Source organism: Anabrus simplex, chromosome 5, assembly GCF_040414725.1.
Source record: "Anabrus simplex isolate iqAnaSimp1 chromosome 5, ASM4041472v1, whole genome shotgun sequence".
Taxonomy (NCBI): domain Eukaryota; kingdom Metazoa; phylum Arthropoda; class Insecta; order Orthoptera; family Tettigoniidae; genus Anabrus; species Anabrus simplex.
The window spans coordinates 209,769,654-210,879,774 of record NC_090269.1 but is presented as its reverse complement, the minus strand read 5'-3'; the positions used below and the strand labels follow the sequence as shown (position 1 = coordinate 210,879,774).

Here is a 1,110,121-nt window from a genome sequence, read left to right as displayed (position 1 = left end):
TTGTTCTCTTCCGACCCCTTTCCTTTTTACGCCCTCTGTGGCCCTTCCCTTTCTTTTGCCGATGCCCTCTTTGTTCGAGGCGCCGGACCTCTTACATTTTTCTTCTCACTGATGTTATGACAGGATGGGTAGCCCAGTTGTACTTCCTCTTAAAACAATAATCATCACGCCCACTCCCGTTTCTCTCTGTAACGAATTTAACATTGGTTAGGAACTGAAATGTGGCTGCACTTAGTCGCTGGTAGCTAGGGCTACTATACGTCGTCGTTTATCTTGGACTGTTTCACGTCTTTACATCATGTACAAGATTCACCGAACAAGTTAGCCGTGCGGTTAGGGTCGCGCAGCTGTGAACTAATATTCGGGAGATAGTGGGTTCGAACCGCACGGCTAGCAGCCCTGAAGATGGTTTTCAGCGGTTTCCCATTTTCACACCAGGCAAATGCTGGGGCTATACCTTAATTAAGACCACGGCCGCTTCCTTCCCACTCCTAACTCTTTCCTATCCCATCGTCGCAATAGGACCTATCTGTGCCGGTGCGACGTAAAACAAATTGTAATATATATTGTCCAGGAATCCGAGCGCAGAAGAAAATATTCGTCGTCTGTCTTCGATTTTCCATGTGAAACTCTACAAACATCTCATGAATTTTGTTGCAATTCTTTTGGATACTATTGCCAGTAAAACAGTTCATTGCAGTCGAAGTTTGACACTTCAGCCAGTGACATCAATTCAACAGTAATTCTGTAAATAAGATTCTCAGCTTAAAATCTGACAAATTGGTTAGTTTGAGACTCTTGGAACTGCTACAGAAATAATCATAATTTTGTTTTATCCATTATCTCCTCAAAATTGTAGAATTGTTGGTCGGTGGTTGCAGAGTTGGCTTCGGCCTACAAGTGGCCACGGCTGGTACGTGGTCCGACAGCTCTGCACTCCGACCTACCAACCGAGCAGAGGAGTGGTGGCTCTACGGCTCTGTATTCGGGAGACTGAGAGGGGCTGATCCCCACCGTCGGCTGACCTGAGAACGGTTTTCCGTTGTTTTCCATTCTCCTGCATTAAGGCGAATGCTGAGACAGTTCCTGTTTTGCATTTAGCATTTCTCTTTAAAATATTCCATTGTTGGCTAATGGTTGTCTCTTCATTGAATCTGCTTCTTCAGGCTGACTCTTATGGGTCTCTAAACCTCAAGGTAGAGTATTATATCTTTTCTATATACAAATAAAATAGTATTTTTGTCTGTATTTTGAACTTTAGTCCCATACTTCGTTTCTCAGATTACGTACACAAAAATCGAAGAAAATTTCGGATGCATTTCTTTCTCTTTGTTTGTTTGTTTGTTTGTTTGTTTGTTTGTTTGTTGGCTTGTTTGTTTGTTTATCATCTGGAAACACCTTAAAATGGTATTAGAAAGATGGAATGTAAGTTGAGGAAGAGAGTTGTAACTTAGTCTAGACCTACGCATTTTTTCATTAGTGAAGTGGTAGTTTAGATGAAAGTCTAAAACAAATCCTTCATTATCTTCGTTTATATTAGTAACATAAAGTGTCATTTTCGATCTCTTGTGACTCCTTTTGTTTTTTCACAACAATTGACAAGAAAGGCATCTACTATTTTTACATTCTACTAAATTTTCTCAAGTGCATTTTGTTGTATGAGTTTTAGCTGTAAATGTGAACTATTGCATTTTGATTTACCTAGCATATCAAATATTTCACTTTTTAATAATGCGGAAAACTTACTGAAAATAGCAGATTTTTAAACAACCGAGCGAGTTGACTGCGCGGTTCTGGTTGTGTAGCTGTCATCGTGCATTTGGGAGATGGTGGACTCGAACGCCATTGTCAACAGTCCTGGAGACAGTTTTCTGTGACTTTCAATTTTCGCACCAGACAAATGCTGAGGCTAAATCTTAATTAAGTCCACGGTCGCTACTTTCGCAGTCCTATATGTCATTAGTGAACTGGCAATTTGGACGAAAGTCTAACGCGAATTCTCCAATATCTTCGAATTAAGACAATAGCAAAAATAATGTACTAAACATCATGCTCAACTGAAAGTTGACGATATGAACAGAGTCGTTAGTTTAAATTCAATCGTTATTTAATTGTTATTTATTGACCAGGCCTGTTTAAAGATTTACAGTTTTATTATTCAATTGCCTTATTGTATTCACGTACGACCTAGTATTTGGTAGGACTCCCTCGCAGAATGCTTAACGAACTGGCCTTCGGTTCAGAGGGCGCCGGGTCCGATTCCCAGCCGGATCGGGGATTTTACCTGTGTGTGGTAAATTCTCCTGGCTCGGGGACTATAATATTATTCGTTTTAATACACTTCTCTTCATATATATAGACTACAACGCATCACACTTCACACTTCCAACCACCATAGAAATACGCAATAGTGAATACATCTCTCTAGATAGAGTTGAGGGACTTAAGGTGAAGTTTCTTTGGTGAAGATGTGCATCACACAGTGGTGAGGAGAACACGAATGTATCGACTTCCTTTCGTTCAGTGGTTTGAGTACAAGATACAGTACAAGGGCACGAGACAGGAAAGACGTATGAATAGAGGCATGATTTTTTCGCTTTAACGATAAACGCGATAACAAATATTTTGAAGTGATTTTGAGATATCATTAAGAATCATATGATTCTGGTTACGAAATCAGTGATTTTGTTTTCGCGAATTACAGCGAATTAAAGCGATAAGGCCAGTTCAAAGCGAAATGCACTTATTTTGCGATAAGTGTGAAAATGCAGCGAAATTCATTGAAAATAACAATCTTGAAACTGTATTCCAATATCACGCGTGTGAAGATAAACAGATGACAGAATAACGATATCTCAATTCGACAGAAGTATCTCGTCGCATTAATTAAAATTGTAAAAACCTTTAATGGTATGGCCATATAAAGTGACAGCTGCGGCCATATATAGTGAAAAGGGCAATTTGTTACTAATCTTGATTATGCCTATAGGGCCTATTATAGTTCTAATCAAGATTAAGTTACATAAGGCATAATTAATGATTGGCAATTTGTTTCTCTTTATTTATGTATCTTTCTCATAAATAATTCACAAATCTCACGAATTAAACATTTTATGAATAATTTTATGAAATGATTAAAGCGAAATTAAAGCGATTGGATCAGCCCTATTTCGCGAAATAACGCGAAAAATTGTTTTCTTTTCGCGAAATCGAACAAAAATTAATGCGAAAAAATCATGCCTCTACGTATGAATAATAAATATGAGCCTCTTAGGGTAGTTTTTGAACAGCTAAAGGTGGTGGTGGTGGTGGTGGTGGTGGTGATTATTGTTTTAAGACGAAGTACAACTAGGCAACTATACAACATTAATTAGAGAGAAAAAATGGAAGCGATCCGGAACTTCGAAAAATGAAGGTATCGGCCAAAGGAAGACAAGGGCGACGATGGGCATGAAAATGAAAGACCCCCTAGGTCTCGAGTGCTGTAATACCGTCGGGGTCGGAAAATAACAAGAGTTGACCAAGGGAGGTCGGTTAGGATAGATGAATGTGAGGATACTGGCAAAGTAAGTATAAGCAATGCCAGGACCCCGTGGTCGCCAACCCACGCTCCAAAGTTCAGAGCCCCTGGGCCCCTTATAGTCGCCTTTTACGACAGGCAGGGGATACCGTGGGTGTTATTCTACCGCCCACACCCACACGTAACCTTTCATAAGAACTTCAGATGTGGGCCTCTTCATACTATTGCGATGTTACCATTCTGTCCTCCTTTTTTGAAAGAACAATCATCAGGCACACATGGCAGGTGACTGAGGCAGTTGAGGGGTATGTGATGAAAATAGATATGCATGCTGTTAAATAGAGCAGACCGACGGTTGAATGTGGAACTCTCGAGATTGTGAGAAGACTTGTAGAACCGATACGCAACATGTCGAGCTAACAGACATGCTGTATACTGATTACAGCTAACTCTGTTAGGGACACCAATGTCTAACAAGAAACGAATATTACTGGTAGAGAACTTTACTAATCTAAATTTAGTTTCTCCGAGTCTTCGACAGGCAAGCCGCTTTTAGTTTTTGTTTCAAGTTGGCCTAGCTATAAAATCATCGAGGGTCCTTGGTTCAAATTCCGATTTTAGTCGGTATATAGACTACCTCTGACTCGGAGAATGGGTGTTTTTCTTAATACACACATCTTCATTTACTGACCAACCACCACCACCACAGAAACGTGCAATATCTGTACGACACAGTTCGCACATACGATACCATTAAGTCAACGGAAAAGTGGCGGAAGAAAGAGAAAGTCCAATGATATTCTGCGTCCAAGATGGTCGTCCGACATATGAAGTATCTTTATTTCATAATCCGTTTACTCTCCAGGGTTAGTTTTTTCCCTCGGACTCAACGAGGGATTCCACCCCTGCATCCTCAAGGGGAGTGTTCTGGAGCGTGAGACTGTGGGTCGGGGGATACAGCTGGGAAGGAGGACCAGTCCCTCGCCCAGGCGGCCTCATCTGCTATGCTGAACAGGGGCCTAATGGGTGGGGGTGGGGGGAGATTGGAAGGGATAGTCACGGAAGGGGGGGGGAAGCAGCCGTGGCCTTAAGTTAGGTACAATCACGGCATTTGCCTAGAGGAGAATCGGGGAAACCACGGAAAACCACTTCGAAGATGGCTGAGTGGGAATAATAACCCCTCTATTCAGTTGAACTTTCGAGGCTGAATGGACCCTGTTCCAGCACTCGTACCACTTTTTAAATTTCGTGGCAGAGCCGGGAATCGAACCCAGTCTCCAGGGGTGGCAGATAATCACACTAATCACTACACCACAGAGGCGGCTCACATAAAGTATACTGCGCATTTCTTTTCCCTGTATTTTCCCATGTCTCATTGTGTTGACACACAGCACTTCCTGGCGCTTGGATATCAAACTCTTCCTTTTTTTTTAACGTCGGACCGGCACAGATAGGTCTTATGGCGACGGTGGAACAGGAAGGGTCTAGGAGTGTGAAGGAATCGACCGTGGCCTTTACTAAGATACAGCCCCGGAATTTGCCTCGTGTAAAAAATGAACCGCCGACAGTGCGCTTCGAACCCACTATCTCCGGAATGCAAGCTGATAATTACGTGACCCAAGCCCCACAGTCACTTGCTCGATGGACATCAAACTGATATATCCTGTGGCACAGGTCCTTCACCTCACTGTCTTATCAACGAGATAAATTCGCTGCTGGCAGTACATTTAACATGACGGTGACATCCATAACATGACAATATACCGTAATGAATGAACCGTAAAATTTGCACAATATTTTTTTTTTTGCTATGGCTTTACGTCGCACCGAAACAGAAAGGTCTTATGGCGACGATGGGATAGGAAAGGCCTAGGAGTTGGAAGGAAGCGGCCGTGGCCTTAATTAAGGTACAGCCCCAGCATAGCATTTGCCTGGTGTGAAAATGGGGAAACACGGAAAACCATCTTCAGGGCTGCCAACAGTGGGATTCGAACCCACTATCTCCCGGATGCAAGCTCACAGCCGCACGCCTCTAACCGCACGGCCAACTCGCCTGGTGCACAAAATTTTACTACAGAAACTCATCTTCTCGTACTTCTATGTGTTAGTGAGGCTTCAAGTTAGTTGACCACTAGACCTCGGATTTTAGGCAAAAATCGATTTTGTTCCTTAAGAGATAACTTAAAATGAAGTTGTATTTACATGTTTCATGTATTTATAAAGTTGAAAACGGTTGTCTTATGGTGCCTAAAATGCCTAAATTGGCATTAGAATCTATTTTGCCTATATTCCTATAATTGCTCTATTTTATCCCTAAATCGATTAGAAACGCTTTTAATTTAGTCGAAGAAACTTAAAAATTTGCCTACTCGTTTTCAGTATCTTGAATAGTATCTTGAAATTCTTTTCGGACAAAATGTGAAGCTGTAAACCAATTACCACTCCCCGGAAGTCCTTAAAAACCTCCCGCTGTGAATACCCCCTTTTTCCCTTAGTCTGTGTGTCACGAGGAGGGTGACAGTGTCCATTGACCTGCTGGAAACGAAACTCTTCATTCCATTCTGTGAGAAACTTTCAGTGCGTCCGTTTGCTCAGTGTGTGCATTATGCCGAAAGTGGCAGCTTCCAAGACATCCTTAACTGAACAGTGGTTGCAGCAGTTTCCGCATTTCACGTCGAATGGAAAAATTATATTCTGCGAAGTTTGCAGCAAAGAGGTAAGTTAAATTTGTTTTATATTTCACCCTGAAGTACGTACTTTGGTGTGAGAGTCGTACTTAATACGTAGGCGTTCTATCTCTCTGCTGTATTACATTTTATACATCAATTCAGCATACACACACTAAACGAAGTATAACAGTAAATACGAATTGGGGATTGTAGCGCATTCCGATCCCTCGATTTTTGGTTTATAGAATCGTTAAAAACTGGCCATGTTTCGGAGAAAGGAAAATGTTCAAGCAGGTTTTAGAAGAGGAATAATAGTACAAACGTATTGAAAAATGAAAATATCATGCTGCCGTAGGTAACCTAAAAATACGAGGTGGAAATTGTAAGAAAATTAGATATGCACTTTTATCAATTGTAGGAAGTGTTTGACAGATTATACACATTGTAAATCTATACAGCAATGACTTTTTGATAAGCATCCAGTAAATGTAGGGAGGAAAAACACCGAATTCAGCCATGCGTGGGCATCAGTACCAGTAGTAACAAAAATGTTGGCCAACATAATCTAACCGAACATAGCAAAACAGGAAAAGAAATGAATTAAATTTACCTCTACTGTGTTCGACTCATTGGTTGAATGGTGAGCATAGTCGCCTTCTGTTCAAAGGGCCCCAGATTCGATTGCCGGTCGGATCGGAGTTTTAAACCTTACATGGTTATTTCCCCTGGCTCGGGGACTGTGTATTTGTACTGTCCGAAACATTCCTGAAACTCACATACAATACTATCATCCACCACAAAAGCTCGCAGTTTCCTGTACATGGCAGATGCCACCCACCCTCGTTGGAGGGTCTGTCTTACAAAGGCTGGAACCGAATAGGAATAGTCACATGGAATTATTACCTCTACTGCGTCACTTAAAGGTCCAGGGTGCATTTCTACTGGAGGGATCGGGAAGCGCTACAAGGCCCTATGAATTTGAGTAGTCTTCTGTGCATATTTTCACCTGGCCTATATACTTGCACGGTTTACACAATATTTGCGACTATTTATAGTTGTCGTTGTTTCTAGGTGTCCAGTGAAAGGCGATCGCATCTTAGTCAATATATCCAGGGGATTAAACATCAGGAAAATATGCAAAGAAAATCAAATCTTAAACAAAGATTATTAACAACGGAATCGCTAAATAAGGGAAAGAGATACGAATTCCATGCGGAGTTATGCAGAGCTCTTGTGTCGGCAAATATTCCCTTCAAATCACTTGAAAATATTTCCTTCAAAAGGTTTTTACAAAAATATTGTCATCGGAACATTCCATCCGAATCAACTTTAAGAAAAAACTACCTGGGCACTCTTTACGAAGACAGTCAGGCGGATAAGGGAAGATATAGGAGACTCGTACATCTGGATCTCTGTCGATGAGACTACTGACACTCTAGGTCGTTATATTGCCCACTTGATAGTCGGAAAATTAGATCCCGACACGCCGTGTTCGCCATATTTGATCTGCAGCAGACAGTTAACTAAAACCAATCAGGAGACAGTTGCTCATTGTGTAAATAAAGGTCTCAAGGTGCTCTTCCCCAATAACATGGACGAAAATAAGGAGATTCTTATATTTACTGATGCAGAGGCCTACATGATTGCTGCTGTTAAGTTGCTGGAAGTATTTTACCCTGCTTTGATTCACGTCACTTGTCTTGCTTATGCTATGAATCGCGTGGCTGAGCAGATACGTGCCAAATTTCCTCGAGTCAACAAGATGATCTCCTCCACTAAGAATGTTTTTTGTAAAGGCTCTCACACGAATCCAGTTGTTTCGCAATGAATTGCCTGATCTTCCACTGCCACCAGAACCCATCCTTACGCACTCGGGGACTTGGCTTCAGGCCATTGTGTACTACAGCGAACATTTCGATGCAATCAGAAGTTTTGTTCTCGCCCTAAATGAAGATGCCATGTGCATCAATTCGGCCAAAAATGTTCTAAAGGATGTAACCATTTCTCAAAAAATTGCCTACATCAGGTCCCATTATACGTTTTTGGTCTATGTTATTTCTGCACTTGAGTCTTCTGGGAAACCTGTTTACGAACAATTGGATTTGTTAGAAGAGGTGAAAGAAAAAAAATCAACTTAGCTCCAGGCCCCGTTGGGGATAGAATTCGAAACAAGCTTAATAGAGTACTACAGAAGAACCCAGGACTGTCAACGCTTCGTGCTGTGGCTGATGTTTTGATTGGCAAAACTAACGTTGAATGTGACATCTCCCCACGTCTTGTACCATAATTCAAATGCAGCCCTGTAGCCTCTGTTGTTGAGCATACTTTCTCAGCCTGCAAACTAGTGTTGTCAGACAAGCGGTGTAGTTTCACAACAGAAAATCTAGAAAAAGTGCTAGTGATTCACTGTGCATCAAATAATGGGCAGTAACGTGCTTGTAATTCAATGTTTTAATTATTTATAGATAAAAACTCAAAAATGTGGTGAACCATTGTGTATGTGAAATATTGTATTAACATGTTATTGCCTTATTACTTCTATGCATTTAGAGTTAGCAATTTAGAAAAATAAAAATGGTATTTTAATTGATAAGCACTTATTAAAATTGAAGCTGCCTGAAACATATTTTTAGAACCTATTTTTACGTATTTGAGAGCCTATTTTAGGCACCTAAAATACAAATTTTAGCGCCTAAAAATCAGAGGTCTGTTGATCACTGTGGGGAGTTCTGAAGATTGGAAGGCATGGAAGAGGGAAGGAAGCGGCCTTAGCCCTAAGTCAGGTACCATTGCGGCATTGGAGATCTTGCATTTAGTGCCAATGAACCAGCTGCTACAAAATTAAACTCTACTTCTCTGTAGATGATTATGAAAAGTGGCACACTATAATAATAACACGCAAACAACAATTTAGGGCCTTGGTCGGCGAAGACGAATGCTGCCCACCCAGATGGCCTTGAGATACTGGAGTGCTACGTGGTCAGTGCGGAAGTACTCAGGCTTATTGTTTGGCTTCCTTGACTGGATTCACTGCCTTTCGTATCTCACAGTTCCTCAATAGGTCTCATGAGGCAAAGTGCCGTTCCAATCCTTAGTGCAGAATTAAAACATCTGGACTGACCGGGGCCTCCGGATAAATGCAGGCATGGTACGCTGATACCAAGGGGGTGGCAAATAATAATAATAATAATAATAATAATAATAATAATAATAATAATAATAATAGAAGAAGAATACCACTGAAGTACCACAAGATTTTGTACTAGGACCTCTCCTGTTTTCGGTTTAATCTTTTTCTTTTTTCGTTTTGTTTTGCAAGTGTCGCACCGACACAGATAGGTCTTATGGCGATGATGGGACAGGAATTTCTCTAGGAGTGGGGAAGAAGCGGCCGTGGCCTTAATGGTACAGCCGCAACATTTGCCTGGTGTGAAAATGGGGAAACCACCGAAAACCATATTCAGGACTGCCGAGAGTGGAGTTCGAACCCACTGCAGCTATTGAGCTCGGTCTCAGTTTTATTTGGTTTACCTCGAGTAATATTGTAAAACATAGCAACTATCACAAGTATATGGACGATATGCGAATCTACACACGAGCTCATTCTCGGGACCTACATACCGTTATAAATGACAAGAACGAAGTCTTAAGACGTATGCAGCCCTTTCTTGCATCACATACTGACCCTAAAAGTCCCAGCATGCCTTATCTCTCATTTTCATTACATATCAACCTCAGCCAGCCCGAAAACGAGATACCTGTCGGACTCTCTGTTAAGCATAACATTCACCGCGACTGCCTGCTCTACGCGGTAAATGGATGCTTATTTCACTTGGAAGGACTCTGACAGGAAGACGGAAAGTTGAATAAACGAGATTTCCACTTCTGTAGGTGTACATAGCCCTGAGGTTCAATGAAGCCAAGCCCCATGGCGCAACAGCCCCGAAGATCGTTGGCCTACCAACCCGAAGATCGTTGGCCTACCAAGCGCCCGCTGCTCATCCCGAAGGCCTGCAAATTACGAGGTGTCGTGTGGTCAGCACGACGAATCCTCACGGCCGTTATTCTTGGCTTTCTAGACTGGGGCCGCCTTGTCACCGTCAGATAGCTCCTCAATTGTAATCACGTAGGCTGAGTGGACCTCGAACCAGCCCCCAGATCCTGGTAAAAGTCCTTGACCTGGCCTGGAATCGAACCCGGTGTCTCAAGGTAAGAGACAGGCACGCTACCCCTACACCGCGGTGCCGGCGAGGTTCACTGAACCTACACCTAAAATGAGTATCAGGATAATTCCTGGAGGCTAAGACAGCGAGGTATAGAACTAACTACCGTACCCCACGAAGAGCCGAGGTTACGGATAGTGGAAACCTTTACTTTCCACACCCTTCCAGGCCCTTCATAGCGTGTACGAAGATGATTACTTTGCTTTTACAAGGATAAGCTTTGTCTTGATAGTGAATGAAGTATATATTTGAAAAATCGTTGTAAACATTGGCAGGTTGCGTAGCTTTGCTGGTTAAAAAAATGCACAAGCCTTATTTGCTCAACGTTGCGGGATAGAATCCTGGCACAATCAGTTGGCATTTAAGCGTGCTTAAATGAGAGACCTATGTCAGTAGATTTAGCAGCATATTTTTAAATACACTTCTTCCGGCAAGAAATGCCGGCTCTATGGTGTCACTAAAATGATTTAATTATTGAACTGATCTTGAGCACATAACATTAGGCCTACGGATACTATTTTTTTTTTTTATTACTAGCTATGATGCCCGAGATAATTCATCAGTTGCAGTAGGGCTAGTTGGTTATTACTGCAGGGCTTCATCAAGGCAATGATCCGTTCCAATTGGCAACATCTATCGCACACTACTCGAACGATGATAGATGATTTAAACAGCGGCATTAGAATGAAAATGGCAGGGAAATTGCGAGTTATTAAGCGAATCTGCTCTAAATCCAGCACAACGCCGGAAATTTGAACCCGGAGTGGTGAAATGTGTTGTATATAGTTTATCGTTAACATGTTGACAAACATTAACAATTACTATAGTCATAGCGTCAAGTGGGATGACACGATCACGGGGGTTACTACAGACAGAAAACCTGTATTTATGTACTAAAGACATTTAGGTGTAGGTTCGCATGTTTATCACATAAAAAGAGGAAACTGTGTCTGGAATTGAGAAAAAATATTCAGGGCTCCGGGCTGAGTAGCTTAGTCGGTCGAATGCTGGTCTCCTAAGTTCAAGTTCCATCCCAGCTCAAACCAGCAGTATTTGAAGGTGCTCAAATATACTAGTCTCGTGTTGGTCGATTTACTGGCACGTAAAAACCTACTGTGGGTAATATTTCCGTAACTCGGCGTGTTCGTAAAACTTAAATGTAGGCGCCGGCATGTAAAACCAATAACATTATTACTGAGTTATTAAAAATACAGATTTCAAAAATGTATTACATTACTAGGCGTCGTATTACTTTGAACTAGTTTTTGACCATGGTCACGGTGAGCTGACGGTACTTGTTTCATACCTATAAATAAAATAACCGGGCGAGTTGGCCGTGTAGTTAGGGGCACGCAGCTGCGAGCTTGCATCCGGGAGATAGTGGGTTCGAATCCCACTGTTGGCAGCCCTGAAAATGGTTTTCGGGTTTTCCCATTTTCATACCAGGTAAATGCTGGGGCTGTACCTTATTTAAGGCCATGGCCACTTCCTTCCCACTCCTAGCACTTTCCTATCCCATCGTCGCCGTAAGACCTATCTGTGTCGGTGCGACGTAGGCCTAAAGCCAATTGTAAAAAAATAAATAAATGAAATAATATTATATTGATGCCTTTTTTTTGCTAGTAGCTTTACGTCGCACCGACACAGATAGGTCTTATGGCGACGATGGGACAGGAAAGGGATAGGAGTGGGAAGGAAGCGGCTGTGGCCTTAGTTAAGGTACAGCCCCAGCATTTGCCTGGTGTGAAAATGGGAAACCACGGAAAACCATTTTCAGGGCTGCCGACAGTGGGGTTCGAACCTACTATTTCCCGAATACTGGACACTGGCCGCACTTATTATTCATGCTTAGCTCATGGCTCCAATGAACAATCCGGCATAAGAATCAGGAACTTCAACAAATCAAAGCTGTCTATCACCACAGTATTATTGTTTTCCTATTATCACTTTTGTGTTATCGCACCTATGTGGACCTGACTTTCTTTCTTTCTTAGTTTGTTTACCCTCCAGGGTTGGTTTTTCCCTCGGACTCAGCGAGGGATCCCACCTATACCGCCTTAAAGGACAGTGTCCTGGAGCGTGAGATTTTGGGTCGGCATACAACTGGGGAGGATAACCAGTACCTCGCCCAGGCTGGCTCATCTGCTATACTAAACGGAGGCCTTATAGGAGGGTTGGGAAGATCGGAAGGGATAGACAAGGAAGTGGGAAGGAAGCGGCCGTGGCCTTAAGTTAGGTACCATCCCGGCATTTACCTGGAGGAGAAGTGGGATACCACGGAAAATCACTTCGAGGATGGTTGAGGAGGGAATCGAACCCCCCTCTACTCATTTGACCTCCCTAGGCTAAGTGGACCCCCTTTTAGCCCTCGTACCCCTTTTCAAATTTCATGGCAAAGCCGGAAATCGAACCCGGGCCTCCGAGGGCGGCAGCTAATCACACTAACCACTGCACCACAGATGCGGACATGTGGACCTGTTTTTATTCAAAGTGAGGATCGGAACAGCGCACTCAAATATATTTATAGTTTCTTTGCTCTAATATCATGCTTCATTTGTCTGAAATGATACATTTATGTAACTGTGTTATTCTGAAGAAGACGGCAGCTGACATATTTGTAGACTGCGGCCTAAAGAGTTTAAATAAAAAGTAAAACAGTATATTTCAGATCTGAAAGTTTTGTTCTCTGCATGAATTTAGGATGCCTATTTGATTTGTTTTGAAACGGATGCACTCTTATTATCAAAAGAGCTCCATATTCTTGCTAGTTAAATTCTGGAGCCGAATGGAGTGGCTCAGATGGTTGAGGCGCTGGACCTCTGACTCCAACTTGGCAGATTCGATCCTGGCTCAGTCGGTGATATTCGAAGGTGCTCAAATACGTCAACCTCGTGTCGATAAATTTAATGGCACGTAAAAGAACTCCTGCGGAACTAAATTCCGGCACCTCGGCATCTCCGAAACTGTAAAAGTAGTTAGTGGGACGTAAAGTAAATAACATTATTATTAAATTCTGGAGCTCTTGTTATATCACTACAGGAAATTCCTTCGATGGTCGTTATATGGCCTTGCTGAATTACGTTATGTACTAATTCATTATTCTACCAATTCACCACAACATATTCTACGAAGCAGGCTCCTTCCTCTCTTCATCTGTACACTCGGCGTCAAACACGTTCGATATTTTCGATCCCTACCGAGCGAGTAGGCTACGTGGCCTCAGTCACGAAGCTGTTAGCTTGCAGATTCGAGCTTCACTCTTGTCGGCCCTAAAGATGGTTTTCCGTGGTTTACCGCTTTCATACCAGGCAAATGCAGGAGCGGTACCATAATCAAGGCCACGGCCGCTTCCTTTCCAGTCCTAGTCCTTTCTTATCTCATTGTCGCCAAAAGACCTGTCTGTGTCGGTGCGACGAAAACAAATAGTCAAAAGAAAACATTCGATCCCGCCGTTGCGTCGGATTCCCCTTCTGTCCTCCCTGCACACAGTGATCCCCGCGCTCGCGGTTTTACCGGCCTTCGTTTTGTGAGTAGTATTATTTCCCAGCCGTATCGTGGAGAACAAGTTTACTGCGCCCAGTTGTCCACGTGGGCACCTAGAAAAGAATTTAGCGTTCATCTTCTAACATTGTTTCATGGAGTACAATCAATGAGCTGTCCGGCTCCATGGCTAAATCGTTAAAATGCTGGCCTTTGATTCAAAGGGCCCCGGGTTCGATTCCTGGCTGCGTTAGGGATTTTAACTCTAACTAGTTAATTCCTCTGGCTCAGGGCTGGGTATTTGTGTCGTCTTCAGCGTTAGAATTCATTTCTGATAGGGCCCCATCCTCACAGACGCGCAGGTCGCCTATACGGCGTCAGCTCGAAAGATCTGCACCAGGCCTGCCCGTAGGCCACACGCCATTATTATCAATTGATTCATGAATAAACAACAGAACTGACGAGGTGGTTGCGAAGATACCGGCGAGAATCAAATTGAGAAGAATTTTCAACGTAGTGCCATGACGTAACACAAGTCTTCACAGGTTGTCCGTCTCACCTCAGTGACTGCCTGCCGACCTTGCAGTTATGTAACTCATCTTTGGCACGAGAAGAGAGACTCCTTATTGCAAGCGCTTGGTATTTCTCAGTAAAGCATGATCTCAATGAGTGAGAGTTATAGTGTTGACTTGTTTACTAATAGTCTCATTGAGTAGTTACTCTCTCCCGCAGTCAGCAAGTCGAAGAATAATAGCTCGTTTAACGAGAAAAGAACACCTATATGGGTCAAACATTTGCATTTTTCTATAATTTTTTTTGTCTACTGAACATTTTTCCATATTTAATCCGGACACAATTCCTCCATTAACCCAAACCCCATGGCGCAATAAGACCCGAACGGCCATGGCCTACCAAGCAACCGCTGCTCGGCGCGAAGGCCTGCAGATTACGAGGTGTCGTGCAGTCAACATGACGGATCATCGCGGCCGATGGCTTTCTAGACCGGGCCTGCTATCTCACCGTCAGATAGCTCCTCAGTTGTAATCATATGGGCTGAGTGGACCTCAAACCAGCTCTCAGATCCAGGTAAAAATCCTGACCTGGCCGGGAATCGAACCCGGGGCCTCCGGGTAAGAAGCAGACACGCTACCCTTACACCACTAGGCCGGCACAATTCATCCACTACTTAACGATAATATATTAGTAAATACAGCCGAAATCGGTTACAACGACTCCAAAGGGACCGCCAATCAGAGGTCGTCATAGCCGATAGTTGCACAAACCGGGCTTTTTCTTGTTTGTTAAAAATGTTATATCTGTAAGTTTTAAGTTGCACATTTACATGGTTAATTAACAGAATTAAGTTAAAGCTTCAAATAACATAAGTACTGTATTACAGTACAGTTTTTAGGGAGTGGGACTGCGATGAATTTCATTGGCGTTCGCTTGAAGAATAGGTCCATTGCTCGGCATATTATTTGTTCTTTGCTGCTTAAAACATCTAAGTAAAGATTCTTCAATATATTTGTACTCAGATATTCTGGCCCACTTGATATTTAAAGAATTTTCTTTGGAAAGAGAGTGTATTTTCTCCCTGTCCTTCCAAATTTTAGAATCGTTCAGTGCAATACAATTCCTTCGCTATGCTAACGTTTGTCTCCCCATTTTCTAATCGCCATATTGTTATATGTGACTTTAATATTAAACATTTTCCTTTCATTTTGCGACAACTTGACAACGATGCTTTCCTGGACCATTTAATAGACAGACTGATTTGAAGTCTCCAGCAATAAGCGTTACAGTTGTGAGCAATCCCCAAATACGTAACAAACAAAAATCAGCATTGGATGTTAGAACCGATACATTTCTCCGAAAATGTGATCAAAATTTGTCATTTTATATGACATGTCGTAATAAGCGACGAATAATAAGCGATTTTTAAAATACAGTGTGTTTGAAAAAGGACTCCCTAGTTTTAATGTGTCCTAGAATCTGTACAAGCCGATCCCGTGGTGTAGGGGTAGCGTGCCTGCCTCCCGCCCGGAGGCCCCGGGTTCGATTTCCAACCAGGTCAAGGAATTTTTTCTCGACCTGTGGGCTGTTTCAAGGTCCCCTCAGCCTACGTGATTAGAATCGAGGAGCTATCTGACGGTGAGATGGCGGCCCCGGTCTCGAAAGCCCAGAATAACGACCGAGAGGATGCGCCGTGCTGACCACATGCCCCTCGTAATCTGCAGGCCTTCGGACTGAGCGGCGGTCGCTGGGCAGGCCAAAGCTCTTTCAGGGCATTAAGTGCCGTGAGGTTTTTTTTTTTTTTTGGTTTGTAGAATCTGTACAAAGTGACATATAATATTCTAGTTTGTGGTGTGTGATTCATCAACTCTTCAAGTTTGGCTCCCCTGCAGTTGGCAGGTCTGCTTGACCTTGAGACGGCGCCAGTGCTGTTTGTTTCATCTGTTCCCTCGGTTCAGTCCAGGCGTGTGTGTAGTGCTGTGCAGAACAGAGGAAACAAACAGCACTGGCGCCGTCTCAAGGTCAAGCAGACCTGCCAACTGCAGGGGAGCCAAACTTGGAAAGTTGATGAATCACACACCACAAACTAGAATAGTATATGTCACTTTGTTCAGATTCTAGGACACATTAAAACTAGGGAGTTCTTTTTCAAACACTCTGTATAGTGTTATATAGGATTTGGATGGGACCGTTAGACTTCGCCGTTATATCCAATGCGTCGTTAAAATCAATGTCGCAATAAACGGTTTTGACTCTATCTATGTACACTCAACCGCATAAAAATTGGGCGGCAAAGAACTATTTAATTGTATACATTCTTGAAACTCGAGGATACGTAAACTGAGGATAGCCGGTGGCTAAAGAGATGAAACTTGGAATCTTACCACTTGTAAAATATGTTAAACCTATTTCAAACAGGAGGATTTTGAAAGAAAGTCCTCTTCTTTGACGGCCAATACTTGTGTGGTTGGGCGTACGTCACTTACTACAGTGCATTCAGTAATATTATGTCTCTTGCTCAAACACAGCGAGTTGGCCGTGCAGTTAGGGGCGCGCAGTTGTGAGCTTGCATTCGGGAAATAGTGGGTTCAAGCCGCACTATCGGCAGCCCTGAATTTGGTTTTCCGTGGTTTCCAGTTTTCACACCAGGCAAATGCTGGGACTGTACCTTAATTAAGGCCACGGCTGCTTCCTTCCCACTCCCAGCCCTTTCCTACCCCATCGTCGCCACAAGACCTATCTGTGTCGGTGCGACGTAAAGCAACTTGTAAAAAATAAAATACAAATCTGTTGCTCATTTATCGTTTTAACACATGGTTTTCATTATAATTCAAAAACTGTTGAATATAGTTCCGCAAATTTTTGCATACTTGTGAGTCCATTGTTTTACTTATTTGACACTAATAATTTTACTTTAAAAGGTAATGGCTGTGCAAATGTAACATATAAATTATATGAAATGAGACAATTGATAAAAACAGTATACATTTTCTAGAAGAATATATTAAACACTTCAGAGTATTTAATTGATATAATTCATTAAATAATTTCAAAAAACGAATCACATACATATCCAGTAAATTGTATTCTTCACAGTCCAAACCTCATTTAAATGAATATGTATTTTTATGTACACGTAATTATTGGCTTTTAAGAAACTATATTTTATGAATGTAATTAGCAGAACGTACCAATCGTTGACGAGTTGTTAGTTGGTGATGTCACTGTCTTGTGTTCGAAACCTCCGTTAACGAGTAATTTTAAGCAGCAAACTTGAGCCGGCCAAATGCCCAGCCGAACAGTGCTCGTCTGTAGAATGCTCTAGAACGCGTGCTTTAAACATAAAAGCCGAATTTCCGTAAGTATACGTAAACTGTGGATAGCCGGTGGCCAAAGAGATCAAACTTGGAACCCTACCACCTGCACAAAATGTTCAACCCATTTCAAAAAAAGAGGATTTTGAAAGAATTATTTGGGGTTTGTGCCATGTGGAACGAGGCGAACTATAAGAAATGTGACCCTTTCGCAAATGCCGCGAAAACATCAATCAAAGCAAATTAAACTCGCACGGGTGAATGATTCACTGAAATGTATTAATAATAGAAAGTTTTTCTTCAACCTTCTCCTCGCAGTGACCATCGTGGAGCAGTTGTCTCTATTTTGTGCTTCCTGTATTCTGAATGTCCAAATACTGTCAGAGGTTTCGTGCCAAGGATTATTTTCCCAATCCACGTCCATGCTTCCCGTCTCTCTTGCCTTCTGCGGTCAGTTGCATCAAATGGCATTTGTCAGTTCGGGAAAAAGGAACCAAAATAGGCTGCTGTCCCGCATAATGCGAGGGTTAGGAATTTCGAAGATTTACAGGCACGACAAAGTTGGTAACGGGGTCCATCTTCAAAATTCTGCGATGCACCATACTGAAAGCCCAGCAGTCGGATCATTGCCAAACAATTAAAAATACATTGCAGTATGTCCTCACCATTTTCTTTATAAGGTGACATTATTTTATTATATTTTAACCCATGCAAGTTTAATTTGCTTTGATTGATGTTTCAACGGCATTTGCGAAAGGGTCACATTTCTTATAGTTCGTCTCCTTCCACATGGCATAAACCCCAAATATTTTACTGTCTCCAGGTTTGGATGGTTTAGTTGTTGTTACCACATGTTCCTTGTAAATGATACACTGAAATGTATTGATAATAGAAAGTTCGGCAGAATAGCAGTCTTCATAGCCTCAGCCATGCCATGGGAATAAAGGAATAATAATAATAATAATAATAATAATAATAATAATAATAATAATAATAATAATAATAATAATAATAATAATAATTGTACCGAGCGGTACACCTCCACGCCGCGAATTCAAATATTGCGTCAGTTTAAACTCCTCTACAGGAGAAGTTTGGAACCTTGAAAACTGAACTAATTCTACTATTTCTTACAAGATGTCACTACGGTAAATGGTGTAATTTTGAAGTGTTCTGAACTGTGTCTATTTCGATTTGTGTTTGTTTATTCCGTATCAAGAAGTGTGGACATTCTCTTCTAGATGTCTCTACAGAGAAAAAACTAGGATTACGCACTCTGTTGCAAAGGAATGAACCTTCTTGAAGAAGTTTTGTGTTCATAAGTTTTTGACTTTACTAAATTTTGTTCTGTGGTTTGTAGATTGGCAACATTAATCATTTCTACCCGCTTGTTTTGAATTTAGCCAACCCCGAATTTCTCTAATTAATTTTTGACCAATAACGTATGACTTCTCCGATACGGATATGTTGCTTTAAGCTATCCAATAAAGTTGAGGGGGTGTGTGTACTCATTCTTGAAAGGTCTCGAATGTTCCACGAGTGTATTTAAACTGCTGATTTTCTTGTTTCGGTGCCACTTCATCGACATCTTGCTTAATGTGTGATTAGGTAGCAGGGGGCGGGAAGCGCCTCTTTCTTCGGGCAGCAGTTCATCCACAAGGTAATGGCCGTTTAATAACTTTATTTCTTGCTAGCTCAGCAGTTTAACCCTCGGGGCAGGTTCGAAACTTTTCTCATGTAACCTATCTTTAAAATGTAATAGACATTTGGTAAAAATTCCGTCTCTTTAACTACAAATTGGGATAGAGAGTGCCTAACCCTCTCGAGCTCCCACTCATATTGTTTTGAGGTGACTGCGTTTTCATAACCGTTTTTCTTCTCTTCGTAATGTAATAAAGTTTTCTTATCGTGTCACCTCCTTAGTATGGGATTAGCCCTTGCGTAAGCGGCCTAGTGCCAAGTAGGTTTTAAAAGTGTATTAGGAGTGCAAGCTTCGCCTCCATTCTATTTTGTATTATGGGCCAGTAACTTAACCTGATGTTTTATTTTCCTCATGTAAAGGCCCTGTAGGTTGGATATCAAATACCCCTGTTTCATGGTGTGCCTTAAGGGCAGATAGAAATGAAGTTTGCTGTAGCCTTTGATAGGCTTGTAAAATTGAGAGCGGGTCTGCTCTTTTTCTTAACACTGTAATTAGGAGCAAGTGCTCCTTGTACTTAGGGGTTTTATGCCCTTCAGCAATAGTAGTTGTGAGCTGAGAGCTCAGGAATTATACTTGGGGCTTGAAGCCCAGATTTTGTAATAACCCCCGAAATCTTGTAATTTCTTTGTACCTGATTTTGGCTTGTTGCTGACTTGTTATTTGTTGAGTTTTGAAAGTCTATATGAAAATTGTTAAACTTTGTTGTCTGTTGAAAATATAACCTTTGTCAAAGTTTTAAATTAACTTTAATTCTGTAGTTGAGACCTATTCCAGCCAGCACCTTCTTTCACCTCTGCTGTTCCACCAAAACTCCGTAATAATAATAATATTAATAATAATAATAACAATAATTGCAAATTAGGAATTTGTGCCGGGAAAAGGTTCAAGTTAGAGTTCACAAAGTGGAATAAACCACGAAGTATTAAAGAACACTAATGTATATTTTAGTACATCAAACCCCCAATGTGGATCAATACAACGAGATATCTCTACGGTGTCATATTAAAACCAGGACTAAGGCTTTTCCGATACAAGCATGCAAATTTATTTTTAACTTCGCGCAAAAAATAACGATACAGAATGCTGCAATCATAATGAACCTTCGGAGCGTTCCTTCGTCTCGTCCGCCCTCGGGCAGTAAGAGGACAAGAAGAACCCTCCCTTTTTTTCATATCCATCCAAGCTGTGATTTAGATTACTCTGGGTTATTGACAGTCCCTGTGAAGCAGTTCAGAGCAATATCTCCTCTTTTTCACAGAAACGAAAAGTAAGGAAATGGGTTTCATTCCAAATCTTTAAGAAAAGTTTCTTCTTGGGACAAAATTTTAAATTGTTATTTTTAAAAGATACGTTTAAGTTTCGACGTTCCTTTCTGTCCACAGTAGATTTCGCCTATTATCCTCTCAAGGTCGCTTCCTAAAAATTAGGTCCCATCGATTGAATGGTTTTTAATTGCTGGCAATAGAAATTATATTTTGTAGATTTTAACATGGAGATTATAAGGTTATGTTCTGAAAAGATAAACAGAAAAGAGTTCGAGACCATGGAGGCTGCGGGAGGGAAATTTGGCATCGAGCTTTGAAAATGATAGTAAATGCGTTTTAAAGAAATTAAATCCCACATATACTGTAACTATCGGAAATAATATCTTGACTCCAAGGAAGCCCTGCAGAAATGCTGGTAATCCTACATATATTTAAAACAGTCCAATTTCTTACAATTTAAAACTTGGAACCTTATTAATTATAATTTTCGTACGTCACACTGTCAGAAACGACTCGAGATTAAGTACAACATTTCCAAATCAATTAATAAACCTAATTAAACTAAAATACACCACTTACAAAACATTGTTGTATATTTCTTGTTGGAAATATTATTGCCTAACTTTCGTCCCCGGTGAAAACTTTCTTCCTTTCACATGCACTGCAAATGAATTACTTCACACACAGTTACGTTTTTTGCATGGTAAAATATTGTCTGGATCCATGGCTAAATGGTTAGCGAGCTGGCCTTTGGTCACAGGGTTCCCGGGTTCGATTCCCGACAGGGTCGGGAATTTTAACCATAATTGGTTAATTGCTCTGGCATGGGGGCTGGGTGTGTGTGTCGCTTCATCATCATTTCATCCTCATCACGACGCGCAGGTCGCCTACGTGTGTCAAATCCAAAGACCTGCATCTGGCGAGCTTCAAAATTTGAAAACGTGACAAATGGATATGCGTAAAACAGCATCGACATTTGTGCAAACAGTGTCAAATTACACGTAATCGGTTTTCATCGTATTTCAGTCATTTTTAACAAAGTGCATGTTGGCAACCCTGTTTATGACGCAAATAAATACACCTTATCAGCTGCTGAGTTTGAAAGCGTTTCTAAAATGTTTGTGACGTCATAAGTCTTCTTGAAGGTATTCGGGAAATTGCTGTATGATCTGCCAGATGCAGGAGCGAAAATCTACTCAACAAACACTTTGATTCTGCATGTTCATTGTCACCAACATCCAGTGACTGAATTAGGCAGGAACCTTCTTTCTCCTACCTGCCTGACTCGTAAGATGATCTACTTGAGTAGAGATGTGTACTATCGCATAATAACTATCGACTACTTTACAAAACAACTAGACCGAATTCAGTCGCACTCCCAGTCACTGCTACACGGTAGCAAATTAAACTATCGGTTTATGATCACTCCGTATATCTCCGATAGCTATCGAGTGTTTTCGATATTTTGTTACGTTGTATTCGCTGTATATTTGTTTTTATTAATTACGTTATTCACAAATAAGGCATAACTACAACAATAATCCGGAAAACAGTAGTGTGTGTGGCTATTCTCATAACATCTGTCTGTCTGTTGTCATCAACGCTGAGGCTGGTTGGATCCTCAAATAGCACTATCAAAGGTTATGCGCTTATAGGGAAACCGCAAAATGAGACGTACTAGACAATATGAGGGGTGAGGTAGTTTACCATTACTTTCTTCACCTGGCCAGAAAGTGCTATTGCAGCACAACTGTCTCTATGAGCAACACCTTTCACAATACTCAGACACACTAGTAATGTTCCGAATGTCATTACTCAACACCACCCATACCTCAACAGCTTCCATATTGTCAAAGTCATGGATGAGACTGGGACTTCGGTGGAAACTACATTTTGCTTTGGCCTGTGCCAAGAGACAGATGCAAAAGTAGTGTATCCATCAAGAAATTGCAACAGGCGGATCTCATAACATAAGTTTTACTTATTATTGTTAGGATTGTTCGGCCAGAGAGATTCAAATGTTCAGTCATTGAACTACTGACAATTTGCGATAGGCCTATGTAACGAATATTTTCAACTCTAAACATTCGCCTATTCAATCTTCTCGACAACGAACGTGGGTTCCATTGAACTAATTTGTAAGTCGCTCAATGTAACATTTATCTTGTTGTAATCAGTGTCTGTCTCTACTAGTAATTTCTAATTGTTGATCAATTACGTGTATAAAAGATCTAATTCGTAAAAGTATCACTGTCCACTTTTGTTTCAGAGTGCTTCTACTCGAAACATTCGAATGTTTTTGTCATGGGACAACTGACCACTTACGTTAGGTAATGAATACTTTCCACTGAAAACATTCGACTATTCAGTCGATAGTTCGAAGTTCCTATCCTTCGACTAAAAGACAGTGGTTTTCAATCGATAGTACCCATCTCTATACTAAAACAGGCGGCGTTTGAGGGGGGGGGCATTATATTTCATTTTAGACGACTGAAAGTAGGAATTATGGGAATTATTTAAAAAAAAGCTATTTGTAAAAACCCTGTTTTATTATCAACTAATTATTTCCTTTGTTTTCTTTAATTATTAACAAAATTATTAGGGGAAATACGCAAAAAAATGTCGTTCCTCGCGGCTAACCGATTTGAATAGCGCCACAGCAAGTAATGGAGACTTTGCATGTGCTTTGAGGAAGGGTAACAGGAGTATACTTTTACCAAATTCAAGGTCACTGTGGTATGATTCACCCGCTTGCCATGCATTTTCGTCAGCCAGGGAGTCTCTTTAGTATCTGTTAGTTTTTTAGTATATAGTCAAATACTAAAAGATTTGTAATTGTATAATTACGCCGTACTTCTATTTAATTGTAATGTATGTGTAATATTGTTCCTTTGGTGAAAGGTTTATTATATAGTATTGAATCGGAATCTCAAAAAGCTATTATTATCGCACGTAAGTTGGTAATTTGTCAATCTTTATCTCTGTCAAAATTTGCTCAGAGAGCATCAAAATCTTACCAGTTTATAGCGTTTTTTTGTTTTTTGTTTTCAGTTCTTAGCCACAAACAATTTCACTTTCCAGGTAAATTTAGAAATCCGAATTTTGACAAAGATGAAACCTAAAATTTCTAATGGAGAAGAATTGGCCGAAACGCATTGAACCGAGGAGGAACAATAATCAGAAAATTTACAAACAGACTTTAATTTAGAATACCAGTCCGCCGAAATTATATAATAAACACTCCCAGAATCTAATAGAGCAGTAATCGGTTCATTATTCAACTCAATTTTGATGAAAGGTACAGGTACTTATTAATCCTCCTGTCGAAAAAATACATCTAAAAAAAAGGTTTTAGAAATGGATTTCCATCAAGTTTGATCGATTTCCAGTCAGGTTGTCTTGTACTGTATATATTGTGGAAGAGTAAAATCACCATTTCGGTTCCCTATAAACCGCCAGTCTATTCCGGGAACATGAAATGTTATTGACCTTTAAAACCTACTATTGGGCAGGTGGATGCTATATATAAAGTTTGGTTCAAATATCTTCAGTAGTTTTCAAGTTGTAAGAAATACGCTCTTTACACGCACCCGCTCTTGAGTTAAGTCCGGTGGGACTTGTACCGAAAAAAGGGTCCGTTAATGATATTTCCCTTATTAATCCTCGTATCGAAATGATTCACATGAGGAAAAAGGCTTAGAAATTAATTTCCATTAAGTTAGGTTGTGTATATTTTGTGGGAATGCAAAATCACGGTTCCCGTTTCGTATAAACCCCCAGTCAGTTCAGGGATTTAGAATCAATATTCGCTCTAAAAACTGATCAAGGACAGGTGGATTATAAATATCAAGTTTGATGGAAATATATCCATTAGTTTATAAGTTATAGACAAACAGACCAACAGACAGACAGACAGACACCAAAACTAAAAATATGCAGATGGTCATTATTACACCTGAAACGGATAACTGTACGGAAATTTCGCCAAAATAGTCAATGTATAGACACACTCTAGAAGTGCAGACCTTTATTTTGAGAGTTATTGCTTTGAAACTGTACGACATATCTACAAACGGACTTCACCATCAGACGCCTCTTTCAGAGCTCTACATGGTTGGTCCTATGACATCTCGTATCTCCCATATTTATGGGTTAGATTGAGTTAGAGTCATTAAATGGGGTGAAATTTTGTACAGTTTTCACATACTACTTTATGATACTCAAGTGACAGCTAGAATCATAAAATTTGGCTATCACATGGCCACTGGTCATGTCAATGTGCGTGCCGAATGTCATGATTCTATCTTTCCCATAAGTGTGCCAAATGATAACATATACGTGTAAAAGTACAAAATTAACTTGAAATCGAGAAATACAGCTCTGTTTAACATATAAGGGATAGAAATACGACAAAAAGTCATAGGACAAAGTTGTAGATCTCTCCAAATTGAAAAGCGATTGTGCTTTCTGATTTGTGGTACGACTTACCGATTAGCCACCAATTATCCCGAAATGAAGGTCTACACCGTCGTTAAAATTGCATCCATATTTCGATATTTTACGGAGCCAAAAGTTGTACATTTGCATAGCTTAGAATATTTCCTCAAATAAAGAGTGTCCAGCTTTCGGGATTAGCACTCGCATACATACGGAGTAATTAAGGAAGAAAATAATACAGTTTAGAAATTTGAAATTAATAGAAAATGGATTAATACTGAGGACAGCCGGATGACGACAAATATGTACATACCAAGTGAATGTATTGGAGAATCAAATGCCCCTCAATAAATTACGCTGGTGTGAGTTATGGATATAAGAAAGCGATAACAGAGGAGAAATTTAGGCGCAGGGATCCTTAGGTAATCATATAACTAATTGTGTTATTACTTGAGCTATTCGATGACGGTTATAATCTCCAACGATATTCCGCCAATATCCCGCAGAATGGCCGAATCACGCCTCTCTTGCTTTCTACCCAAGGAACAACCACGAATTTAAAGGATGATGAGGAAAATGGCAGTACATTACCTCCCTGCTGGCAGGCAGTCAGAGACGTTGGCTGGTATCCTATAGGTTCGTTGTCGGTCTGTCGGTCACTCAATGCAGAGCATGATACCCGCAGAAAATAGTAAATTTATTCGTCATATGAAGAGTAAGGTAAATTATGACCATAACGAAGGTTGTTAATAATGAAGAGAGGTTTCACATAATATCCACGGAGTTTACAGAAAATCAATAGTAGTAGTATAATTGGATGGTTCGGGCGCCGCCTCCGCCTCAGGGCTCCCAGGGGCCCCTCCGCCTCCGCCTCACGGGGGGCCCTCCCAGAGGCCTCCTCCGCCTCCGCCTCCCGAGGGGCCTTCCCAGAGGCCTCCTCCGCCTCCCGCGGGAAATTTGAATTTGTAAACAAAGCCACGTGCTTTTTGACAGCTGTCATCGACAACAACGCATCGCTAACCTCACTGCTGCCATCTTGACGGGCCTAAACCTCAGTGGTACCAACTTAACCTAACTAGCGCGAGATTTGAATTGGTAAACAAATCCACGTGTTTTTTGACAGCCACGTGCTTTTTGACAGACAACAACGCATCGCCAACCTCAGTACTGCCATCTTGACGGGCCTAAACCTCAGTAGTACCAACTTAACCTAACTAGCGCGAGATTTGAATAGGTAAACAAATCCACGTGCTTTTTTGACACACACGAAAAATAAAAACCACCGATTCTGTCTTGAGTTGACCTAAAATGGATAAATATCTGAAAAATTGGCAAAACAAACGAAATTACAGACAGCGGAGCCCCTGCAATTTTCATGTATATAAGAGCATATTTGCATGCATATTTCTTAGTTTTTTAGGGCATGAACTTCCGAGCCTTAGTAATAAGCCAGGATAAGTAGCGAGAGAATTCATTCGAAACATGTCCTTCTCACTCAGCTGACCAAGAGGCTGACGTAAGAGATGCGAGGACATGACGGTACTGTGGTCACCAGCGGAAGCACCTCTCTTTTCCTGTCTTCTGGTTATCATTACGAGTTGAACCCACAGATGATGTCGTTGGATACAGAGAGGTCGACCTTGCTGTTTAATGTAAACAGGCTCTTATGCTTCCGCTCCCAATTGCGAGTCATTCAAAAGAGTGAGTTTGTTCATGAGCTGCTGTAGCTCTCGGGATAGCTGAAGGCATGACGCCTCTGTGCTCACCACACCGAGAATGTTCACTTCACTTTTCACACAGCTGTGGCATCAGACTGTCCACTTCAATGTAGTTACTCGACTCTTGGAGATGAATGAATAGCTTTCTTGAAATACACACACCACAAAAAGAGAGTTTTGCACACCCTGTTCCTTAAGTACTTCATTTTTGCAAGTTGCTTTACGTCGCACCAACACAGATAGGTCTTATGGCGACGATGGGACAGGAAAGGGCTAGGAGTGGGAAGGAGGCGGCCATGGCCTTAATTAAGGTACAGCCCCAGTATTTGCCTGATGCGAAAATGGGAAACTACGGAAAGCCATCTTGAGGGTTGCCGACAGTGGGGTTCGAACCCACTATCTCCCGAATACCGGATACTGGCCACAGTTAAGCGACTGCAGCTATCGGGTTTAGTTTTGAGTACTTCAGAAGGATGTCCACTGTGACAGCAGACTAGTTAAAATAAGAGATCTGAATGCAATGTAACTTCACCTGTTTGGTGCTTTTGTGTAAGTACAAGATACAGTCTCGGAACAGACGGCTTCCTCGTGAACAGTCGAGATTTTCTTCTGAAGACGCAGAGCAAAGTTCTTTACGGAACGTAAAGAGTTTCACCTTGTTTTCCTGACACGGCATAAGCCCAATGTTAACAATAATAGAAACTGCTGGCCACTAATTGCGCCCTTCCTGGAGGCAACTGGAAGGGCCGTGTCTACCCAGACAACCTACAATGGTTTTTTTAACAATTTATCTCACGACGCACCGACGCAGATAGGTCTTATGGTGACGATGGGATAGGAAATGCTTTTGAGTGGGAAGGAAGCGGCCGTGGCCTTAATTAGGGTACAGCCTCAGCATTTGCTTGGTGTAAAAATGTGAAACCATTGAAAACCATCTTCTTGGGTTGCCGACAGTGGGGCTCGAATCCACTATCTCCCGGATGCAAGTTCACAGCTGCGCGCCCCTAACCGCACAGCCAACTCGCCCGATTCAATCATACCCATAGGGCCCATCTACACTCTGGAGTTTCTTGACAAGCGTCTGCATGTTCACCGCAACAACGTGGTGCCAGGTGCTGATGGGCAGGGAAACACTAGAATTGAACCTGGCAATACGCGGGTGTGAACTGTGTCGCACATGTGGATTTGACCCTGTTTTATGGCCGGATGCCCTTCCTGACGCCAACCCTATTTGGAGGGAATTAATCACTATTGCGTGTTTCTGTGGTGATTGGTAGTGTAGTGTGTTGTCTGAATATGAAGACGATAGGGTTGGACAAACATAAAATCCTAGTCCCCGAGCCAGAAGAATTAATCAGACGCGATTAAAATTCCTGACACGACCGGGAATCGAACCTGGGACCCTCTCAACCGAAGGCCTCAACGCCGAGCATTCAGACAAACGAGTCAGACTCGAACATTTTAAATACAAATAAATTAATATTGACTCACCTGAAGATACGATTTTGGACTGAAGACTATAAATCTACAAGCTGCTCTTGGCATAGCTTTAGGACGATCTTTCATTCCCTGTTGCTGTTTTGTCTTTTTTCTTTTATACCTCATTTTTCATATTGGGACTTTGTTCTTTAATGGCTTCTATGAACGTTTACCTAGGTCTTGTTGATATTCGTTCATGATTTTCCCCTACTATTTTTTCTTAGCTTATATTACAGGAATCCGTGATTCATTAAAAAACATAGTATGGTTTTTTTTTCAAAATAGTCACAAGACTTACTGTACTTGGAAACCGCTTCCACAATCATCAGAATATTACCTCTCTGAAAAGGATATTACAACACACACACACACGTACACACCTCTAACAATACGGAGATAGCATTAAAGAAAACAGATGTAATGAAGGTCGTGTTAACAATCATCGATAGTGGTATTGTCAGCAGTACGTGCCACATTTCTAAAGCACATGTCCAGTTAAAAACCGAGATTTTCAAATAGCCGTTAGCTAACATTAGCAAGAGATTATTAACATAATATATTTTACAGTTACAATTTTTCAATTTGCTTCACGTCACACCGTCTTATGGCGACGTTGTAGTAGGAAAGGTCTCGGAGTGGGAAGAAAGTGGCCTTAATTAAGATACAGCCCCAACATTTTCCTGGTAGGAAAATGGGAAACATGGAAAACCATCTTCAGGGTTGTCGACAGTGGGGTTCGAACCTACTATCTCTCAGATGCAAGCTCACAACTGCGCGCCCCTCACTAACTCGCCCGATCACATAATATTAAGGTAATGCTAGTACCTAGTGATAGGTAGCAGGTTGGTTTTGATAAAAAATTTAGTAGTAAATGTTGTTTTCATTCTCTTGGCTCAACAACGTCCGAGATTAATCCTTTGGTAGTTGATATTTAGAATAAGTGAAAGTTCCCCTCAGAAGGAGTGAGTAAAGTCGGATTATACAATTGTATAAATACCATTTTTCATTTACATGTTTGTGATGTTTCAGTGTTGTAAAAAGTATTTTACGTATTATGTTTTCGTGAAAATTACTTACATTTTCGAGCTGAGTTACCGTGTGACCATACTTGCTATCAACAGAAGTGAAATGATACTTATCAGCCGAAATATGAATGACACCATCACCGACTATGACACCATCATGCTTTTCTAGATAGCAGAATACAAAACGAACAATGTTTTAATGATTTATGCACCGGGGGTAAGCCTTCTATAAAGCCACCTAGGTTTTCTAACTTAAAATGATGTAGTACTAAATAGTTTGGTTTGCAAATGTTAGATGTCTCTACTACAGGTTTAATTGCTCCATCGTGTGGGATAAACTACACTAGTGTCCAAAAGGTAAGCATAAGTTACAAGTAAGCAGGGCAACAGGAAATAGACCGCAAATCGTATGACATATGCACCTACCCAACTTACGTGTTCGTCTGTATAGGAAAAGAGTGTTCCCTGCTTTGACTAGGGGCGTAACTGCAAGGTAAACACAGCCAGTGCCTGCGCCCCATATTCCCTCAGTCGTGTTTGCCCTGTTATAGTGTGCAAAGTGTAGCATCGTTGTGAACGTGACATCATAATGGCACAACGATGCCATTTGGACCCCGTTTTGCAGGGTAGAATACTCGGCCGCCTGGAAGCAGGCCAGACACAGACCGAAGTCGCCGTATCCTTGAATTTTCCACAAAGTGTCATTTCCAGGCTTTGGAGACAATTTCGAGACAGGAGATGTTAGTCGTAGGCCAGTACCAGGTGACCAAGGGTAACCACCCCACAGCAGGACCGATATCTGGCATTAACCGCCCGACGAAGTCGGAGTCCATTTTGCAAGACAATTGTCGGCGGAGCTTGCAGCCGTCTCAGGGATAGCCGTTTTCCGGCAAGCTGTGTACCGGAGGCTCAGAACAGCAGAGCTGTTTGCCCGACGTCCAGCGGTGTGCGTCCCGCTCACTCCAGCACACAGACGGGCCCGTTTACTGAGGAGCCGTCAACATCGAAACTGGACTATGAATGAATGGAGGCATGTGCTCTTCACAGATGAATCCCGCTTCAGTTTCCCGAACGATTCCCGTCGCACATTAATCTGGAGAGAACTGGGTAGCCGATACAACCACAGGAACATCGTGGAACGGGACCAGTATGGTTGTGGTGGCGTCATGGTGTGGAACGGGATCATGTTGAATGGCCGTACGGAGCTGCACATCTTCATGGGTGGTCCAAGGAACACTGTTAACGCTCGGAGATAGAGGGATGAGGAACTGAGACCACATGTTCGACTCTTCAGAGGTGCGCTTGGCCCAGACTTCCTTTTAATGGACGGTAATGCCCGACCGCACCGCGCTGGCCTGGTGGATGAATTTCTGGCTGGGGAATACATTCATCGCATGGACTGGCCAGCAAGGTCTGCGGATCTGAATCCTATAGAACATGCCTGGGATGCATTGGGGAGGCGAATTGCATCCCGTCAACCTCCGCCAAGGACACTCCAAGACCTTCGCATTGCCCTTTCGGTGGAATAGGATCGACTGTCACAAGAGCTCTTGGACCATCTGATAGAGAGTATGCCACGTCGCTGCGAAGCATGTGTGGCCCTTCGGGGTAACCAAATACCCTATTAACAGCATATTTTGTTGTGTAAAACATTGCCAAGTTTTGTTAGTTGTTGTCAAGGGTGTACCTTAGCTATCAGAACCTTTCTGACACTCTTTTCTTGGACAAGTTGTGTGACATATGGTGTGTGATTCAGCTTCCGTTTGTTCAGTATGGCCTCCTTTAGTGATTATGCTTAACTTTTTGACACTAGTGTATAATGATTCCATAAATAAATTTGTAATTTTGAGGTTTGTCAACCTGGTTCTTATGATTTTGTTTATGTTTCAATGTTGTCTACACTTCTGCTGCTTCCTTCTTCAATAGCTATCAACCAATCAAAAATTTGTAAATATTTTCGCTAGCCGATTAAAAATGGGTGTGTACTGAAATCCAGACTATATGTAAAGAGTTCTGGACACTTCTCCTCGAAATACTATAAAACTGGACGCTTTAGGGCCGTATTTTCATCTTCATCGTTCCAGTTTAGTGAGTGCGGCGTGTTCTTCGGGGACAGGGGCCGCGGTCGGCGTTCGCAAGGTGGAGCAACTCAAGGCATTGTCAGAATTTTCATAACATGTGTTAGCTCCGACAGTTAGCTTGAGCTTGCACCTCTTTTATTTTATGTAAATTTCTAAACCTGGTGGTTTAAATGTAGAATTTTCAGCCGGTCTGAGGACTCTGTTCTATTCCCTTTCGGGAAATATGTATGTAATGTACGGGAACTAAGAGTGATTACCCTCTGTTGATTCCCGTGCAACTTGGTATGGGGTGACTTAAGTTTCTAATCATCTCAAATCCTTTAAACGCTTTTGGAATTTAATGTGTCTCATTTAGTCACCACAGCGTGGAATAGGCTTAGCCTCTGTATCTGTGGGCCATAAGCCCACGTAGGTTATTAAAATATTCTATACCGGGCGAGTTGGCCGTGCGGTTAGGGTCGCGCAGCTGTGAACTTGCATCCGAGAGATAGTGGGTTCGAACCCCACTGTCGGCAGCCCTGAAGAGGGTTTGCCATGGTTTCCCATTTTCACACCAGGCAAATGATGGGGCTGTACCTTAACTAAGGCCACGATCGCTTCCTTCCCACTCCTAGGCCCTTTCTGTCCCATCGTCGCCGTAAGACCTATCTGTGTCGGTGCGACGTAAAGCAAATAGCAATATATATATTCTACAATGAGTGCAAATGTTTCTCCTCCTAGCCTTTTGTTCATGGCCAATCATGTTAAACCTGTTCTTGTTACATTAAGTCCATTTATTATGGGTGTACCGGGTGGTACACCTCCACGCCTCTAATTCAAACTTTGCGCCAGTTGAAACTCCTCTTCTGGAGGAAGTCTGAACTTTATCTACTGCGTAAATTTTCAAGTTTCTCAGAAGATGTCACTACTTGTAAATTTTGAAGTTTCTGAACTGGGTCGTTTTCGATGTATTGTTGTTTTGCCTGTAGTAAGAAGTGTGGACATTCTCTTCCAGATGGCACTACTGAAGAACTACAATTGTGCACCCTAGTGCGAAGTGAAAGAACTATGTTTTTGAAGAAATTTTGTGTTTATAAGTTTGTTCTTTGTTAAATTTCTTTCACTTATTGTTTATGTTGGCAATATTAACCCCTTCCTTCCGCCAGGTTTCAATTTAGCCAATCCCGAATTTCTTTAATTAATTTATGACCAATCAGGTGTATCTTCTTCAACTTGGATATGTTGCTTAACCCTAACCAATAAAATTCTTGTGGGAGGGTGTTCTCATTCCTGAAACGCCTCGAACTTTCCGCGAGAGTATATAAACTGCTGATTTTCGGGTCTCCGCGCCACTTCAGTAACATCTTTCAGTGTGTAAAGTACGTAGCAGGGGGCGGGAAGCGCCTCTTTCTTCGGGCAGCAGTTCAACCACAAGGTAATGGCCTTTTAATAACTTATTTTCTTGCTAGCTCAGCAGTTTAACTCTCGGGGCAGGTCCGAAGCCTTTTACCATGTAACTTTCCCTTAAAATGTAAAGACACTCGGTATCAATTCTATCTGTTTAAACTATAAATTGGGATAGAGAGTGCTTAACCCTCTCGAGCTCCCACTCATATTGCTTTGAGGTGAACTTATTTTCTCAACTGTTTCTTCCTGTCTAGCGTAATGTAAATTGTCTTCTCATATAAGTCACCTCTTTAGTATAGGATTAGCCCTTGCATTAACGGCCTAGTGCCAAGTAGGTTTTAAACAAAATGTATTAGGAGTGCAGCTTCGCCTCCTTTCAAATTGGTATTGTCGAGGCCATGTAATGTTTCTGTTTCTTTACTTGATAGGCCTCAGTAGGTTGGGTATTTTTACCGCTGTTTTCCTGTCCTTGGAGGACAACTTGAATGTGGAGTTTGGTGTGGCCTTTGATAGGCTTAAATTTTGAGAGCGAGTTGCTCTTTCTTGAAAATTGACTTGTTGTATGCCTCGAGGAGGCTTTACCGTGTAAAGAGGAGTAAGTGCTCCTCGGCATGATTGGGGTCTTCTGCCCCTTTGTTGAATTCTGTATATCGTTAGGTTGGGCTTATAGCTCAAGAATTGTGTGTCTGGCTCTCGGAGCCCAAATCCTGTAATCATTGTAATTGTACATTTTCGAATTGTGTTTCGGCTACTGAGTACCTGTTCTATTTGTTATTTCTTAATCTTTAAAAGAAAATATAACCTTGTTAAATTTTATCTTAACTTTAATTTCGTATTTTGGGACCTGTTCACCCCCGCACCTTCTTTCACCTCTGCCGTTCCACAGATACCTCGGAACAATGGGTACTCATTTTCCCTGTTTGTTCGGTAATTGTTTATGGACCAGTGTGTAACAAACTGTAGAACGATAAATAAGCCCACATCAGGCCAACGATGTGTAAATACTCTAAGACCAACCTACAGGTTTTAATTGGGCTATTACAAGCTGATGCCTCTGTGAGGCTGGACTATGATATAGTTGGAGCCCATACTCTCTTTTAGTGTGAAGGATAGAAGCAAATAATGCTCTTGTAAATTTGTTACCTGCCAAGAGCAATCCAGCTCTTTTCTGTGGAAATTAGTATTTGTAATTCTCTCAAGTTGTACCTGATTTTTTGGACTTTAAGTTATTGTTGTTCGAGCTGACGAGCTTACTGTTATTCTATTTAATTGTTATTTGTTCTAAATTTACATCTATCCAATTTTAAACTTAAAAAATACAAAAGGAAAAAATTCAAAATTTATTGTGTTAACTTATGCTCTAGTTAATTCCTTGTCCGCCCATTCACCCCAGCAGCTTCTTACACTTCTGTGATACACGATATTTCCTTAACAATTATAATATAATGTTTCGATGGAGCCTGCGTGGCTCAAGCGGCAGCGCAGAGGCCTCTCACCGTTAGATTCCGTGGTTCAAATCCCGGTCACTCCATGTGAGATTTGTGCTGGACATAGCAGAGCGTGGGACAGATTTTTTCTCCGGTTTTTCCTTTCATCTTTCTTGTAGCGACACGCTCTAATATCGTTTCATTTCATCTGTCAATCATTCGTCCGACTCGTTGGCTGAATGGTCAGCGTACTGGCCTTCGGTTCAATGGGTCCCGGGTTTGATTCCCGGCCGGATCAGGGATTTTAACCTTCATTGGTTAATTCCAATGGTCCGGGGGCCGGGTGTTTGTGTTGTCCCGAACATCCCTGCAACTCACACATAACACTACTCTCCACCTCAATAACACCCAGTTACCTACACATGGCAGATGCCTCCCCCCTCATCGGAGGGTCTGCCTTACAAGGGCTGCACTCGGCTAGGAAGAGCCACACGAAATTATTATTGTTATTGTCAATCATTAATCATTGCCCCAGAGGAGTGTGGCGGGCTTCGGCATCCGGCACAATTCCAATTCTCGCCGCTAGATGGAACTTCCATCCATTCCTGACCCGGTCGAATGACTGGAAACAGGTTGAGGATTTTCATTATTTTCATTATGTTCCAGTGTTTTAGAGATCAAATTACCTATCACTTTCCCGACAAACCACTTTACAGTCATCATTCTCACTCTCTAAACCACTAATACTTTTCAGAAAAAAAAATTCTTTCAAAACTTTCCAGAAGAAATAACTTCTTCCAAAACTTTCTTGTATTTTCTAACAGATGTTCATAAAATGGAAATCAACTGAGATGTTTAAAGCTATGCTACACACACACACACGCGCGCGCGCGCGCACTATACCTTACAGATTTTCAGTCCTTGGCTTATTTCTGTTCTTAGATCACTGCGCACTCATCAACGATGTATTCTTCTTGAGAAGTTTATTATAAATTAGACACTTCTCTTTGGTATTATGTGCTTTATGAAACAGCTATAAAACTTAAAAATCCTCTTCCAAGCACTATTTCCAACCGAACCCTAGTAGCCTTTAAAGTCAATACAAGCACATAAAAAGTAAAGGAAGTTCTGTCACAATAAAGCCACTGTGAGCTTGCATCCGGGAGATAGTAGGTTCGAATCCCACTATCGGCAGCCCTGAAGATGGTTTTCCGTGGTTTCCCATTTTCACACCAGGCAAATGCTGGGGCTGTACCTTAATTAAGGCCACGGCCGCTTCCTTCCAACTCCTAGCCCTTTCCTATCCCATCGTCGCCATAAGACCTATCTGTGTCGGTGCGACGTAAAGCCCGTAGCAACAATAAAGCCAAATATTTTTGTCAATCTTTCCATTACATAGCCTATATAACTGCAAACACTAAAACATCTAGAAGTCATTCAATAGACGCCCGAGTCACCAAGGCCTATGCGGTCACTCATGATAACAATGAAACTATGAGAATATTCGCGATCTCGTTTCAAAATGTGTATGTTCTTCTTCCCTAAAGATGAGCATTTTTGGTACTAAAAGAAGAACATTTAGGAGGATAGCCCTATTTTGAATGGTCATGAACCTGTACTCCCTTCGGCGATATCAAGGGATGTTGACATCGTGTGGCGTTAAATCTGGTAATGTGTTCTTGGGGAGTGTCGTGATCAAGAATGAGTAGGATTAAAGAAGATGAGGTGGACTGCGTGAAGAGGGGAGCAAGCAGCACTTATGTCCTATCTGTCAGTCCAGCTCTTGACGTGGTCCACATGGGAGATGGGGGACCTTGGATTCATTGTTTCTTCCTGCTCCGCAACGAGTCAGCTATGAACACAACGAAGTGCACTCTATGTACAGTCTTACTCGCCAATCGTCATGGCAAGGACAAGATATTTGGTAATATTATTTCCGCTTAGATTATTGCCCATAATATTAATCGACCGAGCGGAGTGCGCTATGGCTAAGGAGACAAGCTCTGCATTCGGGAGAAGGGTAGGTTCAAGTCCTAACGACCACGGTCTTGAGAATGGTTTTCTGTGGTTTCTCATTTTCACTTCCAGGCAAATGTCGGGACAGCTCTTGTTCATAGGCCAAAGCCGACAACTTTTACCTTCTTACCCAATTTCATTCACCATCATTCATTTTATCTTCATTAGCTCCTCAATTAATAATAATGTTATTTGCTTTACGTCCCACTAACTACTCTTTTACGGTTTTCGGAGACGCCGAGGTGCCGGAATTTAGTCCCGCAGGAGTTCTTTTACGTGCCAATAAGTCTACCGACACGAGGCTGACGTATTTGAGCACCTTCAAATACCACCGGACTGAGCCAGGATCGAACCTGCCAAGTTGGGGTCAGAAGGCCAGCGCCTCAACCGTCTGAGCCACTCAGCCCGGCAGCTCTTCAATTGAGGTTGGCGTCAGGAAGGGCAACCGGCCGTGAACCATACTATATACATTAATCTCACCTCATCCCCGACCCCGTATCAAGAAACGGGAGTAAGGGGTAGGCATACATTAATCATTAGTTAACGGGTGAGTTGGCCGTGCGGATAGGGGCGCGCGGCTGCCAGTTTGCATCCGGGAGATAGTGGGTTCAAATCCCAATGTTGGAAGCCCTGAAGATGTTTTCCGTGATTTCCTATTCTCACACAGGCAAATGCTGGGGCTGCACCTTAATTAAGGCCACGGCCGCTTCCTTCCAACTCCTAGACCTTTCCCATCCCATCGTCGCCATAAGACCTATCTGTGTCGGTGCGACGTAAAGCCACTACCAAAAAAAAAATTATTTACGCTTCGTTCTTTCATATTTAATTACTACAGTCTTCTTCTTCCGCCACTTTCCCCGCATCCTGCTGGTGTCGTGAGTACGACCTTTCTCGCACATGTGGACTTGGCCCTATTTTGCGGCTGGATGGCCTATCTACAAAAATCACTATTCTTTGTTTCTGTGTTGGTCAGTAATGTGTCGTGTGTGTTTCTGTGTTGTGTGTATATGAAGGGGAGTCCTTCACTTAGAGGACCCAACCAGGAATCAAACTCGGGATCATCTTAATGGAAGGCCTTGACAAGGGCCATTCAGCCAAAGAGTCGGACATGTCATTCCCAGAGCAAAAGAGATAGTGAACAAAGTCAAGTATTACTCTGCAATTTGCGAGTGGATAAGAATATCTGAGGATGGCAGAGTACTGTATAATAATAATAATAATAATAATAATAATAATAATAATAATAATAATAATAATAATAATAATAATAATAATAATAATAATAATAATAATAATAATAATAATACCGGTTGGTACACCTCTACGCCGCACATTTGAATTTTCCGCCTTAAAGTACTTCTCTACTGGAGAAACCCTGAACTTTAACAACTGAACTAACTCTACTGGTTATCAGAAGATGTCACTGTGTGTTTTTGATTTGCTTTTGTTTTTCATTGTTCAAGAAGTGTGGACATTCTCTAACAGATGTCTCTACCAAAAACTATGATAACGCACTCTGGTGTAAAGGAATGAACTTTCTTGGAGAAATTTTGAATTCATAAGTTTTGTCTTTACTAAATTTTGTTCTGTCATTTGTAGGTTGGCAATATTAATCCCTTCTTTCCGCCTGTTTTGAAAGTAGCCAATCAGGAATTTCTGTAATTAATTTTCGGCCAATCGGGGCTTTCTTCTTCAATGTTGTATGTAACTGTGTACTGTAGCCAATACATTCTGGAGGGCGGGTTGTTATCATTCATGAAAGGTCTCGAACTTTCCACGAGGGTATAAAACTGCTGATTTTCTTGTCTCCGGGCCACTCGAATAACATCTTGCTCAGTGTGTGAATATGTAGCAGGGGGCGTGAAGCGCCTCGTTCTTCAGGCAGCAGCTCGTCAACAAGGTAATGGTCTCTTAACACATTTATTTCTTGCTAGCTCAGCAGTTTAACTCGCGGGGAAGGTTCGAAACCTTTAATATGTAACCTATATCTTTAAATATGTAAGCCTTTTCAATCCTTGTAAAAACTCCACTTAACTTGAACTGTAATTCGGGGATAGAGAGTGCTTTACCCTCTCGAGCTCCCCTTCATTTTGAAGTTGAGGTGACTACGTTTTCGTAACCGTTTTTCCCTTCCTTCTTAATGTGTTAAATTTATTTTGCAGACTAGTCGACTCTATAGATTGGGATTAGCCCCTGTATTATCGGCCTAGCGCCACATAGGTTTTAACAAGCTTTAGTGTAGGAGTGCAAGAACGCGCCTCCATTCATCTTTGTGTTTGGGCCATTTAATTAACCTTTATTTTGCTATTCAGGCCTCCTAGGTTGGGTACTAGATACCCCTGTGTCCTTATAATTGTGCCTTGAGAGGCAGTTTAGAGGAAAGTTTGTAGTTGCCTTTAACAGGTGTGAGAAATTGAGAGCGGGTTAGCTCTTTCTGATGTGATAGATGTGCCTCTAGGAGGCCCAATATGTGTCTTTGGAGCTAACGCTCCTGGTAATGAAGGGGTTTTCTGCCCTTTGAAAAGTAATTCTGTAACTTGGTATCGTTGAGCTAAAGTTCAAAGATTGTCAGATTGAGGGCTTGGAGCCCAGAACTTGTAAGAACCCGAAACTCGGGCTTTCATCTACTCTTGTACCTGATTTTGTTATTTCCCCTAGTGGAAACTGGTTAAAATTTTATCTAAATCTTGGACTTCTTGGTCGGGTCCCTGATTTAATTTGTTGTTATTTGTTGTATGCTCAAAATTCTATGTCACCGTTGTTAAATATCGAAAATATAACCTTTTTTTGAAATTTTAGATTAATCTTTTGGCCTTGTAGTTTAGACCCATTCCAACCCGCACCTTCTTTCACCTCTGCTGTTCCACAGATACCTCGGAATAATAATAATAATAATAATAATAATAATAATAATAATAATAATAATAATAATAATCGAGTTCGTTGGCTACGCAATGTAAGTCTTGCAGCTAAAAGCTTACATTCGCAAGATGATCGGTTTGAACCCCATCATCGGCAACCCTGAAGTAAATGTTTCCGTGGGTCACTATGCTCACACCGAGAAAATGCCGGAGATGAATTAAGACAACGGCCGCTAACTTTCAGGTCTCCTCCTCGCCGAAAATCTATATGGGTCACTGAGACGGGAAATGCTTAGCAGTTGGGGGCAAGATACCCAAGAGACATCGCCACTGACTACTCACCAAAGCCCCATGGTTCTAATCCATTAATTATATTTACAACTCATCTGCATTCAGGGCTGTTGCCCAGGTGGAAGACTTCCTATCTTTTCCTAAAATTAAAAGAAGTTGGAAATTTTCGCTTAATTCCTTTTCCCATGAACGACTACTTGCTCCAATTTCTCTTGAATTCCAACTTTATATTCATATTATGATCGTTCTTACTTTTAAAAACTCCATTCGAGCTTATTTGTCTGCCAATGTCATTCCACGTCAGCTCTTCGCTGACAGCCCTGAACACACCATTTAGAGATAAGAGGTCCTAAATCCCCCACCATGAGATGGTTTTCAATCCTAATTGCTTGGCGCTGATTTTAATGCACCCACGGACAATAAAACCTTTATCTTTAAAGATGTTACGATATCAGAGGAGAAGTTATTGATGGATTATCAATACGTGGCACACATTTTTTACAAGTAGCAATATTTATTCAGTCTTCCTTTCACATTTGTTAAGTTGCCCGTCGAAGAGAGTCTACAAGGATGGACAAAGCGCTTTTATGTTATTTTATGTTCTGAGACGATTCCATTAATTCGAGGTGATCTGGGAATCGGAAGACCAAGGATGACAGGTTCCTGGTCATTCAGGTCTTGGAGATCTCCCCACTACTGCGGTCTTGCCCAGAAATAATCTTAAAATTGTAAGAAACGTCGCTGCAAGACGGAAATTTCTAGAAGCCAATTTGAGGTCAAGAAGACCCGCCAATTGTGTGCAACTTACTCCCCTGCACTCTGCAGCATGATTAGAATTTGCATACCTATACCGGAACTGAACTGTGGTCGGTGCTCTTCACAGACGAGTCGCGGTTATGTCTACAGTCCCGCCCCCGCGGTGTAGGGGGCAACGCGTCCGCCTATCACCCGGCGGCCTCGGGTTTGATTCCCAGCTGGGTCAGGGTTTTTAATTGTAAATTATTAATACCCCTGGCCTGGGAACTGGGTGTTTTGTGTCGTCCTTAACGTTCCTTTCCTTACATTCAACAATCTACACTTCGTCCATTCCAATTACACGCAGGTTCATATCACATGGTGCAAGTAGGGGCAAAAGATCTCTATAGGTCGACGCCCAGAACAAATAGCATTTAAAGAAAAAAATGTCTGCAGTCACCTGATGGTGGAGAGAATATGGGGAAGGACTGGGATGTGATATTCACCCTGCAATATTTCCAAGAAGACGCAATGTGGACGTGGATCTGTCATGGTTTGTGGTTGTGTCAGATTCGAGGTGTGAACGGAGCTTGTCATAATTGTTGGAAGTGCTCTGAATGCACTGAGGAGGTGTTAAAAGAGCATGCAATCCCATCTTCTTCTTCTTATTCCGTCACCCTTGTCCAGGAAGCTCCTGGGTTGGGTAGTATTTGTGAGATTTTTGAAATGAATAACACGTTCTTGTAGTTTCGGATTCCTCGTAAACTGTAGGTTCGGTAGCTATGGTCACGATATTAGCTGCCATGTAAAAACTACAAACTTACTTGAAATGCACAGCAAAAGTCATAAAATATCATTATCTTCCTTTTAAAATGTTGCTTCGTAGCGAACGAGTAGCGTAAAACTAGTAGTTGAGAGTTGTAAATAGCTGATAATTATGCACACATCGAAACAATAGACAGGAATATTTATTTACCTAAGATAAACTAAAGGCGTGTTCTTGTCCCGTTGCGGTGTAGCTATGAGATGAGCTGCGTGTACACGCATGCACAGAAATGATGTCTCGATATAAACAAAGCATGGCGTCCCCCCACCCCAATACCTCGCTTAACACATTGCTGCAGGTAGATAGCCCGCTACAAGACTTTGTTGTGATTGAAATGGGCACAGTGGTGGATGTATAGCAATACACACATTGTGCCTTCAGTACTACCCGTTCACTCCCTTCCCCTCCTTTTCGGTTCTCGAGTGGCTTAAAACACTACCTCTTCACTCCCTCCCCTCCTTTTCAGAACTGGAGTGGGGCAGCATTGATTGTTTATGTCAGGGCACCATTTCTGTGTATGCGTGTACCATTTTAACCACATACGAGCGCTTCTGCCAATCTTAAATTTGTAGCAACACAGGGACTCACACCAAGGCCTTCGAGAATGGCAGATAATAACCCTAACCGTTGCACTGCGGACGCGGAATTCACCTAAGATGTTACACCAAAATAATTTCTAATCTCTTGAAGGTATCGATATTCTATGTTAATATTTTTAAATTTTATTACTGGGTTCGTCTAACGACGTGCTCCGTTTTTCCTGGGATTATTCATAGCGGATATACTGACGCCAACTTTTTTTAAATGGAATGAAAAAATGAAAATGACAATCCTCAGCCTGTTTCCAGTCATTCCACCGGGTCAGGAATGGAATGAATGAGGATAGGAAGTGTGCCGGCTGCCGAAGCCTGTCGCACTCCTCTGGGTCGTGCACAAGTATGTCTCGTAAATACAAAGTGATGTGTCCCTTGGGCTTGCAACGGTTTCTTTATAACAGACGAAATAAAGAAGAGAAAGGGAGGTTCGTGTTTCTAAGAGAAATAAAATAATAGTCTACTGCTGATTACAAAGGATCGTAGCTAAAGCTTTTTTGTTTCTGTTTTGAGAATACGGTGCATGTGAACTGAGAAATGAAAATGAGACAGCAAAATTGAACAGCTCGTTTTAGAGAAGCAAATTAGTATGTTCAATTTTGATTTCATTGATAATAATCGAAGTGTATTAAGCACTGGAAAATAATGGAGTATCGTCTGCTTAATTGTTATTACACTAACGGGAGTTTTGCTTTAGAGGCGCTGTAGGCAACGAGTATTTTTTCTTTCTCTACTACCTAACAGTACTTGTCCAACGTATTAACATATTGTGTTATTATTTTAGTTCCTTATTATCATACTGCCATACTGCCTTATGCCATGGCCAACAAACCACCAATAAAGGTTGATCTTGGGCCAGGCGACAGTGTTTATCCTGCCTCATTGCCATTTTATTATTATTATTATTATTATTATTATTATTATTATTATTTATATTATTATTGCCCTTTTCCCTTGTTTTCATTTATTGCTGTATTATCATGGCTATCGGCTCTCCGTGCGCCAATTGGTAGCAGGTACCGATTATGTTAGTTCTATTTATTTTACGAGAATTATTCTATGTGTATGTCAGCATAAGCTGTCTAGGTTGTGCATCATTATTTTTCTCCTTTAATAGATCAATAAGGTATCAATACTGTAGATTTGGAGGAAAATAAAGGTGATGTGATGTGATGTGATGTGATGTGATGTGATGTGATGTGATGTGATGTGATGTGATGTGATGTGATGTGATGTGATGTGATGTGATGTGATGTGATGTGATATATTGACGAACTTTCTTAACACAGTAAAAATCTCTGGTTGAATGTTTCTGCTTCTTCATTTCTCAGTTTACATGTTCTGCATTCTCAAAACAGAGCTTTAGTTACGTTCCTTTGTAACCAACGTAAATCTCCGTTTCACTTCTTTAGTTCGTCTGTTATAAAAGAACGTTGGAAATCCAAGGGATACATCTCTTTGTATTTACGAGAAATGCTTCTGCATAAGGAAACAGTTCTGTGACTGGAAGCGTGTCAACACGACTTTGCACCAGCGAACACTCTGATACTGCAAGATCAAAGACCGCTGTCGGCCACCAGAATTGCAAGTTGAAGTATTATTGATATTTCAAAAAATACTTATCCAAACTTTCTTTCTAGTGATGGAAATTACTACAATTCTGTTTTAAAACATAAGTTGGAGTCTACATCTCTGTTATTAATAATCCCCGAAAGAAAACGTTGTTCAATGATTTATGAGCCCGTTAATACCATTTAAAAATATGAAAACAAAACATTGATACCTTCAAAGGATTAGAAGTTAATTTTGCGTAATATCTTAGGTGAATAACCCGGTATAATCCGACCCCTTTGTAGCTCAGGCTCTTTGACAGTGTCTCGCCGTTTATCTATTTTTTTTTTCTTTATTATGATCTTCGTCCATAGGACATTTGGCCATCAATAATGAACAATGATAAAAATTCTTATAGAAAAGAGAAAGAAAAAGGGATAATGTGTTAAAAGACATATAAAATAACAGAAATGACCTAGAACAGAGCAAAAAAGGAAGCAAAACACACTTGAAATAAAGACACTTACTCTTTAGATATTAACACCAGTTTTTGTGAAGTATGATGCAATTGCTCTGTACACACGTTAAGTCTCCAGTTGCCAGTAATAGCTGAATATGTGTGGGTAAGGGAACCCGAAGGTGCACAAGGGTAGCAAACAATTCTCTGCGAAAGGATACAGTTCTACTGCACTCGAAGATAATATGGTTCACATCTCCCGTGTTTCTTGCGCTACACGGACATTGTGTTGATTAGTGAACTCCAATCCTGTTGAGGTGAGCGGGGAATTAAGCACGGTTGAACCTCATCCGAATGATGGTAGTTACTTGGCCTCGAGCCCATCCGACGTCTTGATACCATGGTTTGTAGGGGATAGCTGGTTGAATGCAGGCATAGTATCGTCCTTTTTGTTGAATAGTACTGTTCCTCAGAGCTGTCCATTCAACATACGTTTTCCTTCTGCTAGGAACATAAAAATCAGTACAGGGGAGGCGTAATGAAAGGAATAAGCCAGTACGTGCACTTTGTTTGGCCAGACTGTCAACCAGATCATTGTATGGAAGTCCTGAGTGTTATTTCACCCATAAAAATGACACACATTTTCCGCGCGATTTCATAACAGACGATAATTCTAATATTTCATAGATGTAGGAGTGTGTTCGTATGTTTCGTCGAGGATGTCCCAATTTCCTAATAGCACTTTGAGAATCTGAAATGATAAGTATCTTATGAAAATTTCTGGATTGTGAGTAATACAGTGCCTCCCGGATGGCGACAAGTTCAGCAGTGTAGATGAATGCTTCAACGGGAAGAGAAAAATGGCCATATTCCTGTGTTTGCACGCAAAAATATGCAAAACCAACTGAAACTGTAAACTTTGCACCATCGGTATAAATGTGGATGTAGTCGGACCAAGTAGATTCAATAAAATCAATTACGTGTTTATTTGGAGCAGGTTTATCTAGTAGGTACCTGGGAGCATAATATGTGGAAGCTGGAGATATCGAACTTGTGTAGTTAAAACGGAATGCCGGAATTCTGCGGGACTTCAAAGTCAAGGGTATTATTTAATCTCCAAAGTGCTGTGAACCCTATTTTACCATGAGGTATGTTAGGGTTGTAGTTTATACAAAATATACAATTTCTCTGATAAAATTCAAAATACATAAACAGCAAAATAGACATGAACAGAAATGGAAAAATAAAAGTATGATATATGATATATACAATCCTTAATACTAAGAGTACCGTACTAATATTTAAAATACCAGACATACAATATATATACAATATATGCAATACATATGTTAAGCAGCTAATAAGCAGACAGTATCAAATTATATATGTTTAAATACATAGTGAATAAATTCTGAAAACAGAGAAGTTCAGCATTTTTTGTAAAAAATGAAATTTAGTGGTTTTTCAAAATAGCAACTGCAAGTTAACAAATGCATCTTAAGTTCAAAACGTGCTCTCTCAATAGCAGGACAGTTGAACAGAATGTGTTCTACAGTTTGAATGTCTTCAGTGCAGAAGCACAGTGAGCCATTTTGTGTTGGAATTTTGAATCGCTCGAAGTAAGCATTAAATTTACCATGACCTGATAGCACTTGAGTTAAATGAAAGTTGCACACTATATTTACATCCCAGCCTACTATATACATTTAGAACTTCAGTTCTCTTAAACATTCTAGAAGTAGAGGTGAATATTTTTCATGTCGTTCGCGATACTGGTTATGCAGAAGTTGTAGGCTCTTAAATAACGGGTGATCCTCCAGAGTAGAACGTTGAAGGGGAAATTTTGGTGCCAGTAGTTTTCTTCTCAAGTGCAGGGGTTGTTCATGACCTTCGACCTGTAGAGCATTTGTAGGCGTTGACGACATAGCACCAAGACATACTCTCAGAGCACGAAATTGTAGGACATTTAATTTCTCCAGAACATACTTCGGAGCGTTGCTGTACAACATACTGTCATAGTCAATAACTGTTCGTATCAAGGAGCGGTAAATAATTAGCAAAGAGGCGGGAACAGCGCCCCACCAAGTGCGGGTTAAGAAACGGAGGACGTTCAGTGCATGCAGTGCCGGTGTCTGGATGTAAGCAATATGTCCACTCCAAGTGAGTTGGCTATCCAAATGCATCCCCAAGAGGCGAACAGTAGACTTCACAGGAAAACAATATGGTCCAAGTTGAATTGTAGGAGACGGAAGAACCAGTCTCTGTTTGGTGAATATAGTGACGGATGATTTTGTAGGAGAAAGTGCAAGTCCACTCTGTGTAGTCCATTCTTGAAGACATTGTGATGCTGTGTGCAGACGCTGAAGAGTAATTGTCAAATTGATTGAAGATGTATAAATGCAGACGTCATCAGCAAATTGCAAGATACGGATGGCGGGACTAAATATTGTGTCCAAGTCAGAGGTGTAGATAGCATAGAGTAAGGGACTTAATACACTGCCCTGTGAAAGGCCTTTAGAGACTGTACGCCGTCCAATAAAAGTAGGGCCGTTCCGAACGTATATGGTGCGTTCTCTAATCAAAGTCGCAATGCCGAAGATAAGAGTTCTTGTTGGTTTCAATGCTGCTAACTTACGCAACAGTAGAGGTACGTCCACATTGTCGTAAGCAGAACCAATGTCCAAGCAAAGTGCGGCCAGATGACCACGAGTTTGAAAAGTACGCTCGATGTCAGTGGTGAGTATGCTGAGATGATCCATGATTCCGCGTCCTCTTCGAAATCCATGTTGAGATACAGGTAGTAACCTGCAGTGTTCCAGAAACCACTCTAATCTGTTTTTAACCATCCGTTCTAGTGTTTTAACCACGCAAGAGGATAAAACTATTGGTCTGTAAGATGCTGCATCTTGAGGATCCCTACAGGGCTTTAAGATGGGTACCACTATTTGAGTAGTCCAGTCTTCGGGCAGTGGCCCATGTGTCCATATGGAATTAAAAATCTGGACAAGGAGAATTTGAGCCGAGAGAGGCAATTTACTAAGCATGGAGTATTGTATGTTGTCCTTTCCCGGACCAGTATTGTTACAGTCTTTAAGAGCCCGCTGAAACACATGCAATGTAAATGGTCGTGTGAGGAAGTGATTGGGATCATCACAGTCGTCATCTATTGTATGTATGGGTGGAGGCACGAACGGAGGTGCAATAATGTCAACAAACTGTTCTCCCAGCTCTGCCATGTTGGACGGAAAGGATGTAGTGTGGCTATCTTTCCGGAGGCCTCTGATTTCCGACCATATTGTAGTTAGAGGTGTATCTTTATTAATACGTTCACAAAACTCCTCCAGCTTTGACGTTTTCGTTCTTTTAAGTAACGTTTCACTTTGGAATTCGTCTGTTGGTACAACACATAATTGTTCCAAGTAGGTTAGCGTCGGTCCTGGGCAAAAGCTTGCTTACGCTTTGCAATCATCAATGAACATCCTCGGTCCCACCAATGGGTTGGAGGTACTCTTTTAAGAGTGTATGGGTGCTTTTCAGGTATTGAAACGTGGGCGGCAGAATTTATTACTTTCAGGAAAGCAGTATAGTCTTCTAACGGGGTTAACGGAGTCCACAATAACTGGAGATCGTTGACGATTTCAGAAGTGTAGGAGCACCAGTCTGCAAGTTTTGTATTCCATTTGGTGGATGAGTAAATAGTGCATGGTGATATATAAAGTGTATGCAACAAAATTTCAATCGCATAATGGTCCGAACCGATGACATATGGCAAAGTTTTCCAAGACACTGTGTTCAAGACGAGGGACGAGAGTTGGAGATCCATCATTTAAAATAACAAAGTTAAATTCGTCGAGGGTGTTCAATAGGGCAGTAGGCAGTACCCGCGGCATCGGTGAACGCACAACCCCAGGCTTCACAATGTGCATTCAGATCTCCACATATTAAGTATGGCGGGTCGAGTTGTGATATCAGAGTGTACCATTCGTTAAGCTCAATCACACATCGAGGAGGGCAATACATTGATAACAAGATAAGGCTTGGGAAGCAAGTCTATCCGCACAGCTACGGCCTGGAAAGACGGCACCTGTCTAAAATTCAGATGGAACATCTCGTGTCGTACTTGAGAGGAAACAATGAGATCTGCACCACCGTAACCATCTACACGATCATATCTGTACACTCTGAAGCCTCTCCAGATCTGGAGATGTCCAACTTTCAGATATGGCAACGACAGAAATCTGCAAGTCATAAATCTCCTTTAATAAACTGTCTCTGTTAGCTGTCAAAGAATGTGAGTTCCACTGTAATAGTTTTAGATTAATTGACATTGTTAATGCACCGAGAAATCATTTCACGTAATTCTTCAGACGTTGGAGGGCCCGTCGAAGATGAGGTTATTCCTTGTAGAATATGTAAAATAAGATTGTGAACATTGGATATTAAGACATCCACCACAAAAGGAGAATTAGTCTTTGAAACAGAGTTATCCACGGTCATTTGGGATGGAATACGATGAGGTTGAGGTGGGTAGGGGGTTTTGTCAGTTCGGGCCTTGTGGAAGTTCATAAGGGGAATAAAACAGAGGTGGTTGCTCATAAGCACGGGAGACAGGTGGTGGGGCTAGGCGAGGTCTTTTGAAGGCAGTGAATCTATTAGAGCGCTGCGTTGGGAGCGAGGGAAAGGTCCGTTCATCTTCGATGGGAAGGGTTGTTGATCTCACTACCTCTGCGTACGTTCGGTGTTCCAAAACGTTGAGTGCGTCCTTGAAAGGAAAATTCCTAGTAGCTGATAGTTCGTTCACCTTCTGCTGTTTAGAGTATTCTGGACAATATTTACTTGTGGCAATATGTGCACCATTACAATGTACACACACTAATTGCAAGGATGAGCACTGATCTACAGGATGCTGATTACCACAGTTAGCACATCCTCCTGTTGAACGGCAATATAGCTGAGTGTGGCCAAACCGTAAACACTTAAAACATTGGCGTACAGGAGCAACGTATGGGGTGACCTCACACCGCATACCGTAAATAGACACGCTGTCCGGCAAAAACTGGGAATCGAATTGTACTATACATGTTTGAAGAGGGATACTCTCTTGTGTGCCATTGTGATGGATTTTCTTCATCATACGGCGTACCCTGAGAATGCTAATCGGCGAACAAATGTTTTGTAAGAGCTCTTCGTCACCTAGACTGACATAAACGTTACGGATAACTCCTTGGTGAGTAATTACATGAGCTGGAACATAAGCTTGCAATTGATTCTCAGCAAACAGGGGATGTCCGGCTCCATGGCTAAATGGTTAGCGTTCTGGCCTTTGGTCACAGGAATCCCGGGTTCGATTCCCGGCAGATTCGGGAATATTAACCATAATTGGTTAATTTCGCTGGCACGGGGACTGGGTGTATGTGTCGTCTTCATCATCATTTCATCCTCATCACGACGCGCAGGTCGCCTAGGGAGTCAAATCAAGAGACCTGTATCTGGCGTGCCGAACATGTCCTCGGACACTCCCGGCACTAAAAGCCATACACCATTTCATTTCAGCAAACAGGGAGGACTCTACAAGTAAGTTTGCAGCGCGAGCCGTTTTTAGGTCAATCTTGATTCTGTTCCGTCCGATGAGGCTAATGTTCAAAATGCTAGGCCTAAGTGTTGGCAGATTACTGTAAAGCAATTTCCCAAATCCCATAGGAAGAAATTTTCCAATATTGCCTGCCGTACCATCTACGTAAATATAGAATGGGCCAGGAGAATCGTCCTTGTATCTATTGTTTTTGTTGTTCGTATAGGGGGAAGGGCGCGTGTTAACTGTACACGGAAGTTTATCTGATGATAGCAAAGATATATGTTTACCTTGTAATTCAGAAGTGGGTGTCGCTAACTTTTTTTCTTGTTGTGTGGCTAGTGATCCATCGGACGCTTCTGGACTGAATTGCTTCGACGCTCCATATCTACGTCGTAATGCTGATCTTCATTGAGGGTGAGAAGAGCTGTCTTCAGTGTAGAATGTAAAGAAGGCGTGGGAAGATCCTCTATGGCATTGTTCGGTTGAATAGGGGGAAGGCCATCGTCCATCAGTAAAATACTATTCACTTAAGTATAATACACTGTAGTAAACTGAAATAGTAATAGATTCGTAACACAAACAAACACAACGCTTGCTACACTGTGTTCCGATTGCCCGAGTCAAATGCGTAACCACTTGCGAGGAGCGCAGCTGGCACGACCTACCTGGTGCGCTCACGAAAGCAGACTGCCGTTTATCTACAGTTCAAATCTTGTCTTTTCAGGAGTAACTGCAACCTGACAAAATTGTGGTATGTTCTACTACGGAAGTAAAACATGCGTGAGGATGCAAGAACAAATAAATGAGTATACATCCCATCAAAGAGATCCGATTTATTTAGTAGCACAAGTAACGTTTGAAGACAGGTGTGTCAATATTCAGACTCGATAAATGAAAATTATACAGACAGTTAATGCATTGTTTTGGTTTTCACACCTTACAAATTGGTACATATATTTACCATTCTTCTTGATCTACTCCTACATTTCTGTGAGATGACACTAATAATATTTTTTTTTTTTTTTTTTTGCAAGTTGCTTTACGTCGCACCGACACAGATGGGTCTTAAGGCGACGATGGGACAGGAGAGGGCTAGGAGTGGGAAAGAAGCGGCCGTGGCCTTAATTAAGGTACAGCCCCAGCATTTGCCTGGTGTGAAAATGGGAAACCACGGAAAACCATCTTCAGGGCTGCCGACAGTGGGGTTCGAACCTACTATCTCCCGAATACTGGATACTGGCCGCACTTAAGCGACTGCAGCTATCGAGCCCGGTTTTTTTTTTTTTTTGCGGCCGTGGCCTTAATTAAGGTACAGCCCCAGCATTTTCCTGGTGTGAAAATGGGAAACCACGGAAAACCATCTTCAGGGCTGCCGATAGTGGGATTCGAACCTACTATCTCCCGGATGCAAGCTCACAGCCGCGCGCCTCTACGCGCACGGCCAACTCGCCCGGTAATAATAATAATATTTAACTAATTTTTAAATAACCGGCCCCACGGTGTAGGAGTAGAGTGCCTGCCTAATACCCGGAGGCCCCCGGCTCGATTCCTGGCCAGGTCGGGGACTTTTACCTGCATCTGAGGGCTGGTTCGAGATCCACTCAGCCTACGTGATTACAATTGAGCTATAATAATAATAATAATAATAATAATAATAATAATAATAATAATAATAATAATAATCGTATGGCCTCAGCTACCGTGTGCAGACATTTCTATTTGACGCCATCTAACTGTCTGCTCGTCAGTTTCGACGTTCCGTTTTACTCTAGGTCCGTTAGATGGCAAACAGAGTAAACCGGATCTCTCTTGGGCGTCTATGGCTGAGATTTAATTAATTTTGTCGGGTAAATACCAAATGTATCACCAGAGATCTTTTACATGCCGACATCGTACGACATGGAGTGTCGAATGGACTTTTTTCCGCCCTTCAAAAATCTGACTACCTCTGCCGGGTTAGAACCCGCTATCTTGGGATCTGGAGGCCGACACTCTACCACGGATCCACAGAGCTATCTGAAAGTGAGATAGCGATCTAGATCTAAATAGTCAATTATAACGGCCGAGAGGATTCGTGCTGAGCACACGATACCCATACTCTGCAGGCCTACGGTATGAGCAACTGTCGCTTGGTAGGCCATGGACCTTAGGTGCTGTTGCGCCATGGGGTTTGGTTTGGTTTGATTTGATTTGGTTTTGAAATAATGTACTCGCACTATCTATTGCAGAAAAATCAGAAAACAAGGACTTAGTTTTATTTTTATACACATACAAGCAAATACCCGCGGCTTCGCTCGCGTATATTTCGTAATTTGATTAAAGTAATCGTTCCTCGGCCTTGTACTAAGGCATTATCTGAAAATTCCTGACGTATAAAAACTCACCCAAAAATTGAGTTTCGCGGCTGTGAGCTTGCATCCGGGAGATAGTAGGTTCGAATCCCACTATCGGCAGCCCTGAAAATGGTTTTCCGTGGTTTCCCATTTTCACACCAGGCAAATGCTGGGGCTGTACCTTAATTAAGGCCACGGCCGCTTCCTTCCAACTCCTAGACCTCTCCTATCCCATCGTCGCCATAAGACCTATCTGTGTCGGTGCGACGTAAAGCCCCTAGCAAAAAAAAAAAAAATGAGTTTACCGAACTCGATAGCTGCAGTCGCTTAAGTACGGCCAGTATCCAGTATTCGGGAGATAGTAGGTTCGAACCCCACTGTCGGTAGCCCTGAAGATGGTTTTCCGTGGTTTCCTATTTTCACACCAGGCAAATGCTGGGGCTGTACCTTAATTAAAGCCACGGCCGCTTCCTTCTTATTCCGAGGCCTTTCCTGTCCCATTGTCGCCATAAGACCTATCTGTGTCGGCGCGACGTAAAGCAACTAACACAAAAAAATAAGTTTCAATTACCCCAGAAATTCTTTGTAAACCGTGTTTGTGGTATTAACTTTTGGGGCTAAGACGACCATGCGACATAGAAATGCACATGTGAGAGACAGTCTTTTCTCATGTCGAAAAAATAAATACATGTTTCTTTATTTTTAAAGGAGATTCAAAATACCTATTCATACATCTATAACATCTTCGAATTTTGAGATATGCATAAGTATCCCCATAAAAGGAATTCAACCCCTTGATCAGTCCTTCCCCTTTCAAATTCTTTTCAGCTCCTTAACTGAATTTTCCGAAAACAAAAAATCGTTTCATTATTTTTAAAGGAGATTACAACTACCAGGTTTCATGTCTGTACGTCTGTAAACCCTTCAGTTTTGAGATAAATGTATACTCCTAAGAAAAATTCAACTTCTTCTTTTTTACTTATTTCCACCCCTCTCCCGCCTTAAGTGGACTTCCGAAAACGAAAAATACGTGTTTCTTTATTTTGAAAGGAAATTCAAAATACCAACTTTCACGTCTGTAACACCTTCACATTTTAAGATATCAGTTTTTGAGGCAAAGTATCCTCATAAACATATTTCAGCTCTTTATTTACTTATTCTCAACCCCACACCCCTAACGTCGATTTTCCGAAAACAACAAATGCGTATTTCCTTATTTTGAGAGGAGATTCCAAATACTAATTTTCACGTCTGTAACATCTTCAGTTTTGAGATATAAGTATCCTCATAAAAGTAATTCAACTCCTTCTTCACCCCCACCCTAATTTCCTACCCGTTGAATTGATTCCCCCTCCCCAAAAGTGCGTGTTTCCTTATATTTAAAGGAGATTCAAATACCAGTTTTCACGTTTTTAATCTCTTTAGCTTTTGAGATATAATTATTGCCATTACAAAGAATTTAACTTTTTAAAATTCATTTTCTGAAGGCAAAAGAACACGTGTTTCTTTACTTTGAAAGAAGATTCCAAATATACATGTTTCATGCCTCTTAATATCTTCAGTTTTTGAGATATAAGTATCCTCATAAAAATAATTCAACTCCTTTTTCACCTCAGCCCGTTAAGTTGATTCCCCACCCCCCTCCAAACAACGCGTGCTTCTTTATTTTTAAAAGAGATCAAAATCAAATTTTCACGTGTGTAACCTTAAGTTTTAGAGATATAAGTTTCTTCATAAAAATAATTAAAATTTTCACTTCCTTTCACCCTCCCCCATTATGTGAATTTTCCGAAAACAAAAAATTTTTTTTTTTTGCTACGGGCTTTACGTCGCACCGACACAGATAGGTCTTATGGCGACGATGGGATAGGAAAGGCCTAGGAGTTGGAAGGAAGCGGCCGTGGCCTTAATTAAGGTACAGCCCCAGCATTTGCCTGGTGTGAAAATGGGAAACCACGGAAAACCATTTTCAGGGCTGCCGATAGTGGGATTCGAACCTACTATCTCCCGGATGCAAGCTCACAGCCGCGCGCCTCTACGCGCACGGCCAACTCGCCCGGTCCAAAAAAAAAAAAAAAAAAAAAACTTGTTTCTTTATTTATAAAAGAGCTTAAAAATTCCAGTTATCTCAACTGTAACATCTTCAGTTTTGAGATATATGTATCCTCATAAAACGGAATTAAACTCGTTTTTCACCACCCTCGCCCCCAAGTTTATTTTCTCACCCAAAATGCGTGTTTCTTTATTTTTAAAGGAGATTCCAAATACTAATTTTCAAGTCTGTAACATCTTAGATTTTGAAGTATAAGTATCCTCATACAAAGTATTTAACTAATTTTTCAATTAATTCACACACACACACACACACCGTTAAGTGGATGTTTTAAATACAAAAAATTACGCGTTTCTTTACTTTGAAAGCAAATTCCAAATACAAACTTTCATGTCTGTAACATCTTCAGTTTTTGAGATATAAGTATCCTCATTAAAAGGATTCAATTACTTTTTCACTCCATGCCCGCATGTTAAGTTGGTTTCTCCCACCAAAAAAACGTGTTTCATTATTTTTAAAGGAGATTCCAAATACCACCCCAAGTCTGTAACCTTCTGTTTGGAGATATAAGTTTCTCCAGGAAAAAGAATTCAAATTTTTTACTTCCTTTCAAACTCCCCACTCAAGTGAATTTTCCAAAAACAAAAAGTACCCGTTTCTTTAACAGAGCTTCCAAACACCAGTTATCACGACTGTAACATCTTCAGTTTTTGAGATATATACATATCCTCGTAAGAGGAATTCATCTCCGATTTCATCCCCCTCTACCAAGTTTGTTCCGATCCCCGCCCAAATGCGTGTCTCTTTATTTTTTAAAATTGGATTCCAAATACCAGTTTCCATGTTTGTAACACCTTTAGATTTTTTGGTGTACATATAAATTCTCATACAAATAATTCAACTAATATTCAATTCTTTCACCTCACCCCCCCCCCCATAACCCCCCTCCCGTTAAGGGTTTTCCCCGAAAACCAAAGAATGCGTGTTTCCTTGTTTTTAAAGGAAGATTCCAAATACCAATGTTCACGTCTGGAACATGTTAAGTTTCTGCGATATACTGTAGATAAGCTAATTTTAAATTTTCTCCCCCTCTTTCAGTTCCCCTTAACTGGATTTTCCGAAAAAATATGTATATTTCTCTACTTTTACAGGAAATTCCAAATACCAGTTTTCAAATCTGTAATCTGTAATCTGTCTGAGATAATTTGCAGATATCGTCTTTTTTAAATTCACCCCGTTTCTCATTCCTGTTCACCCCCTATTCTTCCGATTGTTCAAAAACGCAAAAATACGTGTTTCTTTATTTTCAAAGGAGATTTCAAATATCAATTTTCATGTCTGTAACTTCTTCAGTTCTTGAGATATAAGTCTCCTCATGAAAGGTGTTCAACCCATTTTCCCCTCTCTTTCACCCCTCTTAATGGGATTTTCCGAAAAAAAAGTACGTGTTTCTTTATTTTTAAAGGAGATTCCAAATACTAATATTTACGTCTGTAAACTTTTAAGTTTTTGAGATACAAATATCCTAATTTTAAAAATTCAACCCCCTTTTCACCCCCTTAGCGACGGAATATCCAAAAATCCTCCTTTAGCGAGCACCTACATGTTAATATGAATGTATTCCCAAAATTTAATTTCTTTATGTCCAGTAGTTTTGGCTCGGCGATGATGAATCAGTCAGTCAGTCAGTCAGTCAGTCAGTCAGTCAGTCAGTCAGTCAGTCAGTCAGTCAGTCAATCAGGACAAGTTCTTTTATATATATATATATTTAAGGAAATAGTATAATTATATATAAATCAAAAGCAGCTAATAATATCGCTAGATTATAATTACGTATTAACTTATCCGTTATCGGCGCACAATTTCCCCATAACATAGTAACACTACGTTTGGCAACACGGTTTCGAAGCCTTTTTAATTTGTATAAGAAGGATGTCAAGCTAAATCAACCGAATAAATTAGTCTTCATAGACCACACACTGATATCTAAGGTACTGGTTTTCATGGCGCGGTTATTAACCGTGTACCGCAACATTTCCGGAAAATCGTAAGGAAACACGTAACATAGTATGATGTTACAGAACTACCCATCACTCTTGCCCTTTAACACCGTCTGCCACAGCACTTCGCATTTCGAAATGGCAGATTGCAGCTACTCGTTCGCGCACATCCTATCAAATGTTATGACATACTGAACTACTGTAATTAGGATTACAGAGTTTTTTTTTTGTTTTTTTTAAAGGTTGCTTTACGCCGTACCGACAGAGGTAAGTCTTGTGGGGACGATGGGAAAGGCAAGGAGTGGAAAGGATGTGACCGTGGCCTTAATTAAGGTACACATTTTACAAAGTGATACATGCATTTACTAATAATTTTGATCTATTCCTACCGGGCGAGTTGGCCGTGCGCGTAGAGGCGCGTGGCTGTGAGCTTGCATCCGGGAGATAGTAGGTTCGAATCCCACTATCGGCAGCCCTGAAGATGGTTTTCCGTGGTTTCCCATTTTTACACCAGGCAAATGCTGGGGCTGTACTAATTAAGGCCACGGCCGCTTCCTTCCAACTCCTAGGCCTTTCCTATCCCATCGTCGCCCTAAGACCTATCTGTGTCGGTGCGACGTAAAGCCCCTAGCAAAAAAATGATCTACTCCTACTTTTCTACGAGATGAGACTAGCTCTAATAATCATGTAGCCGGCCCCTCGGTGTAGAGGTAGCGTGCTCGCCCCTTACCCAGAGGCTTCAGGTTCGATTTTTGGCCAGGTCAGGGATTTCGACCTGGATGGAATCTCATCGGTTATTTAGATTGCAAAAGATCGTTTCCAAAATAAATCCTACACGTGTACACACGTTGTCGATCATGTCGACTGGAATGTTTTGTTCAAAGCCCTAAGTGACCTGAAAATAGACTACAGTACAGGGATCGCAGAATTATATTCCAGCTATGCAAGAATCTGATAGCACTGATAGGAAAGCATAAATTGGAAGCAAAGATCTCTAAAAGATTGAGGCAGTGATGTGGTCTATCACCAATACTGTTTAACATTTATATTGAAGAAGCATCAAAAGAATACCGTGTAAGGAATACACATGTGGGGTTAACATCAGTGGGAGGCTATACAGCACTGCACGCTTTGCACACGATATTGCACTGGTTTCAGAAACCGAACGCCATATGGAGATCGCTTTAGAATTATTGAACAATTTGTTCAACGAAACATGTAAAATGAAAATTAAGAAGAATAAAACCAAAGAAATGAAAGTGGAGAAGGAAAGGCAAAAGTCAGGTTTGGCGGGGAAAATCCTGCCACAGGTGAAAATTGTCCCTTACCTTGGCAGCTTAATTTCATCTTATGGAAAAGTAGATAAGAAGCAGAATAACACAAGTCAAGGAAATCTTCTATTAGAAATGATAATTGTTGACATCTGAGGCGAGGAACATAGACGTTCGCAAGAAATACATAAAAACATCTGTGTGGAGTGTTGAACTGTATCTTTGTAATTCGGCGTTATGCTGTTGCTGATCCTGAAAAAATAAATTTAAAAAATTAAAAATGTGCCAGAAAGCTGGATTCTCATGATCAGGGATAAATTTATATCCAAGCCTTTGAATGTGGTGGTGGCGCCGCACGATAAAATACCCTGGGTCAATAGGGTAAGTAATGAAGGTTTGAATGAAAAATGTCAGCTGGTAAAAATAAATAAAGTAGAAGAATATATTCATAGGTCACCTCCTAAGACATTCAGGTACGTGCACCAGTCTGATGCGAGAAGGATCGATGCCAAAAGGATAAGAGGAAACCCAAGAAAAGAATAATGACGGACATCAAGAATGGTCGATCGCACGCAACAGTAAGGAATTTAGCACGAGAGGGACTACCTCTATCGTGAGGATGACAATGCTGCCCACCAAACATGTAAGGTGGAGGAGATAGATGTAGTAGTAAATAGATTGGTATAGAAATCAATGAACACACATGCAATCTGTACGACATAAACCAACCGGACAACTCTCAATGCTAACCGTGTGAATATAATTATGATACATTGTGTAATAGGTAAAATATGGTATACTAATCCTTTAAGACAATATATTTTACACTTCGTGTGTAGTTGTCAATCCACTTTTCATGTAAGCTTTGTCTTTTTTGGCAGACTCCAAATGTCGGGAACAGAAATAAATGCATTTCAGAAGGATATAAAGGAAATTATCTTTCATTTGTTGGTTGTCGGCACTTGTGTCCACCGTTACTTTTGTTTTGTTATTTATTTTCGGTTTACATTTTTCGTTGAACAAGTTGTTCAATAGTTCTAAAGCGATCTCCATATCGCATTCAGTTTCTGTAACCAATGAAATACAGTAATTGAATCCAGGATCGCAACCAATAAAGTATTATATATGAATAAAGTTTGAACAGCTGGATGTAGATGAGAATCCCTACGTTTCGTTATGCGATATATTCTGAAATGTATTTTAATCCTTCAGGTGCTACTTCACTTTCGTTTCCAAATGTTTCATTAGGATAAGATCTCTTGTATTCTTGAAAAATCTTTTCTACGCGTGAATTTTCACTCTGAATCCAACACCTCAATTCTGAAGTATGCAATTGTTATGAAATACTTCACACTAATGTATTTTTCTGACTTCTTATGTTCCTCAATTTTCCTGATATATTTTTAAACGATCATCTTAAGGCAGATAATGCGCTCGCTGTGGCAAGACGACATTGATGCATGATCCACTAATGGGAACGGATCTCAGAAACAAATTCCAGAGTTATAATTGTTTCAGTCACTGGGCTCATGCATGTCAATTGTATATTTTGAAAATGCAAAAGTAGAAATTTCGAAGATCATACACAGTAGACACAAAATGACTAAACGAAACAGTCACTACGATAGTATCATCAATGCTACTGCATTTTCACGCCTATTCCAGTAAACTAATACTGAAAATTTAAGTACCGTAACTGAAAACGGTCCAGATTAATTACATATTTTTATGTCCTTCAACCACCTTACATCGGTCGTACAGGACATCTGAGTGGGTGAAATCAGTCCTGAAAAAGATTCCCTCGCATTTAAGCAATTTGAAGTCCCTACGAGTTATGGTTTAACAAAGATGCACCAGAAATCAATCCTCCAAGTATTTGGCTTGTAATGCTATGTGCATGTACCTAAAGAAAGGAGAATGAATTCCAATTTGTGAAACGGCAATCCAGAAAAGAATACCGCAGAGTGTATAAAAGTTCAATGCCATTTTCATACACTGTACTCGTTGCTCCACCATGCTACGAATCGGTAATTAGTGATATAAATACCGCATTCTAATAGAAGGATTCATTACTGTTAGATACATTTCCTTCCATTTTAGTCGCATTGTATAGAGTACTAATTAATTAGTTTTCTCTGCTGCAAGACTGATGTTTTATCGACTGTAGAAAGGTTAAACAGCTTATTTTCGTGCGTATAGTTTGTTAAAAGGTGTGCTGGGTTCACCCGGAAAGGCGTTTTTGATTTCTCACCAGGAAGACGAACATTTTGAAACGATATTTCTTTCTAGAGACACATGACCTGAGATTCGCTCAGTTTGCACCAAAAACGAGTTCTAGGTTAATTTCTGGGCAATAGGCAGCCGGGCGTAGTGGCGCTGACCACCAAATATATATTTAGTGGTCTCTCCTTGTTAGCGTTTAGGTTTACCTTCCACTCGTCCAAGGGCCTCCATAGCATGTACGAAAATGTAGATTTTCATGTACAAACCTGAGTTGAACAATTTCGTTAGTAGTTTCTCTGTGGGCGAGTGCCAACGCCTGATACATGTGAACAAATTAAAAACCAGGCGTTCAGTGCTAACTGAAAAGTCTGTGAAACAACTGTCAGTATCACAGATTAAAAGCGACAGGAACTTCTTGGAAGATGACAGTGATCACCAAGAAAATTTCTGAGGAAGTGTACGCCGTAAATTAATATGCCATATGCTTCTCCATATACACTAGTGTCCAAAAGTTAAGCATAATCACTAAACGAGACCATACCGCCTGATAGGAATGTCAGACGGATTGCTGAAAAAACGGACGCTGAATCACACACCATATGTCACATAACGTGTCAAAAAAAGTATCAGAAAGGTTTTGATAGCTAAGGTACACCTTTGACAACAACTAACAAAACTTGGCAATGTCTTCCACAACAAACTATGCTGTTAATAGGGTGTATGGTTACCCCTAACGGCCACATATGCTTCGCAGCGACGTGGCATGCTCTCTATCAGATGATCCAAGAGCTTTTGTGGCAGTCGATCCCATTCCTCCGAAAGGGCAATGCGAAGGTCTTGGAGGGTCCTTGGCGGAGGCTGAAGGGATGCAATTCGCCTCCCCAATGCATCCCAGGCATGTTCTATAGGATTCAGATCCGCAGACCTAGCTGGCCAGTCCATGCGATTAATGTCTTCCCAGACAGAAATTCATCCACCAGAGCAGCGCGGTGCGGTCGGGCATTATCGTCCATTAAGAGGAAGTCTAGACCAACCGCACCTCTGAAGAGTTGAACATGTGGTCTCAGTACCTCATCCCTGTATCTCCGAGTGTTAACAGTGTTCCTCGGATCACCCATAAAGATGCGCATGTCCGTACGACCATTCAATATGACGCCACTCCACACCGTGATGCCACCATCACCATACTGGTCCCGTTCCACGATGTTCCTGTGGTTGTATCGGCTACCCAGTTCTCTCCAGATTAATGTGCGACGGGAATCGTTCTGCAAACTGAAGCGGGATTCATCCGTGAATAGCACATGCCTCCATTCATTCATAGTCCAGTTTCGATGTTGACGGCTTCTCAGTAAACGGGCCCGTCTCTGTTCTGGAGTGAGCGGGACGCACACCGCTGGACGTCGGGCAAACAGCCCTGCTGTTCTGAACCTCCGATACACTGTTTGCCGGGAAACGGCAACACCTGAGACGGCTGAAGCTCCGCCAACCATTGTCTTGCAGGTGCACTCCGATTTCGTCGGGCGGTTAAGGCCAGATATCGGTCCTGCTGTGGGGTGGTTACCCTTGGTCGATCTGGTACTGGCCCATGACTAACATCTCCTGAGTCTCAAAATCGTCTCCAAAGCCTGGGAATGACACTTCGTGGCACATTCAAGAATACGACGACTTCGGTCTGTGTCTGGCCTGCTTCCAGGCGGCCGAGTATTCTACCCTGTAAAACAGGATCCGAATGACGTCGTTGTGCCATTATGTTGTCACGTTCACCACGAGGCTACACTTTGCACACTATAACAGGGTAAACACGACTGAGGGAATATGGTCCGCAGGCACCGGCTGTGTTTACCTTGCGGTTACGCCGCTAGTCAAAGCAGGGAACACTCCTTTCCTATGCAGAACGAACACGTATGTTTGGTAGGTGCATATCTCGTGCGATTTGCGGTCTATTTCCTGTTGCCCTGCTTACTCGTAACTTATGCTTAACTCTTGGACACTAGTGTAGAGTAGCCGAAAGCTGAAATCCTAAGGCTTACAAAGTAACTAAGGTACTAATTTTAAGTTCAAGAGATCCAGCGGCGAGACTACTCTACTCCAGTCGCTTTCTTCAGTCGATAACCAGTGGTGAATTCAATCAAACCCTGAATGACCGTTTATTGAAGAGGCGAGATTTGATTTACATGTAGGGCTAAGCACTGAAGAATCATTTACGAACCACCACTCCAAAACCCAGAAATTGGTGTACATATGGATGACTTACTCAGGCTCTCTACAAGAGAATGTAGGTGTAAAGACGGATGCTTTGTATTTCTTGGACGGACAGAATCCGGAATTCCGTGGTGTTAGGTCGACTGGAAAAGAAGACTGAAGTCCTGTTGACCATCAAAAAGTAGAAGCTGGAATATTTCGGGCATATAATGCGGAATTATATGTACATAATCCTCCATCTTGTCACACAAGAATGAACAGAAGGCAGACGACAAATTCTGTGAGTGAAGAATCTCGTGGACTAGTACGGGTTGAGCACGATGTCCCTGTTCTGCGTCGTTGCATCCAAATTGAAGATCGCCATGTTGATCGCCAACCTTCGCTAGAAGATGGCACATTAAGAAGAAGGAATTACTAATTTCAACATACCATTAATTCTGACCGGTATACTGAATTCATTTTGAATACGTTTTACCTGCTATTCCCTGGAGAGGAGGGGATTCTTGGATTTTTCCAACAGGATGGTGCTACAACACACACAGTACGGTCCGTAATTCATAGAAATCAGTGTCTAATGTTTTCTGAGACTGAATAATTTGTTTATGTCTGTGGCCAGTTCCTTCTCCCGATTTAACACCTTATGAGCATTATTTTTGTAGTAGATGATAATACAAAGGGTACATAAGAAGCCCTCCCATAGTAGAATAACTGAAAAATGTCATTCGCACTTAATTTACGTAAATACCGGAGAACAAACCAAACTGTTACCCACCCCTACAACGCTTGTCTGAAGGACAATGAAAAAAAAAAAATTCCAGCACTTGATATAACATGATAAGTTTAATCGTTTTCCATAGTTGGGTTTTTTTGTTACATGCGCGTCGACCAGAGAGAATGGAGATGTTTTGATTGTCCACTCTGTATCATAGCTCAGTATCCTTCCAAAGTTGAAATTGTCCCTAAGAATATAATCTGGTAGATTGAGAACAATATTCATAAATCCTACTTACAGCAATAGCTGGAATATACGTATAAATTAACACATTATTCAAAGGAAAAGAAATAGTCATGTGAGTCAGTCAAGCCCTATGTGTTCTTTTATACTGCAACTAGCGAATTGTGTACCTCTCCCTGGCCTATTGAACACAAAACCTGTGTGCATCATTCTAAAGGAAACAACAATGTGATATGATTTGAGGCATCATATTATCATTTTCGATTGTTTGCTTATACACTGACTGACAGAGCAAATGCAACACCAAGAAGGAGTGGTCAGAACTTTATGCCAATTGCAGGGTAGACTGACGTCACTGAGGTATGCTCATGATGTGAAATGCGCCGCTGTGCTGCGCACGTACCGAACGATAAATGGGACACGGCGTTGGCGAATGGCCCACTTCGTACCGTGATTTCTCAGCCGACAGTCATTGTAGAACGTGTTGTCGTGTGCCACAGGACACGTGTATAGCTAAGAATGCCAGGCCGCCGTCAACGGAGGCATTTCCAGCAGACAGACGACTTTACGAGGGGTATGGTGATCGGGCTGAGAAGGGCAGGTTGGTCGCTTCGTCAAATCGCAGCCGATACCCATAGGGATGTGTCCACGGTGCAGCGCCTGTGGCGAAGATGGTTGGCGCAGGGACATGTGGCACGTGCGAGGGGTCCAGGCGCAGCCCGAGTGACGTCAGCACGCGAGGATGGGCGCATCCGCCGCCAAGCGGTGGCAGCCCCGCACGCCACGTCAACCGCCATTCTTCAGCATGTGCAAGACACCCTGGCTGTTCCAATATCGACCAGAACAATTTCCCGTCGATTGGTTGAAGGAGGCCTGCACTCCCGGCGTCCGCTCAGAAGACTACCATTGACTCCACAGCATAGACGTGCACGCCTGGCATGGTGCCGGGCTAGAGCGACTTGGATGAGGGAATGGCGGAACGTCGTGTAATCCGATGAGTCACGCTTCTGTTCTGTCAGTGATAGTCACCGCAGACGAGTGTGGCGTCGGCGTGGAGAAAGGTCAAATCCGTCAGTAACCGCTAGACAACGCGGCATCATGGTTTGGGGCGCTATTGCGTATGATTCCACGTCACCTCTAGTGCGTATTCAAGGCACGTTAAATGCCCACCGCTACGTGCAGCATGTGCTGCGGCCGGTGGCACTCCCGTACCTTCAGGGGCTGCCCAATGCTCTGTTTCAGCAGGATAATGCCCGCCCACACACTGCTCGCATCTCCCAACAGGCTCTACGAGGTGTACAGATGCTTCCGTGGCCAGCGTACTCTCCGGATCTCTCACCAATCGAACACGTGTGGAATCTCATTGGACGCCGTTTGCAAACTCTGCCCCAGCCTCGTACGGACGACCAACTGTGGCAAATGGTTGACAGAGAATGGAGAACCATCCCTCAGGACACCATCCGCACTCTTATTGACTCTGTACCTCGACGTGTTTCTGCGCGCATCGCCGCTCGCGGTAGTCCTACATCCTACTGAGTCGATGCCGTGCGCATTGTGTAACCTGCATATCGGTTTGAAATAAACATCAATTATTCGTCCGTGCCGTCTCTGTTTTTTCCCCAACTTTCATCCCTTTCGAACCACTCCTTCTTGGTGTTGCATTTGCTCTGTCAGTCAGTGTACTTAACTAGCGCGGGGCTTGCCAGTTGCCAAGCCATGCGGTGAGAGTCACTAGGGTCTACTGCACCGCCCAGCCTCCTTGGGGTCCCTGGTACCCAGTCTCCGCTCCCGGAGAAAGAGCTCGTGGCGTGCTGTCAGCTTTTTATGTGATTCATGCTTGCCGCCACCTTGCATACTCTTGCTCACTAGCACCACATAGCTGGGGATACAGACCTAACTGCATAACTGCTACCGCCATCCTTTGGTCAACGCAACACGTAGCGAGTAATTCACGAACTAACCAACAACATGCACTACTGGTATGTCTGCACGCGCATCGCAAGTCTCAATATCCCAAGTACTGCCAAAGTGTAAAACGTATATATATGTTAAAAACTTCTTGTAAACTAATAATGACCAGGCGAGTTGGCCGTGCGCGTAGAGGCGCGCGGCTGTGAGCTTGCATCCGGGAGATAGTAGGTTCGAATCCCACTATCGGCAGCCCTGAAGATGGTTTTCCGTGGTTTCCCGTTTTCACACCAGGCAAATGCTGGGGCTGTACCTTAATTAAGGCCACGGCCGCTTCCTTCCAACTCCTAGGCCTTTCCCATCCCATCGTCGCCATAAGACCTATCTGTGTCGGTGCGACGTAAAGTCCCTAGCAAAAAAAAAAAACTAATAATGAAACAAAATAAACCCCCTCCCATCTCCCCCTTCTTCATATCCTTTACCCACCTCCTTCCTCCATCACATCTCCCCAATCCTCCCACATCTCTTGGCCAGAGAGAGGGCGTAACCCTCTAGGTGGGGGATGAAAACAATGAAAACATTGATAGACTACACCGTAGTTCTTTCCTTCAGAAAACACTGACCACAAGCTGGCCTCCAGCTCCAACAAAGCCAGCAATTTCTTTAGTCGGGTCGGCAGATGACTCAAGGAGTAAATAACAATTTTCCCTAAAAAACATCGGTCGCTAACCTGACCGATAAGGCTCCTCCATAAGAAGCCTATGTGAGGTTAAGTTAAAGTTCGTGGTAGCAAGGTTATGTTAAAACGTCATGATGACGTCCTAAGCTTACCTAGGAACCACTTAATCGGTAGCGATCCTCCAAGGGTAGCCTGTGAGGCTAGGTTTGCGCTCGCATTTAGGGTTATGACGTTATTGTGACGTTCTAACATCCCCTATGGTTCAAAAACCCCCAGGACATTGACTTTGCCTGCACCCAAAAATATGCTGACTCAGCAAAAAATCAAATTTCCCGCCAAAAGCATGGGAAAATCCTGATTCAGCACCCGTTGTTCTAGAACAGGGATGGTGAACCTTTTCCAACTAGTGTGTCATTTTAAGTCTGGCTTATTATTCTCAACTGTTGACTGTGCCACCTACACCCCCCCCCCCAAGACTTCTTTCCCAAATTGCCAATTATGCTTCATAATATGCTATTTATTTACTGATTTATTTATTTATTTATTAGATATATATCTTGTAAATACATTTGATTGCATGTTCCGTGGTCGTATTTTTCAAACACTGCAAAAATACATTTTTAAATATGTAAGTTTTGAAAATACCTATTATTATTTGTAAATAAATAAATAATAATCTCCCATTGTAACATACTTTATCATAAAATATTATTACTGGGCGAGTTGGTTGCGCGGTTAAGGGCGCGCAGCTGTGATCTTGCATCCGGAAGATAGTGGGTTCGAACGCCACTGTCGGCAGCCCTGAAGATGGTATTTCATAGTTTCCCATTTTCACACCAAGCAAATGTTGGGGCTGTACCTTAATTAAGACCACGGCCGCTTCCTTCCCACTCCTAGCGCTTTCCTATTCCATCGTCACCATAAAACTTTTCTGTGTTCTTGCGACGTAAAGCAAATCGTAAAAAGGCTAAATAAATATTTAAAAAATGAAGAGATGAGGTAAAGGAAAGGAAGTTCGGAAAATAGACTTTTCCGTAGAGTTTTCACACCGTTTGTTCGGTAGAGCAAATCACGCGTGGTCGAAAAGGAAAAATGAAGGAATGTAACCTGACACAAGTAAATGTAATCATTGCTAGCCTCAGCTAGGAGACTGTTGCATTCCTAAAAATGTGAGCTCCTGGTAAGAGAAGAAATAATAACGCATGAGTTCCTACACTCGTAGATACTCAGGGTGGATTATCAAAGGTAATCCCAACCTTTAACTTGAAACAAGAATAATGACAACTGAAAATATAAAATGGTGGTCAGGGATTCGGTTAAGTGAAAATGTATTTAGCAATCTGGTCTATGTCGACGACTTGGTCTTAATGGCAACAGTACTTAAAACCTGCAATCTAATACCTTACGTCATGTAAGGAAATATATATAGCCAGTATGACATGAAAATCAGCCCTCCTAAGACTACAAAAGTCTCAGTTGAGAAGGAATCTTAGGGGACTGAATCGCAGGTTGGGAATATGATAAATAGGGTGGTCATTTCAACTTCTTAGGATGTGAGTTCTCGCACAGTAGTAGCGTAGAGAAATCGAATGAAAATATTAGTAAATACATTGAGCTGGCACTTGCAATCAACGGTATTCTGTAAGAAATGGTCGTTTGAACAGTCATAACTCTCGCTATGGGTGTGTTGCAGAAAATCCTAATGGTGTTTATTAAGCCCCTCCTTATGATAGGAATGGTGTCGGGTGTGCTGTTAGTGCAAGACGAATAATTGGACCTATATTTTTCGAGACGACAGTAAATGCAGAGAGGTATCAAGATGAAGTTTTGACGCCTTTCTTCCATCAGTTAACGGAAGAAGAAAAAATCGCGTGGGTGGTTTCAACAAGATTCATTCCCTTCTTACAATCTCGAAGTGTTTGAAGACAGATTGGTCAGTGCTGGTCTATTTCCCCCTCGTTCTTCAGATCTAACATTGTGTGATTTTTACTTGTGGGGTAAAATGAAAGAAAAAATGTATCAAAGAAATCCTCACACATTGGAGGAACTGAATGGAAACATTACGAATGAAATCAGAGATATTACAGTGGCAGAACTTACTCGCGTCACCCAGAATGTGGTTACCAGATACATTGTCTGTATAACACAGGATTTATTATTTATTTGTATTGTTTTTTTTTTTACAGTTTGCTTTACGTCGAACCGACACAGATAGGTTTTATGGTGACGATGGGAGAGGAAAGGCACATGAGTGGGAAGGAATCGGCCGTGACCTTAATTAAGGTACAGCCCCAGTATTTGTCTGGTGTGAAAATGGGAAACCACGGAAAACCATCTTCAGGGCTGCCGATAGTGGGGCTCGAACCCACTATCTTCCGGACACAAGCTCACAGCTGCGCGCCCCCAACCGCACGGCTAACTCACAGGGTTAACCCAGGAAGGACGACACTTCCAGCATCGTTTATAAAGTAAGATTTACCGGGCGAGTTGCCCGTGCGTTTATGATTATTTCAAGTTACGAGGTATGGAAAAAACCGAAGCCACAGAGCAACTTTTTTTAACATCTGGAGACGCCAGGTATCGTTCCTGATACTTCTTCCTCGTGATGTTTTTCTTATTTTTCTCATTATTTCCTTGTTTTTCCTTTTTATTTTATATTTAAGGACGATATACATACCCAGTCCCCAAGCCAATGGAAATAACCAATTAAGGTTAATAACTCCTACCCGGCCAGGAATCGAACACGGGGTCCCTTGAACCAAATGCCAGCAGCTAACCATTTAGCCATGGAACCGGACATTAACAATTAGAGGGTTGTAAAGATCGTTATTTAATTCACAGATGCTTGTAGACCGAGCGCTGAAGGGTATATCGTCGTTGGGTCTAGAAAAACCGCTGTGCGATAATATTTCAGCTTAGAGCTCTGACCAGAAATGTTCTATCATCTATGATTCAGTTTTTGAATGACCTATATGAAGTGACACAAGTGTTGCGGGTCAATATTTCTCTCGACAACATTTTCGCATAGCGGTATTTCGAGGCGCAACAATATCATCCCAAAACAAAGACGTATGTACGTAGGCTTAGGTACGTAATAATAATGATAGCAGTAATAACAATAACAAAATGTCTACCTTTCTAGCTGTAATACCACCAAGAATGTTCGTACTCTTCGAAGCAAAACTGAACAAGAATTAACTGCCCACATATCCCTGCAAATTAAAGACGCCAAAGGAAGTTTTGTATATATCGTCAATTCAGCAGAAGAGAACATGTCTGTACCGAGTACGCAAATGACTCAGAAGACGACACCTGCGTGAAGGAAAAGGTGTCCGCTCTTCCGAGAATGACTCTTTAGTAAGAAGCAAGCAATGAGCGGAGTGTATTTTCCGTCCCTCCTACACTTCTCTCTAGTCTGAAGCTTTTTATACCAATCAGATGGATCCAGATAGTGTAAACTACCTTAATCGGGTATTGTCAGAAATACTGGTCCAACTCTACTAATACAGAACTTTTCGGAGGTGTCATATTTCCTTCTTCCTCTGTTAAATCACGTCAACCCGCTCTCACAGCCACTCCTGCGAATTGAAATGCGACTCAACGCGTAACCGACACGCGACAGTATGTTCAACTTAGTTATTAGCAGTCATGTGACAATGGTCTCTACAACGTATTTAGAAGGAGTGAGACAATGATTCCGCACAAAGAATTCAAATACCCCGAATTCAGAAGCAACCGAATCGGGGGGAAATTTCACTTCTCCACCCATCTCCGCGATTCAGAATAGTAATATTTTTGGCTGTATGTCCCGCTAACCAATGTATGGTTTTCGGAGACGCTGAGGTGCCGGAATTTTGCACCGCAAGAGCTCTTTCAGGTGCCAGTAAATCTACTGACACGAAGCTTGTTATTACTGAACCCCTCAAATACCATAGGACTGAGTCAGGATTGAACTCGCCAACTTGGGATCAAAAGACTAGCGCTCAATCTTCTGAGCCACTCAGCGGCTGACCCTCTGACCCCAACTTGGCAGGTTCGATCCTGACTCAGTACGGTTGTATATAAAGATGCTCATATATGTCGGTAAATTTACTGGCACGTAAAAGAACTCCGTCGGAACAAAATACCGGCACCTCAATGTCTCCAAAAACAATAAAAAGTAATTAGTGCGACTTAAACCTATTATTATTATTATTATTATTCGTTTTTCTCATAGTTCTTTTCTCCTTTCATATGTTTTGTACATCCAATCATTTTTAATATTGAGCATTTTCAACTGTAGCCTACCAATTATTTCCGTACGTCTTCAGTTGTCTCTCTATTTCTGCTGCCTGTATTAACTTTTCGCCAGTTACTGTCTTTAAATATTTATTCCTTACATACTTACACTGTGCTATTACATATGTCATATACTTGTATTTTATATTATATAATCCATTTCCTAATGTCATGAAAATTTTCTACTACATCAAGACTTTGGATTATTGTTTTATATCGCCTTTCATCTTTTCTTATTTATTGTTTTTAACCCTCATTATATTTGCCTCATCTTCTGTTTTACCACACCGAGCTGTTCTTGGACATCTCTATCAATCATTTTGTGGACCACATTACGATTTATAAATACAATTGCATTCATTATTGTCTCCCCAAATACTCCTTTGCTTGCTGGCTTGTAATTTGTGATATCACTGCTGCATAAAACAACAAAATATTAAAATTTCCCTACATTAATTCGTTTTTCAATTTCAAACATTTTCGTTTACTTATGTCCTGGCACAGCTGAAGGATTTACAACCACTTTGCTGCTTTATTGAGCGAGTTGGCTAGGCGATGTATGGAATAAAACTGATAGCAAATATAATCCTGAAATCGGTAAAAAAAAAAAAAGTCATAGATTCCCCCAGACAGCCCTAACACATAATTATTACACAAAACAATGCCACAATTACTTCCCTGATATCATAAATGAAGCGTAATTCTTCCAAACAGTTGTATGTTTTGCGCACCAAATCTACACATGAACTTATTGCATGGAGCCTACATTATTATTATTATTATTATTATTATTATTATTATTATTATTATTATTATTATTATTATTATTATTATTATTATTGCAATTCTCTAATAATTATTCCATCGTAATCAAGCAATCGAACACTTTCAGGTAGACGGTGAGGTTCTGCCGCGAGTTACAAGATTCAAGTACCTTGGCTCCACGATATCTGATGATGGCTGACTTGTCGAAGAGATGAATGCAAGGATACCCGCAGCCTGAATGAAATGGTGAACAACAAGCGACGTCACTTGCGACCGTAGGATGAATGATATTCTCAAATCAAAAATCTATCGCACTGTCAACCGATCTGCTCCAGCGTGTGGTTGCGAATGTTGGCCGACTACGACTGAAACAGAGCATCGACTGAGCGTCATGGAAACTAAGGTGCTGAGATGGACAACTGGCGTCACTAAACCGGATCGCACCGAGCTCGATAGCTGCAGTCGCTTAAGTGCGGCCAGTATCCAGTATTCGGGGGATAGTGGGTTCGAACCCCACTGTCGAGAGCCCTGAAGATGGTTTTCCGTGGTTTCCCATTTTCACACCAGGCAAATGCTGGGGCTGTACTTTAATTAAGGCCACGGCCGCTTCATTCCCACTCCTAGCCCTTTCCTGCTCCATCGTCGTCATAAGACCTACCTGTGTCGGTGCGACGTAAAGCAACTTGCAAAAGAAAAATAACCGGATCGCATCTCCAATTAATCCATCGGGGAGAGATTTGGCGTTGCACCAATTCAAGACAAAATGTGCTGAAGTCGTCTACGATGGTTTGGACACGAACTAAGGATAGAGACCGATACTATCGCGAAGACGGTTTAATTAGAAGTCGCCGGTAGGAGACCAAAATGACGACCAAAACAGCGATGGGCCGATATCCTTCACAAAGATCTGAAGAGCGTCAATCTCCACCCTGACATGACCCAGGACGGAACTAAATGGAGACAACTAATCCATATAACGGACCCCACCACCAGGAGGGACAAACGCAGAAGAAGAAGAAGAAGAAGAAGATTGCAATTCTCTAATAATACCAGTGTTCCCTGTACGGAATTTCGTCGAAAAATCAGAAAATCGTATACGAGTAGTGACAAAGACAAAGTCTCTTCCGTACAGGCCATGAAGGCCCTTGTAGGAGTGGAAAGTAAAGGCTTCCACCATTGTTAACCGTGGAACGTGATGGGGTAGAATGATTAGCTCTACGCCCGGCCGCCTTTGTCCCCAGGAATTAACCTGGTACTCTTTTTTTGTGTAGGCTGAGTGAACCTCAGGGCCATATGCACCTCCGGAAGTGGAAATCTTGTTTCTTAAATTTTACGACTTCCTGGTGGGGATTCGAACCCACGTCCTTCCGGGCGAACCGAGCACGCCTTTACCGCCTCGGCCAGGCAGCCCCTATACAAGTAGTGAGATATGGAAAACTCCTTAGATCTAAAGAATTAACAATAACAGCGTTGTACAGTCTTCTAACGGAGACTGAAGAAGAAATATGACTGATGGAAGTGTACACAAGTGAATGGATTCCATGCTCGGCATTGCTGAGACTCTATGATTGTCACACGTTGTTCTCAGGTTTTGAAGCCATTGGAAATGAAGGAATGATTGATTCGTCTAAAGCAGAGTGAAAGAGAATAATGAATGTGTCAACAAATTGGAAACTTCAAAAATTATAAAGAGACCCTCATATGTAAATAGTATTTAATTGACCCGTGAAAATAGGGATCTCTAGTCTCTAGCTCCGACTCTATCCATACGAATCGTATGAGGTTTGTGGAGGGGAGATTATGGAATAAATACGTGTAAAGAAACGAACGGGGTTATGTCGGATTCAGTATGGGTTTAAAATGTTTATTTTTGACATTTTACTTCTTAATTCTAAACAAATTTTAGGCGTTTCTGAGACAAAGTCGACCAGACCAGGATAATCAGTATCAATATTTACGAGTTCCAAATCATTTTCCACCAACAGAGCAGTGGATGTGCTCGCCTGAAGGTCCAGTAACGTGGAACTCGCCTCACAACACTCAGCCGCCTTACCTTTGAGAAGTTCCCGATGAGACTTTTGATGCTTGAAGTTGGTGATTTTTTTGGTTGGAATTCTGACAAATCGCTGTATCTTATCGAATCCGTTTTCTATAAATCTAAATCCATTTATTGTTCATATGTCGCAACAATTTGTGAATGAAAGAAATTTCTCGTACTTCTTCGGACATCAATTTTTCTATTATTCAATATTTCATTTTCTTCTTGCGATATACTTGAGATGAATCAAACGACACCTCATACGACGTGCTACCGTACCGGAATCCAGAGCTATACTAACTGTTAATCACGGTGATTTTAGTACCTCAAGATGGCAGCATATTATATCACCCGATGACGTCATACTGAGATCAGTCTCTTATTGACGTTCACTGGCCTAAGTACGGTCCCTCGTATTCTACGTTAAAATGTAGACTGGTTGGATTGTTTCTAAGCTTGCTACCCAGCCACGAAGCCTGTATCCCTCGGCTTTCTTGACCAAATTCGCAGTCTATAAGCTTCTAAGTTGATCTCATGAGGCTAAGTCCCGTGCCATATATCATAGGATTAAAGCCATTGGATAAGTCGTGAATTGAACTCAGAGTTCTTACCTCTACCCCTAGACTCCGGATATATTTAAACGACATTACACAATGCAAGCTCATATATAGACATTGTTCGTGCTCCCGGAAAAATTTGAAAGCTACCTGAGCCGTTCGTGGTCGAAAATATGTATGTGTTTATCCGACGCTAAACCACTACCCAAACAAGAATTAGAGAACACTTAAAAAACTTCCAGCATCGTAATTTCAGACCAGTTTACTTATGGCATATGGATTTGCAGGCTATGAGCAGTACAATGACTCGAAGGTAACTGATCCAAGGCTATCCTTCTTCTGCTCATGCTTTTAAAGAATACTCTTTTTCCATCAGGTAATCTGTTAAATTCATGTTGAGTTCTATGTAGAAAGTATCTTTCTATTCCTTCTTACGAGTATACCGAACTTAAGCATAACCACCTGAGATGCTTATTTTTTATATTAGTTCATACAGTTTCTACAACGCATACATAACCATTTCGGTCACTTCACGCGTTTTATAGACAAGAAATTGCACTTCTTAATGAAATTATTTCTCCACCATTCCTCTCTACATTACTCTGTCTATAATGCACTAGTGAGCTCATTAGCATCATTTCACTTAGTTCCGTATGCAAATAACCATCCAATCATCCTTCTCTTCAAAAAGTTAACCATATGTCTTCCTCCCCTCATAGTTTCAGCTCTTAGTATTCCTATCCTCATTTGGACTACCTTCTTTAACCGAGGCCTCCGTCGACCCAGTAGCCTTTGCAATGAAAGAGGCCACTGAAAGCTGACTGGAAAACCTAATTATCAACCAGTAGAAAAACAGTTAGTAACAGTTCGTCACAGGATACGGATGACGAACACGTACCCTAGCGGCTCTTTGGTAGGTTGAATAAGGTTTCTTGTCAGTTTCCGTAATGAACTCCTTGGTCACGCACTAACATTGACTCCAACCCTCTGGATTCTGTCCTCAGTTACAGATAGGCTTTTACATTCGTACTTATTAAATTTGTGCATTATTGGGTCAAATTTCTTCAGTACTTACATTTTTTTGCAGTTTGATATTTGTTGTCTCTGTAATAATTTCTGTTAATCCGTCAAATAGAACTTCACAAGATACTCGCGCCAAGGATGTCGTATAAGAGACAGTCACTAAAAGAACTATTTAATTGTATAAATTAATTTAAAAACATCATCGCAATAAAAGGGCCCACAACAATTGGCAACTAAACCTAACTGTACATGAAATAATCAACGAATATGCATTGATCGAATAAATTATCTGAATGTGGAGTAAGTGAAACAGAGGGACATACAATTTAGTTCACGCTTTCCTGCTTACATTTTGTCTTGAAAAGCAATTATTCCATTAAATTATTGCCCTGTTTCTCGACTGCAAGTAGGAAATGGGTAATCAGATTTGTTCTTGTCTCTTAGAATTATTGGCATACTCGTAATAACTGTCCAGATGAAATATAAATAAACCGAGCAAAGTTGGCCGTGCTGTTAGGGGTGCGCACCTGTGAGTTTGCATTGGGGAGATTGTGGGTTCGAACCCGCCCGTCGGCAGCCCTGAAGATGGTTTTGCATTGTTTCCCATTTTCACACCAGACAAATGCTGAGGCTATACCTTAATTAAGTCCACGGCCGCTTCCTTCCCACTCCTAGCCCTTTCCTATTCCATTGTCGCCATAAGACCTATCTGTGTCGGTGCGACGTAAAGCAGAATGAAAAACTGAAATAAAAAATAAGCTGGTCGCAAGAGGCAGTATGTTATTTCATACATTCGAATATCTATATTCAACGATCCTTTTGTTACTTTTTTAATAAGTCATAAATTTCCAAAACACAGATTACATATTGCTTATTTTTTACCACACATAATACACAGTAAAAAGAGCGAATCCTTTGAAAGCTAAGCCGACGTTCATAAGGAAAATACATGCAGTAACGTCAAAAATTAATTATATAGACTTATTTAAGTCCAATTGTTGAATGTAAGCCCCTTTATCGCTTGATCGTAATAATTCATTATTCATCTTGTTCTTGTAGCTGGGTGTTAATTCCCATGGTATCTTTTATCGATCGTATCTGAAGAAAACCTCGTATTTGTGAAAGGCACACGGCGGAGATTGTAGAATGGGAGGTTTCAAGGCTTGCTAGTTGATCTTCCCTACATCTTTCACAGTCAAATTAGCTGTATGAGGCAACAAAATAGCCTCTTGAGGCAATGAACCAATTCGTTTGTTTTTGATGGTTCCTCGTAAATATTGTAACGTTACAAATTACGTTGCACGTTGACACTCTGCACTTGTTCGGCTAGATGATGAAGGGCACTATAGGCTACTGCATGCCGAAATAAACCGACAATAACATCTTTCCCGGGAAGATGACTGCCTTCAGCACTTGGTTCTTCCTTTATAGTCTCGGTATAGGGCCGGTATTTGGCAAGAAACTAACTCTAGAACCGCTGCGTGCAACCAAGTGCAGAGTGCTAGCACAGGATTTATTGTATCTTCCAAAAAGAGTTGCTACGACATTGGACTCAACGATTCGATCCAGAGGAAGGTCAGCTTACCATCATTTGACTCATTCTTTTATGCATACTGTTCAGGGAAACCCCGTTAATGTAAAGTCCAAGATATCATAATCAAAAACGGTAAGAGTATCAAGAATTTTGAGTTTAATAATGATAAATAATAAATTAATGATAAATAATTTTCCGAAGAGATATTCTAATATATCTGGCCATGGATCATGAGAAGAGAAGTACTTCGTAAGGAGTACAGCTTCATCAATCGAGTTTATTCCTAACTTAGCCTGTTATCTCCTCAATAGTCTTTTTAGAAGTATACAGTAAACAGATAACTTATGAGGTAGGAACAACCGGTACGAAACATTTTTGAAAATAGAATGCCCTTAGTTCCGTTTCTTGTTACAGAGTCGGGTATGAGGTTGTTGTTGTTGTTGTTATCCGTGACTGGGAGAGAAGTGCTTATTATTCATTCACGCATGCACGCAGTCATTTATTCACTCACTCATATTGTCTGTTGTAATTGGAAGACAGCTCTGTATATACTTGTGTCATTACTAAAATTTCATGAAATTTCACTAAGCTCTTTTCCCGTGGTGCTTTAACAAACAGACAAAAGATAACCTGAACCTGACTTTAGCCATTACTTACTCTGTCCGATATCAAAACTAATTAAAAGAGTACTAACAGACAAACAATTATATAATATATAAAATAGCTGATGTACCCGTGCTTCGCTACGGAATTCTACATTGTATTATATAGAATTCTAGGTTAGGTAGTGTACACGTTGTGGTAATAAACTGCATAGCTCTTAACGTTACCGGTACCTTAGAAGCGCGACGCGGAAGTCATCAAACGTATTTTTTATGTGAAGACTTGGTTAGGGAATTTTCATTGCAATGGTTGGCCCTCTTGCCTACCATCAGTCACAATCAAGTTGGGGAATTTTCATTTTAATGGCAGACTCTCACTCTCCACCTGCCTTTTTACATCCTCAGAAAGACTGCTTTAGTAGTTTTCCCAACTGAAATCAGCATAGGTCATTACAATGACGCCAGTAGGAATGTCGCTATTAAAAGCAATGCTATCGTATAAAATACTCGATCAAATTAAAATCCACACATTTTCTCACTTGTGACGAACAGTATTATGCTGCCAACCTAACAGTCCAAAGTTTCAGGGCTTGAATGAGCAGGCCGCAAGCAGCCGTGAGGCGTGAACACTCTGTTACTTTCTTTGGGGGAGGGGGGGGGGAGAGGGTGAAGAGTGGAGGGCCCAAGGGCAAAAATTATGCACTTTTACTCTCTGTTTTCTAGGAGTACCTGATGAGTTGGAAAATCTCAATTCACTACACTGGCGGGGGGAAATCTGTCTGATTTTAGGGAAATTTTTCCTCCAAGCCGGAGGAGAAATCCCCTCTTGCCTGCTAATTTGGAATAAAATGAATGCAGAATTTAATAAAAGTGAAACGGCTCATTTCAAGGTTGAATTTTGAGTAATTTAGTGAATTGTGGTGCTATAATTTGGAATTGGTCTAAATTGTAATTCCAGACCAGGTCATGAGTGAGCCTCTGCCATTATTCCGTTTACTGTGCACACTAATCAATCCAATCAGCGCGTCGGAGTAGGGATCGAATAGCTGGAATACTATGATGAACCAGCGTGTTACGTACCAGCAATATCAGAAAATGTATGAACCAAAGGAATGGTATGCTAGAAAATAAAGTTATTTAACTCCCCTACTATTTCCCACTAATATTCAGGCAGGCTGTTCTGCCAAACAGAACCGCTTTCTTATGATTCACTTGATTGCAATGTCATAAACTACCTACCATGACAGAGTTTCACCAGGACGACAATGGGACACCCAATTTGCCCATAAAGTAACTTTAATCCCAACAAAGCTGTGCCGTAAACAATGAACAAACGATTTATGAAAGTCTTGCAATTGGAATGTTCCCAGTTCCTAGCTTTCAGGCGAACATTCAGTATTACTTGTGAGCTTATGCAGGGCTTATGGAATACGTTTTGAGTGCCTTGTGTTGTGATAAGTTGTACATTCAACATGTTTCGTGTGCTGTTTTCATTACTATTTAAACTTTAAATTATTCAGTTTATAATCAGTTATATTTCATTAAACATAACTCTTCTTAACATGGCTAAAAGGCAAAGAAATTATAAATTTAACAGTGAATGGGAGGATCAGTATTGCTTTATTGAAAACAAAGGAAGGCCTGTGTGTTTATTGTGTAATGCTAGCGTGTCTGTTCCTAAAAGAAGTAATGTACAGAGACATTTTTGACTAATCACAAAAAATTTGAAACGAATTTCTTGTTAATTCTGAACTAAGAAAACACAAAGTGAAAGACCTAAAATCTGAATTAGCACTGCAACAATGTGCGTTTAAGAAGCCAGCAAACGCGTAACGTGACAATAGCTTCTTACAAAGTTTATTACGTCCTAGCTAAAAGGAAAAAAAGCTTTCAGTGATGGGGAAGTAGTGAAAGAAGCTATGCTAAATGCCGCTGAATCTCTGTTCAAATCTCACAAAGATAAATCTGAACTGAAATTTTCAATCAAAGGACTTCAGTTGTCTCACCAAACTGTTGCTAGGCGGCTTGAATAGATTTCTAACAATATGGAATCTCAATTACATCAGGATTTGAAATCGTGTGAACATTTTTCACTCCAGTTTGATGAAAGTGCTGATATGTATGACACTGCTGAGTTGTGTGTATTTGCTAGAATGGTTTTTAATGATTTTACAATAAAGGAAGACTTTCTCAAACTATTGCCACTTCAAGGACGTACTAGGGGAGAAGACATATTTAATGCTTTCGTTAAATTCACCAAAGAGAGTAACTTACCACTGCCAAAGCTTGTCGCAATAACAACAGACGGGGCACCGTCTATGACTGGTAGAAATATGGATTTCTTTCTCTTTGCGCTAAGGATGAATCATTTCCAAAATTTCTTTCTTATCATTGTATTGTTCACCAAGAAGCTTTATGCGCAAAGGTTTTAAAGTTCGATCATGTCATGAAAATTGTAACTCTTGTCGTGAATTCTATAAGATCGTCATCTACTCGTCATCGATTGTTCAGAAATATTTTAAGTATGTCAGATTCGGAGTATGGTGACGTCATCCTTCATGCAGACGTAAGGTGGCTTAGTAGGGGGAAAACGCTCGAACGGTTTTGCTGCCTGTTGGATGAGATACGAGACTTAATGAAATCATCTCCTGGGAAATATTATCACGAACTTGATGATACATCTTGGCTAATCGAATTAGCATTCTTGGCAGACATCACCTCAAAATTAAATGAGTTAAATCTCGAATCGCAAGGAAAAGATCGTAATATTTCAGGTATGATAAGCATTGTAAATGCATTTGAAAAACTTAAGGTAAGGATCGTCCATTTAAATAGAAATTCCCTTTCACATTTTCCAAATTTGAAATCTATGGCAGATACAGTAAATGGCGGCAAGCGTGATTTTTCATCTCTTGCTAAACATCTTGAAACTCTTGGGTCCGAATTTGGTAGCAGATTTAGCCAGTTTTCAATGCTTGAACCAGTGATCATGTTTGTCAATAATCCCTTCGCTTCTGTTGACGTTTGTGAGCTTGGAGAGAGGGTGTGTGAAATATCGAAAATTATAATCCTGAAGAATTAGAAATGGAAATTTTAAGCCTTCAGTCAGACCTTTCTTTGAAATCCTCCTACGCAACATGTGGCAATTTCTGGACTCTGGTGGACGGTAAAAAATATCCCATTACCTGCAGTGTTGTTCTGAAGATGCAATCATGTTTTGGTTCAACCTATTTTTGTGAAGTCGCGTTTTCGACTATGAACATAATAAAAAAATCCTGCCTGAAAGACTCACACCTGGATGACGCGTTAAGATCAGGCTGTTCCAGTTACACACCAGACTTTCCTCAACTTGCAGCGAGCATGCAGTGCCAGATTTCACATTAATTATGTGAGTAAATATATTTTCATATAATTTTTAATTCTAGATTTATTATTATTATTATTATTATTATTATTATTATTATTATTATTATTATACAATCGTTGTAGTACCGACAACAGTAGTCGAATTAGTGGAATCGTACCTGGCGCCCGCATACCCTTAGTTATCATGTGAATGTGCTCGCTTAGAAACGAACGTTGGACAGCCCTGGCTTAGAGTGTAGTTCCTTATTCCCCGACTCTATATACCAATTTTCATTAAATTCTGTTTACCCATTTTCTCGTGGCTCGGCGTTGATGTGGACTTAGCAACAAACATACAAATTCATGAATATCTCTATTATCATAACCGGTACGGTAAAAATGTATAAGACATAAATGATCGAAAATTTAATTCTCTATAACTTTAGTTATGTCGTATTTATCGATACGACCACTAATAACATAAATATTTGAGAATTAAATTTTAGGTCTTCCCCTAAACTACCATTTCTCTTAGCGTGAATAGAATGACTTAGAGCCTAAATTATAGGACCCCATTCCCCGACTTTACATACCGATTTTCATTAAATTCTTTTCAGCCGTTTTCTCGCGATGCGTGTACATACATACAGATAGACAGACAAAATACCGAAAAGTAAAAAGTGCATTTCCTTGTTACTGTGGACACGACCGATACAGAAATGTCATTATTTTTAAATTCTAAGCATTGTACAAATAAAACTCTTATTTTATATATAAGGATGAGCAAATTGCTCTCGACAATGAAACACAACAATATTTTTTTGAGATAAAATTTTCTGTGACATATAATTGCAAGCAGTACACTATCCATAAACAAGGGTGATCCAGCACTATGTTCAAACTATCACTCTATTCGTCTCCTATGTCACACACTTAAGATCTTTGAACGAAACTTAAACTAATACATTCACAGCATCGTTAATCTCAATACAAGCAGTCTGGGTTTGTCAAAGGTCCCGGTACCGGGGATGCAAATTCTGCCGCACGCATGCTTATAGAGAGACAGAGAAAAAAGAGGACCGGGCGAGTTGGCCGTGCGTGTAGAGGCGCGCGGCTGTGAGCTTGCATCCGGGAGATAGAATCCCACTATCGGCAGCCCTGAAAATGGTTTTCCGTGGTTTCCCATTTTCACACCAGGCAAATGCTGGGGCTGTAACTTAATTAAGGCCACGGCCGTTTCCTTCCAACTCCTAGGCCTTTCCTATCCCATCGTCGCCATAAGACCTATCTGTGTCGGTGCGACGTAAAGCCCCTAGCAAAAAAAAAAAAAGAAAAAGAAAAAAGAGGAGTCCGTTACATATGGCCTTCAGTGGTCTCGAGAAGGTTTTCGACTTTGTCCCGCATCGGCTGACTTAGTGGTTACCACTAAGTTCCAGAACTCCTCATCAACTGGATGCGCATGCTCTACCGGAATGCCACTAGCTGCGCAATGTACTTATTAATAGTTGACATCTATTATGACTTCCCCGCAAGAGCTGACGTCCACCAGAGTTCTACACTGTTACCAATCGTCTTAATTGTTGTTATGGATACCATCTTGTACGATTGCATTGAGACGTTCCATGGATCTTGCTCTATGCCGACAAGATAATACTTGCGGCAACGCCTAGGGAAGAACTGGAACTACAGGTGCCGTCCTGAACAATCAGCTTTCGCAGTTCGGACTCCATCTTAACATCGCGAAAATTTATTATATGGAGACAAACCCAGTTGCTATTACCATCTAAGTTAACAACATAGATTTTATAAAGAAAGATCTGTCCTAGTACTTGGGTACCTGTCTGTAAAGTGACGGGGGTATTGATTGTGACGTGCGTGCAAGAGTGAATGCGATCTGGAGAGATGTCACAAGAACATCGTATGATCGAGAGATGCATTTCCATCTCAGATCAAACATCTATTGAACTGTCGTTCGTCCTTTGACGTTGTATGGAACGGAGTGTTGGCCTACAACCAAAATAACTGAGCACGTATCCACGTCAGTTTAGCATCGCCTCTATTCAAGAGAAAATGCGAGAAGGATGGTTACGATGGTTTGGACGCGTCTTGAGAGCAACACTTAGAACGATCCCTAACATATACTGTCACCATAATATCGAAAGCCAGTGCCCATGTTGCAAACCTGAAAATCTACGGTATGTAGCCAACAGACGCCCAAAACAATGTGAAGTGGCGGTCGAAAATCCAACGAGAGAATTCTACACCTGCAGTGCATCGTAACGTAGGATAGGAATCGCGTGATCGATATTGTCCAATAAAGAATCTAATCGATTTGTGTTTGAAATGTGATTCCTCAACATACATACATACATACATACATACATACATACATACATACATACATACATACATACATACATACATACATACATACATACACTATCATTATAGACTGTTATGCCTTTCAGCGTTCAGTCTGCAAGCCTCTGTGAATTTACTAAACGTCGTCACAATCCTCGGTTTGCAACTAGTGTTGTGGCCTCATTTAGTTCTATACCTCTTATCTTTAAATCATTAGAAACCGAGTCTAACCATCGTCGACTTGGTCTACCTCTACTTCTCTTACCCTCCATAGCAGAGTCCATTAATCTCCTAGGTAACCTATCCTCCTCCATTCGCCTCACATGACCCCACCACCGAAGCCGGTTTATGCGTACAGCTTCACCCATCAAGTTCATTCCTAAATTAGCCTTTATTTCCTCTTTCCGAGTACCCTCCTGTTTGTACCAGCAATAATTCTTGCTACTTTCATGTCTGTTACTTCTAACTTATGAATAAGATATCCTGAGTCCACCCAGCTTTCGCTCCCGTAAAGCAAAGTTGGTCTGAAAACAGACCGATGTAATGATAGTTTCGTCTGAGAGCTCACTTCCTTCTTACAGAATACTGTTGATCGCAACTGCGAGCTCACTGCATTAGCTTTACTACACCTTGATTCAATCTCACTTACTATATTGCCATCCTGGGAGAACACACAACCTAAATACTTGAAATTATCGACCTGTTCTAGCTTTGTATCACCAATCTGACATTCAATTCTCTTGAATTTCTTACCTACTGTGATCAATTTAGTCTTCGAGAGGCTAATTTTCATACCATACTCATTGCACCTATTTTCAAGTTCCAAGATATTACACTGCAGGCTTTCGGTACAATCTGCCATTAAGACCAAGTCGTCAGCATAGGCCAGACTGCTTACTACATTTCCACCTAACTGAATCCCTCCCTGCCATTTTATACCTTTCAGCAGATGCTCGACTAGGGCTCCAGTAGCGGGGAACTCGCCTCACGACACTCGGCTGCTTTCAGTTTGAATTCCTATCGATAAGCGTTTTGACACTGGCATTCGCAAGTTTGGATAATTTTTAATTCTAGAATATGTTTTCCAAATATCTGAAGCCATTTATTGCCCACATGTCACGAGATTTTGCGAAATGAAGACTTTCACCGCACTTCCTCGTGCCACAATTTTGTCATATTTCCCTAGTTCAATTTTGTCACCGCATACAGAACTCGCAAAGCCGAATCAAACGACAATTCACACGACGTGCTACCATGAACAGTCCAGAACTACGCTGTTACCCAAACGTCATGGTGATTGTAGTATCTCAAGATGGCGGCGCTATGCTTCACCCGATGTCGTCATACAGAGGTCGAACTTTTGTTTTTAGGTATGTTAGTCCTTCCACTTTACAGCTGAGATTCTAAACAATGTTGTCACACGTGTTGTTTAGAAATTATTTCTATTTTAAAACTTTAGTGTTTTTTAACACTCACCAGCTCAAGTACAGTTCCGAAACTAAAGACGTATTCTACGTCAAAAAAATAGACGACAATACAATCTGAACTTCGAAATCGTTATATAGGCTGTTTAATGGTGCTAGAAGTTCTACAGCTCAGCAGGCGAGGTCATGCGATTCGTCTTATTCTTCTCCTTCTTCCTCGCATTAGTATTATTATTATTTCACATCTTTCTGCCCTACTTATTTGAATCAGCTTATCTGATGTGTTGGCCTTCTTCTCCGCCCAAAATCTCTTCATCTTCTCATCGAGCTTCTTCTTTCGTTCTTCTGTCCAAGTTATAATGGCTGCGGTGTTGGGTTTGTCTTCAAAGTGGTGATTGTCGATTTTAGTTCTGAATTTATATCTGTCTTGTACAATGTCTTTCGAGAAGTTGATTTCCTGGAGATCTGTTTCATTTTCACGAAGCCAGCTGTTCTTCGCTTTAGATGAAAGGGCCAGGTTGAGAATTATTTTAATCAGTCTGTTACTGTTCATTCTGATAATATGTCCATAAAATTTCAATCGACTTTTCCGAAAAGTGTGAAATATTTTTTTCCGAATGACAATATATTTCCTGGGATGATTGTTTCCTCCATATTCCATCAATACAACGTGTACCAAATTTTTTCAAAGTGATTAAGGTTTCTGAAACATATAACGCTTCAGGTTTGATTATTATAATGTCTAAGTTTTGATTTCCGAGATATTAAACCCTGTCGGGCTTCGGATGGGAGACTCGAGCATATTAATGCATCAGCGTAACCTGACAAACAACCACGGATGACACTATGTCGAAGAATGGCCCAAACTGCAAACACGGGCTTCGAACCACCCACCTCCTAATTTATGAGCTAGCCTCGGCAACTCGAGCACTTGGGTGGTGGTTACGTTCGAAAGAAAAAAGCAACTAAGAAAAATACTTAATATGGAGTCTTATCTAATGTGAATGTAGGATTTCTAGGTTCAACTATCTACTGGATACTGCTCAGCACTGCTAGAAATGACAAGAATCATGTAGTGGGGTCACGAATGTAAATTTATTCTGAATTGTGACATAAGAAGAAAAAGAACACTATTACAATAAACTCTCCGCACACGGAGGAATGAAGGAAGAAATAAGCAAATTGCATTGACTCGCCTGAAGGGCGTTATCTGATCTCACTCAGCACAAGCTGCATTTAACAATGGGGTATAATCGAAGTCTGGCCATCAACATCGTCTATTTTTCCATCGTTAATTTAATTGCTTCGATCGATCACCACCGTGTAATTTGAGAAGATGTCCCCTACAGAATACATTCTATTCTTAGCACGTAACCCACCGGTCCCTACGCTACATAGTTAATACACGAGATAAATATTTACATGACTAGAAAAAACCCACACAAAACTAAGCAAAACTCACCGGACTGTCCGTGGTCTGACACCAAGACAGACAACGATGAACATCGATTCTGTCTGAACTCAAAGAAATACACACTATACACTGGACTCATATGCACACTTTATATATAAATGGTACCATTCCTGTAAAAACATGGATATCACCTTCTTCTGCCCCCGGCGAAAGCCTAAGGCAAGCTTGTGCAGGCCAGCTCATTCTGATCTGGGCTCGAACCGGGCTCCTACTGACTGAGAGATACATATCTGAAAATCCCTAGATATCCGTGGCCTCAGACTACGGGATACTGGGGGATATATAATTGTCTATTAACAACCATCTCAATTATCGTGAGATTATAATTTAACACAAGAGTTCTTAAACCGAACCATCGAAAAAATACACAGTGTGAAATCCACAGCTTTTAACTTTAGTACATATCAGTCTCAGCGAAGAGGGAACCGGAACAAAACATCATGTTCCTTTGTCATGCCCGGAGAATGGTCGCCCATCGCCGTCCATTCATGAGCCAAGGCGGACTGTAACCTTCTAATTACAGCCGCTATTTCACTTCCTAGGATACACTTATTATTGCCCAATTCATTTGTTTATTCCATTTATTTCATATTACCGCAGACTTCGCAATGAACATTATTCGTTTATTCTCTATTCTCTCATGCTTCACGTCGATTATAACATCCACATTCCTTATTTCACATTTCATCGTAGACTATTTTGGGCGTTCGGCCATCTCATTACATGTCATACCGCGTATCCTAGTTCCTTGGATATAGGGCTATAATTATTCCTTTCTCGGCCCTTCATATTTCTCTTCGCTCACCGTAAAAATTATGACCACTCTTTCAAGCATCCGGTACCTTCGCACTTCACACTGGTTCGCACAAAGGAACACTCCAGAGAGATTCCGGTAAGATAATCAACAAACGGGGGAAATTTGCATATTGTCCCTAACATAATTGACCTAAATAACACAGTTTTGTATCTCTCTTGGTGATCATGCCTTAATAGTACGTATCAGCTAAGCATGCATTGTCTAAAAGACCCATGAGCTCCCCACGTATTTTCTACGACAGCAATATTGAACATTAATAGCAACTTTCTGGATATGGCATCCCTCATCCATCACTCAGTATTGCTTTCAATCCACCTTAGGGGAACTCAAAATGCTCTTCTATCCTTGTTTATCATACTTGATAGGATTTTATTAATTATTGACAATAAACTACTCCCCACGAAAGACTGATCAAAAAGAAAGAAATGGTTTGTCCGGATAGTTAGCTCTCTTAATTTGACATTAACATGACAAAAGAAAAATCAAATTCCATCTTACGACATGCATTATTTACAACTTTTCTGTATTAACAAAAGAAAATCCTACATTCTATTACTCCGGGTATGCTTTATCGTGGCCGGCCCCCGTGGTGTAGGGGTAGCGTGCCTGCCTCTTACCCGGAGGCCCCGGATTCGATTCCCGGCCAGGTCAGGGATTTTTACCTGGACCTGAGGGCTGGTTCGAGGTCTACTCAGCCTACGTGATTAGAATTGAGGAGCTATCTGACGGTGAGATAGCGGCCCCGGTCTAGAAAGCCAAGAATAACGACCGAGAGGTTTCGTCGTGTTGACCACACGACACCTCGTAATCTGCAGGCTTTCGGGCTGAGCAGCGGTCGCTTGGTAGGCCAAGGCCCTTCAAGGGCTGTAGTGCCATGGGGTTTGGTTTTGGTTTGGTTTGGTTTTATGCTTTATCGTGATAAGAAATAAAATGACATCAACTCATCTGTATGGTGGTCGTATTTCCTTCCACGGGAAACCCATGGCAGAGTCCTACTTGTCCATCTTCTCAGCGCTGTAGACGAGAGTATCAGCCTTCGAAACTTGTCTGCGACAGTCCATCATCCTGGCTGAGTCGTTCAACTGCTACAAATCGTGAAGTAATCCAATTGGTATCAGCTCTAGAACTCGCCATACGTTCCCTTTGTCTACAACGACACACGCACAGAATGTACACAAGATTTTCCCTGATGTAGGCAGGTCACTCTAATCACGGGCGGCAAGCATTACAGTGCGAGTCGGGTGACTCATAAGGCTTGAGGAACCCGGACTCTGAATAAATGATTGTCCCTGTCGACGGGCACAATAACTTCGTCTTTGTACCCTTTGTAAGTGGTCAATAGACTATTATCGCTGGTTCTTGGGGTGGGGAGCTCTTTTACGCCTAATTAAGGAAATCGGCTCCGTTAATAACTGGAGTTCAACACATTTTAAGGGTGCGTATTGTAGACCTCGATTCCCTCTTTCACTTGACCCAAGTGTTATCGCAATCCGATCGGAAGTTCTTAAGTCATCAAGCTTCCGTCATAAATGACCTCACTCGCGTCATAACTTTGCTAACTTTGGGTGCAATTTCTGGCTTAGGAGACGTTCTACATTCACACGTGTTAGCAATACATTACAGCTGGAAATGAGGTGACCTGAATTCTCCTCCTGAATAAAATATTCCATATTTTCTGTCTGGGATACACAGAAAAGTCAGCTCTATTCCTTGGTGTGCCTCACATATTTTTCGTATGTCCGGATCAAAGTATCACATAATTTTACGCACCAAAAGTCAAAGTTGGCACCCGTGAAACGTGCAGAAAACACACGAAGATCCTTCTGTTAGTGTGGAACCTTGTAAAATAGGCCGCATCTCTGGGCGTATCAATCGTTGAGTCGCGTCTTATCTCCAACTCTGTCTCACACTTGAGAGGGCTTTTTCTTCGGTGCTTGGCCTCAGCCACACTTTTCCATTGTTTGCCGGGTTATTTTTCGCGGGTCCGTTTCTGACCACACGCCGCTTGAGTCCCTGGGATGTTCCTTTTGCCCAACATTCTACAAACAACGCGATTTATGAAGTTATTTTAATAGGATGGAAAGATGCAGATGCTGTCAGTGAGCTGTACAGGTCACTGTACGGTTTCGATATTTATTTTGTTGTACTTGTTCCAAGTGATCCTGTAAGTTTTCTGTAATTTGTCATTTTTTTTCTTTATTTACTTCGCGGTTTAAACCAGAGGGCTGAATAATTTCTCCCAAATATTTGAATTAGTTGGCTCAGTGCCATAAAATTACAGCCAAATTGTCCGACTCGTTGGCTGAATGGTCAGCGTGCTGGCCTTCGGTTCAGAGGGTCCTGGGTTCGATTCCCGGCCGGGTCGGGGATTTTAACCTTAATTGGTTAATTCCACTGGCCCGGGGGCTGGGTGTTTGTGCTGTCCCCAACATCCCTGCAAGTCACACACCACACATAACACTATCCTCCACCACAGTAACACGCAGTTACCTACAAATGGCAGATGCCGCCCACCCTCATCGGAGGGTCTGCCTTACAAGGGCTGCACTCGGCTAGAAATAGCCACACGAAATTAAAATTAAAACAGCCAAATTTTCCTTTCCTGTTCTCTGTGTCTGGTTACAGACCCGCCACCAATGATTAAGGTGTCTGAAGCATATAACGATTCAGGTTTGATTACTGTATTATAATGTTTAAGTTTTGCTTTCCGAGATATTGATTTTTTAATTGTACTTGTTCCAAGTGATCCTGTAAGTTTTCTGTAATTTGGCAATTCTTTCTTTATTTGCTTCACTGTTTAAACCAAAGGGCTGAACAATTTCTCCAAAATATTTTAATTAGTTGGTTCAGTGCCGTAAAATGACAACCAGAGAACATCTTGACGCAACCTCTAAGGCTCAATACCTTAGCTGTAACATTGAGGTTGATCACAATCAATCTCCCCAATACTTTCAACCTATTAGCATCGTTATTATTATTATTAGCAGTAGTAGTAGTTAGTAATAGTAGTAGCAGTATACAGACGTGGGACAATCGCTTTTCGCAGTTTGTGTTTCGTCTTAACACTGCGAAAACAAATCAGAAAGCTAACTTATTGAGATACCTTGGTTACCCCCCAGGGTGAGGGGTAGAATCAACGGTGGTGACGTTAGAGTGCGTGGTCAAATTTAAATGAAGTTACAGGTACATTGTGTGACCTCAGAATGCCAATCCGCCTGAGGTCAAAGATCTACCGAACTGTTGTACGTACGTCCAGTGGCGTGATATGCCACGGAATGTTGGTCCGCGACCAAACCAGTGAAAGTCAACTTCATGCAATGGAAATACTCATGATTCGTTGTACAGTGGTCGTCTGCCTCCGGGAGCACACCCGAAACGACTCCCAGGCAGCAGTTCGTTATCATCCCCATTCAGGATAAAATGCAAGACGGGCGTCTACGATAGTTTGGCCACGTCTTACGGGCAGCACCTAGAATACTTGCCAATATATCACCTTGCTGTCGACGGCCAACGACCACGTGACAGACCCAAGCAACGATGAAAGGACACTATCAACAACGATGTGAGGATCTTTGGCATTCATCCATCTGATGCCCAGGACCGAAATGTGTGGAAAATCTCAGTAATCAAGCAATCAATTAGTCAACCGTACAAGTTTCTAGACAAAGTTTTTTCAAGCCTTAAAACTAAGAATATAAGGATAAAAGTCGGGCTGGGTGACTCAGATGGTAAGACGTCGGCTTTCCGAGCCTAGGATTGCAGGTTCAATCCTGGTGTAGACGGTGGCATTTGAAGGTGGTCAAATAGTCCAGCTTCGCTCGGCAAGTGCCACGCAAAAGAGCTCCTACAGACAAACTATTCGTCATCTCAGTGTTTCCAAAAGCCTTTAGTGAGATGTAGAACTTACATATCATTATCATTATTGAAAGAATAAAGGCACGAGGTGCTGTATGTTTAATATTCAGCCCGAAGCCTGGCTTGATCTTCAAGATCTCCGCCACCAGGTGTCATAGATGGCTGAGCCGTCCCTGAAGTGAGAAGTGAGGTAGGTTCTGGTTGCTTTCCACGTCGAACCGGATGTTGCTATTATATAAAAAGTACAGGGAAAGGAGGGCCTCATCAACATTTTACTAACTTTACAGAAGAGGCAGTTTAAACTTAAAAAATCTCGTAGAACATGTTCTTTGCCGATTTTAAACTCCAGAAATTCACAAATCTTCCTAAATTCATTATAACTGTATAACTTATTTTCTTTAGGGTATTTTAGCATACATTAAGGCAAATATGTTTAAAATATTTTCTGACTATGTACAAGTGTAGGAAAGAAGAGGCTCATTGTGCTAAATTGTTATCTTAAGTCTCTGTATTACTGTTTATTTTCATTATCATTAATAAAATGACAACAGAAATATTAAACTAAGAACATTTTTCAAGCACAATATCACATTTTAAATTTTTTATAACAACCCACCAATTACTTTAGGGTACTTTACTAAGTACGTCCGCCACATCCCGTAACATAGGCTACAGTTCATGATCCGTGGGGAATTTTTGGGAAATAACCACTTGCCTCATTACACAGAATCTCATTAAATCTTGCAAGTATAAAGGCAAAGCTCCCAGGAAAGAAAGCATTGTGCTATGTTGGGATATTTAAGTGAAGATGAGAATTACACTATGAAGGGGGTGATACACTTACCTTCATAAGCTTCCTCTGCCAGGTCACATTGGCCATCAGCAAGATAGGAAGCATCATGTCTCTTCCGTTTCGCTGCTATGGAGACAGATTCCCAAGCTCTGTTGTTAAGTGGTCCATAAGCTCAACAACGGTCCTCTGTGAATCTTAATCTCTGCTATTGGCCGGGATGGTAATGGTGAGTTCTTTACATACTTCTCATCCAACAAGTTCTTCCCACACCTAAACATTGTGTGTCAGCTGTTACAACGTCGAACTGTGAGGACTTCTGACAAGCGGTTTTGATGATAGAGATGTAGTCATTAGGAACAATTGCTTCAGCTTTTGAATTCATTAATCCCATGTTCTTATCGTTGTCAAGATATTCATGGTCCCTTACTGGAAAAGTTTAGCTTTCTTCTCAACGTTCACTGAAGGAAAGTGAAGTTCTTATATTAAACACTACACGAGTCACAGAAAATACTGAGGAGCATTACATTAGAATGGTTGTAGATGAAGTGATGCACCAAGGAACATACATCGTCACTTCTCTTTTTGCTTCATGCTCCGGATACATATGAAAAACACTTTGGGAAGTTCACAGTACATGGACTTTAAATGCAAACACAGATAACTGTTTGCTGTAGCAGACATCATTCGTGGAGATGTTAGGAACAGTCAAATTTCTCCCACAGTCGAAGCAAATCGCCTCAAATTAACATTGACTTTTTTATTTCTTCTTGTGTCTTCTTTTTCTCAAATAAAATGCTCCTGTTCTGCTTAGCTAACCTCCTGCTGCTCGTACACTGAGCGCAAGAAGAGAGAATGAGCTCCTTCTTCCCCTGCAGGTATGTCGATGAGCCCCTTATTTTCCTGTATGTTCTTTTTTCTTCAACGGACTTACTGAATGAAGCATAATGATATTACGTTAGATAATAGTCAAAGTATTTCGAATTGTTTTGCAACGTTCTATAAATCTGTATACTCTTCTTCTCCATTGCATGTAACATGCTTTAACAGCTTCATTCTTCTACACCTTCTTACGTTATTCCGGATACACGGCGATTAATGGTAAATGATTCCCTATGAGTAGAATTTATAACCACAAGTGAATATAAACCAGCTACTATGAAATTAAAGTCCAAAAAGTCATGTGACCCTGATGGGATACCTCCCTACATCCTAAAAGCATGTTCTGAAGTGTTACTCATTCCTCTCCTGAGAGTGTATAATTTGATACTTAAGAAGCAGACATTTTCCAAACCTTGTATAATATCGAGAGTTTGTCAAATCTTTAAGTCTGGGGACAATAAGATGATCGAGATTTGCCGACCTATCTGTATTTTATGTGCTCCGTGCAAAATCCTAGAACAGATTTTATATTGTCGTACTGGCGTTCAGGTAAAGTGAATATCAGCCTGGCTTTATGCCTGGTAGATCGACAAAAAGAAATCTCAGTAATTTTACGCAGTAATCTTTTTATGTGCGACATAAACAAGGAAATGTTGATGTAATTTACTTGGATTCTTCGAAAGCCTTTGACAAAATTGATCACGACATTTTGTTGAAAAAGCTCTCTGAATTTAGAATTACTTCGTCAATGCTAACACTGATTTCATCCTACCTTAGCGACAGAAAGCAGTGTGTAGCAATTGTAATTCAGACATTTTTCTGTATATTTTGGTGTCCCATAGGGTTCAAACCTGGTCCGTTGCTGTTTAACCTTTACATCAACGATCTCCCATCTACTGTATGTTTTCAAACTGTATTTTATATCCGGATGATGTAAAGCTTTATAAAGAAATTAAATGTGATGGAGATATAGACAAACTACAAAGCGACTGAAGTCAATTATACTGTACGAATGGACTATAGAAAATAATTTATATTTCAATATAAAGAAATGTTGCTTCTTAAAACTTACACAGGTAAATCTCCTAAAGAACACGTGTACTCTATCACCAATGAATTACTGACGCAGGTTAATTCAATTAATGATCTAGGAGTACTCATTACAAACAATTCGTCGTTTAACCCACACATTTATGACACAATTGATGATGCCTACATAAACTGGGCTTCTTAATCCGACACACCAGAGACCTGAATAATATCCACGCCCTCAAAAGTTTGTTTAATACTTGTGAGGTCCAAACTTGAGTACGCATCGGTAATTTGGTCTCGCCTTTATATATCTTATCAAAACCACGTGGAGAAAATTCGGAAACGTTTTTTTTACGTTATGTTTACTTCACTACTTCATACTCCACTATGAATATCTCCTAAAGGAATTTAACTTCACTTCATTATTAAATAGATGTATAATAAATTATTATCAAAAAACCTCCATAGAGTTCTCAATAATGTGGTAGATAGCAGTTTCTTCTATAACAATATTCTCGTTCAATACCCGGAAAGGTAGTTTAAGACATCTCTTGTTTCTTCCGTGTTTTAAAAACAGTATCTTATATAAGCTCACCACTGTTTAGAATGCAATAGAATATAACGTCACAGTTCATAAATTTCCTGATCTTGATTTAGACATTGCTGTTAGATACAATTATTATGTAAAATTATTGTAGAAGGCACACAGTTAAAGTAATGGTCACACTATTCTGGGCACTTTGAGTTCAGATAAAGCACCATTTCTGAAGGTATACCGTATTGGTGTATATTCATCATTATTTCGTGATTAGTTTGTGTTTCATTTTAGTATTTTATTTAAATTTATTTAATTAAAATATAGGTAAACAAAATGTTGGGAAAACTGCAAACAAATGGTCATACTCGCGTCTATTTATACTTAAGATCTAATGTGCTGTTCATACTGATTGCCACAACTCATCTCTTACCAAACATATATATTTCATGCCTTACTTTCCATGATTTTCTTTTTATATGTCAGTTGCTTTAACTGGTGTCAGTTTAAGACTAGAGTTATTTCTTTTGTAGATACTAATTCCTACTTTATTTTATGTCTCTGTATTTGTACTTTTATTCATTTTTATTTGAGGTCTAAGTCCACTTCGAACTTGAAAAAGTATAGATGTGTTGTAAATTCCGTTTCCTGCTTTACTTCTCAATGTTTTATATTTTTATTTTTAGATATTAAGTTCTTTCTGACATTTGTTATTTTTAATGATTCTTGTATAGTGACTAAGCCACCTGTAATTGGAGAAACATCTCTGCTGGTAGTATGAAATAAATAAATAAATTAAATAAATAAATAAAAACTAGATCTCGCCTGCGAAGGCATGCACGAGGTGAATGTACATATGGAAAATTTTCAAAAGGAAAGAAATCTACATTATTTCGTTGATCTTCTTCTTGTTCCATGAGCAGAAAAAAATTGTTATTGTGTTTTCTACATCGCAATGACTCAGGCATGTTGGAGATGATTTAAGACGGGCATATGACTGGGAAGGAAGCGGCCGTGGCCTTAATTAAGACGCTTCCCCAGTATTTGCCTAGGGTAAAAACGGGAAACAGCGAAAAACCATCTTCAGGGTTACCGACAGTGGGGTTTGAAGCCACCAACCCCTGAATACAAGCCAACAATTACATAGCCCAAACCGTGCAATCGACTCACTCGGTGCAGGAAAATTTCATATTACCTAAAAAGGGAGAAATGTAGATTCAAATACTGCCATCAGTAATCAATAATATAGGTTCAGATAGTACAAAAATTGATTTCGGAAATATTGTAAGCCTACAGCTTCTACGATGGAATAAATAACATTAATGATATCCCGTATATATGTTGCATACCAAGTCAGTTCTTCGACAATGACAAACTTACTGCGCATGAGGTACTGTGCCTGCTACATATGACCGATAACTACATAAGAATTCAAACCAGTCTTAACCTTCACCGCCAAAGTGTAAAATGAGTCATTAGATAATCTGTACGCACTTCATTCCCTATTGTCGTTCCTTACTTAGGATTTAATCTCTCTTACATGCCTCGTATCACGATGTCTGCACCGCTATTGTTCTCGCGTTTGTCTGTGACGTAGGAAACCCATATGCTCTCTTCCCTGCTCTTACACAAAGAATTTCTTCTCGAACTGTTGAGTACCATACAACACTTCGCAATCAAAGAGAATTTCCATCCCATTCTTCTCCTTCCATTATCAGATCTCTACCTCAATCCAGTTCCATGGACAAAAAATACGGACAATTGGCATTAAATAGACATAGCCCGCGGGGTTTATTAACATTATGTATTAGTATAAATCCAGATCCACTTCTACTGAGACATAGTGCACTGTACCTTCCGATATGGACTAGAAAAAATATGTTACGTTCATAGATATCTCTCAGACTCACCTATGTCCTTGAAAATATAAAGGTGTCTGTGGTCTGACCTGTGTTAGTAGTTCCATTTCTTTCGCAACCATATTTTTGTGGTCAATGATGTGAAAGTGTCGCTCATACGGTCGGTTGGTGTATCCATTTCAGTAGGATAGGTAGAGTCATACGCAACACCTTCTGGCTCAGTGAGGAAAGCAACGGTATGCTGACTCGTTTTCAATTTACTTAGTGCGCCTCTGTAATGATGTCATTGTCAAGCAGTTGGGGAATCCATCCAATCATCAAATAAACCAATAAACACAAATACATGCATACCTACGTACAGGCCCCTACCCAGGAGCGCAGGGATCATGTCCCGCCGCTTAATTGTGTTGGAATTGGACTATAAAATATTTTAAATAATGTGAGTCTGCGTACGTACATACAAACATACAGTGGCTTCTTGGCCGCTCTCTTGGCTTCTATTGGCTGACAAAGTTGTCAGTGCATGCTACTGAATCGTATGGCCATTCGTAGTTACAATGTTACTTTTCGTTATAATAACTACCTTATTTCAGGTACTGTCTAAGCGGAAAGAAATGCTGTCCGTTCTTGGTCAGGAGCGATTATTTTTATTCTTGTTGTCAAGTAACACTTCTTAAAGTTTTCGTTATTCGTGCATTTTCATTGTTAGAATTATTGTGTAATGAAAGCTGCTCGTAGAGGGAGGCCTAAAATTCGCGGTCTGCGAAAAGGATATTCCTCTGGCCCTGGTGGGCACACAAAAATTATTTTTTTAAAGACAATGATTCAAACGCGTTCAAATGCTTATTGTCTCAGTGTTCCGAATAGTATGACTCGACATTGCTCTAACATCTGCCTCTACAGAGTCATTATGACTTTATTAGATTATTAATTCTGAATGTCATTTCTCCCTGTGGGTGCCGGTGGAAGAATACAACTACGGTATATCCTGCCTGTCGTAAGAGGTGACTTAAAGGCTCTCAACTTGGAGCGAGGGGGCATACAAGTATCCTATTCCACAACAAGTGTTTATTCACGATTCGTATGTGCGCGCAGAATCAACTCTTACTTTCAGGAGATCATTTAAAAAAATTACCATTACGATCGATCTCCAAATCGTACTGAAAATGTAAACCTACAACCTGTTTTCCAATCAATGACCGGGTCAGGGCTGGGATGAATGATGCCCTCAACTTGCGGCGAGGATAGGAATTGTGCCGGCTTCCGAGGCCTGTCGCACTCCTCTGGGGTAATGATTAATGACTGATAGATGAAATGAAATGATAGTGGAGTGTTGCTGGAATTAAAGATGACAGGGAAAACGAGAGTACCCGGAGAGAATCCTGTCCCGCCTCCACTTTGTATAACACATATGTCACATGGAGTGACCGGGATTTGAACCACGGTATTTAGCGGTGAGAGGCCGGCGCGCTGCCTTGTGAGCCCCAAATCGTACTATGATTCATAAATTAATTTGGGAAACAGGGAGTGTTCGAGAAATGAAGTGAAGACGATGACCCACAGTAATCACAGAAGAAGTTATCGAAGACATAAGACAAAGCCTAGAAAACTCTTCGGCGTCTTTCTCAGCAATAAGAATCACCAAAGGCTCTATATGAACGGCCAGAAATATTTGGAAAATGAAAGAAAGCAGTTTGGTCACCTCCTTGCGTGACGATGGTGAGTAAATATCTTTTAAGTGATACTCCTTTTTTCTAATATTATTAGCCAGAGATTCGCGTACTGAAGTTGTTACCTTAAGCGTGGACTCATTGCCGTCCGGCCGTGAGTACAGAGTGTGTGGCTCAAGAATTTCCCACCGTATGGACGGGAAACTCGTAATATATTCACCTGGTGTTATGAAGGACTGTGTAAACCAAAAAATCGAGGCCTGTCGTGCACTGCACCGCGGCAGTCAGTTTACAGCTGTTGAAATTCAAGTTTAGATACCAGGGGAGATTTATGTGTTCATATTCTACAGAAAAAATTCGAGAAGACCAACATGAATTTTGTAGAATGAACTACTGTACACTGAGTGGCCAAATGTCACGGAAGGAGTGTCCCATTAGAAAATGTGCCGTGTATGACCCCTGAGCGTTGTAGCTAGCTGGGGCGTAGCTGAGTAGTCTGTCACAGACACCAGTGTCGTGAAGATGGCAAAACGTCGCGAGTTAACCGACTTTGAACGTGGGATGATCATCGGCGCACGGTGTATGGGATTACATGGAGATTACACGCGAATTCGAGTTTCCGAGGTCAACAGTGTCGAGGATGAATCTCCAATATCGCAGAGAGAATGTTACCACCCGCGCAAACCGCCGCACGGGAAGATCACATGTGTTTAACGAACGGACATCACGTTGCCTCCGCAGAACCATACCCGGCGCTCGACGGGCTACTATGAGTCAGATAAACGCCCAGTTGAATGTTGGGAGTCAGGAATCCGTATCTACCAGGACAATAAGGACGCAACTGCTCCGCAGAGACTTCACCGGCCGACGACCAACTCGTGTCCCTTTGTTGACACCTCGACACAGAGCTCACTGATTTGCATCGGCCTGCGAACATCGGCAATGGACCATGGAACAGTGGCAGCGTGTTGTATGGTCCGATAAATCCCGGTCCCAGTTGTGTGGAGCTGATGGGCGCGTGAGAGTTGGCGTATGCCCAATGAAGCTATGGATCCTGTGTGTCAATATGGTTGTGTCCAGGCGGGAGGTGGCTCATTTCTGGTGTGGGTAGCGTTCTCATGATCGCAATTAAGCTCCATTGTCCGGCTTCAGGGAGCGCTGACGGGTGCACGTTATGTGGACATTCTTTCAGATCATCTTCATCCTTTTCTGTCCCTAGAGTACCCTGATGGAGATGCCATGTTTCAACAAGATATTGCGCCAAGTTACCTCTCTGTGGTGGCATGCAGGTGGTTGGAGGAAGACTCCAGTGAAGTTACGACCATGGATTGGCCTTCCAGATCCCCCGATCTTAATCCATTCGAGCATTTGTGGGATGCTGTCGATGCTGGTGTACGCTCCATGAACCCCGCACCAACTACACAAGATCAACATTGTGGGTAGCAGTGCAAGATGCATGGGTCCAGATTCCTCCAGAACTATTTCAACACCCCGTTGAGTCGATGCCTCGCTGTATTACTGCCGTTTTGAGGGGTCGTGGAGGAGCAACTCGTTATTAACATCACATTCAGTATTATGACTTTTGTTCAAAACAGAGAATGAATAAAATGTAAATCCGTCCTCTATTGACTCAAAGGCTGCTAAAAGTAGTTTTATAAACTATATGAAGATCTGTGTTGATGTCATAATCTACTTTTAGGATATTTTAGAATTAATGAGAATCCATTCAACCGTATATTACCTATCAGGATAAGAATATAAGGAACTAATAGCCCCAGAAGGAAGATTATCAGTTAAGGCAAGATGAGTGATGGCTGGTTTACATTGACTTATTATACAAGATGACACATTCCACATAATGTAAATATCTGTTATATAGTACTGGCCTTTTCCCAACTTCAATTGAACAGTTTTTCACAGTCAAACTAGTCATTCATTGAGTTGAAGCAAATAGATGCTACCGTGTAAAATAATGCGTTCCATAAATGCGGTTGAGTGCCCACGGCAGTTAAATGGATAGAAAACCACCCTTGCGCGTTTGGACTAAGTTGTTAGGGGTCGAGAGGTGATAGTTTACATGCTTTACTTGCTTTGGATGACGCTTTAAGTGATGATTATTATTTTATTCATTGAAACGATATGTAAAGTTCGGTTTATGGACCAGCGCACGGAAACATTAGTTCATTAGAACTATGGATCAAACTACTCGAAAGTTCAAAGTCGGGAATGAAGTAAACAGGAGGGTATCTGGCATTGAGTTCCCTATTATCTGTGCAATAAAGAAGCGTAGACTTCACTGGTGTGGGCACATTATGAGAACGAAGAGCGAGAGACCTGCCAGAAAGTACTTTGACCTTAATATCCAAAGAAAAGACCAACGAGAAGGCCAATTAAATTCTGGATGAACACAGTGGAATATGAACTTCATTAACATACATCCTCGGCTTTTGTGTGATTTAAACATGGGAAACCATGGGAAACAGTGAATCTTAAATGTTTCGTGAATACTACCTTACAGCCACATCGCCTAGCTAACTAGCTCAGTAAATCAACAAAGATATATATATTACAATTTCAATGTTTGACTTTCTGGCAGGATACCACTGCTATCAGGTTATTACCTTCCTCTGATCTACAGTACTGTATATACGCCCCCTCGAAGACAGGCCCGTGCAGGCTAGTAACTCCTGCTTACATGATAGTGCACTGAGTTTATGGCTCCTGTTCTAGAACAATGATGCAACTCTTTATTTGATCGGTATATCGTCCTGGTAATATTATCTTCTATGCTGAAACGCAAGTACTATTTGGAATGGAAAGTGAAATGGAAGCGGCAGAGAACTGGAAAGAAACCAGCTGTGGATTACGAAAATAGAGTCATTGCAGGATTTTCTTGACGCTCAAATGGAGGGAACCATTAAGAAGTATTTAAAGGATAGCTTATGGTAACAATCGACACACTGAGTTTCCTAATCCAGTTCTATAAACATAACCAAATGACTATCCAAAATAGTTTCTGCCATTTAAATGTCAACTTGTTACTTAGCAGGCCCCATCTAATTAGAGCACCCCCTTCTCCTCCCACAGGGAGCCCCCTCGTGCAGGCGCTCTAAGTGGAGTAGACGGCCATTATTATCGCGAATTACTTAATTCAAACAAGTGCACTCGCCCGCAGCCTTGACAGAGCTTACACAACCCGTATCTCGCGAGGGTGAAGGATTCTTCATGAGCTACATTTTTAGAAAGGTGCAGAGAGCCAATTAACTTCCATAACAACTCCTGTACACGTATCCTCAGGTGCGATAAATGGTGACAAGACTTAAAATTGGATCATAGTGATTTAGTAATGCTCCTAACTAAAGCACTTATCATCTTGATGATACGGCACATAATTTGAGAAGATGGAGTTTCAACCCCCTTCTGAATAATGAGAGTTTAAAGTAGAAATGCAGCCTCGATTTCTCATCATTTTGGGGTTTCGTAATAACAGTGTCAAAACTATGTCAGGAAAGAAATGCAGGGGAGAAACTTTAGAGTAAGTGGAACCAATAACTATATTTAATTCCGCTGGTCGTCAATCACGTCCCACAACTTGCAGATCCTTGGCAATCAACTGAGCCAATTATTATTATTCTTACCGTCGGTATCAGACTAAAATAAGTGATTATCTGTAGCTATGTCTGTGAAATAGTAAGTCAATTTAATATCCTTCTCAAAGTTAAGTGATGTGATCACAAAGGCTGTTTAGAATGATAAAGTAGACAAAAGTTCAAATTTTCTTCGCTGGGGGGTGTTATAATTCACTACGATATTCCGTACTTGTCGTAAGTTGTAATTAAATTAAATATTAAGCATACCTTTGGCCCATGATAACATGTGCACTTTGTAGAAAGCTATGTATAATGCAATTCCAGAATCTCCTAGCTGGGGTTGCTGATCTTTTTAAAAATGTCTACTTCTAATAGGTTTTAACAGGAAGGCTGTTTTGAAAGGAAGTGAAGATACCAACGTTGATTATCTATTTACAAAATATAAAATACCGAAAATGAAGTGCATTTCAGATAGAAACAGTATGAAACGGAATTTAATAGAACACGCTTAAACCCAAAAAGAATATTCAATCAAGAAAAAATACCATAACGATTTATTAAAGTATCGTCACGCATTTACAATTTGTCTTGAGTGCTTTTACTGGGTATAGAATTATTTTACACATTCTGTGATTAATAGATATATGATATTTTAGTCTTCCAATATAGAATCTATGGATAATAGCAAAAAACAAAGACTAAAATCAAATGTATTCAGCAATGCTCATGAAATGGCAGGATTGCCCACTAGATTAAACAAAGTAAACGTGCTCAGAATAACATTAACAATAGTGAGTCCATTAAGTTAACGGAGCTGGCTTTATTTATTTATTTATTTATTTATTTATTTATTTATTTATTTATTTATTTATTTATTTATTTATTTATTTATTTATTTATTTATTTATTTATTTATTTATTTAGCGTATGGCTAACACATCACGTTACATATAAATACAGTAGTGATACATTATATTTACAGTCTGAAGTATTTACAAGTTCAAATTATTTACATAGTCAACACACAAGGGTGAGAGCAGAAAATCATAGCGATTTATTAAAGTATCGTCACGCATTTACAATAGTCTTGAGTGCTATCACTGGGTATCGAATTATACCCTGTGATTTACCGATATATGATAGTCTGCCAATATAGAATCTATGGATAATAGCAAAAGAAGAAAGGATACAATTAAATGTATTCAGCAATGCTTATGAAATGGCAGGTGTAGGACTACAGAAGAGGGCTCTGCCATGTAAGTATACATATTCCTTGACGTCTCAACTCTACTATAGCTAATGCTTCATTGTTTTGTAAACTCATTTTGGAAGTATAATATTCTTTTGCAATCTCACAATCAGACATGAAACACTGAAGTCTTAAAATTAAAAGGTTGTGAAGTACGGTCTTTAATAACAAACCTGAGAACGCCGGGTACCCTTTAGATTTAATAGCAGGATTTCCCATCTAGATTAATCATAACAACGTAAAGGTGCTCAGAACAACATTAACAGCAGTGAGTCCATTAAGTTAACGGAGCTGGCTAAATTTATTTATTTATTTATTTATTTATTTATTTATTTATTTATTTATTTATTTATTTATTTATTTATTTATTTATTTATTTATTTATTTATTTATTTATTTATTGAACGTATGGCCAACACATCACATGACATATAAATACTGTAGTAATACATGATATTTACAGTTTGAAGTATTTACATAGTCAACACACAAGGGTGAGAGCAGAAAAAAGTATCTAGGGTCTCCCTGGTAGGCAGTGAGAGGACACTGCTCCAAAATGTGCCGAACTGATTGCTTCGCAGCACCACAAATGCACGCCGTCGAATTAAGTATTCCCCATTTATGAAGGGAGTCAGCACATCTGTCATGGCCAGTGCGAATCTTGTTGATGGTTGCCCAGGTCTTCCGTGGAAGATCAAAACCCTCTGGTTTGTTTTTCAGCCATGGTAGATTGTGATATTCTGATGGAGCATTGGATATCCATACTTGCTTCCAAGCCTGAAGCAGATTAAAGTTAGCGTCTGCTAGTTTTCTGGCTGTTCTAACAGGTGGGTGTCTAGATTTTAGCCAGTTAATAAGAGCATCATTCATGTCACCATGGATTGGCAACTGAGTGTTGTTAGTTATTTTCTTATAATCTCGTAGGAGAGCATTTTCCCGACGGAGGTTAGGTGGTGGAATATGGGATAGACAGGTAGCCAGAAAGTGGGAGTAGATCTAATTATCCCTGATATCATACGCATAGTGTAATTCAGCTGAGTGTCAGTTAATTTGGTGAGCTGGCTATATCCATCCTAGTAACTCATCTATAACCCTGTCCGGCTTCATGGCTAAATGGTTAGCGTGCTGGCCTTTGGTCACAGAGGTTCCGGGTTCGATTCCCGGCAGGGTCGGGAATTTTAACCATCATTGGTTAATTTCGCTGGCACGGGGGCTGGGTGTATGTGTTGTCTTCATCATCATTTCATCCTCATCACGACGCGCAGGTCACCTATGAGTGTCAAATCAAAAAGACCTGCATCTGGCGAGCCGAACATGTCCTCGGACACTCCCGGCACTAAAAGCCAAACGCTATTTCTTTTCATTTCATCTATAACCCTACTTCTTTATCTTATTATTATTATGCTAGGGGCTTTACGTCGCACGGACACAGATAGGTCTTAAGGCGACGATGGGATAGGGAAGGCCTAGGAGTTGGAAGGAAGCGGCCGTGGCCTTAATTAAGGTACAGCCCCAGCATTTGCCTGGTGTGAAAATGGAAAACCACGGAAAACCATCTTCAGGGCTGCCGATAGTGGGATTCGAACCTACTATCTCCCGGATGCAAGCTCACAGCCGCGTGCCTCTACGCGCACGGCCAACTCGCCCGGTACTTCTTTATCTTAACAACGTGATCAGTCCTGGATATTCATCGGATCTTAGGTGTTCTGGTTCATGGACTGGTATTCCATCTGTGAATTCTACGAACAGAACCGTTTTTAAAAGAATGATGATTGGATATGGAAATTTGTTCATAAAAAAGCAGAACAGATGATTGGCAGAGATAGCTGATTCGCCTGATACATACGGCAGGTCTTCAGGCTTGTTGTTAACAGTGTCTTCGGCGACAGAATGTGAAAGGCGGCCGATTTCCCCACATTTGAAAGAGGGCAAATTGTGATGGCACGGTGCCGTGGTAGCAGCATCTCCAAAACGGCGTGGCTTGTGAGCAGCTCTCGTGCAGCTGTTGTGAGCACGTATCGAAGTGGTGTAACGATAGGCAAACAACGACTCATCGTCCAGTCATGTGCCGACAGCTGTTCATTCATGCTAAAGGTCAGTGGTGAATGTTTGGACCGACCATGGGGCCACAGTTTGAGAAATCGCCAATAGGTACAACGATAATGACTAGGCCAATGTTTCCCAGCACACGGATCACTCCTACGCACAGGACTGCGGAGTCGACGACCCAGTCGTACCACAATGTTAACTGCACTTCAGCAAAAGCCGCGCATGAGGTGGGCACAAAATCATCGCTAGTGCAATGTGGATGTTTGGAAACGTGCATCTGATTCGATGAATGCAAATTCCTTGTTGATCACGTCGACGTACGAGTGCGTTTACGCCTATTTCCATAGGAGGCTATGACACGTAGTTGCACGGTCGGGCAGAGACAGGCTGGTGAATGAGGTGTTGGGCGATGTTTTCATGGGACACACTGCGGCCCATTATTCCGGTACACCAATTACCAACAGTTATCCGGTGTCTGGGTTTTATTGGGAACCAAGTCCTTCCGTTCTTCTCAATACAGTTCCCTGATGGTAACGGCAACTTCCAACAGGACAATACTCCATACAATACTGGCAGGATTTTGAAGGACTAGTTCGAGAAACAAGATAGTGAATTAACTTTAATGCCATGGCCCCCAAATAGTGCCGTTATGAACCCCTTTGAACATTTGTAGTTCGACTTGGACAAGCGGGTTCGTGCACCATCACTTGAAATACCAGATTCCCTAGAACATATTCCGCCGCCTCGCTGAATCGATGCTTACAGTATTCTTTCCTTTAATGTTTGCATTGCTATTTCACAGAACAGGTTAATTTATTTTATAATATTTCTGCGAGAAAGGTTAAGGAATAGCTGAGGGAGGAGAAGGAAGCTCTGTCCTTTTCCTCTGCTTTACGTCACACCTACTCAGATAGGTCTTATGGCGACGATCGCATAGGAGAGGACTAGGAGTGGGAAGGAAGTGCCCGTGGCCTTAATTAAGGTACTTGGTGTGAAAATGGGAAACCACAGAAAAACATTTTCAGTGCTACCGATAGTGAGGCCTGAACCCACTACCTTCCGAATTCAAGCAGAAAGCTACGTAACCCAAACCGCGAAGCCACTTGTTTGATAGGGGAAGGAAGGGGAGAAGTTTTGAAAGACAGGTGGATAAATATTATAAGGGGAAAGAAATTGAGAACCGAGGAGTCTAATCCAGGTCTGAGGTCAGCGGGAAGATTCGTATGAATACTGCAGGTAGAACAGCAGAGGGAAAATAAGGAACAGAAAAGTGTTCGACGGAGTAGGTAAGAGGAATGAAAAATATAGGTAAGGGAAACGTAGAGTAGTGGATAGGCAGAGGGAGGTGAACATTATCATGGGATGGAGAAAATGGAGGAGTAAGTAGGTTCTGCAGTCGTTCGGGAAAATAAGGGAGACCAGAAAGGGAGGGGATCAAATGAGATGGGTCGGAACAATACAAAGCCCAGAATGTGACTTAAAATGTAGTTGTCTACAAAGTAGGTCGAACTCGATTTCGTTGTTACTGTAATGGTTCTCCGGGAAATTACACTTTTCTTCTCAAAGCACGTGTTACAGAGTAACCACTGCCCAAGCACTGTTCGGCTGGGGTGTTGCCCTAAGTGGCCATCTATTGATAAGTGATAAGATAACAATCGGCTCTTCAACAACGGGTACGTTCCACTAGTTATTAATATATTTGTTACGGTGTGTTAGTACTGTATTGTTCTTCATTTTTACATAATTCATCCATGTATAATAATAGAGTTTTGAAGGTTTTATTAATCGTTAATTCGTTTCTTCTTGTTCTACCGCTTTTCCCACACTTGTGGGGTCGCGGGTGCGAACTGTATCGCACACGTGAATTTGGTCCCGTTTTACGGCCGATGACCTTCCTGACGCCAACCCTATATCGAGGGATGTTATCACTATTGCGTGTTCCTGTGTTGGTTGGTAGTGTATTTATGTTGTCTGAATATGAAGAGGAAAGGGTTGGGACAAACACAAGCAAACAGTCCCCGAGCCAGAAGAATTAATCAGACGTGATTAAAATCCCCGACCCGGCCGGGAATCGAACCCGGGACCCTCGCTTTGTAACTTTTGGTCACATTTCTACAGGACTCCATGAGATTCTAGAGGCCTGTAGATGGCCTCGCGGCCCTAACCTGAGGACTTACGCCCCCAGATCCCATTTGCTTACCCTCAGACCACTGGCTTTATCCAGACCAATATTCTAACCTACATAGACCAATGACGTTATCCCAGACCAATATCTAAACGAAGCTAAACGATGTTCTTATCACTATAACTTTCTATACTTTAAAAACACTCACGAAAATTGTTCCAGTTTTCTCCACTCTCGAACATAGAATGCGCTGCTCAGCCATGTCGCCTCCTAGGTCTACTGTATATACACAGGTCAGGACACGAATGTTACATATGTGGCCACTATTTTGAGACTCAATGTGGGCGATACCTACATTTCCATGTTGCAAATAGGCGAATTTCGGATTTAATTTTTTTAAATGCAAAATGTTAAAATTTGTTTTATTTGCCTCGGACAGCGAATTTTGATATAATGATGATACCTATTTTGCTGTCTATAAGAACTCGGGTTTCATAAATTGTGAACAGTTGCAATGGAATTAAAACCAGACTATATGACAGAGTTATCATAATATTCTTTGTGCTAATAGATCTAATTTAAGGTACCTGAGCATGAACAAGTAATATAATAGCCAAAGAAGTTAAATTAAATATAATAATTTTATTTAATTTACGTCCCACTAACTACTTTTACGGTTTTCGGAGAGGCCGAGGTGTCGGAATCTAGTCCCGCAGAAGTTATTTCATGTGCCAGTAAATCTACCGACATGAGGCTGACGTATTTGAGCACCTTCAAATAACACAGGACTGAGCCAGGATTGAACCTGCCATGTTGGGGTCGGAAAGCCAGCGTCTCAACCGTCACAACCCATATCAGTAGTTCTGGAGAGTATCTTATTTGATTAGTTATAGAGAGCTCTAACTGTTCCAGAACAAATTTTAATTTACTAGTTCTCTCTGCATTAAACTGACAGTCTAACACCTAACTCAAGTTCATCCTTTTCAAAAGTTTCATCAAAAGAGAAAAAGTTTATCAGTGAGACCAATATTATCATCAAAATAACTTGTGAGATGACTTATCAAAGTGTCAAACTTCGTCGATCTGTCACATTTCAGGTCTTCACAAGCATCACATTCTAATATAAACCTAAAATGCACTGTAGGCAAACACACATTTTTGTGAAACACTTGAACTGCAAATGAACTTATAACTTTAAATCTCACTGATGGAACGTTAATAAATGACTCATCATCCACCTTCACAATCAACACACTCTTCCTTCACTATTACAGTGAATGGTTTAACGAATTTCTTCTGAACTTCACAGATGAATGAGGTAAAATCTGTAATTTTGTCACTTTCACACCACTTACTGAAATAACCTCCAAATACTAAAAACATCATTAAAACGTTAAAAATATACAGATAACCAATAAAAAACCGATAAAAGGACACTGCAACACTATTTAACACACAAAAATATTCGATGGATAAATGAATCGTGAATTCCAGTAGCAAGATAACCTCAACCAACGACACACGTGCGCGGTTTAAACCAAACGGAATGTAAACATGGCTCCACACGCCGGTTACACGTGGCCCAATGTGGCAGCCATTTTGTCAGGTATCGATATATGCATTCAGGTCTAATAATATTGTAGTTGGTCTTGTATACCTTGGTCGCCTCTTATTTCGTCGATGATAGCAAGGTAGCAAGCCTTGTTTATTACTTGTGGCGTCGTCCAAACCGCGCCATATTGGGTTCCTAAACTATAATTTGTGAATGGTCAACCGAAGTTTTACTTTATTTCTAGGTTTGAAACTACCAGCACAACACAATACTGTCAAACATATTATCGTTTCAGAGTATGAAATTTTTGTAACTTGAATATCGATACCAAAATTTCGTATTGATTGTGGTATCGCAGCAGCTCAAAGTTTACTATTTCTTGTACCCGTCGTTGATTGGTTAGTGTTTGTATAATTCGTTGCTTACGCTATAATACAAGGCCTTGAATTGCACTCATGGAAACGAATGGCACGGCCGACTCGGATGGTATCCTAGTTCGCCATTCAGCCGCTAGGATCGCGTGCTTGCCCTCTTGTATTCACATGGCCGTATATGTCAATAAGTATATTATAACCTAAATAAAAAGAACTGAATATTTTTGCGAGTATTGACAGTACTTTATTTACAGAGCGGTGCTGCATTGGCTTGGATATGTCATCGAAGTTTCAAAACTTTCCTTTTGAGGGGCTTCTTATCAAGTTTCAAAACTTTCTCTCTTCTACTTGAGTGGCTCAAAGCAATGTTGTCTAATAGAAGTCTCAGAAATTTTCATAGTAGAAAAAGGGGTGGTTTGTCGTCTTTACACTTTCTACACTTAATTTCACTGTTGAACATGTCTTTCGAAAAAATGTACACCTTTTAGTAACTCTCTTCGGGGCAAGTACTACGTAAAGGAGGTGACAAATTCCGTCGTTGAGTGCAGAAGTGCCACAGACGATGATTTTGGATATCTGAGGGCTCCTCGATCTTGAAAACGAATAAGACACAATGTTGGACTTTAAGTAGCTGGAGAAGAGATATGTTCTAAACAGCCTTTACAGTCTGTTTGTTCTTTTGCCACACGAACCATAATGTCATTTTATTCCGCTTGGCGTCTTAGGTAGTTTAAGGAGAGCTCGATGTCATCGCTTGTTAGGTTCCTCGTCAATGCATAATGCAAATGTTTACTTATGAGGTATTTTACGCTGGCCACAGTGGATTGGGTAGTCAAGATTTATGCCTGATACATTTCCCTCATGAATCTTTTTTTTTCTTTCTCTGAATGCATTTGAATTTTCTTAACATATGACAGGAAATCATTAATTAACCAACTGAGGCGTTCATCTTCAGTACTAAAAGATGCTCTTTTGTTCACATTTCTGGAATATATCCCATGTGAGGTGTTGCAGACGTCATGCGCATCGAACAATGTCATGAAACAAATGGTTTATTTTAAACTGTATTTAATGCTCTCGGAACAAACCACCTCCATACTTTTCAAACCAGAGATTGTTTCAGGGGAAAATATAATATTTTTAGCTCTTGCTACATTCATTTTCTCCAAATTTCTTGGGCAAATTATTGTTCTGGTTGGTTTCCTAGTTTAAGATTTCTGAGTTTGAAGAGGTCTCTCAAATGATCGCCGGTCACGGTAGCATTGTTTACAAAAAAGTCCAATGACTAATTTTGGGATCGCCCGATTCTTATGACGTAACTCGGATCAAAACCTGGGAACAGAGGCCTAACTTCATCAGCTTGAAGTTGTATCCCGTGCGTAATATTTCCTCTGTATAATGTTTCGAACATTGAACATTCACTGGAAACTTGTGAAACGAAATTCCACTACCTTTAATTTCTCGTGAATAAACCATGACTGGAATTGTGAATGCTTAACATCAGACGAATACATAACACATTCACAATAAACTCAGTTAATAAACACGTTTAAAGGCGCGAACCTGGTAGACAGGGGGCAAGAAAGCGATCCTAGCGGTCCGCCATTGAACTTCAGTGTGACCACTTCGATAGCGGTTTACGGGCTCTATTTCCACGCCTTGTATTATACCGTAGGCAACGGTATAATTGCATCAGTAACCCCCTCTAGTGAAGATGAGTAGCAGCACACCTCAACCACCAACAAAGATCCGTCAGAATTATGTTGTTGTTGAAAAATTTAGTGATTCAGGACAGTGGTATTCAGTGGTACTGGTATCACTAGGGGTACGCGGGGTCGTCTCAAGGAGTACACAAATTTATCGTAGCTTCTGACCGTTTTCAGTGAGTAGTTGAGAAAAGCGTTGATCCTGTATATTCTCAATAAAATCTTGTTTTGGTGCAGTGTTTTTGTCCACCACTACACAGCCCCCTTTCTGAACCATGCATTCTAAAATATGTGTCAATTTGTACCTCCGATTGACTAGGTATTACATACAGTACAAGATTAATTGTTGCATGAATATACTCGTGTGTGTACATCGTTGCTAGGCACTGAAAACCTTGTAATTCCACTAACGAGAAAACCACGTTTCCTCATCTGCCTTGTGAAGACTTGCCGCGTTGCATGAGAAGGGAACAGAAAGTCGAATAAGTGGGCTATCGTTAAGCAATGAAAATGCCACGAACAGTTCTTCAGCCATTGCTGACCGCTCAGCTGAAGGAGTTACGAGGTTTCCTTTTCTCACCGCCGTTATATAATGTATACAATACATTATTATTATTATTATTATTATTATTATTATTATTATTATTATTATTATTATTATTATTATTATTATTATTATTGGGGAAAAGGGTGGTGTAACGGCTTAGCTGCTTGCCTGTCATCCCGGTGACCATGGTTTGATTCCTAGTACTACTGGCGTGAGAGTTTTAGTTGAAAATCCCTTGGTGTTAGGAAGGGCATGCGACCTTAAATCCCCGACCACAACTCTTTCATTCCTCAGTGCGTGCAGAGACCCTGAGAAAGCTGGATAAGCTGCGGACGATGATGATGATTATATTATTTGGCATCCACCAACAATCACTTGTTACTTCTAGTTTAATCGCAATATATTAGTACTTCGGGGGTAGGAACGTAAAAAGAACTAGTTTTTGGAGGTATGCCAACCAAAAAGTTTGAATACCAGAGGCTTAGGACACGGACGGCCGTCACATTTTGCTTGCTTCGGACTCGGTGATACTAGAATATTAGAGGCCTAGGCTTCCAATCTTCTCCTGTATGATCCCCTTTTCCCTCATTCTTCGAGTGATCGTTCGTGTTTTCCTTCTCATTCCGATAGTCGTCTTCATTTTCTTCCCGATCAATAGGAGCCAATGACCACTCCGGAAATTCCTGAACTTAAGTGCAGAGTTTCAAGAAATTATGTCAAGCCACTTTCCCGTGATTTTCAGACAAACATACAAACAGTAAAAAGCTCAACTTTCGACTTCTGCATGCCTAATCCGAGATTTTAATAAACGAAGTGAAGTGTACAGAACAAATATAGGTTTTTATACAGATAATACCCTAAGTGAGTTCCGAAGCAATATTAACCGATTACTACAATATAACGAATAAAATGTTATTTCAAAAAGTTAATTACGAGCAAAAATTACATTTAGTAAATATTAACGATTACAAAGAAAATGCATTAAAAATTATTTTACAAGAATTTCGATTACCTTTACTCAATTGAATCCCAACTCCAATTTTTGGTTTCTTTTATCGCTACAAAAGCATATTTCTTGCAATTTAATACAATGTGAAAATATGTATATTCGTGTAGATGTTCATCACTTATTAAACCTATGACAAGCCTCATTTGAGGGAGTGTTGGAAATGTTGGTACCATTACAATAATAAACGTGGGCGTGTAATAAGTATTGCATGTTGTACTCAACTCCGCAAGCTACGAAACATGTTAAAAATAGCGGACGGGAAATTACATCCGGGTAAGGCTCGAAATGTCAAATTCTCTACAATAAACCGCGAAGAAATCCCCATCTCCTGTAAGTAGTTTTCCTTAAATTCGTGTAACACACACAGCGTGACGCCGAGGTGATGATAATGAGGAACTCGCCACGATTTGATAAAGCGCCTTCTAATTAACCACAACTAATTCATAAAGTGAAATGATTGCCTTGTAATCATGTTACTTCCACAAGCGAATATATATCTACCCATCAGTCCCGTTCACTGATACCGAATGGGGGATGAGGTGAGGTGAAATTTTATAGCTTTTTATATTATTTCAGGATGCCCTTCCTGACGCAAGCCTCAGTTGAGCAGCGAATAAAGATGAAATGAAAGATAGTGAATTAAATTTCATGTCTAAGAATGGGGTCCGCCTCTGTGGTGTAGTGGTTAGCGTGATTAGCTGCCACCCCCGGACGTCCGGGTTCGATTCCCGGCTCTGCCACGAAATTTGAAAAGTGGTACGAGGGCTGGAACGGGGTCCACTCAGCCTCGGGAGGTCAACTGAGTAGAGGTGGGTTCGATTCCCACCTCAGCCATCCTAGAAGTGGTTTTCCGTGGTTTCCCACTTCTCCTCCAGGCAAATACCGGGATGGTACCTAACTGAAGGCCACGGCCGCTTCCTTCCCTCTTCCTTGCCTGTCCCATCCAATCTTCCCATCCCACCGCAAGGCCCCTGTTCAGCATAGCAGGTGAGGCCACCTGGGCGAGGTACTGGTCATTCTCCCAGTTGTATACCCGACCCAACGTCTGAAGCTCCAGGACACTGCCCTTGAGGCGGTAGAGGTGGGATCCCACGCTTAGTCCGTGGGAAAAACCGACCCTGGAGGATAAACAGATTAAGAAGAAGAAGAAGTCTAAGAATGGGAAAACCATTCTCAATATACACCTAACCACCATAATTGTGCTGGTAGCTCTCCAGAATACATACAACAGATGTTTATCTTTTTCCAGACCTCGTACCCATTCCAAAATGTATTTTTAAAGAAGAAATGCAACAAAAATATTCTCCGGTGGGAAAGGGTTAGGTGTCACTGAAGAGGTGTACTAGGGAAATAAGAAGTGAAGTAGGTTTCCGTTGCTTTCCTCACTCAGACAGAAAGTGCTATTACATATCAGTTACCTCATTCTACGCAGGGAATGGAAGTGTAAGGAATGGTGAAGTAGCGTTGCTCATGTTTCACTCACTTTCATATTGTCGAATCGAAGATGAGACTGAGCTATGAAAGGAAGAACATTTCTCTAGCATATACCAAAAGATACAGTGCAATCTTCTGTTTTATATTCCAAAACGCTTAAATTCCTGACAAAGTCGGGAAGCGAATTTGGGTTTACTGGGAGGTAAACTAGCCTATCAACCTGTAAAAAAAAAATAATGAAATGGCGTATGGCTTTTAGTGCCGGGAGTGTCCGAGGACAAGTTCGGATCGCCAGATGCAGGTCTTTTGATTTGACGCCCGTAGGCGACCTGTGCGTCTTGACGAGGATGAAATGATGATGAAGACGACACATACACACAGCCCCCGTACCAGAGAAATTAACCAATGTTGATTAAAATTCCCGACCCTGCCGGGAATCGAAGCCGGGACCCCTGCGGCCAAAGGCCAGCACGCTAACCATTTAGCCATGGAGCCGGACAATCAACCTGTGAATCGCAGTGGTAAGCGACAGCGGAAAACGGCAGCTGCCATCGAAGGATAACATTGTGACTTCAATTATAATAGGAAAATCCTATTATTTTTTATTTGCTTACAAGGAATCGCGTTGGTCATACCCACAGCGCTGTAGCAATACAGTGTAGAGGAGGAGAAGAATAGTTTCCCACAGCCGTGGGAGTAATTTATGACTATGTCCTTGGGTGAAATACATCTTCTAGTAGTAGCATTCTGAGCTGGTACAGCAAGCTTTACGGCGTGATATAAGACAGGCACAGTGTAATGGACGAGCTATAACAATATCTAATAGTATGTGCTTACAGATACTTATTGCTCGCTTAAGATCTCATACTGAAAATATCTCACCGTGTTTTGGCCTCACGTACGAGGTGGAATACTGTTATATATATTCTATTTGCTTTACGTCGCACCGACACAGATAGGTCTTATGGCGACGATGGGATAGGAAAGGCCTAGGAAGTGGAAGGAATTGGCCGTGCGCTTAATTAAGGTACAGCCCCGGCATTTGCCTGGTGTGAAAATGGGAGACCACGGAAAACCATCTTCAGGGCTGCCGACAGTGGGACTCGAACCCACTATCTCCCGATTACTGGATACTGGTCGCCCTTAAGCGACTACTGTTAGAATTACGAAGGAAATGCCGTGATGGTCCCTGCCCGCAGTTTTACAACTTAGATATTTTAAATGACTCGTAACTTTTTTAGGCGAGTATCAAATAATGACAAAGTAGGCTGCTGACAATTTTCAGTATAATTGGAGTAATTCACATTAACGATATGCTGCCCGGTGTTTCATTTAATCTGGTCATTTTTCAACATTACATATGTGCTTAGAACATTTTAGAACGGTCATTGTTCTTGGAGAGTCTCAGGTAGATATCACACTTTATACGAGTTTTGTTTCTATTTCTGCATCACCAAATTTTAGGCCTGGCACCTGCCGGCCAACTACACCAACAGAAACAAAAGACTGCAAGACCTAAACAATCAATGCAGTCAGAGTTGATGTGGCAGACGTGACTCATTAGCGCCCCAGATTTGTTTAAAACTGACTCACACAATCTCACTTCTGAGTTACGTACAGCAGAACACAGCTGTGTGGACGAACGAACAAGTTAGCCGGAAGCGAAGGAAGGAGAAAGGAATGCAGGAATGTGGCAACACCACGCAATGCTCCTCCCTCCAGCCCTATCTGTCAGAATTCTTCTTTCAATATTACGGGTATAGTTACAGTGATTCGCACATCCTCGCTAATATTTGCTTGTGGAATTACCTGCCGGCTGAAATTAGAGTCGTTCCTAACACTCAGCTCTTTAAAAGAAGGTGTTACCTTCCACCCTTCCAAGGTGGTTCTTTTCCATGACTTTCTTGGATGATCTCTCCTTCGGGTACAGTGAAACATCTCACTTACGGACATCGAAGGGACGTATTAACTTGTCCGGATATCCAAAGATAATTTTCTTCATATAAATATTAACCCTAGGAACTAAAAGGTAAGCTTTTCCAGTTAGTCTATGACTTACACAATTTTAGTATGTTGTAGAATTTAACAAAAATTAAACAATGTATTATGGTTGGGCATAATAGCAGACTCTATAGCTTGAGCCACACCATAGAAAACAAGGCGATAATGCTTAATAGAATGGCGAAAACCCCATCAAAATCCATCCATTAGTTCTTGACATTAACCGTCACAAACTGACAGAATCGAGGACTGCATTTTATCTATGTAGAGATGTTCACTACCTTCTTTAACTAAAACTATACGTGATGGGAGATCCGCCTTTGCAATGACTCATAAATCATGAGTGAGAACTGTCAACATCCGTATTGTTTCAAGAGAGGAACGTTAATTGCACAAGTCAAGGTTGGTCTCACTGTGTACCGTCATTCTTTTGTGGGAATCAGAACAAGTCATAAGTCCATAGAGTTATACCCAACGTCCTCCCCAGATACTAAAGGAAATGTTCTTACCTCATGTAACAGGTTTCTTATATTTTCCACTATGACTTGCATTGAAATGAAATTAACTGCAATAGAGTCCTCTCAAAGAATCCTTTCAACTTCTGTGTTACTTATTTCTCCGGACAGCAGGTACTTCCTAAGCTCTTTAGCACACCTAACTGACGAGGGAATGTGTTCCAAATACATTATACAAACCAACATTTCCTTACTTTACCGTTATTCCTCTTGTTCCCACTGGAACATACGGCATCCGCGAATCGTCTATACTGTGGTCTTCGATTTTGCTATAATCTCTTTTCAAGAGCAGCCTGACCGAAGCGGAAACGGCGTGTTCGGTTCACCCACAAAGACATGTGTTCGATTCACCGTCAGGAAATCAAAAACATTAAGAAACGAGATTTTCACTTCAGTGGTGCACATGGGCCTGAGGTTCACTCAGCCTACACAAAAAATAAGTACCTGGTTAATTCCTGGGGGCGAAGGCGGCCGGCGTAGAGCTAACCACTCTACCCTACAAAGTGCCGAAGTTACAGATAATGGAAGCCTTTACCTCCCTTCCAAGGGCATTCGTGGAGTACGAAGATTACTTTGCCTTTTGCTTTTATATAAACTCTTTACAAGCTTTTCCCATTTCAAAAGCTTCTTCATCCGCAGTTCTTTTCCATGACTTTCTTGGATGATCTCTCCTTCGGGTATAGTGAAACATCTCACTTACGGACATCGAAGGGACGTATTAACTTGTCCGCATATTGTTGGGACGGAGGATCCCTAGACTAACTGACGCTGTAAATTTATGACATGTTTCACTCTTTAAATGAAACAGATTAATTTAATTCTAAAGATATAGTCTTTTTGTTGCAAAATTATTTGTGTCGTTCCTACACATGTCTCCGAGCATATGAACAGTGCATGTAATTCTTTCTGCACACTCGATAACTTCAACCTGCTCGCGGATTGTCAAATCTTTGCGTGTAGATGCCATGACCCTAAAGACAAAACAACTGACAAGTGATACAGGAGAGAAATAAAGTAAAAGTATTTATCGACTTGATCGCGGTTACTAGAATTCGGTACCGAGCTCGATAGTTGCAGTCGCTTAAGTGCGGCCAGTATCCAGTATTCGGGAGATAGTAGGTTCGAACCCCACTGTCGGCAGCCCAGAAAATGGTTTTCCGTGGTTTCCCATTTTCAAACCAGGCAAATGCTGGGGCTGTACCTTAATTAAGGCCACGGCCGCTTCCTTCCCGCTCCTAGCCCTTTCCTGTCCCATCGTCGCCGTAAGACCTATCTGTGTCGGTGCGACGTAAAACAACTAGCAACTAGCAAAAAAAAAAACTAGAATTCGGACCCTTCAGTCAGGCGACATTTTATGATTTGCTTCCAGTTACTGGCAGCTGGGCTAGCAAGTACAGTACTACTACAGATTGTTTTCTTGTCTGTACAGTCCTAAAACTATTTATTCTATTTGTGTAACACTCAGTGCAGTGTATTTAGGTATCGAAATCCCAGTTCTGTCCGTAGTCCGTAGTCAAGAGGTACAGCAAGTTTTAGAACTCTCAAACATCTGTCCATGTCTGTATCTCAGTGTCCATAAATGAGGGCTAAATTTTACATACTTTTATTGCAGGTAGGGAACAAAATCTGCCCAAATTTGAGGAGTGTCCATATCCTCGGAGTGTTCCTAAGGAGAGGCTTTACTATATATGAAACAATCCTTCTTCTTCTTCTTATTATTATTATTATTATTATTATTCTTCGTCCTCAACGTTTGTCCCACAGTGCGAAGGGGTCCTGTTTCTTGGCTTTGTTTCTCCACTTGCCACGGTCATATGCCCGGTCGGAGTGCAGATATGCGTTATGAAGGATGTCGAGCCATGAACGCGGTGGCACCGCCATGCTTATTAGGCACACGCTCTTCCACCACATAAATCCCACTCCTCCTGACCTCACCACCCTTGAAGACACCTCTATACAAGTCTATACCCTTAAAAGATCACTCAACATCTCGACGTGTTATATTCCACCTAAAGCCATGTTTCAATCAGCCCACTGGGACAAAATTATTCAAAATCGCACACAGACCATACTTTCTGGTGACTTCAGTGCAAAGAAGCCGAGATGGAATAGCAGAACTACTGCTCCTCGAGGGAACCCGGTCGCAAGATCTTGTGACAGGAAGCTGCTACTCACCCATGGACCATAGCGGCTTACGCACTACCCCCACAACCCTAATCATAGACCAGACACGCTGAATATTGCCATTTCCCAAAACATCCACAATTATACTAATCTCACTACTCTAGACAGCCTTCATTCCGACCATCAACCAGTTCTCCTCACCCTATCTTCCAACCCTATCCATGTTCAGAAGTCCATACCAACGCAAAATTAACTGGCAGTCCTACCGTGGTTACCTCTCCTCTCACATTAATTGGCAATCCCAGAGTCAAGGGACCAGAAGATATAGATGCCCTTGCGGCCGAAATTTATATTGTCATTATTTGGGCCGCTCAATTGGCCTGCGTAGGACCAGCAGTTGTACAGTCCAGAAAGGACAAACTGCTTTCTGAAATATTAACTCAAAACAAGATCAAGAACGGCACCCGGAAGTTAAGGCAGCACAATAGAAATCCTTATCTCAAAGCATTATAAAACAAACAACGACGTAATTTGGCAATACTCATTCGGCATCACAGGAAATCCCGACTGGATGAATTAAGCGTGGCTGATAACTCAACTGGCCCGCAAATTCACTAGGAAAAGGACTGGGACACCATCCTTTCATGGACAGCGAGGATTGGCTTACACAGATTATGATAAGGCTAACGCCTTAGCAGATACATTTGAGTCAACTTGCACACCCAATCTAGGTCCGTCAGGCAACGATTTCATAGACATGGTCGAAGATGAAGTAGACAACTCACCTGAAATCAACCTTCCACCTGATTTCAAATTCACTTCCCCCAAAGAATTGTTTACTGCTATCAAGAAGCTCAAATTCAGGAAAACCCCTGGTTTAGACAACGTTTCGGCCTCCTTCCTAATAAAACCTCCCTAGGAAAGCTCTTTCATTACAAAACTACAATGCTATCTTTAGTTACTCTCACTTCCCTACTTCATGGAAAATGGCACAAGTAATCACGATGCTTAAATACCTTTCGGACCCCACCTTTCCCTAAAACTACAGACCGATATCCATTCTTTCCATCATATCTAAGCTCTTTGAGTCCCCCTCCCCCTAGACTCAACGTCATAATAGCCAATAAGAATCTCCTCAATGAAGAGCAATTTAGATTCCACCAACTCACCAGGCTCACTGAGGAAATAACAAAAAAACGTCAACCATCGGAGGCACACGGGATTCTTTTCTGGACATTTCGCGTGCGTTTGACAGGGTATGGCATCAAGGCCTCATATATAAATTCATTCAGATAGGTATCCCCCTCTATATGGTTAAGCTTCTCTCCAGCTACTTATCGGATAGAATGTTTCAAGTTGAAGTTAACAAAACTCTGTCTGACCCCCAACCCATTGCTGCAGGAGTCCCTCAGGGCGGAGTTATTTCACCTACACTGTTTAATCTCTACATATCTTATCCCCTCCAACGCACGCGAAGGTCTGTGCGTGCTGACGACACATCAATTTTCTCTGTCTCATGGCAAAGTCCCTGAGTTCAAAATTATCTTCAGAATACTCTCTCCACTTTCTAACCTTGGCTTCGAAAATGGAGAATCAAAATTAATGTCAGTAAAAGCAGTCCAACTCTGTTTTCTAAGAGAACTGGTGATCACCACCCGCCCCTGATCTTCATTGGCGAGGAGATCCGGTGGGTAAATTCTACTAAATATTTGGGAGTTATCCTGGACAGGGAATACGTCAACCGTATTTCGGCCCAGGCGATTCGTCTTCTGTGAGAAATTATACCGCTCATAAAATCCGATAATGGGCCTAGAATATGCCAGTCTCCTCTGGGGAATTGCAGCTAACACACACCTGGATAGCGTCCAGGGCGTACAGAACCGTAGCAGAATGGTTTGAACGGAATCGAGACATCCAAAATGATCTACAGGTAGAAGACATCTACACCAGGATCAGGAAGAATGCCCGTACATTCTACGCCAGCTTGCCAGATAACCCAAACGCCCTATTCGCATCCCTGGGCAACTATTAAACTGAGGGCCTTCGCTACAAAAGGCCCAAAGTTTTCTTAGACTAAACCAACCTCCGGGTGTGTACCATATTCTGGTCAGCTCGATTCCGTACTAACTAACAGCTCCACCGTTTTCCATCTATGCCGTCCCATTATCACCCTGTACAGAACTGCACTCAAGACCCCAATGGGCCGGAGAGCTAAAATCTCTCAATGGATTCGGGCTGCTTTGGTCTGCCTGCTGATCGTCTGCCCGAAACTTCGATGGTTAAACCTCCTCCTGCGACTGATGTGCTGTCTGCTCGAAGCACGTGTCCGTACCATCGTAGCCGGCTTTCCCTCATTTTTTTCTGTGATTGGTACAATTCCATATCTGCTACGTAGGTCATCATTGGTGATATGATCGTTGAGTTTCACGCCCGTTGTCCAGCGAAGCATTCTGGTTTCCATAACGGCAAGTCGATGTTCTACTTCCTTTGTTGAAGGCTAACACTCTGCACCATATACTGCCCACGACTGCAATCTGTGAGCCTCTGCACACCCAGAGTTCATGCTCATATGCGGCGCTCAGTAATGTTGGTAACCGCTCGCCCTTACTCGGGCGCAAGAATGTTGTGTCGTACGCCTTTCGTACGGTATTGCCGGCCTCGGCAGCGGATAAAGTGGAGATGTGACGATGGATGGTGAAGGGACCCGGTCCCTAGGGAAGACACGCCGGCCGGGTGAGAGCCCGAGCTCGGCGGCCTATGAAATTTTAGTTGGCGGCCACTCGGCCGGCCAACGGAGCAAAGCAAGTCTATGTCCCGTAGGCCGCACTCGTCGGCGGCGGGCTACGACGTTCGGTTTCGGATCTCGAGCCAGCCAGCTCACTGGTTGATCCTGCCAGTAGTCATACGCTTGTCTCAAAGATTAAGCCATGCATGTCTCAGTGCAAGCCAAATTAAGGTGAAACCGCGAATGGCTCATTAAATCAGTTATGGTTCCTTAGATCGTACCACTTTACTTGGATAACTGTGGTAATTCTAGAGTTAATACATACAAACAGAGTCCCGACCAGAAGTGGAAGGGACGCTTTTATTAGATCAAAATCAATCGGTCCGCTCGTCCGGTCCGTTTGCCTTGGTGACTGAATAACTTTGGGCTGATCACACGGTCCTCGTACCGGCGACGCATCTTTCAAATGTCTGTCTTATCAACTGTCGATGGTAGGTTCTGCGCCTACCATGGTTGTAACGGGTAACGGGGAATCAGGGTTCAATTCCGGAGAGAGAGCCTGAGAAACGGCTACCACATCCAAGGAAGGCAGCAGGCGTGCAAATTACCCACTCCCGGCACGGGGAGGTGAGGTAGTGACGAAAAAACAATACAGGACTCATCCGAGGCCCCGTAATCGGAATGAGTAAACTTTAAATCCTTTAACGAGTATCAATTGGAGGGCAAGTCTGGTGCCAGCAGCCGCGGTAATTCCAGCTCCAATATCGTAGTCTATATTAGAGTTGTTGCTGTAAAAAATCATTCTGGTTTCCATAACGGCAAGTCGACGTTCTACTTCCTTTGTTGAAGGCTAACACTCTGCACCATATGCAGCTGGACGAATCTTTATGAAATAAGACCATAAACAAAATATTACTCCTCAATCACACACTCTAAGTCAGTGGTCTGCGCTAGAATTTTGCTTTCTTCAGGATCGGGTAAATAACCGAAGCAAAGTCATTTCTGTACAAGCAATGCAGGCCTTTATAGGAGTGGAAGGTAAAGGCTTCTACTATCCGTAATCTCAACACTGAGTAGTATAAAGTGGTTAACTTAATAACCAGCCACCTTTTCTCCAGGAACTAACCTGGTAACTCATTTTTTGGTGCAGACTGATTGAACCTTAGTACCTGTACGATATGAACACATTTATACTCTTTGAAAACATTCGTCTTACCCCGATTAGTCAACCCTGCTTATACCATCATTGGTTATTTCACTACCCAAATAGAAAATATCATTTTCTTTCAGATTGCGGTTCCTAACTTGATAGTCCTCACTTCATTTGACTATATTAATTTGACCATATTGCATTATATTTGTTTAGCGTCTTTCTTTATGAATATCTTGTTCTTCATTCCCAAGATTGCGCCTCTACAATTTACCTACTCCTTTGGATCTGCTATCGACTTGGGGAAGACGACAGCATCATTGGTAAATGCCTGGCTTCGTGACTAAATGGTTAAGATGCTGGCCTTTGCTACAAAGAGTCTCGTGTTCGATTCCCAGCCTGATCACCTTCTTTGTGTGCGGCCATTGGATGATAAAGAGAAGATGTGTGGAAACTGAATTGGGAGAACTGACACCAGATAATATTATTTCTGTGATTCTTCGAAACCATGAATCCTGGGATCGTGTGGCAGTGTATATGGAGAAATTCCTTCGTCAGGAGGAGAGGGATTTGGAAGCGTACGAACGCCCGTAAAGGAGAAATGAAGAAAGAAGTCTGAAGGACTAAGTAAGCACGACATCACCCTGAAGTAATCCGAGAGCGGTTTCGGTGTGATCAGGGTGCGAAATCGCGGGGGGGTGGGGGAGGGAGGGATTTACCCCCTCCCCCCTGCCGACGATTTTATCTCAGAGGTTACCCCCACTAAAATTGCCCGGGAAGATCCTTTCATTATAAAATAAAAGAAAAATGTAGAACACATAATTTATTACTGAATTAATGAATTTAACTGGGCATATTTTCATAAAAACATCAGAATTAATTCAAATGACTACCAGACCTTGAGCAATAAAACAACGCAGCAGTGGCAATTCCGCACCTGCAGCATATTGTTGATATTTCACGCTGGCAAGTCCATCTGAAACCCGGGCAAAAATGTAAAGTGGATTAAGTTCTCCTCCCGTGTCGTTGCTATAAGTAGCTCGAGTTTACACCGCTCCTGTACTTCTTGGAGTGGGTGTGTTTCCTATAGGTATCAATAGGACAATATTCACTTAAGCAGGGTACAAACTGACAAATTTATTCAGTCAACACATTGCCCTGGCAGAGGAAAGTTCCATTAAAAAAGCAATAAATCATGAAAAATCGCGCCTCGTCTGGCCTTTCTTAAGATAGCGAGTCTCTCATAAACTTCTCAGCTGATTGGAATAACGTTCTAATGTTTATCAGCAAAATTCGAACAAAAGGATTTCAAATTTACATTTTTCTGGGTGGAGCGGATAATTACAGGAGAATTTAATACCCCCTCTCCCCGCCGAGTACTGCCTGGAACAAACACTAGTAGTTAAGCCCTATGTTCCTTCTCCCCCACCACCACCACTTCTTTCTGATTTCGCACCCTGGATGTGATGATACACATCGTGGGAAAAGGGTGTGTGGTTTTTAGTGGCTAAGAATCCCTCACACTTGTGGAGTGCAGCCCCTTCACAAGTGTCTTTTGAAGATTTGCCACAGTCCCTCTTTTTAAAAAAATGGTTGTACCGAGGCTACACCTTCTCCGTCCTGTTAAACGGCGCGCCTTCTATAAGGCCATCTATGTTATGGAACTTGAACTACTGTTATACAAGATATTTGAATTTTCTACTGCTAGATGTCTCTATCATCGGTGTTGTTGCTCCTTCCAGCGGGTCGAACTCTAACTAATTTATTAAGAAATTTGTGTTGGGACTGGTAACAAACCAAGAGTTTTTGTAGATTGTTTTCTATGTATCAAAGTTGTCTACACTCCTACTGCTTCCTTCTTCTTTAGTTATTAACCTTTAAGAACATTTTGTGAATATTTGCTCTAGCCAATTAGAACTTTGGGTTTGTAAAGGCATCAAGCCTATCTGTAAAGAGTTCTGGAAACTTCCCCTCGAAATGCTATAAAAGCTGGGCGCTTTAAGGCCGTGTTGTCATATTCATCGCTCCAGTGGATCGTGTGCGCCATGTATTAAGACGGCAGGGGCCATAGATCGGCGTTAGAAAGGTCCAGCAAGCAGGGATATGGCAGAATTTTCATAATATGTGATACCGGCAGATAGCTTGCTAGCTAGGCAGAACGCGCTGTTGCATTGCGGGTTTGTTCTTGTTTCTTTCCAGCATTGTGATATTGTATTTCGTAAACACATAAGCATTTTAGGATGCTCCTTTACATTTTTTAATTTATTTCTATTCTTATTTGCCGTAATATGAGAAATCTGAAGATGTTCACTTGATTGGATGAAACCTGGCATTCTGTGTTTAATGACGTTGTTGTGTTCAACGTTTATATTTGCCTATTTGGTATTATAAATTATGTTCCATCGACTTATTATTTTAACTTCTCAATCCTTATATTCAAAACGTATAGCATGTGTAGTTATTTTTCAGTTTCCATAAAATGGAATAAGTAGACATAATCATGAATCGAGGGTGTTGCAGTATGGAAAATTAATGCGAATAAAAGTTGGTACAATGAGATAATATCAAGGACTATATATAAAGCACATATCACACCAAATAAGTAACATGGGCATGTGTTCAGTCAGAATGCACTGACAGCACGAGTAAGTGGGATGTAAAGTTTGAAGGAATAATAATCTATTTGTAAACTTGGTGCGAACTCGCTAACACTGGTAGATACCAGCTGCTGTCCAACTTCTCCGAATGCAGTGTAGTTCGTGATTAGAGAATTACACTAGAGTTAGTACATTCAATATCAAACAACGTAAGGACGTTCTCTTCTTCGAAACTCAATCTCATCTCTTCCTACAACCTGTTATTCATCAGTTTTACTTGGCTTTGGGGAACGGATAATTCGGCTTCAGGAAATGTACTGTGGATCTCACCAAAGAGTCCTCTAAAGAACCAGGGCATAATTTTTCTACAGAAACTTGATACATTTCTCTTGCTACAAGCTTAAGTTTGAATATGCTGAGTGCGTAATACACACTTTTCGGGTGCGCTGAATACATTTATATATATATATATATACAGCCAAGTTATGTTGGCTTTTTAAGCAAAGAAAATTTAATATCACTTTCTGTTCAGACGTCTTTATTACAATAGCAACTTTTCTAATGAAAAGTAATTGTTATGGACTTGTTTTGACTAGATTGAGATGTACAATGCCAATAATATTAAACACGTTGTTCAAACTTTAAACTTGTAGCAAGAGAAAAGTTATCAAGATTATGTTTAAAAATGAGTAAAGAAGAAAGAAAATGATACGTTGCATCTCCAAATGGCCAACATTCTAACTTGAATAATTATGTTGTGAATGTAATAAACTCCCGCGTGCTCCGTTCGCAATGTATCATGTTGTTCATTAATATCACCACGGATGCACTTCAAAAGTTTCGAGGCAATGAAATAATATACATGAACTGATGGGGTAATAGAAACAGTAGCGGCGATTGGGAATTAGAAGTGGGGGGGAGGGAAGCACATGCATTTAGAGACAACAAAAAGTACTGGGTGTCTGGGAGATATAGTGCGGTGGGGGAGGGGGTAGACAACATAACTGAAATAAATAGCTACAAAATGGTAACTTTTTGATACCCTTTGAGCGATTTTCAACAGAGTGGTAAAGGTTGACACTTTACCAACTTAACTGCCATAATAATAGTTTTTCTTGGAGTTTTGATCGAATACTATATAATTAAACTTTCACCAAAGGAATAATTACACATTTATTACAATTAAATAGAAGTACGGCGTGTTTATACAATAAAGAAAACTATTTAGTATTCGACTACACACTAAAAAAGTAACAGACACCAGACAGAACTACACGGACACATTGATTGAGTCAGACTATCAGATTGATGAATGCGCGCAACAAGCGGGTGATTCATAGCGCATCGTCTTTGACCTTGCAAAAATGTACCCCTCATTGCCTTCCTCACAGCACATGCTAGATGTGCGATTGCTATCTGATGGTACAAACCTGCGCGAAGCCCCGAGCTTGGAGGGGATAGCAGGGGAAGGAAGTTAGTGGATGGGGTAACAACTACTGAGCTATTCGGAGCGAAATTAAGTCTTGTCACCTTAAGGTAGTCCCCAGGAGCCGATGTGAACACTTCGGTAGCAACTAGCGGAGTGAACGTTCCTTCCCTTTTAGGCATGCTGCAGCACATGGACTTGTCTGTATGCAAAACTCATTTAGTGCGCAGCAAAGGTTTTGTGCTAGCAGATGCTAAATCGCGCCTCTACACGCTGCTGCGCGAGTCTCTACTACTTGCTGTGGCGCTGTACGAATTGATTAGCTGCGTCGAATGACATTTTGTGCGTATTTTCGCTAAGTAATATTTTAATATTTAAAAACCTTAAAGTATTAGATTACAAGGCAACACAGGTTGTATTAAAAAATTATAATTTCTAGTTTTGGGTGTCTAAAATTAAATACAAATTTACATTTTCTCCACAAATTATATTTTCTCACCCCCGTCCCCCTCCCTAATATTCATCAATGAATAGAATGCAATAATATATCACGTAGAGGAATGCAAAACTACGATTCATACGATTCAAGCAGCAATCTATGACTAATACGAAGGCTGTATAGGTCGGAATAAACTGAGTCAAGGAGATAGGCCTACGCCTGAATGCAATCACTCAGTACTCATTCCAGACAATAGATTCCTGTGTTGTACCACAGAACAAAATTCACCACCCATAGGCCCTAAATAATCTTTTGATACTCATTTATGGAATTAAGGTTAATTTTCCTGAGAATAAATCACTAGATTGTATCATGGAGCAAAATGCACGGAAGTACCAAAAAACTGTATGTATGAGGTTTGGTCATATTTCTTGCTAATCTAGGTTCCATACTTTTCATGCGTTCGGTCTATTCCTTAAGAGCTTTGGTATCAAAAATGGTGTCAACAGATAAAGCCTTATATCCGTATATCTTATAATATTATGATCAATGTCATTTTATTAAATCCTTGACGAAATAACCATCCGAGTGTCTCATGAGACATGGTGCACATTTTGATACTGATCAGTGGAGGCGTGTAGATTTGTATAACGAACAAAGAAACTTATTTTTTTAAATTTTGAATAGATATAGTGAAAAGCAAGAATGTGTAAAAATATAACTTAGTACGTCATATCGAAAATTCATTATTATAATTCAGTTGACTAGCAAGTAACTAAACATTTTTCAAAAAGGTTGTACTTTCGAATGATTTGGTATTCTTAAAATTATCAAAATTAGCCATGTATTTTAAAAATAAATTTTCAGTTTCAAATTGATACAAAATTCTCAATATATTAAGATATATAAGAGTACGGTACGCATTTTTAGTTAAATCTACAAAATCTACAAAAATGGCTGACACTTAAAAGGTTAAACAATCCCTTCTTTAACTACACACAAACATACCAATAAGAAAAAAGTAATGAAATAAGAGTGTGTAGCTAAAAGATGTCCAAGAATTTTAGCATATGAGTCATGCTCCTAGGAGGGTTTTCCTTTCCCTTCCTCTCCAGGTGGCCGAGTCGTTAAAAATTTCCGATAACCTTTTGCTCGCGGGACCTAGTGTTAAGGACACTGGGAAATGTTTTGAGGTAAAAAATTCAAATTTTCTTTTTTGGTGTGATATCATTCCCTGGAGTGTACTCTACATGCTTATATAATTATTTTTTACATTATCACAATCTGAAGTCCCCAAATCGGCCTTTTAAATATGGCGTCTCTACAGCCACGCCCTCCTTTCAAGCATGCAATGATCTGCAAATGTAACTGCTGCAGGTGCAACAATTCTCTTTATTTATGAGTCTGTGGCAAATGTCAAATGATCGGTTGGTATCTTTGGCCACTCAGGAGTAGTTATGAAGGCAAATACAGTAGAGACAATACGCGACACTTACGGATTTCGCCTTGCTAAAATGGGAGACAATTCGACGGTGGCGCTCCTAGTGACTTGACCTGAACAAATCGCGCTAAATTTAAATATCAATGGAAATGTATATACGGAAATGGATAAATCAATTACGTCTAGAAAGAAAGTGGTATTGAGATATTAACTTCGAAGTTGCTAAAGCAATTCTGGATAAATGAATGAAGAATTATTTAAAAGGTTATTAATCAAAGACTGAAATTAGACACATAAACAAGATATGAAATGGGCTGCTGTGAAATGGCTTGATCTTTCATTTATGCATTACTTTTTTAGCTTTAGCATTCCTGCCTGAACTTTTACGGTTGGATTTGTCTTTTTTCTCATTTAAAAAACATTGTATGATCACATTAAGACACTTGTCAAAAATATCGGCACATTCCTTACACACATGATGCAATGAATTAACATTTAAAAGCTGGACAATTCTCCTCTTAACACGAAGCCTACTGACAGAAAGAAAATCTATAAAATTCCGGCTTAAATCTGAGAAGAGGGATTAAAGAAAGAAAAGTATGAAAATGTTGTCGATAGTGATGCTTTGAGGAATATTTACGTACAATTAGAGTAAAAATGTAACATACCCTTGGCTGTATAGTCGAGGATTTTTAAAGTCGCTGGTCTGGAAATGATCTGAACAGATCTTATAATTCTTATATAAGCGTAACGTCCCTTCTTTCTTGTACACCTTATCCAAATCACTTCTGTGACATTTCAAAACCCACAGATCACACCTACAACAACACATCGGTATTGAAGGTTAACTGCTGCACTATACAATAAAATATGCGTATTACATTTTATGCCAGTTAAAATATGGGTCGAGCAGGTCAGAAGATTATGAAGTACTATAAAAATCTCTGTCACTGGAAGAATATATATGCAAACACAATATTACTTACATGTTCTTGTCACGAGGGAACCTGAAGAACGACCGCGCATTTTTCTGTACTTCGTAATTACTGCAGCCAAACACAGCACATACCTTTCCCCTCATGTTGAGAGGAGATATCAAGGAATGACACACGCTACTATTTAATTATGTCAACCCACTGAAAACGCATAAATAACACCAAAAACTTCACACAAAAATACACGTGCTCTTATGAGAGAATCAGTACTGTTCAGGTCTACTCGCTAGGGTGAGCTCCAATAGCTGTCCCTCGATATCTCGCTCAGTGTCGCGTATTGTCTCTACTGTATTTGATGAAGGCTATCAAAACAAATGAACAGCGTATTTCCCGACTTTCATTTGTATGTTTACATGAGGTGTGTTTTGTTTAGAAAGTTAGTGAAACAACGTGTTTTATTAGTTTTGCTCTTATATTGTGTATCTAGTTTACGAGTATGGGCAGAATTAAGAAATTTGGGAAGGGAAAGTATTATTCCCGTGTTGCCACTAAAGGAAATAGAGCCAACTGTAGTGAAACAATGGAATACTCTACGAATGTACCTGTTAGTGCCTCCATGAACTTTGCCCAAAAGGTGCTGACTCCTGGTGTGGGTATCAAAAGGCACAGGTAACAGGCGACACCTTTTCACATAAGCACTAATTACCTCAAGGAGTTCTGTCTGAAATAAAGCCTGAGTACGGAGACCTCTGTGATTCAAAGCTGCTGGCTAAATGTTTACATGGTCGTAGGGTACCCAGAACCCCAATGAAATCGTCAACCATTGCATATGAGAACGTAACTGTTTTCATATGAATAAAAACTTTAAAACAAGCAGTATTTGATGTTGTCATATGCTTTAACGATGGAAGTGTTAAAAGACTGCAAGTTATGGAAAAGCTTGGGATCAAACCAGGGAAGAACATGGAGAGTGCCCTCCAGAAGATAGACTTGCAGCAAGTCATGGAAGCTGAAAAACTCTTCAGCAGATGACCAAGGAAGCTAGGTTGAAAAGGATGGCAGACAAAAAGAGGAGAGAAGATGAGGAAGCCAGGAAAGATGATGAGTATGGTCCTGGGGAGTTTTAACACCATTGGTATGTGCTAAATTGACATGGTTTTAGTTTTTATGTTTTTCCAAAAGTTGATATTTTCTTTATTTAGGTACACTTTTCTCAAGCTCTATTACTCATACAGGTCTGATTTTTTGTAGTTATTAACAGTACTGAGTACAACACAGCTGGTGAAAGATATGGTGATTATATGCAGAGCAGTGTCCAGAAAAAATTTAAAGTTACTCAAAATTTTGTAAAAAAAATTCATGCATGTGAACAATTTTATTTTTAAAATGCAAGGAGGAAGATTGTAACTTTAAATTTCACACACTATGTCAAACAGGGTCTTAGAAATCATGTATAAAAATTTTGCTGGAATCTGACCACTAGTTTCTGAGAAAAGTGTACCTAATTGGTAGACAAACGGAAGTGTTTTCATAAGGAAGTGCAAAAAATCTCTCTCCTAAAAGACATTTTAAATATATGGTATCTTATTTACATAACCTTGTTTGGTAAGGGTCCCTAGTTATGATTCTGAAATTTCATTGAGATATCTTGAAATGGAGAGGACTAAATGGAATTTAAATGACAACATATTTAATGACATTTCCATCGGCAAACACTTCCCAGTGTCCTTAACAGTGCACTGTGTCTTCTGTTATAGGCTAGAGCAATTTTGTTACTTTCATTGATCTGTCTCTGTTTTATCCTTGGCTTTGATAATATGAAAGTGACTGTGGTATGAGCAATGCTAGTAATGTCATTCATTATGCAACCAGTCCCTGCTATGAATAATGTGAAAATGTTGCTTATAGCGTCGTTTTGTGCATGCATTTCAGTGGGCTTGGCAGAGTGATATGTAATAACAACTTTGGCTCGGTGAGAAAAGCAACGGGAAACTACCTCACTCGTCATTTCCCAAATACGCCTCTTCAGTGATACCTAGGCCATCTATGACAGCTGATGGCGGAGCTACTGGGTATCCAACCAGCCTTAGGGCTGACGGCTGAACATACATGCAACCTAAACCTTAACTAGTTCCTTTATCCACTTCGGAAATTTTTTGTTTTTTTCCTCTTTTTCGTTTCCATAAATATAAATTTTCATTATAATTTGAAACTCACTTCTTGTTTCCTGGTCAATTATCTGGAATTGGCACTAAATATGAATTAATCATAGATTTACGGCCAGATGTCTTTCACCCCCTTTGGGTGGGGGACGCAGATGAAGAATACACCCACGGAATCCCCTGCCTGTCGTAAGAGGCGACTAAAAAGGCGACCAAGGGTTGATGACATTAGAACCATGAAACTACTTGTGCTTAGTACCATTACGTGAGGAACGCCATGGGTCGACGTTACTTGCAGTTAGTACCACCATGTAAGGAACACCAAGGATCTACGTTACCAATGAGTAGTGCCTTTATGCGAGGAACACCATGGTTCCGTGTTTAGTAGGGTCTACGATCGTGTGTATTCGAACGCAGCGGGGGAGCGGACATTCGGCTGCGCCTTAACATTGTGCTGGAATGTGTCGGTTCCCCTGGGTTCAGAATAGATTTGCGCTACCTATGAGTAGAACTACTTTACGAGAAACACCATGGGCGTACGTTGCCAGTGATTAGTACCACTATGTGGGAAAGACCACGGGTTTGGCTGGCGCCCGTGGTAAGTACTACTATGTACGAAAACCATGGGTGTGAGTTGCCTGAGAGTTGTTCCATTATGTGATGAATACCATGAGTTTGTATTACCTGTGTTTGTTACCATAATGCGTCATACCCCGTGGGTCTACATTGCCTATGATTAGTAGCACTATGTGAGCAACACCATGAGTATACGTTGCCTGTGATTAGTACCACTTATCATGGATAAATGGTTAGCGTGCTGGCCTTTGGTCACAGGGGTCCCGGGTCGATTCCCGGCAGGGTCGGGAATTTTAACCACCATTGGTTAATTTCTCTGGCACGGGGGCTGGGTGTATATGTCGTCTTCATCATCATTTCATCCTCATCATGACGCGCAGGCCGCCTACGGTGGTCAAATCGAAGGACCTGCACCTGGCGAGCCGAACATGTCCTCGGACATTCCCGATACTAAAAGCCATACGCCATTTCATTTTAGTGAGGAACACTACAGGAATACCGGCGCCCGTGATTAGTCCCCCTATATGGGGAGCACCATGGGTCTGCGTTGGTTGTGAATAGTACCCTTATGTGCTAAACACTATGGGGTTGTGTTACCTGTGAGTGATGCCATTGTGTACGATATACGATAGGTCTACATTTCCTGTGATTAGTGCCACCATTAGCGAAACACCATGGGTCTACGTTACCTGCGATTCGTACCACTAAAGGAGGAACACCATAGTTCTACCTCCCAGTGATTAGTACCGTTATGAGAGGCCAGCGACCTAGATGTTGGAAGCCTTTTCATAATAATGCATCATCCCAGTAATTCAGGCATTGTGAATTGGATCCACTAGTTGTTTTTGTTTCACGATCTTTTCACCATCATTCGTTTTAGTTCTTAGTCAGTGGATACTTTTTTTAAAGTTTTAATTTTCGTTTCATTCACTTCTTACCACTAGGGGCCGATGACCCAGCTATTAGGCCCCTTAAAACAACAAACATGATCAGATGTCTTTCCTGACGTCAAACCTACCGAATGTGGAGGGTTGTATTCAACTAGTGTTTTTCTATGTTGACTGGTGGAGTGATGTGCGTAAATGAAAAGGTATGTATCACAATAAACACAAACAACCAGTTCTCGAGTCATATGAATTGACCAGAAGGGGCTAAAATCCCTAGCTCGGCGAGGAATCGAACACAGGGCCTTTCGAACCATAAGTCACCACGCTGATCATACCATCCTCTGTTTGTGGAGGAACAGAATACATCCACCGTATTCCCTGTGACAAGTAGGGAGAGAAGGGGCGCAGGTGTTCTCAGCTTGGGAGCGTAGGTTGATGACTAGCTGAGTCTCGGATTGTTCCCAATTATTTATAACAGATCCTCACTTTCATATTTTCTATACTAGCCAATGTACCCGTGCTTCGCTACGGTATTCTACATTGTATTCGAATATCGACGTAAATAGTGTACTTGCAGTAAATAAGATTGTTTTAAAATTGCATGTCTCTTAGCGTTATCCGAGAAAGAGCAAGGGGAGGTCCCCGTACGTTGTTTCCAATGTAAAAAGTTTGTTATGTATTTGTGATATAACGGCAGGCTCACTTGTCTACTGCCATTCACAATCGAGTTGGGAAGTTAACATTATAATTGCAGGCCCCATTGCCTACTACGCGGACAGAATCGATTTGGGGAGTATCGTTAAAATGGCAGCCCCCTTTCCTACTTCCAGACAGATTACAGTTGAGGAGTTTTTATTATAATGGCAGGCAATTACCCTACTATCACTCGAAATTGAGTTGTGCAGTTATCATTATAATGCCAGGTCCATTTTCCTACTTCCAGCTACCTTACTGCCAGTCACACCAAGTTGGTGAGTTTCCATCAAAATAGCGGGCCACTATGCCTAATGCCAGTCACATTTTAGATGAGGACATTTCTTTATAATGGCGGGCACCCTTGCCTACTGCCAAACACAATCGGGTAGGGGAGTTATAAACAAAACTGCATGCTCACTTGCCTTCTGCAAGTCAAATCGAGAAGGGAACTATTCATTACAATTGTAGGCCTTCCTTACTAATGACAGTTACACAGGAGTTGGAGAAGGAACCCTTTCATACTGCCAGTCAAAGTGCGTGTGGGGAGTACTGATTACAATAGCAGACCCAGCCTTTCTCGATCGCTACAAATCGACATCAGTGAATATATATAGATCGACATACGAAAGTATATGCGTGTTTACAATATTGAAGACCTTCATTTACAGATTAACTGCTACTAAACGTACGTCATATCGACAAAGGATTATACCATAAGACACGCCGGATTTAGTGGCCTAAATGGCTGGTCCTATGATATGTCATCTATTCTTGGGTCAGATTGAGTTAGAAACGTGGAACAGGGTAACGTTTTTGTAAGATTATCTCACATTACATTACTTTTCGGATAATTACGTGACAGCTACATACATAGCATTTGGCTCACATATGGCTACTGGGTGGGCCAATTTTCGTGAAGAGTTTGATGATTCTGTATTTCATATGAGTAATCGAAATTATGAATTATGCTGTGAAAATTCCAAATTGACTTAACATCGATTAATAGAGAAAAATCAAACGTAAAATGTATACAGATACGGCAAAAAGTCATAAGACCAAGGTTGTAGATCATTCCAAATTGAACGGAGATTGTGCAATCTGTTATGTGATAGGAATTTCCGAAGGTCTGCACCATCATAAAAATTGCCTGCATATTTCGATATTCTTCGGGAATAAAAAGTGAAACATTTAATGATCTTGGATGTTTTCCGTTCGTTACAGGCTAAAACGTATAATTTTGTCAAATTTCAATTATCTTCTTTTTCTTCTGGCAAATTATGTCGCAATCTGGATTTTGGGCGAGGCGGGTAAAAATTAGGACTTTCAGGAAACTAAACCAAAAATTATGGAGATGGTCATTATTACCCCTTAAACGGAAAGCTGTACGAAAATTTCGCCAAAATAGTCAGTGTAGAGGTACACAGTCGTTACGATTTGATTTATATTGATAAGGAATCTGCTCCATGTAAAACACCTTTTGGGCTATGTCCGCTGGACTTAACCTGCAAAAGTGACCATTCATGATATCTCCCTTATTAATCCTCCTGACGAAAAAATGCACATGAAAAAAGGTTTAGAGGTGGAATTCCATCACGTTTGGTCGATTTCCAGTCAGGTTGGTCTTGTTCTGTATATATTGTGGAAGAGTAAAATCACCATTTCGGTTCCCTATAGACCGCCAGTCCATCCCGGAACATGAAATCTTATTTACGTTTAAAACCTACCTTTGGACAGGTGGATGCTAAATATAAATTTTGGTTTGAATGTCTTCAGTAGTTTTCAAGTTGTAAGGAATACGCTTTACACGCACCCGCTCGTGAGTTAAGTCCGATGGGACTTGTACAGAAAAACGGTCCGTTATTGATATCTCCCTTATTAATCCTCGTATCGAAATGATGCACATGAGAAAAAAGGTTTAGAAATTAATTTCTACCAAGGCAGGTAGATTTAAATTAACTTTGGTTGTGTATATTTTGTGGAAGTGCAAAATCACTGTTTCGGTTTCGTATAAACCTCCAGTCAGTTCAGGGATTTAGAAACAATATTTGCCCTAAAACCTATCAAGGACAGGTGTATATTCTAAATATGAGTCTTGGTGGAAATACATCCAGTAGTTTGTAGCACTCGCGTATATACGGCGTAATTAAGGAAGAAAATAATACAGTTAAGAAAGTTGAAAGTAATAGAAAATGGATTATAACTGAGGACACCCGGATAACGACAAATATGTAAATGCCAAGTGAATGTATTGGAAAATCAAATGCCCCTCAATAAGTTATGTTAGTGTGAGTTATGGATATAATAAAGCGGTCACAGAGGAGAAATTTAGGTCCACTGATTCCTAGGTAAACAAATAATAAGATGACTGATGGTGTTATTACTTAATCTATTCGAGGGCGGTTATAACATCCAACGATATTCCGCCAATATCCCTCGGATAGGCCGATTGACGCCTCTCTTGCCTTCTACCCAAGGAACAACCACGAATTTAAAAGCATAATGAGGAAAATGTCAATACGTTACTTCCCTGCTGGCATGCAGTCAGAGACGTTGCCATGGTAACCTGTAGGTTCGTTGTCGGTCTGTCGGTCACTCAATGCAGAGCATGATACCAGCGGAAAACTGTAAATTTCTCCGTCATGTGAAGAGTAAGGTAAATTATGAACATAACGAAAGTTGTTTATAATGAAGAGACGTTTCACGTACGGTAAACGAAGTTTACAGAAAATCAATAGTATAAGAGAAAATGGAGGAAAACCATTCTGGTTTTCCTATAAACCCCCGTCTATTCAAAGATTTTAAAATAATATGCATATTGAAACCTTCCCCAGTATGAGTATACTCTAAATATGAAGTTTGGTTGAGATATATCTAGCCGTTTCGAAGTGATGGTGGAAAAACCATTCTGGTTTTCCTATAAACCCCCCGTGTATTCAAATATTTTAAAATGATATGTATATCGAAACCTTCCCCGGGATGAGTATACTCTAAATATGAAGTTTGGTTGAGATCTATCTAGCCGTTTCGACGTAATGGTGGAACAGACAAACAGACAAACAAACAGCGGACCCCTTACAATTTTATTTATATAGATTTTAGCATCTTGCTTTTAGTACGGGGAGTGTCCAAGGACATGTCCGGCTCACCTGATGCAGGTTTCCTACTTTTTATAGCCGTGGGTGTCCTACGCGTGTAGGTGTGGTATGATAATGGGACAAGGAGAAGGTGAAATCCATACCGGCACATAGCCTACCAAGGTCGAATAACTCTAAGGGGTCTGCTCAAGGCTTAACGTCACCATCCGATGGAAGAATCACGATCATTTTTTCCTTACAAGTTGCTTTACGTCACACCGACACAGATAGATCTTATGGTGACGATGGAATAGAAAAGGTCTAGGGGTGGGAAGGAAGCGGCCCTGGCCTTAATTAAGGTACAGGCCCAGTATTTGCCTGGTGTGAAATTGGAATACCATCTTCAGGGCTGCCGACGGTGGGGTTCGTACCCACCATCGCCCGAATGCAAGCTCACAGCTGCGCGCCCCTAACCGCTCGCCCAACTGAATCACCATCAACAACGTCATACAGTATGCCGTCACTTCATATTAACACTGCGGAGAGGTTTGGAATTGAATCCAGGCTTTTGGCATGCAATCTAGTGATTAGAAATTGTATACCGCTACCTCCCCTAGCTTGCCGGCCAACATTCTAATAGCAAACATTTCTTCTACCAACGGGATTCGAAGCGGCTAACCACGGTGTCAGACCATAACAGACGTGTCACCCCTACGGTCATGGCGACCTTTCCTACAACGACCTCCGTTGGTCAAAACTTGATTTCTTCCTACATTTTTAGGTTGCGAGGCTTAGGGAGTCATTCATTGTCACGCCCTGTGTGGCTCTTCCCTTTCATCTGCTGATATCCTCTTCGAAAGGTTACATTTATACCAGTTTTCCTCTTCTGGTTAGAGTTAAGAAGAAGCGGCTGCCTACTCGAAATTCCCATTTAAAAATTACCACCACCACCACCACCACCACCACCACCACCACCACCACCACCACCACCATAATTGATCATTCAATCAAGGAGACAACCAACAAAATTCAAAAGTCCTTTAAACCTTAAAACTTATCAAAACACGGCTAATTACTGTTCAATTGACCTTGTTCAATAATTCGCCGAAATGTTATGAACATGTAAATGAACAAGAATCGTATGCTTAAGCAAGATATCATACAGTCACTTTAATCCGCATTTTGTCCCGCTTATCGTTGATGGTCGTGGTGGTGGTTATTGTTTTAAGAGGAAGTACAACTAGGCAACCATCCTCTATATAACACTAATCAGAGGGAAAAATGGAAGGGGTCCGACACTTCAATAAATGAAGGTATCGGCCAAAGGAAGACAAGGGCCGCGAAGGGCATGAAAATGAAAGACTCCCTAGCCCTCGCAAACCTAATAGCGTCGGGGTCGGAAAAGAGCAAGAGTTGACCAAGGGAGGTCGGATAGGATAGATGAAAGTGAGCAGCCTGGCACAAGTAAGTGGAAGCAATGCCAGGACTCAGCTGAGGGCCCCGTGGTCGCCAGCCCACGCTCCAAAGTTCAGAGCCCCTGGGGCCCCTTTTAGTCGCCTCTTACGACAGGCAGGGGATACCGTGGGTGTTATTCTACCGCCCCCACCCACAGTGGGAGCTTATCGTTGATGGGGAAAGGATGTGTATCCACGTTTAGCTAATAGCCTTCCCCTCAATATCAATTTTCTTTCACTGCAGAAGTAAGTAACCGATCTCCGTAGCACAGGCGGATTGTCGTCATTCTTTTCCAGGATAGCGGGTTCGATTCTGGATGAGATCGCTGGTACTTAAGGATATGTAAACGCTTTAACTCCATATTTTCGGCTGCGGGAACGTTTAAGACCCGCAGTACGAAATTTTAGTAGCTTGTATTCCCTTTTATCTATAGCAATCATATGAATGTTAAGTAAATAATATTAAATAGTCGACCTCAGAGGTGCGGACGTTTAGTTGTTGTCTTCGTTCCTCTCCTCCAAAGAGGGCTGGCTCGGTTCTTGCCGAGAGTAGTGGCATCTAACGGTGCTCAAAGCGACACTTTCTGTCGTTGGCTTCTGTCATATTAAAGAACACCTGAGTGACAAAATGCGGACACCCTGACATCTCTTAACATAGCAGTTCACATGATAATAATATTAGTGGCTTTACATCCCACCAAATACTTTCACGGTTTACGGAGACACCGAGCTGCCGGAGTTTTGTCCTGCAGGATTTCTTTCACGTACCGATAAATCTACTAATACGAGAGTGAAGTGTTTGACCGCCTTCAAATACCATCAGAATGAGCCGGAAGCGAATTCACCAAAATGGGCTCAGAAGGCCAGCGCTCTACTGCCTGAGCTACACATTGCGACTAGAGTAGCAATTGAAGGGACCCTAAACAAATAACATTATTGTACCTAGTTAAAGTATATTTACATTTAAATCCGTGGATAACGGGTTAACATTGTGGTCTTTGAATGACAAGATTTCCCTGCCGACTCGTAGGATTTTGACCGAGAATGGTATTTCCAGTGGTTAGATTTTTGTTTTGATTCAACATATTGCTCATGCAATTCACACACCATAGACTATCTCCAACCTCAGCACGAAGAAAGATAGAGTGGTTAACTGAATGCCAAGTCCCCTTTGCATAGGAAATTCAACTGGTACTTTTTTTTTTTTTTTTAGGTTGAGTCAGAACTATATGATTTTACAGAACTAAATATCTCGTTTCTAATTTTTCGACTTCCCGACAGGAAATCGAACCCACATCTATCTACGTGAATCGAACAAGCTTTTATCGCTTCGTCTAGGTCCCTACCAGGGTGTAATAACTGCACGAAATAATAATAATAATAATAATAATAATAATAATAATAATAATAATAATAATAATAATTGTACCGGAGATACACCTGCCCCGTGCATTTAAAGTAAGCGCCTTTGATAAGACCATCTAGAACTTGGTCGTCAAACTGTTTGATACAAGAAGATTGGATATTTCTCGACCGATGTCGCTACTATCAACTTACAGTATGTTGCGCCCTCTGGGGTGAAGATGAACTATTAATTTTCAAAGTAATTTTGTATGTCAAGGTTTCATAAACTGAATTGTTTATAGTTCGTTTTTGGTGTTGAAAATTTATCTACACTTCTATCTCTGGCCGCCAGCTTAAAATTTCTGCCAATGAGAAAATGTGTACATTTATTTAAGTACCATAACCAATTACGTTTTTTGATAGATATTTGATTGTCCAATGAAAAATTTATGGTAGTGTCAGGGTTTCGACTCATAAATCTGGAACCTTCCTCTCCACTATAAAAGCTGGGACATTTCAGGTCATGTTGTCTTCGTGATCGCTCCAGTCTAGAGTGTGTTCGTAACGGAGACAGGAGAGAAAGGCTACCTCGTCCATCTTCGGGAGGCCCATCAGCTCAAGGTAATGACAGACCGTTCATAAACATGTAATAGTCTTTGAAAGATAGTCCGAGGGGAAGGTTCCAAACTTTCATAATGTAACTTTTAGTTTCGCAATATAAATTTCAAACCTCAAATATAAATTTCAAGGAAGTCTGAGGGCTCTCGTCTAAAACACAAAATAAAGAGTGGCACCCTCTTGTGTTCCCCTTCAACTTGGAGTCGAGGTGACTTCGATTTTGTAACCTTTAAAATCTATCTAGTAATTTCTGTAACTTAAATATGTTTCTCCATCTAGTCACCTCCGTAGTATAGGCTTAGCCTCTGTAACATCGGGGCCGTAAGCCCCCATAGGGTTTTAAAATATTTCATGTGAATTTCAAAGGAGTGCTAGGGTTAGCCTCTTATCATTTTGACTTTAGGTCTGTAACGTTAACCTTTTCCTTTTTCAATAACGCAATGTAGAATGGGTACTTATTACCCCTGTTGAAGTTAAATACTAGTCTTATTTTTTCCATATAAATTGGACTGTTGAGCATATAAGACAGTGAAGACTGTTGTTTTTCTGTTAAAATGTACATTGTGCTTGTAAGAGGGCTGGATTTTGTAAGGTGCTCTTGTAATGTAAGTTTGGTAGCTCAGTCTCCCTAGAGGAGTTAATGAATGGAGCAGTGGTTGCTCTTATCACTGTTGTAAATTGGGAGCTTCAAGCTCAGCATGTAATATTGTTATCTGATTATTCCAGATTGTCTGTTGAGCTCACGAGCTAAGCATATACCTGAGTATTTGTTATTGCCTAGCAATGTTAAAATATTTAAACGAAAAGAAAAAAGAAAGGGAAGAAAAATAAATTCCTAACTTTAAAGTTGTTAAATCAAAGTTTGATCTGTCTCTATCCACCCATTCATGCCCGCACCTTCCTTCACCTCTCTGCTCCACAAAAACATGGTAATAATAATAATAATAATAATAATAATAATAATAATAATAATAATAATAATAATAATAATAATAATAATAATCGCGTTCATAAATGTAAATACATGGGGAGAAATGTTCACTTTCAATGGATATGAAAAGGAGGCAGTAAAACAGAGGGTAAGGAGGATGGAGATGGCTTTCAGACTATGAGACACATACAAAGTCCATTCCCATTCAAGCCAAATTAAGACATTACTGCACAGTGGTCAGAACAGAGTGCCTTTATGGAGTAGAAACACTAACAAGCGTGGCATACTCAGACCTTGAAAAAAAGAGAAAGGAAGTCCGTTTTCGCCAACATCTTTCTTCCTACTTGTTTCTGTTTATTCAAATATCTTGTTACGGGAATTGAATGTCAATATCGTCAGATATAAGGAAAAACAATAGGGTTGGCAACACCGATTCTTCTTCTCGCAGGCTGGTTGAAAGTATACTGAGAAGGACGAGGACGTAGTTCCCGACGACGAAATAAGCTGAGGAGGAGTGTTCCCTCCGCAATTAATTAGCAACATGTGTCATCCACATGGCTCTTTCCTTACATGAGCCTATGGTACTTCTTTGAAGTCCTGAAGTAATCTTCTACATACTTGACCTCAGTATGCGGAGGTCTTCACAGACGCACTGAAGCACTGAAGCATTCGACTGTGTTTATAGCTTGTTTCCTGTGCACATACGTAGCATGAATCACTTGGGGAAACATCGTTATTTTTTTCATCTCAGTCCAGAGAGAAAATCTGTCAGTACGTCGTCACAATGCTTTTTCTTTACCTCTGCTACGTGAATTCCACCTTTGTGATTAAGAAATGTTCTGCCATTACGATTAAAATTATTCTCATTTACCATGTACCGTTAATAGATTTGCATCACGGTTACTAGGGCCCGGTTTCTTATGTAATTAAATATTCCATTCCTTTAAAAACATCGACAAATTGTGGTTCTGATATGGTTATACTTTACATATTCTCAGTAATCTATATATATATAAAAGAACTTGTCCTGACTGACTGACTGACTGACTGAATGAATGAATGATTCATCATCTCCGAGCCAAAACTACTGGATATAAAGAAATGAAATTTTGGGAATACATTCATATTAACATGTAGGTGCTCGCTAAGTGAGAATTTTTGGATATTCCGTCGCTAAGGGGGTGAAAAGGGGGTTGAATTTTTAAAATTAGGATATTTGTATCTCAAAAACTTAAAAGTTTACAGACGTAAAAAATAGTATTTGGAATCTCCTTTAAAACTAAAGAAACACGTATTTTTTTGCTTTCAGAAAATCCCATTAAGAGGGGTGAAAAAGAGGGGAAAATGGGTTGAACACCTTTCATGAGGAGACTTATATCTCAAGAACTGAAGATGTTACAGACATGAAAATTGATATTTGTAACCTCCTTTGAATATAAAGAAACAAGTATTTTTGCGTTTTTGAACAATCCAAAGAATAGGGGGTGAAAAGGTGTGAAAAACGGGGTGAATTAAAAAAAAAGACTATATCTGTAAATTATCTCAGACACGTAAATATTACAGATTTGAAAACTGGAATTTGGAATTTCCAGTAAAAGTAAAGAAATATACATATTTTTTCGGAAAATCCAGTTAAGGGGAACTGAAAGAGGGGGAGAAAATTTAAAATTAGCTTATCTACAATATATCGCAGAAACTTAACATGTTCCAGACGTGAACATTGGTATTTGAAATCTTCCTTTAAAAATAAGGAAACACACATTCTTTGGTTTTCGTGGAAAACACTTAACGGGAGGGGGGGGGGGGAGGAGGTGAAAGAATTGAAATATTAGTTGAATTATTTGTATGATAATGTATATATACACCAAAAAATCTGAAGGTGTTACAAACGTGAAAACTCGTATTTGGAATCCAATTTAAAAATAAAGAAAGACGCATTTGGATGGGGGTCGGAACAAACTTGGTAGAAGGGGATGAAATCGGAGATGAATTCCTCTTATGAGGATATGTATATATCTCAAAAACTGAAGATGTTACAGTCGTGATAATTGGTATTTGGAAGCTCTGTTAAAGAAACGGGTACTTTTTGTTTTTGGAAAATTCACTTGAGTGGGGAGTTTGAAAGGAAGTAAAAAATTTGAATTCTTTTTCTGGAGAAACTTATATCTCCAAACTGAAGGTTACAGACTTGGGGTGGTATTTTGGATCTCCTTTAAAAATAAAGAAACAGGTACTTTTTGTGGGGGAAACCAACTGAAGATGCGGGCATGGAGTGAAAAAGGAGTTGAATTCTTTTAATGAGGATACTCATACCTTAAAAACTGAATATGTTACAGACATGAGTGTTTGTATTTGGAATTTGCTTTCAAAGTAAAGAAACGCGTAATCTTTTGTCTTTGGAACATCCACTTAAAAGGGGGGGGGGGTGAATTAATTGAAAAATTAGTTAAATATTTTGTATGAGGATACTTATACTTCAAAACCTAAGATGTTACAGACGTGAAAATTAGTATTTGGAATCTCCTTTAAAAATAAAGAAACACACATTTTGGGAGAGAAAATCAACTTGGGGGCGAGGGCGGTGAAAAACGAGTTTAATTCCGTTTTATGAGGATACATATATCTCAAAACTGAAGATGTTACAGTCGTGATAACTGGCATTTTTAAGTTCCTTTATCAATAAAGAAACAAGTTTTTTTGGTTTTCGGAAAATTCACTTAATGGAGGAGGGTGAAAGGAAGTGAAAAATTTAATTATTTTTATGAACAAACTTATATCTCTAAAACTTAAGGTTACACACGTGAAAATTTGATGAGGGTGGGGAATCAACTTAACGGGCTGGGGTGAAAAAGGAGTTGAATTCTTTTTATGAGGATACTTATATCTCAAAAACTGAAGATATTAAGAGGCATGAACATGTGTATTTGGAATATTCTTTCAAAATAAAGAACACGTGTTCTTTTGTCTTCAAAAAATGAATTTAAAAATTAGTTGAATTATTTGTATGACGATAATTATATCTCAAAAGCTAAAGATATTAAAAACGTGAAAACTGGTATTTGAATCTCCTTTAAGAATATGGATCACGCACTTTTGGGGAGGGGAAATCAATTTAACGAGTAGGAAATGAGGGCGGGGGGTGAAGAAGGAGTTGAATTACTTTTATGAGGATACTTATATCTCAAAACTGAAAATGTTACAGACGTCAAAATTAGTATTTGGAATCTGCTCTCAAAATAAAGAAATACGCATTTGTTGTTTTCAGAAAATAGACGTTAGGGGTGTGGGGTTAAAAATAAGTAAATAAAGAGCTGAAATATGTTTATGAGGATACTTTGCCTCAAAAACTGATATCTTAAAATGTGAAGCTGTTACAGACGTGAAAGTTGGTATTTTGAATTTTCTTTCAAAATAAAGAAACACGTATTTTTCGTTTTCGGAAGTCCACTTAAGGCGGGAGAGGGGTGGAAATAAGGCAAGAAGAAGAAGAAGAAGAAGAATTATTCTTAGGAGTATTCATTTATCTCAAAATCTGAAGGGTTTACAGACGTACAGACATGAAAACTGGTAGTTGTAATCTCCTTTAAAAATAATGAAACGATTTTTTTGTTTTCGGAAAATTCAGTTAAGGAGCTGAAAAAATTTGAAAAGCGGGTGAATTTTTACATGAGTACCGGAATATCTACATTATATGTCAAAAACTGAACATGTTAGACACAATAAACTTGGATTGGAAAATCCTTTAGCGCGCGGCTGTGAGTTTGCATCCGGGAGATAGTAGGTTCGAATCCCACTATCGGCAGCCCTGAAAATGGTTTTCCGTGGTTTCCCATTTTCACACCAGGCAAATGCTGGGGCTGTACCTTAATTACGGCCACGGCCGCTTCCTTCCAACTCCTAGGCCTTTCCTATCCCATCGTCGCCATAATACCTATCTGTGTCGGCGCGACGTAAAACCCCTAGCAAAAAAAAGTCCTTTAAAATACGGGAACATGCACCTTTTCTTTTTTTCGGAGAACGCACTTAACGGGGGGCGAAAAGAAGTGAAAAAGTAGTTGAATTATTTTTTACGAGGATACTTATATCTTAAACACTGAACATGTTACAGACGTGAAAATTGGTATTGGGAATCTCCTTTAAAAGTAAAGGAACACGTATTTTTGTTTTCGGAAAATGCACTTAGATGGGGCTGGGTGTGGGGGAAGGTCTGATCAAGGGGTTGAATTCCTTTTATGGGGATACTTATGCATATCTCAAAATTCGAAGATGTTACAGGTATGAATAGGTATTTTCAATCTCCTTTAAAAATAAAGAAACATGTATTTATTTTTTCGACATGAGAAAAGACTGTTTCTCACATGTGCATTTCTATGTCTCATGGTCGTCTTAGCCCCAAAAATTAATTACACAAACATGGTTTACAAAGAATTACTGGGGTAATTGAAACTCAATTTTTGGGTGAGTTTTTATAAGTTAGGAATTTTTAGATAATGTCGTAGTACAAAGCCGGGGAACGATTGCTTTGATCAAATTACGAAATATACGCGAGCGAAGCCGCGGGTAATTGCTAGTATTAGATATTTTGCATATTATGTGAACAATGTGTCCGCCTCTGTGGTGTAGTGGTCGGCGTATTTAGATTCCACCCTAAGAGGCACGGGTTCGGTTCCCGGCTCGGTCACGTAATTTAAAAAGTGGTACGAGGGCAAGAACGGTGTCCATTCATTTTCGGGAGGTCAACTGAGTAGAGGAGGGTCCCTGTTCTGCATATCAGGTGAGGCCGCCTGGGCGAGGTACTGGCCTCCTCCCCAGTTGTATCCCCTGACCGAAAATCCAGAACTCTGCCCTTGAGGCGGCAGAGGTGGGATCCCTGGCTGAGTACAAGGGAAAAACAAACCTTGGAGTGTAAATAGGTTAAGAAAGAAAGAAAGAAAGTAAGAAAGAAAAAGAAAGAAATATGAGAACAATGTAACATCTTTTACATCTTTTACTTTATTTAGTACCGGTTTTTTATTTATTTTTAGGACATTAGGGCAACAGGAAATTAGCTACAACAATAAATTGTGTAATATACTCCACGATTTACAGTGCATACTATAACATTTTTTTCTATTTTGCTATTTGCTTTACGTCGCACCGACACAGATATGTCTTACGGTGACGATGGGACAGGAAAGGCCTAGGAATTGGAAGGAAGCGGCCGTGGCCTTTATTAAGGTACAGCCCCGGCATTTGCCTGGTGTGAAAATGGGAAACCACGGAAAACCATCTTCAGAGCTACCGACAGTGGGGTTCGAACCCACTATCTCCCGATTACTGCATACTGGCCGCACTTAAGCGACTGCAGCTATCGAGCTCGGTATACTATAACCTACAGGTACATAATTAATTAGATAACTTGAGTGGGTACGGAGTTATACAACTTACCTATATTTCCTGTCCTTGCTGCACCAGGCTAGAAGTCGGAGAACGCGTGTCTGGTCCTGTGGCCTTAATAAATATAACTTAGAAGATCTTAACGATCTAATCGGACAGGAAACGTAGTTGTGTGAGTCAATGAGGAACAAAGTAAGATAAATAAGTTATAATAATCGAAAGCGTAAAAAAATGAAAGTGGAAAAGACAAATTTATATAATGCAATAGCAATGTATTACAAGTTAAATTATAAGCCACTAGCAAGGTACCCGTGCTTCGCTACGGTATTATACTGAAATTTATAATTGAATGCTTATTGTTTTAGGTGCATAATCCGCCGAAATTCGCGATCTGACTCGTTTTCTGCGAGAATGCGCCAAAATTCGAGATCTGACTCGTTTTCTGATAGATTACGGCAAGTTGCCTCCCATTTTTCAATCTTTCTTTCCAGCAATCGATTTCGTACTTCCCGGGCTAGGTCCAGGTATTCCATCCGGTCAGTTGGGTAAGAATTCCTACGACTGTCTGCGACTGTGGTGCCTCTAAGCAGACCATCCTGCACATTATCAGCGAATGTCCAAAAAGAAAGTACAGTGGCGATATCAGTGACTTTGCTCATGCACTTCCAGAGACAGTTAACTATATAAATAACATGGATATAAATATATAGTTTGTTCTTGAAAATCATTGTGTGTTGTATCTGTAAAGCCATACGTTAAATAAGTCATAGGTTTAAATAATCAGATATCGCACTTTGGTTTCCTATCCCACGAGTGAACACTAGAACAAACCACGGAGTTTACCATGTTGACGCGTATAGTGTAGCGAGTTCAGCATTTTTTATCTACAATTGAAACTTCTCATTTGTGATCGAATTTAAGATTTTGGGAACTTGAGAATTATCCTCATCCTTAATCTATCGACAATGTTATGATACACGATAAGATGTACCAGAAATACAAATATTGTATAAATGATGCCGTAAGGTGGAGACTCGTTCCCTATGCGGTCCGCACCCACTATATATAAGATGCACGTCCAATAATGTCCCCAGCGGAGGCGATAATGAGATTCGTCAACAAGCCGATACCTCAGGTGCAGAACTTTCCTTAGTAACTGTTAAGGTGAGCTCTGGCCCGAAGACCGATCCGAGTTCTGACACGAACCAGCAATGTTCTCTCGACTTAGGGGAGGTATCATGGCGTACAATATTGTACTACATGAATTCTCCTTTCCTTCGAGAGATAATTTATTGCCTCGTGCCAGAACTACGCGTCGCAAGTCTGGACTAATTGGTGAATGTCTTCTTGTGGTTGATCGCCACGCTGACTTGGGGGCGTGGTTGGGGCCCCGTGAAGTACACCAGCTAACCATCGCAGATGGAGCTCTGGGTATTACGTGCATCATAAAATATGATGGTAATGTACAATGAGTAGCATATACAAACATGAAGATATGTCCGGAAATGTGAATGTAATGTAGAATGTGCAGCAATTATGTCCGGAAAAAGAGGACGGTTGCCTAGTTGTACTTCCTCTTAAAACAATTGTTACGGGGATACCCGTGGAATGCACAGGTGAAAGAAGGTGCCGAGGTGAATGGGTCTAACTACAAGGCCAAGATATGAATTAAAATTGCATTAAAGGTTATATTTTCGAAAATAGCAAAACTGAACAATATACACAGAGAATTTTAAAGTTTAACAAATAACAATAAGTCAACAAATAACCGACAATCAAGTACAAGACCAGGAAAAGCCAAGATTTAGAGGCAATTTAACAATCTGGGCTTCAAGCCCCAAGTTTTACAATTCCTGAGCTCTCAGCTCACAAACACATATTTAACACAGAGCAGAAATCCCCAAATAATATGGAGCACTTGCTCCCACCAAGTAATGTCAAGCCTCCTAGAGACACATTTCCAATACCCGCTCTCAGTTTTCCAAGCCTATGAAAGGCAATACCAGGCTCAACTCTAAATTGCCATCAAGGCACAACTTACATAACATGAAACGGGGGTATCTTGTACTCAGCCTATTGGGCCTTAGTAGAAAAATAATAGGTTAAGTTAATGGCCTAAAATGCAAAATGAATGGAGGCGTGAAGTTGCACTCCTAAAAGAAACTTCTTAAAACCTAAGAGGCACAAGGCCGATGGAACAGGGGCTATTCCCAAACTATGGAGGTGACTCGTATACTGAATAAATTTAACACATTAAGGACTAGAAGAAAATCGGTTACAAAAACGTAGTCACCTCAAATCAAAATGAAGGGGAGCTCGAGAGGGTAAAGCACTCTCTATCCCCGATTTACAGTTAAAGATATATTAAGTTTTTACATAAACAAGAAGAAATTTACATTTTTAAGAGATAGGTTACATGGTAAAAGTTTCGGACCTTCCCCGCGGGTTAAACTGCTGAGCTAGCAAGAAATAAAGATGTTAAGTGGCCATTACCTTACTGAAGAACTGCTGCCAGAAGAAAGAGGCGCTTCCCGCCTCCTGCTACACGTTCATACACAAAGTTAGATGTTGATGAAGTGTCCGAGAGACAAGAAAATCAGCCGTTGTTATACCCTTGGGGAAGATTCGAGACCTTTCATGAATAATTAAGACACACCCACAGGCGTTTATTTGTCGCAGTACACAGTTACACACAAAATCGAAGAAGAAAGACACAATTGGTCAAAAATTAATTACAGAAATAGTTGATTGGCTAACTTCAAAACTGGCGGAAAGACAAGATTAATATTGCCGACCCACAAATGAAAGAACGAAATTTAGTAATAAGAAAACTTATGAGTACAAAATATCTTCAAGAAAGTTTCCTCACTTCGCACCAGGGTGCATGATCATAGGTTTTTAGTAGAGACATCTATGAGACAATGTCCAAACTTCTTGATAAGTAATAAACAAAAACACGACGAAATTAACACAGTGACATCTTCAGAGCAAAGGTTTAAGTGGATCCAGTTTTAAGTTCACAGTTTCTCCTGTAGAGGAGTACTTTAAGGCGGAAAATTGAACTGTGCGGCGTAGAGGTGTACCAGCCGGTACAGACCTCCCCCCCCCCACCAAATGTCCTTCCACGGGGTGACACAGAAGAAGTTTTTAACAAAATGTGATCATCAATTGAAGAAAATTTCTGCTTCTTTGCAAATAGACTGAAGAAAATTTCTGCTTCTTTGCAAATAGATTGTGGGAGAATATGGAGGAGACATTAAGAATTTTCAAAGTTTTGTAGAAGAATTCTGAAGAACATTTAAACCATTTTTTTAAAGTCTCCTTTTTTTTGAAGTAGATAGTAGGGAGTTAGTTGAACTCCGGCTTGAGAGTGTCTTTGTTGCAGTAGAATGCCAACTACATGATGAAAATTTTGACAGCATGGCCAGCCGCCGCTGCCAATGACCAGTCGAGGTCGCCCGGACCCCTCAAGTACCCTGAGATACCTCTCTCCCACTACTATGAGAGGGGTAGCCGTGGTAAAGGACGCCGCAGATGCGAAGTTTATTTACAGTCTCCAGATAAGCTGGCGGTTGGTGCGCCGCACATTAACCTTTGCCGGGAGATGGACTCCGGTGCGCCGTACACAGGAAGACATCACGGGAGTGGAGTGGGCCCTTCCCCACTTCGGTGGCTGTACTGCGACGAATGGCTGCGGGGCACTGAAACAGTCAGATCTCGGCGGCAGAATTTGTTGGTGACTTTTTATTTTAGGGTACGATCTTTTTTGGAGAGGCAGAGGGGCCAGCGGCGTGGAAAATTATAGCCACTGGTATGGTTTAGCAGGAGACGGGAGCTTGGTAATGGCCGCAAGGGAAAGGACAGCAGAATAACCAGAGGGGAAGATCGTACAATCCACACAGTCACAGTAAAATTAATCCAAAGGCAGAAGGCCTTAAAATAAAACAAAAATATAACCCACTAAGCTCTTATAAAGATGTTAATAACTAATTTAACCAGGATATTACACAGGTTTCACCTGCGATAGGTGAACTCTAAATATCCTCCCTGTGGCAGGGTTGCTCACCAACAACGTAACCGGAGTACGGAAATCTAAAATGATGCACGGCCTATGAAATCTGGGGGCAAGCTTGCCCGCGGGAACAAAGTTCTTAATCATGACTTGATCTACTTTTAGATTGGTGAGCCTTCGTCCACGATCATATCTTTCCCTGACCTTTTCATGGGAAACTTTAAGATTGGCCTTAGCCTTCTTCCAAAGATCTCTAACATTATCGGGATCTATTGTCTCAGATAGAATATCACTAAGAGGCCAAAGGTTAGAGAGCGGCGTGTTGGGTACGAACCTAAACATCAACGAAGCTGGAGTGAACTTATGAGATTCATGAACCGCCGAATTCAAAGCGAAGGCCACCAATGCAGGGAAGTATGCCACCTAGAATGATCATCATGATGATAGGCAATTAGAACCGACCACAGATTACGATTGACCCGTTCAGCCAGAGATGGTTGAGGATAGTATGCAGAAGTAGTTACATGAGAGATGGACAGATCAAAACAGAATTTACGGAAGAGATTAGAGGTGAAAGCTTTAGCATTGTCAGAAACAATATATTGACACGGACCAAAAGAAGCAAAGATTGAATTTAAACAAGAAATAGTGGACGGCGCGGTAGCCAGCTTAGTTGGAAATAACCAGGAAAATCTTGTGAAACCATCTACACACACAAGAATGAATTTGTTGGCATTCCCCTTTGATTTGTGGAAGGGTCCTACGTAGTCGATATAAAGATGTTCCATGGGGCGCGACGCTTAATGAGAAGACAATAGACCTAGCTTAGTGGACATGGTGGGTTTACTAAGCCAACAAGATTTACAAGCCTTTACCTATTCTCGAATTTCACCGTCCATACCTTTCCAAATGAACATTTCTCAGATCTTTTCTCGGGTTTTGAAGATGCCTAAATGCCCCCCTAATGGGATCTCATGGTAGTACTTTAAGATCAGAGGTACAAGAACAGCTGCAATCACAACTTTCATCTTATTATCATGCCTCGACGGGCAACATAAAACACCATTCCTCAATACATAAGGGACGACATGTTCACCAGAAGAAAGGGTTTCCATAATAGGACCCAGCGTCGGATCTTCACGTTGATATTCTTCAATATCCATAAAGAGCATGGGAGCATCAGTTAGAATGGCATTAACCTCAGGTAGTATGGACTCGGGAGGTGAAGAACTATCAACCTGTTCAGGGGTCTCTACCTCATTAGAAAACATACGGCTTAGTCCGTCGGCCACAACATTTTCAGTACCTCTAATATGCCTAACATCAAATTGGAAGGCAGAAATTCTGACGACCCAGCGGGCTATACGACCCGTACGACGCGGCCTAAGACCCGACTTAAGGTTTGGTTATCTGTTTCCAAGTCGAACTTGACGTGTTCCAGATAGAGGCGGAACTTCTCTAGCGCAAATAAGACTGCCAAACCTTCAAGTTCATAGATGGAATACTTGGCTTCTTTAGCCGATAGAGTCCTAGATGCATAGGCGATGGGTCACCTGCCTAGTTCAGTCTCTTGAAGAAGGACTGCAGCCACAGCCGACGACGACGAGTCGGTTTGGACGACGAATTTCTTTGAGAAAAAGGGCATAGCAAGGACAGGGGCGTTATAAAGAGCTAATTTGAGGTCTTCGAAAGCGGCTTGTTGAAAAGGCCCCCACTCAAATTTGACGCCTTTCCTATCAAGTAAGTTCAAGGGCGCCGCTCTGCTAGCGAAGTTAGGAATAAATTTCCCGAAGAAATTCACCATACCAATGAATCTGGCAATACCTTTGATGTCCTTGTGAGGTTTGACGTCACGGATGGCCTGTGTTCTAGAATGACCCACTACGACACCATCGGACGACACAACATGCCCTAGAAATGACATGGAAGGCTTAGCGAAAGCAACCTTAGATAACTTCACGGTTAACCCTGCCTTACGAAGCCGATTAAGGACCTCTTTCAGATAATCTAGTTCTTCAAAGGTCTCAGGAAATACTACGACATCATCAAGATAATGGTATAAGTACTCGAATTTGATGTCGGAGAAGACCTTATCTAGCAGTCTCGTAAGCACAGCTGCTCCCGTGGGGAGCCCGAAAGGCACGCGGTTGTACTCATACAAGTTCCAATCCGTGGCAAAAGCTGTAAGATGTTTGGATTCTTCAGCTAGAGGGTTCTGATTATACGCCTGATTAAGGTCTAAGATGGTGAAGAACTTAGCTTTTCAAACCACGGAAAACAAGAGTGAAGGTCGGGAAGGGGCACAGATTGTAACACCACCTTCCGATTTAAAGCCCTATAGTCAATCACAGGCGTGAAGCCACCCTGGGGTTTCGGGACTGAGAAAATTGGCGATGAATATGCTGACTTAGAGGGCCGAATTATACCATCTTTCAGCATTTGATTGATGATCTCCTTAAAAGCCTTCATTTTAGGTGGAGATAACCTATAGGGTGGGAACCTAACGGGGATCGAATCCGTAACCTCAATCTTGTATTCAATAAGGTCAGTAAAACCAAGAGTATCGGAGAAAACCTCTGGAAACGCCTGACGCAACTTACGAATACTCTCAGCCTGCTCCTCAGGAAGATGTCTAAGGTCTAACAACATCTCATCCTGGGTAGGTGAAACAGATGAACATGACACAGAATTACATTTTAATAAGGGGATTTTGAAATTACTAGCAAATTTGGAAGTGCACGACTTGCTCTGAACGTCGAGCACAAGAGCAATGTGAGACATGAAGTCTGCTCCTAATATAATGGAGCAAGACAAATGATTAGCCATAAACAATTTTACTTTCCAAGTGAATTTCGAAATGCGAATTTTGGCACATAGGGAACCTAAAATTTATAATGGAGTAAGGTTGGCCGAAATGCAAACCAAAGAAGAACAATAGTCAGAAAATTTACAGGCAGACTTTAATTTAGTATCATTCAGCCGAAATAATGGAACACACACTCCCAGAATCTAATAGAGCTGTAAGCGGTTCGTTATTCAACTCAATTTTGAGAAATGGTACAAGCGCGGTGGTATCCGCCGCAATCCTAAGACATTCGTTAGGGCACTCGAATTTGGGGTTGGAAGAGTCTCTACCATGTTCCGCGCCTGCGATTTCGGATGGTTTACTTGGGGCTGAGCCTTGAAAAGGTAAGAATGCCGACTCAGTCGAAGGCACTAGTCACTTTTGATTATTTGCATTGGTGGAAGTTGCATCAGAAGTTGAGCAGGAGGGGGTGCTATTAGTATTAGGGCAATTCTTGGCTATATGGGAAAACGAGCCGCATTTAAAACAGCCTTGGGATGACCCTGTTCCATTCCTTGTCCCACTAGATTTAACCAAAGGACACTTCTTCCGGAGATGGTCTGCCGACCCACAAGCGTAACATTTGCGGGTTATGGAAGTTCGGCGAGGTGGAGGCCGAAAATTACTCGAGGACGGAGGGGGCTCCTTCGCGACACGTAAGGTGTCGGCATATCTAACTCCTTCGGCTGAGACAGCCATAGCCTCTAATTCAGCAAAGGTGTGAGGACGCGACGCAAAACACAGATATGACCTGTAGGGTGGTGAAATCCCTTCCACAATTGCCTGTACAATTTGATCTTCAGGGAAATTAAGAGCAAATACCCTGGTGTAGAACTTAATGTCTTGGATGAAATCGGCAAGATTTTCATCCAGTCGCTGTACTCGGTAATAGTACTTTTGTATTAGGGAGGACCTTGCCCTAGCCAGAACGAAATTTGCCAGAAGGTGTGCATGAAAATCTTCAATAGTTGATTGTTCAGCAATTGCTCTTACTATTTTGTCTGAGAGGACGCCAATGGAATAAGGGTAAATAATCTGAAGGATTTGACACGGGGAAAGCGAAAACACAAGAGCGTGATCCTGAAACTCGACCAAAAATCTTAGAAATGAAATTACATCACTAGTAGAATTAACTGAAAACTTATAAATACCTCTAAGCAACATAGCCAAAGGGTGAGGTAAGCTACTGAACCCGGGTGACATCGTAGGTAAAGGCCTAGGGGGCGGAGAAGCTGTTTCAGAGAGTGCATTATTCAAAACAAATGGAGGAATGGATGTACGACGACCGGACTCAGTTTCTAATGGGGCAGATATTTGTTGGACTCCTACGGATTTTCTACTTTCTTCCCCCTTGGAAGAATCCTCCTCATTAGCTATGTTTGCAACCGTGGCTTGATCGATCTTGGGAGGAACTGTCCCAACTGACTAACTTTATTGGACATTTTAGAAAGGTGTTCTACAAGATTACTAGCCTCCTTACCTTGAAGTTCATTTAACTTAAGAGACAATAGATCGCTCACCCTATTATAAAAATGGTACAGACTAGCCTGTACTCTCTTAAGTTGATTTGGGGATGGATCACCTACTTCAAAAAAACTAACTACGGGTGCTAGCTCAGTAGTGTTGTCAGTGATCGTGGAAAGAGCCTCATCGATATCTTTCTCTCCCAAGGTTGGGATACTAATCGGCAAATCAAGGGAATCCTTAAGTTTGGTGGTATCGGCCGCAACCGTGCCTCCAGATTGAACATTTCTAATGGTTAATTCATAAATCAATTCCTCCTTGCGCAAATAGCCGGGATGGAGGACTTCGCGAGGGCCGGACATGATGGCAAAAGCTTGACAAATTTAGAAAGATAGGAAAAATTTCCAGAAACTGAGAAAATTGTTAGAGTTCAAATTAAATGCAATGTTTAGCCGTCAAAATGGGCTTAAATGAGACCCATTCGACCACGCTCTGCTACCACTTGTTACGGGGATACCCGTGGAATGCAGATGTGAAAGAAGGTGCCGGGGTGAATGGGTCTAACTACAAGGCTGAGATATGAATTAAAATTGCACTAAAGGTCATATTTTCGAAAATAGCAAAACTGAACAATATACACATAGAATTTTAAAGTTTAACAAATAACAATAAGTCAACAAATAACCGACAATCAGGTACAAGACCAGGAAATGCCAAGATTTAGAGGCAATTTAACAATCTGGGCTTCAAGCCCCAAGTTTTACAATTCCTGAGCTCTCAGCTCACAAACACATATTTAACACAGAGCAGAAATCCCCAAATAATATGGAGCACTTGCTCCCACCAAGCAATGTCAAGCCTCCTAGAGGCACATTTCCAATACCCGCTCTCAGTTTTCCAAGCCTATGAAAGGCAATACCAGGCTCAACTCTAAATTGCCATCAAGGCACAACTTACACAACACGAAACGGGGGTATCTTGTACTCAGCCTACTGGGCCTTAGTAGAAAAATAATAGGTTAAATTAATGGCCCAAAATGCAAAATGAATGGAGGCGTGAAGTTGCACTCCTAAAAGAAACTTCTTAAAACCTAAGAGGCACAAGGCCGATGGAACAGGGGCTATTCCAAAACTATGGAGGTGACTCGTATACTGAATAAATTTAACACATTAAGGACTAAAAGAAAATCTGTTACAAAAACGTAGTCACCTCAAATCAAAATGAAGGGGAGCTCGAGAGGGTAAAGCACTCTCTATCCCCGATTTACAGTTAAAGATATATTAAGTTTTTACATAAACAAGAAGAAATTTACATTTTTAAGAGATAGGTTACATGGTAAAAGTTTCGGACCTTCCCCGCGGGTTAAACTGCTAAGCTAGCAAGAAATAAAGATGTTAAGTGGCCATTACCTTACTGAAGAACTGCTGCCAGAAGAAAGAGGCGCTTCCCGCCTCCTGCTACACGTTCATACACTAAGTTAGATATTGATGAAGTGTCCGAGAGACAAGAAAATCAGCCGTTTTTATACCCTCGGGGAAGATTCGAGACCTTTCATGAATAATTAAGACACACCCACAGGCGTTTATTTGTCGCAGTACACAGTTACACACAAAATCGAAGAAGAAAGACACGATTGGTCAAAAATTAATTACAGAAATAATTGATTGGCTAACTTCAAAACTGGCGGAAAGAAAAGATTAATATTGCCAACCCAGAAATGAAAGAACAAAATTTAGTAATAAGAAAACTTATGAGTACAAAATATCTTCAAGAAAGTTCCCTCACTTCCCACCAGGGTGCATGATCATAGGTTTTTTAGTAGAGACATCTATGAGACAATGTCCAAACTTCTTGATAAATAGTAAACAAAAACACGACGAAATTAACACAGTGACATCTTCAGAGCAAAGGTTTAAGTGGATCCAGTTTTAAGTTCACAGTTTCTCCTGTAGAGGAGTACTTTAAGGCGGAAAATTCAACTGTGCGGCGTAGAGGTGTACCAGCCGGTACAACAATAATCACCACCGCCACCTGTCCGGAAATGTGAATGCAATGTAGAATGTGCAGCAAATAAAAAATACATTATTATTATTATGTCTTGTCTCATTGTGTAGGTATACGATAGCCGTGATCATTATTAGAGGTAGTAATATCCTTCAGTCAAAACTGGACATGGTTGGGTTGCCTAACCGCAATATAGTTATCCAAGGGGTCTTCCTTTCGACTAAATAAATAATTCGGTGCGACGTAAAGCCCCTAGCAAAAATAAATAAATAAATAAATAATTGACATGTTCAACTAAGTGAAATGAAATAACTTCAAAATCCAAGAATGACATGTTCAGACAAGATGGTTGAGATATTTATCTCTCAGCACATCTGCGCTTGTGTTAGACCATCTCATTCGGTTTATTCGAGCATGTGTTGTTTTTCAGGAACATGCAAAACAAGCCAGGTAGTTTGTGCCAGGAAGAGACTTACTTGTAGATCATGTCATGCACAAGACGACTTTTTCAGAGACTGTACATTTTCCTGTGCAAAGGAAGTGGTTGAAAGGAGGGAGAATGAAACAATGCTTCTAAAAATAAAAATGCCTAAACCATTTTGTCTAAACAGCGGTGAATGCTCCCATACCAGTGGTAATTTATTCCCAACTCGACCACTGTCTGTTGCTAAGTACTCCGATCTTACATGTTGGCCTTAACGAGGACCAAGAAGCCCTGCAATAACCTTCTCCGTTAATTTTTGCATCCAATTTTTCCATTGACCATGACATTCATTGGATTTTTATGTTGATTTCATTCAGTAGAGTAGCCAGGATCGGCCGATTGGGGCGAGGGGGGAGGAAGGTGTTATAGTTACGTAATTATGACAGAACACAGTGAAGGTGGTTGTGCATGTATGGTCTGCGCATGCAAGACTTGTGATTATAAGGACACTTGTACAAGTGAATTATGTTGATATTCAACCGGGCTGAGTGGCTCAGACGGTTGAGGCGCTGGCCTTCTGACCCCAACTTGGCAGGTTCGATCCTGGCTCAGTCCGGTGGTATATGAAGGTGCTCAAATACGTCAGTCTCGTGTCGGCAGATTCACTGGCACGTAAAAGAACTCCTATGGGACAAACTTTCGGCACCTCGGCGTCTCCGAAAACCGTAAAAGTAGTCAGTGGGACGTAAAGCAAATAACATTATTACTTGATATTCAGATTGCAGTGCACTACAGCATCTCACATTAAAATACTGAACAAGAACAATACGATCAAGGTCAACAATTTTACAGCGAATGTTACTGTATGTTCTGCTTACAATGTAAAATCCAACTTTCGAAGCTTCTTAGAAAATAGATTATATTTTATTGTGTACCGTCAATTTCTGTTTATTTTATTTTTGTAAAATTTCCGTAGAGTTGGGGGAGGGATTCTAACCCCCAGTAACCTCCTCCCCCTTGTCTACGCCCCTGGGGTCACCCGCCAATGAAAGTAAGCTGTACGTACCTTTTCAACCACATAACAGTACTCTTGTCATATTAAATCTTTGGCATTACCGGGAATCGACCTCAAGACGACTGATGATCAGTCCTACGGCCTGCAGTTATTGGAGTTCCACACGTATAGCGTGACGACATCCTCAGCCATTTTACTTGGCTCTCGTGACCAGGTCCATTGCCTCTAATATCAACAGCTCGTCAGTAGGCTGATAAACCCCGACCCACCCCTCAGTTCAGAAATAAAATCATCCGACTGGCCCAGAATTGAACATTGGGTATCCAGGTGAGAGACATGGCATGGGGCTGGTCCTTTCGTGTAACGTTAATTCCTATATTATGGTCAGCGGGAACCAATCCAAATGTGGCTGGGAGGATTTATGACAAATGTTAACAATGATTTTACAGCACCGGAGACGCACAGTGACGTTCTCTTACTAATATCTGACTTTAGGAAACACCAGTCGATATATTTAATTTCAAAACTACCCTCTGCTGTCCGCCTCTGTGGTGTAGTGGTTAGTGTGATTAGTTACCACCCCCGGAGACCCGAGTTCGATTCCCGGCTCGGCCACGAAATTTGAAAAGTGGTACGAGGGCTGGAACGTGGCCCACTCAGCCTCGGGAGGTCAACTGAGTAGAGGGGTGCTTGATTCCCTCCTCAGCCATCCTGGAAGTGCTTTTCCGTGGTTTCCCACTTCTCCTCCAGGCAAATGCTGGAATGGTACCTAACTTAAGGTCACGGCCGCTTCCTTCCCTCCTCCTTGTCTATCCCTTCCAATCTTCCCATCCCCCGACAAGGCCGCCTGGGCGAGGTACTGGTCATTCACTCCAGTTGTATCCCCGACCGAAAGTCTCGTGCTCCAGGACACTGCGCTTGAGGTGGTAGAGGTGGGATCTCTCGCTGAGTCCGAGGGAAAAACCAACCCTGGAGGGTAAACAGATTAAGAAGAAGAAGAAGACCTACCCTCTGTTAGATTTGCAGCTCTTACATTCTAATTGCGAGCAGCCGCCACTGATGATGGTATTGTAATTATCATGCGATGGTATGAAGAATGTATGATCGTACTGAAGATCTCCCTCAGGTAGAGTTTTAGCCTTTTTATATCAGGTACCTGAAAAGATTTATCCTCGATTTGTAGACATTAAGAGAATATTTTGTGTTCCTAGTATCGAAGGCCCATCTGTTTCACCACCTCATCTCAAAACGACAAATTGGCGTCTACATTTCTTTTCTCTCCACCCGCGCTGTCGTTTCGCGCCTTTTCTTCCCAGATCTCACATGCGTGAAAAGAAATCGATTGTTGTTGCTCTAGCTATCCGCATGGCAGCGCTGGTAACGCTGAGTGTGTGTATGGAGAAGCGAGGAATGGCGTGTATATACGAGCCGTGAGTATCAAGAATTCAGTCCTCTACTGGGTGTCTAGCGCGATGTGTGTACGTCTGTTTGTTGCTGTTCTGTTCGCCGCTGCGGCGGGAAGGTTTCTGGTGTTTGCCTCTCAGAGGTTGCCGGATACTTCAGGCATAGATGGAGAGCTCACTGCGAGTCTTGCTGTGGATAAATTCTTCTCCTTGTGGTTGGTATTCAACAACGATGATATCAAAACGTCAGGTAAGGAGTGATGCATATTTTACATAATACATTGTGCTGTATCTTGTTTTAATATATGGCTAGCAATTGTCCTGAACGTGCAGTGATTGTAATAAATTTAACACAGAGAGGTTATGAATACCTTCTGGGGAGTAAATAAATAGGTTTTAGTCTTAGAGATACGGACACTAATATCAATATTCCAATTTGTTTGAAGAAATTCTTCAAACTGAGGTTTTTAATTTTGGTAAAATCTGAAGACTAACCACTGTTTGACGAAGGATTAAACGTGGCTGCCAACCAAAGGAATGTTAATGCTGTGAATAATATTCTACTCTTCAATTTACCACGAATGAAATGTTTTGGAAAATAATTTTTAATATGTTATTTCGTTCTTGTAACGTCACCATTCATCACAATGACATCCTCTTATTTTATAGTAGCTTGCGTCTATCATCAGTGTGACAGACTTGGGGGTTGGCACCCATGCTATCGAGGATAATAAAAACAACCCTTTTTTACATCCCTTGTTTATTATGTACCATGTATATTTCAATGGACTAATTTTATTTGAGTGGAGTGTGGGGATACATAAGAGGTATGTAGGTCAATTATAGTTGTCGCCTGGGGTGAGTGATCGTTCTATACAACGCATGGCCTGTTGATTCTTTCCCTCTGGTGAAAGTTTAATGCCCTGAAGACAAGAAACACTTAGAAACACGTATCTCCCCGTGTAACGAATGGTGTCAAGCTTTGTTGTTGACACTGAAGATGACATTACATGACGGTATGACCTTTTCCTTTTGCACGCATATTATACAATTACTGCCGGTACTTTTTAAGTAGCTCGCAGTTCTTGCGCAGTGCCGCTATATCATCACTTGCAGTGCAAAAAGGAAAATAATGCTTACGACTGGCCTTTATGAAGAGTCTCTTTTTGTACTTCTACTGAAAGACCAGCTGTCCGTCTAAATCACAAAGTCTGGTAGGCCTAATCTCACTGCTGAAGTGTCGACATAAATCCATTTGCTATGACAGCTATCGAATGTCAGTCGAAGAATGAAAAAAAAAGGACATTCCTATTGTTAGATTCCTCGGCCCCTTAGTGACTCAGACTGTTTAAACGTTCATCTTTCGCCACAGTTTTGACTTTCTTTTTTGTGGTTTAAAGTCGCTCTATACCTTTGCTGGCAAGACGTAGTGAAATGGCGTATGGCTTTTAGTGCCGGGAGTGTCCGAGGACAAGTTCGGCTCGCCGGGTGCAGGTCTTTTGATTTGACTCCCCTAGGCGACCTGCGCGTCGTGATAAGGATGAAATGATTTTGAAGACGAGACACACCGCCAGCCCCTATGCCAGCGAAATTAACCAAGGGTGATTAAAATTCCCGACCTTGCCGGGAATCGAACTCGGGACCCCTGTGACCAAAGGTCAGCACGCTAACCATTTAGCCACAGAGCCGGACGGCAAGACGTAGTGTTTACAGTGCGCTGTGTCTTCTGGTGTGGGCTAGAACAATTTCGTTACTTTCGCTGATCTGTCTCAGTCTCATCCTCGACTTTGACAAAATGAAAATGACTGAGATATGAGCGATACTAGTAATACCATTCCTCATTCAGCCAGTCCCTGCTATGAATGATGTGAAAATGTTGCTCATAGGGTCGGCTGGTGCATGCATTTCAGTGGACTTGGCAGACTGATATGTACTAGCAACTTCTGGCTCAGTGAGGAATGCAACGGGAAACTACCTCGCTCTTCTTTTCCCTAGTACGCCTCTTCAGTGACGCCTGGGCCACTTATGACGGCTGATGGCGGGGCTGTTGAAGTCGAAACCAGCCTTGGGGCTGAGCACTCAACATACACAACGTCCCTCTAGCACATTGAGGGTTTGCAGCGACGGAAAGATAGGAAAGACCTAAGATTGAAAAGGTAGTGGCCGTGACCTTAACTAAGATAGATCTACAGCATTTACCTGGTGTGAAACCTCGGAAAACTATCTCCAGGGCTGCCGTTGGTGAGGTTTGAACCCACCATCTCCTGAATGCTAACTCGCAACTAGTTCCGACTCGAACCGAGCGGCCAATTGGTTCGGTTTCACCTGTCTCCGATTCTAACCTCAGTGATTCTTCTCCATCTTCGCTTTTCCCAATTACGTGAGATCAGCTCTGGACGTGGATTAAGATCAGTTTTACAGCCAGGTGCCTTTCCTGACGCCAACACTATTGCGTGCTTCTCTGGTGGTCGTTAGTGTGATGTTTTGTATGTAAATGAAGGTGTGTATTAAAACGAACACGTACACTCAGCCCGGGAGCCAGAGGAATTTACCAGACGCAGAGTATCGAACCCGGAGCCCTATGAACCGGAAGGTCACAACACTGAACATTCAGCTAGCCTAACAAGCTCACTTCTAATTTCAGTGACTTGTGAAATTTGTGCTGGATAATTACTGAACAATATTCTCCTCGGGTTCGATTCCCGGCTGGGACGGGGATTTTAATCGCTTCTGATTAATTCTGCTGGCTCGGGGACTGGGTATATATGTCAGTCCCAACATTCTCCTCATCATATTCAAACAACACACTACACTACCAACCACCACAGAAACACGCAATGGGATTGGTGTCAGGAAGGGTATCCGGCCGTGAAACAGCGACAAATCCACATGTGCGACGCATTTGGCACCCGCGACCGCACAGGTGTGGGGAAGAAAGCGGTAGCAAAAGAAGAAGAATTCTCCTCTGTCAATTCCATTCCAGTCACAAAATCATTCGTCACGTATTTGCCAGGCTTCGCCAGCCGGCACGCTAATTAAGCCTTCATTACTTGACCTGGCATTTGGCCGGAATCAGGGTAGGGAGCTTACTGCTGTTAAATTCATCATACAATGTAAATCTTATCCTCATCCTGAAGTGGCGCAGTTCTTATCCGGTACACCCCCAATGGAGGTGAACTGCATGTACCTTTTTAACCACATACCAGCCCTCCTGCATTCCTAAATGTCTGGCAGTACCGGGAATCGAACCCGGGCCCCCGAGGACGGCAGCTAATAATGCTTACCGTTGCGCTACGGAGGCGGACAAATTCATCATACAGGCCTAATTGAAATTTAAAATCGTAATGACTTTGGAGCTCAGACGGTGCGTACTCGAAACGACGCCTGGTGATAATTTCATGTCGGCGTTGCTAGTGTGATAAAGCTCTTGTAAGGTAGTCGGACCCTCAGGCAAGAGAGGGCGGAGTCTTGTATGCATGGAAAACTGAGGGTTATTCTGGTGGAGGGTAATATTGTGTGTAGTGTGTGGATTGCAGGAAAGTTTGGAATAGTACAAACGCTTTCCGAACCAAGGATATTAACAATTTACTATTAAAATCCTTCGACCCAGCCCGTAATTGCCATGGAGCCGAACGTTAAGTAAATTCGTTTTTGTTTTTTTTTGTTTTTTTTTTGTTTTTTGTTTTTTTTTTAGGTCGCACCAACACAGATATCTAATGGGCAATGGGATAGGGAAGGGATAGGAGTGGAAAGGAAGCGGCCGTGGTCTTAATTTAGGTACAGCCCCAGCATTTACCTGGCATGAAAATGCGAAATCATGGAAAACCATCCTCAGACCTACCGACAGTGAGGTTCGAACCCACTATATCCCGAATGCAAGGTGATAACTACGTGACCCAAACCACGCGGCCACTTGCTCGGTTCTCGTATTCCTCGAAGTGATACAACTCAGGTACACCCCAACGGTGGGGGCTGAATTGTATGTACTGTACCTTACACCACTTATCCTGCTACTCTTACATATCTGGCGGTACCGGGAACTGAACCTGGACTTCCAAGAACGACATCTAATAGCATTAACAGTTGTACTGCGGAGGTGGACGTGATACCCAGTATTGGATAGCAAGCAGTGCATGACACAGAGTGTGGTGGTGGAGAGAGAGGGTAAGGTAACGAATAGGCAAGTGAGTTCAATTGTTAGTCTCTGTTACACTTGTTCCTCCATATGACGATCAGCACAGTACATCATACTCTGTTGTCTCTGTTACACTTGTTCCTCCATATGACGATCAGCATAGAACATCATACTCTGTTGCCTCTAATTCTACTACTTTCGTAGGGTTGTTAACAATTTCTGGTGACACGTTTAAAGAAAACCAACAACAGAACGCTCCATGGCTAAATGGTTAGCGTTCTAGCCATGGGTCCAGGGGTCCAGAGTTCTATTCCCGGCCGGTCCGGGGATTTTAACTTCAGCGGTTAATTCCGATGGCTCGAGGGCTGGGTGTGTGTGCGCCGACTTCATCATTAGAATTCATCATAGGGAGGACCCCATCCTCATAGACGCGCAGGTCACCTATACGGCGTCAACTCGAAAGACTTGCACCAGGCATCTGCGGAGGCCACACGACATCAGAACACTGCGCATGATAGCTCCGCTCTCCTGGCATTCACACCATTGTAGTAGAAATGAAGCATCAAGTGTGGAAGTGTCTTGCGGCGAGATAGGTAGCCAAGAAAATCGAACCGTATTAAAAAGAGTACATTAATGTCCTTTCCGATGCAAGGTACGGCTACAGGAGAAGCCTACAAGAAACGTGTTTTGTTGTTTCCAACAGCGGCTTTTCTTGTGTGATGAATAAGATGGTAAAAGTCGGATGGGACTAATTCTAAAGGGGAAAAGGCAGAAAAATTCACGCGCTGACACGAGCCGAACTACTGAGATGGTAGAGAAGTTTAGAGCCACACAGATTTCTATTGCAAGTGCGTTAGGCTGATACTGTCAACATTACAATCAAACGCCGGGCTGAGTAGCTCAGACGGTTGAGGCGCTGGCCTTCTGACCCCAACTTGGCAGGTTCGATCCTGGCTCTGTCCGGTGGTATTTGAAGGTGCTAAACTACGTCAGCCACGTGTCGGTAGATTTACTGGCATATAAAAGACCTTCTGCGGCACTAAATTCCGGCACCTCGGCGTCTCCAGAAATCGTAAAAGTAAAGCAGTTATCATTATTATTAGTATTATTATTACCATAATCAACCAGGACCTTTATCTAGAAAAGCCCTGCAAAGACCGAACACACTAACCACACTAACTGCCTCTACTACTAAAACTGTTTTCATTTCGTACCCTGAAGAGGTACGGCGGGCCTCTTAGAAGGAGATGCCTTCTCTCAGGCCAAGGAGATTTATGTCGGTGAAGTTGACGGCCGTGGCCTATACTGGCAAATGCCCCGATATTCACCTTAGTGTAGGAGAATGGAACACCACGGAAAACCAATCTCAGAACAGCCGACGGTGGGAACCAGTCCCTCCCCGTGTCCCGAATGCAATGGTGTAGAACCACGGTAGACCCGTGCCACCGGTCCTCTGCTCGGTTGATCGGCCGGTCGAAGTCCAGGGCTGACGGACCATGGTCCGGCTGTGGCTACTTTTACGCCGAAGCCACATCGAAGCAAGGACAACCAAAAGTAGGAATATGTATGAACGGCATCTTGCAGGTGATAGATGGAAGTAAGGTGGGTTGGACATTGATATGCTAGGTTTTTGTGGTGTTTTGGCGCCGTAACCGATCCTAGCATGAACCCGATTATGCGATGTAGACAAGAACATACGACATTCAACTGTCATTTTCGTGTAATTGCGTAAGTTATGCCATCTAGCGGAGATGTGTGGCGGCAGCAGCAGAGAAAAATCACACCTCAGCTAACAACAGTTAGTCAGTGTAATGACACTGTTGACAGCAAACTGTAGGCTATCACAGTTTCTTTTTTTTTTCCCGGTACATTCATATTAAACGCATTCGAGGCCTGACATCCAACCCTCTTTTTTTTTTTTTTTTTTTTTTTTTTTGTGATTCCCTTTTCCCTCATTCTTCGAGTGATTGTACCTTAATGTTTTCTTCTCATCTCGATAGTCTTCTTCATCGTCTCTGTAATCGATAAGAGGTAATGACAACACGGTTTTTCATCTTATAAAAACAACCACAGCCATCGCATCTAGTTCGTTTTATGACGTCCGAACAATATTTTCACATACCACGGCTAGTTATGCCCTGACAATATCTATATATACAAAACAAGAGTTTTGTCTGTACATTGCACAGATTTTTTTAAAAAAAAGTTATTTCTGTATATCGATCGTATCCACAGTAAGAAAGAAATTCATTTTTTAATATTATCCGTCCTGTCTGTCTGTCTATCGGTCTGTATGTATGTACGCGCATCACGAGAAAATGGCTGAACAGAATTTAATGAAAATCGGTATGTAAAGTCGGAGTATAAGACACTACAATCTAGGCTATAATAGATTTAATCTCTCTGGGTGAAATGGTAGTTTAGGGGAAACATAACATGTAATTCTCAAACATCTATGCTATTAGTGGTTCTATCGATAAATGTATCATGACCATAGTTATAGAAAATACAATTACCGATCATTTTTGTCTTATACAGTTTTGCCGTACCGGCTAGGATAACCGAGATATTCATGAATTATACTTTTGTTGCGTAGTCCAAATCAACGCTGAGCTACGAGACAATGCCTCGACAGAATTTAATGAAAATCGGCTTGTAAAGTCGGGAATAAGGCACTACAGTTTAGGCTATAAATGGATGAAATGGTAGTTTAATTCTCAGATGAACTCATATTTTTGTTGCTTAGCCTACATCAGGGCCTCTCAAACGCCCAAAATCTCACGCGTGCAAGCTGAGGCGCAGAGGTACTGTGCACAGTGCATCGGTCCCACTCGGCTCGGCTCGGACCAGCGCGTCGTCTTGGGGCGACTCGGCTAAGCTCGGCTCAACTCGGCTCGGATTTGGAGCGCTACGAAGCAAGTGAGGAAGAGGGAGACAGGCGGAGCGAGCGAGACAGGCGTGGGGAAAGAGAGAGACAACCCATTGAGGCGAGCGGTCTGCACTCTGGTCAACCAAGCGAAGTCGTCTTTTGTACCATGTACAGCGCAATGCACTGGTGCATGCACCTTGAAAGGCCCTGGCCTATATCAACACCGAGCATCGCTAACATGGATATATTGTTCAACAGTGTTTACTGGCGATGGTGGTGGTTTCTGTCGTGACCGTCTTAAGGTTAAATGCCGCGTAGTCATCGCACCACATCAACAAGAGCAATTGTGAAGATGACTATCGAAATGAGAAAAAGGTCGTGAAGGAATGATCGCTTGAAGAATAAGACAAGAGGAGGTCGGCCATGAAAGGAGGAACAAGGACTCCGTTCATATTGGATGCCCTGATATCAGAAAGTGGGAAGAAAACTAAATATGAAGTCCTACAATATCGATAGCCCATAAAATTGATCAACAATAATATTACATTGCCTAATGTTTGTTATGATATGCTTTGTCTCTTCTGCTGCCGTTCATGCCCGATAAATGGCATTATTGCAGCGTGCCGCATAAGCTAAGGGAGTTAGCTACCCAAGCAGAACAACCTGCCTAAATATTGGCGGGAACTAATTGGGGGAGTTGGGCAACATTTTTTAATGTGTGTTATGCCATTCCTCTGGTTCACACATGGTATAATAACTACTGGTGTACGACTCGCTGGTTCATCATAGTATTCCGGGTATTTAGTTGGAATTAACCTTCGTGGGTTGGCTTCTTTTGTTCTCTTCTTCGATTCTGTTGACTCTCTAATTATTATCGCTATGTCATTATAATGTAACCTTCCCACTCAGTTGCGACTGGCAATAGACAAGGGGACCTGCCATCATAATGAAAACTCCCCAACTAGATTGTGACTGGCAGTAAGAGGGTCTTCCAATACAATGAAAACTCCCTAAAACGGTCTTCACGTGAGAAACGACGTATGACGATCTTCCCGTCATGTTTCTCTATGTAATTTAATAAAATCTTATTCACAACTTGTACACTACTTCATTTAGAATTCTGTATACAATGTAGAATACCGGGCGAGTTGGCCGTGCGGTTAGGAGCGTGCAGCTGTGAGCTCTCGTCCGCGAGATAGTGGGTTCGAACCCTACTGTCGGCAGCCCTGAAGATGGTTTTCAGTGGTTTCCCATTTTCACACCAGGCAAATGCTGGGGCTGTACCTCAATTAAGGCCACGGCCACTTCCTTCCCATTCCTAGGCCTTTCCTGTCCCATCGTCGCCATAAGAACTATCTGTGTCGATGCGATGTAAAGCAAAATAGCAACAACAAAAATGTAGAATTTCGTAGCGAAGCACGGGTACATCGGCTAGTTTATTATAAAATTCGTGAGTTTACATAATTATTACTCGTACATCTTTCGAGAGCTAGCCCACTCTCTTCATCAGCGAACTTGACATCTCAAAACAAAATACCACGTATTCTAAGATCTATTAATATCAACTTACGTTAAAAACATAAATAGTTACAATCGTAAAATAATATTGTGACACGAACACACTAAAAAGTTTTCTTACTAATGCTTATCTAAATAGCATTTATAGTTGTTGTAGGCTATTTGTATTATTGTTGAGGAAGCATTAAAAAGTTCGTATAAAAATCCGTAGTTGATCTCTTGAATTAACTCAGAATAAAACAGTTAATATCCTGGTCTTCATTGCTGGTAAAAAAATCCATCTGAGACGTTCTTATCATCCACTGAATTACTTTCTACCTCATTACATCTCTTGCCCCTGGAATGTAATTTAGTTGTATAGACTCATCCTATGATGGTGCTTGGCCACATAAATATAGGCAGAGCGGACCAGACAGTCCCGCCGTGCCCTTGGAATGAGTAGTTTCTGTACTTATCTAAGCTGCTAATGAACAGTCCGTCACCTTCAACAACTGCTTCCTGACTGTCAAGTTGAAAACACTGAACATTTCTATACGTTAATAAGGTGACTATTGAATACTACTACAATTATAATTTGTTACTACGTGTTCATAATATCACCAACTCTCGATTATTGACAAGTTTACGCAACGTGAACAATATTGTGTATATACGCATGATTTGAAGTGAGTTGATAGAATTTTAAGATGTTCTTGTAGAACGAAACATTTCATTCTATATTTAATAGTGTGTACATTTTTACAGATATTCTATGTTAAAGTGCTTTATGTATTATAATTAGTGTTTTCTACAGATCGAACAGCTTTAAAGTTACAGTAACGAAGTCGACACTGGAAAATATGGCTTCGTCCTTAACACAAAAAAGTAAATTGCAAGGAACCCAGAACGGAGACTTACAGTATATATCTTTTCTTTGCCGGGCTGAGTCACTCAGACGGTTGAGGCGCTGGCCTTCTGACCTAATTTGGCAGGTTCAATTCTGGCTCAGTCCGGTGGTATTTGAAGGTGCTCAGATACGTCATGCTCATGTCGGTATATTTACTGGCACTTGAAAGAACTCCTGCGGGACAAAATTCCAGCACCTCAGCGTCTCCGAAAACCGTGAAAGTAGTTAGTGGGAAGTAAAAACGACTATTTGTTCTCTTTTTTCCGTTCCTCGCATTACCTGGTCTAGTCACAGGTGTGATCAAAGTTGCTTTTGCTTTTTACGACCAGATGCCCTTCGTGAGCCAACCGTATGTGGAGGGAAATATTTGATCGTTACGTATTTCTGTGGGAATCTCTGAGCCGAATTCCACTACGCTGACCATTCAGCCAAGGAGACGGACAACTCAAGACAGACATCACCGTAATACTTCACATGTTCAGTATAGTGATGAATATGATAACCTAAACCTCTAGATGAAAAGGCGACGCATACAATTCAAAAGAATATGATGAAATAGAGACTGAGAATAGTTTATTAGTATGCATAAGCTGTAATTAATTCATAACTAGCATTGATTGATGCTCAGTATACAGTATTCAGAACACAGTTCATCAAAATAATAACATAAACACAATCACAACCATCTTCCTACAGGCCATCAAGGCCTATAGAGTAGTGGAAGATCTGGGGTTTACTATCTGTAACCTCGACTCTTAAATGGAATACTGGTTGCTAATTTTCTTATGTATGTTGAGTGATTCTTAGGGCTACATGCCTCTCCAGAAGACCGGGCGAGTTGGCCGTGTGATTAGGCCCTCGCAGCTGTGAGCTTGCATCCGGGAGATAGTGGGTTCGAACCCCACTGTCGGCAGCCCTGAAGATGGTTTTGCATGGTTTCCCATTTTCACACCAGGCAAATGCTGAGGCTGTAACTTAAGGCCACGGCCACTTCCTTCCCACTCCTATGCTTTCCTATCGCATCGTCTCCATAAGACCTAGCTGTGTCGGTGCGACGTAAAGCAAATTGTAATTTAAAAAATATATAAACCTCTCCAGAAGTGGAAATCTCGTTTCTACTCTTTTTCTTCCTCACAGGGAATCGAATCTACGTCCTTCCAGATAAACCGAACACACCTTTATAAAATCGGGTAAGCAGCCGCTTAGCCTAATAAAATAGAACGTTAAAATACGCCAGGCTGTTTTACGAGCACTTTAATCGAAAAGGAACTGAGTTACTATGTTCTCCAAAAATATTCCACCAAAACGTTAGCGCATCTCTTTGCGGAAATAAATAAATAAATAAATAAATAAATAAATAAATAAATAAATAAATAAATAAATAAATAAATAAATAATAACAATAATAATAATAATAACTCAATGTGTGTAACGTCTTTTCAATTGTAGATACGCCAATACGCTACACAGGCAACCTCCAGTTGTAGTGAGGGAGGACCTCTGCTATCATACTATAATATAGCGCTACCATAACAGTCGGGGTGGTAGCGTGTTTAGACAAAAGTACAAGTAACGATAAATAATCAGAAGTACGCAGAGGAATATGCAAAGATATATGGCGATAGAGTAGAGAGCTCAGCGTACTAGAATAATAATTGTACCGGGCGGTACACCTCGTCGCCGCTAATTCAAACATTGCGCCAGTTGAAACTCCTCTACTGGAGAAAGCCTGAACTTTAACAACCACATTAATTCTAGGGTTTCTCAGAAGATGTCTTTACTGTAAATTTTGAAGTGTTCTGAACTATGTCGATTTCGATTTGTTTTTGTTTTCTCTGTAGTAAGAAGTGTGAACATTCTCTTCTAGATGGCACTACTTAAGAACTACAATTGTGCACCCTAGTGCGAAGTGAAGGAACTTTCTTTTTTGAAGAAATTTGGTATTCATAAGTTTGTTCTTTGTTAAATTTCTTTCAGTCATTGTTTGGGTTGGCAGTATAACCCTTCTCTTTCCTCCAGTTTTGAATTTGACCAATGAGGAATTTCTGTAATTAATTGTCCACCAATAACGTGTTTCTTCTTCGTCTGGTGTATTAGTTTTTGCTGTTACCCAATAAAATTTTGTGGGCGGGTTGTAATCATTCATGAAACGTCTCGAATTTTCCACGAGGGTATATAAACTGCTGATTTTTAGGTCTCGGGGCCACTTCAATAACATCTCTCCTAGTGTGATTATGTAGCAGGGGGCGGGAAGCGCCTCTTTCTTCGGGCAGCAGTTCATCCACAAGGTAATGGCCGCTAATAACTTTATTTCTTGCTAGCTCAGCAGTTTAACCCTCGGGGCAGGTTCGAAACTTTTTTCATGTAACCTATCCTTGAAATGTAATAAACATTTAGTAAAATTTTGGCTTTTTAACTATCAATTGGGATAGAGAGTGCCTAACCCTCTCGAGCTCCCACTCATATTGTTAGGAGGTGACTACGTTTTCATTTCCATATTTTTCCTCCCTTCGTAATGTAAATAAGTTTTCTTATCGTGTCACTTCCGTAGTATGGGATTAGCCCTTGCATAAGCGGCCTAGTGCCAAATAGGTTTTTAAAATGTATTAGGAGTGCAAGTTACGCCTCCATTCAACTCAGAATTTTGGGCCATGTAATTGACCTGTTTCTTTACTTAATAGGCCTCAGTAGATTGGGTATTATAACCCCTGTTCTTGTGTGCCTGGAGGGCAGATGGAAGGTGGAGTTTGGTGTGGCCTTTGAATAGGCTTGATCTTTGAGAGCGGGTTTGCTCTTTCTTAAAAGTGGATTTTCTGTGTGCCTCGAGGAGGCTTTACTGGGTAATTGGGAGCAAGTGCTCCTTGGCATGTTTGGGGTTTTCTGCCCCTTTGTTGAACCTTGTGTATAGGTAAACTTGGGCTTATAGCTCAAGGATTGCGAGTCTGGGGCTCGAAGCCCAAATCCAGTAACAAATTGTAATTGTACTTTCTTAATTTGTTGATCTGCTACTTGGTACCTGTTCTTTCTGTTATTTATTTATTTATCTTGAAAAGAAAATATAACCTTTGTTAAAGTTTTAAATTAACTTTAATTTCGTAAGTTGAGACCTATTCCCACCAGCACCTTCTTGCACCTCTGCTGTTCCACAGATACCTCGGAACAATAATAATAATAATAAATGATGATGAGGAGTTGTATAAATCAAGAAAAATCGCGCAGTAAGAAAGAAACTAGGCCAATAGAAGATCACCAAAATAACAATGCGAAGTAGAATGTATATTTATCAACCATAATTTAACAACAAGATAAATAATTGCAAGTAGAAAAAATCCAAACGGTGTGCCACATTTACAAATAATTATCCAATGGTACATAAAAGGAAAGCCTGTTGAACAAATTGGAAGTGTACAATATACATCGAAACAGAACCCTGAAAGAGAAAAAGCATGAAAGGGAGGGGGACGGGAAGTAGGATGAGTATTAGGACGGGGAAAGGATTTTCTTCACCGGGTATTGCTGAAGTTTAGTAATAGCATAGATCTAGGATGATATCTGAAAATAATTTACAATCGTCCGTAGCGCAGTGCGTGAATAGAAGCAGTCAAAGTTATGAGTTTTTAAAGGGAAGCATAACCACTCGACAGAAGAAAGTATTACAGGAGGCAATAGCCCGAATGAAAGTTTTGAGTCCAAATGCAGATAAATATTATAATTCTTGCTCACCGAGTCGCTGTAGATAGAGTCCAGATGAAATTGACATGATTACAATAAGCACTGTTTTAGTGTGTGGTCCACCACTCCGCCACGAAGCCCGATTCAACGGTGGAAAGGCGGAGAGAGCAATATATAGTAGAAAGGAAGATTCCAGAAAAAGAACGCAGGCTACAAGCCAGTGAGTTCTAGAAACATAATGTCACGTGGTTACACAGCGCACAGGCACAGCGAAGTGCAGCGAAGATGACGTAATCAGTCAAATAGACGACAGGTGAGTGAGGTGCATGGTGCGGCGAGAAGGAAGTAGAGGCGAGCAGCAGTAAACAAGGTAGGAATATGTAGAATAGATTCGGCGATCGTAATACAGTGAATACTTAAGTTTGTGTAAAAGCGATTAAAGCTCAGTTTTGTTATTAAAATGTTTATTCCTATATCTTGAACATCTTGTGTGTTCCAGTGTGTGTGTTTTCTGTTTTTATAAGGCATCTATTCTGAATCACACCTGATATCACATGGCATACAATAGCCCCCTGCTTGTCTTTCATTGTTCAGTCGCATTGCATTGTTTTTACTCCTCGTGGTAGTAGCGTGCGTAATGAATCATAAACGGTGACAAACTTTACACCATTCTGGTATAATGCTATGACTTGTTGCTGATTCGAGCCCAGTTCACAGCACGCAAGATCCCATGAATGGTATGGACATTTGTTAAGTGAGGATATCGGCAATTTGATACGTTTCTACGAAAGCTGATAATTCGTTCTGTTGAGTTTGTATTCAGGCGATGATTTAAGCTCGACAGCAAAAACTTTCATGCCGCATATATTTGTATCTATTATCATGACAAGAAAATCAATTCTATGGAAAGAAAAATTATATTAGAAATAAATAGAAATGTATAAACTAAACCTCACGGCACAACAGCCCCAAAGGGTCATGGCCTAGCAAGCGACCGCTGCTCAGCCCGAAGACCTGCGGATTACGAGGTACCGTGTGGTCAGCACGACAAATCCTCACGGCCGTTATTCTTGGTTTTCTGACCGTCTCACCGTCAGATAGCTTCTAAATTATAATCACGTAGGCTGAATAGACCTCGAACCAGCCTTCAAATGCAGGTAAAAATCCCTGACCTGGCCGGGAATCGAACTCGCGGTCCGCGGGTAAGAGGCAGGCACGCTACCCCTACACCGCGCAGCCGACACTGTATATAATACCGAACGAGTGGCTGCGTGGTTTGGGTCACATAGTTGACAGCTTGCATTCGGGAGGTAGTGGGTTAGAAGCGCATTGTCGGTAGCTTTGGTTTTCCGTGGCTTCCCATTTTCGCACAAGGCAAATGCTAGGACTGCACCTTAAGGCCACGGTCGACTCCTTCCTGCTCCTAGTCCTTTCCAATCCCATTGTCGCCGTAAGACCCATCTTTGCCTGTGCGACGTACAGCAAATTGTAAGGAAAAACACTTATAATTTCTTCGCGTACGTTGTTATAGTTAGTAATGCACCCTACTATTTGGTGTTATATATCATAATTGTGTGTCTTGCCAAGCACATGGAGAAGACTATAATTAGTTGTCTAGGGGACCAAAACTATTATGATGTATTACATAGAACATAAAGAAAAATAATAGAGCAATATATATATATATATATATATATATATATATATATATATATTTCACATCGTATATATTTAAACAGGAAACAATTATTATTATTATTTTATTTTTTTTGCTAGTTGCTTTACGTCGCACTGACACAGATAGGTCTTATGGCGACGATGGGACAGGGAAGGGCTAGTAGTGGGTAGGAAACGGCCGTGGCCTTAATTAAGGTACAGCCCCAGCATTTGCCTGGTGTGAAAATGGGAAACCACGGAAAACCATTTTCAGGGCTGCCGACAGTGGGGTTCGAACCTACTATCTCCCGAATACTGGATACTGGCCGCACTCAAGCGACTACAGCTATCGAGCTCGGTCAGGAAACAATTACAAAGTATACGTAGGCTACATTGTGAAGGCATTAAAGTTATACAGTAGGCCATAAAGTATGTGGCAAAATCATTTTATCGCACATGTGCGTCCGGCTCCATGGCTAAATGGTCCTGTGGTCACAGGGGTCCCGGGTTCGATTACCGACAGGGTCGGAATTTTTACCCCATAATTGGTTAATTCCGCTGGCACATGGGGCTGAGTGTATGTGTCGTCTTCATCATCATTTCATCCTCACCACGACACGCAGGGATGTCAAATCGAAAGACCTGCATCTATCGAGCCGACCTGGTCCTCGGATACTCTCGGCAATAAAAGCCATACGCCATTTCATTTGTTTTATCGCACATGTGCGATAAGATAACTTTGTTTCACAGTGTCCAGAAAAGGTCTACATTTCAAACGCAAAACTGTTTAGAAAATTATATTATGGTGGTAGACAAATGTAACTGAAATTCGCCAGCATCGTGTCGATAGATTTACTGACACGCAAAGCAACATCTGGCCGGACAGAATTCCAGCACCTTGGCGTCTCCGAAAATCATGAAATGTAGTTAGTGGGACGTAAATTCAATATTATTATTATTATTATTATTATTATTATTATTATTATTATTATTATTATTATTATTATTATTATTATTATTATTATTTGCGAATGAGCCCATTAGGACTACGCAAAGTACTTAGAGACAGGCATTTGCCTTTCTTTGTGCCCATACTTCCTTCATTCGTTTGCTGTGTGCTTCTTTTCTCTCTTGAGACCATGTTGTTCCCGTCTTCTTCCTTGATTCCTCCTCTTGGTCAACTTGCCACTTATGAACTTTGGCTCTGAAGATAACCCGGCTTTAGATGTCTTCAGGTGTAATTCCTGCCAGTTTGAGATCTGTTTTAATTTCGCCAGTCCATTTTATTGTGTCCGTTTTGGCTTTACTTCGGTTTTCATAAAATTCAACTATTTGCTTGGTAAGTCTATCTGGGTTCATCCTTTTTATATGTCCAAAGTATTATTATTATTATTATTATTATTATTATTATTATTATTATTATTATTATTATTATTTAACTGAAAATTACTTCGTTACATAATTATTTACTTTACTTATCTTCCCTTTAACTGTACCAACGTTGTATTCTACTAATAAGATAGTATAGGTATTTAATGTTAGTTGGCGCTCTTGTATACGATGAGTGAAAATAATCATTAAGTTATTGCTGTACATATTATTATTATTATTATTATTATTATTATTATTATTATTTAATCCGTTTACCCTCCAGGGTTTGCCCCTCTGGCTGGGAGCGGTAGAATAACATCGACGGTATTCCCTGCTGTCGTAAGAGGCGACTGAAGAGGGCCCCAGGGTCTCTGGACTTTGGAGCGTGGGTTGGCGATTATGGTGCCCTTAGCTGAGTCCTGTCATTGATCCACTCACTTGTCCCAGGCTTCTCAATTTCGTCTATCCTATCCAACCTCCCTTGGCGAACTCTTGTTATTTTCTGATCCCGATGGTATTGGAGCGTTTGAGGCCTAGGAAGTCTTCCATTTTCACGCCCTTCAGGGCCCTTGTCTTTCTTTGGCCGATACCTTCATTTTTCTAAGTGCCGGATCCCTTCCTTTTTTCCCCTCTGATTAGTGTTATATATAGGATGGTTACCCAGTTGTACTTCCTCTTAAAACATTAATCACTACCACCACCACCATCCTCCAGGGTTGGTTTTGCCCCCGGCTTCAACAAGGGTTCCCACCTTTACCGCGTCAAGGGCAGTGTCCTATAGCGTGAGACATTTGGTCGGGGATACAGTTGGTAAGGCGGCCTCTCCTACTATGCTGAACAGGGTCCTTGTGGCAGATGGGAAGATTAGAAGAGACAGGCAAGGAAGGGGAAAGGAAGCGCCCATGGCCTTAAGTTAGGTACAATCCCGGCATTTGCCTGGAGAAGTAGGAAACCACAGAAAACCACTTCGAGGATGGCCGAGGTGGGAATGGAACCCCCTCTACTCAGTTGGCCTCCCGAGGCTGTGTAAACATTCATTGAGATAACTAGTAAACACCCTGAATATGGGTCAGATGACCGTGAAAGAGCATCTTTCATCAGATCATCACTAAGGTGGGGATTAGTACGCATTAAAAACGTATATATTGGCAGACATGCACGAAATATATAACGAATGGTAATGGGTATTTACAGAGAGAATAATAATAATAATAATAATAATAATAATAATAATAATAATAATAATAATAATAATAATAATAATAATAATAATTTCGTGTGGCATTTGCTAACCTGGCTTCTGCTGTATATGGGAAACGGCGTGTGATTGTGGTGGAGGATACCGTTGTGTGAGAGTTACAGGGATGTCGGAGAGATCACGAGCTCCCAATCCCCGAGCCATGGGAATTAACCACGTACTGCAAGTTTAATTCTTGGCCGGCAGTCGTTCGACCCTCTGAACCGAAGGCTACTACGCTAACCATTCATCCAATGAGCTGGACACTTAAAAATAGCAAAATGCAAGAAATATATATTTAATAGAGGTATTAAAGTTCAAGAAATAGCCGAGAAAAAAAATATTAAGACCAGGTAAAGACTACAACTTGGAACAAAATGGTGTATTTTGCTCGTAATGAATGCAAATACTGTAATTTTTTGGCAAGAAAAGGGTAAATTTCCTGAAAAGGCTGCCATCAGTAAACAGAATATGCACTAAGGCAAAGGCATCAAATAGACAATTATTACAGGCACTATTAAAGCTACGGTTAGTACCTAACTTAAACGCCTTCTTTTCTGAATCGTTCTTCTTCTCCTTCTACTGCTTTTTCCAACATCCCTGTTGGGGACGCGGGTGCCAACTATATCGCACGAGTTGACATGGTCCTGTTTTACAACCATCTGCCCTTTCTGACGCCATGCCTAAGTGGAGGGATTTTTTTATTATACACTAATGGCGTTCGGCATCGAAAGACCATGCAGCCAGTATTTAATGGATGTTTTTATTTTTACTTATTTCTGCAGTGGTTGGTAGTGTAGTGTGTTGTGTATGAAGAGGAGTGTCCCAGTCCCCGAGTCTGAGGAATTAACCAGAAGCGATTAAAATCCTCGACCCGGCCAGGAATCAAACCCAGGTCCCTCTGAACCAAGAGCCTCAATGCTGAGCATTCAGCCAAGGACATCGTTTCTGAACAAAAGAATAAACAAACCAAATAGGACAAAATTCGACCCCTATTCCTCACTTACAAGTTGGCTACTCTGTGTTCATACACACCATTAATAACGAACAACACTACTGAGGCTTCAGGAAGTGAAGACTTCTAACCTCCACTAGCCTGCAGTCCCTATACAGAGATGTCATCGTTAAACTACGCGTTGCTTTGTAAGGGAACTCAAATGGGGATGTAAACATTGAAGTGCCTTCCTACTGTATGCTGGGATTGTCTGTCACTGTCAGCGCCTCCCTGTCGGTAAATCATGGTTCTGTGTCGGCACTGCTGTGTTCCCCCAGTTGACTGCGCAGCCTGTTAACGCTGTTTAGCATAAATAATTAAGACATTTGAGCAGACGCTTCCACTTGGGGGAAGAATACGGAGTGTAATTATCATGTGAATTGGCAAGCAGTGACCTGAAGTAATTGTGGAACAAGACAGATGCTGATATTCAATTTAAGTTATGCATTGAGTAGTGGCTTCGCAAATAGCGTATTCGGCATCCAGTGTATTGGTAAATAAAATGAGAGGCTTCATTGTCTGTCACCTCTGAGTTTTATCAAACAATATCTCAGGCTGCGATCTATGGAAATTCCTTGGAGAGAGAAATCCTCGGAATTGTTGTGAATGGTTATGAATTGCACGGATTATGGAGAAAACATTTACAAAGAGGCCTAAATGAATATTGTAATTCTAAGTTTTACCATAAGGAAGCTAAGGGATGCGTATTTTAATAGGTATGTTAAGAAAGTTCCAAGACTTGATATCTGTAATAATAATAATAATAATAATAATAATAATAATAATAATAATAATAATAATAATAATAATAATAATAACGGAGCCTCCGTGGCTCAGACGGCAGCGCGTCGGCCTCTCACCGCTGGATACTGTGGTTCAAATCCCGGTCACTCCATGTGAGATTTGTGCTGGACAAAGCGGAGGCGGGACAGGTTTTTATCCGGGTACTCCGGTTTTCCCTGTCATCTTTCATTCCAGCAACACTCTCCATTCTCATTTCATAGCATCAATCATTCATTAATAAATCACTTTGGGAGTGGCGACCCCATCGTACTAACAGCTTATATCTGCTTCATTCATTACATCGCTGACCCGGTCAATGACTGGAAAATAGGTCGTAGGTTTTCATTTTCAATAATAATAATAATAATAATAATAATGTAGAAGAAAGGATACACAAGATGGAAAGAGCATACGGTATAACTAGGAATATTTACAACAAAGAGTGTTTATCAAAACACCTCAAAATGCGTCACTACAACACAGGAGTCAAGCCAGAATGCTAGTACTGAATGTCTAGTACTGAATGTCTAGTACTGAATCACAAGCTGAATAAATTAGAAGTACTGGAAAGACAAATTATACGGAAAATACTCGGTCCGCTAAGAACTACAGAATTCTGGAAATCAAGAAGTAATTATGAAATATACTGGAACATAGAAAATATAACAGATATAATACAGAAGAGGCGATTTGTATTTTTTGGACATTTATACAAAATGGATGACAACAGGTTTCTTTGACGCTATTTGTTCGGGGCGTCGACCCATGTGGATCTTTTGCCCCTACTGGCGCCATATTGTATGAACCTGCGTGTAATTGGAATGGCGGTGGTGTGGAATGTTGTGTGTGAGGAAAGGAAGATTAAGGACGTCACAAACACCCAGTCCCCAGGCACATTAATCATTAAATTAAAAACCCCTGACCCGGCCGGGAATCGAACCCGGGGCCGCCGGGATGACGGACGGACGCGTTGCCCCCTACACCGCGGGGTCGGACTGACAACAGGTTAACTAAGCAGATCTTCAAGTATCGTTGGAACAGGAAGTCAACAACAACGTGGATGCATGAAAAAAAGAACACACACCTATGGGAAGAGGAAGCAACAGAGCGAGAGAGATTTAGAAAGAAAGTATTAAAAATGGCAGGATTCCAAGGTCGCGAGGGAAAGAAAACGGGCTCAAAATGGTCCGAGGAGAGGAAAAGGGGACATAGTGAGCAGATGGGGGAGTATTGGAGGAAGAAGAAGGAACAACAAAGGACGCAGCATTGAAATTGTCACGAGGTCCCTAGAAGACCCTAACGGGGAAAGAAAGAAAGAAAGAAAGAAAGAAAGAAAGAAAGAAAGAAAGAAAGGAGAAGAAGAATCGTATGGCCTCGGCTTCTATGTGCAGGCGTTTTTTATTTAACGCCATTGAGGCTGCGTGTGTGTCAATTCCGACGTTCCTTTTTCCACTATCATATTACCGAAAAATCCAGAACAGATGACCATTGGCTGAGTTTCAACTAAATATGTCGGGTAAAGAGAGAGATCTTTTACATGTCGAACTGGCTTTTTCTCCACCCTGTCCTGAGCCGCAATTTTAGGTTCCACTGATCGACAGACGGAGCATGTTAATATCTGTGATATAGTTATTATCGGCACACTTTATCTGAATGCATTTGTGTACGGGGATGAGGAGTAAGGAGGGAGCTGTCCCGGTTCCGGTAGTGCTGCCAACTGAATGAAAATGAAATCTGAATTGAATCGAGAATATGATCGATCGATATGAAGTTTCTAAACCGTTATTATCTTAAGCCAACAACTGTGTCACATACACATTACATAACATTCTCGATGCGAATCTTGTTCCTGGCATGAATTCTATAGTTTGGCTTTGCTGTGTAAACAACAGTACTAGTTCGTAAAGTGTACACCAGATATCGCACAACGATGCTTAAGCGAATCATAGTTTGTGTTTCAAAGGTTGCCAGTACGAGTCTCGAAGATTGCCGAGGTCGACCGATTCAGCACTAGGGTGTAAATGCATTCGGATAAAGTGTGCCGATAATACACAGAAAGTAATCTCATCATATTATTCAAACTGAGAATGTGGTCACCTTCGCTCTCTTGTCCAAGGTTTGTTCCATGCTGTTCTGCAACGTGATTGGTGGGCACCTAAAACACATTTGCCTATTTGTTTAGCAGAATTTTGTGTATTGGGAGGGATACAGAATGTTATAGATCACAGTTGGGCACTAGCGTGGACAATCACAATGTGAGCATAGTGACTAAGTGTGCTTTGCACTGTGCGCAACTGAAATACTGGGCAACACATACAAGTTTCAGCTTTCCCTCTCGTAGAGGTTTTCAGCGTCTATTTTTAAATGAAGAATTGCCAATGTCATGACAAAGTATACAAATTTATCAAAATATGTCCAGTTTTTATTTTAAAATAGAGGATAAAAAAGTATATTGGAAAGAGATGAACAGAAATATAACGAAATCAATCCTGTCATTTTTTTTATTTCTGTTGTCCGACTCCATGGCTAAATGGTTAGCGTGCTGGCCTTTGATCACAGGGGTCCCGGGTTCGATTCCCGGCAGGATCGGGTATTTTAATGATAAATGGCTAATTTTGCTGGCACGGAAGTTGGTTGTACGTGTCGTCTTCATCATAATTTCATCCTCATCACGACGCGCGTCAAATCAAAAGACCTGCATCTGACGAGCCGAACTTGTGCTTGGACAATCCCGGCACTAAAAGCCATACGCCATTTTATTTCATTTCATTTCATTACTGGTAACCTAACAACGATCTGCATCTTGAATGGGTGGCATAAGACGTTACAATCATCTTCATACAAATACGAACCATGACTTGAATTTATTTGCTATTCTGGGTCATTTTAAAGTAACCACATTTTATCCAGAAACTCATTTGAGATGGCTTGTAACCCATGCTAGTGTGAAGAAAACTGTTCTTTTCTGTAAAAGATAGGAACCAACACGTGTTGTAAATTCTGATTGTTGTTCATTCATTTTTAAGATATTGACCAAATACTGCTTTAAATCGCTTCTATCTCAGTTAGTCAGTAGGACTCTTGGCGCAGATTCTGGGCTGGGATTGCTATCATGTGTTTCATCTATCTACGGCAGTGACCCTCACCAATTCATTATTCATATCTCGTCATAATAGATTCATTTTACATGAACTAGGCTAGCCAGCTTCGCGGTGCCGGATCGAATACCTTCGCTGTGCGCTTGAGTTTAATTTCCAATTTGATAACTTGTTCAGTATTTAATACAGGATTTTCATCCCGTTCATACAAAATATTTTCCACTCGAATGCGTCGACAGATCTTTTCATCAGCCACTTATCCTTGAGTAATTTCAACATAATATTTTAAGAAGCTCACCTGTGTCTATTTATCGATGGATGTAGGCCCTAGTATTTTTGCATCTGCCTCTTGGTACAGGTTCTAGCAAAATGTAGTTTCCCCCGAAATCTCAATCTCATTTATGGCTATAACAGTATCGATTTTCCGTGGTTTCCCATTTTCACATCAGGCAAATGCTGGGGCTGTACCTTAATCAAGGCCACGGCCACTTCCTTCCAGTCCTAACCTTTTTCTATCATTGCGTCGCCGAAAACCTTCGATGTGCCAGTGCAACGTTAAACTGCTAGCAAATATATATACAGTAGACATATATATATATTTCAGACACTTACCCTGACGAGGTATGGGTGGTGCTGAGTAATGACGTTTGGAGCGCGAATAGTATGTCTGGATGATGTGAAAGGTGCTACTTATAGGGCCGGCCAAGTTGCAGTAGCACTCTCTTTCTGATCCAGTGAGAGCAATGGCAAACTGCCTCACTCCTAATTATACTTAGTATGCCCTATGTTTGCAGCGCCATAGGTTTTCGCGATTTCTTTATAACCGCATAAGCTTTGATGGTGCTAATTGAGGATCCAACCAGCCTCCGGGATGATTACCAAACAGGCATCTTAAAACAGGGATGTTGGCCTTCGTTGATCTATCAGTCTGGAGGACTAGAGTCTCTAATCTGAGTTACCGTGCCTTAATTTCTACGTTCCAGGCATTCACTTCTATTCATCCCAGTAAGGGACAGGATTTAATAGTTAAAATGACTAAATGGTTTACCAGTTAGAACTTCCTGTTGATATATTGATTGCTCCCATTTGGCATAAATGCAGCTAGCAAGCTTGAAGTTACACGCGACTGTTAATATAGTGATCATTGCCATGGGACCTCCAGTGTTACGTGGAATTCGAATCACGAAGAGACAACTTTTCATTTCAAAAATCCCACATGAATTGCCTAAGATTAGGACTGGGTCGTCTTGGTGAAACCCATGACAAGGATACTCAGCTATCACACTCCGTCGTCGTCCCTCCTCTTCACGTTTATCCCAGCTTCGGACTGGCATTAGTATATCCGAGATAAGCTTACGGGACAAAAATTAGTCACCCTAGTGTACACGCACAGATAGATCGTTAAGCACGTACAGGTGGCGCAGCGAACGAGCCCCGTGCTCAACCGCACGCGCACTACCTCTGTGTAAGCATAAGGCAATAGCGATCAGTGAGACATTGATGTTTCAAGTACGTCAACATGGATAGATGTAAGGATGTGACAGAGTGGCAAAAAGAGGCAATCGTGTCTGGCCGTGCCCATGGCCATACGGTGCGTGAAGTTGCTAGATTTGTTGGGGTTTCGCAGCGGACTGTTCAACGTGTCTACAAGCAGTGGTTTCCTACACGTGGCCACGAAATACAACATCAGAATTGTGGTCGGAAAAAGATCCTGACTGAGAAAGATTGGAGACTCGTTTCAAGGCTTGTGAATCAGAATCGCTTCCAAACCCGATGGGGAATTGCTGCAGCCAGTGAATAAAGGTCCATACCAACCTGTTAGCGAGACAACATTGCGACGGGAACTGCATGCATTTAATATTTGGAGTCAGTCACGTCGCAAGAGGCCATTGCTCAGACAGGTAATGGGCTAGAAATCATCGAACGTGGACAGTAGCTGACTGGCGGAACGTAATGTGGTCTGACGAATCACGGTTTTGCTTGTATTCCAATGACGCGCGCCGTCGAGTGCACGGAAGGCTAAATGAAGCGTTTCATCCTGGATGTGTGCAAGGTCAGGATCAAGCTTGAGACGGGTCTGTGAAGTTTTGGTGGTGTTTTTCATATGATGAATTGAGCCCGCTCACTGAGGTGACAACTAACATGAACCAGCATGTTTATTTAAACATTCTGGGTGATCAGGTGTTGCGTTTCAGTCAACATCTACATGATGAGTATACTATCGATACCCCGATTTTTCAGGATGGCAACAGCAAAGTTCATCGGTCTGGACGCATATGTGATTGGTTTTATGAACACTCGCTCGCCTTATTACATCTCGATTGGCCTGCAAAATCGCCTGACTTGAATCCCATTGAAAATCTGTGCGACATGTTGGAACAGCGGGTAAAACGCTGGCATCAGCAACCCCACAATTTGGTGGAATTGCGCGATCAAATCCTCAGCGAGTGGCTTAACCTGGATGCGACATGCCTGCACAACCTTGTGAACTCACTTCCTAACCGAATCCAGGCGGTTGTCAAGTCCAGAGGCGGAGTTACACGGTATTAAATGTTGCTTGTGATGATTTCTTCAGGAGTGACATTTTTTTTTTTTTTTTTTTTTTGGCCGCTGAGCTTATCTTTAAAGTGCCCGACTCGTTGGTTGAATGGTCAGCGTACTGGCCTTCGGTTCAGAGGTTACCGGGTTCGATTCCCGGCCGGGCCTGGGATTTAACCTTCATTGGCTAATTCCAGTGGCCCGGGGGCTGGGTGTTTGTACTGTCCCCAACATCCCTGCAACTCACACACCACACATAACAATCTCCTCTACCACAATAACACGCAGTTACCTACACATGGCAGATGCCGCCCACCCTCATCGGAGGGTCTGCCTTACAAGGGCTGCACTCGGCTAGAAATAGCCACACGAAATTAATTAATTAATTAACCTTTAAAGTAGCGGAGTTTCCAAACTGACACATGAATGTTTCGCTTTCAGAACTGTCATGTGGAGTTTGGGTGTGACATTCGTACTTCTAGTAGGGCTAGAATGTTCCATTTCTTAGAACGGTTGGTCTATACAAATAAAATATTCAAATTACCGGCTCCTTGCCTGACACATTCTATCCTATGTGTACTCTGCATGCGTCTTGCTAACTTGTTCCTCAAAGGACTACTAAGTCTTTGAGATGTTCTCTCCCCCACATCTTTCTTTTACCGTTGCTAAGGGATATAGTCTCAGCGCTGACATTCCCCCCTTCCAAACTCTAATGGTCAAAGAGGCTCGTCTTGATTCGAGCGTACAGAAAAAGAGAGAGCGAGTTTAAAATAAAACGTACTATAGGTTCTTCTGTGCTGAGTTATTCAATCACTTCAACTAGTAAAGAGGTTCTGTCACGGCTTCGTATTGTTTTAATTTGAAAACATTTCTTAGCAGGCAAATTAGGGGTCCCCATACTACGAAACCAACGGCCGTAGCCGTGTTGAAACACCGGCTCCCTTGAGATCTCCGAAGTTAAGCAACATTGGGCGTGGTGAACATTTGGATGGGTTGCCACGCGCTGTTGGTGTGGGTAAGGGAATGGAAGAGCGGAAATGAACTGGCCACCCTACCGTACGTAAACTACTGGTCAAGCACACCTCCGCGGAGGTTCGGGCCTGCCTTCGGGCAGAATACACCCTTACTTATACTACAAAAAAACGTAAAATTAAGCAATTTCCTCAACTGTGCCGAAAGCCAAAGAGCCCGGGAAGGTTTCAAATGGTGAGTCATGGATAGCTTTATCAAACTAAAAACCAAATTTCGAAAATCACTTCCGGCCTAAATTCAGTTCCGGAAAAACAGCATAAAATCGCTCGTTTATTTACTCGTTTTCTTTTGTATTCAAATCCTAGCCAGATTCACTTATTTACATAATTATTTCTGTAATGTGTTCCTTAGTTCAATAGTTTCAGGATTTTTTTTTTATTTTTGAAAAATGTTCAATGTAGTTATAAGGGCTTAAGTGAAACTCTACATTGACTCACATTAACACTAGTAGTGGTGCCTAGGAAACAATGCATCGACTCACATTATATTTACCTAATATCCTCATATCCCTAGGATGTGTTCAACATTATTTAATTATCCAATACGAATTGGGGTGTGGCCGGCCCCGTGGTGTAGGGGTAGCGTGCCTGCCTCTTACCTGAGGCCCCGGGTTCGATTCCCGACCAAGTCAGGGATTTTTACCTGACCTGAGGGCTGGTACGAGGTCCACTCAGCCTACGTGATTAGAATTGAGGTACTATCTGACGGTGAAATAGCGGCCCCGGTCTAGAAAGCCAAGAATAACAGTCGAAAGGATTCGTCGTGCTGACCACACGACACCTCGTAATCTGCGGGCCTTAGGGCTGAGCAGCGGTCGCTTGGTAGGCCAAGGCCATTCAAGGGCTATAGTGCCATGGGGTTTGGTTTGGTTTTGGTTTTTGAATTGGGGGTGTGTCGGGCCTTAGCCCAGAGTTTTTGGAACTTTCTCCTCGGCTATAAAAGCTGGCACCTTTGGGACCAAGTTGTCTTAGTGATCGTTCCTGTCTAGTGTGTGGTTATAAAGGAGGCGGGGCTGCCTCGTCCATCCTCGGGAGGTAAACCAGCTCAAGGTAATTGCAGATCCTGATTAAAATCTGATAGTCTTTCTCAGCTAGCTCGAGGAGAAGGTTTCTAATCTTTAGTAATGTAACTTCATTTTCTAAAAATGTAGATTTCAAACTCTAAATGTAAGTTTCAATCTAGCCGAAAGAACTTAATTGAAATCAGGGAATAGAGAGTGATATACCCCCTTGTGTTCCCTCTCAACTTGATTGTGAGATGACTATGATTTTGTAACCTTCTCTGTCTTCTAAATTCTGTAACTTAAACATTTTTATCCATCTAGTCGCTTCAGTAGTATAGGCTTAGCCTCTGTAACGTCGCTTCATAAGCCCAAATAGGATTTTATGAATTTGATGTAAAGTTTAAGAAGTGCAAGTGTTCGCTTCCTCACCATTTTGGTTTTCGGGCCAGTAACTTTAACCTTTTGTTTTTACCAAAGGCTTCGTAGAAGGGTACTTATTACACCTGTTTAACTTCACTTATGTCATGTTAAAGATACTAGACTGTTGAGCAGTTAGGACAGTGAATACTGTTTGATTTTGCTAAATGTAAGTTGTGCCTTTGATAGGCCTGGGTAGTGTGAATAGTTTCTTAAGCGTAAATTTATAGAGCAATGACGCTCTTATAATTAATGTAAAGTTTGAATGGTGCCTTTGTAAGGCTGGAATGGTATATGTGTGGAGAGTAGTCTCCTTGATAATTTTGTGGAGCAAATATGCTCTTCCTAATGGTGTAAAAGCAGGTGGGAGATCCGTCTCCTTGACTATTGCTCGCGTAAAGTCTGTAAATTGGGAGCTTCAAGCTCATGTTGTAAATAGTTTTTTTGGTTTTGTTTTTTCTAATTTTGTCACGCAAGATTACGAGCTAGCCTCGTTTCTAGTCTATTGTTATTTGCTCAGCAAAGTGTAAATATTTAATATTTGAAAAGAAAAAAAAAGAAAGGTCAAGGAAGGAAATAAAAGTGCCAATTTTACAGTTTTAAATCAATCTCTCGATTTTTGTATATCCACCCATTCACGTCCGCACCTTCTTTCACCTTCTTTCATCCCCGTAACACCAATAATAACAAACATATAACAAGAAAGAAGTATTACAAGGGAGCTTAGAAGTTCAGAAAATTTACAATAGGGAAGCTCGTCAGCTCAGAAAATTTTCAATATTGGGGAGGTGAACTCCCATTTCCAATCAGTCAAAGACTTCTGACCCGTACGTCTCATACACTTTGTAAGGATAGACTAACCTGTACATATCTTGGAAAATACAGTTAAGAGAAAGAAATTATAGCTTCTAGAAAAAAATTACACAGCATGGAACTCGAACCCTGGAGCTCAATTTTACAGTTACAGTTACAAATGCCCTTATTTGGGCAAGGGCGATTACATTTATGTTAAACGTGTAATAACGCAGATACTGGAATCAGCAAAAGCATACTGCTTTCAAATTAATCAGATAACACCTTCACTACCATTTTCTTACGCCACACACGAAAAAGGATCGAAAGATCCGGAAATAAACAGAGGCCGAGGGTCAATAAAATAATAAACATATAACAGGGTATAATCCCCGATGGCGCAATGGATAACCCATACTACTAAGTAACTAAGCGGAATAAATTTAAAAGGCCGAACGGAGGAAGATGAATTTAGAAGAATAGAAAAACATAGGCACTCAACACCGAAAATAGAATAAGGTTATACACTCGTGCGTCGTTACATTTTACAAATTCCCCATTAGGGGAGAGATTTTAAAGTCCGAAGACTGCCTAGAGAAACCTACATTAAAACTTAAAAAAAAAAAAGTCTAACGACCTGACTGTTAAATGCCAAGGGGGAACGCTGGAATCTTCACTTTCTTCATACGCAGCAAAGTTCACATAATTAAAATTCTGCCATTATCTTGTTTATGCTGCCTTCTCACGCCAGCCCCCGCCCCAGCATCTCGCAAGGGAGATCACCTCATTCGCGTAGAACACTCAAAGATACTCTGCAACAAAACACTTGGATCAAGAATCTCGCAGCTTTTATAGGGGCCTGGCACACAGTTCCAGAGCAAATAATATCTTTTAATTTATGAATGGCTGATTCGTTTTGATATCAAGTCTTTTGATAGTAGAATCGGTTTAATAACAGTGATGGAAACTCCAAAAAGATAAATAAACAATTTAATAATAATAATAATAATAATAATAATAATAATAATAATAATAATAATAAAGTCCCATCTGCGCTATTAATCACGTCAGTGGTAGGTTGGCAATTCCGTTATATTCATCTCCTAATGGTAATGTAGGAATGGGGTTTGTAGTTACAATGCTATGGGCTCTAATTTTTGTATTGCCTTCTGTACCTTCATTATCGTATCTACTTGGCTCGGGGTTAGGGGTACCAGTTAAAGAATTTGAAGAGATACTTTCAGAAGATACTGCACTCAGACTTGTTAGTGTGTGGTAAATTAGTGCATTGGGCTGTCTGGTCTTAGGAGCTGACCGACCGTATAGCGTTATTACTGTACATTAAGCATGCCTTTAAATCATTTGACCTCAACTTCATTGCCCAATGCATAAGTCTGCTCCGGGATAGAACGAGAAAACTGCACCACCCGGAGGTTCTGTGTTCGAATCCAGGTGCTTACAACGTCTATTATAAAGGCCGATTATCTTTTAGTCACTTGTAGTTAACTCCAGCAGAATACCTTATTTCCAACTGGCAGTACTTGCCTCAAATTTAGTCTCACTTACGGTACGTAATATAGAAATGACTTACGTCGCCAAAGCTTATGTTAAGAGTATATCATCAATATATACAGGCAGGCCTGCACACAAACATTTTTTTAGGTTTTTTTTTTTTGACCGGGCGAGTTGGCCGTGCGCGTAGAGGCACGCGGCTGTGAGCTTGCATCCGGGAGATAGTAGGTTCGAATCCCACTATCGGCAGCCCTGGGGATTTCAATAATATATGACATTTTTAATATGCCAGGACAAAATTGTAATGCCATGCTTTTATTTATATTTAGCTGTACGTATCCATCCCGGAAGTACGTGGGTTCGAATCCCCGTCAGGAAGTCGTAAAATTTAAGAAACGAGAATTCCACTTCCGGAGGTGCATATGGCCCTGAGGTTCACTCAGCCTAAACAAACAATGAGTACCAGGTTAATTCCTGGGGGCAAAGGCGGCCGGGAGTAAAGCTAACCACTCTACCCCATCACGTGCCGAGGTTAACAATGGTGGAAGCCTTTACCTTCCACTCCTCCAAGGGCCTTCATGGCCTGTACGGAGGTGACTTTGCTTTGCTTTGCTTTGCTTTGCTTTGCTTTGCTTTGCTTTGTACGTATCCATCGTTATCCACACAGACGAAAATATATAGTTAGGTATTAAAAATATAGTTATACAGTTTGTGCTGGGAAATGTATTTTCTATATATGGAATATATTTACATATATATTTCTTTTCATGTTTCGCTTGTCAGCAGCAGAAAAACGTTTCCTAGTTTGGTGGGGTTCAGTCGGGCCTCTGCTCGTCTTAGAGAAATTTTAGAAAACTCATCCTATCAAAATTTTAATTTGAGCAGTTGTAAATTTAGAAACCTCATATCAAGGGAGATATTTTAAATTGCATGGATTATGCTTTTTTTAATGCAGTATTTAAATTAGAATTTCGAAGCAAAATTCACACTAAACTTCAATTTAAGCATGCCTAGTTTTAAATACCAAGTTTCTTTTATGATGATAAAACAACCAAACAGATACGAATCGATTTACGGTCGTTATTCGCCTTAAATGGACCTGAAATGGGTAAATAGCTCAAAGTTCCGCAAAAATATAGGACAGATAAAATGCATTGTTTAATTTATCAAACTCGCGCTGTAAATAAGAGAAAAGCAAATATGAAACTAATGTAAAGATAAGAACAGAAGGTTACAAAGAAGTCAAGTCGTCGAGGGAATCGTGTGAAAATGTCAACTATGGCGTCAGAGTTCACAGTAACATGTCGGTTAATAGCTAGAAGGGCCAGTCCATTCAGTCTCACTTCTCTCATTGTCAGCAGCAAGTAAGTTTCAGTCGACACATACAGATAAAACCTCGCTCACAACTGGAGGTTGTTACAGGAAGGACAGCAAACATTTGAAACAGTGTTCGAATATTTGGGAAGAAACAGCAATTGGCTTTACGTCGCACCGACACAGATAGGTCTTATGGCGGCGATGGGACAGGAGAGGGCTAGGAATGGGATGGAAGTGGCCATGACCTTAATTAAGGTACAACCCCAGTATTTGCCTGGTGTAAAAATAGGAAACTACGGACAACCATCTTAGGAAGAAAATCTGAGCACTTCTCTAATGCTTCAACTGCGTTCTTTAGCCTGTCATTCAAGTCATCGTCCCCCATTTTCCCTTCAATCTCTCGAATTAACTTTTCAAAACACTTTCTGAATTTGAGAGGTCAATGCCACACGTGCGAACAGTTGACTTTATATCAGAGAAGTTTCCGTATGCCTTGCTAGGTTTTCAACAGTTTCTTGGGAGCTCATACTTTATGCTGTCGGAGATATTTCGCTTCCCATCATAGCTGCCATTTTCATTGCGATGAAATTTGCATGACTGCTTCTGTGCTTGTGTTCGTAGTTCTTCACTTGAGGCACTGATGTACAGCTATTTCTGTGCCTCTGTACTAGTACGTAGAGATGCTAGTGGTATATTAGTCTCTATATGTGAAAGTTTAGATACGTCTTTTGCTCCGTACATACTTTTTTCTAGGGGCCGATGACCTTCGATGTTAGGCCCCTTAAAACAACAAGCATCATCATCATCATCATACTTTTTTCCAAAAGATATTACAACACTACAATACAGATAAACAGTAAAATATTACGTCATATTACTCACTACTGTCTAAATTCATAACATTTTTAACATTTCTCTGGGGAAAATGTATTATTTTTCTGAAAAAATTAAGGATTTTAGTGCTAAAATTGAATTTTATCTAGTACAAACTCAAAACTTTCCGCGGTGGGTACCATGTACAGGATGAGTCAATAAGAACGTTCGCGTCAAATATCTCAAGTTACGGACATTTTATTTTCGCATTCTTAAATGTTTTTCATAAAACAAACTGCTCTCCTTTACCGTGAGGTTGTTAATTATGGAGATATCAGTACTAATTCGACACTTTTGAATGGAACTATACTGGTTTTCTCTGCCAGCATGACAATGGCAAATTTTAGGAAAATCGAACGGTATAGTCAATTTCAATACACGATCTATTCCTTTGGGAGCAAATAAGTATTCCAGACTATATAAATGAACCTGGGGAATTCATTTATGAGTGAAACACTTTACCACTAATAATAATCACGACAGAAACTTTCTTGAGGTATGTTTGGGCTCATTGAAGCCATCCAGGTTCAATTTGGTTTTTGCTGAGGGTTTAAGGCTGGGTTCCCTTCCTGATGCCACGTGATTTTTTTTTTTCAGATGAAAATTTTAAACCGGAATCAACTGGATTCTAACCTCAGGCACCCGGATGAAAAGCCAGCATCTAAGCCACTACGCCAAGCACGCAACCATCTTCCCTCTACTAACACAACAACATCAACACTGAAGACACTTCACAGTTGACTTAAAGAGGTTGAGTGAGCCCCGTTCTACCCTCACAACCTGGAATGAATATATTTGGGCAAGCCTGGAATCGAACCCGGGACCTTCAGTGTTATGTCTACCCTGTTCTTTTGTACGGAGTAGAGACATGGTCACTAACACAAGCAACTGAGAAGAGAATAGACGCGTTCGAAATATGGATCTATAGAAGGCTGCTCAGAATATCTTGGTGGACCACATGACCAACATTGTAGTCCAATAGCGGATTGGTCACGAAAAAGAGCTGATAGAAATCGTGAATGAACGGAAATTAGAATATTTCAGATATGGCATGTGCAACGAGGAGAAATATCGAATACTCCAAGTCATCATTCAATTCAAGACATCGGATGAAATGAAATGGCGTATGGCGTTTACTGCCGGGAGTGTCCGAGGACATGTTCGGCTCGCCAGGTGCAGGTCTTTTGATTTGATTCCCGTAGGCGACCTGCGCATCGTGATGAGGATGAAACGATGATGAAGACGACACATACATCCAGATTCCGTGCCAGCGAAATTAACCAATGATGGTTAATATTCCCGACCCTCCGGGAATCGAACCCGGGACCCCTGTGACCAAAGGCCAGCACGTTAAATTTAGCAATGGAGCCGGACAAGATATCGGATAAGGCACGAGAGGAAGAAGTTTGAACTTCTGCGCAGTGTTCATATGGAGTGAAGAACGGCCTTCTCGATCCAAGGACGTCGGATGGAGACGTTAACCTTTGAGCAGACCCCTTGGTGCTATTCGACAGGAGTAGGCTATCTGCCGGCACATGGTACCACCCTCTTATTTCCTGCTATCAGATAATCACATTCACTCCTGTGATGAGGTTGACGTCAGGAAGGGCTTTCTTCTTTCTTTTCCTACCGCTTTTTCCCCACACCTGCACCTGTGGGGTCGCGGGTACGAGCTGCGTCGCACATGTGGATTTGGCCCTGTTTTACGGCTGGATGCCGACGTCAGGAAGACACACGCACGCACACGCGCCGACAGATATGAAATGTTATGAGGAACATATATTCAGGTCATCCCAAAATAGAAAAATACCGACGTTATTAAAAAGTTTATGTCTCATGTCTCTTCTAATACACACAAAAAAGTACATTAGTCTTCTTCCCATTTGTGGTGAAAGTTGTTCGTAGAATTAGAACGCATCTCAAACGTTTGAAATACCCTGCCACTGACATTACTCTCAGCAAAGCAAATACTTGCCTTTCGATTCTGGGAGGTGGGTTAAAGATATAGCACAAGCGGGATAGTACTCTAAAACTGTAATTGGACATTACTACTGAAACCTCTACGCCAAGCAGGTCAACATTATGATTGTTAATAGTAATTTTCACTGAGAAAATCAGCAATCAGCCATTACAAACATATTAAATGCAAACGTTAAACTCACTCGGAGCTTGAAGTTGATATATGAAGCCGGGAATGCGACCAGATTAACATACCGATGGTCCATATAGCACACACAGCTGTTAGAATTAACATAAGATTACTGAAGAAATATAACAGGAATAATTGGTAGGGAGAAAATTCCGGTCCCTCAGCGTCTCCGTTAAAGAAGCATAAAACCATTATCAGACGCATTATTATTATTATTATTATTATTATTATTATTATTATTATTATTATTATTATTATTATTATTATTATTATTATTTATTATTATTGTACATATCAGTGGACGGTACCTGCTTCACAGGTTAAATATGTCCCATGTGGGTAATTTCTGAAGGATTAGAATCATGCTTAATATGTGAAGGTAACTTTCATATGCGTGAAAGGTGACTTGGGCAGCAACTGTGACCGAATAATGAGAACAAGTTTGCCGCCTACTGAGTTGAAGGCTGTCGAGCCGTCGTATTCTTCTAGCGCGATGAAATGACAACCTTTAATTATGTGTGTCTTATAACCACATTTCAGGTGCTTGTAGGCAGATGATGGGGAGAAAGTCGTGTGCACATGAAGTAAGATATTTCATGAGATCAGATTGTCTTGAACTTGTATTTGACAGAACTGAAAATTTCCCACTTGTTTCACCAAACTCTAGTGAGGAAAAAAGTACCCAAGGACTTAAGGATTAATAATAATAATAATAATAATAATAATAATAATAATAATAATAATAATAATAATCCCTTCAAGTACTGGACCTATAGCAGAACTGTTACGGTCTATACAAAAGATTTGCATTTTCACGCCATCTCTTCCTGGGGCGTCCCAGGGATTTCTTCCCACCGCGGCAGTAGTTTATGACTGCTTTAGGGATCCTGCTTCTGTCCATCCTGTTTAGGTGTTCTAGCCAATGTCTCTGGTATTCATAGATGTATTCCAATACAGGTCTGCTTTTAAGATCATTCAGCACTTCTGTATTTTTTTCCCCACTTAGTAACAGGGTTCATGTAATGAGAGATACCTAAAGTGTTGAGTTTAAATATAAGACCTTCATGCCATACCTTGTCGAACGCACGCGATATGTCTAGGAAACAGACTCCTGGGTGTCTTCTATCACTGAAGTTTTTGCTGATTTCCTCAGGTAAGCTTCATGAGTTGGTGGACCGTTGAGTGGTTACTTCGGAAGCCTAACTGCTCTTCGTTGATTAAATTGTTGTCTTCAATGATTGTCTTTAACCTGATGAGTAGAAGGGATTCCAATAATTTAGAAAGAATGGATAGAAGAGAGATTGGCATGTAATTCTGTGGGAATGAGGCGACTGAGAGGGGTTTTGGGATCATGATTACCTTGGCTGTTTTTCAGGAAGTGGAGAAATGGCCATATCTAAATATGGCGTTGAAGAGCTTAGTGATGAATGTGAGAGGCTTTTTTGGGAGGTTTCTCAGAAGGATGCAGAAATGTTATCCATACCTGGTTTTTTTTTTTCTGTTTTTGTTTGAGAATGGCCGGAAACAGTTCTCGAGGTGAGATGAATTTGAAGTTACGGGGAAGATTAATGTCACCTAGTTCTTCGACCTCATCCTAAACTTGATCGATGAAGTCATCGTCAGAAGGGTCATCATTGGGGATGCAGATGTCGTCTAATGTATCTGCGAGTACGTTTGCTTTGTCCAGGTCTCTATAAGCCAATCCTCAAAGTTCATCTAGAGAGGGTATGGCAGTCCATTTTCTAGTGAATTTCCTAGCCATCCTGTGAAGAGAATTGTCAGGTACGTTCAGCTCAACTAGTCTGGATTTCCAAACATTTATCCTGTGGTGTTTAATGAGAATAAGGAAGTTTTCCCTTTGCCTATTCCATCTGGCTTTGATTTGGGGCCCAGAGTTTCCTGGTCTTATATTTATTTTAATTTGGTCTAGAATTTCTTTGGGCAGTGTGTCCTTTCTGGACTGTACCATTACCGATCCCACGGCGGATGATTCAGCGACCTAAATAATTGTCAGTTAGGAGGGTACAGTGACTCTATGTGGCCAAGTCCAGTCCGGCAGCCATGTTTTTGCCAAGTACTCAATCAGCTGATAGATGAAGGAGAGTGACAATATTATTGTTTCAATAAAGAATAGACTAGATTAATGTATTAAGATGTTATTTATTTTACTTATGCTGTGTGTATATAGGCCTATCAGTATTTGTTATATTCAGAGTCTGACTTCAAAATTTAAATGTATACGTGGTATAGGCCTGCAAGTCACAATTATAAACAGGTTAGAAATTCTGTGGTTGGTAGCTAGGCCTCTAATAACATTTATATTATAATGCATGTGGCATAAAATAGTATAGTCACTGTCTTGAACAATGTATGTGATGACTGTAAAGTTAGCCTATACAGTATTTCAATTTCAAAAAAATAACATTACCATATTCCAGGTTACATGGTTTTAATATCAGAATAAACAACGCAATATCATCAAACTTACGTAGAAATTTACTTTTTTTATATATGACTTATCGGTATGTATATAGTCTTAACACTCGCAGAAGATAGAAAATAATATGATTAATTGACCGATGGGTAGACAAAATTGTATTACCTAGCTCCATATTTATGTTAACATAATGTGTTGTAACCATTCTACTTGTGGTACTAATAGAAATATAACGAAAACCTGCTACTCTTTAGTGGTGAAAACAAGCAACCGCCATGGTCCTCGGGTTGCTGTGTATCGTGCTTCTTTATTGATGGCTACGGTTTGATCCCTGCAATGAGGGAATTCAATATTAGTATCACTATACAACAGGCCAATAGTTTGAGAAAATACTACTTGTTGCTCGGTGAAAACAAGCAGTTATCCTGGTCCCGGAGTACTTGTATTCAGGACTCAATTACCGACCACCCACGGTTCGATCCCCATGATGGGCGACTAATTCTGTGCCCCGGTTTGGTTAATGCTGGTAGATATCCGCTTTATTTAAAACATTCTGCTTGCTACTATCGGTTTTGCTAATACATGGTTATTACTGTTATCATTGCCTTCTTCTTTTTCTATCGCTCTTCCCACAACTGTGGGCTTGTGGGTGAGAACTGCGTCATACATGTGAATGTGGTCATGTTTAACGACCGGATGCCCTTCCTGACGCCAGTCCTATATGGATGTCTGTAATCACTATTGCATGTTTCTGTGGTGATTTGTAGTGTGGTATGTTACCTGAATATGAAGAGGGGAGTGTTGGGACAAACACAAGCACCCAGTACCAAAACCCGAGTCATTAAAATACCCCACCCGGCCGGGAATCGAACCCGGGGAACCGAAGGGCAGTATGCTGACCATTCAGCCACGGAGTCGGACTATTATTATCATTATAATGTATGGAGAAACTCAACTTGATGCTAGGTGGCACTTATAACCACGTCCTTTAAGAGATGAATAGCCATAAAACTTTGAGTTCGAGAATATATCATTCATAATATCTTTTACGGTGAAGATTAATTACACATACAGTAAATGATCGGGAGTGAACTTTTATGTAACTTTTGTTATGCACAGGTTAGATAAAACAGATATTTTGGGGATATTTGTGAAAAATAATATAATCATGAAAATCTCTGTTATTTTTCTTTATACGGTAAAATCGCACCAAACGTAAAAGATCGGAAATTATATTCTAAACAACTTCGTTATGTACAGGTTTTCGATACGACGAATATTAACGGAGAAATGTAACATTTACTGTACTAGCTATTGTTACCATTATAACGTGCGACTCGTAGGCTGAACGGCCAGCGTACTGGCCTTCGGTTCAGAGGGTACCGGGTTCGATTCCCGGCCGGGTCGGGGATTTTAACCTTAATTGGTTAATTCCAATGGCACAGGGGCTGGGTGTATGTGTTGTCTTCATCATCATTTCATCCTCATCACGACGCGCAGGTCGCCTACAGGAGTCAAATAAAAAGATCTGCACCTGGCGAGCCGAACCCGTCCTGGAATATCCCGGCACTACATCTCATTACCATTATAATGCATGATAAAACTCTACTCGTTGCTGGGAGCGTCTTATAACGTGCTACTTTCAGGACTGAAAACAAGCAATTGTCCAATGTAATTTTATATCCCTTTCCGGATCTGTTTCTGCATCCATAAACACGACAGCCTGGCGTAATTTTCTTCAAGACTCAGACCTCAGAAATACGTAAATTCACACACATTTCGAAACTAATAATACTAAATAACCTTCCGTTTTTAATAATAACATATTTTCGGTTGTAGTAAGGTTAAAATAGGTAGCCTGTACTTCGCTGAAATTGCATAAAGAGTGATCTTACCCTGTGCGGAATTACGTTTAAATCAGCTGACGGGACATTTGGCTAAAACATGGCGGAGCCAGTCAGAATGAAGCACTCTTTGGCCACACTGTACATCTAGAATCACTGTAGGGGAGGGTAAAACCCGGTGTCGGCACATAGCTGACTCCTGTCGGATAACACCAAGATGTCTGCTCAAGGTTTAACGTCCCCCATACGACGGACGAATCACTATCAATAGCGTCATACTATCCTTACTCCATATGAATACTGCTGGAAGGTTTGGAATTGAATCCAGGCTTTTGGCACGCAATCTAGTGACTAGAAGTTGTATACCACCAACCCTCCTACCTCCCGGCCAAAATTCTGATGGTGAAAATGTTTTCAACCAACGGGACTCCGAACCGGTGTCACACCATATACAGTAGACTTAGCGCCTTACCGATCATGGCCTCCGCCACCGAGCTCGGTATCTGCAGTCAGTATCTAGTATTCGGGAAATAGTGGGTTCGAACCCCACTGAAGATGGTTTTCCGTGGTTTCCCATATCACACCAGTCTGTACCTTAATTAAGGCAACGACCGCTTCCTTCCCACTCCTAGTCCTTTCCTATCCCATCGTCGCCATAAGACCTATCTGTGTCGGTGTGACGTAAAACAACTTGTAAAAAAAATCCAATGACCAGCAGGCGGACTTTTCCTGTAAATAAATAAGCCTCAAGGGTACTAATCGCGAACACAATCAGCTCCCGGGCTGATAACTGACCTAACTGACAAAATATTATACTTTAGGCCGTACTAATATGTTAGTACTATGTTTAATAGAACGGCGTAGCTTGCGAATATTTTGAACGATTCTCTACTAATCTGAAAATATACTATTCCAACTGACGACTCAAGATTTCTTGTTAAGAATAACCACTACACCAGGGCCTCTCAAACGCCCAAAATCTCACGCGTGCAGAGCGAGGCGCAAGAGCTCCGTGCACTGTGCATCGGTGCCGCTCGGTGCCGCTCGGTATGGCTCGGATCAACGCTTCGTCTCTGGGCTACTCGGCTATGCTCGGCTCTACTCGGCTATACTCGGCTCAACTCAGCCCGGATTTGGAGCGCTACGGCGCAAGTGGCGGAGAGGGAGACAGGGGGAGCGAGCGAGACAGGCGTGAGGAAAGAGAGAGTTAGCGCTATTGCTCCAAATCGAGGAGTGGGGGTCTGCACTCTGATCAACCAAGCCAAGTCGTCTTTTGCACCGTGCACAGTGCATGCACCACGCGCATGCACTCTGAGAGGCCCTGCACTACACTGTCGATCGGTCTTGGTATTTGTACCTCTGCGATTACTCTGATCACGGCACTTGACATAAACTAAAGATAGCTAATGGGAGAAAGGGATGGTCATCGTACAAACAAAATAACATATTATTTAGCAGTTTTGTATTTTGAGTCAAAAATGGGCATTTTTACGCTCCTTTTTATTTATAATAAACCTAAATCAACTCGTTCTCACTCTTTTTTTGCTAGTGATTTAAAGTCGCACGAACTGAGATATGTTTTCGGCAATGATGAGATAGGAATGAGTTAAAGCGGCTGTGACCTTAATTAAGGTACAGTCCCAATATGTGCTTGGTGTGAAAAAGGAAAACTGTTGAAAACCACCCGCAGGGTTGTTGATGATGGGGTTCGAACTCACCATCTATCGAATGCAAGCTTACAGTTACGCACCCCGTACGGCGCACCCAGTTCGCTCGGTATTATTATTATTAGATGCTGGAAAAGGATTTCATTGTGCGACCAAATGCTCAGTTATATAGAGCTATACTTTATATAAGATGGCATTGTGAGGAGGCAACTATTTTTCCATATGGTGCCATACTCTAAGGAGAGACGCTAAGGTCGACAGAGGAACTTTCCCGCACTGAATACTTCATGAGAGAAGCAACAGCGGGTTTCGTTGCGCTCAAGTGATCGGAACATCAGCTGGGAGACGCGGCCTATCCTTCACTTGTTTCCTCGTTTCCATTGATTATTTCGGCCTCATACTGGAACATCGCGTGCTTCTGTCATATTCTTGACATTAGGGAATAGTTTTAAAGAGTTGCCAGACTTGTAATGAAATCGGAGCAAGCTGATTTTAGACACAAATTGCGCAATAATATGATTGACTATCCGTAATCTAACGAAATGAGATGCGATTAGCATTTATCGGATTGTGGAAAACAATCTTACTGCAACTCATGTCGGGGTAGTTAAAAAGTCCAATCTCATTTAGTATGAGCTTGTAACTTCCCTAATTCATTTAGGGTCGTATCCATGAACGATGTGTGAGCATTTGTGTTACTTTTCCTCAAAGGTGACGTGGGACTGGAAATAAGATTCATTGTTTCTTCTTTCCAGTGCTTGTGCAGGATAAGAGAGGAAAAACTGTAGACAGAATTGTAAAAATCACCGTGGCCCATTATGAAACCACTGAACTGTAATTCCTTGGTCCTCTGATAGTGCATTAAGTCTTCAAATAGTAGAGTACCAACTTGGATGTACTAAAGACCATCTATCGAATGAGTTAAAGCGGTTTTGTAGTACCGGTAATAAACTATTGACGCATAGCAACATATATTTGACAGTTTTAGCTAGGATGTATTCTTTCTCAGGCCCTGAAATTGAAGCCTCTGTAGTAATCAAGAAGTATCATTGAGTAGCTTTCTTGTTAAGTTGGATGGCGGTACCATAACAAGGTGTACAAAGCTTGATAAGTGAGGTAGTTTGCCATTGCTTTCTTCTCTAGGTCAGAAAGTTCTATTGCAGCACGATCGGTCCTATGTGTAGTACCTGCCATAACATCCAGAGACGCTAGTAGTGCTCTAAATGACATTCATCACAACTCGGCGTCTCCGAAAACCGTAAAAGTAGTTAGTGGCACGTAAAGCCAATAAATTGATTATTATTAAATATGAAGATAAGGACCACGTCAGGTATGTTTACTTGTTTCATATGATGCACTAAATATCCATACTTTTGGACTTCGTTTGACACCATACAACGATATTTTCTTTCTAGTCATCATTAATTCATACATAACGGAACAGATACGGTCCAAAGCACTTACAGTTATAGTAGGTCTGATGAAAAAAAGAAACGTGCTACCCAATGAATTTATTGAACATCTCCCTTGGTAAGTTATTCCAATTCCTAACTCCTCTTCCTATAAACGAATATTCGCCCCAATTTGTCCTTTTGAATTCCAGCTTTATCTTCATATTGTGATCTTTCCTACTTTTAAAGACACCACTCAAACTTATTCGTCTACTGATGTCATTCCACGCAATCTCTCAACGGACAGCTCGGAACATACCACTTAGTCGAGAAGCTCTTCTCCTTTCTCCCACGTCTTCCCAGCCCAAACTTTGCAACAGTTTTGTAACACTACTCTTTTGTCGGAAATCACCCAGAACAAATCGAGCTGCTTTTATTTGGAATTTTTCCCGTTCATGAATCAAGTAATCCTGGTGAGGGTCCCATACACAGGAACCATACTCTAGTTGGGGTCTTACCAGAGACTTATATGCCCTCTCCTTTACATCCTTACTACAACCCCTCATAACCATGTGCAGAGATCTGTACCCTTTATTTACAATCCTATGTATGTGATTACCCCAATGAAGATGTTTCCTTATATTAACACCTAGGTACCGGTACTTACAATGATCCCCAAAAGTAACTTTCACCCCATCATCACAGTAATTAAAACTGAGAGAAGTTTTCCTATTTGTGAAACAACGTGACTTTCAACCTCGTTTATCATCATAACATTGCCTACTGTCCAGCTTACAACCTTTTCGAGGTCATTTTGCAGTTGCTCACAATCTTGTAACTAATTTATTACTCTGTACAGAATAACATTATTTGCAAAAAGCCTTATCTCTGGTTCCACTTCTTTACACATATCATTGATATATATAAGAAAGCATAAAGGTCCAATAATACTGCTTTGAGGAATTCCCTTCTTGATTATTAAAGGAACAGATAACGCTTTGCCTACTCTAATTCTCTGAGTTCAGTTTTCTAGAAACATAGCCACCCATTCAGTCACTCTTTTTTCTAGTCCAATTGCATGCATTTTTTGCCAATAGTCTCCCATGATCTACCCTATCAAATGCCTTAGATAGATCAATCGCGATACAGTCCATTTGACCTCTTGAATCCAGGATATCTGCTATACCTTGCTGGAATCCTAGAAGTTGAGCTTCATTGGAATAACCTTTCCTAAACCCAAATTATCTTCTATCAAACTAGTTATTAATTTCGCAAACAAGTTTAATATAATCAGAAAGAATGCTTTCCCAAAGCTTACATGCAATGCATGTCAAACTGACTGGCCTGTAAGTTTCAGCTTTATGTCTGTCACCCTCTCCTTTATACACAGGGGTACTATAGCAACTCTCCATTCATTTGGTATAACTCCTTCATGCAATCAGTAATCAAATAAGTACTTCAGATATGGTACTATATTCTAACCTATTGACTTTAGTATACAGTATCTCCAGAAATCGATTCCAGCTGCCTTTCTACGTAGTTTTCAATTTTTGTACCTTGCTGTAAATGTCACTGTTATCATTTTTAATTTTAATTCTTCACCTCCTCTATCTGGACATTATCCTTGTAACCGACACAATTTTTACATACTGCTGACTGAATACTTCTGCTTTTTGAAGATCCTCGCATACACATTCCCCTTGTTCATTAATGATTCCTGGAATGTCCTTCTTTCAACCTGTTTCTCCCTTAAAGTACCTATACATATTCTTCCATTTTTCACTAAAATTTGTATGACCGTCTATTATGCTTGCCATCATTCCTTACCATCTTTAAAGGTACAAAGCTATTTCCACATCCCTCAACAATTGCTTTAAACCCATCCCAGATTCTGTTTACATTTTTATTTACCGTTTACCACCGATCGTAGTTACTTTTTAAAAACTCCCTCTTGCCTGTTTTATCAGCCATATGGTACTGCCTAATAATCCTAATTTTAATATATTCCTTTTGCTCACATTTATTTTTAACTACCACAAAAACAGCTTTGTGATCACTAATACCATCTATTACTTCGGTTTCTTCATAGAGCTCAACTGGTTTTACCAGCACCACATCCAGAATATCCCCTCTAGTTCGTTCCATCACTTTCTGAATCAGCTCCCCTTCCCATATTAACTTATTTGCCATTTGTTGGTCATGCTTCCTGTCGTTCGCATTACCTTCCCAATTGACATTTGGTCAAATGAGATCACCCGCTACTATCACGTTCCTATCCATATCGTTTCTCACATAGCTGATTATCTTATCAAATAATTCTGAATCAGCGTCAGCGGTACCCTTTTCCGGCCTGTATACTCCAAAGACATCAAGTTGCCTATCATATTTAGAGATGAGCCTGACACCTAGAATTTCATATTTGTCATCTATAAGTTTTTCGTAGCTTACAAATTCTTCTTTCAGCAGAATGAATACTTCCTCTCCTACCATTCCTATCCTATCTCTACGATACACACTCCAGTTCCGTGAGAATGTTTCTGCATCCATTATATCATTTCTCAGCCATGATTCAACTCCTATTACAATATCTGGTAAGTACATATCTATTAAATTACTTAATTCTATTTCTTTCTTTACACTACTTCAACAGTTGAGCACTAACATTTGTATGTCATCCCTACCTGACTTCCAGTTAACTGTACCCGTATCACCGCTCCCTAGGCCACCCCGTTTCCCTGAATGTACCTCCCTATAACCCTTCTAAAAAATTTCCTAACTTATATATGTACCACTGCGGTTCAAGTGAAGGCCCTCTGAACGCAGATCCCTATCTCCTACCCACCCATTAGGATCTAGAAATCTCATTCCCAGTTTCCCACATACCCACTCCATAGTCTCATTTAAATCCCCATTCACCTTCCAGTCAGTATCCCTCCTACACATTATTCCACTGATAACAATCGCCGCTTCCTTAAACTTCACCCTTGTGGCATTTACCAGATCCTGTCGGTGCGACGTAAAGCCACTAGCACTAACTAACCATTTACCAGATCCCACACATCCCCAGCTATGTTGGTACTTATGCCTGCTTCTCTTACGTTGTTAGTACCAACGTGAAACACTTCCACCTTCTCCTTTCCCTCCTCCTCTTCTACTTCCCTCAACATCTGCCTCAACCTAATTCCTGGATAACACGCTACCCTCTTTCCTCCACACACTTTCCCCATATGTCTAACAATGGAGTATCCCATGACCAGAGCCTCTACCCTACCCATCTCATTTGATCCCCTCCTCTCCTGGTCATCCCTGTCTTTCCTGACAGCTGCAGAAGCTACTTCCTTCTCCCTTTTCTCCCTCCTACGAACCTGTTCCACCTGTCTTTTGCTATCCACTACTACACATTTCCCTTCCTCCTGCTTCCACACTCCTCAGCAACAGTTCCTCATCTTCCCTCAGTTGTTCTACCTGCAATGACTCGTACCGATTTCTCACAGACACCTGTCCTGAATTCTGATCCCGAATAGAGCCCTTACCCTGCAATCTCCTTCCCCTTAAAACATCAGACCACCTGTCTTCTACAATTCCCCCCTTTCCTTCCCATTCCTCTTTTACACCTAATGTATCCTGTACATTTTTAGGAGGCCTGCTTTCCTTCCTGTCCTCTGAGAGAATCCTAATTATCTCTCTCAAACTCTCCAACTCCTCCCTCATACTCCTTAATCCCTGGCCACACCCACAGTTCCTACACTTGCACTCCCTAGCCATTCTTTACGGAATAATGAAAAGAAAGGTAAATAAAATAACTTATTCTGTGCAAAATAAAAAGGAAAGGAAAGAAATATTGTCTGGGATAGTTCACAAAGATCACACGACAATAAGGTAATTAATATGGGCCACTACTACACTACAAATATGTTTTCCCTAGAACACCCCAACAGAATGAAACTTGCTGTTAATTACTGATAACCGAAATTAATACACAAGCATTAGGCCTACACAATTCTAAACTGCAGTTAAGTCTACACTAATTACTACCACCAGCATTCCAGTAATAGAGTTATTACAGATACCACAGATACTACAAATACTATACTACACAAATAACTTACCTGATGTGTAAAAACATGAAAAGCAGTGAATTTCCCATATTTTAACTTGGACTAACTGGTCGAAATTTCAAAACAAGGCAAATAGAATATATCAGAGCACCTAGTCATTAACAAAATTCTACATTTTCCAGCCATTTACTTGACCTAGATGATGAATACGCTGACACACTCCAGAATAATATTAATCGAGCTCGATAGCTGCAGTCGCTTAAGTGCGGCCAGTATCCAGTATTCGGGAGATAATGGGTTCGAATCCCACTGTCGGCAGCCCTGAAGATGGTTTTCCTTGGTTTCCCATTTTCACACCAGGCAAATGCTGGGGCTGTACCTTAATTAAGACCACGGCGGCTTCCTTCCCACTCCTAGCCCTTTCCTGTCCCATCGCCGCCATAAGACCTGTCTGTGTCGGTGCAACGTAAAGCAACTTGAAAAAAAAAAAAAAAAAGAACAGTCATACAAGACTGTCCTTGTAATGTTGGTGACGGACGTATGTCACCTTTTTAAGAAATTGATTAGCTTTTTGCCCCGTGTTGACCGTAACAGGATAAGATATGAAACAAATTACTTTCGGGATGAATGTAACACTTAACGCCATCGTCAGTTATACAGATCAATCGGTTTATTTTAATAAGTGACTGAAGGTATAGGTAGAAAGAATGTTATATTTGTTTCTATAGTCAGAGTTCTGTATTCTTTAAAATGTCGAGGATAGCTGCGTAGACTGCATTGCATTTTGTAGCCAGCAATGTGGAAATTCTAGTTGATAGTTGTTCATGTAATTCAGCTGCATTCTTTACAAAGCCTGCTATGGATGGAAATCTCCTGCATTGGACGAACAGATGGTTAGGATTGTCCAGCGACCTACCGTCGCATATGCAGAATGGAGTGTCAACATGAATGTGAAACAGATGGATGCCAAAGCTGGATTGGTTAAAACATGTCCTACCGAGCTCGATAGCTGCAGTAGCTTAAGTGCGGCCAGTATCCAGTATTCGGGAGATAGTAGGTTCGAACCCCACTGTCGGCAGCCCTGAAAATGGTTTTCCGTGGTTTCCCATTTTCACACCAGGCAAATGCTGGGGCTGTACCTTAATTAAGGCCACGGCCGCTTCCTTCCAACTCCTAGCCCTTCCCTGTCCCATCGTCGCCATAAGACCTATCTGTGTCGGTGCGACGTAAAGCAACTAGCAAAAAAAAAAAAAAACATGTCCTGATGATAAATGCACTGTATCTTCTCCTAGAGTTCTACTTCAAGAACCAGGGCTTAATTGGCAAGTAAGACTGCGTATGAGAATAATATTATCCACAATGGTTTTTTAGAGATATCCTACTCTTCCCTTCTACTTAAGGAGTGTTCTTCGTTTTATGCGAGGTAAGAAGCTCTGTAAGGATGGAACGATTCCCATAGGGCGTATGACATCCAGTGTACGTGTTACTGAAGACTGCCGAACATAGTCAGATACAATTACTCGAACGAGGTAGCTTATTCACCATATATACTATATTGCTGATCTCTGTAAATGTGTACCTGTTATTCAAATTGTCACAAACATCTGCTAGATTTCATAGCTTTTTTCTTGAAAGAGGGTCAGTTTGCTCCATTTTACATTGCGCAGTAAGGTATAAAACATTTCAGTCAAGTGCAATGTATATTGTAAGTTGATCAATCCAGCGCAGGAATGCGGTACTTGGAAAGATTCTGGATTGCAACGAGCAGGAATAGACAAGTTTGCTGATGCACGATGCACTTAGGAATGTGGTTGAATACCTAATTAATGGCCCGTGTTCCTCACGCGAGCCTGCCACTAACTGCTTTATCTTGCATCCCACTGGCAGGATTAATTTATTGGTCAACTTTAAAACTTGATGAAATACCTCTATAACCCCCTTCAACTTTAAGGAAATACATTTCAAAGGCGCGAGAACTTCCACTAATTGATTAATGGAGATAGAAAACGTGAGACATTTTGTGAGACACTGTTCTTACTCAGATTCCTCGCGATGCTTCCAATCCGAAGTCCTCTGCTATTTATCGCCTTTGAAATCGTTTCTGTCCATATTGGTCGATGGTAACCCTTTTTCTTCCTTCGCGATGGTGACTAGCTCTTTAACAATTTCTATAGTGGCATCCTTTGAACCACTGGAATGACAGACGTTTTAGACAGTTCTATATATTCTCCTGTAAAGTCTACTTCTCTTTAGCACATTCATTTCGTATCTTCAGAGGCGAGAAACGCAGACTTCGTCGTAAACCATCCACCCCAACAGTTCTTATACCACATTACTGTTAGTGGTTTTGGCATTTTCTCACCAAGCAAATGCCGGGCCTGTACCGTAATTAAGAGGACGCCGCTTCCTTTCCTGCCCTGGCCCTCTACCATCCTGTCCGTGTGGTCCTGACCAACTCTCTCCACCATACGTCAAACTACTCTTGATTGTGGCATGAAGTATTATTTTTTTGTTTCTTGATACATCTCCCTATTCCTAAAAATACCATTCAAATGCCTAACACAGTAGTACGAGCTTGAACAGCCCGATCTTTAACATCTTACCAACACATCCCAGGCATGTGTATAACAGATCAGGCATTGAAATAATAGGGCCTTGCCAGCTAGGAAGTCTATATCTGAATAGTTGGTTGTCTTTCATATTCTCTGTGTTTTATCGCCACGGTTTGATTTGTGTACAAACTGTAGACAGCCTTTCTTTCTCTGTACCTGATTCCAGGAAGCATCATACAAGATCATATCGTACAAATCTACGATTTGCAAGCGTCATAAAATATTGTGACAACCTCGATGAGTGACCACAGCGTGGGTGATTGGTGCTTACTTCCATGAACACTGCATCATGAGAAATGTCCGTCAGTTCATCTCTCAGAACATTAGTGGCTCGTTGAAAATGAGCATCCGCTTGCATAGCTTATTAATTGCATATACTACTTCTTTCATCCGTAGTATCCGCTACGCATCGTTGACCTTTCACGGATATTATATTATGTAGGCATTAGTGATGGGACATTCGATTCATTTTACTCAATCGATTCATTTGATTCCGTTCACGTTACTGAATCGATACAGTGATCCGATTCACGGCTCATTGGTCACCGCTCCTACTGCATCTGGTAAGACAGCAGCAACAGCATTCAGTGCTCGCAGCTGCCATCCGATCTTCATACTATGAACTCCTTTCTTAGAACAAATGCTAGTTACTCTAATACATCGAAGGTTTCCGGCGAAGCAGGGTGGGAAAGGTTAGGCTTAAGAAGGTAGCAGCCATGACCTGAATTAAGGTACAGTCCCAGCATTTTCTGGTGTGAAAACGGGGAAACTACGGAAAAACCATCTTAACGGCTGCCGACGGTGGGATTCGAACCCACCATCCTCCGAATGCAAGGGCATAGCCACGCGATATTAACCGCACGACAACTCGCTCAGTCATTTTTAAAAAAAGTATTTTTCTATCAGCTGAGGATTTTTTTAATAGTCATATTTTGTATAGGCTACCCGAGATGTACAGTAGCCCGCTCGTTTTCTGATTCAACATACTGTTATTGCGTCTGTCCACATATGATTGAAGTCTTGTGCAATGATGTGACATATGAACTGAGAAAATACTGAGCCGTTCTTCCCAATATAAAAAAGGTACTTTTGAGTGGTCATGAGCATGACTCATAGTCATAGGGCAGGCTAGAGTCGAGTTTAATTGTCAAATGTCAACTAAGTTATAATACTAAGATTCATTAAACTAATAAATAGTATAACCTAATAGCCTACCTACTTACTAGCTACTTCAGAATTATGTTGTGACTACCTTTTTAACACTGCAAATAAATCCATCTATTATTTAAACCTCCCTGTAAGAAGAGGACAGTGAATGCAAATGGGTATTATTTTCAAATGAGCTGAGCTCGAGAGTCCATTATAGCATACGATTATTTCAGTGTAGCATGGCTCACTGTATGTCTCGCTGCAGTGAGCCGATAAGGAGCCGTGTGTATCTTGTGTCCCACTGAGCCGCGCTCGTTCACGATTCTTTCGATGTGCCATGGCTCACTGTGTGTCTCGCTGCAGCGGAAGCTCGGCTCTCCGCGTGTCCAGTGAGCCGATAAGGAGCCGTGTGTATCATGTGTCTCACTGAGCCGCGCTCGTTCACGATTCTTTTGATGTGCCATGATTCACTGCTCGCTGCAGCGGAAGCTCGGCTCCCCGTCAACGTCCAGTGAGTGCGCCACTCAGCACTGTCCGCTGGGAGTAAGCTGAATCGTGTGCCGTGAGCTCGCCGTTCCTGTGAATCGATTCACTCGGACACTTGAATGAATCGATACACAGCTTCGAATCATACATTCAGTAGCCAACACTAGTAGGCATCGGTGTTTCCGTGATACAGAATTCAATGTTAATCGTTCCAATTTTCACAATTCCAGCATCCTCGCGTAATTTGTTTGCGTTATGGGTCCTAGTTGTATCTATAGTTGTTCTCTACGTTAAGTCCACCTGCTGTGAATTATTCGAGATTGCAATACTAATGACTTCAGAATGGAGGTATGTGATAGTGGCTTTTCACTAAGGTGGCGGCGGTTTAAATTCGCCAGTGCATGAGGAAATTTTTTTGAGACGAAAATTCACAACCTTTTCATTCGATTAGTGCCTACCATGTCCGGCTCCATGGCTAAGTGGTTAGCGTGCTGGCCTTTGGTCACAGGGGTCCCGGGTTCGATTCCCGGCAGGGTCGGGAATTTTAACCACCATTGGTTAATTTCGCTGACACTGGGGCTGGGTGTATGTGTCGTCTACATCATCATTTCATCCTCATCATGACGCGCAGGTCGCCTACGTGTGTCATATCAAAAGAGATGCACCTGGCGAGCCGAACATGTCCTCGGATACTCCCGGCACTAAAAGCCATACGCCATTTCATTTCAGTGCCTACCATGGAAAAAAAAGAAAAAGAGTGGAGGTCCTTTGACTACGATACGATATTAAGTCACATGAAAAGCAAGCTTTCTTCTAGTATTTGTTGAATGTGTATTCCAAATGCTAAATGGTCTTATAGACGCCAGTGTTGGGATGCTGTTCCACAGAAATCCTTAACGTGCTGGAAGAAAGACATGGGGATGCTGCATTTAAAACAACCTTAAAATGTCATAGACTTCAGTCAGGATCTCAGGAATTTAGCCATGAGAGCAGAAGCCTAATCTAAGGTGGTGTGTTAACCTTACTGCCGGTAGCCCTGAAGATGGTTTTAGGAGGTTTTTTTCATTTTCACCCTAGGCAAATGACGGGGCTGTGCCTTAATTAAGACCAAGTCCACTTCCTTCCCTACCCGTGATAGTCCAACGCCAACCCTGTGGTGTGTCTGCCTCTTTCCCAGAGGCTCCGGGTTCGATTCCCAGTCAGTCCAACAATTTTTCGGAAATGGGTTTACTCAGCCTCGTCAGGCCAACTTAGGAGCTGTATAATATGAGAGGCAGTGTATCCGGTCACGAAAACCAAGTAATATGGCTGAGGATGCCGACGCATTGGTCACGTGTCACTCCAATATCTGCAGACCATTTGACTGGGAAGCAGTAGTCTTGGCAGGCCAAGGCACTTAATGAGCTGTGTGTTGTTAGTGCGCCGTCAAATCATTAGCAAACGGGAAGAAAAGATAACGGCTAACCGATGATCCCTACTAGTGGTATGTTATCTATAGTTGGAAAGTAATTGAGTAAAAGTAATCTAATTACTTATAACGAACACTTTTTCAGTAATTATTACAAGTCTTGTAATCGTTACTTTCCACAAAATACAATTTTTACTCGTAATTTACTTCTTAAAATATAATTGTAACCGTCACATTATAGTGAAATGAAATGGCGTGTGGCTTTCAGTGCCGAGTCCGAGGACATGTTCTTCTCGCCAGGTGCAGGTCTTTCGATTTGACGCCCGTAGGCGACCTTCGCGTCGTGATGAGGATGAAATGATGATGAAGACGACACAGACACCAAGCCCCCGTGCCAGAGAAATTAACCAATGATGATTACAATTCCCGACCCTACCGGGAATCGAACCCGGAACCCCTGTGACCAAAGGCCAGCACGCTAACCATTTAACCATGGAGCCGGACGTCACATTATAGTAATCGATATACATTACACCGAGTTTGGCAGTTTCGCAGCTCTAGCCCTCGCAAGACGGCACGCCATGGATACAGCGTGCATTCGTTTAGTTACTCGCAGTTTGTTCTGATTACTGGTTCAGATTTAGATCATCGTGTATTACAACTTTCTGAGTTTGCATGTGGTCGATTGTGGAATCGGAAGAAACATATGACGGCGATCGGTTTAAGGAATCTCCATTTCCTTATTTTAATATATATTTGGTGGGCCCTCAAAATAATCAGAACATTAGTGTGAAATGGAAACTTTGTTTAGGAAGAATCATTTTCAAAGTTCCAAAATATTATGTTTAGTCTCGCTCAGAGATGATAGCCTCGTAATGTAAGCTATCTACGCCAAAAGGCACAAAATGTAATAATTATGTTTTTTCCTTGCAAATTTTGATATTGATATCATGTGGAAAAAAGAGGTCAGTGATTTCCTCAAAACTGGTATTCTGTGAAGTAATTGTATTTGTAATTATAATTCTATTGGTTACTTGAAAAATTAAACTGTAATCGTGAGTTAAATACTTCTCAGGTAACTGGAATTCAGCCCAATTACTTTTATTTTGTACTTCTCCCATCACTGATATTTTTTCACTGTGAGCCAGCACTGATACAGATGATCCAAACTTGACATAGCACTTCTGTTGATAGATGTACAGAAGGTAGAGCCACGAGCGTTCCCTCTGTTGATGAACTCGTCCAAGCGATCAGAACATTCCAATGACCGGTAGTTGGTATTCAGGCGAGTAGCAGACTTTCTCGACTCGAGTCAATGACACGCTTTGCGTGCTGGACATGACCACGAAGCTGCTCCACCTCAATTGTTTCAATAGCCTGTATCGCCTGTGATTGGGTGACGTAACGGAGGGTCGCTAATGCTTAAGTATCTCCGCACACAACTGGCGGCAAACTCTGTCATCTCATCAGCTGACCGTACAAACATCAAACTTTTCGTCATCTCTTGATAATCTAATCAGAAGTTTTTATGAAGTTGTGGGCTCAAAACCCAGAACGATGCTACTTGATGCGAAGGGATTCAGCACTATGTGAAAGACTACTGGTCTGATCAAGTGAAGGTATCCGCATCATTCTCACTACAGTGCCGAGTGACTGCGCGTATCGATGCTCTGCAGGTTTAGAGCCAAGGTCTGCATTCGGTAGATGAGTAGGTTCGAACTCCACCGTCGGCTACCCTGGTAATGTTTTATTGTGGTTTCCCATTTTCAATTCCAGGCAAATGCCGGCAGAGATCCTACTTATAGGCCGCAGCCGATTCATTCCACATCCTTACCCAGTTTCATTCACCATCATTCATTTCATCTTCATTACCTCCTCAGCTGAGGTTGGTGTCAGAAAGGATATCCGGCCGTAAAAATCCCCATACAGGTTCACTTCACCTCATCCCCGACCCCGTATCGGGAAATGGGACTAAAAGGTAGGCATACAAGCACTCGCATCGTTCTCATTAAGGTGGCCACGGTTTGAATCCCAGTCAGTGCGTGTGGGGTTTTGGAAATGAAAAGTCACGCACTTGTTATTGGGACTCCACGCAAAATTGGAGGTCGCGTGGCTATGGTCACGGTATCAGTGTAAAACTAAAAGCTCGTTTGCTTACGGGGTGTCCTTGAAAGAGGTTCCAATATTTACAGAGGAGGCAGTAGCAACAAACGAAGGTAAAAATGTCCTATTTTTTATTTTCAAAATTTTCCTCCACTCGGAGGCTGCCTAAGACAAAGAATACACATACAATTTCATTCAAAAAATATTAAAAAATAAGTAATTAATGTCTCAGTCTGGCGAATACAAGTGGTGTCTGAGTATCAAAAGAGAACCTCTGAGTGCTTTCAGCCCCCAGTCGATGAACTCCTTGGTACTGATGTTGAAGACCTTCATCAGCTCTATCGTTCTTAAGGACTGTCCCTATCGCACCGATCATGAGACCCCTCACTTCTACATTGTCCAGTTCGTATTTATTCTTATAATACGGCACTGTAGGCAAGTAGATAGACTTCTTTTCTCGGTCCACTTCGTTTGGTTGGTCGGAGTGTGTTTCAAATATCTTTGGAGCTATGGCCTGCTACCATACCATCAGTGATCACTATGTTCCAATAATTTACGGCGGATCGTCTCCAACAAAAGACGGAAATACGTTCCTACCTAAACATTGGTCATAAACCTACCAGCGTGTTGTGTTATGGTCTTATTGTGTACGAGCGACATATCTTGCACTCCAACATTTTGCCACAAAACAAATGCGAAATCATTGTGTGTAGACAATTGATGCAGTACACTGTGTGTGCGACGTAGGGTGGGAGGCCGCATTGTAAAGGATGGCAGCCACATCGAGCACATGTTGTGAAGAGAAGATCAAAGGCATAGAGATTATTGATGGTAGTAGTAGCGGACCGTAACTCCCAAGATATTGGGTTTGCGACCAGGGTTTATAATAGACCTTTCTCCTTCGTTTGTTACGTTCTGCTTCCTCTGTAAATTTTGGAACCTTATTCACCCTGTATTTAGTATTACTATCAGAAGAACACATAAGACAATAACTGAGAGCATATGTCGGCAGTTTATTTTTGAAATACAGTGGAATCTCGACATCTGGAATCACCTCGGGAGCTAAATTTTATTTCCATTAATCGAAATTTCGAGATATATAGAGAATACCGTTTTTGAGCATGTACAGCACATAATCGAATCATATGTATCTAAGGGCTTATACTGAATACGTTATTTTTAACAGTATTTACAAATATACAAACTCTATTTTACGGCATCACGTTAATTATAACCCTTATTATAGTAACGCTTTAGAAGACAAGATACAGTACATACAATAGTGAAACAAGAAACATACCTCGCTTGACACCTTTGCAAAACTCCGTTAGTCTTCTTATGTTCGTTACTGTTAACCTGTCCTCCCTTTGCGTTGAAACATCTCGTCAACACCACGCAGCCGAGATTCGTAACTGGTGCTTGTCATCCGCGACTTCGGGGGTTGCTTTCGTACGTGACCGGTAATTAATTCACACCCGAGGAACAGCAAGGCTTCGCCGATTTTCCGATCATTAGAAGTTTTAGTTTTTCGTTTCCCGTCTTATTAGCTCCCAGCATCAGTGTAAACCTTTCTTTACTTGTTAACTGTTCCTCACAAACCGCAAATGCCGTATTAAACAGTTGCACAAAATTCGAGTTAGAGTATTTTTTTGCTTCAAGGGAGGAAATGTTTGCTTCGAGAAATCGAGAAATTCGTGTAACCGAATTTCGAGTAATGGAGAACTAAATACATGTGAAAAATAGGACAGACGACCGGGAAATTTAAGTTACTTCGAGATACTGAAAATTCGAGTAATGGATGTTCGAGATATCGAGGTTTGACTGTAATTTAAATAATGAAATGAAATGATATGTATGACTTTTAGTGCCGGGATATCCCAGGACGGGTTCGGCTCGCCAGGTTCAGGTCTTTCTATTTGACTCCCGTAGGCGACCTGCGCGTCATGATGAGGATGAAATGATGATGAATAGATGATGAATACAACACATACACCCAGCCCTCGTGCCGTTGGAATTAACCAATTAAGGTTAAAATCCCCGACCTTGCATCCGGGAGATAGTAGGTTCGAATCCCACTATAGGCAGCCCTGAAAATGGTTTTCCGTGGTTTCCCATTTTTACACCAGGCAAATGCTGGGGCTGTACCTTAATTAAGGCCACGGCCGCTTCCTTCCAACTCCTAGGCCTTTCCTATCCCATCGTCGCCATAAGACCTATCTGTGTCGGAGCGACGTAAAGCCCCTAGCAAAAAAAAATATCCCCGACCCGGCCGGGAATTGAACCCGGAACCCTCTGAACCGAAGGCCAGTACGCTGACCGTTCAGCCAACGAGTCGGACATTTAAATAATGATAATAATAATAATAATTAATAATGTTATTTGTTTTACGTCCCACTAACTACTTTTACGGTCTTCGGAGACGCCGAGGTGGTGGAATTTAGTCCCGCAGGAGTTCTTTTACGTGCCAGTAAATCTACCGACACGAGGCTGTCGTATTTGAGCACCTTCAAATACCACCGGACTGAGCCAGGATCGAACCTGCCTAGTTGGGGTTAGAAGGCCAGCGCCTTAACCGTCTGAGCCACTCAGCCCGGCTAAATAATGATCATGGTGTATGGCCTCCGGAGAGGCCTGGTGCGGGTCTTGTAGGCGGCCTATTAGGCGACCTGCATGTCTGTGAAGATGAGAGCCCTACCTAGGATGATTTCTAATGCTGAATACGTCTCACACACCCAGTCCCCGAGCCATTGGAATTAACCAATTAAGGTAAAAATCCCCGACCCGGCCGGGAATCGAACCCGGGGCTGAACCGAAGGTCAGTACGCTGACCATTCAGCCAACGAGTCGGACATGTAATTTAAAAGGGAAACTTGAATATTATGAGTATTTGGTGAAATTTCACAATCTACCTCGAAGCCCCGTACTCTCAGTAATGTGATATCTGGAGCCCCAATTTTTAAACACTGATAGATGAGAATGGCGTCTAGCCCAATCTACAGTTATGTAGGTGAGTTGCTTACATTTTAGGGGTTCTAATAGGTTGTATTCGTAATATGTATGCAAATTTGACTACAGAACCATTGTAAGGGTTAGATGACACTTGTTACTGGCTTAAATAAATTTGCATTCTAACCTATTAGCGCTTAGAAATCCAGGATCTAGTGATAACAATCTGGCTGCTGAATCTCGCACGGGCTGATCCTTGAGCGAATGAGGTGTAACCACAGCTTTATAACCAAGACCTACAGCCCTACATGTAAACTTACAACATTTCCGTTCCTAATGAAACACAGAACCGCTCTTCCGGTAGCTACCGTACGTATTTCCATCGTTGAAGCTTTCGCGTTCCGGTTCTGTAAGCTGCGATACTACAATGCTCGCCGTCTTCCTAATGTGGACGAGCTTTACACAGGGCGAGTGGACGCGTCAAAAACCGACAAATAGAATTATGTGTTTGTTACGGGACTGCCTAGCATCAACGGTAAAAACGTGCCCAATTAACGCTTAAGGAAGTGAAGAAGTAGAAAAGAGGTTTCTACTCATGGGGAGGCACGTGGCCATATGGTTCACCCATCCTACATCAAAAATGAGTAGCAGATTAATATCTGGGAATCAAATGCGACTGGGCATAGAGAAAATTACTCCATCCCACTTGTTCCTGAAGTTATGAATAATTGAAGTCTATGTTCCAAAGCCCTCCATTGCCAACAAAGGCAATTCGTGAAATTAAATTACTATTTCCTTCGCCGTAAGACTGTCTGAGTCGGTGCGACGTAAAGGCAAATGTAAAAAAATTCCCGACGCGGCCGAAAACAGAACCAGGGTCGTCAGTACACTGAACATTTAGCCAAAGGGTTGGACAATGTATAATTACAGACTAAACATTAAAATTACTTTTGAGGTAAAAGAATTGCAAATAGCAGTAATCTAATCGTGGGAGAGAAATGAAAAGCTATTTAACTACTTTATATACAGTCTAAATTGAATACGATACAAAGATTTAAAGGAAAATGAAAGAGAAACAAACTAAATATTTAAATATGCACTAATACGCAAATTCATATTACATTTACGCATTCAGAGCAACACTAAATAAGAGCGTAAGAAATAGTTTTCGCTTAGCAACAGGGTCTATATGACATAAAGGCAAAGTTTAGATGGTTACTTTCAAGTATGACAGTAATTACAAATGAACTCGGCTAAGTTATTCAAATGGGATATCTTGTTTACGGCGAGGAACTACGATCTATGATGGTAACATAAGGTGCAGGAGGATGAAGAAGAGGTTTCTTGAATTGGATGTTCCTGAACTACTTCTAGAAATAGAATATCATTCCAAAAAAGAAAAAGCAAATAAAATACAAAGATCTTGTAAATTTGCTAACTTGAAGACAGTGGTGTATATAGACCTACATAAAAGTTATTAACCGATTAATGTCATATATTAGAACACACATGCATTACTGAGTTAATGCACATACTATCTCACAATTGCGCTCAATTGACTAAATCTAATTTCTTCTGTCTTGGGGTTAATTGTTGTGTCTCTAAAACTAAAATTATCACCACACTTCCCCCCTTTTAAAAATGAGGAAGTAGGCTAAATGTTATGTGCTCTTTAGGTGTTGGGCGGAAGAGCCATCACCAGTATAATGTTTTGTTGTTTCTTTCTTTCTTTTTTTTTTTTTTTACAATTTGCTTTGCTTTGCACCGACACAGATAGGTGTTATGGCGACGATGGGATAGGAAAGGCCTAGGAATTGGAAGGAAGCAGCCGTAGCCTTAATTAAGGTACATCCCCAGCATTTGGCTGGTGTGAAAATGAAACTACGGAAAACCATCTTCAGGGCTGCCGACAGTGGGGTTCGAACCCAGTATATGTACGAGGAACAAAGGGTTCTTAAATTTAAGAGGATTTTTGAGTCAGCTTTCTTTCGAAGGAATTATCCTCACTCTCTTTAGGAAGCACATAACAGGCGCACCATCACATCACGCAGTTCCACTCGTTGAGCAGTTGCGTTCCACTTGAAATGGACCGAGCGGAGTTGTGGTTCAATGCATTCATCTCACTTTCTCCCTCACAAGCCGTTATATGTTACTATTCCTTGGGTATTAGTGAGCTTTTACCGCTATGACTAAAGAGGGTTCAAAAACACAAAATTGTAGGTTTATGATTGTTTCCGTGGAACGTAATAACCGTCATCGTCCACACAGCTCTACCTTAACATTTCACATAGTGGATTGTGACAACTAGATTCAAGGTGCCCGCCAACCTGTCATGCATCTTCAGTTTCAAGACCTGTCCTGTCCTGTCCTGTCCTGTCATGTGATACAAGAATCACCCCTGTATGGTCGTAAATGACGAAAAAACCTTACCACCCACAACCCAGACAAGTTCAAACTCCAGATGCGAAACACCCCGATCCGCGCCCAACCCACCCTGAAATACCTTAACATGCTCTTCGACCAACACCTAAATTTCCGTCCCCATTTCCTAAACCTGGAAATCAAGACTGCCACCCGCGCCCGATTGGTTCATCGCCTAGTCGGCATTCGGTGGGGTCTTGACTCTTCCCTTCTCCTCCTCACCTACAAAACCTTCGTCCGACCTCCTGTACCTATGGTCTCACCACCTGGGCAGCCGTAGCCCACTCCAGTTCCAAACTCTCTCTCCATTGAACGCCGTACCGTACGTCATGCCCTCCGGCTCCCATTCCGTGTTCATACCTCCGACTTGTGTGCTATCTTTCCCTTCCCTAAACTCGACTCCTATATATACTAATCCATTGCCAGTGTGCCTTTCTTCAAGTCATCAACCGAGACCACCCCTCCTTTAACCAACTCTTGCGTGATCCGCATCCCCCTTCCCCACACTTTATCCAAACTCCTCTACAGCTTTACCGGTCCCTCCTTCCTCCCTAAAATGATGCTTAACTGTAATCTGTGACAGAATGCCCTAAACCTATTTTCCTCCCATCTCTCACGAAAAGTAGACAGTATGATCCACAAACACAATTATGGGAAACCTTGTATATAAATAATGTAAATATACACATAAATCCAAATATGTATTATGTACAACATCTTGAAAAAACTTAAATCATACCTGCCAAGTATTCCGGGTTTTCCATAAAATGTACGGATTTTGAGTGTGTTTTACGATTGTACGGATGAACAACGTTACTGTACGGATTTTGAATATCCGCGCTTGGTTTCGCTTTCTGCGGTCAAATCGGATTTGATTGACTTTTGATAGTAGCTGGTAATAAGAGATGCAGTGTTTGAAATTCGACCGGTAAATGCATCTTCAATCACATTACCGATTATCACTGTGCTTTCGTCACCTGTTCGAGCTCAACTGCTACTTCATTGACTGAGATGTTCCCAAACAAGTAGCAGGCTGTGAATTTATATATAACAACTTCAGTAACTGCGGCGTGCTTCGTAGCAGCAGTGAAAGGCTTTATTTGTGTGTGGGTGGGTGTAACATTGGCGGTAGTTCTGAAACTCGTGGAATTGTGTGACGAATTTATTGGCGATTTAGTTTTTAGTGGTGTTCGTAATGAATTCAACTAAGAAGTATCATCAGTCTTTTAGGGATGCATATTCTGCTTAGTTTCCTTGTTTCATACGAACACGGAAAGTGTCCCCAGTGTTCATTGGATACAGATGAGCACTCGTCAAGATGTAACTTTGTGTATTTAATTTTAGGGGTGATCATAACATATACTTGACTTGTATTAGTATTGTTTATAATCTACCCCCTTGACGTCCTTTTTCATTATGTCTCAAGACTTTGCGACGCATGTGCGTGTTGTTAAATTTTTTCCGCTGTAGGCTCTTTCGGATTTCTCTTTTTGAAAGTTGACAGGTATGTTAAATTTTAAATGTCCCAAACTATGTACTTTGAATAACAAACTATATAAATAAAATCGTAACGACCGTGTGTCTGTACATTGACTATTTTGGCAAAATTTTCGTACACTTATCCGTTTCAGGTGTAATAATGACCATCTCCATATATTTAGTTTTGGTGTCTGTTTGCCTGTTTGTTTGAGTTCCTATGACTTAAAAACTACTGGATATATTTCTACCAAACTTGATATTTAGAATCCACCTGTCCTTGGGTAGGTTTGGGGGCCAATATTATTTCTTAATATCTCAATTTACTGGGGTTTATCCGAAACCGAAACCATGATTTTGCACTCCCACAAAATATGCACATCCAAAATTAATGGAAATCTACCATCCTGAATGGAAATCAATTTCTAAAACATTTTTCTCATATTCATCATTTCGATACGAGGATTAATAAGGGAGATATTATTAACGGACGGTTTTTCAGCACAAGTCCCAACGGACTTAAAGCGGGTGCTTGTAAAGCGTACTCCTTATAACTTGAAAACTTCTGGTGATATTTCAGCCAAACTCTATATTTACCATCCACCCGGCCAAAGGTCGGTTTTAAGGCCCATACTTTTCAAATTCGCAGAATGAACTGGGATTTTATAGGGAACCGAAACAATGATTTTACTCCCCCACAATATATACAAGACCAACCTGATTGGAAATCGACCATCCTTGATGGAAATATATTTCCAAAACTTTTTTCTCATGTGCATTTTTTCGACAGGGGAATTAATAAGGGAGATATCATGAACGGTCGGTTTTGCAGGCTAAGCCCAGTGAACATAGCCCAAAGGGTGTTGTACGTGGAGCAGATTCCTTATAAATCTATATAAATAAAATCGTAACGCCCGCGTGTGTGTACATTGACTATTTTTGCGAAAATGTTCATACAGCTATCCGTTTAAGAGGTAATAATAACCATCTGCATATTTTGTAGCTTTAGTTTCCTCAATATCCTAATTTTTATCCCCCCTCCCCAAAATCAAGATTGCGGCACAATCTGCCAGACGAGCTAGAAAATTGAAACTTGGCGAAATTATACGTTTTAGTCTGTAACCGACGGAGAGATCCAAGACCTTTAAATTTTTCATCTTTTGTCCCCAAAGAATATCGAAATAAGGATGCAATTTTAATGACAGTGCAGACCTTCATTCGAGGTATTTGTGACTAAACTGTAAGTGCTGTCTCAAAGTGGATGGCGCAATCTCAATTCAATTTGGAGTGATCTACAACTTTGGTTTTATGACTTTTTGTCGTGTCTCTATCCCTTATACGATAGATTTGTCTCTATTTCTCGATTTTTGTTAGTTTTGCAAATTTTACACGCACAATTCATATTTTGAATCACTTACAGGAAAGATAGAATGATTAAATTCTACACGGGCATTAGCCCACCCAGTAGCCATGGGAACTAAATGCTATGTTTGTAGTTGTCACGTAATTATCCGAAAAGTAACGCACTGTGTGGCAATCTTATCCAAATCTCACCCTATCAACGTTTCTAACTCAATCTCACCCATGAATATATGAGATACAAGAAAATATTATAGGAACTGCCAGTTAGACCGCTAAATACGGCGTCTTATGGCATAGTCCGTTTGTCGATATGACTTACTCTTTAGCAGCAGTTAATCTGTAACTGAAGGTCTGCAATATTGTAAACATGCATATACTTTCATATGTAGATCAATATATATATTCATTAATGTCGATTTGTAGCGATCAAAAAAGGCTTAATCAGTATTCCCCTCATCGACTTTGATTGGCAGTAGTAATGGGGTCCTTCTCCAGCTCCTGTGTAAGTGGCATTAGTAAGAAGGGCCTACTGTACCATTGTAATGAAAAATTCCCTTCTCGATTTGACTTGCAGGAGGCGAGAGAGCATGCAATTTTATTCAAAACTCCCCAACCTGATTGTGTTTGGCTGTAGGCAAGAGGGCCCACCATTATGAACAAAAGTACCCATCTAAAATGTGACTGGCATTAGGCATAGTGGCCTACTATTTTAATGGAAACTCACCAACTCGCTGTGACTGGCAGTAAGCTGGCTGGAAGTAGGAAAAGGGGCCTGTCATTATGATAACAGCACAACTCAGCTTTTACTGACAGTAGGGAATTTGCCTGCCATTATAATAAAAACTCCTCGACTGTAATCTGTCTGGAAGTAGGAAAGGGGGCCCTCCATTGTAACGAAAACTCCCCAAATCGATTGTGACAGCGCAGTAGGCAATTGGGCCTACCATTGTAATGTAAACTTCCCAACTCGATTGTGAATGGCAGTAGGCAAGTGAGCCTGCCGTTATCATCACAACTTCGCAACTCACACATTGGAAACAACGTATGGGGACCTGCCCATGCTGTTTCTCGGATGACGCTAAGAGAAATGCAATTTTTAAATATCTTATTCACTGCATGTAACAATTTACTTCGATATCCATATACATTGTAGAATACCGTACCGAAGCACGGGTGCATCTGCTAGCAAAAAAAGTAAAATTACGGAATAAGAGAAAAAAGAAAGAATAAATACGATTAGCCAATAGGCCAAACCTTTCTCATCCCTTATCCAACTCCTAACTCCTAAACTAATGTTGTCTGCAAGGAAATCTTATAAGGCCTATCACCATAAATTCAAAATGTATCACGTGCAAAGCCGGACTGGTCACTAGTTTTCACTATAAAAGTTTGTTGAACCACCACGAACTTCTTACCTATGGATGAGCTTATCTTGTTCTGTACCAGACCTTACTGGAGACGAACGTGCCTCAACATGACGTAGGTAGTCCATAGACACGTGATTTAGATCCTCGACAATTATTATTTATCACCGAGCTCCATAGTTGCAGCCGCTTAAATGCGGCCAGTGACCAGATTTCGGGAGATAGTGGGTTCGAACCTCACTGTCGGCAGTCCTGAAAATGGATTTGCGTGTTTTCCCATTTTCACACCAGGCAAAAGGGGCTGTAGCGTAATAAGGCCACGGCCGCTTCCTTCTCACACCTAGTCTCTTTCTGTTCCATCGTTGCCATAACATCTGTCAGTGTCGGTGCTACGTAAATCAGCTTATAAAAAGATATATAGGCTATAACTATATATTTATCGTGCCAGAAGCACTAAAATCTGCTACATATAAAAGACAATAATGTTACATCAAAGACATATACATATTCAAAACAACAACGCTTAAAAGAAAGAAAGAAAGAAAGAAAGAAAGAAAGAAAGAAAGAAAGAAAGAAGGAAAGAAAGAAAGAAAGATAGTCCAACGAGGTGGTGGATCTGGACAGTGAAGGAGACCCTGTATCGAGTACAGCGCTTGGAGAAAATGATGCTGCGTTGCTGTGTTAACTCCTCGTTAATCATTTACCCTAACTGGCAGGGAAAATAAAATCTAAAATAAGTAAAATAATAATAATAATAATAATAATAATAATAATAATAATAATAATCGCCACCACCTTAGCCTGGCTGCATTGCTAAATGCTTAGCGTGCTGTCCTTTGTCCCAAGGAGTATCGGGGTCGATTCCAGGCCGGGTCAGGGCTTTTAACCTTCAATTGATTAATTCCGATGGCTCGGGCACTGGGTGTGTGTGTCGTCTTCAGCATTAGAATTCATCCTCACAGATGTGCAGGACGTCCATACTTGTCGATTCAAAAGATCTGCACCAAGCCTCTCCGGAGATCATACGCCATAGATTGATCATTGACCACCACACTACAGAACTAACAGGCTGCTACTGAGCAAAAGGGCTGAAAATCACCTAGTTTGCTTGCTTAAGCAATATTTTCCACTTCCGCTGAGCATCTATCATATTCTTCAAAAGGTAATTTACTGGTGTTCCCATCCAGCAATAGAAAGGCATATCCTGCCACTCTCTGCTGAGTAATCTACGAGTATAATTTCGTATTCAATTGAAATATATTGGAAACGCACGGAACAATAGGACGAAGGTCCACCAGGGATATGTCTGTAACCATCTGTCCAACTTTGACTTGTATGACCTGAATATTAATTATTTTATTCTAGGAGTGGGCAATTCCTTACCAGTATAAACTGTAGCGACCCGTGAAATATACTTCGCTAGTATCGGTCGCAAAGATAAACATTATGTATATGTAATACATAATTTGCACTTTAATAACGCCTTTACTCGATTACTGAGACGATGTGTACAGCGATCTAAAGTTAGAGTTAGACAGTAGGCAGCAGTGAGTTCGTAGTTTTTGTATTCATTTCGGTTTCAGTGTGAAACCGCATCGGCATCTCTCTACACCTTAACTTTCAGCACTAAAACTACGTGCCCAGGTATTGGAGATCCGTCGTCGCTCCTTAATTTACTTCGCGAGGCTAAGTAATTACCGAACAGAATCAGAGGACGTGATAGCCGAATGACATCGTGGCTGGCTCCTCAATACGTTTTGAATCCCGATTATAGCAAGTGGGATTTTTGAAAGGAAAATTCACATACCTGTGGTCCGCATTCCACGCAAAACTAGGGGATCCGTGGCTAAGATCACTATAATGACAGCCACGTAAAAATATACTTAAGCTTGCCTTTCCCACCTTCGTATGAAAATTCGATTCCTTGAAATGTTCTTCCCTAATCGAGTGTACGACCTTGGAGACCCTTAAAATGAACCATTAAACCTGTGGTTTGAACATGAAAGCCGGGCTGAGTGTCAGAAGCGATAGAACACTGTCCTTTTGAGTCCAATATGATGGTTTCGATCCTGGCTCTGTCCAGTGGACTCCCTGTAGGTGGGGACAGTAGTATTCCACGTTATCTAAAAGAGTGATCAGGGGCTCTCAATTTTCGATTGTAGGTTGGTGACCACGGTTCCCCTAGCTGAGTCTGACATTACTTCCAGTTACTTGTGACAGGCTCCTCACTTTCATCCTTCCTATCAGAGCACCCTTGGTCAACTCTTGTTTTTTACCGGCCCATCGAGCGAGTTGAACGTGCGATTTAGGGTCACGCAACCGTTAGCTTGCAGTCGGGAGATAGCGGGTTCGAACCCCACCATCGGCAGCCCTGAAGATGGTTTTCCGTGTTTTCCCATTTTCACACTAGGCAAATGCTGGGGCTATACCATAATTAAGGCTACGGCCAGTACCTTCCCAATCCTAGGCCGTTCCCGTCTCTCCGTCACCAAAAATCTTAGATGTGTTAGTACGACGTTAAACAAGTAAAAAAAATAAAAACTTTTCCGACCCCGGCAGTAATATGTCTGCAAGGCCTAGGGAGTCCTTCATTACCACGCCCTTCCGTTCCTTTCCTCAATACCTTCCCCCCCCCCTCCCCCACCTTGGTTAGTGTTATTAAAGAATGTTGCCCACTTGTACTTCCTCTTAAATCAAATAATCACCACCGCTCAGTCCGGTGGTACTTAAAGGGGTTCAAAATGCCAGCCTCGTGTTGGTAGTTTGTTTTATTGTTTGCTATTTGTTTTACGTTGCACCGACACAGACAGCTCTTATGGCGAAGGCAGCGACCGTGATCTAAATTAAGATAGAGGGACCTGGTGTGAAAATGAAAACACGGAAAACCATCTTCAGGGCTGCCGTCCGTGAGATTCGACTCCACCATCTCCCGAATGCAATATGATGGCTATGTGGTCCAAATCGCTCTGTTCTGGAGATTTACCGCCATGAACTCCTGCAGAACAAGAATATTATTATTTAGAACAGAATATACTCCCATCAACTAGTTCCGGATCGCCTGAAACTGGAGAGAGAGAGAGAGAGAGAGAGAGAGGATTCGCTTAATGCAATTAATTTACTTAATGCATGCATTAAATTAGCCTTCTTACAATTATTTGAGTATTTCTACACTGAATATTATATTAAAGCTAATAATATTCAAATTCATTCCACTGATGATCATCCCTCTTTCTTTTAACTTTACTTTTGTTCAAGATGTTACAGGCCTACTATGCTTCATGTTCTAGAACAAACATTTTTTTTTAATTTTATTTTTGCCACATATTTTTTGAAATACAAAAAATTGCTATTCTTCTCGGTGTAATTCATTTCTTCTTTTTCTTCTCCTTCTTCTTTATCTGTTTACCCTCCAGGGTCGGTTTTTCCCTCAGACTCAGCGAAGGTTCCCACCTCTACTGCCTCAAGGATAGGGTCCTGGAGCTTCAGACTCTGGGTCGGGGTATAGCCTACAACTGGGGAGGATGACCAGTACCTCTCCCAGGTGGCCTCACCTGCTATGCTGAACGGGGCCTTGCGGGGGATGGCAAGATTGGAAGGAATAGACAAGGAAGAGGGAAGGAACCGGCCGTGGCCTTAAGTTAGGTACCATCCCGGCATTTGCCTGGAGGAGAAGTGGGTAACCACGGAAAACCACTTCCAGGATGGCTGAGATGGGAATCGAACCCACTTCTACTCAGTTGAGCTCCCGAGGCTGAGTGAACCCCGTTCCAGCCCCCGTACCACTTTTCAAATTTCGTGACAAAGCCGAGAATCGAATCCCGGCCTCCGGGGATGGCAGCTAATCTCACTAACCACTACACCACAGAGTAATCCACAATTTATTTAATAGTTTAACAATTGTATAGAACTCTTTCTCTATTTCTATTTTTGTTCTATATTCACTACCTAAATATTTAATTCTAAGTGCGTCTCTTCCATTTTTTCTCCACAAAATAAACAATGTTTTACGTTATGTTTTCCCTCGCTGACCCTTTTCATATTTCCCCATTAGCCACCACACCACATCTCTTACTTCTCTGTTTGAAAGCCTTTATTTTCTTATTTACATATTTGGTATGATTTCACAGAATTCCAATGATGTTCTTTTAGTCTCACATTCTGCCATAATCACCTGCTGCTCAATATCCTTCACTCTAATCGTTACTTTCTTGATGAATTTCTTATCTTTGTTCTGAATCTCTTTACCCCAGTAGTCTCCCATTCCTATTCTATCGATCTTTATCATATTAGTATAATTAATCATCATTTAAGTGTTTCTTCTGGTGTTGGTATGCTAAATTTAATATTTCCCTCCCATCTCTCTTAATCTTATCCAGTATTTTATTACTTTCCTAGCTACATCTGTTTGAATGTCCGACTCGTTGGTTGAAGGGCCAGCGTACTGGCCTTCGGTTCAGAGGGTCCCGGGTTCGATTCCCGGCCGGGTCGAGGATTTTAACCTTCATTGGTTGCTTCCAGTGGCCCGGGAGCTGGGTGTTTGTGCTGTCCCCAACATCCCTGCAACTCACACACCACACATGACACTATCCTCCACCACAATAACACGCGGTTATCTATACACGGTAGATGCCGCCCACCCTCATCGGAGAGTCTGCCTTACAAGGGCTGCACTCGGCTAGAAATAGCCACACGAAATTATTATTATTATTATTATTAGTATTATTATTATTATTATTATTATTATTATTATTATTATTATTATCATCTATTTGAATGCTGATGTCTTCATATACTGTACTCTTCTAACTCCGCTACTGGGTGTACATTCTGGAAGACCCATTATTATTACATCTCATTATTTTCTCTCTACTTCAATACCCTATATTTCTGCACCATATAATATTCATGATATCGCCAGCGCATGTAAAATATTTTATGTAACTTGTGCTCAGTATTATTATTATTATTATTATTATTATTATTATTATTATTATTATTATTTTAAAATGAAAGCTTAGGCCCATATATTTCACGGCAATTGATATTGTGATTATTGCTACAGGACCTCTAGAGTTACTGTACCTGGAATTTAACCTCAAAGATGGGGATGTGACACTTATTTTTCTATCCCCACATCTGTTGGCTAGCACCACGGCTGTCTCATCCTATATCCTTTAGTATTCGAACTGTGGCCACCAGGGTGAGAAGCCAGTGATGATGTCACTCAACTATCACGCCCTGAATGTACTTTCTCATCAACAGTGTGGAGGTCGTTTCCTCTTTCTTAGGAATTCGCAAATCCGCCGCAGCTCGGGTTATTCCTCGAACCTAACAGTGCGCGGTGTGAGTCAGCATGTGAATGGAACAGAATATCGTATGCAGTGTCGACATAGCGGAACTGCGCCGAGCAGTGATCGGCAGCACAATGAACGATGCACTAACGGTTTGACTACTACTGCTGTATCAATTTTGTGACACTAAATACATTCCTCTTTCCCTCCATTATGGTCTTTGAACATTTCCATAGTTGCGTTTTGCTCACTTGCTCGTCAGCCTTCCACAACTGCATTCTGAGTACTGAGTTCGACTGATGTTGCCATGTAAAACTTGTGCTAGAAAAGCCTATGTAATGTGAGGAATTTTTTTTTTTAGATATTTCTGGTCCGTCCGTAACTTCAGTAACGCACAATAACTACGAGTATAAGTATTTTGCCATCGATCCCGAACGATATGACAGTCATCTGCTGTTCGTGCGTTCACTTCTTGTTGGCTGACGAGAAACATTCGAATTGAACAGAGTAGCATAATACAATAATGTTTGTAAAGATATATAATGAAAAACGTAGTTAGTTAGGATCACATTTGAAACCTGCAGTCATTTAAAATACCATCATTGTTAAAATAATAATTAAAAATAGAATAAAAGTAATAATAATGTTATTGTCTTTACGTTCCACTAACTTAACTACTTTTACAGTCCGGTGGTATTTGAAGGTGCTTCTATACGTTAGCATCATATCGGTAGATATGTCGGCACATAAAGGAACTCCGGCGGGGTCACTGCAAAGTTCTTGGGTCTAATATATGGTTGTTGTTTATCGTGAGTAGCACATATAACAATCTGTTTACTAACGTGGAGCGATCTATCTATATCGTTTCCTAACACGAATATAGTAGGGCGCTCGTCCCTCCTCATTATTGACTCAATATCGTACTCTAACAGCCATCATCTTTATCTAAAGGCTTTGCTTTGTCGCTGCAACCATTGATCTCTTCTCTCTGCGATCATTTTCATCTCTCCATAACCTTGGCATCCCATCATCTCACTGCCTCTTCAACGATCTTCTTCCGTGGTTTCCCCCTGCCTTTCTTTCCCATAATCTTGCCTTCGAACAAGTTCTTTATGAAATCATTATGTCTGAGAATGTGACCAAAAACTGACGCTTTTCTCCTTTTTTATTGTTGTTATTAAATGTCTCTGGGTGTTTATTTCTCTAAGCACTGCTTCATTAGTTTTCTTTTCAATCCAGCTAGTTCTTGTCATCTTCCTCCATAGCCATATTTCCACTGCCTCTAGTCGTTTCACGTCCTCCTTCAAGAGTCCATCCTTCACAGCCATATAGTAGCACACTCCAAATGAATGTTTTGATATATTCTTTTGTTCAGTATCTAAGGATTTATTAATTAAGAGCTGCTGCTTCTCCTCAAAGGCTTTCTTACAGAGGGAAATTCTTATTTTTATTTCCACAGTGCATCTGTTGTCATCGGTAATAACTGATCCTAAGTAGCAGAACTTGTGCACCTGTTTTATTAAAATGTTTCCAATTCTGAGATGTACTGTATCTAACAGTATCTAAATTAAATTATGGCAACGTATTGTAGAATTCTGGTAATAAGAAGCAGATTCACAAACTGGATACACTCCCCGGGGTCTTAAAAGAAAAACGTTTTTATTAAATAGGTCTGAAATAACATTGTATTCGGCAGATGGTGGGTTGGAATCCCATTATCGGCAGCCCTAAGGATGTATTTCCATTGTTTTCCATTTTCACGCCAGTTAAATGATGGGGCTGGAGCGCGGCCGCTACTTTCCAAATCCTAACCCTTTCTATCTCGAAGTTCTATTTTCAAACTGGCTAATACTTCATTCTCGAAAGACACGTGTTTCCCATCAACCCAGCTTTTGATAAAGCACATGACAAGTCCTTCAACAACGCAGACATTTCCCTCCGAGAGTCGGTATTTTCCCATCGACAGCAGAACAGTTGTAAGTTGCACAGAACGAGATTCAGAGAAAATGTAAAAGTTGCCATTCAAGTCAGTGGTGAACAGAGCCATATTCCAGGAAATGAGAAAGTTTTTTTCTTTTTTCAGAAATAATCTATTGTAGTGCAGATTCTTCCGTATAATTGTACAATGGAATCCTCTAAAGATTCTTATAAAAACCGATGATGTTAAGAGTCACGAAAAACTTTTTCTATCATTCTATCATTTTCCAATAAATGGGATGTTAAAGGGCTATAAATAAATCTGTTGCTTTTCCAACGGGTACTTCGCTAGTATTTGTCTGTTAAGCCCGGATGCAGGTTGGATCCTCAAATAGCATCACCAAAGGTTATAGGGAAACCGCAAAAATCGATGGCGGCGACATAGTGAGGCGTAATAGATATGATGAGAAGCGAATTAGTTTTGCCATTGCTTTTTTTTTCATTTGTACCGGGCGAGTTGGCCGTGCGGTTAGGGGCGTGCAGGTGTGAGCTTGCATCCGGGAAATAGTGGGTTCGAGCCCCAGTGTCGGCAGCCCTGAAGATGGTTTTGTCAGCCCTGAAAATGGTTTTCCGTGGTTTCCCATTTTCACACCAGGCAAATGCTGGGGCTGTACCTTAAATAAGGCCACGACCGCTTCCTTCCCACTCCTAGGTCTTTCCTATCCCATCGTCGCCATAAGACCTATCTGTGTCGGTGCGACGTAAAGCCAATCCTTCTTTCCTCATTTGACTAGAAAGTGATATTGTAGCATGACCGACCGTATGAACAATGTGTTCTGAATCATATCAGCTAATTTCGCAATACCACCCATGCCTCAGCAGCTTCCATATTGTCACAGCCATAAATGTGACCAAAATTTCAATCGAAGCAACATTTTGCTCTGGCTGTGCCAAGATACAGATGCAAGAATCAAGAAATAGAAATAGGCAGATACTAGCATGAATGTATTACTAGTTAATATATAATTGGCACATACTTTCATTCGGTCTTCAGGAAGGGAAAGGAAGCTTGTAGTGTAACGTACCGTAACGTAACTGTTGATATCATGATCACAGACAAAGATTCTCGTTTTACGTGGAATACGAACCAATGGGACGTGACTTTCCTTTCAAGAATCGCACATACATATACACGGGCCGAATTCGAAATGCTCCTGCCTTGGTAAATAATCAGTGACAGTGCCACTGGTAAACCCCTCCTCCAAGCTTTTCGCAAATTGATTTCTGCTTTTCTAGTAGTATTTGGGATTTACTTGTGATAAGATGAAATAAATCACTAAATTTGTGTTTCTGAATTTCACATTCCTGCTTCTGACACAAAATTCGTACGTAGTTACCGACAGTGAACCTGTTCGTGGGAATGGTAAGGATGATACTAGATTTAGGGTTTGAACGTTTATGATGGGAATGATTTTAATTGGAGATATAAACACGAATATATTTTTGAGATGTATTTGTATCGTGGATACGATGTTAGCAGACTGACGACGTGTAGACCTGTTGAGGGTTGGCGCTCTGGAATGCCAGGCTCGGACAGCCCGGCGCCTGTCTTACCTGGCCTGGGGCTGAACATGAGCAAACCGGGTCTTGTTGCCGGGGTGTCTGCTTCCTCGTAGCTCGCCCAACCCGGAAGTGACTCATCCCATCTCCAGCGTTTACACTACAAAATACACAATCACATTCAAGAATTGAATTTGAATACTGGAAAAAATAGTTATTAATACTTTTCGGACAAGGTAAAAGAACTTTTCCTGTCCACCAACAAAAATATTGTAGCCTACAGAAGAGTACTAGGGTGATGGTGGTGGTAGTGAATATTGTTTTTTAAAGGTATGTACGACGAGATTACCATCCTCGGATGAATGTTCGGTTCATTATTACGAAGAAATAATTAATTATTTCCTTTTAACCCCTCCATTGTGTTGTAAATATTGAATTATTTCATAAAGGTCACCTCAGGAATTCATTTCGGAAAGTTAAGAAGAAAACTGGGGAAAATAATCATATCATGGTGGACTACTTCTAGCTGATAAAGAATTATATTTTAAACCAATTTACCGAATTCGATAGCTGCAGTCGCTTAAGTGCGGCCAGTATCCAGTAATCGGGTGGGTGATCGTGGGTTCGAATCCCACTGTCGGCAGCCCTGAAGAAGTTTTTCCGTGGTTTCCCATTTTCACACCTTAATTAAGGCCACGGACGCTTCCTTTCCACTCCTAGCCCCTTCCTATCCCATCGTCGCCATAAGACCTATCTGTGTCGGTGCGACGTAACGCAATTTGAAAAAAAAAAATCACTTCTCTTTTCGGCCAACGGCCGTAGCCGTGTTGAAACACTGGATCCCGTGAGATCTCCGAAGTTAAGCAACATTGGGCGTGGTCAGGAGTTGGATGGGTTGCCACGCGCTGTTGGTTGGGTGTAAGGGAATGGAGGAGCGGAGAGGAACTGGCCACCCTACCGCACGTAAACTCCAGCTCAGGAACACCTCTGCGGAGGTTCGGACCTGCCTTCGGGCAGAATAACCCTTACCTTACCTTCTCTTTTCATTGCGGTTATCTGTGGTTGAATACATTCCGCGTTTTCTGGTACGATTCCCCCTTCTGCCAAGAATGTACGTTTGGCCACGATATTGGAATGGAATGTGATTCAGCCACAGATAACGGCACTGAAAACAGAAGAAAACAGGTTTAAAATATAATTCTTGATCAACTAGAAGTGGTTTTCATTAGTTTCCTACTTTACTGCAGATGTTACTTACATAGCCTATTCCTTCTCAGTCCTAGACTCAACCAAGTACAAATGCATACATCTGTAAAGACGTCAAATACGATAGATTTCTCACGCACTAATTGCTTCTAACTACGGATCGTTGTTAGTTACTATACTTTAGAAAATAGCAGCATTAGTAAAATACTGATCAATCCCGGAGAGCTTTGCCGTTCATGAGCTGTGTAATGATTACCACGGGACCCCAGCCGAGTCTATGATTGGTTCGACTTATCTGTATCACCGGGCGAGTTGGCCGTGCGCGTAGAGGCGCTCGGCTGTGAGCTTGCATCCGGGAGATAGTAGGTTCGAATCCCACTATCGGCAGCCCTGAAAATGGTTTTCCGTGGTTTCCCATTTTCACACCAGGCAAATGCTGGGGCTGTACCTTAAGGCCACGGCCGCTTCCTTCCAACTCCTAGGCCTTTCCTATGCCATCGTCGCCATAAGACCTATCTGTGTCGGTGCGACGTAAAGCCCCTAGCAAAAAAACTTATCTGTATCAGACTTCTTTCTTTCATCCTCTCCATCCGTTCTTCCTCGGTCAATTCTCGTTCTCTTGCGACTCTGGCGGTATTAAGTTTGTAAGATCTAGGGATCAATTTATTCCTTTAATGGCCATTCTCTTTCTGTTACTGATACCTTCGTTCAGTCATTTTTCGTATATAATAACTATTAAAAAGATCTGCTAATCCCATTATTTTGCCACTAAGCAACGGCCACTGTTGCCACCGCACTGAGTCGAAAAATCAAATGAATTATTTTGCTGCTGCCATAATCTAGAGCAACAGTGGACACAACTCAGTTGACGCCTATTACGCATCCAGTATCACAGTGTGGCAGGTTGGGAAGGGTTGATGGAGCAATGTAATTAGCGGGTAACTCACTTATACAAAAAAAACCAAACCCCATGGCACTACAGCCCTTGAAGGGCCTTGGCCTACCAAGCGACCGCTGCTCAGCCCGAAGGCCTGCAGATTACGAGGTGTCGAGTGGTCACCACGACGAATCCTCTCTGCCGTTATTCTTGGCTTTCGAGACCGGGGCCGCTATCTGACCGTCAGAAAGCTCCTCAATTCTAATCACGTAGGCTGAGTGGACCTCGAACCAGCCCTCAGGTCCAGGTAAAAATCCCTAACCTGGTCGGGAATTGAACCCGGGACCTCCGGGTAAGAGGCAGGCACGCTACCCCTACACCACGGGGCCGGCAACTCACTTATACAGTACATATCAAGTTCCTTCATACTTGGACGTTTTGGTTTTGTGTTGCGGGTGGTGACCGTGTTAGGGGCAGAGCGTTCCAACCAGGGAGTGCTCCGACGTCACTGATCACGGATATAATAACCAGTCAACATTTGTCCCCATCTAATCCAGAATTTTGGATATTAGCCTCGGAAACTGTACAATTCGCGTATCTGCCATCGAGAATATAAATAATGGAACGTTGTGGAACTAAAAGTTGAGAAGTCCATTCAAATACTCATATCTGCCTCGTACAAAATAATAACTGTAACTCCAGGCGAATACCAGAATGAGACAATATACTGGCTTATCCAATCTTCCTCATTCGATAACAAATATATAATTACGGAGACCACATAATTTAACTCCCACCGAGCTCGATAGCTGCAGTCGCTTAAGTGCGGCCAGAATCCAGTATTCGGGAGATAGTAGGTTCGAACCACACTGTCGGCAGCCCTGAAAATGGTTTTCCGTGGTTTCCCATTTTCACACCAGGCAAATGCTGGGGCTGTACCTTAATTAAGGCCACGGTCGCTTCCTTCAGTCATTTTTCGTATATAAAAACTATTAAAAAGATCTGCTAATCCCATTATTTTGCCACTAAGCAACGGCCACTGTTGCCACCGCACTGAGTCGAAAAATCAAATGAATTATTTTGCTGCTGCCATAATCTAGAGCAACAGTGGACACAACTCCTAGCCCGTTCGTGTCCCATCGTCGCCATAAGACCTATCTGTGTCGGTGCGACGTAAAGTAACTAGCAAAACTTAACTCCCAGAGTACTCATACACGACGTCCATAAGGTTGTTGACCAACGGGGTTCCAAGATCCTAAAGCGATACGGCAATAATCGATGGATTTTCAGGTAGAATTGTAAATCTGCAGGAATGGAATTTAGTCCAGAAGCTTTTTAAAATAAAGTTGTGGTGTGCGGTTTGCTTGACCATACAACCAACCCATTTCTACAGTGTTATAGTAAAGGTCTCGAAGGTAGAGTACATATGTCGTAGCCCTTGCGACTCCCAGAACAACGGAGCGTATTTGAGCCTGACTGAGGATGGTGGTATTAGGATGTGTTTAAATGCTGCAACTTTATGATGTTTTTTTTAGACACATTAAAGAAAACATTCTGACATGTCCGTCGACGTCCCATAAAACTTAATTAGCAGCAACAAGTTGCTTTGCGTCGCACCGACAGAAATAGGTCTTACGGCGAAGATGGGATAGGAAAGGCCTAGAATTGGGAAGGAATCAGCCGTGGCCTTAACTAAGGTACAGCCCCAGCATTTACCTGGTGTGAAAATGGGAAACCACGGAAAACCATCTTCAGGGCTGCTGACAGTGGGGCTCGAACCCATTATCTCCCGGATGAAACCTCATAGCTCGCGCCCCTAACCGCACGGCCAACTCATCCGGCACTTAATTAGCAACTGATGGACGTTAAACATTTTTTTAACTCGTGGAGCGTGACTCCGCGACTGTATCAGATAGTTCCACATTTGGTCTCGCAATACCGTGTGAACCTCGTTCCAGCCTTCAGTCCAGATTTAAATTCCCCGGACTGGCTGAGAATTTATTCGATTTTCCGTTAATCGGAATAGATTTAATCCTACGGTAAGGGCTGGAACGTATTTCAGTCAGCATCGTGAGGTCAACTGAGGAGATGAACTGATAATATTGAGCTCATAATTCTACTTTTCTGAAATTTCAACTACAAGATGGAGTGCATCCATATTTTTATTGCAAGCTCATCTCGCGTTCTGTGGCATGCCAACTCACAGTGGCAGGCGACCCACAAAACATCGAACGAGGTCGGGACATTTCGGAAGACTTTGGGTAATTAATAATGGCATTATGGCTAATAACCCTCATTGTGAGAGATTTCGGCACTGTCATTAAGAAATAAATAATTAAGAATTTGCGAAATATTTGATGAAGCTCAATTTCACAGGGTGGAATTGTGTTTAATTAGGCTTGGAGAGAAGGTAGCATCTATCTTGGCCGAGAGGAACACATGTGTCAAGAACATACTGTCAAAATGCGCGGGAACCCTCGTGCATGACATTAATTACGCCCGTTAAAGAGACAGGAAAAATTAGCGAACAACACCATCGTGACTGGAAAATTAGGTGGAGCATCTGGGGTGAGTCTCAAAGAAATCGGTCCAGAGGTCATCAGATGGAATTATTGCACCGCAGTAGATAACGCCAAGCAAAGCGTCCGAAGAGAAGGCATAAATACCACCTCCTCAACCAAGAGAGTCAGTCATCATTCAATTGTCCGAAAGGGTGAACCTACGTCAGACGACATTAAGAAGAAGACTTAAAGTGGGCAAAGTAGACTTGAAGAATCTCTGAAGCCGGTTGGCTTGAGGGATGAGTACTTTACCAAGTGGTAATGGTGAGCGAAGACAATTTAGATACTGAAACATTGTACTTATGACATCCATCCCGGTCGGGGGGAAAATCACAAGTTAAATAATTGTAGGATTTCTGAACTTCTGTGTAGAGAGACAGCAGATTCATAGATAACTCTTTGAATGATTTCGGACAAGGTTATTTTTTCAATCGGTAGTCTGGCAGAGATAAGTTTTTGTCTCACGGTCATTCACATCTGTGGAACACCTGGAGGAAAGCAGTTGGAAATTTCCGCGAACTGCATCAGTTGAATTCTCGACACGAAGCTAGGCGGTTTAATTGTTGTATATGTGCACAGAATAAAATTTATTGTAAAAGTGTCATATAAGAAATTAATGTGCGCAGCTTCAAGACAAGTGCAGAATCAGTGTATTTACAAGGTAGTATTTAAGCGAAGAATGTGTCCTGCAATTATGAGGGATTAAGTCCAGAGGTGGCTGGGAAGATGAAGCCGAGATAATGCCACGCCAATCGGTGCAATTTCAGGTCTGTCTAATTTTAATATTATGTTTTTGTAGTTAGAGATGTAAATGCTTGTCCCTTTAAATTAATTAATATATACATCATAATATCGCGTTGTATATGTGGCGTGTGTAATTATGTTGCGATGACGATGAAGTGTATTGTCGTTATTCCATTGTGGAGGCGAGTTGTCTGTTATGTAGGTCAGCACGCAAGACTTTAAAACTGTATTTAAATTTCTTAAAAAAAGTGAAGTTAAATATTGCAATGAAAATCAACGAAATAATGCTCGGTCCGGTAAAAGTTACAATAGTGATAACGATAAAATAACCGTTATGAGTGTGATAAAGTCAAATAGCGACATATATAATAATAATAATAATAATAATAATAATAATAATAATAATAATAATAATAATAATAATAATAATAATAATCACGTCAGGATAAAATTGAGACATTAATGCGTTCAGCAGTTAGGTAAGCGAGATTTGCTGTTTATATCGAAATCCAGTGAGGTACGATAAAGTTTGGCATTTTGGGGAAATTTAAATTTTGTGACACCGTGTATTTGTGACATAGAAAATCACGACATTCTATTTTGTTCCTGAGGTCCGGAAAATTTCGAGAAATTAATTGTGAGGAGATTATAAAATTGTTTGGTCATGCGATCGCTTGTGTTCAAAAGTTTCAAGCAAGAAGAAAATGGATTGTAACGGAAATTAAATATTATGAGAACAATTAGGAAAATGTTAAAGGCGGAGTAAGCCTGCATTTTACGAGTGATGTAGAATAAGCAGGACGCCGTGGATAAGAGGCCCTGTAGTTCGATGGAGAGGAATTTTTGTAACATGGTGTATAGGTTGAAGTGTAATATTTCAGAGACAGGCAGTATAAGAGGAGCAATGTCCTGGAGCAATCCAGGAAGATTGAATAATGTAAGGGTTGTCAAATCTTAGTGAGCACGTTGTAACGCCTATTTTAAGTATAAGTTGATCTTCTCCCATGATTACTATGTAAGACCGTAGGTAACGGCAGTGAAGTCTAGGTGACGATTCAATTTGATACTAGCGAAGTGCATTTTGTGATAGCAAAACCTCACGAACAAAATACATTCTGACACACGGTAAAGATAATAATTATTGTAAACTGAATTCTATTTTGTATCTTTACGAGGCGAAAATGTCGCTGACTGGAAACATTGAGAGTGTGATAAATGAATTTTATTAGAATGAGAATTTAGTTTGCTTAGCTTGATGAGAAGTTACTTCGCTGGACAGTTCATGATGATACCTATTTGGAGTGTTGACATGGCAGCTCAGTTGAATCCTCACACTCGAGTTATGCTGTGAATATCGTGATGGTAGTGATTATTGTTTTTATTGATATTACGTAATATCAAATGAGAGTTAATTGTTATTTAGCGAAATTCGCCGCAGGTGCTTAAGTTGTAATGAGGCATAGATTAAACTATTCGAATATGTTGTTAATTTCGATTTTACGCTTTCTTGTTGGAAATAGACACTAATATTTCCAGGTTCGAGTTCATTTCTGTAGCGAATTTCACTTCGTGTGTTAGAATTTCAACAAGGATCAGATTTAAATATCCGGACAGTGTGTTAAAGTTTCGATTTCGCCTAATAGTACGAATTATGTGTAGATACCATAACGTTGGCTCAAAGATAGATTTAGAATGCCGCGTGTGTTCAAGTTCGATGAACTTACGTTTCTGTTTTCTTTTCTTTACTTTAAGATTTATTGTTCGGGTGTCCGGTATATTATGATAGTGCCGTGTGTTGACACTTAGTTGATTTCTGTAGGATTCACACTACGTATGCGGTTTCGATTCGTCAGCTGATTAGTATGTTTTATTTTCATTTTCGTTATTCAGATTATTTATGTGAGACGTTGATCTACCGATCACTTGTATTTGGTTTAATGGGACAAGTGTAGGTAGACAGATTTGTAATTCTAGTCGTAGTTATAGGAAGTTGGAAAGATTTCCTGTTGTTTGTTTTATATTGTGGACTTGTATTTTAACGAATTTAACGACACAACTGTTTCATAACCTGAAAGTTGGTTAGTAAGAATATTTTCAAGTGATTTATCACTTTTCTTTAACTTCAGTGTTTGACGTTTCTTCTAAATTCATAATGAATTCATGTTTTTCCTGCATTTCGCAGTTTTGTTCCTTCAGAATGATGTAACGTAAGATTCCATCGGATGAAGTGTTGTTGGTTCCTTCTGAACATCTGTTTAGAGTGATACATGTTTCAGCATCGGGATTCCTCTGTAACTTAAAAGTGTCATGAGATGGCAATACATGGTGGAATTTTATTTTTGATAGTAACAATTGCTGTTAACTTGTAATGAACACCATTCTTTCGAGTAATATTTCGCAACCTATTCAATGCAACTAATAGTTGATTTGGTTCGATTAAGGATCCATTCGGGGGATGTTCCAATATCCGATAGGATACTCGACTGGTGGATAACCTTAATTAAATGAAAATCTGGAATTCTACTTGTTGAAGCTCAGATTTTCCACGGATCGTGTGGGTTAACTCTTAGTTATCGTTTGGATCAATGGTGCCCGATTTTCAGGTTTTTTCTATTCTTGTTACTGGTTTTTGCTGTCCGTGAATTTTTACATTGCGTTTCCATACTTTGGAAGATAATTATAAACAATTTTGATATAACTTAACCACTCACGTATGCATTGTGACTGCGTTATAACATGTGAATTATTTAACTGACTTTTCTTGCCTATTTAATAAATAAATCATCGTGATTTGCATTGAATAAATATTTTCGTAAGCACATTTTTGCTTCTCATTTGAAGTAGTTGAACCCTATCGTTTGGTCGATGAAGTGACAGGAACAAAAACAAGCAACGACCCCAATATCCAAGAATAGAATATTGCTCTACCGAAGCAGCCGAGGCAGACGACCAATGATGGAACGGTAAGTTCAAGGGGTCAGTACCACGAGAGGGAGTGGACTCGGTGAAGAAAGTCAAAAAATACGGTTGGGGATTTCACGCTGACCACGTAAAACTTCAATAACTGCAAGCTTTCTTGTCCTCTGTAGTGAGACCGAATTCTACACAAAGAATAAATTACAAGCTTTTGAGATGTGCTGCTGACGACGTTTGGAGAATTAAGTGAGTTAGCGATAAACGACAGCTGATCAACTAGATCCAGCAGTTGAGGTCGTCGTAACTGGAGCATAGACTGCGATATAGTGGACTTATGATCGATGTCCTAGAGGGTTAAATACCTGAAGGAAACCCCTTTGGAAGGCCAAGAAATACACGAATTAAGCCATTCTTCACCGACGCATGCTTTAAGTCTAACGAAGATGCTCAAAGGACAGCCTAAGAGAGACTGACTCGGAGGAGACTGTTGTGATGATGATGATGATGATGATGATGATGATGATGATGATGATGATGATGATGCTTGTTGTTTTAAGGGGCCTAACATCGAAGGTCATCGGCCCAGGAGATTGTTGTAGAGAGAAATCAGTCGTAAGACTGAGCACACTTAATGATTATGATCTGTCATCTTGGTAGGCTAAATTACTTGATGAGATGTGTTGTCACAGTATATTTTTTTTAAATTTTTACGGTCCATCGTTTTGGTCGTTTTGTTAGGAACTGGCAGTTAAAATTTGTTAAAACTGTAGATTATAACAGCACTTCCGACATACTCTTATATTCAATAGTGAACGTAGTTACACGCTGCAGATGCGCTATCTCACAGCTTGTGATAGTAACTCGCCGAGAACTATCATGGAGATGAGAATTCGGGGTTCGAATACCTCTATCTTACTGTAGCTACTTCGGATTAGTATGAACCATGTATCCAGGATTAAATTCTGAATGCGAAATTTTGCAATAAACGGCAGAAAATTGCCAATATTTTAAGTCGTGTCCTGAAATTAAAGCATGTGTATCCCCATTCTTGTTAATTCATCGATTATGATTTTATTCTTTCAATATTCATTGCTTTCCTTGCTGAACTCGAAATTTTGAACCACTGCATACGGAATGTATATTCAGTGCGTTGAGTGTCGGCCTCTTCCAGCAGAATTTCTGCTAGCGCTGCAGTTAAGGCTTGTTTGATGTTTACCCATCGCTGTTTGGATTCGAATGTACAGTAGTAACGCTCGTTTACATTATTTGTCCTGTGTTCATTTAGAATGTGTTTCATATAGATCAACATATGGTATGGCCTGGATAACGTGAGAATTTCACATAACTTCTTCGTTCTTGTTGAGTATAATAATAATAATAATAATAATTGTTACCGTATTTTTGTGCTAGTTAGAGGTGAAAGAAGGTGCGGGCGTGAACGGGTCTCAAACTACGAAATTAAAGTTAATGTAAAATTTAACAAGGTTATATTTTCTTAGCAAAAAACAAGAAATAACAATAATGGCAGGTACAGACTAGCAAAACCACTAATCGAGAATGTACAATTACAGTATTTGGGCTCCGAGAGCCAGACACACAATTCTGAGCAATTAGCCCAACTTTACGATATACAGAATTCGACAAAGGGGCAGAAGACCCCAATCAAGCCCAGGAGCACTTGCTCCAAATTACACAGTAAAGCCTCCTCGAGGCATACAACACTCGGTTTTCAAAAAAGAGCCACTCGCTCTCAACTTTAAGCCTATCAAAGGCCACACCAAACTCCACCTTCAAGTTGTCCTCTAAGGACATATACACAGGGGTAACATACCCAACCTACTGAGGTCTATTAAGTGAGAAAAAGGTTAATTACTTGACCTCTAAAATAACAATTGAGAGGAGGCGATCAGCACTCCTAATACACTTGTTTAAAACCTACTTGGCACTAGGCCGTTAATGCAAGGGCTAATCCCATACTAAAGAGGTGACTTTTAGAAGGAAACAATTTACGTTACATTAGAAGGGAAGAAACGGTTGTGAAAATAAGTTCACCTCAAAACAATATGAGTGGGAGATCGAGAGGGTTAAGCACTCTCTATCCCAATATGTAGTTTTGAAAGAGAATAGAGGCTAAGAGTCTTTACATTTTAGGGAAAGTCACATGGTAGAAACGCTTCGGACCCGCCCCGAGAGTTAAACTGCTGAGCTAGCAAGAAAAGAAGTTATTAAAAGGCCATTACCTTGGTGTTGAACTGCTCCCCGAAGAAAGAGGCGCTTCCCGCCCCCTGCTATGTACTTTACACACTGAAAGATGGTACTGAAGTGGCACCGAGACCCGAAAATCAGCAGTTTATATACTCTCGCGGAAAGTTCGAGGCGTTTTTGGAATGAGAACACCCTCCCACAAGGATTTTATTGGTTCACCAAGAAACCCCCTACACAATACGAAGAAGAAACATATTATTGGTTGAAAATTAATTCGAGAAATTCGGGATTGGCTAAATTCAAAACAAGGGGAAAGAAAGGGTTAATATTGCCAACTTAAACAATAACTGAAAGAAGTTTAGCAAAGAACAAACTTTTGAAATTAAATTTTCTCAACAAAAACAGTTCTTTCACTTCGCACTAGGGTGCACCGTTGTAGTTCTTCAGTAGTGTCCTCTAGAAGAGAATGTTCACACTTCTTACTACAAGCAAAACAAAAATACATCGAATACAACACAGTTCAGAAACTTCAAAATTTCCAAGTAGTGGCATCTTCAGGGTAACTTGCAAATTAACACATAAGACAAGGTTCAGACTTCTCCCAGTAGGGGAGTTTCAACTGGCGCACGGTTTAAATAAGCGGCGTGGAGGTGTACTGCCCGGTACAATAATAATAATAATAATAATAATAATAATAATAATAATAATAATAATAATAATAATAATAATAATAATAATAATCATAATAATAAAATGTAAAGTACTTAGACCGGAGGCAGATTGGATGCCTAGCGATTCCACCATCGACGGTTATAGAATCCTCAAGCGACACTGAAGAGGCGTTGTAGGAAAATGAGTCGTAAGTTTATGATTTTGCCCTTCCTTCCCTTACTGAACCTAAAGGTGTTGTTTCTAGTGATGGGACATTCGATTCATTTTATTGAATCGATTCATTTGATTCCGTTCACGTTACTGGATCGATACAGTGATCCGATTCACGGCACATTAGAGTCACCGCTCCTACTGCATCTGTGTAGTATGTAATGGTAAGACAGCAGCAGCAGCATTCATTGTTCGCTGCTGCCATCTGGTCTTCATACTATGAACTCCCTTCATAGAAAAAATGCGTTACTCTAATACATCGAAGGTTTCCGGCTACGCAGTATGGGAAAGGTCCTGAATTAGGAAGGTAGCAGCCATGGCCTTAATTAAGGTACAGTCCCAGGATTTCCTGGTGTAGAAATGGGGAAACTACGGAAAACCATCTTAACGGTTGCCGACCCACCATCTCCCAAATGCAAGCGCATAGTTACGCGGTACTAACCGCACGTCCAACTCGCTAAGTCATTTTTGAAAATATGTACTGTAATTTTTTATCAGCGGAGGTTTTTTTTTTAAATCGTCATATTTTGTATAGGCTACCCGAGATGTACAGTAGCCCACTGGTTTTCTGATTCAACATACTGTTGGTTAAGTTATTGCGTCAGTCGGCACTTACTGTCCACATATTATTGAAGTCTTGTGCAACGATGTGACATACGAACTGAGAGAATACTGAGCCGTTCTTCCCAATATAAGACAGGTACTTTTGAATGGTCATGAGCATGACTCATAGTCATAGGGCAGGCCAGAGTCGAGTTTAATTAATTGTCAAATGTCAACTAAGTTATAATACTAAGATTCATTAAAATAATTAAAAGTATAACCTAATAGCCTACCTACTTACTAGCTACTTTAGAATTATGTTCTGACTACCTTTTTAACACTGAAAATAAATCCATCTATTATTATTTTAAACCTCCCTGTAAGAAGAGGACAGTGAATGCAAGTGGGTATTATTTTCAAATGAGCTGAGCTCGGGAGTCCATTTAGCGTAAGATTCTTTCAATATACCATGGCTCTGTATGTATTCCTTCAGAGGAAGCCCGGCTCTACGCCAGTGTCCACTGTCCAGTGTACCGATAAGGAGCCGTGTGTATCTTGTGTCTCACTGTGCCGTGCTCGTCCACGATTCTTTCTGTGTGCCATGGCTCACTGTATGTCTCGCTGCAGCGCAAACTCGGCTCTCCGCCACCCGCCAGTGTCCAGTGAGCCGATAAGGAGCCGTGTGTATCTTGTGTCTCACTGAGCAGCGCTCGTTCACGATTCTTTCGATGTGCCATGATTCACTGTCTCGCTGCAGCGGAAGCTCGGCTCCCCGTCAACGTCCAGTGAGTGCGCCACTCAGCACTCTCCGCTGGGAGTAAGCTGAATCGTGTGCCATGAACTCGCCGTTCCTGTGAATCGATTCACTCGGACACTTGAATGAATCGATACACTGCTTCAAATCATGCATTCAGTAGCCAACACTAGTTGTTTCATATCAGCCTGCCAAGCCATCTAAAACCTTCCTAAAACGTCAATGAGTACGAAAACAAAGCCAAGATAAAATGATTTCAAGGGGAAGGATGTTCCTTATTAAGCACATAACATGTTCATTCTAACGATTATATTGAACCTGAGAAAAAAAGTAATATTCTAAATGAAATGAGTATTTGAAGATTAATATGATTAATGTCCTTTTTGTTATAGATTTTAACACATTCTGCGCAATTATGTTTGGTCTTGTTTACGAACGAATGCAATTATAAGGCAAAGAAGACGGAATCGTTACTGTAGATACTGACTACTTATGGATTTCAACAATACGTTATTGTTGAATATAAAGTTTTGAAATGCGTTGTATTTCTCCAGAAATAACAGTATAACTTCAGACAGTGTTACTTGACAACAGGAGTGTAGACTGCAACATATCCAGTATAATGCACAGATTGAGAACACGGGAGTCAAAAATTACTTCTGTAGTTCAAGAAGTACAGGAGAGCAAGACTACAAACTGTGATATTGTTATTATAAGCTAACTAAAGTAGCTGTGAATGGAAAAAAATCGCATTCGACTAGAGTGAAATGTATCAGCTTTTAAAGGATGTCGGGGTGTCGGAATTTTGTCTAACAGGAGTTGTTTAACAAGCCGGAAACCAGCGACAATTAGTAGTCGTATTTAAACACCCACAAATTCTACCGACCTCAGGTGGTATCGAATATGCTGTGCTGGGAACAGACGTACAGCGACTAATGACATGATGATGATGATGATTGTTGTTGTTGTTTTATGGGATATAACATCGAGATCGTTAGCCCCAACTGGAAAGAACGATCGCAAGGTTATCCATGCAAACCACCTTTCGGCTAGGAACTCATACTTGGTTCACCCCATCTTCATTTACTACAAACCGTTAGTGAGGAAAAGAAATGCTCCAGTGACGCAGTTAAACAGGTGTGTCCAGAGAAAGTTCGTATAAGCACTTCATGCGGGAACCTATTTGATGAGCAGCGTACCGGTACTCAAATATTTAGATCGCGTTGTAGTATCATTCCAGATAATTTCCCAGAGAAAAAAATCATCTGAGTTTACTAACTTTTACCAAGAAGGAACTTGAAATTCGAAGCGAAGTGCGTTGAATTCTAAACTCTGCTACATACAGTGGTTATCCTGAGGATTCATAAAGACGTTGGAAATTTATTTTTCAAGCCATAGCGTTAGAATCATCGAATAAATAAAAAGAACCGTGAAATTGACACCGATGCAGACTAAATCAAAAGCGAATCAAATGCCTGCACTTGACAACGGTGGTTATCCTATTATTATTATTATTATTACCGAGCGAGTTGGTCGTGCGGTTAGATGCGCGCAGCTGTTAGCTTTCATTCGAGAGATAGTGGGTTCGAACTGCACTGTCGGCAGCCCTGAAGATGGTTTCCCGTGGTTTCCCAATTTCAAACCAAGTAAATGCTGGGGCTGTACCTTAATTGAGGCCATGGCCGCTTCCTTCCCACTCCTAGCCCTTTCCTATCCCGTGGTGGCCTATCTGTGTCGGTGCAAGGTAACGTAGATGGTAAAAAAAATATTAGGCCTATTATTATTATTATTATTATTATTATCATTATTATTATTATTATTATTATTCTGCTATTTTGCTTTACGTCGCTCCGACTCAGGTAGATCTTATGGTGATGATGGGATAGGAAAGGCCCTTGGGGAAAGTTCGAGACCTTTCATGAATAAACCAGCCACACCCTCTCACTTTTATTGGTTGACATCAAAAGTGACACTCAGAATCGAGGAAGAAGCCTGAGATAGGCTGAAAATTAATTATAGAAATTCGTGATTGGCTAAATTCGAAACTGGTGGAAAGAAAATATCAATATTGCCAACCCAAGAATGAATGAACATAATTTAGAAAAAAATAACTTATGAATACAAAACTCCTTCCAAAAAGGGTTCTTCTACTTCGCACCAGGCTGCATGATCATAGTTTATTAGCAGTGACATCTGTTGAAAAAGGTCCAAACTTCTTGATGACTGGTAAACAAAACACGTAGAAGTTCATACAGTACATGAAACTTCACAATAAGAAAATCACGTCCAATTACTGTAGTGACATCTTCTCAGTAAAGGTTGAAGTAGGACTAGTTTCAAGGTCACGATTTCTCCAGTAGAGGAGTTCTTTTAGGTGCAAGATTTAAATGTGCGGCGTAGAAGTGTACCTCCCGGTACAATTATTATTATTATTATTATTATTATTATTATTATTATTATTATTATTATTATTATTATTATTAATATTATTTTAACATCTCTGTTGCGTTCAACGGTATCATGTGAGAAAGACTTGAGCTCCCAAACGATCTTTGCATCGCTTTGTTTTATGACCTACTTACAGCAATGAAAATTAGATGAACTCAGGATTATTTATTATTTGTTTCAATTGGTAATAACAGACATGCACGTAGTGGGAATGATATGCTGTACAAACTTGGAGGAACAGTTGCTGGAGGGCATTCGCAATGAGCAGATAAGATCCAAGTTAGGGATGAACTCGATTGATGAAGCTGTGCATATGACGCGCCTTCAATGGTAGGCGAGGCCTCGGTGGTAAGGTAATAATAAATAACCGTACGGCTTCAGCTACCGTGTGCAGATATTTTCATTTGACGCCATCCAGGCTGCCTGCGCGTCAGTTTCGACGTTTCGTTTTATTCTATTTACTGGCAGAGTGAACACGATCCCTTCTGGGCGATCTATGGCTGAGTTTGAATTAATATCGGGTGAACATCAAATGTGTCACCAGAGATAGTTTACATGTGGACGGCGCACGACGTGGAGTGTCTAATGGAATATTTTCCACCCTTCAAAAATCCGACTGCCTTTTCCGCTATCTTGGGATCCAGAGGCAGCTGGTGGTAGGGTCGTGCGAGGCGAATGGAGGAAGATGGGTTACATAGGATAATAATGGCCTCGGCAAGAGAAGCAGACGGAGACCAAGGCCACGATGATTAGACTCAATTTTTTAAAGATTTGAAGGTAAGAGGTGTGGAACGATACAAGGCCTCAGACCAAGAGATTGTAGAGGTGCTTAATTCATTCACAGAGGCTTGAAGATTGAATGTAGAAAGGTATAACAGTTTATAATGGTGACATATTTATAAATAATAAATAAATAATACTATTGGCCGAGCGGAATGGTCGTGCGCATATTAACGCGCTGCGGATATGGGACCAAGCTCTGTATTCGGAAGACGCGTGGAGCTACTCAGCCCGGCCTATTTATTTAATTTATTTATTCAGTAGTAGATTTGTTGTTTTTGTTTTTGTTGTTGTTGTTGTAAGAGTGGAGGTAGGATTTTAATATTCACTGGAAGAACTCGAGGTTAATCTTCCTCAACTCGAAAAAAACCTAATAAAATTAGCATGACTTGTTAAGAAAATAACGACACCTTGTAATTATTTTGTAAAACAATCTTGTTGTGTGATAAACAATAAATAAACTCAAAGCTACTTGCTACGTTCTCAAAGAAACAATAACATGTGTTAGTAAGCTGTAATGAGACCGCTGTGCACGTCAGTAGTGCCATTAACACGCCACTAGTACATCATTCTCACGCAGTAAATTATCCGCTATTTTCTTTCAATATTCTGAACCAGTTCTCTAGTCAGTGGACGGTTATCACACTTTCTCTCTCCCTACGTAATCGCTCCTACAGGCTTTTTTAATGCTCATGTCAATAACCTGATATCGCAATTAATAACGTTTGACTTCAGGACCAGACCACGTCAACTCGTAGATATAAAAATCTGGAATGTAGCAGCTAGCAATGACACCTCCGCTTGCAAAACTCGGTTTAATGTCAGGAAATGTGACGACTCTTTCATTCGTCCAAAGTGCGAACAGTTGTTTCTGTAGAAAAGGAAAAGAAAGGAGCAAAGAACTTCAACAAGTGCAGAAAAGTTACAGCAAGAACGAAGACTTGGCAACTGAGGTCATTTTTATTTCTTCTTCTTCTCCTCCTCATCCGTCTTCTTCTTCTTCTTCTTCTTCTTCTTCTTCTTCTTATTATTATTATTATTATTATTATTATTATTATTATTATTATTATTATTATTATTCATGGTAATTTAAGTTTAAAAAAACCACAACGAGCAGGTATTTTGATACGACGCAATTTTTAGACTGCCTACTTCAATATTCCATTTTACATTTCTGTGAAATTGGAACTTTCTTGGAGGAACTAGTGTTTTGTTTGTTATATTTATTTTATTTGCCTTTTAGCCCTGTTATCCAACTATCAGACTATTGAACATTTACAATTTACACAATAATGTATAAAGATAAATGTATGAATAATATAAATTATATTTTAAGTCACTATTTCTCAGAAATTCAAGTGCTTTGTTTTAACTATTTAAGAAAAAATATACGTCAGTTAAATACAGAATGTGTCTGAACAAAGCTTTTGCAGGCCAACATCGTACGACGTGAAAGTACCGAATGGACATTTTTTCCACCGAACGAGTTAGCTGCGTGTTTCAGGCCGGGTAACTGTAAGCTTGCATTCGGGAGATAATGGGTTCGAATCCCATCATCGCGCTTTCCCATTTTCATACCAAGTAATTGGTGGGGCTGCACCTCAACCGCTTACTTCCCAGTCCTAATCTTTGCTTATACCATTGTCGCCGAAAATTATCAGAGTTGATGCGAATTTAAACCACTAGGCAAAAGAAAGATGACTTATTTTCGCTCTACAAAATCCGACTGTCTCTGCCGAGTTTGAACCTACGATCTTGGTATCCGGAGGCCGACGGTCTACCACTGATCCACAGATGGAGCTACCAAAGCCTGCAAATAAAGAAGAAATACGAAGAACGTTGCCCCTACTTCCATCCCCGGCTCCCGAAGGCGTCAGGTAAAAGTAAAAATGATCAGGTGCGTGTGAATTGATTACATAATACAGGTCGTATAGCGGTAAATTAGAGGTTCAGAATGGTGTGTTCTAACCCTACTATTGGCAATTTGAATACGATAATCCATGGTTTCCAGTTTTCACACCAGGTAAACGTATCTTAATTTCGAATACGGTTAATATATTTCCAATCCTAGCCCATTTCCACCCCAGTGACGCCGAAAATGTAGGCTTCCTATGTTACTGCAGTTCGAAAAGAAGCGGGGATGTGATGTTTGTACCGCTGGCCTGAGTGGCTCAGATGGTAGAGTGCTGCCTTTCTGAGACAATGTTGGAAGGTTCGATCCCGACTCTGTCCGGTATTATTTGAAGTGTTCAAAATTCTCAGCTTCGTATCAGTAGATTTACCCACATGTCAAAGAACGTATGTTAGGCAAAATTTGAGCGCATTAGCTTCTCCGAAGACCGTAAAAGAAGTTGGTAGTGGAAAGCAAAGCCAGTAATTATTATTATTATTATTATTATTATTATTATTATTATTATTATTATTATTATTATTATTATTATTATTATTATTATTATTATTACTTTTGCATCCATCTCTTGGCATAGGCCATAGGCCAGAGCAAAGTATAGCTTCCACTGAAGTCCCAGTCTCATCCATGGCTGTGACAATATGGAAGCTGCTGGGGTATGGGTGGTGCTGATTAATGACATTCAGAGCACAACCAGTGTGTCTGAGTGTCATGAAAGGTGTTGCTCATAGGGTTACTTGTGCTACAATAGCACTGTCTGGCCCAGTGAGGAAAGCAATGGCAAACTACCTCACTCCTCATCTTGCCTAGTACGCCTCATTTTGGTACTGCCATTGGTTCTTATGGTTTACCTATAACTGCATAGCCTTTGGTGATGCTATTTGAGGATTCAACTAGCCTCTGGGCTGATGACCTAACAGACATTATTATTATTATTATTATTATTATTATTATTATTATTATTATTATTATTATTATTATTATTATTATTATTATTATTATTATCATCATCACTATGGAAGGCAATACCATGTCACTTTCGGTATGCAAGCCTTTGAGAATTAAAAGTAGATGCTATAGTATACTGTATTTGCCTCTTCTGGTCCCAACGCCTTTCAATCTCAGTATCGCAGCGAAAAACGGCCGTCTTACTAACTTCGTTCCTTACAGCTCTAGTCTGTAACAACGAATGTAATATAATGTATGTTCTATGTATGTATGTATGTATGTAAGTGACATAATCCACCTGATAGCCGCCCCTATTAGGGAATTGGATGATCAGCCTCGTAATCAGTTCATATGAACAATTTTTCATATATCTATTGTATGAGTGTACAAAGCTGTTTGTTAAAATTCGTCGATAGTGTAAAATAAACTTATTTATTTACTTATTCGTTCGTTCGTAATCTGTTTACCCTCCAGGTTCGGTTTTTCCCTCGGTCTCAGCGAGGGATCCCACCTCTACCGGCTCAAGGGCAGTGTCCTGGAGTTTCAGACTCTCTGTCGGAGGATACAACTGGGGAGGATGACCAGTACCTCGCCCAGGCGGCCTCACCTGCTATGCTGAACAGGGGCCTTGTAGGGGGGATGGGAAGTTTGGAAGGGATAGACAAGGAAGAGGGAAGGAAGCGACCGTGGCCTTAAATTAGGTACCATCGCGGCATTTGCCTGGAGGAGAAGTGGGAAACCACGGAAAATCACTTCCAGGATGGCCGAGGAGGGAATCGAACCCCCCTCTACTCAGTTGACCTCCTGAGGCTGAGTGGACACCGTTCCAGCCCTCATACCACTTTTCAAATTTCGTGGCAGAGCCGGGAATCGAACCCGGGCCTCTGGGGGTGGCAGCTAATCACACCCACCACTACAGCACAGAGGCGGACTAATTATTTATTTATTTATTTATTTATTTATTTGTTTGTTTGTTTGTTTGTTTGTTTGTTTGTTTGTTTGTTTGTTTGTTTATTTATTGCATGCAATACAAGTTATCGACCTCTCATAATTCCTGTTTATAGGTCACAATAACCGGATGTGTAGCTTCATCACGCATTGATGCGGGTTGTTACAATGTAAATAATTTATGTAAAGAGTTGTATGACAATAATTTGCCGCCCATCTAATACTTATTCACAAGTAATGAGGTTACGTGATGCTGCGTAGAACCAATTAATTCTACGAAAACCACCTGTCGTTGGTTTATTTTATGAGTGTAGGAATTATGCAGCCAATATTTTTCTATTCTCTATTCCTGCATGTGAGGATATAGGCCGTTAGCATGTGATGCATTAATGTTCAGATTGCTCTGGTAAATTCTGCTGTAATGTTATTTGAGGCTGGGTCTCGGAGAAGTGCCAAGTAAGGTAAGTTGAAGAACCATCGCAATATTACCTTGGGGTGAGTGGTGGAAAGCTCGCATTCTTCTTTCCTCAGGGGATTACAATTTGAGCTTGGTGATCGCGAGGTTTTGAGACAGGCGTTTCTTCCACTTCGTTGAGCTAATATCCTCTATTTGAGAGGGGCCGATGAGTTCGATGTTGACCCATTAAAATAACTTTCATCATTATCACCCTTGAAGTATCAGCCGGATGAATTCTGTCGCCTTCTGGTTTCAAATTTACGGGATCGAATTCCGACACAGTTGGGTGACATGAAAATTGCTTAGATGCAAAAGACTCGGTGGCTTGACCTCCTTTTCAGGGCAAAATTCCGGCACTCCAGCGTCTTTCAAAACCGATGGTAATTAAAAAATACGTTAATTATATAATTGTTATTTTTGTTGTTATCTGACAGCCTTTTGTCCGAAGCACCGGGTTCAATTCAAGGTTCGTCAAGGAATTTAATCTTGACCTCAGGACTGAAACTGAATTTACTCGGTCTCATGAGGTCAACCAGGTTGTTTTATATAGAGGGCATGTAAGTCCTCAACTAAAGTATGGTTCCAGCGTATGGCACCCTCACCAGGATTAAGCCTACTTGATTGAAGAACTGGAAAAAAATCCAAAGAAAAGCCGCTCGATTTGTTATCGGTGATTTCCGACAAAAGAGACGCGTTACAAAAATGTTGCAAAGTTTGGGCTGAGAAGACTTGGGAGAAAGGAGACGAGCTGCTCGACTAAGTGGTATGTTCCGAGCTCTCAGTGGAGAGATGGCGTGAAATGACATCAATAGACGAATAAGTTTGAGTGGTGTCTTTAAAAGTAGGAAAGATCACAATATGAAAATAAAGCTGGAATTCAAAGAGGACAAATTGGGGCAAATATTCGTTTATATGGTCCAGTTTCTTTGCAATCATTTAAGAAACGGCTAGGAAAACAACAGATATGGAATCTGCCACCTGGGCGATTGCCCTAAATGCAGATATTGATTGATTGATTGATTGATTGATTGATTGATTGATTGATTGATTGATTGATTGATTGATTGATTGATTGATTGATTGATTGATTGATTGATTGATTGATTGATTGATTGATTGATTGATTGACGTGTGTGAACGGTGCATATTGAAAATTGCATGTTAGTGTGGTGGAAGATAGTGTACATTTTAGGAATGCTCAAAACAGCGTAGGAACCAATCCCCGAACCAAGGGAAATTGTTAACGATTAAAATCCCACGACCCGACCGGGATTCATACCTAGCACCCCAAAGGCCAAACCGCTGACCAGTCAGTCCCGAAGCCGGACGGTGTAACGCAGGGCACGTGAGAATCTTCCATCCATTTGAAGCGTTCTATTTCGGGCCGTAGAGCGGCGCTCCTTCATCATTCCGGTATAACCTCCCTTAGTTAACTCTTATCTCTTCCGACTCCAACGGTATAAGATTTTTTGAGGCCTCTGAAATTCATTTTTCTCCATTTCATGACCTTGTTTCAGTTTCAGTAGATATCGTCCCTTAGATTTTAAATTCGGGTTTTATCTTAAAAATCTCAGTTTTATGGTAAAAGAAAACTTCATGCTACAATTGCACGCTCCTGCTGGCTATTTTAGCGAAGTAATAATATACAATGAATGTAATTTTACCTTGTAATCAGTACTGTTGTGTAGATCGTGAGAACAAGATTTGGTGCACTTGCGTTTTTTATGGCAATGAGTTGACCAAAGAAGGTTGAAGATCGAAGAAGAAAGAGAGTGGGAGAGTGATTTTCAGCAGTAAATGAATTCAAGTTGTGACTTCGCATTCGGCGAATACCAGGGGCGTAGCCAAGGGGATTATTGAGGATGACCCCCCCCCCCCCACTCATGGAATTTCTACAAAAAAATGAACATACGACTCAGTGAGTTGGCTCTTTTGAACATTGACAGAGACATAAATCAACAGGTCTCCTGAATCTATTTTCTAAGAAGCCTCGAAAGTTGTATTTTAGATCGTAATGTGAACATTCGATTCGCTGCAAAACTGTTAGCCTTGATCATATTGTTCTTGTTCTGTATATTAATGTAAGATTTGTTTAGTGTACTGCAATATGAATATCAAAATAATTCATGTGTATCAGTATCCTTATAATAACACTTACGCATGCGCGCACCACACACGCACAAGCAACTTTATTATGCTTTGTCATCATTTTTTTTTTTTTTTTTTTTTTGCTAGGGGCTTTACGTCGCACCGACACAGATAGGTCTTATGGCGACGATTGTCATCATTTTGTAACTATAACCTCCCCTATCGGTCGATCCTGGCTATACTACTGGCGAATACGATCCCTTGGGAAGGGACAATGTCGATGATGGAAGCACAAACATTAAGGCCATGGGCCCTGACATCTGAGTTAACACACAAGGTTGCGAGGGACGGTGGTAATGACTGTGATTGAGGTCTGCTATGCAGCAGATATGAGACGGAAAGATACGGAATCAGAAATGATAGTTCTACTCAGTTGCGTGCACACTTCCCATGTCGAGTTATCACAAACGACGGGTTGGGCTAGTGACACACTTGTTGATCAATCTTTGTTCAACATTCTATAGTTCAGCACGCCACCGTTGTGCAGGAACAAATACGCTCTTTAATAGAGCTTGGCCAGCTACCATTAAGTCGACACGTGGAAGTAGGTATCACGCGAACATGATATACGATACGATGTTATTTTTTCTATAAACTGTACAGTATGTACCACTTGAATCCCCGGTGTGTACACTTTGGCTGGATAATGTACATCGCATGCATGCAGGCAATTCACATGACCTTAAATCTACTCACCGCACGCAACGTGATCTACAATTTTACCTGGATTTTTGTTTGTTCATTTTCGAATCTATGATGATGATTATTATTATCATTATTATTTTATTATTAAAAGGCGAAGTAACCAAGCGTTTAGTCTTTTTTTTTTGCTAGGGGCTTTACGTCGCACCGACACAGATAGGTCTTATGGCGACGATGGGATAGGAAAGGCCTAGGAGTTGGAAGGAAGCAGCCGTGGCCTTAATTAAGGTACATCCCCAGCATTTGCCTGGTGTGAAAATGGGAAACCACGGAAACACATTTTCAGGGCTGCCGATAGTGGGGTTCGAACCTACTATCTCCCGGATGCAAGCTCACAGCCGCGCGCCTCTACGCGCACGGCCAACTCGCCCGGTAGCGTTTAGTCTTACGTGACTGTTTATAACGACAGCACAGCTACCAAGACCTCCAGTTTTACATGGAATCCGAACTAAAGGAAGGCCACATTTCGTGTTTAAAATTCTGCATGCCTTGATAGGAATTCGATCCGTCTAGGTGAGAATCCAGAGACAAGTCAACTCCACAATAATGCCCCCGGCTTCTTCTTCTTCTTCTTCTTCTTCTTCTTATTATTATTATTATTATTATTATTATTATTATTATTACCGGGATTTCGTGGATTACAGGAATGAAAGAAGATGCGGGCATGAATGGGTCGATATACGACAATCAGGAGATTAATTTAAAACTATAAAATTAGAGCTCTATTTCTTTTCTCTGCTATTTCTGGTTTCTTTTCAGATGTTAAATTTTACAAACAATTTGCTTAGCGAAAACAAAATTTCAGTTACAGAATTAGCTCGTTAGTTTAGGTACAATTTAGAAAAATCAGAATAATCAACAAACTGCCAATTAACAATCGGGGCTTCAAGCACCCAATTTACAAGTATGACTTGAGCATTACTGCTCCATTCACTCCATAATCAAGGAGATGGATCTCCCAATTTATTTTACATCACAAGGAGACAGATTATTCAAAATATGCAATCTTCCAAGAGCTCCTTTTGCTCCACAAAATTATCTAGGGAGACTACTTTCCAAACATTATACCATACCAGCCTTCCAAAGGCACCATTCAACCATTTTACATTAAGATAATAGACAGAGCATCTGTGCTCTATAAAATTTACACTTAACATCTAGGCCTATCAAAGGCGCAACCTATATTTTATAATTTCGAGCATTTACTGTCTTGTATGCTTAACATAAAAGGAATGAAATCGAATTTCACAGGGGTGTTGAAAACCCATTCTTTTTTTTTTCTTTTCTATTTGCTTTACGTCGCACCAACACAGGTATGTCTTACGGCGACGATGGGATAGGAAAGGCCTAGGAAATGGAAGGAAGCGGCCGTGGCCTTAATTAAGGTACAGCCCCGGCATTTGCCTGGTGTGAAAATGGGAAACCACCGAAAACCATCTTCAGGGCTGCCGACAGTGGGGCTCGAACCCACTATCTCCCGATTACTGGATACTGGGCGCACTTAAGCGACTGCAGCTATCGAGCTCGGTAAAAAAAAAACATTCTACCGGGCCTTACAGGCCCAAAAATCAAAATTGTGTGGAGACGGACACTTGAGCTCCTTGAAATTTGCAATGAAAAGCTTAAAACCGTACTTGGGCTAATGGCCCGAAGTTACAGAGGCTAATCCTATGCTACTGAGGTGACTAGATGGAGAAAATATTTAAGGTGCCAGGTTACAAACCGAAACGGTTACAAAGTCAGTCACCTCAAAATTGAGTTTATAGGGAACCCGAGAGGGTAGCACACTCTCTATTCCCTGATTACGTATAACTTCCTTTGGCTGGTTTTGAAATTTACATTAGAAGTTTTGAAATATTACATTTTAGAAAATTGAAGTTACATTATTAAAGATCGGGAACGTTCTCCTCGAGCTAGCTGCCAAAACCTATCACTTAGTTATACCAGGACTGCCATTACCTTCAGCTGACGGACTACTCGATGATGGAAGAGGCACCTCCGCCTCCCTTCGTCAACACACACACTAGACTGGACCGATGAATAAGACCACCTGGTCGAAACTGTGCCAGCTTTTATACCCGAGAGGAAGGTTCTAGAGAGCTCTGGGCTAAGGCCTGACACAACCCCAATTCTTATTCGGTAATTAAATAAATACTAGACATAGTTTGATTGGCTGAAAAATAAATATACAAAATGTTCTATTGGCCAACATCTTAAGTTGGCGGGAAGAGATCGAAGCGCTGTAAAGTGTTGTAAGGTCACAAAAAGGCAAGATCAACATCTGATTCTGAAGACTCTTCGTCCCATTTCGAACGGCGCTTGCCTATTGCTGGCGCTAATCCAGTGCTTGATGCTCTTCCTCCAGTTTGTAATTGAGAGATTCTGGTAGTTTCTTGAAAATAACCCCTTTATTTTTTTCATTAGCAACTCGATTGTCCTTCAAAATCAACTTTTTCTTGGGGTTGTTTTCAGGTTTGCCCAAAGACGTAGAGAAAGCTCCTTTGTGTGATATTCTACTGATAATAGGTTAGCCTATATTTAAACCAACTTTACCAACCCGTATTTGGACTTATTGTGTGAGCACAATTTCAGATACTTTAGGCATTACTAATTAATTGTATTTGTTTCTAGTTGCTTTACGTCGTATCGACACAGATAGGTCTTGTGGCTTAATTGTATTTAGTTAATTATTTTTGCTAAAAATATCTTACTGTAACAGGCATGTGGTGTAACCTTTAAAAAGCACTTACTTCCACAGATACGTGCATATAACAGGAAATAAACATAACTGAAAAAAAAATCAATGTGATAAAGAAATCGGAATCACACATTATATACTCGTAACAATGCGTCTGAACTACTTTACTGCTAGCGGCCAACTGCTTCTGTCTATTTTCTTTGTTTCAGAGCAACAATTTCGCGTTATTTCCACCAGGCTACAGCAACCACCAAAATGGTACTGACCCCTCCTCCTGTGTTATTATTATTATTATTATTATTATTATTATTATTATTATTATTATTATTATTACACTGACTGACAGAGCAAATGCAACACCAAGAAGGAGTGGTCAGAACTTTATGCCAATTGCAGGGTAGACTGACGTCACTGAGGTATGCTCATGATGTGAAATACGCCGCTGTGCTGCGCACGTAGCGAACGATAAATGGGACACGGCGTTGGCGAATGGCCCACTTCGTACCGTGATTTCTCAGCCGACAGTCATTGTAGAACGTGTTGTCGTGTGCCACAGGACACGTGTATAGCTAAGAATGCCAGGCCGCCGTCAACGGAGGCATTTCCAGCAGACAGACGACTTTACGAGGGGTATGGTGATCGGGCTGAGAAGGGCAGGTTGGTCGCTTCGTCAAATCGCAGCCGATACCCATAGGGATGTGTCCACGGTGCAGCGCCTGTGGCGAAGATGGTTGGCGCAGGGACATGTGGCACGTGCGAGGGGTCCAGGCGCAGCCCGAGTGACGTCAGAACGCGAGGATCGGCGCATCCGCCGCCAAGCGGTGGCAGCCCCGCACGCCACGTCAACCGCCATTCTTCAGCATGTGCAAGACACCCTGACTGTTCCAATATCGACCAGAACAATTTCCCGTCGATTGGTTGAAGGAGGCCTGCACTCCCGGCGTCCGCTCAGAAGACTACCATTGACTCCACAGCATAGACGTGCACGCCTGGCATGGTGCCGGGCTAGAGCGACTTGGATGAGGGAATGGCGGAACGTCGTGTTCTCCGATGAGTCACGCTTCTGTTCTGTCAGTGATAGTCACCGCAGACGAGTGTGGCGTCGGCGTGGAGAAAGGTCAAATCCGGCAGTAACTGTGGAGCGCCCTACCGCTAGACTACGCGGCATCATGGTTTGGGGCGCTATTGCGTATGATTCCACGTCACCTCTAGTGCGTATTCAAGGCACGTTAAATGCCCACCGCTACGTGCAGCATGTGCTGCGGCCGGTGGCACTCCCGTACCTTCAGGGGCTGCCCAATGCTCTGTTTCAGCAGAATAATGCCCGCCCACACACTGCTCGCATCTCCCAACAGGCTCTACGAGGTGTACAGATGCTTCCGTGGCCAGCGTACTCTCCGGATCTCTCACCAATCGAACACGTGTGGGATCTCATTGGACGCCGTTTGCAAACTCTGCCCCAGCCTCGTACGGACGACCAACTGTGGCAAATGGTTGACAGAGAATGGAGAACCATCCCTCAGGACACCATCCGCACTCTTATTGACTCTGTACCTCGACGTGTTTCTGCGTGCATCGCCGCTCGCGGTGGTCCTACATCCTACTGAGTCGATGCCATGCGCATTGTGTAACCTGCATATCGGTTTGAAATAAACATCAATTATTCGTCCGTGCCGTCTCTGTTTTTTCCCCAACTTTCATCCCTTTCGAACCACTCCTTCTTGGTGTTGCATTTGCTCTGTCAGTCAGTGTATTATTCATGTTAAAAGAATACGATGAAGTATTTGTAATTTTTTAGTTAATCGAAAGACAAGTCTCGTTCGCCGCCCTTCACGTTAGATCATTTTCATAACATGCAGGGATTTTAACTTCTTAGCTTGTCCATCCATAGCACTCGATATCTGCCGTGCCATTGGACAGTGGTTTCTCTACTCAAAAGTTGGTCGGTAGCACGCGAGGTATGCGATATGACACCTGTCACTGAAGTACTTAATGACACCTCACAGACCAGGTTATTAGAAGCGCTCCGTCAGGAATGTGGTCTGGCAGAGTTTCCGCCAGCGCCGACCATTACGACCTGCCAATAACATACCTAATAACGACAATCTAAGTGCAGCAGTTCTGTAGCCGAACGGAGGACAAAGAGGTCACTTAGTCTCCTTAGAAAGGTACTTTAATGGGACGGTTTTAGGGATAACAGTTTGGATTGAGCCATAATTAGTCGTTGTTAATGAAATAATAATAATAATAATACGTTCTACGGGAGATCGTGGAATGAAAGTCCCATGGTTTCCCATTTTTATACTAGGCGAATGGTGGGATTGAACCGCAAATGAGGCCGATCCTAGCCGTCTTCTGTTCCAATAATTATTTTATTTTCTTGCCGGACTGAGTGGCTCAGACGGTTGAGGCGCTAGCCTTTCGACCCCTACTTGGCATGTTCGATCCTGGCTCAGTCCGGTGGTATTTGAAGGTACTCAAGTACGTCAGCCTTGTATCGGTAGATTTACTGGCACATAAATGATCTCCTGCGGGACTAAAATCTGGCACCTCTGCGTCTCCGAAAAACGTAAAAGTAGTTGGTGGGACGTAAAGCCAATAACAGCATTATTATTTTCTGTTCTTTCATTTTCTTTTCTTTTCTTTTCTTTTCTTTTCTTTTCTTTTCTTTTCTTTTCTTTTGTTGTTTCAATATCTTCTCAAGGCAAGAACAACAATTTTAACAAATAGTAACAAGCGAAGTAACAATGTAGAAAGGGATATTCACAATCATAAGCTCTAGAGCTTAATCAGCAATAGTTAACAGGGGAGAAATAGCTCCCATTTTACAAGACCAGACTTGCTAGAAAAGGCTGTCTTCGGTTTGACAAAATACGTTGTCTTTATCAGCAAACAAGAAGCTAGAGCTTCCACTGACAATTGTTACCCATCAGGGGCTAATCGAACCCTCAGTTTCTATTTTATTTCAATTGGCTTTACGTCGCAGATAGATCCATCAAGTACAGTATTTATAGGGGCGAGCTGGGCGCTGATTGATTGTTTTGAATATAACTGACTGAAGTTGCAACTTAGAAACACATGACTTAAGTTCTCGGGTGCCAACTCACAAATAGGTATAATACTCTACTGATACTCATACATTCCAAGTCCCTAGGTGGCACTCAAAATCAAAGGTAGTGACTTCTACTAACCAAGTAGAAAAATAAGTATATTATCATAAGGTTCTGCCTGTCTCAGAGAGACCACATGACCCTCAGGCTTTAAAAGTGTTGCCTATCACTAGGGAGAGACTGTACTGATGTTACAATTTATTCAGTGTAACAACCGAAATCGATGAAATGTTGGTTGTTAATTTAGAAGTATTGTCCTCGTGGTCAAGCAGTTAGAAAAATAGATATTTGCTCAGTAAGCCCAGCTTCGATTCCTGGTTCGGTTACGAATTTGAGAAAGTTTGAGAAATTGGATATGAATATTGGGAACCCAACTCAGAAGAGAAGCGAATTAAAATCCCAACCTCGATCATTTTTTAAATATTTCTGCTTGGTTTTTGCATTGAAGTCTTGGCAAACGCCAAGATAGTGCCGCCTATAAAGGACACGTACTTCTCACGCCTAGCCTCAGTAATTGAAAAATCACACCAGAACAGATACTTCAATAAAACAAATCACCTGAAAATATTTATCAGGTCTACGGGTTCGAGTCATCATCGAACCTTTCTTTCTTTCGCTGATGGACCTTGGTCTACCAAGTGAACCCTGCCCAGCCCTGAAGGTTTGCAGGTTATGAGTTGACAAGTGTTCAGCGCGATTAATCTTCTCGGTCGTTAATAGCTTTCTAGACCGATATCGCTATGTCTCCGCCAGATAGCTCTTCAGTTGTTCTCAATTAGGCTGAGTTGACCTCAAATCAGCCTTCAGATCCAAGTAAAAGTCCCTGAACTGGCCGGGAATCGAACTCGGGGCCTCCAGTAAGCGGCAGACTCGGTAGCCATAGACCGCGGGACCGTTGATTAAATATTATAATTTAAAAAGGACGTATGAAAAATATATTAGTTAAAAATAAAAATAGAGAGTAAAAGTAACTTTAAAATTAAACAAAATGTGCCTTGATGGAACCTTATATTACGGAGTCAGCGTTATGACCACTATTCTACTACAAAGCTTCGCTGAATGATGGTTTATGTGAATGACCTGTAACTGGTGCTTGAAAAGTGAAACGATAAAATCTCGAAAAGGCCATTTTCAAAGAATTTCCAAACAAGTTTAGATTTGTAATAGTGAATATTTACGACGCGAAAGCTCGACAAAATCGAAGTCCGCCACACTATAGACTCTTCTTGTAAACACACGAAACGGTTGACTACCATAACCCAAGCGCCTTTTTAATTAGAAAAACAATTAAAATCTACAGCCTGTTTCTAGTCATTTGACTGGGTCAGGAATGGTATGAATGAAGGCCCCATCTAGCGGCGAGGATATGAACTGTGCCGGCTACCGGAGCCTGTCGCCCTCCTCTGGGACAATGATTAATGACTGACAGATGAAGAAATGATAGTGAAGAGTGTTGCTTGAATGAGAGATGACAGGGAAAACAGGAGTACCCGGAGAAAAACCTGCCCCGCCTCCGCTTTGTGACCGGGATTTGAACCACGGAACCCAGTGGTGAGAGGCCGGCGTGGCACCGCCTGAGCCACGGAGGCTCTTTTTCATTAGAACAAAGGCAAAATTATTCTGAACGTGTTTTGAGTCAAATGTTTTTCTAGAAGTCTATCGACTCCATTCGCACCTACTAGGTGTAAAGAACCGGAGATAAAACCCAGATGTGTTGAACATGAGCGATAGAAAGTACAACACAGAGAGAGATTAGCGGGAAATTCGGTTGGCCTGCTTTTTCCTCAGCGGTGGGTGTTGACCTCGAAGCAATAATCACGACCCGTATGAGCAACTCCTTTGTAGACCTAGATACATAGAAACTGCATTAAATTGTAAATAACAGCGTGAGGTAGGCAGGCAGCCCAGAGGCGAAGCTGGCGCCAACTTGACAAGGGAGCCGAGAGATCAGGTTACTCGGTAGGTACTGTACAGTCACAACTATAGATGAAGTCTTCTACACCGTTTTGTAGAATTGAATGATGCTGTTGTGCAATGATGATAATAATAATAATAATAATAGTAATAATAATAATAATAATAATAATAATAACTCAGCTTCCATAGTCCCTTTTCAGTCCTCTAACAGGGTCTCACGGTGTTATTCAGAATTATTTTGAATAGTTTCGGAAAAAATTCGGATTACCTCAATCTTTACGAGATGAAATTGTCACAGTGGTGCTGAAGAAATCGTGCCGAATTTTGGTCCATCACCTATATAAATTAAAATGTGTACATTGTAAAAAAAAGAACTTTGAAAGTATACTGAGTCCGATGGGACTATCTCCAATGGGAGACAGTTTTCAAATAAATAAATAAATAAATAAATAAAATAAATAAATAAATAAATAAATAAATAAATAAATAAATAATATTGGAATCCGTTGGTGGATGGTTGCCCAGTATTACTTCCTTTTAAAACAATAATCACCACCACCACCAGTCTATTGGGGTCGGCACTTGATGTGGTCCAGTTTTACGGCCGTATGCCTTTCTTAAAGCCAACCCTCTGTGTAGTGATTTATACACTAAAGTGCGTTTCTGGTGTGTGTGTGTGTGTATGTGTGTGTGTGTGTGTGTGTGTGTGTGTGTGTGTGAAGTATATTAAGACGAACGCAAACATCCAATCTCGGAAGCAGAAGAAGAATTAATCGTACGCAGTTAAATTCCTAGGTCCAGTCGGGATTCGAATCGGGGCCCTCTGAATCGAAGACCAGTACGCTGACCACTCAAGCAACGGGTCGGAAGTGTGTGTAATCTTCCCTATCTGACTGTAAATTTCTTCTCAATCTATATTGTTCTTCGACTCTATTTGGCTCCAATATTATTATTATTATTATTATTATTATTGCTAGTGAGATGTATTAGATAACTACACAAAATATATTCCCTTTTAAAATAGGAATTAGAAATTATAAGTCACTCTTCCTGTTGTCCACCTCCGTAGTGTAATGGAAAGAGTTATTAGCCTCCGTCCTCGGAGGCCAGGGTCGATTCCCGGCACTACCAGAAATTCAAGGTAGGCAGGAGGCCCGATATGTTGTTGAAAAGATACGTGTTGCTCACGTTCTTTGGAGATATACCTTAAAAGAGCTGCACCACCTCGGGACGAGGACACCGATCTACAATTTTTAAAATTTTTATGACGATTAATGTATGTCTTTAAAGTCTCTTAAACTACTGACAGTCTTAATAGACGCCCGAGTACCGCAGTTATGTCCTTAAAAGTGTCAAGGATTCCAATCATAGAGAAATTCTCAGGGGTGGCAGTCTCAGTTAATAATTTCAAAACCTCTCAATTCCTTCGTCTCTCATATACCGGTACATGTCTTGAGATGTGTGTCCATGAAGGCCTGTTTTAGAAATATTACGAAGACTCACTTACAGACCCGTTGACCTCGTGAAGTTTTGCAGTACTGTATTCTTTTATTTTCTTTCTTATTTTTATGGTCACCAAAAATGCATGCACGCGTTTTTGTAGCATTATTCTCGACTTACTCAAACGGCCGAGAAAATCCTTATTAACTTTGAACAACAGCTGTGTTCTGTGGTTTCATGTGAAGTAACTGGTCAGATGTCCGTGACAAGCTTGCTTGTAATGTATGCATGTACAGAGTATTGTTAGACATGCACACATTACTTGTTGCCATACTTTCGAAGATAAACAGAGTACAACCACATGCATTGTGTTGGCGTAGCAAGGTCAGCAAGAAGAATACAACTCAACTAGTTGGTGACTAACTGTCTGGAAGAGACTGCTGGATTTAAATGGTGTTCAGTCAAAGCGTGCAGTATGGTATTTCGTTGGATGGTAGTCCCAAACACAATCGAGGCGGATCTTAACACGTTGTTGTTGGTGGTGGTGGCGGGGGTGGTGGGGGTGGTGAATATTGTTTAAACCAGGGGGTTTCCAAAAATACTAGCAGTTTCCCGCTGGCTCCGTCCGCAATGTACAATATATGGTGTTGTTCGTTACTATCCTCACGGATGTATTTGCAAAGTTATGACTTAATGAAATAAAGCACATGATCTGCTGCAGTAATAGAATGTAATATTGTGTCAAGAAAACGCTTGAAAATACATTACACAAAGAGATTGAATTAAACGTTCCTTGGAACAACACTACGCGCCGAACTATTAAAAAGTCCTTCAAAGATCTTCGTCATGGAGACAAATGTACTCATAACTATTCTCATAATCTACCAATGTAAGTAGTTATTATCTCAAAAGAAAGCGCTTGATCCACTGAGCGTTTTTAGACCAAAACGAACTGCGTACCTCAATTAGAACGAAATAAATGATTGGTTCAATGAGAAAAAATGTTGAAGAAATGAGACGTCAAATTTAATGTGCACTTATAACTTTGCTCAGAATGAACCAATTTGAATAGTTAAGAGCTGAAATGAAAGAACCTGATCCACTGAGTGCTCTTAGGCCAAAACGAACTCCGTACCTCAATTAGAACCAAAGATATGATTGCTTCAAAGATACAAAAAATTGAAAAAATTAAATAATTTGAGGAAGGTGGAAGTTAAGTGATTTATAGTACCAGATGACAAATTTGTGCATGAATACCTTTAAATTAAAACAAAAATGAAGGGAATCGACCGGAAAGAATAGCCGGATTGACTGACTGACTGACTGACTTCAGTTTTCAATTTTTTTTAAAATATATAGATTAGCAGTTTCCCGCTGGCTCCGCCCGCAATGTGCAAAGTATGGTGTTGTTCGTTACCCTCCTCACGGATGTATTTGCAAAGTTCCGACGTAATGAAATAAAGCACATGATCTGCTGCGGTAATGGAATGTAATATTATGTCAACAAAACACTTGAAAATACATCACACAAAGAAATTGAATTAAACGTTCCTTGGAACAACACTACGCGCCGAACTATTAAAAAGTCCTTGAAAGATCTTCGTCATGGAGACAAATGTACTCATAACTTTTCTCAGAATCTAGCAATTTAAGTAGTTATTATTTCAAAAGAAAGCGCTTGATCCACTGAGTATTTTTTGATCAAAACGAACTGCGTACCTCAATTAGAACGAAAGATTTAATTGCTTCAATGAGAAAAAAATGTTGAAGAAATGGGACGTCAAATTCAATGTGCACTCATAACTTTCCTCAGAATCAACCAATTTGAATAGTTAAGAGGTGAAATGAAATATCTTGATCCACTGAGTGTTCTTAGGTTAAAACAAACTCCGTACCTCAATTAGAGCCAAAGATATGATAGCTTCAAAGAGTCAAAAAAATTGAAAAATCAAATAATTTGAGGAAGGCGAAAGTTAAGTGATTTATAGTGCCTGATGACAAATCTGTGCATGAATACCTTTCAGTTAAAAAATTAAGGAAATCGACCGGATAGAATGGCCGTACTGACTGACTTTAGTTTTCATCAATATAGACTATAGATATTTTTTAAGGAAATTTGAAGAAAATGTACCAAAATATTTCATAGCTCGTTCAAAAAAATATCTCAAGTCAGAAGTAATTCATTATTTAATATTATTCCCTGTTGTTAAGTATTCACTTGTTCTAAATAGATTATTTTATTATTTTTAAAATTGTAAAACCCTAATTCTTGCCAGAGCATATATTTTCGTATGGATATCATTTTCACTTGCATGTGTATCTGCCGGGATTGCTAAAAGAAAATGGCGTAACATGTCCAATGATCCACTGTTTCACTCACCAGGGAGCGTTTTGTGGGAAATCAGTTAAGAAAACGGAAGTTTTTGAACTTGTGGTTACAATTATTAATGTGTTAAGAGTTGGAAATCGAGCCCTTTTGCATAGAAAATTCAAACAGTTTCTGCTGCAAATTGACGCAGAATATGGAGACTTGCTGCTGTACCGTCATGTAAGGTGGCTGAGTGCAGAGAAGTGCCTTCAACGTTTTTTTCTGCAATTCGCAAGAAAATCCCCGAATTTCTTTATAAGTTTGTCTCGTCAGATACCGCAGAACTAGAAGAGAAAATTCAAAGCCCAGAGTTTTTAAAGCAGTTAGCTTTCCTAACAGACATGACAAATCACCTTAACACCTTCAAACAGAATCTTCAAGGAAGAAACCACGGGGTGTTAGATATGGTGGGAACTGTTAATGGATTTTGAAACATATTGAAAATTTTCAAATGTTCTTTAGAAAATAATGAGTTGACTCAGTTCCCCTGCTGCCTACAATTAGCGGCGGAGAAGGACCAAGAAACCATACCTTTTTCAGATTTCAGTTCACACATTCAAGAGATCATTGAAGAATTCAACACACGATTCAAGGAAACTGAAATTCTGAAAAGCAATATACAGAATCCTCTTGGTGCTGCAATCGAGGAACAAGAACGACAACTACAACTTGAGATGTGTATTCTACAAGCCGATACGTTCCTACAGACAAGACAAGAAAAGGGATCACATTTTTTTAAACTGCTAAACAGCGAAAACTACCCAAAGTTAAGACAATTTGGACTAAAAATGACTTCAATGTTTGGGAGCACGTACATATGTGAAAGTGTTTTCTCCTCTATGAAATTAATTAAAAATCAATACAGATGTCGACTTTCAGATTCTTCCTTGCTGCATCTTTTGTGATTAGCAACAACAGAGCTGCAGGTGGATGCAGCTGATCGACCACACTACTAAATTGTCCTTCTCTAAGTTTTTTTGACTACATTAATAATTTTAGTTATTCTTAAGGCATTTTTTTCTGTTTTGTCATTCGTCAAATATTAATTCAAATGAACTGTCATTGTTGGATGCTCTTCTTCAGGTCCTGGGTATAATAGTGTTAAATTTTTTATTTCACTCCGTTATGTTGAAGTGCAATAGTGTTTTAAGCAATTAAAATAATCAAAACTGCATTTCAATTGAACTATGAACATTATTTCATACTGATACCTCTGTTCTATTTGTAGAATTTTACGAAAATTGGCCTATTATTAAAGTGCGGCCCACGATCATACCTAAGGTTTCCAATGTGGCCCTCGAGCCCTTAAAAATTGGAAACTCCTGGTTTAAACAGAAAGTACAACTGGCCAAATATTCAAGGAATCCGACACTTCGAAAAATAAAGGTATCGGCCAAAGAAAGACAAGGGCCACGATGGGCGTGAAAATGAGACTCCTTAAGCCTCGTAAACCTAATAACGTCGGGGTCAGAAAGGAAGAGTTACCAAGGGAAGTAGGATAGGATAGGATAGGATAGGATAGGATAGGATAGGATAGGATAGGATAGGATAGGATAGATAAAAGAGAGGAGTGTGGCGTGGAAGCAATGCCAAGACTTAGCTAAGGGCCCCGTTTAGTCGCCTCTTTCGACAGGCAGTTACACATTCAGCACGTATGATACAGCATAGACGTGCCTGCCTGTTGGTCATTATCGTTAAAGTGTCAGGTCTCTATGGACGGACACCATGGTTAGCTGGTTCGAGTCCTGTTAGTGAAAGAACCACTATCAGAATGTTGGCCGACAGGATAGGAAAAGTGGTGGTATGCAATTTCTAATCTCTACATTGCGTACCAAAAACCTGAGTTCAATATTCCAAACCTCTCCGCGGCGTTCATATGGAGTGAGGGCACATGACGGTATTGATGGTGATTCGTCCGTCGGATGGAAACGTTAAGCCTTAAGCAGACCCCTTAGTGTTATTCAACAGAAGTGGCAACACCTCTTCCATCAAAAACATCACAGAAGAAAGAACTGGACCAGGCATCTCCGAAGGCCACATCATATCAGCGTACAAGCCATCCTATGTTTCATTCGCTTTGCTTTCTATCCTAACTGAGGGTGAAATGTAATCAGGGGGAGCACTTTAACTATGAAAGTTCGTTTGCACAGTCAAAATGTTTATTTCCCGTAACGTCGTATTTGTTGATTGACTTGTATTTGATGTTCATGACTGTATTCGCCACCGTTCCTAAATCTATAAACCGGTTCCCGTCAGATTCCGAAAGTATTTTCGAATTGAATATTGTAATAATAATAATAATAATAATAATAATAATAATAATAATAATAATAATAATAATAATAATAATGAAACCGAGTGAGTTGGCCATGTGGTTAGGGTGTGTCTGTGTGGGTTTTAGTGCGACGTTAAACAAATAGCAAAATAATAATAATAATAATAATAATAATAATAATAATAATAATAATTTCCTTTGGCTATTGCTAGCCTTGTGCAGCCCTTGTGAGGCAGACCCTTCGACGAGAGTGGGCGGACCGAGTGAGTTGGCCGTGCGCTTAGGTTCGCGCAACTGTGAGCTTGCATTCGGGAGATGGTGGGTTCGAATCCCACCATCGGCAGCCCTGAAGATATTTACCGTAGTTTCCCATTTTTCACTCCAGGCAAATGCTGGGGCTGTAACTTAATTAAGGCCACGGTGGGTACCTTCCCAATCCTAGCCCTTTCCCAACTTCCGTTGCCAAAATCCTTCGATATGTTAGTATGACGTTAAACAAGTAGCAAAAGAAGAAGAGTGGGTGGCATCTCCTGTGTACAGGAAACTGCGTGTTAGTATGGGGGAGGATGTGTTGTGTATGGGTTGCAGCAATGTTGAGGAATGTACACACACACCCAGACTCCGAGCCAACGGAATTAACCATTTAAAATTGAGATCTCCAACCTGGCCTGTAATCGAACCCGGGGCCCTCTGAACCGAAGGCCTCTACTCTGATCATTCAGCCAAGGAGCTGGCCAATCGTGGGATTAGGATGTTAAAGAACGGCAGTACCACGGCGAACGAACTGAGGTATCCATCACGCCCGTGATCACTGCTGATGTGTGGAGCCGCCACATGGAATGTACATCGATAAGGGCTTATCAGTGATCTAGATATGGTATATAAAAAAAGCGCAAAATTCGTACGTAGCAATGTCAGTCCTAGAAGTAGTGTAACGAGAATGGAGGAACTAGGAATAGAATATATCCATATACAGGGTGAAGCGAAATTTGCGCACTCGGGCGTCGCAGCACGACTCCTCACATGCCAGCCATAAAAAAAAGGTCTCTCACAAAAGTTCGTCCTGCGATTATATCCGGCAGGAAAAGAACGTTGAAGAATGACAATCTGGCAATATTGTAACCACATGCAGGGTAACTACCACTGTGAGGACATTTTAGTCGTGCTGTGCAGTTGGTGCGGTGGGTGGAGTTTTGGATTAGAATGCAGAAGGTCGAGGGTTCGATCCTGGGTTGAGGCGCACTTTTTTTTCTTTTTTTTTTTTTTTTTTTTTTGCGAATTTCTATCGGACATAACATACTGTAATACAGTAATACACCGTTTCTTAGGTCAAATGTATCCTACATTTACAAAATTTAGTAACGCTGAATACGTTGTAACGCATCTAGTAGATGGAGTGGTGCTATTAAATTCACGCCCACGACGTGGAAAGGGCGTTTTTCAAAGCTGACCAATGAAAACGAATGTTCGTCCATTTCTAGGATTGTAGTATGTAAGTGCAAATGGTTTCTAGAGGACCCGCTGCAATCGCTGTTGACGATTAAGATGTCATACCACCTGGACTGTCCGCCTCTGTGGTGTAGTGGTTAGCGTGATTAGCTGCCACACCCGGAGGTCCGGGTTCGATTCCCGGCTCTGCCACGAAATTTGAAAAGTGGTACGAGGGCTGGAACGGGGTCCACTCTGCCTCGGGAGGTCAACTGAGTAGAAGTGGGTTCGGTTCCCACCTCAGCCATCCTGGAAGTGGTTTTCCGTGGTTTCCCACTTCTCCTCCAGGCGAATGCCGGGATGGTACCTAACTTAAGGCCACGGCCGTTTCCTTCCCTCTTCCTTGCCTATCCCTTCCAATCTTCCCATCCCTCCACAAGGCCCCTGTTCAGCATAGCAGGTGAGGCCGCCTGGGCGAGGTACTGGTCATCCTCCCCAGTTGTATCCCCCGACCAAGAGTCTGAAGCTCCAGGACACTGCCCTTGAGGCGGTAGAGGTGGGATCCCTCGCTCAGTCCGAGGGAAAAACCGAACCTGGAGGGTAAACAGATGATGATGATGATGATGATGATGACCACCTGGACTACACTTACGAAATAAAAAACATATGCCTCAAACCAGGATCGACCCCCTCGACCTCCTGCATGCTAACCCAAAACTCTATCCACTGCACCAACTGTACAGCACGGCTAATATGTGCTTCAACGTCCTTTTTCTCCTGGATATACTCGCAGGACGAACTTTTGTGAAAGACATTTTTTTATTGCTGGCATGTGAGGAGTCGCGCTGCGACGCCGGAGTGCGCGAATTTCGCTTCACCTTGTATACAGAATATATATAATTATATGCATGTCGTAAGAGGCTACTAAAAGGAGTGACTCCCTAGGAGCTTTCAACGTGGGAGTGTTGGTTAGCGGTAGCTGAGTCTGGCATTATTTCCGCTTATTTGTGCCAAGATCCTCGCTTTAATATTTCTTATGTAACGTTCCTTTGTCAACGAGGTATTAGTTTTGTGAGGCCTAGAGAAGCTCGTTTCCACGTTCTTCGATGACCTTTCCCTTTCATTATCCACTGCCTCCCTTCATGGAAAGGTCGGACATCTACCTTTTTCTCTTCAGATTACACTTGTTGAACTTCAACATCTAAGGACACAAAACAAATATGTCCCCAAACTTACCGATTGTGAGACTTGTCATCTAATACATAGAAATCAGAAAATAAATATAGGGAAAATATTAAATAAGGATGAGTATTTCTGGGCGTGATAGCTGAGTTGCATTGTCACAGGCTTCTTACAAAGCTAGCCCCGGTTCGAACTCTAGCCAATACATGGCAGACTTTTTAAGTTATAATTCATGCCCTTGTGTTTGGATCCCAGATAAAACTGAAGGCCCCGTGGCCATAATCATGATATCAACAGTCACGTAAAAAATGCAAATTTGCTTGCAAGTTTCAATGAATATTTCATAATAGGAGAATGTCCTAACAAGAGATACTAAATAGGAGCACGTGGATCATTTAAAGTAATTGGGTTGTGCATTCTCTCAGGAGTGAGAGAGAGAGAGAGAGAGAGAGAGAGAGAGAGAAACAGCACTGAGCGGTTGTCGGTGCGGTTCACGTCGTTTAGATGTTAGTTTGCATTCGGAAGATGGCGGGATCTAACCTCACTGTCGGCAGCACTGAAGATTGATTTCCATATTACCTTAATTATGGACATGGTGGATTCCTTCGTAGACATATCCCTGTCCTATCCCATCGTCACCATAAGACATTTATCGAATGATATTTTGTGAGGCACTCTACATTGTGTAGTTGGTTGAACGTTCGTCTAATGTGCTCAATGTTATGGGAACGAATCTCACAGAGTCCACTTAGCGTTTTACAAGAACTACAATATAGGAGATTCATGTCAGTAGAATACTAGAATGTCAAAATTTTCTTTGAAAGTAAAATTTCACCTCTCCATCGCTGATTTTTGTTTCTATTTGCTTTACGTCGCACCGACATATATATGTCTTATGGCGACGATGGGTTAGGAAAGACCTAGGGAGTGGAAGGAAGCGGCCGTGGCCTTAATTAAGGTACAGCCCCAGCATTTGCCTGGTGTGAAAATGGGAAACCACGGAAAACCATCTTCAGGACTGCCAACAGTGGGGCTCGAACCCACTATCTCCCGATTACTGGATACTGGCCGCACTTAAGCGACTGCAGCTATCGAGCTTGGTCGCTGAATATATAAAGGGTTATTATTATTATTATTATTATTATTATTATTATTATTATTATTATTATTATTATTATTATTATTTGGTAACAGGTTAAATAGGGGCTGCCTGGCCGAGGCGGTAAAGGCGTGCTCGGTTCGCCCGGAAGGACGTGGGTTCGAATCCCCGTCAGGAAGTCGTAAAATTTAAGAAACGAGATTTCCACTTCCGGAGGTGCATATGGCCCTGAGGTTCACTCAGCCTACACCAAAAATGAGTACCAGGTTAATTCCTGGGGGCAAAGGCGGCCGGGCGTAGAGCTAACCACTCTACCCCATCACGTGCCTCGATTAACAATGGTGGAAACCTTTACCTTCCACTCCTCCAAGGGCCTTCATGGCCTGTACGGAGGAGGAAAAAAACAAAAAAGCACGTTAAATAATTTGGAGAGCCTTAGAGTGTTTGCTTTGTAAAGAATGAGTTTTCGTACTTATCGTTTCTTAAATTTTACGACATCCTGACGGGGATTCGAACCCACGTCCTTCCGGGCGAACCGAGCACGCCTTTACCGCCTCGGCCAGGCAGCCCCTATTTAACCTGTTACCAAATAATAATAATAATAATAATAATAATAATAATAATAATAATAATAAGAGGAACATGCTTTCGCTGGATCCTTCACATTTTAATGAGTTCTGATCAAATTTGACAAATTACAGAAAGCTTCTTCTTGCCACAGAACATTCTTTAGCACATAAGAGGTCAAAGTTCTGCAATACCTGCGATGACAACTGGACTGAGCTTGCTTAGTTCGGACCGGTTCCAGAGACTGTGGCGCCAAAGACCGGCGCCTCTGCAGCAAGTTGCCCCGGAAGAGATGTGAACTGAACCCCGTGAGAATGAGTGTACATTTGTCATTAATCCAGGTTAGGTCAAAACACTCGTAAAATATGTTATTCCCTCCGTTATTTCTAGCTCAGCAGAACTAAAATGTTGTCAGGTAGGCTCTAATAATATGTTAAAATGTTAGTTACATGCGAAGAAGTGCTAGTCACAATCTTGTAGCGGCCATCGACCAAATATATCAGATTTGTTAACATTTATAATGCCAGTCTCGTAGAACAGGAACAGGGCAGGGCCGTAATTGGACTGTATGTGCTACAAGAGTTCATATGTATATTATAGTGCTTGTCTTTTGCCTGAAGACCTTGGGTTTGATTCCCGACCAGTCTAACTAATTTATTCACGTCTCAGGGCTGGAACGGTGTCATTCAGCCTCATGAGACCTACTGGGGAGCTGCCTGGTATGAAAAGCAACGGACCTGGTCATGAAAACCAAACATGCAGCTGAAGATGTCACCACGCTGACCACATGGCATTCCATTATCAGCAAGCAGTCTGATTGGGTGGCAGTCATCTTGGCAGGACAAAGACTTTATTGAGCTGTATGGGCCGCGGGAGATTAATATTTACAATATCATAGTCCCTCTTAACGAACTCATTGAACTTTAGAGAGAAAATGTCTTATTCAGAGTCTCGAGACTACAAAGCCGAGGGTTCAGGGTTAGATTCCTGACTGTCCTACAGAAGGTAAATCCGATAAAGACAAAGAAAAGTGGAAGTGAATGTTTACTCCAAAAGGAGACGAAATTAATTATGAACCGAAGTTGTTCCTCTTTCCCATGTGATTAATAAGAGGGATGATAATTCCGTTCTTCTTTCGTTTGAAATCATCACTACCACCACCTCTTCTCATCATTTAACACTATTCTTACAAACTCACGTTGACATCTCGCCCATCGTACAAAATTTTGATCCTGTTACTTCTTATTCTTATTCTTCTTTTTGTTTCTTGCCTTTTTCCCAGAAGACAAATTCTATCAGGAAACTAGATGGTTGACGGGAAAATCATATCGCATGTGTGCAGCAAGAGAGTGAATATAAGAAAGAAGGTGGGTGATGATGAGAGCCTCTGTGTTTGACAATAATCGCTACATTAATTTCCTGGAGTGAGTGAAGGAAGAAAACTAGGAAAATGTGCAATCGGGGCGGAGAGTGTCGATTCTCGGTTCACGAGAACAATTGCAACTTTTCCTGTCAAGATCTCCTGTGGTCTGTAGTACGTGACTGGTGTGAGGTCTAGGTTTCGGAAGTCTGACGTGTAGATTGTCTACTATCATTTGTGATAATGGACAGCGACCGCTCCTACTCTGGCGGAAGTGTGGTAGCAACATTCCTCAGCAGCGCAGTGGCCCCTGTGGCGATGACGCACACACAGCACCAGTTAGCCCAGGCTCCTGAGTATGGCACAGCCAACAAGGAGCGGCAGTACACCTGTATCGAACCCTAGATTAGAAACGAGCTGTCCTTCAGCTATCACACCCCCAGACACCAAGCTAGAAGACAAGAGAATCACCCCTTTAGTAGGAAAATTAGTGGAATATTTGGCAGAAATTAACAGTCGTATAGCCCACAATCATTGTTTAAGATGTACCCATAAGTCTTAGTACTGACGTGAAGTATGAATATCACCGAGCTTTGAGATGATTCTAGCAATATTACATCATTGGCTTCTCACTAAGCCAATCACGGTTCGATTCCAGCCAATGGATGAGAAACTTTTGAAATGAAAAATCACACGCATGTGGTTAGAATTCCAAGTCAAGCTAGAGGTGCCGATCTGAGTAGCTCAGGCAATAGGGCACTGGTCTTCTGAGCCAAAGGTGGCGGGTTCGATCCCCACTCAATCCGGTGGCATTTCAAGGTGCTCAGATATGCCAGCCTTGTGTCGGTAGATTTACTAGCACGTAAAAGAAACTCCTGCGGGTCAAAATTCCGATACAGCGGTGTCTCCGAAATCGTAAAAGTAGTTAGTAGAACGTAATACCAATAATATGATTATTAAAACTGGAAGTTCCATCGCTGTGATCACGATATCAAATGTCACGTGTAAAAACTGCAAGTTTGATTTGTTAACGTTGTTTTGCACTTACCTTTGATTATGACAGGCGACAGTAGACCTCTTCTCTGGGACTACAAGTGTCCTAACCACGTTCGGTGCACAACAGTCCTTCTTTTCCCCATTTCTCCAGTGCTGAAACACTTTTATTTTCCGTAAAACTCTTTAAAGAATTTTCATTTAAATTATTAGTGATCGATATACTAGAACTATACGCGGTATATGTTGCCCATTATTACACATAGTGAAAAACAGTTGGCCATATTACCGTGAATGAGCTTGCTCACAATATTACACTTTTCATGTTGATATAGCCTACTGCCCGGAGCGCAGCACACGACAAGCAGAGCACAGCATCAAACTAAGCTTCTATCAACAGACGGAAGAAACCAGCTTTTCATAACATCAGAGCATATATTCTGTGGTGTAGTGGTTAGCGTGATTAGCTGCCACACCCGGAGGCCCGGGTTCGATTCCCGGCTCTGCCACGACATTTGAAAAATGGTACGAGGGCTGGAACGGGGTCCACTCTGCCTCGGGAGGTCAACTGAGTAGAGGTGGGTTCGATTCCCACCTCAGCCATCCTGGAAGTGGTTTTCCGTGGTTTCCCACTTCTCCTCCAGGCGAATGCCGGGATGGTACCTAACTTAAGGCCACGGCCGCTTCCTTCCCTCTTCCTTGCCTATCCCTTCCAATCTTCCCATCTCTCCACAAGGCCCCTGTTCAGCATAGCAGGTGAGGCCGCCTGGGCGAGGTACTGGTCATACTCCCCAGTTGTATCCCCCGACCAAGAGTCTGAAGCTCCAGGACACTGCCCTTGAGGCGGTAGGGGTGGGATCCCTCGCTCAGTCCGAGGGAAAAACCGAACCTGGAGGATAAACAGATGATGCTGATGCTGCATATATTATTTGTTGATGTTTAATACATTGTAGTATTTGTTATTTAAATGACGTGCGATTTAACAATCTATTACAAAGTTTACAAAACAGCAAAATACGCTCATCTTTTAACAACAAAAATCGTTGTTTTTCCGCGATACCTTCCAACCTTGCATTTCACTCAAGAACAACATGACCAACTGCTGAAATGCTGCCACTCGTGAAAGGAAACACCCAAAAGCAAAAGAGCTTTACGCTGCTGATATTTTCCGGGGTTCCCCTATACTCGGTGTTAGCTAACGTTGGTCCCTAAGGAAGGAAACCTTACAATTTCGACCCCCATAACTGCTGAAGCCAGTGAATAAGTTATTTTCTAACCGTTGGATTGCATTCTGTGTTTTCACCCATACAGTGTCCGGCTCCATAGCTAAATGGTTAGCGTGCTGGCCTTTGGTCACAGGGGTCCCGGGTTCGATTCCCGGCAGGGTCTGTAATTTTAACCATCATTGGTTAATTTCGCTGGCACGGGGGCTGGGTGTATGTGTTGTCTTCATCATCATTTCATGTTCATCACGACGCGCAGGTCGCCTACGGGTGTCAGATTGAAAGACCTGTACCTGGCGAGCCGAACATGTCCTCGGACACTCCCGGCACCAGAAGCCATACGCCATTTCATTTACCCGTACAGTGAAGAGAGACTGCTTGTCGCAACATCTTGCAGTCATCTTTTAACTCGCATGTTGGCATTTTGTAGAAGCTGAACTCTTACCAACGTCCGTATTGCCGTATTGTTAAAGTCACTAATGGTATATTCCAGTGCGTAATTTATTATATTATATTATATTATATTATATTATATTATATTATATTATATTATATTATATTATATTATATTATATTATATTATATTTAAGATTTTATGGCTATTTAGATATCAGGAAAGCAGAATAGTGGCTTTTACGAATAATTTATTTAATAAGCTAATCGGTATAGGAGTACATCGTAAGTTTCAAGAATAATATACTCATGAAAGTGAATCTCAGTTATTGCTACTGACATTGTTATACTTCTTATTTTCGTAATGACTGGAAATTTTTCGTAACTATTCTAGTTGACAGCAATGATGGATCTTTCTACGGTCTTTCATATTTGTTTTTTTCTGGATTCATTTTACATGATATCAATAATACATTGTACATCATGTTATAAATCTACTTGTATTAATAGAAATTAATTATGAACAAAACAATCCATAACTGAATAAATACCTAGGAAAGAGGACATTGAGCTGTGGAAATTAAACAAACAATTCGGTCTAATATGTTAATGATGAACACCAAATACAGCGAAGGCCTACATTTCAGTCAATTAGGCTACTAAAATTTTAACAATGACGCGAAGAATTAGAAAATAAATACGTAACAGCACATATTTCTCATGGGCTGGGGGCTAAAAGCTCTCAGGGGGTCTATCCTCATTTTGAGATATCACATGTACTCATCGGATTAAGTTTGGTAGGAATTATTTATGCCGGCCCCCGTGGTGTAGGGGTAGCGTGTCTGCCCCTCACCCGGAGGCCCCGGGTTCGATTCCCGGTCAGGTCAGGGATTTTTACCTGGACCTGAGGGCTGGTTCGAGGTCCACTCAGCCTACGTGATTAGAATTGAGGAGCTATCTGACGGTGAGATAGCGGCCCCGGTCCTGAAAGCCAAGAATAACGGCCGAGAGGAGTCGTCGTGATGACCACACGATACCTCGTAATCTGCAGGCCTTCGGGCTGAGCAGCGGTCGCTTGGTACATCAAGGGCTGTAGTACAATAGGATTTGGTTTGATTTTAGGAATTATTTATAAATCTTTCAGATGTTATAAATGTTTTGTAGCTTTTAATTTATTTGTTTAATTAATTGTAATTAATTTGTTTTCCAGTATTGTTTAAATTTGTAGATCTAGTTCCAGAGTCATTTTTAATTTTTAGAATTCTTTATGAACTACTGATTTTAAAAATAAAATATTCACTGTATTGTGTATTCTTTGTCTTCGGGCAGCCTCCAGGTGGAGAAGAACTTATAATAATAACGTCGAAGTTATCTTCACAGGTGTGGAACAACACTTTCCGCATTATTTGCACGTCCAGGAAGGGAAGAGACATTCCGAAAACAAATGAGAGTAAACACAATGTCTGTGCGATTTGCTCAAATCGTGCAAAGGCCCGTACAGTCAATCTTACTCGATGCGGCATAATGATATCGAGATTTAAGCTTCATCTGTTCTTTCTCCGTACATCCGGTATTTTGTCACATTGAAAACGGGTTCAATAATCGATTCCTAGCCTATCGCTTCGTTTAAACAGACATGCTTACGGCTTTAAACCCAACTTCTTCTGGGCCGTAAACGCCATAATTCCCCAACTGTAATCCAAGGACACCAATGGTTACTTGTATCAGCGACTTCCGAAACAAAGGAACCTTCTCTCCATTTGAACTTAAAAGAAATGAGGGTGAATCCATCACACACAAGGTTTCTAAAAGATGGACAAGCCGAGGAAGATCGTGTAGAAAGTAGTCTTGTGAATTATACTTCACAAAGGCTACGGTAGTTTATTGTCCTGAAACCGCTTTCTCCAATCACACCTTCAAGGAAACGACTCACATCCGATGGGTTATTGTTCCTTCTTCTGAGAAACTCACAATAGTCAAGTTTCATTTCAAGAACAATGAAATATCCACACATCATTTTAGAAACAAGTAGAAAGGAGCCACCAAGTGTCTCAGTGACCGAATTGTCTTTTAAGGCAGCAGATTTTGCTAAGCCACAGTTACGACTCAATTATTTACAGTGGTATGAATAACAACAGATTTTTATTCATATCCAGATTATGACAGAAAAGATGGAGATATCCTTTAATTTATCCTAAAATGTCCAGTTTCAACTTACGCCGTTTGAAATTACTTCATATTTTTTTTTTTTTTTTGCTAGGGACTTTACGTCGCCCCGACACAGATAGGTCTTATGGCGACGATGGGATAGGAAAGGCCTAGGAGTTGGAAGGAAGCGGCCGTGGCCTTAATTAAGGTACAGTCCCAGCATTTGCCTGGTGTGAAAATGGGAAACCACGGAAAATCATTTTCAGGGCTGCCGATAGTGGGATTCGAACCTACTATCTCCCGGATGCAAGCTCACAGCCGCGCGCCTCTACGCGCACGGCCAACTCGCCCGGTCTTCATAAAATTTAACAAAGAAAGAGTTATGGGGATTTTCTGAGAAAATAAATGGCGAATAATAATAATAATAATAATAATAATAATAATAATAATAATAATAATAATAATAATAATAATAATACATGGGATCGAGATTGTAAGGTTTCCTTCCTTAGATATATTATTATAATACGTCCCGGTAATATTTTTTTTTCTGTTTTCGCCGAGGTGGCGGAAATTTTGTTCCGTACGAATTCTTTGAGTGCCTTCAAATACTCACGGAATGAGTCACTTAAAAGAAAATATCTAGAGGGAAAAATGTTGCATTTTATAAATGTTAGCGTTGTCGTGGGGACACTTAGAAAAGAACAGAAACATCTTGACCACTGCATCACAGGGTCGGTTGGTGCATGCATTTCAGTGGGCTTGGCAGGCTGATATGCAGTAGCAACGCTTGGCTCGGTGAGGAAAGCAACGGGAAACTACCTCACTTCTCATTTCCTTAGTACGCCTCTTCAGTGATGCCTAGGCCATCTGTTGATAGCTTTCAGTGGAACTGTGGAGGATCAAACCAGCCTTCGGGCTGAATACCCAACATGCATACTGCATCACACAGAAAACTATGGCACAGAGAGAGAGAGAGGATGGAGGGACAATGGGCAAAAATCATGCAGGACAGCCGTCTAGTCACCCTCGTCTGGGATAAAACTATCTACCCAGTGCCTCGCAGCATTTAAAATGCGACGATCATTGAGCGCCGAAATTCCTTTGATCAACTCTTATTCTTTTCTCACTCTGGCGGTGTTACGTTTCCAAGGCTTAAGGAGAACAATTTTAAACATTTCGTGGTCCGTTCTCTTATTTACCAAAGAACACTTTTTCTTTTTTTCTTTTTGAGAAATCGGAATTCTTCTTCAGTTACAGTACTATGTTTTGATCTCAATGTTATTGCCCCTTTTAGCGAATTATCAATCTTGGCATACTGGTCCTCTTAAAGTGTATGCTCTTAGCATGCACACCTGTTGAGGTACAGTATGTATGACTACAATAGTCTTTTGGCAGGTTCAAATACATTTTAACTGGAGAAAATATTGTCGCAATATAAGTACAATAACTTTAGCATTGACCTAAGGAGCAATCATGAAACAGTTTTAGAAGTTCATGAAACAAAACAAAGAATCATCACGCCAGTATCTGTGACGATATGCTGCTTAGAAGAGACTCGTAAGTTTGCCTGCAATTCTTCTTTTATCGCTGACGAACCAACAGAATTAATCTACAGGAACTAGGCGCTTCCTGTATAGGACTGTCGGTTGACAGGAAGCGAAATTATAATTCCGCCGCTAAATAAGCCTTACAATGATAGCAGTTGAAGCAGGTGGAGGATATTGTTGTTTGAAGGGATAAAACAATGAGACTATCAGTCCTTAATTATATCCAAGGCAAGTCCCAGTCTTTCGAAGAAAGAAGCTACAGACCAAAGAAATGGAAGGGCCATGGAAAGTGGGAAAATGAAAACTTCCAAATCCTCGCAAATCTAATACTAATGGATCAGAAAGGATGAAACAGACTGGCAGACAGACTCGGGGAGGTGAGACAGGTAAGATGACAGGAGTAGTTTCGATGTGTGTGTGTGTGTGTGTGTGTGTGTGTGTGATAGCAATTGCAAACTCACCTACGAACTCGTGGTTGCCTCCCATGTCTCAAACAGTTGCGAGGTGTGGGTATTTCAAGTATAAGTGCAATTTCTGTATTGTTTATAGAAAGATTTCTATGTATTCAACCTCGAATGAAATTGTCAGAACGTTATGTCGTTAGCATTGTGAAATCCAAAAGACCTGGCAGTACAGATGCATAGTTTATAAAAGAATCGATTACACAATTACACAGAAAAAGCTATAACGAAATTATCGCCATAGTACATTAATTACCGTACCTTTACCGATTGGTCATTCGCTGTTCGTCATTCTGGCTCTCCATTTGCGTCGTTTCAAACACCATTTTGTAAATTAGGAGTAAAGTACCATTGCCATGTTTAAGAAACATCTTTCTCTGGATATATTTAGCATTCTCGCATACAAATGTGGATACTTTTGAAACGAGGGCTTGCAACTCAGTTGAAGTCTGAATCTGATAATTATTTGGCCCCCGGTTTGTGATGGACGACTTGAAACATGAAGTCAGATGGTTTTCCACATTTTTCTTGATGAAAATCGGAATATAATGGACGAAAAGCACACCAAGGAAGGTCAAACACTGCCGACTTTCAAACTTCAGCTCTACTAATGATGCAGCTTTAGAGTGCTCAGCTTTAGTCGTATGACAGTTCGTTGTTGGCGCACTCAGATTCGCACATACGCTTAACCTAAAGGACGCATATCATACTGACTGGCAACTTACAGACGAATCACCCTTCTTCAGAGATTTATTATCGTTCCCATAATATTTCAACGCGTCACATTTTTATGTTAATACTTCTGAGAATCCGATCTTGAGTTTAACAAGTCCAGTCTCAGTATGTTAGTGATTAGCCGTAGGCTTCTTGGTAAATCACTTCTAATAGGAAGTGAAAATTGTACGGCCAGGACATGAAACTCTGTTTAAATAGCGACAGTAAAGTCAATAAATCCACACAGATAGGGTGGTTTTAAATCAATAAATTTTAAACATATCAAACACATTCATTCTTATTTACGACTAGCATGTTGGGGACTGAGAGCTGATGATAATAATTGTTGTATATAAAGGTGGTGATTATTGTTTTAAGGAAAAGTTCAAGTAAGCAACGATCGTTTCTTGTCCGACTCTTTATCTGAATGGTCAGCGTACTGCCCTTCTATTCAGAGGGTCCCGAGTTCGATTTCCGACAGGGACGAGGATTTTAATCGCTTCTGATTCATTCTTCTGGCTCGGGGACTGGGTGTTTGTGTCTATTCCAACACTCTTCCCGTCATATTCTGACAACAAACCACACTACCAACCACCTCAGAAACACGCAATAGAGATTCATATAGGGTTGGCGTCAGGAAAGGCATCCGGCCGTAAAACAGGGCCAAATCGAACTGTGCTACGCAGTTCACGGGAAAAGCGGTAGAAGAAGAAAAGGCAACGATCCCTTTTTAACATTAATCAGTTGGAAGAAATGGAAGAGTTCCGACTCTTCGAAGCAATAGGGTGTCAGCAAACGGAAGGGCCATTGAGAGCGTGACAACGAGACTCCCTGGACTCGGAAACCTATCACTAAGAGAGATCGGATAGGAAAGATAAAAGTAAGGAGGCTGCCACAGGTGGAAGCAATGACAGAATCAGCTAATGGCCCTGTGATCACCAATCCAATTATTGATCCCGTAGGTCTCCAAAACGTCCAAGAAAAAGTCCTGACCAAGGAAGGTCAGAAAGCAAAAATAAGAGAGGACAAGCTAGTTGAAGCAATGTCAAACTCGTCGAGCTCCCATGGTTATCACGCAAAACATGACGAAAGAAGAGGATCTAATGAGCACTTATACAGGATTATACAAAAATAATGGTGCAAAAGTAAACCTGATTTATTTATTCAACTGACATACACGATCAATAATAGTATGCAATGATAGACGACCTTCATAAGTTTGTTGTTCATATTTTGATGTGTAGTATGCGTACTAGCACCAGGGGCGCTGATGTATCTAGCTTCGTACAAAATTGAGACCTCGCAACAAGATAAAGCGTTTTGTGTAATGGAATGTTCATGAACAGGGGCTGTTGTAAGAGTGCAGAAATACTTTCGAACCTATTTTAACAAGCACCCGCCACATAGATACTACCTATCTCATGGGTACAACAGTTCCAATCCACTGGATGTTTGTGGCCCGGAATGCCACCGTACCAGAATACTGGATCAGTCATGCCGGGAATCATGATTTGCCGATGCTGCTCTAGCCTCCGCGATCACCTGAGTTTACACCCTGCGATCTCTTTATGTGGCGATACGTTGCGTATGATCGCCCATTACGACAACAGCTGGACGATTTGAAGAACCGTATCTCTGGTGCAGTAGAACGGATAACCATTAATCGTTAGTGTATTTTGACGTTTTAAAGGCAAATAAGTTTATCATTGTGTTATGAAACGCTTGAAGAGAAATGGACTATCGTCTAAACATCTGTTGTGACACCCACTCTGTTCATACTCAAAAACTTGTAATGCCCATATGAACCGTATGAGCAACAGCAGACCGGACGAGTGGCCATGCGGTTAGGGGCGCGCAAATGTGAGCTTGCGTGTGGAATAAAGTGGGTTCGAACACCACTGTCGGCAGCCCTGAAACTGATTTCCGTGATTTCTCATTTTTCACACCAGGTAAATGCTGGAGCTATACCTTAATTAAGGCAGCTTCCTTTCCATTCCTAGGCCTTTCCTATCCCATCGTCGCCATAAGACCCACCTATGTCGGTGCGATTTAAAGCAACCTGTAAAAAACAGTAGCGCTTCGGGTGGCGAGTGCATACACTACACAGTCAGATGTGAAACTTACCTACGAACAACAAACTTAGGCCTACTCAGGTCGTTTGACATTGCATATCATTGTAAATCATGCATGTCAGTTCAATAATAAAGATTAAAGCAGTTTTACTTTTGCACCATCCTTTTTTAATAAACTTATATGACTTTGAGAGATTTAAGTGCCCTGATGTTTGAATGAATCTACATTTCATGGAGGTGAAAAATCTATAGTTTTTAAACGAAATCATTTGTAGCTTAATTTCACAAAAAGTATTTTTGAGTGAAAATTATTGAAAAATTATTGTATAAATCTCAATATAATAAATTATAATTAGTCATGCAACTTATGTCACATCGGTTTCTAAATTGATAATATGGATAGCTCTTTCTGAAATGAAGATTACTTTGAAGTGAGGAGGTAAATATAGTAGTTTGTTATTTTCATAAGAGGTATTTTCTGTATACAAGGGCAAGAAACTCCCAAGGAAATATTCAGAAATTGAAAGGATAATCAGGTGGGCCTCTTTGTCTGAAAGCAGAGAAAGGACAGTCCTGCAAAACATCTTCAATGAAAATGAAATGACGTGTGGCTTTTAGTGCCGGGAGTGCCCCAGGACAAGTTCGGCTCGCCAGATGCAAGTCTTTTGATTTGACTCTCGTAGGCGACTTGCGTGTCGTGATGAGGATGAAGTGATGATGAAGACAACACATACGCCCAGTCCCCGTGCCAGCGGAATTAACCAATTAAGGTTAAAATTCCCGACCCTGCCGGGAATCGAACCCGGGACCCCTGTGACCAAAGGCCAGCACGTTAACCACTTAGCCATGGAGCCGGACATCTTCAATGAAAATCACTGCTCTTAAATGTTAGATAAGTATAGGCCTATCTTCTTCTTGCGTTCCGGCCTTCTAAGGACTACGTTACAATTTCAATTCTTCCTCTTTAGTTGTTCTTTCCTTTTCTTCCAGTATTCTTTCATTGTTTCACTGTGCTTTTTTTTTCCTGTCTTCAGTCCACTTTGTGGCTGTTTTCTTTTCCTTCCTCCCTTGGAATCCTACCATTTGTAAGAATTTCTTCCTAAAAATCGTTCTTTCCAATAATTCTTCTTCTCGTATGTTGTTCCTTTCCAGGTCTTTCTCGACTTCTTGAATCCAGGTGGTGGTTGATTTCTTTTCCCGAAGGTACTTGACGATTCGTTTAGTTAGTCTGTCATCCATTCTATAAATGTGTCCAAGAAATAGCAGTCTCGTTTTTCTTATTGTTTCTGATATGTTTTCTATGTTCTGGTAAATTTCATTGTTACTTCTTAATTTCCAAAACTCTGCAATTCTTAGAGCACCTAATATTTTCCTTATAATTCTTCTTTTAATATTTCTAATTTATCAGGCTTGTAGTTCAGTGCTAGACATTCGCTGGCATACAGGCATTCTGGTTTCACTACTGTGTTGTAGTGCTTTATTTTAAGTTTTGTTGATAAGCACTTTTTGTTGTAAGTATTCTTAGTTATACCGTAAGCTCTTTCCATCTTTTGTATCCTCTATAGCAGATTTTTCTAAACCATTTTCTTGAATTGTCTCACCCAAATATTTGAATTTCTCTACCTTTTCTATTTGACCAATATCCGTTACTAAACACTTCGGGGCATTTTTTAATATTCGTCAAAATTTTGTTTTCTCGGCAGAGACTCTCAAGCCTGACATGTTGGCTGTCTTTTCAAGGAGAATGACATTGTATTACTGCATCTGCAAGGCTTTCTGAAAGTATGGCAAAGTCATCTGCAAATGCAAGCAATTTATTGCAACACCTTTGTTCTTTTTCCCCAGCACGAGTGGCAATATTTTGGATCTTTCATTATAGGCCTATCATTTTTATATTGATCGAGAACTCTATTGCGATTGTATTAGTGGCTAATAAATTATTCCAAATCCTCCATAATAGCAAAAGATAATGCACGATTGAGCCACTTGTTTTAACAATAGAAAGATTCAAAAATGCACCTTTGACTTATTTTCTCAAAATAGGAAAATATACCTATACTTTCTAAAGGCAACAGCGTCCGTCTCCATGGCTAAGTGGTTAGTCCCGGGTTCGATTCCCGGCAGGGTCGGGAATTTTAACCTTCATTGGTTAATTTCGCTGGCACGGGGGCTGGGTGTATGTGTCGTCATCATCATCATCATTTCATCCTCATCACAACGCGCAGGTCACCTACGGGTGTCAAATCAAAAGACCTGCATCTGGCGAGCCGAACGTGTCCTCGGACACTCCCGGCACTAAAAGCCATACGCCATTTCATTTTAATTTAATTTAATTTAATTTAATTTAATTTCATTTCATTTCATTTCATTTTAAAGGCAACAGCATCTAAAATCATATTCTAAAAGATCTGAACTTATTTCACATCCATTTACAACCACTTCTGAATTTTATTACATTCCATTGTAATTTTGAAATGTAAACCCCCAGTTAGTAAAATGTTTCATCCTTAAGTTTTGCACACGCAGTGATTGTGTATTTGGTACTGTACCAATCTGACTTGTATGGTGCTTGTCACTGGATTTCCTTAAGGGATCCTGAGTGGAAAAAGAACAGTAACCCCACGTCTATAATTTATTATTAGAGATGTTAGATTTTCGCAGTCGCAATAAATGTGAAACGCGGACAAATGTGGAAATGTTAGTGTATTTGACGTTTAAAAGGCAAATAAGTTATCAATGTGTTTTAATCCGCAATAATCCGCCTCCTTAGCGCAACGGTTATCACTATTAGCCGCCGTCTTCGGAGGCCCGTGCTCGATTCTCGGTAGTCAGAGATTTAAGAATGTTAGGAGTCTGGAGTATGATTAAAATGTGCCTGAAAATAGCTGCATCACCTCGGGACGATGACATGAATTTATTTTACAGGCGTCAATTCGAAAGACCTGCACTAGGCCTTTCTGGAGGCCATGCGTCATATTTTATTTTTTATTTTTGTTTTTTCTAGTTGAGCCTCTATGGACTGCATGGTAACAACCAATTTCATTTAAGTGTGGATCTTGCTCTTCTTCCGGCTTTGATATCCTGCCAGTATTTTTTGAGCCCATCAGCCAGCGCTTTCTTGTGCTGTTCAGGTCCATCTTTTGGGTTTTGATTCCATCTGAAAACTTCGATAGCTCTTAACTAGCTGTCTGAATTTGACCCTATCATTAATTTTACCTTCTGGGATACCGATTTGTCTCAGATTCTATTCACATTCCTGGAATTACCTCAGCCTTGTTGACCTCGGCTTGATGAAATCCCATATTCCTTTTGTTAGCCGGATGTGTCTGTAGTTAGCAGTCTTTTCTTGATGGTGTGATTGGTTCGATATTGCTGTACCTTTTCATTACATCTCAATCGTATCTGTCCATCGACCCTTTTCTTACCTAGGATCCTAAATATCCTGTGTTCCCTATTTTTCAGTAGACTGGCTTGTTCCTGCACACACTGGCCAAGGTTTCTGATGCATGTAATCCCTTCGTTTTAACAATCGTGTTGTAGTGTTGGAACTTGCCTCCTATACTGATTATCGTTTTGTTGTACCAGTACGTGTTCTTCGTGAGATGGTATGCCCGGTATAACTTCCATATCCTAACGTTAGTAGCTTCCTCTTTTAACCCATTCTGTTGGATCACCGCACCCAGGTACCGGTACTGTATCTGAAACGTTTGACTCGTTTATTCTTCCCATACTTAGTGATCATCCAGTCTGGTCTATCATTTAATGTTCATGTCTTCTCAAAGGAAATCTGCATTTCTCCTTTCTGGGCTATTTCTTATAACCTGTTGATCTTATTGATTGCTGAATCAATGTTATTACGGTAGCAAAAATAACCAAGTCATCCGCAAAGGCTTGGCAGTCAGTGTACACCCCTTTGAGTTCGGGACCAAGGCAATTGATTTTGGTTTGTTTCTTCTAGGCTCAACATTTTCCTTCACTTTCGAATGAGCTTTTCCAGAACACGGTTAAAGAGGTGTGTCCTCCTTGTCTGAGGTCTGTTTTGATCGAGAACTATTCCGATATATCACCTATGAATTCCACTTTCGACACTGTGTTGGGGAGCGTCTGTTTGATCAGGTTTCTGGACGTGTCATCCACCCCAAACCCTTCCAGAACATTAATTAGCGATTCCTGGTCGATAGAGTCGCGTGCTTTCTTGAAATCAATAAACATGACCATACGCGATTATTACTATAACCTGCAATATAATGTGAAATTGGGTACAGAGTGCGAAATGTAACTTACGTTTTCCCGCGAAATAAAAGCGAAATTATATTTTCACGAGACGTTCTCACACGTCAGAAAATAACCATGATTAGTGTGTGTGCTTGTCTGTATTAAACTTTCAACTGACTGGCCATCCCACCATGATTTGTCTTGTTACCGGTACCTTCTTGCACATGAACTGAAATAATTTGTAATAGGTTTATTCAAATGACAAAATAAAATTATGTATTGCCGTGAGCCTACTGAGTTCTTGGTACATGTAGATACATCTGGTTGTTAATGCCCACAAGTTAATTTTAATTTCTTGAATTCAAAATGGAAAATGTACAAAATCCAGTAGTTGATGGATTGATATTTTAACAATCCAATTCTCCATTCAAAAATATTACTTTCATCATAAAACATTGCAAAAATGCAAAGATTAAATATTCTAGAAAATACTAGATTCAATTTTTGAAATATGGTAGGTACTAAATTCTTAGTTCTAAAATTCTAAAATCTAACTACTCCTAATTCATCACTGTAGTGTTAGCCTACTAATTTCGGCCCTGTATTGGTCCTAAAAGAATTGTTCATTATCTATTTATTTATCTACTTAAAAGTAAGCGAAGAGGAAGTGATTGCCAGTGCTGGGAAGGTTTCTTAAAATAGCGCAATAGCCTACTAATGAACTTGTTGTTATTGTAAAATGTAATATGAGCTGAGAGATACTTTGGAAACGACGGATAACTTCATGATTTAAATGTAAAAGGCATAAAAGATTAGAATCGAAATGTTTAGCTGTGATTTTAGGTTCATAAATGCTCTTAGTTTATTCTCAGTGCTTTGTAAACTGAAAACTAAAAACCATAAGCCTGGAAAGTAGAATGCACATTCGGCACGTTTGATGAATGATTGTAATAGCAAGCTGAATAAAGTAAAAGGACATTGCATTTCAAAGGATGAACATCCATTAGGGGCAAAAATTAGAGACTCAGCCTTCAAAATCTAAGAGCATTGCAGTCATTAGAAAAGAGTTCATTGATGAAGAGATGGGGTGTGGGATTTAGGCAAATGGAAGGCAAATTCACCTACCCGGATAGCAAGTTGAGAGATCATGATGAATCATATTAAAATGCTTTCTTTCTTGTTTGTGTTAGGATTATTTTATCTTCTCTCATTGTACATTGCATAGTGTAGTTGTTGTAAATGACTGTACATTGCATAGTGTAGTTGTTGTAAATGACTGTGTCTAATGAATCTCTTCTCTTTTTTTTTTCCTTTCAGAAGAGCCATTCACCATCTTTGCACCACGGAATAACAAAAGCACTGCCACCAAAGTTGATAAGCTGATGACTCATCCAGATATGGTGAAGAAAATGCTACTTGACCATATAGTGCTGGGTATAAAGATGAACCTCAACCTCAGCTCCGATTTCACGTTCACCACACTGGGTGGTCGGACAGTGAATGTGCGCCGTATCAATGGTGAGAGCAGGAATCAGGTTTTTTTTTTGTGGTTGAGTACTCTCATCACATTCCCTTTTTTTGAGAAATGTATTCATATGTGAACGATAGTATCAAGTAGTACTACTGTGTAGGATGAGAGATACTTCCAGACAACATGGTGACCTGCTGGCATTAGCTGCTCCTCTCCATCACCTCAGTTCAATAATCTTTCACTAACCAGAAACTACGGTAACCATTATGGATCAATTGTGATAAATACAAACATACACCTAAATGTAGCTTAACCTCATTTTCCTCCTGTAAGCAGAATAAAAAATCTGTTGTTTTCAAACATTTTACCTAGCATGAGTAGAGTAGCAGTACAAAAATGTTCCAAAGTTTGGGCTGGGAAGACTGGGAAGTAAAGAGATGAGGTACTTGACTCAATGGAATGTCAAAGTTTATAACTTTCATGTTCCGTTTGATGACAGTATAATTATTGTAGATAAACAAGGTACCATAATCCACCTGATCAATAAAATCAGTACCTACTTCAATTTATTTTAATCATGGTACTAGTTTTGGTGTATTGATATTAGGCCATCATCAACCATAACACTTAAAAGTGATTATAATTTATTGAATTATACCAACAGATCATAAGAATTTGAAGTGATGTGTTACATCCTCAAGACATTGACCTATTTTAATGTATAGTGAATATTAGATCAGAACTATTTTCAAGTGGCTGATGATGGCATAATATCAATAGGCCAAAACTAGTACCATAGTTAAAATAAATGTAAGTACTAATTTTATATTAAATGATTAGGCAGATTACATAATTTATCTACAATAATTAAGCAGAATGTTTCAAGCTGTCAGTGGAGAGATGCCTTGGAATGAAATTTGTAGATGAATAAGTTTGAGTAGAGTTTTCAATGTAGAAAAGATCATAAAATGTAAGTTGGAATTCAAAAGGACAAATTGAGGCAAATATTCATTTTTAGGAAGAGGAATTAAAGATTGGAATAATTTATCAAGGGAGATTTTTGATAAGTTTCCAACTTCTTTGAAATCATTGAAGAATAGGTAAAGAACTTATAGGGAATCTGCCACGTGGGCCACAGCCCTGAATTCAGATCAATGGTGATTGCTGGTGAATAACATTTCAAAACGAACGAAAAACTCTGGTTCTTGTAAATATCCAACTTCTATACATAGATACAGTATACCTACCTATGTTTACAGTCTTCTCATGTCAGTTATAACAGCCATTGCTTCCTAAATTTTGTACTTAAGAAAGTACACTATCTACCAAAAAGTACTTGGACATTTACTTAACTTAAATATTTGTCCAGGGGTACTGTGAAATCACTTCTTGCTGCTATAATAGCAGCCACTCTGTCAGGCAAGCCCTTGACTAGCTGGTGCAGGATGCCCACTAGAATCTGAGGCCATTCCTCTTGTAATATTTCACTGTTAGACAATCAAGTAATAAAAGTTGGCCACATCTCCCAAGACATCACTTGCTCATCCAAATTCATCCCAAAGCTTGTTTGATGAGACTGAGATTGGGACTCTGAGCAGGCCAGTCCAATCTCTGCAAAGTAGCCATTTGTGACATTTGGCAACGTCATTGTGGAAATAACAGGGATTCATTCTGTAAAAAATCCCACACGTCAAAGGCATTTCATGATCTAAATGCCAACTGAGTCCATGCTTCCATGACCAACCACCTGTTGTCCCAGTTGTATTAAATTCATGGGTGACTTCAACCATACAAGCAGAAATGTGAAAGCCGTTCTTATCAAACTCACAACCCTGCCTACACTAGGAAAGTTTTAAATAAAATTTGAAATGGGAGGATTTGCATTCTGAAGGCATCTGAAATATATGTGATACCCAGAATATTTTGGTTTTTTGTTAGTCTGTGTGGGTCCACCAAGAAGTACACTGACTGACAGAGTAAATGCAACACCAAGGAGGAGTGGTTCGAAAGGGATGAAAGTTGGGGAAAAAACAGAGACGGCACGGACGAATAATTGATGTTTATTTCAAACCGATATGCAGGTTACACATATGCGCACGGCATCGACTCAGTAGGATGTAGGACCACCGCGAGCGGCGATGCACGCAGAAACACGTCGAGGTACAGAGTCAATAAGAGTGCGGATGGTGTACTGAGGGATGGTTCTCCATGCTCTGTCAACCATTTGCCACAGTTGGTCGTCCGTACGAGGCTGGGGCAGAGTTTGCAAACGGCGTCCAATGAGATCCCACACGTGTTCGATTGGTGAGAGATCCGGAGAGTACGCTGGCCACGGAAGCATCTGTACACCTCGTAGAGCCTGTTGGGAGATGCGAGCAGTGTGTGGGCGGGCATTATCCTGCTGAAACAGAGCATTGGGCAGCCCCTGAAGGTACGGGAGTGCCACCGGCCGCAACACATGCTGCACGTAGCGGTGGGCATTTAACGTGCCTTGAATACGCACTAGAGGTGACGTGAAATCATACGCAATAGCGCCCCAAACCATGATGCCGCGTTGTCTAGCGGTAGGGCGCTCCACAGTTACGGCCGGATTTGACCTTTCTCCACGCCGACGCCACACGCGTCTGCGGTGACTATCACTGACAGAACAGAAGCGTGACTCATCGGAGAACACGACGTTCCGCCATTCCCTCATCCAAGTCGCTCTAGCCCGGCACCGTGCCAGGCGTGCACGTCTATGCTGTGGAGTCAATGGTAGTCTTCTGAGCGGACGCCGGGAGTGCAGGCCTCCTTCAACCAATCGACGGGAAATTGTTCTGGTCGATATTGGAACAGCCAGGGTGTCTTGCACATGCTGAAGAATGGTGGTTGACATGGCGTGCGGGGCTGCCACCGCTTGGCGGCGGATGCGCCGATCCTCGCGTGCTGACGTCGCTCGGGCTGCGCCTGGACCCCTCGCACGTGCCACATGTCCCTGCGCCAACCATCTTCGCCACAGGCGCTGCACCGTGGACACATCCCTATGGATATCGGCTGCGATTTGACGAAGCGACCAACCTGCCCTTCTCAGCCCGATCACCATACCCCTCGTAAAGTCGTCTGTCTGCTGGAAATGCCTCCGTTGACGGCGGCCTGGCATTCTTAGCTATACACGTGTCCTGTGGCACACGACAACACGTTCTACAATGACTGTCGGCTGAGAAATCACGGTACGAAGTGGGCCATTCGCCAACGCCGTGTCCCATTTATCGTTCGCTACGTGCGCAGCACAGCGGCGCATTTCACATCATGAGCATACCTCAGTGACGTCAGTCTACCCTGCAATTGGCATAAAGTTCTGACCACTCCTTCTTGGTGTTGCATTTGCTCTGTCAGTCAGTGTATTAATACATTTGTGTAGCATATTCAGTGGGGCACATGTGAATGAAATCATTTTCATAAAGCGTTTTTACCTTAAGAATTGAATTTAGTGCTTCAGATTGAAGCATATACATACATACATACATTATCATTATAGACTGTTATGCCTTTCAGCGTTCAGTCTGCAAGCCTCTGAGAATTTACTAAACGTTGCCACAATCCTCAATTTGCAAATACTGTTGTGGCCTCATTTAGTTCCATACCTCTTATCTTTAAATCGTTAGAAACCGAGTCTAGCCATCGTCGTCTTGGTCTACCTCTACTTCTCTTACCCTCCACAGCAGAGTCCATTATTCTCCTAGGTAACCTATCCTCCTCCATTCGCCTCACATGACCCCACCACCAAAGCCGGTTTATCATCCATTGAGTTCATTCCTAAATTAGCCTTTATCTCCTCATTCCGAGTACCCTCCTGCCATTGTTCCCACCTGTTTGTACCAGCAATCATCTAAAATAAATTTATAAATTCTATGGATTCATAAATTTCATTCTTCCTTAATAATGATATGATGAATATGGCTCTGCAATTATACAATCTTTAAGGCTGCAAACACCAAGTCCTAACTTCTGATAACCTTTGACTCCCCTCTGCCCACACTTACAGCTGGTCAAGCTTTCCCACTTAAGACCTGCAATTTGTCACAATATTTTTGTATCGTTAAGTGTTTCCTACTGATTAAAGTGGCCGAAGTAACCTGTGTATAATAATAACTTTGTCTTCCATATTAAACTTACTCTGGCTAAAGTTACCCCAAAACTGGGGAAACTTCACTTTGGACCCAGTTTATTTTTCTTTAAACCAGCTAATGGTGTGCAATGAATTTCTGTCGGTTTGTTCACTTGAAGAACGCCTGTGTCACATTTAATTCACTTCATCTAAATTCATTTATATTGTTATTTTCATCTCAGAATTTCTAATAAACTGTGAAATGTGGTTGAAGTTATACCAATTTACAGTACTATACCATTTCAACATCTGAGCTTTATTCACCTTCATACAATGCAGCTTATGTGGTGCTGTACTTCCAGTATAGGTATCTGAAATGGTGGACATGTGTTTGCAATGTTCCAATGGAAAGACACACTTACTGCTGCCTGTAATGCTTGTCTGATGTACCTTGTCTTTGACAATTTCAGGTCTCAGCATTTTACAATGTTCATTGATCTTATTTTTTGGTCGTACAAAATGGTCACCATTGTCGTAATGTCCATACATCTTAGTAAAAATTAATGCCACAGTTCATTTTAGCCTGTTTAACTTTACAGTTATTACCCTGCTGGACAACCTACCGAGCCCACAATTATATCACCTTTGAAGTCCAATAGCAGTGCACCATGCACGATCTCCTTTCCAGGGACATAGCCTACCACAGAGAGTCAAATTATCCTCTAAATTATCTATGGCATAGTAGCTCAAATAACTTTTTATTAGTTAGTGTATCATAAAAAGGGTGAGCAGGTTGGTCCTTGGCATTAAAAATACTCATCCTCTCCTAACTATTCTTGGACTCTACTCAGGTATAGTTTATAAATATTATCCTTTATCAGCATTTCACGGCTGAAGTGGCTAGGACATGTTAACCGGATGCAGGCAACTCGAACACCAAGGAAGTATTTTGAAAAGATCGTTCTAGGATGAAGACCAATAATTGGACGCCCTAGAAAAAGATGGTTAGACCAGATAAGAGAAGACCTAGAGAAGAGAGGAGAAACATGGGATGCCCCAGAGAGAAAAGAAGCATACCAGGACTGTAATAAATGGAGGCACATCATTCTTAAACATCGTACCCAGCTCACTGGAAGGACTTGATGATGATGATGATGATGATGATGATGATGATGATGATGACAATGACAATGATCACTAGCATTTTCAGTAGGTTCCCTCATTCAGAATTTTCACACAAAGTTAAAACATTTCTATGTGCAATTGTAGGGAGGTGGAGGGAATTACAACTCTGTTTCATAATATAACTGTTAACATCAGTCAATTTTGTACAGTAGTGTTTGTTTGTCTTTTCTAGTGTATGCTGATCGCTGAACTTCCACTCTTATGAAATCAACTACATTGTGTATAAGCAGTGGAGTAATATAAAGAAAAGTTCATCGATAGAGTACATTCAGTATGAAACATACTTGAATTTTAAAACTTAATCACACTAAACTACCTCAAGCTCTTGCTGCTGCTGCTGCTGCTGCTGCTTCTTCCTTTTCTTTAGCTTCCATCATAACTTTATTGCATAGTGGCACTGTGAGCTGGATTCAATTTCTGCAAAAATGCACTCCAGTAAATAATGCAGGGTTTATCAGAACTATACCGACAAAAAAAAAATCAGGGATGCTCTTCGCGTTATGTTAAGAACGATGGTGTAATCGGATTGGCAGAAAAAATATTTCTAACCGGGCTAGTTGGCCTTGCGGTTAGGGGCGCGTGGCTGTGAGCTTGCATCTGGGAGAGAGTGAGTTCCAATCCCTCTGTCGGCAGCTCTGAAGATGGTTTTCTGTGGCTTTCCATTTTCACACCAGGCAAATGCTGGGGCTTTACCTTAATTAAGGCCATGGCTGCTTCCTTCGAACTTCTAGGCCTTCCCTATCCTGTTGTTGCCAAAAGACCTATCTGTGTCGGTGCAACATAAAGCCACTAGCAAAAAAAAAAAAAAGTTTCTTTTCAAGAAAATTGGGTTACTTTGTTACTTCTGGGCATGCAATTCAAATTGACAAACTTGCCGTATTTGTTAAGCCAGAGAGCCAGCCACTGCCTGTTGCTGTGCGTCAGAGGAGGGAAGAGAAGGGGTGGTAAGTGGGAGACAGAGGTAATGCTTGCTGCGAATGCACAAGTTTCTCGTTCGTTTTGCATTGTCACTTCCCAGCCCCGGTAACCAATGTACAGTTCGTTCTGCATAAATTGACCACTATTCGAAACCCATAGAAAGAAAAGATGTACCAAGAACACAGACAGCTTTCCAGGTCATGCACGACACATCACACATCCTGAACAGAATCCATCACCATTGTGAATTGTGCATCGAAGTAGGAGAGGGCCATATAGAACATCTGCTGTAATCAAACCATTGGGCATATTGTTTGCATCGTTCAGTATTTCATTCCATTTACAATGTTGTGAGTGAAGGAATACACAATTGTGGGGCAGCAACGTTACATCTTCAAGCATGTTAAATAATAAAGAATATTACTGCGACCAACAGACGAGAGGAGAAACAATCTGGTGCATCCTTTGACTGATATGTGTGTCTTAATTACAGCGTGTTCTTGTACTCTGTGTGCAGTTACAGCTGTTTAATAAATGAACTATGGATATTGCCTGTAAGAGACAAGGACAATCCTATGTGAGTCGAATGAAGAAACTTGTGCATACATGTGGAGAATTATCTTTGTCTCCATCATACACCTGGCTTCCTCTCCCTTCCTTCCTCTTCCCTGAAGTACGGCAGCGCTTTGTGCTCTGGCATAGCAAATACGGCAAATTCGTCAGTTTGAATCGCGCGTCCAGAAGTAATAAAGTAACCTCATTTTCTCGAAAAGAACAATTTCCCCCACCAATCCAATCGTACCATCACTCTTAACACGAATTTTTTCTTTGTCGGTATAGCTCTGATATACCCTGTATTCATGCAATACCTTTAAAAAGATATTATTAAATAACTCTTCTAACTTGAGTGCTGCTTAGCATATTCCCACTGAATTTAAGGCTGTTACAAAGTTCTTGTACCATAAACATTTAACCAGTCTCTTTCATGATATAGATGTTGATTCCCATAGGGAAACTGAAATATTTGTCCTGAATGAGTAAATTTATAATACCAATATAAACGGTCCGTTATTGGACATTATCAATTTTCCAGCTAACTCATTCCTGGTCTATCCATCTTCTGTGAGCTCTTCCATGCGGCCTGATTCCATTTACTTTTCCTTGCACAACTAGTATTTCAAGGATTCTCGATCTAACAAAAGTTGAGAGTCGATTCAGAATACCGAGGAATTATATCTTTTCTCCGTCCAAGGTATTCGTAACGTCCTCCGCCAGCACCACACCACATTTCATATGCGTAGATGCACTTTTTGTCCTTGGTCTTCGCTGTCCATGATTTAATTTAATTTTTTAATTTCGTGTGGCTATTTCTAGCCGAGTGCAGCCCTTGTAAGGCAGACCCTCCGATGAAGGTGGGCGGCATCTGCCATGTGGAGGTAACTGCGTGTTATTGTGGTGTAGGATAGTGTTATGTGTGGTGTGTGAGTTGCAGGGATGTTGGGGACAGCACAAACACCCAGCTCCCGAGCCATTGGAATTAACCAATGAAGGTTAAAATCCCCGACCCGGCCAGGAATCGAACCCGGGACCCTCTGAACCGAAGGCCAGTACGCTGACCATTCAGCCAACGAGTCGGACGCTGTCCATGATTCACAGAAGAAGACTGAAAATACTAAGACACAAACCAGCAAGTTTCTTTGTGTTTTTACCGATTGTTCGGTTGTGCCATATCATTCGGTGCTTATCCATAGCATCTTTTCCAAGAGCAATTCTTCTTCTATCCTTCTTGCAGCTGCCAATGTTGTTCAGCAAGGTGGTAAGATAAACAAATTCATTAATAGCATCTAGGCCTACTAGATGATCATTAAATTGGAGCTTCTTTCCTCTATCAACAACCATCACATTGGTTTTGCTGCAGTTCACTTTGAATCCAAGTTGAAGACTTTCATTTTCTACCCAATGCAAGTTCATCTTCACTGCTAATAATGATGTTATTTGTTTTACGTTCTGCTAACTACTCTTTTACGGTTTTCGGAGACGCCGAGGTGCTGGAATTGAGTCCCGCGGGAGTTCTTTTATGTGCCAGTAAATCTACCGACACGAGGCTGACGTATTTGAGCACCTTCAAATACCACCGGACTGAGCCAGGATCGAACCTGCCAAGTTGGGGTCAGAAGGCCAGCGCCTTAACCGTCTGAGCCACTCAGCCCGGCCATCTTCACTGCTTGCCAATAGAATAGTATCATATAAAAGATGCAGATTCTGTAATATCCTTCCTCCACTTGACACTCCACTATGCCAGCTGTCTAAGCCCTTTCACATGATGTATTCCCCGTATATATTGAACAACAGTGGGGGACAGACTACAACCTGGTCTCACTCCTTTTGATACTTTGAAGGCCTCTGATAAGCCACAGTCCAGGTTAACTTGGGTGGTGGTGTTTTCATATAAGCTTTTTATCAAAGCAGTAAGATGAGGAGAAACGCCCATTTCATGCAATACTTCCAAAAGCTTACACTTACGAACACTGTAAACTACTTTCTTGTAATCTGGAAACCAAATTAGCATTGGTATGTTGAATTCATACATTTTTTCAATGAGTTTTTGCATGTTAAGTGTCTACTGCCATCTGCCTCGGCCTTGAACAAAACCTTCCTGTTCTGAAGGATTTTAAATGTTTATGACTCAAGAACTTTGTAGCATTAATTTCACTGTAGGTAGTTACACTGGTCAATTAGAGTATGGTTCTATCGTCGCCATAAGACCTATCTGTGTCGGTGCGACGTAAAGCCCCTAGCAAAAAAAAAAAAAAAAGTATGGTTCTAGTGTATGGGACCCTCACCAAGATTACTTGATTCGAGAACTGGAGGAGATCCAAAGGAAAGCAGCATGAATTGTTCTGGACGATTTCTGAAAAATGAGCAGTGTTATGAAAATATTGCAAACTTTGGGCTGCAAAGACTTGGAAGTAAGGGCATGAACAGCTCTACTAAGCAGACTGTTCCAAGCTGTCAGTTAAGAGATGGCTTGGAATGACATTAATAGATGAATAAGGTTGAGTGGTTTTTAAAAGGAGGAAAGGTCACAAAATGAAGATAAAGTTGGAATTCAAGAGGACAAATTGGGGAATATATTTGTTTATAGGAAGAGGAATTAGAGATTGGAATAATTTGAATGTTTGATACATTTCCAACTTCTTTGATCATTTAAGAAAGTAGGTAAATGAACTATAGGGATAGATTACTGCACTTTTGTGCATACAATCATGTGCTGTGGATACCTGCTGTAGAGTCTCAATACTTTGTGTTGAGTGGGACCAACACTAACTCATGTTTTCAGAAACTTGGATTATATGCACAAGCGGAAAATTTCAAAAATTAGCATAATACTATGTCCACAAATTAGTCAAAAGCCAAACTAGGTGTATTTTTTAAACCAAATTATAATTTAAACACTTGGGCTAAATCATAGGAAAAGAAATTGAACATGTTCTACAAACAACTTGACTGAAATTCCTATGAGTTCAGACAAATTGAGAAGGGTTTAAATGAAACTGACCAACATTCTTTAGTTCTCCAACTCATTATTGATGATAAAGGACTCGTGGCCAGTCAACTGTCATCCTACTGTTATAATAACATTACATACAGGGAATGGAGTGTCAATGAATTTTCAGGTCTTTATTATTACCTTATATTGACAAGATACAGTTGATTAATAGTAGTTCGACATATTTCATGTAGTTTATTTTTCAAATGATTGTAAACCTGTGATATTTCTTGTTGGTTGGTCCATACAACACACCCTCTTTCCTATAAATGCACAGTGTAAATAAAGATAGTTTCTTTGCAGGTACACAGTATGCTAACGGTGCCAAGGTGGAGATGTCCATGGTGGAAGTTCCGCATGGCATCTTGGTTGTGCTTGATGACTACTTGTTCCCACAGGATCTTGACATAGGGAACCTCTCGCCACTGCCTTCTGCAAGTCCTGCATCACTAGTGAAGATTAGTGTACCAAGTGGGCCTGGACATGACAATTCAACATTTGTGGAGAATGTCAGCCAGGTTTTGTCCTTCCTCAAGAGTGGTGTGAGAGTGTTCAGAGACTTCTTGTCGCGCTCCAATGTATCCCATCTTATTGAGAATGGTAAGTACTGAGAACCTTCAAACAATGGGAATTATTGTAGAAAAAAAAAATGCTCAGTATTTGAATTCTGCAGAAAGAAGGAAAGTTTTGGTGTTCAGTATTGAGTTACTAGTTGCTATCAGTGTATGGCGCAGCATAAATAAAAGAAACACAGGTGAAAGACAGTGAAGTATTAGGTAGGAACATGGTTGAAAGCACATGTACCCACTAGATTAAGCATTAGAGATGAACGAAAAAGCCTCCTGCTCCACCTACCTGGCTGGCAAGTACAGTGAGCTTGTTTCACCAGTCTTGACACAATCAGGTCCAGCTCACACACCTGACTCACAAAATTTAACTACGCTCTCTTGCATAGTGGAGTTTATCCAACTAACATAGGAATAACTAGAGGGAAGAACAGAAAATCTTATGAGTGTAGTGTGAGGGATCAAAGATTTTGCATGGAGTTTTCTTATCCCTTTTTGGGACTACCTACTTACCTGTAGGTGTGAGCAAACCTTTTCTATGTGGAAGTTCACAAAATCAAAGTATCATCATATTGAGGTTTTAAGACCAGATGACCTTCCTGACATCAACTTCATCAGAGGAGTTAATGAGGTGAAATTAATGGTGTGATATATTTTGCATGCCAGGGAATAAGAGTAAACAGTAAGTCATGTAATATTGGGTCCTCATAGTACAAGTCACTGATTTAATTTCAAACAGTTAGCAGAAGGAAATTACGGTATTATTAAAAAATGAAAACACAATTTTCTGAAATACGTATGTTGATGTACTCAATCAATCAATCAATCAATCAATCAATCAATCAATCAATCAATCAATCAATCAATCAATCAATCAATCAATCAATCAATCACCACTGATCTTCATTTAGGATAGACTTCCTATCAGTCATTTACCTAGTTTTTTCTTCAATAATTTCATAGAATTTGGAAATTTATCGAATACTTCCCTTCTCCCCCAATTTATTCTCTTGAAATCCAACTTTATCTTCATATTGTGATCTTTCTTTCTTTTAAAAACACCACTTGGACTTGTTCGTCTATTAAAGTCATCCATACCATCTATCCATTGACAACTTCGAACATACCACTTAGTTGAGCAGCTCATCTCCTTTTTCCCAAGTCTCCCCAGACCAAACTTTGCAACATTTTGGAAACACCACTCTTTTTTCAGAAGTCATCCTGAACAAATCAAGCTGCTTTTCTTTGGATTCTTTCCAGTTCTTTAATCAAGTAATCCTTGTGAGGGAACCATACTTTAATTGTGGTCTTACCAGAGACTAACATGCCCTCTCCTTTACATCCTTATTATAGCACCTAAATACTCTCATAACCATATGAAGAGATCTGTAACTTTTATTTACAATCCTATTTATGCGATTGCCAACCATCATTTAAAAAAGCTCAATCAATTTTTATTGGTTTATATTCATATTGTGCTGTGTAAGCTATGAATCATCCTTTAATCCTCAGGACTTAGTACTATTATAGGTACTAGTAGCTGAAGTACCCATTGTTGATGGGTTAATTACTTAGCACGTGCGTAATTATTAATATATTTTTTGTTCTTAAGTTTATTTATTGTCGCTTTAGCTTAGAAAGTCATATTGTGACATTCATAATTATACATAGAGGAATAATTACATTGATTACATAGTTACAATTGCAAAAATAACAATAGTACATATTGATCAGATAGTGATTGCATGTCATTGAATGGGTTTGTTTGTCTAAAAAACTTAATGATTGTTTTGACACTGAGTATCTTTGTTCAAGATGTCACATACACTATTATTCTGGTTTAAGTTACACAAATGTCATTGTTGATCGTATAGATGGCATTCTAGTAAAACATGATCAACAGTTTTTCTTTTTTGACAGGTGTCACGTATTGGTGGAGGTTTCTTAGAGAAGATAATTATGTGCATGAGTCAGTTTGCTATGGCCTATACGTATTCTAGTAATGAGCACTTGTTCTCGACACTGGAGGAATGAAACATCAAATTTTTCTGTAGATCCATGCCTGATATCATGGAGTCTTGTGGGTTGTTTCCGTGTCCAGTCAGTTAACCATTGTCTTCGGTTCTTTGTAGTAAGAAAAGGAGCAACATCTGTGTGGGGAATTAAGAAAGTTTGGATCATGTAGAGGAAGACATGTTGCTTCTTTAGCTGATATGTCAGCTTGTTCATTGCCTTTCATGCCCTTTTGTGAGGGAATCCATATTATGGTAACTTCCTTTCCTTTATTTTTCACAGTATTGTAAGTCTACAGTGTGTCTTTGACTAGTGTATTCGAGAATGATGCATTTTGAATGAGTTTTGCTGTTGATAAAGAATCACTAAGGATTAAAAAAGGTTCTTTTTTGGGGGAACTCTTTATGGATTCCATAGCTTTTAGGATAGCATACAGTTCACATGTAAATATGGAACATGTAGTTGGTAGTGTATACTTCATTGTGCGATCGGGGTGGACAACAGCACAGCCACTACCGTATTCGGTTATAGAGCCATCAGTGTGTATATAGGAGTGTGTCTGGGCAGACTTTCACACTTTTCAGATAGCATTTTTTTAAATACGGTACTGTCGGTTGCTTCTTTATTGAATTCACTTAAATCTAATATTATTGGTGGTGGTTCAGCTTTCCTTGGAGAAAATGTGATGTCTCTTTTAGTTCTTGAAGCAATCGGGGGGACTGAAGAATTTATTTCCTGTATGTATTGCGTAAACCTAATGTCGAAGGTTATATGAGGCGGTCCGTTCCAAAACTCGTCTTATCCATCATAAGTAATTTTCAGGAAAAGCGAAAAACCTGTAATTTTTGTAAAATAAGTCTCACTTGTTTAAATATATTACGACGCGTTCAAGTCCAAAGTCATAGGGTCGTCTTACTGAAGAATTATAAATATAATTAGTAGAACGTCAATAAATTATATTTGTATTTTGGATAAGACGAGTTTTGGAGCACCCAAAAAAATTCAAAATATATTACCTCACACAACTTATTTTTAAACAAGAAAAGTGAAAGGATTGAGAATATAATGTTGTAATAAAACTCACCAGTACACTCATGCACCTTTTTTGCTATCAGTATAATGATATTCACAAATAAATTAAACACAGCAGTAGAATTCTTCCTTTATAGGCTACACTGCATTCACAATAGAAGTAACTTGAACAATAAAACATCACTTTGTTGTAAATCAAACTCCCAAATCTGTTCCCTCCTCTTGAGATCCATCACAAAGAACTTCTGTTTCTTCAACAAGATTGTTTTTGTCTACAGAAATTGAGGTGAACAGATTCTTATAAAAAGAAAGCAACTCATTCCTATCCCAATCCATTCCAAAATGCTTTTCAAGCAAACTTTTTACGTCCTTTACTTTGGCGGGATTCAAGTTTACTCCTGGCAATAATTCAGGTGGCATTAGTATATCTCGCAGGCGTTTTCCCTTTTTCATTACAGATTTTCCTAAACCGATGTCTGAGTTGTAATGAGGTTCTCCCCATAAGGGTGACATTTCCCAGTGAGTCTTTGCTGATAACAAATCGTTTCACTGAAGAAAATTCAAAGTGCCAAGATGCAGGCATTTTCATCATATTTTCAGAAAGCATTTTCCAATAGTTCACCGAGCAGTCTCTGCCAGACTTGAAGACTTCATCATGTTTGCTAAAGATGTCTTCATATTCTGCTGGATTACAGATTATAGGGCATTTCCGTATCTCTCTCTCTCTCCCCCCCTCCTCTCTCTCTCCCCCCCCCCCCCCTCTCTCTCTCTCTCTCTCTCTAGACTTGAGCAAATACCCTGTCAGAGGGCAGATATGAGTGGCCTGTCATAGGAGAGCTGTGTGTGTCAAGAAATATGAGCACATTGCAATCATTGTAGATTTGCGGTTCTGTCCTCCGCAGCCATCCGCACTAATTCATATAGTAGTGAAGTTTGACAAATCAGTTTGTGATAATCGATGGTAAACTGCAGATGACGTTTCATTAGACCCCTTGTTGAATTCATGCTCCATCCATGTGTATGTAAAAACATTCACCTATGTCAACTTGGCATGTGATGTACCGCTCACAATGGTAAAATTATAGGTGTACAATTGGCGACTGTAATAGGCAATTTGATCTGGAACTTTTGGATTCACAAGATTCTTTTGGCAGTCAAATGAAAATATTGCCATGCTGTCCCTTTCTTCTTGGAGCTTTTTGAAAAAAGCTGCAGCGCTTAGTTTGTGTACTCTAAGTTCCAAGATTAAATAATTCTTCAGTGATACCTTCGAACTTTAAAGTTTAATTTTCTCCTTGAGCTCTATGCACTTTGAGCAAGCATCAGTAACTGGTGTTCCAAATCCTATGTTGTAGCAACGCATAAAAAATTCACGGAAGAACCACCGCTTCACCCTGAGTTCTTCAGGCGATTTGTTGTTATACATTTTGTAAAGCTTAGCGATGCTTAAATTTCCGGGTAGATACTGTCTGACCGGTGACTTTCCGCGGCAATAGTGACTTTCACAACACTGCAAACTTTCAATGAAATGTTTCACGGAGTGCCTCTTTTCAGTGTACTCTGGTTTGATCCTAGCTCCTCCCCTCTTTTCTGTTGGAAGTTTCCCTGTTGTGAAGTGATTTCTGGCAATCCTCTGAACCTGATCTTTGCTGACATGTAATACATTCAAGAATGTCTTTTGGCAGACCTGAATGTTAAACTGTTCTGTATTAGCAAGTTTTATATACCTTCCACAACAAGAGCAATATTTTCGGTCATCTTAATACACTCTATTCACAGCACAAAACTGCATGAAAGACTAACACAGTTCAAGAATAACTCAAAGAGTGGAAAGACTGGCATAAAACGCGGGTAAATTGTAGCGTGAGTCACGTGCTGAAATTATCCGTTCCTATTGGTTGATTGTATATGGCGAGTTTTGGAATGGCAAGCGCCGTGGATAAGGCGAGTTATGGAACAATAGCCTAAGTTTGGTGACAGATTTCTATGGGAAAAGGCGAGTTTTGGTGCTTAATTTTGTGTTAGAACGATCACAAACATCACCAGGAAGGCAATGCTACCTCTAACTCATTTAAAAAAAAAAATGGATAAGACGAGTTTTGGAACGGACCGCCTCATATGTCTATTTTGTTGCAGGGAATAGCGTTGAAGCTGTTAGCATGGGAAAACATAAGCATGTGCTCTGGAGTGTGGAGAGGCTGCTATCTTTACTGCATAGTTGATAGTAAGTTGTTTTCTGCGAGTCCGAAGCGGGGGTTCATTAGCTTCCAATTAATATACTTCAGATCGCGCTACTTTTGAATGCTCTCAAGGCAATCCTGAAAGATGTGTTTTGAATCGGATCAAGCATTTCAGTGAAGATGCTATAGCTGAATTGTATATAATAGAACCATAATCCAGTTTGGCGCGAATCATGGATTTGTAAGTGCACATTAATACATGAAGATCTGCTCCCCAGTCGTTAGCTGCCAATGATTTGAGTACATTAATTCAATGTAGGCAATTTTTTTTTTTTTTTTTTTTACATGAGAGTTCCATGTTATTTTTCCATCAAAGGTCATTCCTAGTATTTTTATTTCATTTACTATCTCAATTTTATTTCCCTTGAGGTACAATTCTGGGCAGTTACTATCACTATTTTGTTTGGAAAATAAGATGCATTTAGTTTAGGTTGAAGAAAGGTAAAGCCGGTGTATTTTTCCCATTTAGCAGTATCTTCAAGAGAATTTTGTATAATTTTTTGGGTGGTTGACAGGTTGCAAACTCTGCAAAAAATAGTCATATCATCAGCAAAGAGGCAGGTCTTTACCGGAGGGTTAATGCATGACGTGATGCCATTTATAGCTACTAAGAATATAAATATCTAGGCAGACTGCAAGGAGATGTTGTCCGTAATGAAAGGCATCCAGGATTTCTGACTCTAATACTACTAAGGTGTCAGCTGTTGAGTGAAACTGTCAGAAGCCACACTGTTCTGCAGTGAAAAAATTCTGTTGTTCTAGAACCCATTTTAGTCTTTTATTTATTATTTTTTTCCATTAGCTTGCACATAGTGCAGGTTACAGCTATTGGTCAATAGTTATCTGGTAACATGTGGTCGCAGCCAGGCTTAGGTATTGGAATTACAGTACTATAGCTTTTCTCCAAGTGACTGGAAAGATTTTCTGTGACCAAATGAAATTAAATATGTCAGTGAGGAGGAAGTTCTTTCAAGAAGTCATATATAGGTAATATCATCAGGACCTGGGCTTGTACTTTGACAGCTATTGAGTTCAAGTAGTAGTTTTCAAGTAGTAGTTCAGTAATTCTGATTGTAGCATTGGTCAGCACTTAGATGGATATGTGACTGTAAACCAGGATAATTTTCATGAGAGGATAAAAAGAGGATAAAAATTCTTGTTTATAGTTGGAATCACTTTAAATTTTTGCAAAGTTCTCTCCTAATATATTTGCAATATCATGATGTGTAGTTGTAACTGATCCAGGCATTTTATTGAGGGCTATGATACGTGAGGGTTTTTTAAGACCTCTTATTTTTCATAGGTGTTTCCAAATTGTGTTTTGTGGAGACTGATGAGAAAGAGATGACACGTACGTCAGTCAAGATGCTTGTTTACTCTCTTTTATGACTTCTTGGGCTGTAGCACAACTTTCTTGGAACAGTAATTTGTTTTATCGCTTAAGTGCAGCCAGTATCCAGTTTTCTGGAGACAATGGGTTCGAACCTCACTGTCGGCATCCCTGAAGATGGTTTTCCATTGTTTTCCATTTTCACACCAGGTAAATGTTGGGGCTGTACCTTAATTAAGGCCACGGCCACTTTCTTCCATTTCCTAGCCCTTTCCTGTTCCATTATCATCATAAGACCTATCTCTGTTGGTGCAAAATAAAGCAACTTGCAAAAAGAAAGTGGGATGGTGTTTGTACTTGTAGAATGCTTGGTTTTTCTTTTTAATTGCATCTTTACAGGAAACATTCCACCAAGGAACTGATTTTCTGTAAGTTGTATTGTTGGTCCTTGGTACAGAATTTTCTGTGGTTTTAAGTAGGATATTGGTGAATTCTCTTACAATATAGTCAATGTTGTAATTTTTGAAATGGGTAGGTGGTGGTAATCTGTATAACTCTGCCTTAATTTTTTTTGTATTCTTGCCAATTGGCATGTTTTAGTATTCCATTTATTTGGGCATACATTTGGGTGGGGCTTGTTGTTTTCATTTATTTTGATAGGAAAATGATCACTTCCGAAAAGGATTTTGCTACCTGATGATGTATGTATCATTGCTGCATCTGGAGTACTCAGACATAGATCTATAGTACTAAGAATAATAATTTTGTGTGGCTATTTCTAGCTGAGTGCAGCCCTTGTAAGGCAGACCCTTCAATGAGGGTGGCCGGCATCTGCCATGTGTAGGACACTGCGTGTTATTGTGGTGGAGGATAGTATTATGTGTGGTGTGTGAGTTGCAGAGATGTTGGGGACAGCACAACACCCAGCCCCCGCGCCATTGGAATTAACCAATGAAGGTTAAAATCCCTGACCCGGGCGGGAATCGAACCCGGGACCCTCTGAACCAAAGGCCAGTACGCTGACTATTTAGCCAATGAGTCGGATATCTATAGTACTAAAAGTTCCATGTGGGATATTGTAGTGAGTAGGACCATTCGAGTCTATTAGGATTAAATTTTCAGAATCTAGCAACGATTCAATTATTCTTCCTCTTGTGTTAGAATAAAGTTGATGTTATGGAAGTTAAAATCGCCTAAGAGGAGGAGTGGTTTAGGAAGTTTATTTATCAGATTTACTAATTCATTTAAATCCATGTTCTGGCTTCTGGGCAAATAAACATTACAGATGCATAGGGAAAATGTTAGAAAGACTGTAACTACTACTGCTTCCAAATTGGTTTTCAGTGGTATTTCTCTTTGAGGAACATTGTCACATATGTAAGTAGCAACCCCTCCACTTGCATGAATGGGATTTTTACTGTTCTTGTGATATGCTGTGAAATGCCTCATATTAGCTACGTAGTTATTTCGAAAATTAGTTTCTTGTAAGCAAATTTTGGGTTGGTGTTCATTAATAAGTTGTTGTAGACATTCATATTGAGAGTAATATCCATTAATATTCCACTGCAGTATCCAAGAATTCATGATGGCTTTTAAGAGAGAAGTATTTACAAGATTTGATCCTTATCAGTTATTGGAATTGTCTAATCTGGGGCAGACCTATTGCTTTCTCTGTTCATGGCAGTGAGTAGTTTCTTTACAAGCCTTGTACTCTGGTTTATAATTTTTTTGTCTTGATAGCAGAGGTGTAGTTTATGCTGTGTCTCAATGAGGTCTTCAACATGGGAAGTATAAGATAATGCAATAGGTAAGATATTTGTTGCTGATTTTCCTTTTTTTCTTCTTCTTCTTTGCGTTTAGGCCATCTGTAGACCACGGTGCTTGTGTTCTAGCTGTGTTTTTGTCGTCGTCTGCCCCTTTTAGCATACTGGATTGTGTTCTGTGACTTTCCTAAATCTCTTACTAAATTTTACAAATATTATAAAACTGCATTTAACTTGAAAATTATGAAAATTAATATTCATTAAATAAAATACACACTCGTCGGACCTTGTACTCACACTTACTTGTTACCTGCTTACTTACACATACGTTATTTGAAGGGCGCCAGCTGCCACTCAGTGCAGCAATAATAGAATGAGACTCTTGACTATCTCTAGGGTGTGGGGTAATAAGCTTACTTTTGACAACATACCATATAAGTTCTGGGAAAAGGAGATTGGCATTCGGTTTCCCCATTAATTTTGAGGTTAAGATATTTTACTTTCATTGAAATAAAACCATGAATTAGTTTGATAGAACAATATATATTCTTTAAATAATATATCAAAAAATAGTGAGTCTTGTTGCGATAAAACAGATGAGAATATGAAATTATGACATTGCAACTGAAAGAAACTAGGCATGAATTTGAATTCTTCTTGACCGGATATTTAACAATTTATACGAAATATTTCCCTCACTGATTCACTTGACTGTACCTTCAACACTTTTAGTGTAATTACGACGTATTCCTTTGATCTGGTGTTTACTGTAGATGTGTCACGCCTAACTTGGTGATACATCCTTGTGACTGCTTCTTCTCCATATCATCTGACTTCTTTGTAAGTCAGTATGGTATTACCTCATTGCAGGTGGTATCCCTCTCTGACTCCATGGTAAGCCCTTGCGTCCGTGTCTTCCACTAAGTGACGGACCAACTTTGGCCTCACTCTCTCAATGACCAATAATTAATGGCTCACTGAGTCTTCTCCATCTCTCGTTCACACTCGTTGACTGACCGACTGAGGCCTCTTCATCTAGTAGACTTGTTCACTGTACTGCTTCCCTTTAAATAATGACTGACACTACAATATGCATCCACCTTTTATAGACGTTGGTTGACACAGCTACGTAATATCCAGAAATAACAATGACATACTCCCACAATGCGGCAAATATTACATACAGTTGTGAAACCGCCGCCAGCTCGTTGGGTTTCTCAAAGAAAGTGAGCTCAGTGCTAACTAAATACGATGACATAGCCATGGCGTAGCAATGACTTGGCAGAATCGCCAGTAGTATAACAACATAACGACGTCACATCCACATCTGATACATCGAAACTCTCACTGTACAGGTATTTAATGATAATCTACATATACGTATATATGCATACACTCAATTACAAATACGCATGCGACAAGCTTTGCGTACTGGAATTGAATAATAATTATAACAAAATAATAGTAATCTCACAGATGAAATAATAATACTGACATAATAATAATAATAATAATAATAATAATAATAATAATAATAATAATAATAATAATAATAATAAAATACAGATATCATCTTGTAACGGGATTTGAACCGTTACAGTTCTTAGTGGCCTCTTGAGCCTTCCTGTTGGCCCAGTATTCCTTCATTTTCTTGCTGAATTCTTTCCTGCGCTCCTCTGACCAATTCCCGGCTCCTTTGTGGCTAGCTGATGTAAGGGATGTTAGGAAATACCATTAAACGGTATGCATTTCTGTCAGTAATGGCGGCTTGATTAATATTAAGCTCTGCAAGATCTTTGTCCACTTGTTTGGTCCAGGGGAATCCAGTAGCTTTGCCTTTGTTAGCAACCTTGAAGATCTTATGGGATAATCTATTAGGATCCATTCTGTATAGGTGTCCATAGAAAATCAGACGTTTTCTCCTGATGGCATCTATGAGGTTTTCTTGATGCTGGTAGAGCTCATTGTTGGGTTTGTACCATCGCCTTCCATCTGGTAGGATCCTTGGCCCTATTATTCTTCTCAGGAATTTCCGTTCTCGCACTTCCAGGGCTCTCAGTGGGTTTTTTTTAGTTAGGGATAGGCATTCTGCTGCGTAGAGGACTGATGGTCTGACTACTGCATTATAGTGTCTCAGTTTTACATTCTTTGATAAATGCTTTGAGGCATACAGTTTTCTGCAGGCATGGTAGGCCTTGTCTAATTTGATTCTCATTTGTTCAAGTTCATATAGGTCCTCCGATATCCAATCTTCGAGGTACTTCACATTTTTAGCTCTCTTGATGTGTTTTGTATCACTGACTCCCATTGTTGTAGGGGCATCTTTGATGTTGTCATAAATTCGGTCTTTCCAATGTTGATCATGAGGCCCGCTTTAGCTGCTATAGAGTGCAGTGTTTGAAGCTGCATAGTGGCCTCATGCATGTCGTTTGCTAATAAAGTAAGGTCATCAGCAAAGGCCAGGCATGAAATCCTCAGGTTGTCTGATTTAAACCCCATTCTTAATCCGGTGTATGAAATTAAGGGATTAGCTTCTATTACTTCCTTAACAGGAAGAAGTTGTTCTTCAAGACCGAGGGGATTTAATACCATTAGTGTCTTCTTAGGCTGTTTAACATCTTGGGTTTTATGTGATCCTAGAACAGGAAATTCATCATCCTTTTTATCATCTCCCAAGATAGAAGAATTATCTAAGAAGGAATTATCTGCCTTGGAAGTGTTATTTGAAGAGTCACTTAGAGGCAAGGGTCGTTTTATTCCTTGAGGTTTAGTTATGAGTGATTCTTTATTTGCTTCATATATTGGGACTGAAGTGTTCAAGTTTAATGAGACGTCCTGTTGAGGGAGGTTTCTAGAGAAAAAAGATGTTATTAGAATGTTCAATAATTTTCTGAGGGTCAGTAGTTGGCTGAGGATTCATAGTTTCGTTTGCTGGGTTGGAGGTGTCCTCCTTGGAAGAAACTCAATGTTGATTAGGTGGCTGATTATTTTCTTCTAGAGTCTCAGGTAGTGAGGGACATACTCGGGCCAGGTGACCTCCTTCTTTGCAAATAAAACAGGTGGGAACATCTGAGGAAGTGTAGATCCAATAATGGATTCCTTCAAAATATATTTGCAGTGCATTCGGTAGTTTATTGAAATCATGAGATTTAACATATAGTTGTCAGCAGAAGCTAAGAATGTGTGTGGATCCTAGAATATTAATTCCAGCCTTTAGGCTGGATATAGATGACATTGGTTTGATACCCAGTTGTTGTAAGTGTTCTTCAGTGACTGTGTTGCGTAAAATAGGACATACATTGGATAGTATCACACTGTTATTTGCGACAATTAATGGTCTGAGAGTGAGATCAATATTACTGATTCTGATTACAGGGTGATTGAGTGACAATTCCTGAACAGTTTTCGTGTTTGATTGGAATGTGTAAATTCTTGAGTTTGAAATACGAGATATATAACGTATGTTAGCTGGATCTGTTATTTTTCCTACAGCAAGGACATAGTTTTGTATTGGGATTCTGTCGTGAGCATCACTAATAATAGCCTGTTTTTCTTTTTTTTTGGTGTTAACTGCATTACGGAAGCATAACTTATCTGAGACTGCTTAGATACATTATATATAGAACTGTTATAGAACTGTCAGTAAGGTAATGTACAGACTGATTTCCTTGGTAAGAAGCCATTTCTTTGAGTGTGGAAGGCTTCGAAGCCTCCCTGAATTACGATGTTCAACTGTTGGTTATTAATGTCCTAACGGTTTTCTACACATAGAACAGAAAATAATAAAGTTCACTCTAAGTAAATAAAATTATGTCGAGTCCAGTCCTTGAAGTTTACACTGAGTCGTAATACTCACATTTAGTCCAGTATTTGTGTTGAAAAAGGACTTGAAGTGTGTTTATTTAGATAAAAATCAGCACACATCAATAACATGTCTGTATTCATTCACTGTCACCTCGATCCTCTATATTTTTTGTCCGCCCTTCATGTTCTCCAGATTCTGAGGCACATAAGTGGGTATTCCTCTCCCTGTCTGCTTGTTCTGATGTACTCACTTCCTTCTTCTCTGTGGCCCTTTGCAGTTTAATATTGTTTTGTATTATTTCTGATCTTGATTTGATCTCTCTATTCCGGTATAAAAGTAAGCCAAGTATTGGGTTCCAATATTGTAGGCCTTCACATCTAGTTTTCTTCCGGCTCTGTGATATTAGGGCATCTAATGTAAAGGGAGTCCTTCATTCTTTCATGACTCCCTCTTGTTTTAACCCTCAAGCGATCGTTCCTTTAGGATGTTTTCTCATTTGTTACAATTATCTTCTCAATTTTCCGTGTCAATATGGACCAATGACCACCTTAAGAAACATGACAAAAAGCATTGTCATTTAACATTTGAACAATATTTCCATGTTAGCAATGCTTGGGTTTGATATGTACTGAGCATGGAAAGTCTAAATTCATGAATTCTTTTATCATAGTTGGTACGTTAAAACTGTATTAGACATAAATGTTCAGAAATTGTATTCTCTATAACTTTTTGTTATGTGGTACTTTTTGATAGGACCAATAAAATAGGTACCGTATTTAAAAATTAAATTTTAGGCAGCTTCCCCTAAAATACCATTTCATCCAGTGTGAATAAAATTATTTATAGCTAAGACTGTAGTGACTTATTCCTAACTTTGCATACCGGGTTTCATTAAATTCTGATCACCCATTTTCTCGTGGTTATGCATGCATACATACATACATACATACATACATACATACATGACGGAAAATTAAAAAGTGCAATAGATTATTACATTCATCAAGTCATAGTTGTGAAAAGGGAGAAAGAGGACAGCATGCACTTTGTGTCCAAATTGCAAAAGGAATGAAGGCCCTTTTGTGATTTTAGGATAACATTTACTATAAGTATTGTACCCTTTAAACTTAAAGAATATAGTTTTCCAAAAAACAAAAGTAATAAAGAACAAGCCACTGACAAGTGCTACAGTGTACAATATGTTGGTTAAACAAGGATGTAGGTTTGTGTGATTCATAGAAAAGAAAAAAACTGGCTGCATTTTAACAGAATAAGTGCAGTCTGTTATTACTGGTACTTGCCTCTGCCTACAGTCAGTTCTTCTTCTTTTTTTTTTTTTTTTTTTTTTTTTTTTTTTTTTTTTTTTTTTTTTTTTTTTAATTAAATGTATGCAGATATTATAACTTAACTTTCTATTAGGCAATCTATAAAGTAGGCATAGTTGTATGTTAAACAGTTAAATTTAGTTTTTTTTTTTTTAAACTGTTGCATTCTGAAATTGGAGATAATTACTACAGTGTTCTTGAAATTGTGGCCACTGTTTCCATTTACTCATTTTTAGTTACATACTACCACCTCCTTTAAAGCCACTTTAATCACTGCTCCTTTATGTTCATGCTATTTGAAGATACAGTCGATAAGAGATTGTAAAATGCTTACTTTCTGTGGTAAGAGAAATAGCTTAAGAAATTGTATTTCTCTGTTGTAGGTGAGGAATATACTGTGTTGGTCCCAACAGATCATGCCTTCCAACGCTGGCATCCCATTGACTGGGGATTTTACCCATTTTCTGTGCCAGAGTTTACAGAAATGATACTGACCAACCATTTCGTCCATGGCAACTTACGTCAAGATAACATCAAGGATGGTCAGAAAGCAGTCACATTGGGTGGAAAGGAGATAGAGTTCTCAAGGACAGGTTAGCTGTGTTCCATGCCCTGTGTTTTTATTTCTAGATATATATCCCCTTATGATAAAAAAAAAATTGTCTTTTTACATTGGGTTGTCTACATATATGAGCATTAACAACCTGGAGGTGAAAAATGCAGGAAAAGAACATTACTTTTGATGACTGGCATCTGATCGAGAAATCTTCGAGAATAGGATGTCACAGAAGAGTTAACTACTGTATTTCTTCAAGGCATTAGAGTCATCCTGTATTATCTATGACAGTAAAGTTCGTAATTTATGTGAAGAAAACATTTCTTGGTAAGTTGGATAGCATTTGTTACAGATGAGAACAGTGGACTATTGATATTTTCTATACAGTATCTATTTAGTTGCTGGTTAAGTTACTTTCAGTTCTGTTCCTCCATTGCACATTAGGTGAAAATTATTGATTTACTCTCTAATTAACAGAATATCTAAAAATGCACGCTTGCTACTAAATGGCGTGAATCCCAGACAAATATGATGGTGAAAATCTTACTAGAAAATTAATTTTAACAATATTTGTTGTACAATGCCATGAACCTTGGTACAAATAATTGCATTTTTCAGACAAGGCTGTGTTCCAGGTGAATGGTAATGTTGATCAACGTAACTGTCATTATTATGCAAAGAAAATCCTAAAATTATTGAAAAGAAGCATATGAAATGGGAATCAGTGACAGTTTGGACAATGATTGGATGGGAAGGATTCCTAGGGATGTGAATTTTGGTAGAGACAGTTAACGGTGAACAGCATTGTGAAATCCTCAATGAAGTTGTGGTGCCAGCGATGCAAAGTGCTCAGCACCAACGTTGTGTATTCCAGCAGGATGGTGCACCCCCTCACTACGCTATTGCAGGGAGGGAATTACCAACAGGTGGGTGGGAAGGAGAGGGCTGACAGGGGCTGACAGAATGGCCATCTCACTCTCCCAATCTCACAGCCTATGATTATTGGTTGTAGGGGCATTTGAAGGAGAAGGTTTATGCTCGAAAACCACGAGACATCGACATGCTCAATGAGGAAGAAATTCGTGCTGATGTTGATGTTTTTGTTGCATTGATCATGTCAGGCCTTGACTTTCTAATGGGGTCATTCTTTTTATCTGTAAGAGGGATAATTGAACATAAGCAATTAATCAAACAAATAGCTGTATTTCAGACTCACCTGTAAGAAATGAACAATAAATTTTTCCAGGTATGTCAGTCAGAACTAATTCTGCAAACTTACGATCATAAGATGGATCATAAAATGTCTGATTCCAGTCATAAGTTTACATCTATTGGACATAGGGTTGCCAGATTTCTGAATGGCAAATAAGGAACACTTCCATTTCACTGCCATATAACGCTAAATTATGGCACCATAGTCGTGATTAAGAGAAAAGAGCAGGGTTATATTAACAAGTAAATACCGGTAATAATATAACAGCGTCAGCATGAAATATATAGGTACTTAAACTAATAGTGCGTTAGTCTTTACATTGATGAACATTTCACAAAGTACTTGTCATTTGAAGAAGCAATTTGTAACAGTTTCTTATTCAACAAAACTTTCTTGAGAAATTCCTTACAATTCTCATCATAGTTGAAGTATACAAGAAGTCCATTTTTTATTAAATCTACTGAGCATCTGTTTCTGTCATCTCTCCATTGTATTGCCATTACTGAAAACACTCTTTCTGTATACCTAAGCATTCGATGGAAATATATTTAAGACAAACTTAAATACCATCAAAATGTTCTTCAGTTTTTCTGGGCCAATTAAACCGCTGATATATAAAATGGAGGAGATTCGTACTCTACATGCCCGCTAGTACCGCTAGAACACTGCCAGAGGCGCTGTTCTCAACTGTGATGGCTGATCATTGGTCAGGTCAGCATACAGAATATTTTGATCATAACCGTGCACTGTTTTTATACTATACTATTGTCTAAACCATGATATTTTTAAAAACGGAACCTTGGGCGTGCGGTTTAAAGGGTGCACCGTACGCGGAACAAAATGAGAAGAAACCGTATTGTTCCGGGCAAAACCGTACATCTGGCAACCCTAATTGGACAAGGTATGGTTATCTTAAAGGTCGCAGACAAAGGTTCTTTCCTGAACATTCTAGAAAATTGTTACATCCATGTAGAACAATATTCCAACCCCAACTAAAACCTTAATGAAATGTACAAAAAAATGTAATATTTAATTTAATGTAATCATCCCAATCTATAATGAGCATAAATCCATCATGAAAAAAAAAAAACTCCAACATTCCCACCAGCATCACATCACCCCTCCATTCCCCTCTCACTTCTCCTTCCCCACCTCTCCTCAAACCTATACTCAGTCTGTGTTTCAAGCTCGCACTCGGTGTGGCGCACATTACCGCCTGAAAGGATATCCATGACGCTGTAAGGTGGGGGGGGGACAGCTGATTCATATTGACAACTGTCTACTTTTCATCAGTTCCGATGGTACATAGTGGCCCCCTGAGCCAGCCTTTATAAGATTTGTAAAAATATTATATCTTAATAGAACTTGCTTATAATCCACTGAATTTCAAAAGTATGACTAATTGTTCCACACCTACAGTTTTGATAATGTGCCATTTGACTTTAAGAACATTTTAACTACTTCCATACAATTCATTTCCATATTTGTCAGCAAATCTTTGCAACCTAACGACTACCAAAGAGTCACGATCTTTTTAAAATGTTCTTGTTTCATCATATTTTAGTTGTACTGTATTTGTACTTTTTCAGTGTTTATTATATTTTTATTAACTTTTGCCAATTTTGTGTGACTGTGAATGGCTGAGGATGATCTTATTTTAAGGGTCAAAAGTCCCAAGATATTTTCAATGAAAATATACTGGCAGATTATATTAATTGTACCGGGAGGTACATCTCGACGCTGCGCATTCAAAACTAGCATCTAAAAGAACTCCTCTATCAATCAAAAGTGAAACCAATTATACAACAAGTTAGAACTTTAATCAGAAGATATCTCCACTGAAAACTTAAGTAATTATTTAGTCATAAAGTTTCCTAAACTGAATGAATTTCTCCTTGTTTTGTTTGCCATCCATCAATAAGTTTGGACATTCTTCCATAGATGACACTACCAAAATACTATGATCATGCACCCTGGTGCAAAGTGAACGAACTTATAATTTAAATAAGTTTTGTATTTCTAGGTTTTTTTTAACTGATTGATGTTCATTTATTTTTGAGTTGGCAATATTTCCTTTTGATTTCCACCAGTTTTGAATCTAGCCAATCCCTAATTTCTGTAATTAATTTTTCACTTATCACAGGCTTCTTGTTCGATTCTGAGTGTAACTTTGAAATTGACCATTTAAATGGAGAGGGTGTGGCTGGTTTAGTCTCGAACCTTCCATGAGAGTTTGTAAACTGTGGCTTTTCACGTTTCTTGGCCAATTGATCGTCATCTTTCTGAATGTGCGTGTTAAGCAGGAGGCGGGTGGCCTCTTCGTCGAGAGCCAGAACATCTAAAAGGTAATGGCCACATAGCTTAATTTTTTTCTTGCTACCTCCGCAGTTTAAACCGAGGGAAAGGTCCGAATCTTTTCCTATGTAACCTACTTTTCTAAAATGTAACTTCTTCTGGCTAATGTAAAAATTTCATAAATCTTTAATTGTAAATCGGGGATAGAGAGTGATGTACCCTCTCGAGCTCCCCTTCACCTTGGTTTGAGGTGACTACGTTTGTAACTTTTCTTCGGTAATGTGTTAAAGGCATCACTATACGAGTCACCTCAGTAGTTTGGGAATAGCCCCTGTTTCATCGGCCTAGAGCCCTTTAGGATTTTAAGGTTTCATTATCTGGAGCGCAGTGTTCGCCTCCATTCAGTTTGTGTTTCGGGCCGTTTACTTAACCTGTTCCTTTTATCAAAGGCCCCATAGGTTGGGTATTAAATACCTCTGTATAATTATTTTTCAAATTGTAAGTGGTGCCTTGAAATGCCAGAGATTGTAAGCTGATGTTGCCTTGAGTAGGCTTGAGAAATTGAGAGCCTATTAGATCTTTTCCAAAATGTTGTAAGAGTAATGAACGCCTCTTGAAGGCTAGATGTTGTGATTTAAGGAGGAAGTGCTCTTGAATCAGGGGATTTCTGCCCCTCATTAAATAATACCTCTTCCTTTTGTAAAGTTGTAAAACTAGGGGCTTTAAGCCCAAAGTGTTAAGGTTCTGAATCTTGGATTTTTCCCAATCTTATTTAATGATTGCTATTTGTACCTGAAATATCATTATGAAAAACTCTTAAGTTTGAAGTTCTAAAAGAAATATAAACTTTGTTAAAGTTTTAAATCAATTCTTGATCTCGTAGATAGATCCATTCACCCCGGCACCTTCTTTAACCTCTTTCTGCTCCACGGGTAACCCCGGAACATTAATCATTAAATGTCATATTGAATATGTGAACACAATTTATACCTCTTTATGTTATTTCATTTTTATTTTTAATATTTTCATTTTTAATATTTTCTTTTTTCACCCTCTTTCTCCTTCAATGCCGTCCAGCTCCATGGCTAAATGGTTAGCGCACTGGCCTTTGGCCACAGGAGTCCCGGGTTCAATTCCCGGTGGGGTCGGGAATTTTAACCATAATTGGTTAATTTCGCTGACACGGGGGCTGGGTGTATGTGTCGTATTCATCATCATTTCATCCTCATCACGACACGCAGGTCACCTACGGGTGTCAAATCAAAAGACCTGCATCTGGCGAGCCGAACTTGTCTCGGACACTCCCGGCACTAAAAGCCATACGCCATTACATTACATTATCTTCAATGCCAATGGAGAATTAAACATCATCCAGAGGGTCACTATTCATCTCAGCGACCCTGAAAACTATGGCTTCAACACTAATATAGGTCGTTTACAATTATTTCTGCATATTCCCTACCACTTCCTCCTGACGGGTATTAGGGTTGTCTTATCCCACTTCCCCTCACAGCATTTCTCTAGAGATAGTATTAAATCATGCTGTATGTGTACCAAGTTTGGTTTGCCTATAGATGCCTGCCATTTTAAATTCACTATCTAGGTCAAATGTTCCACCTGTTCAATACAAAATGAAAATCCACAACCTGTTTCCAGTCATTTGACTGGGTCAGGAATGGAATGAATGAATGAATGAATGAATGAATGAATGAATGAATGAATGAATGAATGAAGCCCCATCTAGCGGCGAGGATACGAATTGGAATTTTGCCGGCTGCCGAAAACTGTCGCACTCCTGTGGGGCAATGGTTAATGACTGACAGATAAAATGAAATGATATTGGAGAGTGTTTCTGGAATGATCAATACAAAGATATAAAATTTAAATCTTATATTTTACATATTACTTATATCATATGATGCCATTTTTATTCATTTAACTTCACCAATATCTCTATGTAAAGATATTGCTCCTTAACTATGTACAACCTGCTAAATTGTGCCTTTTAGTGACTTGATTTTATGATTCCTCAAAGTTGAACTTAGAAATCTATCAATATCTGATGATTCACCAGCAAGAATAAAAAACAATGAAGCAAATCGGTCCAGTAGAATGGCTGGACAGACTGGTCAAAACTCTTTTTAGTGAACACTTTTAATAGGTAGTTAACATACAACTGGTCAGAGGAATTATAAAAGTATTAAAGGCATCTAAAGCGTGAGTGATGCAGTATCATTTATAGATCACTAGCAAATGCCCACAGGGTTGCCCACGTTTATTAATTGAACCACGTTAGATTTTTTTAAACCATTTAATTAAATACAAAAGAAAAACTATATTTATAAACATACATCTTTTTCACTGTTAGTATTGGTAGTTTTCTACTATTTCACCCCCTTTCAACCCCTTCCCATAGGGGTGTCTTACCCTATAGTTTTCTTTCCCAAACAGTAAGTCATATGAGTATCATGTCTGGTTGAGAGCTATGCTGGAATATGCACACGTATATCCATGATCTCGGTCATTTTGGACATTCCTTTCATCCCTTCTAACTCCCATCCCAATTGCGAATGAACTTGGCTCAAACAGCATCCAGAGTGTCACAGTTCATTTCTGCTACCCCAAAGACTATGAACTTGCCACTAATATCGATCTTTCTTTTGTTTTCTTGTTTTGTACATTTCTCCCCTTCCTTTATGGCTGCTAGGGGTTTCTTGCCCCTTACAGTATTTTTTTCCAGATATTAAGTTATATGTGTTTAGTTGAGAGCTATGCTGAAACATACACACACATTCACCCGTAATCTCTGTCATTTTCAACATTTTCTTTCTTCACTCTTTTTCATCCTCTATGCCATGGGAACTGAATTTGGACTTTTCATTTTTATTGCTACATTTATTTCCTTATAACATTAATGTAACTTTAAGAGGGTTTTGAAGATGTCATGCTTATTTTTAAATAGAACCAAGTTTCCAATAACAAATAATTGCATCAATTCATTGAACTGATAATAGGGCTGTTATTATGGGGTTCTTAAATATTAGAAGAAGCAGAAGTAACATTTTAAGAAATACATCATAATCTTTACCAATGACATGAAAGATATAGACTGCTGAACACACCCGTTACAGCGCCCCTGGTTGAAGCAAAGTGAACTAACTGTTGCCTATAACTGTCATGATGACTGCCACTTCTTGGCCTTGATATTTAGCCGTATTATCAGTTCAATGAATTGATGCGATTATTTGTTATTGGAAATTAAGTTCTATTTAAAAATAAGCATGATATCTTGAAAACACTCTTAAAGTTACATTTATCTTACACTGAAATAAGCTTAGTGAATCTGGTAGGCATTTGTGTTTTTATAAGAATTACGTATGTAGAAGGATGGATAATTCGGCATCATACACTAACAAGAAAATCATGCACTACAAGAAGACATGTTATACCTGCAGCAGTTTATTCAGGAATTCACACGTGTTGAGGAAGATACCACTCCCTTTTAATTATGTACCTTCAGTTTCATTCTGGTATAATTTGTGAATTTTGCTCCTTGCTCAAGTTTGTTACGTTTTATGCATCTTGCTACTTATGGCTACTTTATGTGAACAACTGTGCAATAAACAGAATATATGTCCGCTAGTTGGGGCGTAGAATATCTCCACGGCATCCCCGCCTGTCGTAAGGAGCTACTAAGTGGGGTAACCCTAGGCTCTAAACTTGATACCACCGGACCCCCTGGCTGAGTCGGTCGGTCGGTTTTATCTTGTATGCCTTTTGAAAGACTGTAACAACATACAACAACTTCTCCAGGTCCTCTCTATGGTAAATTCAGAGGAAATAAGTGTTTGTTTTGCCTTCAAGTGTCATGGGTGCCAGTGGTTTCAAGTAGATTCAAAGATTCAGATTATAAGTCTATACTTTTCATTTCATTGCCTTTACATACTGCTGATAAGACAACCAGCTGATCAGAGTTGTCATGCAGTTTACGTACCTTCCCCTATTTTATTTTCTTTTTTTTTCCACCCTTCTCACCCCCTATGCGGAACTGCCCATCAGATTTCATTCAAACCAATTCCTAAACCCTGCCAAGGGTAATAAGAACAAATTATGTAATTTTCAGTGAAATTGGTCCAGTAGTTTTTTGAGCTTTTTTTTTTTTTTGCTTTACGGCGTGCTGACACAGATAGGTCTTATGGCGATGATGGGAAAGGAAAGGCCGAGGAATGAGAAGGAAGCTATTTGCTTTACGTTGCACTGACACAGATATGTCTTACAGTGACGATGGGATAGGAAAGGCCTAGGAATTGGAAGGAAGTGGCCATGGTCTTAATTAAGGTACAGCCCCTGCATTTGCCTGGTGTGAAAATGGGAAACCAGGGAAAACCATCTTCAGGGCTGCCGACAGTGGGGTTTGAACCCACTATCTCCTGATTACGGGATACTGGCTGCACTTAGGCGACTGCAGGTATCGAGCTTGGTAGTTTTTGAGTCTATTCGAGACATACAGACATACAAACATTCATTTTTATATCCATAGATTTTAAGTGCTTAAGTCTGAAATTTACTTGTTTAATGCATATCCCTTTTCTTGGTTTTGAATAACAATGAAAATCCAATGGAAAGGTGAAATATGAAAGTACCTGTAATTAAAATATTGTGTTTTACTTTAGGTTATTAGAGATTGGGGAAGGTCTGCCTTTTAATCAGAGATATTCAGTTCATACTTTGTTTCCTTAATGTTTCAGAAAATCCTCCTATTTTAACTGTGGAAGGTGCTGCTATTGTAAATGGGGACACTCCAGTAACTGGAGGAAACATCATGTTTATCGGAGAAGTGTTGTTCGTGAATGATGGAGTGGTTCAGAGATTGCATCAGGACAACAAAGACAAGGAGACACCTCCTCTCTTGGCATTCCCCTGGTTTGGTTCTCAGTTTTTGTCTCACGCCTTTCTTGCCTTGGAAGAAAATCCTCAGTTCACCCAAATCACTCGCTTTGTGAATCTTGCTGACCTGGCTCCTCATATTACAGGTTCTGGTGAGTAATCTTTTTCATTCTGCTGTAATAAAACAAGGTGATAATACCTTCAGGGTCAATATTTCAACAAGTACATCTTTGCAGATCATTATAATTTTTTCCAACATTTTCATTATCAATTGTTTGGATATTATTATTTATTACTGTATGTAAGCCTGCATTTGACAGTCTTAATTAGTAGGAAAAATGTAATTGGAAAATTGAAATGATGTTCATATTGTACGAAAAGAATTTACACTTTCCAAGCTACATACTTGTCAATTGTAGAAAAACAGACAGGTATTGTGAAATTTCCTCATGAACCACATTGAGTGTAAATGTAGATAAGAATTCTACTTTGATGCCTATGGATCTGTGAACTCTTTGAGAAAGCTACATATCATTGTCCATGGCTAAACACCAGGATGTAAAATTTTATTCCTACCAAAGTTTATCTTTGTGGCTTGTTGATTGTGACAGAGAAGGCTGTATTCAGAGGAAATTACCTTCGTTTGAAAATGAATGATATGCCAGATTCTCCAAATATATTCTTGGAATAAAATATGTTCTTCCTGAAGTTGAATCCATCAGAATGTCTGCATGAACAATATTTTTGTGTAGCTTTACCACAGTCAATCTCATTCTGATGCACAAACCAGCATTAGTATTTGCTATAGATTGTGAAGAAGAATATTAAGACATATCCAACTTCTGTATTTATCTTGTGAGGTGGCATGCCTGAAGGATGAAGAAAGTTAAGAAATTCAATGGGATAATGTACTACCTCATCAACATCGTTGTATTCTATGGAGTCAGTTGCAATATAAAGTTGCTCAAAAACGAAAAGCAAAGAAAAAGAAGAGTGCATTTAATATTTTATCATAACTTTATTTATTATCAAAACATAATTCATCTCCCACATACAAACCCTGTGAATATGAACAAACACAGTACTGTATTACCATTTTTGCCTAGTTCTCCATTGCTGAGCTTTAAAAACAATTTACATTTTAAAACCAATAATTATCTTAATTTTGGGCCAGAGAGAAGAATATTTTAAAATTGACTGAACAGGGGTCATGGACAGCATAGACATAAAATCTTCCTAGCAGTGACTTTTGAAGTTGTTTGAAGTGGTTTAAAACATCTGCAGCTAATTTGACTGTAATTTTTTATTTCCTGTCATTCATATGTAAATTTCTGATTTTCTTTCCAAAATTCATAGGTACCTTCCTTTTTGTTGCAACTCCTTTCAACGTCTCAATAAACTCAAATCTTTATATGGAATTCTCCTATTTGCTTTAAATGTCGTGAATTGATCAATAATGGACAGCAACTGATCTATAATGTTTTGGCTCAAGTAATATGGCAGCCACTTGTGTCCATTCGCTTCAACTCTTGTAGCACATTGACGATACATTCTGTCTTATTCTGTGCCCAGTGGCTGGCACTAGTGGTTTTGCTGACATGGTAATGGCACAAAACTCTTCTTCAGCAAGTAAATGAATTGCAGATTGGAGTATGTTTAGTCATCTCTACATTGTTCTGTGCTCTTTGGTATCCACTTACAATGAAGCTTAACCCCTCATTTCTTTGATATCACACTCTACGCACTAGAACTTCTAAGAAGGAAGTAGAACTTAGTTAAGTTTTATGACAATGGATGTTGTTAATACTGCTGTGTGTAAAAAAAATGAAAAATTCACCTGACTGAATGAGAGGCATTCCATCAAGAAAGAATAAAGTATGCAAAGAATGCTCAAATCATATCTCTACCATAGAAATACCTATAACGAAGTATCCATGGTCAAAAATTTGTTAGTTGTCACTCCCCAATCTCAGTGGTATTCTATCTTGTGCTTGTAGATGGAGATTAGTTGTAATTGCTTACAGCAGAATGGTAGATATGGTTTATTTACTTCACACAAAGAAGGTATTTTTCACTAAACAGCTATGATGCTCTTCATTGTGTTGTATTTATAACCTATATCTTGTGCCAGTTTCAACCTTCCAAACATTCTCATTTTCTCAAAATTGCTGTGGAGGGGTGACAGAACTCAAGGGTGGACATAATTGACCTCATGCATGTAAGTGACAATGTGTGTATCAACATGGCGAATTTGGCACAATCACTTCACTCAAAGCAACATAAGTATCTTTAAAAACTGCAAAATTCTTCGTTGTGAGAGTTTCATTGTATTTTTTGTGCAGAGGAGATATAACAGCCTATATCAGTCAATCAATCACTGTATTTAGGGTAGTCACCCAGGTGGCAGATTCCCTATCTGTTGTTTTCCTAGCCTTTTCTTAAATGATTGCAAAGAAATTGGAAATTTATTGAACATCTCCCTTGGTAAGTTACTCCAATCCCTAACTCCCCTTCCTATAAACAAATATTTGCCCCAATTTGTCCTCTTGAATTCCAGTTTTATCTTACATTGTGATCTTTCCTACTTTTAAAGACAACACTCAAACTTATTCGTCTACTAATGTCATTCCATGCCATCTTTCCATTGACATCTGGGAACATACCACTGGTATTAACGTTCCACTTAGTCGAGCAGCTTGTCTCCTTTCTTTCAAGTCCTCCCAGCCCAAATTTTACAACATTTTTGTAACGCTACTCTTTTGTCGGAAATCACCCATAACAAATTGAGCAGCTTTTGTTTGGATTTTCCCAGTTCTTGAATCGAGTAATCCTGGTGAGGGTCCCATACACTGGAATCATACTCCAGCTGGAGTCTTACCAGAAACTTATATACCCTCTCCTTTACATCCTTACTACAACCCCTAAATACCCTCATAACCATGTGCAGAGATCTGTACCCTTTATTTACAATCCCATTTATTTGATTACCCCAATGAAGATCTTTTCTTATATTAACACCTAGGTACTTACAATGATCCCCAAAAAGAACTTTACCGGGCAAGTTGGCCGTGCGCGTAGAGGCGCGCGGCTGTTTGCTTGCATCCGGGAGATAGTAGGTTCGAATCCCGCTATCGGCAGCCCTGAAGATGGTTTTCCATGGTTTCCCATTTTCACACCAGGCAAATGCTGGGGCTGTACCTTAATTAAGGCCACGGCCGCTTCCTTCCAACTCCTAGGCCTTTCCTATCCCATCGTCGCCATAAGACCTATCTGTGTCGGTGCGATGTAAAGCCCCTAGCAAAAAAAAAAAAAAAAAAAAAAAGAACTTTTTCACCCCATCAATGCAGTCATTAAAACTGAGAGGACTTTTCCTATTTGTGAAACTCACAACCTACTATCCATCTCACAATATTATAGAGGTCATTTTGCAGTTCCTCACAATCTTGTAACATATATTACTCTATACAGAAAAACATCATCTGCAAAAAGTCTTATCTCTGATTTCACTTCTTTACTCACATCATTTATATATATGAGTAAACATACAGGTCCATTAATACTGCCTTGAGGAATTCCCCTCTGGTGCCAATTTCAGCTCTTGAAATGATCTTGTTTTCTCAACATCACTGTGAAAGACAAACAGAATAGGGATTTTATATTTACCAGGTGGCCCTCCATCCCTGTACTTTCTTCATATTAGTCTCCTATATACACTAATGGTGAATGGGATGCTTAATTACTGGTTTACAGTGGAGTGCTACAAAGTTCTATCATCATCATCATCATCATCATCGTCATCATCATCATCATCATTTCCCTTCTATATTCTCTATTGCAAAAAAATAGCAGTCATATTATTACACACATTCTCTAATAGTGTGCATTTGTAAATATGTCAAAGGTGCAGAAAATGAATAAAGTTTAGATGATGATTTACCAGGTGTATGTATAAGTTTTTGCCAGTTTTTGTGGTAAAGAAAACACATAATTTTCAAGGGAAATTCATTTTTTGTTTATTCAAAATATTGGCCATCGGCTTCTGCACGCTTTACCCATCTTTCAAGTTATGAATAACATGCCAGAAAAACTGCTTGTCTTTAGGGCAAACCCTTTGTCAAGCTAATTTCCAACTTCAAAATTTCTGAAGTCCTGCTCTGTGAGCGCGTGCCCCATTGATGCGAAGAGTTGATAATCGGATGGCGCCAGGTCGGGTGAGTACGGCGGGTGCAGAAGGATGTCCCATCCAAGCGATTTCAAGGTGTTTTTCACTGGTTTTGCTGTGTGAGATGACATATTGTTGTGTAACAAAATCACTTTGCCATGTCTTCTGGCCCATTCCAGTCATCTTTCGATCAATGTGTGATTTAAATTAATAATTTGTTGGCGATAGCGTTGAGTTTGAATTGGGTCATCATCTGCCTTTCACACTGAAATCACCACATTTAAATTGTCAAAACCATGTCTCACATGTTCTAATTGATGGAGCGTGTTCACCATATGTTTCTACCAGCAAACAATGACTTTCCACAGCCTTTTTCTTTTGATTAAATAAGAAAAGCAATGCGTGCTGCAAATGTTCTCTTCCAGACGCAAACGTTGACACGATCACTGAACAATATAACACAGACACTAGTGTTTGGTGGACTCAACTTGTGTGTGTTGGTAGGTTAATGTCAGATGAACAAACTGATGTACTGTATGTGTCAAATTCATACACTGCATACTGTTCGCTGGTGCCATCTCTTAGTGAAACCAGAAAAGACTTATGCATACACCTGGTATACACTTTGTTGGTGAACAACACCAGCCATTGTTGATATCTTGACAGTAACTATAGTGTTGCTATACCAAATATCAGCATACTGCTATGAGTTCAAAAACGAAGCTTAATAACGCAAGCGGGTGCATAGGAGTTAGTGCTGAGGAACATGTAGCAAGCTGCTGTCCAGTTGTTATCTCTTTGTATTCTGATGAAACCCACCTACAGGCAGTAACATCCCTGTGAAAATCAGCTATTAGGCATCCTATTCATATTTGTTAGAAAGTAATTTGTAATGGTAACTAAATAAGATATTTCTCAGGTAAATGTAATTTAGCCCAATTACCTTTTTCTTGTACTATTCCCATCACTGATTACTGATCCATATTTCAAAGGAGATTTTATAGGATTTTCAATAAAATACTGAGGGTCAAATGTCACTTAAGCTGCAGTCTATTTTTAGTGGTGCCAGAGTGCCTGAATTTTTCCCTGGTAAAGAATTATTTAATGTATGGTAACAGTAAATATACTGATAGGAGTATCTCATATTTAAGCACTCCTCAATGCTAGTTGACAGTGTTAGGACTGCCAGTTCTTCAAGACGTTGATGTACAGATACTGCAGAACTGAATGATAAATTTTTGACCCAAGTTAAAATAATAAAGTTATGTCAAAGGTACCTAATATTTTCTTCTGTAATTGAATTTATTATTACAGAAGAATGAGAGAATTATTGATATTCTTCATGGAGATAGTTCCCCCCACCCCCTCATTCTTGGAACGCAATATCTATTGCCAACCTCTGTTCGAGAAAGTCCTACAAACAGTGGTTTTAGTCTCTATTTGTACTTATCTTAGAATTCTGGTTTATCAAAATTAATACTCTCTCTGTGGCTTCAATGATATTTTAATACAGACATGAGATAGAATTGTCTAGTTTTTTTTTTTTTTTTTTCTGTCAGTCCTCTATGTCATCCTCTTATCTTTCATGCATTTAATCAAAAATAAATTTGTGTATTGTATGATATTTTCTTTAGTGTGTGCAAATGAAATATAGTAGTACTGATCAACACTGAATTTTCAGGAATTTAATAGTATCAAAGACTCATCTTCCTTTCTTTTTATTTTCACAGAGTATACATTCTTTGTTCCTACCGATGATGCTTTCCGTAAACTGGGACTGGACTCTATGCCCAATAACTACCTGTCTAATGGAGAGGGTTTCCAGGTACTTCTGAACCACTTTGTGAAAGGCAGACTGTACAAGAGAGACCTGACTGATGGGAAAGTGTTACATACCCTGGGCAATAAAACAATACACATCAGGAGGCATGGAGGTAAGCTAGGCATCCATTGTGTGTATAATATGTTATACAGAGAGTCTGTTTGCATGAGAATGTGAGATCCAACTGCAGTTCTGTGTGAATTACATGGAAACGACAATGTTTTATGTCCTTTTTTGAACTTATTCATCTATTATACAGGATGTCCTTAACACATTGGAGACGCCGCTCATAGAAACTATGGGCACGCTATTTTGTTGCTGCTGATGGAGTTCGGAAAATGTACAGGAACGTTTTCACTGTAGCTAAAAAATAGTAGCTGCTGTTTCAGCGAGCTGTGACTTCACTACGATATTGTTGAATGCCTCTATAAGCATAAAATGTAATATTTATGAGCATAAGTCAGGAGCTCTTCTTTCAAGGCATTGATAACACAGCCACATTCCTACATAACCTGGGATTGCATCATTGTTGACTCTCAGCTGTGAAATGGGCAGGAAAGTATGTACAGTACATGCAGACAGGAAGAGTGCATGTTTGAGAGGCAGGCTTGTTTGTGTAATTCTTGTGAATATTTAGCATGTCTAATTCAAGTGTACAAAATTTGGACAATGAATCCATTATGGATGTTCTTATGAAAGACTAGAGTTCTGAAAATGAGGATAAGGATAACAATTACACACTAAGTAAACATGATGATTCTGGCACTTCAGGCAAGTAAATGTAGATAATGAGCTAATTTCATATTGGTGTGAAGTGTAACGTAGTTTTATACAGCTTCCTGAAGTGGGTTCTGTAATACTGTTTTATACCACTTCCTAAAAATGTGGGTGTTTACCGTGTACAGATGACAACCTGCAGCAACTCGATGCAACCCCGTCGTCAAACAACGAATAGTGGTAAAGCAAATTACTGGTCATAAACAAGAATACTGGTGCCAATTGACCAATTAGGTTAGAATCTGTATTAGTGTGTTTCAGTAGATGTGTCCACAATATTAGACATATTTTGAAATATTAACTGAACTGGTATCCATAGCTGTGTCCGATTTTTTTCGTTTGTAAAACATACTATTTTCATAAATTTTTATTTAAAAATCGCTGCACTGTTATGATAATTAAAGCTCATTTTTATGTACTAGAAAGTGTGATCTTTCTAAATATTTCTAAAGTAGTTATAATCATGGCTTACCGTAGCATTGCAAAAAATTTTAAAAACCGTTAAAAATCCTGCAATTTCTGGAGGGTAGCACATTCGAATATGCTCGTCTCCAATGTGTTAAAAAAAAGTTATATTTACAAAAGAAGGCAGCATGCAACAAACAAAGTAAAAACGGTTCTATAAACATTGGTTGCAAACCCAATATCTTCAGAGTTGACCATACCATCAAGATCACCGTGTCTTTGATCTACTCTTCACAACATGTGATCGATGCGACTTCCATCTGCAGCCTTCCATCCTACCGTATCTCGGATTCATTGGAACAACCTTGGTTGTTGCCGGATTGTATCACAAGCATTGAACATGCATTCTCGTAGTGTATCTACATCATTTATGGGGGCCACGTACACCATAATATTTACATGTCCCCAAAGCCAAAAATGAAATTGCGTATGGCCTTTAGTGCCGGTAGTGTCCGAGGACATGTTCGGCTCGCCAGGTGCAGGTCTTTTGATAGGCGACCTGCGCGTCATGATGAAGATGAAATGATGATGAAGACGACACATACACCCAGCCCCCATGGCTGCTAAATTAAACAATGACGGTTAAAATTCCCGACCCTCCCAGCAATCAAATCCCAGACCCCTGTGACCAAAGGCCAGCATGCTAACCATTTAGCCATGGAGTCAGAGAAAGTCAAAAATTTGAAGGGTTAAGGTCAGACCCTCCCCGACCAATCCATTGCTCATAGAAGATCCATGTTAGATGTCACCTAACCCAACAGTGGAAATGGACCAGTGCCCCATCATGCATGTACCATATTTACAGTCATTCTTGTAGTGGCACATTCTCCAGCAACACAGGTACGATACATGCGATTATTCAATCTGTTGTGTGCATAGTAGGGACCTATCAATCTGTCCCTGTGAATGCCTGCCTATATGTTGATACTAAATTATTTTGTTCTGATGTTCTCTCTTTTCCACTGCACTATGAAAATTTATGACACTGTCTCTCGTGAAACCCGCCTCGTCTGTAAATGAAACCTTTGTTGTGAAATGCAGATCATGGGTACATGTTTGGAGAAACCACTGGCAGAAGTGCAGTCTGGCAGACTGATCGTATGGCAGCATAGTTCGGATGCACTGCACATGGTATGGATAGAGCAACTGTTCATGGAGGACTATCCAGACAACACTTTTAGCAATACCTTCAGCTGTGGATATTCTCCGGACACATGTTCCAGGATTGTCCTCCACATGTTCTAATACCCGTTGCTCCATATCAAGTGAGGGAATTGTTTGTGGTGCAAAGGATCTCGTTTTCAAAAGGCACTGGAACAGGGGACTAAGTGATTATACAGATTGTGTGTGGTGTAAAAGATCATATTGGCCATTTCCTGTGTTAAATAATAGGCCTCCATTACTTGCTGTAAGGCCAAAGAAGAAAGACAAGAATACAAATTAGATTACTGCAGTGTCACTACAGAACATGTGTCATTTTAAGCACTACCGTACACATGACGAAACTAACCTACCTGATTGCAGGAGCAATATGGTCTGTAATACATAGTGGAATACTGTACGTTGGCTAGTGTGCTTTGTTCTAGCTAGATACAGTACAAATGCACACACACATAATGTACTACATCAATTGTCTACATATACCATGGTTTCACATTCATTTCATGACAGAGTGCTCGGAGTGAAAGATATACCCCTCTTACATAGTAAGACCATAATACAACATGCAAGTAGGTTTGCGACCAACGTTTAGGTAGGAACATGTTTCCATCTTTTGTTGCATATGATCCTCCGTAAATTATTGGAACATAGTGATCATTGATAGTAGTAGTAGTAGTAGTAGTAGTAGTAGTAGTAGTAGTAGTTGTTGTAGCTGACCATAACTCCGAAGATATTGGGTTTGCGACCTTTTTTCTTTCATTTGTTGCATGTTGCCTCCTCTGTAAATATTGGAACCTTTTCAGGGACACCCTGCATAACAAACAAGTGTCAAACCAAGTCAGAGAGAAAGAGAGAGGGGAATAAGAAAAGAACACATATAATGGGAATAACACATTAGCAGGTCAATGTGGAAAGAGAGAGCAACAGAAATAGAAGACAAGGACAAATATGGAAAGACAAAAGGACAAGGACAGTCTCCACGTGGTCATATACTGCCATCTTCAAATAGATAGGCTCTCTCTTCATCAATCCCAGTTCTTCCATATCCATCTCTTCCCTCCCTCCCCCCACCCTCCTGATGAGCTCATTTCTGATTCCCATCTTCATCAGAAGGGTGGGCATCAACACTCGCTTTGGGGCCATCTTGTCAGATCTTTTGTCTTTGTGTGGTAATAATGAAAAATAAGAAAAAAGCCGGATAAGTGCAGGAAAAGGGAAGAAACATGAAACAATGATAAATACGGGTGGTAAAAGAAAAAAAATAAAATAAAATAATAATAATAATAATAATAATAATAATACTTGAGGGAAATAAAATACCTCTCGCGGACCAAACACACACCCCCTGTGGGTGGGGGAGGCAGAGGAATAATACACCCACGGTATCCCCTGCCTGTCGTGAGGGTCGACTAAAAGGGGCGACCAAGGGCTGATTGTATTAGAACTATGAAACTACTTTTGATTAGTACCATCACGCGCGGAACACCATGGGTCGCTTTTACTTGCGAGTAGTACCACTCTGTTAGGTACTGAATAGTTTTGTGATTCATAGCACTCAAGCAGGGTTCAGTGTGGGTTTCCAGTACCTGTGAGTCGTACCCATGTGAGCAACACCATGGGTCTGGGCATTGCCTGCGAGTTGTATCACTGTATGAGTGACACCGTGGGGCTGCGTTGCCAGTGATTAGTACCCACTATGTGAGGAACACCACGGGAATGCTGGCGCCCATGATTAGTACACCTAGGTGAGGAACCTCATCGGTTTACGTTGGCTATGATTGGCACCATTATGTAAGAAACACCATAGGTCTACATTACCTTTACGACATACAATACTTGGGAGTAGTGCCTTAATGTTTGGCACAACGTGAGTTTACACTACCTTTGATGAGTACCGCAGCTTGAGAAATATCATGGTTCTCCTTTACTACCGATAAGTGCCATTATGCGGGATCGTTGACATAGATATTGACCCATTCAGACAAGCATCATCGATTCAGGATTAGGCTGTGGAAGTAGTCCCTTGGTCTGTAACATTTTTTTCCTGGGAATGTGGGGCATTGCGCATCTGTCTTATCCACTGCTTGTTTTAAATTCATATTCATCAATTCGTTCCTCATCATCACGTTTTGAATTCGGGTCAGTGGATGAATTTTGTACTTTTTGAAATCCCATTTCGTCTCATTTCATACCATAGGGGCCGATGACTTAGATGTTAGGCCCCTCTAAACAACAAGCATCATCATCATCAAGATACACACTGAGAAAGTAGAGAAAAGGGAATATTTTCCTTATATTTTACTACTTTTATTCTAATATTATTCCGTAATAGCTCATTTCTCATCCTTTTAGGCGTGCATTGGTATATTTTTATACCTCTTCATTTGGTGAAATTTCAATTTAAATATGACACTTTTATTTGAATCAGAGGTGGATTGTTTAGTTGCAGGTCCTCTTAAAAGAATAATTACCACCACCACCACCACCTTGTATTTGGATATGGAAGCTATGAGATAAATAATACATTTTTTTTATTATTTCTAACTTCTTACCATGGTTACTGTCGTTTTAATTTTGAAGCACCCAACAGGTTGGCTGTGCAGTTAGGCTCATGTAGTTGCAAGCTTGCATGTGGGAGATGGTGGGTTCGAATCCCACCGTCGGCAGTCCTGAAGATGGGGTGGATTTTACTACTTTCTGCATAGAAGCTGTCCTCAACAGCTGACTCCCAGGACAGAGACACTTATCTTCTGAGTTTATTTTAACATGAGTCCCAATCCTAGCATTGCCAGATATCTTCAGCATGTCTGTGCGATATTAAACACTAGCAAAGAAAAAAAGAAAAAAAAGAGAATAACAAATCTTTATGAATAGAAGTTAATTTCAATGTGATTCAGATTTTGTGTAAAAAATGCAGGCTTCATTGGTTACTATCCACTCAAACTGTACATCCCCATAGGTTATGATCATAAGATGAATGATCCATAAGCCAGTTTTCTTATGTGGATAGATTGTTAGTAATACTTGTATAATTAGAGAATTCAGTATTTTAAATAATCCTCTTTTTTTTTCAGATACCATCACAGTAAATGATGCTGATATTGTAGAGAGCGAAGTCTTTGTTTACAATCTGGGCACCATGTACTACATTAACCGGGTATTGTTTATGACCAAGGATGATCTACCCACTTCGACTGATGTACCTACCAGCGAGAGTTCCATGACTAGCACAACAGAATATTTCAGAGAGGTGGAGAATGTATCTAGTGAACTAACAGAGGAAAGTGGAACACTGCCTGACATCCTGCTGGAAGGCGAGTCAACAGAACAGCAGGATGTATCAACTACTCCAGAGAGCAATGATGTAGAAAGCAAGGCTGCAGAATCTCGAGTTGATACCGTGTTACTGGAAATGACAACAGTTGGGAGCTCAACATCCATCAACAACAATACTCTGACAGAACCTCGACGCTGATCGAATCATCCAACTGAAATCCTGATGTGAAGTAAACAAGTACAAATTTGGTCCCATGACTCTTGAGTGTGTTATATAAAGCAACATCAACAACAACGAAGAATTTGTAGTGTCTGTGTTGAGTTCAGTGTGAACAAGTTAACAAGTTTTACATTTTAATATGAAATGCCTGTAATTAAATAATTTTAAGTGTTTTGTGAAAATGAGGTAAGTTTGTATATAGTTCCAGGGACTGCTAACTCAGTGGAATTGATATAATTACTAGTGCATTTTGATATAAACCATGCATTGTCTTAGTGGAAAAATCATTTCCATAGAGCAGAGAAATTAATTTTAGGTCATTACAGTGAATACCTAATTTAATTTCTCAAATAATGTTTTGGTATAAGAGTGTGTGTGTGTGTTTGTGTGTGTGTGTGCATGTGTATACGTGGTGTGTGTTCAAGGGAGTTTTCTCCAAAGCTTACTCAGATAATATACACTCAAATACTGGTACACATATATATCTGAGCTCAATAATCGGGAGAACCTGAATGATAAAAGAAAAAAATGTCAGTTACAATTGTTCAGAGAAATTAAATTCTTCCCTGGTGATGTAATTTAAAACAAAAATATTTGGAGGTCCCTTATAAAATGAGATTCTTATAGTCCTGTGATTTTGTTTACCTTTCAAATTACTGATCTAGGCTATTATTTTCTGGGTCATAAGGATATTGACCAAGATTTGGTGCTTTTATTGTTTAACAGTGAGATAAGTGACTATCTTCTAGCAGTAATATGTCTAAATTTTGTTTTTTATTTCATTATCCTTATTTCCTTACAATCTCTTATGGAATAAAAGCAACTGCTCAGTTTTTAGGTCTATATCAAGTCAGAAGATGTAAGACTTGATGCTTCATTACAAAAAGCAGAACAGAAGGATATAAATGATACACTGAGAGCTTAACTAGGTTAAATATCATAAAAATAATTTTTAGCAAGATGCCAGCAAAATATTTTTCATACCAAAGTAAACAACTATGTTCTTCTTCGTACAGTGTCCAATTTTTGGTTTGTCTTCGTCCATTTCACTTGATCCAAGGCATCGTCAAGGCTACCACTCATCACACACGTCCTCAGTGAGCCGGTTGAAGCTGCCTCTTTTAAGGCCAACCACATGGCCATCGTCCTTCAGGTGATGTGGTATGCTGTCTTTGCAACTGTAGTCTCACTGCTTCTGATAACATAACCACACCAATGAAGTCTCCTCTTGTGTATTTTATCAGCAATAGGTGCTATCCACTTCCATATGTCTTCATTCTTCACATGATCCAATCACTTGAGGCCCAGGGACCAGTGCAGTAGCCTCATCTCCTCTCATCTCCATAACAGGGAGTGTTTGCTCATGTCTGGCAGTTGTAGGCCAGCATTTTGACCCATATAGGGCAACCCTAAATCCAACAGGGATTTGTATTGTTAGTTTGAAGCGCACATTCCATATACTCCTGTTTTCGACTCTGAATGAAAACTACTATGAACAACTATGTTCATTTTGAAAAAAAATACTGTATGTTCATAATAAATATTTCATTATCAAAAGATATACTGGTAAATAAATACGATAGTTGAATAGAGGTATACAACAATGTTTTATAACAAAACTTTAGAATGTAAATCATGTACCAGCCTTACACTTAATCATTTTTGGTTTAAAATGTAACCTTAAAATGGTAACTGTTTTAAATTTATTGTCAAAAATACAGAATGAGAACTTTAGTCAGTTTTGCTTCCATTGCCTCAAATGTAAATATCATGATTGTAATTTAGATTCAAGAAGTGCAGTGGCCTAATTAGTAAATAAAATTGTTGTTTAGTTACCAAACAAATAAATTAACCAGAAAACCTAACAGTATATAACATTGGTATGAAAGTAGATCGATGAAGTAAATAATGAGGATTTAAATAGCTTTACACTGTTTTTCAAATAGGGTCATCCATCAGTAATATTTGCAGTATATATGAGTCTCCTTAGGACTGACTCCTTGGCTGAATGGTCAGCGTTGAGGCCTTTTATTCAGAGAGTCCTGATTTTAATTCCCAGTGAGGTCAGAGATTTTTTTTGCATCTGATTAATTCTTCTGGCTCAGGGAATGGGTGTTGGTATTTTGTCCCAACACTCTCCTCTTCATATTCAGACAACACATCACCCTACCAACCACCATGCAATAGTGATTATATCCCACCACATAGGGTTGGCATCAGGGAGGATATCTGCTGTAAAACAGGGTCAAATTCACATGTGTGACACAGTTTGCATGCACAACGCCGCAGGTGTGGGAAAAAGCGGTAGAAGAAGGTTCTTAGGTTCTTCAAGTTATTCATTACATCGTTTCTAGCAGATCTAAGTTATTGGAAATATCTCCTGAGTTTTTCACAAGTGTAATCTGTTTGTTAATGTATATTCACAAAAAAAAAAATTTCACCCCTTCCTGGTTGTGAGTGAATTAATTAACATGATAACAGGTGTTCTTTGTCCCAAACCTCCAACCCACCTTTTTTTTTTTTTTTCTCTCACATAGAGATGTTTGTTTCTGCTTATGTCACCTTGTGCAGTACCAAACATGTTTTGTTGTTTACCAATAGGTATGCAAATTTTTAGATGACAGTTTTGAGAAGTTATGATGAAGTGGCTCACTTTTCCATGAATGTAGAAACTCCAAGACTGGTTGATTGACTGCTTCCAGATAACATTGGAAGTGAAACTAATTCCAACTGTGTAATAAATGTATTTTTGTATACTTGGTCGTTTGTGTGGCAATAATGCATATTTCTTTCCCTAAATATACTGTAGTTGCTCTGAATATAGGAAGAATTCATTTTGGATTCAAGTTACAACTTTATTTTTTGTACCCACAAGTTACTAATAATGATTCACATGCTGTTCTGAAGAATTCTGACATTATGTTTTCAATAGGAGAAGAAATAAAATTCTGTGAACAAAGAGAATGCAATTGGATAGTACAGGGAAAATAAGAACTTACCTAGGAATTATTTCTGATTACCACTCTTTGTTCCTTTAAAAAGTATATAGATACACATATTGTCTCACATTTATCAAACATATGCCAAACCGAATTATATTTTTTTAACTGTCATACATACATAAGTAACAACATTCATCAAAATATGATGCCAATTTTGTAATACTGATGTAATTCGTCCAAAGTGAAATACAGTAATAATTTATTGAATTGATTGAATTTATTGAATTGTTATCCTACTTCATTCTTCTGTCTTATTCTAAATATAAGTTGTACTCATCCTCTATATGGTGACTTAACACGTTCATACTCAGCTTAAGCTGGTGGTAAGAACTTTACATGCACTAAATGAGGTCTAGCAGAAGCCCTGAAAGAGAGGAGTCTGACACAAGCGGAAATAAAGTCAGACTTATTGCCTGTTGAAACTATTTGATACAAACATCCCACAAGCTATAAAGCTCTGGAGGGTAATTAATAAATCTAAAGTAGTACAGTATGTCAAGAATAACCTTCAAAGCATTTAGCACAGTCCTGCTTCATTAGAATGAGATGATAGAATGACAGGGTTAAATACATCAAGTATTTTGTAGCAGACCAACAGTAAATTGTGGTTTGGTGGAGTTGGATGTAGAATAGAATACTCCCATCCCATAGTTCTGGATTGCCTGGAACTGGAGAGAGAGTAATCATTTATTGCAATTCATATTATTCTGATACATACATACTTTTCTTATTACTAAGGCTAGGATTATGATGACCTAAAAAACTGCCAAAAATGCAAAATAAAAAATGTAATTATGACCTAAAAATATGCAGAAAATGACCTAAAGTTTTAAAATATGATCTTTGATTTTCTATGATTTCTGTATTGTTTTATTCTTGTGTGGTAATAAAATAAATTCAAGCTATTAATATTAGCAAAACAGACATTTTGAAATACATTTTTGAGTTATTGGCAAAACAGACATTTTGAAAATAATACATGTTTACCAGATATTTCTGAGTCATAAAGGTCCCAATTGTTCATTCCAAAATGTGTGAGTTGCAATAAACAATGAATACATGGTGTAGATTTTCAAATGAAAATGATTGTAACTTATCAGCCAACAAAGCTTTATACATCAAAAGGCTCCTTTGTACCTCCACGACACAGAGGAGCATACTTAAAGAAAACAACAACACTTGAATTTAATTCACTGTCGTCAATGTCACAAAGAGAAAATGTTTCACCTGACAAAATTTTAACAATTGAACACATTGTCTGATACCCTTTATTTTCCTCAAAAATCTTCTTCAACTTCTCAGACACAGCTTGTCCCACTTTGCCAAATGCGTGGTCCAAATCATTCACCACTTTCAACACAAGTTGTAACTGCTGCACTAGCGGCATTTCTGACTTTTCCAGAGCAGTTATGGCATTAAGAAGAAATCCAAAATTAGCTTTTATGAAAGTAAGTTTCCCTGCAATTTCACTATCTGCCATAAATTTTTGCACTGCTTTGATTGATGCAGCTTCACAGTGCTGTCAAATGAATCCACGATTTGTTTCACCGCATGTAAGTTCTCGCTATAATACGTTCAATCCAGGTTCCTTCTATTGTCAAAATGAGCTTCTGATTTGAAAGTTAAAACTCGAGAAGGTGCCTTCAAGAACACCTTTTTCACACATCCTATCAATTGGTCAACCTCTGGAAAATGACAGCGAACCTCCTCCGCAACTCGGTATAACACGTGGGCCAAACAAGTTAAATGCACCCTTTTAGAGTAGACTACAAAGCAAATTAGCAGCCTTGACTGTGTGGGGAGCTGCATCCGTTACTGAGAGCAACACTTGTCATGCCGAATGCCATCAGGCCACAACAATGTCAACCATTTTTCAAGAACTTTGCTGATTGTTGAGTAGTTCACTTTTTTGTAAATGCTCACAATAGAGGAGAAAATGTTCCCCAGGAATATCCTCGTCCAGTGTTCCTATCACCATGTTAGCTACATATTGTCCTGAAAAGCCTGTTGTCTCGTCCATCAAAACCCATATTTTAAAAAATTCCAACTCTTTTCCTGATTTCTTCCAAAGATTTTTCATAGCATAGTCTTAACAGATTTTCCTTAACGTAGAAGTATCTGGTATGGATTTGCCCATGTGCTTCTCTTAAATTGTGCAATTTAGGGTGGTTTAACTTACCTCAATGGAATATTGGCACAAAGAAACACTCTACACAGTTCTTCAAAGAATGGTGAAAAGGATGAATGGGTTTCTCCAAGAAGCTTCTGTTGTAGTAATGTTCCTTCGTCCTGAAGTCATTGCAGACCATGTTTGTGTTTCTCATGCAATACATGTTATTCTACTGTAAACCTTTTTGCATCAGCACTTTCACATCACAAAGTTTGCAGTATTGTCCTGTGAGTGGTGAAGACCCTTTTCCATATGGTGAAACAAATTGTTTTAGTTTAACAGACACACTTTGCTTCACTTTAGGCATATCGTAACTTTGCGTATAATAGAACAGCACTTCCAGCTCGAAGAAATACCACAAACTCGATGACTCATTGCTAGCTGCAGCCTTCTACCTATGCGAGAAGCAAATGTACTTCCTTGTATGGGTGAGTCCTTTATACGCATACTTTTGGGAATAGGGGAAGAGGTATCTGTTTCCTGGAAAATATAATGTTATGCTTGTATGAAATCAAACAAAATATTCAACACATAATTTAGTAAAATACAGAATTAAAATAGCTAAACATTAAAAAAAAGTATCCCTCTTTCTTGAAAATAGTAGACAAAACACCAAATTGACCTAAAATTTCCCCAAATATGCCATATCCCTCAGAAATGGCAAAAAGTGCAAAAAAAATAAAAAGACCTAACAAATAGACTTTGTTGATCTCATTCTTTCATGAAACATATATATATACAGGATGAAACGAAATTCGCGCACTCGGGCATCGTAGCGCGACTTCTCACATGCCAGCAATAAAAAAAATGTCTCTCACAAACGTTCGTCCTGCGTGTATATCCGGCAGAAAAAGAATGTTGAAGAGTGGCAGTCTGGCAACACTGTAACCACATGTAGGGTAACTACGTCTGTCAGCACTTACTAGTCGTGCTGAACAGTTGGTGCAGAGGCTAGAGTTTTGGGTTAACATGCAGGAGGTCGAGTGCTCGATCCTGGGTGGAAGCGCACTTTTTTATTTGCTAATTTCCATCGGACATTACATACTGTAGTACAGTAAGACACCGTTTCTTAGGTCACATGTATCCTACATTAACAAAATTTTGTAACGCTGAACACGTTGTAATGCATCTAGTAGATGAAGTGGTGTGAATAAATTCACGCCCACGACGTGGAAAGGAGTCTTTCAAAGCTGATGAATGAAAACGAATGTTCGTGCATTTCTAGGATTGTAGTATGTAAGTGCAAATGGTTTCTAGAGGACGTGCTGCAGTCGCTGTAGATGATTAAGATGCCAGATACCATACCACCTGGACTACATTTACGAAATAAAAAACATACGCCTCAAACCAGGATCGACCCTCTCGACCTCCTGCATGCTAACCCAAAACTCTAGCCTCTGCACCAACTGTACAGCACGACTGATATGCGTTGACAGAGGTAGTTACCCTACATATGGTTACAGTGTTGCCAGATTGCCACTCTTCAACATTCTTTTTCTTCCGGATATACTCGCAGGACGAACTTTTGTGAGAGACATCTTTTTATTGCTGGCATGTAAGGAGTCGCGCTGTGATGCCCGAGTGCGCGAATTTCGCTTCACCCTGTGTATATATATACATACATACATACATTATCATTATAGACTGTTATGCCTTTCAGCGTTCAGTCTGCAAGCCTCTGAGAATTTACTAAACGTCGCCACAATCCTCGATTTGAAACTAGTGTTGTGGCTTCATTTAGTTCTATACCTCTTATCTTTAAATCGTTAGAAACAGAGTCTAACCATCGTCGTCTTGGTCTCCCTCTACTTCTCTTACCCTCCATAACAGAGTCCATTATTCTCCTAGGTAACCTATCCTCCTCCATTCGCCTCACATGACCCCACCACCGAAGCCGGTTTATGCCTACAGCTTCATCCATCGAGTTCATTCCTAAATTAGCCTTTATCTCCTCATTCCGAGTTCCCTCCTGCCATTGTTCCCACCTGTTTGTACCAGCAATCATTCTTGCTACTTTCATGTCTGTTACTTCTAACTTATGAATAAGATATCCTGAGTCCACCCAGCTTTCGCTCCCATAAAGCAAAGTTGGTCTGAAAACAGACCGATGTAAAGATAGTTTCGTCTGGGAGCTGACTTCCTTCTTACAGAATACTGCTGATCGCAACTGGGAGCTCACTGCATTAGCTTTACTACACCTTGATTCAATCTCACTTACTATATTACCATCCTGGGAAAACACACAAACTAAATACTTGAAATTATCGACCTGTTCTAGCTTTGTATCACCAATCTGACATTCAATTCTGTTGGATTTCTTACCTACTGACATCAATGTAGTCTTTGAGAGGCTAATTTTCATACCACACTCATTGCACCTATTTTCAAGTTCCAAGATGTTAGACTGCAGGCTTTCGGCACAGTCTGCCATTAAGACCAAGTCGTCAGCATAGGCCAGGCTGCTTACTGCATTTCCACCTAACTGAATCCCTCCCTGCCATTTTGTACCTTTCAGCATATGATCCATGTAAACTACAAACAGCAAAGGTGAAAGATTACAGCCTTGTCTAATTCCTGTAAGTACCCTGAACCAAGAACTCATTCTACCATCAATTCTCACTGAAGCCCAATTGTCAACATAAATGCCTTTGATTGATTTTAATAATCTACCTTTAATTCCATAGTCCCCCAGTATAGCGAACATCTTTTCCCTCGGTACCCTGTCATATGTTTTCTCTAGATCTACGAAACATAAACACAACTGCCTATTCCTCTTGTAGCATTTTTCAATTACCTGGCGCATACTGAAAATCTGATCCTTTTTTTTTTTTTTGCTAGGGGCTTTACGTCGCACCGACACAGATAGGTCTTATGGCGACGATGGGATAGGAAAGGCCTAGGAGTTGGAAGGAAGCGGCCGTGGCCTTAATTAAGGTACAGCCCCAGCATTTGCCTGGTGTGAAAATGGGAAACCACGGAAAACCATTTTCAGGGCTGCCGATAGTGGGATTCGAACCTACTATCTCCCGGATGCAAGCTCACAGCCGCGCGCCTCTACGCGCACGGCCAACTCGCCCGGTAAATCTGATCCTGACGGCCTCTCTGTGGTCTGAAACCACACTGGTTTTCATCCAACTTCCTCTCAACGACTGATCGCACCCTCCCTTCCAAGATGCCTGTGAATACTTTGCCTGGTATACTAATCAATGAGATACCTCGATAGTTGTTGCAATCCTTCCTGTTCCCTTGCTTATAGATAGGTGCAATTACTGCTTGTGTCCAATCTGAAGGTACCTTACCAACACTTCACGCTAATTTTACTACTCTATGAAGCCATTTCATCCCTGCCTTCCCACTATACTTCACCATTTCAGGTCTAATTTCATCTATTCCTGCTGCCTTATGACAATGGAGTTTATTTACTATCCTTTCCACTTCCTCAAGCATAATTTCACCAACATCATTTTCCTCCTCCCCATGAGCTTGACTGTTTGAAACACCACCATGATGATTTCCTTTTACATTGAGAAGATGTTCAAAATATTCCCTCCACCTCTCCAGTGATTCCCTGGGATCTGTTATGAGTTCACCTGAATTACTCAAAGCACTGTTCATTTCCTTTTTCCCTCCCTTCCTAAGATTCTTTATTACTGTCCAGAAAGGTTTCCCTGCTGCTTGACCTAGCCTTTCCAGGTTATTACCAAAATCTTCCCATGACTTCTTTTTGGATTCAACAACTATTTGTTTCGCTCTGTTTCTTTCATCTACGTACAAATCCCTGTCTGCCTCGGCCCTTGTTTGGAGCCATTTCTGATAAGCCTTCTTTTTACGTTTACAGGCTGCTCTCACTTCATCATTCCACCAAGATGTTCGCCTTTTCCCATCTTTACACACAGTTGTTCCTAGGCATTCCCTTGCTGTTTCTACTACAGCATCCCTGTATGCCACCCATTCACTTTCTATATCCTGAACCTGCTTACTGTCTACTGTTCGAAACTTCTCACTAATCATATCCGTGTACTTCTGTCTAATTTCCTCGTCCTGGAGATTTTCTACCCTTATTCGTTTGCAGACAGATTTCACTTTCTCTACCCTAGGCCTAGAGATACTTAGTTCACTACAGATCAGATAATGGTCTGTATCATCGAAAAATCCCCGAAAAACTCTTACATTCCTAACAGATTTCCTGAATTCAAAGTCTGTTAAGATATAGTCTATTATGGATCTGGTACCCCTAGCCTCCCATGTGTAGCGGTGAATAGCCTTATGCTTGAAGAATGTATTCGTAACAGCTAAACCCATACTAGCACAGAAGTCCAGCAAACGCTTCCCATTCCCATTAGCTTCCATATCTTCCCCACATTTACCAATCACCCTTTCGTATCCTTCAGTTCTATTTCCAACTCTGCATTGAAATCGCCCATTAGCACTATTCTATCCTTGCTGTTGACCCTGACCACGATGTCACTCAATGCTTCATAAAACTTGTCAACTTCATCCTCATCTGCACCCTCACATGGTGAATACACGGACACAATTCTTGTCCTAATTCCTCCCACTGACAAATCTACCCACATCATTCGCTCACTTACGTGCCTAACAGAAACTATGTTGCGTGCAATGGTATTCCTGATAAAGAGCCCTACCCCAGACTCTGCCCTTCCCTTTCTAACACCCGTCAAGTACACTTTATAATCTCCTATCTCTTCCTCCTTATCTCCCCTTACCCGAATATCACTTACTCCTAGCACATCCAGATGCATCCTCTTTGCTGACTCAGCAAGTTCTACCTTCTTTCTTCCATAAGCCCCATTAATATTGATAGCTCCCCATCGAATTCCATTACGTTCACCAAGTTGTTTCCAAGGAGTCCCTCGCCTGTCAAATGGGAGTGGCACTCCATTACTCCCATAGGTCCGAGGCTTGCTTAAAGTGTTCTGAGCTCGGTAAATTCATGAAGCAGGATGCAGCCCTACTTGCACATAGTCCAAGTGAGGATCTCTCCTCTAACGGGTAATGGACCACCGGTGAATTGTGTAGTCCTAGCCGCCTGAGCACAAGGAGGGCTCGACTCAGAATATGTCCGAGATGCCCACTCCCATTTCATAGCAACTGGTATCCCGACTCTCAGGAGCACTTACTAGGCCACTCAGCCGTTGCCCATGGTTCACGAACTAGGACGTGACTACAGTAACCCACAAACATGAACCATGTGTGTATATATATATATATATATATATATATATATATATATATATATTTGAGCAACATGTCAGTCTTACAAAAAAATGCAAAATCATCTGAATCCTAGCCCTACATATTACATATGAATTTACCTACTACCACCTTAAACATTACACTTGCACCTAATTGCTATTTCATACCTGCCAACCCTACCGATTTACCCAGAAACTTTCCATTTTTTAAATTCGTGTTTCGATTTTCTGATTTATTTTTAGTTCTTCCTATTTTTGACCAATATAACCTCGGTACTGTCAATACTCTTCCCCTAGGATAAATTTTGTTCTTGTGTAATTTACGCAACCTCATTTTCACTTTACAAAAGGAAATATTTATAAAATCCTCCTATCAATACAATTCAAGTCATCTGTTAGATGAAGCAAAGTCTATACATGTTTCAGCCTAATCTCAAGGCCATCTTCAGTAGTAAAACAATGATTACATAATATACAAACAAATTAAAAAACGTAATGATGTGAAGTGACAGTGATCATGATTAGTGAGTTAAAAACACATTGAGGTGCAAAGTCCTCTCGTCTAATAGATCTTGCTGACTGTTAAATAAAACACTATGCTGAGGAGTGTAGTGAGACCATCAATACTACGAATAAAACGTGTAACATTTGTAACTAAAAGTTGTCGTCTCGAATGGAGATGACCTTGTCGGTCTCAAGTCACATTGACAACCTCATTTTCAAGTGTATTTATTTGGCAAGTGTATCGTCCGTTCTTCTTGTGTATCGTGTTTCCCACTCACCACAGCATTGTGTGTGTTTTTAAGCTGGAAATTTGGGACGGCAATCATCCTACAAGCAAGAGAGGCTAGCGTGCGCTAGCGACTCCGTTAATTGGGACGAAAGATTGAGTTTTTTCTACGCGCGCTGTTAACATCGTTTCTGTGCGTAGTTTCGTTGGAGTTGTAGGTCACGTGATTTTTCTTGCGGTTTTGTGCTTTTCCTCCTGTCAAAGTCATATGTTAATAATGTATGAGACATATTGATCTGTTTTGTATGTGGTAGTTTCACATATTTCAGTGCATTTGTGTTCATTCTTAGTTCATAATTTGAATGAGTTGAATGTATTTCAGAGAGCTGTGTCGGTGACAGTTTCTGGTATTTTCTCTTCATATTATGGCCACAAAACATAACAAATGTTATTTCCAAGTGTTGAGAGATACCTATAAAATCAAATTTCCGTTCGTGTTACAGTCTAATAAAGGAAACTATTATGCATTTTGTTCCGTGTTTGTTACATTTTCTTGTAACCATTTTTATGTTTTTGTAGTTTAAGATTTTAAATTTAATGGTCGATATTTGCCTTGTAACTGTAGGCCTTTTTTCATCGAGACCGTGGCACATTATACGCGATGAAATCCAAGAATTAAAAAATCTTCCTATTTTTGTTTTCTAAAAGTTGGCAGGTATAGTTTAAAAAAACCTATTTATTTCTGTCCTACGTATTAACAGTGTTTTATTGTCTAGGACAACATGTATCTTACCTTTATTATTAATTGGCACAAGTATTTGTTTGTTATGAGTCCGAACGGATTGCTCCTCAGCTTACAATAGACACCGTGAATTCTCGACCTACAGCTACGGAATTCCGGCAGCTGAGGAAGACACAGTTCATCTATTGCAAGCTAAGCAGAATCACATGCAATATAACACATTAAGAGTGACAAAAAATCAGATGAACACATACTTTTCGAATGTGAGGCGCTGGCTAGAATCAGACTCTCCACTCTAAGACTACCAGGTGAAGAGAGAGAAAAAATCCAAGAAGACCCAATAAGAACAACCTGCAGCTTTGTGAAGGGAGCAGGTATATCTAGGTGGGAATGAAGGAAAAACATGGTAGCAAAAGATCTTAGAGGTCAACGCTAATTAGCAACTAATATTTAGAGGCCCCGTGAAGAAAAGAAGAAAAAGAACAGGTGACAACAACACTACAACCATGATTCTAAACACTGACTTTGTTTTGTTTGTTTTTTTCATACTTTTAGCTGGTGCTAATCTCTTTTCATTTCCTTTTGCCACATACTTCTTAAAATACAAAAGAAGCCTTTGCTATTCATACTGGTGTGATCCAATCTTCGTTTAACAATTTAGCAATTGTATAGAATTCTTTCTTTCTTTCTTTCTTTCTCTCTTTCTTTCTTTCTTTCTATTTTTGATTTATATTCACCACCAAAGTATTTAAATTCTAAATGCATCAGTTCCCCTGCATACTCTCAATAGATGAGGCTCTTCCATTATTTCTCCACAGAGTAAACAATGATTTTCATTATGTTTCTCTTTCAGCCCCTTATTTTTATATATCCTCATTAGCCACCACACTACACCTCTTAGTTCTCTATCTGGGAGCCTTTCTTTCCTTATTGACATATTTTGTATAATTTCACAAAATTCTGATAATGTTCTTTTAGTCTCACATTCTGCCATAATTATCTGCTTCTCAATGCCCTTCACTCTGATCATTACTTTCTTGATGAATCTCTTCTCTTTACTGTGCATCTCTTTATCCCATTGTTCTCCCATTCCTATTCTGTCTAGCATGCTGTTCACTTTTGTCAGTCAATAATCATCATCTAGATGTTTCATCTGGTGTTGGTATGCTAGATTCAATATTTCCCTCCCATCTCTCCTTCTTAACCAATATTTTACTACTTTCCTAGTTATATCTGCCTGGGCACTGATATTTTTGCATAGTCTTCTAGCTCCACTATTTGCTGTACATTCTGGTAGACCCATTATTATTTTACAGAATTTATTACTTATTATATCTAATTCTTTCTTGTCTATTTCAGTACCCCATATTTCTGCTCTTGATATCACAAGTGCATTTAAAATATTTGTGCAGCTTGTATTCAATATTTGGCATCTTCCTCTCTAAAGACCTTGTGCTTGATAAGGCGACCAATCCTTTCATTTCGGTACGCCTTATTTGTTCCTTCCACATCCCATTCGATGTTATTATAGTTCCTAAATATTCTAATTTATTGACAACTTCTAATTCTACACCTTCTAACTACCAGTGCCTTTCGTTTCTCTTTAATTTATTTCCTCTTTTACAAACCATTACTTTTGTTTTCTTGATATTGATCTCCAAATTCCATGTTCTGCAATATTCAGCAGTTTTCTTAAGACTGTTTTGCATACCGACTGTTGTTAGTGAGAGCAGAAGGATATAATCGGAGAAAACTAGGCCAGGAATTTCTTTGTTATTTAAGCAGGGCTTGTCCTATCCTCTTTCCCCTGGCAGTCCATTACATCATTAATGAAAAATGAAAACAATATTGGTGATAATTTACATCCCTGCTTAAATACAATATTCGAATGTATCCTGCCTACCATGAAATCTTCCTTTACTTTATTTGAGCATATCACTTCTGCATATAGCTCTTCTATGGCTTTAAACATTTTATTTGACATCCCTATCTTAGCCAGCTTTATAATGACAGCCCACCTGCTAACTGAATCAAAAACTTTTTGAAGGTCTATTGTTACAATATATAATCTACCTCCTTTCCTCTTTAAATATTTATCTATTATTGTTTTAATTATACATTTGTGGTTCTCATTCCTTTGTAAAATCCTGACTGGTACACTGAGAGTATGGAGTAATCTTCTGCCCATTTCATAATTCCTGCCTACCATTAAATCTTGGAATTTTTCTGCCATCAATGATTTCGTTAAATATTTTAATTATTATTTCTAGCATCTGTTTGTTATTCCCTAGCTCTTTCCAGAATTCATACATAATTCCACTGATAGCACCGGATTTTCCTCCCTTCCCTTTTTTCAGTGTGTCTAATACCTCATCTCTGGTTATTATCAGGGGCGGTGCATGGTATTGTTGCAGTGTTGCACAACTCCCAATAATTTTACACTTCATTTATCGTCTTTTCTTCTATTGTTTTAGTTTAATAAATCTAACATATATTCGAAAACATGTTAAAATCAACCATCTTTGGTCGTTCGCTGTATTAATGCTTCGTAACGGACCAATAAATGCTGCTGGCTTCGAATCGAACTCAGGGGGTGTGCTTTCCTACGGCAACTCCCTAGCGGACAGCGTGGCGCAATGTACCTCAGCAGGGACGAGCCTAAGCCTGCACAGCATCAGGTAGCATGCTCGCCGGTATCGGTCTCAGGGAGTTGCACGAGATTAGCAAGTCCCCTGCCGAGGAACAGTTCTAAATGTCCCCATTAGATTGCGCCACTCTACGGAGATCACTTCATTCCTACTTTCTCTCCTCGTGCAAAGGTAATTTCATTTCCAGTTTTTAAATTTACAATTCTTGCTTTACGTTGCACCGATGCAGATAGGTCTTACAGCGACGATGGGATAGAAAATGGGTAGGAGTTGGAAGGAAGCGACCGTGGATTTAATTAAGGCACAACAACATCATTTGCCTGGTGTGAACATGGGAAACCGCGGAAAACCATCTTCATGGCTTCTGACAATGGTGTTCGAACCCACTATCCTCCGAATGCAAGCTCACAGTTATGCGACCTTAACCACACGGCCAACTTGCTCTGCAATTCCTTTTCCACCACCGAAAATAATACCAACATCTTGTTTCAATGAAAAACAGGATTGCTAATTTTCAATTCAAGTGAGGCAAAAGCAACTGTGCCAGTCTGAGTGGCTCAGATGGTTGAGGTGTTGGCCTTCGTGGCAGGTTCGATCCTGCTTCAGTCCGGTGGTATTTGAAGGTGTTCAAATACATCAGCCCCATGTCAGTAGATTTACTGACATGTAAAAGAACTCCTGTGGGACTAAATTCGGGCACCTCGACATCTCCGAAAACCGTAAAAAGTCGTTAGTGGGACGTAAAGGCAAAAACATTATTATTGAGAGTAACTGTAGTTATAGTGTATAATTAGCCTCTTACTTTCTGGGTTAAAATTGCCAGAGATATTTCAGTTTTAGTAGGAATGTATTTCACTACATAACGATAATATAGTCTCTTGTTATTTCTGCCAGCTATAAAAATTTGACACTGAAAATTTTGGTGCAACACCCAGCTGCAGATACCACCAGCTGCCACTGGTTATTATATCATAAAGTTGGATGTAAATAGGAGTTGGAAGATGTGTGTTTCTTAGAAATTTACAGGTACTATATTAAGTGGATAGCTCAGTGGCCAGAGTGTTTGAAGTAAAGCAAATATAGAATAATGTTTAAAATGTAATCATAACAGTTATGTATCTACCATATTTGATTATATGTAACATGCACTCTGAATTTTCTTCAATGCTGGAAAGAAATTCCTACATAATTGTGTGCCTTCCTAGATAATATGTATTTACTCGCATATTAGGCCCCTTTTTTCCCCCCCACTTTTACAGCCAAAAAATGTAATGGTGGGGGTGGGTTCAATATGTGGTAACCTCAAATTTTGTGCAGTGAACACATGACTTCTAGGCCATAAAGAGCTATATTTGTACATGTAAACATTCTACACTGTTCTCTAACAAAACCTACGAATGTATTTGAGTTATACTGGCTATTTACGCTGGAATGCAGTATTTCTAAATGTTAAAAGTCAATAAATGGTGAACACTACTTTTAGGCCTACATATAAAATAAATATAATCCATTTTAGTTACTCATATCACATCATTCGTTCCTCTGATGAGTTCGACGTCAGGAAGGGCTGAACTTAAAAACTCGCTACAAAGATTTGTCTCGCTTAATACTCGACCGCATAGAGAAAAGGGATAAGGGTATCGTATTATCACGTTATGCAATATTGATACAAAATAACTCAATGGCCAGTCTTTTGTCTCTGTCAGTTGAGCAGTAGGCCTACTACACAGTAAACCTGATCACTGCTTTCATTTTAATTGTCTTGCGCCGCTAACTTCCCTGCTACCAGCGTGTCGTCATTCCAAGTGACGTCATCTTCACTGCCACCTCGTCAGCCATGCACTGCAACTGCAATCAAGACCAAGAGCATTCGAAGTCCCGTCTTTTTGAACCTTTTAAAAATAGTTTTGTCCCCGACTGTAGAGTCCAAACTGTGAGAAGCTATTCCCAAACGGTTTTTGGAGATGGTCTCTGATATTCCCAGCTGGTGTATTTGTAGCAGAAGCCACTCCTTCTGAATAAAGCCATGTTGTTGAAACCGTGCCAAAACACCAGCTGATAACTAGGGTATGTTACGAGATGTATTTCCGAATGTAATACGTAGTGACTGGAAGCATTCTTTTGATAACTGCAGCTGTTGAAAGTCAGACCCTTTTTTTAAGTATATTTCATGCTTATTCCTCTACATTTATCATATCAGGATTTACCTAAACAGCTGTAAATAAGCGAGATTGCATTATTTAGGTTAGGTATTGTATCGCCCAAATGGCACCATAAGTTACAAGATGGAAAGAATAGAAATAAATAACAAGAAAGTTTGCCGCTTTTATGGATATCTACAGGTGTGGCGGTAATGCGTTTTATTATCATAACGTTTAATTTCGTACGTTTGTTGTCTCCCATTTTCTATTAACGCATACCCTAGTATGTTTTGTTTGGCATCTCCAAAAATCGTTGAAAGTTAGTAGGAACATAAAAAAATTAATATTAGTATTATTTGTTAGGTACGTTGGCGAGTAAAATAATTGTGATTGGATTGTTTTTATCACGTTTTAAACCTACTTCTCTCCCAAAAACCCTATATTGGCCTGAGTTACAAGATATTAAACGATCACTTTGTTAATGATCTCGCCTGCCTATATTAATATGCCTAGCAACAATCGTGAATATTTCGTAACTAAAGTAAACTCGTTTCCTCATACCGAGGTGGTGCAGCTCTTTTTTAGACAGACCTCCAGTGGAAGGGAGTTGCATGTACCATTTTTACCGCAAATCAACCTTCCTGCCATTCATAAATCTCTGGCAATACGGTACGGGGAATCGAACTCAGACTCCCGAGAACGGCAGCTAATTGTGTTAACCATTATGCTGGCGGACGTTCTTAACTACAAAACACAGACATATGTACATGACCGATGCATGTTTGCAATGTGCGGGTCAGACACAAAACTGTTCACCTATTTGTGCGACGTCATCAGAGCTGCAGTAGGCCTACACTACGGAGGCAGACATTTCTTAACTACGAAACGTAGATGTACTGCATGACTTCGACGCATGTTTTCATTGCGTGAGTCATACGGATAAAACTATTCACAAATTCGTGTGATGTCATCAGAGCTGCATAAGGCTTGTAGCTGCTTCAAAGCGGAATCGTTCTTTGATTAATTACGTTGGGGGGTCTTGTATGCAAGTTTTATTTTTTCATTTTCTTCGTCTCAGAAAGCCAAGGGGGAAGAAATACGTGAGGGGGGTCTAATACATGAGTAAATACGGTAATTAATATCCAGTTAAAATTGACAACTAATGGACAATATACATTCTTGAGAGGGTCCTACATGTGAACTGTCAATGGACCCACATCAGAACTGCAAGATCCCAAGATGGAAGCCAGAATCTCAAGAGAAATAGTACGTAATGAGGTTGGACAGCTCTAGTTGCTGGACTTCAGTGGTCAACATAGTACACGTTCCCTCTGCGTTGCAGTCAGAATTACTCACTTTGTAGATGGTTATCTAAGCGGAAGGTTTGGTTGAATGAAAAATTAAGAAAAGGTTTTCCTTACAATTAGATACAGGCATTATGAATCCCATAATTGTTCTAGAGTTTGCGATTCATCACTTCCGAGGAAGAAGTATTCTTTCTTTGGGGAAAGCAAATGTAAAGGAACAGGAAATTGAAAATCACCCCACAGGACGTAATGTTTCTACAGACACATAACTAGATGTACTATACAAGATGATGGTAACAATGAAAGTAGCAATACCTTATCTTCGTTTGTCAACAAGAAAACCCACGATCCGCTGTCTCTGACTTCAGGCCTTGAATGCAAGGCTGATGATCTACAGTCCAGAAATTCACTAGGCCAATCACCAGACAAGTCTTCATCTTCAAGCTACCTTCCTCCTCCAGAGAGAAAAGAGAGGGGCTAACATCTGCTATGAGTACAAAAGGAATATTGTAGCATGGTGGGTGAATGAAAGTGTTGAGAAGTGGTATTCCCTGAACAAGATCTGTAGCAGATATTGATTGGTGGCATCACAGAAGCAACTGTAGATGAGGAAAAAACATATCGAAGCTACGTTTGAAAATCCCATTCATATAAGAAGTTGAATGAAAAATTATATTCTGCTTGCTTGTTGTTTAAAGGGGCCTAATATCTAGGTCATCAGCCAAAATTATATTCTCATTTTGTGGAAGCAAGATGAGCAAAGAAAATCTAAGTGTCAGGCAACTGGGGCCTGTTGATATTTCAAGAGACCTTGTAACTGGAAGCCGTAACTTCTGTACATCTAATGCATGGACTACTCGCTTCAAGGAAATGTACAGAATTGAAAGCAGGAAAAAATGATGAAATTCATGTCTCACTCATTCATGAATGAAGAAGATAACAAAGGGAGAGCTGCAGAAGATTTCCTGGAGACAGCTAGAGCATGATTCCTTGATTATGCTCAGTCTTCCGTTTACAACACCAACCGAAGTAGATTAGTGTATGAAATCAGAGCACAACTGACCCTTTTCTTTTGTTGGTGAAAAGCGAACAGAAATAGTAGCTCAATCTGTTGTTACCCTGATGCATTCTTATACCATAATGCTCACAATTAGCATGGATGTTTGTTACCAAAATTATTCACAGTGCTACAGAAGAGTACAAGAATGTTCAGTCTATGAGTTGTGAAGCAAATTTCTAAAACTGATAAACTGAAACTCCAGTTTAAAGATTTATTTCCATTCTCAGATAACTAATGCACCCTGTTCTTTGACTCCTGGATCATGTACACTGATATGGTCTGTCTTGAAGACATCCCTCCAGGCAGGGGCATTTTGTCTCAAGGATCACACGAGCACATGAACACCCTGGTAATCCCAAAACTCTTGAAATTTATACGGTACAATATTGTATGATGAAAACAAGATTTTTGTATGTTGAGAATGTTTTTATGAAGTTGTAAGTACTGATTCGCTTTCAGTTTCCATTTGAAACACGTACCATACCAGCCGATCACAACGCCGTTTTGAACTACAAATTTTGGTGTATGCATAGCTAAAGCTTGAAGCAGCAATGCTGTGGGTATGGCAAATATAATCACAGTTTACTGTGTGATTGCAGCACTGCCTGCTCGATGTGCATCCGATGACTTCTACATTTCGAACAGGCAGTGGATTATGAACCACTGACCCATGGCCCACTTCCAGTGCCTTCTCTAAAAGTTCTTTTCAAATTCTAAAGATGGCAGCAGATATCGCATAGTCCATGGCAGTGGTTGATGCACATAGCTGTTACCCCAGAGTGGTTAATTTACTAACCATGGCACTGTTGACAGGAAATCCTCTTCGTAGCTCGTTGGTCACACGTGTAACATAACATTGCTTATGAACCAAAGAGGCAACACAATATAGGCTAACTGAACTCTTGAAAACATATTCACCATCTGAGGAGCAACTTAAGCCTATACATCAGATTTTTTATCTACTGCCAGCTCTGTGTAAACACCCAAAGATTTTAAGCATGCAATGCCACTGCCTCCAGGCAAAACCATAGAATTGTTCCAGATTCCTCCTTGTTCAATGGGAAAAATCCAGCCATTAGACAAGTTTTTCTTTTGGAGTGGAAGTAATTTTACTGCTGGCTAACAGAAATTTTAGCAGCTTGTGAAGACATTCACTTCAAACATTTCCAACAAAACAGTATTCTGAAAATGCACTCTTTTATTTATTTTCAATTTTCTCTCCATGGCTCAGGAAAAGAGCTGAAAGCTTTAAATACCTGGGAAGTGTAATTGAAGAAAATGGAGGAAACAAGATGGAAATCAATGAAAGAGGAAGGTGTGCAAAAGTATTCTTTAAGAGTGTGAGAAGACTGATATGGAACAGGGAGAGATGTAAAGGAATTATCTACCAGACTCAGTTTGTGCCAATTTTGACATATGGATCAGAAACGAGGGTGATAAAGGGGAGGGATAATAGTAGAATACAAGAAGTGGAAATGAAGTTTGAGAGGTGTCGAGTAGGTTTAACAAGAATGGACAGAGTAAGGAATGAGAGAGTTCAGGAAATGATAAATGAGGTACCACTACAGGGAAAGATAGAAAAATCATGGCTGCAGTGGTATGGACATGTTAAGAGAATGGGAGAAGAGAGGGGTACCAAGTAAGATGTTAGAAATGGAGTTGAAGGGAAGGAAACCTGGAAGAAGACTGAGGGACTGATGGCTGAAAGGTGTAAAGAAGAGCATCGAGGCGCGAGGAGGGAACTGGACGACAATGACAGAAGAGAAGTGGTGGATGGACAGAAAATGATGGAGAGGCTTATGTTCCAAGCAGACCCAGCCTGTGGTTGTAAACTGCTCCAGATACTGATGATGATGATGATGATGATGATGATGATGATGATGATGATGATGATGATGATGATGGCTCAGGATATGATCAGGTATTCAAGGTTTGCAAGTGGCTACACAAGGTAATGACCCTCAAGAAGAGTTCCTATTGCCTATAAAATAATGTCTGGTGACAAGTGTGATAGCAGTGTGCTTGTTCTGTGTGCTTGGTGTCAGAAATATTTGTGTTTCCACCATTTGATCAACACAACTCATTTAGTTTCACACTGACACACTGTTATGATTTCAATCACCAGCTTGTCGACCAACACTCTACCTGCTTGACTCACCACAACAGGCACTTGCAAATATCCAATTGCTGTTCCTGGCTACTTCTTCTCACAAAGTTTCTATATGTATTTTTTGACCATGCAGTTGTAAGCAGCAGTTGATTGTTTGTGTATTGCCTTTCTATACAGTGTATATATTTCCTGAAAAATTTCAAGTTCATTGTGAGAAAAGGCCATTGATAGTTCCCTTCTTAGGAATAATATCTGGTTGCCCAGAAAGTGGCGTATGCCAAGTAATGAGATTAAGCAGTGGCCGGCATGGGCAGGGTGTGTCCAGCCTACCCAGTTAGTACCTAACCTGAGAAGTCGAGCCCAGACCTAGACCTGAATGGTACTACTCTAAAAGGTCAGGCAAAGGATCAGAATAATAATCAGAGTGGGATTGGGCTCAGACCAGGCTGTCCTTCAACGTATCAGATACAAGCTAGGTAATGGGCGATCCCATACCCAAAATTATTTGTTATACTGTAACTGCATTTTCTGTTGGATGGAAGCAATATGAATTATCATAATAAAGAAAGAAAGAAAGAAAGAAAGAAAGAAAGAAAGAAAAATATGAAGAGAAAGATTCTGTGGAGATACAAGATAAACCAGGGATCTGGATTAATGAGACCTGGATAAATGAGGTTCTTATGTATAACCAATCTATGTAAACAGAAGAGTAGTGCTAAACACATTGAGTGTAAAGTTTGCATTGGCTAATCAGGATGCTGTGAACTCAAAATAATTTCAAACAGAGTATCATTGACTGTATGATGCTAGGAATTCTGGCACTTGTAAATACCTACCACTCACTTTTAAGGACGCGATCTCCACTGAATTGTAGGATTATAAGGACTGGCCCCGGCAGGTCGTAGACAACTTCTTCAACTTCTTTGTGAACACTTCATCAAGGAGACTTCTTCATGGGCACTTCTTGGTTACCTCCTACAGTTACTTGTTACTTACTTACTTACTTACGCAAAGACTTTCTTACTGGCTTACTAAACTGACTTGCTTGCGGATTTCATTTTGCTCTGACTTAGCATGCTAAGGCACCATATCTGCTTTGTCCATATAGGCTATAGTTATGATGGGCTCGCCACACCCAAAGGCATTTTATACCTACTGCCAGGTTCAAAATTAGGCCACCCCTAACATGGAGACAGACGCCTTTCGTAGCCGCTCCTCTGGAGTACAGACACTACGGGTATGCCCCTTCCACCATCTCCGCCGTACCGAAGTTCACCATCTCCGCCGTAGATGCCGTTGAGGTCTTCACTCGTAACCCTGAGCTGGGACCCATACCAGATGTTACACACCGGGTCAGTGTGCTCTGGTACTCACATAGGCAGGGGCGCCACTCCCTGGGTAGGGCTACCTCCGAAGAGGGTCCCTACCTGCTACTCTAAGTTCATTATGAGACAACTAATGGAAAAGCATTGGGAGTACGGGAATGATATGGTGATGACATTCATTGACATTGAAAAGGCATATGACAGTGTCCCCAGGACGAAAGTTTGGGACAGTCTGGTGCAAAAAGGAATTGGACAGGAATTAATAAAAATGATCATGGCATTGTATAAGGAATGTTGTAGTTGCGTGCAAACACAAGTTGGCAGGACAAGTTGGTTCAAAATAACTAGTGAGCTGAGACAGGGAAGTGTTCTATCACCAATCCTGTTTACAATAGTAATGGATGACATCATGAGAACAGCAAAAGCAGCATATGGAGGAAGAGAAATGAACATGATGTTATTTGCAGATGATATTGTGATTTGGGGAGAAGACGACAGGAAGGTTCAAGAACAGTTGAATGTGGTGAATGGGAAGATCGAAGAATGTGGATTGAAAATAAGTGTAGAAAAGAGTAAAACTCTTGTTATGACTAGAGGGGAGAAAGAAGGGAAAGGTCAGATTAGACTTGCAGACAAGCCTCTGGAAGTAGTGGAAACGTTTAAATACCTGGGGAGTGAATTAATGGAGAATGCTTGACTGGATGCTGAGATTAGTAAAAGGATTCAAGCTGGAAGTTGTTTCTATCATAGTGTAAGAAACATGTTATGGGACAAAGATGTGCCAACGGAAGCAAAGGATACTATGTACAAGATGTATTACGTACCCATAACAACTTACAGAGCAGAAACTTGGACAATGACAAAGAAGGATGAGAGTCGAATAGAGGCAGCTGAAATGAAGTTCTTGAAGAGTATGATACAGAAGAGTAGAAGAGACAAAATAAGGAATGAGAAAATCTGGGAAGAAATTGGAGTGGAAAAAATGAATGATAGAATAGAGAAGAGCCGACTAAGATGGTTTGGGCACATAAAACGAATGAGCGATGAAAGAATGCCAAAAAAGGTGATGGAAATGCAAATCCAAGGAAGGAGGACCGTGGACGACCACGATTGAGATGGAAGGATACCATCCAACGTAGCATTATAGAAAGAAACCTAGACTGGGACACAGTGTTGGAGGAGGAGTGGTGGAAAGACCGAAGAAAGTGGAGAGGAACCATATTTGCCCCTACCCGGCTACAGCTGGATAAAGGGAAATGATGATGATGATTAGCATGCTAAGCTTGATGTGATTTAAATTGTTACAATGACTTCATGCAGGAAGTAGTGACTTGATTCCTGACTTGCCTGTTTGAATCAATTATTTGCTGTAAAGTGATCAGTTAGCAGTAATTACTTGTATATTGCAGTGAATATTTGAAATGAAGTATACAGAAATTGGTATGTTATGTTGTTGTGAGAAGACTCGAGTTGGGAGGAGGAGGTTTGTTTGCTGTTAATATAATGTGGGTCATAGAGATGATCATTATTGATCAGTAATTTCTGAAGATAAACTTTAACATTTTTTATTGGTATAATAAAAATATCTGACATGCTACCCTGTTCCATTTTCAGAATTTAATAATGTCAGATAAGGTAATAAGCAAATTTTGAGGTTCATCAGCACACATGATCGTCACCTTGGAAGAGCAGGAAGACTTATGGTAGGTAAAATTCAAGAATTCATTAACTTCTGTAATATTACAGTGGCACCAAATTTTGATTCAAGTTTTGGTGATACGTTTGTTGAATTCAATTTTAAAAGGGGAAATTAATTTTCTTTGCACCCCTGTAAATAGTTGTATGTTTTAATTTAATTTTAATTAACACCCTTCAGGTAGAGATGTTAATATGTTAACAGTTGTGTTAAGTTGTTTTAAAAGAGCTAAAAAATATAACTAATCATAAATTTACCATCTCTCTGACCTAAGTTGGAACTTCAGCCTCTAGGAAAAACTCAAAGTCATACTAGCTTCCAAGTGTTCTGTTACTCAGGTGATTTGTGTTCCATTTTGATGTGTTTGTGTCCATTTCAGCTTATTAAAATATGTTTATGCTTAATTTAAAAAATATTCATTTTCAAATCCCCTTGTTTAATAAATTATTTTATTTTATTTTAATTTTTGTCTCCACTTAATTTGTTCAGAGAGGATGGTCACCTAGTTGTACTTCCTCTTAAAACAAAAATCACCACTAGAACTGCCACCACCACCTGTTAGCCCAGAACCTAAGTAATGGAAAAGATGATGCTAGTAGTATTCCACCCCATCATACCACTATTTCTCAGCATACAGCTGATGTGGCCAACATTCTACATGGAGAAAACTGGCATAGATCTTATAAGCATTGCTGCGTGAAGAGTTGACATTCGTTACAGACCTGCCTATGTCACTATAACCACTCAGTACCTAAAATACTGGGATCTAATCAGCAGGGAGCTCTTTACGTGCAGTTTCCGACATGACAAACAAGAGTGGGGTAATTATAAAAAAAGGAGATATTCAAATGCCTGGCATCCTACGGTATTTCTGCAGTTGACGTTGAAAGAGCTGTTTTTGTGTTCGATCAAGAGTGTAACATAATTAAGGTGTTAGGAAAGGGCAAGTATCATAACTGTGCCATATATCTCAATACAATGCTCCAAAATACATTTTGTCTTCCTAGCATGAAGAACTTTATTGACCAGACCATAAAGATTGTAACATATCTGAAAAGATCCAGTTTTGTCATCTTACTTCCTCATAACATGAAACTTGATGTTAGATAACAATGGAAGTCAAACTTTATTATGATGTGATCTTTGCATTCTCATCCAAAAGCAGTTCATTGTGCACTAGGAAAAAATGGTGAGGAACATTGTCTTAATGGACTGGGACAAGATTGTTATGGTTGATTTGATAACATTATTGGAGAATTTTTACTTGGTCAAGAAAGAAAGGTGGAGAACATTATAATCTAATTTTTCTCATTTTTCTATGGATGCATACGCTTGTTGAATGCTACAGTGTAAGTGAGGATGACTCTCCTCATATCTGCCACATAAAGGATCGTGCCAAACAGTACTTTCTTAAAAAGTTCATAGTTATAAAGATGCACATAATTGCTACATTTTTAACTCCTGCCCATCATAAATTCTGCAAGCTAAGTGATAGTGATGGAGAAGACGAGCATAAAGAAGTGCATGATATGATTTGTAATCAGTTGATTAAAGATACTGAACTAGATAAGTACAAAGAGATTACCATTAAGAAGAGCAAACTTCAACACTGGGAGGGCTCTCATAATGAAAACAGAACTTGTGATGATGGGTTGCCAAAATATCTTACTTAAAGTTACCTCATAGTAAAAGGAATTACATAATTTACAAAACATTTAATCATTTGCATTGCATTTTATGCTAGTCATTTCTGGGTACTTTTTCCTCATGCCTTTTTGCCTTAATGCTTAATATGACACCAGGAGATGGGAAGGAATGATGTGTACAGTACAGTGTGATCTGTCTTGGTTGTGTTTCAGAAGTATCTGCAAATTTGTTGTAATTTACTTACTGTAGTAATAAACGTTATATGCATACACTTTCTGTGATTAATGTAGTTCCACTATATGTTCAGCAATTACAATGGGATGCACTTATCAACCATTCATATGAGGCTGGTCCGTGTCGATCTTCCAACTGCCAAAGACGTCCAATGACTTATTGCCAATGGAGCCTACATCTATCGCCATTGTCATAAAGTTGAGCCCTCTCTCTCCCCACCTCAACCTATTCGTCAACATTTCAACCCTCCATATCGCCGCCCCCTGCCAGCCCCTCCTTTTCAACGTAGTAAACCTGTCTGTCCACGCCTTTCCCCACCTAGTTTCTTCCCCCAACCACTTCCGACGCTAGATATCATCCGACTCCTCATCACTTCCCTCAACAATATCACAACAATTCTGCAACTCCTCACATTCCATCTCCACCCTGCTACATTCATTTAAACTTCACTTTCCCATCTCCCCAACCAAGAGGACCCACTGTTACTTCACCATGACTTTTCACATTGCTATACCCATCTTCTTCTTCTATCACACCTCCTAATTCTTTTCCCTAGTCCCGGCCCGAGAGAGCGCATTACGCTTCGAGGGGCCCGCCCCGCCTTCGGGCAGGGAATGAAAACCTATTTAAAAAATATGAGGCTAAGGTCAATGGTATATTGGATCATGTAAGCTCGATAACTGCTGCTACCCATGTACATCTGACCTGTTCTGAGTCGACAGCATTATGGGCCAGGCCCAAGTAGGGTACACATTTGTGGGGCTCTGAGGGTAAGAACAAACTTGTGACAAGGTTAGTAGTGAACCACTGGAGGGAGAAGTGGGAAGACTGTGAAAGCTTTTTGTAGTGTAATTGTAAGTATTTGGATTGCACTCACTATTCCAGTTATTTGTTAGGTTACAAATTAAAAGCAACTAATTTCACCAAAAGGAAAGCCCACCTTGTGGCCATGGTTGTTAAGGTGTTGAAGTCTATATGGTCTGACACTGTAGTTAGCCAGTTTGAGTCCTGCTGGGAGAAAAAAATTTCACCATCAGAATGTTGGCTAGCAGAGTAGGAGAGGTGGTGGTATACAATTTCTAATCATTAAATTGATTGCCAAAAGACTGGATTAAATTCCAAACCTGTCCACAATGCTCATATGGAGCGAAAGCATATGAGGCTGTTGATGGTTATTCGTCTGTCAGATGGGGATGTAAAAGCTTTGATCAGACCACTTGGTGTTAAGTAAGATGTACAATATTATAGGTTAGGATCCACCTTTCAATACTCCGTAATAAGATGGTAAAAAGTAGTTACAACCTGTTTAATGGGACCGGTTTCAACACATTTTAAGTGTCATCATCAGCCAATTTGCGAAGATCTTAAAACAACTAGCACATTGAATAGAGGCATAGAGTGATTATTGTGTTTTGAACATTTACTGAATTGCTACGTTATGATACAATGTTAATTTTTTGCCTGTATTCAATGTGCTAGTTGTTTTAAGATCTTCGCAAATTGGCTGATGATGACACTTAAAATGTGTTGAAACCGGTCCCATTAAACAGGTTGTAACTACTTTTTACCATCTTATTACGGAGTATTGAAAGGTGGATCCTAACCTATAATATTGTACATCTTATTTCTCTATTCAATACGGAACAATAATGAAGTTTTTAACTTTAAATGATAACACTTGGTGTTATTCGACAGTAATGGGCTACATGCCGACACCAGGTTTTCCCTCATTATTATCACCATCATCCCACATCCAGATGCGCAGGTCGCCTATACATGTCAAATAGAAAGACCTGCACCAGGCGAGCTGAACTTGCCCTCATACACTCCCGGCACGAAAAGCCATATGATAAATAAGTAAATCACTAAAAGGCATGGTTATCGAGATGTGAGTCACAAATTCACCACATATGAAGTAAGTGTATGGTACTGCCAAACATAGAAAGTTACTCTTCAAACCACAACGCTACCTAGGAAAGAGTTTAGGGGACCAAAAAGTGATAGAGAAATTTGCAGAATTGGAAGAGCTATTAGTCCTCAAATTAGGTTGACATAATGATTGCTGCAGGGTTACTCATGAAAGATGAAATACTACACTTCAGTGAAAAACAGTTTGCAATGAAAAATATCAACCATAGTGAGTTTGTGGTGAGCAGAGAGTGAATCAAAAGATGTATGAAGAAGCAAAATCTATTTCTTTGTTGGCAAGCATTGTGTAGCAGAGGCTGCCTATGAATTTGGTAAAAATAGTGTGAGCCCTTCATCAGTGCATAATCTAACTTCAAAAGAACAAAACACTGTATGTTACCTCAAACAGCCAATGCCAGTCGGACATCACTTAAAAACAACAATGACAGCAACAACAGCAGCAACAACAATAGGAAGAAGAAGTGTCAGAATCCACACTATGAAAAGTATACTGTCATGCACACAATCACCACAGATGACAGAAAGTTGCCACCCTATATAATATTCAACACTAGCTGTAGTACCCGGCATTGCCCGGAGAGTTTCTGAATATTTACCTTTAAGATTTGCATTACCTGTTAGTTATGTGTGATGTGAATTTTTATATAATTCCTTTTTGACTTGCAGATTGATATGTTACGATCTATTATGTAGTTTTAGAATTATTTAGACGTGTTTAATTTCAAGTTTTAGATTATTTAATTTTCGAATAAAACTTCATCCTTTTGGAAGCTCAAATCGACTGGGAAGTATTTGATCCTGTCAAAAATTAATAAGTGATAATTATATGTATTTTGCCATCACACTATAGATATGATGTACAGGATTTCAACTGCCAATGAGACTGTCCCCCTCTTCCCCCCACCCCTAAGAGATAAAAAAATCTGTATTGTCACCATTCATCTCAGTGACCCAGAAAACTGTAGATTCAACACTGTTTTTGATTATTTTTATATCTCACTCCCCCTTCACGCACACCCCAAAGGGGGCTGAACATGAACTTTAAAAAATTCGGAGTGTCACTATTCATTTCAGCAACCACGAAAACTATGGATTCGATAATATTCTATATTATTTTTATACCATACCCTCGTCCCCTGCCCATAACGGTGCTAGGGGTGTCTTACCCCCACGCGGTTTGTCTCCTGATACTAGTTGATAAGTGTACCAAGTTTGGTGAAATTGCTCCAGTGGTTTAGGAGGATATGTGACATTTACACACCCACACACACCCACGCACACACATACATCCATTTTTATATATAGTAAAAAGAAGAAGATAAGATTTTTATATATAGTTTTCCGATTATTTTTATATCTCTTGCAAAAAATCCGGAGTATTACTATTCATCTCACAGACCCTGAAATCAATGGATTCAAAACTGTTTTTAATTATTTCTATATCTCACCCCCCCTTCGCTCCCCACCTAAAAGGGGGCTGAACTTGGACTTTAAAAATTCTGGAGTATTACTTTTCAACTCAGCGACCCCGAAAACTATAAATTCGACACTATTCTCAATTACTTTTATAACTACCCCCCTGACCTCTCTCCCTTGAGGGCGCTAGGGATGGCTTACCCCCACAGTGCTCATCTTCCAATAGTAAGTAATATGTGTACCAAGTTTGGTTGAAATTGCTCCAATGGTTTAGGAGGAGATGTGTCATTTATACACAAGCACACATACATCCATTTTTATATATAGTAAGATTTTTATAATTCACCCCCTTCCCGTCCGTGCCCAAAGGAGTCCTATGAGTGCCTTACACAACAGTATATTTTTTCCAGATATTAAGTCTTATTTGTACCAATTTTGGTTGGCAGCTATGCCCAAACGTACATACATAATCTTGCTGCTCTAGAATCCTGGAGCTGACATTGCCATGGTTATGGCAGTTATAGATAGATATTTATTTCAATAATTAATTCCAACGAGTCAAAGACTCATACAGAGGAATTGTACAATGAATAATATATAATAATAATAATAATAATAATAATAATAATAATAATAATAATAATAATAATAATAATAATAATAATAATAATAATAATAATAATAATATATTCATTTCTTTTATCGGATTCCTAGAGCAGGGGTAGTGTTGTGCCAATATCTCCGTAATGGTTGGTTTTCGGGCCCATAAGGCTTACCGAGTTTTGTTCTTTGCGTCAAGAGTATTAAATTGAGCTTTGTCTCGTCCTTATACGACAAATTTGATATTTTGCCTATATTAGTCTATTATTTTTATATCTCCCCCCCCGTGCCCCCCACCTTGAATTGTTTTGAAAATAAAATACATCCTGTGTTACTCACTGGCAATGTAGCTTTCTATAGGTGAAGACATTTTTAAAATCGGTTCAGTAGTTTTTGAGTCTATTTGTTACAAACAAACATACAAATTTTCCCTCTTCATAATATTAGTATAGATATAACCACTGCCCAAAGTAATATCTCCTCATGGGATTTGTATTTGTATAAACACTGGATGGATGGTCAGTGGTATTGTTCATAGCTAGATAAAAGTAATATGGAACATAAGAATTGCTGGTTGTCAATGGAAATATATAAAAAGGAGATCACTATTTCAGCAAGTGACTGTGAAGTGCCATTTTTGACATTAATCAAGGTAGTAGTAACATAACATCATTCAGGCATTAGCAAAGTAAACTCAGCAATTCTAATGTGTGGTGTTTTTGAGATTTACTTTAGATGAAGCCACTAAAATAGATGGAGACAGAGAGCAGGGTTGCCAGATACCTGAAGTCAAAATACAGGACAGATGTGCGATCGAGGAAATCTACGGGTTTGTATTCTAATAGTTATAAACTTCGTTTCAAAATGATACTCTTATTATTTTATTGACATCATAGTGCAGTTTATTCATGCTTGCCTTAACATTTATACAGAGACTGAAACTTAAAGCACTGAGCCGTGGTTTGAGTCATGTAGATATGAGCTTGTATTCGGGTTTCGAACCCCACTGTCAGCAGCCCTAAAGATGGTTTTTCATAATTTCCTATTTTACACCAGGCAAATGTTGGGGCTGTGGCCTGTCTTAAGGCCACGATCGATTCCAATCCTAGTCCTTTTCTATCCCATCATCACCGTAAAACCTGTCTCTGTTGGTGCAATGTAAAACAAATAGGGAAAAAACTTTGTTTATTTAATTATTCATACCAGTTCTTTCAGTTTCAGTATAGTTTCATTTCTCTGAAATGTTGTTAAGATTTTTGTCTTTCTTAGCAATTTCATAAAAATCTCTGCATGACAATGAAGAAAAATTTGCAGAAATGAACAGCTCAGACCTAATCAAATCAACAGAACATAGTATTTCTCACAGTTGACAATTTCACACGAACATGCAGTGGACTCGGATTACTTCAGGTAGCTGTCCGCTATTATGCATCTTATTCACCAGGGTAAACAACCTGAGAACTGCAAACAATAACATTTAAAAAAAATTTAAAATCTACGAACTCATACCAGATAAAGAAACCACAGAGTGAAGAAATCCGTCCTGTTTGAAAGAAAGAAGAAAAACTCTTGATCCTTATCAGATGTGGAAACACTGGTGTATTTCGCTCGAGGTTCAAAATACAGGACAATTGCCGTCCTGGATAGGAATGAGAGAGAGAAAAGGAAAGGTTAGAGGATCTGAAAATACATATAAACTGTGGTTGTTGCAGGTTTGCAAACTTTAAATATACCAGTGAACAAGCTTTTTTGAGTACTACGTCCAAAAGCTTTACAGGATGGTCATAAGGGACCATAAACACAATCTGATGGATAAAATAAAAAAAGGCGTTATTTTGACTCCTTGTGCCACGGGTAGTTCATATATGGAACATTTCAACAAACATAAATAAGACCTTCCTAAAGACCAACACTGCAAATGGCTTGGATGGAAGTAAGAATGATGCAATTTGGGAAAATATCCAGCCTGATCAACTGGAGACATTCTGAAACACAAAGCAGCAACAGTGAATAAGTTACGCTTTTATGCTAATCATTTTCATATTATTTACAGAATTTTCTGTTGTAGTAAACTAAATTTTTTATTTTTTTATTTTTAGTGTTCATTTTAATATTTGAGGGTTGGAGGCAGTAGCATAGTGAGGATCAACTGATGGGGGGGCTTCTAGTTAAAAAATTATGATAGAATATAATGAATATGCTTGTGCGTGTATGGTGTGCGCATGCACAAGTGTCATTATAAGGACACTGATACAAGTGAATTATGTTGATATTCAGATTGCAATAATGGTACACAATAAAATCTCACCTTAAAATAAAGAACAAGAACAATACAATCAAGGTCAACAGTTTTACAGTGTATAGTATGTTCAGATTACAATCTAAAATCCAACTTTCAAGGCTTCTTAGAAAATAGATTAAATCCGTTGGTTTTACAATTCCATGGGGAAATCTAACCCCCAGTAACTCCCCCTGCCACCCCCCCCCCCCAAACACCAGCTACACCCCTGGTTAAAGAATGAGAGAGAGAAGACTGAATACAATATGTAAATATAAACGAAAACCTAATTATGATAGGAGACTGGAATGCAGTGGTAGACAAAGGATGAGAAGATAATGAAGTTAAAGTACAGTATATGGAAACTAGCTAGTAGAACTCTGTACCAAGTATAAGTTAGTCCCAACTAAACTTGGTTCAAAAACCATAAAAACTATTTGTATTAATGGACAAGATGTGGAGACAATGGAAGATGTCAAATAGACTTCAATATGATTTTTCAGAGATTCAGAAATCAGCTGGTCAATTGCAAGATATTCTCAGAAGTAAAAGTGAACTCTTGTCACAACTTGGTGGTCATAAAATGCCAAGTTATTTTACCTGTTATTTTGGTTTGTATCAGATAAAGCATCTGCCAAAACACAGAAATGCAGTTTTTTTTTAATACTCCTAGAGTTTGGAAGAAACTGCATATGAACAATTCTTAGTAGAAAATTTAATTCGAAGCAGAATTGATGGGCTCTGTTTTTTAATAGGTCTAACAGTTCAGAGAGCTTATTCACTTTTATAATGGTTGTGCAATTTTTCCAGTTTGCCCTATCTATATACATAAAATCAAATACCACTCACTGATCATGAAATCTCCAGATCCAAAAATACCTTAGAAAGCTGAAATTATGAACAAACATTCATCTTTTGTCCCAGAGGCGGCACACTAAGAATGTATTTTTCAAAAATTCAGCTTCTGCCCTAGATTTAGCCCTTTGCCTCAATAGCATAAGCCAATATAGGCAAAAATCAAATTTGTCATGGACAAGACAAAGCTTACGACATAAGGAACAAATCTCGGTAAAACAAGCACTACAGCTTCCACTTGAGCAGATTGCATAAGACACGCAGAAAGAATGCAGAAAGAAGATATTATTCTATGAGAGAAGTTCACGATGCTCACTGTCAGTTGTCTCATTTACAGCAATATGACCATATGTGCTTCTGTGTGCTGCTGTCTCATTTACAGCAACATGATCTGATGTGCTTCTGCGTTCTATCAAACAGCTATATACTGTGCATTGAACTAACTGTTATTCATCATACACATCTTCGTTTCTTTCATATCTAATCATGATACTTTCCACCTTTCAGATTCATCTTGTTCACAACACTATAGTTGTTCTACCAGGCTTTCCTAAAGCTCCTCTATACCATAGTTCCTGTTTCTATATACTGTAGTTCCTGTTATTCGTAGCTGATTCTATGTTCCTTTTCTTTTCCATATCTAACTTCTATACCTAGAAAAGCACAGACAAGCTTCTGCATGCATCTGTTTCATTTACAGAAGTGCGATCAGACATGCTTCTGTGTTCTATCACACAGCTTCATACAGCTCATTGAAGTAAATTTTATTCATCTTCTCATCCTCTTTTCTTTTATTCTGAATACTTTCCACATTTTCAACTCACTTCGATCACAAAGCTATAGTTATTCTTCCATACTTTCCTTTCTTTTTTTTTTTTACGTACAGCTCCTGTATACTATAGTTCCTGTTTCTCACAGATGACTCTATTTTCCTTTTCTTTTTCCATAGTAGGATTCATTAAGCATGAAGCTCATTGTTATTGACTGAGCAAGCTAGCGATGTGGTTAGGGTCATGCAGCTGTGAGCATGCATTTGGAAGATACTGGATTCGAATCCTACCGTCGGCAGCTCTGAAGATGGTTTTTCATGGTTTCCCATTTTTTACACCAGACAAATGCTGGGGCTGCTACCTTCCCAATCCTAGCCCTTTCCCATCCTTCCATCGCCAAAAACTTTTGATGTGTTAGTATGATGTTAAACAAGTACCAGCACTATCAGCTATATTCATCAATAGGATTCAGATAAATACATAGAAAGTCTATTAAAAAAATTTACTGAAAGAAAACCTGATGTTAACAGCGAAGCTGTTTGGAAATACACAAATAAAATCCTGAAGTCAATCAAAAAGCTGTTAGGAGATACAATGAAAATAAACCATTTATTCCATGAAAAACTAAATCTTCATCAAGATACAAGAATGATAGCAATACAGTTACAATAATGACATGGATATTGCTATTGGCTAGAAAGTCGACTGCAAGTAGTGTCTCGCAAAAAAAAATGTCTGAGTTGTAGGAACGGAAAGATATATCTCCTTCCTATCGAAGACCCTCCTCATCCTCTTCACAACCTCCTTACTAATGATCATCTTGAGTTTGAGCATTTTTTGAGGAATGTTAAGAAATATAACGGATGTTTTCAAATGATGTCCTTTGGAGATAAGGAGGTACGGGAGGGAAATCTTATGCCAACTTTTAAAGTTCAAGGCCAAGTTTACCAAACAATAGGAAGACAACCCACTGCCTTGTGGATAGGGAGTAAACTCAGAAAGAAAGTCAAGCAAGGACAGAGGCTTTAAGGGAGCAGCTAGCTCCATCACAGGGTTAATTACCCGTATGGAGTGAATTTCAAAACAATTCAGAGAAATATTAGATTTGAAGATGGACGGATCACAAGGCGACGAATTGGCGAGAAACGGAAAATGAGAATTGGAACTTGGACTATTACCTCTCTGACAGGCAAGGAAGTGGAAGTGGTGGAGGAGATGAAAAAGCACAAACTCGAAATTCTCAGGAAGAAAGTGAAGAAAAAGGGAACGGGGGAGATGGAACTGGACCAGGGATATGTTCTGAGATATTCAGGAGTAGATAAGAGAAGTAGACCTAAGGAAAGGGTCGGAATTATCACAAGTGAACAATTAAGTAATAAAGTGGTGGATTGGAAGGCAGTAAGCCCAAGGATAATGAGATTAGATCTGGATCTGGAAAATAACCGAAAAGTTGTTCTTATACAAATATATGCTCCTACTGAAGATAGTGATGAGATAGAAAAGGAGATATTTTACTCAGCCCTCCAGAGGACATTGGACAAAGCTAGAGATACCATAGAATCAGTGATGATAATGGGGGACTGGAATGCTAGAGTTGGGAATGAGATAAGTACTGGTCATGGAAGCTTGGAAAGGTATGGGGCTGAGAGAAGTCTGAACAGCAATGGGAACAGAATGCTAGAGCTCTGCATAGATAATGAAATGCGAATAGGGAATTCTTTCTTCCCTCGTAAACAGATTCACCAAATTACCTTCAAGGCAATAAGCAGAAATGTACGAAGTACAATAGACTACTATGTGTACACAAAGAATACCCACTATGATGTAATGGATGTGAGGGTATTCTGCAGTGCAGAAATCAACGCTGAACATCGTTTATTGGTAATGGAAACCTGGTTCAGATATATACGAGAATCAACAAAAATGAATTATGTCAAAGTGAAAGTATCTGCTTTAGAGGATATCTCCAAGCGATGGGAGTATGAGAAGAAGTTGAGTGAAAAACTGATCCAGAAGGAGCAAAATCACAGAGGTATGTGGAACATAGAAGACAAATGGAAGGTGATGAAAGAGATAATAACCAGGTAGCTACAGAGGTGTGCGGAATCAGCAGACTCAAAGGAAGCAGGAGACAGACAAGATGGTGGAGCGAAACAGTAAAGGAAGAGGTTGCAGCCAAGAAGAAAGCATGGAAAAGATATATGAAATCCAAAAATGAGGAAGACAAAGGAACTAAGAAATGCAGCAGGGAGGGCAGTCAAGGAAGCTAAAAAGGAATCCTGGGAACAGTTCGGAAGGGAAATAGAAGAAAGTTATAAGGAAAATCAAAGAAAGTTCTGGCATGTGGTGAAAAGCTGGAAGGGAAGAAAGGGAAAGAAAATCAGAAACATTAAGGATAAAAATAACAGGCTGAAAACCAACATAAATGACAGCCTGGAAATATGGGGCGAATATTACTCAGAAACCTTCAAGGAAAGCGATAGAATGGCGGGCATGACACCAATGGAAGGAGAGAGGGAAAAGGAAGAAGGTATTAGTTTGAAGGAAATGCATGAGGCAATTAAGGCAATCAAAACTGGTAAAGCAGTAGGCTGGGATAATATTCACCTGGAGTTTGTGAAATTTGGAGGAAGAGAACTAGAGAAATGGATCTGGGATCACTTGAAGTTGGTTTGGGACTCTGAGAAAATACCAGAAGATTGGGAGCGGAACATTATAGTTCCCATTTATAAGAAGGGAAGTTCAACTGACTGTCATAATTACAGAGCGAAATGCTTAGCATCAGTTCTCCAGAAGTTATATTCAACTATAATAGATAAGAGACTTAGAGAGCAAGTGGAGGAAGAACTGAAAAAAGAACAGGCTGGATTTAGACCCCATTGGCAAACACAAGATTGGATCTTCTGTTTGAGAAATGCAGCAGAAAAGATCCTAAATCGGGAAGGAGAACTATTTGCAGCATTTATCGATTTGAAGTCGGCATTTGACAGAGTACCGAGAGAAGAGCTATGGATGGCTTTACAGTAGGCACATATAACCCCCAAGCTGACTAGGGTGATTAAAAGTATATACAAGAGGGTTATAAATATAGTGAGGATAAATGGTCAAACCACAAAGGAATTTACTATGGAAAGGGTGTCAAGCAAGGTGACGGGCTTAGTCCTCTACTCTTTATAATATTCATGGATCAAGTTATTAAACAATCTAAGAGGCGAACAAGTAAATGCAAAGTTGGAAATTTCAAGATGAGACCAGTGTGGGTATACGCAGATGATATCGCACTTTTGGCAACAGATAGAGATAAATTACAGAGGGCAGTGATGGAAGGGGGGTGTGCACTCCAAGACAGGGGGATGGAAGTTAATGTTAGTAAAAGGAAAAGTTATGCATCTTACTAGGAAAGAACAAAAAGACCTTAACATCGAGTGGCAGAATGAGATTTTACAACAAGTTCAGCAGTTTGAATATTTAGGCAGCATCATAACAGCAGATGGGAAAGTGGATTCTGAAATAAATCACAGAATCCATAAAGGTAACAATTTATATTATAATATTAATAATACCATCATAGGAACAAGAAAAGTTACCAGGAAAACAAAAATGAGAAAATACAAATCAGTATATCTTTCAGTGCTGACGTATGGATCTGAAAGCTGGACACTGCAGAGTAATTTAGAGAACAGACTTACTGCTACAGAAATGAAGTATTTGCGTAAAACAGTTGGAAGGACAAGGAGAGATATGGTTAGAAATACTAGGACAAGGGAAGAGTGTCTTAACCAAGAACCACTGATCAGTTTAATTGAAAAGAAGGAACATGGATGGTTGGGCCACCTGGTGAGGATGGAAGGGGAAAGGAAGTCTAAACAAATATTCCAAGCAAGACCAGAGGGAAAAAGAGGGAGGAGACGACCGAGGCTGGAGTGGGACACCTACATTTTTGACCTGGCATGAAACAGGGGAAAGACTCCAGCAGAATTGAGAAAATTGGCACTGGACCGGACTTCATATGAGAAGTGGCTGAAGGACCCGACGCCTGCAAGGGCATAAAGGAAAATGAGAAAGAAGAAAGAAGATCACATTTTTAGTCATTTTCACTCGTAATTGTCACTTTTCACAAAATGTCATTTCTTACTCATAATTTACTTCTGAAAATAAGATTGTAATCATTACATCTTCGTTATCGATGTACACTGCATCAAGAGCTTGGCAGCTTTGGACCACCAGCACTCGCAAGGGATCACGCCAAGTGTATACTTCGAGGATACGATACACACTTGTTCAATTACTCACATCTTGTTGTCGTTACTGGTTGAGATTTAGATACGGTAATCCTGTAAAATGTAGCCAAGATGGTAGTGGTGACGATGGTAGTGATTATTGTTTTAAGAGGAAGTACAACTGGACAACCAACCTCTATTAACACACTTCGAAAAGTGGTTTTAGCAAAACAAAGGGAAGGGCCATGAAGGGTGCGAAAATGAAAGACTCCCTAGGACTCAAAAACCTAATACAGTCAAGGTCGGAAAGAACAAGAATTGACCAAGGGAGGTCAGATAGGAAAGATGAAACTGAGGATAAATAATAGAATTAAGTGGAAGCAATGCCAGACTCACCTAGTGGAACCAGGATCGCAACCCACGCTCCCACAGTGAGAGTCCTTGGACTGCCTTTTAGTCACCCTTTATGACAAGCAGGAGATACAATGGATGTTATTCTACACACCCCCACTGGGGTTACGTGGTCAAGAATGGAGCCAGAATAAACATGTGATGGTGAAGGGGTTAAGGCATTTCCATTCCCCTATTTTGAATTAGATATCCTGAAAATAATGAAAACATGAAAGTGACATACAAATTTTGCTTGGGAGCAATCATTTTAAAAGTCTGATTAGTCTCACCTACTGATGGTAGCCAATTAATGTTAAAAAACACAATATGGAGTAATGTATTTTTCTTTGCAAACTTTGGTATCATTCGATCCTCACGTGAAAAAAATGACGGTGACTCCCTTAAGACTTGCATTCTGTGAAGTAATTGTAATTTTACTGATTACTTTTTGAAAAAGTAGTTAGTTATTGTAACTGAGTGCATTTTTTCTTGGGTAACTGTAATTGAGGCCAATTACTTATTATTTTGTACTTTTCCCATCACTGGTTATAATATATTTTAAAGTCAATGGTAAATGATATTCCTATATGTTTTGTTGAAAAGGAAGCCATACTTTTCAGTGTCAATTCAGTTTAAATGTAAACTTAAAAGCTTTCCAGTCTGCCGAATACACAATTTCAGTTCAAATATTACACCATAACATACCTGTAAAAACACACATTATTAAACACATAATCAAATACACACTATCAAACAAAGAATAACATGTTTCATTCTTAAAAGAACGTCATCAGATTCTATCAAGTCACATTCAATATTAGGACATATTTATGTTTATTTCTGTCCAAACACCTATGAATTTGAAATTATACCGGTAATTTTGTATTTTAATTTTTTATGAATGCTGGTACAAACAGGTGGGAACAATAGCAAGAGGGTACTCAGAAAGAGGAGATAGAGGATAAGTTAGGAATTAACTCGATGGATGAAGCTGTACGCATAAACCGTCTTTGGTGGTGGGGTCATGTGAGGTGAATGGAGGAGGATAAATTATCTAGGAGAACAATGGACTCTGTTACAGAGGGTAAGAGAACTACAGGAAGACCAAGACGACAATGGTTAGATTAATTTTCTAACGATTTAAAGATAAGAGGTATAGAACTAAATGAGGCCACAACACTAGTTACTAATAGAGGATTGTGGTGACATTTAATAAATTCACAGAGGCTTGCAGACTGAACGCTGAAAGGCATAACGGTCTATAATGAAGATGTATGTATGTTTATTTGTAAGATGTTATTTTTAGTGATAAATGATAATCTATTTAAAGATCGTCTTGAGTAGCGAAGACGGTGGGTAAATTTCAGAGAATTTACTACAGATAAAGACTTAAGGTCTGAAATGTGAGTTAGGGTAATCTTATCACTAAAAAAACATCTTACAAGAATTTAAAAAGAAATTACCAGTATAATGAGCAGACCATTAAATGCTCATTAAGAACCCTAGCTTAGTTTTAAAGAATAAAATACGAGAAAAATTAATAATAAAAATAGCAACGACAATGATAATACTAAGGGAACACTGAGGGTAAAGCATCGGTAGGGGAAGTGCAGTATGTCATTGACCTAACCAGGGTGGGGAGGTGTGACGTATTAGAAGGACAGCAGACTGACAGCCATTTGGATTCAAGCCAACTAAAGAGCAACGGTTTTTCAAATGCCTCATGTTGTATGCTGGAATGGTGACAGAGCAGGACTTCATTAAGATAACATTAAGATATTAAGATATAAGATCTTAAGATATTCATTAGGATATGGGAAGGACAGCTGATTCAGAAAGTGACGGAACCAAATAGAGGGAAAAATATCCTGGACGTGGTGCTGATAAAACCAGATGAGCTCTATAGAGAAACCGAAGTAATAGATGGTATTAGTGATCATGAAGCTGTTTTTGTTGTACCGGTAGTTAAAAATAAATGTGATAGAAAGGAAGGTTTTAAAAGTAGGACTATTAGGCAGTACCATATGGCTGATAAAGCAGGCATGAGGCAGTTTTTAAAAAATAATTATGGAAAACGATAAATAAGTATGTAAACAGACTCTTGGATGGGTTTAAAGAAATTGTTGAGGAATGTGAAAACAGGTTTGTACCTTTAAAGGTGGTAACGAATGATAAAGACCCACCTTATTATAATAGAGAACTAAAGAGACTAAGGAGGAGGTGCAGATTGGAAAGAAATAGAGTTAGAAATGGCCGTGGAAGTAAGGAGAAATTGAAGTAACTTACTAGGAAATTGAATCTCGCAAAGAAGGCAGCTAAGGATAACATGATGGCAGGCATAATTGGCAGTCGTACAAATTTTAGTGAAAAATGGATGGGTATGTATAGGTATTTTAAGGCAGAAACAGGTTCCAAGAAGGACATTCCAGGAATAATTAATGAACAAGGAGAGTGTGTATATGAGGATCTTCAAAAGGCAGAAGTATTCAGTCAGCAGTATGTAAAGATTGTTGGTTACAAGGAAAATGTCCAGATTGAGGAGGTGACTAATGCTAAAGAAGTATTAAAATTTACATATGATAACAATGATATTTACAATAAGATACAACAGTTGAAAACTAGAAAAGCGGCTGGAATTGATAAGATTTCTGGAGATATACTAAAGACAATGGGTTGCGATATAGTATCATATCTGAAGTACTTATTTGATTATTGAATGGTTGAAGGAGCTATACCAAATAAATGGAGAGTTGCTATAGTAGCCCCTGTTTATAAAGGAAGGGGTGATAGACATAAAGCTGAAAATTACAGGCCAGTAAGTTTGACATGTGTTGCATGTAAGCTTTGGGAAGGCATTCTTTCTGATTATATTCGACATGTTTGCAAAATTAATAACTGGTTCGATAGAAGACAATTCGGTTTTAGGAAAGGTTATTCCACTGAAGCTGAAATTGTAGGATTCCAGCAAGATATGGCAGATATTTTGGATTCTGGAGGTCAAATGGACTGTATTGCGACTGACCTGTCTAAAGCATTTGATAGGGTGGATCATGGGAGACTACTGGCAAAAATGAGTGCAGTTGGACTAGACAAAAGAGTGACTGAATGGGTTGCTATATTTCTAGAAATAGATCTCAGAGAATTAGAGTAGGCAAAGCTTTATTTGATCCTGTAATAATTAAGAGGGGAATTCCTCAAGGCAGTATTACTGGACCTTTATGTTTTCTTATTTCTATAAATGATATGAGTAAAGAAGTGGAATCAGAGGTAAGGCTTTTTGCAGATAATGTTATTCTCTATGGAGTAATAAATAAGTTATAAGATTGTGAGCAACTAAAAAATGACCTCAAAAATGTTGTGAGATGGACAGCAGGCAATGGTATGATGATAAACAGGGTTAAAAGTCAGGTTGTGAGTTTCACAAATAGGAAAAGTCCTCTGAGTTTTAATTACTGTGTTGATGGGGTGAAAGTTCCTTTTAGGGATCATTGTAAGTATCTGGGTGTTAATATAAGGAAAGATCTTCATTGGGGTAATCACATAAATGGGATTGTAAATCAAGGATACAGATCTCTGCACAGGGTTATGAGGGTGTTTAGGGGTTGTGGTAAGGATGTAAAGGAGTCTCTGTTAAGACCCCAACTAGAATATGGTTCCAGTGTATGGGACCCTCACCAGGATTACTTGATTCAAGAACTGGAAAAAATCCAAAGAAAAGCAGCTCAATTTGTTCTGGGTGATTTCCGACAAAAGAGTAGCATTACAAAAATGTTGCAAAGTTTGGGCTGGGAAGAACTGGGAGAAAGGAGACGAGCTGCTCGATTGAGTGGTATGTTTGGAATAATAACAATAAGTTAATTTATTAATTTCACCACCTAATCAATACAATAAGTCTTGTCTTAGTTGATTTACTTTGGCATGTTAACTAAAATGGTACATGTTTCGCCTTGTATTTAGCCATCATCAGACATTATCTGAATGTTAAAATAGAATCAGGCACCTGATTTACATATACATGAAAAAAAAACAAATTTTTAAAAAACCTTGGAGAGACTTGAACTAAAATTAACATATGGTAAAAGACTTGTAATGAAGTTGGTTTTAAAGATATTACAATTGGTGAGAGTAGTAGCGATATTCTTCTATTCTTCTATTATAATTAAAATGAACAAAACAACAGTCTGTTATGAACAAGTGATAGGATTGCTAAAAAATTATGTTGGCCGACCAGCGGTTACAACGAAAATGACGATAAAAATTGTATTTAATAAAAAATAATGTAGAATAAAATAATGATGAAAGATGGTCAAGTGACCAGCAATTATTTGTTTACAAGAGATAAGAGTCGAAAATCAATGGCATATGGTGATGTGGTTCACTTTGATAAAAAAATACGAAGTTGTAGTTGAAGGTTGAAGAACAATGTTTAAATTGGACCTTTATGGACCATCTCAATTTGATGCAATGCTACAATGTTGTTAAGAATGTGGGTTGATTGACATTCTAGTCAAAACAGAAGTGTGACAGTTGAATCATTAGACGATGGGGAGGGTAATTTGTTACGTCATTAACTGAACGTTATTGTCGACTGTCGGCTTCTTACTAATTTTTTTAGCACTCCCACTCCACTATTTTGTTTTATAGTATGGAATGGTGGATTCATAGGCATCACATTTTCCTTTATGAACATCTGCTGGTTGTGCTTCAGAGGCCTCAGTTCTAACTGTAGGTTCAATTATGAAACCATGAGTCGAGCAGGATGGAATGGCTATCATATCTATCCACTTGCGGGATCTATTGAGTGCAAGTCCATGTATTCCTCGTGTACTTTATACTGACAATCCCTTAAGGCATCAGCGATAAAGGTCCGAACATGGTTTTGGCAGGCATTTCTAAAAACTTCACCATGTTTGCAGGCACCCAAAACTAATGGAACACCAGTTGAATGTTCTCTTTATCTTTTACAAAATGTGGGACATATATGAAAAGATACTGTAAATGCAATTTTAAATATTTTGAAGAAATGCAATATAGATATTCCTTATTACAATACTTATACATCTGGAGCATACTTGGGAGTTCAAGCAAGAATAAAACTATTTCCCCCTCAAGCCAACAATGTTCCATATGCTGCACAATTCCTTTATCTTGTGGATTCTTGACCTGCCTGGTGTTGCACAATTTTTTTTTTTTTTTTTTTTTTTTTTTTTTTTTTTTTGACTGCTCCAAGAATTCAGTAATTATTCCACTGCTTCTACATATAAACAGAAAATTCCTAGTCAAAATTGTAAACTTAAACTCCAGAGCCTGTCTGTCATGATGCATGTCATGCTTGCAAGATGATTGGCAAGGAGTTATTCAATCTTTAGAATTAATTTTTAATGACATATTGCAAAAGTGGCAAACATCTATTATTAATGAAGAGTCTCTGTACATTCCAAATAGCATTTATGGTACTTCTGTAGGCGACCATCCTTAAAAGAGTTCAGTCAGTCATTGCTAGACTTCAGATGTAAAAATTGATGTACCGGTAGGACAATTTTGTGGCGTGCACAGTTCATTATTCAGTTCATTCAAGAGAAAACTTCTTATATTTAAATAGTTGGCTATGATTTCATGTGGACATATGCATTTGATGAAAGCAGAAGAGAAAAACATCCCCAATGACTGGCAATAACATAACGGAGTGGACAGCAGTGAATATTAAATCTAAGAATCAATACACTTATGGAATCCTGGATTCTCTGTATGTCTCAAAGAACATAATGCTTCCTACAAGGAACGCCATGAATCTTAGTAAATCTGAAGACTTCAGATGCAACTACAGTTTTAACAGTAGCAGAATAAAACTTATATTGCTGTATAAAGATTATCTTAACTCCACCTTGCACAATGTTCATAATTTGCATCACAGTTTCACAGCACCCTTTCCTAGCTTAGTAGAACATGTTTGCAACTCTGATGGCTTCTAAAGCTTCATTCAGCAGTCGCTTAAGAGCGACCAGTATCCATTATTCGGGTGATAGTGGGTTCGAACCCCACTGTCGGCAGCCCTGAAGATGGTTTTCTGAGGTTTCCCATTTTCACACCAGGCAAATGCTAGGTCTGTACTTTAATAAAGGCCATGGCCACTTCCTTCCCACTCCTAGCCCTTTCCTGTTCCATCGTCGCCATAGGACCTATCTGTGTCGGTGTGATGTAAAACAACTTGTAAAACGTTTCATTCACTATGAGGATAGACACTTCAGGCTTTTCTTCTTCCTCCTCTTCATGGTCACTGTATTCATCTCTGTAGCATAATGGTTAGCACTATTAGGAAGCCTGGATTCATTTCAAAGTACTGCCAGAAATGTAAGTATGGCAGGAGGGCTGGACTATGTCTGGTACATGCAGCTCACCTCATCGGGGTGTATGCCTGTTATGAGCTACACCACTGCAGAAAAGGACATGGAGTTACTTTATGGTCACTGTGGTCCTTCTTCTTCATTTCATTCACAATATCATCCATTTGTTCCTCCATTGTATCTAGGCTATCATCTGTTATTCCGTATATTTCATAGCCATATATTTTGCAGCAATTCAGAGAATGGCAAATTATCATCATGTCATTGACATCATCTTCAGGCTCAATGGCATTTGTTTCTTCAGTTGATAAAATTCCTACATGGTGGGAATGGTTCTATATAGTTCTGGTAGTAACCTTTCAATAAACTTTTTCAAAGCACCTGATTACATCATCAGCATAATAGCATGATCTTCTCTTTTAACATAGGCTTACGTTCCTCAACAAAGGGTACATGGAAAGAAAAATTTGAACACGCTTTTAGTGTTTGGATAGAACGCGTACATCACTGAGAGTATTTAACTTACGATTATGTTCAATGTCTCAATTGACAGATAAAAATTGACAGCGAAAAAAAAAAAAAAAAAAAAAAAAAAGAAAGAAAAATCTAAAATGTAGTTTTCATGAAATAGCACTTCAAACCCGAAAACAATTTAATAAGTAAGTCTACAAAACCCTCGAAACCCTGCAGCCATTACAATAGTGACAGCCTACTGCCAAATTTTTCTTGATGAATTCTAATATCCTAATGATTGAGCTTGTGATAGTAATATTTAAGACTTCTGATTATATCTTGATCCATGAGTTGTAATACACTTGTGGTGTTTGCAGGCTGAAGCACAGGCTTTATGTTCTCAAGACCTGTTGATACAGAGTGTGATGGACAGTTGTCGACAAGCAACAGGATTCTTCTGTTCTGAATTCCAACCTCCCAGTCCGAATGCCTCATTTCAGCTTCAAACAATTCAGAAACCATCTGGGATTATTTATTAATTCTGTAGTGTATTGGCAAATTCTTTACATTCTTGAAGCATCTATGATTCTTGGACTTTCCAGTCATGAACAGATATCTCTTCTCAGTTCTATCTACATTAGCACAATCCAGAACTGTGATTTGGTCTTTAGATAACTTGCCACCAGACACCTTTCTCACCTTCATATTTAGTATTCTGTCTGATGTTAATCAAAAGAAAATGTGAGTTTTGTCCACATTACAGATATTATATTTGGCATACCCTTTGTGTATATTAGGTCTCATGGTAGTAAGCCACTCTTGTATTGTTTTGTTTTTCGTTATTCACACTTTTGGATTCATTCCATACTTTTCCAAAAGTAATGCTGTGAAGCAGCTTGATTTGGTTAATCCAGCCACTTCTACACTCTTTCCTTGTTTTCACTAAATGTTGTAACCCTGTGGCTACACTTCTTGTGAGTTCTATCCAAACCAAGCAAGTGGCTGTGCGGTTTGGGTCACGTAGCTACCAGCTTGCATTCAGGAGTTATGGGTTCAAAACCCACTATTGGCAGCCTTAAAGATCATTTTTGTGGTTTCCCATTTTCACACCATGTAAATGCTGGGACTGTACCTTAATTAAGGCCATGGTTGCTTCCTTCTGACTCCTAGCCCTCTCCTATCCCATTGTTGCCATAAAATTTATCTGTGATGGTGTGACATAAAAGCAGATTGTTAAAAAAAGAGGTTTATCCAAGATAATATGAACATGGCCTTCAACACAGCTGATCAAAGCTAACCAATGGAAACAAAGGTGCCAATCTATACTTTTGAGCTGTCTTGTTTTAATTTTTGTCTTCTTCTCCTTCTTCTTCTTCTTCTTCTTCTTTTATGGCCACTTAGAATCACTTTAATTAGTCCATCATTCAGGTCTCTTTGAAGGGATTGTTCGGGCTTTGTGGTCCTCCTAGTACTTTTCAGACACTCTGATCTTCGTGCCCTTTCCTCAGTTGAAAATATGCGTGTTGTTAGTTTGTTTTGTGTTTGAATTCTTGAGTTTTGTATTCAATTTTTTCTTATTTGTGGTGACTTCCATTGTAAGGCCTATTTCTTTCAGATCCTCTCTGATCTATTTACATCCTGTTGTGGTACTTTTTGAGATGAGATTGTGTTGTACTAGTTGTTTTGGAAGTCTTGAATCCTTCATCCTCATGATATGTTCAAACAATCCCAGTCTCCTCTCACGCATAGTATCTGTAATGGGTAATCCTTCTTTCAATTTTCTGAAGTCTGCCAGTCTTTGATTGTTTATTCAGGTGAATTCTGCTGCATATGTAGCTTCCGGTTTTATAACTGTGTTGAAGTGTTTTATTTTTGCATTTATTGATGGACATTTCTTTTTTTAGATATCCCATGTTAATTTTTGTGCTTTAGCTAATCTACTTGTTCTTGTTTGGATTGAGATTTTTTCATTTAGGTTACCGGTATGTGTTATTACTTCGCCAAGATATTTAAATTGAGTTACTATTTTGATTTTATTACCAATTATGGTAACTTGTTTTAGTTATGTTGGTTTTTGGGGCATAATTTTTGTTTTTTCAAATTATATTTATATTTTGAGGCCAATTTTATTTGCAATGTTTTGAAGTTCTGATATCTGGGTTTTTGCTTCTTTTATGTCCACTGCTAGTAATGCTAAAACATCGGCAAAACCCAAGGAAGTTGTTTTGATTTTTCGACCAATCCTTATTTTTGGGGGACATTTCTAAACGATTCCCTCATTACCATTTCTAGAGCACAATTAAATAATAGTGGTGAGAGCCCATCTCCCTGCCATAGTCCAGTTTTAATTTCAAATGTCTCTGATGTTTCACCCCTAAACTTCACTTTTTGTTTGGTGTTAGTGAGAGTCAGTTTTATCATGTTTGTTAATCTGGAGTGTAGTCCAAGGTGTCTTAAAATTTTAAACAGAGATTCTCTATGGATGCAATCATAAGCTTTCTTGAAATCTACAAATGTTATCACCATATCTCTGTTTCTTTTCCTGTTATAGTCCATTATCAACTTAGAGACTCCAGTTTGAAAACGGCATGAAAGATCTATTTCAGTTGTATGCCCCACAAACTGGTTGCATAGATGAACATCTAGAGGACTTCTTAGAGGAAGTGGAGAGACATATAGAAGTTAAGGAAGTACTATTGATGGGAGATCTAAATGCACAAGTTGGAATGGAAAGCCAAGGAAAGGAAGATGTTTTAGGGCCCTTTGGATATGGAAATGTAAATCCAGAAGGCGAGTTGTTGGTGGATTTTTGCATGAGGAATCAAATGATTGTTGGAAACACCTGGTTTAGGAAGAAGAACAGTCAGAAGATTACAAGGTATGGTTGGGGAGACAGACGAACAAAGACCATGATTGATTATATAATCATAGAGAAAGAACACCGGAAGAACCTTGTAGATGTAACAGCCATGCCTGAAGAAGCCTTTGGTGGAGATCATAGAGTTGTGATAGGAAAATTGAAAGTTGGAAAGATTGAAAAACCCCAATTAAGAAGAGAGAAAAGAATTAAAGTATGGAAGTTGAAGGAGAAAAGCATACAAGAAGAATTTCAAAGGGAAATAATACCCTTGGTGCGGTACCCAGGACAGAGGTGGGGAATGTTGAAGAGGAATGGAAAAGATTTAAGGAAGCACTGGTTGGATGTGCAGAAAAGGTGTGTGGTAGAACATCAGGAAATGTGAAAGACAAAGAAACACACTGGTGGAATGATAGGGTAAAGATTAAAGTGAAGGAAAAGAAAATGGCATGGAAAGCATGTAAAACATCTAAGACTGAAGAAAGTAGAAGAAAATATGTGGAGGCTAAGAATTTGGCCAAGAAAGTAGTGGAGGAAGAAAAGAGGAAAAGCTGGGCCTTATTCACACAGAAATTGAGAGATGATATGCAGGGCAGCAAGAAATTACTGTATGGTATCTTAAGAAACAAAAAGAGAGATCAAGTAAACACCAGATTTGTGAAGGATGAAGGTGGAATAATTTTAACAAAGCCAGAAGAAATAAGAAATAGATGGAGAGAGTATTTTCAGAAGCTGCTGAACATAAGAACGGATGACAGTCATTCAATGGACGGCCAGGAAAGGCAATTAGTTGATGAAGAAATGGATAAAGAAATTACAATGAATGAAATTGAAATGGCAGTAAGAAAGATGAAGAATGGAAAAACTGCTGGAATGGATGAAATTTCAGTGGAGATGATAAAGGCAGCTGGAGCTGTAGGCCTGCAGTGGACATATCGGGTTCTCAGGAATGTCTGGGAGAATAAGGAGGTCCCTGAGGATTGGCAAAAAGGAATAATCATCCCAATTTTCAAGAAAGGTGATAAGAAAGTTTTGAAGAACTAGAGGGGAATAACTCTAATATCCCATGTTGCTAAGATAATGGAAAGGATACTAAAGTAGAATAAGGTTGAGGGTTGAGAATCAGATACAGGAAAATCAGTTTGGTTTCAGAAGTGGAAGGTCAACAATAGAGTCCATTTTCATTATGAGACAATTAATGGAAAAGCATTGGGAGTATGGGAATGATAAGGTGATGACATTCATTGACATTGAAAAGGCATATGACAGTGTCCCCGGGATGAAAGTTAGGGACAGTCTGGTGCAAAAAGGAATTGGACAGGGATTAATAAAAATGATCATGACATTGTATAAGGAATGTTGTAGTTGCATGCAAACACAAGTTGGCAGGACAAGTTGGTTCAAAATAACTAGTGGGCTGAGACAGGGAAGTGTTCTATCACCAATCCTGTTTATAATAGTAATGGATGACATCATGAGAACAGCAAAAGCAGCATATGGAGGAAGAGAAATGAACATGATGTTATTTGCAGATGATATTGTGATTTGGGGAGAAGATGACAGGAAGGTTCAAGAACAGTTGAATATTGTGAATGGGAAGATCGAAGAATGTGGATTGAAAATAAATGTAGAAAAGAGTAAAACTCTTGTTATGACTAGAGGGGAGAAAGAAGGGAAAGGTCAGATTAGACTTGCAGACAAGTCCCTGAAAGTAGTGGAAACGTTTAAATACCTGGGGAGTGAATTAATGGAGAATGCTCGACTGGATGCTGAGATTAGTAAAAGGGTTCAAGCTGGAAGTTGTTTCTATCATAGTGTAAGAAACATGTTATGGGACAAAGATGTGCCAACGGAAGCAAAGGATACTATGTACAAGATGTATTACGTACCCATAACAACTTACGGAGCAGAAACTTGGACAATGACAAAGAAGGATGAGAGTCGAATACAGGCAGCCGAAATGAAGTTCTTGAGGAGTATGATACAGAAGATTAGAAGAGATAAAATAAGGAATGAGAAAATCCGGGAAGATATTGGAGTGGAAAAAATGAATGACAGAATAGAGAAGAGCCGACTAAGATGGTTTAGGCACATGAAGCAAATGAGCGACGAAAGAATGCCAAAAAAGGTGATGGAAATGCAAATCCAAGGAAGGAGAGGCCGTGGACGACCACGATTGAGATGGAAGGATACCATTCAATGCAGCATTATAGAAAGAAACCTGGACTGGGACACAGTGTTGGAGGAGGAGTGGTGGAAAGACCGAAGAAAGTGAAGAGGAACCACATTTACCCCTATCCGGCTACAGCTGGATAAAGGGAAATGATGATGATGATCAACTTAGGACTCATGATCTGATCAGGATAGCTCCTCCAGGGTCTGATACCTCCTTGATATTCTCCTAGTTCTTTCTCAAGTTGTAAACTTATCCTATTAAGGATGATTATTGAAAATATTTTGTATGTTATGTCTAGGAGCGAGATTTCCCTGTAATTATTAGGGTGGGTTTTGTCTCCTTTTTTGTGCAGTGGGTGAATGAGGGCTGTTGTCCAGTGTTCTGTAGTTCTTCAGCAACGTTTGCTGATCTTCCTGCATATTTCCAGATTTCTGCAAAGGTCTGATCTTCTCCTGGTGCTTTGTAATTTTTTAATTTATTCAGTGCTTGGTAGACTTCCTTTATTGTGGGAGATAGATGTTCTCTGGTGGTGTTTTCATTGGGGTGTTGGTGTCCAAATGAAGGAGTTCTGTAGGTTCCTCACAATTTAAAAGCTGTATTGTCTTTATTGTTATGAGCTAGCTTACCATTTTCATCCTTCATCAGTAGAGTTGGTGGTTCATATTTTTAGAGCTGTTTTCTGAAGGTTTTGTAGTAGTCCCTTGATTGATTTTTATTGAATTGTTCTTCAGTTAACTGCAGTGTGTCCTTATGATGCAGTCTTTTTATTCCTCTTAGGACTTGGGTAATTTCTTTTCTCTCTTTTACTAGATTTTGATAGGATATTTCTGATTTTTAGGACTGATGTAATAGCTATGCCTGATGTCTTTTCTCCACTATTTCATCACATTCACTGTTCCACCATTGGTGTTTTTTTACGTGGTTTAATTGGAGCCAGGTCTTCTGCAATTTGTTTAAGGTTGTGTACTAAGTCTTCAAGTTTATCTGTGATTTTTATTTTTTCAGTTGCTTTCTGGTAATTTTCATTGTTGATTAGCTGGGTAGGATCTATTTTTCTTTTAATTTTATGGGCTTGCTTTTGTTGTCTCCTCTGGGGATTTTAATTTTAATTTTAACTACGTAGTGATCTGAACCTGTGTCTATTCCTCGGAGGACTTTGACGTTATAGATCTCTTTGTGGTGGTATTTGTCCATGCAGATGTGATCCAGTTGCCATCCTCCTTTAGTGCAATCAGGGTGTTTCCATGTTTTGAGTTTTTGAGGTTTTCTCTTAAAACATGTAGATTTTGAGATTAAGTTCTGGTTTCTACACAGATCAACTAGTCTCTCTCCATTTTTATTTGTTTTCTTGTGTGCTGGGCATTATCTGATGATGTCATGGTATTTTCTTTCTCTGCCTAGTTGAGCGCTGAAGTCACCTATTAATCATTTTATATGGTGTTTAGGGATGTTATCTATGGTCTGGTCCAATAGGTCCCAAAATTCTTCTGTTTCCTCATGGTCTTTTGAGGAATTGTTTTTATCATTAATGGGAGCATGGGCGTTTATTATAGCATAGATTTTATTAGATGCCTTTAAGGCGAGCGTTGAGAGTCGTGGAGACTGTGATTTGAATTCTTGAACAGAGTTTTATTTTAAGGCTGACCAAAAATCCTGTTCCAAATTGTGGAACATTCTTCATCACTCTCTTTCCGGGTATACCTTTATACTCCACTGTGGGGACCATCACCCCATCTAAAGGGGCTCATTCACCCGAAGCCGTAGGCCGCCTTAGGGAGTCAGGTTATTTCCCGCCGCACAACACTTGGCGTTAGCAGTTTTACAGATGGGTGCCAGACCAGCAAACCCTCCTCCTTTCTCATTCCGGACTAGGGACCGGACAATGGCGGATTTTTAATTTGTCTATAAAATTGAGAATACTTTTTGGGGCAGGTGGGTTAGTCCCTGGCAAACAATGAGGAAGGATCTCTCCTTTCTGTTACTTCAGGTACCATTGAACATATTTTTCTATGATTCCAACATCCGAACCGGGTACGGAAGTACCAGTGCACCCTTTAATGCCGAACGACTTTTCCGGGATTTAGTCCCGCAGCCTTTAGTAAGCTATAGAAGGTGAGCGACCGACCAATTGTGCTGTAAAACCAGCCTGAGGCTCACGGAATGGTAAAAATACAACAATGAAAAAAAATAATTGTACCGTACCGTATCCTACTAGGATTCGGCAGTAAAATGAAAAAGAAACTTCGAATCGGGATCGCTATTCTCCGGACTCGCAAGAAGATCGCAATAGATGTATGAAACACATCAACACGGACAAGGCAAGAACAATATTTTATGATAGTTTGAACAACCAATCAGCGGCTATAGTGATTATCTTATGTGATCTTAAGAGTGCGCCTGTCAAGGTTATTTTAGTAATACCAACGTTAAGTACGACACATTCACTTCTTTGAGGCACAAGGTATTGCCTCAGCTCCACGGTAGTGTTCTGTTCGATACACGCACGACGTGTAATTTCGACTGAAACACTAACAAGCTAACAAGACACATTTTTGAAAATCAGGTCACTGGGTTATTAAATAACTTTATTTTGTGTTGGCTTCCCTGTTGGTCTATTTAATTGAAAATCATGGCAGCCCTCTTCAGAAACTTAGTTCTTTTCTTACTAACTCCGGAGTGTTACGACGAATTTTTTGTTGAATTTCACTTCCTTCACGGTGAGTTAGGCGACCTTTAAGGGCGTAATTAATGTTCATGTCTGATTATCGTCATCTGAGAAAATGAGACTAAACCTAACCTCACTACTTTTTACATACTATAATTTAAATTGAAATTCTGATCTTTCTTCATAATGACACTTGTGTAATCTATTATTTTTAACTATTTAATATTGTTTTAAATGTTAACAAATACCTTTCAGCTTTGAATTGTATTTCTTTATTGAAAATTCTACGTAAACAATGTGTTTACAGTAGAGCAGGTTAGGGTATCTAACTCATGAATTTTGTTCTTTACTTTATAGTACCATGCTTGAAAGCTGCAATCAGCAAGGGTCTTGGCTTAGGCATCATTGCTGGTTCTGTAATGGGTAAGTTTGTATTATTTATTAACTGGTACAAAACTTGAACATAGGAACTGTTTATTTGGCATGTTCAGGCTTACCATATTTTATATGTCACTGCTCATTTAGAGCACGTATTTGTAAATGAGTTGTTTTTCTGAAGTATCACTGGTCTCTAGGATCTAGTAGACCTCGCTTGCTAAATATTCTACCCATACATTTGCATATGTTTATGCATGTTATATTTTCTTCTGATTAATGAGAGTTTACACATCATGAGGACTGACAGTTACAGAAACAAACTTTAGTAGGAGACATTTTTTATGGTGTGATTACTTTAGGCCCTGAAGGAGATAGAGAAAAGAAGACTATATTTTGAAACTCAGAAAGAAATGTATTTAAAAAATAAATAGATGAGTCTATAAAACAATTAACAAAACTGCAACGAGATTCAGATAACTTTGTATTTTTAAAACAGATCTAACAGCTAAATGGTATGATGGTAAATGGGGTAAAAGTCATGTTGTACGTTTCACTGAGAAGAATAGTCCTCTCAGTTTTAATTATTGTGAAGGGGTGAAAGTATCTCATGGGGATTACTGTAAGTACCTAGATGTTAAAGTAAGGATAGATCTTCATAGGATAAGTTAACCACATAAATAAATGTTACAGATCTCTTCCTATGGTTATGAGGGCATTTAGGGGATGTAGTAAGGATTTAAAGGAGAAGGTTATAAGTTACTGGTAAGACCCCAATTAGAGTATGGGACCCATACCAGGATCAATTAATTCGGGAACTTGGAAAAGTCCAAAGGAAGGTATCCGACAAAAGAGTAGTGTTACAAAAATGCCTCAAACTTTAGGCTGGGAAAACCAGAGTGAAGAGACGAACAGTTCAACTAACTGGTATATTCTGAGCTGTCAGCGAAGAGATGGTGTAGAATGACATTGGTAGCCACTTAGTGTAAGTGGAGTTTTTAAAACATAACGGATTATACTATGAAGATAAAGCTGGGATTCAGGAGGACAAATTGGATCAAATATTTGTTTATAGGAGCAGGAATTAGGGATTGGAATATTTTACCAAGGGAGGCATACATACATACATACATATTCATTGGAGACTGTTATGCCTTTCAACATTCAGTCTGCAATCCTCTGTGAATTTACTAACCACTGCCACAATCCTGTGTTCATAACTAGTTCTTTGGCCTCGTTTAATTCTGTACCTCTTGTCTTTAAATCATTAGAAACTGAGTCTAGTTAACATCATCATGGTCTCCCTCCATAGCTGAATCTGTTATTCTCCTAGTTAACTTGTCCTCCTCCATTCCCCTCACGTGACCCCACCACCGAAGCCAGTTTATACGTACAGCTTCATCCATTGTGTTCATTCCTAACTTAGTCTTTATCTCCTCAATCTGAGTACCTTCCTGCCATTGTTTCCACCTGTTTGTATCAGCAATCCTTCTCACTATTTCTAACTTATGAATTAGATATCCTGATTCAACTCAGCTTTCACTCTCACAAAGCGAAGTAGGTCTGAAAACAGACCGATGTAAAGATAGTTTTGTCCAAGAACTGTAAAGTCACTGCATTAGCTTTGTGGCACCCTGGGAGAACACACATCCTAAATAGTGGAATTTATCTACATGTTCCAGCTTTTTATTTCTAACCTGACATTTAATTCTCTTGGATTTCTTACCTATTGACATCAATACAGTCTAAAAATGACTAATTTTCATACCATACTCATTGCACCTATTTTCAAGTTCTAAGATATTAGACTGCAGGCTTTTGACGCAATCTGCCAATAAGACCAAGTCAGCCAGGCTGAGTGGCTCAGAAAGTTGAGATGCTGGCCTTCTGACCCCCAAGTTGGCAGGTTCGATCTTGGCTCAGTCCGGTGGTATTTGAAGGTGCTTAAATACGTTGGCCTCTTGTCGTTAGATTTACTGTGGTTGCCTGACAAGAAGTCGCATGCATGCAGGGTAAGGGGTGCGGAGGGTAGGCATGGCTGCTGCGCATGCGCTTATCTCAAGATTTATTGCCTGACAATAACATCGGTTCTGTCCACAATGATTCAAATTGGTAGTGCAATTGTGCTTTAGTTACACATTTACTGTAGATACTGTCTAATGAACAGTTTAATAATCAACACGCATCTCTTTCAGAGAGCTCGCACTGTTTATAATAACTAAGCTTAGTGTAGTATCTGTTACTCGTGCCGTACCTACAAGCTGCTACGACTTCTTGTGAGACGCAGAACACTTAAAAGATCTCCTGTGGGACTAAATCCGGCACCTTGGTGTCTCCGAAAACCGCAGAAGTAGTAGACCAAGTCATCAGCATAGGCCAAACTATGTACTACATTTTCCTCTAACTGAATCCATCTCTGCCACTTAATACCTTTCGGTGGATGATGCATGTAAACTATGAACAACAAAGGTGAAAGATTATAGCTTTGTCCAACTCCTGAAAGTTCCTTGATCCAATAACTCATTCTGCCATCAATTCTCACTGCAGCCCAGTTGTCAACATAAATGCCTTTGATTGATTTTAATAATCTACCCTTAATCCCATAGTCCCCCAGTATGGCAAACATCTTTTCCCTCGTTACTCCGTCATGTCTTCTCTATATTTACAAAACATAAACATAAATCTCTATTCCTCTTGAAGCATTTTTCAATTACTGGCGTACTGAAAATCTGATCCTGAGCCCCTTTATGGTCTGAAACCATATAGATTTTTCATCCAACTTACTCTTTACCACTAATCGCACGCTTCCTTCCAAGATGCCGGTCGACACCTTGCCTGGTGCCTGATCAATGAAATACCTCGATAATTGTGCAAACCTTCCTGTTCCCCTGCTTATGGATAGGTGCAATTATGCTTTTATCCAATCAAACCAGACATTACTAACATTCTATGCTAATTTTATTACTCTATGAAGCGATTTCTTCCCTTCCTTCCCACTATATTTCATCATTTCGAGTTTGATTTCATCTATTCCTGCTGCTCTATTACTATAGAGTTTATTTACCATACTTTCCACTTTCTCGAGAGTAATTTCACCAACAACATTGTCCTACTCCCCATGAGCTCGGTTGTTCGAGATGTCACTGCAAAGATTTCCTTTTACGTTGATAAGATTTTCAAAATACACGTGTCCACTGATTCTCTGGGACCTATCATGATTTCACCTGATTTATCCTAAACACTACTTATTTCTTTTTTTGCCTCCCTTTCTAAGATTCTGCATTACTCTCCTGAAATGTTTTCCTGCTGCTTGACCTAGCCTTTCCAGGTTATTACCAAAATTTACCCATGACTTCTTGAATTCAACAACTATTTGTTTTGTTCTCTTCTTCTTTCATCTACGTACAGTTCCCTGTCTGAATCATTCCTAGTTTGGGACCATTTCTGATTTGCCTTCCTTTTACGTTCACAAGCTGCTGCTCACTTTATCATTTCACCTAGATGTTTGCTTTTTCCCCTCTTTACATACAGTTGTTCCTAGATATTCCCTTGCTGTTTCTATTACTGCATCCCTGTGTGCCATCCATTCTCTGTCCATATCCTGAACCTGCATAGTGTCCATTGTATGGAACTTTTCACTAATCATATCCATGTACTTCTGTCTAATTACCTTATCCATGGAGATTTTCTACCCTTACTTGTCTCCAGTCAGATTTCACATTCCCTGTCCTAGGCCTAGATGTACTTAGTTCACTACAGATCAGTCTGGCTCCATAGCTAAATAGTTAGAGTGTGGCATTTGGTCCCGGCAGGGTTGGGAATTTTAACCATCATTGGTTAATTTCTCTGGCACGGGGGCTGGGTGTATGTGTCGTCTTCATCATCATTTCATCCTCATCACAACACGCAGGTTGCCTACGGGTGTCAAATCTAAAGACCTACACCTGGCGAGCCGAACATGTCCTCGGACACTCCCGGCACTAAAAGCCATACGCCATTATTATGACTACAGATCAGATAGTGGCTGTATCATCGAAAAATCTTCTGAAAACCTACACACTTCTAATAGATTTCCTGGATTCAATGTTGGTTGTAATATAATTATGAATCTAGTGCCTCTACCCTCCCATGTGTAGTGGCAAATAACTTGATGCTTGAAGAATGTATCCGTAATTGCTAATCCCATACTAGTACAGAAGTCCAGTAGATGCTCTCCATTCCTATTAGCTTCAATATCTTCCCCACATTTACCTATCACCTTCCCGTATCCTTTGGTTCTATTTCCAACTTACGCTTTGAAATCGCCTTTTAGCACTATCCTTGCTGTTGAATCTGACTACAATGTCACTATCTGCACCTCTTCACATGGTGAATACACTGAGACAATTCTTGTCCTAATTCCTCCAACTGCCAAATCTACCCACATCATTCTTTAATTTATGTGCCTAATAGAAAATGTTGCATGCATTAGTAAATTGATGAACAGTCCTACCCCACAATCTGCCCTTCCTCTTTTAATACCCATCAAGCACTTTTTATAATCTCCTATCTCTTTCTAGTTATCTCCCCTTAGCCAAATTTCATTAACTCCTAGCACATCCAGATGCATCCTCTTTGTTGACTCAGCCAGTTCGACTCTTTCTTCCATAAGCCCCATTAATATTGATAGCTCCCCATCAAGTTTCATTTGATTAGCAAGTTGTTTCCGAGTTGTTCCTCGCTTGTCAAATGGAAATGGGACTCCATTACTCCCATGGGTCCAAGGAGTGTTTAATAAAACATGTGAATAGGTACGAATAGGTTGTACTGTATCTTGTCCTGTAGTAATTTATTGCCCTTGGTTTAGAGGAAATAACAAGGCCACTTAAATTATTGATATTTCTGTTTCGCTAAAATACTTGATATCTTTGCGGAGAAAAAATATCTTATCCTAATTTACGTTCTACAATACGGCAGTTGTACATAGGCCAGGTTTTCCTGTTTCCCTGTTTTAGATAATGAAGACAGCAGAAGAACAAAGTAAATGAAGACGCCGATGATTATTATAATTATTTCAATCCCTGTAATGCCAGTATGCCACATACGACTTTACAAGAGGAGTTAAAATACCTGGTTAGAGACTTAAATGTCTCCAAAACTCAGCTGAGCCGCGTGGATCACAATTACAAAAATACAGTTTACGGGACAAAGACTTCCGTGGTTTCCGTTTCCCATTTTCACACCAGATAATGCTGGGGCTGTACCTTAATTAAGACCACGGCTGCTTCCTTCCCACTTATAGCCCTTTCCTATGCCATCGTTGCCATAAGACCTATATGCGTCAGTGCGGTGTAAAAAACAGTGGTGTAGCATTCAAGTTTTGTTGAATCTTGAAATATTTACCTTTGACCTTTGCACATCAAGCTAGGATTAATAAAACACATTTTCAAGGGTATGAGAAGGTTTGGCAGAGGGCTTCAGTACGTGAAAGAGAAATTTTGAGAAGTTAGCTGGGCGAAGATCAAGGAAGGTATTTTATTGATCCTCACCTACATCAATTGATGAATGATGGTACCTTCGATACAGTTCTACAGCATAAAACAAAGGATGCCTGAGAATGCTTTTTTTTTTTTTTTGTTTTTTGTTTTTTGCTATTTTGCATTAGGTCGCAACGCCACAGATAGGTCTTATGGCGACGATAGGAAGGGAAAGGTCTAGGAATGGGAGGGAAGCGGCCGTGGCCTTAATTAAGGTACAGCCCCAGCATTTGCCTGGTGTGAAAATGGGAAACCACGGGAAACCATCTTCAGGGCTGCCGACAGTGGGGTTTGAACCCACTATCTCACAGCTGCGCGCTCCTAACTGCACGGCCAACTCGCCTGGTAAGAATGCTTTCTGAGGAAACGGTAGAAGGTGGTAGTGTTTCACGTTGGTACTAACAACGTAAGGCAAGCTGATATAAGTACCAACATAGTTGGGATCTGGTAAATGCAGCATGGGTGCAGTTTAAGGAAGCGGATATTGTTATCAGTGGAATACTGTGTAGTAGGGATACTGACTGGAGACTGATTGGGGATTTAAATGAGACCATGGAGTGGGTATGTGGGGAAACTGGGAGTGAAATTTCTAGATCCTAATGGGCCGGGCTGAGTGGCTCAGACGGTTAAGGCGCTGGCCTTCTAACCCCAACTTGGCAGGTTCGATCCTGGCTCAGTCCAGTGGTATTTGAAGGTGCTCAAATACGACAGCCTCGTGTCGGTAGATTTACTGCCACATAAAAGAACTCCTGCGGGACTAAATTCCGGCACCTCGGCGTCTCCGAAGACTGTAAAAGTAGTTAGTGGGACGTAAAGTAAATAACATTATTATTAGATCCTAATTGCGGGGGAGGGGGGTAGGAGATATGGATCTGCGCTCAGATGGCCTTCACTTGAACCGTAGTGGTACGTATAAGTTAGGAAATTTGTTTGGAAGGGTAATAGGGAGGTACATTCAGGGAAACGGGGTGGTCTAGGGAGCGGTGATAAGGGAAGAGAGAACTGGAAATCAAGTAGGGATGACATAAACATGTTAGTGTTGAACTGTAGAAGTGTTTAAAGAAAGGAGTAGAATTAAGTGATTTAATAGATATATAGTTACCAGATATTGTAATAGGAGTTGAATCATGGCTGAGAAATGATATATGGATGCAGAAATTTTCTCACGGAACTGGAGTAGAGATAGGATAGGAATGGTGGGAGGGAGAGTAATCATTCTGGTGAAAGAAGAATTTGTAAGCTGCGAAAAAGACACACATGAAATTCTAGGTGTGAGGCTCATTTCTAAATATAATAGGCAACTTGATATATTTGGAGTGTACAGACCGGGAAAGGGTAGCGCTGACACGGATTCAGAATTATTTGATAAGATAATCAGCTGTATGGGAAATTACATGGAAAGGAGTGTGATTGTAGCGGGAGATCTGAATTTACCAGATGTCAATTGGGAAGGAAATGCGAACGACAGGAAGAATGACCAACAAATGGCAAATAAGTTAATATGGGAAGGACAGCTGATTCAGAAAGTGATGGAACCAACTAGAGGGGAAAATATCCTGGATATGGTGCTGGTAAAACCAGATGAGTTCTATAGAGAAAGTGAAGTAATAGATGGTATTAGTGATCATGAAGCTGTTTTTGTCGTAGTTAAAAATAAATGTGATAGAAGAAAGGTCTTAAAAGTAGGACTATTAGGCAGTACCATATGGCTGACAAACAAGTCATGAGGCAGTTTCTAAAAAGTAATTATGATTGGTGGAAAGCGGTAAATAAAAATGTAAATGGTCTCTGGGATGGGTTTAAAGCAATTGTTGAGGAATGTGAAAACAGGTTTGAACCTTTAAAGGTTATAAAATTATTATTATTATAAAATCAAAATAAAGAGACTAAGAAGGAAGTGCAGACTGGAAAGAAATAGTTAGAAATGGCTGTGGAAGTAAGGAGAAATTGAAGTAACTTACTAGGAAATTGAATCTCGCAAATAAGGCAGCTAAGGATAACATGATGGCAAGCATAATTGGCAGTCATACAAATTTTAGTGAAAAATGGAAGGGTATGTATAGGTATTTTAAGGTAGTATCAGGTTCCAAGAAGGACATTCCAGGAATAATTAATGAACAAGGAGAGTGTATATGTGAGGATCTTCAAAAGGCAGAAGTATTCAGTCAGCAGTATGTAAAGATTGTTGGTTACAAGGATAATGTCCAGATAGAGGAGGAGATTAATGCTAAAGAAGTATTAAAATTTACGTATGATAACAATGATATTTACAATAAGATACAAAAGTTGAAAACTAGAAAAGCGGCTGGAATTGATAAGATTTCTGGGGATATACGACAATGGGTTGGGATATAACACCATATCTGAAGTACTTATTTGATTATTGTTTGTTCAAAGGAGCTATACCAAATGAATGGAGAGTTGCTATAGTAGCCCCTGTGTATAAAGGAAAGGGTGATAGACATAAAGCTGAAAATTGCAGGCCAGTCAGTTTGACATGCATTGTATGTAAGATTTGGGAAGGCATTCTTTCTGATTATATTAGGCATGTTTGCAAAAGTAATAGCTGGTTCGATAGAAGGCAGTTCGGTTTTAGGAAAGGTTATTCCACTGAAGTTCAACTTGTAGGATTCCAGCAAGATATAGCAGATATCTTGGATTCTGGAGGTCAAATGGACTGTATCGCGATTGACCTGTCTAAAGCATTTTATAGGGTGGATCATGGGAGACTACTGGCAAAAATGAGTGCAGTTGGACTAGACGAAAGAGTGACTGAATGGGTTGCTGTATTTCTAGAAAATAGATCTCAGGGAAGTAGAATAGGCGAAGCTTTATCTGACCCTGTAATAATTAAGAGGGGAATTCCTCAAGGCAGTAATATTGGACCTTTATGTTTCCTGAGATATATATATATATAAATGATATGAGTAAAGAAGTTTAATCAGAGGTAAGGCTTTTGTGGATTATGTTATTCTGTATAGAGTAATAAATAAGTTACAAGATAGTGAGCAACTGCAACGTGACCTCGATAATGTTGTGAGATAGGCATTATGCAAAGGTATGTTGTTAAACGGGCTTACAAGTCAGGTTGTGAGTTTCACAAATAGGAAAAGTCCTCTCAGTTTTAGTTACTGCGTTAATGGGGTGAAAGTTCCTTTTGGGGATCATTGTATCTAGGTGTTAATGTAAGGAAATATCTTCATTGGGGTAATCACATAAATGGGATTGTAAATAAAGGGTACAGATCTCTGCAGATGGTTATGAGGGTTCTTAGGGGTTGTAGTAAGGATGTAAAGAGAGGGCATATGAATCTCTGGTAGGACCCCCTACTAGAGTATGGTTCCGGTGTATGGGACCCTCACCCTTATTCAAGAGCTGGAAAAAATCCAAAGAAATGCAGCTCGATTTGTTCTGGGTGATTTCCGACAAAGAGTAGCGTTACAAAAATGTTGCACAGTTTGGGCTGGGAAGAATTGGGAGAAAGAAGACGAGCTGCTCGACTAAGTGGTATGTTCCGAGCTGTCAGCGGAGGGATGGCGTGGAGTGACATTATTAGACGAATAATTTTGAGTGGCTTTTATAAAAGTAGGAAAGATCACAATATGAAGATAAATTTGGAATTTAAGAGGACGAACTGGGGCAAATATTCATTTATAGGAAGGGGAGTTGGGGATTGGAATAACTTACCAAGGGAGATGTTCAATAAATTTCCAATTTCTTTGAAATCATTTAAGAAAAGGCTAGGAAAACAACAGATAGGGAATCTGCCACCTGGGTGACTGCCCTAAATGCAGATCTGTATTGATTGACTAAAGTTAATTTTAGCTTTTTCAACTAAATACAATTTTAAATAAATAGACTGGGTGAGGAGCATTAAATTACACCGGTGCCAGTAATGAATTCAACCCCCCCCCCCCGCTGCGGGGGGGTGGCTTAAATTATTAATGGACGGGAAATTCGAAGACTGTGCAGATTAGAGGTAACAATATTGGTGGCCCACCGTGAAATGCGATGCAACATATCTTTGAAGGTAAAGTCTTTGTTCTGACGCTTGAACTTCTCCCCGGACAATTTTGGAGCTGTCAGTGACGAACATGAAGAGGTTCCACAAGAACATTTCGACTATTGAAAAGTATTACCAGAAAAGAAGGAACCTACTGTTCTAATTATCCTACAGTTGGTTAGAGTCATCGTCATACAACGCGAAGAGAGCCGAGAATTCCTGTCAATAAGGCTCTTAAACTGTGTTTTAGATAATGAAAATTTAAGGTTTCTCAAAAAATATACGTAAAGGGAAGATCTGCAGGCATATTTGGATTCAGCATGTCATTTTCCGTAAGAATAACGTACTTTTATACAAGAACCACAGAGGAAGTCGAAATTTGTTGTCCAGTATTATTATTGACCTTTTTGTCTTCTACAAATACTCACAGGTTTTTAATAATGTTGTTTCTGCTGAAAACTGTAAAAGGAATACGTATGTCCTTTTCTGGTCGTTCGTAGCTTAATTTCAGTTAAATATTCACGAAACTGGTAAAGAAATGGAAACCAGACTATGTCTACTTTGAAACATTTGGCGGAAGTTCACAAATCATTCAGCACGTCGGGATCATGTAGTATTTTGCTTTGTATACTTTCCAGTATCACTAAGTCACTCATAGTCAGTGATATAATACTGTTCCGTTAGCTAGAGCTTTCTCAACTTATTAAGAGATCTAGTAAAACGATAAAGCTCTACGAAAGAAGAATAAGAATACGAAGAGAAAGAAGAATCTACACGGGATTTGGGGTTAATATTGGGAACAGATAGCAGAGAACTTAAAATCACGGGATGGATTAAGATATAGCTAAGGCGAAGTCTGTTCGCTCAGAAGTACGCGTGTCCGATTCCTCGTTTGGAAGTTACACAATTTACAACGAGACTTTCACTTCTGGAGAAGCACGTGACCGTGGGGTTCACTCAACCTAAACTAGAAGTAAGTATCAGTTTAATTCCGGATGGCAAAAGCGGCAGAGCATAAAGCTAACAGCTCTTACGTGTTTTATGCCAAGGTTGCGGACGGTGGAAGGCTTTACTTTCCTCGGAATTCAAGAGGACAAATTGGGGCAAATATTCCTTTATAGGAAGGGGAGTTAGGGATTGGGATATATTACCAAGGGAGATGTTCAATAAATTTCCAATTTCTTTGAAATCATTAAAGAAACGGCTAGGGAATCTGTGGCGACTGCCCTAAATGCAGATCGGTATTGATTGATTGTTGATTGATTGCTTCCATTGCGTGTACTTTAGACGCCAGCTTATCACTCATTGAGCAGGTTTCACTTGTACCCAAGAACTCCGCCCCTAGGGCATATGATCGGTGACCAGAGGGCCCCTACGGGGATCTGGCTTTGTTTTCCTTTCCGGGTGCCAGGCTCTTCACTTTCATCTTTCCTATCCGACATTCCTTAGTCAACTTGTTCCCTTACATCCTGAACGATAATAGGCTTGCGAATTCTAAGAAGTCTTTCATCATCCCGCCAAATGATGAAACGAATCTTAGTAAAGAAAGAGAAGAGCCGGATCTTTCTTTTCCTCCGATTAGAATTGCGAGGGAATGCATATTTCGCACATCCCCATGAAAAGATCTCCGTCTCTATGATCACGATATCAACGGTCGCGAAAATTGCAAATTACTTTTTTTTAAACCATCATGACCACAACCACCAAATGACACTGAACGACAGTACACTGAACTGACGTGCATTACCTTTAAGATATATTAATGTTGTTATTAACATTCTTTCAATTACTTCTGCAAGTCTCGGCCGAATTAAGAGGAGCTGTCTTGTACTTCGGTTCAGAGCGCTCGGGTTCGATTCCCAACCGGGCCGGAATTTTAACCAGGCCTGGTTAATTCCTGCGAATCGGGGACTGGAAGTTTCTGTTTCCTAAAAAACGATAAGTTCTTTACATCGTACCATATAGAAACAATGGTTCATATTGGTATAACATACCGTAGTAAGACATTGAGATAATATGAGTTTGTTTACGCCAATATTCAGGCACGCTGTTTTAATAACTGGTTCGATAGAAGACAGTTCAGGTTTAGAAAAGGTTATTCCACTGAAACTCAACTTGTAGGATTCCATCAAGATATAGCAGATATCCTGGATTTCGGAGGTCAAGTGGACTGTATAGCGCTTGACCTATCTAATGCATTTGATAGGGTAGATCATGAGAGATTACTGGTAAAAATGAATGCAATATGACTAGACAAAAGAGTGACTGAATGGGTGGCTATATTTCAAGAAAATAGAACTCAGAGAATTAGAATAGGCGAAGCTTATCTAACTCTGTAATAATTAAGAGGGGAATACCTCAAGGCAGTATTATTGAACCTTTTTCTTGTATATACAGTAGAACCTCGATAATTCGAAATCGGTTAATTCAAAATCCCGCCTAATTCGAAGAAACTCTCGTTCCCGGAAACATGAGATACAGTTTTGCATGTTATTTGAATTGTTTAATTCGAAATGCGGATAATTCGTAATTCGAAATACAATGTCGGCCCCATTACCGAAATTCAGACTTTTAATTCGAAACTGCCTTTACATTTTAAAACAATAGTATGTTACAGAGTAATTTCAACTCGAAATTTATCCGCTCCGCGTCATGATAGAACGCGCTTTCCGGAACGTGGAGGGGTAACCTTCCGCACTTATACTCACTTCGGTGGGTCTACAGTGCGCTTCATGATTGCTAAGTTGAATGAAATCGGAATTCAACCTTTTAAGGAACGCCGTAATATCACGCAACAGGCAATGTGCGGGAAAAAAGAATCCGCGAACACTGGCGATACCGACAGTTGACGAAAAAACGTGGCTCATATAATAAATTCGTAGGCACCGAACAATATTGTCATTGCCGGTGAAACTGCATTGCTTTATTTTAATGCGAGCCCAAACGGTCTTATGGTTTTAAAGAAGAAATTGCCAGCCGGGAAATCGTACAAGTGTGAGGTATGGGGGTCATAGTAGTGCGTTGCAATGCACATGGAAGCGAGATACTTTATCCCCTCGTCATAGGAAAGTTCGATAAGCCACAATGTTTTAAGAGCGTCGGGCACTTTCCATGCCAGTACAGAGCATCTATAATAAAAATGCAAACAGTACAGAAATCCAAAAAATAATGCATTTGCACAGGGGAACTGGCATAATTTATCCTCGTCTTTGAATTGTGCGATATTTTTTCTTTCGTTGCGTGAGGTTATGTTTGTCAGTGATTTATCCAAGTGCATTATTTGAACATTGTAAATGCACCTTGTTGGATACATTCCGGAAATAGTTTTTTCCATGGCATTTGGAAGGTTTAAACTGTGAATCGAGGTGATTGCATGTATTAATGGATCTTACAATACTTTGTGACGCGGCAAGTGTTTACATTTCTGAAGTACGAGAAAAGTGCCATGGTGGGATATCGTACAAGGATAGTGTCATAGGAAAGTTCGATTTTAAGGGCATCGGTTACTTTCTGTGTAAATACAAGGCATCTAAATGCATACAGTATAGTAATCCAATTAATAAAGCACTTGCACATGGGAGACAGCATAGATTTCTCCTCGTCTTCGAATCGTGCTTTTTTTCCCTTTCTTTCGTTGCGTAAGGTTATGTTTAGCAATCAGATATCCGAGTGCATTATTTGAATACTGTAAATGCACCTTCTTGGATACATTTTGGAAATAGTTCTTTTTTCATGGCATTTGAAAGGTATAAACTGTGAATCAAGGTTAACTGCATGCAGTAACGGGCCTTACAATATTTTGTAACGCGGCAAGGGTTGGTACTTCTGAATTCCGAATTGGCGGTTAATTCGAAATCACGTAATTCGAAGTCCGATTTTTGAGTCCCAACGACTTCGAATTAACGAGGTTTTACTGTAATGATATAAGTAAAGAAATGGAATCAGAGATAAGGCTTTTCGGAGATGATATTATTCTGTACAGAGTAATAAATAAGTTACAAGATTGTTAGCAACTGCAAAATGACCTCGATAATGTTGTGAGATGGACAGGGGGCAATGGTAGGATGATAAACGGCGTTAAAAGTCAGGTTGTGAGTTTCATAAATAGGAAAAGTCCTCTCAGTTTTAATTACTGCGTTGATGGGGTGAAAGTTCCTTTTGGGGATCATTGTAAGTATCTAGATGTTAATATAAGGAAATATCTTCATTGGGGTAATCACATAAATATGATTGTAAAAGGGTACAGATCTCTGCACATTGTTATGAGGGTATTTAAGGGTTGTAGTAAGGATGTAAAGGAGAGGGCATATAAGTCTCTGATAAGACCCCAACTAGAGTATGGTTCCGGTGTATGGGACCTCACCAGAATCACTTGATTCAAGAACTGGAAAAAATCGAAAGAAAATCAGCTCGATTTGTTCTGGGTGTTTTCCGACAAAAGAGTAGCGTTACAAAAATGTTGCAAAGTTTGGGCTGGGAAGACTTGGGAGAAAGGAGACGAGCTACTCGACTAAGTGGTATGTTCCGAGCTGTCAGTGGAGGGATTGCATGGAATGACATCAGTAGACGAATAAGAGTTATCTTTAAAAGTAGGATATATGACAATATGAAGATAAAGCTGGAATTCAAGAGGACAAATTGGGGCAAATATTCGTTTATAGGAAATCATTTAAGAAAAGGCTAGGAAAACAACAGATAGGGAATCTGCTACCGGGGCGACTGTCCTAAATGCAGATCAGTAGTGATTGATTGATTGATTTATTGATACTCGGGACGCAGCAGTATTCCCATCTATCGGAAATGAGTAGCAGCAGAAGAGACAAATCACATCACAACAATGGTCAATTTAATGTTATCGTTGACCAGTTTTATGAGATTTCGATATTGTACCCATTCACATTTAGTTTTCTTCCGACTCTGTGATATTAGGGCGTCTAATGTAAAGGTGCCCTTCCTTCTTTCATGACTCCTTCTTGTCTTATGATTCAAACGATCGTTCCTTTACTATTTTTTTTCTAATTTTGTATAACCATCTTCACAATTTTCCTTGTTCATATGTACTAAGCAACAAAAATCTAAATTATGTTATCATAGTCAGTATGGTAAAACTGTATAAGACATAAATGATCGGAAATTGTATTCTCTGTAACTTTTGTTATGTGATATTTTTCGGTAGGACCAATAACATGGGTATTTAAGAAATGAAATTTTAGGCACCTTCCCCTAAACTACCATTTTATCCAGCATGAAGACAATTATTTATAGCCTAGGCTGTAGTACTTTACTTCCAGACGTTACATACCGATTTTCATTATATTCTGTTCTTCCATTTTCTCGTGGTTCGACGTTGATATGGACTTACGAACAAAAATCGAATTTCATGAATATCTCTGTTATCATAGTCGGTACGGTAAACATGTATAAGGCACAAATGATCGGCAATTTCATTTTGTATAACTTCAATTAAATAGTATTTATCGATAGGACCACTGATAACATAGATATTTGGATACAGTATTACATTTTTTGGCCTTCCCGTGTATATTGTATGTTGCGTATTCAGCCCGAAGGCTGCTTTGATCCTCCACAGTTCCGCCAACAGCTGTCATAAATAGCCTAGGCGTCACTGAAGAGGCATACTAGGGAAATGGAGTGAGGTAGTTTCCCGTTGCTTTCCTCACTGAGCCAGAGGTTATACATATCAATTTGCCAAGCCCACTGAAATGCATGCACCAACCGACCATATGAGCGATATTTTCGCACCATTCATAACAGTGACTGGCTGTATAAGGAATGGTATTATTAGCATCGCTTGCTGCATAAGGAATGGTATTGCTAGCATCAATCATACCTCGGTCACCTTCATTTTGTCAAAACCAAGGATGAGACTGAGACAGGTCAATGAAAGTAATAAATTTATTCTAGCCCATACCAGAAGACATAGTGCACTGTAAACACTACATCTCGCCGGCAAAGGCATGGCCTTCCCCTAAACTACGCTTTACCTCAGCGTGAATAAAATTATTTATAGTCTAGATTGTAGTGCCTTATTCCCCGACTTTACATACCGATTTTCATTCAATTCTCTGATGCCATTTTCTCGTGATGTGCGTAGATGCAGAGAGAGAGAGAGAGATACATGACAGAAAATTAAAAAGTGCATTTCCTTGTTACTGTGGATACGACCGATACAGAAGTACAATTCCCTTTAAATTTTGAACAATGTACAGACAAAACTCTTATTTTATATATATAGATTATGACTTCCCTTAGATGGCGAAGTTTAGGGCGTCTGGTTCTCTTTTATACTTAAGCGCATCAAAGCATTTCATTTTACAACAGCTGCAAATACATTAACTTATAATCGAACAGAACAGGTAGCAGGTAGGGACCCTCTTCGGAGGCAGCACTACCCAGGGAGTGGCGCCCCTGCCTATGCGAGTCCCAGAGCACACTGACCCGCTGTGTATCATCTGGTAAGGGTCCCAGCTCAGGGTTGCGAGTGAAGACCTCAACGGAATATACAGCGGAGAAGTTGAACTTCGGAGGTGGAGATTGCGGAAGAGGCACCCCAGTACTCAGGGAATTGTATGAGTACACTATTTATCAGCAGCGTTTGTCTCCCATGTTAGGGGCGGCTGCAAGGTGCTCGGTTACCGGTCTCAAAGGCGGAAGAGGAATCTTAATTCCCAACGGCAATGAGAGCGGAAGAACCTAGTGGAGTAAACCATGAAAAAAATAATTATTTCGGACTAACAATCCGATCTTACTTTGGAAGCTAATTCCTTCCTTCACAAATCACAACTTCATTCGCAAGCTGGAAATGTCGCTGAAAGAAAGCACTACCCCAGGTGGCAGCTCGGCAGAGAAATCCACCATTGCACTATGCAATGCAACGGGACCTAGGATTCTGGGGAGTCCCGACATCTGCGAGAAAGACGAGTCGGAGCGTCTTGAATCACCTTCCAAACTCAAATTCAAGAAGAACTTGAACAATAAACGTCAACTCACTTACCAGAGTCGGAAAACAAAAAGAACTAGAAAAGCTTTTGGAAAAAATCAAATCCAGATCCTAGCTGTACAAGAGACAAGATTCCTGGAAGAAAACATCATAGACATCAACCAATACAGAATATTCAAAGGAAAGCCGGCGATTAGAACAACCACCAACATGCCTCTGCTCGCAACCTGCTTTTACGTAAACAGGAAGGTAGTAAACTATGTCACAGACTTCACATCAAAATCTGAAAGATTGTCTCTACTAACTATTAAATGCAAGAATAAGAGATACACTCTCATCAACTGTCATGCCCCGATCAACGAAGACAACAAGAACAACTCACAGAAAGTTGATGACTTCTGGGATCTTCTGGAAACTGAAATCACCCGGATACCCAAGAGCAACATAAACATCCTGCTGGGAGACTTCAACGCACAGATTGGGAAGGAACGAAAGTACAGAGACATCGTAGGGGAATATCCAGCACATAAGAGGACAAACAAGAATGGGGAAAGGCTCATTGGACTCTGCAAAGCTTTTCAGTTGAAACTTATGTCAACACACTTCAAGAAACTCCCAAGAAAATCAAAGACATTGGTATCTCCGAATCCCGAACTAGGGGAATTCCAATTGGATCACGTAGCGATAACAAGGAAAAACTCAAAGGAGGTGATGAACGTCAAAGTGATTAGGAGCGGTGAATTCGATTCAGACCACTATCTCTCCAAAGTTAAAACCCGTTTTCTTCCAATAGGACAAAAGAGAGACCCACCTAAAACAATGAAATACAACACAAACAAAATGAACATCACTGAAGACATCATTAGAAACTTCAGGGACGAAATCCGGACCAGCAGAAAGGGTAACTGGCAAGAACTATGCACAGGAATCAATGAAGACGCAAAGAAAACACTCGGACAGGCTAGGAGGAAAAGAGAAATATGGTGGAATGAAGAGTGCGAGGAAGCTCTCAGGGAGAGGTCCGAGAAATGGAGAAAATGGAAATGCTCCAGAGGAAAGGAACAAATGGAACAATTCAGGCAACAGAGGAAAGAAACATCCAGGACATTTCGAAGGACTAAGCGATCATTTGAAAGAGCAACTGGAAGAGATCCAGACCGACTTTGTCAAGAACAATTCTAGAGACTTTTATCAGACCTTCTAGAGAAAACTCAAAGGATACCAAGCGCCAAGTTTGAGCTTCAGAAACGAACAGGGTAAAATCGGACTGAACTACCAAGAAAACTGTGTGATATTAGCCAGATACTTCCACACTCTCTTGAATTGTCCTTCCCCAACCTCTAAACTAGAATTTCCAGACATACCAGAGAACTCAGAAGATGACGAACCACCAACAAAGGAAGAAGTCGAGGAAGCTCTTGAAAACCTCAAAAACAACAGGGCAAGTGGAGAGGACTCAATAACGGCAGAAATGTTGAAATGGCCAGAACCGGAAATCTTAGATGATCTTCACCAAATCATCAAGGAAATCTGGGAGAAGGAGACAATCCCAGAAGAATGGGAAAACAGCACTTTCCATCCGCTGCATAAGAAAGGGGACAAGCAGGATGTCAACAACTATAGGGGCGTGTCCCTCCTCCCGATCGCCTATAAAATTCTCTCAAAACTGCTTCTTAATAGAATAAAAGCGAATCTGGACCAACAACTAGGGGAATACCAAGCAGGGTTTAGGAAAGGCCGCTCCTGTATCGAACAAATATTCAACCTGAAGTCAATACTCCGCCACAGTATGTTGAGTGGTAAGAAAATTGTGGTGTCGTTTATAGACTTCAAAAAAGCCTTCGATTCGGTGGACAGAGAGACTTTGGATAAGATCATTAGGGAATTTGGAGTCAAAACCAAACTGGCAAATATAATCAAAGAGACCCTAACAGGCACAACCTCCAAGGTAAAATTCTTCGGGCATCTCTCACAATCATTTGAAATCAAGACAGGCGTGAGGCAAGGTGATGGACTATACCCACTCCTATTCAACTGTGTCCTAGAAAAGATAGTGAGAATATGGAACTCAGAACTTGAACATCAAGGGATAATCCCCATCTGTCTGGGGAGAAAATCAGGTGGGATTAAAGTCAACTGCTTGGCTTTTGCTGACGACTTTGCTATACTATCAGAAAGTCCAGAGGTTGCAACCATCCAGATTAACCTCTTGGAAAGAATCGCCAGCCAAACAGGACTGAGGATCTCAGCAGAAAAGACCAAATTCATGACGAACATCAAAGATGGACCAAAATTCCTAGAAACAGAGATAGGACGGATAGAAAGGGTCAAGAAGTTCAAGTACCTTGGTGAGACGATACAGGAGAATGGACTAGAAAAAGCTGCAGTGGAAGATCGGATCTCAAAAATGGAGAGAGCATATGGCTTGACAAAAAACATCTACAATAAGAAGTGCTTATCTTAGAATTCCAAATTAAAACATTACAGCACCGTGGTCAAAACAGAATGCCTGTATGCCAGTGAATGCCTGTCCATGAATTACAAGCTGGAGAAGCTAGAGGTCCTGGAAAGAAGAATCCTCAGAAAAATTATGGGAGCTGTCCAAACTGAAAGCGGATGGAAACTTCGGAGTAACAAAGTAGTTTACCAGAAGCTGGAAGGAATCTCAGAGACCATGAAGAAAAGGAGGCTGGCGTTTCTTGAACATCTATACAGAATGAACGCAAACAGACTTACCAAACAGATATTTGATTACTTCTGGAGAGAAAAGACCACTACAGCATGGATTAAGGAAACGAAGAAGCATATGGCAAGGTTAAGCATCTTGGAAGGCCAGCTGTTAGAAAGGAATAAGTTTAGGAACACACTGAAGAATTTGGAAGGTGTTCAAGCCGCAGGAAGAACTAGTAAGACCGGAAAAGTCTGGACAGATGCACAACGGAAGCAGGCCAGCGAACGCATGAAGGAGTATTGGACACAGAGAAAACTCCGCACGAAGAGAAAGAAATGAAGTTGTAGCGTGATCCTTAGTGGTCCATTCGCTTGTAAAAAAAAAAAAAAAAAAAAAAAATATCTAACATAGTTGCAATATGTTTTTCATTCATACACACCTACTCTCCCATCATGCATCAACATGTATCGTGGCGGGCTGTATGTTCGAACAAGACCGAAAGCCAAAGTTATTTTAGTAGTTGTTTTAGCTTATGTTAAAAGGTAGTTTCTGAGATTGACTGACGACGATTCACTATTCCACCAAGTTGTTTCAAAGTATCGAGTCGGTGCCAAGTAGATACCTTCATTGAGAGCCAATTTCAACATAAAATAACTCTTTCTTTCGTGTTGGTCATCTTGGAAGGACTGGTTAATGTTACAGTTTCAGCTCTTTGCTCCTAGAATAACTTAAACTGTTTTGTGTATTTTGTATTTTGGTCGTGGATTCAGCGTGGAGTTTCAACTTATATTACCTCGTGAACTTTTTTAATGCTTTTTGAACCTACATTATGTTATTGCTGTTGCCTGTTTTTTGTTTGACGGAACTGATGCCGTGTCTTTTTTAACATCTTGGTTCATCCAACCTGAAACAGCAATGAAGATAAGGTTAATTCCTAGGTTAAAGGCGCTAGACATGGGGTTAGCCACTCCATTCCACTTATAGCTGAGGTTACGAATGGTTAAAGCCTTCACCTTGCTCTTCTCCAGAGGCTTTTATGCCCTATACGCAGATTGGTTTTCTTTGAATTAGACTATTTTTATTTTATTACCTACTATGACTATAGTTATGTTCTTGCTAACGTGAGTAGCGTTCCGACTATCTGCTTGGCCACTTGGTACGAAACTCGAGCCCTCGATAGGAGAACAAGGTCACATGTTGCACACTCAGCTGATCAAGTGGGTTATCCAGATACACTCGTGTCCAACGATTCCAAGGTTACAGTTCTAGATTTCATTGATATTGACAGTCAATTTGTTCGTGTTTAAACAATTAAGTGTGGCCAATTATAGGTCTGGCAAGCTATAACGTTTTTCAATCATGACACTGATAGCGCCCATCATGAGACTGTATTTTCCCGTGCTTTAATTATTCGCTTCAGAGCAGCATAGAAATAAAGCTTGAAAGTTCTGTGGTACCTATCCGTATCGTACGTCCAGATAATTTCGGTGACACGCTTTACCTCAGACCATACTAGATACATACATTGTGTACAAAGAGAGTAGCTAAATATGAAACAGCCGAACGAGTTGGCTACGCTGTTTGGGTCACACGTTGCTGTGAGCTAGCATTCGAGAGAACCGCACTGTTGAAAGTACTGAAGATGGTTTTCCATGGTGCGCTTTCTTCCCAGTCATACTCCTGTCTCATCCCATCGTCGCCATAGGACCTCTGATTCGGTGCGATGAAATATGACAGGGAAAACCGGAGTACCCGGAGAAAAACCTGTCCCGCCTCCGCTTTGTCCAGCACAAATCTCACATGGAGTGACCGGGATTTGAACCACGGAACCCGGCGGTGAGAGACCGGCGCGCTGCCGCCTGAGCCACGGAGACTCCCTTACTTCTGCTGCTGCTGCTACTACTACTACTTTTTATTTGTGAAGTTTCCTTTATACTGATACGAAATTTGTAACCGCAGATAACATTGAACATGTACACTGTCTATGGTCTTCCCTACACACTTTCTTAGGGGCTTTCAACTTGGGAGCGTGTGCTAGCGACTACGAGGCGTCTAGCTGAGTTCGGTATTGCCCGCATTACTTGTGTAAGATTCCTCACTTTCACTTGTGTTATCCGATCTCTCTTGGTTAATTCTTGTTCTCTTCCGACACCTACGGTATTAGGTTTGCAAAACCTAGGAGGTCTTTCATTTTATACCCTTCCTGGTCCTTTCCTTACTTTCTCCGAGGCTCTCGTTCTTCGAACGGTTGGAACTCCTCTACTTTCTTCTCTGATTAGTATTAATGGGCCGATGACCTTCGATGTTAGGCCCCTTAAAACAACAAGCATCAGTATTAATGGGGAATGGGTACCTGGTTGTACTTCCCCTTGAGAAAACAATCACCACCACCACCATCACCGTCGCCGCCGCCACCACCTTCTTCTTCTTCTTCTTCTTCTTCTTCTTTCGAATCCTAGCACTGACAGAGCCCTGCTGACCGCACATTTTCCTCTACGGTGTTAGGATTGGGAGGCTCAGAGTGGCGTTTCCCCTTTCGCTCACCACTGTTTTGCTTTGATATCTGATGTTTCCTGTGCACTGCTCTTTTCGTGTATGAAGTTTGTTATCCAGGGAAAGATTTAAATCGTCACTGCATATTCTGTTCTCCCTCCTCATCCCATTCAGGGGCTTTCAGCTTGAGAGCTTAGGTTAATGATCTCACTGCCCCTAGCTGAGTCTTGCAGAGCGCTCGTTCCTCATTTCCTTGTACAGTTCCCGCACTTTCGTCCTTCCTATCCAACCTCCCTTGGTTAACTCTTGTTCTCCTCAGGCACCAACAGTATTAGGTTTGCGAAGCATAAGGAGTGTCTTATTTTCACGCCTCTCATGACCGTTTCCTTTCTTTTATCGATACTTTCATTCTTCGATGGGCTCTATGATGTGATGATGAGATGATTATCACCGCCACCAGAACCTCCCCATCCTATTTGCTAAAGAATATACAGATATAAAGTAGATGTGTGCTTTTTAAGCAATACAAAAATTAATTCTTGACTTCTTGGACACTTGGATATGAACTGATTTGCAGTTTCGTAGGTTCCGATACAACCTCTTCCAGTTTCATTCCACGTGCAGAGGGCTTCTTGTTCTTGACCTTACCTCCAATGTTAAGGGTCAGCACTAATGTGGATTAAGTCCTGTCCTACGGCCGGATGCCTTTTCCGACGCCAACCTTGTCTGGATGGATGTATTCATATTGCTTGTTTCTGTGGTGGTTGGTAGTGTGATATGTTTTGTGTAAATAAAGATTTGTATTAAGATGAATACAAACACATAGTCCCCCAGCTAGTGAAATTAACCAGACGTGGTTAAAATCCCCGGGGCCCTCTGAAACCGAAGGCACTGTGCTGGTCAAATAGACAAAGAACCCAATAATAATAATAATAATAATAATAATAATAATAATAATAATAATAATAATAATTTTGTCACGTTTATGTACTGGTACTTGTAGGCCTACAACACTGTTAACTGTACAAAGCAAAAGACATATCTGAATTCATCTAAATTTAACAATAAATGCAAATTCAGTGTATGCACTCTAAATTTAACAATAAATGCAAATTCAGTGTATGCACTCTAAATTCAATATTAGAGTAGGCCTGTACTGTGTTACCATTTTCATGCATTAGGGAACGTCCTCACTGACAGAAACCTACTGAGTCAGGGGGTTGAAGTACAGCTTTTGTTTCAAAAGTAGTGTAAATTAGGGTTCACGTACCCACGCCTGTTTTTCGTAGACAAGCTTAACAAATTAGTTCTCCGAACACGAAAGTTGAATGTCTCGTCTGGCGTCCCACATTTCGGAATTCTGTAATCTTCTCTGTTTTCTCTCTTTCTAGATGATCTCACACATGAAATAAAGAGCACCCCATGTTCCAGGTTGTTATACGCAGATGATCTAAAAAAATTCTAAAACGTAGTGAACTCCAGCGATTGTGATATTGTTCAAAATGCTTTCGGTAACTAGATGAAAAGTGAAAAATGTATGAAAATGGTGGATCTGCCCAAATGAACTTGAGCTTACCCGCAGGTATGAAATAAATGGTACACCACTCAAGACTGACTCAAGTCAATGATTTTGGAATAATTCATGTTAGCAAACTAAACTTTTCTTTTCATATAGAACAAGTTAAATCCCGTGCCAATTCTTTTGGACTTCTGTTCAGATTTACTGAAATTTGTGTCTTAAACGCTCTTAAATTATACTTCTGTACTTATTCTACCTATCATTGATTTCTGCCCCCCCCCCCCCCCCCCCGTCTGCTCTTCAGCTGTCTCCACAAATGTCAGTAAAATTAGCTGCGTATTATCATTTGCGTACATTGTGAACGCCCGTATTCCCGACCTGAGACAGCAGTACCAACCAAATTTTGTCATATTTCAACATCTTGGGCCTGAGGAAACGTCTACAGTACACAGATCTCTGTTTTCTTCATAGAATTGTTAATGGTACTCTTGTTACCTCATTCTCCGTTACACGTTCATCCACGTAGGATCCAAAATAGACCACTATTCCATATTCCTCATGTGCGCCTAACACTTCAGCAACGCTCCGTATTATTTCGCCTTCCCATAACAGCAAATGCCCTGCATGAAATCGACATCTTAATTCCCTATCATGTCTTCAAAACCAAACTGAAACGTATACTAAAAGTAAGCTCTCGATTCTCTGTTACCGGGCGAATTGGCCGTGCGGTCAGGGGCGCGCAGTTGTGAGCTTGCATCCGGGAGATAGTGGGCACGGTCACTAAGTAAAGCGGAAGCAGAGATTGTTATCAGTGGAATACTGTGTAGGACGGATACTGACTAGAAGGTGATTGGGGATTTAAATGAGACTATGGAGTGGGTATGTGGGAAACTGGGAATGAAATTTCTAGATCCTAATGGGCGGGTAGGAGATAGGGATCTGCGCTCAGATGGCCTTTACTTAAACCGCAGTGGTGCATATAAGTTAGGAAATTTGTTTAGAAGGGTTATAGGGAGGTACAATCAGGGAAACAGGGTGCGCTAGGCAGCGGTGTTAAGGGAACAGGGAACTAGAAATCAAGTAGGGATGACATAAAACTGTGAGTGCTGAACTGTAGAAGTATTGTAAAGAAAGGAATAGAATTAAGTAGTTAATTTAATAGATATATATTTACCAGATATTGTAATAGGAGTTGAATCATGGCTGAGAAATGATATAATGGATGCAGAAATTTTCTCACGGAACTGGAGGGTGTATCGTAGAGATAGGATAGGAAAGGTAGGAGGGGGAGTATTCATTCTCGTGAAAGAAGAATTTGTAAGCTACGAAAAAGTTAAAGATAAGCACGAAATTCTAGGGGTAAGGCTCATTTCTAAAGATAATAGGCAACTAGATGTCTTTGAAGTGTACAGACCAGGAAAGGGTAGCGCAGATGCTCATTCAGAATTATTTGATAAGATAATCAGCTATGTGGGAAACGATAAGGAAAGGAACGTGATCGTAGCGGGTGATCTCAATTTACCAAATGTCAATTGGGAAGGTAATGTGAACGACAGGAAGCATGACCAACAAATGGCAAATAAGTTAATATGGGAAGGGCATCTGATTCAGAAAGTGATGGAACCAACTAGAGGGAAGAATATTCTGGATGTGGTGCTGGTAAAACCAGATGAGCTCTATAGAGAAACCGAAGTAATAGATGGTATTAGTGATCACGATGCTGTTTTTTGTGCTAATTAAAAATAAATGTGAAAGAAAGGAAGAGATTAAAATTAGGACTGTTAGGCAGTACCATATGGCTGATAAAACAGGCATGAGGGAGTTTTTAATAAGCAACTATGATCGGTGGAAAACGGTAAATAAAAATGTAAACAGACTCTGGGATGGGTTTAAAGCAATTATTGAGGAATGTGAAAATAGCTTTGTACCTTTAAAGGTGGTAAGGAATGGTAAAGATCCACTATATTATAACAGGGAAGTAAAGAGACTATGAAGGAGGTGCAGGTTAGAAAGAAATGGTTAAAAATGGCTGTGGAAGTAAGGAGAAATTGAAGGAACTTGCTAGGAAGTTGAATCTACCAAAGAAGTCAGCTAAGGATAACATGATGACAAGCATAATTGGTGGCCACACTAATTTTAGTGAAAAATGGAAGAGTATGTATAGGTACTTTAAGGCAGAAACAGGTTCCAAGAAGAACATTCCAGGAATAATTAATGAACAAGGGGAGTGTGTATGCGAGGATCTTCAAAAGGCAGAAGTATTCAGTCAGCAGTATGTAAAGATTGTTGGTTACAAGGATGATGTCCAGATAGAGGAGGTGACTAATACTAAAGAAGTATTAAAATTTACCTATGACAGCAATGACATTTACAGTAAGATACAAAAGTTGAAAACTAGAAAAGCTGCTGGAATTGATAAGGTTTCGGGGGATATACTAAAGACAATGGGTTGAGATATAGTACCATATCTGAAGTACTTGTTTTAATTTTTGTTTGCATGAAGGAACTTCACCAAATGAATGGAGAGTTGCTGTAGTAGCCCCTGTATATAAAGGAAAGGGTGATAGGCATAAAGCTGAAAATTACAGGCCAGTCAGTTTGACATGCATTGTATGTAAGCTTTGGGAAAGCATTCTTTCTGATTATATAAGACATGTTTGCAAAATTAATAATTGGTTTGACAGAAGGCAGTTTGGGTTTAGGAAAGTTTATTCCACTGAAGCCCAACTTGTAGGATTCCAGCAAGATATAGCAGATATCCTGGATTCAGGAGGTCAGTTGGACTGTATTGCGATTGACTTATGTAAGGCATTTGATAGGGTAGATCATTGAAAACTACTGGCAAAAATGAGTGCAATTGGACTTGACAAAAGAGTGACTGAATGGGTGGCTCCGTTTCTAGAAAATAGAACTCAGAGAATTAGAGTAGGTGAAGCTTTATCTGTCCCTGTAAAAATTAAGAGGGGAATTCCTCAAGGCAGTATTATTGGACATTTATGTTTTCTTATATATATCAATGATATGTGTAAAGAAGTGGAATTAGAGATAAGGCTTTTCGCAGATGATGTTACTCTGTACAGAGTAATAAATAAGTTACAAGATAGTGAGCAACTGCAAAATGACCTCGATAATGTTGTGAGATGGACAGTAGGCAATGGTATGATGATAAACGGTCTTACAAGTCAGGTTGTGAGTTTCACAAATAGTAAACGTGCTCTCAGTTTTATTTACTGCGTTGACGGGGTGAAAGTTCATTTTGGAGATCATTATAAGTACCTAGGTGTTAATATAAGGTAAGATACTCATTGGGGTAATGACATAGATGGGATTATAATAAAGGGTACTGATCTCTGCACATGGTTATGAGGGTATTTAGGGGTTGTAGTAAGGATGTCAAGGAGAGGGCTTATAAGTCTCTGGTAAGACCCCAACTAGAGTAAGGTTCCAGTGTATGGGACCCTCACCAGGATTACTTGATTCAAGAACTGGAAAAGATCCAAAGAAGAGCAGCTCGATTTGTTCTGGGCGATTTCCGACAAAAGAGTAGCGTTACAAAAATGTTGCAACGTTTGGGCTGGGAAGACTTAGGAGAAAGGAGACGAACAGTTCGACTAAGTGATATGTTCCGGGCTGTCAGTGGAGAGATGGCGTGGAATGACATTAGTAGAGAATAAGTTTGAGTGGTGTATTTAAAAATAGGAGAGATCACAATATGAAGATAAAGTTGGAATTCAAGAAGACATATTGGGGCAAATATTAGTTTATAGGAAGGTGGGTTAGGGATTGGAATAACTTACCAAGGGAGATGTTCAATAAATTTCCGATTTAAAATCAAATCAAAATCACTTTATTTGCAATGAGGTGTCTACCTCGGTGGCAAATGATACACAAAAATACATTATTATTAAGTACTAAATTTTAAATTAACAAGAGAAGACGACATTTTCCTAAAATACAGTATTATACAATTTATACTAACAATTTTTTTTATTAATCACACAGCTCATCCTTTATAAATTTGTATTATTTACAAAATTCTACTCAAATCTTCTGTACTTACTAACATTATCAACTCATATACAGTATGTGGAATTACTTCAAATAATGCTATACCACTGCTATAAGATTAAAATTTACATTGCATTTATTTATATTTATTTATTTTATTTTTTACCCATTTTGGAAACTAAACATTCATAACGACCTGCTGTGTGTCTTAACCAGAGCCCCTTTTGCTACCACTTTTCAGAGTTTCTGAAGGGCTCTCACAGCTACCGTAGCGGTCCCAGGGCTCTCGAAGTCCCCACTGTACTTCACCTCTATAGACAATCCCCTACTTCGGCTGTCCAATCTCCATAGACTAAAGGATGTAATTAATTTATTCACAAAAATTCTTTATGTACAATAACCTGAACAGGTCGAATGCCCTCCAACATTTCATTTCTTTTCTATGTTGCTGTTTATTCTTTTCTTGAATATCTGTGTAGATTTTGGAAAAGGATCACTCACTACCCCCGGTAAACTGTTCCAGTTCTTCATATCCTTCACAGTGAATGAAAATTTACCCCAATCGCTTCTGCTAAAATCCCTTCTAATTTTATACTTGTGGTCAGCCCTGCCGATGTAAGTATTTTCCAACTGAAGCCTCTCACGTATTTCTCCCCATGCTACCCCCTGTGGGTGGGGGGCTCAGATGAATACACCCACGGCATCCCTTCCCTGTCGTAAGAGGTGACTAAAAGGTGCCCAAGGGGCTCTCAACTTGGGAGCGTGGGGTGGCGACCACGGGGCCTTTAGCTGAGTCCTGGCATTGCTTCCACTTACTTGTGCCAGGCTCCTCACATTCATCTATCCTGTCCTACCTCCGTTGGTCAACTCTTGTTCTCTTCCGACCCCGACGGTATTAGAGCATTCGAGGCCTAGGGAGTCTTTCATTTTCACGCCCTTCGTGGCCTTTGCCTTTCTTCGTCCGTTACTTCATTTTTAGAAGTGACGGATCCCTTCTTTTTTCTTTTTTTCTCTCTGTCCACCCCCTGTGGGTGGGGGATACAGACGAAGAATACACCCACGGTATCCCCTGCCTGTCGTGAGAGGCGACTAAAAGGGGCGACCAAGGGATGATGGTGTTAGAACCATGAAACTACTTTTTATTAGCACCTTCACGCGGGGAACACCATGGGTCGCCTTTACTTGCGAGTAGTATCACTATATTAGATACACAATAGGTTTGTGATTAGTAGCAGCAGAGAGTGGTTCACTGTGGGTTTCCAGCACCCGTGATTAGTACCATTGTGAGAAACACCATGGGTCTGGGCGTTGTCTGTGATTAGTACCACTATATGAGCAACACCGTGGGTCTGCGTTGCCTGTGATTAGTACCCGCTATATGAGGAATACCACGGGAATACCGGCGCCCGTGATTAGTACACGTAGGTGAGGGACATCATCGGTTTGCGTTGCCTATGAGTAGCGCCGTTATGTGAGAAACACCATAGGTCTGTGTTACCTGTACGACGTACAATACTTGTGAGTAGTACCATAATGTGTGGAACACCCTGAGTCTACGCTACTTTTGATTAGTACCCCAACATGACAAGTACCATGGTTCTACTTTACTTGCGACAAGTACCATTATGAGGGGCCGTTGACCTGGATTTTGGACCCCTTTAGACAACAAGCATTCTCGATTCAGGATTGTGCTTTAGAAGTGGTCCCTTGGTCAGTAATACTATTTTTAATGATAGTTTTTTGGGTCGGATCCACTGATTGTTTTAAATTCATATCCATTGATTCATTCTTCATCACATTTTTTATTTTGGTCAGTGGATGATTTTGAACTTTTAATTTGTCATTTCATTTCGTACCATTAGGGGCCGATGACCTGGATATTAGGCCCCTTTAAACAACAAGCATCATCATCATCATCATCATCATCATCATCATCATCATCATCTCCCCATACTTCCTCTCCTATATAGGCTCTATATAATCCTATAAGTCTAGTTTTATCCCTTCTCTTACTTAACGTTTCCCACCCAAGTTTCTCTAAAATTTCTGATACACTACTCCCCCCCCCCCCCCCTTGAAATCCCCTGTTACAAATCTTGCTGCTTTCCGCTGTACGTCATCTATTTCTTTTATTAGATTTTCCTGGTGAGGTTCCCAAACACTGTTTCTCTTTTAATTCTTTGTTGCGTCCTTTTAGTAGTCTCATTATGGCATGTAACGATCTGTATGCTTTCCCAACAATCTCAAAAAACATGTCCCTTTCAGTGCAAATTACTTTCAAATCTCATACCTAAGTATTTGACTTGCCATTTGCGTGCAGGGAGACCAACAGATATTAGTTTTCGACAAACGGACGAATGACAGATATTTAGTGCGTAGTTTTCCAAACTTCTTTTTAATATCTGCTAGTGGTGCTCCTATTTCTTTTCTTTTGCCATTTAAAATAATTTCCTTTCAGTCCAATTTGTTTGCAATAATTTAAGAAAAGACTAGGAAAACAACAGACAGGGAAACTGCCACCTGGGCGACTGCCCTAAATGCAGATCAGTGTTGATTGATCTCGTTTTGGCATATCTACCACATAACTTACTAAAACTTAAATAAAAATCACTTAACACAACTACAATCGCAACTTAATAAGCGTAGATGGTTTAGAAGCATACAAAGACCTGTGCATGAAATAATTTCTGTAATAACGAGGTTATTCCACAGAATAAAGAATACCAATATACACATAATATGATCTATTTTAATGCTGCCACCTTTTAAACTCTCGGAAATATTAATACCGACATTCGATCGCCTGTAGGCTATTAAAATGATTTCATCAATAGATTATACTTCATAATTCAATATTCTGATGCTCTTCACAGATGCACTGTCGATTTCTTGAATGAAATGTAGATTTGACCTGAGGCTATGTTTAAAAGAAAAAGAGAACACTTAAGGACTTGGTTGAAAAAAAAAAACACGAACAAAAGATTCGGACCTAACAAAAGTACATGTCCGAGGAAAGGGAGACGTCTAGCAGTCCTAACCATTGCAGGCGAGATTTTAGCCGTCTATCGTGGACGGCGTGCAGGGAGACCAGCAGAAACGGACGAATCGCAGATATTTACTGCGTTAGTTGTCCAAACTTCCTTTTAATCTCTGCTAGTGGCGCTTCTGTTTTTTTTTTTTTTTTTTTTTTTTGCCATTTAAAGTAATTTCATTTCAGTCCAAGGGCTGAATTTACTATTCCACATTTTCCTACCCGAGAGGTTGCATACTCGGTACCAGAATTCAAGAGACTTCTTCAATCTACAAACGGATGTTTGTGAAATTTGTAATCTGTGTGTTGTTTCATTTGGGTGTAACGTTGATGAGAGCCACATGATTTGCCCATTGTAAAAAACAAACACACAAAGTAACATTAGTTCGATAAAATAGCCGAAGACTTAATAAAATCCACTAAATCATAATAAATAAGGCAGATAAATCACCAGGGAATATGTGGTAACATGTAACAATACTCGTAACATTACTACAACACTACAACAATGGGGCCGATAACCTTAGATGTTAGGCCCCTTTAAACAACAAGCATCATCATCATCATCACCTCCACCACCACACTACAACAATGAAAACCCGCCTGGTGGCCATGATCGTTACGTCGTAAAGTCTATGATCTGACACCATGGTTAGTGGGCTCGAGTCCCGTTGGTCGAAAACATTTTCATCATCGGAATGTTGGCCGGCAGGGTAGGTGAGGTGGTGGTATACAATTTCTAATTACTAGATTACGTGCCATAAAAATGGATTCAGTTCCAAAACTCTCCGCAGTGCTCATATGGAGTGAGGGCATATGACGTTGATGGTGATTCGTTCGTCGGATGGAGACTCAAACCTTTGAGCAGATCGCTTTATGTTACTCAACAGGTTACGTGCCGACACCGGGTTTCACCTTCTCCTTATTTCATCATGATCATGGTGATGATGATGATCATCATCTTTATTTTTCCACATCCAGATGCGCAAGTCGCCCGTTGGTGTCAAACAGAAAGACCTACAACAGGTGAGCCGAACATGTTCTGGGATACTCCTGACACTAAAAGTCAAACGGTACGTACAACAATGATATAACGTCACTTCTGAAATCAACTGTTCAAACACACGGTTTAGGAAACACGACACAGTTTCGAAGAAATGTCCCAGTTGTTCTGAAGGTTCTCTTGAGTTAGGGAATAAATACTCCTTATCACTCTTAAAACATGAAAATGAAATGTACTAACGTTTAAACTCATAATGAAAGCAGAGATGCCAACTATTACGATTCAATCGTAATAATTACGAATTACCCATCATAATTACGCCTTTACGAATCACACACCACAAATTACGATTTTTTGGTGATTTTTAAATCTAAGTGTATGAAGTGTTCAAAAGGATACACAAGGCGGCGTGAATTCTCAGAATATTATCTTCGGATTTCTCAGAAATAATTTATCCCCCTTTCCTGTCCCTCGTTTAAGAATATTTCGAGTTTTCACGCGCCGAACGCAGTGTGTGCTTCCAGTACCGGAAATTTAGGCACCTGTGAAGTGGCATATCTTGCGGAGTTGTTGTCCTTGTTTGTCACATGATCAGACTTCCATGCAAGTATGAGAGTTCTTTTGTCTTTGTTTTGGCGGAAAAGTGGTGACAAACTCCGTTTAATTGTGAATACTGTTTGGGTGACTGTTGAAGAAGTATTTATTGCGAGTTTGGTTGCCAAATTTACATATATTGCTCTTCTAGGATATATGCTAATCGTGTGTTACGAAATGCGAAAGGTTTTGTAATAATGAAGGGATTTCTTGTGCAGGAAAATACGTGTGATTACGTTACCGTGACTAGTGACGCTAGTAATAAATATAGTTGAAAATTTAGGGAGGTATACTCGGAAGAATGGCCCAGTTTAATGCGCTCCTCAAAATCTCATTCACACGTGTTTTGTAGTGTGTGGAGCCGCGATGTTTCGGATGCACATGATGAAGATGAACAAGACTGAATTTCGTGCTAATATGAACTCCGAACTGTTAAGTGCTCTGTTAGTGCAGAGGATGCACATGATATGAAAAGAAAAAGCATGTTACCAGTGTACGTTTACCAAACAGTAACTACAAGCTTTAAATGATATGTAAGTTAGTAAGATCACGATTTTAAAAAATATATATATCTACGACACCCCCCCCCCCCGTGCCCTAACGGCTGCATTACGAATTACCGTTTTTGAAAGTTGGCATCTCTGTGAAAGTGAAATAGTACACCTAATATGAAGAAGAAACAAAAAAGTCGTGTTAATCGCAATTATTCTAATAAATAACTGTCACACCTATGCTATGTAAATGTGTACTAAGACGAACACAGAAAGCACTCCACCGACCCCCCCCCCCCCGGGCTAGAGGATTTAACCTGAAGTGGCTAAAATCCCCGGCCCATAATTGAACCGTGGGCCCTCTGAACCGTATGCTGTTACGCTGACCATCTAGCTGAGGAGTCAGACATCTGTATAATATATTAACACATACGAATTCTTTAGGAGCCTCATTTTGTCCCTCAAGAATGGTTCATGAGTTTTGTGCCGCTTCCTTGTCTGTAGAAAATAGTTCTTGTGGGTTTCTCCCCATGTTTTCCATTTATCTCTCCCTACCGTAGCCTTTTTCTTTACATTGTTAGTTATTTACTTAAAAACCAGCTTCTGAAGATTTCATTTACGAACTCGAGTACCACGTGCCTTTCCGTTGTTACACACATCCTTGTTTTGTCCTTTGGAACGTCTCTCATGACCGGCATGATGCACGAGTAACTCTACACGCATTTGAGCTCACGTTCAGAAACAATTAACGCAACTCTACAAGACATATCTACTCCCAAACTTATTCGACTCTTTACTGGTTCAAGCTCAACACGAGTTAAAATAATTGGTACCGGGCGAGTTGGCCGTGCGGTTAGGAGCGCGCAGGTGTGAGCTTGCATCCGGGAGATAGTGGGTTCGAACCCCACTGTCGGCAGCCCTGAAGATGGTTTTCCGTGGTTTCCCATGGTTTCCCTTTTTCACACCAGGCAAATGCTGGGGCTGTACCTTAATTAAGGCCACGGTCGCTTCCTTCCCATTCCTAGGCCTTTTCTATCCCATCGTCGCCATATGACGTATCTGTGTCGGCACGACGTAAAACAAATAGAAAGAAAGAAATAAAAAATAATAATAACTGGCGAACTATGAGAGTATCCTAACGAAGGGGATTGTTTAAAAGTTAATAGATGAGGAAAGTCAGCAAGAGTATTTTATTATCTAACATATCTAAACGATGTGCCGTTGCCTCTGTAAGGTTTCTGACAAATGGGTTTGGGATGGGAGTGCAGGAGATGGTGCAGTCGCGAGATCATTTTTCTGTGCTTCACACCAAACCAAACCCCAGGGCGCAACAGCCCCTAAGGGCGTTGACCTACCAAGTGACCACTGCTCAGCCCGAAGGCCTGAGGATTACGAGGTGTCGTGTGGTCGGCACGACAAATACTCTGGCTATTATTTTCGGCTTTCTAGATCGGGTTTCTGAGCTTCACCGTTAGTAAGATACAGTAGTCGTATTTGACCTCGGTTTAGCTCTTATTATTCCGTAATTTAAAATCACACATTCGTACATTATTTCCCTCGACTGTTTCATTTTCCTTTCTCTGCAGTACCCGCTGAAGAAGCTTTCTCTGACTTGTATTATTTTATCTTTAATCTTGTTAATTTCTTGAACTTCGACAGGATTTAAAAATGAAATAAATTTATAGTTTTACGTGATTGTTAATATCGTGATCGTAGCCGCAGAACAACCAGTTTCCTTGAAATCCGCACCAGAGAAATGTGAGTCTCCATTTCAGCAATCTCATGTACATTGCCCGAGATTCGAACCACGGGTCCGTAACTTAGCCTACTCTGAAACTATAAAACTATAAATTTATTTCATTTTTAAATCCTGTCGAAGTTCAAGAAATTAACAAGATTAAAGATAAAATAATACAAGTCAGAGAAAGATTCTTCAGCGGGTACTGCAGAGAAAGGAAAATGAAACAGTCGAGGGAAATAATGTACGAATGTGTGATTTTAAATTACGGAATAATAAGAGCTAAACCGTACAGTGTCCTGTACAGCTCATTGACAGTATTATGAAAATCACGTTAGAAATCGCGTTATTTGTAGCATGATGGGCAAAAGGAACATCCCCGGGACTCGAGCGGCGTGTGGCTAGAACCAGACCCGTGAAAGGTAGTCCGGCAGACAATGAAAGGGTGTGGCCGAAGCCAAGCCCGCGAGAAAAAGCCCTCTCAAGTGGCAGACAGAGTTGGAGATACGATGCAACGCAACGATAGTCTAATACGCCCAGAGGTGTGGCCTATTTTCCCAGAGCTCCACACTAACAGGAGAAGCTTCCTGTTTTTCTGCACGTTTCACGGGTGCCAACGTCGAGTTTTGGCGCGTAAAATTGTGACATTTTGATCCAGACAAAGGAAAAATATGTGAGGCACACCAATGAATAGAGCTGAATTTTCTGCGTATCCCAGACTGAAAATATGGAATACTTTATCCACGGGGCGAATTGAGGTCACCAGATGTCCAGCTGTAATGTATTGCTAACACGTGTGAATATAGAGCGTCTTGCGCTCAAATGTGGCTCCTCCCTCGAAACGACGCGAGTGATGTAATTAATGGCGGGAGCTTGATTACGTAAGAACTGCCGATCAGAGTGCGATCCCACTTGGCTCAACTGAAAGAGGAATTCGAGGGCTACAATACGCACCCCAAAGTGTTGAATTCCGTGATTAACGGAGCCGATTTCCTTAATGAAGCGTGAAAAGCCTCCAACCCCATTCTTCCGGCGAGGAGACAATATAAACCCGGCCCTCGCTGAGGGCAGTATACAGTTACAGTTTTTACAGTCAACCGTCCAAAGTCTATTGACCGCTTATAAAGACAAAGTTATTGTGTCCGTCGCGACCGTGAATTCTAAAATCTTGTGAGTTATATGTAGGAAGTCGAACAATAGCCAAGCGAGCCTAGGCAAGTGTCTCAGTGCTGTGCTTCAATTAAGTAGGCTGCTAGAATCATTTGTTTATGAATAGCGGGAGTCGGCTATGAACAATGCCGGCATAAATTAGTACGCGATGTCAATAAATTGGTGGTATCCAATTCGGAGCAAGCGGTAGTGTAGCGTCGACAAGACAATCCGAAATTCAGAGTCCGGGTTCCTCAAGCCTTATGAGGCACCCGACTCACTATGTGAATGCGTGCCGCCCGTGATTAGAGTGACCTGCCTGCATAAGGAAAAATCTTGTTTACATTTTTTGTGTGTGTCGTTGTAAACAAAGGAACGTATGACGAGTTCTGGAGTTGACACCCATTTGGATTACTTTAAGATTGTAGCAGTTGAATGAGCCAACCAGGATGATTGACTGTTGCAGCGCCGAGATGATGGACGAGTAAAATTCTACCATGGGGTTCCCGTGGAAGGAACAACGACCACCGTACAGATGAGTTGTCATTTTATTTATCAGCACGATAAAGCATAACCGGGGTCATAAAAATGTAGATTTTTCTCTTGTTAATGCATAAATGTTGTAAATAATGCAGTCCTAAAACGGAATTTTTATTATTCTTTTGTCACGATAACGTAAATTTAAGAGCTAACTCTCCGGACAAACCATTTCTTTCTTTCTTTCTTTCTTTCTTTCTTTCTTTCTTTCTATCTTTGATTAGTCTTTCGTGAGTAGTAGTTTATCGTCAATAATGAATAACATCCTAGCAAGTATGAGAAACAAGGAGAGAAGAGTGTTTCGAGTTCCCCTAAGGGGGGTTGGAAACAGTAGTAATGTTGAGCAAGGTATACCATGTCCAAGAGGTTGTTATTTAATGTCCAATATGGCTATCGCAGGTGCCGGGGAGCTCACGGACCAGTTAGACAATACATGCTCAGCTGATTAGTACCATTAAGGCATGAACATCAAGAAAGTAGTAGTCCTGACTGAAAGAGATACAAATCGTGTTATTTAGGTAAATTATATTAGGGACAATATGCAAATTTCCCTTGATCATTGATTATTTTACCAGAATTTGCCTGGAGTGTTCTTTCGTCCGTAACCAGTGTGAAATGCGGGGGTGCCGGAGGCTTGAAAGAATGGTCAGAATTTTTACGATGAGCAGAGAGAAATATGAAGGGTTGAGAATGTAATAATGAGAGCCCTATGCCTAAGGAACTAGGATACGCAGTATGAGATTTATTGTCGAACGCCCAAAATAGTCTACGATGAGATGTGGACTTCGAATGTTATATTGCCCCAAGATAATCGACGTGAAGGATGAGAGAGTAGAAAATAAATGAATAATATTTCTTGGGAATTCTGTGATAATATGAAATAAGTGGAATAAACAAATGAATTGGGCGATAAATATGTGGATCCTTGAAAGGGGAACTGGCCGCTGTAATTGTGAAGGGTCGCGGACCCCGTGCAGCCATTGAATGAGAGAGACCGTCGTACTGAACAAGTCGCGCACACAGAGGAGTAACCTGCCTTTTCGTTTCCTCTCCCCTAATAGCCGAGCGGCATACCATGTTATTGAAGTTAAAAGCTATGGACCCTGGATCTCACGCTGTGTCCCTTTTCAATAGTTCGGGCTAAGAACACTTGTGTTAAATGATATAATGATGATTTAGATGGTAGTTAATAAATAAAGATATATTCCCCCATATCCGGTAGTATGAGGCCACGGATTATCTAGGGATTTTCAGATATGTATCTCTCAGTCAGAAGGAGCCCGGTTCGAGCCCAGGTCAGAATGAGCCGGCCTGCGCGAGCTTGCCTTAAGCTTTCGCCGGGGGCAGAAGAAAGTGATATCTATGTTTTTTTCTTTCAGGAACACATATGATTGTGTTCAATGTTCAGTGTGTATTTCTTTGAGTTCAAACAGACCCGATGTTCAACGTTGTCTGTGTTGGTGTCAGATTATGGATCGTCCGGGGAGTCTTGCTCATTGTTGTGTGTTTCTTTCGTGTTATGTAAATATTTTTCTAATGTATCAATTATGTAGCGTAGGGACCGGTTAATTACGTGCTAAGAATAGAATGTATTATGTAACGGACATCTTCTCAAATTACACGGTGTGATCGACAGAAGTACGAAATTAACGATGGAAAGATAGACGATGTTATTCGTCAAACCTCGATTATACCTTTTTTGCTACATGAAGTTTACGCTGAGTGAGGTCAGTGAACGCCCCTCAGGCGAGTCGATTTGATGTGCTTATTTCTTTTCTTTTTTCCTCCTTATGCGGAGAATTTATTATACAACTGCTGTTCCTTTTATGTCACAATTCATAATAAATTAGTATTCGTGACCCCATTATATGATTCTTGTCATTTCTAGCAATGCTAAGCAGTATCCAGTAGATAGTTGAACCCAGAAAATCCTACTTTCACTGTAGATAAGACGCCATCTTGAGTATTTTTCTGTTTTCCTTTTGAACGTAACCACCCCTCCCCCCAAGTGCTCGAGTTGCCGAGGGTAGCACAGAAAGTAGGAGTGGAGTGGTTCGAAGCCTGTGTAGGCAATTCGGCCTGCTCTTCAGTATAGTCTCATCTGTGGTTGTTTACCAGGTTACGCTGATGCATTATTATGCTTGGGTCTCCCATCCAAAGCCCGGTAGGGTACAATACCTTATACTGGTTTTATACGGTATTATACTGATATTTAAAATTGAATGCTTAACGTGTTATATATAATCCGTCGAAATTTGCTACCTGACTCGTTTTCCGAGAGAATCCGCCAAAATTCGCGATCTGACTCGCTTTCTGAGAGATTACGACAAAGTTCTTCCCATTTTCAATCTTTCTTTCCAGTAATCGATTTCGTACTTCCCAGGCTAGGTCCAGGTATTCTGCCCGGTCATTTGGGTCCCTAGATCTATGCCATCTTTTCCTATAAGCATTTTTAATATGGATCAAATCCTTGAGGAGATCCGGCGTGGTGTAGTCTTGGATGCCTTGGCGGTACTGAACACGCGGCCGGACTGCATTCGTAGTCATTACCCGGCCAGGACCCGTTTCCAGCGCGGTCCGCACATTTTGACGATGGTCCAGATTATTATTATTATTATTATTATTATTATTATTATTATTCTGTACCCCGCAGCAAGATGCAAGACCATTGCTTGGCGGTAAATTACATCTCCTGCCATTGTCATTGCTGACAATGTGACCAGCACCATTGTCACGCGTAGGCAAGTGCGCAGGATTTCTGGCGATACGAATGATATACTTCCGTGCATTATTGACGTTATTATAGAGGTGAACAATTTCACGGTCAATATCATTCCTATCGTTTATATCAAATGCGTTAAAATTTTTATTTATATGCCAGGAGAATCTACTGTAATCTAACTTTTAAGTTCTCCAAAGGAAACGATGGCTCTTGAAAACCATAGAGTTAGTAAATTATACACTAGAGGTAGCATTGGCGCCACCGTCTACGAGATAATCGCTGTAGCCAGCGGAGCATGTTGAAATCGCAGCTGTTTGGCAAAACGCTCACTCCGCTATGCTCATCAATGTAAATAAGGGACTTTTAAAACTGTGCGGATATAGATATGGTTTAAATTTCTTACATGTAAACATTCTCAGATATTGCAGTATACTTGCGATGCTTCTCTCCAGCAAAAAAGAAAGCCCTAAAAGCATAAATACGAGAGAAATGCGTGATAAAAGAGGACGATGTTCAGGTGCAGTTAAATGCCACAAAATCAATATACTGTTCACATTAAGTCTTCTAACAACATAGGTTTAGAGGAAGGCACGTATATTTCGCTATCTTTCGTGTAAATGACCAGGACTTTGGTACAGTTCTGCCCAACGACCGAAAATGTCCTCTCTCGTACGAAGCGGATGAGCGAGTTTTTAGGCCTAAAAGCGTTGGCGAGATTTTGGGATAAAGTAGACAAAATATTTGTTATCGCTGGTTTAGATGCTGGCTTTCTAAACCCAAGTTGGCATCTTCGAGCCTGGCTCAGCCCGATGATACTTGAAGATGCTCAAATGTGTCAGCCTCTTGTAGATAGATTTACCGGCACATGAAATAACTCCCGTGGGAAAAAAATCTGACGCCTCAGCGTCTCCGAAAACCGTGTAAGTAAGTAGTTGGACGTAAAGCCATTATTTTAATTATTATTATTATTATTATTATTATTATTATTATTATTATTATTATCATCATCATCTGTTTACCCTCCAGGTTCGGCTTTTCCCTCGGACTCAGCGAGGGATCCCACCTCTACCGCATCCAGGGTAGTGTCCTGGAGCTTCAGACTCTTGGTCGGGGGATACAACCGGGGAGAATGACCAGTACCTCGCCCAGGCGGCCTCACCTGCTATGCTGAACAGGGGCCTTTTGGAGGGATGGGAAGATTGGAAGGAATAGGCAAGGAAGAGGGAAGGAAGCGGCCGTGGCCTTAAGTTAGGTACCATCCCGGCATTCGCCTGGAGGAGAAGTGGGAAACCACGGAAAACCACTTCCAGGATGGCTGAGGTGGGAATCGAACCCACCTCTACTCAATGGACCTCTCGAGGCTGAGTGGACACCGTTCCAGCCCTCGTACCACTTTTCAAATTTCGTGGCAGAGCCGGGAATCGAACCCGGGCCTCCGGGGGTGGCAGCTAATCACGCTAACCACTACACCACAGAGGCGGACTATTATTATTATTATTATTATTATTATTATTATTATTATTATTATTATTATTATTATTATTATTATTATTATTATCATCGATGTTTTCTAAACGCGATTACAAGTGGAAATATGACACTCAGTTGTGGTTTCAGCCTATTATGGAGTTTCTATTTAGCTTTTCCTGAAATGTATTAATTGCTTTAAGATTTTAACTTATAACACGATTTCCGTTAATGGAAAGGGAGAGTGGTAAATTATGTGATTGAAGAGAACTGAAAAATTACTTATAATAACTTTTACAATTTGTTTTACATCGCACCGACACAGATAGGTCTTATGGCGACAATGGGATAGAAAAAGACTAGTAGTGGGAAGGAAGCGCCCGTGCGTTTAATTAAGGTACATCCCCGGCATTTACCTGGTGTGAAAATGGGAAACCACGGAAATCCATCTTCTGGGCTGCCGACAGTGGGGTTTGAACCCACTATTTCCCGAAAGCAAGCTTACAGTTGCGTGGCCCTAACCGCACGGAAATCTCGCTTGGTCAATAATTTATTATGCTTATATCTCTGTATGACATTTCAGGGAAAAATATTGACGAAAGTAAAGGACTCAGATATTCACATGGTGTAGGACATCTAGTCTCTAAATTTTAAAATCGGGTAAGGTATAAATGGGATTGCTACACGTATTGTGCGAAGGGAAAGCAACAAACTGTACCGGTATATAGAGAAAATATATTCAATACCTTTTAATGCTATAAATACACACAGAAAGTGAAAAACGAAGCACAATTCCAAGCTACCATGCACATCTTTTCTTATTTGTACCAATTTGCTTTATGTCGCACCGACACACATAGATCTTACGGCGACTATGGGACAGGAAAGGGCTAGGAGTGGGAAGGAAACGACTGTGGCCTTAATTAGGTTCCAGCCCCAGCATTTTCCTCGTGTAAAAATTGGAAACCATCTTCAGGGCTCCCGACAGGGGGGTTCAAACCCACTATCTCCTGAATGCAAGCTGACAGCTATGTGACCTGAAGCCTACAGCCACTCACTCGGTATCATGCATATGATTTTTCTGGATATTCGCTTTCAGTGAAAGGAAAATGTCATCCCTTATATTTCCTAATACATTAATTTCAGTCTTCAAGGAAAGATCCAAAGAATCTCATTCACGCCGACAGGGGAATCCCTCGCGAAGTCAGCTCAAGTAGGCCAATTCATGACAATAAGTGTCAGGCAAAGTATTATTTTATACGCACGGAAATGAATTTCAAGGAAACGTACCTGTGAAATGATACGCCACTGCCCTTTATGAACCTCTCTATGCAGCCATAAGCTGCACAGGAGACTAGCATTTTCCTTCAGAGAAGTTATACTTGAATTTAGCGAGAAGCTCCAGTACTGACAGTGCCAAACAATCCACCTTTTGCCAAACAGCGCGCTCGTTCAACTTCGCACGCGACTGCAGCGCCAATGCTACCTCTAGTGTATTATTTACTAACTCTATGTTGAAAACGAACCCAGGAAAGTTTAAAAATGATCGGTTTATGACCAGAATCAAGTACATTATGAACAATAAAATAATTTGGTCTCAACTCTTTTTTCACCCCACCGCCATTACATTAATTTACCCCTCGCCCCCCTAAAAAAGGTGTGTTCCTTTGTGTTTAATGGAAATTCCAAATATCAATGTTCACGTCTGTTACCTTCAGTTTTGAGATATAAGTATCCCATAAAAGAATTCACTATTTTCACTTCCTTTCACACTCCTCCTGGTTAAGTGAATTTTCTGGAAAAATACTTCTCTCTTTATTAGTAAAGGATCTTCTAAATACCAATTATCACGACTGTAACATCTTCAGTTTTTGAGATATGTGTCCTCATAAAAGGAATTCAACTCCTTTTCAGCCCCGCCCCCAAGATGATTTTCCCCCCAAAATGCGTTTTTATTTGTTTTAAAGGAGATACAAATACCAGTTTTCACGTCTGTAACAACTTTAGTTATTATTAGATGTAAGTATCCTCATACTATTAATTCATTTTTAAATTCTTTCACACCCTCCCTTCATTGGATTTTCCGAAATCAAAAGAATACGTGTGCCTTTACTTTTAAAGCAGATTCCGAATACCAATGTTCACGTCTGCAACATATTTTGTTTTTTGAGATAATAGTATATTCATGCAAATAATGCAACTAATTTTTCAATTCTCCCCCTCCCCCTTAAGGGGATTACCGAAAACAAAAAAATACGTTTTCTTTATTTTTAAAGGAGATTCCAAATACCAATTTTTACATCTGTAAACTTTTAAAGTTTTGAGATATACCCAATGTAGATACACTCATTTTAAAAATTTCAACAATTTCTCCCCATTTGTCACTTCTGTTTAAACCCCACTAATTGGATTTTCCCAAAACAAAAAGATACATTTTTCTTTATTTTTAAAGGTGATTCCAAATACCAGTTTTCAGGTCTGTAATATCTTCAGTTTCTGAGATATAAGTATGCTCATTAAAGGCAATCAACCCATTTTTCAACCTTTTTCAACCCTCCTAGTGGGATTTTCCGAAAACAAAAAAATACGTGTTTCTTTATAAGGCGATTCTAAATACCAGTTTTTATACCTATAAACTTTTAAAGTTTTGAGATATGGATGCTCATTTTAAAAATCCACCCCCTTAGCGACGGAATATCCAAAAATCCTCCCTTAGCGAGCACCTGCATTGTGATATAGATGTATCCTAAAAATTTAATTTCTTTATGTCCAGTAGTTTTGGCTCGGCGATGATGAGTCAGTCAGTCAGGACATGTTCTTTTATATATATAGATGTAATCGTAAAGTTATTTTCCTGACCCTGTAATCTTTTTTTCATGGTATGCACACACTGTGTCGTGGATCCTTTGAATTTTATTATTTATTGAGAATCAAAGCCGCATAGCGTTGAATTACAGTACAAAGATCCGTAATAAATCTCTTATGTATAATAGTTACAGCAATTGAGGAGTTCAGATGGAAAATCATGAACGTGCTACAAATTCGAAATTGATTTTTTCGGGAATGAATGATGAATGAATGAATGAATGAATGTACGTGCCAAGCTGAAGAAGGTGGTAAAGAGTGAAAGTGCCTAAAATTAGTTGTTACAGACATCGCAAGGAGGCGCAGCTGTTGCATGCGCCGTGTATGTGCCCAGCATTGTAAAGTGAAGGACCATGAATGTGCCACAGCCATTACAGCTGATTGCTGCATTGTCTTTAGTTGTAAAGAGATTTCTTTCTATAAAGACATTCTTTAGTTTAGGCTGGGTGTAAATGAGTAATAAGTACAGTATATTAAATGCAATGTGATAATGAAAGTGGGTGTCCATAATACTGTGTGTTTTCTAACGTTTAGGCATGATCCATACGGTGCTAAACCATGTAATTGCCAAGCTCCACCAGTGATAGATTTTTAAAATATTGAACAATTTTGAATTTGGATGAAGATGTGCGTATGAACCTGCTTGAGAGAGACATCATGCGAGGCAAGTGAAAGAGTAAGTTACCGGTACCTAGGAAAATAATGTACTCTGCCATGGATGGTAAAAAAAAGGAGAAATAGACTTAGATGCTGTTCTCATCAGCTTTTAATGATTCAAAGATAGAACCATAGATGATTATGAAAACGCTTAGTTCATTTAAGAGGCGGGCTGAACGTTGAAAGTCTAGAATGAACTATCGAATGCATGTATGTATAGTTGTCTTTTAAAGAACGATCGATATAAGAGATGCCGAGGCACGAAATGAAATATGCAGTGGAAGTAACCAAAGTACAATTAAATGACACGGGGAGAAAGAACAAGACTTGAATCAATCACAGTTCAACTTTTGGATCATTTGAGAACCATGGTCCTTGAACTTACAAATAATCGCGGATAGCAATACAGCAGAAAATTCTAAATGCAAGAGGAACAGTACCAATGAAAAGAATGCTGTGAAAATGAACGGGACGCAAATCATGACCCATACTCCATGTGCAGTGTACTTGAATGAGTGGCAAGCAGCAGAGGCTTAGAGACACCGACACACGTAAGAGTTGGTAGTGCGTTATGTGTAAATGAAGAGAGTTCTCGATCCGGAAAAATTAAATACTCGAGTCGAACTTAGGTCCCTCTGGATCGAAGGCCGCTACTCCGACTATTCGGCCAAACTAACCTAACAAAGAAGTAGTTGAATGGAAGGAGTATAACAAAATAATCCAACGAAAACAGAAATGCTGATTGTGGATCCTCTGCAGATGGCGATGTGGATATTTCTTTAGCTGAAATATAGTATAACGTCACCCGAAATCGGGTTATGTCCAGACTCCGATGAGATGTATTCTGAGGCAATTAATTGTATTACTTTCCAATTTATGGGTTACCATTACGACGAAGCATACCTACCATATAAAAGAAAGTCTTCATTAAAGTACGTGATAATTCTTATACGCGATTCTTTACATTATGGTTTAGATGTTCTACTAATGTGAAGTGTATAGATTTCTTAAAATCTAAAAGGAGCCCTTCAGCGCCAGTAGACCTACGTCCATGGACAAATTGTTTATGCCAAAGAAGGATCGATCTTTTTTCTTTTTTATTCGCCCACTTGTTTATCAGCATCGATCGAAGCGGAACAGTTGGCTGGAATCAATTTTTGTAGAGGTGTGACTAGGGAGACATTATTCATTCTTAAAGCATTCATCTAGCTATGCCGCAATGTTCTTGTCAAAATTTCAGATGTTTGATTATGAAAAAGTGTTTGACACAATCCAGTACAAGGAACTTGCGGCTATTCTTCAGCAACATGAAAGTGACATTCGAATTATTGCAAACCTGTACTAGACCTGAAGTGTTGCTGTTGGAGTAGATGTGCAGTTACCAGGACAGATTCTTATAATACAAGGAGATCACCTTGGCCGTTTTCGTTCTCCAGTGCTCTTCATTTATTTAAAGAGGATTCTTCGATATACGAGTATATCGAAAAAGTGGTGATCAAGAGAATCATCCTTCTCAACATCAGTTACGCTGTCCTGCTGACAATCAGTCTGTAAGGTTTACAACTAATACTAAGTATTAGTACTGTAGAAAGAAATGCCATAGTCTTGAAGCTGATCGTGAAGAATTGCTTATGATGATGATGATGATGATGTTGATGATGCTTGTTGTTTAAAGGGGCCTAACATCGAAGGTCATCGGCCCATGAAGAATTGAAGGTGAATCGTTGTTAGAAGAAAACTCCACGGATAGTAGCGAGAAGTCTGAGCAAATGTAATCGCATTGTCAACTGAGACCAAGCGCAGAATTGAGCAGGAAGAAAGTATTTGCAAGTAACTCTTCTGACTCGACTGCCTCTATACTGTGTGTTTAGTGTCCTGCTATCCGGCATTCAGGCATGGTCACTGACATTATTTACTTAGCGTATGGCATACAATCTACATATAAACAAACAAGAAAACAATCTCTGTATATAAAAGAACATGTCCTGACTGACTGACTGACTGACTGACTGACTGATTCATCATCGCCGAGCCAAAACTACTGGACATAACGAAATGAAATTTTGAGGACACATTTATATTACAATGTAGCTGCTCGCTAAGGGAGGATTTTTGGATATTCCCTTGCTAAGGGGGTGAAAAAAGGGTGGAATTTTAAAAATGAGTGTATCTACTCAAAACTTTTAAGTTTACAGATGTGAAATTTGGTATTTAGAATCTCCTCTAGAAATAAAGAAATACGTATTTTTTTGTTTTCGGAAAATCCCACTAGGTGGGGTGAAAAGGGTGAAAAAGGGGTTGAATGCCTTTAATGAGGATACTTATATCTCAAAAACTGAAGATATTACAGACCTGAAAATTGGTATTTTGACTCTCCTTTAAAAATAAAGGAACACGCATTTTTTTGTTTTCCGAAAATCCAATTAATGGGGGTTAAACAGATGACAAATGGGGTGAATATTTTGAAAGACTACATCTGCAGTATATCTCAGACACGTAAAATGTTACAGACGTAAAAATTGGTATTTGGAATCTCCTTTAAAAGTAGAGAAACATAGGTGATTTGTTTTCGGAAACTCCACTTAAGGGGAACTAAAAAATGGGGTGAAATTTTAAAATGAGCATGTCTACAGTATATCTCAAAAACTTAACATGTTGGAGAAGTGAGAAATGGCATTTTTTCTCTATTAAAATAAAGACACATGTATTTTTTGTTTTCGGAAAAACCACGTGGGTGCGGGTTAAAAATTACTGAAAATGGGGTTGAATTCTTTTTATTAGCATACTGATATCTCAAAAACTGAAGATGTTACAGACGTGAAATTTGGTATTTGGAATCTCCTTTTAAAAAATGCGTAATTTGTTTCGGAAATCCACTTTAAGCGGGGTGGGGTGGAATAGAAAAATGAATTATTTGTATGAAGATACTATTATCTCAAAAACGAAAGATGTTGCGGACGTGAAAATTGGTATTTGGAATCTGCTTTAAAAGTAAATAAACACGTATTCCTTTGATTTCGGAAAATCCAATGAAAAGGGGGGGGGGGGTTGAAGGACTTGAAAAATTAGTCGAATTAATTGTATGATGAGACTTATATCTAATAAAAAATGAACTTGTTACAGACGTGAACATTGGTATTTGTATCTCCTTTAAAATAAATAAAAACGCATTTTTGGGGAAAAGTCATCTGGAGGGGGGGGGGGGGTGAAAAGGAGTTGAATTCCTTTTATGAGGACACGTCTCAAAACAGAAGATGTTACAGTCGTGATAATTGGTATTTAGAAGATCCTTTACTAATAAAGAAAGAAGTATTTTCCCCCGGAAAATTCACTTAATGGGTGGGTGGGGAGTGTGAAAGGAAGTAAAAAAAAGTGAATTCTTTTGATTGGGTAACTTATATCTCAAAACTGAAGGCAATAGACGTGAACATTGGTATTTGGAATCTCCTTTAAGCATAAAGAAGCACACATTCTTTCTTTGAGGGGGGTGGGGTGGAAAAGGAGTTGAGACCAATTGATTTTACTGTTCATAATGTACTTGATTCTGATCATAAATCGATAATTTTTAATCTTTCCTGGGTTCGTTTTCAAGAGCCACCTTTTTCCTTTGGAGAACTTAAAGTTAGATTACAGTAGATTCTCCTGGCACATAATAAAAATTTAAACACATTTGGAATAAACGATAGGAGTGATATTGACCGTGCAATTGTTCACCTCCATAATAAGGTCAATATTGCACGGAAGTACATCATTCGTATCGCCAGAAATCCCGCGCACTTGCCTACGCGCGACAATGGTGCTGGTCACATTGTCAGCAATGCCAGTGGTAGCAGATGTAATTTACCGCCAGGTAGCGGTCTTGCATCTTGCTGCGGGGTCCAGAACATTAATAATAATAATAATAATAATAATAATAATAATAATAATAATAATAATAATAATAGCTGGAAACGGGTCCTGACCGGGTAATGACTACGAATGCAGTCCGGTCGCGGCTTCAGTACTGCCAAGGCACCCAAGACGACACCACGCCGTATCTCCTCAAGGATTTGTCCATATTAAAAATGCTTATATGAAAAGATGGCAAAGATTTAGGGACCCAACTGACCGGGCGGAATACATGGAGCTAGCCCGGGAAGCACGAAATCGATTGCTGGGAAGAAAGATTGAAGAATGGGAGGAACTTTGCCGTCGGATCGCGGATTTTATCGGATTATATATAAAATCATAAGCATTAAATTTCAGTGTAATACCGTAGCGAAGCACGGGTATCTTTGCTACTATTTCATATAAGGATATCGAGCCCTTCCTACCATTCTTAAAACTGCCTCTGATGGTATAAAGAAATTAGCCCAGCTACTCGAGTAAGCACATAGCTTACAGCTTCCGTTTTGAGCTTTGTGTTAGGAATGTGGAAGTACTTGGTTTGTTGTATACCGATGGCCTAGATCAATGGAAGTTACCAGTTAGGAAGTATTACGTCGTAAGACAAAGAAAGGACATTTCTTAACGACATGATGAGAAGAAAACTGGAATACTTTGGTTGCATGGTGCGAAGCATGCACATACAGTTGCTTTCAATTAATGCTCTGGAACAAATTGTGATAGGTGCCGAGACCCCGAAGATCATCATAGCTTAAGAACCTTAAACCTTAGGTTAGGACTCAGCACAATGTTGTTACTCACAAGAGCAAATATCATGCTACTGCTTGTCAACGTTTGCTATTATAAGGCATATGAAAAAGAATAGAAGCAGAAAAAGCAAAGAAGACAACTTTGTGACAAGAAGTGTATATTGACGTTAAGAAATTGCCATTTTTTGCCAACATTGACCAGCAAGCAATCTAGTTTATTGTCGTTGACGAATTTATAAACTTTCAAAGCACACTTGGCAGATCAGCCTTGTGAGATACGATTGATTCACAACTGAGTGAGACGTTATTAAAAGGATTATATTCAACTTTTGGATACCTCCTTCTCTTTCTCCGGTTGCTCACAATTTTTAACCGTAGGGTGATGATTGCTTGTTCTCATCTGAATATTACTTTACTTGCACTAGGCTGCTTCTCTTCATATTTCCCATCTGATCTTCCTGTTGACCTTGATTCTTTTCCGACTCAGACTGTATTAGATTTGGGAAGCCTACTCCATTCTCTTTCTTTCACTGGTACCCTCGTTCTTCGAAGGGACAGAACTCGTAATCTTCGCCTAAAGATTAGTGGTAAGAGAGGGTGATTGAACTCTTTCGTCACCAAACTATCCCCACTCTTACTACCACCAACAGCAGCAACGTAATTGACGCGATACTATCAATTAGTAAAACGTTTGAGATAGCGAATGGTTTTTCTTAACTGATTATGCAATCGTTGTAATAATACCAGTGCTGTGACGAGAAACGAATTAAATGTGGCTGGTTCTGAGACACATCTTGTTTGGCACTCTTACCTGATACTTAACACCGGAGGATTTAGGAGTGCTTAATGTATTTGCGAAAGATCCAAGTAGATTTACTGTTATTTGAAGGGCACCCTTTCCGGTTAAATATTAAGCTTTTAGGACCGCATTGTACTTCAAATAGACTTTCAGCTTATTATGTCGTGTCAAGTGCGTACGAGTATCGAAGAAAAGTGGTCAAGCGGATACCAGTGATAATAGAACCCGCAACCTTCGGATTACGCGTCTGATGCTGTACCATTTAGTTCCATCCATGACATTCCGACTCGTCTTTGTGTCCGTAAGATCTGCAGTCATCTTCAGAACCTTTGCTGCCTTCTGATAGCACGTATGGTGGTCACAAAACATGCTGAAATTGCCCTTTCAGTTGGATTTTAAAAGGCAAGTTTTGTACGTTGCGTTGAATGACAGCACGATACAGTCATAACGGTCACACCTGTGTTAACAAGTTAAAATACGTAAGTAGGCCAGATGGGAAATGAAAGTTGGTTTAACTGGACGAATATCGTGCTTTACCACACGATTGTGGAACTATTACGAATGTGTGACGTGTAGTGAAGGTTAGAGACAGGATGCTGATCAAACAGACAAGGAGTTCTAGAAAGACTCTAATTTCTAATTTCAACTGTGTTTGAAAATAAAGACACACTCCAGTGATAACCTCATAAGTTACATGTCGGAATATATTTTCAGATATATTTACGTAGGTTTCCTGTTACATGCACATTTACGGAGCTCGATAGCTGCAGTCGCTTAAGTGTGGCCAGCATCCAGTATTCGGGAGATAGTGGGTTCGAGCCCTGAAGATGGTTTTCCGTGGTTTCTCATTTGCGCACCAGGCAAATGCTGGGGCTGTACCTTAAGGCCACGGTCACTTCCTTCCCACGCATCTGTGTCGGTGCGATGTAAATCAACGTGTAACAAAATGCACATTTGTACATGTTATAAGCTCCACCACCACCACCACCACCACCACCACCACGTTTTTATACTCGGTGTGTTTCAAATTTGCAAGGTTCCACAGTATATAATTCCGGAGGAGAATGAGGTTCAACACTTTATTAACTGACCGAATGATCGACATAGGCCTAGTAGCCTTCGGTTCAGAGGGTTCCCGTTTCGGTTCCCGGCCGGGCCGAGTGAGGATATTATCTGCGTGTGGTTAATTTCTCTGGCTCAGACGCTGCAGGTTTGTGCTAGTCTTAATACAAATATCTTCATCTACACACATCAAACTTCCGACCACCAGAGAAACACGCAGTATTGAATAAGTCCCTTCGTATAGGATTTTCGTCGTGAAGGACATCCGACCGTAAAACTGGGCCAAACGCACAGATTGTCGACCCCAAGGAGTTGGTAAACGGTCAAAAAGTGGAAGAAAATGATATTGCAACACGTTCTGTCATTTGAAATGTTATCATTAAGGCGCGGGTTTTGATTAAAAGGTAGGTTTCCTGTTTATCCGTCCTGTTACATGCACATCTACGGAGCTCGATAGCTGCAGTCGCTTAAGTATGGCCAGCATCCAGTATTCGGGAGATAGTGGGTTCGAACCCCACTGTCGGCAGTCCTGAAGATGGTTTTCCGTAGTTTCTCATTTTCACACCATGCAAATGCTGCGGCTGTATCTTTTTAAGTAGTCTGAAACGATGTATAATGGCAGTTAAGTGTGTTATGAAAATAATGAGGTTTTCATTGATCGTAAAATTGGTTTTTTTCCATTCCAGATTAGTCATTTTTTTAATATTTAGGATTAATTGTAGGTCTTTTAATAATTTTCCGTACTTTATAGATTATTTTTATCGCCCTTGGTTAAATGTACTTTTTTATATAATATGAGGTCTAGTTGTTTTTCGCGCTCAGATAAGTGGGAATTATTTTTTCTCTTCTAGCGACTTCGCTTTGTATATCAGCGTAATTGAAACAGCAGTGTGGCGCCTCAGCGTCTTGAAACCACAGTGTAGTGCCTTCACGTTAAGATTCGAGGTTTCCGCTTCACTACTGGTGCGGACATGTTTCGTCTTATTACTCTTTACTCTGTATTGCATCAACCTCAGGGAAGACGTGTTGCAGACCGCAGTGTATGCACGACTTGTGAGGTATGTGACGTTTTTCTGTGCAGTGCAATTGAAATGCCGAAACAAAACCTATCAACTTCAAGCCATTTGAAACGGTTATAGGCCTATGTCAGAATTCGGTGAAAACATACGAGGATTGGGGCAAAAGTCATGGCAACTATTTTTTCTCTTGTAGGTATGTGAACGGATCACAAACGTGTATGTTTCGTAAGGAAGTTCTGCAGGCATAGTGTGTATGCAGAACAACAGGTAGCTTTGTGATAGCTGGTAGTAGCGCAGCGAGGGCTGTGAAATCAGTCAGTTGGTGAGTGTCGTGCGAGAAGGAAGTAACCCGTGTTGAGCAGCGCGCTTACATCAAAATAGCTGTTCTCCGAGGGAGAAATGCGATGGAATGTCACAGTGAATTAGTGGAAGACCTTGGGAATAATGCCCTACCATACCGTACAGTAGCACGGTGGGTAGGAAAGTTGCAGCAAGGACGTGTGTCAACGAGTGATGAGCAACGTTCGGGACGACCTGTCATTGTGCGGACCGACGTGGCACGTGCCGTCATCGACCAGCTCCTGGATGAAGACAGACGATGGACGCTACTGGAGTTAGAGAGGGCAAGTGGCATCGAGAAACGCACCGTCCACAGAATATTGCGTAATGAGCTGCAACTGCGCAAAATCGCATCGCGTTGGGTACCGCATGCACTGACGGAAGTTCAAAGATGGGTGCGCTATGCAATATGCTCCGACCATCTTGCACGCTGGCAACAGGACGGCGATCATTTCTTGTCACGAATAATCGCCATCGATGAATTTTGGGCCAGGACATACGAACCAGAACTGAAACGTCAGTCCGCGGAGTGGTGACATGCTGGATCACCAAGGAGGCAGAAAGTCCATCATAATCCTTCCCCAGTCAAATCGATGGTGATCGTCGCGTATGACGTCAGAGGTGTTATTGTTCCACATGGCAGAACAATGACCGCACACTACTACAGGGACTTCCTGGTGCGACAGGTACGAAGTGGCGTTCGGGAGAAACGCCCGGATCTTGTGGACAGTGCAATAATCCTGCACGCTACAATGCAAAACCACATAAAGCAGAGTGTGTAGGGCAGCTACTGCGACGTTGGGGATGGGAAGAATTAGAGCACCCACCGTACTTCCCGACATTTCACCCTGTGACTTTGATCTCATTCGAAAGATTAAGGAACCACTACGTGGTAGGCGGTTTGCAACACGAGAGGACATTGCTGATGCTGTGCGCCAACAGGTGACCCGATTCACACATGGTGCGGCAAATGCTGAGGCAGATGGTATTCAGCGCCTCCCACATCATTGGCAGCGTGTGGTGTCAGTAGCAGGGGACTACTTGGAGGGTCTTTAGGCCCAGGTTTGTTATGTCAACTTTATGTGTACTGTGTTGTCATTCTTTTGTACCGGGAAGGCCATATTGCCCTGTATACTACCGTAATAAATTAGCGTGTTACGATATTTCCGTGCTATTCATTGTCCACACACGTAGTTAACACCTCGTCCTTTCGTATGTATATGTCACATTTTCCAAGCGGACTGGTATCTTCAAGAAAAAAATAGTTGCCATGACTTTTGCCCCAACCCTAGTATTTTCAAGTGACGGAACCACCGTAGGCCTATATTATTCTCTAAAGTGTGCGAAATTAAGGTAATCAGAGATAAAAGGTTCGCTGTACACCACCACCACAAACGACGTATGTATACGTGAACAAGTTCTGGAGACCCTGGAAGGTACCACATAGACTTCATTATAATTAGGCAGAAATTCAGAAATCAGGCGTTGCATTGTAAAGACCTTCCATCGAGTAGACTTGGACTCGCACCACAACTTGGTCATGAAATGCCTTGTGAAGTTGAAGAAATTCAAGAAAATGGGATCTAGACAAGTTGAAGGAAAAACAGTGAAGGATTGTTTCAAGAAACTGTTGCACAAGAACTAAATAAAAAGGCTGAAGGAAACCCAATAGATGAAGAGTAGGCAGTCGTGAAGAATGAGATGAATAGGGCTGCTGAAGAAAGGTTAGGAAAAGAGGCGAGATCAAATAAGAATCAATAGATAACTCAGGAGATACTGACTTGATTGACGAACGACAAAAGTAGTAGAATGCAAAAAGATGAAAAATGGGGAAGGAAGAAAATACTGTAGGCGAATAAAAAATGTAGATAGAAGTGCAGGACAGTTAAGGAGAACGTCTGAAAGAGAAGTGCACGGATGTTGAAGGTTGCATGGCTGTAGAAAAGGTAGATACTGCATATATGAAAATCAAGGAAATCCTAATAAAAAGGACAAACGGGCCGTGAAAACATCAATCGAATAATTAGATGTATGAATATTACGAGCTCAGATGGTAAAACACTTCTAGGGGAGGAAGACAAGAGAGACAGATGACAGGAACATATTCATCAACAGTTGGATCAAGGTAAAGTTTCTGCAACAAAAAGATGCTGCTGATGCCGATGAAATAGAGTACCCAATTTTGAGGTCCGAATTCGACAGGGCTTTGAGAAAAATAGCAACAATGCACCTGGAATTGACGATATACCCTCAGAATTACTGATAGCCTTAGGAGAAACCGGCATGGCGAGGTTATTCCATTTAGTTGAATAAAATAGAATACTCCCATCCCCTAGTTCCGGATCGCTTGGAACTGGGGAGGGAGTAACCATTTATTGCAATTCATATTATTATGATACATGAATGGTTTTCTTATTACGTTTAAATTTTATCTACTCTTACCTTAAACATTACACTTACACCTAATTACTATATCCACCTAATCTCTAAATTGTAGTTTGAAAAAAGGAAATTGTGAATTTTTGTCCTAGGCATTAACAATGTTTTACTGTCTAGGATAACATGCATCTTAACCTTATTTTAAATTGGTGCGAGTATTTGTTTTGTTATGAGTCCGAACAGATTTCTCCTTAGCTTGCAACAGACAATGTGAATTCTCGACCTACAGCAGCGGAATTCTAGCAGCTGAATTCCATTTAGTATGTAAGATGTATGTTTCAGGAGAAGTGCCATCCCGTTTTAGACAGAATGTTGTAGCCGTTCCCAAGAAAACAGGTGCTGACTGCCACACCATTAGTTTAGTATCTCACACTTGCAAAATTTTAAGACGTATTATTTATGGAAGAATGGAAACAAGTTGACGCTGAGTTGGTGAAATGTTTAAATTCAAAATGAATATACGAACAAGTGAAGCAATCGAGGACTATGAAAAAGCAGCAGTAATCTCGAAAGGAGGGTGGTAAGGCTGCAGGTTGTCCCCTCTCCTTTTCATTGTTTTTATCGAACAGGTGGTAAAGAAAATTAAAGTGGTGGTGCTGGTGATTATTGTTTTAAGAGAAAGTACAGCTGGACAACCATTCTCTATTAACACCAATTAGGGGGAAAATAATGAAGGAATCAGGCACTTGGAAAAATGAAGGTATCGGCCAAAGGACGATAATGGCTACGAAGGGCGTGACATTGAGACTCCCTAGGCCTCGAATGCTTTTAATACCGTCGAGGTCGGAAAAGAATAATTGACCAAGGGAGGTTAAAGGAAATTAAAGAGGAATTTGGAACGTGAATCACATTCCAAGGAAAGGAAATTATAACTCTGAGATTTTCCGATGATATTTTATTTTATCTGAGTCTGCAAAAGATCTGGTGGAATTGCTGAATGGTATGGGCACGTCTTGGAGGAGTACAAGATGAAAATAAATAAATCCGAAAGCAAAAGTAATAGAGTGCAGTAGAACGAAGTCACGTGATGCAGGAAATATTAGATTAAGAAATGGTCTTAAAGGAAGTAGGGTAATATTGTTACTTCGCTAGTAGAATAACTAACGATGGAAGAAGGAAGGAGGACATAAAATGTAGGCTGGCACAAGCAGCCTGTTTCCAGTCATTCGACCGGGTCAGGAGTGGAATAAATGAAGCCCCCAATTTGCGGTGAGAATAGGAATTGTGCCGGCTGCCGAAGCCTGTCGCACTCCTCTGGGGCAATGTTTAACGACTGACATATGGAATGATATTGGAGAGTATTGCTGCAATGAAAGATGACTGGAAAAACCGGAATACCTGGAGAAAACTCTGTACCCTCTCCGCTTTGTCCAGCATAAATCTCACATGGAATGACCAGGATTTGGACCACGGAACCCAGCTGTGAGAGGTTGGCGTGCTGACGCTTTGCAGGTCCTTTCTTAAGAAAATAAATTAGCTCATATCAACATTGATATAGGAATTAGATGTTCTTGAAGACTTTCGTCTGGAGCATGGCATTGTATGGAAGTAAAACAGGGAAAATAACTAGCTGATAAAGATAGAGAGTAAGCTTTTGAAATGTGGTATTGAAATGGCGTATGGCCTCATTTAGTCGCCTCATTACTTTATTAGTATTATACTTTATCATATTGCCAATGAACTGATCCTTGTAACGATGAGCGCTAGGAGCATCATATAATGGCGTTTTTGTACTTCAACAGTCGCTTAAGTGCGGCCAGTATCCAGTAATCGGGAGATAGTGGGTTCGAACCCCACTGCACAGTTGGTAATTTCTAGCATCCAGCCGGCCAAAAATGATATTTTCAACCCTTGTCTTTGGTGCGCATTTTCTGTGAGTCGTGTTTATAAGACTCTTGGGTACAGTAATTAAGTATTGAAAAGTCGCGCTGTCTGATTATCTAATCTCACCCAAGGCCTAAAGTGGCTCTCCTCCGTTAGGGCATCATATTCTGGCGAGGTGAGCGCGCAGTTATTATTTTGTGAGGGCTCAGTAAAGTCGTCAGAACTAAATATTTCTTTAGCTTGCAATGTGGGTATATTAGATGAAGGTATGTATTTTATATAGTACGTAGCATTTTCTGAAAATTACTGTATTGTTGTCCGGAATATGCACTTAAAATTCAGGTACACGGTGTCCAAGCGCTATCTAATTATAGAAATTTGAGCTGACTTTCAAAATGGATTGCCTCTGATTTCCGCAATGAAAGTCTTTTGGATGAGTTATCTATACTTTAATGAATAGAAAACTGTGACTTTCTGCTGCGACCAGGCGCGACCATGGGAGTAATTAATTTTTTCAGAAGCCATGTACTGTGTAACCCGGAGGTCGTTTTTCGAGCTGTTGTGGAACGATGATATTGCGAATGTTCTAATTGAACATTTAGGCTTTGAGGATTGTTCCGAGGATATATCCAAGTCAATAAGGAAATCTGTCAGTATTTTGTGTGCTAAAATTCGATCACGCTGGACAAAATATAGTAGAAAAAGGGACAAATTGCTGAAGTACAATAAAATATGGTTCGAGCAGAGAATGAGCCTTGCAGAAGGACGTGCATCACAACAATGTCAGGATGAGCCTGCCAGTACTTTCATTCCATGTTAAGAAAACAGTATTGCTCTTATGGCAATAGGGTTGCCATATCGAACGGCTCCGCTCAACGCCATCACGGGAAAACGGCGGCACATAAATTTGTGAAATTCAGTATGTAAGTTCAAGAAAAAAAGCTGAAGAAACTAAGCTACAAATTACTTTTATGAACTAAAGGGGACGTGGGGTTTACAGAGGCCACTTTTGGTTTGTACAGAATCAGGTGTAAACTACGGCACATAAGAAACCTCAGCACTGAAATATACGGCAAATTGCGAGAGAAAATAGACAAATAATTTTATGGGCTCGAGGGGCGGGGGATGTATTTAATTGCATTTAATGAATTTATCCAGACAATAAAAGCCAAAAAAAGCAATAAATAAATAAATACTGCAGATGACTACAGTTTTAATGTTAAAGAAAAAATCACACCTAGGCTTATCGCATAACTCTCATTCAACACAATACATTTACGCACTGATTTAAAGCTTAAAATACACACGCAATAAATACTGTAGATGACTTCACTACAGAAGTTCAGGGAGGAAACGCTGCTAGTATTTGATATCCAAAGCAAAGTGCTGGCAATACCAATGGTGGAAACCGCTAGAAGATTCTTCAGAGAGGCTTCCACTTCTACGGATATTACTGGAGTAGACATAAGTTTAACAAACCATCTACATGCCATCGTAGAAACTCTTCCATGTGTGTATGCCATTGATCAAGTGACATTTGCCATGTACGCAAAGGAAACTATACAATTGTAGTTACAAAAATACAAATCGTACTACAAGCCTGTAACTTTGCACAAACTCTTGGGTTATGGAGAGGAGGTCATTAGGCACTGTATTATACCTATTGGACAACTCTCCGAGGAGGAGACTAGGAATAAAGATAATAGGAAACCTTCCAGAAAGACACAAATACTGACCTTTTACATAGGATGCTTATGTCCTCGGACCCTTACATTACCAGCTTAGGGAAATCAAGAAGGTGGAAGTTGATTCCGCTTTCACGAGAAGTGCTCAACTCACTGTCTGAGCCTCCTGTATCTGGTTCTGCCGAAGGAGATAATGGCAGTGACGATAGCGATTCTGATGTAACTGCATCTAATGAATAAATTGTTTGGCAAGTACATGTATTCCTGTATCTGTTTTTAAACATACTAAACAGCATGTCCCATTACACTAGCCAACATGATTTTGCGGTAAAATAGAAAATATGTAATTCTTACGGAAATCACTGCCCTGATTCAGAAAATGATTTTTTTTCCTATCACGTCTAGTTTTGACGCAATTCAGTGTTTTAGTAACTGCATGAATTCGTAAGATGTAATGTTGAGAGATGTTCTAGCGCAACTTTTTTTTAGAATACAATTATGTGATTTGATTTGTTATTGTTTGCATTTTATTACAGGTTTATTGCTGTCTAAATTTTCATTTTGTAGTTGGGGATTTCCTGGTAAATTCATAACAAACTCTCCCAGACACGCAGTAGACCGCGAGATATGTAGGTTTTGAAGATAAGACAGTTGAGCGTTTGTCTTTCATCTTAGACCACTTCAATAAACCGACGTGTTAAAAGCCCCAGCCCGTATGCAATGTTTATGATGGACTGATAAAGCAGTTTCCTTGCAAAGATAACAGTCCGAAAGTATTATACTCACGAAGATGAACTTGTGTTTTGTATGGATGTTTCAAATCTTCTACGTCATTTGGGAGAGAAAGAGTATGATCCTAGTAACTGGCGTGTTTTTATTGGCTCTTCGAAAAGAAGTTGAAAGGCTGTTTTGCTTCATAATACAAATGTTCTGGCATCCGTACTACTTGCAAACTCCACAAAAATGTCTAAAACATTCGAGACCTTAAAGTTGGTGATTGAAAAAATTGAATATCACGGGCCTGGGTGGCACATTTCTACTTCCACCCTTGCATATCAAATTAAGATTGATGAAACAGTATGTCAAGGCATTAGATAAAAGTAGTCTATGCTTCCGATATTTATCCACTAAATTTCCTTCATTATCAGATGTAAAAATCAAAGAAGGCGTATGTGATGGACCACAGATTCGTAAACTGATGAAGGAAAATTTTTTACGAACAACATGACCATAATTGAGAAAGAGGCATGGAACGCATTCAAAGATGTAGTGACTAAATTCCTTGGCAATATTAAGGACCCTCAGTACAAATAAATTGTAAGGAAAATGTTGTTTAAGTTTTAGGAACTCAGTTGTAATATGAGCCTTAAGCTTCATTTCTTAGCTTCGCATCTGGATTATTTCCCTCCAAATTTAGGAGCTGTCAGTGAAGAACAGGATGAAAGCTTTCACCAGGATCTCAAAGATGCAGAACGACGCTATCAGGGACGTTGGGATGTGAATATGATGGCCGATTACTGTTGGCCGATTCCACGAGACGACCCTTCTAGAGATCATTCGGGAACTTCAAAAACCCGGAAATTCCACGGAAAACGGGAAAAGACGGAGGTGTGAATCTAACCTGCATATAATGTAAGCAATAAAACTATTTTTAACCATGTAATTTTTATTCAAGGTACGGTTATATTAATTTAAAAGCAACTGTACAGCCGAAACTAAATATGCGCTTTATGCTTCAGTTTCACGAATTTCAATATACATTAAAAGTATAACACAAACCATCTACTTGCTTACAAAGCACCATTTATGTGTATTTAATGCATGCAAAATATGATTACTTTTTGCAAGCGGATATTTACGTTAATACATCAAATTTAATCAATACTAAGTATCAACGATTTTACGTAAGAACAAAATAACATTTTGTAAAATTGCCACTAAACCAGACGTGATACGCCAAAACTATTTTTTTCTCGAATTCTGCGTTAAGAAATTCATAAAACCCACATATTTTCGTTTTTATCGCACAAAAAAGTTTTTTTTGCAGGCTAGTGTTATTAACATCTACTTCATTTCTTAAAGCTACAACGAAAAATGATTAAAATTACAAAGATTACTAATTCTATTCCTGGCGTAGTAATGTGTTCTTTGTACTTGATTGACCACACACTTAATTATCTCCAATAATAGCAGTTACATACTAAGTTCTAAGTTTTATGTAAATCGGTCGATTAGTTTCCGAGATTCGATTTTTGGCTGGCTAGATTCCTGAAATTACGCACTGTGCATTGTCGGCAGCCCTGAAGATGGTTTTCCTTGGTTTCCCATTTTCACACTAGGCAAATGCTGGGGCTGTACCTTAATTAAGGCCACGGCGCTTCCTTCCAACTCCTAGGCCTTTCCTATCCCATCGTCGCCATAAGACCTATCTGTGTCGGTGCGACGTAAAGCCCCTAGCAAAAAAAAAAAAAAAAAAAAAAAAAAATATGTCAACCTCGTGTTGATAGATTTGCCGACACGTAAAAGACCTCCTGCGGGACAAAATTCCGGCACCTCTCTGTCTTTGAAAGGCGTAGGCTAAAAGGTATGAGTGTAACGTAAGGCAATTATTATTATTCATAATCGATTTTGGCCAACTATGGACCACGTAAATAACTCTTAATGACTTCAGTCTTCTTTGGCGCCAGTATTCCTTCATTCTCTTGCTTACAGCTTCTTCCTTTTCAGCCGTCCAATGATGATTCTTTTTGGTCGCTGTTTCTGGCTGCAGGAACCCCTGATATCTGTGTATTATTATTATTATTATTATTATTATTATTATTATTATTATTATTATTATTATTCTGAGTGGTTCAGGCGGTCGAGGCGCTGGCCTTCTCACAGCAACTTGGTAGGTTCGGTCTTGGCTTAGTCTGGTGATATTTAAAGGTGCTCAAATACGTCAGCCTCGTGTCGGTAGATTGGCTGGCACGTAAGATAACTCCTGCGGGACTAAATTCCGGCACACCGAGCTCGATAGCTGCAGTCGCTTAAGTGCGGCCAGTATCCAGTATTCGGGAGATAGTAGGTTCGAACCCCACTGTCGGCATCCCTGAAAATGGTTTTCCGTGGTTTCCCATTTTCACACCAGGCAAACGCTGGGGCTGTACCTTAATTAAGGCCACAGTCGCTTCCTTCCCACTCCTAGCCCTCTCCTGTGCCATCGTCGCCATAAGACCTATCTGTGTCGGTGCGACGTAAAGCAACTAGAAAAAAAAATCCGGCACCTCGATGTCTCCGAAGAACGTAAAAGTAGTTAGTGGGACGTAAGAAAACAATATTATTATTAGTAGTATTTTATTATCATCGTACTGACTGCTGGCCGTCTGCTCAAGGCTATAGCCTACAACAGTGTTTCATTGTTTGAACCTTCAGTCGAATCGGGTTGGCGAGTGAATGGAACACTTTGAACCTTCAGTCGAATCGGGTCGGTGAGTGAGTGGAACACTATCTTGTTTTGTCTATCCGATTATTTGGTAGGCCATTTGTCCGCATTCATTACAAAACATGTTGCCCATTGCTGCCGGCAGAATAGTAGGCTGCCTGTTGTGTGCACCCGGCCTTGGTTTGTATATTTAGTCGCCTGGCCCAGCACGAATATTTTGAAGTGAGTAATTTTGATTAGCAATTGTGTTAATTTATTATTCCAGTCGTACATCTCTTGCTCTTCCGGGGTCCGATGAATTTATATTAGGCCCCTCGAAACACTTATCATCATCATCATCATCATCATCATCATCATCATCATCATCATCATCATCATCATCATCATCATCATCTTCTTCTTCTTCTTCTTCTTCTTCTTCAGTATAACTGCATATTACTACATCTACAAAGTCTGGAACTGTAAAATCCTTGTTATTTAGTCGTTAGTTACTTCTTTCATTACACTGGAGACAACAGTCCACTTCCTTCGTTTATACCTCATCCCAAACTGCTTTGAGTTTCCATCACCTGTTCATGAAATATTTAGACCTGGTGGTACCTTTGTGTTTACAAGACATCGTCATAACTTATTCCTTCGTATATTATCGATGACTTGAGTGCCATCTGCCAATATACGGACAAGTTGTCGTCGAAACTATATTTTTATGGTTTGCTTTACGTCGCACCGACATAGCGACACAGTTAATAATAAGTATTATTTATTAGCGACACAGATAGGTCGTATAGCAACGATGGGATAGGAAAGGGCTAGGACCGTGGCGTTAATTCAAGTACAGGCCGAGCATTTGCCTGGTGTGAAAAAATGGGGAAACCACGGAAAACCATCTTCAGGGCTACTGACAGTGGGTTTCGAACCCACTATCTCCCGAATGAAAACTCACACCTATGCGACCCCAACCCCACGGCCAACTCTCTGTGACATTAATTAAAGACCGTGAAGTGTACTTATTGTCCACAACAGAGCAATTTAGTATACATTAGCCTACTATTTGTTAGAAACACATATACGACAGTTTGAAACCCAGGGAATGCCACTTAGAAATCGTTCACTGTAAATATAATAAACACTTAAATATAGATCCCATATGAGATGTAGTGTCAAGTATCGTACCGATATAGGCCTACCGTATGTGGACTCCAACATAACATGCTTTTGTGATGTCAACAAAAAATATGAGATAAATTGTATATAGACTACAGTAACCTACCACAAAATTGAATATTCTAGTAAGTTTGGTTTTTCATAGCCTTGCTTATTTCCTCCCAGGCATTAGGCCATTTTTTACGTTGTTGTAGTAATGCTCGTGGGTCTTGTAGTAGAGGAAATTATATTTTTGAATTAAATTGGTAAGTTTTTCCGTGTCTTGTATTAATAAATTAAATAAACTAACACAAAACAGAACGTTCCCGACCGTATCAAAGAAATAGCTGACTTTCCAGCTGAAGCTGAACACATTTGCCGCTAAATGGTCGTCCGAAAGATCTCGACCCGACCATCTACGAAGTTGCACGAATCTTGATAATTCTGTTCGATTCCACTCCGCTAGTCGAAAAATATTCTTGGCAGAGAATCCTGTTCCGTTCGGTTCGATTCGATTCGACTCGTGGCGATCGCCATCTCTATCTCCCATTTAAACACATGTTAAAAACAAATTCTGTTCGATTCGATTCGATTCGATTCCATTCCACTAGGTGGGAGCGGGCCTTTACAGAATACAATTGATCGCAACTGCGACCTCACAGCATTAGCTTTGCTGCACCTTGATTCAGTCCTACTCACTTTACTACCATCCTTGGAGAATACAGATCCTAAATAGGCCTAGTTGAAATTATCTACCTGTTCCAGCTTTGCATTCCCAACCTGTAATTCAGTTCTCTTAGATATCTTATCTACTGATACCACGTTGGTCTTGAAAAGTCTGATTTTCATACCATGCTCATTGCACTTGTTTTCAAGTTCCAAGATATTGGACTGCAGGAAATGTTAGCACAATCTGTCATTAAGACATAATCTTCGGCATAGGCCAAACTACTTACTACATTTCCACCTAACTGAGGCCCTCCCTGCCAGTATCTTTCAGTAGAACAGTATGAACAGTGAACAACATAGGTGAAAGATTACCGCCTTGCGCAACTCCTGTATCTTGAACCAAGAACTCATTCTACTATAAATTCTCACTGCAGCTCAATTGTCAGTATAAATACCATCGATTGCTTTTAATAATTTACTCAATACGGGTTCGTTTCCTGGGCAGGGATTTTAGCTGCGTTTAGTTAATTCCTGTGGTTTGGGGACTATGCATATTCGTTCTGCTACCATCCTCTCCATATACAAACAAAACAACACCCAATGCTACCGAACATTACAGAAACGAGCAATACTGGGGTACAGTGCATCCCTCCACAGAGTTACCTTCAAAAAGGCATCCGGCCGTAAAATGTGGATAGATACACACATTCGACACAGTGGGTACCCCAAGACCCCACTAGGATGTGGGAAAGGAAGAAGAAGAAAAGAACTTTTGCGTGCTTCTGTTGGTTCTAATGCTAGATGATTGTCCTTATAGAATAAGTGTTTTCGAGCCCTACCAGTGGCCAATATTGTAAAATTACCATGTGCTATATTTGGTTCATTGAATAATGTGACAGCATGGTTATCAGCCCGGTATACCTAATATTTGTGCGAATGTTACTTGGAAATGAGCTGTTTCGGTACGTGTACTAATTTATGTACTAATCAGAATTATTTGGAGGCTAGGATTACGAAATGTGCCGTGGAACTTGAGATTGGACTAAATATTTTCTTTGTTGCCGGAAGTATAAGCATTTCTCTAATCCAACGATGGGAAAGTAAGCAGAAATCTCTCATCTAAGATTGTCTGGAAAGGTCTCATTGATTCTAATTCGGACTACTCAACTTACCTTTCACGCTAAAGGTATCAATACCGAGCGAGTGGCCGCTTGGTTTGGGGCACGTAGCTGTCAGCTTTCATTCGGGATATATTGGGTTCGAATCTCACTGTCGGCATTCCTGAAGATGGTCTTCCGTGGTTTCCCATTTTCACATTAAGACCACGGCCGTTTCCTTCCCGCTCCTAGCCCTTTCCTATCCCATCGTCGCCATAAGACCTATGTGTGTCGGTGCGACGTAAAGCGAATTTAAAAAAAACAGGTAAAAGGTATCAATGACATCATATAAGTATGTAATTTTATGAGCCATATTAAGTGATAATGAATGCTTGAGGACGATGTCAGAAAACACGACAATTCTTTGTTATGTTTAGCTTCCAATAATTCATACCATACTGCGTACATGACTTTAGTATGATGTGTTCTGAATGATATACAGTTTTCTGCATAAGCTTGATTAAAATGATTTTTTTTTAGCCTACTGTATAATCCTATGACTTTCACTGTGGTTGATTGAATTTTCCATGGCAGGATTGTACCGTGTCTCTGTTCTTGTGGTTAAGGAGTCTGTCGGTTTATGCGACGTAGTTGAGGAGGTTGGTTCAGGGTGATGACTACCTGCCAGCAATGTGCTATTCTTTGTGTTTGGCACGGCGTCCATTAAGTGGACTATTACAATGAATCTCTTAATGGGTGTTGCATACCTCTTTAAGCTTGATAGTTTAATATTACGACCTTAGGAAACAGTTCAACGATTTACGTCCGAAAACGAACATATTGCTTGTATCATTTTTCGTTCAAGGTCAACCAACATAGATCAGCGCTTTTAAGACGCTGTCTGTAGAAATAATGTGGTGGTGTGAGTGTTGCACGTGTTAATTGCACCTCTTAAAATTTGTTATTATTATTATTATTATTATTATTATTATTATTGTTCCGGCATTACCCATGGAGCAGAAAGGGGTGAAAGGAGGTACTGGGTGGAATGGGTCTAACTACGATATCAAAACTTGAATTAAAACTTTAAATAAAGGTTATATTTCTTTTCAAAAAAAAAAAAAACGAATTTTCACTTAGTGAAATAACAATGACAAATTTGGGGATTAAAATAGAGAACCCCAGAATAGGGAATTTAACAATTTTGGGCTTCGAGCCCTTAGTTTACACACTTACCATTTCAGAAGAGGAATTGTTTAGACAAAGATAGAAATCACCCAAAATTCAAGGGCACTTGCTCCAAAGTTTACAATCTCTAGGCTTCCAGAGGCCCTCTCGCTATTACAAAAAACTTAGAAAGGAGTTTACATGCTCTCCAACATGAATAAATTTTTTACAACCTACTCAAGGCAACATTACATCAAATCTTACACTCTCTGGCCACTTTAGGCACAATTTATATTGAACTTACTTGTACACAGGAGTATCTGTACCCAAACTACTGGGCCTTCGTGGAAAAAGAACAGGTTAGATACTGGCCCGAACACGAAATGAATGGAGGCGTACACTTGCACTCCTAGATAATGAAGTATAAAATCCTAACTGGGTTCTCGACCCGATTATACAGGGGCTAATCCCAAGCTACTGAGGCGACTCGAATGAAGGTTAATTACAGGAAAGAAAAACAGTTACAAAATCGTAGTCACCTCAAACCAAGCTGAAGGGGAACTCGAGAGGATAACGCACTCTCTATCCCCGATTTACAGTTAAAGACTTTATGAAATTTACATTAGCCGAACGAAAATTTACATATTAGAAAAGGTTGGTTACATAGTTAGAAATTCGAACCTTTCCCTCGGATAAGTTTGCGAAGACAGCTAGAAAGATAGAATATTGGTGGCCATTACCTGGCTGTTGTTCTGCCCCCATCCTGTCTTAACACACACACACACACACACACACACACACACACACACACACACACACACACACACACACACACTCAGAAAGACGACGATCAGTGAGACAATGTAGCCAGAAAAGCCTCAGCTTATATACCCGAGGGGATTGTTCGAGAGGATTCTAGGCTAATCAGGACACACCCTCTCAATTTTGTTGGCAAATTCAAAAGTTACCCAAAAAGTAACAAGAAGCCTGTGATAGGCTGAAAAACAATTACAGAAAATTCTAATTGGCCAGATTCAAAACTGGCGGAATGAGAAGGAAGTGTTGCAAACTTGAAATATATACAATAAGCAAATGAAAGTTAATTTACTTGAGAAAACCCATAACACAAAATTTCTTCCAATAACAACTTCCTTTACTTTGCACCAGAGTGCATGACCACAGTTCTTGGTAATGGCATCTATGGATAAATGTCCAAACTTCTTGATGTACAGCAAAACAAAACCAAAATCAATCCAAACAGTTTAGGCAACTTGATAAACTTCTCAATTTTGCAATAGTGACATCTTCTGATTAATGTCCCAACTTTATGTAGTAGCAGTTCCACGTTTTGTTGGATAGATGGAGTTTATTAAAGCGCTTCTTTTGAATGTGCGGAGTTGAGGTGTACGTCCCGGTACAGTTATTATTATTATTATTATTATTATTATTATTATTATTATTATTATTATTATTATTATTATTATTATTATTACAATACAGACAATAGGAGCCCTCCTATGCACAACTTATGAGGCAGACATCTCATGCATGAAATATACGTAGCTGGTGATGTTCCAGGCACATATGATTCAAGAACACTTCTGTATTTATCCCACTCTACTCATAGGCCTACGAGGACTGACAGGAGTATCTTTATTGTGGTGTCATGCTAGTTACTACCAGGTTAATAGGTTATTCTGAAAGTTACGCAACTTTCAATTATGTACAGTAAAAGGAAAAAAAGAGTCGAGTTAAAACGATAGTTGGATTCGGTATCGAACGATTTCATAATGAGAAGTAAAGTTGTAAATCAAGTTGGTGTTGGCTTGAACACTCAGTGATGTTTTTTGTATTTGAACTAAATTCGATCGAAACTGCGAATTCAGTTCCAACACTTGATAAGAGTAATCTCTCTATACTTAGCATCGTGAATCAATATTATGCATTAGTGCATGAAATGGCGCACTTGATTCAATATGATGTTCAATTTACTTTCCTTCTCTATCTTATCAGATGATACTACACTTGGATACGACCATAAGTAAATAATCTACCCACCGTGGTACCGTTTGCTGATTTCCCATGTTGCTTGGAAATCTTAAGTTCCTAAGTAAGTTCTGACTTCTGTATCAGACGTTTGTATAGACCAGGGATGGCGAACCTTTTCCAACTAGTGTGCCATTTTAAGTCTGGTTTGTTATTCTCATCTGTTGACTGTGCCACTTGTTGTTTTCCACTAAGGGATGTCTACAACCTACAACCCCCCCCCCTCCCCGGAGACTTCCTTTATAAATTCCCGATTATGTTTCATAATTTATTTATTTATTTATTTATTCATTCACTGATTCATTTATTTATTTATTATACATATATCTTGTAAATACATTTGATTGCATGTTCCGTGGGGCTGTACCTCAATTATGGCCACGGCAGTTTTCTTCCCACTCGTAAGCCTGTCCCATCATCGCCACAAGACGTATCTGTGTCAGTGTGACGTAAAACAAATAGTAAAAAAAAATATTATTAGATATAAAAATCAAAATTACTAATATTGCGAATGGACTTCACTTTCTCCATTCCAGGTTGTAGTTTGTACGCTCACAATTAAACTAATTTCTCCCTCATCACATTTCCATGAGGATATCTAAAAAAAAGGCTATCCTTGTTTGTAAGGTCACATTCATGATTTCACCAAAACATACATGTGGGAGTTAACCAAATTAGCTTTCAACTGCTCCGAAACTTCTTCACTCATTTTTATTTTTCTATCCTTGACAGCAGTTCAGCTTTATTTCTGTTAATTATTATTTGTTTGTTAGGGAAGTTTTCAAATAATGTGTCGAATGTCAATAAGAAACTTTCTTTCAACAACTCACCATCAGAAATCGGTTTCCCATGCATGCTGTACTATGCAGTGAGACAGATAGAAACAGCCGCACTGATATTATTCCTTGGCCGGAAAGATGATACAAAAGAACTAGTTTGTTTTGTGTAATGTTCGATATTTTGTGAAACGAACTCTCTTCTTTCTTCGTTTGAAATGCAACAAACATTTGAATGACCAGTCTCAAAATTGCGCTTTACATTAAATGTGGGGGATACAATTATTGTTTTCGAACACAGGCAACACATCTCTTTAACAGGCCGGATTCTCTTGGCCAGAGTTCTTGAAATATACGGTCACCACCTTTGTTAAGTTTCTGTTCTTTTCGGCACCGAAAACGTGTTTGGGATGTCCGTATACAAAACCACCAGAAAACGACACTATCTCACTTGACTTTCGGACCTATCAGTGTAGCCGTGTTGCCATATTGCACGTCTGAATGGAACTAGGATTTAGATTTTCGATATTTATTTCTTACAAACACTATAAGATATGCATTGTCTGTAGTACAAGACGTATATATAAAATATTATTATGTTCATGTGGCGTGCCACCGAAATCGTGTTCGCGTGTCACCTAGTGACACGCGTGGCATAGGTTCGCCATCCCTGGTATAGACTATAGAATTAATAATGAAGTTACCAGACGTCCAAGGATAATCTGCGGATACTGATGACACTTGTTCTACATAAATAAGGGAATCGTACCTACTGGACGGAGGAACATGGATGGGAAGTTGAGATTAGTGTTGTCTGGGCCTTAACGCTGAACGGAAGTTAAGATATATAATTCAGTCTAAAGTTTTTCTTGCATATTCTTTTTACTTCGGTATAATATAAGTCTTCCCAGCACCTAATACCAGTACAAAGGGTAAGAATTTGACAATATCTATCTGTAACTGACCGGTTTTGTTATATCCAGTTATTCTCAAACTTATCAGATATATTCGGCGAGTGTTCCACAAGTGACTTACGATCCATTATTTGAATATTACAAAAGGATAGTAATGCTTACGAGCCTTGGACAATCAGTTTTCCTTATTGTCTTCTTTCCAAAGATAGAAGGTGAATTTCATTTCCTACTCTCTCTTATCAGATTTACTACACTTGGATACGACTGTAGCCCAGTTATTTTGAAGCTATGTGGTGATGTAAAAGTAGCGGTGTTGCCGTTAAAGAGTCGCTAAATACCGAAACATTGTACTGATCATCCTGTCAATTGATCAAGGAAAAGAGGAAGAATAACGTGGAAATGCGGATAATTAATCTTATAAATTTATTTTATACGGCTATTTACTGTATTTGGTGATTTTAAAAAGTTCCGTTTTTGACAGTCAGCTTTGTTATTTTTATGTTCGACACGGTTTGAGCACCTATACCTTGTTCACCGCCGTCTTTCCTTCTTTTTTTTGTGAATGTTGAACTTCACAACGACGTAATACTGTGCACATAAAGTGATGTCCGTACAAAGGGCAGATAATAGGACTTGTAAACCAATAGGAAAATCTGTCTAGCGGCTGGGGGAGAGGTCTCGACAGTGTGTTCCTAGCGTCAGAATTCTTCTATGAAAATAGTATACTCGCGATGGGCAGGTGCCTTTGATTAGTGCCAGGAGTGGAGCAGTTGCTCATATGATTGTAATCGGTAGTGTGACTGCAACGGCACATCCGTTATTTTCCGGTGGGTTCTCCGATTGAATTCAGAAGCGGGTACTTCAGATGATAAAATCAGCCGACGGTATATTAAATGTATTAAATGCTACCTTTTACTGCACTAATTCTCCTCCAGCTACTAATTCAAACAAAACGTTGATTAGTAAAATGCTTCGTTAAAGAAATTAATAAAATAGAACTGATTATTTATAAAAGTTTACGATGTGATGACAGGTATATCATTTGGTATTGATGAGACCAAACTATTTGTCAAAATACCTTCTTCCTTTTCAGTCTCGTACTTTGTTTTCAAAAGGAAGCATTTACTTTGAAATATAAATGTATGGACTTCTAATATCCGTGTAATATTTACCATAGGTGAGTTTTCAAAATTACATTTTCATTCATCTACGTCAAAATGTGAGACATGTGAGAGTTACTGAAAATGGCCAAATGTTTTACTGCATCAATTTTGTCTGCGAAGGATGTTTAATATTCTCCTGATTATCAGCGTACAGGTTACCCTAATGATTCGTCGAGTGTATTTTAAGGCAGGGTCGTTTGTTAACTGCTCCTTTTAAAATATCACAAGGAAAAATATCTGCAAAACAAACATCAAACAAATAAAAATAATGTAATCATCAACTAAAAATAATGTACCAGTTATCATAGTGCAAACTTTCTTATTCAAATAATCAATTCTACTTTCTTAATTTCTTTAACTGTTAAGTTCATTGCCAAACGCCTTATTGAAAATGGTACCTGAAGGAGAATTTATGCAGAAAAAGGTAGCATTCAAAATATTTAATGTGCCGTTCACAGATTTGAAGTACACACCACTGAATTCAGTCGGAGAACTACCGGAGACCTCTGGAGGTTTAACAAATACAACTGCTCCGCTCAACTCCTACAGTTCCCAGCACTACCTTTGAAGTGACATACAGCAGGAAGAATGACGTTAAGGATATGAGAAGAAATCATTACAGTATGTATATACTCAGCGTCAACAGCAACAAAAAAATAAATGTGAATAATAATCACATATAGACAGTCCGTAAATCGGATAATCTGGGCTCAGATAATTCCGAGTACTAGTACACTAAATAATAGAAACAACATATCGTATAACCAAAAGGTACTTATTCAGGTCTAAGTAAGGCCTGACAACCTGAGACTTACGCTATAAAAACGTACTATCCGATTGCGCTTTACTCAAGTCTTTTCTACTCATACGAGATGCTTATTGCGATTAGATGTGTAGAGTATTTCAGTCCCAAGACACTAACTACAATCTTACACTTTTACACACACTGCCACGAAACTTAAAATGCTCTGACCAACATGTCTCATATGCCAATGTATAGAATTAACAATATATTTTGGCGAGGAATCAAATTGGAAATTATACTTTAGACAGTATAAATAGAAATGATCAAACAGTTGTATCCTGATAGATTTTTTTTATTGGATGGCTTTTAGTGCCGGCAGTGTCCGAGGACTTGTTCGGCTCGCGTGGTGCAGGTCTTTCTATTTGACACCCATGGGTGACCTCCGCGTCTGGGTGTTAGGTGATTGATAATGAGGTAGGGAGAGGGTGAAACCCCGTGTCGGTACATAGCATACTCCTGTCGAATAACTCCAAGAGGTGTGTTCAAGGATTAATGTGTTCAGCCGACGGGCGAATCACCGTCACTCCATATGAACACTGCGGAGATTTTTGGAAATGAATCCAGGCTTTTGGCACGCAATCTAGTGGTTAGAAATTGTATACCTCTCCTACCCTGCCGGCCAACATTCTGATCGTGATTTTTTCCCAGAACGGTGTCAGATTATAGACTTGAAACCTTAACGGGTGGGCTACCTGATAATACATATCGTTTCTTAACGTATGGTACTGTAGGAACCTGAAAGAGAAAAAAGAAAAACAGAGTACAGGATAGATCAAAGATAGTCAAATATCAATCTCTTCTTTATACACCATTCCTGCCGGAGACATATACACAGCATTTTGCTGTCATGCAACCTTGACAGAAAGTGATCGACTGAGAATGTCTAACTTCCCGATTATAAGCACGTCCGAAAGAAAGAAGCACACATCGTATAGGTAGAATTTTCGGTTGGTTAATACACGAAGTTTGTTTGCACTTTGACAAGAAGGTGCTCTTCTATGGTTTTAGAAACAGTTTAAATGATAACATTAATCGCGATTTGCCCTAAATGCTGCTTGTCACTTTAGAAAGAGTTTAAATGGTAACATTAAACGCGATTTGCCCTAAACGCTGGTTGTCACTTTTACATAAATAACTTGTGGGCAAAATGATTATTACGGAGTAAGATAAGAAGAAAAATATAACCACGAAGGGCTAAAGCATGGGGCGAAGTATACAACGTTTGTTGCTGATGTTTCTGTACAAGGGTACACTCAGGTTTTGCGTGAAGAATTCTGTCGTCTGCCGTAAATATCACAGTTTGGCAATGGATAGTATTCAATTGGTGGGGCAAAAAAAGCGTACCTAATACCACCTGTTAAACTGTTGTTTAGTATCTTCCTCCCTCCCCCCCCCCCCTTGTCTTTTTTTTTTACGTCGCACCAACACATAGGTCTTACGGCGACGATGGGATAGGAAAGGGCTAGGAGTGGGAAGAAAATAGCCGTGGCTTTAATTAAGTTACAGACCCAGAATTTACCTGGTGTGAAAATGGGAAACCACGGAAAACCATCTTCAGGCATGTCGACAGTGGAGTTCGAACCCACTAACTGCCGAATGTAAGCTAACAGCTCCGTGATCCAAACCGCGCAGCCACTTGCTCGGTCTATCCCATTTTAATCGAAACTGCTATATAATAAGAAGAGTAGCCAGAGTTAGTCTTCGTTATTCATAAAATAATTATTAAAATTTAAAAATATAATTATGTATGTACACTTCAGATTATTGAGCCATACATTCAATTTTTGTTTGTTTGTTTGTTTGCTTGCTTGCTTGTCACGAAATCACGGAAAACGCCTGGACGTAATTCCCTGAAACTCGGTATTTAAGTTCAGGGATAGCCGTGGTGTGCACTGGGGACAAAGCTGTCTGTATATTATAATTTGGTCAGTATACTGTGACTTAGCAATATTAAGGGTCCAAAACAGTAAATGTCAAATTCCTCCATTAATATTAGGTATGTTATACCGAAAAATTGTACATAATGAATGTCGTGTAAAATATAACTTCTGAAATGTTTCGCTTTGTGCGTTTTTTTAATGCGTGAGGAGCAAATCAATATTGGTATATTTTTTTGCACATTTTCACATATTAGATCCAAAAAGTGCTCATAACAATAGCGTAATAATTATAGAAAATCTTATTTCCAATATTTTCTAGTTGACCGAGCTCGATAGCTGCAGTCGCTTAAGTGCGGCCAGTATCCGGCATTCGGAAGATAGTGGTTTCGAACCCCACTGTCGGCAGCTCTGGATGTGGTTTTCCGTGTTTCACATTTTCACACCAGGAAAATGCTGGGGTTGTACCTTAATTAAGGCCACGGCCGCTTCCTTCCCAGTCCTAGCACTTTCCTCTCCCATCGTCGCCATAAGACCTATCTGTGTCGGTGCGACGTAAAGCCAATAGCAAAAAAAAAGTTTCTGTTTGATACATTTTTAGCTTTACCGTACGAGCTGCGATGGTGGAGATATTCAAGAATTCAGATTTTAAGTCCATAAACAGCGAGCATGACTGACGTGGAGATATTATTTAGTCGTCACGGTAATGAACAAACTGCCGATAGTGATGGTGTTGCGATTGTTTTTATAAACTCCAAAGGTAGTGATAATTGTTTTAAGAGGAAAACCGCGTGGTCATAAGCCCGTGTTCGTCAGGAAGGTAATGAAAATAACTCTTAAAATGAGAGGAATGGTCACTGGAAGAATTAGGGAGAAAGGAATCACACAACTTTGAGGAAGAGGGGGGGGGATTAAAACCCTTAATATCACAGTGCCGGAAGAAAACGGAAAACCCCTAAAACTTATCAGTGTTCATTATCCTTAAATGAAAATGAAATGGCGTATGGCTTTTAGTGCCGGGAGTGTCCGAGGATATGTTCGGCTCGTCAGGAGCAGGTCTTTTGAATTGACGCCGTAGGCGACCTGCGCGTCGTGATGGCGCTGCAATGGTGCTGAAGATCACACATACTCACACATACACCCAGCCCCCGTGCCAGCGGTATTAACCAATTATGTTTAAAATTCCCGACCCTGCCGGGAATCGAACTCGGGACCCCTATGACCAAAGGCCAACACGCTAAACATTTAGCCATGGAGCTGGACATCCTTAAATGAGATGTGCTTTGTCTCTTCTGCTGCTACTCATCTCTCTTAGATGATATCACTGCCGCAGTTGCAAGAACTAACTCGCCAACGACGGGTACACAACAGCTAATTCGAAATAAAGTTCCATACATCACAAAATTTGAGTAATGACTTCGTTCTTTTAAGAATTTCGTCAATCATTTGTTTTTTGTACATTCATAGTGATGGAAGTAACAATTTCCTGGTCAACCAGAAACAGCGAGATCACCAAGGTTCCTTGAGGTCACGCTCAACCACCGAGGTCACCTGTAACGTGTACAGAGTACACGAAGCCGTTGACCAAAAAGTTCTGACTTGTGCCGGTAGAATGCGGTATGGTCGTATATTGACTACTGCTGCCATCTGCTGAGGATCAGCGTTGTTAGACGCGAACATCGATTACGAGGGCTCGACGTGCAACTTGTTTTGATAAATAATATAGGTATATAAAATAAATTCTTGTTAATGTTCATTGTGTTTGTATGGGGTTATGAATACCAATGACGTATGCGGTTTTTGTCTTTCTCCTTTCATATTCGATGGTCTGTGATCTAAGTGTGTAAAGAACAGACAGGAAGGAAAGGCACGACCTTGGTTCTGTAACATTGCAATATACACACTTTTCACAGAATCGGATGGGATATCCAATTCTTAAGTTTTTATTTGATAAGGTCCTTTAAAAAATCTGAAGTGGTATTTGACGGAGCCGTAGTTGAAGAAGCGCCGACGAAATACAGACGCTACCTTTCCTGTTCGGCCGAAGATCTTGTCAGTCATCTCTGATACGGGAGGTAGTGGGTTCGAATCCCACTGTTGGCAGCCCTGAAGATGATTTTCCGTGGTTTCCGATTTTCACACCAGGCAAATGCTGGGGCTGTACCTTAATTAAGGCTACGGCCGCTTCCATCCCACTTCTAGCTCTTACCTATCCCATCGTCGTAAGACCTGTCTGTGACGGAGCGACGTAAAACAGATTGTTAAAAATAAATAAATAAATAAATAAATAAATAAATAAATAAATAAATAAATAAATAAATAAATAAATAAATAAATAAATAGGATGTTATAAGTGGTACACAATGCTGTTGTACAATTAAACAGCTTTTGGGCCGACACCTTAGCACTTCCTCTTCTTCCTGCCCTTTTTCTCAATTGCTTGAGATCGGCAGTGAATTGGGAGATGGCGCAATTTTACGGTCATTCCTGACTTCAGCCCTTATGTTGGGGGATGTATTATTTATTATCGCGTGTTTTTGTACTGGTTGTTAGTGTGGTGGGTTGTATGTAAATGAGGAGAAATATATTAAGTCCCCGAGCCCGAGGAATTAACCATACGCAATTAAAATCACCGCCTCGTCCTGTGAACCGAAGGCCTGTACACTGACCATAGAGCCAAGGAGCTGAACAATATAAAATTACAGTATCAAAATAAAATTTTGTTCTCCAAAGTTTCAGCTGAATTTCTTTGTTTTACACTCACAGAACACCGTGCATTAGACATCTTAGAGTTGAAGCTTCCGCGGTTTGGTTAAGTAACAGGGGCCTATTAATAATCCGTTCGTTCAGGTTAGATTGTGTCGTCGTGTTATGTAACTTGGCGATGTTTGAATACATTTCCAGGTAATCAATCTTCTCAGACAGCTAAATGTACTCGAAATGTGGGCAACCTGTACATAAGGTACATAGAACAACGATGTGGTCCAACCCGAATGAAGAACATAACGAATTGATGTTGCAGCCTCAATTCAGCAAACGAGAAGTAGTGTGTGGTTGTGGTGATTACTGTTTTAAGAGGAAGTACAATTGAGCAACCATCCTGTATTAACGCTAATCAGGGGGGAAAATGGGAGAGGTCCGACACTTCGAAAAATGAAGGTTTCGGCAACAGAAAGAGAAGGTCCGCGAAGGGCGTGAAAATGACTCCTTACGCTTTGAAAACCGAATACCGTCGAATTCGGAAAAGAACAAGACTAGACTAAGGGACGTTGGATGGGAAAGATTAAGGCGAGGAGCTTGACACAAGTAAATGGAAATAATGCCAGACTGAGCTAGGGAAACCGTGGAATCAAGAAGTATCATAAGAACGTGGAGGTGGAGTAGGTTGAGACATATAGGCTACCTCAGCCCCTTTAGATCCATGTCTTCGTGACAGTGTACTGTATTACAATTTGCTTAGTACGCGGTGGGATAAAGATATTCCGAGCTGTCCTTCAGGTGATTGCCGTTCACTGTCAATGTTGTGTTCATTGATATATACCAAAAGTCGACTTTAGACTTGTTATTAATATTATTTGCTGCTACTGGCTAAAAAGAAGAAATAATCAGTATGCGGAAAAACGATAAAGAAAATGTATATGTAAATAAAAACACATATGCGACGTATAAAACTTGAATAAGAATTTCAAGAATATGTGCAAATACCTACAGCTGAATGTGGGCAAACGTGTATGCGTGCGAGTGTGAGGTTGTTTGTGAAGGGGTATGAGTGAGGATACGGATACGAATGATTGGTTCTTTTTACTCTGTAGGCGTATAGTATAAATCAAGATAATTATTGTTCTAAGAGTACAGCGTTTGGAGTATAAATATGTATATATAAAATTGTCTATACATCTGTAAATATTGAGTGGTGTTTATGGAAACATACATTTGGGGATGGAGGCACTTCCGTGTAAGTAGATTGTACATGTACAATGTAAAGAAAAACAACAAATAAATGAATAAATAAATAAATAAATAAATAAATAAATAAAAAATAAATAAATAAACACTACTGAAACTATAAACATGCTCTGAACATCAAGATACGCTGTTATGATATGCAAGGTGACGACAGCAACACGTATCTAACGGAGTCGGTACAGCATGTTTTAAAAAAGTGCGTCCCTCACGTCTCACGTATTGCTCATAAAGGTCCTGCAGATTATCGTACAGGTTGATGAACACAGGTTGCCGCAAGGACACAAACAATGTTCCTTCGTAATTCGGGAAAATTGGATTCAGTTTCGACATCTTCAAATCAGGAGATAACACGTTGTTAGATAGCTATCGACCAGTCTCAATTACTTGCGCTCCTGCCAAAAGTTCTGAACAGATTTATATTTTCGTATCTTTTGTCACGTCAAGCCATATTTATCACCTGAACATGGGTTCTATCCGTACCTATCAACGTCAACTAATTGGGCGAGCATTGTTCAAAGTGTGAATTAGTGAAGGCTTTTGATAGGTTTGATCATGATACTCTTCTTTATAAATTATCAACACTTGGGTTTTCGAAAGAATGATTAAAATTGATCACTTCTTACCTTTCTTACAGAAATCGGTGTGTTTCATATTCTCAATCAAAGTCTTCTGTTTTTAATGTTAATTCTCTTGTACCGAGGGGGTCTAACCAGGGACTTTCGTTTTTCTTATTGTATATAAATGATGTACCGGATGTTATACGATGTTCTCAGTGTTTGTTGTTCCAAGATGATATTAATTCGATTTTTAAGGAAATTACTAATTACCACAATAAATTCCTGAAAATTGCAAATGGATATGGATAAATGTTATGAATGGAGCATTGCAAACAGACTTCCATTTAATATTTAAAAAGTGTTTTGTGATTACTTTCTCTAGGATTAACACTGATTTGTATTTTAAGTACAAGATCAATAACCAAGGGGTGGGGAGGATAAGCAGTATAAAAGTTGTGCGTGCTACAGTTACTTGGAAATTTGAATTTGCATATTGAGCAAATTTGTAATGAGACATATGAACTATTGGGATTTATTATACGAAATAGCAAAGATATGAATGCCATTTACATCATATCAGACCTATTTAATTCCTTAATACGGAGTCTGTTGAATATTCTTCTGTAGTCTGGATGCCATTCTATAAATCATACATACATACATTATCATTATAGACTGTTATGCCTTTCAGCGTTGAGTCTGCAAGCCTCTGAGAATTTACTAAACGTCGCCACAATCCTCGATTTGTAGCTAGTGTTGTGGCCTCATTTAGTTCTATACCTCTTATCTTTAAATCGTTAGAAACCGAGTCTAACCGTCGTCTTGGTCTCCCTCTACTTCTCTTACCCTCCATAACAGAGTCCATTATTCTCCTAGGTAACCTATCCTCCTACATTCGCCTCACATGACCCCACCACCGAAGCCGGTTTATGCGTACAGCTTAATCCATCGAATTCATTCCTAAATTAGCCTTTATCTCCTCATTCCGAGTACCCTCCTGCCATTGTTCCCACCTGTTTGTACCAACAATCATTCTTGCTACTTTCATGTCTGTTACTTCTAACTTATGAATAAGATATCCTGAATCCACCCAGCTTTCGCTCCCGTAAAGCAAAATTGGTCTGAAAACAGACCGATGTAAGGATAGTTTCGTCTGGGAGCTGACTTCCTTCTTACAGAATACTGCTGATCGCAACTGCGAGCTCTCTGCATTTGCTTTACGACACCTTGATTCAATCTCACTTACTATATTACCATCCTGGGAGAACACACAACCTAAATACTTGAAATTATCGACCTGTTCTAGCTTTGTATCACCAATCTGACATTCAATTCTGTTGAATTTCTTACCTACTGACATCAATTTAGTCTTCGAGAGGCTAATTTTCATACCATACTCATTGCACCTATTTTCAAGTTCCAAGATATTAGACTGCAGGCTTTCGGCACAGTCTGACCAAGTCGTCAGCATAGGCCAAACTGCTTATTACATTTCCACCTAACTGAATCCCTCCATGCCATTTTATACCTTTCAGCAGATGATCCATGTAAACTACAAACAGCAAAGGTGAAAGATTACAGCCTTGTCTAACTCCTGTAAGTACCCTGAACCAATAACTCATTCTACCATCGATTCTCACTGAAGCCCGATTGTCAACATAAATGCCTTTGATTGATTTTAATAATCTACCTTTAATTCCATAGTCCCCCAGTATGGCGAACATCTTTTCCCTCGGTACCCTGTCATATGCTTTCTCTAGATCTACGAAATACCGGGCGAGTTGGCCATGCGCGTAGAGGCGCGCTGCTGTGGGCTTGCATCCGGGAGATAGTAGGTTCGAATTCCACTATCGGCAGCCCTGAAAATGGTTTTCCGTGGTTTCCCATTTTCACACCAGGCAAATGCTGGGGCTGTACCTTAATTAAGGCCACGGCCGCTTCCTTCCAACTCCTAGGCCTTTCCTATCCCATCGTCGCCATAAGACCTATCTGTGTCGGCGCGACGTAAAGCCCCTAGCAAAAAAAAAAAAAAAAGATCTACGAAACATAAACACAACTGCCTATTCCTCTCGTAGCATTTTTCAGTTACCTGGCGCATACTGAAAATCTGATCCTGACAGCCTCTTTGTGGTCTGAAACCACACTGGTTTTCACCCAACTTCCTCTCAACGACCGATCGCACCCTCCCTTCCAAGATGCCAGTAAATATTTTGCCTGGTATACTAATCAATGAGATACCTCTATAGTTGTTGCAATCCTTCCTGTTCCCTTGCTTATAGATAGGTGCAATTACTGCTTGTGTCCAATCTGAAGGTACCTTACCAACACTTCACGCTAATTTTACTACTCTATGAAGCCATTTCATCGCTGCCTTCCCACTATACTTCACCATTTCAGGTCTAATATCTATTCCTGCTGCCTTATGACAATGGAGTTTATTTACTATCCTTTCCACTTCCTCAAGCATAATTTCACGAACATCATTTTCCTCCTCCCCATGAGCTTGGCTGTTTGCAACACCACCATGATGATTTCCTTTTACATTGAGAAGATGTTCAAAATATTCCCTCCACCTCTCCAGTGATTCCCTGGGATCTACTATGAGTTAACCTGAATTACTCAAAACACTGTTCATTTCCTTTTTCCCTCCCTTCCTAAGATTATTTATTACTGCCCAGAAAGGTTTCCCTGTTGCTTGACCTAGCCTTTCCAGGTTATTACCAAAATCTTCCCACGACTTCATTTTGGATTCAACAACTATTTGTTTCGCTCTGTTTCTTTCATCTACGTACAAAGCCCTATCTGCCTCGGCCCTTGTTTTGAGCCATTTCTGATAAGCCTTCCTTTTACGTTTACAGGCTGCTCTCACTTCATCATTCCACCAAGATGTTCGCCTTTTCCCATCTTTACACACAGTTGTTCCTAGGCATTCCCTTGCTATTTCTACTACAGCATCCCTGTATGCCACCCATTCACTTTCTATATCCTGAACCTGCTTACTGTCTATTGTTCGAAACTTCTCACTAATCATATCCATGTACTTCTGTCTAATTTCCTCGTCCTGGAGATTTTCTACCCTTATTCGTTTGCAGACAGATTTCACTTTCTCTACCCTAGGCCTAGAGATACTTAGTTCACTACAGATCAGATAATGGTCTGTATCATCGAAAAATCCGCGAAAAACTCGTACATTCTAACAGACTTCCTGAATTCAAAGTCTGTTAATATATAGTCTATTATGGATCTGGTACCCCTAGCCTCCCGTGTGTAGCGGTGAATAGCCTTGTGCTTGAAGGATGTATTCGTAACAGCTAAACCCATACTAGCACAGAAGTCCAGCAAACGCTTTCCATTCCCATTAGCTTCCACATCTTCCCCACATTTACCAATCACCCTTTCGTATCCTTCAGTTCTATTCCCAACTCTCGCATTGAAATCGCCCATTAGCACTATTCTATCCTTGCTGTTGACCCTGACCACGATGTCACTCAATGCTTCATAAAACTTGTCAACTTCATCCTCATCTGCACCCTCACATGGTGAATACACGGACACAATTCTTGTCCTAATTCCTCCCACTGACAAATCTACCCACATCATTCGCTCATTTACGTGCCTAACAGAAACTATGTTGCGTGCAATGGTATTCCTGATAAAGAACCCTACCCCAGACTCTGCCCTTCCCTTTCTAACACCCGTCAAGTACACTTTATAATCTCCTATCTCTTCCTCATTATCTCCCCTTACCCGAATATCACTTACTCCTAGCACATCCAGATACATCCTCTTTGCTGACTCAGCCAGTTCTACCTTCTTTCTTCCATAAGCGCCATTAATATTGATAGCTCCCCATCGAATTCCATTTCGTTCGCCAAGTTGTTTCCAAGGAGTTCCTCGCCTGTCAAATGGGAGTGGGACTCCATTACTCCCATAGGTCCGAGGCTTGCTTAAAGTGTTCTGAGCTCGGTAAATTCACGAAGCAGGATGCTGCCCTACTTGCACATAGTCCAAGTGAGGATCTCTCCTCTGACGGGTTATGGACCATCGGTGAATTGTATAGTCCTAGCCGCCTGAGCACAAGGAGGGCCACGACTCAGAATATGTCCGAAATGCCCACTCCCATTCCATAGCAACTGGTATCCCGACTCTCAGGACCACTTACTAGGCCACTCAGCCGTTGCCCATGGTTCACGAACTAGGACGTGACTACAGCAACCCACAAACATGAACCATTCTATAAATCATACATCAGTAAATTAGAGATACTACAGAATATATTTTATCAGATATCTATATTTCAAGTAGTACAATCGCTCATCGTATAAAGATGAAATATCATACATAAACCTGTTAATGAAATTTAATTCCGTGCCTTTAAAATATCTAAGAGAGGTATGCCAGCAAATTTTTATATATAAAACTGTAAATATCATAACAGAAAACAGCACTTTATTGAAACAATTCAACTTTAATGTCAGAAAAATTCGTGTTTGATGAAATAAATTTTCAGTAAGTGAATGTCAATATATATCATTAATGTAATAATAGTGTTATTGGTTTTACATCCCACTAATTACTTTGTATAGTTTTCGTAGACACCGAGGTGCCGGAATTTTGTCTGGTTAGGGTCCCATACACTGGAACCATACTCTTGTTGGGGTCTTACCAGAGACTTATAAGTCCTCTCCTTTACATCCTTACTACAACCCCTAAATACTCTCATAACTATGTGCAGATATCTGTATCCTTTATTTAAAATCCCATTTATGTGATTACCCCAATGGAGATCTTTCCTTATATTAACACCCAGATACTTACAATGAACCCCAAAAGGAACTTTCACCAAATCAATGCAGTAATTAAATCTCAGAGGATTTTTCCTATTTGTGAAACTCACAACCTGACTTTTAACCCTGTTTACCAATGTACCATTGCTTGCTGTCCATCTCACAACATTATCGCTATTTGCTTTACGTCGCAACGACACAGATATGTCTTATGGCGACGATGGGATGGGAAAGGCTGGGAATGGGAAGGAAGCGGCCGTGGCCTTGATTAAGGTACAGCCCCAGCATTTGCCTGGTGTGAAAATGGGAAACCACGGAAAACCATCTTCAGGGCTGCCGACAGTGGGGTTCGAACCCACTATCTCCCGATTACTGGATACTGGCCGCACTTAAGCGACTGCAGCTATCGAGCTCAGTACAACGTTATCAAGGTAATTTTGTAGTTACTCACAATCTTGTAACTTATTTATTACTCTATAGAGAATAACATCATCCGCAAAAAACCTTACCTCTGAATCCACTCCTTTACTCATGTCATTTATATATATATAAGAAAACATAAAGGTCCAATAATACTGCCTTGAGGAATTCCCCTCTTAATTATTACAGGGTCAGATAAAGCTTCGCCTACTCTAATTCTCTGAAATCTATTTTCTAGAAATAAAGCCACCCATTCAGTCACTCTTTTGTCAAGTCCAATTGCACTCATTTTTACCAGTAGTCTCCCATGACCCACCCTATCAAATGCTTTGGACAGGTCAATCGCGATACAGTCCATTTGACCTCCAGAATCCTAAATATCTGCTATATCTTGCTGGAATCCTACATTTTAAGCTTCAGTGGAATAACCTTTCCTAAACCCGAACTGCCTTCTGTCAAACCAGTTATTAATTTCGCAAACATGTCTAATATAATCAGAAAGAATATATTCCCAAAGCTTACATGCAACGCATGTCAAACTTCCTGGCCTGTATTTTTCAGCTTTATGTCCATCACCCTTTCCTTCATACACAGGGGCTACTATAGCAACTCTCCATTCATTAGGTATAGCTCCTTCAACCAAACAATAATCAAATAAGTACTTCAGATATGGTACTATATCCCAACCCATTGTCTTTAGTATACCCCCAGAAATCTTATCAATTCCAGCCTTTTTTCTAGTTTTCAACTTTTGTATCTTATTGTAAATGTCATTGTTATCATATGTAAATTTTAATAATTCTTTAGCATTAGTCACCTCCTCTATCTGGATATTTTCCTTATAACCAACAAGGCAGTATTATCGGACCTTTATGTTTTCTTATATATATAAATGATATGAGTAAAGGAGTGGAATCGGGGGTAAGGCTTTTTGCGGATGATGTTATTCTCTATAGAGTGATAAATAAGTTACAAGATTGTGAGCAACTGCAACGTGACCTCGAAAATGTTGTGAGATGGACAGCAGGCAATGGTATGTTGATAAACGGGGTTAAAAGTCAGGTTGTGAGTTTCACAAATAGGAAAAGTCCTCTCAGTTTTAATTACTGCGTTGATAAGGTGAAAGTTCCTTTTGGGGATCATTGTAAGTATCTAGGTGTTAATATAAGGAAAGATCTTCATCGGGGTAATCACATAAATGGGATTGTAAATCAAGGATACAGATCTCTGCACATGGTTATGAGGGTGTTCAGGGGTTGTAGTAAGGATGTAAAGGAGAGTGCATATAAGTCTCTGGTAAGACCCCAACTAGAGTATGGTTCCAGTGTATGGGACCCTCACCAGGATTACCTGATTCAAGAACTGGAAAAAATCCAAAGAAAAGCAGCTCGATTTGTTCTGGGTGATTTCCGACAAAAGAGTAGCGTTACAAAAATGTTGCAAAGTTTGAGTTGGGAAGAATTGAGAGACAGAAGAAGAGCTGCTCGACTAAGTGGTATGTTCCGAGCTGTCAGCGGAGAGATGGCGTGGAATGACATTAGTAGGCGAATAAGTTTGAATGGCGTTTATAAAAGTAGGAAAGATCACAATATGAAGATAAAGTGGGAATTCAAGAGGACAAACTGGGGCAAATATTCATTTATAGGAAGGGGAGTTAGGGATTGGAATACCTTACCAAGGGAGATGTTCTATAAATTTCCAATTTCTTTGAAATCATTTAGGAAAAAGGCTAGGAAAGCAACAGATAGGGAATCTGCCACCTAGGCGACTGCCCTAAATGCAGATCAGTATTGATTGATTGATTGATTGACTGACAATCTTTACATACTGCTGACTGAGTATTTCTGCCTTTTGAAGATTCTCACTTACACACTCTCCTTGTTCATTAATGATTCCTGGAATGTCCTTCTTGGAACCAGTTTCTGGCTGTAAGTACCTATACATACCCTTCCATTTTTCACTAAAATTTGTATGACTGCCAATTATGCTTTCCATCATGTTATCCTTAGCCGCCTTCTTTCCTAGATTCAATTTCATAGCAAGTTCCTTCAATTTCTCCTTACTTCCACAGCCATTTCTAACTCTATTTCTGTCTAGTCCGCACCTCCTTCTTAGTCTCTTTATTTCTATATTATAGTAATGTGGGTCTTTATCATTCCTTACCACCTTTAAAGGTACAAACCTGTTTTCACATTACTCAACAATGTCTTTAAACCCATCCCAGAGTCTGTTTACATTCTTATTTACCGTTTTCCCCCGATCATAATTACTTTTTAAAATCTGCCTCATGCCTGCTTTATCAGCCATATGGTACTGCCTAATAGGCCTACTTTAAAAACCTTCCTATCTATCACATTTATTTTTAACTAGGACAAAAGCAAACTAAGAGCCTCCGTGGCTCAGGCGGCAGCGCGCCGGCCTCTCACCGCTGGGTTCCGTGGTTCAAATCGCGGTCGCTCCATGTGAGATTTGTGCTGGACAAAGCGGAGGCGGGACAGGTTTTTCTCCGGGTACTCCGGTTTTCCCCTGTCATATTTCATTCCAGCAACACTCTCCAATATCATTTCATTTCATCTGTCATTCATTAATCATCGCCCCAGAGGAGTGCGACAGGCCTCGGCAGCCGGCACAATTCCAATCCTCGCCGCTAGATAGGGGCTTCATTCATTTCATTCCTGACCTGGTTGAATGACTGCAAACAGGCTGTGGATTTTCACAAAAGCAGACTGCCACGCAGTAGAACGTGTTGTTGACAGTCACCGTTGAATGACTTGGATGATAAGAGAAAATAGACGGGTCACAGTGCAAAAGTTTACTAGGGAAACCAGTGCTGGATAACAATGCAGTTTGAGCAGCAATGCCATCCATGACGACCTCCTCGCAATGAGGTACAGAAGCCACTGCCTTCACGCACGTCTTAATGCACAAGTAATGGCATTGGCAAAGGACCACAACACTGGGACGCAGACGAAGAATAAACCCACGGTATCCCCTGGCTGTCGTAAGAGGCGACTAAAAGGGGCGACCAAGGGTTTTTCGAATTAGAACCATGAGACTACTTGTAATTAGTACCACCACGCGGGGAACACCATGGTTTGCTTTTACTTGCGTGTACTACCACTATGTTAGGTACAACTTAGGTTTGTGATTAGTAGCAAGAGTGCGTTGCCGGATTTTACAGTACCTGTTATTAGTACCACTATATGAGCGACACCATAGTCTAGCTTGCCTATGATTAGTACCCAGTATATGAGGAACACCACGGGATAGTACGAGTCTCTGTGGTTAGTACACTTACGTGATGAACATCATAGGTTTGCGTTGCCTGTAAATGGCGCCGCAATGTGCGAAACACCATAGGGCTGTATTACATGTGCGAATTTCATTACCTTTGAGTAGTACCATAATGTGTGGAATGCCGCGAGTCTATGCTACTTTTGATTAGTACCGCAACATGGCAAATGCCATGGTTCTACGTTCCTAGTGACAAGTACCATTATGAGGGGCCGATGACTTGGATTTTGGACCACTGTAGACTACAAGCATCATCGATTCAGTATTGTGCTATAGAAGCAGTCCCTTGGTCAGTAATACTATTGTTTTACGTCAGTTTCTGTGAATGTGAGACATTGCGGGTCGGATCCTCTGATTGTTCTAAATTCATATCCATCCCATCCGTCCGTCCATCCATCCATCCATCCTCACGTTTTGAATTCTGGTCAGTGGCGGATTTTGGACTTTTAATTTGTCATTACATTTCGTCTCATTTCGTACCATTAGGGGTCGATGACCTAGATGTTAGGCTCCTTTAAACAACCAGCATCATCATCATCATCATCATCATCCATCATCATCATCATCATCATCATCATCATCATCAAGGTCGCCTGGATAATTGAGTCGTAGTACCAGTATGTACACGCGGATGGCAGGGTACGAGTGCGTCACCATGCACTCCAGGCAATGGATTCTCTTGTCAGCAGGGTAAGTTACAGTTCAGACCGAGGTGTTTCTACTATCGTATATGGACTGTTCACCTGGGATAAAATCGGACATTTGATACATCTGATAACGTCCCTCACCGACGAACTATACAGGAATCTGCTGTTTGTTCATCTTCAGCACACTGCAGGAGAGCTGTACGTTCAGCAAGACAATGAACCGTCCAGTCGCTCTCGAATTGTGATTATTTGGTTCGATGGACGTGAGGATATTTTTCTGGTTCGTAAGGTCACCCGACCTCAGTTCTGTTGAACACATTTAAGATGCTATTGAGAGAGATGTGCGTGCCATTGACCCTGTTTGAACCATTTCTATGCATTATGGGAGGCTGTGCAGTGGTCATGGAACATTATGACTTCCCATGTTTCCAGTATCTTGTGGAGTCCCTGTCACGCCTCATTGCTATCGTCACCAGAGTGAAAAGGGGTTCTACGTGCAACTAGCCAGGTACCTCTAAATCAGTTGCCCATCACACCTAAACCAGGCCTTACCGCAGACTGCGCGACATTAATAATTTATTATTATTATTATTATTATTATTATTATTATTATTACGGGGATACCCGTGGAGCAGAAAGAGGTTAAAGAAGGTGCCGGGGTGAATGGGTCTGTCTACAATATCAAAATTAATTTAAAGCTTGAACTGAAGTTTATATTTCTTTAGAACTTCAAACTTAACAATTTTTCATAACATTGAAACATCAGGTACAATGACAATCTTGAAACAAGACTAGGAAAATCCAAGATTAGTGATTTTTACAGATTCTGGGCTTCAGGCCCCTAGTTTTACAATTCCAGAGATACCGGATCCAGTTTACAAAACTTAAATTAAAAATAAGGAATCCTTTAATCACGGGCAGAAATCCCCTCATTCAAGAGCACTTGCTCCCAAAATACAATATCTAGTCTTCCAGAGGCACTCGTTACTATTACAAAAAGTTTGAAAAAGAGGTAGCAGGCTCTCGGTTTCTTCTAGCCTATTCAAGACAACATCAAAACTTACAATCTCTGGCCTCTCATGGCACAACTTACAAATTGAACATAATTTTACACAGGGTATCTAGTACCCAACCTGCAGGGCCTTTGCGAAAAAGAACAGGTTAAATAAACGGCCCGAACACAAACTGAATGGAGGCGTACACTGCGCTCCAGATAATGACATACTAAAACCTATAGAGCTCTCGGCCGATGAAGCAGGGGCTATTCCCAAACTGCTGAAGTGGCTCGCATGGAAATATCTTTAACATATTACAGAAAGGTTGCAAAACGTAGTCACCTCAAAGCAAGATGAAGAGGAGCTCGACAGGGTAACTCACTCTCTATCCCCGATTTACAGTTAAAGATTTTATGTTTTTACATTAGCCGAAATAAAAGTTACATTGTAGAAAAGTATTGTTACATAATTAAAGATTCGGACCTTCCCCATGAATAAAACTGCGGAGGTAGCAAGAATGAATAATTTTATGTGGCCATTACCTTACAGATATTCTGCTGATCGAAGAAAGAGGCGGCCCCGCCTCCTGCCTTAACACACAGGTGGCCCCGCCTCCTGCCTTAACACACACACACTTATAAAGATGGTGATAAATTGACAAGGAAACATGAAAAGCCGCAGTTTATATACCCTCAGGGAAGGTTCAGGATCTTTCAAGACTAATCAGGACACACCCTCTTAATTTTTATTGGCAGATTCAAAGTGAACAAGAAATGCGGGATTGGTTGAAAAATAATTACCAAAATTTATGATTGGTCCGATTCAAAACCCACGAACCTATTACGCTGGCATAGCAGGGGGAGAAGTGTTACTCCCACGTGGCGCGTCACAGGTGGCGGATAGGGGCTTTCTAACCGGCTTGCCTGCGGACTTGAGGGATATAAAATACCTCTTGCGGACCTGCGGATGGGGGCGCACATGTAGAATACACCCGCGGTATCCCCTGCCTGTTGTAAGAGGCGACAAAAAGGGGCGACCTCGGCGCGGACATGGATTGCGGTTTGGATGGGAGAGGCTGAATACATCGATAGGTAATCCCTGCCTGTCGTAGAAGGCGACTTAAAGGGTCATGTGGCCATGGTCCCCTCTTTATGTTTTATTATTTTTTCGAGGGTCAGATGTAAACCATTTCAAAATTTTGATGTGCGTGCTGCCCGGAGAAGGGCCTCTTACGTGTGCGATTATGCCCAAAAGCCCGCAATTGCCCACCCAGGAACATGGCGGGTGAGAGCGCCTGAGAGTAGTATCCGCCTGACAACACAGGTCCCCGCACAGCCGAATGCCAGAAGGACATATTATTATTTTTTCTTTTTTTCTCTATGTTTAGTGGTCTGTACACGCTATGAGGTACATGCTATTGCGAGTGACTGGAGGAAGGGAGTACTAGTGCTCATTGCATCAGTCATCTCGTATTAGGCATCGTCCAACATCGGACCCCGGGCAGTACCTGCTATGATCAGGTGGGTATTGCCTTGGCTGCTTGGTTCGGCTACAGAGACCCCTGATCGGAGTGGGTGGTATTCTGGAAGGAAGTTTTCGGGCATGGATTCCAAACGAAGTCGCCCCTCTCAAGGTGGTCCCCACCTCAGTCTTTAACTTTTGCTTCCCGGAGAGGTTCAACTCCCTGGGAACATGCGCAGCGTGAAGGAATGAGATCCAACTTTCCTATGTTTCTGGTCGCTACCAGAACCGATGGGCATGATTTTAAGCTGGTGAAGTCTATCCTTTTTTGTAGACATATCGAAGACGTCTACGGTGTACTTGAGGACCTCAAGAAAATGGGCAACGGTAGTTTGGTTATGAAGACTCGTACAGCACTGCAAGCTTATCAGTTGCTTAAGTGCGGCCACTTTAGCGAAATCCCCGTCAAAGTGGAGGAGCACAAGTCCTTGAATCTGGTTCGCGGAGTCATCTTTCACCGCGACCTTATTTTGAACACTGACGACGAGTTCATGAAAGACATGAAGAACCGTGGCGTGACACACGTCCGGCGCATTACGCGCAAGGTCATCGGTGAATACGTTACCACTGGTGCCTTCATTGTCTCTTTCAAGTTGTCAGTTTTACCAGAGAAACTCAAGGTAACAGCTTATCGTTGCGATGTGAGGCCGTACATCCCGCCTCCTATGCGATGCTATCAATGCCAGCGATTCGGACATATGGTATCTCGCTGTTCGAATCAGTCTGTATGTGGTACATGTGGACGAGTAGCGCACGGCGCGGAGGAATGCACAACTCCGTACAAGTGCACTAACTGCTCCGGTTTTCATTCTCCTCGAGATCGCAACTGTCCGACATATCTGAGTGAGAAGAAGATCCAGGAGATCAAGACCCTGGATGGTCTTTCCTACCGGGAAGCTCGCCGTAAGTTTAATTCTACGAATAAACCTGCCCGTACACTCGACTATAGCATGATAGCTCAGAGTCTTCCAGGTTCGTCTTTTACTACATCGTCACCTGTGCTGATTGCTGCGCCCAAGACGACTGTTTCTGCTCCCAGCAACGTCGCAAAGAGTAAAAGCTCGAAGGGGGGACCACCCCACCTTCGACCAACCAGAAGTCTGTGCCGGCTGGGAACTGCCAGCCGGCACAGCAAGAGGGGAAGGCTAAGTCTCCCCTCCCTAAGAGGTCGGCGAAAGCCGTGCCCCAGCCGGCGGAGGCGGCATCGTCGACCAGGGCTGGGAAAACAACTCCCAGCCCGTCTAAACCAGAAAAGAAGAAGGCGGCGAAGAAGAGCGCCCTTGCTGAGCGCTCTCGTACTTCCCCTGCTAAGGAGAAGTCATGCCCCCCATCTGGGGGGTATGAGTCTGCGCCAGGAGGTACTCCTGCTCCCAAACCTGCGCGCTCTCCTCGTAGGGGACCTGCTCGCCCCCGAAAAACGTCGAAGTTCTGGGCGGCATCCCCGCCGTCTGTTGATGACGGGATGTATGTCGCGCTGTCATCTACATCTACGGATGTAGATGTTGATAGTGTTAACGCTTGCGGGCATTTTGTCGCTCATAACCTAACACTCCTTTTATAGTCCACACTATGGCACTGTTTTAGTGGAATTGTAACGGTTATGACAGGCATCTTGCTGAGTTACGTCAGCTAATTAGTGAGTACGCAGCGAGTATAGTCTGTATTCAGGAGACCAACTTCAGACCTGGTCATCATACGGTCGTGAGAAATTTCAGACTATACTCGACAGAACGATATTATGCCCACCGGGCGTCTTGGTGGTGTGGGGATTTTTGTCCGTTCTGATACAGTGAAGAGGTTCCTCTACGGATCCCACTGGAAGCAATTGCAGTGCGGGTTCCTCTGCCTGTCATAGCAATAGTGTGTAACGTTTATTTTCCACCAGGCCAGCCTCTTAACATAAATGATGTCACTGATCTTATAGATCAGCTTCCACCTCCCTTCCTCTTGTTGGAAGATTTTAACGCAAATCACCCCATCTGGGGCTCTGAGACGCCTTGCCCCCGGGGAAGAGAGCTGAAACATTAGTAACAGAGCTGGATTTACGTATTTTGAACACAGGGGAACCAACACACTTCAGTGTACGTTACGGCACATATTCTCGCATTGACGTAACTCTTTGCAGCCGAACGTTGGTTCCGCTGTTTCGGTGGAATACACACGATGCTCTGTGACAGTGACCATTTTCCCATTATTCCTAATTTGTTGAAACATAAATCCGTCGAGGCTCCCCCTCGATGCATTCTCAAACATGCATATTGGCCAAAGTACACATCACTAGCTGTATTTAACGACGATAGCGGGCGGCCCGTCGGCGAGGAAATAACTTACGTCACCCAAGTTATTCTTGCTGCTGCTGAGGAGTCCATTCCGTTCTTCTCGGGTCCTCCTCGTCGAAAACTCGTTCCTTGGTGGGACGAAGCAATAGCAGCAGCTATCAGAGAACACCGTCGAGCACATAAACGTTACCGTAGACAGCCTACTGTGGCCAACTTGGTAACATTTAAACAACTCCACGATAAGGCGCGAGTCCTTATTAGCCAAAGTAAGAAAGCTTCTTGGGAGAGATACATGTCGTATATGACGTCACATACTCCATCATCTCAAGTGTGGACCAAACTTCGACGTATTTCGGGTATCCAAGGATCATCTGCTGTACCGGGAATTTCCATTGCAGGCAACATCATCACTTAACCACTCTCGATTGCTAACCATCTAGCTAGCCATTTCGCGGATGTGTCTGGTTCCGGGAATTACCATCGTGATTTTCTCGTTCTGAAGCGGGAGGCAGAACGTCATCACTTTAGTTTCGCCACCCAAGCTTCAGAGGACTACAACGTGCCCTTTTCGGAGTGGGAACTCCGCAGCGCCTTAACGCTTTGCAAGGACACGTCTCCTGGACCAGACAACATCCATAACCAGATGTTGAAACACCTTAGTGATGATGGTCTATATATTTCCTTCGTGTGTTCAACCGAATCTGGATAGAGGGTGATTTTCCGTCTTAGTGGTGAGAGGGCATAATTTTTCCTGTCCTCAAGCCTGACAAAGATTCTAAGTATGCAGGAAGTTACAGACCGATTTGTCTCACAAACTGTCTGTGTAAGCTATTTGAGAGGATGGTACATCGCCGACTCGTGTGGTGTCTGGAGAAACAAGGACTCTTGTCCGAGTACCAATGTGGTATTCGAGCCGCTCGATCCACCACTGACCACTTGGTACGCCTGGAGAGCTCTATCCAGGATGCGTTTCTCTGCAAACGGCACTTGTTAGCTGTTTTCTTTGACTTAGAGAAGGCCTACGACACCACATGGCGGTATGGTATCCTTTCAGTCCTGCCTCACTGGAGATTCCGAGGTGACTTGCCGGTATTTATTGCGAATTTTTTGTCCCTCCGTCTATTCCGTGTCCGAGTAGAGAGGACATATTCGCAGTACCACGTTCAGGAAAATGGAGTCCCACAGGGATCGGTCCTTCGTGTCACTCTGTTCGCGATTGCCATAAACGGTATTGTCGCTGCTGCTGGTCCAGCAGTAATACCGTCGCTATGTGTGGACGATTTTGCTCTGCATTATAGCTCGTGCAGTATGGCAGTCGCAGAGCGACGTTTACAGCAAGCTATTAGGAGGGTGGAGCAGTGGACCTTAGAACATGGCTTTCGGTTTTCTGCCGCAAAGACCTCTATTGTCCACTTTTGTCGGCTCCGTACTCTTTACCCCCATCCTGAGCTTTATTTAGGAAATGTCGTTCTTCCAGTTGTTGACACCGATTTCTTGGGCTCCTTTTCGATAGTCATTTATCGTGGGAGCCACACGTGCGGCAGCTAAAAGTGCAATGCACCAAGGGGCTTAATCTCTTGAAGTTTCTTAGCAGCACTAATTGGGGAGCGGATCGCACGGTGCTCCTACGATTCTATAGGGCACATATTTTATCCCGGTTAGACTACGGCAGTGCAGCATATGGCTCAGCAAGACCAAGTGTCCTTTCAAAGCTGAACAGCATCCACCACAGCGGGGCTCGTTTGGCGACGGGAGCTTTTCGAACAAGCCCCATAGCTAGCCTGCTCGCTGAGTGTAGTGTGCCGCCTTTACATCTGAGGCGCCAGTAAATGCTTCTTACCTATGCTGCTACTTTGCGACAGATGCCACTTCATCCAAGCTATCCTTGCGTGTTCAACAATGTCAACCGTTTGCTGTACGCTGCTTGTCCTCGAGCAGCGCAGCCGGTTGGAATACGCTTGGATAGCAGTTACAGATTGTTTGACGTACCTTCGGTTCCTTGCCTTGTCAGACAACCAAGTGGGGTACCTCCGTGGGTAGTACGACGACCTGAAATAATCCTGGATCTGCACACTGGCCCGAAGGAAAACACGGACCCTTCGATTTATCGGAGGCTCTTCCTGTCCGTTATCTAGGTTCATTCTACACGGATGGTTCAAGGACAGATACGAAGGTGGGCTGTGCGTTCGTTGTCGACAATGATAGGTTTCTTTATGCTCTCCCGGAAACCTGTAGTGTGTACACAGCAGAGCTATAATGCTATCTGTGGAGCTCTGCGGTACGCACTGTACAATGAGCGCAGACACTTCCTTGTGTGTACTGACTCCTTGAGTTCGCTCCAGTCTATTGATACCTGTTTCCCTCGGCACCCTCTGGTGCAGCGGATCCAGGACCTGCTGGCCGGGTGTTCGGATGCCGGCACCAGAATCACGTTTCTGTGGCTCCCAAGCCACATGGGCATAGAGGGAAACGAGTTAGCAGATCAGGCTGCCAAGGAGGCAGTTACACTGCCCCCGTTGCCTTTCAAGGTTCCAGCAAGTGATATTCGCTCTCAGCTGAGACATCTGGTTATGTCCCATTGGGAGATGGAGTGGCAGGCCATTCCACTTCCCAATAAGCTGGGAGCGATAAAAGGAACAACGAAGGTATGGAGGACTTCCCTTCGGGCTTCGCGGAGGGAAGCCGTGGTATTATGTCGTCTTCGGATCGGCCATGGTATCGTGACTCACATCTTTTGAAAGAAGAACCCCCTCCGATGTGTACCTGCGGTGACCATCTTGCCGTGGTACACATCCTTACGGAGTGTATGTACCTGGTCGATCTTCGCCGTAGTCTTAACCTCCCGGGTACCATCTCCCTTATCTTGCGAGATCACGAGCAGTCAGCAGACCTCTTCATCCGCTTTATGAGGGATAGTGGTCTGTTTGATCGTGTCTAATGATGTCCTTTGTCCTTGTGTATTTGTGCTAGTTGCGCTTTTATCCCATTGACTTCATTTTAGTCTGTGTTGCGTATTTTAATGTGTTATTTTAACGTCTAATGTAAATTATGTATATATATTTGCACTACCAGCCAATGCCTTATTCCTGTTTCCCCCTGTATTTTCTCTTATTTTATTAGAAAACAAGGCATTGCGAATTAGACCCACTGCTGTTTTAATTTCATACTCATTTTACTATCACCATTTTTTAAACTCTTGTCAGTGGATACATTTTAAAATTTTAAATATCATGTGTCATGTCGTCCATCTCGTTCCATTAGGGGCCGATGACCTTCGATGTTAGGCCCCTTAAAACAAGCATCATCATCATCCGATTCAAAACTGGCGGAAAGAAAACGAAGTGTTGCCAATCCAAAATTAAATGAACATAGATTGTTATGGACCTAGGAATACAAAACTTCTCTAAATTATAAGTTATTTCACCTTGCACCAGAGTGCACGATCAGAGGGTTTTTTTTGGTAGCGTCATCTGTGAAAAAATGTCCGAACTTATTGATATATAGCAAGACAAAACAAGGAGAAATTCAATCAGTTTGGGAAACTACACAGTAACAAAATTACTTAATATTTCAGTGGTGACATCTTCTGATTAAAGTTCCAAGTTCGTATAGTATCATTTCCACCTTTTGATCAATAGAGGAGATTCTTAAGGCGCTGATTTTGAATGAACGGAGAAGAGGTGTACCTGCCGGTACAGTTATTTATTTAATTAATTAATTATTTATTTAATTATTTATTTTGGTGTCTTCTAGTTTGAAAGGAGTTTATTACATTACGCTGCGTTTCCTCTTGGGTTCCTGGCAGTTTTAAGAAACTAATGTTGGAGTTGGATTTCATTCCACCTCTAGAATTTAGCAAATGTAATTTACGCGAGAATCAGCCTAAGATAACGAAAGATAGATTATACTTTTCATAGTAAGTTATTTAGGAAAGAATACTCACCATTTCAAGCAAAGTGAGCATTAATTTGAACATTTTCCAACCGTTTAAATGTAAGTCGTCGGAGAACATAATTTAACTGGAGAGAAGGGAATTGTTTTAATTGTTCAATAATTATCAGAACCTATGTGTAACATGTGAACTTCCTTTGTTTACAGTGAAAGTGCCTCAAATCACCAAGATACTCAATAGCAAAAGTGCAGAAGGCATCAGCATTTTAAGTGTTCTACTAGACCTCTTCGCTATTACGTCCAGCGTTGCGTACAGCTTCGTCAAAGGCTTTCCGTTCAGGTATGTCTTATAATAAAATTACTTCCAGTAATTCCCAGGTAGAAATTCATGTAGGAAAGTTCTACAGTATTGTTACTCTTTTATTCCTGAAGCCGATTAATTTATCGGTATTTTATTGATTACTAATTATTTTGGTTGACACTTGATTTTGGTTCTAGCCTATTTGTCTCTTTTGGTTTTGGCCGCGAGGATCACTTTTGATGGATTCAGGAGGAAGGTTAATACGTGGTTGTAAACTCTACCACCCCACCCTCGTCCAATCTTAAGTGAGCTCCGAATGTTCTTTGAACTCCAGGCTGGCTCTGGGCTAGTGAAAATTTGACAATTTCGAGATATTGCTTCGTAAAATTCAAGAATAATTGTATTACCGAGGATGCTAATTTCATTATTCCAGCTTCTGGCTCCTAGGAGATACAATAACATATCAAGCCATTTTAACTATAGCCTACTTTAGCTGTTATTATTATTATTATTATTATTATTATTATTATTATTATTGTACCATGAGTTAGGCCTCTCCATAAGTTTAAACTGCCGCCTTATCTCCGTCAGTGGCATTATCTGTTCGAAACTGACTGAACTATTTTATATCCTAGAAGTATTACCTTTTGGAATCAGATGTCCCTAGCTGTTTTTTTTTCCCTCACAATTTTGCTTTACGTCGAACTGACACAGATAGGTCTTATGGTGACGATGGGACAGGCAAGGACTAGGAGTGTGAAGGAAGCGGTCGTGGCCTTAATTAAGGTACAGCCCCAGCATTTTCCTGGTGAAAATAGGAAACCACGGAAAACCATCTTCAGGGCTGCCGACAGTGGGGTTCGAACCCACTATCTCCCGAATAATGGATACTGGCTGCACTTAAGCGACTGCAGCTATCGAGCTCGGTCTGCAACTTTCTAGTCCTACCTTGTGTTGAGGGACTATACTAATTAGCGACAATGTTTGTATTTGAAGGTTGGGTAACTCAACACCCCTTCAATTGTTTATTTGACATTTTGCGGTTATCATAACTGTTATTACGTTTATCCGCGTATCAAAAGCTTTGTTATCAAAATCTGTTCCTCCAATCAAAAATTACTATATGAGATAATCGTCAACTATCTGCCAGTCGCCTGCGAGTTTTTTGAGCTAAGAGGCTAACTGCAGTGAAACTTTGAGTGTACAACGAACTAAGGAGATCTCCCTCGGGAGATATTGAAGCGGGGGCTTGTGTGAGGAGCTATCGGCACAAGGTAAAGGCAGAATTATCATCTAGTCATTTGAAAAATAACTGCATGTGATTATAGGGAAGATTCCAGCGTTCCCCATTAGCATGTAACGGTTAGGTCCACCTGAGTTTACTTGAATTTTAATTTACTTACATTTAAACTTAAAATGTAGGTTTAAATACGCAGTCTTAGGACTTATTCACCCCTTACGGGGATTCTGTAAAATGTAAGGTCGCATAAGTGTGTACCCTCGTTTCCCTTCTTCCTATTGCTTTTGGAGACTAGTTTTCCATTTCCAAATTCCTCTACCTTATTTCGGACTTAAGTTTTGCTTTCCTTAGTCACCAAGTAGAATGGGTTATCCACTGCGTAATCGGGCCTTATGCCTTGTTAGGATTTACTTTAAACTTAAATATTGAAGTGCTTAAGTGTTTCAGCCTCCATTGTTCACATTTTGTTATCGACCTTTCTTGCGTACCTTTTCTACTCCCTTTATTTATTTCCTGTTCATGGCCGTTACTATGAGCTTCAGCCTGTGTAATCTTTCTGGGTTTTGGTTTACTAAAGCAGAATGTATGAGTATATTTGCTGCTTCAGTTGTTAGTGGTGTCAAACACCTGTCATGAATGTAATCTCCTGACCCAATAAAGGACGTTTATAAATGTAAACTGAACTCCAGGGTTCGAGACCCGTCCGATGTAAATTTTGTTCTAGAAGCAATTGCATCTTTCTCTGAACTGCATTGACACTATTTTCCCCAGTTATTTACAGGCTACCCTGTTTTGTAATGTGTAGATTTATGAGATCTACGGGTCGGAAGTGCCTGATTGTTTCTAGATGGGAGTTGTTCTTCGAGATGGGAGTTCTTCTCCCCACTGTAAATTTTCTGAGCTCATACGCTTCTCTGTTGTCGAGATTCTAAGCTCCTGTGTTGAAATACTCCTCTTGTTAAAACGTTTCTTGTTGTTGTTGCTGTTGTTGAAAACTCAAATAAGAAGAAAAGAAAGACATCATTTTCAATAGATAGTGTTGTCAAATTTTAAACTTTGTTTCATGGTTTGTCCAGCCATTCACCCCTCACGCTTCCTTCCCTCTCTGAACCACGGAAATCACGATAACGGTTATTATTATTATTATTATTATTATTATTATTATTATCATTATTATTATTATTATTATTGAAACATTGGAATTAAAATATATATATATATTCCGTACAGATTATTTCTAGAAGTGCTTCAGTGCGATAAAAATGTTATTTTACACACACTTGTTTGTACAGTCCTTGCCTTCGTCTGGAGATCCTTCGGGTCTAGGTTGAGCAATTTCAACTCATATTACAATTGAACCTATTCTGGATTTCTGTTTTCCTTGTTATCTGTATTCTCTTTGCCATTTGTTTGCTAATCTCTAGGAATATTCAGAACATGTCTCTTGTTTTAATAATATCAATTTTTGTTTTTGAGTTACTGTAATATAAATGATGGACAATATAGGTGCATTGTTTGCTTTTATGACCATTGTTATTGTGATTGTTTGTGATTAACAAATTGATGACAGGAATGAGACCGTGTGAAAGGTGAGGTTTGCCGTGGGCGTGACTGTGTGACACCCAGGTTCTGGAGTGGGTTGGGTCTTCCTTGTGTCACTGCTGGCTGCTACTGTTCAGAACTCGTAGCTTACGAGTTCACTCTCATTTCAGCTCTAATCAAAACCTATTCAGAATAAAAATACGTTAATTTTTTTTCATCCTTGTTTTCTTTTCACCTTCAAGCTCCTGTTTTTAGCTTTACTGTATCAAAGATAAGGTGAATGTCCATTGGATGAATCCGTACTGCGACTTCATATGAGCCTTAATTGTGTGATGACTTTGTATTGTCCAATTGTGCCCGGAGTAGACGCGTCTACACGAGTAATGTAATTTTTCACCCGCTTCAAGATCGCTGGTAGGTTACGGTATATTTGTCACGTAGTGTCGTAGTTCTGAAATTCATACTCCCCACCAGGAGGAAGGATTGGAAATTTAGGTTACGTATTTGCCGATTGGAACTATAATTGTTATCGACGCCAATTGTGGAAGGGATGGAGACCCTATAAACATTTGAAACTGAAAATAATCTTGAATGAAGCACAATGTTTCAAAGGCCAGATTGCCGTCGAGTAGTAGCCTACGGTACATTTAGATCGAGCGCGTTGTTAAAAGATTAACACTGTTGCCAAAAAGCAAAGCTTTTTTTTCTCGCCTAGGCCACGAAAATCTTCAGAATAATATCACAGGCTTTCAAGCTACCTACTTAACTTCACCGGTAAGTGGGAAAGAATGGTCGGTACTGAACGAGTTGGCTACGCGGTTTCGTCACGTTGCTGCGAGCTTTCATTCGGTAGATAGTGAGTTAGAACCCCCGGAAGATGGTTTTCCGTGGTTTCCCATTTTAATACCAGGAAAATTAAGGCCACTGTTGCTTCTTTCCCATTCTTGGCCGTATCCTATCCCATCGCCACCATAAGCCCTGAGTCAGTGGTACGTAAACAAATAGGAAAAGTTGGTCAGGTCTATGTCCGATTGATTGCCTTTGCCTCCATTAAATATCCTAGTACTCACTTCTGTTATAGACGAAGTGAACCGCAGGGTTTTGTGCCTCTGCAGAAGTAGGAGCCGTTTTTCTAAAATTTCCGACTGTGTAAAGAAGAATGAAACCAAGAGGGTATATTTCCAGGTGAACTATACTGCCAAAAAAAAAAAAATGAAGTGCTCAGAAGAAATGGTCTGATGTCAGTGTAACTTCGAACATGTATACGCTATCGATGGGTATGTAATTGATTATGTTCCGGGGTATTTGTGGAACGCAGAGAGGTGAAAGAAGGTGCGGGCTTGAATGGATCTAACTAAAATATCAAGAATTGAATTAAAATTTTAACAAAGGTTATATTTCTTTCAATACTGAGAAAACAAAGTTAACAAATTTCCACCCGGTGAAATCACAAGGAAAAATCAGGTACAATGTCAATCTTGAAACGAAACTTGGAGAAATCCAAGATTCAGAACTTTAACAATTTTGGGTTTCAAGCCCCTAGTTTTACAATTTCTGAGCCACCAGCTCAAGTTTACAATTCAAAATGAGGAATAACTTAGTCAAGGGCAGAAATCCCCTAATTCAAGAGCACTTGCTCCCTAAATTACAATGTCAAGCCTTCCAGTGGCACCCTTCACTATTACAAAACCTTGAAAAGAGCTTAAAGGCTCTCAGTTTCTTCCAGCCTACTCAAGGCACCATTACATGAAAATCTGACAATCTCTGGCCTTTAACAATTAAAAATAGGAAAGAATTTCCACCAATCAATACTTGTTTATTGCTTATATTAAGCTACAGGACCGGTTTCGACCCCATATACAAGGTCATCTTCAGCTGAACCATGAATACATATTTATATGATGAAGCTTTGATTAAATTGCATTGTCAAAGGAATGTCATATGATGTGCATTTAGTCACGTACAAATGGGGCATGTCTTAACGTGAATTGGCATATACGTCAGTATGTACAATATTGCAACTGTATGTCTAAAATATGATGTTGAGGTCCTAAAATTAGTGTATAAAACATATCTTCACTTAAACTAACTTATATATACAGTAAAACCTCCCTATAACGGAGACCTTCGGGACCGAAAAAAATGTCCGTTATGAAGGGGTGTCCGCCCGCGAGAGGTTATGAAACCGGTACCATTAAACATAAGTTGGAACACAATAACCCATGTATTGTATGCGTTAACAATTCTCGCAAATGTACCTTTAATTGTATACTGTATACAGTATTGTGCAATATCTTGCACTGTACTCACATGAGAAAGTTGTAGGTGGGCTGCTGCAGCTGCGATGCACTGTATTAAAGAGACAAAAACACTTCGATGGAAACCTCTATTGAGCACACTTTACACTGTTACCGTTCACCATGTTAAAATTAAGAAGAACGTATGAGTTTTTGAAACTTCAAATCAGTATGTAGATATAGCAATCTCTAGCACAGTACAGTAAAACATTCGCACTTGAAAAAATCCTTAATGTTCGTTTGTTTTGTCCATTTCGGTTTAGCAATGATGTTTTCACTATGTGCAATTAAATCCTGGGTCAAATTTACGCCTTTTGCATCGTTTTGTTTATAATAAAATTCTTTCAGTCGCTTAACAAAGCCGAGAGCCTCACTGTACGTGGTTATTGACAGCACATTCATTTCCGCATTTTCTTCAAAGTCGTCATTAGCATCACCTTCACTCCCGCTTTCGTCAGAATCTTCATTTTTGTCCTTCTTCCCTTGGATTGGCTGAAGAATTGTTTTCGCGTCTCCACTCTCACACTCTGTTGGAATATCTGAATCAATTTCGATATAGGTGTTCACTCATACACTGTAAACTGCTACATTAATTAACTGTTGTGTGGTTTCCATGCTGTCAGGAAGAGTATCCGATTCCATTTCGGGATGTCCACCACTAGCAGGAAACCCAGGTTTCGGAAAGCAGGTACTAATTGTTGAGGCCGTGACGTTTTTCCATGAAATTGCTTGGAGTACATTCAGACCCTTTGTCAGTGTTTGAAGGGTTACTTCATTCCCGTTAATTTCTGATACTATGTGCTTCATCACTAACTGTCTGTACATAATCTTGAAGTTCTGGATCACTCCTTGGTCAAGCGGCTGAGAAACTGATGTTACATTTGGTGGGAGAAAGACGATCTTCACATTTTGCAACTTAATTGTATCCGGATGCGATGCTGCATTATCGAGGAATAATAACACTTTTCGCTCCTGGCGTATCATTTTTCTGTCCAATCGTCCTAGCCACTCTGTCATTACTTTTCTGGTCATCCATGCTTTCCTATTCGCTTTCCATTAAGTGTCAAACTTCGTAACGTCCATATTTTTAAAACACCTTGGTTTTGCAGCTTTTCCTACCACAAGGGGCTCCTCCCGTTCTCCACTCATACTTGCACATAACAAGACCGTAAGACGTTCTTTCGCAACTTTTCCACCAGTACAACGATTTCCTTTGAAACACAAAGTTTTGTCGGGTAAAGCCCGGAAAAATAATCCAGTTTCATCGGCATTCAAAATATTTTCCGGAGCATACCCGTCTATGATTGAAGGTATTTTTTCTTGCCAGTTGTCAACAATCTCCATATTAACACTGGATGATTCTCCGCAAATCACTCTGAAGTTGATACTATGTCGCTTTCTGAATCTTTCTAGCCAGCCATTCGAAGCTTTGAAATCTCCAATACCTAATTCTATAGCGAATTCTAACGCTTTTGCTTGTATCATTGGTCCTGACACAGGGACATTCTGACTTCTTATTTTAGCGAACCACTCTAGCGTTGCCCTGTCAACGAGAGCTCTACTACCACTTTGAAACAGTTTAATGCGCTGTTCGTTGCCATTTAAATGCCATTCTTTCACTAGTTCCTCTTGCTTTTTCACAATTTCAGCTGCCTGTGTCTTTCCCCTCCTCTGCGAACCATGTGACCTTGCCGCGGTGGGGAGGCTTGCGTGTCCCAATGATGCAGATAGCCGAGCCGCAGGTGCAACCATATCGGATGGGTATCTGTTGAGAGACCAGACTAACGAATGGTTCATCGAAAGGGGGGTAGCAGCCTTTCGGTTGTTGCAAAGGCGGCAGTCTAGATGATTGACTGATACGGCCTTGTAATAATACTCAACATGGCTTAGCTGTGTTGATATTGCTACACGGCTGAAGGCAACGGGAAACTACAGCCGTAACCACCTCCCGAGGTCATGCAGCTCTCTCTGTATGAAAGATGTACTGATGATGGCTTCCTCCCGGGTAAAATATTCCGGAGGTAAACTAGTCCCCCATTCGGATCTCCGGGTGGGGACTACACGAGAGGGGGCGATCATCAGGAAGATGGATACTGACATTCTGCGAGTCGGAGCGTGGAATGTTAGGAGTTTGAATCGTTGTGGTAGGTTAGAGAATCTGATAGGGAGATGGATAGGCTAAAGTTAGATGTAGGTGGTATAAGTGAAGTACGTTGGCAGGAAGAACAGGATTTTTGGTCAGACGACTACCGAATTATCAACACGAAATCAAACAGGGGTAATGCAGGAGTTGGTTTAATAATGAATAAGAAAATAGGGCAGCGGATAAGCTACTACGACCAGCATAGTGAAAGAATTATTGTCGCCAAGATAGACACCAAACCAATGCCCACCAAAATAGTGCAGGTCTATATGCCTACTAGTTCAGCGGATGATGAAGAAATTGAAAGAATATATGAGGAGATAGAAGATTTAATACAATATGTCAAAGGTGACGAGAATCTAATTGTGATGGGAGACTGGAACGCAGTGGTAGGCCAAGGAAGAGAAGGTAGCACAGTAGGAGAATTTGGATTGGGACAAAGGAACGAAAGAGGAAGTCGGCTGGTTGAATTCTGCACTGACAATAATTTAGTCCTCGCCAATACTTGGTTCAAACACCACAAACGACGACTGTATACGTGGACGAGACCTGGAGACACTGGAAGGTATCAAATAGACTTCATTATGATTAGGCAGAGATTCAGAAACCCGGTGTTGGATTGCAAAACTTTCCCAGGAGCAGACGTGGACTCTGACCACAACTTGTTGGTCATGAAATGCCATCTGAAGTTGAAGAAATTGAAGAAAGGAAAGAATGCAAAACGATGGGATCTAGACAAGTTGAAAGAAAAGAGTGTGATGGATCGTTTCAAGGAACATGTTGCACAAGGACTAAATGAAAAGGCCGAAAGAAACACAGTAGAGGAAGAGTGGAGAGTCATGAAAAATGAAGTCAGTAGGGCTGCTGAAGAAATGTTAGGAAGGAAGAAAAGATCAACTAAGAATCAGTGGATAACTCAGGAGATACTAGACCTGATTGATGAACGACGAAAATACAAGAATGCTAGAAATGAAGAGGGCAGAAAAGAATACAGGCGATTAAAGAATCAAGTGGATAGAAAGTGCAAGGTAGCTAAGGAAGAATGGCTGAAGGAGAAGTGCAAGGATGTCGAAGGCTGTATGGTCCTGGGAAAGGTAGATGCTGCATACAGGAAAATGAAGGAAACCTTTGGAGAAAGGAAATCTAGGTGCATGAATATTAAGAGCTCAGATGGAAAGCCACTTCTAGGGAAAGAAGACAAAGCAGAAAGATGGCAGGAGCATATCCAACAGTTGTATCAAGGTAACGATGTAGATAATTTCGTTCGGGAACATGAAGAGGCTGTTGATGCTGATGAAATGGGAGACCCAATTTTGAGGTCAGAGTTTGACAGAGCTGTGAGTGACCTAAATAGGAACAAGGCACCTGGAATTGATGATATTCCCTCTGAATTACTGACTGCCTTAGGAGAAACCAGCATGGTAAGGTTGTTTCATTTAGTGTGCAAGATGTATGAGACAGGAGAAGTCCCATCCGATTTTCGGCAGAATGTTGTTATACCTATTCCCAAGAAAGCCGGTGCTGACAGGTGTGAAAACTACCGCACCATTAGTTTAGTATCTCATGCCTGCAAAATTTTAACACGTATTATTTACAGAAGAATGGAAAAACAAGTTGAAGCTGAGTTGGGGGAAGATCAATTTGGCTTCAGAAGAAATGTAGGAACACGTGAAGCTATCCTGACTTTACGTCTAATCTTAGAGGATCGAATCAAGAAGGACAAGCCCACGTACATGGCATTCGTAGATCTAGAAAAGGCATTCGATAATGTTGATTGGACCAGGCTATTTATGATTCTGAAGATGATAGGGATCAGATACCGAGAACGAAGAATTATCTACAACCTGTATAAAAATCAGTCTGCAGTGATAAGAATCGAGGGCTTTGAAAAAGAAGCAGCAATCCAGAAAGGAGTGAGGCAAGGCTGCAGTTTGTCCCCTCTCCTTTTCAATGTTTACATAGAACAGGCAGTAAAGGAAATCAAAGAGAAATTTGGAAAGGGAATCACAGTCCAAGGAGAGGAAATCAAAACCTTGAGATTTGCCGATGATATTGTTATTTTATCTGAGACTGCAGAAGATCTCGAGAAGTTGCTGAATGGTATGGATGAAGTCTTAGGTAAGGAGTACAAGATGAAAATAAATAAGTCAAAAACAAAAGTAATGGAGTGCAGTCGAACGAAGGCAGGTGATACAGGAAATATTAGATTAGGAAACGAAGTCTTAAAGGAAGTAGATGAATATTGTTACTTGGGTAGTAAAATAACCAACGATGGCAGAAGTAAGGAGGACATAAAATGCAGACTAGCACAAGCAAGGAAGAGCTTTCTTAAGAAAAGAAATTTGCTCACTTCAAACATTGATATCGGAATTAGAAAGATGTATTTGAAGACTTTTGTGTGGAGCGTGGCATTGTATGGAAGTGAAACATGGACGATAACTAGCTCAGAAAGAAAGAGAATAGAAGCTTTTGAAATGTGGTGTTATAGAAGAATGCTGAAGGTGAGATGGATAGATCGAATCACGAATGAAGAGGTACTGAATCGAATTGGTGAGAGGAGATCGATTTGGCTAAATTTGACGAGAAGAAGAGATAGAATGATAGGACACATCTTAAGACACCCAGGACTAGTTCAGTTGGTTTTTGAAGGAAGTGTAGGTGGCAAGAACGGTAGGGGTAGACCAAGGTATGAATATGACAAACAGATTAGAGCAGATGTAGGATGCAATAGTTACGTAGAAATGAAAAGGTTAGCACAGGATAGGGTGGCACGGAGAGCTGCATCAAACCAGTCTATGGACTGATGACTCAAACAACAACGTGTCTTTCCAATCTTAAACACTTCGGGCAGTTTACGCACACCACACTTCTCACGTGTATGATAGTCTATTATGCCTACCTTTTCTTTTAAAGTTAAAAACTTCCTTGGAGCCATGTTTACACCAACTTACTAACGTAAAATTGAACACATCAAAAGCCCACGAGTCAATGAAAAGTAACCTGACAGTGAAGGTACGAATTACAACGCTGTCGAGCATGTCAGATCACACAACTTCCGGAAGTGATAGCGTAGCTTAGAAGTGTTGCCTTCCAAGAATGTGTACAGCCAGAATCAAAAGTTACGGTGTCTGTGATTCTTGGAAGTACCGGCTGTGCAAAAAGTAAGCGAATACATACTGTACAGGACACAAATACAGAATTTTTTGAAAAAGAAAGTGTCCGTTAGAGAGGTTTAATTGGAGTTTCTCGTGACTATGGTGTGTCCGTGTCCGTAATAAAGGGTGTCCGTATAAGAGGGGTAAATTACTCATACATAACATGGCATTTAATTACGGACCTAGAAAATCGTCCGCCAATGAGGGGTGTCCGCCGGTGAGAGGTGTCCGTTAAGACAGGTTTTACTGTATATATGTACAGGATAAAATACAATATATAAAAAACATTTCATGCACATGAACATTCGTATCTTGCTTGTTGGTCAATTCATCAACTCTCGTATTTAAGTCCCACTTACAGTTGTACACTCAGCTGCTGTTCTTGGAGTTTAAAAGATATGGTTGTAAAATTGCATGAGTAAGAGATTTAGTCTTCATGTGGGATAAAACACTTTCCAATTTTAAAAAAAGTTGCCGGATGTATGGATAAAATTCGGCTAAAATATGTTCAGCTCTGCTATGTATGTTGCCTTATGTTAGAATCAAATCTTGTTGTCCTGTACGCCGTACATAACAGAAGAATTTTACATTACTCTAGATAAGTACACCAATCCAAATTACAACATAAATGAAATCACAGAAAAAACTATCATCATCTTCAATACAGTTATCCCCGCTCTAAAAAAACTCTTACCTTAAGTTAATTGACAAACAGAACGCGATACGTAACAGAAAAACATCAAACAACACACCCAGCTCCACCCCTACCCCCACAACAACTACTCTCCCTACCCCTCCTTCCCTTCCCCTCACAGCAGCTAGTATGAACTCGACGTTAGCCCCTGACGGGACGTACTACGGCTCCACTCTGAAGCCTTACGGAGCAAGCCGAAGCTTTCCGAATGACGTACTCCGCCATCATGCAATGAGTAGTTCAGATAACTGAACTGAACTATTCTGAAGAACATTGCTGTGTGTTTATTTTCACCTACGTCACCTACTGCAGCTTCACATGGTCAGCACTATATCTATTATTTTATGCTCTTTGGCTCAGAGTATTAGCATATGTGTGTATAAACGTGACTAGTGCGTTGAGAATGTCTTGTGAGAAGATATTGGATTGTGCTTTCGGTCTCTGGAGCTCAATGATAGTTACTGTTTGTTGTTATATCTCCGAGTGGTACATGTGATCTACTGCCCGTTGCTTGTGAGAAGATATTGGATAGTGCTTTCGGTCTCTGGAGCTCAATGATTGTCACTGTTGTTATGTCTCCGAGTGGTACATGTGATCTACTGCCCGTTTAAAGCAAGCCAAGTCTTTGAAAATGTACAGGCTTTATATAAATAAATGTGTAAATAATTTTTTTGTGTATTTTTTAATATTATATTTGACGTTTATATTGTATATTTCAGTTCAATATTCCATCGAGTATTATAACCTCAAATTATATATTGGAATGAATGCCCTATTTTACCTTAGATACCGACTAGCTGATGTACCCGTGCTTAGCTACGGAATCCTAAATTTTATACAGAATTCTAGGTTAGGTAGTGTAAACGTTGTGAGCAAGATTGTATTAAGTTGCATAGCTCTTACAGTTGCCCTAGAAGCACGACTGGCAAGTCACCAACGTCTTTTCTCATATGAAGACTGGGTTAGGGGGATTTTCATTGTAATGGTAGGCCAGCTTGCCTTCCGTCAGTCACAATCAGGTTGGGGAGTTTTCATTATAATGGCAGACACTCACTCTCCGCCTGCCTTTATAGATTCTCAGAAAGACTCTGTTAGTGGTTTTCCCAACTGAAATGAACATGGGTCATTACAATGACGTCAGTAGGAATGGCGCGATTAAAAGCAATGCCTTCATATGAAATACTCGATCAAATGAAAAACTTTTTCTCACTTTTAACGAACAGTACTATGCTGCCGAACGAACAGTCCAAAGCTACAGAGCTGGAATGACCAAGACGCAGACATCCGTGATCCATGAACAATCTTCGTCCTTTTTTCGGCGGGGGAGGGGTGTTTCAAATAGTGGATAGTCCCAGGGCAAAAACTATGCCCGTTTACTTATCTGTTTCCTGGGAGTACCCGATGAGTCGGAAAATCTCAATTCACTACACTGGCGGGGGAAAGAACTATCTGACGTGGAGGCAATTTTTCCTCCAAGCCAGAGAAGAAACCACATCTTCGCTGCTAATTTGGAATTAAATTAATGTAGATTTAATGAAAGTGAAGAGGAATAAGCTTTTCCTAAGAAACGGCTCTTTTCAGGGTTGAATTTTGAGTTATTTAGTGAATTGTGGTACTATAATTTGGAACAGGGCTAAATTGTAATTCCAGACCAGTTCATACTACTACTCCTACTACTAACTGAGCCTCTGACTTAAGTGCGCACACTGCTCATTCAAAACAGCGCGTCAGAGTAGGTATCGAATAGCTGGCATACTATGATGAACCAGTGTGTTACGTACCAGCAGTATCAGAAAATGTATGAACCAGAGGAATAGCATGCTAAAGAAGAAATATATCTAACTCCTCAGCTATTTCCCGCCAATATTCAGTTAGGCTGTTATACTTGGTACGCAGCAGTAATCCCATCTATCAGAGTTGAATGTCAGCATAAGAGACAAAGAACATTACAACAAACAACGGTCAGTGTAATGTTATTGTTGATCTATGTTACGCGCTTTCGATATTGTAGGCCGTCACATTATTAATTGTGTTCCGTTTCTGACATACCACTCTTATCATAGTCGGTATGGTAAAACTGAATAAAACATAAATTATCGGAAATTATATTCTCTATAACTTTTGTTATGTAGTACTTTTCCATAGGACCAAGAACATAGGTGTTTAAAAATTAAATTTTAGGTGCCTTTCCCTAAACTACCATTTCACCCAGGGTGAATAACATTGTTTATAGCTTAAACTGTAGTTACTTATTCCGCGACTCTATATACCGATTTTCATTAAATTCTGTTCATGCATTTTGTCGATGCTCGGCGTTGATATGGACTTAGCAACAAAAATCCAAATTCATGAATATCTGTGTTATCATAGCCGGTACGGTAAAAATGCATAAGATGTAAATGATCGGAAATGTAGTTCTGTGTAACTTTGGTTATGTATTATTTATCAAAAGGACCACTAATAATATAAATATTTAAATATTTGAGAATTGAATTTTAGGCCTTCCCCTAAACTACCATTTCACTCAGTGTGAATAAAATAATTTATAGCCTAGATTATAGAGGCTCACACCCCGACTCTACATACCGATTTTTAATAAATTCTCTTCAGCCATTTTCTCGTGACGCGTGTACATACATACATACATACATACATACATACATACAGACAGACAGAAATTACGGAAAAGTAAAAACTGCATTTTCTTGTTACTGTGGACATGATCGATACAGAAATACAATTCTTTTCAAATTCTGAGCAATGTACAGACAAAACTCTTATTTTATATATATAGACATACAGTTTGATTCTCCTCTGCGAACCATGTGACCTTGCCGCGGTGGGGAGGCTTGCGTGTCCCAATGATGCAGATAGCCGAGCCGCAGGTGTAACCATATCGGATGGGTATCTGTTGAGAGACCAGACTAACGAATGGTTCATCGAAAGGGCGGTAGCAGCATTTCGGTAGTTGCAAGGGCGGCAGTCTGGATGATTGACTGATACGGCCTTGTAATAATACTCAACATGGCTTAGATGTGTTGATACTGCTACACGGCTGAAAGCAACGGGAAACTACAGCCGTAACTAACTCCCGAGGATATGCAGCTCTCTCTGTATGAATGATGTACTGATGATGGCTTCCTCCCGGGTAAAATATTCCGGAGGTAAACTAGTCCCCCATTCGGATCTCCGGGTGGGAACTACACGAGAGGGGGCGATCATCAGGAAGATGGATACTGCCATTCTGCGAGTCGGAGCGTGGAATGTTAGAAGTTTGAATCGTTGTGGTAGGTTAGAGAATCTGAAAAGGGAGATGGATAGGCTAAAGTTAGATGTAGTTGGCATAAGTGAAGTACGTTGGCAAGAAGAACAAGATTTTTGGTCAGGCGACTACCGAATTATCAACACAAAATCAAACAGAGGAAATGCAGGAGTTGGTTTAATAATGAATAAGAAAATAGGGCAGCGGGTAAGCTACTACGACCAGCATAGTGAAAGAATTATTGTCGTCAAGATAGACACCAAACCAATGCCCACCACAATAGTGCAGGTCTATATGCCTACTAGTTCAGCGGATGATGAAGAAATCGAAATAATATCTGAGGAGATAGAAGATTTAATACAATATGTAAAAGGTGACGAGAATCTAATTGTGATGGGAGACTGGAATGCAGTGGTAGGCCAAGGAAGAGAAGGTAGTACAGTAGGAGAATTTGGATTGGGACGAAGGAATGAAAGAGGAAGTCGTCTGGTTGAATTCTGCACTGATCATAATTTAGTCCTTGCCAATACTTGGTTCAAACACCACAAACGACGGCTGTATACGTGGACGAGACCTGGAGACACTGGAAGGTATCAAATAGACTTCATTATGATTAGGCAGAGATTCAGAAACAGGTGTTGGATTGCAAAACTTTCCCAGGAGCAGACGTGGACTCTGACCACAACTTGTTGGTCATGAAATGCCATCTGAAGTTGAAGAAATTGAAGAAAGGAAAGAATGCAAAAAGATGGGATCTAGACAATTTGAAAGAAAAGAATGTGCGGGATTGTTTCAAGGAACATGTTGCACAAGGACTAAATGAAAAGGCTGAAGGAAACACTATAGAGGAAGAGTGGAGAGTCATGAAAAATGAAGTCAGTAGGGCTGCTGAAGAAATGTTAGGAAGGAAGAAAAGATCAACTAAGAATCAGTGGATAACTCAGGAGATACTAGACCTGATTGATGAACGACGAAAATACAAGAATGCTAGAAATGAAGAGGGCAGAAAAGAATACAGGCGATTAACGAATGAAGTGGATAGAAAGTGCAAGGCAGCTAAGGAAGAATGGCTGAAGGAGAAATGCAAGGATGTCGAAGGCTGTATGGTCCTGGGAAAGGTAGATGCTGCATACAGGAAAATCAAGGAAACCTTTGGAGAAAGGAAATCTAGGTGTATGAATATTAAGAGCTCAGATGGAAAACCACTTCTAGGGAAAGAAGACAAAGCAGAAAGATGGCAGGAGCATATCCAACAGTTGTATCAAGGTAAAGATGTAGATAATTTGGTTCTGGAACATGAAGAGGCTGTTGATGCTGATGAAAAGGGAGACCCAATTTTGAGGTCAGAGTTTGACAGAGCTGTGAGTGACCTCAATAGGAACAAGGCACCTGGAATTGATGACATTCCCTCTGAATTACTGACTGCCTTAGGAGAAACCAGCATGGCAAGGTTATTTCATTTAGTGTGCAAGATGTATGAGACAGGAGAAGTCCCATCCGATTTTCAGCAGAATGTTGTTATACCTATTCCCAAGAAAGCCGGTGCTGACAGGTGTGAAAGCTACCGCACCATTAGTTTAGTATCTCATGCCTGCAAAATTTTAACACGTATTGTTTACAGAAGAATGGAAAAACAAGTTGATGCTGAGTTGGGAGAAGATCAATTTGGCTTCAGAAGAAATGTAGGAACACGTGAAGCTATCCTGACTTTACGTCTGATCTTAGAGGATCGAATCAAGAAGGACAAGCCCACGTACATGGCATTCGTAGATCTAGAAAAGGCATTCGATAATGTTGATTGGACCAAGCTATTTATGATTCTGAAGATGATAGGGATCAGATACCGAGAACGAAGAATTATCTACAATCTGTATAAAAATCAGTCTGCAGTGATAAGAATCGAGGGCTTTGAAAAAGAAGCAGCAATCCAGAAAGGAGTGAGGCAAGGCTGCAGTTTGTCCCCTCTCCTTTTCAATGTTTACATAGAACAGGCAGTAAAGGAAAGCAAAAAGAAATTTGGAAAGGGAATCACAGTCCAAGGAGAGGAAATCAAAACCTTGAGATTTGCCGATGATATTGTTATTTTATCTTAGACTGCAGAAGATCTCGAGAAGTTGCTGAATGGTATGGATGAAGTCTTGGGTAGGGAGTACAAGATGAAAATAAATAAGTCCAAAACAAAAGTAATGGAGTGCAGTCGAACGAAGGCAGGTGATGCAGGAAATATTAGATTAGGAAATGAAGTCTTAAAGGAAGTAGATAAATATTGTTACTTGGGTAGTAAAATAACTAACGATGGCAGAAGTAAGGAGGACATAAAATGCAGACTAGCACAAGCAAGGAAGAGCTTTCTTAAGAAAAGAAATTTGCTCACTTCAAACATTGATATCGGAATTAGAAAGATGTTTTTGAAGACTTTTGTGTGGAGCGTGGCATTGTATGGAAGTGAAACATGGACGATAACTAGCTCAGAAAGAAAGAGAATAGAAGCTTTTGAAATGTGGTGTTATAGAAGAATGCTGAAGGTGAGATGGATAGATCGAATCACGAATGAAGAGATACTGAATCGAATTGGTGAGAGGAGATCGATTTGGCTAAATTTGACGAGAAGAAGAGAGAGAATGATAGGACACATCTTAAGACACCCAGGACTTGTTCAGTTGGTTTTTGAAGGAAGTGTAGGGAGTAAGAACGGTAGGGGTAGACCAAGATATGAATATGACAAGCAGATTAGAGCAGATGTAGGATGCAATAGTTACGTAGAAATGAAAAGGTTAGCACAGGATAGGGTGGCATGGAGAGCTGCATCAAACCAGTCTATGGACTGATGACTTAAACAACCACAACAACAACAACAGTTTGATTAATCAATAAGAATTGCACTAATAATCAGTGATCTGCATTAGGTGCTGTTGCCCAGGTGGCAGATTGTACTTTCACTATAAGTCTCAACTAATACATTATAGACCTCTGGACAGATCTCATCAACTTTGTTGCTTCCCTGAAGCTTCAGGTGCCTGATGCCTTTACTTTCAGACACACATAGTAATGTCTCTTCGTGTTATCTGTTGCAGTGTAAGAACCCCTTTTCTTTACATACTGTGAACATGTATCGCTTTCAATGTGTTGTTTCCACTCTAGGAAGCTTGAGAAAGAAGGAAATTGTTTATCCTCTGTCCCAGGTCCTCCAATTAAGTTTGTGTGGCACTGATGCTCGTGCCGTTTTAAAGTATAACTGTGCGTGAATTGTTTATCACAAAATTTACACTGGTGCGGAAGAGATGTCTCGCCCTTTAAACAAGGCGCAATTTCATCTAGTTTCTCTGGATGGGCTTTAGAAACATGTATCCTAAGATTTTTATTATACTCATAGCTTTTACCACATTCAGAACACGAGTATTGCTTAACGTTGCTCATTATAACGCTATGTAAGTAGGCCTACCTAAACTGAAGAAAAACTACACACGCGGCACGTAACTAAATACAAACTATAGCTGGGCACACCAAACGAAATACACTCCCACAGGTACAGTAACGAACACTATGCACAAGTAGATATTCGAAAATATACACACGTAATTTTCTTCTCAAACCACTCGTACAATAAATACACTTTCCCGCTGTCAACACGAAATCGTCACTGCCCAGTTCTCTTCGTATGAATTTGTAGTGTACCTCATAAACACTACACTACTATAGTTCAGTTCAGTTCGTTCGTTCGTTCTGCAGATTTCCTACAGTTCGTTCTTTTGCATTGTCAACTCAAAGCTAGTGCGCCGTTCGGAAATCTTCGGCCTGCTCCGTAAGGGTTCGGCCGTGGTATTCAGGTGGAGCCCGAGTACGTCCCGTCAGGGGCTAACGTCGAGTCTAGTATGAGCCCAAGAAGAACACGAAGTAGTACACTACAAGCTCGCACGTCAAACGCAACTCGGCTACACCAACAATAGTAAGTACATATTCAAATTTACACACATAACCTTTAGACATTCCTCCAACATAATATCTCTCATAGCTCAATCTTATCTTCCACAGATAAACATACCACCATTGCACAGCTACAAATGGGAAAGGAGCCATTACTTTGAACCCAATTTTACGGACGCCACAGGACAACAAGTTTTGATTCTAACATAAGGCAACATACTTAGCAAAGCTGAACATATTTTAGCCGAATTTTATCCATACATCTGGCAACTTTTTTTAAAATTGGAAAGTGTTTTATCCCACATGAAGACTAAATCTTTTACTCATGCAATTTTACAACCATATCTTTTAAACTCCAAGAACAGCAGCTGAGTGTACAACTGTAAGTGGGACTTAAATAACGAGAGTTGATGAATTGACCAACAAGCAAGATACGAATGTTCATGTGCATGAAATGTTTTTTATATATTGTATTTTATCCTGTACATATATATATATAAAGTTAGTTTAAGTGAAGATATGTTTTATACACTAATTTTAGGATCTCAACATAATATTTTAGACATACAGTTGCAATATTGTACATACTGGCATATATGCCAACTCACGTTAAGACATGCCCCATTTGTATGTGACTAAATGCACATCATATGACATTCCTTTGACTATGCAATTTAAAGCTTCATCATATAAATATGTATTCATGGTTCAGCTGAAGATGACCTTGTATATGGGGTCGAAACCGGTCCTGTAGCTTAATATAAGCAATAAACAAGTATTGATTGGTGGAAATTCTTTCCTATTTTTAATTGTGTAATTCGTCAATACGGAAATGAAGATTATAGATTACGAATCTCTGGCCTCTCAAGGCACTATTTACAAATTGAAATATTTTTACACAGGGGTATCTAGTACCCAACCTACTGGACCTTTGTGAAAAAAGAACAGGTTAAATAAACGGCTCGAACACAAACTGAATGGAGGCGAACACTGCGCTCTAGATAATGAAATATATCATCCTACAGGGCTCTCGGCCGATGAAACAGGGGCTATTTCCAAACTACTGAGGAGGCTCGTATGGAAATCACTTTAAACACATTAAGGAAGAAAACAGTAACGAAAACGTAGTCACCTCAAACCAAGATGAAGGGGAGCTCGAGAGGGTAACTCACTCTCTATCCCCGATTTACAGTTAAAACTTTATGACATTTTTACATTAGCCAAAAGAAGATTTACATTTTAGAAAATAATACATAATTAAAGATTCGGATCTTCCGCTCGGATAAAGCTGCGGAGGTAGCTACAGAAAAGAGAATTTATGGGGCCATTACCTTGTAGATGTTCTGCCGGCTGAAGAAAGAGGCGTCCCGCCTCCTGCCTTAACACACACACTTAGAAAGGCTGCGATCAATTGACAAGGTAGCTAGGTAGACCACGCGTCTCGGAGGATCCAGAAAAGCCGCAGTTTATATACCCTCAGGGAAGGTTCGAGAGAATTCTGGGCTAATCCGTACACACCCTCTCATTTTTATTGGTTGAACTCAAAAGTTACACTCAAAACTGAACAAGAAGACTGTGATAGGCTGAAAATTAATTACAGAAATTTTTATTGGGCAGATTCAAAACTGGCGGAATGAGACAGAAGTGTTGCAAGCCTAGAGTTACAAAACAAAACATGAAAGTTGAGAAAACCTATAAACACAAAATGTATTTCAATAACTTCCTTTACTTTGCACCAGAGTGCATGATCATAGTTTTTTGGTAGTGTCATCTGTGGAAAAATGTCCAAACTTCTTGATGTATAGCAAAACAAAACAAGGAGAAATTCAATCAGTTTAGGAAACTTCACAATAACACAATTACTTAATATTTCAGTAGTGACATCTTCTGATTAAAGTTCCAACTTCATATAGTATCAATTTCACCTTTTTATCGATAGAAGAGTTTATTAAGGTGCTGATTTTGAATGAGCGGAGCAGAGGTGTACCTCCCGGTACGGATTAGATTTGCAATTCTCTGTGACGGGTAGAATGGCCACCAGAATGCATTAGTGTTGTTCGAGTTTTATGTTGTTACCAGGCCTGGTAGGGTTTATAAGGGGCGTGAACAGCGTCAGATATGCCTGTCGATAATGGACAGGAATGAAATAACTTCGTTCGTTCGTTCGTTCGTCAGATGTTGAGTGATCACTGTAAAGGATGCCGCGTACTCGTGTGAGACTGTTATCAGCACCTGACAGAGTTTGAAAGGGACCTCATTTTGGGTCGTCATTTAGCCAGCTGTTTAGATCGTGTAATATGCAGATATGTGGGGCATTCGGATGTGACAGTGGCCCGATGTTGGACTGCATGGAAACGCGAGGGCAAGCATACTCGTCATCAAGGTTCCAGTCGACCACGTCTGACCACCACAGGGTAGGATCGTCTTATTGTGCACCAAGCACATCGTAAGCCCTTCTCATCTGCGCTTGCCATCCGAGAACAAGTAGCGGGCTCCCTGCAACATGCTGTGTCATCCCGCATCGTTGGTCGGAGACTAGGAGCAGCCGGACTAGTGAATTACTGTCCCATGCGTAGGCTGCCATCAACACCACAACACAAACGTCTGCGTTTGGAGTTGTGCCGTGACTGGGAATTATGGACTGCTGATGAATGGCGTCGCATTGTGTTCAGGGATGAATGTCTGTTCTTTACTATGCAGGATGACCATCGTTTTCGAGTATGGCAGTGACCTGGGTAGAGGTCCCATTCTTCCAATGTTTTCTAGAAGCACAGTGGTGTTACTCCTGGTGTCATGGTATGGGGAGACATCGGGCATGGCTTCAGGTCATGGCTAGTAGTGATTGAGGGAGCATCTTGCGTCCTCATGTGTTACGTTTCATTCGACACTATCGTGGTACCATTTCTGAACAGGACAATACTAGTCCACACACGGCACGTGACTCTGTGAATGAACTGTCTGCGTGATGTTGAGGTATTTCCGGGATCAGCAAGATCCCAGATCTGTACCCGATAGAACATGTGTGGGACCAGCTCGGATGTCAACTCCATCCCAGTGCCAGTGTTCTGGATATCAAGGACCAGTTACAACAGTTGTGGGCCAGCTTGCCTTAGAAGAGGATACAGCGGCTTTATGGCACCCTCCGCAACCGAATGAGTGCATGCATCCAGGCCAGAGAGGGTGCACCGTCATACTGATAAGTGGGCTCGTACTGCCAAGTTCTTTTTAAATTTGTCTCTATTTTGTAATCGCTGAAACAACATCATATACCCTCTCAGTACGTGAAGTTTCATTTCGTTTCCCTGGGTGCTTCAACGTTTTTTTTTTCAGACAGTTTGTATAAACATTAATTGCTCTGACTAGGTAGGCATTTTTTGCAGGTACGTCCCCTGCCTCCTCCGTAGTCAGAAAGTTTGATTCAGTCCCTGTTTCCTCATTAGCAAAGATTTCAAACTAATGGTAGCTTTATCTCCGTGCAGTTTCGATAACTATTTTTTTTTCATGTTCGTCATCGCCATTTTTCAACACTTTATTGTACTACAGTTGTATTTTTGTGATGTCCCGAAGCTATGAGATCTTCTTCCCAGGCAGTTGGTAGTCGATTTATAGTACTCTAACTAAATGTTGATGGCATTTTGATACGGTTCATCAAGGGCTATTTTTCTTCCTTCTTTTTAGGGACTGCTGCTACTTTAATATTACATAGGTTGAAAATTTGGATCCCCATCAGGCATATCCGATTGGTCGTAAATTAATTTGAAATTGGGTTGGCGTTGAGATTATCTCTCCGGGGAGCCGAACCGGCGGCGAGGTGAACTCGGCAGGGAGCGCTGCACTCTCAAAGTGGGACCGCCTGTAATTAACAGGCTGCCATTAGATATCAGCCCCAAATGTTGACATCGGTTTCGTTCGCTTTTACACTTACATTTTATACGATCAAAAAATGTCCTTAATATTAACATTTTTAAAATATTCAGTTGACGTCGGTGAAATCTTGCATTTTGCTTTGAAATGTTCGATCGTTGTTTCCTTATGTCTTATTTTTCCTGACCTTTCTTCCAGTTTGTTATTGGGGACGACCCTTGATGTCGATTGGACCAAATTTTACAGCCGGTTGCTCTTCCTGAAGCCAACACTACGTGAAGGGGTATATATTCACTAATATGTATTCGTTGTGGTGGTTATTAATGTGGTGTGTTTTGTGTTGGTGAAGAGGAGTGTATTATGACGAACAAACACATCTAGTCCGCGAGCCAGTTAAAGTCCCTGGCCCGGTAGAGAATCGAACCTGGGCGCCTGTGAACCGAAGGACCAGTACCTGACCATTAAGTCAAAGAGCCTGACAGTAAATTGTTTCCTTATTCAAATTATAAAATTTGGCAGCCATGATTATTAAGGCGTCTAGTTTATTTGGTCTGACAGGGTTGGAGAGGTGGTGTATACCATTTCTTATCACTACACTGCGTGCCAAAAGCCTGGATTCAATTTCTAATCTCTCCGCAGTGTCTGTGTGGAATGAGGGCATACGACGCTGTTGATATTGATTCATCCGTCGGATGGAGATGTTAAACATAGAGCAGACCCCTTGGTGCTATATATCAGGTCACTCATTTAATCTCGCTAACTCCTTTGATGAGGTTCACGTTAGGAAGAGCATCAGGTCGTAAAACGTCGCTACGAAGATTCATCTCACTTCATACCTGACCCCGTAGAGAAATGGGACGAGGGTTCGACATACATACATACATACTGTTCGTGGAATGATAATTAGAATTGTAAAATTAGTGTACGTTCCATCGCTGATGGCATGTTGCAGGTTCGGAGCGTTTCACATGTTTTGTACGAGAGGCCCTTATAATTTGTATGTAAGTAACAATATATTTTTTATCCATTCTGTTTATTGAGTGGTTAAGTCTACTCCACGATTGGACTAGGAAACCCTACCGTTGGAAATTCCAGACTTTGGAACCTAATACCCTAAACGCCTATCCGAAGACATTTCGTTCGCAACGTCTGCTATTTCGACCCCTCGTTACCTTCGGTCCTTTTGCGATACGTATCTAATTACTAAGTTTAGTATGATGGTAAATCGTTAGAGAAACGTAGTCAGATTCAAGAATTATTCATTCTACACGGTCGTGCGTAGCTGATATATTTTAATATATGATTGAGATGAAATGAAATGGCGTATGACTTTTAGTGCCGGGATGTGTCCGAGGACTTCGGCTCGCCAGGTGCAGGTCTTTTGATTTGACGCCTGTAGGGGACCTGCACGTCATGATGATAAAATGATGATGAAGACGACACATACACTCAGTCTCCGTGCCAGCGGAATTAACCAATGATGGTTAAAATTCTGACTCTGCCGGAAATCGAACCCGGGACCCCTCTGACCAAAGGCCAGCCCGCTGACCATTTAGCCATGGAGCCGGACAAATCGAACCCGGGACCCCTCTGACCAAAGGCCAGCTCGCTGACCATAGGCCAGCTCGCTGACCATTTAGCCATGGAGCCGGACTATGATTGAGATAAACGAAATGTTTTTGGTATCACAAGAAAGCGTTTTGATATATATTTCCATGTTGAAATTACGTCTTCACCAGAGGAAAAGAAAAGACTCGGCCCATACATTACCTATTAACCTCGATGGAATATGTATTTATGCTCAGATGACTCTTTTCCTTTTGAAGCATCTAGGGCTACCTAGACTACAGCGACTGTGACCTCAAGTATAATTCATGGAGGTATGATTTGTTAACCGGTAAGACACTTTCTGTCACTATTTCCCTGAGATACTTTTGCTAACAGTCTTACGTTTGCCTTCTCTGTCAGGAGAACGTTAAATTTCCTCTTTCCTTGTAGACCCCTAGGATAGACAAACAAGTTACGTTTTCCGTCACGTAAAGCTAATATGTGAAATGGATGAATGAACTACTGTAATAGACCATTTCGTTGACAATGTTTTGACATAACGAGCTTTTAGTAATTATTAACTCATGAATATGGTTCATGTTTGTGGGTTACTGTAGTCACGTCCTAGTTCGTGAACCATGGGCAACGGCTGAGTGGCCTAGTAAGTGGTCCTGAGAGTCGGGATACCAGTTGCTATGGAATGGGAGTGGGCATCTCGGACATATTCTGAGTCGTGGCCCTCCTTGTGCTCAGGCGGCTAGGACTAGACAATTCACCGGTGGTCCATAACCCGTTAGAGGAGAGATCCTCACTTGGACTATGTGCAAGTAGGGCAGCATCCTGCTTCGTGAATTTACCGAGCTCAGAACACTTTAAGCAAGCCTCGGACCTATGGGAGTAATGGAGTCCCACTCCCATTTGACAGGCGAGGAACTCCTTGGAAACAACTTGGCGAACGAAAAGGAATTCGATGGGGAGCTATCAATATTAATGGGGCTTATGGAAGAAAGAAGGTAGAACTGGCTGAGTCAGCAAAGAAGATGTATCTGGATGTGCTAGGAGTAAGTGATATTCGGGTAAGGGGAGATAATGAGGAAGAGATAGGAGATTATAAAGTGTACTTGGCGGGTGTTAGAAAGGGAAGGGCAGAGTGTGGGGTAGGGTTCTTTATCAGGAATACCATTGCACGCAACGTAGTTTCTGTTAGGCACGTAAATGAGCGAATGATGTGGGTAGATTTGTCAGTGGGAGGAATTAGGACAAGAATTGTGTCCGTGTATTCACCATGTGAGGGTGCAGATGAGGATGAAGTTGACAAGTTTTATGAAGCATTGAGTGACATCGTGGTCAGGGTCAACAGCAAGGATAGAATAGTGCTAATGGGCGATTTCAATGCGAGAGTTGGGAATAGAACTGAAGGATACGAAAGGGTAATTGGTAAATGTGGGAAAGATATGGAAGCTAATGGGAATGGAAAGCGTTTGCTGGACTTCTGTGCTAGTATGGGTTTAGCTGTTACGAATACATCCTTCAAGCATAAGGCTATTCACCGCTACACATGGGAGGCTAGGGGTACCAGATCCATAATAGACTATATCTTAACAGACTTTGAATTCAGGAAGTCTGTTAGAATGTATGAGTTTTTCGCGGATTTTTCGATGATACAGACCACTATCTGATCTGTAGTGAACTAAGTATCTCTAGGCCTAGGGTAGAGAAAGTGAAATCTGTCTGCAAACGAATAAGGGTAGAAAATCTCCAGGACGAGGAAATTAGACAGAAGTACATGGATATGATTAGTGAGAAGTTTCGAACAGTAGACAGTAAGCAGGTTCAGGATATAGAAAGTGAATGGGTGGCATACAGGGATGCTGTAGTAGAAACAGCAAGGGAATGCCTAGGAACAACTGTGTGTAAAGATGGGAAAAGGCGAACATCTTGGTGGAATGATGAAGTGAGAGCAGCCTGTAAACGTAAAAAGAAGGCTTATCAGAAATGGCTCCAAACAAGGGCCAAGGCAGACAGGGATTTGTACGTAGATGAAAGAAACAGAGCGAAACAACTAGTTGTTGAATCCAAAAAGAAGTCATGGGAAGATTTTGGTAATATCCTGGAAAGGCTAGGTCACGCAACAGGGAAACCTTTCTGGAAAGTAATAAAGAATCTTAGGAAGGGAGGGAAAAATGAAATGAACAGTGTTTTGAGTAATTCAGGTGAACTCATAATAGATCCCAGGGAATCATTGGAGAGGTGGAGGGAATATTTTGAACATCTTCTCAATGTAAAAGGAAATCATCATGGTGGTGTTGCAAACAGCCAAGCTCATGGGGAGGAGGAAAATGATGTTGGTGAAATTATGCTAGAGGAAGTGGAAAGGATAGTAAGTAAACTCCATTGTCATAAGGCAGCAGGAATAGATGAAATTAGACCTGAAATGGTGAAGTACAGTGGGAAGGCAGGGATGAAATGGCTACATAGAGTAGTAAAATTAGCGTGAAGTGTTGGTAAGGTACCTTCAGATTGGACAAAAGCAGTAATTGCACCTATCTATAAGCAAGGGAACAGGAAGGATTGCAACAACTATCGAGGTATCTCATTGATTAGTATATTAGGCAAAGTATTCACTGGCATCCTGGAAGGGAGGGTGCGATCAGTAGTTGAGAGGAAGTTGGATGGAAACCAGTGTATTTTCAGACCACAGAGAGGCTGTCAGGATCAGATTTTCAGTATGCGCCAGGTAATTGAAAAATGCTACGAGAGGAATAGGCAGTTGTGTTTATGTTTCGTAGATCTAGAGAAAGCATATGACAGGGTACCGAGGGAAAAGATGTTCGCCATACTGGGGGACTATGGAATTAATGGTGGATTATTAAAATCAATCAAAGGCATTTATGTTGACAATTGGGCTTCAGTGAGAATTGATGGTAGAACGAGTTCTTGGTTCAGGGTACTTACAGGAGTTAGACAAGGCTGTAATCTTTCACCTTTGCTGTTCGCAGTTTACATGGACCATCTGCTGAAAGGTATAAAATGGCAGGGAGGGATTCAGTTAGGTAGAAATGTAGTAAGCAGTTTGGCCTATGCTGACGACTTGGTCTTAGTGGCAGACTGTGCCGAAAGCCTGCAGTCTAACATCTTGGAACTTGAAAATAGGTGCAATGAGTATGGTATGAAAATTAGCCTCTCGAAGACTAAATTGATGTCGGTAGGTAAGAAATTCAACAGAATCGAATGTCAGATTGGTGATACAAAAGCTAGAACAGGTCGATAATTTCAAGTATTTAGGTTGTGTGTTCTCCCAGGATGGTAATATAGTAGGTGAGATTGAATCAAGGTGTCGTAAAGCAAATGCAGTGAGCTCGCAGTTGCGATCAGCAGTATTCTGTAAGCAGGAAGTCAGCTCCCAGACGAAACTATCTTTACATAGGTCTGTTTTCAGACCAACTTTGCTTTACGGGAGCGAAAGCTGGGTGGACTCAGGATATCTTATTCATAAGTTAGAAGTAACAGACATGAAAGTAGCGAGAATTATTGCTGGCACAAACAGGTGGGAACAATGGCAGGAGGGTACTCGGTATAAGGAGATAAAGGCTAATTTAGGAATGAACTCGATGGATGAAGCTGTAGGCATAAACCGGCTTCGGTGGTGGGGTCATGTGAGGCGAATGGAGGAGGATAGGTTACCTAGGAGAATAATGGACTCTGTTATGGTGGGTAAGAAAAGTAGAGGGAGACCAAGACGACGATGGTTTGACTCGGTTTCTAACGATTTAAAGATAAGAGGTATAGAACTAAATGAGGCCACAACACTAGTTGCAAATCGAGGATTGTGGCGACGTTTAGTAAATTCTCAGAGGCTTGCAGACTGAACGCTGAAAGGCATAACAGTCCATAATGATTATGTATGTATGTATGTATGTATGTATGTATGTATGTATGTATGTATGTATGTATGTAACTCATGAATATTGACGCTCACGAGTATCAATTTAAGGATATTTGGCACAAAATATACGTGTGGATATGAGTTCTTAAAGTACCTCTTGTGAGAGTGGAATGGTGTCTTCTTTAGAATTTTATTTTGATGTGACCTGGGAGGAACAGTGTGTATTAACAGAAACAAAAAAATGAAGCAAAGTTATGTTTGCTGACTAAATGAAATCCAATCTGCCGTTCTAACCGCGTGTGGTAAAGACGACCGTTACGCTAATAGCTCTAATGATCCATTCGGTATAAGAATGTCAGGAACTTCAGTCGGCTGCTGTATGTGGCGATGGTATTATCATTTGCGTATTATCACTTTCGTAATGTGGGACCTACTTGCACTTGTGTGTATAGAAATTCATCAGAATAGGGCATTCAAACACATTTATAGCCTCTTTGCTGACAAATGGTTCAGTTGTCTCCACTAATACTTGTACGTAACGTAACTGTGTTCTTGTGATGAAACCGACAGCCGACTTATTTGTAGACTGCACCTCAAAGAGTTTAAGCGCAAAAATAAAACCGTATATTTCCGCGCTGAAAGTTTCATTACTCTGTATAGGTTATTAATAGCTATGTATACACTTTTATGATCAAAATTCAGTTTTGTAGTTATTCACTAAATAGTCAAAATAAATACAACTCAATCTCGAGATTCTCTGTAGATACATTTATCTCTCATTATTACTGCAGATAACACGTGGTGCACAAGAACCTCGTTTATCCGGATCGAAAATAATAAAACATTATTTTTCCTAGTAGAGTATTTCTTTTACGGCGTCGACTCTTCTTGAATGTCTTTTCCGCCAAGGATAGTTGAGTACAGGAATTGGATGTAATTCGGCCACGGTCTATCAAAGGTACCGTCCCGGCGTTCGCCTGGAATTGAGAATGGGAAACCGTGAAAAACCATTCTCAATACGGCCCAGGTGGGAATCGAACCCACGCTCTTCTGAATGCAACGCACTACTAAATCACTGATGGTGAATTCGAATATGAAACCGGCGCTCCATCTCAAGAAACAATAACTCATGAAGAGGCAACAGTGCAGCTCGACAAACTGATGGCCTATTTAGAATCCTTGACTGAAACCACAACGGCAAAACTGTTGTTAGTAAAACGTCTTCGTGATCGTGTTGCGCGCAAACGCTATACAGATGTAAAACAGAAAACATTCGCATTATTTTAGCGCATAAAACAGAGTCGTAAATGTAAGAAAAGTGTTCTTATAGTCTTTGTACAATTGAAGAAAAGGTATTACTGTTTAACTTATGTTAATAGATTATATAACATGTACTGTATTTGTTTTTCAGTTTATCTGATTATCCGGATTTTCGATAATCCGGATAAGTTCCGACCACACTTAATTCGGATAAACGAGGTTCTTGTGTAATCAGAATCGATTGTTTCACACCAAGCGTTTTCTCCCGTGTCATGAGTGTCGTATTTCTACACCGAAAGCAGATATAAGTCGTAGTGTTAAGGCATTGGAAATATTTAAGTTGTATGTGAATTTGTATGTGATGGTGTATTTGCAAAGTTAAGCTAGATGGACATAGTCCGACTCCATGGCTGAATGGTCAGCGTTGAGGCCTTCGGTTCAGAGGGTCCCGGGTTCGATTCCCGGCCGGGCCGTTGATTTTAATCGCCTTTGATTAATTCTTCTGGCACAGTGACTGGGTGTTTGTCCCAACACTTTCCTCTTCATATTCAGACAACACACCACACTATCTACCACCACAGAAATACGCAATAGTGATTAGATCTCTTCACATAGGGTTGGCGTCAGGAAGATCATCCGGCCGTAAAACAGGGCCAAATCCACATGTGCGACACAGTTCGTACCCCCGACTCCACAGGTGTGGGGAAAAGCGGTAGAAATAGAAAAAGAAGCAGCTAGAAGGACCTTATTGTACCTCTCAGTCTGCTATAAGTTGTATTGTTAAGCCTTTGAAAATATTTTTGTGTGAATGTATGTGTGATTACTTTGTAACCATTATTGTAGAACACTACTTGTAATGGAATGTTTCGTACATTTTAGGTGAATTTCTAATTTATTGCGTTGAAATGAAAAAATGGCGTATGGCTTTTAGTGTTGGGAGTGTCCGAGGACAAGTTCGGCTCGCCAAGTGCAGGTCTTTTGATTTGACTCCCGTAGGCGACCTGCGCGTCGTGACGAGGATGAAATGGTGATGAAGACGACACAAACACCCAGCCCCCGTGCCAGCAAAATTAACCAATGATGGTTAATTCTCTACCCTTCCGGGAATCGAACCCGGGACCCCTGTGGCCAAAGGCTAGCACGCTAACCATTTAGCCATGGAGCCGGACATTGATTGAATTGTAATTATGTTACGCTACACGTAAAGGAATATTTTTGTGTACCAAAATAAATACATTAGTTATAGGGATCTGAAAAATATCGATCTACAACTCCAAAATGGTGCGTACAGTTTACCTTGGGAAGATATAAAGCAGTTGCAGGACACAGACATGAAAGTGAGAAGATTTAACTCTCTACTCATAGGACTATATGACAACCATGCTCCAGTTAGGCAAGCTAGAGTCACTCGCTCGCCTGCACCTTGATTAACAAGAGATATAAAAGCAACAATGGCTCGCCGTGACGCAATGTTCCGCCGATACAAGGAAACAAATAATGAACTAGATTTCGAACAGTATCGTCTTTTACGTAACAGAACAAAGCAATTAATTCGCAATAGCAAATTTAATCACATTAAAAATGTAACAGGGAACTTAAATGCACGTGAAACCTGGAACGAACTTCGAGCTATGGGTGTTGGAAAATGCAAAGAGCCACATATGCCAACTATATCTCTCGATCCACTTAACTCTCACTTCGTAACTAACCCAATAAAGGAATCTCGACCTCAAAATCATATCAATCTAAATAAAAGAATCAGTGACCCTACAGAAAATGAAAATAATTTCTCTTTTCACTCTGTCAGTGTAAATGATGTAAAGCGTATTTTGAATTCAGTTAAGTCACAAGCTAAAGGAGCAGATAACATCCCAATAAGATTTATAAAAAACATTATTGGCGCGGTCCTACCAATTATTACCCACATTGTAAACCACTGTCTCACCACAGGGACGTTTCCAATTGCATGGAAGGATGCTCTAGTAACCCCAATATTAAAGCATACCGGTACCATAGCAAATGCGCCATCTGATTACCGGCCTATTTCGATTCTTCCCCCTGTCTCGAAAGTTCTTGAACGAGTTGTACACGAGCAGCTAGTAGAATTTTTAACCAGACATTCTCTTTTTGACCCATTGCAATCTGGTTTAAGAAAGGGACACAGTACCACGACTGCACTTCTTCGGGTAAGAGATGACATAAGAGTAGCAATGGACAAACGGCAGGTGACGATACTGACACTCCTTGACTTTAGTAGTGCGTTCGACACATACTATTATCCAAGCTACACTCTCTGCGTATCGGCCCGTTAGCCCTTAATTTTTTTAAGTCGTACCTTACAAATCGTCGCCAGTGCGTAGTGGTAAACAATCAAAGATCCCAATGGGCTGTAAAATCATCTGGTGTCCCTCAAGGGTCTGTTCTAGGGCCCTTACTGTTCGTCTTGCATATTAATGACATATCTTCCACACTTCAGTATTATAACTACCACTTGTATGCTGATGATATGCAGATATACAAACACACCACTACAAACAATTTACATGAAACAGTTCAGCATATTAATTCGGATATTTGAAAGGCTTACCGCCTATGCTAAAAACAACCACTTACTCCTAAATCCTCGTAAAACACAAAGTATTATCATAGGAAACTCTAAATTATTACATGTAATAAGCAATATCAATCCTCCTCCAATCATAATGACATTGCTGTACCGTACCTAAAAAATGTTACTAATCTTGGAATCTCCATCAATGAGAATCTGACCTGGAATGAACACGTAACAAATGTATGTAGAAAGGTTCATGCAGCTCTATATCCCCTGAAACGTCACAAGAATTCTTTTCCTCAAAAACTTAAATTAAAATTAATCCAAGCACTACTATTCCCAATCTTAGACTGCTGTGATACGGTACTATTCAATCTAAATGCTGAACAAGCTTTGAGACTTCAGCGAGCACAAAACTCATGCATACGATATGCCTTCAAACTGCGACATGACGCTCATGTTACACCATATTTCAAAACCTTGGAATGGCTACGCATAAATGAACGAAGGAATTTTCACCTAATGACACTTGTTTACCAAGTGCTCTCGATGAACACTCCTACTTACCTCTCTTCTAATTTTCGTTTCCTTTCCTCATTCCATGAAATTAGTACCCGTTCGGGTTCTCTACTTGAAATTCCACTAAGTCGAACGAATTCCTACAATCATTCCTTTATAGTTACCGCATCGAGACTCTGGAATACACTCCCAATGGACATTCGGCATTACTTCCTCTCATAAATTCAAATCTGCCTGCAGAAAGTTTTTCCTGGGAACATAAAACTGAGTTGTGTGTCATTGTGTGTATGTTGTGTGAATGGGTTTTCTTAATTTATTATTATTATTATTATTATTATTATTATTATTATTATTATTATTATTATTATTATTATTATTATTATTGTCACATTAACTGCTGTACTGATATGTAGGCCTAACTTAGTCTTAGAATTATCTGTCCGTAGTATTATTTCTTTTTAGAATTTCTATGTACTTTTATGTTTACATTTTAAAATTTTGTTTATAGTGGTTAAGTGTAAGATAGGGCCGTGAGCCCTAACTTCGCCACAAATGTAAGTCAGTAATAAATAAATAAATAAATAAAAAATAAATAAATAAATAAATAAAGAAGTTATTTTCTACCCCGACAGTATTAAGAATATGGGGTCTTAAGATTCTGTCATTTATGTTTCCTGCCGATCCCGTCAATTATCCGATAGCTCGGAGCTCTTCCTCTTCCTTCTGTAATTTGAGTTAAAGGGGAATGATCATTTCATTGTGTCATCCCCCAAAATAATCACTACTAGCTAATATGAGGATTTAATCCCTCAACGTTGAACATATTTATCGAGTGCCTAATCAATTGCGTTTTATTGCCGGGCGTTTGTAGTTGACTAGTGTTAGGGAAATTATTCCACTCCAAGCCCTTTACAAGGATTTTCGGAGTGTTATTGTGAGCCGGAGAGTAAACATATCCGATTACTTAATTTATTATTATTATTTGTTTTTAATTTAAGAGATTTGAGACAGCATCAATAACAGATCCGTATACTCAGTGCATGTAAAGTATACAGGGTGGTCGGAAACAACGTTAACCGGGTATATGAGGGTTAGAGGGTTGGTTATACTGATAAATAATTTGAAAAAAATAAATCGATATCACGTGCCGTTGTCATTTTACGGTTGCGGGAGTTAGCCAATCACCTCACTCCGCGGGTGAATTTAAATGGGCTATTAGAGGCGGTGTTTCTAAATCTGCACGTGGTTTGAGATCGGCTTCATAACACTCATGGAAGTAAAAGAACTCCGCCATGGGAATGGTATGAGCACGGACCTCCAAGCTGACAGGATTGCGCCACAGCAAGTACGCTACGGTGACATGAACTGAAACACACGGTTTGTTTGTATTTTATGCTGATCTCTTCGTATGGCACTCAAGCCGGTCGAAGCCACTTGAAAATTTAGCAACACCGCCACGCAAAGTCCAGTTGAATTCGCCCGCGAAGCGAATTGATTGGCTAATATCAGCAGCTGATAAAATGACAACGGTGCGAGATACCGAATTATTTTTTCAAAATTATTAATATGATCAAACAATGCGCATTTATATTTATAGTGGTACAGGATACATTTTGGAAGTACCAGGGTCACTGAGAGTGCATCATCATCAAATATCAGCTATTGTGTTTGAGTCGTTAAGAAAGGAAACAGTTCGCCAAGAAAGTTGGATACAGGGTTCGAATCGTGTAACAGTAAGCTTGGTTTTAAGAGAGGGTGGATTGGCTGAAGATGACTTTCTGTGATTTCCAATTTTTACGCCAGTTAAATAAAACAACTAGCTTGTAATTTTACGCAACTCTTGATATCCGAACCACGGCCGCCTTAGTGAGAATCCAGTGAGTGACGATGTCACTCGGCTATCACGCTTCTCACGAAGCACATGCCGAAACCATACCTTAATAAAGGCCACATTTGATACTTTCCCATTCCGTGCCCTTTTCTGTCCCATTATTATAAGCCGGGCTGATTGGCTCAGACGGTAGAGCATTCTACTTCTGAGCCCAAGTTGGCGTGTTCGATCCCGGTTCAGTCCGATGGTATTTAAAAGTGCTTAAATACTCCTGCGGCACGAAATTATGACACTTCGGTACCATAAAAGTAGCCAGTAAAACGCAAAACCAATATCAGTTTTAAACTCAGTAAAAATAGAAGACAAAATGTTCCGAGCCCAAAGGACTGACAATCTGATAAATAACTGCTCCATTTTCATCGTAAGCATCAGAGACTGTTGATTAAGACATTCCTAGCTTCAAGTACCAGCAGTTCAGCTTCAGTAAAAGCCAAATTTGGCAACTTCTCTTCCCGTCAGCTGGTTCAGGGAGCTCGCTGAATTGACTGAAGTACTATATCACTGTATCACTTTTCCAGTAATAAATAAGCAAATAAATGCGTAAATTATTATTGCAGTGGTCCCTGTATGGGATACTAGAACATCAGCTTTGATGTCTATTTGAGATCCAGCGAAGTGTAGCAAGCAAGCAGAGAGCGTGTGACTTCTCTCCGAGCGAACTAGGGGAGAGAAATGATGTATGGAGCAGCGGCACACTCTCGACTAATATGGGCCCTGACATTTTGCCTGCTCTTCCATTTGTTTCTGTGAAGGCACTTTGCTGCACTTAGCTGGCTGTTACCCTCGTTGGATAGCGCTCTCATATTTCCATGTCTCCCTGCTTACCCTCCAGTAGTAGGCTATCCACCGGTACAAGGTGTCATACTCTGTTGTGAGGAATTCGGAGGGGAGTGGAATACTGTTTATGTCCTATTTTAATGTTACTCGAGATGGTACAGCCAACACATATATATATATATATATATATATATATATCTTTATCTTTGGTAATAGCCTAGTTTATTTCCAGATCAATGTTGCCAGTTCCTCGTGAATTTCGTAAAATCTTCTGATTTTTAATAATGTTCCAGAAAATATGAAATTGACTAGAAATAGGGCCTACTTATTCTGAACTATATATAATCTTCTTTTGCTTCTTTGTCCACACCCAACCGGGCGAGTTGGCCGTGCGCGTAGAGGCGCGCGGCTGTGAGCTTGCATCCGGGAGATAGTAGGTTCGAATCCCACTATCGGCAGCCCTGAAGTTGGTTTTCCGTGGTTTCCCATTTTCACACCAGGCAAATGCTGGAGCTGTACCTTAATTAAGGCCACGGCCGCTTCCTTCCAATTCCTAGGCCTTTCCTATCCCATCGTCGCCATAAGACCTATCTGTGTCGGTGCGACGTAAAACCCCTAGCAAAAAAAAATAAAATAAAAATGTCCACACCCATGTAGGGTCGCGGTTGCGATCTTTGTCACATATGTAGACATGGTCTAGTTTTATGGCCGGATACGCTTCGTCGTGCCAACCCTCTATGGAGGGATGAATTCACTATTGCGTTTTTTTTTTGTTTTTGTTTTTTTGTGGTGGTTAGTGCTGTAGTTTGTTGTGTGAAACGAAAATAGGTGTATTGAAACAATCTCGAACACCCAGTCCGTAAGCCAGAGGAATTAACCAGACGCGGCTAGTATCCACGATCAGGCCGGGAATCGAACCAGGGACTATCTGAACCGAAGGCGACTACGCTGACCATTCAAGTATGGTGCCGGACATTCCGCATGTCTACCCCTTAGTCCTGTTTCTTCATACGGGATCGGAGATGAGGTGAGATGAAATTATATGGCATATTTTACGGCCGGATTCTCTTTCTGACGCCAACCTCGGTTGAGGAGCTGATGTAATGAAGATGAAATGAGAGATGGGGAATGAAATTGGGTAAGGAGGTGGAAGGAATCGCCTGTGGCCTACGAATTTGGAACTGTCCCGGCATTTGCCTTGAAGTGAAAATGGGGAAACCACAGACATCCATTCTCAGGACAGCCGATGGTGGGTTTGGAACCCATGCGTCTCCCGAATCCAGAGCTTGGCTCCATAGTCCTAGCACATTAAAACACGTGGCCACTTTGCTCGGTGTGTGTGTGTATATATACATATACACCATTTTTCAACACATTTCCATTTTCTTTGAAAAAAGAGCCCAGTGAGGTTGGAACAATGTTGTTAGATCCAGAAGTAATATTTCGGTAGATATGACTCGAAAATTTTGGAATTTTTAATCAAAAGCTTAGAAGCTATTATGCATCATTCATAATGTTGGCGATTTTTACTGAATATTAATCACACAATTTAACATCGAGATATAAGAGCTGTACAACTTTCCCTCATTCATCTAGGGTTCTTCCGTTTTGTCCACACACTTCTCAAGTATGTTGTTCTTTATGAGATGAGCACTGGTGTATTCCCTTTAGGAGGCCAACTCGGTTCTTTGTCGACAGTTACCTTGACTGGTTTCACTACAGTCCGCACTGGAATTTAGTATAGAGCACACTATGAGGCTAAGTCTATGTTATTGGTGAGGGGCGTATTCTCTGGTAAGGAAATAAGCTTTGAATTGTGTGGCAATACTAATTGCTATGTTCTCAAGCCGTTTGTTTCACGTGCGACTGTTCGTAGCATTTAGCATTTTGTAAATCGACCTATAAGAACAAAGCTTGGTTTAATTGTGCGTTTTACCGAGCTCGATAGCTGCAGTCGCTTAATTGCGGCCGGTATCCAGTATTCGGGAGATAGTAGGTTCGAACCCCACTGTCGGCAGCCCTGAAAATGGTTTTCCATGGTTACCCATTTTCACACCAGCCTGTACCTTAATTAAGGCCACGGCCGCTTCCTTCCCACTCCTAGCCCTTTCCTGTCCCATCGTCGCCGTAAGACCTATCTGTGTCGGTGCGACGTAAAACAACTAGCAAAAAAAAAAAAATGTGCGTTTTGCAACTTGGATGACGTGACGGATGACGGCAGGCGTCACTTTCAGTGAAAATCATTAGGCGTCGTGGAGACAAAGTTGCTCAGTGTTCAATTGGCGCCGCTAGGTTAGGTCATGTTTCGAACATAGATGTCTGTGTGTTAGGTCATCAACCCAGAGGCTGGTTGGATCCTCAAATAGCATCATAAAAGTTTATGCTGTTACGTGGAAACCGCAACAACCGATGGCAGAGCCAGAATGAGACGTACAAGGCAAGATGAGGAGTGAGCTATTTTGCCGTTGCTTTCCTCACTACCGAGCTCGATAGCTGCAGTCGCTTAAGTGCGGCCAGTATCCAGTATTCGGGAGATAGTAGGTTCGAACCCCACTGTCGGCAGCCCTGAAAATGGTTTTCCGTGGTTTCCCATTTTCACACCAGGCAAATGCTGGGGCTGTGCCTTAATTAAGGCCACGGCCGCTTCCTTCCCACTCCTAGCCCATTCCTGTCCTATCGTCGCCGTAAGACCTATCTGTGTCGGTGCGACGTAAAGCAACTAGCAAAAAAAAAAAAAAAAAAAAAAAAAAAAGCTTTCCTCACTAGGCGGAAAGCACGCTGCAGCAAGACTGACGCTATGAGCAACATCTTTTATAACAATCAGACTTACTGGTCGTTCTCTGAATTTCATTACTCAGCACTACCCATACTCTATCAGCTTCTACAACCTGTGTCTGAAAAGTTCGGTGAATGGTCTCATGAAATAAAGACAACGTAAGTTACACACAAAACTCCTTTACTGGCCTTCAAAGTAATCTCCGTTAGCTACAGCACACTTTTGACATCGACTGTAAAGCTGCTGGAAGCTGGCAACAAACGCTTCTTTTGGAATCTCCCGGAGAACCCTTGTCACGCGTTGTTGGATACCTGCTACACTGTCGAACCGGTGGCCATTCAGGGCTAATTTAAGACGGGGAACAAAAAAAATCTGCCGGTGCCAAACCCGGAGAATACGGAGGGTGTGGAAGAACAGTCACCTAGCGTTCAGCGAGAAACTGGGTCACGGGGATCGCGGTGTGCGGACGGGCATTGTCGTGGAGGAGCTTCCACTGTCCACTCCGGTACAGTTCAGGCCGAACAGGGCTGAGGCGTTGCAGTAGCCGTTTCAAACCTCCCTCGTAGAATTCCGCGTTGACAGTAATTGTAACCTGGGGTACAAATTCATGATGAGTGACACCATTGCTGTCGAAAAAGGCGATCAGCATTGTCTTAATCTTGGACTTAGTGCGCCGCCTTTTCTTGGGAGGTGGCGAAGACGCTGAACGCTACGCCATTGACTGTCTCTTGGTCTCCGGATTATACTGGTAGCACCACGACTCGTCTGCTGTAATGATGGTTTTCAACACCTGCGGATTTTGGTCACAAACGTCAATGAAATCTCCCGACGTTTCCATCTGAGTTTGCTTCTACTCGTCTGTCAGGTTGTGCGGTGCAAACAGGGCACAAATGTTCCGCTTTTTCAAATGTTCGTGAACAATGGTCCTTACACTGTCCTTGCCTACACCCACTTCATTTGCTATCATTCGTAAGGACAGTCGCCGATCATTCGCAAGCATCGGTCGCACTCGTTCGATGTTTCCTGGAGATGTGCTTGTGGTTGGTCGACCCGAACGCGCCTCGTCCTCAACACCTTCCTTTCCATCTCGAAAGCGTTTAAACCAGTCAAAAACGCAGTTTTTACACACTGCTTGAGCGTGGTAAAGTTGCACTAACATTGCGTGTGTTTCCTTTGCCGTTTTGCCTAGGTGGAAGCAAAACTTCATGTTAACGCGTTGCTCCGTTTTGCACTCCATTGTGCAATGACACGAGTCCTCGCACTGAGTCCGTGCGATGTGTTGCAGCGTTCCACTCCGTTCAACTGTGTTGAGTTGACCGATAGGGGGCACATGGTGTCATATCTTGCAATGCGTATGCGCGAGCGCATCGTTCGAACTAACACGGTGTACAAACTAGGCGACCATTCACCGAACTTTCACACGCAGGTTGTATATAGTCACAACCATGGATGAGACTGAAAATTCGTTGGGAGCTACATTTTGCTCTGGCCTGTACCAAAAGACAGATGCAAAAGTAGTGCATTCATCAAGAAATGGCGGTAGGCGGAACATAGATGTAAGAAAAAGATTTGGTGTTCGCCTATCCAGGAGAAAATTCGCTGTGGTCGACTACATTGTTTTAGAAATGTGCGGCCAGCTGAATCCGATATTATTGTATAGATGGTCTATTGGTCTACATATTGGAGACTCACCGAAGAGCCTAAGCAACAATGAGCCGATATACTACACCCCGACGTGGATCATGACCGGAATAAATTGGAAACAACGGAGCCACATATAGCCTCTAGTACGTAGAACGAATATTGGTAAAAATATTATGTATGTACTGGGTTAGATAAAAACAAATTTCACCAAAAAAAGTTGCTTGCAGTGGTGGCTGATTCAACTGTCTTTTGAGAAAATCGATAAAGAACGTTAGGCATATCTCACTATATGCAAATTGGTATCTTAAACGATGTGAATTGTATATCAAGAAAAATGGTCTCCGTTTTGAACAGACTTTGTAAAGAAATGGGCAATCTATTTTTTTTTTAAATTTTGAGGATAGTTACTTTTTCCTACGCTATATACACTAGTACTTTCCACCCTTTTCTTGTGATTTAATGTCGCACTCGCTTATCGAAGGTTTTCGACGCAAGAATTGAAATGGGACGGTAGCGGCCGTGGCCTTAATTACCGTAAGATAAAGTACCAGCATTTTCCTGGTGTGAAAATGGGAAACGACAGATGACCTTATTTAGGACTGCAGGCGGTGGATTCGAACCCACCATCTCCTGAATGCAAGCTCACAGCTATACGACCCGAACAGCGCGGCTAACTCGCTCAGCCCGCCTTTCTCTAGCTAAGCAATCTATCTCCAAGCGTTACTGTTGATATGGTGGTCATAGCTGTGGTACATACAGTTTTACATGGAATCCGAACCACGGAGGTCGTGACATTTAATTCCAAAAATCCCACTTGCATGGCCGGATTCCGAACTGTGGTCGCTTTGGCGATGTCACTCCCCTATCACATCCGTCTGTCAGATTTGTCTCACCGCCCACCCCTGTCTTCCAGGAGTTCATTCTTTGCTAAAGTAGCTGGTTGAATATATCCGACAGAATGGCCATAGGTCCCACATGTTGCGGTGTTTATACGCGGAGAAAGCGAATTCAGGTCGTCGTCTAAAATATACCGAGGGTTTTAAAACGAAGAAGAGCTTTGATCGTATTGTCGTGTCTCATTAATTGACAGTGACACAAGTGAGAGGGTGGTGGTTGGTTGCCACATTCCTGGCTGGCGGGGTGCGAATGCTAATAAAGCGCTCGTGTGGGGCCCCGCAGTCTGCTGCTCGCATTCCTGGCCACATTCCTCCACGCCTCAGCCGGCATTCCTCTTGTCACACGCAGTGCCTGCCTGGGAAACTGGAACCGCCTCTGTTTTCACAAATCGTACACTTGCTAATCCGACAAGATTGTCTAGATCAGGGGTTCATCGATTTTGAAAAGTCAAGGGTGTAGTCTATAGAGTAGTAATTTATAAATCCTGCCTGGTTAGCTGTGTGGCGTGTCAGCTTGTATGCGAGTTTGAAATTGGATGCTTATAAACTTACATTTGTCGTTACTTTTCGGAGAGCAGACCTGCTACGCTTTCCATGTAGGTGATAGAATTGTTCAGCACTTTCTAGTTGATTTCCTTTAGTTGTGAAACGGGTGGTAAGAAGAGGGACTTTTTCTAACAGTAATACGGGAAACTCTGAACAAGTAAAATAAAACAGAAAAAGAAAACCGTTTGGAACCGCAAAATAATAATATAATAATAATAATAATAATAATAATAATAATAATAATAATAATAATAATAATAATAATAATAATAATAATTTGTATATTTTAGCCATGATTGTCGAACGTCGTCGGGAATGGAATCCTAATGCTCCCAATTTATAGTTAGGTGTGAGGGTTATTTTGCTAGAGCAGCCAGCTCAGGCTAACTCAAATCGTGCTGTTGTAACTCAGTGTTTTGTGGCTATGGGACTGACAAAGTAATTTTACTCGACTAAAGTACACCAACGTTCTTTGTCTGTTTAAACTAAAATTATTTTTACCCTCTTAGCAATGTTAGAAATGTTTCATGGCTAATACGAAAAAGTTTTCATTTTAGTTCGTATTCAGACTGGAGAGACGTTTTCAAAGATGGAAAGTCTCAGTGTAAGGAGAGAAAATTGAAACCTTAAGGTGTGACTGTTTGCACAGATTTATTGAATTTAAGTAACCATAGATACCAACCGACTCCGATGGGATTTGAAATAGCTGGAACGGAGGAGAATGCCTAACCAACCATGCTACGTAATGGTCTGTCAGCCTGATGACTTTCTTGACTTGGTTCGCTGCCTCCGTTATCGGGCAGCTTCTCAGTGATCTCGAGAAGGTGTGTGAACCCCGCTTCAGGGTTTAAATTCTGCGGGGAATCGAACCTAAGGTCTCTGGTAAAACGGCAGACGTAGGCCTAATACTCCTGCACCACTGGGCTAGCCCATCCCAATCATTAAGCTAAGTAAATTACAAACACTTACAGTAGCATAGGCATGAACTGCTACACAGTTTGGCAAGTAGACTTCCAAACCAGTCCAAACGAAACTGAATGGTGCAGCAGCCCCGAAAGGACATGGTCTGCCAAGAGACCGCTGCTCAGCCCGAATGCCTGCAGATTAAGATGTGTCGTGTGGTCGACACGACGAATCCTCTCGCCCGTTATTCTAGGCTTTCTGGACCGGGGTCGCGTTCTCACTGTCAGATAGCTCCTCAGTAGTAATCACGTAGGCTCAGTGGACCTCAAACCAGCCCCCAGATTCAGGTAAAAATCCCTGACTTGGCCGGGAAACCCAGGGCTTCCGGGTAAGAGGCGGGTACGCTACCACCGCGGGGCCGGCCGCAGGTAGACGTTACACGCACCAAATACATGACGCTATTTATCACGTGACTACAGCCTTTTTGCAGGCTACTTCAACTTCTGGCAAAAGAAAAAAGGCTTGGTTCAGGTCTTCCTAGTTGACAGTCATGTGAGGATGGGGTCCTTCCTAGGAACAAATCTGATGTTGAAGATGGCACAAAACTTCTTGTTCAGAATCGAACTAGGGATCCCCTGGCCTAAAGGCCAACATGCTAACCAGTTAGCCACGGAGCTGGGCAGGAGAAAAGTTATTTCCTTCTATGCGTTTAAGTTCTCATTAACACATGCAGGTTTCAGCGACGATAGGATAGGTTGGGAAGGTTGCGGCCGTGGTCTTCCGTAATTACCGTACAGTCCCGGCATTTGCCTGCTGTGGAAATGAGAAACAAAGGAAAAACCATCTTTAGGGCTGCTGACGACCCACAATCCCCCGAATGCTAACTTACAGCTGTACGACCTGCACCGCGCAGCGAACTTACTCAAGAAGTACGAGGTACGTTTGTATGAAGACGTTATCAAGTATTGAAAGTATACTCTTGTTCATGAAAAACAGAACACCTTGAAAGACTAGAGATAGGAAGTTCATATACACAGGGCATATTCATTAGTATGTTCTGCAGAAACTATTAACATTTCAGTCACCTAGGTTCAGCATGCGTCATGTTGCCTAGTAGGCACTGGGTCCTCCATGGACACTGATAACTTGTTCCATGTGTGATGTCATCGACGCGTATAAGGCGCGAATGGCGTCCTGGGGTATAGGCATCCATGCTGCATTCACCGGGTTTCACATTTCATCTTTGGTGGTTGGCATTGGGTCACAGCGCCGCACCCGTCGCTTCACCATATCCCACACATTTCCGATTGGCGACATGTCCGGTGGTCGGGCGGGCCACGGCAACAGTCTGACATCCTGTGACAACAAGAAGGCACGGGTTCGTGCAGCAACATGTGGTCGTGCATTGTCAAAAAGGCACGGGTTCGTGCAGCAACATGTGGTCGTGCATTGTCAAGAAGGCACGGGTTCGTGCAGCAACATGTGGTCGTGCATTGTCCTGCTGAAATATGGCGCCTTGTGGCTACTCCAACCACTACTCTTATACTTACATCTCCTTCACACAATATACATAACATTTGTTTGAGCGCCAGTTGCTTTTTTAAGAAAAACAACAAAATTCGGTAGAGCATACCTCTTATATCAATTATCTCAAGGCGTGAGGTGATAAACTCACATATTTGGCAATATACAGGGATATGGATCAGGACAATATTAAATTACTGTTGCATGTCCACAATTGAGGATTGTACATGGAACTGGAATCACTTATTATAATTAAAAATAAAACTGAGTTTATGACTAAATTTACGTCACAATGAACAATCATTTACGTCTTTTAATTTTAACAAAAGAAATATATCGTGAGATTTGCGGTACAAAGAAAAGGAAAATTTAATCTAAACAAAAAAAGCTATTGGCATGAACTTGAAGTGAGATGTGATATCGCCGCTGATTACACTCTTCTTCATGTTATGAATGCATAACATGTCTGATGCTTTAATTACCTGTTGTCTGCATACACCGCTGTTGAACTTGAAATTCTTGGGAAAACCTGTGAGCTGAAGTCGGGAGCCGTCTGCTGTAATCTTCTTATGTCACAAGGAGTTGGCCTACATACCATGTACGCGTGTAGGGAGCTCCAATGTAATTACGTCCACTCAATATATTATAAGAAATTGTAAAATATTCTTGAAGCACCTTGTGAAGTCCATCCTCACAAGAAGATGATGTTTCTTTATCAGCATAGTACCCGTCTCTGCTCGGATACAACCACCACTTGTAGACCTCCTCGATTATTACTTCTTCAAACACAACTCTTAGCTCTGACCATCACACTAAGACCACTTCTTCCATTTGATACATCTGACTGTTACTTATGATCTGCACGATCTCAACTGCTTATGAACTGAGTACCTCTCCCTATCGTAGCATCACCTTATATCACCTCGCGATGACGACTCATCTCCCCACTCACTGTTCATCCCTTCCACTTCCACATACAGTAGCTGGCGAATACTGACACTTGGTCGCAATCACGTGTCCACGCACTGATGTCATCAGTCATGTGTCGTCTAAGCGTACCCAAGCGGTCCGAGAATGACTATGCCGAATACGTCACCGGGAAATCTCCTTGCACAGTTAAACATAGCCTCGATTGCAAAATACTATGCCAGCTCATCTAGCCAAAGTTACAAGCCACAGCATGACAATATGAAACCAACAAATCTCACTTACTACAATACAGAATAATTACAAACATATTCACTTAACCTATGATTAAATCCAATAATATACGCGATACCTAATTATTACAGTCTAAATGATGAGAAACAGAATATATAAAATCTAATGAATCTGGTTAATAATAATAATAATAATAATAATAATAATAATAAATACAGAATGGAGTCTGTAATCCTGTTGTACGGTTACAGAACGCCTCCCTCATGAAATAATCGATTAAATGAATCGATTGATTCATGAAATATCTACACAATCACCTGAAATCGAGTACACCATAGATACATGTATAAAAATGCCCTTTACAAATTTGGTACATAGTATCATCCATCTGGATGTTCGTTGTTACACATATAAAACATTTATCAATTATCATTTTCACTTTGATTATACAGTATTATTTACATACAGATTACATTTCTTTCTCACTTCTGTCGTTTCAAACGTTCATTGAGTGTTCAAAAGTAATTCTCGAAGACATTTCATTATATACACTGTCTCCAAGCACTGGAGTTTATTGCACTGCCGTGCCTCACTTATTATCACAACACACGCTAATTTCACTGAAGTCCTGTTCGCAATGCCAGCTTCATAAAATATGGTGAATTAACATAATAATGAAAATTAATCAACAAACTCACATGATATATTTCTTAAGATTTCTTATATTGTATGTGCCTACGATATTTCCTTCCTTGTCTTCTAATGAATAAGCACATTTCCCAATCCGTTTCACTACGGTGAAGTATCCCTGATATAACAAGAAAAACTTAGAAAATTGACCAGCTTCTGCTGATGACGGGAGTGGCACTCTGAGTAAAACCTTGTCACCAAGTTCAAATTCATCCAATATAGTCTTACAAAAATTATCATGCACAATCTTACCGTGTTATCCTTCTTAGGTATAATAACAAGTGGATTCAAATTAGGACTACATGATGGTTCAATTATATTATAATCTAGCATAATGTCAATCTGCTCTTCAACAGCGCTAGCGTATTTTAACGGAATGGGATATTTCGGTCCTACAAAAGTTGAGTTATCAATAACATTAAATTTGTGTTCGTAAAGATGTGTTCTACCAGGCCGATCGCTAAAAACATCACTATGTGATATCAATAATTCACACAATTCGTCCTTCTGACTTTCCGCTAAATTACATTTCTCCACTGTCTCATACAGTTCATCTCTAGAATCTCTCTGTATCGACACATGGCAGACATCAATATTTTTCCTCATATTAGGAATTTCACAAGATCCTTCCGTACTAGAACACACTTTATTCGCACTAATTTCTGACAAAACATCATATGGTAAACTGACTTCCCTGCTACTCTTTCCCCAAATAAGATTGACATTACACAGATCAAAATTTAATTTAGCCTTGTGACACGTTAACCAGTCGGTACCTAAAATAACGGCATAAACTAAATTAGGCACTACTAAGCATGGTTGGAAAATACATTCTCCACTTATGTTAATGGGGACAGCTATTTGTTTATTCACTCTTTGAGACTTGTTTCCAACAGCTGTTACGATGAACGTATTCCTCACTGGAATTTCCGCTACCTCATACTTCTCTCTCAAAACTTCCTCATACAGCTTGGAATTTACACATGACTTCTCACTACCAGAGTCCAACAAAATCTTAACTTTTCTGCCCCATATCAGCAGTTCAATCGTCGGTGTAACAGTAACACTACTTAAATTATCCTCATTACATAATATAAGATCACTTAACAAATCTTGCCTTATATCTAAATTTAAATTACACTTATAAAATTTATTGTCTACGATTAAGTCGTCACTTAAAACATTTGAATTATTGCTACTTAGGTCACAATCATGTTCACTTACGACTATAGGCTGGTCGACATTGTCATACTTATCTACCTTATACGTGAACTCACCATTTACGGACTGTCTCAGTGACCTGTTTATACAGTCCGTTGCTCGTTTAAAGTACTTGGTTCGGTTACGACTTGTTGGTTACACACCTCAGTCGGCCTCCCCTGTTGCCTATTTCCTCTAGCGTCATTATTATTATTATTATGGCCTGTATTCTCCCGCCTCGCAGCTTCTGGTTGATTACCATAATCACGCCTCCCAGTCCTGAAATTTTCCGAACTATTTTGATAATTTCTCTCCCTGTGGAAATTATTATTAGGTCTCTCCTGATATTCTCTTCTGTAGTTACGATTATTCATCGGCCTGTCCTGATTATTAGATTGGTTACCCCTTCCTTCTACATTCCTATTTAGTGTCCTATTGTTATTCAAGCTACTACCTAAAGCATCAAAACTTTCCAACAAAATCTCCATTTCCTTAATAGTCTCCACTCTTTGCATACAAACAGCTTCTCTTATTCTATCGGGATAGTGCTTAGCCATAAGTCTAACTATATCAGCCTCAGGTCCAATACATTCTAAATTTCTCCACACCAACACATGAGCCAAAAAGTATTCAGTCATTCTAACACCCTCGTTAGAATTATACCTGCCAAACATTACTCTCTCTCTCTCTCTACTCTGAACACCTTCACTCCAAAATTTAGCCATGAATTTCTCCTTAAATTCAGTTAGACTAGACATCGAGCTTTTATATACTTGAAACCAAGACTTAGTCTCTCCTACGAAAGCATTAGATAAGATCTCCAATACAGTTTCCCAGCTAATAATATTCTCTCTTAATTGAACAGCAAATTTCTTCTCTACTACTCTCATAAATTCCATCGGGTTGAATTCTTTCCCAGAAAACTTAGGTAAATCATGATCTCTAGTGATTAAACCATTATTTACAATTATTTCACGTACATTCTTACTATCACGCACTTCTTGCTGGAGTACTCTCTGGCAACTCAGAAATTTTTCTTCCACTGTTTCCTCAGTCTTTTCTTGAATTTTTCTTAATTCCTCCAACTTTTTTTCCGATTCTCTCACCTTCTGTGATAATGATTTCTGCTCACTCCCTAGATCACCTACTTCTCCAAGTTTTCTTTCCACCAGTTCTACCCTACTAATACATTTCCTAGTTTCTTGCCCCACTGTATTGGTTATCTTTTCAAACCTTTCTTCTACTAACTCATTGATTTCTCCTTTATTAGACTGGATCTTGGCGCCTAATTCATCAATCTGTTTGATGCATGTCTCACTAATTTGCTCTATTTCCGTATGGAGATTGCTCCGACCCAATTCCATCTCAGCTCTGATGTCACTACACTCCCTATTTACCTTACTTTCTAAATTATTAATTTGCTTACTTATTTCTAACACCTTATGATCTATCTTATTACTAACATCATCAATCTTCTTATTAATACTATTTATGACATTACTCTGAGCTTCAATTTTCCCACTCATAATATTATTCTGAGATTCAATTTTCTCACTAATGACCGCTTCAATTTTCTCACTCATAATATTATTCTGAGATTCAATTTTCTCACTCATAATATTATTCTGAGATTCAATTTTCTCACTCATAATATTATTCTGAGATTCAATTTTCTCACTAATGACCGTTTCAATTTTCTCACTCATAGCATTATTCTGCTCAGTCATTTTGGACATCAGCAAATTAAATAAACCCAGGTCAATCACCCCTTTACTTTGATCTTGCGTGACAGCGTTTTCCTCAGTTTCTACTATTTTCTGACTTTCAGCAGGTCCCACCTTAGTCACCAACTTCCTATTTATATTACCACCTTGGATTTCCTTGGACACAATAACCTCAGCCTCATCACCTGACTGCATATTGCTATCCTTGTCCATCTTCGGTTTCCTACTAATTTTTCGCGATCTCAAAGCTATTTCCCCTTGCACTTCCTTTGACATTACCCCTTAAATACAAACTTCAACAAAATGACCTTCCTAACATTACTCGGTGAATTTAACATGTGCGTACTCATTAAAAGAACTGATCCATGTATATTGCCATTCAGAAACACTTTTTCTGAACCTTTCGAGTCCCACGTTGCTGGCGACACTTTGTGGCTACTCCAACCACTACTCTTATACTTACATCTCCTTCACACAATATACATAACATTTGTTTGAGCGCCAGTTGCTTTTTTAAGAAAAACAACAAAATTCGGTAGAGCATACCTCTTATATCAATTATCTCAAGGCGTGAGGTGATAAACTCACATATTTGGCAATATACAGGGATATGGATCAGGACAATATTAAATTACTGTTGCATTTCCACAATTGAGGATTGTACATGGAACTGGAATCACTTATTATAATTAAAAATAAAACTGAGTTTATGACTAAATTTACGTCACAATGAACAATCATTTACGTCTTTTAATTTTAACAAAAGAAATATATCGTGAGATTTGCGGTACAAAGAAAAGGAAAATTTAATCTAAACAAAAAAAGCTATTGGTATGAACTTGAAGTGAGATGTGATATCGCCGCTGATTACACTCTTCTTCATGTTATGAATGCATAACATGTCTGATGCTTTAATTACCTGTTGTCTGCATACACCGCTGTTGAACTTGAAATTCTTGGGAAAACCTGTGAGCTGAAGTCGGGAGCCGTCTGCTGTAATCTTCTTATGTCACAAGGAGTTGGCCTACATACCATGTACGCGTGTAGGGAGCTCCAATGTAATTACGTCCACTCAATATATTATAAGAAATTGTAAAATATTCTTGAAGCACCTTGTGAAGTCCATCCTCACAAGAAGATGATGTTTCTTTATCAGCATAGTACCCGTCTCTGCTCGGATACAACCACCACTTGTAGACCTCCTCGATTATTACTTCTTCAAACACAACTCTTAGCTCTGACCATCACACTAAGACCACTTCTTCCATTTGATACATCTGACTGTTACTTATGATCTGCACGATCTCAACTGCTTATGAACTGAGTACCTCTCCCTATCGTAGCATCACCTTATATCACCTCGCGATGACGACTCATCTCCCCACTCACTGTTCATCCCTTCCACTTCCACATACAGTAGCTGGCGAATACTGACACTTGGTCGCAATCACGTGTCCACGCACTGATGTCATCAGTCATGTGTCGTCTAAGCGTACCCAAGCGGTCCGAGAATGACTATGCCGAATACGTCACCGGGAAATCTCCTTGCACAGTTAAACATAGCCTCGATTGCAAAATACTATGCCAGCTCATCTAGCCAAAGTTACAAGCCACAGCATGACAATATGAAACCAACAAATCTCACTTACTACAATACAGAATAATTACAAACATATTCACTTAACCTATGATTAAATCCAATAATATACGCGATACCTAATTATTACAGTCTAAATGATGAGAAACAGAATATATAAAATCTAATGAATCTGGTTAATAATAATAATAATAATAATAATAATAATAATAATAATAATAATAATAATAATAAATACAGAATGGAGTCTGTAACCCTGTTGTACGGTTACAGCCTGGCGTGTCGTGCAGAAAGCGTATAGCTACGGGTCGCAGGATGTCATTCACGTAGGTCAAACTGGTCACAGTGCCCTGGACACACACCAACTGTGATTTGTAGTTGTACCCAATAGCACCCCACACCATAAGGCCCTGAGTTGGCGTTGTATGTCTTGTGCGAATGCAGTCAGTGTGATGCCTCTCGCCCTGTCTGCGGCGAACCAAAATGCCACCATAATTTTCAAACAGAACCTGGATTCATCCGAAAACACTATCTGCTGCCATTTCTGTCCCCAATGACGTCGTTCCATACACCAGACCGTAATAAACGGTCACGGACTGTCATTTCTGATAGTGTACGATGTGTTACACTGTTCCACTGTTGCGCCACAGCCGAGGAAGACGCAGATCTGTCCTGCAATACCATTCGCATGAGGTGTCGATCTTCTCGGGGGTGGTCTGGGTGGTGCGACCAGACCCCGGATGGATGCATCAAGTTCTCTCATGCCAATAATGCGCCCTCTGTCAAACTCACTCATTTGACGGTACTTTTCTCGATACGTCTGCACGTCTGCTCAAGTCGCACTGATCCATTACCTTCGGTTTATAGCGACAACGAGAGCCGCAGGCACATTTTATCAGTCGTGGCGGTGCGCCGAGATATCGATGTGGACCTTGATTCTAAGGACCGACATGATTTTCTAATGCTAATCATTTCTTCAGAACATACTGCTGCACATATCCTGTGAATATGAACTTCCTATTTCTAGTCTTTCAAGGTGTTTTGGTTTTTATGAACATAAGTGTATATCTTTTATAACAAAGAGTGAACCCATAATGCTAGAGCGATATCTTTCGTAATTCAACCCTCTCTGTACCATTTTTCTGCGACGCCTACTGACAGAGTTTCAGACTCTGTTCTTCTTTCTCGAACTAACTGTGTTTTTTTACTGGTTTAGTTTAAATGCCAAGAATTGCTAGTGATACGTACGTATTAGCCTATCTGTTATTGAAGCAATCCGTTAAACTGCAATCGAACATGTAGCCATTATTGTAAAGAACTGTTTTTTTGATGCAAAGTAACACCACAGAAACTAGCATTAATAAATTATCTCCACTTAGAGCTGGCGTCAGGAAATTACGGTATTTTTGTTGCATCTTGACTGTTTTACAAGCATGTACCCGCGGCTTCACCCGCGTTTATTAATTCAACAGCTAGGTGTTTTTAAAACCATTTATTTAAACGCAGATTAAACATATTTATTAACACACATCGGTTTTTACATAAATTGCATTAATTACATTATTTTATTTTTTTAAAATATTGTAACTCCATTTGCTTGAGATATAGGCTACCGGGTTGGTGTATGGTGCAAATAATATTAAAGCGATGTAATAGAGCTTCCGGTTAAACTATATTAATTGTACTTCCATTTGGAGCTAAGCTGTATTGTATGTTTGCCTTTCCAACTCTTGAATAACCCACGTACAATTGAGCATACCAGAAGCACCGTTTTCGACGATTGAGTCCTACAACTTTAAGCGCTTGCGCATGTGTTTTGCCGATGCATATATCGAAACTCAAACAAATGGGGAAACTGCAGATGTCTAAATTGAAACGGTATATCCGAAGAGATCATTTAAATCCGAGAATTGCTACACCCTCGGCATAACCAGTCATGATGGTGACTTCAGTAATATTCAGCATTAGTTTCTTGACTGAGAATCATATTCCGTTGCAGAGGGAAGGAGGATTCATATTCCTGAGAAGGATAATCGGTGCTACAATCTTCCCCTCCAGAATGTTCGTGGTTACTCCAGGTGACTCCAAGTTGTTAAGAAACTCTGTCGTAAGTTGACAGCCTCATCTGCATTACATATTGTGTCGATAGACTTGGAAATTTGTAGAACACTGGGTAATTTTTGTAAAAGTCGCTTGTTGAAAACGTTGACAACTTCATTTCTTGAGCAAGAATTTCTCTTTGACACAGCCATGCGTAATCGGTGAAATGCACTACCCACCTACGACAAGAATTTCAGATCTCTGCGTGTCGTATTGCTCACTGACACAGCCACGAGTGATCGGTGAAATGCTGTACTCACGTATGTTAAAAATTTCAGATCTCTGCATCCCGCAGATTTGGATGGGCATTGTAACATACACACAAACAAACAATTCCGGATATCACGGACCGAACGAAAATAGCTTCCTATGCCATAGACTTAACATGGCATCTTGACTGGTATTCCTTTTCTTTTTACAAAATAGCCTTTACGTCGCACCGACACAGGTAGGTCTTATGGCGATTATGGGATAGGAAAGGGCTAAATGGTCTAAGGAAGCGGCCATGGCCTTAATTAAGGTACAGCCCCAGCAATTGCCTGGTGTGAAAATGGTAAACCCGGAAAACCATCTTCAGGGCTGACAGTGCGGTTTGAACCCACCATCTCCCGAATGCAAGCTCACAGCTACGCGTCATTTACCGCACGGTCAACTCGCTCGGTTTACTATACCTTGTCTACATTATGTACGATGGGCGTGCAATATTGTTTTACACTTTATTTTTTTCTACCCAAATGAAGTACATTACACATCAGTTGTTACCTCCACCTTCTGAACGTAATCTCCTTGTAACTCTATGCACTTTTGCCATCGATGTGTCAGTCTCTCCAGATCTTCCTGAAACCATTTTTTTCGAAGTGCTGGGTACCCATGCGTTGACAGCTATGCCCAGTTCTGCAAATTCCGAAAAACTTTCTTTGACGGTGGACTGCCTCTATGCTTCCATTGCTTCGATTGTTTCTTCATTTGTGGCTCCTGGTAATGGAGCCATGTCTCATCACCAATCACAAGCCTAGCCATGAAGTCGGCTGGATCTTGATCATGGCGTTGCGAAAGTTCTCTGCACACGTCCGCACGCCTCTGCTTTTCGTCTGCAGACAAGAGACTAGGCACCCACGTGGATGACACCTTCCCCAACTGTAAGTGGCCGTGCACGATCCGCTGCAGGGATAATAATTATATGATTGAGGTAGTTTAAAGGAAATACGGTTCACGTTTTATTGGTGGTAAGTTATAGTGAAATCTTCCTTTTCCCTAGCATTAATGAAATGAATATAGTGTAAATAAGAAATAAGTAAATACATTATAAAACGATTAAAGTAATGAAATTAATGAAAACAGGTTTTTACCTAAATAAATAACGGAACAATACGACTGTGTTGAAATTTCAGATCTCTGCATGCCATAGATTTGGCTGGGCATCGGACGTATGCAGACAAACACTTCCGGATATAACGGACTGTATGTGGCTCTTCGTGTCTGGGGCCGAAAATATCTTCCTACTCCATGGACTTACAGGGCCGATTGCAGAAACGATGACTAGTTTGAAGCCTTAGACATCGTGTATCTAAACAACGTCGTGCACACACACACACACACACACACACACACACACACACACACACACACACACACACACACACACACACACACACAGACATACTTCCTTTTATACCGGGCGAGTTGGCCGTGCGCGTAGAGGCGTGCGGCTGTGAGCTTGCATCCGGGAGATAGTAGGTTCGAATCCCACTATCGGCAGCCCTGAAAATGGTTTTCCGTGGTTTCCCATTTTCACACCAGGCAAATGCTGGGGCTGTACCTTAATTAAGGCCACGGCCGCTTCCTTCCAACTCCTTGTCCTTTCCTATCCCATCGTCGCCATAAAACCTATCTGTGTCGGTGCGACGTAAAGGCCGTAGCAAAAAAAAAACTTCCTTTTATTATTATAGATATCATTATATTACTGTTTTTGGCGGGTTTTTTAAAAAAGAAAACTTCTCTAAACAAATTATAAGCTTATTTTCGTACTGTAACTCTCTCAACTATGTACACAACACTACCAACCACGGAACCACCGCAGAACTCGCAATAGTGAACACACATCTCCACATAGGTTTGGGGTCCGAAAGGACATATCTTAAAAAATGTATGGAACAAAGCAGTATGTAGATGTCTTTGCTTTCGTGTCTGATGGTTACGGATAAAATTAGTACATAATTATGCAGAAAAAACTCGTGGTTATGAAGTTTAAAAAATAATATATGTGCCTTGGGCCTAGAATGTGAAAATTGATTTTTTTTTCTTGTCAAGCATTCGCTGTGTGGGCAAGGTTGAAAAAATACAGATTCGGAATATTCCTAGAATCTTAAGCTGAGAGAATTCGCTGAAGGCAAACCACAAATTACGGTATTTTTGTTGCAGGTTGACTGTTTTATTTCTTTATTTAATTATATTAGTGTTTGTGGTAGTAACTTTTTGGGAAAGAAAACTTATTTTTTAGATAAGTTGCTTTTCGTACTGTAACACGTTTAACTGTGTTCACCACACTACCAACCATCACATAAACTCGTAACAGTGAATACATAACTTCCACATAGGATTAGCGTCAGGAAAGACATTCGGCCGTAAAACAGAGCCAAATCCACATGTGTCACACAGATCGCATCCGCGATCCTAGGGTGTAGGAAAAGCGGTAGGAGGAGGAAAAGAGAACACACATAACTATGTTCAGAAAGGCGATTCATTTCATATGGGCCTGAAAGATTTGTTAGCTCTTGTATTCTACTACTTTGCTTTATCAGGTTTTAGAATTACGAAGTTGATTGTGTTCGTAAAACATTTTACTCCTCTTTTTACTTTCGTTTATTGGCAATTTTGCCTTTAATGGTAATGTGCATGCCATCAAACAGGAGTGTGTTATCATATTGAGTGATCCATCAGTTCGAAAAATTGATCTTGGACATCAGATATTATCTGAAGATACATGCGCTGTTCTTGATATGCGGATATCTACGAGCCACAAACCATCCATAAAAATATAATGTTCTCCTAGTGATTGTGATCGATTCTTCTGTGGCCGTTTAATGCACCGTGAAATTACTTCTATAGAGAGTCTTTTATATCTTTAATATGCTTTCCGTTGGAACACTCCCTATATATTTTTATCAGAACGTTGTCAATGACAAATTTATATGTATTCGATTTGTTTCCTGATCATAACTTAATTACATATTGAAAATACCTTATCACAGTGGCATTTCCTTTATAAATTAGAAGGAAATCGTTAAAAAATCTAAGTAGCATCCAATTAAACATGATTGAAATTCGTTAGATCCTTATAAAAAGGGGCATACGAGTAAAATTTGATGTAGAGCTATAATGGTGGATGAACTTACCTCATAAGAAAAAAAAAGTTTATGAAAACTCACACTAATAATCCTGATTTCTAATTGAAGTAGGGAGATCAAAAATCCACTAACTCCAATATTTAGCGAAATTGAGTTATGGGCTGGATGGGGCTTTTTAGTGTGTTCCGCATGGATGGAAGCCAAGGATACCCTAATTCCGTCATTCATCGGCATACAGGAGGTGATTTGAAAATCCATGGGAGGCAAAAGACCTCTTACTCTATGGAATTAGTGAGTTCTTGCTTTCCATGCTCTATTTCCAGGAAGATGGCAACACCATCGCTTAACCAGCTGAGCAGAGATTGTGAGGTTAAAATGGAATCAGATTAAAGTTCGGACAGAAAAGTAAATGGAAAGAAACGAAGAAATGAAGGCAAATGGAAGCGAAACAGTAGTTAAAGGCTTAAAGGAAAGGGCAAGTAACTGACCTCAAATGTTTAATTTGATATTGTATTACCCGAAAAGTTGAACATTAAACAATATACAGTATCACTGCTGAGATGTGAAATAGGAGTTTTCTTCTCATGTATAAATATTATATATAAACATATGCTTTAATAAATACGTTAGTAATAGCATTCGTAATTTTCTTGGTGCAAAAAGCAGTGCTCTTCTAAATTGTCTGATGGAGTAAAGCAACACCTTATTGATCCGACAAATTCCTCATCAGAAAGTAAAGTAATACGATATTCTGCATCCCACAAAAATGAAATCCATCTGAGTATAATTATGAAAGGTACAATATGGAGTCGATTTGACATCCAGAGACCCAATACAACGGCATCTTTTCCCACTCAACAAAAAGTACAACTCACACTTGCTACTGAAAATCGAAAAGCAAAAGGACTTGCAAAATTTAATGAAGTTCATTTCTGAAGAAAGTAGGATGTATTACAAAATTCAGTTTGCTGACAGCAATAACCCTTATTCACAGACTGAACAAAAGAATGAAAGTTAAACAGAATATCTGTAATGAAAGTCTTCAGTTTATTTGTGGTTTTATTGGTGTATTTTAGTACAATTTAGATTAGAGTATTTAACGGATATCAGCCTTTAAAGATGTAACAATACCAATGTTCATAATAAACATTCATATTCTGTCGTTTCATACGGTAGTTATGTCCGACTCGTTGGCTGAATGGTCAGCGTACTGGTCTTCGGTTCAGATTGTCCCGAGTTCGATACCCGGCCTGGTCGGGAATTTTAACCTACATTGGATAATTCCAATGACTCGGGGGCTGGTGTTTGTGCTGTTCCCAACATCCCTGCTACTCACACATTACATGTAACACTATCCTCCACCACAATAACACGCAGTTACCTACACATGGCAGATGCCGCCCACTCTCATCAGAGGGTCTGCCTTACTAGATCTGCACCCGGCTAGAAATAGTCACGAAATTATATTATATTATATTATATTATAATATATTATATTATATTATATTATATTATATTATATTATATTATATTATATTATATTATATTATATTATATTATATTATATTATATTATATACTGGTACCTTTTCTGTCACATTTTTTAAAATATTTCATCTAAGGACAGCACAGATGCAGAAGAGAGAAGAAGACCTGGATGACGGGTGAGACGCTGAAGTTGATGGAACAAGGACGATGAGCAAAATGCAAGGTAGAGGATTATCGGCACATACAAAGAGAAATTATAATAAAAATTAAAATACATACATAATCATTATAGACCGTTATGCCTTTCAGCGTTCATTATGCAAGTCTCTGTGAATTTACTAAACGTTGCCACAATACTCTACTTCCAACTAGTGCCGTGGCTTCAGAATATTTTAAGCAACATAAAAATAATTAAAGAAAAATGGATGGCAAAAATTTGCGAAGATCTGACAGAGATAAGTCAAAGCATGATCATTTCAACCCGCACAAGAAGGTCAACGACCGGGCGAGTTGGCCGTGCGGTTAGGGGCGCGCAGCTGTGAGCTTGCATCCGGGAGATAGTGGGTTCAAGCCCCACTGTCGGCAGCCCTGAAGACGGTTTTCCGTGGTTTCTCAATTTCACCCCGAGAAAATGCGGAGGCTGTACGTTAATTAAGGCCACGGCCGGTTCCTTCCCATTCCTAGGCTTTTCCTATTCCATCGGCGCCATAAGACATATCTGTGTCGGTGCGACGTCAAACCAATTCTTGAAAAAAGGAAGGTCAACGAGATAGCACGGTTATATAAAATAACATCATCTGCCCTCTTCTTGACAATGCCAACAGACCCATTCTGAATGAGCACGAAATCACACACACTTAGGAGAAATTCATAAATCAACAGTTTGGGGGTGGTAGAGGCGGGAGTATGAAACTCAGTACTGGTCATGGTCGAGAAATAATAAAGAACGAACTGCTGCATGGTCTAGTTTTAACTCCTACCGATGAAGCACTTGGGCCTGATCAGATTCCAGGTAAAGTTTTAAAACTGATAATAGAAGGAAATATTGATCAGATCACCAAGCTCTTTTAACACATTATACAGTACAGAAGAAATCCCATATGACTGGCTACAATCAACATTAATTTTCATACCAAATAAATCACACCGAAGGAAACATAATGATTACCCTCTTATAAGTCTAATGAGCCTCACGCTGAAGACATTTGTGCGTATTATACATACACGCATAAGATTAAAGTGTGGAATGGACATGGACAACAAACAAATGGGGTCCAGAAATGATTTTGGTAGCAGAGAGGGATTGTTCAGTGTCAGTGTTCTCCTTCAACGATGCCGAGAACAACGCAAATATGTCTTTGCATGTTTCATTGATTATGAGAAGGCATTCGACAGTGTCAAACATGAAAAAATGATCGAGATTCTCCAGCAGAAACTGTTAGACATAAAAGATATCCGCATCATACAAAACCTTTGCTGGAACCAGCGAGCAACAGTCAAGATTGGACGAACAAGAACTTCGGAGATAAGTATAAAAAACGGAGTACGCCAAGGTTGCATACATTCACCGCTCCTATTCAACCGCTATGCCGATCACATCTTTAAATAAGCCTTGCATGATACTGAGCTAGCTGTGAAAGTAAATAGAGTCCTCATAAACAATATTAGATATGCAGATGACACTCTAATTATATACAAGGACTGTTCAGTAGAATTCATCTTCGTGGGTTAAGATATAGTCTAAATATATTGTCTCCGTTTCTACCATCAAGATAATTTGCCCCAGACTAGTCAGCTTAGTCAACTTAAAAATACTTACACCGTGGATTTTGATGGGGAACATGTGACTAATATGGACACGGTGAGGTAAACTAATAGCTATAAATAATACAAGGCGAAGCATGACGTCAGTTTAGAGGAAAACATGTTTATTAAAAATAAACAAGAAAATACGGAAATAGCAAAAATCATCAAAAGTGATAAAACATTTATATGACTCAGATTTTTCTCTCAGCTTAGAGAGTTCATCTTGAGAATCAAAATATTTTACATATTAACAAGCTTATGCCGACACACATACTTAACATTAGCAATGGCAAATTCTTGAATTTGGCACTTTAACATTTTGGCTTGCGTGCTCGCACCATACTTGTGGCGGGATTGTTAATTCTTTCGACTGCAGATGAGTATATCCCATTTCCTGCACATTGACATAGCAGTGGGGGTCCCTAACCTTAAGAAAAGTCGTGTCTTGATCCACGTTGGGGAGAAAAACTTCTCACTGTGCACAATAAATCAACGCTGAGTGGTAAAACATCCTAATATATACACCTCAATCATGAGTGAACTCATGATCACAACAAGCACTGTGGATCGAAACTACACATCAATAAAACACACGAATGGCAAATATATCACAATCAAAGAACAAAAACACGTCATATTTTCCCGGGCCTCGCCAAGAAAAAGTATGCTGCATTTATGCAACTCTCATTCACTCACGGTCTCGATGGAAAATATTACGAAATAAATTTACACTTTGAGCAATCACTTCCTATTCATCGTAGGTTCCTGAAATAGATTACATGACCAAACCAAACTTCTGGTGGACTTTACAACGTCACGCATAAATCAACGTGGATTTTAGAAATAAATAGCAAGACATAAAATTCAAGAAAATAATAGAATAGGCTTTAACCTTCAACACATAGCTCAACGTTTGTCTCTGGAAAAGATTACATGTGACACAAATAATCCTCAGCGCGGTGATATCATAAAAGGAAAGTCAAAACTAAATGTCGCGATATAAAAATCTATTCTACTGCAACAACCGTAGTGACATGGACAACCACCAATAAAATTAACACGCAATATAGGCCGCTAAAATAAAACTCTCTTCGGTAGAAACACACATCATCCTCGCCTACCACACGGCGGAATGACTGAAAAGCGGAGATTCATTCTCCCAAAATAATGCAGCAAATAGCAAAAACATCCGGGGTCCAACCCTTAACACACGCTGCTCACAAATATACCCGAATAAGTTACTCAAACATGAAAATGCAGGCCTAAATGAGGAACGCGTCCCCTTATTCAACATCACACAAAATATCACATATCCTAAAGTTGCCAAAACTGATACAAATATAAATGACGTCGTCTCACGCTCACATGAAAGGAAAACAATGCCCCGCTGGTCACATATCAGAGCACTCGCGTTCGTAAAGCTAAACTTTAAAAATAAATGGCAAACTCTGTAATAATACAATAATTAGAAATTGAACAATTACCACATAAACATAGACCAGGTCTGAAAATCTGAAAATTACCGAAATATCTTATCCTTTCACTTCATCAAAATCGCATTATTAATAATAATATTTAAAGAAAACTTATTCTAGTACTTGGAACTTGTAATACGAAACTGCGTTCGATAACTCTTGAACCAATCACTAATTCACACTCATCTTTACATTTAAATAATCATGAAGATGATGCTAACAGAGTTGTGGATCCAGTCTCCACCATCCTACACATTCTCATTCACACTTCATGCAATAAATCAAAGAAAACCTGACGGCATGTTTTCGTACACTTTGAAATTCCATTATCAATTGAATCTAGTCCTTCTGACTTCACTTTAAATCCTTTTTACATTTACATTTAACCCCCGAGACGTTCACTCCGTCTCAAACATCAAAAGGAAACAAAACAATAATGAATGAGGCTAAAGCAAGAAACTGACTAGTAAAAAGAATGACAACCACTCAGCTATAAAATCTCAGTAAAACAGTAGGCAAGCTGTGACCTCATGCAACCGGTCCACATGTACTTTACAGTTATTTACATTTACTAGCTTCCTAAGGACGTAGTCCTTCCAAACGACATCTAAACCTACTGAAATTAAATAATAAAATTAACCCATCCCATGGCTACATTGAAACACGTGCAGTCAAACATAATTACATTGTAAATCTAGAACTCATCTATTTGTTGATTCGGCCGCCTGCTTATGGACAGCCGGCTCCCAGTCATTTTAGCCGGCCATATTGACTGTGATGCCTTCAAAATTGAAGTGGATCAGTCCTTGGATCTCCATCCTGGCGTAGAAATGTGGTCTCGTCGTCTTGCTGCTTCTGCAGGTTCGAAGGTTGACTAAAACATCCAGTCATTCAAGGTACTGAAAAACTGGGTCAAAATAACCTGCCAGTTACTATTTACTATTGCTGGTGTAATTTCCACTGACCGTGAAAAACTAGTTCCCATTCAGCCGCGGTACAACTCTACTTATCTAACCCTATAACTAGGTCAGATTTTCCCCCCTCGCTCTGCACTTCGACTGTGTTATGTCACAGCTCAAACATTTGTAAACTGTACATAATTGCTGGACTAGAAACTGTGATGTTCGTGTCCTCGGAAAAATCTACTTTAAATAGGCAGGCAACAATGCGTGTAATTGACTATATCGGAAAATGTTCTGTCTGAAATTCCCCAGAAGAGCAGTCGCCATCTTGCGCAGTAGCCTCTAAGCTAGCTTTCTCCACAAGAGCCTGTGTATAGCCGCCATCTTGCGCAAGCGCCTTGGCCGTCTCATAAGAGCAGTCGCCATCTTGTGCAATTGCCCATGGCCGTCTCATAAGAGTCTATGTATAGCTGCCATCTTGTGCAATGGCCCATAGACGTCATCTTTCTCCATGAGAGCCCATGTATAGCCGCTATCATGTGCATTCGCCCATGGCCGTCTCATAAGAGCCTATGTATAGCCGCCATCTTGTGCAATCGCCCATGGCCGGCATCTTTCTCCATAAGAAGCAATGTATAGCCGCCATCATGCGCAAGCACCCCTAGGCTGTCTCATAACATGCTATGTATAGCCGCCATCTTGTGCAGTTGGCGTCGGGAAGGGCATCTTGCCGTAAAACTAAGGATAGCCCCTTCAATATGGCGGATGTGAGTTTAGGCTCGTTCTCCTAGGCGTCGAGAAGGGCAGCTAGCCGTTAAAGTGAGGTTACGCCCCCTCAAAATGGCGACTGTGAGCTTAAGCTCGCTCTCTTACGCAAAATCCGCAAATCGGCCTAGCTCTTCTACTATACTAGGGGTCAATGACCTCGGGTTAATGACCGTGGAGATGGAATCTGGCTAGGTACACTACTAGGGGTCAATTGCCTCCCGTAGAATTCAAATTTACAGCGCTGCTGACGTCAGCAATCACGTGACCCGCTCCGCGGCCTCTGATTGGCCCGTCGTGGGACGCTGAAATATGAATGATTAATTAAATGAGCACTTCAAGAAGGGCTCAATATATACCAGGAAAAGAAAGAAGTAAACATAAAGGTGTCCCCATTTCATCAAATAATCAAAACATTGAACGAGTAAATCAGTTTACATGCCTTCAGAATACGATAATAGACAATCTGGACCCTAAATAGGTCAGTCACCGAAATGAGATTTCCAGATCATCTTTGCCTAAGATTAAGGTCTTTTTTGTGTGGTGATAATCTAAATCTGAAACTCAGGCAAATGCTCTTGAGATGTTACGTCTGGTGAACACTATTTTATGGAGTAGAGACTGGATTGTCAAAGCTCCGTTCCTCCATGATCACATTGGAGGTCTTTGAAATGTTGTTATAATAGGGGAATGCTCAGAATACACGGGAGAGATTTTCTAACCAATGACGAGGTGTTAAAGGGAACTAGAGCTGAACCCGAGCTGGCAGACATAATTAAAGCCGGGAAAATAGCTTATTTAGGCCATGTTCTACGGGCTTGTACAGCTGTCATTACAAGGGAAGATAGAAGGCAAGCAAGGAGCTGGTAGACTACTTGCATCAACAACATCGAATAACTTTTAACGTTAGGTAAAGAAAGGGGTGCTTTCTCCAGGGTGATCGCTAACGTGTGGGAAACCGGATATGGCACTTGAAGAATAAGAAGTAGTTCAAAACTGCAGTTGGTGCTCAAACACTTGGTAAAATTGGCGGTAAGCTGCTGTAAGCCTATTAAATATTCGAGCCATCTCGCAATCAGTATCGTTTGCACTTTTTTAAAAATTCTTTCAAAAGCACATCGTAACTGTTGTTCTTTTACTATTCTTATATACGTATCTTTTTCACTTGCCGCAACTTTGAAAGAGACTGATAATCGCTTATTAAATCTCTCCAGTATTCTCTATTAGAACTTGTTGATATCATGATATATGGGAACTCTATTTCGATTGGGGATTTTTTGCACAACACTTCACAAACACATTCGTACACGACACCATCTGTTGTACAACGCTATATGTTCCACAATTTTTTTCTATTTGTTTTACGTCGCACCGACACAGATAGATCTTATGGGAACGATGGGATAGGAGAGGCCTGGAAATGGGAAAGAAGCGGCCTTAATAGAGGAATTTACTTCGTGTGAAAATGGAAAAGCACGGAAAACCATCTTCAGGGCTGCCGACAGTGGGGTTCGAACCCACTATCTTCCGGTTGCAGGTTCATAGCTACGTGCCCCTAACCGCACGGCCAACTCGCCAGTTACAAGTTATTTCAAACGTGTCTGAATTTACACCACAGCTTTCTGACTGTTGCTTAACAGCCTCTTGCACAAGTTGGTTGATCGTATGTGGGGCGCTTTAAAGAGTAAGTCACTGCCGGAAGAAAAATTTGAACACCTGGAAAGACTATGTTGATTTTGCACCGATGACGGCATAAGCCACTTGAGGGACAGTAGATGTGTGACAATGGTTTCAGCGTCGTCCGTCTGCAGATGGTGTAGTGAAATAGCTGCCAGAGTGCCATCTGTGTCTACCCATTAAAAGGGTATGTTCATGGCCATAAAGCTCAGTGTAGTGCGGACGTGTAAAGCAAGCTTCCTACAGCCAACTGAGCGAGTTTGGAAGGGGTAAAATTTCTGGTCTTCCGAGTTGCGGGATTGTCCTTTCGGAAAATTACTACACAAGTTGGACGTGTCATGTCAGTTATGCAACAATGCTGGTGACGGTGGACACGTGAACATTCTCACCCCCATAGACGAGGTTCTGGACGTCCACGCAGCAGAGACGCCCGCCAGGATCGTCGTACTGTAAGGGCAGCAGTGGCAGATCGTACAGTTACCACAGCACAGATACAAGCGAATATGAGCCCAGAAGTATCCACACGAACTGTTGCGAACCGGTTACTAGTAGTGGAATTATTGGCACTCACACCTCTATCCCATCTTCTACTCACGCCAGAGCATCGACATGCATGGCTCGAGTGGAGCCGTCAGGAGATCGCCTGGAGGATGGAATCGCGCGCCGGGGTATTCAGCGATGAAAGCAGATTCTGCCTGCACGCAAGTGTTGGCCGTTCGTGCGTACAACGTAGACCGCGTTAGCGCTGTCCCGTCGAGTGCATCCGTAAAAGACACACTGGCCCCACCCCAGGCCTTATGGTCTGGAGTGCGATAAATTACAATTTTCGTTCACCTTTAGTGTTTGTGTGGCGGAAACGGTAGCCTGCCCTCGGTACGTGCAGAATTTTTTAAGACCGGTTTTTTTGCCGTTTTTGCAACAGCAAGGTGATGTGGTATTCAAGCAGGACAGTGCTCGCCCACACACTGCCCGTGAAACTCAACGTGCTCTGCAAGAAGTGTAGCAACTTCCCTGGTGAGCACGGTATCCGGACTTGTCTCCAATCGAGCACGTCAACCCACAACTCTTACAGAACTACGTGAACAAGTCTAGCAGGCAGTGAATAACGTATCCAAAGACAGTGTTCGTCACCTGTATGATCGACTGTATGCCAGAATCAACTCCTGCATTGCCGCCCGTGGAGGCTACACCGCGTACTAATACGGTTGTTTCAGCATAGGTCCATACTTGGTACCTCAGAACCGCTTGAGCTATTGATCTATACATGTAATCATTTCATGTATTCCACATGTATTGTTTCTACAATAAATCTTGAGTGAGTTGAGAACCTCTCAAAGGATGTTCTATTTTTTCCAGCACTGTATTTTATCACGTCTCAGTTGTCTACATTTAAAGCAACACGTATTGGTATCATCTGATGTCTATCGTTGTATAATTAGTCAGAAGATATACCGCTGTAGGTATGAGAACAACCTAACCACATAATTATGAAAACTAAGACTGATAAATAACTTGATCAACACCGACGAGCAATTAAATTAGAGATGCCTGGCTAGTGGCATTCTCTTTCGCCGTGATGACGGCGGCGATGCAGCATGGAATTTACTTCACTAATTGCTGGAAACGTTATGAAGCCGTATCCGCTTCGGAGCTTCCCATAAAGAACGGAGATAGGGCAGAGAAGGATCCAGACTACCCATATCCTTCTCGACAGCTTTTCAGACTTACTCGATAGTGTCATTTCCAGGCTTTGGAGACGATTTTGAGACACAGGAGATGTTAGTCGTAGGCCACTACCAGGTCGACCAAGGGTAACCACCTCACAGCAGGACCGATATCTGGCCTTAACCGCCCGACGAAATCGGAGTACACCTGCAAGACAATTGTCGGCGGAGCTGGCAGCTGTCTTTGGGGTTGCCGTTTCCCGGCAAACTGTGTACCGGAGACTCAGAACAGCAGGGCTGTTTGCCCGACGTCCAGCGGTGTGCGCCCCGCTCACTCCAGCTCAGAGACGGGTCCGTTTACTGTAGAGCCGTCAACATCGAAACTGGCCATGAATGAATGGAGGCATGTGCTCTTCACAGATGTATCCCGCGTCAGTTTGCTGAACGATTCCTGTCGCACATTAATCTGGAGAGAACCGGGTAGCGGATTCAACCACAGGAATATCGTGGAACGGGACCAGTATGGTGGTGGTGGCGTCATGGTGTGGAGCGGCATCATGTTGAATGGACGTACGGACCTGCACATCTTCATGGGCGGTCCGAGGAACACTGTTAACGCTCGGATATACAAGGATGAGGTACTGAGACCACATGTTCGACTCTTCAGAGGTGCAGTTGGTCCGGACTTCCTCTTAATGGACGATGATGCCAGACCGCACCGCGCTGCTCTGGTGGATGAATTTCTGACTGGGGAAGACGTTCATCGCATGGACTGGCCAGCGAGGTCTGCGAATCTGAATCCTGTAGAACATGCCTGGGATGCATTGGGGAGTCGAATTGCATCCCGTCAGCCTCCACCAAGGACCCCCCAAGACCTGCTCACTGCCGTTTCGGAGAAATGGGATCGACTGCCACAAGAGCTCTTGGACCATCTGATAGAGAGCATGCCACGTCGCTGCGAAGCATGTGTGGCCGTTAGGGGTAACCATACACCCTATTAACAGTATATTCTGTTGTGGAAGACATTGCCAAGTTTTGTTAGTTGTTGTCAAAGGTGTACTGGTACCTTAGCTGTCAGAACCTTTCTGACACTGTATTTTTAGGCAAGTTGTGTGACATGATGTGTGATTCAGACTCCGTTTGTTCAGCAATCCATCTGAAATTCTTATCAGGCGATATGGCTTCGTTTAGTGATTATGCTTAACTTTTGGACACTAGTGTGGTTGGAGCGCAGACTACTACGAAGTGTACCTTCCTAGAGTATTTTTCAAAATAAAATATTTGACCTGGTAAGAGCAATTCAGCTCATTTCTATGAAAATTAAAAATTTGTAATTGAAGTTTTTGTACCTGATGTTCGGACATCTAAGTTCCCTATGTTGTTAAAGCTGACGAGCTCATACATATTCTTGTATGGATTCAGATTTTCTATTTCTCATATTTTAAATTAGGAATAACAAGCAAAGAAAAGTTCAGAATTTGTTGTGTTAAGTTCTGCTCGAGTTAATTCCTTGTCCACCCATTCAACCCTTACGCTCTGTGATCCACGATATTACCTTAATAATAATAATAATAATAATAATAATAATAATAATAATAATAATAATAATAATATGGCACCAGCTACGTGGTTGGTGACATCTTGGTGACCTGCGAACAAATTTCGACATTCTAATTTCGTGCCATCTAAGACCGAAGTGGAATTCTCCTGGACTGTTCCTACAGCCGAATTAATGTTGTCGGCTAGATGAAGAGTGCACCACCAGAGATTAACATGCCGTCAGTTGTGACGCCGAATGCGAAGATTTTCGTCTGCCCTTCTTAAATCCGCTACCTCGGCTGGGATCGAACTCACGATCTTGGGTCATGAATGGACATTCTACCTCCGATCTACCGACGTGTGAGGGTATAAAATTAACCACTTCACTGTTTTACAATTTTCTTTCTTGGACAAAGCGTATCAATATATTATTATTATTATTATTATTATTATTATTATTATTATTATGCTATTTGCTTTACGTCGCACCGACACAGATAGGTCTTTTGGCGACGATGGGACAGGAAAGGCCGGGGAATGAGAAGGAAGCGGCTGTGGCCTTAAGGTACAGCCCCAGCATTTGCCTGGTGTGAAAATGGGAAACCACTGAAACTATCTTCAGGGCTGCTGATAGTGGGGTTCGAACCCACTATCTCCCGGATGCGAGCTCACAGCTGCACGCTCCTAACCGCACGGCCAACTCGCCCGGTGTATCAAAATTAAGCGGAATATTCGGCTTCATAGTCATGTAAGGAAGTGTGAAACATTTTGTCATTACCTTTTTCATTACAGTCGGTATGTTTAACCTTCCGGTATTTTGGCTTCTTATCTTAAAAGAAACTCGTAGTAGCTAAAGTAGGTTTATGAAGAAACCTCTAAAGTCAAGGAAACGAAACTACTAAATCTTTCCATAAGCGTCTGCATGTTCTTTATATTTTGCAGCTGTATTGACTAATATGTTTTTGAAGCCCGCCTGGTGGCCATGATCGGTAAGGCGTTGAATTTTAAACGGTCTGCCACCGAGGTTAGCCAGTTCGAGTCCCGTTGGTCGAAAAAATGTTTCACCATCAGAATGTTGGCCGGCAGGGTAGGGGAGGTGGTAGCATACAATTTCTAATCACTAGATTGCGTGCCAAAATCCTGGATTAAATTCCAATTCTCTCCGCAGTGCTCATATGGAGTGAGGGCATATGACGCGGTTGATGGTGATTCGTCCATGGGGACCTTAAGCCTTGAGCAGACCCCTTTGTGCTATTCGACAGGTGTAGGCTACGTGTCGGCACCCTCTCCCTTCCTAGTGTCATTTATTTCATCTCATGAACACCTGTGATAAGGTTGACGTCAGGAAGGGCATCCGGTCATAAAAACCCGCCACGTCAGATTAATCTCACCTCATGTCATACCCGACCACGAAGAGGAACGGGACAAGGGTTGGACAAACAAAACAAACATTGACCAATTTGTTTTGGTGCTTATTTTATTTAATTAGGCGTGCAGGTCCCATACCCTTGTTTGCGGGATCGAACTCCGACGTATTTCGTTGACATTTGCTTTAGTCCAAAGGACCAGTGTCACTAAATTTACTGACAAGTTAAAAACGTGGGTTTTCAGAGCTACATTTCGGTCCTCCGGTCTTTCTTGAGACTTGCATGCAGTAGTTGAAATAATGCTCAACACTCAGCCCTATTATTTAATATACATGTTATCATACATTAATATCGAACTCTTTATCATGAAGCCTTGCACATGACTGCTCTTGAAACTGACTCCACGATAGTATGTAAATATGACAGAATAACTGCATAGTTGCTGCCATTGTCACGAACAGCTGTTGGTAAATTAAACGGATGGTTGACGTCCAGCTGACTTGCCAGCGTGCAGCACGCATTTGTGCTACCTGTCCATGTAGGAGCCAGGATTAAGCAGGTTCTTAATCACATCTGTAGATGGTGTACCTGGGTAGATGTAAATACAGTGACTCCGTAGGGACAGTGTGGTCAACAAGGGCTTCTTTATGACTGATTAAGCCATCTTTTAGTCAGAATGTTTCGTCGACTGACTTACGCATACATATTCCACATAAGTTAAGAAATCTCTCTTTATACACTTTCAGTGAAGTTTAGGCTGCCTGCTTTAATAGTACCGTTAATATTTTTGTTAAGCAAGGGCGATTATCACCTGTTCTTGATTTTGAAATGTATTTGCATTTACGTAGAGCTATGCAATTTAATAACATCTTACAGCGTGCAGACTGCTGTAAACAATGTAGAATTCCGTAGCGAAGCACGGTTACATCAGCTAATAATAATAATAATAATGATAATAATAATAATAATAATAATAATGAAATGAAATGGCGTGTATCTTTTAGTGCCGGGAGATCCCAGGACGGGTTCGGCCCGCCAGGTGCAGGTCTTTTGATTTGACACCCGTAGGCGACCTGCGCGTCGTGATGGGGATGAAATGATGATAAAGACATGGAAATGAACAAATGATAGTTAAAATTCCCGACCCTGCCGGGAATCGAACCCGGGACCACTGTCACCAAAGGCCAGCACGCTAACCATTTAGCCATCGAGCCGGACAATAATAACATAATAATAATAACTAACTGCAAATGGCCGTAACCAACCAACCAACCCACCCACCCACCCACATGCTGGAAATCTTGTCCTGCAAGAGTTCTTTAACACGGTAGGAGCGAACGACGTGAAACGTTCATTTAAGAGGTCGAAGTTTTATGACGTTTCTGTACTTTTTTCTACAAGTTGTTTTACGTCGCACCGACACAGATAGGTCTTATGGCGACGATGGGACAGGAAAGAGCTAGGAGTGGGAAAGAAGCAGCCATGGCCTTAATTAAGGTACAGCCCCACCATTTACCTGGTGTGAAAATGGAAAACCACGGAAAATCATCTTCAGGACTGCCGACAGTGGGGTTCGAACCCACTATCTCCCGAATACTGGATACTAGCCGCACTTCAGCGACTGCAGCTATCGAGCTCGGTGTGTTCCTTTACTTACTGTATTTTTATTTTGTTTGTATTTACTTTTATTCAGCATTAAGGTTTCAGAATACAACGAACAGCAGTAATATATCTTTTGTTGATGAAATTTCATTTATTTAATCATACATCATACGTACATCTTCATGATAGACTGTTATGCCTTTCGGCGCTCAGTCTGTAAGCATTTGTGAATTTACTAATCGCCGCCACAGTCCTTTATTTGTAACTAGTTATGTGGCTTCTTATCTTTAAATCTTGGAAACTGACTTAAACCATCGTCGTCCTGGGGCCTGTTCCACGAACGAACTTTGCAACTTTTCAACTTTGCACTTTTCACTTTTCAAATTTTGCAAAGTGCAAAGTCTTTCTGTTCCACCATGGTCTAGGTTGTACTTTTCAATTTTTTCGCAAAGTGAAAAGTCTTTGCGAATGAGTGATACGATCGAGTTTATTCCATGAGCAAACTGTATAGGCCTAATACTCGACGATTTTAATGCTTTACTTTTCGCGGCGAATTTGACGGTATAATTGTCGTACAGTTTACGTTTTTATCATGGGAAAAAAGGTTATTACAAGTAGCTGGCTGTGCTGGAAGTTGTCAAGGAGAAACGTGACATACTTTTTCGACAACTTTAAAGATAACCTCTCAAATTATGACACATCAATATTAACGAGAGTAGGCTGCCGTCAACACATTCACACACAGAAGGAAATTCACCCTTCATTAGAAATGCCGTCGCTATATTGAGTGGATTATCAGGCTAACGTACTGTTAGGAAATATTACATTTACTATAACATCTACGACTTTGGTAACAGTTCGCAAATAATTGTTTTGATGTCCCATGCATTGGTGTTACACCGTGCAGCTGGGCACCATTTACTAACCAATGTAAGCATATAAGAATTTGTTCTTTTCCGGAAAGGGATTGACTTCTTTTTGTTACATGTTTTAATAAATGTCCGATCATTTCAAGAATATAATGAGCCTGTGTTGGGGTAATACGAAATCACTCGCGAAAGTCCGTCGAAGTGAGGTTATGAAAATTAATCTCGTCTTTGTACGTTCTCTTATTGGATTCTTCATTACTGTCCTCACTTGATGCTAATAAAAGCTCACGTCGTAACGTGTTTATATCACTAAACCAAATTCTACGCCGAGAAACTAGTGTACATACTTGTTAATTAACATATGAAAAGGGAATCATCTCTTTGCAAGATTGATGAAAACTTTTCACTTCATTTCTTTGCACTTTGCATTTCTGTACCAATGGAGGAACATAACAGGCTTGAAAAGTGAAAAGATTCCTAACTTTTCACTTTTCACTTTTCACTTTGCAAGTTAAATTTGAAAAGTGATGGTGGAACAAAATCTGAACTGAAAAGTGCAAAGTGCAAAGTGAAAAGTTGCAAAGTTCGTTCGTGGAATAGGCCCCTGGTCTCCCTCTACCCCCCTTACCCTCCATAACAGAGTCCATTATTTTCCTAGGCAACCTATCCTCATCGATTCGCCTCTATGACCCCACCACCGAGGCCAGTTTATGCGTACAGCTCCGCCCGTCGAGTTCATTCCTAACTTAGCCTTTATTTCCTCATTCACCGGGCGAGTTGGCCGTGCGCGTAGAGGCGCGCGGCTGTGTGCTTGCATCCGGGAGATAGTAGGTTCGAATCCCACTATCGCCAGCCCTGAAGATGGTTTTCCGTGGTTTCCCATTTTCACACCAGGCAAATGCTGGGGCTGTACCTTAATTAAGGCCACGGCCGCTTCCTTCCAACTCCTAGGCCTTTCCCATCCCATCGTCGCTATAAGACCTATCTGTGTCGGTGCGACGTAAAGCCCCTAGCAAAAAAAAAATCCTCATTCCGAGTACCCTCCTGTTATTGTTCCCACCTGTTTGTACCAGCAATCATTCTCCCTACTTTCATGTCTGTTACTTCTGACTTATGAATAAGATATTCTTAGTCCACCCAGCTTTCACTCCCATAAAGCAAAGTTGGTCTGAAAACAGACCGATGTAAAGATAGTTTAGTCCGGGAGCTGATTTCCTTCTTACAGAAGACTGTTGATCGTAACTGCGAGCTCATTGCATTAACTTTATTGCACCCTTACTACCATCCTGGGAGAACACACATCCTAAATACTTGAAATGATATACCTGTTCTAAATTTGTATTCGCAATATGACATTCATTTCTCTTGGGCTTTTTACGTACCCACATCAATTTAGCCATAGAAAGGCTAATTTTCATACCATACTCATTGCATCTATTTTCAAGTTCCAAGATATTAGACTGCATGTTTTCGGCACAATCTGCCATTAAGACCAGGTCGTCAGCATAGGCTAGACTGCTTAGTAGGATAGCCTATACATGTAACCGACTCCCTCCCTGCCTCTTAATACCTTTCAGCGGATGATCCATGTAAACTATGGAAAATAAAGGTGAAAGACAAAAGCCTTGTTTAACCCTGTAAGTAGCTTGAACCAAGAACTCATTCTAGTGTCAGTTCTCACTGCAGCCCAATTGTCAACATAAATGCCTTGGATTGATTTTAATAATCTATCCTTAATCCCATAGTCCCCCAATATTGCGAACCTTTTCTCTCGGTACTCTATCATATGCCTTATCTAGATCTACGAAAATATAAACATAACTTGTCTATTCCTCTCATAGTATTTTTCAGTTACCTGTCACGTACTAATATTTGATCCTGACAGCGCCTCTGTGGTCTGAAACCACACTGGTTTCCATCAAACGTCCTTTCAACCACTGATCGCACCCTCCCTTCTAAGATGCCAGTGAACACTTTACTGATTAAATAGATACCTCGATAGTTGTTGCGATCCTTCCTGTTCCCTTGTTTATAGATGGGGACATTTACTGCTTTTATCCAATCTGAAGGTATCGTACTAACACTCCATGCTAATCTCATTATTCCATGAAGCCATTTTATCCCTCACTTCCCACTAGACATCACCATTTCAGGTCTAATTTCATCTATTCCTGCTGCTTTATGACAAATGAGTTTATTTACCATCCTTTCCACTTCATCAAGTGTAATTTCACCAACATCATTGTCCTCCTTCCCTTGAGCTCGGATGTTTGCGACATCACAAGGGAGATGCCCTTTTACGTTAAGATTTTCAAAATATTCCGTCCATCTCTACAGTGATCCCCTGGGATCTATTATGAGTTCGCCTGATTTACCCGAAACACTATTCATTTCCTTTTTCCTCCCTGCCGAAGCTTCGTTATTACTGTCCAGAAAGGATTCCCTGCTGCTTAACGTAGTCTTTCCAAGCCATTAGCAAAATCTTACTACTTGGATTCATATTTGTTTCGCTCTGTTTCTTTCCTCTACAATTCCCCGTCTTCATTAGTCCTTGTTTAGAGCCATATCTGATATGCCTTCTTTTTACGTTTTCAAGCTGCTCTCACTTTATCATTCCACCAAGAGGTTCGCTTTTTCCCATCTGTACACACAGTTGTTCCTAGATATTTCCTTGCTGTTCCTACTACAACATCCCTGTATGCCAGCTATTCTCTTCCTATATCCTGAACCTGCTTACTGTCCACTGTTTGGAGCTTTCCACTAATCATATCCATGTACTTCTAATTTCCCCGTTCTGGAGATTTTCCTTCCTTATCCGTCTACAGAGTTAACTTTCTGTATACTAGGCCTAGGTATACATAGGTCACTACATACCAGATAGTGGTCTGTATCATAAAAATTCCCCGGAATACCCTCACATTTATGACAGATTTACTGAGTTCAAAGTCGGTTATGATATAGTCTATTGTGGATCAGGTGTCCCTACTCATTTGTAGTGGTAAATAGGCTTATGCTTGAAGAATGTATTTTTAACTACTAATCCCATACTAGTAGAGAAGTCCAGCAAAAGTTTTCCATTCCTATTAGCTTCCATATTACCCCACATTTACCAATCACCGTTTCGTATTATTTATTTGTCATAAGTTTGTACAGAGTTCTGCTCCATATTCACAAACACTATACATATGGGTATATAAATGCCTGAATGAGTTGATAATGAATGATTCCATGACTGAATTGAATTGTCATGCATGCATCAATAAATGAATGAACACTTCTCTCCCCGTGACGGATAGCCACCAAGTGAGGAGAGAGCATTCGATTCGCAGAATAAATACATGGATGGGTTTATGCATAACTACTGCCCGGTCGTGTTATCCAACCCTGGTGAGAAAAGGAGCCACCTTCCCAGGGATAACACGCCCGGCCCTTTCTGTTGAGGCCCAAACGTTAAGCACCTGATCTAATAGCTGTCAAACACTAATTTCTCACTATTTCCTAATTTCTGCAAGGCACACGTAAGCGGAAATCCCGCTCCCCATGTGCCCCCCTCCCTTTCTTCTTTGTTGCATTTGTGGTCACTATGTCCATTCGATTGGGATAGGCCCGTCCTACTTCGGTTATATCCTTACATGAATGAATGAATGAATTAATTAATTAATTAATTAATTAATTCATTCATTATGATTCCCTGTCTAAATTAGTGCCTCCTTGCACGGGCGGATCACCATACCACATGCAAGTGCCACGCCTACGATTTTATCTACATGAATAGATGAATGAATGAATGAATGAATGAATGAATGAATGAATGAATGAATGAATGATTCCCTAACTGGATTGAGGAAACATGTATGGATGGATTTATGAATGGGTACATGAATATTCAGGCATGCATGACAGACACCCTTTCGTATCCTTCAGTTCGATTTCCAACTCTAGCATTGAAATCGCCCATTGGCACTATTCTATCCTTGCTGTTGACCCTGACGACGTCACTCAATGCTTCATGAAACGTGTCAACATCGTCTTCTGCACCCTCACATGGTGAATACTGTGAAACAGTTCTCTTTCTAATTCTCTAACCACCAAATCTACCCACATCATTCGCTCATTTACGTGCCTAACAAATTATGCTTCGTGCAATAATATTCCCGATGAACAGTCCTACCCCACACTCTGTCCTTACCATTTTAACACTCGTCAAGTACACTTTATAATCTCCCACCTCTTGCTCGTTTATCTCCCCTTACCCGAATATCATTAACTCCTAACACATCCGGACGCATCCTCTTTGCTGACTCAGCCAGTTCTATTTTCTTTCTTCCATAAGCCCCATTAATATTGATAGTTCTCCATCGAATTCCATTTCGTTCGCTAAGTTGTTTCCAAGGAATCTCTCGCCTGTCAAACGGGAGTGGGACTGCTTTACTCCCATAGGCCCGAGGCTTGCATAAAACGTTTTGAACGTCCTCGATGCAAAATTCTGTGACGCAGGATGTTACCCTTAAATTACACATAGTCCAAGTGAGGATCTCTCCTCTTACTGGTTAGGGACCACCGGTGGATTGCATAGTCCTAGCCGCCTGAGCACAAGGAGGGTCATGATTCAGAATATGTCCGAGATGCCCACTCCCATTCCATAGCATCTGGTATCCCGTCTCTTAGGACCACTTACTAGGCCACTCACCGGGCGAGTTGGCCGTGCGGTTAGGGGCGCGCAGCTGTGAGTTTGCATTCGGGAGATAGTGGGTTTAAACCCCACTGTCGGCAGCCATGAAGATGGTTTACCGTGGTTTCCCATTTCCACGACATGCAAATGCTGGGTCTGTACCTTAATTAATGCTACGTCTGCTTCCTTCCCACTCCTAGGCCTTTCCCATCCCATCGTCGCCATAAGACCTATCTGTATCGGTGCGACGTTAAACAAATTGTTAAAAAAACTAGGCCATTCAGCAGTAGCCTATGGTTCACGAACAAGGACATGACTACAGTAACCCACATCATGAACCACTTTATTCAATCAAGTGGAATCTTAAATAATTAGAGATATTATATTGTATCTGTGAGCAAATACTGTTGAGAGGCATTCTTCGGTTTATTTGTACCTTGTGGGCAAAATAAAACTGGCCCGGAAAATATTTATAAGGCTGACGCGGAATTCATCCTTGTTAATGAACACGAGAACTGCCCATCATCCGACATGCCGGAAACCGTGATTTCGATGTACGAATTGGTTGTTGTCACATGTCTGCGCGAGCGCATCTCCTGCATGTTTTACGTGTGAGTGAGTGAGAGGAGCAGACGTGTTTAGTGACCGGCTGAATGCAACACAAAATGGTGCTCACGATAAAACAGCGCTTGCTCACTGTCGAGTTTGATACGAAGCGTGAGTCGTGAAAAACCTTTGCGGAACTGTTTGCGCAAGAGTGTTTCGCAAAACCTCCAGCAAAGTCTAAAATGCAGAACTTAGTGGCAAAATGGCGCGAAACGGGCTCTGTAGCGAAAAAAACCGTAACTGACCGAAAACTGTTCGAACAACAGAAGACATTGCTCGAATGAAGGAAAGCCTGGAATTAAGTCCGACAAAATATCAACGCCGTTTATCTGTGCAGGTGGGAATTAAGAGTTCGCCGTGTCGAAACATAATCAAAAAGGACTTGCACCTGCATCCTTACAAATTTGTTGTGCGTGCGTTAAAGCGTCCAGAAGAACCTTCGCGTGTTCAGTTCTCCCGTGATTTCTGAGTGAAGTGGACTGAGGACTTCAAAATCCGCAGTTTTTCATTTCTTCAGATAAGGCCTGATTCATCCTGTCAGGGTTTGTGAACTCACATAAAACGCGCCATTCTGCATCAAAACATCCCCATCAGTACGTCGAAAAGCCTTGCATAATCTCAAGGTACGGTGTGCAATGTCTCACGTCCACATCATAACACGATTCTTTCTCCAAACTGCTAATGTTAATCGGTATGTCCAGATACTATTTAATCCATATGTGGATCAACTCACAGAAGATGAACGACTCTATGGATATTTTAAGCAAGATGGAACAACAGCACACATCGCCTTGACAACCTTGACGCGAGTGTATTAGGTGTTTGGTGAGGAGATGACAATCAGCAGAGGCAGTGCAACCAACTGGCCACCTCGATTGCCTGATCTTTTCCCTGTGATTTTTACGTGTGGGGCAAGTTGAAGGGTCCAGGTGTATTCCAGTGATCGTCATACATTGAAAGAGATACAACAGAACACTGAAAACGCTATTGCTGCTATCCCTCAGGTAGAGCTGCTACGTGTATCTCACAGTGTGATCAGTTAAGCACAGCTCTGCATCGACGTCAACGGTGGCCATTTCCAACATCTTCTGTGATCATTAATAAGGGTCAATCCCGCGTCAACCTATTGTAAATAGTTTTATTTTGCCCTCACGGTACAAACTTTCAGTTATACCCGGTTAACTTGAACGCTGTTAGCATTGCGTAGACTTCATCCAATTTCCTTTAATTATCTACTTAATTGTTCTTTCTTATATCTGTTTCTTTGTGAAACTCATACTCTGAATTGCTGCTGGTCTTTCAGTTAAATTTGAAATATAACTGCATCGGTGGATCAGTGGTAGTGTGTCTCATTCATATCCCAAGTTCGTGGGTTCGATCCTGGCTGAGTTACTCTATTTTTGAAGGGCGGTCAAAAAATTTTAACACTCCGTGTCGTCCTTGTTGGCACGTTAAAATCTCTGGTAGCACACTTAGTGTCACCCAAAAAATAAATTATCTTAGCTGATGTTCTGCTTGCTGATGGATGAGGCCCCCGCCTCTTCTCTTAACACACACGCTCAGTAACAAGACGATCAATAAGACAAGTTAGCTCGAAAAGGCGTCAGCTTTTATACCCGAGAGGAAGGTTCGAGAAGGCTCTAGACTAAGTACAAACACACTCCCTACTTTTTATTGGACAATCGAAAAGTTGCAAGAAGTATGTGATTGGCTGAAAATGAAATACAGAAACATTCTGATTGGCCAGACTACACAGCTGGCGGGATGAGTTAGAAGTGTTGAAAACTTTGAAATATCAAAAACAAGGAATACTCGATTCAGTTTAGAAAACCTATAAATACAAAATTTCTTTAAATTTTTAGTAGTTCCACTTCACACCAGAGTGCATGACATCAGTTTTTTAAACAGAGATCTATGAAGAAAAGTCCAAATTTCTTGAAATAGTTGTTGCAAACTTAATGTGTTGGATAGCGTTCTTCAAGGCCCTTCATTTAAATGCACGGGGTTGAGGTGCACCTCCCGGTACAATTATTATTATTATTATTATTATTATTATTATTATTATTATTATTATTATTATTGCGACCGGGCGAGTTGGCGTCCGTTTAGGGGCGCGTAGCTGTGAGCTCGGATCCGGGAGATAGTGGGTTCGAATCCCACTGTCGGCAGCCCTGAAGATGGTTTTCCGTGGTTTCCCGTTTTCACACCAGGCAAATGCTGGGGGTGTACCTCATAATAAAGGCCACGGACGCTTCCTTCCCATTTCTAGGCCTTTCCTGTCCCATCATCGCCATAAGACCTATCTGTGTCGGTGCGACGTAAGGCAAATAGCAAATAATAATAATAATATAATAATAATAATAATAATAATAATGCGTAAACATGGGATATACGGCAAAGATAAAGGAGAAGATGCAATATAGTTAATTTGAGCTGTGAAATTACAGTTTAACGTTGCTTATATTCGGTATTGCTTGACTAACTCCAGTATTATACAAGAACGTAATGTGGAACTCATTAAAAGAGTCTTGGCTTCCAATATAACTGCTGCTTGGCCAAATGGTCTGCAGCTATTGGAGTTGTCGTGAACAGCGTGACGACATGCTCAGCCGTATTGCTGGACGTCCTTGACGGTCATCTGCCCTTCATATCAGGCAGCTCCTCAGTTGGCCTTGCATGCCAGACTGTTCTAGCGCTCAGTCCACGATTCAAATTCTGGAACGAGCCAGGAATCGCATTTACTCTCTCTTGGTAAGAGGTAGATATGCAACTCCTACACCATGGAGCTGGGGCCAATATTATACACAATTGGAATCTTGTAAGCCTACCGTTTACCATAATGGCAATTCTGTGACAAAATTACGGCATATATGTGACTCCTGACTGGACTCTTTAAATTTACAGTATATACTGTAATAAGAGCTAACATAATATCCCTTTTACTATATAGCTGAGTGAGATTGTTACTCTTTTTCAGCCAGGCGACCGTGGTCCGAATCTCGGCTGATGTCCGTGGATTTTTGAAATGAAGAGTGATACCCTTGTGGTTCTATTTCAGTATGAAACTAGAGCTCGCATGGCTATAATCACAATACTAAAGATTGTTTGGAATTCCCTTTTCTCTACCCAACATACGAAAACTGCTCCGCTCAAAGCCTGACGTTTCCGATAGTTTACTACTGGTCAGTTCTGTGCTACGATTTATCTGGAATATTGAACATGGAATTACAACATACGCAGAACACTTGCGTTCGGTACATCATGAATTCCAGACGCAATGCTCGCACAACTCTCCAGTAAGTACAACGGAAAAGGTTAAAATTTCACGACCCGATCTTAATAGCAGCTACTACTCACGCAGCTCTAAGCACAATAGGCTTTTCTCTACACTTGTAAATTTTAAAACTGATACAATTTGTTCAAATGAGACAGTAGGTTTACTAAACCTACTGTTCAAGTCCCCAGTCACTTTACGATCACACAAATCACCATACGAATTCGCCATTAAACAGAATATGTCAGTTAATTAATAAAATGGCAAACATGGACATATTTCACGACGAGAGTATCTTGTTAAGGTCAGTCAGAAGGGAACTCGCACAGAGAGAAGACATAAAGTAAATTGAATAGTATTATTGTGTACCATGAATAATTTAGTCCTTAGATTAATTTAGATTAATAATGTATATTTTAGGAGGAATTAAAATAATTTGAAACACACACTTACCACTGTCCATAGTTCATAAGTATAATATTAGGTTTATATTTTAATTTGTATTGTAAATTATTTATAAAATTAGAAATAAGAAATGGGAATGTTCTGTAAGTGGGCAGAAATTCCTGTTGAACAATAAATCAAATAAATAAATACAATATACTTTCTCTAAACGTGATATCAACCCATTTACAGTGTTTTGATCTATGCCACCTGACAGATACTGCGAATCAACTATTCTAAAAGTGAAAATGTAGGCCTACTTCTTTATCGGTGCTATGAGAATCTAACCTTTAATTTTTTAGCCACAAACTTCGGTTCCAATTTAGAGCTTTTTACTTGTTCCTTTGTTTTGTTCCAGCGATTTAAATTTTAACTTATATTAATTTTCTTTGCAATTTTAGCACGTCAAAATTTAAATGTAATAAGTAATAAGGCTTTAAATTCTACTTCCATAAAGTAAATTTAACTTTTGTGTGATTCTGAATCCAGTACAATAATACTTTAAACGGAAATCTAATTTTAATTCCCAAGTATGCATAACGATCATTTAGAGTAGGTATGTAGGTTTACTCTTATTTGTATTATAATTTAAGCTTAATATAAAAGGTGATTTTCAGACTCGGGGTAGTCAGTAACTGACGACTAAATTAGTATGCCTAAAAATTATCAGTAAATATAAACCGGAAAACTGGATAGTGATGAATAATATTCTAGAATGTCCCTGAAGATGAAGACAAGCGAATATAGGATAAAATTAAGTAATATTGTGATGCCTTTTTAGTTCGTTTGTGTTATTCTTATACTGATAAATGAACAATTGATTGCAATATACAGAAGACACTCTAGTAGCCTATATGGTTCAGAAATTCCAGTTATCAAAACGGATTTGAATTATTACGATTAACGTCAACTTAATCAAATTTGCCTAAGATAGGCAGCACTGAGTAATATCGTGATGGCCTATATACTGTATAATACAGTGATAAGCAATGTGTAATATCGTAATTTCTTAAATTATATTTTAAAATGAGAATAACACAACTTTTCTTGAAATTTACTTACAAGCAAGTTTAAAGTTTACATTATTTTAGGAAATAATGTACCAATTCTTTAACACACATTGATAAACATAATATTCAAGTATCAAAGTTAGCTGATTGTTCCGTAGTCTCAGTAAGATTTGTTAATTTTTTGTACACCTGCTGAGTATTGTCCGAATCAATACAGTTCTCGTGAAACTAATCCGAGCAAAATCCACACTGTATCAGTCGGTACCATTGATGAGGGAAGCGTCATTCAAATAAAAACCAAATCATTCTCCAAGTAATGTATTCTTAGAATCACACTTTGATGTAGAAGGTTGTGTTCGACACTCTTATCCTGACAGCATCTGCAACAGTTTTCCATGGTCTCCCACGTTTACGAACAATAATTTACGCTTGTGGGTAATTGAAAGCCTGGCGGCTTACGTGACTCTTACTCCACGGGACCTCATTAGCTGCTTTGTACAAACTCCAGTTGTCATCCTGGATTTTTCTTTTTTACGGGATTCACGAAATTAAAATGTCTATAGCCTCAACCCTTATGTTTAGTTCTTGATTGTGAACCACGCCTTACCGTCCCGCAACATCTATACTCTTAACCCTGGATGGTGTGACACGGTTCTAATACTGTCATTCCTTGTAGTGTATTGACTAAGAATATAGTCAGTGATAGATGACTCCTTGGACCACACTTAATGTCGCAAGTTAATCATTCTTAACATGAATTTCAGTGAAACTGGTACATTAACTACTCCTTTGCTATTCATGTATAGGTGGTGTGGAGCCAGTTGAATTTTTGAAGCCTCCGAATTTCGTTCAGTTCGCAGAATGGTCCTCGATTTCCTCCTAAAGGATAGTTATGAGAAGTTTGAAATTCCACGCATCCCCGTCCCTCATCTCTTCTAGTGACTGATCATCAGGTAGTGGAGAGACTAGAAATCACTTAATTATCCCGCCCACAACTAGAAAATACCTGTGAAATGTCTAGTATCTACTGGTCAGTTAAAAATCATCATCTGTGGCATACTCTATTTTATCGTTACTGAATGCCACCCACTCCACATGTCATCGTTTGTAGGAGCCACCCAGCTATACCACAGTAAATTAGATATTACTCGATTCCGGTGTTTCTACACAGACACAAACCTTCGTAAATGGGGAGAGAGTCAGTCTAGGCACTGGGTCACTGTATAGCGAGTTGGATAAAATACTACATACTACTTTACATTTTCGTCCGCCAGGTTTTGAGTACAATGTACATTTTCTAACAAGGTTGGAGCTCATTCAGGAGGATCTTCTTGTAACATGCGTGTGTGACTTCTAGCGAGATCAAACCGGTTAGGGACCGTCGAATCGAAACAACCTTTTAATGGTCCCCTTACATCTTGAATCTTAAAGAGGTGACAAATATATATTTGCTCCTTCAGTTACTTTTCACAACATGGAGAGAAAACATAGATAATATATTCTAAACTATACCCATAATGGAAAAGCAAGATGTTACGTATGGAGGAAAGGAAGCAAAATAATGTATGTGTTGAGTGTGCTCAAACTTACTTAGGTATGATTAATCTATAATTCTAGCGATGTTAACCCAGCTTAGTTAATACAGGTGTAAGCTTCGAAATCATGCAGTTCACTAGTGTATCCGGAAGAATTGCATCGCAGATCTTCGTAGATTAAAGAAGTTAGGGTAAATGTGGTGCAAAACACTGGAACAAAATTAAATAACTGAGCGAGTTAGCCGTACGGTTTGAGTCGCACAGCTGTGAGTTGGCATTCAGGAGATAGTGGGTTCGAACTCCACTTGTCGGCAGACCTGAAGATGGTTTTCCGCAGTTTCCCATTTTCACAGTAGGCAAATTCCGGGGCTGTATCTCAGTTAAGGCAACGGCTGCATTCTTCCCATTGCTAGCCCTTTCCTGTCGCATCGTCGCCATAAGACCTGTATGTGTCGGTGCGACGTAAAGCAAATTGAAAAAGAAAGAAAAGGAAGTAGATCCCTTGTAAACGTCAGAGCGTTGCAGGACGAGACTCGGCTACGAGAGCTCTACGAGAAAACATAACATCGTGCATCAGATTATGGAACTATATATCTTAAGGTCAGAATTTCGAATCGTCCCACTACTGTCGACCATATTGAGAGCAGTCCATTCCTCATTGCACGTTTATACTATTGTAGAATGGTGCTATAACTACATTCCGGGATTGTCTCAGGTGACTGAGGGCAAGATGGAGTTCATGGGACAAGGCAGTGCAGGAGGAGTCCCTCGGGATAGCTGGCCTCAGGCTCAAGCAAATGTATCAGATCAAATACTTGGGATCCTGGTTTAGCGATGACAAAACTTCTCATTGGATATCAAAGGGAGCAGTGAGTTCGAGAAATATGCATTACTCAGAGAAACGCCGAACTCTAAGTTAATGTCAGCGAACACTAAAATGAGAATGTACTCTATGATATGCTGAGTAGTTAAGTATGACTCTGAAATCTGGAACTTAACTTATTGAGAAAAAGAACTACTACTTATTTTTAAAAGAAAAATTGAGGAAGATGTGGGGTCCTGGACTGGAAAACGGAACATGGAGGAGAAGAAAGGATGAATGGCAATTTTATCTCCTGGTCCAGCAACCAACTATCCTGCAGAAGCTGAAGAGCAGACATATCCAGAGGGCTGGTCATATAACCCGCATGTCAGAAGAGAGACTAGTGAAGAAGACATTCGAGGGGAAGCTGAGCACCAGGTGTGCACCTAGAACGACCGCTCTAGACCAGGGCCTCTCAAACGCCAAAAATCTCACGCATGCAAACAGCGGCGCAGAGTTCCTGTGCAAAGTGCATCGGTCCCGCTCGGCTCGGCTCGGCTCGGCTCGGACCAACGCTTCGTCTCTGGGCTACTCGGCTAAGCTCGGCTCAACTCAACTCGGATTTGGAGCGCTACGGAGCAAGTGAGGAAGAGGGAAACAGGGGGAGCGAACGAGACAGGCGTGGGGGGGGGGGGAAGAGAGAGACAGCGCTATTGCTCCAAATCGAGGAGAGTGGGGATCTGCACTCCGGTCAGCCAAGCGAAGTCGTCTTTTGCACTATGCACAGTGCATGCACCAGCCGCATGCACCCTGAGAGGCCCTGCTCTGGATGGATGGACTGGCGAAGGACCTGACGGACCTCGGCGTCGACGACACGTGGAACAACCAAGCATAGGGCAAAAGGGATTGAGGGCAGTTTGTGGAAGCACTCCGTTGTCTGCAGTCCTGCGATCGCTGAATTTTAGGTACGAGTATTATTTTCTGATGTGTTGTATTGGGATTTCTCTCCCAACATTAAGCCCGAATAATTTTCTAATTCACTTGTTCAGGTACGTAATACATGACTAGCTGATAACGTTCTCACAATGAAAGTATAGTGAATAATGTTACCGCTGTTCTACCGTTCTAAAACTAGCATCGATAGCATATAAGATTCAGGCATAAGACAGTTGAATATGATGTTTTCTCTTCATATTTAGGAGTACGAAAAATCGTTGATCTGAAAATACTTGTGTTATTCAGATTGAGATAGATGGAATTTTTGAACAAGTAAATATTACAGCGGAGACTCATGGGCTATTTGATCTACTCTAAAATTACAGACGGCTGCATGATTTCCGATATTAGTAATTTTATTGTTTCTTCGGGGTAAAGCGGTATGATTATACTTTCTGTACATTAATTTCAGGATGAAGCATTCCGATCCGGGAAGTAAAAGAGGAAAAGTATTGAAAAGAGTAAGACTACAGTACAAAGCTGTCACAAATCAAATGCTATCAGAATCAGACTAGAGCAAGATTTGATCAATGGTGATTACACAGGAGGAATGCATGAGAAAAGCTTGGTAGAAGCGAAAGCTATTCCAAAAAGTCAGCTCAGACTGCGCTATTTAACACTCATCACAGAGTTTGTGAACCCGTTCTGGATTATATTATTTTCAACATGCATTTTTGTTTTGGTGAAACAATCCAGCGTTTTGAAACATAATGTTTTAATTTGTTAAGTAATCTATTATTTTCACAGTTGACCGAATACCTCTTAGTATAAGAAGAAGCTTCTCTTAAACGTACTGTGCCGACATCTTAATTAGTTGAACGAACTATTAATAAACGGTAGTTTAATGCTGTTCTTTTGCCGACTTAATCGTTCTTTTAAATTACGTCTTTTAGGCTTACACTTGAACATTCTCCTTTGAAGAGTGTGCTTCGTTCTTCCAAGCTATTGTTAACAGATGAATCGTTTTTGTACGACGACATTTTAGAAAGCATACTGATGAAGAGAGAACACCGCATTGAGAAAATTTGGAAAGATCTGTTGTGTCGAACACAATTTATAATAAAAATTCCCGCCCTGGCTGAATATTGAACAGACGACACACGAAACCAAAGGTCACTACACTGACCGTTTAGCCGTGCAGCCAGTCAAAACAGTGCATTGTTGTTGATACAAGATACAAAACGTAAATTTTCCCAAATACGAGGGCTGTAAATAAAGTAGTGACAGTATTGATAGAACGCAATATTTAAAGAACTAACACGTACAATTGCATTGCATTCCTTCAAAGTAGTCACCCTGCAATTATATTAGCTTTGCCAAATAACGGGAATCTGTTGATGACAGCGACGGAGCGCCCTACTGCACAGAGTACAGATGCGGCCTCGGAGGGGTTCCTTCAACTTCGAAAACAAGTCAAAGTGACAAGGAGTCACGTCTGGTGAGTACGTTGGGAGTTCCGAAACCTCTCAATGCCACCGTTGCAATAAGAGCTTGACACTGTTTGCGACGTGACAACGTGCGTTGTCTTGCAACACGCTAAGGCGATCGTCTCGCAATAAACGTGGACGTTTGTGCCGCATAAAAAGACAAACGAGCTGAGAACAGATCGTTAATAAACGTTATTAAACATGTTTCGTCCCATCAAGCGGACATTTTGAGGTTGCTCAAAATCACACTAAATCAAAATAAAATAGTCTTGAGAATATGTACAAGCGCTGTTCACAGATCCATTTACGAATTTTAAACATGTGTCTATCCTAGGAAAGTGTGTTAAATACTGTATGTTCCACGGATTATAAATCAGAACTAATTACCTTGTGCACTAGTCTAAAGCATATGTCGTTAGAATTTTTTTCCCCTCCTGTTCTTGTTGGATATCCTCTCGCGCTCCAACTGACATTGCAGGCCTTAAGATCGAAATGCAGTTCAATCAGAGCCAATTTTCGAAGCATAAAAATCAGTAGTAAAACTTCAAAAATATAAAGTCCATAGTGAACGGCTGTACACGGGATGAAATGAATTTCTTCCATTTAAATGGGCCGATTGAACTTATAACTCTCGAGATTAAAACTGCAGTCTACTAGTGTCCTCTCAATTTACCCTCATTCTTATGGGTATTTATAGTTTTTTGAGGAACATTTGTTGAGACTTCTAGGTTGGTAGTGTTTCTTATGTATACATGATGAGTTGAGCGGTGTCCCTCCCGCGGTACACGTGTGAGCTCCCGGCCGGCCGTTATTAATGTGACCAGCTAGCGAGCCCCCGCCGGGCCAGTAATAACTTGTGATGTAATCAGGAACCTCGCCTGCCTGTGTCGCACTGAATACTACCTTACTTACTCTCCCTTCAAATTTGGATCTAATGTGATATGTCCAGTTAGTGGTTGACGAGGCAAGAATCTCTTTCATCGCTCGTACACACGTCGTTAGACTGAGGTTGGTCCTGTAACTGTGAAACCACCGATATGTTTCAGGTATTTGATGTACTGATGTCTTGTTTTCCATTAATATCAACTCAGAAGGCCAATGAAAGTCTTATAGAATTTGTACGATGATTACCAGTCTTAGATGGGCATGATAACTGAGTGTTCTTGCTGCTAGTTGTTACCAAGTCGGCCACGGTCCGAACATGGTCAGTGTAGGCCTATGTGAAATTTTGGGAATGTAAGGCTCGTTTCTTTGTTTCCGTGTCCATATACACTGAAAATACCGAAGTCATGTAAAGCTCCAAGTTTCCACTCTTCAACGTAACGGGACTCCTATTACGTAGAATCCGAAGTAGGCTACAGGGATACGAATTATCATTTCAAAATTTCACGTTCATAGGCGTTCCATAGTCTATAAACCGTAATAAGCAAGTAATCACATTTCTATACAGTTCATGATTTTGCTAACAACAACCAGTTATGGATCGAATCTTTTTCTAGGGCTTTAGTGGTATGTCTTTTGTACATAGATATTTGTCTCCTGGAAATACATTAATCGGTAAAGTTCGTAACAACGACTCTTTTCTTCTCAAAATAGGATTCCCAAAGAAAGGTTAGTTCTTAAGCAAGACTGGATTTCGCAGCGGAGCACTGCTGTTTTGTTGTGTCTGGTGCCTCTATTGAAAAATAACTCGGTGCCAAGACATTTTGAGGACTTCATTTATCTGTAGAAGCTCGTCCACGGTGAATTGAAAGTTGATCTAATTGCGAAAACACCTTCTCTGTATTTTCAACTACTCTGCGCTTGTAGTGGAGATCATAATACAGTTTGGGTCCTACCATTGAATTGAAGTGCATATCATATCTCGCATACAGTAAGTTCTTCATATTCATCTTCTAGTTCAGTAATTCTACATTTTTATAAACCTAAATGCTTTTAAACACTAATAATTAAGACGAGGGCCCATGGAATAGACAACTGGTTTTGAATCCTAACGTCTGTCATCTTTGAAATGATTTTCTGTAATTTTCCATTTCATCTCATCGGAAATACTAGCATGACACTTTCCTGGAGGCCGTCGACACTTGTTTCTATGTTCCACCAACGCAGAAGCGCCTCATATCCCGGCCATTTCTTGTGGATTTTTTAAAGGAAACTTCACGCTCCAGTAAGTCAGGTTCCACATAAAACTGTACTACTAAAAGAAAGAACCGTTTAAATGTACTCACTAGTATACTGAATACGCTGAGCATTTAGACCTTAGGTGTGTGTTTACGAACGAAGAAAGTATCGAAGGGATGTATCCCTGATAACGATGCCATTAATAATTTTGATAAACAAATTTTTGTACTGAAGTAAAAGCCCCTGTCTGTCTAATTGTTGAACTTAATCGACCGTTGAGTAGTAGTCACCCTGTCGACTGTTGGGATCATTTTCGTCTTGTAGAAAGCGTGTCTGTTCTTTCCAGACATATGATGCCTCATAATTGCATTAGCTTTTTATAGCTAGTTTTTATATGTCTGGCGGCATCCAAAGAAACGTAAACCGAAGCCGCTGATGTAGGTGTCTCTGTGAAGCAAACAGGAGAACGTGACAGGAGGTTCTTTAGAATGTTATGAAAGGAAAACGAAACTGATAATTAGCGTGTAAAGTGAACATGTGGGTGGGCGGTGCGCAGTGGCGGCAATTCGCAACGGCACTTGCTGCGCCGTGACACAGACCTGTGTGGCCTGGACTGCGCAAACCCTCTTCTCTTGTCCTAACTAGTACATGCATTTGTAATATCGTCTCAAAGATTGTCTGTCATTAACTTTTATTTTTTTTAGCAAGAATAAGGGCATTCATTTTGGAACAGAACGCACTTTTGTAAGCATTTTTCATTTTAATAATGCATTTTGACATCATTGCGTCGTTGAATGTTTCAAATACGAAATAAAATCAAAATCTAATAGCGCAAAAATCCTATTCCCAGAATTGCCTTTCCGCATTACGGCCAGGATGAGATTGTTTCGATGAAAAAATACGTCGAAAGTATGGAAACATCGTAACGAACGACTTTTCCAAATGCAGTACTGTGATTTGAGCGGAAGGAATGAAAACTATAAACCCCATACAACCTCTAGCCGTTTTTTCAGTCATAGTCTACCTTTATCAGATATATACAGGCAGCTGGGAGCAGTGGGTAGCGTTAGTTGATTTGCCGTACTTTCTTCCCATTCATCTTCTTTGCCTCATCTTTCTTGGTCCGTTCTTATTTTCTTCCGAATCTGATAGGATTATGTCTAACAATTTCCCCACCTTTTATGTTTCTTCTCTTACATTAAGAGAAAGGGTGGTTGCCTAATTGTTCTTCCCCCAAATCGCTGTTCACCACCACCACTACCATCTATTTTCTTGCCCGACCGAGCAATTAGCTGTGCGATTAGGGTCGCGCAGCTGTGAACTTGCGTTCGGGAGATAGTGGGTTCGTACCCCATTGTCGGCAGCCCTACAGATGGTTTTCCGTGGTTTCCCATTTTCGCAACAGGCAAATGATGAGGCTGTACCTTAATTCAGGCCACGGCCACTTGCTTCCCCACTGCTAGCCCTTCTTATCCCATCGTCACCCTAAGATCTATCTGTGCCAGTGCGACGTAAAGCAAATTGTAAATTTTTTTTGCCCGAATACTATCATCGTAGTCCTGAACTCCTATTATCCTTGAATCCAGTGTTCACTTACATGCAAAATATGTGGCCCACAAAGGAACGACGCTTTGTATTGCTAATGAAATGTCTAACAGCCTTGCCTTTTCCCCCCTCGTACAAGCTCGAGTCTCTGATCATATTACGTTGGGCTATCTCAGCTCTTCTTATTTAGTACAGTAGATAGTAAAGGGCTAGGAGTGGGAAAGAAGCAGCCGTGGCCTTAATTAAGGTACAACCCCAGTATTTGCTTCGTGTGAACATGGGAAACCAAGGAAAAGCCATCTTCAAGCCTTCGACAGTGGGGTTCGAACACACTATCTCCCGAATACAAATTTACAGCTGCGCGACCCTAACTGCACGGTCAACTCGCTCGGTAATGTCAATACTACTAGTTGTCATTCAGCTATCATATTTCCTGTATATGACGTTTTCCTGATACAGGATTTTCACGATTTTCTACCAACATTCTGCATTTTATCATTAATGCTGATTTGGTTGACACGAATTATAGAAAGCGTAATAAGACCGGACATTATGGTAAATAACCAAGGTCAATATTTTTAGATTAGACCATAATCTGCGGTTTGCATAAAACTGAGTGAATAGGTACATGCTACTTACATGGTCATTATGTATGTTGTGAAGAAAATCAAATGTTGGGACATTTCGAAAGTCGGAATACAAGTGAAGCGAACAGACGTAATGTCTTGCTCCCTTGCAGGATAATTTTCCTTGTGTTATCTTGTTGTTATAATGCAATGGACGGTCCTATATTAACCGTCTCCAGCACTTGTATTTTAAATCTGTGCAGGAAAATACCTAGTAGCCCCAAGGCTCATTTGGAACAGTTCTCTCTGGTCTATCAGTCATCTATCAGTCACTTACTCTCGGATCGTTTTCTGTTGGAAAAAAGCAGGGGGACTTGTGAGGGAATAGCGGTAACATGTAATTATTAGGGGGGCGCGTCTGACTTATCTTCTTTGTTTCTACACAATTTATGAGCAGTAGGTTAGAGTAACGCCCCAACTTGTAATTGATTTTTATAGTTTACTATGTGATTGATATGAAATTTGTTGTGGCACGCGTGAACAAATTAGGAAACTCGTTAAATGGTACTTATTTATTTAAGACTGGTCGATTAAATCACCCTTTTGCTTCTTGTGAATTGCCCGTATCGGGAGGTTTAATTACGTAGTAGTTGTGGGATACTGTGCTGGGCTGGTTCGCGTCCAGGAATTATTGTGGGAATACTATGCCAGCAATCACTGAGTATGGTTAGCTGGTATAAAAAAGGCACTTCAAAAGTTAAATAACATTACAGAACTCCAAATAGTGTTTGTGATTGATTAAATTCTCATTCAAGGCGTAGCTCAGACAAAGCTATTGAAAAGGAACTTTACAACGTTACTCGTATATTTCCCTGATGGCATCCTATTTGTTTCCGAAATTACGAATAAGAATGCGTGAAGCGTTGTGTGAATACCGTATTAAAATCTGTCCTACTTATTTGCGATTATTCCACCTTATACACGTTCAAGATTCCTCATCTCGGCCTTTCTAAGCACTTAATGGTTGGCAACATAAGTGACCTTTCTAACTCATTCTTGCGTACGTTAACTCTTAAATTCGGAAATGTCGCTGGGCAAATAACCATCGTTTACATTTCGAACAAAACTAAATTTAAAACCCTACTCCCCAAAGAAGTTACTGATGGTAGAGAGGGCGTTGAGATTTCCGTTTGGTATTGTTTCGTCAATCGGAATAAATAATATTTTGTATCATTGCTCGATTGATACTTTTTTAAATGGAATTCAATCCTTTCACTTTTTCAGGGTCTAGCTGAACATTTTATTTTATTTTTCTAGGTCGTTTGACGTCACACTAACACATTGAAGAATGAGGAAGCGCTACGAACGGGAAAGTAGAGGCTGTGGCGTGAATTAAGTTTTAGCCCTAGCACTTGGCTGGTGTGAAAATGGCCCGCCTGATGGCCACGATCGTTAAGGTGTCATATCTGTATGGAATGTCATTGGCGGGTTCGAGTCCTGTTGTTCGAAAAATGTTCACCGTCAGAGTGTTGGCTGGCAGGCTAGGAGAGATAGTGGTATGTTATTACTAATCACTAAATTGCGTGTCAAAAGCCTGGATTCAATTCCAAACCACTCCGTAGTGTTTATATACATTAAGGACAAATGATGCTGTTGATGGTGATTCGTCCGTCCGTCGGATGGTTTGAATAGATCCCTTGGTGTTATTCGATAGGAGTAGGCTATGTGCCGGCACCTACTTTCACCTCCATTCCTACTATCATATGTCATTATTCATTTCATTAACTCCTCTGATGAGGTTGACGTCAAGAAGGGCATTCGATCGTAAAAATCATTTCACTTCTTATCCGACCCCGTAAAGAAAATGGATAAGCTTTGGACACACAGTCCATACATGTGGAAATTGGAAACCACGGAAAACCATCTAAACATTTGTTAACATACGTGTTTATGGAGCAGGACAGAAGTACAGCATTACATATTGAATATAGAATGCGGGACTTGATTATCTGGGTTATTAATCACCCCATGAGAATAATTAGCACGTTATTTTGCAAGACCCTGTATAGAATATATCGTTTATACCCTTGTCTTTCACAAGACACGTCCAAAATGGGGCACTCTCACGGGTTCTCAGCTGGGGAGAGTGGGTTGTCCTTGTACTAGGCTCCTCACTTCTGTCCATCTGTAACGTAACTATACATTTTTGTCTAGTATAATCACATGAGTACATCGTGTAGTTGCAGGCTAAAGTGTCATATATTGTTGTATTTATATTTATCATGGAAATATCGAGACACACAGAACTCGTTCTGTTATTATTATCCAAATTATAATGGCCAAGAAGAATCGTAGAAAAACGCTCGGGCAAGAATATGACAAACATTTATCAGTGGATCTTGATAGAACGACGTGGTGGGCTGCTGCAGCCTACAAATGTGATGCCAGTATCAACAAAAACAACCATGCTGGTTTCAGTGTTGCGTAACATTAATGGAAGGAAGAGACAGGAGAATTCCCCCATCCCTCGATGAATGATGGTATCAGTGAAATATAGGTATGGGCATACGTAATGGGATAGAGATCTAGTCGCCTATCGTGTAGGTCCTCCTCCAGTTCGGTCAAGTGCAGCAACTCGTGGCATCGATTCCACAAGTGGAGAAAACACCTGTGGAGAAATTCTGATCCATGCCATTTGGATAAATACGCACAGCATCCGGCTCTTTGTAGGTGCAGAGTCTTGGGTGTGAATGACCTTCTCCACTACGCCCCGTAAATGTTCCACATGATTCGTATCAGGGGAACGAAGTGGCTACAGCAGTCGTTGAAACTCTCCAGAACGCTCCTAGAACCATTTATGGACAAATTTGACCCGATGACACGGTGAGTTATCCTACTGGATTAATTAATCCTTGTACGGGTACGTGAAGTCCATGAAGGGCTGCACGTGGTTGCCAAGCAGTTCAGCGTTGCAATCACTGGGCAACGACCTGTTCAGTTAGATCGGCTGATCCAGTTCATGCCGCATGAGCACACTCTACACCATTATGGAGCTATCACTATCAAGTACAGTATGGCGCCTTGTTGACAACTGGGGTCCATGGCTTCATGAAGCCTGCGCTATATACGAACCCTACCATCAGCTCGAAACAACTGGAGCAGTGACTCATCGGATCAAGCTACATGTCATCAGTCCCCAAATGTCCAATTAGCAACTTTACGCATCCATAAGAGATGCTATGCCCCGTGTCGTGGTGTTAAGAAAGGCGCTTCTCTGACGTCGAAGAACGCTGCTGGATATGAGTCGGGTACCTCCTGTAGTGAATTTGGATGTGGTTTGGACCAGTGTGGTTTGTGTGTTATCCCGGACAGGTATCACCAGACATCGCTAATCGCGATCAATAAACATCCATTGTCGGCAACTTCATTGTTCACTGTGGGTGGTAATGCCTTCTGTGAGGTACTCTCAATACACAGGTGAAAAATGTTACGTGTCCGTATAACTTCGGTAACCGAATGTTCCATCTATCTGGCCCCTACTATTGTGCTGCGTTCGAAAGACGATAATTCACTTTGCCTTGACACGACCAGCAAAGGCGGTGTTTACTGTCGCTCTCGAGATGTCAAATCACACCTGAAAAAGGTTTGGGCACTTCCAAGACGTCACGGTACGGTGACGCCACCAACTATTGCCTTTAAATGCTACTATCCAATGACTTTTAGCATATCAGTGTGTATCAATCCCTAGCTTTCACGTAGGTGATACAAATGGATTCGGAAGTGAACGAAAGTTGACTAGAAGTAGGTCAGTTTGGAAACAGAACAGAGAGGCACAGTGGACGCAGTGGACTCAACTGCGGCCCCATGATTTGCACACATTTTTCTCAAGGTACCATCCCAATATTTTCATAGCGTTCACATTGAAAACAATTTTGAAGAGGGCGTACGACAAGATTGGAATCCACCCAGTTCCCAGGTCCATGGATAGTTAACATGACACTTTAGAACGCTGAGATTTCCTAGTTGGAAGGTAGATAAGGAATTATAAACCCAGTAACAGTCTCAAGAAAGCAAATGCAATGCTTTAATTGTTTAGTAGTAAGTAAAGGCGAATTTTGTCTCTAAAAATTTATACTTACAAGCTCTTTCATAAAAAGTTACGTATATACTTAATTAACACAGGCATGTGTTGAATTGTCACGTTGCATGTGTGGGCTGGTCAATTAAACGCGCCACAGTTTTTCTTATTTACTGAACATCACCAGAAGCACGAATAGTAGTATATTGTAATTGTTATTAATATTCAATGCAGGCGAGGAATGGCAAGTGCGGCCCTTCGTACATCCGGACGCCAGTCTACTAATGAACACCATTCACTGCTTGCATCCATTGGGAATTTCGGTCGCGTTTCACCGACCAGCTTCCCTTTTTAATTAAAAAAAAGTCCCCTCCCTGTCCCCTCGAATGTCACCAAGCTCACATCCGCTTGGTAATAGGGCTTGCTGCCGCCGCGCCACTTGTTAAAACAAGCACCGCCAGCTATATTGCTATAATAAAATAAACAAGCAAAATTAATATGCCATGAGATATATTTATAAATAAAATCTGGTGACTCCAGAAAAAGGGCTAGGAAGGGGGGGGGGATCCACTGTGCCGGTGTGCGGGAGGACGGGCGAGATTAAAAAGTACAGTAAAATGAAACTCTTTGTATCATTTTGTGTAAACAGAAAGGGACAAAGTTTGTACAAGTTTTAAATGTCAATTATTCGTCACTCTTACATGTCTCAGATGATTAGAAATGTTTATAGTTTCGTTCTTGTATGTAAACTATTCACATTGATCTTTTACAAAGTGTATAATTAGTGTGCTCATCCTAACTTTCGGTTCGTTTTTAATATGTTTACATCTATATTAAATGCATTTGAGATAATTTATTCGTCATCTTCTTTTTATTCCTCCCTGGCTGTATATGTGCCCACAATGGACATTCCCCAGTATCACTGAGAGTCGGCTCTTCTGATACTTAGAGAGTACTCCCTGCGGTTGGATGTCTCCGCCACTGGACTGCCTTTTCTATTCAAGGCCTTTTCAGCTGTACGCCACCATGTTGCTCTCAGACGTCCGCGTCCTCTTCTTGGTTCCTCAATTGCAAGAGCGCTCTTAACGGGATGATTTTCATCTCAACGTTTTACGTGTCCGTACCAGCGCAACTGACGCTTCTCCAATTTCTCGCTTTAAGGTAATTACAGGAGTTAGAAAAGTCTGTAATCTTTCACCTTTGTTGTTCATAGTGTACATGATCAACAACAATTGTAGCATATTTAACAATCGAATGAATATTAACCTATTTTTTTCCTTTGCTAGGCTGGGTCCCACCCCTTAATACTTCGGTGAAAAGCTTTGGAGATGAATGGACTCAGAATAAGCCGTAAGAAGACGGAGTATATTATGTTCTGTAACTTCGCCAAGCCAGAAGTTCAAGGTCCACTAAATACAGTTTTCTTAAGGGGTGAACCACTGGCAATGACGAATGAATTCAAGTACTTGGGCTAAGTTATTACCACCGATACGACGACTGATGATGACGTGAAGCATCGCATCAAAATTGAAAGGACCAAATGGCGTTTGCTGAGAGACGTCTTATGTGACAGGGGGATGCCTATAAAGCCCATAGGCAAGATATACAAGACTGTTGTTAGGCCTACCCTCACTTACGGCTCCGAGTGTTGGACAAAGCAAAAGAAGCATGATCAGCAAATGCATGTAACGGAAATGCGGATGCTGCGATGGTCAGCGGGTGTCACCTTCTTGGACCGAGTGCGCAATGAGCATATACGAGGATCATTTGATACGATAATTTATTCTACCATCAATTCACACGTAGCCCAATTGACAACATAAATGCCTTTGATTGTTTTCAATAATCTACATTTAATTCCATAGTTCAGTGAGAAATTGGAGGAGCGTCAGTTGCGCTGGTACGGACACGTAAAACGTTGAGATGAAAATCATCCCGTTAAGAGTGCTCTTGCAATTGAGGAAACAACATGACAGGAGGTAAACCTTCTTTGGGGATGGACGATCCAAACTAGAACATTAGAGTTGCTGGCGAAATCATAAATCCTGAAAAGTGGAGAAGAGAAGTTCATGTGTAGATCATACAGAAATTCTAGCACGAAAATACATACCAATATCCTAAACAATTACCCAATAAAACAGGATATAGTCTGTAAGTACTAAGGACCAGAAAGAGTAAATCTACAAGAAGCCCAACAATCACAAAAGGCACGAGATTTCTAGGAAATTACTAGGGGAAGATCCAACTGCATGAAAACCCCCGAAAAGGAAACACATGCTACTGGGGAACGAATTTCCAATTTTATAGGAGCTAAGCTCATACTTCACTGCACTAAGAATGGAAACTAATGTTAGAGTGTGAGGAATGTTAGTCAAACACCAGGAGAGAGGTGAAAATAATAGAAGATCCTGTCGCAGCAACTTAGAATGAAGAGGATTCCGAGGGAAATAATGTTGAAATATCCCCGTCACACAACATATCAGTATTCACCTTAGATCCGTATTATATGCCAGTCCTGCTCTAACGGTTCATTTGAAAATTTTACAAACTCCCTAACGCAGGTAGAGGCAATTTTGTTGTATGGTATGTTGAAAACACTAAAACAAATGATCCTAAAATATCGCATGCTAAAAAATAGCCTTAAAATTAACATTTCCCTCACCAAGAGGGATGAGAAGATTATAGTCTAACTTATTTCTTCATCGTCTACCTTCGAGCCGCCTGCCGAGGTCAGGTGTCACGCGACCTTCCTGCAGCCTAGTTCACACTCAAATCCTTCACACCTTCTTTACCCTGTTGGCAATGACATCGAAAGTAGGTACCAACACAGATTTTCACCGGATGCAAATCTGGGGCCTGAAACTACTCCTTCAGAGTTTTCTGATAGCGTACGCAGGCGATGGTGAGGTAGTAATGATAATTTTCTTTTGCTTGTTTGAAATGGAATAATAATAATAATAATAACAATAATTGTTACGGAGATTTCCGTGGTAGTTAGAGGTGAAAGAAGGTGCGGGTGTGAATGGGTCTCAAGCTACGAAATTATAGTGCATGTAAAATTAACAAGGTTATATTTTCTTTTCAAAATAAAGAAATAACAATCATGGCAGGTACAGAGTAGCAAGACAATACAATTACAATATGTACAGGATTTGGGCTTCGAGCCCCAGCCTCACAATTCTTGAGCAATTAGCCCAGTTTTACCCCAAACACAAGTTTCAACAGAGGGGCAGAAAACCCCATTCATGCCTAGGAGCACTTGTTCCAAAATACACAGTAAGGCCTCCTCGAGGCGCGCAGAAAACAAAATTTTCGGGTAAAGAGCAACTTGCTCTCAAAATTCAGGCCTGTCAAAGGCCACACCTAATTCCACTTTCAAGCTGTCCTCCAAGGACATATACACAGGGGTAAAATACCCAACCTACTGAGGTCTATTAAATGAGAAGAAGGTTAATTACATGACCTCTAAAATAACAATTAGAGAGGAGGCGATCTGCACTCCTAATGCATTTGTTCTTAAAACCTAATCTGGCTCTAGGCCACTAATGCAAGGGCTAATCCCATACTACAGAGGTGACTTTAGAAAAGAACAATTTGCTTTACGTTAACGAAGAATAGGTTGAGAAAAATAAGTTCACCTCAAAACAATATGATTGGGAGCTCGAGAGGGTTAAGCACTCTCTATCCCGATATGCAGTTTAAAGATAGAATAGATACATTTTAAGGAAGGTTACATTATGGAAAAACTTCGGACCCGCCCCGAGAGTTAAACTGCTGAGCTAGCAAAGAAAGAAGTTATTAATCGGCCATTACCTTGTTGTTGACCGCTGCCGAAGAAAGAGGCGCTTCCCGCCCCCTGCTATGTACTTTACACACTGAAAGATGGAACAGAAGTGGCGCAGAGACCCAAAAATCAGCAGTTTATATACTCTCGCGGAAAGTTCGAGGCGTTTTTAGGGAAGAAAACACCCGCCCACAATCACTTTATTGGGTAGGGTACAGCAACATATTCAATTTGGGGGAAGATACATCAGATTGGTCAGAAATTAATAAAAGAAATTCGGGATTGGCTAAATACAAAACAAGGGGAAAGAGAGGGGTATACAGCCAACTTAAACAATAACAGAAAGAAATTTAACAAGAAACAAACTTTTGAAATAAAAATTTCTCCAAAAAATAGTTCTTTCACGTCGCACTAGGGTGCACCATTGTAGTTTTTCAGTAGTGTCCTCTAGAAGAGAAAGTTCACACTTCTTACTACAAGCAAAACAAAAATACGTCGAAAATAACACAGTTCAAAAACTCCAAAATTTCCAGGTAGTGACATCTTCTGAGAAAGTAGAAAATTAATACCGTAGATAAAGTTCAGACTTCCTCCAGCAGAGGAGTTTCAACTGGCGCAAATTTTAAATAAGCGGCATGGAGGTGTACCGCCCAGTACAGACCTCCCCCCCCCCCCCAAAGGTTCCTCCAGGGGTGACACATGAAATTTGTTTGAAAACAAGGTCCAAATTTTGATGTTGATATGGAGATTGATTGCAGAAGTATTTATAGGATTTTCTTAATGTGGTTTGATTCAGTTTCAAAAGTTTTGTTGTGACTGGCGAAGTAAAGTCTTTATGTTTGTAGAAGTTGAATTCAGAAGGAAAACTTTAGTTTTAAAGTTGAGGAAAAATTTTCTAAGTCCACCAGATATTGTTGTTGAATTCTTAGGTATTGTAATTGCTGATAGTAACTGTCCATGTAGTTGATGTTGATTAAGTTGGATGGCCAGACCGGCCGGTGCGGCTTGTGTCCAGAGGAGGCCGCTCGGACCCCACAAGTACCCTGAGATACCGCTCGCCCGCACTATGAGGGGAGCAGTGGTGTTGTAGCACGCCGCGCCCGCGGTGAACATATACAGGCTGCGGGCCAGTAGCAGGTCGTGCGCCGCACATCAGCCTTGGCCGGGAGGAGGGCTCCGGCTCGCCGTGCACATGTGGTCCTCGCTGGGGAAGAGGGGGCCCTTCCTCTAACCCAGTCGCAGCACGGCGCCTCGCGGCTGCGGGGGCACTGAAACATTAAAGCTAGGCGGCAGAATTGTTGGACCATCATCATTTTTTGAGGGCACAGGCTTTGTGGAGAGGTTGAGGGGCCAGCGGCGTGCAGAAATTCATTTCAGATGCGAGCCACTGTGTGTAGTGGAGCAGGAGACGGGAGCGTGGTAATGGCCGTGGTAAGGACAGGATGGCAGTTTAACTAATCGGGGGAGGTTTACAAAAAATGCTTAAATATAAAAAAAATATTATAGAAGGGGCAGAATGCCTTAAAAGTGAAAACTCAAAAAAAATATAACCTTCATAATCCTTTCAAGATTATATGAAGCAAGTTAGCACAGAAATTATACAGGTTTCACCTGCGACAGGTGAACCCTAAATATCCTCTCGGTGGCTGGATTGCTTAATAACAACGTAACCGGCGTAAGGAAATCGAGAATGACACACGGCCCATGGAATCTGGGGGCAAGCTTGCCCGCGGGAACAAAATTCTTGACCATTACTTGGTCACCTACCTTCAAAGGGGTGGGTCTCCGTCCACGATCATACCTTTCCCTAACCTTTTCATGAGACACTTTAAGATTGGCTTTAGCCTTCTTCCAAAGATCTTTAATGTTGTCCGGATCTATTGTCTCAGGTAGAATGTCACTCAGGGACCAGAGGTTAGAGAGCGGCGTGTTGGGAACAAACTTGAACATCAAAGAAGCTGGAGTAAACTTGTGAGATTCATGAACCGCCGAATTCAAAGCAAAAGCTAACCAATGCAGGGACGTGTCTCACCTGGAATGATCTTCATGATGATAGGCAATAAGCGCGGACCTGAGATTACGATTAACCCGTTCAGCCAGAGATGGTTGAGGGTAATAAGCAGAAGCTGTCACACGAGAGATGGACAGGTCAAAGCAGAATTTACGAAATAAATTAGATGTAAAAGCCTTAGCATTATCAGATACAATATATTGGCACGGACCAAAAGAAGCAAAAATAGAATTTAGGCAAGTAATAGTGGACTGAGTGGTAGCCAGCTTAGTCGGAAATAACCAGGAAAATCTAGTAAAGCCATCTACGCATACAAAGATAAACTTGTTAGCATTTCCCTTGGACTGGGGGAAGGGTCCTACATAATCAATATACAGGCGTTCCATGGGGCGCGACGCTTGATGAGAAGACAAAAGGCCTACCTTGGTGGACATGGTTGGTTTACTAAGCAAACAGGATTTACAAGCCTTCACTAGTTCACGGATTTCACCGTCCATATCTTTCCAGATGAACATTTCACGAATCTTCTCATGAGTTTTAAAGATACCAAGATGACCTCCTAATGGGGTCTCATGATAATACTTGAAGATCATAGGTACAAGAACAGCTGGAACGACAACTTTCATCATCTTATCATGCCTCGATGGGCAACATGAAACACCATTCCTCAGAACATAAGGGACCACATGTTCCCCAGAAGAAAGGGTTTCCATTATCGGAGCCAGCATCGGATCTTCACGTTGGTATTTCTCGATATCCCTAAAGAGCATGGGAGCATCTGTTAAGATGGCATTAACATCAGATAGTATGGACTCGGAAGGTGATGAACTGTCGACCGGTTCATGGGTCTCGGCGTCGTTGGAAAACATACGTCTGAGTCCATCAGCAACAACATTTTCGGTACCTCTGATATGCCGGACATCGAATTGGAAGGCAGAAATACGGATGGCCCAACGGGCTATACGACCAGTACGACGCGGCCTACCTAAGACCCAGCTTAGGGCTTGATTATCAGTCTCCAGGTTGAATTTGACATGTTCCAGATAGAGACGGGACTTTTCTAAGGCAAATAAGACTGCCAAACCTTCGAGCTCATAGATGGAATACTTGGCTTCTTGAGCCGATAGAGTCCTAGATGCATAGACGATGGGTCGCCTCCCTAGTTCAGTCTCTTGAAGAAGGACTGCAGCTACTGCTGACGACGACGCGTCGGTTTGGATGATGAATTTCTTCGAGAAATCAGGCATAGCAAGTACAGGGGCATTACAGAGAGCTAATTTAAGATCTTCAAAAGCGGCTTGTTGAGAAGGTCCCCACTCGAATTTGATGCCTTTCCTACGAAGAAGGGTCAAGGGCGCCGCTCTATTAGCGAAGTTAGGAATAAACTTCCTGAAGAAATTCACCATACCAATGAACCTGGCGATACCTTTAATGTCCTTGGGAGGTTTAAAATCACGGATGGCCTGTGTTCTAGAATGATCGACGGCAACACCATCAGGTGACACAATATGCCCTAGGAATGACATAGCGGGCTTAGCAAAGGCAACCTTGGACAACTTGACCGTTAACCCAGCCTTACGAAGGCGATCGAGGACTTCTCGCAGATGATCTAGATGTTCTTCAAAAGTCTCTGAAAATACGACGACATCATCCAAGTAGTGGTACAAGTACTCAAATTTGATGTCGGAGAAGACCCTATCTAGCAGCCTAGTGAGTACAGCTGCTCCCGTGGGGAGCCCGAAAGGCACGCGGTTGTATTCGTATAAATTCCAGTCCGTGGCAAACGCTGTAAGATGTTTAGACTCTTCCGCTAGGGGAATTTGATTATAGGCCTGATTCAAGTCCAAGATAGTAAAGAACTTGGCCTTACGAAACCATGAAAAACAAGAATGAAGGTCAGGAAGGGGCACAGATTGTAACACCACCTTCCGATTGAGAGCCCTATAATCAATGACAGGCCTGAAGCCCCCTTGGGGTTTCGGGCTAGAAAAATAGGCGAAGAATACGCCGACTTAGAGGGCCTAATAATACCATCCTTCAACATCTGATCGATAATTTCTTTCAGAGCCTTCATTTTAGGTGGAGATAGCCTATAAGGTGGAAAACGGACAGGAATCGAATCCGTGACCTCAATTTTGTATTCGATAAGGTCAGTAACACCAAGAGTATCAGAGAACACCTCTGGAAACGACTGACACAACTTACGAATACTATCAGCCTGCTCCTCAGGTAGATGTCTAAGGTCTAACAACATCTCATCCTGGGTAGGCGAAATAGATGAACATGATACAGAATTACACTTTAACAAGGGAATTTTACAATTGGACGCAAATTTGAATGTGCACGACCTACTCTGGAGATCGAGCACAAGACCAGTGTAAGAAATGAAGTCAGCTCCCAATATAATGGGGCAAGACAAGTGCTTGGCCACAAACAATTTGATTTTCCATGTAAATTTAAAAATACGAATTTTGACATTTACAGAACCTAGGATTTCCAATGGAGATGAATTAGCCGAAACATATTGAACAGGAGATGAGTCATAGTCAGGTAGTTTACAAACAGATTTCATTTTTGCATACCATTCGGCCGAAATAATAGAACAAACACTGCCTGAATCTAATAGATCTGTTATAGGTTCGTTATTTACCTCAATTTTGAGAAAGGGGACCGGTGCGGGGGTATCCGCCGCAATCCTAAGGCACTCTTTAGGGCATTCAAAAGATGAATTTGAAGATAGAACATTCCCTGAATTTTCGACCTGTTTACCAGGGGCTGAGCCTCGGGAAGAGGGATTAGTCGACTCAGCCGAAGCCACTAGTCATTTTTTTATTATGGGCTTAGGTGGAGTTTGCACCAGAAGTTGAGCAGGAGGGGGTGCTATTTGAATTTGGGCAATTTTTGGCGATATGTGAGAAAGCCCCACATTTGAAACAGCCTTGTGATGAACCAGCCCCATTCCTTGTCCCACTCGACTTGATCAGTGGATACTTGTTCCGCAGATGGTCAGGCGACCCGCAAGCGTAACATTTACGAGGAGTGACTGATCGGCGAGGTGGAGGCCGAGTATTACTAAAGGACGGTGGGGGTTCTTTCGCGACACGCAAGGAATCGGCGTATCTAACCCCTTCCGCTGAAACGGCCAATGCTTCAAGTTCCGAGAAGGTTTGCGGGCACGCCGCGAAACACAAATATGACCTATAGGCTGGTGAAATTCCTTCTACAATAGCCTGTACAATCTGGTCTTCAGGAAAATGAAGAGCAAACACCCTAGTATAGAATTTAATATCTTGGATAAAGTCTGCCAACGCTGTACACGATAATAGTACTTCTGAATAAGGGAGGACCTGGCCCTAGCCGGGATGAAGTTAGCTAGCAAGTGGGCGTGGAAATCCTCAATAGATGATTGCTCGGCAATGGCTCGTACTATTTTGTCGGAGAGAATCCCAGTTGCATAGGGATATATAATTTGCAAAATTTGACATGGAGAAAGAGAAAACACAAGGGCATGATCCTGAAATTCAACTAAAAATCTTAAAAATGAAATTACGTCACTGGTGGTATTAACGGAAAACTTAGAGATACCTCTGAGCAACATTGCCAATGGATGAGGCAAGCTGCTAAACCCGGGTGACATAGTAGGTAAAGGTTTCAATGGCAAGGAAGTTAATTCCGAACGTATATTATTCAACGATGCACGGCGTTCAGACTCGTTGTCCAATGGGGCAGAGATAGTTTGAGCAGCAACGGTTATCCTATTGGCTTCTCCCTTAGGAGGCTCTTCCTCGCTACCTACATTCATCGTGGTGGGTTGATCAATTTTGGGAGGAGCTTCCCCAGTTAACAATTGAGTGACCTTGCTAGATAATTCAGAAATACTTTCAAGCAACGTAATAGCTTCCTTCCTCTGAACGTCATTCAACTTCAGAGACAACAGATCGTTAACTCTATTTGAAAAATGATATAGCCTGGCTTGCACACGCTTAATTTGATTAGGAGAAGGATCATTTTCGTCAAAAAAACTAACTACCGATGCTAGCCCAGTAGTATTCTCGGTGATCGTGGAAAGAGAGTCGTCAATTTCTTTCTCTCCCAAGGTGGGGATGGAAATGGGCAAATCAAGGGACTCTCTAAGCTTACTTGTGTCTACTGCAACCGTGCCTCCAGATTGCACATTTCTGATAGTTAACTCATAGATCAACTCCTCCTTGCGCAAATAGTTAAGATGGAGAACATCATGAGGGCCGGGCATGATGACAGAACAATTTTGAAAAAATCAGAAAATTCCAGCAACTGAGAAAATCGTTAGAGTTTGAATCAAAGCAATGTTTAGCCGTCAAAAGGGGCTAAATTGAGACCCATTCAACCACGCTCTGCTACCACTTGTTACGGAGATTTCCGTGGTAGTTAGAGGTGAAAGAAGGTGCGGGTGTGAATGGGTCTCAAGCTACGAAATTATAGTGCATGTAAAATTAACAAGGTTATATTTTCTTTTCAAAATAAAGAAATAACAATCATGGCAGGTACAGAGTAGCAAGGCAATACAATTACAATATGTACAGGATTTGGGCTTCGAGCCCCAGCCTCACAATTCTTGAGCAATTAGCCCAGTTTTACCCCAAACACAAGTTTCAACAGAGGGGCAGAAAACCCCGTTCATGCCTAGGAGCACTTGTTCCAAAATACACAGTAAGGCCTCCTCGAGGCGCGCATAAAACAAAATTTTCGGGTAAAGAGCAACTTGCTCTCAAAATTCAGGCCTGTCAAAGGCCACACCTAATTCCACTTTCAAGCTGTCCTCCAAGGATATATACACAGGGGTAAAATACCCAACCTACTGAGGTCTATTAAATGAGAAGAAGGTTAATTACATGACCTCTAAAATAACAATTAGAGAGGAGGCGATCTGCACTCCTAATGCATTTGTTCTTAAAACCTAATCTGGCTCTAGGCCACTAATGCAAGGGCTAATCCCATACTACAGAGGTAACTTTAGAAAAGAACAATTTGCTTTACGTTAACGAAGAATAGGTTGAGAAAAATAAGTTCACCTCAAAACAATATGATTGGGAGCTCGAGAGGGTTAAGCACTCTCTATCCCGATATGCAGTTTAAAGATAGAATAGATACATTTTAAGGAAGGTTACATTATGGAAAAACTTCGGACCCGCCCCGAGAGTTAAACTGCTGAGCTAACAAAGAAAGAAGTTATTAATCGGCCATTACCTTGTTGTTGACCACTGCCGAAGAAAGAGGCGCTTCCCGCCCCCTGCTATGTACTTCACACACTGAAAGATGGAACAGAAGTGGCGCAGAGACCCAAAAATCAGCAGTTTATATACTCTCGCGGAAAGTTCGAGGCGTTTTTAGGGAAGAAAACACCCGCCCACAATCGCTTTATTGGGTAGGGTACAGCAACATATTCAAGTTGGGGGAAGATACATCAGATTGGTCAGAAATTAATAAAAGAAATTCGGGATTGGCTAAATACAAAACAAGGGGAAAGAGAGGGGTATACAGCCAACTTAAACAATAACAGAAAGAAATTTAACAAGAAACAAACTTTTGAAATAAAAATTTCTCCAAAAAATAGTTCTTTCACGTCGCACTAGGGTGCACCATTGTAGTTTTTCAGTAGTGTCCTCTAGAAGAGAAAGTTCACACTTCTTACTACAAGCAAAACAAAAATACGTCGAAAATGACACAGTTCAAAAACTCCAAAATTTCCAGGTAGTGACGTCTTCTGAGAAAGTAGAAAATTAATACCGTAGATAAAGTTCAGACTTCCTCCAGCAGAGGAGTTTCAACTGGCGCAAATTTTAAATAAGCGGCATGGAGGTGTACCGCCCGGTACAATAATAATAATAATAATAATAATAATAGTCTAATAATAGTTACGGGGTTATCCGTGGAGCAGAAAGAGGTGAAAGAAGGTGCTGGTGTTGAATGGGTCTAACTACGATATCAAAATTGAAGTAAAACTTTAAAAGGTTATATTTCTTTTCAAATAAACAACCTTAACAGTTTTGACTTCGTGTAATAACAACATGGCAGGTATAAATAGCAATCTTGAAACAAGAATTGGAAAATTCAACAATCTACAATTTACAGTTTTTGAGTTTCAGGCTCCAGATTTACAAGTTTTGAGCTTCAGGCTCCAATTTGCAATTTTCGCAAATGTTGCGTTAGTCAGAAAAGTAGCTATATCTCCCAATACATAGTGTTCACGAGCACTAGGCTCCAACAGTAACAATTTACGGCCTTCCGAAGGCACCCCTCAATATTACAAGAATTTCAGAAAAGAGCTTACATGCTCTCCGACATTAATCAATTTCTAACAGCCCGCTTAAGGCAACATTACAAAACTCTTAAAATCTCTGGCCTCTTAGGCGCAATTAACAATTAAGAAATGTTAGTGTACAAGGGTATCTAGTACCCAACCTACTGGGCCTTCGTGGAAAAAGAATGACAGGTTAAATTAATGGCCCTAACGCAAAATGAAGAATAAAATCCTAACGGGGATCTCGGCCCAGTGACACAGGGGCTAATCCCAAGCTGCTGAGGTGACTCGAATGAAGGTTAATTTAATACATTACAGGAAAGAAAAACAGTTACTAAATCTTAGTCACCTCAAACCAAGTTGAAGGGGAACTCGAGAGGGTAACGCACTCTCTATCCCCGAGTTACAGTTAAAGACTTTATGAAATTTTACATTAGCCGAACGAAAATTTACATTTGAGAAAAGGTTGGTTACATAGTTAGAAATTCGAACCTTCCCCTTGGATAAGTTTGCTAGAAAGAATATTGGTGGTCATTACCTGGCTGTTGTTCTGCCTGCCGAAGAATGAGGCGCACCGTCTCCTGTCTTAACACATACACTTAGAAAGATGACGATCAATGAAACAAGGTAGCCAGAAAAGTCTCAGCTTATATACCCGAGGGGAAGGTTCGAGAGGATTCTTGACTAATCCGGACACACCCTCTCAATTTTTGTTGGACAATTCAAAAAGCGACAAGAGGCCTGTGGTAGGCTGAAGAATAATTACAGAAATTTCTAATTGGCCTGATTCAAAACTGGCGGAATGAAAAAGAAGTGTTGGCAACCCAAAAATAAATTAACATTGATTCAGTAATGAAAGCCTAGAAACACAAAACTTGTTTAAATTACAAGTTCTTCCACCTTGCACCAGATTGCATGACCAGAGTTTTTTTTGTAATGCCATCTATGGAAAAATGTCCAAACTTCTTGATGTAGGCCGACACCAAACCAAAACAAAATAAATCCAATCAGTTTAGGAAACATAGAAAATACAAACTTCTCAATTATTCATCAGTGACATCTTCTGATTAATGTCCCAAGTTCATGCAGTAGCTGTTTCACCTTTGTTTGCTAGATGGAGTTTAAGGTTCTTCTTTTGAATGCGCGGAGTTGAGGTATACCTCCCGGTGGTATAATAATAATAATAATAATAATAATAATAATAATAATAATAATAATAATAATATTAATAATAATAATAATATAATAATAATAATAATAATAATAATAATTGTTATTATTATTATTATTATTATTATTATTATTATTATTATTATTATTATTATTATTGTACCCGAGGTATACCTGCTCCGTACTTTTAAACTGAGTGCCTTTTACAAAGCCATTTGTATCGTGTACTTCAAAATGTGTACTAGAAGAAGTTTGAACGTTTATCGTCAGATGTCTTGACTGTCTACTTATGTGCCCCCTCTGGTGGGAAGATGAACAATTCATTTTGAAAGAAATTTGAAATTTCGAGGTTTTAAGAACTGAAATGTTGTAAATTCTTTTTTGTGTTCTTAGGTTACTAGCACTGTTATGCCTTACTTCTTCTAAATTTTCGACCAATAAGGAATTGTGTACATTTATTAAATCAAGCAATAGAATTTTGTGGGTGTGTACAGGGCTTCGACCCAGAGAATTCTGGAACCTTCCTCTCCGTTATAAACGTTGGGGCATTTTGAGCCATGTTGTCTTTTCCTTCGCTACAGTCAAGAGGTTTAGAGTGTGTCGGAGGCAGTGGGTAAGTCTCGCCCATCGTCGGAAGGCCCACCAGCTCAAGATAATGGCAGACATATTTTAATCATGTGATAGTCTCAGAGAGCTAACTTGAGGGGAAGGTTTCAAAATTCTTTCATTGTAAATTTTCAAACAAGTCTAAATTACGGAATAAAGAGTCTGAACCCTATTTTATTCCCTTTCGGCTTGGTATTGGGGTGACTATGATTTCGTAAACTTTAAAATTTATCTCTTCTTTTTGTAATTTACAATTTTCTCACCATCTAGTCACCTCCGTAGGATAGGCTAAACGTCTGTAACTTCGGGCCATAATCCCACATAGGGTTTTAAGAATTTCAAGTGAACTTTAAAGGAGTGCAATTGTTCGCCTCCTAACATTTTGGTTTACGGCCGTCGTATTAAATATTTTCTTTTTTCACTAAGGCCAGGTAGAATGGGCACTTATTGCCTCTTTTAATGTTCCGCTATTCTTATTTAAATGTAACTTGACTATCGAGCGAATAAGACAGTGGAAACTGGTTGTGTTTGACGTAATGTAAAAGTTAAACTGTGCCTTTGACAGGCTTGAATCTTGTAAATTTTGGAGATACTTGTAATTGATTAGAGCACTAGTGCTCTTGGTAATAATGTAACGTTTGAGCTACCTAACTCATCTCTTTAATGTACCACACGAACCTACTACGCTGGCGTAGCAGGGGGAGTGGTGATACTCCCATGTGGCGCGTCCCAGGTGACGGATAGGGGGATCCTAACCGACTTGCCGGAGGACTTGAGGAAAATAAAATACCTCTCGCGGACCAAACACACAACCCCCTATGGGTGGGAGACGCAGAAGAATACACCCACGGTATACCCTGCCTGTCGTAAGAGGCGACTAAAAGGGGCGACCAAGGGATGATTGTATTAGAACCATGAAACTACTTGTGACTAGTTACCTCCACGCGGGGAACACCATGGGGCGCTTTAACTTGCGCGTAGTACCACTATGTTAGGTACAAAATAGGTTTGTAATTAGTAGCAACAGAGTGCGTTGCCGGCTTTTACAGTACCTGTGATTAGTACCACTATATGAGCGACACCATGGTTCTGGCTTGCCTATGATTAGTACCCACTATATGAGGAACGCCGCGGGATAGTGCGAGTCCCTGTGGTTAGTGCACGTATTTGATGAACACCATAGGTTTGCGTTGCCTGTAAATGGCGCCGCAATGTGCGAAACACAGGTCTGTATTACATGTGTGAATTTCATTACCTTTGAGTAGTACCATAATGTATGGAATAGCGCGAGTCTACGCTACCTTCGATTAGTACCGCAACATGACGAATACCATGGTTCTACTTTCCTAGCGACAAGTACCATTATGAGTGGCTGATGACTGGGATTTTGGACTCCTTTAGACTACAAGCATTATCGATTCAGTATTATGCTATAGAAGCAGTCTCTTGGTCAGTAATACTATTGTTTTACGTCAGTTTCTGTGAATGTATCTGTGAATGTATTGCGGGTCGTATCCACTGATTGTTTTAAATTCATATTCAGCCATTCATTCTTCGTCCTCACGTTTTGAATTCTGGTCAGCGGAGGATTTTGAACTTTTAATCTGTCATTACATTTCGTTTCATTTCGTACCATTTTTTAAAACGAAATGGAAAATAGGAACTTAAAATTTATTGGACATGTCATCAGACACAATACTTTCATCACCAACATACTTGAAGGGAAAGTGCTGGGAAAGAGAGGGGGAGGAAGACCTAGGATGAAGTATTTGGATGACATCAAGAAGAGGTTAGGTTGTGTCAATTACATGGAACTGAAACGAACAGCTAATGAAATAAGAGTGGTTGCATCGACAAGGCATTAGCCTTTAGAAGATTGATTGATTGATTGATTGATTGATTGATTGATTGATTGATTGATTGATTGATTGATTGATTGATTGATTGATTGATTGATTGATTGATTGATTGATTGATTGATTGATTGATTTCCCTGGACGTTAGGCACCTTAAAGAAAACAAGCATCATCTTTATTGTACGTGATTACTGTTAGGTTTCAAATAATTGTTGTTTCTAGAGCTGTAGAGCTCCCCTCGTATCTATTCAATGGCTATTTGTTCTTGTTTAAGTAGTTTAAAATTTGAAAAAGAAAAAATGGAAAGAAATAAAATATCAGATTTTGAAGTTTTAAATTAAGAATTGATCTCTTCTCTGTTGACCCATTCAGGCTACTGCCTTCTTACACCTCTGTGCTCCATGGGAAGACCGTATCAATAATAATAATAATAATAATAATAATAATAATCATAATAATATATTAATGAAATCAAAATTGAATAAAATCTCCAGCATTAAATTGAACTTTATCGATAATTTGGCTATTCTGTCAGACGATACAGATACTGCAACGAAACGAAATCAATCTTTTAAGAGAGACAGCAAGAAAGGCAGGACTACAAATTTGTTTTGGCAAGGCGGAATTTATGGCAAAAATTAACGATGCTCCAAAATACCTTAAAACGAAATATGGAAAAAGTAGAAAAAGTAAGCAGATTTACCTCGGAGAAATAATTCAGCCTAATGGTCTTGATAAAGAAGCAAACAAAACACGATCAAGAAAATGAAAGTAGCTTATCAATTAATCTAAATATATTTACAAAAAAAACAAGGACAATGAAAGCGAAGCTTCATCATTACAATACCGTCAATAAACCGGAGTGCCTATATGGAGCTGAATGTTTGGGCTTAAACAATAAAGGAGAAAGTGGCGAATTAGGAAAGGTGGAAAGGAAAGTAGGTAGCAAGAAAAATTCTTGGAGCAAAGAAAAATGAGAAAATGGAGGAAAAGGAACAATAAAGAACTTTATTTGAAAAATGAAAACTTTCAGACAGTAAAAGTATGACCATTTATGGCCATTTGGTCCGGATAAACCCGGAGAGTGGTGGTGGTGGTGAGTATTGTTTTAAGAGGAAGTACAACTAGGCAACCATCCTCTAAACCCAGAGAGGCTAACGAAGGGATTTGGCTATATTGATAAATATTCCAAGACACAAATGCGATGGTTCATCGAATAAGGCTGAGTTGGGTCTCACAAGAAACGATATATTAAACAGACCCATTTTCAGAAAAAGAATCATGGAGTTTGCTGTGTTCCAGTACAAAGGAAAGAAGTAAAGAAAATCTGTCTGGACGGGGGGAAAGGAGGAGGGAACATAGTGAAAGAACGAAGAAATGCTGGAAAGACAGGAAGGCAAGGGGAGGAAAAATATCATGAAGTTACTTCACAGCTGGTCAATATCGAAGAAATAATAATAATAATTGGTGGTGGTGGTGGTGGTGGGGGGCCATGTGCGCCCATCCCCGGCCTCGTAGTGGACAATTTTCTCTGTATTTCTACTTTCACAACTTTTATTAATAAGAGCATCCGCTCGATATTTGATTATACACATAATGAGTCGTAGACACCCTGACCGCCCTTGGCTACGGTACCCCCTGTGGTTGGGGGCGGTAGAATAACACCCACGGTATTCCCTGCCTGTCGTAAGAGGTGACTAAAAGGGGCCGCAGGGGCTCTGAACTTTGGAGCGTAGGTTGGCGACCACGGGGCCCTTAGCTGAGTCCTGGCATAGCTTCCACTTGTGCCAGGCTCCTCACTTTCATCTATCCTATCCGACCTCTCTTGGTCAACTCTTGTTCTTTTCTGACCCCGACGCTATTAGGTTTGCAAGGGCTAGGGAGTCTTTCATTTTCACGCCCTTCGTGGCCCTTGTCTTCCTTTGGCCGATATCTTCATTTTTCGAAGTGTCGGATCCCTTCCATTTTTCCCTCTGATTAGTGTTATATAGAGGATGGTTGCCTAGTTGTACTTCCTCTTAAAACAATAATCACCACCACCACCACCACTTGGCTACGATATATAAGCTTTACTTATGTGCCGAAATTTGATCAGGAATGTATATGAATCCAACACAGCAGTTGTCAGGATAAATGGCAAATATGTCTGAAATCTTCAAGACACAAAGGGGCGTTCGCTAAGGCTGTCTGTACATTGTCACCCTAGCTTTTTAATATTTATGGCGAGTACATCATGAGAACTGCATTGGATGGATGGACTGGTAGATTTCCTATTGGTGGCAGAAAATTATCGAATCTCCCATATGCCGATGATTGATCGGATGACACTGTATTGTATGGATGGGGCAGAAATGATAAAGCTTTTAGACCGTGTTAGAACTGAGAGCATCAGTTTGGGTTTGCAGATCAACATGCAAAAGACAAAAATTATGGTAGTTGATAGGCCTGGTAAGCTGAACGTACTCGGTGCCTTCAGTGAAATGGAAATGGTTTCAGAAATGTTGTACCAAGCTCGATAGCTGCAGTCGCTTAAGTGCGGCCAGTATCCAGTAATCGGGAGATAGTGGGTTCGAGCCCCACTGTCGGTAGCCGTGAAGATGGTTTTCCGTGGTTTCCCATTTTCACACCAGACAAATGCCGGGGCTGTACCTTAATTAAGGCCACGGTCGCTTCCTTCCAATTCCTAGGACTTTCCTCTCCCGTCGTCGCCAAAAGACCTATCGGTGTCGGTGCGACGTAAAGCAAATAGAAAAAAAAATGTTGTACCTGGGTGCCATTATAACAAGCAAGAACAGCTGTGAAATAGAGATCATGAGAAGGATAGCCATGGCCAAGAACATCACGTCTCAGTTATCTCATGTTTGGAAGGATCGCTCCATTTCTGTAAAGCTAAAGATGAGACTAGTACAGGCACTTGTATTTTCTATCTTTCTCTATGGTGCTGAAACGTGGACTTTACGAGCTTCAGATATGAATAAGATCAAATAATTTGAGATGTGGTGCTGGAGAAAAATGTTTCGTATTCCTTGGATAGCATTTCGAACCAACGAATCCGTCCTCAAGGAGCTGAACATCAGTACCAGGTTATCGGCAAAATGTCAACAGAAGATTCTTCAATTCTTTGGCCATATTATGCGTCGTAGAGAAGGAAGCCCTGTAAAGCACATAATCTTGGGAAATATGCATGGAAAGAGGGAGCGTGGGCGAGCACCTATACGCTGGACAGATGGCATAAAACATGCAACAAAGACATCGTTCATACAATCTACCCGTATAGCAGAAGACCGTGGAGGATGGGAACAGGTACAAACGAATATCTTCAGAGATCACGATCCTCAGGATTGAGGGATCGATATAGACAGGCATGTGCCGAAATCACGTGGACTGCCATATCCCAGCCAAAAATCTAACATTTCTTCCTCGATGCTGCATATTGTAACAGCGGTTATTGCCGCCCATGATATATTAATTTCTGTATGATCTGCACTTCGAACCGAGTTCTGGGTATATCATTTCATCTTGGAATCATTAGGTCTCCCTACTACTATAGCGTCTATTTTTCGTAGTATTATAAATAAATTGTAATAACTAGCAGTCACTTCAGTCATTGAGACGCGTCATAACGACGCGAAACTAAGACAGAATGAGATAAACTGACACGAATTTTATTATTATTATTATTATTATTATTATTATTATTATTATTATTATTATTATTATTATTATTATTATTATTATTATAGTACCGGTAGATACACCTCAACTCAGCTCATTCAAAAGAAGCGCCTTAATGAACTCCATCTATCAAACAAAACGTGAAACACCTACTGCATGAAGTTGGGACATTAATCAGATTATGTCACTGCTGAATAATTGAGAAATTTGTCATTTCTAAGTTTCCTCAACTGATTGGATTTATTTTGTTTTGTTTTGGTGTACATCAAGAAGTTTGGACATTTCTCCATAGGTTTTACAAAAACTGAGGTCATGCACTCTGGTGCAAGGTAAAAGAATTTATCGAAAGAAATTTTGTGTTTATGGGTTTTCTCAAGTAAATTAACTTTCATTTTTTTTTTTTTATATTTCAAAGTTCGCAACACTTTTTTCTCATTCCGCCAGTTTTGAATCTGGCCAATAGGATTGTTCTGTAATTATTTTTCAGCGTATTACAAGCTTCTTGTTGGTTTTGTTGGGTGTAACTTTTGATTCTGCCAATAAAATCGAGAGGGTGTATCCGGATTAGTCCAGAACCCTCTAGAACCGTCCCCTCGGGTATATAAGCTGCGGCCTTTCCGGCTACCTTGTCTCGTCGTATTTCTGAGAGAGAGAGAGAGAGAGTGAGTGAGTGAGTGAGTGAGTGAGTGTGTGTGTGTGTGTGTGTGTGTGTGTGTGTGTGTGTGTGTGTGTGTGTGTGTGTGTTAAGACTGGAGGCGGGGCGCCTCATTCTTCGCCAGGCAGGCCAACAGCCAAGGTAATGACCACCAATCTTATTTTTCCGTAGCTACATCCGCAGGCTTATACGAGGGGAAGGTTAAACTTTCTAATTATGTAACCTCCTGTTTTCCAAAATGTAAACTTTCTTTAATTGTAAATTGTGCCTAGAGAGGCCAGAGATCGTAAAGTGTTGTGTAATGTTGCCTTAAGCGGGCTGTTAGAAATTGGTTTACGTGTGGGAGCATGTAAGCTCTTTTCTATGATTTCTAAATTCTACGGTAATATTGAGGAGTGCCTCTGGCAGTCTAGAGATTCCAACGTTTGGAGCAAGTGCTCTTGAGTTTTGGGGGATTTCTTTGTCTAAATAATACCTTTTGAAACTGTAAATATGTAAACTAAGGGCTTGATGCCCAAAATTGTTAAATTCCCTATTCTGGGGTTCTCTATTTTAATCCCCAAATTTGTCATTGTTATTTCACTAAGTGAAAGGTTGTTAAGTTCGTTTTTTGAAAAGAAATATAACCTTTATTTTAAGTTTTAATTCAATTTTTGATATCGTAGTTAGACCCATTCTACCCAGTACCTTCTTTCACCTCTGCGATCCACCAAAACTCGATAACAACTATTATTATTATTATTATTATTATTATTATTATTATTATTATTATTATTATTATTATTATTATTATCATCATCATTTTAGGAAGGCTCGGCTTGTGCCAGTAACATAATGGGCTGACTCGGCCTAAGCAAGGAGTCACCCTCTTGATTATGAAACTACAGGTACATATATGTACAAATATTTACAACAGAAATAATTACAACATATACATTTATACAATAAATACAAACAACTTCAGACTTCTTATGTCCCCGTTTTGGGAATCTGTTCTTCAGTATTACTGGAACTGCGGCCTGGATCTTCATGCTGTTTGGCGTGAGTCGGAGGAAAAGTCGTTCCTAGGAACTTCCTCACAATGTGGCAAGTGCTCAGGAGGGTGGCTTTCTGTAGTTCTACGTATGTGTGATGATGCAGGTTTAATGCGGCCAGAGAGCTGTGCAAGCATTTTGGAATAACACCGGTACATGATATTACTATTGGAACTGTGGTGACTGATTCTAGTTTCCACAGGCGTTGTATTTCTATTGCCAGTTCTGTGTATTTTGATATCCTTGTGGCTATTGTTGTTTGCAGATTGGAGGTATTTGGACAAGCAATTTCTATAAGGGATGCGGATCTTTTTGATTTATCGATTAGAATAATATCTGGCCTATTGTTGCTGAGCGTGACATCGGTTATGACTTCTCGGTCCCATAGTAGTTTATATGAAGAGTTTTCGAGAATGGGTGGAGGTGTATATTTCCAATATGCAGTTGATGACTGAAGAAATCCACATTTTACAGAAAATTTCAGGTGAATGATTTTTGCTACCTGATTATGTCGGTGCTTATAATCGGTGTTGGCCAAGTGTGGGCAACCAGATATGATGTGCTGTATGCTCTCTGTAGTTCTGGAACAGCGGCGGCAGTTGTCTGAGACAACTGTTGGATCATTCATTATAAATCTACGGTAGTTCCGTGTAGCAATTACTTGATCTTGGATGGCCAGAACAAATCCTTCTGTTTCTGGGAAAAGACCGGAGTAGGTCAGCCAAGCGTGCGACGCAGGTTTGTCGATATGAGGCTGATCCAGTTCATGGGGGTATTTCCCGTGAAGAGGTTTTTGCTTCCACATGGCCACATTCATCTCTTTTGTAGGTGGGGTAGAAACAGGCATTTCTGGCGACGACAGATTGAGAGGTGTATAGTTTATATCAGCTCTGCAAACAGCATGATGAAGACACGATGTATCAGCTCTCGAGTGGAAATATTCTCTTAGACTTGATATCAGATTGCTATGTAAATTGACAATGGATAAGAAGCCCCTACCACCTTCTGATCTCGGGAGTGTAAGACGTTCGGTTGCAGATTTAGGATGGTGCATATGGTACCGGGTGAGTGAAACTGCTGTTTTCGTTTGTAACTGCTGAAGTTCTGTTTGGGTCCATTTTATGATACCAAAGGAGTATGTGAGCAGTGGTACGGCGTACGTATTGACTGCTTTGGTAAGATGTTTAGCTGTCAGTTTTGATGATAGTACCTTGTTGAGACGTGTTATATATTGTTGCGTGACATTTCTCTTGATGTCGGCATGTTTCATACGAGTGCTCTGATGAAAACCGAGGTATTTGTACACTTCTTCTTCCTCCAGCTGTTGTATGGATTCGTCGCTTAAACTCGAAGGTGTCCCTTGTGCTGAGTAGGATCCTCTGATGACAGTTTGGGTTCTGCATTTGTCCAATCCAAACCGCATGCCTATATCTGAAGAAAACGTCTTGGTAATTGAGAAGAGATGTTGGAGATGGGGTTTGGTAGAGGCATACAGCTTAATGTCATCCATATAGAGTAGGTGGCCGATTTTTAATAGCTCTTCTCGCTTATTCTTAATGCTAAATCCATACCCACTTGTGTTCAGTAGGTAGGATAGTGGATTTAATGCCATGCAGAACCATAATGGACTCAGTGAGTCCCCTTGGAAGATCCCTCGTCGTATTGGTATGGGTCTCGTTGCAACACTACAGTTTCTTAGAGAAACGTGAAGTGAGGTGTTCCAGTCTGCCATTACCGTCTTCAGGAAGTGAATGATTGAGGGGTCAACTTTATATAGTTCCAGAACATGTATGAGCCAAGTGTGTGGTACTGAATCAAAGGCCTTTTGGTAGTCAATGAAGCACGTGTATAGGTTCCTGGATTTATGGTGTGCTTGTTCCAGGACCACAGTGTCGAAAATCAGTTGCTCCTTGCTCCCCTTGGTATTTTTCTTGCAACCCTTTTGCTCCTCGGCAATGATGTGGTTTTCCTCGCAGTGTTTCAGAATTCTGTTGGCTATTATAGATGTAAATATCTTATATAGAGTAGATAGACATGTTATAGGCCGATACTTCGCTGGATTTTGCAGATTTTCATCCTTTGGTTTCAGATATATGATGCCAGTGCACAGGAAAGCTGGGAATGTTGCCGGGTTGTCTAAAAATTTCTGGATATGTTGAGTCAGAAGGAAATGAGTACATGTAAATTTCTTGTAGTAATAATTGTGTATGCGATCAATGCCTGGGGCCTTCCAGTTCTGCAGTTTCTTGATGCTCTGTTGTATTTCTCCGATCTCAACAGCCTTGGTTGTCATATGCTTCACTTCATTAGTTCTATCTTTCAGTTCACTGATCCAATGGGCTTATTATTATTATTATTATTATTATTATTATTATTATTATATTTTAACGCCGTACTGGCGATCATGAGAGACTCCAGAGTCACAGAATTTTAAACTGAGAAGGGATTTTTTAACGTGACAGTAAAACTACTGATCGGGTGTTTCATTATTAAGTACTCTTTCGATACAAATCAACTAATCTAGGATTCCATGCCACAAGTTGAGCGTATCAGTCTGTTACACCGAAACGTAATTAGCCATATTACCTTTAAGGTAATGAGCAATTAAAAACTAACAAAGTTAAATATTTTCTAACTGGTAATATTCCTGAAAGATGTCGAGCTCCATACTGGTCTTCGGTTTAAATGGCCCCAGGTTCGATTCCCGGCCGGGTAGAAGATTTTAACTGCGTTTGGCTAATTCCTCTGACTCAGACACGGGGTGTTTGTGTTCATCTTAATACACTTCTCTCATTTACATACAACGCATCACACTAGCAACCACCGCAGAAACACGCAATAGTAAATACGTCCCTCCACATAGGGTTAGAGTCAGGAACGGCATCCGGACTTAAAGCTGGGACAAATCCACATCAAGTGCCTACCCCAATAAAACTGGGGAAATGCCAGGAAGAAGAGATTTAAACTGGTAAAATACCTAACAGATATGAAATTACTAGTACAGTTGGCTTGTAATTTTTTTTCAGGTTGGACAATCGGGCGTCGTAATTTGTAAATCTTTAACATTGAATCCCTAACTTTGGATATTTACAAAAGTCAAGAATTCCTATTTAACCGATTAAATATATTATGACCATCGATTATGACGTTTCATTACTGCTTTCAAGGCTTAGATTATTAGACATAGTATCTTTTAAGAGACAAATTACTAGGAAACTTCACGCTTCACGAAGACGTTGCTCCGCTCCTCAGAAGAGCAACTCGATAGCCCGCGACTGTTCCAATAATACTGAAAGGTCTGAATTCATCAACCGTTCCTATATTGATGATACGATGCTCTCGTTGTTAACCAGGTGGCTTTCTGTGCGCCATTGTTTTCCAAAAATTTATGTCTCCATTTTTTCTCCAAGTCCTAGTTACGGAAAGTAACTACTGGAAGTCTTGAGACTAATGAGAGAAAGATAGCTTTAGTTTATTCGTATTCTTCTTTACAAATTGTATAGAAACTGATACAAGGTCCGTTGTTTGACCATCAGGAAGTCGGTGCTCACACATGACATCAATATTGTTAGTAACTATCTTTCGTAGTTAGAGAAATCATTGCCCGAATCGTGTGTGAACGGGCCGGCTGAGGGACCTAAATCTCACGCTTAGGTCACTGAAAGTAAAACGAAGAAAAGAAACTAGGAAACGTTCTTTCTGCTATGGTCTCCTGTGAAAGTAATCAAACATTCTCCAAAATAATTAGTTTATCGGCCGCAAAGTGTGGAAGGCGAGAACGTGTTGGTCGCAGCGTGAAGCCGGAGTTATAATGTGATGAAGCATGAAATACTTGGGCGCTGAAAAACTTGCTCAAATTGATGAAGCGAACACCAGGAGTTAGAGGCGGCTCGGCGCTCAAACCCTGGCCCCCTGCCGTCTTCCCTCGCCTCCCGGTGGCGCTAGTAATTAAAATTTGTGCCTTCTCATCTTACTTGGCTGCACAACCCGGCATTGTTTCTGTGTGGTCCCGCCAGCCTCCGCTAATGTGCAGGATCGAGACCTGCCGCTGGTGAGGGTGGCTGCATTCTTGCAGACCCACGATAAACGCGAGTAAGATAACCCCGTCACGAAACATAAAGGTCGAGTGAACTCGTAATAAAAATAAGCAACCCTGCGTATCAGGGCTCCTAGCTAAGCTACGTTCCTAGAGATGCTATCTTATGTGACGACGGGCGACGACTTAAGATAGCGTCAGAGATGGTTCTGGTGATTGTTGTTGTTGTTATTGTTATTATTATTATTATTATTATTAATAATAATAATAATATAATAATAATAATAATAATAATATAGCATTTCCATTGTTTACAGAGGTGTAAGAAGCGGCTGGGATGAATGGGTGGACTAGAGCATAATTTAACACAACACATTTTGAAATTTTATTTCTTTTCTTTTTTGTAATTTAAAATTCATAAATAGAAAATCTGAAAGAATAACAATTTGAGCTCTTCAGCTCCAACAACAAAGACTTAAAGTCCAAAAAATCAGGTGAAAAACGCGAGAGAATTACAAATGCTAATTTGCTTAGTAAAGAGCTGAATTGCTCATGGCAGGTACCAAATTTACAAGAGAACTATTTGCACCTATCCTTCACACAACAGGGGAGTCTGCGCTCCAACTAATTCTTCGTCCAGCCTCTCAGAGACATCAGTTTCTAATTGCGCACTTCCATCCTATCGGTTGCTCTTAATTAAAGAATTTACACAAGGTATTCTCGAGGTAGGCTTGTTTATTCCTCAACAGTTTATAAGTTTCTGTCCCTCAAGGGAACTTCACACCAGATTCATTTCCACACACCACAATCAATTTACAGGGGCAAGTGAGCCCATACTAAATGACCTTATTGTAAAAAGGAAAGGTTGGTTGTAATCTCCCATAAACAAAATGCAAAGTAGGCGAAACTCTTATACTCCTAGAAAAACATAAAACCGTAAGTGGGTTTGTGGGCCAATGATACAGAGGCTAAGCCTATTCTACAATGGGGTGACTAAATGAGAAACGTTAAATACCAAAAGAGGGTTAAGAATATTGTAAAAGTTTAGAAACGTTTAGTCATCCCATACCAAGTTGAATGGGAATTAACAGAGGGTAATCGCTCTTTGTTCCCTTACGTTGCATAGTTCCCAGTAGGGAATACAATAGAGTCCTCAGACTGGCCGAATATTCTACATTTAAACCACCAGATTTAGAAATTTATATGAAACCAAAGAGGTTGAAACCTTCCCCTCAAGCTATCTGCAGGAGCTATCACATGCTTATAACAATTGTCATTACCGTGCTTTCTGGGCCTTCCGAACGCCGCCCGCGGCCCCCGCCTGCGTTAGAACACGCCACACTCAATAAACTGGAGTAAGAAGAAGACAATATGGCCATAAATCGCCCAGCTTTTATAGTATTTTTGAGGGGATGATTCCAGAACTCTTTACTGATAGGCTGAATTCTTGTACACACCACCGATTTTAATTGGCCAGAGAAAATATTTACAAAATTCTGATAGGTTGGTTGATATTGGAGAAGGAACCGGCAGAAGTGTTTATAACGTTTGTACATGAACAAAACAATATTCAAAAACTAATGTTAGCCAATGGTAAAATATCAATTTTCCCTTAAGAATTAATTATCGTTCATCCCGCCAGATGGGTCACTTAGACCGATGGTAGATACATTTACCAGTTGAAAACAAAACTACCTTGTACTACATCAGTTCAAGGTAGATTAGCAGTTTAACTGGCTGTAGAAGGTGTACCCCCGTTGCTATTATTATTATTATTATTATTATTATTATTATTATTATTATTATTATTACCAAGGGGGAGGAGAGAGGGAAGGAACGACAGGGTCTAGGAAACGGGTATAATCACACCAAGAACATTTTATATTTAGAATATATTCCCATATTAACATTTTCTTATAGTTTCAACTTAGAAACAAATAACGAAAGACATCCTTGTGCTATCTCTTAAACTAACAGTAGTAATACTGTACGTTGTACACAATCCAAGTCCCTAGGTGGCACTCAAGAAAGAACAGTAGTGACATCTTTTGATGAACATCATTCAGTTCAGTCTTGTTTGCTTGGGACTTCACTACTTTCAAGTGTTAGAAGATTTGCCTACGACTAGGAAGAGGCCATGCTACTATTACAAACCTCCTCCTCTTAAGGTTTACAATTCTAAATCAACCAGTGAATATCAGAGATTTTCTTCGAAGTTTGATATTTTTCGGAATTGTTTGAGGTTAAGCCCATGAACAAAGCCGATGAGTTGATAGAAGAGTGATGCATGGTGTAGACAGCCATTGCTTAGTCCGAGTCGTTATGCCAAGCTTGACAGCGAGGACGACCGTCGTGTAGTGTCCCCAGAACTACGGAAGTCCCAGTAACACTTTCAGCCGGATGGTATGAGAAAATCACGGCACAGCGGCTAGCTCCAATCGAGCCCTGACTGGAGCAGCTGGGCCAGTTAGAGATGGTAAACGCCATCCACGGTGTTGGTTCTGGAACTGAAACATAATCACACGGCGACAGAAAAAATAATTCACATATTTTTTATAAAATGAACGGGGCTGCAGTAGAAAGGCGGTGAGGCATAAAGCCGTAGCTTAAATCATCTGAGGCGGAAAGGCTGGCAGCTAGCAGAACTTAAGTGGCTTCGGGGAGATAATGCAGTTAAATTTTACAAGGGAAAGTTTTACAGTTAGCTTACAATCAGTGCACTATAACTAAATTACTAGACACATTGCCAGAAAATAGACTGTATAATCGTGCAAGATACAAAGGTGAAAAAGGCTAATCAAGTCTTCAAAAAAATGTTTGTTTTGAAGGGGCATATCTAACTCTAATCACAATCACGTTTAACTTACAAAATACTTAGTACTAAGCTTACAGCTGTATCAGATTAAGTATTCTAAACGAAGAAAAAGTAAAACAAAATTACGTGTAGGTTTCAAGAACACAGTGATACCCAAATGGTATCAGAAACAATTAAACACACAAGTCCGTTAAGCGGGCTTGATTTGGGACAAGTGAATTCTGATAACCTTTTGCGACTCTGGGTTGCTGACCAACAGAGTAACCGGAATGAGAAAATCTACAATGGTACAAGGGCCGCGAAATATGGGAGCAGGCTTACCAGACGCCACAATATTCTTAACAAACACCTCGTCACCAACCTGTAAGTTAGTGGGTCGGCGTCCGCGATCGTATCTTTCTTTCACAATTCTGTGAAAGGCTCGAAGATTATCCCGAGTCTTTTTTCATAGATCCCGAATACTATCCGGATCTATTGTCTCAGGTAATAGATCATTGATCAACCACAAGTTGGATTGTGGCGAGTTCGGGACAAAACTGTACGCTCGTGATCACAAGAATTCCGGGTGTAGAGGAAAACAGGTAACGTTTGAGTGTAGATTTTGGCCAACCCTGGGGTTGAAGGGGAATTAAGCGAGGCAACGTCACACGTGTTCGTCTTCCAGAAGGTGTGGCCTGTGACGTTACGCACTCAGAGGTTGCTCCCAATACCATTTTCTCGGGAACTGATTAAGATGTTTCTATGAATAACTATTCTATCTATACTGGCTATACTGGCTGTTCAAAGAAAACAATTAATTAACCGTAATTTAATAGTGAAGAAGTGTGCACGCTATAATCCCGCCCTAATACGTACGACATTTAAGTATTTGATCAGCGGTAACAATGCCTCCATAGGAACTGTTTTTCAAACAACCTTGCGTCTCTGATGATCATAATTATTTAATGCCAGGTTATATTTTTACTTAGATTGTTGAGGATAAAATATGATATTATTCTTAATAATACGTTCTACGGGAAATAAACTCAGCAGTTATTTAAAATTCAACGGCCTTATAATGGTAGAAAAAATGGCCATAATAAGAAGGACCGCATGCTAGTTCAAGAAAAGAAGAGAAAAAAGGAAACGACTGGCATACTTAGCAAGTTTTCCCCTATTAATAACTTATGGACCTGTAATGTATTTTCGGTAATATAGAACAGCACACAGCACCTCGACCCATCCGAATACTGATCACGATCATGCTCTCATGTAATTCAGTGTTTCCAAATTGCTAAAATAATGGAGTTTCATACAGACGTTGAAATGCTTTAGTAGTCGGCGACTGTTATAAGTTTTCAATGCTTTTACTCTACCATGTTACTAGAACACACAGTTTGGTTTTAGATAAGAAGGTACCAGGAAGAGGGCAAGGAGGGTCTTGAAACTCGCAGAAAATCGGGACAACTTGAGAAGGCAACTAGAAGGCAAAACGGCTCGTTTAGAAGCCAGAAATGAAAATCGTTTCCTGTTAACAAAGTAATGAAGAATCATTCATTTTCCATATTTCCATGATAATTTTCCTCCAATCATATGAATGTCTAGAAAATTATTGGTTTTGTTGAAAACTAGTGCACTGTTCCAGATTATACTCTACTTTTCATTTTATACAAATACAATTATTTTCGTGTGCAGGAAGCGTTAATTTTATTTATTTACGTTTTTCTTACAAAATGCACTCCTTTGTTTCTTTAGGACATTTTACTATGATATGAGAATATCTTATTTTAATTTATTGCAACTCACGTATCATTTTTTTGGGATTGTGAATAATATTCTTCATTTATGTCTTTTAAATGTAAGCATTGTCTCTGCCTTTAATACGTCATATTCCATTTAATCCTTCTCCCATTTCACGTAATTATATTAAGGAAAAGTATAGAATTACAATTCAAAAGAGGAAGCGACACGATACTGCAAAATTTGAACCAACATATGGTAGTTCATATATTACACCTCTATAGTCTATTTATCACAATGTACTAGATACATACTTCCAAAAGTGGTGCCTCCGTCCAAATCTCCAAAAGACTGTCGGATCTGTGTTTCATCTCAGAAATAAATTTACCAACTACAAGCCTACAATAACATTCAGAAATCAATCCTTACAACACTGTCCCTTCCCAAAATACTTAGGTGTCACATTAGACAGATCCCTAACCTATAAACATCATATTAACAACACAGCCGCCAAGATCAAAAGTCGGAATAATATTCTTCAAAAATTAGCCGGCACATCCTGGGGTGCAAACAACCAAGTGTTGAGATCTACTGCTCTAGCTCTTTGCTATTCAGTTGCCGAATACTGCGCTTCAACTTGGCTGAACAGTGCTCATACTGCGAAGATTGATGCTCAACTAAATCAAGCAATGCGCATCATAACTGGTTGTATTCGCTCTACAAACGTGGCCTGGCTGCTTACACTCAGTAATATTCCACCGCCTTGCTTAAGAAGGTCTGAAGCTCTCCTAAAACTGTGGAAGAAGACCAGCCTGGACTCCAACCTCCCCGTTCACCAGGATATTACTCAACCTGCCCCTCCACGACTTAAGTCTAGATCTCCACCCTGGCGCACTGCACTTACACTGGAAGAATCTGGGTTCCCCATCACGAACGCCTGGTTACACCATTGGCAGCAGTCTTCTGTTCCCAATCAACACCTTGTGACTCTACCTCATGTTCAACCTCCCGGATTCCATCTACCCAGACGTCAATGGAGGACTCTAAACAGGATAAGAGTCAATCAAGGAAGATGCGGCTATAGTCTTTATAAATGGGGCTGGCTGAAGTCTTCTGGGTGTGATTGTGGAGCTACCTCACAGACCATCCACCACGTAATTGCCGAGTGTCCACAGATAGCATTTCAAGGTTCTTTGGAGGACATTCATAATGCAACTGAGGAGGCCTTAAAATGGATCAATGGACTTGATTTGGAACTATAGGTTTCTGCTTGTATATATTGTGTATATATTGTATACTTATTTATATAATCTATCTGTGCACATCATACGATAAATAAATAATAAATAATAATAATAATAATTTATTATTATTATTATTATTATTATTATTATTATTATTATTATTATTGGTAGTAGTGGTATTTTAATTTTGTATTAATGTTAGAATATTTGAATCTGGAAGGTCTCCATATTATTATCATTAATGGCCGAGGCAGACAGGGAACTGTACGTAAGTGAAAGAAACAGAGCGAAACAAATAGTTGTTGAATCCAAACGGAAGTCATGGGAAGATTTTGGTAATAACCTGGAAAGGCTAGGTTAAGCAGCACGGAAACCTTTCTGTACAGTAATAAAGAATCTTAGGAAGGGAGGGGAAAAGGAAATGAACAGTGTTTTGAGTAATTAAGATGAACTCATAATAGATCCCAGGGAATCACTGGAGAAGTGGAGGGAATATTTTGAACATCTTCTCAACGTAAAAGGAAATCTTCCTGGTGGTGTTGCGAACAGCCAAGCTCATGGGGAAGAGGAAAATCTTGGTGAAATTACGCTTGAGGGGGTGGAAAGGATGGTAAATAAACTCCATTGTCATAAAGCAGAAGGAATAGTTGAAATTAGACCTGAAATGATGAAGTATATTGGGAAGGTAGGGATGAAACGGCTTCATAGAATAATAAGATTAGCACGGAGTGTTGGTAAGGTACCTTTAGATTGGACAAAAGCAGTAATTGCACCTATCTATAAGCAAGGAAACAGGAAATTATTGCAGCAACTATCGAGGTATCTCATTGATTAGTGTACCAAGCAAAGTATTCACTAGCATGTTGGAAAGGAGGATGCGATCAGTCATTGAGAGGAAGTTCGACGAAAACCAGTGTGGTTTCAGACCACAGAGGGGCTGTCAGGATCAGATTTTCAGTATGCGGCAGGTAATTGAAAAATGCTACGAGAGGAATAGGCAGTTGTGTTTATATTTCGTAGATCTAGAGAAAGCATACGACAGGGTACCGAGGGAAAAGATGTTCGCCATACTGGGGGACTATGGAATTAAAAGTAGATTATTAAAATCAATCAAAGGCATTTATGTTGACAATTGGGCTTCAGTGAGAATTGATGGTAGAATGAGTTCTTGGTTCAGGGTACTTACGGGGGTTAGACAAGGCTGTAATCTTTCACCTTTGCTGTTCGTAGTGTACATGGATCATCTGCTGAAAGGTATAAAATGGCAGGGAGGGATTCGGTTAGGTGGAAATGTAATAAGTAGTCTGGCCTATGCTGACGACTTGGTCCTAATGGCAGATTGTGCCGAAAGCCTGCAGTCTAATATCTTGCAACTTGAAAATAGCTGCAGTGAGTAGCCTATGGTATGAAAATTAGTCTTTCGAAGACTAAATTGATGTCAGTAGGTAAGAAATTCAAGAGAATTGAATATGTCGGATTGGTGATACAAGGCTAGAACAGGTAGATAATTTCAAGTATTTAGGTTGTGTGTTCTCCAAGGATGGTAATATAGTGAGATTGAATCAAGGTGTCGTAAAGCTAATGCAGTGAGCTCGCAGTTGCGATCAGCAGTATCTGTAAGAAGGACGTCAGCTCCCAGACGAAACTATCTTTATATCGGTCTGTTTTCAGATCAACTTTGCTTTACGGGAGCGAAAGCTGGGTGGACTCAGGCTATCTTATTCATAAGTTAGAAGTAACAGACATGAAAGTAGCGAGAATGGTTGCGGGTACAAACAGGTGGGGACAATGGCGGGAGGGTACTCAGAATGAGAAGATAAAGGCCAATTTAGGAATGAACTCGATGGATGAAGCTGTACGCATAAACCGGCTTCGGTGGTGGGGTCATGTGAGGCGAATGGTGGAGGATAGGTTACCTAAGAGAACAATGGACTCTGTTATGGAGGGTAAGAGAGGTAGAGGGAGACCAAGACGACGGTGGTTAGACTCGGTTTCTAACGATTTAAAGATAAGAGGTATAGAACTAAATGAGGTCACAGCATTAGTTGCAAATAGAGGATTGTGGCGCCCTTTAGTAAATTCATAGAGGCTTGCAGACTGAACGTTGAAAGGCATAACAGTCTATAATGATAACGTATGTATGTATTATTATTTTTGTATATGAAATTGGGAAACACACCGCTATTTAAGCTATTTCCAGGTTTGGAAATATATCCTGGGAGAATTTTGGTGAATGATACGGAGAATCCAAGTCTGGGACATGGATATCCTGAAGTTAGCCCCTTCGGGTGTAGTCGGTTAACAGCCACGTGGGTGCCCTAGCGCGGGAAATCTCTCGCTCGTGACTGAAGAGACTCGCCGAACGAGCTTGGACATATCGAGACGGAGTGGGAGATGAGGAAGTCTGTGTATGTTGTAGAGGACGCGATCCAGCGGACTGTTAACAATTTTCTTTTGAATAATTTACGAATACTTACACATTTCTTGTGCTAGTGTACTTATCTAGTACATGCACTTTGTCTTCTATACCTCATGGCAACTTTCGGTAATCTGTGGCCTGGCTTCAAGGCATAGACTAACAGCGTGTGTTTGTACAAGCACAAGTGTCTTTAAAACCAAGTGTTAGTGTCAGTGCTTAGAGGCACAGTATCAAAGTGATAAACCATGTGTTGATGTGAGAGTCGGCAATTTGTGTTTATACACAAAATCAGTGAAGGGCTTGCTTGGAAGACAGGGCTTCACTTTTTTTTTTGTCACAATTCCTAAAATATTGGAGATATTAACAAAAATCTTGCACTGTTATAGAGAGAAAAGTTCAAGGAAAAGTTGTGCACTGTAACAATTGGTCATTGGGCTTGCTACTAATGGTAGGGCAGACCTCGCTGTCGTTTCTTCACTGCTTTTGTTCTGGGATTATTCAATGTACATAGCGAGTCTTCCAGCAGTTGTTAATGTTTCGAGTGTGAAGTATATATTTTATGTATTGATGAAGTGCTCGCGCATTGATGCAAGCCAGAATATAGGTAGTTATTCAAGAATCAGAGAACAAGTTATTGGAGAATCTAGGTGCAGTTTCTACCTGTTTAATCATTTTCAGAGGGTTAGGTAAGGCCTGAAGCAGATGTATCTGTATGCAGTTTTATGTACACGCCATGGGAGAGAGAATTATCATGATCTTTCAAAATTCAAGGGATCAATTTAGGTGAATTCTGGCTCCCAAATTCCTGACATTTAAGTTAATAATTCCATTTATTTATCGTTTATTATATGTAATTACATTACGAATTCAACTAACGCCCAGGCATGAGGCGAGTGTATTTATTTATTATTACAAACATGAACTATTTTGAAGCTCTAACATAAGACCAGAATGTGACATGAAATTAGCACCTAATATAATTTAGCATAACAAATTTTTAGCAATGAAAAGCCGAAACTTCCAGGTGAAATTCACAATTCTTATCTTACAGAGAATGAACCCCAAAATTTCCAAGGGAAGAGGAGTTAGCCGAAACTCAGTTTAAGAAAGAAGGAAGACACTCAGAAAATGCACATGCGGATTTCATCCTAGAATACCATCCTTCACTTGTGAGGGACACAACATTCCCAGAATCGAATAGGGCAGACTCATATTCATGATTTACCTCAGTCTTAATAAACGGGACACGTCCAGAAATGTCTGAGGAACCACTCAGTAGGACTATGGAATGAACTAAAAATAAATTCAGAACCACTGTTATATGGCAAATCTTCACTGTAAACTTCGAAATAATGCCAGAATTTAAGTCAGGAGGAGGTTCCCTTAGATTTATGGTGAGGTGCCTGAGAGATCCAAACTTAATACACCGCTTAGGGGCAGAAGTTTCCCTTTTGATGACTTAGACAAAACTAAGGTACACCTGTTTCGCAGATGGTGAGCTGATCCACAAGAGTAACATGTAGGAGGATCCACAGTCCTACGTAAGGGAGGAGGACATACAGAACTTGCAGGGTGGAGGATCGTGCGCAATACGAAGAGTATCTGCGTATTTTACTCCCTCATCAGAAACTGACATAGCTTCTAACTCACTAAACGTTTGGGGTCGATATGCAAAACAAAGATATGATCGGTAAGCAGGCGAGGTGCCTTCAATAATAGTGGAGACCTTTGACTTGCAGAGTAATGCAGAGCGAAGACCCGGGCATAGACTCTGATGTCCTGAATAAAATTGGCTGAATTTTCATCCAGGCGTTGTACTCTAAAGTACTATTTCTGCACTAATGAAGAGAGTGCTCTTGACGGTGCGAAATACACAAGTAAATGCGCGATGAAGGTTTCAAGCGAACTCTTGTTGTTTGAGTCATCAGTCCATAGACTGGTTTGATGCAGCTCTCCATGCCACCCTATCATGTGCTAACCTTTTCATTTCTACATAACTATTGCATCCTATATCTGCTCTAATCTGCTTGTTATATTCATACCTTGGTCTACCCCTACCGTTCTTACCACCTACACTTCCTTCAAAAACCAACTGAACAAGTCCTGGGTGTCTTAAGATGTGTCCTATAATTCTATCTATTCTTGTCAAATTTAGCCAAATCGATCTCCTCTCACCAATTCGATTCAGTATCTCTTCATTTGTGATTCGATCTATCCATCTCACCTTCAGCATTCTTCTGTAACACCACATTTCAAAAGCTTCTATTCTCTTTCTTTCTGAGCTAGTTATCGTCCATGTTTCACTTCCATACAATGCCACACTCCACACGAAAGTCTTCAAAAACATCTTTCTAATTCCGATATCAATGTTTGAACTGAGCAAATTTATTTTCTTAAGAAAGCTCTTTCTGGCTTGTGCTAGTCTGCATTTTATGTCCTCCTTACTTCTGCCATCGTTAGTTATTTTACTACCCAAGTAACAATATTCATCTACTTCCTTTAAGACTTCATTTCCTAATCTAATATTTCCTACATCACCTGCCTTCGTTCGACTGCACTCCATTACTTTTGTTTTGGACTTATTTATTTTCATCTTGTACTCCTTACCCAAGACTTCATCCATACCATTCAGCAACTTCTCGAGATCTTCTGCAGTCTCAGATAAAATAACAATATCATCGGCAAATCTCAAGGTTTTGATTTCCTCTCCTTGGACTGCGATTCCCTTTCCAAATTTCTCTTTGATTTCCTTTACTGCCTGTTCTATGTAAACATTGAAAAGGAGAGGGGACAAACTGCAGCCTTGCTTTACTCCTTTCTGGATTGCTGCTTCTTTTTCAAAGCCCTCGATTTTATCACTGCAGACTGATTTTTATACAGATTGTAGATAATTCTTCGTTCTCGGTATCTGATCAATATCATCTTGAGAATCATAAATAGCTTGGTCCAATCAGCATTATCAAATGCCTTTTCTAGATCTACGAATGCCATGTACGTGGGCTTGTCCTTTTTGATTCGATCCTCTAAGATCAGACGCAAAGTCAGGATTGCTTCACGTGTTCCTACATTTCTTCTGAAGCCAAACTGATCTTCTCCCAACTCAGCATCAACTTGTTTTTCCATTCTTCTGTAAATAATACGTGTTAAAATTTTGCAGGCATGTGATACTAAACTAATGGTGCGGTAGTTTTCACACCTGTCAGCACCGGCTTTCTTGGGAATAGGTATAACAACATTCTGCCGAAAATCAGATGGGACTTCTCCTGTCTCATACATCTTGCACACTAAATGAAATAACCTTGCCATGCTGGTTTCTCCTAAGGCAGTCAGTAATTCAGAGGGAATGTCATCAATTCCAGGTGCCTTATTCCTATTAAGGTCACTCACAGCTCTGTCAAACTCTGACCTCAAAATTGGGTCTCCCATTTCATCAGCATCTACAGCCTCTTCTTGTTCCAGAACCAAATTATCTACATCATTACCTTGTTGCAACTGTTGGATATGCTCCTGCCATCTTTCTGCTTTGTCTTCTTTCCCTAGAAGTGGCTTTCCATCTGAACTCTTAATATTCATACACCTAGATTTCCTTTCTCCAAAGGTTTCCTTGTTTTTCCTGTATGCAGTATCTACCTTTCCCAGGACCATACAGCCTTCGACATCCTTGCACTTCTCCTTCAGCCATTCTTCCTTAGCTGCCTTGCACTTTCTATCCACTTCATTCTTTAATCGCCTGTATTCTTTTCTGCCCTCTTCATTTCTAGCATTCTTGTATTTTCGTCGTTCATCAATCAGGTCTAGTATCTTTTGAGTTATCCACTGATTCTTAGTTGATATTTTCTTCCTTCATTCTTCACCAGCCCTACTGACTTCATTTTTCATGACCCTCCACTCTTCCTCTATAGTGTTTCCTTTAACTTTTTCATTTAGTCCTTGTGCAACATGTTCCTTGAAACATTCCCTCACACGCTTTTCCTTCAACTTGTCTAGATCCCATATTTTTGCATTCTTCCCTTTCTTCAATTTCTTTAACTTCAGATGGCATTTCATGACCAACAAGTTGTAGTCAGAGTCCACGTCTGCTCCTGGGAAAGTTTTGCAATCCAACACCTGGTTTCTGAATCTCTGCCTAATCATAATGAAGTCTTTTTGATACCTTCCAGTGTCTCCAGTTCTCGTCCACGTACACAGCTGTCGTTTGTGGTGTTTGAGCCAGGTATTGGCAATGACTAAATTATGATCAGTGCAGAATTCAACCAGCCGACTTCCTCTTTCGTTCCTTTGTCCCAATCCAAATTTTCCTACTGTACTACCTTTTCTTGCTTGGCCTACCACTGCATTCCAGTCTCCCATCACAATTAGATTCTCGTCACCTTTTACATATTGTATTAAATCTTCTATCTCCTCATATATTCTTTCGATTTCTTAATCATCCGCTAAACTAGTAGGCATATAGACCTGCACTATTGTGGTGGGCATTGGTTTGGTGTCTATCTTGACAACAATAATTCTTTCACTATGCTGGTCGTAGTAGCTTACCCGCTGCCCTATTTTCTTATTCATTATTAAACCAACTCCTGCATTTCCCCTGTTTGATTTTGTGTTGATAATTCGGTAGTCGCCTGACCAAAAATCTTGTTCTTCCTGCCAACGTACTTCACTTATACCAACTAGATCTAATTTTAGCCTATCCACCTCCCTTTTCAGATTCTCTAACCTACCACAACGATTCAAACTTCTAACATTCCACGCTCCGACTCGCAGAATGTCAGTATCCATCTTCCTGGTGATCGCCCCCTCTCGTGTAGTCCCCACCCGGATATCCGAATGGGGGACTAGTTTACCTCCGGAATATTTTACCCGGGAGGAAGCCATCATCAGTACATCATTCATACAGAGAGAGCTGCATGTCCTCGGGAGGTAGTTACGGCTGTAGTTTCCCGTTGCTTTCAGCCGTGTAGCAGTATCAACACAGCTAAGCCATGTTGAGCATTATTACAAGGCCGTATCAGTCAATCATCTAGACTGCCGCCCTTGCAACTACCGAAAGGCTGCTACCCTCCTTTTGATGAACCATTCGTTAGTCTGGTCTCTCAACAGATACCCATCCGATATGGTTGCACCTGCGGCTCGGCTATCTGCATCATTGGGGCACGCAAGCCTCCCCACCGCGGCAAGGTCACATTTCAGAACTTTCTCCTAGAGCACCCCTAACGTGTATGGATAAATATGTAGAATTTGGGAGTGAGGCAGCGCAAATACAAGTGCACGGTCCTGGAACTCAACAAGAAAACGTAGAAAGGAGTTCACTTCACTAGTAGAATTTACATAATACCCAGAAGTTCCTTTTAATAGAATGGCACGAGGATGGGACAAGTTACCTAGTCCTTGAGTACATACTGGGGTGGGCGTAGAGGGATTAGCTGGCTAAGTAAATACAGAATTCATATGGAAGGCTGGTAATTGTGGTAACTGCTGAGACGCAGATGGGCCAACAATTTGTTGGTTACAAGAAAGCATACTATCGAGTGACTTATTGTGGTCTTCCTCCACGTTACCAGCGACCGGAGGTACACCATCACTCTTGTTACTGCCAGTCAACCACTGATTTACTTTGCCTATAAAAGGGAGATTCTTGCGCACAAGGACTCGGCAGTTTGTTTGTTGATCATCACTTGAGAGACAATAGATCCCAAAATCTATTATAAAAAAGGAATAGACGTGGCTGAACGCGCTTAAGCTGGTTAACTGAATGCTCGCCGCCTTAAAAGAGTCACTGAAGTGAGTTCGGCAATATTAGTTTCGATCACGGACAGTAACTCTCCAACTTTCGTTCTCCCCACAAATCGGAATACAAGGCTTCCTTAAGACGCGGAAAATCTCCGTTAACAGTGCCACCAGATTTCACCTTTCTGATTAGAGGTTCTTTTTTTTTTTCCCTATTTGTTTTACGTCGCACCGACACAGATATGTCTTATGGCGACGATGGGGTAGGAAAGGCCTAGGAATGGGAAGGAAACGGCCGTGGCCTTAATTAAGGTACAGCCCCAGCATTTGCCTGGTGTGAAAATGGGAAACCACAGAAAACCATCTTCAGGGCTGCCGACAGTGGGGTTCGAACCCACTATCTCCCGATTACTGGATACTGACCACACTTAAGCGACTGCAGCTATGGAGCTCGGTGATTAGAGGTTCATAAATGAGCTCCTCCTTAATGAGATATCATGGAGCTACAATGTCCCGAATGTTCGACATGATAATTTTGAAAAAGATAGCATCGAAATTTTCGAACTTCCGATGAGAAAATCTTTTAATATTATCAAAAGGGGCCTTGTCAGACCTATTTAACAACCACGTTCTTCTAGATGGTAGGAGATATGGAAGAAACGCCATGGCTTAGGAACTGGGCAAAATCACACCAAGAAAATTTTAAATTTGGAATGTATTATCAGATTATCTTTTTTTTAATTTTATACAGTAGCGGCAACTTAGAAACAAATGACTGACTCAAGCCTTCTTTATGTCACCCCGTAAACAGAGATAGTACGCAAACTAAAGTCCCTAGGTGGCACTAAAAACAACAGTAATGACATCTTTTAATGAACATGACATTTATGTAAACATTATTCAGTTCAGTTCTATGAGGTTTCACTACATTTAGGCGATAAAGTTCCATAGCTGCAATAGCCTAAGTGCGGCCAGGATCCAGTATTCTGGAGATGGTGAGTTCGAAGCCCACTGTCCGCAGCCCAGAATATGGTTTTCCGTGGTTTCCCATTTTGAGCAAATGCTGGGGCTGTATCTTAATTAAGGCCGCGGCTGCTTCCTTCTTACTCCTAGCCCTTTCCTCTCCCATCGTCGCCATAAGACCTGTCTGTGTCGATGTGACGTAAAGCAACTTGTAGAAGGAAATAATAATAATAATAATAATAATAATAATAATAATAATAATAATAATAATAGGCGTTAGAAGGGTTGCCTACGACTATGAAGAGGCCGTACTACAGTTGCAAAAGTTTATTATTATTATTATTGTTATTGTTATTATTATTATTATTATTATTATTATTATTATTATTATTATTATTATTATTATTATTATTATTATTATTATTAAAGTTGGAAATTGTGTAACTTAGTTACCAGCCTCGATGAAAATATAGTGGTGATTTATAAGGATAGGAAATAGTGGGAGCATACATATCCTTAACCCATGAAATGTATTAGCTCAAAAAGAGAGATAGAAAGGACCCAGATCATCTACCTTCTACGAACTACTGAATTGTAGACACGTAATGCATTTCTTTTGGTGTGAAAATATTATAAAGTTTCTCATTCAATATCCGCGCTGAATTCCCATTTTGTTCCGCGTTCACATTTTGTCCTCATATGAATTCTCTCTCATCAGATGTGCTTAGAACCAGTCCTTCGCAGTGCAAAACCGTAGACATGGAGCAGGTGATTGGGACTATTTTTCAGTGGCTAATGTTTTGTCGAACTTATTGTAGGTGGCTGGCGCTGATAAGGTCTGTGGCTTAGCTGCTGGCTTCCCATGCAGAAGGCCGTGGTTCATCTCAAAAATCACATAGCATCAGGAAGGGCGTTCGGCCTTAAAACTTCGGACAAAACCAAAATAATCCTGGGTGTCTTCAGAGACTCCAGAAATAACTGAGATAAGCTGAAAAAAGTTTTAGTCGGACTTAGAGTAGAATATCGTCCGTCACATTCCTGAGCGAGGTTAATGAGAATGTTCTCTGGATCAACGAAAAACGTAATTTGATCTTCGGCTTCGTGTGTGAGGCTATGGGCAGTGACCTTAAAATTAGACCCCATAAGAAAAGATTAACGTTCCTGTACACAGACTGACTGATAAAACTATTTTTTACAGGTATATTATAGAGTTCTAAATGTTACATTTCATGTTTCGTAAGACTGGAAAGCTTAAAAGTTCTATTAATTACTTCGACACTGAAAAACGGCTTCTTTCTTATCAAATTAGACACACCCTTGTTGGTGTGCGAACAAGTGAAGTGTATTATTATTATTTTAACCAAACGAACCAATCGGTTCTTCATATGCAAAAGGTGGTTGATTTCAGCCTCTCATATCATATTCGTTATTCGTTTTTGGAAACAGGAAAGTACTGACTTGATTGAATAGATCCCATCTACCTTCACATTCACTGTTATGATTTCAGAGACTTACCGAATGTACATTTATGTACTAGCATTGGTTACAAAAGGATTTTAAAATAAGTGATACTGCAATAAAAATTACATCTTTTAAAATAATTTGATTAAATGAACTTTTTATGGTAAGACATAATACCTTGAATCTTAAGAAATCCATCCCTATTGATGTCTGTGTACATGAATATGAGGGTGATGTTAGAGGGGGGGGGGGGGAATCTGAATTTCCCCAATGAAAGTCATTGGCGTGTAGTAAAGGGTTCCAAGTTCAGTTAAATATCGACAGGTTTACTGAAAACGCTTACGTCGCACCAACACAGATAGGTCTTACGGCAACGATGGGGTAGGAAAGGGCTATGAGCGGGAAGCGACCGTGGACTTAATTAAGGTACAGCGCCAGCATTTGCTTATTGTAAAATAGTAAACCATGGAAAGCCATCTTCAGGGCTGCCGGCATTGGGGGTTCCAACCCACCATCTCCCGAATGCAAGCCGATTGATTACATTCATTGTTATCTTTCATCGCGTATGGAGAGGGTGAGAGAGTTCTATGTGGAAGAGTGAGGAAGTGTTTGATGTGCAGGCCATGATATATTCTTTCAAAACATTCTTCGTAATAAACCATTAAGTTCTTCAAAGTAACACATGTAGGCTATAGAAGTCTGTAAGCAGCACGTTAAGTTAACAACGTTGTGCGGTCACACCAAATCCGGTTCAAATAACTTGCTATCACCTGCACATCTCCATTAAATTGAAACGAAACGAGCATCCCGACACCCGGAAATCTAAACGAAGGGTTTGATGAGTGTAAAACAGATTATAAAATAAAAATAAATGGTAGGTGCTAATTTTATTATTCGGGATGGTTTCCTACAGAGTTCTCTCCCATGAAAACCATTATTACCATCACCATCCATGGTATTAATAATAATAATAATAATAATAATAATAATAATAATAATCAGAGGGTAAATTTAAGGAGACGGCAGGGCCTCAGGGCTAGACGAGGTCTTCTTGAGAAGAAACTTAAGCCAACTTTCAGCTAATGTATTTATGACTAATTTCACTTTAATATTTATTCCTTACACTATAAGAAGAATATAAAGTTGGATAACAATTAAGTTAGGTACAGAGGGCTCTCTGTATGTCTTATTTCTGCAAAATCTGCGCGATTATTACAATTCAGTCCCTTGTCTAAATAATAAAATAAAAATAACTCGTGTCCTCATCCCGAGGTGGCGCAGCTCTTTTCAGGCACACCCCCAATGGCGGGGGGCTGCAGATACCATTTCATCCACATACCAGCCCTTCTACCATTATTACATTTCTGACATTACCGGGAATCGAACCCGGGCCTCCGAGGACGGCAGCTAATAACACTAACCGGTTAGCTACGAAGGCGGACTTGTCTAAAGGAAGTTCAAGCTATTTGACATGGTTAGGACATGGCATCCGTTCATCCAATGAAAGTGATTCTTTTAAGAGCTCCCAATTTTTGTTGTCTGCTGAAGGCTACTAAGTTGTTTTACTGGGGTTGACAGAACGTTGATTTCTATTGTACCAGCTTTCCATCCTTTTCAGTGCCGTACTAAATGAAGCACTTCCGACACACTGTTGATGGAGATGTTCCCCTTAATATCAATCAATCAATACTGATCTACATTTAGGGCAGTCGCCCAGGTGGCAGATTCCTCTGTTGTTTTCCTAGCCTTTTCTTAAATGATTTCAAAGAAATTGGAAATTTATTGAACATCTCCCTTGGTAAGTTATTCCATTTCCTAACTCCCCTTCCTATAAATGAATATTTGCCCCAATTTGTCCTCTTGAATACCAACTTCATATTGTGATCTTTCCTACTTTTAAAGCCATCACTCAAATTTATTCTTGTACTAATGTCATTCCACGCCATCTCTCCGCTGACAGCTCGGAACATACCACTTAGACGAGCAGCTCGTCTTCTTTCTCCCAATTCTTCCCAGCCCAACTTTGCAACATTTTTGTAACGTTACTCTTTTGTCGGAAATCACCCAGAACAAATCGAGCTGCTTTTCTTTGGATTTTTTCCGGTTCTTGAATCAGGTAATCCTGGTGAGGGTCCCATACACTGGAACCATACTCTAGTTGGGGTCTTACCAGAGACTTATATGCCCTCTCCTTTACATCCTTACTACAACCCCTAAACACCCTCATAACCATGTGCAGAGATCTGTACCCTTTATTTACAATCCCATTTATGTAATTAGGGGCTGCCTGGCCGAGGCGGTAAAGGCGTGCTCGGTTCGCCCAGAAGGACGTGGGTTCGAATCCCCGTTAGGAAGTCGTAAAATTTAAGAAACGAGATTTCCACTTCCGGAGGTGCATATGGCCCTGAGGTTCACTCAGCCTACACCTAAAATAAGTACCAGATTAATTCCTGGGTGCAAAGGCGGCCGGGCATAGAGCTAACCACTCTACCCCATCACGTGCCGAGGTTAACAATGGTGGAGGCCTTTACGTTTCACTCCTCCAAGGGCCTTCATGGCCTGTACGGAGGTGACTTTACTGTGCTTCGCATTTATGTGATTACCCCAATGAAGGTCTTTCCTTATATTAACACCTAGGTACTTACAATGATCCCTGTACCGGGCGGTACACCTCCACGCCGCTAATTCAAACCTTGCGCCGGTTGAAACTCCCCTACTGGAGGAAGTCTGAACTTTATCTAAGGTGTTAATTTTCAAGTTTCTCAGAAGATGTCACTACTTGGAAATATTGAAGTTTCTGAACTGGGTCGTTTTCGATGTATTTTTGTTTTACCTGTAGTAAGAAGTGTGAACTTTCTCTTCTAGAGGACACTACTGAAGAACTACAATGGTGCACCCTAGTGCGAGGTGAATGAACTGTTTTTTTTTTTTTTTTTTTTGGAGAAATTTTTATTTCAAAAGTTTGTTCCTTGTTAAATTTCTTTCTGTTATTGTTTAAGTTGGCTGTATAACCCTTTCTTTCCCCTGGTTTTGAATTTAGCCAATCCCGAATTTCTTTAATTAATTTATGACCAATCAGGTGTATCTTCTCCAACTTGAATATCTTGCTTAACCCTAGCCAATAAAGTTTTTGTGGGCGGGTGTTCTCATTCCTGAAACGCCTCGAACTTTCCGCGAGAGTATATAAACTGCTGATTTTCGGGTCTCCGGGCCACTTCAGTAACATCTTTTGGTGTGTAAAGTACATAGCAGGGGGCGGGAAGCGCCTCTTTCTTCGGGCAGCAGTTCAACAACAAGGTAATGGCCGTTTAATAACTTCTTTTCTTGCTAGCTCAGCAGTTTAACTCTCGGGGCAGGTCCGAAGCTTTTCCACCATGTAACTTTTTCCTAAATGTAAAGACAATTAGTATCTATTCTATCTTTTAAACTACATATTGGGATAGAGAGTGCTTAACCCTCTCGAGCTCCCACTCATATTGCATTGAGGTGAACTTATTTTTCTCAACCGTTTCTTCCTTAACGTAATGTAAATTGTTTCCTTCTAAAAGTCACCTCTTTAGTATGGGATTAGCCCTTGCATTATCGGCCTAGTGCCAAATAGTTTTCAAACAAATGTATTAGGAGTGCAGATCGCCTCCTCTCAAATTGGTATTTTAGAGGCCATGTAATTAACCTTTTCTCACTTAATAGGCCTCAGTAGGTTGGGTATTTTACCCCTGTGTTTATGTCCTTAGAGGACAGCTTGAAGGTGGAATTTGGTGTGGCCTTTGACAGGCTTAAATTTTGAGAGCGAGTTGCTCTTTCTTGAAAATTTTGTTTTCTGCGCGCCTCAAGGAGGCTTTACTGTGTAATTTGGAGCAAGTGCTCCTGGGTATGAATGGGGTTTTCTGCCCCTCTGTTGAAACTTGTGTTGGGGTAAAGTTGGGCTAATTGCCCAAGAATAGCGAGTTCGGGGCTCGAAGCCCAAATCCTGTAAATACTGTAATTGTACTTTTGTTGCCTTGCTACTCTGTACCTGCCATGCTTGTTATTTCCTGATTTTGAAAAGAAAATATAACCTTGTTAAATTTTAAATTAATTTTAATTTCGTAGCCTGAGACCTGTTCACCCCCGCACCTTCTTTCACCTCTGCTGTTCCACAGATACCTCGGAACAATCCCCAAAAGGAACTTTCACCCCATCAACGCAGTAATTAAAACAGAGAGGACTTTTCCTATTTGTGAAACTCACAACCTCACTCTTAACCCCGTTTATCAACATACCGTTGCCTGCTGTCCATCTCACAACATTATCGAGGTCTCGTTGCAGTTGCTCATAATCTTGTAACTTATTTATTACTCTATACAGAATAACATCATCCGCAATATTATCTACAAATCGTATTGAATAATATCCATCCTCATTCATCTCCCGTTGCAGATCATCCACCTCCGGTCACCACAAGAGAAGAGAGAAAACTTCCTCTTGTGAACAGCCCCTGGACAGCGGCTACCTGCATGTCGCTCCAAAAAAGTTCTGATCTACTGTAACCTACTACTTAACATAGAGCTTATTTAATTGATCATTTTCTAACTCCACTGTCACTAAGTGCTAAATAAGTGACTTGTTTCTATATCCAAGAACATTCCCGAAGCAACCTCGCTATCTTGTAGCACTTTATCTATTGTTGTGTCCGGCTCCATGGCTAAATGGTTAGCGTGCTGGCCTTTGGTCACAGGGGTCCCGGGTTCGATTCCCGGCAGGATCGGGAATTTTAACCATCGTTGGTTAATTTCGCTGGTACGGAGGCTGGGTGTATGTGTCGGCTTCATCATCATTTCATCCTCATCACGACACGCAGGTCGCCTACGAGTGCCAAATCAAAAGACCTGCACCTGGCGAGCCGAACATGTCCTCGGACACTCCCGGCACTAAAAGCCATACGCCATTTCATCTATTGTTGTAACTGAGATTGCAGTGCCGTGTGTACTACATTTACCTTCTTGATAAGCAAATATTGGTATCTGTGAAGATGGGAAAATTCTTAAGAACACAGTCCCTTATATGCCTAGGCCCTATGCATCAACTTCTTAAGTGTTTTAAGTACTATCCTGGTTGCATATTCTCCCAGTATCTGCTTGAGCTTTTCTTTCCTCTTTAGTTTTCTTCTGACAGTCCCAGGTAGAGATAGTTTAGATCTGTATGGATGTAGCCTATTTACACTGGAAGCAAGTTTTCCTAGCTCCTTCCCTTTTTGCGGTGTGCTGCTACTAGCAACTCCCCGCTGATCTTGAAGGTTTTCTCTCAAGAGTGTCCTTCATTACTTAATTAGATTTTTAGTTTTTCGCCGGGCTGAGTGGTTCAGACGGTTGAGGCGCTGGCATTCTGACCCGAGCTTGGCAGGTTTGATCCTGACTTAGTCCGGTGGTATATGAAGGTGCTCAGTTACGTCAGCCTCGTGTTGGTAGATTTACTGGCACGTAAAAGAACTCCTGCGGGACTAAGTTCCAGCACCTCGGCATCTCCGAAAACCGTAAACGTAGTTAGTGGGACGTATAGCCGTGGACCAGAGATATCACCCAATACAGAGCTCTAATATGCTGGAAAGCCTAATTAGAACATAGTGTCGCCGGGTGTCCTGAGGAGTTCGTTTGCAACACTGTTTTAAACTACTCCAGTTATATTCAGCCGTCGGAACGATGCTTTCCACATTAAATTGAGTAGACCAGACCCCGAAATAGATGTTTGGTACTCTTGCTGCGAGTACCCAATGTTAGATATTCCATACGTCATTCCCTGCGGTTGGATTTTTTCGTCACCCTCCTCTTTCATCCGGGTGTGTGACCAGCACTAAGATGTCCGTGCTGATAATGTAATGTATGTAATTACAATGTTCAGAGCCGTACTAAGACAGTTAGTAGACCAATTTACAATATATTTTAAGCCTCCATGGAAATCCGACCGATCTTTAACACAGTTAATATTAAATACGAGGAAGGATGTCGGTGAGCACTTATTTGTTAAAAGTGGCAACCTTGAATTCTCCTGTTATACCAAGGTTCAAGTAGTACAGCATTTAAATCAGTACACAATAAGGCACGATCGTGTTGTGTAGTGTCACATGTGTAAATCACTCTACTGTAGTGTGTGTGTGTGTGGGGGGGGGTTGGAAGTGACAGTGATTCATAACTTAATTGTCCAAGTCGAGAGCCGCCATCATTGATTCTGTTGCCTTGGGTTGTTTGTGATGTATTGCAGCATGGACTCTCTCCCTTGTGCAGATACTTTGCTACTAGTACCGCTCCTACTGGGGGTTTTGTGTAGCTCACACAAACAAATGAGAGGGAAGTCGTTAACCTCTGTAATTAAACACCGTCTTGAGAGAGCTTGCGAACTTCTCTTCAAAGTTTGCTTGCTTCTTGATACGGGGCGTAGCGCACTACCCATAACTCTCCCTCTGTATTATATTGTGCTGTGCAGCGCGCTCGCACCTACTCCAAGATATATATTCAGCAGCTTACGTTACTAATTTGATAGCATTAATCAACGGTTAATCCGTGCCTCCATTGTGCGGTAATGCTGAGGTATTAGTGAATTGTGGAGACGTGTGAATTCATCAGTGGAGGTCTTCATGATGTATTGTAGGTGCAACAGTTGATACAGTTCTTAACTTGCTAGTAAATCACTTACATGTAACTTATAAATCATACTTTAAAATATTACGTTGTTAAGTATTTAGCGATTGCAATAAAAGCAGTGTGAGTATGCATATAATATGCATAATGTATTCCCTGGTGGCGTGACATATATGATAATTAATAATACAGAAAATTGACGTAAGATATGCACAGTACAGAGAAAGATATTTACCGTTTTAATATGTATGCAGAATTTGAAAACATGTTCAGACCATTGCTCCTTCTGGAAAGTGTAGTGTTTTCCATAAAGAATTGTCATACATTTAGCTCTTCATATTTGTAAATTTTATGAGACAATTTCAATATCTTCTTCATGGTAATAACGAGGATTGAATAAGCCGATAAAATTCTATCATTGGAATTGTCGTGTTTACACTAACCTTTTTCAAAAGAAGGGAAGCAGGGACTTTTACGAGAATCTATTTCCCAAAGGTTCACGCTATAACGCCACCTTCTTACTTCAGACCAGCGAAGTTATTTTTTCAGGGGGAGCGTCACGTCAGCCTCACTTCACTTGTATTAAGAAGCTGAGTAAAGTAGGCTTATGTCTTGTATCTCATATTGTCGATTTATACCTAAAATAAATCTGAACACATACTTGTTAATTGTTATGTGTTTAACGTCCAGTGAAATAATGTAGGCATAAAGAAAAGCTGGAGTACAGAAATGTTTCCTCCGGAGAGGGGTTCTTTCACGTACCAGTGAATCTCTAGACTTTACATGGGAATATTTCTTTAAGCGGTCTTGATTGTTCCCGGTCTAAAAAGCCAAGAGTAACGGCCGAGAGGATTCGTCGTGCTGACCACACGACACCTCGTAATCTGCAGGCCTTCGAGCTGAGCAGCGGTCGCTTGGTAGGCCAAGGCCCTTCAAGGGCTGTAGTGCCATGGGGTTTTGGGTCTTGATTGTTAACCAGCTGTGTCGGTATTCGAACTTATCCCTTCGAGTACAGTAGATAAACGCCTATTCGACTGCGCTAATCAATAATTTCACTGTCATTTTTCTACGTCCCTTCATTTTCTATAGAATTTTAGAGACGCAAGATGTCGCAGTTTCGTTCTACAGGAGTTTTCCTTAACGTGGTGGGAGGTAATGGCGCGCAGTTGTTACATTTGAACACACTCGATTCCACTGACCTCGGCTGGGATCTATTATTGAAGTTATAAATGAGTTTCATGGCTTTTCACTTTTTCCCCTTAAATATTAATCATGACTGATCTGAGATGTGCTCGATTTGTGTCGAGTTTTTACATTATTGTTGATACATAGCTGCACTAGCTTCGCCCACTTCTATTCAAGCTTCAGACACAATGCTCTTGAAAGTGCGGTAACCCAGGCCTATCCCATCTTTTTGTTTGTTACTGCTTCTCAGAGTTTAGAATCACCTAGAGAGTTGATTTGACAAGTGCGGGTCGTGTAGCAGTAAGCGTTCATTTGGGAAATCGTGGGTCAAAGCCCGCTGTCAATAGTCCTGAAGATGTTTTTCCGCTGTTTCTCATGTTCACACCAGGCAGATACCGGAGTTGTGCCTTAGTGCCACATTCTACTTTCCCAGTCGTCGAAATCCTACTGTTGTTAGTGCAGAGTTAAGCATATGGTAAAGTTTAAAACTTTAGTTTATCAGCATCTACAGTTCTACTACTAATACTCTATTCTACAAAATGTTTATGGGATTTTTAGACATCGTAGCTGAAATGTTAATATTTTCTATTTTTCTCTAGCTTGTCTATGCTAATCGAACAAACTTAAGTGTAATTAATAACTAACATTATTCATTTCTCTCTAACCATTTGTTCATTTGTTTTTTGTAGGGACATTAACAATCTCCTAATGAAATTCGAAGATGGAAGGAATTATTATTATTATTATTATTATTATTATTATTATTATTATTATTATTATTAAACACAAAGATCTTCGGTTTTCCTTTTTCGCTAGAGGAGGGGTTGAAAGATACGGCGCTGTTGAAATATGCTCTCAAGCGGAGAATATTGCGGTACGGTGATATTGTAGGAAGGATATTGGAGCTTGGAGAGAGGGTAATAATCGATGTTAATGTGACGGCTGCCGGCTCTTGTTTGGGGGCACCAACTTTCTCGGGGTGTGGTTGAGGTCCATGTTCCACTGATTTGTGTGCGCGCGCCTGCTCATGAAGGCGTCTTGGAGCGTCTTGCCTCGTGTTGTAATGAGTGCTGCACCCTTATTAACGGCACATTTAAATCAGCGCTATGATATGCCCTCCACTTTGCTTTTCCTTGTGATGGGCCATCAAAAAGTTTCTACAATGAGATTTTTCTTCTTATCCTTTAGAGGGACTTAATGAAAGATTTCTCGTTACCACAATACTTAGTCTACTGCTAAGAAATCCTGGCAGTAATTTTAAGTATCAGAGGCACTGTGTTCGTAAAATAAAATATTTCGTCGTTCAAAAACAATCGTTTCACATATTTTTGCCGCCGCCGCCAATACCACCACCACCACATGCCTGGCTCATTGGCGCTGTCGCTTGTGACCATTTAACTAAGCAGAACACAGTGGTTTCTTCCGCAGTTTACGTCGAGTATGTTTAAGGGTCCGGTCTACCATATCAGCATGGTGTCAATTTGTTTACTGGAACGTATTAATAATAATAATAATAATAATAATAATAATAATAATAATAATAATAATAATAATAATAATGTTGCTTGTTGTCTCCGTAGATTTTATGTTAACCGAGTGGATTGACTGTGCGCTTAGGGTCGCGCAGCTGTGAACTTGCATACGGGAGATAGTGGGTTCGAATCCCACCGTCGGCAGCTCAGGTGGTTTTCCATGGTTTCCCACTAGGCAAATGCTCGAGTCGTGCCCTAATTAAGGCTACGGCCGTTACCTCTCGTTCCATCGTCGAAAACCTTCGGTGTGTTAGTACGATGTTAAAAAAAAAGTTCAATCTTCACTTCGAAACTCGTTGGCATGTCGTGAGTGTTATTCGTTATCGGTGCTGCTTTGCGATGTCAAAGAATGGACATAAACGGCTTCGTCCATGAATTGACTACAGGGTTTTGAAATGGGGACGTATCGCAGAATGTTCAAGATCACATGGGTAGACCACGTTACCAACAAGGAGATACATCTTCGTGCCGGGAGATCATGTGAAGTATGAACCCTCGCAAAACACAAGATAGGAGCCTATTTCTGTCGCATCTTCCGAAGTGGCAAATATAGCCGGATACAAATGATCACTATACAAGGCAAGATGGAACAGAAATGTGGACGTGGGTGGACACCGGTACACAGCGCGCCGAACCGCCTTAAGTGGTTCGGTATCTACGATACAAAAACCCTGGTGCTGTGAAAACTCGAAATAGAACTTTACGATGGTTGCCAGCCTTCTGTGAGGAAACGGCAGAAGCAGTACAAACTAACTTTAAGAATCGCTTAGATGTTTGACTTTCGTGCCACTGAGTACTGTACTTCTAGTACAGAATCATTACAACACCCTCAAATACCATCGACCTCAGCCTGGATCACGCTCGAATGCATAAAATTCGCCATTTTGAGCCGCGAATCTTGCAGATGTGTATTTCATTGTACCTGTACTGTATTCTCTTGATGCTTTGTGATTAAAAAGGGGCTGCTGAAACGGTGTCAGTTTGTACGATGAAATAGTGACAGAAGAGATCCAGGTTCGTAGATCGCGGTCCAGTGCTGTTTGAGAGAGCAGATCCTTGAATATACTGAATATGGTTTTTAGTAAAACATTGTCCACCTCCGTAGCGTGACTGTTAGTGCTATAAGCTTCCGTCCTCGGGAATCCGGGTTCGATTCATGGTTCTTCCAGAAATTTAAGATAGAACATGCAGTTCACCTCTGTTGGAGGTGTGCCTTAAAAGGGCTGCACCACCACGAGAACACGAATTTACTTTACTAGTGAAATATCAAGAGCTTCGAATCCTAATGGACAGTAGCAGGTAAGCGAGGAAAACGTCTAATGTCAGCGTGATGCTGGCCATCAGTCTATTTTTTGATTGGACGTTAATAACAGGAAATAGCATACAAAGAAGAAGCCTTGGTTGATAAGATTTTATGTTTGAAATAAACTTGCAACGTATTAGGTCGTGTGCAATATATATTGTAAATATCGAAAATATGTTAAGTAGCCTACAAAAACAAAAATGGCCAACCGGACACCAGTGGGAATCGAAGCCACAATCTTCCGATTTCGCGTCGGATGTTCTTTCCAACTGAGCTGTGGTCGCCTATGTCACATTTGAATCGTTTGTTGCACCAACAGCACTTCTCCACTTTTTGTCACTATATGAGTTATTAATACTGCCATGATTAATGCACGAAGGGCTGCCATTTTGTGCAGAAAAAACACTTCTTCCATATATCTCTGCCTGTCAGTCGCGAATGAAAGTTTCCGTTTTGTGCAGAAAGAACACTTATCCTGGAGAGGTGTTGTTTTTACTTCACTTGAGTCGCTAGGAAGAGGTGTGAAAAAAGATGCAAAAGTCGCGTTTCATATAAATCAATTTATGGAGTTTCAGTATGAGGCAAATGCTGTCTTAGGAGAATACTGTATTGATGGACTTTGCGTTTATACTTTCAAGTTGCTTATTTCTGCAACCCGTCTCCCTGTATTACCAACTAGACTTGCTTATCCGCAAGGCTTTGTTCCATTGAATGAAAATAAATTAGCAGACATAAAGAAGTTGGAATCTTACATACCAGAAGAACACCATGAGTTTTATAATGAACTGTTTGAATGGACAACATCAGCGCAATAGAAGTGAGAAGCATTGTTCAAAGATAAGAAACTTACATGTTACTTGTATTATATTGTGTTGTTTTGTTTTACGAACTTTGGAAAGGGACATAAAAGGAGTATTCTTCTGTTTATTTTTTTTACAATGTGGTCTAATCATAATATGTGCAAATAAGTAAGTCTTATAAATAACTATTAAATAATGGGTTTAAACACTGTATTTCCTCAGTACAAATAAAGTTCCTTTTGAAATTGAAATGACGTTAAAATCAATGTTACACTTCCTTATATTCTCAATAATGGTGTTTGTTGCAGAAACAGCACGTCTCCACCATTTTCAACAAAGTCTGTAAAGGAACCTATCTGTCACAGTCATTTCAACAGTAGAATAAGCATAATAAATATCGGAAGGATAGATATGACATTACACACTACAGACAGATTTTCCTGTTTTCTGAACAATTTGGTACGTTGGAGAAGTGTTGTTTCTGAAACAAACGATTCATTTGTTCTCATGGAAAGAATCTAAGTTACAGGTCTCGCACTACTACCATCACAACTGTAGAGTGGGGGCAAGTCGCCCGTTGTTGGCTAATTTAATGAAAATTGAATATTCATTCAGATTTGTATATCCAACTCTTGGTGGTAAGGTCGCTGGTTGTATCTCTACAAAGACGTGGAAAATATCCGGACACTCCACATGTAGATTGTTGGCAGGTTATTGACCGTCGTTGCTCCACGAAGTGTCCGTGTCCACTCGAGTAATCTAACACGCACTCGGCCGCAGAAAGGGTCCAGTAGAGTTCTGCTTTCTCTGCTAGATAGCAGTGGTACTTGTATAAAGTCAAAGAAACACAGGCAACCTAAATGCCGCTACTCAAGAACGTGGTTACTGAAGGCATAAGATAATAATGATGGGGTGAGTTGACGGAGCGAATTGTTACAAGTCATGTAGCTGTAAGCTTGTATTCGGGAGTTTGTGGTTTGGAACGCCACCGTTGGCAGCTCTGACGATGTGATTACGAGTAAGAGGTGGAATGCAATAAAAATGAAATGGATCTTGCATTAAGTGCATTTGAAGATGGGTTTGAAAGTAAGAAATATGGAAGATGTACACCTAAAAATACGGTTGTAAACTAAATATTTAGTCATTAGGATTAAGGGTTAATCCAGTAAATGATATTTCTGGGGACAATTAAATTGTTAACAAGTTTAATAATATATCTCTTGCTATTATTAGTATCCACCTTGTCTCTGTAACACGTAAAAATAACGTTCTCGAATTTATGTAAATTTTTATTTTATTTTAAGACAAAAGAGCTAAGATATGATTGCCCTCCAGACTCGAACACGAAACTCTCGCTCTTCTGACTGGCTGACACGAGAGAGACTCTCAGTTTTTAGATGTTAAAATTGTTTGTCTTTTGAGACATCTGCTGGTTAACGACTGGCTAATTATGAAGCACCACTGAATTAAACCTAGTGCTGTTTGTCGGCCAAGACTAGAAGATTAATTTATTTTCCATTCCATAAATTTCCATTTTCCTGGTCTATGGTTAGTGACTAGGAGGCTCTAGATCAGACCTGCACAATTGTACTGCTCTAGGGCAACAGCTACGGCAGCAGTTGGCAATGCTTGCTGTGTTAGTCACACCGTACGAATGCCAGTTGCACGGACGAAACTCAGAGGATGCAGCCTTCTCTGCAGTATATCGCCAACCGCTAGGAGTCTGTGCAGCCTTCTTCCTGTGCATGCCGTTAAAGTATTTCCACGATGTACGCACTGTTTAAGTGTAAGACAGGAACACCTGTCCCTAACTTTGCCAGTTAAAGTAAACCATATATCTATCTGTTTATGTTAGCAACACGGGCTGCGTCGTAATTTGTAAAATATTGAGGGTTTATATTTGTGAATATTGGGTCGTTACGTCATGACACTTCATTCAGGTCAAATTCCGTGAAAAACTCTTGCAACAATCGTAATTATCATTTTAACAACACATTGAACATCATGAAAACTGATGAACATGTATTTAAAGCGTCTAAGTCCGAAAGAATAAAGCACACAAAAAAGGCACGTCATTTAAATATTGGCGTATTATTTTGTGCAGCTTTGAGATATTTCGCTTTTTTAAACATGTGCTTTGCAGTGTTTTTAGTCGGGTTCTGCGTACTGGTTAGTCTCAGACAGTTTTTTAGGTGAACGTCCGACATGTAGGAAGGGGTCTGGCTTTTACATAATTTCATCCTAAGGGTAGTAACGATCAACTAAAGATTTTGGCAGCCAGTTGGCCGTGCGGTTAGGGGCGCGTGGCTGTGAGTTTGCACACGGGAGATAGTGGGTTCGAATCCCTCTGTCGGCAGCCCTGAAGATGGTTTTCCGTGGTTTCCTATTTTCATACTAGGCAAATGCTGGTGCTGTACCTTAAGGCCATGGCCGCTTCCTCCCAACTCCTAGGCCTTTCCTATCCCATCGTCGCCATAAGACCTATCTGTATCGGTATTACGTAAAGCTACTAGCAAAAAAAAAATCCTGATGTCTCGATTTTTCTTTACTTATCTTCCAGGACATTTTCAGTAAAGCAAAACACTAGTTCCATATGCTGTTGTATAAGACAAATGCAATTAGCTGTATATTGAAAAAACTTTAACGTTCAAAGCTTCTGTAATCGTATAGTCATTCAGTTTTTTTGGGTGACATTTCATCCCGTAATTTGTTTTACGAAAGAATCATTCGTTTAATCTGGAGGAAAGAAGTCTACAAGAATATGGCGTTGAGAATTTATGATCTCATTAGATCTACATGTTGTTACGTTCCATTCCTTTGGTAGTCCCCTTCGGTACTTCCTGGAAGGGACTAGTGAGTCAGATGACCGGGGAGCTCCCAGCCGGCCTGTAGGGCATGACCGGCATTTCCTTGTATTATTCTCTTCGTCTGGTTCCTTGTGAGTTTTTGGAATATCCAACGAGAATATTTCGTCTGTAGCCATATCGTGAATATTCCAGTACTCATCACCTGAGCCATAAAAGGAGGCTAGCCACAAACAGAGTTGGAGTCATTGTGTTGGTGTGAGGGTTGACAGCGGTGTTGGCTGTCGCCATTGTCCCGCCAGAGTCTGAATGAGGAGTTTTTACTTCTTGTTGCGTCGGTGTAGCGAGTGAGTAGCTGGACTGGGTCGTTGGTAGTAGTGTTGGCTGCTGTCATTGTCCCACCGGAGTCAGAGTATCGTCGCGTACGGAACGGACGACTGCGCGCGCGCGCGCGCGCGTGTGTGTACTTCTGTGGACTGAGAAGCGTCGTAAAGTCAACGATTGCAGTCTGTGTACGAAACGATGATGTATGTAGAAATGGAGCAGTGTTAACTGCCGTTATTGTGAGGAGTATTGTCCTGCTGTTTAACACTGTTGAGCTGTTGCTAGTTAGTTGTTCACTGCGTTTGAGTGTGTGAATTACTGGACTCTCTTTGGAATCGAATCAGGGAACAGTCATCGTGTGTTTTGTGGCCAGTAGCCCTGTGTTCAGACGTAGCTGTCTGCACGCAGGTGCTGTATGGGGTGAGTGGACTTGGAGGTGATACCAACGAGCCGGACGCCCTGCTGTGTGTGTGTGTGTGTGTGTGTGTGTGTGTGTGTGTGTGTGTGTGTGTGTGTGTGTGCGCATATCTTCTTCTTTCCGAATGGGTCACCTAGGACCACGCGGAATCAACATTTTTCGGCCTTCTTTTTTGCACAGTAGTTCTTCATCTTCAATGATTGTGCACGTCTCCGATCCTCCGACCATGCCGATCGTGTGGGTTTCATTTCTTGTTCCTCAAATCCCCGTGTTTGAATGCTGTTTTGTATTTCCTTTCTATCTTGTACATTTGGCGATCCTAATTCAGCGAGGTCTTTCTCTAATGATTTGTACCCCTTTGATCTAGTGACCTTGTTTTGTAGAAATTTGTAAATTTGATGTGAAAGTCTGTTAGGGTTCATTCGTTCCAAATGCCCTGCAAATTGGATTCGTCGCATTCGAATTGCATCTCTAATTTTGGAAATGTGCTTTTATATTTCAATGTTAGGTTTAGGGTGATGAGTTCCGTTTATGATTCTTGGTCCTAAGATTTTTTCATGATTTTTCGTTCTTTAATTTCTGATTGTTCATTTAATCCCTTTTGTTGTCTGTTGAGAGTTTCCGCAGCGTAGAGTGCTTCTGGTTTAACTACTGTATTGTAATGTCGTATCTTATTGTTCCATGAAAGACATAGTTTATTGTAAACGGTTCTTGTTAGTTGGAAAGCAGTTTCTATCTTTTGAATTCTTGAAGTTATGGATTTCCTTTCATTATATTTTTCCGTAATCCATTTACCTAGATATTTGAATTCATTCACCCTTGAGATTTTGTTAGTGCCAATGGTAAGTTCTTGTGGTGCATTTTTATGTCAGTCATATATTTAGTTTTTTCGTATGATATTTGTCCGATTTTTGCTGCTTGTTCTTGTAGAATATCAAGTTGCTTTTGTGCATCTAGTATGTTTTTGGCTATAAGTGCCATATCATCAGCAATTTTTATACCTTTACTCTTAGGACATCCTAAAATAAATTAGAGCGATAAAACAGTGTTTTATTCATAACAGTATGTTAAAATAAAAGTATTCCAACGTTCTGTTGCTTGACAGTGCTTTAGTCCGTACTTCCAGTAATTTTAATATTTCATTCCATTCAACTGGAGAATTTGGAGGTGAAGAAATCATTCAAATGCTTTGACAGCGTTTAGAACAACAAACGATTTTCATATAATTCTGCAAATATTGAAATGTTGGAAGTTGGACAGCGTTGTGGCAAAATCTGCGTTAGAGCCATCTAACGATCGGCGGAAAACTTAGACAACAGTTCAAAAGTTCTGAGTTGCTATCAGAGATGGCCGTAGTAGAAAAGGCGCACAATACAAACAGGAAGGGAAGGTGTACCCCTGGTACAATTATTATTATTATTATTATTATTATTATTATTATTATTATTATTATTATTATTATTATTATTATTATTATTATTATTTCAGCGCTTGGGGTGAAGGCCTGTTCCTTGCCGTCCAGACTGCCATCATTGCCACTCTAGTGCTCCTTTATGGGGGTTCTCTAGTGCGAGCTGTTGGTTTCGTCATCTCCTATGTTATTCTCCTCTTCGTCCTGTTGAGTGGCTTCACACCAGTGGATATGCTTTGGTCTATGCAGGCAGTCAATGTACCCATTATCATTACCGGCAAGGTAAGTCCTCTCTCTGTGTAATATTTGTGTAGTTCATGTGGTTCATGCAGTATTGTCAAATTCGTTAAGGGTCCATATACTGCTGAACATTACATATCTTGCTGACGGAGTAATAAACCAACAGTGAGAGTAATATCACGGGATATAAAATTAGCAATCCAGTTTGATAAAATCTTGAAAATTTTATATTTGCGACCGACTTTTCACCGTATCATGCATGAATATCTGCTTGTAGAACAACACAAATTTTAGATCCTCTAAGAAATAGAGTAATAAGGGCGATAAAATGTCTACTTGTGGAAAACTTTTGTTTTACAGAATGATACAGGCTGGCTTTGTGACACAGCTCGTCATGCACTCCCGTAATTTAACCGCCAGAGCGGCAGAAGCAATAGGACTGACAGCCGAAGAAAGTACAAAACAGGTTTCAACACCTTCAGTATTTCTGCTGATAATAATGATTACATGCACAGGTTAGGAAGTATAGTGTAGACCGATTGTACTGAGGCACCATATTAATATCCTGCAAACCCTTCCTAGCCAGTTATATAGCCGTGAACTTCTGCGTTTAATTTACACCTCTTGCATCAAGATTAATTCTTCACGATCTTTTGGCGGTCGAACAAAACACGTCAGACCTCGACCGTCATGTTTAAGGGCGGGAAGAAGTCGGTGATCGTACCGACCAGGGAAGTTGTCGAAATTCTTGCAGTGCATGTTGCGTAATGCGAACAGCACAGGAACGGACATTATCCTGCTGGAACAGTACATCGCTTTGTTGATGCAGGAATAGCACCAAGACGGAATGAACAATGTTGTGGACGTTTATGGCGCTTGTGAGTGTTAACCCTACAAACACCATACACGTAGATGACCATCTCTTTCATGAAGGTAGAATCTGCTCTCATTACTAAATGCCATAGAGTACCATACGATGTCCCAGTTAATTATTTTGTGACCTCACCTAAGACGCTTCGTCATTGACGTGATTGCTTGTAAGAATGGACGCATCGTGTGCTTTATGCGTTTGTACACCTAGTGTACGTTGTCGTAGTCAGTACCAAGTAACCGAAACACAGCTTACACCTCGGTAACAATGGGTTATTTTTTTTTGGTGGTGTCTAATCTTCAGCTGAAAGGTTGGTTTTGGATGCCCAACAGTCTCGCCATCAGGTGTCACAAACAGCCTAGTGGCGCCGAAGATGAGGGAAATGTGAAGTTAGGTAATTTACTGTTGCTTTCCTCACTGATCCAGAAGGAGCTATTACATATCATTGTGTGAAGCACCCTGAAATACAGGCACGCATTAACATTTTATTAGACTTAATTTTAACTATGGATTATCAAATTATAATTCACTTCCGATGCAGTTAGAAACCCTGTGGATATCCACAACAAGCATTATATCGATAGGTTCAGTTGTTTGAGTGAAGTATACCTGCGAGTAACTTGTGCAATAATATGCGCTAATTCTATTGAGCGACTGTACATACCAACCGACACTACAAGTGACAATTTTGAACCATCTGTAACAGGAGCTGGCTGCATTACTTCAGTTACTTCAGTTATTTTCATATCGCCAAAACCATGGATGAGAGTGAGACAGGTCAATGAATATATATATATATATATTTTAAAAAATGTTCTAGTAATCTGTGAACACTGTCTCACCATAAACGGATATAGGCTTTTCGGTAACAATAACTTTTATTTAACATAATGTTTAGTCTATAGCTTTGAACAAGTATGGTCTAATATGGTACTATACAATACTGTATTAAATAAGAGTTGTTTACAGGCATCGACAATCACTATTCCGTCGTTCAAACAGCATTGCTCGAATCTGTCAAAGAAGCTGAGTACAAGAGTAAATCTACTGCATAAACTAGCGGGCAGCAACTGGGGTGCAGATGCAAACACTGCTTCACTTTCTCTAACATACTCGGCTGGTGAGTACTGCGCTCCTGTGTGGGAAAACAGCGTACATTCGAGCAAGATTGACCTACAGCTCAATGAAACCATGAGAATTGTTACTGGTACAGTGAGGTCCACTCCTACTCAGTGGCTGCCTGTTTTAGCAAACATTGCTCCTCCAGATCTGAGGAGAAAAGCAGCGAAAGTACAGTTGCTCAAGAAGACCTTTACACACAGGAACTCACTTTTGTTCAATGCCTTACGAGATCCACCTGTGATGAGGTTAAAATCCAGGAATCCACTCTGGACTGATCTACACTCCTATGAAAAATTCAGTGTAACAGCAGAATGGAGACAGCGATGGGATGTCCACCCACCAACGCCTTTCTGATTAAAGACCCAACGAAGAAAGTGCCAGGTTTCGATCTTCCTCGACATGAATGGTCAAAACTCAACCGTTTCAGAACAGGCCACGGCAGGTGCCGATATATGATGAAAACGTGGGGATATTGTGAAAGTGCTGCGTGTGAGTGTGGTGCTGAGAAGCAGACATTGCTTCATGTTGTTGAGAGCTGTCCACTGTCAGCATTTAAGGACGGTTTACGGACTCTGCGTGAATTGACACAGAGTGCAGTGGACTGGTTGTCGAAGCTGGACGTTCTAGTTTAATTACCTCTATATTTTAATTTGTATGTTAATTGTATATTTTTACACACTGTGCTTGTAAATGCCATACGATAATAATGATAATAATAATAATAATAATAATAATAATAATAATAATAATAATAATCGCTGTTCCAGTATTCCTCCACGGTGTATGCTGGCATTGTGTAGTATAGCAGAAGTATTTGTAGAAACCCTCTTACTGGAATAATTCTGTTGTAGTAATTAGTATAGGTTTAAGGCGACCATGGGGTCCAAGGTCTATCCTCTTTAACCATATCTTGATGCGATATGTCGTACAGAGGCATAAAACTGGACTGGTGCACTACCAATCATCATCATCATCATCATCATCATCCATTATCTAACGTCGAGTTCGATTGCGACATTGTGTTCACTGAGACGTTTCTGCTTCTCCTATCGTCTACGTTCCATCATTTCAGCTTGCACATCCAGTATATACCAGGGGTACTACGGCCCATATGCTTGTGCAGAAACACGCTACTTGCTTTACGTCGCACCGACACAGATAGGTCTTATGGCGACGATGGGACAGGGAAGGGCTAGGAGTGGGAAGGAAGCGACCGTGGCCTTAATTAAGGTACAGCCCAGCATTTGCCAGGTGTGAAAATGGGAAACCACGGAAAACCATTTTCAGGGCTGCCGACAGTGGGGTTCGAACCTACTATCTCCCGAATACTGGATACTGGCCGCGCTCAAATATTTAATCTATGTTCTGAATTTGAATAAAGAAAGTCAAACAAATCGAGTTATTTATGTTTAAACATGATGACAAATTAGTCGCATTGATAAGAATGTGACGATGTTGCTTTTTGATTCGACAGACGGGGCAGGTTTTTCTCCGGGTACTCCGGTTTTCCCTGTCATCTTTCATTCCAGGAACACTCTCTACTATCATTTCATTTTATCTGTCATTCATTAATCATTGCCCCAGAGGAGTGCGACAGGCTTCGGCAGCCGGCACAATTCCTATCCTTGCTGCAAAATAAAGGCTTCATTCATTCCATCCCTGACTCGGTCACTGACTGGATAACAGGTTGTAGGTTTTCATTTTCTTTTTCAATCGCAATAACTTGGTTTTAAAACTGTAGATTGACAAGGAGCGAAGGTGCATAAATTCAAATCGTATGTACGAAACATACACTTACATTAGACTGAGAACTGTAGCGCAACGTCCCATCATAAATATACGGTTGACACTCCTTGATTTCGAGTTTAATTGTTTTTTGCTATTTGCTTTACGTCGTTCCGACACAGGTAGGTGTTATGGCGACGATGGGATAGGAAAAGCCTAGGAATGGGGAGGAAACGGCCGTGGCCTTAATTAAGGTACAGCCCCAGTATTTGCCTAGTGTGAGTTTAATTGTATAATGCTGTGTAACTCTGCAAGGTTTAAAGAAATAATAAGTTCGTAATGTTGAAGTAAACAGTTAATGCCTAATCATCTCTTTTCTTTGTTATCTTTATGCTATTTATTAGTGTAAAACATTAATTCAATAATAAAGAAAAGCATTGGGATATACCGTGTTGATAATTTTCTGTTGGTATATGCCGAATTTATTAACTAAAACTTAAAAATAAAAGATAATATATTAACAGTTAATGTTTTTGTTCGAACGATACATACCAGCTTTGCTGTTATATTTTATTGGTAAATTAATTATCTCTTTGAAGCACTTCAGTCATTTAGGATCGACCATCCTCAACAGCTGACTACCGAGGCACAGACATTTAATGTCTTTTGGCCGTTATCAGCATTGTGGTTAGAAGAGCATTTTTGTGTGATGTCGAATTGTGATGTGATCTTCTAGCCGCGCGGTGTTCAGGTAGTGTTTCTGCCACTCATCCGAGGACTCCTGATTCGAATCTCGACATGTTGAGGGATTGTGATCCTGGCCTGAATGTCGGAACGTTCACTTAGCCTTGTACTGTCTGATGTGAAAACCCGCAGAAAACCAAGCTGTACAATTGAAGAAGTTATCACTATGACATCGTGACACAACACATTAAAATACTTTCCTTGTGGCATAGTTCAAATGGTAACTGGGAAGATGCATCGTTGTGATTTTTCGGTTATCGACACTGAAACTGGCTGTCTGGAGTATTTTTCTTTATGAACTGCATTGCTAGTATCTGTTATCAATGCAGTTCATAAAGAAAAACGCTGCCAGTCTCTGTAAATGAACTCTGTTGTTCCATAGTCGACTGTTTGAAACTAGTACTTAGCTCCATTTTGTAGGACGTCATATAGCTTCTTAATATAGCGAGAATATCCTGTGCCTCATACCCAGAAGCTTCGGGTTCGATTTCCGGCTCATCTATGTAATCCTGATATGAGCGTGTGAAGGGATTCACTCAGCCTCCCGAAGCCTGGACCCCCTGTGGGTGGGGAACGCAGACGAAGAATACACCCACGGTATTCCCTGCCTGTCGTAAGAGGCGACTAAAAGGGGCGACCAAGGGATGATTGTACTAGAACCATGAAACTACTTGTGATTAGTACCACCACGTGGGGAACACCATGGGTCACCTTTACTTGCGGGTGTATTCTTCGTCTGCGTCCCCCACCCACAGGGGGTCAGGCTCTTCTGATCACGTTCGCGGTCTCTCTCATCAGAGCACCGTAGCTGACTTCAGGAGGCTGAGTGAATCCTTTCACACGCTCATATCAGGATTACATAGATGAGCCGGAAATCAAACCCGAAGCTTCTGGGTAAGAGGCACTAATATATCCGGCTCCATGGCTAAATGGTAGCGTGCTGGCCTTTGGTCACAGGATCCCGGGTTCGATTCCCAGCAGGGTCGAGAATTTTAACCATAATTGGTTAATTCCGCTGACACGGGGGCTGGATGTATGTGTCGTCTTCATCACGACGCGCAGGTCGCCTATGGGAGTCAAATCAAAAGACCTGCATCTGGCGAGCCGAACTTGTCCTCGGACACTCCCGGCACTAAAAAGCCATACGCTATTTCATTTTCAGTACCACTATGTTAGGTACACAATAGGTTTGTGATTAGTAGCAGCAGAGAGTGGTTCACTGTGGGTTTCCAGTACCCGTGATTAGTACCGTTGTGAGAAACACCACGGATCTGGGCGTTACTTTTGATTAGTACCACTATATGAGCGACACTGTGGGTCTGAGTTGCCTGTGGATAGTACCCACTATATGAGGAACACCATGGGAATACCGGCGCCCATGATTAATACACCTAGATGATGAACACCATTGGTTTGCGTTGCCTATGGGTGGCGCCATTATGTGAGAAACACCATAGGCCTGTGTTACATGTGCGACGTACTATGCTTGTGAGTAGTACCATAATGTTTGGAACACCGTGAGTCTACGCTACTTTTAATTAGTATAGCAACTTGACTCATACGATGGTTCTATTTACTAGCGATAAGTGCCATTATGAGGGACTGTTGACCTGGAGTTTGGACCCCATTGGACAACGAGCATCCTCGATTCAGCAGGATTGTGCTTTAGAAGCAGTCCCTTGGTCAGTATAAGTTTCTGGGTCGGATCCACTGATTATTTTAAATTTACATCCATCCATTCATTCTTCATCACATTTTTTATTCTGGCCATTGAACTTTTAAATTTGTCATTACATTTCATACCATTAGGGACCGATGACCTAGATGTTAGGCCCCTTTAAACAACAAGCATCATCATCATCGTCGTCGTCATCATCATCATCATCATCATCATCATCATCATAAGAAGAAGAAGAAGAAGAAGAAGAAGAAGAAGAAGAAGAAGAAGAAGAAGAAGAAGAAGAAGAGCCTGGCAGTACGGATAAAGCGGTGAATTCGTGACATTTCAATATCTATCGGTCATCTAGATGGGTTCTAGTCGTCTTGGCCGGCCCAAATGGTGTGGCTATCTACTGTAGTTGTACTTCTCCTTTAAATAATTATCACCACCACCACCACCAAAGGCTGCCTGGCCAAGGCGGTAAAGGCGTCCTCGATTCACCCGGAAGAACGTGGGTTCGATTCCCGTCAGGAAGTCGTACAATTTAAGAAACGAGTTTTCCACTTCCGGAGCTGCATATGGCCCTGAGGCTCACTTAGCTACATGAAGTATGATGTCTGTCTGTTAGGTCATCAGCCCAGAGGCTGGTTGGATCCTCAAATAGCACCACCAAAGGTTATGCGGTTATAAGGAAACCGCAAAAACCAATGGCAGCACCAAAATGAGGCGTACTAGGCAAGACGAGGAGTGAGGTAGTTTGCCATTGCCTTCCTCACTGGGTCAGAAAGTGCTATTACAGCACAACTGACCCTATGAGCAACACCTTTCATAACACTCAGATGCACTAGTCGTGCTCTGAATGTCATTACTCAGCACCACCCATACCCCAGCAGCTTCCAAATTGTCACAGCCATGGATGAGACTGGGACTTCGGTGAAAGCTACACTTTACTCTGGCCTGTGCCAAGAGATGGATACAAAAGTACTGTATCCATCAAGAAATGGCAGCAGGCAATGATATAACCAGGTTAATTCCTGGGGGCAAAGGTTGCCGGGCATAGAGCTAACCACTCTACCCTACCAAGTGCCGCGGTTACAGATAATGGAACCCTATACCTTTCACCCCTCCAAGGGCCTTCATGACCTGTACGGAGATGACTGTGCTTTGCTTTTGCCACCATCACCACCACCATCACTTGGCAGACCGAGGGTTCTTAATGTTCTGTTTTTAGCCGCAGTCTGAGTTTCAGGCCACCCTTTGCTTATCTTACCTTTCCTGACCAAGTCCATTATTCCTCTAGGTAGCCTAGCCTCCTTCATTCTTTGTACTCGAGTTCTTCACAGAAGTTGATTAATATGCACGTCTACGTCCAAAGTGTTCACTTCTTTTACCTTTACCTCTCAGCTATGAATACCCTTTTGCCATTTCCTCATTTGTTTGTATATGCAGTCTTTTTCACTGTTTTCATATCGGTTACCTGTAACTTATTCACGAAGTAGACGATAGACATACTTAGGCTATCAGTAGAGGCACCGCTGTTTTTCGCAAAGCGCGAAATCGCGAAATTTTACAAATTTGGCTCAAAACGCGAAATTATTTGCCTTTAAACAAAATCGCGAAATAATTAGCGACGTTATGTGGAATAACGCTTTGATCCAAGGAGCATAATGAAAGGTGATTTAGAAAATGATGAAGTCCCGCATCTAATAAAGCAAATTCCCATCCTTCAAGAACCTTCAGCATCAGAATATCTTCAGCCATACACCGTGTTTGGAGAACTAGTTGGTCGTTCATGATAGAGCAGGTAAAGATATTGATGTGATAGCCAATCTTCTTTCCTTGATGTCAGAATAAATGGGCATTTTGTGGAAGCTGCAGTGAAAGCTTTATGCATCCCGGTCAGTAATACGAGAGGTCATTTTCAATGTAATGTACTAGGATGTCTGACAAGAGAACAGTCCTCTCTCTGTCTTTTTCAGACTGATGTGTAAATTATGTTTGTAGGCTAGGCCCTATGTCTTGTTAAAGTGACAGGATAATTTTTTCCAAACATCCATGCTTTTTTTAATATATACAATGTGTGTTTTCAGTACAAGCATAAATCTATGTTTCTTATACATTTATGTAAAAATAAAATATGTTTCGTTGAAAATATGCTATTAACTACCTTTTGGTTTAAGTTTCATTACTGAAGTGAGGAAAAAATAGCGAAATTATTGACGAAGTAAAATGAAAATAGCGAAAAGAGATACCAAAATAACTTTTTAAAATGACGAAATTAGGCCAAAAGAAATCACCACAAACAGGTGCCTCTAGCTAACAGCTTCCACTGCCATGAAGTAAAGTCAGCCAAAGAACTGAGCATTTGGTCTGGAATCTCTCGCACTTTAGATGCGAATCATGTTTAGCTTGATTTGTGGATAAAGAAAGAAGGAAGGAAGGAAAGAAAAAAGAAAGTTAATAAATGTTTTCTATAGTCTCTAATGAAAATGTGAATAGCGAGTAGGAGGTAGGCTAAGTTGAAATGATGATCAATGGGACGACTTCCTGGACACTTAATGGCGGTGGTTAAGCAGTATACAGGCACGCATTGTAAGGTAGCCCCCAGCTACTTTCCACTTCGTTACGGTCGAAGCAGTCATTAAGTAGTCTGACCACCCCAGCAATCAGCGTGCCAAATTCTTGAATGCAAGGAGGCTACCGGTCAACCGTAGTGTTAGTAAGTGCATAATGTTTCTCTTTCTCAGCATCGTATTTTCCTAGCTGCTAAGCGGGTCATGGAGGACCGTGATAGCAATTAGCACTGCGAGTTAAACCACTCATACTCACTGTTTTCCTGCCGTGGCGGTTTATTAAAGAATGGAACGGGAGCACCCTTTCTTTACTAGTCAGTGTCTCTTCGAAGGAAGTAACTTAAGCTACTTACTTGACCACTCAACTACGACCTCGCCGTATTTAATAGGACAGTGAAACAAAATTATCCTAACCACCGTGATATCCAAATATTTTAATTGAAGTCATGGAGTCGAATTTTGTCCCGCAGGCGTTATTTTACGTTCTGAAAAATATACTGATACGAAGCTGGAGTATTTGAGCACAGTGAAATACCAATGGACTGAGTCGGGATGGAACCCACCGACTGGAGTTCAGAAGGTCAGGTTTATACCGTATGAGCAGTCAGCCCGACATTTTAATCTAACAACAGCAGTTCGAAAACGATGCGTGGCATATTATAAAGACGAAACTTGCCGTTTGATTTTATGTCGTTCAGTGCTGAAGATAATCATAACATTTTAAAAAAATTGCAATTTGCTTTTCGTCGCTCCGACACAGATGGTGGCGATGGAATAGGAAAGGACTAGGAATGGGAAGGAAGCGGCACTGGCATTAATTTACAGCCCCAGCATTCGCCTGGCGTGAAAATGGGAAACCGTGGAAAATCAACTTCAGGGCTGCCGACAGTGTGGTTCGAACCCACTATCTCCCGAATGCAAGCTGACAGCTACGTGACCCAAACCGCGCCACTCACTCGGTAATCATCAATTAATCGTACTATACTATATCGAGAAATGTTACAGCAGTATACTGCATGAGATACTGTACGTTCTTACCTTGGTTAGCCGAAGGACCTCGTGACGATCGATAAGACTGATTCTGAGTACAATCAAGGTGCGACACACACTCGACCAGATTATTGTCGGAAGACATACTTTTAAGAGTAGATGGGTGAAGTAGTCAAGCCCAAGTATTTCACTCCAGGTAGAGCTAAATACTAGATTTTTAGGATATCATTCTTCGTAATTGAATATTCATTTCGGAGAGTTCAGAACTAGGTTCAGTGGTCTCTTCTACTTGCTGTTCTGCGGTCATACTGAAATACTCAGTACCTCGTTCTTTAGGATGTTCGTCAATTTTTCTTATTGTGAGCAATATCGGTGCATTTTGTTTCTTGCCCTCTATGTAGCTTTTTCAGCATCTAAGCAAAATAAGTTGGCACCATTGGTTTACTCCTTCGAATAGCACTCGACTAGAACCTGAAAGAGAATCACGCTCAATTACACGTTGAAGTAAAACTAAGTATCCTACCTAAGTGCTATTTGTTTAAAAAATCATGTTAATTGATACTTGCTAGGTTGTGATGAATTACCACAACAAATTACATAGGCTTCAAAACCGTGTCTGCTCGCATTGTAACTACAGGAACTTCGTAAGATCTGCACAGCTTGGACCGGGAAAGTTAACTTGCATCTTAACTTCTATTGGACCGGGCGAGTTGGCTGTGCGGTTAGGAGCGCGCGGCTATGAGCTTGCATCCGGGAGATAGTGGGTTCGAATCCCACTGTCGGCAGCCCTGAATATGGTTTTCCGTGGTTTCCCATTTTCACACCAGGCAAATGCTGGGGCTGCACCTTAAGGCCATGGCCGCTTTCTTCCAACTCCTAGACCTTTCCTGTCCCATCGTCGCCATAAGAGCTATCTGTGTCGGTGCGACGTAAAACAAATAGAAAAGAAAAGAAAAACTCAAATGGGCTCACACGATATACGCATGGGGAAGGGCCTTACTTGAATTGGCATTACTTTTTATCTACTTATGTCAAGCTTCTCTCTTTCGTCTGGACTAGCTGATCTCCCTCGGTCAGCTCTTCTCTTTTGGGACGCTGATAATCTCGTTGTTTTGTTCTGTAAAACACCAGTTAACTCGAATATCCCTCACGTATCCTTGATCTAATGACCACCAACTGCTTTCATTTGAGGAGAAGTGGATGTATTGTCATATCGTAACTCCTGTAATATCTGTTTGCTAGACCGTTACATTCCCCGTTGTCGATATTAGGGACCTCCTGAACAGAATCTTGGAGCACTATTCTTTAGTTCTTAGAGGAAATAGAATAGGGTGATAAGTTCACTAAGAGAAACTTTTTTTTTTTTTTTACCGAGGAAGGGCCATGTAGTTGTAGCTTCGTATTTGGGAGATGATGGGCTTTAACCCATCCGTCGGCAGCTCTGAAGATAGATTTCCATAGTTTCTCATTTTCACACCAAGCGAATGCTGGGGCTGTATCTTACTTCTAAGTTCTGGCCTTGTTCTGTCTCATCGTCGCCATAAGACTTGTTTGCGCCGATATGAGGTAAAACCATTAGCAACAACAACAAAAACAAATGAGATAAAAGTACAATTTTATGTTTAATGGAGCAATGACAGCTATTATCTTCATATTATACCTAGAGATTTTAGGAACTAACCAGGAGCTGAACACGATATCAAAAGGATCCTCCGAAGTAAAATGCTTTGGAAGGGTACAATTGACATTCGCTGGTAAATAAGAGTCAAAAGTCAGTAATAAATAGTGGGATCACAACTTGGTAATCTGCGTACACAAAACAGAAATTTAGATTCCACCCTTATTTATCAGACTTCAGTTGTTGAGATTGTTTTCTTGTTACTACAGCGGACTGTAATTAGGATTTTAACATATCTGTGTCACTTCCATGTACACGATTCTTGTACCCCATAGCGGGAAGAAATCTAGACGTGTCCCTGGTGAATGTAGGTAGGCATTACTGAGGATATCCAGCACCGTAACGAGGCCATCTTGCCTGTTGGAAAACCACAAGTAAAAGAGGAACCCGGGTAATTATTAATAGTCTGGTAATTAGTGGTCAGAGAGCAACATGTGGAGGGCTGGTTAGGTCGCGTGAGCCCCAACAGGTGCGGAACGAGCTGGAGCCTCATTTCGCGAACCCACCGAGCTACTGGAACGGCTCCTGCTCTTTCTTAACTACTTCTTCCACCGCCGATTTTGTCAGATTTCCTATTTCTATATGCATAGGCTTCGAATATTCTTCCAATCAATGAATCAATGGTCTGCATTTAGGGCTGTCTCCTGGGTAATAGATTCCCTATCAATTGTTTACCTAGCTTTCACATAAACCTTTTCAAAGAACTTTTGAAATGCATCGAACATTTCCCTTGATAAATTATTCCAGTCCTATAAATGTATATTTCCCCCATCTTTATCTTCATATCATGATCTTTCCTACTTTTAAAAGCTCCGCTCAAGGTTATTCGTCTACTAATGTCATTCCACGCCATCTCCCCAGTGACGGGTCGAAACATACCACTCAGTCGAGCTTCTCGTCTCCTTACTCCCAAGTCTTCCCAGTCCAAAGACTGCAACATTTTCGTAACACTACTCATTTGTCGGAATTCACTCAGAACAAATCGTGCTGTTTTCCACTTCTCGTATCATATAATCCTGGTGTGGGTTCCATGCACTGGAACCTTACTCTAATTGGGCTCTTACTAGCGACTTAAGTATACGCCCTTTCCTTTAGATCGTTACTACAACCCCTAAATACTCTTATAACCGTGTGAAGAGATCTGTAACCTTATTTAACAACCTCGTTAATATTATTACTACAATGAAGATCATTGTTTATATTAACAGCTAGGTACTTAGAGTTCCCCGTGAGGTACGTTCACCCCCTCAACACAATACTAAAACTGAGAGGACTTTCCTCTTGATGAAGCTTACAATCTGACTTTTCATCCCGTTTACTATCAAACCACTGTCTGCTGTCCATCTCACGACATTGTTCGGGTCCCCTTGCAATCGCTCACAACCCTGAAACGTATTTACTGCTCCATACAGTATAACATCGTCCGCAAGAAGCCTTATATGTGATTCTAATTCTGTACTCATATCATTCGTAAGAACATAAAGGTCTAATAATACTGCCCTGCGGGACCCCCACCCCACTTTTTCCCTCTTGATCATACTGGATCAGATAACACTTCACCTACACTAATTCTATGAGTTATTTCTTCTACAGTATGTCACTTTCTTATTCATACAGTTTCATGTTGTGAAAAGAGCAGTATATTTTGGACATTCAAGTGGATGTTACAGTAATTGTATTTTAAGAAATTTATTTCTGGTGGATTTCTTTACAATGCCATACAAAAACAATATTTATAACATGTATTAAAAATACTGGAGAATATAACAAAACATGACCTTTTCCTACGTCACATTGTTATTCATACAGATGCCAGTTCTTCAACTAAACAGATGAATGAAATGAACCACAGAACAAATCCTAGTACTTTGTAGAGTAACCATTTGCTTTAATGACAGCTTGGCACCTACGCTGCATGGAATTTACTAGCCTCGTACACGTTTCATGGCTGATACTGTACCATTCTTGGGTCACCACTCGTTTTAACTCATCTTTGGATGAAACCTTTCTACTGTGAACCCTAGAATTCAAAACCCATTAATGTCCAATAGGTTTTAAGACAGCAGATTGGGGAGATGTTTTTAATTGTTTTGGAATGTTCCAAATTAACTGCTCCTTGTTCAAAGCAGTGGTATGTTTGTGGTCGTTTTCCTGTTGAAACATGTAGGTCGGAAGCATTCCCAGTTTTTCAGCTTTTTGATTAACATTGTTCTTCACAATATTATTGTACACTACTTTGTCCATCGTGCCTTCAATAAATTGAATATTTTCTACACCTTGTGCCGACATACACCCCCACATCATAACCGATCCACCTCCGTGTTTCACTGTGGGAATTGTATTGGCCACATCGTTGTCCGTATTGGTATTTTTCCACACCCTACGGGCACCATCGGAACCAAACAGATCGATTTTAGTTTCATCGAACCAGATGACATGGTTCCAAAACTCCTGGTCCTTGTTTACGTGGGTTTTTTTTTCAAAGAGCAGTCTTGCAGTATGGTTCTTCTTACTAACATAGGGCCTCTTCCTTAGTACACGGCCATGGTAACCGTGTCGTTATAAAACTCGCAGGACAGTCTGAATACATATTTTCTTCCCAGTAGCAGCTTCCAGCACTGCCCGCAGCTTTGGAGTACTTACGAGAGGGTTGGATTTCACTTGCCTCACAATAAGTCTTTCTGCTTGTAGGTTTAGTTTCTTTTTGTTTGGGTTTTCTTGGCACATTCTTCACCGACTCTTCGTACTTAAACTTATTCACGACATATTGAACAGTGGCATAATTTTTCTTCACCATGACTCCTATTTTTCGTATGGTGTGTGTACCCTATAAGTGCTAAATTGACAATTGTCTGTTTCAGCTTATATCCAAGCTCTTTACCCTTACCCATTTCTACCAGTACTCTCACAGGTCTAAGACGAACACAACCAGCAAAACCTCTCCTCGCAGCACCACTACTTACATTACGTATGCCCCGTTCAATGTTGTCGGATGACGCCATCTATGCTAGTGTATGAATAACAAAGTACCGAGCTCGATAGCTGCAGTCGCTTAAGTGCGGTCAGTATCCAGTAATCGGGAGATAGTGGGTTCGAGCCCCGCTGTCGGCAGCCCTGAAGATGGTTTTCCGTGGTTTCGCATTTTCACACCAGGCACATGCCGGGGCTGTGCCTTAATTAAGGCCACGGCCGCTTCCTTCCACTTCCTAGGCCTTTCCTATCGCATCGTCGCCATAAGACCTATCTGTGTCGGTGCGACGTAAAGCAAATAGCCAAAAAAAAATAATAATAACAAAGTAACTTGAAGTTTTGGAGTGTATGCAGTTTTTATTTGTGTAAACACAAATTATTTGCACTAACAAAAAACTTGTGCATTGAGTGTTTACGTCTTCTTATTACATTCACGACATACATCTATTAATCCATAAATATACAAGCACATAGAACTCTTTATAACGAAATGGGTTGTGTATGCTTATTACATTCAAGACATACATCTATTAATCAATAATTTCCATAAATATACAAGCACATAGGACTCTTTATAACGAAATGGGTTGTGTATGAATGGGAAAGTGACCTACTGTATAAATTTAGCCACCCATTCAACCACTCCTTATCTAGTCCAACAGCGCTCATAATCGTCAGTAATCTCCCATGATGTACCATATCAAAAGCCTTGGATAGGTCAATAGTGATACAGTCCATTTGACCTTCTGAATCTAAACTATCTGCTATATCGTGCTAGAATCTTACAAGTCGAGCCTCACTGGAATAACCTTTCCTAAACCCGAACTGCCTTCTATCAAGTCAGTTAGCAATTTCACAAACATGTCTAATACAGTCAGAAAGAATGCTTTCCCGGATATTACAAACAATGCATGCCAAGCTGACTAGCTTGTACTTACCGGCTTTACGTTTGTCACCCTTTCCCTTGTACACTGGGGCTACTAATGCAACGTTCCATTCATTTGGTATCGTTCCTTCATGCAAACAGTAATCAAATAAGTATTTCAGATATGGCATTATATCCCAACCTATAGGGTTTAATATATCCCGAGAAATCTGATCAATCCCAGCCGTTTTTCTAGTTGTCAACTTTTGTATCTTTTTGTAAATGTCTTTTATGCTCGACGATGCCGAAATATAAATATTACATGCCAGAAAACTGAATCTTAATGAGGCTCATTATAGTTCCAAGTTTCATTATGATACAGGTTCTCCGCCGATCAGAGTTCAGATTTTCAGTATGATACAGGTTCTCCATCAATCAGAGTTCAGATTTTCAATATCATACAGGTTCTCCGCCGATCAGAGTTCAGATTTTCAGTATGATACAGGTTCTCCGCCAATCAGAGTTCAGATTTTCAGTATGATACAGGTTCTCCATCAATTAGAGTTCAGATTTTCATTATGATACAACTGTTTGATCAATTAGGTAAGGATAACATCGCACCTGCGCTCAACGCACTACCTTCGCACTTATTTCCAAAATCAAACATGTCGGACACATACATTAACATCAATGCACCTTCCTTCTACTTCCAATATTCCACAACCACAGGGCACATTCCCGCAAATTCACGTCACCAACTGTACAGTAAACAATTTGTATATTTTGAAATAAAGCTAGGTTATGATAAGCTTCTACTAAAGTTTTGAAAACATATGTCATTGTCAGAGTCTCTGATCCACTCACGGAAAATCAATAACTCAGCGCACGCACAGCTGTGAGTTCGCATCCGGGAGATAGTGGGTTCGAATCCCACTGTCGGTAGCCCTGAAAATGGTCTTCCGTGGTTTCCCATTTGAAAAAATTAAGGTCACGGCCGTTTCGTTCCAGCGTTCCAGCTCCTAGGCCTTTCCTATCCAATCGTCGCCATAGGACCTATCTGTGTCGGTGCGACGTAAAGCCACTAGCAAAAAAAAAAAAAAAAAAAAAACCCAACTCAGCGCATGCGCTCTGTGCTCTGTTCAGTAAACTCAACTGTCAAGCGACATCTCGACAGAAATTTATGAATATTTAAAAAAGAGAGTTATAATTTTCGTCGAGCAAAAACAGTCGTATGTAACCTGCCTGTAATGGCAATAATTTAGACATGAATATGTTTATAAAACGAGCATAGCGAGTTTTATAATTTCCATAAATTTCCAATATAACTATCAAGTTGCCTATTATCTTATTATCATGGGTAAATTTGAGTAATTCTCCACTATTAGTAGCTTCTTGTATCTGGACATTATCCTTATATTCTAGTACCTTGACATATTGCTGACTGAATACTTCTGCCCTCTTAAAGTCCTCACATGTACACTCACCTTGTTCATCAATGATCCCACCTCGCATCCGGGAGATAGTGGGTTCGAACCCCACTGTCGGCAGCCCTGAAAATGGTTTTCCGTGGTTTCCCATCTTCATACCAGCCAAATGCTGGGGCTGTACCTTAAGTAAGGCCACGGCCGCTTCCTTCCCATTTCTAGGCCTTTCCTGCCCCATCGTCGCCATAAGACCTATCTGTGACGGTGCGACGTAAAACAACTAGCAAAAAAAATTAATGATCCCTGGAATGTCCTTCCTGGAACGTGTTTCTGCCTTAAAGCATCTATGCATATCCTTCCATTTCTCCCTAAAATGTATGTGGCTGCCAGTTATGTTTGTTATCATGTTATCCTTAGCTGACTTATTCTCTGAATTACATTTCTTAGTAAGCTCCTCCAATCTCTCATTACTCAAGCAAGCATTCCTAACTCTATTTCTTTCTGATCTGCACCTCCTCCTTAATCTCTTTATTCTCCTGGCATAATATAATGAGTCCTTACCATTCCTTACCACTTTTAAATGTACATACCCGTTTTCACACTTCTCATCAATTGCTATAAACGCATCCCATAGGCTGAATACGTTTTTATTTACCATTTTCAATTAATCATAATTGCTTTTTAAAACATTTCCAATAAAGCTCTTAACTATATGGTATTGCCCGATAGTCATATTTTTACGACATTCCTTTCTATCACATTTATTTTTAACTCCGACAGAGGCAACTTCATGATCACTTATACCATCCATCAGTTCACTTTATCAGCACCATGTCTAGAATATTTTCTTATCTAGTTGGTTCCACCACCTTCTGATTCAGCTGTCCTTCCCATACTTATTCAAATCTCAGATTTGTTGGTCCTGCTTTCTATCGTTCGCACTCTGTTGCCAGTTAACATTTGGTAAGTTCAGATCACCCGCTACAATAACGTTTCTTTCTGTGTCGTTCACCACCTACCGTAGCTGCTTACCTTATAAAATAATTCCGCGTCAGCGTCAGTGCAGGCCTTGCCAGGTCTGTACACCCGAAACATAGCAAGTTGCCTATTTTCTTTACAGATGAGTCTTACACCTAGAATGTTATGTTTCTAATGTTTAACTGTTTCGTAGCTTATAAGCATTCCTTTCATGAGTATGAATACTGCCCCCCCCCCTCCTCCTCCTCTCTACGATAAACAATCCACTGCCGTGAGAAAATTTCCGCGCCCATAATATCCCTTCTCAGCCATCACTCAGTTCCTATTACAATATCTGGTATATCAAATTAATTGTATTCCTTTCTTTACAATACTTGTACCGTTTAACACTAACAATTTAATGTCATCCTTATTTGACGTCATGCTTCCTATACTGTCATCACCGCTCCCTAGCTCACCCCGTTTCCCTGAAGGTACATCCCTATATATCTTCTAATCGGTTCTCATTACAATCTGCTTTACGTCGCATCGACACAGATAGGTCTTATGGCGACGATGGGATAGGAAAAACCTAGGAGTGAGAAGGAAGTGGCCGTGGCCTTATTTAAGGTACAGTTCCAGCATTTGCCTGGTGTGAAAATGGGAAACCACGGAAAATCGTCTTCAAGGGCTGCCGACAGTGTGGTTCAAACCCACTATCTCCCAGATTCAAGCTCACGGCTGTGCGCCGCTAACCGCACGGCCAACTCGCCCGGTCCATTGCGGTTCAAGTATTGAGTAGTTTTCTCTTTCATCATACGGTTGATGCCGAGTATAAAAATCGTCTACAAAATCATTGCACATATTAGAAAGGGTACCCTTATTAACTATGAAAGTTGCAATTTCGAACGTCTTAAAACGCTACAGGCACAGCTGCTTGAAGTTTTGTAGATTTCAGATAAAAATTAAACAGTTAAATATCTTCATACATCTGCGCGTGCTTTCCTCGTTAAAGTTAGTAAAAATTGGCCTTCAGGACACTGTTGGTTCCCCTTGTTCATTTAACATGTTAATAGACGAGCTTGTCAGTGACTTGAAGTTAGCAGTAGGGCATTTTACAAAACTTTTGTGGCTAATACAGTGAGTCACAATGAAACTCATACACGATCGTAATGCATTTGTTTCACTATGAACAGAAAATTTGGTGATTAATGCCACTACTTGTTAGTTATCTTGTCCATAAATTAACACAAGTGCAGTGACAGTCAGAATTTTACGGACATAATAATCTATACATGTAATACCCCTGTTACTGAAGAAAGAACAGGTAATAAATGCGAAATTTCTAAACTCTAAATTTAATGCACTTCATAGGTACTGGAATTATCCAATTGTGATTTGTAGGTGAGTTTACAAAGTAATAATATCTTTTATTTATTTGAAGTACGAAAATTTGCTGGTCAATTTTTTTCGGACTGGAGATGTTTAGCTACTCAAGCTATGCTTTGCACTTGTTATGTGCTGTGCAGTCAGGTCCCAATCAGTGCCTTCCTAATGCACAAAACGGACAACGATTCACGAGTGAAATGGGACGCAGAGGAAACAACAGTGCATTTGATCAAAGGCAATTAGTAATATTCCATCATGAGAAACGGAAAACATGTCGACAAATCTCAGATTTGCTGAACATGAAGAAAATTACTGTTAACGGTACTATCTGCCGATACAAATTTCAAGACAGGAGTGAAAATTTGCCACAGACAGGTCCTTACTAGGAGAGAAGAGAGGGCAGTAGTAAGAAAAGTGAAAATAAATCCACGTCTTACTACAACCACTATTGCTACTGCAGCTGAGAGCAAGTTCAGTACAAGTATAGTGCAAGTACAATCCGGAGGGTGTTATATAGAGGTGATTATCACCGGCGAACTGCGAGAAGGAAGCCCTATATCAACGAAATAAATAGGATCAAGCGACAACGATTTGCTAAAGAGCATCTTGCCAAAGACATGAATTGGTGGAAGACTGTCATTTTCTGCGATGAATGCTCAGATGGGCACATCATAGTTTGGAAACAGCCCAATAAAAAGTGTGAAGAAAGAAGTATGAAGTCAATGGTAAAACATGGAGGGGGACATGTTATGGTGTGGGGCTATATGTCGGCTCAAGGAGTATGTGAGCTGGTTTTTATGGACGGAAACATGGACCACCAGCAGTATCTTCACATTAAAAAAATTACCTGAAGAAAAGTGCAGAAAATATGGGAGTTGGGGACTGTTTTAAATTTTATCAGGACAGCGACCCGAAACATACGGCCTATAATGTAGAGCTATATTTGTTTCAGAACTGTCCTACAGTTGTGAATCCTCCCCCCCCCCCTCCCACAAAGCCCTGACATTAACCCCATAGAGACTTTGTGGGATATACTGGAAAACAACATCCGGAAACTTCCCATAAATTCCAAAGCTGATGTGAAGAGACGACTGCAAGAAGAGTGGGAAAAATTGTCCCATTCCACCATAAGAAAACTCGTGAAGAGCATGCCGAGACGCCTGACTGAAGTGCTTCGCAGGAGGAAAAGAATCACGAAGTATTAATGTCCTGGGGTATTTGTGGATCGCAGAGGTGCAAGAAGGTGCCGGGATGAATGGGTCTAACTACAATGTCAAGAATAGAATTTATAACTTAAAGCGAAGGTTATATTTTCAACAATTTCCAACTTCACAATTTTACAGGTACAAGTAGAAAAAATGAAGAAGATTGTGAAAATATCCAAGATTAGTGGTTTTAACAGATCATAGGGTTCAAGCCCTCGCTTCACTTTTCCTGAACTCCTAGCTCAAATTTACAAATATAAATTTATTCAAGGGCAGAAATCCCTCAATACATGGAGCACTTGCTCCCTAATTAACAATGTCAGACCTCCCAGAGGCACTTTTACAACACTTGAGAAAGAGCTAACGTGCTGTCAGTCTTTCAAGGCTACTCAAGGCAACATAGCATGAAACTCTAATAATCTCTGGCCTTACAAGGCACTATTTACAAATAGAAATCTTATTACACATAGGTATCTAGTACCCAACCTACAGGGCCTTAGAGAAAAGAACAGGTTAAATAAACGGCCCGAGTAAAATTTGAATGGAGTCGAAGACTGAGCTACAAAAAGAAAAAAAAATTAAATCCTGTAGGGCGCTTGGCCGACGAAACAGGGGCTATTCCCAAACTACTGAGGTAGCACGGATGGAAATACCTTTAATACATTGCAGAAACCAAAGGTTACAAAACGTGGTACCTCAAACCAAGATGGAGGGGAGCTGGAGAAGGTACTACACTCTCTATCCCCGATTTACCGTTGAAGATTTAATGAAATTATTACATTAGCCGGCAGAAGTTACATTTTCAGAAAGGTAGGTTACATAGTTGATGATACGGACCTTTCCCTAGGGTTAAACTGCGGAGCTAGCAAGAAAGAAAGAAAGAAAGAAAGAAAGAAAGAAAGATGTAATGTGGCCATACCTTGTGGAAGCTGTAGCAGCTGACGAAGAGGCCTCCTGCTTGACACACACGCTCAGTAAGATGACGATCAATTGGCCAAGAGACGTGAAAATCCGCACTTTATAAAACCTTGGGGAAAGTTCGAGGCCATTAAAGATTAGACTAGCCACACCCTCTCACGTTTATTGGTTAATTTAACAGTTACACTCAAAATCGAAGAAGAAGAAGACTGTGATTGGTAGAAAATTAATTACAGAAATTATTGATTGGTTGGATTCAAAACTGGCGGAAAGAAAAGATAAATATTGCCAACCCAAAAATAAATGAACACCAATAAGTTAAAAAACTTATGAATACAAAACTTTTTTGAAATATAAGTTCTTATACCTCCCGCCAGGGTGCATGATCATAGTTTTTTTGGTAGTGTCATCTATGAGAGGATGTCCAGACTTCTTGATGAATGGAAAACAAAACAAGTAGAAATACAGTCAGTTCAGGAAACTTCACAATAACAAAATTACATCATATTTTAGTGGTGACATCTTCTGAGTAAATTTATAAGTTGGTCTATTTTCAATATCACGGTTTCACCAGTTGAGGAGTTCTTTTAGGCGCTAGATTTAAATGCGCGGTGTAGTAATATTCCTACTTGGACTCCACCCTTCATATTTACTTGTACTTGCATTTTTGTCCGAATATTTATGAACAGGCAATTTTTTGTATTATAATTACATTCATAAATTTGTTGTCTATCATGAAATGAAGTGAGTATTTATTTTTGGTATCTGTATGTGTAACTGTTCATTCTGGAGTAAGCAAAATTTTACTGTTTGTGTTTGTTATTAATCTTTTTATATGAAATGTAAAGGAACTCTGCCTGTCCGAGAAATTATGACGGTCTCTGTATGTCCGATTCTTTGGTATTATACTGGTGCTCGAGGTCACAAGGAAACTCATACAGACCTCGATGGACAGGTATAAACATCGTACGTTTGACTGTCAAGTGCAAACGAAACGCAGGAGACAAGTTCAGTCTATCGTCAAGCGTCGCGATAAAAACAAGTTGTAGTGTAATAATGGGTCGTTAGAGAGGCCAGTCTTTGAAAGAAGAGAGTTGATGATTTTTTATTATAAAACACAAAAATCATTGAGAGAAATTGACAAAATTGTGAACAAAAGTCATTCAGCTGTGCAATGTGTTATAGACAGGTTAAAAATACCAACCGGATTGAAAATAAGGAGAAAGTAAGTCAGAAAACAATCTTTAATTCTACAGATAAACGTTGGACGCTACGAGAGGTTAAGATGAATTCATTGATTAGTGCTCTAAAACTTGCTGTGGTGGTTGAGACACATACTGGGAAGAAAGTCGATCTAGAAACAATTAGGCGCATTATCAGGAAAAGTAGGAAAATCCATTGGTCAACAAACTGAATAGGAAGAAGAGGTTACAGTTTGTTACAGAGCACATGGGAAAATATTTTGACTTCTGGAAAACGGTAATAATTGCAGAGTCTGCAGAAAACCGAATGAAGAGCTAAAACCTACCAATATACATCCAAGTGTTAAATTCGGTGGAGGGGGTGTTAATGTCTGGGGGTGCATGGCAGCTAGTGGTGTACGGAAGCTGACTTTCACTGACGGGATAGTGGATAAAAATATGTATTTGAACAGACTGAAAAACAATTTACCTGCTAGTGCTCAAAAACTTGGAATACATGAACAGTACAAGTATTATCAGAATAACGACCTCAAGCACAATGCTCACCTAGTGAGAATGGGACTCCTGTATAACTGTCCAAAGGTGCTGGAAACATCTCCTCAGTCACCAGATTTAAATGTTATAGAGAACTTGTCATCACTTAGATGTGGTAATAAGGAAACATAAGATTTCCAACAAAGATGACCTGAAAGCTGCTTTACGGGAAGAATGGGAAAAAAATAAGTGCATTATACTGCAAAAAATTCGTACGAACCATGCCTGCTTTAAACGAGCAAAAAAAAAAAAAAATAGGTTTGTAGGTGATTGTGTGTTATTCCGAGCTTCAGGGACCTACACCACAGGGTGTATGTTTCACTGTGCTTTTTGTGTATGTTTGAGAAAAGCTTTTTCATTTCCTTTGCAGTTGTTGTTTGAGTCATCAGTCCATAGACTGGTTTGATGCAGCTCTCCATGCCACCCTATCCTGTGCTAACCTTTTCATTTCTACATAACTACGGCATCCTACATCTGCTCTAATTTGCTTGTCATATTCATACCTTGGTCTACCCCTACCGTTCTTACCACCTACACTTCCTTCAAAAACCAACTGAACAAGTCCTGGGTGTCTTAAGATGTGTCCTATCATTCTATCCCTTCTTCTCATCAAGTTGAGCCAAATCGATCTCCTCTCACCAATTCGATTCAGTATCTCTTTATTCGTGATTCGATCTAGCCATCTCACCTTCAGCATTCTTCTGTAACACCACATTTCAAAAGCTTTTATTCTCTTTCCTACTGAGCTAGTCATCGTCCAGGTTTCACTTCCATACAATGCCACGCTCCACACGAAAGTCTTCAAAAACATCTTTCTAATTCTGATATCAATGTTTGAAGTGAGCAAATTTCTTTTCTTAAGAAAGCTCTTCCTTGCTTGTGCTAGTCTGCATTTTATGTCCTCCTTACTTCTGCCATCGTTAGTTATTTTACTACCCAAGTAACAATATTCATCTACTTCCTTTAAGACTTCGTTTCCTAATCTAATATTTCCTACATCACCTGCCTTCGTTCTACTGCACTCCATTACTTTTGTTTTGGACTTATTTATTTTCATCTTGTACTCCTTACCCAAGACTTCATCCATACCATTCAGCAACTTCTCGAGATCTTCTGCAGTCTCAGATAAAATAACAATATCATCGGCAAATCTCAAGGTTTTGATTTCCTCTCCTTGGACTGTGATTCCCTTTCCAAATTTCTCTTTGATTTCCTTTACTGCCTGTTCTATGTAAACATTGAAAAGGAGAGGGGACAAACTGCAGCCTTGCCTCACTCCTTTCTGGATTGCTGCTTCTTTTTCAAAACCCTCAATTCTTATCACTGCAGACTGATTTTTATACAGATTGTAGATAATTCTTCGTTCTCGGTATCTGATCCCTATCATCTTGAGAATCATAAATAGCTTGGTCCAATCAACATTATCGAATGCCTTTTCTACATCTACGAATGCCATGTACGTAGGCTTGTCCTTCTTGATTCGATCCTCTAAGATCAGACGTAGAGTCAGGATTGCTTTGCGTGTTCCTACATTTCTTCTGAAGCCAAATTGATATTCTCCCAACTCAGCTTCAACTTGTTTTTCCGTTCTTCTGTAAATAATACGTGTTAAAATTTTGCAGGCATGAGATACTAAACTAATGGTGCGGTAGCTTTCACACCTGTCAGCACCGGCTTTCTTGGGAATAGGTATAACAACATTCTGCCGAAAATCGGATGGGACTTCTCCTGTCTCATACATCTTGCACACTAAATGAAATAACCTTGCCATGCTGGTTTCTCCTAAGGCAGTCAGTAGTTCAGAGGGAATATCATCAATTCCAGGTGCCTTGTTCCTATTGAGGTCACTCACAGCTCTGTCAAACTCTGACCTCAAAATTGGGTCTCCCTTTTCATCAGCATCAACAGCCTCTTCATGTTCCAGAACCAAATTATCTACATCTTTATCTTGATACAACTGTTGGATATGCTCCTGCCATCTTTCTGCTTTGTCTTCTTTCCCTAGAAGTGGCTTTCCATCTGAGCTCTTAATATTCATACACCTAGATTTCCTTTCTCCAAAGGTTTCCTTGATTTTCCTGTATGCAGCATCTACCTTTCCCAGGACCACACAGCCTTCGACATCCTTGCACTTATCCTTCAGCCATTCTTCCTTAGCTACCTTACACTTTCTATCCACTTGATTCTTTAATCGCCTGTATTCTTTTCTGCCCTCTTCATTTCTAGCTTTCTTGTATTTTCGTCGTTCATCAATTAGGTCTAGTATCTCCTGAGTTATCCACTGATTCTTAGTTGATCTTTTCTTCCTTCCTAACATTTCTTCAGCAGCCCTACTGACTTCATTTTTCATGACTCTCCACTCTTCCACTATAGTGTTTCCTTCAGCCTTTTCATTTAGTCCTTTTGCAACATGTTCCTTGAAACAATCCCTCACACTCTTTTCATTCAACTTGTCTAGATCCCATCTTTTTGCATTCTTTCCCTTCTTCAATTTCTTCAGATGGCATTTCATGACCAACAAGTTGTGGTCAGAGTCCACGTCTGCTCCTGGGAAAGTTTTGCAATCCAACACCTGGTTTCTGAATCTCTGCCTAATCATAATGAAGTCTATTTGATACCTTCCAGTGTCTCCAGGTCTCGTCCACCTATACAGCCGTCGTTTGTGGTGTTTGAACCAAGTATTGGCAAGGACTAAATTATGATCAGTGCAGAATTCAACCAGCCGTCTTCCTCTTTCGTTCCTTTGTCCCAATCCAAATTCTCCTACTGTATTACCTTCTCTTCCTTGGCCTACCACTGCATTCCAGTCTCCCATCACAATTAGATTCTCGTCACCTTTTACATATTGTATCAAATCTTCTATCTCCTCATATATTCTTTCAATTTCTTCATCATCCGCTGAACTAGTAGGCATATAGACCTGCACTATTGTGGTTGGCATTGGTTTGGGGTCTATCTTGACGACAATAATTATCTCACTATGCTGGTCGTAGTAGCTAACCCGCTGCCCTATTTTCTTATTCATTATTAAACCAAGTCCTGCATTTCCCCTGTTTGATTTTGTGTTGATAATTCGGTAGTCGCCTGACCAAAAATCTTGTTCTTCCTGCCAACGTACTTCACTTATACCAACTACATCTAACTTTAGCCTATCCATCTCCCTTTTCAGATTCTCTAACCTACTACAACGATTCAAACTTCTAACATTCCACGCTCCGACTCGCAGAATGTCAATATCCATCTTCCTGATGATCGCCCCCTCTCGTGTAGTCCCCACCCGGAGATCCGAATGTCGGACTAGTTTACCTCCGGAATATTTTACCCGGGAGGAAGCCATCATCAGTACATCCTTCATACAGAGAGAGCTGCATGACCTCGGGAGGTAGTTACGGCTGTAGTTTCCCGTTGCTTTCAGCCGTGTAGCAGTATCAACACAGCTAAGCCATGTTGAGTATTATTACAAGGCCGTATCAGTCAATCATCTAGACTGCCGCCCTTGCAACTACCGAAAGGCTGCTACCCCCCTTTCGATGAACCATTCGTTAGTCTGGTCTCTCAACAGATACCCATCCGATATGGTTGCACCTGCGGCTCGGCTATCTGCATCATTGGGACACTCAAGCCTCCCCCCGCGGCAAGGTCACATGGTTCGCAGAGGAGGTCCTTTGCAGATGAAATATATTTATGTTAATTTTGAATACTGTAGTAGAAATGTATGTACTGGTTATAACAGAATTAAAAAGAGCTTGAAATAAAAATTATATATTTGTTGGTAAATGCTCAAAGAAATATTTGGCTGATGTATGAGTGTCATTGTGACTCACTGTATATATAAACCTATTCAACCTAGCGCACCAATTAAAATTCAAGTTAACCGGACGAGTTGGCCGTGCGCGTAGAGGCGCGCGGCTGTGAGCTTGCATCCGGGAGATAGTAGGTTCAAATCCCACTATCGGCAGCCCTGAATATGGTTTTCCGCGGTTTCCCATTTTCACACCAGGCAAATGCTGGGGCTGTACCTTAATTAAGGCCACGGCCGCTTCCTTCCAACTCCTAGGCCTTTCCTATCCCGTCGTCGCCATAAGACCCATCTGTATCGGTGTGACGTAAAGCCCCTAGCAAAAAAATAAATTAAAAATTCAAGTTAATACTATAGGACACGGTTTATTTAGTAACCTATATCACTGTCCGACTCGTTGGCTGAATGGTGAGCGTACTAGCCTTTGGTTCAGAGGGTCCAGAGTTCGATTCCCGGCCGGGTCGGAGATTTTTAACCCTCATTGGTTAATTCCAGTGCCTTGGGGCCTGGGTGTTTGTGCTTGTCCCCAACGTCCCTGCAACGCACACACCACACATAACACTATCCTCCAACACAATAACACGCAGTTACCTACGCATGGCAGATGCCGTCCACCCTCATCGGATGGTCTGCCTTACAAGGGTGCACTCGGCTAGAAATAGCCAAACGAAATTATTACCTATATCATTGCTACATAGATTATCATGGTAGGAAAATTAGCAAATGGCAAGTTGACCCAGAGGGCACATCAAAGGAATTACCATAAGAACTTGGATCAACAATAGTAAAGAAGTTACAGAAAAAACACCAAGAAAGGCAAAAAAGCGCCTCTAAGTACATAGCATAATCCTAAAAGGACTTTTTCGCAACTAATAATAATAATAATAATAATAATAAAATAATAATAATAGTAATAATAATAATAATAGTCTATCATTGAAGTACGTACATGCGGCAATAAAGGCATGTTTGGTTTACGCGGGAGGATTTGATAGTATTCTCCTTTGAAACATGATATCCACATCTGGAGAGGCACATTGTCTTCTTCAAAGTCTGTACCAGTTTAATTCCTAGGGGGCTGTGGAGGCCGAGCGCTTACCAATGTAACCCACTTAGTGCTGAGGTTACGAACAATGAGAGCCTTACTATACTCTACTCCTAGGGGCTTCAGGTCACGTACTGAGGTGTCTATGCATCGTAATATTCTTAAATGTTTGAAATACACCCAAGTGACCTAGATCTGTTAGAAACTGGCTGTCAAGTGCATTTTAAAATTAATTACATTAGTTCTGTTGGTCGTTAATCTATCGGTTACCTTTCATGATTGCTGTCCGAGTATTCGATTCTGTACTGTGCTCAAGGCTGGACTAGAAGTCGGTTGATTGAACTGCATGAGGACAGTAAGCTCTTTCACAGGAGAAATGGTGCCATGTACTACTCACACGCACCTCTCTGGTCCATGTGCTTTAGTCAAAGATCTAAATCTGCTTGGAGGTGAAATATCCATAAGACTACAATGTAACCGAAATGTTTTTTTTTATGGTTCCTTATTCACTCTTTGTATGCATTTAAGTTTCTGATTCCACCCTTTAGTAAGATTATGTAAATACGTCCAGCCGTTTGTTTTAACGAGGTAGACTACGCGCGTATTAACAAAGATATGAGTAGAATGACTTTGGGTTCCTTGAATTTAGAGAATTCCCTTTAAAAATGGAAGCTACTTGATGCGTGTTGAATTACCTCTATATTTTATCCGAAGAGAGAGCTTACGAATTCCCCCCCCCCCCCACATTACCATTGTCTTACAATTCACAGGGAAAGTAATGTGCTGCATCTACAGTTGTGCACTTAGTAATTTATGCATCTTCACAAATTATATATTTCATCATCCTGACTTTTTTCTCCTTATAGGGGTTTCATTAAGTGAAGTTTCTGTAACAGATTGCCAGTAATTTCATAATCACATGCCATGTGGGACTGGAATATAACAAAGGAAAAGGTTGATGAGAAATTTAGGCGTGGACCCATGTAGCGTCACATAGTCTTGGTTAATGAAGGAGGAAACATTTGACGTCTGGAGCAGATGGTACGTATGCACGTCCAGGTCATGTCGTTCCATCGCGGCTCATGTAATTATACTGGAAATACTAGCCATGTGGCTTGGTCGCCAGCGGAGGAGCGAACGTTTTAGAGCAAACTTTTTGTGTTGAGTCATTTGAAGTCTTCTCTAGAAGTGCCGGTAATCATCGTCAGTTCATCTTTCGTCATCAATGAAGTTGGCTAAATTCTCTTGAAGAAGCGTTCTTATCAGGCTTGCATGGGGATAGTATCGTCCATTTCTCTTCCTTTGTGTTACTACAATGGCTCACTCTTGCTGCGAAACCATGGTCTTCACTGATAGATGTTAAAATAAAATTCTCAGCAGTTATTTGATAATCATGTCGTGTATTTAACGTCCTTTCGTTTTTTGTTAATAAAGTATTTGTTCGTGGCGTCGGCCTATGAAGATCTTTTGCCACTACTTTCAGCATTTGAGAGGAACCTGCATGTAAGTGGAATTGCAGAAGTGTAGAGTGAGGCAAGGAACGTTAAGGACGACACAAACGCCCAGTCCCCAGGCCAGTGATATCAATCAGTTACAATTTAAAAACCCTGACCCGGCCGGAAATCGAACCCAGAGCCTCCGGGTGACAGGCGGACGCGTTGCCCCCTTCACTGCGGGACCAGACACGTCCTTTCGTTACTTTCGTCTAATGCTGAGTTAGAAGATCCGGAGATTTGAAATTTTGCAATGAGAACAGCTACTAGTGAAGCTGCTGACATGAGTTGCTGGCATTTAAATGTAATCTTTAGCACATCAGGCAAATTCGCAAAGAACTATGCCGCACGCCCTGTCTGTTACTACTGAGTGATTTCCTCCGCAGGACGGTCCACGTGCAGTTGCCGAACTCTGAAGTTCTCTTCTTATACATTTTCTTATCACGCTTGAAAACCGGCGGGATGGATGTCGGTAGCAGTTTAACTCTAGGAAAGTACATGTAATCAGCTCAGTGGCTTAGCCGCTGGCTTCCGACCCAGAAAGTTCAGTTTCGAATCCTGTTGGATCCTGGGTCAATATTCTCGTCTCAGGATCACTTGGCGTTAGGAAGGGCATCCGGTCTTAAACTCCCGGCCAAAACCAAAATGAGCCTGGGTATCTCCAGCGACCCCAGAAATAACTGTACACCTTATGAGAGTTGGCTGACAAAATAATAAATTTTCAACTACATCACCAAAGTAAAGACGACTGCAGAATGGTTCAGGAGACAAGAAAAGATCTGGAAAAATTTGCGATCCGTAGATCTGGAATCGAGTAATGTTTCAAACTAATGTTGATAAATTCAAGGAGCTCCGGAAACAACATGCAAAGACCAAAACCACCCAGAAGAAAGGAGGAGAAACCTCAGTGAAAGGATAAAAATATTCTGAGAGGACAATAGACAAGCCAGCTGTTTCCGTGGTCCAAAGTAGGCCAAAATCGGAAGTAGTATTATTATTACTGTAACTAATCTGAATACAAATATTCTTATTCTCCTATCCAAGTTCTCTTAACTATCTCTCTCTCTTTCTCCATCAGTGGTTCTCTGGACTTAATTTTTACTTTTCACTTTACTTAATCACTTTATCTTCCCGAGTCCTACATTTTTCGAGAGGGTTGGTGTTCGTTTCTTCTTTTCAATCGATGAATCACTACTGATCTGCATTTAGGGCAGTCGCCCAGGTGGCAGATTCCTTATCTGTTGTTTTCCTAGCCTTTTCTTAAATAATCCCAAAGAAATTGGAAAATTATTGAACATCTCCCTTGGTAAGTTATTCCAGTCCCTAACTCCCCTTCCTAAAAACGAATATTTGTCCCAATTTGCCCTCTTGAATTCCAACTTTATCTTCATATTGTGATCTTTCCTATTTTTAAAGACACCACTGAAACTTATTCGTCTACTGATGTCCTCCAAGGCCATCTCTCCACCGACAGCTCGGAACATACCACTTAATCGAGTAGCTCGTCTCCTTTCTCCCAAGTCTTCCCAGCCCAAACTTTGCAACATTTTTGTGACGCTACTCTTTTGTCGGAAATCACCCAGAACAAATCGAGCTGCTTTTCTTTGGATTTTTTCCACTTCTTGAATCAAGTAATCCTGCTGAGGGTCCCATTCACTGGAACCGTACTCTAGTTGGGGTCTTACCAGAGACTTCAACCATACATCCTTTACATCCTTACTACAACCCCTAAATACCCTCATAACCATGTGCAGAGATCTGTACCCTGTATTAACAATCATATTTATGTGATAACCCCAATGAAGGTCTTTTCTTAGATTAACACCTAGGTACTCAGAATGATCCCCAAAAAGGAACTTTCACCCCATCAACGCAGTAATTAAAACTGAGAGGACTTTTCCTATTTGTGAAACTCACAACCTAACTTTTAACCCTGGGCCGATGACCTTCGATGTTAGGCCCCTTTAAACAACAAGCAAGACTTTTAACCCCGTTTATCATCATACCATTGCCCACCGTCCATCTCAACACTATCGAGGTCACCCTGCAGCCTCTCACAATCTTGTAACTTATTTATTACTCTGTACAGAATAACATCATCTGCAAACAGCCTTATCTCTAATTCCACTTCTTTACACATATCATTGATATATATAAGAAAACATAAGGGTCTTATAATACTGCCTTGAGGAATTCCCTCTTAATTACTACAGGGTCAGATAACGCTTCGCCTATTCTAATTCTCTCTGTTTCCTAGAAATATAGCCACCCATTCAGTCACTCTTTTTTCTGGTCCAATAGCACTCATTTTTGCCAGTTGTCTTCCATGATCTACCCTATCAAGTGCCTTAGATAGGTCAATCGCAATGCAGTCCATTTGGCCTCCTGAATCCAGGATATCTGCTATATCTTGCTGAAATCCTACAAGCTGAGCTTCAGTGGAATAATCTTTCCTAAACCCAAAATGCCTTCTGTCAAACCAGTTATTCATTTCGCAAACATGTCTAATATAATCAGAAAGAATGCTTTTCCAAAGCTTACATGCAATGCATGTCAAACTGACTGGCATGTAATTTTCAGTTTTATGTTTATCACCCTTTCCTTTATACACAGAGGCTACTATAGTAATTCTTCATTAATTTGGTATAGCTCCTTCAACCATACAATAATCAAATGTTTCAGATATGGTACTATATCCCAACCCATTGCCTTTAGTAGCCTATATCCCCAGACATCTTATCAATTTCAGCTGCTTTTCTAGTTTTCAACTTTTTTTTATCATACTGTAAATATCATTGTTGTGTCTGTTAGGTCATCAGCCCAGAGGCTCGTTGGATCCTCAAATTGCACCACCAAAGGTTATGCGGTTATAAGGAAACCGCAAAAACCAATGGCAGCACCAAAATGAGGCGTACTAGGCAAGACGAGGAGTGAGGTAGTTTGCCATTGCTTTCCTCACTGGGTCAGAAAGTGCTATTTCATCACGACTGACCCTATGAGCAACACCTTTCATAACACTCATGCACTAGTCGTGCTCTGAATGTCATTACTCAGCACCACCCATACCCCAGCAGCTTCCATATTGTCACAGCCATGGATGAGACTGGGACTTCGGTGGAAGCTACACTTTACTCTGGCCTGTGCCAAGAGATGGATACAAAAGTACTGTATCCATCAAGAAATGGCAGCAGGCCTAATATCATTGTTATCATAGGTAAATTTTAATACTTCTTTAGTATTGGTCACCTCCTCTATCTGGACATTATCCTTGTAACCAACAATCTTTTGTTCATTAATGATTCCTGGTATGTCCTTCTGTGAACCTGTTTCTGCCTTAAAGTACCTATACATGCCCTTCCATTTTTCACTAAAATTTGTATGACCACCAATTATGCTTGCCATCATGTTATCCTAAGCTGACTTCTTTGCTAGATTCAATTTCCTAGTAAGTTCCTTCAATTTCTCCTTACTTCCATAACCATTTCTATTTCGTTCCAACCTGCACCACTTCCTTAGTTTCTTTTCTTCTCTGTTATAATATAGTGGATCGTTACCATCCCTTACCACCTTTAAAAGTACAAACCTATTTTCACATTCCTCAACAATTGCTTTAAGCCCATCCCAGAGTCTGTTTACATTTTTATTTACCATTTTCCAGCGATCATAGTTACTTTTTTAAACTCCCTCATGCCTGTTTCATCAGCCATATGGTACTGCCTAATAGTCCTAATGTTAATAGCTTCCTTTCTTTCACATTTATTTTTAACTACGACAAAAACAGCTTCGTGATTACTAATACAATCTATTACTTCGGTTTCTCTATAGAACTCGTCTGGTTTTATCAGCATCACATCCAAAATATTCTTCCCTCTAGTTGGTTCCATCACTTTCTGAATCAGCTGCCCTTGCCATATTAACTTATTTGCTATTTGTTGTTCTTGCTTCCTATTTAGTATTATTTCAAGAGACGCTGGATTGTTTTAATTTTGTTCTGGAAAGGCGTTCTTTATACTGGTATATCACTAGGATTTATTCAACCTACACTTCCCAGATCCCTAGGTTGGTTCGCTACCAAAGTATAGTTAACACACTTTTAGTTGGCGAAAATGTTCTGTGTTCATAAGGTTTTTTTTTTTTGTTACAGTAAACGATTAACAATTTTTTAACCATCCTGCTACCATGAGCATCGGTGGCGAACGCCTAACCAACTTTCGCACAGTCTGTCTCTTTCGCCATTATTGTGTTCGTGTTAAATCCTTCTATATCTTATTGCCACCCCCATCTTCATGTGAAGAAATATATCTATGTTTACCTTGGAACGCATGCGTCGAATTCCATACTCGGATTTGCTTATTACTTGAGTCTGATTTGCCTTCTTTAGACCCTTATGTTGACCGAATCAACAATGAAATGTTCTGACAATTTACTTAATCACAGCAAGCACATTTTTTTTTTCTTTTTGTAGCGTTCGTGCACTTTGCTGTTATGCCTTATCCGGTGTGCTAGCAGGTGAGGTGAATCAGTGTCCGGGAGACGGCCTGACCTGTGCTTCCTGCATGCTATTGTAATTGGGTAGTGGACGCTGGCGTATACGTGACTGAACATCGATGATAGCAACTAAGAACAGCAATCATTTTTAACTCGTTGAGAAATATTCACGATTTTTCTTAACTTGAAACATCGAAGAAGTTAGTTGCCTTTTAGTAGAATGTCCTTATGCAAACAAAATATACATAATATGAAAAAATGAATAAATCATCTAGCGACCTGATATGGCAACGTTTCATTATGTCAGTATCGAGGTTGACTTCTTCCGTGAATAATAATAAATTAAAAAAACATTCAGATCGATGCGGAGACAAATCCGAAGCAAGGGGAATCTAAAAGCTGTGAGCAGTGTGCAAGCTAACTGTAGTAGGCCCTAAATAGGGCTAAGCTATATCCTATTCTCAACAGTTACAGTTACAATAATTTGAAAGTTGTTCGTAAACACACACATTTTTGAGTTCCTTTCGTTAGAAGGGTGAAAATGAAGTAAAATACATTTGGCATGTGACCTGTAACTTAGTATCCGTTTATAATTCTCTAATTGCTTCGTGCAGAAATTTTACATTTCTAACTGTTTTGATGGAATAATAACAATTGTTGCAAATTCCATCAATTCAAGCCACCCACCGCGTGAGTTATATTTCGCATCGTCAGTCTTTCACAGTTTACATTACAGTACATTCTGCCATTACATTTTTCCAACCATAGTAGTTCCTTTCTTTTAGCATTATTTAAGATAAGTGATTAACTCCTCCTTCTTAATTATCAGCATAGCCCTTTATTACAACTAAGCTAACCAATTTAAATGTTTGTAATAGTTGAGATTAACCACTGTATATTATTTTCTTGTAGTTTATGTTATAATGTTTGTTTTCAGTTTTCATATTTACTTAAATATAATATGTCCTTGAATTGACTTAGTTTATATTTAGTATTTTATTTTAAGTTTCTTTGTTTTTCGCCCATAATAATTGTATATTGTTTTCAATATAGATGCTACATGAAGGGGCTCATTAGCCTCAGTGGCAAATTGTGATCAATGAATTCATATTCAATCTTCTGCTTTGGTACATTTACCCGCACGCTTATGAAACGCATGCTTCTCTTTACATAGCTGCACACGGCTATCTTTGATTTTGAGCTGGCCATTGGAAAAGTCTAATGGAAGTTACTCACGTTACTCGTTACAAAGATGGTTTATAACGCTGCCATCTGAGTAACTGAAAACATCAGTAGATGAAGGTTTTAATATGGTTTACAATACCCTATTTTCTGTACTTTTGGTTTGCAATTAATGGTTCTTGTCTAAAAAGCGACTGATATCTCCGACTTGCTGTAATATACTTCTAATACAATTAGATTACTGTCTAAGGTGAGCCGGCTGAGCCGCTCATATGTTAGAGTGCTGACTTTTTGAATTCCAGCGGTAAGTTCGATTCTGGCTAAGTCCGGTGGAATTTGAAAGTGTTCACATACCGGTAGGCCAGCCTCATGTTGGAAGATTTACCGGTACGGAAAATAACTCCTATGAAACAAGAATTCCGGCACCTTGGCTTCTCCGCAAACTGTGAGAGTAAAGTAGTTAATGAGATGTAGTGGTGATAAAATTATTATTATTACGTAGATATTGTAGTGGACAGAGGTGAAAGAAGGTACGGGCATGAATGAGTGGATATACTATAAAGTCGAAAGATTAATTTAAAACTTTAAAATTGGCAGTTTTTTTTTCAGATGTTAAATTTTAAATTTTAACGAAAACAAAATTCGCTAAGCGAATAACAAAATCTCAGATACAACAATGAGCTCGAGATGTAAGTTTATGAATTCCTAGTGCAATTAAACAATATTAATTAACAATACGAGCTTGAAGTTCCTACCTTACCAATATGACAAGAGCAACCACTGCTCCATTCAGTAATACCACAAGGAGACAGAGTATCCAAAATATACTATGTTACAAGAGCACCTTTGCTCCACAAAATTATCTTGGAGACTGCTCTCCAAACATTATACCATTCCAGCCTTCGAAAGGCACCATTCAACATTTACATTAATAGGAAGAGCGTCTTTGCTCTATAAATTTACACTTAGGAATCTTATTTTCGAAAGTTCACACTTTTCAGGCATATCAAAGGCACAACCTACATTTAACAAAATTAAACAGTCTTCACTGCCTTAACTGCTCAACACGAAAAGAATGAAATGGAGTTTAACAGGGGTAACAAGTACCCATTCCACAAGGCCTTTGGTAAAAACAAAAGGTTAAATTTACTGGCCCAAAAACCAAAATGGTGACGAGGCGAACTCTTGCGCTTCTTAAAATTTACATTAAATGCATAAAACCCTGTTTGGGCTCATGGACCGACGTTACAGAGGCTAAGCCTATACTACGGAGGTGACTAGATGGAGAAAAATATTTAAGTTACGGAAATTACAAGATAGAAAAGGTTTCACAATCATAGTCACCTCAAAATCAAGCTGAGAGGGAATACGAGAGGGTACCTCACTGTCTATTCCCTGATTTTGGTTAAGTTCTTTCGGCTTTGTTTGAAATTTACATTTTAGAAAATGGGTTTGAAACCTTCCCCTCGAGCTAGCTTTGAAAGACTGTCACAGATCTGCCATGAGCTGGTTGACCTCCCGAAGATGGACGATGCGGCCCTCGCCTCCGTTACGAGCACACTGTAGGCTGGAGCGATCGCTATGACTACCTTGTCCGAAAATGTACCAGCTTTTATAGCAGAGGGCAAGTTTCCAGAAAACTTTGGGCCAAGGCCCTGACACACCCCCAATTTTCAATGGATAATCAAATAAATCTCAAAATTTAACATTGGTTAAGAAATTAATTTACAGAATTTTTGATTGGCCAACGCCTTAAGTTGGTAGGAAGAGAGATGAGTGTTGATAACTTTTGAACATCTAAAACAAACACTAAATATTCCGGTTTAGGAAAACTTAACACACGAAAGTACTCTTGAATTTGAATAGTTCACCTTCACCCCAGAGGGCACAACCTAAGTTTATTGTAACGACATCTGTTGAGAAATGCCCAAACTTCTTGAACTAATTGTTGCAAAGTTTATGTTGCAGATGGCATTATCCAAGGCGCTAGTTTTACGCGTACGGAGCGGGTGTATTAATAAGCAACTACGTCATCACGTAAATCTATACATTCGATTAAATTAAATTTTGGTGCAAAAACATCCACCATCAGCAGAACCAATATCCGCATAACCTGAAGTGACATGTCATCACAATATTATAATATAGTAGAATTCAAGATCCTAGTAGGTTTAGGCATGTGGCACCCCATCGCCCGGTGGCTTGTAACACTCATATTGCCGTTACAGAACTGCCAACAGAATACTGGCAAAATAGTCGAGGTGGAAGAAACAATAGAAACAGTACTTTCGAGTCTGTCAGACGCAACGAACTTGATCAGACCGTAAACTGCCATGCAGACTTCTGCATGCATGGTCATTCAAGAGCATACGGTACTAAATTGACAGAGTAGCAGCAATTGAAATAGCGCCACTAGATGTCAGGCTATCCCACCATTCCTCCGCATGATTGCAGTTGGCATTACGAGTAAATAATTTGCCCATACTAGAACATAACAAAAGTAAAACCTTGCGTTTTGAATAGAAAGTGATATTTCTATGGAGTTTAATAAAGGAAAAATAAATTTATCACACAGTAATTCAAGAAGTTCTCATGCGAATCACGTCTATAATTGCGACCGGAAAGTTCACGTCCTAGTAGAAATGAAAATACTCCATAGTATATTTTCAGCACCAGATTGGGTCTTAACACCAAATTCCTTCTCCTTACCTTATAAAACCTTTATCGGACCCGCCGTCACCTGTGGTCATCCTGCCTGGGCAGCCGTCGCCCATCCCACCCTCTACCAGCCTCTTCCATCCGTGGAACGCAGCCTGGTTCCCATTGCTCTCCGTCTCCCACCTCTCTATCATATCAAAGACCTCTATAACATATTCCCCTTCCACAAACTGGACATCTACGTCTCCCTCCTCATCCAAAAATTCCTCCCTAAAGCCCTTACCCCCCAACAACCCTGTCACATCACCACTCTGGTCTCTACCTTTTGAGACCCCTCGACATACCTTATCCCCGCTCCACTTTTACCACATCCTTTTCTAACCCACAGCCGGCCACTCCCGTAAATACGACTGTGTTTGGTTTCCCTGCACACTTTCTCCACACACCATTAGCTGCGTAGTTCATCTCATAAGTCACTATTACTTTTCGATATTACGGTTCCTGAGGCACCACTATTGACCATGAAATAGCACTTGCCTTTAGCCACACCTAGCAAGCATTAGAACCCACAATGTGTTCCAGCCATAGAGACAAATCCAGCTTCTTGCTAAAACGAGACATTCTGTACATATGTATATAGCTCTAAAATTGCATTATATATAGCTAATATCGATCGAAGTTTTCTCACCAATTTCCTTAATCAGACATTACATTCTTAGCAAATTGTTGATTTCAGTTATTGTACGTTTCAACAACCTTTACATAGGCTATATTGAACGTTACGTAGCAGAAAGCTGGGCGAGTCTGTTAATTTAGTTCCTCTCTTCAACAAGTCGGCAAAATAGCTAAGCTACTATTGGTTACTGCATGTTGTCAAGAACTCAGAATTAGAACCTACAATCTGTTCCAGCGATAGAACTGATGTAGCCTATTGCTACATTGTGGTAACCTGTCAACATACATAAAGTTCCAAATTGTATTATATATAGTTGGTATAGATCAGTGTTTTATTTGAATACCTTTTTCACATTTAGTTTTCTCTCAGTAGGTTGCGGACTTCATTCATTTCTTTCACAACTAACAACAGTAATTTCATATTTGTATATGGTTATGTGGCAGAAAGCTTACTGGATCTATTTATTTAAATAATCTCATTAATAATACTGCAGAAAATAGCGAAGTTTCTTTCGTTATGCTGTTAAAGAAATAAGCCTGTATTTATGTATTTTTGTGCATGCTATGTGTAAGCACCTCCCTGCGAACCCACTTTGCTGTGGCGGGGAGGCTTGCGTGTCACAATGAAGCAGATAACCGAGCCGCAGGTGCAACCATATCGGATGGGTACTTGTCGAAAGTCCAGACAACAAATGGTTAATCAAAACGGGAGTAGCAGCCTTTCGGAAGTTGCAAGGGTGGCAGTCTATATGATTGACTGTTATGGCCTTTTAATAATACTCAACATGGCTTTGCTGTGTTGATATTGCTACACTGCTGAAAGCAACGGAAAACTACAGCCGTAACTAACTCCCGAGGACATGCAACTCTCCTCTCTCTCTCTCTCTCTCTCTCTCTCTCTCTCTCTCTCTCTCTCTCTCTCTCTCTCACTCACTCTCACTCTCTCTCACTCCCTGTATGAATGATGTACTGATGTTGGCTTCCTCACGGATAAAATATTCCGGAAGTAAAATAGTCTCCCATTCGGATCTCCGGGTGGGGACTATACGAGAGGGGGCAATCATCAGGAAGATGGATACTGACGTTCTACGAGTCAGAGTGTGGAATGTTAGAAGTTTGAATCGTTGTGGTAGGTTAGAACATCTGAAAAGAGAGATGGATAAACTAAAGTTAGATGTAGTTGGTTTAAGTGAAGTACATTGTTATGAAGAGCAGAATTTTTGGTCAGGCGACTACAGAATTATCAACACAAAATCAAACAGGGGAAATGCAGGAGTTGGTTTAATAATGAATAAGAAAATAGGGCAGCGGGTAAGCTACTACGAACAGCATTGTGAAAGGATTATTGTTGTCAAGATGGACACCAAACCAATGCCCACCACAATAGTGCAGGTCTATATGCCTACTAGTTCAGCAGATGATGAAGAAATCGAAAGAAATATGAAGAGATAGAAGATTTAATACAATATGTAAGGCGACGAGAATGTGATTGTGATGGGAGACTGGAATGCAGTGGTAGGCCAGGGAAGAGAAGGTAATGCAGTAGGAGAATTTGGATTGGGACAAAGTAATGGAAGAGGAAGTCGGCTGGTTGAATTCTGCACCGAACATAATTTAGTCCTTGCTAATACTTGGTTCAAACACCGCAAAAGACGGTTGTATACGTGGACGCGACCTGGAGACACTGGAAGGTATCAAATAGACTTCATTATTAGGCAGAGATTCAGAAACCAGGTGTTGGATTCCAGAACTTTCCCAGGAACAGACGTGGACTCTGACCACACCTTGTTGGTCATGAAATGCCACCTGAAGTTCAAGAAATTAAAGAAAGGAAGGAATGCAAGGAGGTGGGGTATAGACAAGTTGAAAGAAAAGTGTGTGAAGGACTGTTTCAAGGAACATTTGCACAAGGACTAAATGAAAAGGCTGAAGGAAACACAATAGAGGAAGAATGGACAATCGTGAAGAATGAGGTCTCTAGGGCTGCTGAAGAAATGATGGGAAGAAAGGAAAGATCACATAAGAATCGGTGGAGAATTCAGGAGATTCTAGACCTGATTGGTGAACGACGTAAGTACAAGAATGCAAAACGTGAAGGGGGCAAAAATGAATACAGGCGATTAAAGAATGAAGTGGATAGAAAGTGCAGGACAGCTAAGAAAGAATGGCTGAAGGAGAAGTGCAAAGATATTGACGGTTGTATTGTCCTAGGAAAGGTAGATGCTGCATACAGGAAAATCAAGGAAACCGTTGGAGGAAGGAAAACTACGTGTATGAATACTAAGAGCTCAGATGGAAAACCACTTCTAGGGAAAGACAAGGCAGGAAGATGGCTGGAGCATATCAAACAATTGTATCATGGTAAAGACGTACACGCAATGGTTCTGGAACAAGAAGAGGCTGTTGATGCTCTTGAAATGGGTGATCCAATTTTGAGGTCAGAATTCGACAGAGCTTTGCGAGACCTAAATAGGAACAAGGCACCTGGAATTGATGACATTCCCTCTGAATTACTGACTGCCTTAGGAGAAACCAGCATGGCAAGATTATTCCATTTCGTGTGTAAGATGTATGAGACAGGAGAAATGTCATCGGATTTTCAGCAAAATGTTATTACACCTATTTCCAATAAAGCCGGTGCTGACAAGTGTGAAATCTACCGCACCATTAGTTTAGTATCCCACGTCTGCAAAATTTTAACACGTATTATTTACAGAAGAATGGAAAGACAAGTTGAAACTGAATTGGAAGAAGGTCAGTTTGGCTTCAAAGAAATGTTGGAACACGTGAAGCAATCCTGACTTTACGTCTGGATGGAATTAAGAAGGACAAGCCCACATGCATGGCGCTCGTAGAGCTTGAAAAGGCATTCGATGATGTTGATTGCACCAAATTATTTGAGATTCTGAAGGTGATCGGGATCGTATGACAAGAATGAAGAATTATCTACAATCTGTATAAAAATCAGTTTGCAGTGATAAGAATCGAGGGCTTTGAAAAAGAAGCAGCGATCCAGAAACGAGTGAAGCAAGGTTGCAGTTTGTCCTCCCTACTTTTCATTGTTTATATAGAACAGGAAGTAAAGGAAATCAAAGAGGAATTTGGGAAGGGAATCAATTTCCAAGGAGGGGAAATTAAAACCCTGAGATTTGCTGATGATATTGTTAACATTATCTGAAACCCAGAAAATGTGGAGAAACTGCTGAATGGTATGGACAGAGTCTTGGGTAAGGAGTACAAGATGAAAATAAATAAATCCAAAACAAAGTAATGGAGTGTAGTCGAATGAAGTTAGATGATGCAGGAAATATTAAATTAGGGAATTATTGTTACTTGGTTAGTAAAATAACTAACGCAGACTAGCACAAGCAGATAATGCCTTCCTTAAGAAAAGAAACTTACTGACTTCGAACACTGATATAGGAATTAGAAAGACATTTTTGAAGACTTTTCGTCTGGAGCGTGGCATTGTATGGAAGCGAAACATGGATGGTAACTAGCTCAGAAAGAAAGATAATAGAAGCTTTCGAAAAGTGGTGTTAGAGAAGAATACTGAAGGTGAGAATGGATAGATCGAATCACGAATGAACAGATACTGAATCGAATTGGTGAGAGGAGATCGATTTAGCTAAATTTGACCAGAAGAAGAGAATGATAGGACACATCTTAAGACACCCAGGACTTGTGCATTTGGTTTTCGAAGGAAGTGTGGGTGATAAGAACGGTAGGGGTAGACCAAGTATGAATATGATAAGCAGATGTAGGATGCAGCAGTTATGTAGAAATGAAAAGGTTAGCTCAGGATAGAGTGGCATGGAGAGCTGCAGCAAAACAGTCTATGAACTGATGACTCAAACATGTGTAATCAAACAAAATCTTCTGTTTTCATTTAAATGGTAGAAGACAACAAAACTCATTCAGTAATTAAAAAACATTAACAAAGAAGAAAAAAAAAGAAAAAGAGAGAAAAAAGAAAGACTATTGTAGAGCACAATGTGTATACCTCAAGACTCGTTAGCCAAGACGCTCACAATCCTATCTCCCACTCCTATTACCTCTGTTTACCCTACCCCCACATCTAGCACATCACCTTTAACCTCCCACAGCTCTATTGGCCAGAGTAGGTTTTCACTACTACGTGGTCCGCCTCCCCCTTCAGAAATGAAAGCTTGAATAAAATAAATAGGTAGATCGTATTTTTGAACGACTTCTACTTAGCGGTATGTCTCTTGTGATAATTGCGTCACAACGGTACACATCTACAACTGTAAAACTTTCCTGTTGAGTGGCTTAAAACAGTACTGCTTCGCACGACCGTGTTTGTCCGTCACCTTTCTGCCAACGTTATCGAACAGTGGATTCAATAACTTGATTAGCAAAATAAAACAAAGTTTATCGTTATTCATTGCATTTCAGTTCATTATAAAAACTAGTTTTACAGTGCCTACTGAAAAAAGGTTTACTCTAACATTTCGTCTTGGTAATAGTGGAATACTTTCTTCTTCTTCTTCCGCTTTTCGCACACCTGTGAGGTCGCGGTTGCGAATTGTCACACGTGTGAATTTGGCTTTCTTCTATGGCCCGATGTCCTTCCTCAGGCCAACCGTATGTGGAGGGATGTTATCACTATTGCGTGTTTCTGCGGTGTGGTTGGTAGTGTGGTGTGTTTCCTGAATATGAAGAGAAAAATAGTGGGACAGACACAAACACCTAGTCCCTGAACCAAAAGAATTAATCAGGCGCAATTAAAATTCCCGACCTGGCCGGGAATCGAACCCCGGATCCTCTGTATCGAAGGCCTCAACGCTGACTATTCAGCCAAAGAGTCTGAATGTAACAGTAGAATAGAATCAGAGCAAAAATTCACAAGAAGTAGCACCAGAGACACAAACGTTGGCGTGGGGTACCGGTATCCGAGTCCTCCCCTATCTTGTTTCTGAATTAGCAAATTCAGTAGTGCATTTGTGGTGATTGTTGTGAGCATGTCCTGGCAGTGGTCGCAAGTTTTTTTTCTCTTCAGCCACTCTTACGAGATAACCACACGCAAACTTCACGGTTGCTGCTTTCTGCGTTGTTGAGCAAGCTTAAGTAAATATTCGTTCCAGAATAAATAATAATGACATTATTCGTACTTATTACTTAAAGGGCGCATTAGTATTTTCATCACAGAATTTGGCAGCTGTATTTGTGCCATCTCCGAGTGCCTTTGCGCTGAATTTGGAGCCAATTTTGTGGAAAATTATCAGGATTCATCTCGACATTTGTATGCATAGATGCACGTATGATCCCACTTTTGAGCATGGTCCCAATTCCATGAGTACAAGCACGAGTGTCCATAATATCGTTACATCCTCCAAATCGCCTAATGTACGGTAAATTAAAACGAATTCAACATCCTCACTGGAGAAGTTTCGCGTTAACACTTATTGAAAGCCCATACTTGCAACCATCGACTCTGTGATAATAAGTGCACGGTAAGTCTCGGTACTTAATGTCTCATTTTTGTTTTTTCCTGCACGCTGGAAGTTTCTCAGTAGAAGACACAAATGTATCAGTTAGCCATTCAAGTCGTTCATCACTAACAGAAAATAAATGCAACTCATGAGCATTGCGGGAGAATAGTGCACGTTGTTCGATTGCAAACCTCGTGAATACCGAACCACGTTTTCATTACATTCACGAAGTGCAACGTGGCGTCAACATTATCGGGGAAATATTCACTTGCAACAGAACTATAAGTTTCCAGGCCAGCTGTAATTGAGACTGAAAATAAAAGTTTCGCACGTTTTACCTTCATTTTCTGGAAATTGGAGTGGTATACCATCTTTTTGTTCAAGTAGCGAACTGGGGAAGAAATCAAGTCCCTCTGTAGTCTATACAGAGTCTTCACGTGATTTCGTTTCGGGGTAATTGGTGGCAAACGTTAAGTCGTATCACAAAACAGATAAGTAGCACAATCGCCGCTCAATTTGGAAAGGTCTACACCTTTGGTCCTATGACTTTTTTTTTTCTATCTCGATCCCTTACATGCTAGAGCTGCATTCTCGATTAAAATCAAATCCCTCCAACTTGATTGTGATTGGCATTAGGAAAAGGGGCCTGCCTTTATAATGAAAGCTCCCCGTCTCCATTGTGAATGGCAGTAGGCAAGTGTGCCTCGATTGCAAATAGCAGTAGGAAACATGGCCTCCCATTATCATCAAAACTCCCCAACGCGCACCTTACATTGGAAACAACGTATTGAGTCCTCCCCGTGGTGTTTCTCGGATAATGCAACGAGACATGCAATAATACAATCTTACTCACTGCGTGTACAGTAATTTACATACAAATCCTTATACAACGTAGAATACCGCAGCGAAGCACGGGTACGTTTCCTAGTCTATATAAATGTCATTGTATGTATGTGTGTATGTATTACATCTCCTCCTAAACCATTGCAGCGATTTACACCAAACTTGGTACACTTGCGACTTAGTATCAGAAGACAAACCGTATGTGGGTAAGGCACCCCAAGTACCCTTAGGGGCGGGAGGGCGAGGGGGGTGACATAAAATATACGAAAATAGTGTCGAATGCATACTTTTTGGATTCACTGTCGTGAGATAAATAGTGATACTCCGGAATTTTTTGAAGTCCAAATTCAGCCCCATTTTCGCTGGGGGGCGAGGGGGGAGTGATATATCAAACTAATAGAAAATAGTGTCGAATCCATCCTTTTCGGGGTCGCTGAGATGAATAGTGACACTCCGAATTTCTTTGGACAAAGCGCGTGGAGGTAAGATACTCCATGAACCCATAGGTTGGGGAGGGGAGGGGAGCGAGGGGGTGAATTATAAAATATTCGAAAATAGTGTTGAATCCATACTTTTTGTGGTCGCTGAGATGAATAGTGGCATTCCGGAATTTTTTATAAATCCAAGTTCAGCCCCGAATACCAGTCAGGAAGTCGTAAAATTTAAGAAACGAGATTTCCACTTCCGGAGGTGCATATGGCGCTGAGGTTCACTCAGTCTACTCCGAAAACGAGTACCAGGTTAATTCCTGGGGGAAAAGGCGGCCGGGCGTAAAGCTGACCACTCTACCCCATCACGTGCCGAGGTTAACAATGGTGGAAGCCTTTACCTTCCATTCCTCCAAGGGCCTTCATGACCTGTACGGAGGTGATTTTGCTTTGCTTTTTGCCAAGTTCAGCCCCCTTTTGGGTGGGGACGAGGGAGGAGTGATAAAAATAATCGAAAATAGTGTCTGCTGAGATGAATAACGGCACCGGATTTTTAGTATAATGAGACAAACCACGTGGGGGTAAAACACCCCAGGTACCCTTACGGGCTCAACTCATTTAGTCGTTTTTATGGGATTTTACATCCAGATCCGATGACTCTCATTTCAACAGCTCCCCAGTTTATCACGAGGCTGAGCAAATCCTGTTCCAAACATCAGTTCAGAATTAAAATCCTTTGACTGGCCGGAAATCGAACTGAGCCCTCCAAGTAACTGGCAGGCACGGTACTCCTATACTACAAGGCTTGCATTTGTTCATTGAAACAGTTAGTAGGTGTTTTAAATTTTGTTCGTTTGAAATACTGTATATATTTACACTGAAATGCCTTCTTGCTTCCTGATGCTGGAAACCCACAGCTCTATATGCGAGTATTGACGAGGTAATATACGGTAGTAGCATAAAACTGCAGTCTGTTGTAGTGATGGTGTGGTATGAGTGATCTAGCGAGCTGTCAGAGTTCCGTAAGCAGTTGGCTGCACACCATGCAGGTGGATATTGTTCACAACAAAGCTCTCGCTTAGTTGTGACTGACAGGACACCTGCCAGCGCCAACAATACCTGCATGCCCTGGGCGCTCGTGTGCGCTTGACAACAATGTGCTAATGAGATGAAGCTGGCTACTTCACCGCAACGCTTAGCATGAATTCTTCTCAATTTAGCTTCTCCTATCTACTTGCTTCACTGCCGGCCTGCTTCTAAATCGCAATGTTTTTGATAAAATATTTGCCGTGCCATTGCGTGTGGTTCGTTTGGGACCAAATTGTGGAAAATTGATTTGGTATTTATTTTCGACTGAAGAAAAAAAAAAGATAAAATTCTTTTGTATATGCCCCTTGGGGATGAAAAATGATGGAAATTGATTAGCAAATTGATTCAGACTGCGCTCCCATTTGTTTTCTGTTAATTTGCCTGTTGTTTAGCATGCAGAGCTCAAGGGGAAAGGATTTAAAGTTCCATTTAGTTGTTACAGAGCTCTAATTTTAGCACAGTTATACGTACCTTCAGCCTCCATGCCTTGTCTATGGGTACGAATTTTTTCCTCTTTATAGACCTAGCGAATTTTGGTATCGATTATATCTCATATGGTTAACTGAAGCGAGATCGATTTCTGATAAGACATAAAGCTTACACTGCACAATGTCTTCTGGTATCGGGTAGACCAACTTTATTACTTTCATTTAACTGTTTGTTTTATCATTATCTGACTCCGTCCCTAATCCGCCATTTATTATTGCCTCTGGCTCGGGGACTGGGGATTTGTTCCGCCTTCAACATTAGATGTATCCTAGTTAGGGCCCCATTCTCACAGACGAGCATGTGGCCCATCGGCGTCATCTTGAAAGACCTGTACCAAGCATCCTCGGAGGCCTCACGCCATTATTATTATTATTATTATTATTATTATTATTATTATTATTATTATTATTCTTGAATGTAAAAATGTCGCTCATAGAGTAAGTTGGTGTATTCTTTTCGGTGGGCTTGGCAGACTGATATGCAACAGTACCTTATCGCTCAGTGAAGACAGTAACGGGAAATAACTTCGCTCCCAAATTTCCTGATACGCCTCTTCAGTGACGCTTAGGCTATTTGACATTTTACGGTGGAGCTTTTGTGGATCCAATCAGCCTTCAAGACTCAAAATACATGGTTAGCTGAAGTAATAATAATAATAATAATAATAATAATAATAATAATAATAATAATAATAATAATAATAATCTGACCTCAACTAGCCGGGCTAAGTGGCTAAGACGGTTGGGGCGCTGGCCTTCTGACCTCAACTTGACAGATTCGATCCTGGCTCAGTCCGGTGGTATTTGAAGGTGCTCAGATACGTCTGCCTCGTGTGGATAGATTTACTGGCACGTGAAAGAACTCCTGCGGGAGTAAATTTCGGCACCTCGGCGTCTCCAAAAATCGTAGAAGTAATCAGTGAAACGTAACGCCAGTAACATTATTACGATCTCAACTACAAACCCTCTGAAGCAGCAGCTTGCTTACCTATTTCGACATTCCGATCGTCACCATATCTATCTGTGTCGGTGCGACGTAAAGCAAAATTGTAAAAAAAAAAAAAAAAGAAAAACAACCTCACAATATTCTTTTCACGGAAGATTTTTTATTAGTTTCTTTTTCAATATAAATAACTTTCTTATACCTATATTGCCATTGATGCTTTCACGGCCCATACTTAGACATTATACTGTATAGGCTTTTGGGCTTACGTCGTGTCAAGAAAATAAGGTGAAATTCTTTACGTTTCGCAGAGTTTTTAGTCAAAATTGTTATCGTCATTCTTCTTCAGTAGTTCGCCGATATAAAAATGGACCCCCAATTTTTGACAGTTCTTGTCGTTTGACCTCGGAGTCTCAGACTGACAGTTTAAACGCTTCTGTTAATTCCCCTCAGGTGTCGTATTCTTGCATGCAATAAACTTACCGCGATTAACGTACCTATGTGCGTATGAAAGTGAGAACAGTGCGAATATGATCGTGTTGACATCGTATGGCGCCGCAAGGAGGGATGGTATCTCATGAAACGTAGAAAAGCGAGCTCATGCGAGTCGGCGAGTGCTTTTGACAAAAAACAATGCACCAAGTGTTAGCGTGGTGCGGCCCAATTTAGCACCCGAGACATACACATCACTTAATCGGCACCTGTTACCTCCGGCCTGCAGACTCTGGGAAATTGAATTAAATTAGTGGTGCGCCCTGTAATCGAGAGGCGAGCCCGCCTTGGCCCGCGGGCCACCGCACGCGAGGGGCTGCCCGCCTCGTTGGCATTGAAACTCTACTTATTAATACTAATAATGTCAATCCCGGAGACATGGCTCCAAATTTACATAGGTAAGCAAAGTTGTCAGTTCCAGAAGCTTTGTTTGCCTCTTTTCTGCATAACTACCATTCTCCCAAGTCGCAGTTATCAGCAACCATATTTTTGTGAGAGAAGAGGAGATACTGTGCAACCGTTTTACTAAAATTTACAGTTCAGGAGCTGGTACTGTGCATGATATTTCTTGACAATATTAGCATCAGGTTTCAATCTTACCGTGGCAATTTGTTTTTCAGTCAAGAAGGATTTACAGTGGTATTAGGAAGAAATGTGATATATGCTTACAGATAGAGAGTACCTGAAACTAACTAAATTTCGTTGCAGTTGTGCACAGTAAAGCAGATAATGCAAATTAATTCGAATATAATTCTCAAGTATTAGTTTTACAACGGTTTCTTACGTTCTCGGCAACTGTAATTTTAAACTTACATGGAAGATTCTTCGAAGATCTTAAATGTCCATGAGATTCTCGCTTCTATTTCGAGATGTTGGGCCGTATGAAATCTTTATTGAACATACGTAACTGCTCGTCGTTCCTCAGCTGGCATGTTCTGCGTTTCCTAATGATGTGAAATAAATATATTTATTAATAATATATCCTGCTCGCTTACATTGATATGTACTCGACAACGTAAGAAACTTACTTTAACCGGGCAACACATTTGATTTTCAAATCACGTATATGTTTCCACCTTATACTGCGGTCACTCAGCACTTTATAATCGTATCTTTCGAAGATTCTCGAGATACTTCTCGATAGTAGATTCCCGAATCAACCTAATAGGCTCGATCGCGGCTCAGTCCGGTAGTATTTGAAGGTGCTCAAGTACAAGAGCCTCGTGTCGGTAGTCTTAGGGACAAAATTCCGGCACCTCGGCATCTCCGACATTCCGAAAATGGTCAGTGGGACGTAAAACGAGTAACGTTATTATTAAATGTATCGTCCGCATCCAATACTTTTTCATCAAACCTAGAACATATCACATATTTAGGAGACTAACAAAATGCTATTTTGCTTTACGTCGCACCGACACAGATAGGTCTTATGGCGACGATGGGATAGGAAAGGCCTAGGAGTTGGAAGGAAGCGGCCGTGGCCTTAATTAAGGTACAGCCCCAGCATTTGCCTGGTGTGAAATTGGGAAACCATGGAAAACCATCTTCAGGGCTGCCGACAGTGGGGCTCGAACCCACGATCTCCCGGATGCAAGCTCACAGCAGCGCGCCTCTACGTGCACGGCCAACTCGCCCGGTACTAGCAAAATGTAGAATTGATATTCCCGCATGTATAGGTCTGAGTAAGTTTAAAGACTATTGCGCCTACATTTTTATTGTGATGTAGGCCTATATTACAGCTACAAGTAATCTTTATTCAACCCACCATTTCTTTCAGTGCGAATCTTAAATCTGACAGTCATATATGCTTTGTAGCCAAATTCTATGTTCATGTTCGGGTATTATATCGTGTTTTGTCATACAAACTTCAAAACTTAAATACCTCTCGATTTCATTGAGAATATTAGAACAGTTTAAGAAAACCCTTGATATGAAAAGTTGCTCATCAAGGATGACCATATCGTAGGAGGTAGTGGGTTCGAACTCCACTGTCGGCAGTCCTGCAGATGATATTCCGTGGTATTCCATTTTCACACCAGGCATATGCTGGGGCTGTACCGTAATTAAGACCACGGCCGCTTCCTTCCTACTCTTAGCCCTTTCCTATCCCATCGTCGCCATAAGACCTATCTGTGTCAGTGCGACGTAAGGCAAATTATAAAAAATGACCATCTCGCCAGTAGTAAAGAGAACGTTAGACTCTGTCGTAAAGTTCTGAAAACTAAGAAGACGAACCTTAAACCCAGCGATGATCTACATCCCGGGTCGCTGAGGAAGACATTTCACAAGGGGAGGGACTCAGTTTTTCTATGTTCGGTGAAGTTGGGAGAGGAAAGGGCGGGATTATTTCCTGGTATAAGCATGAGAAGCTGCGGCAAAACATATCGAAGTCTGCCGACGGGTGAATTTAAACCGCCACATCCCAAATGCAAGATTACAGATACAAGCGATGCACCGCGTAGCCAACTCGCTTGTTAGACTCCTCCTTAGTTGGACAATAGCAAGATTAGACTGTGTTGTTTACACCTGGAATTTTTGTAGATGAAAAATATCCACACCACTGTCTTGAGGGAGAACAAACGCGTCAGGGATTCATGAATGAATGAATGAATGAATGAATGAGTGAATGAAGGATACACAGTGTTATAGCGAAGACGGATATGTACAATCTTCCAATTCGGATTTGACTTTTCGGGTGCATACACTTTCAAAGCCACTGCATTTTATTTTACTTTTCCATAATTGCTGTTTATCTTAGCGAAAAAATGTACATGACCTACATGTTAAAATCTTAAAATAATGAATAATATACTATGTGAATTAGTCCTTGCGACCAAACCATGAGATGATTTGTGTGATCAATGACACTCGCTATTCGATTGTGAACTAGTTATTTAACCATGTATTATCGCAGTAGCATCCCTCCAGTTCCTCATCATTATCCGTTACGTTGCGGAAATGAGGCAAACACTGGACAGCCATATTTGATTAATCCTACTGTTGACAACGATAATTCTGGCGGATATTATGATTGTGATTTGTCACCAAATTCAACCATGAATGTCATGGAAATGCTCGGATTGTACTTTATACGTCACAAAGGTGACGCCTTGTGGTGCCCTAAATCTTTTTTGTTATTTGTTTTACGTCCCACTAACTACTTTTTAAGGTCTTCGGAGACGCCGAGGTGCCGGAATTTAGTCCCGCAGGAGTTCTTTTACGTGCCAGTAAATCTACCGACACGGGGCTGTCGTATTTGAGCACCTTCAAATACCACCGGACTGAGCCAGGATCGAACCTGCCAAGCTGGGATTAGAAAGCCAGCGCCTTAACCGTCTGAGCCATTCAGCCCGGCGCCCTAAATCTTAAAGAGAGTACATGATTGATATGCAGATATATAGTTTTCCTCCTGAATTTCTATTTGTTCCTGGTCTTTGAAGTAGAATTTTAAGTGTCTTGTTAGGATCTTTCCTTGTGAAACAGTTACAACTCCGATAGTTGTATGTGCATCGATCGAAGAATGAGATTATTATTTTCAAAACTGTAGGTCTAATTTAGGTTCTTTCATTAAACAGGGTGGTGTAAAAGCGTGCTGATCAGATGCATCCTGCAGTTGAGGCAATGGCCTTCTATGCTCTTTCAGAATATAATCCTGCCGCAGTCCTTTGGCATTTAGGAGTGCTTAAATACAGGAGAACTGTACCAGAAGATTTACTGGTGCGTTGAAAACCCCTTCTCAGTGTAAAATTCTGGCATCTCAGAAAAACTATATTGAAGGGACCTTAAATGCATGTCGTTATTCAAGAAGTCTACATGAAAATGATCAAAATAAATGCAGGAAGTTATATAGTATGTCCACCGTTTATCAGTGAAATGAGGTATTGGGGTATTTTATTTTAAATTCGCCTACGACATCACCTCTTGATTCTTCGCAACGATTCCATTTCCTCTTCTGTTGAATTTCATCTATTCGTTATGTAATTTGTTTTCGTAATTGTGACTGTTTCGGATGCCGTTGACCGAAGCGAAAGATTAAACATTCCGGTATTATATATACTCAGTTTGACGTACTATAGTTTTAGTTTAATGGAACAATAGACATTTAGATATATAGCCTCAATTGCTGGGAAAATCTTTCTTGACACCCCCAACCTTCCTAATTTTTCTATTAACGCTCTTCTACTTACTGTATCGAAACCTTCTTAAAATATATGGCAGCTAAGTATACTTTACCTCTTTCCCTGCTCAGGTACTTTTCTAGGATCATCTTCACCGTCATTATATTATCTGACGTCCTTCAACCTTTTCTAAATCTACCCTGAAAAATTGACAATACCGAATTCTCTTCTGCCCAGTTCCTCAATCTATTTGCTAGTACTCCTGTGTAAATCTTACTTAATGAGTGCAGTAGAGTTATCCCTCTATAATTACTCGAGAGATTTTTGTTACCTTCCTTCTTATAAATTGGGCATATAATTACTGTTTCCCACTCTTTTGTAAATAAACCGCCGTCGAAGATCGTGTTCAATAATTTTACTATGCCCTCTATCATCTGCCCGTATTTACCTATTTCTTTCCAAACCAGGTTTTTGATACCGTTACTTACTCTTAAGTTTACCTATCACCTCAAGTTCTTCCTCTTTTGCAATTTCTTTATCAAGTTTATATATCGTTATCTCTGTATCCCTCCATAAGACCTTTTCCTCCTTTCTATAATTCCATTTGTCCTTCCCTTCTAATAATTCGCGGAAGTAGTTCGCCCACTGGTCGTAATCAATGCTCGGTTTATCAAACCTCTTCTCTCCCTTACTCATTTTGTTTATTCTATCCTATACTCTATGGAGTTGATTCATCCTAAAATCCCTATTTATTGACTCTGTTTGTTGCTTCATCCATAATCTCTTCCTCTCAACAATTTTAAGTTTCTATTCTTTGCTTAATTTACAGAAAACGTTTATTTCTTCATTCCTTCCGTTTTTTATATTCTTTTAGCGACTTCGTGACTATTTTCCTTAATTACTCGCACTCCTTGTTATACCACGTTTCCTCCCCTCTCTCCTTACTTCTCTTGCCTCTATCTGTGCTACCCTTTTAATTGGGGATTCAGTTAATTCCAACGCTCTGTCAATATTGTCTTCCATCAGTGCAACTTCCCAGCCACACCTAATTAATTGTAGTTTGTTTTCTATAAGGGCATCCAATTCCCGTTTTGGATTATCTGTCCATTTATATTTAATGTAACTTCTACTCTTCTGGATACTCCTCTTTATCTCTCCATCCCTTACCTCTCCCACTCTTCTTTCTATCAACACCCAGAACGATGCATGGTGAGATTGAACCCAGTCTCCTACCTCCATCCTTTTTATTCTCCCTAACATGTCTTCCGAGCTAATTACTAAATCAATAACCCTTCCTCCCTCATTTTCCTCAATTTCCCTTCCCTAACCCCATCCCGCCAACCATTAAGAATGTAGAATTTTTCTGCTGCGCACAATTCCAAGAGTTTTGATCCGTAACTATTTCTTTCTTTCTTTCTTTCTTTCTTTCTTTCTTTCTTTCTTTCTTTCTTTCTTTCTTTCTTTCTTTCTTTCTTTCTTTATCTTCACTTCGTCTTTCTCCCCTCATTTTCATCCAATCCTCTTTGCTGAACATTGGGCACTGCTCATCTGTCCTAGCATTCCAGTCACGAAATATCAACATTCCATCTTCTTCAAATTTCCCACTTATGATACTAGTTTCCAATAATAAATCATCAAAAATTATCATTTGAGTATAAGGAGCTCTTGGGGTGACAGTATGTAAAAGTATGTATTCTCCCGTTCTCTCTACTGTACCGGTTACGAACGGTACATGCCGTATTTTTTTGACGATCAGTTATATTTCATCTTCACGCAAGACATTCACTGTGAACTTTGTTTGTTTACGCTCGACGAGGCGAGCCGGCTTGAGCCAGCGACAGCTGTATCAGTGACGTAGCTGCAGTAACAAGATAGGCCACCCGCCTGACGCGTCACTTGTAGCCTGCCTGGCCTGGTGTGTTCCAGAGAGAACGTCACCCCTTCGCAAATATTCGATGTGAAAATTTTAAAACTTCTATAATAATAATCGCAGCAACGCGAGAGATACGTCACTTTGAAGAGGACCACATAAACGTCTCCAATTGTGAATCTCAAGCAAATCCGTCGAGGTATTCTCGAGATAATCAACTTCAAAGATATCACGCTATCTTTTGACATACGAGCCCAAACAGAATATAAGGCGAACTCACTTGACCCAAATCAGTCACAGCTGGGAGTCCAGTCTGGCTCTCCACGCTGCATTATTACGGTTGGTTGAAGTGCTGACCAAGTCTATCTTCAAATTATTCAAAATCTTCGTAGTGGACTTGAACTCTGACAGTTGAGTTGAACTTAGAATTTGTACGCGTGTTGAACTTCAAATTATACAGTCTTTATGATGGACTTCGATTCTATCAGTCGAGTTGAACTTAAAATCTGTGCGCGTGTTGAAACTCTAAGTATGACAAGTCTTATAGTAGACATAGGTGCTAACAGCCGAGTTGAACTTCGAATCTGTGCGCTTGTAGAAACTTCTCGATGTGAGATACTTTTATGATTGTCGAACTTTGTTTATTACCACGTTACAATTGTGGAACTTAGTCTCTGAACAAGTATAATTAATTTCAGTGTGGCACTACTGCCATATGTTATTAACTGTGATTTTTTTCTGCTACTTGGTTTACGTCGCACCGACACTGATAGGTCTTATGGCGACGATGGGAGAGGAAAGGGCTAGGAGTGAGAAGAAAGCGGCCGTGGCCTTAAGGTACAGCCCCAGCATTTGCCTGGTGTGAAAATGGGAAACCGCGGAAAACCATTTTCAGGGCTGCCGACAGTGGGGCTCGAACCTACTATCTCCCGAATACTGTATACTGGCCGCACTTAAGCGACTGCAGCTATCTAGCTCGATGTGATATTGTTTTAAAATCTCAGTCAGCATAACGTTATTATTAAATAAGAGTGTTCATGAAAGTGTTCAAACTTTCCCCCTAATATAAATACAAGTGATTACCTATTGTAAAAGGTATACTCGTGTGCTTCGACACAAGTGGTTCGTTCTGAACGATAATCAATTCAAACTGTGTTAATGTACAGTGGTACTTGCCAACTTTCATACTTTCAATTTATGAGTAGAAGTGAATGCTATTCGATTCTAACTGAACTACCTTCCGAACTGTGCATTATTTCTTCGAAGTGTTTAATTATTTGTGCGTTACTGACAGCATTGTCTTTTGATAAACTCTTGAGCAGTCGCATATTTTATTTTATGTCAAGTGCGCCCATCTTTCGGTGCTCGATAATTACTATTTTCTTCATTAAAGTGTTTATTATTAGTGCATGACTGACAGCAGTGTCTTTGATAAACTCTTGAGTAGTCATACATTTATTTAAATGTCAAGTGCGACCTTATTTAGTGGAAAGCCACCACGAACTGTGCCTAGTGCATGAACAGTTTTCAGTTCCGTTATTTCTATTCCTGAACTGTGCTTTATTTCTTTCCAAACTCAATGCTATCAGCACCTTCATGTTTAATGGACTTATAAATTCTGTCTACGAGGGATTAGTAGAGTTCACCTGCATATCACGACAATATTAAATTAAACAGTGCTGTTAAACAAATGTGTCGGATGACTGTGCAATTGTGGACACTCGTGTGATTTAATTGACGAGTGATTACCCCGCAACATCGTTGGAGAATGTCGGAGACCGTCCAGAACGTTAAAGGTTCGAGTTCAATCCCATGTCAAGTCAGCCTGGGTGTTCCAGCCTCATCTCATCGTAACACGAGCAGCCTGCCGAACGAGTTCCTTTCCAGTTCAGCATGGTGACCTGGGAGCACGGGTCATCTGATAGGCGATGTTGAAGACAGCAAATATCTACAGTAAGGTAATGCGCACGTCAACATGCATTTTTCTGAATAAAACTCTATTCTTCAGTACATTTTCAATTGTTCTTGTAGATAGGACCCTTCCTCCTGTACCAAGCCCTCGCTATAAATTACCTGAAATTGCCCTGAGAGATCCTTCATGCCAACTTAATAATAATTGATAAAGTCGGGCTATATTTGCTGGTACACTACCCATGTTAAATCTAAGTCAGACCATTTCTTCCAACTCGTTCTCAATATTCTCTATTAGTTCTCTAATCTCTTTCTTTACCAACACCACTGTCTCCCCCCGGCGTTCTCCTCTTATTGCGCTCTTTACTCCTGGATTTATACTTGACCACAAAATCCCCATGTTATCTCCTTTTCTGTTTCTAACCACGTCTCTATGAGTGTCACAATGTCAAAGCATTCCACTACTTTTTGGTCTTCTTATTACCTAATTTACTTAACAATCCTTCAGTATTTACAGATCGTATCTTCCAATCTAGTTATAACTTGCCTTCTCGTCCTTCTCCATTTCCTCCCTTATTTTTACTTTTCGTTACTATGGCCCCCTCTCCTTCTACCTCCATCCCACTTTTCTTGTCATTTTGGGGCGCTCTTTGCCCTTCTTGTCCTCCGTACCTGTATTTTTCTTACCTCTCCGGTCTCTTAAACTCAGACTTCTCCCTTTGTTCATAGCTTCTCTTCCTTTCATTTCGTCCCTCGAATATTCACCTTTGTTATGCACGTGTCCACTGCACTCTATACTCTTCTTTAGAATCTCCCTCCACCACCACCACCACCACCACCTCCTGAATCCTCGTTTCTGTTCCCGCACTGCTCTGGCCACAGACGCCTGTGTTGAGCTCGACTCTTACCTCGTCTCGTTCCACCGTTCGATCTGCGACCTACCTCCCATCTTGCCTCTTCACAATGCCCTCTTCCTGCTGGAGCTTCACTTCCATTACTTGCAGTTTCGTCAATGACCAAACTCGTACCCATCTGCCATTGAATACCACCAGCTGTTGGCCCCTTATGCGCGCGCCCTCAGTTCTTGATGTCTGGCTCTCATTAAATATCTCCGTAAAATTTTCAAATTCTCACTCCCTTCTCTTCCAATGTATCTTTTAACCCAAATTTTCACCTTGTAAATTTCCTGCGTTTCTTAGCACGATATCCGCCATCAAGGTAGATTAGAGCTTCACTTTAATTGGTCTGTGTCCTCCCACTTTACCTACCCTTTCCACGCCATCGATGTCAACTTCACTGAAATTAATTTTCACTTTATTCTGAAAAACGTCCACCACTTTGTAGATTATGTTCACCTTGTTTTCTCTCACTTCTTCCTGCACACCATATATAAATATACATTTCTTCATACGTTCCTGACTGCTGGTTTCTGCTTCTTCCTTCAGTTTCAACACCTCCTCTTCCAGTTTTTTACATTCTCTCTTAGTATCACAATTTCTTTCTCATTGCTTCCCACCTTGGTCATTGATTCTTCCGTTTTTTCTTGTAGCTATTTCGTCATATTTTCGAACTCCTTAGATTGGTCTTGTATCATCTCTTTAATCTGGTCAAATGGGCAGGCTTCTTTCACTACCTCCTACACCACTTCCTTAATCACATCGACGTCATCCCAGCTGACGTTGCCACGAGTATTCGGGCCGGGTTGTAATTCCACGCCCCCGATAATTAGTAACACAGTTATCACAGCTGCCACCAAAACCGCCTCTCCCATCTTTCCCAGATCTTCCTTACACTCCATTCGTTTAGTTGTGTTCTTCTTTATTCCCCACTGCAATCTCCCAGTTGCGATATTGCTCTACTCCCACCATACTTCTCGGCACTCGCCACTCAGCACGTCCGCACCCATTGCTTGCTTATGCTAGACTGTGCTAGTACCAATATGTTAGGTACACGATAGGTTTGCGATTAGTGACAGCAGAGAACGGTTCACCATGGGTTTCCAGTACGTGTGATCAGTACCACTATATGCGGAACATCACGGGCTTACGTTGCCTGTGATTTGTACCATTATGTGAGAAACACCACGGGTCTGGGCGTTGCCTGTGATTAGTACCACTATATGAGCGACACCGTTGGTCTGCGTTGCCTGTGATTTGTACCCACTATGTGAGGAACACCACGGGATAGTACGAGTCCCTGTGATTAGTATACCTATGGGTTTTTGTTGCCTACGAATGGCACGATTATGTGAGAAACACCATAGGTCTGAGTTACCTGTGTGACGTACAATACTTGTGAGTAGTACCATAATGTATGGCACACAGTGAGTTTACGCTACTTTTGATTAGTACCGCAACTTGAGAAATACCATGCTTCCATTTACTAGCGATAAGTGCCATTATGAGAGACCGTTGACCTGGATTTTGGACCCCTTTAGACAACAAGCATCATCGGTACAGGATTGTGCTTTGGAAGCAGTCCCTTGTCCAGTAATATATAGTTTTTGGAAAGAAGAGGCATTGCGGATCGGATCCACAGATTGTTTTTATTTCATACTAGCGAATGTACCCGTGCTTCGCTACGGTATTCTACGTTGTATTCGGTTATCGAAGTAAATAGTGTACATGCAGTAAATAAGATTGTTTTAAAATTGCATGTCTCGTAGCGTTATCCGAGAAAGTGCATGGGGAGTTCCCCGTACGTTGTTTCCAATGTAAAGTGTTTGTTACGGATTTGTGATATAACGGCAGGCTCACTTGCCTACTGCCATTCACAATCGAGTTGGGATGATTACGTTATAATTGCAGGCCCCATTGCCTACTACGCGGACAGAATCGATTTGGGGAGTTTTCGTTAATATGGCAGCCCCCTTTCCTACTTACAGACAGATTACAGTTGAGGAGTTTCTATTATAATGGCAGGCAATTACCCTACTATCACTCGAAATTGAGTTGTGCAGTTATCATTATAATGCCAGGCCCATTTTCCTACTGCCAGCCAGCTTACTGCCAGTCACACCAAGTTGGTGAGTTTCCATCAAAATAGCAGGCCACTATGCCTAATGCCAGTCACATTTTAGATGAGGACATTTCTTTATAATGATAGGCACCCTTGCCTACTGCCAAACACAATCGGGTAGGGGAGTTTTAAACAAAACTGCATGCTCACTTGCCTTCTGCAAGTCAAATCGAGAAGGGAACTATTCATTACAATTGTAGGCTTTCCTTACTAATGACAGTTACACAGGAGTTGGAGAAGGAACCCTTTCCTACTGCCAGTCAAAGTCGGTGTGGGGAGTACTGATTACAATAGCAGACCCACCCTTTCTCGATCGCTAATAATCGACATCAGTGAATATATATAGATCGACATACGAAAGTATATGCGTGTTTACAATATTGAAGACCTTCATTTACAGATTAACTGCTACTAAACGTACGTCATATCGACAAAGGATTATACCATAAGACACGCCGGATTTAGTGGCCTAAATGGCTGGTCCTATGATATGTCATCTATTCTTGGGTCAGATTGAGTTAGAAACGTGGAAGATGGTAAAGGTTTTGTAAGATTATCTCACATTACATTACTTTTCGGATACATACATAGCATTTGGCTCACATATGGCTACTGGGTGGGCCAATTTTCGTGAAGAGTTTAATGATTCTGTATTTCATATAAGTAATTGAAAGTATGAATTATGCATGTGAAAATTCCAAATTGACTTAACATCGATTAAAGCGAAAAATCAAACCTAAAAGGATACAGATACGGCAAAAAGTCATAAGACCACGGTTGTAGATCATTCCAAATTGAACGGAGATTGTGCAATCCGTTATGTGATAGGAATTTCCGAAGGTGTGCACCATCATTAAAATTGCCAGCATATTTCGATATTCTTCGGGGATAAAAAGTGAAAAATTTAATGATCTAGGATGTTTTCCGTTCGTTACAGGCTAAAACGTATAATTTTGTCAAATTTCAGTTATCTTCTTTTTCTTCTGGCAGATTATGGCGCAATTTGGATTTTGGGCGAGGCGGGTAAAAATTACTACTTTCAGGAAACTAAACCAAAAATTATGCAGATGGTCATTATTACCCCTTAAACGGAAAGCTGTACGAAAATTTCGCCAAAATAGTCAGTGTAGAGGCACACAGTCGTTACGATTTGATTTATATAGATAAGGAATCTGCTCCATGTAAAACACCTTTTGGGCTATGTCCGCTGGACTTAACCTGCAAAAGTGACCATTCATGATATCTCCCTTAGTAATCCTCCTGACGAAAGAATGCACATGAAAAAAGGTTTAGAGGTGGAATTCCATCACGTTTGGTCGATTTCCAGTCACGTTGGTCTTGTTCTGTATATGTTGTGGAAGAGTAAAATCACCATTTCGGTTCCCTATAAACCGCCAGTCCATTCCGGAACATGAAATGTTATTTACGTTTAAAACCTACCTTTGGACAGGTGGATGCTAAATATAAATTTTGGTTCGAATGCCTTCAGTAGTTTTCAAATTGTAAGGAGTACGCTTTACACGCACCCGCTCGGGAGTTAGGTCCGATGGGACTTGTACAGAAAAACGGTCCGTTAATGATATCTCCCTTATTAATCCTCGTATCGAAATGATGCACATGAGAAAAAAGGTTTAGAAATTATTATCTACCAAGGTAGGTAGATTTCCATTATGGTTGTGTATATTTTGTGAAAGTGCAAAATCACTGTTTGGGTTTCGTATAAACCCCCAGTCAATTCAGGGATTTAGAAACAATATTTGCCCTAAAACCTATCAAGGACAGGTGTATTCTAAATATGAGTCTTGGTGGAAATACATCCAGTAGTTTGTAGCACTCGCGTACATACGGCGTAATTAAGGAAGAAATAATACGGTTAAGAAAGTTGAAAGTAATAGAAAATGGATTATAACTGAGGACAGCCGGATAACGACAAATATGTAAATGCCAAGTGAATGTATTGGAAAATCAAATGCCCCTCAATAAATTATGCTAGTGTGAGTAATGGATATAATAAAGCGGTAACAGAGGAGAAATTTAGGTCAGTGATTCTTAGGTAAACAAATAATAATAAGATGACTAATGGTGTTATTACTTAATCTATTCGAGGGGGGTTATAATATCCAACGATATTCCGCCAATATCCCGCAGATAGGCCGATTGACGCCTCTCTTGCCTTCTACCCAAGGAACAACCACGAATTTAAAAGCATGATGAGGAAAATGGCAATACGTTACTTCCCTGCTGGCATGCAGTCAGAGACGTTGCCATGGTAACCTGTAGGTTCGTTGTCGGTCTGTCGGTCACTCAATGCAGAGCATGATACCAGCGGAAAATTGTAAATTTCTCCGTCATGTGAAGAGTAAGGTAAATTATGAACATAACAAAAGTTGTTTATAATGAAGAGACGTTTGACGTACGGTAAACGAAGTTTACAGAAAATTAATAGTATAAGAGAAAATGGAGGAAAACCATTCTGGTTTTCCTATAAACCACCCGTCTATTCAAAGATTTTAAAATAATATGCATATAGAAACCTTCCCCGGGGAGAGTATACTCTACATATGAAGTTTGGTTGAGATCTATCCAGCCGTTTCGAAGTGATGGTGGAAAAAACATTCTGGTTTTCTATAAACCCCCGGTCTATTCAAAGATTTTAAAATAATATGCATATGGAAACCTTCCCCGAGATGAGTATACTCTAGATATGAAGTTTAGTTGAGATCTATCCAGCCGTTTCAACGTGATGGTGGAAAAACCATTCTGGTTTTCCTATAAACCCCCCGAGTATTGAAAGATTTTAAAATGATATGCATATCGAAACCATCCCCGGGATGAGTTTACTCTAAATATGAAGTTTGGTTGAGATCTATCCAGCCGTTTCGACGTGATGGTGGAACAGACAGACAGACAAACAGACAGACAGACAGACAGACAGACAAACAGACACGAAACGTAAAAACAACCGATTCGGTCTTGAGTTGACCTAAAATGGATAAATATCTGAAAAATTGGCAAAACAAAAGAAATTACAGACATCGGACCCCCTACAATTTTATTTATATAGATTCGTCCATTCATTCTCATAATCACGTTTTGACCGAGCTCGATAGCTGCAGTCGCTTATGTGCGGCCAGTATCCAGTATTCGGGAGATAGTAGGTTCGAACCCCACTGTCGGCAGCCCTGAAAATGGTTTTCCGTGGTTTCCCATTTTCACACCAGGCAAATGCTGGGGCTGTACCTTAATTAAGGCCACGGCCGAATCCTTCCTACTCCTAGCCCTTTCCTGTCCCATCGTCGCCGTAAGACCTGTCTGTGTCGGTGCGACGTAAAAGAACTAGCAAAAAAATCACGTTTTGAATTCTGGTCATTGGATGAATTTTGTACTTTTAAATTTTCATCATAGCATTTCGTCTTATACCATTAGGGGCTGATGACCTAGATGTTAGGCCCCTTTAAACAAGCATTGCCATCATCATCATCATCATCATCACGCTTTTGGGTTCAGTATGCTTTCACTAGTTGTATGTGCTCTACATTCTTCAGTCCCTTGTCTTGCTGGACATGATTTAGTTAGGTTCTAAAGAAGTTTTCTCTATGGGTCTACTGTGGGTTTTAGTCGGGCCGAATCGTTGCCATAAGACATATCTGTGTCGGTGCGACGTAAAGCCACTAGCAAAAATAAAAAAGTCGGACCGAATTTCAGTTTTTTGGACTTATGCAGTCCATTTGGTATACGATGGTGTTTGGGAGATTATGCTGTCGATTTACTGTGTTAGTGTATGTGATCCATTCTCTGGCTCCGTAGCTGAATGGTCAGTGTTGAGACGTTGGATTCTTAGGGCCCTGGCTTCGATTTCTGGCCGGGCTGGAGATTTTTGACTAGAGTTGGTTGGTTAATTTCTCTAGTTCAGGGACTGGATATTTGCGATTACCTTAATACATATCTTCTTTTACACAATATATCACACTTCTAATCACCACAGAAATAACGCAGTAGTGAATACTTGTACTTTCCTTCATATAGGATTGGTGTCAGGAGAAGAATCCGACCTTTAAAACTATGCTTAATCCACATTGGTTCCGAACCCAGATGACTGAATAAAAAGGACGGGAAAAAAGAAGAAATAGTCCCTGGTATTCCATTCCTTCCAGGTGACCGTAGAAGATGAGTTTTCTCTTCCTGATTAATGGGGTTATGTATATCGGTAACGTTCTTCATACTGAGTTTGGCTGCGTGGTTTGAGTCATGTAGCTGTCAGCTTGTGAGTTTGAACCCCACTATCGGCAGCCCTGCAGATGGATTTCCGTCCTTTCCCATTTTCACACCAGGCAAATGCCGGGCTTGTACCTTAATTAAAGTCTCGACCGATTCCGTCCCACTCGCAGCCCTTTCTTATTCAATCGTCGTCATAAGACCAATGTATGTTGGTGCGACGTAAAGCAAATTGAATAATAATAATAATAATAATAATGATGATGATGATGATGATGATGTTCAGAAGAAGAAGAAGAAGAAGAAGAATTGATTGACCTAGTATTTTCCTCAAGTGATTATCTCTTTGCTCGACCACCTTCGGCGCCAGGAATTGACTGGTACTCATCACTGGTGTAGGCTCAGTGAACCTCTTTAAAAGTGGAGACTTCGTTTCCCAATTTTCTAACTTTCTGGCGGTGAATCGAATCCACGTCCTTCCGAGTGAATCGAGCATGGCTTTGCTGCTTCGGCTAGGCCGCTCTCATTATGATACCATCGCAATCCATTGGATGGATTCATCCCTACACTTAAATTGCAGAGTTGTGTTCTCAGCTGAAACGAAGATTGCTAGGGATACCTCTTGGGGACGGAAATGTTGATCACTTGGTTTCCGTGCCTTCAGGCGCGTAGTCACCACTGTTTTCCCATCCCAGTAGCGTACGGGATCCGTAATTGAATGTAGGGTCGTGCTGTCATCACGCGTGTCATTACAGGATCGTTACGGCTCATTATGTGCAGTCATTTGGGCAGGTCAGTCGGACCTTTGTCATCAGTGTTCCCAGGCAGAGCACCGACCTCTGACCCTTGGACTGCTTCACTTCCTTACCTCTGGCACGCATACTCCGCTTGCATACCTTTGTCTGGCATTGTTTTGGTGCGAGCTGGCTTACTGCGACAGTGTCTTGTTCGGCCGTAGTGCAGATACATTGAAAACTAGAAAGGCAGCAGGAATTGATAAGATTTCTGGGGATGTAGTAAAGGCAATACGTTGGGATATGGTACCATATCTGAGGTTACTTTATTTGATTACCGGTACTGTTTACATGAAGGATCTTTACCAAATGAATGGAGAGTTGCTGTATATACCTGTGTATAAAGAAAAAAAGTGATAAACATAAAGCTTATAATTACAGGCCAGTCAGCTTGGCAAGTGTTGCATGTAAGTTTTGTGAAAGCATTCTTTCTGATTATAATAGGCATGTTTGCGAAATTACTGTTTGATAGAAGAGAGTTCGGGTTTAGGAAACATTATACAACTGAAGCTCAGCTTGTAGGATTCCAGCAAGAAATCGCAGATATTTTAGATTCTGGGGGTCAAATGGACTATATCGTGTTCGACCTATCTAAGGCTTTTGATCAGTTAAATCATGTGAGACTACTGACAAATATGAGTGCACTCTGACTTGACGAAAAAGAGACTGAATGGGTGACTGTATTTCTAGAAAATAGAACTCAGAGGATTAGCGTAGGTGAAGCATGATCTGATCCTGTCATAATTAAGAGGGGAATTACTCAAGGCAGATTATGGGACCATTATGTATATACATACCTTTATGTATTCGAATGGTGTGAGTAAAGAACTGAAATCAAAGATAAGGCTTTTTGCGAATGATGATGTACTGTATAGAGGAATAAATGTTACAAAATTATGAGCGACTGCAAAAGACCTCGACAATGTGAGCTGGACGGCAAGTTAAGGTATGATAGTAAACGGGTTGAAAAGTCAGATTGTGAGTTTCACAAGGAGGAAAAATCCTGTCACTTTTAATTACTGTGTTAATGGGGTGAAAGTTCCTCATGGGGATCACGGTATGCACCCAGGTATTAATATAAGGAAAATATTTTAATTGTGGTTATCACATAAACGGAATTGTAATAAGTTACAGATCTCTTCAGAAGATTATGGGGTATTTAGGGTATGTAGTAACGATGTAAAGGAGAGGGCATGTAAGTCTCTGGCAAGACCACAATTAGAGTATGGTTCCATTGCATGGAACCTTCAACAGGATTACTTGATTTAGAGAACTAGAAAACTCGAAAGAAAAGCAGCTTGATTTGTTCAGGGTGATTTCCGACAAATGAGTTGTGTTACAGAAATGTTGGTAAGTTTGGGCTGGGAAGACTTAGGAGAAAGGAGATGAGTTGCTCTAATAAGCGGTATGTTCTGAACTGTCATTGGAGGGATAGCGTGGAATGACACCAGTAGATGAATAAGTTTGAGTAGTGTTTTTAAAAGTAGGAAAGATCACAGTATGATGATACAACTTTATCTTCTTTCTTTCTTTCTTTCTTAATCGGTTTACACTCCAGGGTCGGCTTTTCCCTCGGACTCAGCGAGAGATCCCACCTCTACCGCCTCAAGGGCAGTGTCCTGGAGCTTCAGACTCTGGGTCGGGGGATACAACTGGGGAGGATGACCAGTACCTCGCCCAGGCGGCCTCACCTGCTATGCTGAACAGGGGCCTTGCGGGGGGATGGGATTATTATTATTATTCTCGTGTCAGATAAATCAAAAAAATAAAACAGTTACAATAATTTCAAGTAACATTTAAATAATCTTGGACCAATACAACGCTACTTCGAGTCCTCTCTTCGTAGCTCGATTCAGGTCATCCTGCGTGCACAAAGTTGGACACAGCGGGCACTGAAGCATATGCTGGATGGTTTGAACTTCTCCGCAGTCACACTTGGTGTTGTCGCCATTAATGAAGCCCCATCTTGCCAAATTAACTTTGGACTTTCCCACTCCTGATCTCAACCTATTGAGAGATTTCCAGATTGTCCAGCTCTCATTGCAACCGGGTGGCAAACGTTCCTCAACCGCCATCTGCTCAGAGCCTTGGGGGATCTTCGTCTTCCATCGCTGTATCCTTTCCTTCTCAGCTGGTACTATAAGTTCCTGAGATGTTCGTAGGAAGCTCTTCCTAGATTTCAGTCTCTGTACTGGAAGCTCATGTCCATGCAGTAGATGAGTACTTTCGTGCTTAACCTTTGTCCTTTCCTTATTTGCAGCTACTTCTCTTCGCACACGGGGTGGTGCTATCCCTGCAAGACGATAGAGTTTTTCAGTTGGAGTAGATTTTAGACAACCTGTAACAAGTCTGCAGGTCTCATTAAGTGCTATGTCTACCTGTCTGGCATGAGATGAATTGTACCAAACAGGGCAGGCATATTCCGCTGCAGAATAACATAAGGGGGATGGGATGATTGGAAGGGATAGGCAAGTAAGAGGGAAGGAAGCGGTCGTGGCCTTAAGTTAGGGACCATCCCGGCATTTGCCTGGAGAAGTGGGAAACCACGGAAAACCACTTCCAGGATGGCTGAGGTGGGAATCGAACCCACTTCTACTCATTTGACCTCCCGAGGCTGAGTGGACCCAGTTCCAGCCCTCATACAACTTTTCAAATTTCGTGGCAGAGCCGGGAATCGAACCCGGGCCTCCGGGAGTGGCAGCTAATCACACTAACCACTACACCACAGAGGCGGACGACAAGTTGTAATTCAAGACGACAGATTGGGGCAAATATTCGTGTATAGGAAGAGGAGTTCGGATTGGAATAATATTACGTAGTTAGGTGTTCGATAAATTTCCAACATCTTTGAATTCATAAAATATGTCAGATGCTTAGTAGTACCCAGCGAGTTGGCCGTGCGGTTAGGAGCGCACAACTGTGAGCTTGCATTCAGGAGATAATGGGTTCGAACCCCACTGTCGGCACCCTAAAGATGGTTTTCTGTGGTTTCCCGTTTTACATCTGGCAAGAGCTGGAGCTGTTGCCTAATTAAGGACACGACCGCTTCCTTCTGACTCCTAGTCCTTTCCTATTCCATAGTCACCGTAAGATCTGTCTGTGCCGGTGCGACGTAAAGCAACTTGCTAAAAAAATGCCTATTGTCTGCAGCAATTAAGTGATCCGTGGTGTATCCTAAGGATGCACTAAGGATGTTGATATTTTAAGGTATTGGTAAATCTTGGTTGACCGAGCTCGATAGCTGCAGTCGCTTAAGTGCGGCCAGTATCCAGTATTCGGGAGATAGTAGATTCGAACCCCACTGTTGGCAGCCCTGAAAATGGTTTTCCGTGGTTTCCCCATTTTCACACCAGGCAAATGCTGGGGCTGTACCTCTTAAGGCCACGGCCGCTTCCTTCCCACTCCTAGCCCTTCCCTGTCCCATCGTCGCCATATGACCTATCTGTATCGGTGCGACGTAAAGCCACTAGCAAAAACAAAACAAAACACAAAAAAACAAAAAAATCTTGGTTGATCACCTGCATTACTTGGGTAGTTTGAATTACAAATTTAATATTTTGTGTGAAGTTATGTGAAATGCTTTTTTGATTCATTGTGTTATATTAAGAATAGAACAAAATAAAATTTATTCAGTCATTACATAGGTCATCACGGAAGTATTATTATTATTATTATTATTATTATTATTATTATTATTATTATTATTATTGTTGTTGTTGTCTTAACGAGTTTATTGCATTTTCTTTAGCTTATACCAGTTTTTCCTAGCACAATAGGAACCTCCTTGCCCCTCCCCCAGATTATAGATGGATCATTCGCGGTATCCCTTGCATGTCGTACTAGGCGACTAAGATGGATACTCCTGGTGCTTTCATCTTCTGGTACGTGGGTTGACTCGTAGCTGAGTCTGACATTGCTTCCTCTTATTTGCGCCAGGCTCCTTTTATCTTTCCTAACCGACCTTCCTCAGCCACATTTTTGCCTGACTCTAACGGTATTACTGTAGATTTGCTGGGCCTAGGGAGTATTTCATTTTAACGCCCTTCATGACTCCTTTCTTCTGCTGATACCTTTATTCTTCGGAGGGTCTGAACTAGATGGAGTATTGGGTACTAAAAACTAAGTTTATGAAGGTGAAAAAAATTGCTGATCTGTTCGAAGTATTTTCTTTCAAATACCATATGACCAGTGGTGTACTTTGAAGCAAATGAGCGTCGACTACTCACAAAACCCGTCTCCTCACTTGTCGATTTTTTTATTTGGGCCTTGAAGTGCACGATGAACGCCATCTCCAAGTTCTCTACATGAAATATCCACCGATTGTCCCTGAATAGAGCCCAATATTGCGAAAATAACCGTTCTACGACAGACGAAGTCAATCTGGCGTACTTCAAGTGTGGTATATCGGTAACATATTGTGAAGTCCGGTCCCGCAGTGTAGGGGGCAGCGCGTCCGCCTGTCACCCGGCGGCCCCGGGTTCGATTCCCGGATGGGTCAGGGGTTTTTAATTGTAATGATTAATATCCCTGACCTAGGGACTGGGTGTTTGTGACCTTATGTGAAATACTTTTTTGATATGTGTTATATTAAGAATAGAATAAAATACAATTTATTCAGTCATTGCCTAGGTCATCACGGTCCTCACACACACAGCAATCCACACTACCCCCATTGAAATTACACGCAGGTTCATACAGTATGGCGCCAGTAGGGGCAAAAGATCCACATGGGTCGACGCCCCGAACAAATAGCATTAAAAACGCACATTATCAATGCCTAACCGTTCATTTTCTAAAACTACGGCAACATGACGCATTATTCTAAGTCCTGAGGTATTTTAATTTTTCTTTTTAAATTTTCGTTTTTTACTCTGTACGTGAATTCATTTTTCGTTCAGTATTATCCAGTTCTTTGAGAGTCTCTGTCAAGAGGTTTGTTCTTGCTTCTGATTTTTTATGGAGACGAACAAGAAACTCAAGTTAGCAGAAATGTACGCCAATTCATTTCATAAAGTGCCGTCCTTCAATAGGTTTTGAAGAATGTTTATTGATGAAGCATCCTCTTCGTCCAGTTTATTAACAACCGATTTAACACTTTTGAAATTATCTGCATAGCACACGACAGCGGCAAAGCATATCGCGTGACTATAGGTGTTGGCGGTAATGGGAGATATTTATTTATTTATTTATTTATTTATTTATTTATTTATTTATTTATTTATTTATTTATTTATTTATTTATTCGTTAGAGATCAGTGGTATTTCGTACCGTTTGGCCGCAATAAATTAAAACTTTCATTGAATAGCCTAGCTACTACAACATGACTTTCTGCTGAGATTTCTTTACAAGTCAGCAAAAATGAACGGCTGCTAACAATGTACATTAACTACTACATTTCCCACTTTTATGCAACTAGAGTCATTAGTCTCGTAAATGCGTACTCATATTTTATCATTTTCACACACGGTTCTGATATTTTGTAACGTATCCTCATAGCACTTCGTAGATAATGTTTTCTTGAAGCAGATTCATGTGGTGTATCGAAGTTCGTGTACTTTACAAGAAATTTACTAAATCCAGTATTGTTCACTTTGTAAACTGAAGTATCAGCCAAAATAAATCCCTACGTAAATGTGAATACATGCATTACAATTGGAAGGCCCAGAAGATGAGGACGAGGGTCTTGATTCACCTAACTGCAGTCTGTTGGAAGTCAAACGTGAAGCTGCAGCGATATGCTTGCTGCCGGTCAAATGTTGCCTTACTCGAGTCCGTTGATCCGCTTTTATGAAGTTTCCACAAGTTTGGCAATATCATATTTTCTCATCCGTCCTATAGGTTTGGAACTCTGACGTATTGTTGTAAACAGAAGCCTTCACTTGTTTTGATTTTGACATTCTGAAAACTCTAAAGCGACACACCAAAGCTAGATCACTCAAGGCTGGAATGAATGCGATCCGTAAAGCTGGAAGCGACGGACTTCTTCTACTTCTTCTTTTGCTACCGCTTTTTCCCACACCTGTGGGGTCGCGGGTGCGAACTGCGTAGCACATGTGGATTTGGCCCTGTTTTACGGCCGGATGCCCTTACTGACGCCAACCCTAATATGGAGGCATGTAATCACTATTGCGTGTTACTGTGGTGGTAGGTAGTGTGGTATGTTGTCTGAATACGGTGAGGAGAGTGTTAGGACGGACATATACACCAAGTCCCCGAGTCAGAAGAATTAATCAGAAGCGATTAAAATCCCCGCCCTGGCTGGGAATCGAACCCGTGACCCTCTGAGCCGAAGCCCAGTACGCTGACCATTCAGCCAACGAGTCGGACAAAGCGGACTGAACGTCGCAAAATGCCGCTGAGTCTCGAAACTCAAAGGGAGGAATACAAGGAGTTTATTTTCTCATATTACATTTTATCGTATGGTACACAATTCAGTTTCAATCAATCAATGATATGCATTTAGGGCTGTCGCCTAGGTAGCAGATTCCCTGTCAGTTGTTTGTCTAGCCTTGACTTAAACGTTTTCAAAGAACGACATTTATCGAACTTCTCTCTTTATAAATTATCCCCATGCCTCACTCCTCGTCCTATAAATGGATATGTGCCCAATTTGTCCTCTTGAATTGGAACTTTATCTTCAAACCGTATTCTTTCCTACTTTTAGAAACACTATAACTTATTCGTTACTAGTGTCATTCCACTGACAGCTCGGAACATACCATATCGTCGAGCATCTCGCCCCTTTACTCCCAAGTCTTCCCAGCACAAAGTTTGCAACATTTTCGTAACACTACTCCTTTGAAATCGCCCAGAACAGATCGTGCTGCTTTCCTTTGGATCTTTTCCAGTTCTCGTATGAAGTAGTTCTGGTATGCGTCCCATGCACTGGACCCATACTCTAATCGAGGTCTTGCCAGAGATTTATACGCTCTTTCCTTTACATCCTTACTACAACCCATAAATGCCCTCATAATCATGTGAAGAAATCTGTAACCTTTCTTAACAACCTCGTTAATAAGATTACCCCAGTGGAGATAATTCCTTATATTAACACATACTTACTATGATCTCCATGAGGTACTATCACCTTATCAACGCACTAATTAAAATTGAAATTGGTAAAACTTACAACCTGACATTTTATCCCGTTTACCATCATATCATTTTGTCCGCTGTCCATTTAACAACATTGTCGATCACTCCATGCCGTCGCTCACAATCCTGCGACTCATTTACGACTGTATACAGTATAACACCATCCGCAAAGAGGCTTATCTGTGATTTCAGTTCTTTGCTCATAGCATTTATTTATGTATATAAAAAAAGGTAAAATCCAATAAAACTGCCCTGTGGTATATCACCCCCCTCCCCCCGCCTCCTCTTAATCTACAGGTTCACTTCTTCCTTTTCCTTCGTATCTGCACATTGTCTTAGTATGCTATGGACTTCGGTATCTGTTATAGAATGCTGCTCATTTCTTTCCGAATACTATATCGCTACACGGGCACGGGAAGTCCCCGACTTGGGAGTGAGATGATAAGGTTACATATGTTACAAGCTGAGTGTGCAGGCTACAGAATAAGATACACTCTGCGTTCATAACAGCAGATCATTGTATTAAGAACAGACGCCTTACGAGGAACCCACGACAGGTTCTTTCTCGTTTGTTACACTAAACAAAAATGCAAAACTACTAAAAATATAAAAAAGAAAGTGTTAGTAATGTTTGTTGGGTATTCAGCCCGAAGGCTGGTTTGATCCTCCACAGCTCCGCCAACAGCTGTCATAAATAGCCTAGGCGTCACTGAAGAGGCGTGCTAGGGAAATTAGGAGTGAGGTAGTTTCCCGTTGCTTTCCTCACTGAGCCAGAAGTTGCTATTACATATCAGTCTGCCAAGCCCACTGAAATGGATGCACCAACCGATCCTATGAGCGAAATTTTCACACCGTTCATAGCAGGGACTGGCTATGTAAGGAATGCTATTACTAGTATCGCTCATACCTCAGCCAAGGATGAGACTAAGACAGGTCAATGAAAGCAACAAATTGAGTCTAGCCCATACCAGAAGACATAGTGCACTGTAACACTACATCTCGCCAGGAAAGGCGAATAAAAAACTAATGTGTTTAGGCCCTATAAGATTATTTTAAAAGGTGTATTTATTTAGAAATATTTCTTTACCAGAAATCCGATTTTTTAAAAATCTATATTCAGAAAAAGTATGTATTTACCTAAAATCCTTTCTCTCTTATTTTGCTCAGATTACTGATAAGAAGGGAGCCTCCGTGGCTCAGGTGGCAGCGCCTCGGCTCCTCACCGCTGGGTTCCGTGGTTCAAATCCCGGTCACTCCATGTGAGATTTGTGCTGGACAAAGCGGAGGCGGAACAGGTTTTTCTCCGGGTACTCCGGTTTTCCCTGTCATATTTCATTCCAGCAACACACTCCAATATCATTTCATCTTATCATTCATTAATCATTGCCCCAGATGAGTGCGACAGGCTTCGGCAGCCGACACAATTCCTATGCTTCATTCATTCCATTCCTGATTCGGTCGAATTACTGGAAACAGGCTGTGGATTTTCATTTTTACATAAAAAGGGATCTTTGCCGAGTTTCTCCTTAAAACAGTAACTGCCACCACCATCACCCCGATGTATTTGGATGTGTGTGTGTGTGTGTGTGTGTGTGTGTGTGTGTGTGTGTGTGTGTGTGTGTGTGTGTGTGTGTGTGTGTGTGTGTGTGTGTGTGTGTGTGTGTGTGTGTGACCATTCTGATGCCACGAGTAATATCTGCAGTACGATCCACTAGGGTTCGAAAATCGGCCTTCTACGCTATTATTATTATTATTATTATTATTATTATTATTATTATTATTATTATTATTATTATTATTATTATTAAATACAAAGCATCAATTCATCTTCCTTACATTGTAACTTCAAACTTGGAAGATTTCTTCCTAAATTATCCATGTTTGCTGGCTTGAGAAAACGTTTAGGTTGTGTTCTGCACAAATACGGTGTCTTTCTGTTGAGCTGTGTAAGGTGGAGGGAGTGTACTGCAGTCCAGGTGTCGGGTTGCCGCACGTGTACCTGTCGCCAGAGATTTACAGCGCGGCCGACACCCATTTGTATCCAGCGAGGCAGCCAGCAGCAGGGCAGGGTGCGGAGATTAATTAGAGCTCCTCGTGTAAAGCAGATTGAAAACATAATCACTACAACCGCCTACTCGAATTAACGTCACCTAGCAGCTTCTTAAATGTTGCTAATGATAGCTACTGCTCTTCCTCAAACTGTGAGACAACGACGTCGTGGAGCTAGACTAAAGGTAACATCGATGTCGATCATCTGCCCTCTGTTTGCAAAACCGGTCTGAAGGAACCTACTTTGAAAAAACTTCCTTTCTAGAGTCAGAAAGTGTTGGAGGAATTCGTAATTGTGCTTCCGTAGTTCATGATAGTTATTTAATATTCTTAATTTATTGTCAAATCTGGTTATTGTGTACTCGTCATTGGCGGGTTAGTTATTGTAGTTTCAGCAGTAATGACATCCAGCGGGGATGAGTGACAACATAAGAGATGATGATGATGATGATGATGATGCTTGTTTTAAGGGGCCTAACATCGAAGGTCATCGGCCCAACAGAAGAGACAGTGCATACCTTAACTGACAATACAATGTCATTGTAATGCTATTATTGACTAGCGAATGTACCCGTGCTTCGCTATGGTATTCTACATTGTATTCGAATATCGATGTAAATAGTGTGCATGCAGTATATAAGATTGTTTTAAAATTGCATGTCTCTTGGCGTTATCCGAGAAAGAGCATGGGGAGGTCCCCGTACGTTGTTTCCAATATAAAGTGGCCATTCATTCGGATTTGTGATATAACGGCAGGCTCACTTGCCTACTGCCATTCACAATCGAGTTGGGAAGTTTACATTATAATTGCAGGCCCCATTGCCTACTACGCGGACAGAATCGATTTGGGGAGTTTTCGTTAAAATGGCAGCCCCACTTTCCTACTTCCAGACAGATTACAGTTGAGGAGTTTCTATTATAATGGTAGGCAATTATCCTACCATCACTCGAAATTGAGTTATGCAGTTATCATTATAATGCCAGGCCCAATTTCCTACTGCCAGCCAGCTTACTGCCAGTCACACCAAGTTGGTGAGTTTCCATCAAAATAGCAGGCCACTATGCCTAATGCCAGTCACATTTTAGATGACATTTCTTTATAATGGCGGGCACCCTTGCCTACTGCCAAACACAATCGGGTAGGGGAGTTTTAAACAAAACTGCATGCTCACTTGCCTTCTGCAAGTCAAATCGAGAAGGGAACTATTCATTACAATTGTAGGCCTTCCTTACTAATGACAGTTACACAGGAGTTGGAGAAGGAACCCTTTCCTACTGCCAGTCAAAGTCGGTGTGGGGAGTACTGGTTACAATATCAGACCCACCGTTTCTCGATCGCTAAAAATCGACATCAGTGAATATATATAGATAGACATACGAAAGTATATGCGTGTTTACAATATTGAAGACCTTCATTTACAGATTAACTGCTACTAAACGTGCGACATATCGACAAAGGATTATACCATAAGACACGCCGGATTTAGTGGCCTAAATGGTTGGTCCTATGATATGTCATCTATTCTTGGGTCAGATTGAGTTAGAAACGTGGAACAGGGTAAAGGTTTTGTAAGATCATCTCACATTACATTACTTTTCGGATAATAATGTGACAGCTACATACGTAGCATTTGGCTCACATATGGCTACTGGGTGGGCCAATTTTCGTGAAGAGTTCGATGATTCTGTATTTCATATAAGTAATTGAAAGTATGAATTATGCATGTGAAAATTCCAAATTGTCTTAACATCGATTAATAGAGAAAAATCAAACGTAAAAGGGATACAGATACGGCAAAAAGTCATAAGACCAAGGCTGTAGATCATTCCAAATTGAACGGAGATTGTGCAGTCCGTTATGTGATAGGAATTTCCGAAGGTCTGCACCATCATTAAAATTGCCTGCATATTTCGATATTCTTCGGGGATAAAAAATGAAAAATTTAATGATATAGGATTTTTCCATTCGTTACAGGCTAAAACGTATAATTTTGTCAAATTTCAATTATCTTCTTATTCTTCTGGCAGATTATGCCACAATGTGGATTTTGGGCGAGGCGGGTAAAAATTAGGACTTTCAGGAAACTAAACAAAAAATTATGGAGATGGTTATTATTACCCCTTAAACGGAAAGCTGTACGAAAATTTCGCCAAAATAGTCAGTGTAGAGGCACACAGTCGTTACGATTTGATTTATATAGATAAGGAATCTGCTCCATGTAAAACACCTTTTGGGCTATGTCCGCTGGACTTAACCTGCAAAAGTGACCATTCATGGTATCTCCCTTATTAATCCTCCTGACGAAAAAATGCACATGAAAAAAAAAGGTTTAGAGGTGGAATTCCATCAGGTTTGGTCGATTTCCAGTCAGGTTGGTCTTGTTCTGTATATATTGTGGAAGAGTAAAATCACCATTTGTGTTCCATATAAACCGCCAGTCCATTCCGGAACATGAAATGTTATTTACGTTTAAAACCTACCTTTGGACAGGTGGATGCTAAATATGAATTTTGGTTCGAATGTCTTCAGTAGTTTTCAAGTTGTAAGGAATACGCTTTACACGCACCCGCTCGTGAGTCAAGTCCGATGGGACTTGTACAGAAAAACGATCCGTTAATGATATCTCCCTTATTAATCCTCGTATCGAAATGATGCACATGAGAAAAAAGGTTTAGAAATTAATTTCTACCAAGGTAGGTAGACTTCCATAAAGTTTGGTTGTGTATATTTTTTGGAAGTGCAAAATCATTGTTTCGGTTTCGTATAAACCCCCAGTCAGTTCAGGGATTTAGAAACAAAATTTGCCCTAAAACCTATCAAGGACAGGTGTATTCTAAATACGAATCTTGTCGGAAATGCATCCAGTAGTTTCTAGCACTCACGTATATACGGCGTAATTAAGGAAGAAAATAATACAGTTAAGAATGTTGAAACTAATAGAAAATGGATTATAACTGAGGACAGCCGGATAACGACAAATATGTAAATGCCAAGTGAATGTATTGGAAAATCAAATGCCCCTCAATAAATTGTGCTAGTGTGAGTTATGTATATAATAAAGCGGTAACAGAGGAGAAATTTAGGTCCAGTGATTCTTAGGTAAACAAATAAGAAGATGACTAATGGTGTTATTACTTAATCTATTCGAGGGCGGTTATAACCTCCAACGATATTCCGCCAATATCCCGCAGATGAGCCGATTGACGCCTCTCTTGCCATCTACTCAAGGAACAACCACGAATTTAAAAGCATGATGAGGAAAATGGCAATACGTCACTTCCCTACTGGCATGCAGTCAGAGACGTTGCCATGGTAACCTGTAGGTTCGTTGTCGGTCTGTCGGTCACAAAATGCGGAGCATGATAGCAGCAGAAAATTGTAAATTTCTCCGTCATGTGAAGAGTAAGGTAAATTATGAACATAACGAAAGTTGTTTACAATGAAGAGACGTTTAACGTACGGTAAACGAAGTTTACAGAAAATCAATAGTATAAGAGAAAATGGAGGAAAACCACTGTGGTTTTCCTATAAACACCCCGTCTATTCAAAGATTTTAAAATTATGTGCATATCGGAACCTTCCCCGGGATGAGTATACCGGTACTCTAAATATGAAGTTTGGCTGAGATCTATCCAGCCGTTTCGACGTGATGGTGGAAAAACCATTCTGGTTTTCCTATAAACCCCCCGTCTGTTCAAGGATTTTAAAATGATATGCATATCGAAACCTTCCTCGGGATGAGTTTACTCTAAATATGAAGTTTGGTTGAGATCTATCAAGCCGTTTCGACGTGATGGTGGAAAAAACATTCTGGTTTTCCTATAAACCCCCATGTATTCAAAGATTTTAAAATGATATGCATATCGAAACCTTCCCCGGGATGAGTATACTCTAAATACGAAGATTGGTTGAGATCTATCCAGCCGTTTCGACGTGATGGTGGAAAAACCATATTGATTTTCCTATAAACCCCCCGTCTATTCAAATATTTTAAAATGATATGCATATGGAAAACTTCCCCGGGATGAGTATACTCTAAATATGAAGTTTGGTTGAGATTTATCCAGCCGTTTCGACGTGATGGTGGAAAAACCATTCTGGTTTTCCTATAAACCCCCCGTCTATTCAAGGATTTTGAAATGATATGCATATCAAAACCTTCCCCGGGATGAGTATACCCTAAATATGAAGTTTGGTTGAGATCTATCCAGCCGTTTCGGCGTGATGGTGGAATAGACAAACAGACAGACAAACAGAAACAATTTTATTTATATAGATTGTTGATCTTTGTGATCAATAAGGGCTAATAACCACGTGGTTTTGCTACTTATGAAAGCAATCACAACAATTAACTCTTTCGCCAGTCATTTCAGTACGACGACTGTTTGCATGAAGGAGCTATACAAAATGAATGGAGAGTTTCTATAGTAGGCCATGTGTATAAAGTAAAGGTTCATAGATACAAAGCTGAAAATTACGGGCCAGTCAGTTTGACATTCGGCATATTACATTTAAGGTTTGGGGAAAGTATTCTTTTTTGATTATATTACACATGTTTGCGAAATTAGTAACTGGTTCGACAGAAGGCAGTTCGGGTTTAGGAAAGGTTATTCCCCTGAAGCTCAACTTGTAGGATTCCAGCAAGATATAGCAGATATCTTGGATTCAGGAGGTCGAATGGACTGTATCACGATGGACCTATCTAAGGCATTTGATAGAGTAGATTATGGGAGAATACTGGCAAAAATGAGTGCAATTGGACTAAACAAGAGAGTGACTGAATGGGTGGCTAAATTCTAAATAATAGATAGACTGTTATGCCTTTCAGCGTTCAGTATGCAAGCCTCTGTGAATTTACTAAACGTCGCCAAAATCCTCGATTTGCAACTAGTGTTGTGGCCTCATCTAGTTCTATACCTCTTATCTTTAAATCGTTAGAAACCGAGTCTAACCACCATCGTCTTGGTCTCCCTCTACTTCTCTTACCCTCCATAGCAGAGTCCATTATTCTCCTAGGTAACCAATCCTCCATTCGCCTCACATGACCCCACCACCGAAGCCGGTTTATGCTTACAGCCTTTATCGCCTCATTCCGAGTACCCTCCTGCCATTGTTCCCACCTGTTTGTACCTGCAATCATTCTTGCTACTTTCATGTCTGCTACTTCTAAGTTATGACTAAGATATCCTGAGTCCACCCAGCCTTCGCTCCCGTAAAGCAAAGTTGGTATGAAAACAGACCGATATAAAGATAGTTTCGTCTGGGAGCTGACTTCCTTCTTGCAGAATACTGCTGATCGCAATTGAGAGCTCACTGCATTAGCTTTACTACACCTTGATTGAATCTCACTTACTATATTACCATCCTGGGAGAACACACAACCTAAATACTTGAAATCGACCTGTTCTAGCTTTGTATCACCAATCTGACATTCAATTGTGTTGAATTTCTTACCTACTGACATCAATTTAGTCTTCGAGAGGCTAATTTTCATACCATACTCATTGCACCTATTTTCAAGTTCCAAGATATTAGACTGCAGGCTTTCGGCACAGTCTGTCATTGAGACCAAGTCGTCAGCATAGGCCAAACTGCTTACTACATTTCCACCTAACTGAATCCCTCCCTGGCATTTTATACCTTTCAGCAGATGATCCATGTAAACTATGAACAGCAAAGGTGAAAGATTACAGCCTTGTCTAACTCCTGTAAGTACCCTGCACCAAGAACTCATTCTACCATCAATTGTAAACATGCTTTTGATTGATTTCAATAATCTACCTTTAATTCCATAGTCCCCCAGTATGGCGAACATCTTTTCCCTCGGTACCCTGTCATATGCGTCCTCTAGATCTACGAAACACAAACACAACTGCCTATTCCTCTCGTAGCATTTTTCAATTACCTGGCGCATACTGAAAATCTGATCCTGACAGCCTCTCTGTGGTCTGAAACCACGTTGGTTTTCATCCAACTTCCTCTCAACGACTGATCGCACCCTTCCTTCCAAGATGCCAGTGAATACTTTGCCTGGTATACTAATCAATGAGATACCTCGATAGTTGTTGCAATCCTTCCTGTTCCCTTGCTTATAGATAGGTGCAATTACTGCTTTTGTCCAATCTGAAGGTTCCTTACCAACACTCCACGCTAATTTTACTACTCTATGAAGCCATTTCATCACTGTCTTCCCACTATACTTCACCATTTCAGGTCTAATTTCATCTATTCCTGCTGCCTTATGACAATGGAGTTTATTTACCATCCTTTCCACTTCCTCAAGCATAATTTCACCAGCAGCATCATTTTCCTCCTCCCCATGAGCTTGGCTGTTTGCAACACCACCATGATGATTTCCTTTTACATTGAGAAGATGTTCAAAATATTCCCTCCACCTCTCCAGTGATTCCCTGGGATCTATTATGAGTTCACCTGAATTACTGAAAACACTGTTCATTTCCTGTTTCCCTCCCTGGTTTCCCTGCTGCTTGACCCAGCCTTTCCAGGTTATTACCAAAATCTTCCCATGACTTCTTTTTGGATTCAACAACTATTTGTTTCGCTCTGTTTCTTTCATCTACGTACAAATCCCTGTCTGCCTCAGCCATTGTTTGGAGCCACTTCTGATAAGCCTTCTTTTTACGTTACAGGCTGCTCTCACTTCATCATTCCACCAAGACGCCTTTCCCCATCTTTACACAGTTGTTCCTAGGCATTCCCTTGTTGTTTCTACTACAGCATCTCTGTACGCCACCCATTCACTCTCTATATCCTGAACCTGCTTACTGTCTACTGTTCGAAACTTCTCACTAATCATATCCATGTACTGCTGTCTAATTTCCTCGTCCTGGAGATTTTCTACCCTATTCGTTTGCAGACAGATTTCACTTTCTCGACCCTACTAGGCCTAGATATACGTAGTTCACCACAGATCAGATAGTGGTCTGTATCATCGAAAAATCCGTGAAAATCTCGTACATTCCTAACAGATTTCCTGAATTCAAAGTCTGTTAAGATATAGTCTGTTATGGATCTGGTACCCCTAGCATCCCATGTGTAGCGGTGAATAGCCTTATGCTTGTAGAATGCATTCGTAACAGCTAAACCAGGGCCTTAAAAATTAAATAATTGAAGTTCAACCAATTCAATACATAACAGAAAGAAATGTAGTACCGGGAACTGGCGGTTTGCTTCTACAAAATATTCGTCTGCGACTTCAAGTTTATTTATAACCTTCATATATTATTTGATAGTGTTGTGACTTTGTGCCTGACAGAGTGTGAAACTAACCCATTTCTCCAATATTCATAAACATTGTGTGATTTCGCCTACTTGTTTTTACGGCTGACGATGACCTGGACTAAGGTCGAAACCGGTCCCATTTAAATAAGAATGTAATTACTACATTTCTTTCTTTTATGTATTGAATTGGTTGAACTTCAATTATTTAATTTTTAATGTTAATAATTTCAATACGGAACAATGAAATTTTTATCTTTAAATAAACCAGGGCCTCTCAAACGCCCAAAATCTCACGCGTGCAGATAGAGGCGCAAGAGCTCCGTGCACTGTGCATCGCTGCCGCTCGGCATGACTCGGATCAACGCTTCGTCTCTGGGCTACTCGTCTAAGCTCGGCTCAAGTCAGCTTGGATTTGGAGCGCTACGGCGCAAGTGGGGCAGAGGGAGACAGGCGGAGCGAGCGAGACAGGCGTGAGGAAAGAGAGAGTAAGCGCTATTGCTCCAAATCGAGGAGTGGGGGGTCTGCACTCTGGTCAACCAAGCCAAGTCGTCTCTTGCACCGTGCACAGTGCATGCACCACGCGCATGCACCCTGAGAGGCCCTGAGCTAAACCCATACTAGCACAGAAGTCCAGCAAAGGCTTCCCATTCCCTTTAGCTTCCATATCTTCCCCACATTTACCAATCACCCTTTCGTATCCTTCAGTTCTATTCCCAACTCTCGCATTGAAATCGCCCATTAGCACTATTCTATCCTTGCTGTTGATCCTGACCACGATGTCACTCAATGCTTCATAAAACTTGTCAACTTCATCCTCATCTGCACCCTCACATGGTGAATACACGGACACAATTATTGTCCTAATTCCTCCCACTGACAAATCTACCCACATCATTCGCTCATTTATGTGCCTAACAGAAACTATGTTGCGTGCAATGGTATTCCTGATAAAGAACCCTACCCCAGACTCGGCCCTTCCCTTTCTAACACTCGTCAAGTACACTTTATAATCTCCTATCTCTTCCTCGTTATCTCCCCTTACCCGAAAATCACTTACTGCTAGCACATCCAGATGCATCCTCTTTGCTGACTCAGCCAGTTCTACTTTCTCTCTACCATAAGCCCCATTAATATTGATAGCTCCCCATCGAATTCCATTTCGTTCGCCAAGTTGTTTCCAAGGAGTCCCTCGCCTGTCAAATGGGAGTGGGACTCAATTACTCCCATAGGTCCGAGGCTTGCTTAAAATGTTCTGAGCTCGGTAAATTCATGAAGCAGGATGCTACCCTACTTGCACATAGTCCAAGTGAGGATCTCTCCACTAACGGGTTATGGACCACCGGTGAATTGTATAGTCCTAGCCGCCTGAGCACAAGGAGGGCCATGACTCAGAATATGTCTGAGATGCCCACTCCCATTCCATAGCAACTGGTATCCCGACTCTCAGGCCCACTTACTAGGCCACTCAGCCGTTGCCCATGGTTCACGAACTAGGACGTGACTACAGTAACCCACAAACATGAACCACTTTATATATACTAGCAAGACACCCGTGCTTCGCTACGGTATTATACTGAAATTTATAATTGAATGCTTAATGTTTAATGTATAATCCGCCGAAATTCGCGATCTGATTCGTTTTCTGAGAGAATCCACCAAAATTCGTTATCTGACTCGTTTTCTGAGAGATTATGGCCCAGTTCCTCTCATTTTTCAATTTTTCTTTCCAGCAATCAATTTCGTACTTCCCGGGCTAGGTCCTGGTATTCCACCCTGTCAGTTGGGTCCCTAAATCTTTGCCATATTTTCCTATGAGCATTTTTAATATGGATCAAATCCTTGAGGATATTCGGCGTGAGGTCGTCTTGGGTGCCTTGGCGGTACTGAACCCGCGGCCGGACTGCATTCGTACTCATTACCTGGCCAGGACCCGTTCTCAGCGCGGTCAGCACATTTGAACGGCGGTCCAGATTATTATTATTAGGTATTAATATTGTGAGTGATATTAGTTGAATTTAGGTTATTATTATTATTATTATTATTATTTTATTTTTTTATTATTAGTAGTATTAGTATTATTATTGATGGCCTGGAACCCACAGCAAGATGCAAGACCGCTGCTTGGCGGTAAATTACATCCTCTGCCATTGTCATTGCTAACAATGTGACTAACACCATCGTCGCGCGTAGGCAAGTGCGCGAGATTTCTGGCGACACGAATGATATACTTCCGTGAATTATTGACCTTATTATAGAATTCAAGAGGACAAACTGGGGCAAATATTCATTTATAGGAAGGGGAGTTAGGGATTGGAATAACTTACCAGGAGAGATGTTCAATAAATTTCCAATTTCTTTGAAATCATTTAGGAATAGGCTAGGAAAACAACAAATAGGGAATCTGCCACCTGGGCGACTGCCCTAAATGCAGATCAGTATTGATTGATTGAGGTGAACAATTGCACGGTCAATATCATTCATATCGTTTATTTCAAATGTGTTTAAATTATTCACTGTAATCTAACTTTGTCCTCCAGAGGAAAAGATGGTTCTTGAAAACGAACCCAGGAAAATAAAAATGATCAGTTTACGATCAAATAAGTACATTATGAACAGTAAAATCAATTGGTCTCAACTCCTTTTTCACCCCAACTGCCGTCAAGTTGATTTACTCCCCCCCCCCCAAAAAAAAAAACAGAAGGCGTGTTTCCTTATGTTTAAAGGAGATTCCAAATACCAGTGTTCAAGCCTGCTACCTTCAGTTCAGAGATAAAAGTATCCCCATAAAAAGACACTCCGCCCCCTTTTAGTGAATTTCGCGTTAGAAATACGTGTCTGTTTAATAGTAAAGGATCTTCTAAATACCAATTATCACGCGTCTAACATCTTCAGTTTTTGAGATATGTGTCAACTTCTTTTCACCCCCGCCCCCGAAAATGATTTCGTCTAAAAACGCTTTTTTCTTTGTTTTTAAAGGAGATCCAAATATCAATTTTTATGTTTGTAACAACTTTAGTTTTTATTAAATGTATGTATCCTCGTACAATTAATTCAATTAATTTTTCAATATTTCACCCCCCCCCCACGTTCATTGGATTTCCGAGAATACGTGTTTCTTTTCTTTTAAAGCAGATTCCAAATACCAATTTCACGTCTGCAAAATTTTTCGTTTTTGAGATAATAGTATCATCATACAAATAATTCAACTAATTTTTCAATTTCTGTCCTCCCCTTAGGTGGATTTCCGAAAACAAAAGAATACGTATTCCTTTATTAAAGAAAATTTCAAATACGAAATTTCACATCTGTAACATCTTCAGCTTTTGGGATATCAGTATCCTATTTAAAAGAATTCAACCCCGTTTTCTGTCACTTTTACCCCTCCACCCAAGTGGTTTTTCAGAAAACAAAAAGTAATGTTTCTTTATTTTCAATAGATATAATTCTTTTAATTTTGGTAACACGTTAAGTTTTTGAGATATACTGTAGAAATACTCATTTAAAAATTTCACCCCCTTTTTAGTTCTCCTTAAGTGGAGTTTCCAAAAAAAAAATCACCTATGTTTCTTTTCTTTTAAAGGAGATTCCAAATACCAATTTTTACGTTTGTAGTATTTTACGTTTCTGAAATAAACTGTAGATATATTCTTTCTAAAAATTCACCCCGTTTTGTCACTCCTGTTTAACCCCCATTAATTAGATTTTCCAAAAACAAAAACAAAAACGTGTTTCTTTATTTTCAAAGGAGATCCCAAGTACTAATTTTCAGGTCTGTAATATCTTCTGTTTCTGAGATGTAAGTTCAGGTATCCTGATTAAAGCCTTTTAACCCCTATTTACCCCTCCTATTGGGATTTTCCGAAAACAAAAAAATACGTGTTTCCTTATTTTTAAAGAAGATTCTACATACTAATTTTTACATCTCAAAACTTTTAAAGTTTTGAGATATAGGTACGCACATTTTAAAATTTCACCCTCCTTTTCACCCCCTTAGCGACGAAATATCCAAAAATCCTCTCTTAGCGAGCACCTACATCTTAATATAAATGTATCTCCAATGTTTCATTTCTTTATGTTCTGTAGTTTTGGCTCGGCGATGATGAATCAGTCAGTCAGTCATGACACGTTATTTTATTTATATAGATATATAAATTAAATGAATAAAAAAGTGGAATCAGAGATAAGGCCTTTTGCGCATGATGTTATTCTGTACAGATTAATAAATAAGTTACAAGATAGTGAGAAACTGTAAAATGAGCTCGATAATGTTATGAGATGGACAGTAGGAAATTGTATGATGATAAACCGGGTTAAATGTCAGGTTGTGAGTTTCACAAGTAGGAAAAGTCCTCTCACTTTTAATTACTGCGTTGATGGGGTGAGAGTTCCTTTTGGGGATCATTGTAAGTACCTAGGTGTTAATATAAGGAAAGATCTTCGTTGGAGTAATCTCATAAATGGGATTGTAAATAAAGGGTGCAGATCGCTGCACATGGTTATGAAGGTATTTAAGGGTTGTAGTAAGGATGTAAAGGAGAGGGCATATGAATCTCTGGTAAGACCCCAAATAGAGTATGGTTCCAGTGTATGGGACCCTCACCAGGATTATTTGATTCATGAACTGGAAAAAATCCCCCCCCCCCAAAAAAAAATCAGCTAGATTTGTTCTGGGTGATTTCCGACATAAGAGTAGCGTTAGAAAAATATTGCAAAGTTTGGACTGGGAAGACTTCGGAGGATGGAGACGAGCTGCTTGACTAAATGGTATGTTCCGAGCTGTCAGTGGAGAGATGGCGTGGAATGACATTAGTAGTTTGAGTGGTGTCTTTAAAAGTAGGAAAGATCACAATATGAAGATAAAGTTGGAATTCAAGAGGACAAATTGGGGCAAATATTCATTTGTAGGAAGGGGAGTTCGGGATTGAAATTATTTGCCAAGGGAGATGTTCAATAAATTTCCAATGTCATTGAAATAATTTAAGAAAAGGCTAGGGAAACAACAGGTAGGGAATCTGCCACCTGGGCGACTGCACTAAATGCATATCAGTAGTAGTGATGATAGTGACTGAGATTTCCACTTCATCCATTCTCGCCGTTGAGGGACTAGGCAAAACAATAATACAATAGTTAATATCTGTATTATTACAGCTCGTACGGTAAAAATAAAAGATGGCAAATTGCATCTTATGTGGCAAAATCACATGACATAAAAAGTACCGAGCGAGTTATCTACGTGGTTTGCGTCCCGTACCTGTTAACTTGCATTCGGAAGATTGTGAGTTCGTATCCCACTGTCGACACTCCTGAAAGTGGTATTCCATGGTTTACCATTTTCACACCTGGTGAATACTGGGGCTATACCTTAAGGCCACGGTTGCTTCCTTTCTAATCCTAGACCTATCTGATTCCATTGTGGCCATGAAACCTGTCTGCGACAGTGCGACGTAAAACACAGCAAATTATGTTTTTGCACTACCGTTATAATATCCAGTTTTTCGATACCTTAACGGAAAGATTTGACATTTCCTCATTTGGCCTTCTTAATATTGCTACGCCAGTGTATACTAATCAAATGGTGCATTAAGGTACAGACCCAGCATTTGCCTGATGCGAAAATGGGAAACCACGGAAAACCATCTTCAGGGCTACCGACAGTGGGATTCGAACCCACTATCTCCCGGATGCAAGCTCACAGCTGCACGGCTCTAACCGCACGGCCAACTCGCCCGGTATATATATCTTGAAGGGATGTTAAATTAGAATATTTTTGTAGGTTATCCGAGTTATTTCTAAATTTCTGGGGTCGGTAGAGCCAACCTGGCTCATATTGCGTTTCGGTTTGGGGTTTAAAGTGATTACGTTACTTTTCAAACATCTACTGGAATTCGAACCTCGGTGGTCTGGATGGAAAGCTAGAAGCTAAAGCCACTATGTTACGGATATATACCATAGGCTTTATACGCCTCCCATTACACAAATAATAATAATAATAATAATAATAATAATAATAATAATAATCATCATCATCTGTAGAGTTTTGCTCTTCTGCCGCACACACATGTGGAGTTGTTCCATTTTACGGCTAGAAACAGTTCCTAGCGCCTGCCTTCTGTTGGAGGGATTTATTAGCTGTAACGTGTTTCTGCTGCCACCCATTCGCAACAGGTTTTAATACAGGCGTGACCAAAACGTAGAGGACGAGAATGTTGTAGATAAAGCAAGGAAGGTAATTTCGGAAAATGTTATAAAAAAAACTTGAGTAGGTCTACTGATACGAAGGTTGCTGTGAGTCCATCGGCGCTGGAGCAGAAATTATTGTAATGGTTTTGTAGTGTGGGAGGAATGAAAATACGCCGCGATAGCAGTAGGAGGTGGATTGAACCGGAAGTGCACCGCCCACACAAGTGTTTACCTTGTCCTGACAGTGCCGCTCAGAGCCACCGCTGTTTATACTCCACAGTGCAGATCCCTCATATCAATGTTGACTTTGCTAAATGCTCGAGTGTCCGTCAGAAGAACTGCTCAAGGAAAGGAGAACTTCACTCCCACCGCCTTCTTCCCTACTCCCGTTTCATGCCATATTGTGACCTGTGATGCAGTGGTGCTTATCCATGGGTTAAATTGTAAAATCAATCAGCGAGGGTGGGGATACATATTTCGAAAAGTATTCTAAAGGCGGTAAAGGCGTGCTTGGTTCACCCGGAAGGACGTGGGTTCGATTCCCCGTGAAGAAGTCGACAAATTAAAAAAAAAAACGAGATTTCCACTTCCGGAGGTCACATGGCCCTGAGGTACACTCAGCCTACACCAAAAATGAGTACCAGGTTAATTCCTGGGAGCAAAGGCGGTCGGGCGTCGAGCTAACCACTCTACCCCACTAAGTGCCGAGGTTACAGATAGCAGCCGCCTTTACCTTCCACCACTCCCTGGGCCTTCATGGCCTGTACAGAGATGACTTCGGTTCTTACTTTTATTCTAAAGGTGGACGTAGCTATTTTCCAGCATCGTCCCGCTCAGCCCTGTCAATAATTTCCTTCAATATCAGTTGCCATCATATTTCCTGTCTAACCTCTCGTAGTCAGCTCTACTTTCTTTATGATCTTAACGGTACCGAGCTCGATAGCTGCAGTCGCTTAAGTGCGCCCAGTATCCAGTATTCGGGAGATAGGCTACTGGGTTCGAACTCCACTGTCGGCAGCCCTGAAGATGGTTTTTCATGGTTTCCCATTTTCACACCAGGCAAATGCTGGGGCTGAACCTTAATGAAGGCCACGGCCGCTTCCTTCCCAGTCCCAGCCAATTCCTGTCCCATCGTCGCCATAAGACCTATCTGTGTCGGTGTGACGTAAAGCCAATAGAAAAAAATCTTAACGGTAATCAGGTTTACGAGGGCTGCAAATTTTTTATTTTCCAGCTTTACTTAACTTCTTCCTTTCTTTAACCGAGGGATCGAGACTCAAATCTTTCGATTTTTATTACAATGGGGTAATAGTCTAGTCACTTCTCCCATTATGAGGAGTTAAACATGTTGGTAGCTAAATGAAGTATAATTCGAATTGTTATAACAGACAGTACAAACGATATTTAAACAAACGCTTGCATGCCTATCATACTGCACATTCGTTTCCATTCATGACATGTTGCTCAGATTTTTAAAAAGCACATAATTTACTTGTGAAAATCGTATCAAATATGTAGATCACTATAAATTCTTATATTGAAATGACTTAAAAACCTATAACAAAAACAATTTTTGACCCATGAAGACGTACCTCCACCTAAAACAACAGTCATATCCGGTTATTTCCCCTCAGATCTTCAGGTGACTTTAAAGACATCTTGTATCTGACAGCTGGTGTATTATGCTTCTGCGTGAAAGGGAACTGTAAAGGAAGACAACACAGCGTGCGGACTGCACTAGCTTCCTTCCCGTGTCGGAAGAAATTATAAGTGTTTAGGGGTTATATTGCGTTTCAGAAACTGGTTCAAAGAGGAGAGTTGAAATCATTGCAATTAGCCAGTATTACTCTACAACCTACATGTTAAACCCGATGGTCTGGTTTCAGATTAGCATAGACAGGCAAGGATTGCTAACGATGAGGAAAATGAGCCCTGCCTACCATGTCTTAGTCATCACTGTGATATCCCATAAAATGGAATATGTACGACATACCTTACTCTTCGTAGCCAGAGATGGCATAACTAAGTTCGTCTACAAGATACGGATGAAACTAGGTCTCCCTGTCAACGCCCTCTGTAGCGTGATCTTAGATGCGATAAAGGATTCTTCTTCTTTTTACAGGTTGCTTTACGTCGCACCGGCACAGATAGGTCTTATGGTGACGATGGGACAGGAAAGGATTAGAAGTGGGAAGGAAACGACCGTGGCCTTAATTAAGGTACAGCCCCAGCATTTGCCTGGTGTGAAAATGGGAAACCACGGAAACCCATCTTCAGGGCTGTAGACGGTGGGGTTCGAACCTACTATCTCCTGAATACTGGATGCTGGCCGCAATTAAGCGACTGCAGCTATTGAGCTTGGTATCACCATATCTACTTACATCTCTCATTCACCTTTGGAACTTCAGGATTATCTTATTAGAACCATCAACACATAATTATGTATTCTGGTTCCTTGTGGTCATCTGACATTCCAAGCGTACGAAATCAAATCTATTTCTCTTATTTTTCAGTTTGACGCGTGACCAATTAAATGAACACTTCATGGTTTTGTTTTTATAAAAATGGTAGAACAAACAGTTGCAGCATTAATGATAAGAATAAGTAAAATATGATGGTGTAATGGAAGACTTCGAAATGTGGTGCTGGAGGAAAATGCTGAGAATTCCGTGAACAGCTCATCACACGAATGTGCCGATTATGAACAAATCTCAAATAAAAGTTCGTCTGTCCTGCAAAGATTCTCTGCGGATCGTATACTATTTTGGATATATAATACGCCGATAAGTTAGCCTAAAAGGAGAACGCATGGCACTTCGATGCATATCCACTATTTTCGAGTATGGAGGGCGTTCGGTAATCGTATGGCGTTGCTTTGGCGGTAAGAAAATAGATTATCGTTAAGTTTCATTTAATCGATAGGTTTCTCCTACTACTGTGAATCTGTATAAGACAATCATTAGATCGGGAGTATCGAAAGATGTTCCGTCATTGATTCTTGTGTTACAGTTTAAACATTTTTGACGAATGATGTCAGTTGTATAACTGATCAGCAAACCATTTCAGAACCTATATTGTATTAGAATTCAAAATACCCGAGTGAAAATATTCTGTCACGCATTGTGTTTTTATCGAGTTGAATATCACCGTTAACGTTATGTGTGACGATTGGCGTTGGCTGACCTTCATGATAAGTTTTCTCTTGCAGCTTTCTAGGATTAACATTTGCCAAACTAATTATAATAAAAAGCAATTCTGCCGTGAATGTGTCTTGTATTCATAACAAGCCAACCATTGCTCCCACTGCCCGGTTATTTATATGTAGATGAAAGTGTTTACTTGTTTACTCTAGACTCGCCGCTTGCATGAAGTGTGTTTGATGAAGGTGACGTCATTATGTAATACTGCATCATTTCATATTTCGTTTCTGTACTGTATGTTGAGTCGGTCAGTAATTGGAATGTCGGTTGGTAATTGTATGATACGGCATCCTTATTACACATTCAAGTGAGGTTCGATGCTCTTTCACTAGGTTGTATCGAACGCTCATGTCAGTGCCGTTGGCCATCTGACGGATGTTCAAAATAATAATAATAATAATAATAATAATAATAATAATAATAATAATAATAATAATAATCGCCGTTACTGTTTAACTTGGTACTTGAGACAGTAATCAGGACCTGGGAAAAGGAAACTAAAGGAATAACCCTTGGAAGACTATGTAAAGACAGAATTCACTTGCAATGTCTGGCCTTTGCTGTTGACATAGCAATTCTTTCCAATAATAGGCATGAAGCAATCCTTTACATTGAAAAACTGCATGAAATTGCCATCAAAACGGTACTTCAAATTCCATATGAGAAAACTCAGTACATGGAAGGAGCCTCACGGTACTTAGATGGACAACCTATGATAACTAAACTCGGCAAAATTGTTCAAGTGAACCAATTTAAATATTTGGGAGAAATTATTCAGCCCTCTGTTTTAAACCGCGAACCAAATAAAGAAAGAATTTCCAAATTACAGAAAGCATGATCACTTGGAACAGGTATAATAAAAAATCAATAACTCGGAATGCAAAACTTAGACACTATAATACAGTGATCAAACCTGAAGCGTTATATGCCTCAGAAACCTTAATCATTGGTGGCGGATCTTTAACCAAAGACATTGAGAAACAAGAAAGGAAAATTTTACGAAAAAGTTTTGGCCCAGTTTGTATAGATGGAATATGGAGAGAAAAAATCATCCTAGGAGCTATATTGTCATTCTGAAGAAATTTCTCACACTTTTCGGAAAAGACGATTGAAATTTTATGGACACATTATCAGAATGAACACTAACAGGCTAACCAAAAGAATTCTCAACCTGGCCCTTTCGTCTAAAACCAAGAACAGCTGGCTTCGTGAAATTGAAACAGATCTCCAGGAAATCAACATCTCAGAAGACAATGTACAGGACAGATGTAAATTCAGAACCAAAATCGACAATTACCACTTTGAAGACAAACCCAACACCAGAGCTACTATAACTTGGACAGAAGAACAAAGGAAGCAGCTCAGCGGGAGGATGAAGAGATTTTGGGAGGAAAAGAAGGCCAACACATCAGCTAAGCAAGTTCAACCGTGCTCCTGAGTAGGGCATAACGATGTAAATAATAATAATAATAATAATAATAATAATAATAATAATAATAATAATAATAATAATAATAATAATAATAATAATTTCAAAGTTTGTTGTCCTTTGCCGAGTTTAGTAGCTCAGACGGTGGGGCGCTGGCCTGAGGTCAAAGTTGGCGTGTTCGATCCCGGCTCAATCCGGTGGTATATCATGCTCAAATAAGTCAGCCTATTGTCGGTAGGTTTACCGACATGAAAAAGAACTCCTACTTGACAAAATTCAGATACCTCGGCGTCTCCGAAAACTGCAGTTCCGTTTCCTTATCTATGTACATCAGCTGGCAACACTGAGGGGCACGCGGCTGTGAGCTTGCATCCGGGAGTTAGTGGGTTCGAATCCCACTGTTGGTAGCCCTGAATATGATTTTCCATGGTTTCCCATTTTCACACCAGGCAAATACCGGGGCTGTATTTTAATGAAGGTCACGGCCGCTTTTTTCCAACTCCCAGGCTTTTCCTATCCCATCGTCGCCATAAGACATAAAGCAACTAGCAACGGCTTCCCCGAATATTAAAAAATAAAAAATAAAAGCAATATGTGAGTCCCGTTTTAAAAGCCCTGCATACTTTTATAGAAAGCGGAGCCCACTTCTCTAATCATGTTCATGAAATGTTGTAAAAGTTATATCCACCCCTATAACTGGCGTTGGAGAACTGCGTATCTGATTGGTCCAGAGGCCATTTTGTTTTGAGAGAATTGGACGGTTTTGTAGTTGTAGAAGACGTGATACAGAAATGCTCATTCACCACCATTTTATACCGTCTCGTCACATAGACATTGGTAGAAAAGTTCGAGCTTTCAATAAAGACTTAAAACCGGGCCACAAGTTCGTAACACATGAAGAATTTTTTAAAGTGAGAACTTCTGTCTCCCCGTGAATACGCAGTTACAATAAGTAAACCTGCACACTTCAGATAGCTAAATTAAATTATGCAGGATAAATATTTGACGTCTCGGAGCAGTGAAAATTCAAATCCTCCTTCACTCATAATATTTTCTGTTTTTATTTTGTTTTCGGTTAGGCATTCTTTATGAAGATTTGTCAATCCTGAAGTCTCGCAATGAGATATCCTTATAACGAAGTTAAAATAAATAACGAAGTTAAAATAAATTAGGCACAATAAGTACCAACTACGGGCAAACGCATTGTGTATAAGATCGTCTGCACCGAGCTCGATAGCTGCAGTCGCTTAAGTGCGCCCAGTATCCAGTATTCGGGAGATAGTAGGTTCGAACCCCACTGTCGGCAGCCATGAAAATGGGTTTCCGTGGTTTCCCATTTTCACAGCAGGCAAATGCTGGGGCTGTACCTTAATTAAGGCCACGGCCGCTTCCTTCCAACTCCTAGCCATTCCCTGTCCCATTGTCGGTGCGACGTAAAGCAACTAGAAAAAAAAAGAAAGAAAAGAAAAAGATCGTCTGCATTAGGCTGGAGCCTTTTAGTCAAGTAGGCTATCAAGAGAAGCACGATGCCTATACCAAGAACGCTTTTCTGCACGAAGGCTTCGGATACGTTTCAAAGACAGCTGCATGAAACTAAATCCTTCAGAAGAGACCTGTTCGGAATGCACCAATGACGTGCGATGAGAAGGAAAAGGTTGTGCGTATTGCAAACAAGATTGAGAACAACCCGCACACCAGCTCATGAGTCATAGCATATGATCGGACTATCAGCCAGACGTCTGTACTGCGCACATTGCATAGCAATAAACTGTGCACGTCGAATGTGATCCGTGATCATGATTAGTATTTGCCTTAATTATTGCGGCTCACATAGGATTGAAAAATTGCATAAAAATATCCCGTCACCACCAGGTTTGAACCTCCGAACAACGTTGGCCGTTAACGACGGCGGCCACGCAGAAGTCGTTCGCAGTTTATCTCGTATCCTATCACTTCAGTCAACATAGTTTCTCATCAACAGGGGAGTTCCTGTTACAAGTCTATGCGTTCATTCGTTATTTCCTTCTTGCTTCTTTTTTTTTTTTTTTCAACAAGTACCCGAATTTTAAGACTTGTACCTGCACAAGAACCTGTCATCGGATGACAGGGGAGATGTTTTCACGTTAGATTGTAAACAGCAGGTTGCATAAAGCCTAAAAGATAGGGGCGACCGATCCACCCGGTATTTACATCTCTCTGCCTTTTTTCCTCTAGTTTTCTGTAAAGTAGTATGTGTTTGAATAGTGAAAAGATTATCTGAAACTCATTGGGAGTTCAACGCGTTTCCTACATACTGTGCATTTGACAGGATGTTCATATTGAGAAGTGTTTGTATTTTCTAAGAAGGTAAATTCAGTTGGCTATCTTTTAAAGTTTCCAAAATTTACCACCTGTTGGAATTCAATATCATATCTCATTTTAACAACTTACAGCTACTCAGTGACAGGACGAATTGGTTTATTATTTTTTAATATCGAATAAGTAAATTTGTTAGAGGAGCACTTTTTAATCTCTGACTCTGCTGCCCCTTCTATTAATTGGAAACTGAAATTTCGTTGTTAATCTTGTAAGAAGCCTCGCATATATCACAACGCATATACATGTGCCCATCATACAAGTATTATTCTTTCTAAAAGGATTTGCCAAGTTTTTAAACTTTCTTAAATCCAGGCTAAGAGGCTCAGACAATAGAGTGCTGGCTTTCGGAGCCTAGGTTGCCGAATTTGATACAGGCTCAGTGTGGTGGTATTTGGAGGTACTCAAATACACTAGTCTCGTGTTGGTAGACTCACCGACACCGAGCTCGATAGCTGCAGTCGCTTTAAGTGCGGCCAGTGTCCAGTATTCGGGAGATAGTGGGTTCGAACCCCACTGTCGGCAGCGCTGAAGATGGTTTTCCGTGGTTTCCCATTTTCACACCAGGTAAATTCTGGGGCTGTACCTTAAGGCCACGGTCGCTTCCTTCTCTCTCCAACCCCTTTCCTGTCCCATCGTCTCCGTAAAACCTATCTGTTTCGGTGCGACGTAAAAAAAAGAAAAGAGGACTCGCCGAGCCTTTATTTATCTTGTTTACGATAGGTGACAATCACTTGCTTATCGTAATAAACAGATAATTAAATCTTCTACTTACTTAGGAGTTTCATACTATGTAAAATGATGGAGGGGATGACGTTTTGAGTTCAAATTCAAATGATAAAAAGACACATTTTTGGCCAGTCAGTTTGTGGTGGGCTCATGGGGTGCAAAATTCTGACACATCAACGTCTCCGAAAAACGTAACGTTGCTAGTGGGACTTAAAACCAACATCATGATAACTTTCTTAAAAGAATAGTTGTTAATGTAATTTTTACATAATGTAACTATACTAATATTAGTTAGAAGAACAATAAACGTTCTTAAATTTCTTTAGGACAATTGAAATCAATTAACAAAAACTTCATTCAATAGGGTTGTACAATATCCTTGTAATTAAATAATTACACCGGGCAAGACAACAGTACTATACTTCACATTTGTTGCATAAAAATGTTATTTATGTGGATATTTTCGATTAAATTTGTTCCTAACAGTTCAGTATTTCAGTAGCGAGACTCGATTCACCGTTCAAACGATTCGTTAAAGATTGATTGACTGGCAAAAAATGTGTCTTTATCTTTTGCATTTGGACTCAAAACGTCGTCTCCTCCATCATTTGACATAATATGGAACTCTGAAGTGAGTAGAAGATTTAATTATCAGTTTATTGCGATAAGCACGTGATTGTGACCTATCGTACATTGATATAAATAAACGGGGTTTGTGGTGGGCTCATGACTCTATCACTGGCTCTAGAGGGATGTCAGCGCCCCCTAGTTCCGGTCCTAAGCTTGGATAATGGAGGAGGGTTCTTAAGCCCTTGAGGGGTGCACTGGTGCCGAAAAGATGCAATCGTCGTTAAAACTCAAGTTTGCTTAAGTTGATTGCTCGGCTGTCATTGAAACCAGCAAATCCTAGCCCGCAACGGGCAAGGCGAGAGCAAGCCCCTAGACCTGGACATTAAAACAAGGTATGCTCAGCTAAGATGCGGTAACCCCAACAGAAGAGTCCCTGGTCCTTGAGGTTGGGCATTTGACAGTTCTACTCTGTAAATTATCTACCGCTGATGAACCTAAAGGAAACTGAACTGGACTGATTAGATGAAGAAATAGTTATTTGCCAAGGACACGAAAGCCTGGAGGAAGATCCTGCTGGAAGCCATCGTCCATATTGGGCTCTAGAGTAGATTGATGATGATGATGATGATGATGATGATGATGATGATGATGATGGTGATGGTGATGGTGATGGTGATGATTAAACGCTTGCCATTTATTTTCAAGGTAAGAAGACGGACTCGGTTGACATTTAAGAATGCTTAAATTCAGGAGACATTTGTCTGTAGATTTACTGACATGTTATAGAACTCCGTTCATGCAAAATGTTCAACAACCCAGTGTCTCTATAAGGCATATAACACTTGAAGGAAAATAATAATAATACTGTTAATATTAATAATAACAATATTGTGTTATCCGCGAAAGAACAAGTTGTTTAAAGTCCTACTGACATACGGACTTGGACTCGGGGTATTCTCATCTGGGTGAATAGCCGGCCTCCTTGTTAATGTGTCAGTGGAGCAGATTGTTATCGTCTGTTATGATCATCCTATGTATTGCAGCACAAGATGATACATGTACTTAAAGTTGAAAATAGTGGTTAAGAGTAAGGGAAATAAAAAGGTCAGGAAGGAGACCATCCTCCCATCGCTCCATCGTCTGTCTAAATCAATTTTAAGGTGATTAGGCGTATCGTGTAGTCTTGGGAACATTAAACAAAGTAGCTAGATAGCATGACTGTTGTCTTTTTTGTTCTGTTTTATTTTTTCCCCTGACCATATAAATAGCCGGTTCGAGTGCAGGCAGGCTGGCATTTGTTTTACTCAGCCTATCCTTGAAAATGTTGTTTATTTGGGAGGGAATGTTGCTGTTGCATGCGGCTTCTTTCCGTGCGCTTGTTAATGGCTGGCTCGCTTATTACGTGTGCGTGGCCCCGGCTTCAAAGGACTCCAACCGACTGGACCGAGCCGCACCGAGCACAGTTTCGCAACCCACCCTCTCACTAATTGCTCAAATACACCTCCCTTCTCCTCTCGTAGAGGAATTTTAACTTGTTTTTACCTCAAGACAGAAATAGTTTAGAAACAAGTTTGTAATTATAAATGAATGACGAGAGTGACAGTTAATGAATAAATGTTAACTATCGAATTAAATATTAAATGGCGTCGTCTTCTTCTTCACTTAAATGTTTCTGAGAAGACAAAAAAGGAGTTACCTCAGGCACCGTGTTATTGAATAAATTATTACATTGTTCAGAGTGAGGAAATTGATACTCAGAGTAGAGCAATTAGCTATTGAATATTTATGTTAGTAACTTGTTAATGAATAGAGAGGAACAAATTATCCTTAATGTGTCTTTATCGATGTACACGTTTATAGGACTCAGTCTACTTTCTTACTTCCGGAATGACTTCAGCTGAAAGCTTTTATTGCTCCTCGTCAACCGTCGTATTTGAAAACCCATGAACATGATCTGGAAGTAGAAGTAAATAGATAACTTACAAAAGATTTAAAAATAATGAAGGTAACCCTACTTAGATTAAGGGATGACTCTGGTAGATCTACCCTCAGTTATATTTCAGAGCTTTTTTTTTCCTAAAATAAATATGCATATAAGTGATTTATGGTAACCTGTACTAGAACGTGAAGAATTATTACAGAAATCCTCGGAAAATAAAGGCTTCGTTTTGAACACTAAATTACCGAGTGAGTTGACCGTGCAGTTTGAGTCGCGTAGCTGTGAACATACTTTCAGTAGATGGTGGGTCCGAATCCCACCGTCGGCTGCCCTGAAGAAGTTTTTCCGTCATTCCCCATTTTCACTCCAGACAAATGCTGGGGCTGTATCTCAATTAGGTCCACGACCGCTACCATGCTAGTCCTATTATTTTCCTATCCTTGCGTCGCCGAAAACCTTCGATGAGTTAGCACGACGTTAAACCACTAACAAAAAAACAAAACAAAATAACGCTCAATTCACCATGAAGATTAACATAAAGGACGGCAGAGGTAACGGTGCGTGATCGCCAAATAATGAGCATCAAAATCGTTATTAGGGACATTCCACTGAAACAAATTAATTTGTTTACACATCTGTGATGCAAATTACTGCCTATAGACGAAGCACAACTGATATAAAGGATAGTATTGTCCAAGCTTGTATGGCATACAACAAGGTAAGGATTAACCATTGAAAGCCTATCCAAAAAAAAGTTAAAATAACGGAATATATATGAAACATGGACCGTTGGCAAAGTTTACAAAGAGGAGATTAAGAGGCGATCGAGCTGTAATATTGGAGACGAATACAAAGAATACTGTGGATGGCAAGAATTGCTAATAAGGATGTGCTTACTATACTGTAGTTGAGGAAAAGAGATGTCTATGGAAGGAGCTATTGAAATGAAGAAAAGGTTTATTAGACACTTGTACAACGCCTTCATGGTGAATGTTGTGGAGGGAAAAGTAGAAGGCAAAAGAAGAGGAGATAGTCCAAGATTGTAATTCATTAATAAAATCATTGGAGAGGTGAATGCGAAATCCTATGTATGAATGAAACGACCAACAGAAAAAACGGCGAAGTGGATAAGACGAATTTCCGCCTACCAATCTTCGGATTGATGAACCAATGACATTAGTAGATGAATAAGGTTGAGGGGGAGTTTTTAAAAATAGGAACTATCACATTATGAAGATAAAGTTAGAATTCAAAATGACGAATTGGGGCAAATATTCATTCATAGGAAGAAGAGTTAGGTGTTGGAATTACTAAAGCAGATGTTCGATACATTACCAACTTCTTTGACCCCTGTGGGCGGGGGACGCAGACGAAGAATACACCCACGGTATCCCCTACCTGTCGTAAGAGGCGACTAAATGGGGCGACCAAGGGATGATTGTATTAGAACCATGAAACTACTGGTGATTAGTACCATCACGCGGGGAACACCATGCATGGGTCGCCTTTACTTGCGAGTAGTACCACTCACTATGTTAGGTACACAATATGTTTGTGATTAGTAGCAGCAGAGAATGGTTCACTGTGGGTTCCCAGTACCCGTGATCAGTACCATTGCGAGAAACACCACGGGTCTGGGCGTTGCCTGTGATTAGTACCGCTATATGAGCGACACCGTGGGTGTGCGTTGCCTGTAATTAGTGCCGACTATAAGTTATGAGGTACACCACGATAATACCGGCACCCGTGATTAGTACACCTAGGTGAGGAACACCATGGGTTTCCGTTGCCTATGAGTGGCACCATTATGTGAGAAACACCGTAGGTCTGTGTTACCTGTGTGACGTACACTACTTGTGAGTAGTACCATAATGTGTGGAACACCGTGAGATTACGCTACTTTTGTTTAGTACCACAACATGATAAATACGATGGTTCTGCTTTACTAGCGATAAAGTACGATTATGAGGGGGCCGTTGTCCTGGATTTTGGACTCTTTTGGACAACAAGCATCCTCGATTCCTGGTTTAGAAGCAGTCCCTTGTTCAGTAATACTATTGTTTATGATAGTTTCTGGGTCGGGTCCACTGATTGTTTTAAATTCACATCCATCCTTTCATTGTTCATCACATTTTTTATTATGGCCAGTGGATGATATTGAACTTTTAACTTGTCATTACATTTCATACCATTAGGGGCCGATGACCTAGATGTTAGGCCCCTTTAAACAACAAGCATCATCATCATCATCATCATCATCATCATCATCATCATCATCATCATCATCAACCAACTTCTTTGAAATTACGTAAGAAAAGACTAGGCAAACAACTAGTAGGACATTGCCACCTGGGCGACAGCCCTAAATACTGATCAGTGGTAATAATAATGATAATAATAATAATAATAATAATAATAATAATAATAATAATAATAATAATAATAATAATAATAATCGTATGGCCTCAGCTACCGTGTGCAGACATTTCAATTTGACGCCATCTGGCTGTCTGCTCGTCAATTTCGACGTTCCGTTTTACTCTAGGCCTACTAGATGGCAGACCGTGTAAACCGAAACTCTCTTGGGCGTCTATGGCTGAGATTTAATGAATTTTGTGGGGTAAACACCAAATGTGTCACCAGAGATCTTTTACATGCCGACATCGTACGACATGGAGTGTCGAATGGACTTTTTTCCGCCCTTCAAAAACCCGACCACCTCTGCCGGGTTTGAACCCGCTATCTTGGGATCCGGAGGCCGACACTTTACCACTGATCCACAGAGGCAGATACTGATCAGTGGTGATTGATTAAAATTTATTTTTATTTTGTTTTTATTGGGTAAAGCATGAACCGAAATAGGAACATTTCTTCCTGGAAAATTGTTATGAAATGTTGGGTTGAAAATTGAATTCTGAGAACACATAGCGAACTCCAGTTTTAATAGAACTAAACATTCAGGAAGCGTATTCTGTTTTAAGTGTCGCAGACGTACAGTTTTTCTTACTTGTACTTTTTCAAATGCTTCCTGTTCCTCAGGTAAACTGGCGGAATTATAGAGTTTATGTAGCCTACAGTAATCTGGAAGAAAGAATAACTGAAATCGATTGAGTAGTTCCCTCCATGTACAAACTCTCAAACTTTCCGTCTTTATAATATTAGTATAAATATAATTGCGCAGTTCAGTGGTTAGGCACTCTCCTCCCGTAATAAATGTTGTGCGGTCGAAGTGCGGTACAGTTAGTTCGCAGTATAATACTTTCTTCTGGCTACTTCTAGCTTGGTGCTGTCTGTGTAGAGCAGATCCTCCGATGTGCGTGGGAGGCGTCTGCCGTTTATGTAAGAACTGCGAATTAGCATGGTGGAGGGTAATTTATGTCTGTGATGTGAGTTGCTTAATATTGGGGACAGGACAAACACCCAGATCCAGAGCCAAATGAATTAATCGTTCACGATTAAAATCTCACGACCAGGCCACGAATCGAACCCAGAAACCGAAGATCAAGAAACTGACCAGTCAGCTGTAGAGACGAAGACTTGCATTTAATAGATCAAGCGTGAAAAAGAGCCGTCCGCATTAGTAGATTTACTGGTAGGCTACGTTAAGGAAAACTTATCAAGGCGAAATTCCGGCATTCTGCGTGCTCTTTAGACCTGTTACGGTTGAGATTATTATTATTATTATTATTATTATTATTATTATTATTATTATTATTATTATTATTATTATTGCCGGCCTGAGTGCCTCAGACTGTAGAGTAGTTTTTGAGCTCAAGATGATGAGTTAGATCCCGGTTCCGTGCTGAGATACGGCAGCCTCTTGTCAATGGATTTACCATCTCGTAAAAGAGCTCCTCCAGGAACAAATTCCGACCTCTCTGAAAACCGTAAGGATAGTTAGCGGGACGTAGAACTAATAAGAGATTCAAGGAAGTTATATTGAGGAACTATGGTAAATTAAAAAGAAAATAAATTCAGCAGAAACGCAGTTTTAGGTAGTGGAAGCTAATTAAATCGGTGACGGAATAAATACTTAACCCACCCTATTTACTATATGGGTTCCGTACAGTACCGCACCATTTCTTGAAACTCAATGTCGACTAAAACGAATTTGTACGAAGTTTCGTGTGCTTCATTTCAAAATTTCTTGGTTTGTAATAAAATTACTTCCATGTTGATCGTTCGATCTCTTAATTCCGGACGTGTAATAATAATAATAATAATAATAATAATAATAATAATAATAATAATAATAATAATAATTTATAACACTAATCACAAGTCCTGGTTTGATGGCAACTTATACCTAACAAATTGTCTTTCGCGCTATTCAATTATGCCCTCGCGGGACTTCTGGAGTTGTACTCTTCTAATCGCCGTCTATGTGATCAAGGTGGTTACTACAGTCTTGTTTTTTTAAGTGATTCCATTATGTTTCAATAGTTGTGGTGGTGATAATTGTTTTTGCTGTTTTAAGGGAAATCATCCAGATTAGCAGCCCGTTAAGGGCCAAAATGTAATGAATTTATCTAATAGGCGACTACCATAGAATTCAAACCGACGGCTGAAGGGAAGCTTACGAATTCTTTTATACTATATTAGAAACTTCTGGCGTCCCACAAGAAGATAATCTCACGAACCATTACTTTACGGGAGCTTCAATATGTTTGTAGTGAGACTAGGTCAGCTTTGAATCAGGAAAGCGAGCGTTTTGCATCTGTCCTAACTCCTAGAGGTACGTATCATTGTATGTTTGTGTCTTGTTTCTTCCAGTTATTTAGCGGTATTTAGTGGTAGGTCTAAAAATGTTCCTTCATTTGATATGACCTACGACAGCAGATTCTCTCTCTAATTTCTTCTTGGAAGACGTGTTACTAAGAAAGTTTCGGAGAAAGATAAGGACTTTAGTGCTCATAAATATACGAAGAAACATTATTATTAACGATGAGAAAATTGTTACATACTACGAATTTCAGCTCTATGAAGAGCTTTGCCGAAGACAAGTGTCTATTCCTTTGCCTCTCCTGTGAGGTGTGTTAATGATTGAAAGCTCGCCATCTTCACAAGTTATTAACATATTTTAAACAGGAGATAATTAACGGACATGTGCACTGTAGTAGTGTAGTGAACAGGCGTAAATCATGCACAATTTGCAACATGGGGGCTCCTTTCTCCATTTAAAAACCGTTTCAGGCTGATGATACAAGAAGTTGGTTTTACGCAGAGTTTTTGTAATCTTCCAGTTTTCACAAGGTACTGATTGGTATATAAGTCCATGTATAATAGCTCTAGACTTGTCCGATTATTCAGCGTTATACGACGTGAAGTAAATTATAATGTTTCAAATTTACTTCCGTCACTATATTTACGATTGTGCTTCAGTTTTCATATAACAGATTAATAACGTCGAAACATGAGATGTTAGTAAAAGGAGTCATTGTTAGGAGTACACTACTAATAATTTCATTTTAATTACCGCATTGGATTTTACATTACTGTGAAATTTAGTGTAACACGGTACTTTGTTACTAGAGACTGATTTATGAAATTATGTTATTGAAAGTTTCTTCAAATGATATCCTCATTAAGTCCAACATAATAAAGTAACCATTTTTTTCTTACATTTCGTTATTAGAACCGGATGATTTTACTTACAAATTTTGAGGAATACGACTTAATGTTTCCGTGGGGACGTTAAGCCTTGAGCAGACCCCTTGGTGCTATTCCACAGGAGTAGGCTATGTGCCGGCACCGGGTTTCACCCTCTCCCTACTATCATATATCACGTCATTCATTTCATCTCTCATTAACTCCTCTGATGAGGTTGACGTCAGGAAGGGCATCCGGTCATAAAAAACCGCCACGACAAATTCATCTCACCTCATACCGACCCCGTAGGGAAACGGGACAAGGGTTGGACAAACGACTTAATGTTTCCGTAACTACAACCGAGCTGATATAGGACAATGAGCAGCTGACATAGTACACGTGAAGGAATTAAGACTACTTCATGAAATTGTAATTAAGGATTTATTACTATTATTATTATTATTATTATTATTATTATTATTATTATTATTATTATTATTATTAAGCGTGTAATATATATTTCCTGAAATTATATCTAATGGGAAGAAATCGTACGTATAAATAAGGTAATCGTCTTCTGCAACGTCTTCTGCAAACTATTTTCTGAAAAGCGCTTTTGCTATAGGGATGTTTCTAAGAGCGGCTGACCTAACTCAGACGTTTGTGTTGAGGTAACTTGGCTCTGATAAGACGTATTTGAAAAGAATAACATCAAATATCGTGCTATCTGCATTACTTGAACATTGTTTAATATAGTTCAATTATATTTTTGAACGGCATAATAATTGGGCATAATTGACATAATTTATTGGACACGACAGTAAAGTGATTACTTAGACTGGTCAGTTTTGATGGTCTCGTACGTTTGTATTTTGAGCATATATGCACTCTGTGTTTGGACGAGGGAAACCCATTACTGTGATGTGTTCTGGACTTCTTCCAGTTTGAAAGACTGCATAAGCTTTAATGTCATTGATTGTTATAATTAATGGATATACATTTCAGGTAATGATCTACCTGTTGATCGTACGTGCCATGTTATGAAATTGAGCAACCGTTCACAATCATTAGACGTCTTCTCCTCTGATTAGTCACGTAATATCGTGAAAGCGTTACCACACACGTTTCATGTAAATATCAACATTTACATTGAAGTGAACGATGCGTACATGCAGGGGTGTTAGAAGTACCAGATTACATTGCAACAGCTACCACACTCGTCAGATGAAAGCCTCCATACTCTATTCCTGTGACGAAAATCTTCATTATAATTGTCGTAGTGATATCCCTTGCGTTCCACTCCCGTAGCATTACCATAAAGCACTGGTTTTAGCTACCGGTATGTATTGAGTTAAGAAGCTGTAGTATTCTAGCTGGTTATCGATAGTAATTTAATTTTCTCTTTCCTAACTGTCTCCTCTCACATAGCCTATTCGCCAAACCGACCTAGGCGGTTATGTCTCATAATTACCAGTACATGTTTCTGTGAACTATTTAAATGCTACATTGCATTACTGCAGACATGATATAGGCTTTTGGGCTTATGCAGTGTCAAGAAAATACGGTGAAATTCTTTACGTTCTGCAGAGAACTGTGCTCTGCGTCATCAGAAGAAAATTCGACTATCCACGAGAAATGCTTCTTAAACAATGAGCTTTGAATTTAGACATTATAATAGAAATGGAAATGATACGTTAATTCGTCACCAGATGGCTCCCCGGACGCGGTACAGCGCTGGCGTTCGAAGCGTAAGCTGACGGAACCATCAGAATCAGTCTAAGAGAGTCGCATAACATGTGTTTGTAATAATAAATGACATTGACAGGTGTATGAAATTAACACAAGCCCGGAATGAAACATCTGGCGATGAGGAACGTACGAATTTGGAAAACACCGAGGCGAAATAATAGTGAAGGGACAGGGAAGGGAACTACCTACGTAAATCCTTAATGGCTAGCAACCAGGTATTACGTAACTGATAGCTAGTGTCCCTGTTGAAATTGTTAGGATTTCTACGTATTTCCACAGCTTCCCGTATAATCCTAGATCTGTAGTGTATAGTGTGGGTAAGAGCTCGATCATCTTGGAACATGACATCATGACCTGACGATAGAGCGTGCTCAGCTATTGCTGGTTGGTCTGGCTGGTTGAGACAAATATTACGTTCATGTTCCTTGATACGGGTACCGATGGACCGGTGCACAGTGGTCTTAACACCGATTCTAGCCGGCAATAAACCGCATCATCTTTCCGGGTTCACAAAAGCGGATGAAAATTCCTACTCGAGGGTTTTCGAGGTCGCTGATTACGAATCCGTCAACGGATTTTCGATTAACGGAGTAGCGGATCCACTACGCATCCGCTAACTTGCAAAACTTACGGTAGCCGGACAAAATTTAGTATTCCGCGAATGGATTCAAGGTAAATGACGCGCTGCGCTCCAGTTAACTTTTTAATGAAATTATAAACAGGGTTTAGAAAGAAAAACGTATGGAATTCTTGACAAATGTCATGATTTTATTTTCATAAGAATCGGTCATCTAAATCCATGATGTAAAACATATCAACGATTGTAAAATTTAGGCCAGTTTGGCGAGGAAGATGAAATGTTTCGATTTTTTAGCGCCGTGTTACTTTTTAAAAAATGCTTTTTGTTCGAGGCGTGGACCCACTTGGATCTTTTGGCCCTATGTTACTTATTAGTAAGACTGCTTACGAGTCATGCCTTGGGTTCACTATCTGTATTTGACATTTCAACGTCCTCTTCTTCTGCTTTGGAAGTCTCTTCTTCGGAAGTCTCTTCATCCGAAGCCTCCTCTTCATCTGAGCAAAGTGTGTACTTCAGGGGCCAGTTCATTTTTTTTTCTAGGGGTTTTACGTCGCACCGACACAGATAGGTCTTATGGCGACGATGGGATAGGAAAGGCCTAGGAGTTGGAAGGAAGCGGCCGTGGCCTTAATTAAGGTACAGCCCCAGCATTTGCCTGGTATGAAAATGGCAAACCACGGAAAACCATCTTCAGGGCTGCCGATAGTGGGATTCGAACCTACTATCTCCCGGATGCAAGCTCACAGCCGCGCCAGTTCATTCCAGTAAATTTCGGCTTTGATGAGGTGCCTTATAACTACTACGTCCGACGAAAACAGGAGACTGTGTATTAGATCAGTTGTTGTGTCCTTTCTTGAGGTCTTCCGTGGTTGGTGCTCCCGGAAGAATCAGTAATCCTTGTATCTGGATTCTTGGGCCTCCTCGGACAGCTTTCCGATAAGCAGTAGGGCGTATGTGATCGCCTGATCACCATGAATTAAGACTTTGTGGACGGTCGGAGGCATAGGATACCAATTATATAAGGACACGTACAATTTTGCAGTGTCTAAAGCGTATACGCTGAAAGCTTCATCGTTCATCTGATGACCACTGGACAAAACCTAAAACCCAGAGAAGAGCATAAATATCGTGATACGAAGGAACTAAGTCCAAATATATTTGAATTGGGTTTTGTTGTTGTACCTTCAATATAACAGTAAATCTGATGATTAATTCTTCGCTGACTTCGATTGCTTCTGCTGCCTTTTTCGGGTTGCGATAGAACCTTCTTGAGATGTTGCCGGTGTTCGAGGTCCCAGTCCCTTGAACAACCCTGTCAACTTTCAGGCCCAGCTCTTTCCACAAAGCCTCCTGAATAGTGGATTTTCGATCTTTGACATCTTGCTTTTGTTCATCAGTGATGTTTCGTAAACTATCTTTAAACAACAAATTTCAATGTGAAGAAATACAGTCAGATCCATGGTATAGAAGGGCTCAGAGAGCGGTAGGCCATGAGTCACAGACAGTGGGTGTTGCGTTGCGGGTAGAAGGTGAGAGGGGGAAATGACACTGATAAGAAAAAAATGGTGCGGTGAAATTTTTTCGGGTTGCTTATAAGCTAATACCGCCAGTAAAAAAAGTTGCAAGAAGTGGCAGTTGATTTTTAGTGGAAAATCTTTAATGTAATGTATATTATGGATTAAATCAATCAGTAACACATAACTACCTATAACTTCGGTTACTCCGTAAAATCGGAGTACAGTGAAGTCTAAAATGTGGAGAAGTTAACTGGTTGATACCGTCTGTTTAGCGCGTACAGAAGGACTTATCCTTGTGAATTTACTCAACAAATACCCTCTAAGAAGGGGTTCTTCAATATCCTGGTTAGGCCCTGTTACCGTGTTTTAGCGGTAGGTAGAGGTGTAAGAAGGTGCGGGCGTGAATGGGTTCTCAAACTACGGAATCAAAGTTAATGTAAAATTTAACGAGGTTATATTTTCTTTTCAATATTAAGTAATAACAAAGAACAGGTACTTAGTAGCCAAAACACAATTTGAAATGTACAATTACAGGGGTTACAGAGTTTGGGCTTCGAGCCCTGAGTTCACAATTCTTGAGCAACTAGCCCAACTTTCCGATATACAAATTTTAACAAAGGGGCAGAAGACCCCAATCAAACCCTGGAGCACTTGCTCCAAATTACACAGTTAAGCCTCCTCGAGGCACACAACACTCCGTTTCCAAAAGAGCCACACGCTCTTTAATTTAAGCCTCTCCCAGGCCACACCAAACTCCACCTTCAAGTTGTCCACAACGGACACAAACCCAGGGGTAAAATACCCAATCTACTGAGGTCTATTAAATGAAAAGCAGGTTAATTAAATGACCTCTAAAACAATTTGAGAGGAGGCGAACTTGCACTCCTAATACACTTTGATTTTAAAACCTACTTTGGCACTAGGCCGTTATTACAAGGGCTAATCCCATACTACAGAGGTGACTTAATAGCAATTTACATTACATTACGGAAGAATAGGTTGAGAAACAATAAGTTCACCTCAAAACATTATGAGTGGGAGCTCGAGAGGGTTAGCACTCTCTATCCCAGTATGTAGCTTTTCAAGAGAATAGAAGAAAAGACTAGTTACATTTTAGGAAAAGGTTACATGGTGGAACGCTTCGCACCCGCCCCGAGAGTTAAACTGCTGAGCAAGAAAATAAAGAATTTATTAATCGGCCATTACCTTATTGTTGACCGCTGCAGAAGAAAGAGGCGCTACCCGCCTCCTGCGATGTACTTAATACACTGAAAGATGGAACAGAAGTGGCCCAGAGACCCAAAAATCAGCAGTTTAAATACTCTCGCGGAAGTTTCTAGGCGTTAGGGGAAAGAAAACACCCGCCCACAATGTTTTTATTGGATAGGACCCCGCAACAGATACAAGTTGGGGGAAAATACACCAGATTGGTCAGAAATTACTAAAAGAAATTCGGGATTGGATAAATCTAAAACAAGGGGAAAAAGAGGGGTAAACAGCCAACTTAAACCATAACAGAAAGAAATTTAACAAGAAACAAACTTTTGAAATAAAAATTTCTCCAACAAAATAGTTCTTTGACTCCGCACTAGGGTGCACTATTGTTGATCTTCAGTAGTGTCCTCTAGAAGAGAAAGTTCACACTTCTTACTTCAAGCGAAACAAAAACACATCAAAAGTGACACAGTTCAAAAACTCAAAATTTTCCACGTGGTGACATCTTCTGAGAAAGTAGAGAATTAATAGAGTAGATAAAGTTCAACCTTCCTCCAGAAGAGGAGTTTCAACTGGCGCAACTTTTAAATAAACGGTGTAGAGGTGTACCGCCCGGTACAGACCTCCCCCCCCCAAAAGTTCCTCCAAGGGGTAACACAGAAGAACATAAACTTTTGTTTGAAAATAAGTTCCAAGTTTTGATGTTGAGATTAAGATAACTTGCAGAAGTATTTGAGAAATTTCTTAAGTCGGTTCCAAAATTTTGTTGTTGCAGGTGAAGTAAAGTCTTTATGTTTATAGAAGTTGAATTTCTGAAGATAAGCTTTTAAATTTGCAATGTCCACCAAATATTGCTGTTGAATTCCCAAGTGTAGTTATCTCTTATAGTAACTGTCCATGTAGTTGATGTTGATGAAGTTGGATGGCCGGACCGGCCGTTGCAGCTTGCGTCCAAAAGGAGGCCGCTCGGACCCCTTAAGTACCCTGAGATACCGCTCGCCCGCACTATGAGGGGAGCAGAGGTGTTGAAGCACGCCGCGCCCGCGGTGAACATATACAGGCTGCGGGCAAGTAGCAGGTCGTGCGCCGCACATCAGCCTTGGCCGGGAGGAGAGCTCCGGCTCGCCGTGCACATGTCGTCCTCGCTGGAGAGGAGGGGGCCCATCCCCCTCCCCAGTTACTGCACGGCGCCGCGCGGCTGCGGGGGCACTGAAACATTAAAGCTAGGCGGCAGAATTGTGTTGGACCATCATGTTTCTTTTAAGGGCACAGGCATGTAAGGAGATTGAGGGGCCAGCGGCGTGCAGATATCCATGACATTTCATCTAAGCCAGCCACTGAGTGTAGTGGAGCAGGAGACGGGAGCGTGGTAATGATCGTGGAAAGGACAGAATGGCAGTTTAACGGGTCGGGACAGGTTTTACAAAAAAGCTTACATCTGAAACAAAATATTATAGGTAGTGCAGAATTCCTTAAAAATGAAACTCAAAAAAAATATAACCTTCATATCATTTCAAAATAATATAAAGCAAGTTAACACAGAAATTACACCGGCTTCACCTGGGACAGGTGAACTCTAAATATCCTCTCGGTGGCTGGATTACTTAACAATAAGGTAACCGGCGTAAGAAAATCGAGAATGATACAAGGCCCCTGAAATCTGGGGGCAAGCTTGCCCGCGGGAACAAAATTTTTGACCATTACTTGGTCACCTACCTTTAAAGGGGTGGGTCTCCGTCCACGATCATACCTTTCCCTAACCTTTTCATGAGATACCTTAAGATTGGCTTTAGCCTTCTTCCAAAGATCTTTAATGTTGTCCGGATCTATTGTCTCGGGCAGAATGTCACTCAGAGACCAGAGGTTAGAGAGCGGCGTGTTGGGAACAAACTTAAACATCAAGGAAGCTGGAGTAAACTTGTGTGATTCATGAACCGCCGAATTCAAAGCAAAAGCTAACCAATGCAGGGACGTGTCCCACCTAGAATGATCTTCATGATGATAGGCAATAAGTGCGGACCTGAGATTACGGTTAACCCGTTCAGCCAGAGATGGTTGAGGGTAATAAGCAGAAGTGGTTACATGAGAGATGGACAAGTCAAAACAGAATTTACGAAAAACATTAGATGTAAAAGCCTTAGCATTATCAGATACAATATATTGGCACGGACCAAAAGAAGCAAAAATAGAATTTAGACAGGTAATGGTGGACTGAGCGGTAGCCAGCTTAGTCGGAAATAACCAAGAAAATCTGGTAAAACCATCTACACATACAAAGATGAATTTGTTGGCATTTCCCTTCGACTGGGGGAGGGTCCTACATAATCAATATACAGGCGTTCCATGGGGCGCGACGCTTGATGAGAAGACAAAAGGCCTACTTTAGTGGACATGGTGGGTTTACTGATCAAACAAGATTTACAAGCTTTTACAAGTTCCCGAATTTCACCGTCCATACCTTTCCATATGAACATTTCACGAATCTTTTCACGAGTTTTAAAGATACCCAGATGCCCTCCTAATGGGGTCTCATGATAATACTTGAAGATCATTGGTACAAGAACTGCTGGAACAACAACTTTCATCATCTTATCATGCCTCGAAGGGCAACATAAAACACCATTCCTCAGAACATAAGGGACAACATGTTCCCCAGAAGAAAGGGTTTCCATTATCGGAGCCAGCGTCGGATCTTCACGTTGGTATTTCTCGATATCCCTAAAAAGCATGGGAGCATCTGTTAGGATGGCATTAACCTCAGATAGCATGGACTCGGAAGGTGATGAACTGTCGACCGGTTCGTGGGTCTCGACGTCGTTATGAAACATACGGCTGAGTCCATCAGCAACAACATTTTCGGTACCTCTGATATGTCTAACATCAAACTGGAAGGCGGAAATACGAATAGCCCAGCGGGCTATACGACCAGTACGACGCGGCCTACCTAAGACCCAGCTTAAGGCTTGATTATCTGTCTCCAGGTCGAATTTGACATGTTCCAGATAGAGACGGAACTTTTCTAAGGCAAATAAGACTGCCAAACCTTCGAGCTCATAGATGGAATACTTGGCTTCTTGAGCCGACAATGTCCTAGACGCATAGGCGATGGGTCGCCTCCCTAGTTCAGTCTCTTGAAGAAGGACTGCCGCTACTGCTGACGACGATGCGTCGGTTTGGACAATGAATTTCTTCGAGAAATCAGGCATAGCAAGTACAGGGGCATTACAAAGAGCTAATTTAAGGTCTTCAAAAGCGGCTTGTTGAGAAGGTCCCCACTCGAATTTGATGCCTTTCCTACGAAGAAGGTTTAAGGGCGCCGCTCTATTAGCAAAGTTAGGAATGAACTTTCTGAAGAAATTCACCATACCAATGAACCTGGCGATACCTTTAATGTCCTTGGGAGGTTTAAAATCACGGATGGCCTGTGTTCTTGAATGATCAACTGCTACACCATCGGGTGACACAATATGCCCTAGGAAAGACATAGAGGGCTTAGCGAAGGCAACCTTGGACAACTTAACAGTTAACCCAGCCTTACGAAGGCGATCGAGAACTTCTCGCAGATGATCTAGGTGTTCTTCAAAAGTCTCTGAAAATACTACGACATCATCTAAGTAGTGATATAAGTACTCGAATTTGATGTCGGAGAAGACCCTATCTAGTAGCCTAGTGAGCACAGCTGCCCCCGTGGGGAGCCCGAAAGGCACGCGGTTGTATTCGTATAAATTCCAGTCCGTGGCAAACGCTGTAAGGTGTTTAGACTCTTCGGCAAGGGGAATTTGATTATAGGCCTGATTTAAGTCCAAGATGGTGAAGAACTTGGCCTTACGAAACCATGAAAAACAAGAATGAAGGTCGGGAAGGGGCACAGATTGTAACACCACCTTCCGATTGAGAGCCCTGTAATCAATGACAGGCCTGAAGCCTCCTTGGGGTTTCGGTACTAGAAAAATAGGCGAAGAATACGCTGACTTAGAGGGCCTAATAATACCGTCCTTCAACATCTGATCGATGATTTCCTTCAGAGCCTTCATTTTAGGTGGAGATAGCCTATACGGTGGAAAACGGACAGGAATCGAATCCGTAACCTCAATTTTGTATTCAATAAGGTCAGTAACACCAAGAGTATCAGAGAACACCTCGGGAAACGACTGACACAGTTTGCGAATACTATCAGCCTGCTCCTCAGGTAGATGTCTAAGGTCTAACAACATCTCATCCTGGGTAGGCGAAATAGAAGAACATGACACAGAATTACACTTTAATAGTGGTATTTTACAACTAGAAGCAAATTTGAATGTGCACGACCTAGACTTGAGATCGAGCACAAGACCAGTGTGAGAGATAAAGTCAGCTCCCAATATAATGGGGCAAGACAATTGCTTGGCCACAAACAATTTAATTTTCCATGTAAACTTAAAAACACGAATTTTGACCAGTAAGGAACCTAGAATTTCTAATGGAGATGAATTAGCCGAAACGTATTGAACAGGAGAAGAGACATAGTCAGGAAGTTTACAAACCGTTTTCAATTTAGAATACCATTCAGCCGCAATAATCGAACAAACACTACCTGAATCTAAGAGAGCTGTTATAGGCTCGTTATTTAACTCAATCTTAAGAAAAGGAACAGGTGCGGGGGTATCCGCCGCAATCCTAAGACATTCTTTAGGGCATTCAAAAGATGAATTTGAAGGCTGATCGTTCTCTGCATTTACAATCTGTTTACTAGGGGCTGAGTCTCGGGAAGATGGATTAGTCGACTCAACCGAAGCCACTAGTCACTTTTTATTATTGGCATAGGTGGAATTTGCACCAGAAGTTGAGCAGGAGGGGGTGCTATTTGAGTTCGGACAATTCTTGGCGATATGTGAGAAGGCCCCACATTTAAAACAGCCTTGTGCTGAACCAGCTCCATTATTTGCCCTACTACTTTTGACCAATGGACATTTATTGCGAAGATGGTCAGGCGACCCGCAAGCATAACATTTACGGGGTGTGACTGGTCGGCGAGGTGGAGGCCGAGTGTTACTAAAGGAAGGCGGGGGTTCTTTCGCTACACGCAAAGAATCAGCGTATCTAACTCCTTCCGCTGAGACGGCCAACGCTTCAAGTTCGGAAAAAGTTTGCGGGCACGCCGCAAAACACAAGTATGACCTATAAGATGGTGAAATGCCTTCCACAATAGCTTGTACAATTTGGTCCTCAGGGAAGTGAAGAGCAAACACCCTGGTATAAAACTTAATGTCTTGTATGAAATCAGCCAAGTTTTCATCCAACCTCTGTACTCGATAATAGTATTTCTGAATCAGAGATGACCTTGCGCGGGCCGGAATAAAATTAGCAAGTAGATGTGCATGAAAATCTTCGATGGATGACTGTTCAGCTATGGCTCTTACTATTTTGTCGGAGAGAATACCAATAGCATACGGATAGATAATTTGCAAGATTTGACATGGAGACAGAGAAAAAACAAGGGCATGATCCTGAAATTCCACTAGAAATCTTAAAAATGAAATTACGTCACTGGTGGTATTAACAGAAAACTTGGATATACCTCTGAGCAACATTGCCAATGGATGAGGCAAGCTACTAAATCCGGGTGACATAGTAGGTAAAGGTTTCAATGGCAAGGAAGTCAATTCAGAACGGATGTTACTCAATGATGCACGACGTTCAGATTCGTTGTCCAATGGGGCAGGGATAGTTTGAGCAGCAACGGTTATCCTATTAACTTCTCCCTTGGGAGGCGCTTCCTCACTACCTGCATTCACTATGGTGGGTTGATCAGATTTGGGAGGAACTTCCCCAGTTAACAATTGAGTGACCTTACTAGATAATTCAGAAATATTTTCCAGGAGCGTACTAGCTTCCTTCCTCTGAACGTCATTCAGTTTTAGAGACAACAGATCGTTAACCCTATTCGAAAAAAGATATAGCCTGCCTTGCACACGCTTAATTTGATTAGGAGACGGATCATTTTCATCAAAAAAACTAACTACAGAAGCTAGCCCAGTAATATTCTCCGTGATCGTGGAAAAAGAGTCGTCAATTTCTTTCTCTCCCAAATTGGGGATGGAAATGGGCAAATCAAGAGACTCTCTAAGCTTGTTAGTGTCTATTGCAACCGTGCCTCCAGATTGCACATTTCTGATAGTTAATTCATAGATCAACTCCTCCTTGCGCAAATAGTTAAGAAGGAGAACATCGCGAGGGCCGGGCATGGTGACAGAACAATTTTGAAAAACTCAAAAAATTCCAGCAACTGGGAAAATAGTTAGAGTTCGGAACAAACAATGTTTAGCCGTCAAAAGGGGCTAAATTGAGACCCATTCAACCACGCTCTGCTACCACTTGTTACCGTGTTTTAGCGGTAGGTAGAGGTGTAAGAAGGTGCGGGCGTGAATGGGTTCTCAAACTACGGAATCAAAGTTAATGTAAAATTTAACGAGGTTATATTTTCTTTTCAATATTAAGTAATAACAAAGAACAGGTACTTAGTAGCCAAAACACAATTTGAAATGTACAATTACAGGGGTTACAGAGTTTGGGCTTCGAGCCCTGAGTTCACAATTCTTGAGCAACTAGCCCAACTTTCCGATATACAAATTTTAACAAAGGGGCAGAAGACCCCAATCAAACCCTGGAGCACTTGCTCCAAATTACACAGTTAAGCCTCCTCGAGGCACACAACACTCCGTTTCCAAAAGAGCCACACGCTCTTTAATTTAAGCCTCTCCCAGGCCACACCAAACTCCACCTTCAAGTTGTCCACAACGGACACAAACCCAGGGGTAAAATACCCAATCTACTGAGGTCTATTAAATGAAAAGCAGGTTAATTAAATGACCTCTAAAACAATTTGAGAGGAGGCGAACTTGCACTCCTAATACACTTTGATTTTAAAACCTACTTTGGCACTAGGCCGTTATTACAAGGGCTAATCCCATACTACAGAGGTGACTTAATAGCAATTTACATTACATTACGGAAGAATAGGTTGAGAAACAATAAGTTCACCTCAAAACATTATGAGTGGGAGCTCGAGAGGGTTAGCACTCTCTATCCCAGTATGTAGCTTTTCAAGAGAATAGAAGAAAAGACTAGTTACATTTTAGGAAAAGGTTACATGGTGGAACGCTTCGCACCCGCCCCGAGAGTTAAACTGCTGAGCAAGAAAATAAAGAATTTATTAATCGGCCATTACCTTATTGTTGACCGCTGCAGAAGAAAGAGGCGCTACCCGCCTCCTGCGATGTACTTAATACACTGAAAGATGGAACAGAAGTGGCCCAGAGACCCAAAAATCAGCAGTTTAAATACTCTCGCGGAAGTTTCTAGGCGTTAGGGGAAAGAAAACACCCGCCCACAATGTTTTTATTGGATAGGACCCCGCAACAGATACAAGTTGGGGGAAAATACACCAGATTGGTCAGAAATTACTAAAAGAAATTCGGGATTGGATAAATCTAAAACAAGGGGAAAAAGAGGGGTAAACAGCCAACTTAAACCATAACAGAAAGAAATTTAACAAGAAACAAACTTTTGAAATAAAAATTTCTCCAACAAAATAGTTCTTTGACTCCGCACTAGGGTGCACTATTGTTGATCTTCAGTAGTGTCCTCTAGAAGAGAAAGTTCACACTTCTTACTTCAAGCGAAACAAAAACACATCAAAAGTGACACAGTTCAAAAACTCAAAATTTTCCACGTGGTGACATCTTCTGAGAAAGTAGAGAATTAATAGAGTAGATAAAGTTCAACCTTCCTCCAGAAGAGGAGTTTCAACTGGCGCAACTTTTAAATAAACGGTGTAGAGGTGTACCGCCCGGTACAGGCCCAATAAGATATAAATGGTTAATTTTTTCCAAGTTTTTAAAATTTCGTGTTTATGCTTCATTCTCCGCCACTTACACACTCCAAGCACATTATGTAGGGCAGATACGAGGTACCTGGGGGTGTCTAGAATGAGTTCCCAAACTTGTTTCAGCTTTTTCTTGACTTCGATTTTATCGATTTTTTTCCGGCTAGAATCGGTGTTTAGACCACTGTGCGGCGTGTTTGGCCAATGTATACCTTACCGCAAGTACAGGAAATTTCATATAGGCCTACCCCAGGATGTAAAAGTGGGGACAGTTTGTCCTATGTTTTACTCTGACTGTGAGCAATTTTAGTGGCGGTGCCAAACATGGTTTTTATATTGCCTTGGCAATTTGATCTGTGGTGTTGTGAACGTAAGGCAAGTAGGCAGTTCCCTTCGCTTTCTCCTTCTGTGAGCTTTGCCTGGTCGTTTCTCTGGGATGCAGGGCTCTATGAATCTGCAAATCGCTGTAACCGTTACCCTTGAAAGAGACTTTGAGCGTGTCCACCTCCACCTGGATATTTGATGGCTCACAAATTCGTCTCGCCGTGTTATTGAGTGTCGTGAGAATGCCTTGTTTTTGTTCTGGATGGTGGTGAGAATCTGCATGAAGATAGCGATTTGTATGGGTAGGCTTACGATAGACGGTATATCCTAAGGAGCCGTCCGGTTTCTTTCTTACTAGAACATCCAAGAAAGGAAGCCATCCGTCAGACTCCATCTCCATAGTGCATATAATTGAAGGAAGTTGCTGATTTAGGTGGTTTAGAAATAGATGAAGTTCTCAGGACCTTCTGATCAGACCACAAATGTATCACTGCATTACTGCAGTTACGGGGATTTTCAGATACCCGTTGTAATTCTTTGAGGAAGCGTTTACACTGGATTAATGGGGTGTAGGATGGGAAATAATTCATGAGTCATTTTCGGCATTCCCTGTCTCTTATTTTCCAATTTACTCTTATTCATTCGTCACCATCCCAGAGCTGCGTCAGGCATCGCCAAGCAGTGTGATCATTTACCGTGGCATTATTACACCGTTCTTCTCCTTTAAGCATGAATCGTCAATCAACTATAGCGCTGGTGGGATATGTGGCCCTTCAAGACGATACTTTAATTGACTCACTTGAATTGTTATAGTTCATTTCCGGTTTACATGTATGTTTTATTAGATCTGTAATCGACTAGCATTATACTTACCCTAAGCTGTACAAATTCGGGATAAAATCGTGTAAAGGACAACAAGACAAAGTAAAATAAAATATAATAGCTAACTTAACAATACTTAAGGTCGGCCTCATTTAGGCTCCTCATTACACTTAACTGGGTGGTGCTCATGTTCTTAATAATAATGACCATTCGGGATTTATAATAATGTAACACTTTTAACAGAGAGAATTCGTCTTTGTTTACACACACTGATTGCTATGGGTGATCATGTTCTCTCAGTACTTGTGAACATTCAGGATTATTAAGCATTTTAATACGATTTTTTTGTTATTGTACAATGTGCTGTACGTTGCACCGATACAGATAGGTCTCATGACGAGGATGGGACAGGAAAGGACAGGGAATGAGAAGAAGCGGCTGTGGCCTTAATTATGGTACAACTCCAGCATTTTGCCTGTTGTGAAAATGGGGAACCTCGTAAAACCATCTTCAGGGCTGCCGACAGTGGGGTTCGAATCCACTATCTCCCGTATGCAAGCTCACAGCTGTGCGCCCGTACACGCCCGGTCAATTCGCTCGGTTTTTAACCTTAACTTTTAACCGGGAAGTTATTCTCTCAGGGTAAAAAGATATCTCCATGAATGATCAGGTGTCAGGATTCATTTTGGTGAGCATAGTAATTAAAATTGCTTGGTTACTGATTTCTGCTGCTGCTGAAAGTTCATAATTATATCGTTGTTTAGCCTAGAAAAACCGCTGAGTAATATATTTCAGCGTTGAAGTCTAACCAGTACGTTTCTAACATCTAAGGATCAGTATTGCATGAACTCTACCAACGAATTTTCGGGGTCAGTATTTCTCCGACAATATTGTCACATAACGGTATTTCGAGGTGCGACGACGGTATGAGGCAATGTCTACAGGGATAATTGTTTGATTGAATTTTCTCAACTTTTAAACTTCTCAGGTAAAATAACATGATTTTTGTGTGCATAATCTATTAAGGAAACAGTTCATGTAACATAACATAGAACTGGACCTGATTATTCCTGCTTAATTCGAAAACGAAAATATTTCTGTACAAGATCACATTATTGGTTTCTCAGTGGAAGTCAACAACGATTGCATTGGGTAGCACGTTTCCTTGTTCGGATACACGCTTGAATCTTGAATTTGTCTTGGTATGCCGTCTACAAGGAATGAGAAGGAAGCGGCTATAGCTTTAATTATGGTACAACTCCCAGCATTTGCGTGTTGTGAAAATGGGGAAACCTCGTAAAACCATCTTCAGGGCTGCCGACGGTAGGGTTCATGATACATAACATAGAAATGAGTCCTGACATTGCTTCCACTTACTTGTGCCATGCTCCTCTCTTTATCCTATCCGACCTCCTTTGGTCAACTCTTGTTCCCTGTCTGTAGGCTATTAGGTGTACAAGGCCTAGGGATTCTTTTATTTTCACGTTCTTCGTGGCCCTTGTCTTTCCTTGGCCGATACCTTTATTTTTTGAAGTGTCCGCCCCTTCCATTTTCCCCTCTGATTTAATAGAGGATGGTTGCCAAGTTGTACCTTTAAAACAATAACCGCTGCCGCCACCACCACCACCACCACCTAAGAATATTAATGAGTTACCATTTTGCTGCACATGTCGGTCACAATGTATGAGGCGCATTATTATACAACGGCCTACACACATGTTGCCTGCAGTCATTTGGGTTAAGACATGTGCGACATTTTGTCGGTACACAGCGCCCTACACCATTCCTGGGAGTCCATATATGGTGGACTCCATTTCTTAGAGGTGTAAGAGATGGTCCTCCCCATTGCCATGCACTTTAGGCCACTGTCTGGACCAGCGAGAGTCGAATTACCACATGCGGAATATGCAGACGTTGTTATGGAGTGATGTGGCGAGAGAAATGGGTGAGCGAGGTAAATTTAATTTTATATAGTTTATTCATTTTCTACCACTGTACTTGATTCTTATATCTGAAGATTCATTACACCACAAGTTTAAAGTGTAATTTTCATTTTTTTTTAAACTCTAGCACCGAGCTCGATAGCTGCAGTCGCTTAAGTGCGGTCAGTATCCAGTATTCGGGAGATAGAGGGTTCGAACCCCACTGTCGGCATCCCTGAAGATGGTTTTCCGTGGTTTCCCATTTGCACACCAGGCAAATGCTGGGGCTGTACCTTAATTAAGGCCACGGCCGTTTCCTTCCCAGTCCTAGCCCTTTCCTGTCCCATCGTCGCCGTAAGACCTATCTGTGTCGGTGCGACGTAAAGCCCCTAGCAAAAAAAAAAAATTCTCATTTCAGGTAAATGTTATCATTCTGTGACTTGACAACGAAACTCCACACACACTCCCAAGTGCTGTGGCCGCTCGAACCAAGCTTTATCGCATTGATGAGAATCATTTCCACTATTTCTATTACCTCTCGCTGTTACAAGACATGCTCTGGGATAAGAGAAGATTTCCTTTGCCTGGTTGGGAATTAGGAAATGAATGTTAAAATTGGAAATAAGTAGAAGTGTGTGTGTGTGGGGGGGGGGGGGGAATTCACCAACTTTCCGTTTCAAAATTTGCTTACCTCAAAGTTACAGCTAGACGATTTTCAGGTGAAACAGTTTCTCGAATGTTACTGTACTTCTTTAACTATTATTGTACTTTTTGTTATGTGTATCGAAATGTTTCACATGTCATGCGAACATAACCAAGGTGCTGTCTTTCGTCCTTTTCCAGATCAGCCCTTATATGTAAAAATTCACAAAACAATCGCCTTTTCGATAACAATATTTACCCACTCCCGTCTCCTTTTCTGAACTCTTCTTCTTGCTAGCAGAGGTGTATCTAATGCATACAGATCACACATCTTCAGGAGACACCATCTACTCACACATACACGTACTAAATAATTTGGCCGAATACGCAGCCAAAGGACGATAGCGTACGTAAAATTTCGGACGAACAGATTTCGCACAGATTCGTCCGAACTCGCAGTTAGCAGGTTTCCGCTTCCAGTGGACGAGAAGCCTTAGAGATGGCCGAATTGACACTGCTGTTTCGAAATATTCGGTACGGCACAGCGCATTGCTTCGAAACAGTGTGGCAACACACGTCGCACTTCCGTCTCTGGCTGCGACAGAAACGTTGCGCGCGTGATTACTATTGAACGCGGCAACACTGCGCCCGATTTCACCAGCCGGCCTGCTGTTAATCGCACGGTCCGGCGAACACAAAACCTCCTTTCAATATTACTCTTTATAAATTCAGTACCAAACTGTACGGTTACAGTTGTTATAGTTTCTGATAACCATGACTGAGTGCTTCAAAACAAGCCCATGTTTGCTGTTGTACGTTTATCCTGGACTGAGAAAGAGTTGCTTTAGAAAAATGATAAGAACTTTTTTCGGGGTGATTGAAAAAAATTGCAACTTGAGTATTACACTACAAATACATGTGGTTATAACATATAAAAATTTCATTACCATCAGACTAGTAGTTTTCCTTGTATATATTCCTAAGTGAGCGCTTCCTAGAGAAGAAGCCAAAAACTCGGGCAATATTTATTATAATCACAAATAAAAAATATTTAATGAACGTCGAAAACAATGCGTCTTATATACGCTAATGTAGAATTAAACAAGGAAAATATTGGTATAACTCGCATTGCAATAGGCCTATTGGTTCGTTTGTAATTAAAGCCTAAACTCGAGTGTCCATAATAAAAAATCCGATAGTAGTCTTGGATACTGAGTGTATGATTCGAAGCAGTGTATCGATTCATTCAAGAGTCCGAGTGAATCTATTCACAGTAACGGCGAGCTCATGGCGCACGATTCAGCTGACTCGCAGCAAGACAGTGCTGAGTGGCGCACTGACGGATCAGTGAGACACAAGACAGACACCGTTCATTATCGGTACACTGGACATTGGCGGGGAGCCGAACTCCCGCTGCAGAGAGACATACAGAGCCACGGCACACTGAAGAATCGTACGCTACAACGGACTGCCGCTGCCGCTCTCAGCTCCTTTGAAAATAATACCCACTTGCATTCACTGTCCTCTTCTTACAGAGAGGTTTAAGTAATAGATTTATTAGCAGTGTTAAAAATGTAGGAAAAACATAATTCCAAAGTACCTAGCTACTAAATCGGTTATTATATTTATTAGTTTAATGAATTATAACTTAGTTGACATTCGACAATTAATTCAACTCAACTCTCTAGCCCACCGTATGACTCTGAGTCATGCTCACTATGACTCGAAATTGTCTGTTTTATACTGGGAAGAACCGCTCAGTATTATCTCGGTTTTTATGTTGCGTCATTGCATAATACTTCAATAATTGAATCACGAGATCAATAGATTGAATAACAAGATGTTGAATCAAAACCAGAGGGCTACTGTACATCTCGGGTAGCCTATACAAAATATGACGATTTAAAAAATATCTGATGATAGAGACATATTTTCAAAGATGACCGAGTGAGTTGGCCATGCGGTAAAATCGCGTACCTATGAGATTGCATTCGGGGGATGGTTGGTTCAAATCCTACTCACCGACCGTTAAGATGTTTCTTTCCGTGGTTTCCCATTTTCACACCAGTAAAATGCGGCCACGGCCGCTTCCTTCCCACTCCTAGCCCTTTCCTATCCCATCGTCGCCAAAAGACCTATCTGTGTCGGTGTGACGTAAAGCAAATTGTAATAAATAAATAAATAAATAAATAAATAAATAAATAAATAAATAAATAAATAAATAAATAAATAAATAAATAAATAAATAAATAAATATTTTTTTTTTGCTATTTGCTTTACGTCGCACCGACACAGATAGGTCTTATGGCGACGATGGGAGAGGAGAGGCCTAGGAAGTGGAAGGAAGCGGCCGTGGCCTTAATTAAGGTACAGCCCCGGCATTTGCCTGGTGTGAAAATGGGAAACCACGGAAAACCATCTTCAGGGCTGCCGACAGTGGGGCTCGAACCCACTATCTCCCGATTACTAGATACTGGTCGCACTTAAGCGACTGCAGCTATCGAGCTCGGTAATAAATAAATAAATCTGTATACTTTTATTATGGAGTTGACACTATGGGGGAAAGGCTTTGTAACATCAAAACTTAATGTGAATTGGTGGCTGCAGGAGAAACCTGAATCTGAAACCTAGATGACGCATAGTGTGTCTCTCTACCTAGCTTCGGAGCGCAGCGAGGGATCCAGTCGGCCGTGCGCATAGCAAAACAGTTCATAGAATGAAGACCGGATGGCAGCAGCAAGCATTTAATGTTGTTGCTGTTGTGTTATCAGTACACACTATACAGACGCAATAGGAACGGTGACTAATGTGCCATGAATCGGATAGCTGTATCCATTCAGTTATTATTAAGCGTATGGAATTTACATAATGGACAAGTATATACAATATTATACAAAAGAAAAACCTGCAAAATACATGGTACTAAGTAGGGAACAATTACACATGAATGTCTAAATTATTTATCCATTGCACTAGGGATACTGAGACATCAGCAAAGTCTTTCCGGTCTCCACCATAAACACGCAGAGGGCATTCGTCCATTATATGATGCATGGTCTGCACCAAAGCACCACAATCACACGCTGGAGAGTCCCTGAAGCCCCACTTGTGAAGGGAGAATGCAGATCTTCCACAATTAGTGCGAGACCTGTTTAGTAATGACTACGTTCTTCTTGGCAAACTGAAACCAGCTGGGGGCGTGGTTCGGATTGAAGAGGCTTGGCCACTCCGGAGTTGTACGAAACCATTGCTCTTTTCATTCCTCTTTTAAATTGAAACCAGAATCCGAGATTCTTAGCTGTTTTCATTGGTGGCTTACGGGATTTCAGCCTTAGTCTCCAGAGATCTGCAACATCCCTGTAGATGGGTAGAGTTGGACTGGACATGATCTTATATTCTTGAACAAGGGCTCTTGAACGTCGCAGGCTTGGTGGAGCAATGTGGGACAGGACTGGCAGCCAGTGCGTTGCAGTAGGCTGCAGAGTACCAGAGATCCATTCAGTAACGTGAACGGAATCAAATGAATCGATTCAGTAAAATGAATCGAATATCCCATCACTACAGTGTTTTGCAACGGCTTGGTGAAATATGAGCCACGCTTCGTAGCTAAGTTCAATTAACTGAATAAACTGTTCGACGTTCTGATAACGATCAAATATGAGGTTCATGAAATATTTAATGAGCCTATAATAGTACCAGTGCGTAGGAATAAACTGCGTTTGCTTCTCTACTAAGTGCTTAAAATGATACTAAAAGGGGTCAGGTTTACAGTTAATTAATGCTATTGGCTTTACGTCCCACCAACTACTTTTACGATTTTCGGAGACGCCGAGGTGCCAGAATTTTTTCCCGCAAGTGTTCTTTTACGTGCCAGTTAATCTACAGACAAGAGGCCGACGTATTTGAGCACCTTTAAACACCACCGTACTGAGCCGTGATCGAACCTGCCAAGTTGGGGTCAGAAGGCCACGCGCCTCAACCGTTTGAGACACTCGGCCCGGCTGTTTTACATTTAAAAACACACTAAACCACTAACAAATTTGAATAATTATAAAATGATTAATGACATTATTTAAAAAGAGTTCAAAATAGATATTCAATGTACAATAACGAACTCGACCTAATCCAGTTATAAAATCATAGTAAAATAGTAGCCTAAGTAAATTAACTACCTAATTTGAATAATTATAAAATGAGTAATGAAATCTAAGAAAACTCCGAGATCGGTATTATACGGTATGTGCAGTAACAGGCTTCACCTAATCCAGTTTGAAAACCTACTTCAATTTGAAGTTAAAAAAACATCATTTAGAAACTTTTGCACTTGAAAAAACGGGAGCGTCTTTCTGTTATAGTATGACCCTGCTTTGAGAACAATAATGTACTTTTCATGTGTAAAACAAAGGCCGTAATTGCGGAGTACATTGTTCTTTTAGTAACTTGACTCGTGATTCGGAATATGATGCGTCTATTAACGAGTGTCGACTCATCTTCAGGGCAACAAAGCACCGATGTAGCGGACATGTACGGAACGACTGGATTTTCTGTTCCCGCGACCCGACACACGATCTCACTACTCCGGAACAGTGAAGCGTTGATGTGTCGAAGCTTCGAGACAGCTGATTGCGCCGGGTCAATGTTTCGCACCATACACACACTAGCCAAGTCTACTATGTACTACAAAAAGACAGTTGGAAGAACTGTTCAATCTTAAATCGTAAATATCATTATCATTATTTTGAAAAATATTACATGCCAGAAAAGATCGGAAATACTTCTCTACCATTTTCCTTTGAACAATATTTGTCAATAGGACTAATAACAGGAACATTTGAGAATTAATTTTTAGATTTTCTTCGAAACTTCCACTCTAGTCTGCACTAACCAATGTCTTGCTTTTGTCACAATTCCCCCTTTTCTTAACTTAGTGAGTGTTTTGAAATTACGTTCAGCTAGTTTAAAATAATTTGATAACAGACGAACCGACAAACGTGCTACTGAACCTATTTTGTTTGCACGGTCAAGGGTAAAAAGGATATATTGAGCAAATATTCAGATGCTTTTGTAGACAAATATTTTTATAGACACTATGTGTGTCGTCCACTCCGTACATCACAGACAGGCAAAGGAGATTTTCAGACGAATTTCAAGACAAGGCTGACAAGCCAGCCATACGGCGAGCAAAGCATTATAGAACCTGCCTGTACTTTCCTCTCGAGAATGGGTCTTGCAGCATTTATACTCATCTCTTTGATTAGATCAACAAGTGAAACACTACCGGGCTCTCGACCGCTTGTTCATCATTAACTTAGACGGAAGTTGCAGACTTGATGATCATATTCTCATATCGCCTGTTGCTTGATTGATGTCCTTCTCCGCTAGGTCTGGTAAGTGAACAGGGCATATGTGGAGAGGTGAATGAAGAGGCCTGCATACGAGTGGCATGGAGAATTTTTCCCTGTGCATGTCTTTATTTAATAGAAGAATGAATATGGTGATGACTACCCGTAAGACTCCCTCTCTGGCATTACGAGTTAAATACTCATTTAGCTTGAGAGCTGTTTACATCAGCGATATATCCTTAGCTTAAGTAAAGTGAGTTGTTAAGGTAGTTAAGAAAAGAGACGGTAATTCCTCTCCCGCCGGGTTCTTTTTTTCTCTCTCTCTTACTTAGACACTGCTCATTACCACAAAAGCCAAGCTCACTACACAATATCGCCTGCTTCCTAGCAGTGGGCTATGTAATGAATAGAGACTCAAAAGAAAGACATTAAATGCTGAGAAAATTGTTCTCAGGAAATAATTGCACGGTTGTAAAAAGTGTTAGTGAACATGTAACGAGGACTAGGACCACATTTCTCTCATTCTACACCTGGTTATAGAGCAGTGTTCAGTTGTACATTATAACGTCATTTATTATTTAGGTTTCATGGATTTGAAAACTAGATACACGACTTCTTACGGTCTTCAAATTCGAATTCGCAATATACAGTATGTTGATCCTAATGCTAAGAATTCGTACAAGTAAATAAAATAAAGGTTTTGTTCTCTTACGATGTCAGATGTTACGAGGACGAGAGAATTCTCGAGGCAACTGTAATGTTATGACTGATGCCGTAAGAGTTATCGTAGGCTAGGACCAGTTGGCCGTAATTGAATTTGATCCTGTGCCACAACGTTCCTAATCTTACCTGGACGGCGAATTTAGCTCTTATGTGTTTTCAAGTAATTTAGAACATCTTGGTACGGCTTACCGTAAAATTCTGATTAGTATAAGTTATGGTGGTATTTCATTTTACCTTGCATGCATTGCAATTAGCTTTATGTCGCACCGACACAGATAGCTCTTATAGCGACGATAGGATAGAAAAGAGTTAGGAGCGGAAAGAAAGCGGCCTTGGCCTTAATTAAGGTACAGCCCGAGCATTTGCCTTGTGTGAAAATGGGAAACCACGAAAAACGATCTTCAAGGATGCCGACAGTGGGGTTTGATCCCACTATCTCCTGAATGGAAGCTCATACATACATCTTCATTATAGGGCTGATGAAATGTATTACGATTTTGAAAAATGTGCTTTCGGAATATTGATATTATAAACTATTATTTAAAATTAATAAAAATAAATCATCGGGCATGACAGGCATGTCACATGCAACACGCGCAACTGTAAGTGTAGCACTGACTATAAAGAGTGTAACAATAAAGGTGCGTCTAAACTCTCAGGACACATTCCTCACATATAGAAGAAAATATGTTATATGGGCATGGGATCTGAAACGCTTTATTTCCATGTTAGAATTCATTTTCTACAACTCTGCGTAGCACATTAATCATACTAAACATACTGGAACGGAACGTATCATCGTACCACATGGAACTCTTTTTTTACGTGAAATGTTTCAAAGTGCCGTCCGTTAGCATTGATACATGTATCAACCCACGAAGAAGACTTCTCTTCTGAAGACGCGGGAGAAAGTCTCCGCGAAACTTAAGTAATTTCAACTTGTTTTCTTTGACACGCCAAAAGCCCAAAAACTACATTGTTATGTCTATCAGTACGGCCCGTGTAAGCATCAATCTTAATAGACAATTGATTGGGAATTGCCACCTAGGCGATAGTCCTAAATGCAGATCAACCGGGCGAGTTGGCCGTGCGATTAGGGGCGCGCAGTTGTGAGCTAGCATCTGGGAGATAGTGGGTTCGAGCTCCACTGTCAGCAGCCCTGAAGATGGCTTTCCGTGGTTTACCATTTTCACACTAGGCAAATACTGGGGATGTACCTTAATTAAGGCCATGGCCGCTTCCTTCCCACTCCTAGGTCTTTCCTACCCCATCGTCGCCATAAGACCTATCTGTATCGGTACGACGTAAACAGATTGTAAAAAACTAAAATAATGCAGATCAATGTTTGATTGGTTTATTTATTTATTTATTTATTTATTTATTTATTTATTTATTTATTTAAATGTCAAGAAGTACGAGGGCAGATCAGAAAATAAATTGCACTTCCTAGTTATTGCCATTTATTACACCACCTATACAACAGCAACACGACTGTAACGACACACACTGTAACGTCACTTTTCCACATAATTTCCAAGAGACTCCAAACATTTCTGCGAACGCACAACCAACTTGTCGATGCCGGATGCATAGAAATTTCCTCCAGCGTTCTGCAACCACTCGGACACAGCGGCCTTCACCTCCTCATCGGTGTGGAAACGTCGACTACCGAGCTCCGTTTTGAGCTTACCGAACAGATGAGTCACATGGCGCTAGGTCGGGACTGTAGGGTGGATGTTGCCAGACCTCCCACTTGAAACGCTGCAGCAGTTCTCTCGTTTGGCGGGCCTTTTAAGATTTTGCGTTATCGTGCAACAAAATCACACCGGCGCTCAATTTACCCCGGCGCTTCTCTTTAATCACTTTACGCAACCGGTGTTACGTTTGACAGTACGACGCCGCGTTGATCGCCGTTCCTTTCGGCATGGATTCCACGTGCAGCAAACCCTCCATGTCAAAGAACACTGTCGCCATAACTTTACCGGCTGAAGGTTGAACCTTGGCATTCTTTCGTTGTGGTGATGAGGGGTGCATCCATTCCATTGATGTTCGCTTAGTTTCGGGGGTGAAGTGGTGGACCCACGTTTCGTCGCCTGTGACGATTCGCCGCAGAAACCCGTTGCCATCTGCGGCATAGCGTTCCAGAAATGCCAGGGAGGATTGGAAACGTTGTCCCTTGTGCTCATTGGTGAGAAGACGTGGGACCCATCTTTGACACAGCTTACGATATCCAAGGTCCTCGCGAACAATGGCGAACACACTATCATACATGTTCAGTTGCGTCGCGATTTCTTTCAGTTTAATGCGCCGGTTCTGTCTAATGATCGCATTCACACTGTTAACCTTTGCACGGATCCTGGACGTTGCGGGCCTGCCTTCGCGATGGTTGTCCCTGATATCCGCGCGTCCGGCTTCAAATTGCTGACACCATTTTACGATACCTTGCCGGGAAATGGCCCGCTACCCATACACAACACTAATTTCACGATGAATGTCCGTGCAATTCTTCCTTTTTGGCCCATAGGAATCGGATTGTCGCTCGCACGTCATATTTGGAGTGAACGTCCAGTTGACGCGCCATTGCATTTGGCCGCTATTCACACAATACTAGACGAGACACCACAGCGACTTGCATAACAGACGTGTGGGCAGTGTCTGTCCCTTTTTCCGCTGTGCCCACGTTTGCGACGCACAGCGCGCTGCTGCGGCGCGTTAGTGCAACTAACCTTTTGATCCACCTACGTGCATATTGCTTTTTATTTTAAATACAATTTGAAGTGAACGTGATAATTTTCATTTTAATATTGTAGTCTTCTGTATGTACTGCAGAGATGATGTCTGTGTACAGTACACTAACCCAGAGTTAAGTACTTCACCAGCAGCCATTTGTTATTGTTGCCATGCTTGCTGCAACCTTCCCATAGTGGCCAGCGTCTTTGACAGTATGATATTATGTTAATAAATAACAATAATTCATAATAATTAATAACCATAGCTATATGATTAAAATATGAATAAAATAAAATACTTAATCGCCTCACGTTTGGTCGTAAATTGCGATCAAATTCAAAATATACTAATAAATAACTGAATAAATTACTAAAACAAATTCAAATAATAAAAATGTTTAATCGAAATGTCCGTAGTATGGGCGCCAGAATTCACCAGAATGGATCCCTCGAATTTTGATAGAGCTTGATGAATCTTTCTCTCCCTGGGCGTGCACGTATAGCTGCGTACTGGTACATCTGCTTCAGGCCTTACCTAACCTTCTGAAAACGACTAAACGGATAGGAACTGCACCTAGGTTCATCAGTAACTCCACTGATTCTGAAATAATTAACTATATTCTGAAAAAAATCCGTGCATGATCACCTCATCAACACACCAAAATATATATAAAATACACTCTCAGACTACAGCTAGAAGACTCCCTATTTACAACAACAAAAACAAAAACAGTGGGAAACCAAAAGCGCGGACCAAGCTACCATTTGCAGTTTGTCCGTTGAAAGTTCATTACAAAGCGTATATATATATGTGGATGAATACCCTTCACTGTCTCTGTGTATCAACACAACTTGCATATTCTCATAATTGGCACTTGTTATATCACACAGGTACGATACCTTTATAATACTGTATTCGCTGATTCTAACACTTGGTTTAAAGATACATTCACTTGAGCAATACACGCTTGTCGTCCAAAATATAAATTATGGAAAGTCTGAAATACAGCACTCTATAGCTCTCACCGACATATAATACTAACAATACCAAATGCCTTAAGCATTCCACGGTTGTAGGATATTACCACATATCGCAAACATAATAAGACCACTTTCTACAAAAGTTACATCTCCTCTCGTCCGCTGTTTGAAATCAATTCTCCTCCACCAAAGTTTGCAGTCCAGTCCCGTATCTTTCTCACTTTTTTTCTTTTTTCCGGCGGAGGGGGGGGGGGGGCCAAGCCTGCTCTCCCGCGTGGCAATCGACTTTATCTACATTGCCTCCGATATGCTATTATTTCTATGAAGAAAGAGATAGCAAGGAGGAGTGGGAAGTAATACAAGGAGTATCTGCCCGTTTCGGAGTTAGACTCGCTACCAAGGCAAGAGTTTGTGTTAGGTATGTGGTGTTAAGGCGTGGTATTAAGGGTCAGGAGAAAACCACATAGGCAGAAAGAGAAAGTGCCTACATGTAAAACCTGAAAAATTGTGATAGCACATGCAAGGATGTGGTTTCTGGGTAGGTACAGGTGTTCGTGTCAGTAGAGAAAAGGTATCGTGCACCAGCCATGATCCATATTCTCGCCGTTCCAGTTGCCGTGACTAGCGCGGGCCTTGCTGGTTGCGGAGCCATGCGTCAAGTACTACTTGGACCCGCCGCACAGCGCCATCTCCTTGGGGTCCCTCGTACCCAGTCTCCGATTCCGGAGAATGAGGACAAGCCCGCCGAGGCGGGGGCTTCCTGGATGGGGGTGGGTCATGTCGCCGGGCCTCCTTCCTCTCTCCCCGCGTCATGGCCCTGTACACAGTGCAACTGCGGTGGAAGGCCGGGTGGCGCCCCGCGCAGTTGGCACACACCGGCGCCTCTTTATGTGCCACGCAGACCGTGTAGTGGTGATCACCCCCACAAAGGTTGCACCTCACTAAGAGTCCACACATCTCCTGCTGGTGGCCTGATTAGAAACACTGCAAGAGCTGCCGAGGGGGACGTTTCGGTCTCACCTGATTGCCGCTTCCTGCTGAGGTCCTCTCAGTGATTGTCTGCTCGGTCGGCTGCTGTCCTGGGTTGCGGTTGAGCAACCCTCTCCTGGTTCGGGGGGCGGCGTCATCTTCCTCATGGTTCGAGAGCGGCGTTTTCTTCCCGCGGCGGGGGTCTCTTCTCGGCAGGGGAGGAGGCCTCGTCCTGGTGGCCCTCCTCCCGGCCTGGTGACCCTGGGGTTGCTGGTGGTCCCGCTGAAGAGAGGGCCTCTACATCCTCCTGGCTGACGGTGGTGGCGTCGGTCTGTGCTGACACTCGACTGGGTTCGCTGTCCTATGAGGCGTACATCGATGCCTGAATCTCGATTGAAACGCTGGCAGGCCGGGGCGCTTTCCTGGTTTGCGCCTGGTTGATAGTGCCTTCCTGGTAGGCCTTGGTCTGCGTCCACTTCGTCAACTTCACCGCAGGGAGCCTCGGGACCTCGGCCTGTATCGCACAGTCGCAGCGCCAGGGGGCGGCATGCTCCACCTCCGTGTTGGCTTCGCTGGTCTCCGGCGTGGACGGGTGGATAAAGTCGGTATCACCGCGCTCGGTATTAACCGCCGCCTTGTTCCTCGTCCATCGGTCCTTCCTGGCCGTATGGGTGGTAGTTGAGCTGGTCTCCGTGTCAGCCCTCCTCCTGAGGGCGCCGGCGTTCGTCCCTGGAACGCCTTCCCTCCCTGGTAATTGGACGACCTGAAACAGAGTAGAGAGCTCGTTCACGTCGTGAATCCGCTCCTGGTCGTGATGCTTGATGATGAGGCCTGCTGGTAGAATGCTCTCAACGGACATGGTCGTCGAGATGATCCTGCCTACGTAACGAGGGCGCCACATTCTGTCCAGGACTAGGCCTCGTTGAGAAGGTACAGGGCGCCCCGGCCTTTAGTAGACGAGCAGCTCCTCGTACTACGGCTCCGTGTAGCCCTCGGAGAAGAAGAAGAAGCCGTTACGGGGGTCACATCCGTCCCTGTACGGCTCCGTCTCCACCTCGATCTCCGACGCCTCTTGCTCCGACTGCGGCACTGGTGGCGGTGTCTTCGGTTCCGTGCTGTCTTGTGGCGCTGGTGGCACTCGGCTAAAGAGGTCTCGGACTAAGCGCCCGAAGTATCTCTCATCCGCCACCCACTTGTCCTTGCTGCCCTCGCTGTTGTACGCCGTAGTCATCCTGGTCCTCATGTAATAAAACTCCTGGAAGAAAATGCGAGCACTGAGAAGTGCTTCATCTCAGGAAAGAGCTCTTTCGGAAATGTACCAACAAGTACAGCTGCCTGAATAGTATTGGGAAAGTATAGATCGCCTGGCGAGGAGAGATGAGTCCACGGGAAGCACGTATGTCCTCTCGCTGTGACCGTCAAACTCATCTTTCAACAGACCACGCGTCTCAGTGGATATGCGGGCGGGAGTCCGGATCCTTTGAGCAATTTTAGCCCATCGACCTATTCGGTCTTGAGTGCTGCTTTCGACAGGTAATGTAATGAACTGGATGGTGTGGGTGGTGGTACCTTGTAAGATAACGAGCTGGTCAGAGTGTCACCTGCACCCCGAGGGGTGAAAGGTGGCCTTGGGACGGGCCCAAGGGTGTCATAGTTTCCCGTTGAGGGATATGAAATTTGGAATTCATGATATCTCATTGCATAGGTAAGTGAAGCAAGTGGAAGGCGAATGGTCGCCCATCCAAGTGCTGACCATGACCAATGTTGCTTAACTGTCGTAGAACTAGTGGAATGAAGAACATTCAGAAGAAGAAGGGAGGATAATGAGGAGAATGGCTGATAGGGCTATGTCGGGAGGGTGGTTTACTTGGAGGTTTCTTTCTGGGGGTGATTAGTGGATGATGCGTTGCTTGTCGGGCATGGCTGGAGGTAAGAGGGGTGCTTGTGGGAGAGTAAGTGGAGTATTAAGAGGAGTTCAGATTGAGTTGCTGGGAGGGGGGCGGTCTGAATTTTACTGATGGGAGGTGGGATGTTAAGATTTAGAAGTGGGGGTGGTTGGTTGCGGGATTTGAGATGCTCGGCTGGCTTGTAATGTGCTCTAATTTCCTTTCTGATGAATGGGCAACCAGGAAACGAAGCGGCGTGACTAGCGTTGCACTTGGCGCACTTGGCCTGGTTCCTAGGTACTGTGCAGTCTGAGAGGCGGTGGGGACCTCCACATCTGTTGCAGCGGGTGGCATTCTTGCAGGTGGCGGCTGTATGGTTTAATTTCAAGCAGTTATAGCATTGGGTTACAAGTGGAAGGGTGTGGGGGTCGATGCTGAGAGGGTGTCTTGGAGGGGGGGATAGGCTTGGAAGCAGGTTTGTTACTTCTGCTTTTAGTTATAGTCTTGGTCTTGGACTAGGGCTAAGAGGAGCAGTCTGAGGTGTTGGGAATGGGCACTTCAGATATGGATCTGGAGACGGCTTGAACGGGAGGGGGATTATCTTTTAAAATGGACTGAGTGGGTGGAGGTAGGCGGGGGGAGTAGTAGAATTGGGATTATGGTGCATCATATCTTTCTCGCAGTTTGATCACATGCCTATATATACCTCAGCTTCCCCTTTCTCTCACATGATACGTCGAGATTGAACCTCTCCATCCAATCACGAGTAGACCCTCTTGTCAAGTCCACGCCCTGAACCTCTTCCGTGTCACAAGACAATAACAAGGCCACCTCATCGGACTCAGGGTTGTCCGCACGACAATAACATCAATGTACTCTGGGGTGTTCCACGTGACTCATACGAACTTTCAAATTTGAAAATAACACTGTTTTCCCATCCGTTTGTACAAAACAAATTACCCATATCACATATGGAGACCTTCCAGTCAAAAATATTAATAACAAAATATACAGCTGAAATACTGATAATAATATAAATAAGAACAACAACAATAATAATAAATCATAAATAATAATATGAATAAGGACAATAATAGCTCTCACTTCTGAATACAGCGCAAGGGTGTGATATATGTACTATCACAACAGGTTTGACCTAGACTATAACGCTTCCGTCGCCAACTTATGGTCTTCCAGAAGTCGTTAGTTTTCCACTGTTTCTCGCCTGACACGCCAACGTCCGCGAGTTCGATGGAGCAGAAAACGGGATTCATCTGAGAAGGCACCCCATTGTCAATCACCAGAGGTATAATTCCGATACTTCCGTGAAAATTGAAGTCATTTCCACCAATACACTTTCGTTAGCATAGGCTCAGTGACCATCCGTTTAGCTTGGAAATAATTTTTTCTAAAAGTTTATTAGGAATATCCTGAATTCCACATTCAATTCACAGTTCTGTCAAATTAGTATATATTAATATAGTTAATGTACGTATTCCAAATAGATAGAACTGAAACTTTATTTTAATAATAATGGTATTTGCTTTACGTCCCACTAACTACTCTTTTACGGTTTTCGGAGACGCCGAGGTGTCGGAATTTTGTCCCGCAGAAGTTCTTTTTACGTGCCAGTAAATCTGCCGACACGAGGCTGACGTATTTGAGCACGTTCAAATACCACTGGACTGAGCCAGGATCGAAGCTGCCATGTTGGGGTCAGAAGGCCAGCACAACAGTCTGAGCCACTCAGCTCGGCAGAAAACTTTATTTTAGCTTAAACTATCAATTAGTGTCGAGAGTGTCCGAGGACATGTTTGGCTCGCCAGTTCTGTAGCTTCTTTTCCCGCTACACCCTATGGGAATGAGGTTCATGTACCGCTGTGTGGGGGTGTAGTCTGTGGGTGTATGTGTCATTCTACGAGCTAGGAATGAGAAGGTAGTGACCGTTGCCTTGAGAAAGGCACTCTTCCAGTATTTTCCATGTGTTGAATTGGGAAATCACGGAAAATAATTTCACTGCAGAGCTAGCAACCATAAATGGCCGTGCTGCAACGCACTAAGCTAATCTATTCGATAATGAAACGTGTAATTCACGTCAAAATAAAATGCCTGTAGGGTCAAGCAGGTTATTAATGAAACTCTTGAATTTAGTGACGGTCATTAATCCATCAGTAAGGACTCTCGCAGTTGTCACGAAGGTAACTTCTTAGAAACACTAAGAATCTATCTGTCATTCATAAAACAATATTCTGCAAATAAAAAAAGCGATATCTGTCTACGTGTCCTCCAAAAACCGTAAAAGTAGTTAGTGAGACGTAAAACAAATGACATTATTATTGTCTTCATGTCGCCCCTACGTAACAAAGTACAGAAAATAATCAAGGAAATATATCATAATATCTTAGCTGCTCATTTATATTAGCTAAAGTGAATAAACTTACCGCAAATAGCCCATCCGAAATGACAGAAATATACTCCCTATTAAATTATCCAAAATTTAGTTCAGTAGACTCTTCGGTATCATTTGTATGTGAGCTGCAGAAGAATATAGTCACGGGGAAGTTCGTGATGTCCTTGCCCATACTGCCCTTTCTTTAGTTTGTATTGCTTAAGTCAAGTTAATAGAAGACTTACATTTCAGTTTTGTTTTGAAAATATGTTTTCGAAAAGCTTAATTGCTATGCTATTACAAGTGTGTGTCTGATGTGGTAAATTTATTCGTAATGGTTAAATATAGCCCGGACGGTAAAGCTCTGACCTTCTGTACCCAACTTCCTGGATTCGATCCCAGTTCAATCCGGTAATATTTGAAGTTGCTCAAATACATCAGCCTCATGTTGTAACCTTCTTTTAATGATTAATAATCAATAAAATCATGAATAAAAATATATAAATAAAATTACTCATAAAATAAAATTAATAAGCATAATTAACTGAAATGTCCGTAGTATGGGCGCCAGAGTTCACCAGAATGGATCCCTCGAATTTAGATAAGAGCATGATAAACTTCATTCCCAGGGCGTGTACATAATGCTGCGTACTGGTACATCTGCTGCAGGCCTTACCTAACCTCCTGAAAACGACTAATTAGGTAGGAACTGCACCTAGGTTCATCAATAACACTGATTCTAAAATAGCTAACTATATTCTTAACAAATTCCGTGCATGAGCACCTCATCAACATACAACATTACACATATAATACACACACAAAATATTTCTGGAAGACTCCATATTTACAACAACAATAATAATAATGAAAATCGTGGGAAAACAAAAGCGAGAACTAAGCTACCATTTGTAGATAGTCCGATGAACAATGTACATGTGTGAAGATAAATACCCTTCACTGTCTCTATATCAATTCGACTTACCGATTCTCATAATCGGCAGTTATCACATCACACAGATACTGTACCTTGTACTGCTGTGTTCACATATTTTAACACTGGTTGTAAAGATATATACACACGTCTGTCGATCCTCAACATAAATTTATGAAAAGTCTGAGATAGCTTTCACCAACATATAATGCTAGGCCGCCACAAGTGCTACAATACTTAATGCGCAAGCACTCTCCACAATCAGCCACTTTCCACGAACATAACAAGACTACGCTCCACGAACGTTTGAAGTCCAGTCCATTGCAGCCGTGTCACTCCAGTACCGTGTATCAGCACCACTTCCTTTCCGTACAGTGCGTCAGTTGTAGTTCCTTCATACAGTGTTACTGGTTGTAGTTATCTTCCTTCTCGTTCCTTTAAAATCACCTTTACAATCACCCTTACACTGTTCCTGGTTGCCGCCGTATGATCAACCTTTATAGACATCAACATCCCCCTCCTCTCAGATGATACGTCTGGATTGGTGCTTGCCTACCAATCATGAGTGATCTCTAGTCAAGATCAAGCCCTGAACTACTTCTTCCTCCCAAGACAATAACAAACTCTGGGGTATATTCCATGAGTCACCAAATTTTCCTAATACAACAAGAAGCTCATCTCATCAGGCTGGGATATATACATGACTCATGAATTTCCCGAAACAAGTACATCACAACAAACACTGGGGTAGCCATATGACTCATTCAAATTACCAGAGTTATTAAAGCAATGTTTTCCCACTCGTGCAAAACAAATTACTCATACCTACATATGTGGATATCTTCCGGCTTAGCAATATAAATGGCAAAATATATAAATGAAATACTGATAATAATAATAATAATAAAAATCGAATACTGACAATAATATCTCTAACTTCTACATATAATTCTGGGGTGTGATATATGTACTATCACATAACGCCCCCTTGGTGAATCGATGATATCACATATTATGATTCACCATAAAACAGAACTTCATACATAACCTTATGATGGCATAACTGAACACACAATTTACTGTAATAATGATATATACATTGCGTCTACTGCATTGTATTCGCGCACACGAAATACAATTTGTCCAAACAATAATAATAATAATAATCTGGCTATATACACACAACTCTGATTGTTTCATATAGCATTGAACACAATCCCTTCTTGCTACTGTACACATACATTAAAATTGATAATATATACATCCAAGGTGCAAATCCTATCTCTTATATCTGCGAAGGCTATAGATATTAAATGTCCCAAGAACCTTATTTTCAGCGGTTAGGAGCCTGTAAGCACACTTGCCTATTCTACTTTCCACAATATATGGACCCTGATTCAATTGAAAAAACTATACATAAACTTAACATAGGCATCGATAAGCGAGGAATGCGTACCGCAATAAAAACTAACTACGTCTAGAATACACTCTATCTCACACACAAACATTCATACCATCCAGTCACACAAGAATCATACAAACTTTCATTCAGGACATTCATAACAAAGAAATCCCTATTTGTGAAATGCGCAAGAATCTCACTACGTTTACTCTTCCACAAAACCAAAATTAATGCAAGCAAACAAATCACATACTTTCTCACACATTCCACATCGATATCACTCAGCACGTCGTTCACATCATTCACACATCTCTCAGAATTAAATAAAACATTACACACTCGCTTGGATAGACTTTCCTTCATCTCACGCACATTTCCATTCTCACTCACGTTCACTCTATTACAGAAATTCTTACCATAATACACTTCGAAATTGCTGTCATTACTACTTAATGACTCAACAATCAAGTCATCTTCACCACCTTCCATATCAGCTACTACTTGCACCACTTTCATGCCAACAACACTGCTACTTTCGACTCTCTTATCAGAAGTTTCATTAATCTCAAAGTCACCATTTTCACACATAATGGGCCTAACTTTACTCTCCTCACGTAGACTTAAATCAACAAAAACATCCTCATGATGTATACTCTGAACACTCTTCACTCACAAAACAACCTTCATCAACTTCACAAAAAACTTCACTTTCAATTTCAGAAATTTCCACAAGATTATCGATCGCAACACCGCTATTACCATCACCACTAGCACAAAGTAAGTCATCCGACACATCCTTCTTACTTTCATCACGCCCCCTATTCACAAAATCTCCCTGAACACAAAACACATGGTCATACAATAATTCCTCTTTCACGTCTACATCATAACTTACCTGTTTCATCGCGTGAATAGGAATTTCGGTATCGGACTGCCTATCTGACCCAACTAAGAAGTCCGATTCCGGTTTAAATTACTTGACGTGGACTGTTCACTGTTATCATTTCTCGGCACTTGATCTGGAGGTCTTTGATCCGTACGCCCCCTACTTTCTGATTCCCCTTGATTAGGTCTTCTGCCAAAATATTTCTGGTGATTAACTCCCTGATTAGACTGTCTGTTTCCCCTTCCGGAATTACCACCCTGATTCCCTTGCCTAGAATGACTGAAATTCTGATTATTCCTATCTCCTGCTACCTGATTACCTTGTCTCCCATTATCCCCGTAATTTCTACCTTCACTTTGCCTAGTGCTCTCCTGCCCTTCCAAAGCATCAAACCTCTCTAACAGCTGCTCTAATTCCTTAATCGTAACAATATTCTGCATACATGCAGCTAATCCGACCTTCTCAGGAAAATGCCTCAACATCTGGCGGACTGTATCTCTCTCCGATGCTAGACCTTCAATATTCTGGCTGATCAGAACATGCGCTAAGAAATACTCCGTCATAGATACACCTTCCTGAGGTTTATACTTGCCAAATAGCACGCGATCTCTTTCCCTTCCCTAAATAGCTTCACTCCAAAATTTAGAACTAAATTTCTCCTTAAATTCCTCTAAACTCGAAATAACTTGTCTATAAACTTGAAACCAAGATCTCGCTTCTCCAACAAATGCAACATCCAACAGCTCATCAACCATACTCCACTCAATCAAACCATCGTCAAGATTCTTAGAAAACCGTTTCTCCACCGTTTTCAAGAATTCCATCGGATTAAACTGCCGACCATTAAACTTGGGTAATTCAGAGTCCTTCGTACAAGATACGTACCTATTACATATACTGCTACCTACTTGTATTTGACTGATCTCCTGCCTTAATTTTACATGACATGATTTAATTCCTTCTTCCACTATCATTCTGGCATTTCCTTCTACTGACTTGAGGTCTTTCTCCAATTTCTCAGTCTTTTCATCTATTTGCTTCGCTAAAACATTCTGGCTGGTTTTAATTCTATCTATTTCTTCGACTTTATCTTCCACTATTTTTATTCTCTTATCACATTCCTTGCTGTTTTCAACAAATTCCTTCCTAACTACATTAAATCGGCATTCGATTTTCTCAGTCAATTCCAAGCGTTGAGATTCTACCTTATTATTGACTTCCTGAATTTCCCTGCTTTGATGGTCAAACTTCTGGTTTAATTCATCTATTCTACCATTCACAGCACTACTTAAACTATCAATTTTACTAGATAACTCAACACTCACTGAATTTAATTCCTTACTCTGATTCTCAATCTTACTGGACAGTTCCGTACTAACTGAATTTAACTCACTATTAATACTATATATTTCATTACTTAAAAAACTCAATTCACTCTTCAACTCTTTACTCTGACTATCAATCTTGCTAGACAATTCAACCGTATTATTATCGATTTTACTGGACAATTCATCACTCTTACTATTAGAAACAACACTCTGATTATCGATTTTACTGGACAGTTCAACATTATTATTATCGATTTTACTGGACAATTCAACATTATTATTATCGATTTTACTGTTAACAGCATTTAATTCACCCTTCAACTCATTAAGTTGCGATTTAAGGATATTAAACATTGAAGCCTCGCCTTGATCCCCTACATTCTGAGTTTGAGACGGGTTACTCGGTTCCTCACCTATTGTTGCCAACTGATCTTTCCTACTATCAGCCATTTCGCTACTCTCACTTAAATTCAATAGACTCAATGTGGTGGAATTCTTTTGACTTCTCTTATCCTGATTCATAGTACCAACAACTTTCAAAACCTCTCTACGTCTCAATTTTATAATACTGGACTCGCTACAACATTTCTTCATACTCCAAAATACACATGAAACATATAAAACACTTCACTGACATAGTTTGCAGAATTCCAACCACACCTGACAAGTGCACCTACGCTTATCAGCCTAACAGATGTACCAATCATTCAGCCACACGTTGGGAAGCCAATTGTAACCTTCTTTTGATGAATAATAATCAATAAAATCATGAATAAAAATATATAAATAAAATTACTCAAAAACTTAATAAAATTAATAAGCATAATTAACCGAAATGTCCGTAGTATGGGCGCCAGAGTTCACCAGAATGGATCCCTCGAATTTAGATAAGAGCATGATAAACTTCATTCCCAGGGCGTGTACATAATGCTGCGTACTGGTACATCTGCTGCAGGCCTTACCTAACCTCCTGAAAACGACTAATTAGGTAGGAACTGCACCTAGGTTCATCAATAACACTGATTCTAAAATAGCTAACTATATTCTTAACAAATTCCGTGCATGAGCACCTCATCAACATACAACATTACACATATAATACACACATAAAATATTTCTGGAAGACTCCATATTTACAACAACAACAACAATAATAATGAAAATCGTGGGAAAACGAAAGCGAGAACTAAGCTACCATTTGTAGATAGTCCGATGAACAATGTACATGTATGAAGATAAATACCCTTCACTGTCTATATCAATTCGACTTACCGATTCTCATAATCGGCAGTTATCACATCACACAGATACTGTACCTTGTACTACTGTGTTCACATATTTTAACACTTGTTGTAAAGATATATACACACGTCTGTCGATCCTCAACATATATTTATGGAAAGTCTGAGATAGCTTTCACCAACATATAATGCTAGGCCGCCACAAGTGCTACAATACTTAATGCGCAAGCACTCTCCACAATCAGCCACTTTCCACGAACATAACAAGACTACGCTCCACGAACGTTTGAAGTCCAGTCCATTGCAGCCGTGTCACTCCAGTACCGTGTATCAGCACCACTTCCTTTCCGTACAGTGCGTCAGTTGTAGTTCCTTCATACAGTGTTACTGGTTGTAGTTATCTTCCTTCTCGTTCCTTTAAAATCACCTTTACAATCACCCTTACAATGTTCCTGGTTGCCGCCGTATGATCAATCTTTATAGACATCAACATCCCCCTCCTCTCAGATGATACGTCTGGATTGGTGCTTGCCCACCAATCATGAGTGATCTCTAGTCAAGACCAAGCCCTGAACTACTTCTTCCTCCCAAGACAATAACAAACTCTAGGGTATATTCCATGCGTCACCAAATTTTCCTAATACAACAAGAAGCTCATCTCATCAGGCTGGGATATATACATGACTCATGAATTTCCCGAAACAAGTACATCACAACAAACACTGGGGTAGCCATATGACTCATTCAAATTACCAGAGTTATTAAAGCAATGTTTTCCCACTCGTGCAAAACAAATTACTCATACCTACATATGTGGATATCTTCCGGCTTACCAATATAAATGGCAAAATATATAAATGAAATACTGATAATAATAATAATAATAATAATAATAATAATAATAATAATAATAATAATAATAAATCGAATACTGACAATAATATCTCTAACTTCTACATATAATTCTGGGGTACTATCACAATGTGAGTAGATTTGTTGACGTAAAAATCTCTCGCGGGCCAAAATTCCGGCACCTTTGCGTCTCGGGAAGCATGTAATTAACGGAACGTAAAAGAATTATTATTATTATTATTATTATTATTATTATTATTAAATGAAAGGCGAAATATAGGGGGAATTTATAGTAGGCAATACAACACGGACACAATTCTTCAGTTTACAGTTGTTCCACCGTTTATTATTACTGCAGTAGTAACGAGTCATCTCGTAAGTTTGTTCCTGTAACGAATTCTTAGGATTAAATAGTGACACCGAAAGAACGTTATATTTTATCTTTATTTTTCATTCTAGGATATTTCGTATTCATTATAATTAGTGTTCTTGCAATTTTAATACTACTTGAACCGTAGATGATACATATCAACGACCCACCGTAACTGTGCACAGGAGCAGTTTTGAATCTGTGGGGATAGGCCTTATAAGATTTCCGCGTACATGACTGATAGTCTTTTTTTCTCCCTGTCGTGGTTAAGCCGCGTAACTCAGTGTGGCGTTTCTGCAAGGCCCTTCCAGGCGTTTGCTTGTTAGCTTCCTCCTTTCTCCGATGGTTTATGTTGAATGTGCTTTTACCCTATTACGAATAATAACGGAATTATTCACAATTACTGCATTTTCACAAATTTCCAAATATCTCGGGAAATATCAGTTCTATCTAAACTTAGTACATAACAAAAGTTATACAAATTACAATGTCCTATCACTTATCATATTTTTACCGCGCGGGATATAATAACGAGATATTTTCTAACTTAAATGTATGTGTGTATCAATGCTGACTTGAAAATATTTATCAGTTATCATGGTCACGAGGTAAATGCCATGATCATAGTTGTTATGACTGTTTCAATAAGATGAAAAATTGCGTGGTCATCATCCTATATTGATCAGAAAGATAATGGAGATGACCACGGACACGTGAAGATTAACAAGAGAAAAGGGAGTCATAAAAAAAAAGGGATCTTGTTGCTGTGAGCTTACATTCAGGAGATACTGGGTTCGAACCCCACTACCGGCAGCCCTGAAAATGATTTTCCGCAGTTTTCCATTTTACACGCCAGGCTGTACCTTAATTAACGTCTCGGGCGCTTCCTTCCCCTTCTTGTCCCTTCAGATTGCATTGTCATAAGACATGTCTGTGATGGTGCGACGTAAAAGGAATAGCCTAGTGGATGGCTCTTACTATCGGGAGTGTCCGTGGACATTGTTCGGCGACCTGCGCGTCTGAATGCGAGATAATGATAGTGAGATAGGGAGAGGGTTAAACCCGATGTCGGCACATAGCCTTCTCCTGTCGAATAACTTCAAGGGGTCTGTCCAAGACTTAACGTCTCCATCCGACAGACGAATCACCAAAAGCGACATATGCCCTCACTTTATAATGAATACTGCGCAGAGGCCATGTTTTTTACTCAGTCTGGCGATTACCATGACGGCCAACATTTTGATGGCGATTTTTTTCACCAGCGCAACTCGAACCGGGTAGCCACGTCTTAACGATCATGGTCACCACTTGGGCTAGAGCGGGAAATAGAAGTTCCCCTTGACCTCGGATGTTCATATATCGCCGAGCCGGAAGAAAACTAAATGTGATGGCCTACAGTATACTAAGCCAGTAACACTAATCAACAGTAACATTTCACTGACTGGTATTGAGGTGTACTCTATCTCTTCGGCTGCCACTCTTCTCCGCTAGATGGCATTACTGCTACAATTGTTTAAACACTAGCCCATCAACCACGGGTTCAACAGCTCGACATGAACTAAAAATTCAAAAATATTTACGAAGTTATATGTTAGGGTACATTTGAACATGCCGCAAATTGTTACAGTCCTCGTCAAAAGGGTGGTATTTGATGTAGTAATTGAAAGCATACTGACATACGGAGGGCTGGATACTAAACCGTAAATGAAGGAAAACTCTTAAAAACCTTTCTTGGTGATGTTGGTAGGTCTTCACACCAGTGCTGAACGAAAAGAAGAATCTTTTCACCACTCGTCCACTGTTGGCCAGTAGTTGCTTTTTTTATTATGCAAGAGGCTAGAACGCGCTTCTTGGCGACGAACTGCCTCGTATATCATTTGTGGCTGTGGGACCGGTGTTCTAATAGGTCTGATAAATTGCCTGTTTTACACCTCCCGAGCGGTAACAACAATGCCCCGTCCCAAACACACCTATAATTTATATCGCACACACATTTTCGATTTTCCCTCAAGTACTGGCGTTTTACTATCGTGTTTTACGGCGCGGTATATGTGATGATATAGTGTGTAAAACGTGGGCTAATATTTGCAATCTCTGCCTGCTTGAAGTACCCGTTAAGAAACGGATTCAGGAAGTGGTAAAAACTCGCTCTATCGGGCCATCACTGTGCGGAAGATGCTGCGAGCGTGCTTTAACAGGTAGACGGGGCGAAAACAGAGACAAGATTATGGATCATCACATTAAGGACAGTATCATGAGCAACATCAAAAATAAGAGAGACTATTCGACTAATAAAATGGGAGCTGCGTACAGTACTACTGAAAAGTGGAGATTTTTTTAGAGATAGTTGGAACTTGAGGTCTTTCACTAGAAAGCATGTTTGCTTTACGAAACTTCGTAGAAATTTTATTTCAGCGTGTGTCATGTTGTTTGTAAATATTCATAAAATGTTTGTTGGTCGGAGTTTTCCCGGATGTATTATTGGCTTGTTTTTATCGTGAAGTTTTTTTGAACTCATTATTCACGAATGCTTGCTAAGTATAGGCCTACATATTATTATTATTATTATTATTATTATTATTATTATTATTATTATTATTATTATTATTATTATTATATTTCTTCTTCGTATTATTAATTTAACTGACCATATTGTACCACTTGAGTCTTCCATGTACACTTTTTCTTTGAAAGTTGTACTATTTGATCCTTACCTGTCCAATACTTTTTCATCCGTTCTGATCGCAGTGTTCTTAATTAGCCTGAAGTCTCTACAGGCCTTCTGTGCATCATTTCAGTTGAAAATTTGTGATTCTTAAGAAGGATGGTGCGTCTCCGAAGACCTTAAAAAGTAGTTAGTGGGACGTTAAACAAATAACATATTATTAAGGATGATGGTAATTTTATTCTTGTTTGCTGCATTTGTAATTTCGAGTCCAAATGTTTTGATATCCTCTTTATTGTAAAATCCTGCTTTCTAGTAATCGTAAGATGTGAAAGAAATGAGAGATTTTCTTCTTCGTCGTGCTGGTAGCTGGGTCAATCTCTGGATAGACAGTTTGATTGAGGAGGATTCTCCAGGCTCCTTAAAGCTTCTTTTTTTTTCTCGGTACCTTCTTTCTTATCCCAGTTGTGCGTTGAAATCGCCAAGTAGAATTTTAACGTGTGATGGAGTTATGTTGATTCAAGTTTGATCCAGGATATCCCAGAATTTTTGTGCTTCTCCTTTATCCTCTAGGGTGTTATTTTTGTGATTAGTGGCAGCATGTACATTGATAATTGTGTAGATTTTATTTGTAGATTTCATAGCGTGTTGCAAGTCTGGGAGATTGAAATTTAAATTCCAAGACTGAATCTTTAATTTCGAGATTTACTAGAAATCCATCACCAAACGGCGGACAGTTTTTTATCACTCGTTTTTCAGGGATGAAATAGTGAAGAAGGCTTTCTGCCTTATTTCATCCTAGTTGTTCAGGACTGGGAGTAGGCATTTCCTCCATACGCCACAAACGTTATGGTTTTCCCGCCAATACTCGGGTAGCTGATTGCAGTGGTTTCCCACTGGGCGATGGGGTCGCCACATCCCTACCTCTGTATGCATATATATTATGTTCAAGACCAAATTTCTGCTATACGCATATAAGACGTGATAGATAAACTCAACAATCCCAATATTTTCGACAAGGGCAGTGGCTATGAGTTAAGCAAATTCTATTCGCTACCATTAAATTTCACTACCATTAAAGACCTGGATAGTTTGTTTTTGTTTTTAACAATTTGTTTTATGTCGCACCGACACAGATAGGTCTTTTGGCGACGATGTGATAGGAAATGCGTAGGAGTGGGAAGGAAGCAGCCGTGGCCTTATTTAAGGTACAGCCCCACCATAACATTGGTCTTGGTCAGTACATGGATGGGTAACCACTCCCAGCCATTACCTCACCTACCAATATTCTTGAAGATATCATGAACCCAATATACACTTCCTCTCACGGGAAACTACGGTACCCTAGGGCCTAACCCTAGGCCATTTTCCCATCCCTCAGGGTGCAGGTCACACTCTGTCCAGTGCGATATCTTACAAGGTACCACCACCAACCAAACCATCCTGTCGAAAGCAGCACTCAAGACCGTCAGGTCGAAGGGCTAAAATGGCATAAAGGATCCGGGCTCCCGCCCGCATATCCCTTGTGACGCGTGGTCTGTCTGTCTGGTGTGAAAATGGAAAACCACGGAAGACCATCTTCAGGGTTGCCGACAGTGAGGCTCGAATCCACCATCTCCCGGATGCAATCTCACAGTTGCGCGCCCCTAACCGCACGGCCAACTCGTCCGGTGGGTAGTTATTTACCCTGGCCTTCATTGACGAAGTAGTTCGCCACCGTAGCTTAACGGCTAGTGCTATTAGCTGCCGTCCTCGTGGGGCCGGGTTCGATTCGCGGTACTGCCAGAAATTTCAAACTGGCAGGAAGGCTGGTATGAAATTGAAATGGTACATGCAGCTCACCTCCATTGGGCGTGGGTCTGAAAAGAGCTGCTCCACCTCGGGATGAGGACACGGGTTTACTTTACTTTCGTGATGAAGCCTTGCTTGATGACTTGTCCTAAGAAATCCAAAGAGATCCATTTGCGCGTGTGTGTACTGTTATTTCATATATATATCGTCTCCGTAACCTCCTTCCTCTGCAGATTACTGGTACCGTCGGCTGCCGGATCCCAAGATCGCGGGTTCAAATCCGGCAGATGTAGTAGGATTTTCGAAAGACAGAAAGTAGTCCATTTTAGCACTCCATGTCGTACGTTGCCGGTATGTATAACTATCGCGGGTGACAAATTTGATTTTTACTCGTCAAAATTAAATTTAGCCATAGATCGCCCAACAGATATAAGTTTTTCTGCCATTTGGTAGAGTAAAATGGAACGTCGTAATTGACACGCAGGGAGTCTAAATCAAAATGCGTGCACACTTCAGCTGAGGTCATTTATTATTATTATTATTATTATTATTATTATTGTTATTATTATTATTATTATTTCTACTTATTCTTGCCATCATTTCTGTTCCCTCATTTTAAGCTCAGTTTCCTCTTCATCCCTATATCGATTCTGATCTTTCCTATATTTGATTGCTCTTGAATTTTGTTTTTCGTCGAATATTCTCTTTCTTTTAATAGTGTTATGACCATGAATAACATCTCCGAATATAATCATTTAAGAAAAGACCAGATAAACATGTGATATTTGCCACCTGGGTGATCGCCTTAAATGCAGATGATTGATTGATTGATTGATTGATTGATTGATTGATTGATTGATTGATTGATTGATTGATTGATTGATTGATTGATTGATTGATTGATTGATTGATTGATTGATTGATTGATTGATTGATTAGGAAGTTCGGAGGCTCAAGATCCCGTTTTCCTGCTCCCATTTTTTCTTTGCGATATTCATTTTAAGGTAAATCTACAAAACTAACTATCGCCTTAATAAACTTAATTTGATACAATATTAATGATTACCACTTTTTGCTCTGGCGGGGTTTATCGGTACATATGGGTGCTGTCGAATAGATTGTTGTGGGAACTGAACTAGTTAATGTATTGTGTACTTCGGATCACTGATAGACGAAACTCGTAAATGTAATGAGGATTTCGTACAGATCAGCGAATTATATATAAGGTAATTGATCTATAAATCTGAATGTCGTTGTCGGAGAATATATGGGCTAGTGAAAAAGGTAGTATTTGATGCAGAAAATTATTTGAAACTATGCTGACATCCTAAGAGCTGGATACTAAATTGTAAACGAAGGAAAATTCTTAAAAACCTTCTCTGTACTGACCACGAAGGTTCCTTGAGATAAGACTTCTATTAGCGTAAATGGGATAGAGTAGTTAATCCTAAATCGCCTTTGCCTTCTTCTGATTCTTGTGGTTTAAATTGCAGCTCACATTCATGGCATTTGCTGGGAGTTAGTGCAGTACAGTAGTATCTGAAGAACTGCATCTATTGATGGAATGTTTAAAACCTACCTTGATTGCTTTTGTTCAAAAATGGATTATATTGGCTTGTATAGCCACGCATCTTACGTCATATAAGACACGATTATTCAAAAGCCCTCATTTAAAGGTTCCACTCTGAGCTAGGACGTTTTTTCTAAATATAGGTCGTGTGTGTGTGTGTGTGTGTGTGTGTGTGTGTCTCTCTCTCTCTCTCTCTCTCTCTCTCTCTCTCTCTCTCTCATATCCGTTCCCACAGTCATTCATGGCATATGTTGCAATGACGCCACATATCGACTCCCGGACGACTTTTCCCATATAATTGTTGCAGTTACACATATTAGTTTATGTACAAGGACAAGAAATGTAGGACAAGAAATGGCCTTCACAAAAGATGACGTTACTTTTAAAACCCTTTTGTTTGAAATAGGATGAATATATTGTCCAGGAGGTAGGATTAGAAGTACGGTATCATATCTTCCGCCACCGGCTATCCAGGTTACGAATATCCTCACGTTTCGAGAATGTACTGTATACAATTATTTAGTTGCCGGCCAATTTTTGTACAGTTGAGTGTACATTTATAGAAGATTATTTACGTGCAGCTGGTACATAGGACTATTGGGTACACAGTTCCTAGTCTCCAACATAGTAACACTGAAGGTATGTTAAAAATGTCTGTTTTTAAGTTTAAAGCTCATTGAATACCGCGAGTAATATCTAATGTGGAGTGAATGGTCTTCATGATGATCATGATAACCGACCCTGCCACAGCTTGCTTGAAAGGGCAGCAGACTGAATGAGCTTAGTGAGCTTGTGGAGTGCCTTTGTGTAGCACGAAAGTCGTTTTTTTGTTATTTCTACCCTTGGGTGTTTCTGGTGACCAATCTCCAAGCGTTCATTTGAGTTTCCATTCTAGGACAGCAGAGTTTCGAATCCCAGTTGATCTGGGATGGGAATTTTTAGCTGAAAAACTATGCAGCGTCAGCAAAGGCATCCGGCCATAAAACTCCAGCTAAAATCTAAAATACAGAGTGAGTTGGTTGTGTGGTTAGTGTCGCGTAGCTGTGAGCTTACATTTGAGAGTTGGTGGATTCGAATCCCACCATCGGCGGCCCTGAAGATCATTTTCCGTGGTTTCCCATGTTCACATCAGGCAAATGATGTGGCTGTACCTTAAATGAGGCACGGTCACTGCCTTCCCAATCCTAACCCTTTCGCATCCTTGCGTCGCCGAAAAACCTTCGGTGAGTTAGTACGACGTTAAACCACTAGAAAAAAAAAACATCGGTGGCTCCTACGACCAAAAAAAAAAATAGATCTGGGATAAGCTGAAGGCAGTCTAGTTCGTATTTGAAATAAGCAAATTTCTTTGTTTTAAACTTTCCTTGCTGTTCGGGATAATCTAATTATACTTCTTCCTTGCTCCTTACTTCGCAGGTTATTTTGTTATCCATGTAGCGCTATTGTCTACTACTTTCATTTAATTTCATGACCACATACTTTTTACAGAATCTGACTTCACTCGATTATTTGAGAAAAGCTAGGTAAACAATTGATCCAGAATCGCCACCTGGGCGACAGCCCTAAATGCAGATCAGTTTAAAATGATTACATACTGGCACCGTTGTTTATAACTGTTACATTTATCTTGTATCCTTAACATTGAAAAACGCTTCTGTATCGTTTACAGATTCATATAAAGTGATAATAACTACATATTTAATGTTGTTTACTTTTATCTCCTTGAACTTATGAGTTTAAGGACTTTCTAATTCCGTACCGAGATGTGATAATCTAGTTAGATGAGAGGAAGCACTTGTTGCGTTCTCTGTAACCAAATTAAGAAAACAAAGGTAAGGTAAGGTTAGTTGATAGGCGAGCTGTGAAGCTTGTAGGATACGGGGCTAGTGGGCCTTATTCACCAGTATGAATGGGCTGCCCCCTGTAGAGCGGGGCCAACGCTTTGTCTGTGGAGCAGAAGCTTCATTAGCCATGGAACTTTGTTGTTGTTTGAGTCATCAGTCCATAGACTGGTTTGATGCAGCTCTCCATGCCACCCTATCCTGTGCTAACCTTTTCATTTCTACGTAACTATTGCATCCTACATCTGCTCTAATCTGTTTGTCATATTCATACCTTGGTCTACCCCTACCGTTCTTGCCACCTACACTTCCTTCAAAAACCAACTGAACAAGTCCTGGGTGTCTTAAGATGTGTCCTATCATTCTATCTCTTCTTCTCGTCAAATTTAGCCAAATCGATCTCCTCTCACCAATTCGATTCAGTATCTCTTCATTCGTGATTCGATCTATCCATCTCACCTTCAGCATTCTTCTGTAACACCACATTTCAAAAGCTTCTATTCTCTTTCTTTCTGAGCTAGTTATCGTCCATGTTTCACTTCCATACAATGCCACGCTCCACACAAAAGTCTTCGAAAACATCTTTCTAATTCCGATATCAATGTTTGAAGTGAGAAAATTTCTTTTCTTAAGAAAGCTCTTCCTTGCTTGTGCTAGTCTGCATTTTATGTCCTCCTTACTTCTGCCATCGTTGGTTATTTTACTACCCAAGTAACAATATTCATCTACTTCCTTTAAGACTTCGTTTCCTAATCTAATATTTCCTACATCACCTGCCTTCGTTCGACTGCACTCCATTACTTTTGTTTTGGACTTATTTATTTTCATCTTGTACTCCTTACATAAGACTTCCTCCATACCATTCAGCAACTTCTCGAGATCTTCTGCAGTTTCAGATAAAATAACAATATCATCGGCAAATCTCAAAGTTTTGATTTCCTCTCCTTGGACTGTGATTCCCTTTCCAAATTCCTCTTTGATTTCCTTTACTGCCTGTTCTATGTAAACATTAAAAAGGAGAGGGGACAAACTGCAGCCTTGCCTCACTCCTTTCTGGATTGCTGCTTCTTTTTGAAAGCCCTCGATTCTTATCACTGCAGACTGATTTTTATACAGGTTGTAGATAATTCTTCGTTCTCGGTATCTGATCCCTATCATCTTCAGAATCATAAATAGCCTGGTCCAATCAACATTATCGAATGCCTTTTCTAGATCTACGAATGCCATGTACGTGGGCTTGTCCTTCTTGATTCGATCCTCTAAGATCAGACGTAAAGTCAGGATTGCTTCACGTGTTCCTATATTTCTTCTGAAGCCAAATTGATCTTCCCCCAACTCAGCTTCAACTTGTTTTTCCATTCTTCTGTAAATAATACGTGTTAAAATTTTGCAGGCATGAGATACTAAACTAATAGTGCGGTAGTTTTCACACCTGTCAGCACCGGCTTTCTTGGGAATAGGTATAACAACATTCTGCCGAAAATCGGATGGGACTTCTCCTGTCTCATACATCTTGCACACTAAATGAAATAACCTTACCATGCTGGTTTCTCCTAAGGCAGTCAGTAATTCAGAGGGAATATCATCAATTCCAGGTGCCTTGTTCCTATTTAGGTCATTCACAGCTCTGTCAAACTCCGACCTCAAAATTGGGTCTCCCATTTCATCAGCATCAACAGCCTCTTCATGTTCCAGAACGAAATTATCTACATCGTTACCTTGATACAACTGTTGGATATGCTCCTGCCATCTTTCTGCTTTGTCTTCTTTCCCTAGAAGTGGCTTTCCATCTGAGCTCTTAATATTCATGCACCTAGATTTCCTTTCTCCAAAGGTTTCCTTGATTTTCCTGTATGCAGCATCTACCTTTCCCAGGACCATACAGCCTTCGACATCCTTGCACTTCTCCTTCAGCCATTCTTCCTTAGCTACCTTGCACTTTCTATCCACTTCATTCTTTAATCGCCTGTATATTTTTCTGCCCTCTTCATTTCTAGCATTCTTGTATTTTCGTCGTTCATCAATCAGGTCTAGTATCTCCTGAGTTATCCACTGATTCTTAGTTGATCTTTTCTTCCTTCCTAACATTTCTTCAGCAGCCCTACTGACTTCATTTTTCATGACTCTCCACTCTTCCTCTACTGTGTTTCCTTCGACCTTTTCATTTAGTCCTTGTGCAACATGTTCCTTGAAACGATCCATCACACTCTTTTCTTTCAACTTGTCTAGATCCCATCTTTTTGCATTCTTTCCTTTCTTCAATTTCTTCAACTTCAGATGTCATTTCATGACCAATAAGTTGTGGTCAGAGTCCACGTCTGCTCCTGGGAAAGTTTTGCAATCCAACACCTGGTTTCTGAATCTCTGCCTAATCATAATAAAGTCTATTTGATACCTTCCAGTGTCTCCAGGTCTCGTCCACGTATACAGCCGTCGTTTGTGGTGTTTGAACCAAGTATTGGCGAGGACTAAATTATGGTCAGTGCAGAATTCAACCAGCCGACTTCCTCTTTCGTTCCTTTGTCCCAATCCAAATTCTCCTACTGTGCTACCTTCTCTTCCTTGGCCTACCACTGCGTTCCAGTCTCCCATCACAATTAGATTCTCGTCACCTTTGACATATTGTATTAAATCTTCTATCTCCTCATATATTCTTTCAATTTCTTCATCATCCGCTGAACTAGTAGGCATATAGACCTGCACTATTGTGGTGGGCATTGGTTTGGTGTCTATCTTGGCGACAATAATTCTTTCACTATGCTGGTCGTAGTAGCTTATCCGCTGCCCTATTTTCTTATTCATTATTAAACCAACTCCTGCATTACCCCTGTTTGATTTCGTGTTGATAATTCGGTAGTCGCCTGACCAAAAATCCTGTTCTTCCTGCCAACGTACTTCACTTATACCAACTACATCTAACTTTAGCCTATCCATCTCCCTTTTCAGATTCTCTAACCTACCACAACGATTCAAACTTCTAACATTCCACGCTCCGACTCGCAGAATGTCAGTATCCATCTTCCTGATGATCGCCCCCTCTCGTGTAGTCCCCACCCGGAGATCCGAATGGGGGACTAGTTTACCTCCGGAATATTTTACCCGGGAGGAAGCCATCATCAGTACATCTTTCATACAGAGAGAGCTGCATGTCCTCGGGAGGTGGTTACGACTGTAGTTTCCCGTTGCTTTCAGCCGTGTAGCAGTATCAACACAGCTAAGCCATGTTGAGTATTATTACAAGGCCGTATCAGTCAATCATCTAGACTGCCGCCCTTGCAACTACCGAAAGGCTGCTACCCCCCTTTCGATGAACCATTCGTTAGTCTGGTCTCTCAACAGATACCCATCCGATATGGTTGCACCTGCGGCTCGGCTATCTGCATCATTGGGACACGCAAGCCTCCCCACCGCGGCAAGGTCACATGGTTCGCAGAGGAGGCCATGGAACTTAAGTCGAGGAAAATGAAACCAATTGTTTAACAATATGTTCTTGAAAATCAGTCTTGAAATCCCAGCAACAGGGTTTTTTATTGTGTTCCTCGATGTTAATGGTAAGTTGTTGTTATTATTATTATTATTATTATTATTATCATTATTATTATTATTATTATTATTATTATTATCATTATTATTATTATTATTATTATTATTATTATTATTATTATTATTATTATTATTATTATTTCAGAAAAATAGCGGTAATAAATACAAATTGAAGATGCTGCCTAAACGGTTCTTCCTATTACACAATGAAGTCCCTGAAGTGTACTTGAATAGAATTTTCTACAAAGACATGTGTGTGTGTTTTAGTGCATGTTTTACCCGATAAAATCAAAATTGTAGGCAAATTGTTGTCTTATCAGAAAAGGAGAATGAGTATACGATTTAGAATTAAATTTCCTGTAGAAGTGTTCCATCGGCATTTTCTTTCGTATAAGTAATCGATTCGCTAGGAACCTGCGCGTAATGTCATGTTAAAGCATTGTCGACGAGAGTCCCGTATGTAGCATATTTACGACTCTGTTCAGGTATTTTGTTTAACTACAGTTCCTGGGGAATGAAGGTACTTAGCAGTGAGCTGAATCTTCAATGGTGCTATCATGTGGCATATTCCACGTGCTGTGTTTTTGCCGCTATTTCTTTTTTCATCCAAAATATTAGTGTGATTGACTAACAGAGTTATACTTTCTATGCAGTAGGGTATGTTTGGACTCGCAGCTGTTCCACGGCACGGCGACGCTCTCAGTAGATGGACATGGCTGGTGCGCTCAGCATGTCCACGTCGTATAAGCAGGGAGGGGTGTTTCCTATGGAGCAAGGACGAACGCCCATCGAGTCCCATAGGGAAATGCAGCAGGCATATTGGCACAAGTGTCTCTTTTTAGGAAGAGTGCGATGGTGGTGTTGTGAATTCGCTTCTCGCCGAGAAGACCTTAATGGCAGTGAGCGGTCTGTCGGCCTCGCACTTCGTTCACACGACCACGTGTTCGGTCCACTAAAGAAGTTCCTGACTGGCCAACCAGAAGTTCATTTCTGACGACGACACGAAAACCAGTGTTGGGTGAGGCGGCGGAGAGTTTGCGCCCTCAACTGGCCGTATTGTTTAGCAGCGGCATCTCCAAACTAGTCCTGCGATGGGACAAAAATCTGAACACCGGGCGAGTTGGCCGTGCGGTTAGGAGCGCGCATATGTGAGCTCGCATCCGGGAGATAGTGGGTTCGAACTCCACTGTCGGCAGCCCTGAAGATGGTTTTCCGTGGTTTCTCATTTTCATTTCAGGCTGTACTTTAATTAAGGCCATGGCCGCTTCCTTCCCATTCCGAGGCCTTTCCTGTCCCATCGTCGCCATAAGACCTATCTGTATCGGTGCGACGTAAAGCAACTAGCAATATATATATATCTGAACCGCGAATGTTTTCATTCCACCCTTAAAGTGGGACGCGGGCCTCCTAGATGGTGATGCCTTCTCTTAGGCTAGGAGATTCGTATCGGAGAAAGAGATGTGCGGAGAACGTGAGAGGGATGGTGGCCATGGCCTGTAGCAGGAACAGTTCCGGCATTCGCTTTAGTGCAGGAGAATGGAAAACCACGGGAAACCATTCCAGGACAGCCGACGGTGGAGACTAGTCCCTCTCCGTCTCTCGAATATAGAGGCGTGGAGCCATGGTAAAGCCGTGGCCACCCCGCCTCTGCTCGATTGGTCGGTCGGACTGCAGAGCTGTCGGACCACGGAACAGCCGTGCCCATTTGTAGGCCGAGACCCACTCTGTATCCGCCGACCGGGTGACAATGTGGAACAATTGTCAAAGGTACTTAAAACAGTGCTTGGGTTTTGATTTCATTGTATGTTTATTACTGTGACTGGAAAAATTGCGGTCAAAACTTTTCGATGTGCTCTCGTGAATTATTGATCCTGCGCCGGTCCCACGGCCTAGGGGTAGCGTGCCTGCCTCTTACACGGAGACCTCGGGTTCAATTACCGGCTAGGATAAGGATTTTTACGTGGATCTGAGGGCTGGTTTGAGGTCCATTCCGTCTTCGTCATTACAATTGAGAGCTGTCTGACGGTGAGATGATGGCCCCGGTTTAGAGAGTCAAAAATAACGACATTCGTCGTATTTATCACGTCACCTCATCTATGGGCCTTCTGGCTGAGCAGCGGTCGCTTGGTAGGCCTTGGCCCATCAGTGTTGTGCCTGCGGACAGTACTCTAGAAGATTGTGTGGTAAAACAGTACTGTGCTGACACAGACTAATTCTTTTTCATTTCTTTCACACATGTGTATTTTTTGTGTGTTTGTGACTTAAGAGCTCTAATCCACAATGATCCGATTTCTCCTGTAGCCTACTTGATACTAAATACGCTAAATCCAAACTGTTCAAGAAAGCCGTTAGCCGATATGTAAATCTGAGGCTGTTGTAACGCTGACGGAAAAGAAGTGTCGTATGGCTTTTAGTGCCGGGATATCCCAGGACGGGTTCGGCTCGCCAGGTGCAGGTCTTTCTATTTGACCCCCGTAGGCGACCTGCGCGTCGTGATGAGGATGAAATGGTGATGAAGACAACACATACACCCAGCCCCCGTGCCATTGGAATTAACCAATTAAGGTTAAAATCCCCGATCCGGCCGGGAATCGAACCCGGGACCCTCTGAACCGAAGGCCAGTACGCAGAACGTTCAGCCAACGAGTCGGACAACGCTGACGGCATTTGGTTAGACAACATTCAGTCTTGGTAAGCGAAGTCCTTTTATGAACTCGTATTTACCACGGATTTGTGTTTTGACAGTCCAGACGTTTTTTTTATACACATTAATATACGTAGAAAATATTTTTCTGTGAGTTTGCTTTCGGGAGATAGTGGATTCGAACCTCACTGTTGGCAGCGCTAAGATGGTTTTTCCCGTGATTTCCCATTTTCACACCAGACATATGCTGGGGATGTACCTTAATTAAGGCCACGGCCGCTTCCTTCCCACTCCTAGCCCGTTCGTATCCCATTAACAAGACCTATCTCTGTCGGTGCGACATAAACAAATTCTTTAAAGAAGTGTTTCTTGAACGAGTTTCTCTAACAATTGATGCGCTTTTTATCAAAATCTTACGAGATATATTTAAAAAATCGATCGGGGCTGTGTCAGGGTTACGGCTGTACGGTATTGCCGAAGTAATCTAGTCAGTATTGGTTCGAAATTTTACTGTTGATATTTTATTTCTCAATTCTAAACTTATTTATACACATTAATATACGTAGAAAATATTTTAATTTACAAAGGCCCTAACATTCGTACCAGTATTGAAAGACATCGACGTCAGTATTGCGGACAAAAATTATATCTGTATTTGTGCTACACAGATTCGTGGGATCTTTGACGAGCGAACCGGAGCTTCTTCGCCATCACCAGGATAATCAGTGTCTACATATATGAATCCATGAATTTCAAATTGTTCTCCACCACTGTAGCTCGCTTGGGGCTTCAGTAGCGCGGAATTCCCACCCTCCCACGCCGTGACACTCAGCCGCCTGAAATTTGAGACGCTCCTAATGAGCCTGTTCACAATCAGTAAAGGTAATTTTGAATTTTATGGAATTCTAATACGCTGTTCTATCCTCTTGAATAGTTTTTACGTCATTTTGAAGCCATTTACTATCAATGTGCCGCGACTTTTTGTGAAAGAAATTTTTCGCATTTCATCGCCGAGTTTTCCTAAAATGTTCTCTATTTGATTACCTCACTGAGACAAATCAAACGACACCTCACACGTGATGTTACCACTTCAGAGTTTGGAAGCACACTAATTTTTATCTGCATGGCATGGCGATTTTAGTTCCTGGAGATTGCGGTCCCTTTGCACCACCCGATGACGTCATACCGAGGTCAGACTCATGTAGCGAGGTGCAATAAATTATTATTATTCTTCACAATAAGATATTGAACGCATTTTACGTCAAAGTAGTATTCCAACTTCCTCGTAATGTAAGTTGTCAGATATTTAGGGCGTGTCAAAGAAAACGGCTAAAAAGTAATAATTGGATTAGCTAAATAACTTGTAATTCAAACGAAAAAACTACGGAGACTGTAAAATCGCCGCGAGCTTTAAAGGGCATGGCCAGTATTGCAGGTAGCATTGCTGTAGTGTTTAAGGGTTGTTAATCACATAACTTTTCTACCGTCTGAAATATTGCATTGGGATTTTTTCTATTTGTTTTACGTCGCACCAACACGGATAGGTCTTATGGCGACGATAGGACAGGGAAGGAGTAGGAATGGGAAGGCGGCGGCCGTGGCCTTAATTAAGGTACAGAGCCTGCATTTGCCTGGTGTGAAAATGAGAAACCACGGAAAACCATCTTCGGGGCTGCCGACAGTAGGGCTCGAACCCACTATCTCCCCAATACTGGCTACTGGCCGCACTTAAGCGACTGCACCTTTCAAGCTCGGTGCATTTGGATTGATTTGATTTTAAAAGTTGATGGTAAATAATCTTTTTCCTCCTTAATTTGCATCAGTATGAAAGAAACTAAGTGTTGTTTATCTTTTTCACAAAACTACCCTTTAATTTTATAAGTGCACAGTTTTGTGAACGGCAAAACTTATTTTAAAAACATAAATTCATAGTTTTGTAAAATACAGTATTCTTTCATTATCGCGATATGATTACAGACTACACTTTTTATTGTTCTCGTGTCGGAAACATCTAGAATGTACAGTTAAAATTATTGTCACATTACACACATTAGACCAAAACTTTGCTACATCAAGAGTTCATCTTCTGTACAGGAAGATGGGCACAGCGGATATTTAAGCATGTGCTTTAGAGTATGGTCTTCGCCGCTTTCACACTTGATCTTGTTAGAATCGATGTAACCCTACCTCGATAACGACACTTTCGATCTGCCCAGACCCGATCTCAACCTATTCAAGGATTTCCATGTTGTCCAGGTTCCATTCTAACCAGGTGGTATGGACTCAGCATCTGTCCAGGGGTGTTGGGAGACCTTGGTTTCCTTAGCTGTAATCTTGCGTTTTCGGCTGATCAGATTAGTTCCTGAGACGTTCGGAGAAAAATGTTCCTGGACATGAGTCTCTGAGGTGGAGTTACATGAGCATGTAGTGGATGGGAACTTTCTTGTTCAACTCGTGTCCTCTCCTTGTTAGCGGTCACTTCTTTTCGAATGTGTGGTGGTGAACCCCTGCAAGCTGATCGAGCTAGTCGACCGGAATAGACTTTAAACAGCCTGTCGCTAACACACAGGTCTCATTGAGGGCCACATACACCCCTTTTTCATGAGATGACGAGTGCCAAATTGGACATGCATACTTTTCGACGGAGTAACAAAGGGCCATTGCTGATGAGCGGATAGTTTGTCGTTGACTACCCCACTTCCACGCAGCCAGCTTGTGCAGCAGGTTATTCCAGGTGGAGTCTTTCTGTTTGCTGTTCATACAGTGTTTCTTGAAAGTGCTCTGTCAAGTGTTACATCCAGATACTTTGGAGTGTCACAGAACTGACCACATGACTTTCAGCTCCTCATGTGCTTCTGTTTTTCAAATGAAAGGCACAGACTGGTGTCTTTTCGGGGGCAGTCGTACGATTTACTTCCAGTTTCAAAATTGGTGCTTTGTGTGGCCAAGGCAAGATCGTCAGGGCACTAGAAACTTCTGGTATTTGCACCTATTGCCTTCCATTTGTATATATGTTAAACAGTATTGGAGCCAATACGCTTCCACGGGGTAGACCATCTTTTCTGTATTCTCATCGGCTGCGCTGTCCTTAAAATTCGACGAAAAGCCTGCAGTTCTGGAGATGAGTGGCGATGAGCGTCGTAAGCCCACTGTCCTTTGTCAAATTGAAGACCTTGACCAGAAGTTGCTGATGGTTGACAGTGTCATACGCTGCCGATAAATTTACAAAGGTTATACCAGTTACCTTGCGGGATTCAAATCCATCCGATGTACACTGTGTGAGATTCAGAAGTTGCCCAGTGCAGCTTTTACCGGGTCGGAAGCTGGCTATCAGTGGTGTAAATAATGGGGTCAATCACAGGTAAAATGCGTTTTACAATCTGTCCTTCCAGTAATTTGTAAAGGTGACACAGAAGTGCTATAGATCTGAAATCGTTTGGATGGTTCCCTTCTTCGCCAAGTTTCAGTAGGAGAATTATTCTGCTCTTTTTCCATACATTCGGTATCTGACTCTCGCTCATGCAGTTGTTGAAGACCTGCAGAACACATTCTTTGCCTAATCTGTTCTGGTCGAATGTCATCCAGGCCTGCTGACTTGTCGTCTTTACATTCTTTAACAGCCATATCCAGTTCCATCAACTTGAAGGGTCTAGTGAGATACTTCCTTCCGTCCATGCACTCTGTTCGTATTTTGGGCGTTCTGACTTCATGGGTTACCTTTCCATTGAGGAGTAACTGATGTGCAATTTGGCTTGCGTTGATGTTATTGTGTCCAGTGGTCTTCGTAGGATCGTTGTTAAGGCGCTTTAGTAGTCTCCATCCACTGTGACTGTCTCTTGTCAGTTCTAGACCTTCAATCAATCAATCAATCAATCAATACTGATCAATCAGTCAATACTGATCTGCATTTAGGGCAGTCGCCCAGGTGGCAGATTCCCTATTTGTTGTTTTCCTAGCCTTTTCCTAAATGATTTCAAAGAAATTGGAAATTTATTGAACATCTCTCTTGGTAAGTTATTCCAATCCCTAACTCCCCTTCCTATAAATGAATATCTGCCCCAGTTTGTCCTCTTGAATTCCAACTTTATCTTCATATTGTGATCTTTCCTACTTTTATAAACGCCATTCAAACTTATTCGTCTACTAATGTCATTCCACGCCATCTCTCCGCTGACAGCCCGGAACATACCACTTAGTCGAGCAACCCAAACATTGCAACATTTTTGTAACACTACTCTTTTGTCGGAAATCGCCCAGAACAAATCGAGCTGCTTTTCTTTGGATTTTTTCCAGTTCTTGAATCAGGTAATCCTGGTGAGGGTCCCATACACTGGAACCATACTCTAGTTGGGGTCTTACCAGAGACTTATATGCCCTCTCCTTTACATCCTTACTACTACCCCTAAACACCCTCATAACCATGTGCAGAGATATGTACCCTTTATTTACAATCCCATTTATGTGATTACCCCAATGAAGATCTTTCCTTATATTAACACCTAGATACTTACAATGATCCCCAAAAGGAACTTTCACCCCATCAACACAGTCGTTAAAACTGAGAGGACTTTCCCTACTTGTAAAACTCACAACCTGACTTTTAACCCCGTTTATCAACATACCATTGCCTGCTGTCCATCTCACAACATTTTCGAGGTCACGTTGCAGTTGCTCACAATCTTGTAACTTAGTTATTACTGTATATAGAATAACATCATCCGCAAAAAGCCTTACCTCTGATTCCACTCCTTTACTCATACCATTACTCATAACATAAAGGTCCGATAATACTGCCTTGAGGAATTCCCCTCTTAATTATTACAAGGTCAGATAAAGCTTCACTACTCCAATTCTCTGAGATCTGTTTTCTAGAAATATAGCAACATATTCAGTCACTCTTTTGTCTAGTCCAGTTGCACTCATTTTTACCAGTAGTCTCCCATGATCCACCCTATCAAATGCTTTAGACAGGTCAATCGCGATACAGTCCATTTGACCTCCTGAATCCAAGATATCTGCTATATCTTGCTGGAATCCTACAAGTTGAGCTTCTATCGAACCAGTTATTAATTTCACAAACATGTCTAATATAATCAGAAAGAATGCCTTCCCAAAGCTTACATACAATGCATGTCAAACATACTGGCCTGTAATTTTCAGCTTTTTGTCTATCACCCTTTCCTTTATACTACAGGGGCTGCTATAGCTACTCTCAATTCTTCTGGTATAGCTCCTCCGAACAAACAATAATCAAATAAGTACTTCAGATATGGTACTATATCCCAACCCATTGTCTTTAGTATATCCCCAGAAATCTTATCAATTCCAGCATCTTTTCTAGTTTTCAACTTTTGTATCTTATTGTAAATGTCATTGTTATCATATGTAAATTTTAATACTTCTTCAGCATTAGTCACCTCCTCTATCTGGACATTTTCCTTGTAACCAGTGGTCTTTACATACTGCTGACTGAATACTTCTGCCTTTTGAAGATCCTCACATACACACCCTCCTTGTTCATTAATTATTCCTGGAATGTCCTTCTTGGAACCTGTTTCTGCCTTAAAGTACCTATACATACCCTTCCATTTTTCACTAAAATTTGTATGACTGCCAATTATGCTTGCCATCATATTATCCTTAGCTGCCTTCTTTGCTGGATTCAATTTTCTAGTAAGGTCCTTCAGTTTCTCCTTACTTCCACAGCCGTTTCTAACTCTATTTCTTTCCAGTCTGCACCTCCTTCTTAGTCTCTTTATTTCTCTATTATAATAAGGTATATTTATTTATTTATCGTGTCAGAAGTACAAAGTAAGAGAGACAAAAATTAAACAAAAAATTAAACAAAGAAATTTTAAACATTGGTTGGCCAAAAAATGGCCACGACAAGCGCATTTGGAGTTGCCCTCATTAGATCTTTAATGGTACAAGTGGCTGGAGAAGATGGACACAGTAGAAGATGCTCGTTAGTCTGCTTAGTACCACACTTGCAGTAAACTGTCTCCACAGGAAGGCTCCATTTCTGTAGGTTGGTCTATTATAGTAAGGTGTATCTTTACCATTCCTTACCACCCTTAAAGGTACAAACCTGTTTTCACATTCCTCAACAATTGCTTTAAACCCATCCCAGAGTCTGTTTACATTTTTATTTACTGTTCTCCACCGATCATAGTTACTTTTTAGAAACTGCCTCACGCCTGCTTTATCAGCCATATGGCTCTACCTAATAGTCCTACTTTTAAGACCTTCCTTTCTATCACATTTTTAACTACGACAAAAACAGCTTCATGATCACTAATACCATCTATTACTTTAGTTTCTCTATGGAGCTCATCTGGTTTTATCAGCACCACATGCAGGATATTTTTCCGACTGGTTGGTTCCATCACTTTCTGAATCAGCTGTCCTCCCCATATTTATTTGCCATTTGTTGGTCATGCTTCCTGTCGTTCGCATTTCCTTCCCAATTGACATCTGGTAAATTCAGATCTCCCGCTACAATCACATTTCTTTCCATTTCGTTTCCTACATAGCTGATTATCTTATCAAATAATTCTGAATCCGTGTCAGTGCTACCCTTTCCTTCCCCTCCCTCTTGTACACCTATTGTAACCTGTACATTGTTTGAAGGAGTCCTATCTTCCTTCCTGTCTTCTGTGAGAATCCTACTTATCTCCCTCAAACTCTCCAACTCCTCCCTCATACCCCTCAATGCATCGCCACATCCACAGTTCGTACACTCGCGCTCCTTAGCCATTCTTTACGGAAAAAATAAAAATAAAATAACTTATTTGCAAAAAATAAATGAACGGAGGGATATATTGTCTGGGATAGTACTCAAAGATCACACGACAATAAGGTAATTAATATAAGAGTACACTACAATACTACTTAGTCGTACACTATTTTTTATCCTACAACCCCTAACAGGATAAAAACTGCTGTTAATTACTGATTATCGAAAGGAATACACAAGAACTAAACAATTCCAAACTGCAATTAAGCCTATCCTAATTACAACAACAGAATTTTAGTAAGAGTTTCTACGGATACCTCTACTACACCAGTACTACACAAATATTTTACAGTAATAAAATATGCACACTAAATTCTAATAGGATATTACTCGTATACTACTGTACGGTTAACTACAGTAATTTTTGAACTACGCAGACGTATTCGAATTACAATACTGGTACCGTATGTCACTACTAACCACAAACAGAAATGAAATTTGCAAGAACTACTGTACTCAAATATTGCCAACAAAGCTAAATGCTTAGGCAGATTATTATTTGTACTACGCTCTAATAGATACACACGAAAGATAACACCCAAATATAGCGGGCAAGATACGGCACTATCTAAATATACTGTATCTACACTACACTACAATTTTTAGCTGAAGTGTGGTTATATGAAGTTTTATCGCTGGTGGATTAGTATTATTTTCCCTACTACGCGGGACGGAGAACAAAAGTGTCCTTAAATGCTGAGAATAAGACGTTGTCTACTATAATTTCTGTGAAAACCACGCCAGGGGCTTGAAGTGCAATATTATTGGGATATAGGAATTTGATTATTAACTTTTACTCGATGAATAAACGAAGGTGGAAAGTACAAAGTATGCAGGGAACTAAGACTACAAATTATCGGAATAATGAATCAGCTGATTTTTTATTTATTTATACAACTATCATGTGCATGTTGCAACAATCTTCAACAATCCAAAAAACTATTAAGTACCGTAATTATCCAGTGATTTTCCGTGAATTCTCTTTAACTTCTCTTTAAATCGAAGTTTACAGGCTTACCGTGTTATTTAATGTAATACATTATTACCTTCGTGATAGTTTGAACGGATATCTGTGCGAAATGTCGGAAAAGTCCTGATCCACTGATCACTGTTTGCTTCACTTAGAATATAAAACGATTACTAGTTTTGATTGTTTCTTTGCGGGAGTTGTAGGTGAGACCTGGGATGTACGCAGTCCGACAACCGCGGGGTATGGATGTTCTAGAGCATTTCTTCACAGCTGCAGTTAATGTATCGTAATCTTCAGGTGATGGTTCTAAAGTAGACACTTCAGCATCCAACATCTCTGTGAACTTCGGTCAGTCAGCTTTCTTGAAATTATATCTCTTACGGAAAGGAAAATTCCTTTGTCTTACTGTAACATACTTCACACATTATTGGTCTGGGCTGCACGCTTGGTATTGGACTACAGGCCGACTTTACACACTGCTGGCTGACGTTGTGACTACTGAATATAAGATAAGATCGGGGTTATAACAACTTCTCCATCTATGCTACCACTGCTAAAGGACGCTGATAGTTTATAATCGTGTATAAGAGTCTGCTGATTTATTTGGGTCCATTTTTTAAGTGTAGTTCTGTTCTCATGATCAGACTTATAGTCCCAAATATTACTATGGCAGTTAAAATCTCAATGACTATCTGCGTGTGTTAATTCTGGAAGTTGGAAGATTTCTCGACTGTGAAATCAATGATGGATGGCTTATAAAGAGATGAGATTGTGCACTTGTTGATCTCTGTGGTGAGGAATTCAATATAATTTTGTTCTATGAAGGCTGTGGATAGAATCTGAACATCAGGTGGGACAAAAATGGCGCTTCCATATTTATGATGGGGTCTTTCAACAGCAAGACACATTCCACTTACTTAGTCGACGCACGGCCTCTTTGTGTCTCCTGTACACATAGGATGTGGCATCTGTGTTGACTGCATAGATCTTGTAACAGTTCTTCTTTCGCTGATGATGTGCCTGCAGTGTTAAGAAAGGTAATTGTTAACTGTGGCCATAGAATGGCCTTCATTGTAATGATGAAACTTTCGCACCAGAAACTTTAAATGAATATAAATGTGACTTACGTTTTTATTTATAAAAGGCATTACAAAGTTAAAATCGCTATGCAATTCCCAGCAGTATTACGGGCATTTGTTTGGTGTTATATAGTGCTTTCTTTTACTCTACAACCCATAACCTAAAAATCACAGCGACCAAGAAAAAAAAATAAAAGAAAAAGGAAAGAACGTAACAGTGGTATTTGAATTTAATGGACCAAATAAATATCTTGGTTGTGAACCTCATAAAGAAAAACAAATAAAAATTGGTATCGGATTAAGAAACTACAGGGTGATAGACTGTTTAATTGCTGAGTTGCACTACCATAGGCTTTTTACTATTGTATCCGCTCCTTGAAACTCGTGAAAGCATGTGAATTTTTCTGTGGTGCAGATTCAATGTATATTTCTATGTCTCGTGAGCGTAGCTTATGGTTACATGATTTAAAGTCTCTTAAAACGGCAAGACTGCTTCACCTCTTTAGAATAGGGATATAACGTGCGCAAATTGAAAAGTACTAGTTCATAATTCTGATGACATCGAATTTAAGAAAAGTTACAGTTGACCTAGGTAGATCAGAACAGGTAACTATGCTGATGCTGATACAAATGGAAGGAAACAATTTTATGTTAATCTCAGAGCCCCAGGCTGTCAACCATGTGTATGCAATTATGAGGTGTCGGAAAAGTAACAAAATTTTATTATTATTCTGATCTCACAGAGAAATAATTGTATTGTTGGTTATGAGTGGTGTCTGCCGTAGGATATGAAAATCAGAAAACTGCTCGTACCGAGAAGCACTTTTAAATGAAAACTTGTACTAATTCCTTCCCTGTTCGTTTCAACTTTGCCTGTTGTCTTCTCTCTTTGTAATACTTCAGTGGAATGGTACGTATCTGCTAAATGTTTTGCGTTATTCCCTTTTAATGGGGCCGTCTCTTGGTTAATTTTATTTTACCTGAACGTTTGTATTTTCCTTAGTTTTAGGATCGTACTTACCGCACTACTTTCTTTCGAGCCGTTAATTTACAGCCAGCCTTGGAGCGGATCGTGCGTCCTGCGGTAGGTAAGGTGGCAAGTAAACACTGCCATACTCTGCTAATTTTCTCGCAAACAATAACAACAGCCACGAAAAGTCATGTACACATTACCATAATGATAGACTATGGCGTGAACAGTTTTAGGTCACTGTATTTCTTGAGGCGCGAGTATGTATTTATGTATGCATGTATGCTGCTATTATATTGAGAGAACGTAATTATTTTGAAATGACTAATATTGGTAGCAACGGTAAATCTTCAACAATTTTGATATTATTGAATAATCATGCGCAGAGTATGCATAAGAAGAAATATCCTCGAGACATATGGATTGAAAGTACCAAGTTTCTAAGAGAAAATGTATTGTTCCTGCGATCATGGTACAGCATCAATCAGTATGAGAAATGAAAGACTAATATTTATGAGCGTATCAAATGAGAGGACCGACAGGCTAGTGAACAAAATTCTCATCCTCCAAGAGAAGTGGAAGTCACAACCTCTCTAACTTCAAGAAGTACATCATGACTTAAAAAGGGCGAATATACAACCGAAGATGCCTGGGATAGAGTGAATTTTAGGACGAAGATTGCAGGTGTAAAGAATTATCCTCAGAGAATCTCCAAGATTACTGCGTCGAATAATAATAATAATAATAATAATAATAATAATAATAATAATAATAATAATAATAATAATAATAATAATAATAATAATAATTGTACCGGGAGGTACAACTCTTCTCCGCTCATTGAAAATAACCGCCCTAATAAACTCCTCTATTGATCAAAAGGTGAAACCGATACTACACGAACTTGGAACCTTAATCAGAAGACGTCACCACTGAAAAATTAAGTCATTTTGTTACTGTGTAGTTTCCTAAACTGATTGAATTTCTCCTTGTTTTGTTCTGCTATATATCAAGAAGTTCGGACATTTTTCCACAGATGACGCTACCAAAAAACGCTGATCATGCACTCTGGTGCAAGGTGGAAGAACTTACAACTTAAAGAAGTTTTGTATTCCTAGGTTTTCCGTAACTGAATCTATGTTCATTTATTTTTTGGTTGGCAATACTTTCTTTTCTTTCCGCCAGTTTGGAATCTAGCCAATCACGAATTTTTGTAATTAATTTTCAACCAATCCCGCATTTCTTGTCCACTTTGAATCTGCCAATAAAAATTAAGAGGGCGTGTCCTGATTAGTCTTGAATGATCTCGAACCTTCCCTGAGGGTATATAAACTGCGGCTTTTCGCGTTTCCTTGCCAATTGATCGTCGTCTTTCTGAGTGTGTGTGTTAAGGCAGGAGGCGGGGTGCCTCTTTCTTCGGCCAGCAGAACATCTATAAGGTAATGGCCACATAAATTCATTCTTTCCTGCTGTATCCGCTAATTAATCCGAGGGGAAGGTCCGAATCTTTAATTATGTAACAATACTTTTCTAAATTAACTTTTCTTTCGGCTTGTAAGAACTTCATAAAATCTTTAACTGTAAATCGGGGATAGAGAGTGAGCTACCCTCTCGAGCTCCCCTTCATCTTGGTTTGAGGTGACTACGTTTTTGTAACTGTGTTCTCCTGTAATGTGTTAAAGTAATTTCCATACGAGCCATCTCAGCAGTTTGGGAATATCCCCTGTTTCATCGGCCGAGAGCCCTGTAGGATTTTAATTATTTTTTTTCATTATCTCAGAGCGCAGTGTACGCCTCCATTGAGTTTGTGTTCGGGCCTTTTTTTTAACCTGTTCTTTTTCGCAAAGGCCCGGTAGCTTGGATACTAGATACTCCTGTATTAAGAAACTTCCCTTTGTAATTCGTGCCTTGTGAGGCCAGAGAGTGTAACTTTTTGATGTAAGATTGCCTTGAGCGGGCTGGAAGAAACTGAGAAACTGTTAGTTGTTTTTCAAAGTTTTGTAAGAATAATGAGTGCCTCTGGAAGGCCAGATATTGTATTTTGGGAGGAAGTGCTCTTGAATTAGGGTATTTCTGTTCTTGACTAAAGGATTCCTTATTTTTAATTAAAGTTTTGTAAACTGGATCCGGTATCTCTGGAATTGTAAAACTAGGGACTTGAAACCCAGAATCTGTAAAATTCACTTATCTTGGATTTTCCTAGTCTTGTTTCAAGATTGCTTTTGTACCTGATGTTTCATTGTTATGAAAAATTCTTAAGTTTGAAGTTCTAAAAGAAATATAACCTTCAGTTCAAGTTTTAAATTAATTTTGATATTGTAGATAGGCCCATTCACCCCGGCACCTTCTTTAACCTCTTTCTGCTCCACGGGTATCCCCGTGACAATAATAATAATAATAATAATAATAATAATAATAATAATAATAATAATAATAATAATAAATAGAGTCGGCTACATACGTACATTCGCCATCATACACTATAATTATGCATATGATATATTTTGTCTTCTGTGGTCTTCTCTTATCCTACGTGAATGACCAGTTGTATTTACGTAACAGTGAGATATCCGAGTGTCCTCATTCTTCCCTGCTCCATTGAAATTACATTTTCGTATATATATATATTCATTCTGTAGTCAAATACCCTCTTATGTAGTGATATGGATCCCATTCGGTCATTTGACGCCGTAGCAATACTGTGGTGAGGGCTATTTGTTCTGATTATCTCCGTGAGTGAGACTGTTTCGATAATATTCTCATTTCATTGCGGATGAATTGTCTCCACGGATAACAAGTTGTACACTTCCTGACACAAAATAAGAGCGCACACTTTTACGGAAGCGCGTACCTCGAACCGTGCTTTAAAGTAATAAATACAGATTTTGAATACACTGCCAGTAATTCTGCGTAGTTCTAATAGTTCAGTAATGTCAGGAAAGTGACAAGCACCGTGTAGGACAATTTGTAAAGAATTTTATTTAAACCCGTCCTAAGAGAATAGAAGCCCACCTTTTTATTGGTAAAGTGTAGATAAACTTACGTATATTGACTAGTCAAGAAATTTCTAAGACTAGGCTATATACTCCTCCCTTTCCGTTGTGCTTGATGGGGGACTGAAATTTTCAGCCATTCAATTTTTGTGTCAGGAACTGTACAGTTGAATTACATCTTCATCAGTGAGAAGTTGATTTGGATGTGTAATGTGTTCGCTCTGACAAAAATATTCATTTTAGAGCAGCAGTTTCATGTGAATATCCTACACCCTACAGACTTATAGATTAGTGTGTTTTCTTGATTGATTGATTGATTGATTGATTGATTGATTGATTGATTGATTGATTGATTGATTGATTGATTGATTGCATGTGTAGGCAGTTACAAGTTAAGAAAGACGCAAGTACTGAGCTATGTCTGCATATTGGATAAAACATAGAACCATAAAATATTTATTTTATCTGTCGGAACCTTACCATCGCCGCTGTCCTAAAATGAGAAAAATTGAGCAGCAGAGATCAGACGGGTAATACCAAAGAGAGAAGCCTTGCAGGAGTGAAACATTTCCAATCATAAATTGTTAGTCTCTTAATAATAATAATAATAATAATAATAATAATAATAATAATAATAATAATAACTAGCAAATGTACCCGTGCTTCGATACGGTATTCAACATTTTATACGGATATCGAAGTAAATACTGTACTTGCAGTAAATAAGATTGTTTTAAAATTGCATGACATTTAGCGTTATCCGAGAAATAGCATTGGGAGGTCCCCATAAGTAGTATAATTGGACAGTTCGGCCGCCTCCCCCTCCTCCCGCCGCCTCCACCGCCGCCTCCTCCGCCGCCTACTCCGCCGCCGCCGCCCGCGGGAAATTTGAATTTTGGCGGGAAATTTGAATTTTGGCGGGAGATTTGAATTTGTAAACAAAGCCACGTGCTTTTTGACAGCTGTCATCGACAACAACGCATCGCTAACCTCACTGCTGCCATCTTAACGGGCCTACACCTCACTAGTGCCAACTTAACCTAACTAGCGAGAGGTAAACAAAGCCACGTGTTTTTTGACAGCCACGTGCTTTTTGACAGACAACAACGCATCGCTAACCTCAGTACTGCCATCTTGACGGGCCTAAACCTCAGTAGTGCCAACTTAACCTCACTAGCTCGAGATAAACAAATCCACGTGCTTTTTGACAGCCACGTGCTTTTTTGATAGCTGTCATCCGCCATCTTTGAGCACAGTGCTACCCTCTTTAGCTACTTACCTTTGAAATGTGGTGGCGGATAATTTGAAAAATGCTTTTCGACAAGCAGCCATCTTTAATCCAGAGAGAACAGTGCTACCCTCTATGTGGTGGCGGCAAATTGAAAAATTCCACGTGCTCTTGTTTGGAAACAAACTCACGTGCTTTTTCGACAGCTACCATCTGCCATCTTTAATCTATAGAGCACAGTGCTGCCCTCTTTATCGTAGTAGATGTAAATTCGTCACAGCTGTCATCCGCAGTGCTGCCATCTTAACGGGCTTAAACCTTAGTGCTACCAACTTAAACTTACTAGCGCGAGATAAACAAATCCACGTGCTTTTTGACAGCTGTCATCCACCATCTTTAATCTATAGAGCACAGTGGTGCCCTCTTTAGCTACTTACCTTTGAAATGTGGTGGCGGATAATTTGAAAAATGCTTTTTGATAGCAGCCATCTTTGAGCACCGTGCTACCCTCTTTTGTGGTGGCAGGCAATTCCACGTGACAGCAGCCATCTTTAATCATGAGAGCACCGTGCTGCCCTCTATGTGGTGGCGGCAAATTCTACATGCTCTTGTTTGGAAACAAACTCACGTGCTTTTTTCTGACAGCTGTCATCCGCCATCTTGCATCACAAACCTCAGTGCTGCGCTCTTTAGCTAGATACCTTTGAAATGTGGTGGCGGCAATTTGAAAAAAATCTATGTGCTCTTGTTTAGTAAACAAAGCCACGTGCTTTTTATGACAGCTATCATCCACCATCTTTAATCAATAGAGCACGGTGCTGCTATCATGCAGGCAATTTCATCACCTGTCATCCGCCATCTTTTAATGAACAGAGCACCGTGCTGCTCTCTGTAGTAGCGGGCAATTTGAAAAGTTTTGTTAGCTGTCATCCGCCATCTTTAATCAAGAGAGCACCGTGCTGCCATCTATGTGGTGGCAGCAAATTCTACGTGCTACGCGCAGCTGTCATCCACCATCTTACATCGCAAACCGCAGTGCTACACTCTATGTGGTGGCGGATAATTTAAAAAGAAAAATTCTACATCAGTCCTCTCTCGACGCTAATTGCACAAGATGGTGACTATACATGACTCCTTAAAGGTGCTTATGCAAGATGATCGCTATACATAGACGCCCTTGGGATGCTTGCGCAAGATGGCGGTTATACAAGGCTCCTTATGAGGGATGCTTGCGCGAGATGGTGGTTGCTCTTATGAGGCGACTTAAGGATCCATGACTAGAGACGCCCTAAGGATGCTTGCGCAAGATGGCGGATGCAAGATGGCGGCTATACATAGCTCCTTATGAGACAGCCAGTACTCGATACAACATGTGATCAGAACATTGATTGATGTGTTCAGAACACTGTACTCGATACAACATGTGATTAAAACATTGTGTGGTGTGTTCAGAACACTACATAAGTAGAATCGAACGCTGTATTAGGGGATACCTTTGTTTAGATTGAAACATAACAAGACTAGAATTGAACACTGCACATTGATTGATTGATGTGTTCAGAACACAAAATAAGTAGAATCGAACACTGTACTCGATGTCGTTAACTTCAACATGTGATTAAAACATTGTCTGGTGTGTTCAGAACACTACATAAGTAGAATCGAACGCTGTACAACATGTTAGGGGATACCTTTGTTTAGATTGAAACATAACAAGACTAGAATTGAACACTGCACTCGATGTCGTTACATGCGATCAGAACAATGATTGATGTGTTCAGATCACGAAACAAGTAGAACCGAACACTGTACAACATGTTAGGGGATACCTTTGTTCTAAGAAGATCAGCTTGAAACATAACAAGACTAGAATTGAACACTGCACTCGATACAACATGTAATCAGAACATTGATTGATGCGTTCAGATCACGAAACAAGTAGAACCGAACACTGTACAACATGTTAAGGGATACCTTTGTTTAGATTGAAACTAACAAGACTAACACTTCAAATGATTTGCTTAGTACGAAAATAAAAAAATATATACCGCGTAGCTAACTCGTTCATCACACTGCTAAGACGCTTAGTAATTGTGAATACACTCATACGAAAATCAAGAAAGCACACTGCGTAGCCTACTCGCTCGGCTCACTCGCTTAGTATTTGCAACACACATGGATAAGAATGTTCCGAGATACTTACATGTTTTTTAAGGGAGGGTGAAAGATCATAAATTATATGTACACATGTTGTCTGCTCCAAGTTGTAAGATGAAATAGACGCAGTACTGCGAGTTTCCGCTCTAGCTGGCGAACGGAAGTAGCATGATATCTCAGCAAAAAATAATACGCGTGAGCTTGCAAGTCAGACACAATGATGGATACCGCGATTCAAATCCTGGTAACTTATGCCGTCGGGAAGGGTATCCGGCGAGCATCTAGCTGTAAATCCTCGATTCTCGACAGATTCTTAATCCGAGTTCTTTGACGTCAGGAAGGGCAACTAGTTGAAAACAATTATCGAACACGCATCGCGAAGGCAAGAGTGTGCAGCGATATGCTTGTTTAGACTTGCAGATTACGAAAAGAAACATAACAAGACTTGAGTCTTAAAACAAATTCTTGCGATTTAAAATCTTAGTCAGGAAGGGCATCCAGCAGTAAAACAATAGTTCGTGATTTAAAATCTAGCAGTAAAACCCCCGATTCTCGACAGATTCTTAATCCGAGTTCTTTGACGTCAGGAAGGGCAACTAGTTGAAAACAATTATCGAACACGCATCGCGAAGGCTTGTTTAGACTTGCAGATTACGAAAAGAAACATAACAAGACTTGAGTCTTAAAACAAATTCTTGCGATTTAAAATCTTAGTCAGGAAGGGCATCCAGCAGTAAAACAATAGTTCGTGATTTAAAATCTAGCAGTAAAACCCCCGATTCTCGACAGATTCTTAATCCGAGTTCTTTGACGTCAGGAAGGGCAACTAGTTGAAAACAATTATCGAACACGCATCGCGAAGGCAAGAGTGTGCAGCGATATGCTTGTTTAGACTTGCAGATTACGAAAAGAAACATAACAAGACTTGAGTCTTAAAACAAATTCTTGCGATTTAAAATCTTAGTCAGGAAGGGCATCCAGCAGTAAAACAATAGTTCGTGATTTAAAATCTAGCAGTAAAACCCCCGATTCTCGACAGATTCTTAATCCGAGTTCTTTGGCGTCAGGAAGGGCAACCGGTTGAAAACAATTATCGAACACGCATCGCGAAGGCAAGAGTGTGCAGCGATATGCTTGTTTAGACTTGCAGATTACGAAAAGAAACATAACAAGACTTGAGTCTTAAAACAAATTCTTGCGATTTAAAATCTTAGTCAGGAAGGGCATCCAGCAGTAAAACAATAGTTCGTGATTTAAAATATAGCAGTAAAACCCCCGATTCTCGACAGATTCTTAATCCGAGTTCTTTGACGTCAGGAAGGGCAACTAGTTGAAAACAATTATCGAACACGCATCGCGAAGGCAAGAGTGTGCAGCGATATGCTTGTTTAGACTTGCAGATTACGAAAAGAAACATAACAAGACTTGAGTCTTAAAACAAATTCTTGCGATTTAAAATCTTAGTCAGGAAGGGCATCCAGCAGTAAAACAATAGTTCGTGATTTAAAATCTAGCAGTAAAACCCCCGATTCTCGACAGATTCTTAATCCGAGTTCTTTGACGTCAGGAAGGGCAACCGGTTGAAAACAATTATCGAACACGCATCGCGAAGGCAAGAGTGTGCAGCGATATGCTTGTTTAGACTTGCAGATTACGAAAAGAAACATAACAAGACTTGAGTCTTAAAACAAATTCTTGCGATTTAAAATCTTAGTCAGGAAGGGCATCCGGTACAAGACTTGAGTCTTAAAACAAATTCTTGCGATTTAAAATCTTAGTCAGGAAGGGCATCCAGCAGTAAAACAATAGTTCGTGATACTGCGATTTAAAATCTAGCTGTATATCCCCCGATTCTCGACAGATTCTTAATCCGAGTTCTTTGACGTCAGGAAGGGCAACTAGTTGAAAACAATTATCGAACACGCATCGCGAAGGCTTGTTTAGACTTGCAGATTACGAAAAGAAACATAACAAGACTTGAGTCTTAAAACAAATTCTTGCGATTTAAAATCTTAGTCAGGAAGGGCATCCAGCAGTAAAACAATAGTTCGTGATTTAAAATCTAGCAGTAAAACCCCCGATTCTCGACAGATTCTTAATCCGAGTTCTTTGACGTCAGGAAGGGCAACTAGTTGAAAACAATTATCGAACACGCATCGCGAAGGCAGGAGTGTGCAGCGATATGCTTGTTTAGACTTGCAGATTACGAAAAGAAACATAACAAGACTTGAGTCTTAAAACAAATTCTTGCGATTTAAAATCTTAGTCAGGAAGGGCATCCAGCAGTAAAACAATAGTTCGTGATTTAAAATCTAGCAGTAAAACCCCCGATTCTCGACAGATTCTTAATCCGAGTTCTTTGACGTCAGGAAGGGCAACCGGTCGAAAACAATAGGGTATGATGTAAGAGGTTAGATACTACCAGTTTTGTGTCAGGAAGGGCAACTAGTCTTAAAACAAAACAGATTCTTAATCCGAGTTCTTTGACATCAGGAAGGGCAACCGGTCGAAAACTATAGTGTATGATGTAAGAGGTTAGATACTGCCAGTTTTGCGTCAGGAAGGGCAACTCAGCAAATTCTTGAGATTTAAAATCCTAGTCAGGAAGGGCAGCCGGTCGTAAAACTATGGTGTGAGGCGGGGTGTGCAAAAAAGCCAGCATTAAGTAAGGGCTGTTGATAGGAGGCGTTAAACCATGTGCATGCTCCTTCACCAGGAGAAGCCTACATGCCGGTACCGTGCAGGTTCTTTCGATAGGAGTAGGCACTGTGTGTGTTTTAACCTCTCCGTACAATCATGATATTTTACGTTAGGAACTTACATAGGCTAAATGCTACACATTCCGTGTAAGAGGTTAGATACTGCCAGTTTTGCGTCAGGAAGGGCAACTCAACAAATTCTTGCGATTTAAAATCCTAGTCAGGAAGGGCAGCCGGTCGTAAAACTATGGTGTGAGGCGGGGTGTGCAAAAAAGCCAGCATTAAGTAAGGGCTGTTGATAGGAGGCGTTAAACCATGTGCATGCTCCTTCACCAGGAGAAGCCTACATGCCGGTACCGTGCAGGTTCTTTCGATAGGAGTAGGCACTGTGTGTGTTTTAACCTCTCCGTACAATCATGATATTTTACGTTAGGAACTTACATAGGCTAAATGCTACACATTCCGTGTAAGAGGTTAGATACTGCCAGTTTTGCGTCAGGAAGGGCAACTCAACAAATTCTTGCGATTTAAAATCCTAGTCAGGAAGGGCAGCCGGTCGTAAAACTATGGTGTGGGGCGGGGTGTGCAAAAAAGCCAGCATTAAGTAAGGGCTGTTGATAGGAGGCGTTAAACCATGTGCATGCTCCTTCACCAGGAGAAGCATACATGCCGGTACCGTGCAGGTTCTTTCGATAGGAGTAGGCACTGTGTGTGTTTTAACCTCTCCGTACAATCATGATATTTTACGTTAGGAACTTACATAGGCTAAATGCTACACATTCCGTGGCAGAGCCGGGAATCGAACTCGGACCTCCGAGGGTAGCAGCTAACTACTACACTACAGAGGAGGACTATTTCAGAATATTTTACAACCTTAATTAGTACTGTGTTTTAAGAGCTTGAATGGTACTCAGCTAAGAAGACGTTCGCGAGTTACAAGCCGCTTATCAGTGTCCTCGTTCAAGGCCGAGCCGGAAGATACGTGTACAATTTCAGCTAACACACGCATTCCGCTGCTCGCTCTGCGCTGATACGACTTCATGGACAGTAGAACAAACCTATAGCCTACAGTATGCATGCCTCTCACCCGGTAGTCTCGGGTTCGATTCTCTTGGGAATAAAAATGTGTTTAAATCGCAAGAATTTGTTGAGTTGTCCTTTGCACACTCTTGCCTTCGCGATGCGTGTTCGATAATTGTTTTCAACCGGTTGCCCTTCCTGACGTCAAAGAACTCGGATTAAGAATCTGTCGAGAATCGGGGGTTTTACAGCTAGATGCACTTCTTAGATTTTAAATCACGAACTATTGTTTTACTGCTGGATGCCCTTCCTGACTAAGATTTTAAATCGCAAGAATTTGTTTTAAGACTCAAGTCTTGTTATGTTTCTTTTCGTAATCTGCAAGTCTAAACAAGCATATCGCTGCACACTCTTGCCTTCGCGATGCGTGTTCGATAATTGTTTTCAACTAGTTGCCCTTCCTGACGTCAAAGAACTCGGATTAAGAATCTGTCGAGAATCGGGGGATATACAGCTAGATTTTAAATCGCAGTATCACGAACTATTGTTTTACTGCTGGATGCCCTTCCTGACTAAGATTTTAAATCGCAAGAATTTGTTTTAAGACTCAAGTCTTGTACCGGATGCCCTTCCTGACTAAGATTTTAAATCGCAAGAATTTGTTTTAAGACTCAAGTCTTGTTATGTTTCTTTTCGTAATCTGCAAGTCTAAACAAGCATATCGCTGCACACTATTGCCTTCGCGATGCGTGTTCGATAATTGTTTTCAACCGGTTGCCCTTCCTGACGTCAAAGAACTCGGATTAAGAATCTGTCGAGAATCGGGGGTTTTACTGCTAGATTTTAAATCACGAACTATTGTTTTACTGCTGGATGCCCTTCCTGACTAAGATTTTAAATCGCAAGAATTTGTTTCAAGACTCAAGTCTTGTTATGTTTCTTTTCGTAATCTGCAAGTCTAAACAAGCATATCGCTGCACACTCTTGCCTTCGCGATGCGTGTTCGATAATTGTTTTCAACTAGTTGCCCTTCCTGACGTCAAAGAACTCGGATTAAGAATCTGTCGAGAATCGGGGGTTTTACTGCTAGATTTTAAATCACGAACTATTGTTTTACTGCTGGATGCCCTTCCTGACTAAGATTTTAAATCGCAAGAATTTGTTTTAAGACTCAAGTCTTGTTATGTTTCTTTTCGTAATCTGCAAGTCTAAACAAGCATATCCCTGCACACTCTTGCCTTCGCGATGCGTGTTCGATAATTGTTTTCAAGCGGTTGCCCTTCCCGACGTCAAAGAACTCTGATTAAGGATCTGTCGAGAATCGGGGGTTTTACTGCTAGATTTTAAATCACGAACTATTGTTTTACTGCTGGATGCCCTTCCTGACTAAGATTTTAAATCGCAAGAATTTGTTTTAAGACTCAAGTCTTGTTATGTTTCTTTTCGTAATCTGCAAGTCTAAACAAGCATATCGCTGCACACTCTTGCCTTCGCGATGCGTGTTCGATAATTGTTTTCAACTAGTTGCCCTTCCTGACGTCAAAGAACTCGAATTAAGAATCTGTCGAGAATCGGGGGTTTTACTGCTAGATTTTAAATCACGAACTATTGTTTTACTGCTGGATGCCCTTCCTGACTAAGATTTTAAATCGCAAGAATTTGTTTTAAGACTCAAGTCTTGTTATGTTTCTTTTCGTAATCTGCAAGTCTAAACAAGCATATCGCTGCACACTCTTGCCTTCGCGATGCGTGTTCGATAATTGTTTTCAACTAGTTGCCCTTCCTGACGTCAAAGAACTCGGATTAAGAATCTGTCGAGAATCGGGGGTTTTACTGCTAGATTTTAAATCACGAACTATTGTTTTACTGCTGGATGCCCTTCCTGACTAAGATTTTAAATCGCAAGAATTTGTTTTAAGACTCAAGTCTTGTTATGTTTCTTTTCGTAATCTGCAAGTCTAAACAAGCCTTCGCGATGCGTGTTCGATAATTGTTTTCAACTAGTTGCCCTTCCTGACGTCAAAGAACTCGGATTAAGAATCTGTCGAGAATCGGGGGTTTTACTGCTAGATTTTAAATCACGAACTATTGTTTTACTGCTGGATGCCCTTCCTGACTAAGATTTTAAATCGCAAGAATTTGTTTTAAGACTCAAGTCTTGTTATGTTTCTTTTCGTAATCTGCAAGTCTAAACAAGCATATCGCTGCACACTCTTGCCTTCGCGATGCGTGTTCGATAATTGTTTTCAACTAGTTGCCCTTCCTGACGTCAAAGAACTCGGATTAAGAATCTGTCGAGAATCGAGGATTTACAGCTAGATGCTCGCCGGATACCCTTCCCGACGGCATAAGTTACCAGGATTTGAATCGCGGTATCCATCATTGTGTCTGACTTGCAAGCTCACGCGTATTATTTTTTGCTGAGATATCATGCTACTTCCGTTCGCCAGCTAGAGCGGAAACTCGCAGTACTGCGTCTATTTCATCTTACAACTTGGAGGAGACAACATGTGTACATATAATTTATGATCTTTCACCCTCCCTTAAAAAACATGTACCGGGCGAGTTGGCCGTGCGCGTAGAGGCGCGCGGCTGTGAGCTTGCATCCGGGAGATAGTAGGTTCGAATCCCACTATCGGCAGCCCTGAAAATGGTTTTCCGTGGTTTCCCATTTTCACACCAGGCAAATGCTGGGGCTGTACCTTAATTAAGGCCACGGCCGCTTCCTTCCAACTCCTAGGCCTTTCCTATCCCATCGTCGCCATAAGACCTATCTGTGTCGGCGCGACGTAAAGCCCCTAGCAAAAAAAAAAAACATGTAAGTATCTCGGAACATTCTTATCCGTGTGTGTTGCAAATACTAAGCGAGTGAGCCGAGCGAGTTGGCTACGCAGTGTGCTTTCTTGATTTTCGTATGAGTGTATTCACAATTACTAAGCGTCTTAGCAGTGTGATGAACGAGTTAGCTACGCGGTATATATTTTTTTATTTTCGTACTAAGCAAATCATTTGAAGTGTTAGTCTTGTTAGTTTCAATCTAAACAAAGGTATCCCTTAACATGTTGTACAGTGTTCGGTTCTACTTGTTTCGTGATCTGAACGCATCAATCAATGTTCTGATTACATGTTGTATCGAGTGCAGTGTTCAATTCTAGTCTTGTTATGTTTCAAGCTGATCTTCTTAGAACAAAGGTATCCCCTAACATGTTGTACAGTGTTCGGTTCTACTTGTTTCGTGATCTGAACACATTAATCATTGTTCTGATCGCATGTAACGACATCGAGTGCAGTGTTCAATTCTAGTCTTGTTATGTTTCAATCTAAACAAAGGTACCCCCTAACATGTTGTACAGCGTTCGATTCTACTTATGTAGTGTTCTGAACACACCAGACAATGTTTTAATCACATGTTGAAGTTAACGACATCGAGTACAGTGTTCGATTCTACTTATTTTGTGTTCTGAACACATCAATCAATCAATGTGCAGTGTTCAATTCTAGTCTTGTTATGTTTCAATCTAAACAAAGGTATCCCCTAATACAGCGTTCGATTCTACTTATGTAGTGTTCTGAACACACCACACAATGTTTTAATCACATGTTGTATCGAGTACAGTGTTCTGAACACATCAATCAATGTTCTGATCACATGTTGTATCGAGTACTGGCTGTCTCATAAGGAGCTATGTATAGCCGCCATCTTGCATCCGCCATCTTGCGCAAGCATCCTTAGGGCGTCTCTAGTCATGGATCCTTAAGCCGCCTCATAAGAGCAACCACCATCTCGCGCAAGCATCCCTCATAAGGAGCCTTGTATAACCGCCATCTTGCGCAAGCATCCTTAGGGCGTCTCTAGTCATGGATCCTTAAGCCGCCTCATAAGAGCAACCACCATCTCGCGCAAGCATCCCTCATAAGGAGCCTTGTATAACCGCCATCTTGCGCAAGCATCCCAAGGGCGTCTATGTATAGCGATCATCTTGCATAAGCACCTTTAAGGAGTCATGTATAGTCACCATCTTGTGCAATTAGCGTCGAGAGAGGACTGATGTAGAATTTTTCTTTTTAAATTATCCGCCACCACATAGAGTGTAGCACTGCGGTTTGCGATGTAAGATGGTGGATGACAGCTGCGCGTAGCACGTAGAATTTGCTGCCACCACATAGATGGCAGCACGGTGCTCTCTTGATTAAAGATGGCGGATGACAGCTAACAAAACTTTTCAAATTGCCCGCTACTACAGAGAGCAGCACGGTGCTCTGTTCATTAAAAGATGGCGGATGACAGGTGATGAAATTGCCTGCATGATAGCAGCACCGTGCTCTATTGATTAAAGATGGTGGATGATAGCTGTCATAAAAAGCACGTGGCTTTGTTTACTAAACAAGAGCACATAGATTTTTTTCAAATTGCCGCCACCACATTTCAAAGGTATCTAGCTAAAGAGCGCAGCACTGAGGTTTGTGATGCAAGATGGCGGATGACAGCTGTCAGAAAAAAGCACGTGAGTTTGTTTCCAAACAAGAGCATGTAGAATTTGCCGCCACCACATAGAGGGCAGCACGGTGCTCTCATGATTAAAGATGGCTGCTGTCACGTGGAATTGCCTGCCACCACAAAAGAGGGTAGCACGGTGCTCAAAGATGGCTGCTATCAAAAAGCATTTTTCAAATTATCCGCCACCACATTTCAAAGGTAAGTAGCTAAAGAGGGCACCACTGTGCTCTATAGATTAAAGATGGTGGATGACAGCTGTCAAAAAGCACGTGGATTTGTTTATCTCGCGCTAGTAAGGTTAAGTTGGTAGCACTAAGGTTTAAGCCCGTTAAGATGGCAGCACTGCGGATGACAGCTGTGACGAATTTACATCTACTACGATAAAGAGGGCAGCACTGTGCTCTATAGATTAAAGATGGCGGATGACAGCTGACAAAAAAGCACGTGAGTTTGTTTCCAAACAAGAGCACGTGGAATTTTTCAATTTGCCGCCACCACATAGAGGGTAGCACTGTTCTCTCTGGATTAAAGATGGCTGCTTGTCGAAAAGCATTTTTCAAATTATCCGCCACCACATTTCAAAGGTAAGTAGCTAAAGAGGGTAGCACTGTGCTCAAAGATGGCGGATGACAGCTATCAAAAAAGCACGTGGCTGTCAAAAAGCACGTGGATTTGTTTATCTCGAGCTAGTGAGGTTAAGTTGGTAGCACTAAGGTTTAGGTCTGTCAAGATGGCAGCACTGCCGATGATAGGTGATGAAAGAGGGCAGCACGGTGCTCTGTAGTTTAAAGATGGCGGATGACAGCTGTCAAAAAAGCACGTGGCTGTCAAAAGCACGTGGCTTTGTTTACCACACGCTAGTTAGGTTAAGTTGGTACTACTGAGGTTTAGGCCCGTCAAGATGGCAGTACTGAGGTTAGCGATGCGTTGTTGTCGATGACAGCTGTCAAAAAGCACGTTGCTTTGTTTACAAATCTGTCAAAAAGCACGTGGCTGTCAAAAAGCACGTGGATTTGTTTATCTCGCACTAGTTAGGTTAAGTTGGCACTACTGAGGTTTAGGCCCGTCAAGATGGCAGTACTGAGGTTTGCGATGCGTTGTTGTCTGTCAAAAAGCACGTGGCTTTGTTTACAAATCTGGCAAAAAGCACGTGGCTGTCAAAAAGCACGTGGCTTTGTTTACCTCGCGCTAGTTAGGTTAAGTTGGCACTACTGAGGTTTAGGCCCGTCAAGATGGCAGTACTGAGGTTAGCGATGCGTTGTTGTTTGTCAAAAAGCACGTGGCTGTCAAAAAACACGTGGCTTTGTTTACCTCTCGCTAGTTAGGTTAAGTTGGCACTAGTGAGGTTTAGGCCCGTTAAGATGGCAGCAGTGAGGTTAGCGATGCGTTGTTGTCGATGACAGCTGTCAAAAAGCACGTGGCTTTATTTACAAATTCAAATCTCCCGCCAAAATTCAAATTTCCCGCGGGCGGCGGCGGAGGAGGCGGCGGGAGGAGGAGGAGGAGGCGGCCGAACTGTCCAATTATACTACTCCCATACGTTATTTCCAATGTAAAGTGTGGGTTGCGGAGTTGTAATGATAACGGCAGGCTCACTTGGCTACTGCCATTCACAATCGACTTGGGAAGTTTACATAATAATTGCAGGCCCCATTGCCTACTGCGCGGTCACAATCGATTTTGAGAGTTTTCGTTATAATGGCAGGCCCTCTTTCCTACTTCCAGACAGATAACAGTTGAGGAGATTTTATTATTATGGCAGGCAACATCCCTACTACCAGTCAAAATTGAGTCGTGCAGTTATCATTATAATGACAGGCCCTTTTTCCTTCTGCCAGACAACTTATTGCCAGTCACACAGAGCTGGTGAGTTTCCATTAAAATAGCAGACCACTATGCCTAATGCTAGTCACATTTTAGATGGGTACATTTGTTCATAATGACGGGCACCCTGGTCTACATCAAAACACAATCGGGTAGGGGAGTTTTGAACAAAATTGCATGCACCCTTGACTTCTGCAAGTCAAATCGAGATGTGAATTATTCATTACAATGTTAGGCCCTCCTTACTAATGCCAGTTACACAGGAATTGTAGAAGCACCCCATTCCTACTGCCAGTCAAAGTCGGTGTGGGGAGTACTGATTACAATAGCAGACATACCCTTTCTCGATCGCTACAAATCGACATCAATGAATATATATAGGTCGGCATACGGATACGAAAGGATATGTATGTTTACAATATTGCAGACCTTCATTTACAGATTAACTGCTACTAAACGGTACGTCATATCGACAAAGGACTGTGCCATAAGACGCAGTATTTAGCGGCCTAAATGGCTGGTCCTATGATATTTTCTCGCATCTCATGTATTCGTGGGTCAGATTGAGTTAGAAACGTTGAATAGGGTGAAATTTATGTAAGATTATCCTACATTGCATTATTTTTCGGATAATTATGTGACATAGCATTTGGCTCACATATGGGTACTGGGTGGGCCAAGGTTCGTGTAGAGTTTGATGATTCTACAGTAAGTTTCCTGTAAGTGGCAAAGTATGAATTATGCATGTAAAAGTTCCAAATTTACTTAAAATCGAGAAATAGAAACGAATCTAACGCATAAGTTATACAGACACGACAAGAAGTCATAAGACCAAGGTTGAAGGTCGCTCCAAATTGAACGGAAATTGTGCCATCCGTGATGTGATAGGACTTCCCGTTTATCCCACGAAATACCTCGAAATGAAGGTCTGCACCATTACTAAAATTGCCTCCATATTTCGATATTCTTCGGGGATAAAAAGTGAAAAATTTAAAGATATTGGAAGTTTTCCGTTCGTTACAGGCTAAAACGTATCATTTTGCCAAATGTCAATTTTCTTGCTTGTCTGGCAGATTATGCCGCATTCTGGATTCTGGGTGAGGGGGTAAGAATTAGGACTTTTAGGAAACTACACCAAAAATATGCAGATGGTCATTATTACCCCCCAAACGGGTAGCTGTACGAAACTTTCACCAAAATAGTCAATGTACAGGCACACACAATCGTTACGATTTTATTTCTATAGATAGATAAAGAATCTGCTCCACGTACAACACCTTTTGTGCTATATCCGCTGGACGTAACCTGCAAAACCGACCGTTCATGATATCTCACTTATTAATCCTCCTGTCGAAAAATGCATATGAGAAAAAAAAAGGTTTTGAAATGGATTTCCATTAAGGTTTGTAGATTTCCATTAATTTCGGATGTGCATATTTTAAGGGAGTGCAAAATCATGGTTTCGGATAAACCCCCAGCAAATTTAAGTATTCAGAAATAATATTGGCCCTAAAACCTACTCAAGGGCAGGTGGATTCTAAATATCAAGTTTGGTGGAAATATATTCAGTAGTTTTCAAGTTATAAGAACTCATACAATCAAGCAGACAGACAGACACCAAAGCTAAGAAATATGCAGATGGTAATTATTACACCTGAAACGGATAACTGTACGGAAATTCCGCCAAAATAGTCAATGTACAGACACACGGTCGTAACGATTATATTTAGATGAGAGATAAGCATGGGTACGTTTGTAAGTGCAAACCTTCATTTCGAGATTTACTGCTCCTAAACGGTAGATCGTACCAACAAACTGTTTGCACCTTCAGACGTCCCTTTTATCGCTCTTCATGTTTGGTCTTCAAACATTTTCTCGATGGGTTCGATTCAGTAACGCTATTTGAGTGGGGTGAAATTTGGGTACATTTCTAACAGTTTACATTATTTTTTCACATATTATGTGGAAGCTAGAATCATGAAATTTGTTTCGCATATAGCCATTGGTCGTGTCAATGTGCGTGCCAAATTCGATGACTTTATCTTTCCTGTAAGTGTGTCAAACTAAGTAACATACGTGTAAAAAGCACAAAATAACGAATAATCGAAATATACAGCCAAGTCTGTCCTATAAGGGGGAGAGAGAGAGAACCGACAAAATGTCACAGAACCAAAGTTGTAGATCACTTCAAATTGAACGGAGATAGTGCCATCCGTTTTCTGATAGGACTTACCGTTTAGCCGCGAAATACCTCGAGATGAAGGTCTGCACCGTTATTAAATTGCCTCCATGTTCAATATTCTTCGGCATAAAAATTTAAAAATTTAAAGATCTGGGAGTTCCGCAGGTTACCGGCTAAAACTTATAATTTTTGCTTAATTTCAATTTTCCAGCTCGTATGGCAGATTATGAGGCAATCTTGATTTTGGGCGAAGGGGGTAATTTTAGGACTTTCAGGAAACTATAGCTAAAAATATGCAGAGGGTCATTATTACCCCTTAAACGGAAAGCTGTACGAAAATTTCGCCAAAACAGTCAATGCACAGACACACGGTCGTTACGATTTGATTTATATAGATAGATAAGGAATATGCTCCACGTATAACACCTTCTGGGCTATGTCCGTTGGACATGATATCTCCCTTATTAATCCTCCTGTTGAAAAAATGCACATTAGAAAATATTTAGAATTTGATTTCCATCAAGTTTGATCGATTTCCAGTCAGGTTGGTCTTGTACGTTACTTATTATGGCAGGGTAAATCAACCATTTCGGTTCCCTATAAAACCCCAGTCCATTCCGGGAATTTAAACTGGTATTGACCTTAAAACCTATCCTTGGACAGGTAGATGCTAAATAAAAATTGGTTCAAGTATCTTTAGTAGTTTTCAAGTTGTAAGATATACGCTTTACATGCACCCGCTCTTGTGTTAAGTCCGGTGGGACTTGTACCGAAAAACGGTCCGTTAACGATATCTCCCTTATTAATCCTGGTATCGAAATGATGCACATGAAAAAAAAGTTTAGAAATTAATTTCCATTAAGGCACGTAGATTTCCATTAAGTTTGGTTGTGTATATTTTGAGGGAGTGCAAAATCACGGTTTCGGTTTCTTATAAACCCCCAGTCAGTTCCGGGATTTAGAAACAATTCTTGCCCTAAAACCTACCCAAGGACATGTGGATTCTAAATATGAAGTTTGGTGGAAATATATCTAGTAGTTTTCAAGTTATAAAAGGACAGACAGACAAACAGACAAACCGACAGACACCAAAGCTAAATCTTATGCATAAGATCATTATTACACCTGAAACGGATAACTGTACGGAAATTTCGCCAAAATAGTCCATGTACAGAAACGCGGTAGTTACGATTTTATTTATATAGATGATGATGATAATAATAATAATAATAATAATAATAATAATAATAATAATAATAATAATAATAATAATAATGTACCTTTAGTAGTGTTACCGATGGGCTCATTTCATCAAGGATACGATAAGTGGAGGGAAACCAAGCTGACGATGGTCGGGCGCACTTTCTAATAATTTAAAGATAAGAGGTATGATAGTAAAGGAGGCCACGTAGCTAGTTACAATGAGTGTGGAGACGTATAGTTAATTCACAGAGACTTGCAGACTGGAGGCTAAAAGGTGTTTTTTTACAATTACAATTTCTCAATAGTACTAATGATTCTCATACCTGAATTTTGTGTCCGTGACTGTGTTCTTAGGTGCCCACAGAGAACAGCCAGGGCGGTCCTTCATCCTCATCACTGGAATTGTAATTTCTACAAATAAACTCTTCTGCTACGTTTATCCATACTAAAATTAATGAAGACGATACCACTTACTGGAAACTTACCCTTCAAAGGGCTGTTTAATATTAAAATACATTCTGCCACCCTCTTTATGATCCTACTAATCCCGCTATTGTATCTTAAAAAATGTGTTTAGCTCCCAGAAGCATTCTTTCTCCGAGAAATTGCTAGCAAGTTTTGAATTTAAAGTTTAATCTATATATTGACGATATTTTTTTCTTTCTTTGACTTTTTGCTAAATGTATACTTTTTTCTGCATACGTCCGTGCGCGTCCCCTTGGTTGTAGATCATCATATGATGATCTAACAATCCATCGCCGTCTTGCTAGGCCTGTGCCGCCGAGCGCTGCGGAAAACACCAATGAGTGCTGTATGTTTGAGGAAGTGTTGTGCCACTACCTGCAAGCAGCTCGTGCGGACCTTGTGTAGAAGAGAACGATTTATGGTCCTCGCTGTTAAAACAAAGGAATTACATGGCCCGCTCAGGCGGGGCTAATGTTGTACACACACACACATAAATCTACTTCCTAATTTAATTTTTTACGACACCATATTTTTATTTATGTGTTGGCACGGCACCGTATCTTCTCGTATATCTTTCAAGATCGATAGCAATCTTGTTTGTTTATCTCGTTATATCGATAGTCGATGATACCCGCGGCAGTGTTGAGCTTGTTATGTAGGCCACGTGGTTGGATGGCTTGTCTGCTTGGAATGACAAATGAGTGGCAATCATGATGTTCATCTCCTATCTTGATGTAAGTATACAGCTTCATTGCCCTAATTGGACGAATAGTGTAACACAAAACTGAGAGTGGACTATGTGCTTATCTCTGAGATAACTTTACATTGGGTGAGACATAAGTATAGACGGCAGCGCATTTGCGATCAACAGTGTTCTGTAAGAAGGTAGTAAGCTCCCAGACGAAACTATCTTTTCATCGGTCTGTTTTCAGACCAACTTTGCTTTACGGGAGTGAAAGGTGGGTGGACTCATGATATCTTATTCATGTGTTAGAAGTAACAGACATGACAATGGCGAGAATTATTGCTGGTACAGTTGGGAACATTGGCAGGAGGGTACTCGGAATGAGCAGATAAAGGCTAAGATAGGAATAAACTTGATGGATGAGGCTGTACGCATAAACCGGGTTTGGTGGTGGGGTCATGTGAGGGGAACTGAGGAGGATAGGTTACCTAGGAGAATAATGGACTGTTGCGGAGGGTAAGAGAAGTAGAGGGAGACCCAGGCTACGATGGTTAGACTCTGTTTCTAACGATTTAAGGATAAGAGGTATTGAACTAAATGAGGCCACAGCTCTAGTTGCAAATAGAGGATTGTGACGACATTTAGTAAATTCACAGAGGCTTGCAGACTGAACGCTGAGAGACATAAAGGTCTGTAATGATAATGTATGTATGTAATGAATGTATGTATGTATGTATGTATGTATGTATGTATGTATGTATGTATGTATGTACTGTATGTTGTGTTGTCATTTCTCCTGTACATTACCTCCTGGCATCTTCTTGAGGTCAATTTTTTCATGAAGTTTTTCTCTTTACTCGTTGAAATCTTGCTCGTCACTTTTTTACCTTGCTGATTTTCCATCTTTTACATGGTTGTTTTATTATAATCTTTCTTCTGAAACTCAGTTGGCTCTTCGATAATATCAAATTGTGGCCCGTGTCCACATCTGGACATGGATAGCTCTTAGATTATTTGGCTTTGTTACGATAGCGGTCTTTTATAATCATTATATAATCTGTCTGGTATTTGTCACCCTTACCTGTCATGGTCCACGTGCATCATCTTCTTTCTTGGTTGTTCAAAGCATGAATTTGCAGTCACCAGCGTGCGACTTTTGCAAAACTCTATCAGCCTTTCTCCTCTTTCATTCCTCTTTCCCTGGCAATACTTTCCTCCGCAGCTGCTTACTCTACCATCACCTATTATAACATTATATATATATATATCTTGTGCTTCATCATCAGAGTGTCCAGTTGTGGGCATGTAAGTCTGGATTAATACTGTATCCTAAGGCTTTGCCTTTAGCGTCATTATGATAATTATTTCGCGAAATCCCCATACACTTAGGACTTGATACACTAGTTTTCGTTTTTATACGAAGACAACACTTCCTGCTCCTCTTACATCCCCTGAATGAATAATTCTATAGTCACCACTCCAGAAATCTCCATTTTTTGACCATCTCACTGCACTTAATCCTAGTTCGTCAGTCTCAAGTCTGCCATTTCCTATTTCACATTTTCTAGATTCCCAGTTCTTTTGAGCGATCCACCGTTCCATTTTTTATTCTGCATACTTGATTACTTCTTTGCATTTTCTTATATCGTCCCCTCCGGAGATCTGAGTTGGGGAAAATATCATAATGCTGATTATTCTTGGGATATATTATAGACCTTAAATGCAGTGGTTTCCCCTTGCCTTCTGCATCCTATGCAGTTGGCCATCTTGTGTTTTTTCCGCCTTTAGAGGTAGTTTCTTACACCAAATACAAAAGGGTACCCTGAACATCCACCTGTTCATCCGCCCTTCAAAGAGACCGTTAGCACTTGGTAGAGAGGAACCACTTATACCAGTGATCATTCGGTCTGTGGATGTTGTTTAACGTCAAATATTATTTCGAAAACAACGGCAAATTTTCCTTGATAGAAGGTTTTAATCGCTCCTCTGTTTGACAATAAAAACATTCCTTGTCTACCAAATCCACAATACAGTTACACGTCTGCAGATGCACTTACGTAACACAACTAAATCACATTTGTAAAACACTTCAATAACATAACGTTTGTGTGTTAACGGACCAAGATGGCGTCCACATAGTATCTGGTTTACTGGACGTATTTTAAAATTGTGTGACAGCGGTTATGCATTCATTTGAATGGGTTCCGTGGTTCAAATCCCGGTCGCTCCATGTGAGATTTGTTCTAGACAAAGCGGAGGCGGGACAGGATTTTCTTCGGGTACTTAGGGGCCGATGACCTTCGATGTTAGGCCCCTTAAAACAACAAGCACCATCATCAGCATCTTCGGATACTCCGGTTTTCCCTATCATCTTTCATTCCAGCAACTCTCCAATATCATTTCATATTTCATTCATCAATCATTGCCCCAGAGGAGTGCGACAGGCTTCGGCAGCCGGCACAATTCCTATCCTCTCCGCTAGATGGGGGCTTCATTCCTGAGCCGGTCGAATGACTGGAAACAGGCTTTGGATTTTCATAGTATGCCGTGTACAGGGAGTAAAGAATACAGGGAGATGCCTTGGAGCTCTGAGAGTGAAGTCCAATGACAGTGGTCTACGTAGGGGGCTGGTCGTAAATAGGCGCGAGAACGCATGATGCTTTTTGATAGTCAAATATGTCACAGCTAATTGAAGTGAATACGGTGAACGCAAATTGAAATTGCGGGAGTTTTCAGATGCGAACACTGTACGACACGCTAACACGTAAAAGAGATACTAATATTCAGTTGATGTTGTAGCTCTTACAATGTCGTGTTGTGCATACGGTTGCACGACTCGGAAATCCAAAAATATTCCTGGAATATAATGGCTTGTAATATGTAGTACAGTATATTTTATTACCTCCATTGTTATTGTGCTAGTGTTTCGGAGTCTTAGAAGCACCGTCCCCTTTTCGTAAGAATTTTTAGGTTAGACTTGTTTATCGTCAATTTTTCCTGAGGTTTATTGTTTATGAAGAAAGGAGAGCAGAGTGGATTAAGGCCATTAGAAGGAAAAATTAGATACCTTCTCCTTACACTAGAATATGTTCAGTACATTTCAAACCGGAATTGTTTGATTGGTCCATGAACAAAATTGTTTTGAAGGAGAATGCAGTACCGGTACCTACTATTTTTGAAGCATTCCCTCTTACCTACAGAATTAGAGCACTTGAGACCTAGGGAGTTTTTCATTTTCACGCCCTTCGTGGCCCTTGTGTTCCTTTGGCCGATACCTTCATTTTTCGAAGTGTCCGATTCCTTTCACTTTTCCTCCCAATTATTAATGGAGGATGGTTGCCCAGTTGTACTTCCTCTTAAAACAATAATCACTACCACCACCTCTAAAATATGTATCCCCCTATGGGTGACGACGGAAGAATAAGGCCCCACGGTATCCTCTGCTTCTCGTAAGAGGCGACTGAAAGGGGCCCAGGTGCTCTCAATTTGGGAGCATGGGTTGGGAAACACGGGGCCCTTACCTGAGTCTTGGCATTGCTTCCACTTACTTGTGCCAGGCTAATTTTAATCTATCATGTCCGACCTCCGATGGTCAACTCTTGTTCTTTTCCGACCCCGAGGCTATAAGAGGATTCGCGGGTTAGGGAGTCTTTCATTTTCTCGCCCTTCATGACCCTTGTCTTTCTTTGGCCGATATCTTAATTTCTCTCTGATTAGTATTAATAGAGGATGGTTGCCCAGTTGTACTCCCTCTTAAAACAATAATCACCACCACGTGTCGTAAAAGGCGATTAAGGGCCTAAGGGGCTCTTAACTTCGGAGTGTGGGTTGGCGTCCAGGGGGGCCTTGGCTGAGTCCTGCATTGTTACCACTTGTGTAAGTGGATGGTTTACTTGTTGGTTTAACTTCCTATTAAAACAATAATCACCACCACAACTCCAAGACATGTAGTATAAGCAATGTTGCTCAGCCCAGTTTGGTGATTTATTGCGCATTCCGCTAAAGCATTCAGATTGCCATATGGCGTTATTAATAGCCTACTCCTTATCTTTACTGATATCTGGTGAAGATTTGCATCTCTTGTTTTTCATATACTTGGTTTATAGTATCGATATTCAACTAGCGAGAGAGTAGATTTAAGGCTGCGGGTCATGAGAAGCGCTTCCTTAGAGCTTAGTAAAAAAGCATTAATAGGTCTGTTTGCCAGAAAATTTTGTTACAGATAATCGCCGTGTAATTTTGAAAACGATTGTACTTAATTGAGCGATTCGCAGTTTCCCTACTCCCGAGAAAATGTATATGTATATATGTTTGTATATGTCCACAGCGTAAGAATTGCTATGTTTTGCTAACCATGGGGGGCGTGGCCGTTGGCATCGAGCGATAGCCACACAGAATAGTGTAGCGGACAGCTTCCTGTATTCTTTACTCCCTGACTGTGTTCAGAGTCATCAGAATAATTTTATTTCAACTGTTCTTGTTCCTTAATTAAATTAAACATGTATAACTAAAATGCGGACGCTAGTATTTGCAGAAATGTTACAATGCTAGTAAAATCTTCCTCATAACTGTGGAGTAACAAAAGTAACATGATGTACCGTATTAGACTGCCAGTTCGCAGTGGAATGGGTTAAGCTGTGTCGCATTATAATGTTTCAGGGTGGTAGAAGTGAGAAGGGTTCATGGATGCCCAGTTCTCACGACTAATGCCTGCCTCCCAGAGGTCCTGGCTCTGATTTACTACTTGCATACCCTGGGAAGCTCGACTCCCACAGGCACTGTAATAATGCTTTGCAAGTAAGCCTACTGACTATAACCTGTTTGTTATGTACCGTAATAGATAAATTCGGACCGAAGACCCTTCGTTACCGACCATTCTGTTGGATGACAATGGCTGTACGATACTTCACTTTTGGAACTGGGAATTGCTGTTATGTAACAGACATTGATATGCATATATTATTGTGTCCAAATCATCGTGAAAAACTAGTTATTTCAACCTTTTAACCCCTGTGGGTTAATACACGCATGGTATCCCCTGTCTGTCGTAAGAGGCGACTAAAAGGGGCGACCAAGTGATGATTGTATTAGAACCATGAAACTACTTGTGATTAGTACCATCACGCGGGGATCACCATGGGTCGCTTTTATTTGCAAGTAGTACCATTATGTTAGGTAGGCCTACACAATAGGTTTGTGATTAGTAGCAACAGAAGGTGAGTCTGTGTGGGTTTTCCAGTACCCGTGATTAGTACCATTGTAAGCAACACCACGGGTCCGGGCGTTGCCTGTGATTAGTACTCTCTATATGAGGAACTCTATGGGAATACTGGTGCTTGTGATTAAAACACCTAGGTGAGGAACACCATGGGTTTGCGTTGCCTATGAGTGGCGCCATTATGTGAGAAACACCATAGGCCTGCGTTACCTGTGCGAGGTATAGTACTTGTGAATACCATAATGTGCGGAACACCGTGAGTCTACGCTACCTTTGATTAATACCGCAACATGACAAATACGATTGAGTCTACTATACTAGCGATAAGTAAAATTAAGGGTGGCCGTTGACCTGGATTCGGACCCCTTTAGACAACAAGCATCATCATCATAATCATCATCAACCTTTCAGTTTTGTTTAGTTGAATTGTGTATTCTTGCATCGCCTCTCAGATGTGCGAGCTGGTATCTGTTACCTGTTATTCTGAAAGGAGAGGCGATTTGTGTTTCAGTACACTTCAGCCTTGAGCTTGTAATTAAAATGACACTGTCGCAACCATATAATTATACGGAGGCTAGGAAAGTTTTGCAATACGCAAAAACAGTTGGCTGGACACCCCTGTTATGGTGAGGGATGAAAAGAGGGGTGAAAACCGGTATAGAAGAGAGCAAGGCGTGACCTTCACACCAGTTGTTACCAAGCAGTGGGATTGAAAGCAAGTTAAGATGTCAGCGTGGTCTAAAGGTGAATATCGCGCAATTATCCGCTACAATTTTGCTCGTGGATTAACTGTTGACCAGTGCCTGAAGGAAATGACTCCTGTGCTGGGGAAGACTGTCCACATCGGACAATAATTTTCCGCTGGTACAAAGAGTTCCAGAGGGGAAATTTTGGTGTTGAAGACGATCCTCGTTCTGGGCGACCGTCTGAATCAGTGACTGAGGAAAATATTGAATCTGTGAGGAAAATGTTGCAGCAAGAGAGACGGTTGACATATCGGCAGGTAGAAGAGATCCTCCACATACCTGCACCAGGTATTCATTCATTTCTACACGATCATCTCCATGTTAGAAAGGTTTGTTCTCTTTGGGTGCCCCATTCACTTTCAGAGGAACAAAGGGCACATCGAGTGAAATGGTGCCGAAAAGTACTAAAACAGTTTTTGAATGGGAGTTCACGTAACGTCAATAGCATCGTCACAGGTGACGAAACTTGGCTTTATTATTATGATCACCCTCCATACAGTCCTGATCTTGCCCCATGTGACCTTGCACTCTTCCCAGAAGTGAAGATGAAGTTGAGAGGGCGGCGTTTTGCATCCGACGAGGAGCTTCTGGCAGCATGGGATCAAGAGTGTGAAAATGTAACCGAAGAAAAGTGGCAGAGTTGGTTCAGTGACTGGTTTCGACGTATGGAGAAGTGTATTGAGTGTGGTGGAAATTATTTTGAAAAAGTCTAAAACGTTCGATCACATTGCAAAACTTTCCTAGTGCCCTTTGTAAGGTACACAAACGCTGGGTAGTAGTAGTTTGTAAAAATCCTCTATAGCTCTTTTAATTGATGAAGTTCTTAGGATTTTTATTTGAATAATTCTTTCGAAAGTATTGAAAGTCAAGCTTATAAAAATCTTCATAGGCCCTATATTGAACTTTCGCATGACATTGATAGATATTAACTAACGCGGAATAATGTACATGCATTTCATGCATGATTGTTTGCCTGCCTTCCTATCTGCTTGTCTACCCCTTAGTCTCGTTTTCTAATACGCGACGAGGATGAGGTAGGAAATATGGCATGTTTTACCGCCGGATGCCCTTCCTGATGCATAACTCAGTTGAAAAGCTAATGCAGTTCATGAATGATTGTTACTCCCTATGGGTGGGGGACGCAGACGAAGAATACACCCACGGTATCCCTTTTAGTCATAAGAGGCGACTGAAAGGGGCGAATAAGGGATGATTGTATTAGAACCATGAAACTACTTGCGATTAGTACCATCACGCGGGAAACACCATGGGTCGCCTTTACTTGCGAGTAGTACCACCATGTTAGGTACACAATACCACGAACCTACTACGCTGGCGTAGCAGGGGGGAGAGGTGATACTCCCACGTGGCGCGTCCCAGGTGGCGGATAGGGGGGTCCTAACCGGCTTGCCGGCGGACTTGAGGGAAATAAAATACCTCTCGCGGACCAAACACACAACCCCCTGTGGGTAGGGGACGCAGACGAAGAATACACCCACGGTATCACCTGCCTGTCGTAAGAGGCGACTAAAAGGGGCGACCAAGGAATGATCAAATTAAAACCATGGGACTACTTGTGCTTAGTACCACCACGCCGGGAACATCATGGGTCGCTTTTACTTGCGCGTAGTACCATTATGTTAGGTACCAATTAGGTTTGTGATTAGTAACAATAGAGTACGTTGGCGGCTTCTACAGTATCTGTGATTCGTACCCCTATATGCGCAACACCATGGGAAGAGCGACACCATGGTTCTGCCTTGCCTATGCTTAGTACCCACTATGTGAGGAACACCCTGGGATAGCGCGGGTCCCTGTGGTTAGTCCACTTTTGGTTTGCGTTGCCTGTATAGGTTTACGTTGCTTGTAAATAGCGCCGCAGTTTGCGAAACACCATAGGTCTGTATTCGCTGTGCGAATTTCATTATCTGTGAGTAGTACCATACTGTGTGGAATGCCGCAAGTCTAAGCTACTTTTGGTTAGTACCGCAACATGACAAATACCATGGCTCTACTTTCCTAACGATAAGTACCATTATGAGAGGCCGATGACTTGAATTTTGGACCTCTTTGGCCTAAAAGCGATATCAATTCAGAATTATGCTATAGACGCAGTCCCTTGGTCAGTAATATTATTGTGTCACGTCAATTTCTGTGAATGCGAGACATTATGGGTCGGATCCACTGATTGTTTTAAATTCATTACCATCCATTCATTCTTCGTCCTCACGTTTTGAATTCTGGTCAGTGGAGGATTTTGGACTTTTAATTTGTCATTCCATTTCGTCTCATTTCGTACCATTAGGGGCCGATGACCTCGATGTTAGGCCCCTTTAAACAACAAGCGTCAACATCATCATCATCATCTTCATCATCATCATCATCATCAGGTACACAATGTCTGTCTGTTAAGTCATCAGCCCAGAGGCTGGTTGGATCCTCAAATAGCACCACCGAAAGTTATGCGGTTATAAGAAAACCGCAAAAACCAATGGCAGCACCAAAATGAGGCGTACTAGGCAAGACGAGGAGTGAGGTAGTTTGCCATTGCTTTCCTCACTGGGTCAGAAAGTACTATTGCAGCACGACTGATTCTATGAGCAACACCTTTCATAACACTCAGATGCACTAGTCGTGCTCTGAATGTCATTACTCAGCACCACCCATACCCCAGCAGCTTCCATATTGTCACAGCCATGGATGAGACTGGGACTTCGGTGAGAGCTACACTTTACTCTGGCCTGTGCCAAGAGATGGATACAAAAGTACTGAATCCATAAAGAAATGGCAGGAGGCAAAGGTACACAATAGGTTTGTGATTATTAGCAGCAGAGAGTGGTTCACTGTGGGTTTTCAGTACCCGTGATTAGTACTATTGTGAGAAACACCACGGGTCTGGTCGTTGCCTGTGATTAGTACCGCTATATGAGGGACACTGCGGGTCTGCGTTGCCTGTGATTAGTACCCACTATATGAGGAACACCACGGGAATACCGGCGCCCGTGATTAGTGCACCTAGGTGAGGAAGACCATTGGTTTGCGTTGCCTATGAGTGGCGCCATTATGTGAGAAACACCATAGGTCTGCGTTACCTGTGCGATGTACAATACTTGTGAGTAGTATCATATTGTGTGGAACACGTGAGTTTACGCTACTTTTCATTAGTACCGCAACATGTCAGATACCATGGTTCTACTTTACTAGCAATATGTACTATTATGAGGGGCCGTTGACCTGGATTTTGGACCCCTTTTGACAACAAGCATCCTCGATTCAGGATTGTGCTTTAGAAGCAGTCCCTTGGTCGGTAATACTATTTTTTATGAGAGTTTCTGTGTCGGATCCACTAATTGTATTGAATTCATATCCATCCGTTCATTCTTCATCACATGTTTATTCTGATCAGTTGATGATTTTAAACTTTTAACTTGTCATTACATGTTGCACCATTAGGGGCCGATGACCTAGATGTTAGGCCCCTTTGAACAACGAGGGCTACCGCGACTTTTTCGATGATGGATGGTTTTAGAATATTAGTTTAATTTATTACAGGCTTATTACTGTTTATTGCCTTTAATTCCGTTTTAACTATTTTTGTGTGTGTTCGAAACTGGGGGAGCTCTGGAGGTAGAAAGAGTGTGAGCGGCAATTTGGTAGGGAGTAACAGCTACATTTACGCAACAAGTTAGTTACCACCACCAAGTTTCTGCACCAAGGGCCAGCTTTTTCTACTTAATTTACGGAAGTTCAGAGGTTCAACTATCAAAATTCGCTTCTTACAACTTGCTGCATCGAGGTTGTGTAACGATTTATCAGCTATTTCGCATTCGCTGCTATCAGAGAATTGATTGGGCATATTCTGACTCTTTTCGTCCATGTATATATTCCTTACGAAAGCCTCTGGGCATATGTTTCTTTGTCGTACTTATTATTGCTCTTACAAACTTGTAGTAATTTGAACTTACAGACGGAATCCATCCTACGTATTTATCCTGGTTGTCAGTGAAATTGGTCCGGTTAACCTTTTTAAAGTTCCATGTAAGATGAGGAAGTTATGTTATTACAGGAATACTAGTGCCTATTTCTCTAAAGACTGGAGGTGTGGCTGTGCGGGAAGTCTGTTAAAAACCTTTCGTGATGCTGAGAGTGGTAGGCCAGTATCATCAGTTGAAACAAAGCATACGTCAAGATTGTGATAGTTTTCCAGGCACCAGATCGGAACGAGAATCGATCTTTTCCATCCAAGGTGACGTGTAGATTGTTTTCCTCAGACTAATCGACCAGGATGTTACATTTTCATCATTATGCCTGTATTTCCACATTATGTGATGAGTGGAGTGTTTAAAGTCTCCCATATATATCATAGGGTGAATGTAAATATTAAGTACATACCCGGCCAGATGTCGCGTAAAGTTTTGTAAAACATTAATATCAGTTATTTCGCAAATTCTTGCAACAACTTCATGGACACCATTTGCAACCAAATTGAGACAGTGTATGAGTTTTCGTTGTTATATCGAGTTTGTTGCTCCCAGTAGGTTAAATCCAAGTACGCGCCCTCTTGAACGAAGTTGGATTTCGTCTTCTGCATGTGTTTTCAGAATCACAACCACGTCAATTTACTTTTCAACTGAGATCTTGTGCAGTACTTGACATTTATCTCTATTAATGCTTTCAAAGTTCATGTGACGAACTCTGACACTAGGCCCTATATATTTGGTCCTTACAAGGACATACTTTGATGTAAAGCTATCCGTATTTAATCCTCAGTTTGTGATGTATGTGCCAGGGTTTCGCAAGGCTTATTATCTCACTGCCAGTTTTGTTGCTTTCTTAGCACCACCCGGGGAACAGGGTAGGATACTGTAAAGCAGTAGCGACCTCCATACTACCATTTTGTTGTTATCACCATGTTAAATGAAATTCAGTGCCTGACAGTAGAAATAATTGACAAGACCTCAACCATACGTTTCAATCTCTTTTCAGTCTTATGGTCGTAGTTTCCGTGTTACATTTTATCTTCCTTGATGGTGAACATGGTGGAGACGGGAGGGAGTCGTGGTCAGATCCATCATCTCGTCATTGCGTTTTATAAGTATGAAATAATAGTCGCAGAAAAGTACATGGCTGGCTCATCATACTGTTCTGACAATGTTTTACAAGCTGTCAGGGTTAGTGTGGGGAGTGTAGCTCAGAAGATGTTCTCCTGGGCGGTCTACTCATGACTTGATCCTCTCACTAATTGGACCAACTGCTCTCTCGCTTGTTCGCTCAGACTGACGCTATATTAAATTTAAAGCCAATAAACAATATTTACGAGGGGCGTGGTTCAGCCTGTAGCATATTAGATAGTATTTTATAGGTTTTGCAGTAGACATACAGCTGACATACTTTGTGTCGTAAAAAATGAGGATCTGAATGGTTTTGGAGTGATGAAAGTTCCTCCTCCACCAACTCTTGGATCGGAGGTCCTGTAGCCTGTGAGGCTGTCGTTGCTCCTCGCGGTCAGAAAGTTTACTGCTATGATAACATTTCATATTTACTTATATAAATTGCAGGTTAGTGTTTCATTTTAAGAGATCCAATTATAAGAGAGAATCGTGTAACGTGGTGTAGTTCTTCCTTAATCGTACATTTTATTCAAATATAATGCGAAAGTTTAGGTGTGAAAAAGTTACGTTAGATTAAATCTCTGCTATTACTTCGTAATCTCCCTGACATACATTAGTGTATTTCAATAGATTACAGTAGTAGGTTTAATATCATATTGGTGGGTAAATATGTACCCTATCGCTTATCTCATCTGATTTGTGTCTAGAGATAGCCAATCTCAAAATTCGCGAAACGATAAAGACCCTATCGATCTACTTTACGACTATTTCAATCATTTTCAGATTTGAAAAGAATATATTGACTAGTTCACTCTGAACCAAATTTTGCATGGTTTTATTAGTTATTTGGGGCATCTAAAACCCGTACGTTCGGATATTTCCATTGCTACAAGCTGTAAAATGTGATATCTCACAAAGTGCTTTAGCGATATTATTCTTCCCATGCTAGTGAAAGGCGTTATTCATTTTTAATGAAAAGTAGTGGTGTAAGGGTTACGAACTCAAAGCTCTGCCCCTGTATACAACTCGTGATGTTTCAAGACTTCAGATAATCACTACTTAATGCTAGAGAGTGATAGGCTTCTGAATAAATAAAGATAAATAATAATATATTGATTTTACGTTGTACTGTTTTGTTTTTGTTTTTGGGAGACACTGAAGTACCGGAAATTTTGTCCCACGGAGTTCTTTTACGTGGCAACAAATCAATAGACTAGCTCGGAGTATTTGAGCAACTTCAAATGCTATCTCACTGATCCGGGATTACTATTAGAAGGTCAATCGCGTATGGCATTTATAGCATTTCCCAGTACCTCTAGTTGTTAGAATGTTTTAACTAAACATTTAATCGAATGATACTAGTTGGGGTACAACCTATGTTGAAAACTAATTGTTTTGTCATTTGGCCGAATGGAGTTACTGCATAATTTATAATCGTTGAACCGAAAAACATAACTTTGTATTTGAATATATTCCAATAAATTCGTCCTTGACTTCTCAGAAGGAAAATGAAGAAGCATACTTGATGATAAAGGTGTCGGGGTGTTCAAGGTTCATTGATCATATGACAAGTAAATTCTAAAATAAATGCTTAACATGATACATTTTTAATATTTGACCGAGCGAGTTGGCCGTGCTCTTAGGGTCGCGGCAGCTGTGAGTTGACGTTAGGGGGATAGTGGGTTCGAACCCCACTGTCGGCAGCCCTGGAGATGGTTTACTGGGGGCTTTCCATTTTTCACACCAGGCAGTTGCTGGGGCTGTGCCACGGCCGCTTCCTTCATACTCCTAGCCCTTTCCTATCCCATCGTCGTCATATGACCTATCTGTGTCGGTGTGACCTAAAGCAGATAGTTCAAAAAATGTAATATTTGTCATGACTTTGAAACAATTCTCCACACAATGTAATTATTGTCCAATTTTTAAAATGTCATTTTTCTCTGTGACGTATGTGATGAGACACTTGAAATGACTGCATTGTCGAGTGTGTTTATTTGCATAGCTTGAATTCTCGAAAGCCTTGCATTAGCTCTTTAAATTTGTACAATTTATTTCCCCCCTCTGGCGTTGAAATAGCGGCAACATTTTCATTGCTCCATCATTCTCTGTAGTGCTTCACATTCCCGCGTTGATCGACTGGAACTATTTCGGAAATGTGCAGTGATCAACATAAACTAGATTGCAGGAAATTCCAAATTCGTTTCTATTTATCCGCCGTTATCGTTGTTTGTAGACGTATCCTTCCCGTCATTAAACTGGAGGCCATGATTTATGTGTGTGACCATATGCAGAGTGGCCCAGGAAACAAATTTCATTTTTCCTCCAATTTCTTATATTTTCATTCCTGAGCTATCTGTATTTCATTACTTAATGGTGTTTTAATTTCTATGATGTCTGATTTTCCAACCTTCATGTCGTATTGCGTCTAGAAAAACATTGTATATGATAATCTCATTGGTTCTGTATTCGTAAGTTGTATTCGGAAGATGGTAGGTATAAATTCCACTGTCATCATCATTGGAAACTGTTTTTCATAGTTTCCCATTTTCATACCAGATGAATGTCAAGTTTTTACCTTTATGTTAAGGTCACAGTCGCTACATTCCCAACTCTAGCCCTTTTCTGTTGTAGCGTCGTAAAGTTTGTGAGGTAATGCATTGTAGTCTTCTACCTAGATGTACATAAATGTTCAGATAGTCTATAATCACTTGTCCGAGCACTGACCCTCCACTTGCGAGCTCTGTGATCGGCTACTGTTTTTCTTCTTCTAGTGGTTTAACGTCACATCGAAGGTTTTCGGCGAAACAATGATTGGAGGGGGCTAGAATTCGGAAGGTAGCGGCCCCAAGATTTATCTGGTCTGAACATGGGAAACCACTGAAAATCATCATCAATAATAATAATGTTATTTGTTTTACGTCCCACTAACTACTCTTTTTACGGTTTTCGGAGACGCCTAGGTGCCGAAATTTAGTCCCGCAGGAGTTCTTTTACGTGCCAGTAAATCTACCGACACGGGGCTGACGTATTTGAGCACCTTCAAATACCACCGGACTGAGCCAGGATCGAACCTGCCAAGTTGGGGTCAGAAGGCCAGCGCCTTAACCGTCTGAGCCACTCAGCCCGGCGGAAGTCATCATCAGATCTGCCGACGGTGGGATTCGAATCCACCATTTCCCGAATACAAACCAACTTGCTGGGTGTCTACTGTGTGAGACTGGTCTTGGACGTCGGCGACTGTGTTTGTCCAGTTTATTTTCAGTGCATCAGTGCATCTGGTGTTCAGTATTTTTCTTCTTTGTTAGATTACCAGCCGTGACGTTAGTTACAATCACTATGTCGGTTTATGCAGTTTCGCGTAAATACTATAAAGCTGAGCCATCACTGTAACGGGGCAAACTAGACAAAGTGAGCAATGCATTGCCTTCCTCACTGACCAGTAAGTGCTACTGTATCACCAGCACAGGGCGAGTTGGCCGTGCGGTTAGGGGCGCACAGCTGTGAGCTTGCATCCGGGAGATAGTGGGGTTCTGACTCAACTGTCGGCGGCCCTGAATATGGTTTTGCATGGTTTCCCATTTTCACACCAAGCAGATGCTAGCAGATGCTGAGGTACCATAATTAAGGCCATAGCCTCTTCCTTCCTACTCGTGGGCCTTTCCTATCCCATTGTTGCCGTAAGACCTGTGTCGGTGCGATGTAAAGCAAATTTAAAAAGCTGTATCACCACTGGCCGTATGAGAGTCATCTTTTATATTAGTACTGGCCGATGTGATGAATATATTTCCTCAGTACCGTAAGAGAACTCCAACAGAACACAGTTTCGGCACCTCGGCGCCTTCGAAAACCATCAAAGTAGTTAGTGGGACGTAAAGCCAATAATATTATTAGTACCTGGGCTTTGTGTTAATTCATTAGTTTCGTTACGTGAACACCGTTCTGCTTCTTACTTGCCCGACATTTTAGGTAAGGAACTTAAGTGAACTGTCCACTTGAGCCTATTGTGGAGTTTATCATCTGCGTGTAGGGAGTCCCCTCTTGGTGGAAGAGTTAATTGGAAAGAGGCGCGGCAGCGCAAGGCACTGATATGGTCTGGGTCCTGCCCACCTAGTTGTAATTACAAACACAGCCTCTGTCACTACTGTCAAGAAAGTCATGTTGCACAGTACAATCCTGTAACATGCGATTCCGAGACTTGACAGGAGTGCATAGTAATTGCGCTGCTTACATATCATGGACTAAAATAAGTGCATCCTATGAGTTCTTCGTGACTTTTTGTTATATTATGTATATATAGGGCTGTCTTTCATATGGCTTCTATCTGTAAATAAATCTTGATCCAAGAGAAGCAGTGCGAATGGGCTAATACTAAAATAGTGAATCTACCCCTATATAGCTGAACGCGAAGATGAAGAAGGCACTTTCTGATAGAAATAATATGTAACCAGTAATGATCATGAGATGTAAGTTTTTATATATAAATTAATTAATCTGTAAGATCGTATTTTTGTTTCTTTTGGGTCATGTCGGAATGCTTTCTTACGTCACATTTGCTTGCATTTTTAAAATATTTTGGATCATTAAAACCGTCCCCTAGTGACAAATACATTGAATAAAATCATACTTCGAGTCCAATTCTCATAAATGTTAATTCACTAATACTTTATATATGATCACTTGTTTTACTGTCGGCCATTTCTGTGGTCTCTTCATAACACAATTTTCATTTTTCTGGTCCCTATAGCACTCACGTGAAAGATTACAGTATATATATTTGAATGTTTTCATAATTGAATCGATGATTGCAGGAAGGACGTGAGTCACTTTTTTTTTTTTGTTGGCGATATTGAAGTATGAGCAGATTCTGCGTCTCTGGACATAGACGCATCTTTGTGCATAGAAATAACCCTAGTCCACGCAAACATAGCGTCGCCAAGAGGGAATTTAATTATTCGTTGAGTGCAGAAAGGTCCGGAGTCCAGGACTGACCTTTTTCGCTCAACTGATGGCTTGCTGTGAGCAGATTTGTCCATTTCCTCACGTCTTTTGTTTTACAGCTTGCTGCTGGGTAATAATCGCACATGTTGTTTTCTGATTAAGTGAACTAATTTAGTTCTACAGTATTTGTAAAAGTCAAAATGGAATCGAGTGATGGTCTAAATAGCCAGAAAACAAACACAAAAGAGGAGTCTCTGATAGGGCTAGCCGGGCTGAGTGGTTCAGGTGGCCTTCAAACCCCGACTTGGCAGGTTCGATTCTGGCTCAGTCCAGTGGTATTTGAAGGTGCTCGAATATGTCAGCCTCGTGTCGTAGATTTACTGACACGTAGAAGAACTCCTGCGGGACAAACTTCCGACACCTCGGAATCTCCGAAAACCGTAAAAAAGTAATTACTGGGGTGTATAAACAATAGCATTATTATTATTATTATTATTATTATTATTACATAATAGTGCTGATTACTAACGTAACAAAATTAAGGTAGCGAAAGTTTACGGCAGCAACATATCAACTATGCTGACAAAGACGCACCGGCGAGAGTAACTGGACCACCATACAAATGTCCATTGAAATACTTTCAAGGAATTTGTTAAAATGACCATTACGTTCTCACACATCCCCACTGCATCTCAGTAGAAACTTCTTATTTTTCTGTTGCAAGACAAGATTTCATTTAGTGTGTCGATATTTAACCGGTTTGTCTACGACAAAGGATTGTTTTCTACCTACCAGTATATCAATTGGCCTGAACTACAGGAAATTTAAACTTTCTGTGTTGCAGAACGATAACATTGTTCTGCCTGTGCGTTTGACATACCCAGGCAATGCAGTTCCCATCAATGATAGGATGTCTGAAATTAAAGAAATCGTCTGCCTGTGTATCAGAAACGGGTAAAATTGAATATTTCTGGAATGGTATATTTCGATGGTCAACTGTGAAATGAAAATAAGATGATTTGGACATTGTGGAAGTGCTACCAAATACTGCTTTACAGATATTATTATTCGTAGTCAGCGTTATCCGTCTCTGTGTAAAGATGAAGGTTAGCAAAGATTAGCAACAAAAAGACCACAATTAACATTTCATTGATCCACTAGATTTACTTTTTAGTTTCAAACTGTTGCCTTCTATTTAAGACACACAGAACATAACATTTTTCCAATTCTAATGTGCCGACTGCGTGCAAGGAAAAGATTTTACCTGCCGAAAAGGTACCATCTGTGTGCTGTGGTCAGTTATGGGTTCAGAACAACTGCGCGCGACGCAAGTTAAACAATCCTACTGCATCCGGGAGATAACGGGTTCGAACCCCACTGTCGGCAGCCCTGAAGATGGTTTTCCGTGGTTTCCCATTTTCAACCAGGCAAATGCTGGGGCTGTACCATAATTAAGGCCACGGCCGCTTCCTTCCCACTCCTAGGCTTTTCCTGTCCCATCGTCACCATAAGACCTATCTGTGTCGGTGCGACGTAAAGCAAAATAATAATAATAATAATAATAATAATAATAATAATAATAATAATAATAATAATAATAATAATAATAATAATAATAATAATAATCCTGCATTCTCTTTCCCATCTTCTGAGACCTAGGACTCCTTATGACTGCTAGGTAGGCCTACCAGTCACAAATATGGTTAAAAAGGCAGTATAATATTCTCATACCCAGTATTATTTGTCAAGAACATAAAAACCCGTGTAAGGGTACTTATCAATAAATTAACATAAGTGAATTTTAGCCACATGCAGAATTGCATTTGCCATTACCTCTGTCATTCATTTTCATGCATGTGCTTGTCTGCGCTTGAATGATAGCGTTAATCAAGTTGTACATATTGGGATGTTCACTGACACGATTAAGTCCGAAAGCTCTGTGGAATGTCTCACAAGCACTGATTGTTATTTGTGATGTGATTGTGTCAGAAGCCCAAATTTCGGGAGAAAATCCAGAAACAAAATCTATGAAATTTGTCATCAAGTAATCGGAGAAATTCTTTACATTAGGATTGTTGAGTTGTATGCTAATTAAATCATCTACGGAAGCATCTCCTACTTCCACGGAGCAGTGAAATGCTAAACCGAGTACCCATTGTTGCCTTGTACCAATTTCGGAAATGAAATCTACCGCCTGTGGGTGATGATTAACAGGTCTACATATGGCTACCTCGAAATCAGCCGCAGTAACATCCGGATGAAATGTAATATTCATATCATCACAACTGCAACAAAGCAACTTCTTTCCGAATGAAATTAAAAAGTTTTTTCAGATACTTGACATACTGCTTTGCGCTTTACACCTTTTGAAATAACTTGTCAGTGCAAATTATCATGTTTCATGATTGACTTGCTTCATTACTAAGCAAAATATGTCTAAATGTAGCATTTGAATAAATTCGTGGATTTAACAGTGCACCTCCAAGCCATTCCACGTTGTATTTTTTTTTTCTATCTTTATTAAACCTGTGGCCATCTACAACAACCGAACGTTGGTCTCTTTGTCTTATCATATGCTGCAGAGGATTGTTCATTTCTTTCAGCTTATGAACTCATGCACACAATTACACACATGCATTTTATACACTCGGAGCAACTGGCAAGAGTTATTGGTGTTACCATACGCCACACAACTTCATATTACCAAGCATATGTAATTACTTTATTTTTGCTACTTCATTAACGTCGCACTAACACATGGGGAAGGGCTAGGATTTGGAAGGTAGCGGCCGTGGCCTTAATTAAGGTGCAGCATCAGCATTTGCCTGATATGAAAATGGGAAACCACAGAAAACCAAATTCGAACCCACTATCTCCCGATTGCAAGCTCACGTAAACCGTCTCACTCACCTTAATCATATTTTCACTTATCAAAATCGAACAGTACTTGGGAACGACTAGGTTCCGGAGCGACCAAACACTTCTTCACTGCCTCGCGTCTACAAAAGGTGTGTGTTGATGGATGCTGGCTTGCCTGGTGAGCTAAGCCTGGAAGACCCGCCGAAACTCATGACGCGTCGTTCACAAAAATATGTAGAATTTTCCAAATTTTCATTAAGTAACTCAAACAAGATATCGGATCGTCGATAAAATTATGGCGAATCCAACTATGACCTACATTTCATTTCTTTACCTTGGCCCAATTTTCGTCTAGAACTTGATATTTTGATCACACTTTTCACTCTGGTGCCTTTAGGTATCCGTGCGTGCTCTTCTTTTCAACATGTGTACGTTTGTACTACGAAATTTCTGCTGTGCATTTCCCAACTTTATTAGCCATAGTAATGTAAAAATTCCATTTACCATAACTGCCAAAAATGAGATCTAACCATGTCGCAGGGGCTTAACTATAATTGAAGGCACTTTCGGGTCGTTTCGCGCCAAGCCCTGACCGCAGCAGCACGTGTTCAGGTCACACGTATCGACAGCGACTCACCTCAGCTAAATTTTCCACGTGGCAGATGATTTCAAACTGGCACGTCCTTTTATACCTTCATGATGACGGGTCAGTATGGTATGTTTGCCCAACCCTAGTCCCGTTTCTCTGCGTGGTCGTATATGAAGCGAGATGAATCTTCGCGGCGAGTTCTACGACCGGATGCCCTTCCTGACTGCAACCTAATCAGAGGGATTACTGAGATTAAATGAATGACGCCATATATGATAGTAGGAAAGGAGAGGGTGAAACCGGTGCTGGTACATAACCTACTTCTGTCGAGTAGCACCAAACTCAAGGCTTAAGGCCGCCATTCGACGGACGAATCACCATCAACAGCGTCATATGCTCTCACTTCATACGAAGTCTGCGGAAGGGTTTGAAATTGAATCTAGGCTTTTGGCACGCAATCTAGTGATTACATGTATACAGTCACCTCTCCTACCCTGCTGTCTGACATTCAGGTGGTGAAAAATTTTTCGACTAACAGAACTCGAACCGGGTAACTACGGCGTCAGCCCGTATACCGCATACCCGTCTTTATTACTCCTAATATAAATGGCTTCTCGGAAAACCGTAAAAGAATTTAGTGGTACGAATAACCAACAACATTCTTATCATTCGGATTCCACGTAAAGCTTGAGGTGATGTTGGTGTTATCACGATATCAACAGTGAAGTAAAACTGAAAGCTTTATTTTTTAGCTGCCTTATTTTAGAGTTCTTGGCTTCGGTAACTGGAACGCTGACAATAAAATTACCATGAGTTTGCATCCTGATTTACGAATAGGCCTACTCTAGTTAACAATAAGGTTGTTGTTAATTATATATTATATTATATTATATTATATTGAGATAAACTAATAAATTTGCATTATCTTCAAAAGTTTAACCAGTTTTATGCGTAATACAGATTACATGAACATGCCTTTTTATCTCGTAAATTCCGCGTTGGTTGGCCGGAATTCAAAAATCGACGTCCGTTCATATTTCTTTTTCTTGACCAAGACATGAATGTGATTAATATTACTTTAAAATGTAATATCATATCGGATAGAATTGAGGTATTCCAGGATCCCCGTTACCGCATTACAAAAATGACAGAACTTTCATCAAGCCAGATGAAATACTTACGATGAAGGAATTATATATTTGAACATTAACTTGGCAGCTACCCCGTCAGGACATAGTCTCGTAAATTCCTAACAACATCTCAATGATTGTTTAGCTGTCAAAGTTGTCTACTGTGTGTGTCGTACGTTACATCACAAGGCCCGTTACTACTAATGGACAGCGAGGAGAAATAGTTCTGCGACCCTTCCAGCGATAAGTAATGTTATGTTACGGTGTGGTGGCGAAAATTACCGTAATAGCCCTTGCACAGTAGTAACTGTCCGCCAGATGATTGAGTTGAGGTGCCGGACCGGACACTACACTCGCTCCGCCACGACTCGAGATAATGACAGCTATCGCATGCTAATATTCACAGTTTGTAAACTTGGAGTTGAGCGACCTGGTTGGAGAGAAATCTCTGAAGTTTTCCTTGCAGAACTTGCGGGTATAATTTCTACTCTTCAGATATTTGAATCGAAATGGAAATGGAATCTTGCCACAACCTAACAATTGTCAAGAGAATTCATATAGTGCCTTCACTAAAGATCTTACAAATTCCTTCCTGAGAAATTCTACGTTGAGAGAAATGACGAGTCCTCCACAACCAATTAAGAAATAGATTCCAAACAGTCCTACGTACAGTTGTATACTTTCGAAAATTACGGAAACCTGCCAGCCCGGAAGGCTGACTCGATTCTCATTGCTCCGCCCTCAGCTGTCTCAGATTGGCTGGGCGTCATTGAACAATGATACTAGGGAAATGACCTCTTGAGTTATTAAAGGTTATGATATCAACTAAACTTTCTTTGTGTATGTACTGCACATATTGTGAATATAGGTTACAAAAGTGCAGCTTTAATTAATAAAGGTATGCATTCTTTAACAATAGTGAAATAGTCTACTTTTGAAAAAACAAAAACAAAACATGTGTATCAAATTGATTCGTAACTTAGGCTCCCTTGGAAATCCACAAATATCCAGTCAGTAGTTCTCTAAATATTACACTAATTACGGAATATTAATAACAAAGACATAACATATACAAAATTATTATAGGTTTTTCGATGGAAGCTAAGTCCGATATAAACAAATAGGTACTCGTGAGAAGGTCGTATTCTGATTGGCTGCCAGCTATGCAATGTTCAATCAGTATTTCCTACTTTATTAAATTTACGGCATCTCCAGAATATTATATTTGTATTGTGACCTTAATTAATACGTTTTGTGTGGAGACATTGTTTCATGTGACAAAATTGTACCAAATCTAATTGAGCGTACAGTCGTGTTTCATGGTAACTTTGCTACATCTTCCGATTTTCTTCATTAATACATTTTCAGCAGTCAATTTCCCTGCAACTATTAAATGACGATGTTCCTAATGTAAGTGTTCCTCACAGCCATTGTTGATTTTTATTTCCTGTATGAAAATTATTGAATGTTAACTTGCTCTTCAAGATTTTCTTAGTACATTCCTTGTAATCGTAAAGGTACCGGGTGAGTTGACCGTGCGGTAAGGGGCGCGCAGCTGTGAGCTTGCATCCGGGAGATAGTGCGTTCGAATCCCACTATCGGCAGCCCAGAAGGTGGTTTTCCGTGGTTTCCCATTTTCAGATCAGGCTGTACCTTAAGGCCACGGCCGCTTCCTTCCCACTCCTCAGCCTTTCCTATCCGATCGTCGCCATAAGACCTATCTGCTTCGGTGCGACGTAAAGCAAATTCTCAATCGTAAAGATGCTAGTCTCGTGCAAGTATCTTCATAATACCATACTGAGCAAAGATAGCATGATATCCATCTAGACTTGAGAATACTTCTTTTCCTTAATATTTTCTCAACCCTTCATTTCAGTCGGAGGTGAGAGAGAGAGAGGTGTGTGTGTGTAAACAACTGTGACCACGAAAATCTAAAAATAATGTTCCATTTTTGTTGAAACTTTACTTGTGGATATATAATGCGTGGGAGTCTGGGCATATGCACAGATTAAAGTCACTTTGAAAACATTGTATGTTGTCTAAGGTCATTCTGAAAAAAATATCAGATTTCGACGTTATGTTCAATGTGACAATGAGCTATTTGGCTGCTACAGAATTTAGTATATCAAAGGAGGTATCCATGACACTATATTGCAGCATTAAACAGGAAAACAGGAAAATGGTTAAATGTGACTTACGACAGATTGGAATCCACCTCTTCAATTTCAAAAAATTATTCGTATTAAATTGGATGGTCAGCAGGACTCATTCGATCGTGTAGTGTTTATTGAGCACTTAATTCACAGATGTTTAGTGCATAGATAACAGAACAGAACACTATTTAGGGACATACTAGGGACATATTCTTATCGAGGAAATTGCTCTGATCACTGGACTACCTAACATGCCATCATACTCTATTTACCATTGCATTTGTAATGTAGCTGACGCTGCGTTCCGAGACTTGTCTCGTACCCACTAGAGGTTAAAATAAGAGTTTTGAATGTTTACAACTGCACTAACAGCAAATATGGCTTCTGAGCTTTTAGTGTAGTGTACGTTTATTTCAAATCATATGATTGAGGAGCTGAAGCGGACACTACACTACAGAATTGATGCGCACTCGGACCATGACGAAATTCGTCATACCGAGCTCGATAGCTGCAGTCGCTTAAGTGCGGCCAGTATCCAGTAATCGGGAGATAGTGGGTTCGAGCCCCACTGTCGGCAGCCCTGAAGATGGTTTTCCGTGGTTTCCCATTTTCACACCAGGCAAATGCCGGGGCTGTACCTTAATTAAGGCCACGGCCGCTTCCTTCCAATTCCTAGGCCTTTCCTATCTCATCGTCGCCATAAGACATATCTGTGTCGGTGCGACGTAAAGCAAATTGCAAATTGCAAAAAAAAAAAAAAAAATAATAATAATAATAAAAGAGAAATTCGTCATGCTCGGACGTTAAAAACGCTCTTTGAAATAAACTCTTAGAGCAATATCGTATTTTTCTATAAAATTGAAGACTGATATCTTGTGAAATATATTAGTTCTCTTTGGAAGTCTAGGCCTGAGAACAGTATTGCATTTTTATTTTTTTATTTTATAAATATGAAGATTGATATCTTGTGGAAGCTCATAGGTCTCCATATTCCTTGATGAACTAAAATCACTGAAAAGCAACTTACTGGTTCAATATATTTATTTGCTATATTTCTGTACAGGACTGTGCGAAATCTGTCATCAAATATAACAACATGCAGACTATTTGAGAGGTTCCGTGAAATTGCCTTAGGTATTAATCTATACATATTCTTAAATAAATACATAAATATCATATACTCTGAGGTAAATAGATCCTGGTAGCAAAGGGAAAAACAGATTGAGTTCTCGAGGGGAAATGGACAACACTTGTAGTGTACTTACGTGTATTAATGTAATAGATTGGGCATATACATTAACTTTGTGTAGTCCTGGTCTGGTGAGCATGTTATATTGTTATAATATTACGAGATTTCATTAATCCCCAGGAGTACAATATACTGTTTTTCTAATGCTTTATTTAATATGCAGAAATATTAGTGTAAATTTCGCTGAGAAACGCCGTATTTTGGATTCTATTCTTTGTATTCTAGTGAAATAATACTCCGGTCCATTGTAATTCAGACCTACGGAAAATGTCAGGCCTGTTAATTGAGATTAGAGATTATGTCATAAACAGTTGGACTACCAAGTGACGTTATAAGGCCTCTTTATTAAAAACTGTAGACCCTAAGGTGTTATGAGGAATTTATACTGGAGTAATTACAGGGAAAACTTAGACTAATATAACTGGAATCTCAAGTATCGTTCTCTGCTTTGTATTCGATCATTTGCGACGATTTTGCTAAAATACAGGCTTATTTTTCAACACTGTATGCGAATTAGAAAGCTCGCGCGAAAATTAAAAATAGAAAGTACCCTTGCTGTACACAAAGACTGCCATTCTTTGTTCCCTGTCTGAGAGATTATGATGTGGTGGGAGACACAGACGGCTTGGCTACCGGGCAGGCACTCCACAGTAGCCGCTGTATTTGCTCAGACAACACGGCTACTTATCCAAGTCTTCTCAATATATTTGAACAACGTATTTGTCTTGTTTCTTAATTTGAGTCAACATAGTCTGACAAGTACAAGCGGTAGAGCAGTACCCTGCAATTTGCCAAGGGTGTGTAAGTAGCAGGGGTGCTCGGCATCAGGAAGTTCTTGCCGCTCTTCTCAAGTTTGTAAATAAACTCAGATTAATGCTCACGAGATTTATAATGATCTCTGGCAGTAAGTTCTTCAAGAGCGGTTGGATATTCCTAGGTTATGGGACGGATCTGGAATAGTTTCGGTCTTGTGCTACAGTAACAGATATGAATACATATGATTACGGTGTTTAGCGAACCTTCTGAAAACCATTATAGTTCGCTAACTATATTAGTATATCTTGTATCGGAATTGGAAATTCTATTCGTGAGGCATAGAATAATTCTTGTTTTGAATTCAAGAAAGCATGGCTGCTTTTTTTTTTCTTTTTTCTTTTTTGAGTTCAAGGGAGTAACTTTGTCATCCATTAAATTTCCTCGGAATCGGGAGGGAGTAACTTTGTCATCCATTAGATTTCCTCGGAATCGGGAGGATGGTATGGGACATTAAGTTTTTACATAGTCTGAGACATACAAAAAGTTTATTATTCCCATAATCTTGAAAAAAAATGCCTTTCATGCAGTTAAAACGTTAGATTTTGCCATAAACCCCGCAGATCGTATAGAGTAAGGGCAGTAGCGGTTCCAGGAGAAACGTTTGGATGGTACCTAATTTTAAGTTGGTTCCATTTTAATTTTCATATAAATTCAAAAGCAGCATATTATTCTGAATGCCATTAACGCATTCACATTATCAGAATATGCAACGGAATCATTCATATGGTTTCCGAATCAACGCGCTGTCTGAGTTTTCAAGGAAATATAAAAAATGATTATGCAATATTATAAACACACAAAATATTTACGAAGCATATTTATTACTCATATGCACGTGCTATGTGGTGAATTGAAGTTTGCAGGCTTTGTAAGATCTCGTCTGTGATGTATAGTCTATGGTTCATACATGTGCTGGTAGCTTTCTTGTTTTTCGCTTGTCAGTTGAAATCACTTCTAGGTTACAGTAGCCTGATAAGGCGTTTCTCGTCATAATCATTTTCAGACATGTTTTAATAAGTTTCACAGTTGATAATCATCCCTTTGCCCTGGCAGTAATCACAGGAAGAAATCATTCATCTCCTTGAAACTCCTTTCCATTAGGTATGTTAATTTTTCTGGAAACTTGAAGTGTACTGTCGTAATAATAATGCATAATTTTGTCAAAAGAGCACTGGATGTTTATATGAAGATGTTTTTGTCATCTCGATGATATAATTTAGCAAAGTTGTGGAGGATTTTTTAATTCATGAATAAATATCAGGAAGGATCAGTAGCAGAAACGGCGTGAAATATATTATCAGTATTCTGGAAAAGTCTCTTAATCCATTTCCTGCAGTATTGTTTATTATTCCGATAAATCTCCACTTTCACTTTTAACGAATTCTGGATGCCCTTTTTATGAATGGACTGTGTTATAAAATAATCTTTAAAGTTGGTATTAATTTTATGTTGAGCTTTTCGAGAATGGGAACTTTTTTCATTTTCAGGTTGTTGTATTCCGGATTTATGTGATAAATTTCCAGTGCTTCAATGTGCAATTCAAATCTTTCTTTAACTTTCTTATATAAGATACATTTTTTTAACATTTATTCGCCTATTCTATTCTTGAAGGATGATGACGTAACGAAAGAGAATTAACTAGGGACGGTATCTTGTCAGGGCACACTAATAATGCACAGATATCAAATTTAGTAAACTGATTAAGAAGACCGTTCTCCTCCGCAGTTTCTCTCTCATTTATGCGATTGGAGCATTAATAAGATGCGTTGACCACACAAGCTAAAAATAATTTTGAAAAAGTATATGGCTTATTACTGTATTTCGTCATATAATTATCTGATGTCATTATGTTTTGGTATGTTTAACGTTTGAACACTAGTAGATTCTTGAGACTTCATGAAAACTTCCTGTCAAGTGTTGATGTTCACCGAATTGCGTGAAATGGCTTCACAAAATCCTACAACTTCATCTACAATCTCGCCATTTTTACAAACACCCACAAGCACCCGTTTATATTGTATAAGGATGGCAGTGAACATAGGGGGCAGTGGTTTTCCGACATCTTCCTAAGCGTGGACTGTGTGCTATTCAGTGTTCCTGACATAACAGAGATGCTCCTCCATAGAATCGACTCACATAGTTCTTAATATCTAATTCAACTGAACTAAAGAAATTGTTTCTTATGAGGTGAAATCGAAGGCATTCAATTCTCGTAACGTAAAACATTTTATCTGACCTGTTTCTTAGAAACATAACGAATACGTACACTCAGTTGTTCTTTACGCCTTGTATCTCTCGCTTTATCAACAATGATACTGGAAATTTTGCTGTACTTAAGAGTAACTTATCACTAAGCAATAATTTAAGTAGTTGCCTGTAACATGTCATTGTGCATTTGCTTAGAAATACATTTTGCATTCCACGAACCTAATACGCGGGCGTAGGAGGGGGAGAGGTGAAACTCCCACGTGGCGCGTCCCAGGTGGTGGATAGGGGGGTCCTATGCAGGCGGACTTGAGGGAAATAAAATACCTCTCGCGGACCAAACACACAACCACCTGTGGGTGGGGGACGCAGGTGAAGAATACACCCACGGTATCCCCTGCCTGTCGTAAGAGGCGACTAAAAGGGGCGACCAAGAGATGATTATATTAGAACCATGAAACTCTTTGTGATTAGTACCGCCATGGGTTGCGCGTAGTACCACTATGTTTCGTACCAAATAGGTTTGTGATTAGTAGCACTATATGAGCGACACCATGGGATGACGAAACCCATGGTTCTGGCTTGCCTATGATTAGTACCAACTATATGAGGAATACCACGGGATTGTACGAGTGCCTGTGGTTAGTACACTTAGATGATGAACACCATAGGTTTGCGTTGCCTGTCAATGGCGCCGCAATGTGCAAAACACAGTAGGTCTGTAATACATGTGCGAATTTTACTACGTGTGTGCAGTACCAAATACTTTAATACGCCAATACCGGACAGCTCTATCTCAACAGCATTGAGTGGAGCGCGAAGAGCGACGGTGGTGACATCTAGCGTGTTGGTGTGACCTACATACTGGTCTATGCTACCGTTGAGAGGAATGCACTACACTCTTTGGAAATATTTTTGTTAAAATAATTGAATAATCATAATGATTAAGAATGAAATTTTAAACTATGAAATGCCTCCTTCATAAACCTACAAACGAACATTATGTTAGCCGTCTCTTTCGCTATGTCTTAAAGATTATAAAGCAGAATCTGTTTGAGGATCCACCCAGCCTCGGGGGAAAATATTTAACAACTACTCTCTCCTCTTCTTTCTAGCCTTTTCTCAATTACATAGCGCAGGATTTTGTATGGACTTAGCCTACTATTCCGGCCGAATGCCTTTCCTAACAGCAATCATATGTGGAGGAATATATACCGTACTCACTATTGCGTGTTTCTGTGGTTGCGTTTCGTATGATGTGTTGTATATACTTGAAGGTGCGTATGAATACGAACACAGACCCGTAGCCCTCGATCTACAGGAATTAACAGACGCGATTAAAATCTCCGACTCAGCCGGGAATCGTACCAGGGCCCTCTGAACCGAAGGCCAGTACGCTGACCATTCCATGGTGGTGATTATTTTAAGAGGAAGTACAGCTGGCCAGCCATCCTCTATTAACACTGATCAGAACGGAAATGGATGATGGTATCATAAAAGGGAGAGGGGGGGGGGCAGATAACTTAACAACATCCATAATTTATTACGATTTTGGGAAAAAGAAGCTGTAATAAAGAAACAGGAGTGTAGGTCCATTATTTTGACTTCTTCTTCTTCTTCTTCTTCTTCTTCTTCTTCTTCTTCTTCTTCTTCTTCTTCTTCTTCTTCTTCTTCTTCTGCTTCCTCTGCTTCTTCGGTACGGCCGATCTTCCTGAAGTCTACAGGGCAACTCACCTCACGCTGCTATCTCGGTTTTGCTGTACTTTGAATTTTCTGTTGTACCTCTGAAGACAGGAATACATAATATATATAACACATATTGTGGTTGCGTGAGTGAACTACGATGTTCCTGAGAAGGAAGAAGTGTTCAGAATTTCCTAAAGTCTCTTTCACAAATTTATGCATGAAGAATTACCACACAGACGTATTAAATTAGTTGGACTGGTGCTCAAACCTATGCCAATAATACACTGAAATAATTTTCTTACGCCGGGCTGAGTGGCTCAGACGGTTGATGCGATGGCCTTCTGATCCAAATTTGGCAGGTTCCATCCTGGCTCAGTCCAGTGGTATTTGAAGGTGCTTAAATACATCAGCCTCGTGTAGGTAGACTTACTGGCATGTAAAAGGATTCCTACGGGACTATATTCCGGCACCTCGGCGTCTCCGAAAACCGTAAAGGTACTTGGTGAGACGTAAAGAAAAATTATTATTATTATTATTATTATTATTATTATTATTATTATTATTATTATTATAATTATTATTATTATTATAATTATTATTATTATTATTATTATTATTATTATTTTGTTATAGTAAAAGGAAAGGTGAATGGATTCGAAACTCATGGCCTTCAATTTTTAAATTCAAGACTACCGCGATAACCATTACGCCACAGGCCCACAAGTTTTCGATTGTGAAATTTATGGCACTGTTTAACAATGTGGACCCTCAAGTTTGAGTATACCAGAGTTCCATGTTTGTTAATATTATTGGTTTTACGTCCCACTAACATTTCAGTAGAGTATTTGATTGATTTTCTTAATATAAGGGGCGTAGAATGTAACCTCAACACATATACGAGGTCGTTACTTTTTTTAATACTTGCGGTCCTTACCAATTCCCATGCCCATTATCTTGCTGGGTAATTTGTTCAGCGGATAACACTTTTCTTGGAATATAACTGAAATATAAGATTATTTAGTGATAAACACTGATACATTATTAACAACACGCCAGTGCGCCAACAATCTTACAGATGCCAATATGTTATTGAAGAGTTGGTCACACCAAGACAGATAGATAGCAGCACTATCACTGTCCGGTATTGTCATATTAAAGTATTTGGTACCGGGCGAGTTGGCCGTGCGCGTAGAGGCGCGCGGCTGTGAGCTTGCATCCGGGAGATAGTAGGTTCGAATCCCACTATCGGCAGCCCTGAAGATGGTTTTCCGTGGTTTCCCATTTTCACACCAGGCAAATGCTGGGGCTGTACCTTAATTAAGGCCACGGCCGCTTCCTTCCAACTCCTAGGCCTTTCCTATCCCATCGTCGCCATAAGACCTATCTGTGTCGGTGCGACGTAAAGCCGCTAGCAGATAAAGTATTTGGTAGTACCATAATATGTAGAATACCGCGAGTCTATGCTACTGTTGATTAGTACCGCAAGATGAAAAATACCATGGTTCTACTTTTCTAGCGATAAGTACCATTATGAGGGGCCGGTGACTTGGATTTCGGACTCCTTTCGACTACAAGCATCGTCGTTTCAGTATCGTGCTATACAGGCAGTCCCTTGGTCAGTAATACTATTGTGTTACGCCAGCTTCTGTGCATGTGAGGCATTGTGGGTCGGTTCCACTGATCGTTTTAAATTCACATCCATCCATCCATCCATCCATCCATCCATCCATCCATCCATCCATCCGTCCGTCCGTCCGTCCGTCCGTCCGTCCGTCCGTCCGTCCGTCCATCCTCGCGTTTTGAATTGTGGTCAGTGGAGGATTTTGGGTTTTTTAATTTGTCATTTCTTTTCGTCTCATTTCGTACCATTAGGGGCCGATGACCTCGATGTTAGGCCCCTTTAAACAACAAGCATCGTGATCATCAACAACATTTTGTATTTGCGGATAAGCTTTCTATGTTAGATTTTAGCTTTCCCTTTTCAAGATGAGAAATTACCAAGCTATAACCATAACGAATTTCACGTTCATAATCAATTTCACTTTTGCTTCTACATTCATTGCGCCCTCTCAAAGCTGTAGCCTATTTGTGTTGCATAATAAAGAACACATAAGAGATATTAATATTTCTGTATTTTTCTATTGTGTTAGCCAGGTGTTCGTTTATTTTCATTGTAACAGAACCAGTACTTCCAGCTTTCAATCATCCTCTATATCTTAATATTGAAATCTTGCGAGAAAATTGGATTCTCCATGTTTAAGTGCCATGGTACCTATATGTTTCCAGTCACTGTAACAAATGTGTACCATCATTTCAACTTCGTGCCTATTCGTCAAGAAATGTCTACAAACAAAGCGGTTGAATATTCTATCCGTTGTACTATTGCACTAGTGTATTTGGAAGTACCTATTATAACTTTTGTACCAAGAATGCATTTTCTTGGAAAGTAATTTTTGGTTGTATGTGCACATTTTCACAATTTGTACGCAAATTACGAGAAATGTAATTTTTCAGTTTTTTTTTTTTTTAATTTTATGTTCACTTTGGTCTATTCTTGCTACATTATCGCTAGAAACACATATCAGAACCACTGCTATATTGGAATCACGGAGTGTTAGTACTTTTCCCTTAGACGAAAATTTAATTAAAATATTATCCACTGTGATTGTGTTGACAAGTCAATAAAGAAACGTCAGTAACAAAGAATATGGCAGGATAATAATTCTCAGGAACTTGAAAACTACCTGATACCGTACCTTACCGTACCATAGCACATTCTCACTTGACCCACTAAAAACTAAAGTCTGACCTTGTCATGATGACATGAGTTGCTGTATACAAGTCATTGTCGCAGAGATTTCCATACGTGTCAGATGATGCACCCATATTGCATCACCTCTCGTTCAACCAATATTTCTTGTTTTATTAAATTTGCGACATCTTTTAACTTAACTAAATGCATTACAGAATATTATATTTGTATTGTAACATCAGTTAGTACATTTTGTGCGGAGAGATTGTTTCATCTGACAAATATTGCACCGAGTTTTAGCGTACAGTAGTGTTTAATAGTAACTGCTAGATCTTCCACTTTTCTTCTTCACGAATACATTTTCAGCCGGATACGAGCACTGCTGGCCTTTCTACTACTTAGAATTTCAACGATTATATCCAAATAGCGAAAACGGCGAACGCAAACCGATGCTGTGATGTGGAGGAGGTACATAGAAGATCAGAGAGTTGCGCGCGGAGAAGTCGGCGCGACCGTAGTGCAATTACCTACCTCTATTAACGGTTGCTCGACCCAAATCGACTATGGGTTTGGACGTTGCGGATAATTTACTGATAGACACGCTAGTTTCCGCATTTCATACTTTTCGCATCATCCTGTCTTGAACAATTATTGAGGCTAGCCATCGCCGAGTCTGTTAGAAGTGTAGTTTAATGAGTAATTAGGCCTATTTTTTAGTAATTCTGCTTAATTTAACTTATAATTTGGGTTGAACACCAATAACCATAAAACAACCGTGTATTTTGAAAACCTAGCTGTAGCTCGGCATTATCGTGCCAAAACGTCCGCGGCCGTGTTTACGACACAGCCTATCATTATTTTTTTAGAGTCATTGCTTAACGCAGTTAGTTGAAATTACATTGTTACATTCTCACCATCTTTTCTGCCTCGTCTCTATTGTTTCTTATTTAGTTACGTTTGTACAAAATATGAACATCTCGAATATTTGTGTGGACAGGATAATCCGCTCCAGCCATGAGCGCAATAACGGTATTTTGCGTGACCACAAAGCGGGATGTAAACTGGGAATGAAGAAAATAGGGTGATAAAATTCACACTTATAGTTTATAATACAGTATATCATTGAGAAAAATCTCCACGAATAAGTTTCAGTTACACTTATCAAAAACAATAATATTGGAATGCAAAATTGCGATGGGAATTCATAAAATGGAATAATATTCTTGTTTGACTTCTTCTTTATTTCGGTGACTGTACAGGTCGTGTAGTTATGAGTTTCCATTCGGGATATCGTGGGTTCGAACTCCACCATCGGCAGCTCTGGAGATGATTTTCCATGGCTATACTTTAATTACGATCGCGACTGTTACTTTCCTAATCCTGTCCCTTTTCCAGCTCATCGTCATCGAAAACCCATCGAAGTTCATGCGACGTTAAACCACAGCAAAGAAAAAATGACCATTGAGGATTAGAATTATTAAATCACGCTGTTAATGCAGTATCGTAGGTTTATTGAAGGATGTATGCTTTATTGATTATCTTCGTTATTTTCGTCAATAATGGAATCCTTTTTAAAATAAACTTTGATAGTTTCCTTTTATTTTTTAGGATACTTTTCCTTGTCGTGACAATATTTAGATATTTAGATTATAGTATACCTATTTCGTAAAAGGAAACTGTTGTGAAACGAAGAATTAGGTGGCATGGGAGCTCATGGACTTAAAAACAGTTAAAACTTACAACCTGTTTCCCAGTCAGTGACTGGGTCAGGGATGGAGAGAATGAAGCCCCATCTTCCCATCTTGCGGCGAGGATAGGAAATTGTGCCGGCTGCCGAAGCCTGTCGCACTCCTCTGGGGAAATGATTAATGAATGACAGATGAAATGATAATGGAGAGTGTTGCTGGAATGAAAGATGACAGGGAAAACCGTAGTACCCGGAGAAAAACCTGGCCCGCCTCCGCTTTGTCTAGCACAAATCTCACATGGAGTGGCCGGGATTTGAACCACGGGACCCAGCAGTGAGAGGCCGACGCGCTGCCGCCTGAGCCACGGAGGCTTCTCATGGACTGAAATCAGACTTAAACCGTGTTTGGAAGAAGAAACAAGAGCTGGTGGTTTAAAACATAGGGTTTGGAAACAGAGTTGTGGAAATTTGCCTCCACTAACGCTGAGTAACGTTAAATATCGTTCTTGAAATGAAGACTTTTTGGACTTCTCACAACTTGATTCACTTGATCTAAATGTGAACTAAGATGTTTCATAGTGTGTGTTCATATATATTTTTTTAAACTATTCAGTACTATATTTAGGCCTAGATTAGCAAACTAACCTCACGTGCTGAGTGTTGCAGTATCAATCGCTAAACAAGCATTCCTGAAGGTGTTTAAATTGATTCACAACTCGTTATAGCTGAGTTACCTCGAAATACTTGTTTCCAGCAAGCAAGTACTGTAGGAAGATATCTAAATAAAGTAAATAATAATAATAATAATAATAATAATAATAATAATTCCGGAAATTTCCATGGAGCAGGGAGGGAAAGAAGCGTAAGAGATAAATGATTGGAAGAACATGAACCAAAGACTAAATTTTGACAACAAAAACTACCGAAATTTGTTTTTTTTTTCTTTTCATAATTGATCTTTTCCCAGACAACAGAATTTACAGGAATTAACAAGAAGTAACAGTGAAGCTTAGAAGCTTGTTTAATTTACAAACAGGGGAGAAAGGACTCCCAATTCTAACCAGATTTAGAGTCGAGATTAGAGCAACAGGTCTTATAGCATACGAAGGGTGATTTAATGAGACAGTAGCTTCTACAAATTAAATCCCATAACCGAGGGAATATTCGCCGCTAGATGGGGGCTTCATTCATTCCTTTCCTGACCCGGTTAAATGACTGGAAATAGGCTGTGAATTTTTTTAACATAGGGAATATAGAAGTTTACACTGTTCTAGAGAAGAAACTACAGCTTCTAGGAGGAGATTAATCAAACCCTCAAATTTAACCTTATATTACACCAGAAGTGTCTCGAACCCTGAGCTTTAAGTAGCAATGTACAGTTTACAATTCACAAAGGGTCTCTAACCCTGATCAAGAGTTTACAATTTACAAATGATTATGTCCTCATGGCTTCGCAGTCACATGGTATAATGAGTTTACATTAATGACAACACGTCAAACACCTCTAATTACCTTCAGCAGAATACCATTTTTGCTTTTAAATGCTTGAATAGCTTCTACACTCGTTACCTTTTATTTCATAGGGAAGCCACATTCGAAAGATGGTTCGAAAGATCCAGAAGATACAGGAGCCGAAACCCATACTACACCGCCAAGAAAAGAGAAAAATATCCAGTGTTTAATGGAAAGGCCGAGAACAGAAACTTAAGTTATCAGAAAACAAAATGAATAAGGGAAACGAGTATACACACTCGCGCGTCCTTACGTTTTACAGAACCCCCATTGAGGGCGAGGTGATTACGTAAAGTTCGTAGACAGCCTAAAAATTCTACATTTTAAGACCTAACAAAAAGAAAGAAACCCTACATTAAATTTAGGAAACGCAAGTCGACCTAACATTTACATATTAATGGGGAACGCTGGAATCTCCTCTTTACTACATGTAGTCTAAGTTTACATAATTAGATAAAGCACTGCTGTACCTTATGTTGCCATCTCTTTACGCCAAAGCCAGCGCTAACCTCATGTGGCCTCCAGAGGGAGACCTCCTCAGTTAACGTAGCACTCTATAAGTATCGATGAAGTATCACCCCTTTATGTTAAAACTCACGGCTAGATATAGTGGTCTGTCTGACTGTTCTAGAACAATGACGTCCAATAACTCTTGATTGGTGGAATCGTACGTCATTAGACAGTAATCCAAGGTTGATAATGTTTCGCACAGTGGTAACAACTTCAAAATAAGTCAAAAACGCGTGGAGAGGGATCAGGTTATCAAACCTCAAAACATGAACATTCTCAATCAAGTTAATTACCCGTCGTTACTCTAGGTGACGCTTGTAATCACCAGTAGATATATCTACACTCACGTTAATAAAAACAGAACACCTTGAAAGACTAGAGATAGGAAGTTAATATTCACACGGCATGTGCATTGGTGTCGGCCCTCAGGTTCAAGGTCCACATCGATATCTCGGCGCACAGCCACCGACTAGTAAAATGTGCCTGCGGCTCTCGTTGTCGCTGTAAACCGAAGGTAATGGATCATTGTGACTTGGGCAGACGTGCAGGATGCCTCGCAGACGTATGCGAGAACTGTACCGTCAAATGAGTGAGTTTGAAAGAGGGCGCATTATTGGCATGAGAGAACGTGATGCATCCATCCGGGAATTTGCTACTCGTGTGGGACGAAGTGTGTCGGCAGTGCAACGGGTGTGTACAGAATGGTTCACAGAAGGCCGTAGAACACGACGAGATGGGTCTGGTCGCACCCCCAGACCACCCCCCAAGAAGATCGTCACCTCATCCGAATGGCATTGGAGGACATATCTGCGCCCTCTTCGGCTCTGGTGCAACAGAGGAAAAGTGTAACACATCGTACACTATCAGGAGTGACAGTCCGTCGCCGTTTATTACGCTCTGGGTTACCGGCGCGTCGTCCACTTCTCCGCCTACCTTTGACAAATGTGCATACACTTGCTAGACTTCAATAGTGTTTGGAAAGACGTCACTGGCGACAGGAATGGCAACATATAGTGTTTTCGGACGAATCCAGGTTCTGTTTGCTTGAAAATGATGAACGCATTTTGATTCGCCGCAGACAGGGCGAGATGCATCACAGTAACTTCATTCGCTCGAGACATGCAGCGCCATCTGAAGGCCTTATGGTGTGGGGTACTATTGGGTACAACCACAAATCACAGTTGGTGCATGTCCAGGGCACTGTGACCAGTTTGACATCCTGCGACCCGTATCATCATTTCATCCTCATCACGACGCGCAGGTCACCTGCGGGTGTCAAATAGAAAGTTTTTTTTTTAATACCCTTTCTGCACGACAACCCCAGATACCATATTTCAACAGACAATGTGCGACCACATGTTGCTGCACGAACACGTGCCTTCTTGTTGTCACAGGATGTTGCCCTGGCCCGCCCGATCACCCGACTTGTCGCCAATCGAAAATGTGTGGGATATGGTGAAACGACGGGTGCGGCGCTGTGACACAATGCCAACCGCCAAAGATGAACTGTGGAACCAGGTGAATGCAGCAAGGGTGGTTATACCATAGGACGCCATTCGCGCCTTATACACGTCGATGTCGTCAAGCATGGAACAAGTTATCAGTGCTAATGGAGGACCCAGTGCCTACTAGGCAACATGACACATGGTGAACCTAGGTGACTGAAATGCTAATCGTTTCTGCAGAATATACTAATGAACATGTCCTGTGAATACGAACTCCCTATCTCCAGTCTTTCAAGGTGTTCTGTTTTTTATGAACATGAGTGTAGTTAAGATACATTGAACTGCGTTTCCAAGTAAATTTCAAGTAGTCACAGATAGATTCCACTGTTGTCACTGTTGCGGCGGAAATTCACACTTCAGTAGCTGTTTTACTATTGTCGCAATAATAATAATAATTATAATAATTATAATCTTCGGGGAGTTTAGTATATCATTCTGGATGTGATAACGAGATAATGATTACTACGGTGGTAACAAGGTTGTACCAATTTCTACATGAACCCACACGTACCGCTGAAGTGAAACATTTGATATTTTCACTAATTGGGAAGGTGTTATTCGTAAATGGCAAGTTGATAGCGTTGTTCTGTTAAAATGAGCTTCCTTATCAACGATTTATGATTGAGGAACAGATAGTTGAGCATATCTTCATAAATTTTATTCCGTAAGTTAGTGCATCAAGAAGTGAAAGGTGAGTTGTAACTCCATGTGAGAGAATGTTGACATATAGCATAAAAGTCCCATGTTCTTCCTGCGTGAGATATTCTTCTTTGTGGTATCTGTTCTGGTCCATTAATTGGTAATCAACTTAGACTTGTGTTGGCAATTGGCAGTTATAACAAACTACTATCAAAATTGAAATAGGCACCGTTACGATACTAGTTTCTAAACTCAGTCAAATTTCTACTCTGCATTGGTATTTAAATTACCACTTTAAAAAAACTGAATAGTTTTGCCGTTGCATGTTTTGTGTTGTGCTGACCTTGAACTCAAATGTTGTCCTTCTTAGCATTCATAATGAATCTTAGGTTTCAATGAGTTGTGTCTTAAACACAATTTGCTGAAGTTTGGTTATTAATAGACCTTGCAATTTAAGGTATAAAGAAACAAAGTCTTAGGTGCGTAAGAAAGCTATAAAAGTAGGAATTTACGCAATATAAATTAAAAATAATCTTTAAAAGTTTAATGGTAATTCTTTACAACCTGACATAATAATTTTATTCATAATATTAGCCGCACAGTAAATTTGTGGCTTGGGTAAATTTGAGCAGAACTGTGTGGTTTTCCATCCCTTGTCCGGTTTCTCTACGGTATTGAGTATGAAGTAAGATTAATCTTCGTAGCGCATTTTTACGACCGGATGCCCTTACTAACGTCAACCTCCTCAGAGGAGTTTATGAGATGAAATGAATGACATAATATATCATAGTAGGAAAGGAGGAGGGGTGAAACCCGGTGCCAGCACATAGCTTACTCCTGTCGAATAGCACCAAGGGATCTAACCAAGGCTTAACGTCACCATACGACCAGCGAATCATAATCAACAGCGCCATATGCCCTCACTCCATATGAACACTGAAGTGCTCTTTGGAATTCAATCCAACCTGCAGTAAAATTCACTTTTGCCACATAAACGAATAATTATCACAGTAAATTTGCGTTGATATCTTCGGGAGACCAGTAAATAGAAGTGAAATGTTGGCAGAAGTATCATTTCTAAGTGGCATTGCGTAACGCGTGGAATACAGTTGCCTTCGCGACAATATTTATAGCTTGCTATTTTTGTCTGTCTGGTCAGAATAGTTTTGTGCTGTTCGGGTATTATGTACGTAGTTTCCCTGCATCATCTGTAGTAATGTAGAAATGGGAAACAACGCCTCAGTCTTAAAAAGGGCATTAGATACTAATTGTAACTATCCAGAGGTCGAACAAGGTTTAAATACGACACATTTTGGTCATTTCAGTCCGTAATGGTATAAAGAGGTGGTATCTTTCTATTTAGGTCATTTTAGGCAGTATGAAACGCTTCCATTAGCCGATATTTGACAGGAAAACGTGTCATGTTATTACTCTCCACAACCCCTTCAGAGAACTAAGTAGACATTTACCTTAAAATTCGGGCTGTAGATATTTTTATGCTCAACGTGAAAACTTGACTGCGAAACTGTAGCGAGCAAATGCAGACAGAAATGCGGAACAACAGGTGGAGAGGTGGCGATTTGAACCTGGTCCTCTTTGCGTCTGATAGGCTATGCAAATTAGGAGTCGGCTTCTTCAAAGAGATGGTTGGGGTTGCAGCAGGCCTGCGGCTGTGGGCCTCGCACGCAACAATGTGGCTCGGCGTGGCAGCCACGCACACGCGCGTTGACAACAATCAGTATTTACATTGTTACCAGGACACAGATGTTGGCCTAATTACTTAAACATATGTTCTGATGTACACCAGAACTCGCGGTGCAATCACGACTCGATTTGGAAAATTGAATGTAATCACGTTCTTTGTACCTCAATTTAAGCGGCAAAAAGTCAGGGAAGTACGTTTATACTAAGGGTTCTTACATTACCCAGTCTAGGAAACACTATAATTGATTTTCTGAGAATAAGAGTTACTAAAATAAACACATCATTTGTAGCGGTTTTAATTTGTCTATTCGCTACCATGAACTAAGGATTGGTATATTAATTTCCCATCCGTGGTGATCAGGGATTCACCACAGGACAGGACAGGACCCTGCTGGATGTTTAGGTTAGCGGAAGATAAAAACTCCTTCACCATACTGATAGCCAACGTTCGGGGCACCGAGCATGATTTGATGGTGATGATGATGGTGGAGAAGAAGAAGAAGTAGAATAAGAAGGAGAAGAATATCCGTTTAATCCTAATTCAAATCTTCATTCGTCTCACTTGGTTCCACCAAACAAGCCGGTTACACACAGCTTCGTTCATCTACTGCATTCCTAACTTAGCCCTATTTCGAATAGGCTTACTCTCCTGTTTGTACCAGCAATTATTCTCAATACTTTCATGTCTGTTATTTTCAACTTACGAATAACTTTAATATGTGCCTGAGTTCACTCAGCCTTCACTCCCGTACTGTAAAATAGCAAGGGAAAGTATGTTGGCCATATTGATAATTTATTAAGGAATCAGAGGCAGGTCATTAAAGGCTATGTGAAACTAAACGAAGTCATAGATTTAGTTGCAAATAGAGAATTGAGGAGGCGCTTAGTTAATTCACAGAAGATTTCTGACTGAACGCTGAAAGACGTAACAGTCTGTAATGAAGATCTATGTAGGTCTATGTATTTATCCTGTCATATACCTTCTCTGGATCTACTTCCTATTCCTTTCATAGAATTTTTATATTCATCGAACATCGCAAAGGTTCTTAAACTTTCCTTTTTTAACTTCCTCTATAAGATAGGCATTTCACAAGAAGTTGGGTTGAAGAACTTCCCTCTCTTAACGAGGTGTTATTTTGACTGTTTCCTGCCACTTTCAATTTTCTGCTGAGGTGATATTTTGTCTCGTATGTTTTTGCGAGATGAGCTGCTATTGTGGTAGCCATCTATCAACTTTAAATTAAGCGGGGTGGTGTGTCAGCTGTGGAATGTAAGTCCACCTTCGGCAGTTTGACATGTTGCGGTAGTGAAAATTACTCCACTTAACATAATGCTAGTAGTAGCAGCCTACTTACACTTGTAGGTCCTTTGTGAATGGTTTCTATGCTTTGCGCAGTGAATTATATTTCACCTTCATACTTAGAACAACGTTTGCTTCGAAGTCCTAGAACCTCATTTATTAGTGATAACATATATTTCCCTCTTCGTATTCTATTCAGTTCCTACCACATGAGGATGGCAACTACGATGCTAGGCTCTGTAGATAATCAGTTATGATGATTATTATTACTTTCATCATCATCAAACTTCCTAAATTTTCGATTTACTTTTATAACTGTTTTGACGGTTATGGATTTCATATGGGGTATCTCTGAAGTAGTCATCTAATATTAAAAGTACTCATATGAAGCAGTTGACAGTCTAATCGTAGTAGCTACAAGTTCTCATTCTTTTCGTGGACTCTGAAACACCGTCAAATTACCTCTTGTTTCTTGAGTGGAATTCGCACTGAGACCGCCTTTTTCACTGGATTGTAACTTGTCTTTACACTGTGTAATGTTTATTTCACGGTTAGGCCTATAGTTTATTTCATGAGGGTGATTGTGAGGAATGCCAGCCCCATGGTGTAGGGATAGCGTGCCTCCCTTTTATCCAGAGGCCACGGGTTTGGTTCTTGGCCAGTCCAGGAATTTTAACTATTTACTGAGACCCGAGACGGGATTCACTCAGCCTCGCGACACCAACTGAAGAACTGTCTGATGCAAGAGGCAGCGGACCCGGCCAAGAAAGCATTGAAATACGTCTGAGTATGTCGTCACGCTAACCTTGTGGTGCACCAGTACCTGTAGGCCATCTGGCTGGACAGCAGTTGTCTTGTCTGACCAAGGTCCTAGTAAGCTGTTGCGCCACGAGTTTAAGAGTAAATTATCCCTACATAAAGGACAGAGTTTGTTGGATAATTAATTAATTATATTCTTTTGATTTACGGCACAGCTTGTAAGGTTACACTGGCATCCTAGAAAACGATTACTTTATGCTGCATACATTAACATTTTGTTACAATTTTCAAGAGTAAGCTAAAATAAGACGTTGATCAATTTTACTGAGTTTGCAGAAAGCTGATTATCTTGTCCTGATAAATTTTATTTTTAACTGATGTAGTGAAGGGAGTAAAGGCGGGTTTAGTTCACCTGGAAGGACGTGAGTTTGAGAAGCCTAGGATTTTAGAAACGGGGCTTTCAGTTCTGGAGAGACATCTGGCTTCTGGGTAATTATAATAATGGCGTATAGCTTCTTGAAAGACTGTGCAGGTGTTTCGAATTGACGCCAACAGGTGAATGCGCGTCTGTGAGGACGAAGCTGTTCCTAGGATGAAATCTAAGGTTGAAGTCTCCGACCTAGAGGAAATAACCAATGAAGGTAGAATCATGAATCTCTGAAAGAGCGATCAGTAAAATACTCATGTAAACTATGGACAATAACGGTGGAGAGCCTTGCGAGGCCCTCAGATTATCAATTACTCTGCCTGTAGCATGATTGCTAACGTAAATATCTTTAATAATCCACTCTAGATTCATAATGGCTCAATATGGCCTAAACCCTTTTCTTTTGCTACTCTGCCATACGGCTTCTGGCGTCAGGAAGGGCATCCTGCCGTAAAACAGGGCCATATCCACATGTGCGGTACAGCTCGCACCCGCGACCCCACAGCTGTGGGAAAAACGGTAGAAAGAGAAGAAAGAAGATTATTATTAAAAAACATTAAAGCTCATTAATTCTTTAGGCTTTTTCAATCGTGAAATTACCGGAGTTTCGCCCCAGTGTAGCAGTGGGCTCATCAGTTGGAATGCTACAATTTCCAAGACGCTGGCGCTAGTGCGCCGTTGAGACACCACTGCACTCCTGCTATGTAGGATAATGCAGTGACGGTGCACTAGGGGAAGCATGTGCCTCCGCCTGTTTGAATGCCTGCCCTTGGGATATTTTTAAAGATTATTATTATTATTATTATTATTATTATTATTATTATTATTATTATTATTATTATTATTATTATTATTATTATTATTATTATTGTTACCGTGTTTTGGTGGTAGGTAGAGGTGTAAGAAGGTGCGGGCGTGAATGGGTCTCAAACTACGGAATCAAAGTTAATGTAAAAGTTAACAAGGTTATATTTCCTTTTCAATATTAAGTAATAACAAAGAACAGGTACTTAGTAGCCGAAACACAATTTGAAATGTACAATTACAGGGATTACAGAGTTTGGGCTTCGAGCCCTGAGTTCACAATTTTTGAGCAACTAGCCCAACTTTCCGATATACAAATTTTAACAAAGGGGCAGAAGACCCCAATCAAACCCTGGAGCCCTTGCTCCAAATTACACAGTAAAGCCTCCTCGAGGCATACAACACTCCGTTTCCAAAAGAGCCACACGCTCTTTAATTTAAGCCTCTCCTAGGCCACACCAAACTCCACCTTCAAGTTGTCCTCAACGGACATAAACACAGGGGTAAAATACCCAATCTACTGAGGTCTATTAAATGAAAAGCAGGTTAATTGAATGACCTCTAAAACAACCGGCGTAAGAAAATCGAGAATGATACAAGGCCCATGAAATCTGGGGGCAAGCTTGCCCGCGGGAACAAAATTTTTGACCATAACCTGGTCACCTACCTTCAAAGTGGTGGGTCTCCGTCCACGATCATACCTTTCCCTAACCTTTTCATGAGATACTTTAAGATTAGCTTTAGCCTTCTTCCAAAGATCTTTAATGTTGTCCGGATCTATTGTCTCGGGCAGAATGTCATTCAGAGACCAGAGGTTAGAGAGCGGCGTGTTGGGAACGAACTTAAACATCAAAGAAGCTGGAGTAAATTTATGTGATTCATGAACCGCCGAATTCAAAGCAAAAGCTAACCAATGCAGGGACGTGTCCCACCTAGAATGATCTTCATGATGATAGGCAATAAGTGCGGACCTGAGATTACGGTTAACCCGTTCAGCCAGAGATGGTTGAGGGTAATAAGCGGAAGTAGTTACATGAGAGATGGACAAGTCAAAACAGAATTTACGAAATAAATTAGATGTAAAAGCCTTAGCATTATCAGATACAATGTATTGGCACGGACCAAAAGAAGCAAAAATAGAATTTAGGCAAGTAATAGTTGACTGAGCGGTAGCCAGCTTAGTCGGAAATAACCAGGAAAATCTTGTAAAACCATCTACACACACAAAGATGAACTTGTTGGCATTACCCTTTGACTGGGGGAAGGGTCCCACATAATCAATATACAGGCGTTCCATGGGGCGCGACGCTTGATGAGAAGACAAAAGGCCTACTTTAGTGGACATGGTGGGTTTACTGATCAAACAAGATTTACAAGCTTTTACAAGTTCCCGAATTTCACCGTCCATACCTTTCCATATGAACATTTCACGAATCTTTCCACGAGTTTTAAAGATTCCAAGATGCCCCCCCAATGGGGTCTCATGATAGTATTTGAAGATCATAGGTACAAGAACCGCTGGAACAACAACTTTCATCAACTTATCATGCCTCGAAGGGCAACATAGAACACCATTCCTCAGAACATAAGGGACAGCATGTTCCCCAGAAGAAAGGGTTTCCATTATCGGAGCCAGCGTCGGATCTTCACGTTGGTATTTCTCAATATCCCTAAAAAGCATGGGAGCATCTGTTAAGATGGCATTAACACCAGATAGTATGGACTCGGAAGGTGATGAACTGTCGACCGGTTCGTGGGTCTCTACGTCGTTATGAAACATACGGCTGAGTCCATCAGCAACAACATTTTCGGTATCTCTGATATGTCTAACATCAAACTGGAAGGCGGAAATACGAATAGCCCAGCGGGCTATACGACCAGTACGACGCGGCCTACCTAAGACCCAGCTTAAGGCTTGATTATCTGTCTCCAGGTCGAATTTAACGTGTTCCAGATAGAGACGGAACTTTTCTAAGGCAAATAAGACTGCCAAACCTTCGAGCTCATAGATGGAATACTTGGCTTCTTGAGCCGACAATGTCCTAGACGCATAGGCGATGGGTCGCCTCCCTAGTTCAGTCTCTTGAAGAAGGACTGCAGCTACTGCTGACGACGACGCGTCGGTTTGGACGATGAATTTCTTCGAGAAATCAGGCATAGCAAGTACAGGGGCATTACAAAGAGCTAATTTAAGGTCTTCAAAAGCGGCTTGTTGAGAAGGTCCCCACTCGAATTTGATGCCTTTCCTACGAAGAAGGTTTAAGGGCGCCGCTCTATTAGCAAAGTTAGGAATGAACTTTCTGAAGAAATTCACCATACCAATGAACCTGGCGATACCTTTAATGTCCTTGGGAGGTTTAAAATCACGGATGGCCTGTGTTCTAGAATGATCAACTGCTACACCATCGGGTGACACAATATGCCCTAGGAAAGACATAGAGGGCTTAGCGAAGGCAACCTTGGACAACTTAACAGTTAACCCAGCCTTACGAAGGCGATCGAGAACTTCTCGCAGATGATCTAGGTGTTCTTCAAAAGTCTCTGAAAATACTACGACATCATCTAAGTAGTGATATAAGTACTCGAATTTGATGTCGGAGAAGACCCTATCTAGTAGCCTAGTGAGCACAGCTGCCCCCGTGGGGAGCCCGAAAGGCACGCGGTTGTATTCGTATAAATTCCAGTCCGTGGCAAACGCTGTAAGGTGTTTAGACTCTTCGGCAAGGGGAATTTGATTATAGGCCTGATTTAAGTCCAAGATGGTGAAGAACTTGGCCTTACGAAACCATGAAAAACAAGAATGAAGGTCGGGAAGGGGCACAGATTGTAACACCACCTTCCGATTGAGAGCCCTGTAATCAATGACAGGCCTGAAACCTCCTTGGGGTTTCGGTACTAGAAAAATAGGCGAAGAATACGCTGACTTAGAGGGCCTAATAATACCGTCCTTCAACATCTGATCGATGATTTCCTTCAGAGCCTTCATCTTAGGTGGAGCTAGCCTATACGGTGGAAAACGGACAGGAATCGAATCCGTAACCTCAATTTTTTATTCAATAAGGTCAGTGACACCAAGAGTATCAGAGAACACCTCGGGAAACGACTGACACAGTTTGCGAATACTATCAGCCTGCTTCTCAGGTAGATGTCTAAGGTCTAACAACATCTCATCCTGGATAGGCGAAATAGAAGAACATGACACAGAATTACACTTTAATAGTGGGATTTTACAACTAGAAGCAAATTTGAATGTGCACGACCTAGACTGCAGATCGAGCACAAGACCAGTGTGAGAAATAAAGTCAGCTCCCAATATAATGGGGCAAGACAATTGCTTGGCCACAAACAATTTAACTTTCCATGTAAACTTAAAAACACGAATTTTGACCAGTAAGGAACCTAGAATTTCTAATGGAGATGAATTAGCCGACACGTATTGAACAGGAGAAGAGACATAGTCAGGAAGTTTACAAACCGTTTTCAATTTAGAGTACCATTCAGCCGCAATAATCGAACAAACACTACCTGAATCTAAGAGAGCTGTTATAGGCTCGTTATTTACCTCAATCTTAAGAAAAGGAACAGGTGCGGGGGTATCCGCCGCAATCCTAAGACATTCTTTAGGGCATTCAAAAGATGAACTTGAAGGCTGATCGTTCTCTGCATTTACAATCTGTTTACTAGGGGCTGAGTCTCGGGAAGATGGATTAGTCGACTCAGCCGAAGCCACTAGTCACTTTTTATTATTGGCATAGGTGGAATTTGCACCAGAAGTTGAGCAGGAGGGGGTGCTATTAGAGTTTGGGCAATTTTTGGCGATATGTGAGAAGGCCCCACACTTAAAACAGCCTTGTGATGAACCAGCTCCATTATTTGCCCTACTACTTTTGACTAATGGACATTTATTGCGAAGATGGTCAGGCGACCCGCAAGCATAACATTTACGGGGCGTGACTGGTCGGCGAGGTGGAGGCCGAGTGTTACTAAAGGAAGGCGGGGGTTCTTTCGCTACACGCAAAGAATCGGCGTATCTAACTCCTTCCGCTGAGACGGCCAACGCTTCAAGTTCAGAGAAAGTTTGCGGGCATGCCGCAAAACACAAGTATGACCTATAAGATGGTGAAATGCCTTCCACAATAGCTTGTACAATTTGATCCTCAGGGAAGTGAAGAGCAAACACCCTGGTATAAAACTTAATGTCTTGTATGAAATCAGCCAAGTTTTCATCCAACCTCTGTACTCGATAATAGTACTTTTGAATCAGAGATGACCTCGCGCGGGCGGGAATAAAGTTTGCAAGCAAGTGTGCATGAAAATCTTCAATAGATGACTGTTCAGCTATGGCTCTTACTATTTTGTCGGAGAGAATACCAATAGCATACGGATAGATAATTTGCAAAATTTGACAAGGGGAAAGCGAAAATACGAGGGCATGATCCTGAAATTCAACTAAAAACCTTAAGAAAGAAATAACTTCACTGGTGGTGTTGACCGAAAACTTAGAGATACCTCTTAGCAACATTGCCAATGGATGAGGCAAGCTGCTAAACCCGGGTGACATAGTACGTAAAGGTTTCAATGGCAAGGAAGTCAATTCAGAACGGATGTTACTCAATGATGCACGACGTTCAGAATCGTTGTCCAATGGGGCAGGGATAGTTTGAGCAGCAACGGTTATCCTATTAACTTCTCCCTTGGGAGGCGCTTCCTCACTACCTGGATTCACTATGGTGGGTTGATCAGATTTGGGAGGAACTTCCCCAGTTAACAATTGAGTGACCTTACTAGATAACTCGGAAATATTTTCCAGGAGCGTACTAGCTTCCTTCCTCTGAACGTCATTCAGTTTTAGAGACAACAGATCGTTAACCCTATTCGAAAAATGATATAGCCTGCCTTGCACACGCTTAATTTGATTTGGAGACGGATCATTTTCATCAAAAAAACTAACTACAGAAGCTAGCCCAGTAATATTCTCCGTGATCGTGGAAAGAGAGTCGTCAATTTCTTTCTCTCCCAAATTGGGGATGGAAATGGGCAAATCAAGGGACTCTCTAAGCTTGTTAGTGTCTATTGCAACCGTGCCTCCAGATTGAACGTTTCTAATAGTCAATTCATAGATCAACTCCTCCTTGCGCAAATAGTTAAGAAGGAGAACATCGCGAGGGCCGGGCATGATGACAGAACAACTTGGAAAAAATCAAAAAATTCCAGCAACTGAGAAAATGGTTAGAGTTCGGAACAAACAATGTTTAGCCGTCAAAAGGGGCTAAATTGAGACCCATTCAACCACGCTCTGCTACCACTTGTTACCGTGTTTTGGTGGTAGGTAGAGGTGTAAGAAGGTGCGGGCGTGAATGGGTCTCAAACTACGGAATCAAAGTTAATGTAAAAGTTAACAAGGTTATATTTCCTTTTCAATATTAAGTAATAACAAAGAACAGGTACTTGGTAGCCGAAACACAATTTGAAATGTACAATTACAGGGATTACAGAGTTTGGGCTTCGAGCCCTGAGTTCACAATTTTTGAGCAACTAGCCCAACTTTCCGATATACAAATTTTAACAAAGGGGCAGAAGACCCCAATCAAACCCTGGAGCCCTTGCTCCAAATTACACAGTAAAGCCTCCTCGAGGCATACAACACTCCGTTTCCAAAAGAGCCACACGCTCTTTAATTTAAGCCTCTCCTAGGCCACACCAAACTCCACCTTCAAGTTGTCCTCAACGGACATAAACACAGGGGTAAAATACCCAATCTACTGAGGTCTATTAAATGAAAAGCAGGTTAATTGAATGACCTCTAAAACAATTTGAGAGGAGGCGAACTTGCACTCCTAATACACTTTGATTTTAAAACCTACTTTGGCACTAGGCCGTTATTACAAGGGCTAATCCCATACTACAGAGGTGACTTAATAGCAATTTACATTACATTACGGAAGAATTGGTTGAGAGAATAAGTTCACCTCAAGACGATGTGAGTGGGAGCTCGAGAGGGTTAAGCACTCTCTATCCCGATATGTCGTTTTAAAATAGAATAGATACCAGTTGTTTTTACATTTTAGGAAAAGGTTACATGGTTGAACGCTTAGAACCCGCCCCGAAAGTTAAACTGCTGAGCAAGAAAGGAAAGAATTTATTAATCGGCCATTACCTTATTGTTGACCGCCGCCGAGGAAAGAGGCGCTTCCCGCCTCCTGCTATGTACTTAATACACTGAAAGATGGAACAGAAGTGGCCCGGAGACCCTAAAATCAGCAGTTTATATACTCTCGCGGAAGTTTCTAGGCGTTAGGGGAATGAAAACACCCGCCCACAATGTTTTTATTGGATAGGACCCCGCAACAGATACAAGTTGGGGGAAGATACACCAGATTGGTCAGAAATTACTAAAAGAAATTCGGGATTGGATAAATCTAAAACAAGGGGAAAAAGAGGGGTATACAGCCAACTTAAACAATAACAGAAAGAAATTTAACAAGAAACAAACTTTTGAAATAAAAATTTCTCCAACAAAATAGTTCTTTGACTCCGCACTAGGGTGCGCTATTGTTGATCTTCAGTAGTGTCCTCTAGAAGAGAAAGTTCACACTTCTTACTTCAAGCGAAACAAAAAACACATCAAAAGTGACACAGTTCAAAAACTCAAAATTTTCCACGTGGTGACATCTTCTGAGAAAGTAGAGAATTAATAGAGTAGATAAAGTTCAACCTTCCTCCAGAAGAGGAGTTTCAACTGGCGCAACTTTTAAATAAACAGTGTAGAGGTGTACCGCCCGGTACAATTATTATTATTATTATTATTATTATTATTATTATTATTATTATTATTATTTAGCATTAAATCATCGCAAGTTTCTCCCCAAATGATATCAAGCTAGTCTTAGAAATTGTGTTTATCGTATTACCTGTTAAGAATCCAGTATGTTCGATTGCTAGTTTACGATGCATTTAAGGTAAAGTAATTAGCATAAACTAAATTTCGTACATTATTTTCACCCAGGTGAAACTTTTCCCATTATTTTTTGCTTCCAGTGAAATATTCATCGCATGTGTAATTAATTGCATATTGGATCCGTACTGACGTTGAATGAAAAGGTAGAATCATAAATCTCTGAAAGAGTTATTAGTAAAATAGTCATGTAAACTATGGACAATACAGGTGGGGAGCCTTGCGAGGCCCTCAATGTATCAATTACTCTGCCTGTAGCACGTTTGCTAATGTAAATGCCTTTAATAATTCACTCTAGATTCATATTGCCTCAATATGGCCTAAACCCTTTTCTCTTGCTACTCTGCCATACGTCTTCTCTAAATCTGAGGAACAAAAAATCATTATCTATTTTTCTCGTAGCATTTTTCAACGGTGAAGATATTTTTTAAAATATTTTTAAAAACTTTATTGTATTGCATGCTACAGCAGTGGTGCAGATACAGTATTTTCTCTGAGTTGAGGAGCCAGCCCAAAATTTAAGATCCAGCAAGAATCGCACCAACCTAATGCCTATTAATAATCGTGTTGCGCTACTTAGCGTTGACCTCGGTATTACGTTTTCTAATCTGAACATTTACATCGTCCAGAAATATTAAATTAAAGAGCTATATTAGAACTATGAATATTGAATTTTCACGACCACATTGTAATCGAAACCGACTTTCAACCTATTAGGTCGTGTTACGTACATTTAGTACGTGTTGAAGAGATGTTAACTACAGAACAAAAATGGACAACCAGACACCAGTGGGATCCGAACCGTCAACCTCCCGATTTCGCGTCGGTTGCTCTACAAAATTCAGAACATACTGGAACATAGATAAAATCGTATAGAATAATGATCTACCGGGTGAGTTGGCCATGCGGTTAGGGGCGTGCAGCTGTGAGCTCGCATCCGGGAGATAGTGGATTCGAAACCCACTGTCAGCAGCCCTGAAGATGGTTTCCCGTTTTCACACCAGGCAATTGCTGGGGCTGTACCTTAATTAAGGCAACGGCCGCTTCCTTCCCATTCCCAGGCCTTTCCTGTCCCATCGTCGCCATAAGACCTATCTGTGTCAGTGCGACGTAAAGCAAATAACAACAACAACAACAAAAAAGAATAATGATCTAATTCTTGCATGGTCGTTCGCGACATGTATGTGCCTTGTGGTCTTGCTACTAAAAAACCACTGGTACGTAGCCCTTGTAGCATCAAATTCCTTTATTGCAGGTATATTCGTATTTCACATAATCAAATCACACAAAATGTTTGTTGCTAATGACAATTTGAATCTGTCTTGTATAAGGCAGGGCCTCTTAGGGTGCATGCGCCAGTGCATTGCGCTGTGCACGGTGCAAAAGACGACTTCGCTTGGATGACCAGAGTGCAGACCCCACTCCTCTCTCTCTCTTTCCCCACGCCTGGCTCGCTTGCTCCGCCTGTCTCCCTCTTCGGCTGATGACACACGGAGCGGTTTTTGCCGAGTCGGCAGCCGCGTCGGCCGCCGAGTCGGCGCATGTTTCTGTTGTATCAGATGGGATGAAGCAGACAGAGCGGTGCTCGCCGACAGGCGGCAGATTTGCCGACTCGGCCTGTCGTGTAGCTGGCGGTGCAGCGAGCGTTTTGAAGACTTTGTGCGCGCTCTAGCGCCATAGATTTAATACATTCAGCTGAATCACGGCCGACTTGATGCTTCGCTCTAGTCGGGCGTGGCTGAATTTACGCAGCGATTGCATCATTGGTAGGTATTCTTGTATTAGATATCATGAAGTATCTTTGAAATTCAATAATATACACGTAAAAGGACATATAGAGTAAGTAGACTTTTGGAATAAGAATAAGAACAATCCTTTATTTTTCGGTAATTTTAGCTAGCTTCCTCACCTAACGTCACGCTCACTAATGTGTTTTGTCCACTGCCTGCTCGATACGCACCCGATGACTGCTTATAAGCAGTCATTTTAGATGCAGTTCGAGCAGGCAGTGGTTTCGTCACAGTCGGCAAAAACCGCTCTGTGTATCAATCACAGGCGGCGGCCGACGCGGCTGCCGACTCGGCAAAAACGCTCCGTGTGTCATCAGCCTTCCTCACTTGCTCCGTAGCGCTCCAAATCCGAGCCGAGTTGAGCCGAGCTTAGCCGAGTCGCCCCGAGACGACGCGCTGGTCCGAGCCGAGGCGAGTGGGACCGATGCATTGTGCACAGGACTTCTGCGCCTCAGTTTGCACGCGTGCGATTTTGGGTGTTTGAGAGGCCCTGACTAAATCCTCTCTCACACGATGTTGTAGAGACTGGAAGAACACATACAATAGAGAGTATCTGTCCCATAATAGGAAATCTGTCACTGCTTACAAACTCCAACATTTCGAACAATTTATTTCCTCTTCCAAGAACTTTGAACATTTTGTATGCATTATATGTAGTTCATACCGTTTTCACATTTGCAAGTTGCTCCCTAAAATGTTCTGCCAACATTGAGAAGCCATCAGAGTAATTTTCCAGATCAGTTCCAGTTGTCCATGCATAGGTATTAGAGATAAGGTTGTTCATTTCTCCACAGTTCCATGAACCAAAAATCTTTCCTTGAATTTTATCTGACACTACGACTAATCAGATTTTCTTTCTGCAAATAGACACCGCAGCTGGTCCAACTCCTTCAGTTGTATGTTTTGGAAAATGCCACTAATGGAGTTGTTTGTTACAAATTTATGTTCAGAAATAATGTTATGGGTTGCCCCAGAGGAATGCGACAGGCTTCGGCAGCCGGCACATTTACTGTCCTCGCCGCAAGATGGGCGCTTCATTCATTCCATCCCTGACCCGGTCATGACTGGAAAACAGGTTGTAGGTTTTCATTTTCAATAATGTTGTTGGTTTTACGTCTCACTAACGAATTTTACGGTTTTCGGAGAAAACGTTCAATCTGGTTCAGTATTGCTGAAAAATTCTTCAGGATTTCTAAAAGTTCCAGAAAAAGTGCACTATGTAAACAAATTTAAAATCTGTGAGTTTTCTCGGCAGACCTTAACCACTGGAGCTGCTGAGATGCGGTATTCTTGAAGTTATTGTTAGGCTTAAGATTGATTTAAAAAAACAATTACTCGGAAATTCTGTAGTATATCTCTACTTAAAACTGATAAGTTTCATGGCAAATGGATCAGCTTTTCTTGCGTTTATTCAGTGTAAACAAATGAGTGTGAGAGAGAAATCTTTGAAGAAATAATGAATATCGTCTCCGCATCGTGCATACTATCTAACCCTCTTTCCTGAGAGAGGTAGGGTATTCTGTGGTCCGAAAGCTACTGTGATATCCTAAAGAAAAAGTTCCACTACTATCTACGCAAGTCTGTTTGCAGAAAATTTGGAAATCTGAAGGATTTCAAATTCGTTATCCCTTTACTGTAATTGAAACACCATTTCTTTCTCGTAAGTTATGTTGTCAATATATTTTGCTAGATTCATATGGTCACCCTCTGTGAATGACATGTAATTTATCGTGTGATAAATTATGGACGAGTGTGAATTATATATTAAAAGAAAGGATATTTTCAGAATAGAAGGCGTGTATTGTGGTATCCATTATATTCAGAACGAAGAAGATATTATTCCCCGTAAGATGTTCCAAAAATTAGTTGTTTTCCATCTTCTTTCTACCAAGACATAACTGAACTAATGCGTAGCCAAACCAGCTGTTTCACGTGTTCTTTCAGGAGAGTAGGGAGAGTGAACCGTCTCCGCTGGCTATCGGCGCAGGCAGGCGAGCGCAGTTCACACTAATTTCAGATAAGCCGTTCCCGGTCTCCAGGGAGAGCCCGAGCCCGCCTTTGTCTCGGCAGCGCGCCCGATAACGCGCAGCTCACGCCCCCCGTAACACAACAATGGCAACACGGTGATGAAGCAACACCAAAAAGTACAAGCTGCTCCTCGACCTGTATCGTGAAAACGAAATTACCATAAGCTTGCTTGTACTAATACAAGAGCGCGTCAAACGAAAACAACTGGAAAAAATAACCGATGGAAGTGAGTTAAAAACGTCCCTTTCCAGTCCAAGACAAGCGCACTAGTATTCATTCCAAGTGATGAGTTATATTCCGTTCTTCAAATTAATCCCAGTAACCCTTAATCAATCACAACTGCAAGAAATCCTCGGTACGGTAGAGAATGTTTTTTTTTAAGGACACGTATTATCACAGCTGGTAGCCTGGATTAAAACACGTATTAGAGGCGTGTGTCTTAGAAAAATATCTTATAAGATATTGAGTAGTCGAAAGTAAAGGCAAGATCGCCCACGCATTTGAAACCCTTTAATATCTCCAAAAGTACTCGTCTGTTTTGCAAAGGAAACATATCACTGAATTTGTCGCTCGATTCTTAATTGTTATATTGGGTGAAATTAGTATTATCCCATTTAAAAGAACAAAGTTGCTACCTGTTTCTCGGTAATTACCTATTTAATAGGGTGGAGCAGGATAGTTTTTATGAGCCCCTTAATATATATCTTTAACAAATTAGAAGATATATGAGGTTATGCCCACTCGTCACTCGAGAGCACGCGATGTAAAGCTGGCCGTGACTGAAGCTCTGGTTCTCTAGTTGCATTCCTACTACTTCAGGTGCACCTGAGAAATACGCACAGCCTGTTTCCAGTCATTCGACCGGGTGAAGAATGATAGCGGCGAGGATAGATATTGTGCCGGTTGCCGAAGCCTGTCGCTTTCTACTTAGACAGTGATTAATGACTGACAAATGAAATGATATTGGAGAGTGTTGCTGGAATTAAACATGACAAGGAAAACCAGAGTACCCGGAGAAAAACCTGGCCAGCCTCGGCTTTGTCCAACAAAGATCTCGCATGGAGTGACCGGGATTTGAACCACGGAACCCAGCGGTGAGAGGCCGGCGCTCTACCGCAACATGCAATATACATATAGTACGATGACTATGATAAGTGACGAAAAATAAAACGTGAATTATAAACTTACCAAATATTAATTCTAAGAATACACAATATTAAAAACTGGGCGAGTTGGCCGTGCGGTTAGGGGTGCGCAGCTGTGAGCTTGCATCCGTGAGATAGTGGGTTCGAACCCCACTGTCGGCAGCCCTGAAGATGGTTTTCCGTGGTTTCCCACTTTCACACCGGGCAAATGCTGGGGATCTACCTTGAGGCCACGGCCGCTTCCTTCCCAGTCCTAGTCCTTTCCTATCCCCTTGCCGCCATAAGACCTATCTTTGTCGGTGCGACGTAAAGCAAATAGCAAACAACAAAAAACAATATCAAAAATATAGAAACACGGAGTGGTAGAATGATGACGGTAATAAGAATGGCTGAATAAATAAATTACCGTCCATAGTAGTTATCAAATATGAACAACACTAGCGGCAGTACCCGTCAAACACTATATAGAAACAGTAAACCGATATACGAGTAGGCTCTGTGAAAGGAGAAGGTCACGGAAACAAATCATTAATGTCTGACAAATTATTGGCAAGGCCCAGGAATTCAGTATCCCGATATAACTATGCTTGTTATCTTGTCGACAGGCTTTCACTGTTCTAAAATTGAATCATCTCCTTGGGGTATTTTATCCAGTGTGGTAGTGCCCTCACCATCTATTTTTCTTATTTGAGTTCTATCTACATCAAATACAGCACGTATAAAAGATAACGGGTTGAAGACCATTGATTTCAAAGTACAGGCTGGTGTGGATCAGGGATGTATCCTGTCCCCTCGATTTTTAACTATTATGAGCCTGTTCTGAGAAATGTAGCCTACTTCATGATTTGGAAGGTGGTTTGTCAACAGACGGATGATGAAACTACAATTTAAGATATGCTGATGATACCATCGTCATTGCCACTTTTGAACAGGAGCTAGCAGAGTTAATCAGCAGAGAATAGATCTCTAGTAGTTACAGGTTCTTGTGTGTATCAATGGCAGAACGTGGTCTCCGGGTCCAGTGTTCACGGATTCAGACCTGGTAAGTTAGAGTAGTGTCTTTCATTTGACGCTCAACACGTGAAAAATCTCTAGTGACAAAATTAAATAAAACTAAGCTGTAGGCCGCCCAATAAGTTACGGTTTCTCTACCATCTCATTAAACTGTTTTGCATTCACATGTAAGTTACCTCACTTCAGGCACCTAGTGTTACTACAGTAATGAAGATTAGTTGTTGGACGAATTTCCACGCATGACTTAGCTTGTTACTGTACTATTCCAGTACCGTTGTTGGGGTAAATATCACTTCACCGTGGTCTAACGAGGATTCTTGAAAAAATATTTTCGAAACTCCTGTATTACTTAAATTGCCAATCAAATTTCCGCAGTCGCCTCCATTTTACAATTAATATTACTTTTTTAATTGCCCTCGTAATGATCTCGAGGACCTTAAGGGGAGTGCAAATGTCTAGTATTGTTACCTTGAAACCAACATCCTAGATTTTAAATTTGTGTCCTGGCTGTCGGGTATGTATACTTGTGAGATAAGATTCTCATAATTTGCTGTACAGACTCACACAGTTCTCAAATATTAAATCTGATACAACTTCACTAGTAAGGATTTTTGTTTTGGGAAGGGGTTCTGGTGGGGGCGGGGGCAGGTGAGACTCTTTCAACCTCGTTCAAAATCCGCTATATTTCTATATGATAAAACATTCTGCTTCCTGATACGCTTTACTCTGTCCATTGTGGCACTGCCTTCGTAATATACAGGCCGTACTGTAGAAAGCGTGCCAAGCCCATCAGCTGATCAATTGAGGCGAGCTAAGCGAATGTTACAAATTGTACTTGTGAATGTAATCCATAAGGATTGGTGGCATTCTTAGGATAATTGTGACTGTTAAGAGGCAAAAATTTATGTCTAAGTATATTGCATGTTTTTTTCTTTAAATTAATCGCATCAGGATTTACGTAAACAGCTGTTATTAAGATAATGAGACCTCATAGTTTAGGTTAGACATGGTATCTTCACGTGGTGAGTAATATACATTCAAGGGACGTAATACTTCTCGTGCAATTTATTCATTTAATTCTTATCGTATAACAGGTTTTTGTGGAAATATAATGTGCTACAAATTTAAATACAGTGTGTGAAAGTTTGCATTTGCTAAAATGCTAAGAACTTTTGCGTACCATGGTGAAAATACAACTATACAAGTAAATAGACATTAACATTCTAATTTTCTTCGTATGGGGGAAGGTTACCTTGACGAAAAACGAAAATCCCAACCGAAAAAGTACCTGTTACGAAGAATAAAGGTGTATGTTTCACTCATTTTCCAGAGCTGATGATGAGTTCTGCTTGACTTTCTTGTTACACAGATTTACAGCAGAGCGTTTTATTGTTGATCATCATCATCATCATCTGTTTAATCTCCAGGTTCGGTTTTTCCCTCGGACTTAGCGAGGGATCCCACCTCTACCGCCTCAAGGACAGTGTCCTGGAGCTTCAGACTCTTAGTCGGGGGATACAACTGGGGAGTATGACCAGTACCTCGCCCAGGCGGCCTCACCTGCTATGCTGAACAGGGGCCTTGTGGAGGGATGGGAAGATTGGAAGGGATAGGCAAGGAAGAGGGAAGGAAGCGGCCGTGGCCTTAAGTTAGGTACCATCCCGGCATTCGCCTGGAGGAGAAGTGGGAAACCACGGAAAAACCACTTCCAGGATGGCTGAGGTGGGAATCGAACCCACCTCTACTCAGTTGACCTCCCGAGGCTGAGTGGACCCCGTTCCAGCCCTCGTACCACTTTTCAAATTTCGTGGCAGAGCCGGGAATCGAACCCGGGCCTCCGGGGGTGGCAGTTAATCACGCTAACCACTACACCACAGAGGCGGACTTTATTGTTGATACAGAACAAATATAAAAGTGGACAGTAACAAATGGAACCTACATTTATGGTTATTTCTTGGGTTCGTAATGTTGAGTACGCGCTGCTTTTTCTCCCCAAAATTAATGAGAGTAAAAGCCATTCCTCGGCAATTTCCGTGAATGTGGGAAGTAACTAATAGATCTGGCTGATCAGTGCATTAATGTTTGGGAAAACCTGGGCCATTCCTAAACAAAAAATTATACAAATGCTTGTATAGAAGAAAGGGTCTCAAGAAAGTCTTCGAAAAATAGTGCCAGAAGTGTCAACAAAAAAAAAAAAAAAAAAGAAAGCTACTGTATTTATGACCATCTAGAGGTATCGAAGTAAAGTTTATTATTGCACGTTTGTTGTCTCCATATTTGTATTAATGCATAATATTTGTTGAGTACATTGACGATTAAAACACTCAAGCTTTGATCGCGGACATCGCACTTCAAACCTACTTCTCCTAAAATTACATAGACCTGACTTATGAGTTATGATGCGATTACAGGTTTTAGTGATCTCATCTGTAATATTAATACATTTGTAAATATTTCATAATTACGAAAGGTACAGACGCATCATGACCTTGTATTACACGGGTCGGACGGAGGAAACAGTTCGCCTCTTTGTGTGACGTCATCGGAGGTACAGTACGGCCTGTACATCACGAAGGCAGTGATTGTGGCAACCCATTATTGCGGGAAGTCGTTGATTCGTTCAATATCTTCCACGGCCGACTGGATTCCTCGCTACGCTCTTTATGCCGGCCTTGACAATCGCTTGTGAAGCCCAGCATAAAGATGTAATTGGAAAGTTTCACCATAATGCCGCTGGAGCGCTGGCCTAGTCACTGACAGGAAGCTGTATACCGCAAATTGCCGCATTTCCAGTTTTATTTATATTGTTTCGCTGTCGTAGATGTTGGCAGTGTGTTCGCAATGAGGTGCTTGTTGGCTTTATATTGAGAGCTGATATTTATGCGGTAGTGAGTTTATTTTTTTTTTTATTGTATAGTGTGGTGATTATATTTTTAAATAGTGTTTAGAAGTCTTGGAATTTGTGACATTATTGTGCGCGTTTTTGTACTTCGACCAGAAATTTTCTGCAAACAAGAACAAATGTAATGAGTGGCTCAAAGTGATTCCTCGCTGTAACTTCGTCCTGAGCAAGAATTTTAATTTATGCGCTAATTTGTTGTTTGAATGGTGTAGTGATTTGCGTTTCTTTAACTGTGTTTGGAAATATTCGAATATATATTGCTGTGTGCCTTTTTGTGTTTCGAACAGGAAAAAAAGAACAAATAAACACTATAATTTCACGAATTCTATGTAGACCAAGACAAAACTACGGAGAGGCTCAAAGCAGTTAGCATTTTCATCTTAGTTTTCCGTTTCTATTTCGGGTATTTATCTCCCTTCTTTCTTTCTTTCTTTCTTTCTTTCCTTCTTTATTTCTTAATCTGTTTACCCCTACTGAGTTGGCTTTTCCTTCGGACTCAGCGAGGGATCCCACCTCTACCACCTCAAGGGTAGTGTCCTGGAGCGTGAGACTTCGGGTCGCGGGATACAACTGATGAAGGATGACCACTACCTCGCCCAGGCGACCGCAACTGCTATGCTGAACAGGGGCCTTGTGTTGTGGATGGGAAGTTTGGAAACGATAGACAAGGAAGAGGGAAGGAAGCGGCCGTGGCCTTAAGTTAGGTACCATCCCGGCATTTGCCTGGAGAAGAAGTGGGAAACAATGGAAAAACCACTTCGAAGATGGCTGAGCTGGGAATCGATGCCCCCTCTACTCAGTTGACCTCCCAAGGCTAAGTGGACGCCGTTCTAGCCCTCGTACCACTTTTGAAATTTCGTGGCAGGGCCAGGAATCGAACCCGGGCCTCCGAGGGTTGCAGCTAATCACGCTAATCGGGTATTTTTACCCCTACATTTTCTTTCATTGAATAATCCTTTAAGCGGAGTAGTATTTGCCATATGACAGCAACACAACACATTTTTATCCGAGATAATCTTAACTTTAACATTTAAACGCTGACAAGTAAGAACCATTACTGTTATGACGGTAAGGCCAACGCATGAAGTGTTGTTACCTGAGCAATGAACAGTTTTCAATGTATTTACTCAAAATACTTTCCTCTCACTGAATTTTATTTAAAATTCTTCTTCTTTTTTGCTATTTGTTTTACGTCACACCGACACAGATAGGTCTTATGGCGACGATGGGATAGGCGTCGGAGTTGGAAAGAAGCGACCGTGGGCTTAATTAAGGTACAGCCCCAGCATATGCCTGGTGTGAAAATCGGAAACCACGGAAAACTATCTTCAGGGCTGCCGACAGTGGGGTTCGAACCTACTATCTCCCGGATGCAAGTTCACAGCCGCGCGCTCCTAACCACACGGCCAACTCGCCCGGAAACTTGTGTGTTGTTGGCAAATGTTGACAAGTGAATCTTCCAACAGTTTCTTAAAAATTTAGAAAACAATCGCACCTTCTTATTTATCAATCGGAAAAAGGATCGTTTTGAAAACCACCCGGTTTATATAAATCACCCTGTACAATATCTCCGGTTTATCCATGTCGGTGTCCGAAGCACCATCTCGAAGTGTCACTATGAATTAAGACGTGACACATCCCAGAAGACAAACTTGGTCTACGATTACTGGACAGAGAAAGCTAATAGGAGATGCTGTAAAGGCAGGTAATTGGTGGAGATTAAAGGAAGAAATCGAATGACATTTCAATGAGAGTTATCCAGACAAATAAAGTTACTTCTACTCCAAAAATGAAAGGACAATCCGGTTACAAAACGAAACAATCCATCTATATGTAAGTAAATGCACTTCGTAGTGGGTATATGAAACTGCAAGTACACAATCCTAATAGTATACACTATAAGTAGTTTGCTGATTTGTTAAAGTGATGTTCAAAAATCAAATCAAAATCTCTTTATTTGCAAATGAGGTATCTACCTCGGTGGCAAATGCTACACTAAAATACATTATTGTCAAGCACTAAATTTTAAATTAACAAGAGAAGAAGAAAACTTTCCCAGAATACAATATTATACAATTTACGCTAACAATTTTTTTCTAACACACAGCTCATCCTTAATAAATTTATATTGTTTACAAAATTCTACTTATAATATCTCCTGTACTTACAAAGTCAACTCATATACAGTATGCGGAATTACTTCAAATAATACTATACAACTGGTACAGGATTAAAATTTGCATTGCTTTTATTTACGTATTTTTTTAACCAATTTTGGAACCTAAGTAGCGTAACGACCTGCTGAGTCTTAACCAGTGCCCCTTTTGCCACCACTTTTCACAGTTCCTGAAGGGCCTTCACAGCTACCGTAGCGGTCCCAGGGCCCTAGAAGTCCCCACTGTACTTCACCCCTACAGGCAGTCCCCTACTTCGGCTGTCCAAACTCCATAGACCAGGGGAGAGAATTAATTTATTCAAACACATCTCTTTCTTTTTTTTACAATAACCTGCACTGGTCGAATGCCCTCTAACATTTCATTTATTTTCTCTGTTGCTGTTTATTCTCTTATTGAATATCTGCACAGATTTTGGAAAAGGATCAAACACTACCCATGATAAACTGTTCCACTCCTTCACGCCCTTCCCAATGAATGAAAATTTACCCCAATCGCTTCTGCTAAAATTCCTTCTAATTTTATACTTGTGGTCAGTTCTGCCGATATAATTATTTTCCAATTGAAGCCTCTCACGGATTTCTTCCCATGCTGCTTCTCCTGTATAGGCTCTATATAATCCCATAAGGAACTAGCAAAAAAAATATACAAGTTATTCTTTCTTAGGCGTCATTTCCTGCTACTCCAGGACTTCGAATACTCGGTCGAGGAAACTTTAAGAATGGCAAGTGGGGGTACACAATCCTATAAGAAGAAACCTCTTTCAATTATGACCTACTCCAATTTAGAATTGAAGAGGAAAGGGAAGCCCCTCCCCCCTGTCGAACGCCTGTCCTTAATTTAAAGCTTTCTGAGAGTCTCCTCTGAGAACTTCTCTCGTGATTTGGTATTACACAAGGTCTGCTGGATCCGCTTGCGGGTCTTCTGCTCCAGTCCCATTTCCTGTAGAGTTCTCGTAAGTGAAAGGTCTGTCAACTGAATCATATGCCTTCTTAAAATCGATAAAAGTGCCCGCTATATTAACCTGTCGTTATACTGACTTCAGATTGAGGATCTTCTCAGCGCAAGAGCGACCTTTCCCGAATACCTCATGGAATTCTCCCATTTGTGGGTTCCGTTGGGATTCGGCTCCGATCAACAAGGCCGTGGACAATGTCTTGTAGGTGACAGGTATCAGGGAGATCCTTCGAAAGGTGTTAATGCTGATCAGATCCTCTTTCTTGTGTAAGGGGTAGATCAGAACAGATGACCTGTCACTTGATAGGTTCTCAGTCTTCCAAATGTTCTCCAGGATGTCTGGGAACTTGCGAATTCAATGTTTCCATAGCTGAGCCACTAATGAGTCTTCTGCCCGTGCTTTGTTTATTTAGCTGTTGTTCCATGGTGGGTGTTCGGTTGTCTGGGGCGGTCTTGATATATAAAGTAGGTCTCAGGGAATACACGTTGAGAAGAGTCTCGAAGTACTTGGCCAGTAGGTGGCAGTTATCCATGTCATGATGGGTTATCTGCCCATCTGGGCCCCTGAAGTTGATGCTGGGTGGAGTGTAGTGACTGCTATTTCACCTGAAGTTTCTACAGAAATTTCTGAAGTTGTTGTTAAAGACTTCATCCAATTATGTTAACTGGAACTGTCTGGCGGTTAGTCGGCGCTACTCTAGAAACTTGTCTCTATTCGCCTGGGTCCTATGAGAGCTCCATTGTAGCCAGGCTGTCTGTCTCTGCGCGATCGTTTCTTCGCAGGAAGTTTTCTACCAGGCATGCTTCATCCGTTTCCCTCTTTATCAGCGTTGGCTAAGCTGTTCCTTAGTTGGTCCCACTTGTATTCCAACACTTCCGTATTCTCTATAAGCTGATTGCATGTATCGAGTTTTTTCAAAGCAGACTTAGTGAGCTTGAGTGTTCGAGTTGCTCTGACATTCCTGGATAAGAACTTCAGCTTTATTATGGAGTGGTCCAAGTGATCCAGGTTGGTTCCTCTTGCTTCTGAATTTCTTAATTGTGTCTTTCTTGAAATGAACACATGGTCAATCTCAAACTCTCCCAGGTGGTTGTTGCGTGACTTCCATGTCATCTGTTTCCTAGGGAGATGTCTAAAGGCCGTTGACTTCGTCACCAGGTTAAAGGCCTTACAGAGTCTCACCAGTCGCTCTCCGTTTCTGTTGGTCAGCGTGCGGGCCGGATACTTTCCCACTCTATGCCTGTACTTGCGCACTCTCTCTAGCTGGACATTAAAATCAAAATATAGGATGATTGTCGCTCTGAGACCTTGCTGGTGATGTCTTCTAGTTATTCGCAAAACCTGTCTGTGCCTTGAGGATTCCACTTGTCTTGATTGATGAGTACATGCTCATCGACAACCGTATAGATATTATTGGTACACGGAAAGGTTAATAAGGACACTAGGCTGTTGGAGGAGTGAAAATCGATAACTGAGTGCAGTATGCTATGACTGACAATGAAGCCCGTCGCCCAGTGTGGGACATTCGTCATCCTCCTATGCCCCACCTCTCCCTTCAGGATTCGGTAGCTCTGGAACTTAAATCCATGTTCATCTTTTTATCTGGTCTATTGTACTGTGGGTAGTATCTGATACTGCGTCAGAGTGTCTGTTAGATGCTTCAGTTTACCCGTCTTGAGCAGGAAGATGACATTCAGTGTGGCGAAGTAGTTGCGGTTTTTGTGTCTTCTAATCCTCCTCCTAATTATTATTATTATTATTATTATTATTATTATTATTATTATTATTATTATTATTATTATTATTATTACGGGGATACCCGTGGAGCAGAAAGAGGTTAAAGTAGGTGCCGGGGTGAATGGGTCAAACTACAATATCAAAATTAATTTAAAACTTGAAAGGAAGGTTATATTTCTTCAAAAAGACAACAACTCAACAAATAACAATATGTCAGGTACAAAATCAATCTTGAAACAACAATAGGAAAGTCCAAGATTAGTGATTTTTACAAATTCTGGGCTTCAAGTCCCTAGTTTTACAATTTTACAAAAGGAAGAGGTATTACTTAGTGAGGGGCGGAAATCCCCTAATTCAAGAGCACTTGCTCCCTAAATCACAATATCTAGCCTCCCAGACGCACACTTTACAGTTACAAAACTTGAAAAAGAGCTAACAGGCTCTCAGGTTCCCAAGTCTACTCAAGGCAACATCAACGTACAATCACTGGCCTCTCAAGGCACAACTTAAAATTTGAAAATGATTTATACAGGGGCATTTAATATCCAACCTACGGGGCCTTCATGAAAAAGGATTAGGTTAAATAACTGGCCCAACCACAAAATGAATGGAGGCGTACACTGCGCTCCGAGATAATGAAAACATAAAAACTTACAGGGCTCTAGGCCGATGAAACAGGGGCTATTCCCAAACTACTGAGGTGACTGGCATAGAAATTACTTTAACACATTACAGAAGGAACAACAGTTACAAAACGTAGTCACCTCAAACCAAGATGAAGGAGAGCTCGAGAGGTTACATCACTCTCTATCCCCGATTTACAGTTAAAGATTTTATGAAATTTTTACATTAGCCAGAAGAAAGTTACATTTTAGAAACGTAGGTTACATGGTTAAAGATTCGGACCTTCCCCATGGAATAATCTGCGGAGGTAGGTACAACAAGAAAGATGTAGTTTATGTGGCCATTACGTTATAGATGTTCTGCTGCCGACGAAAGAGGTCGCTCGCCTCCTGCTTAAACACACACTCTCAGATAGACGACGATCAGTTGGCCAAGAAACTTGAAAAGCCGCAGTTTATAAACCTACAGGGAAGGTTCGAGATCATTGAAGACTAAACTAGCCACATCCTCTCAATTTTATTGGTTGAGTTCAAAAGTAACACTCAAAATCGAGCAAGAAGCCTGTGATAGGTTGAAGATTAATTACAGAAATTAGTGGTTGGCTAGATTCAAAACTGGCGGGAAGAAAAAGGAAATATTGCCAACCCAAAAAATAAATGAACATCAATCAGTTACAAAAACCTAGAAATACAAAACTTCTTTAAATTATAAGTTCTTTCACTTTGCACCAGAGTGCATGATCATAATTTTTAGTGGTGTCATCTGTAGAAAAATGTCCGAACTTCTTGATGAATGGCAAACAAAACAAGGAAAAATTCACTCAGGTTAGGAAACTGCACAATAACAAAATTACATAATATTTCGGTGGTGAGATCTTCTGATTAAAGTTCCAAGTTCTTGTAGTTTCAGCTTCACCTTTTGATCGATATTATAGACAGGATTATCATTTCTCAAATCTAAATATTGCTAGTTGCTTTAGATCGCACGGACACAGATAGGTCTTATGGTGACGATGGGATAGAAAAGCCTAGGAGTTGGAAGGAAGCGGCCGTGGCCTTAAGGTACAGCCCCAATATTTGCCTGGTGTGAAAATGGGGAAACCAGGAATAAATTGCGTAGGCGTACACTTTGTGACCTACGAAAATGAATTGCTCTGTTAGTAACTTCATTTCAGTGATACACCGGCTGAAGTATGAAGAAATAAAGGTGCCCCACCGAGTGTGTTGCTGACAGCGATTGGTTGTGCGTAGCTTTGTAATACTTCTCTATGTAGTGGTGTTCTCTTTCTAATTAAGAGAAACTCGTTAATACATCTTGGTGAAAAATTGAATCCTTTGGTGTAATGTTGTGGTGTACTAAGTGTGGTAGGGTTGGGTAATGTGATTAGTGGGTTGTGTAATGCGCATTAGTTACACATCGTCCATGTTTACAATAGCTCACATCTCATATGGAGATGCTACCTGAAGCTTAATGAAGTCTTCATTCTCAACAGCTACACCCTGTCTCCCTGCCTTTAATAAATCGAAACTGGAATTGAAAGCGCGTTATGAATATTTATCGAACAACACGCTGTACAAATAGCAATCTAAATGCGATCATAAATAATGGATTGGTATCAGGATTGGGTGTGGCATCACCAATACTTGTTACTCGCGTGGGTCTCGTGATTTATACCTAATAATTAAATTAGAGAATAGCTTTACATGTTTTGCATTGAAAGTATATTGAAGTTAGTTGGGGCATGAGTTTACTGACAGTAATATCTTGTTCTTCAGAGTACGAGAAACAAGAAGGCCGTTGCTCTTTTGTCCATCTATGCATTTAGGCATTATTCTGCCTCTTGACTTTTATTGGTCAGGGGACCCCATATGTTCTCATCGAAAGTGTGTGCAAGTGGTCGGGTTACAGGCATTGTTTGTAGTGTCTGCCTCAGGCTGTTGCAGTATCATTTTCTGTACTACTACCGGTACTACTACTACTTCGCGTTGAATTAGCTCATACTTTTCATCATTTCACCTCACTATAAATGCAGTTGATCATGAAAATCATAATTATTACTACAGTGGAACTTCGATATCTCGAATCACCTCAGAAGCTATATTTCATTTCGAGTTATCGAAATTTCGAGATATAGAGAATACCGTTTTCGAGCATTTATAGCACATAATGAATCATATTAAGTATATACTGTACGTTCTTATACTGAATACATTATTTTTAACACTACGGAATTTAAAAATATACAAACAAAGTCTAATTTACGGCATCACTTTAATTATAACACTTATTGTAGTAACTTTTTATAAGACTGAATACAGTACACACAGTAGTGAAATAAGAAACACACCTCGGTTAACACCTTTGGAAAAAAATCCGATAGTCTCTTCTGTTTGTTACTGTTAACGTTTCCTCCCTTCACGTTGAAACTTCTCGTCAATACCACGCAGTCGAGATTCGTAAATGGAGCTTGTCATCTGTGACTTCGGGGGTTGCTTTCGTACGTGACCGGTAAATAATTCACACCCGAGAAACAGCGAGGCTTCGCTGATTTTCCGACCATTAGATGTTTTGGTTTTTTGGTTTCCGTCATACTAGCTCCGAGCATTACTGTAAACCTTTCTTTACTTTTTAACTGTTCCTCACAAACCACAAATGCCGTGTTGCACAAAATTCGAGTTAGAGTTTTTTTTTTGCTTCAAGGGAGGAAATGTTCGCTTCGAGAAATCGAGATATTCGTGTAAGAGAATTTCGAGTAATAGAGAAATAAATATAAGTGAAGAATGAGACAAACGGCCGGGAAATTTACATTTTCTTCGAGATACTGAAAATTTGAGTAATGGAGGTTCGAGATATCGAGTTTCGACTGTACTACTTCTGATGATGATTATGATGGGCTATCACTTGCTGACGAGTATGATTGCCTTCCTCAGATGTTTCTGGTGTGTCGGTGACTTCTTAGGTGACTATAGAGGCCAATCCTCGAGCCACAAATTCTTCCACATTGTTAGCAAGCATTGCCAGCGTTGAGATCCAGTTGTTGCGGGTTATTCGTCTTGGAAAAACGCCCGCTCTTTCCGAGCAATTCGATTTTCAATTCCAGATCTCTGGCGTTGTTGTTCGAAGTTCTTAGGACCTTCGTGGATAAGACGACGCCATAGCTGCCGGTTTGCTGCTTTTGTTCCCCAGTTAGTGGAGTTGATGTGACAATTTTTAATGTTTGACTTTAGTACGTCCCTGAACATTTGTTGTCTACCCTGATGTCCACGGCCACCCTTCAGTTGAACATCCATAATTTATTTTGGGAGGCGAAAATCAGGCATACGAACGACATGGCCTATCCAACGAAGGCGGTGTTTCATGATCATAGCTTCAATGTTGATGGTACAGGCTTCTTCCAAGATACTGATGTTAGTTCTGTGACCTTGCCGTTTAACCCTAAGGATCCTCCTCAGACTACTACTACTACTACTACTACTACTACTACTACTACTACTACTACTACTTTAATAATAATTTCAGATTATTATGTACAGGTAGAGTGGTTACCTAGCCAAAGTGGTAAAGGTATGCTCTGTTCATAGAGGACGACGAAGGTCCAATTCCGTATCAGGAAGTCGAAACATTTAGATTTCCGCTTCTGGAAAATAGCCTGATATTCACTCAGCCTATGCCAAAAACGAGTTCCTGATTAATTCGTGGGGCCATACGGATAACCACTATAGTCTAAATAATTTATAACAGAACTGTTGGGTTCAAACGTATATAATCGAAGATAGGATAATCAGTTAAGACGTCATAAACTTAATGGTAATAGTCGTGCTGCCGTATTGTTTACACACTTAAACATAGTCATTCTTGTTGCAGTTTTAAAAGGAACATGCTGTTTGTCAAAGATAAATTGCAATGAAATTTGGTTAGATGACCAATTAACACATAAAAACATTGCTGTGCCCTGTCGTTGTTACCGTCCACAGAATTTAAAGTGAATGCTTTCGAAGAGGAATCCAGCAGTTTCCTCATTTGAGCTAATGAAATATCATTACGTGCTCATGAGACTGTCAGCCCTCTGGAAGCACCCCTCCCCGTATATTCTGGAAGGTATGATAGTCAGGCCGTCGAGCTCCTGGTCGGACTGAAGGCATGTGGCAGTCTCTCCCTCTATTATGCTTTTCGTCTGGTACCTCAGTGGATTTTCTGAAAGGAAAAACTAGAACGTTTCTATTCTGGCCGCACCCCAAATATACTAGAACTTCAGTACCAGATATACAATAGCAGGTTCGTCGCGATTAAAAGTAGTGTTGAGTGTTGGATAGTAGTGTTGTCGTTGTTGAGTAGTTGGTGTTGAGTGTGTTGCTGAGTGAAATATGTTGAGTAGTTCAGTGTGTGTGTGTGTGTGTGTGTGTGTGTGTGTGTGTGTGTGTGTGGCAGTCACATGAGTTACCTGTGCAAATTTTCGGTGTTGTCTGGAGAGGAGCCACGTGCACATTCGTCGTGCGTCGTGATAGTCAACGCTGATTTTGGCATTGGAGCTGTTGTGAGAAGTGACTGGTAGTGCGAAGCGAAGTGAAAGGTGAGGCCTGGCAATCAAGATTATGGAAGGATCGCCCGTTCGAGGTAAATATAGGCCAGCCGGAGACCCGCTGTGAGAACAAGAAATTTCTGTAAATGGCCACTAATTAGTGAAGTCTTGTCTTTCATTCTCAAGTATAATTGTGTGTGCGTGTACATGTGTACGGATTGGATCATCCTATATTAAATTAGTCCAATAACACTCCCAACGCTAAGTATTTTATTCGTAACAGTATTTTGCTAATAGCATGCACATTTATAAGTAGATGTCCAAGATTGGATATCATAATTAGCCATTCACCCAAGCTTATTACAGTCTGTCTGGTTCAACCCAAACAGTTTCCATTTTATACCAAAGTTACGGATAGTGGGAGTTTTTACCTGCCGCTCCTTTAAGGGCCATTGTGGCCTAAGTGGAGATAGTTCTCCTTTATGTATACCTACACAGTATAGATATAAGCACACTGTAAAAGAAATTGAAGAAAAGATGAAACACGTAATCACATTTCAAAGAGAAGGTAAAACACGTAAGAATTGGCAATGCTATCATTATGTCTGAGGTTTTAGAAGACTTCAATAAATTGCTGAATGATATAGATCTTGAAGAATGAAAGAAGGTGTGTGAAGTTGATCATAAATTCAAATATATATGCCATATAAAGCAAGTCGATGACCTTTATTGCGACCGTCACAATATAAATAAATAAATATTTACAGGTGTGCAAATCAGTCGACTGATGCAAGAATTATCAAATGAGGAAATGAAGTCATGTTACTTGGGTAGTAAAAGAACTACCAGTAATGATAGCATGAACAAGCATATAAAAATGAAGACTAGCCCACGAAGGAAGGATTTTCTTGCGAAGAGAAATTACTCTGCTCATACATAAATATACCTATCTGAATAACATTTTTGCAGTAACTTACTCTAAGAAAATGATATATGGACAATAACCGACACGGACAGTTAGAAAAATAAAGCCTTTGAAATCAGGTGCTACAGAAGAATGTTGAAGGAAAGATGGGTAGAGTTGATCACAAATCAAGAATTGTAGGGTGGGAAGGGCTTGGTTGGAACGAGCCAAAAGAAGTGTAACAACTGTACGAGGGTTGGGGCAAAAGTCATGGCAACTATTTTTTTTCTTGAAGATATCAGTGCGGTTGGAAAATGTGACGTATACAAACGAAAGGACAAGGTGTAACCTACATGTGTGGACAATTAATAGCACTGAAAAAGCGTAATTTATTACGGTAGTATACAGGACAGTATGGCCTTCCCGGTGCAAAAGAATGACAACACAGTACACATAAAGTTGACATGACAAACCTGGGCCTAATGACCCTCAGAGTAGTCCCTGCTACTGACACCACACGCTGCCAACGATGTGGGAGGCGCTGAACACCATCTGCCTCAGCATTTGCCGCACCGTGTGTGAATCGCGTCATCTGTTGGCACACATCATTAGCAATGTCTTCTCGTGTTGCAGATCGCCTACCACGTAGTGGTTCCTTAATCTTTCGAATGAGATCAAAGTCACAGGGCGAAATGTTGGGAGAGTACGGTGGCTGCTCTAATTCTTCCCATCCCCAACGTCGCAGTAGCTGCCCTACACACTCTGCTTTATGTGGTTTTGCATTGTCGTGCAGGATTATTGCACTGTCCACAAGATCCGGACGTTTCTCCCGAACGCCACGTCGTACCTGTCGCACCAGGAAGTCCCTGTAGTAGTGTGCGGTCACTGTTCTGCCATGTGGAACAAAGTGGCAAACAATGTCACCCCTCACGTCATACGCGACGATCACCATCAATTTGACTGGGGAAGGATTCTGACGGACCTTCTGCCTCCTTGGTGATCTAGCATGTCGCTACTCCGCGGACTGACGTTTCAGTTCTTGTTCGAATGCCCTGGCCCAAAATTCATCGATGGCGATTATTCGTGACAAGAATGAATCGCCGTCCTGTTGCCAGCATGCAAGGTGGTCGGAGCATATTGCATAGCGCACCCATCTTTGAACTTCCGTCACTGCATGTGGTACCCACCGCCATGCGATTTTGCGCCGTTGCAGCTCATTACGCAATATCCTGTGGACGGTACGTTTCTCGATGCCACTTGCCCTCTCTAACTCCAGTAGCGTCCATAGTTTGTCTTCATCCAGGAGCTGCTCGATGACGGCACGTGCCACGTCGGTCCGCACAATGACAGGTCGTCCCGAACGTTGCTCATCACTGGTTGACACACGTCCTTGCTGAAAATTTCCTACCCACCGTGCTACTGTACGGTATGGTAGGGCATTATTCCCAAGGGCTTCCACTAATTCACTGTGACATTCCATCGCATTTCTCCCTCGGAGAACGGCTATTTTGATGTAAGCGCGCTGCTCAACACGGGTTACTTCCATCTCACACCACACTCACCAACTGACTGATTTCACAGCCCTCGCTGCGCTACTACCAGCTATCACAGAGCCATCTGTTGTTCTGCATACACACTATGCCTGCAGAACTTCCAGACGACACACATACATTTGTGATCCGTTCACATATCTACAAGAAAAAAATAGTTGCCATGACGTTTGCCCCAATTCTCGTATAATAAAAGTTCCATGATTAGGGGAAGAAATGTCTCAGGTAAAATCTTTGACCGTGTCTAACATGTTTAGCGTGCTTTCTATAGGCTTGGCAAGTTATATGCATAACATAACAGAGAAAAAAGAAGTCGGTGTTGTTTCTGCATACAGCGAGCGGATCACCCGCAAGTCCATGTTATTGAAACCACTTTTCCACCACTCTCGTAACGGACGTTGTTTGCAAACAGCGCTCTGCGTATTTATCTAAGGGTAGGGTAGTTATGTGTTTGCAAAGACATTAGTACTGCTTTGCCGGTAGGCATGTACTCCGCCTCTTTTCCCTCACTACGGACGACGCTTATCAGCTGTCTGCGTACACTTCAACTACTTAACAGCTGTTCAGTTATGAATATCGTTCTTAGCTGGCATGGTCGCGCAATTTATTAATATTTTTATTATGGAATCCATGCCATGCTACGCGGATTTATCGGGAAAATTTCCTAACGGAAGGTTGGCGAATCCAGCAACGGTACATGTAGTTGAGCAGCGCGTTCGCGATACCGTTTGTTTGACACTGCGGAGTGAAGATTGAAGGCCTGTAAGCCTACGTTCTATCCTGGACTTGGAAGGGGACATCCTGGTAATGCAGGAAGAAGGTCCAGGGCTCAGTACTCGTAGTATAGCACGTGTCATCGGTATATCCGCCTGAACCACTACGAGAAGAACTTGCTCGCTTGCGGTGGCTCTCATTAGGTGATGAAGCTATTTTCACGCGGTAGAGATTGTTAATATGCACAATAATCACTCATGGGCTGTGAAAGTTCCCACGCTGTGCGTCAGGATATTGTAGGAGAACCGTTATTTGGACCGGTCGCCTTAGCTTCACAGTTGATCTGTGTAGCTTGCCGAGAAGTACGTAATCGGAGTTGCTGGAGTGCGTATCATTTCAGATGTGGCGAGCCATATGGTTTTTGCACGGCGCTGTGCCACCGCATGTAAGGCGCGTATTGCACGAGCGATTGGATCAAGAATATTATGCAGGAGGGGGGAGGAGGATGAAAAACAAAGTATACAGAACAGAAGTCGAGTCGATACGTCCTACGACCACCGGAAACGTATTTTTCAAACAGCAGATGATATTCGGAAGAACCCTGGTGTCTCGGCTCGAGTTCGTTGCAACTGAATTCGGAGATGTAAAGCAGGTTACTTCGAACTGTTACTTCGAGATTTTGTACGGCGAGTTCGATAAGCCACTATTCTTAACGGTGCGGGTGGGGGCGGCAGACCAATGAGAGATTTTAGCCCGCCAAGGCCTCGACCGCTTTGGCTTGATGTTTTTCTAACTAGTACTGCATCTATGTTAGTTTTTTTTTATTCTTAAGGTTTAATCGCACTGACCAGGATATAGTGGATGGTGCAAAGGGGTAGATTTACAGGATAAGTTCCTTAAATCCCCGGTAGCGAAGACCTACCGTGTCATATTTGTCTATGTTCCTGAACAGCGGTTTTTACCCTCAGCGAACACGTCATCTTGATGTGCTACGTATCCTGCTGTAAACGGTAGGAAGCTGATAACGTTCATGCAAATCATCGTTACTTTCGTGCTAATGAACACCTGTGTACGGCCCCGCTGTGTTGGGGGCAACGCGTCCGCCTGTCACCCGGCGGTCCCGGGTTCGATTCCCGGCCGTGTCAGGGGTTTTTAATTGTAAATGATTAATATCCTTGGCCTGAGGGCTGGGTGTTTATGTCGTCCTTAACGTTACTTTCCCCACATTCAACACTCTACAGTTCCGAAACTCCAATTAAACGCAGGTTCATATCATATGGTGCAAGTAGGGGCAAAAGATCTCTATATGTCGACGCCCCGGACAAATAGCATTTTTTTTTAAATGAACACCTGTTAAGTGGCGCAGCGCATGGTTCTGGACGCGCTGTACCATCAACAGGCGCGAATTATCTGCTGTACACAAATAGGGCTGGCGTACTCAAGTATGGATCTAATTGTCGATTTGTACAGCAGGAGCCGGTTTTTTATAGTTAGCCCATTCTTGGCTCTAACAATCGTCATTATCTTATATAAGCGCATATTTGCCTGCACAGTCATTCAAATTTTATGATCACGTGAGTCCTCTCTCTAGGCGGAAAACGTCAGGGGCACGGGGTCAGCGGGACGACGTTTCGTGGTGCTAATTTTCGAAACGTAGTTACGTAGTTACAATTTGCGTACACCGTATTCACTTCAATGAGCTGTGATAGATTTGACTGTTAAAAAAGAGCGTGCGTTCTCGCGCCTATTTACGACCACGCCCCCTATGTAGACTACTGTCATTGGGCTTCACACTCAGAGCTCTAAGGCATCTCCCTGTACTCTTTACCCCCTGCTGGGGGCTATCTATCGCAAACATAACGTTGTTATTAAGGTAACCAAACAATGCTTATTAAAATATCCATCTTCCTTTTGTGTCAAAAATAAGTAATTCGCACGTGAGTCAAAGAATCTTGGACTGACCCTAAATGTTATCCCGCATTAGAATATAATTTATGCTGGTAATAGAAGAGGTCCCAATGATTCAGTTGGCAGCACTTTCAGTTGCTTTGTGCGGTGTTTGATCTCGCAGTTATATTCTTGGTGCGTGTTTTTCTATCTCTGTGTTAGCGCTTAAGTTCATACGGAGATTTATCCAATTATTTATCCACTACAGTGTAGGCCCTATACGTACCAAGTGAAATTAAACTAGAGTAGAACGCAGCTCGGAAGGCGGTTTCGTTGCGCAGAGAGAGACAGAAGTATGGGGTGCGGTGATGCCAATTTTGCTACTCATAACAGCACGAAAGTGTAAACGTTTTTTCATCCAGTTATATCTTGAATTTCAAAGCGATGACCTATGTTTTTCGTGGGCTTAAATGTTTCCTGAAAGTCAAAATTAATTTTTAACATCAAACCCCGAGAAAGTGTTGAGGAAAATTTTCGAGATATTAAGGAAGATAAATGGACGGGCCAGTTTCAATGCCAAGGGATATTCGCCGTTTTTATACATATCAAATATTGTTGTACGCAGAACACTTTTATTGAAATCATCGAGGTCCATCACTGGCTTCTTCCTCTTAGAGTTCTTCCCTGGCGACCTGAACAATGCATTATTCTTATTTCCGTAGCTTGTTGTACCCTCTGTAGTGTTCGCAGGCCGATACCGCACGCGAGTGGCGTCTTCTTTTGAAGCGTGGCAACATGGCGTTCCTCACCTTCTCCGCCACTGAACGCCTGCTGCTGCATGCTTACAAAATACAAATACACTCTAAATACTATTTCCCTCGTCTGTCGATGGAATACTTGTATTTTTGCTCTGCCTGGATCTATCGTACACACGCAAATAGTTCCCTAAATACGTTGATTATGATATTTACAAATCAGCTGGGATGTCGTCTTGAGAGAAGAGTGGTACATGGACAGACAGAAGTGGAGAGTGCTCGGAAACCACACCCGGGCAACTAGAGTGGAAAACTGATGATGATGATGATGATGATGATGATGATGATGATGATGATGATGATATTTACAAATAAAACTCGAAACATTCACTCGTGACCCGCACAAACAGGCACCCTTACTGAAATGATTCTATTGGCTCAGCGGAAAACACGTCATACTACCAAGCGCGTGAATGTTACTGCGCAACCCTTTTCAAACCGCCTTCCCGGCTGCGTTCTACTCTAGTGTTCTTAGTGAGGATCTATAGTTATATTTCCATTATCCTATTTGGGAAGTGAGTATGCAGCATGAATAGTGTGGACAGTTTGATGAAAGAACCATTTTCTAGAACATTAGAAGAAAAAGTAAACATAAACATTATAGGTCGTCCCACTTCAGTCTTAAATTTAACTCAGAAGGCTTCGAGAGGGAAAAATTCCAGTTATATCAGGCATTTCAACTGTAAAGTTTACGACAATAACAGTTGGATATGTGGCTGTGATATAAGAAATGCTTTGTTTTGTTTTCCTTGCGTCTTATTTGGAAATAATGATATCTGGAGTACGAAAGGTGTGAAGGATCTGGGACATTTAAACGAGTATATGAAGAAGCATTCGTCGAACAGAAAACACATCAATAATGTAGTGGGCCTAAGTGCTCTAGGAAATGTGAATATTGCAACACAACTTAGTAGGGCATATCACGACAATTTGCAGAGACATAATGCAGAAATAGAGAAGAATAGGTATATTTTGTCTAAAATCATTGATTGTATAAAATTTTGTGGAGCATTCGAACTAGCTTTACGTGGTCATGATGAGTCTTCCGTATCTGAAAATCCAGGAGTGTTCTTGGGATTAGTTGATTTCATGAGCAGTCTAGACAGTGCTATTAAGGAAGACATGGAATCCAGTAAGGTATTTAAGGGCACATCAAAAACCATCCAGAATGAATTGCTAGACTGTATGCTGGAAGTCTGCCGTGAAAAGATACTGGAGGAAATACATAACTCTAAGTAAACTGCTATTATGGCAGATGAAACTACTGACGTTTCTGAAGAGCTACAATTAGCAATTGTGTTCAGATACGTATTAAATGGACAACCACTTGAAAGATTTTGGGGATTCTTTAATCCAGATGGACAAACTGCAGATGCAATATCTGAGTGCATACTGCAGCAGGTCAATAGCATTTTTCGGGTTAATCCAGATAAAATTATCGTCCAAACTTACGATGGAGCATCTGTGTTGAGTGGTGAAAGAGGTGAAATTGAAAGGAAAATCAAAGCTCACTATCCCCTAGCCAATTACATTCACTGCTATGCCCACCAGCTCAACCTCGTATTAGAACACGTGGCCTCTCAAAATCAAGCTGCGCGTGTATTTTTCTGCAGCCTATCTGCATTTCCTGCATTCTTTTCCAGATCTCCTCAACGTCTGGCAGCTTTGGATAAAGTGGTATCTCGAAGGATTCCAGGATGTTAATCAACAAGGTGTAACTTCAAGTCTAGAACCGTCAATGTCGGGCATGAAAACAAAGATGCTTTGTTGCAATGCTTTCTGGACCTGGAAAAGTCGCAATCTGTAAGGACAGTTCAAGAAGCACGTGGACTCAGACACAATTTGGAGGACGAAGAGTTCTTATTTTGGCTGTTTTTCTTTCACAGAATAATGCCTCATGTGGATTTTTTGTACTCTCAGCTACAGGCAAGATCGACAGATGCAATAAAAATAGGAAATGTTGTTGGCATTTTTAAGAAGACTGTTGCTTCAGTCAGGGATTCTGTCGATAAAATAGCAAATTAAGTTTCTTCAGAAATGCCACAAAGCAAAAAACGCAGAACGGAATCCTACAGGACGGCTGATGCTAAGGATATTTGTGATCGAATCGCTGAAGAGTTAGATCGTAGATTTGAGTCTGTTTCTTATTTAGAGGTTGCAAATTTATTAGATTCGATGAATTTTAGTGAATATTCAAAACAGTTCCCTGTAAAAGGAGTTAACACTGTGTGTGACGTATACAGACTCCCAGACAAGAATAGACTAATAACTGAGCTCAGCGTTCTGTATGAAAGAACTTATTTCAGAGAAATTGACGGTGCAATTCCTTTGCTTCAACTGATCCTGAAGAACAAACTGCAAGATACCTTCGCCCAGATAACAGAATTGCTCAGGATTTTGATTACGATTCCAATGACTACTTCAGAACCGGAAAGATGTTTTTCGAGTGTTAAGAGGATTAAAACGTTCCTTCGAAATACTATTGTCAGGAACGGTTCAATGCATTAGCGATGCTATCAATCGAAGAAAAGCTTATCTCGGAAATAAAGAACTTTAACCAAAAGGTGATCGACAAGTTTGCAGCAAGAAAGATCGCCGTATGGACTTCGTATTTCGCCATTAGGTGAGTAAAATCAATCCTTCTCGAAAGAAATATTTCTCTCGTAGACAATTGTCGAAGTATTCATCTGCTTCCAAATTAATGTTGTTTTTGTTCGTTCTCTGTTATAAATTGTGAGACTGTTAAAATTATTATTATTATTATTATTATTATTATTATTATTAACAAGTTTGAAGTAACTTATGAGTTGTTTATCATGGCAATATGCAGATTGAAAGCAGCGTATTTAGCGTTTTTTTAGCACGTAGGACGATTTTTTCACGAGCCGCCACTGGGTGGTGGAATGGCCACGCCTAAAGCCGAACTGTTTGTTGTTCATTAGTTGTAGGTCGTTTGTAATAATATTTAGTCAGGTAAGGAAGAGGGTCTCGAAAAACTTTGAAATGGTGCTGAGAAGTGAAATCGGTCGGTAATTATGTAGGAAAGTTTTGTCTTTTAAGGGCTTAGGAATCATAATTAGCGATTTCCCAGCACATCGGGAAATGACCAAACAGGAAAAATTGCATTGGAAAGTTGTCACGCATGCCAGGCCTTATTCACCTCCTAGCGTAACGATTAGCGTCATTAGCTGCTGTCTTCGAGAACCCGAGTCCTATTCCCGGGACTGCCGGAGATTTAAGTTCGGCCAAGTACGTGCAGTCTTGTGTATATATTTATTCGGTGTGTTGATGTTTATACCTCGTGTTTACTCGCAGGAACTCTGTCATATCTCTCCTCTTTCTAAGCATATCTGGTTCCAATTGCTGACACATCGTCGGGCTGGTATACCTGCTTGTTGCAGCTACAAGCGAGAGGAAATATTGCCTCGATTGCAAACGTAAGCGAACACAAAGGAAGCTTTCCAAGCTTGTCGGAACTTGAAGTCGGCACCGACCAGCGAACAACAAATTTAGGATCTTTTATTTGCCAACTTCCAGTGCGCTGGTAGTCGCCCGGCGGAGTGCTTATTTACCTCACCTTGTGACACTTCGTTGATAGTTTCCTTTAATTCAAGGATATGAGCGCGATTATAACAGCGAGCAACTGATAGCTCTTGTATGTAAAAAACGGGCTATATGGGATAATAGAGTGAAAGAACATACAAATAGGAACTATATCGAAAAATCTTGGAAGGATATCAGCCTTGAAGTTAAAATTGAAGGTAACTGCATTGTAGTGTTCAATCGATTACTTTTGTCTCCTTATTCGGAATAACTTACTGTGTTAATAATAGCGTATTATTACAATTTAGTAGAAGTTCATGAACAAAATGTTTCCTAGAGATCCGCTTCTCTCCTTTTTAAACGCTACATTATTTGGGTAATAGTGAAACAGCGGTACCTCTACCTCAAATGCAGCGTTACGGTACTTGGTTAAATATTGGCCACCACTCATCAGTCTTCTTTATTTCATAACAACTTAGTAGTATGGGAGGGACATTTTCCGCTCGTGTACTCATTGTTGCAGTAGTCTTTAGTGTTGAATGGTAGATTTATACTGTGACCTTAACAATTCCAAACATGCAGGAAGAGCATTTTGTCAAGTAGTGTTGAGAAATATATGCATTTGCCTATCTGAAATGCAACACATATCTTAATGAAACGTTTCTTGTTAAATGATGATGATGCCAAACATCTAGGTCATCGGCCCACTCTTGTTAAATTAAGATGACTGAAACATGTTTGTTTCTGCCTATTCTTCATGAAAGATAGTTTCATGTGGTATGCTGGTACGTTCTGTTCCTATGTGTTTCCCATGATTAGTGTACTATGTAGAGTTGTAGAAAACGAGTTCTAACTTGGAAGTAAAGCTTTTGCGGACCCACGTCCATATAACATACCTTTTTCTTCTACGTTTGAAGAATGTGTTCTGAAAAATTTCGCTTATCTTTACTGTTGCCCGGGTCTAGAAAGCCAAGAATAACTGCCGAGGGGATTCGTCGTGCTGACCACATGACACTTCGTAATCTGCAGGCCTTCGGGCTGAGCGGCGGTCGCTTGGTAGGCCAAGGCCCTTCGGGGTTGTAGTGCCATGGGGTTTGGGTTTTTTACTCTTACACCTTTTATATCTCTTTCCGAATAAAAGGAATCTAACAAGTAGGCTATGCCGAGATATAAACCATGAAGCAAATGAACATTACCTTCCAGCAATTTAAAAAAACTTCAAAGAACAGTTTATTCTATTTTTAACTCTTGCGTAACGTTCGCCACCATCGAATTTGGAATAAGGCAGCTTCTCTTTCTGAAAAGAATTATGAAGTACCCGAGGAAGTCCACAACATTGCGCGACTACAAGAAGGGTGGATGTCATTGCAATCAGTAAGAAAAACAAGTCTGGGTTTCATAACCAATCCAACAATCATACGATCTCCAAGACTTTGAACAGCCGCAGAAGTCGACCGCGAAAAGAAATATATATATTGACCGACAACAGAATATTTAAAAAAGAAATACGCATTGGAGAAAGTCCCTGTCTTGGGCTTAATGATCGGCAGCCGTGGAAATATTCCAAAGACATTTCTAAATCTGTGCAAGTTATTTTCGATGTCTAAGCAATTAAATTGAGAAGTGGTCGTTCTCGCCCTGAAAAATTCAGTACAAATTCTGCGAAGTAATGTATATTGTTTATGAAGAACAATCAGGTGTGGATATAGAAAATTTCAGTTTATCAAACAGTTTAACTAGTCAGTTACTTTGTAGGCCTACTTCCTTGTATTAAAAATGGTATTCTGGGCCTTAATCAATCTGCAGTGGCAGAAAGAAATTTAAATATTTTAACATTACACTGACTTTGTTACACTTATTTGGATGAGCAAGCTTGCTCTCTGCAGCGCTTTCTACTACGAATATGATAATTTCTAGCTGCCGAATGCCAGCACAGGAATACTTACAACTTTTGTGTTCATTGTGAACGTTGCGGCCAGAGACATGTTGGTAGAATATTGTTGCGCACTGTATTGAATTAGGATTGTGTCTATTCATTCAGAATGTTGGCGCTTGGGGGCGTACTGAATACTTTCATTTCACCCTCTTCTCGAGTACTGATTATGACCTTCGTGACTGATGTGGAGAATTTCTTGCCTTTGTTGATGTCCATGTGTTCGTATACTATATGTAAGATGTGGCTGGCAAAAGCAAAGTCTGTGTTTTGCTCGGGTGGTCTGTAAATGCTTTGCTCTTTCTTATAAATTGACGTGTGTCGTGCAAACGTTTGGCGTACGAAAAGTTCTCTTTTGTTTTCGTAAATCTTGATTTTGTTGCCTGCTATTTAACAACATTACTTTTTAGGGACGCTGGTAGGGATTGACTAGGGCTGGAAAGGTAACAGCCATGTTCCTCTTGTGAGTGAAGATGGTAGATACCATAGATGTATTCCCTGACTGTCATAAGAGGCGACTGAAAGGGGATTCTCAACTTCGGATCATGGGTTAGTAACAGTGGTGCTCCTAGCCGAGTCTAGCATTGCTTGCAATTTTGTCAAGCGCCTCACTTTCATTTTTCCTGTCCGACCTCCTTTGGTCTCGTCTCTGCCGACCCCGGTGGCATTAGGGTTTCGTACCCTCCATTGCTCTGCTATTTCTTTTGCCGATACCTTCAAGTGTCGGAACTCTTTCCTTTTTACTCACAGGTGTTCATCGAAACCACTTGTATGGATTACGTCATGAAGACTAGACTTTTTAAGTAATATATATCTTTGTCCTTACGCAAACTCACTGTGGGTCAGATTGAATAAATACACTAAAAATATAATAAAGGTTAGTTGCCTAGTTGTATTTGCTCTTAAAACGGTAATCGTCACCGTGTCATTGATCAATATGCAGCCCTGGTAGTGCGAAAATGAAAAACCACGGAAAGCCATTCTAAGGGGGAGATGGCACCGTGTACAAAATAAATATTATGTATGTTATATAAGTCATTCCTTCTTAAAAATGTATGTCATGAAATGACCATAACTTGCGCTAATCACTTGACTAGGATGGTGCAAACGATTTCATTTCCTTTGTTTTATATTTTCTTGTTATCCTGACTTTGTAAATATATGAGGCACATAATACACTCGCTGTGTTTCATACATTGCACCAATTACGACACTTCTTATGGCGATGATGAGAAGGAAACGGACGAAGCCGTAGTTATGAAACAGTCCCAGCATTTGCCTGGTGCGAATAAAGCAAATCACAGAAAACAGTCTTCATGGCCGCCGTCTGTAGATTTCGAACCCACTATGTTCAGAATGTAAATACCAAGTATATAGAGCTTAGGATACGATTTTACATATATATCTTATCGATTTAGTGTTTAAAATCACTCCCTATTCCAATAATGTATACATCTCTATTCAAATTTTGTTAGAATATTCCGTCAGAATGCATTGCAGCTGTTAACAATCAGTTCGCTGTTCGCATTATCCGAGAACAGACAAGGCAGTAGACACAAGCATAGTCGAAGGCGAAAAGGCGAACATCATTGAAAGACAGGGAGTCAGAAGAACAGAGTGTATCCCAGCAGACGAGACAGAACGGGGTGAAGTAAGGTGAGACGAAGCTTCCGCAGTTTAGCATACATATCAGGGAACAACATCAAGGGCTATCATAGGATCATATCTCATTCCGTACACCTGCAGCTCCCACCCACACACACTGATCTCACCCCTACACGGCGAGCCCACACCCAGGCTTAGTAACTTCTCCTTCCTTACTAGTTAACGTCCAACTTCAGTTGATGAATCTCAAGGTCCAGAATAAGAAATCATCTTTGACATACAAACGATTTACAAAACGAGAAGGAAATTCTCAGTCATTTATGAAGTTGTCATAACACTTGAAATTGTTGTTGCCAGAATGACATGTACGTCTTGTAATCTGTCCGGTTCCTTTACTGGATGGTCAGCACCGTGGGCTTCGGCTCAGAGGGCCCAGGGTAGGGAAATTTAATTTTAAATGTTTAGTTCCCTTGGCTCGGGGACTGGTTGTTAGTGTTGTCCCCAACATCCCTGCAATTCATACACCGCATGGACCACTGTTCTCCACCACAAATACGCGCAGCTTCCTATACACGGCAGATGCCCACTCTCGTCAGAGCGTCTGCCTTGTAAGAGCTGCACCATAGAATGCATGTTAGTTTGTTTGCTTGCTTCCTTGCTTGTTCGAGTATCACGTGGAAAGGTCAGGTCATACTTTTATGATACTCGGCATATTATGTTTTACAGTTGTATTGCCTTAGATGCTGGACTAAGTGGCAAAACAATATTCGTTTTGAAAACGACCAGCTTTATTCAGAAATGTTTCAAACAAAATTCCCTTCACATTTATATGTAACAATTTATGTCCAGACAGTTTTTTTATACACCTAACCCTAACGGAGCTATTCACTAATTCATATTTTTATTGCGAAGTCCATCAATGGCGAGGTTTACTGACATATAGACACTAGTCGTGAATGTCTGCCTCATTTAATTAGAAAATTAATTATTAAAATGAGAAGAAACGCGCAAGGAACGAGCACTGAAGGAATTGAGGAAAAATGAATCATGACCCGGTCTAGAAAGGTAACAATAACGGTCAAGAGGATTCGTTGTGCTGACCATACGACACCTCATAATCTGCAGGCCTTCGGGCTGAGCAGTGGTCGCTTGGTAGGCCATGGCCTTTCGGGGCTGTTGTGCCATGGGAAAGAAAGGAAAGGAATCACGAAGAAGGGAACGGGGGACTCTCCTTCACCGAACCACATAAAAAAGTGATAGCTGCAATGTCCAAAGCCCTTAAAAATGATCTATAATAACAAAACAGAGACAGACTGTTGTTAGTTAAGGTGTGCTCTGTCTTTCCTGCTGACGCTCGTCTCCGTTAGATGGCATTACTGCTGCCACTATACAAAAGCTAATCCGTCCACGTCGTCCTGGATTGTCCGAGTGATAGGCGCCTCTTGGTTGGAGGACTTTCTTGATTGGCGGCGTTGGGCGTTAACGCCCGCTTAGCGAAGTTAGCGAAGTGGTTCAGCAGGACCTGAATATACTTTTATCAGGTTATAATTAGCATTTTGAAAATAGAATGGCATTTCCATCATAGTGTTTTTCGTAAATGGTAAGCCAGTCTCTCCCAGTGAATCTCGTGACCAATCCTAGCAGCTTTCCTTGAAAGGATATTGGGAAGTCTCACAGCAATAGGCGTTGATAAGAAGAGATACGTTAAAATAAATGTTTTTTTCAGTGTGATTCTGACTTTGCTAGCAAGCACTTGCTCTTCCATTGTTTCTATTTTGTACAATACTGGCCGTTATACCAGCGCCGTCGTGACGCCCCCGTCCACCTCGGTGCTTCCGTCCTTGGATTCCACCGTAGCTGAGGGGCATGGGTCAGTGCCAAACAACTTGTGCCTCAGCGCCTTGTCGTTCCTGGCGGTCTGGGTGGCGGCGGTTGCCGCTTTCTTATCCTCCAGTTGCGTCTGGTTAGCTGCTTGTTTTCTGTCCTGGCTCCCATGTAGACAGCTGGATAACGTGAAAATATGGATAAATATGGAGAAAAATTAACTAAGTTCCTCCGCTAAACGGAGAAGCTTAGAAGCATGGGTATGTTTTTTTTTTCCCTGCCCTAGTATACATAGTTGACGTAAACTGGTTGTCATGGTTTCCGTGGTGTCGGAAAATTGTCCGCGCTAATCCCAGAACCCCAGTTCAAAAACAAATCCATGTTAAAATGCCTCTCGTAGAACCCGTTCTACCGGGCGAGTTGGCCATGCGGTTAGAGGCGCGCGGCTGTGAGCTTGCATCCGGGAGATAGTGGGTTCGAATCCTACTGTCGGCATCCCCGAAGATGGTTTTCCGTGGTTTCCTATTTTCACACCAGGCAAATGCTGGGGCTGTACCTTAATTAAGGCCACGGCCACTTCCTTCCAACTCCTAGGCCTTTCCTATCCCATCGTCGGCAAAAGACCTATCTGCGTCGGTGCGACGTAAAGCCACTAGCAAAAAAAAAAAAAAAAAAGAACCCGTTCTTATCAGTATCCTCGGGACGAATGATAATCGCCTGGAGTTGGACAGCCTTAACGAGTCTTAATGGATCGTCGCCGTCTTACTCCTAAAACTTGGCCAGACACTCGATCATATGGTATGACTAGTAGGGCCGAGTTTCTCTGGGGTTAATTTTTAAGAAATTTCGTGAAAAATATGTAAAAATCGTGTTCATAGTTGAAAATACGGAATTAATTTCGTGAGAATGTCATGATAATGCTTTTTAAAATGCTATTTGTTCGGGCGTCGACCCATAGAGATCTTTTGCCCCTACTGGCAGTATTGTGTGAACCAGCGGGTAATTGGAATGGCGGTAGTGTCGAATGTTGAGCGTGAGGAAAGGATATTAAGGACGTCACAAACACCCAGACCCCAGGCCAGGGATATTCATCATTACAATTAAAACCCCTGAACCGGCCGGGAATCGAACACGGGCCGCCGGGTGACAGGCGGACGCGTTGCCCCCTACACCGCGGGGCCGGACATGATAATACTTACTGCCATACATCTATACAAAATGTTATTAAATTATATTCTATTTTTACACTGCATGACAAAAAAATTGAAACACCCAGAAGAAATGATCGGATGCCAATGTAACTTTGTACACACCATGCATCGGCGGGTATGGTTACAGTTGTAATTCTCTGTGATAAGTTTAACGGCCACCAGAGTGCATGAGTGTTGTTGCCTCACCCGATGAAGATAGTACCCGATACAGGACTAACATTTTTCTTGCGCCAATTTTTGATTGTTCAACTCAATATTTGTTATTCTTTTTCATTTTCCTGTTGCTCCACCACAATTATCATCGGTGCCATCTGTAAATAAACCAATCATTTTGGTTTCAAGTCCAAAATTATTCAATGTCTCAAGTATAAATGTAGATTACAGTATCAGCTCATTCCACTTACTGGTCTTGAAATTTGCGAAAGGGTCTATAGCGTTCGTCGCTATACCTTCTTTTATTATTGCTCACGAATATTAGCGGCCAAATAATTTGTGCACAAGTTTTGATACACAGTCTGTCGACTCAAAAGCCTGGTTGTATTGCACCGTGTGAGATACAAACATCCTTAGGAATCGACCAATTTCTCCTAAATTTGAACCAAATGTTTTACCTTGGAAGAAACTAGTTAGTGATTCATTTGATGTTGTAGTGCTGTCAGCTGATTTATGTTTCCTTATTTTGAAATGGCATGTTAACTCAGCCTTCCCTCCATTACAGCTAAAAATATTCTAGAACATTTTGTACAGCGAGTGTCACTGTCCAATTTTTCCATCCTTATGAAAGGATAAATGGTCTTTATTTCAACCTTAAATACACACACGTAAGTTTCGACATGGTGTATATTGTTATTAAATCAAATATGGGCGATTAAACTCTCCTCTGCCGTAGCAAACAACGTTGACGGTTATTGTATTGTGTCTATTCACGGAACTAATTTCTTAGAACCTAAAAATAATATTCAAATTTAGCCCGTCGGGAAACGAATTGTCGCCTGCCTCCGGTGAGTGACGGAGTAATTATGACTGTCTTCTGATGACCGTGTGGTCGAAAATCGTGAGCAGGAGTATATTTCGTCTTTGTCTCATGATAAAATACTTATTTTAAACTGTCGTCTACAATAAATTACAATCAATTAGTCACTACTGATCTGCATTTAGGGCAGTCACCCAGGTGGCAGATTCCCTATCTGTTGTTTTCCTAGCCTTTTCTTAAATGATCGCAAAGAAATTGGAAAATTATTGAACATCTCCCTTGGTAAGTTATTCCAATTCCTAACTCCCCTTCCTATAAACGCATATTTGCCCCAATTTTTCCTCTTGAATTCCAATTTTATCTTCATATTGTGATCTTTCCTACTTACACTGACTGACAGAGCAAATGCAACACCAAGAAGGAGTGGTCAGAACTTTATGCCAATTGCAGGGTAGACTGACGTCACTGAGGTATGCTCATGATGTGAAATGCGCCGCTGTGCTGCGCACGTAGTGAACGATAAATGGGACACGGCGTTGGCGAATGGCCCACTTCGTACCGTGATTTCTCAGCCGACAGTCATTGTAGAACGTGTTGTCGTGTGCCACAGGACACGTGCATAGCTAAGAATGCCAGGCCGCCGTCAACGGAGGCATTTCCAGCAGACAGACGACTTTACGAGGGGTATGGTGATCGGGCTGAGAAGGGCAGGTTGGTCGCTTCGTCAAATCGCAGCCGATACCCATAGGGATGTGTCCACGGTGCAGCGCCTGTGGCGAAGATGGTTGGCGCAGGGACATGTGGCACGTGCGAGGGGTCCAGGCGCAGCCCGAGTGACGTCAGCACGCGAGGATCGGCGCATCCGCCGCCAAGCGGTGGCAGCCCCGCACGCCACGTCAACCGCCATTCTTCAGCATGTGCAAGACACCCTGGCTGTTCCATTATCGACCAGAACAATTTCCCGTCGATTGGTTGAAGGAGGCCTGCACTCCCGGCGTCCGCTCAGAAGACTACCATTGACTCCACAGCATAGACGTGCACGCCTGGCATGGTGCCGGGCTAGAGCGACTTGGATGAGGGAATGGCGGAACGTCGTGTTCTCCGATGAGTCACGCTTCTGTTCTGTCAGTGATAGTCACCGCAGACGAGTGTGGCGTCGGCGTGGAGAAAGGTCAAATCCGGCAGTAACTGTGGAGCGCCCTACCGCTAGACAACGCGGCATCATGGTTTGGGGCGCTATTGCGTATGATTGCACGTCACCTCTAGTGCGTATTCAAGGCACGTTAAATGCCCACCGCTACGTGCAGCATGTGCTGCGGCCGGTGGCACTCCCGTACCTTCAGGGGCTGCCCAATGCTCTGTTTCAGCAGGATAATGCCCGCCCACACACTGCTCGCATCTCCCAACAGGCTCTACGAGGTGTACAGATGCTTCCGTGGCCAGCGTACTCTCCGGATCTCTCACCAATCGAACACGTGCGGGATCTCATTGGACGCCGTTTGCAAACTCTGCCCCAGCCTCGTACGGACGACCAACTGAGGCAAATGGTTGACAGAGAATGGAGAACCATCCCTCAGGACACCATCCGCACTCTTATTGACTCTGTACCTCGACGTGTTTCTGCGTGCATCGCCGCTCGCGGTGGTCCTACATCCTACTGAGTCGATGCCGTGCGCATTGTGTAACCTGCATATCGGTTTGAAATAAACATCAATTATTCGTCCGTGCCGTCTCTGTTTTTTCCCCAACTTTCATCCCTTTCGAACCACTCCTTCTTGGTGCTGCATTTGCTCTGTCAGTCAGTGTATAAATATACCACTCAAACTTATTCGTCTACTGATGTCCTCCCACGCCATCTCTCCACTGACAGCTCGGAACATACCATTTAATCGAGCAGTTCATCTCCTTTCTCCCAAGTCTTCCCAGCCCAAACTTTGCAACATTTTTGTAACGCTACTCTTTTGTCGGAAATCACCCAGAACAAATCGAGCTGCTTTTCTTTGGATTTTTCCAGTTCTTGAATCAAGTAATCCTGGTGAGGGTCCCATACACTGGAACCATACTCTAGTTGGGGTCTTACTACACTCCCTAAACACCCTCATAACCATCTACAGAGATGTGTATACTTTATTTATAATCCCATATATGTGATTACCCCAATGAAGATCTTTCCTTATATTAACACCCAGATACTTACAATGATCCCCAAAAGGAACATTCACCCCATCAACGCAGTAATTAAAACCCAGAGGACTTTTCCTATTTGTGAAACTCACAATCTGACTTTTAACCCCGTTTATCATCATACCATTGCCCATCGTCCATCTCACAAAACTATCGAGGTCACCCTGCAGCCGCTCACAATCTTGTAACTTATTTATTACTTTGTACAGAATAACATCATCTGCAAACAGCCTTATCTCTGATTCCACTTCTTTACACATATCATTGATATATATATAAGGAAACAAAGGTCCAATAATACTGCCTTGAGGAATTCGCCTCTTGGCCTAAAATGATAAAATGATACGTACCGGGCGAGTTGGCCGTGCGCGTAGAGGCGCGCGGCTGTGAGCTTGCATCCGGGAGATAGTAGGTTCGAATCCCACTATCGGCAGCCCTGAAAATGGTTTTCCGTGGTTTCCCATTTTCACACCAGGCAAATGCTGGGGCTGTACCTTAACTAAGGCCACGGACGCTTCCTTCCAACTCCTAGGCCTTTCCTATCCCATCGTCGCCATAAGACCTATCTGTGTCGGCGCGACGTAAAGCCCCTAGCAAAAAAAAAAATGATACGTGCTTTCTTTTAAACTATCTAAAACTACTATGTGTTCAGTATGGATGATTTTTAGGAAATTTAAAGTGTAGTAAATGCACACCCTCTTTCGTTGCTAACATTAAGTGGTCGTGAGAAGACCGTAATATTCTTCATCGTTCGAAGTTGTGTTCTCTTTATTGTTGGATACTATATTAGGAAACGAAACTATGTTTGAAGGTATGTATTTAAGTGAAACTAAAACATTAATGACGATTGAACTATTACTTGTTAGAAGGATTTTATATGTAATATTTACTACTGTTGAGGTCTACTTGAATGTACTCTATGCGTGTTATTTGACTGACCTTCTTTCCTAATTAGTATCGTAGACAAAGTAATGAAGGATGGAACGTGTTCCTCTGTCCGCGCCATTCACGATACGAGTTGCATATTTGGAACCTCCGTGCTGTTGCTGCCATCTGTCGGCAGAAAATGAAGTAGAGTGTGTGTATTATTTTGTTGTAACGATGTGGCCTATTTTCATACAAATTAGCATCCTATCATGAGCAGCATCTATTTTGTTTACCCTTTTTCCACTAATTATTGTTGTAATAATAAATTTGTAATAACAATGAAGTACTTTTAAATTGTCACTCCATTATGTTGAAGCTCACATTTTGTGCTCATCCCGACCCGGTGTAATTGCATTAATTACTTATGTACTGTATGGAAGAGGACATTATTATTTGAAGAGCCTACTGCTATGAATGGCTTGCTATCATATTTTAATAATAAAATGTGCACTCAACGGTGACGAATTAGTGATGTAAATAATTCAGTTTTAATGGACGAGTACATAGTTAATTTGTGCATAACCTTTCCAGCAACGAGCTGGGCTATTCACTACCTAATACTGCACTCTCATTGTGAACTATATCCTAACTGTAATAATGTTATGATGCAATTGGTTCGTATTGATGATAATCCTAATTAATACCGAATTGAGCCCTCATTAGTGATTTAGTGCATCTCGAAATGGCTTTTCATCGGCAGACTGGATCCCTGTGAGTGTCTGCTGCAAATTAGACTGTTCTGTGCTCGTGGCGACCCAATCTACTCTTGACGTTAAGCTGTTATTTTAACATTCTTTTCAGGAAAATCTAAGCTCCAGTTTTTGTAAACCTTTCAGTGATATTATTTTAGAAAATGATATACATAGGACTGATATTTCTGTTCTTTTCTCCTAGGAAACAACAATCGTCACTATCACCACTGTTAACTACAAAGTATAGGATAAACTTTTAAATATTTAGGTGCGAAGTTTAGGCTGATCCGTCATATAAACTAGGATAAAAATTGTGTTACTTTTCTTTGGTATGAATTAATGCACTTATTTTTTCGGTAGTATTTTAACGTCGCACCAACACTAGGAAATAATGGTCAGTCATCTGTGCTGTTCCAATTTTTTTGACATATAATTTCGCTTGCTTTTCTCGTATTACGTATTTTTGCCATTTTTGAACTTTCGATCTAAGGAACTCCCTGTTTGGGATGTCTTCTTGTGTAATTTTTGACTATGCAAGGTCGTTTTTGATTTTACCGATCCTTTCCTCAGTGTCTGTTTTTGTTTCAATCCCGTCTTCATAGAATTCGACTGTTAGTTTAAGTCTGTTGGGGCTAATCCTGTTGATATGAACGTACAATTTCGAAATGTGTTTCTGATGTCACACTAGACCAGTGTTTTTTCTTTACTTGAATACTCTTGAATGAAGACCACGGTCACTTCCTATTCTTAGTTCTGATCTTATCCCATCCTCGCCATAAGACCCGTTTGTATCCGTGCGACGTACAAGAAATAACAAAAATATTATTTTTAATGTCACTGTGAATTTCTGTGCATTATTTGTTTCTCAGCCTGTATTGGTCACCTGTAAATTTTAGGCCAGGAATTTTCCATAATTTCCATTTTTTGATTTTTCTCGATTTTTTTTCGTTATATGCTTGAGTTTAAAATTACGGTTTCCGTTTGATGAAGACTTCCTCCAGTTTGTTTATTAGGAAATAATAGTGAGCCTGTGTACTGTTTCTATTTTTTTGGCATGCAGTTTCCTTGGCTTTTTAAATTATATTAAGTATTCTTCCTACTTAGGGCCGGACTATTCCTTCCCTTTGTTTTTGCCAATTAGTTTTCATACGCTGGCTTATCTGCTGTCTTTATTGTGCAGAGAATATCCTCTTCCCCCACCCCCACCCTTTCTTCAGTATTTTCTCAAGCAATTACCCTTTTCTGGATATTGTTTCTGTATGTGATCCTGTTGTGTATAGTATCCTGCGATGGCTTTCATTATTATTATTATTATTATTATTATTATTATTATTATTATTATTATTATTATTACGAAGGTGCTAGTGTGAATGGGTGGACAGAGAAATAGCAGAGCATAAGTTAAAACACTAAATTTTGAAATTTTATTTCTTTCCTTTTTTTAAATTTGGGTAGTTTGAAAATCTGAACCAACAACAATTAACAGTTAAATATGAGCTCGTCAGCTCCCACAATAACAATGACTTTAGGTCAAAAATCACGTACAATGGGGAAGATCATCGACACAATAGTTCACAAGGAATGAGCTTTGAAGCTCTAAAGGTGCACTATTACAAGAACGTATCTACTTCGCTCACTTACATTCTAGGAGTCTGGGCTCCAAAATTTACTACATTCGAACCTCTCAGAGGCAAAAGTTTCTTGCCAAATTCTGCACTAGATAATTTTCAAAATACTGCGTTTACTGTCATTTCTGCTTGACAGTATATTACACACTCGTCTATAAAAGAATGACACTTTAAACAGGAGCAATGAGTGCCCATTCTAAATGGCCTTAATGTACAAAATGAAAGGTTCAGAATGATCGGCCATGAACAAAATGCTAAGAGGCGAAACACTTGCACTCCTTTTGAAAGACACCTAAAATCCTACATGAGCTTATGGCCCGAAGTTGCAGTGGCTAAGCCTATATTACCGCGCGGTGACTGGATGCGAAATATTAAGTACCAACATAGTTTGCAGAATTTAGAGTTTTAGAAAAATTTAGTCACCCCCATACCCAGGTGAATGGGATTTAATAGAGGGTGAACACTCTTTATTCCCTAACTTTACATATTTCACAGCAGGGATTTGAACAGAGTCCTTAGACTTGCCGAAAATTTACATTTAAGCAGAAACTATAGAATAATACTTTAAGAAAAGACGTTTGAAACCTTCCCCTCAAGTTAACTGTCTGGAGCTATTACATGTTAAGAGATGTCTGCCATTACGTTGAGTTGTTGGGCCTTCCGACGACGGTAAGACTGCCCCTGCCTTTCATTACGCCGTACACACACTAGACCGGAGCGATGAAGATGACAATACAGCCCTAAAGCGCCCAGCTTTCATAGCAACTCAGAGGAGAAAGTTCCAGAACTCTCTTGAGCCAGGCAGAATCCCTGTACACAGCAGCATTTTAATAAGCTAGAGAAACATACACAAAAATTCCTGATTGGTTAAAAACTTAAGAAAGAAGGAAGCCGTAGAAGTGCTAGTGACCTCACATAAAATAAACAATCTACAAACACTTAAGTTTTACCAATATTGAAACTTGAAAATTCTCTTAAAAATTAATTGTCCGTCCTCCTGCCAGAGGGGGCACATAGGCCGTTAGTAGAGACATCTAAATATTAAAGGTCCAAGTATCTTCAGATACATAGTTTAGGATTCGCAGCACCGATGGCCTTCTAGAAGGCGCGTAGTTCAACTGGATGGAGAACGTGAACCCCCGGTACAATTATTATTATTATTATTATTATTATTATTATTATTATTGAACCGTAGATCAGCAGCCTTACTCGTGGTTAGAACTAAAGTTATGTGGGATTTTTGAAATCAAAAGTCGTCTTAGTGGTTCGGATTCCGCGTAAAACCGAAGTCCTGTGGCGTGATCATAACAACAGCACGTACAACTACAAATTTGGTTTTTATGTTTGAACTAGCTGATGTACCCGTGCTTCGCTACGGAATTCTACATTATATACAGTATTCTAGGTTAGGTAGTGTACACGTTGTGAGCAAGATTGTATTAAATTGCGCAGCACTTAAACGTTACCCTAGAAACACGACGAGGAAGTCACCAAACGTTTTTTCTCATATGAAGACTGGGTTAGGGAATTTTCATTGTAAGGGTAGGCCACCTTGCCTACCATCAGTCACAATCAGGTTGGGGAGTTTTCATTTTAATGACAGACACTCACTCTCTACCTGCCTTTTTACATCCTCAGAAGGTCTATCTTAGTAGTTTCTCCAATTGAAATGAACATAGGTCATTACAATGACATCGGTATGAATAGCGCGATTAAAAGCAGTGTTTTTATATGAAATACTCGATCAAATGAAAAACCTCACATTTTCTCTGCCGATCTGACAGCCCTAAGTTACAGAGCTGGAATGACCAAGCCGCAGAGAGCCGTGATCCGTGAACACACTTCGTCTTATCTTCGGCCGGGTGGGGGTGTCGAATAGTGGAGACTCCCAGGGCAAAAACGATGCCCTCTTACTAATCTGTTTAATAGGAGTACCCGTTGAGTCGGAAAATCTCAATTCACTACGCCGGCGGCGGACAAATTTTTCCTCCAAGCCAGAGGAGAAACGAAGAAGCTTTCCTTAAGAAACGGCTCTTTTCAGGGTTGAATTTTGAGTTATTTAGTGAATTGTGGTGCTATAATTTGGAATAGGCCTAAATTGTAATTCCAGACCAAGTCATACTACAACTACTACCACTACTACTATTGCTAGTACTACTACGACTACTACTACTACTACTAAGTGAGCCCCTGCCTTAAGTATGCACACTGCTCATTCAAACCAGCGCGTCGGAGAAGCGTTCGAATAGCTGGAATACTACGATGAAGCAGTTTGTTACGCACCGGCAATATCAGAAAATGTATGAACCAGAGGAATGCCATGCTAAGGAAGAAAGTTCTCCAACTCCTCAGCTATTTCCCGCCAATATTCAGTCAGGCTGTTATACTCGGTATGCAGCAGTAATCCCATCTATCTAAGTTGAACGGCAGAGTAAGAGACAAAGATCATCACAACAATCAATGGTCAATGTAATGTTATTGTTGATCAATGTTATGCGCTTTCAATATTGTAGGCCTTCACATTCAGTTTTCTTCCGACTTCATAGTCGGTACTGTAAAACTGAATAAAACATAAATGGTCGGAAATTGTATTCTCTATAACTTTTCTTATGCAGTACTTTTCGATAGGAACAATAACATAGATATTTAAAAATTAAATTTTAAGCGCTTTCCCCTAAACTACAATTTCATCCAGGGTGAATAAAATTGTTTATAACTTAGACTGTAATATCTTATTCCCCGACTCTGTATACCGACTTTAAATTCTGTTAACCCATTTTCTCTTGGCTTGGCGATGATATGGACTTGGCAACAAAAATACAAATTGATGAATATCTGTATTATCGAAGCCGGTAGGGTAACAATGTATGAGATAGTAGGTTCGAATCCCACTATCGGCAGCCCTGAAAATGGTTTTCCGTGGTTTCCCATTTTCACACCAGGCAAATGCTGGGGCTGTACCTTAATTAAGGCCACGGCCGCTCCTAGACCTTTCCTATCCCATCGTCGCCATAAGACCTATCTGTGTCGGTGCGACGTAAAGCCCATAGCAAAAAAAACAAAAACAAACAATGTATGACATAAATGCTCGGAAATTTAATTATATATAACTTTCGTTAAGTAGTATTTATCGATAGGATCACTAATAAAATAAATATTTGAGAATTAAATTTTAGGCCTTCCTCTAAACTACCATTTCACTCAGCGTGAGTAAAATGATTTATAGCCTAGATTGTAGCGGCTCATCCCCCGACTTTTCATACCAATTTTCATTAAATTCTCTTCAGCCGTTTTCTAGTGATGCATGTACAGACAGACAGACAGACATTACGGAAAATTAAAAAGTGCATTTCCTTGTTACTATGGACATGACCGATACAGAAATACATTTTTTTTTCAAATTCTGAGCAATGTACAGACAAAACTCTTTATATATATATATATATATATATATAGATAGATAGATAGATACATTGGAACCTCAATATTTCGAATCACATTGGGAGCTGATCTTTCGAGTTATCGAAATTTCGAGATATAGAAAATACCGTTTTTTGAGCGTGTAAGCATATAGCATATAAGTGAATCATAAGTATCTACGGGGTTATACAATACTTTTAACAGTACTTAAAAATAATTTTATTTACCATTTATTTATTTATTTATTTATTTATTTATTTATTTATTTATTAGCTGAGGCACCTGAGCTAAAGCTCGCTGTGGTGCAGTACATTCTAATATTATCATGGCTTCAGAGTATTTATAAAGTAAATTAATACACTCCAGTAGTACAAGTTTGTTACATCAAATCAGTTAATAGTAATTTTGGTTACATGAGTAGAGCTAAGTACTACATATCACACATAAGTTACGTTAGTTTCATAAAATAATATATCCTATAAAAATAATCATATGTACCGGTATATGTTTGGTTTGTATAATTTTCATAATGATACGCTGTAAGAGTAAACAAGCAGTCACACCAACTACTAAATATACAAGAAAGAAATGTGAAAGCCAGTTTCAAAATTCATTAAATCCACATTTTTTTACTTAAGATAATTATTTAATTATTTATTTAACTTCTTTTTGAACATTTGTATTGAGGAGGCGTTCTTATATCTTCCGGCAGTTTATTGCAGAGACTAACAGAATAATGCCATATGGAATTAATTCCATATTTATTTGAATGGATAACAATGCAGTGGATATTATTAGCATTTCTTGTGTTATAATTGTGAATTACTGAATTTGTTTTACATGATGTATTTGAGTGTGCCAAATTACGAATAATTTTATATATCACTAGCTGATGTACCCGTGCTTCGCTACGGTATTCTCAGAAAGACTGACTTTGTGGTTTTCCTAACTGAAATCAACATAGGTCATTACAAAAACGTAAGTATGAATGTAGCGATTAAAAGCAATACTATCATATAAAATACTCGATCAAATGGAAAGCCGCACGTTTTATCACTTTTAACGAACAGTGCTGCGGTTAGATTGCGGTGCCAATCTAATAGTCCAAAGTTCCAGAGCTGGGATGACCAGGCCGCAGATTGCCATGAACACTCATCTGCCATTATTCTGTTAAATATGCACACTGTTCATTCCAATCAGTACCTCAGAGTAAGGATTGAATAGCCCGAATGCTATGATGATCCAGTGTGTTACGTACCAGTAGTATCAGAAAATTTATAAACCAGGGGAATGGCATGCTAAAGAAGAAAGTTATCTAACTCACCAGCTACTTCCCATCAATATTCAGGCAGGCTGTTACACTCTGTACGACTGGGCGAGTTGACCGTGTGGTTAGCGGTGCGCAGCTGTGAGCTTGCATCCGAGAGATAGTGGATTCGAACCCCATTGTCGGCAGTGCTGAAGATGGTATTCTATGGTTTCCCACTTTCACACCAGTCAAATGCTGGGCTTGCACCTTAATTAAGGCCTAAGACACTCCTAGCCCTTTCCTATCCCATCGACGCCATAAAACCTATCTATGTTGGTGCGACGTAAATCAAATAAAAATACTCTGTACGCAGCAGTAATCCTATCTACCGGAGATGAGGGGCAACAGAAGACACAAAGCACATCACGACAAACAATGGTCGATGTAATGGTATTGTTGATCAATGTTATGAGCTTTCTATATTGTAGGCCTTCACATTTAGTTTTCTTTCAACTCTGTGATTTGTAAAATATTTTATACCCTAAACTGTTGTTTCTTATTCTCCGACTTTACACACCGATTTTCATTAAATACTGTTTACCCATTTTCTCGTTACTCGGTGCTGATATGGACTTAATAACAAAAATCCAAATTCATGAATATCTTTGTGATCATAGCCAGTACGGTAACAATGTATAAGACATGAATAATAGGAAATTTAATATTATATAACCTTAGTTATGTAGCATTCATCGATTACACCTCTAATAAGAAATATTTGAGAATTATATTTTAGGCCTTCCCCTAAACTACCATTTCACTCAGCGTGAATAAAATAATTTACAGCCTAGACTATAGCAACTTATTTTCTGACTTTACATACCGATTTCCATCAGGATAGGACTACTAATAACAATATTTGGGAATTCAATTTTAGGCTTTCCCCTAAACTACCATTTTTCTCAGCGTGAATACAATTATTGATAGCCTAGATTGTAGCAGCTTATTCCCCAACTTTGAATACCCATTTTCTTTAAAATACGACCACTAATAACATAATTGTTGAGAATTCAATTTTAGGCCTTCCCCTAAACTACCATTTCACTCAGCGTGAGTAAAATGATTTATAGCTTAGATTGTAGAGGCTCATCCTCCGACTTCACATACCGATTTTCATTGGACCACTAATAACAAAAAAAGTTGAGAATTCAATTTTAGCCCTTCCCCTAAACTACCATTTCACTCAGCGTGAGTAAAATGATTTATAGCTTAGATTGTAGAGGCTCATCCTCCGACTTCACATACCGATTTTCATTAAATTCTCTTCAACCGTTTTCTCGTGATGCGTGTACATACATACATACATACATACATACAGACAGACAGACAGACAGACAGACAGACAGACAGAAATTACGGAAAAGCAAAAAGTGCATTTTCTTGTTACTATGGACATGACCGATACAGAAATACCATTATTTTCAAATTCTGAGCAATGTACAGACAAAACTCTTGTTTTATATATATAGACTAGCGAATGTATCCGTGCTTCGCTACGATATTCTACATTGTATTGGAATATCGAAGTAAATAGTGTATATGCAGTAAATTAGATTGTTTTAAAATTGCATGTCTCTTAGCGTTATCCGAGAAAGCGCATGGGGAGGTCCCCATACGTTGTTTCCAATGTAAAGTGTTTGTTACGGATTTGTGATATAACGGCAGGCTCACTTGCCTAATGCCATTCAAAATCGAGTTGGGAAGTTTACATTATAATTGCAGGCCCCATTGCCTAATACGCGTACAGAATCGATTTGGGGAGTTTTCGTTAAAATGGCAGCCCCTTTCCTACTTCCAGACAGATTACAGTTGAGGAGTTTTTATTATAATGGCAGGCAATTACCCTACTATCACTCGAAATTGAGTTGTGCAGGCCCATTTTCCTACTGCCAGCCAGTTTACTGCCAGTCACACCAAGTTGGTGAGTTTCCATCAAAATAACAGGCCACTATGCCTAATGTCAGTCACATTTTAGATGAGGACATTCCTTTATAATGGCGGGCACCCCTGCCTACTGCCAAACACAATCGGGTAGGGGTGTTTTAAACAAAACTGCATGCTCACTTGCCTTCTGCAAGTCAAATCGAGAAGTGAAATATTCATTACAATTGTAGGCCTTCCTTACTAATGACAGTTACACAGGAGTTGGAGAAGGAACCCTTTCCTACTGCCAGTCAAAGTCGGTGTGGGGAGTACTGATTACAATAGCAGACCCATCCTTTTTCGATCGCTACAAATCGACATCAGTGAATATATATACTGTAGATCGACATACGAAAGTATATGCGTGTTTACAATATTGAAGACCTTCATTTACAGATTAACTGCTACTAAACGTACGTCATATCGACAAAGGATTATACCATAAGACACGCCGGATTTAGTGGCCTAAATGGCTGGTCCCATGATATGTCATCTATTCTTGGGTCAGATTGAGTTAGAAACGTGGAAAAGGGTAAAGTTTTTGTAAGATTATCTCACATTACATTACTTTTCGGATAATTATGTGACAGCTACATACATAGCATTTGGCTCACATATGGCTACTGGGTGGGCCAATTTTCGTGAAGAGTTTGATGATTCTGTATTTCATATAAGTAATTGAAAGTATGAATTATGCATGTGAAAAGTCCAAATTTACTTAACATCGATTAATAGAGAAAAATCAAACGTAAAAGGGATACAGATACGGCAAAAAGTCATAAGACCAAGGTTGTAGATCATTCCAAATTGAACGGAGATTGTGCAATCTGTTATGTGATAGGAATTTCCGAAGGTCTGCACCATCATTAAAATTGCCTGCATATTTCGATATTCTTCGGGGATAAAAAGTGAAAAATTTAATGATCTTGGATGTTTTCCGTTCGTTACAGGCTAAAACGTATAATTTTGTCAAATTTCAATTATCTTCTTTTTCTTCTGGCAGATTATGCCGCAATCTGGATTTTGGGCGAGGCGGGTAAAAATTAAGACTTTCAGGAAACTAAACCAAAAATTATGCAGATGGTCATTATTACCCCTTAAACGGAAAGCTGTACGAAAATTTCGCCAAAATAGTCAGTGTAGAGGCACACAGTCGTTACGATTTGATTTATATAGATAAGGAATCTGCTCCATGTAAAACACCTTTTGGGCTATGTCCGCTGGACTTAACCTGCAAAACTGACCATTCATGATATCTGCCTTATTAATCCTCCTGACGAAAAAATGCACATGAACAAAAGGTTTAGAGGTGGAATTCCATCACGTTTGGTCGATTTCCAGTCAGGTTGGTCTTGTTCTGTATATATTGTGGAAGAGTAAAATCACCATTTCGTTTCCGTATAAACCGCCAGTCCATTCTAGAACATGAAATGTTATTTACGTTTAAAACCTACCTTTGGTATGCTAAATATGAATTTTGGTTCGAATGTCTTCAGTAGTTTTCAAGTTGTAGGGAATACGCTTTACACGCACCCGCTCGTGAGTTAAGTCCGATGGGACTTGTACAAAACGGTCCGTTAATGATATCTCCCTTATTCCTCGTATCGAAATGATGCACATGAGAAAAAAGGTTTATAAATTAATTTCTACCAAGGTAGGTAGATTTCCATTAAGTTTGGTTGTGTATATTTTGTGGAAGTGCAAAATCACTGTTTCGGTTTCGTATAAACCCCCAGTCAGTTCAGGGATTTAGAAACAATTTTTGCCCTAAAACCTATAAAGGACAGGTGTATTCTAAATATGAGTCTTGGTGGAAATACATCCAGTAGTTTGTAGCACTCGCGTACATACGGCGTAATTAAGGAAGAAAATAATACAGTTAAGAAAGTTGAAAGTAATAGAAAATGGATTATAACTGAGGACAGCCGGATAACGACAAATATGTAAATGCCAAGTGAATGTATTGGAAAATCAAATGCCCCTCAATAAATTATGCTAGTGTGAGTTATGGATATAATAAAGCAGTAACAGAGGAGAAATTTTGGTCCAGTGATTCTTAGGTAAACAAATAATAAGAAGATGAGTAATGGTGTTATTACTTAATGTATTCGAGGGCGGTTATTACATCCAACGATATTCCGCCAATATCCCGCAGATAGGCCGATTGACGCCTCTCTTGCCATCTACCCAAGGAACAACCACGAATTTAAAAGCATGATGAGGAAAATGGCAATACGTTACTTCCCTGCTGGCATGCAGTCAGAGACGTTGCCATGGTAACCTGTAGGTTCGTTGTCGGTCTGTCGGTCACTCAATGCAGAGCATGATACCAGCGGAAAAAAGTAAATTTCTCCGTCATGTGAAGAGTAAGGTAAATTATGAACATAACGAAAGTTGTTTATAATGAAGAGACGTTTCACGTACGGTAAACGAAGTTTACAAAAAATCAATAGTATAAGAGAAAATGGAGGAAGACCATTCTGGTTTTCCTATAAACCCCCCGTCTATTCAAAGATTTTTAAACGATATGCATATCGAAACCTTCCACGGGATGATTATACTCTAAATATGAAGTTTGGTTGAGATCTATCCAGGCGTTTCGTCGTGATGGTGGAAAAACCATTCTGGTTTTCCTATAAACCCCCCGTCTGTTCAAAGATTTTAAAATTATATGCATATCGAAACCTTCCCCGGGATGAGTATACTCTAAATATGAAGTTTGGTTGAGATCTATTCAGCCGTTTCGGCGTGATGGTGGAACAGACAAACAGACACGATACGTAACAACCACCGATTCAGTCTTGAGTTGACCTAAAACGGATAATTATCTGAAAAATTGGCAAAACAAAAGAAATTACAGACAGCGGACCCCCTACAATTTTATTTATATAGATTTATGTTCAAATTTTATTGCTGAGACATGTCGCCAATAGAGATTCCTCTCTTATATCTCTTAACTAATTACGCAGTGCTGCACATCCTGTGCATTTCAGATTGCGTAATTGTCTTTGTTCTACTTTGACTGATTTAGAAGACTGGTTTTGACGCATTATGTCGTATATTCGACTCAGTCAACATGGTCATGAGTCATTTCAATACTCGTTTTCAACTAAAATTCATTTTGATGTACTTGTCCACGTGTAACGTACTATGCGATCATTTCAATGACTACAAAAACTGTGGGAATACAGATGATCAGTCGTTTTACATTAAAAGCACCCTTCCCGTAGATCAGCAATCCCAACTGACAACGGTAAAAATGAAGAGAACATTTTATTTTACATTTGCGTGTTACGTATTACGAGATTGCCAACTTGTACAGAACTTTCGGGGCTTACACTTTATTTTAATCTGAATCTGTTTTACAACTCTCTCGCTGCTGTTGCTGCTGCTGCTTGCGCTATCTCAGTGACCACGACGATATGTAAACTCGGGCCGCTAGTCACCTTTGCCTTCTTAGGAAAAGCCAATTAGATTTACAGTGCTTATACTGGGTAAATTTATACTTTCCTTAGGATCAACGAGTTATAAGGATAGGGAATATTCTGACTTCTTGCATGGTTTTAGGGGCTGTGATAACGCTTTTTGTGTGCGATAGTGCGTGTAGGCTATATGTAATTTAATTAGGGGTAGCATTGTGGTTCTGAAATAATGCATTCTAACTTTAACCTACAGAGAATGGGATAGGAAGTACATTTGGATTGTCTGCTGTTAAAATCAAAATTCGAATCTAAGAACTTTTGCCCATTTGACAATAGAGAAAAATTACTCGATTTGCATTCGTCAATTCTTGGTTTTATATTCCGTTACAAGCACAAACTGGACCTCCTGTCTTCAGGGATGCGAAAATAGGAGCACTGTGTCGGCTGGTTATCTTTAATAGCTGTACATAATCCATCCATTACGAGCCCTTGTTGGCAAGATGTAGTGTTTACAGTGCACTATGTCTTCTGGTATGGGCTAGAGCAATTTGTTACTTTCAGTGACCTGTCTCAGTCTCATCCTTGGCTTAGACAATATGAAAGTGACCGGGGTATGAGTGATGCCAGTAATACCATTCCTTATGCAGCCAGTCTCTGTTATGATTGGTGTGGAAATATCGCCTATAGGGTCGGTTGGTGTATGCATTTCAGTGGGCTTGGTAGACTGATATACAATAGCAACTTCTGGCTCGGCGAGGAAAGCAACGGGAAACTACCTCACTCCTCATTTCCCTAGTATGCCTCTTCAGTGACGCCTAGGCTGTCTACGATAGCCTTTGGTGGAGCTGTGGAGGATCAAACCAGCCTTCGGGCTGAATACCCAAAGTACATGCAATTCATTACATTTGCATAAAAGGGTCTGGAGGTCTTTTTGTTTTTACCTTCTCGGCTTGCGAACTATAATGAATTGTTCTGCGTATTTTTTTGATGACTGTGGACTAATTTTTGAACCTGGTGTTTTTGTTTCAGTTGATCCAGGTGGTGACGAACTACCGGAACGGCAGCACAGGCCAGTTATCAGCTGCCACGGGCTTTATGCTCTTCTTCGGTTCCTTGGCGCGAATCTTTACCTCCATCCAGGAGACTGGTGACACTATCATTATCGTGACGTACGTCAGTGCCTGCAGTGTAAACGCTATCATCGCAGGCCAGCTCGTCTATTACTGGAACGTCGTGCACAACAATAAGAAAAAGGATTAGAAGGACCAACGTTCATATTTTATCCACCAACCATCATTTATTCGTAAGTTCTGTTATCTTTCTTTCCCTACTATGAAACGTGAATGGTTTATTACCTGATTGCGTACTACAGTTGCTTTTTGTGCACAAGGTTATTGGTTGGAATTTTTACACAAATAATCGACATTTCAAGATGCTTGCACTTTGGAGATCTGTCTCAGTAATGCCTCGTTCAAGGAAAAATTGTCTGCACCCAAATTTAGCTCTTAAAAAAAAAAAGATATTTGTTCGTGGCGTCGACACCTGTGGATCTTTGGCCGCTACTTCCACCATATGATATGAAACTGCGTGTAATTGGAATTGCTGAAGTGTAGAGTGTTGAATGTGAGGAAAGGAACATTAAGGACGACATAAACACTCAGTCCGTAGACCAGGGATATTATTACAATTAAGAACCCCTGACCCGGCCGGGAATCGAACCCGGGGCCGCCGGGTGACAGGCGGACGCGTTGCCCCCTACACCGCGGGGCCGGACTAATCTAGCTCTTGAGACCATCGGATCTTAAAAGCGACTTAAACTTCTATCATCACGTATTTAATTATTTATTTAAGTACTAACACAGCTAATGGAATGTGAATTGTCTATACAGAATGTACGAGAAACGCCGTCTAATATCCACATTCTGTGCTAGGAAATGCTTTTTTTGTTTTTTATTATGGAAATTTTGGTTAGTCTATGCGCTGTTTCTATTGTTTTGTCATCTAATTTTGTTGTCTATTATATAGAATCGGTTTATCATCACTTCCTTGTAGTTCAAAAGAACCACCTTGTAACTCGTAATTTTCATCCAGAGTTAACTGGAAGAAGTAAGGTAATATAGTTTTGCAGTCATAATTTACTAGGCGGGAATTTATACGTCGTTTTGCTTGTTCATAGTTTTATCATTTTACTTTCGACTGACTGTGTGAGTGGAGGGATGGTGTATTCATGCAAAATATGGTCATTCTGTTTTTGATGCTTCGTATGAGATATGAGGGTTTGACAATACAGATGCGATGAAAGATATCGCGAAAACTCCTTTTGAGGCATTTAGGCCGCAGACCTCACCTAAAACAACATTACGTTACGTTACTTGTCCCATTTGAATAATCTAAATGAAAATAGTGAGTTAGAATGTTGGTTCCTATCCTATCCTCGTTTAATTGTACATGCTGCATTGTATCGTAACCTGCTGGCTTTTTCTTTTCTTTTCATAAATGTATGGAGTATTTAAAGATGTGCATAGAGCTACAGCCAGTATCAGTTTTGTTCGTACAGCTGGAATGTGAATACAAATTGGTTGTTTTGTGAAATAAATATCTACTATATCCACTATATCTACTATATTTGTTAGCACTTTTCTTATAGGAACATCACAAAGTATGGCGTCTATTTTTTATACATGAACTCAAATTTTACATGTCAAACTTACCGTTCATATAAAAATGTAATTTCATCTATGATATTGGTGATAATTATACTAAAGGGAAATGCGGGATAACTATCCCCTCACTCCATTCATCGGAGAAAGAGGTCTGAAAAATAAAGATATCAATTCAACGAGGAGATATTAAGCTGTGTTTCTTTAAATTAATTTGTCTTCGTTGGTTGCTTCTCCGGGAACTACCCTGTAAACTCCTTCCTGAGTAGGGCTAAATGTAAAGTTTGTATTTTATTTTATTTTTTTGTTTTGCACTTCATCGTTTTGGGTTACACATTAGTTGATTTTACTTCGTGCTATGAATAAAAACGATCAGTATGAAGCGCCAAGAGTTGTAATTCCTTTGTGGGATTATTACGCTGAATGTACACATAGATTCTGTTTGTTGCAATTCCTGGAAGTGCCGTTTGTTTCAACGTTTTAGGTTCCAGTAATAGTTAAATTCGTGCTGTGTATTGAAACAATCACTAAAAAGTGCCGGGCCGGGCTGAGTGGCTCAGACGGTTGAGGCGCTGGTCTTCTAACCCCAAATTGGCAGGTTCGATCCTGGCTCAGTCCGGCGGTATTTGAAGGTGCTCAAATACGACAACCTCGTGTCGGTATATTTACTGGCAAGTAAACGAACTCCTGCGGGTCTAAATTCCGGAACCTCGGCGTCTCCGAAAACCGTAAAAGTAGTTAGTGGGACGTAAAGCCAATAACATTATTAAGAAGTGCTGAGAGTTGTTACTCTTTTGTAGGGTTATTCTAGCCATCGAACGGCATGTCACAATTTTACCGTAGCTTACGGTAATTGTTCAATTCGTGCTATCTCCCATTCTTTATTCAGTACTTACTAGGATTACCGTGAAATGCGGTTGCAGGAGCCGAAAGTAAATGAATGGGAAAGTTATGCAGGCTTTGTCAGTGACCCTTCCTATAAACGTCGTATTAATTTCTCTACGGAATATGCAAATTTACTACCTTTAGGCGACGAATACGGTACTCACGTTGAACTACACTGCATTACCGTAATCATTTATTTCCTTACTGTTAAAGTATGCAGAATTGGTTACACAAAACTACAGTCGCAGTAGTGGGAATATTATTTCCAATTCACATTTCTTCGGCACTGTTGTCCCCCTGTGGGTGGGAGCGATAGAATACACCTGTCGTAAAAGACGACCAAAAGGGGCCCCAGGAGCTCTGAACTTGGGAGCGTGGGATAGTGACCACGGGGCCCTTAACTGAGTCCGGGCATTGTTTCCACTAACTTGTGCCCGGTTCCTCACTTTCATCTATCCTATCACACCTCCCTTGGTCAACTCTTGTTCTTTTCAGACCTCGACGGTATTAGAGCATTTGAGGCCTAGAGAGTCATTTCCACGCCTTTCTTGGTCCTTGTCTTTATTTAGCCGATATCTTAATTTTTCTCTGATCATTGTATAGGAGATGGTTGTAGGCCTGCTTTCTCTTAAAACCATAATAACCACCCTACCACTCTAGCATTGTTAATACAGGTCATTACAATGTTGTAGAATTACGCCCCATATCCAGTTTTCTTGAAATTGCCCACCTCTAATACATAACGTAAAATGAACTTCTTTAGTTCCAGTAGTGTTTATAAACAGCTTGGAATTGAGCAGTTTGCCATCTCATACTCCCACCGGAAAACTGATGCTATTGTGATTATATTAAGCAATTTAAAACAAGCAAAGTCACCTCCGTACAGGCTATGTAGGTCCTTGGAGGAGTGGAAGGTAAAGGCTTCCACCATTGTTAACCTCGGCACGTGATGGGGTAGAGTGGTTAGCTCTACGCCCGCCCGCCTTTGCCCCCAGGAATTAACCTGGTACTCATTTTTGGTGTAGGCTGAGTGAACCTCAGTTCCATATGCACCTACGGAAGTGGAAATCTCGTTTCTTAAATTTTACGACTTCCTGACGGGGATTCGAACCCACGTCCTTTCGGGCGAACCGAGCACGCCTTTACCGCCTCGGCCAGGCAGCCCCTAAGCAATTTAAAGGCTTCAGCAATTTAAACGTTTTAAGACCTGTGTATGACAGCGGTGTACAGCAGACCTAAAATCGTTACTGTTCCAAGGACAGGTCATAGAACTCTGATACCAAGAATCAATCGAACACCATCTAATTACACTTCCTTTTCGTATAAAAAAGGGGGGGGGGGGCGTGCAGTTAGGAGCGCGCAGCTGTGAGCTTGCATCCGGGCGATAGTGGGTTCGAATCCCACTGCCGGCAGCCCTGAAGATGCTTTTCCCTGGTTTCCCATTTTCACACCAGGCAAATGCTGGAGCTGTACCTTAATTAAAGCCACGGCCGTTTCCTTCCCACCATCGTCGCCATAAGACCTATCTGTGTCGGTGCGATGTAAAGCAAATGAAAAAAAAAAAGAAAGACAATGTCATAATTTTTGTAAGGCGATTAACAAAACACTAGGGCATACTTCAGATCTTGTTGGTATCTTTACCGTAGCCAATATTTGCTCTTGGCCAGTTATATGTCGCAATGTCTTGAGTCCATTCCTTCTTTAACTGGAAAGTGAAAACATTACCTAAAACTCATAAAAATCTCAATATACAGTAGTATGTGCGGGATCTGGTTAATGCAGCCCGGGAGAAGTTTCCGGGAGTGAAGAATCTTATCAATTGTCAGTGGAATACATTGTAGAAGGGATACTGACTGGAAGGTGATCGGGGATTTAAATGAGACTATGAAGTGGGTATGTGAGAAACTGGGAGCGAGATTTGTATATCCTAATGGGTGGGTAGGAGAAGGTATCTGCGCTCAGATGACCTTCACGTGACCCGCAGTGGTTTGTTTAACTTAGTAGGTTTGTTTAGAAGTGTTTAAGAAGTACATCCAGGGAAACGATGTGGACTAGGGAGCGGTGATAAGATTAAGGGAGCTGGAATTCAAGTAAGGATGACATAAAATGTTAGTGTTCTGTAGAAGAATTGTAAAGATAAGATATTGTAAAAATAATATTATGGGACCCTCAATAGGATTACTCGATTCGAGAACTGGAAGAAATCCAAAGAAACGCAGCACGATTTTTTTCTGGGTGATTTCCGACGAAATAATAGTGTTACGAAAATGTTTTGGTTGGGAAGACTTAGGAGAAAGGAGACGAGCTACTCGACTAAGCCTAAGTGGCATGTTCTTAGCTATCATTGGAAAGATGGTGTGGAATTACATTAGTAGGCGGTGGTGGTTGTAAAAGTAGGAAAGATCGCAATATGAAGATTAATTTGGGATTCAATAGGACAGATTGGGGGTAAATGTTCGTTTATAACAAGAGGAGTTAGTGATTGAAATAATTTACTAAATTTCCAAATCTTTGAAATTATTTAAGAACAGGCTAGGTACTGATAGAAAATCTGCCACCTGGGTGACTTCCCAAAATATAGATCAGTGGTGATTTATTTATTTATTTATTTATTTATTTATTTATTGATTGATTGATTGATTGATTGATTGATTGATTGATTGATTGATTGATTGATTGATTGATTGATTGATTGATTACAGTGTTTTAGAATAACATTGAATGCAGTGAATACGAGATCCGTTACTTATCATTTAAAGAATATTGTTATATATTAATTCTGTCATTATAAACATGCTGTTCATTTCTGCAACATTTTTCAAGAAAGCAATCCATTCAGTTTCGACGGAAACATTCTAGTATCATTTTAAACGTATATTGGGTGAATTTAAAAAAGGAAAATAAATTATGAAAAACGAAAACTAACCCCATGTCACTATACCCCTGACGGGCCTTGGCCTACTAAGCGACATCTGCTCAGCCCGAAAGCCAGCAGATTACAAGATGACGCATGGTCAGTGTGACGAATTCTCTTGGTTGTTGTTCTTGGTTTTCTAGACCAGGGCCGCCATTTCTCCATCAGATAGCTCCTCAATTGTAATCACGTAGGCTGAGTGGACCTCTAATAACCCTCAGGGCCAGGTAAACATCCCTGACCTGGCCGGGAATTGAATATAGAACTCGGGTTCTCCGGTTGAGAGGCAAGCCCGCTACCCCCAGAACGCGGGACCGGCTCAGAAAAAATATGCACAATTTACATAAATCTGCAGAGGGGAGTGTGCGAAACCCTGTAAAACCCTGTCATGATAATTTGAAGCATTAATTCAATCCGTACTCCGTTTTTTATGAAAAAACTGGAAATCAGAATGTTAACGAGTCTCTTATCCACAGATTATTACAGTCATTAATAGAGTAGGGGATATTATGTTCGACTGTCACCCCGACCTTTTGAATACGTTTATATTTATCATTTGTAATCTAAATTTGTTATGCTAAATAACTTACTGGGTAAAATGATACGCATTCCTCAGTTTAACGTAAAGTATCCATCAAGAGAACTGGCTACTCGCTACGGGTCTTACAGCTATAGGCTTGCATATTGTAAATGGTGGGTTCGAATTTCCCCTGTCGGCAACTCTGTTCGTGATTTTCCACAGTTACCCTCGTTAGATTTTGTCCTAAACAGGCACCCAGAGACGCGCAGGTCATGCATGGGCGACAATTCGTAAAGGCCTACACGAACCCTCTCCGGAGGTCACACCACCATTATTATTATTATTATTATTATTATTATTATTATTATTATTATTATTATTATTATTATTGATTCAGTTCAACATGCTGCTCTACTCATCAAATTGTCACCATATGGGATAGGAGGAAGTGCTTTGGAGTGGATTAGAAGCTACCTCACAAATAGAGTTTGCGTAGTAAAATCTGATGGTGTAATGTCAAAGCTTCCGATGTCCCCCAAGGCTGTTTATTGGGTCCTCTTTTCTTTGTCATATTCATGAATGATATAACAACATTTATGCAACAGAGTAATTGCCTTCTCTATGCTGACTATCTAAAGATCTTTAAGGCGATAAATAGTGAGCTGGACTGTAAGTTGATACAGTCTGACTTAAACCTTCTAAGTAACTGGTGTAAAAGATGGCTATTTGGTTTGGATACTTCAAAGTGTAATGCAATTTTCAAATGCTCGTGCGAATGAAATAAATGATCTTTGTGTGACACTTTCAAACTGTTACGATCTTTCCTTCGAGAAACATTTAGACGAGATTTCTAGGAAAGCGTTTAAATTACTTGGCTTTCTGAAAAGAAACTGTGCTGAACTTGTTTCTCCTAGAACTCTAATAACTTTGTTTTGCACTCTAATCAGGCCATACCGGGCGAGTTGGCCGTGTGCGTAGAGGCGCGCGGCTGTGAGCTTGCATCCGGGAGATAGTAGGTTCGAATCCCACTATCGGCAGCCCTGAAAATGGTTTTCCGTGGTTTCCCATTTTCACACCAGGCAAATGCTGGGGCTGTACCTTAATTAAGGCCACGGCCGCTTCCTTCCAACTCCTGGGCCTTTCCTATCCCATCGTCGCCATAAGACCTATCTGTGTCGGCGCGACATAAAGCCCCTAGCAAAATAAATAAATAATCAGGCCATTGTTAGAATACTGTTACGAGGTGATGCTACCTTCTCAGCAGTATTTAATACAAAACTTGGAAAGGGTTCAAACAAGGTTCATGAAATGGATCAGCTACAAAGGTTTGGGTATTTCTCTTTCTTCGTCCGATTACGAGTTTATTTTTGTAAGACTGTGAGTATGAGGACATTGCACCCTCTCCGCAGATGTACCACTGCTCTCATTCTTTACACGTGTCTGAAGAATAGAGTGGATTGCTCAACATTATTGCAGTTGATTCCATACATGTTCCTGGTCGCAATACTAGGCAAAGGTATATTTTTCATCTGCCTAAAGTGAGAACTAGGGCTGAGGCAAACTCATGGCTGCTGAGGGCACTAACCTCACTGAATGAGGTGGGTGAATCAGTGGACCTTTTTTACTCACCCCCGTCTCAAAATCAGACGTGCTCTAACGACCTCATGAATGTAAGGCCCGCTCTGTAAAATATGTAAATATGTGTTTGTAAATGTTTGTAGATGTAGTTTAATTATGACAATTATTCAAGGAGATTCATATTTATTTATTTATTTATTTATTTATTTATTTATTTATTTATGGTATTGTAATATGCATAATATAAAGGTCTCTAGGTTTAGTTTAAACTTGGCTATTATTTTAGGAAATTGATGTTATTTATTTAAGATGTATTTGTTGTATATTATGTTTTATTGAATCATCTATAATTGGGCGGATAACCTATTGATGATAAACAAATCTATATATCTATCTGTCTCTTCTTGTCATTATTATTATTATTATTATTATTATTATTATTATTATTATTATTATTTATGCAGGTTATAATTTCATTGTTTATCCTCTTATTATGAAAATTAATCAGCACCGTAAGTCATAAACGTTTAAACAACTAATACTAATTGTTAAAGTTACCATTCATATTATAATATGTGATTAAATGATATATTTGATGTGTTTCAGACAGAACTTCGAGGGCTCCCTTTGGCGGCTCTGGATTCCTGCAGTACCTATGGAAATGTGTTTATATCATAAAATTCGGTGAAACGAACATTCCGAAGTTAACGTCACTTGTTCATTAAGCACCACTTTCTAGATTTATAAGCACGGGGATTGCTGTGTATCATACAGCTATTATCTTTCGTCTCCTGACACGTACGGAACTGATTTACCAGTACAGTAATGTTTTAGTACTAATAACATTAAGATAGAATAGGGTAAGTTGGAAATTTTACTTTAGTATTTATCGAACATCAGCAATGCAACATAAGAATTGCGATATTGCGACATTTCTGATTTTAATTTCCCTCTAATGAGCGGGACTCAGGAGAAGAAAGGCAGTTTAATTATAATTATGTTTCGACTCCTCGACAGCGAACTCTACTCTACAGCGACTCTTATTGTTAGTAATGTAACATCTTGAATCAGAATGTTTTCTAAAGTCGGAAAAAAGTGCCCATGTGATCAGTATCTTTTAATAAACTGTTGAGGTTGATACATGAGAAAAGAAATTACTACGTACAATACTTTGGAGAGAATACTTTTGTAATGAGAAGAGAAGTGACTACGTATAGCAAATATACTTTGAAGGGAATATATACACTTCTGGCACATCCAATAAATTATTAGCTACACACACTGAATGCGTATTTTGATACCTGCTACCTATACTATAACATAATGTGATATTGTAAAAAACACACGTAGTGTTGCTAGCAGAACAGGACTGTAGGCCATCTAGTCCAATAGGATTTATCGGATGTAAAGAAATTTTGCAGTTATAGAAGTGTTAAATGATCCCGAGTGTAACGGTGAATTATCATATGTTCCTTTCTGTTTCACGAATAAAATCGAAACGAAGGGGACCATTTGTAAACTGGGCAAGTGAAATCAGAAACGATTGCTTGTACTGGAAATAAGGTAATATATACCTTTTGCTCCACACATGCTCAAACCTTTGTCAGACATAACATTCGAATTGCAACTAAGATAACAGTGACTGCTGGTAACCGAAACAAACTTGAAATTTTGCTGCCTCTTCTCTTTGTGTAAGATTTTGTGGTTTCATTAGTTTTTGTTTCTTTGAAAGTTTGAATTATTCCATAGTGAGCAATTGTAGGTTGTAATATCGCATAAAGAAGAACTAATGAAGTGCATGTATAGCACACCTAGGCACTTCAGCCAGTGGACTTAAAGAAGAACTGCTTCCAGATCTTCGGTATCCTTGTTTGAGAATACATTCCTGTCCCTTGTTTCGCTTAAAACGTAGGACGGCTATACATAGAATATGCAAACTTTGGTACGATCTTTAAAACTCGTCGTAAGTCAGAATCAAGCTATTCTGATTGACTCTGTGTAAATTGTTATAAGACGAACAAACCTTGAAGATTCATAGTGAACCTTATCTACCTCTTCCTGGAGCTTAAACAAGTAACGCATCGTAGTTTTTGGTTAAAAGAACGTGTGAATATATGCGTATGTGTATTCTGTTCTTAAAAAAAAAGAAATTGTCGATTTGTATCCTTTCTTGAAGAAACAGAGGACCTTTTCTCCGAAAGTCCAAAATGTAATTTTATATCAGTTAACCGGGTATACATCCAAACCATTTTATGATACGTATCTAAAATTAAAGGTGCCTTTCACATTTTGAGGTTTGACATATTTAGTTAGTCATTTTTTCCCTTTACGCACATTTCGAAACGTGCAAGGTGGGCACTGAGGCCCATGGTGCGCGATGTTGTTCGACTAGTACCTTTCGCGTGTCAGGTCAGATGTATTAGGCTACCGTGAAGAATGTCGAGGGGATTTAATTACTACGTGAATTTTATGTTTAAATCTCTCTTACGTGTTCTGTTCTGTGGTCGGAACAATCCCTTCATTGTGTCTGAGTAATTAAAGCCGATATTATCGATGCTTGTAGCCTCGCACTCTTACCGAAACGGGACATTACTATTGTGATATTTGTACTGTACATATGAGTGCTAAAAAGAAGCTGAGCCGATTAAAGTGGCTTGGAATTAAAAACGGACCGTGCGTGGAAAAGTTTCATTTCGTGTGGATGTATGTGTACGAGTCTTTTGTTTGATATTGGAAGAAAAATTCTTGTTTGATTTGCTATATCTGCTGAAGCACTGTGATGGAATAATGGATTAAACAGAGAACATTTTAACAACTGTGTATTTCTTCCTTCCTTTTTCTACTCGTAGAATTAGCATGGTGCCCTAAATTGGGGGACTTATTATTCAGTTTGTTCTTCGATAATTTGGTGTATGATATGAATTGACTTTTATTAAATTAGAGAGGTAAATATAGTTCTATTTCAGAGAACTGTATGTTGATTTTCATATGTCTACGTCCTTTAATATAATGCAGAAAATGGAACTTAACAATACTGTAACGATTAAGAGGGGAGTTACTCATGGAGTGTTATTGGACCTTCATGGTTTTTAAAAATTTATTAATGATATGCGTAAATAACTGGAATCAGAGAAATGGGCTTTGGTGGATAATGTTGTACTGTACAGAGAAATAAGTTACAGGATTGTGAGCGACTGCAACAAGACCTCGACAAAGTTGTGACATGGACAGTAGACAATGGTATGATGGTAAACGGGGTGAAAAGTTGGGTTGTTTCACCGAGAGGAACGTCCACTGGGGACCACTGTAAGTACCTAGCTGTTAATAAGGAAAGCTTCATTTGGGTAATCACATAAACGGGATCTATATAGATAAAGTTGTTGGGGGTCCGCTGTCTGTAATTTCGCTTGATTTGCCATTTTTGAGACACGTATTCGTTTTAGGTCAACTCAAGACCATGTTAGTGGTTTTCATCTTTCGTGTCTGTTTCTCCGTATGTTCCACCATCACGGCAAAACGGCTCTATAGATCTCGACCAAACTTCCTATTTAGATTATACAGTACTCATCCAGGAGCAGGTTTAGATATGCATATGATTTAAAAATCATTGAACAGACTGGGGGTTTATATGGGGATCAAACGTGTTATTTGATATTTTCTCATACACTTTTGATTTTCTGTAAAATCAGTGAACTATATGGAAAACGTCCCTTCATTTTAAATAGTTCTTTTATCTACGTAATTTCGTTTACTCTTCACATGACAGAGCAAAATACTGTTTTCTGCGGGTTTCATGTTCTGCGTCGAGTGACGGACACCTTTTTAAAAAAATTATATTTGTTCGTGGTGTCGACCTCTGCAGATCTTTTGCCACTACTTTCACCATATGATAGGAACCTGCGTGTAAGTGTAATCGGAGGTGTAGAGTGTTGAATGTGAGGAAAGGAACGGTAAGGACGACACAAACACCCAGTCCCCAGGCCAGGGATATTTTATTTACAATTAAAAACCCATGACCCTGCCGGGAATCGAACCCGGGGCCGCTGTTTAACTGCGTTCCGGTTAGTAGGTGGTTGAATCGAGCGGGGAGTTGGTTGGACCCCAGTGTGAATTTTGTGGGTGAGTTTATATATTTTGTGAATTGGAAATGTACTCGATTTATTCCTGTTTTGCTGTCTGTTTTCGTTACTAGAATGGAGCGAAATATTTAACGAGTGTTGTTCATTTCAGGATTAGTAAAACTGAATATCCGTCAGATGAAGATATCCGTAAGGTGCTTTTAGAAGATAACGATGAAAATGTGAGTGATTTTTGAACAGACTATTCTGATGCTGATGATGATTTTATAGTTGTGCAATCGAGTTCGGAGAGTGAAATGAGTGTGGTAGAAGATGAAGTACCAGCGAGAATAAGAAATACTTCTGTTTTGAAGGGCAAGAATGATTATCTGTGGAGTGCAGACAAGGAAGAGTTGATGCAAGGAACATTGTCACTCATTTTCCTGGGAGCAAGGGACCTGTAAGACATATAAAAACACCCTTACAAGCATGAGAAGTTTTGATAGACGATTACGTAGTAAATTGTGTAGTACAGCATACAAATGAAGAAATTAACCGACGGATGTTGTTGGTATCAGCTCTGTCATATCATCATACTACAACACAAAGCGAAATAAAAGCTTTTATTGGTCTGCTGTATCTGTTAGGTGCTCAGAAATCTTCTCATGTTCACACTGAAGAGCTCTGGTCGTCAGCATATGGCAATGCGATGTATAGAGCAACAACGAGCTTACACGGGTTGAAGTTCCTCGCGGCTTACCTGCGCTTTGATGATAAGGATTTAAGGGAACACAGAAAAGCTACTGACAAATTAGCTTCTATCAGGGACATTTGGGACAGATTTATAATCAACTGTAAGTCATCCAGCATCCAGTCGTACAACAGCGTCAAAACCGCATGTGCGACACAGTTCGCACCCGCGACCCCACAGGTGTGGGAAAACCGGTAGAAGAGGATAAGATATTCATTTTAAAATATCACCCGCTTTTAAAAAAATTCACCCCGTTAAGTGGATTTTCCAGAAAAAGTGCGTTAATTTATTTTTAAAAGAGATTCGAAGTACGGCCTACCAGTTTTAACGTCTGTAACATCTTCCGTTTCTGAGATATATGCATCCTCATATAAAGAATTCAACTCATTCCTCACTTCTTTTGAACCCTCACCCTTTTAAGTGGATTTTCTGAAAACAAAAATGTGTGTTCTTTGATTTTAAAGGAGATTCCAAATACCAAATTTTATGTCTGTAATATGTTAGATTTTTGTGATATATTGTAGACAATCTCGCTGCTGTAAGCATACTGGAGCTGATGTTTCCATGGTTACGACAGTTCATTTCTTTATCCGATTCCTAGAGCAGGGGTAGTGTGGAGCGAATATCTCGATAACGGTTGGTTTTAGGGCCTTAAAACATGGTTTTCATGCCCGTAGGGCTTACCGAGTTTTGTTCTTTGCGCCAAGGGGCTTAAAATGAGCTTTGCCTCGTCCTTGTCCAACAAATTCCATATTTAGCCTATATTAGCCTAGTATTTTGTTATCTCCCCACGTCGTCGTCGTCCCCCCCCCCCGAATTGTTTTGAAAAAAATATAGCCTATAGCACTCAGGGATAATGTATTTTTCTATTAGTGAAAGCATTTTTAGAATCGGTCCAGTAGTTCCTGAGATTAGCCATTACATACAAACAAATTTTACCTCTTTATATATTAGTATAGATTAGCAGACGACTGTAACCTCCATCGGTATTTTGCAAATATACTTCAGAATGGCAGCTTGACGCACCTCTCGCATTCTACGCAACCAAAAAACCCGAATTGGCAGGAATGATGACAAAAATTGCAATACTTTACTTCCCTTGTGGCAAGCAGACTGAGGCGTCGCCATGGCAACTGGTAGATTTGGTGTAGGTTTGCGAGGGTCTCCGTCACTGGCTGCAGAACAAACTATATTGTTCTTCAAAATCATTGTGTGTTGTATCTGTAAAGCCATACGCTAAATATAAACTGGCTGCAGAGCATGAAACCCGTTGAAAGCAGTAATTTTCTCCGTCTTTTGAAGAGTAAGTGAAATTATGTACATAACAAAAATGATTTAGAATGAAGGGAAGCTATAATAAAAAATCTTCCGGGCTATTATGCCGTGGTCCATTCCTCTCATTTCTTCCAAACTTTTCGACTACTGCTGCGATAGTCATCTTCTGTGGCGTCGTCTAGATACTATCTCCTGTATCCCGCTGGCGACTTTGATGAAGGGACGTTTCAGATATAGTGTGCAGATTTTACATATAACCAGAAGTGTAAGAGAAAATTGAAAACCTCTTCTGGTCTTCCTATAAATTCCCAGTCTATTAATTGATTTTAAAATCGTATGCGTTTCCAAACCTGCTTCTGGATGAGTAGATTCTATGAAGATTGGTCGAGATCTATTCGGCCGTTTACCCGTGATGGTGGAACAAACAGACACGGAAGCTAAAAACTACTGATACGATCTTGAGTTGATCTAAAACGGATAAATATATTAAAATATGATGTAAATGAAACTTCAGACAGTGGACCCCCTCAGCTTTATTTATAAGATATAAACAATATAAAGTTGGAATTCAAGAGGACAAATTAAGGGATATATTCGTTTATAGGAAGATTAAGGATTGGAATATTTTACTAAGGGTGATATTCAGTAAATTTCCAAGTTCGTTGAATTTACTTAGCAAAAACAAGGTAAACAATGGATAGGAAGTCTGCCACCTGGTGAGATTAGTGGTGACTGATACTGTAGTTACTGCACTGAACTTCTAAACCAAACCGTACCAAACCCCATAGCGCAACAGCCCCGAAGGGCCATGGCCTACCAAATGACTGAAGCCCGAAGGCCTACAGATTACGAGGCGCGTGCGGTCATCACGACGAATCCTTTCGGCCGTTATTGTTGGCTTTCTAGACCGGGACCACTATCTCACCGTCAGATAGCATGTAGGCTGAGTGGACCTCGAACCAGCCCTCAGTTACAGGTAAAAATCCCTGATCTGGTCGGGGCCTCCGCGTAAAGCTGCGTTTACACTAGCGAAACTCCCTCGCGAAAGTCGCTCGGGGGAAACTTACTCGGTTCAAGTGAAATTTCGCATTACCGACAACAGAGCGCAATTCAGAGCGAGCCGCCTTCGACAAGCCTGAAAGCTTCAGTTCTGGTTTTGCAGCCAACATGGAAACTTGTACCTTCATCCGCTACAATATTTCATCATATAGTAGATAGGTGTCATAAAAGTGTCATAAAATAAAATAAAATAAAATAAATTTCAGTTTTTGTAAGAAATTGAAGTGTTGCGTTTTTCGTGCCGGTCAGTGTAAGTTCGTCAGAATGACCCAAGTTGCTTCAAAATAGGTACCGGTAGGTTCAAAAAAGTAATGAAATGACACAATCTTGCATTATAAACTAACAGTAACTGCTTACCTGATCCAGTGACTCTGCTCTTATTTTATTTCAAATTTTCTCTTCGAGATGATCCCAGTAGCGCTTTCATCTTCCCTTTCACTGTAGAAATAGGAAAGTTTAGTTGAGAACTAATTTCCTTCCACGCATCTTCTCTTTTATTGCGATTGAAGTAGTTTTTGTTTTTCGGATTCCACATAAAATCTCGAATCTTGTAGAGCTCGATGAGCTGCAAGCACCGTTCTTGATTCATCCTTCGCGCAACTATGGGGACCACGTTTACACTGAGCGAAATTCGATGAGCGAAACCGTTTGATGCGCGGACAAAACCCGACTGAGCTCCGGCTCGCAGCGAGGGCACTCGCTTTGCAGTTACTCAGGGGTGGGGGAGCGTCTACACTAGGCTCAATTCCCTCGCGAAATTCGCGAGGAAAATACGCTTAGTGTAAGCGCAGCTTCAGAGGCAAGCACGGTGCTTACATTGCGGGTCCGGCACTGAATTTCTGCCAACATAAATACTTACCATCAGGTAACCTTTTCATTGCATGTAACCTACATACATGCCAGTCGCCTTGGCTGATACCACAAATATTGAGGAAATGAGATTAACTACGCTGAAAACCATATACCGCCTTTGGTAAACGAGTCGACGCACTGTGATCTGAGTAGTTTCATGGCTGGACACGTGGAGCTGTGGTATCAGCCAAGGTGTCTGGCTCCATGGCTAAATGGTTTTCACGTTGCTCTTTGGCCCAAGGGGTCCCGGGCTCGATTGCCGGCCGGGTCGGGGATTTTAACTTTTACTGGTTAATTCCGATGGCTGGAAGCTGGCTATGTGTGTGTGTGTGTGTGTGTGTGTGTGTGTGTGTGTGTGTGTGTGTGTGTAGACTTCAGCATTAGAATTCATCATACGTATGTAGGACCCCGCCCTCGCAGACGCACACGTCGCATATAAGGCGTCAAAGTCCTGCACCCAGCATCACCGGAGGCCGCACGCCATGATGATGATGATAATACGGGTAATAATAATTGATACGGAGTTACCCGTAGAGCAGAAAGAGGTTAAAGAAGGTGCCGGAGGGAATGGGTCAAACTACAATATTAAAGTTAATTTAACTTTAACAAAGGTTATATTTCTTTAGAATTTCAAAAATCAACAAATAACAACGTATCAGGTACGATTAGCAATTTAGAAATAAGTCAAGGAAAATACAATATAGTGAATTCCACAAGTCCTGGGCTTCAAGACCCTCGCTTTACATTTCCTGAGCTCTCAGCTCAAATTTAAAACAAGCACAAATTCATTCAAGGGCAGAAATACCCCTAATTCATGGAGCACTTGCTCCCAAAATACAACATACAACATCTATCCTCCAAGAGGCATTCATTAATCTTTGAAAAGGAGCTAACAGGCTCTCAGTTTTCCAAGCCTATTCAAGGCAACATCAACTTACAATTCCTGGCCTCTCAAGGCACAACTTACAATAGGAAAATGAATAACAGGGGTATTTAATACCCAACCAAATGGACCTTCATGGAACAAGAATAATGGCTAAATAAATGGCCCAAACACAAAAGGAATGGAGGCGAATATTTGCGCTTCTAGATATGAACACTTAAAACCTAAAGGGCACTAGGCCGGTGAAACAGGGGCTATTCCCAAACTATGGAGGTGACTCGTATAAGAATAAATTAAGACATTACGGAAAGGAAGAAAACCAGTACAAAACGTAGTCACCTCAAACCAATATGAAGGGGAGCTCGAGAGGGTTCATCACTCTCTATCCCCGATTTACAGTTAAAGATTTTATGAAGTTTTTACATTAGCCGGCAGAAATTTACATTTTTAGGAAAACTAGGTTACATAGTTAATGATTCGGACTCTTCTCTCAGATTAAACTGCGGAGCTAGCAAGAAATAAAGATGTTATATGGCCATTACCTTGTCGGTGTACTGCTGCCTGATGAAAGAGGCGCCGCCCGCCTCCTGCTTCGAAACACGCACCAGGTCAGATGACGATCAATTGGCCAAGAGGCGTGAAAATGCGCAGTTTATAAACCCTCGGGGAAAGTTCGAGCTCATTCAAGATTAAACTAGCCACACCCTCTCACTTTTATTGGTGAATTTAAAAGTTACACTGAAAATCGAAGAAGAAGAAGAAGAAGAAGAAGAAGAAGACTGTGATTGGTAGAAAATTAATTACAGAAATTAGGGATTGGCTAGATTCAAAACTGGCGGAAATAGAAGAGGAAATATTGCCAACCCAAAAATAAATGAACATCAATTAGAAAAAACTTATGAATACAAAACTTATTTAAATAAAAGGTTCTTTCACTTCGCACCAGGGTGCATGCTCATAGTTCTTTGGTAGTGTCATCTATGAGAGAATATCCAAACTTCTTGATGAATGGAAAACCAAACAAGTAGAAATTCACACAGTTCAGGAAACTTCACAATAACAAAATTACATCAGATTTTATTGGTGACATCTTCTGAGTAAAGTTCTAAGTAGGTATAGGTTTTAATTTCACTGTTTCACCAGTAGAGGAGTTCTTTAAGGCGCTAGATTTAAATGCGCGGCACTGGAGTGTACCTTCCGGTACAATAATAATAATAATAATAATAATAATAATAATAATAATAATAATAATTGTACCGGGGGTACACCTTCTACGTCCCGTTGAACTGCGCGCCTTCTAGAAGGCCATCTGTATGGTGAGTCCGGAACTAATGTAACACAAGATACTTGAACCTTTAACCATCAGATGTCTGTGCTATCGGCCTATGTGCCCCCTCTGGCGGGATTGCAGACAATGAATTTTTAAGGGAATTTTCCATTTTCAATGTTTTTAAACCTTAAGTTTTTGTATATTGTTGTTTTTTCATGTGCTAAGGCTGTCAACACTCCTACGGCTTCCTTATACCTTAGTTATTTCCCAACCAGGATTTTATTTGTATATTTCTCTAGCCAATTAAAATCGGGGGTGTGTACAGGTATTCTCCCTAGCTCAAGAGAGTTCTAGAATCTTCCATTCTGAGATGCTATAAAAGCTGGGCGCCTTAGGGCCATATTGTCATATTGAAACCTCCGGTCTAGTGTGTGTGCGACGTAATAAGGAGGCAGGGGCTGCCTGCCATCGTCGGAAGACCCAACTACTCAAGGTGATGGCAGAAATTTTTCAACATGTAATAGCTCCAGGCAGATAACTTGAGGGGAAGGTTTCAAACTCCTTTATTAATCTAATGTTCTAAAGTCACTGTTTAAATGTAAATTTTCGATACGTCTTAGGACTCTGTTCTAATCTCTGCTGGGAAATATGTAAATAAAGGCAATATTGTTCACTCTGTTAAATTCCCATTCAACTCAGTATGGGGTGACTAAGATTTTCTAAACCTCTAAATTCTTCACACTGCTTTGGTACTTAATATTTCGCATCTAGTCGGCCCTCTGTAGTATAGGCTTAGCCTCTGCAACTTCTGGCTATAAGCCCATTTAGGATGTTAAGTGTTTTTCTAATAGGAGTCCAAGTGTTTCGCCTCCTAGCCATTGTTCATGGCCGATCGTCTTCAATCTTTTATTTTTGCATTAAGGCCATTTAGTATGGGCACTCAGTGCCCCCGTTTAAAGTGTAATTACTGATAGACGAATGTGTAAATGACTGTTGAGCAGAAGTGACCGTAAACACAGTATTTTTAAGTTTACAAAGCGTAATTAGTAAGAAGCTTGTGCCTCTTGAGAGGCTGGATTGTAGTCACTTTTGGAGCTCAGTCTCGTAGAATGTAAATGAGTGGAGCAAACATGCTCTTGTAAAGGTACACCTGTTTTGAGCTATATTGCTCAACCCTCGTAAATTATTGTGTCAATAATTTTCTCTACTGTACTTGATTTTTGACTTTAAGTCATTGTTGTTGTGGGAGCTGACGAGCTCATCGTTATTCTCATTAACAGTTATTTGTTGTTGCTTGTTCAAATTTTCTACCTGCCAAATTTTAAAATTACAAAAAGGAAAGAAATAATATTTCAAAATTTAGTGTCTTAACTTATGCTCTGGTCATTTCCCTGTCCACCCATTCATCCCACCACCTTCTTACACCTTTTTCTTCCACAATATTACGGTTATACGAGGGTCGAGTCGTAAGTGGAAATTTTACCTACACTCAGATTGATTTACTCTTAGAAGTACCCTTAAATTTTAGATTATTAAGTTAAATGAATAAAATGTCAATGTAAGGTTAGAAACATTCTAGTTTATATTTTTCGAGATATAGCTTTAATAATAGTAAATATTATAAATTAATTTTAAAATGTTAAAATGATTTTTATGATGCTTTAGATTTCATACAAATTACATTTCGCATTAACTTTAAATTATAATTAACTTATTTTTTAAGTAGTTATAATGTTCAGTATATTATGTTTATGCAGGTGCATAATTATATGGTTTGGCATAATAGCAGGCTTCATAGCCTGAGCCCCGCCATGTACAGAAAGACATTAATAAATAAATAAAATAAGTCATGGTAACTATTTTTTCTCTCGCGAACAGGAGACAACACGGAAACTCTAAGATATGCATTTGGAAACGTACGGTATGTGCTTGCGTATGATGCCACTAGATGGTAGTGATGGGACATTCGATTCATTTTACTGAATCGATTCATTTGATTCCGTTCACGTTACTGAATCGATACAGTGATCCGATTCACGGCTCATTGGTCACCGCTCCTACAGCATCTGTGTAGTATGTGCTGGTAAGACAGCAGCAACAGCATTCAGTGCTCGCAGCTGCCATCTGGTCTTCATACTATGAACTCCTTTCTTAGAAAAAATGCTAGTTACTCTAATACATCGAAGGTTTCCGGTGACGCAGGGTGGGAAAGGTTAGGATTAGGAAGGTAGCAGCCATGACCTGAATTAAGGTACAGTCCCAGCATTCCCTGGTGTGAAAATGGGGAAACTACGGAAAAACCATCTTAACGGCTGCCGACGGTGGGATTCGAACCCACCATCCCCCGAATGCAAGCGCATAGCCACGCGATATTAACCGCACGACAACTCGCTCAGTCATTTTTAAAAAAAGTATTTTTCTATCAGAGAGGATTTTTTTTTTTAATAGTCATATTTTGTATAGGCTACCCGAGATGTACAGTAGCCCGCTGATTTTCTGATTCAACATACTGTTATTGCGTCTGTCCACATATGATTGAAGTCTTGTGCAACGATGTGACATATGGACTGAGAGAATACTGAGCCGTTCTTCCAAAATAAAAACAGGTACTTTTGAGTGGTCATGAGCATGACTCATAGTCATAGGGCAGGCTAGAGTCGAGTTTAATTGTCAAATGTCAACTAAGTTATAATACTAAGATTCATTAAACTAATAAATAGTATAACCTAATAGCCTACCTACTTACTAGCTACTTCAGAATTATGTTGTGACTACCTTTTTAACACTGCAAATAAATCCATCTATTATTTAAACCTCCCTGTAAGAAGAGGACAGTGAATGCAAATGGGTATTATTTTCAAATGAGCTGAGCTCGAGAGTCTATTATAGCATACGATTCTTTCAGTGTAGCATGGCTCACTGTATGTCTCGCTGCAGTGAGCCGATAAGGAGCCGTGCGTATCTTGTGTCTCACTGAGCCGCGCTCGTTCACGATTCTTTCGATGTGCCATGGCTCACTGTATGTCTCGCTGCAGCGGAAGCTCGGCTCTCCGCGTGTCCAGGGAGCCGATAAGGAGCCGTGTGTATCATGTGTCTCACTGAGCCGCGCTCGTTCACGATTCTTTCGATGTGCCATGATTCACTGATTCACTGTATCGCTGCAGCGGAAGCTCGGCTCCCCGTCAACGTCCAGTGAGTGCGCCACTCAGCACTGTCCGCTGGGAGTAAGCTGAATCATGTGCCGTGAGCTCGCCGTTCCTGTGAATCGATTCACTCGGACATTTGAATGAATCGATACACTGCTTCGAATCATACATTCAGTAGCCAACACTACTAGATGGTGTATGTAAACAACAGTATGGGTCTAAGCATGCCCCCAAGTTCAGTGTGTGAGTGAGAGCGTCACAAAATGGAAGTCAACAAGCAGGAGCAACGATCGTATATTAAAATAGCAGTTCTCCGCGCCAGAAATGCACGCCAATGCCATGCAGAGCTGCGGAAAACATTAGGTGCGCATGCCATGCCCTTTAGAACAGTGGACCAGTGGAGACCTGTTCTTTGTACGTAGTCTTGTGTATTTGCTGTCTATACCATACTAAAACAATGTTTACCAATGGCCTGTGTTCTGTCACTTTCCTACGAGAATCTCCTGAAGTCAGAATTTGTCTTCAGGCACTATGCATATGTACAAAGGGCACTAGGAAAGTTTTGCAATGTGAGTGAACGCTTTAGTCTTTTTCAAAATAATTTCCACCACACTCAGTACACTTCTCCATACGTCGAAACCAGTCACTGAACCAACTCTGCCACTTTTCTTCGGTTACATTTTCACACTCTTGATCCCATGCTGCCAGAAGCTCCTCGTCGGATGCAAAACGCCGCCCTTTCAACTTCATCTTCACTTCTGAGAAGAGTGCGAAGTCACATGGGGCAAGATCAGAACTGTAGGGAGGGTGATCAAGCGCAGTCAACCCTGATCTGGCAAGAAAATCCATTGTTCCATTAGCACGATGTGCTGGAGCATTGTCGTGATGCAAGAGCCAAGTGTTCAGCCGTGGCATTGGACGAAGCTGCTTGAGAGCCTGGATGACCTGAGGCAGACAAGTCTCACTGTACCACTTCGCAGTAACTGTCCTTTGTGTTTCTAGCACAACCCGAGTCAGGATGCCCCGTTTAGTGAAGAATACGGCAATCATCCTTTTCTTCACTGACCTTGACTTTCACACAGTCACAGGAGTACCCTCATTTCAAACAGCCACACCTTGTTCTGGGATTTTGTAGGGACATTGTAATAATAAAGCCAAGTTTTATCACCTGTAACGATGCTATTGACGTTACGCGAAGTCCCATTTTCAAACTGTTTTATCATTTTTTCGGCACCATTTCACTCGATGTGTCCTTTGTTCCTCTGAAAGTGAATGGAGCACCCAAAGGGAACATGGAGATGGTCTTGTACAATTGAATGAATTGGTGCAGCGATGTGGAGGGTCTCTTCTACTTGCCGATATGTCGACCGCCTCTTTTGCTGCAACATTTTCCCCTCCTCTTCAATGTTTTCCTCAGTCACTGATTCAGACGGTCGCCCAGAACGAAGATCGCCTTCAACCCCCAGATTTTCCCTCTGGAACTCTTTGTACGATCGGTAAATTGTTGTCCGATGTGGACAGTCTTTCCCCAGCACAGGAGTCATTTCCTCCAGGCACTGGTCAACAGTTAATCCACGAGCAAAAGTGTAGCGGCTAATTGCCCGATATTCACCTTTAGACCACCCTGACATTTTAACTTGCTTTCAATCCCAATGCATGGTAAAACTGGTGTGAAGGTCGCGCCTTGCTGTCTTTTAGACCGGTTTTCACCCCCTCTTTCCCTCTTTTCATCGCTCACCATTGCAAACCTTTCCTAGTACCCTTTGTACATGCCCTATATTTCCAAATACATATCTTAGATTTTCCGTGTTGTCTCCTGTTCGCGAGAAAAAAGTTACCATGACTTATGGCTCGACCTACCTAATAATAATAATAATAATAATAATAATAATAATAATAATAATAATAATAATAATAAATTAATTGTGGATTATGGCTTACCCCTATATCAACTTTAGATTCACTTTTGCCTGTATCTTCATTATTAAATATTAAACAGCCTGCATGGGAATTTTTAAAATCATTAGCAGGTTGAATTTTTTGCGTTTCTTGGGTGAGGGTGGCGCGGTTTCTAGTATTTTTTTCTTCGTGGGCTCTTAGTAGGCCTACTAATCACCTTATAACTAGGATAATTAGAGAACTCTGATGGTACAGAACGTTTCTTTTTTGTCTCGTAATTTTGCCTAAGATGAATACTCATCTTTTAAATGAAGGCTGCAGACAACAGAAGATGTAGAATGGCTGTTTTGGACAATGTTATCGTGAGTAATCCCTTTGAGATACTAATTTTATTTGTCCTTGTCTGCAGGAAAGTCGTGAAATGAAATTGTCCTTCTACTTTTTGCTGTTCGAAGTACAAAAAGGCACACACAAATATAACATATTCGATGGTTTGTAAATACAATTAATAACAATCAAATCACTACAAGAAATGAAACAAATTAGCGCGAAGCTATCATCTCTTAGTAACAAACATGTTAATACATGTCATTATGAACCCATGTCCGACTCGTTGGCTGAATGGTCAGCGTACTGGCCTTCGGTTCAGAGGGTCCCGGGTTCGATTCCCGACCGGGTCGGGGATTTTAACCTTAATTGGTTAATTCCAGTGGCCCGGGGGCTGGGTGTTTGTGCTGTCCCCAACATCCCCGCAACTCACACACACCACACATAACACTATCCTCCACCACAATAACACGCAGTTACCTACACATGGCAGATGCCGCCCACCCTCATCGGAGGGTCTGCCTTACAAGGGCTGCACTCGGCTAGAAATAGCCACACGAAATTATTATTATTATTATGAACCCATTAACTACACTAACAACAACAAAACAATACATCTGGAACTGAAAATACGATAATTACTGTACACAGCTTTTTGTCAGTATGAGCTGCCAGCACCCCAGTGGCATTATGGAGAAACCTGCCAATTACACCTTTATGCTAGGCTTCACAAGCGATTGACTAGGCTGGTAAAGGAGCTAGCTAGAGCGACACATTTAACAGTCGGCCGTACTTCTCTCATGGACGGAGTCGACTCTCTGTATGGTGGGCCTTGAACTGAGCGAACTGTGTTCGTCTAATGTTTGTAAATAAAACGGGAATTCAACATAGTATGAAATACATTGTACGTTACACGAGCGATAGTGTTTCATGTATTCGTTTCGAAATTCTGCCCTTGGTCGAAAACCGTTTATAAATCATATGTTAAACCTCGCTTTCATTCCTTGTAAAATAAATATTCTATCTTCAGTCGTTGGCTTACGCGACCGGTGTAATTAATATTGAATACTTCAAGTGTGGACCGCGTCGATACATTCATATTATGTGGGCTGAAATTTTAAAAGTAACTGTTAATTCAGTGATTCCTAATGTGAACGGTGTGGGCAAGGGGGCAAAAGGGATACGCAAGCAGTGTGCTACAAAATGCTGAAATATGCAATAATTAATTGCTACTCTTGAATGTTGTTGTTATTATTATTGTTGTTGTTGTTGTTGTTGCGGGGATATCCGTGGTCAACAGAGGTAAGGAAGCATGTGGGGTGGATAGCTGGGCATTGCACAAATTATAATACAAGTTACCGAACTAAGATTCGAGAAATTTTCTTTCTTTCCTTTCTGATTGATAAAAATAATTTTTAAACAATAAACAACCGTCAACAAAGAGCTTAAGTGCTCAACAAAATTACAGTATACAATACAACTGGAGCTCGCCATCTCTGAAAGTTAAGACCTCGCAAGCTCTGAACAGGTACAGTAATGAAGAAGGTATAGCTTCAATCAGGTAAAATCATGAGAGTATAACTTCAAGTAGGTAGAACATACTAGAGGAGCATATTAGCTCTTTACTCCATGGCTAAATGGTTAGCGTGCTGGCCTTTGGTCACAGGGGTCCCGGGTTCGATTCCCGGCAGGGTCGGGAATTTTAACCGTAATTGGTTAATTTCGCTGGCACTGGGGCTGGGTGTATGTGTCGTCTTCGTCATCATTTCATCCTCATCACGACGCGCAGGTCTCCTACGGGAGTCAAATCGAAAGACCTGCATCTGGCGAGCCGAACTTGTCCTCGGACACTCCCGGCACTAAAAGCCATACGCCATTTCATTTCATTACCAGTACAATCAGCAAAATACAAATTCGTATTTACAAATAGGTTAAAAGCAAAGTCACCTCCGTGCAGGCCATGAAGGTCCTTGGAGGAGTGGAAGGTAAAGGCTTCCACCATTGTTAACCTCGGCACGTGTTGGGGTAGAGTGGTTAGCTCTACGCCCGGCCGCCTTTGTCCCCAGGAATTAACCTGGTACTCATTTTTGGTGTAGGCTGAGTGAACCTCAGGACCATATGCACCTCCGGAAGTGGAAATCTCATTTCTTAAATTTTACGACTTCCTGACGGGGATTCGAACCCACGTCCTTCCGGGCGGACCGAGCACGCCTTTACCGCCTCAGCCAGGCAGCCACAAATAGGTTAACCATCATTTAAATGTAATTCTTAGTGGAAAAAGGACAGACAGTCTGTTGAACAGTCACCACCCGGTGACTCATACTACCAAATATGCTAATGTAGGCAATATAATTTTTACCTAGAAAAATATCACCAATTATTTAAAGTCAAGGTTACCCTCAACAGACATGAATGAGTAGAAACATATGACCCATACTACGCGGCCACGAAAAATAAGAAAGGACTCAAAAATGGACAAATACCAGGAAGAAAAACCTAAGCGAGATTAAGGCCTAAAGAAACAGGGGCTAATCGCATGCTGCAGGATGACTGAAAGGGAAAAACAGTTAAGGCCAAAAACGGATTTCAGTATTTAGATCTTAATAAATTTTATTCACCCGGTTCGAATAAAAGGGTAGGATTCCGAGGATAACCACTCGCGCTCCCTTACATTTGATCAATTTTTCAGTAGGGAGTACAATTTTAAGTCCGAAAATGAAAAGCCTAACTATTACATTCTAAATGGAAACCCGCTGAAATATGGAGCAAAATACTTTGGGGGTAAGACATCCCTAGCACCACTACGGTTGAGGAATGGGGGAATGGGAGGAAGTGACACAAAAAAAATCGAAACTGACCAATATTAGTGTTGGATCCGTAGTTTTCTGGGTCGCTGAGAAGAATATTGACACTCTCGATGCTCTTAAAGTATCTATCGGCATGGGAGGAGGGGGTGTGGGCGGTAAAAGCGGTGAAAAAGAAAATGCCCAAAGTGACTAAGGTTATGGATGCATGTGTGTACGTTCCAACGTAGCTCTCAACCGAACTTCGTACACATATGACTTACGATCTAGAGAAAAATAATATGGAAGTTGTGGGTTAGGAAGGAGGGACTTGTAAAAACCATCGAAAACAACCAATATTAGTGTGGACTCCATATTTTCGGGGTTGCTGAAATGAATTGTGATTCTCTGGATGCCGTTAAAGTCCAAATTCGGCCCCCATAGTCTCTGGAGGCAGGGGGTTACAAAAGAAAAGAATGTTTCCGGAACGCCAGGGTGTGTCCTTTTCCACCTCGGTGCCCGCGTCCTCTGCCTCCACTGGAGCTGGTAGGTACCAGCCGACTTGTTCCTCAGCCCCTTCTCTCTTAGCGGGCTGCGTCGTGGCAGTGGTCTTCACTGGTATCCGTTTTGGCTTCTGTCCGGCGCCGGGTAGTCGCACAACCTGAAACAGCCTACACAAAGGTGCCTCGATCCCACTGATGTTCCTGTGCCAAATAATTAGGCTTCCTGACAGGAAGTTGTCGATGTAGTTAGACAAGCATGTCCTGCTCCAGCCCTAAGGCGGCTGGCATAGGGTGTCGATGACCAGGTTTCTCCCGGTGTGGTTCGGGAGCTCCGTCCTGTAGTACACGAGGAGACACGGCATCCGTGGGTCTCCGTAGCGCTCCTTGAACTTTAACCTTTCGTGGGGCTCACATTCTTCCCTGTATTAATAGCGTTCTACGTTGTCCGTCATGCTTTCTCCTGAAGTAAAGCCTGAAAGAGAGTTAGCGAGGTTCAAATATGCGTACGTTTTTGTCCACATGAGATCGGAACTTGGAATAAACCAAGGCACTAAAATGCCATAGTCCTATTATAAAATTTTGATTCCGTCACATCAATGACGTCTGTTAAAAAAAAATTGCAGGATAAATGGTGGGCTCGGTAGGAGCACAAACCAGAACGTCATTGTGTCTCATATATTGAGGGTTCTACCCTTAGTATTGGCCACACTATAGTTGCAGTCACGATGATTGGAATTAAGATTACCGGCTATTAGAATGGAAACATGGGCTGCGTTGTCTAAAAGAGCCTTAATATCTGCAAGATGGAGGGGTGCTGAAGGCGAAGGTAGGCAGCAAATATTCCATAGTGATACTTTCGATGTCGGATTTCTACACCTAGTGATCCTCGTACTAATCAGGTAAGAGGCGCAGCACGTAATGGGTAAGGCTCATTCCGACTCAATCTTTCTGGTAAACTACCATGTTTATGCTCTTTTAGCCATGTTTCACCAAACAGCATGGAATCGATGTTATTGTCAGAGATTGTCGTACCTCTCACCGATAACACTTCGGCAGTTCCACTCACCAATCGTCAAATCCATGACGTCAGTGGCGTCAGAAGCGTCCGTTTAGAGTTTGAGGAATACTGCATGGCTGCACCCTCGCCATGATGCTGGATGTTCCCCTTCACAATTCATACAGTTCGCTGGTGCCCCTGAGGTAAGCGGACAGGCAGCAGCGAAGTGGTTGTCACCACATTTAACACAGCGCAAGGTAATCCTACATTAATTGGCTGTGCGACCTAGTCTCTGACACTTATAACACTGGGAAGTCCCTTCCCTACCCCGGAATGACCCATGAAACTATCTTAAAGAATATATTGTTCTGGTCAATTCGTGTTCGGCAGAGTGGCTCGGGAGCAGTGCTATCACTGGTGGTATGTTCTTAAGCAGTTGTAATGAATTTGATAAAGGTACCTGTTCGGTGCCAGAAACGGTGGAGCGTCTGCTAAGCCGAATAGTCTGACCCGTGATCCTAGTACCCTTGAAAGCTGGATGGCATGGTGCTTGGTGTGGATGCGGCGTTGGAAAGGACTTCAGTATGGCTGCTTGCTCCTCCAAGTGATGTAGCTGGTGGTGCTATGGAGTCATCTGATTCGTCAGAAGACGAAATGTCCTTGGTAGACCTCGGGTGGGTATTCGTTGCCGGTTGGGGTGTCGCGCTCAGCGCTGGTTCATTTGGAGAGTGGGGGCTCCGACATGACCAGTTTGAAGTTTGGAGTCGTCATATGTCATCCAGATAGGCATAAACACAACACAACGAAGAAAACACAACACAGACACAGACAGTCAAATAAACCACAACACTTGTTTACGACAACTAAATGCTCTTGCTTCTCAAGTTAGCTTCCAATGTCTACATGTAAACCGCACGTTTATATAGCGAATCAAGGCAGCCCAAACGGAAGGCGTGACCGATAGGAAACCAATCAGCACATACTGCGTCCAGATTGTTCGAGAGGCGTAAATTGAGGTAGTTCAAGCAGTAAAGCACATCTACAGGGCGTGATAGAATGCGATGCAGTTCAAAGTACACGGTTAGGTTGACAGTATTTCCTCAGTAGATCCTGGCGGAGATCCTTGAATTAGAAGTCGCCGGGCGGCCAAGATGAGTCCGTTATAATACTATTCCTTAACGACAACCTACCAATGTGGAAAGTTGATGATTAAGTCAATGAAATAAATAACTCCATCAAGCCCATCGATCAATTTACGGAATTTCTGAACATTTGAGTCAATAGATCTGACTAAATAGCATTGTGTATAATGTGGGTTGTGGGCATTTCTGAACGTAGGGTGAGATCAAGTAAGGAAGGGTGTACTGACGATGAATTTGTAGAGTTGAGTGGGTGGTATTCTACCGATACAGAACTGATACCTGTTTCAAATGTTTCTCCCCGTCGATGAAGAAATCAGTTTGTTATGTAGAAGTTATAGCTTGTTATCAGCAGCGCATGTAAGGTTGGTCGCTTTCATAGAACGATCTGCTACCTGAAGAATTTTTGGAGTACTATATCGAATCCACAAATTCGTTTCTTCATCTTAGGGATCACGTAAAATTTACAGAAGTCAATGCATCCGGTGGATACTGTAGTACAGCTGTTTTGAACTCCATCAGTTAAGCAACTCAGCAGTATCTTGTGCAACATACGCTCGACCGTTGCCATGTAAAATAAAAGGTGAGTGTTACACTACATTCTTGCTACACAATCTGCTGCTGTGTTTGAGGAAAAATCCGGACACACATTCTATAGTCAACGGTCGACCATTTTTCGCGACATTGCGCGAATGAATGCCGTAGAAGCTGTGGTTCAATTATGCAGTCGATGGCGCTGCGAAATACTGCACGCATTTTTGTAATATTTCGTAATATTTTCAGGACCTCGACTTCATCTCTATTGCAACCTTTGATTTAGTACTATCTTAGACATTTTTCAAGTATTAGACCGCTCCGTTCTAATGAGGAACAAAATAAGACTGTGGATTTCATCCTTTGACTTCCACGTCGTTGAATACGAGTATACGTCAAAGGGCAGTAAAACTTTTAAAACAGGTGTTGGTGTCTATTGTTTGTGTCCGTGGGGATTTATTTATTTATTTATTTATTTATTTATTTATTTATTTATTTATTTATTTATTTATTTATTTATTTATTTATTTACTCATTCGAGTCAAAACAGAATAAACAAATGAAAACCTATCATAGATTAAAATATAATTTTGCCTTTAAATAGTTAATTTCATAGTTTACAAATTAAATAACTATTAAAATTAATATTATATAACTGAATCGATACAACTAGTCTGCATTAAACAAATTCACCTCAGCACTGGGCGACAGTCGAGGCCTTAGGATTTGCTTTCAATTCATCTTCCAGTGGGCACTGTTGGGAGATACACTACATACATTGAGTAAAAGAAATAGATGCTGAGTTTGCTCAGCTCCGCAGTCATATAAGCTTACTGCTGACTCAAACATATTTCACTTCCTTAAATTGTCCTTGGATCTTACCATATCGACTCTAATGCCAAAAATATGTTTGAGTTGTTCATCTCACCGCGCATCTCTCCAAGAATCTCGCCATGTACCTCGCACCTAGCCTCAGCACAACATACTGAAGCATTTTTCCTCACCACACTTCGCGCCATTTAATACATTGAGTAAAAATGATTAGTAAGTTGCTTTCGGAGAACGCTAAAGGAGACTGTACTACCATGATATTCAGATGCTTATAGACTCTGACAGTGATAGTGATTTCTCTGCAGGTAGTGCAGAAGAGTCGGATTTCATTCCACTGCAAGAAGAAAATATAGCGTACACCCTGTCACCGAGGAACGATCCGAACGAGGAGAAATATATAAATTGTATCAGGAGCTTAAAGTTTACTCGGATAGATTTTATGAATATTTGTGCATATCTCAGTCGACATTTAATTATATATTGAAGTTAGTAGAACCTAGTATCCAAAAAGTGTGCACTAACATACATAAACAACCAGTCAGTGACGAAGAAAGGTTGATGGCGACTCACGTAATTGACAATAATTTACGTATATAACTAACCATAAATAAAATCTATCGACAAGGAAAATCTTCCACTCATGCTCCCAGGAATACTTCTCAATCATACCGGATAAGAAATACAAATTCTTTGATGAATAAATACAATGTGTTGTCCAAAAAATTGTGTTTAGTATAAACACTCGCTTGGTACACGAAAAACACTGCAACTGCTACTAATACACTTATTATTATTATTATTATTATTATTATTATTATTATTATTATTACGCAGTTATCCGTGGTAGTTAGAGGTGAAAGAAGGTGCTGGGATGAATAGGACTCAATCTACGAAATTAAAGTTAATTTTAAAATTTAACAAGGTTATATTTTTCTTTTCAAGATCAAGAAATAACAAATATAACAGGTACTCAGTAGCCTAACAACAAATCGAGAATGTTCAATTACAGTGTTACAGGATTTGGGCTCCGAGAGCCAGACACACAATTCTTGAGCAGTAAGCCCAACTTTACCCAAATACAAGATTCGACAAAGGGGCAGAAAACCCCAATCATGTCCAGGAGCACTTGCTCCCAATTACCTAATAAAGCCTCCTCGAGGCACACAAAATCAACATTTAAGAAAGAGCAAACCCGCTCTCAAAATTCAAGCCTATCAAAGGCCACACCGAACTCCACCTTTAAGCTGTCCTCCAATTACAATACCACAGGGGTAAAAATACCCAACCTACTGAGGCCTATTCAGTGAAGAACCACCACAATTATATGGCCTCCAAAAATGCCAACTTGAGAGGAGGCGAAACTGCACTCCTAAAACATTTTGTTTAAAACCTACTTGGCACTAGGCCGTTAATGCAAGGGCTAATCCCATCCTAAAGAGGTGACTTATATGAGAAAACGATTTACATTACATTAGAAGGGAAGAAACGGTTGTGGAAATAAGTTCACCTCAAAGCAATATGAGTGGGAGCTCGAGAGGGTTAAGCACTCTCTATCCCCATATGTAGTTACAGAGGCAGAATTTAAATCAAGAGTCTTTTACATTTTAAAGGAAAGTTACATGATAAAAGTTTCGAACCCGCCCCGAGGGTTAAACTGCTGAGCTAGCAAGAAAGAAGTTATGAAAAGGCCATTACCTTATGGTTGAACTGCTGCCCGAAGAAAGAGGCGCTTCCCGCCTCCTGCTACATAATTTACACACTGATAGATGTTACTGAAGTGGCGCAGAGACCCGAAAATCAGCAGTTTATATACCCTCGCGGAACATTGGAGACCTTTCAGGAAAGAGAACACCCACCCACAAGCCTTTTATTGGACGACCAAAAGATTACATGTCAGAAGTGAAGAAGAAAACCAGGATTGGTGGAAAATTAATTACAGAAATTACTCATTGGTCGAATTCAAAACTGGCGGAAAGTGAAGGGTTATACAGCCAACCTAAACAATGACTGAAAGAAATTTAACAAAGAACAAACTTATGAACACAAAATTTCTCCAAAAACACAGTTCTTTCACTTCGCACTAGGGTGCATAATTGTAGTCCTTCAGTAGTGCCATCTAGAAGAGAATGTTCACACTTCTTACTACAGGCAAAACAAAAATACATCGAAAACGACACAGTTCAGAACTCTTCAAAATTTACAAGTAGGGACATCTTCTGAGAAACTAGGGAATTAACACTGTAGTTAAAGTTCAGGCTTCCTCCAGTAGAGGAGTTTCAACTGGCGCAATGTTTGAATTAGCGGAGCGGAGGTGTACCGCCCGGTACAATTATTATTATTATTATTATTATTATTATTATTATTATTATTATTATTAATAGTGTTACCGGAGATACCCGTGGAGCAGAGAGGGTTCAAAGAATGTGCCGGTGTGAATGGGTCTATCTACAATATCAAAATTAATTTAAAATTTGAACTGAAGGTTATATTTCTTCAAAAAACAACAGCTCAACAAACTTTCACTTAGTGAACATGTCAGGTACAAATAGTGAATTATACAAATTCTGGGCTTCAAGACCCTAATTTTACAATTCCAGAGATACCGGATCCAGTTTACAAAACTTTAATTAAAAAGAAGGAATCATTTACTCAAGGGCAGAAATCCCCTAATTCAAGAGCACTTGCTCCCAAAATACAATATCTAGTCTTCCAGAGGCACTCTTTACTATTACAAAAACTTTGAAAAAGAGCTAACAGGCTCTCAGTTTTCTCAGCCTACTCAAGGCAACATTACATGAAAATCTGGCAATCTCTGGCCTCTCAAGGCACTATTTACAAATAGAAATATTACACAGAGTTATCTCGTACACGACCTGCAGGGCCTTTGCGAAAAAAGAACAGGATAAATAAACGGCCCGTCCACAAACTGAATGGAGGCGAACACAGCACTCCAGATAATGAAATATTAAAACCTATAGGGCTCTCGTCCGATGAAACAGGGGCTATTCCCAAACTACAGAAGTGGCTCGCCTGGAAATATCTTTTAACATGTTACAGAAGAACACAGTTACAAGAACGTAGTTACCTCAAACCGAGATGAAGGGGAGCTTGAGAGGGTAACTCCTCTCTATCCCCGATTTACAGTTAAAGATTTTATGTAGTTTTTACATTAGCCGAAAGAAAAGTTACATTTTAGAAAGTATTGTTACATAATTAAAGATTCGGACTTTACCCTCGAATAAAGCCTCGGAGGTAGCAAGAAAGATAAATTTTACGTGGCCATTACCTTATAGATGTTTTGCTGACCGAAGAAAGAGGCGGGCCCCGCCTCCTGCATTAACACACACACACACACACACACACTCACACACACACACACAGAGAGAGAGAGAGAGACGATGATCAATTGACAAGGAAACATGAAAAGCCGCAGTTTATATACTCTCAGGGAAGGTTCGAGAGCATTCAAGACTAATCAGGACACACCCTCTTAACTTTTATTGGCAGATTCAAGGTGAACAAGAAATGCGGGATTGGTTGAAAATTAATTACAAAAATTCGTGATTGGCTAGATTCAAAACTGTCGGAAAAGAAGAAGAGTTGCCAACCCAAAAATAAATTATAATAGATCAGTTATGGAAAACCTAGGATATGAAACTTCTTTAAGTTATAAGTTCTTTCACCTTGCACCAGGGTGCATGATCATAGTTTTTTGGTAGAGACATCTGTGGAAAAATGTCCAAACTTCTTGATATACAGCAAACAATACCAGGAGAAATTCAGTCAGTTTAGGAAACTTCACAATAACAAAATTACTCAATATTTTATTAGTGATATCTTCTGATTAAAGTTCCAACTTCATGTGATATCAATTTCACCTTTTAATCGATAGAGGAGTTCATTGAGGTGCTTATTTTGAATGAGTGGTGTTGAGGTGTATCTCCCGGTACAAATAGGTTTAAAAATGAACTGTTACAAATATAAATTTAAAAGCTACGGTATATCTTAAATTAAATTATTGGATCCACTAACAGTCTTTGTTAATTTCATTTGTATTGCACCCTTTAATTATTGGGATTATGGGTGCAGTATTAATGGTTGTTAAGTTTCGGTAGGTGTTATTTCCTTTTGATATACCCTGAAATTTTGCTGAGATAGGCCTGTTGTTGTGTACATTTGCTATGGAATGTCTTACAACCTTGGCACATGAAACCACACAAATTCAGGGAGATTGCAGAATCATTTTGTCATAAGTTAATTTGAGCTTTCGGAAATTACTACGTGCAATTGACGAAAGGAATATTCAATTTAAGTGCCCGCTTCGGTCAGGAGCAATGTACCATATTTTAATTATAAACAATACTTTTCCATGGTTCTGAATTCAGTTAATGATGCCAGCTGTCAATTAATTGTTATTGAAATAGGACTAGAATATGTACAATACATAGTGATGGTGGAACTTTCGGGAGCTCATTAATCCATAGATTAATGGAAAAGCTGGCACTAAATATCCCTGCTGAAGAATTCTTCCCGGGTTCGGGTTCGAATATAAAAATGCCTTGAAATTGTTTGCTCCCAAACGTCTAGATGAAGAGAAGGAGCTATTTAACAAGAAACTGACGATGGCTCGATAAACGTGGAATGCTACTTCGGAATACTATCCGTGAATTAAGAATATTTCAGAAGGCAACAGTGACGTCCCGAAACTGCAGAAGCTATTGTTAAAGCTATTTGATTTCTCCATAACACAGTATTGACAGAAATAATAAACAAATGATATTGTAGAGGTCCCATTCGTCAGTGTGATGCTCGAGTTCGAATGTTTAAGAGGACCAATCGTTCAACTGCTGAACCGGCTGCAGTGAGGAACATGTTGTTATTTATTTTTATATACTTACGATCAGCAACAGCATAGTGCCGGATTACAAAGATCGAAGTGATGCGTTAGAACTGTAAATGAATACAGAATTGACAGTGGTATAAAGTTACAATAATCAGGCGCAATTTTCCTGAAAGTTCTAAAATTATTTCATAGGCTTTTAAAATGATCTGTGTTTAACACTATCACTCAGACTAAATACGTAAGTAATTAATTATTCCATTATTTTGGAAAAGCTTGATGCATCTATTGTAGAATTATAAGGTAGGCCTACAATGACTTATATCATTACAGCTGATAATTAAATTATAGTACTTTTAATTTACATTTTCACTCATTTTCTCGTTTCATTTTTTACTTAATTTCATGCATGAATAAATAGAACGAAATAAATGCAGGTCAATATAGATAATTATTTATAATCATTATCTCTGGCACTACAATTTCTTGCAACCTCTTTACATCTTTTATCTAGAACACACCTGTTATGATGCGATTTGTGACGTTAATTCCACACGACAGTTTTCCGTAAAGTTTCACTCTTCAATCTCCTTTTACCCACGAGTGCTGTGCTATGACACAACATGGCCATCAGTATCACAGCAATGAGTCATCGCATAGAGGCGACGATGAAGTGACGTTGTGACAAACAATAGGGAACATGCATGATCCGGGGTTTTAATTAAAAATATGCTAATCTGATTCAACATTTCATGCAGAATTCAAAAATGTGATCAGAATGTACAAATAATAACTCCAAACATGATAAAAATCTACGAAAATGTCACGTCACGCAAGTACGCGATCTCATTGGTCTGACGTCATCGTACAGGTTGACTGAATTAGCAGACGAAATAACACATAGTGTGCTGTGAGAAGCAGGATACACTTCGCGTATTTCTACTTTACATTAGTGTCTAGTATGGTTAAATTCGAGGTCTATACATTGGATAATAATCTGAGTGGTATATTTTAGACTTAAAATGAATCCTGCGCAGACAGTGAGGCAGAAAACTTATAAATGGTGTAGAGTTCCGATGTGCAATAGCACATCGCATACCGTACCAAACAAATTGTTTATAAATGTTCCAAAGACGCTAAAACTAGGGAGAAATGGATTTTGGCGAGCCGGAGAAATGCTGGTGATATATCGGAAAAGTCTACAGTTTATTTTTTTGAAGATTTTAACGTAAGATGAATTTGTTTGAATTTTCAAATCACTTTTCCATGTCAGCTGTTCTAGTGGTAAAACTTTAAATTTTAATGTATGATGCTTTATTTAAATGCTTCAATTACATCTTGGAATATGAAAGTAATAAACAGTGCATTAAATAATGCTGATTATTAAAGTATTTTCCAAACCTAACCTATGTTTTGGGTGATCCATGTCAAGATAATAAATCAAAGGGGTTATGAACCCTTTTGACAGCTCTAATTCTATCTTGTCATGGGACAGTTATGTATGTCTTTATTGAAGAGCTTAATTGGTAAAGAAATTTAGGCTATATCTAAATACTCTATAATGTAACAAAGAATAGGCGTGTACATCATGAAAGGAAACAACGTGAATTTAACAAATGTATAACTCTCCACAAAACCAATGCTTGTCTGTTGGGGTCTTATAAGTTAACAATGCTCAATTATAATAATTATCATAATGTATGTATGTTCAGTCTTCAGCCCTAAGGCTGGTTGGATCCTCAACAGCTCTGCCATCAGCTGTCATAGATGGCCTAGGCATCACTGAAGAGGCGTACTAGGGAAATGAGGAGTGAGGTAGTTTCCCGTTGCTTTCCTCACCGACCCAGAAGTTGCTATTACATATCAGTCTGCCAAGCCCACTGAAATGCATGCACCAACCGACCCTATGAGCAGCGTTTTTACAGCATTCCTAGCAGGGACTGGCTGCACAAGGAATGGCATTACTAGCATCGCCCATACCTCAGTCACTTTCATATTATCAAAGCCAAGGATAAGACAGAGACAGACCAATGAAAGTAACAAAATTGCTCTAGCCCATACCAGAAGACATAGTGCGCTGTAAACACTAGGTCCTGCCAGCAAAGGCATATTATCATAATATTACTGAAATAAATAACATAATTGCACACAGGTGAAAATAGTGATGTAGGTGTTTAAAATATTATCCAGCTTCGCCTAAGTTTTAGGTTATACAAGCCAAGTCAATAAACCGAAGGGTAAAAATACTGCGCGAGTTGGCCGTGCGGTTAGGAGCGCGCAGCTGTGAGCTCGCATCCAGAAGATAGTGGGTTTTGAACCCCACTGCCGGCAGCCCCGAAGATGGTTTTCCGTGGTTTCCCATTTTCACACCAGGCAAATACTGAGGCTGTACCTAAGGCCACGGCCGCTTTGTTCCCATGCCTAGGCCTTTCCTGTCCCATCGTCGCCATAAGACCTATATGTGACGGTGTGACGTAAAGCAAACAGGAAAAAAAAAAAGTGAAAGTCACAGCACCCAAAAGACATTTCTGTATTGAGCGACTAAAATGTCACCAGGACACTTTTCTTTCTTGATATGCGCAGCTTGTTAAAAGCCAAATGTAATTAATGTTATTGGCTTCACGCCCCGTTAACTACTTCTACGATTTTCGGAGACGCCGATGTGCAGGAATTTAGTCCTGCAGGAGTTCTTTTACGTGCCAGTAAATCTACCGACACGAGGCTGACGTATTTGAGCACCTTCAACTACCACCGGACTGAACCAAGATCGAACCTGCCAAGTTGGGGTCAGAAGACCAGCACCTCAACAGTCTGAACCACTCAGCCCGACTTGTGAAAACTAGATGAAGTCATATTTATCTTTATCATGTTTAACTTTTTCCCTCCACAAAGATATTTAATTCTCTTTCATGGGCCCCGGAAGTGGGTAGGCCAGTTGTCCCAACCATTAATATATATTTTTTGGGGAATGATAGATTATAGCCCTATAGTACTATGATCTTTCTTTCTTTCTTTCTTTCTTAATCAGTTTATCCTTCAGGGTTGGTTTTCTCTCGGACTCAGCGAGGGATTTCACCTCTACCACTTCAAGGGCAGTGTCCTGGAACGTGAGACTTTGAGTATGGTGATGAAACTGGTGAGGAGGGCCATTACCTCGCCCAGGCGGCCTCACCTGTTATGCTCAACAGGGGCCTTGTTGGAGGATGGGAGGATCGGAAGGGATAGACAAGGAAGAGGGAAGGAAACGGCCGTGGCCTTAGGTGCCTGGAGGAGAAGTAGGAAAATACGAAAAACCACTTCGAGGATGGCTGAGGTGGGATTCGAAACCCTTCTACTCAGTTGACCTCCCGAGGCTGAGTAGACCCGGTTCCAGCCCTTGTACTATTTGTTTTCAACTTTCATGGCAGAGCCGAGAATCGAAACTGGGCCTCCGGGAGTGGCACACATTAACCACTACACCACAGAAGCGGACTAGTACTATAATGCTACCTATATGTTTATGTTAGTGCTGAAATCCGATTTCTTACTTTACTAATGCTGAAAGCCCGAAAATGTAATGTTATTCTTTAATATGGGAATCAGTCTAGAAGGAAATTTTGAAAGTGATGTTATTTCTATCCAGGTTTATTGTTATCCTAATACTATGGGTTACAGTACATTGCACGTACATAAAAGACGCCACTTACAAACTTGCTTGTTATCCGCGAATTTCTGCGGCCACAAAAGTCACATTTTTCAAGAATGATGACTTCTACACATGGTAGATTGTCTGACTGTGCTGTTTTGAACCTTTCTTCTGTCATTTCGAAGTTATTCGCGATCATGAATAATAAACAATCGGCTTTTAGCAACGGCTGATGCACAACGGCTGGTAGAACTCCATGCGGTACTGGATCGTGACGTCACAGCGCGCCGCTTACGTCAGAGGCCGTTTCACTCGCCTTGCGGAAAGGCACTATTAAATATTTTTTTAATGGTAGAAAACAAGGCAACATACCACAATGCAATACGTTTACGTACTATTTCATTGGTGTACTTTTCAAAACAAATATTTTTGAAAATGATGCATGTTCCCAATTACAATGCTAGTTTCAGGCAGCTGCATCCTGAAATATCAAAATTGATCCCTGGTGAACAGCAAAGATGTACGGCTCCAACATGTTAACTCATTTGCTACTCCCTCGTCACCACGCGGCGAGATGAACGACTCCAGCTGGTCCAGGGGCTAATGCGCATGATGGCGGCTATACACGGGTTCTGATGGGACTAACTCCCGGGAGCTGGCCCAGGAGCTACTGTTCAAGATGGCGGCTTACATAGGCTCTTATGGAGAAAGTTGACCCAGGAGAGGAGGACTTAAGATGACGGCCTAGGGCGATTGCGCAAGATGGCAGCTACACACGGGCTCTTATGGAGAAACCTGGCCCAGGGGCCACTGCACAAGATGGCGGTTATACATAGGCTCTTATGGAGAAAGCTGACTCCAGCGTATTTTAAGCCTAAGCCTATTTTAGGCCTAAGCTTTCCAAACAGTCCATTTCTCCTCATGTCCAGTGCCAGGCTCTCAGATGTAGTGATGGGATAATCGAATAAAAATGACATTAGTTTATTCAACTACTTCATTTTATTCTATTTGTTTCATTCGATTATTTTTTCGCTTATTTGATTATTTTTTCCATTATCCATTCCAATGAATGGGACAATCGAATAGTGAATGCTTTCGAAATAATCAAATGAAAAGTAATCCAAATGTTGTCATCAACTCATCAATCTCAACACAGGGAAATTAAAATTACCTATCTTCATTCCCTTACAGGAAGGTGTGGGTAGGAGGAGCGGTCTCTGAAAAGTCTTCCAAAAATAATACGAACTCTGCTCCACGCGTGCGAATGTGTCCTGCACTCAGATGCCACTACAGTGGAATCACTATATCTCGAATCACCTCGGGAGCTAAATTTGATTTCGAGTTATCGAAATTTCGAGATATAGAGGTTACCGTTTTTAGCATGTATAGCACATAATTGAATCACATGTATCTACGGGGTTATATTGAATACATTTTAACAGTACTTAAAATTATACAAACTCAATTTTACGGCATCATAATTATAACACTTAGGCCTATTATAGTAACGTTTTAGAAGACAGGATACAATACGTACGGTAATGAAACAAGAGACATACGTCCGTAAACACCTTTGGAAAAAATCCGTTTTCTCTTCTGTTTTTTATGGTTAACTTATCCTCCCTTCTCGTCAATACCACGCAGCCGAGATTCGTAAATGGAGCGTATCATCCGCGACCTCGGTGGTTGCTTTCGTTCGTGACCGGTGATTAATTCACACCCGAAGAACAATAACGCTTCGCCGATTTTCCAATCACTAGAAGTTTTAGATTTTCGTTTCGCGTCATATTAGCTTCCAGCATCACGGTAACCCTTTCTTTACTTGTTAACTGTTCCTCACGAACAACGAAATGCCGTAATGCACAGTTAATGTTGCACAGAATTCGAGTTACAGAGTATTCTTTGCTTCAGGGGACGAAATATTTGCTTCGAGAAATCGACAAATTCGTGTAACCGAATTTCGAGTAATAAAGAAATAAATAACTTACACGTGAATAACAAGACACATGACAGGGAAATTTAAGTTCAGTGTTACCAACTTAGCGGATTTTCCGCTAAATTTGGCGGAATTAGAAGACTGTCGGCGGAGAAATATATCATTTAGCAGACAGCGGATTTCTTGGCGGAATTCTTGATTTATTATAGCGGAATTTAGTGTTTTATCCATTTTACGTTTTTTCTAAATTTGTACTCCAGTCTGTCTCCGAGCTATTCCGTATGTATTGTCAGGAGCTAGCAGTCACATGAGGAAAACGTGTTATTTGGATTTGATATTATGAGATGATGGTATCATAAATTTGTAATGCATGGGGAAAGGGTACTTATCTCTTAGTTGACGAATGACGACAGATAATGAAACTGTGAGAGAGTAGCATTTATATTTATGCTATGCAGGAAGACCTGTTCTGTGTGTGGCCCTTGAGGTAGGGGATTCGCCTAGTTTGCACCTGGCAGTAAAACGCCTAGAATACTTGTTTTAGCTCACCGGCTCGCGGGCAGGGGGTTAATCCCAGTGAAACTCACTGATCAGGTGAGTACAGACATTTACTTTTATTTTTAGTATTATTTATTATTATTATTATTGGTCATTTTTATTGCATGGTTCATGTTTGTGGGTTACTGTAGTCACGTCCTAGTTCGTGAACCATGGGCAACGGCTGAGTGGCCTAGTAAGTGGTCCTGAGAGTCGGGATACCAGTTATGGAATGGGAGTGGGCATCTCGGACATATTCTGAGTCGTGGCCCTCCTTGTGCTCAGGCGGCTAGGACTATACAATTCACCGGTGGTCCATAACCCGTTAGAGGAGAGATCCTCACTTGGACTATGTGCTACTAGGGCAGTATCCTGCTTCATGAATTTACCGAGCTCAGAACACGTTAAGCAAGCCTCGGACCTATGGGAGTAATGGAGTCCCACTCCCATTTGACAGGCGAGGGACTCCTTGGAAACAACTTGGCGAACAAAATGGAATTCGATGGGGAGCTATCAATATTAATGGGGCTTATGGAAGAAAGAAGGTAGAACTGGCTGAGTCAGCAAAGAGGATGCATCTGGATGTGCTAGGAGTAAGTGATATTCGGGTAAGGGGAGATAATGAGGAAGAGATAGGAGATTATAAAGTGTACTTGACGGGTGTTAGAAAGGGAAGGGCAGAGTCTGGGGTAGGGCTCTTTATCAGGAATACCATTGCACGCAACATAGTTTCTGTTAGGCACGTAAATGAGCGAATGATGTGGGTAGATTTGTCAGTGGGAGGAATTAGGACAAGAATTGTGTCCGTGTATTCACCATGTGAGGGTGCAGATGAGGATGAAGTTGACAAGTTTTATGAAGCATTGAGTGACATCGTGGTCAGGGTCAACAGCAAGGATAGAATAGTGCTAATGGGCGATTTTAATGCGAGAGTTGGGAATAGAACTGAAGGATTCGAAAGGGTGATTGGTAAATGTGGGGAAGATATGGAAGCTAATGGGAATGGGAAGCGTTTGCTGGACTTCTGTGCTAGTATGGGTTTAGCTGTTACGAATACATTCTTCAAGCATAAGGCTATTCACCGCTGCACATGGGAGGCTAGGGGTACCAGATCCATAATAGACTATATCTTAACAGACTTTGAATTCAGGAAATCTGTTAGGAATGTAAGAGTTTTTCGGGGATTTTTCGATGATACAGACAACTATTTGATCTGTAGTGAACTAAGTATCTCTAGGCCTAGGGTAGAGAAAGTGAAATCTGTCTGCAAACGAATAAGAGTAGAAAATCTCCAGGACGAGGAAATTAGACAGAAGTACATGGTATATGATTAGTGAGAAGTTTCGAAAAGTAGACAGTCAGCAGGTTTAGGATATAGAAAGTGAATGGGTGGCATACAGGGATGCTGTAGTAGAAACAGCAAGGGAATGCCTAGGAACAACTGTGTGTAAAGTTGGGAAAATGCGAACATCTTGGTGGAATGATGAAGTGAGAGCAGCCTGTAAACGGAAAAAGAAGGTTTATCAGAAATGGCTCCAAACAAGGGCCGAGGCAGACAGGGATTTGTATGTAGATGAAAGAAACAGAGCGAAACAAATAGTTGTTGAATCCAAAAAGAAGTCATGGGAAGATTTTTGTAATAACCTGGAAAGGCTAGGTCAAGCAGCAGGGAAACCTTTCTGGACAGTAATAAAGAATCTTAGGAAGGGCGGGAAAAAGGAAATGAACAGTGTTTTGAGTAATTCAGGTGAACTCATAATAGACCCCAGGGAATCACTGGAGAGGTGGAGGGAATATTTTGAACATCTTCTCAATGTAAAAGGAAATCATCATGGTGTTGTTGCAAACAGCCAAGCTCATGGGGAGGAGGAAAATGATGTTGGTGAAATTATGCTTGAGGAAGTGGAAAGGATAGTAAATAAACTCCATTTTCATAAGGCAGCAGGAATAGATGAAATTAGACCTGAAATGGTGAAGTATAGTGGGAAGGCAGGGGTGAAATGGCTTCATAGACTAGTAAAATTAGCGTGGAGTGTTGGTAAGGTACCTTCAGATTGGACAAAAGCAGTAATTGCACCTATCTACAAGCAAGGAAACAGGAAGGATTGCAACAACTATAGAGGTATCTCATTGATTAGTATACCAGGCAAAGTATTCACTGGCATCTTGGAAGGGAGGGTGCGATCAGTCGTTGAGAGGAAGTTGGATGAAAACCAGTGTGGTTTCAGACCACAGAGAGGCTGTCAGGATTAGATTTTCAGTATGCGCCAGGTAATTGAAAAATGCTACGAGAGGAATAGGCAGTTGTGTTTATGTTTCGTAGATCTAGAGAAAGCATATGACAGGGTACCGAGGGAAAAGGTGTTCGCCGTACTGGGGGACTATGGAATTAAAGGTAGATTATTAAAATCAATCAAAGGCATTTATGTTGACAATTGGGCTTCAGTGAGAATTGATGGTAGAATGAGTTATTGGTTCAGGGTACTTGCAGGAGTTAGACAAGGCTGTAATCTTTCACCTTTGCTGTTCATAGTTTACATGGATCATCTGCTGAAAGGTATAAAATGGCAGGGAGGGATTAAGTTAGGTGGAAATGTAGTAAGCAGTTTGGCTTATGCTGACGACTTGGTCTTAATGGCAGACTGTGCCGAAAGCCTGCAGTCTAATATCTTGGAACTTGAAAATAGGTGCAATGAGTATGGTATGAAAATTAGCCTCTCGAAGTCTAAATTGATGTCAGTAGGTAAGAAATTCAACAGAATTGAATGTCAGATTGGTGATACAAAGCTAGAACAGGTCGATAATTTCAAGTATTTAGGTTGTGTGTTCTCCCAGGATGGTAATATAGTAAGTGAGATTGAATCAAGGTGTAGTAAAGCAAATGCAGTGAGCTCGCAGTTGCGATCAGCAGTATTCTGTAAGAAGGAAGTCAGCTTCCAGACGAAACTATCTTTACATCGGTCTGTTTTCAGTCCAACTTTGCTTTACGGGAGCGAAAGCTGGGTGGACTCTGGATATCTTATTCATAAGTTAGAAGTAACAGACATGAAAGTAGCAAGAATGATAGCTGGTACAAACAGGTGGGAACAATGGCAGGAGGGTACTCGAAATGAGGAGATAAAGGCTAATTTAGGAATGAACTCGATGGATGAAGCTGTACGCATAAACCGGCTTCGGTAGTGGGGTCATGTGAGACGAATGGAGGAGGATAGTTTACCTAGGAGAATAATGGACTCTGTTATGGAGGGTAAGAGTAGTAGAGGTAGACCAAGACGATGATGGTTAGACTCGGTTTCTAACGATTTAAAGATAAGAGGTATAGAACTAAATGAGGCCACAACACTAGTTGCAAATCGAGGATTGTGGCGACGTTTAGTAAATTTTCAGAGGCTTGCAGACTGAACGCTGAAAGGCATAACAGTCTATAATGATAATGTATGTATGTATATGATTTTTATTGCTCAGTGTTTGAGATCGGAATTCTTGGCGGAATGTTAGCGGATTTTTAGTAGTATTTAGCGGATCTTGAAAATATATGTTTGGCAACGCTGTTTAAGTTACTTCGAGATACTGAAAATTCGAGTAATGGAGGTTCCAGTTATCGAGGTTCGACTGTACTTAATATGCATTATACATGGCATCATGCGCCTACGCGATTACGCGAAGCGCAATGCTAGTGTTAACTACTTGGTACACTAAATGTATCAAGTCATAAATTATAGTTCGCCAGAATAATAATAATAATAATAATAATAATAATCGTATGGCCTCAGCTACCGTGTGCAGACATTTCAATTTGACGCCATCTGGCTGTCTGCTCGTCAATTTCGACGTTCCGTTTTACTCTAGGCCCCCACTAGATGGCAGACCGAGTAAACCGAAACTCTCTTGGGCGTCTATGGCTGAGATTTAATGAATTTTGTCGGGTAAACACCAAATGTGTCACCAGAGATCTTTAACATGCCGACATTGTACGACATGGAGTGTCGAATGGACTTTTTTCCGCCCTTCAAAAATCCGACTACCTCTGCCGGGTTTGAACCCGCTATCTTGGGATCCGGAGGCCGACACTCTACCGCTGATCCACAGAGGCAGCTAGTTCGCCAGAATTTCCTTTAAATGGCGAAGTCACCAATCGCATCTTTATAATTCTGCCGCTAAATGACTTCGAAACGGCTGTAGATCGCTGGAGTTTACAACACATGATGATGATGATGATGAAGATGATGACAATATTTTGAGATAGTGGTCCTTTCCCCAGCCATATAAATGTGTAAATGGTCGATTCACATCAATAATTGTTGAAAACAACGAAGGAAAAAGTGGTGTTGTTGATGATAGTCTCCAGCTTTGAGAGGAAATACAACTGGGCAATCATCCTCTATTAATACTAACCAGAGGGAAAAATTGGAAGGTGTCCGACGCTTCAAAAAATGAAGGTATCTGCCAATGAAAGACAAGGGCCACGAAGGGCGTGAAAATGAAAGACTCCCTTGGTCTTGGAAACCTAATACCGGTACCGTTGGGGTCGGAGAAAAACAAGAGCTGACTAAGGAAGGTCGGTTAGGATAGATTAAAGTAAGGAGCCTGGCTCAAGTGAGTGGAAGCAATGTCTGGATTCAGTTAAGGGCCTCGTGGTCGCCAACACTCAGCCAGTCCATCACTACTGATAGTATGCATTTAGAGCAGTCGCTTATGTGGCATATAGCGTATCTGTTGTTTACCTAGTCTTTTCTTAAATAATTTAAGAGCCCCTGGGTCCCTTTTAATCGTATCTTACGACAGGCAGGGGATACTGTGGATGTTATTCTGCCGCCCCAACCACCAGGGGAAAATAATGGTTGGTGAATGAGGTAGATTTTCATTATTATTTTTATTATTATTATTATTATTATTATTATTATTATTATTATTATTATTATTATTATTATTATTACGGGGTTACCCGTGGAATGCAGAGGTGAAAGAAGGTGCGGGTTCGAATGGGTCTAAGTACCAAGCTGAGATATTGATTGAAATTGCATTAAAGGTTATATTTTCGAAAATAGCAAAACTTAACAATTTTCACATAAAACTTCAGACTTTAACAAATAACAAGTCAAATCAGGTACAAGACCAGGAAAGCCAAGATTTAGAGACAACTTAACAATGTGGGCCACAAGCCGTAATTTTTACAATTTCTGAGCTCTCAGATCACAAACACCTATTACCAAAGGGCAGAAATCCCCTAATTACATGGAGCACTTGCTCCCACCTAGCAATGTCAAGCCTCCTAGAGGCACATTTACCACAAATAAAAGAGCCGACCCGCTCTCGATATTCTGAGCCTACCAAAGGCCACAACGGACTTTACCACTAACAGCCCTCAAGGCACACTTACAAAGAAACAGGGGTATCTTGTACCCAATCTACTGGGTCTTAGCAGAAAAAGAATAGGTTAATTTAATGGTCCAAAATACAAAATGGATGGAGGCGAGAACTTGCACTCCTAAATATACATTTTAAAACCTAAAAGGCACTAGGCCGATGACACAGGGGCTATTCCCAAGCTATGGAGGTGACTCGTATACAGAATAAATTTAACACTTTAAGGAAGAGTAGGATAACGGTTACGAAAACGTAGTCACCTCAAATCCAAAATGAAGGGGAGCTCGAAAGTGTAAAGCACTATCTATCCCCGATTTACAGTTAAAGATATATGAAGTTTTTACAGAATTCTACATGTTTAAGAGATAGGTTACATGGTAAATGTTTCGGACCTTCCCCGCGGGTTAAACTGCTGAGCTAGCAAGAAATAAAGATGTTAATCGGCCATTACCGTACTGAAGACTGCTGCCTGAAGAAAGAGGCGCTTCCCGCCTCCTGCTACACGTCCAGACACTAAGTTAACTGTTGATGATGTGGCCGAGAGACAAGAAAATCAGCAGTTTTTATACCCTCGAGGAAAATTCGAGACCTTTCAGGAATACAACAGCCACACCCACAGGCTTTTATTGGCTGGCTAAAAGTTACACATCAAAACTGAAGAAGAAAGACACGATTGGTCAAAAATTAATTACAGAAATAATTGATTGGCTAACTTCAAAACTGGCGGAAAGAAAAGATTAATATTGCCAACCCACAAATGAAAGAACGAAATTTAGTTATGGGAAAACTTAAGAGTACAAAATATCTTCAAGAAAGGTTCCTTCACTTCGCACCAGGGTGCATGATCATAGTTTTTTAGTAGAGACATCTATAAGAGAATGTCCACACTTCTTGATCAATGGAAAACAAAACAAGTTGAACTCCACACAGTATTGACAACTTCGTAATCACAAAATTTACTGTAGTACATCTTCTGAAAAACTAATGAGTTGATCCAGTTTTTAAAGTTCAGAGTTTCTCCTGTAGAGGATTTATTGCCGCAAGATTTAAAATTGCGGCATAAGGGTGTACCGCCCGGTACAATTATTATTATTATTATTATTATTATTATTATTATTATTATTATTATTATTATCATAATTAGAATACTTCGCTGTGATCTTAAAGCGGGATGGGGGAAGGGGCCGAGTGGCTCAGTCGATTGCGGCATGGCCTTCTAACTCCAACTAGTCAGTTTCGATCATTGCTTAGTCCAATGGTATTTGAAGGTGCTCAAATATGTCAGCCTCGTGTCAGTGGATTTACTGGTGCGTAAAAGAACTCCTGTGGGACTAAATTCCGGCACCTTGAAGGTCTCCGGAACCGTAAAAGTAGTTAGTGGGACGTAAACAAATACAAATTATTATTGTTATTGTTATTGTTACTGAGTTATCCGTGGTAGTTAGAGGTGAAAGAAGGTGCAGGCGGGAATAGGTCTCAACTACAAAATTAAAGTTAATTTAAAACTTTAACAAAGGTTATATTTTCTTTTCAAAATCAACAATTAACAGAGTATAACAGGTACCAAGTAGCAGATCAACAAATTAACAAATTAGAGTTCGTTACAAGATTTGGGTTTCGAGCCCCAAGTTTAATTCCTGAGCTGTCAGCTCACAACCACAATTGCTGAAGGGCAGAAAACCCCTAAGTACGAGGAGCAATTGCTCCTAATTACAATGTTAAGAAAAAGAGCAGACCCGCTCTCAATTTTACAAGCCTATCAAAGGCTACAACAAACTTCCTTTCTATCTGCCCTTAAGGCACACACGGAAACAGTGGTAACTGATACCCAATCTACTGGGCCGTCGCATGAAGGAAAAAAAAACGGGTTAAGTAAATGGTCCAAAATACAAAATTGAATGGAGGCGAAAGCTTGCACTCCTACACCAAGTTTTGTCTAAAACCAATGTGGCGCTAGGCCGATCATACAGGGGCTAATCCCAAGCTAGGGAGGTGACACGTATGAGAAAACTTTACTACATTAAAGAAGAGAAGAACGGTTATGAAAACGTAGTCACCTCCTTTTCAAAAATGAAGGGGAGTTCGAGAGGGTGAAGCACTCTCTATCCCCGCTTTACAGTAAAAGATGTTTGTAGATTTTACATAGACAGAAAAGAATTTATGAAGATAAAGTTGGAATTCAAGAGGACAAACTGGGGCAAATATTCATTTATAGGAAGGGGAGTTAGGGATTGGAATAACTTACCAAGGGAGATGTTCAATAAATTTCCAATTTCTTTGAAATCATTTCGGAAAAAGCTAGGAAAGCAACAGATAGGGAATCTGCCACCTGGGCGACTGCCCTAAATGCAGATCAGTATTGATTGATATGATTGATATTTACATTTTGAAAAGGTAGGTTACATACAAAATGTTTCGAACCCTCCCCGAGAGTTAAACTGCTGAGCTAGCAAGAAATGAAGATTTTAACAGGCCATTACCTTGTAGATGAACTGCTGCTTGAAGAAAGAGGTGCTTCCCGCCCCCTGCTACATATTCACACACTAAGAGAGATGTTACTGAAGTGGCCCCGAGACAAGAAAATCAGCAGTTTATATACCCTCGTGGAACATTCGAGACCTTTCAGGAATGAGTAGACACACCCTTTCGTTTTTATTGGATAACAGCAAAAACTAATACACAAGACGAGGAAGAAGCACCTTATTGGTGGAAAATTAATTACATAAATTCCTGATTGGTTACATTCAAAAGGGCGGAAAGAAAGGGTTTATATTGCCAACCCGCAAACCACAGAACAAAATTTAGTAAAAACAAAACTTAGGAAGACAATATTTCTTCAAGAAAGTTCATTCCATTGCACCAGAGTGTATTACCATAGTTTTGGGTAGAGACATCTGTTAGAGATTGTTCACACCTCTTAATCGTTGAAAAACAAAAGGCAAATAAAAAACACGTAGTGACATTTTCTGAATAACCGTGCAATTAGTTCAGTAGTTAAAGTTCCAAGTTTCTCCATTAGAGAAGTTTCAATTGGCGCAATATTTGAATTAGCGGCGTGGAGGTGTACCGCCCGGTACAAATATTATTATTATTATTATTATTATTATTATTATTATTGTACCGGGTGGTACACCTCCACGCCGCTAATTCAAACTTTGGGCCAGTTGAAACTCCCCTACTGGAGGAAGTCTGAACTTTATCTAAGGTGTTAATTTTCAAGTTTCTCAGAAGATGTCACTACTTGGAAATTTTGGAGTTTCTGAACTGGGTCGTTTTCGATGTATTTTTGTTTTACCTGTAGTAAGAAGTGTGAACTTTCTCTTCTAGAGGACTCTACTGAAGAACTACAATGGTGCACCCTAGTGCGAAGTGAAAGAACTGGTTTTTTTTGGAGAAATTTTTATTTCAAAAGTTTGTTCTTTGTTAAATTTCTTTCAGTCATTGTTTAAGTTGGCAATATTAACCCTTGCTTTCCCCTTGTTTTGAATTTAGCCAATCCCGAATTTCTTGAATTAATTTTCCACCAATTATGTGTTTCTTCTTCATATTGTGTAGGGGTTTTCTTGGTTATCCAATAAATGATTGTGGGCGGGTGTTTTCATCCCTGAAACGCCTCGAACTTTCCACGAGAGTATATAAACTGCTGATTTTCGGGTCTCTGCGCCACTTCAGTACCTACTTTCAAAGTGTAAAGTACATAGCAGGGGGCGGGAAGCGCCTCCTTCTTCGGGCAGCAGTTCAACAACAAGGTAATGGCCGTTTAATAACTTCTTTTCTTGCTAGCTCAGCAGTTTAACTCTCGGGGCGGGTCCGAAGCTTTTCCACCATGTAACTTTTCCCTAAAATGTAAAGACTCTTAGCATCTATTCTCTTTTAAAGCTACATATTGGGATAGAGAGTGCTTAACCCTCTCGAGCTCCCACTCATATTGTTTTGAGGTGAACTTATTTTTCACAACCGATACTTCCTTAACGTAATGTAAATTGTTTCTTTCTAAAGTCACCTCTTTAGTATGGGATTAGCCCTTGCATTAGCGGCCTAGAACCAGATTAGGTTTTAAACAAAATGTATTAGGAGTGCAGATCGCCTCCTCTCAAATTGTTATTTTAGAGGCCATGTAATTAACCTTTTCTCACTTAATAGGCCTCAGTAGGTTGGGTATTTTACCCCTGTGTTTATGTCCTTAGAGGACAACTTGAAGGTGGAGTTTGGTGTGGCCTTTGATAGGCTTAAAGTTTGAGAGCGAGTGGCTCTTTCTTGAAAATTGAATGTTGTATGCCTCGAGGAGGCTTTTCTGTGTAATTTGGAGCAAGTGCTCCTGGGCATGAATGGGGTTTTCTGCACCTCTGTTAAAACTTATTTTGGAGTAAAGTGGGGCTAATTGCCCAAGAATTGTGAGTTCGGGGCTCGAAGCCCAAATCCGGTAAATACTGTGATTGTACTGTGTTGCCTTGCTACTCTGTACCTGCCATGCTTGTTATTTCTTGATTTTGAAAAGAAAATATAACCTTGTTAAATTTTAAATTAACTTTAATTTCGTAGCCTGAGACCTGTTCACCCCCGCACCTTCTTTCACCTCTGCTGTTCCACAGATACCTCGGAACAAGTGGTAGCAAACCGTGGTTATATGGGTCTCAATTTAGCCCCTTTTGACGACTAAACATTGCTCTGATTACAACTCTAACTATTTTCTCACTGGCTGGAATTTTTACTTTTTCCTTTTTCAAAATTGTTCTCTCATCATGCCCGGCCCTCGCGATGTTCTCCATCTTAACTATTTGCGCAAGGAGGAGTTGATCTATGAGTTAACTATTAGAAATGTGCAATCTGGAGGCACGGTTGCGGTAGACACAAATAAGCTTAGAGAGTCCCTTGATTTGCCCATTTCCATCCCCACTTTCGGAGAGAAAGAAATTGACGACTCTCTTTCCACGATCACTGACAATACTACTGAGCTAGCATCTGTAGTTAGTTTTTTTGACGAAAATGATCCTTCTCCTAATCCAATTAAGCGTGTGCAAGCCAGGCTATTTCATTTTTAAAATAGAGTTAACGATTTGTTGTCTCTGAAGTTGAATGACGTTCAGAGGAAGGAAAATCTTTCTGAATTGTCCAGTAAAGTTTCCCAATTGTTAACTTGGGAAGTTCCTCCCAAAACTGATCAACCCGTCACGGTGAATGTAGGTAGCGAGGAAGAGCCTCCTAAGGGAGAAGTCAATAGGAAAACCATTGGAGCTCAAACAACCTCTGCCCCATTGGACAACGAGTCTGAACGCCGTACCTCGTTGAATAATGTACGTTCTGAATTAACGTCTTTGCCACTTAAACCTTTACCTACTATGTCACCTGGGTTCAGCAGCTTGCCTCATCCATTAGCAATGCTGCTCAGAGGTATCTCTAAGTTTTCTGTTAATACCACTAGTGAAGTAATTTCATTTTTAAGGTTTTTAGTTGAGTTCCAGGACCATGCCCTTGTTTTTTCTCTTTCTCCATGTCAGATTTTGCAAATCATCTATCCCTATGCAATTGGTATTCTATCAGACAAAATAGTAAGAGCCATTGCCGAGCAACCATCTATTGAAGACTTCCACGCCCACTTCCTAGCTAACTTCATCCCGGATAGGGCAAGGTCCTCACTTATTCAGAAGTACTATTATCGTGTACAACGGTTGGATGAAAACTTGGTAGATTTCATCCAAGATATTAAGTTCTATACCAGGGTGTTTGCTCTTCACTTCCCGGAGGATCAGATCGTACAAGCTATTGTGGAAGGTATCTCACCATCCTATAGGTCATATTTGTGTTTCGCGGCGTGCCCGCAAACTTCCTCTGAACTTGAAGCATTGGCTGTCTCAGCGGAAGGAGTTAGATACGCCGATTCCTTGCGTGTAGCGAAAGAACCTCCTCCTTCCTTTGGTAATCCTCGGCCTCCACCTCGCCGACCTGTCACACCTAGTAAATGCTATGCTTGCGGGTCACCTGACCATCTTCGCAATAAGTGTCCATTGATCAAATCTAGTAGGGCAAATAATGGAGCTGGCTCATCACCAGGCTGTTTTAAATGTGGGGCTTTCTCACATATCGCCAAGAATTGCCCAAATTCGAATAGCACCCCCTCCTGCTCAACTTCTGGTGCAAATTCCACCAATGCCAATAATAAAAAATGACTAGTGGCTTCGGCTGAGTCGATTAGCCCCTCTTCCCGAGGCTCAGCCCCTGGTAAACAGGTCGTAAATTCAGGGAAAATTCACTCCTCAAATTCATCTGTTGAATGCCCCAAAGAATGTCTGAGGATTGCGGCGGATACCCCCGCACCTGTTCCTTTCCTTAAAATTGAGCTAAATAATGAACCTGTAACTGCTCTATTAGATTCAGGCAGCGTTTGTTCTATTATTTCGGCTGAATGGTATTCAAGATTGAAATCTGTTTGTAAACTATCTGACAATGGCTCATCCCCTGTTCAATATGTTTCGTCTAATTCATCTCCATTAGAAATTCTAGGTTCTTTACATGTCAAAATTCGTATTTTTAAATTTACATGGAAAATCAAATTGTTTGTGGCTAAGCACTTGTCTTGCCCCATTATATTGGGAGCTGACTTCATTTCTCACACTGGTCTTCTGTTCGATCTTCAGAGTAAGTCGTGCACCTTCAAATTTGCTTCTAATTGTAAAATCTCCTTGTTAAAGTGTAATTCTGTATCATGTTCCTCTATTTCGCCTACCCAGGATGAGATGTTATTAGACCTTAGACATCTACCTGAGGAGCAGGCTGATAGTATTCGTAAATTGTGTCAGTCGTTTCCAGAAGTGTTCTCCGATACTCTTGGTGTTATTGACCTTATTGGATACAAAATTGAGGTCACGGATTCGATTCCGGTCCGATTCGAGTCGGCGTATTCTTCGCCTTATTTTTCTAGTCCCGAAACCCCAAGGTGGCTTCAGGCCTGTCATTGATTATAGGGCTCTCAATCGGAAGGTGGTGTTGCAATCTGTGCCCCTTCCTGACCTTCATTCTTGTTTTTCATGGTTTCGTAAGGCCAAGTTCTTTACTATCTTGGACCTGAATCAGGCCTATAATCAAATTCCCCTAGCGGAAGAGTTTAAACACCTTACAGCGTTTGCCACGGATTGGAATTTGTACGAATACAACCGCGTGCCTTTCGCGCTCCCCACGGGAGCAGCTGTACTCACTAGACTGCTAGATAGGGTCTTCTCAGACATCAAATTTGAGTACTTGTATCACTACCTGGATGATGTCGTATTTTCGGAGACCTTTGAAGAACATCTAGATCATCTGCGAGAAGTTCTCAATCGCCTTCGTAAGGCTGGGTTAACTGTGAAGTTGTCGAAGGTTACCTTTGCTAAGCCCTCCATGTCATTCCTAGGGCATATTTTCTCACCTGATGGTGTGGCAGTCGATCATTCTAGAACACAGGCCATCCGTGATTTTAAACCTCCTAAGGACATCAAAGGTATCGCCAGGTTCATTGGAATGGTGAATTTCTTCAGGAAGTTTATTCCTAACTTCGCTAATAGAGCGGCGCCCTTGAACCTTCTTCGTAGGAAAGGCATCAAATTCGAGTGGGGACCTTCTCAACAAGCCGCTTTTGAAGATCTTAAATTAGCTCTCTGTAATGCCCCTGTCCTTGCTATGCCCGATTTCTCGAAGAAATTCATCGTCCAAACGGACGCGTCGTCGTCTGCGGTAGCTGCAGTCCTTCTTCAAGAGACTGAACTAGGGAGGCGACCCATCGCTTATGCATCTAGGACTCTATCGGCTCAAGAAGCCAAGTATTCCATCTATGAGCTCGAAGGTTTGGCAGTCTTATTTGCCTTAGAAAAGTTCCGTCTCTATCTGGAACATGTCAAATTCGACCTGGAGACAGATAATCAAGCCTTAAGCTGGGTCTTAGGTAGGCCACGTCGTACTGGTCGTATAGCCCGTTGGGCCATCCGTATTTCTGCCTTCCAATTCGATGTCAGGCATATCAGAGGTACCGAAAATGTTGTTGGTGATGGACTCAGCCGTATGTTTTCCAACGACGTTGAGACCCATGACAGTTCATCACCTCCCGAGTCCATACTATTTGATGTTAATGCCATCTTATCAGATGCTCCCATGCTCTTTAGGGACATCGAGAAATACCAACGTGAAGATCCGACGCTGGCTCCGATAATGGAAACCCTTTCTTCTGGGGAACATGTTGTCCCTTATGTACTGAGGAATGGTGTTCTATGTTGCCCTTCGAGGCATGATAAGATGATGAGGGTTGTCGTTCCAGCTGTTCTTGTACCTATGATCTTCAAGTACTATCATGAGACCCCATTAGGGGGGCATCTTGGAATCTTTAAATCTCGTGAAAAGATTCGTGAAAGGTTCATCTGGAAGGGTATGGACGGTGAAATCCGTGAACTAGTAAAGGCTTGTAAATCTTGTTTGCTTAGTAAACCCACCATGTCCACCAAGGTAGGCCTTTTGTCTTCTCATCAAGCGTCGCGCCCCATGGAACGCCTGTATATTTATTATGTAGGACCCTTCCCCCAGTCAAAGGGAAATGCCAACAAGTTCATATTTGTATGTGTAGATGGTTTTTCAAGATTTTCCTGGTTATTTCCGACTAAGCTGGCTACCGCTCAGTCCACCATTACTTGTCTAAATTCTATCTTTGCTTCTTTTGGTCCGTGTCAATATATTGTATCTGATAATGCTAAGGCTTTTACATCTAATCTATTTCGTAAATTCTGCTTTGACCTGTCCATCTCTCATGTGACTACTTCTGCTTATTACCCTCAACCATCTCTGGCTGAACGGGTTAATCGTAATCTCAGGTCCGCGCTTATTGCCTATCATCATGAAGATCATTCTAGGTGGGACACGTCCCTGCATTGGTTAGCTTTTGCTTTGAATTCGGCGGTTCATGAATCTCACAAGTTTACTCCAGCTTCGCTGATGTTCAAGTTCGTTCCCAACACGCCGCTCTCTAACCTCTGGTCTCTGAGCGACATTCTGCCTGAGACAATAGACCCGGACAACATTAAAGATCTTTGGAAGAAGGCTAAAGCCAATCTTAAGGTGTCTCATGAAAAGGTTAGGGAAAGATATGATCGTGGACGGAGACCCACCAATTTGAAGGTAGGCGACCAAGTGATGGTGAAGAATTTTGTTTCCGCGGGCAAGCTTGCCCCCAGATTTCATGGGCCGTGTATCATTCTCGATTTCCTTACTCCCGTTACCTTATTGTTAAGAAATCCAGCCACCGAGAGGATATTTAGTGTTCACCTGTCACAGGTGAAACCTGTATAAGTTCTGTGTTAACTTGCTTCATATTATTTTAAAAGAAATAGGAATGTTTTATATATATATTTTTTTTGAGGGGTATCACTTTTAAGGCCTTCTGCCCTTGGGATCTGTTTCCTTTATGTGTAATTATTTTTGTAAACCTTCCCCGCACAGTTAAACTGCCATCCTGTCCTTGCCACGGCCATTACCACGCTCCCGTCTCCTGCTATCATAACACTCAGTGGCTTATACTTGCCATGAATATCTTCACGCCGCTGGCCCCTCAACCTCTCCACAAGCCTGTGCCCTCAAAAATAATAATGGTCCAACAAAATTCTGCCGCCGAGCTTTAATGTTTCAGTGCCGCCGCAGTAGCGCGGCGCCATACCGCTACTGAGGCAGGGTATGGGCCCGCCCTTCTCCAGTGAGGCCAACCAGTGTACGGCGAGCCGGAGTCCTTCTCCCGGCCAAGGCTGATGTGCGGCGCACAACCTGTAACTGGCCCGCGACCTGCATGTTCGCCGCGGGCGCGGCGTGCTTCAACACCTCTACTCCCCTCATAGTGCGGGCGAGCGGTATCTCAGGGTACTTGAGGGTCCGAGCGGCCTTCTCTGAACTCAAGCAGCGGCGGCTGGTCTGGCCGTCAAGCTGATCAACGTTTAAAGTACATATTCAGCTATATGGACATTCCTGTTCAACAATTATTACCCTTTTGGATTTTAATGCAATATCTGGTGGACTTAGAAAATTTTCTTTTCTTTCAAGAATTTAAAGTTTTTCCTCCTGAATTCAACTTCTACAAACATAAAGACATTACTTCAACAGTTACTACAAGAATTTTGAACCTGGATCAAACCGAATTTAGACAATTTTTATAAATGCTTCTGCAATTAATCTCCATAGCAACATCATAACTTGGACCTTGTTTTCAAACAATTTCATGTGTCACCCCTGGAGGGACTTTTGGGGGGGGGGGAAGGTCTGTACCGGGTGGTACACCTCCACGCCGCTAATTCAAACTTTGCGCCAGTTGAAACTCCCCTACTGGAGGAAGTCTGAACTTTATCTAAGGTGTTAATTTTCAAGTTTCTCAGAAGATGTCACTACTTGGAAATTTTGGAGTTTCTGAACTGGGTCGTTTTCGATGTATTTTTGTTTTACCTGTAGTAAGAAGTGTGAACTTTCTCTTCTAGAGGACTCTACTGAAGAACTACAATGGTGCACCCTAGTGCGAAGTGAAAGAACTGTTTTTTTTGGAGAAATTTTTATTTCAAAAGTTTGTTCTTTGTTAAATTTCTTTCAGTCATTGTTTAAGTTGGCAATATTAACCCTTGCTTTCCCCTTGTTTTGAATTTAGCCAATCCCGAATTTCTTGAATTAATTTTCCACCAATTATGTGTTTCTTCTTCATATTGTGTAGGGGTTTTCTTGGTTATCCAATAAATGATTGTGGGCGGGTGTTTTCATTCCTGAAACGCCTCGAACTTTCCACGAGAGTATATAAACTGCTGATTTTCGGGTCTCTGCGCCACTTCAGTACCTACTTTCAAAGTGTAAAGTACATAGCAGGGGGCGGGAAGCGCCTCCTTCTTCGGGCAGCAGTTCAACAACAAGGTAATGGCCGTTTAATAACTTCTTTTCTTGCTAGCTCAGCAGTTTAACTCTCGGGGCGGGTCCGAAGCTTTTCCACCATGTAACTTTTCCCTAAAATGTAAAGACTCTTAGCATCTATTCTCTTTTAAAGCTACATATTGGGATAGAGAGTGCTTAACCCTCTCGAGCTCCCACTCATATTGTTTTGAGGTGAACTTATTTTTCACAACCGATTCTTCCTTAACGTAATGTAAATTGTTTCTTTCTAAAGTCACCTCTTTAGTAAGGGATTAGCCCTTGCATTAGCGGCCTAGAACCAGATTAGGTTTTAAACAAAATGTATTAGGAGTGCAGATCGCCTCCTCTCAAATTGGTATTTTAGAGGCCATGTAATTAACCTTTTCTCACTTAATAGGCCTCAGTAGGTTGGGTATTTTACCCCTGTGTTTATGTCCTTAGAGGACAACTTGAAGGTGGAGTTTGGTGTGGCCTTTGATAGGCTTAAAGTTTGAGAGCGAGTGGCTCTTTCTTGAAAATTGAGTGTTGTATGCCTCGAGGAGGCTTTTCTGTGTAATTTGGAGCAAGTGCTCCTGGGCTTGAATGGGGTTTTCTGCACCTCTGTTAAAACTTATTTTGGAGTAAAGTGGGGCTAATTGCCCAAGAATTGTGAGTTCGGGGCTCGAAGCCCAAATCCGGTAAATACTGTGATTGTACTGTGTTGCCTTGCTACTCTGTACCTGCCATGCTTGTTATTTCTTGATTTTGAAAAGAAAATATAACCTTGTTAAATTTTAAATTAACTTTAATTTCGTAGCCTGAGACCTGTTCACCCCCGCACCTTCTTTCACCTCTGCTGTTCCACAGATACCTCGGAACAATTATTATTATTATTATTATTATTATTATTATTATTATTATTATTATTATTATTATTATTCCGGGGTACAGCTTCTCCGTCCAATTAAACTGCGCGCATTCTATAAGGCCATTTATGTAATTGAACATGAACCTATGTGATGCAAGATACCTGGGGATGCAACTTTTAGATGTCTCTAACATCGGCCTAAGTGCCCCTTCTGGCGGGATTAAGGACAATTAATTCTTAAGGAAATTTCAATTTTCAATGTTGGTTAACCTTACTTTTCGAAGATTGTTTTGTTCATGTATCAAAGTTGTTAACACTCCTACTGCTTCCTTCTTACTTATTTATTAACCAATTAGGAATTTGGTGAATATTGTCTCTAGCCAATTAACATTAGGGGTGTATACAGGCATCCAGCCTATCTGTAAGAAGTTCTGGAAACTTCCTCTCGAAACGCTATTAATGCCGGGCCCTTTAAGGCCGTATTGGAATCTTCATCGCTCCGGTTTATTGAGCGCGGCGTGTTATTTGGAGGCAGGGGTCACATGTCGGCGTTCGGAAGGCCCAGCTAAACACAGTAATGGCAGAATTTTAACATGTGATAGTTTCGGCAGATAACTTGAGGGGGAAGGTTTCAAACCTCTTTCTTTTTATGTAAAGTTCTATTCACTGGTTTAAATGTAGCTTTTCGGCAAGTCTGAGGACTGTGTTCAAATCTCGGCTAGGAAACGTGTACACTAAGGGAAGAAAGTGTGATTATCCTGTGTTGATTCCCAAACAACGTGGTTTCTAAACCTTTAAATTCTTAACACATTTTTGGCATTTAATATTTCTCGTTTAGTCACCCCTCTGTAGAATAGGCTTAACCTCTGCGACTTCGGGCCATAAGTCTGCTTAGGGTTTTTAAGAATTTTTCTAAAAGGAGTGGAAGTGTTTCGCCTCCTAGCGTTTTGTTCATGGCCGATTATGTTAGACCCTGTTTAAATTGTAATTGTTTATAGACCTGTGTGTAACGAACTGTTGAGCAGAAGTGACCGTAAGAAACTTATGCCTCTGAGAAGTTGGACTTTATTGACATTTGGAGCTCAGACTCCTAGGCTATGTAAATTAGTGGAGCAAACATGCTGTTATAAATAGTGTACCTGTTCGGCCCTACAATTCTCATCCCCTTATATATTATCGCGTTGATAATTCTGTCGAATTTTGTACCTGTTTGATTTTTTCATTGTTGTTGTGGGAGCTGACGAGCTCATCAGTATATTGCTGTTGTTTATTCAGATTATCTATCTATCACATTTTAAACTAAGCAAGGGAAAGAAATTAAATTTCAAAATTTTATGCCTTAACTTACGCTCTGGTCATTTCCTTGTCCGCCCATTCACCCCGGCACCCGCTTACACCTCTGCGGTCCACGATATTCCCAGGACATTTCTTACAACTATTATTATTGACCGTAAAGCTAATAGAATTTATATTTCCCTTTGACATAAAGTAGGTGCCTGTTACCACTTAAAAGAAATTATCAATTGGTAGTACTGGGGCTTACTTCCATTTTATAGTCAGAAGACGGCATTTACTTACTTCATTTTACAGATATTCAGTTCATTCACTCGTACGGTTTCAACATTTGGAGAGTTCCTTGAAAAGAAGGCGTAGGCTCCTATAGATATTTTTCATAAGAGTTCGTCAGTTCACTTATTTCAATAGATTATCCATCCGACAAATTTAATCCGAAAATTTTATTCATGACGTATCCGATTATTCTATGTGATACAACTCAATGATATTTCAAACTCATTCGATTAATATATGCGGTTATTTAATCGAGTATATATATATAATCGGGTGGAGTTTATTCGATGATTGAAAGTGTTCCCATTATTCCATCACTAAACTGAACGATATTTGAGACTTATTCGACTGTTAATAGTATTCGACTGTTCCATCACTACTCAGACTGATGCTCAACATTTTCTTTCCGCCATAGTATACCGTGCTGATTAAACACTTGCCACTATTAAAATTCCAACCCTTGTATGTAGAGTGTCAGTCATTTCCTCCATATTATGATGTTCTATTGTGAATGACAAGGATGAGTTCTTCCAGTTCGGTCATCATTGGAAGAAGTATTAAATGTTACGGTAAGTATCTTTTGTCGGGAATTCGGTTTCTAATCCGACAATTTATTGAAGCCTTATATTCACTCATTAACACCTGATGAAGAAAATTTGAAGTTTTTTTCTAACTCGATTTTTACTTTCTTATTAACGCCATCTTGTCGTCATACCCATCTGTCCTTATTACATATCATTCTCGCTAATTTAATTATTCTAATACTGTATAGCCATCATTTTACTTTATTCAATTACTGGTGGTATGCTTGAATATTTCGTACAGCTCCTTGCCTGAATGGCCAGCGTACTTACCTTCAGAGGGGCAACTGTTAGATGCCTCCGAAAACCGTAAAACCGTAAATGTAGTTAGTGGGACGTAAAGCAAATACAATTATTATTAGTATTAGTATTTTTTCTGGTCGGACCGGAGATTTTAACTGTGTATGGTTCAATTCCTACGGCTTGAGGACTGTGTATTCGTGTCTGCCTCAACACATTCCTCTTAATACTCAGGCAACACATCACACTTCAAACCATCACAAAAACGCGTAGTCCTATAGTGAATAAATCCTTCCACAGAGGATTGGCATTAGGAAGGACAAACGGCCGTAAAACCGGGCCGAATCCGCATGTGCAGCACAGTTCGCTCTCTCACCAGTGTGGGAAAAAACGGAGAATGAGAAGATGATATGCTTAAGTACTTCACTACTGAAATATTTTGAATACTAATATACAGGGTGAAGCGAAATTCGCGCACTCGGGCGTCGCAGCGAGACTCCTCACATGCCAGCAATAAAAAACGTCTCTCACAAAAGTTCGTCCTGCGAGTATATCCTGCAGAAAAAGAACGTTAGAGAGTGGCAATCTGGCAACACTGTAACCACATGTAGGGTAACTACCTCCGCTGACACCAAATCGTTTGCAGAGCGGCCGCCAAAGGCTCTTCCAGATCAGCTAGGGGGGAGGGGGCATTCCATACCAGGAAAATGCACCCCAGACCATAACAGACACAGCAGCCCCCCTGGTTCACACCTTCGAGGCCGGCGGGATCCATCGCTTCATATAGCCTGCGCCATACACGGTGCCTCCCATCGGCATGGTGCAGTTGAAATCGTGATTCGTCCGACCATATCACGTTACGCCATTGTTCCAGTGTCCATCCCTGGTGATTGGCGACAAATGCGCGTCGTTGTGCCCGATGACGTTGGGTTAACAGTGGCACCCGTGTGCGGCGCCGGCTCCCATACCCCATAGAACCCATGTTCCTACGGATTGTCCATTGGGAGACGTGTCTAGCACGGCCTGTGTTGAATTGAGCCGTGATTTCTTGCACGGTTGCCTGTCTGTCACTATTGACAATCCGTCTCAAATGTCGCCGGTCACGGTCATCGAGGGTAGCTGGACGGTCGGCGTTCATCTATTGTGGACGGTGACACCCGCATTCAACCATTCACGATACACCCTGGACACGGTTGATCGTGTGAAGCCGAATTCCCGCACCACTTCCGAAATCGCACTTCCCATCCGTCGGGCACCGACCACCATACCCCGTTCGAACGGTGTCAGCTCACGACGACGTTCCATGTTACACCTGTTACATGTACAGCCACTGCTCACAAGGTCTCCTATACAACTCACGCTGGCACAGGGGGCGTGTGGTGCGCAGACAACACACTTGCGCATCAGTGCTCCGCTATCCCATGACATTTGCTCAGTCAGTGTATTTCTTTTCAGAAAATCAAACTTAACAACAGTGTATCAACAAGTACAATGACAATTTTGACATCAAAATATAAAACCCCAAAATAGGGAATTTAACACATTTGGGCTTCAAGCCCGTAATTTCCATATTTACAATATCGTGAATGTAGCGTTTACATGGACAAGGAGAGAAATCTCCCAATACAAAGCACCTTACTCCAACCAATACAAATTCTACAGCCTTCCAGAGACAATCTCTTACATAACAACGAAAGAGCTTACAAGCTCCACCTTTAAGTTTACATAAAGTTTATATACTCGGCCTCTCTATGTCCAACCTACAAGTAACAATTTTGATACACAATGGTATTTATTACCCAGACTACTAGGCTTCGTGGAAAAGAAGAGCAGGGTAAATTACTGGCCCAAACACAAAATGTATGCAGGCGTACACTAGCCCTCCTTGAAAACTCGATTTTAAAAACCCTACTTTGGCTCGTGGCCCGATGATGCAGAGGCTTATCCCACACTACTGAGGTGACTAGAAGAACATGTTACTTGGTAATTTACAGGAGAAAAACGGTTACAAAATCATAGTCACCTCAAGATAAATTGAAGGGGAACTCGAGAGGGTAACACACTCTCTATCTCCGATTTACAGTTAAAGACTTTATGAAGTTTTACATTAGCAAGAAGTAATTTACATTCTAGAAATCACCCGGTTACAGAGTTAAAGCTTAGAAGCTTCCCCTCGGATAAGTTGGTGGAGATAGCTACAGAGATAGAAAACTGATGGCCATTACCTGGGCTGGTGTACTGCCTGCCGAAGAATGAGGCGACCAGCCTTCTGTCTTAACACACACACTCAGTAAGTCGACTACCAATACGACAATGCAGCTTGAAAAGCCGCAGCTTATATACCCGAGGGATTGTTCGAAAAGGCTCTGGACTAAATCCGGACACACCCTCTCATTTTTATTCGATACTTTAAAAGGTACAAGAAACCTATTATTGGCTGAAAAGTAATTACAGAAAATTTCTGATTGGCCAGATTCAAAAGTTGGCGGGATGAGAAGGAAGTGTTGCAAACATTGAAATAACAAAATAAATGAACGTTAATTTAGTTATGAAAACCTAGAAACATCAAACTTCTTTAAATCACAAGTTCTTCCACCTTGCGCCAGAGTGCGTGACCTCAGTTTTTAGTAAGGATATGTGTGGAGAAAAGTTCAAAATTCTCGACGTAAACCAGAACAAAACAAATAAATCCCGTCAATTTAGGCAACTTAAAAATAACACAATACCCTGTTATTTATGAGTGACATATTCTGATTAATGTCCCAACTTCATGCAGTAGTTTTTTTTCACATTTTGTTAGTTAGGTAGATAGAGTTCCCTAAGGCGCTTCTTTTAAATGTACGGGGTTTAGGTGTACTTGCCGGTACTATTATTATTATTATTATTATTATTATTATTATTATTATTATTATTATTATTATTATTATTATAGCATTTAGCCAGTTATAGACCACTTGGAACTTAATACTATGGCGCAGTATTTTCCTTTTCTTCCCAGAACTTCTTCACACGTCGGTTGATCGCCTGCCTCTGTTCCTCCGATAACTCATTCCGAGGTAGACGTCGATATTTTTATTCAATTTGCTTCACGTTGCACCGACACAGACAGGTAATATGGGGACGTGTTTACCGTGTTTTTGTGGTAGTTATGCGTGAAAGAAGGTGCGGGGTGGTGAACGGGTCTCAAGCTACTAAAGTAAAATTAATTAAAATTTAACCAGGTTATATTTTCTTTTCAAAAACAAAGAAATAACAAGCATGGCAGGTACAAAGTAGCAAGTCAAAAGGGTAGTTACAATATTTACAGGATTTGGGCTTCGAGCCCTGAAAACACAATGCTTGGGCAATCAGCGCAGTTTTACCTCCAAACACAAGTTTCAACAGAGGGGCAGAAAACCCCATTCATGCCTAGGAGCCCTAGCTCCAAATTACACTGAAAAGCCTCCACGAGGCATACAACACTCAATTTTCAAAGAGCCACTCGCTCTCAAACTTAAGCCTCTCCCAGGCCACACCAAACTCCACCTTCAAGTTGTCCTCAACGGACATAAACACAGGGGTAAAATGCCCAATCTACTGAGGTCTATTAAATGCAAAGGAGGTTAATTAAATGACCTCTAAAATAACAATTTGAGAGGAGGCGAACTTGCACTCCTAATACACTTTGATTAAGACCTACTTGGCACTAGGCCGTTAATACAAGGGCTAATCCCATACTAAAGAGGTGACTTAAGAAGAGAACAATTTGTTTTACATTAACGAAGAATAGGTTGAGAAAAATAAGTTCACCTCAAAACAATATGAGTGGGAGCTCGAGAGGGTTAGCACTCTCTATCACAGTATGTAGCTTTAAAAGAGAATATATGAAAAGAGTAGTTACATTTAGGAAAAGGTTACATGGTGGAACGCTTAGAACCCGCCCCGAGAGTTAAACTGCTGAGCAAGCAAAGAAAGAAGTTATTAATCGGCCATTACCTTGTTGTTGACCGCTGCCGAGGAAAGAGGCGCTACCCGCCTCCTGCTATGTACTTAATACACTGAAAGATGGAACTGAAGTGGCCCGGAGACCCTAAAATCAGCAGTTTATATTACTCTCGCGGAAGTTTCTAGGCGTTAGGGGAATGAGAACACCCTCCCACGAGGATTTTATTGGTTCATCCATAAACCCCCTACACAATACTAAGAAGAAACACATAATTGGTGGAAAATTAATTTAAGAAATTCGGGATAGGCTAGATTTAAAACAAGGGGAAAAAAGGGGTTAATATAGCCAACTTAACCAATGACTGAAAGAAATTTAGCAAAGAACGAACATTTGAAATAATAATTTCTCCAACAAAATAGTTCTTTGACTCCGCACTAGGGTGCACTATTGTTGATCTTCAGTAGTGTCCTCTAGAAGAGAAAGTTCACACTTCTTACTTCAAGCAAAACAAAAACACATCAAAAATGACACAGTTCAAAAACTCAAAATTTTCCACGTGGTGACATCTTCTGAGAAGGTAGCGAATTAATTGCGTATATAAAGTTCAGACTTCCTCCAGCAGAGGAGTTTCGACTGGCGCAAATTTTAAATTAGCGGCGTGGAGGTGTACCGCCCGGTACAATTATTATTATTATTATTATTATTATTATTATTATTATTATTATTATTATTATTATTATTATAGCATTTAGCCAGTTATAGACCACTTGGAACTTAATACTATGGCGCAGTATTTTCCTTTTCTTCCCAGAACTTCTTCACACGTCGGTTGATCGCCTGCCTCTGTTCCTCCGATAACTCATTCCGAGGTAGACGTCGATATTTTTATTCAATTTGCTTCACGTTGCACCGACACAGACAGGTAATATGGGGACGATGGGATAGGAAAGGGCTAGGAATGGGAAGGAAGCAGCCGTGGCCTTAATTAAGGTAGAACCCCAGCATTCGTCTGTTGTGAAAATGGGAGACCACGGAAAACCTTCTTTAGGGCGTCCGACTGGGGTTCGAACCCACTGTCTTCCGAATGCAAGTTCACAGCTCCGCGCCTCTAACCGCACGTCCAACTTGCTTGGTGACGTCGAATTTGCAAAAGCGAGAAATCAGCCGGAAGTCCATCGTATCTCTTCCAGCCAACCGGTGGTGTGCTCTAATTTGGAGACGTAATCATTAATCCTCCTAATTAGCCTGTCCTTGTTTATTCTGTGGAGGTAACTATAAAAATATAGTATTCGTCTGTTAATTGCCTACATTTTTTTATATTGCGGTAGAGGTCTTCATTTTTCTCTTCATCCAAATATTTTTATTCTTTTGAGGTCACGAAATTTTCGTTGACATTTTCCTTTCCTCCTTTTTCCAATTCGTCTTGTTCATCTCTTTGGTTCAACGTTAAACATTGCGATCCATATAATACCTCTGGTTTAATTACGGTTATATAGTGCCTGATTTTTGCCTGGAACGATATAGATAGTTGGTTGTAAGGGTGTTGAGTGAGTTTATAAGCCATGGCCATCTTCTTCAAACTCTTTTTGCATTTTATGTTATCGAGTCCTTTTGATTGGATCCGTTCTCCCAGATATTTAAACTTACCAACTCTTTCAATATGCACGTGTTGTGTTTTTGGATACTTTTCTCTATTGTATCTGTGTTCAGTATATTTAGTTTTTTATGTGAAGTTTTAAGATTACTGTGAATGGGTATTTTATTTAGAGTTTCCGCCATTATTTATGTTTGTAATTTGTTTTCTGAAATCATCAGCATAGGCAAGACATTTCACCTCAAATCTTCCTTTTCTTACCCCAAAAGGATCCCTTAAATGTTTTTATCATGTAGGCCTAATCTAACTTCCCATTCCCCCATGATTTTGTATAATAACAAATTAAATAGAATTGGTCTTGTCAAATTCAAGTCTTAATTTTGAAAGGGTATGAAATTTAATTTAGAAACTTAACTCTTGAGGTAGTATCTGTGATTATTGTTACGGGGTTACCAGTGGAGCAGAAAGAGGTTAAAGAAGGTGCCGGGGTGAATGTGTCTATCTACAATATCAAAATTGAATTAAAACTTTAAAAGTTTATATTTCTTTTCAAAAAAACCAGGTAACAATATTTCACTGATTGAGCATAACAATAAAAGAGCAATCTTGAAACAAGACAGAGAAAATCCAAGATTAGTGATTTTTACAAATTTTGGGCTTCAAGCCCCTAGTTTTACAATTTTACAAATAGAAGTGGAATTATTTGGTTAAGGGCAGAAATCCCCCAATTCAAGAGCACTTGCTCCCTAAATCACAATATCTAGCCTCCCAGAGGCACACTTTACAGTTACAAAACTTGAAAAAGTGCTAACAGGCACTCAGTTTCTTACTGCCTACTCAAGGCAACATTACATCAATTTATAGCCTCTGGCCTCTCAAGGCACAACTTACAAATTGAACTTAATTTTACAGGGGTATTTAATACCCGACCTACTGGGCCTTCATGGAAAAAGAACAGGTTAAATAACTGGCCAAAACATAAAATGAAAGGAGGCGTACACTGCGCTCCAAGATAGTGAAAACTTAAAAACCTACAGGGCTCTTAGCCGATGAAACTGGGGCTATTCCCACACTACTGAGGTGGCTCACATGCAAATTACTCTAATCCATTACAGAAACGAAAGATTGCGAAAGCGTAGCCACCTCAAACCAAGATGAGAGGGAGCTCGAGAGGGTAACTCACTCTCTATCCCCGATTTACAGTTAAAGATTTAATGAAGTTTTTACCTTAGCCAAAAGAAAGTTACATTGTAGAAATGTACCGTTACATAATTAAAGCTTCGGACCTTCACCTCGAATTAAACTGCGGAGGTATCAAGAAAGAATGGTTTTATGTGGCCATAACCTTATAGATGTTCTGCTGAGGCGGCCTCGCCTCCTGCCTTCACACGCACACACACACACTTATCAAGACGGTGATCGATTGACAAGGAAACATGAAAAGCCCTAGTTCATAAACCCTCAAGGGCAGGTTCGAGAGCATTCAAGATTAATCAGGACACACCCTCTTAACTTTTACTGGAAGATTCAAAATGAACAAGAAATGCGGGATTGGTTGAAGATTAATTGCAAAAATTTATGATTGGCTAGATTCAAAACTGGCGGAAAGAAAAGGAAATATTGCCAATCCAAAAATAAATGAACCTAGAAATACAAAATTTCTTTAAATTATAACTTATTTCGCCAGAGTGCATCCGTAGAGTCATCCGTAGAAAAATGTCCAAACTTCTTGATGTATATGAAAGCAAAACAAGGAGAAATTCAGTCAGTTTAGGAAACTTCAGAACAAAACAATTACTTAATTTTTCAGTGGTGACGTCTTCTGATTAAAGTTCCAACTTGTTGTGTTATCAGTGTCACTGTTTGACCAATAGAGAAGTTCATTTAGGCGCTAATTTTGAATGCGCGGCATTGAGGTGTACTTCCCGGTACATACCTCACACCCCCAAATGTCTTTCCTTGGGGTGACACAGAAGAATTTTGAGAAAACTTTTTCAGTTGAAAAAAATTCTAAGTCTTTTTTTGGAAGGTAGATTTGCAGGAAAAATTCTTAAATCCAGCTTTAGAGTGTCCTTGTGGTCGTTGAAATTTAAATACATGTAGATAGGTTTGACGGCAAGTCCAGCTGCCGCTGACGATACCCAGATGAGGTCGCCCGGACCCACCAAGTACTCTCAGATACACCTCTCCCGCTACTGTGAGAGGGGTAGTCGTGGTGATGTTCGCCGCAGATTATAAGTATATGTACAGTCCCAAGATGTGTTGGTGGTAGGGATTCCGCACTTCAGCCTTTGTCGGGAAGATGGGCTCCGGCGCGCCGTTCCGAAGGAGTCTTCACCGGAGTGGAATGGGCCCTTACCCCACTTCTGTTTTTCTCACCAGATGTTGCAGTACGGCAGCGAACGGCTGAGGGGGTTACCGAGACAGTAAGATCTGGGTGACAGACAAATGCTGTTGCTTGAGAATGGAGAGTACGATCTTTATTTGAGAGACAGAGGGGCGGGCGGCGTTGGTGGTGATGTGTGTGTGACCAATGCGTGGATGCAGGAGACGGGGCTTGGTAATGGCCACTAAGGAATTTGACAGCAGGAAAAACAAAGGGTATGATCGTACATAACAGGTCATATACAGAAATTAATAAAACAATAAGGAGCAGAAGGCCTCAATAAAAAAAAAATAACCTTCAAACTCCTGCTAAATGTTGATGGCTAGCGAAAATAGCAATGCAATTATACAGGTTTCACCTGGGAGAGGTGAACTCCAAAAATCCTCTCTGTGGTTGGATTGTTTACCAATAATGTAACCGTCATTATGAAATCAAGAATGACACACGGCCCATGAAATCTGGGGGCAAGCTTGCCCGCAGGAACAAAATTCCTAACCATGACTTGATCTCCGACTTTTAAATTGGTGGGGCTCCGTCCACAATTATATCTTTTCTTAACCTTTTCGTGGGAAACCTTCAAGTTGTGCTTAGCCTTCTTCCATAGATCTCTAATAATATCGGGATCTATTGTCTCTGGTAAAACATCATTAAGTGACCAAAGGTTAGAGATAAGGTTAAACATAAGAGAAACTGGAGTAAACCGATGGGACTCATAAACAGCCGAATTTAAAGAAAAGTCCAACCAATGCAGGGACGTATCCCACCTGGAATGATCTTCATGATGAAATGCGATGAGAGCCGATCTAAGATTACGATTGACCCACTCAGCCAGAGATGTTTGTGGATAATACGCCGAAGTAGTTACATGTGATATAGACAGATCAAAACAGAATTTACGGAAAAGGTTGGATGTAAAGTCTTTGGCATTATCAGAAACTATATAATGACAGGGACCAGAAGAAGGAAATATGGTATTTAAATAAGAAATAGTGGACTGAGCGGTTGCCGGCTTAGTCGGAAATAACCAGGAAAATCTAGTGAAACCATCTACACACACTAGAATGAATTTATTGGCGTTCCCCTTTGGTTGGGGGAAGGGTCCGACGTAATCTATATATAGGCGTTCCATGGGGCGTGACGCTTGGTGAGTTGATAGTAAACCTAGCTTAGTGGAAAATGTGAATTTACTAAGCGAACATGATTTACAAGCTTTTACCAATTCACGAATTTCGCCGTCCATACATTTCCAAATGAACATCTCTCGTATCATTTCCCGAGTTTTGAAGATGCCTAAATGCCCCCCTCTAATGGGGTCTCATGATAGTACTTGAAGGTCATAGGTACAAGCACGGCCGGAACCACTACTTTCATCTTTTGATCACGCTCGACGGGCAACGCAAAACCCCGTTCCTCAATATATAAGGGACGACATGTTCCCCAGAAGAAAGGGTTTCAATAATAGGGGCTAGCACAGGATCTTCACGTTGATATTTTCCAGTGTCCCTAAACAACATGGGGGCATCAATTAGAATGGTATTAATACCCGAAGGTATGGGCGTCGGAAGAGAAGAACTATCTTCCTGTTCGGTGGTCTCCACGGCGTGAGAAAACATGCGGCTTTGTCCATCCGCAACGATATTTTCAGATCCTCTGATATGCCTTACATCAAACTGGAAGGCCGAAGTCCTGATGGCCCAACGGGGTATACGACCAGTACGACGCGGCCTAGCTAAGACCCAACTTAAGGCTTGATTATCTGTTTCCAGGTCGAACTTGCCATGTTCCAGATAGAGTCGGAACTTCTCTAATGCAAATAAGACTGCCAAACCCTCAAGTTCTTAGAAGAAATTTTTGGCCTCTTGGGCCGATAATGTCCTAGGCCGAGAACCGTTTCCTGAAGAAGGACAGCAGCCACCACCGATGACGAGGCGTCGGTTTGAACAATGAATTTCTTCGAAAAATCAGGCATAGCAAGGAGAGGGGCGTTGCAAAGAGCTAATTTTAGATCTTAAAAAGCGGCTTGTTGAGACGGCCCCCACTCAAATTTGACGCCTTTCCTACAGAGTAAGTTCAAGGGCGCCGCTCTGTTAGCGAAGTTAGGAATAAATTTCGTATAGAATTTCACCATGCCCATGAACCTGGCAATACATTTGATGTCCTTAGGAGGTTTGAAATCACGGGTGGCCTGTGTTCTGGAATGATCAATAGACACATCATCGGGCGACACAATATGCCCTAGGAATGACATGGAAGGCTTAGCAAAATCTACCCTGGATAATTTCACAATTAACCCAGCTTTACGAAGGCGATTGAGTACCTCCTTTAGATGATCTAGGTGTTCTTCAAAGGAAATACGACGACGTCATCAAGATAGTGATACAAGTATTCAAATTTGATGTCGGAGAAGACCCTATCTAGCAGTCTAGTGAGCACAGCTGACCCCGTGGGGAGCACGAAAGGCACGCGGTTGTACTGATACAAGTTCCAGTCCGTGGCAAAAGCTGTTAGATGTTTCGATTCTTCAGCTAGAGGGATGTGGTTGTACGCCTGATTGAGATCTTTCTTCTTCTTCTTTTTAGCCTATTTCAATCCACTGCTGGATACAGACCTCTTCCATATACGTCCATCGTCTTCGGTCTTGAGCCACTTGTAACCAGCGTGTTCCAGCCAACATCTTTAAGTCGTCGAGCCATCTCTTCTGGGGTCTTCCAAGGATGGTAAAGAACTTAGCTTTCCGAAACCATGAAAAACAAGAGTGAAGGTCGGGAAGAGTCACAGATTGTAACACCGCCTTCTGATTTAAAGCCCTATAGTCAATCACAGGCCTGAGGCCACCTTGGGTTTTCTGCACCAGAAAAATGGGCGATGAATTCGCCGATTTGGGGGGTCGAGTAATGCCGTCCTTTAACATCTGATCGATGATCTCTTTAAGATCCTTCATTTTAGGTGGAGACAGCGTATATGGTGGAAATCTAACTGGAATCGAATCAGTAACCTCAATCTTGTATTCGATAAGGTCAGTAACACCAAGAGTATCAGAAAATACATCCGAAAACGACTGACACAATTTACGAATACTTTCAGCCTGCTCCTCAAGTAGATGTGTAAGGTCTAACAACATCTCATCCTGGGTAGGCTAAACAGATGAACATGATAGAGAATTACACTTAAGCAAAGGAATTTTACAATCATTAGCAAATTTGAAAGTGCAGGACTTGCTCTGAATGTCGAGCACCAGACCAGTAGAAAACATGAAATCCGCTCCCAATATTACAGGGCAAGACAACTGCTTAGCCGCAAAGAATTTTATTTTCCAGGTGAATTTAGAAATACGAATTTTCGCAAAGATGAAACCGAAAATTTCTAATGGAGAGGAATTAGCCGAAACGCATTGGACAGAAGACGAAAAATAGTCAGGAAACTTACAAATGCTCTTTAATTTAGAATATCATTCAGCCGAAATAATAGAACAAACACTCACTGAGTGTAATAGAGCGGTGACAGGTTCATTATTCAATACAATTTTAAGAAATGGTACAAGTGTGGGGGTCTCCGTAGCAATTTTGAGGCACACTTTAGGGCCTTCAAATGATAGATTAGAAGGACTTTTACCCGCACCGGAGCTTTCGGAGTGTTTCACCGGGCTGAGCCTTGGAAAGATGAACACACCGACTCAGCCGGAGACACTAGTCACTTCCTATTATATGAGTTTGTGGAGGTTCCACCAGAAGTTGAGCAGGAGGGGTGCTGTTAACATTACGATAATTTTTGGCTAGTTGAGTAGTAAAGAGCCGCATTTAAAACATCCTTGTGATGACCCTGCTCTATTCTTTGTCCCACTGGTTTTTATCACTGGGCACTTGTTACGCAGTTAATCCGTAGACCGACAAGCATAGCGCTTGCGGGTGGTAGATGTTTGGCGAGGTTGAGGCCGAAAACTACTAGACAATGGAGAGTGTTCCTTCGCAACTCTTAAAACTGTTCGCATACCGCACTCCTTCGTGTGAGACAGCCATAGCCTCTAATTCTGCCAAGGTTTGGGGACGAGACTCAATTAACATAAATAAGATCTATAAGGAGGTGAGATACGTTCAACAATCGTTTGCACTATTTGGTCTTCCGAAAAATGTAGGGCGAACACTCGTGTATAAAATGTGATATCTTGGATGTAATCCGCAAGATTTTCGTCCAGACGTTGTACCCTAAAATAGAACTTCCGTATTAAAGAGGACATTGCCCTAGCCGGAATGAAATTTGCCAAAAGGTGAGCATGGAAATCGTCTATGGATGATCTATCAACTATAGCCCTAACTATCTTGTCCGATAGGATACCTACAGTATATGGGTACATAATATGAAAAATTTGAGAGTGAGAAAGGGAAAACCCTAGTCCGTGATCCTGAAACTCAGCTAAGAACCTTAGAAATGAAATGACATCGTTAGTAGAATTTACAGATAACTTTCAAATTCCCCTAAGCAACATGGCCAATGGATGGGGCACGCTACTAAAACAGGGTGACATAATAGGTAATGGCCTAGAAAGTTGAGAAGTTTCTACCACAGCATTATTTAAAAAGAATGGTGGAATTTGTGTACGACGATCAGACTCATTTTCTAATGGGGCTGATGTTTGTTGCGTTGCCATAGATATCCTACTTTCTACACCTTTGGAAGAATCCTCCTCAGCAGGCAAGTTGATTAAAGGGGCTTGATCGGTTTTGGGAGCAGCTGCTCCGGTCAACCATTGATTAACTCTATTTGACATTTTTGATAAATGGTCAACTAAATTACTAGTTTCCTTAGCATGATCTTCTTTTAATTTCAGAGACAATAGGTCCTTAACCCTATTCTGAAAATGGAACAATTTGCCTGTACTCTTTTAAGCTGATTAGGAGATGGATCGCTTACTTTAAAAAAACTAACTACAGACGCTAGCTCGGTGGTGTTTTCCGTGATAGTGGAGAGAGCCTCATCAATTTCTTTCTCCCCGAGAATTGGGATACCAATTGGCAGTTCTAAGGAATCTTTAAAGTTTGGCAGTATCTGCCGCAACCGTGCCTCCAGATTGAACATCTCTAATAAGTAATTCATAAATTAATTCCTTCTTGCGCAAGTACCCGGGATGGTGGAATTCACGAGGGCCAGACATGATAGAAAATTTACAAATTTAGAAAAAAAAAATCCAGCGACTGAGAAAATTCTTAGAATTCGGTGCGGATTCTACTGACGTGGCTCGCATGCAAGTTACTTTAATCCATTACAGAAACGAAAGATTGCGAAAGCGTAGCCACCTCAAACCAAGATGAGAGGGAGCTCGAGAGGGTAACTCACTCTCTATCCCCGATTAACAGTTAAAGATTTAATGAAGTTTTTACATTAGCCAAAAGAATGTTACATTTTAGAAAATTACAGTTACATAATTAAAACTTCGGATCTTCACCTCGAATTAAACTGCGGAGGTATCAAGAAAGAATGATTTTATGTGGACATTACCTTATAGACGTTCCGCTGACCGAAGAAAGAGGCGGCCCCGCCTCCTGCTTTAGCACACACACACTTATCAAGACGGTGATCAATTGACAAGGAGATATGAAAAGCCGCAGTTTATAAACCCTCATGGAAGTTTCGAGAACATTAATCAGGACACACCCACTGAATTTTTATTTGAAGATTCAAAATGAACAAGAAATGCGGGATTGGTTGAAAATTAATTACAAAAATGTATGATTGGCTAGATTCAAAACTGGCGGAAAGAAAATGAAGTATTGCCAACCCAAAAATAAATGAACATAGATTAGTTATGGAAAACCTAGAAGTACAAAATTTCTTTAAATTATAACTTATTTCGCCAGAGTGCATGATCAGAGTTTTTAGTAGTGTCATCTGTAGAAAAATGTCCAAACTTCTTGATGTTTATCAAAACAAAACAAAACAAAACAAAACAAAACAAAACAAAACAAAACAAAACAAAACAAAACAAAACAAAACAAAACAAAACAAAACAAAACAAAACAAAACAAAACAAAACAAAACAAAACAAAACAAAACAAAACAAAACAAAACAAAACAAAACAAAATAAAACAAAATAAAATAAAATAAAATAAAATAAAATAAAATAAAATAAAATAAAATAAAATAAAATAAAATAAAATAAAATAAAATGCAATCAGTTTAGGAAACTTCTCAACAAAACATTTACTTAATTTTTCAGTGGTGACATCTTCTGATTAAAGTTCCAACTTGTTGTATTATCAGTTTCACTGTTTGACCAATAGAGGAGTTCATTTAGGCGCTCATTTTGAACGTGCGGCGTAGAGGTTTACCTGGTACAATAATAATAATAATAATAATAATAATAATAATAATAATAATAATAATAAAGAACTCCTCTATTGGTCAAACAGTGAAACTGATAACACAACAAGTTAGAAATTTACTCAGAAGATGTCACCACTAAAATATGATGTAATTTTATTGTTGTGAAGAGACCTGAACTGACTGTATTTCTACTAGTTTTGTTTGCTATCCATCAAGAAGTTTGGCCATTCTTCCACAGATGTCACTACTAAAAACTATGATCATGCACCCTGGTGCGAGGTATAAGAACTTATTATTCAAAGAAGTTTGGCAATCATATTTTTTTTTTTACTGATTGATGTTCATTTATTTTTGGGTTGGCATTATTTACTTTTTATTTCCGCCAGTTTTGAATCTAGCCAATCCCTAATTTCTGTAATTAATTTTCTACCAATCACAGTCTTCTTCGGTTTTGAGTAACTTTTAAACTGACCAATAAACATGAGGGTGTGGCTAGTTTAATCTTGAATGATCTCGAACTTTCCCCGAGGGTTTATAAACTGTGGATTTTCTCGTTTCTTGGCCAATTGATCGTCATCTTACTGAGTGTGTGTGTCAAGCAAGAGGCGGGCGGCCTCTTCGTCAGCTGCTAGAACTTCTACAAGGTAATCGCCACATAACATCTTTATTTCTTGCTAGCTCCGCAGTTTAACCCGAGGGAAAGGTCCGAATCATTAACTATGTAACCTACTTTTCTAAAAATGTAACTCTCTACCGGCTAATGTAACAAAACTTCATAAAATCTGTATCTGTAAATCGGGGATAGAGATTGATGTACCCTCTCGCGCTCCCCTTCATCTTGGTTTGAGGTGACTACGTTTCATAAATGTTTTTCATACTGTAACGTGATATTGTAATTTCTTATACGAGCCGCCTTCATAGTTTGGGAATAGCCCCTGTTTCATCAGCCTAGTGCCCTTTAGGTTTTAGTGTTCACATCTAGGAGTGCAAGTATTCGCCTCCATTCATTTTGTGTTCGGGCCATTTATTTAGCCGTCATTCTTGTTCCATGAAGGCCCATTTGGTTGGGTATTAAATACCCCTGTATAATCCAGAAATTGTAAATTGATGTCGTCTTGAATAGACTTGGAAAACTGAGAGCCTGTTAGCTCTCTTTCAAAGTAAGATTAACTAATGCCTCCTGAAGGCTAGATGTTGTAATGTTGGGAGCAAGTGCTCTTTAAATTAGGGGATTTTTGCCCTGGTATAAATTTGTGCTCTTTTGTAAATTTGAGCTAGTAGCTCAGGATATGTAAAGCTAGGGGCTTAAAGCCCAAAGTGTTAAAATTCTGAATCTTGGATTTTTCCCCATCTGTTTAATGATTGCGACCTGTACCTGTAAAAATTGTTAAGTTTGAAGTTTTTGAAAATATAACCTTCAGTTTAAGTTTTAAATTAAATTCTTGATATTGTAGTTAGACCCATCACCTCGGCACCTTCTTTCACCTCTGCGTTTCATAGATACCCCGGAACAATTATTATTATTATTATTATTATTATGATAATCGGATATTGAAATGAAGTGTGTATATACGAGCTCTATATTTTCCTGGAAAGAATGGAAATCCTTTCCGTAAATCTAGATACTTTTTTCGCACGTGCTGGGACTTCACCACTCAATATTTGCTTCTTATTCTTAACCTGGCTTAAGAATATACTACTGCAATCTCTATTATGTATTCTTTTGCACCGGAAATGTCAAGCAATTCTCCATTAGCAAATTGAGAAATTCTGAAACTATACTTCTGGAGAGACACGTCGCTTTGAGGTTCACTCAGCCTTCAACAAGAAACGGGTAAATAGTTAATTCCTGTGGTGAAAGGTGGTCAGGCGTAGAACTAATCACTCGATACTTCCTCAGCGTTTACCCTCCATTCCTCCACAGGCTTTCAGGGAGACGGCTTTGTGTTTTGGAAAAGACATGACTTTCCTGTGGACTCGAATCTTTACTCGATACGCTGCTAAACCGGTAGGCTTGACTTGACTCTGAATTTTGGTGTGGTATGAAAGAGAGTAGAAAAGAAGCGGCGTAAAGAGATGAATGAACGCATTGCATGTGACTGATATATTTATGAGCTCGCGGCGTTATCTAGCCCATCGAGTCCAGATTAAATGAATGGCGCAACTGAACTGGATCCCACCCTTTCTTAATTGGCTGCTGGGTTTTCTACACAGCGTCTGACACTTCATTAGGCATTAACTCATCCCATATCGTATCGCCTTTGACAATATTTATAGTCCGTGTAATTGAATTGTGATTTCCCGTCCTGACAGCTCTATTTGTATGAAAACGATCGCGTCCACTCATTATATCGGCTAATTTCTAGGCTAAAATTCATCTTAATACCTCCACCCATTAGACGTATCGGTGTCCATAAGGGTCTAGGTACAATTGGTAGTGTAACATGTTCATTTGTCCACTGTCAACCTCTGATTTTAAGTTACTTTTTTTCATACACAGTATCATCTGTGCAATTGAATTGTTGGCTTATAAAAATCATACCAATATGTGTCGCACATATGGATTTGGCCCTATTTTACGGCCGGATGCCCTTTGTGACGCCAACCCTACTTGGAGGGGTGTAATCACTATTGCATATTTCTATGGTGGTTGGTAGTGTGATGTGTTGTCTGAATATGAAGAGGAGATTGTTGGGAAAAACACAAATACACAGTCCGCGAGCCAGAAGAATTAATCACACGAGATTAATATCTCCGACCAGGCCGAGAATCGAATCCAATACCCTCTGAACCGAAAGCCTCAACGCCGACCATTCAGACAATGAGTCGGACACGTAACTTACCATTATCAACTACATTTTTAATCAAAATATCCTTTCGCGGTACTCATGTAGGACTCTTGTAGGACACTTTAGTACCCACTACTGTATTGCGTGAAGAAAACTATGTTTGCAAAATGGACTCTAAATATATCTCATGTTGACTTAATAAAATGATTTTCATTTTTAAAATCGAAAAGAGAGAGTTCCGGACATTCCCTTTGATCGGGAATGAATATACAACTAGCGTGTGCAGAAAGGTTCATGCATCGCTTTATCTCTTAAAACGTCATGAGAATATTCTTCCTCTGGTCCTTATATTAAAACATCTATTCCCATCTTTGACTGCTGTGACAGTGTACTGAACGATCTAACCTGTGAACAACTACGAGTACAGAATTCTTGCATTCGATATGCATTTCAGCTCCGACATGATGCTTGTATAGCACAGTATTACAAAACGGGTTACGTTTAAACGACCGGCGAGTAGCTGTCGTCGAACTTTAGGCTTCTTTCTTCATTTATCGCAATTAATACTCGTTCCAGATCATTGCTCGAAATAGCACCTCATCGAGCAAATAACCACAGTCATGTCTTCCTAGTCACTGCTTCAAGTCTATGGAACACGGTTCCAGTAGATATTAAAAACTCTCGTTCGTGTAGCACGTTTAAATCAGTTTGCCGTAAATTCCCCCAGAGTATATAAAGTAGACCTGAATACAATGAATGTATGTATGAGTGAATAATGTGATAATGTATGAATTAAATTAAATATTATATGTTAAATGTTTCTTACGTTTTCCCGTCTACGTTTTACTCTTCTCTTTTAATATTATGCATTTGTTCGTAAGAATAGAGATAGTAACCTTCCAACCTTGTAGCATGGTTCTTAGTGAATATATATTGTAACTGTAATATTTAGTTAATTTATTTTTGCCTCATATTCGACAAAACAAGTTTTCCTTCAAGCTAGCTAGTTGATACTGTGAAATTAAATTCGACATTCTTCGGTTATTTTACAGTTTTGTTTTTAATCCCTAACTATCCTATATGTTTACCTTCATTAATTGTAATCGTAATTAGTTGTGTTAAAATTTACTCCTTATTTGACTTTAAAAATTAATTACAGTTGATTACCATGACATTTAAAATCAATGCAGTAAAAATCTAGAAAAGTTGTATTTACTTAGGTATGATGGGGAAGGGGCTAAGAGTCCTAACTTTCCCACTTTACGAAGACATCAATAAATAAATAAATAAATAAATAAATAAATAAATAAATAAAATTAAATAGCAGACGGTATGCATCATTCCGAGACCCGCTATTCATAGTAGAGTACTGGGCATGGTTTACACGTAACTCCCTTCCCACCCCATTAGCACTTCTTCAGGGAAATGCTCCGATAGTGGACTCCTTGATTTTGAGCCTGGGATTCAATACCGATTTTAGACCTAAATGGTTACAGTTCCACTCACTACCATAGACCCTACAAGATAGCCGAAATATTTACGATTGGTCCCAGCTTACGCGGGACTGAGAAGTTTCACATTTTTTTCTCTAAGTACCAACCTAGCGTTCAGCCCTCGCTAGTACATTGGAGATCCCCTGACTTCATTTCTAGGAATTCTGCATTCGGCCCATCGGTGTTTCGCACTATAACTTTGCCCGCGGCTCTGAAACTTTTCCAGTGACTTGGAAATAACTCTTGCCTTTCTGAGAATTCTAATTCTGCTGGCCATTGTATTTCTTAATCTTAGAGGCGACAACAGTCTGTGGCAGGTTTCACAATACCATCTCGGCCTGGCCTGTACTTGCAATATATAAAGTAAGATATTCTTGCTTCTGAAAATGAAATATATAATCCTCAATAATTAATTACAATTGAATGGCGCCTATCACACCCCCACCAGGGCGCAGTGGTATGTGTGTATACTGTTACGGACCTTTTGTAGGACTTTCGTATGTTGAATAATTTTTACCTGTATAGTACATATATATGTATATTCAACGGTTTAGCCAGCGTGGCTAAAAAAGGCACACGAACGGCCGTATTTTCTTCTACTTGCTTCTCTGAAATCGCTAGTTGCTCGGCTTCCTTTGGCCTTAAATTAATATTTATATACACAAAACTTCCTCGAGGAATCCATCCATTGGATCTTGAGATCAGCCCTCGCTGACTGACTGACTGACTGACTGACTGACTGACTGACTGACTGACTGGAAGGATGGAGAACTTTAATTTATAAGAAGTAGAGATTATCTGTACTTCCTTTAACCTTCACTCAAGCTTATTCATCTACTAATATTACCTGGACTTTTCCAGCCCATATCCTTGCATGTGTTATCTACAGTTTGTCAGGATTTACATGAAAGCATGAAAGCATGTTTCTGCATATGTGTTGTTTCCCCGATCCTTACTACCAGATTACACTGCTATGATAACTCATCACCTCATCTGGTCTGGTATCATGCAGAACATGGGGACAAGCACATACACTCATGTTCATAAAAACAGAACCACTTGAAAGACTAGAAATACGAACTTCATATTCACAGGACATATTAATTAGTATGTTCTGCAGAAACCGTTAGCATTTCAGTCACCTAGGTTCAGAATGTGTCCTGTTGCCTAGTAGGCATTGGGTCCTCCATGAGCATTGACAACTTGTTCCATGCGTGATGGTATCGGCGCGTATAAGGCGCGAATGGCGTTCTGGGGTATAGCCATTCTTGCTGCATTCACCTGGTTCCACATTTCATATTTGGTGGTTGGCATTGGGTCACAGCGCCGCACCCGTCGTTTCACCATATCCCACACATTTTCGATTGGCGACAAGTCCGGTGATCGGGCGGGCCATGACAACAGTCTGACATCCTGTGACAGCAAGAAGGCACGTGTTCGTGCGGCAACACGTGGTTGCGAATTGTCCTGATGAAATATGGCGTCTGGGTTGTCGTGCAGAAAGGGTATGGCTACGGGTCGCAGGATGTCATTCACGTAGGTCAAACTGGTCACATTGCCCTAGACACGCACCAACTGTGCTTTGTGTTGATCCCAATAGCACCACACACCATTAGGCCTTGAGTTGGCGCTGTATGTCTGGTGCGAATGCCGTCATTGTGATGCCTCTCTCTCTCTCTGCCTGCGGCGATCCAAAATGCGGCCAATATTTTCAAACAGACAGAACCTGGATTAGTCCGAAAACACCATCTGCTACCATTCGTGTCCCAGTGAAGTCGTTCCATACACCATTGCAGTCTAGCATGTTTATGCACATTAGTCAAAGGTAGGCCGAGAAGTGGACGACGAGTCGGTAACACAGACCGTAATAAACGGCGACGGACTCTATGTCACTCCTGATAGTGTACGATGTCTTACACTGTTCCACTGTTGCGCCAGAGCCGAGGACAGCGCAGATCTGTCCTGCAATGCCATTTGGATGAGGTGTCGATCTTCTCGGGGAGTGATGTGGGTGGTGTGACCAGATCCATCTCGTCGTGATCTATGACCTTCTGCGAATCATTCTGTATACACCCGTTGCACTACCTACACACTTTGTCCCATACGAGCAGCAATTTCTCGGATTGATGCATCACATTCTCTGATGTCAATAATGTACCCTCTTTCAAACTCACTCATTTGACGGTACAGTTCTTGCACACGTCTGCGAGGCATCCTGCACGTCTGCTCAAGTCACACTGATCGATTACCTTCGGTCGATAGCGATAACGAGAGCCGCAGGCACATTTTAACAGTCGGTGGTGGTGCGCCGAGATATCGATGTGGACCTGAGGGCCGACTTTTTTCAAACGCTAATAATTTTTTCAGAACGTACTAGTGTACATGTCCTGTGAAAATGAACTTCCTTAATAATATTAAGAATAATAATATAATTTTATTTATTCTGGCAAAGTTAGGGATGTACTCCCTATCTTACACCCCCTGTGGGTGGGGGACTCAGACGAAGAATTCACTCACGGTATCCTCTGCCTGTCGTAAGAGGCGAGTAAAAGGGGCGACGAAGTGATGATCAAATTAGAACCATGGAACTACTTGTGATTAGTACCACCACGCGGGAAACACCATGGGTCGCTTTTACTTGCGCATAGTATCACTATGTTGGATACCAAATAGGTTTGTGATTAGTAGCAAACGAGGGCTCGACGACTTTTACAGTACCTGTGATTAGTAGCACTATATGAGGAACACCATGGGATGAGAGAACCCAAGGTTCTGGCTTGCCTATGATTAGTATCCACTATATGAGGAACACCACAGAATAGTACCCTTATGTGATGAACACCATAGGTTTGCATTGCATATCAATGGAGCCGCAATGTGCGAAACAGCGTAGGTCTGTAATACATGTGCGAATTTCATTACCTGTGAGTAGTACCATAATGTGTGGAATACCGCGAGTCTACGCTACTCTTGATTAGTACCGCAACGTGACAAATACCATGGTTCTACTTTCCTAGCGATGAGTACAATTGTGGGGTGGGGGGGGCGCCGACTTGGATTTTGGACCCCTTTTGACTACAAGTATCATCGATTCAGTGTTGTGCTATAGAAGCCGTCCCTTGGTCAGTAATACTATTCTCCTACGCCAGCTTCTGTACATGTGAGGCATTGTGGGTCGGTTCCACTGATCGTTTTAAATTTCTATCCATCCATTCATTCTTCGTCCTCGCGTTTTGAATTGTGGTCAATGGATGTTATTGTGCTTTTAATTTGTCATTTCATTTCGTCTCATTTCGTACCATTAGGACCCGTTGACCTAGATGTTAGGCCCCTTTAAACAACAAGCATCATAATCATCATCATCATCAACATCATCATCCCTTTCTTACACTTAACTAGTCTTCACCTAGAACACTGTTAATAATAACTACTGATGACTCATTTGACGGTACAGTTCTTGCACACGTCTGCGAGGGATCCTGCACGTCTGCTCAAGTCACGCTTATCGATTAGCTTCGGTTTACAGCGATAACGAGAGCCACAGGCACATGATAACAATATTAACAATAATGACAGTAATAGTATTAATCTGTCTGTAGTCTTTCAAAGTCTTTTGCTTTTTATGAACATAAGTGTAATTTGACTGTAATTTGGAATCTCTTAGTTGTTTTCCTAGCAACAAAATCTTAGCATTACCTAGCTATTATCAATTTAATGCGGATAGTCATTAAATTATATTCCTGTCTTTAGTTCCTTTGAAGTGTGAATTTACAATTTATTGTCTCCTTAGTTGTGCCTAGACCTCCTTATTAATTTTAGCACTCTCGGTACATGCATCGAAATTTAATTCGTAGTAAGGCCTCTGTGATTTGTTTCTTGAGCATTTCTCCGTCTTCGGAGGCTGTCTCTTACGGGGTGATTTTCGTGTCTTTAATTGTTTCGTGAGCTATTTTGGCAAATTGGGGAATATGTGAGGGACAGCGCCAATTTTCAGTTTCCATCTATCTCTAGGAATATCTACTTCTTTACCGTGTGTTACAAGTTAGTCACATTTAAATGTAAATTCATCAGAAGAATGCGAATCGCATACATAACACTTACCAGAAAGATTGTTATACACTGACTGACAGTGACAATGCAACACCAAGGAGGAGTGGTTCGAAAGGGATGACAGTTGGGGAAAAAACAGAGACGGCACGGATGAATAATTGATGTTTATTTCAAACCGATATGCAGGTTACACAATGCGCACGGCATCGACTCAGTAGGATGTAGGACCACCGCGAGCGGCGATGCACGCAGAAACACATCGAGGTACAGAGTCAATAAGAGTGCGGATGGTGTCCTGAGGGATGGTTCTCCATTGTCTGTCAACCATTTGCCACAGTTGGTCGTCCGTACGAGGCTGGGGCAGAGTTTGCAAACGGCGTCCAATGAGATCCCACACGTGTTCGATTGGTGAGAGATCCGGAGAGTACGCTGGCCACGGAAGCATCTGTACACCTCGTAGAGCCTGTTGGGAGATGCGAGCAGTGTGTGGGCGGGCATTATCCTGCTGAAACAGAGCATTGGGCAGCCCCTGAAGGTACGGGAGTGCCACCGGCCGCAGCACATGCTGCACGTAGCGGTGGGCATTTAACGTGCCTTGAATACGCACTAGAGGTGACGTGGAATCATAGGCAATAGCGCCCCAAACCATGATGCCGCGTTGTCTAGCGGTAGGGCGCTCCAAAGTTACTGCCGGATTTGACCTTTCTCCACGCCGACGCCACACTCGTCTGCGGTGACTATCACTGACAGAACAGAAGCGTGACTCATCGGAGAACACGACGTTCCGCCATTCCCTCATCCAAGTCGCTCTAGCCCGGCACCATGCCAGGCGTGCACGTCTATGCTGTGGAGTCAATGGTAGTCTTCTGAGCGGACGCCGGGAGTGCAGGCCTCCTTCAACCAATCGACGGGAAATTGTTCTGGTCGATATTGGAACAGCCAGGGTGTCTTGCACATGCTGAAGAATGGCGGTTGACGTGGCGTGCGGGGCTGCCACCGCTTGGCGGCGGATGCGCCGATCCTCGCGTGCTGACGTCACTCGGGCTGCGCCTGGACCCCTCGCACGTGCCACATGTCCCTGCGCCAACCATCTTTGCCACAGGCGCTGCACCGTGGACACATCCCTATGGGTATCGGCTGCGATTCGACGAAGCGACCAACCTGCCCTTCTCAGCCCGATCACCATACCCCTCGTAAAGTCGTCTGTCTGCTGGAAATGCCTCCGTTGACGGCGGCCTGGCATTCTTAGCTATACACGTGTCCTGTGGCACACGACAACACGTTCTACAATGACTGTCGGCTGAGAAATCACGGTACGAAGTGGGCCATTCGCCAACGCCGTGTCCCATTTATCGTTCGCTACGTGCGCAGCACAGCGGCGCATTTCACACCATGAGCATACCTCAGTGACGTCAGTCTGCCCTGCAATTGGCATAAAGTTCTGACCACTCCTTCTTGGTGTTGCATTTGCTCTGTCAGTCAGTGTATTTTGCGCAAATCTCATTTTCCCATTTTGAAAATGTTACTTCATCTTTATGTGGTTTGAAGATGTGTTAAGCTTTCGAAATTTTATAGCCGAACTCTCAGCCTGGAACGAAGCAAGTAGGCATTTTTCTTTCTCGGCATGTTTGTAAGTTTTATAAACTCAGCACAGTGTTCACACTAACTAAATGAATGCCATTACCAAATAACACGCTCTTCAGTTTCACTGAACAATAATGCACGACACTGGAGTTCTTGCCTTCACAGAACAACACTACTGGACATAAACATATTGCAACTACAGATACCAACTCTCACATAGCAACGGTGTTACCTCTAGCGGACGACTCATCACAGTCTCTGTATTAGCCAACCGTGAAAAACTTAAGAGCTCACACTTTTTTCCACTCGCTGTGGTATTGCTATTAATCACGTTAGGTATATTCCCAACCGCTATCTCATTATTAATAATGTTCGAACTCCCGTGTTATTGGTTGGTCAATGTATACGGAATTTTTGGGTTTATAAATGTTAGATTACAAGTCTTCGACGCAGTTTGCAAGTACAATAAAGTTATCGACAATCCAGCGAATGGCTGTGCGGTTTGCGTCACGTAGCTGTCAGCTTGCATTCGGGAGATAGTGGGGTCGATCCCATCCGTCAGCTGCCTTGAAGATGGTTTTCCGTGGTTTCCCATTTTCACTCCAAGAAAATGCTGAGGCTGTATCTCAATTAAGGCTACGGTTTCTTACTTCCTGCTCTTAGCCCTTTCATATCCCGTCATCGCCATAAGATATATCTGTGTCGGTGTGACGTAAAGCAGACTGTAAAATCAACACAAGTGATCTTGTGGATGGTGGCTTCGAATCCTACCATCTGTAGCCTGAATATAGTTTCCCATTTTCACACTAGGCAAATACTGGGGTTGTACCGTAATTCAGGCCACGGCCTCATCCTTCCAAATCCTAGCCCCTATTCATCCTTGCGTCGCTGAAAATCGTCAATGTGGTAGTGCGACATTAAACCACTAGCAAGAAAGAATCAGTCAACATTAGCTAGCTCCTTACAAGATCTCCTCCCATTTGAATCCTATCTGAGATTTCTTCGATTTCAGTTTTGATGGAAATGATTATTTATTTTGTCAGTTAATATAAATATTCCAATCTACTTACGCCATATGCTCGATTTCCATTGTTATCATCGACATTAGCTAAACTGCTTGCAAGATCTCCCATTTTAATCCCATCCGAGATGTCTTCGAGTTCGGTTGTGATGGAAATCAGTATTTGTTTTGTCAATTCATATTCAAAGTATATATCGGTCCACTAAAGCCGTATGCTCGATTTCCATTTTTGTCATCAACATTTAAATAATTGCTAACAAGATATCCTCCCATTTGAATCGCATCCAAGCTTTCTTTGATTTCAGTTATGATGGACATCAGTATTTAGTTTGTCAATTCATATAAATATCCCGATCCACTAAAGGCATTTGCTCGATTTACATTTTTGTTTGCTCGAACTGTTCGTTATTAGCTGCGCGGACTTAATAATGCGTTCTACTAAATACTGAGAAATCAGGGAAACACCAACAGCGGTATTTATCGCAGCTCTCATGTTATTGGTTGGTGAATCTCCCCTGCACGTTATTCATGATGTAGGCTATAACTCAAATCAATAGGCAAGCAAGCAAAGCGAAGCAAAGCAAACCTCCCATTTTGATGAGGCGAGGCAATCTGTTATGCAGGCTGACCTCAGAGCTTATTAGCCCCGTATTCATAAGATCAGCTTACTGGTTATTGGAGTTTAGTGAAACGCTGTCAGAAATCACTCGTATGGTAATAATTGTGGCCGACGTTTAAAGCCATTGGCCCAATTAGTACGGTGCTAACCCACATGATGTATCATCCCACTGACAGTCCTAGTTCCTAGTTCCACAATATTACTCTCACCTCCATCGTTTTATACTCACTATTCATCCATCATCACTCCAAAGAATTGTATGCGCGCGAGTCCTTCTATCACAACATCTTAACACGTTTGCTTTCCTATTAGATTTTGTCTTACCGAAAGAAAACTAATTTTATTGGGCCAAATATACTATGATTATTATTATTATTATTATTATTATTATTATTATTATTATTATTATTATTATTATTACCCCGGTTTGTGGATCAGCAGAGGTGAAGAAGGTGCCGGGATGAATGGGTCTGACTACAGAGTCAAAGTTAATTTAAAATTTTAACAAAGGTTATATTTTTTCTTTTGTAAAAATTACAACAAGTAACAAAATCACAGGTACTAGTAGCAAAAGACAAGTCTAGTTAAGACAACATTGTTGGTATACACAGAACTTTTGCTTTAAGTCCTCACTTAACAATTCCTGAGCTTCGCACTTATTTTTACAAAGATTACCATATTATGCAAGGGCAGAACACCCCTCAATACATGGAGCACTAGCTCCGTAATTTACAATGTCAAGCCTCCTTAGAGGCACTTTTACAATACTAGAAAAGAGCACACACGCTCTCAGTTTTTCAAGCCTAGTGAAGGCAACACCAAAAATATCTTACACTTTCTGGCCTTCCAAGGCCCAGCTTACAAATTGAAACAGGGGTATTTCGTACCCAACCTACAGGGCCTTCGAGCAAAAGAAATAAACGTTAAATAAATGACCCAAACAAAAAGGAAGGAGGCGAATACTTGCACTCCTCTATGTAGCTCCTTAAAATCTAAAAGGCTCTAGGCCGATGAAACAGGGGATAATCCCAACCTATGGAGGTGACTCGTACAAGAATAATTTAAGACATAATGGAAAGGAAGAAAATCAGTTATCAAAATGTCGTCACCTCAAACCAATATAAAGGGGAGCTCGAGAGGGTAAATCACTCTCTATCCCCGAATTACAGTTACAGATTTAAGTAAGATTTTACATAAGCCTGCAGAAAATTACATGTTGGAAAGATAGGTTACATTGTAAAGGAATTGAACCTTTCCCGCGGGTTAAACTCGTGAGCTAGCAAGAAATAAAGATGTTAAGCGGCCATTACCTTACTGAAGACCTGCTGCCTGATGAAAGACGCACCTCCCGCCTCCTGCTACACGTCTATACACTAGGTTAGATGTTAATCAAGTGGCCAAGAGATGTGAAAATCAGCAGTTTATAAACCCTCGGGGAAAGTTCGAGACCTTTCATGAATAATCAAGCCACACCCTCTTACTTTATTGGATACCTTACAGATACACACCCAATCGAAGAAGAAGCCGGTGATTGGCTGAAAATTAATTACAAATATTCTGGATTGGCTAGATTCGAAACTGGCGGAAAGAAAGATAAATATTGCCAACCCACAAATGAATGAACGAAATTTAGTAAAGAACAAACTTATGAATACAAAATTTCTTCAAATAAAAAGTTCCTTCACTTCGCACCAGGGTACATGATCATAGTTTTTCGGCAGTGACATCTATGAGAGAATGTCCAAACTTCTTGATATATAGTAAACAAAAACAAGTCGAAATTCACACCGTGACATCTTCAGAGGAAAGGTTTAAGTAGGTCCCGTTTATGTTCAGTGTTTCTCCAGTAGAGGAGTTCCAATTGGTGCAATATTCAAACGTGCGGCGTAGAGGTGTACCTCCTGGTACAATTATTATTATTATTATTATTATTATTATTATTATTATTATTATTATTATTATTATTATTATTATTATTACCTTATCTTCATGCGTCAGAGGGGAAAGAAACGTGAAAAGTTATATTTACTGAAAACTTTTCTAATCTTTCGTAGATAATTTTGTTCAAGCAACAACAACAGCAATAACAAGAAATACATTTTGAATAACAAGAAACAGACAAGCTATGAAGCTTAGCTAGTTCCCAACCGGGGAGAAAAGGGTTCCCCATTGAATTACACAAGACTTTAAGTCTTCACAGCACCAATAGGTCCTATAAATATCTTCAATCTTTGGTAAAAAAGAAGAGAACATATGCTTTTCCACTCGCTATCCTTACTCCACAGGGGAGCCACACACAAATAACGGATTGAAAAGTCAGAAAAAACAGGAGCCCAAACTTAGACGGCCAAGAAATGGAAAAGAGAAAGGTAAATAGAAAGGCCGAGAACATAATGAAAGGGATGCCGCACACCTCAAGCAATCTCGTGATATCACTTGTCAATAAAACCTAATGAGGCAGAAGGCCCAGTGACCCAGAGAATAAGCTATACTATCAGGTTACGAAGTTAAAGTTAGAAACACAGAATAGAAATTTAGAATTGGAAAACTTAGTCACCAGAAAGCAAAGTGAATAAGGGAAACGAGGGTACACATTCGTACGTTACAAGAGATTTATAAGGGATTTACACTATGTCCGTAGACAGCCTAGAAAACTTACATTATAAGCTCAGAACCCTACATTAAAATTATAAACGCAGCACGAGGAGGAGAACTAGAGGAATGTGGTCGGGTCGCTCAATATATAGTACATCTTCTGTTACTTGAGGTACAGCCGTTGCATCCATACAATGTACAGCGTATTCAGCACCTCCAAGTGTGTATGATAGATCAGATTTTTCGGAATACCTGATTATATATCTTGAGATATTGTATCTCTATGTTAGTTCTAAAATTCGGGAATACTTTCTATTTTTTTCTGAAAACACAAGTTATTACAAACGACGTACTGAAGTAACTTCTTCCACGTCAAATATTGCGGGCTTATATTCTGTCTTTCAGAGAGTTTGCTTAATTTTTCGGTGTCGGTGATCATGGGAAAGGAACAATATAGGGCCTATCCCTCTTTTAAAGAACAGTAATGGCAGGATATTAACGTGGTCATTGATGTAGGTGAACTTAGCTTATTTCTTGTCGTTAATGATTTATTTGATTATTGTCCTTAGTATGAAAATAATATTTTAATAGGAATACATAGGATATTGTTATGCATACTAATGGAGGATCGGACCAGGGACTTCCGGGAAAAGGTCCGGTACATTGTCCACTAAGCTATACCCGCTCCTCTAGAATCGTTTTGCGCATGGGGTATTATAGTCAGTATCCAGATTAAAACTAGTTCCGTTGACTTTTAATAAGTTTAGGTGTTTTCCTTAAATATTCAGGCAATACAGAAGTCCTAACGCAGGTCTTCTAAGCTAGGCTAGCTCATACTAGGTCTGGCTATGGAATCAAGTTGTAGAAAATCGTTATTCATTTTAGTTACGAAAACTTTATCTAACAGTTATGCAAGCCTTATGTTTCTCGTGTTAAAAGTACGTTAGTTCAATAAGCTGTACTTTAATCATTAAAAACTGCTCAGTGACCGCCTTGAATGAATTAGTGCACACAGCGATTTGTTTGGAAGTACGGCAGACTTATTTCAATGATGATCTGAGAAGTCTATGCGCGTGCAAGTACACTTTGACCCAAAATAAAAGTAGTTAAGAAGTTAAGATTTGTTCTCTGTTACTCAGACGACTTATACATTTTTGGTGACAACCGCACCTCCTAACTCCTTGCATTTTACGAATTAGCATTACATACACTGTAGATTATCTTATTTTATAGAATAAATTGGATCCGGTCCATTTTTTTTTTCAATTCAAAACGGTATTCGGAATTCTGTTCGTATCATAAGGTAACTTATCACGAACCACATTGTATACTAGAACATAGCAAGAACTCGGCATCCTCATTATTGAGAATTAATATGTTATGTCATGATTCATGGTGGGTAGATTCTAGTTTACGTTCGCCTCACACAGACAGTGTCGGGACCTACAAGGCTATAAACGTGGCCCAGTATGCTTTGTAGTGGGTGGTTCGCTGACAGGAAACTCAACTCATCGCAGCACGTCCTCGGATAATATTAACTTTCTGAGTCCTTCAGCACGGTATTACGAATGTGAACAGTGTTAAAATGTAGAACTTGCCTGTAATGGCATGTTTTAAAATCTCATAGTGAAGAAGCACCAGTAAAGTGTAAGCAGAGACTTTAAAGGATACTTCTGCGAGATTTTTCTCAAGTTTCGTTGCATTCTGGGTAAAAAAAAAATACTTGACTGAGTGATACAAGCCTTCCTTCTGCAACTGAGGAGATTAGACTCTGCCTTTCATCATGGGAAATGTTTCCTCTGAGATGACGTTTTCTCCCTTTCATTCCTGCATTGTTCCATCATTGTTATGCGTCGTCACCACGGACGTATGTGACTGCCTTCATAAGCTTGATACTAGTGCTCCATCTCGTGAACTACACTTGGGGGACTCAACTTAAGCTACAATATTTCTGTGAGTATCGAACGTTAATATAAGTTTCGCATTCTCATTCCTGTAGGCTATTTGAAAACACAAATTACGTTTTTTTAAGAACGTTGGATATACTGTAATAAAAGTCGAAACTTTTAGCATACCCAGACATGTTAATAATAGCTGTATATTTCGCTATGTACATGGGCTGATAATTACGTTGTTTTATCGCTTAAAATAACAATCACCACCATAATCACGATCATCACAATGTAGGGATGTAGACGATGCCTAACAAACGTACGACACAGATAAAGTAAATCAATGCTATTTTATGTTGTCAACCATTATGCAACAACATTTAAAAATGTCAGCTATCAATACTTGCAAGATTTTGGTGTTGGTAGGGAGAACTTGTGTGTAGAATCAGTAAAATGTTTTAACCCCTTTTCTCTCCTACGCAATATATTGATCAGGGCACCCATGGGGTATCGATTCAATTTACTCCACTCTCCTTGCGCAATTCTCTAACAATCTCGGTGTAAGTGTATAATGTCTGATTGTTCTTATTTTTGTACACATCTGAGTATGCTCAATGAAATTCACGTGTAGGAACCTCGCGGGCCATTTTGCTCATGGGAATTGGATCTATTAGAGGTAGCCTACTGCTAGCAGAAGTCATCACAAAATTCACCCGTGCTGTCACGTCACAGGACAAAACCCTTCGGTCTAAAGAAAGGTCGGGTCATTTTTATTTCTCTTGGAAGCACGCTATTGAATGGCTTAATATGTAGACTATGTCGGTTTCGTTGCATTCTGGGTAAAACAAATACTTTACTGAGTGATACAAGCCTTTCTTCTGCAAACGATTCTCATTTGAAATTACATCTGGGACATTTCTGTGAAAAATAATCGTATTGACAAACTGCCTTCGCACAGTTCGATATGATAGGGTATGTGAAAAGCCAAAACCATCTTCGTACAAGTTCTGGGGGCAAAGGCAGTCGGTCATGAAGATAACCACACTATCCCAAGGTTACGGATAGAGGAAGCTTTTACATTCCACTCCTTCAGGCACCGTTTCGTTTTGAGGTAACCTTACATTTCGTTACGTTCTTAACCCTCGTCAGTGAAACATGTGACCCAGCCGTGGTGGGGAGGCTTGTACGTCCCAATGAAACAGACAGCTGAGCCGCAGGATGGGCAGCTATCGAGAAACCAGACTAACGAATGGTTAATCGAAAGGGGGGTAGCAGCCTTTCGGAAGATGCAAGGGGGGCAGTCTGGATGTTTAACTGATATGGCCTTGTATTCGTATTTAACATAATACTACACGCCTGAAACCAACGGGAAACTACAGTCGTAAGTAACTCTTGAGGACATGCAGCTGTCTCTGTATGAATGAATGGTGCACTGATGATGGCTTTCTCCCGGGGAAAGTATTCTGATCCCGGGAGGGAACTACACGAGAGGAGGCAATCGTCAGGAAGATAAATACTGTCATTCTGCGAGTCGGTGCGTAGAATGTTAGAAGTTTGAATCGTTGAGGTAGATATTTTTTTGCAAGTTATTTTTACGTCGCACCGACACAGTGAGCTCTTATGGCGACGATGGGACAGGAAAGGGCTAGAAATGGGAATGAAGTGACCGTGGCCTTAATTAAGGCACAGCCCCAGCATTTGCCTCGTGTGAAAATGGGAAACCACGGAAAACCATCTTCAGGGCTGCCGACAGTGGGGCTCGAACCCACTATCTCACGAATACTGGATACTGGCCGCACTACGTTGAGGTAGAATAGAGAAACTGAAAAGGGGAATGGATAGACTAAACCTAGTTGGTATAAGTGCGTTGGCAGGAAGAGCAGGATTTTTGGTCAAGCGACTACGGAATTATCAACACAAAATCAAATGGGGGGAAATGCAGGAGTTGGTGTCATAAAGAATAAGAAAATAGGACAGCGAGTAAGTTATTATGACCAGTCTAGTGAACGAATTATTGTTGTCAAGATAGACACCAAGCTAATGACCACCACAAAACATAGGTCTATATGCCGACTAGCTCAGCTGATCGTGAAATCGAAAGAATATATGAAGAAACAGAAGATTTTACTACAAAATGGAAGAGGAGACGAGGATATAATTGTGATGGGGGAACTAGAATGCAGTGGTAGGCCAAGTAAGAGTTGGTAATGCAGTAGGAAAATTTGGTCTACGACAAAGGAATGAAACAGGAAGTCGGCTGGTTGAATTATGCAGCGATCATACTTTAACCCCTACTAATACTTGGTTCGAACACTACAAACGATGGCTGTATACGTGGACAAATTCTGGAGAATTTCTTTTGATTAGGGAGATTCAGAAACCAGGTGTTGGACTGCAGGGTCTTCCCAGGAGCAGACATGATACTGACCTCAACTAAGTGGTTATGAAATGCCGGCTGATCCTGAAGAAACTGAAAAAAGGAAGGAATATAGAAGATGGTATTTAACAAGTTGAAGAAAGAGAGAGTGAGGGATTATTTCAAGGAATATGTTGCACAAGGACGAAATGAAAAGGCTGAGAAAATACGATAGATGAAGAGTAGACAATCGTGAAGAATGCAATCAGTAGGGCTGCTGAAGAAAGGTTATGAATAAAGGTAAGATCAAGGAGATACTATATTGACGAACGGAGAAGTACAAGAATGCAAACAGTGAGTAGGGCAGAAAAGAATGCAGATTAAAGAATGAAGAATGATAGAAAGTGCAGGATTGATATGGAAGAATGGCTGAAAGAGAAGTTCAAGAATTTTGAATGTTATATGGTAGTAGGAAAGGTAAATGCTGCATATAGGAAAATCAAGGAACCCTTTGGAGAAAGGAAAACAGGGTGTACGAATATTAAGAGCTCAGCTGAAGAAAAAACATTTCTAAAAACATTTCTAGGGAAAGACAAGGCAGAAATATGGCAGGAATGTATTCAATAATTGTATCAAGGGAAAGAAGTAGATAATATAGTTCCGGGACAGGAAGAGTCTGTTGATGCTGAAGAAGTAGGACACCCAGTTTTGAGGTCAGAATTCGACACATCTCTGAGAGACCTACAATGAATAGGAGCAAGTCACTTGGAATTGATGACATGCCCTCAGACTTTCTGACCGCCTTAGGAGAAACCAGCATGGTGAGGTTATTCTATTTAGTGTGTATAATGTGTGATACAGGAGAAGTGCCATCCTATTTCGGCGGAATGTTGTTATACCTATTCCAAGAAAGCAATTGCTGACAAGTGTGAAAACTACCGGACCATTAATTTAGTATCTCACTCTTGCAAAATTGTAACACGTATTTTTTATTTTTTTTTGTATCAGTCTCATCCTTGGCTTTGAAAATATGTAAGTTGTTGAGGGTAAGTTCTGAGAAGTAAGGTGATGCATAAAATGTTAGATCAGGAGATGAAGTCTTAAAGGAAGTACTGTTTCTAGGCTAGTAGTATAACTAACGATGGCAGAAGTAAGTAGGACATAAAATGCAGACAAGCACAAGCCAGGAAAGCCTTTCTTAATAAAATGAATGTGCTCACTTCGAACATTGATATAGCAATAGGAAGATGTTTTAGAAGACTTTAGAAAGCATATGATAAGCAGATTAGAGAAATGTGGGCTGTGGTAGTTACGTAGAAGTGAAAAGGTTAGCACAGGATAGGGCGATATGGAGGGCTGCATCAAACCAGTCTATGGACTGATGACCGGAAAAACCAACAACAACAACAACAACAACGAAATTTCTGTTAGATATTGCGTAAGATAGGGTTAAGAGACATTTAATTTCCAGCTAGTTACATATGAGAATATTTAGAGGTTGTAGTAAGGATGTAAAAGAGTCTCCGTGGCTCAAGCGGCAGCGCGCCGGCCTCTCACTGCGGGATACGGTGGTTCAGATCCCGGTCGCTCCTTGTGAGATTTGTGGTGGACAAAGCGGAGGCGGGACAGGTTTTCCTCTGGGTACTCCGGTTTTTTCCTGTCCTCTTTTATTCCAGCAACACTCTCCAATATTATTTCATTTCATCTGTCAGTCATTAATCATTGCCCCAGAGGAGTGCGACAGGCCTCGGCAGCCGGCACAATTCCTATCCTCGCCGCAAGTTGGGGGCTTAATTTATCCCATCCCTGACCCGGTCATTGACTGGAAAACAGGTTGTAGGTTTTTAGTAAGGATGTAAAGGTAGGGTGTATAAGTCTTTGGTAAGACCCCAGTTAGAATACGGAACCAGTGTATGGGATCCACACCGGAACTACTTGATACGAGAACGGGAAGCGATCTAAGCGAAAGCAGCACGATTTTTTCTGGGTGATTTCCAATAAAGGAGTAGTGTTACAAAAATGTTGTGAATTTGGGCAGGAAAGTGGAGACGAGATGCTCGCTTATGTGTCAGTGAAGACATGGTGCGGAATAACGTTAATAGAAGAATAAGCTTGGGTAGAAGTTTTTAGGAAAATTTTGAATTCAAGAACAAGTACTCATTTATTGGACGAAGTGTAAGGGATTGGAATAAATAATCGAGCGAAATAATCGATACATTTCCAAGTTCTTTGAAAATGTTTGAAGAAAGGCTAGGTAAACAATTGATATGGAATCTGCCATCTGGGCGACAGCCCTAAATGCACTTCATTGATGAATGATGATTAATTTTCAGCATCTTACTCAGATGTATCTCTGGTGAGTTTCAGCCCACATAGTGGACTGTGATCCTGGTGTGGGCTAGATCAAGTGTGTTGCTTTCATTTCTTTTGTATCAGTCTCATCATTGGCTTTGAAAATATGAAAGTTGTTGAGGTATGAGTATTACTAGTAACACCATTTCTCATGTAAACTGTTTCTGTGACATATTGTGTGGAAGTGTTGCTCATAGGGTCAGTTGATGAATTCATTTCAGTGGACTTGGCTGACTGATAGGTAACAGCACCTTCTTGTTTGGTGAGGAAAGCATTGGGAAACGACTTCACTCCTTATTTCTGTAGTATGCCTCTTCAGTGACGCACAGTGTACCTATGACAGCTGATTATTGAGCTGTTGAGGATACAGCCAGCCTTCCTCCACATAACTCAAAGGTACTTTGTTTTAAGTAGGCGTGTACCCTATGTAGTCTATATCATTCCAAAATCCGTTATTTTATTAGGTTTTTTCAGGCAGCGTGAAACATATTTCCATCGATGTAGGGTTTAGGAAGAAATGCTATAGAATACAAATATTTTAAAGATATTCTAAACAACTTTTGTTCTGTGCAAGATTTCCGTAGGGTGATGTTTCTTTGAATTTCGTGATTACCGTGGGGTAATCAAGACATTTACGTGTCAAATGTGTGGTAGTAACTTATAAATTATAAATGCCAAGAACTGATAATCCAGCATGGGTTGATTTTTAATTACTGGTATATGGATCGGTGGAGAATTGCTCCTTCTTTCCCCCTCTCTCCTAAAATAACACTGTCGATCCTTGTTTCGAAACCAAGCACGGCAACTGCTGTGAAATAAGTCATTGAAGCCCTAAGCCACGGATACGTTCTTCCAGTCTACCTATATTATTATTATTATTATTATTATTATTATTATTATTATTATTATGTACAATGCATGGTTGATGTAGTGGGTTAGCTCCCGACTTTCCACCTGGATAGCCAAAGTTCGAATCCCTGTGGCTTTTTCGATGTAACTTTCTTCTGAAAATGATGCAGTGTTAGGAAAGGCATGTGGCTTAAACCTCTGTCAAAACCGAAAATGAGCGACGGTGGTTCCAGTGATCACTGAAGTACCTGTATAAGGTGAAGAATGTAAGTAAAAGTGAATGTATTGTTAGTATAAATGTTATTTACAATACCTGTATATTATATTTGTGGAATTTTCTCTCGCTATATGATATATAATTTATTTTCCATTGTCTTAACTTATTGTTAATATTTTAAGGTATGTCTACGTTAACTGTAGTTTTCGTTTAAGACTTACATTGTATTTCATTCGGAATGGTCACTCCATTGTAAGCAAATTTCAATGTACTTACAAACACGTCTCCATTCCTGTATGGTCTGTGTCTTATAATATTTGCATAATTGTATTGACCTCAATTATTTGAACATTGCTCTATGTACATGTAGGAAGTTTGCTCCTGGTATTTTTGTGATATAGCATGTCTTTTTCTTGTGTATCTCAGCAGAACATTTAATGATTGTGAACTAATCAGCTGTGATTCTTCCATTGGTATAATGCCATACATATACGATAACTTCATCCTGAAGTGAGTAGTTGAAGACACTGTTAATCTTGACCTTTTGTTTGTGGTATAAACAAGAACTCTTACAGTGTATAAGGCTGTTTCAGATACTTCGCTGAGGGACTGTTCTGTGAACAAGAATTTTGTCGATACTCTGCAAGACCCCACTAAGTAAGTAGCTATTCGAAGGTGATTAACGTACGAGCTAATGTAACTACTACAGACATGTGGAAGCTTTTTTTTGTTTCTAAGTCGCACCGACACAGAGAGGTCCTTTGGTGTCGGTGCAATAGGAAAGGGCTAGTAGTGGGAGGGAAGTGACCATGGCAGTAATTAAAATACAACCCCAGCATTTCCCTGGTTTCAAAATGGGAAACAAGAGAAAGCGATCTTCAGGGCTGTCAACTGTGGGATTCAAACGTGGACGCTTTTAATGTGTTATATATCACGGAACGTAACCTCTCTGACACACACAAATTTCTACGCGGTTATCTACGAAAGACTGTTGTTGGGTACCATTTTCATCCTCGGAGTCACTGTAAACGTTTTTCGCTGACAACTTCGATTTGCATACTGATTCAAAAACAGGAATAATATTTATATCCACGATTCAGTTCTGCTTTCTAAACTGGAGTGTTCGTTGGCAATTTGAGTAGCATCGGGATGCTGAAACTTAAATACTAGAAATATAATTAGATGTATCGGCCGCACATCTAGAAACAATTTCTCAGATTTGATTGTCTTCAGAGCAGAAACATATTCTCAAAACTGGCCATGACATCACACAAGTTTATTACTGTCGACACTGTGCCGTACATTTTGCATCGTTTCGAAGCCTGGGACCGAAATGATGTTGCTTGAGAACCCAAGTCTTTGAGCACCTCGCATATCAGCCGAGGCCGTGACCCGTGTCCAGTCCATAAACGTATCCAGCGAGGCTTGGACCATAACTCAGAACAGCCGTCAGCCAGGGAGGTTGTTCATCGCAAATCATATATGAAGTAGCGAGTGACTGAGTGAGGGGTCACGCGTGTCTCGGTTATAAATCGTCCATGCCGAGGGCTTCTTTAGCTCCCATGTATCAGGAATTATAGAAACCTTAGGCTACGTAGGATTAGGACTAGGGTCCCATTTCAGTTTCCTTAATTGATGTTGCCATGTCACCAATTGTACTTACCGACCAGCCGTGCATCTATGACAGTTTGAAAATTAGTGTTAGACTTCACTATCCCTGCTAATCCAGATCCCTTGTCCCAATAGAGGGTAGTAGGCAGAACTTATCGTAAGCATTCGTTTTATTGATGCGTTAACTATTAGATTTAATTTTTTTTTTGTTTTTTTTTTGCTGGTTGTTTTACGTCGCACCGACACAGATAGGTCTTATTGCGACGATGGGACAGGGAAGGGATAGGAGTGGGAAGGAAGCAGCCGTGGCCTTAATTAAGGTACAGCCCCAGCATTTGCCTGGTGTGAACATGGGAAACCACGGAAAACCATCTTCAGGGCCGCCGACAGTGGGGTTCGAACCTACTATCTCCCGAATACTGGATTCTGGGCGCCTTTAAGCGACTGCAGCTATCGAGCTCGGTCTATTAGATATTAGACACATGATTTAACAAAGAAATATTTTAACATTTGATCTATTTTGCAACATTATATTTTAAATATTTCTTCAAATTTGTGACTCCTAAATACAATTTACTCCATAAGAATGTAATCTAATTTTTATTGAGAACTAGCTGATGTACCCGTGCTTCGCTACCGGATTCTCAGAAAGACTGACTTTGTGGTTTTCCTAACTGAAGTTATCATAGGTCATTACAAAAACTTCAGTAGGAATGTAACGATTAAAAGTAATGTTATCGTACAAAAGACTCGATCAAATGAAAAAACCGCACATTTTCCCACTTTTAATGAACAGTACTACGGTGCCGATCTGACAGTCCAAAGTTCCAGAGCTGAAAAGACCAGGCCACACAGAGCCGCTGACACTCCTCTGCCATTATTCCGTTAATTATGCACACTAATCATTCCAATCAGTGCCTCAGAATAGGGATTGAATAGCAAGAATGCAATGATGAACCAGTGTGTTACGTACCAGTAGTATCAGAAAATTTATGAACCAGAGGAGTGGCATGTTAAAGAAGAAAGTTATCTAACTCCCCAGCTACTTCCCACCAATATTCAGGCAGGTTGTTACACTCGGTACGACCGGGCGCGTTGGCCGTGTGCTTAGGGGCGAGCAACTGTGAGCTTGCATCCGGGATATAGTGGATTCGAACCCCTCTGTCGGCAGCCCTGAAGATGGTATTCAGCGGTTTCCCATTTTCACACCAGGTAAATGCTTGGGCTGTACCTTCATTAAGGCCAAGGCCGCTTACTTCGCACTCCTAGCTCTTCCCTATCCCATCGTCGCCATAAGACCTATCCTGTCGGTGCTGTGTAAAGCAAATTTTAAACAAAATACTCGGTACGCAGCAGTAATCCTATCTATCGGCATCGGAGGACACAAAGCACATCATAACAAACAATGGTCAATGTAATGTTATTGTTGATAAATTTTATGAGCTTTCTATATTGTAGGCCTTCACATTTAGTTTTCTTTCGACTCTGTGATATGAGGGTGTCTTATACAATTATTTATAGCATAGACTGTAGTCTATTCTCTGACTTTACATACCAATTTTCATTAAATTCTGTTTACACATTTTCTCGTAACTCGGCGCTGATATGCACTTAACAAAAATCCAAATTCATGAATGTATCTGTGATCATATCCGATACGGTAACAAATAATAAGGCATACATGATCGGAAATTTAATACCATATAATTTTGCATACCGATTTTCATTAAGATAAGATCACTAACAACTGAAATATTTGACAATTGAATTTTAGGCGATCCCCTAAACTACCATTTTTCTCAGCGTGAATACAGTTATTTATAGCCAAGATTGTAGCGACTTATTACCTTGACTTTGCCTACCGATTTTTTATGAAGATACGACCACTAATAACATAAATATTTGAGAATTAAATTTTAAGCCTTCCCCTAAACTATAATTTCACGCAGCGTGAATAAAATTATTTATGGCCTAGATTATAGCGGCATATTCCCCGACTTTGCATACCGATTTTCATGACATTCTCTTCAGCCGTTTTCTCGTGATGCGTGTACATACATACATACATACATACATACATACATACAGACAGACAGACAGACAGACAGACAGACAGACAGACAGACAGACAGACAGACAGACAGACAGACAGACAGACAGACAGACAGACAGAAATTACGGTAAATTATAAAGTGCATTTCCTTGTTACTGTGGACACGACTGATACAAAAATACCATCCTTTTTAAATTCTGAGCAATGTACAGACAAAACTCTTATTTTCTATATATACTGTAGATTATACGTTTTTCACAAATTCAGCACTCTACTAAGTTCATTCTATTCTTTATTCGAAATTTGCAAATTCTTGTCTAACTTTGCTATACAGAAAAAATCATTTGCTTGCATCTACAGGATTCGACAGTTCTTGACGGGTTTGGAAGTTGCAACATCTTAAAGAGGTGTGTCTACAAGGCCTCAAGTGAACATGGTGGACGGGTGTTCGCAGTGATGCGCCATTAATACATTCAGGTGCCTTTGTATACACATGTGGATACAGATCAGTAGAGACTATGCCTCCCCAGCTGCAATGAAACTTCTGAAATTCTTCAGCCTTTTTCCAGTCATTCGACTGGGTCAGGAATGGAATGAGTGAAACCCCCATCTAGCGACGATGATAGGAATTGTGCCGGCTGCCGAAGCCTGTCGCACTCTTTTGGGGCAATGATTAATAACTGACATATGAAATGAAATATGCTATTGGAGAGTGTCGCTGGAATGAAAGCTGACCTGGAAAACCTGTCCCGCGCTTTGTCCAGGACAAATCTCACATGGCGTAACCGGGATTTGAACCACGGAACTCGGCGGAGAGAGGCCGACGCGCTGCCGCCTGAGTGACGGGGGCTCACCGAGGTGCAATACTTGGCTGAACCCTGCGCAGTATGGAGTCAGTAGGGCCCTGGATCACGTTCTGCGGAATTGCGGTCCCCGCTGCTTTGCTTACTTAGCCCACATGTTATTGATGATAAATTTGAGATTGGTTAGAAAACTATAGAATTGTGGATATATCTATTTAAATACATTATAACGCTTAGGATACTTCCCATTTCTATACGAAACGAATTTTTGAAACTTTCAAAATTGCATTTTAATAATATAAATTTGGCGCTTTCTTTGCGGAGAGGTGAAGAACCATCTAGTTGAAAATATACAGCGGTAACAACAATTTTCAGTGCTTCTTTCCTATAGAGTTAAAAGTAAATGAAACATTTTTTGCAATAGATGGGAACTACAATGCGTTTTACTTTTTGGCTCCCAACGTAGGCCTATATGATTTCAGGCCTTGTAGTCACAAATCGAAATGGAAAATAACAAAGAACAATCTGATGGTTTGATACCAACTTTTATACTTCTTCCCAGCCCGGGGCGTGACAGCGAAGTGACGTCGTTACTGGATTACCATTCAAGGCGGCCACTGTTCGAATTCCAGCCAATGCACCAATACAAGTTTGAATTTAAGTGTCATCTCTAACGTAAAATTGTAGACCGAGCAAGTGGCTGTACGGTTTGAGTCACGTATCTTTCAGCTTGCATTCCGGAAATAGTGGGTTTGAAACACACTGTCGGCAGCCCTGAAGATGTTTTCTCGTGGTTTCCCATTTTCACACCATGCAAATGCTGGGGCTGTACCTTAATTAAAGCCACGGTCACTTCCTTCCCATTCCTGGCCCTTCCCTATTCCATCGTCTCCATAAGACCTGTCTGTGTCGGTGCCACTGGTTGTACACAGACGAGATTCACAGAGGTCGTTATGTACCATCAGTGGTACACGCACGTCGTTCACAGTGATCATGTACCACCGATGGTATACATTTTCATATTGATTCATATTTCTCTGCCTCCTCGGCATATTGAGCGGGGAATTCAATTCTTTTCATACGGTTCCAGTGGGAGTCATAGTACAATTATGTTATGAGCATCGGTCGCGCTTAAGGCAATAATATGGTACGTATAGCTCCCGAAACCATTAATAACGGCGAGCAAACGTAACAAGAGTACAAATCTTTCCAACTGTGTTAATGATTAGCAGTTGAATTAATTTCTAAAAGCGAACTGGACTATCATCCTAAGTTGCCTTAACGAGAAAAGGAGGCAGATAGCATGTGTACCACTGGTGGTGTTACATATTCAAAATACCATTGTACTTCGATGAGGTGAGTCTAGTGTTTAGAAGGCAGTGGAGCGAACAGCAGGCACGTCATTGGGCCGAGTACAGTCTTCTCATAAGTCTCGCATTACTGACAGAAAATAAAAATGTTAGAGAATGTGTATGCTACAAATGCAAAAAAAGAAAAAAAAAAGAAAAAAGAAAGAAAAGAAAAAAAGGCCACTTCCGAACGGAATAAGTGTTGATATTTCAGGGACTAGTGACGTTCAAGCAAAAGGAACCACTGCATCACTAAGGACTGGCAAAGTGACTAACAGAGCAGTCATAGATTTAGCGCGCTACTGTATCCGGCGACAGAGCACCGGACGTAAATAAGCTGTAGTTCCTGTGATGCCCGAGTTCAATAAAATTTTTAATTCGTAAAATTTATCCGGCTATCCTGAGAGCTGTCGTATTCTACCGGTGATAAACGAAAAAGGCGAAGCACAGAAAATACACAGTCTGTGCTGTTGAAAGGAAGTAACTTTCTTTTATCTACCACAACGATCGGGAAGACGGGTAAATTCCACTTAGGAACGTTAAGGAATGTCAGAGTGTTGGAAGTTTGTCCTGAGAAAGAGTTATTTAACGTCCTAATAAATTTAACATCGCGCGTCTCTCCTATTTAAGCGTTTGTAAATGCCAAAGACGCAAGATGGGGGTTTCATTCATTCCATCCCTGACCCGGTCAATGACTGGAAAAGAGGTTGTAGGTTTTTTTAAATGCCAAAGACTGTGCTAGGAATCGATTTCACACCATTAAGCACGGAGACACGCTCCTAACAAACTAGGCCATGTAGCCGAGTAAGAAGGATTATCACGAAGCAAGTATAGCAGACGCTCAGCACAGAAAACACAGCCAGTTTCTCATTGTTTTTATCCACAGTGTTCCCCTGCAAGTGCAATACTCGTGCCACTCAACCAGGGCCTGATGAAGTAATGCGCTGTTTCCTCAATTAGCCGGGCGCATGCAAACTTCCGTGTCGGAGAGGGTACTCGTGCTCCTCCCCACGGCTGGCCGTGATTTGTTACCTACTTACATCCACCCTTAATGGCTCTAATTCAATTGTGTAGGTAGTAGCCAATATACAGTGGCTCTTTTTAATTTGGCCCCCATCGAAGGGTGCACTCCCTACTCAGAGGCGGCTGCAGACTTGAGAGCATTTCTCTCGCCCTAGCAGAAGGTAACAAGTTAGACGATTTCGCTAATCCACTCACTGATATGATGAGTCAACCACAAGTGAGTGAAACTTGTTCCACCTGGACTTGGGTTTCATCTGCCCTGGGGCCACTTCACTGCAATGAATATCATAATTAGGGGGGTAACCAATGCGCAATTGTCTTGCAAACTGCGGGAAAACAGGCCGCACAGTGGTTTCAATTGTAAAGGAGATATCGATCAGATTACGCGTGGTCAGCCTTGTTAGCGTTCATACGTTGTATTGTTCTCAGGATTATGCCTTTCAAGAACAGTACATTGTATACTGTGTATATTACCTCGTTATATTTCTTCTGTGATGATCAATAGAGTTCGGTTACTTTAGATAATAAAAATTGCGATATGCGTTCCAAATCTGTCCTTGATATTCATTAACGAACATTCAGAAAAGCCTCAAATTAAGGAAGTAAGAAATTCACCTTCTTTAATGATCGATTATTTTTGTTTTGAAGCCATCGATATTAGCTCGAAGCAATACACACACATGTAGTACCAGCTCCGTGGTGTAAGAGTAGCGTGCCTGCCTCATATCCGATGGCCCCGAGTACGATTCCCGGCCGGTGCCGGGATTTTTATTCTGGACCGAGATCTGTAACGGGGTTCACTGAGCCCTGTCAGACCACGAAGGCCAGGCAATAAGCTGAGGATGTCGACAGTTTGACCCCGCGGCACTGCAATATCTGCAAACCGTCTGGCTGGGCCGGGGAATCTGCGAAGCTCACTCTGCAACTGCATTAAGGGGATTCGAAGCACACCACGCGGCAAGAAATGTAATTCCCCCCCCCCTTTTTTTTCACAATTTGTTTCACGTTGCACCGACACAGATAGGTCTTATGGTGACGATGGGATAGGAAATGCCTAGGAATGGGAAGAAAGCGGGTGTGGCATTAAGGTACATCCACAGCATTTGCCTGGTGGAAAAATAAGAAACCACGGAAAACCATATTCAGTACTGCTGACAGTGGGGCTCGAACCTACTACCTCCCGGATGCAAGCTCACAACAGCGTGCCCCTAACTGCACGGCCAGCTCGCCCGGTAAATGTAACCCTTGAAGCGCACTGTGGATATTCAGGTATCCTTGAACGTCAGAAGACAGACGTATTGTAGAATCCTCCAAAACAAATGTGAAGAATGTCGATTTTGAAAGATTTTACAATAATAACGTAAGTAACTGAAAGGCACATATTTTCAAAGGACAGATTCTAATAAATTATTAAGTACTGGAAACTGTACCCGTGCTTCACTACGGTATTCTACATTGTGTACGTATATCGAATTAAATTACTGAACATGCAGTGAATAAGATTTTTTTAAAAAAAATTGCATGTCACTTTAGCGTTATCCATAAACGGCAGGAGGATGTTCCCATACGCTTTTTCCAATGTAAAGTGCGAGTTGCAGGGTTGTGATGACAACGGCAGGCTCACTTGCCTACTACCATTCACAATCGAGTAGGGACGTTTTCATTATAATGGCAGGCCCCAATATCTACTGCGCGGTCATAATCCATATGAAGAGGTTTCGTTACAATGGCAGGCCCACTTTCTTACTTCCAGACAGATTATAGTTGAGTAGTTTTTATTTTAATGGCAGGTACCTTCCCTACTGCCAGTCAAGATTGAGTTGTACTGTTATAATTATAATGACAGGCCCGTTTTCTTAATACCAGTCACACCGAGTTGGTGAGTTCCCATTATAACAGCAGGCCACTATGCCTAATGCCAGTCATATTTTAGAAGGGTAAATTTGTTTATAATGGTAGGCACACTTGCCTACCTCAATACACAATCGGTTAGTCGAGTTTTGAACAAAATTGCATACTCCCTTAACTTCTGCCAGTCAAATCGAGAAGGGAATTATTCAATACAATGGTAGTCCTTCCTTACTAATGCCAGTTACAGAGTTGGAGAAGGATCCCATTCCTACTGCCAGTCAAAGTCGATGTGGAGAGTAATCATTACAATAGCAAACGCCCCCTTGCTGAGAGTCACTATCGATATAAAATACTAATTATAATGGCAAACACACCCTTTCTACATCGCTACAAATCGACTTCAATGAATATATATAGATCGACATACGAAGAACATGCATGTTTACAATAATGCAAACCTTCATATACAGAGTAACCGCTGCTAAACGATACGTCATACTGACAAACGAATTGTACCATAAGATGTCTTATTTTGCGGTCTAAATGGCTGGTTTTATGATATTTTTTCCTATCTCATTTATTTATGGGTTAGATTGAGTTAGAAACGTTGAATAGGGTGAAATGTGGGTAAGGTTTTCGCACAGTGCATTACTTTTGGATAGAGTAAGTCAGGGAGAGATGGCGCGGACTTTGCTATGATCGTGCAGCAAATCTTCGCCAAGATTTCGACTAACTTATTTTTATGCTAGACGTCATTGCTTGTATGTCTCCTCACTGCCTTGTGAAGGAAACGGTCGTGATATAAGTAGATTACTGAAAAAGCTCCTTCATTTGAAGGTGTGTCACTTGCGCCATCTCTCCCCTAGTGTCCGGGTGAGATGGTGTCGCCTTTACTTGCGAGTAGTACCACTATGTTAGGTACACAATAGGTTTGTGATTAGTAGCAAAGTGTGTGAATCAGGATGGGTTTTACACTGCCCGTGGTTAGTACCACTACATACGAAACACGCCCGTTGCCTGTAATTAGTGCCTTTATATGAGAAACGCCACGGGTCTGGGCGTTGCCCCGTGATTGGTGCCACTATATGAGCGACACCGTGGGTCTGAGTTGCGTATGGTTAGTACCCACTATGTGAGGAACACCACGGGATAGTACGAGTCCCTGTGATTAGTACACCTATGTGTGGCGCCGCAATGTGAGAAACACTATAGGTCTGCGTTACATGTGCTTATTACGTTGCTCTTGAGTAGTTCCATAATGTATGGAATACCGCGAGTCTACGCTACTTTTGATTAGTACTGCACCATGACAAATACAATGGTTCTACTTTGCTAGCGATAAGTACCATTATGAGGGGCCGATGACCTGGATTTTAACCCGTTTAGACAACAAGCATCATCGATTCAGGATTGTTCTTTAGAAGCAGTTCCTTGGTCAGTAATACTATTGTTTTACGATAGTTTCCGGGAATGTGGGGCATTGCGGGTCGGATCCACTGACTGCTTTACATTCATATTCATCCATTCATTCTTCGGCGTCGCGTTTTTAATTCTGGTCAGCGGATAATTTTTGACTTTTAAATTGTCATTATATTTCGTTTCATTTCGTACCATTAGGGGCCGATGACCTAGATGTTAGGACCCTTTAAACATCACGCATCATCACCATCAGTTCTATGGATATTAAATGAAATTAAAATAGAATGTCATAACAGTCTGCCACGGATGTTGCCATAGATCAAGTAACTGAGCTACGGCAAAGAAATAAAAATATCCTTAATCATTATTATATGTTAGATAAACAAACTCGCTGGCGTGTGCGCTTTACAATCTCACCCACCACGTACGTCACTGCGCTTAAATATTTTGGCAAACTAAGGGCCAAAGTGCTTTGTATTGTGTTATTGTTGTTGTTATAATGCAATCGTATTACTAAACAGAAGTCCGCCTCCATGGTTAAATGGTTAGCGTGCTGGCCTTTGGTCACAGGGGTTCCGGCAGGGTCGGGAATTTTAACCATAATTGGTTAATTTCGCTGGCACAGGGACTGGGTGTATGTGTCGTCTTCATCATCATTTCATCCTCATCAAGACGCGCAGGTCGCCTACGGGTGTCAAATCAAAAAACCTGCACCTACGAGCCGAACTTGTCCTCGGACACACCCGGTAATAAGAGCCATACGCCATTTCATTTTTTCATTAAACAGAACTGGAAAATATTTGATCTACTTAGGGCTGTGAACAGCTTTACATCTGACTAACTACTCTTACGGTTCTCAGAGACGTCAAGGCGCCGGAGTTTTGTTCTATAGTTCATTTACGTGACGGTAAATTTAACGACACGAAACTATCATATTTGAGCACCTTCAAGTAGGCCTACCACTAGACTGAGCCGCGATTGAACCCGCTAACTTGAGCTTAGACGGACAACGCGTTCACCGTCTGAGCCACTCAGACCGGCACTAACTTGGAAATGAAGTTAAGTAATTTCTTGTGAAGCGAATTTTAAACTACGGCTAGACATAATGCGAGTTTGTATGTAGTGTAATGTATTGCTTAATACAACTTCGGGCACTGACAATTTAAGAAGCTTTTATAATTTAGGCCAAGGTAAAGAAACAATTGACAGAGTTTTGGTTCTCAAAACATACGACGCAGTAAGCAAAGCAAAGCCAAGCAAAGCGAAGAGGTTTTCAAAATACTTGACGAGATGGAGTGGTTAGCTCTACGCCCTGCGACCTTCAGCCTAGGAATTAATTTGCTGCTCATTTCTGGTTTGAACTGAGTGAACCAGGGCCAGGAGTAAAGGTCATATTTTTGAAAGGGATCCAAACCCTAGTTCTTTTGGAAAAAATATGCATGCCTTTACCACAGTATCTACGAAGTTTCCTAATATATGTTACCTCTTTCTTGAAATTGCTTTTTACGATGTTTTTCTGCTGCCTCCTCTAACATAATGCAAAACGCAAAAGAGTAGCCATTGTCCGAAATGAGAAGTCTGATGCCTCTGGTCACACGAGGCAAGATGGCAGGGGCGCGTGGCTTTTTAGAAACAAATTTTCCGAAAAGTCACCTTTCGGAATGCATTCTTTCAGCAAAACCCATTTATCCGAATCAATTTTTCCGTATATATTCAAAAACTTATTTATCCGAAGCAATTTTTTCGAATATATTCCTTTACTAATGCCCTTTTTAGGAATCCTTTCCACATCACTGAGAGATTATAAAAAATAATATCAAAAGCCCACACTTGATTGCCATTATACATACGGTTCCAAATTTTTGTTCCTTTTCGGAAAATTATTCGGTCCCAAATTACAGTTTAATTTCTCATGATAGTAACGGTAAGAGGAGGGATGAAATTGCTGTATAACGGACACGTAAATTACAATAAATTGGCTGATGATTGTAAAATATACTGGGATGTAAAAGGGACACGACGCCACTGTTGGACTAACTACTAGCAGTTACCCGCGGCTTCACTCACATGGATTTCTTAATTTGATAAAAGAAATCGTTCCTCAGTACTGTACTAAGACATTATCTGAAAATCCCTAAAGTATAAAAACTCACCGAAAAATTGATTTTCATTTACACCAGAAACTCTTTGTGAACCACGTTATTTTTCTGCTATTTGTTTCACGTCGCACCGACACAGATAGGTTTTATGGCGACGATAGGATAGAAAAGGCCTAGGACTGGGAAGGAATCGACCGTGGCCTTAATTAAGGTGCAGCCGCAGCATTTGCCAGGTGTGAAAATGGGAAACCACGGAAAACCATCTTCAGGACTGCCGACAGTGGGGTTCGAACCCACTATCTGCCGGATGCATGCTCACAGGTGGGTGCCCCTTAACCGCACAGCGAACTCACCCGGTAGTTTAAGTTTAAGTTTGTTAAATATTTAATGTACTTCTTCAGTATCATGAAGGCAAGTGATTAGAAAGTTGTGTTTGAATCCCAACTCTCGACCATTCTACAAGCCATATTCTATGGTTTCCCCAGCTCAACAGCAAATGAATTTACACACAGGCCAGAGTCGTTCTTTTCAGCTCTTAGCCCAATTATGAATGCGCATAGCGGCAGACACACTACGCCTCACTAAGTGCCATAATGTAAAATTTTTAATACCACTTCAACTACTGTACCATCAGTCTTAATAAAGACACCAGAGAACAGGAATTCTTCAGCGTGTTAGTATATACTTCGGGAGTGAAACGAATAGGTTCACGGAGGCTTGGGTTCGGTTACTAGTATAGTCAAATATTAAACATTTGGCAGGGGTGGGAGCGATACGTGACTAGAAAGGTACATGTGTGTCTTAAAAAAGGTGTTCCACCCCAGGGAATATGAGGGCATGAGTTTATATTTACAGTCTGTCAAGAACATGTTCTAACGTGCATCACTATCATTTAATCACTAACTCAAGAAAGCCAGCGTGTAGTTTTACGTGACTATTAATATCGTGATTATGGCCTCTGGACCTCCAGTTTGACGTTTATTTTAAAAATCCCCACACGCATTGGCTGGGATTCGATCCACAACCACGTGAGAAGCCAGTGGCAATACAACTCGGCTATCACGTCCTGACCCTCCTTAGTTGATGAATATCTTTCGGCTAGATGCCCTTCCTGATGCTAAACTATGTGCAGCGATGTAATCACTATTGCATGTTTCTGTGTGGTTGTTATTGTAGTCTGGTGAGCTGCATATACGTGAAGAGATATGTATTAATAATTTCGTGTGGCTATTTAGCCGAGTGCAGCCCTTGTAAGGCAGACCCTCCGATGAGGGTGGGCGGCATCTGCCATTTGTAGGTAACTGCGTGTTATTGTGGTGGAGGATAGTGTTATGTGTGGCGTGCGAGTTTCAGGGATGTTGGGGACAGCACAAACATTCAGCCCCCGGGTCATTGGAATTAAACAATGAAGGTTAAAATCCCCGACCCGGCCGGGAATCGAACCCGGGACCCTCTGAACCGAAGGCTAGTACGCTGACCATTTAGACAACGAGTCGGACGAGATATGTATTGAAACAAACATACTAAAAAAACCAAACTGCGAGCGAGAGAAGTTAATCAGACGCGCCAAAAATCCACCCAGCCGGGAATCGATCTCAGGACTTCCTGAAGCCTGCAACGCTGACCATTCAGCCAAGAATCCGGACACAGCTGTAATAAAAATCGTGTCGCCCGACATAGCGTGTGCAGGCATTTTGTTTTGACGCCATTTAGGTTGCATGCGTATCGATTTTGACTATCAGTATTATCTTCTAGATGGCAGAGAAAAACACATTTCTGCTGGTCGATCCATGGCCAAGTTTTAATTCATTTTGTCAGATGAACACCAAGTATATCACCAGAAATCTTTTCCTTGCCGACATATTACGACACGGAATGGCGCTAGTGGCTTTACGTCGCACCGACACAGATAGGTCTTATGGCGACGATGGGATAGTAAAGGCCTAGAAGTTCGAAGGAAGCGGCCGTGGTCTTAATTAAGGTACAGCCCCAGCATTTTCCTGGTGTTAAAATGGGAAACCACGGAAAACCATCTTCAGAGCTACCGACAGTTGGATTCGAACCCACCATCTCCGGGATGTAAGCTCATAGCCGCACGCCTCTAACCGCACGGCCAACTCGCCCGGTACGGAATGACGAGTGCACACTCTATTGCCCCGAAAATTCCGACTATCTCTGCCAGGATTGAACCCGCGATTTGGAATCCGGAGGTCGACCACTGATCCACGGAGAGAGCTGGAAATTAGATAAACTTATGAGATAAGAACTGTGTTTCTGACTGTTATTCGTGAAGTTCTTAGTGCTTAATACTACGGTAGACCAGTATTGTGAATGTGGTATAACATGTGTTACCGTAATTGATGTTGAAGTGGATTGGTGATCGCAATGACGTCATGCCGCATGTAAGTGACAGCGTATGTGTTAAGTTGATATGCCCCTCAAGAGACCTCGCACTTTATTAGGGCAGCTCGTTTCCTCCATTTCAATCAGCCTTCCCTCTTTCCTCTTTTTTTCCTTTTTTATTTTATTTTCCAACTTGGTTGTTTGCCATTATCTCTCGGGACACCGGGCAAGCGCCTTTACCTCTTCAAGGACCACAAAGGGATTGGCAAAGGGATTACGGACCTAATCCCTCTATCAGTACTTCCCCGAGCAACGTTGCCATGTTAGAGTCATTGGGGTGTGGCGAGGCTTAATTCAAGAGGGTGACATTCTGTGGTTGGACACACTGACGTGACAACACTGCGTATTGAGTAGTTGATTAAAAACGAACTCTGTTTTGCACTCACTCCATTGCAGACTGGCCCATTCATGCGTGCCTATCCGCTGGCCGGCCGCTCCAGCTAACAACTTACTTTATACCCTTCTCTCTCACACTCGCTATATATATTGTTGCTTTCATATATCTGCTTTCAAATGCACAGTACACTCCAGTTTTGATCTGCGGAACGAATTTCAAGCAGCTTGCTGTGTGACGCACTTCATTTTCGCCTGTATTTATTTCTCATTTCCCTGTACCATTTTATTTGCTAGGATTTATTTATTTCATTTCTTAGCAAAGTAGGGTCTCCATACTACGAGATTTCCTGACTTGTGTCGAAAGTTGAAGGGCTACAGGGCCCGAAAAGGTTTCAAATTTTGAGTCTTGGATGGCTCTATCGTCCGCCTTTGTGGTGTAGTGGTTAGTGAAATTAGCTGCCACCCCCGGAGGCCCGGGTTCGATTCCCGGCTCCGCCAAGAAATTTGAAAAATGGTACGAGGACTGGAACGGGGTCCACTCAGTCGCGGGAGGTCAGCTGAGTAGAGGTAGGTTAGATTCCCACCTCAGCCACCCTGGAAGTGGTTTTCCGTGGTTTCCTACTTCTCCTCCAGGAAAATGCCGGGATGGTACCTAACTTAAGGCGACGGCCACTTCCTTCCTTCTTCCTTGTGTATCCCTTCCAATCTTCCCATCCCCCCGCAAGGCCCCTGTTGAGCATAGCAGGTGAGGCCGCCTGGGCGAGGTACTGGTCATCCCCCCAGTTGTATCCCCAGACCCAGAGTCTGAAGCTCCAGGACACTGCCTTTGAGGCGGTGGAGGTGGGATCCCTCGCTGAGTCCAAGGGAAAAACCGACCCTGGATGGTAAACAGATAAAGAAGAAGAAGAAGGATGGCTCTATCAATCTCAAAAATCGAAAAATCACTTCCGGCCTAAATACACTTCCGGAAAAACAGCCTAAAATCGCTTGTTTCTTTAGTCGTTCTCTTTTCGATTCATATCCTATCCAAATTAACTTATTTATGTAGGCCTAATTATTTCTGTAATGTGTTCCTTGGTTCAATACCCTCAGGCGTTTATTGATTTTTTTTTAAATGTCCACGCCGAATGTAGTTATAAGGGCTTATGTAAACGATGCATTGACTCACATCAGCGCTCGTAGTGGTAGAAAAAGGCAAACTGCTAATCTAATCAACCGGATAACGATGATTAAGGAAAGAATTGTAAATTTTATTTTATTTTATTATATTTTCCCTAAATTCGTAGCTCATATCCCTAGGATGTTTTCAACATTAAGTTGTTTGCCCGAAGGACTAGAGCTGTGGATTCTTTCTTTCTTTCTTTCTTTCTTTCTTTCTATACAGTTAAACGCTACTATTTCGTAGCCAGAGTGTAAGGTGGAGTGCATAATATTAAAGCAATACGTCTGTTCGGCTTCTTTTATATATTTCCTTGAAAATTAAAAGACACTGTTCTTTCTTTGAACGTTAAATAAGGCTCCTGTTGTTTACTAGCCAAAATATAACGTGGAATGATGAGCGCACAATAATTTGATGACAATATTTTAGATGTGTAGTATCACGCATATGCCTTTGCTGGCAGGACCTAGTGTTTACAGTGCACTATATCTTCTGGTATAGGCTAGATCAATTTTGTTACTTTCATAGATCTGTCTCTGTCTAATCCTTGGCTTTGACAATATGAAAGTGACTGAGGTATGAGTGATGCTAGTAATGCCAGTCCTTATGCAGCCTGTCCCTGCTATGAATGGTGTGAAAATGTCGCTCATAGGGTCGGTTGGTGTATGCATTTCAGTGGGCTTGGCAGACTGATATATAATGGCAACTCTGGCTCGGTGAGGAAAGCAACGGGAAACTACCTCACTCCTCATTTCCCTAGTACGCCTCTTCAGTAATGCCTAGGCCATCTATGACAGCTGATGACAGAGCTGTTGCGGATCCCACCAGCGGCATCGCTGACGGACTGAACATACATACAATATCACGCATAATTACAACAATGTGTTCAGAATGTACACACACTCTAGGTTTTGATGTATACAATTACGAACTGTTTCATTCGCTGTTTGAAAATCTATGTGACAAAGGAGCGAGATGACCGTGAGGTTAGGAGCGCGCAGCTGTGAGCTTGCATTCGGGAGATAGTGGTTTCGAATCCCACTGTCGGCAGCCCTGAAGACTGTTATCTGTCGTTTCCCATTTTTACACCAGGCAAATGCTGGGGCTGCACCTTAATTAAGGCCACGGTCGTTTCCTTCCCATCCTTCCCTTTACTATCCCAGAGTCGCCATAAGAGCTGTCTGTGTCCGTGCGACGTAATACAGATTGTTAAAAAAAGCTATGTGGTAGTATTTATGAAAATATTATTCTTTACGATTGGAGTTTAATTTAAACCTTAACTTTCAAAAGTTTCCGAGATTTTTTTTTCGCTAGTAGCTTTACGTCGCATCGACGCTGATAGGTCTTATGTCGACGATGGGATAGGAAAGGCCTAGGAGTTGGAAGGAAGCGGCCGTGGCCGTAATTAAGGTACAGCCCCGGCCTTTCCTTGGTGTGAAAATGGGAAACCACGGAAAACCATCTTCAGGGCTGCCGACAGTGGGATTCGAACCCACTATCTCCAGGATGCAAGCCCACAGCCGCGTGCCCCTAACCGCATGGACAACTCGCCCGGTAGTTTCCGAGATCATACCATAAATTTTGACCATTCATTTGTTTTATTTTGTGGATTGCATTGATGCATTTTACAAGCCAGGCTTCCTGACTGAATGATCTCCGCAATGGCCTTCTGTGCTGGGATTGATTCTTGGTTGGGCAGGGATTTTAGCCTCATCTTGCTCATTCTTCTGGCTCTGAGTCTGGGTGTTCATGCTCGCGTTAATACTCACCTCTTCATTTACACACAACACGCCACCTACCAAGCACCACAAAACATGAAAGAGGGAATATAGGGTATCCTTTTAGATAGAGTGAGTATGAGGAAAGACATCTGGCCATAAAACTGGGCATGTTGTGCCGACACCAGGTAATTAGGAAATGGCCAAGAAGAAGGAACGTGTTTCACAAGACATTAATAACTTTTCTTCTTCTTATTCTTCTTCTTATACCGCTTTTCCTACATCTGTGGGGTCGCGGGTGCGAACTGTGTCGCACGTGGAGGTATGGCCCTGTTTTACAGCCGGATGCCCTTCCCGGCGCCAACCCTAGATGGAGGGATGTAATCACTATTGCGTGTTTCTGTGGTGGTTGGTAGTGTAGTGTGTTGTGTGAATATGATGATGAAAGTTTTGGGACAAACACAAACATCCAGCCCCGAGCCAGAAGAATTAATCACACGCGATTAAAATCCCCGAACCGGCTGGGAATCAAACCGGGACCCTCTGAACCGAAGGCCTCAATGCTGCTCATTCAGCCAGTGAATCGGATACAATACATTGATAACTTCCTCATTAGGAATTATTTCACATGCAATTTAGGGAATTTATTTTCGTTTTTGAGTTTGTATTAAGAACTGTTTAGAACTAGATTTAGATGTACTGCTAATTGAAAATCGTGCTGAAAATTGCAAAAAGTGGCCGACCCTTTACTGATGGTTAATTTGTAAAAGAATGTTTAATAAAGTGGTCGGAAGTATTGTGCCCACGTGCTGTGGCCCACTTTGAGCCGATAAGCTTGTCAAAACAAACCATCTCTTGTTGTGTACAGGAACTTGGAGCCGACCTGAAAGAGCAATTGTGGAACAAATGCGGGACTTTTGAGAAGTACTCGATTGCTCTCGAAGAGACTGCTGACAAACGTGACACGGCACAGCTATCTATTTTCGTCAGGGGAGTTGAAAAAGGCCGGCTCCGTGGTGTAGGGGTAGCGTGCTTGCGTTTTACCCAGAGGCCCCGGGGTCGATTCCCGGCCAAGTCAAGGATTTTTACCTGGACCTGAGGGCTGGTTAGAGGTCCACTCGGCATACGTGATTAGAACTGAGGAGCTATCTGACGGCGAGATAGCGGCTCCGGTCTAGAAAGCCAAGATTAACAGCCGAGAGAATTCATTGTGCTGACCACACGACACCTCTTAATCTGCAGGACTTCAGGCTGAGCAGCGGTCGCTTGGTAGGCCAAAGCCCTTCAAGGGCTGTAGTGCCATGGGGTTTGGTTTGGTTTGGAGTCCAAAAACGTTTCACTATAACTGAGTAACTACTGGACATAATTCCCCTCAAAGATACTACCACTGGCGCAGATATATTTGCAGCTGTTGAAGACGCAATATCGTCGCTAAACGACCTGTCTGTGTCGGTGCGACGTAAAGCAACTAGAAAAAACCCGCAATGAACGATATGGGCTTAGCACTCGAAAATCTGTGTAGTTTCGCTACTGAGTGAGCACCAGCGATAACGTCGGATGGGCAAAGTTTTGCAGGCCGCATCAAGAGGAAGGTGCGCGATGCTGGATTACCTCCAACATTACCTGTACATTGCGTTTTACATCAAGAACAATATGTGCAAAAAACTTTCGCAACTTTAAATCTGTTATGGATACTGTGTCAAAATGTGCAAATTTCTGCATAAAGCAAGGTTTGAACCATCGGCAGTTCAAAGAATTTTTAAAAGATCTCGAAGCAGAATGTAGCGACATTCCCTTTTATTGTATTGTGCATTGGTTAAGTTGCGCGAAAGTGTTAGCAACCTTCTTTGCAATAATTGAAGAAACTGCTCTGTTCATGGAGACGAAAGGTTCTCCAAAACCAACTTTGCGGAATAAACAATGGGCAGCTGACCTCGATTTCTTTGCGAACATAACTTCTTATTTGAATGATTTAAATATTTCATTGCAAGGGACAAACACATTCATTAGCACCCGTTGTGATATAATTACGGGTTTCAAAATGCAGAGTTTGTTATTGAAAAGTCAGTTTGAAGCTGGAAATGTTGACAATTTTCCTTCATTAAAATCATTACATTTGTCTACTTACGAAAATCTTGCAGACTCTCAGACATCGTTACAGACTTAGCACGATGAATTCAATGCCCGATTCAAAGAAATGAATGATATGGCACCTCGACTTGAAATGTTCACCATCATATTTCCAAAAAGAGCTGATAAAACTACAGTGAAGCGCAATCCAATGACAGTGGTCTACGTAGGGGCGTGGTCGTAAATAGGCGCGAGAACGCATGCTGCTTTTGATAGTCAAATCTATCACAGCTAATTGAGGTGAATACAGTGAACGCAAATTGTAACTGCGGAAATTTTCAGATGCAAACACTGTACGACACGCTAAAACGTAAAAGAGATACTAATATTTAGTTGATGTAGCTCTTCCAATGTCGAGTTGTGCATGCGGTTGCACGAATCGGAAATCCAAAAATATACCTGGAATAACATGGCTTGTAATATGTAGTACAGTATATTATATTACTTCCATCGTTATTGTGCTAGTATTTCGGAGTCTCAGAAGCACTGCCCACTTTTCGTAAGAATTTTTAGATAAGACTTGTTGTTTAGCGTCAAGTTTTCCTGAGGTTTCCTGTTCATGAAGAAAGGAGAGCAGAATAGATTAAGGCCATTAGAAGGGAACATTGGATACCTTCTCCTTACACCAGAATATGTTCAGTGCATTTCAAACCGGAATTGTTTGATCGGTCCATGAAAAAAAGTTGTTTTGAAGGAGAATGCAGTACCTACTATTTTTGTTGAGAATTTCCTTCTTAACTACAGAATTAGAGCACTCAAGGCCTAGGGAGTTATTCATTTTCACACCCTTCGTGGCCCTTGTCTTCCTTTGGCCGATAGCTTCATTTTTCCAAGTGTCGTATCCATTCCACATTTCCTCGTAATTATTAATAGAGGATGGTTGCTCAGATGTATTTCCTCTTAAAACAATAATCACTACCACCACCTCTATCTGTTGCAGAAGTCCCTGTGGAGGTGTGGGTAGTAGAACAACACGCACGGTATACCCTGCTTTTCGTAAGAGGCTACTGAAAGGGCCCCCAGGTGCTCTCAGTTTGGGAGCATGGATTGGCAACCACGGGGCCCTTACCTGAGTCCTGCCATTGCTTCCACTTACTTGTGCCAAGCTCATTTTAATCTATCATGTCCTATCTCAGATGGTCAACTCTTGTTCTTTTCTGACCCCGAGGCTATAAGAGGATTCGAGGGCTAGGGAGTTATTCATTTTCTCGCTCTTCATGGCCCTTGTCTTTCTTTGGCCGATATCTTCATTTCTCTCTGATTAGTGTTAATAAAGGTTGCCTAGTTGTACTCCCTCTTAAAACAACAATCACCACCACGTGTTGTGTAAGTCGATAAGGGCCTAAGGGGCTCTTAACTTCGGAATGTGGGTTGGTGTCCAAGGGGTCCTTAGCTGAGTCCTATAGGTTGTTTCCACTTGTGTAAAAGGATGGTTTTCTTGATGGTTTTACTTCCTAACAATAATCACCACCACCACCACCACTCAAAAACATGTAGTAAACAATGTTGCTAAACGCAGTGTGGTGATTTATTGCGCATTCCGCTAAAGCATTCAGATTGCCGTATGCCGTTATTAATAGCCTACTCCTTATCTTTACTGATATCTGGTGAAGATTTTCATCTCTTGTTTTTAATATACTCGGTTTATAGTACTGATAGTCAACTAGCGAGAGAGTAGATTTAAGGCTGCGGGTCACGAGAAACGCTTCTTTATAGCTTAGTAAAAAAATTAATAGGTCTGTTTGCCAGAAAATTTGGTTGCAGTTAATCGCAGTGTTATTTTGAAAACAATTGTACTTAATTGAGCGATTCGAAGTTTCCCTACTCCCGGGAAAATATCTTAGTTTGTATATATCCACAACGTAAGAATTGCCATGTTTTGCTAACCATGGGGGGGGGGGGGGGTCGTTGGCTTCGAGCGATAGCCACAGAGAGTAGTGTAGCGGACAGCTCCCTTTATTCTTTACTCCCTGCTAAAAGACAGGTACTTTTACAAAGGTGTTCATCCACAAAAATTTCCCAGACTTCATGCACTTGCCTTAATATTTACTTCAATGTTTGGTACAACTTATGCATGCGAAAATATGTTTTCAGTTCTAAATTTAAATAATAACCTCTCTGTCTGATGCTGTCTTAGAGGTTGTACTTAGAATTTCTACTGGCAAATGGATTGCACCCACTATTGGTACTAAATTAGCTGCCGCAAAACGATGTCAGCAATAAACTCAAACGCTAAATGTACATCAAGGCAAACGCAATGTATGACCAGAATAAATTATTTGTTTATGTGTTCACAGAATTGTCATAAATAATATTGTTTTCTTAAGCTGCGCGCTGACTTCGCGACTTGTGGTTCTACCTCTGCCACTTCCCTTCCTACCACCACCACCCCCACAGCACAGCGCTGGGCTTGCTGACGGGGCCGGCCGCGGACGCGAGAGCGCCTCAGTTGGAACAGTTTGGATTAAGTTGATGTCACATATGATGAAAATGTAGAGGAGGGTCATTGAAGGACGAATTCACTTGGAGACAGCAATTGGTGAAGAACAATTTGGGTTTATGCCAGGCCGTAGTACAACTAATACAGTCCTTGCATTGATACAACTTATGGAAAGATACAGCTAGGTACACACTGACCTTCATATGGTGTTCATAAACCTTGAGATGCAATACGACCGGGTTGCCAGACAGGAGCTATGGAGATGCGTTCGAGTGAAAGGATCACCTGAAAAATATGTAAATTGTCGAAGGTAATGCATGAAGCATTGGCGACTATTTACTTTGGTGACGATGATGCTTGTTTTTTAAAGGGGCCTAACATCTAGGTCAGGGGCTGCCTGGCCGAGGCGGTAAAGGCGTGCTCGGTTCGCCCGGAAGGACGTGGGTTCGAATCCCCGTCAGGAAGTCGTAAAATTTAAGAAACAAGATTTCCACTTCCGGAGGTGCATATGGCCCTGAGGTTCACTCAGCCTACACCAAAAATGAGTACCAGGTTAATTCCTAATTCCTAACCACTCTACCCCATTACGTGCCGCGGTTAACAATGGTGGAAGCCTTTACCTTCCACTCCTCCAAGGGCTTTCATGGCCTGTACGGAGATGACTTTGTCTTTGTCTTTTTTAACATCTAGGTCATCGGCCCCGACAATTTACTTTTATGTCGCACCGACACAGATAGGTCTTATAGCGACGATGGGATAGAAAAGAGCTAGGAGTGGGAAGGAACCGGCCGTGGCTTGATTAAGGTACCTTTTTTATTTACAATTGGTTTTACGTCGCACCGACACAGAAAGGTCTACTGGTGACGATGTGATAGGAAAGGCCTAGGAATGCGAAGGAACCGGCCGTGGTCTTAATTAAGGTACAGCCCGAGCATTTGCCTGGTGTAAAAATGGGAAACCACAGAAAACCATCTTCAGGGCTGCTGACAATCGGGTTAGAACCCACTATCTCCCGGATGCAAGCTCACAGCTGCGCGTCCCTAACCGCACAGCCAACTTGCCCGGTAATTAAGGTACAGCCCCAGCATTTGCCTAGTGTGAAAATGAAAAACCACAGGAAACCACCTTCGGGGCTGCCGACAGTGGGGTTTGAACCCACAACCTCTTGAATGCAAGCTGAACTATTTAGCGAATTTTAAGAAGAAACTATTAACTTAACCCAGTCACTTTTCAAACAGGGCAAACGTAACACATCGATACAGAGACAAGTATACCGAGTTCTTTAGATACGCTGCAGTATGTTGGGTTGCCGCGTCTAGCAGGCGTATTCATGTGGAAAGGAAAGTGAAAGGAAAATCACAACGTGATGAATATTCTTGCACTTTTCATCACCACAACAGTTCAATATAGCTCCCCCCCTCCCTGTTCGTCAACTAGTGTCGGAAGATTTACTGGCACGTAAATTAAACTGCGGGACAAAGTTTCGGCACCTCGGTGTCTCCGAAAACCGACGAAAAGTAGTTAGTGGGACGTAAAAATCAAAAACATTATTATTTATTTATTCTTGGAGTCGTAACCTGTTAAACCAAAACAGTAAGCGTCACTGCATACGTAGGTGAACTCACGACCATTAACAACGTAAATTATGCTGAGGTGTGCGTTGCTGACTTCTTAAGCGATTCACTCGCAAATAATAATAATAATAATAATAATAATAATAATAATAATAATAATAATAATAATAATAATAATAATAATAATAATAAAAAATTAATAGTTGAGTTGAAGACTGCTCTCAAAGAACGTTGTATATCAATATTTAGGCAAGTTTAGATTTTCATGGAATAAGGTTGTATAACATCAAAGGGATATCTTGGTACCAGAAAGTTACTCTATATTAAAACAAAAGAGAGATAATTTTTTGTTTGAAAATTGGCTTCCCTGCAAGAACATTGTACATCAACAAACATAGCCGACGTCAGTAATCTAAGTGTGTCACCTCGATCGATGTTAACACTGATTAGGAAGAGAATCAACTGAACTGGAAGGACTGGAAGCCATAGCGGAAGAAGCTATACATCAACTTCAGGGGTTCGAACCCACTATCTCTCGGGTGTATGCTCACAGTTGCGCGCCCCAAACCGCACTGCCAACTCGCCTGGTGCGTTATTTGCTTAACGTCTTCCAGTACTGGGAGAATTCGCTACTACTACTACTACTACTACTACTACTACTACTACTAAAATATTCTTTAAAATTAGTTTTAATAATCGGTGATGATATGGTGAGTGGCCATTTTGTGTTGATATCAAGTTGTCACGGCGTAGGAAAATAAGTAGACTATTCCTCGCGAATCCATGGTGGTAGAGTGCTACAAATTACATCGTTACATTTGCCTCGTGGTAGTCTGTCATATTTGCTGATATTGGCCACCATGACTTCAAGAACTTTATGCCCAGGTCAGATGTAAATTTGAAAATTGTCCTTAATTCGCAAAATGTCTAAATATCTCTTATTAATTGGATCAGAATTATTGTGAACGTACTCATGAGGATAAAGGGAAAACTGAGAAATGGATTAAGCCCAATAAGTCTGCGAGAGAACGTACCAGGGGGTATCCGAAACACAAGGAAGTGGTGGCGTCCACGCAGTTGGACGTACAGCCCAGCACTTCTACTGGAGCTGAGGATCCTCTCGACAAGGAGTCTGCTGAGGATGACGAAGCAGCCTTTGGTGTCCTCTTGCAGACCACTAACCGCTAGTGGAGGATGACCAGTCTCTGTTGGAGGGGGTGCATCGGTCGGCTGAGTTTCACTGGATTAGGCAAGCTGCAACTAAGCACTTCGGTGTTGTGTTTATAGACAGTGAGTTTGATTGCGGTCGTGATAATGTGTGGCTCAGGAATGATTTGAGATCCCCTAACATCCCGGACGAGAGAGGTGTTGTGCGTGGAGTTCGATTTCGAATATGTAACTAGGTTCGTCATTTATAGCTACTGCCGCTCACTTCGCAAAGGGTCTGATGTCCCCTCTTTCAAATTCGAATAGGTTCCAGTACTCACCTAAGCCCGACCACCTTCCACCACTGGACACAATAATGAAGAGAATGGTGTCGCCTCGACTACCGTTCACGCAGATACGGCGCATGCGAATGGGAGAAGATGGCATAGTGGATTAAGTGATAAATGTGCTGGTAGATGTAAACACGATGGTTATGAGTTTATCGTGGCAGCTGGGTGATGATTATGTGTCGTAAAGGAGCGGCTGATATACAGATCCACGTCTAACTAGATCTACCATTTCTTTCAGAAGGTCGTATTCTCTGCCATAATCCTTACGGCCATACCTCTAACACAGCCCATCCGCTTTTTGCATTTCTCCATAATGGCATAACTTCTGATGTTGCCATTTGAGCATCCAAACATCCTCCAGGCTGCTAACTTAACAAACAAAGAACGTATTGCAAAGTGTTTATTTCAGACCCTCTTTACTGAAGTTGGTAGAGGAAAAATACTTGTTCCGGGAGAAATAATAAATAAGCTGGGAATAAAGGAGGTCATATTAACATGTCTGTGTGGAATTACAGCTGATTTTGCGATACTTATGGGGACAACCTTACAAAAATTATTAATGGCAGAAATAACTAACTGATGTATTTATCCATGCCACCACAGTCCCCAGATGTTACTCCAATACCTTGTCTTTGAGGATGGTTGAAAAGCCAAGTCGTACAGAGAAAAGTAAACACAATAGATTATTGTTCATTTGCATTATGCGCAGTTCTGCCCTCATAAAAGAACGTCAAGAAAATTTGCAACGAGATACGCGTACTATTGTCAAGGAAGCTGAAAAGTGTTTTGAAGTCGGTGTTGCGAGTTTTAAACATGGACGTAGATTTGTGGTCAGTAAATGAATCGATAAGTCATTTGTATCCAACTGTTGCATTGTGTAACGTTTTTGCGTCAATAAGTCATTTGGGTTGAATTATACTATCGCACATTATGTAGGGTTTTTCCGTCAATAAATACAATCAAACAGTCATTTTTGTAAGGCTGTTCTTACGCCTATCATACAAACGGCTGTGATTCCACACACAATGCGCAGTAGATACAATATGTTTATATGACTTTTGTACTTGAAATTCTTCTTGCAACAGCTTCATATAGTTCGTGCGTGTAACCGAACTTAAATAAATAAATCGGAAAGAAGAAAATAAAAATAAAAATAATACATAAAATAAATGAATAAATAAAAATCTATTGTTTCTCCTTTCGTGACAAAATGACATATCTCTTTAGTCCAAGGACCTGCAACTTTATGATCAACACAGAATTTATTCACGTAAAAATTTCCCACTACCTTTGGCCGGGATTCAAACAACGACTCTCTTGGAGAAAAGCCAGTGTCGAGACGGTGCCACTCGTCTATAACGCACTATATCAGTTAGAGAATGCTGTACAATATACCACCTTGAAGTTACATAGAAAATGACCCTGTATTTCGAGCGGATCAAAAAATGTGTTTGAGGAGCAGAACATACAACTACCGAAGATGAAGAGAAGGTGAAGGCTCGCTCTCTACTGTATTCATCTCTCGGCTCCTTATCTTTTCGGAGAACACATTGTGTCGCCGTAGCGTTCAAGTGGTCGCTAAAACGAGTTTATCCTTGATTAACGCTCCTTTTCTGCTCTCACTATCCGAATCGTTATATTTCTACTCTCTTCTGCCTGCTGTTCTGTTCTGTTTACTTGACATGCTCTCTCTCTCTCTCTCTCTTTATTACTGTTTGGCGACAATTTTGTTTTTAAAATCTCTCTCTTTCTCTGCTCAATCCCAAAGAGGCGTGCAGTTCTGGAAGACATCGAAGAAATAGACGAAGAGGAAGAAGAAGAAAAAGGGCGAGGCGAGGTGGGGTGTTGAGTTGAGTTTTGAAAATTTCGCCAGCATTAATTAGCTACCAATACGAGGGCTGAAGACGTGAGGAGGAAGGGAGAGGGGATTTGTACAGGGAACAGGAGGCGGGTCGCGTCGTCTTTTCTGTTCCACCTCATCCCCTTCCCGTCTTGTGTGACACACCCACCTAGCGAACTCAACTTTATTTTCTCCCGAGGCACTAATTAATTACTGTGATTAATCAGAAAAGTTCGTAATTAGAAAGTTTCTTGGGCGAAAATTAAAATGGCACTGCTGCTCCCGATAAACTCATTAATTAAGGTGGAGACTTTGGAGTGCGCCAAGTTTTTGGCACGGTCTTTGAATAGCACAGTCTCGCTCGCCCCCTCCCCCGCCAAGTGCGCAGCGCATTCACCAACTTGGAGAACTCCCTTGCTCCCTCTCCCACCGTTCCTGCTGCATAAATAAGCTACGAGAGCACACCACTGCATATTACATTCCTCTGGCTAATTCCGAGCCACAAACCCAACACCTCCCTCATGACGTAAATATTTGTTACGGCGGGCAGAGCTCCCAAGCGTTGGTCGCTCCGTGACTCAGAGGTCGGCTCTCCCTCAGTTCCTTTCAGTAATCGTATGAGAAATTTATGGTGGATGAAGGAAAGATGAGACTCGCGTACATCGGGACTTACGGTTTTCCTAGGTATTTTCATTCCAGCTGCATTGAAAAAATAAATTTCGCATGGCTTTTTGTGCCGAGAGTGTCCGAGGACATGTTCGGCTCGCCAGGGGCAGGTAGGGGAACTGGGCGTGGTGATGAAATGATGAAGAAGACCTGTCGGGAATTGAAAGCGGGATCCCTTTGACCAAAGGCTAGCACGTTAACCATTTAGCCATGGAGCCGGACATCCCTGTTGCATTTATTGTACAGTACGGTTTTCCTAGATATTTTCATTCCTGTTATATTTAGACCCTATAACACCGATTAGTTTTCTTGTCAGCGAAAGAGAGAACTTTGAAACAGACTGGAGAGCTGAGATTACTGGGTTCAATTGAACTAAATTTACTTCTCATGTAATTACACTGATGAGGAACCCAACCTATTTCGAGATCTGGAAAGCAGTGTTGTTAATATTGTCGAAAGTGTCAAACAATGTTAAACATACGTAATTTCAACTGTAAATGGAAAACCTTATCCACAGGAGAATAGAACAAAAATAGTAAAATACTTAAATCATCAAGAAGGCTGTCTCCCAAAGAAATGAAATATGCATTCTAAAATTAAATATGTATATTACTATCGTCAGATCCCCCTGTAGGTGGGGGTGGTAGAATACATTCACGATATCCCCTGTCTGTCGTAAGAGGCGATCAAAAGGTGGTTCGATTGAGCAAGTTGGCCGCGCGATCTGAGTCACGTGGCTGTGAGCTTGTATTCGAGAGGTGGTCTATTCGAACTCCAGTGTTGGCAGCCCTGGAGATGGTTTTATGTACCTTAACCCTCTACTGCATGAATTATTTTTCGTTGTCGTTTGGCGAAGAAAATTTCAAGCTTTAATGTTCAACATACGTTCAGTGTTTCAGATGTACCAGCAATTCTTAACTGGGGCTAATAGCTTAAGGGGAGATTGAAAGCCCTTTTGGTGAAAATATGACTTTTTTTTGCCTCAAGTTATAGCAGGGTCTTTTCTGTTCATTTTGTTGTATCATTTGTTAAATTTAAAAATAATATTGAAATATGGCTTACATTGTTTCATTTTTATCTGTGAGGCACACCATACTGCAACACTTTTTTCTAAAGCTTGTCTCAGAAAGTATTTTATGTTGAAGGTGGAGACATGGTATATTCATTTATTTTAGATTGGCAGCATTGCCAAAACATGTGACATGGTATATTCATTTTAGGTTGGCAGGATTGCCAAAACAGTAATGGAGGACATTTTTTTATATTTGTCGTAATGAGTGTGTATCTTCTCAGTATTTTTACTTTGAATATTATTTGGATGTGGTGTGAAATATTCATAAGTTATTTAGATTCGTATATTCTATAACAATGACTAAACCAAAGGGATTGTTCAAGAAACGGCATAATAAAGTCCTACAGGAACTTGGTGTTTGAATAGGTAAAAATACTGTCAGATGTTTCGAAGACCTGGATCGATTACGGATACAAATGGCAGAAATTGCAGCTCAGAACATGACCAAAGGAGCTAGGAGAGAAAGAAGAAACAATAAACTTGGTGTGGCAGATAAGAAGCAGGATCCAGACTATGGAGCAGGGTGCTTCTAGTAATTGTATGAACTTTATTACAACAATCATGTGTGTAAGTTTTAAATCCTCATTTCTGAAAAACATGTTTTTCTTGTACAAATGACCCATTACTCATGTAAATTGCTTTTATATCCTGGGAGTTATGGAAATAAACGTTCCAAAATTTAAAAAAAAGTAATTTGTAAAAAAAAAAAGAAACACATTTCCCAAGTAAGCTATCATATTGAGTGTAGATCAGTGTAAATTATAAGTACTTAATAACCTTCAGTAAAAATTTCAAGTCTCAACCTGAACTAGTTTATGAGAAAATAGGTCATCAATATGGTAAATTTAACATTATAAGCATAGGGCTTTTAATCTCCCCTTAACACTCGTATGTGATGTGGATTGCTATAGTGGAATATATATACGATTTTTCACGATTTTACGCTAAGCTTTTAACATTCAAAGACCGAACATTACTACCTACTGGCCATGGGCACGTACTGCAAGGCGCAAATACAACTTGCACGACCGTAGGTCGGTAATATCTTTGAGGATGAGCCAGATGTACTCCTGAAGTAAAGGATTAATTAAGGCCGCGGTCGATTCCTTCCCAATTATAGCCCTTTTTTATTCCATCGTCGGCATAAGGCCTGCCTATGTCGTTGCGACGTAAAAAATAGCGGCTGTGGACTAGGAACTTCCAACTGGGTAGCATGGACTGGCGATTACGGTTCCCCTAGCTCAGGGCCTCTCAGGGTGCATGTGCACGGTGCAAAAGACGACTTCGCTTGGTTGACCAGAGTGCAGACCCCCACTCCTCGATTTGGAGCAATAGCGCTGTCTCGCTCCTCCGCCTGTCTCCCTCTTCCTCACTTGGCTCCGTAGCGCTCCAAATCCGAGCCGAGTTGAGCCGAGCTTAGCCGAGTAGCCCAGAGACGAAGCGTTGGTCCGAGCCGAGCCGAGCCGAGTGGGACCGATGCACTGTGCACAGGAACTCTGCACCTCAATTTGCACGCGTGAGATTTTGGGCGTTTGAAAGGCCCTGGCCTACCTGATTGGAGCATTTCTCCCACTTATTTATGTCAGGGCCCTCAGTTTCACTTTTCCTATTTGAGCTCCTTTGGTCAACTCTTGTTCTCTTCCGACCCCGACAGTGTTATATTTGCGAGTCTTTCGTTTTTACGCCAGTCTCGATCCTTCCCTTTCTTTTGCGGATGTTTTCATTTTTTAAGAATTGGACCGTTTCCTTTTTCCCCTGTGATTAGTGTAAATAGAGGATTGTTGCCTCTTTATGCACCCTCTGTGGGCGGGGATGGTAGAGAACTTCCACGGTATCCCCTGCCTGTACTGAGAAGCGACTAAACGCAGTCCTAGGGGCTCTCAACTTGGGAGCGTGAAACAGGAACCATGGTGCTCGTAGATGAGTTTGGCATTGTTTAAACTTACTTGTGCCAAGCTCTTTACTGCCCACCCAACCTTCCTTCGTCAACTCTTGTTCTTTCCGATCCCGGCGGAATTAGTTTGTGAAGCCTACGGAGTATACTATTTTCACACCCTTGTCTTTCTTTTGCTGATACCTTCATTCTTCGATGTGTCGGACCTCTTCCATTTTCCTTCTGATTAGTGTTGTATTGTAGTGGGACGCCCTCGGACCTCCTAGGCTGGAGAGAACTTTGTTGCAGTGTAGGCCTAAACTTTGGTTATGAAATATGGAAGAGGCAAAAGAGCATAAACAAATTATCGGCCTGGACGCAAAAGCAAATCAGCACACCATTGATTTTCCTTCGTTTTAGGACAAAAGAAACTAGTCATACGTAGGGAGAAACAAATCGCGAAAATCGCGTTGACTAGGCAATGAATCAAATTGGTGAATGTTGTCAACGATTTGGTGAAATTTGACCACAAGAAAAGACAGATTAATAGAACACATATTGAGGCACTCAGAACTTGCTCGGTTGGTAGACACATCTTTAGGTAATCAGGATTTTTTCATTTGGTGTCTTTTGGCTTAAGTGTAATATATCTGATAAGAATCGTTGCGGGAGACCAAGACATGAATAAGACAAAAAAGATGAGAGTAGATGTAGGATGAAATAGTTACACAATGGTGAAGAGATTACCGGAGCGTAGAGTGGTACAGAGTTCTGTATCAAGCCAGTCTATGGACTGTTGACCCCAAGAATTACAACAGCAACAAACCGTTGATTTGTGTGCAATTTTCTTAACTGTTTAACTAAAAGAAGATCGACTGGAATATCAATGCAATATTTCTTTTATTAATTTACTCATTGAAGTGCCCAGCTCCTTGGCTCCGTAGTTAGCGTCATCGTCTTCCGATCATGAGGCCTTGGATTCATATCGATCAGGCTTACTCCTCTAGCTCGAAGACTGGGTGTTCGTGGTCGTCTTAATAAATATATTCACGTACACATGACGTATAACACTACTTTTTTTGCTAGTTGTTTTTCGTCGCACCGACACAGATAGGTCTTACGGCGACGATGGGACAAGAAAGGGCTAGGAGTGGGAAGGAAGCAGCCGTGGCCTTAATTAAGGTACAGCCCCAGCATTTGCCTGGTGTGAAAATGGGAAACCACGGAAAACCATTTTCAGGGCTGCCGACAGTGGGGTTCGAACCTACTATCTCCCGAATACTGGATACTGGCCGCACTTAAGATATTGCAGCTATCGAGCTCGGTTATCACACTACTAACCACCACAGAAACACACAATAGTTATCACATCCCTCCACACACGGTCCACATAGCGTTGTCGTCAGGAAAGGCATAGGCTTAATACTGTAAGCATTAGTACCTACTCAAGATAGCCAGGAAGAAGAAAATATGTACTCATCAAAGTGAAATAGGAAATTGCAGGAAAACAACCCATTTCTAATTCCAAATACTGTCTGATAAAACTGGTCTCGGAAAGCAGGACAGATGAGAACAACGTGGTCGTGGGACGTGGGGCGGGAAAAGAAGGTTACTCCATGATCGTCGCCAACCTTCTGCGAGAAGACATCAGAAGGAGAACATGAATGTATAAGGTGTCGGGCATGAGGCGTGATGAATCTTCGTAACGAGTTTCTACGTCCGAATGCCCTTCCTGACGCTAATCTCATCACAGGAGTTAATGAGATGAAATGAATGACGTGCTATTGATAATAGGAAGAGAGAGGGTGAAACCTGGTTCTGGCACATAGCCCACTCATGTCGTATATCACCAAGGGGTCTGCTGAAGGTTTAACCTCCCCATGTGACGAACGAGTCACCATCATAAGCGTCATATATCCTAACTCCATATGAAAACTGCGGAGAAGTTTGAAATTAAATCCAGGCCTTTTCTCGCAATCTAGTAATTAAAAAATTGTACATCATAAATAACACTCTGTGTGTATGCAACGACCTTTGTTCCGAAATCAACACCATATAAAACCAAAGATTCCTGATTCTATGTTTAAGGTATGTCTACATTCGAACACACACACACACACACACACACACACACACACACACACACACACACACACACACACACACACACACACACACACACACACACACACACACACGGAGGAGATAAGCAAGAATGGTAGAGGAAGTGTGAGTGTTTGCGACTGATGGAATCCGACTATATGAATATCTTAACAAGAACAGTAAAATTAATTTAATTTTTCTAGCTGCCAGCCCTGTTTCATACTCCTCCACCTCACCTGTGGAGGAAGTATGTTCTAGTAAGAGGGTTTAGGATGACAACTGCCAATCCCAATCTACTTATCCATGAGGATATTGCAGGCGTGAACTAAACAGACTACGTTTTAAACAACCTCCAATCTGTACAGCTACGGATCTAGCAAACATTAATTTCTACTTCAATCTGATAGCAAGAATGTATTCATAGCTCTGCACTGCAGCGGAATTCTTTTGTCAAAGGCTGTGTTACATTTCATACTTCAAACGTGATCGACGCTGAACAAGATCATTTCACCGAGCTCGATAGCTGCAGTCGCTTAAGTGCGGCCAGTATCCAGTATTCGGGAGATAGTAGGTTCGAACCCCACTGTCGGCAGCCCTGAAAATGGTTTCCCGTGGTTTCCCATTTTCACACCAGGCAAATGCTGGGGCTGTACCTTAATTAAAGCCACGGCCGCTTCCTTCCCACTCCTAGCCCTCATCGTCGCCATAAGACCTATCTGTGTCGGCGTGACGTAAAGCAACTAGCAAAAAAAGATCATTTCAAATCATGGTAGTTATGCTGACATGTTGCACACGTGGGAAAAATCATGTGTTCAACTTGCGAATAGTATTTTCCAAGAAAACATTTAAGGTTACTGAGGAATATCCCTTGTCTTCCTACCCTGAAGTTTTTCTGGACTTGATTGATGCTACTCCATGGGCTCCACAATTTATAAATTAATTAGTAAATTTCTTCTTTTCGTTTACTTTCTTTATGTTGTACGTTAGTAATGTTTGCAAAACCAGACGATAAATAAATAAATAAATAAATAATAAATAAATAAATAAATAAATAAATCACAAAAAGAGGTGAAAGCTAAATGAAGAGAAATGCGTTGGTTGAAACTGTGAACATGGCTTCGGTAGCGGCGTATTCAAGAGCAGACGATATCACGGTCCTAGTAGAAAATATATGAATATTTAGATAATTTACTAAGTCACGGAGATTTATAGGCTGAAAAATGGTGGGTTCAAACCCTACCACGAGCAGCCCTGAAAATATTTTGTCGTTTCCCATTTTCATCGCAGGAAAAATGCTGGACTTAATTCAATGCGACGTTAAACCAATATAAAAAAGTTTTTACGTGACAAACTACGGGAATGTGACAGTTTCTTTAGAAAATCCTACGGGCATTGGCTGCGTTTCGGATCACGGCTACCATCGTCGTAAACCAGCGAAAATGTCATTAGTAATATTAGAGACTATGGTCCTATAGGACCGTGATGTACCTGGCATTGATTGCAACCTCCTCGTTTACTAATTTTTCATGAAAAAGTCAGGAACATATAAGTGTACTCACTTGCTTTCTCTCCTAGAATATAATAATATACACATTCCACTGAATGGAGTCATGAGCCGGCTTGTCTTGCAATGCGAGGGCAAAGTTGAAGGTGTGGCCATGCTAATTACAGAAATGTTTTCATATTGTCTCCGGCAATATGCTGCATTAGTATTACCACTGCCAAGTTCAAATATATGTGTGGCCAGCCCCAGCGGATGGCATCCAATTAAAAGGCGCTTTTGTTTTATTCGGCATGTCCCATCATGAGTGCTCCCTTATCAAGGTGGATGGCTGGGTGGACCGAGTGTAGCAAGCGGCTTCATTACCAACCTCAATGGATGGAAACAGATGAATCGCGCAATCCGCTTTTCCGCCATTGTTTGGCGTGGCATTAGCGAGTGAGCGGGCGCCGTGCAGGTTGCTATGGCGACCACTGATGAGATGGGATCCCCTCATTGGCCGTATTGTACACGCTAATATTTTAAAGTGCTTCGGCTACATTTTATGTACGTTATCAATGCACGTTTCTATTTTCCCTCCAATTCCAATCCCTTTTACGTTTTTTCCTCTGAAACACAACTTAATTCCGATTTAGAGTTACGTGCGTTCAACCTTATAATTAAAGTATATAGGATACGAATTAATAGCTAGAAAAACTGCCTCGTTTCACTTCATTGCTAGGAGGCTATCTTAAACTCTACATTTAGTGTCTTTGTTATAAAACTGGTGTTATTTTTAAATTTATTTTATTGGTTTTAAAGCAGAAAGGGAATTTTCCTCCATGCGCAAAAACTTTAACATCCTAAACCCCGGGCTGTATCAGGATATAAGTGTCGAGTGATTTTCCCCATCACTAGAAATTGAAATAAATTTCATTAATCTCCTTTAGAGATGAGTTTGATCTGATATTAAGCAGCTGAGGGCAAATAATTAGGCCTAAGAAATTTTAAGATTATTCAATCTCATACACTTTGCTGATCATAATCAATTCTTGGAAGTGATATCATGCCATAGGCTTTATGAAAACTTAATTAATATTTTATCCAGTTGAATGAATGAATGAATGAATGAATTAAATTAAATTAAATTAAATTAAATGTCGTATGGCTTTTAGTGCCGGGATATCCCAGGACGGGTTCGGATAGCCAGGTGCAGGTATTTCTATTTGACGCCGGTAGACGACCTGCCCGTCGTAATGAGGATGAAATGATGATGAAGACAGCACATACACCCAGTCCCCGTGCCATCGGAATTAACCAATTAAGGTTAAAATCCCCGACCCGGCCGGGATCGAACCCGGAACCCTGTGAATCGAAGGCCAGTACGCTGACATTTCAGCCAACGAGTCGAACAATGAATGAATATAAAAGAATACACTTCTTCATGGATGACCAGGAACTGGGGAGAGAGTTTTTGTAATCGTTACTACGACAAGCTGTTACAAACGAACGGACGAAGCCCATGGAGCTTCAGCCTTAACAGGCCTTGGAGTAGGCCTACAAGGTGACCGCTCCTCATTTCGCAGGCCTGAGATTACGAAGTGACGCGTGGTCAGGGCAACGAATCTTGAAGGCCGTTATTCTTGGCTTTCTAGATCGGGACCGCTGTCTCATAATCACATAGCTCCTCAATTGTTCTCACGTAGGCAGAGGACCTCAGATCCATGTAAGAATCTTTGACCTGGGCAGTAATTGAAATTTGGACCTCTGAGGAAGAGACAGGGTCGCTATAAACCGCAGGGCCGGCAGGACATTAGGTTAAGAAATTCCAACAAATAAAATGTTACAAAAGATTATTAAGATAATTTATTTACAGTAAATTATATATCCCACGGGCATAAATTTTTTTTGGACGTATCTTTTTTTTCTTGCTATTTGCTTTACGTCGCGCCGACACAGATAGGTCTTATGGCGACGATGGCATAGGAATGGCTTAGGAATGGGAAGGAAGTGTCTGTGGCCTTAATTAAGGTACAGTCCCAACATTTTCCTGGTGTAAACTTGGGAAACCACGGAAAACCATCTTCAGGGCTGCCGACAGTCGGGTTCAAACACACTATCTTCCGGATGCAAGCTCACAGCTGCGTGCCCCCAACCGCACGGCCTTTAATTTGAATAACATGTTGGATCTGGTTCACCTTTTATTAATATCCATTTATCGCTGAACTAATCTCTTGAGATTTGTACATATAGCGACGCGCACAGGAACCACTAGTTTGTAAATTATTCAAATGCCTTCCGGACGTATAAAAATTAAATAAAGAGCCATAACCTAGCAAATATTGGATAGTAGACCACTCGAGATATGGATTAATATTAAGTTTAGTTTCTTCCACTGTGGCTGTGGTGAGTCTCATTTATCATTTTAAATGTATGGAATTTGGGTGTCGAAAATATATTATTTGAGGAGATTGGTGGGTAGAAGGCAGCCCCTCATTACTGTTTGGTTCAGTTATCGAAATTGTATATTCAGAAGGTGGAACCGGTTCTCTAATTCAGACACATTTTATTTTTATATACCGATAAACATGCTGTCTGATTGGACGACAGTCATATTTTACGAGTAATTGGGTTCAGAGATAACATGGGATTTGACTGTTTTTACTATCAATGATATAGACATTTTTATTTTTATATTAGTTACGATAAATTGAAGGAAAATTTGAAGTAGGCTATAATTTTAAAGCTTATTTAATTATCTTTGTAACACTGTTACGTTTAGATTATATTTACGTTGTAAATTTAGGAATATTCACATTTAGCCCTTTATCTCTTTGCAAGCAGAACGAATGAATTGTCTTTCGAACACAGTTTGCCGTAATTATTTGCTCATACAGTGGAGCTCAAGTTGACGGGTTCGATCACAGCTCATATACACCAGCCTCGTAGATCTACGGCACATAAAAAGAACTCCTGTGGGACAACATCCACCACCTCGGTGTCTACTAAAACCGTAAAAGAAGTTCGTGTGACGTAAAACCATTAGTCTATTATTATTATTATTATTATTATTATTATTATTATTATTATTATTATTATTATTATTATTATAGTTATTACATTACTTATTTCCGCGGAGCAGAGAGGAGGGAAATGCGTAAGGGGTGAGTTTCTGGACAAGGAATAATCAGAATTTAAGCATAGCTAACTAAATCGCAGTGGAAGGTTCCTTCACTAATTCACCGAAAGTTGAGACGTTTCAGAATTTACATAGATTAAGCTCGAAGGCTCCAAAATATTTACAACAGTATGATGAATTGAATGCTACTCGTTTTGAGAAGCACAGTCAAAAATCTTTGACCCGCAGGTCTTCAGAAACTAGCAAAGGGGTAGGTAACCCCTTCTGTAATTTACATAGTCACAAACAGAAGCCTTAGCTTCGCGAAGATTTACAATGCACAGGGTTTCTAAACCCGAATGTTCGTTTTACTTTGTTGGATATGAATATTCATCCATGAACGCGTCGGTCATCGTCACAGAAGAAAGCAGTAGTACACTGCCGTACAAATTACCTCTACACAGTTAATATGAATGTTACCCTCGAAAAGAAGTAGAGATGATTTATAGAGGCATATGGCCCACACTACTCAGCCTAAGGAATGGAAAATAAACACACAGTGAAATGCAGGCGGAAATCTAAGCACTCCAAAATAATTTAAGAAGCAAGATTCCTAAGTGGGCGCCCAGCCCTATGATACAGAGATAAATCCCATACTACCGGCTGACTGAGTACTGGGAGGTTTAAAGCCGAAAATCCGAAAAAACTTTGAAGGTAGGAAGCTTCGTCACCTTACACAAATTTAGAGGAAGGTTAACGAGGGTAAACACTCGTGCTTCCTTGAATTTCAACCATTTATGCAGGGGAAATAAAAATATAAAAATCTAAAGACGAAAATTTACCCTAGTTCTTGAAAGAGAAAGCCCTACATTTAATTTGAAAACGGAGTCTAACGGTGACGTAGAAATCTTCCCTAGCTTCAAACCCCGTCGCAAACTTAATAAAATAGACCCCCATACCTTGTTTATTATGATGTCATGATGTCGAAAACCCCGTCTCATTATCTCCCGAAAGAGATTCCCTCTGTCTTCTTAGTTCGTAGTACACACACTAAGACTGCCGCAAGATCAGACAGGCTAACCTCAAAGCTCGCGTTTTACATAGAGGTTTAGGCAGAACCATCTAGACGTTTTAGTGAAAACACGTTTGATTGGATTAAATGAAATTCATATCAGATATTCTGATAGGTGAATTCAGTCGTCTATTTGCAAAACCGGCCATATCTGAAAAATAAAAATAAACTTGAAATCCACAGTGTGTGCTGAATAGGTTATCTGTTCACGTTTACACAAGACACGAAACTATTAGCTGCAAACTTGGCCCCTAACCAGCTTATTTTCTTCATCGAAAATTGGCGTTAGGCAAAAGATGTTGAATCTATATTAACAAAATATTTCAGGATTCGTTGGTAAAATGTAGAAGTGCTGAAGTTTTACAAAGAACTCATTGATAATAGTAACCTTCCACAAAACAACCCAGAAGACGGGAAAGATGCATGTGAGCACAGTGTAGACAATGGCATTTATTTGTTAGGATTATCGAATTGTCTATGAATGTGGCTCTTAGCAGTATTAAACGAATTTTATTAATACGTAATATTATTTGTTTACTTCTTTTAAATAATATTAGTTGAAGCTTTATTGCGGTTATAATAATAATAATCATCATCATCATCTCGTGTGGCTATTGCAAGCTTAGTGCAGCCCTGGGTAGGTAGTCCTTCGGAGGAGAGTGGACGGCGTCTGCTGTGTATATGGAGCTGCTTTCTATTGCGGTGGAGGGTAGAGTTGTGCGTTTGTTGTATGTGTTCCAGGAATGTCGGGCTCAACACAAGCACCCAGTCAGCAAGTCAAGAGACATAATCGTTTAAAATGAAAATCCTTCGATTCTCCCAGGAATAGAATAGAATAGAATAGGAATAGAATCGTGGTTCGTCTCAACTTCGTCCATACTCAAAATAACGAGGTTTTATGATTGAAAGTGATTTCGACAAGTACTTAAACCAAATTGCAAGAGATATATTTTACAATCTTTCTAAATAATTTGATTACATTTTTGATTTATTGAAGTTACAGATGTTTTTCAAGTGTTTCTCTTTGTGTGAATTCTAATGCTCACCTCAATCATTACAATGGCCGCAGAGGTTTATATCCATGATTAGTTAGGTCTAGGGTTAAGAAATATACGCCGAGACTCAAAATAACATAGCAGTGTTTGTTGTTAAATTCTAATATGAGAAAATACAGTATGTGGGACCGAACTGAATTATTGACCCAAAAATGTCGTAGAAACCGAAGATGAGATTCTGGCGCTAGTGATGCTTCAAAAATGCTTTATGTCAGGTCATTTTTAAATATCACATGGAGAATTTTAAATTACACTGCCGGGCTGAGTAGCTCAGACGGTTGAGGCGCAGGCCTTCTGACCCCAACTTGGCAGGTTCGATCTTGGCTCAGTCCGGTGGTATTTGAAGGTGCTCAAATACGTCAGCCTCGTGTCGGTAGATTTACTGGCACGTAAAAGAACTCCTGCAGGACAAATTTCCGGCACCTCGGCGTCTCCGAAAACCGTAAAAGAGTAGTTAGTGGAACGTGAATCAAATAACATTAAATATTTACACCTGTAGATTTTGCGGTTATAATACAATATACGTAATCTAAGTAATATGCATCCTAGTTATTTTTACGGGGCTACCCGTGGACCAGCAGACGTGAGAGAAGGTGTCGGAGTGAAAGGGTCTAACCACAATTTCATGAATGGATTTAAAACTTTAACAAAGGTTATATTTCTTTGGCATTTCAAAAATCAACAACAAAATTTTAACAACTTTTCACTTAGTGAAATAACAATGACATTCCAGGAACCATGACAAAGTTTATACAAGGCAAGAACATCCATAATTTAGTGAATGTTTAGTAACCTCGCTTTACATTACCTGAGCTCTCAGCACAACTTTATAATAGATTGTAATTTTACACAAAGGGTAGAAATCCCTTAATACATGGAGCACTTGCTCCCAATTTACAATATCAGGCCTCCCAGAGGCAATTTTACAACACTTGAAAAAGAGCTCACGCTCTCTCAGTTCTGAAGCCTATTCCAGGCAACACAATATGAAAATCTAATAATCACTGGCCTTACAAGGCACTATTTACAAATAGCCATATTATTACACAGAGGTATCTAGTACCCAACCTGCGGGGCCTTAGTGAAAAAGAACAGGTTCAATAACCGGTCCGAGTACAACTGGAATGGAGTCAAACATTGAGCTCCCCTCCTAAAAATTTAAAAACCTATAGGGCACTTGGCCAACGAAACAGGGGCTAATCCCAAACTACTGAGGTAGCGCGGATGGAAATAACTTCAATGCATTGCAGAAACAAATGCGGTACCTCAAACCAAGATGCAGGGGAGCTCGAGAGGGTATATCACACTCTATCCCCGGTTTACAGTTAAGGATTTATGAAAATTACATTTGTAGAAAAGGTTACATGGTTAAAGTTTTGGACCTTTGCCTCAGGTTAAACTGCGGAGCTAGCAAGAAATAAAGATGTTAACTGGCCATTACCTTGCTGAAAACCTGCTGCCTGATGAAAGAGGCGCCTCCCGCCTCCTGCTCGACACACACACTAAGTTAGATGTTGATCAAATGGCCGAGAGAGTAGAAAATCAGCAGTTTATAAACCCTCGCGGAAGGTTCGAGACCTTTCATGAATAAATTAGCCCCACCCGCTCAATTTTATTGGCTACCTTAAAGTTACACACCAAATCGAAGAAGAGGCCTGTGATAGGCTGAAAATTAATTACAAAAATTAGGGATTGGCTGGATTCAAAACTGGCGGAAAGAAAATATAAATATTGCCAACCCAAAAATAAATGAACATCAATTAGTAAAAAAAAACTTATGAATACAAAACTTCTTGGAAACATTTCTTTCACTTCGCACCAGGGTGCATGATCATAGTTTTCTAGCAGTGCCGGGCTGAGTGGCTCAGACGGTTAAGGCGCTGGCCTTCTAACCCCAACTTGGCAGGTTCGATCCTGGCTCAGTCCGGTGGTATTCGAAGGTGCTCAAATACGACAGCCTCGTGTCGGTAGATTTACTGGCAAGTAAAAGAACTCCTGCGGGACTAAATTCCAGCACCTCGGCGTCTCCGAGGACCGTAAAAGTAGTTAGTGGGACGTAAAGCAAATAGCATTATTATTATTATTTTCTAGCAGTGACATCTATGAGAGAATATCCAAACTTCTCGATGAACGGAAAACAAAACAAGTTGAAATTCACACAGTACTGGAAACTTCACAATAACCAAAATTACGGTAGTGACATCTTCTGAGAAAAGGTTTAAATAGGTCTAGTTTCAAGTTCAGTGTTTCTCCTGTAGAGTTCTTTAAGGCGCAAGATTTAAATGTGCGACGTAGAGGTGTACCTCCCGGTACAGTTATAATCATTGGAAAGTGTCCAAAGAAATAAAAAGCAAAAGAAGTAAACCTACTCGTTTAGATATTGAGAAACGATGAGATGAAGTAACTACTTTCAGTAATCAAAATCCGAATCAAAAATTAATGTTAATGAGGGACCTCATTTTGCAGTGTAAATTATTCGAAAAAGAATTCTTTTTTGATGTTTAGATTTGATTGTTGACAAACATGTACACCAATACGATTCTAATAGTTTTAATGTCCATTTTAATCATGGTCGGTAATTTTAAGAAATATTTTGTATTAAAATATGAAATAAATCCATTTTAATCATGCAATACTATTCACTGATAAAAATGTTGTTAAAGTATAAGTAACGCAATGAAAGCAGAAATAATTCTAAAGTTTGTTCCTTGAACTTTTCTAACCTGGTTTGAAAAAAATAAGTACAAAATTGTTGCACTTGACACATTTTGAAAATATACCATGTTTAAAGAAAAGATTTATTCTATTTATGAACATTTTTAGTCTCTCTCTCTTAATTGTTTGCAGTCAGCTTCTATAATGTCGTGTAGATGTGACCAGAGTTCCAGAAAATATACCCTTTTAAGTCCAAATATAAATGTATGTTTTAAAGAATAAGATAAATTTTATAGAATATTTACGAAATATAGTTTTTTCTTTCCTTACGTTAATATAGGCACCCACCTTTCACTCATCTAGAAATAGCTCTCATTGATATTACTATGAGGATACAATGGCTTCATTCTAAGTTTCTGCAATATATTTAAAGCAATAACTGTGTTATTTAGACATTGGTATTCTTCTGCCTTAGTTTGTCTTTTGCTGCCCGCGCTGCTCTCATGTTTGCCAGGCTGCACGGCCTTCCCGGCGCTCACAGCGAACAATGGCAAGTCGAGGCTGATAATAAGAGATGCGATTCTTAATTGGGCCATGGAATAGCACTGACGAGAAAATGCAATTATACAGAAAGGAGCGGAGTGTGCCTTTTATATTCTTCCCTCGGTAATACAGAAATGATTGGATGATGCGATCGTAGTGCCAGAAAGATGTGCTCTATTACCTCAGAGAAATATTTAGTTTCCGCGGTTGCAAACCTAGTGACTGAATTATTGAGATAGGGAAAATAAAATTAATTCCAGAATTGTGAGTAAATTAAATATACCTGTCAATATTATGCCCCACAACATTCCTTCTTGTTCCTATTAGTCCCGTGAGATGTTACAATTTTTTTGCTAGTTGCTTTACGTCGCACCGACATAGATAGGTCTTATGGCGAAGATGGAATAGGAAAGGCCTAGGAGTTGCAAGGAAGTGGCCGTGGCCTCAATTAAGGCACAGCCCCAGCATTTGCCTGATGTGAAAGTGGGAAACTATGGGAAACCATCTTCAGGGCTGCCGACAGTGGGATTCGGACCCACTATCTTCCGGATGCAAGCTCTCAGTCGCGTTCCCCTGACCGCACGACCAACTCGCCCAGTTTACAATTTTTTAAGGATATCTTATTAGATAGTTTAAAACAATCATCAACTGAGCTGCTATTCCTCAACTTATTAGATTGTGTAGATCACGAAAAGGTCTTATAGGATGATGATAATAATAATAATAATAATAATAATAATAATAATAATAATTGTTACCGTGTTTTAGCGGTAGGTAGAGGTGAAAGAAGGTGCGGGTGTGAATGGATCTCAAGCTACGAAATTATAGTGCCTGTAAAGTAAATTTAAAATTTAATACGGTTATATTTTCTTTTCAAAATAAATAAGTAACAAGCATGGCAGGTACAGAATAGCAAGTCAAAATAAGGTAGTTACAATATTTACAGAATTTGGGCTTCGCGCCCCGAGTTCACAATGCTTGGGCAATCAGCTCAGTTTTACCCCAAACACAAGTTTTAACAGAGGGGCAGAAAACCCCATTCATACCTAGGAGCCCTTGCTCCAAATTACACTGAAAAGCCTCCTCGAGGCATACAACATACAATTTTCAAAAGAGCCACTCGCTCTCAAATTTAAGCCTCTCCCAGGCCACACCAAACTCCACCTTCAAGCTGTCCTCAACGGACATAAACACAGGGGTAAAATACCCAATCTACTGAGGTCTATTAAACGAAAAGAATGTTAATTAAATGACCTCTAAAATAACAATTTGAGAGGAGGCGAACTTGCACTCCTAATACACTAGATTAAGACCTACTTGGCGCTAGGCCGTTAATACAAGGGCTAATCCCATACTAAAGAGGTGACTTAAGAAGAGAACAATTTGTTTTACATTAACGAAGAATAGGTTGAGAAAAATAAGTTCACCTCAAAACAATATGAGTGGGAGCTCGAGAGGGTTAGCACTCTCTATCCCAGAATGTAGCTTTCCAAGAGAATAGATGAAAAGAGTAGTTACATTTACATTTTAGGAAAAGTTTACATGGTGGAACGCTTCGCACCCGCCCCGAGAGTTAAACTGCTGAGCTAGCAAAGAAGGAATATATTAATCGGCCATTACCTTATAGTTGACCGCTGCCGGAGAAAGAGGCGCTTCCCGCCTCCTGCTATGTACTTAATACACTGAAAGATGGAACAGAAGTGGCCCGGAGACCCAAAAGTCAGCAGTTTATATCCTCTCGCGGAAGGTTCTAGGTGTTAGGGGAAAGAAAACACCCTCCCACAAACTTTTTATTGGCTAGGGTATAGAAACATATTCAAGTTGGGGGAAGATACCAATGATTGGTCAGAAATTAATAACAGAAATTCGGGATTGGTCAAATGCAAAACAAGGGGAAAGAGAGGGGTATACAGCCAACTTAAACAATAACAGAAAGAAATTTAACAAAGAACAAACTTTTGAAATAACATTTTCTCCAAAGAACAGTTATTTTTCTTCCCACTAGGGTGCACTATTGTAGTTTTTCAGTGGTGTCCTCTAGAAGAGAAAGTTCACACTTCTTACTTCAAGCAAAACAAAAGTACGTCGAAAATGACACAGTTCACAAACTCAAAAATTTCCAGGTGGTGACATCTTCTGAGAAACTAGAAAATTAATAGGGTAAATAAAGTTCAGACTTCCTCCAGCAGAGGAGTTTCCACAGGCGCACATTTTAAATTAGCGGAGTGGAGGTGTACCGCCCGGTACAATAATAATAATAATAATAATAATAATAATAATAATAATAATAATAATAATAATAATAATAATAATAATAATAATACGAACCTACTAAGCTGCACCCTGTTGTACCTTAATCGACCCCGAGTAAACGAAATTCAGTAACCGATTTGATGGCATTACCTTGCAATTCCATAACTTTCACTTGTCCTTCGTCTACTTTACTTCATAGACTGGCCTAATAAGTTTTGCTTAGTATCATCTTCATGCTTCTTTTTCTCTGAACCCTTCTTCACCGTTCCGGCTTGTTTGCAACCTCTTCACGCGATTTAAAATGAAGAACGATGTCATTCGCGTATAACATGGTCCAGAGTGCTTCCTCTCTCAGCACCACCATGACTCTCCGAGACAGCTTCTGACTTTCGTTGTAATATTTCTGTACATTTCTTGAGCCAATCATATTTACTTTTCTGACTCTATCGTTTCCGTCAGACACCTCGAAACTTCTTATCTGTGTACGCTATTATACACTTTCTCTATAAATGTCAGATGTAATTCCTGTTGTTTCTCTAAGAACCTTTCCATCAGTTGTGACGTCCGGCTCCGTGTCTAAATTGCTAATGTGTTGGCCTTTGGTCCTGGGGGTCCCAAGTTCTATTCCCGGACAGGTTGAGGATTTTAACCTTGATTCGTTAATTGCAAAGGCTCGGGAGCTAGGTGTGTCTGCCATATTCATCATTAGAATTTATCTTAGGTAGGTCCCCATCCTCACAGAAGCGGAGGTCTCCTATACGGCGGCAACTCGAAAGACGTGCACCAGGCCACTTCGGAGCCCACGCACCATTAAAATATTATCAGTTATATCTGCACAAAGGTAGCATCCGGTGTCGTCGGATCAAGCATAAAACTGAACAGCTCCTTTGATACAGAGACCTCTTCTACGATGGTAGGCCATCAGTAATGTTTTCCTATATCTTCATGGTGCGTGATAAAACCTTTATTTCCCTATAATTCTTGCAGTCCTCCATATTCCCTTTGCCTTTGTTTATAGAAACGATAATACTGTACTTCCATGTGTCAGGCATTTCTTCCTGTTGATAAATGTGCATGAAGAGATCCCACTTGTACACAATGTCGCAGTAAAGGATATTGGTATAAGGAATTTTAAAGACTGGCAGATATCACGTGTTTGGTAATAATAATTGTAACGGTAGTACGGCTTCTTCCTAATTGTAAGCAACCCTTCTAACTCCTTAAAGTAGTGAAGTCTCACGGATATTTTAGAGTATTACTGCTGTTTAGGGGTTGGCAAAAGGATGGCTCGAGTCATATTTTTCTAAGTTGCTACTACTGCCTCTTCATTTCAAACTATCCATTCAGCGCTCAACTAGTCCCTATGTAAGCTGTAAACTCGAGCCCTTCGTATCTATTTAGAATTGTGCGGCATGAAGAGATGTTCTTCTCCCAGGAGACGACAGGCTGGCTGGGGCAGCAATAAGGTAGGCAGCTATTTGACCTAAAATATGAACTTATCTGTGTGTGACGACGGGAAGGTACCCGTGTTCCCCTCTAGCATGTAACAGTTAGGGCGTGCTAGTGTGTACCTTCGTTTCCCTTACTCGCTATTTTTTCTGGTGACTAAGCTTTTCTAAACTCTAAATTTCTATTCTGCGTTTCGGTCTTCAACTTTTCTTGTCTTAGTTACCACATAGTCTGCCTTATTCTGTGTCAACGAGCCTTCCGCCCCATCAGGTTTTAAGAGAAGTCATGTCACGGGATAGCTTGAGCTGGTTCAGCATCCCATTCCATTTTGATCTCCGCCTTTCGTTTATCCTTTTGATTTTTCCCTTTCTTGGCCGGGTAGTATGAGCTTCGACTGCTGTATTTTTTGGGTTCTTCGATCCATATTTTGTGTGTTGCTCCCCTATCAATTAAAGGCGGCGAGTGTCACGTGGCATAAAAGCTAGTGAGATTTTTAGTGCAAGAGAAGATTTTCTGATGCGAGTTCTTGGCCCGTTCAGCCACTGAAAGTTGAAATTGTGGTTCAGGGTTCGAGAACCTTTCGACATGTCACTACTTAAGTTTGAGGTTTTGATTCCCTTGTTATGTCCCTATTTAAAGCTGAGTGTTTGATTACCTTCTAAATGGTACTTTGTCTTGGAAGCTGTAGCTTCTTTATTTATATTCAGCCTAAGTTTTTTAACAGTAACCTTGTTTGTCGAAGGTGAAGCCTCTATTCTCTGTCACAAACCGAAGATTTATGTAAACTTATTAGTCCAGAGAAGACTTACAAAATCGTGTGCTATAAAATGGAAGCTTTATCTCCCCTGTTAATGTTGTTAAAATTTGTTAAATTGTTGTTGTTTTCGATAAGTGAAAAAAAAGAAGAGATAATCCGGGAGTACATTCTAAATTTAAAATTTTCTTGGTGTGATTTCGCCCAGTGCCTAGGCCATGCCGTTTCTTCCTTTCTACTACACTGGTAACCACCATAATAATAATAATAATAATAATAATAATAATAATAATAATAATAATAATAATAATAATAATATGTTGCCTCAGATACCACATGTAGGTATTCCGATTTTGACCATTTAATCTACCTCAATTATGACGTTCCCGTATACTCTGGTAGATGGCCAAGACAGTATAACTACAGTATGTGGACGGCCTGTTTCCAAATGTTTAATTAGTCGTGAATAAACTCATGTCCTCGTCCCGAGGTGGGGCAACTATTTTCAGGTACACCCCCAATGAAGGTGAGCTGCATGTGCATATACCAGCATTCCTGCCATTTTTAAATTTCTGGCAGAACCGTGAATCGAACCCGGGCCTCCAAGGACGGCAGTTAATAACGCTAACCGCTACGCTTCGGAGGCGGACAATGTTTAATTTTATCGTATAAACAACGAATGTATTGCGAGTGCCGGTATGGCCTACCGGACAGGCTTTATTTCCACCCTTCAAGAATTCGACCACTCCCGCCGGGTTTGCGTATGTTAACCCGGATTTCGGAGGCCTACGCCCTACTGCTGGTACACAGAGCGAGCAAAGCATTTGTTGTAACCAATACATGTAAGATGGATGTTTGACATATTTAATTGGAGGTTATGATTTGGCCTCTACTGGATCAAATGGGAGATATCTTCATTGGGCGCTATAGGCGTATATGACAGGGTGCAATAGAGAGACTCAAGTGGAAGTAAGCCTGTAAGCAGTCAGAATACGTCGTAAAAGTGACTGCATTTGCACACTTCAGAGGGAATGGATGAATGTATTTATTTGATAATCAAATAAAGAGGCGTAACATACCAGAATGCAAATGATGTATATTTTAGAATATCCTATAAATTTATTAATTAATTTTGTACTGTACTGGTTACACAGAGCTTATCTAGTCTGACATACTGTATATTCCACGACTATTCTTCCTGTCTCGCACAACAGGTAGGGAGATAAATTGCCTTGCGATATATCAACCAATAAAGATAAATTGACACACAGACATCAAATAAAATGTCTGCACACGGTACCTGAGGCCGTACGATTATTATTATTATTATTATTATTATTATTATTATTATTGGTGGGAGTGGTGGTGGTGATTATTGTCTTAGGATGAAGTGAAATCAACTTCTCTTAACACTGATCAGAGGGGAAAATAGCGAGAGAGTTATACCACTATCTGTACTTGACACTGGACCTTCTAATGTAATAGGATGCTCACTTGCTCTACCTTCAATCGTGGTATTTGCCCTACAGACTCGGTTCCAATCAGCAGCAGTTTTACGAAATGTATTTAACCATTCAGTAGCTTGAGCCAGTCTCTTCTTTGCTCTTCATTATACTTCCTCCTTATAGAGGGTGTATCCGTGATGAAGTTACAAAATTTCGGGGATGATGGAGGATGGATAAGTTTGAGATAAGGAGCCATATTCCGGAAACGATTGAGTCAAAAGTTAAGCAAAATTCTACTCATTTAAGTCCATTTCCTGCACAAGTTTCACAAGCTACTACACATGGGGTCCCCCGGCGTTAATGCAGGCATGGTATCGTCGCACAACGTTCTGTCGTACCCGTTCTAATATCTGCAGTGTCGTTTGAACAGCGTAGCAGGCAGCGAGAATTCTTGCCTAGATGTCCTCTTTATTCTTGACGGGTGTCTCATACACAAGGCCCGACAAGAAGAAATCAGGTGGGGGTGAGATCAGGTGAACGAGCGGGCCACGAAACAGGACCTCCTCTTCCTATCCATTTGGCAGATAATGTCTGATCCAGGTGTTCACGAACCCTCAGTCCAAAGTGAGGTGGGGCTCCATGTTGGAACAACATTCGTTGACGAAGGGCAAGTGGGATGTGCTCCGGGAACGTAGGTAGTACATCTCTGAGAACCATTGTGTACACTGCTGCATTTAGGCGGGGAAGAAACGGGCCTACTACGTAATCGTTGACTATGCCTGCCCACACGTTGACTGGAAGTTTGTGCTGATGGCTCTTCACAACTGTAGCGTGGGGATTATCACCGGCCTAATCATGACTATTATGACTATTTAGCATTCCGACTATGGCGAAACAGGTTTCATCAGTGTAAAGCACAAACGTAGGAAAGTGAGGATCGACTGCAAGGCGCTGCAAGACCCATTGGCTGAACACGACTCGAGGTGCGAAGTCAGCAGGACTTAAAGCCAGCGCTTTCTGTGGATGGTAGACGTGTACCTGCATTTCACGTAATACTCGCCACACAGTCATATGCGAAACATTTATTTCACGTGCAACTGCTCGAGTGCTGATTGCAGGTGCCTCATCCTCGCAAGCAAGCACTGCATCTTCTAAGTCGCGAGTCCGTGTAATTCGTCGTCCTCCTCGGTCATTGTACTGTGGTACCAGTTTTCCTGTTTCACTTAATCGTTGGAACAGTCGTAGAAACATGGTGTGAGCCTGATGTCCCCTACGTGGATATTTGGTCTGTAAAACCGCGCGGCTTCTCTGCTGCTTCCATTTGCTTGTCCATACTGGATCGCCACATCTGCAAGTTCCGTAACCGGCTACAGCTTCATTTGGATAGGACTAATCAACGTACCACTTCAATCCGTAAACACTAACTGAAGCCTTCAGTACAGACATCGCACACCGATCACGTCAGTACACAGTACGCCATCTGCATTGGAGCCGTTGAGTTATTATCCTAAACTCATCTGCTCGGCGGGAGTGTCTCCCCTATTGTACTCTTAGCGCATGTAGTGTACAGTACAGTTGGAAGTATCAGACCGAATTTTGCTTTAACTTTTGACTGCCGGCCGCAGTGGCGTATTGGATACGGCGTTGGTCTACTAATCCCAAGTTAACGGGTTCAAACCCGACTGAGGTCGGTGGTGTTTAAAGGTGACAAACCCATGTCGTTGGCTTCCGGCACGTTAAAGAACTACTGTGGGTCGAAATTCCGACATCCCGGCGTCTGTTCAGAACAGAGGGCCGTTAAAAAACTTGTTTTATTAATAACTTTTAATTCGAACATTTCCGGACTAGGGTTCCTTATTTGTCGTCCTCCATCATCCCCGAAAGTTTATAACATCATCACAGATACACCCTCTAGAGACTCCTGCGAAGGCAATTTAAGTGTGTGTACTTCACCAAGTTGAAAAAACTGACATATGAAACAATAAACTTTCGTATATACATTTCAGTCAAATGTGCAACTTTATAACATTTGATGGAATTAGCCAATAAAAATGGTATGCCGGGTTCATCTTTCTTTTTCAATAATAATAATAATAATAATAATTGTACCGGGCGGTACACCTCCACACCGCTAATTCAAAATGTGCGCCAGTTGAAACTCCTCTGTTCGAGGAAGTCTGAACTTTATCTACGCTATTAATTCTCTACTTTCTCTGAAGATGTCACCACATGGAAAACTTTGAGTTTTTGAACGGTGTCATTTGTGATGTGTTTTTGTTTCGCTTGAAGTAAGAAGTGTGAACTTTCTCTTCTAGAGGACACTACTGAAGATCAACAATAGTGCAACCTAGTGCGAAGTCAAAGAACTATTTTGTTGGAGAAATTTTTATTTCAAATGTTTGTCTTTGCTAAAAAAAATTTCAGTCATTGTTTAAGTTGGCTGTATACCCCTCTATTTCCCCTTGTTTTGCATTTAACCAATCCTGAATTTCTTTGAGTTATTTCCGACCAATCCGATGTATCTTCCCCCAACTTGGATATGTTTCTGTACCCGAGCCAATAAAAAGTTTGTGGGCGGGTGTTTTCATTCCCCTAACGCCTAGAAACTTCCGCGAGAGGATTTAAACTGCTGATTTTAGGGTCTCCGGGCCACTTCTGTTCCATCTTTCAGTGTATAAAGTACATAGCAGGAGGCGGGAAGCGCCTCTTTCCTCGGCAGCGGTCATCAATAAGGTAATGGCCGATTAATAAATTCTTTCTTTGCTAGCTCAGCAGTTTAACTCTCGGGGCGGGTGCGAAGCGTTCCTCCATGTAACCTTTTCCTAAAATGTAACGATCTTTTCTTCTATTCTCTTTTAAGCTACATACTGGGATAGAGAGTGCTAACCCTCTCGAGCTCCCACTCTTATTGTTTTGAGGTGAACTTATTTTTCTCAACCTATTCTTCGATAACGTAAAACAAATTGTTCTTTTCTTAAGTCACCTCTTTAGCATGGGATTAGCCCTTGTATTAACGGCCTAGTGCCAAGTAGGTCTTAATCAAAGTGTATTAGGAGTGCGAGTTCGCCTCCTCTCAAATTGTTATTTTAGAGGTCATTTAATTAACCTGCTTTTCATTTAATAGACCTCAGTAGATTGGGTATTTTCCCCCTGTGTTTATGTCCGTTGAGGACAACTTGAAGGTGGAGTTTGGTGTGGCCTGGGAGAGGCTTAAATTTTGAGAGCGAGCGGCTATTTTGAAAATTAAGTGTTGTATGCCTCGTGGAGGCTTTTCTGTGTAATTTGGAGCAAGGGCTCCTAGGTATGAATGGGGTTTTCTGCCCCTCTGTTAAAACTCGTGTTTGGGGTAAAACTGAGCTGATTGCCCAAGCTGTGTAAAGTCAGGGCGCGAAGCCCAAATTCTGTAAATATTGTAACTACCCCTTTTGACTTGCTACTTTGTACCTGCCATGCTTGTTATTTCTTTGTTTTCGAAAAGAAAATATAACCTTGTTAAATTTTAAATTAATTTTACATTGCACTATAATTTCGTAGCTTGAAACCCATTCACACCCGCACCTTCTTTCACCTCTACCTACCACGGAAAAGCTCCGTAACAAGTGGTAGCAGAGCGTGGTTGAATGGGTCTCAATTTAGCCCCTTTTGACGGCTAAACATTGTTTGTTCCGAACTCTAACTATTTTCCCAGTTGCTGGAATTTTTTGAGTTTTTCAAAATTGTTCTGTCACCATGCCCGGCCCTCGCGATGTTCTCCATCTTAACTATTTGCGCAAGGAGGAGTTGATCTATGAATTGACTATTAGAAATGTACAATCTGGAGGCACGGTTGCAGTAGACACAAACAAGCTTAGAGAGTCCCTAGATTTGCCCATTTCCATCCCCAATTTGGGAGAGAAAGAAATTGACGACTCTCTTTCCACGATCACGGAGAATATTACTGGGCTAGCTTCGGTAGTTAGTTTTTTTGATGAAAATGACCCTTCTCCTAATCAAATTAAGCGTGTGCAAGCTAGGCTATATCATTTTTCGAATAGGGTTAACGATCTGCTGTCTCTAAAGTTGAATGACGTTCAGAAGAAGGAAGCTAGTACGCTGCTTGAAAATATGTCTGAATTATCTAGCAAGGTCACTCAATTGTTAACAGGGGAGGTTCCTCCCAAAAGCGATCTACCCACAACAGTGAATGCAGGTAGTGAGGAAGCGCCTCCCAAGGAAGAAATTAATAGGATAACCGTTGCTGCTCAAACTATCCCTGCCCCATTGGACAATGAATCTGAACGTCGTGCATCATTGAGTAACATCCGTTCTGAATTAACTTCCTTGCCATTGAAACCTTTACCTACTATGTCACCCGGGTTTAGCAGCTTGCCTCATCCATTGGCAATGTTGCTCAGAGGTATCTCTAAGTTTTCCGTTAATACCACCAGTGATGTAATTTCATTTTTAAGATTTCTAGTTGAATTTCAGGATCATGCCCTTGTGTTTTCTCTTTCTCCATGTCAAATTTTGCAAATTATCTATCCGTATGCTATTGGTATTCTCTCAGATAAAATCGTAAGAGCCATTGCCGAGCAATCATCTATTGAGGATTTCCATGCCCATTTGCTAGCTAACTTCATCCCGGCTAGGGCCAGGTCCTCCCTTATTCAGAAGTACTATTACCGTGTACAACGCTTGGATGAAAACTTGGCTGATTTCATACAGGACATTAAGTTTTATACTAGGGTGTTTGCTCTTCATTTCCCTGAGGATCAGATTGTACAAGCTATTGTGGAAGGGATTTCACCACCCTACAGGTCATATTTGTGTTTCGCGGCGTGCCCGCAAACTTTCTCTGAACTTGAAGCATTGGCCGTCTCAGCGGAAGGAGTTAGATACGCCGATTCTTTGCGTGTCGCGAAAGAACCCCCGCCTCCCTTTAGTAATACTCGGCCTCCTCCTCGCCGACCAGTCAATCCCCGTAAATGTTATGCTTGCGGGTCGCCTGACCATCTGCGCAATAAGTGTCCACTGATCAAGTCAAGTGGGACAAGGAATGGAGCTGGGTCATCACAAGGCTGTTTTAAATGTGGGGCTTTCTCACATATCGCCAAGAATTGTCCCAATTCGAATAGAACCCCCTCCTGCTCAACTTCTGGTGCAAATTCCACCTATGCCAATAATAAAAAGTGACTAGTGGCTTCGGCTGAGTCGACTAATCCATCTTCCCGAGACTCAGCCCCTGGTAAACAGGTTGTAAATTCAGGGAACGAGCAATTTTCAAATTCATCTTTTGAAGGTCCCAAAGAGTGTCTTAGGATTGCGGCGGATTTCCCCGCACCGGTCCCCTTTCTCAAAATTGAGTTAAATAACGAGCCTATAACAGCTCTCTTAGATTCAGGTAGTGTTTGTTCTATTATTTCGGCTGATTGGTATTCAAAATTGAAATCTGTTTGTAAACTTCCTAACTATTGTTTGTCGGCGATCCAATACGTTTCGGCTAATTCCTCTCCATTAGAAATTCTCGGTTCCTTATATGTCAAAATTCGTATTTTTAAATTCACATGGAAAGTTAAATTGTTTGTGGCCAAGCACTTGTCTTGCCCCATTATATTGGGAGCGGACTTTATTTCTCACACTGGTCTTGTGCTCGATCTTCAGAGTAGGTCTTGCACTTTCAAATTTGCCTCTAATTGTAATATCCCTCTATTAAAGTGTAATTCTACATCATGTTCTTCTATTTCGCCTACCCAGGATGAGATGTTGTTAGACCTTAGACATCTACCTGAGGAGCAGGCTGATAGTATTCGCAAATTGTGTCAGTCGTTTCCCGAGGTGTTCTCTGATACTCTTGGTGTTACTGACCTGATCGAATACAAAATTGAGGTCACGGATTCGATTCCTGTCCGTTTTCCACCGTATAGGCTATCTCCACCTAAAATGAAGGCTCTAAAAGAAATCATCGATCAGATGTTGAAGGACGGTATTATTAGGCCCTCTAAGTCAGCATATTCTTCGCCTATTTTTTTAGTCCCGAAACCCCAAGGAGGCTTCAGGCCTGTCATTGATTACAGGGCTCTCAATCGGAAGGTGGTGTTACAATCTGTGCCCCTTCCCGACCTTCATTCTTGTTTTTCATGGTTTCGTAAGGCCAAGTTCTTTACTATCTTGGACTTGAATCAGGCCTATAATCAAATTCCCCTTGCCGAAGAGTCTAAACATCTTACAGCGTTTGCCACGGACTGGAATTTATACGAATACAACCGCGTGCCTTTCGGGCTCCCCACGGGAGCAGCTGTACTCACTAGGCTACTAGATAGGGTCTTCTCCGACATCAAATTTGAGTACTTATATCACTACTTGGACGATGTCGTCGTATTTTCAGAGACTTTTGAAGAACATCTAGATCATCTGCGAGAAGTTCTCGATCGCCTTCGTAAGGCTGGGTTAACTGTTAAGTTGTCCAAGGTTGCCTTTGCTAAGCCCTCTATGTCTTTCCTAGGGCATATTGTGTCACCGGATGGTGTAGCAGTCGATCATTCTAGAACACAGGCCATCCGTGATTTTAAACCTCCCAAAGACATTAAAGGTATCGCCAGGTTCATTGGTATGGTGAATTTCTTCAGGAAGTTTATTCCTAACTTCGCTAATAGAGCGGCGCCCTTAAACCTTCTTCGTAGGAAAGGCATCAAATTCGAGTGGGGACCTTGTCAACAAGCTGCTTTTGAAGACCTTAAATTAGCTCTTTGTAATGCCCCTGTACTTGCTATGCCTGATTTCTCGAAGAAATTCATTGTCCAAACCGACGCATCGTCGTCAGCGGTAGCTGCAGTCCTTCTTCAAGAGACTGAACTAGGGAGGCGCCCCATCGCCTATGCGTCTAGGACATTGTCGGCTCAAGAAGCCAAGTATTCCATCTATGAGCTCGAAGGTTTGGCAGTCTTATTCGCCTTAGAGAAGTTCCGTCTCTATCTGGAACATGTCAAATTCGACCTGGAGACAGATAATCAAGCCTTAAGCTGGGTCTTAGGTAGGCCGCGTGGTACTGGTCGTATAGACCGCTGGGCCATCCGTATTTCTGCCTTCCAGTTTGATGTTAGACATATCAGAGGTACCGAAAATGTTGTTGCTGATGGACTCAGCCGTATGTTTTCTAACGACGTCGAGACCCACGAACCGGTCGACAATTCATCACCTTCCGAGTCCATACTATCTAAGGTTAATGCCATCCTAACAGATGCTCCCATGCTCTTTAGGGATATCGAGAAATACCAACGTGAAGATCCGACGCTGGCTCCGATAATGGAAACCCTTTCTTCTGGGGAACATGTTGTCCCTTATGTTCTGAGGAATGGTGTTCTATGTTGCCCTTCGAGGCATGATAAGATGATGAAAGTTGTCGTTCCAGCTGTTCTTGTACCTATGATCTTCAAGTATTATCATGAGACCCCATTAGGAGGGCATCTTGGAATTTTTAAAACTCGTGAAAAGATTCGTGAAATGTTCATCTGGAAAGGTATGGACGGTGAAATCCGTGAACTAGTAAAGGCTTGTAAATCCTGTTTGCTTAGTAAACCGACCATGTCCACCAAGGTAGGCCTCTTGTCTTCTCAGCCAGCGTCGCGCCCCATGGAACGCCTGTATATTGATTATGTAGGACCATTCCCCCAGTCAAAGGGTAATGCCAACAAGTTCATCCTTGTGTGTGTAGATGGTTTTACCAGATTTTCTTGGTTATTTCCGACTAAGCTGGCTACCGCTCAGTCTACCATTACTTGCTTAAATTCTATTTTTGCTTCTTTTGGTCCGTGCCAATATATTGTATCTGATAATGCGAAGGCTTTTACATCTAACTTATTTCGTAAATTCTGTTTTGACTTATCCATCTCTCATGTAACTACTTCTGCTTATTACCCTCAACCATCTCTGGCTGAACGGGTTAATCGTAATCTCAGGTCCGCACTTATTGCCTATCATCATGAAGATCATTCCAGGTGGGACACGTCCCTGCATTGGTTAGCTTTTGCTTTGAATTCGGCGGTTCATGAATCTCATAAGTTCACTCCAGCTTCCTTGATGTTCAAGTTTGTTCCCAACACGCCGCTCTCTAACCTTTGGTCTCTGAGTGACATTCTACCCGAGACAATAGATCCGGATAATATTAAAGATCTTTGGAAGAAGGCTAAAGCCAATCTTAAGGTATCTCATGAAAAGGTTAGAGAAAAGTATGATCGTGGACGGAGACCCACCACTTTGAAGGTAGGTGACCAGGTGATGGTCAAGAATTTTGTTCCCGCGGGCAAGCTTGCCCCCAGATTTCATGGGCCATGCATCATTCTCGATTTTCTTACGCCGGTTACATTGTTAGTAAGCAATCCAGCCACCGAGAGGATATTTAGGGTTCACCTGTCCCAGGTGAAACCGGTGTAAATTTTGTGTCAACTTGCTTCATATAATTTGATAGGAATATGAAGGTTATATTTTTTTTTTGAGTTCCACTCTTAAGGCATTCTGCTCCTTCTATTTTATTTTATATGTAAGCATTTCTGTAAAACCTCCCCCGATTTGTTAAACTGCCATCCTGTCCTTGCCACGGCCATTACCACGCTCCCGTCTCCTGCTCCACTACACACAGTGGCTGGCTTAGATGAAATGCCATGGATATCTGCACGCCGCTGGCCCCTCAATCTCTCTACATGCCTGTGCCCTCAAAAGAAACATGATGGTCCAACACAATTCTGCCGCCTAGCTTTAATGTTTCAGTGCCCCCGCAGCCGCGCGGCGCTGTGCCGCGGCTGGGTTCGAGGACGGGCCCCCTCGGCCCCAGCGAGGACGACATGTGCACGGCGAGCCGGAGCTCTCCTCCCGGCCAAGACTGATGTGCGGCGCACGACCTGCTACTTGCCCGCAGCCTGTATATGTTCACCGCGGGCGCGGCGTGTTTCAACACCTCTGCTCCCCTCATAGTGCGGGCGAGCGGTATCTCAGGGTACTTGAGGGGTCCGAGCGGCCTCCTTTGGACGCAAGCTGCAACGGCCGGTCTGGCCATCCAACTTCATCAACATTAACTACTTGGACAGTTACTATAAGCAATGACTACACTTGGGAATTCAACTGCAATATTTGGTGGACATTGCAAAATTTTTCATCACTTTTAAGTATTAAAAGGTTATCTTCAGAATTCTACTTCTACAAACTTAAAAACTATACTTCATCTGCAACAACAAAATTTTGAAACTAAATCAAACCAAACTAAGAAAATCTTATAAATTTTTTTTTTTTGGCAATTAATCTCCATATCTACATCAAAACTTGGACCTTGTTTTCAAACCATTTCATGTGTCACCCCGGGAGGAACTTTTGGGGGGGGGAGGTCTGTACCGGGCGGTACACCTCCACACCGCTAATTCAAAATGTGCGCCAGTTGAAACTCCTCTGTTGGAGGAAGTCTGAACTTTATCTACGCTATTAATTCTCTACTTTCTCTGAAGATGTCACCACATGGAAAACTTTGAGTTTTTGAACGGTGTCATTTGTGATGTGTTTTTGTTTCGCTTGAAGTAAGAAGTGTGAACTTTCTCTTCTAGAGGACACTACTGAAGATCAACAATAGTGCAACCTAGTGCGAAGTCAAAGAACTATTTTGTTGGAGAAATTTTTATTTCAAATGTTTGTCTTTGCTAAATTTTTTTTTAGTCATTGTTTAAGTTGGCTGTATACCCCTCTCTTTCCCCTTGTTTTGCATTTAACCAATCCTGAATTTCTTTGAGTTATTTCCGACCAATCCGATGTATCTTCCCCCAACTTGGATATGTTTCTGTACCCGAGCCAATAAAAAGTTTGTGGGCGGGTGTTTTCATTCCCCTAACGCCTAGAAACTTCCGCGAGAGGATTTAAACTGCTGATTTTAGGGTCTCCGGGCCACTTCTGTTCCATCTTTTAGTGTATAAAGTACATAGCAGGAGGCGGGAAGCGCCTCTTTCCTCGGCAGCGGTCATCAATAAGGTAATGGCCGATTAATAAATTCTTTCTTTGCTAGCTCAGCAGTTTAACTCTCGGGGCGGGTGCGAAGCGTTCCTCCATGTAACCTTTTCCTAAAATGTAACGATCTTTTCTTCTATTCTCTTTTAAGCTACATACTGGGATAGAGAGTGCTAACCCTCTCGAGCTCCCACTCTTATTGTTTTGAGGTGAACTTATTTTTCTCAACCTATTCTTCGATAACGTAAAACAAATTGTTCTTTTCTTAAGTCACCTCTTTAGCATGGGATTAGCCCTTGTATTAACGGCCTACTGCCAAGTAGGTCTTAATCAAAGTGTATTAGGAGTGCGAGTTCGCCTCCTCTCAAATTGTTATTTTAGAGGTCATTTAATTAACCTGCTTTTCATTTAATAGACCTCAGTAGATTGGGTATTTTTCCCCTGTGTTTATGTCCGTTGAGGACAACTTGAAGGTGGAGTTTGGTGTGGCCTGGGAGAGGCTTAAATTTTGAGAGCGAGCGGCTATTTTGAAAATTAAGTGTTGTATGCCTCGTGGAGGCTTTTCTGTGTAATTTGGAGCAAGGGCTCCTAGGTATGAATGGGGTTTTCTGCCTCTCTGTTAAAACTCGTGTTTGGGGTAAAACTGAGCTGATTGCCCAAGCTGTGTAAAGTCAGGGCGCGAAGCCCAAATTCGGTAAATATTGTAACTACCCCTTTTGACTTGCTACTTTGTACCTGCCATGCTTGTTATTTCTTTGTTTTCGAAAAGAAAATATAACCTTGTTAAATTTTAAATTAATTTTACATTGCACTATAATTTCGTAGCTTGAAACCCATTCACACCCGCAGCTTCTTTCACCTCTACCTACCACGGAAAAGCTCCGTAACAATAATAATAATAATAATAATAATAATAATAATAATAATAATAATAATAATAATAATAATAATATTTGCTTTATGTCCCACTAACTGCGCTCTTGCGTTTTTCGGAGACGCCGAGGTGCCGGAATTTTGTCCCGCAGGAGTTCTTTTACGTGCCAGTAAATCTACTGACACGAGGCTGACGTATTTGAGCACCTTCAAATACTACCGGACTGAGCCAGAATCGAACCTGCCAAGTTGGGGTCAGAAGGCCAGCGCACCGTCTGAGCCACTCAGCCCGGCTCTTTTTCAACTATGCATTAGATTAATATGTAGCTATCTTACTTTGAAGTCCAACTGAGACCAGCACGATTTGTTCTGAGTGATATCCATCAAAAGAAAATGGTGCCACCTTTGGGCTGGTAAGACTTAAGAATAAGGAGACGAGCTGCTCGATTAAGCGGTATGTTCCGAGCTGTCAATGGAGAGATGGCGTGGAATGACATTAGTTGACGACTATAATAATAATAGCGTATGGCTTTTAGTGGCGGGAGATCCTAGGACATGTTCGGCTCGCCAGGTGCAGGTCTTCTGTATTGACACCCGTAGGCGACCTGCGCGTCGTGATGAGGATGAAATGATGATGAAGACAACATACACACACCCAGCCTCCGTGCCAGGGAAATTAACCAATTATGGTTAACATTCCCGACCCTGCCGGGAACCGAACTCGTGACCCTGTGACCAAAGGCCAGCACGCTAACCATTTAGCCATAGAGCCGGACAGTTGACGATTAATATCGGGTGCTGTTTTCAAAGTTGGGAAGATCATAATATGAAGCTAAATTTGGAATTAAAAAAGACAAATTGGAGCAAGTATTCTTTAACAGGACATGGAGTTACGGATTGGAATTATTTACCAAGGGAGATATTCGATTAATTTCCAACTTCTTTGAAAGTATTTAAGAAAAGATTAGGTAAATTACTGATAGGGAATCTACCGCCTGGGTGACTGCCGGTAGTGCAGATCAGTAGTTATTGACTAATTGATTGATTGAATGAATGATTGATTGATTGATTGATTGATTGATTGATTGATTGATTGATTGATTGATTGATTGATTGATTTTGACGAAAAAAGGCGAACTTTGATCCCTTGTATTTTGAGGCCCAATGGTACAATGTTTACTTTGTTCAAACTATTTTAACATTTGGACCTTCTTTCAACCGACATCTTGTTCATTTCGATATCTTAAAAATTGAGAAAATTATAGACGGAGCACACTTGCCAAAATAGTTTATGTCTCTCGCGACCTTGCGCCAGAACATCCTAGGCTCATATAAGGGAGGGTGAACGTAAACGAATAGGAGGTCTGACATTTCCAGCATGTCGGAACGATAAAAGCGAAATGCTGGAAGAAGTAGGTCTACGCCCTAAGCGGACATAATGTAAGAAGCAAGTAGGGGCCTCTATGGTCGTACCCACGTTCAGAGTCCCCTTTTTAGTCGCTGGTTGTCTTGATTATCATCGGTAAGGACAATTTGATTGATTAGAAGTTATGTTTATCAGTGTAGACTTCTCGGCTGTGATAATTTCAAAATAATCAAAGCACGATTTATCATACAAACAAACTGCTAAGATATAAAACCTCAAATACATGGGCCATGTTATTAGATACAGGATGGTATGTTTCGTCCAATCAAGTGGATATCTTCAGGTCGAATTTATATTTATATTGTAAAATGTGTTCAATGGACTGATTATTCGTGTCGACTCCCCAGTCTAGGGGTATCGCGCTTGCTCTTTACTCAGAGAACCTGAGTTCATTTCCCGGTCGCGTTAGAGACTTTTACCTGTTTCTGAGGGATGGTTTGAGGGTCTTTAAGCCTGCCTGAGAACAATTAAGTGGTTATCTGATAGTGGGAAAGCGACCTTGGTGTAAAAAGTCGAATTATAACGGCCCAGAGGATTAATCGCACCGACCAAGCGTTACCTCGAAATATGTAGCCATCGATCTGAACAGCGGTCGCTTGACACGCCTATAGGAGCTGTAGTGCTATAGGTTTTGTTCGTATTTGGACTGCTTATTCACATTCTTACCGTAGTTTCAACGACTTACAACGACCCTATATTTTATTTCTTCTATTGTCTATCGCTGCACTTTCCTACCCTCATTAAGTACCGTGCAGTTTAACAACCCGTGCACTAATGCATGAAATGACGGCATTTGTGGAATATTTCTGTGACAAAAGGTGCGTTAACTAACGTAATCGTATAAAATTAATCGTTATTGAAAGGCCGTGAATCACAAAGGGAAGAGGGAATCTCGCAATACCTCATCTGCCCTTGTGGTGACTTGATACATTACTTGTTGTAGGAATCCGAAAAATTTTGATTTCTTCGTAAGATGGGGGAGAAAATTCCATTACTCGGAAAATGTGATGTGAGTTTGACAAGGTTATTTTCCGGCTATTAGGACGAGGTCATATCACCTGTAATATCCCGCTCGCTACAAGGGGCCTTGAGATCACGATGGAATGAAATTCCAATTAAGTCGCCAATCAGGTGTGTGGTGGTAATGAAACTCGACAGGAGCGCGATGAGTCGGTAAGTTTTGGAACCCCCTCCTGTCTATCTCCGCCATGGATCCCGTGAGAGCCGGCCGCTTGCCGACACCTCGGCTATAGGATATTCCTTAAGTACTGCACTATTTAATGTTAATCTGAGTTTGCAAAAAGTGTATAAAATGTGAAACTCCCACAAATACTCTAAACGTTATTATTATTAGGTCTAGAGGTAGCCAGCCTGCCTATTACCTAAAGGCCCTTGGTTCGATTCAGTGTCAGGCCAGGGACTTCTACCTTGATCTGAGGATAGGTTCGTGGTCTACTCAGCCTACGTGAGAAAAATTTAGTAGCTATCTTACGGTGAACGGTCTCAATGTAGAAACCTAAGAATAACGGCAGAGATGATTCTTCGTGCTAACCAAATTCACTTTCTAACCTACAAGCCTTCGGGCTGAGTAGCAATTGCTTGGTAGGCCGAGGCATATCAGGGGGTTGTGTTTTGATTTTTTGGGACATTAGACTGAGGTCTGGATTGATATAGCGATTTAAAAACAAGTAAGCTTGAAGATTTACGTAACTGCTAATATCGTGGTATTAGCCGCAGAACCTCCAAATTTACAGTATGTGGAATCCAACCCCATAAGAACATGACTCTTCATTGCAAACATCCAATATTTGCTTGATGAGAAGCCAGTAACGAAATAACAGCTATCAAGCCCCGTGCTGAATAATGCGGTGACAATGGAAAGCTGTATCAAAACAGTCCATGGATTTATGACCCAACAACAACAGCATAAACAAGCATGTTATTCCTCAATCTTAGATACTGATTTGCAGCTCAGTTGTAAATTTGACTGGTGGGAAAATTCAACATTAGAATGGGTGAAACAAGGAGGGATTTCTAAAAAAAAAAAAAAGATTTGGTTGAAAAGGAGAAAGCACCCAGGTATTAGGTTTGACTTAACTTGTGATTTCTGTACATCCAAATTCTAAGGAATTGGCGTATGATCATTACTAATATGTCTAAAGCATTATTTAAATGCAGAGATCCAGTTAATGTGTATAACTCATTTTTAGAGAAAGGTTGAAATGTCGGGGTTTAAATTTGAAGGCCCCATTTGTGAAATAATTTGCACTTATTACTATTGATACTTGTATTGCAGCCACTTGATTTGATACCGTCTTGTAGTCTTATAGAATTTCGATAATAATAATAATAATAATAATAACAATAATAATAATAATAATGATACATGTTATGTACCACACTACCAACCATTACAGAAACACGCAATAGTGATTACATCCCTCCATATAGGTTTGGTATCAGGAAGGGCATCCGGCCGTAAAACAGGGCCTAATCCACATATGTGATGCAGTTCGCAGCCAAGATCGCACAGGTGTGGGGAAAAGCGGTAGGAAAAGAATAAGAATAAGAATACATGTCATGTCGAAGCACGATTAAAGGGACACAAGCTCGTGAGAACTTCAACCCAAAGTCTTTAAACGACACCGTTGCTCTTGTGCCAAACCTCATTCTTTGCTTGGACATGTGAATGGCGTCGCTGCCTTAATACAAAGAGAATACTACTGCTCTTGTGAAGCTATTGGCAAATATTGCTATTGATACTTGCGCGACGGTCGTTTGCATGAAACCTTAATGATGCGATGCCGTCTTATAGTCCTTTAGAACCATATATGCTTTAAGAATATACTCGTATTCATGGTTTCCGGAATAGAACTTTACAAGATGCTTATACTTGAAGTCACCGTCACCATTGGCCCCACAGCACTCTGAAAGCCTTGGTCTTGCGAAATATTCCTCAGTATTCACTATGCAATGACTAAATCCTTAAATTCATGAATCCTATGATTTTATATTTTTTTAATTTGGTCACTCCGTCTAATTCTTTTTCAATATTCATAATGGATTGTTTTCCAAATTCGACTGTCAGTTCGATATCAATCCAAAACAAAACAAGAATCGTACTTTTAGGCCTAGATTACGCACATCTGTAACTCTGTCCTCGACCTTGGATCGCTTGGTCGTATAGTCCATCCACCAGCAAAACACAGGCTGATTGGATCCTCAAATAGACCACCAAAGGTTATGTGGTTAGGCCTATAGGAAAACAGCAAAAACCGATGGTGGCACGAAAATGGGGCGTACTAGAAAAGGTGAGTAGTGAAGTAGAAGCCGGACTATACTGGGTGTTTTTTTTTTTGCTAGGGGCTTTACGCCGCACCGACACAGATAGGTCTTATGGCGGCGATGGGATAGGAAAGGCCTAGGAATTGGAAGGAAGCGGACGTGGCCTTAATTAAGGTACATTCCCAGCATTTGCCTGGTGTGAAAATGGGAAACCACGGAAAACCATCTTCAGGGCTGCCGATAGTGGGATTCGAACCTACTATCTCCCGGATGCAAGCTCTCAGCCGCGCGCCTCTATGCGCACGGCCAACTCGTCCGGTGGATGTTTTCTAAGGCTGAGTTAATTTAGTTGGGTGGATGTAGAGATATTTATCATGCCAGAAAGTATGACTTGGAGTGCTGAGATAGAGCAGGTGAACCTACAGTAGCACCACGAGTTTGTCACTCTACTTCTGTTGCAACTAGGCATACCCTGTGTTTTATTGCCGCGCTTCAATCAGCCAGATTCCCTAGCCCAGTATTGCTCTGGAGTGTGGCTTAATAAACCTTCAACTGGTGGATGTTTAGCTTGGCCAATGTTTGCTTGTACATTATATATTAATAAAAAATGAAACATGTCTTGATATCACATCACTGTTATTTCATCCTTAATGGAAAGTGGTGGTAGTGATTTTTTTTTTATTTGTTTTACGTCGCACCGACACAGATATGTCTTATGGCGACGATGGGATGGGAAAGGCCTAGGAAGTGGAAGGAAGCGACCGTGGCCTTAATTAAGTTACAGCCCCGGCATTTGCCTGGTGTGAAAATGGGAAACCACGGAAAACCATCTTCAGGGCTGCCGACAGTGGGGCTCGAACCCACGATCTCCCGATTACTGGATACTGGCCGCACTTAAGCGACTGCAGCTATCGAGCTCGGTAGATTATTGTTTTAAGATAAAGTACAACTGGACAGCAATCCTCTATTAACACTAATGAAATGGAAAATGGAAGAGACGGAGCACTTCGGAGAATGAAATTATCGACAAAGGAAAGGCAAGAGCCGCAGGGAGTGAACATCAAAGATCTCTAGGCCTCGCAAGTCTAAAACCATCGGGGTCGGAAAAAAAATCAAGGGAGGTCTGTTGGGAAGACGAAGGCGATTAACCTGAAAAAGCCGGGCTGAGTGGCTCATACGGTTGAGGCGCTGGCCTTCTGACCTCAACGTGGCGGGTTCGATCCTGAATCAGTCCGGTGGTATTTGAAGGTGCTCAAATAATTCAGCCTCGTTTCGGTAGATTTACTGGCACGTGAAGAACTCTCGTGGGACTAAATTCTGGCACCTCGGCGATCCGAAAAACCGCAGAAGTAGTTTGTGGGACGTAAAGCCAATAACATTCGAACCTGCAGCAAAAGATAACTTACAAGATAAATGTTTGGAATTTAGTGTGGGTTTTTGAGTAAACATGTTCCCAATTAAATATAAGGAAGTTCATGGGTCACCACAATAGTGAATTTATTAATACATGTTATATCGGGCGAAATACCTCTTGGCGAAACATCTAGGAACGTAGTACGTGGAGTGTTTTTTAAGTCAGGGCCGTTTGAAAATAATTACACAAAGAATGACGATTTTCAAACACTCAGCACTCATCGAACACTCAAATATTTTGTTTTTGTACAGATTTGAGTGTTCGATGACGTTTTTTACTCGTTATGCCGAAGAAGGTGACATGTTGAGTCAGATCGTAACGGGAGACGAAACATGGGTTTCGCATATCACGCCCGAATCGAAGCAATAGAGCATGGAATGCAGACACACACATTCGCCTGAAAAGGTGAAAGCCAGACAGACTCTGTCTCAGCGCAAGATCAAGATCAAGAACTCTTGGTTATCGGAGCAGGCGGCAAGTGTCTATAAAGAGGGTATTCAAAACTTAGTTGTAAGATATGATGAGTGTTTAAACAAACTTGGTGGCTGTGTTGAAAAATAAAGTATTTAGAATCTGCAAATGAATGTAGTGTTCGAAAATCGTCTTTCATTGTGTAGTTATTTTCATAATAATAATAATAATAATAATAATAATAATAATAATAATAATAATAATAATAATAATAATAATAATAATAATAATATAATTTGCTTTACGTCCCACTAACTACTTTTACGGTCTTCGGAGACGCCGAGGTGCCGGAATTTAGTCCCGCAGGAGTTCTTTTACGTGCCAGTAAACCTACCGACACGAGGCTGTCGTATTTTAGCACCTTCATATACCACCGGACTGAGCCAGGATCGAACCTGCCAAGTCGGGGTTAGAAGGCCAGCGCCTTAACCGTCTGAGCCACTCAGCCCGGCTAGTTATTTTCAAACGGCCCTTACTTAAAAAAAACACGCCTCCTATTTGTCTTAACCCAGCAATAATAATTGCTCGGAAAAATAATGACTGGATTTTAACATCAACAATGATACTACTACTACTACTACTACTACTACTATATTTGGAAGCTCCGAGTCCTTTTACTGAGAAATATTAATATGCATGTTACTGTTCCAGGGTAAGCTTTACTTTTTGAGGTGCATATTATAGAAAGTATGGTTGCACTTCCAATAAAAGGAAAGGATATACTCTTGTGCTATGTGACACACCTACATGGGGCGCTGAATAGTGCATAAATTAGGCGTGTTTTTTCTGTTGAAACAGGCCATTGATTTCATAACTCAATGGTAGGAGAATGCTGCTTCTTTTTCTCGCAGACTACGATCGATTCTTCTTGTCGAAATCAGGGTTTTCCAACTGGCGGCCCGATAAGCCATTTTAAAAGTATATAAATATATTTTTAAATAAAAATATGAATTGTTGTCATATAAACGATGAGCTCTTGTTTTACGCTGAGGGGAATGAAATATTTCAGTTCGATTTGATTTTACTGTGCAATCAGTAAAAAAATGAACGGAATTATATTTTTGGAGTACATAGTATCATCGCACTATTCCAGTATAGCATTTATTCCTTCGCTAGGTGGAATGAACTTATCCACACTGCTGTGGAACTCACTTTCACTTTTCCAGTGGCGGTGCGACAGTTCTGTGACCACAGCCCACATAGCGGGAAACCGTTTCCAGTGCTACAGTTTGGAATTGTGGTGTGTTCGATTGATCACTTTTGTACTAGCGAAGTGAACAGTAGTTCGAAACAAAAAGCGAAAGATTACTGACGAAAATAGATCCAATCAGGAACTCTAGGGAAACGAATAACAATGGAAAGTTACATTGTATGGTGTGATTACAAATTATATCAGTGCCTAAAAAGTGAAGCGACACTCCACGACTAAGCATGAAGTAATAGACGTAAAATACGGGAGGAAGTTTCGAGATCAGCTAATTGTAGATTTGAAGACGAAAGTCAAACAGCAAACAGGTATGTTTAGCAATGCACTACAGGCACATACGTCATCTCCGTATGCTTTCTATTGGGTTTCAGTTGAACTTGCTAAAGTCAAGAAACCACTTTTTGATGGAAACATGATTTTAAAATGTGCAATTGAAATAGCAAATACTTTTGATGGTACTAGGTTTGCTAGAAAATTCAAAAATTCAAATCAGTGTCGCTTTCTAACCACACTGTACAAGGGTGCGTTTCTGTCAAAGAAGCATAATTTACAACCAAGATGAGTAGTATAATTCAAAAAGTTCCTATTTTTTAAAATAACAATATTAATAAAACAGATGTGAGTCAGCTCTTGATATTCATACGTTTGACACAGGGCGATTTTTCAACCATTAAATAATATTTGGCCTCTGAACTTCAGGCAACCACAAAAGAGAAGGACATATATGATGCAATGAAAAGATCAGTACCATAAGTAAGGTTGGTGGCTTCGATAAGCAATCATGCGTTGTTACAGGTTGAGAAAACGCGGTGACAGGGGAAGTACCTGGATTTGCAGGGTTGCTAAGGAGAAACGGAGTAAGTTGTCCATCTTATCATAGCTTTATCCATCAAATGGCCTTATGTAGGAAATCGGTGAAAGCTAGTGAATTGCTTGAATATCAGTAATCCAAATAACAAACAAAGACTGCAGGAAGGAACAGAACCATCAACATTGACCGAATGTGACGACTTGCTTCTTTTGAGTACTGTAAGACTGCTGAGTACAGGATAGTGTCTACAATGATTCTATGAAATTAGGTATACAAATTAAATTCATGACTCCTTAAGCAGTATGCTTCATCGGACACAAGACAACTATAAGAATTAGAAAGTGTAGACTTCCTTAAAATACTGGCATTTCTAACAGATACTAGTCACCGAACGAACTGTGGCTGAAACTTCGGTGAAGTAACCATCTGGTGTGCGATTTAGAGGAAAACATAAATGGATTTCATAATACTGAGGGTTTTCAAAGTTACTTTTGAAAGAAATGATCTGGTTCATTTTTCAAGCTGACGGCGTCCAGCAGGAACTGCTGTTATAACCTGTCAATGCATAGTGTCCGTATGATCATTATATTAACAAATTGAACTCTCCTGATTGTAGTTCCGTGATAGATATATATAATATAATTTCCATTTATTTTGGAAAGACCTCCTGTATTTACAGGCTGCCGCTAAGAACAAGGTAAAACATATCAATTTTATGTACATATGTATTAACAAAAGAAAATTCAAAATTAGCTGTAGAGGTGGTGCCTCATGATCTTGATGGAGGCTCGGAGGACGAGGGTCGCGATTTCCGGGATGAGCTTCATTGGGAGTTGGAAGCGCTTTCATGTGGCGACGAAGGTATGGTACCGCGAGCTCCGACCATTATCCCTATTATTTCAATTTCCTGAAGGTGGTATTTAGATTTGCAGTAAGGGATAGTGGGTTTGTATTTATTAATCTTTTCTAGATTAACCTCCTCTGGCTGACCGCTATGGTGCTCGAACCTGACCGTCGGATCTAATATGAATCGTTGAGAGCTGTTGTCTTTAAAGGCTATGATGTCAATTCTTTGCGAACTACCATTTATGGCCAGTCCGTGTACCTCCTCTTTAATATAGCTTTAAGAATAATAAAAAAGAAAAAATAACATTTTCTGAATTCAGTGAAAATATTAAAGAAATTATGGACGAGTTTAACATTAGATTTTAAGAATTTGAAGATCTAAAATGCTGCACCCTGCTTTGTGGCAACAACGAAGAAGAGGAACCATCACTTCAATTTGAGTTTTGTGATGTGACAGGTGATGTGTTCCTTATGACTAGGAAAGCAAAGGTTTTTCAAACTCCTTTCAAAGACGCTTTAAAATCTATGTATTTTTGGGCGAAACATGGCATCGATGTTTGGCAGTACACACACATATGAAAGCTTTTTTTTTTCCACAATAAAGTTCTTAAAGATCGCTAGAGGTGTCGAATGACGGTTTCTTCACTGCTTCATTTCCCGAGACTTGCAACTACAAATAAGTGGAAATTTAATCTTTGGCAAATAAACTAAATCGGCCTCACGTTTCACACTGAATATTAATATGAGGAAGTTTAATGTTTATGCTATGCATCTTTTTGTTAGTTATTCACCAATGCATTTTTTTAGTGAAATAAATTTTATTTCCCTATTTTAATACGAAATACAACTGTTATTCCTATCTACTATTTACGAATTAATTTTTGCAAATTAAACTAAAATGGTCACCTCTTTTTCTCCCTTAAAATACCGGCAAAATTTAGGATACATCACTGCACACTGTGTAAGCCAAATAAGTTACTTCTGAAGTTATTTGTAAGAAAGTATCATGGATACCTACTGTCCATTTTAAATATGCTTCCTGTTCATCATGTAGCCTACCGTTTTTTTATTCAAGCAATTGTTTAGGCTAGTCACTCAGAACCAGAATGCAACTGTGGCTCTTTAGCCTTGAGAATTTGGAAATCCATGGTCGAAATAATAGATTCAAATCCAATGCTGACCTTAGAACATCATAGCTCAATTCGGGTTTGTTGAACGAGATGGACCTATGTTATATTTATATTAAAGTAACTATAGAAATCGAACAGGGTCTCTCAACGTATTGAGTGTCGTCACTTAAATAGTTTTTTCAACTACGTTGTCTGCAGTGATAAATCAAATGCGGAGGACAAGTTCAGTAGGTTAAGTGCTAGAATAAGACGTATGCACTCAAGTCCAGTCTTTCCACTACATTTAGTTGGGAGTGAACTGTAATAAACAAAACAAGAACGCATCGTACGTAATATCTGAAAAGTCATTAAATTAAAATATGGCGGGCAATAAAGTGAGCCAACGACCATAAGAGATACGCCGTCGCAACTTTTGGTTTCCTTCCAAGTTGTACTAAGTCAGCAGTGTCACATGATGTGCAATAATATAAAGATAACTTCACATTATTTGTGATCATTACTGAAAGGTTGTTGTTTTTGTGAATTAGGGGATTCATAGTTATCAGCTCTCGGCACCGTGATATAGGGGTAGCGTGCCTGCCTCTTACCTGGAGGCCCCGGGTTCGATTCCCGGCCAGATCAAGGATTTTTACCTGGACCTGACGGCCGGTTCGAGGTCCACTTAGTCTACGTGATTAGAATTGAGAAGCTGTCTGACGGTGAGATAGCGGTCCCGGTCTATAAATCCAAGGATCCGTCGTGCTGACCACACGACACCTCGTAATCTGCAGGCCTTCGGGTGAACAGCGGTCGCTAGGTAGGCCAAGGCACTTCAAGGGGTGTAATGCCGTGGGTTTTTTCTTATATAGTTATAAGCTCCATGTATTTGCTGTGTCTGTGATATCAATCTGAATAAGAGTGTAACTGATAAATTTTCTTTCTGGTACGTGTATTAGTGATTCGCTAAGAAAGGTTTCTAAGAAAGACTGTATGCCAACGTTTGATGGCAATGAAAATGAATACTTTGGGGAAATCGTATCTAGTTGGGTGACTTAAATCTCTGTATCTATCTCTGCCATGCCAGTGTATAGTTGAAGCAAGCGGCAAGCAGCAAGCTTGTATTTTTACGTGGCTGTTGACATGATGATCATAGCCACGGAACCTCCAGTTTCACGGAGATTCCAAACAACAAGAGCGTGACTTTTCATCTAATAAAACCAACATGTGTGGGCAGGGATATGAATCACGATCGCCTTGGTGAGGAGTCAATGACAATTCCACTCTGCTATTATAACCTGTCAATGTATAGTGTCCCTACGATCATTACCCTAACAAATTGAACTCTCCTGATTGTAATTCTGTGATATTATAAATATTCCGTTCCTCTTTAATATAGCTCTAACAATAATAAAAGTAATAATAATAACAACAGCAAAGACAACAATGAGAAAACTTTCTTTGCTGTCCAAGAGTGCAGTTGTTCTCACCTCTTTACTGTAGTACTCTCCGAGTTACAAGAGTGTAGGACTAGCTGAAAAGTTACCAAACACTGATATGCTGTAAAGTCATATTTCTCCATCTAAAGAACTCATCAACACCTGAATAAGTAGAAAACAATCTGGGCTGACTACGCGTGGACGCCATGTCACTGCACGATGACAACAGGCCGAACTCGGACAACCTCATTTGTACCTGCTACGGAAGAAATGTCGGGTTGTACTGCGCTATCCCTGTCCTGGATGACATCTCTTGGAGAAGTATTAAGTTAGAAGAGGATTCAAAACCGATAGTAAAATAAAGCAAGCAAGCTTGTAGTTTTACGTGACTATTGACATCGTGGTCATAGCCATTGGGCCACCAATATGGCGTAGGGTCCGAACCAAGGGGCGTAATTTTTCATTTCATAAAAGGCACATGGACTGGTTTGGGATAACAGTCGTGATTGGTTTAAGTGCCCTACACACATGGAAACTTGCTTCGCCGATCTCGGTGCGATGAACCAAGTGAGAATCGCTCTATACCTACACACAGTAAAGGGAAAAGCCAACAACGGTTCCTCCAAAAAGTCATTTTGCCTTTTCATGCGTTTGAGATGAGTTATTCGAAGTTACTCTTATTTCGTAATGAAACCCGTGTTCTATTATCTACTTAGCACTTTCTAAGTTATATTATCAAGTAAACCACAAAACTTGAATATCAGTCGAGTTTTCCTATATTCAGAGTTATTGCATAGTTCAATCAATCAATCAATCAATCAATCAATCAATCAATCAATCAATCAATCAATCAATCAATCAATCAATCAATCAATCAATCAATCAATCAATCAATCAATCAATCAATCAATCAATCAATCAATCAATCAATCAATCAATCAATCAATCAATCAATCAATCAATCAATCAATCAATCAATCAATCAATCAATCAATCAATCAATCAATCAATCAATCAATCAATCAATCAATCCTACTGATCTGCATTTAGGGCAGTCGCCCAGGTGGCAGGTTCCCTATCTGTTGTTTTCCTAGCCTTTTCTTAAATGATTGTAAAGAAATTGGAAATTTATTGAACATCTCCCTTGGTAAGTTATTCCAATCCCTAACTCCCCTTCCTATAAACGAATATTTGCCACAATTTGTCCTCTTGAATTCCAACTTTATCTTCATATTGTGATCTTTCCTATTTTTAAAGACACCATCCACCATCCGGTGAATTGCATTTATATACCTACACTGAAATGCATTTATCCCTGTTAAAATAAAATTTGAGTTTTCAATAAACAGTGAAAGAAAACAAACCCAAATCTTCGTCCAGCGCTTCCTTTTCATGTTGAAAAGTTGATGTTGAAATACTGTGCGCCTTATGATCGGCGATGAACGATAGGATGTCACAGTACCACGATCACGGTTTATACACGCTATCCTCAGATGTACCAGATTTCATGTAATCTTTTGCCTTTCTCAATTATCTTCGAAAATTTCGCATCAGTGACTCAGTTCTGTTTTCGTGAAACTTGATGTCAATACCGGGAATGGTTTCACGAGTCAGGAGCAGAATGTTATTCAAAGCTTTGTCACGCTTGTTCGTGTCTTTTGTACTCATCACTGCCTATAGGCTTCCATAAAATCGTTCAGAAAAGAAGGGTTCATTAACTTAGTAATATTACTATCAGACATTTTGTAAGCCAGTGAAAAAATAATATAAAAAAACTAATGTGAAGTGAGTCGTTCCAAGCTGACGAAATAGCGAACAAGATTCGTGTCCTCTACACACAGACGAACGTCCTGAGCCCAGGCGGCGAACCGAACAAAAATTTTCCAACCCGATGGAAGACCAATTTTGTCAAGAACTTCGTTTGTGAAACCTCCACACACAGACATAAAACGGTGAACTTGGTTCGTTCGAAACGAGATCGGCGAACCAAATTCGCATGTCTGTCGGGCGCTTAAGTGACAAGCCAGCAACGGAAGGATCAACACTTAACCGCCCCCTCTTTACCCTCGCCAACAGTGAAGGTCAGTCAGACATAACGTTCTGACGAGGAGCGAATGACCTCTATTTCTTTTAAGCTAAGATGTTCGTATACCTTTAAATAGATGACTTAAACAAGAAAAGGGATTAGGTGTAAAAAATATACTTTATTCCAAATCCATACTATACAGGGAAGCCTATCCATTAAGGCAAAACGCAGGGAGCTGACTGGCGGTATGATAAGGAGGATAGTAAGGCAAGACAATACAGTACTACTGTTAATTACAGATTATCCAAGTTGGAGAAGAGCGTGCATCGTGTTTCTTTGCCTCTAGCAAGCGATACAGGTCTTCTCAACGTTGACTACTGCTGAAGTTACTACCACGTTGCTCGACCTTTGCTCATTGTTACGCACATGAACCACATCGTTGAAAACGTAAGCCAAAACATGACAAATTCCCTGCGCTGCGCATCAACGTGATCCACCTCACTCACATGGCGAAGCAGAACAGAGTTCTTTTTCTCCTATCTTCACTGTGCTGTGGATCAGACAGTTCCAAGAGTCTTTCTTGAAACGCAGAGAACGATTGTGAGTTTCCCCAAAACTGAATACGCTGATATTCATTATTTGTGCGGTTGTGTGATGGGAATTCCCTAGCAGCCGTAAGGGAGTATCGGTGTTGATTTCCAAATAGAAGGCAATCTGACAGACATTTGTTTGAGACAGTGCACCATAATATACGATAACGCGGTACAGTACTGGGAGATTATTAGCGGGGCATGAAGAATGGACGGAGCACTGAAACATAAGACGTTCTCGGTTCTAATTGATTTTCATTCTTCTGACAGTACTCGCCAAGCCTCAGCTCGAATAGCATTACATAAAGTACACAATGGCGTATGGCTTTTAGTGCCGGGAGTGTCCGAGGACAAGTTCGACTCACCAGATGCAGGTCTTTTGATTTGACACCCGTAGATGACCTGCGCGTCGTGATGAGGATGAAATGATGATGAAGACGACATATACACCCAGTCCCCGTGCCAGTGGAATTAAGCAATTATGGTTAAAATTCCCGACCCTGCTGGGAATCGAACTCGGAACCCTTGTGACCAAAGGCCAGCATGCTAACCATTTAGCCATGTACCCGGACAGCTGTACAGTACTCCAGATGGAGACGAAGGAAAACGGCTCACTTTTTCTGTGTGGCTACTGCATAGATTTCGTCATATTCCCTCTCTGTATCATTTTCGCCACACTCTGGTGGGATCATGTGTATGATGTATGATCTATGCCACACATGGCCCAGTTTTACGGACTGACACCAACACCATGTGGATGGATGTATTCCGTTATCACATATTTCTCTGGTGGTTAGCAGTGCGGTGTGCGTAGATGAAGAAGCGTGTAACACAAACATAAGCACCCAGTCCTCGATTCAGAGAAATCAGCCAGACCGAGTAGAAATCTCCGGCCCTCCACCTGGGATTTTCTGAACTTCTGCGCTGACCATTAAGCCAAGGAGCCTATATAGGTTATATTTCTTCAGTGCTGCAGTGCAATTAGATGCCATTAAGAGTGGATTGTCTCCACCTGCCCTATCTTTAGAGAACATTAATCATCGTCACCATCATTTTCCATAATCTATGAAATTAATGAAATTATTAGAGTTGTGGTGATATGGTTCCTTGATCAGATCGGACAGAAGCCGTTACGAGACGGACACTAACGCTTAGCCAATATGGAGATGAGCCAGAGGTCACCCGAAAAGTGATAGAAGTATTGTTTGCGAAAAGTATGCGAACCGCTCGTTCACCTGGTACTGCAGGCTGGGCAATATTATAGACGACATGGAGAAATTCATGATCGAAAGATCGCTAACAAGAAGAAGAATAGGATTCTATTTTTCCTCTTAATCGGGTACAACTGTCGGTCATCATATGGATCCTAGGCCCTTATTCAGTTATATTCTGAGCTACATCTTTCAGATAAGTGATTAACATAAGAGTGGTCTGTTTCTGATGCGCTGTAGGTAGACTATTCTTTCACACCCATCATTTGGAGTATGATATCCTGTTCAAGGAAAGTAATTCCCGTATCACGGCCAAATAAGGTAGACAAGTATGAACAAACATTGACCCTAACGTCACCTCATAAACCTACAGTTTATTACATGAACGTAGACTGAGAATTCTTTGCCGTGTATAGGAGGATTCTTTCTCTCAAGTGAAGGAGATGGTCGAGTTGGCGTGAGAGTGCAGATAATGTTCCCACTCGCAGCGTTGAATAGAGCAAAGGAACCTGGACGGCACATCATTCACCTGAAGAGGCTGGACACAAGTTCCTCTCAAGAAACTTTGAGACGCAAGAGATAGAGGATGCTTGACGATACTTGAGGCGTAAACAGATGTTTAGCGGCCGCATCATGAGCTTCAAATGCTGGATAATTGGTACTCCTGCCTCCTGTACACAACCACTGAAACAATACTCTCTTCGTCGGAGCACTTTCTTACGTGCTGTTTGCGGGAATATAATCAGGATTGTGGTAAATCTAAATATATTCCTTATTCATCTAGTACTTCATGCATAATTGGTAGGTTTTAGAAGAAATCGCTGTCTAAATAATAATAATAATAATAATAATAATAATAATAATAATAATAATAATAATAATAATAATAATAATAATAATAATAATAATAATAATAATAATAATCCTATGTCTTCAGAATACCTACCAGAAATCCAGAAAAGGATACTCTAGTGATAGCGAATTTTTTTTAGAACAAGAAGAATTTGTTACTAAATGGTACGCAGTTTGGAGACAATAAAGTTGTTAATCAAGAACTTTGTCTGCAGCGTACTGATATAGGGATGTGAAACGTGGACTCTAGAAAAACTGTAAGAAGCAAGACTGGAGGCCGTAGAAATTTGATTGTGGTAAAGAATGACGAGACGCAAACGTGAATTTACATTTCTTAGATAAACAAAACATAAATAACCAGTTCACGAACCGTAGGGTACAGGGCGAGTTGGCCGTGCGGTTATGGGCGCGCGGCTGTGAGCTTGCAGTCGGGAGATAGTGGGCTTGAACCCCACTGTCGGCAGCCCTTAAGATGGTTTCCGTGGTTTACCATTTTAGCACCAGGCAAATGCTGGGGCTGTACCTTAATTAAGGCCACGACCGCTTCCTTCCCAATCCTAGGCCTTTCCTATCCCATCGTCGCTATAAGACATATCTGCGTCGGTGCGACGTAAAGCAAATAGCAACAAAAAAAAAAAAAAGGAAAAATGGACCGTAGGGTTAATTATCCACTTAAAATACCAGAGCTTGGCGGAGAACGAACTAACGGCACCTCACACCAAAGGGAAAGGCTACCACTCAACCACACAGTTGGACATGACTAGAGTTAACAGGAGGATGAATATTTTGGTGCAAAAATATAGGAATAGACAGTTATCAGATTACAAACCTTCTCAAGTGATGTATCCCTGTGTACTAATTTCGACATATCGATTGTGCTGCTGTTTAACTGCGATAACGTAATTCGACTGGCCGGTACTCTAAAGTGAGTTCAATTAATTTTATCGGCTCACACTGAGTATGCCGTCTTTAACATGACAACCATGACAAGGTGTACCAAGATTTTTTTTACCATGTTTCATAAATCAACTGCTCAAACCGGGATGGTGTCGGTGAATTAGAGATCTTGAGTAGGACATTCTAGCACTGATTTACCAAACCGTAGTTGTATTTTCCTTTGAAACAGTAATCACCACCATAAGTCACATAAAACTACTACCTTACGTTCGTGTGCAAAGGTTAAAGCTCCTAATTACTTGTCCTTAGACAACGAGAAGATGATGCGGTCAGTTAGGGCGTCGACCGATTAAAAACAGCTAAGAGAGATGTGGAAATCCCCCAGTACAGTACTCAGCACGCTGGTTCGAGCAGGAGCATTCTAAAATCGAATCCGTAACTGCCATTCCATCGTGGCATACTAAGAACAACTTTGAAGCCAACCAAATGAAATTACTATTCAGGTCAGATTTGCTGAGAGAGAAATTAAAGGGTTGGAAGGCTGATATTAAAATATATAATCATATTCTAGTCAGTATTGATCCATTCCACAATACTCCTACACGTCACATTCAGAACAAGACATTCGTATAAGAAATGTCTTATTTAAAATGCAATACCCCTGTCGCATGCATACATTACGTACATATTTATATTAAAAGAAGTTACATTTGTATGTCCAGGTATTAGAGTCAATGCGGCGACTGGCTATTGACCCAGAAGGGAGGGAGAGAGAGAGAGAGAGAGAGAGAGAGAGAGAGAGAGAAAATTGACAGTCAGCCACTGAAGTGATTTTGAGAATTATTATTAATTTCGGTTTCAGTAAAATATTTGCATGACACCTTTCCAGTCTGCTACTGCTTCGTTCCTATGTTGTAAGACGTTAATTACGCAGGTTTTGATATCGCAATTCTCCAAGCAGCATATTATACTAATACAATTTATACTGAGAACATTATTTCCTCAAACTTCTCTTATCATTTCTCTTCCTTTATCACCGATAGTTGTACTTTAATACTCACTAGCAAATGTACACGTGCTTCGCTACGGTATTCTACATTGTATACGGATATCGAAGTAAATTACTGTACACGCAGGGAATAAGATTTTTTAAAATTGCATGTCCCTTAGCGTTATCCAGAAACAGGAGGGGGATGTTCCCATACGTTGTTCCCAATGCAAAGTGCGAGGTGCAGAGTTGTGCTGATAACTTCATGCTCACTTCCCTACTGCCATTCACAATCGAGTATATACATTTTCATTACAATGGGAGGCCCCATTACGTACTGCGCGGTCGCAATCGATTGGGGAGTTTTCGTTAAAATGGCAGGAGCCCTTTCCTACTTCCAGACAGATTACAGTTGAGGACGTTTTATATAATAGCAGGCACCTTCCATACTGCCAGTCGAAATAGAGTTGTGCTGTTGTCATTATAACGACAGGCCCCTTTTCTTAATGACAGTCACACCGAGTGTGTGAGTTTCCGTTATAATAGCAAGGCCATTATGCCTAATGCCAGTCACATTTTAGATGGGTATATTTGTTTAGAATGGTGGCCACATTTGCCTATTCCCAAATACAATCGGTTAGGGGAGCTTTGAACAAAATTGCATGTTCCCGTGACTTCTGCCAATCAAATTGAGAAGGGAATTATTAATGACATTGGTAGTCCCTCCTTACTAATGCTAGTTTCAAAGAGCTGGAGAAGGATAACATTCCTACTGCCAGTTAAAGTCGGTGTGGAGAGTAATGATTAAAATAGCAGACGCCCTCCTGTTGAGAGTCACTATCGATATAAAATATTAATTATAAAGGCAAGCACACCCAATCTACATCGCTACAGGTCGACTTCTAAGAATATATATTGATCAAAATACGATGTATATGCATGTTTTCAGTATTGAAATCCAACATTTGCGGATTAACTGCTGCTAAACGATGCATTATATCGACAAACGGATTGTACCATAAGATACCTCATTTAGCAGTCTAAATGGCTGGTCTAAGATATTTTCTCCAGTATCATCTATTTATGGGTAAAATTGAGTTTGAAACGTTGGATTACTTTAGGGTACTATTACGACAGCTACAAACGTAGAATTTGGCGCACGTATGGATACTGGGTAGGCCAATGTTCGTGTAAAATTAATTATCATATGTTTGGTGTAAATGCTTCGAACTACGAATTATACGTGTACAAAGAGCAAAATGTACATGTAATTAAGAAATAGAGACAGATCCAACATATAAGGAATAGAGATACAACGGAACATCACGGGACCAAAGTTGTAGATCACTCCAAATTGAACGGAGATTGTGACATCCGTTTAGCCGCGAAATACCTCGAAACAAATGTCTGCACCATCATTAAAATTGCCTCCATATGTCGGTATTCTTCTGGGATAAAAAGTGAAAAATTTAATAATCTTGGAAGCTTTCCGCCCATTACAGGTTAAAACGTATAATATTGCCTAATTTCAATTTTCTGGCTGGTCTGGCAGATTGTACCGCCATCTTGATTTTGCGGGAGGGGGAAAGGGGTGGGGGCTAAAATGAAGGACTCTCAGGAAACTACAGCTGTATAAAAATTTCGCCAAAATAGTCAATGCACAGACACACGGTTGTTACGATTTTATTTATATAGATAAGGAATCTGCTCCATGTACAGCACCTTTTGGGCTATGTCCACTGTACTTAGCCTGTAAAACTGACCGTTCATATCTCCGTTATTAATCCTCCTATCGAAAATATGCACATGAGAAGGGAAGTTTTACAAATGGATTTCTGTCAGGGTTGGTCGTTTTATAGTAAGGTTGGTTTTGTATATATTGTGGGTGAGTAAAATAACCGTTTCGGCTCCCTATAAACCTCAGTCAATTCCGGAAATTTGAAATGCTATGGACCTTAATACCTACCTTTTGGACAGGTGGATGCTAAATATAAAGTTTCGGAGACGCTCAGACACATGAAAATTTGTCCCGCAGGAGTTCTCTTATCTTACGGTAAATATTCTCTCTCTTAATCTGTTTACCCACCAGGGTTGGTTTTTCTCTCGGACTCAGCGAGGGAACCCACCTCTACCGCCTCACGGCCAGTGTCCTGGAGCGTGAGACATTGAGTCGGGGGATAAAACTGGGGAGGATGCCGAGTACCTCACCCAGGCGGCCACACCTGCTATGTTGAAGAGGGGACTTGGTGGAGGATGGGAAGATTGGAAGGGATAGACAGGGAAGAGGGAATGAAGCAGCCGCGGCCTTAAGTTAGGTACCATCCCGGCATTTACCTGGAGGAGGTGGGAAACCACGGAAAACACTTCCAGGATGGCTGAGGTGGGAATCGAACCCACCTCTACTCAGTTGACCTCCCGAGGCTGAGTGGACCCCGTTCCAGCCCTCGTACCACTTTTCAAATGCCGTGGTAGAGCGGGGAATCGAACCCGGGCCTCCGGGGGTGGCAGGTAATCGCACTAACCACTACACCCCAGAGGCGGACTGCGGTAAAAATTACGGTTCAAAACACGGTATTGGAATCGACATAAAAATGATTTAAGTTATGGTTATCAGCAAGATTTGTAATGTGCCATTACCAATTGAAATAATAATTTGAAATAACCGATAAAATACTAGAAAGAGTAAACAGATTCAAGCACTTTGTCTGCTGAATTGCCCACCAACTAAATCAGGATGTAGAACTCAAGACAAGGATTGAGTTAGCGGAAAGTAGGTATGTGCGAATGAAGTAGTTACCCTGTGGCTCTCAGCTTCCTTTAAATCTACGAAATATGAATTACGTTTGGTGTGTCCTCCTATAAAGAATAAAATCTTCGGCTCTCAAAGTAGCTATGGAGCATAAACTCGGAACTTTCGACGTGTGGGTATATCGATGAATGCTAAAAATACTTTGGACAACATGGATGGCCAAACGAAAGGTTACACACAAAGGAGGATCGAAGAGAGAGCTGCTTCACAGCATTAGAATAAGAAGAAATAGCATATCTTGGTCATGTCTGTAGGCGTGAAGCATATGAATTGCCTCAGCTCATCATGGAAGACAAGATCGAAGGAAAGAGAGAAAAAAAGGACGGGAGAAGGACTTACTGGCTCTGTAATACACTACAGTGGACAGGTCTGAATCTATAACAGCTAATTAGAATAGCTCCTGACAGAAATGCATGTGTCATAACGATCGCCAACCTTCGTTAAGGAGACGACACTGCAAAAAGAAGAAATTTACCGACATGAGGTTGGCGATTTTCAACACTTTTAAATATCACAGGATAGAGATGAACTGAACCCTTGAACTACCGGGCGAGTTGGCCGTGAGCGTAGAGGCGCGCGGCTGTGAGCTTGCATCCGGGAGATAGTAGGTTCGAATCCCACTATCGGCAGTCCTGAAGATGGTTTTCCGTGGTTTCCCATTTTCACAACAGGAAAATGCTGGAGCTATACCTTAATTATGGCCACGGCCGCTTCCTTCCAACTCCTAGGCCTTTCCTATCCCTCGTCTGTGTCGGTGCGACGTAAAGCCCCTAGCAAATAATAATAATAATAATAACCCTTGAATTTGAGCTCTTGAACTTGACTCGTTACTACAATCTGAGCTGTTCTTCCCGCCTAGCACGATAATATTTCTTTCGATTATTCCAGTTATTTCAAGGGTTGGTGGAGCCAGCAATGCTCATTTTAGATTTGGCTGGAGATTTAAGCCCGGGTGTCTATATTGATCCACCAGGAACCACCTTATCCATCCGATTGGAAAGCCAACAGCTAAGCCACTGTGTTAATCATAATCAACACGCTTCCCCCCCTCCCCCCACACGCGCCCAGTTTGGATTTATATGATACTGTTCTTAGGTGACCCGTACTTCCTGCAATGATCAATGATATATGGAGAAAGCTGCACATTTACCCAAACTCCCATTTAATGTAAAATGTACACTGTTTCCGTATGGTATCCACAAAAAAAAAAAAAAAAAAAAAAAAAAGTGTTGAATTTGTACTTACGTATCCATTACTGCCTGTTTGGCCGTGGGCCGATAACGACTCACATCATGATACTTATCTTATTACGCTGGTACAAAGTAAAGTTCAAGCTTCTACCTCACGTAATTGTAAGGGTGTAACTTACCCTTTTTCCTTTTTTGGGGGGTGGGGGGTGGGGGTACACAAGAACTATTAATTGACACCTATGGCTTCTAATGAGGGGTTCCCCGCAGTTAATTGTTTCTAGTCAACATTTCAACACCGAAAAAGATGGCTACCTAGTTCAGGACATGTAATCCTTGTATTCGGGAGATAGTGGGTTCGAACCCCACTGTCAGCAACTCTGAAGATGATTTTCTGTTGGCCTCTCATTTTCATACCAACCAAATTCTGGAGCTGTACCTCAATTAAGGCCGTCATCATAAGACCTGTCTGAGTTGGTATGATGTAAAATAAATAGTCAAAATGCCAACAGTTCAATTTTTTGCAACAATTTCACGTTCATGAGAATGGCCTACATTCTACATTTCGACGAAAAAGGAAAGCAAGTACAAAGGGGCAAGGCGAACAATTGTGGTTCGTTTATGATTTCGTGCATGTGGGACTTATTAACCTAATGAACTAATAAGGGTTACTTTCAGCATACAGACAGATACATTAGCTCATTTGCTGGGTGTTGTGCTCCGTATCTCAAAAGACCGCCACAGCTCAGTCACGACGCCTGTCGTCCATTTGTTACTCCATCGCCTCCCGCTGCTAGCGCTGTCCGCACTGCGTGACGTCATCCATCATTGGCTGTGCACGATTTGTAGCAGACTGATCATTCCTTGAATTCTAACCCGATCATTGTAGAGTGACCTCCATTATTACTGCTGTATAACATGGAAGACACTAGACATTCAATATCTGCCTATATAAGTCAAAGAATTGCAATAAAAATAAATAAACCCATTATATCCTGCGGGATGTTAACATTGGCTTATAAGGAGTCAACCATGTAGTACACTTATAGATCGTTGTTTCTTTACTAGTAGCCGGGCTGAGTGGCTCAGACGGTTAAGGCGCTGGCCTTCTAACCCCAACTTGGCAGGTTCGATCCTGGCTCAGTCCGGTGGTATTTGAAGGTGCTCAAATACGACAGTCCCGTGTCGGTAGATTTACTGGCACGTAAAAGAAATCCTGCGGGACTAAATTCCGGCACCTCGGCGTCTCCGAAGACCTTAAAAACTAGTTAGTGGGACGTAAAACAAATAACATTATTATTATTATCTTTACTAGTAATAGTGACGCAATAATTAACGTAGTGTTTCGTACACTACTTTTTATTGTATCTTGATATGGTGAAATAATAATAATAATAATAATAATAATAATAATAATAAATCATTACCGAGTGAGTTGTCTATGCGTTACAGGTCGTGCAGCTATACATTTTTATTCGAAAAATGATGGGTGTGAACCCAACCGTCAATAGCTCTGAAGGTGATGTTCCATTGTCTCCCAAGCAAATGCTGGTTTTAAACCTTGATAGAGGCCGCGGCAGCTACTTACTCAGTAGCATTTTACTATTCCAAAACGTTTATGAGCAAGTGCGATGTTGGATGAATTGAGAAATATTAATTATTAAAACTCCTTCAGGTATACCTGTCTAGTGTGATGTCTGAGTGCCGCAATTTTGTGTGGTATCCCCTTTCTGCTGTCGTTTCTTGATGAATGCCGTACTTTTGCATCCATCTATTGGCACAGACCAGAGCAAAGTGTAGCTTCCACAGAAGTCCTAATCGCATCCCAGGCTGAGACAATATGGAAGCTGCTGGGGTATGGGTGGCGCTGAGTAATGACATTCATAGCCCAGGTGAAACATTCACCTCCTTCTCAGCAAGGTGGGCTTGGTTTAACTCACGGCCATTTGAAATTGAAAAGTCGCGGCCGTGTGGTTCGGATTTCGTGTAAATCTGGAAGTCCTGTGGCTTTGATCATGATATCCAAAGTCACGTAAAATTACAAATTTGCTTGCTTGCTTCGAGCACCTATTAATAGGCCTATCGAACGTTTGTATTTGAATATGACCACGAAATTTTTAGCGAACGTGCCAGACATCTAAGCAACTAAGCTAAATAGCTAAATATATATTGTACCAGAGGTACACCTTCCCCGGCTACTTAAACTGCGCTCCTTCTCTAAGGCCATCTATGTAAACAAACTTGAACTTGTGAAGTACAAGAAACTTTGGTCTTCAACTGTTAGATGTCTCTACCATCGGTTTATTTGCTCCATATAGTGAGCTAAACTCTAATTATTTCATAAAGAAATGTTTATTTTTTTTATGTTTATAAACCTGGTTCTGAGAATTTCTTTTGTATGTTCCGAAGTTGTCAACACTTCAGCTGGTTCCTCCTCCATCGTAACCAACCTATCAAAAACTTGGAAATATTTTCTATAGCCAATTAAAATCGGGGGTGTGTACAGGAATCCAGCTTATCAGTAAGGATTTCTGGAATCTTCCCCTTGTGGTACCATAAAAGCAGGGCACCTTAGGCCGTATTGTCCGAATTGCCCCAGTACTTGGGAGTGCATCGTATCTGAAGGGGGCAAGGGCGAGTCCAGCGTGAGGCAAATCCAGCGGCACAAGAGAAGGACAGAATTTACTTAGATATGTGATAGACCCTGCAACGTAATTTTGTAAGTACTGGTGGTTCAAATGTAGGATTTCGGTCAGTCTGTGGACTCGGTTCTATTCCCTACTGGGAAATATGTAACGTAAGGGAACGAAGTGTTGACGCTCTACCGTATCCCATTTAACTTTGCATGGGGTGACTAAAGTTTTAAAAACCTCGAAATTATGTAAATCCTTTTGGCATTAATGTTTCTCATTTAGTTACCCCGGTGTAGTATAGGATTAGCCTTTGGGCCATAATCCCTCTTAGGGTTTTAACTATTTCCAGAGGGAGTGCAGGTGTTTCCCATCCTAGCCTTTTGTTTATAGCCGGTCAAGTTTAACCTTTTCTTTTACCGTTAAGGCCGCGTAGTATAGGCAATTATGCCGCTGTTTATTAGGTGACTGTTTCTCCGTCTTGGCTCTCTTTAGTAACAGTGATTAGTGTGATTGTAATTGTGGAGTAATTGATGAACACTCTGAAGTGAGGTCACCCGATGGGTTTCCCAGAGTGATTTCTGTTTAGCAAAGGAAACTGATTGCCTCTGCGAGGTTAGACTATGCTATACTGTAGTTGGAGCGCAAACTCCTACGAAGTATACTTTCCTTCAGCATTTCTTGCTCATAAAATATCGTACCTGGCAAGAGCAATTGGGCTCTTTTCTGTGTAAATTAACAATTTTTTATTATTTCAAGTTTTTTGTACCTAATATTCGGAATTCGACGTCCCCTGCATTGTTAAGCTGAGGAGATCATTAACATTGTTGTTAATCATTTAGATTTTCTATTTCTCAAATTTTAACTATGAAAAAGAAAAGGAAAGGAGTAGAATTTCAAAAATTTGTTGTGTTAAGTTCTGCTCTAGTTAATTCCTTGTCCAGGCATTCAAACCACATGCTTCTTATCCCTCTGTGAACCACGGAAACACCCGTAACAGATAGGAACACACAGTAGGATAAACAGAGTGACAGGTCAGAATAGGAGTAGGAAGTAGCAGAAAGATGAGACAAGGGCAATAATGGACACTGGGACTCTCCTCATTTCTAAGATGTGGATGTCAAATCTGACGAGCTTATCGGAGCTGAGAAGAATGGATGTAGAAGAACTGGGATTGGTAATGAAGGTGGCTGTATTAGGAGATGTGAAGATTTTCCTTGTCTTTTTGTATTTCATGTTCGTCTTTTCCTCCTCTTTCTGCTACTCTTTCCTTCTACATTGGCTTACCACTGCGTATATCCTATTGCACCATCCTTTTCATGGTACTATTTCTGCATGACATGATTTGTCAATTTTTGAAAATTTCCATTACTAAGATTCTTAAAATTCTATCACAGTGAATTTTTCTTTTTCCTACTTGTTTAAAGTAGCACTAACACATCGAATATTTTCGGCTGCAGAAGGACAGAAAAGGGTTACGATTGGGAAAATAGTGGCCGTGGTCCCTGCATTAGCATGGTATGAAAATGGGAAACCACGGAACACCATCTTCAGAGCTGCCGACGTTGGAAATCGAAGCCACTATCTTATGAATGCAAGCTCACAGTTGCGGGACCCTAACCAGCCAATTCAGTCGGTGAGTTGTATCAATCTCTAGTGTAATCATTTACCTTCACTTTACGGTTAAACTTCTGGCTTAGAACTACACTATGCTGAGACCTGCTTATGAGCAAATGAATGAGTAGAAAAGTTTTCGAATGTAGGATTTGCTTCAAACTTCAATCTCGGATCTTTAAATTTAAACTTTTGTTGAAACTTTAACACAACTAAACGAAGCTCGCCACACAATAAAATCAAGTCTGGAAATATAACCATGTCCATTCCTTCCAATAAAAACGTGAAATCGAAATTAAACAACATCTGGCTACTTTAATCCATGACTCAAATACAGTCTCATCATACGCAGTGAAGTTCGGTAGAATGAAAATAAATAATTCGTCTAATTTTACGTATCGCCGAAACAATAATCACCACCATCACGAAATCCACAGTGTAATTCAAGCGTGAGGTTTCCAAATGGCCTACCATCTCAACGTTCCAAACATGTCTATCCATGAACTATCCAGTGAAACAACTTTCCATCAATCTATACAAGCCAGAATAGCATCCTAATAACATTCAATATTCTATCCCATAATGCTTCCAATTAAATAATAATTTCGTCTCGTAATTATACACAGAATGGAATTTGGTTACAATAATCAAATAACACCTTGACCGTGTGTCAGAATGCACTTTGTTCGTGAGGTCAACTATCATAAAATGCACTATGCTGGTTTTACATAGAATCGTCATTTGGACTGCCAAGAACTACATTCTTCTACAGAAGTTGGTTATCGTGGTAGATTCTCGACTTGAAATTACAATAGCCGTTACAACGCGCTCACATAGATTCTGACCACTATTAAATTAAATTAGCTAACAGGACATCTTTATCTTATACAGCCTGTCTCAGAAATATTTCATTTCAATATTTTCACTGGATTTCGGTAAGATCGCAAATCTCACTCGACATTACTGTTGAATACATATTTTAACATAGAATTTTTTTATCCCGACGTAAATATTATTATTATTATTATTATTATTATTATTATTATTATTATTATTATCTAAATTATTTATCCATTTGAACTCATATGATTTTTGACTTTATCCCACACACCACGTCTATTTTATCGTCATCATGTTTATAAGTTTTATCAGCCTGAATTATACTTCATTGATTTTTAATACAACATTTAAACTTCTCATTTTACCGTTTCTTAACGCATTTATGAGTTTCGCACCCTGACATGAACAATAGACACTTCACCTAAACATTATAAAATACTTATTCGACACACGCAACATAGATTGTAATTGCCTGTGCCATTAAATTACTATCTACAAAATTATAAACAATTTAGACAACTCTGTTAATGATGTCATCTTAGGGGTCCCAGCTACATATTAGCCAGCTTGTCTCCGATTTAGCCACAAATAACTGGAGAATACATTATCTTCTTACACATTAATTATTATTGTTACACCGATTCTACACCTTTTGTGACATAAAACACACGATTAGAGAATATTCTGGAAGACCACTGTATATACGCCTTTTCCGTTTTCTCAGAGGAAATCAACTGCCTGTGAGAACTGACCTTCCCTTTCAACTATCGCCAGGTGGCTACTTGATAGGGACCCAAAGGTTATCTGGACCCGCTTCTGTTTCGCTTCACTGACTGCAAAACACACAGTACTTTAATGAAAAATATCTTTGCCTTCGCAGTTTTCGTCAACAGAAGTTCAGGAATTCTAGGCCAGTTCCACTAAATGTTTTAACTCGAACCAACTAAATTAATACATATCACTAGTTGTTTGAGGAGACAATTAAAAGAACCTCTTCTTGGAGATGCACGGCGCGGGTTCTTCCTTCCGAACTTTCAAAGAGAGTGTGTGCGATGTCCATGAGAGGGATTTACTTATAGGGTCTGAGGTGACGCTACCCTGGTCATGAGGTCTTGTGGTGCAATCCAACAATTTGATAACCGCTGGACCAATTTTCCTGAAATTTACTCCAAAAATTCAACCAAAATTCCAATTCACAATGGTGGGGTTTTCATATTTTTCCCATACTTGCAACGGGCGTAATTAATTAATTTCATGCATGCGACTTCGTGGGCTTTTTGAGGGCTTAACCTTGGCACGCGCTGCTAATCTGCCCATACAGAAGCCAACTTTTCTCCAGACTTAATTACATTCATTTCCACCTTGTGGATTCTATCTCCATTTAATATTTGTTACAAATTTCAATTCTTTGTTCCTTGATTAATGATATTGCCAAAACCTCTCGTTGTGAAGTTTTGTTATATGTTGTTAATTATTTAATACTCGAAATCGGCCGAGGTATCCCGACATTGTACGAACGGACGGCTCACTACCCACGGTGAATTATGCCGGTGCTCGTCCCGCTCTCAGAGGGTGAGATGCTTGCAATAAAAATTATAGTTGCGCTTATAGTTGTATTTGTAGCTGCACTATTTCGCTGCAATATTTAACATGGTAGAATTATGTGTTCAGTAGGAGGGGACAGTATAGAACATCTACTGTAATCACACCACTGGGCGTATTGTTTTCTTTGTTCAGTATTTCATTCCATTTACAGTGTTGTGAGTGAAGAAATACACAATCGTGGGGCAGCAGCGTTGCATTTTCGAATATGGGACCAACAGACGAGAGGTGAAACGATCTGGTCCATTTCTTGACTGAAAAGTGTGTCTTAATTACTATGTATTCTTTTACTGTGTGCAGTTGCGACTGTTTTTTTTAACGAACTGTGGATATTGCCTGTGAGAAACAAGGACAATCCTGTGCGAGTCGAACGAGGAAACTTGTGCATACGCGCGGAACATTATCTCTTATCTACTTCATATTCTCCGATTCCTCTCCCTCCTCTTCTCATCCCTGAAGCACGGCAGCGGCATAACAAATGTGGCGAGTCCGTCAATTCGAATTGCGCGCCTGATTGTGCTGGGCTGAGTGGCTCAGGCGGCTGAGGCGCTGGCCTTCTGACCCCAACTTGGCTGGTTCGACCCTGTCTCAGTCCCCTGGTATTTGAAGGTGTTCAAATACGTCAGCTTCGTGTCGGTAGGTTCACTGACACTTAAAGAACGCCAGCGGGACTGAATTCCGGCACCTCGGTGTCTCCGGAAACCATAAAAGTAGTTAGTGGGACGTAAATCAAATAATATCATTATTAGTAATCTCATTTTCTCTAAAATAAAAATTTCCACCGCCAATCCGACTGTACCTTCGTTCTTATCATAACACGGAGAGCATGCTTGATTTTTTGTCGGTAATGAAACATATCATATACGCTTAAATTTATTTATTGCAACAATGTGACATAATTTAATTCAAGCGCTCAATATAGTCGAGGGGAATGAAGGAAGGAACCCTGGATGGCCGTGCCTTAGGCTGTGAGAACCCCGTAGCGCTCCGGTAGAAACGAATTCCTCTAGTTGGACCTGAGCCGCAAGCCGTGATTTCGATCACGAAGACCCCATAGATGCGCGTCTACGCGTACAGCAAACTTTGTAGAGGGGTGAGATTTGAACGAGAGGAAGCACCAAACATTTGTCACAGGTTGAATAACCACTCCTTTCCAGGGCTGGAATCACCTGAATTTTAATCAGTTAGTCCGCCACTAAGGTGAATTCAACAGATCTGACACCACATGTAGTTATTATAATTATATAATAATTATAGAGTAACAGGAGCTGATAAAACCATTTACGTTTGCTATGTAGTTATATATGCGTATTAACGTGAGTAGCCGTTAGCATCTGGCGAGGTCTCACAAAGGCAGAGGTTTTGTTTGGCCTACTTCCCCTTGGAGCCGGAGACCTTGTGAGACTATACAGGCTGAGTAGACAAGGGAAGCGTCCCCCTATTGCATTTTGAACGCCGAGTGTGATGTGTCGTGACCGCGAGCAGATAAGTCGATAACTTTGTGAAGTTTATGTTAGACATGAACGAAAATCGATGTGATCTAGCTCACAAGACCTAGCGACGGTCTGTATACATAAATAATATACAGCGCGTACGCGAAGTGTGAGATTAATGTGTGCGAATCCTTAATATATAACCGCTGAAAAGGACAGACAGCAACCGGGAGCAGTACCCTTAATTTAGTGCCGCATAGATGGAACTTACATCAAAGTGGTGACTGTAGCAAATTGTTAGCCAACACTGAGGTTGCGGTCACGCATTCAAGCAAACTAAGCGGAGAAATAGATGGTTGACTTAATTCAGCAGTTCCAGATACAGCCTCACATCAATGATACAGCAGCCATGAACTACCCACGAGTCAACAAGAGGACCTTCATCCCTGTGCTGTGTGTCGTAGTCATGGGCTGAGCCTACAGGACATAGTGGCGTGTGATTTGCCGCTGATGGAGAGGTTGCCACCAAGTTAAGTCGTTTCGTTCCTTTAGCATGTGAAGTGATAGCTTGATTCACTATGATAGGCCATTTTAAATAGGTATTTTAACTCTTAAATGTAAGCCAGAGTGGCATTTGTAATGCACATTTCAGTAAATTTACATACGTTTAGGGCTGTTTGAATTCTAAGTCCCCGAGCCGTGTTTTATAAATATTTCGATGGGAAATAAGGGAAAGAATAGGCCACATGAAGATGTATCTTAATGTTATTTGAATTTTATTCCAGTTTATGTTGAGATAAGATAGTGTTGTATGGGTAGATTCTTTGTGAAAGATCTAATGGACTGTACGCCACCAGTGTCGAACCGGTAGAGCGGATTAGACTAGAGCCATTATATGCTTGGATGTTTTGTTGCATGTTGCATGAATTTCAGCTATCAGAAGACGCAAGGGGAGACTTTCCAATGTCGAAAGTAGAGTAAGGTTTCTAAGTGTTGTGACAGGCAAATTCATGGATATGTACTGGTCGTCAAGCCGAGGTTTATTTATATGTGAGGCTAGAGAGTTGCCTGTGGATATTTACCGGGGCTGAGATGCTAAGAGGTAGGCTATGAAAGCCGTGATCTTATATTTGGAGCTGTGATGATAATGAGGTAATGAACCGGCCTGTTAAGTGTGAAACTATATTGGACTGTGAGCCGTATTTTTCTGGCCAGATTTGTGTGCTTATTCTGTAGCACCGAGGATGTTGTTAAGGCCGGGTGCGCCATTTGTCTTTCCCCAGGTAGTCGGCGACCCTCTACTCATCTGTACTGTGGTTAGAGAAGGGTGGTGAGGTTCACAAATAATCCCGTTATGTTTGTGAATTGCCTATGCCACAAAGACCTAGGTAGTTGTTATTTCTATTGACGATTAGCAGATTTCCCTGCCGTGTTAAATGCTACTGATATGCTGCATATACATGAGATATGCGACGTCCAGTGCCCAGATAGCTCTATCAACTTTAGTGTATATATTTCGTGTGCTTCATTTTCCAGGTTTTGTTTATTTCATATTGTGTTTGTGTATGTTGTGCCCAGTGTGTTATTTTCTTCGTTGTGATATTGTCATTTGTTCGATGAGGAGACATAGCCAGATGGTTGTTTTTCGGGAGAGAGGTTCTGACCTTATCTGTGATCATGGGTTCGGACACGTACGGTAGAGTCTGTGACCATTTTGGAATTGTGATTCAGATGCAGTCCTGAACAAGTGTTTTATATATTTTTGTCCGAGTGATCGGAATATGTATGTAATCTAGGCCATTACTAGTAGATCGGGTATTAGTATCACATATTACGAACAGTTTAGAAATCGAGCCCTCGGGCAAAGAACTAGGGACTTAAAAAAGAGCGCGCGACTACAACATGTACATTTAAATTATTCCATGCAACAAGAAACTCTCCTAATATCTCGGATTCGTTACCCGCATTGTTTGTAAACGATTTGTTTGATAATTGTAACTTATATAAAAATTCGTGTGATTTTTCTTTGATTGACACAACGGGTGGTCGGTTGTTTTATTTAATTATGTTCTGTTTAGAATGGTTTCTCTTTATGTTTTTAGTTTACTAAATCCATCTTACCCGATTTCTCGAGTTCTCATTCACTAGATTTATATGTACGTATTACCTGTCCATATACTTTGTAATATTTTATTTTCTTTTATTTGCTTTTAGACCCTATTCGGACGCACCACGCGCTTCTACTCCTGAGCTAGGCCAAAATTAGGACAGGATACGGTACTATATTGTTATGATACACCCTGTATATGTTGGTGACCGACCATTTCAAGTATCTCGGATCAGTCATCACAACTGATGGTAATATCGACGCAGATGTCAAGCACCACATCAGTGTTGTTTGGGCGAAATGGCAGTCCCTTACTGGTGTTCCATGTGGTAAGCTGATACCAGTTAAATTGATGGGCAAAGTGTACACAACTATTATCCGGTCTGCCATCATGTCCGGTTCCTAATGTTGGACAAAACAGGAGAAGCACGGTCATTGAGTATGTGTCAGAGATGCGGATGCTGCAATAGTCGGCGGGTATCACTCTGCGCGATAAAATGTGCAGTGAGTATGTGCGAGGATCTTTTAAAGTTGTACCCATCAGCGACAAGATTGAGGAGAAACAGCTCCTCTGCTACGACCACGTCAAAAGACTTGATGAACACCATCTAGAAGAGAAAGTTTTAGCTATCGAAGAGCCGAAGGTAGGCAGAGGGCGTGCTGAGGGAATGTGAAGTGACGCTAGACCTTCTGCAATAACATCAGACATATTATCTCCGAGTCAGACGAGCCGATCTTCAGTGAGCTCGGGAGTGCCCATTTTATGGATATATATATATGGCCAGGATAGAGGAAGGATATAGTGAAGGTGTATAATCAGTGTCTACATGAACGTGATAAATCTAAGTATTAATACTGTAAGGGACGTCTGATTACTGCGATGACTAATTGCGTGATGTGTTTCACGAGGAGACAAATTACCTCCATGTTCCGGTAACATGTCTGGTTACGGATCCCTGTGCTTTCAGCATCAAGGAAATCGATTCTGCCTTTTGAAGTCCGCAGTTTTAATTGTAATATACTCCGTATACGAGACAATGCGTTTTGTTTTCATTTTAATAACCCAAGATGTGTGTAAATTTACAGGTTTACGTAGCCAATATTTTTATTAACTAATATTTATTCCGACACGGACAACTTCAGAAGATGTATTAGATAATAACCTCACATGTACTGACCTGCTTTGGACCGCAGGCGCCTTGATAGCACGATAGCAGTAGAGTCAATCAGTTTGATGGCAATGGCACTGTAGATTATATCTTGACCAGACAGATTCATAAAGTCATGCTGCTCTCGGATAGTATTCTTTTTTTTTGCTAGTTGTTTTACGTCGCACCGACACAGATAGGTTTTACGGCGACGATGGGACAGAAAAGGGCTAGGAGTGGGAAGGAAGCGGCCGTGGTCTTAATTAAGGTACAGCCCCAGCATTTGCCTGGTGTGAAAATGGGAAACCACGGAAAACCATTTTCAGGGCAGGCAGTGGGGTTCGGACCTTCTATCTCCCGAATACTGGATACTGGCCGCACTTAAGCGACTGCAGCTATCGAGCTCGGTGGATAGTACTCTCTTGGATCTCGCAATGAAGCAGATATTTCCCAAAAGCTTAACGAGTTCTGTTTCGAATGTACACAGCAAATGAAATTATATTTAAAACTTTCTTGCGCTGATGTGCTATGCTTTATTATTATGGCATTTGATTCTTTGTCCTCCTCATCACCGCCCCCCCCCCCCGCTTTTCACTACTCGTATCTCTCTCTCCCATACATACATACATACATACATACATACATACATACATACATACATACATACATACATACATACATACATACATAATGAAGCATATCCAGCTATTCCATCCACTGACTAAAGCAGTGACTTTGTCTTACAAGGAAACTCTTCCATCTGTGAGTCTCCGATCTGATTGAAATTTGGTACAACGACTTCAGTAGGAATGTTTTATTCAGCCATATAAAAATTAGGTGCCCACTCATATATATATATATAGGGTGTCAAAGTTTGCTCATTTAAACACCGCATAGACAGGAGTGTGTGGCTGGAAGCAGGTAAAGGCGGGGCGGCCGGCCGGTTCATGTATCCATTTCACGTCACACGGTCATAAAGATTATGAATTTCCACGAATAGTGTAAAGTATTACACTAACGGCAGCACGGCCCCGTTCGCCTCATGTAGTGGCAGCGATTTCCGAGGCTAGGGAAGTAACATGTGTGCGAGAGAGGAAGAGTGAGACCGCGACACATGAATGGCCGGACAGCTTCCCGCCGCTCAATCCTGTCTATGCGGCGTTTGAATCAGCAAAAATTGGCACCCCCAAAAAGGTGCTAAATATACGACTGCGCGTCTCCTTTTCATTTGGCTGAATAAAACATTTTGCCCATTGTTTTCCTTCATATTCCAGAAGCCTACATTATTTTAAGTTCCATTCCACCAGTTCGAGGTCGAAATAATTTCAGTTGTATGTTTTAGTACAGAGTACACAAAATAATTACTCTATTCACTAGTACGTAGGGCTGATGACTATAATGAGCCGATGATGTCGATTTTTGGTCTTCAAAACAACACTCATCAACCCGGTAATCATCACCATCATGGCTCGATAAACCCCAAAACGAATTTGAAAAAAGAAAAAAAAAATGTGTCTAGCCATAATTTCGTCACTGTATTCATACCTTCACCAATATAAAATCATGACAAAACAAAAATGTAATATTGGTTTTCGATTACGCCAGTAAAAGGTATTTTAAACATATGATTAATTTCATTCGCTGAAATAACTGTTATATTCAGAACATCATTCTATTGGGAAAGCATTTTGTCCAGTCCTTATTAGATACGAATTTTATTAGAGATATTTGGAGCGGCAAAGGAATTAATAATAGGTATAGGACATCTATTTTTTAAGTTTAAAACATAAAACAAATCAACAATTTCGACGTAATTGAACGATGCATTAAGTCCCTGTCTCTAGTTATCTTTGCAACTTTTGATCGTCTATTTCACTGTTGACTAAAACATGTACCAACATTAGCAGGTTGAACTATCCGGCAGAGTAAAAGGTTTTCTTGCCTTAATTTTAAATAATAAAATGTCTATATTCTTTTTTTGATACGTAATTTATTTAACATTTTCTCATTATTGTTATTTTCGTTTTTGACCTGAGAGTACATGTTTTACGTTAACTAATACAAATTATAACTTTGGGAATTTATTCTCCAACGTGATTTCACTCTCGGAATGAGCGTACGATCATTTCCTGCCACACTAATAGAAAGAGCATTGGAGCTTCCGACTGTCATGATTTGAGATACTCCTAGGCTAGTAGATTCATTTCATTTATATTTCCTTCCTTCCTTCCTTCCTTCCTTCCTTCCTTCCTTCCTTCCTTCTTTTTGTTTGACTTCAGTCATCACAACGAACGTGGAACCTAATTAGCTATGCCTCTTTCTCTTTTTTCAGGATGATCTCATAAAACTAAGCTGAATAAATTTAAGAAGATCCCTGTTATCTACTTAAGTTTTTGCTAGCCTCGAGCCATAGGCGTACACTCATGGTGCTCTCATTAGCTCAGAATTTTACTATGACCTCCTTAAATCTTCCCCAGCTTCAAGCTATACGTCTCGTAATTATTTAAAAAGAAACTCTATTATTCTAGTGTTAGATTGTGTAAGCATCAGGAGAGGTGATGGTACTGCCAGATACAAGTTTGGGTGATCAGCCAGCGGACATCTTGATGGAACGTATCGTTCGCTTCTCACTGAAGTGTACACGGATCTGTTAACTATGCTGAGTCAGCAGGGACCTGTCTGACCCTCCTGTTAAGAGCAGCCGACACCTCGCGTGACCTAACCACAAAGAAACTTACCGGCATCGGGGAAAAGAGAAGAAATCGCGATCTGTATTTCATGTATTGGTTCCTTCGTTATCGAATTTACAGTCTGTGCCTTTATCCATTGTTTTACCCTTTTCTTCGTGTAATTAAAACATTTAGTTTTAGACATAAATAATTGTCATAATTTATTTAATCCTTTTCCATATTAAATAAGAAATATGAATTTTCACACTCACACAGAGGTGAACTGGCTCCTGAAGATGGTTTTCCTTGGT

At 40.6% G+C, this 1,110,121-nt stretch overlaps 2 protein-coding genes across 3 annotated transcripts; both read left to right on the top strand.

The window, feature by feature from the left end:
- The first annotated feature begins 156,882 nt into the window (after positions 1-156,882).
- On the top strand, positions 156,883-333,795 carry LOC136873921 (periostin). Its single transcript, XM_067147273.2, has 7 exons — positions 156,883-157,132; positions 285,785-285,985; positions 295,982-296,278; positions 310,136-310,345; positions 318,565-318,855; positions 324,596-324,799; positions 330,165-333,795. Exons 1-7 carry the CDS (start codon positions 156,952-156,954, stop codon positions 330,563-330,565), a joined length of 1,785 nt encoding a protein of 594 aa, XP_067003374.1. The 5' UTR covers positions 156,883-156,951; the 3' UTR covers positions 330,566-333,795.
- Positions 333,796-383,318: 49,523 nt separating this feature from the next.
- LOC136873920 (mannose-P-dolichol utilization defect 1 protein homolog) lies at positions 383,319-926,894 on the top strand. Of its 2 annotated transcripts, none has more exons than XM_067147272.2 (6): positions 383,319-383,619; positions 383,925-383,990; positions 478,814-478,946; positions 629,718-629,922; positions 917,217-917,490; positions 925,355-926,894. In XM_067147272.2, the coding sequence occupies exons 1-5, from the start codon at positions 383,532-383,534 to the stop codon at positions 917,445-917,447; spliced, it is 723 nt and encodes a 240-aa protein (XP_067003373.1). In that variant the 5' UTR covers positions 383,319-383,531; the 3' UTR covers positions 917,448-917,490; positions 925,355-926,894. The 2 variants fall into 2 exon arrangements, with proteins under 2 accessions (XP_067003373.1, XP_067003372.1); XM_067147271.2 differs by having other exon boundaries at positions 383,320-383,619; positions 925,351-926,894.
- Positions 926,895-1,110,121: the final 183,227 nt, after the last annotated feature.

Excerpts from the sequence above, each read along its gene's own strand:
- LOC136873920 (XM_067147272.2), top strand. The coding sequence starts at position 383,532 with ATGGCAGCCCTCTTCAGAAACTTAGTTCTTTTCTTACTAACTCCGGAG. Across the intron at positions 383,991-478,813 it reads CATTGCTGGTTCTGTAATGG|TGAAAGTGCCTCAAATCACC; the intron begins GTAAGTTTGTAT and ends CTTTGTTTACAG. Across the intron at positions 478,947-629,717 it reads GTCAAAGGCTTTCCGTTCAG|CGCTTGGGGTGAAGGCCTGT; the intron begins GTATGTCTTATA and ends TTATTATTTCAG.
- LOC136873921 (XM_067147273.2), top strand. The coding sequence starts at position 156,952 with ATGTGTGTACGTCTGTTTGTTGCTGTTCTGTTCGCCGCTGCGGCGGGA. Across the intron at positions 296,279-310,135 it reads ATCCCATCTTATTGAGAATG|GTGAGGAATATACTGTGTTG; the intron begins GTAAGTACTGAG and ends TCTCTGTTGTAG. Across the intron at positions 324,800-330,164 it reads ACACATCAGGAGGCATGGAG|ATACCATCACAGTAAATGAT; the intron begins GTAAGCTAGGCA and ends TTTTTTTTTCAG.